General features: G+C 36.7%; 1 protein-coding gene, 1 long non-coding RNA gene, 1 other non-coding gene and 2 pseudogenes across 3 annotated transcripts; 4 read left to right on the top strand and 1 right to left on the bottom strand.

Annotated features, from left to right (window-relative positions):
- The first annotated feature begins 81,807 nt into the window (after positions 1–81,807).
- LOC138421173 (NADH dehydrogenase [ubiquinone] flavoprotein 2, mitochondrial-like) lies at positions 81,808–84,181 on the top strand (annotated as a pseudogene).
- Positions 84,182–181,031: 96,850 nt separating this feature from the next.
- On the top strand, positions 181,032–911,053 carry LOC138421089 (uncharacterized). Its single transcript, XR_011249406.2, has 3 exons — positions 181,032–181,754; positions 586,752–586,890; positions 910,929–911,053. It is a non-coding gene; the product is annotated as an uncharacterized lncRNA (long non-coding RNA).
- Positions 184,127–186,251, top strand: LOC138420939 (rhophilin-2-like). The gene has a single exon (XM_069554645.1). It carries the CDS (start codon positions 184,127–184,129, stop codon positions 186,014–186,016), a length of 1,890 nt encoding a protein of 629 aa, XP_069410746.1. The 3' UTR covers positions 186,017–186,251.
- TRNAS-GGA (transfer RNA serine (anticodon GGA)) lies at positions 460,506–460,577 on the top strand. Its single transcript has one exon. It is a non-coding gene; the product is annotated as a tRNA-Ser (tRNA).
- LOC138421388 (L-lactate dehydrogenase B chain pseudogene) lies at positions 468,522–469,641 on the bottom strand (annotated as a pseudogene).
- Positions 911,054–1,153,433: the final 242,380 nt, after the last annotated feature.

Below are 1,153,433 nucleotides of genomic sequence, written 5' to 3'. Positions count from 1 at the left end.
ATAAGGGATATATTTTGGACTGACAGCATGTTACAGAAAATTTGGATTTAGAAAGAAACCTTCACAAATATATCTCTACATTCAAAAGCAATATTAAGCCTGTGCTACAGGCGGAAAGTATAATGGCCCCAATAATGTGAAGTTAAATAGAAAATGACTAATCCTTAAAGAGTTTTTATAGTATATAAGAAAATCTGTACATAAATAAATATAGGGTCCCATAAGACTTAAGATTATGAGATTTCTTATTTTATTAACATCTTAAATAGAGGGCTTATACTGCTTTTATTTTTAGAGGATATTTAAAAGTGTACTCCCATTTCATATGAGAAACAAATTTTGATATCTCAAAAGGAGGACCAATACTTCCTTTAGTAAAGGATCTTTGCTGTGATAAATTATTTCCAATTTAGCAACGTAATGTATACTCCATCATTGATTTTATTCATTCTTTTTTACAATATAATTTTAAAATGAAATCCATCAGAAGGCACAGCTCATAAACTGAAGTTTCTGAAACCAAAAAAAATCTTAAAATACAGTGAGATTATATTTTACAAAAGTGTGGTTAGCTTATTTGATAAAGTCAGTATAGACATATTTTAAGGAAATTCCATGAAAGAGGCTATTCACAAACTGAATCCTGAATTATGAAAAACAATAGAGGATGAAGCAAAGGTAAAAAATCTAAATTGTGTAGTATAGTGATTGTCATTGTCTTTGTGCCAAGAATCAGGTTAAATACTGCCTCTGCTCTGTAACTTTGAGCAAGTAATTAGATATATTAAACATATTTTTCTTGGTCTATGAAATGGAATTTAAAATACTGAATTCTTAGAGAATTGTGATAACTTAAGAAAATTCTCTTAAAAAGCTTAGCATATCTGCTATATATTAAGTACTAAATAACTATTGTTAATAGCTCTTTTTATTATTTTTTTTCATTACTATTACCTTTATACAGTGTAAGTGACAAATAGATTCAAGGGACTAGATCTGATTGACAGAAGGCCTGAAGAGCTACAGTAGGAGGTTTGTAACATTGTACAGGAGGTGTTGATCAAAACCATCTTCATGAAAAGAAAATGCAAACATCACTCCTGAATATTCATTGGGAAAACTGATGCTGAAGCTGAAGTTCCAATACTTTGGCCACCTGATGCAAAGAGCTGACTCATTGGAAAAGACCCTAATGCTTGGAGAGACTAAAGGCGGGAGGAGAAAGGCATGACAGAGGATGAGATTATTGGATGGCATCATGGACTCAATGGACAAAAGTTTATGCAAGCTCCAGGAGATAGCGAAGGACAGGGAAGCCTGGTGTGTTGCAGTCCTTGGGATCTCAGAGAGTCAGACATGACTTAGTGGCTGAACAACAAATATTATATTAGTTTCATTTATATTATATTATTTTCATTATATTTTATTAGTAGTAGTAGTATTAAATTTATTACTCTTATTTTATATAGTTAAACTGAAAACTTCAGCAAGGTGTGTTAAAAGTGAAGTGAATGACATGTTTCAGAACAAAGAGCATATTTTATGTCATATGAAGATCCTGGGTCTTTGGGAGGCCTATTTTATCCGTAGAAAATCATTTTTTATATTACTGTGTTTGTGTTTATCACTAAGTCATGTCCGACTATTTGCGACCCCATGGACTGTAGCCCACCAGACTCCTCTGTTCATGGATTTCTCCCAGCAAGAAAACTGGAATGGGTTGCCATTCCCTAATCCCTGGAGAAGGGAATGGCAACCCATTTCAGTCTGATTCTTTACAGAGATATTACTGTATAGAACCAAATGGATGAGGCAAGAATTTGCAGCACATACACTAGATTGGAGCCTGTTCCAATAGTCCAGGTGACATGGCATGATGGTATACTACAGTGAACTACAGTGAACATGGCCATGAGAAGGAAGGTAATAACGATCGTAGACATATTTTAGGAAATGGTGAACATGTTGAATCAGCATGCACTGCTGTGTTTTCGAAGGAGAAAAAAGAGTTTTCCAAGATTTATGTTTCATTCTATGTACCTTGATGTAAACAATTCTAGATATCAGAATATACTATTTTGGACATAGTGAGAATGCATTATTTTTTTAAACAAATTATGCCATTGATCTCTGATATTCAAAGCAATAACTTTCAGTGACTTATATGGTACACAGGGTGGTAGATATCAGGTTTAAAGTGCCTATAACCCTTTCATGTGGAGGAAATTAAAGTCAGGTGGTAAAATCATGCAGGACTTGCATTTCATTCCAAAGTTTTAAAGGAAAGGATATTAGTTCAGTTGTCAGTTGTTATGTGAAGTTGATATAAATGAATGGTTTTATAATAAGGCCAACATTTGTCAAAAACAAATACAAGCACTGTTCAAAGTAAAAGGCTGGAAGCATTCAGGAACCTGAAGAAATACATTAAAATGCAGATTTAGTTAAGGGAATTATAAATTGAAGTTTCCAGTTCTAGTTTGGAAAATAACTTTTTAGCTTTGCAAATAACAATATTGACTGTAAAAATAAATGCTATTGGCATTTAAACTTGACTTCTATGTAATACTTCATGTTTGTCAATGAAAGCAATGAATTTGAGCTTTAGTAATATAATAAAAAGGGTGAGATACAGATATACTAGCTATCTATTGTATTTTCCATGTAGAATTACTGTCATCAGATCTGTGGTAATTTTTGCATTTTACTAGATAAGATATAAGATGCAAGAAGCTTAAGCTGTCCTTTTTTAAAACTATGAGGAGGACCATAAGCTTAGATGTTAACAGAATTCTGCTAACTGAAATACTTCCAAAATTCTCTTCATACTTAAAGTCTTCTAAGCTTTCTTAAAATTACGTTTTTTTATCCACAAATATCACAATTATATCACTGAATGAACAGTTTATCAATCTTATGGAAGAGAATAATTTTTGCACTGGCATTATTATCTCAATAGTCTTCTTAAAGTTCCTTGGAACAATGAAGTATTATAATACTCCTGAGCAGATTAATACCCAGAAGAGATGTTTGAGTGTAACCACACATCTTTCAAGGCGATTCGACAAAATAAAGTTTCAAAAAGGAGCAAACAAATACTTTGGATAAACCTGGATCATGGTATGGTTTATATATCTTTTTATATATTTTTTTAATTGAAGGATAATTGCTTTATAGAATTTTGTTGTTTTCTGTCACACCTCAGCATGAATCAGCCATAGGTATACATATATCCTCTCCTTTGTGAAGCTCCCCCCATCTCCCTCCCCATCCCACCCATATATATAGATACAGAGCCCCTGTTTGAGTTTCTTGAGCCATACAGCAAATTCCCATTGGCTATCTATTTTACATATGGTAGTGTAAGTTTCCATATTACTCTTTCCATGCATCTCACTCTCTCCTCCCCTCTCCCCATGTCCACAAGTCTATTCTTTATGTCTGTCTGTTTCTCCATTGCTGCCCTGTAAATAAACTCCAGTGCCATTTTTCTAGATTCTGTTTATATGTATTAGAATACGATATTTATCTTTCTCTTTCTGACTTACTTCGCTCTGTATAATAGGTTCTAGTTTTGTCCACTTCATTACATCTGACTCAAATGTGTTACTTTTTATGGCTGAGTAATATTACATTGTGTATATGTACCACAACTTCCTTATGAATTCATATGTCAAAGGATGTCTAGGTTGCTTCCATGTTCTAGCTATTGTAAATAGTGCTGCAATGAACAATGGGATACATGTGTCTTTTTCGATTTTAGTTTCCTCAGAGAAACTAAACTCCTATTTGCCTAAGAGTGGGATTACTGGATCATATGGTGGTTTTATTCCTAATTTTTTAAGGAATCTCCATAGCATCTTCCATAGTGGCTGTATAAATTTACATTCCCACCAACAATGTAAGAGTGTTCCCTTTTGTCCACACCCTGTCCAGCACTTATTATTTGTAGACTTTTTGATGATGGCCATTCTGATTGGTGTGAGGTGGTATCTCATTGCAGTTTTGATTTACATTTCTCTAATATTGAGCGGTATTGAGCATCTTTTCATGTGTTTGTTAGCCATCTGTATGTCTTCTTTGGAGAAATATCTGTTTAGATCTTTTTCCCACTTTTAGATTGAGTTGTTTGTTTTTCTGGTATTGAGTTGTATGAGCTGCTTGTATATTTTTGAAATTAATCCTTTGTCAGTTGTCTCATTTGTTATTATTTTCTCCCATTTTGAGGGTTGCCTTTTCACCTTGCTTATAGTTTCCGTTGCTGTACAAAAGATTTTAAGTTTAATCAGGTCCCACTTGCTTACTTTGATTTTTATTTCCATTACTCGAGGAGCTGGGTTATAGAGGATCTTGCATTGATTTGTGTCTTTGAGTGTTCTGCCTATGTTTTCTTCTAAGAGTTTTTTTTTTTTTTTTCTCGCTGTACATTTATTTGCTTGCACCCCTGCTTTATGCCTTTCCACCCAAGAGAGTGAGCTAATGTGTGGCCATGCCGTTAATGAGGAACGAGGTTCGTAATTGACTTCAGAGCAAGTGTGCAGTGATTTGAATACATGGGAGAAGTCGTCTCAATTCTTGGAAGTGGAAATTACACCACGCTGAAGGTGACTGCTTAGTCACAAACCGCCAAGCAACTTGTCTAAAGAGAGTAGATCCCTGGTCGTCTTGCTCTCTGGGGTCATCTGGAGCTTTGTTCTGTAATATTCAGTTTTTATTTCAGACCTTTGAGTACCATGGAGCATTTTGGTGTGTAAAGGTGCTCTTCAAGATGACCTCTGCCTTTTCCTTTGCACACACTTCATGGTGTTTAGGCAGATAGACTGCTGTGCCTTGTATGTCCTCATTTCAATGTAGTGCACGCCTCCTCGTGTCTGATTTCCTCCTTTCTCCAAAAGAACTTCTTCAACAAAACCCCTAAAACTTCTTCAAAGAAAACACCCATCAGAAATAATCACCCCTTCCTTGAATATTGCATAGAACTATATTTGTACCTTTCTTTTTTTTTTTGGTAGTGATTTATTTTTTTTTGAATTTTTTTATTTTTTATTTTTTAAATTTTAAAATCTTTAATTCTTACATGTGTTCCCAAACATGACCCCCCCTCCCACCTCCCTCCCCACAACATCTCTCTGGGTCATCCCCATGCACCAGCCCCAAGCATGCTGCACCCTACGTCAGACATGGACTGGCGATTCAATTCTTACATGACAGTATACATGTTAGAATTCCCATTCTCCCAAATCATCCCACCCTCTCCCTCTCCCTCTGAGTCCAAAAGTCCATTATACACATCTGTGTCTTTTTTCCTGTCTTGCATACAGGGTCGTCATTGCCATCTTCCTAAATTCCATATATATGTGTTAGTATACTGTATTGGGGTTTTTCTTTCTGGCTTACTTCACTCTGTATAATTGGCCCCAGTTTCATCCATCTCATCAGAACTGATTCAAATGAATTATTTTTAATGGCTGAGTAATACTCCATTGTGTATATGTACCACTGCTTTCTTATCCATTCATCTGCTGATGGACATCTAGGTTGTTTCCATGTCCTGGCTATTATAAACAGTGCTGCGATGAGCATTGGGGTACATGTGTCTCTTTCAATTCTGGTTTCCTCGGTGTGTATGCCCAGCAGTGGGATTGCTGGGTCATAAGGTAGTTCTATTTGCAATTTTTTAAGGAATCTCCACACTGTTCTCCATAGTGGCTGTACTAGTTTGCATTCCCACCAACAGTGTAGGAGGGTTCCCTTTTCTCCACACCCCCTCCAGCATTTATTGCTTGTAGATTTTTGGATCGCAGCCATTCTGACTGGTGTGAAGTGGTACCTCATTGTGGTTTTGATTTGCATTTCTCTAATAATGAGTGATGTTGAGCATCTTTTCATGCGTTTGTTAGCCATCCGTATGTCTTCTTTGGAGAAATGTCTATTTAGTTCTTTGGCCCATTTTTTGATTGGGTCGTTTATTTTTCTGGAATTGAGCTGCAGAAGTTGCTTGTATATTTTTGAGATTAGTTGTTTGTCAGTTGCTTCATTTGCTATTATTTTCTCCCATTCAGAAGGCTGTCTTTTCACCTTGCTTATATTTTCCTTCATTGTGCAGAAGCTTTTAATTTTAATTAGATCCCATTTGTTTATTTTTGCTTTTATTTCCAGAATTCTGGGAGGTGGATCATAGAGGATCCTGCTGTGATTTATGTCTGAGAGTGTTTTGCCTATGTTCTCCTCTAGGAGTTTTATAGTTTCTGATCTTACATTTAGATCTTTAATCCATTTTGAGTTTATTTTTGTGTACGGTGTTAGAAAGTGATCTAGTTTCATTCTTTTACAAGTGGTTGACCAGTTTTCCCAGCACCACTTGTGTAAGAGTTTTAAAGTTTCTGTTTTGTATTTAGGTCTTTAATCCATTTTGAGATTATCTTTTTGTATGGTGTTAGGAAGTGTTCTAATTTCATTCTTTTACATGTAGCTGTCCTGTTTTCCCAGCACCATTTATTGTAGAGGCTGTCTTCGCCCCACTGTATATTCTTGCATCCTTTGTCAAAAATAAGGGACCCTTAGGTACATGGGTTTATTTCTGGGCTGTCTATCTTGTTCCATTAGTCTATATTTCTGTTTTTGTGCCAGTACCGTACTATCTTGATGACTGTATCTTTGGAGTATAATCCAAAGTCAGGAAGGTTGATTCCTCCAGCTCCATTCTTCTTTCTCAAGACTGCTTAGGCTATTCGGGATCTTTTGTGCTTCCATATGAATTGCGATTTTTTTTGTTCTAGTTCTGTGAAAAATGCCATTGGTAATTTGATAGGGATCACATTGAATCAGTTGATTGCATTTGGTAGCATAGTCATTTTCACAATATTAATTCTCCTACCCAGAAACACAGTATATCTCTCCATCTGTTTATGGCATCTTTGATTTCTTTCATTGATGTCTTATAATTTTCTGTGTACAGTTCTTTTGTCTCCTCAGGTAAGTTTATTCCTAGATATTTAATTCTTTTTGTTGCAGTGGTGAATCGGATTGATTCCTTAATTTCTCTTTCTGATTTTTCATTGTTAGTATATAGATATGCAAGTTATTTCTGTGTATTGATTTTGTGTCCTTCAATTTTGCTAAATTCACTGATTAGCTCTAGTAATTTTCTGATACTATCTTTAGGGTTTTCTATGTACAGTATCATGTCATCTACAAACAATGAGAGCTTTACATTTTCTTTTCTGGTCTGGATTCCTTTCATTTCTTTTTCTTCTCTGATTGCTATAGCTAGGATTTCCAGAACTATGTTGAATAATAGTGGTGGAAGTGGACACGCTTGTCTTGTTCCTGATCTTAGGGGGAATGCTTTCAGTTTTTCACCATTGAGAACAATGTTTTCTGTAGGCTTATCACATATGGTCTTTACCATGTTGAGGTACGTTCCTCCTATGCCCATTTTTTGAAGAGTTTTAATAATAAATGGGTGCTGAATTGTATCAAAGGTTTTTCTTCTGCATCTATTGAGATTATCATATGATTTTTATCTTTCAATTTGTTAATATCATGTATCACATTGATTTATTTGCATATATTGAAGAATCCTTGCATCCCTAGAATAAATCCAACTTGATCACAGTGTATGAGTTTTTGACATGTTGCTGAATTCAGTTTGCCAAAATTTTGTTGAGGATTATTGCATCCATGTTCATCAGTGATATTGGCCTGTAGTTTTCTTTTTCTTGAGTTTTTTTTAAGTATTATTTTTATTTTATTTTTTTACTTTACAATACTGTTTTTGTGTTTTCTTTGTCTGGGTTTGGTATCAGGATGATGGTGGCCTTGTAGAATGAGTTTGGAAGAGTTCCTTCCTCTGCAATTTTTTGGAAGATGTTTAGAATGATAGGCATGAGCTCTTCTCTAAATGCTTGACAGAATTCTCCTGTGAAGCCACCTGGTCCTGGGCTTTTGATTTTGGGAGATTTTTGATTATAGCCTCAAATATATTTTATTTATAAATAAATAAAATTTTAATTTATAATTTTATTTATTTATAAATATAAATATGTTTTATTTATAAAAATAAATATATTTATTTAATTGGAGGATAATTACTTTAAAATATTGTGTTGATTTCTGCCATACATCAACCCGAATCAGTTATAGGTATATATATATGTCCCCTCCCTCTTCAGTCTACTTGCCACCTCCCAACCTATCTGACCCCGCCCACCATCCCAATTCTCTTTATTGTCACAGAGCACTGAGTTTGAGCTCTCTGCATGTATGCATGCTAAATCACTTCAGTTATGTCCATGGACTGTAGCCAGCCAGGCTCCTCCATCTACAGGATTCCTCAGGCAAGAATACTGGGGTGGGTTGCCATGCCTTCCTCCAAGGTATCTTCCTGACCTAGGGCTCAGACTTTTGTCTGTTACAGCCCCTGCATTGACAGGAGAGTTCTTTGAACACTAACATCCCCTGGGAAGCCCTGCGCTCCCTATATTACACAGAAAATTCCCACTGGCTATCCATTTTACAAATGGTAATGCACATGTCTCAATGCTATTCTCTCAATTTGTCCCACTATTTCCTTCCCCAACTGTGTCCAAAAGTCTGTTCACTATCTCTGCATCTCCATTGCTGCCCTGCAAATAAGTTCATCAGTACCATCATTCTAAATTTCATATATATGTGTTAATATACTATATTTGTTTTTCTCTTTCTGGCTTGATTCACTCTGTATAATAGGCCCTAGGTTTATTCACCTCATTGGAACTAACTCATATGTGCTCCTTTTAAATGCTGAATAACATACTACTATATACAGGTACCACAACTTCTTCAACCCTCATTGGTTGATAGACATCTAGATTTCTTCCAATTCTAGCTATTGTAAACAGTGCTGCAATAAACACTGGAGTACATGTGCCTTTTCCAATTACGATTTCCTCAGGGTATTTGCCCAGTAGTGGGATTTTGGGTCATATAGTAGTTTTATACCTAGTGTTTTAAGGAATCTCCATATTATTCTCCATAGTGGCTGTGTCAATTTACATTTGCACCAGTTGTGTAAGAGGGTTGGTTCCCTTTTCACTGCACTCTGTCCAGCATTTATTATTTGCAGATTTTTGTTTGTTTGTTTGTTGAATAATGGCCATTCTGAGTGGTGTGAGTTGACACCTCATTGTGGTTTTGATTTGCACTGTGATGTCCTTTTCATTATAGGGACTGCTGCTGCTGCTGCTGCTAAGTTGCTTCAGTTGTGTCCGACTCTGTGCGACCCCATAAACAGCAGCCCACCAGGCTCCGCCGTCCCTGGGTTTCTTCAGGGAAGAACACTGGAGTGGATTGCCATTTCTTTCCCCATTGCATGAAAGTGAAAAGTGAGAAGTGAAAGTGAAGTCGCTCAATCATGTCTGACTCTTAGAGACCCCATGAACTGCAGCCTACCAGGCTCCTCTGTCCATGGGATTTCCAGGCAAGGATACTGGAGTGGGGTACCATTGCCTTCTCCTCATTATAGGGGACTGGAATGCAAAAGTAGGAAGTCAAGAAACACCTGGAGTAACAGGTAAATTTGGCCTTGGAGTACGGAATGAAGCATGGCAAAGGCTAATAGAGTTTTGGCAAGAAAATGCACTGGTCATAGCAAACACTTTTTTCCAACAACACAAGAGAAGACTCTACACATGGACATCACCAGATGGTCAACATCAAAGTCAGACTGATTATATTCTTTGCAGCCAAAGATGGAGAAGCTCTATACAGTCAGCAAAAACAAGACTGGGAGCTGACTGTGGCTCAGATCATGATCTCCTTATTGGCAAATTCAGACTTAAAATGAAGAAAGTAGGGAAAACCACTAGACCATTCAGGTATGACCTAAATCAAATCCCTTATGATTATACAGTGGAAGTGAGAAATAGATTTAAGGGGCTAGATCTGATAGATAGAGTGCCTGATGAAATATGCATGGAGGTTTGTGACATATGCAAGAGACAGGGATCAAGACCATCCCCATGGAAAAGAAATGCAAAAAAGCAAAATGGCTGTCTGGAGAGGCCTTACAAATAACTGTGAAAAGAAGAGAAGTGAAAAGCAAAGGAGAAAAGGAAAGATATACACATCTGAATGCAGAGTTCCAAAGAATAGCAAGGAGAGAAAAGAAAGCCTTCCTCAACGATCACTGAAAACGAATAGAGAAAAAGAACAGAATGGGAAAGACTAGAGATCTCTTCAAGAAAATTAGAGATACCAAGGGAACATTTCATGCAAAGACGGGCTCGATAAAGGACAGAAATGTTATGGACCTACATAAGCAGAAGATATTAAGAAGAGGTGCAAGAATACACAGAAGGACTGTACAAAAAAAGATCTGCAAGACCAAGATAATCACAATGGTGTGATCACTCACTTAGAGCCAGACATCCTGGAATGTGAAGTCAAGTGGGTCTTAGAAAGTATTATTATCAACAAAGCTAGTGGAGGTGATGGAATTCCAGTTGAGCTTTTTCATATCCTGAAAGATGATGCTGTGAAAGTGCTGAACTCAATATGTCAGCAAATTTGGAAAACTCAATAGTGGCCACAGGACTGGAAAAGGTCAATTTACATTCCAATCCCAAAGAAAAGCAATGCCAAAGAATGCTCAAACTACCGCAAAATTGCACTCATCTCACGTGCTAGTAAAGTAATGCTCAAAATTATTCAAGCCAGGCTTCAGCAATATGTGAACCATGAACTTCCAGATGTTCAAGCTGGTTTTAGAAAAGGCAGAGGAACCAGAGATCAAATTGCAAACATCTGTTGGATCGTGGGAAAAGCAAGAGAGTTCCAGAAAAACATCTATTCCTGCTTTATTGACTATGCCAAAGCCTTTGACTGTGTGGATCTCAATAAACTGTGGAAAATTCTGAAAGATATGGGAATACTAGACTACCTGACCTGCCTCTTGAGAAACCTGTATGCAGCTCAGGAAGCAACATTAAAAAAAAAAAAAAAAAGAACTGGACATGGAACAACAGACTGGTTTGAAATAGGAAAAGGAGGATGTCAAGGCTATATATTGTCACCCTGTTTATTTAACTTATATGCAGAGTACATCATGAGAAATGCTGGGTTGGATGAAGCAGAAGCTGGAATCAAGATTGTCAGGAGAAATATCAATAACCTTAGATATGCAGATGACACCACCCTTATTGCAGAAAGTGAAGAGGAACTAAAAAGTCTCTTGATGAAAGTGAAAGCAGAGAGTTAAAAAGTTGGGTTAAAGGTCAACATTCAGAAAATGAAGATCATGGCATCTGGTCCCATTACTTCATGGGAAATAGATGGGAAAACAGTGGAAACCGTGTCAGACTTTTTTTTTTTTTTTTGGCTCCAAAATCACTGCAGATGGTGATTGCAGCCATGAAATCAAAAGACGTGAGGAATTACAGAAAGATGGCGGAGGAATAGGACAGGAAGACCACTTTCTCCCTCACAAATTCCTCAAAAGAACATTTCAACGCTGAGCAAACTCCACAAAACAACTTCTATAGGCTGGCAGAGGACATCAGGCAACCAGAAAAGCAGACCATTGTCTTCAAAAACAGGTAGGAAAAAATATAAAAGACGAAAAAGGAGACAAAGGAGGTGGGGAGGGAGCTCCGTCCCAGCAAGGGAAGCCCGTCCCAGGAAGGGAATTTTAAGAAGAGAGGTTTCCAAACACCAGGAAATACTCTCCCTGCCGAGTCTGTGGCGAGCCTTGGAAACACAGAGGGCAACGTAACAGGAAGGGAAAAATAAATAAATAATTAAAACCAACAGATTACAAGCCCAGCAGTAACTCCCTCAGTGGAAAAGCAGCACAGATGCCTGCATCCACCACAAGCTAGTGGGGGCAGGACAGGGAAGCACGGGAGGTGTGGGCTGCAGTGCTTTGTAAGAATCGGGCAGAAACGCCCCATGAGCAACCAGAACGATCTAACTTGGGCTAGCAAACCAGACTGTGGGATAGCTACTGCACAAAAAGCTCGAACATAAGACACTGCCAGGACCTAGCACAGAACAAAGGATGGAATGGAATAAGCCGGCTGCAGACCATCCCCCACCGGGACAGGCAGCCAGAGCCGTAAGGACTGGAAAGGGGCAATTGCAGACCCGGAGAGACTTTACTTACCTAACTGCAAGGAGGCTTCGTTGCTAAGACTTCTGGGGGTGCTGGACAGTCACCATCTGCCTCACGGGGGGCACCTGCGGTCCACTCAGAAAGCTGAGCAGCAGCGGCAGAAAAGGTGACAAGTCGCGGCAATTACACTCGCCAAACTCCTGAGCTACTCAGACCTGGGAAGGGCACAAAGCACAGTCCCAGCCGCATTTGTGCCTCTGAGGGCTGCCTGAGCTCCGAACCTGAGCGGCTTGGACCGGGGAAGTGCACGCAGCCTAGGGCCAGCCCCAGACGGTTCCCGGCTGAGCATCGTAGAGCCGGAGCTGTTTGTGCGCCACGAGAAGGGACAGGTCAAGTGGAGCTGAGACACTGTGTGCACACGACAGTGCTATTTGTTTGCAGCATCCTCCCTCCCCACAGCGCGACTGAACTAGTGAGCCTAAAAAAACAGCAAACAGAAGAAGTTAAACAGAGGGAACCACCTTGGAAGTGATCCTACATGGCCCACAACATCAGAGAAGGGCCAGATATATTTTTCTACTTTTAAAATCATTCCTTTTATTTTTTTTCTAACTTTTTTCTAACTTTTTTTAATTGTTAAGTCTCCTATTTCTCCTCTAATTTTTATTTATATAACCTACTATTACTATTTTTTAAAAAAAAGACTTTTTTCTTTTTCTTTTTTTCTTTTTAAAGCAAAAACCATCTTTGGATGGTTGTTGGTGTTTTTTTTTTTTTTAATAATTCGTGTTTGGTTTTTTTTTTCTTCCTTTTTCATTCTGCTTCTTTTCTTTAATATTGTATTTTTGAAAATCCAACCTCTACTCTAGATTTTTAATCTTTGCTCTTAGGTTTTTGTTGTCAATTTTGTACATATAAAAACCCAAACTTCACTACCCAAGTTTACCTGAGAGCGAGATTACTGGCTTGACCACTCTCTCCTCCTTTGGACTCTCCTTTTTCTCCACCAGGTGGCCTCTGTCTCTTTTCTCCCCCATCTCTTCTCTATCCAACTCTGTGAATCTCTGTGTGTTCCAGACGGTAGAGAACACCTAAGGAACTGGTTACTGGCAGGATTTGTCTCTCTCCTACTCATTCCTCTCTCTTATCCTCCTGGTCACCTCTGTCTACTTCCTCCCTCTCCTCTTCCCCATATAACTCTGTAAATACCTCTGAGCGGTCCAGACTATAGAGCGCACATAAGGAAGTGACTACTGGCTAGCTTGCTCTCTCCTCTTTTGATCTCACCGCATCTCATTCCAGTTACCTCTAACTACCCCCTCCATCTTCTCTTCTCCTTGTAACTCAGTGAACCTCTCTGAGTGTCCCTCAATGTGGAGAAACTTTTCATCTTTAACCTAGATGTTTTATCATCAGTGCTGTATAGATGGAGAAGTCTAGAGGTTACTGTAAAAATAAAACTGAAAACCAGAAGCAGGAGGCTTAAATCCACACCTGAAAACATTAGAGAACTCTTGAATTCAGGGAACATTAAGCAATAGGAGCCCATCAAATGCCTTCATACCTACACAGAAACCAAGCTCCACCCAAGGGCCAACAAGTTCCAAAACAAGACATACCACGCAAATTCTCCAGCAACAGAGGAACACTCCCCTGAGCTTCAATATACAGGCAGCTCAAAATTATCCCAAAACCTTTGATGTCTCATAACCCATTACGGGTCACTCCACTGCACTCCAGAGAGAAGAAACCCAGCTCCACCAACCAAAACTCCAACACAAGCCTCCCTAACCAGGAAACCTTGACAAGCCACTGATACAACCCCACCCACAGGGAGGAAGCTCCATAATAAAGAGAACTCCACAAATTACCAGAATATAAAAAGGCCACCCCAAACGCAGCAATATAACCAAGATGAAGAGACAGAGGAATACTCAGCAGGTAAAGGAACAGGAGAGTTGCCCACCAAACCAAACAAAAGAGGAAGAAGTAGGGAATCTACCGGAGAAGGAATTCCGAATATTGATAGTGAAAATGATCCAAAATCTTGAAATCAAAACGGAATCACAGATAAATAGCCTAGAGACAAGGATTGAGAAGATGCAAGAAAGGTTTAACAAGGACCTAGAAGAAATAAAAAAGAGTCAAAATATAATGAATAATGCAATAAATGAGATCAGAAACACTCTGGAGGCAACAAATAGTAGAATAATGGAGGCAGAAGATAGGATTAGTGAAATAGAAGATAGAATGGTAGAAATAAATGAATCAGAGAGGAAACAAGAAAAACGAATTAAAAGAAATGAGGACAATCTCAGAGACCTCCAGGACAATATGAAACGCTCCAACATTCGAATTATAGGAGTCCCAGAAGAAAAAGACAGAAAGAAAGATCATGAGAAAATCCTTGAGGAGATAATAGTTGAAAACTTCCCTAAAATGGGGAAGGAAATAATCACCCAAGTCCAAGAAACCCAGAGAGTTCCAAATAGGATAAACCAAAGGCGAAACACCCCAAGACACATATTAATCAAATTAACAAACATCAAACACAAAGAACAAATATTAAAAGCAGCAAGGGAAAAACAACAAATAACACTCAAGGGGATTCCCATAAGGATAACAGCTGATCTTTCAATAGAAACTCTTCAGGCCAGGAGGGAATGGCAAGACATACTTAAAGTGATGAAAGACAATAGCCTACAGCCCAGATTACTGTACCCAGCAAGGATCTCATTCAAATATGAAGGAGAAATCAAAAGCTTTACAGAGAAGCTAAAGCTGAGAGAATTCAGCACCACCAAACCAGCTCTCCAACAAATTCTAAAGGATATTCTCTAGACAGGAAACACGGAAAGGGTGTATAAACCCGAACCCAAAACAATAAAGTAAATGGTAACGGGATCATACTTATCAATAATTATCTTAAATGTAAATGGGTTGAATGCCCCAACCAAAAGGCAAAGACTGGCCAAATGGATACAAAAACAAGACCCCTCTGTATGCTGCTTACAAGAGACCCACCTCAAAACAAGGGACACATACAGACTGAAAGTGAAGGGTTGGAAAAAGCTATTCCACACAAATAGAGACCAAAAGAAAGCAGGAGTGGCAATACTCATATCCGATAAAATAGACTTTAAAATAAAGGCTGTGAAAAGAGACAAAGAAAGCCACTACATAATGATCAAAGGAACAATCCAAGAAGAAGATATAACAATTATAAATATATATGCACCCAATATAGGAGCACCGCAATATGTAAGACAAATGCTAACAAGTAAGAAAGGGGAAATCAACAATAACACAATAATAGTGAGGACTTTAATACACCACTCACATCTATGGACAGATCAACTAGACAGAAAATTAACAAAGAAACACAAACTTTAAATGATACATTAGATCAGTTAGACCTAATTGATATCTATAGGACATTTCACCCCAAAACAATGAATTTCACCTTTTTTTCAAGTGCTCATGGAACCTTCTCCAGGATAGATCACATCCTGGGCCATAAATCTAACCTTGATAAATTCAAAAAAATCGAAATCATTCCAAGCATCTTTTCTGACCATAATGCATTAAGATTAGATCTCAATTACAGGAGAAAAACTATTAAAAATTCCAACATATGGAGGATGAACAACACACTTCTGAATAACCAACAAATCACAGAAGAAATCAAAAAAGAAATCAAAATATGCATAGAAACGACTGAAAATGAAAACACAACAACCCAAAACCTGTGGGACACTATAAAAGCAGTGCTAAGAGGAAAGTTCATAGCAATACAGGCTTACCTCAAGAAACAAGAAAAAAGTCAAATAAATAACCTAACTCTACAACTAAAGCAATAGAAAAGGAAGAATTGGAGAACCCCAGAGTTAGTAGAAGGAAAGAAATCTTAAAAAATTAGGGCAGAAATAAATGCAAAAGAAACAAAAGAGACCATAGCAAAATTCAACAAAGCCAAAAGCTGGTTCTTTGAAAGGATAAATAAAATTGACAAACCATTAGCCAGACTCATCAAGAAGCAAAGAGAGAAAAATCGAATCAATAAAATTAGAAATGAAAATGGAGAGATCACAACAGACAACACAGAAATATAAAGGATCATAAGAGACTACTATCAGCAATTATATGCCAATAAAATGGACAGAATGGAAGAAATGGGCAAATTCTTAGAAAAGTACAACTTTCCAAAACTGAACCAGGAAGAAATAGAAAATCTTAGCAGACCCATCACAAGCACGGAAATTGAAACTGTAATCAGAAATCTTCCAGCAAACAAAAGCCCAGGTCCAGACGGCTTCACAGCTGAATTCTACCAAAAATTTCGAGAAGAGCTAACACCTATCCTCCTCAAACTCTTCCAGAAAATTGCAGAGGAAGGTAAACTTCCAAACTCATTCTATGAGGTCACCATCACCCTAATACCAAAACCTGACAAAGATGTCACAAAAAAGAAAACTACAGGCCAATATCACTGATGAACATAGATGCAAAAATCCAAAACAAAATTCTAGCAATCAGAATCCAACAACACATTAAAAAGATCATACACCATGACCAAGTGGGCTTTATCCCAGGGATGCAAGGATTCTTCAATATCCGCAAATCAATCAATGTAATTCACCACATTAACAAATTGAAAAATAAAAACCATATGATTATCTCAATAGATGCAGAGAAGGCCTTTGACAAAATAGATGGAACATACCTCAACATAATAAAAGCTATCTATGACAAACCCACAGCTAACATTATCCTCAATGGTGAAAAATTGAAAGCATTTCCCCTAAAGTCAGGAACGAGACAAGGGTGTCCACTTTCACCGCTACTATTCAACATAGTTCTGGAAGTTTTGGCCACAGCAATCAGAGCAGAAAAAGAAATAAAAGGAATCCAAATTGGAAAAGAAGAAGTAAAACTCTCACTGTTTGCAGATGACATGATCCTCTACATGGAAAACCCTAAAGACTCCACCAGAAAATTACTAGAGCTAATCAATGAATATAGTAAAGTTGCAGGATATAAAATCAACACAGAGAAATCCCTTGCATTCCTATACACAAATAATGAGAAAGTAGAAAAAGAAATTAAGGAAAAAATTCCATTCACCATTGCAACAAAAAGAATAAAATACTTAGGACTATATCTACCTAAAGAAACTAAAGACCTATATATAGAAAACTATAAAACACTGATGAAAGAAATCAAAGAGGACATTAATAGATGGAGAAATATACCACGTTCATGGATCGGAAGAATCAATATAGTGAAAATGAGTATACTACCCAAAGCAATTTACAAATTCAATGCAATCCCTATCAAGCTACCAGCCACATTTTTCACAGAACTAGAACAAATAATTTCAAGATTTGTATGGAAATACAAAAAACCTCGAATAGCCAAAGCAATCTTGAGAAAGAAGAATGGAACTGGAGGAATCAACTTGCGTGACTTCAGGCTCTACTACAAAGCCACAGTCATCAAGACAGTATGGTACTGGCACAAAGACAGACATATAAATCAATGGAACAAAATAGAAATCCCAGAGATAAATCCACACACATATGGACACCTTATCTTTGACAAAGGAGGCAAGAATATACAATGGAGTAAAGACAATCTCTTTCACAAGTGGTGCTGGGAAAACTGGTCAACCACTTGTAAAAGAATGAAACTAGATCACTTTCTAACATTGCACACAAAAATAAACTCAAAATGGATTAAAGATCTAAATGTAAGATCAGAAACTATAAAACTCCTAGAGGAGAACATAGGTAAAACACTCTCAGACATAAATCACAGCAGGATCCTCTATGATCCACCTCCCAGAATTCTGGAAATAAAAGCAAAAATAAACAAATGGGATCTAATTAAAATTAAAAGCTTCTGCACAACAAAGGAAAATATAAGCAAGGTGAAAAGACAGCCTTTGGAATGGGAGAAAATAATAGCAAATGAAGCAACTGACAAACAACTAATCTCAAAAATATACAAGCAACTTATGCAGCTCAATTCCAGAAAAATAAACGACCCAATCAAAAAATGGGCCAAAGAACTAAATAGACATTTCTCCAAAGAAGACATACGGATGGCTAACAGACACATGAAAAGATGCTCAACATCACTCATTATTAGAGAAATGCAAATCAAAACCACAATGAGGTACCACTTCACACCAGTCAGAATGGCTGCGATCCAAAAATCTGCAAGCAATAAATGCTGGAGGGGGTGTGGAGAAAAGGGAACCCTCCTACACTGTTGGTGGGAATGCAAACTAGTACAGCCACTATGGAGAACAGTGTGGAGATTCCTTAAAAAATTGCAAATAGAACTACCTTATGACCCAGCAATCCCACTGCTGGGCATACACACCGAGGAAACCAGAATTGAAAGAGACACATGTACCCCAATGCTCATCGCAGCACTGTTTATAATAGCCAGGACATGGAAACAACCTAGATGTCCATCAGCAGATGAATGGATAAGAAAGCAGTGGTACATATACACAATGGAGTACTACTCAGCCATTAAAAATAATTCATTTGAATCAGTTCTGATGAGATGGATGAAACTGGAGCCAATTATACAGAGTGAAGTAAGCCAGAAAGAAAAACCCCAATACAGTATACTAACACATATATATGGAATTTAGAAAGATGGCAATGACGACCCTGTATGCAAGACAGGAAAAAAGACATAGATGTGTATAACGGACTTTTGGACTCAGAGGGAGAGGGAGAGGGTGGGATGATTTGGGAGAATGGCATTCTAACATGTATACTATCATGTAAGAATCGAATCGCCAGTCTATGTCTGACGCAGGATACAGCATGCTTGGGGCTGGTGCATGGGGATGACCCAGAGAGATGTTATGGGGAGGGAGGTGGGAGGGGGGTTCATGTTTGGGAATGCATGTAAGAATTAAAGATTTTAAAATTAGAAAAAAAAGGATAACCAACAAAAATAAATAAATAAATAAATAAAATAAAAGAGAGAGAGAAAAAAAAAAAAGAAATCAAAAGACGCATACTCCTTGGAAGGAAAGTTATGACCAACCTAGATAGCATATTGAAAAGCAGAGACATTACTTTGCCAACAAAGGTCTGTCCTGTCAAGGCTATGTTTTTTCCAGTAGTCATGTATGGATGTGAGAGTTGGACTTGAAGAAAGGTGACCTCTGAAGAATTGATGCTTTTGAACTGTGTTGTTGGGGAAGACTCTTGAGAGTCCCTTGGACTACAAGGAGATCCAACCAGTCCATTCTAAGGGAGATCAGCCTTGGGATTTCTTTGGAAGGAATGATGCTACAGCTAAAACTCCAGTACTTTGGCTATCTCATGTGAAGAGTTGACTCATTGCAAAAGACTCTGATGTTGGGAGGTATTGGGGGCAGGAAGAGAAGGGGAAGACAGAGGATGAGATGGCTGGATGGCATCACCAGCTTGATGGACATGAGTTTGGTTGAATTCCGGGAGCTGGTGATGGACAGGGAGGCCTGGGGTGCTGCAGTTCATGGGGTTGCAAAGATTCGGACATGACTGAGTGACTGAACTGAACTAACTGAACAATGAGCTTTGTTGAACATCTTTTTATTTATTTATTAGCCAACTGTATGTCTTTCGAGAAACATCTGTTTAAGTCTTCTGCCTACTCAGTATACAATGGGGCATTCTGCTTTCTTATGATCAAGTAGTGAGAAAAGTTGTTAAATTTGTATTTAAGTAGAATCCCAGGGATGGGGGAACCTGGTGGGCTGCTGTCTATGGCATCGCATAGAGTCGGACATGACTGAAGTGACTTAGCAGTAACAGCAGCAGGACTATTAATTGCCATGTAGACATATATGAGCATGTAATAAAATAAATTACTAGTTTCAATTACTTCTCCCATTTTTTAATCAGGTGTTTTTGTTGTTGTCTTTGATTTGTAGGAGTCCTATTCAAATTCCAAACAATAACCCCTTGTCAGATATATGATTTGTAAGTATTTTCTTCAATCGGCCACAGAATTATCAAGCAGTATGAAATCAAGGACACTGTCTATCATTTTCATCACTTTATCAATATCCAATGGCTGGCACATGTGTGCGTGTTTGTGCTCAGTGAAATCCAACTCTTTGCAACCCCATGGACAGTAGCCCACCAGGCTCCTCTGTCCATGGCGTTTTCTAGGCAAGATTACTGGAGTGAGTTGCCATTTCCTACTCTAAAAGTGGCAGCATACATTATGTCATTTATTTATATGCTTTCAATTATATGATTTCATATTTTAATTTATATAAGAAGACTGAAAGCAAACTAGCCAATATTAACTGATTATCTGTGATGGTGAAATAATTATTTTTAATTACAGCTTTTTGCTATTTTTTATGTATTGAAATGTGCATTTTATAATGGAGAAAGTTATTATTGCTGCACACAAAATGTTCAATTTTGAGAATAAATTTCATTGTATAATATATGTAAATAAAATTTGAGGTTACACTGAGACCTCACTTAGGTGTTCTCTCTGGTAAATTTGTAAGACCTTCTGAGAAAACATGCTAGACTCAGTCATGCATACATTTATACTTACCTTCACAGCAGATGAAGGCAGATGCTATTATTACATTACTGCAGAGAAACTGAGGGTTAAAGATATTAAGTAAAACACACATACACACATAATTATTGGAGCTAGATTCAAATGCAGATATTAATAGGGAGACTGCCTCCTACTGCCACACTAAATTTTATTGTCCTAACCAAATGAAATTTGCTCTGAGTTATCACTGGTGATCACTACTCTTTTTTATTTTTTTAATTTGATTGAAACATCTCTGAGCCAACACTCAGATTAACTAATCTTCATGATGAAGCACAATGTTCCAATAAGAAAAAAATGACTGTTTCCTTCAAAGGCCATATATGTTATAATTAATCATAATATAAATGACACCTCAACTGCATGTACTTAAAAAAAGGTTCAATTATTACTTGTTTAAAATAAAATAATTCACATTTAAGTGCATAAATTTTGATTATTTATAATGTTGAAATAATTATTAAATATACGTAAAAATAAGATATTCAATTATTTGCAATGAAAGCAAATAAATATAAATTATCCATATTTTGGTTAACACTTTAGTCCTGTTAAATAAAACAGAAAAGGAAACAGAATTATATATTGTTATCAGTGTTTAAACAAAAAAGCAAACTAGTTATTTTTGAAAGGATATTCTTTTCTTAGACGCCAACTGCAGCATATTTAGACTATACAGATTTTTTAATAAGGAACATTAAGTAATATAATGAGCAACTGCTCCAATATTGACTTTGCAGAGCATAGATGTCATTTTCAGACATCCTTAAGGTGTGCATGATTTAGAGTTAGTTTCTCCTAACTAGACTGTGCTTGTTTTACTACATAGTAAAATGCTTTGCATATTATATATTGCATAAGTCCTCATTCTACCACATGTTAATCAAAGCATTAGCTGAAATGCCAAAAGTAATGGGGGATTTATTTATAAGGGTTCTAGAATATAATAAAAGTTATTCACACCAGTACCATCTGTAATTAATATAGTAGTTTCTGCAGCTATTATTTGTGTTGTATTTGGTCTCATAACTAGGTTGTCCATCTTATTATGGACAACAACAGGAAATGATAATATTCTTGCTCCTATCTTTGATTCATGACTTAGATTCCAAGCTGGTATGGACACAGAGCTATAAATTGGAAATTTATAAAAATAATTGTGTGCAGAAAATATCAAGTTCTTTCACATTTATTAAGGTTATGTACCATTTGTGAAACTTTTTATTTGACTAAGTGTGTCTGGGATGGGTGAATTGAACTCAAATGATCATTATATCTACTACTGTGGGAAAGAATCCTTTAGGAAAAATGGAGTAGCTGTCATAGTCAACAAAACAGTCCAAAATGCAGTACTTGGATGCAATCATCAAAACGACAGAATGATCTCTGTTCATTTCCAAGGCAAATGATTCAATATCACAGTACTCCAAGTCTATGCCCCTAACAGTAATGTTGAAGAAGCTGAAGTTGAATGGTTCTATGAAGACCTACAAGACCTTTTAGAACTAACACCCCCCCCAAAAAAAAAAAATGTCTTTTTCATTATAGGGGACTGGAATGCAAAACTAGGAAGTCAAGAAACACCTGGAGTAACAGGCAAATTTGGCTTTGGAGTACAGAATGAAGCAGGGCAAAGGCTAATAGAATTTTCCCAAGAGAACACACTGGTCATAGCAAACACCCTCTGCCAACAATACAAGAGAAGACTCTACACATGGACATCACATGGACTCTACAGATGGCCGATACCAAAATCAGATTTATTATATTATTTGTAGCTAAAGATGGAGAAGCTTTATACAGCCAGCAAAAGCAAGACTGGGAACTGACTGTGGCTCAGATCATGAACTCCTTATTGGCAAATTCAGACTCAAATTGAAGAGAGTAGGGAAAACCACTAAGCCATTCAGGTATGACCTAAATAAAATCCCTTATGATTATACAGTGAAAGTGAGAAATAGATTTAAGGGGCTAGATCTGATAGATAGGGTGCCTGATGAACTATTGATGGAGGTTTTTGACATTGTATAGGAGACAGGGATCAAGACCATCTGCAAGAAAAAGAAATGAAAAAAAGCAAAATGCCTGTCTGAGAAGGCTTTATAAATAGCTGTGAAAAGAAGAGAAGTGAAAAGAAAAGGAGAAAAATAAAGATATACACATTTGAATGCAAAGTTCCAAAGACTAGCAAGGAGAGATAAGAAAGCCTTCCTCAGTGATCAGTGCAAAAAAATAGAGGAAAACAATAGAAAGGGAAAGACTAGAGATCTCTTCAAGAAAATCAGAAATACCAAGTGTACATTTCATGCAAACATGGGCTCAATAAAGGACAGAAATGGTATGGAACTAACAGAAGCAGAAGATATTAAAAAGAGGTGACAAGAATACACAGAAGAACTGTACAAAAAAGAGCTTCACGACCCAGATAATCATGATGCTGTGATCACTCACTTAGAGCCAGACATCCTGGAATATGAAGTCAGTGGGCCTTAGAAGCTTCACTACAAACAAAGCTAGTGGAAGTGATGGAATTCCAACTGAGCTATTTCAAATCCTGAAAGATGACGCTGTGAAAGTGCTGCACTCAATATGCCAGCAAATTTTGAAAACTCATCAGTGGCCACAGGACTGGAAAAGGTCAATTTTCAGTCCAATCCCAAAGAAAGGCAATACCAAAGAATGCTCAAACTATCGCACAATGGCACTCATCTCACACACGAGTAAAGTAATGCTCAAAATTCTCCAAGCAAGGCTTCAGCAGTACATGATCTGTGAACTTCCAGATGTCCAAGCTGGATTTAGAAAAGGCAGAGGAACCAGACATCAAATTGCCAGCATCTGCTGGATCATCAAAAAAACAAGAGAGTTCCAGAAAAACATCAATTTCTGCTTTATTGACTATGCCAAAACATTTGACTGTGTGAATCAAAACAAACTTTGGAAAGTTCTGAAGGACATGGGGTACCAGACCACCTGACCTTCATCAGCAGAAATCTGTATGCAGGTCAGGAAACAACAGTTAGAGCTGGAAATGGAACAACAGACTTGTTCCAAATAGGAAAACGAGTACATCAAGCCTGTATATTGTCACCCTGCTTATTTAACTTATATGCAGAGTACATCATGAGAAATGCTGAGCTGGATGAAGCACAAGCTGGAATCAGTATTGCTGGGAGAAATCATAATAACCTCTAATATGCAGATGAAACCACCTTTATGGAAGAAAGTAAAGAACTAAAGAGCTTCTTGATGAGAGTGAAAAAGTTGGCTTAAAGCTTAACATTCAGAAAACAAGGATCATAACATCCAGTCCAAACACTTCATGGCAAATAGATGGGGAAATAGTGGAAACAGTGGATGTCTTTATTTTGTGGGGCTCCAAAGTCACTGCAGATAATGACCGCAGCCATGAATTTAAAAGATCTTACTCCTTGGAAGGAAAGTTTTTATTATCCTAGACAACATATTAAAAAGCAGAGACATTACTTTGCCAACAAAGGTCCATCTAGGCAGGCTATGGTTTTTCCAGTAGTCATGTATGGATGTTAGAGTTGGACTATAAAGAAAGCTGAGCACCAAATAATTGATGCTTTTGAACTCTGTTGGAGAAAACTCTTGAGAGTCCCTTTGACTGAAAGGAGATCCAACCAGTCCATCCTCAAAGAAATCAGTCCTGAATATTTATTGAAAGGACTGATGTTGAAGCTGAAACCCCAATTCTTTGGCCACCTGATGCAAAGATCTGACTGACTTGAAGATGTGACTCATTTGAAAAGCCCCTGATGCTGGGAAAGATTGAATGCAGTAAGAGAAGGGGACAACAGAGGATGGGATCGTTGTGTGGCATTGGACTTGAGTTTTGGTAAACTCTGGGTGTTGGTGATGGACAGGGAGGCCTGGCATGCTGTGGTCCATGTGGTTGCAAAGAGTCAGACAAGACGGAGTGACTGAACTGAACTGAAGTGTGTGTGAATATGTATGTTAGTAAGTGCATGTGTGTGCATGCACAAACACTGTAGGTCCATATGTAAGCATATTGCTCACTGGGTTTTGAATGTTTAAAATTTGAAAATGATGGCCTATCTAGGCTACTATTTGAATTGAGTGATTCACACATAGTATCAAAGTTATAGGGTCAAAGGTGAGGAATATGGGGCCAATCAACTTTATAATCTACTTCTGTCTGAAGTTAAGAACACTTACTTAGAATAAAAAAAGTAAAATTCCTCAGGTACCCAAATAGCTTATTAGAGATTATCTGCTAATAATAAAACAACCTCTTTCCTATTTTGCCGGTACTCTTTTTGTATATATTAGTTTTGTCTACTTCCCAAGTTGAAAACTAGCTAAAACAAGGCAAATATCCAATTTTTTCTATACTTGCTCTATGTACATCTTCATAATGTAATGACTGAATGGGTCCAACTGAAGTAATCTAGGAAGCAAAGTTTTATATTCTCTGGTTAAGGAATTTCTTAGAATATTTCCTCTATACAAGATCGTGTTCAAATTTTAGATATAAGATCATTCTCCTTCCAAAATAAAATATTATAAATACATCCAGCAGAGATAATAACAACAAAAACATAAGTTAACTTGTATCTCAAAGACAACAAAAAAACAATAATGTTAATAGTTATGTTTATTGACCAGAAAACATATACTCTTCCTATCCTCACAATAACCCTGTAGTAATAGTATTAGTCTTGTTTGAAAGATAAAGATTGCCCAATTTAGGAAGTTTGAATAACTGGCACTGAACCAAGCATTTACTGTTAGTTGGTAACGTGTGTGTATGCATGCACACTAAGTCAGTTCAGTCGTGTCTTACTCTGTGCGACCCTCTGGACTATAGCCCACCAGGCTTCTCGGTCCATGTGATTCTCCAGGAAGGAATACTGGAGTGGGTTGCCATGCCCTCCGTCAGGGGAATCTTCCCAACCGAGTGACTGACCCCACATCTCTTAAGTCTTATGCATTGTAAGGCAGATTCTTTATGACTAGTGTGACCTGGGAAGCCCAGTTTGTAACATGTTTATTACTTAAACCTACCTGATCCCCAAACCTGTGATGATGTACTAACAGTCTAGTGATGCTTTTATATTTTAAAGTTTATTATTTAAGTTCACTGAATTAGTTACAAATATCTATGTCTATTAAAAGGGAAGTCAGAGGATGAGATGGTTGGATGGCATCACCAACTCAATGGGCATGAGTTTGAGCAAGCTCTGGGAGATGTTGAAGAACAAGGAAGCTTGGTGTGCTGCAGTCCATCGGGTCACAAAGAGTCGGATATGATTGAGGAACTGAACAACAATTTGACTATTAAAAAGTAAAGGTATTCATGATGTTATATGAATAGTTATATTTTTATTATTTTCTCTTTATATATTAAGGGAGAACAATAAATTCTACTCTTCTTTATTCTTGTATTTAGTCAAGAAAAAAAATTAATTTATGACTCACATAAATCAAGATGATGAAGTAGGAAGACTCCGAACTCAACTCCTCCTAAAAGCACAACAAAATTACAACTACTCACATAGAAATGGAAATAATCTAAAGGCTTATAGGAAAGGTTTTCCACATTTGAAGATATAAAGAAGGAGACACAGTCAGTGGGTCAGAGAGACAAAGAGGCAGCCTAGACAAGACCCATACACATCAGCAGAAGCAGGAGGAATATCACAACCACAGAGTTTCTCCTCATTAAGTGAGGGGTCCTAGCCACAGAAAGACCAGTCCCCAGAAAGCTGAAGCTTGAAAAACAATGGGGCTTCAATCAGGAGAACCAGCATTATTGGAAAGAGAATGGCATTGAAACATGTATAATATCATATATGAAACGAATCGACAGTCCAGGTTTGATGCATGATACTGGATGCTTGGGGCTGGTGCACTATGACCCAGAGGGATGGTAAGGGAGGGAGGAGGGACAAGGGTTCAGGATGGGGAATACGTGTATACCTGTGGTGGATTCATGTTGATGTATGGCAAAACCAATACAATATTGTAAAGTAATTAACCTTCAATTAAAATAAATAAATTTATATTAAGTTTTTTTAATAAAGAGCATGCTCAGAAATTCATGCTCTGAGACCCAGTAAAGACCATGACTTTGAAAGGTACTAGGATCAGATCCCTGATTTTGGTGAGCCTCCCATAGAGGCAGAATTTCTGCTGGGGACTGAGAGGATGGTATCAGTCATTTGGTATCTTGTTTTACCATGTTGACACCAGCACCAGCAAGCCTATTAGTCATTCCTCTAGCCTATTAGAGGCCTGCAGCAGCCAGATCTGAGGATGCATAGCCACGAGTGTGGGGAGACTGCCCCACCCACCAGAGAGTCCAAGGAAGCCACATGAGACAGGGCATCTCAGTCAACTAGGCCTGGAGCCAACCTTCACTACCAGTGCTTCTATTGTATTTGGCCCCAACACAACAGATAGGTCCTGCAGCCCACATAGGAGACATGCCTAGATTATTTAGCTGTGGTAGCCAGAGGAAATCATGCTAATAGGTGCATTGGAAATCTTTACATTAAGGCCATTCCTCCCATATCAAAAGGTAACAAACCTACCTAATACTTACAAATACAGAGAATTAGACAAAATGAGACAGAGAAAGATGCTCCAAATGAAGGAACAAGATAAAAATCTCAGAAAAAGACCTAAATATGGTTAGAGAAAAAACAATCTACCAGATAAAAAGTTTAAGATAATAATTATAAAGATGCCCAATGATTTCAGAAAGAAATAAAAGACAGTGAGAACTTCAACAAAGAGCTATAAAACATAAAAAAGAATCAATAAAGGGTGAAGAATACAATAACTGAAATTTAAATTATACTAGAGGAAATGAATACTAGCTTAGATGTTACAGAAGAACAGATCATCTATCTGAAAGAAAAAGTAGTAGAAATTAACCAAGCTAAAAAGGGGAAAATTTTTTTAATGAGGATAGTTTAAGGACATCTGAGACAGTATCACATGTACTAATATTATAGGGATCACAGAAGAAGATGTAAAGAAATAGGCAGACAAATCATTTCAATAAATATTAGCTGAAAATGTCCTTACATCTGGGAAAGAAAAAAAATAATACATCCAGACCTATTAAGCACAGAGAGTACCAAACAGGGTCATCCCCAAAAGGATCAATTGCAATTAAATGGAAAAAAAATTTTTTTTTCAGAATTTTCCACAGTTTATTGTGATCCATACAGTCAAAGGCTTTGGCACAGTCAATAAAGCAGGAATAGATGTTTTTCTGGAACCCCCTTGCTTTTTCCATGATTCAGCAGATGTTGGCAATTTGATCTCTGGTTTCTCTGCCTTTCCAAAGCCAGCCTGAACATCTGGAAGTTCACGGTTCACGTATTGCTCAATCCTGGCTTGGAGAATTTTGAGCATTACTTTACTAGCGTGTGAGATGAATGCAATTGTGTGGTACTTTGAACATTCTTTGACATTGCCTTTCTTTGGGATTGGAATGAAAACTGACCTTTTCCAGTCTCCTGGATGCCTCCTGCTATCTGAAGCAGGGTTCCGGGACCAGACCTACCTTAGAAACAATGAAAATCTCAAATAAACAATCTAACCTATACCTAAAGGAATTAATTTTAAAAAGAAAATCCAAGTTATTAGAAGAAAGGAAATAATACATATTGGAGTATGTATAAATGAAACAAAGACTAAAAAAAATAAAAATATAAAGATCAATGAAAGCACTGGGTTCAAAGCCAGCTCTTTGAAAAGATAAGCAAAATTCATAAACTTAGTTAGATATGCAGATAACACCACCCTTATGGCAAAATTGAAGAAGAGCTAAAGGGCCTCTTGATGAAGGAGAAAGAAGAGAGAGAAAAAGCTGGCAGTTTGAGTAAACTCCTGGAGATGATGAAGGACAGAGAAGCCTGGCTTGCTGCAGTCCACTGAGTGACAGAACAACAGTAACAGTTAGATTCCTTGAAAGAAAAAGAGACCAAACCTAAAAGATAAATCGAAATTTAAAAAGGAGAAGTTACACCCAACACTTCAGAAATGTAAACAAATAAAAGACATGACTCTGAACATTTATATAGCAATAAACTGGAAAACTTAGAAGAAATGGATAAAATCTTAGAAGTGTTCAACCTCCTAAAACTGAATTAGGAAGAAATAGAAAGTATAAACAGGCTGATTATTACCAAAATTGAGTCAAAGTTTTAAGATTCCCAACAAATTTCAGGATCAAATGGATTCACAGATGAATTCTACCACACATTCTATCAAACTTCAAAAGAATAGAGTCCTTATATGTTAAGCTCACAGGTAATGTCATTCTCAATGAAGAAAAGTTGAAATCATTTTCTCTAAGATCAGGAAAAAGACAAGGATTACCACTCTTATACTTTTATTCAACTTTATTCTAATCACAACAATCAACTGAGACCAAAAAAAGGAGTCCAATTTGTAAAGGAGGAAGTAAAATTGTCACTGTTTGCTGATGTAATGATACCATATGTAGAAAATTCTTATGACTCTACCAAAAAATATAAAAATCTTTTAAATTAATTAATCTAGTAAATTGGCGGGATAGAAAATTAATATACAGTGAAGAGAATTAAGATGTATAGACTTCTAGTTATAAAATAAATAATCATGGGCATGTATTATAGAGCATAAGGAATATGCTCAATAGAATAATAACTGTGTATGAGGATAAATAGTACCTAGATTACTGTGGTAATAACTTTTTTAATGTATTTAAATATCCAAGCAATCTGCTGCACACCTGAAACTAACAAATACATCAACTCTATTTCAATTCTAAGAGAAAACTTAAAGAGATGTACGATACATTTAATACTAGCTATTTTTGATACGGATTTTAGTTTGGGATGCCCATATTTTTCTATTCGTTGTTACTAGAATGTGTTTCTCTCAACTTCAGTAATGACATTGCATTAATTAGAATTTATATTGGGTAATATTGTCACTGGCTTTCCCCAGTGGCTCAGATGATAAAGAATCTGCCCACAATGCAGAAGACACAGATTCAATCCCTGGGTTTGGAACATCCCTTGGAGGAGGGCATGGCAACCCATTCCAGTGTTTTTGCCTGGAGAAACCCATGGACAGAGGAGTCTGATGGGCTACAGTCCATAGGGTCATAAAGAGTTGGACACTACTGAAGTGACTGAGCACACACATAGTAATACCACTAGGTCATGCTTTCTGGTAGAGACTTGGAAATTTAATCTATATCTGAAATGAAAATTGAGATCAGATAAACTTGTTCTTCATGTAATTATTGTATTCTTTTTTTAAATTTAAACCAAGTTCTTCGCTGAAAGACTACAGAAATGTATATTGTATCTATATAAATTTTATAGAAAATGAAATACAAATTGAAGCAAGAATGTTAGAAACCTATAGCTACTAGAAATTTTGACTTGCTTCTCCTTATCTAACTTCAAGTTTTTACTCCTACTACAAGTTTTTATTTTATTTTATCATGTTTGCAGGCACATAGCTTTCTAGTTCCCTGGAGAAGGAAATGGTAACACGCTCCAGTATTCCTGTGCTGAAGCATTTATGCTTTTGAACTGTGGTGTTGGAGAAGACTCTTGAGAGTCCCTTGGACTTCAAGGAGATCCAACCAGTCCATTCTGAAGGAGATCAACCCTGGGATTTCTTTGGAAGGAATGATGCTAAAGCTGAAGCTCCAGTACTTTGGCCACCTCATGCAAAGAGCTGACTCATTGGAAAAGACTCTGATTCTGGGAGGGATTGGGGGTAGGAGGAGAATGGAACGACAGAGAATGAGATGATTGGAAAGCATCACTGACAAGAAGGACATGAGTTTGAAAAGCTCTGAGAGTTGGTGACGGTCAGGGAAGCCTGGTGTGCTACAGTCTGTGGAGTTTCAGAGTCAGACACAACTGAGCAACTGAACTGAACTGATTTTTGCCTGGGAAATCTGTTTTCTCATGCTTTGAAATTCTTAATTTTAATCTACTAGACCAGCTTCCTGGTTACTAGATTATGTTAGAATCTAAGGGTCTCCATTATTTTCAAATACCCTTATGCTTCTCTGTGAACTTAGGACTAGCTCTCTTGTTTTTCCAGGTATGCTCTATTGTAGGCACTGAAGCATTCACGTGCAGCAGCTATTCTCACATTTTAGAGTTTACGAATCACACTAAAATCACACATTTCTTATCTACAGAGATTCTGGCTTAAGAAGTTTGTTATGAGCAATAAAAGTGCACTTTGAAAATCTACTATGTCTTTTGCTGCCAATGACCTTGGGATACTCTTTGAGAAACATTGCATATTCTCTTGCCCTCAAATGCCACAATGTAGACTGTTGCAGGCAGCCTTGGGAACTAGTTCTAAATTCACTGCTGATCTTGCCTGTTCTTTCTGGGCCCCACCTCATAGCAAATCCCATAATTCACTACCTGAGCCTTAGATGTGCCTCTTAGCTGAGAATAGATGGATTAGAGTAAGATGGATGTTTCTCTACTGTGTTCTGCTTTCTAAAACTTAGTGAAAAGGAAGATAATCTTCCAGTAAGATGCTTTACCACCCACTCCTCTCCTGATAGCTTTTTGTTTAACATTTCTTGAGTAAAAGACATGGAACAGAAGGGGAACTACATCTTCCTATCCTCTCTGGTATATCTTCCAGATTCCCTTATTTATAATGCTTTAGGGGATGAAGAGGAGACTTCTTTAACCTTATATGAGACCCTTCTATTTCAGCAGTACAGGTCAATTTCACACTTAATGAAAACTGTTTACTCCCTTCTATTTCAGTAAGTAGGCACTTGCTGTGTCTTCCTGATTGAAGCTGACAGCAATTACTTTTTAAATGACCAAAAACTGTTTTTTAACAATTTCAAATATATCTCATGTAACTTTTGAGCATTTATGCATAACTGTGAGCTTTCTCAGACATACTGAAATTATATTCATGTATATTATATTTCTAAAGTTCCTAAATAAGTGTGTCTATCAGTATCACTAGAAATCAATTAAAAGACTTAAAAAAGAAGAAAGAACCCAGGGAAGGAACTAAGATTTATGTCTAGATACACACCTTTAGTATCTTAACAGTAAAATAGTTCCATCATTTTAGAGGTCATTTCTTTAAAATGAAATAGAGTTGGAAGTGAAACACTGCTGTTAATAAAAAATACTGCATTTGTTAATAAAAATACTTGCTAAAAAAATGGGATAACTTAGATCAGTGAGAAACTCAGTTCTATGTTGCTTCATTACACTTACTTCAGGGAGTGAAGAAGAAGATTATTCAAAGCCTTTCCAGATCTTATGTATGCTGAACAGTTAGATGCAGAGTAGATGGATGTTGGTTTGCTTTAGTTTGATAATTAATCATTAGATATGTGGAGAGTGACCAGGAGTCAAGAAGCTGGTTACATTTTTTATAAGAATATGAAATTGAATTCCCAAGATATTATCTTAAGAAAGAGGTGATGAATGAGATAGAAAAATGTGAAAAGGATACATAATCACAAGGTCACAAAATAACATGGGAAAAAAATGAAATTGTTTTCTAACCATTGTCTTAAAAGTTCCAATAAGGCAGTAAAACATGAGCTTGTTTTTAGTCTTAAGTTATGGCAGAGCAGTAACCAACCATAAGATGAGAGCCTAGTAAAATCAAGCATTCAACAGGTGTTATTAATTTGAGAGAGAAGTAACTAGGAAACCTATAAGCTTTCAGTATTCTGAGAGATACTGAGGTAGATAGCATGTGGAATTTCCCACAAGTGATATGTGAATTTAAATAATTTTCACTTCAATAAAACTGAATATAAATTCTAGTGATAAAACTGAGCATTTCTACACAACTGCTGATTATGTGCATTTAGCAATACAGTTCCTGTTTTAAAGGTTTGCTTTGTAGCTCAACAATATATTGTATATGAATCTATGCTGTACTCTGTAAGGTTATACACAAATATATTTATAAAGCCATCATAATAGCTCATCATAGCAGAAAAGGCTTGTGATTACAGAAAAGAAATTAGCAAACACATTTAATCACAAGACATTCTAATCAATTAAATCTGGACAAGTTTTTATTTTCTTTTTTGTGTTTTTATTAGTTTTCTACATCAACTTAGAAAAAAATGTATATAATAAGAGTACAAGTGCATAGAAAAGTTTACAAACATTTAACATGAGTTCAAAGGAGTTCATTAAGCATTGTTTTATCTTTAGAGTCCAAAGTAATCTTAGAAAAGTCTAAGTCTAAAACTCTAAAGACACAGTGATAGGAAACCAAAATAAATTAATTATCACTGACTCAAAACAAGACATCAATCTGTTGCCATTGCCATATAGATTGAACATATGTTACATCAAAGATACAGGTCATGCACTGTGACTTGAAGTTCAATTTTCATGACATGTCAGTCAGCTTTCAGTTCAGTTCAGTCGCTCAGTCGTGTCCGACCCCATGAATCGCAGCACACCAGGCCTCCCTGTCCATTACCAACACCCGGAGGTCACTCAGACTTGCATCCATTGAGTCAGTGATGCCATCCAGCCATCTCATCCTCTGTCGTCCCCTTCTCCTCCTGCCCCCAATCCCTCCCAGCATCAGAGTCTTTTCCAATGAGTCAACTCTTAGCATGAGGTGGCCAAAGTCAGCTTTAAAAATGCCTATTAAAGGTTTTCAAATGGGTCAGAGTCAACTGCTAGCATGCTGCTGCTGCTAAATCACTTCAGTCGTGTTCGACTGTGTGACCCCATAGACGGCAGCCCACCAGGCTCCCCCATCCCTGGGATTCTCCAGGCAAGAACACTGAAGTGGGTTGCCATTTCCTTCTCCAATGCATGAAAGTGAAAAGTGAAAGTGAAGTCTCTCAGTCGTGTCCAACTCTTAGCGACCCCATGGACTGCAGCCCACCAGGCTTCTCCATCCATGGGATTTTTCCAGGCAAGAGAACTGGAGTGGGGTGTCATCGCCTTCTCTGAACTGCTAACATATTGCTTTGTTAATGTATACTTTTGGATTGTTATCTATTGATGGTACAACAATAATAAATTACAATAAATTTTCAAAAGACAAGAATATCAGAAGATTTTATGTCAAAGAAGATAAATTTTAAATAAATACTTTGAGTTTTCAGTACTTTAATATGAGAATAAAAGTAGAAGTAAGATTTATATAAAAGTATCTAATGAGACTGATTAAGTTATGTGACGCTTATATATTTATTACAGCTAGGAGTAATAATTTAAAAACTTAGGTTCAAAATACTCTAAAACATATAAATTATTTCAGAACAGACTTGAGCTAAACACCAAATTTAATTTAGTTTACTTTTATACTTGCATTTATCAGGGGCTTCTCTGATAGTTCAGTTAGAAAAGAATCTGCTTGCAGTGCAGAAGTCCCTGGTTCAATTCCTGAGTCTGGAAGATCCAGTAGAGAAGGGATAGGGTACCCACCCCAGTATTTTTGGGTTTTCCTTGTGGTTCAGCTAGCAAAGAATCTGCCTGCAATGTGGAAGACCTGGGTTCAATCCCTGGGTTGGGAAGAACCACTGGAGAAGGGAAAGGCTACCCACTCCAGTATTCTGGCCTGGAGAATTCTTTGGGTTGCAAAGGGTGAGACATGGCTGAGCAACTTTCACTTTACATTTGAATATTTTTTAAAAGGATTTTGATGTATACCATTTCTAAAGTCTTTATTTAATTTGTTACAATGTTGCTTTTGTCGTGTGTTTTGTTTTGGGGGTGGAAGCATGAGGGCTCTTAGCTGCCTGACCAGGGATCAAACTCTCATCTTCTACTTTGGAAGGGGTAGTCTTAACCACTGGACTTTCAGTAAGTCCCTGCATTTGAACATTTTGTTACTTTTTTTGGCATACCATGCATCTCACAATAGTTTTATTACTTTATCCCTTAAGATTGAAATGAATTTTCTCCACTATCTATATATACAAATAGATAGTTTTATGATCAGATATAGATATTATAACTTAAAAATGAAGAATTTTATCTCCCCATTTTGTCACCTTAGACTAATGTATAATAATGCTTTAATGAATACTACTTAATAATTCTCAACTTTGACACACAAAAATGCTTATATATTTCTGGAAATGTTTCTAAAAATGTTTTTCTACCATAAAGTAGGTTTTAAACACTTGACTGTGATTTTAAAGATAAATTAATGTTTATAAAAGGTATAACCAACAAGTAGCAGATGAGGTTAAATATCAAATTCTTCTGCTGATCTCTCTAGTAAGGAAGCTTAAACTCTAAAAATAGAGAGGAGAGTCATAATACTTAAAACAAGGCAGTCCTACATAAGAGAAACTATTGAGAAGCTCTTCTCAATCAGCAGTCTATTCTTCTTAAAAGTGCTCTGACTCAGCTTTAACAGCACTTATTTTCCGTGCACTCAATGAGACGCAGGCAAGTGCAATGACTGAGTTCAGCATCTAGCTTCACCAATCCTATCTTTGAATCCTTACTCTGGTCTAGTGATTTAAGCAAGATACTGAATTGTTCTGTGCTTGAGATGTCTTAAATCTGATACTCACTTAAGTTTGTGTGTGTATATATGCTCAGTTGTGTCTGACTTTTTGAGACCGCCCATGGACAGGAGCCTGTGGGGCTTCTCTGTCCATGGGATTTTCCAGCAAGAATATTGGAACAGGTTGCCATGTCCTTCTCCAGGAGATTCCCCAACCCAGGGTTCAAACACATGTCTCTTGCATCTCCTGCATTAGCAGGCAGGTTATTTACAAGTTGAGCTACCAGTTAAGCCCCAACAGGTTAATTACAAACATGGGTGTTAGTCAGTCTCATGTCCAACTCTTTGTGACCTCAGGATTAACCCCTCCAGGCTCCTCTTGCCTGGAATTCTCCAGGCAAGAATATTGCAGTGAATAGTCATTCCCTTCTCCAGGGGATCTTCCCAACCCAGGGATCGAACCTAGGTCTTCTGCATTGCAGGCAGATTCTTTAGCACCTGAGTCACCAGGGAAATCCATGACTTAACTTTAGCATCCAAGTGTTTTGAAGTAGATTTTTGATTAGGCATTGTCCATGTTTTATTAATTTTTGTATTTTCTGAACTTATTGGGCAAAAAGAAGAAAAAGAGGAAACCAGGAGAAGTACCGAGTAAGAGAGAATAGCCAAGTGAAGTTCATTTTGATTATACAAATTTCCACTGTGAATGCTGGAGAGTTTGCTAAAAGTTGAGCTAGGATATGATTCTGGGTGTATTAGCATGAAGATAAATTTATGGTTATTAGGGCACTGAAGATCCATATCCTTAATTTAGGATTCACATATTGACCCATAGTGTTAGTTCACAGATAAAAGAGGGTCTTCAGCTCTGATTAGAACACACATTATAACTCAGAGCCTGCAGTTAGGGGAAAAAAAAACACAGAATTAGCTTTAGAATTAAAACTGACCTGAAAGTTTTAGATTTGCCAAGAAAACAATGTTTGGATCATAGAAGAGTTTCCAAAAACAAAAAAAGCAGAAAAAACAAATTTACTGTTGAGTAATTCTTGAAATGGGAATATCTTTCCTTTTCTCTTTTGCTTTCTGCTTCTCTTCTTTCACAGCTCTTTGTAAGGCCTCCTCAGACAGCCATTTTGCTGTTTTGCATTTCTTTCCCATGGGGATAGTCTTGATCCCTGTCTCCTGTACAATGTCACAAACCTCTTTCCATAGTTCATCGGGTACTTTATCTATCAGATCTAGTCCCTTAAATCTATTTCTCACTTCCAATGTATAATCATAAGGGATTTGATTTAGGTCCTACCTGGATGGTCTAGTGGTTTTTCCTGCTTTCTTCAATTAAAGTCTGAATTTGGCAATAAGGAGTTCATGATCTGAGCTATAGTCAGTTCCCAGTCTTGTTTTTGCTGACTGTATAGAGCTTCTCCATCTTTGGCTGCAAAGAATATAATCAACCTGATTTTGGTGTTGACCATCTGGTGATGTCCATGTGTAGAGTCTTCTCTTGTGTTTTTGGAAGAGGGTGTTTGCTATGACCAATGCATTTCCTTGGCAAAACTCAATTAGCCTTTGCCCTGCTTCATTCCATATTCCAAGGCCAAATTTGCCTGTTACACCAGGTGTTTATTGACTTCCTAGTTTTGCATTCCAGTCCCCTATAATGAAAGGACATCTTTTTGGGTGTTAGTTCTAAAAGGTCTTGTAGGTCTTCATAGAACCATTCAACTTCAACTTCTTCAGCGTTACTGGTTGGGGCATAGGCTTGGATCACTGTAATATTGAATGGTTTGCCTTCGAAACAAACAGAGATAATTCTGTCATTTTTGAGACTGAATCCAAGTACCGCATTTTGGACTCTTTTGTTGACCAGGATGGCTACTCCATGTCTTCTAAGGGAATCCTTCCCACAGTAGTAGATATAATGGTCATCTGAGTTAAATTCATCCATTATGGTCCATTTTAGTTCACTGATTCCTAGACTGTTGATGTTCACTCTTCCCATCTCCTCTTTGACCACTTCCAGTTTGCCTTGATTCATGGAGCTAACATTCCAAGTTCCTATGCAATATTGCTTTTTACAGAGTTGGACCAGGTTTCTATCACCAGTCACATCCACAACTGGGCAAGAATACACAGAAGAACTGGACAAAACAGATCTTCATGACCCAGATAATCACGGTGATGTGATCACTCACCTAGAGCCAGACATCCTGGAATGTGAAGTCAAGTGGGCCTTCGAAAGCATCACTATGAACAAAGTTAGTGGAGGTGATGGAATTCCAGTTGAGCTATTTTAAATCCTGAAAGATGATGCTGTGAAAGTGCTGCATTCAATATGACAGTAAATTTGGAAAACTCGGCAGGGGCCACAGGACTGGAAAAGGTCAGTTTTCGTTCCAATCCCAAAGAAAGGCAATGCAAAAGAATGCTCAAACTACCACACAATTACACTCATCTCACACGCTAGTAAAGTAATGCTCAAAATTCTCCAAGCCAGGCTTCAGCAACACGTGAACTGTGAATTTCCAGACTTTCAAGTTGGTTTCAGAAAAGGCAGAGGAACGAGAGATCAAATTGCCAACATCTCCTGGATCATCGAAAAAGCAAGAGGGTTCCAGAAAAACATCTATTTCTGCTTTATTGATTGTGCCAAAGCCTTTGACTGTATGGATCACAATAAACTGTGGAAAATTCTGAAAGTGATGGGAATACCAGATCACCTGACCTGCCTCTTGAGAAATCTGTATGCAGGTCAGGAATCAACAGTTGGAATTGGACATGGAACAATAGACAGGCTCCAAATATGGAAAGGACTATGTCAAGACTATGTATTGTCACCTTGCTTATTTAACTTCAATGAAGAGTACATCATGAGAAATGCTGGGCTGGAAGAAGCACAAACTGGAATCAAGATTGCTGGGAAAACACCAATAACCATAAATATGCAGATGACACCACCCTTATGGCAGAAAGTGAGGGGGAACTAAAAAGCCTCCTGATGAAAGTGCAAGAGGAGAATGAAAAAGTTGGCTTAAAGCTCAACATTCAGAAAACTAAGATCATGGCATCTGGTCCCATGACTTCATGGGAAATAGACGGGGAAATAGTGGAAACAGTGTCAGACTTTATTTTGGGGGGGCTCCAAAATCACTGCAGGTGGTGATTGCAGCCATGAAATTAAAAGATGGCTACTCCTTGGAAGGAAAGTTATGACCAACCTAGATAGCATATTCAAAAGCAGAGAAATTACCTTGCCAACAAAGTTCTGTTTAGATAAGGCTATGGTTTTTCTGGTGGTCATGTATGTATGTGAGAGTTGTATTGTGAAGAAAGCTGAGTGCCGAAGAATTGATGCTTTTGAACTGTGGTGTGGGAGAAGACTCTTGAGAGTCCCTTGGACTGCAAGGAGATCCAACCAGTCCATCTTGAAGAAGATCAGTCCTGGGTGTTCATTTGTAGGACTGATGCTAAGACTGAAACTCCAGTACTTTGTCCACCTCATGCTAATAGTTGACTCATTGGGTCTTGTTTTGTATCCATTCAGCCAGTCCTTGTCTTTTGGTTTGGGCATTCAACCCATTTACATTTAAGGTAATTATTGATAAGTATGATCCCATTGCCATTTACTTTATTGTTTTGGGTTAGAGTTTATACACCCTTTTGTGTTTCCTGTCTAAAGAATATCATTTAACATTTGTTGCATAGCTGGTTTGGTGGTGCTGAGTTCTCTCAGCTTTTGCATGTCTGTAAAGCTTTTGATCCCTCCTTCATATTTGAATGAGATCCTTGCTGGTTACAGTAATCTGGGCTGTAGGTTATTTTCTTTCATCATTTTAAGTTTGTTTGCCATTCCCTCCTGGCTTGAAGAATTTCTATTGAAAGATCAGCTGTTATCTTTATGGGAATCCCCTTGTGTGTTATTTGTTGTTTTTCCCTTGCTGCTTTTAATATTTGTTCTTTGAGTTTGATCTTTGCTAATTTGATTAATATGTGTCTTGGGGTGTTTCACCTTGGGTTTATCCTGCTTGGGACTCTCTGGGTTTCTTGGACTTGGGTGATTATTTCCTTCCCCATTTTAGGGAAATTTTCAACTATTATCTCCTCAAGGATTTTCTCATGGTCTTTCTTTTTGTTTTCTTCTGGGACTCCTATGATTCGAATGTTGGGACATTTAACACTGTCCTGGAGGTCTCTGAGATTGTCCTCATTTCTTTTAATTCTTTTTTCTTTTTTCCTTTCTAATTCATTTATTTCTACCATTCTATCTTCTACTTCACTAGCCCTTTCTTCTCCCTCTGTTATTCTATTATTTGTTGCCTCCAGAGTATTTTTTATCTCATTTATTGCATTATTCATTATATATTGACTCTTTTATTTCTTCTAGTTCCTTGTTAAACCTTTCTTGCATCTTCTCAATCCTTGTCTCCAGGCTATTTATTTGTGATTCCATTTTGATTTCAAGATTTTGGATCATTTTCACTATCATTATTTGGAATTCTTTATCAGGTAGATTCCCCATCTCTTCCTCTTTTGTTTGGTTTGGTGGGCATTTATCCTGTTCCTTTACCTGATAGGTATTCCTCTGTCTCTTTATCTTGGTTATATTGCTGCATTTGGGGTGTCCTTTCTGTATTCTGGCAATTTGTGGCATTCTCTTTATTGCGGAGTTTCCTCTCTGTGGGTGGGGTTTTACAGGTGGTTTGTCAAGGTTTCTTGGTTAGGGAAGTTTGTGTCGGTGTTCTGGTGGGTGGAACTGGATTTCTTCTCTCTGGAGTGCAATGAAGTTTCCAGTAATGGGTTATGAAATGTCAATGGTTTTGGAGTAACTTTGGGCAGCCTGTATATTGGAGCTCAGGGCTGTGTTCCTGTGTTGCTGGAGAATTTGCATGGTATGTCTTGCTCTGGAACTTGTAGGCCTTTGGGTTGTGCTTGGTTTCAGTGTAGGTATGGAGGGGTTTGATGAGCTCCTGTCAATTAATGTTCCCTGGAGTCAGGAGTTCTCTGCTGTTCTCAGGATTTGGACTTAAGCCTCCTGCTTATGGTTTTCAGTCTTATTTGTACAGTAGTCTCAAGACTTCTCCTATACAGCACCACTGATAAAACATCTAGGTTAAAGATGAAAAGTTTCTCCACAGTGAGGGACACCCAGAGAGGTTCACAGAGTTACATGGAGAAGAGAAGAGGGAGGAGGGAGTTAGAGGTGACCCGAATGAGATGATGTGGAATCAATAGAGGAGAGAGCAAACAAGCCAGTAATCACTTCCTTATGCGCACTCCACAACTGGACTGCTCAGAGATGTTCACAGAGTTATACAGAGAAGAGAAGAAGGAGGAAGGAGACAGAGGTGGCCAGGAGGATAAAAGGGGGGAAATCAAAAGGAGAGAGACAGATCCAGCCAGTAATCAGTTCCCTAAGTGTTCTCTACCATCTGGAACACACAGAAATTCACAGTTGGGTAGAGAAGAGAAGGGGTAAGGAGGAGACACAGGCGACCTGGTGGAGCAAAAGGAGAGTCCAAAGTGGGAGAGAGCAGTCACGCAAGTAATTTAGCTCCCAAGTGAAAATGGGTACTGAAGATTGGGTTCTTAAAGGTACAAAGTGGACAACAAATACCAAAAAGCAAAGATAAAAAATCTAGAGTAGAGTTTGGAATTTCAAAAATACAATATTAAAGAAAAGAAGAAAAAAAAAGAGAAAAAAATCACAAAAATTATACAAATATATATATATATATATATATATATGAAGTTTGCTTTTAAAAAATAGGGTCTTTTTTTTTGCAAAGTAATAGTAGGTTGTAAAAGTGAAAATTAAAGGAGTAATAGAGGACTTAAAATTTTTAAAAAATTAAAAAAAAAGAATGATTGTAAAAATAGTAAAAATATATCTAGGGCTTTCTCTGGTGTTGTTGTGGGTATTGTGGGGTCATTTTCAGATAGTTCCTTGGTCAGGCTTATATTTCTCAAAATCTATAGGTCCCTACCTATGTAGTCGGTACTAATGACAGGGTTTTAATCTATTGCACCTGTCACTTCCAAGGCGGTTCCCTTTATTTTAGCTTCTTCTGCTCTTTGGTCTCTTCAGTGTCTGATTTCCACCCTGACACAAAGAAGGCGGTGGTGAACATTTTTTTTAGGCTCACTTGTTCAGTTGCACTGTGGGGAGGGAAGGACACTGCAAACAAATAACACTGGCATGTGCTCGCAGTGCCTCAGCCACACTGGGCCTGCCCCAGTGTGTACCCTCCCTGCCCACACTGCTGAGGCTCTAGGTTGCTCCACTGGGAACCGTCCAAGGCTGGCCCTGGGCTGCATGCACCTCCAAGGTCTAAGCCATTCAGGCTCAGGCACTTGGGTAGTCCTCAGAGGCACAGACTCGGTTGGGCCTGTGTTTTGTGCCCTTCCCAGGTCTAAGCAGCTCTGGTGATGAGGTGTTTGGTGAGCATGGACAATGCGACTTATCACCTCCCCCATCCCTGCCACTCGGTTTTCTGGGTGTCCAACCAGCGCACCTTCTCAGGCAGATGTTGACCGTCCAGAACTCTAAGAAATCTTAGTTAGCAAAGAAGCCTGCTTACAGTTTTGTAGATTATGTCTCTCTGGGGCTGCAATTGCCCCCTTCTTGCTCTGGCTGCCTGGCACCAGAGGGGGATGTTCTGCAGCCGGCTATCTCTGTTAGTCCTTTGTTCTGTGTGCGGGCCTGGCTGTGTCTTAGTTTAGAGCTGGCTTTTTGTATGGTAGTTATCCCACAGTCTGGTTTGCTAGCCCAAGTTAGTTCGCTCTGATTGTGCTCGGGGCATTCAGGCCAGATCCCTACTCTAAGCAACGCAGCCCGCGCCTCCCTGCCCAGCCCCCGCTTGCTAGTGGCGGGTGCAAGCATCTGCGCTGCTTCTCTGCTGGGGGAGTTACTGTTGGGCTCATAATCTATGGGTTTTAATTATTTATTTATTTTTCCTCCCTGTTATGTTGCCCTCTGTGCTTCCAAGGCTCACCATAGACTCGGCAGCGAGTGTTTCCTGGTGTTTGGAAACCTCTCTTTTTAAGACTCCTTTCCCAGGACAGAGCTCTGTCCCTACCTCTTTTGTCTCTTTTTTTGTCTTTTATATTTTTTCCTACTTCCTTTTGAAGACAATGGGCTGCTTCTCTGGGTGCCTAATGTCCTCTGCTGGCATTCAGAAGTTGTTTTGTGGAATTTACTCAGCGTTTAAATGTTCTTTTGATGAATTTGTGGGGGAGAAAGTGGTCTCCCCGCCCTATCCCTCTGCCATCTTAGGCCCGCCCCTCATAGTTGACTCATTGGAAAAGACTCTGATGCTGGGAGGGCTTGGGGATAGGAGGAGAAGGGGATGACAGAGGATGAGATGGCTGGATGGCATCACCAACTTGATGCCCATGAGTATGGGTGAACTCCAGGAGTTGGTGATTGACAGGGAGGCCTGGTGTGCTGCAAATAATGGGGTTACAAAGAGTCGGACATGACTGAGCAACTGAACTGAACTGAATTCTTAAAAAGAAGGCAAGTGCACTCCAGTGTAAACCAGTTTGGTATTTCATTCAAAATTCATTTCTAGGATTTCATGGTAATGATGAGAAACAGAAGCATTCCATAGTTATGGAAATATGCAAAATAAACTATCTGTCATATCATTTCAGGATGGAATATTGTCAAATTCAGTCCAAAGGTATACATCTTCTATAAGGAGAAAGATTGTGATTTAGTAAAAAAAAAAAAAAAAAAAAAAAAAAAATTAGTGCTTTTCAAAGAAGTTGAAGCAACTAAAATTTAACGTGGATGTTTGCAGATGTCTTAAATATTAATAAAGTCATGTTTGTTTCCTTTCTTTCTTTTTTCTTTTTCATTATTTTAATTTTCCAGAGAACAGGAATTACAGGTCTATTATGGACAAAGCACTATTTCATGTCCAACAGAAATAGATTAAGTAGAAAGAGGTCTTCAAAGAACACAGTTTACTCCAGGGAAAACACTTACAATGAATTGTTATATAAACATAAAACAGTATTAAAGCAAAGAATGAATGGAATAATTGACTCATTCAAGCATAAAGGAAAAAAAAAAAGCGTAAATCTTTGTCCGTTACTTCGTTTCCTATTATTTTCTCCCATTCTGAAGGCTGTCTTTTCACCTTTCTTATAGTTTCCTTTGCTGTGCAGAAGCTTTTAATTTTAATTAGGTCCCATTTGTTTATTTTTACATTTATTTCCAATATTCTGGGAGGTGGGACATAGAGGATCCTGCTGTAGTTTATGTCGGAGCGTGTTTTGCCTATGATTTCCCCTAAGAGTTTTATAGGTTCTGGTCTTATGTTTAGATCTTTAGTCTATTTTGAGCTTATTTTTGTGTATGGTGTTAGGAAGTGATCTGCTGCTAAGTCACTTCAGTCCTGTCTGACTCTATGTGACCCCATAGACGGCAGCCCACCAGGCTCCCCCGTCTCTGGGATTCTCCAGGCAAGAACACTGGAGTGGGTTGCCATTTCCTTCTCCAATGTATGAAAGTGAAAAGTGAAAGTGAAGTTGCTCAGTCGTGTCCAAACCTTAGCAACCCCTTGGACTGCAGCCCAGCAGGCTCCTCCATCCATGGGATTTTCCAGGCAAGAGTACTGGAGTGGGGTGCCATTGCCTTCTCCAAGGAAGTGATCTAGTTTAAATTCTTTTACAAGTGGTTGACCAATTTTCCCAGCACCACTTGTTAAAGAGATTGTCTTTTCTCCATTTTATATTCTTGCCTCCTTTGTCAAAGATAAGATGTCCATCAGTTCAGTTCAGTTCAGTTCAGTCGCTCAGTCATGTTTGACTCTTTATGACTCCATGAATCGCAGCACGATAAGCTTCCCTGTCCATCACCATCTCCCAGTGTTCACTCAGACTCATGTCCATCGAGTCAGTGATGCCATCCAGCCATCTCATCCTCTGTTATCCCCTTCTCCTCCTACTCCCAATCCCTCCCAGCATCAGAATCTTTTCCAATGAGCCAACTCTTCGCATGAGGTGGCCAAAGTACTGGAGTTTCAGCTTTAGCATCATTCCTTCCAAAGAAATCCCAGGGCTGGTCTCCTTCAGAATGGTCTGGTTGGATCTCCTTGCAGTCCAAGGGACTCTCAAGAGTCTTCTCCAACACCACAGTTCAAAAGCATCAATTCTTCAGCACTCAGCCTTCTTCACAGTCCAACTCTCAACATCCATACACGACTACTGGAAAAAGCATAGCCTTGATTAGACGGACCTTAGTTGGCTAAGTATTGTCTCTGCTTTTGAATATGCTATCTAGGTTGGTCATAACTTTTCTTCCAAGGAGTAAGCATATTTTAATTTCATGGCTGCAGTCACCACCTGCAGTGATTTTGGAGCCCCCAAAAATACAGTCTGACACTGTTTCCACCGTTTCCCATTTATTTCCCATGAAGTGATGGGACCAGTTGCCATGATCTTCATTTTCTGAATGTTGAGCTTTAAGCCAACTTTTTCACTCTCCTCTTTCACTTTCTTCAAGAGGCTTTTTAGTTCCTCTTCTCTTTCTGCCAAAAGGGTGGTGTCATCTGCATATCTGAGGTTATTGATATTTCTCCCTGCAATCTTGATTCCAGCTTGTGCTTCTTCCAGCCCAGCATTTCTCATGATGTACTCTGCATAGAAGTTAAATAAGCAGGGTGACAATATACAGTCTTGACATACTCCTTTTCCTATTTGGAACCAGTCTGTTGTTCCATGTCCAGATCTAGCTGTTGCTTCCTCATCTGCATACAGATTTCTCAAGAGGCAGGTCAGGTGATCTGGTATTCCCATCTCTTTCAGAATTTTCCACAGTTTATTGTGATCCACACAGTCAAAGGCTTTGGTATAGTCAATAAAGCAGAAATAGATGTTTTTCTGGAACTGTCTTGCTTTTTTGATGATCCAGGGGATGTTGGCAATTTGATCTCTGCTTCCTCTGCCTTTTCTAAAACCAGCTTGAACATCAGGAAGTTCGCGGTTCACATGTTGCTGAAGCCTGGCTTGGAGAATTTTGAGCATTACTTTTCTAGTATGTGAGACGAGTACAATTATGAGGTAGTTTGATCATTCTTTGACATTGCCCTTCTTTTGGATTGGAATGAAAACTGATCTTTTCCAGTCCTGTGGCCCCTGCTGAGTTTTCCAAATTTGCTGGCATATTGAATACAGCACTTTCACAGCATCATCTTTCAGGATTTGAAGTAGCTCAACTGGAATTCCATCACCTCCACTAGCTTTGTTTGTAGTGATGCTTTCTAAAGCCCACCTGACTCCACATTCCAGGATGTCTGGCTCTAGATGAGTGACCACACCATCATGATTATCCAGGTCATGAAGCTCTTTTTTGTACAGTTCTTCTGTGTATTCTTGCCACCTCTTCTTAATATCTTCTGCTTCTGTTAGGTCCATACCATTTCTGTCCTTTAGGTGCATGGATTTATCTCTGGGCTTTCAATTTTGTTCCATTGATCTGTATTTCTGTCTTTGTGCCAGTACCATACTTTCTTGATGACTGTGGTTTTGTAGTAGAGCCTGAAGTCAGGCAGGTTGATTCCTCCATTTCCATTTTCCTTTCTCAAGATTGCTTTGGCTAATCCAGGTTTTTTGTATTTCCATAAAAAATTGTGAAATTATTTGATCTTGTCTCTGAAAAATACCAATGGTATCTTGATAGGGACTGCATTGAATCTATAGATTGCTTTGGGTAGTATATACATTTTCACTATATTGTCTCTTCTAATCCATAAACATGTATATTTTTCCATCTATTTGTGTCTTCTTTGATTTATTTCACCAGTGTTTTATAGTTTTCTATATATAGGTCTTTTGTTTCTTTAGGTAGATATATTCCTAAGTATTTAATTCTTTTTGGTGCAATGGTGAATGGAATTGTTTCCTTAATTTCTCTTTCTGTTTTTTTCATCGTTAGTGTATAGGAATCTAAGGGATTTCTGTGTGTTGATTTTTATTCTGCAACTTTATTATATTCATTGATTAGCTCTATTAATTTTCTGGTGGAGTCTTTAGAGTTTTCTATGTGGAGGACATGTCATCTGCAAACAGTGTGAATTTTACTTCTTCTTTTCCAATTTGGGTTCCCTTTATTTCTTTTTCTGCTCTGGTTGCTGTGGCCAAAACTTCCAAAACTATGTTGAATAGTAGTGGTGAGAGTGGGCACCCTTGTCTTGTACCTGACTTTAGGGGAAATGGTTTCAATTTTTCACCATTGAGGATAACATTTTATGTGGGTTTGTTACATATAGCTTTTATTATATTGAGGTATGTTCCTTCCATTCTTGCTCTGGAGGGTTTTTAGCATAAATGGATGTTGAATTTTGTCAAAGGCTTTCTCTGCATGTATTGAGATAATCATATGGCTTTTATTTTTCAATTTGTTAATGTGGTGTATTACTTTGGTTGATTTGCAGATATTTTAGAATCCTTGCATACCAGGAATAAAGCCCACTTGATCGTGATGTATGATCTTTTTAATATGTTATTGGATTCTGTTTATAGAATTTTGTTGAGGATTTTTGCATCAATGTTCATAAGTAATATTGGCCTAAAGTTTTCATTTTTTGTGGCATCTTTGTCAGGTTTTGGTATTAGGGTGATGGTGACCTCATAGAATGAGTTTGGAAGTTCACCTTCCTCTGCAATTTTCTGGAAGAGTTTGAGTAGAATAGGTGTTAGTTCTTCGCTAAATTTTTGGTAGAATTCAGCTGTGAAGCCGTCTGGTCCTGGGCTTTTGCTTGTTGAACGATTTCTGATTACAGTTTCAATTTCTGTGCTTCTGATGGGTCTGTTAAGATTTTCTGTTTCCTCCTGGTTCAGTTTTGGAAAGTTGTACGTTTCTAAGAATTTGTCCATTTCTTTCAAGTTGTCCATTTTATTGGCATATAGTTGCTGGTAATAGTCTCTTATGATCCTTTGTATTTCTGTGTTGTCTGTTGTGATCTCTCCATTTTCATTTCTAATTTTGTTGATTTAATTTTTCTCCCTTTGTTTCTTGATGAGGGTGGCTAATGGTTTGTCAATTTTATTTATCTTCTCAAAGAACCAGCTTTTGGCTTTGTTGATATTTGCTATGGTCTCTTTTGTTTCTTTTGCATTTATTTCTGCTCTAATCTTTAAGATTTCTTTCCTTCTGTTAACCCTGGGGTTCTTCATTTCTTCTTTTTCTAGTTGCTTTAGGTGTAGAGTTAGGTTATTTATTTGACTTTTTTCTTGTTTCTGGAGGTATGCCTCTGTTGCTATGAACTTACCTCTTAGCACTGCTTTTATAGTGTCCCACAGGTTTTGGGTTGTTGTGTTTTCATTTTCATTCGTTTCTATGCATATTTTGATTTCTTTTTTGATCTCTTCTGTGATTTGTTGGTTATTCAGAAGTGTGTTGTTCAGCCTCCATATGTTGGAATTTTTAATAGTTTTTCTCCTGTAATTGAGATCTAATCTTACTGCATTATGGTCAGAAAAGATGCTTGGAATGGTTTCAATTTTTTTGAATTTATCAAGGTTAGATTTATGGCCCAGGATGTAATCTATCCTGGAGAAAGTTCCATGAGCACTTGAGAAAAGGGTGAAATTTATTGTTTTGTGGTGAAATGTCCTATAGATATCAATTAGGTCTAACTGGTCTATTGTATCATCTAAAGTTTGTGTTTCTTTGTTAATTTTCTGTTTAGTTGATCTGTCCATAGGTGTGAGTGGGGCATTAAAGTCTCCTGCTACTATTGTGTTATTGTTAATTTCCCCTTTCATACTTGTTAGCATTTGTCTTGCATATTGCGGTGCTCCTATATTGGGTGCATATATATTTATAATTGTTATATCTTCTTCTTGGATTGATCCTTTGATCATTATGTAGTGGCCTTCTTTGTCTCTTTTCACAGCCTTTGTTTTAAAGTCTATTTTATCGGATATGAGTATTGCCACTCCTGCTTTCTTTTGGTCTCTATTTGCGTGGGATATCTTTTTCCAGCCCTTCACTTTCAGTCTGTATGTGTCCCTTGTTTTGAGGTGGGTCTCTTGTAAGCAGCATATAGAGGGGTCTTGTTTTTGTATCCATTCAGCCAGTCTTTGCCGTTTGGTTGGAACATTCAACCCATTTACGTTTAATGCAATTATTGATAAGTATGATCCCATTACCATTTACTTTATTGTTTTGGGTTCGATTTTATACACCCTTTTTGTGTTTCTGTCTAGAGAATATCCTTTAGCATTTGTTGGAGAGCTGGTTTGGTGGTGCTGAATTCTCTCAGCTTTTGCTTGTCTGTAAAGCTTTTGATTTCTCCTTCATATTTGAATGAGATCCTTGCTGGGTACAGTAATCTTGGATGTAGGTTATTTTCTTTCATCACTTTAAGTATGTCTTGCCATTCCCTCCTGGCCTGAAGAGTTTCTATTGAAAGATCAGCTGTTATCCTTATGGGAATCCCCTTGTGTGTTATTTGTTTTTTTTTTTTTTTTTTTTTTTTTTTTTTTTTTTTCCCTTGCTGCTTTTAATGTTTGTTCTTGGTGTTTGATCTTTGTTAATTTGATTAATATGTGTCTTGGGGTGTTTCACCTTGGGTTTATCCTATTTGGAACTCTCTGGGTTTCTTGGACTTGGGTGATTATTTCTTTCTCCATTTTAGGTAAGCTTTCAACTGTTATCTTCTCAAGGATTTTCTCATGGTCTTTCTTTTTGTCTTCTTCTTCTGGGATTCCTATAATTCCAATGTAGGAACGTTTCATATTGTCCTGGAAGTCTCTGAGATTGTCCTCATTTCTTTTAATTAGTTTTTCTTGTTTCCCCTCTGATTCATTTATTTCTACCATTCTATCTTCTATTTCACTAATCCTATCTTCTGCCTCTGTTATTCTACTCTTTGTTGCCTCCAGAGTGTTTCTGATCTCATTTATTGCGTTATTCATTATATATTGACTGTTTTTTATTTCTTCTAGTTCCTTATTAAACCTTTCTTGCATATTCTCAATCCTTGTCTCCATGCTATTTATCTGTGATCCCATTTTGTTTTCAAGATTTTGGGTTATTTTCACTATCAATATTCGGAATTCTTTCTCAGGTAGATTCCCTATCTCTTCCTCTTTGGTTTGGTGGGCATTTCTCCTGTTCCTTTAGCTGCTGAGTATTCCTCTGTCTCTTCATCTTGGTTATATTGCTTCATTTGGGGTGGCCTTTCTATATTCCAGGAATTTGTGGAGTTCTCTTTATTATGGAGCTTCCTCCCTGTGGGTGGGGTTGTATCAGTGGCTTGTCAAGGTTTCCTGGTTAGGGAGGCTTGTGTTGGAGTTCTGGTGGGTGGAGCTGGGTTTCTTCTCTCTGGAGTGCAGTGGAGTGACCAGTAATGGGTTATGAGACGTCAATGGTTTTTGGAGTAACTTTAAGCTGCCTGTATATTGAAGCTCAGGGGTGTGTTCTGTGTTGCTGGAGAATTTGCGTGGTATGTCTTGCTCTGGAACTTGTTGGCCCTTGTGTGGAGCTTGGTTTCAGTGTAGGTATGGAGGTGTTTGATTAGTTCCTATTGATTAATGTTCCCTGAATTTAGGGGTTCTCTGATGTTCTCAGGCTTTGGACTTAAGCCTCCTGCTTCTGGTTTTCAGTTTTATTTTTACAGTAGCCTCTAGACTTCTCCATCTATACAGTACTGATGATAAAACATCTAGGTTAAAGATGAAAAGTTTCTCCACATTGAGGGACACCCAGAGAGGTTCGCTGAGTTACATGGAAAAGAGAAGAGGGAGGGTGTAGTTAGAGGTGACTGGAATGAGATGCTGTGAGATCAAAACAGGAGAGAGCAAGCTAGCCAGTAATCACTTCCTTATGTGTGCTCCATAGTCTGGACTGCTCCGAGGTGTTCATGGAGTTATACAGGGAAGAGGAGAGGGAGGAAGTAGACAGAGGTGGCTAGGAGGATAAAAGAGGGAAATGAAAAGGAGAGAGACAAATCCAGCCAGTAACCAGTTCCTTAGGTGTTCTCCACCGTCTGGAACACACAGAGATTCACAGAGTTGGATAGAGAAGAGAAGGGGGAAGGAAGAGACAGAGGCCACCTGGTGGAGAAAAAGGAGAGTCCAAAGGAGGAGAGAGTGGTCAAGCCAGTAATCTTGCTGTCAGGTAAAATTGGGTAGTGAAGTTTGGGTTTTTAAATGTACAAAATTGACAACAAAAGCCAAAAAGCAAAGATTAAAAATCTAGAGTAGAGGTTGGATTTTCAAAAATACAATATTAAAGAAAAGAAGAAGAAGGAAAAAAGAAAACAAGAAAACCAAAAAAAAACCAAAAACCAAAACAAAAACCAAAAACAAAGCCACAAGAATTATTAAAAAACACCAACAACAACCACGCAGAGACTATATATGGTGTTTGCTTTAAAAAATAGAGTCTTTTTTTGAAAAGTAATAGTAGGTTATAGAAACAAAAATTAGAGGAGAAATAGAAGACTTAACAATTTTAAAAAGTTAGAGGAAAAGAAGAAAAAGAAAAGAAGAAAAGAAAAACCCACAACAGTGTTAACAAAAAAACAAAAACACAAAGAAAAACAGAAAAAAAGAAAAAAAAAGGAATGATTGTAAAAATAGTAAAGATATATCTAGTCCTTTCTCTGGTGTTGTGGGCAGTGTGAAGTCACTTCCAAGGCTGTTCCCTCTGTTTAACTTCTGTTTGCTGGTCTCTTCAGTGTCTGATTTCTGTCCTGACACAGGGGGGCAGTGGTGGACACTTTTTTTTTTTTTTTTTTTTTAAGGCTCACTTGTCAGTCCCGTTGTGTGGAGGGAGGGATGCTGCAAACAATTAACACTGTTGTGTGCACACAGTGTCTCAGCCCCACTGGGCCTGTCCCTGCTCGCTGCACACAAACTGCTCCAGCTCTATGATGCTCAGCCAGGAACCATCTGAGGCCGGCCCTAGGCTGCATGCACCTCCCTGGTCTAAGCCGCTCAGGTTCGGCACTCAGGTAGCTCTCAGAGGTGCAGATTCGGTTGGGACTGCATTTTGTGCCCTTCCCAGGTCTGAGTAGCTCAGGAGTTTGGCGAGCCCGGTCACTGTGACATGTCGCCTTTCCTGTCTCTGTTGCTCAGTTTTCTGGGTGTACCACTGGCGCCCCTTGTGAGGCAGATGGTGACTGTCCAGCACCCCCAGAAGTCTCATCAAAGAAGCCTGCTTGCAGTTTGGTAGATGAAGTCTCTCCGGGGCTGCGATTGCCCCTTTCCAGCCCTTTCGGCTCTGGTTGCCTGTCCCCAGCAGGGAATGGTCTGTAGCCAGCTATTTCTGTTCCATCCTTTGTTCTGTGCGTGGTCCTGGTGGTGTCTTATGTTTGAGCTTTTCGCGTGGTAACTATCCCACAGTCTGGTTTGCTAGCCCAAGTTAGTTTGTTCTGGTTATGTGTGGGGCGTTCCTGCCTGATTCTTACAAAGCACTGCAGCCCGCGCCTCCCGCACCTCCCTGCCCTGCCCTCACTTGTTAGTGGTGGATGCAGGCGTCTGTGCTGCTTTTCCACTGGGGGAGTTACTGTTGGGCTTATAATCTGTTGGTTTTAATTATTTATTTATTTTTCCTTCCTGTTATGTTGTCCTCTGTGCTTCCAAGGCTCACCACAGACTCGGCAGCGAGAGTGTTTCCTGGTGTTTGGAAACCTCTCTTCTTAAAATTCCCTTCCTGGGACGGGCTTCCCTTCCTGGGAAGGGCTTCCCTTCCTGGGACGGAGCTCCCTCCCCACCTCCTTTTTCTCTTTTTTCATCTTTTATATTTTTTCCTACCTGTTTTTGAAGACAATGATCTGCTTTTCTGGGGGCCTGATGTCCTCTGCCAGCATTCAGAAGTTGTTTTGTGGAGTTTGCTCAGCGTTGAAATGTTCTTTTGAGGAATTTGTGAGGGAGAAAGTGGTCTCCCCGTCCTATTCCTCCACCATCTTAGGATCGCCTCAATTGTATTTTTTCTAAAGAAAGAGATTTATTTTTACTTTCTTCTGAAATTAAATAGCAATTGATCACCTTGATCCTGCCTGATATTTTTTCAGGTGGTTCTATTTCAGATTTTTCCTTACTCCTAAGGTACTGTTTATTCCTAGGGTTAGGAAATTACTTTTAGCATATGTCTCCTCCTCAAAGTTTTTGGCCTTAGGGATTTAAACCCACATTGTAACAGCTAAAAGCCCACACTGTAACAACTGGTCCACATTGATATGGAATTAAAGTATAGCCTGACTTTTCAGAAATCTGCAGTTTCTGAAACCTCCTTTTAGTATTTTCTGACCCCAGCTGTTGGGTTCTACTGGGTGACTTTGCATATGTACAGCTCAGAATTTAAAAAAAAAAAAAAAAAAAAAAACAAGAGTGATGTTTTTATACAGATTTTGGTAACAGTGTTGGAGTCCATCCCCAGAAGATCAAAGTGTTTGCTAATTAACAGAGAAAGGTTTAGATGTTGGATTCCATTCCCCATTCTAGTTGGGATAGTTATCTGCTAGTACCCACAGATTTTGATGACTTTCTCTCTGGAGTCTATGCTTTTGGATTGGAAATGAAAGAGGTGAGTCAGGACAGATTTCAGTAATGACTGTTGTTCCCCTCCCCCAGTAAGCAAGGGTGGAGGGTTGGGGTGGTGGGAGGTCTTTCTCTAGATTTTTCTGATACACTGTGTAAGATTCCAGTGAGTTTCCTGAAGACCATGTAAGGGTTTGAGAACCCCATGTGTCTGTCCCATCAAGCCAACATCAGCTCACACTTGATCATTTGAAAGTCATTAAAAATTTCTAATTCAATCATCCTACTGGATTGTTTGGTTTCAGATAATATCTGCCTCAGGTAATCAAATGTTCAGGTAATTTTACTCCTTGAAGGTATCCTTTTTCCAGACTTTTGTCGTTAGTCTTGCAACTTTAGTTCTCTGATGAATTCAAAAAAAGTTAATTTGTAATTAGCACAAGACTTTTAGTTGTGAGACTGTTTTCAGTTCTCTACTTTGAGTTATGAACCAGAATCCAGAATATATACTTTAAGTTCTCCTGAACTGAGATGGAGAATTAGTAGAAAATTTTCTAACTTCTCCCCAAATATTCTAATAAATTAATAAATTAAAAATAGGAAATATGATTTTCAAATATTTACCTGTCAGGAAAATGATAAATTATGTTTACTTACACAATTGTGAAATTTGAAATTACTTTTTAATTTTAATCTATTCTTTTCTTGAACCTACTGCTCAGAATAAAAACTGTTGATTTATTGATTAACGTCCAGCTAACTCATCAGAAAACTCCATCTACCCTACTTCACCCCCACTTTATTTGGAAAATTTGATTAGAACATGATTTATAACTCAATGACTTGGTTATAGAGATATCAATCATTAATTGAAATTACCTTAGAAATAAGATCAATTCTCAATTAGGACATAAATGATTTGTCAAATCATGTTTCTAGAGATTTCTGAAATATTCTGAGGAATAGGCTACTGTATTTATTAATTTTACAAAGGTATTAGAGCATACATAGTCCATATTCCTAGATTTATCCTGCTGCTTAAAGTCTTAATTCCTATAGTTAACATTTAGAATGCAGATAATTTTTTTTTTCCCAAAAAGTCCAAAGAAATGAAAAAATAAGGAAACTGGATTTTGTGTACCTGAATTTGTGTTAAGATCAAAATCCTTAGGATCTTTCCTCAAAGAAAAGACGTTACCTGTCATGCTCCATTATAATGACTATGACTTTGATTTGTTCCATTGGTGAGTTTGCTACACTAGAATAGTAAATCAAAAAAATTAATAATACTGATAAGTATATTGATTGCATAGGAGAGATATCATCTCACAAGTCAAATTTATGTAATTGAGAGTATTGAATTCACTTTTCTTATTTATTACTATAATAAAGAGGTATATTATGATGAAGATTTTAGAGTTCTGAAATAAATATTATAGGAGAACTTTTATTAATAAAAGAAAAACATTGAATAATATTAAATATTAATAAATGTTTAAAGCATTTAGTAGAAAATATTGATAGCTAAATTATTCTATAAGAACAAGAAAAATATGAGTACATTAGTAATATTAAAAATATATTATAAGTAGAAATAAGTGCTAAAAGTGATGCCATAAATTTAAAACATTCAAAATATTGAGAATGTACAAATTCCAATATGTAGTTAGCTTAAAAATTGAAAGGAATATACCATTGCAAACTGTAATGCTGAGACTCATCTAGACCTAGTCAAAGAATGAAATAAATGAATTCATTTTCAAAACTACCCTGCAGTCATTTGTTCATTTCTATATAGCATGGCATCACCTATGCAATGGACATTAACTTGGCTAAACTCTGAGAGATGGTGGAGGACAGGGAGGCCTGGTGTGCTGCAGTCCATGGGGTCAAGAAGAGTTGGACAAGGCTTGGCAACTGAACCAACAGTTATTAGACTGGCATGTCCTATGGAGCTGTGCATTTTTATCCCCATTATGAAGCTAACTGCACAGCATAAAACTGGTGTGCTTAATCTATATTAAAGTGAAGTGTTAGTTGCTCAGTCATGTTCAACTCTTTGCAATCCAATGGAATGTAGCTCACCAGGCTCCTCTGTCCATGGGATTTTCCAGTCAAGGATTTTGGTGTGGGTAGCCATTCACTTCTCCAAGGGATCTTCTTGATCCATGGACTGAACCCTGGTCTCACCAATTGCAGGCAGATTCTTTACCATCTGAGCCACCAGGAAAGCTCAATACTTGATAATAACTGAATGAATGATCAAAGTATTATGGTTTTACTATATATAAATAGATACTATAAATAGATACATGGTTTACTATAAATAGATACATGGTTGTCCATATATCTATTTTTTGTCAAATTGAGATTGGCTGGTTCTCTCACTGAGTACTTTTATAATAATGGAATAAGTTTATAAGTGAAGTACTATTTATTATTTAACGATTGCTTACCTTTAAATATTTGCTTTAATTTAAAATACTTTTAAAGCGCACGTTCATTCTAACAAGGAATTTTCAAGATATTCCATATTCTACAATAAAATCAATTTATAAACTTACAATTGACCCTTAATTTACATAGTGAGTGTTCCCTAAAGTAATCAAAGATTTTTGAGCATTTCTTTAATCCATAAAGTCTAACTAATTCTATTTTTGCAACTGGTTTGTTTTCAATATGCCAAATAACTTCCTGTAATTAAGCTTTTAAGCACTGGGTTATAGCTTTCAATTTGTTCTTTGAATTTACTGTTAGCCAAAGAAGATAGCATATTCACTTAAGTACTCTAGAAAAAATATATACTGACTGAAAAATATTCTTCAGGAAAAAGGTGAGTTTAAGTATATCTAAATGATTTTAAATGTTTATAGTTATTCAACTCATAAAGCTTTACAAGTTCCAAGCAGAGTGCCATGCTATTCTAAAAGATTTTCTAACAAAGAAAATACTTATCTGAGTCATGATAGCATTCAAAGAACAAATAATGTAAATAAATATATAATTGGAAAATTATCTTTAGATAAATTATAATCTCCTTGAAGTTCTCTTTCATTTTTTTCTAAATCTCAGAATAGTGGCACAGAATGGGTTTTGAATAATTTATTAGCTGGCAGTTAAAGTTGATTGTTGTAACTACTCATGTTAGTAAATATTAAAAGTGAGATAAATCAAATAGTCAGGAGAAGGTTAAGTACCTTTTGAAACACAAAATATATTTATCAACTCAACATTATGAATGTTATCTAATTTCTCCTCTGACAAAACAGAAAACTATCAAATTTATTTTAAAATAAAGACTCAAAGACAGGCATTTAAGACTACTTTTTTTTTTCCCAGTTACTTGAGCCCAATCATATAAGCTCAGTTTTGGAAGAAACTGGTACATATTTGTTAATGGAAATGAATACATGCATATGCATATGTATGCAGAAACACTGATAACAGCTTACAAATATGTTCTAGTATGGTATTAAGTATTTTCTATGTATCTACTCATTTAATTAATACTATAAATTTATACATTAGGTATATTCTTCTATTCCTATTTTTCATATGAAGGAAATGAGACACAGTAGGGTAATTTATTCTAGAACTCACAACTAAAATATATTTTTAAAAGGTTGATCTTCCTTATCTGGCACTGGATTTTTCACTTTCAGTTACTTTCATGCACTTCAGTGTTCAATGCAACACTACAATAGCCAAGACATGAAAACAGCCTAAATGTTCACCGACAGATGGATGGATAATGATGTGGTATTTTTATATGAAGGAATATATTTCAGCCATAAAAAATGAAACAATGCCATTTGCAGCAACATGGATGGACCAGGAGATCATCATATTAAATAATTCAGACAAAGACAAATACCATATGATATCACTTATATGTAGAAGCTAAAATGAAAAAAAAAGATACAAATGAATTTATATAGAAAACGGAAATAGACCCAGAGACATAGAAAACAAACTTAAGTTTACCAAAAGAGAGGAAGTGATGGATTAGGAATTTTGGATTAACATTTACACACTACTGCATATAAAATAGATAACCAACGAGACCTACTGTATAGTACAGGGAACTATATTCAATACTTCGTAATAACCTATAAGGGTCTTCCCTTGTGGCTCAGATGGTAAAGAATCTGCCTGCAGTAAGGGAGTCCCAGGCTCGATCCCTAGGTTGGGAAAATTCCCTGGAGAAGAGAATAACACTCCACCCCAGTGTTCTTGCCTAGAGAATTCCATGGACAGGGGAGGCTGGCGGGCTTCAGTCTATAGGGCTGCAAAGAGACAGACACGACTGAGTGACAACAATTTTACTTTCATAAGGAAAAAGAATATATATATATATATATATATATATATATATATATATATATATATATATATATATATAACTGAATCACTTTGCTGTACACCTGAAACTAACACTACTTCGTAAATCAGCTATATTCAATTAAAAAAAAAAGAAAAGAAAATCTTTTACTGCTTCCTTAGAAATGAAAATTCCATGGGAGTCTTTTGTGTCTCCTACTCTCCACCATAGCACATAACATTTCATGGGAAACATTGTACAAACTTGATATGAACCAGAACATTGCTAATTAAATAACCATTCTTTAAATCAAAAGGCTCTACATGAATAATACACTCATTCAATGTCTAAATAAAAATTCTGGCCTGTTGGGTTTTCATGAAAATTAAATAGGTGTTTCTCTACTATTTGATTCATTTCTTAGTAGCATGTGTTTTTTTTTTTAATTTTTATTTTTATTTTATTTTGCCTTACAATACTGTATTGGTTTTGCCATACATTGACATGAATCTGCCATGGGTGTACATGAGTTCCCAATCCTGAACCCCCCTCCCACCTCCCACCCCATATCATCTCTCTGGATATTTCCTGTGCACCAGCCCCAAGCATTCTGTATCCTGTATCGAACATAGACAGGCAATTCGTTTTTTACATGATAGTATACATGTTTCAATGCCATTCTCCCAAATCATCCCACCCTCTCCATCTCCCGCAGAGTCCAAAAGTCCGTTCTATATATCTGTATCTCTTTTGCTGTCTCGCATACAGGGTTATCATTACCATCTTTCTAAACTCCATACATATGTGTTAGTATACTGTATTGGTGTTTTTTTCTTTCTGGCTTACTTCACTCTGTATAATCGGCTCCAGTTTCATCCACCTCATTAGAATGGATTTAAATGTATTCTTTTAATGGCTAATACTCCATTGTGTATACGTACCACAGCTTTCTTATCCATTCATGTGCTGATGGACATCTAGGTTGTTTCCATGTCCTGGCTATTCTAAACAGTGCTACAATGAACATTGGGGTACACGTGTCTCTTTCAATTCTGGTTTCCTTGGTGTGTATTCCCAGCAGTGGGATTGCTGGGTCATAAGGCAGTTCTATTTGCAATTTTTTAAGGAATCTCCACACTGTTCTCCATAGTGGCTATACTAGTTTCATTTCCACCAACAGTGTATGATGGTTCCCTTTTCTCCACACCCTCTCCAGCATTTATTGCTGGTAGACTTTTGGATTGCAGCCATTCTGACTGGTGTGAAATGGTACCTCATTGTGGACTTGATTTGCATTTCTCTGATAATGAGTGATGTTGTGCCTCTTTGCATGTGTTTGTTAGCCATCTGTATGTCTTCTTCGGAGAAATGTCTATTTAGTTCTTTGGCCCGTTTTTTGATTGGGTCGTTTATTTTTCTGGAATTGAGCTGCAGGTGTTGCTTGTATATTTTTGAAATTAGTTGTTTGTCAGTTGCTTCATTTGCTATTATTTTCTCCCATTCAGAAGGCTGTCTTTTCATCTTGCTTATACTTTGCTTTGTTGTGCAGAAGCTTTTAATTGTAATTAGATCCCATTTGTTTATTTTTGATTTTATTTCCAGTATTCTGGGAGGTGGATCATAGAGGATCCTGCTGTGATTTATGTCGGAGAGTGTTTTGCCTATGCTCTCCTCTAGGTGTTTTATAGTTTCTGGTCTTACGTTTAGATCTTTAATCCATTTTGAGTTTATTTTTGTGTGCGGTGTTAGAAAGTGATCTAGTTTCATTCTTTTACAAGTGGTTGACCAGTTTTCCCAGCACCATTTGTGAAAGAGATTGTCTTTACTCCATTGTTTATTCTTGCCTCCTTTGTCAAAGATAAGGTGTCCATAGGTGTGTGGATTTATCTCTGGGCTTTCTATTTTGTTCCATTGATCTATATTTCTGTCTTTGTGCTAGTACCGTACTGTCTTGATGACTGTGGCTTTGTAGTAGAGCCTGAGGTCAGGCAGGTTGATTCTTCCAGTTCCATTCTTCTTTCTCAAGATTGCTTTGGCTATTCGAGGTGATTTGTATTTCCATACAAATTGTGAAATTATTTGTTCTAGTTCTGTGAAAAATACCGCTGGTGCTTGATAGGGATTGCATTGAATCTGTAGATTGCTTTGGGAAGTATACTCATTTTCACTATATTGATTCTTCCATGAACGTGGTATATTTCTCCATCTATTAGTGTCCTCTTTGATTGCTTTCATCAGTGCTTTATAGTTTTCTATATATAGGTCTTTAATTTCTTTAGGTAGATATAGTCCTAAGTATTTTATTCTTTTCATTGCAATGGTGAATGGAATTGTTTCCTTAATTTCTTTTTCTGCTTTCTCATTATTAGTGTATAGGAATGCAAGGGATTTCTGTGTGTTGATTTTATATCCTACAACTTTACTATATTCATTGCTTAGCTCTAGTAATTTTCTGGTGGAGTCTTTAGAGGATGTAGAGGATCATGTTATCTGCAAACAGTGAGAGTTTTACTTCTTCTTTTCCAATTTGGATTCCTTTTATTTCTTTTTTCTGCTCTGATTGCTGTGGCCAAAACTTCCAGAATTATGTTGAATAGTAGCGGTGAAAGTGGACACCCTTGTCTCGTTCCTGACTTTAGGGAAATGCTTTCAATTTTTCACCATTGAGGATAATGTTTGCTGCGGGTTTGTCATATATAGCTTTTATTATGTTGAAGTATGTTCCTTCTATTTCTGCTTTCTGGAGAGTTTTTATCATAAATGGATGTTGAATTTTGTCAAAGGCCTTCTCTGCATCTATTGAGATAATCATACGGCTTTTATTTTTCAGTTTGTTAATGTGGTGAATTACACTGATTGATTTGCAGATATTGAAGGATCCTTGCATCCCTGGGATAAAGCCCACTTGATCATGGTATATGATCTTTTTAATGTGTTGTTGAAATCTGATTGCTAGAATTTTGTTGAGGATTTTTGCATCTATGTTCATCAGTGATATTGGCCTATAGTTTTCTTTTTTTGTAGTATCTTTGTCAGGTTTTGGTATTAGGGTGATGGTGACCTCATAGAATGAGTTTGGAAGTTCACCTTCCTCTGCAATTTTATGGAAGAGTTTGAGTGGGATAGGTGTTAGCTCTTCTCGAAATTTTTGGTAGAATTCAGCTGTGAAGCCGTCTGGACCTGGGCTTTTGTTTGCTGGAAGTTTTCTGATTACAGTTTCAATTTCTGTGCTTGTGATGGGTCTGTTAAGATTTTCTATTTCTTCCTGGTTCAGTTTTGGAAAGTTGTAGTTTTCTAAGAATTTGTCCATTTCTTCCACGTTGTCCATTTTATTGGCATATAATTGCTGATAGTAGTCCCTTATGAGCCTTTGTATTTCCGTGTTGTCTGTTGTGATCTCTCCATTTTCATTTCTAATTTTATTGATTTAATTTTTCTCTCTTTGTTTCTTGATGAGTCTGCCTAACGGTTTGTCAATTTTCTTTATCCTTTCAAAGAAACAGCTTTTGGCTTTGTTTATTTTTGCTATGGTCTCTTTTGTTTCTCTTGCATTTATTTCTGCCCTAATTTTTAAGATTTCTTTCCTTCTACTAACTCTGGGGTTCTCCCTTTCTTCCTTTTCTAGTTGCTTTAGGTGTAGAGTTAGGTTATTTATTTGACTTTTTTCTTGTTTCTTGAGGTATGCCTCTATTGCTATGAACTTTCCTCTTAGCACTGCTTTTATAGTGTCCCACAGGTTTTGGGTTGTTGTGTTTTCATTTTCAGTCGTTTCTATGCATATTTTGATTTCTTTTTTGATCTCTTCTGTGATTTGTTGGTTATTCAGAAGTGTGTTGTTCAGCCTCCATATGTTGGAATTTTTAATAGTTTTTCTCCTGTAATTGAGATCTAATCTTAATGCATTGTGGTCAGAAAAGATGCTTGGAATGATTTCAATTTTTTTGAATTTATCGAGGTTAGATTTATGGCCCAGGATATGATCTATACTGGAGAAGGTTCCATGAGCACTTGAGAAAAAGGTGAAATTCATTGTTTTGGGGTGAAATGTCCTATAGATATCAATTAGGTCTAACTGGTCTATTGTATTTAAAGTTTGTGTTTCTTTGTTAATTTTCTGTTTAGTTGATTTGTCCATAGGTGTGAGTGGGGTATTAAAGTCTCCCGCTATTATTGTGTTATTGTTAATTTCCCCTTTCATACTTGTTAGCATTTGTCTTGCATAGTGCGGTGCTCCTATGTTGGGTGCATATATATATTTATAATTTTTATACTTAGTTGTATGTTTACTTGGGTGAAGAAATCTTCAATTCTTTCATTAGGAAAAATTAAGCAACACCCCCAAGTAAAATTATTAAACTCCTTCATAATTTCAGAAAATGTTGAAAATATGTTATTTGTGCTGATGCATGCTATTGCTATTGGTTTTCTGCTAACAGAAGACATGATTATTCTTTCCAGCCTCTTCTCGGGAATATACAATTTAAACTATAATAGTAGTAGTAAAAAGCATTAATAATAATAATTTGATAATGCAATAGTTGATAAAATGTTAATTACTCTAGCAGGTGATGGTGGTGTCCAGTAAATCTCTGTGTTTTCTATCACTTTAATTCACACTACTTAAAATTCTTCCACTAGGGCATGTATTTCTTTGTATTTTCCTGAAGTCAAGCCATTGAAATACTCTTTCTTTTCTTGTGCTCCATATCAGAGTGTTGAGGAGTCAGTGCTACCTGTTAGCAGACTTCACCTAGCTGGTGAAAGTTGGTATACAAATTCCAACTTTCAGTTCTCAAGCAAGATAGATCTGAAATGTGTGTTCTATGCAATCAATTTTGTGGCTCACAGTAATAAGCAGCTCAGTAATAGCTTATTCATTTCCCTTCTGTTTATCTAACTTACTTCCTTATCCTCTTTTCCAATTACTTCCTCTTTTCCAATTACTTGCTTGCAGTTGAATCCTTGCCTCAGGGACTACTCCTAAGGGAACCTCTATTATTAGCATCTTTAGATTAACCTAAAAACTTAACATTCAGTTTAGACATATTAGACTTAGATTATTAGACTTGCATGGAACAGTACATCTCATCTGTTTCTGGTAGTCTGGGAAGATCCATAACTACATAATCATGAGATATCTTTATATAGCAAAAGTGTGCCTTAGTCTGACTGTGCAAGAATGACATTTTCCATGATAACATTAAAATAAATAAAGAATTTTATAAATATCATAGTACCTAAAAAAACTCACAATCTTGCTTATATTTCTGTTTCAAAGGAATTCAGTAATGTGTATATGTATATATTTAGTGATATTTCATTCAGTTCTTTGGTTTATTTTTTGATCTATAGAATTTTAAAATTTATTCACTGATCTCTGTTGCTTAACATTTTCTCTTTGTATTTCACAGAAAAGACTGAAAAGTGACACTAGGAAATTATTAACTCTGATACACATTTCTATGATCCTTTCGTTTCTCCACACCACACACAATGTAATACAAGGACTGCATAAAATAAGTAACTATTATATGATAGGCTATATGTATTATATACATAATCTACTGGATCTTGATATAGACCTACAAAGTAAGTGTTGTAATTATTGTTTGGTTTTTAGTCACCAAGTCATGTCCAACACTTTTGCCACCCATTCTTGTCAATTTTGACAAGGGTACTGGAGTGGATTGACATTTCCCTACTCCAGGGGATCTTGCTGATCAGAGATTGAATCTGCATCTTCTGCTTGCCAGGCAGATTCTTTACCACTTGCGCTGGGAAGCCCAAGTTTGTAATAGGACAGATAAAACCTGACTCCATCTTTGATTTATTTCTTTTACTTTAACGTTTATGTTCTACTGCTTTTGCTACAAGTTAATAACTAAAAGAATGATACCTATAGCCTGAAACATAAAGGATAGTCCATTTTCAAGGCTTCAACCTTTTGCTTTTCTCTTCATGTAGAGATAAAAATTTGTGAAACAGAGAATAACATTTGTGTTGTTGGTTTATAGGACCACTAATATCAGACCTAAGTGGACAGATGCGGGAACAAAGGATTCTGGCACCAAGAAGTTTGAAACAACAAACCACATTCTCTTCCATTTTAGTATAAAAGAAACCTGAAATCTAACTCTGGTAAGATGGTTCTTTGGGACACTAATCCACCATCTCTTCAATCTCTTGGTTTTCTGGATAAAACTAAGCAGAAACTGGTTGCCCAAACCACTTGTTGCTTGCCACTATCACTTGCCCCAACAATTCATCTCTCAATTTTTGTTATTATGTGAGAAGCAGTAAAATTTAGACACAGCAATAATATTACTATTTCTATTTTATTGGCCAGGATACTGAACCTGAAAACATTGTGTAATTTATCCAAAATACACACACACACATACACACAATCATGTTTTTTATTGTGTTATAATCTATTTAACATAAATTTTACCATTTTAACCTTTTTTTTTTCCTAAATGATCCCCTTTATACTCATGGTATTAAAATCAAGTATCGAATGAAATGTGATGTAGTCTGAAGTATAATTCTGTTGGACACTTACAATAAAATCTGTAGTTTTTAATTTTATTTCTTATGAAACCTATTTTTTCATGATTTCTTATGAAATTTTAGTACTGATTTTAGGTGAACTCACTAATATTTTTTTATTTCTTACATGATACAAAATGATCACAATAAACCTATTTCCATCTGTCGCCATAAAAGTTATTACACTGATATTGACTATATTCCCTATGATGCACATTACATTCTCATGACATTTATTTTGTAACTGAAAGCTGGTACTTGTTTTCCTCACTTATTTAACTCATCCCCCCACTTTAATCCTCTCTGGCAACTAGCAGATTGTTTTCTGTGTCTGAGTCTGATTCTGTTTTCATGTATTTGTTCATTCTGATTTGGCTTTATATTCCACATGTGAAATCATATGGTATTTATCTTTCTCTGTCTGACTTATTTTACTTAATTTGCTTAACCTATTGATGCACTCATGTTGTCATAAATGGCAAGATTTCATTCTTTTTTATGACTGAGTATACTCTGAGAGCTAGTGGAGGACAGAAGAGGCTGATGTGTCGTGCTGCAGTCCATGCGGTGGAAAGAGTTGTAAAGGACTCAGTGACTGAGTAACAAAAACAATATTCCATTATATTATATATATACTTATATATAAGCATATATATCTATAGATAAATATATATATTTAATTTATTTATCAATGAACACTCAGGTTGCTTCTATATCTTGACCATTGTAAATAATGCTTCAATGAACATAAGGGTACATATATCATTTGGAATCACTGAATTAACCGTTTTTCTTTCTTTAAGTAAAAACCCAGAAGTAGAATTGGTAGGTTACATGGTTATTCTATTTTTAAATTTTTAAAAGTCCGTCATCCAATATTCCATAATGACTGCACTAATTTACATTTCTATCAACAGTACACAAGTTTCTCACTTTACCACATCCTCACTAACACTTGTTATTTGTTGTTTTTTGATAATAGCCATTGGGACAAGTATGAAGTAATATCTCTTTGTGTTTTTGATTTGCATTTCCCTGATGATTGGTAATGTTGAACATGTTTTCTTCTCTGCATTTTTTTTTTTTTGAAAAGTCTCTATTCAGGACCTCTGTCCATTTTTAATTTTTTTATGTTGAGTTGTATTACTTCTTGGTATATTTTGGATATCAACCCCTTATTGACGTATCTTCAAGTATCGTCTCCCTTTCATATACCTGCCTGAGTAGGTTGTTGATAGTTTCGTTCACTGTACAAAAGCTTTTTAGCTCAATGTGGTTTCATTTATTTTGTTTTGCTTTGTTTTCGTTTCCTTTGCTGGAGGAAAAATATTTTAAATTTTGATAAGAGCAATGTCAAACAGTGCACTGCCTATGTTTTCTTCTTGAAGTTTTATGATTTCAAAGGTTACATTTAAGTCTTTGGCATGAGAAAGTAGTTCAGTTTGATAATTTTGCATGTGAAAGTGAAAGTAAAGTCACTCAGTCGTGTCCAACTCTTTGCGACCCCATGGACTGTAGCCCACCAGGCTCCTCTATCCATGGGATTCTCCAGGCAAGAATACTGGAGTGGGTTGCCATTTTCTTCTCCAGGGGATCTTGCTGACCCAGGGATTGAACCCAGGTCTCCCACATTGCAGGCATAGGCTTTAACCTCTGAGCCACCTGTGATGACAATTTTGCATGTAGCTCTCCATTATTCACAACCCTATTTATTGAAGAGGCTTTCTTTTCCCCATTGTATATTCTTGTCTCTTTTGTCATAGATTGATTAGCCATATAAGTGTGAATTTATTTCTGGGTTCTCTACTGTATTACATTGATCAATGTGTCTGTTTTTGTGCAGCTACCATGCTGTTTTGATTACTATAGCTTTAGGACATAGCCTGAAGTTAGGAAACATGATACCTCCAGGTTGATTCTTCTTCCTCAAGATTGTTTTGGTTATTTGGGTTCTTTTGCGTTTCCATACCAAATTTTACAATTATTTGTTCTAGTTATTTGAAAAATGACATTGATATTTTAATAGGATTTGCAATTGAACTTATAGATTGCCTTGAGGAGTATGAGCATGTCAACAATATTAATTCTTCCAATAAATGAGAACAGTATATCTATTCTTTTGCTTGTGTTCTGATATTCATCATTTGTGTTAAGAAACATGGCAGATTTATATATATATATATATATATATATATATATATTCTGTATATTAATTTCTATTTTTTTCATTTTTTATTTTGTTTGTTTGGGTTCTCTCTTCTTCTTTGTAAGTTTGGCTAGAAGCTTTGCAACTGTGTTTATTCTTTTAAAAAATAAACTCTTGGTTTCATTGATTTTTTCCTACTTTTTAAATTTCCATTTTATTTATTTCCTCTCTAATCTTTATTATTTCCTTCCTTCTGCTTAGACCTTGTTTGGTTTTTTTTTTACTAATTCTTCTAGATGGTAAGTTTGGTTGTTTATTTGAGATTTTTTGTTCCTTTTTGTTTTTTCTTTTTTTCTTTCTTTTTTTTTTTTTTTTGGTTTGTTTGTTTGCTTTTTAAGGAAGGTATATATCACTATTAACTTCCCTCTTACTGCATCATACAGATTTTTTATGGCTGTGTTTTCCAACTATCTTTTATACATCCTGGGAAACAAACAAACAAAAAAGGTGCTATTCTTTTTATTGTGCTATTTACTTTAGTCTGATGGTAGGAAACCAAATCCACAATGTCTCTGAAGTATGATTATACATTTTAATGACATTAGTACACCGACAATGTTGCAAAAATGTCACCTCAATTTTCAGAAATTTTTCATTATTCCTAACAGAACCCTGTATTTGTGAAACAATAAGGTCTCATTCCTCATTCCCTTCAGACTCTGATAACCTTTATTTTGTTTCTCTATGAATTTTCCTAGTCTATAGTTAATATAATTACAATCATACAATATTTTTCCTTGTGTGTCTGGCTTATAAATTTACCATAAAATTACCAGATTTTTTCCTGTTGTAGAATGTATGTATCAGGATTTCTCTCTTTTTCTGTCTGCATAACATTCCATTGTATGTATACACACACAATATGTAGTGTAGAAGACCAAAAGTGATTTATCCAATTTATTTCTATCTGCTAAGTGTGTGTAATAGAAATGGAGATACTTTATAAACACAGAAGAATGAGGTAAAAAAAATCATTTCTATATTATATCCAAAGCATAAAAACGCATATCCTAAAATAGATGGATTTTTATAACTATGTATTCAATTCATTCTCTTCATTAAAATACTATAAGGAATTACCTTGCAATTATAATTTCTTCATAATTTGCCTACCATGATTTTCACATTAAAATTAAAATTCATAAAATTACAAAAGATAGATTGAAAACTAATCCATAATCTCTGTAAGAAATGGAATATGTCTATCAGATGAACCCTAGCATCTCTATAGCAGGACCAGGCACAAAGTTGGCACCCAAAATAGTATCTTGAGTGAGTAAATGAAAGAATGCTCATTGTAAATATTTTTGTGACTTTAATATAGTTACAAATGTACAGATAAGTTACAAGAAGAGTGCAAATAAGTCCTCAGTTGAGTTCAGTTCAGTTCAGTCACTCAGTTGTGTCTGACTCTTTGTGACCCCATGAATCACAGCACGCCAGGCCTCCCTGTCCATCACCAACTCCTGGAGTTCACTCAGACTCACGTCCATCGAGTCCATGATGCCATCCAGCCATCTCATCCTCAGTTGCCCCCTTCTCCTCCTGCCCCCAATCCCTCCCAGCATCAGAGTCTTTTCCAATGAGTCAACCCTTTGCATGAGTTGGCCAAAGTGCTGGAGTTTCAGCTTCAGCATCATTCCTTCCAAAGAAATCCCAGGATTGATCTCCTTCAGAATGAACTGGTTGGATCTCCTTGCAGTCCAAGGGACTCTCAAGAGTCTTCTCCAACACCACAGTTCAAAAGCATCAATTCTTTGCACCCTTGGAGACTGAATTTCTTCTCTTCTTTGCTATTTCTTTCTGAATCATTTAACCATAAATTGAAGATAATACTGTGTTCTTAAGTTCCAAATACTTCAAATTTTTTTAAAGAACAAGAAGTTCTTTTTCATAACTGTATTACAATGATCAGAATCAGAGATTTACAGTAAAATACTTACCTAATCCACCTTAGACAGTCAAATTTAATTAATGTTTGCAATAATGGTCATAACAACTACATTTTCCATGTCTACAATTTAACCTAGTATCCCACATCATATTTAAATATTTTGTCTCTTTGCCTTCATTCTGGTTTATTTTCTCATCCTATCCTTACCTTCTATGACCTTTAAATTTTCAGAAATACAGACCAGTCATTTTTTAAATGTCATCCAAATCTGGTTTGTCTCATGTTTCTTCAGAACATTCAGAATATTCATTTTTGGCAGGAATATTACAAGACTAAATACTATAATCCATCTTTATCATTGCAGTCTTACTTATGTACTCTAGTTGTTTTACCTTTTTCCCATAGAAAAACTGCAGTCCTAATTTCAACTGTCTTTGTGCCTATTCCTTGCCTTCATTTCTGTCACTGAATGTGGCTGAGACAAAAATATCTCACAAATTATGGTAAATGATCTTTATTTTCATGCTTCATATATAATGTGTAAAATTATGTTATATTCTCCTTATATTTTAAGACAAGTTGGTTTGCTAGTTCTGCACTAACCAATATGGTAGCCAAAATCTGTTGGATCATAGAAAAAGCAAGAAAATTCAAGAAAAACATCAACTTCTAATTCATTGACTATGCTAAAGTCTTTCACTGTGTGTATCATAACAAACTGTGGAAAATTCTTAAAGAGATGGGAATGTCAGATCACCTTATCTGCCTCCAGAGAAACCTGCACACAGATCAAGAAGCAACAGTTAGAATCTGACATGGAACAAAAGACTGGTTCCAAACTGGGAAAGGAGTACATCAAAGCTGTATATTGTCACCCTGTTTATTCAATTTATATGCAGAGTACATCATGCAAAATGTAGGCTGGATGAAGCACAACCTGGAAGAAATATCAATAACCTCATATATGCAGATGACACCACCCTTATGGCAGAAAGCAAAGAGGAACTAGAGAGCCTTGATAAGGTGAAAGAGAGGAGTGGAAAAGGTCGCTTAAAACATAACATTCAGAAACTAAGATCATGGCATCCAGTCCCATCACTTCATGGCAAATAGATGGGGAAACAATGGAAACAGCAACAGACTTCTTTACTTGGGCTCCAAAATCACTTTAGATAGTGACTGCAGCCATGAAATTAAAAGATGCTTGCTCCTTGGATGAAAGCTATGACCAAACTCGACAGCACATTAAAAAGCAGAGACATTACTTTGCAGACAAAGGCCCATCTAGCCAAAGCCATGGTTTTTCCAGTGGTCATGTATGGGTGTAAGAACTGGACCATAAAGAAGGCTAAGGACTGAAGAATTGATGCTTTTGAACTGTGGTGTTGGAGAAGACTCTTGAGAGTCCCTTGGACTGCAAGGAGATCAAATCAGTCATTCCTAAAGGAAACCCACCTTGGATATACATTGGAAAGACTGATGATAAAGATGAAACTCCTATACTTTGGCCACTTGATGCAAAGAGCTGACTCATTAGAAGCGATCCTGATACTAGGAAAGTTTGAAGGCAGGAGGTGAAGGGGATGACAGGGGATGCGACGGTTTTATGGCATCACCGACTCAATGAACATGAGTTTAAACAAGATCCAGTAGTTGATAAAGGACTGGGAAGCCTGGCATATTGCAGCCCATAATGTTTCAAATAGTTGGACACAACTGACTGAATAATGACAGCAAGCTACATGTTGATCATTTGAAATATGACTCAAGAGACTAAGGAACTGAATTTTAAAATTCACTAAAGTTTTATTTCAAATTTGTCCATTAAAACTGATTGTCGATTCAGTTACTTGAAAACTTTGAAGTACATTTGGAACAACTCACATGTGTAAATCTACTCTTTCTACTATAAACTTTACTACTAATAAATGCAAATTAGGTTTTTATTATGAAATTAAGCATTTGAATTGAGTGGTGCTATAAATGTAAATTACACACTAACTTTGGAAAAGTTTGTTCCAAAAGGAAAAAAAAAACAGGCATGAAGAAAACTGCATTGATTTTTTAATATTGATTATATTTTGAAATAGTAATGTTTTTGCATACAGGGTCGTCATTGCCATCTTCCTAAATTCCATATATATGTGTTAGTATACTGTATTGGTGTTTTTCTTTCTGGCTTACTTCACTCTGTATAATCGGCTCCAGTTTCATCCATCTCATCAGAACTGATTCAAATGAATTCTTTTTAACCGCTGAGTAATACTCCATTGTGTATATGTACCACAGCTTTCTTATCCATTCATCTGCTGATGGACATCTAGGTTGTTTCCACGTCCGAAAGAGACACAGATGTGTATAACGGACTTTTGGACTCAGAGGGAGAGGGAGAGGGTGGGATGATTTGGGAGAATGACATTCTAACATGTATACTATCATGTGAATTCAATCGCCAGTCTATGTCTGACGCAGGATGCAGCATGCTTGGGGCTGGTGCATGGGGATGACCCAGAAAGATGTTATGGGGAGGGAGGTGGGAGGGGGGTTCATGTTTGGGAATGCATGTAAGAATTAAAGATTTTAAAATGTAAAAAATAAAAAACTAAAAAAAAAAAAAAAGATTTTAAAATTTAAAAAATAAAAACTAAAAATTAAAAAAATAAAAAAAATGAAATAGTAATGTTTTTGATAAATCAGGATAAATAAAATGTATCATAAAATTAATTTCAGCTATTGGTTTTTAATTTTGTTTTCATTGTTAGTTCCAGAATGTTTAAAATTACATATGTGGCTCATTGAATTTCTGTTGGACAGTACTCTCTAGGTCCTCTAACCACGATCTTAGTGCACAAGAAATATTGGTAAGAACTGTGAAATATGCATAGAATGTTCAGGGTATGCATGAGGAGAAATTAACTCAGAGTAGTGGCAAAACATTTCTTCAATTCACACTGAGAAACAGTTGCAGATAACTAAAGAGAAAAGGATTATGTGATGATGCATTATTCTTTCATTCAGCAAATATTTTGAGAAATTTATATTATGTAAGATATGGGGTGGGCTTCCCAGGTGGTGTTAGTGGAAAATAACTTGCCTACCAATGCAGGAGACTTAAGAGATTTGGGTCAATCCCTGGGTCAGGAAGATTTCCTGGAGAAGGGCATGGCAACCACTTCAGTATTCTTGCTTGGAGAATCCCCATGGACAGAGATGTCTGGCAGGCTATAGCATACAGGGTCTCAAAGACTTGGACAAGACAGAGCCGACTTAGAAGACATGCACGCAGGATACTGGGTACACAAGTATAAATTTGGCAAGGTGTGCTTTTAAAACACATTCAGTATCTGCTCTGTAGGGAACAAGGTATAAGGAAGGTTGAGAAGTGCTTGCAAACGAGACTCTCAACCAGGGCTGAACATTCTTGCAAACGAGATGTTCAGCTAAGAATCCTCTGTTTGTTCCCGTGGGAAAAGAACATTTCTTGCACACAAGGATGTTTCTCTGATTCCTCAAAAGGAACAGACCCAGGGACAAAACAGATTCTAAGTTGATAAGGAAGTTTCCCAAAACAAAGTCTTAGCTGCAGTAAATAAGTAAAGGTAAAGGTTATCTCGCCCTGCGCCTGCGCACTGTATAGTCACTAAATCATAGTGCTTGGCAACTTGCCCTGTAGATTGTGATGCAAAATATATAAAGTAAAGCAGCTGTAAGAAGCAAGGGATAAAGTAAAAAGATTCAAACCACTCTGCAGTGCTGGTGCTTCATTCCGTCGCCAGCAGGCTCTTTCTTGTACTACAATTAAAACACAGCCCCTCAGTCACTACCACTTCTTCTCTATTGGATTATGGTAATTGTTTTTTAATTTATATCCATGCTCATCTATACAATGGTACATATACACAATGGAGTATTACACAGCCATTAAAACGAATACATTTGAATCCGTTTTAATGAGGTGGATGAAACTGGAGCCGATTATACAGAGTGAAGTAAGCCAGAGAGAAAAACACCAATACAGTATACTAATGCATATATATGGAATTTAGAAAGATGGTAACGATAATCCTGTATGTGAGACAGCAAAAGAGACACAGATGTATAGAACAGTTTTTGGACTCTGTGAGAGAGGGAGAGAGTGGGATCATTTGGGAGAATGGCATTGAAACATGTATAATATCATATATGAAACGAATTGCCAGTCCAGGTTCATTGCATGATACTGGATGCTTGGGGCTGGTGCATTGAGACGACCCAGAGGGATGGTAAAGGGAAGGAGGAGAGAGGGGGGTTCAGGATGGGGAACATGTGTATATCTGTGGCAGATTCATGTTGATGTATGGCAAAACCAATACAATATTATAAAGTAACCTCCAATTAAAACAAATAAATTTATATTTAAAAAATATTTGTGCCACCACCACTACCAACACACACACACACACACACACACACACATTTAGGGTCAATTTTCAACACTGACTCTCTAGTGATCTATTTGAAAAACAATACAAAAGCATTCCACCATGAAGTAAATACTTCAAAATATTATTTTTTTTTAACTGGAGGAAAGTCAGATATCATGGTACAAATACTTAAGTTATAGCTTTCAGTAAGTTAAATGGTAATCTCAGCATTGCATCAAGATAATAACATTAAAAACATAATTCTGTTGTTAACTAATGCAGATGCATATTTGTTTTTCAAGGTCCTTTGAGGAATCAAGTCATTATATTACAAATTTCTACAAGTTAATTAAAGTCTTATTTTGATGGTATATTTGAGATGAAATAATTTAGTAAAAGAGTGAATGACAAGAAATAAACATTAATTTTAAGGTGCAAACTGATGAAAGTGACTGACTAAAAGGTAAAAATATTTGTGAAATTCTTTATAAAACATTAAGCATCAATGATAAAACATAAAATGCCTGTGGCAGATTCATGTTGATGTTTGGCAAAACCAATACAATATTGTAAAGTAAATAAAAAGGAAAGAAAAAATACTCAGATATAAATATAAATATTATCTAAATTTAAATATATTGGGAATATTTTCAACATTTTATATTTATAAAGGTTTCTCTAAAGTCTATAGATATTTTTATGAATAGGAAGCATACTATTTTCAAGGTACAGAAGACAAGATGAAGTTTATATCTAACGTAAAGAAACAAAGAACTAATATATGGGCTATAAGGTTATGGTAATGATAAGAAATGGAAACCTATGAAAAAGAAGTTTAGTTAATGTAAAACTTACAGAGAAAGTCATAAAATGAATTAATTTTAACATTATATTAATGTGCCTAATTTCACACATATGTATATCAAATGTGTTCGTGTGTATATATATATACACAGTTCAGTTCAGTTGCTCAGTCGTGTCCGACTCTGTGACTCCATGGATGGCAACACACCAGGCTTCCTTGTCTATCACAGACTCCCGGAGTTTACTCAAATTCATGTCCATTGAGTCGGTGATAGCATCCAAACATTTCATCCTCTGTCATCCCCTTCTCCTCCCACCTTGAATCTTTCCAAGATGCGAGGTCTTTTCAAATGAGACAGTTCTTCCCAAAAGGTGGTCAAAGTATCGGAGTTTCAGCTTCAACATTACCCCTTCCAATGAGTATTCAGGACTGATCCCTATAGGATGGACTGGTTTGATCTCCTTGCAGTCCAAAGGACTCTCAAGAGTCTTCTCCAACACCACAGTTCAAAGGCATCAATGCTTTGGCACTCAGCTTTCTTTACAGTCCAACTCTCACATCTGTACATGACTACTGGAAAAACCATAGATGGACTAGATGTGTTTGTTGACAAAGTAATGACTAGACGGACCTTTGTTAAAAAAGTAATGTCTCTGTTTTTTTTATATGCTGTCTAAGTTGGTCATAAATTTCCTTCCAAGGAGTAAGTATCTTTGATATGGCTGCAGTTAACATCTTCAGTGATTTTGGAGCCCCCCAAAATAAAGTCTGCCACTGTTTTCACTGTTTCCCCATTTATTTGCCCAAAGTGATGGGACCAAATGCCATGATCTTTGTTTTCTGAATGTTGAACTTTAAGCCAACTTTTTCACTCTCCTCTTTCACTTTCATCAAGAGGCTCTTTAGTCCTTGTTCACTTTCTGCCATAAGGGTGGTGTCATCTGAATGTCTGAGGTTATTGATATTTCTCCCACCAATCTTGATTCCAGCTTGTGCTTCCTTCAGCCCCACGTTTCTCATGATATACTCCGCATATAAGTTAAATAAGCAGGGTGACAATATATAGCCTTGAAGTACTCCTTTTCAAATTTGGAATCAGTCTGCTGTTCCATGTCCAGTTTTAACTGTTGCTTCCTGATCTGTATACAGATTTCTCAAGAGGTAGGTCAGGTGGTCTGGCATTCACATCTCTTTCAGGATTTTCCACAGTTTGTTGTGATCCACACTGTCAAAAGCTTTGGTATAATCAATAAAGCAGAAATAGAAGCTTTTCTGTAACTCTCTTGCTTTTTTGATGATCCAACGGATGTTGGCAATTTGATATCTGGTCCCTCTGCCCTTTATAAAACCAGCTGGAACATTTGGAAGTTCACGGTTCGCATACTGTTGAAGCCAGGCTTGGAGAATTTTGAATATTACTTTACTAGTGTGTGAGATGAGTGGCATTTTGTGGTAGTTTGAACGTTCTTTGGAATTGCCTTTCTTTGTGATAGGAATGAAAACTGATCTTGGCCAGTCCTCTGGCCACTGCTGAGTTTTCCAAATTTGCTGGCATATTGAGTACAGCACTTTCACAGAATCATCTTTCAGGATTTGAAATAGCTCAACTGGAATTCCATCACCTCCACTAGTTTTGTTCATAGTGATGCATCTTAATGCCCACTTGACTTCACATTCTAGAATGTCTGGCTCTAGGTGAGTGATCACACTCATCATGATTATCTGGGTCGCAAAAATCTTTTTTGTCTAGTTTTTCCATGTATTCTTGCCACCTCTTCCTAATATCTTCTGATTCTATTAGGTCCATACCATTTTTGTCCTTTATTGAGGCCTTCTTTGCATAAAATATTCCCTTGGTATTTCTAAAATTTTTTTTGGAAGAGATCTCTTTTCTTTCCCATTCTATTGGTTTCCTCTATTTCTTTGCACTGTTCACTGAGGAAGGTTTTCTTATCTCTCCTTGCTCTCCTTTGGAACTTTGCATTCAAATAGGTATATCTTTCCTCTTCTCCTTTGCTTTTAGCTTCTCTTTATTTCATAGCTATTTGTAAGACCTCCTCAAACAGCCATTTTGCTCTTTTGCATTTCTTTTCTTTGGAGATGGTCTTGCTCCCTGTCTCCTGTAAATGTCACAAACTTCAGCCCATAGTTCATCAGGCTCTCTGCCTATCAGATCTAGTCCCTTAAATCTATTTCTCACTTCCACTGTATAATCATAAGGGGTTCAATTTAGGTCATACCTGAATGGTCTAGTGGTTTTCCCTGCTTTCTTCAATTTAAGTCTGAATTTGGCAATAAGGAGTTCATGATCTGAGCCACAGTCAGCTCCTGGTCTTGTTTTTGTTGACTGTATAGAGCTTCTTCATCTTTGGCTGCAAAGAATATAATCAATCTGATTTCACTATTGACCATCTGGTGATGTCCATGTGTAGAGTCTTCTCTTGTGTTGTTGGAAGAGGGTGTTTGCTATGACCTATACATTCTCTTGGCAAAACCCTATTAGCCTTTGCCCTGCTTAATTCTGTACTCCAAGGCCAAATTTGCCTCTTACTCCAGGTGTCTCTTGACTTCCTACTTTTGCATTTCAGCCCCCTATGATGAAAAGAGCATCTTCTTTGGGTGTTAAGTCTAGAAGGTCTTGTAAGTCTTCATAGAACTGTTCAACTTTAGCTTCTTCATCATTACTGTTCAGGGCATAGACTTGGATTACGGTGATATTGAATGGTTTACCTTGGAAATGAAGAGAAATCATTCTTTCATTTTTGAGATTTCATCCAAGTACTGCTTTTTGGACTCTTTTGTTGACTATGATGGCTACTCCATTTCTTCTAAGGCATTCCTGACTACGGTAGTAGATTTAATGGTCATCTGAGTTCAATTCACCCATTCCAGTCCATTTTAGTTCACTGATTCTTAAAATGTCGATGTTCCCTCTTGCCATCTCATTTTACCCCTTCCAATCTGCCTTGATTCATGGACCTAACATTTTAGGTTCCTATGCAATATTGCTCTTTATAGCATAGGAACTTGCTTCCATCACCAGTCACATCTATAACTGGGTGTTGTTTTTGTTTGGCTCCATCTCTTCATTCTTTCAGGAGTTATTTCTCCACTGATTTCCAGTAGCATATTGGGCACCTACCAACCTGGGGAGTTCATCTTTCACTGTCCTATCTTTTTGCCTTTTCATACTGTTCATGGGGTTCTTAAGGCAAAATAGTAAAGTGGTTTGCCATTTCCTTCTCCAGTAGACCACATTTTGTCAGGTTATAGATATATATAGTTACAGATAGATATAGATAGATAAATAATCACCACTCAAATAAAGTTATATTAGGTTCTAGAATCTTCTTTTTATATCTTTTCTAATCCCTTTCCCCATTTCATAGGGTTATCATTACTTTGACTTATAACAAGATAGATTAGCTTTGCTTATTTTTATATTGGATAAAAATTGATTAGCACATACTTTTTTTGAAAAATGCACAGTTCTTTCATTCAATATTTAATTATGAATTTCAATATAATGTTGCTGTATAGTGTTCTGTCTTTTAAATACATCACAATATATGTATCCATTCAAACACTAGTGGATGTTTGGACAATTTCCAGGTTGGTGGTGTATGTAAATAAGGGTACTATAAACACTCTAGTTCATATTATGTGCATATTTTATATATATATATATATATATATATATATATATATATATATACACACACACGTGTGTGTGTGTGTGTGTGTGTGTGTGTACACACATTTATAATGCTTTGGGGCTTCCCTTGAGGCTCAGCTGGTCAAGAATCTGCCTGCCATGCTGGAGTATTAGGTTCTATCCCTGGGTCAGGAAAATACCCTGGAGAAGAGAAAGGCTACCCACTCCAGTATTCTGGCCTGGATAATCCCATGGGCTGTATGTCCATGAGGTCACAAAGAGTTGGACACGACTGAGTGACTTTCATAATAATGCTATTAGGCATATAATCAGGATTGTATATTTGATAAGACAACTATCATGAGTACTATTGATTGTAGTTGGTGGGATAGTGGAATCTATGTAAGAATTAATTATTGGGACTCATTTAGAAGGATATTAGCAAATATGTAATAAATGCTTATTATTAGTAGAAGTATTATGTCAAATTAACAGAACAAATGTCTTTATGCAATATAGCAAAGAGGTTAAATATTTGAACTCTAGACATAAATAGACCTCAGTCAGACTCTTTACTGTGTCACTTCCAAGATGAGTGATGTTGAAGTAAATTATTTAATAATTGTCATTTTCCTTACCTCAGTGGAAAATTTACAAACCATAAATTGTTGTGAGTGATGAAGAAGAAATTAAATGTAAAGATTTAGCACAGGAATATTTGTAATGGATATTCAATAACTATTAGTAGTTATTAGTACATTATGTAATTAATAGAGCAGCTAAGATTATTGCAATTTACTAACACTGTCTTTGTAATGTAAGGAGTTTGAACAGAGGCTATGCTTAATATTTTACTTCTATCTCTGAACACAAGGATGTGTCGTCCAAGAAACCAACTATCTCTTAGCAAATCAATGTCTCAGTTCCCTTCTAACTTGGAACTTTTTCAGAGGCCATGCTGGATCCCTTTGAACTTCTGGATCAGATGGTAATAACCAGGTACCAGAGAGTTAATATAAAGTGACTAGAGTCAAGAACAATCTTATTTGTTTGACTTTAAAATGCATGAAAGACAAGGTTGCTTATCATGCCAAAATTAATATGAAGTGAATCTGAAAGTAGAGACTCAAAACACTCAGCATTACTGAGAAGTATATCCCAGGGCTTATAAGCTAATTAAAATTCTGCTTAAACTTATATTTCAAATGACTATATTTAAACTAGACTCACTTGATACAAAGAGGCATAATTCTTTGTTTAACTAAAGCTCACTGTTGCATTTTCTCAAGGAAACATCCATAATGTGATGTTCTTTAGAACAAATCCCTGGGTTTTATTAAGGTACTAAAAATACCAATATATGTGACAGTGGATTTTCTAAGAGAAAAGGATTTTTTCTTTCTCCTTTACACTAATAAAAAATGAGGCATACATATTTCTTGAAGGAATTTGTGTGAAAAAAAATAAACACAACTCCTAGAGTATATCTTATTTCTATAGCTGCCAAATCTTTCTATCAGCTTTCTCTCTGACAGAAATGCAGCTATTCCTAGATAAAGTTGGTTTTTAACTAAACATTCTGTCTTTGCAAGTGAAAAATGAGCCTATAGGAATACATTCATATCAACACATCAGAATTTTCTTTCTAAAATATGCTACTAATGAGTGATTGTTTGCACTAATCTTGTATACAAGGGTTAAGTAAGGGCTATTACAATATATTAGGCACAGACACTCTATGCTAGTAATGGTTTTTGAAAGCACACAGGACATTAAAAAATGTCATAAAGAAGCTAGAAGTTCATGCATGGATTTCCAAGTCTTTGTCTAATAGTTTTATTTTAATTAATTTAAACCTACTTAAAGATAAATACAGAATGAAGCCTCATGTCCACATTTTAGGAGGTATGCAATGTATGTCATGATCTTTTCTTAATGAATCCCTTGCGAATGGGCCTATTCTAAGAAATGTGATGCCTGTTATTTTATTATAGTTTGTCCAACGTTAATGAGAAATTCTATAGGGAATATTTACCTCTTACAATAATAATAACCTATGACAACTATATTTCTTTGTTAAACAATAAAACTTAAAAGTTTTCCAATAATCCAATTCATTACTAAAACAAAAAGCATCACAAAAAAATATTTCTTAAGGCTTACCACTAACTTTAAAAGATTTGGAATTTGAGTAAATATAACATGAAAGATCCCTTATGCATATGTGAGGTTCTCTATACTACATTATTCTTCCTTCCTGGTCTTGTGTAAATACTGCTTGGAGTAGATTTGAGAAGTGATCATATCTAAGGCCCAAATTTCCTATTTCTATGTCTCAGAGACTCTTAGAAAAAGTAACATTTGACTCTCCCATCTTAATTCACAAGTGAATCTTGAGGAACCTAAACATCACCTCATCAAAGTTCAATAAATGAAAAGTTCAAAATATTCCTTTTTCTCCCTCCCTCCCTCCCACTCATGGAATATTTTCAGCTTTACGCTTTGTTTATTCATTCATTCATTCATTTTTCCCACCAACTCAACAGGTCATTGGGAAGCTCCTCTATCCAACACAGACAACACTGGAAAGGAGAACTGCAAGAAGAACCTAATGTTTTATGGCCTTCCTCATCTAAACTGAACTGTCACATGCAAAGAAGAATTAAGACTAATAGAGCTAAAGTTAGCAAAAAATAGTTTCTTGTTTAAAACTCCATGGACTGCAGCATGCCAGGCTTTCCTGTCCATCACCAACTCCCGGAGTTTACTCAAACTCATGTCCATTGAGTCCGTGATGCCATCCAACCATCTCATCCTCTATCATCTCCTTCTCCTCCTGCCTTCAATCTTTCCCAGCATCAGGGTCTTTTCCAATAAGTCAGTTTTTTACATCAGATGGCCAAAGTATTGGAGTTTCAGCTTCAGCATCAGTCCGTCCAATGAATATTCAGGACTGATTTCCTTTAGGATTGACTGGTTTGATCTTCTTGCACCCCAAGGGACTCTCAAGAGTCTTCTCCAACACCACAGTTCAAAAGCATCAGTTCTTCAGTGCTCAGCTTTCTTTATAGTCCAACTCTCACATCCATACATGGCTACTGGAAAACCATAGCTTTGGATGGACCTTTGTTGGCAAAGTAATGTCTTTGCTTTTTAGCATGCTGTCTAGGTTGGTCATAGCTTTTCTTCCAAAGATATAACTTCACATTTTTCCCAAATGACATTTTCCTGCTTATTATTTGTATAGAGTAGAAAACAAAATCATTGTTTATCACCTGCAGCTGAAGGAATATATGATGTATATTAACACTTAAAAGGATGTACATTTAATTAAGTATGTTAAATGCACAAAGTAATAGGCAATAACATTTTATATCACAAGAATCTATGCTCATACTCCTCAGAAAAAATAATTGTCATCTAATATATCTATTTAATGTTTATATTGAAAATATTGGTCTTATATTGGGAATGCATCTTATGAATATGAAGTATATCTGTTATATATGTTATGAATTAATTTTTTAGCTATTCATCAAATGATGCCACAGGAGTTTTCTAAATGAGAATTGGTGAGTATAGAAAGCAGACTAACTTCTCATCTGTGTTATTCTGAATCAAATTGCATGGTATGTTCCTCTTTGTGAGTAACTAGTGTTCTCTGGATATCCTGGAAAGGACATACATTTGTTTATTTTAATTGCATATGTAGAATGCTCTATCTCCAGACCTGAAATGTATAGCCTTACAAAATGATGTATTTATAATTAAGGGACTATTTTAAGGTTAAAACGTATGATTCATCACCTCACAGCAGTTTTGTTTTTTTTTTCTTTTCTTTTTTTTTTTTTTTGCCTCATCTGGAAGGTTTTTAGATGAAGTCTGGCTAATTGAGTTAAACAATCTCCACTCCTCTCCACTATCAGAGTGGTGTGCTGACAGTTTCCTTTCATTACACTCTGAATGTTGGCATGTCTGTCATGAGGCATTAAGGATTCATGGATTCCCAAGAATTCCTTCAGAATCCTTTCTTTCTTCCTATAATGTCTGTTCTATTTGTCTCTGAGTTTCTGTACTAGTAAGATGATCACAGGTCCCCTGCTGCTGCTAAGTCGCTTCAGTCATGTCCAACTCTGTGTGACCCCATAGACAGCAGCCCACCAGGCTCCTCTGTCCCTGGGATTCTCCAAGCAAGAATACTGGAGTGGGTTTCCATTTCCTTCTCCAACAGATGCCCTAGATCCCACAATAAAAAAAAAAATTATCTGTAAGTGAAAACATTGCCAAAGAAAGATGAGCTTCCAGAATTTTATGGACTTTAATACCAGAATTATTAAAATTAATACCAAGTGCCAAGTTTTCCCTAATATCCATACACACAAGGAAAAAGCTTAAGAAAAAAACTTCCAAATATCATCCGTGTATTTAATTTGCAATAAAATAGGACATTTACAGATAATTAGGTAAAAAAATGCTCACATATAATAACTAAACTCACATAATATGAGGAAAGTTTAATGAAATAGGATATCTAGAAGAAATACATAACAAGGTATGTTTAAGAAATATTTATGATTGTTTAAAATTGTGGAAGGAAGATGTCAAAAACAATTCAATCACAGACACATACAAATTATTTGTAGTCCTTGCTTGATTGGGACAATGTTGGGTGTGCTGATCAATAAGTAAAAGTAAATTATGTGAATTGTCTATTATACATACCATAGTGTTTGAATGAGTTCTGATAAAATGAAGGAGGTACATAATCATAATGCCCCCGGCTTGTTTTGTTTTTTTTTTTTTTTCCTTTTTTAAGTATACAACTTTAGACTGAAAAGAACAATTTTCAAATTGTTGTTTCATTTGTTAACTAGCTATAACTCAAGAAGGGTAGAAAGCAGTCGGGTATTACAGTTTATATTGGAATTCTGAATATTAAAATTATAAGCCATTTGCCCTGTGATTATAGAGTCAGAATTTTAAAGAGCCACTTGTAGGACCCATCTGTTACAAATATCTTTCCTTCAGACATAGAAAAGATATCAAAGAAAACAAATGAGATAATCTGTTAATGTGTTTTTCCTTAAACATATGATAACATAAAATATATTGGTAGTTAAAGAGCTATGAATTAACTATTACTAAAACCTGAATATCCTGATTCCTTATTAAGTTTTTTATTCATGATATCATGCAATGATCATTAAAAATTTAAAATAAAAACCACTTGGGAGGTGGGCAATTTAGTCCATCATGATCTCTATGGCAGTCTGGACCCATGGACCCACTCAGCCAGCCTTGCCAGTGGAGAAGACAATTGAGGAATTTGCATGAGACAGCTGTGCAGAATGGAGCTGGAGGAGCCTTAATTGTGCACATAGATACTCCTGACAATAACCTAGATATTCCATTTGATTTCACAATGGAAAACTTAAGAGGACAGAGACAATTGTTAAACAAATGAACAAACAAACAAAAATACGATTTCTGCTTTATTGACTATGCCAAAGCCTTTGACTGTGTGGAATACAACAAACTGTGGAAAATTATTAAAGAGATGGGAATACCAGGTCACCTTGCCTGCCTCCTGAGAAATCTTTATGCAGGTCAAGAAGCAACAGTTGGGACTGGGCCTGGAACAGCAGGCTGGTTACAAATTGGAAAAGAAATATATCAAGGCTGTATACTGTCACTCTGTTTATTTAACTTATACACAGAGAACATCATGGGAAATGCTGGGCTGGATGAAGCACAAGCTAGAATCAAGATTTATGGGAGAAATAACAATAACTTCAAATATGCAGATACCATCACCCTTATGGCTGAATGTGAAGAAAAACGAAGAGCCTCTTGATGAAAGTGAAAGAAAAGAGTGAAAAAGCTGGTTTAAAACCCAATGTTCAAAAAACAAAGATAATGGTATCTGGTCCCATCACTTCATGGCAAATAGATGGGGAAATGATGGAAAGAGTGATAGACTTTCTTTTGGGGGGCTTCAAGTGGAAACAGTGTCAGACTTTTTTTGGGGGGGCTCCAAAATCACTGCAGATGATGACTGCAGCCATGATATTAAAAGACGCTTACTCCTTGGAAGAAAAGTTATGACCAATTTAGATAGCATATTCAAAAGCAGAGACATTACTTTGCCGACTAAGGTCCATCTAGTAAAGGCTATGGTTTTCCCAGTAGTCATGTATAGACGTGAGATTTGGACTGTGAAGAAGGCTGAGCACTGAAGAATTGATGCTTTTGAACTGTGGTGTTGGAGGAGACTCTTGAGAGTTCCTTGGACTGCAAGGAGATCCAACCAGTCCATTCTGAAGGAGATCAACCCTGGGATTTCTTTGGAAGGAATGATGCTAAAGCTGAAACTCCAGTACTTTGGCCATCTCATACGAAGAGCTGACTGGCATGCTGCGATTCATGGGGTCTCAAAGAGTCGGACATGACTGAGCGACTGAACTGAACTGAACTGAAAATCACTGTGGACAGTGAGTGTAGCCATGGAATAAAAGGATGCTTGCTCCTTGGAAGAAAAATTATGACAAATCTAGACACATATTACTAATCAGAGACATCACTCTGTCAGAAAAGGTCTGTAAAATCTAAGCTATGGTTTTTCCAGTAGTCACGTACAGATGTGAGAGCTGGACCATAAATAAGGATGAATGCTGAACAACTGATGGTTTTGAACTGCAGTGCTGGAAAAGACTCTTGAGACTCCCTTGGACAGCAAGATCAAACCTGTCAATCCTAAAGGAAGTCAACTCTGAATATTCATTGGAAGGACAGGTGCTGAAGCTGAAGTTTCAATATTTTAGACCTCTGATGCAAAGAAGGACAGGTGCTGAAGCTGAAGTTTCAATATTTTAGACCTCTGATGCAAAGAACCAACACATTGAAAAAGACCCTGATGCTGAGAAAGATTGAGGAGAACGGGTCAAAAGAGGATGAGATAGTTGGATGGTGTCATCGACTCAATGGACATGAGTTTCAGCAAACTCAGGGAGATATTGAAGGTCAGAGAATCTTGGTGTGCTGCAGTTCATGGGGTCACAAAGATTCAGAAACAATAGAAGGACTGAACAACAACAACACCTAAAATGGCATAAAGCAGAAGCTGTGCTTCTAATCCTGGATTTAGCCCAAAGAAAAAATGGATGGCTGCCCAACTCTGCTATGAACAAGGTTGAAGAAGTTTTACAAGTACCTCCAATGAGAGTATATGATGTACCAACTTTTTATACAATATATCTTGCAATGCCACTTGGAAAATATATTTAAGTATACACTACTATGCCTTGCATGCACTGAAAGTCTGACAGCATACTGGAGGTCATTAAGAAAATTAAAAAAAAAAAAAAAACAACTTGAAATAAAGTTTGGAGAGACTACACCTGACACACTTTTCATTCTTATAGAAGTGGAATGTTCAGGGGCCTGTGTAAACCCACCAATGGTTCAAATAAATGACAACTACTAGGAGGATCTGACACTTAAGGATTTTGAAGAAACTTAATGAACTCAAGGCTGGCAGAATCCCAAAACCTAGGCCAAGAAGTGAATGCATCTCATGTGAATCAGCCAGAGATCTTACCTCTTTGACTGAACCACCTAAAGGATCTGGGTTTCTTGTACAACCATGCATTTAATTTATACTTAACTGTATAATTATTTCAATTGGAGAAATAAAATATGAATCTCCTATCAAAAAAGAAAAAAAAAACACTTGGCAGAATATATAATTTGCAGAAAATTGAGGCACATATAGTGAGGTTCTTAGTTCAGCATGCATAAAGAACATAATATTTTAAAATATTTTCATATTCAATCTGTCATTTGATCTATATCACCCCAACCACTGAATTTTCATAGAAAATTATTTTCTATGTATTTTAAATCTGATTTTTAAAGTCATTAGTCATTATCTCAAAATCTAAGCTTTATTCAAAAGAATTTCCAAAGTACCCAAATCCACATTTTAATATGAAGAACCAGACTTAAAATTCTTAAACTTATAACTTTACAATTTTTAGCAAAGTCATATAATTTAGCAAAACTGAAAACAGGGAGAGCCTTTTCTTTGCAGCAAGGTGGAGGACACCAGGAAGTGAAGCCAGAAAGGAAGTACAAGAGAGAAAGTACAACCAGAATTAGATTTGAAGATTCTGACTCATTCCTTGATATAAAAATATTTAAATAGTGTATTGAGGTCCAGTAAACACCTTGAACAGAGATATTTACCCTTCAAGTAACTACCTTGTTGAAAAAGAAAAAAAGAAAGATCCTACAAGAAATCCCTAGATTGCTTGTAGCATCAGAAATGTATAGTGATCCTCAGGAAGAATACTCAGAAAGTCTTGCATATTGTGTATAAACTCACTATACTGAAAAATAAGGGGAAAGAGTGAAGCATTTATCCTATGCCTCCCTTATGAGCATTACTAATAACTATAAAATAGTAGATCAGAAGTTTGTTTTGTAGAAACATTTCACCTTTGTTCTTTTATTTCTGCTGTCTGTGTCATCCTTTACTTTTCATGACAGATAACAATCGTATGCTGACATTTGAGGAGTTTTCTCAGTTTACTTCCTGCCAACAGTTTTTAGGGTGGAAATAAGCTCTTCACTTTGTACTCAGTATCCAAGATGACAGTATTTCCAATGCAATTCTCTTGAAATATGTTGGGTGTCTTCCAAATCATATGAGGTTTTACCCCATTTAACACAAAGGTTTATATATGTTTTCCATTCCCATTCCTATATAACGTAAATTGTATTAATAATGAGTAACAAAATCTCAGCTTATAAGTTTCAAGATATCAAAGAAAGATGTGATTGACTGAAGAGAGGAAATATATCACTCAAAGATGGATAAAATGATATTTAGGTCCTTCTTTCTCACTTTGAGAAAAGGCTAGTACTTTCAGTTGTACAAGGTGATGCTTGATTCAGGTAATGTGAAAACATGGCTTTCTATTTTCCTTCTTTGGAATTTAAATATGGTTACAGAAATTATGTATTGATTTCAGATTTACAAGGGTGGATGATGGTGATGGTCGATGTTGTAATATTCCTTAACTAAACTGAAACTATGTATTCCAGAATTTCTTGGTAATGCTCAGACTGGGTTGGCCACAAATAAAATAACATCTCATGTGTTCTCAATTACCTTCAAAATGAACTCTGAATGATAAACCAAAAAGGCTCATCTCTCATCAATACCCTCCAGCTGTGTAAATTCAGACTCACCCAAACTACCTACTTCCCTTTTTTGAGAGCCACCATGTTTGTTAAGGCACCTTGTCTTTACACATGTTTTTTCCTCTGCCTGAAATCATCTTGATTGGCCTTTTCATAGCTAATGCTTTGTAATATTTTAAGAATAATGTCATGAAACTTAAGTATGTGAGTTACATTCTTCTCTTTGTTTCCATATTGTTTCATATACCCTAACAAGGAATATATTTCTTGCATCTCACTTCTTTGTTTTCCTTTTTATATTATGATTGCTAAATGAAGGAGTAGATGGAATAATTTATATGGAATTGGTTATAAATATGAAATATGAATTAACAGGACAGCCTTGGCAACTTAGATGCCATAACTTTTATGGTCAGAGACTGCTGCCTTCCTTAAAAAGAAAACTTTGCCGTCTTTCTAAACAAATATATTTTTGTGTAGATTCTCCCCAATGCTTAAAACATTGAAGGCATTCAGAAAATATAAAAAAGCAGAAAACAGTTTTAATACCAACAACAAAAATTGACAGCTAGACAATAAACTTCTGAAGCACAACACAATGAAAGTAAGTAAAATGTTGTTTAGGGCTTGAAATGTAACAATTTTATTTATTATCTGAAATGTCTGGGAAAGCTGCTGATATCTGAGTTTTGGCATAATAGAAGGGTAGAGAAAGACATTAAAGACAAGGAGGAACCATGAAATGTTTTGCTGCAAACACTTAATAATCATCACATGCAATTCCCTTCCTAATGTCTAGTATTAAACATTGTGATTTAGAGTTTGCTGCTAAGAACAAGTCTATGCCTAATACATAATATGGATCCTTCCCATATAGAGCCACACATTTAAGGAGTTATGGATATAACTCCACATGAAACTTTGGTCATTAAAATGTTTTATTTTCTCAGATATGTACCACCACCACCACAAAAATTGAAACAAATGTAGTCTAACAAGGCAGTTGTTCATGGAGGCTTCAGAGAACTATTGTCTAATTTTCCATACCCATTAATTAGCCAAATGAGTTATAAAAATAATGACTATAAAAGCAATCACCTAAAATTGCGTCTAGTATAAAGGATAGAATAAACAGGAGTTTCATTTATTCTACTTATGGCATTACTGTATTGTCATTTTATATTCACATGAAGACTCCATTGACAAATTTATATAAATTATAGTATTGGGGGATATTAAAAAGTCCTCAGATCCCCAAATACTTTATCATATGCTTACTGATAGATGTTATTTTTAATTAATTTATTTATTTTGATTGGAGGCTAACTACTTTACAATATTTTAGTGGTTTTTGCAAAATTATGCACAAATTACCACTTCAGTATTCTTGCCTTGAGAACTATATGAACAGTATGAAAAGGCAAAAGCTATGACACTGACAAATGAACTCCCCAGGTCACTAGGTGTCCAACATTACTGGATATCAGTGGAGAAATAACTCCAGAAAGAGTGAAGAAGAAAAGGAGTAGCCCTCATTGTCAACAAAAGAGTCCAAAATGCAATACTTGGGTGCAATCTCAAAAATGACAGAATGATCCCTGTTTGTTTCTAAGGCAAGCCATTCAATATCACAGTAATCCAAGTCTATGCAACACCCAGTGATATTGAAAAAGCTGATGTTGAACAGTTCTGTGAAGACCTAAAAGACCTTCTAGAACTCACACCCCCAAAAGATGTACTTTTCATCATAGGGGACTGAGATGCAAAAGTGGGAAGTCAAGAGATACTGGAGTAACAGGGAAGTTTGGCCTTGGAGTACAAAATGAAGTAAGGCAAAGGCTAGCAGAGTTTTGCCAACAGAAAAGGCTAGCAGAGTTTTGCCAACAGAGTGAACTCATCAAAGCAAACACCCTCTTCCAACAACACAAGAGAAGACTCTACACACAGACATCACCAGATGGTCAATACTGAAAACAGACTGATTATATTATTTGCAGCCAAAGATGGAGAAGCTCTATACAGTCAGCAAAAATAAGACTAAGGGTTGACTGTGGCTCAAATCATGAACTCCTTATTGCCAAATTCAGACTTATATTGAAGAAAGTAAGGAAAACCACTAGACCATTCAGGCATGACCTAATCAACTCCCTCATGATTATACAGTAGAAGTGACAAAGAGATTCAAGGGGTTAGATCTGACAGACAGAGAGCTTGAAGAACTATGGACAGAGATTAAAGACATTGTACAGGAGGCACTAATCAAGACCATCCCCAAGAAAACCAAATGCAAAAAGGCAAAAACTGGATGTTTGAGGAAGCCTTACAAATAGCTGAGAAAGGAAGAGAAGCTAAAGGCAAAGGAGGAAAGGAAAGATAAACCCATTTGAATGCAGAGTTCCAAAGACTAGCTAGGAGGGATAAGAAAGCCTTCCTTTGTGATCAATGCAAAGAAAGAGAGGAAAACAATAGAATGGGAAAGACTAGAGATCTCTTCAAGAAAATTAGAGATACCAAGGGAATATTTAATGCAATAATGGCCACAATATAGGACAGAAATGGTATGGACCTAACAGAAGCAGAAGATATTAAGAAGAGGTGGCAAGAATATGCAGAAGAACTATGCAAAAAAGATAGTCATGACTCAGATAATCACGATGGTGTGATCACTCACTTAGAGCCAAACATCCTGAAATACAAAGTCAAGTGGGACTTAGGAAGCATCCCTATGAACAAAGCTAGTAGAGATAATGGAATTCCAATTTAGCTCTTTCAATATTTATATTAATTGGAGGTTAATTAGTTTACAATATTGTATTGGTTTTGCCATACATCAACATGTATCTGCCACAGGTATACACGTGTTTCCCATCCTGAACCCCCCTCCCACCTCCCTCCCCGTATCATCCCTCTGGGTCGTCTCAGTGCACAAGCCCCAAGCATCCAGTATCATGCACTGAACCTGGACTGGCGACTCATTTCATATATGATATGATACATGTTTCAATGCCATTCTCCCAAATCATCCCACCCTCTCCCTCTCCCACAGAGTCCAAAAGACTGTTCTATACATCTGTGCCTCTTTTGCTGTCTCGCATACAGGGTTTTCATTACCATCTTTCTAAATTCCATATATATGCATTACTCTCTGGTGGCTCAGAGAATAAAGCGACTGTCCGCAATGCGGGAGACCTGGGTTTGATCCCTGGGTTGGGAAGTTCCCCTGGAGAAGGAAATGGGAACCCACTTAAGTATCCTTGCCTAGAGAATCCCCTGGATGGAAGAGCCTGGTGGGCTACAGTTCATGGGGTCACAAAGAGTCGGACACGACTGAGCGAGCTCCCTTCACTTCACTCCACACTGTATTGGTGTTTTTCTTTCTGGCTTGCTTCACTCTGTATAATAGGTTCCAGTTTCATCCACCTCATTAGAACTGATTCAAGTGTATACTTTTTAATGGCTGAGTAATACTCCATTGTGTATATGTACCACAGCTTTCTTATCCATTCATCTGCTGATGGACATCTAGGTTTTTTCCATGTCCTGGCTATTATAACCAGTGCTGCGATGAATATTGGGGTACACATGTCTCTTTCAATTCTAGTGTCCTTGGTGTGTATGGCCAGCAGAGGGAATGCTGGGTCATAAGGCAGTTCTATTTCCAGTTTTTTAAGGAATCTCCACACTGTTCTCCATAGTGGCTCTACTAGTTTGCATTCCCACCAACAGTGTAAGAGGGTTCCCTTTTCTCCATACCCTCTCCAGCATTTATTGCTTGTAGACTTTTGGATCACAGCCATTCTGACTGGCTTGAAATGGTACCTCATTTTGGTTTTGATTTGCATTAAAGTGCTGCATTCAATATGCCAACAAATTTGGAAAGCTCAGCAGTGGCCACAAGAATGGAATAGGCCAATTTTCTTTCCAGATCCAAGAAAGGCAATGCCAAAGAATGTTGAAACTAACACAAAATTGCACTCATCTCACACACTAGCAAAATAATGCTTAAAATTCTGCAGTGAGGCTTCAACAGTACGTGAACTATGAATTTCCAAATGTTTAAGCTGGATTTAGAAAAGGCAAAGAAACCAGAGATCAAATTGCCAACATCCGTTGTATCGTGGAAAAAGCAAGAGAGTTCCAAAGAAACATCTACTTCTGCTTTGTTGACTACAGCAAAGCCTTTGACTGTGAGGATCACAAAAAAACTGAAAAATTCTTCATAAGAATACCAGGTCACCTTATCTGCCTCCTGAGAAATCTGTATGTGGGTCAAGAAGAAAGAGTTAGAACTGGACGTGGAATAACGGACTGGTTCCAAATTTGGAAAGGACTATGTCAAGGCTGTATATTGTCACCCTGATTATTTAACTTATATGCAGAGTACATCATGGGAAATGCTAGGCTGGATGAAGCACAAGCTGGAATCAAGATTTCTGGGAGAAATATCAATAACCTCAGATACACAGATGACAACACCCTTATGGCAGAAATTGAAGAACTAAAGAGTCTCTTGATGAAAATGAAAGAGGAGAGTGAAAAGGCTGGCTTGAAACTCCACATTCAAAAAACTAAGATCATTGCATCTAGTCCCATCACTTCATGGCAAATAGATGGGGAAACAGTGACAGACTTCATTTTCTTGGGCTCCAAAATCACTGCAGATGGTGACTGCCGCCAGGAAATTCAAAGACACTTTCTCCTTGGAAGAAAAGCTATGACCAAACTAGACAGCATACAAAAAGCAAAGACATTACTTTGCTGACAAAGGTCCAGCTAGTCAAACCTATGGTTTTTCCAGTTGTCACATACTACTGTCAGAGTTGGACTACAGAGAAAACTGGACACAGAAAAATTTATGCTTTTGAATTGTGGTGTTGGAGATGACTTTTAAGAGTCCCTTGCACTGCAAGGAGATCAAACCAGTCAATCCTAAAGGAAATCAGTCCTGAATATTCATTGGAAGGACTGATGCTGAAGCTGAAACTTCAAATCTTTGGCTACCTGATTCAAAGACTGACTCATTGAAAAAGACCCTGGTGCTGGGAAAGATTGAAAGCCTAAGGAGAAGGGTACGACAAAGGATAAGATGTTTGCATGGCATCACTGACTCGATGGACATGAGTTTGAGCAAGCTCTAGGAGTTGGTAATGGACAGGGAAACCTGGTGTGCTGCAATCTATAGAACTGCAAAGATTCAGACACGACTGAGCAACTGAACTGAACTGAGATGCATATTTCTTAATTTAATACAGGAAAGTAAATGGTAATATCTGTATAACTGATGAAGTGGTTCAGTTCAGTTCAGTCACTCAGTCGTGTTTGACTCTTTGTGACCCCATGAATTACAGCACGCCAGGCCTCCCTGTCCATCACCATCTCCCAGAGTTCACTCAGACTCACGTCCATCGAGTCCGTGATGCCATCCAGCCATCTCATCCTCTGTTGTCCCCTTCTCCTCCTGCCCCCAATCCCTCCCAGCATCAGGGTCTTTTCCAATGAGTCAACTCTTCGCATGAGGTGGCCAAAGTACTGGAGCTTCAGCTTTAGCATCATTCCTTCCAAAGAAATCCCAGGGTTGATCTCCTTCAGAATGGACTGGTTGGATCTCCTTGAAGTCCAAGGGACTCTCAAGAGTCTTCTCCAACACCACAGTTCAAAAGCATCAATTCTTCGGTGCTCAGCCTTCTTCACAGTCCAACTCTCACATCCATGCATGACCACAGGAAAAACCATAGCCTTGACTAGACGGACCTTAGTCGGCAAAGTAATGTCTCTGCTTTTGAATATACTATCTAGGTTGGTCATAACTTGTCTTCCAAGGAATAGCCATCTTTTAATTTCATGGCTGCAATCACCATCTGCAGTGATTTTGGAGCCCAAAAAGATAAAGCCTGACACTGTTTCCACTGTTTCCCCTTCTATTTGCCATGAAGTGATGGGACCAGATGCCATGATCTTCATTTTCTGACTGCTGAGCTTTAAGCCAAGTTTTTCACTCTCCCCTTTCACTTTCATCAAGAGGCTTTTTAGTTTCTCTTCACTTTCTGCCACAAGGGTGGTGTCATCTGCATATCTGAGGTTAGTGATTTTTCTCTCGGCAATCTTGATTCCAGCTTGTGTTTCTTCCAGTCCAGTGTTTCTCATGATGTACTCTGCATGTAAGTCAAATAAGCAGGGTGACAATATACAGCCTTGACGTACTCCTTTTCCTATTTGGAACCAGTCTGTTGTTCCATATCCAGTTCTAACTGTTGCTTCCTCACCTGCACATAGATTTCTCAAGAGGCAGGTTAGGTTGTCTGGTATTCTCATCTCTTTCAGAATTTTCCACAGTTGATTGTGATCCACACAGTCAAAGGCTTTGGCATAGTCAATAAAGCTGAAATAGATGTTTTTCTGGAACTCCCTTGCTTTTTCCATGATCCAGCAGATGTTGGCATTTTGATCTCTGGTTCCTCTGCCTTTTCTAAAACCAGCTTGAACATCAGGGAGTTCACGGTTCACGTATTGCTGAAGCCTGGCTTGGAGAATTTTGAGCATTTCTTTACTAGCATGTGAGATGAGTGCAATTGTGCAGTAGTTTGAGCATTCTTTTGCATTGCCTTTCTTTGGGATTGGAATGAAAACTGACCTTTTCCAGTCCTGTGGCCAATGCTGAGTTTTCCAAATGTCCTGGCATATGGCTACTATCCATCTGACAAAGTTGTTGTGAGTAGTAAAAAACATTAATTGCTAGGCAACTCCACATAATAATATATTTTAGGTACTGTGGTTCACTTTTTTGTCTAAATATTCACCATCAGATTATTGTGCAAAGTAAGCTTAAATGGCAGTTGAGATGAGTGAAAACTGAGAAACTCAAATCATAGGATAGCAAGGCGGGAATAGAGAGTTGCAGTAAACTTTCAATAAATAAATCCTAGAACCAAAGTATGAGACCATCAGAACTGTCTTGGGACTGCCAGGACCCAGATCATTTTAGATCATTCACAGTGTTATATTCCAATGAATTTATTAATCCTTTCAAATTGCAAGTGAATGTCACTGAGAGATGTCTGACTTTATGAGACCCCATGGACACACTCCATCAAATTCTCCAGGCTAGAATACTGGAGTGGGTAGCTATTCCCCTCTCCAGGTAACCTTCCCAACCCAAGCATCAAATCCAGGTCTCCCACATTGTAGGTGGATTCTTTACCAGCTGAGCCACCAGGGGAGCAATTTCTTAGATGTTCGGTTTTATCATCTTATAAGATGGAATAATAGTAGCATATATTTAAGTAACTGATATGTCCCAAAGCCCCCATCATAAATCACATTTCATTGGATTGCTTTCATAATGATGGAAAAATTCTTATCAAATATCAGGGCCATTTTCTTATTGTTCAGTCACCAAGTCGTGTCTGACTCTGCCACTCCATGGACTGCAGCATGCCAGGCTTCACAGTCCCTCACCATCTCCCGGAGTTTGCCCAAATTCATGTCCATTGAATAGGTGATGCCATCCAACAGTCTCATCCTCTGTCACCTTCTTTTCCTTCACACTTCAATCTTTCCCATCATCAGGATCTTTCCCAATGAGTTAGCTGTTTGCATCAGTTGGCCAAAATATTGGAGCTTCAGCTTTAGCATCAGTCCTTCCAAAGAGTATTCAAGGTTGGTTTTCTTTAAGATTAACTGGTTTGACCTCTTTGCTTTCCAAGGGACTCTCAAGAGTCCTCAGTGCCATAGCTAAAAATAAATTAACAAATAAATTGCTTGTTTCAAAAATATATGCTGAAACTATCTCATAAGTTTCAGGCAGAAATAGTAATTGGTAAGTTTGTTATATCTCTATCTTCTAACACAGTGATTGGCACATGGATTGGAGTCTATAAATATTGAATGATTTTATTCAAAAATAAAGAAATGGTCAAATGGAAATTTTGTTGCTAAGCATGTATTTGAATCCTTGAAGTCCACCTTCCTTGGGTTAATATTTCTCCCTTCTCTAATCTCCCTACCACTTTCTTCCATTCCTCCACTACAGTCATTTTTTCCCCTTCTATTCTCTTTTCTCCTCTTCTTTTCTTCTCATCTCTTCCAAACACAGCATGTTGAGTGGATAACTACTGACATATAATTGTTACTATAGATTTTGAGTATCTGTGAAAAAGCAAATCAATGGCATGTAACCAACATGTATCTCACTAACTCTAAGTTTGTTCTAGAGCAGAAAGTGGAATTAAAGAACTTCATTTAAAAAATATTATTATTATTATCATTATTTTACTTTACAATATTGTATTGTTTTTGCCACACATCAACATGAATCCGCCATGGGTGGACACGTGTTCTCAATCCCGAACCCCTCTCCCACCTCCCCCTCCTCCCCACTAGACTCACTATGTTTAAAATATAAGGGAAAGATAAATGTTTCCCAGTAAATTTAATGGAACAGGATAACAAATTCTGAAGTTCTATTTAGCAAAATCATACCACTTCAGCAAAACTCTGTACCTATTTATGACCTTAAATCTATGGAGCTGTCTCCCCAACCTTGTGTGTTGCTTGCTAGATTATGAAAAATCAAATTTTAAAAACCTAACATCTTCAAGAGCACTCAAGCTGTTTTTAGGAGTTAGCACATTTGTCTGTAGGATGTGGGGAAACAAACTACCACTACACCTACAACTTTTCTGAATTGATGATTCTTCCGAAAAAGATTCTCAGGAATGTGGTTATTTCCTACCTACAGAGTGAAACTGAAAAGAATGTTGATTAGGCTGGCTCAATTCTAAAGAAATTCTGGAAATAAACCTATATAAGTTTTACTACACCCATCATAGCATTTGGTTCAAATATTTGAAATGCTCTTTACTGCACATTCTTTGGAGATGTGACCTTTGGGTATGAAGGATATAATCAATTCATTGACAAGCAAAGCCAAAATTTTAATGATGTTTTCTAATATGACATTTTACCTTTAACTTCAGATTTCTAGACTTCATGTCTTCATTTCAGGAACAAAAGCAATGTAATACAATAATTCAGCTGACTAACAATCTGCTTTTCTAAATGGAAAGTTAATGCTGACCTGCCAAATATTTTCTGAAATGCATTTATTTATTTACTTTTCTAAAAATACATTTACTAGTCATCATTAACAACCATTTTCTCCATATTATGTTAAGTCCTAAGGTTACTGATATTACTAATGCTCAGTGGTAAATCTAATTATACTTCAGAACTATATTCCTTCTCCTCATCTTATAAGACTGATAGATACTCTCACTTCATTGATGTAGTAAATGACTTAGTGACTCTTGTTAACAAATAGGATACTATAGATACTCAAAATTTGCTTGTGTGGAAGGACTCATGCTCTTGACATCTTAACAACAAGATGTAAACATGCTGTATTTATTCACTTATTTAGGTCTTCTTTAGTTTATCTCAGTAATGTTTTGCAGTTTTTAGTGTACTTACATACATTTTGTTACTTTATTTCTAAATATTCCATTTTTGATACTATTATAAATGGTATTTTTCTCTACTTTTATTTGTAGAACAGTGTCTGGTATAAGTAGGAGCTCAGCAAATATTTATTGGCCCATTACTAATTGGATTCTATGCTCATCTGATATATCTCATTATTTTAATAAATTTAGTAGGCAAACAATATTTTTTTTTTAATTAAAGGAAGGTATGGCACCCCACTCCAGTACTCTTGCCTGGAAAAGCCCATGGATGGAGGAGCCTGGTAGGCTGCAGTCCATGTGGTCGCTAAGAGTCGGACACGACTGAGCGACTTCACTTTCACTTTTCACTTTCATGCATTGGAGAAGGAATTGGCAACCCATTCCAGTGTTCTTGCCTGGAGAATCCCAGGGATGGGGGAACCTGGTGGGCTGCGGTCTATGGGGTCGCATAGAGTTGGACACGAGTGAAGCGACTTAGTAGTAGCAGCAGCAGACTTCTCATGGGAGTGATTACTGACATATCTGTCCTTTCTTCTGTTTTGTCTATTTTCTTAATTCATTATGATATTTGGATATACTTTCCTAGAACTATGTCCTTCTGTTTAGCCGCACTACTCTTATAAGATTCTTTTTGGAGCTTTAGGTAATTTAATTACTCATTTTTAGCTGTTGTGATTACTGTTCAATATCTAATGATGCAGTATTACAGTCAGAAGCTATAAATATAGAACATAGAAGTTTCTATAGTAAACAAGTTCTCCCTGGATTTTCCTTATTATGATATCTTTCTTTAATGCATTTATTTCTGGATGTGCTGAGTGCTTGTTGCTGTGTGTTGGGTTTTCTCTAGTTTTGGGGAGCAGGGTCTACTCTTTATTGTGGTACAGAGGCTTCTCATTGCAGTGGCTTCTCTTGTCACTGAGCATGGGCTCTAGGGTTTAAGTTTCAGTGTTACAATTCCTGAGCTCTACAGCACAGGCTCAATAGTTGTGGCACAGGGGATTAGTTGCTCTCTGGCATGTGGGATTTTCCTGGACCAAGGATGAAACCCTGTCTCCATAATTGGCAGGCAGATTCTTTACCACTGAGCCAGCTGGAAAACCCCCTTTATTATGATATCTTTAAGTAAAATGTGTATTTTAAAGTAGAATTGCAAAGCATAAATTCTACATGTATAATCTTAACAAATACAATGAATGTACTTATTCATACATTTAAGAAACATTTAATAGTGCAAGAGCCACATAATATATAGACACTGAAGATAAAAAGATGAGTAAGATATAGTGATTAGTTATATTGTATTATCTATAATTACATTGTTATATAAGTATACATGGATATATGCATAACAAGTAAGTGTACATATAACATATCAGCATATAAAATATATTAACTTATGGGTATAAATATTGTGAAAACATTTAATTTTAACATAGTCACTGTAATTTTCTCAAAGGATAAAAAAAACTTCAGTGACTTTTGGAGTTATACCAAGACCAAAAAAGTTTGGTGGTTATAATGTCAGCAGCATAAGAGTTGAAATATTGTATTGCATAATTTGAATAGTCAATTTAATATGTTATATTTATTGGAATCCATCATCCAAAGTGGTGAAACTGTTCAGCGATCCAGCCATTTGTATTCTGTTACTTCAGATAAGACAGATTTGAAAATACAGCTTCATGTCTTTCTTTTATGGTTAAAATTTATAACCAAATAAAGTATGAATAAAAAAAATCCTCTTGTCTATAAATATATTGACATTTAAATGGATGCTACTCATATAGTAGAATCTCTATAAATAAAAAGTTAATTATTAAATGTACACATCAGATTAATAAAAGTTTAAGTTTCTTATAAAAAATATCTGGGGAATTAAAAATAATCATCAGACATAAAAATTCATAAAATACATAAGTATTTGTGTTTCAAATTCAAATTTTTAACAGCAAATGAAAATATTTTGTCACTGGAAAAGACTACCTTATTCTGTGTGTGGAGAGGTATTCACAATCTATTAATTATCAATTACTATACAGCTCAGGCACAATTAGTTTGTCAAATGTGTTTTATTTTTAGTAGATGTATAAGAAAACATTATTTTACAGTAGTAATGATAATAATTAAATACAACATTTTGTAAGGTATATAAAAAGTCATATCTTCCTAATTTTCTTTTGAGAGTAAAAATTATAAACAAAATAAATTGATTATATTACCAAAGGTTTGATTAAGTTATGATCAAGAATGAGAATAACAACATTCTACCAAAACCAAGTTTAAAAAGCTAACATTTTCCTTTAAAAAACTTTGGTTAAAGAATGGGAAAGAAGCTGAAGCACAACTTGACAGAGATAAAATTCAGGAAAAAGCAGTAGCAACAACAAAAAAAAATGAGCTCAAATTTTGCAGCCCATTTTGTTCTTAGGACATTTGTCAGTTCTAAATAAAGAGCAATAAGTTGAAGTCTGGGAAAGAGCCCTTGTTAGGAGCAGCTACCAAGAGGCAGAAAAATTAACAGAGATGCAATATTTCCCTTAGGCTATGAAGGAAAGCTGATAGAGATAAAACAATGCTCCAATTCCAGTGAGAAGAAAGCGTTGGGAATTGATTTCACTACCCTGTCAGTTTTCACATCAAGGCATTCAGTTAATTCTGAACTTTTGCAGTGTTGGAGGTTAAGACGCTGCCTATGGCTGATTCTTGTTGATGTATAACAGAATACCACAAAATTCTGTAAAGCAGTTATCCTTCAATTAAAAAGAATAAATAAAGTGGCAAAAAAATAAAGACAAGTCTCTTGGACTTTCCTGGAGATCTAGTTTTAAGACTCCATGCTTCCAATGCAGGGGCTGTGTGTTCAATCCCTGATCAGGGAACTAAGATCTCACATACCCAATCTGGTAATCATCTCAGATTCTCAGAACACACAGGAGGCTATACCTTAGCAGGAGTGACAGCTCCAGAGACAGAGGTCAGCTTTATTCCTTGCAAATGAACTCTGAAACCTATCAAAAAAAGTTAAGTTTTTTTGAAATATAAAGCTCAAAATTTATTATTTTGTTAAGAGACAGGGGTTGAAATTCAAAATACAATCAGATATAAACAGACAGTGATAAACTTGACACTGCATTTCAAAGAAAATGTTTAAAATAGATATAATTAGTATATTTTAAATATAAGATAAAATATATCACCTGAAAATCCTAACTTGACAAATGACTCTGATAGCAGAATGGATACAATGGAAAAATGAATTAATGTACTGAAAGAAACTGAAAGGGAGAGTGATAATAAGTATTCATATTGAAGCACATAGAGAAACTGAAGACTAGAAAAATACCATAAAAGCTATGTGAAACAAAGTCAAAAGCCTAGCATATATTTTGTCTTTAGTTTTTTAAGTTGAATAAATGCTTAATTTAAGAACAGTTTTCTAATTATAGGAAAGTAATATAAAGAGGGATTGGGGGCAGGAGGAGAAGGGGACGACCGAGGATGAGATGGCTGGATGGCATCACGGACTCGATGGACGTGAGTCTGAGTGAACTCCGGGAGATGGTGATGAACAGGGAGGCCTGACGTGCTGCAATTCATGAGGTCGCAAAGAGTCGGACACGACTGAGTGACTGAACTGAACTGAACTGAATATAAAGAGTACAAGCAGCTCCTGTATACTTCTCACCCACTTTTCCCTATTGTTTTCCTTTTTAACTTTTATTGGAGTATAGGTGGATTCGCAATGTCTCATTACTTTCAGGTATAGAGCAAAGTCAGAGAAGGCAATGGCAAGCCACTCCAGTACTCTTGCCTGGAAAATCCCATGGGCGGAAGAGTCTGATGGGTTGCAGTTCATGGGGTCGCGAAAAGTCTGACACGACTGATCGACTTCACTTTCACTTTTCACTTTCATGCATTGGAGAAGGAAATGGCAACCCACTCCAGTGTTCTTGCCTGGAGAATCCCAGGGATGGGGGAGCCTGGTGGGTTGCCATCTATGGAGTCGCACAGAGCTGGACACGACTGAAGCGACTTAGCAGCAGAATGAAGCAAAGTGAATCAGCTACACATACACATATATCCACTATTTTTTAAAGATTATTTTAAAATGTTTAGCATATTTTTAACCAGAGTAATAGAAAGAGAGAAAGGAATAAAGATATACTTCAAGAAATACAGGGAGGAATTTCTTTAAATCAAATACTAACATCAAATCACAGCTGTAGTAAATTCTGTACTCCCAGCAAAATGAACACAAAGAAGTCTACATCTCTGTATATCGTGATAAACCAAGCAAACACCAATAATATAAAGATGCTTTAACAGCAGCTATAAACAGGGGCACATTACACTTGTAAGAGCAACAGTAGCACTGTTCATAGAAATGCAATGCTGCAAACTTCAAGAAATTTCATAAGAGTCAAGTCACTCAGGATATATTCTTCGATATAGTCAAATTAGCCAAAAAAAATAATAACAGAAAAAAATAGAGAAATTTTAAACGGTTTAGACATTGATTATTTTCCAGCAAAAAGAAAAAAAAAACTTCATTGTCAAAATAAATTATGAAGTTACTACTATGTTGAACTAAATGATTTAAGAAAAACCTTCATGCCAAAATTAATGATTCACTTTATGCAGGCAAATTTAGAATAGTATAGGGAATTCAGAACCTATAAGGAAATTAGGATCTTAAAACTCATATATAAAAAGAAAAAAAAGAAACACTCCAATATTGCTAAAGCTATCTCAACTAATTTTTAAAAAGTTAACATATAGCTTAAAGAAAGGAAAAAATAATAATGTAAATTAATAAAATAGAAATTAGAAAATCAACAAAATCAGTTACTTTTTAAAGATTAACAAAAATAATAAAACTCTATTAAGATTAATCAAGAAAAAAGAATAGGTACAATAAACTTTTATAAGCAATGAAAAGGGGTCATTCACTACTTATCAATTAGATGTTAAAAGGATATGATTTAACATTAACAATCCTGTAGCACTGAATTTGAAAATTTCAGTTAAATGGAGAAGAATTTAAAAATAGAAGAGTTAAAAAACAAATAAAATGGTAAAATATTGAGGTAGATTTATATCTATTTTAAAATTGAATCCATGTTTACAGCTTACCTTATAAAGATGTACAGGAACAAATTGGTTCGCCAATAAAGTTTCTCCTATTTTAAGACAAAAGAGCACCAACTTTTCTATGGACAAATGCAATGTATAGGAAAAGAGAAAATGCTTCTGAACTAAGGACGACAGCATAACTTTAACATCAAATATGACAATAAAATACATGAAATATAATTAACAGGCAAATATTTTCCTTGAAATAAATGCAAAGATTCTAAGCAAAATATTAGTAAGCAGAAAACTGGAATGTATCAAAAGGATAATGCCTCAGGACAAAGATGAATTAGTTCCAGAATGAAACTTTGTTTTTAAACACCACAGGTCAGACAATGTAACTGATCATTTCAGTTCAGTTCAGTTGCTCAGTCATGTCCGACTCTTTGCGACCACATGAACAGCAACACACCAGGCCTTCCTGTCCGTCACCAACTCCTGGAGTCCACACAAACCAATGTTGATCGAGTCGATGATGCCATTCAACTATCTAAAACTCTGTCGTCCCCTTCTCCTACTGCCCTCAATCTTTCCCAGCATCAGGGTCTTTTCAAATGAGTCAGCTCTTCATATCAGGTAGCCAAAGTATTGGAGTTTCAGTTTCAACATCAGTCCTTTCAATCAACACGCAGGACTGATCTCCTTCAGAATGGACTGGTTGAATCTCCTTGCAGTCCAAGGGACTCAAGAGTCTTCTCCAACACCACAGTTCAAAAGCATCAATTGTTCAGAGCTCAACTTTCTTCACAGTCCAACTCTCACATCCATACATGACTACTGGAAAAACCATAGCCTTGACTAGATGGACCTTTGTTGGCAAAGTAATATCTATGCTTTTTAATACGTGGTCTAGTTTGGTCATAATTTTCCTACCAAGGAGTAAGTGTCTTAATTTCATGGCTGCAATCACCATCTGCAGTGATTTTGGAGCCCAGAAAGATAAAGTCAGCCACTGTTTCCCAATCTATTTGCCATGAGGTGATGGGACCAGTTGCCATGATCTTAGTTTTCTGAATGTTGAGCTTTAAGCCAATGTTTTCACTCTCCTCTTTCACTTTCATCAAGAGGCTCTTTAGTTCTTCACTTTCTGCCCTAAGGGTGGTGTCATATGCATATCTGAGGTTATTGATATTTCTCCTGGCAATCTTGATTCCAGCTTGTGCTTCCTTCAGCCCAGAATTTTTCATGATGTACTCTGCATGTAAGTTAAATAAGCAGGGTGACAATATAGAGCCTTGACGTACACCTTTTCAAATTTGGAACCAGTCTGTTGTTCCATGTTCAGTTCTAACTGTTGTTCCTGGACCTGCATACAGGTTTCTCAAGAGGCAAGTCAGGTGGTCTGATATTCCCATCTCTTTCAGAATTTTCCACAGTTTATTGTGATCCACACAGTCAAAGGCTTTGGCATAGTCAATAAAGCAAAAATAGATGTATTCCTGGAACTCTCTTGCTTTTTTGATGATCCATTGGATGTTGGCAAGTTAATCTCTGGGTCCTCTGCCTTTTCTAAAACTGGGCTTAAAGTACAGAATGAACCAGGCAAAGGCTAATAAAGTTCTGCCAAGAGAACGCACTGGTCATAGCAAACACCCTCTTCCAACAACACAAGAGAAGACCCTACACGTGGACAGCACCAGATGGTAGACACCAAACAGATTGATTATATTCTTTGCAGTCAAAGATGGGGAAGCTCTATACAGTCAGCAAACACAAGACCGAGAGCTGACTGTGGCTCAGATCATGAACTCTTTATTGCCAAATTCAGACTGAAATTGAAGAAAGTGGAGAAAACCACTAGACCATTCAGGTATGACCTAAATCAAATCCCTTATGACTATACAGTGAAAGTGAGAAATAGATTTAAGGGACTAGATCTCGTAGACAGAGTGCCTGATGAACTATGGATGGAGGTTCGTGACATTGTATAGGAGACAGGGATCAAGACCATCTCCATGGAAAAGAAATGCAAAACAGCAAAATGGCTGTCTGAGGAGGCCTTACAAATAGCTGTGAAAAGAAGTAAAAAACAAAGGAGAAAAGGAAAGATATACGCATTTGAATGCAGAGTTCCAAAGACTAGCAAGGAGCGATAAGAAAGCCTTCCTCAGCAATCAATGCAAAGAAATAGAAGAAAACAATAGAATGGGAAAGACTAGAGATTTCTTCAAGAAAAGTGGAGATACCAAGAGAACATTTCATGCAATGATGGGCACAATAAAGGGCATAAATGGTATGGACCTAACAGAAGCAGAAGATATTTAGAAGAGCAGGCAAGAATACACAGATGAACTGTACAAAAAAATCTTCACGTCCCAGATAATCATGATGGTGTGATGATCACTCACCTAGAGCCAGACATCCTGGAATTTGAAGTCAAGTGGCCCCTAGGAAGCATCACTACGAACAAAGCTAGTGGAGCTGATGGAATTCCAGTTGAGCTATTTCAAATCCTGAAAGATGAAGCTGTAAAAGTGCTGCACTCAATATACCAGCAAATTTGGAAAACTCAGCGGTAGCTACAGTACTGGAAAAGGTCAGTTTTCATTCCAATTCCAAAGAAAGGCAACGCCAAAGAATGTAACTTATCAAATCAAGGTAAAAAATAAAAAAGGAAGAGAAAATCTATTTTTATGTCAATATAATATGATGTAGGTACAATTCAACACTTATTTAAACTAAAATTTCTCAGCAGACTAGCAATAGAAAGAACCTCCCAATTGAATAAAGAGCTTTGTGTTAGGCTGCTTTGAAAATGGAGGGCAATGATCTCTGCTTTTTTGGTAACATAGTTACCCCTTATCTGCAATTCCACTTTCCATAATTTCATTATCAGCAAATATCAAACAGAAAATTCAGGAAAGAAATAAACATGCCCTGGTTTTTCCTGTGGTCATGTATGGATGTGAGAGTTGGACTGTGAAGAGGGCTGAGCGTCGAAGAATTGATGCTTTTGAACTGTGGTATTGGAGAAGAATTGAGAGTCCCTTGGACTGCAAGGAGATCCAACCCGTCCATTCTGAAGGAGATCAACCCTGGGATTTCTTTGGAAGGAATGATGCTAAAGCTGAAACTCCAGTACTTTGGCCACCTCATGCGAAGAGTTGACTCATTGGAAAAGACCCTGATGCTGGGAGGGATTGGGGGCATGAGGAGAAGGGGACGACAGAGGATGAGATGGCTGGATGGCATCACGGACTCGATGGACGTGAGTCTGAGTGAACTCTGGGAGTTGGTGATGAAGAGGGAGGCCTGGCGTGCTGCGATTCATGGGGTCACAAAGAGTCGGACATGGCTGAGCGACTGAACTGAACTGAACTGATGTTTAAAATTGCTTGCTATTTTTAGCATGATGAAATCTTGACCTGTCCCTCCTCGGTTTTCCCACCCTGAATATTACTCATCCTTTTGTCTACCATAACCTGCAAATTAGTTACTTAGTAGACATCTAAGTTGGCTGTTTCAGCATCACAACAGTTCAGTTCAGTTCAGTCGCTCAGTCATGTCTGACTTTTTGTGACCCCAGGGACTGCACCATGCCAGGCTTCCCTGTCCATCACCAGCTCTTGCAGCTTGCTCAATCTCATGTCCATTGAGTCGGTGATGCCATCCAACCATCTCATCCTCTTTTATCCCCTTCTCCTCCTGCCCTCAATCTTTCCCAGCATCACGGTCTTTTCCAATGAGTCAGTTCTTCACATCAGGTGGCCAAAGTATTGGAATTTCAGCTTCAACATCAGTCCTTCCAATGAATATTCAGGACTGATTTCCTTTACGATTGACTTGTTTGATCTCCTTCAAATCACCTTTACTGTACTTTATTTTACTCAAAGTGTAAAAGCAATGATAATAGAAGTCTGGACATGTCAGAGAGAAGCTGCAAACTACTTCCTTTAAGGGGAAAGCGGTAGGTTTTAAACTTTAGGAAAGGAAAAAAAAATATGCTGAGTTTGCTAAGATTTACAGTAGGTACAGATCTTCTATTTATGAAATAGTGAAGAAGTTTGTGCTAGTTTTGCGGTTGCACCTGAGACTGCAAAAGTCACAACCACAGTGCATGTAAACGCTTAGTTAAGATGGAAAAGGGGTCTTCCCTGGCGGTTCAGTGGTAAAGAATCTGCCTGCTAACACATGAGATGGAGGTTGGATCCCTGGTCCAGGAAGATACCATGTGCCACAGAGCAATTAAGCCATTGCCCCAGAAATACTGAGCCTGTGTTCTATAGCCCAGAAACTGCAACTACTGAGCTCATGTGCTGCAACTACTGAAGCCCTTGGACCCTAAATCCCATGCCCCCTAACAAGAAAAAGCCACTTCAATGAAAAGGTTGCATACTGCAGGTAGGGAGTAGCGCACACAAGCTCACAGCAACTAGAGAAACCTGCCCAGCAATGAACACTCAGCATAGCCAAAAATAAATTAATAAACAAAAAGAAGGAAAAAAGAAGGATTAAATTTGTAAAAACGATATTTTTAAAGAAAGAGACCACATTTACATAATTTTTATTACAGTATATTGTTACTATTGTTTTATTATTAGTGATTGTTGTTTATATTCTATTGTGCCTAAGATAAATTAAACTTTGTCATATATATGTATGTATAGGAAAAACATAATACAGGGTCCAGTTCTACTTTCAGTTTCAGACACCTGCTGTTGGTCTTGAAAAGTATCCCCTGTAGATAAGGGGTGGGGTGGCTACTGTATTCATGACATCGTTTAACATTTCATCTTGTGTGACAACCTGACTCAATACTTTTTAACCAATAGATTATGATAAAATTAATGGGATGATTCTTCCAAAGTTTTAAAGACTGTGACTTTTCTGTTCCTCTCACTTGCTCTCCATCTTTCTTTTTTTCTCACATTGATTAAGCCAGCCACCATTTTATGAGCTGTCCTGTGAAGAGGTCCAAGTAGTGAAGAAATGAGTCACCTCCTGCCAATATCCTGTGGGGAACTCAGGACTCTCAATTCAATAATCCACTAAGGACCGCATTCTGCCAATCAACACTGAGTGAGCTTGGAAGTGGAGCCTGTCTGGGCTGCCTTTTTGATTGCAAACATGAGAGAGACCAGAGTCAAAGGATTTATTAATAGTTAAGCCACACCCAGATTCCTCATGCCAGAAATTGAGAGAAAATAAATGTTTGGTTTTTTTAGTCATTAGGTTATGGCAATAAGTCTTAAAATGGAAACATAGCTAATTCAAATATCTAAAATATTTAAGAAAAATCTATAGCAATTTTAATAATTAATTGTCAAAAGATACATTCTTAAGATTGAGAACAAAACACAAGTAACTTCTTATCACCACTTTACTTAGAGATCACTTTTTATAGGAAATTCTAGGTAGAAAATAAGCTATTTTAAAATGTAATTTTACATTTATTTCAAAAACATTGAAAATTTAAAACAAATGTAATAAAATGTGTTCAAATCTCTTCAGTGAAAACATCATTAAAAGAATTAAATTCTAAGGAATATACCATGTTGATAGGTTATAAAAATCAATCTTTTTAAATGATAATTCACCCTAAAATCACCTATGGATTCATTGAAATGCCAATTAAAATTCCAGGTGGATTTTTCAACACATTGATATGGAAGAGTAAAAGGCTAAGAATAACCAAGATAATTTTTAAAAACAAAATTTAAAAATTGAGAGTTTATACTGTCAGATCTCAAAGCTTTTTTATAAACAGCAATTAAACCTATGCAGTATTGGGGAAAGGATAAATACATAGATCAGAACAGAGGTAATATATAGGCATCTGATTTAAGAAAATGTGACACTTCAGAACAGGAAAGAAAGGAGGGTCTTTTCAACAAAGTTTGAAAATGTTTAATTTTATATGCATATGAAAATATGACTCTTTTCCCTACTTCACACCATAAACAAACATCAATTCCATAATTTATCAGGAAATATTTCTTAAATGAACACACTCTTATTCACACACCACAGACATTAATCATAATATGATTTTTTTTAACTGGATGACATTAAATCTTTCCTGTGCTTTAAGCAATTATTAAGCTGTTAAATGTTAACTCAAGATAGGAAGAAAAAGTACATATAGAATAAATCTGAAAACAGATTGATATACCAAACATAGAAAGAATCATATTTATCAAGGAGAAAATAGCAAATAACTTTAAAAAAGAATATCCAAATAAGAAAATAAAATCACTAAAACATGAAATTCCATGGATGATACCAAACAAAGTAAGCCAAGTTGAAAATGCATATATTGTAAGATTTCATCCAAAGAAAGTTTGATGACAGGGAAAACTAATTTATGGTGTTGAAAATTAAGGGAGTCATTATTCTTGGTGTGTTAATTAGTTACTGGAAGAAAGCTCAAAGAGGAATCTGGAGTTTTAATAACACCCTATTATTCAGCATACCATTAATTACATTAATATGTTCAGTGGATAAAAATCAACATCTATACACTTGCCCTTTGTAATTTTAGAGATGTTTTCTGTATGATATACTTAATAAACACATTATTATTATGTCTCTATATTCTAAAAGAAATTACAAGTCTTCCCACCCAAAATAAACTTTAACCCAAGACTACCATTCACCATAGCTTCTAGCAAGGCTGAACCTGAAGTGAAACAGGCTTCTAAATTTTGTTCAGAAGTATCTTGCCTGTGGGCTTCACTGGTGGCTCAGTGGTAAAGAATCTGCCTGCAATGCACGAGACCCAGGTTCAGTCTCTGGGTCAGAAAGATCCCCTGGAGAAAGAAATAGCAACCCACACTAGTATTTTTGCATGGGAGATCCCATGGACAAAGGAACCTAATGGGCTACAGTCCAGGGAGTTGCAAGAGTCAGACATGACTGAGCAACTAAACCACCACTATCTAGATGATGTGTGAATTTATAGGAAAATCTTTATTTTTATTATACATGTGTGCACACACACACACATGTAATTGGAAATTTAATGTATGCAGTAAACATTTCTCCAGGCTTTTCTCCAGGTTTAGAAAGTAGAGATGAGGTGGGCTTATACTAAATATTATTGTACAAATTCAGTAACAATTTCTGAACCTCAAGTCTCTGTGTGAAATTTAAGTCATCCCAGCCTTGTATACTGTCCTCGGTAATCCCTTCAAGTCACATTCCATAGTGCCCAGGTGTTCTTGTCAACTTACAAAAGCTCTGCCAGCTCATTTTCTATCTATTATTTTCTCCCTTCTCTCTTCTTTTATCAAAGCTAATGCAGAGGCATGTGCTGTCCATAAAATTTCATAAGATTACCCACTGCGGTCATTGTTTCAGCTGGCACTCATTCTAAAGTGTTTTAAGGCTCCACCACTGTGAGAAAGCCACCATGCTGTGACAAACCAACCATGCCTGATTCTCCCCTGATGTACTAGGGCCCAGGGGGGATCGATGCCCCTGTCATTTTCGCAGATGCCCAGTGCTGAATTCTGTGCCATGATTCAGAACTTAAGTCTGGATTTAAGAAGAATAATAAAAGTTAATATGGACAGAAGCCTCAATAGTTAAAAATAAAGCAAACCAAAAATACTTCAATACAAGCAAACTCCATGGGTGTGTGGTATGTATTTTGAAAAAATATGAATTGAGAGAAAATAACATTTAAAAACATTTAAGTGCAGTGCTCAGACATTTCAGGAGCACAATTGAAAGGATGTATGTGTAAATTCCATATACAAATATTTATAGAAAAATTTCAGGGGGGTGGTCCTAAGGTGGTGGAGGAATAGGATGGGGGGACCACTTTCTCCCTCACAATTTCATCAAAAGAACTTTTCAACGCTGAGTAAATTTCACAAAACAACTTCTGAATGCTGGCAGAGGACATCAGGCACCCAGAAAAGCAGATCATTGTCTTCAAAAACAGGTAGGAAAAAATATAAAAGATGAAAAAGGAGACAAAGGAGGTAGGGAGGGAGCTCCATCCTGGGAAGAGAATCTTAGGAAGAGAGGTTTCCAAACACCAGGAAACACTCTCACTGCCGAGTCTGTGGTGAGCCTTGGAAGCACAGAGGGCAACATAACAGGAAGGAAAAATAAATAATTAAAACCAATAGGTTACAAGCCCAAAAGTAACTCCCCCAGCAGAGAAACAGCACAGACGCCTGCATCCGCCACTAGCAAGTGGGGGCTGGACAGGGAGGCTCGGGATGCACAGGCTACAGTGCTTTGTAAGATTTGGGCCAGAACACCCCGTGTGTAACCAGAGCAAACTAACTTGGGCTAGCAAACCAGACTGTGGGATAGCTACCACGCAAAAAGCTTGAACATAAGACACCACCAGGACCGTGCACAGAACAAAGGATGGAACAGAAATAGCCAGCTGCAGACCATCCCCCTCCTGTGACAGGTAGCCAGAGCCATAAGGGCTGGAAGGGGGCAATCGCAGCCCAAGAGAGACATTGCCTACCAAAATGCAAGCAGGCTTCTTTGCTAACTAAAACTTCTGGGGGTTCTGGACAGTCATCAGCCACCAGAGAAGGGACACCAGCAATACACCCTGAAAACTGAGCAGCAGAGACTGGAAAGGTGATAAGTTGCAGCAATTGCACTCACCAAACACCTGAGCTACTCAGACCTGGGAAGGGCACAAAACACAGGCCCAACCGAATCTGCATCTCTGAGGGCTACCTGAGCACCAAGCCTGAGCTGCTTAGACCAAGGAGGTGCATGCAGTCTAGGTCCGGCCTTAGATGCTTCCCTGTGGAGCAATATAGAGCCTGAGTGGTGTGCACCCCGAGCAGGGGCAGGCCCAGCGGGGCTAAGACACTGCAAGCACATGCAGTGTTACTCATTTGCACCACCCCTCCCTCCCCAAAGCACGAATGAACCAGTGAGCCCCACTCACCCCCCCAAAAAAAGTGTCCACCACCACCACCCCTGTGAAAGGGTGGAAATCAGACACTGAAAAGACCAGCAAACAGAAGAAGTTAAACAGAGGGAACCGCCTTGGAAGTGACCCCACACTGCCCACAACACCAGAGAAAGGGCCAGATATATCCTTGCTATTTTTACGATCATTCTTTTTGTTGTTGTTGTTGTTGATATTGTTGTGTGATTGTTTTTTCTTTTCTTTTTCCTCTTCTTTTTTTTAACCTTTTTAAATTTGTAAGTCCTCTATTTCTCCTTTAATTTTTATTTTTATAAACTACCATTACTTTTCAAAAAAAAAAAAGACCCTATTTTTAAAGCAAACACCGTATATACTCTTTTTGTGGTTGTTGTTGTTTTTTAATAATTTGGGAGGCTTTTTTTTTCTTTCTGCTCCTTCTTCTTCTTCTTTTCTTTAATATTGTATTTTTGAAAATCCAACCTCTACTCTAGATTTTTAATCTTTGCTTTTTGTTATTTGTTGTCAATTTTGTACATTTAAAAACCCAATCTTCAGTACCCAATTTTACCTGAGAGGGAGATTACTGGCTTGACCACTCTCTCCTCCTTTAGACTCTCCTTTTTCTCCACCAGGTGGTCTCTGTCTCTTCCCTCCCCCTTCATTCTCTACCCAACTCTGTGAATCTCTGTGTCTTCCAGACGGTGGAGAACACTTAGGGAACTGATTACTGGCTGGATCTGTCTCTCCAATTCATTTCCCTCTTTTATCCTCCTGGCCACCTCTGTCTACTTCCTCCCTCTCCTCTTCCCTGTATAACTCCATGAACACCTCTGAGCAGACCAGAGTGAGGAATGCACATAAGGAAGTGACTACTGACTAGCTTGCTGTCTCCTCTTTTGAACCCACCTCATCTCATTCCAGTCACCTCTAACTACACCCTCCCTCTTCTTTTCTCCATGTAACTCAATGAACCTCTCTTGGTGTCCCTCAATGTGGAGAAACTTTTCATCTTTAACCTAGATGTTTTATCATCAGTGCTGTATAGATGGAGAAGTCTTGAGGCTACTGTAAAAATAAAACTGAAAACCAGAAGCAGGAGGCTTAAGTCCAAAGCCTGAGAACATCAGAGAACTCCTGAATTCAGGGAACATTAATTGATATGAACTCATTAAACACCTCCATATCTACACTGAAACCAAGCTCCACCCAAGGGCCAACAAGTTCCAGAGCAAGTCATACCATTCAAATTCCCCAGCAACACAGGAACACCCCCCTGAGCTTCAATATACAGGCAGCTCAAAGTTACTCCAAAACCATTGACGTGCCATAACACATTACTGGTCACTCCATTGCACTCCAGAGAGAAGAAATCCAGCTCCACCCACCAGAACTCCAACACAAGCCTCCCTAACCAAGAAACCTTGACAAGCCACTGGTAAAACCCCACCCACAGTGAGGAAGCTCCATATTAAAGAGAACTCCACAAACTCCCAGAATATAGAAAGGCCACCTCAAATGAAGCAATATAACCAAGATGAAGAGACAAAGGAATACCCAGCAGATAAAGGAACAGGAGAAATGCCCACCAAACCAAACAAAGGAGGAAGAGATAGTGAATCTACCTGAGAAAGAATTCTGAATACTGATAGAGAAAATGATCCAAAATCTTGAAATCAAAATGGAAACACAGATAAACAGCCTGGATACAAGGATTGAGAAGATGCAAGAAAGGTTTAACAAGGAACTAGAAGAAATGAGTCAATATATAACAAATAATGCAATAAATGAGGTCAGAAACACTCTGGAGGCAACGAATAGTAGAATAACGGAGGCAGAAGATAGGATTAGTGAAGTAGAAGATTGAATGGTAGAAATAAATGAATCAGAGAAGAAAAAAAGAAAAATGAATTAAAAGAAATGAGGACAATCTCAGAGACCTCCAGGACAATATGAAACACTCCAACATTTGAATTATAGGAGTCCCAGAAGAAGAAAACAAAAAGAAAGACCATGAGAAAATCCTTGAGGAGATGATAGTTGAAAACTTCCCTAAAATGGGGAAGGAAATAATCACCCAAGTCCAAGAAACCCAGAGAGTCCCAAACAGGATAAACCCAAGGCAAAACACCCCAAGACACATATTAATCAAATTAACAAAGATCAAACTCAAAGAACAAATATTAAAAGTAGCAAAGGAAAAACAACAAACAACACACAAGGGGATTCCCATAAGGGTAACAGCTGATCTTTCAATAGAAACTCTTCAGGCTAGAAGGCAATGGCAGGGCATACTTAAAGTGATGAAAGAAAATAACCTACAGTCCAGGTTACTGTACCAGCAAGGATCTCATTCAAATATGAAGGAGAAATCAAAAGCTTTACAGACAAGCAAAAGCTGAGAGAATTCAGCACCACCAAACCAGCTCTCCAACAAATGCTAAAAGATATTCTCTAGACAGGAAACACAAAAAGGGTGTATAAACCCGAACCCAAAACAATAAAGTAAATGGTAACGGGATCATACTTATCAATAATTACCTTAAATGTAAATGGGTTGAATGCCCAAACCAAAAGACAAAGACTGGCTGAACGGATACAAAGACAAGATCCCTACATACTACCTACAATAGACTCACCTCAAAACAAGGGACACATACAGACTGAAAGTGAAGGTCTGGAAAAAGATATTCCATGCAAATAGAGACCAAAAGAAAGCATGAGTATCAATACTCATATCCGATAAAATAGACTTTAAAACAAAGGCTGTGAAAAGAGACAAAGAAGGACATTACATAATAATCAAAGGATCAATCCAAGAAGAAGATGTAACAATTATAAATATATATGTACCCAACATAGGAGCATCGCAATATGTAAGACAAATGCTAACAAGTATGAAAGGAGAAATTAATAGTAACACAATAATAGTGGGAGACTTTAATACCCTCACCCACACCTATGGACAGATCAACTAAACAGAAAATGAACAAAGAAACTCAAACTTTAAATGATACAATAGACCAGTTAGACCTAATTGATATCTATAGGACATTTCACCACAAAACAATGAATTTCAACTTTTTCTCAAGTGCGCATGGAACCTTCTCCAGGATAGATCACATCCTGGGCCATAAATCTAACCTTGATAAATTCAAAAAAAATGAAATCATTCCAAGCATCTTTTCTGACCATAATGTGTTAAGATTAGATTTCAATTACAGGAGAACAACTATTAAAAATTCCAACATATGGAGGCTGAACAACATGCTTCTGATTAACAAACAAATCACAGAAGAAATCAAAATATGCATAGAAACGAATGAAAATGAAAACACAACAACCCAAAACCTGTGAGACACTATAAAAGCAGTGCTAAGAGGAAAGTTCATAGCAATACAGGCATACCTCAAGAAACAAGAAAAAAGTCAAATAAATAACCTAACTCTACACCTAAAGCAACTAGAAAAGGAAGAAATGGAGAACCCCAGAGTTAGTAGAAGGAAAGAAATCTTAAAAATAAGGGCAGAAATAAATGCAAAAGGAACAAAAGATACCATAGCAAATATCAACAAAGCCAAAAGCTGGTTCTTTGAAAGGATAAATAAAATTGACAAACTGTTAGGCAGACTCATCAAGAAATAAAGGGAGAAAAATTAAATCAATAAAATTAGAAATGAAAATGGAGAGATCACAATAGACAACACAGAAATACAAAGGCTCATAAGAGAAATTCAGCAATTATATGACAATAAAATGGACAACGTGGAAGAAATGGACAAATTCTTAGAAAACTACAACTTTCCAAAACTGAACCAGGAAGAAATAGAAAATCTTAACAGACCCATCACAAGCATGGAAATTGAAACTGTCAGCAGAAATCTTCCATCAAACAAAAGCCCAAGTCCAGATGGCTTCACAGCTGAATTCTACCAAAAATTTCGAGAAGAGCTAACACCTGTCCTCCTCAAACTCTTCCAGAAAATTGCAGAGGAAGGTGAACTTCCAAACTCATTCTATGAGGCTACCATCACCCTAATACCAAAACTTGACACAGATGCCGCAAAAAAGAAAACTACAGGCCAAATCACTGTTGAACATATATGCAAAAGTCTTCAACAAAATTCTAGCAATCAGAATCCAACAACACATTAAAAAGATCGTACATCATGACCAAGTGGGCTTTATCCCAGGGATGCAAGGATTCTTCAATATCTGCAAATCAATCAGTGTAATTCACCACATTAACAAATTGAAAAACAAAAGCCATATGATTATCTCAATAGATGCAGAGAAGGCCTTTGACAAAATTCAACACCCATTTATGATAAAAGCTCTCCAGAAAGCAGGAATAGAAGGAACATACCTCAACATAATAAAAGCTATATATGACAAACCCGCAGCAAACATTATCCTCAATGGTGAAAAATTGAAAGCATTTCCCCTAAAGTCAGGAACAAGACAAGGGTGCCCACTTTCACCGCTACTATTCAACATAGTTCTGGAAGTTTTGGCCACAGCAATCAGAGCAGAAAAAAGAAATAAAAGAAATTCAAACTGGAAAAGAAGTAAAAGTCTCACTGTTTGTAGATGACATGGTCCTCTACATAGAAAACTCTAAAGACTCCATCAAAAAATTACAAGAGCTAAGCAATGAATATAGTAAAGTTGCAGGATATAAAATCAACACACAGAAATCCCTTGCATTCCTATACACTAATAATGAGAAAGCAGAAAAAGAAATTAAGGAAACAATTCCATTCACCATTGCAACGAAAAGAATAAAATACTTAGGAATATATCTACCTAAAGAAACTAAAGACCTATACATAGAAAACTATAAAACACTCACGAAAGAAATCAAAGAGGACACTAATAGATGGACAAATATACCATGTTCATGGATGGAAGAATCAATATAGTGAAAATGAGTATACTACCCAAAGCAATCTACAGATTCAATGCAATCCCTATCAAGCTACCAGCGGTATTTTTCACAGAACTAGAACAAATAATTTCAAGACTTGTATGGAAATACAAGAAACCTTGAATAGCCAAAGCAATCTTGAGAAAGAAGAATGGAACTGGAGGAATTAACTTGCCTGACTTCAGGCTCTACTACAAAGCCACAGTCATCAAGACAGTATGGTACTAGCACAAAGACATAAATATAGATCAATGGAACAAAATAGAAAGCCCAGAGATAAATCCACACACCTATGGACACCTTATCTTTGACAAAGGAGGCAAGAATAAACAATGGAGTAAAGACAATCTCTTTAACAAGTGGTGCTGGGAAAACTGGTCAACCACTTGTAAAAGAATGAAACTAGATCACTTTCTAACACTGCACACAAAAATAAACTCAAAATGGATTAAAGATCTAAACTTAAGACTGGAAACTATAAAACTCCTAGAGGAGAACACTAGGCAAAACACTCTCAGACATAAATCACAGCAGGATCCTCTATGATCCACCTCCCAGAATACTGGAAATAAAAGCAAAAATAAACAAATGGGATCTAATTACAATTAAAAGCTTCTGCACAACAAACGAAACTATAAGCAAGGTGAAAGACAGCCTTCTGAATGGGAGAAAATAATAGCAAATGAAGCAACTGACAAACAACTAATCTCAAAAATATACAAGCAACTCCTGCAGCTCAATTCCAGAAAAATAAATGACCCAATCAAAAAATGGGCCAAAGAACTAAATAGACATTTCTCCGAAGAAGACATACAGATGGCTAACAAACACATGAAAAGATGCTCAACATCACTCATTATCAAAGAAATGAAAATCAAGACCACAATGAGGTACCATTTCACACCAGTCAGAATGGCTGCAATCCAAAAGTCTGCAAGCAATAAATGCTGGAGAGGGTGTGGAGAAAAGAGAACTCTCTTACACTGTTGGTGGGAATGCAAACTAGTACAGCCACTATGGAGAACAGTGTGGAGATTCTTTAAAAAATTGCAAATAGAATTGTCATATGACCCAGCAATCCCACTGCTGGGCATACACACTGAGAAAACCAGAATTGAAAGAGACACGTGTACCCCAATGTTCATCGCAGCACTGTTTAGAATAGCTAGGACATGGAAACAACCTAGATGTCCATCAGCAGATGAATGGATAAGAAATGTGGTACATATACACAATGGAGTATTACTCAGCCATTAAAAATAATGCATTTGAATTCGTTCTAATGAGATGGATGAAACTGGAGTCGATTATACAGAGTGAAGTAAGGCAGAAAGGAAAACACCAGTACAGTATACTAACACATATGTATGTAATTTAGAAAGATGGTAATGATAACCCTGTATGTGAGACAGCAAAAGAGACACAGATGTATAGAACGGACTTTTGGAACATGAGGGAGAGGGAGAGGGTGGGATGATTTGGGAGAATGACACTGAAACATTTATACTATCATGTAAGAAACGAATAATCAGTCTATGTTCAATACAGGATACAGGATGCTTGGGGCTGGTACACGGGGATGATCCAGAGAGATGATATGGGGTGGGAAGTGGGAGGGGGGTTCAGGATTGGGAACTCATGTACACCCGTGGTGGATTCATGTCAATGTATGGCAGAATTAATACAGTATTGTAAAGTAAAATAAAGTAAAAATAAAAATTAAAAAAAGAAAAAATTCCAGTGCTATTTTTCCTTATTATGTTTCATATTGTATTACATTCAACAGTTAAAACTGAAAAAAAAAGGATTCAACAGTAGCAAAGGGAAGAGATTATTTGCTCTAAAATTCAAGATCAATAAAGACAAGCATTAATATATAATAAATATAAAATAATAAATACATATTTATTATTAAATATATAAAAATAAATGTAAAAATATTTTGTATTCTAAAATCTCCATTCTGAAACAACTGAAAAAAAAATCAGTTTGAGGAATACTCTGAACAGAAATGCAATTCATTGTTACCATACTAATTATTTGTTTTTAAACAAGCTTTAAATTAGAAGATGAAAATAATTATTGTAATGTAAACTTTAAATAATTAAAAGTAAATTGCTATAATAATTGTTATTCTAATGGTGAATTAAATGATTAATATAAGAAATGCTTCAGGAAATATAAAATTTTTAAGTATTTGAAAGCATCTCTGACTGAATAAGTCTGACAGAGAGTAGTTATTCCAAAGAAAAATTTCACAAAACTGTCTATATATATTAAAAAAAAAAAATCAGAAAGAAACTTCCAAAAAATCCCACTTGTCAAATTGCCTGAAAATATCAAGACTGACTGAAAAGTGTTTTTGTGACCAAAAATTACAAATTTACTAGATATCACGTTCCCTAAGAGGCTGAAATATTCTAAAATTAGTATAATTGTTAACTCTTCAAAAAAGCCTAAAAGTTGTGGAGTTGAAGGAAGATAATGCTTTCAAGATATGATAACTTGTACCATGTGAGAGTCCCTTGGACTGCAAGGAAATCCAACCAGTCCATTCTAAAGGAGATCAGTCCTGGGTGTTCTTTGGAAGGAATGATGCTACAGCTGAAACTCCAGCACTTTGGCCACCTCATGCAAAGAGATGACTCACTGGAAAAGACTCTGATGCTGGGAGGGATTTGGGGAAAGAGGAGAAGAGGACGACAGAGGATGAGATGCCTGATGGCATCACTGACTCGATGGATGTGAGTCTGAGTGAACTCCAGGAGTTGGTGATGGACAGGGAGGCCTGGCGTGCTGCAATTCATGGGGTCACATAGAGCCAGACATGACTGAGCGATTGAACTGAACTGAACCACACCACAAAATTGCATGAGGAAACCCCTAAAAATGAAACTCTTTGAGGATATTTCATTGGCATTACAGACTTTCATAATTCTTATTTTCTAGTAAAGTCAGCCGTTCCAATGAACATACCTACTAACATAGCTTCTCACCTAGCAGATTACATCAAACTAGAAAAAAAAAAAAAAACTAGAAAAATACCTGGAAACGCACCCCCTGCCCCCCCCCCCCCCCCGCCCCAGGGAAAATGAAGCACTGTGCTAGATAAGTCTGAAATTAGTCTGACCCATGAGGAAACTGAGTTGGGGCCAAAATCAAGCTTTCATTTATCATATCTCTCATACAGCTGTGTTATCAGGCATAGGAAGGACAGGCATACTCTCTCAGTAAAGGTGGGAATCCTTAGAATTAGCTCTAAGGTAATCCTGAATATTCACTGGAAAGACTGATGGTGAAGCTGAAGCTCCAGTTTTTTGGTCATCTGATGCAAACAGACAACTCACTGGAAAAGTCCCTGATCCTGGGAAAGATCAAGAGCATAAGGGGCAGAAGGTGTCAGAGGAAGAGATAGCTGGATGGAATGACTGATGCAATGAACATAAACACTTGGGCAAACTCTGGGAGATGGTGACGGACAGGGACACCTGGCATGCTGCAGTTCATGAGATCACAAAGTTGGACATGACTGGGTGACTGAACAACAACAACAAGATAGGGTGGCCATGTGGAGATATCTTGAATATGTATACGTGTTATGGATGATTAAGGATGAATTCAGTAAGTTGCATTGTACGGTATATTTCAAATACCTACCATATGCATAAAAGACAGTAAAGGGAAATCTTAGTGTCTAGTAAATTAGGAAAAAAATGGCTTCATAATTTTCACTTTTAAGATATAGTAAACATATTCAAAAGCAGAGACATTACTTTGCTGACCAAGGTCCGTCTAGTCAAGGCTATGGTTTTTCCAGTAGTCATGATGGATGTGAGGGTTGGACTGTGAAGAGGGCTGAGCACAGAAGAATTGATGCTTTTGAACTGTGGTGTTGGAGAAGACTCTTGAGAGTCCCTTGGTCTGCAAGGAGATCCAACCAGTCCATTCTGAAGGAGATCAACCCTGGGATTTCCTTGGAAGGAATGATGCTAAAGCTGAGACTCCAGTACTTTGGCCAATTCATGCAAAGAGTTGACTCACTGGAAAAGACTTTGATGCTGGGAGGGATTGGGGGCAGGAGGAAAAGGGGATGACTGAGGATGAGATGGCTGAATGGCATCACTGACTCGATGGACTTGAGTCTGAGTGAACTCCGGGAGTTGGTGATGGACAGGGAGGTCTGGCGTGCTGTGATTCATGGGGTCGCAAAGAGTTGGACACGACTGAGTGACTGAACTTAACTGAACTGAACTGAACTGAAGGATAGCAAGGAGAGATAAGAAAGCCTTCATAAATGATCAATGTAAAGAAATAGAAGAAAACAATAGAAGGAGAAAGACTAGAGATCTCTTCAAGAAAATTAGAGATACCAAGGGAACATTTCATGCAAAGATGGGAACAATAAAGGACAGAAATTGTATGGACCTAAGAAAAGCAGAAGATATTAAGAAGAGGTGGCAAGAATACACAGAAGAACTATACAGAAAAGATCTTTATGACCCAGATAAGCACAATGGTGTTAGAGCCAAATGTCCTGGAATGCAAAGTCAAGTGGGCCTTAGGAAGCATCCCTCCTAGAACAAGGCTAGTGGAGGCGATGGAATTTCAGGTGAACTATTTCAAATCCTAAAATATGATGCAGTGAAAGTGGTGTACTCAATATATCAACAAATCTGGAAAACTCAGCAGTGGCCAGAGGACTGGAAAAGGTCAGATTTCATTCCAGTCAGAAAGAAAGACAACGTCAAAGAATGTTATATTAGCACACAATTGCATTCATCTCACATGGTAGCAAAGTAATGCTCAAAATTCTCCAATCCAGGTTTCAACAGCACATGAACTGTGATTCTTGGTGTTCAAATTGGATTTAGAAAAGACTAAGGAACAAGAGTTCAAATTGCCAACATCTGTGGGATCATAGAAATAGCAAGAGAATTCCAGAAAAACATCTACTTCTGTTTCATTGACTACACTAAAGCCTTTGTCTGTGTGGATTACAACAAACTGTGGAAAACTCTCAAACAATTGGGAATAACAGCCCACCTAACCTGCCTCTTGAGACTGGTTACACATTGGGAAAGGCTGTATATTGTCACCCTGCCTATTTAAATTCTATGCAGAGTACATCATGCAAAATGCCAGGCTGGATGAAGCACAAGCTGGAATCAAGATTGCCGGGAGAAATATCAATAACCTCAGATACGCAGATGACACAACACTTATGGCAGAAAATTAAGAGGAATTAAAGAGCCTCTTGATGAAAGTGAAAGGGGACAGTTAAAAAGCTGGTTTAAAACTCAGCATTCAAAAAATGAAGATCATAGCGTACTGTCCCATCAGTTCGAGGCAAATAGATGGGGAAACAATGGAAACAGTGACAGACTTTATTTTGGGGGGCTCCAAAATCACTGCAAATGTTGACTGTAGCTTGCTCCTTGGAAGAAAAGCTAGGGAGCATATTAAAAAACAGAGACATTACTTTGCCAACAAATGTCCATCTAGTCAAAGCTACGGTTTTTCTAGTAGTCATATATGGATGTGAGAGTTGGACTGCCGGGGGCCAGAGTGAGGAATTCCACCCATGGCAAAAGTCCTGAGGAAGGAGACTTGGCATACGCAAAGGCATGATAAAGCCTCAGGAAATCCCCTGTTCCCGAGCATCTATCCCCAAAACCACAGTCTGCCTACTTTACTGTTTTATGCTCTTGCCTATACCTCTGACTTTATGGGGGGCTGTTCCCCACCAGTTCTCTCGGAGAAGGAGTAAACGTGCAGCTCCAGTTCAGTTCAGTTCAGTCACTCAGTCGTGCCCGACTCTTTGCGACCCCATGAATCGCAGCACAGCAGGCCTCCCTGTCCATCACCATCTCCCGGAGTTCACTCAGACTCACGTCCATCGAGTCCGTGATGCCATCCAGCCATCTCATCCTGGGTCATCCCCTCTCCTCCTGCCCCCAATCCCTCCCAACATCAGAGTCTTTTCCAATGAGTCAACTCTTCCCATGAGGTGTTCAAAGTATGGGAGCTTCAGCTTTAGCATCATTCTTTCCAAAGAAATACCAGGGTTGATCCCCTTCAGAATGGACTGGTTGGATCTCCTTGCAGTCCATGGGACTCTCAAGAGTCTTCTCCAACACCACAGTTCAAAAGTATCAATTCTTCGGCGCTCAGCCTTCTTCACAGTTCAAATCTCACATCCATACATGACCACAAGAAAAACCATAGCCTCGACTAGACGGACCTTAGTCAGCAAAGTAATGTCTCTGCTTTTGAATATACTATCTAGGTTGGTCATAACTTTTCTTCCAAGGAGCAAGCGTCTTTTAATTTCATGGCTGCAGTCACCATCTGCAGTGATTTTGGAGCCCCCCCCAAAAAAAGTCTGACACTGTTTCTACTGTTTCCCCACCTATTTCCCATGAAGTGATGGGACCAGATGCCATGATCTTCGTTTTCTGACTGTTGAGCTTTAAGCCAACTTTTTACTCTCCTCTTTCACTTTCATCAAGAGGCTTTTTAGTTTCTCTTCACTTTCTGCCATAAGGGTGGTGTCATCTGCATATCTGAGGTTATTGATATTTCTCCTGGCAATCTTGATTCCAGCTTGCGCTTTCTCCAGCTCAGCGTTTCTCATGATGTACTCTGCATATAAGTTAAATAAGCAGGGTGACAATATACAGCCTTGACATACTCCTTTTCCTATTTGGAACCAGTCTGTTGTTCCATGTCCAGTTCTAACTGTTGCTTCCTGACCTGCATACAGATTTCTCAAGAGGCAGGTCAGGTGGTCTGATATTCCCATCTCTTTCAGAATTTTCCACAGTTTATTGTGATCCACACAGTCAAAGGCTTTGGCATAGTCAATAAAGCTGAAATAGATGTTTTTCTGGAACTCTCTTGCTTTTTCCATGATCCAGCAGATGTTGGCAATTTGATCTCTGGTTCCTCTGCCTTTTCTCAAACCAGCTTGAACATCAGGGAGTTCACGGTTCATGTATTACTGAAGTCTGGCTTGGAGAATTTTGAGCATTACTTTACTTTACTAGCATGTGAGATGAATGCAATTGTGCAGTAGTTTGAGCATTCTTTGGCATTGCCTTTCCAAGTCAATAAAAATTCTTGGGCGTGACAAGAGTGTTTCAAGTTAAGAACTCCTCTGAAGTTTATCTAGACCACCTGTATAGGTTCGTCTGGCCACATGTGATTGTTACAGCCTCCCAACCTGAGAGGCATGAGATGTTTTAGACTTACTAAAGGCAAATTCTTTTGGGAAATTGTCAGTATAGTGGGTTGCTTAGGAATTACATTGGTGAAGGGTTTTTCATTTGTTGTGCCAATAATTGCTGCTAATTCCCTGCCCTGGGTGGGACAAGGGTGTCTCAGGTCAAACCTCTCTGCTGACAGACTAGCTTGTGTGACAGGATTATCCATACTCCTGCCACTATGCACATGATTGTTTACTACCTCTTAACCATAAACAGCACAGAGAGTTTGGAGTATTTTGAAAGTCTTAATTAGCATAGGGCTTTTTCTTCTTGTTGAGTCAATGATTGCCATGAGGCCTCCATACCCTTAGGCACCTGGGAATATACTAATCAATGTATTTGGAATATAGAAAAGGAAATATAGTAGTTTTTAAGGTTAGCAATACTAGACTTTTTGAGTTAATGAATTTTCTCTTTTGTAATAGATCACTGTACTTTGTTATAAGTCACCGTGTCCTTGCTATGTAAAAATGTAACTTTATCACTATCTTAAGACTAAATAGATCTTAAGGGGAACCTTGGTGAAAGGATTTTCATTTGTTGGGCTGATGTTTGCTGCTAAATCTCTATATTCCCTGCCCTTATAATGAATATAACTAGCATATAGGAGAAATAAGTATTAACCTTTAAGCATATAGGAGAAATAAGTATTAACCTTTAAGATTAATCATGTTAACCTTGGGTTAAATAAATTCCTTTCTTGATTGTAACTCACTACACCCTCACCCTATAGGAATGCAACCTTATTTGGAGGGTGGTGCCTGGTTTAAGAAAAAACACCCTTGGAAAAAATAAGTTTTTTGGTTATCAGAAAGAAAGGGTTGTAAAATGTCAGCAGGCCTCATGGCCAGAAGATGATGTAAAACCCCTAAGATTTTTTTTCATGTAAAGCACCTGATTTTGATAAAGGTCAGGACTGCTGATCCCCGCATAACTCTGTATTCATCCCTATGTGTAACAAAAGGTATATAAGCAAACCCCAAAATAAAGAAATCGGATCAGTTTCCAGAAAGACGGATTCCTCTATGTCGCTTCTTTCTTGCTCTCCATTTTTCTGGCTGTATTCCCATCTGGAGCGTGGGTGCTCACCATGTATACTTACTTGTCCTGGTTTTCAATCCCATGCGACAAGGAGCCCAAGGAGGGGCACCTTCCGATATTCAAGTGGCACCGGAGGTCCAACGTAGATGGTGCAAATTCCTTGTCTTGAAATTTTATTGGTATCCCACGTAAACCAAGTTATTCAGCCTCTTTTTCTCTCCTACTATTTTCTGGCCAAATTCCCATCTGGTGCATGGGTACCCACCAGCCTATTAATTTTGCCTGGGCTTCTAAGGTCAGACTGCGGGGGGGGGGGGGGGGGGGGGGGCTCAGTGCCTCCTCTCCTTCAGGAGAACGGGAAGACGCCTGCGGCCTACGTAGGTGGTGATTGGTATTCCATGTGAACCAAGTTATTCAGCCTCTTTTTCTCTGCTAATTTTCTAATCCCTCTCTATCTGTAATTAAATAAGTTATTTCCAAGGATGCCGACTCCATCCCCACCTTCGAATTCCCTGGATCCACCGGGGCTGGACCCTGGCATTGGACCATTGATGCTTTTGAACTGTGGTGTTGGAAATGATTCTTGAGATTCCCTTGGACAGCGAGGAGATCAAACTAGTTAATCCTAAAGGAAATCAGTCCTGAATATTAATTGGAAGGTGTGATGCTGAAGCAGAAACTCCAGTACTTTGGCCATCTGATGCAAAGAACTGACTCCTTAGAAAAGATCCTGATGCTTAGAAAGACTGAAGGCAGGAGAAAGGGATGACAGAGGATGAGATGCTTGGACAGCGTGGCATCACCGACTGAATGGACATGAGTTTGAGCAACTCTGGGAGTTGGTGATCGAGAGGGAAGCCAGGTGTCCATGGGGGTCACAAAGAGTCAGATACGATGAGGGACTGAACTGAAGGGAACATTTCATCAAATGATAATTTAGAGTTGCATGTTTCGCTTCTCACTCTGGCCCCACCTACTTGTGACAATTATGAATTTATAAATGACATGAGATTAGTTAAAATATTCTCCTGTTCAATGAACTGTTAATTTAACCTCTTCTCTTTCTAGATGAACAGATATGAAGTTTGCCCTGTTCTTTAAATCAAAAGTAATCCACTCTATGTCATAGTCTATAAGGCTAAGAGAAATTCAGATTTTATAACTGCATTCCTTTTTTTAGGTTCTATCCATATGTTCAATTTACAGCTTCAGGCAGATCTCCCAGGTCTTTTATCCACACTAGTTATATGGATACCTTCATTGTCCATGACACCATGATTTCAGAAAGGCAGGTAGTAAATAAAGCCTATAGCTGTCTGACAATGTAGAAGTTTGCCAGGTCAAGCATTCTTACTCCACAAAGTCATTCTTCTCTGTGGCTTCACTATATCACTATGGACTTTCAAAGTAGTGAGGTACATTTAATTTTGACAATAATAAGCCCCCTCCCACTCTTTTCCAACCAAAGGATGAACTTCTACCCCAAGGATAGGCACAATGATCATTGGGGCCACAAGTACTCAGTAATCTCCCTTTTCCCTCTGAGAAAATTTTTGTTTAATCATCTCAATGAGGACTTAAGAAAACAGATATTAAGGAGGATATCTCTTCAAGAAGATTCTATTTTTAAAATAATACAAATTTGTTGAAAAGCAAAGATAAATGAATACATAAATAAATAAAAATTGGCATACTTTGTTATCTCACTACAAGGAGCAGCAAAATGACACAAACTAAAAATACAAAATAGTATTTTACTACATCATCTTGCCATTCTCTTAAAGTAAACATAACTTTACTGCTGAAAAAATTCATTTCTCATTCTGAGCTTTTTTTCATGCATAGAATAAAGTATACTTCTCCAGCCGATAACTCTTTTGCATGGTGCTAGACATTTATTTTCCTTGTTGCATTAGGTTCAAGCCTCTGAGGAACATGTCATCATGTTAGTAGCTCAGTCACATTTGGTTCTTTCCAATCCCATGGACTGTAGCCTGCCAGGTTCTTCTGTCCATGGAATTCTCCAGGAAGGAATACTGAAGTGGGTAGACATTCCCATCTCCAGGGGATCTTCCTGATGCAGGGATAAAACCTGGGTCTCCTGCATACATTCCAGGCAGATTCTTTACTCTCTGAGCCAGTACGGAAGCGCAGTGGTTAGTTGGCTCCTAGCCTAATGCCTCCAATGAATTCTTTAGTCATAGGCCTCTTCCCAGTTTTTAAGCTTAGAAAGTTGGAGGAAAAGTATATTAAAATTTGAGGATCATTTTTCAGTCCTTTCCAGGATATCAGCCTATGTATGGTTAGAAGACAGAAGAAGGTTCCAAGATGGAGAGTCCTGCCATGATCACTATGAGGGTCTCCCAACAAAAGCATCCATCACCCAATGAGTGGTTTAGCTATTTTTATTTCCCCCTGATGATACACCTTAATGAATTTGGAGCACCACGATAGTGGTGACAACTTGATCCTTCTGATGTGTGATGAAGCTTTCTCTTTTGCAGACCTATTACACAGGTTCAATATATATTTAGTAAATGGATGTATGGATAGATGGATGGATGTTCCAAGATGGAGATCTGTTGGTTATTTATTGAGAAGATGTTAAGCTTTCATTCTTATCTGGATGAATATGTTATATACATATAAAATGTATAAACATCCTCTGGAGAAAATAACTCAAATCCAATAGTCTGAAAGTGAAACCTAGCTTCAAGTAGAATTATTTATCAAGCACAAATAAAGCACAACTAGAAATTGATTTGCTGCTGAAAGATAGCATATTATGCCAACCCAAATATGCCACTTTGGTATACTGATTATTTTGAGCTATATGCACATTATAAAAAAGCAAATGAAGAGAAAGAGGTTTTGTATGAATTTCCCACATCTCTGCCTAAAAAGAAATACTCCAAAAGGAATTCAAAGATCATAAATCCCCTCTTTTAAAACTTCATCCATCAGGAAAGATTAATTAGGAGACTAGAAATCAAGACCACAACAAAACTTTGTCACAGGCTATCATATCTCCCATCTATTCTTATAAAATCCCATTCATTTTTCCTAAAAGTCATTTACTCTCACCGACGAAACCTACTCCCCCCTCCTTTTCCCTATTAAGATGTTGTTTAAACTTGAGTTCTATAAGACATGTCTTTGAGTTACTGATCTTGCCCTGGGTACCTCTCATGTATGCATGCGGAATGAATGTTAATATATTTCTGTCTGTTTTTTGCTTGTTAATCTGTGTTTTATTATAGGCGTCTTAGATAAGAACTCAAAGGATAAAGAGAAAAATTATTTTCCTCTTCTCCACACTTTAATTTCATCCAGAGAAAGAGTGGTATATTCAATAGCCTCAACTGAGTGTCTGCCTTTTATTAGCAAGGAATATTTTTAGGTACCCAAGTGGCTCAGGTTAGAAGGGTAAAACTTTCATAAATGTGTTCAACAGGATGTGTTAGGTGCTGCCATTGTGCAAACAACACACAAATCTCAGTGGCTCAGCACAATATATTTCATGTGTCACTCAACTACACACTCAAAGCTGATCAAGTGAAGGCTCTGCTTCACATAATCCTTCAAGGTCTTGCTCTGACAGATATGCCACCACTTCATAACTGCAAACATGCAGCATCCTTTGACACCATGGTTGAGGATCCTGTGTCCACACTTAGCGTGGCACACATCATTGCCTTTCATGGATCACTGGACAGAACTATTCATACAGCCTCAAATAATTAAAACAGGTCAGGGAAGTGAAATCATCCTTTGTTCCCAGGAAAAAACTTGGTATAAAAGGACCTAGTGCCTCAGTGGTAAAGAATCCGCCTGCAATGCAAAAGCCACAGGAGACTTGGGTTTGATCTCTGGGTCACGAAAATCCCCTGGATTAGGGCATGGCAACCCATTCCAGTATTCTTGCCTGGAGAATCCCATGGACAGAGAAGCCTGGTGGGCTATACAGTCTATACGACTGCGAAGAGTCAGACATTACTGAAGCAACTTAGCACACATACACACAGAAGTGAAGCAGATCATTTTAACACTGTATGTCATATGCAATAAATAAAATTGTGCTTACATGCCTGAATACATACCTCAGCATTAATTCTTGCATACTATATAAGTTGTGCAAATTACTTTATCTCCCTGACTCTACTTTATCACCTAAAAGTAGAAATAATTAATACATATGGTTATTGTGATGATGATAATATAAAATAATGGAATATATGAAGCCCTGACACACAGAAGTTTTCAACAGATGGTGGTGGTAGTAGTTTATCTTATAATATGTAGCATAACAAAGTCAGTCACTTACTGTCAGGAGTAGTCATCATCCTTAGCTATATAATAGATTAAATTGGAGAGCTTAACAAATGATCATGCCTAGACCCCACTCTCAGATTCTTATAGGAGTGAAGCCAAAGCATTAGTATTTTCTTTTTAAAATTATTTCTAGTTTTTAATTGGAGGATAATTGCTTTATAATATTGTGTTGGTTTCTGTACAACCCAAACCAGTCATAACTATATGTGTGTGTGTATATATATATATATATATATCTCCCATCCCTCTTGAACCTGCTTCCCACCCCTCTAAGTCATCACGGAGTTCCAGATAGAGCTTTCTGTGCTATACAGCAACTTCCCACCAGCTATCTATTTCATATATGAGAGTGTATATAGGTCAATGTACTTTCTCAATTCATCCCACCCTCTTCTTCCCCCACTATATTCACAAGTCCATTCTTGTGCTAGAATGAGTCCCATGATTCTTCCCTTTTTGATCCCTTTTTGCTCTCAGAGCATTAGTATTTTCAAAATTATGTTTGTTTTAGCACAAAACAGGGTTAGATACCTCTCTAGTAAGATGAAAAATAAAGTATATATATATGGTTGACATAAATTAGTTGTCTTTCTCAGAGATTCTTTACTTTTTAAAATATATAATTAAACAACCTACTACACTGTTTGAAGGAAATAATCATGTTTTCCACAGGGAAATATTTTTCTATTGAAGTTTAACAATCACAGTCTCTCTCATAGCAAACAGGTAAGAAGGTAGATGCTATAAGAATATTTTTCTCATTATAGAGTAAGAGCAAAAAAAAAAAAAAACCCATAGAAATAAAACATCTAGATATAAGTGTAGCTATGTGGCATCACCCTAAAGTGCAATATCTGTTTCTAACTAGAACAAGAGATCTAGTTTATATTTTACATATACCCTCAATAAAAGACTCTCAGAACATTTTTTTCTTTGATGGAGATATACTAGTGAGAAAAAAATGCTACTTTAAATTCTATACTGGCACAAACAGTAAGAGAGCCTTGTATGAAATAACCTAGGGCATAAACTAGACAATTTAAGTAATTATTCATGAGCTAAAAATGCTTCTATTTATTTTGTTAAAGAGGGAGAGAAAAAAAACATTGGTGCAAAAGTACAAATTATATAATATAGCAATTTTGGAAGCTACTTTAAAATTATAATTCTGCACATAAATATATCATAATTAATTGATAACACTCCATTCTCTTCACCTATTTTTAAAAATACCACTAAGGATTCTAAAGTGTATTACCAGTACCCTATGGCTGGAAGACCATCTCTATCACATCCATGCTACACTTTGGTACTTGCTTTAAGTCACTACTAAGGTATCGTGAATGATCAAACTATTTAGAGTATGAAAGGATTTTCCCTGGATACAGAGAAATGACAATATAACCTCTGAACTTAGGTTAAAACATGACAAAGTCACTCCATGTATGGTTCTTTTCCTTTATTTAGTTAACCATTTGGGATTTAAATCAACAAATTTAATGAACATCTATTCCATCTAAAGCAACATATTTATAATTTTGTTTCAAATATGTATTTATTAAAACAATGTATTATACATATATTTAAAGTGCATAAGTTCATTTTCATGTACAAATGCACAAGTATTACATGTGTTTACATGCTTAAATATTCTACATATTTAAAGTACATTAATAAAAAAAATGAGATGGATGGATGGCATCACGGACTCAATGGACGTGAGTTTGAGTGAACTCCAGGAGTTGGTGATGGACAGGGAGGCCTGGCGAGCTGCAATTCATGGGGTCGCAAAGACTCAGGCAAGACTGAGTGATTGAACTGAACTGAATAAACAAAACCTATTTCTCCCCAAATATTTATTGAATACTTAGCATATTCAAAGCACTAGTATCTTATGCTATTTTTGGCATATTTTTCTGTCCTGTTTTTGTTGATTATTCTTTCAATTCTTCCTAAATTATTGGAGTGGTCAACAAAAGGAAAACACTAACATCAAAGAGACATAAAAGTGTAAGTAAGTATGCATGACACACTTTTACAACAATAAAACTGCTTGAATATGTAGAGAAGAGCAAAGGTAGAGTGTGCATAATCTTTAAATGTGTCAATCAACTTATAAAATGATGGCAAAATATTGTTATTACTATTCATATGAATAAATCCTATACAGACTTGTAAAGAAACAAAACAAAAATGTAAAATTAAGAAGTAAATATGTATATTATCTCTAATTCAATTTAAATATACAGTGCAATTTGAGAATATAATGAAAAAATATACAAAAAGAAATGAATATGAATGATAAATACCAGCATTAAAAATGATGTGTTATGATGTTGTAATGACTTGTTTGTTTAACCATTATTTATGTATGTAGGAGCCAAAGAGTGCAACTATTAAGAGAAAAGTTTTCAAAGCATACAGATATGACTTACAAATTAAATTCTACTACTTGGAGCTCTACAGCTTTGGACATGTTTGAAATCCTTTCACCACACGGTACTTAGTTATACAATGGAGACTTAGTACTACCTATTTTAAAACTTTGTAAGGATTAAAAATAGCATTATTTGGACTATAACATATGCCAACAGATAAATGTGGATAATAATACTATAAAATAAAAATAAAGAAATATAGTGAATGTAAAGCTAATAAATAGGAATAAAAAATGTGGACTCAAGTGTTTATAATTTTAAGCACTAAACATAAAAGTTTATTGCCCTGGACCTCCAAAAGAGTAAAGACTTGAAGCTTAATAAGTCCAATTAAAGGACTACAATAATGATTATAATAAAACAGTTGGACAAAAAGTAGCATTATTGAAATCTGTGTAGCTAATATTAATAGAACAGTCATGAGAATAATTTGACCAATATTAACACATTGGCATTGTTTTATATATTTTGAGATTAATTGAGACGTTTGAATTTTTTTCAAGTCTGTCTTCTCACTCTCTTCTATATCAAATATGCTATTATAAAAGTAAAAACCTGTTTGCTAAGGTTTCCTAAGTGGCTTAGTGGTAAAGATTTCACCAGCAATGCAGGAGATGGGCATTTGATCCCTGGGTTAGGGAGATTCCCTGGAGAAGGAAATGGCAACCCACTCCAGTATTCCTGCTTGTGAAATCCCATGGACAGAGGAGCCTGGCAGTCTACAGTCCACGGGATCACAAAAGTTGGGCACAACTTAGCAACTAAACAATAACAGGAATAAAAAATTGAAATTTAAAATAATAATTATTGGGGCGGTCTAAGATGGCAGAGGAATAGGACAGGGAGACCACTTTCTCCCCCACAAATTCATCAAAATATCATTTGAATGCTGAGCAACTGCCACAAAACAACTTCTGAACACTGGTGGAGGACACCAGGCACCCAGAAAAGCAGCCCATTCTCTTCAAAAGGAGATAGGACAAAAAATAAAAAATAAAAAGAGAGACAAAGAGTTAGGGATGGAGACCCATACTGGGGAGGGAATAGTGAAAGAGGGGAAGTTTCCAAATAGTAGGAAACCCTCTCACCAGAGGGTCTGTGGGGAGTTTTGGAATCTCAGAGGGCAACATAACTGGGAGGAAAACACACACACACACACACACACACTCACACACACATACAGAATGGGCACCTAATTACAACTGCCAGTGGAGAAGTAGCCCAGACACTTGCTTTCACCACCAGCCAGCAGATGCTGAACAGGGATGTGGGTTGCATGCTTAGGGTAAGGATGGGGACTGAATGCCCTGAAGAAAATCTGAAGGAGCTAATGTGAGATAGAAACCCAAACTGTGGGATAGACAGAGAGAGAGAGAGAGAGAGAGAGAGAGAGAGAGAGAGAGAGCGCTTTCCCAGAAAAGCTCTAACCAAGGCGCAGCCTGGTTCACTCACAGAACAAAGGTCTGAGCAAACACCAGAGGAGAGCTAGCCAGCTTCAGACCAGCTCTCCCCCGCCAGAGGCAGAGAGGCAGGCAGGCAACAGCTAGAGCTGGAAGGCAAGGGGCAATCTCAGCCCCAGAGATGGCATCCTCCACCAAACTGTGAGCACGCTCCCAGTTGCTAACCATGTCTTCCTGGGATCCTGGACAGTTGACATATGCCAGGAGTGTCACAGCCAGAGGTCAGCTCCCCAGAGGAGACACACAGCACACCTGAAATGGTGCTCTCAGGATGCACCTGGGATCAGCACCCAAGACACAGCCCACCTGGGACAGTGTGCTCACCAAGCACCTGGTCACCTGAGTTGCTGGGACCTGGGAAAGGCACAAAATGTATGCCTAATGGTGTCTGTGCCCTTGTGGAGTACCAGAGAACCTGAACCTGAGCAGCTTAGACCTGGAAGTGCAACCCAGGTCCGCTTTGGACAGTTCCCCTGCAGAGCACCCTGGAGCCTGAGCCACATAGACCAAGAAAGCCCACGTGCTGTGAGCTGGGGCAAACCCAATTTGGTCCAGAAACTGCAATCACTCCCCACACACCCCAGTGATATTTGTTTGCAGTGTTCCTCCCTCTCCACAGCACAACTGAACAAGTGAGCTTAAATAAGTGACCACCATCACCTCCTTGTGTAAGGGCAAAAATTAGACACTGAAGAGACTTGCAAACAGAGGAAGCCAAAATAAACAAAGAAGAGGGAACTGCTCTGAAAGTGACAGGTACGACAGATTAAAACCCTGTAGTGAGCATTGACTAAGCATTGGAAGGGGCCTATAGACCTTGAGAACAAGTGCAAGTTGGAACAAGGAACTATCTGAAACTGAACTGACCTCACACTGCCCTCAGCAGCTCCAGATAAATTCCTAGATATATTTTTATTATCATTTTTTTAGTTTTTAAAATATTTTTATTTCTTAGTACTTTATTACTCTTCAACTTTCATATTTATAACCTACTATTACCTTGCAAAAAAGACCCTATTTTTAAAGCAAATTTCATACATATATTTTATAATTTTTATGATTGATTTTTATTTTTATTTTTAATACTGTATTTTTGAGAGTGTAACCTCTACTCTAGATTTTTAATATTTGCTTTTTGGTATTTCTTATCCATTTTTTGCCTCTAAGAATCTAATCTTCAGTACCCATTTTTATTTAGGGGTGTGATTACTGGCCTGATTGCTCTCTCCCCTTTTGACTCTCCCTTTTCCCCCCAAGGTCACATCAATCTCCTCCCTCCCCCTTTTCTTCTCTACTTAACTCTGTGAATCTCTCTGGGTGTTCTGAGCTGTGGAGAACACTTAGGGGACTGATTACTGGTTAGATTGTTCTCTCCCTTTTTTCAGTCCCTGTCTTTTCCTCCTGGTCACCTCTTTCCCCCTCCTCCCTCTTCTCTTCTATATGTAACAATGTGAACCTCTCGGTGTTCCAGACTTTGGAGAGCACATAGGGAATTGATAACTGGCTAGATTGTTCCCTCCGCTTTTGATTCCCCCTCTTCTCTTCCTGGTCACCTATATTTCCCTACTCTGTCTTCTCTTCTCTATTTAACTCTGTGAACCTTTCTGGGTGTCCCTCACTGTGGAGAATCTTTTCACCATTAACCTCGGTGTTTTATCATCTGTGATGTATGGATGGAGAAGTCTTGAGGCTACTGTAAGAATAAGACTGTAAGCCAGAGGCAAGAGGCTTAAATTCAAAACTTGAGAACATCAGAAAACTCCTGACTCCAGAGAACATTAATCAACAAGAGCTCATTCAAAAGCCTTGATACATACACTGAAACCAAGCTCCACCCAAGAGCCAACAAATTTTAGAGCAAGACATACCATGCTAATTATCCAGCAATATAGGAACACAGCCCTGAACATTAAAATATAGGCTGCCCAAAGTCATACCAAACTCATAGACACCTCAAAACTCACTACTGGACACTATATCACACTCCAGAGAGAAGAGACCCAGCTCCACCAGCCAGAACACTGATGCAAACTGCCCTAATCAGAAACTTTGACAAACCACTGGTCCAACCATACCCACAGATAGCAACCTCTACAATAAAGAGGAACCACAAACTGCCAGAATACAGAAAGGCCACCCTAAACACAGCAATCTAAACAAAATGAAAGGGCACAGAAATATTCAGCAGGTAAAGGAACATGATTTTTTTAATTTCATGGCTGCAATAACCATCTGCAGTGATTTTGGAGCCCCAAAAAATAAAGTCTGACACTGTTTCCACTGTTTCCCCATCTATTTCCCAGGAAGTGATGGGACTGGATGCCATGATCTTCGTTTTCTGAATGTTGAGCTTTAAGCCAACTTTTTCGCTCTCCTCTTTCACTTTCATCAAGAGGCTTTTTAGCTCCTCTTCACTTTCTGCCATAAGGCTGGTGTCATCTGCATATCTGAGGTTATTGATATTTCTCCCAGCAATCTTGATTCCAGCTTGTGTTTTTTCCAGTCCAGCATTTCTTATGATGTACTCTGCATATAAGTTAAATAAGCAGGGTGACAATATACAGCCTTGACATACTACTTTTCCTATTTGGAACCAGTCTGTTATTCCATGTCCAGTTCTGTGAACTGTGGTGTTGGAGAAGACTCTTGAGAGTCCCTTGGACTGCAAGGAGATCCAACCAGTCCATTCTGAAGGAGATCAACCCTGGGATTTCTTTGGAAGGAATGATGCTAAAGCTGAAGCTCCAGTACTTTGGCCACCTCATGCGAACAGTTGACTCATTGGAAAAGACTCTGATGCCGGGAGGGATTGGGGGCAGGAGGAGAAGGGAACGACCGAGGATGAGATGGCTGGATGGCATCACGGACTCGATGGACCTGAGTCTGAGTGAACTCCGGGAGATGGTGATGAATAGGGAGGGAGGCCTGTCATGCTGCGATTCATGAGGTCGCAAAGAGTCGGACACGACTGAGCGACTGAACTGAACTGAAAGGAGCATGAGAAACGCTCATCAAACCAAACAAAAGAGGAGGAGACAGGGAGTCTACCTGAAAAACTGTTCAGAATAATGATAAAAAAGTAAAAGTAAAGTCACTCAGTCATGTCCAACTCTTTGTGACGCCGTGGACTGCAGCCCATCAGGCTCCTCAGTCCATGGGATTCTCCAGGCATGAATACTGGAGTGGGTTGCCTTTTCCTTCTCCAGGGGATCTTCCCGACCCAGGGACCGAACCCAGGTCTCCCGCAATGGAGGCAGATGCTTTAACCTCTGAGCCGCCAGGGAAGATGATCCAAAACCTTGAAAACAAAATGGCGTTACAGATAAATAGGCTAGAGACAAGGATTGAGAAGAGGCAAAAAATGTTTAACAAGGACCTAGAAGAAATAAAAGAAGATTCAATCAATAACAAATAATGCAATAACTAATATAAAAATAACTCTGGAGGGAATCAACAGTAGAATAACTGAGGCGGGAGAGAAGATAAGTAGGTGGAAGATAGAATGGTGGAAATAAATGAAGCAGGGAGGAAAAAAGAAAAAAAAAGAATTAAAAGAAATGAAGATACCCTCAGAGACCTCTGGGGCAATGTTAAATGCCCCAACATTTGAATCATAGGAGTCCCAGAATGTGACAAAAAGAAACGATATGAGAAAATACTTGATGAGATAATAGTTGAAAATTTCCCTAAAACAGGGAAGGAAATAGCCACCCAAGTCCAAGAAACACAGACAGTCTCAAACAGGATAAACCCAAGGCAAAATACCCCAAGACACATATTAATTAAATTAATGAAGATCAAACAAAAGGAGAAAATATTAAAAGTAGCAAGGGAAAAGCAACAAATAACACACAAGGGGATTCCCACAAGGATAACAGCTGATCTTTCAATAGAATCTCTTTAGGCAAGAAGGGAATGGCAGGACATACTTAAATTGGTGAAAGAGGAAAACCTACAACCCAGACTACTATACCCACCAAATATCTAATTCAAGTATGAAAGAGAAATCGAAAGCTTTACAGACAATAAAAAGCTGAGAGAATTCAGCACCGCCAAACCAGCTCTTCAACAAATGCTAAAGGATCTTCTCTAGACAGGAAAAACAGAAAATGTTTATAAACTTGAACCCCAAACAACAAAGTAAATAGAAACAGGATGATACTTATCAAAAATTACCTTAAATGTAAATATGCTGAATGTCCTAACCAAAAGACAAATACTGGCTGAATGGATAGAAAAACAAGATCCCTATATATGCTGTCTACAAGACACCCATTCTCAAAACAAGGAACACATACAGACTGAAAGTGAAGGGCTAGAAAAAGATATTTCATGCAAACGCAGACCAAACAAAAGCAGGAGTAGCAATACTCACATCAGATAAAATAGACTTTGAAATAAAGGCTGTGGAAAGAGACAAAAAAGGACACTACATAATGATCAAAGGATCAATCCAAGAAGATATAACAATTATAAATATATATGCACCCAACATAGGAGCACAGTAATATGTAAGGCACACGCTAGCAAGTATGAAAGGGGAAATTCAAAGTAACATAATAACAGTGGGAGACTTTAATACCCCACTCACAGCTATGGAGAAATCAACTAAGCAGAAAAACAGCAAGGAAACACAAACTTTAAAAGATACAATGGACCAGTTAGATTTAATTGATATCTATAGGACATTTCACCCCAAAACAATGAATTTCACCTTTTTCTCATGTGCACACAGAACGTTCTCCAGGATAGATCACATCCTGGGTCACAAATCTAGATTGGGTAAATTCAAAAAAATTGAAATCATTTCAAATATATTTTCTGATCACAATGCAGTAAGATTACATGTCAACTACAAGAAAATAAAAACTACTAAAATACAAACATTTGGAGGCTAAACAACGTGCTTCTGAATAACCAACAAACCTCAGAAGAAATCAAAAAGGAAATCAAACTATGCATAGAAACAAATGAAAATAATACATGACAACCCCAAAGTTGTGGGATTAAGTAAAAGCAGTGCTAAGGGGGAAGGTTCATAGCAATCCAAGCTTATCTCAAAGAACAAGAGAAAAATAAAATAAATAACATAACTTTACACCTAAAGCAACTAAAAAAAGAAGAAATGAAGAACCCCAGGTTTATTAGAAGGAAAGAAATCATAAAAATTAGGGCAGAAATAACTGAAAAAAAAAAAAAGATGACTACAGCAAAAATCAACAAAGCTAAAAGCTGTTTCTTTGAGAAGATAAATAAAACAGGCAAATCATTAGCCAGAATAATCAAGAGAAAAGGGAGAATAATCAAATAAAAAAAATTAGACATGAAAATGGAGAAATCACAACAGACAACACAGAAATACAAAGGATCATAAGAGACTACTATCAGCAACTGTATGATAATAAAACGGACAACTTGGAAGAAATGGACAAATTCTTAGAAAAGTATAACCTTTCAAACTGAACCTGGAAGAAACAGAAAATCTTAACATACACATCACAAGCACAGAAATGGAAACGGTAATAAAAAATCTTCCAACAAACAAAAGCCCAGGACCAGATGGCTTCACAGGTGAATTCCACCAAAAATTTAGAGAAGTGCAAACACCTATCCTACTCAACTCTTCCAGAAAATCGCAGAGGAAGATAAACTGCCAAACTCATTCTATGAGGCTACCATCACCTTAATACCAAAACCAGAGAAAGATGCCACCAGAAAAGAAAACTACAGGCCAATATCACTGATGAACAGAGATGGAAAAATACTCAACAAAATTCTAGCAAACAGAATCTAGCAAAATATTAAAAAGATCATACATCATGAACAAGTTGGCTTTATCCCAGGGATCAAAGGATTTTTCAATATTTTGCAAATCAATCAATATGATACACCACCTTAATAAATTGAAAGATTAAAAACATATGATTATTTCAATAGATGCAGACAAAGACTTTGACAAAGTTCAACATTAATTTATGGTTAAATACTCTCCGGAATGCAAGAATAGAAGGAACATAACTCAACATAATAAAAGCTATATATGAAAAACCCACAGCAAACATTATCCTCAGTGGTGAAAAATTGAAAGCATTTCCCCTAAAGTCAGGAACAAGACAAGGGTGCCCACTCTCACCACTACTATTCAACATAGTTTTGGAAGTTTTAGCCACAGAAATCAGAGCAGAAAAAGAAATAAAATAATCCAGATTGGAAAAGAAGTAAAACTCTCACTGTTTGCAGATGACATGATTCTCTATATAGAAAACCCTAGAGACACCACCAGAAAATTGCTAGAGCTAATCAATGAGTATAGTAAAGTGGCAGGATATAAAATTAACACCCAGAATTCCGTTGCATTCCTATACACTAACAATGAGAAAACAGAAAGAGAAATTAAGGAAAAATTCCATTAATCATTGCAATGAAAAGGATAAAATACTTAGGAATATATCTACCTAAAGAAACTAAACACGAAAACTATAAAACACTGGTGAAAGAAATCAAAGAGGACACAAATAGATGGAGAAATAGACCATTTTCATGGATTGGAAGAATCAGTATAGTGAAAATGAGTATACTACCCAAAGCAATCTATAGATTCAATGAAATCCCTACCAAGCTACCAACGGTATTTTTCACAGAGCTAGAACAAATAACTTCACAATTTGTATGGAAATACAGAAAACGTTGAATAGCCAAAACAATATTGAGAAAGAAGAATGGAACTGGAGGAATCAACCTGCCTGACTTCAGACTGTACTACAATGCTACAGTCATTAAGACAGTATGGTATTGGCCCAAAGACAGAAATATAGAAAAACGGAACAGAATAGAAAGCCCAGAGATAAATCCATGCACCAGTGGACACCTTATCTTTGATAAAGGAGACAAGAATATACAATGAAGAAATCTCTTTAACAAGTAGTGCTGGGAGAACTGGTCAACCACTTGTAAAACAATGAAATTAGAACACTTTCTAACACTATACACAAAAATAAACTGAAAATGGATTAAAGATCTTAATGTAAAATGAGAAATTATAGAAGTCCTAGAGGAAAACATATGCAAAACACTTTCTGACATAAATCACAGCAGGGTCCTCTATGACCCAACTCCCAGAATATTGGAAATAAAAGCAAAAATAAATAAATGGGACCTAATTAAACTTAAAAGCTTTTGCACAACAAAGGAAACCATAAAAAATGTGAAAAGACAGCCTTCAGAATGGGAGAAAATAACAGCAAATGAAGCAACAGACAAAGAATTAATCCCAAAAACATACAAGCAGCTCATTCAGCTCAATACCAAAAATATAAACAATCAAATAAAAAAAAAAGGGTCAAAGAACCAAACAGACATTTCTTCAAGGGAGACATACAGACGGCTATCAAACACATGAAAAGAAGACATACAGACAGCTAACAAACACATGAAAAGATGCACATTATCAGAGAAATGTAAATCAAAACCGCAACGAGATACCATCTCACGCCAATCAGAATGGTTGCTATCAAAATTTCTACAAACAATAAATGCTGGAAAGGGGGCAGACAAAAGGAAACACTCTTACACTGTTAGAGGGAATGCAAACTAGTACAGCCGCAGTGGAGAACAGTGTGGAGATTCCTTTAAAAATTGCAAATAGAACTGCCATATGATCCAGCAATCCCACTGCTGGGCATACACACCAATGAAACCAGAATTGAAAGAGACACATGTACCCCAATGTTCATCGCAACACTGTTTACAATAGCCAGGACATGGAAGCAACCTAGATGTCCATCAGCAGATGAATGGATAAGAAAGCTGTGGTACATATACACAATGGGATATTACTCAGTTATTAAAAAGAATGCATTTGAATCAGTTCGAATGAGGTGGATGAAACTGGAGAATATTATACAGAGTGAAGTAAATCAGAAAGAAAAATACCAATACAGTATATTATCATATATACATGGAATTTAGAAAGATGGTAGCAATGATCCTACATGTGAGACAGCAAAAGAGACACAGATGTAAAAACAGACTTTTGGACTCTGTGGGAGAAGGCGAGGGTGGTATGATTTTAGAGAATAGCATTGAAACATGTATATTACCTTATGTGAAATAGATTGCCAGTCCAAGTTCAATGCATGAGACAGGGCGTTCATGGCCAGTTCACTGGGACGACCCTGAAGAATGGGATTCGGAGGGAGGTTGGAGGGGGGTTCAGGATGGGGGACACATGTACACCCATGGCTGATTCATGTCAATGTATGGCAAAAACCACTACGATATTGCAAAGGAATTAGCCTCCAATTAAAATAAAAGAATTAATTAAAATAATTTATTTTGATAAGTTGGAAAATATTGATTTTTCTCCCTTAAACAACAATAAATAATGCCTGTGTGTGCAGTGGAAAAATTTATCAGTAGAATCATTATTGATTTTGCTAGAAGATGCAGAGTATTATTTTCAAAACTCTATTGTCCTTTTGCTGAAAATTATCTAAAGTTATGTATTAAATGTGTGCCCTTTATCATTTTGGTTCTCTTTACTGTTCAGTATCTGCTTGATAAAATTTGGGTTTTGTGTCAGTGAGAAAAACTATTCTTCAGATTTACATTGCAGCTACTTTCAACAGTGTATGACTATATACTGGTATCAGCGGTAAGTAAGATTCAGTATTTACTCTGAAAAATTCTTTAAATAGTACAAAAATATTGAAAAACACATCACATGCATGCTTTAATTTTCATAGAATATTCAGTAGAATTATCAGTTTGTTAGACTGAAATGGTTTTGTTTCACATTTCAACTTTAAACACATAGATTGACAAAATACAGGAAGCATTATTTAAAATATGAATCAATGGGAAAAAAAATGCCAATAGTCACAGACCAAAAAAAAAAAAAAAATTCCCAACAAGAACTGAAAAGAGCAAGAAAAGAATCAAACTGTGCAACACTTAGCTGATAACTACTCCACTCAAGCATGGCCCTGCCCATTACAGCAAGATTCAGATGCTCCCACAGCCAGTCCCTCCCATCAAGAAGCTTCCACAAGCCTCTTATCCTTATCCATCAGAGGACAGACAGAATGAAAACAACAATCACAGAAACCTAACATATTACATAGATCACAGCCTTGTCTACTTCAGTGAAACAATAAGCCATACTGTGTAGGACCACACAAGACAGACGGGTCATGGTGGAGAGTTCTGACAGAATGTGGTCCACTGGAGAAGAGAATGGCAAACCACTTCAGTATTCTTGCCTTGAGGGCCCCATGAACAGTATGAAAAGGCAAAAAGATATGACACTGAAAGATGAACTCTGCAGGTCAGTAGGTGCCCAATACGCTACTGGAGAAGAATGGAAAAATAATTCTAGAAAGAATGAAGAGACAGTGTCAAAGCTAAAACAGTGTGCAGTTATGGATGTGACTGGTGATGGAAGTAAAATCCAAAGCTATAAGAACAATATTGCATAGAAACCTAGAATGTTAGGTCCATGAATCAAGGTAAGTTAGAAGTGGTCAAAAAGGAGATGGAAGTGAATATTGACATTTTAGGAATCAATGAACTAAAATAGACTGGAATGGGTGAATTGAATACAGATGATCATTGTATCTACTACTGCAGGCAATCATCCCTTAGAAGAAATGGAGTAGCACTCATAGTTAAGAAAAGAGACTGAAATGCAGTAATTGGGTGCAATCTCAAAAAAGACAAAATGATCTCTGTTCATTTCCAAGGCAAACTATTCTATATCACAGTAATACAAATCTATGCCCCAACCAGTAATGTTGAAGAAGCTGAAGTTGAATGGTTCTACAATAACCTACCATAACTTTTAGAACTAACACCAAAAAACAAACAAACAAACAAACAAAAACAAACACACAAAGATGTCCTTTTCATCATAGGGGAGTGGAATGCAAAAGTAGGAAGTCAAGAAATACCTGGAGTAACAGGCAAGTTTGGCCTTGGAGTACAAAATGAAGCAGGGCAAAGGCTAAGGCTAACAGTGTTTTGCCAAGAGAATGCACTGGTTATAGCAAACACCCTCCTCCAACAGCACAAGAGAGAATCTACACGTGGAATCACTGGAATGTCTATGTGCTATTCTTTTGAACTCTGCATTCAGATGGATACATCTTTTCTTTTCTCCTTTACCTTTCACTTCTTTTTTCAGCTATCTGTGAAGTCTCTTCAGATAACCATTCTGCCTTCTTTCTTTTTTTACTCTGGGATGGTCTGAAATATATGCAATAATAATACCTGAAAAATACATATTTACTAGTTTGCCTTGCATTCTTTCTAGGTTAATATTTCTTCACTCATGGATACAGCATTTCTTCATGCCAAAAACATACACCAAGATACCAACTACACCAGTACCAAACCCTCTTTAACCACAGGCCAGCATCCTTTGTACTTTTCCATGTACACTAAACCAGGGGGCATCCACTCCTATGAGCATGTCCACAGTATTCAGCCCTGCTACAACAGAAAGGCCCTTGTAGTCCACATAGTGAGCAACTCTAGAGTACACAGACCTCATGAACGGAGGGGAATGTGTTACTGGGTCCCATAAAATATATTCTTCATAAGGTCACTTCTCCAACAATGGAAATGTAACAGCCCTACATAATAGATAGAAATAAAAACAGAATCAGGTAAAAATGATATCACAGAGGAATATGTTTTAAATAAAATGGAAAAAAGATAAAACTTCAAAAGAAGAACCATGTAAAATAGAAATAACCAATCTACCCAATAAAAAGTTGAAAGTAACAGTCATAAAAATGCTTAATGAACTTGGGAAAAGAATGGGTAAAGAGAGTGAGGAGTTTAATATTGAGTTTCAAAATATAAAAAGGAAACCAAAACTTTATTATTACAATAACTGAAATAAAAGACACACTGGAAATAATCAAGAGTCAATTAAATGAAACAGAGGCACATAGAGAATCAAAAGATAGAGTAGTGGTAATCACCACAGTTGAACAGTAAAAGGAAAAAAATTAAGAGCACAAGTAAGAGACTTCTGCAGCAACAATAATTTACTATCATTTGGATTTTAGGCTTCTCAGAAGGATAAGAGAGAAGAAAAGGAACAGAGAAAATATTTGAAGATATAATAGATGAAAATTTCCTCAGCTGGGTAAGGAAACAGACATCCATTCCCACACCAAGATGAAACAGTCGTCTGGGATCTCATCAAGATACATTTCAATTAAAGCAGAAAAAATTAAAGATAAAGAGAGAATCTTAAAAGCATCAAGAGAAATCCAACTGGTCATCTATAAGGGAATCCCTATAAAACAATTGGTTGTTTCTGTTTGCTTGTTTGTTTCTTGGCAAAAACTCTGCAGGTCAGAAGGGAGTGGCACAATATATTTAAAGTCATGAAAGGAAATGAGGGTGGGATGATTTGGGAGAATGGCATTGAAATATGTATAATATCATATAAGAAATGAATCACCAGTCTAGGTTCAATGCAGGATACAGGATGCTTGGGGCTGGTGTGCTGGGATGACCCAGAGGGATGGTATAGGGAGGGAGGTGGGAAGGGGTTCAGGATTGGGAACACGTGTATACTAGTGGTGGATTTATGTTGATGTATGGCAAAACCAATACAAAATTGTAAAGTAATTAGTCTCCAATTAAAATGAATAAACTGAAATTTAAAAACAGATTTACTGAATTAAAAATTAAAGATGACCATTTTAAGACATTTTGCAAATAAAAATATATATGTTAACCTGAAAAAAAAAAAAAGCTGCAATCAAGAACACTCTACATGACAAGGCTATCACTTAGATTTGAAGGGGAAAAAATGAGTCTTATAGAAAAACAAAAGCTAAAAGTGTTCAGTACAACTTAACCAGCTCTGTAATAAACATTAAAGTGATTTCTCTAAGAAAGAAAAAGAAAAAAACTATAATAAGAAATATGAAAATGTAAAAGGAAAAATATCATTGATAAAGGCAGTTACACAGTAAAAGTAATGGAACAACTGCTTATAGTAACAAATGTAAAAGATAACAGCTCTAAAATTATATGTATGTCACTCTAAGTACTTGTTATATACACAAAATAAAATGTGTAAAATAAAAAAATGTGTAAAATATGATGTCAAAAACATGAAATATGAAGGAAGTGGGGTAAAAATGAAGCATAGTTAAAGTATGTTAAAAATTAAGATATTATAATTAAACATCAAAAACAGACAATCTCATTAAAAATAGGCAGAGGACCTGCAAAAGTATTTCTTCCAAGCAGGCATAAATATATTAAGTAGGCAAGTGAAAAGATGCTCAGCATCACTAATCATCACAGAAATGCAATTCAAAACCGCAATAAGATATCACCTCATTACTTTACAGGATAACTAATGTCAAATAGACAAGAAATAACAAGTGCTGGTGAGGATATGGATAAAAGAGGACACTTGTGCCCTGTTTGTGGGAATGTAAATGAATTCAACTTCCATGGAAGTATGGAGATTCTTCAAAATTAAAATATAACTAATACACAATCCAACAATTCCATTGTTGGGTATTTAGTCAAAGAACACTAAGACACTAATGTGAAAAGGTATATAAACTTCTCTCTTCATTGCAGCATTACTTACAGTAGCCAATATATGGCTAAGTGCACATCAGTAGAAAAATAAATAAAGATATGGTACTTATAAATACATTAATATTACTTACCCATAAAACAGAAAAAAATCTTGCCCTATGGGACAACATGAATGGATCTAGAACATTATTCAGTTCAGTTCAGTCTCTCAGCCATGTCCACCTCTTGCTGAAATTCATTTCCATCAAGTCAGTGATGTCATCCAACATTTGATCCTCTGTTGTCCCCTTCTCCTCCTGGGGTTAGTCTTTCACAGCTTCAGGTTCTTTTCCAATGAGTTAGCTCTTCACATCAGGTGGACAAAGTGTTGGAGTTTCAGCTTCAGCATCAGTCCCTCCAATGAATATTCAGGATTCTTTAGGATTGACTGGTTGGATCTCCTTGCAGCCCAAGGGAATCTTAAGAGTTGACTCCAACACCACAGTTAAAAGCATCCATTCTTCAGCACTCAACTTTTTTTATGGTCCAGCTCTCATATACATACATGACTACCGGAAAATCCATAAGTTGGACAATATGGACCTTTGTTGGCAGTTATGTTTCTGATTTTTAATATGCTGTCTAGGTTGGTCATAGCTTTTCTTCTAAGGAGCAAATATCTTTTAATTTCATGGCTGCAGTCACAATCTGCAGTGCTTTTGGAGCCCAAGAAAAGAAAGTCTTTCACCGTTTCCAATGTTTTCAAATCTATTTGCCATGAAGTGATGAAACCAGATGCCATGATTTTAGGTTTTTGAATGTTGTTTTTTTAATCCAAACTTTATTTTTTTAATTTAAATTTATTTATTTTAATTGTAGGCTAATTACTTTACAATATTGTATTGGTTCTGCCACACATCAACATGAATTCAACATCCATTTATGGTAAAAACTCCCCAGAAAGCAGGAATAGAAGGAACATACCTCAACATAATAAAAGCTGGATATGACAAACCCACAGCAAACATTATCCTCAATGGTGAAAAATTGAAAGCATTTCCCCTAAAATCAGGAACAAGACAAGGGTGTCCACTCTCACCACTACTATTCAACATAGTTTTGGAAGTTTTGGCCACAGCAATCAGAGCAGAAAAAGAAATAAAAGGAATCCAAATTGGAAAAGAGAAAGTAAAACTCTCACTGCTTCCAGATGAATGATCCTCTACATAGAAAACCTTAAAGACTCCACCAGAAAATTACTAGAGCTCATCAATGAATTTAGTAAAATGGCAGGATATAAAATCAATACACAGAAATCCCTTGCATTCCTATACACTAATAATGAGAAAATAGAAAAAGAAATTAAGGAAACAATTCCATTTACCATTGCAATGAAAAGAATAAAATACTTAGGAATATATCTACCTAAAGAAACTAAAGACCTATATATAGAAAACTATAAATCACTGGTGAAAGAAATCAAAGAGGACACTAATAGATGGAGAAATATACCATGTTCATGGATTGGAAGAATCAGTATAGTGAAAATGAGTATCCTACCCAAAGCAATCTATACATTCATTGCAATCCCTATCAAGCTACCAACGGTATTTTTCACAGAGCTAGAACAAATAATTTCACAATTTGTATGGAAATACAGAAAACCTTGACTAGCCAAAGCAATCTTGAGAAAGAAGAATGGAACTGGAGGAATCAACCTGCCTGAATTCAGGCTCTACTACAAAGCCACAGTCATCAAGACAGTATGGTACTGGCACAAAGACAGAAATATAGATCAATGGAACAAAATAGAAAGCCCAGAGATAAATCCAAACACCTATGGACACCTTATCTTTGAGAAAGGAATGTTGAGCTTTAAGACAGGTTGTTCACTCTCCACTTTCACGTTCATCAAGAGCCTCTGTAGTTCCTCTTCACTTTCTTCTGTAAGGGTGGAGTAATATTATGCTATGTGAAATAAGTCATACAGAGAAAGACAAATGTGCTGTGATTTTACTTATATGTGTGGATTCTAAAAAAAAAAAAACTAAAAGAAACACAAATGAGCATTCATAACAAAAACAATGGCAACAACAATGTTATAGAAATAGAGAACAAACAGGTGCTTTTCAGTGAGAAATTAGAGCAAACGAGAAATTGGTGAGGGACATAAGAAGAGACAAAATTTCAGTTGCAAAGTAAATAAGTCAAGGGGATGAAAGGTAAAGCATGGGAAAAAAGTCAATAATACACTTTCTGTTTAGTGATTTGGTAAGTAGACTTATTGTAGTGACAGTTTTGTAATGTATAGAAATATTGAATCATATCAGGGTCTGACACCATGTACTGAGTCTCAGTTCAGTTCAGTTCAGTCACTCAGTCATGTCTGACTCTTTGCGACTCCATGAATTGCAGCATACCAGGCCTCCCTGTCCATCACCAGCTCCCGGAGTTCACTCAGACTCACGTCCATCAAGTCCGTGATGCCATCCAGCCATCTCATCCTCTGTTGTCCCCTTCTCCTCCTGCCCTCAATCCCTCCCAGCATCAGAGTCTTTTCCAATGAGTCAGCTCTTCACATGAGGTGGCCAAAGTACTGGAGTTTCAGCTTTAGCATCATTCCTTCCAAAGAAATCCCAGGGTTGATCTCCTTCAGAATGGACTGGTTGGATCTCCTTGCAGTCCAAGGGACTCTCAAGAGTCTTCTCCAACACCACAGTTCAAAAGCATCAATTCTTCGGTGCTCAGCCTTCTTCACAGTCCAACTTTCATATCCATACCTGACCACAGGAAAAACCATAGCCTTGTCTAGATGGAACTTACTTGGCAAAGTAATGTCTCTGCTTTTGAATATATTATCTAGGTTGGCCATAACTTTTTTTCCAAGGAGAAAGCGTCCTTTAATTTCATGGCTTCAGTCACCATCTGCAGTGATCTTGGAGGCCCCAAAATAAAGTCTGACACTGTGTCCACTGTTTCCCCATCTATTTCTCGTGAAGTGATGGGACCAGTTGCCATGATCTTCATTTTCTGAATGTTGAGCTTTAAGCCAACTTTTTCACTCTCTACTTTCACTTCCATCAGGGGCTTTTTAGTTCCTCTTCACTTTCTTCCATAAGGATGGTGTCATCTGCATATCTGAGGTTATTGATATTTCTCCCAGCAACCTTGATTCCAGCTTGTGTTTCTTCCAGTCCTTCTTTTCTCATGATGTACACTGCATGTAAGTTAAATAAGCAGGGTGACAATATACAGCCTTGACATACTCCTTTTCCTATTTGGAACCAGTCTGTTGTTCCATGTCCAGTTCTAACTGTTGCTTCCTGACCTGCATACAGATTTCTCAAGAGGCAGGTCAGGTGGTCTGGTATTCCCATCTCTTTTCAGAATTTTCCACAGTTTATTGTGATCCACAGAGTCAAAGGCTTTGGCATAGTCAATAAAGCAGAAATAGATGTTTTTCTGGAACTCTCTTGCTTCTTCCATGATCCAGCAGATGTTGGCAATTTGATCTCTGGTTCCTCTGCCTTTTCTAAAACCAGCTTGAACATCTGGAAGTTCACGGTTCATGTATTGCTGAAGCCTGGCTTGGAGAATTTTGAGCATTACTTTACTAGCATGTGAGATGAGTGCAATTGTGCGGTGGTTTGATCATTCTTTGGCATTGCGTTTCTTTGGGATTGGAATGAAAACTGACCTTTTCCAGTCCTGTGGCCACTGCTGACTTTTCCAAACTTGCTGGTATATTTAGTGCAGCACTTTCACAGCATCATCTTCCAGCATTTGAAATAGTTCAACTGGAATTCCATCACTTCCACTAGCTTTGTTCGTAGTGATGCTTTCTAAGGCCCACTTGAATTCACATTCCAGGATGTCTGGCTCTAAACGAGTGATCACAACATCGTGATTATCTGGGTTGTGAAGATCTTTTTTGTACAGTTCTTCTGTGTATTCTTGCTACCTCTTCTTAATATCTTCTGATTCTGTTAGGTCCATACCAGTTCTTTTCCTTTATTGAGCCCATCTTTGCATGAAATATTCCCTTAGTATCTCTAATTTTCTTGAAGAGATCTCTAGTCTTTTCCATTCTGTTCTTTTCCTCTATTTCTTTGCATTGATCATTGAAAAAGGCTTTCTTATCTCTCCTTGCTCTTCTTTTGAACGCTGCATTCAGATGCTTATATCTTTCATTTTCTCCTTTGTTTTTCACCTCTCTTCTTTACACAGCTATTTGTAAGGCCTTCCCAGACAGCCATTTTTCTTTTTTGCATTTCTTTTCCATGGGGATGGTCTTGATTCCTGTCTCCTGTACAATGTCATGAACCTCATTTCATAGTTCATCAGGCACTCTATCTATCAGATCTAGGCCCTTAAATCTATTTCTCACTTCCACTGTATAATCATAAGGGATTTGATTTAGGTCATACCTGAATGGTCTAGTGGTTTTCCCTACCTTCTTCAATTTAAGTCTGAATCTGGCAATAAGGAGTTCATGATCTGAGCCACAGTCAGCTCCTAGTCTTGTTTTTGTTGACTGTGTAGAGCTTCTCCATCTTTGGCTGCAAAGAATATAATCAATCTGATTTCACTTGACCATCTGGTGATGTCCATGTGTAGAGTCTTCTCTTGTGTTGTTGGAAGAGGGTGTTTGTTATGACCAGTGCATTTTCTTGACAACACTTTATTATTCTTTGCCCTGCTTCATTCCGCATTCCAAGGCCAAATTTGTCTGTTCCTCCAGGCGTTTCTTGACTTCCTACTTTTGCATTCCAGTCCCCTATAATGAAAAGGACATCTTTTGGGGGTGTTAGTTTTAAAAGGTTTTTAGGTCTTCAAAGAACCATTCAACTTCAGCTTCTTCAGCATTACAGGTTGGGGCATAGACTTGGATAACTGTGATATTGAATGGTTTGCCTTGGAAATGAACAGAGATCATTCTGTCGTTTTTGAGATTGCATCCAAGTACTGCATTTTGGACTCTTTTGTTGACCATGATGGCTACTCCATTTCTTCTGAGGGATTCCTGCCTGCAGTAGTAGATATAATGGTCATCTGAGTTAAATTCACCCATTCCAGTCCATTTTAGTTCACTGATTTCTAGAATGTCGATGTTCACTCTTGCCATCTCTTGTTTGACCACTTCCAATTTGCCTTGATTCATGGACCTGACATTCCAGGTTCCTATGCAATATTGCTCTTTACAGCATCGGACCTTGCTTCTATCTCCAGTCACATCCACATCTGGGTATTGTTTTTGCTTTGCTCCATCCCTTCATTCTTTCAGGAGTTATTTCTCCACTGATCTCTAGTACCATGTTGGGCACCTACTGACCTGGGGAGTTCCTCTTTTAGTATCCTATCATTTTGCTTTTTCATACTATTCATGGGGTTCTCAAGGCAAGAATACTGAAGTGGTTTGCCAATCCCTTCTCCAGTGGACCACATTCTGTCAGACCTCTCCACCATGACCCGCCCATCTTGGGTTATCCCGTGGGCACAGCTTGGTTTCATTGAGTTAGACAAGGCTGTGGTCCTAGTGTGATTAGATTGACTAGTTTTCTGTGAGTACGGTTTCAGTGTGTCTGCCCTCTGATGCCCTCTTGTAATACCTACCCTCTTACTTGGGTTTCTCTTACCTTGGGCATGGGGTATCTCTTCACGGCTGCTCCAGCAAAGTGCAGATGCTGTTCTTTACCTTGGAGGAAGTGTATCACCTCACCACTGCCCTTCCTGACCTTCAACGTGGGATACCTCCTCTAGGCCCTCCTGTGCCTGCATAGCCACCACTCCTCGGGTGTGGGGTTGCTCCTTCTGGCCTCAGTCCCTGGCCTTGGACGTGGAGTAGCTCCTCCCTGCCGCCACCCCTGGCCTCGGACTTGGGGTAGCTCCTCTTGGCCGTTCCTGCACTGTCACCGCCTGGCACTCTCAGCTGCTGCCCCTGACCTTGGACATGGGGTAGCTCCTCTTGGCCACGGTTAGTGCGCCAGTGGCAGCCACCCGTGCTCAGTGCGCCGGTGACAGCTGCCTGTGCTTAGTGTGCCGGGTCGCAGCTGCCCAGGCTTAGTGCGCCAGTCACTGTACACCAAAAGCAAGCAAAGAAATAGAAACAGAGACTAGATTTTGTGGCTACCACAGCAAACGGGGAAAAGAGTTGGATGAAGAGTTAAAAGGTATAATCTTTTAGCTACAAGTTAAATAAGTACAAGGTATGTAAAATACAGCGTGATGAAAACAATACATAGTGCTGTATGAAAAAATTAAAGTTAAGAGAAAAAAATCTTAATAGGTCTATCACAAGTAAAATATGTTTCTTATATTTTGTATCTATATATGGTGATGGAGATTCACGAAACTTATTTTGGTAATCATTTCATGTTTTCTCTAAGTTGAATCTCTTTGTGTACATCTTATTATAAAGTAATATACACCAAGCATATCTCAATAAAACTGGGTGTAAATACTCAATAATATGATCACTGAAAACATCTCAAATTTGTCAAGAGACGTAAGCATCCAGATGAAAGAAGTTGAGAAAATTTTAAGATAAATAAACCTTATGAAGTCAGCAGCACGACACTATATGATATTTTTCCTAAGCACAGAAAACAGCTTGAGGATGGCAGGAGGAAAAGAAAACTTCTGAGACCCAGCCTGTAGAGGACAAATAGTTTCAATGGAAGTAGATTCCTTACCAGAAACACGGAAGTTAGAAGTGGTACAATATAAAAAACTGAAAAATACTATTAACTAGAACAATATCCTAGTAAAATATACTTCTTCAATGAAGGAGAAATCAAAACATTTCAGGTGAAGGAATACAAAAATAGCTTCTTGGTAACAGACCTAGTAATAAAAGAATGACTGAATGAAGCTCTCTAAACAAGAAATAATGAGAGGCAGAAACCTGGAACACCAGGAAGGGAAAAGATACAGTAAGTAAAAATATGGATAAATGCAATAGGCTTTATTTTTCTCCTGTGGATTTTCTAACTTTTGTTTTGTACTTGAAGCAAAAATTATAGCAATATGTGATGTGGTTCCATACATAGAGAAAATACTTGATAATTATACTATAAATGGGGCAAGGTGAAGTGATGTACAAAGAGGCAAGTGTTCTGTACTCCACTAAAAGTGGTAAAATAATGACGTTAGTAGATTGTGACGTTTTGTATTTATATATATATATATATATATATATATATATATATATATATATATATACTGATATACTCAGAATAACCACTAAAAGTGCATGTAAAAGGAGATATACTAATCAAAAGTGTAGATAAATTAATATGAAATTCTAAAAGTTCTCAAGTATGAAAATAGAATAAAACAGAAACAAAAATCAGAAAAAAAGTAAAATAGCAGACTTACTCCTTAATATTTCAATAATTACACTGAATATAAAGAGTATAACTACAGTAACTACTAGACAGGAATTGGCAGAGTATTTTTAATGGCCCAACTACATGCTCTCTCCATAACAATAACTTTAAATATAAAACATAGTAATTTATATTTTATAAAGGAAAAGCAATAGAAAATATTTCACAAAATATTAAGCAAATGAAACTGTGATTTTGTATATTATTGCCAAAAAAAAAATTGACTTCAGAGCAAAGAAGATTATAAGAGACAAAGTTAAATGGGTCAACCTACCAAGAAGACCTGGTACTTTTAAATTTGTATAGTCCAAACAACACAGGTGCACAATGAATGAATTGAAAGATGACAGAATTAAAAGAAGAAATAGACAAATTCACACTTACAGATAGCAAGAGTTTTCTCAAAAATTGAAAAAAACACATAAATGGAAAATCAGCAAGAATATCAGAATCACTATCAACAACAGGATAAAATAGGTATTTATAGAACACTCCATCCAACAAACAGAACATAAAATTTTTTCAAGTATGCAAAGAACATATGAAAAGTAGATCATAAATGGATGGTAAAACAAACCTCAAGCAATTGAAAATAATTGAAATCATATAAATTGTGTTCTGTAATCAGAATGAAATCAGACTAAAAATCAAATAAAGTTAACAGGAAGATAACATAAAATGTGAGCAATAAATATTGGATTTCTAAATAACCCATGGTTTAAGGGAGGTAAGTCTCATGGGAAATTAAAAACTATATATATATCTACCTGAAAATGAAGACACAGCATATAAAAATGTATTGGTCACAGATATAGCTGTATTGACAGGACCTTTTAGCTCTAAATGAATATATTACAAAAGAGGGCAAGTCTCAAATCAATAACATAAGCTCACATGTCAATTATTTGGAAAAAATAGAACAAAATATTAAATGTAGATATAAAATATTTTAAAAAATATTAAACAACAAAAAAGCAAGCAAGAGGTAAGTAATAAAGAGTGGAAATCAATGAAATAGAAAAACAATAGAGAAAAATCAATGAAACAAAGAGCTTGTTCTTTGAAGAGATCAATAAGTTTGACAAGTAAGAAGAAAAGATAAAAATTGTCAATAGTGAGAACAAAACAGAGGACATCAGTATTGTCATTGTAGTTACCAAAATTAAAGAAATTGAATATTCATAATTTAAAACTCTTCCAAAATGGAATTTTCAGACCCAGATTTCACTGAAGAATTTAATCAACTGTTGAATGAGAAATTATCACCAATTCTACCCAATCATTTTAAGAAATGAGAGAAAAGGAATACTTCCTAATATAGTTTTTGAAGTTAGTATTATCATGCTACTAAACTCAAAGTACAGGAAGAAAAAAAAAAAAGAAAAGTAAAAGAAAATGACATATCAAAAACTCTCATGGATATAGAGGCCAAACTGCTCAGGAAAATATTATCAAGGCAATAAATATAATTTAGCAATACATAGGAGGAGTTATATGAAATGATCAAGCAATGTTTATTCTATGCATTTGAAACTGGCCAGGTATTCAAATCTCAATCAATATAATCTACATTGGTAGACTGATGAAGGAAAAACACATAATCATTTCAATTAATGAAAAAAAGTCACTTGATATAATTCACTATTAATTTTTTTGTAAATATCAGAAAATTAGAGGAAAACTTCATTAATTTGATAAGGAACGCTTAAAAATGTTGACATTTAACACTATATTTAATGTTCAAAAAGACTTTTCCACAAGAGCAGGAAGTAGGCAAAAGTATTTTCTCTCACCATTCTTATTCAACATAGTACTTGAATTTTGAGCAAAGGCAATAAGGCCAGAGATACTGAAGGACCAGAAAGCCTGGCATGCTGCAATCCATGGGGTCACAAAGAGTAGCACATGACTGAGTAACTGAACAACAACAACAGACAAGGCAAAAGGAGGAAATAAAAATGCATACAGATTGGAAAGGAAAAAATAAAACAGTCCCTATTTTCAGATGATATGATTATAGGAAACTGCAGCAATCTAAAAGTTAAAAAAAAAAAAATCCCTACAACTGGCTTATTATGAGTTCAGTAACTTAAGAAGATGAAAAACAAAAATATACAAATTCATTGTATTTCTACATATTAGCAATGATACTTATAATTACTGCATCAGAAGGAAAGGTCAAAACATAATTTAAAATATGGAAGTTTAAGAGCAAATACAACACAAACACAAAAGTAACTAGGAAAATTTTAAACAATCTGTATACCATGCATTTGTAGAGAAATTTTTTTTGATTTCTCATAGACAAAGCCACCATAACATTTTGTGAGCAACTTGGTAAGATAAAGTGTATAAGAAGCACAAATAAATAAGAATAACCAAGGCAATTCTGATAAATAAAATTAATATGTGAAGCTTGCCTATAAGAATCAAAAAAATTATAAAACTATATCAATAAAATAGTGTGGTATTGACTCAAAGAATTACCAGTTTGTCAGTCATATATGAGTGTGCATACAAGTATATCACACATACATACAAAGGTACTACTGAGGAATAGGAAGTATGGAGTTCTTAAAAATTTAGACTTGTAAAAAATATTCTCCATGTGAAAAATAAAATAATTTGAGAAACACACACCTGTATGTGAAAGGAAAACCTTTTTAAAAATTGTGCACAACAAACAAAATTCACAACATTTTAGAAAACAACATAAAAGTATATCTTATCATTTCAGCACAAGTGGTACTTGTTAATGAATACATTTTATTGTTAACATTAACAGAAAATCTTGAAATATTCAATTCATTACACGTGAAAAAACTGGTTTATCAAAAGTACTACAGACAAAAAATTAAAAAAAAAAAACACAAAATCTCCACATTCTCGAAGAGAAGATATGTGCAGTACATATAGCTGACAAATAATCTGGATCTGAAAAAATGTAAAGCAAGGCTATAAATGGCAAACCTATACAAAATGAACAAAAACATAAATCAGCTTCCTCTACCATGAAATATTATCTCATACATAGTCTATGGGGTCGCACAGAGTCGGACACAACTGAATTGACTTAGCAGCAGCAGACTGACAAAAGTGAAGAAGTGTGACTGTCAAATTTAGTAAAAATGTGGATCCTGAGGGGCTTCCCAAGTGGCACTATGGTAAGGAACCTGCCTGCCAACTCAGGAGACTTAAGAGACACAGGTTGGATCCCTGGGTCAGGAAGATCCTCTGGAGGAAGGCATCACAACCCACTCCAGTATTTCTGCCTGGAGAATCTCCTGGACACATGAACCTGGTGGGCTACAGTACATAGGGTCACAAAGAGCTGGACACAACTGAAGTGATTTATCATGCACCGACATTGAAATAAGAGATCACTTCTAGCACAGGGATTTCAAGAGGAATCATTAGTTGATTAGGCAGAGAGTAGTCTCTGAATGTAAGGAAGTAAGAGTGAAAAAGAGAGATGGCAACCTGTAGGGAGCCGTGTTAGGCATTACTGACAAAATGGACGCACAGCCCCAGCCCCCTCTCCTCATTTCGCAGGCATGGACCCGGGATGAAGGAGTTAGCTCTTGTGATTCTGACTTGTTTCTTTCTTTCTTCGGTTGAGTTGGCTGGAAAGAATGTTAAGCTGCTTATTGTACTTGAGAGAAGCATGAGAAAGCACAAACCCTTCTGCAGCTGTGCCCAGAAAATAATCTATAAAGTAACCACTGACATTTGTTCAAGGATTTTTGCAAAGAATGTCCCAGGATGAGCACTTAGGCCACAGCTTGAGGCCATGGGAAAGATTGTTATCTGAGACCTGTTTGTGAGGGAAACGTTTATGGCAAAAGAAGTTTGCTGAGTTTAGGGTTTAGGAATAACTAAGAATAGTTAGAAACTTTTTGGGAGATAGTGAGCTTAGGATATGATGGGCAAGCAGGATTTAGAAAGATAAGAAATAAACTGAGGAATGTGGTATGCAGCCCAGACATAAGCATGAGTTACAATGTAATCACAAATAAACATGATTCTGAGAGAATCACTGAAGCAGGAACTCTGACAGGAAACAATGAGACAATAATCTGGGTGAAGGAGAACTGAAAATGTCAAACCTCTGACCTAATGCTTTTGAAAAGGTATAAAAGAGAACCTGATGCTTGAAATAAACATGTAGTCCTGTACCTCAAGTCAGAGGCTACATCACTTCCCGCCAACACTGCTCATCCCTTCATGCTGATCCCCTGGCTACTAGAGCAGGACTCTGGCAGCAGCCAAATCATATGACTGAATGACACTGTAGTGTATTCAGAGATGAGAGGCAATTTGAGTATTTTAAGTGACTAGCTTATCAAATCTATGTTTTATAAAGAAAGGAGGAGGTTGCTTTAAGGATAGACCAGAAAAGAGCTAGAGAGGAAACAATCACTAACATCAGAATGCATAGCAGATGTTTAAAAATGGAGAAAATAAGAATAGTAAGTATGAGAAAAATACTATTTTCCTAAAAAAATATTTGACACAATTTGAAGTATTTTATTACTAATTCAAAATTACATTATTATGTCACAGGGGTAGTGAAGAATCCCTGAAGGAGTTTTTAACTCATGTTCTTGTTTTCTCAAAATAAATTATTTGATAGAGACTTGTTATTAATTTAAGAATTTTTAATTAATGCCTTATGGCCTAAAGGATTTCTTAACCAAGTACATTACAAACCTATTGTGCAATTAATAATAATTTAATGTGTTAAGTGACAATTTTCTAAATTATTATATTTGATAGGTTTCATAGATTAAGCCTATGTTATTTTAAAATTTTGTTGTGTTAAAATTTTATATTGATACTGTAAGCCATCTGCTCCCAACTTTAAAATGGTGTAAGATAATTCCTGCCTCCAGATAGACTCTATGAATATAGGAAACAATATAATAATTTAGTACTTTTGTCTTCATTAATCATATACTTATTTCCTCTAATTAATATTCATGTGTTTTTACATTTCATAGGAATGTCATTTAATTACAGGATTTTGGCAATACATTAGAAAGTCTATGAAAAATAATTGAGTAAAGCAAATTATTAAGAATTCTAATCTCTACATTTCTATTTTTACATTTCATAATGTTAAGCATTTCACCATTTTTAAGCAGTTTGGTTTAGTCCTTTGGCTTATTCTTTGGTAGGAGTAAGATGATTGATACAGTTAGAGAAACCACATTTTCAGATTGTGCCCACAGCTCGAGGAAGGGTGAAGAGGAACAAATGAGCATTCCTTATGCCACTCTTGCCTCCATGAGGGAGGAAAATCTTTTATAGAATCTCTGAAGCAGTCTTTACTTATATATCATTGCCCTTTCCTCAACCAGTCCCAAGCAGAGGCATAGAATCACCATGACTGGCTCAGGCAAAATCATGACATGTCCCTTGGAGCTGAACATGTTACTTCTCAAAAAAAAAAAAAAAACCCAAACAAACAAAAAACTGAGAGTGGGAAAGAATAAAGACTGATCAGTTATCTGCAATAGAAATTATGCTGTCATTTGTGGAAGCAATGGAAGGACAGGGCTAACGTTTTTTGAAGGCCCACCTGTATCATCTACTAAGCTATAAATTTATATGGGTTAGGAGAGAAGACAACAAATCTGGTATTTAAAAAATAATATTCATGCAGTATACTGCATCTCTTTTATCTTATTTAAATGTTAACACATTTAACATAATATTTAAATGTTCATTCAAAAACAATTCAAAAAATACAATATTTGTAAAAGATATTAAAAATGCAGATGTAGGCAATTGAAATATAGCTATTGAAATATAGCTTCTGCATTATATTTTATTTTCAATTAATTTTTATTATAATATAATTGCTTTAAAACATTGTGTTTGCTTCTTCTATTTAGCAAGGTGAATCAGCTATACATATACATATATTCCCTCCTTAATTTTTGGATTTATTTCCTATTTAGCTCACCACAGAGTTTTGAGTAGACTTCCTTGTGCTGTAGAGTAGGTTCTCATTAGTTATCTATTTTAAACATAATAGTGTATATATATCAATCCCAATCTCCCAATTCATTCCACCCTCCTTCACCCCTAGTATTCATACTCTGTCTCTACACATGTGTCTCTATTTCTGCTTTGCAAATAAGTTCATCTGCATTACTTTTTTTTTTGTATTCCACATATAAGTGATATTATATGGTATTTATTTTTTTCTTTCTGACTAAATTCCTTCTGTATTACAGCCTCTAGTTCCATTCATGTCTCTGCACAATTTTGTTCCCTTTTATGGTTGAGCTAATATTCCATTGTATATAGGTACCACATCTTCTCTATCCATTTATCTGTTGATGAACATTTAGTTAGCTTCTATGTCCTGGCTGTTGTAGTGAAAATTGGGTGCATATATCTTTTTGAATTATAGTTTTCTTCCAGGAGTAGGACTGCAGAGTTATGGTAGCTCTATTTTTAGTTTGTTACAGGATCTCCATTATGTTCTTCATAGTGTCTGTATCAATATACATCCCCATCAACAGTGTAAGAGGGTTCCTTTTTCTCCAGCATTTATTGGTAGTAGATTTTATGATGATGGCCATGCTGTCTGGTGTGAGGTGACACCTCATTGTACTTTTGATTTGCAGTTCTCTAATCATGAGTCATGCTGAGCATCTTTTTTTGGTATTTCTTGGCCATCTATATGTCATCTTTGAAGAAATATTTATTTAGGTCTTCTGCCCATTTTTGGATTCAGTTGTTTGCTTTTGTTCTTTTTTTTTTAATTGAGCTACATGAGCTTTCTGAATATTTTGGAGATTAATCACTTGTTAGTTGCCTCATTTGCAAATATTTTCTCCATTTTGAGGATTTTCTTATTTATTTATTCATTCACTTATTTATTTGGCCATGTTAGGTCTTCATTGTTGCATGGAGTCTTTTCTCTAGTTGCAGGAAATGGAGGATATTCTCTGATTGCATTCTGTGGGCTTCCCATTGCAGTGGCCTCTCTCATTGCAGGGGATGGTCTCTAGGGTGCATGGGCTCTAGTAGTCACTGCACATAGGCTCAGTAACTGTGGCTCCCAAGCTCTAGAGCACAGGCTCAGTAGTTGTGGCTCTGGGTTTAGTTGCTCTGCCACACATGGGATCTTCCTGGATCAGGGATCAAACCTATGTCTCCTGCATTGGCAAGTGGATTTTTCTTTTTATCAGTGAGCCACCAGAAAAGTTCCTGAATATTTTCTTTTTGTCTTGTTTATTATTTATTTCCTGTGAAAAAGCTTTTAAGTTTAATTAGGAAAAATTTGTTTATTTTTCTTTTTATTTTCATTTCTCTAGAAAGTGGGACAAGAAAATCTTGCAGGGATTTATGTCAAAGAGTGTTCTGTCTCTTCCTCTAAGAGTTTTATAAGTGTCTGTTTTTAAATTTTAGGTCTTTAATCCATTTTGAGTAAATTTGTGTGTATGGTTTTAAGAAATATACTAATTTCATTCTTTTACGTGCACTGATTATTAAAGAGTCTGTCTTTCTCCATGGTATATTCTTGCCTTATTTGTCATAGTTTAGGTGGCAATAGATGCGTAGGTTTACCTCTCAGCTTTCTATCATGTTTCATTGATCTACATTTCTGTTTTTTTGTGCCACTAACATAGTCTCTTATTACTGTAGCTTTGTAGTATAGTGTGAACTCAGGGAGCCTGATATCTCCAGCTCTGTCTTCTTTCTCAAGATTCCTTGGCTATTTAGTGTCCTTTGTGTTTCTTACAAAGTACTTTTTTTTTTTTTTTTTGCTCTAATTCTGTAAAAAATGCCCTTAGTAATTTTGATAGGAATTGCATTGAATCTGTGGATGGCTTTCTGTAGTATATTATTTTTATAATATTTATTCTTCCAACTCAAGAACATGGAATATCTCTTCATCTGTTTGTGTCATCTTTGATTTCTTTGAAAGAAATCGAAGCTCATTCTATGAGGCAAGAATCACCCTGGTGTATTCCCTGTTATTTTATTATTTTTGTTGAAATAGTAAATTGGATTTTTCCTTTATTTATCTTTATGATGTTTCATTGTGAGTGTATTGGAATACAAGAGATTTCTGTGTATTAATTTTGTATCCTACACCTTTACCAAAATCACTGATTAGCTCTAGCAGTTTCTGGTAGCAGCTTTAGGATTTTCTGTGAAGAGTATCATATCATCTACAAACAGTTACAACTGTACTATACCAATTTGGATTCTTTTATTTTTTTCTTCTCAGATTGCTATGGCTAGAATTTTCAAAACTATGTTGAATGCAAGTGGTGAGAGTGAACATCCTTGTCTTGTTCCTGATCTTAGAGGAAATGCTTTCAGTTTTTCACCATTGACAATGATGTATTGTGTTGATTTGTCTCTTTAAAATGCATATATTTATAGAGGTAGCTTCCCTCTAATAATCATCTGGTTTTTATTCTTCAGTTTGTTAATATGGTGTATCACATTGATTGATTTGCATATATTGAAGAATTCTTGCATCACTGGTGTAAATCTGGTTGATTATGGTATATCAGCCTTTTCATGTGTTGTTGGATTTTGTTTGCTAGCATTTTGTTGAGGATTTATATGTATATCTTCATCAGTGATATTGGCCTTACTTTTCTTTCTACCTCTGGTTTTGATATCTGGTTTCTACCTCTGATTGTAGCCTCATAGAATGAGCTTAGTAGTATTCTTCCCTCTGTGAGTTTTTTTGGAAGAGTTTGTGATAGATAACTTTTATTTCCTTTCTAAATGTTTGATAGAATATACCTGTGAAACCATCTGGTCCTAGACTCTGTTGCTGGAATATTTTTAACCACAATTTTAATTTAATCATTTATGACTAAATGTTCATATTTTCTATTTCTTCCTGGCTCAGTCTTGGAAGGTTATACCATCTGAAATTTGTCCATTTCTTCCAGGTTGTCCATTTTTTGGAATATATTTGTAGTAGTCTATTAGAATCCTTTGCATTTCCTGGCGTCTTTGTTGCTTCTCATTTTTCATTTTAATTTTATTGATTTGAGTCCTCTTTCTTGTTTCCTTAATGAATCTGTCTAAAAGTATATTGATTTTAACTTCTAGAAGAACCATATTTACCTTCATTGACCTTTGCTATTGCTTTGTTTCTATTTTATTAATTTCTTATCTTCTTTTTTTTATTAATTTCTTTCTTATGTGCTTTCTTCTACTAACTTTGGGTTTTGTTTGTGTTTCTTTCTCTAGTAGCTTTAGGTGTAATGTTAGGTTGTTTATTTGAGTTTTTCATTTCTTAAGGTGAGACTATATTGCCATAAACTTCTCACTTAGAATTATTTTTGCTGCATCAAGTAGTTTGGGATCATCATGTTCTCATTGTCATTTGTTTCTAGGAAATTATTTTATTTCTTTTTTAATTTCTGCAGTGAACCATTGGTTATGTAGTATGACACTGTTTAGCCTATATGTGTTTGTGTTTTTGCAGCTTTTTTCCCTATAATTGATTTCTAATCTCACAGCATTGTGGTTGGAAAAGATGCTTGATATAATTTCAGTTTTTTGGTTTTCTTAAATTTACTTAGATTTGACTTGTGACCCAAGATAAGATCTATCTTGGAACGTGATTTGTGTGCACTGGAGTAGAAAGTGCATACTTTCTACTCCTATAATGAATAAAATGTTCTGTAAGTATCAACTAAGTCTATTTGATCTAATGTGCCATTCAACATTTGTTCTTATTTGAATTGATGCTTTTGAGGGCAATCAATCTTTTGAACTGTGGCATTGGAGAAGACTCTTTCAGTCCCTTGGACTGCAATGAGATCAAACCAGTCAATCCTAAAGAAAATCAGTCTTGAATATTCATTGGAAGGATTAATGCTGAAGCTGAAACTTCAATATTTTGGCCACCTGATGTGAAGAACTGACTCATTGAAAAAGACTCTGATGCTAGGAAAGATTAAAGGTGGGAGGAGAAGAGATGACAGAGGATGAGATGGTTGGATGGCATCACCGACTCAATGAATATAAGTTTGAGCAAGCTCTTGTAGTTGGTGATGGACATGGAGGCCCGGCATGCTGCAGTCCATGGGGTTGCAGAGAGTTGACTGAGTGACTGAACTGAACTGAACTGTCCTTATTAATTTTCTGTCTGGATGATCTGTGCTTTGGTGTAAGTGGGGTGTTATATTCTCCCACTATTATAATCTTACTGTTGATTTCCACTTTATGACTGTTTACATTTGCCTATGTAGAGAGGTACTCCTATGTTTGTTCTGTAAATATTTGCTATTTTTATATCTTCTTTTTTGGTTGATCCCTTGATCATTGTTTACTGTCTTTCCTTGCTCTTGTAATGTTGTTTATTTTAAAGCCTATTTTTTTCTGAGATGAGTCTTGCTACTCCAACTTTCTTTTGATTTCTATTTGTGTGGAATATCATTTTCCACCACCTCACTTAAAGTCTGTATGTATTCCTGGGTCCGAAATGGGCTCTTATAAACAGCATATATGCGGGTCTTGCTTTTGTATCCATTCAGGCAGTCTGTGTCTTTTGGTTGAAGTATTTAATCTATTGACATTTAAGGTAGTCATCAATATGTATATTCTTATTATAATTTTCTTAATTGTTTGGGGTTTGTTTTTATAGGTCATTTTCTTCTCTTGTATTTCTTATTAGAGAAGTTCCTTTAGCATTTGTCATTAAACTGGTTTCTTTGTGCTGAATTCTCTTAGCTTTTTCTTGTTTGTATAGACTTTGGTTTCTCCATCAAATCTGAATGAGATCCTTGCTTGGTAAAATCATCTTTGTTGTATCTTTTTCCCTTCCATCCCTTTAAAAATATCTTGCCTATCCCTCTTGCTTGCAGAGTTTCTCCTAAAAAGTAAGTTGTTAACATTATAAGGATTCCCTTGTATTTTATTTGCTTTCTTTCCCTTGTTGATTTTAATATTTTTCTTTATAGCTAGTTTTTGCTTGTTTGTTGAATATGTGTCTTGTCATGTTTCTTCTTGGATTTATTCTCTGTGGGGCTCTGCACTTCCTGGCATTGGGTGACTATTTCTTTTTCCATGTTAAAGCATTTTTCAATTACAATCTGTTAAAAGATTTTTTCAGGCCCTTTCTCTTTCTGTTCTTCTTCTGGGATTCCTATAAATTGAATGTTGGTTAATTTAATGTCGACCCAGAGGTCTCTGAGACTGTCCTAATTTCCTTACATTCCTTTTTTAATCCTACTACATGGAAATTATTTCCATCATTCTATCTTCTACTTTGCTTATCTGTTCTGTCTTAGTTATTCTGTTATTGATTTCTTCCAGTGTGTTTTTCATTTAAGTTATTGCATTGTACATCATTGTTCTTTAGTTCTCCAAGGTCCTTGTTCAACATTTCTTATATCTTTTCAGTGCATGTCTCCATTCTATTTTGTAGATCTGGATCATCTTTACTATCAATATTCTGAATTATTTTTCTGGGAGATTGCTTATTTACTCTTCATTTATTTGGCCTTGCGGATTTTTACCTTATTCCTTCATCTGCAACATATTTCTCTATCATCTCATTTTGTCTAACTGGCTGTATTTCTAGTTTCCTCTCTGCAGATTACAGTGTAATAGTTCTTCTTGCTTCTGGTGTCTGCCCACTGATGGGTGAGATTGGTCCACTGGCTTCTGTAGGCTTCTTGGTGGGAGGGAAGGTTGCCTACCCTCTGGTGTGTAGAGCTGAGTCCTTTTCATCTAATGGGCTGGGCTTCATCAGGTTCTGTGTGTTCAGGTGTCTGTGATCTTAGTACCACTTTAGGCAGCCTTATCTGCTAATAGGTGGGACTGTGTTCCACTCTTGCTTGTTGTTTGGCATGAGGCACCCACCACTAGAGTCTGCAGCTCTAGGGGGAACTCAGCCTTGTTGTTGAGATGGAGTCCTCCAGGAGAGTTCATGCTGATTAACATTTCCTAGGTCTGGGATATCTCTGGTGGTCCAGTGTCTCAGACTTGGAAGCTCAGCCCCAAACCCAGCTGAGCAATCAAGATCCTACAAGTCACATGGTGCAGCCAAAAATTAAATAAATAAATAAGAGAGGAAAAGAAAATAGACAAATAAAACATAAGATAAATGATAAAAGCAATAGCAAACAAAAGCACTAGAACAACCAAGAACTGAATAATAAAAACAAACAAAAAGAAATCTAACAAGAACAAAAATGAAAAACAGAAAGCAAACTCAAAATAAAAAAAGGAAAGGAAACATAAAACACAGTAACAATCAAAATAAACAAGAAGTAAAAGAAAGAAGAAAAACAAAAACAAGAAAAAGACATAACCAAACAGTAAACTAAAAAATATATATTTAAAAAGATAAAAAAGTAAAAAACACAAAATAACAGAATAAAAGACAAAACAAAATGTAACATTAATAATTATATGTTCCTGAGGCCTCCACTCTCAAGTTTCTTTACCCATACAGTGAACTACAGCCAATCCCCATCTCCCCAGGAGGCCCTCTAATACCTTGTCAGAGCTATGGACTAACTCTGGGCACTGTGGATGCACCACACTCTGTACTGGCCTACTGCCCATGTGTACATGCCCCCCAAATCCATTGTTGCCAAAATTATACCAGTTATATCACAACTTTCTCCATTGTGGGGTTACTCATTATCCATTCATATATTCCACAGACACAGGGTTTACCAAGCAGACCAAGGGGATTTAATCTGTGGGGGAGACAGCTGCACAGAGATTGCCATTCCTCTTCCTTAGCCTCACAAACCCTGGGGCTGCACTTTTTCTTTTTTGTTTTGGCCCAACCTCTGCATGTGTGCCACCCTCAGGCATCTATTCCTTGCCCAGTTGAGATGGGGTGAAAGCAGTGGCTGATTGGGACTCTCAGGCTGATTAGGGCACTTATGCACTCAGGCCAGTGTGAGATAAGGCAGCCACAGCTGGGGTGTGTGTGAAGTTCCTGTGGTGGCATGGACCAGCAGGAAGTTGCAACAACTTGGTAATGCTCCCTCTGGAGGACATCCCTCGCAGTGCCCAAAGAGACGAGTTCTAGTGGTTAGAGAAGGGTACTGCAAATGGCGGCCCAGCCCCTTGCATGCCACTCTACAATGACGCCTCATTTCCAGGGTAGACCAGGCTTCCTTGAGGAGCATTTCTAGCCATAAAGCCCTTCATCTCACTTTCCTCAGTTTGTTTCTGTGCAGCCAACAGCAGTCTTCTCTCCAGATCTGCTCTCCTAAAATATGCTTTAGTGTGTAGCCCCCTGCCAGCATTACTGGCTTCCTGCCTCAGGCAGGGGCACCCATGACTGATTCTGGTAGGCTTTGGCATGGGAAGCATGCAGGCCCACATGCTTTGACTGGATCCTGTGCAGTCAAAAGGAGACTTTAGCAGTAGCAGTGCTCAGGACACCAGACTTCACTGGCTAGCTTTTGCATTTTAATTTAATTGTTGTTTTAGAAAGCACAGGTAATTGGGGAATTCAGATACAGGTACAAGGGACCTGAATGTTCACATAAGAAAGATGTATATATATGGAAACAATGAAGTTCAAAACCTACATTTCAGTAAAATAAAGAAGTAAGGTAAAAAATTAAATTTGGAAATACTAGAATTAACTTTGACAAAACAAACACTGATTAAAACATTTCTTGTATGTTGTATTTATTGTTTCCTTTCTGACTTTTAGAGTTTATACTCCTTTTTACTTCTCATCTTATACTAGTACACTGTATTCATATGCTCATTCAAAGTTATCCCTTTTGTATTTTCCTGTATTTTGTTTATTATTCCATTTCTTTTTTTATTTTATTTTTTTTACTTTACAATACTGTATTGATTTTGCCATTATTCAATTTCTTTTTATTCTATTGTTTTCCTCCTTTTCTTCTGGTCTGTTTCCCTGTACCTCTCCATCCCCATATGCACCTATTTTCCTTACCTAATGTGCTCTGAAATATGCATAAAACATTATCAAATATGGGATGCTGTTGAGGGTGTGTGCTTTAGTTTACAAATATTACATTTAAATATGAACTGTTATTTTGTTCCTTTTATTCTCAACACCAATATTTGGAGATATATTCATGCTTCTTTATATGTTTCTAAGTTGTTATTTCTTTCCACTTAAAAATATTTAGCTCACCACACTTTACTTATGCATTCTCCACAAATTGCTCAGGTTTGAGCCTATAACCAAAGGAATGATGAAGTGATACACCCTTGCAAAAGGGTGTGTTTTTTTTTTTTTTAGTTTTTCCAAAAATGGAATTGGATTGTGTTTTAAATGATATACAATTAAAGGTCACTCTACAGTGTTAGAGGATACTATTTAACTAAAAAACTAGGTTAACAAAACTCTTTGAAGGGCTTGAGTAAGTAATATCAGGGAACATTGTTATCACCTCTCAGAATCACTCCTAGTTTCCATAACATCAGGAAGTGGAGGTGTATCAGGAAGTAGAGGGGAAAAAAAATGAAGCAAACAAACAAGAAAAAACCTTCCAATGTTCATACATAGTAGAAGCAACTGGAAAACTAAAGTTGAAATACCATCCTTCATTTTTTATTTCTGAATTCATTATTTTGCTTTAACAAGAACAAAAATCAAACAAAAATTCACAGCTTTTCCACCTACCCACCCCACTCACTACAAATTTTGTTTCTGCTTGCTCAACCTCTCAGTATTTGCTGTCCCTATTGTTGGTGAAAAGAAGGAAAATGGAACTGTCAGAGCCAAGGATTCTATACTGAGTCATATTATGAAGCAGAGTTAGTGTAAGAAGACAAATTAAAAGGATGATAGAAAATAGAAAGAGAAGAAATAAGTGCACTAAACAGAACAGGAACATATGTGATCTGAGAATCAGAGTATTTAGAAAACTAGAGCTATTGAGGTGACTGCTGGGCTTGTGAAATGATGAGAGAGGACTTGGGGAAAAGAGATGGGAAAGAGAACTGGTAAAAACATTTTTAAAAACGTCTATGTCTTAGGAGGAGATTTGCTCCTTTAAATCTTTTCAGAGTCATAAATACTTAAACTGCCTTTCAATTTTCTATGCAAGCCTGGTGATTATTTAATTACAATTGTGCTCAAAGTTGGCTAAGGGTAGCTCAAATTTATGTGGGTTCACTTAATTCATTTTAGCCTTAGAACAAAAATTTCTAAAATGTAATTGCACCTTTAGGTTACATTCCTTTACTTACTAGGTTTTTGTACGCATGTGCATATGCATGTGCCTCTAAACCCTAGAAAACTTAATTGTAATGATAGTTTTCCTACTGATTATGTGGAATGTTGTGTCACACTGCTGAAGTATTTGCTTTATAAGGAATAGAAAAGTACCTTTTAGAAAATGCTGGTTACCACTGAAGCCTGTATTCCTACAAACTAGGTAGCTAAATGCTTTCTTTTTAAATTTTTAAAATTTTTTATTATTTTTTGCCACACTGGATCTTCACTGATGCATGTGGGCTCTCTCTAGTTGTGGTGAGCTGAGGTTACTTTCTACTTGTGACATAGAGGCTTAGCTGCTCCACAGCAGGTAGAATTTTCCTGAATCAGAGATGGAACCTGTCCCATGCACTGGCAGGTGAATTGTTGACAACTGAATCACCAGGAAAGTCCTAAATGCTTTCTATACAGTGAATTTACATTAGCTATTTTGGCTTCCCTGGTGGCTCAGACAGTAAAGAATCTGCCTGTAAATGCAGGAGCCCCAGGTTCAATCACTGGGTCTGGAAGATACTTTGGAGAAGGGAATGGCTACCCACTCCAATAATTTTTCCTGGAGAATTCCATGGACAGAGGAGCCTGGCAGGCTATAGTCCATGAGGTCGCAAAGAATAAAACATGACTGAATGGCTAACGCATACATACAAAGAATCAAATCTGTGTAAATATATGGACATAATAATGAATGTTTTAATCTTAACAGTTAAATCATTCTGATTTATAAAACTGACATTAACCAACATTAGCGGTTTCTAAAAGGAGGTCCTAGGATCTGGCATGTTGATGAACCTTTTAGGAGGTATATGAAATCAAACTATGTTCACAACAAGGCTAACATGGTATTTGCTTTTTTTATATTTTAACTCTCTCATGCATGTAGAGTGGAATTTTCCAGCAGCTACATCCCATTTATTGCAACAGATTAAATGCATAAGCAGACATGAGAATCCATCCATCTTCTATTAAGGCAGATATTTTTTAACTTTTGATAAACATAAAATGATGCTAAGCTTTTCACTATTTTTTGAAAAATACAGCCATTTTCATAAAATGTTCATGCTAGCAAACAATGATTCATTATTGCTAGTTTGAAATGTATTATAAATAACTGTTTTCAAGTTTCTCATTTTAATTTCTTAAATTATGAAATTCAACAGATATAGTCAATAACAACAACAAAAATTTGGGGACATTAACATATTAATTAAGAATGCAAAGCAGTTCTTAGACCATAAAGATTGTCAATCAACTATCCTTCAAAAAAAATAAATTAGAAAAAAAGAAAAGAAACCAGTGGAGTGGGGGGAAGATTGACAATCTCGGTCCTTAAAGCTTTTAAAATAAATACATTTTTCAGAATAGAGAGGCTAATGTTGTTGTTGTTGTTGTTTTTTGGAGTTTCATATATATCTTTGCTGAAGAATTAAAAATCGAAGATAACAAAAAGAGAAGGAAGGACTGATGAAAGGGCGGGAAGACAATAAAGAACACATTGCAAACAGAAGGAAACAAATTCGTTCGTTCTCCGTACATCATATGTCAAATAGACACTGTTTCTTCTATATGAATAAATAAACTACAAGAAATATCAGAAGTCCACTGCCTCTACTCTCAAAACATTCATGCCAGACTCTTTGGATAATATAAAGTATGAAAGGTAAAAAATATAGATCTTTAAGATAAAAAAGTCATGTTGTTGTTGTTTAGTTGCTCAGTTGTGTCCGACTCTTTTGCTACCCCAAGGACTGTAACCCGCAAAGCTCCTCTGTCCATGGGATTTCCCAGGCAAGAATACCGGAGAGGGTTGCCATCTCTTTCTCCAGAGGTAATACATTTCTTACATTTCATTTTTGGAGTCATTAGGGGACAGTGCTTTTATTTCATAACACTTTCTAGTTCTTTATCACTTAAATGCATACAATAATCAAAAATCTTAGAAGTCATAGAGGAATTTTAAGAGTATGGTATAGAGACACTGTTTTTAATCTTTCTAAAATAGGCAAAATTAATGTTGCAAAATCAAGTTTTGCAGTGCATAATAAAGTCATGGAAAATATTAATAATCCAATCACCATGCCAATGTAATACCAAATCAGTAATTCTATTTAGTGCTTAAAATGTAGTGCTAGATTACTTGATGATGCTGTTAGTGACATTTGCAGTTATTGGGCTGGCATATACAATTAGTATTTAGGATATAGTTTTTCGGTAGGAAAAAAACCACGAGTTTCACTAATTGTCTCTAGTTCTGCTTCTGTTAAATACATACATTCTATATGCTACTAGTCTTATCACCTGTTTCTGAGTTAATTAAAATTCATATCTACAAGCATAAAACAAAATAAAAAGACATTCTGCTCAGTTTTTTATATGTTAAAGAATTTTGGAAGAACAAATTTAAACATTCATCTTCAGAAAATTCAAGAGAATTAAAAATATGCATACACCAAATTAAACTTGTAAGAAGTTGTAAAAAAGTTGTAAAAATAACTTTGCATTCTCATTATAATAGTTAAGAATCATGCCAGTCCATCAGTTGGTTTAGAAATACATTCTTTGTTTTCAGAAAAGAATTATTTATTTATGCATTTTTTTGAATGAAAGAATTTACCCCCAAAAGACTTTTTTGATTTGGGTTTTTTTGTATGAAAACAGCTAAAATATATTTTAATTTGCTCTGTAAGTTCCTAAATCAACCTGAGGTATATTTTCTTTTTGGTCGGCATGTTCTTATTTTGGTTTTAGCAAATAATTTCTAAACAATAGTATAAATTGCATGGAGGACTCGTTTTTCCTTTTTATTTGTTAGAATGAAATCATACATGGTGTCACATTTGCATCTAGCAGCAGTGACTTGAGTTTTAAGACTCTATTATATATGACTCATCATTTGTGACAATGTATTTATAACAGACAGTGTTTTACAATTAAGACCATAACAGCACACTTTAGTTATGTTCATTTGTGTTATTAATAAAGACATAAAGATGTTAGGTATGACTAATCTTAGCAGATTTTATTTGAGGAGAATCACTCTAATTGGGACCAAATTAAATGAGTAAATTTTCCTGTGACTTTAATTTATTCTGTAAATATTCAAGCTGCTTGGCTTCTCTCAATTGGGAATTGGCAAGTGTCGTGTTGTTATAAGCTGATACACATCCTGTAGTAAGGGCTCTGTGTTATAGTGTGCTTTTTGCTTTAAGAACAAATCATTTTTAAATTGTCAGAAGAAAGTGTTATATATTTATATGTGTGTGTTAGTCAGTCTGTTGTACTCAACTCTTTGCAACCCCATGGATTGTAGTCTGCCAGGCTCAGCTGTCCATGGGATTTCCCAGGCAAGAATTCTGGAGTGGATTGCCATTTTTCTTACCCAGGGGATCTTCCCAACCCATGGATCAAGGTAGGGTCTCCAGCACTGTAGGCAGATTCTTTACAGTCTGGGACACCGGAGAAGCTCATATACAATATTTTGATAAACAAAATATCTATATCCATCTTATGTATGGATTAGGCACCAGAAATTGAATTCCTAAAATACAATCTTCCTTGTAACAACAACAAAGATAAAGATAGAAAAAAAGTAAGATGCTATGTTTGAAAACATCTCTTCAGAAAAACAAAAACAAAACAAAAACAAAAACAAAAAACCTGAGTTTTACCAGGTGGAACTACCCCACCAAATCGTTCTCTATGATCTACTTCATTAAAACAACTATGTCAAAATTTGGATGATCTGTTCATGTTCTCCATTGCTTCTGAAGCATTTTTTTTTTAAATAACTACAACACACCTGTGTAGATTTCCAACCTTCTTGAAGCCAAACCCAAAACTGGTTTTTCATTCTTATTTCTTTGAACTTGATGCATCTATGAATGGCCCTATATCTTAAAGTTCTTTCCAGCTTTGGCTTATTTGACATCCTTTTAAGTGATTCTCCTTCTACATACATGATATTGCCTCTTCAGTGTCCAGTTTTAGTTCTTATTTCTCTATGTCTCTAAAATATGGTGTTCTCCAAGTTTCCATGTTTGTCCCTGACCTCTTTCATGCCTGAACCTTTGCAACCCCATGGACTGTAGCCTACTAAGCTCCTCCATCCATGGGATTTCCCAGGCAAGAGTACTGGAGTGGGTTGCCATTTCCTTCTCCAGGGGATCTTCCTGACCCAGGGATTGAACCCAGATCTCCTGCATTACATGCAGGTGCTTTACCATCTGAGCCATCAGGGAAGTTTCCCTAAAATATGCTGTTCTCTAAGTTTCCATCTTCGTCCCTGACCTCTTCTTAAGATATCATTCTTGAGATATAAACCCACTTATTCGATGCATCAGCTAAACTATACTAACTGACTTTCAAATCAAGATCTATTACCTTAAACACAGGCACTCAATTTTATCTGGTCCACTTCCTTCAGAGCTGCACAACTGAATCCATATTAGTGTCTCCAAAGTTGAACTCAATATTTTTCCCCTAAAGAATGCATCTCAGCTAAGCCTACTATTTTTGAGCAACAAGAGTTTTCCCACTGTTCCACTTAGCCCAGTGGGTTCCATGTAGTGTCTTATTTACTTATCTACATCTTTCATTGAAATATAACATCTGAGAGGGCAGAGTTTGTTTCTTGTTTGTTTTGTTCACCATGGTGTACCTAGGTCTGCTGCCCAAGAAGAACAGAGCTAATGCTCAGTCACTCTTCCAGGTTACCAGCCTGCATGCCCAACTACTACACAAGTCCTTTTGATTTTTCATACTTAAAGTCTCTGGAATCCAATGTCCTGTCACATTTTTAGTTTTTTCTTTTATGATCTATGGCTACAAATGTTACAACAGCTCCCTAACTGATTTCTTTGCTTCAAGGCTATTCATCTACAGAATTGCCTCCTTTTGATTACAACTACACAATGATTCCATTTCCTTAAGATGATGTATAAGTTTTTTCACAATGGAGCCGCTACTTACTTCAGTATCATTTCAGGCTCTGTACTTTCCAGGGGCTCCAGCATCAACCCATATTCATTAACTTTACAGAACACATGAATTTGAAGCAGCACACTGTGCACCTATTACAGAGCTGGATAGACATAGATATTGATATAAGTTTAGATACCTATGAATATAAAGGAAAGATAAGAAAGCCTTCCTCAGTAATCAATGCAAAGAAATAGAGAAAACAATAGAATGGGAAAGACTAGAGATCTCTTCAAGAAAATTAGAGATACTAAGGGAACATTTCATGAAAAGATGGGCACAATAAAGGACAGAAATGGTATGGACCTAACAGAAGCAGAAGATATTAAGAAGGGGTGGCAAGAATACACAGAAGAACTATACAAAAAAGATCTTCTGATCCAGATGATCATGATACTGTGATCACTTACCTAGAGCCAGATACCCTGGAATGTGAAATCAAGTGGGCCATAGGAAGCATCACTAGGAACAAAGCTAGTGGAGGTGATGGAATTCCAGTTGAGCTATTTCAAATTCTAAAAGATGATGCTGTGAAAATGCTGCACTAAATATGCCAGCAAATTTGGAAAACTCAGCATGGGCCACAGATCTGGAAAGGGTCAGTTTTCATTCCAGTCCCAGAGAAAAGTGAAAGTGAAGTCGCTCAGTCGTTTCCAACAGTTTGCAACCCATGGACTGTAGTCTGAATAGTGGACTGCGTTGCATTTCCTCCTCCAGGTGATCTTCCCACCCAGGGAATCAAGCCCGGGTCTCTCGTATTGTGGGCAGACGCTTTACCCTCTGAGCCACCAGGGAATCCCAAAGAAAGGCCGTGTCAAACAATGCTCAAACTACCGCACAATTGCACTCATCTCACACGCTAGTAAAGTAATGATCAAAATCCTCCAAGCCAGGCTTCAACAGTACATGAACCGTGAACTTCCAGATATTCAAGCCAGTTTTAGAAAAGGCAGAGGAACCAGAGATCAAATTGCCAACATCCGTCGGATCATCAAAAAAGCAAGAAAGTTCCAGAAAAACATTTACTTCTGCTTTATTGACTATGCCAAAGCCTTTGACTGTGTGTATCAAAACAAACTGTGGAAAATTCTTAAAGAGATAGGAATACCAGACCATCTGACCTGCCTCTTGAGAAATCTGTGCAGATCAGGAAGCAACAGTTAAAACTGGACATGGAACAACAGACTGGTTCCAAATAGGGAAAGGAGTACCTCAATGCTGTATACTGTCACCCTGCTTATTTAACTGCTATGCAGAGTACATCATGAGAAACGCTGGAATCAAGATTGCTGGGAGAAATATCAATAACCTCAGATATGCAGATGACATGGCACTAATGGCAGAAAGTGAAGCAGAAGTAAAAAGCCTCTTGATGAAAGTGAAAGAGGAGAGTGAAAAAGTTGACTTAAAGCTCAACATTCAGAAAACTAAGATGATGGCATCCAGTCCCATCACTTGATGGCAAATGCATGGGGAGTCAGTGGAAACAGTAACAAACTATTTTTTGGGCTCCAAAATCACTGAAGATGGTGACTGCAGCCATGAAATTAAATGATGCTTGCTCCTTGGAAGAAAAGTTATTACCAACCTAGACAGCATATTAAATAGCAGAGACATTACTTTGCCAACAAAGGTCTGCCTAGTCAAAGCTATGTTTTTTCCAGTAGCCTTATATAGACATGAATGTTGGACTATGAAGAAAGCTGAGTGCCGAAGAATTGATGCTTTTAAATTGTGCTGTTGGAGGAGACTCTTGAGAGTCCCTTGGAGAGCAAGAAGATCCAACCAGTTCATCTTAAAGGAAATCAGTCCTTAATATTCATTGAAAAGACTCATGCTGAAGCTGAAACTCCAATACTTTGGCCACATGATGCGAAGAACTGATGTATTTGGAAAGACCCTGATGCTGGGAAAGATTGAAGGCAGGAGGAGAAAGGGACAACAGAGGATGAGATGGTTGGAAGGCATCACTGATTCAATGGACATAAGTTTGAGTAAGTTCCAGGTGTTGGTGATGGACAGGGAGGTCTGGCGTGCTGCAGTCCATGGGGTTGCAAAGTCAGACATAACTGGACGACTGAACTGATATAGATATAAGCATAGATATGGATGTATAGGTGCTTCCCTAGTGGCTCAGTAGTAAAGATTCCACAGGAGATGTGGGTCCAATTCCTGGGTCAGGAAGATTTCCTGGAGGAGGGAATGGCAACCCAGTCCAGTATTCTTGCCTGGAGAATCCTATGGACAAAGGAACCTGGTGGGCTACAGTCCACAGAGTTGCAAAGAGTTGGACATGACTGAAGCAGCTTAGCACAAACTCACAGATAGATGTATAGATGTAGAAGTGGATATAGATGTAGAGGCCGATTAGGTATTTTTAGTCATTTTTAGTCAATTCTTCTATTCATTCTAAGCCAATTCAAATGCATGTCCTTGGTGAATAACTTTCTTCAACGCAGAGAGCGGTGTTCTCCCATGTCATTCTACAGAATACTGAGAATATCTCTGCTATAGGCACTTTGGACTTTGCATTTTCATGTTATTGTATAAACTCCTTAAGTGTCAAGACAGTGTAACATAATCAGTAGTAGAAACATTTGTAAAGGTATGCGTCAATTAAAAAAAAGACAATTTACAATAATTATCAAATTAACCTATCAAATGACGAAAAATAAATTTAGTTTTTATTTTTTAATATAAATTTATTTATTTTAATTGGAGGTTAATTACTTTGCGATATTGTATTGGTTTTGCCACACATCAGCGTGAATCTGCCACAGGTATACACGTGCTCCCCATCCTGAACCCCCCTCTCTCCTCCTTCCCCATACCATTCCTCTGGGAAGTCCCAGTGCACCAGCCCCAAGCATCCAGTATCACACATGGAACCTGGACTGGCAATTCATTTCATATATGATATTATACGTGTTTTAATGCCATTCTCCCAAATCATCCCACCCTCTCCTCCCACAGAGTCCAAAAGACTGTTCTATACATCTGCGTCTCTTTTGCTGTCTCACATACTGGGTTATCGTTACCATCTTTCTAAATTCCATATATATGTGTTAGTATACTGTATTGGTGTTTTTCTTTCTGGCTTACTTCACAAAACAGCTATCCAAGTATCAGTGGCAAAAAGAAATTCAAATTAGGGATCTTACAAATAAAAATCCATTTCAGAACTCTTTTCATAAATACAAGACTATTAAGTAATACAAAAAAATAAATAAATGCTGATATAGGAAACAAGAAATAAGTATTTACCTACATGAAAAACATTTGGAACACTCCTCTTGTCTATTTTTAATTTTAACTGGTAAGTATATTAGATATTAAAAAGGATTATAGTTGAGAATGTGATTTTTGCTAACACCCACATTGCTCTGAGAATTCAACATTAAATTGTCAAATGACTTAAAACTGTTTAATGGCTATTCTATTAAAAGTTTTCAAAATTCTCCTGGTCAAACATGCAGTTATCACCAATAATATAGACCATTACACATTAAGTGTGCTGATTTCCACTGTAAAACAAATATACTGTTACCCTTCAGGGCCTGTCACTGTTGGTGGCATCGTCCTAAAGGCTCACTATGAGTGCAGAACACCCACTGCTGTCATTTTCCAGCAAATATTGTGATTTTTTTTCTTGTCTCATATTGTTTTCCACTGAGTTTTGATATAATTTCTTCTGCTGCTGATTTCTTATCACTATCTCCTCTCTCATTAGCAGAAGCCTGAGCTGACATGATGCCACCTTGTTCAGCCTTCTGGTTTTCCATGGGACTATCCATCAGAGATTCCTTTCTCTTCACTATAATACTGCCAAACTTGGCCAGCTAGTAATTAAGTATTGGTTAATGCTGGATGAAAAAATTGCATTATATTGTACTTGGATACCTGAAGTGATGTATTTTCATCTCATTAGGAATGTCTCTTCACCAACTGCAACTGAAAGCAAGTTCACAGTGTATTATTCTCTCCCTTTGTATAAAGTTTGTGTACCTTTGCAAATGATGTGGCACAGGAAATAATGAGAGGTGTATAAAAGCCGTGTCATGGAGCTATACTATATTGATTAATTTTGTTGCTGTATTAAATGGGTCTGGTATCCTTACAAGAAAGATGCTATTTAAGCACAAAATAATGGTGTCGTGTCTGTACTTGCATAGTTTATAAATTATATCTCAAAATTTCACAGACACAAAGCAAGTTTTTACCATTGTCAGCAGCAAACTCACAGAGACTTTCCAGAGAGAGCCTTCTCCATTAAGGAAACAATTGCCAGTGGAGTCCTAATCCCTTCATTGTTATCAGTTACCTTGAGTGAAGTCTGGTGGTGAGTCAGAAAGAACACAGCCCAATTTCTGGATGCTAGGCTGAAATTGACATGGTGACAGGAAACTACTTTTTCTTTTTTAATTTACAAAGAGCACAAACCAGATATAAATAGAATTGATGACAAATAAATACATTTGGATCACCAAAATGTAATCTCTTCTAAACAAACAGCACATGTTGTGAAAACTCTGTATTTTCCTCCACAACTGTGGACTGTCTTATGCCAATTACCATTTTGAATTAAGTATTATCCAGGCAAAACACTAGAATGAGAGAATCTATAGTTATTCACTTTTTGAAGCGTTGACATGGAAGTATCACTAAAACCTCACTTCATTGTATGTATAGTGTTTAGAAAAGTAAGTTCCTAATACATGTCATTTGAATGAATCATGTCTCTGAGAATAAACAAAAATGCTGTAAACTGCCAACCAGTATGTTTAATATGGCATTAATCTTGCTATGCACTTGTACTAAAATTATTTTCCATTTATTGCATTTGCTGGACATCAGGTCTGTTCTTTGGATCTGGTACTTGTTAGTGGTGATTTGATTAATCAAAATAGGGTTTGGGTTAGTGAACTGGTTAAAAACACATGGTGGAGGCCGGCCATTTGAGCTTGAGTTTCAGCTAGACTGCTGCTGCTGCTGCTAAGTCGCTTTAGTCGTGTCCGACTCTGTGCAACCCCATAGACGGCAGTCCATTAGGCTTCCCGTCCCTGGGATTCTCCAGGCAAGAACACTGGAGTGGTTTCCTTCTCCAATGCATGAAAGTGAAAAGTGAAAGTGAAGTCGCTCAGTCGTGTCAGACTCTGTGCGACCCCGTGGCCTACAGCCTACCAGGCTCCTCCGCCCATGAAAATTTCCAGGCAAGAGTACTGGAGTGGGTTGCCATTGCCTTCTCAGCTAGACTACTAGAATAAAATGGACAGTTCATCTAAAGCATACCTGTTTCAATGCCTTGTGTATAGTTGGTGGTGGTGGAGTCGCATCTGACTCTTGTGACCCCATGGACTGTTGCCCACCAGGGTTCTCTGTCCATGGGATTCTCCAGGCAAGAATACTGGAGTAGATTGTCATTTCCTTCTCCAGGGAATCTTCCCAACCCAGGAATCGAACCTGGGTCTCCTGCATTGTAGGCAGATGCTTTACCAACTGAGAGTTACAAAGGAAGCCCCAAATGTATAGTTTGCTCTCAACAAATGTTAATAGCTCTGAAGCGCGAGATCAGCTATTAAAATATTGACACTTTGCAACTTGTTGATGTTTTTATTAGATGTTGTATGTTAAAGTATATATATATAACTCTTCTTATAGTCTCAATTACTAGTTTGGGGGTTACTGTGAGTTCCCTAAAAATTCCGAAAATCCCTAGGATAGAGACTGGCATTCCTAATTAGAACACGATTGCCATCTAGTGGTAACAATTGCTATCTACAGGCTTATGGTGAACAGAAATGTAGGCGGTGAAAATGTACAGCTTCTGTTTGAAAATGCAGGCTGTTGGAGAGAATCTTGAAAAACTAATGAGGCTTCCTATATAGACACTACCCAAGAAATAAAAATGTTTAAAGACAAGTTTCATCAGAGTGTGGGGGAAATTTAGTTCCTGGCCCACAAGAAGCATACAGTCTAGTTCTATACAGAAAGACCTCTGGTGGTGGTAGTTGAGTCGCTAAGTTGTGTCCGATTCCTTCGACAGCATGGACTATAGACTGCCAGGCTCCTCTGTCCATGGCATTCTCCAGGCAAGAATACTGGAGTGGGCTGTCATTTTCTTCTCAAAAAAAAAAAAAAGACCTATATATAATGCTTAAACCGGATTATACAAATTTGAAAAAAGAAAGCTGTGAGTCCAGGTATAGAAGAGACAGACAAAGGAGAGTTGAAGAAAGATGGGTATTTAAGGAAGATTATTCTCATTTGGTGCAAAATGTCAAAAAATATCAAGTTAATGCACCCGAGAGATAGGAAAGTGATGGAAAATAGGAAAGAGATGGGAAATAATCAAGGTGCAATACGCATAAGAAAATCCTTTAAAGTCATTCGGAATATAAGAAGTCATTAGAAATTTTTATCTCAGATTGGGAAAATTGGTGTGTAAACAGAGACAAGAGCTTATAAACAAATTGACCCTACTTCTTTCTTCATATAAGAAGATCTTGGTAATGTAATGCTATATGGAATGGAAGTTAGACATCTATAAACTTATTAAAATAGATAGTCATTCTTGTACTGAAGACTTATCTAAGAAAAAATGGAAGTCCTTATCTAAAGAAAGCTACTGTATGTAAACTAATATGTAAACTTTATTTTAAAATTTTTAAGATTTAAAGTTTTACTTCTGTTTTCTAAATTATTTGTTTAACTTCCAATGTTTTCTGTTCTCTTCTAAGGAAGAACTTTTTTGCTAGACAAAGATGTTACAGAGGGTGAGCACAAGAACCTCTTAGAAGTCAGTTATGTCCACAGCTTCTGTGAGCATAGGCTTGCACTATGAGCACCAAAACAGCCAAATAGAGCTCGCTCTCTCTCTGTCACACCACTTAGTGGATGCAGTTGCAGACATTATCAAGACATCTACAAAGTAGTCTATGTTCTTTAGTGTTGGTAACTGAAAAGGCTGTTAAATTAATTAAGTCAGTATATTTTCCAAGTCTGATTAGGATATGTTTATTTCTGCTTTCACAAAACAGCTGTGATGTAAGTAGTAAAACTGATGTTCTAAGAAACCTAAAATAAAATCACAATCATCATAAGTTGTCCAGTTCAAGTGAAAGCTTACTTTTGGATCTTCATGTTTTATTTACACATATAGGGAACACTAGTGTATATGGGCAATGCAAGATTTTAACATCTTTAATTTTGTTTGTAAGTATTTTCATACTTGTTATTCTTTTTAACATAAAGTATAGAGGACTGAAACATCAAAACAGAATATGATATGCAAATGCTGAAAGTGGCTTTATTAAGCAAAGAAGGCAATCCAAGAAAAAGGACTAAACTTGATTTGAATATTGCTCTGGGTTTCCCTGTGTTTTATGGTACAGTTTGTTGGGGTATAATTGTGGTTATGGTCTACTAACAAGAATCTGGAAGCTTATTTGAGTCATATGAAAGGAGAGAAAAAAAAAGAGGGCACAATTTAAAGAAAAAATCTGTAACAAAAATAAGACAAAAGCTCAGAGGCAACTCAACTGCTCCAGATGTTCTGCATCTGCTCACTTGCCCACTGGGGACCAGGAGATAAAGAGATTAACACATTTACACAAAGATAACCATCTCAACAAGCTCAGATAAGCAACATGACAGCTAGGTCCAGGTACCCTAACCAGAGTATGGAGAAAATGACTCACTAAACCACTTAACTCACTTAAAAATGATATTTTAATTGATTTAATGTTCAAATGCTACTACGGTAGACTATGAACTGGTTATTTTTTAAAAAAAAGTCACTTTCATTTTGAACTAGGATTTTATAAGAGGTAATGAATAATACTAATGTTTTTTAATTACAATTGTAAGTGAGGACAGTATTTTAAAATCCCATTTTCACTTGAGAATAATAGAAAATCTTAGTTTTGATGCATGTGAGAAAATTGGGAAAACAGAGGAGTTAGTTTCCTCTTGGCAGACCTACTACAAGGAATATATATATATATATGTATATATATATTTTTAGTTTCTTACTTTATGCAGTGTTTTTTCTGATTTCAAACGTTGAACTGCATATTCCTGAACCCTGTGGATGTAATAGGATACCAAGGTGAATATGATCTAAATAAATACTTACTTTTCATACTTTACAAATATGCAGCACAAAGATATAGTCCATCACATCAAAATTCTCAAAATTTCAGGAAGATGTTGAAGTAAAAAAACTCATATTGCCACATATAACACACGAGAGGATGTTAATATATAATATATAGTATTAATATAGAATACCATAAAATGGAACAATATAAAGTCATCTATCCTGAAATCTTGCTGAAATATGTCCATATAGCCCAGTGACCCTTAAATTAAGACTTGAAGCTAACAGTTTAAATTTGAAATAATAGAAATTAACCAGGTTCATCCTTTCCTGTCTTCCTCTCTAAATTATCAGATACCCTTCAAAGTCCCATTATGTCATCTTCTTGTTACAAATATTTCTGGCCCATTCTTACAATATCACTTCCTTTATAAAAGTAAAAAATATAAGTCTTTATATATAAGCCTTTATTAAAAAAGGAAAAATGATTTAATCCATCCACATTATTTGAAACATAAATTCCTTATTCTTGTTAATTGTAGGGGGTGCCATGAATCATGTGACTGGTAGTGTTTCCTTGTTTACATTGGGTACTATTTTCATGGTACACTGAGAGGGCCATTTCTAACAAAATGTAAACGGATTTTTCTCTTGAAACCTCATTCCTGGCTTCATATCTCTCCTACTATTACCACTTTACCCTATGTCTTGATGTGACTGACCTACATTTTTCATTAATTTTTTAGTTGAAAAAATTCCTGTAAGCCATTTAAAATCCTTTCTGAAACACTAGTTGAAAGAAAATACATGTAATACATGAGATAATGACTCAAATGCCAATTTATAAAATCACATGTAATATAAAGGTGTTCTAGAAAGTGAAGCAAACTATAAACAAGCTCAACCTCTGTACCCCCCATTAAGGCTGGATGTGCCCAATTATAATAAACACTTAAAGACAAAACCCCACTGCACAATAAAATAAAATGCTTTAAGCTTTTAGACTTTGGATCTATTTTGTAATATATTTAAAGAGGTTATAAAAGTCCTGGTGATTCTCTCCCTGAACCAACAGCCTGACTCCAGAGTGGAGCCAGCGAAGCAGAGAAAAAGCCCAGAGAAGTCGAATCTCGGCAACAATCTCTCAGTTAACACATAAAGAAAATAACCTAATTACTGGAAAGTGGGGAAAAGAAAATAAAAAAGGGAAGGGTAGAGAAGCATTAAATGTGAACACACACATTTGTCTTCGCTATAGAACAAGAAATCAGCCCAGATCCTGAGGGTAGCCATAAAAAGCAGAGACTGGCTGTTTGTATAACATGTGTGGATGAATGAGAAGCAGCCAAGAAACAGGAAAAAGACTAATTTTAATTACCAGAAAAGCTGCAAAATAGAGAACACAGAGCTAGTGGCAGGAAGGCTTCCAGCTACAGACTGCACGACACACTGAACTCGCCTCGCCAATTAGAGCCGTCAGACCCCATCAGGGGATTAAGTGAGCAGGAGAAACAGCCTCCGTGAGGGTGAGGCTGGACTCACCACACGAGAGGCGGCCGCCGGCCGGCAGCAGGGGCGGCCTGAGGCTCGCTCCCAGTTCCAGAGACCGACAGGCAGGAACAGCCAACAGTGGGTGGGACTGCCGTCTCATTACAGACAGGCGCTAACCCCGCCATCTATGGAAATAGGTTGCTAAAGACATGTAGCGTAATGTAACCAACAATTACATCCAACGAAGGGAGAGAATTCGAGAAGGACTCAGGAAAAGTGAAAGAATTCGAGAAGGACTCAGGAAAAGTAGGAGGGGGGAACTGGCTGAACAATGGCACTAAAGCTGCCACACTGTGGATTTACTACCTGTGTTATGTTTCCGATTACATCCATCGGGAAAGGAAAAATTCAGAAAGGAAAGGGGGCTGCTGTGTGACTAAACCCACTCGGTCTTCAGTTTATTTCGAAGTGAGCCGGGGCGGGCGGGGAATCAGGGAGACCCAAACACAAGCGCGTCTAAGAGCCCTGAGATAAAACTCACAAGTGTAGAAACAAAGAGAAGCGCTTCCCAGGCAGGACCTGAGGGGATTCCCCGAAGTGGGAAAGTCCACTGAGGAGCCCGCCTCAGGGAAGGCAGCAGCCGGTGCCGCCTCGCGAGGGAAAGGCGCCTGGGCTCTGAGAACTCGGGGAGAAGGGAGACGGCCGGCGGCCGGCGCGAGGCGCAGGAACTCAGCTTAGGGGCCCCAAGCGCTCCGCCGCGGCCGCGCTGGAATCTCCGACTGAAATTCGCGCAGGTTGCGGGGCGGGGTCCGGAGTTGGGCCGCGGGAGAAATAGCGGCTAGCGAGTGAGACGCTGAGACCCAGAGAAATCCCTTCCAGGGGCGAGGGGACCTGCTCGCCAGGGGACCCGCCGACTGAAGCCGGCGGCGGGAGACACGGGCGGCGGCAGCGCAGGGGGCGGGGCGGGCGCGGGCCGCGCGGGGCCGCACAGCCAGTCAGAGGCGCGGCGCGCGAGCCGCGCGGACGCATTGGCCGCGACGCCCGGGCCTCGGACGCGCCTGCCGGGGGAGGCGCCGCTCCGGCCCCCCGATTTAACCAACTACCGAGCGGGGGAGTGTGTCGGCCAGGAGGCGGCCGCCGAAGTGCCGTGGGAGCGCCGCGCGGGAAGGATGCGTTACCTGCGTCCCCTCCTCAGGGAGCGGCCGGGCGAGCTGGAGGATTCTCTGTGAAGGACTCGAAACTCCGCAGTTGGTCTCCTGCCACAGGCTGGGGTGCACCTGAGCCTGGGCTCTTGTCTGAGCTGTGCCGACGGGCAGGAGGATGGCAGACGGGAATTGAGAGGCGCGGAGGAAGGACGGAGGAGCCTGGCGTCTCCTTGGTAAGTGGCTGACATTCCTTCGCTGGTGACTGCTTGTCTGCGATTGTGCACTTGGCTTCCCAGGCGCTGACAGTTTGTGACACGCTCGCTTCTGCAAAGCCATCCTTTCTTGCCGTGTTGCCAGAATTTAAAAACTGTCACATAAAGCTGCTCTTCCCCCCGCCCCCACTCCCCAACCTTCTTCTTCTTTGAAATCAAACGTGCTCTTTTTCTCTGCTGGGGTTTCAGGTCAGAAAAGTTGAAGCAACGCTAAACAGAATATATTTGTGTACCTCGTAATGTCATTCAGAATGCGAGTAAACAGTTCCTACAACTGAACTGGAAGGTGACAGATGTCAGGAGAGGGTAGGAAATTGTCTGCAAGAGAAACTAAATGTTCAGAAAATAGGCTGTCGTTCTCAGGTACTGAATGTGTGTCTTCTGACTGAGCAGTGTGTTTGTGAGAATAGAGCCTAGATCACTGGACATCTGGCAGTGCGATAACTTGTTAAAATTCAGTAGAGATGCTCTATAAGTGGAGTTCTACAAAGTTTGAGAGACTGAACAAACAAGTATCTTGCATTATGCTAAGGTGTTTTCCAGTGTTGTGTAGGAAGGTGATAGATTTCTTAAAATAAATATAAAAATATGCTCAGACATATTCTCAAAACTCCTTACTGAGTTTTTATTGAAAAAATTGGAGAGAACATTAATTTGCATATATATGAACATAAAATACAGTAAGTTAAGAATAATACTGACAGCCTCAAAAATTTTCCATTTTTAAATTAACCTTATTTTGAAACTACAAGAATTCACTACATGTTTGAGACTTATTTTATTTTTAAATTTCATAACCTCTGTCATGAAAACTATAATCAATGTGATAATTAAAGCACAGGTTTGGAAGAAAAAGAAAACCTTTTAACTGTGAATTGCCTCAACCTGTGTTCAGTTCGACTGCTTTTTCTGTTAATTTAAAAGATAAAGTCATTTCAGTATGGCATACTTCTATTTTGATTCTCTATTTTAACTGGAAATAAGATGAAAGAAATAGATGTTCATTAGAATACTAGCATTGAAAACTGCACAAAAATAGTGGGTCAGATTTTAAAATCAATAGAGGTATTTTTATGTACTGATGAACTATAACAAGACTGCAGAAATAACTTAGGACTATCACTGCAAACTTAAAGAGTTCATCATGATTAATATTGTGACCCTACACATAAAAGAATTAGTAATGATTAGGTCATTATTTTTTTCAAAGTACCTGTAATGAATTTTAAGCCACTCACAAATGTTTCTTTGCATATTTTCATACTTCATATTCAGATTATTATAAGTTTTCTGTGGAGTAGTATACTGAATCTCATACTTGACAGGTATATGTTCCTTTGATTCAAGTGGAAAAAACAATATAACTATGTAACAATACATCACATGAAACAAATGAAAAAAAAGTAAAAGATGTTACTAAGACCATCTAAGTTAGTGAAAAAAACAAAGCCCAAAATTCAGTTACAAAAAGGAAATGAGATATAAAAAATAAAATAGAATTTGAAAAGTAACTGGAGTGTGGTGAGATGGTATTAAAGTGTATTTGAAAATAGAAAATCAATAAAATGTTTGTTACAGTATAAGTGCCAATGTTTTGTGCAAAGATTGGTGGCATTTTAAAATTGTTCTTATTTAAAATATCTGAAAACTAAAAAATGAGGAAGAAAAGCAATTCATTTTTAAGTTCTCTTTGATTCCATACACAGCTGCATAGATAGTTTGAGTTCTCGAAGTTTAGAAAAAAGAACATTATCTCAATAGATTAACTGAATGCCAGATTTTGCTTGTATGTTGTGAGGCACAAGCATAGGATAGGAGGATGCATTTGAAAAATAGATCTGAGAAGCTACAGTTGTGTGATTCTTAAATGAATTCCTAAAATACCTTAGTGTTTTCCAAAGTGAATAATACTTCAAATAGTAGGTGGTCTGAAATCTTTAGTTAGTTAGGAAGATAAGCTAAAATCACACCTTGAATGTAGACACAGGCTATGTTTATTTGAAAAATAATTAAAGCTAGTTTCTTGTGAATATTTAGTCTTATGTGTCCAGTTAAGTGACACTATTAAAAATGGACCAAGTCTGGTTAATGTATAATTCTTTATATATCTTTTTTATTTAAAGGTTTAGGAAATCTTCACCACCTCCAGGGAAGAGGTTGGAGTGTGGTTTAATATCAAAACTGACTTAGTGATCAGGACCAGAGGGTGTCAGTAAAGGGTGGAGGGTTCTCTAGATGGAGAAAGTAAGAGCTTGTGGTGCTAGTCAAGTCATTTTGGGAGTTTGTCTTTTAGCTTCAACAGAAAGGTATACTTTTATGGAATTAAAAAAAAAATGAACCTTCTGAAAGCAGCCACAAACCAAAAGGTACGAGAGCAGGTGCGCCTGGAACTGAGCTTCTTGAATTCAGACCTGCAGATGCTCAAGGAAGAGCTGGAGGGGCTCAACATCTCAGTAGGAGTCTATCAGAACACAGAGGAAGCATTTACGATTCCCCTGATTCCACTTGGCCTGAAGGAAACCAAGGACGTTGATTTTTCAGTCGCTCTCAAGGATTTTATTCTGGAACATTACAGTGAAGATAGCTACCTCTACGAAAATGAAATAGCAGATCTCATGGATCTCAGACAAGCCTGTCGGACGCCCAGCCGAAATGAGGCGGGAGTAGAGCTGCTGATGAGTTACTTCTTGCAGCTGGGGTTTGTCGAGAGCCGATTCTTCCCACCCACCCGACAGATGGGGATCCTGTTTACCTGGTATGACTCTCTCACCGGGGTTCCGGTCAGCCAACAGAACTTGCTGCTGGAGAAGGCCAGCATCCTGTTTAACATCGGAGCCCTCTATACACAGATCGGCACCCGGTGCAATCGACAGACAGAAGCTGGGCTGGAGAGCACGGTGGATTCCTTTCAGAGAGCTGCAGGGGTTTTAAACTACCTGAAGGAGACGTTTACTCACACTCCAAGCTACGACATGAGCCCCGCCATGCTCAGTGTGCTGGTCAAAATGATGCTGGCACAAGCCCAAGAAAGCACGTTTGAGAAGGTCTGCCTCCCCGGGCTCCAGAACGAGTTCTTCCTCCTGGTGAAGGTGGCTCAGGAAGCGGCCAAGGTGGGAGAGGTCTATCGGCAGCTGCACGCAGCCATGAACCAGGAGCCGGTGAAGGAGAACATCCCGTACTCCTGGGCCAGCCTGGCCTGCGTGAAGGCCCACCACTATGAAGCCCTGGCCCACTACTTCACAGCCACCCTGCTCATCGACCACCAGCTGAAGCCTGGTGAAGATGAGGACCACCAGGAGAAGTGCCTGTCCCAGCTCTACAGCCACATGCCAGAGGGACTGACACCCTTGGGCACCCTGAAGAATGTTCATCAGCGCCAACTACTGGGGAAATCCCATCTGTGCCAAGCTGTTACCCACCACGAGGAGTCCATGAGGGAGGCCAGCCTGTGCAAGAAGCTCCGCAACATCGAGGTGCTGCAGGAGGTGCTGTCCGCGGCGCGCCAGCGGTCCCAGCTTAAGTACTCTCAGCTCCGGGAGGACGATGACCTCCTGAACTTGACCGATGCTCCCGACATCGTCTCTAAAACTGAGCGAGAAGTTGAAATTATACTCCCACAGTTCTCTAAAGTGACAGTAACAGACTTCTTCCAAAAGCTGGGTCCTTTATCTGTGTTTTCGGCTAACAAGAGATGGACGGCTCCTCGAAGTATTCACTTCACTGCAGAAGAAGGGGACTTGGGGTTCACCCTGAGAGGAAACTCCCCAGTTCAAGTCCACTTCCTGGATCCATACTGCTCTGCTGCGGAGGCAGGAACCAAGGAAGGGGATTATATTGTTGCCATTCAAGACGTGGATTGTAAGTGGCTGACGCTGAGTGAGGTTATGAAAATGCTGAAGAGCTTTGGCCAGAATGACATTGAGATGAAGGTCGTGAGCCTCCTGGATGCCACATCGTCCATGCATAGTAAATGTGCCACCTACTCTGTGGGCATGCAGAAGACTTACTCCATGATCTGCTTAGGCGTCAATGTTGATGACAAAACTGATAAAACCAAGAAAGTCTCGAAAAAGCTCTCGTTTCTGAGCTGGGGCACCAACAAGAACAGACAGAAGTCGGCAAGCACCCTGTGCCTCCCGTCGGTTGGTGTCGCAATGCCTCCGGTCAAGAAAAAGCTCTCCTCTCCCTTCAGCCTTCTCAACACCGACAGCTCTTTGTACTGACGTGAAGAAGTGAGAGCGCTTCCCATACTGACTGGACCTTCGTGTTTGTGCCACAGAGGAAGATTTCTCAATATGCTCAAATCCCATCTTCTTAGAGCATAAACATACAATTGATATGTCCTTGAGTGTAAGTAACAAGAAGCCTCTAGAAGCTTGTGGAAGACAAACTTAATTAGGGGAGTCTAACCATACTGCTGCAAGTTATTTATTATATAAAGTATTGTAAATAGAATAATGTGGAAATATGGCTGTTTTTAACGACTATAATTAGGACTCTTAGTTACTTAATGTCAGAGTTCAATTAAGATTTCCTATATGGGTCCTATTAGTAAGTTTTTAGGCTCGGGTGATACATAGATTAATTCCTTAACTTGGAATTCAGATGACCCCAAACTCAGGCAGGGGGAGGGGCTATAATGCTAGATTAAGTGTTACTGAAAACTGTCCCAAAGACCTGCTACCTAAGGGGGAATCATTAACCTAGAACAAGATTTTACTATTACTTCTAGATAATATCAGATAAAATCTAGTGCCAAATTTGTCATGACTTTAGATTAAAAAAAAAAAAACATTTAGGAGCAGTTTTTCTTCCATTTTATGTCACTTAAAAGTCGCTAACACAGTGGCAGTGTTAGATGAAGATGCCGTCTACAAGGTAGATAATATACTGTTTGATACTCAAAACATTTCTCATTTTGTTTAAAGTAGAAAGTACATAATTGTATATTTTAAGAGTCTTTAGGAAGGGTTAAAAACATTGTACAAAGTCAAGATGTAAATGACTCAAGTTTAGAGCTCTATTTGACTTTGTAATGACACTGGTTTATCTTGCTATACATTGGATGACATAGTGATTCTAAGATTCACTGTTGACATAGTATAAGTTATATATCTTCTACAGATATAGCACTGCCGTGTCATTTTGAGAATAAATGAACTTAAAATATTTTCTAGTGTGTAATGTCAAAAGGGAAGCAACCATATTTGGGAAAGTGTATCCACTGTTCTTACTGATATTTTTGTATAAATATTTAAATAAACACATTCATTTGCCTCAAAAAAAAAAAAAAAAAAGAAAACTTGTCTGGATGACTGTTCTAGGTTAAAGTTGTTTTAACTATATTTAAGTTCCTTTGGTTAAGACGAAGTTTTATAGAGGAACTTACTGTTCTGTAACCATTAAAAACTAATTTAGGAATTTGTTGAGACCAAGATACTTATAGTGAGGTGCCGATTCCATCCTTCCACACCTATTTTGCTTACCTGTAGTCCTTGAATTGCCTCTCTTTTTAAATATGGTTAAAACAGTTTTTTAACTAAGAGGTTGGAAATTTGTCTTAATTTAAATAGACGTATATTTATATTATTTGATATCTCAAAATTCCAACTTCAAGACCTCAGATTTATTCATCTATTTCTTATTTCTAAAGATACAAACATAAAGTGGGAGAGGTTTATTTATGACAAGATATTTTAAATTAGTGTTACAAGGTTTTGCTTATATGCTACATGAACTTCTTAGCACTTTATAGCAGGAAAGAGGCTAGTCGGAAGCTCAAAGCGGTAGGATCTTTGCGAGGTCCATTTTCTGAGCATTTGTGATCAATAACTCTACTCAGAGACTGGTGCATTTTAAAAAGAAATGAAGTATACAAAAACTCTGTAACACTTAAGATTTAGGGTTAATAACTATTATGAACAATGTCTCATATCTCTACTCAGACCCTTTCAAGTAATTGCTCCTGTTTTATATTTCTTAATATTCAAAGTAATGTTAGAAAGATTCTGAAAAATGGAATGTTATCAGTTAATATTTCTCTTTGATATTTTTACAGTTTTTTAAGTTAATTATTTTCATGAAAATGAATAAAACAAATTTGGTAGTATTGCACTGCTGTAGATATGAGGAATTTTAAAATGACTTTATTATATATTTTCTTTTAAAAAAGATATTAAATTCTTTTATTTATTAATCAGTTGGTGATTAAATTAAAATTATATCCTATGAATTTGATGTAGGACTATATATTTAACTTCACTTGATTTTTACATATTATAAATCTGTGTATATGGTAAATGTTGACCCCTTACGTGAAAGTCTTTAATTTCATATTCCAGGGTATTGCATATTGTATTTTTGACTTACAGACTTCTTAACTTTAAATGTTTCAGTGGAATCATCAGCTCATAAGACTTACTGAAACTGAAAATGTTAGTTGCTCAGTTGTGTTTGACACTTCGCGACCCCATGAGCTGTTGTCTGCCATGTCCCTCTGTGCATGGGATTTCCCAGGCGAGAGTATTGGAGCCAGTCAAAAAATGGAAGCTCTTCTTTTCTTTAGTACAGGGAAATGGAACTCTAGAAATAGGCCATAAGGTAATTCTGAAAAATTATCAAAATTCTGTTCTTTTGGGGTAATAGGGGAAAAAAAAATCAATGAATCCACCATTTCTTAACCTAATATAAAAGAGTATGGTGTGAGCAACTTTAGAAAGTATAGTCATATTATTTTACCATGTGTTTCTTGACCTGGAGTTTCTTGTGATCACTGTCATTTCTAAATAGTTCCAAAAATGTTTTATTGGATAGATTTGAAAACATAAGTACAAAACTGATTTTTATTCTGGTCTTCTCAGTGGTCACTGATTAACTTGCTTCCCTGTGGATACCACTTTTTATTTTTAACAAGTGGACTTTTCTTAAAAGATCTTAGTAGGACTTGTACATTTTGTCTTTATTCCACTCATAGTTCCAAATATTTCTTATACTCACTTGTATAGACCAAAAAAAGTTAAAATCTTGAAAGAAAACAACATATTAACATATTGTACTAATGTATGTGTATAAGCTTTCCCACAGGCATACCTTTACAGTTTGTGTCTTTATTAAAATATGAACCTGCCTGTGGTTAAAATGACTAATTTGAATGTTATCCAAAATTTAAGAAACTATGCATCAGGCAAGGAAGAACTAGAAAGTAGTTCATTCATCTGATTAATCAAAAACTCTTGTTTGTGAATGTTGACTGGAAAAGTGAAATTATATGAATAAACACTTTATAATGGGGAATAAGAATTTGCTTGCTCCTTATCATCCTTATAGCTGTTAAATGCTCAAGAAGGAGATCATCTCATTTTCTGTTACGATCTAGTAAAGTAACTATAGCATATGGAGTTCAGGAGGAGAAATTTTGCTGATCACTTAGGTGATAAAAGGTAGATTGAAAGTCTCTTTCTCTTGATAGTCATAATATTGGCAGAAATATTCATCATGAGGCTAAAAAATTTAAGGGGTTCTTATTGAGAGAGGTTTCATAATACGGTAATTATAGTTATAATGTCTAGAGTCAAAAACATATTTTTAATGTGTTTTCACAGATATTTCACTAGTTGCAGTAGTTTGTGTTTAGTCAGTAAGTAGCAGAGAAACGGTAGATTTATTTGGTGAAAAATTTGCTTTTGAGTGTATGAGGTTTCATCTTTATTTTCTCAGATATTTAATTTCATATTTATAAGTATTAAAGAACAAATTTTTCTGAAACTAAACCAAAGGTAACAAAGAGTTTAGTTTTAAACTTACTAGGTTTTCCCATTTCATTTCTCTTTATATAAGAACTTACTTTTAAATAATACAGTATTTGATAAGTTACTCTTATACTTTCAGAATAATAAGAAATTCCTGGTGATTAAGATGACTGTTACTTGGAAAATACAGATTGGAGTGGAAATATAAAAAAGAATTATAGTTTTCTAGAAATAAATTTTTATTTAATTGGCATTTATAATCATTAAATGTAAAATTGTTTCCTTGGCATCCAAATAATGTTAAGTGCCCCTCCCCAATATTTCTGAAACCTTAGAAAAAATGTCATATTTAATCTTAGTTAGATTTTGGCTTTGTCTTATTTTTTTATTTTGAAACTTATCTCTTTATATTCTTCTCTAAAAGATATAAACAAAGTTAATCTATTCTCTTATGTTTAAAAATTAATAAAACTCTTTGTTAGTGATGATTAATTTTGCCAGTTTTGAGTATATATAATGATAAATTTATGTTACCTCTTTTGTAATAGAATTGATACTTATACTTCGTAACTTGACACTCTTCCTGTTTTAGTGCCATTATTCAAATGGCAGTGTGTGGAGCTACTGATGGAGAGTTCTTAAGGCTAAAATAAGCTTCTCATTAAATACAAGCACACGTCTCATGAGTTACTGATGATGAATAATGAGAACATTTAGAAAAAGGTAAAAAAATAATACTACTTAGTGTTGATTCTTTGTCCACCTGATGTGAAGAGCCAACTCATTGGAAAAGATCCTGATACAGGGAAAGATTGAAGGCAAAAGGACAAGGAGGAGGCAGAGGATGAGATGATTTGATAGTATCACCAACTCATTAGACATGAATTTGAGCAAACTCTGGGAGATAGTGAAGGACAGGTAATCATGGTGTGCTGCAGTCCATGGGGTCACAAAGAGTTGGATATGACTTAGCAACTGAACAACAACAATGAAAGTGTTGGGAGGAGGCTTATAGAGCTAGTATTTTATTTAACATAAAGAGTAGTAGAGATTTATAAAGAGATGAAGTTATATGTTTAGCATTACATTTGATGGAAAAATGGGAGGTCTCTTTAATATATAAATCAGAACTTTTTATAGTTTATACCTTTGTTTTTTTGCTGTGAAAATAGTATTTGATTTCTACTTAAATCAAAACTAGGATATATGTAATATTCTTTTGCCATTGATTATCTGTAACACTAATGTTTTACAGTTTTTGAGACAAGAAAATTAAAAATCCAGTTATATTAACTCAGAGAAAAGAGCTACGCCCATAGTCTTTTAACCAAAAGCTGAATGTCTAGACAATTTAATTGCTAGCTGTGAACTTTTTCACAATGAACTTAGTGTGCACTCAACAGCTGAATCAAATGGAAGACAATTTTTGACAGTTTCAGTTAAGAAACCTGGGAACCCAAGGAGGAAAATAATTGTAGTTGTTTTTTTCTACAGTATATTTAGAAAGAATTTTCCATTTCTTTTGTTAATATTTTTTTCTCTGTATTGGCAATTGTTTTCTTCAGTAATTCATGTTTAGAGATACACTAAATGAAATAGAAAATCAATGAAAAATGTGAGGAGAGAATATTCCTGTGACTTGACAAGTTTGGATAAAATTTAAATTATGGGCTCCCTTAGGACAGTAACAATTTTAGCATTTAATAAAATGCAAAACAGAAAGGGAGAGAAAAGTTTTTTTAGAAATAGGCAGTATCTTTCAATTCAAATATCAACTTTTATGTAAATTCTAGTTTTACTGTTACAGTAATAAAGGAATTAACAGAGCAATTTTGAGCCTATAATAGTATTTAGTTATCATTGTTTCTGAACTAAAGTTCCTCTGTGCTTAATTTTATAAACATGATGTAAATTATTTTAGAATGAATATATGCTAAAATTTTTCTTCTGTAGAGCTGAACATGCTAAATTGTAAAACTAGCACAGTGCAACTCAGTGGAAAGGCAGTTATATATTGCTGGGTTCCTGCTATAATAATAGTTTTACAGATGTCTTCTCTCAAAATTTTCTTTATCTAATTAAGACAGTAATTTTTTTTGTGTGTCCATGTGGGGTGCCTTCATATTTTAAGACTCTCTTTTTCTTTAAATACTGAGTATTTGAAGGCAATAAAATACATGTACAAAGATGAGGTAAAAGATTGGTTGAAATGATTGATGGCTGATCTGAGATTTGTTCTACTCTATCCATACAACCAAACATTGCAAAAAACTCTAGTAGGAAATATAAAATATATTCTCAAACTTCAAAGTATAAATGATCCTTAATATTCTTTGAATTTTTACTTTCTTTAGATATTTACTCACCTACAACTTGACTGTGAAATTTTCAGAGAACAGCAACCTTAATATGAAATACTGAGATTTAAGTTAAATGATCCAGAATTGATTTTATGAAAATTTACTATTATAAGTATGTTTGAAAACCTATGACTATGTATGTTTGTTTTTTATTCCTTAATGTGGTCTTGGTGGTTTATACTTCAGTGATTAAAATTAAATAAAAGTAGTTCTTTTCACATTCAAATTAATTTTTACATTATTTCCCTCACTCAAATGGTCCCTAGTGGGCAGTTGTTGTCAAGTAAGAACGTAAAGGGAAATAAGTAGCTCATGGGCTGGTGGAAGAAATAAGCACATAGGGTGAATACAGTTCAGTGTGAAATGTGCATTTAAAAGTTATATACATAGGCTGGCGATTCAGTTCTTACATGATAGTATGCATGTTAGAATGCCATTCTCCCAAATCATCCCAGGATACAGCATGCTTGGGGCTGGTGAATGGGGATGACCCACAGAGATGTTATGCGGAGGGAGGTGGGAGGGGGGTTCATGTTTGGGAACACATGTAAGAATTAAAGATTTTAAAATTAAAAAAATAAAAAAAACTGAAAAAAAAAGTTACATACAGCTGAGATAAAATTTTCAGTATTTCTCCTTTTGGAGATGGCTGTTAGTTTACTCCTACTGCGACTTTCTGGCATACCCTGTTTCATGCTAGCGTTGGTTCTCTAATTGCTGCGTTTACTTCCTAGTGCCTAAGTTATTCTGAAGTACCTTTGGTTTCAAGATTCACCTAACCACTTTAAATGAATGTTATATTTTTCTACATCTCATTATAGTGCTAACTTTAGTATCTTACAACCGTCTAGTCTCTTAATGATATAGACGGATTTGTGGTGAATGTGGTTTAGATGCTGTGAACAAAGGCAGTTCTTATTATGTTGTTATAAAAAAGCTTGATTTCTTTCAGTTATTGAGTATGGACTATTTATGGTACTGGTGTTGGCAATAGTCATTTTGCAGAGGTGGATTAACTGTGAGGCTGTGAAGCTTTGCTTACACAGTCCCTACTAGATAGTAGTAGTAATAGTAGTAACAGAAGCAGGTGGTAAATGTTATTTTGATAATTATAGTACTATATCTAATAAAAAGAGGCAGTATGCATTAAGGGATTTGGTGTTTGAATTTTAGGATTCAGTCTTGGCTCTACAATTTATTAGCTGTGTAATTTTAGAAAAATAGCAACCTTTATTCATGTGCAACATCAGAATAGTAAAATGTCATGCAGTGTGATAATATAAAAGAAAAAGATAGACTTTTCAGTGACAAAAAAATGACATGTTAGAAACATCAAAAGCATAAACCTGGGAAGAAATTTTGATTTTACGCCAGTCCCTTCTAACATATAAGCTGTTAATTATCTGTGTACCAAAATATTCTGTCCTTGTGTGAGGCACAATGCTGTTTTACCTATGGACAGCGATACTGACATGTGTAGACCAAAATCCTTTAAAGGTTATTCTGTTTGTCTTCTTTTTCATTTGAATAATTTACTTCAGTAGACGGTTCTTAAAAAATTAGTGTTTATAGTACCACTACTTTTGGAGATCTGAAGGAAGTGAAAGTTTTGATCCCTGATAGTGGAGACATGGGAAAATAATCAGTCAGAACACAATAAGAAACTTAAGAAAATGTACGAGTAAACATAATTATTGAGCTATTGCTCACATACTTCTCAGTACCTTGGAGAAATAGAAATGGTCATTGTGGGGATGGATTTAACTGACTTCCCAGGTAAAACAAGAAACACTGACTTGAAGGAAGTTTCAGTTAGAGATTGACAAAGTCTTTTTCAGTTGGTGAGAAGAGAGGTAGAGATTATGTGGATATTTAGAAGGAAGTAGAAAGATTACTTAATGTATAGACAATTCTTTGTAATGCAAAATGTTAATATATGTCAAATGAGGAAATGTAAAGGATTCCAGGAGACAATTGCAGAATTGGAATTTTGTTCAAAAGCAAGATGTTAACAGTTCATTTTAAGGTTAGATGGTATTTAAGATGAAGTTCAGCCCCAGTTTTTCAGCTTGTTGTTAGTTGGTCAGGTCACTTCCTCAGTTTATTAATATTTACCCTCTAAAGCAAAAAAGGTAAAATCAATTAAAGTAAAGGACTTTTTATCTTCAAGTTTTGATCAGGTGTGATTCAGAGGCTGTGTGTGATGTGAAGTTTTGATGAAGAGGAAAATTGAAACAGAACTGTAGTTGTGGACAGCTGAGTTTAGGATAGAGTCCACCAAATAGAGATACTAAGAAGAGGTATCATGTTCCTGGCATATGGGGAGGCCATGGAAAGAATATGGACTTGTTACACCCAGGCTTGGTCCTGGCTCTGCAGCTTCTTTTGGTTTCCCTGAATAAAACAATAACCTTTCTGAGCTTTCAGTTCTTTTCCTGAAGGATGATATTAACTGCTACTAACTTTTCTTTTTTCTTTTTCTTTTTTCTTATTAAGGAAGGCAATGAGACTGTAGATTCAGAAGGCAAAATCATATTCTTCACATCTGTAGGTCTAGTTGCTTACAAAAATCTCATTTTATGCTTAGGTTCAAGAAATATTTAAAGGCAGAAAAATCATTTGAATTTTGTATAAATATATATGGGTACAATCATTCTAGTTTTCCAAATATGAGGAAAATCACTTAATTTGTAGACACAGCCTTGTAAATTTGCTCATAGGTGCTTTCTTTTCATTTTCTTAATTTTCCTTGCACATATCTAAAGAGATGATCTCATTCTTAATTGTCTTTTTATTTGCTTAAAAACGTAGTTGTTATCAAAAAAATGTCTTTAATGTCCCTTTACAAAATTATTTAGAACATAGGATCTATTTTGGTAGGAGGGGGAGATGTTTCAAATACTGTTTTTGAATCTCATGTAACATGAATTGGTATAAAGTATATTCATTTGAAAATAAGTTCCTTCAATTATTTTCTTCTTCTATTTTTATTACATTCTTGTTAATTAAAAAATTCATGAAAATTTATGCTGTAATCATTAAATGATAATTTACTGCTAATTCATTAAAGCAAATATATATGTGTATCTTTTAAACTGTGAATTGTCATTTAATAGTAAAAATAAAAAGACTTCATTTTGCAAACATTTTACAAGTATATTTTTATAAAGTAATATTTGGTATATTGCTTTTATTGGCTTGGCTACTATGACAAGAAGTTATTATCAGCATATTTATGATCAAGAGGGAGGGGGGTTCAGGATGGGGAACACGTGTATACCTGTGGCAGATTCATGTTGATGTATGGCAAAACCAATACAATATTGTAAAGTAATTAACCTCCAATTAAAATAAATTTATATTAAAAAATGTATATGTTTTTTAATCTGTACAACTAATCCAACTACTTCCTCCAGTATATATAGATCATTTTGTTATTGCAGAAGATTTGACATATTATTTAAAAAATGGAAGAAATTAATAAAAAAAAACAGTGTCTTTCAAAAAGGTGTGGTCAAGCTATACTGTGTCTGGAGATACTGGAGAGAGAGGGAAAATGAAAGGCGAGAAAGCTACAAAACAGACAGGAGAGGGAGCTGATAGAAAGCAATTTTATGCTGTTCAATAAGGATGTGATTAAGTAAGTATTCATATCTTGCAATACTTTTCAAAATGCCTGGAGCTGATATTTCACCTGAAATGAAAGTGTCTTTTCATCTTTTTTTGCATGCAGTTGTTTAAGATAATAGGCTTTAGGTATAAATGTATGGTTGATCTTCCAAGATTGAATATACAAATGCCATCTGTTAAAATATATTGTCTAGTTGTTCTGATAAATACTAATTTAGAATAAAGAAATTATTCAGTGTTCTCATTCCTGATTCTTATTTTCCCTGTTTAGATATTCTGCATGATCAGATGCCTCCTGTATATTACAAGTTTAATAGATGCTTAAAAGTTAAGACAACTATCTTGATTTGTTTTCAAGTTAACTACTTTTTCCAAATGTTATTCTTTAGTTAGTGTTTGCCTTTAGCCAGTGTTTAGATAAATGGTCTATCTGAGATCAATTTCTTTTTTATTTGAAGAAATTACTCTATAAGGTTCTTTTATCCTTTTATTTCAAACACAGTAAGGTAATTCAGGTTTTCTCAAGAGGAAAAAGGAAAATGCAAATTAAAATAGATATATCTTCTTATTAATTTTTTCCCAGGTAAAAATAATAGAAACATCATATTAAGGATTAATTTAGAAAACCATTGTTTTATGGAGGAATTACTTTCCAGTAACAAAAAGTGCTTATATTTTTATCTAGCCCTTCATTGATAAAGAGTGGGGTGCTGTCTGACAATTATTTTAAATATGATCCTGAGACACTTTATGTTAGAGTACACATGATTTGCTCCATTGGGTACGTGATCAACCTGGCCGCTGCAGAGTAAAGCAGCTCTCACAGCTCAGAATGAAGAGAATGAATACTGTTGTCATCTTTTTTTCCCTAACATCACAGAATTGACAGTGAACAGTATATAAAGACTATAATAAAAGCCCTGAAATGTCTTTTAGCTCCTCTCGAAAGTAGCCATCCTCAACAGGGCTTTGTATCTACATCCTTTATGAAGCTGTTACAGATGTCTTTTCTTTTTTTTCTTAAAAAAAAATAATAATTTTAATTGTGTGCATTACAATTCAAAAAGGTATACAGTTTTTGAACACTTTAAACTACTCTATAATAAAGATATATCATAGTTTATATAAGTATTGATTTGAAATTCGTCAACTTATTTTATAAGCAAATATGAATGAATATGAAATGAAAATTCTTATATATGCATTTTTATACGAGTGTGGGTAGATCTAGAAGTAGAGTTGCTAGGTCAGTGAGAACGTGCATTTAGAATATCAGTTTTACTGCCAAATTGCCTTCCACAGGGTTGTTTCCAATTAGTACTCCCACCAACAATGTGTTAGAATTTCTGCTTCTCCATACTGTAGCAGTACAGTGTATACCAAACTTCTCAATCTATACCCGGTGGAATAGATGAAAAGTATCTTGTTTTTGCTTTAATTTATGCCTAATATTTTGAACATTTTATATATTTAATAAAACATCTCTTAAGCTCCTGTTTTTGCCCTTCCTCAGGTTAAATCTATTAAATTGATCTTTTTCTTATTCCCTTTACAAATTAACTGAAACCAAGAAACACATAGCAGCAAGAGGTCAATTAAAAATGATTTGAGGCATTGCTAAATTTTTGAAAAAATAAAATGCACATCTGTAAAAAGTCAGAGATATTTCGTAAATAACATTGTTTTTCCTTTCCTCTGCTGTGTGCAAAAGATTCAGTGGAATTAAAATTGAGGAGGAGACAGTTCTACTTGGGTAGACTGGGAAAGGCTTCAAGCATAGGAACGTTTCTTGACAAATATGCCCTCTTATTTTCAAACTAGTCTTCCAAATTTTATTTACCCAGCACTAGTTTAGGGCAGCTTTCACTAGAGTAACATCTCCAGATTGCTTTATCTCTTTGTATTCTCCCATGTATCAATCTTTCTGATGGAAAAATCTTTAAATAATCTTTCAAATCTTTCAAGTCTTGTCATGCCATTTCCTTGCTTTGAAAGTTCTAATGGCTCCGGCTGTTTGAAGAACACATTTCAGATTCTGCAGCATGCCAAGGAGTTCTATAACTGTTCTTTAGAAATCCTTTCAAGGTTCCTCTACAACTACCCCAATAAACACATTGTAGATTGAGCCGCAACCTACATTGTCATTACATTTCCATCTCTATACTTTTGCTGGCATTATACTTCTGCCCCAAATGATGTGTCCAGATATCTCCATGCAAAAACTAGTTTTCCTACCTGGAAATAATAAGCTGCTTTAAAGATAGGAATATATTTTAATCTTTTTTTGAACTACTTTGTATAACATCAACAAGTGAAATGTTTGTTTGATTATATTGGCCCTTTTTCCTAACATAATTCACTCTAAATAACAAGGCTTTGAAGATTCCAGTATTGAGAAATGCAGCATAAGAAGCAAATTACCTTTAGTATAGTATAACGCAGAATGATCTCTCAACAAGTGTTCTTTACTATGCCTCTGTGTAAGTTTGGATTTGAAACTGGACCTGATAAAGTCAGTAAAACTCATTATTTGTCCAAGTTATCTTTTCCTAATTATAATAAAGAAACCAAGCTTGTATATCCTTGAAGAATTTGTGTTGAAGGTTTTTAAGCATTTTTAACATTTTTATTTCAGTTTCAAAATCCACTGAATTTATGAATTTTGTTGTATCTGCATTTCTCATTATAGAACATGTAACATTGCGTGTTATAAAAATATGGGCAGTAGACCAATATTAATTTAGCACTCCTGAAACATGGGCACATGTTTTTCATTTTATACATCATTTATAAATCAGTTCCACAAACTTGAAACTTCTTAGCACAATAAAATCAAGAAGGATATATACTGTTTTATACTTTATTGTAAGATATTACATAGGTAAAGTTTATAATGAAAAATGATATATCATGTTTGAATTTCACCATTGAATCAGATCTCCAGTAGCAATGAGTAAAATGTCCTGGCTAAACTTCTTATTTCTTCCTACCATATAATTCTATTCCAATTCAACAAATTAGCAATCTACTAACTAACATGTGGTGCGTGTCTATTAGATACCAAAGTTATAATAATAATAAAAAAATTAGCTGAAAAAGCATATTCTACATCTTTTCATATAATTAAGTTTTTGTCATAGATATATCTTGGGTTCTATTCTTTTTTAAATTTATTTTTTGGTTGCACTGGGTCTTTTTGCTGTACACAGGCTTTCTCTACTTGTGGCAGCAGGGACTACTCTTTGTTGTGGTAAGCAGGGACCACTCTTCATAGTGGTGCGTGGACTTCTCATTGTGGTGGCTTCTTTTGTTGCTGAGCGTGGACTCTAGGTGTGCAGGCTCAAAATTTGGAGCACACAGACTCAGTAATTGCAGGCTCTAGAGCACTGGCTCAGTACTTATAGCACACAGGCCTAGTTGCTCTGTGGCATATGGGACCTTCCTGGACCAGGGAGTGAGCTCAGATTCCCTTCATTGGCAGGCAAATTCTTAACCACTGGACACCAGAGAAGTTGGGGTCTATTTTAAATAAAACATAATTATCTTATTCTAAAAAATAATGTTTCTCCCCTTCTGGTGTATATTTTCAGTTCAGTTCCGTTGCTCAGTCAGGTCCGACTCTTTGTGACCCCATGAACTACAGCACGCCAGGTCTCCCTGTCCATCACCAACTCCTGGAATTTACTCAGACTGCTGTCCAGTGAGTCAGTGATGCCTTCCAACCATCTCATCCTCTGTTGGCCCCTTCTCCTCCTGCCTTCAATCTTTCCTAGCATCAGGGTCTTTTAAAACGAGTCGGCTCTTCGCATCAGGTGGCCACAGTATTGGAGTTTCAGCTTCAACATCAGTCCTTCTAATGAATATTCAGGACTGATTTGCTTTAGGATGGACTGGTTGGATCTCCTTGCAGTCAAAGGGACTTCCCCAACACCTAAGTTCAAAAGCATCAGTTCTTCGGTGCTTAGCTTTCTTTACAGTCCGACTCTTACCTCCATACATGACTACTGGAAAAACAGCCTTGACTAGATGGACCTTTGTTGGCAAAGTAATGTCTCTGCTTTTTAATATGCTGTCTAGGTTGGTCATAACTTTTCTTCCAAGGAGTAAGTGACTTTTAATTTTATGGCTGCAGTCACCATCTTTTTGATAACTATTAAAAATTGAGTCCATATGTCAGAAGGTCATGGAAACATCAGGAATACAAAAATAGTAAATCCATTTTAGGAGCAAGAAGAACAGTTCTCTAGAGAACTAGAGAGGATTTTGATCCCAACAAGCCTAAAAGTATTTCTCAGTTTTTCAGATCATTGACACTATTTAAGTCTTGGGGTGCTGGTACCTTCTTTATCTTGTGCTCTTCTTTCTTCTTTATCTTATTATTCCATTCTTTGAACCCATTCCCTCTGAACAAGAGCTGTGTGTCATCAACAGGAAATACTGTGTAAGGATCTATATTATTTTTTCCATCACTAGACAAATACAGAAAAGCCAAGCTGCTGTTCATTGTTTTGTTTCTGCCTCAATAGAAAACACTAAAAGTAAAAACCAGATAAAAGACCAAGACTGCTTTCTGAGATCAGGGAAAAAATGAGTTTACAAGTGTCAAATACAAAGACACTAGCTGGAGTCACAAAAATTTCAGTGTGCACAGTTAAAATTAACTTCTCATTTCTGTGATTTTACAGAATAGTATGCAGTTGGTTAACAAGGGAAAAGATGAATGAGTGTGTATACTTGCTGCTTGCTGAGCACTGACTCCAAAAGCACAAAAGAAAACAATTGTATTAGCTTCTGTGGTCCTAGAGCTGAGAAATAGATGGCCTGGGGGAATCAGGCCTATCAAACATTAAAAAGAAATGTTCCTTGGCATTCCTAAATGTCTGTGGAAGAAATTCAGATATTTTTTACGTTAAAAATGGTGTAGCATGTCAGTATCAAAAAGAAAATCCCTCAAATAAGTTGAATATACCCATTTTAATTTGCTTTTTTAATTTTAGCACTTTTTAAGGTGAAAGAGGGGTTAAGAATTTATTTTTCATATGGCCATAGAATCAATTTGATAAGAACAATTCCTCAGCAGATCTTTACTAACAGCAGGGGGATCAAATTTGGACAGTTTGGACTATGGTTAACAAGGTGCCAGTTACTGCAAACAAAAGCAAGAGATGATTAATTATGACACAGATATATGTAAATTTTGAAAAAAAATGGAAAATTTAATGATTAGAATCCAAACCATTTTGTTTTTATATTGAAATATATTGTTTTTTATTCCAAATACTATGAAAAGTCTCAAATGCCGAAGACATTACTTAAATTGTTAGTCTTGGAAAAAAGAAATTCCTGTAGCAAAGGTTTATCATAAAAATGATTATATACTTTAAACACAGTATATGTGAATATAATGTGAGTAAATACTACACCTACCTGATTAATGAGCATAATATGTATGTTTGGTGATATTTGATGCCCTTACTCTTAGGCTTTATATTTACCAGTTAACTATGTTACTTTCCATATGATTTAAATTTAAAAACTTGAAATTATAAAAATTCAAAGAAAAGACCAAAGAAAAATAAAAGAAATATTAAGAGTTCATGCAAAAATAAAAGTAAACATTGAGTACATTTCAATTCATCCTGTGTTTATTTGCTGTTTACTATGTTGAAGGTGAGTTGACGTGTAGATGGAGGAAACTCATTTTTATAGATTAGCAATGTATCAAGTTTACTCTGAACTTTTTATTCATAAATCAGAACCTCACAATACCCATTATATAAATGGTTTTGCTGATGCATGTATAGAGATAATTGTGTATGCTTTCAACATCTTTTATGTTCAGCTCAGTTCAGTTGCTCAGTTGTGTCCGACTCTTTGCGACCCCATGAATCACAGCACACCAGGCCTCCCTGTCCATCACCAACTCCTGGAGTTCACTAAAAGTCATGTCCATTGAGTCAGTGATGCCATCCTGCCATCTCATCCTCTGTCATCCCCTTCTCCTGCCCCCAATCCCTCCCAGCATCAGAGTCTTTTCCAATGAGTCAGCTCTTCGCATGAGGTGGCCAAAGTATTGGAGTTTCAGCTTTAGCGTCAGTCCTTCCAATGAACACCCAGGACTGATCTCTTTTAGAATGGACTAGTTGGATCTCTTTGCAGTCCAAGGGACTCTCAAGAGTCTTCTCCAGCACCACAGTTCAAAAGCATCAATTCTTCGGTGCTTAGCTTTCTTCACAGTCCAACTCTCACATCCATACATGACCACTGGAATTTGCAAAGTAATGTCTCTGCTTTTGAATATGCTTTTTAGGTTGGTCATAACTTCCTTCCAAGGAGTAAGCGTCTCTTAATTTCATGGCTGCAGTCACCATCTGCAGTGATTTTGGAGCCCCGCAAAATAAAGTCTGACACTGTTTCCCCATCTATTTCCCATGAAGTGATGGGATCAGGTGCCATGATCTTAGTTTTCTGAATGTTGAGCTTTAAGCCAACTTTTTCACTCTCTTTTACTGTCATCAAGAGGCTTTTTAGTTCCTCTTCACTTTCTGCCATAGGGTGGTGTCATCTGCATATCTGAGGGTATTGATATTTCTCCCGGCAATCTTGATTCCAGCTTGTGCTTCTTCTAGCCCAGCGTTTCTCATGATGTACTCTGCAGAAATAAAAACTGTCATAAATCTCAAGCATTTACCACTAACATTTTTATCCTAGGCATAATTTTTAGGGCTCAATGTAAAATTAAAAAATAAAACTTCAAAATTTAATTAATTCTCTTTTCGATGAATTAGTATTAATGATAGTAATAAAAGCAATTTAAGAGATGTAAACCAAAGCTATATGGGCTTCCCTGGCTGGTGCAGTAGGTAAAAAACCCACCTGTAATGCCGAAGACCTGGGTTCTATCCCTGGGTTGGGAAGATCCCCTGGAGAGGGAAATGGCAACCCATTCCACTATTTTTGCCTGGGGAATTTCATGGACAGAGGAGCCTGGCAGGCCACAGTCCATGGTGTTGCAAAGAGTTAGACACTACTGAACGACTAAGTGCAGCACAAACAAAAACTTTATAGATAAATAAATGTGACTTTGTTTTAAACTGAAATGGTGTCCTTGAATCTAGAAATCTCTGTTTCTCATTTGTTCAATGAGAACACAAAACTATATGACAGGCTGTAATGGCCTTGAATTTTCAGAATATGGCTTTAACTTTGATAGAGTAAGTATTTACCCTTACAAATCATCTCTGTGAACGTTTTTATTATTTCATAACTTACCTGAAAATTTTACCTTTTAAACACTTTTGTTTCCACATCTGCTTTTATTCAGTCATTTTATTTTTCCTTCTTTTGGGTCTCCATCCCTCAGGTTTTTGCCCACTCTTTAGTATCTTCAGTTTCTCCATTTCACTGGCTTAAAGAAAATGAAGTCACTCAGTTGTGTCTGACTCTTTGCAAGCCCATGGATTGTAGCCCCCCAGGCTCCTCTGTCCATGGAATTTTTCAGGCAAGACTACTGGAGTGGGTTGCCATTTCCTTCTCCAGTGCATCTTCCCGACCCAGAGATCGAACCTTGGTCTCCCGCATTATAGGCCGATGCTTTACTGTCTGAGCCACTATAAGCCTCATACTTTCACTGACTTGCTTTTGTCCTAAAAGAATAGAAGCTGATCCAATCTTAAAAATAAAACAAGACACTTTCTTGTCCTGCTTTTGCTTGAGCTAATACCTATGTATACTTTCACACTTCCCTTCTCCAAACTCATTTGTTGTCATACCTTACCTCTCTTCCTGTTAATTCAGTGAAGATCATTTTACTGACGTCCCTATTCCCATCACCAAACACTTAAGACCTTCACCAAATGCTTACTGAAGGCATACACAAATCCTACCATGTTCTATCATTTCAATACATTTGCGCTCACTTCCCATGCTAGTAAGGTTATGTTCAAAATCCTTCAAGCTGGGCTGCAGCAGTACATGGAATGAGAACTTCCAGATGTACAGTTTGTGTTTAGAAAAAGCAGAGGAACCAGATATCACATGGCCAAAATTCATTGGATCATAGAGAAAACAAGGGAATTCCAGAAAAAAATATCTCCTGCTTCATTGAATACACTAAAGCCTTTGGGTGGATCACAACAAACTGTGGAAAATTCTTTAAGAGGTGGAAAACCCTTTCCTGTCTCTTGAGAAACCTGTATGTGGTCAAGAAGTGACAGTTAGAACTGGAGAAGGAACAATAGACTGATTCCAAATTGGGAAAGGAGTACATCAAGGCCGTATATTGTCACCCTGCTTATTTAACATATATGCAGAGTACATCATGCAAAATGCCAGGCTGGATGAATCACAAGCTGGAATTGAGATTTCTGGGAGAAATGTCAACAACCTCAGATATACAGATCATACCATTCTAATAGCAGAAAGCTAAGAGGAACTGAGCCTCCTGATGAGGGTGAAACAACAGAGTGAAAAAGCTGGCTTAAAACTTAACATTAAAAAAAGTGAGATCATGGCATCTGGTCCTATCACTTCATGGCAAATACAAGGGGGAGAAAGTGGAAGCAGTGACAGATTTTCTTTTCTTGGGCTCCAAAATCCCTGTGGATGGTGACTGCACTCTTGCAATTAAAAGACACTTGATCCTTAGAAGAAAAGTGTGTTAGTTGCTCAGTCATGTTGGACTCTGCGACCCCATGGACTGTAGCCTGCCAGGCTCCCCAGTCCATGCGTTTCTCCAGAGAAGAATACTGCATGGGTTGCCATTTCCTTCTCTAGGGGATCTTCCGGATTCAGGGATCACACCTGGGTTTCCTGCATTGTAGGTTGAGTCTTTACCATCTAAGCCACCAGGGAAGCCCCCAGCTATGACAAACCTAGACAATGTGGTAAAAAATAGAGATATCACTTTACTGACAATGGTCCTTCTATTCAAAGCTATACTTTTTCCAATAGTCATGTATAGAAGTGAGAGTTGAACCATACAGAAGAATGAGTGCCAGAGAACTGATGCTTTCAGATTGTGGTGCTGGAGAAGACTGTTTTATTTTAAATTTATTTATTTTAATTGGAAGCTAATTGCTTTACAATATTGTAGTGGTTTTTGCCATGCATTGACATGAATCAGCCATGGGTGTACATGTATTCTCCATCCTGAACCCCTCCTCCCACCTCCCTCCCCATCCCATCCGTTTGGATCATCCCAGTGCACCAGCCCTGAGCACCCTGTCTCATGCATCGAACCTGCACTGGAGATACATGTTTCAATGCTATTCTCTCAGATCATCCCACCCTCACCTTGGAGAAGACTCTTTAGAGTCCCTTGGACTGCAAGGAGATCAAACCAGTCTATCTTAAAGGAAATCAGTCCTGAATATTCATTGGAAGGACTGATGTTGAAGCTGAAGCTCCAATACTTTGGCCACCTGATGTGAAGAGCTGACTCACTGAAAAAGACCCTGATGCTAGAAAAGATTGAAGGCAAAAGGAGAAGAGGGTTGCAGTGGATGAGATGGTTAGTTAACATTACCAACTGACATGAATTTGAGCAAATTCTAGGAGACAGTGTAGGACAGGGAAGCCTGGTATGCTGCAGTCCATGGGATTGCAAGGAATCAGGCATGATTTAGTGACAGAACAATGACTCTCATGAAATGTATTTTTAGATAGCCATAGATTTTGTTGTTTAAATTAGTTGGAGTATAAATAGCATGCTATCATAAATAATATCCCTTAATCTTTAACTTTTTAGCACATATGGAAAGAACTTGGTGATAGTTATGGGTAATATACAAAGTGCTATTTATTACATGATTAAGGGCCATAATTTAATTTTGATGTCCAAATCAGTAATACTTATTTGAGTTTTGTAATGTAACAATTTCTAATCTATTAGCTAATCTACTGTAGCTAGCGCCACTAGCTATGGTGCTAATTTTGTAATGATGGTTTCAGGGAGAAAATACTAATAGCTCATGGTATATAGAGATATGCCAACATATTTCCCTCCTCACTGTCTCTGTATTATGTTTCTTGGGCCTGAGATATTCCTTTCTCTTTCTTTACCTAAATACTTCTACTGTTTAGATCTAGAGTATTACTTCATCCGAAATCAAACCATCTGTCTGATAATTTTATCTTTCAGTAAAATTTGTTCCCATTATAATATTTATCAAATTATGTGTTTATATGAAACTGTTGTCACTCAGTTGTGTCCAACTCTTTGTGACCCCACGGAGGCAAGAATAGTGGAGTGAGTAGCCATTCCCTTCTCCAGGAGATATTTGAGACTTAGATCGAACGAAGGTATTATGCACTGCAGGTAGATTCTTTACCATCTGAACCAGGGAAACCCATGATTATTTGTTTATTTGATAGATAACACACTTCTACTTTTGAAAATCTGTGAGTTCAAATTTTATTCTATGGGTTTTTCAAATTGTGCATTGCCTGTAATATGTTGTATAATTGATAATACTTATTAAATGAACAGGTGAATGAACACAAAGACAGTCTGGAATAGCTATTTAATGCACAGTTCCAATAGCTGAAGAATTAGCATTTCCGTTGATCTCCTTAGTGTACTGCCGCAACTTCAGGGGACTGTGATTCTTTCTCTGACCTTTACAATTTAATTTAAATTTCTCAAGATCTACATAGCTTTCTTTGTTTTCAGGCCCCAAACCATTTCAACAATACAGCTTACATTCTTCAGTAGAGGTATCTCCTTGGACACTAAATTAATTTGACTAAAACCTTTCCTATCCTTGATTAGAAAATGGAGAAAATAGCTTAGGAAAGGAGATGTAGGAGGGGAGATATGTTTTCTAAACAATGTTTGCAAAACTCATTTGCTAGAATGTTGCTAAATATTAGAGGAATCAAATCATAGTGCCATAGGAATTAACTTTTAAATTTTGTTATTTTGTCTGAATAATTAGAAGTTGCACTATTGAAAATCAGGTGTGTTATACTTTAAAGAATAGTAAAAAAGTTTAATAATGCCTTATAATTAAGAAATGGTCATTTGATGTATGTGAAAATAGAGATATTACTATCTTAGAAAGTGGCTAAAATATTGCTAATATTTAATTCTCTAGTGTCTTTAACCTAAAAAATCTCAATTTTCTAGATAATGTTGACTGAATCTTAATAATTTCCTAATATTAAATATTATTCACTTTCACATTTTTCTACTCATATCATTTTTCTTATGATAAAATTTAAACAGTATAGTTTTAAAATAGAAATGATACTAGAATTTCGGTTCAGTTCGGTTCAGCTCAGTTCAGTCGCTCAGTCTTGTCCGACTCTTTGCGACCCCATGAATCGCAGCACGCCAGGCCTCCCTGTCCATCACCATCTCCCGGAGTTCACTCAGACTCATGTCCATTGAGTCCGTGATGCCATCCAACCATCCCATCCTCGGTCGTCCCCTTCTCCTACTGCCCCCAATCCCTCCCAGCAGCAGTATTAACTAAAAATCGGAATGTCTAAAGATAGATTTCTATATGGTATTGATTCTGAATGCCATCCAAAGTGAGTTGTCCTCTTTATTTCTACCGTTTTTGTGATTATCTGAATTCTGTGGATGTTATGATAAATGAGAGAATGTGACAGAGTTGTTTTAATGTCTCTAAATATAGTCTACCAGTTATTCAATAAACAACATGAAGTAAGTTTCTATTGTGCTATGTCCTCTCTTAAAGCATTAATTATGTTTATATTCACTGCAGAGATAAAAGAAGTCTTTCTCATACCAAGTAGGTAAAGAATATGAAGTAACAGTCGAATCCTGTTATATGAAATATATATGTGTTACATGAAATAAATATATGAAACCAGGCCCTTCCCTAATATTTGAGAGTCAGGGACAAGAATATTTATTGGCTCACATACCATTTGTAAATACTTAAAAGTTTTAAGCTAAGCTAATGAACTTCTACTCTTCAATTTGATAAATATCTCTTTATATAATTCCTGAGAAATCAGTTGTGAATTTGCAATTTTTTGTTCTAAACATTGATAAATGTATAGTTTTTTTAAAAATTTTTTAAATGTTGTAAGTCTTTACTATCAACTTTTGTATTTGTTATTATTACATATGTTTTCAACATTTCATTTTTCTGCTCCATTGTATTCTATTTACATGAATGACAGTAAAATTGATTTGGATTAGTAGACAGGAGAATTTTCAAGTTTCTCAAGGTTAAAGTTTATTCATACATCTGTAATAAATATTTATAAAATCACTCACTTCAACATTTATTTACTTACCTCTTTGTTGAAAAATAGAATATTATCATTTAAACATTGCAGTCATTACCTATTTTTAAATGATTAACCAAAACAGAAAGTATATGTGTAGAACAAATAAAAAAGTAACAAATTCATGTTGATGTGTGGCAAAACCAATACAATATTGTAAAGTAATTAGCCTCCAATTAAAATGAATAAATTAAAAAAAGTAATGGTGTCAATAATAATAGCTGAAATTTATCAAAGACTTACATTTTAATAGCCTTTTCTATTCCAGTACTCTTAACTTGTTCTTCCTATTTGAGTTAAATACATATCTCATAAATTTATCAATATTGAGAAGTGGTAATACATGAGGCTAAGCTTATTTGATCTAAGAAAAAAAAAACTAAAAAGATGAGTGAGCATGTATGGTGTGTCTTGCAAAATTAGGGCATTTAGAGTGCAGTAATATATAAATTGTAACTGTCATTATATACATGAAAAGCAGGTAATTTCAGTTTTTCCAAAGCTCCTAAAACAGTATGGGGCTTCCCTCATAGCTCAGTTGGTAAAAAATCTGCCTATGATGCAGGAGACCCCGGTTCAATTCCTGGGTCGGGAAGATCTGCTGGAGAAGGGATAGGCTACCCACTCCAGTATTCTTGGGCTTCCCTTTTGGCTCAGCTGGTAAAGAATCCGCTTGCAATGCAGGAGACCTGAGTTTGATCCCTGGGTTGGGAAGATCCCCTGGAGAAGGGAAAGGTTACCTATTCCAGTATTCTGGCCTGGAGAATTCCATGGACTGCATAGTAGTCCATGGGGTTGCAAAGTCAGACATAACTGAGTGACTTTCACTTCACTTCAAAACAGGGTATCTATTATAAAATTTTTCTGTATTGATTTTATGTTTCTAGTAATTCATCCAGTAAAAGCTAATCAAGAATTTCAACCATCTGAACAATGAAAATGACTTCTTAATAGGATCAACTGTTCCTCTTTTGACTTTGTGAAATTTTACTCTAATTAAAAAAAAAAAAAAAAGAAAGAAATCTGAGGTAACAGCAACACAAATCATGGCACAAGCTATTTCCATAACTCATACATAAGTTAAACAAGTATTCTGTTGTTTCTATCCCAAATTGCAACTTTCAGATATATTTTCATACAGTTATTTTCATACTTCCTTGTGGCTCAGCTGGTAAAAGAATCCACCTGCAATGCAGGAGACTTGGGGTCAGTCCCTGGGTTGGGAAGATCCTCTGGAGAAGGAAGAGGCTACCCACTCCAGTATTCTGACTGGAGAATTCCATGGACTGTATAGTCCATGGGGTCGCAAAGAGTCGGACACAACTGAGCACTTTTCACTTTCATTTTCATCTTACATAGTTGTGCAAACTTATTTGTACTTGTTAAAAAATATAGCTTATGATATTTTCACATAATTTGTAAAATTAAATAATGTATCTAACATTTTAAAAATATGTTTTGAGAGTTAATTCTTTTTCCTTGCCATTTTATGAAAAAAATCAGGTATATTTCATTTTTACAAAAGATAATTGGAAACAAAGCAAACTGTTTGACAGATATATAACTGTAAAGCTTATAATAACATAATGCCACCCTTTTAAAATTCTTTTGGAATAACTTTCCCTTTTCCTTATGTTTTGCCCAGTAGGTTTCACAATCAGTGCACAAACTAAATCTTAAAATGATAGTAAATCAGACTACTGATGTCAGTTTACAGATAAAATTGAAGGTGACCCAACACATTAAATCAATGGAGTGGCTTTAATATCTGCTCTAAAAAGGTCGAGGTACTGCTATACAACCTAGGGCAGAGCAAGGCTATCTCAGTTCAGAGGTGGTGTTGTGAACTGTGCTCCTGTTATTTATATGATGTTAGAATATCAGTTATTTTTTGAAAGAATATTGACCAATTTTATAATTAATATCAAAATGTTTCATTATTTCCAGTTTTTCTTTATTTTCAGGAATTATTCTGTTTAAAGGACTACAGAATAAAAATCTTACTTATCCAGTATCTTTATATAAATATTTTCATATTATTAACTGTGAAATAAATTATTGTATAGGAGGCATATACAAGTTGGTTGTTCTTATTGTTTATACTGTTTGTGTTTAAGTGGCTTCTACGTTCCAGTGCATCACATGATGCTTTCAGTTTGTCAACTCTGTAGAGACTACACCGTCTTGAAGGCTTAGTTTAGCAAAGCCAGATTCTTATTAATAGCTGGTACACCAAAATTTTTTTATTATTGAGAAAAGCAATTCAAGAGGAATTTACCTGTCTTAAATAAGTATTACCGCTGTGCCATTAGTTACGCTCTAAGTCAGGAGGACCTCCTGGAGGAAGGCAAAGCAACCTACTCCAGTATCCTTGCCTGGAGAATACCATGGACAGAGGAGCCTGAAGGGTTATGGTCCATAGGGTCACAAAGAGTCAGACATGACTAAAGTGACTTAGCACGTATACAAGTCTACATCTTAGGCAAAGGTTGTTTCTGTTCTGAAATTCACCAAAAGTGGTTCATCCTTCCTTTTTCCTTAGTTTATCTTTCATTGTATAGTTGGACTAAAAACCAATAATAACGTCCTTGAAAATGCTATTTATTTTGTGTTAATTCACAAGCAATTTTAATTTTACTGCTGCTCTGCTCTTGTCTCAAAAAAGGGCTACCTCTTCCCTTTCTGGAAGATATTTCAGAAACATAGTAATAGCATATACTGTGGCTGCTCTATCTAGTCAAAGAGTAGTCATGCTGGAGCCAAATCACCCAAGTTCACAGTTTGGTGCTTGTGTTTGAGAAGTTATCTTCTCTTAGTTTCATTTTCCTCCTTTGTAATGATCTTAATTACAATACGTAGTAAATTGAAGGTGGCTTTTGTAGTTGACTTAACCTTAGCAATTGACTTAATTTTGTTTGCACATCCACCTCAGCCAGGTAGAGAAGTAAAACAGTAAAGTAAATGCACAAGATGTCAGATTTTCACAGATTCTCTGGCTGTCTTTTGAAATAGGACTTAAATGAGCGTATCCCTTATACTGATGACAGTACCTGGTCACCCTGATTCCTTTAAGAGCCAATTACTCCAAAAGTATATCTAAAATCTATTCATTATTGCAGGATGAAAACCTACACGAAAAACATTAACATTTTTTTCATATGAATAAAGAATAGGAAGTGAGAGAATGGAGGCAAATTAATAACAATTTTCTTCAAGTCCCAGTATATATATTTTCACATATTCATGTCTATATATCCCTGTCACTTCTTTAAATGAGAATGATGAAGATTAAAAATCAAATACTTTATATTTTCATTTTGTCACAATCCTACATGACAATGATCCTATTTTCCACGTTTCCCATTTTACAAAGGAAAGAATGAAATCTTGCATGTTCTTTTTTGTTTTATTTCCAAAGACTAGGTAATATTGTGAATCTAGTTGATGGTGAAAGTGTTATGCAATGAGTTAGTTTCTATGATAAGTACTTTTTGTTGTATAGGACAATAAATAGCTATTAATTTAAAGCTTGCAAATTGGAAATTTGGGGCCCATTGAAGTAGAGCTAGTAGAAACACATTCTTTCAGAATGTGATTACTAACATAATTCTTAGGTATGGAGAATTACTGCCAAACAAAAGTCAACTCTTCGCAGTGACATGTGTTGACTGATACTTTAGTAGGAGAAAAAAATAGAAAATGAGAACATAAGAACAATATGTATTTTTGAGAATATCATGTAAAAGACAAACTAAAACAATTTATGCAGTTTTTTTAATTTAAGAGAGTAAAGAAGGCTAAAAAATAAATTTATAGCATTTATGCTATTTGAAATATATGTACTTTCATATCCTTATTTGGTGGAAGATGTTCTATTCTTTACTTAGATTAATTCAATAATTAGTATTCCTCAGAAACAGAGCTCCTTTATATCATAATTAATATTTCTAATAGAATAAACATTGAAGAAAAAGAAGGCCATACCTTAAGGAAATAAGGATTCAATTTTAAATTGAAGTAATAAATCCATTTGTAGTATGCAATTATTCATATTTAGCTTAAGACTTTTCTTGGGGGAAACAGGCTCTTTAATGGTGATCTAATGTAAGTGTTTGGCACATAGTTGTTATTATTATGGTGCTTTGCATATATTTAGCAATTTGTAAACTTCAGCAGTATTTTGAAGTTTCAATATTTTCATTCCTATATCAAGGAATAATCATGGGATGAAACATGAATATATTCTCATATTAAATAATGCTTTTTACATGTAATATGTTTATTACAGCCTTTTTTTGAATCATAGCTTATTTCCTTAAGTGAATCTCAGTGTGTAGCAATTATGAATATCCTATATATATGCTAATATCACACATGCATACATATATATATACACACACACACTATACATGTGAATATATATGCTTTGAGTATATATTAATATCCTATTTGTATACTATATCATATTCTAGTTATTTCATAACTCAGGTTCAGAATAGTATTATTTAACATGGCCAAATTAATCATAGGAGGATGAAATAAAATTAGTTCAGTTTAGTTCAGTCACTCAGTCGTATCTTACTCTTTGTGACCCCATGGACTGCAACACACCAGGCCTCCCTGTCCATTACCAACTCCTAGAGTTTACCCAAACTCATGTCCATCGAGTTGGTGATGCCATCCAACCATCTCATCCTCTGTCATCCCTTTCTCTCCCTACCTTCAATCTTTCGCAGCATCAGTGTCTTTTCAAATGAGTTGGCTCTTTGCATCAGGTGGCCAAAATATTGGAGTTTCAGCTTCAACATCAGTCCTTCCAATGAACACCCAGGACTGACCTCCTTTAGGATGGACTGGTTGGATCTCCTTGCAGTCCAAGGGACTCTCAGGAGTCTTTTCCAGCACCACAGTTCAAAAGCATCAATTCTTTGGCGCTCAGCTTTTTTTATAGTCCCAACTCTCACATCCATACATGACTACTGGAAAAACCATAGCCTTGACTAGACAGACCTTTATTGGTAAAGTGATGTCTCTGCTTTTTAATATGCTCTCTAGTTTGGTCATAACTTTCCTTCCAAGGAGTAAGTGTCTTTTAATTGAAATCAAATAATCCATATAAATATGGAAAATAATAATTTCCTGATTTCAGTCATATTAGTGGAAGCTATTTCAGGAGGCATGTATATTTCTCTCCTATATCATATTATTCTTACTAATTATAAGCAAAATATCCTTTTTATAGTGTATTTGAAGAACATTATTTCTAACTGTTCATTTTTGTTTAATGCTGTGTAATGGCATCAGTGTACTTGGTCCCAAAGGGAAAAAGTCAAATAGATGAATCATTACTGCCATAAAGAATTTTCTCTCTTTTGAGACTTAAATTTTCAATATTTCTAGCAATTGCAGTTAGTAATAGTATATCTGAAAGTATGACATTCACTTGAAATATTCAGTGTATCATTCATAAACTTTCCTGTGGTGATTTCATTTAGCATGCCAAAAATCACCAAGGGGAATTCTATTACTAGAAACAAGCTTGGCTTATTTTTGTAAATTTATTTTAGTTCAACAGTCAACAGTGAGTATTGATTACCCACTGTGTTGATAGCACTGTACTGTGTATTGTGAGGAAGTCATTACATAGGAAGTAAAATATTTGCTTAGAGACTCATTTAATTATCATCTAATGAAGGTAGGAAGGAAAACGTTATACAAATGATTAGGCATCAGTCAATCTATTCATTTACTCTTTATTCATATGTACATTGAAATTTACTATTTATTTACCTTTTTTTAAGCCTTTGGAATTTATACAGATACACAAAAATGTATTTATGGCCTTCAAATCTCACAGAGTTACAGTACAACTACGCCCAGAAAATATAACAATTTATTATCACTGGGAATTCTAGGGAAGCAAAACTGGAAAAGTAATTTTTGACTCTGGTCTTAAAGGATGAGTTGGATTTTTACTGTGAGAGATTGAAAGAATAAAGTTCACTAGAGAAAATATCATAAACAAAGGCACAGAATTTGGAAGAACAGTCATACTAAGGTATTAATAATTGTGAAACTGCAAATAGGAGTTTAGTTGGGCACAACAGAGATTGTGCTACTGAGGAGGCAGATAAATATGGAGGTATATAGTTATACGTATAGTACATGCTGCTGCTGCTAAGTCGCTTCAGTCGTGTCCAACTCTGTGCAACCCCATAGATGGAAGCCCACCAGGCTCCCCTGTCCCTGGGATTCTCCAGGCAAGAACACTGGAGTGGGTTGCCATTTCCTTCTCCAATGCATGAAAGTGAAAAGTGAAAGTGAAGTCACTCAGTCATGTCCGTCCCTCAGCGACCCCATGGACTGCAGTCTTCCAGGCTCCTCCATCCATGGGATTTTCCAGGCAAGAGTACTGGAGTGGGTGCCATTGCCCCTCCATATAATACATAGTATGTGTATTTATTGCGTATTTATAAGCATTCCTAAAAGATACAAAGTACGAGTGGGTGAGCACTGTTGAGCAAAATTGAAGAAACATCTTGAAAAGTACTTTTAGACGTTTCAAGAACTAATAAATTGCTAAACATTTTCAAAACAGTAGTTAATGTGTTCAAGTGTTCACTTGTAAAACATATCTATTCATTATGTGTGGTATGGATCGACTTTATGAGGAGACAGCAGTTTTAATATATGACTTGGAAATGTTCTGAATTTAGGTAGAAAGTTTTTAAGTCATGTAATGGCACCCCACTCCAGTACTCTTATCTGGAAAATCCCATGGACGGAGGAGCCTGGTGGGCTGCAGTCCATGGGGTCGCTAAGGGTCGGACACGACTGAGCAACTTCACTTTCAATTTTCACTTTCATACATTGGAGAAGGAAATGGCAACCCACTCCAGTGTTCTTGCCTGGAGAATCCCAGGGACGAGGGAGCCTGGTGGGCTGCCGTCTATGGGGTCACATAGAGTCGAACACGACTGAAGTGACTTAGCAGTAGCAGGTTCTACTTGGTTGGTAGATTTAGTCTTGTCCTTTTTTGAACATGAATGCAACCACAAGAGATAATATTCTAATTCTTAAATTTATTATATCTTATATACCACGTTTAAAGCAGCTACAAATTCAGTTAGTTCAGTTCAGTCGCACAGTCGTGTCTGACTCTTTGCAACCCCATGAATCACAGCACGCCAGGCCTCCCTGCCTATCACCAACTCCCGGAGTTAACTCAGACTCACGTCCATCGAGTCGGTGATGCTATCCAGCCATCTCATCCTCTGTCATCCCCTTCTTCTCCTGCCCCCAATCCCTCCCAGCATCAGAGTCTTTTCCAGTGAGTCAACTCTTCTCATGAGGTGGCCAAAGTACTGGAGTTTCCGCTTTAGCATCATTCCTTTCAAAGAAATCCCAGGGCTGATCTTCAGAATGGACTGGTTGGATCTTCTTGCAGTCCAGGTGATTCTCAAGAGTCTTCTCCAACACCACAGTTCAAAAGCATCAATTCTTCAGCGGTCAGCCTTCTTCACAGTGCAACTCTCACATCCATACATGACCACAGGAAAAACCATAGCCTTGACTAGACAGATATTTGTTGACAAAGTAATGTCTCTGCTTTTGAATATGCTATCTAGGTTGGTCATAACTTTTCTTCCAAGGAGTAAGCATCTTTTAACTTCATGGCTGCAGTTACCATCTGCAGTGATTTTGGAGCCCCGAAAAATAAAGTCTGACAATGTTTCCACTGTTTCCCCACCTATTTCCCATGAAATGATGGGACCAGATGCTATGATCTTTGTTTTCTGAATGTTGAGCTTTAAGCCAACTTTTTCACTCTCCTCTTTCACTTCCATCAAGAGGCTTTTTAGTTCCTCTTCACTTTCTGCCATAAGGATGGTGTCATCTGCATATCTGAGGTTATTGATATTTCTCCCAGCAACCTTGATTCCAGCTTGTGTTTCTTCCAGCCCAGTGTTTCTCATGATGTACTCTGCATGTAAGTCAAATAAGCAGGGTGACAATATACAGCCTTGACGTACTCCTTTTCCTATTTGGAACCAGTCTGTTGTTCCATGTCCAGTTCTAACTGTTGCTTCCTGACCTGCATACAGATTTCTCAAGAGGCAGGTCAGGTGGTCTGGTATTCCCATCTCTTTCAGAATTTTCCATTTTGTTGCAAGCCACACAGTCAAAGGCTTTGGCATAGTCAATAAAGCAGAAATTGATGTTTTTCTGGAACTCTCTTGCTTTTTCCATGATCCAGCGGATGATGGCAATTTGTTCTCTGGTTCCTTGGCCTTTTCTAAAACCAGCTTGGACATCTGGAAGTTCACGGTTCACGTATTGCTGAAGGCTGGCTTGGAGAATTTTGAGCATTACTTTACTAGTATGTGAGATGAGTGCAATTGTGCGGTAGTTTGAGCATTCTTTGGCATTGCCTTTCTTTGGGATTGGAATGAAAACTGATCTTTCCCAGTCCTGTGGCCACTGCTGAGTTTTCCAAATTTGCTGGCATATTCAGTGAAGCACTTTCACAGCATCATCTTTCAGGATTCAAAATAGCTCAACTGGAATTCCATCACCTCCATTAGCTTTGTTTGGCCTACTTGAAACATGGCCCACTTTGTTCAGCCATGCTTTCTAAGGCCCGCTTGACTTCACATTCCAGGATGTCTGGTTCTAGGTGAGTGATCACACCATTGTGATTATCTTGGTCATGAAGATCTTATTTGTTCAGTTCTTCTGTGTATTCTTGCTACCTCTTCTTAATATCTTCTGCTTTTGTTAGGTCCATACGATTTCTGTCCTTTATCAAGCCCATCTTTGCATGAAATTTTCCCTTGTTACCTCTAATTTTCTTAAAGAGATCTCTAGTCTTTCCCATTCTGTTGTTTTCCTCTTTTTTTTTTTTTTTTTTTTTGCATTGATCACTGGTGGAGAGGTCTGACAAAATGTGGTCCACTGGAGAAGGGAATGGCAAACCACTTCAGTGTTCTTGCCTTGAGAACCCCATGAACAGTATGAGAAAGCAAAATGATAGGATACTGAAAGAGGAACTCCCCAGGTCAGTAGGTGCCCAATATGCTACTGGAGATCAGTGGAAAATAACTCCAGAAAGAATGAAGGGGTGGCGCCAAAGCAAAAACAATACCCAGTTGTGGATGTGACTGATGATAGAAGCAAGGTCCGATGCTGTAAAGACAATATTACATAGGAACCTGGAATGTCAGGTCCATGAATCAAGGCAAATTGGAAGTGGTCAAACAAGAGATGGCAAGAGTGAACGTCAACATTCTAGGAATCAGCAAACTAAAATGGACTGGAATGGGTGTATTTAATTCAGATAACCATTATATCTACTACTCCTGGCAGGAATCCCTCAGAAGAAATGGAGTAGCCATCATGGTCAACAAAAGAGTCCAAAATGAAGTACTTGGATGCAATCAAAAATGACAGAATGATCTCTGTTCATTTCCAAGGCAAACCATTCAATATCACAGTAATCCAAGTCTATGCTCCGACCAGTAACGCTGAAGATGCTCAAGTTGAATGGCTCTATGAAGACATACAAGACCTTTTAGAACTAATGCCCAAAAAAAGATGTCCTTTTCATTATAGGGGACTGGAATGTAAAAGCAGGAAGTCAAGAAACACCTGGAGTAACAGGCAAATTTGGCCTTGGAATGCGGAATGAAGCAGCGCAAAGACTAATAGAGTTTTGCCAAGAAAATGCACTGGTCATAGCAAACACCCTCTTCCAACAACACAAGAGAAGACTCTACACATGGACATCACCAGATGGTCAATAGTGAAATCAGATTGATTATATTTTTTGCAGCCAAAGATGGAGAAGCTCTATACAGTCAACAAAAACAAGACCAGGAGCTGACTGTGGCTCAGATCATGAACTCCTTATTGCCAAATTCAGACTTAAATTGTAGAAAGTAGGAAGAACCACTAGACCATTCAGGTATGACGTAAATCAAATCCCTTATGTTTATACAGTGGAAGTGAGAAGTAGATTTAAGGGACTAGATCTGATAGATAGAGTGCCTGACGAACTTGGACTGAGGTTCGTGACATTGTACAGGAGACAGGGATCAAGACCATCCCCATGAAAAAGAAATGCAAAGAAGCAAAATGCCTGTCTGGGAAGGCCTTACAAAGAGCTGTGAAAAGAAGAGAAGCAAAAATCAAAGGAGAAAAGGAAAGATATAAGCATCTGAATGCAGAGTTCCGATGTATAGCAAGAAGAGATAAGAAAGCTACAAATTAGACTTCTTCAAAAGTTTGAGTCGGGTACATAGTGCAATCCAAGCATCAAAGCATGATATAGAAGACTACGTCCTAGTTGGACTCAAGTCCCTCTACATCCCCCACCTCCATGTCCTTATGTTCTTTTTTTTTCCTCCAGCAGAATGAAGTTTATTTTCTGAGTAAACAATAAAACAGAAAAATATTTTCCTGAATAAAGTATATGAAACAACAGTTTTTAAGACATTAAACATTAGGCAATAAAGGGTGGTGATCCATTTCACTATATAAACATATGAGATAACACCTACAATTGTCATGGCTTATTGCCTGCAGTTTTCCCAAGCCACAAGGGAGAAAACCCAGACAAATTGTGAAAGTAAAGCTAGGAGTTTGGGGAGACCAGGAACCTAGAGTTAATAGATAAGAGTGTAGCAGAAGGAAAAACTTTTCTGAGAAAGGGAGAACGATCTTTGTAGGTTTGCAGAGTCCTCTGTGAGTCTTCAGCTGAGTAGTCATTGCTGTCTGAGGGTGAGGAAATTGCTCAATGCAGAAACAATTAGAAGGAATAATAGTGTTATTGGAGGGCACTGGCCAAAATGGGAAACCTCATAATTTATGAGGAATGTTGGGTAAAGTACTCACAAAAGTTTTGCCTCGGCAGTAGCAAAAGCATTCCATCATTCCTAAACTAAATGCTGCTCTGTTTCCTCCTAACAGTGCTTGTAGGCAAGACCTGAATGGCTCAAACTGTTCCTAAAGAACAACATCATGGAATAAAGCTCAAGTATATTTATTCAAATTCAAGAATATATAGCATCCAAGAAGATAAGATTAATAGTGATCAATCAAAAATTATCATCGTGCAAAGAAGCAAGGTATTATTGGTCCATAGAGAGAGATTATCAAAACAAATCCAAATGAAAGACACAAAATAGAATTAGTAAATGAGAACAATAAACAATTACTATATTCCCTAAGTTTAAGAGGGCTTCCCTGATAGCTCATTTGGTTAAGAATCCACCTGCAAAGCAGGAGACCCTGGTTCAATTCCTGTGTGGGGAGATCTGCTGGAGAAGGAATAGGCTACCTATTCCAGTATTCTTGTGCTTCCCTTGTGGCTCAGCTGGTAAAGAATCCACCTGCAGTGTGAGAGACCTGGGTTTGATTCCTGGGTTGGGAAGATCCCTTGGAGAAGGAAAAGGCTACCTGCTCTAGTATTCTGGCTTAGAGAATCCCATGGACTGTATAGCCCGTGGGGTTGCAAAGAGTTGGAAACAACTGAGCGACCTTCACTTTCACTGAGTTTAAGAAGCTGGGGTAAATATTGTACATGTTAAGTAAAGAAAGACTGTGTTAAAGACTCAGATTGAACTTGAAGGGATGAAAATGGCAATGTGTGAAATGAAAAATAGTACCAAGTGGATTAATGATGTATTAGGCATTGGAGAGGAGAAGGCAATGGCACCCCACTCCAGTACTCTTGCCTGGAAAAGCCCATGGATGGAGGAGCCTGGTAGGCTACAGTCCATGGGGTCGCTGAGAGTCAGACACGACTGAGCGACTTTACTCTCACTTTTCACTTTCCTGCACTGGAGAAGGAAATGACAACCCACTCCCATGTTCTTGCCTGGAGAATCCCAGGGACTGGGGAGCCTGGTGGGCTTCCGTCTATGGGGTTGCACAGAGTCGGACACGACTGAAGTGACTTAGCAGCAGCAGCAGACATTGGAGAAGAGATGTTTATTGAACTTGAAGACATGGTAAGTGAAACTATACAAATGAAGCACTTAAAAATGAATGAAAAAGAGTGCATTGTTTTTTAATATTTCTTATAGTACAAATCTGCCAGAGATAACGATAAATCCTTTTAGTCTTTGCCTGCTTTGAAATGGCTTTATTTTGACTTCATGTTGAAAGGATATTTTTACTGGATATAAAATTATATTTTAGGAGTTTTTCTTTAAGGACTTTAAAGATGTATTTAATTGCTTCTCCCCTTAGTTGTTTTATTCTGATAGCATTTATTTCCATTCTCCTTCTTTGCTTTCAGCCCTGCTTGTCTGCCTCTCAGAGGGATATCTCTAGGCTCTCCTTTGCCCCAGCCAGAATCAGTCATTGCTTTGTACCCATTGAAGACCTCATGTACCTGAAGAGTTCAGTTCAGATTTTCCTGGGCTGCCTTCAGACTTTTAAGAAATCCCCTATGCTTACACTTTAGGGAAGAATCTCTTTCATCTTCCCTGCCCCTCTCTCAGTCACAGATTATTATTCCTCTTAGGGTACAGCCTGGAGAACCTAAAGTTCTAAAGAAATGTGCCTTTGTGGAGCAGCTCTCCCTCAGTATTTATGCTTGTCTTCACCAAACTACGTCCCTTTACACTTTGTATCAATGTGAAACCTGAGTGCTTGAAAGTTTCTTTCAGCATTCCTACTCTAGCCCCCCAAACAGGATAAAAGAACAGGACAGAAAGAAGTACTGGAAGAGATTAACAATTTTGTAAAACTGAGGAAAGATATCAATTCACAGACCTAAGAAGTTTGGTGAAACCCAAGAACAATAAATGTTGAGAAAATTGCATCTAGGCATATCATGGTTGTACTGCTGAAATCTAAAGCAATGCATAGACAGTCTGTTGAGTTTTGATGGTGAGGTGGCTGAATGAAGAGATATCTTTCAGAATCAGACTTTTACAGGCAAAATAAAACAGGTCTGAGAAAAATTCTCCCAAGTTTTATCATATGGGCTAGAAGGCAGGATTTGTTCTGTAGAGGCTAATTCAGTGAGGTCTTCCAAACTCATTGGCCCTTTGGAGATGGCTCTTGGATGAACTTATACTTGTCCTCTTTCTTACAAACTTCTACAGAAAGGAAAGAAGAAACCGTGTTAAGACAAATAGTAATTTTGTTAGTAATGAAACATGCTTCCATTGAGATGGATGTTTTCCAAAAGGACTTCCTAAAAGTATTCTAATAATACATATAAACATTCATAAATATGTATGCACATATTATATATTATACATGTACATATATATATTTCTTTTTTAATATAAATTTATTTATTTTAATTGGAGGTTAATTACTTTACAGTATTGTATTGGTTTTGCCATAGATCAACATGAATCCGCCACAGGTATACACACGTAAAAAAAAAAGTCCTCTTTACTCCTAGAAGTATTGGGGGAGTTTGGGAAAAAAAGATGAATTCAAATACAACACAAATTTTACCTTATTGCCAAGTTTCAAGGGTTGACATTTTCATGGTTGTGTTGAAAGAATCATTTAAGAGTAAACAGTTGTGTGGATGAGCCTACTTGAATAATTTTTCCTAGAAGAAGAATATAACTCATATGAAGGGTTAGTACATAGTTTATTTTTCAGATGTATTAGAAAGTTCCTTAAAAAAATAGAGCTATATGAAAATTCATCTTTTTTATTTTTATTTTTTAATTAGTTTTTTATTTTTTAAATTTTAATATCTTTAATTCTTACATGCGTTCCCAAACATGAACCCCCCTCCCACCTCCCTCCCCATAACATCTCTCTGGGTCATCCCCATGCACCCGCCCCAAGCATGCTGCAACCTGCGTCAGACATAGACTGGCGATTCAATTCTTACATGATAGTATACATGTTAGAATACCATTCTCCCAAATCAGCCCACCCTCTCCCTCTCCCTCTGAGTCCAAATGTCCGTTATACACATCTGTGTCTCTTTCCCTGTCTTGCATACAGGGTAGTCATTGCCATCTTCCTAAATTCCATATATATGTGTTAGTATACTGTATTGGTATTTTTCTTTCTGGCTTACTTCACTCTGTATAATTGGCTCCAGTTTCATCCATCTCATCAGAACTGATTCAAATGAATTCTTTTTAATGGCTGAGTAATACTCCATTGTGTATATGTACCACAACTTTCTTATCCATTCATCTGCTGATGGACATCTAGGTTGTTTCCATGTCCTGGCTATTATAAACAGTGCTGCGATGAACATTGGGGTACATGTGTCTCTTTCAATTCTGGTTTCCTCGGTGTGTATGCCCAGCAGTGGGATTGCTGGGTCATATGGTAGTTCTATTTGCAATTTTTTAAGGAATCTCCACACTGTTCTCCATAGTGGCTGTACTAGTTTGCATTCCCACCAACAGTGTAGGAGGGTTCCCTTTTCTCCACACCCTCTCCAGCATTTATTGCTTGCAGATTTTTGGATCACAGCCATTCTGACTGGTGTGAAGTGGTACCTCATTGTGGTTTTGATTTGCATTTCTCTAATAATGAGTGATGTTGAGCATCTTGTCATGTGTTTGTTAGCCATTCGTATGTCTTCTTTGGAGAAATGTCTATTTAGTTCTTTGGCCCATTTTTTGATTGGGTTGTTTATTTTTCTGGACTTGAGCTGCATAAGTTGCTTGTATATTTTTGAGATTAGTTGTTTGTCAGTTGCTTCATTTGCTATTATTTTCTCCCATTCAGAAGGCTGTCTTTTCACCTTGCTTATATTTTCCTTTGTTGTGCAGAAGCTTTTAATTTTAATTAGATCCCATTTGTTTATTTTTGCTTTTATTTCCAGAATTCTGGGAGATGGATCATAGAGGATCCTGCTGTGATTTATTTTTTGGATTAGTAGTCATGCTAAAAGTAATGTAGATTGTACCTTAAAGTACAGTCACCCAAAATGCTATAAAAAACACATATAACTAGGCTCCATTCCCAGAATTCAAAATATCTGAGCTGGTGCCCTGGCATTTGCAGTTGTAAGAAGTTTCTAGTTGATTCCAATATTGCTGATCTGTGAGAATACTTTGAGAATCACTGATGTAGACAGTCATACTCATTAACTGTATTAAACCATGTGACTGGTGATATAAAGACTAAATATAAATTTGAATGCCTATGAAATTTTTTAGGACAGCTCACATTTCTGTTTGTAGTATTCAAGATGCTTATTACTTAAGAGAAATATATTGAAATCTTACTGTTCTGCATAACTAACCTTAAGATATGCCATTTCTCTATACTGTAAAGAGATTTCTCCAACATTAATTACTAACTCGGCATCAGCTATCAGGATACAGTTTATTCTGATTCTTTAGAGGTCTGTTATGTTATAAAAATAGGTCAGTCAATAAGAATTAATATATACTGATTGAGGAGATGTGCACGTTGACTCTCTGGCTTACAATGTGGCACTCAGTACAGGTTTTTATCAAATGTGCTGCTCACTGTCAATCCCGTTTTCTCTTTTTCTCTTTCATTGTCTAGTTTTCTTATAAGCCCTATGATGCACATTTAAATGCTTGCCACATCCCAGCTCTTACTAATCAGACTTACTATCATTTTATACAAAATGCAGGCAGCCCCTAGTTATATGCTTAGTTTTTCGATTCCAGGACATTAAGCATGCTGCCTCAAAGCTTGGTCCATTGTAACTTATTGCTAGAGCCAAAATGAGTCTTGCCCTGAAGGGATCCTTTCGAACTCACTGTTGGGCCTGAATGCATTTTTGCCCTTAGGCTTTCTCTGTTCCTTCAGCCTGATCATCCAGGCTCTGGTGAATGTTGCCTTTGGGTTGTCTCCCTCAGTTTCAGTTTCAAGGCTTGCATGCTTTTTACCCTCAGGTTTTCCCTTTTCACCTTCTGTGTTAGGTTTTAGAGGCCTGGTGGCTTTAAACACATTCTCATTGCGATATTTTCCTGTTTCATGCTTCAGTAACATAGATGTGGAGTACTGTTTCATTGATCTGATCTTCCCTGTTAAGAATTTCAATATTCCCTTTTCTTATTTACTTGTTTTTATGTTATACCTTATTTCAAAACTTAGATTTAATCTGTGATAAACTATGTAGCATATAATCAGCCATCTCACTGAATACTTATTTTCTACTAGAAGAAAATCACTTGCACATCTATACTATTATAACCATCCGGAGTGCTGGTAATAAACAAAAATGCATACTTGTTTTAATTTAAGCAGAAGCAGGCTTATTGAAAAGTATTCAAATAGGTCACTGAAATAATATTAAGCTGAGAACCATGCTCCAAAAAACCAACTTAGGGAAGGTAGAGGGAGCCAACTGAAACTAGGCAGTTTGAAACACAGCCACACATACATCGATCATACAGCTTGGTTAGGGCATGGCTAATGCAGATGGTGACACCCTTCTCCTACTGAAACAGTTACTAAAAGTTTCTCCTTTTGAATCACTAGTTTCGTATTCAAGGTCCCAGCTTGGAACCGGACTGACTGAACTAAGTCTGTCCCTCCTTATTGCCTTCTTGTGGGATAAGTGGCTCTACTGCCACTCATGGCTTTCCTGATGGTGGCATTCCCCACACCCAATACCAGAAGTGACTTAGATTTTATGCTGAAGAAGACATGATTCTTAATCATGGAAAAGATTTACAGGATCATTGTGTTAGAGGATGTCATTGGGAGATTGTGACCACTATTTGACCCATGACCTGGATCCTGATAGTTGGAGACTCTTTTCCTTTTTCCCCCTCCATTGTCCTTTTATGCACATCCCATCTACTATTCCATGCTAACAGCTATTTCAAGGATGTAGCCTTGAAAAAATAAAGTGTTGTTGATACCATTTGGACTGAACATGTGACAACTAAGTTAAGGCTACTCTATAAACTTTGAATAATCTTGTGAGTCAGTGGTGAGACATACTGGTCTTGAAGTCACCTAAAACTACTCTCGTATGTAAGTTCCCTTGATTATTAAAACTTGCCACCTACCAGTCTTCAATGGCCTGTTTTTTTTTTTTTTTTTTTTTAATTCTTTCCTTAACTTCTATGTGTGGAAACAACTTTGGGATACAACATATAGTCATTCATATAATACGTATAAATAGTATCACATATAACTTCTGACAGGCTTTCATCTTTGAATTTCTCATTCAGTAGGACAGATAGTGTTATTTCCTTTCCTGGTTGCCCATCATCCTTTTTTTTTTCTCTTTGGTCTTAACTCTCCTAGAATATAAGGAAAATTCTGAACACTACCTGTAGACCAAATTTCAGCTTCTCACTAAAGGGACAAGCTTGAGCATCCTTGAGAAGCGCAATTTAATCTGGTCAGAGGTAACTTAAATTATTCTGTCGCTTGGGATAGATGGTTGTGTTGCCTTTGAAACACTTGGAGGATTCTGTCCACCACTGCATGCTCTTAAGTTGCCTTCAGTGAGCCTGATGTGTTTATCTTGAAGATTTTCAGTAACAGTCATCTATCTTTACTTCCAATTTCCTGACTTTCATATAGTTCTGAACTGTGTCCACCCAAAGTCTGTGTATAACCTGCACAATGCAGGCTTATTCTTTTTTCTCCAAATGTATTGAAAGATTGTCCTAATAGTAAATAATAGTATTTGCTTATTTCAGACTGGGAGAGACCTGATTCTTCCTGGTCCTTTCTAAGTATGCTTTTGAGTAAAGGGAGATGACACTTCTAGACAGAAAAGCTCGGCTGTAACCTACAAGTATGTCTGTGTGTCTAAAATCAATCCAATGGATGGACTGTTTAATTCAGTTATACATGACTCAACTGTGTGTCATTGAATGTATTTTAAAGTAAAATTTTTAATTTTAGTTCATTTATTCATTCAGTAAATGCTTAAGTACCTACTTTGTACCAGGCACTGTTCTCAATGAGAAGTATGAAATATTGAAAAAAGGAAGGTGAAAAATGCCCACTTATATTCGAGCTTACATTCTAATAGGACTGTCAGACATATATGTAGTAAGCAAGTGAAACAAACATGAATATATGTAGTGAGATGGCCATAAATGTTGAGGGGAAAATGTAGAGAAGAGAGTTGGCAGTGTTGGGAGAGGCAGAGTAGAAAAATTTAACAATTTAGCTAGAGAAAAAGGTGATATTTAAATAGAGACAGGAGAGAGTAAGACATGTAGACTTAAAAGAGATGAACATTCTAGTTAGAGGAAAAAGGGTGCAAACATCTTAGGCAGGAAGTTCCCTATATTCCTGGGGACATAAACGAGTCAGATTCAGTTGACTAAGTATAAGGAGTTTGGGAGAAGATGAGGGGATGAGTCAGAAAACTTGGAGGTCAGTATAATGATGCTGGGTTTTACTGTGAGTAAGATAGGAATCTTTGGAGGCTTTTGAGTAGAGAATCTTATATTCTGACTGATACTCAATAGCACAATTTTGGTTCCTAGGTAAAGCATAAATTATAGGGAGAATAGGCAAATGTGTGAACATTCAGAATATTAAGAAGGCTGCTGCAAATTTAAAAAAAAAATAGTGCGGACCTTGGCTATGTAGTACTGATGTAAGTGGTCAGATTTTGGATATATCTACAGACAGGACTTGCCATTTTGACCTTGAATGTGAGGGGAAGGAATAGGATGACTTGACTTTCTGGCCTCAGCATGTGGGGCGGTGCAGTTTACTTTGAGTTGACTATATATATGTGGATATGGATTGCATATATATTACATAAATACACGTATGTTACATATTATATGTATTACATTAATATATACTATATATAACATTATATATAATTTATATTATATATATATTACACATGCACACACATATATGGAGAGAAAAGCAGATTTGGAAGGAAAGATCAACAGCTCTGTTTTTGATGCATAGTTTATGTTGGATATTAGATAACAAAGAGTAGATGTCAGGAGATGTCAGTTAAGTGACTAGATATTCAAGTCTAACATTTAGAGAAGAGGTCTAAATAGGGAGGTAAATGTGAGAGCCATATGCATACAAATAATGTATATTCTCAACACTATAACCTATTACTGCATAACAAAAGCACCCTTAAATTAGCTCCTTAGGTTGCAAATTAAAATATTTTCTCAGTTTTAGAGATGAGGAAGCTACAAGTTGGAGATTTAAATAGCTCAGTCACACACAGGGTGTTTTGTGCCAGGGCTCAGTTTTAGAGATCTTTACTTCTGAAGACTCAGTTCCTTCCATTACACAGCTCTGCCTTCTGAGCATCTTCTTTCAGTTGGCTTCTCATGGCCGCTCTTCCCCAGTCTGCTGATGTTTCCCACTCTGCCTAATTCTCCCACTTGTCCAGTTTGCTTTATCTGCATAAACTCTCTTCACTGTCATTCATCAAAGATTGGCACTCTTCCAGTCATCAGAGCAGACAGGAAGGCAAAAAAGAGGAATGGACAAGGTGCCGCAGAGCTCAGACAGATAATGAGATCAGACTCTTTAGACAGTTTTAAATGATTAGGATTGAATGGAGAGTGGGGAGAAGAGGCAACTAATGGTGGGCATTTTATATATATTATTCACACACACACTTTTTAGGAAAACAGACAAGTAATTTTTTGTTGTTGTTTTCCAACCAAATTGAGTTACTGAACTCACAGAAATTACAGAAAACAGCTCTTCAAGTTTCCGCAAGAAATAAAATATGAATGAATGCATTCATCAGTGTATGGCTTTCCAAAGATATTTCCCTGATTGTCCATTTATTGCCAAACTAGAAATTCCTTCTAGGCTATTCTCCATTCCATCAAATTATTTCCTCATGATTTGCAAGGATTACTGACTCAAATTTCTTTTAGAAATGAGAAATGTTAAAGCTCAGATTACCCGGTGTTACAATAGAGTGCTGTGAGATCTGTAGTGAACTTGAGCAGATTCAGTTCAGTTCAGTTGTTCAGTTGTGTTGGACTCTTGGATGAACTTTAAGTTCATCCCATGGACGGCAGCATGCCAGGCTTCCCTGTTTTTTCAGAAACTCCCAAGAGGTTGCTCAAACTCATATCAGTTGAGTTGTTGATGCCATCCAACTGCCTCATCCTGTTGTCCCTTTCTCCTCCTGCCTTCAATCTTTCCCAATGTCAGAAGGGTCTTTTCTAATGAGTCAATGATTCTCCTCAGGTAGCCAAAGTATTGGAGTTTCAGCTTCACTATCAGTCCTTCCAGTGATTTCCTTTAGGGTGGACTGGTTTGATCTTGCAGTCCAAGAGACTCTCAGGAGTCTTCTCCAACACCACAATTCTAAAGCATAAGTACAATTCTTACATCTGTACATGATTACTGGAAAAACAATAGCTTTGACTGGGTGGACCTTTATCAGGAAAGTAACGTCTCTGCTTTTTAATATGCTGTCTAGGTTGGTCATAGCTTTTCTTCCAAGGAACCTCGTGTCTCTTAATTTCATGTCTGCAGTCACCATCTGCAATGATTTTGGAGCCCCCCAAAATGAAGTATGTCATTGTTCCCATTGTTTCCTCATCTATTTACCGTTAAGTGATGGGGCCATATTCCATGATCTTAGTTTTTTGAATGTTGAGTTATAAGCCAGCTTCTTCACTCTCCTCTTTCACTTTCATCAAGAGGCTCTTTCGTTTTTCTTTGCTTTCTGTCATATGGGTGGTGTCATCTGCATATCTGAGATTATTGATATTCTCCCAGCAGACTTGATTCCAGCTTGTGCTTCATCCAGCTCGGCATTTTACATTATGTACTCTGCACACAAGTTAAATAAGCAGGGTGACAACAATATTCAGCCTTGATGTACTCCTTTCCCAATTTGGGACCAGTCCATTGTTCTATGTCTAGTTCTAACTGTTGTTTCTTGACCTGCATGCAGATTTCTCAGGAGGCAGGTCAGGTGGTCTGGTATTCCCACCTCTTGAAGAATTTTCCACAATTTTTTGTGATCCACGCAGTCAAAGGCTTTGACTTGGTCAGTAAAGCAGAAGGTTTTTTTTTTTTTTTTTTCTAGAATTCTCTTGCTTTTTTGATGATACAGTGGATGTTGGCATTTGATCTGTAGTTCCTCTACCTTTTCTAAATCCAACTTAAACATCTGGAAGCTTTGGTTGACATACTATTGAAGCCTGGCTTGGAGAGATTTGAGCATTACTTTGCTAGTGTGTGTGCTGTGTGCAATTGTGCAGTAGGTTGAACATTCTTTGGCATTGCCTTTCTTTATGATTGAAATGAAAAACCGACCTTTTCCATTTCTGTAGCCACTGCTGAGTTTTCCAAATTTGCTGGTATACTGAGTGCAGCACTATCACAGAATTTGAAAGAGCTCAACTGAAATTCCATCACTTCCTCTAGCATTTTTCATAGTGATGCTTTCTACGTCCCACTTGACTTCACATTCCAGGATGTCTGGCTCTAGGTTAGTGATCATACCATCATTGTTGTTTGGATCTTAAGATCTTTTTGTATAGTTGCTCTGTGTATTCTTGCCACCTCGTCTTCATATCTTCTGCTTCTGTTAGGTCCATACCAGTTCTGTCCTTTATTGTGCCCATCTTTGCATGAAAAGTTCCCTTTGTATCTCTAATTTTCTTGAAGAGATCTCTAGTCTTTTCTATTCTGTTTTTTATTCTCTATTTCTTTGCATTAATCACTGAGGAAGGCTTTCTTATCCTTCCATGCTATTCTTTGGAACTCTGCATTCAAGTGGGTATATGTTTCCTTTTCTCCTTTGCCTTTCACTTCTCTTCTTTTCACAGCTATTTATAAGGCTCCTGAGACATCCATTTTGCCTTTTTGCATTTGTTTATCTTGGGTTTGGTCTTCATCACTGCCTCCTGTATAATGTCACAAACCTCCATCTACAGTTCTTCAGACACTCTATCAGATCTAATCCCTTGAATCTGTTTGTTGCTTCCACCGTATAATCATAAGGGATTTGATTTAGGTCATACCTGAGTGGTCTAGTGATTTTCCCTACTTTGTTCAATTTAAGTCTGAATTTTGCAATAAGGGGTTCATGATCTGAACCACAGTCAGCTCCCGGTCTTGTTTTTGCTGACTCTATAGAGTTTCTCCATCTTTGGCTGCAAACAATATAATCAAACTGATTTTGATATTGACCTTCAGGTGTTGTCCATGTATTGCTGGAAGAGGATGTTTGCTACGACCAGTGCGTTCTCTTGGCAAAACTCTGCTAGCCTTTGCCCTGCTTCATTTTGTACTCAAGGGCCAGATTTGCCTGTTACTCCAGGTATTTCTTGACTTCCTACTTTTGCAGTCCAGTCCCCTATGGTGAAAAGGATATCTTTTTTGGATGTTAGTTCTAGAAAGATTTGTAGGTCTTCATAGAACTGTTCAACTTCAGCTTCTTCAGGTTGGGACATAGACTTGGATTACTGTGATGTTGAATGGCTTGCCTTTTTTAAAAATTTACCCAAGTATTACATTTTGCAATCTTTTGTTGACTCTGAGGGCTACTTCATTTCTTCTAAGGGATTCTTGCCCACAGTAATAGATATAATGCTCATCTGAATTAGATTCACACATTCCAGTCCATTTCAGTTCGCTGATTCATAAAATATCAATGTTCGCTCTTGCCATCTCCTGTTTGACCACTTCCAATTTACTTTGATTCATGGACCTAGCCTTCCGGGTTCATATGCAGTATTGTTTTTTACAGCATCGGACTTTACATCTATCACCAGTGGCATCCACACCTGGGTGTTGTTTCACTTTGTCTCCATCTCTTCATTCTTTCTGGAGTTATTTCTCTACTCTTCTCTAGTAGCATATTGGGGATCTACCAACCTGGGGAGTTTATCTTTCAGTGTCGAGTTTATCTTTCAGCGTCAATTTATTTTTCTTTTTTATACTGTTCATGGGGTTCTCAAGAATATTGATGTGGTTTTCCATTCCCTTCTCCAGTGGACCACATTTTGTCAGAACTTTCCACCATGACCCGTCTGTCATGAGCAGATTCAGTTCGGTTCAGTCGCTCAGTCGTGTCTGACTCTCTGCGACCCCATGAATCGCAGCACTCCAGGCCTCCCTGTCCATCACCAACTCCCGGAGTTCACTCAGACTCACATCCATCAAGTCAGTGACGCCATCCAGCCATCTCATCCTCTGTCGTCCCCTTCTCCTCCTGCCCTCAATCCCTCCCAGCATCAGAGTCTTTTCCAATGAGTCAACTCTTCACATGAGGTGCCCAAAGTACTTTCAGGTTTAGCATCATTCCTTCCAAAGAAATCCCAGGGCTGATCTCCTTCAGAATGGACTGGTTGGATCTCCTTGCAGTCCAAGGGACTCTCAAGGGTCTTCTCCAACACCACAGTTCAAAAGCATCAATTCTTCAGCACTCAGCCTTCTTCACAGTCCAACTCTCACATCCATACATGACCACAAGAAAAACCATAGCCTTGACTAGATGGACCTTAGTCAGCAAAGTAATGTTTCTGCTTTTGAATATACTATCTAGGTTGTGTTTTCCAAGGTTAATACAGCCCTGTCCCACATGTAGTATACTGCAAATTTCTATTCAGTGAATTTTAAAAAATAGTTTCTTATGCTTTTTAATTTCTAGCTTAAATAATTTTATTTAAAAAGCAATAGCCTCCTTTTCTCTAGGAGTTAACTGAATCTTTTCACTTTCCATTATTGGTTTAGGTTTCCTTTATATGAGTGAATTGTACTTAACGTTGAACAGAGTTCCATATGCATACAAGTAATAATCAACACTATATTGCCTATACAATAGGTATATTGCTATATAATACATTTTTATTGATTTCCATTTTAAATACAGCAGTGTGTGCATGACCTTCCCAAAGTCTTTAACTGTCCCTTCCTCACTGGCAACCATGGGTTCGTGTTCTAAGTCTGTGAGTCTCTGTTTTGTAAGAAAATGTTCTTGGTGTTAAAAGAACATAAAAGTTAAATTAAAAAAAAAAAAGAGTGAACTGTGCTAATGGATATGAGGGCTGTGAAAAATTTCTTCCAAGTACTTCTCCGTCATGAGTACTTTTATAATGCAGTGTTTAATTAGCAAATAACTTATACACATCAAATATGTTGGTCCATGTGATATTACATACAATTTGCCAGACACACACACACACACACACACACACACACATACACACACACACACAGCATGGGAATGAGAGATGTTACATATTCAAATCCATCAATCTTTGAAATGATGAGATATGGGACTAGAACTAATATCCATTTAGTATTGCATTTTGGAGAAATGGCCCCTCTGTTCCCCCGTCCCTCCTTGACTCCCACTCTACCTTCCTTCCTTCCCCCTTTCTTACTTTTCTGCTTTCTTTCTCTTTAATTTATAGACATGACACTTACAGTGGTCATTTTAATTATATGAGTAAGGCAACCATTTAACAATTGAATATATAATGCTAGGAAAACTGGTAGGATTTTATTTATTAGGCATATATGTAGTCCCTATAAATAAATTATTGTTAGACTTTCTTGTCCTTCATTATCATAGAAACTAGTGTAGATTATTATTTCAAAGAAAGCCCGAACCATTGTTTAGTAGAGAAATTTACTTTACTGCTCCTCTGTTATGTTCTGTGATGCTGCTGGTAGAAGTTGCTTCCTTAGTGTTAAATTCCTTAAATTTAACAAATTTAAAATTAATACTACACCTCATTTCAGGTGAGTTCCCAGAGCTAAATATTATCGGGATATGATAAATAATTCCATTTAGTCATTTATGGGCCTGAATGACCAATAGATTTTCTACTCTGACAATCTCTGCAGTCTTTTTTCTGCCCATTCATTATTATCAAGTGTAATTCACATACACTTTCCACATTCTTATTAAAAGTGTTAGAAGCTTCTTGCTGCCAATATTATTGACTTTCCTGTAACATCCTATTTACAATATGTATTCTGAGTTTCCAGTCTCTCTATTAATATTTCTATTAGCATTTCTATATGTTTTATCTCCTCTCATTAATAACAATGTCATATGTACCAGTTCCAAAGTGCTTATTTTATTTTCTCATTAAGGGTTTCTGCATATCCCAAGCTTTCTTTTGTATATATGTGATGGGTCAAGGTTGCATATAATTCCAGAAAGATCATTATCATTTATATGAATGCAATTTGTGATTGTAGTAATTGCTCATAAATTAATCTAACTGTAGAAGTCAGTTTGTAAATTGTGAGCCTAAGCTCAATATGTAATTCAAATGTAAGTCACAGTGAAATATATTTTTTGTTTATATTTTCCATTTACTGATTTGAGTTTATTTTAAAATATTAAAGTTTAACACTGGAATGGTAGTGTAAGAGAGAAAAAGATTGGCTTAAATTTTACACTAGTAAATATGGGTATGTATGGAACTGTAGTTAATCTCTTGATTGGGAAATAAGTAGTTTTATTTGATTAACTGCAATAAAACAACACAAACACATTTCTTAGTACTCCTTGGTTAACTATTGGAGTACTAAGCTTTGGCTATGATGAAACAGGAGGAGTACTAATCAAAGGTTTGTTAAGGATTGTGTTAGTTTGAGGTGTGGTTTTTGTTGGACTAAAAAATCAGACAATCACAATACAGTAGTTTTGAAGAAAAATGAAATCAATGAAAATATTTTAGGTTAAGAAATTTTTCTAATGTTAGGAATTCCCTTGCAGTCCAGTGGCTGGTACTCCACAGTACTACAGCAGGGGTCACAAGTTTGCTCTCTCATTGATCTAGCAAGCTGTGTGATGTGGGGCCCCCCAAAAAATGTGTACAGACTTGTGTATGTGTGTGTGAATGCACAATAGTAAATTACTGAGGAAATTCTTTATTTAAAAAAATCTAGATTTACAGAGAAAATACAAAGTTCACATAACTCAATACTGAAAACCAAATGACACTAAAGCTATCATAATTGGAAACATGGTTATGATCTGATTAATAATTAACTGGCTTATAATCAGATTGATCATTGGTATTAAGGTAATATTATAGAAGATTCAATTAGTAACAGACAGGGAGGAAAAATATGAGCTTGATATAGGAAATGATTCTTTTCATTATAGAGAAGCAATGCAAAATTTTTTTTTTCATAGATCTATAGTGGAGAGAAACGGGCTTAAATAATACAGTGTTTTTCATTAAATGCATTTTAGCATTTTGTTGGTGTTAAAAATATGTAAACAAAATAAAGCTGGGCCTCTGTTTTCATATGAAGATTCATCCTCTGATAGCTTTAAAACCCTCGAAAGGAAAAAATCCTAACACAAAAAGCTCTTCAAAGTACTGTATGTTTAGGGAGGGCTCTTGTGGCAGTAGGGTATACCACAGGGTGCAGATTAAAATGCCCCTATCCATCTCTTTCAGTTCCTCACACAGCACTGCTGTCGTTCTGGTCTGCATTATGGCCATTCCCTCCAACAGCCTCTCTGCATTTCCCTTCTCCATTGTCATAAATCCATTCCTAGTTTTGATAATTTTATTTTTAAGTAGCTTTGTGTAAATTAGAAATTAGTTTATATAATCTGGGAACAATTCAGTCAGTCGTTGTCCATTGCCCTTCCTGTACAACTGCGATCTGATAACAAATAAATTCTGTGATCTAATATCTGATAACAAATAAATTCTCCTTTGATGACTGGGTGGAGGGGCAAAGGCTGTGAATATCTATGTTTTTTTTCCCCTATCTGAATATCACTGCACTGAAAAATTGTTTTCCTTCTTTAAAAACAAATATCCATGAAGTATGCCTCTGGGAACAGGGAGTTGTGGGCAGTATCAGGGAACCCATATTAGCAGCAGAGGAAATGAAAATCTGATCCAGCTCAAATGAGTCTGCAAAGAGGAGAAGCTTTGTGGGATGTGGGCCCACAACAGTAAGGGTGGTACATGGATTGACCTTGGCTTTCTTCTCTTGCTGCTAATAGTCTGATCCATTGCAGGCTCTTGGGCGAGATACAGAAAAATAAGGTGTATTCCACATAGAAAAAAAGGGAAACCACAGTCTTCATAAATGGAAAGGAGATATTGCAGGCATGGATAATGAGGCAAACTTTCAGCTGGATTTAACTTTAAAAGGTGACAGAATCTTACTGAACTCGTAAACTACAGGCAGATTTAGTAATTAAAATCAATGACTTCTGATTAAATTGGGCTCAGTTGGAGAATGTTGGAAACTATTGGAGTTATTCAATACTAGGAAGAAACTTCATGACAATTTTGAAGTAAATGATCTTTCTGAAAATGAGAACATGACCCAGATTCAAACTATGATGATGTTTCAGCATATCTAATTAAATCTAAAGGGTTCCATTCAACAGTCAGCATTACAGAGAAACAGACAAAATAATCTGGTGTAGAAAATTTAAAGGGGACCATAAATTGGTTAGCATATGAGAACCAACATTTGTTTCAGTCTTTTATGTAGAGCAGCCTACCTGGGATTAGGAATAGGGATGTACGAGGTACTTCCAGGTCAACAAATATATTGACCATACAGCTATTGTTAATTTTTGTTGTTCAGTTGTGAAGTCATGTCTGCCTTTGTGACTCTATGGACAGCAGCACACCAGGCTTCTAATGTCCTTCACTATCACACAGAGGTTGCTCAAATTCATGTCTACTGAGTTAGTGACACCATTTACTTATCGCATCCTCTGTTGTATCTTTCTCCTCCTACCATCAATCTTTCCCAGCATCAAGGATTATTCCAGTAAGCTGGCTCTTTGCATCAGATGGCCAAAGTATTAGAGCCTCAGCTTCAGCATTAGCACTTCCAATGAATATTCAAGATTGATTTCATTTAGGATTTGCTTGTTTAATCTCCTTGATGTCCAAGTGACTCTCAAGAGTCTTCTGCAGCAACACAATTCAAAATCATCACTTCTTTGGCATTCAGCCTTCCTTATGGCCCAACTCTCACATGATCTGTACATGAACTCTGGAAAAACTATAGCTTTGGCTATATGGACCTTTGTCGGCAAAGTGTTGTTCAATCACTCATTCATGTCTGACTATTTGCAACCCTGTGGGCTGCCTCATGACAGCCTTCCCTGTCCTTCACCACCTCCTGGAGCTTGCTCAAACTCATGTCCACTGAGTCAGTGATGCCATCAAACCATCTCATCCTCTGTCGTCCCCTTCTCCTCCTGCCTTCAGTGTTTCCCAGCATCAGGGGCTTTTCTAGTGAGTCAGCTTTTCACATCATGTGGCCAAAGTATTGGAGGTTCAGCTTAAGCATCAGTCCTTCAAATGAATATTCAGGATTTATTTCCTTTTGGGATGGACTGGTTTGATCTCCTTGCAGTCCAGGGTACTCTCAAGAGTTGTCTCCAACACCACAGTTCAAAAGCATCAGTTCTTTGGTGCTCAGCCTTCTTTGTGATCCAACCCTCACATCTATACATGACTACTGGAAAAAATGTAACTGATGATACAGATCTTGGTTGGCAAAATAATGTCTCTATTTTTTAATATGCTGTCTAGGTTTGCTGCAACTTCTTCCAAAGAGCAAGCATCTTTTAATTTCATGGCTGTAATTAACCATCTGCAGGGATTTTGGAGCCCAAGAAAATAAAATCTGTCCCTGTTGTTCCACTTTTTCCCCGTTATCTATTTGCCATGAAGTGCTTTGACCAGTTGCCATATCTTAGTTTTTTGAATGTTGAGTTTTAAGCCATATTTTTCAGTCTCCTCTTTTACCCTCGTCAAAAGGCTTGTTAGTTCCTCTTGGCTTTCTGCCCTTAGAGTGGTAACATCTACATATCTGAGGTTATTGATATTTCTCCCAGCAGTCTTGATTCCAGCTTTTGAGTCATCTAGCCTGGCATTTTGCCTGATGTACTCTTGCACAGAAGCTAAATAATCAGCGTGACAATATACAGCTTTGATATTATTAGCCTACAGATATATTTGTGGTAAACTGACAGATATTTTGATTGTTCAGTTAGTAGCCTACAGATGAACTCTGGTAGAGGACTTAAACAAGCAGGGCTATTTAGCACAGGAATGATGGATGAAAAGAAACTAACATAACAGCCAGTGTACAGCTCTGTACAGATGGAACCCAAGAAATTATCTAGCAGAAGATATTGGAGAAATATTATTATGTAACTCTAGGAATTTGGAGATGCATAAAGATATGACTGATAGTGTTAACAATGTCTAATATTTATTGAGATATACTATGTACAAATTTTTGTATATGGGTAAAACACTATATATACTGTTTTTATGCACTTGCTCCCAGTGAGAAAAACAAGGCCCACAAATATTGAGTGGCTTGCTCAAGATTATAGTTTAATGGCGTCAGAGCCAAGATTTGGATTCAGAGAGTTTGGTTTTGGGATGTGTGTTCTGAGTAATTGTATAGTCTACCTCTTAATTTAAGGTACACTTTGGTAGTTCAAAAGATTAATAATGAGAGTAGATTAAGTTCTTAATGAAAGCCTTTAACTGAAATTCTGTAAAATTAGAGAAAGTATATATAGCCATAGTATCATAGTTCCTGATTTCAAAACTTATTAGCTCTGTAGAATATACTAGTGATACAAGTCAGTTAACACACGAATATTTCTACATGTGTAAAACATGTTCCTCTGCCTTTTTTAGATCCAGCTTGTATATTTACATCATAGAATTGCTATATGAACTAATGAAAATAATCCATATAAAGAACCTGGGCTTCCCTGGTGGCTCGGTGGTAAAGAACTTGCCTGCCACAGCAGAAGCAAAAGATATTAAGAAGAGGTGGCAAGAATACACAGAATATCTATATTCAAAGAAGAATACAAAAAGATCTTAATGACCCAGATAGCCACGATAGTATGATCTCTCACCTAGGGCCAAACTTCCTGGAATGCAAAGTCAAGTGGGAAGCATCACTATGAACAAAGCTAGTGGAATTAATGGAATTCCAGTTGAGCTATTTCAAATCCTAAAAGATAATGCTGTGAAAGTGCTACAATCAGTATGCCAGCAAATTTGGAAAACTCAGCAGTGGTCACAGGACTGGAAAATGTCAGTTTTCATTCCAATCCCAAAGAAAGGCAATGGCAAAGAATGTTCAAACTGCTGCACCATTGCACTCATTTCACAAGCTGGGAAGTTAATGCTCAAAATTCTCCAAGCAAGGCTCCAACAGTATATGAACCGAGAACTTCCAGATGTTCAAGCTGGATTTAAAAAAGGCAGAGGAACCACATATCAAATTGCCAACATCCATTGGATCATCAAAAAAACAGAGTTCCAGAAGAACATCTATTTCTGCTTTGTTGACTTTGGATGTGTGGAAAACAACAAACTGGAAAATTCTTCAAGAGATGGCCTACCTGCCTCCTGAGAAAACTGTATGCAGGTCAAGAAACAACAGTTAGATCTGGACATGGGACAGTGGACTGGTTCCAAATTGGGAAAGGAATGCATCAAGACTGTATTTTGTCACCCTGCTTATTTAACTTATATGCAGATTACATAATGTGACATGCGGGGCTGGATGAAGCACAAGCTGGAATCAAGATTGCTGGGAGACATGATAGCCCTTCGTAATTGTCAGCAATTTCTCATTATTTGCACACTGGACGTATTTACATAGATATAGGAAATCTAGATAGAGCTTAGCATGTTTGGTGTTTAGAACAGAGGTCGAGTCTGGACATATGTTTTAGCAAGTCAGCAGTATAGAGATGATAAGTGAAGCCCTGAGAATAGATGATCCTGCTTAGAGAGTAAAGGACGATTGGGAGGAAGAGGTCAGTGACACCAAGGGGGAGGCCCAGGGCATTAGTATTAGTTCATCCTATAAGGGGATCAGTTATCAACTAGAACTTCAGCAGGGCCTTTAGCAACGACTATGAAGACAGAGACAATGAAGTGAGACTGGACTGGGATGAAAAGTGAAGAGTTGGCATAGCCGGTAAAAGCAGCTTTCAGGAAAGGTGTCTTAACAATGGAAAGATAGTACTCATCTAATTGAGAAGATTGAGGAAGACAAACAAAGAGCCAGGATAAAATGAAAGCTACAGTTCAAGGAGCAAAATTATATTGTTTTCTATCTTTCTGAGTGGTAGAAATTATACCAAACAAGAAAACTTAGCTTATTTAGAAATACATAAGTACAGAGAATACAAACCTAAAGAGAATATTTAACAAAAATATACTAAATAGAAAAAAAAAAATTAGATGTGATCCATGTATACCCACATATGTATGTATACTTTTTGGAACAATGCATGTTAAAGGAGTTATACTTTGATGAATGACCAAATACAAAAGCAACATTTTTTCCTACTCTTGCCGTTTTTAGCTTATTAGCCTAGAGCCAGCCTTCCATATGTAAGGTTAAATTATTAGTCTTCCTTTTGGAATTATAAGAATCTATGAAGAATTCCAATTATTAAAAAGAAATATACTACTTAATTTCACACCCCTGGAATTATGCCTGTCCCATTTGAGCCAAAATTTTTTTTTCCTAATGTTATCAGACTTCTAAAAAAGTTTTGAAAAACTGAGTAAAGGCTATTGTGCTAGCAAGTTAATGTAGTTAATGCATGTAAGAATTAAAGATTTTAAAATTTTAAAAATAAAAAACTAAAATTAAAAAAAAAATGTTACTGTGAACTACCCCCACAAAAAAATAAAAAAAAAATAAAAATCACTTTCTTTAAAAAAAAAAAAAATGTAGACTTTGTGTGAGGAACACGATTTCTAGGAAACATTTCTATAAGATCACTTCTATAAGAATCTCTATACCTTTGCAGTCCAGTGCAGCAATTTAAAGGTAGTGAATCCAACTAGATATGCTAAAAAGGAAAAAAAAATATATATATATATATGTCAAGTATCAAATACTTTATATGAAAAAAAGTAATAGATCACAAAGAAGTAACTGATCTCAGTAGATCAGTTCGGTCACTCAGTCTTGTCTGACTCTTTGCGACCCCATGAATCACAGCACACCAGGCCTCCCTGTCCATCATCAACTCCCAGAGTTTACTCAAACTCATGCCCATCGAGTCAGTGATGCCATCCAGCCATCTCATCTTCTGTCATCCCCTTCTCCTCATACCCCCAATCCCTCACAGCATCAGGGTCTTTTCTTTATATATCTATCTATCTATCTATCTATCTATATATATATATATATATAATATTTTGGGTTCAGTTCAGTTCAGTCACTCAGTCGTGTCCGACTCTTTGCGACCCGATGAATTGCAGCATGCCAGGCCTCCCTGTCCATCACCAACTCCCAGAGTTCACTCAGACTCACGTCCATTGAGTTGGTGATGCCATCCAGCCATCTCATCTTGTTGTCCGCTTCTCCTCCTGCCCCCAATCCCTCCAAGCATCAGAGTCTTTTCCAATGAGTCAACTCTTTGCGTGAGGTGGCCAAGGACTGGAGTTTCAGCTTTAGCATCATTCCTTCCAAAGAAATCCCAGGGCTGATCTCTTTCAAAATGGACTGGTTTGATTTCCTTGGAGTACAAAGGACTCTCAAGAGTCTTCTCCAACACCACAGTTCAAAAGCATCAATTCTTTGGTGCTCAGCTTTCTTCACAGTCCAACTCTCACATCCATACATGACCACTGGAAAAACCATAGCCTTGACTAGACGGACCTTTGTTGGCAAAGTAATTTCTCTGCTTTTGAATATGCTATCTAGGTTCGTCATAACTTTCCTTCCAAGGAGTATGCATCTTTTAATTTCATGGCTGCAGTCACCATCTGCAGTGATTTTGGAGCCCCAAAAATAAAGTCTGAGACTTTTTCCACTCTTTCCCCATCTATTTCCCATGAAGTGATGGAACCAGATGCCATGATCTTCGTTTTCTGAATGTTGAGCTTTAAGCCAACTTTTTCACTCTCCTCTTTTCACTTTCATCAAGAGGCTTTTTAGTTCGTCTTCACTTTCTCCCATAAGGGTGGTGTCATCTGCATATCTCAGGTTATTGATATTTCTCCTGGCAACCTTGATTCCAGCTTCTGCTTCTTCCAGCCAGGCATTTCTCATGATGTACTCTGCAAAGTTAAATAAGGAGGGTGACAAAATACAGCCTTGATATACTCTTTTTCCTATTTGGAACCAGTCAGTTGTTCCATGCCCAGTTCTAAAGGTTGCTTCCTGACCTGCATATAGGTTTCTCAAGAGGCAGGTCAGGTGGTCTGGTATTCCCATCTCTTTCAGAATCTTCCAGTTTCTTGTGATCCACACTGTCAAAGGCTTTGGCATAGTTAACAAAGCAGAAATAGATGTTTTTTTCTGGAACTCTCTTCCTTTTTCCATGATCCAGGGGATGTTGACAATTTGATCTCTGGTTCCTCTGCCTTTTCTAAAATCAACTTGAACATCTGGCAGTTCACGGTCATGTATTGCTGAAGCCTGGCTTGGAGAATTTTGAGCATTACTTTACTAGTGTGCGAGATGAGTGCAATTGTGTGGTAATTTGAGCATTCTTTGGCATTGCGTTTCTTTGGGATTGGAATGAAAACTGACCTTTTCCAGTCCTGTGGCCACTGCTGAGTTTTCCAAATTTGTTGGCATGTTGAGTGCAGCACTTTCACTGCATCATCTTTCAGGATTTGAAATAGCTCAACTGGAATTCCATGACTTCCACTAGCATTATTCGCAGTGATGCTTTCTCAGGCCCCCTTGACTTCACATTCCAGGATGTCTGGCTCTAGGTGAGTTATCACACCATCGTGATTATCTGGGTCATGAAGATCTTTTTTGTTCAGTTCTTCTGTGTATTCTTGACATCTCTTCTTAACAGTTTCTGCTTACGTTAGATCCATACGATTTCTGTCCTTTATCGAGCCCATCTTTGCATCAGATGTTCCCTTGGTATCTCTAATTTTCTTGAAGAGATCTCTAGTCTTTCCCATTCTGTTGTTTTCCTCTTTTTTTTTGCATTGATCGCTGGGGAAGGCTTTCTTATCTCTTCTTGCTATTCTTTGGAACTTTGCATTCAGATGCTTATATCTTTCCTTTTCTCCTTTGCTTTTCGCTTCTCTTCTTTTTGCAGCTATTTGTAAGGCCTCCCCAGACAGCCATTTTGCTTTTTTGCATTTCTTTTCCATGGGGATGGTCTTGATCCCCGTCCTCTGTAAACTGTCACGAACCTCCATCCATAGTTCATCAGGCACTCTATCTATCAGAACTAGGCCCTTAAATCTATTTCTCACTTCCACTGTATAATCATAAGGGATTTGATTTAGCTCATACCTGAATGGTCTAGTGGTTTTCCCTACTTTCTTCAATTTAAGTCTGAATTTGGCAATAAGGAGTTCATGATCTGGGCTATAGTCATGTCCCGGTCCTGTTTTTGCTGACTGTATAGAGCTTCTCCATCTTTGGCTGCAAAGGATATAATCAATCTGATTTTGGTGTAGACTATCTAGTAATGTCCATGTGTAGAATCTTCTCTTGTGTTGTTGGAAGAGGTCGTTTGCTATGACCAGTGCGCTCTCTTGGCAAAACTCTATTAGCTTTTGCGCTGCTTCATTCCGTATTCCAAGGCCAAATTTGCCTGTTACTCCAGGTGTTTCTTGACTTCCTACTTTTGCATTCTGTTCCCCTATAATGAAAAGGACGTATTTTTGAGGTGTTAGTTCTAAAAGGTCTTGTAGGTCTTCATAGAACCATTCAACTTGAGCATCTTCAGCATTACTGGTTGGGGCATAGAGTTGGATTACTGTGATATTGATTGTTTTGCCTTGGAAACGAGCAGAGATGATTCTGTTGTTTTTGCGATTGCATCCAAGTACTGCATTTTGGACTCTTTTGTTGACCATGATGGCTACTCCATTTCTTCTAAGGGATTCCTGCCCACAGTAGTAGATATAATGGTTATCTGAGTGAAATTCACCCATTCCAGTCCATTTTAGTTTGCTGATTCCTAGAATGTCGACGTTCACTCTTGCCGTCTCCTGTTTGACCACTTCCAATTTGCCTTGAATATTTTGGGTATGCTGCTTTAAATGAAATATATTCTTAAAGATAGTATTTTCTCTTTGGTTTTACTGCTCTGCTGTAGAGTGGTGCTTTAGGTCTCATCCAATAAAAGTGGAGTAAATTCATTAAATCTCCTATATTGGCAACACGTTGTAGTCAATCTGTACTTGTATATGACTAATTAAATATGCTTTTTTGATTTTCTGTATGACTGACAAACTGCATGAATTAGTTGTGTGTGTATCGTTGGGTGTGATTCTGCTACTGCTCTTCACTGGCTGATTGACTTGTTCAGAACACATTGATTAAGCATTGGTGTGTATTGTTCACGTCTTGAGTCAGATTCACAGTGGCTCAGAGCGTCACTTCCTCAGAGAAAAACTTCTTGTTTTAAAGTGAATCAACTTATTTGTTCAGACAGTCAGTCTGCCTAAGCTTGAATACTTTGGCTGCCTGATGCAAAGAGCTGACTCATTGGAAGAGACCCTGAGGCCAGGAAAAACTAAAGATGAGGTAGTTATGTAGTATCACCAACTCAGCAGACATGAATTTCGAACAACCTCTGGGAGATAGTGGAGGACACAGGATCATGGTGGGCTGCAGTGCACGGGAGTCGGACATGAATTAGCGACTGAACAACAGCGTCTTGAGTCTTGAGCCAGATTCACAGTGGCTCAGAATATCACTGCCTCAAATGCAGACTTTTTGTGTTGAAGTTAATCACCATATTTGTTCAGATAGTCAGTCTGCCTAAGCCTCTTGTTTTGCAGTTCTTCACAGCCAGGTTACACTATGTGAACTCTTCTTGCTAATATATTCTTATGGTTTCTCTTCTACTTGTCTCCTCAGGAGCTCTTGACAAACTCTTCACTTGTCAGTGTAACAGCTGCTTGAGCATCTTTTGCCAGTTATTTCTCTGCACACATCAAGGATTCTCTTGGTACCACATCCTGAGATTCTAGAGTCCTGTATATACAACATATCAGGAAATAACAACTTAAATCAGTAAAATGTATAGATTATTTAAGTTTTTTTATTATGGAAATAATAGACTTTGTCAAAAAACATAGTTAAGAGGAAGCTGTTCATATAAAGTAATGACATACAAGCTAAATGAGACTTCTTTTTATACTAAAATTTTTTGATAAGTGGCTAATGATCATGAACATATCCATCTCTTCATTCACCATATGAATAAGTTGTGAGTTGAAGGTCTCATAGTTTTTTTAGTATTGAACAAGTCTTTAACCCAAATGTTTTTAATGAAATTTGTATTAAAATATCACAGACTTTGTTAATAAATTTTTAGTATATCAAAAATAGTTTCATGTTGTCCACAAAGTGTGTGGTATCACAAAGAGAGGAGCAAATTTTCACTTTAAAAATTCATGTAAAAAACAAAATACTTACAGTGGTATTTTCGTTAAAAAAAAATCTTTAAATGTTTTCGAAGTGTTTGTAGGGGATGAAAGTTTTCCTTAACCTTCCTAGGTTCCTGACTAGGTCTGAAAATTAATCTGTCAGAGATATATTAACAGGAGAAAAAACACAAATTTATTTAAGAGAAGTTTTACATATACAGAATTCCATGGACGGAGGGCCTGGTAGGCTACAGTCAGTGAGGTCATAAACAGTTGGACACAACTGAGCAGTTAACACTTTACCTTTCACCTTTACATGATATGGGAGCTTTTCAGAAAGAAATGAAGACAGAAAGAAACAGGCCTGTATATTTTTATGCCAGGTTTTGAAGCATGAGTGCACAATATGGAAGAATATTTTAGTTTATGGGTAGAAAACTTTTCCCTTCTTCTTTCCTAAGTTATTTGGCTGGTTTACTAATTAAATTGATATGAGACACATTAGGAGGAAGAAACTAAATTTTGTATGTATGGAGATATTATAAAAAGATGAAGTTCCAGGACATCCAAGTAATCGAGGCTTATATGAGTTAAGGGTACAGAGGGAAGGAAGGCCATTCACAAGAAGTTGTGTGAGGATATTTGGAGAATAGAGTTTGCCCTGTAACACAGAGAAGTTTCTTAGGTAAATGGGTGTCCCCTCAGTAGCTCTTTTTTTCTGGTACAGGATGCCTTTCCTGTGTAAATTTAGGCAGTTGAGGGGACAGTAACATGTTTTCCTGAATCTGTAGGGTTTTGATTGCCTTTAGTTCAAAATACTCCCTATGCCAAAGTGGCATATGTTGGGGTGACAAATTCTGCTCCCCTTCAATAGGTTAAGGAGTATGGGGTTTTGTAGTGAACTGGGGGATACTTAGCAATGCTTGTTTCTTAGGATCCTTCTTGACATCCTTTGGTCTTTGAAAATAAGGATGCCCCTGGGGAATCCTCTTCCTCTGGGAAAGAGGGAGGACAGGGAATATGGAGGAGCTTCTCACATGAGGGTTCTGTGACTTTTCTCAGGGGCAGAAGGAGGGGCTGGGGAAGGGCACAGTGGCCTTCTTGCTTCTGCCATTTTCTCAAGCTACTTTAACTTAAAATGTTCAGTATGCCAAGGTGCCGTATTGTGGAGTAGTGTGTCCTCTAATCACATCATATTTTTTTTTATTTCTAAAGTTTTATTAAGATTAAATAATATATAAATGTTAATTTGATATCAAATGTATTTTATAGAATAAAATATTATTTCTATTTTGTAACCTTTAAAAAATTATTTGGCCTAAGATTTAGAAAATAAGAGTAATTTCCTAGTAAAGAATAAGTTTGCTCTATAATTTGATTTCATAATGAAAACCTTAGCACTACTAATTTTTGTAATAAAAAAATAACAAAACAGAATGATACCATTTTAAAAGCATTTCAGTGTTTCAATTAAATGCCTGTTAAAGTTTGTGTTTCCCATTATAGATGAAAATAGAATTGCAAAGTAAGGCTACACATAAAAGAGTAGGAGACATACAAGTTAATGGGAAATCTTTGAATTCACAGTGATCAGGTGGAAATCTGCTCTCACTGAACGTATGCAATTATCTTAAGGATATGTGAGGCAAAAAGGCAGTAAGTGAGGTTTTCAGTAGTAAATCACAGTGACAGTTACCCTTCAAAGGGTAAAGGAAACAGAATTAGCAAACTTAGCAAGGACTATACAAGTACAGAAGTATTAGGATTAGGGATAAATAATTTTAAAAAACAGTGAATCTTAAAACCATAGATTAGCTATAGAACAAAACATATCCCTTCTTCTACAGTTTCCTTTATTTTCAGTCAAAGAAAATGAATAATTTCATAGTGTTGTCATCTCTTTACATTGTATTGAATTAATAACAGCAATATTTATATGCAGATAACTTAAAACCCAGAGGTCATTATAAAAGCACATGTAGTTTTATTAGAGAAATGTGAAAGGTTACACATATTTTGAAAGGGTACCACCTATACATGCAGATCCATACACAAATGTGCTGGCCTTACTAGGGCTGATTCATTCTCTGTTTGACAAAAGCAATGAGTGAAAAGTTTGATATTTTTAACTTTTCTGTTGAAGTATAAACAGTTAATAATGAGCCACATTTTAAAATATATATGTTTAGCATATGGCTTTGAATTCATAGTCTTGAACTTAGTAATAAGTGTAACCAAGCAAAAGGTTTCTGTGCCTGCAGTGCAGAAATCCAAACTCTCACAGTGGGAGTTTGGATCAAAGTAAGGGTTTATGGCAGGGCACCAAGCAAAGGAGTGGGAGGGAGGCAAGTCTCAGATCCATTCCAGCTTGTTGTCAGTAGTTTGGCCTTACTGCATGTAAGTGAGTTTGGTTCAGTGAGTTTGTTACTGACCCAAGTTTGGTTCAGTAACAAGGAGATAAAATAACTACCAAATATAGATGATATATTGATTAATGTTATATCAAGGTTCCCTATGATGAAAGCCATGACATTTAAAACATACTGTGGAATTCTAATTGACCCAGCTCTTACACTCTAAAATATATTGTGTTTAAGCTGATGCTTCATTTCCCACCAGCTATACCTGACCAGTTGCTAAGCACAGCAGGAATACTAAGGCAGGTTTGTTCCTGGGAGACATGGGGCTTTAATGATCCTGACTCGGACTCAAGGACTTACCATTGTCCTTGCCATACTTCCTTCCAGCTGCACTGCAATTTAAGATCTTCTATCCAAACTCACTTCTCTTTTCTTCACATAATCAGAACCTTGTTATACTATGTCAGCTCTCTTGACTTCCCACCTCCTTTCCATTTTCTATCATAGGCATTTTCCTCAGTAAATCACTTGCATAGCTAATTCCATTTTGGGGTTTGTTTCATTGAAGACCCTGACTAACACCCACATACTTTGGTATTTTGGGAATTTCATAGGAGGAAAACTACTTAGGAGTTCCTTTCTAGGTTTTCTATTTAGTTCTAAAAAGTATCATTTTGGTCTTTCAAATACTAATGGCATGCATAGTCAGATAATTTGTAAGAATTATCATAGTGACCAGATGCTGATGCAGCTCTTGGCAGCACCTTACTTTTATATTCCTTCCCTTTAAAGAGCTTTTGTTCTCCTAAAATAAATATTGGCAGTTCTGCCAATAGAGAGATGTGCAAAGGAAGCAAGCAATCAATTTGAATTAAACATAAGTGGAAGTCTTCCCTAGAAGACTGAGAATGGCACGATTGACTTGTGTCATCTTTTCCATTGAAATGCAAGAAAATATGAAGAAGAATGTAGGGATGTGCAATGAAGAGGATGGGGCTATTTTAGAGTATTCAGAAGAGGAAAATAAAATGAAAATTAAAAAGCTTTGAAGTTTGAGAAAAACTTGACAGATCACATTTAGAAAAGCAAAGCAGATTTCTACCTCTGTAACATAAGGATGGGCTTCCCAAGAGATGTCAGTGGTAAAGAACCCGCCTGCCAATACAGGAGACGTAAGAGATGCGGGTTCAATCACTGGGTAGGAAGAACCCCTAGAAAATCCCATGGACAGAGGAGCATGGCAAGCTACAGTCCATGGAGTCGCAAAAGAGACACAACTGAAGCAACAACACAACATAAGGATATAGTAGTTGATCTCTAATGTCTTAAGATAAAGTTTACCTTAATATTCTAAGACTCCATTAATTTAGTAAATATTTATACAATGCCTGTTATATGCCTGCTTTGTGCAAGGTGCCAAGCTGTAGATCTTTTACAAGGAAGAAAGACACTTGCAGGGAAGTAATCAACAACTTGTATTGCAAGTAATCAACACTTGCAATACAGGGTGGTGCATACCATGAAAAGGTATGCCTATGATGTGATGGGATATAGGATAATTTAATTCATTCATGTGAGAAGACTCAAAAAAGAAATTTCAAGTAAAAGAATGTATGGTTAGAGCTTAAACATGAGTTCAGTTCCTGCATGGTTTGGAGCAGGGTATTATGCATCTAGACAACAGCTTGTTTAAAGATATTAGACCATCTTTGGCACAATCTATTTGGAGACATTAGGAAAAAGCACATCTTGAGCAAGTGATGCAGGTGAGGGAGCAAAAAGCATGAGACAGGAAATAGAGACAGACCAGGTCTCTAAGCTCTTGGGAAACCAGAGCTTTCATCCTGAAAGCCATGAAAAGTATTGGAGAAATTTTACTAAAAAATGTTCCATAATCAGTTTTGGCTTTTAGAAAGGTTGCTTTGAGTGTAGTGTCTGAAGTATGTGGCAACAGGCAGGGAAATCTTTTAGAAGTTTACATAAGATGAAGTAGCACATAATATGATTGAGTATATTTTGGTTGGACAAAAAGAAAATTAGTTGCAAAAAGGCATAGAATGTGAGTTCTAGAAATTGAATACATTTAATAAAGAAATCAGATCTCACTATAGTGAATGAAAGAGGAAATCTCTCTTGACTCTTCCTGGACTCTCGCCTTGTGTTAGCCACGATTCTAGCAGAGTTCCCCTCTTTAGCTGGCATCATTCACTGTAGTTGGCAATGATTCATTCTTCCCTTAATTGAAAGCAGTAATGGGAAGCTGGCATAGTTGAAGGTTATTGCCAAACAAAAGAAAATCACCCATGAGGAATCAGTTGATAGAAAATTGAGCCTTTCAGAGTTTATCCTCTATAAAATGAAGGTTATCCCCAGAAATTGACTCTTGGATGATAAATATGCCTGTCCTAATGGTAGTTTCTTACTGTACAATCATCTGAATTTTCATATCACTTAGATATAAACCAGCCTTAGAATAAAGGGACAGATAAGGTTCAGGAGACTCAAGTGGGGGTAGAGGGGTCAGTAAAAAAAAAAAATAGGAATTGAACGGTACCTTCAAAAGAAAGTCTAAATCAAAGTCAAATATACCCTCCGTTTTATCCTCAAAAGGCGGCATTAGATTGGTAGATACCATGACATCACCTTGTACTTATATTCCTTCCATGCTGTTACTGTGAACATCTCTGTGATTACTGTGATCGTTAGTTTTGTTAGTTTACAAGTCTGTCTCTCATGCTGGACCGTAATCTACTAGAGAATAGATACTGAGTGGTTTTTTAATTTATTTATTGTCCACATTTTTCATCAGTACTTGGCATATATAAGATACTTAGTAACTGTTTTTCCTAAGAGTACATAGCTTGATTCTTTATTATTTTTAAAAGAGAAAGTGGTCTTCTAAATGCTTTGAAAGTGAACTGTTTCATAAATACATGTTTCTTTTCTTTAGTTTTTCTTGTCTTCCAAGAATTACTCTGCTAAGCATATAAACCTCATTCATGCTCTTTGCTTTAGGCAGCGATTTCAAGATTTTTGCTCATATCAGTGTTGCTGCTTATAAAAGTGCACCGGGGTTAAAGCTGAGCCCTCTGGCTTGTTTCCTGGCATCAGCAGGGAAGGATTTAATTAGCCACTTAACTTCAGATATAGGGGACAGCTCTCCCTCTTCTGTTAATGAGATCTGAGGTGCCAGCCAGCCACACCCAGGCAGAATCTCTCCTACACAGCTGGTAAGCTGGCTTCTTGATGACTACTTAGTCCCCACTGGTATGAAAATAGCCCTGTCAGGATCTACCCTGGCTGTGCTCTAGGCAGTATCGTCTCCCTAATAACTTCAGAAGAGTTGTAACTCCAAAATCTATCTCCTGTCATTGACTGTTCTAATTTATTGAGTGAGGAGAAGGATCTTCTCATCTTGCTCTTTTTGTCTCAGGTCTTCCCCTTTCTTCCTTCAAGGATATTTGTGTACAGAGAGAGTTTTGGTTTAGATTTAGGTGTATTTAAAAAAAAGAAAAGAAAAGAAAACTTTTATTTGTGTTCAGGAATAATTACTTTATTCTGAAAATAATTTTAAATGCTTTCTTTATATTAATAAAAATGCAAGCAATGCAGAAAAGTAAAGAGAAGAAAATGAAAAATACATCAGGCCCTCTATCCAGATGGAACTATTTAAAGCATTTGAAAGAATTACATTCAGATATATTTGTATGTGTGCAGATAAAAAATTAGATGAACCAAGGTACAGGCAAATGAGGTCTTTATATGTATGTTTCTATTTACTTCTAATTAAGTAAAAACAAGTATTATATCTGTGTTCTGTTATATCTATGTTTATGTATAGGATATACATTCTGTGATAGACTGGATACTTTTTAAACTTTAAATGTATTTTGAACATACATATCAAATTATACCAATGATTTTAAAATGATACTTTTTTTCAAACGCACACTAGTGACCTCATTCAGATGTTATGCACATTTCTGTTAGATTTCAATATTAATATAATCAGCCTTACTTCAGTTCAGTCGTACAGTCGTGTCTGACTCGTTGTGACCCCATGAATTGCAGCACGCCAGGCCTCCCTGTCCATCACCAACTCCCGGAGTTCAATCAGATTCACGTCCATCAAGTCGGTGATGCCATCCAGCTATCTCATCCTCTGTCGTCCCCTTCTCCTCCTGTTCCCAATCCCTGCCAACATCAGAGTCTTTTCCAATGAGTCAACTCTTTGCATGAGGTGGCCAAAGTACTGGAGTTTCAGCTTTAGCATCATTCCTTCCAAAGAACACCCAGGGCTGATCTCCTTTAGAATGGACTGGTTGGATCTCCTTGCAGTCCAAGTGATTCTCAAGAGTCTTCTCCAACACCACAGTTAAAAAGCATCAATTCTTTGGCACTCAGCCTTCTTCACAGTCCAACTCTCACATCCATACATGACCACAGGAAAAACTATAGCCTTAACTAGACGGACATTTGTTGGCAAAGTAATATCTCTGTTTTTCAATATGCTATCTCGGTTGGTCATAACTTTTCTTCCAAGGAGTAAGTGTCTTTTAATTTCATGGCTGCAATCACCATCTGCAGTGATTTTGGAGCCCCCAAAAACAGTCTGACACTGTTTCCACTGTTTCCCCATCTATTTCCCATGAAGTGATGGGACCAGATGCCATGATCTTCGTTTTCTGAATGTTGAGCTTTAAGCCAACTTTTTCACTCTCCTCTTTCACATTCATCAAGAGGCTTTTTGCCTCTTCACTTTCTGCCACAAGGGTGGTGTCATCTGCATATCTCAGGTTATTGATATTTCTCCCAACAGTCTTGATTCCAGCTTGCGCTTTCTCCAGCTCAGCATTTCTCATGATGGACTCTGCATAGAAGTTAAATAAGCAGGGTGACAATATACTAACTGTTGCTTCCTGACCTGCATATAGGTTTATCAAGAGGCAGTTCAGGTGGTCTGGTATTCCCATCTCTTTCAGAATTTTCCACAGTTTCTTGTGATCCACACAGTCAAAGGCTTTGGCATAGTCAATAAAGCAGAAATAGATGTGTTTCTGGAACTCTCTCGCTTTTTCCATGATCCAGTATATGTTGGCAATTTGATCTCTGGTTCCTCCTCTGCCTTTTCTGAAACCAGCTTGAACATCTTGGATAATACCAAAAAGTATCTCAAAATAGCCAGAGCAATGTGATTACAAACTAAGAGTACTAATAATACTATTATAATAATCGAATAGCACTAATAGTAATTTAGAAACTGATTCTGAAATGGGGATGAGCATACTGATCATGTGGAAATTTGTTAAAATGCAGATGATGATGATTCAGTAGATCTTTGATGAGGCCTGACATCCTTCAAGCTCATAGGAGATGTTGATGTTGTTGGCTTTGGACTATCCTGAGAATAGGAAAGTTTAGAAAGCACACAAAGTATTAGGTACTGTGTTAGGCTAATTCATCAGGGTTATATTCATAATCTTATTCAATCCTCACAAAACTTATAACTGTTGCATTTATAAGTATGAAATGGAGGCACAGAAAGCATAAAATTTGTACCTTAGGTCACTCTACTAGTACATAGGTGTTTGAATCTAGGCCTGTCTCTTGACAGACATGTTTTGCCTTTATAAGTTCCTCTAATGCTTCATTTTGGAAGTCTTATTGCTGAGAATAAGAATTAAAATCTATAATATTGTTAAATTATGTATAAACTGGAAATACCACAAACGTACGTAAAGCAAGGAGAACAATTTACTTTAAAAAATGCTTAGGTAACTTAAGTAAAAAAAGAATTATCAGTGAGTTTTGCATGTATTATATGAATTAAAGAATATTTTAAAGGGATTTTCAAGATTTATAAGTCAGTGTGGTAAAAATTCAATTTAGGAAAAAATGAACTATACTTAGCTTTAAGTTTAATGTTAGAGAACATACATAGCTAATATGTAAACCACAAGTATCAAATATTTGCCCTGCAAATTATTATCGTCTGTATTTTTACCTTATGAAATCTAAATTAACTGTTTCTTACACAAATAATTGGCCTTATTTTTACACCTAGATTTCACACTGAAATTTTGTTTCCATTATTTCTAAAAGAAGCCATCTTTACAGATTAAATTTGCAGGATTTGTCTGCAACGTAGATAAAATGAATATACCCTTGAAAAATACAATTGTCACTATTGGCACAAGAGTGAATAGAATATCTGATTAGTCAAGTAAATGAAACTTGTTATCAAAAACTTTTTCATAAAGAAGTTTTTGCTCATGTGGTTTGCTGATGAATTCTATTGAAAATTTAAGTAAATAATAATACAATCACACAGATTCTCTCAGAACACAATAAACGAGCATAAAGAGTCAGACATACAAGTACATATTTTATGTGTGTGTGCATGCATGTGCGCATGCAAAGTCGCTTCTGTCGTGTCTGACTCTTTGCGACCCCATGGACTGTAGACCACCAGGCTCCTCTGTCCATGGGATTCTCCAGGCAAGAATACTAGAGTGGGTTTCCATGTCCTCCTCCAGGGGATCTTCATGACTCAGGGATCAAACCCACATCTCTCAGTCCCCTGCATTGGTGGGCAGATTCTTTACCATTAGTGCCATCTGGGAAGCCCACATACTTGTATAATTCCACTTACATAAGTTGAAAACCTGCCTAGTTAGTCAATTATGATAGAAATTAGAGCAGCTATAGCTTATGAGGGTCTTGGAATAAATGTGAAAGAAGCATGAGGGGATGTTCCTTTAATCAAGGAAATGATTGGAGTGTTAAAAGGGTATATACATTTTCCAGAACTCAAAAAGTCATACAGTTCCTAAACCTGATTTATTTAAGGTGAAAAGGAAACGAATACCTTAAAAATGTTCCTCGTTCTCAAATTGATCCGTATGCATAGTAAATTAAACTGGTATCAGGTTTGGGGAAAATATGCTGTCATTAAGAATAATTGAATAATCTGGAAACAGGGAGTAAGAATATTTTGAATGATGATTGTTATTGGCATTATCTGAATGGTTGTCTAAAGTGGTTACTTTGAAAAAGATAATGCATATTTGGATTAAAAGTCCCAGTATATTTAGTTAAGAGTTATGTTATTTTGTAATTGCAACATATAATTTTTATTGTTCTCTAGTTTTTCCATGTTTAGAAATGTGTCTTTTTTCTTACCCAGGTGTTAATTCTTCCAGAGAGGAAATAAATTTCTCATGTTGCTAATTATTTAAATTAAAACTAGATGTCACTGAAGTTAAATGTATTTTTTATGATGTATTTTTATAAGGAGCCCAATCAAATCTTTACAGGCTGGTTTGTTTTTTACTGCAGTTTTTCAAATGTGTTTCCTAGTGCAATTAATTCCAGCAAGGGTTTCTTTGGTTCCAGGATAAGCTCAGTGAATTGAACGCAATAAAAAACAAGGTATATGTCTCAAAGCACAATGTTCTTAAGTTAGAATATATACCAGCTATTAGATGGTAGGTGTCTGTTGACTAAAATAACTGGGATGTTATAAAGCCTATTTGGCATTGAAAAACACACTAAAGATAACGTAATATTTTCTCTCTGTAACATGATGTATATATAAAAATGAAAACCCAGACCATCTCTCTATATGCTCAGGACAGACACCCATGTGAAAACCAGAACAAAGTTTAGAGCTGGTTATAAACTCTGCACTTTAATGAATTACTGATTTTAACAGATCTCTTAATACATCAATAAACTGCAAAGATTTGTTTTTAGATTTTCCAATGACATCCTTCAAAATCACATTTTGTTTCCCAACAAAGCAGATCATAAAATAATTTGAAATTAGAATATTAAATGTTCATATGTAAAGGTTTGCATATTTTTCTGATGTATAAGCCTAAATTAGAAAGTGCTATTTTTAATGGTTTAAAGTACTATCTTTTAAAAAAATAAATTTATTTATTTTGATTGGAGGTTAATTACTTTACAATATTTTATTGTTTTTGCCATACATCAACATGAATCCGCCATGGGTATACATGTGTTCCCCATCCTGAACCCCCTCCCCCCTCCCTCCCCGTTACTGTCAGTGAACAAGTATTCTTGAAATTAAAGATGCAAATACCATGAAGATAAACTGTCTCAAAACAAAAAATGAGCAATTCAGATACAGATTGTGCAAACGTTATTCTTTTTATTTTAGATCTGTTTTAAGTAAGAATCAATTCAGTTCAGTCACTCAGTTGTGTCCGATTCTTTGAGACCCCATGAACCACTGCATGCCAGGCCTTCCTGTCCATCACCAACTCCCAGAGTCCACCCAAACACATGTCCATTGAGTTGGTGATGCGATCCAACCATCTCATCCTCTGTCGTCCCCTTCTCTCGTCCTCAGTCTTTCCCAGCATCAGGGTCTTTTCCAGTGAGTCAGCTCTTCGAATCAGGTGGCTAAAGTATTGGAGTATCAGCTTCAACATCAGTCCTTCCAGTGAACACCCAGGACTGATTTCCTTTAGGATGGACTGGTTGGATATCCTTGCTTTCCAAGGGACTCTCAAGAGTCTCCTACAACACCACAGTTCAAAAGCACCAATTCTTCGGCACTCAGCTTTCTTTATAGTCCAGCTCTCACATCCATACATGACCACTGGATAAACCATAGCCTTGACTAGACGGACCTTTGTTGGCAAAGTAATGTTTCTGCTTTTGAATATGCTGTCTAGGTTGGTTATAACTTTCCTTCCAAGGAGTAAGCATCTTTTAATTTCATGGCTGCGGTCACCATTTTCAGTGATTTTGGAGCCCAGAAAAATAAAGTCAGCCATTGTTTTCACTATTTCCCCATCTATAGATTTATGGTTTTTTGGTCTCATCTAGACTTTGAAATAAATGCTGATAAATTAAAATAAAGGTAATGCTGGAATGAATATTTCAACCTGAAGCCATCTCAAAGCTTGAAATATAAAAGAAAAATAGCAATAATATTCCTTACTCCGTTATCAAATTAACCTTATTTTATCTCCTATAAATAGTGTTTATTTAGCAGCCTTATAAGATTCTTTTCATTTAATTCATACTGACAGCTCTAGGGGAATTATCATAAAATACTAAATGATCAAATTCTGGTTTAGGAATGGAAGTGGGTTATGATAGTATCACTGTGTTGTTATTTGTTTGCTATTAATACTGATGTTGCATGTGTGAAATACTTGCTTTTTAGCTTTCCATATATCCCTAAAAAGTGAAATATTTAATATTAGTGAAAAACTCATTGCAGTTTCGGACTTTGAATTTTAAATCATTATAACTAGGCTCAAACATATCTTTATTACTAGAAGGCATTACTGTCAGCACATTTCTGACAATGAGAAATAAGTTTATTCATTCCTGTAACATATAAATCCATGCTTTGGGGTTTGACAAAATCCCGGAAAGCATTTCTGCCTCCTACTCATTGTGGAAGCATTTTCTTTGCAGCAAGTTTTCAAGATGCTTGACAACTTGAATAAGTTGGTAGTTAGTTGGTGAGATGACAGGTCAATATGGTGGGTGAGGCAAAACTTCCTATCCCAATTTGTTCAACTTTTGAAGCATTGGTTGTGCAATGTGTGGTTGGGCCTTGTTACCAAGAAGAATTAGTCCCATTCTGTTGACTGATGCTGGCTGTAGGCACTGCAGTTTTTGGTGCTTCTCATCAATTTGCTGAACATACTTCTCAGATGTAATGGTTTTGCCAGGATTTAGAAAGCTGTAGATCAGATGGGCAGCAGATCACCAAACACCAGCTGTGACCTTTTTTGGTACAAGTTTGGCTTGGGTAAGTGCTTTGGAGGTTCTTCTCGATCCAACCACTGAGCTGGTCATCACTGGTTGTTGTATAAAATCCACTGTTGGTCACACATCATAATCCAATTGAGAAATGGTTCATTGTTGTTACATAGAATAAGAGAAGACAACATTTCAAAACGATGACTTTTTTGATTTCTGGTCAGCTCATGAGTCACCTGCTTATCAAGTTTTTCACCTTTCCAATTTGCTTGAAATTCCAAATGACCATAGAATAATTGTTGTTGAGTTCTTTGGCAACTTCTTGTGCAGTTGTAAGATCAGCTTCGATGACAGTTCTCAATTGGCCACTGAGTGCCTCATCTTCAAGGCTCTTGTCTCCTTTGCAAAACTTGAACCACCACTGCTGTAAGTTCATTAGCAGTTCCTGAGCAAAATGCACAGTTTATGTTGCGAGCTGTCTCCACTGCTTTATGACCCATTTTAAACTTGAATAAGAAAATTGCTCAAATTTGCTTTTTGTCTAACTTCATTTCCTTAGTCTAAAATAAATATAAAATAATAGCAAGTAATAAATCATTAGCAAAAAATTTTAAAAATGCACGTTAAAATGAGGCAAAACATAACCACCATTATTTAAGAATGTATTCCATTATCAAACATGTAAGCTCAAACAATGCAAAACTGCAATTACTTTGCACCAACCTAACAGAGTCATCAAGGAAAACTTGGTTTCAACAAAAATATAAATTCTTATTACTGATACAGATTGTCATTTAACCTTATGTAGGGTGTCATTTGTGAACTGTTACTACTATATAATCGACCTGACTTTTATGATTTGGAACAATTTTTGTCTTCAGAATAAGTAGTTTACTTTTAAGGTGGTTTTTCCTGTTGGTAGAAAAAATACTTAATATTTTCAAATATATAGATAGAAACTCGAAAAACACACACAGATACATTTTACCTAAGGAATACTGATTGAGCTGAGAAGTGAACTGTGTGATTTTCTGTGTATCTAAATTGCCAGACATTTAATATCACATGATAAAAAACACTGGGTTTTCTAAATAGATGAAAAGTTACTTCTTAAAAAATTGTCATCTTATAGATATGTTCACAAATATTAAAACTGGACTTTTATGTCTACTTTATATGGCTTGGGGAATATTTTCTTATATATTCCATGGAAAATGCAATATCTCGTTTTCTTTGGTATTTAGAAATTGAATATTATTTGCATGAAATTTTCACTGGGCACATAGGAGGTTAAAGGAATGCATATGATGGAAAAACATTAGGAAACCTAGCTCTGTTTTCTAATGAATGAAAATTATAGCCCATTGTGTAGGTTTGTTTTTTGTTTGTTTGAATTGTCTATGGTTTTCCTCCTCCTAAAGGATTGCTTATTTTGTGATTCTTCTGCTTCTAGCTAGTCGAACCATACTTTTTTTTTTTTTTAAATATATGGTACTGATTAGAGTTGAGTACCACTGTGGTTCTTGTAGCTCCATGTGCAATATATTTTCCTTTGATACTCAGGAGATAGAATAAGCTATACTAGCATATCGTATTTCTTAAAACTTAGTGAATATATTGAGTTTATGTGCCCTTATGTGACATACCTAGGCTTCAAATTCGGGTATTTGGCAGAAGACATTTGGGATCTGTTGACACTCTTTAACACTGTTATGGGATGTAAAGTTTAACAACTGATCAAAATTTAAAGTAAAATTTATATAATGTTCCAGGGGAGGAAAATCTGACAAACATTGCTGCTGGTATTTATGTAACAACAAGGAAGATGAACTCTTTGCCAACACTGTGAGCCAACTATATTTAATAGGATAACTGCAAGCAATAATTACATATGGTGATAACCACCACATGTTTAACACTATCAATAGATTATAGACACAATTTTAATTTTATCTCAGTGGTTTGTAATTATACACATCTAGTTGAAGTGACTATTTCTATTGACACATACTTTTTCTTGTGTAGGAAAAGTAACTATTTTCTAAATGTGCTGTTTTAAGAAATAAGTATTAAATAGCGATTGATTATTCATTAACAATAATCTGGGTGTCCATAAATTGAGATAAAGACACTCTATGCAAAGAAAACTTTTGGTGGATTTATGTTTGGGGAAATTTTATGGTTTGTTTCCACCTAAAATAAAATTTAAGGAGGCAGATGGGCTTTCCAGGTGGCTCAGTGGTAAAGAGTCCGCCTGCCAATGCAAGAGATGCAAATTCGATCCCTGGGTCAGGAAGACCCCTGGAGAAGGAAATGACAACTCACTTCAGTATTGTTTTTTTAAAAAATAAATATTTATTTATTTATCTGTAGTTTTGTATTTTTGTCGGTGCTGAGGCTTTGTTACTGAGGGCTCTTCTCTAGTTGTGGCAAGCAGGGGCTGCTCTTCATTGGTGGTGCACAGGCTTCTCATTGCAGTGGCATCTCTTGTGGAGCACAGGTCCTAGGTGCACTGACTTAAGGAGTTGTAGCACGTAGGCTCATTAGTTGCGGTGCCTGTGCTCTAGGAGTGCAGGCTCAGTGGCTGTGATGTGTGGGCGTAGTTGTTACATGGAATGTGGAATATTAAGATATACTCTAAAACAGAAAATTAAATTACTAATAATGAGGAAATACCATAGTAAATCTTCACTGCAAGATTTTCCTACTCTATATAACCAACATAGCAAATTCATTAAGAAGTAGAATACCTGCAGTGTCCACTGAACAGTTTTAGGTGCTATTAAAAAAAAAAAAAAGTGAAGTAGCCTATAATGGCAATACTGTCTTATCTTAAAAATCGATGAATCAAATACTCTCAGACCAGTTTAAGTAAATCTATGGGCCAAACATGCAGGGGATTTGAAATCATTATCATCTTGCATTTCTGGAATATGTTCACTGAAAGCATAACTGACTTCAAAATTTAATTGGAGAACAAACACAGAAAACATTTTTTTTGAAGTATTCATTGCCTACCTTTCCAGCTTAATTTATGAGCCCTTTCTTCTTTGGAGTTTATTCTCAAACCAAAACAAGTTAACTTCAGGTCCTTGAAGGTGTCATGCTGTTTCACACTTCTTTGCCTTTGTATATCATATCCTTTTTGACTATAAAACCCTTAATCACCCTTGTCAACCTGATGAACTCCAACTCTTTCTTTAAGATATGGCTCAGAATTTCTGACTGCCCCCAGATAGACCAGATTATTGTTCTTTTCTGCTGCCACTGCCCCTTATACATACATGTATTCTAGTCTTTGCAGAAAAGAGAAGTTGCTTTTATTTTTTTTTGTTATTTCTTCTAGCCTTGAGCTGTTTGTGGACAGGAACAGAGTACTATTGCACTCTGCATCCCACATATGTATCACGGGGCCTGACACACTAAAGATGCTCAGCATATGCTGAATACATAATTTCATTATAAGGCAAATACTAAACACTAAAATATTATTTTATGCCAAGTTGTCTTTTGTTGACCATGAGTGCTGTGCAAATTCACAGAAGGAGAAGAAAGGTGAAGGCAATTATGTTAAGCCTAAAATTAGAGAGGAGGTGAGCTTCTTGTTATTTCCTGAATACGTTAAGAATCTGAATAGGCTTAAAGGAAAACATAGTGTATTCAAAGCAAAAGGAACAAGGTACTAATGGAAAAATATGAATATTATATTGCACATTTCAATATGATATCTGTTATGACATTCCTGGTAGCAAATAACAGAAAATCCAACTCAGGAAAGTATAAATTTAAAGGGAACATATTACCTCATTTAACAGTACCACCATAGCAGTCATGAAGTAGAGTGGAGAGAAGCTTTGAAAGAAATTTCGAACATTTAATCTGTCTTTTGTGAACTTTGTCTTTGAATTGTGGACTTGGTCCTCAGGTTGACTGTTTTATAGATGGCTAGATTTCTACCACAGTACGAAGTAACATATTCAGTTACAATTCTACAGAGCAGAAAACACAGGGTGGATTTTCAGTATGAGGAAATATTTTCTCAGATTTCCTCAGCAGAATCTCCTTAATTGGCATAACTAAGTCACAGCCTTCATTAGAATTGGGAATTGAATTAACGTAACTGACTAATATTTATGATTTATCCCCGTGCCACACTAAGAGGGAGCAGAAAACTGTTAAGAAGGAAAATGGAGCGAACGGCTATTGAATAGGAAACCAGCAGTTTCTGAGACATTATATTTTGAGGAAAACAGAAAAAAGATTTGTATGCATGTGGTGAGAACAGTTTAAGGAGAAATGTAGACTTAATGCAAGAGGAAATAAGAGGGCTTTGAAACTTTTCGATAATGTGTGTAACATATTGAGACAGAAGATTGTGTTTGGAGAGAGCTGCATTAACTCTTTTTAAGACTTGCTACAAGTTTTTCTCACCTATTGAGAAATAACATTTCTTTTCAGAAGAACATATTTATTCTTTTCATGAAGCTGTAGAGTATATGGTGAAAATGGAAAATTTTACTTTCTAAATGCATGCGTGAGCCTCTGAAATATAAATTCATATAATAGATTTTAAACATTTGTAAACAAAATATCTCATTTCATTCACTTTAAAAATTATTCTAACATGTTTTCTTTTACATTTCTTAGTAATATAGAAAAGGTTGCTTGTCAAAAAAATAAACTCCATCCTTGCAGTCTCTTCCATATGTTAATGCCTTTTATCGAATGGTACTCTAAAGAGTTACCTGTGAAGCTACAACCTTATAAATTTAACAAAGAAATGTTTTTACTTCAATAAACATTAAGCATAGACAAGTGTATAGGAAAGATATCTCAGATTTTATTGACCCAAATACACATGCTATGATAATTTCTGCATATACCCAGGAAATTGTCTAGTTTCTATTGTCTGTTTTCAATTAATCTATAATTTAATAGAAAAAGATAATCACAGATGCATTTCTCAGAAGTTTCAGTCATCACACACAATGATCTCAAGATGATATCATATCTATTTATTGATCCTTTTAGCACCAACAAATTGAAATAAACCACTGTTAGATACTGTGTTAATGTTCTCAGTTTTTACTACTTGTTTTCAAATTATCACATTTTAATAAATCATTTCCTCGTTTATACTTCTGTGTTAAAAACAAAGTCAAACTTAACACTGCTGCTGCTGCTGCTAAGTCACTTCAGTCGTGTCTGACTCTGTGCGACCCCATGGGCAGCAGCCCACCAGGCTCCCGCGTCCCTGTGATTCTCCAGGCAAGAACACTGGAGTGGGTTGCCATTTCCTTCTCCAGTGCAGGAAAGTGAAAAGTGAAAGTGAAGTTGCTCAGTCATGTCCGACTCTTAGCGACCCCATGGACTGCAGCCGACCAGGCTCCTCCATCCATGGGATTTGCCAGGCTAGAGTACTGGAGTGGGGTGCCATTGCCTTCTCATTGAAACAGTTTTAATGCATAGGACTTAGTGTAAAAATAAACACACTGAGTCTTATATCAGGTTAGCAAGCAGGTAGATGACGTATCAATTATTAATAAGGAATTTTGAGTATAAAGGCCTGAGACTAGTCATTGTTACCTGTCAGAGCCAACATCCCCTTCCCCAACCAATATTTGTCATATCTACTTTATTATCCTAAGATAAAATTCACAGATAATATAATCTACCCACACAATTTCAAAAATCAATAAAAATAACTAATTGTATTATAAAGGAAAAATAAACTGAATGCAATTCTAAACTAGCATTCATTTAAATATGGAGATGTTCTAATGGAAGAGTTGGGTGTTTGCTCTTACAAGCAAAATCATGACTGCAGATACAGTTGCCAGTGTCTGTGGTGCCTAATCACTGTGAAGTCCAATATCCCTAAAAACAAATATTCAAAATGTGCTCAGAGAGAACCCTTGCTTTGGACTGAGACTCTTATTTCAGTGCAAGGAATGATGTCTTCTGCGAAAGAATAAATATCAAGTAAAAAACTTTTAGCTTGTATTTACCAGTTTATTGGGATTTAGGCTTGCTGATCTGTTTTTGTTTATAAAGAAAACATGCACACTATTGAGCATTTTTCTCAAAAGGAATAGAAAAAGAAATACATTTAAAATGTACTTATGAGAAGATGTGGAAATTATGATCTTATTATATAAAGGGTAGGTATTATGCCTACATTCAAATACTATTTAAAAGAACTTGAATGAAATGAGAAATATAAATAAGTGAAAATGTAGCTATAATATGACATTGTATGTTCAGTATGATTTCACATAATTAAAAATTGTTTTTGTGTAATTGTTAAATCATGTTCACCTCTTTCTGCAACCCCATGGACTGTAGCCCTTCAGGATCCTCTGTCCATGGGATTTTCCAGGCAAGAATACTGGAGTGAGTTACCATTTCCTTCTCCAAGGAATCATTCTGACCCAAGGAATGAACCTGTCTCTCCTGCTTGGCCACTTGGACACTGATTCTTTACCACTGAGCCAGAGGGAAGCCCTAAAAGTACATGGAGGGAAATAGGCCAAAATCTTAATAATGGTTAATTCTGCATTTTAGGACTACTCAGGGATAATGTTTCTACATTTTCCCTCTACTTCTATATGATTTAAAAAATATCACAACAGATGATCAATATATAAAAAACTTAAACATTAGATGAAGTGAGAGAATTGGCATAAATTTTTGTCCAGTTATTTACTTCTTATGTTTTTAATCCCCACACATCACCAGATTTCCCTTCTCCTATATAGGCAATACCCTGCATTTCTTCTATGATTGTTTCCTCTTCTTTAATCTGTTCAATTTGGGTATTCCCTGATGTTCTTCCCTTAGTCTCTCATTTCTGTCCCTTTCTTTTTCTCCATATTAGTATTAACCCACCCCTGTATATTCTCTGGGCTCTGAAACAGTTTATAGATTACTACTTGATGACTTCCTCTGGGTATCAAGGTGGCACCTGAGACACTTTACACCTTATTTTAAACCCATCTTTCATTCCTACACGCTAGCATATGAAGAAAGCTGAGCACAGAATTGATGCTTTTGAATTGTGGTGTTGGAGAATGCTCTTTTTTAAAAAAATATTTTTTATTTTAATTGGAGGCTAATTACTTTACAATAGTGTAGTGGGTTTTGCCATACATTGACATGAATCAGCCTTTGGTGTACATGTGTCCACCATCCTGGACTTCTTTCCCACTTCCCTCCCCATCCCATCCCTCAGGGTCATCCCAGTGCACTGACTTTAAGTGCCTTGTTTCAAGCATTGAATTTGGAGTGGCAATCTGTTTCACATACGGTAACCACCTCATGCAAAGTGTTGACTCATTAGAAAAGACTATGATGCTGGGAGGGATTGGGGGCAGGAGGAGAAGGGGACGACAGAGGATGAGATGGCTGGATGACATCACTGACTTGATGGACGTGAATCTGAGTGAACTCCAGGAGTTGGTGATGGACAGGTCGGCCTGGCGTGCTGCGATTCATGGGGTCGCAAAGAGTCGGACACAACTGAGTGACTGAACTGAACTGAATATACATGTTTCAGTGCTCTTCTCTCAATCATCCCACCCTTGCCTTCTCCCACAGAGTCAAAAAGTCTGTTCTTTACATCTGTGTCTTTTTTTTGCTGTCTTGCATATAGGATCATCATTACCATCTTTCTAAATTCCATATAAATGTATTAATATACTGTATTGGCGTTTTTTTTTTTCTGACCTACTTCACTCTGTATAATAGGCTCCAGTTTCATCCACCTCATTAGAAGTGATTCAAAGGCATTCTTTTTAATAGCTGAGTAATATTCCATTGTGTATATGTACCACAGCTTTATTATCCATTCATCTGCCAATGGATACTCTTGACCATCCCTGGGACTGTAAGGAAATCAAACCAGTCAGTCCTAAAGGAAATCATCCTGAATATTCATTGGAAGGACTGATGCAGAAGCTGAAACTCTGACACTTTGGCCACCTGATGTGAAGAACTGAGTCATTGGAAAAGACCCTCATGCTGGGAAAGATTGAAGGCAGGAGGAGAAGGGGATGACAGAGGATGAGATGGTTGGATGGCATCACTGATTTGATGGACATTAGTTTGAGCAAGCTCCAGGAGCTGGCATTGGACAGGGAAGCCTGATGTGCTGCAGTCCATGGGGTCACAAAAAGTCAGACACAACTGAGCGACTGAACTGAACTGAACTGAGCATATTTCCCAATTACTATCACTCTACATACTTATTTTCAAACTAATGGATAGCATTGATTATTTCTTAACAATTTCGTTCTGCAATAGTGGCCCAGAATTTTTGTCAGAGGAACTTAAGTGTAAGAGGGAAAGCTGTGATTACACAGTAGATTACACTTTATCAGATATGGATGATTTGGGGGAATGTAAGTGGTTAAATCCCTACCCATAATCTGCCTTTGCTCTTTTTTCTATTCCTAGAATGAGCACCACACTAGACCCCTCATGCTTCATTGCTGTATTCCTGCAGTGATCCTCTATCTAGAGTTGAGAGCTCTTAAAATGAGGTCCCTGACATCATATGTTAGGCTGTTTTGGTTTTACTCTGTTAAGGGTTTATTGCACTCCTTTAGTGGCATTATTCGCTTGTCCAAAGGAAAAAAAAAAATTGCCTACAGTTTCTTAGCTTACCAGTGAAATAGAGATCTTTATCTTGTTATTTTTTTAAAAAAAATATTTATTTTAATGGGAGGTTAACTACTTTACAATATTGTTTCAAAGCACTTCAGAACCATATTGAAGTCTTATATTTTTCTGCTTCCCCACCAGCAGCTTATCCACAATTGATCCTTAATTAAGGATTATCGTTAATCCTTGATCCCTAATTAAGTTGTTATTACCCATATATACTTGTTTCATTTTCTGTTATGCAAATCCTATTTTCCTGCTCTGTCTATAAAACAATCTCTTCAAGAGCTACCTTCCATGTGCAATAATCTTTGACTTTTCTAATACCATCACAGTTGGTTTGTATGTCTACTGTAAGTCTTGCTTCTCTGTGATCTGCACTGTGGTTATTTATGTTCATGTATTAGAATTTCTGTTTGACTCCAGCTAATATAAGGGCAGGTCCCTGAATGATTATTTTTAATGTTTCCAAAGCATAGATCATTGCCTACATACATAAATAGATCTCACTAAAAATACATTGAGTGAATCCATAAATAAATATAGATGATAATATTTCTGTTTTCCAGTCCACTGTTGAATTTTTCAAATAACTTTACTTTTACATGATATAGTTCTCATACATTTGACTTTTCCTGTTAAATTTACCTGTATGGTTTTTATATATTTCTGTTTTTATTTTCTTCTACTTCTAGGTTTTCCTATGTGTTTTCCTTTCTTTATTAGCCCTTTCAAACAATTCTGATTTTCTAGTGCTAAAAGTCTGATTTAAGTTTCAAGGAATAGGAAAAAAGAACCCTCTAATTTTTAGGTAACAATTTTTAGGTAACATTGCATTAAAGAGCTGTAGAAGTTAGTAAAATCTTACCTTTTCTGTTTTATTTCCTTTTATTAACCATATTTTCAAAATATTTTTATCAGTTCAATACCCAAATTCTACTTACTGCAAACAGATAGCCACATATTGTTTCTAAGATGTTGTTTATCAGGTCAATATACATTTCTTTATGTATTAATCAAATATGATTACAATTGCAGTAGTTTACTCTTCATTTTCACATTATATCAGCTCTGTTGCTGCTAAGTCACATCAGTTGTGTCTTACTCTGTGCGACCCCATAGACGGCAGCCCACCAGGCTCCCGTCACTGGGATTCTCCAGGCAAGAATACTGGAGTGGGTTGCCATTTCCTTTTCCTGTTCATGAAAGTGAAAAGCGAAAGTGAAGTTGCTCAGTTGTGTGTGACTCTTCATGACCGCATGGACTGTAGCCTACCAGGCTCCTCCGTCCATGGTATTTCCCAGGCAAGAGTACTGGAGTGGGTTGCCATTCAGTTCAGTTCAATCGGTCAGTTGTGTCTGACTTTTTGTGAACTCATGGACTGCAGCACACTAGGCTTCCCTGTCCATCACCAACTCCCAGAGCTTGCTCAAACTGACGTCCCTCGAGTCGGTGATGCCATCCAACCATCTCATCCTCCGTTGTCCCCTTCTCCTCCTGCATTCAGTCTTTCCCACTCATTTTCCGATGAGTCAGCTCTTTGCATCATGTGGCCAAAGTATTGGAGCTTCAGTTTCGGCATCAGTCCTTCAAATGAATATTCAGGGTTGACTTCCTTTATAATTAACTGGTTTGATTTCCTTGCAGTCCAAGGGACGCTCAAGACTCTTCACACTGCAATTTCTAAGAATCAGTTCTCTGGCTCTCAACTTTCTTTATAGTCCAACTCTCACATCCATACATAACTAGTGTTAAAACCATAGCTCTGACTATATGGACCTTTGTTGACAAAGTAATGTCTCTGCTTTTTAATATGCTGCCTAGCTTTATCATAGCTTTTCTTCCAAGGAGCAAGCTAGGAAAGGTTTTTTGCTGAGTAAGTTTTATACCCAGGATCATACATATAAAAAGCTCATTTTGTATATGATTGTCATTAAATAAAAGATTAAGACTTGAAGTTTGAGTACAGCTTAGTATTCTGAATATCTTTTTCATTTGTAAAAATGTGAAATCATCATAAGAAACAACACTAATTCATATTTTTGTTCTAGTACCTTTTAGAAGATTTTCTAATGATAATCAATGGTACATTAGTTTCTTAATTAAAAGAAAATGTGTTAAGTGGAAGGGAAATACTTTTATTAATTTGTAATATTATTATAGTAATGAATAATATAAGTACAGCTCATGTTTATTTTAATACATGAAAATATTTGATATATTTATATTAAAATCTTATAATATCTGTTTGTTAATCTTCATTTGAATAGCTTGGTTCTCACAATGTCCCTGTGAATTAAATAGAGAAAGTATTCTTTTCCCTTTGTTGATAGGGAAGGAAATTAAGGTCAGAAGGTTTAAGAAATCTTCCCAGTGTCAAAATGGTCAGAAAAAAGATCGAGATACAAATTTTTATCTCAGTTACTTTCCCTTTACTCTTTTTGTCTAGTTATTTTCAAACAGTTTGACTCTGTTGATAACAGTGAATATGTAATATAAAAATGTTTGTTAACTGGTTTTGCAATGTTAATTGGTTTCACTAAGGGCCTATATGTCAAATAATAAATCATAATAAACTTACTAGCTTCCTATGTACCTGTCAAAATATGCAAAGGTAAATAAGGAGTGAAATATAAAGGTTTAACAATAGCCATATAAATATAAAAGCAAATATATGGACATTGATAATAAATTTTTAATCTGTATTTGAAATTTAGGTATCAGAGATTTCAGAGACCAGAAAATAGAGAGGTGATTCAGAGGGTTTTTTTTTTTTATATTTATTTTGTAATTAAAGGGAATGCTAATAGAAGTGTTTGTATATCAGGAGAAGCAATGTATTATTTCATTCAGAAAAATATACATGTGTGAACATGAATGAAGTCATTGTGGAATGGATATATGTAAGAGCTATTTTGATGGGATCCCATATAAGGAGTCTAATAAGAATTTGAGGTTTTAATACTGTTCCAATTAAATAATGATGGATTCAGTTGGTAAAGAATCCACCTGCAGTGCAAGAGAAGGTGAAGGTGAAGTCGCTCAGCCGTGTCCGACTCTTTGCGACCCCTTGGACTGTAACCTACTAGGCTTCTCCGTCCATAGGATTCTCCAGGCAAGAATACTGGAGTGGATTGCCATTTCCTTCTCCAGGGGATCTTCCTGACCCAGGGATTGAACCTGTGTCTCCCGCATTGGAGGCAGACGCTTTAACCTCTGAGCCACCAGGGAAGCCTTGCAATGCAGGAGACCACAGTTCAATTCCTGGGTGAGGAAGATCCCCTGGAGAAGAGATAGGCTACCCACTCCAGTATTCTTGGGCTTCCCTTGTGGCTCAGCTGGTAAAGAATCTACCTGCAATATGGGATACCTGGGTTCAGTCACTAGGTTTGAAAGATGTCCCAGAGAAGGGAAAGGCTACCCTCTCCAGTAGTCTGGCCTAGAGAATTCCATGGACTGTATAGTCCATGGAGTCACAGAGTCAGACATGACTGAGAGAATCTCACTTTCACTTTCACAGTAATAATACTAATTGCAGAGACTCTGAAATACTTACCATGGGTCAGATATAGTTTCCCGATGCTTTGCATATAAAACTAACATAATCTCCATGAGAACATTGTGGTAATGGTTTTATTTTTGTCCTTGTTTCATTCATGAAGAAAATGGAGGCCCATAGAAGTTAGATTAACTGCTTAGGATAACACAGCTGTTCAGTTCAGTTCATTCACTCAATTGTGTCTGACTCTGTGACCCCATGGACTGCAGCACGCCAGGCCTCTCTGTTCTTCATGAACTCCCGGAGCCTGCTCAAACTCATGTCCATTGAGTTTGTGATGCCATCCAACCATCTCATCCTCTGTAATCCCCTTCCCCTGCCTTCAATCTTTCCCAACATCAGGCTCTTTTCAAATGAGTTAGTTCTTCGCATCAGGTGGCCAAAGTATTGCAGTTTCAGCTTCAGCATCAGTCCTTCCAATGAATATTCTGAACCTATTCCCTTTAGGATTGACTGGTTTGATCTTACAGTCCAAGGGACTCTCAAGAGTGTTCTCCAACACCACAATTCAAAAGTATCAATTATTCAGCGCTCATCTTTCTTTATAATCCAACTCTCACATCCATACATGACTACTGCAAAAACCATATTTTGACTAGACAGACCTTTGTCTGCAAAGTAATGTGCTTTTTAATATGTGTTTAGGTTGGTCATAGCTTTTCTTCCAAGGAGCAAGCATCTTTTAATTTCATGGCCGCAGCCACCATCTGCAGTGATTTTGGAGCACAAGAAAAGAAAGTCAGTCACTGATTCCATTGTTTCCCTATCTGTTTGGCATGAAGTGATGGGACTGAATGACATTCATCTTCATTTTTTGAATGTTGAGTTTGAAGCCAGCTTTTTCACTCTCATCTTTCACTTTTTTTCAAGAGGCTCTTTGGTTCTTCTTAACTTTGTGCCATAAGGGTGTTGTTATCAGCATATCTGAGGTTGTTGATATTTTTCCTTGAAATCTTGATTCTAGCTTGTGCTTCATCCAGTCCTGCATTTGGCATGATGTGCTCTGCATATAAGTTAAATAACCAGGGTGACGATATACAGCCCTGATGTACTCCTTTCCTGATTTGCAACCAGTCTGTTGTTCCATGCCTGGTTCTAACTGTTGCTTCCTGACCTGCATACAGATTTCTCAGGAGGCAGATCAGGTGGTCAGGCATTCCCATCTTTTGAAGAATTTTCCACAGTTTGTTGTAATCTACACAGTCAAATGCTTTGGTATAATCAATAAAGTGAAAGTAGATGTTTTTCTGGAATTCTTTTGCTTTTTCAATGATCCAGAGGATGTTGGCAATATGACCTCATTTTCTCTGCATTTTCTACATCTCACTTGAACAACTGGAAATGTTCAGTACATGGGAATTCATGGTTCATGTACTGTTGAAGCGTGGCTTGGAGAATTTTGATCACTGCTTTGCTAGCATGTGAGATGAGGGCAATTGTGAGATAGTTTGAACATTCTTTGACATTGCCCTTCTTTGGGATTGGAATGAAAACTGACCTTTTCCAGTCCTGTGGCCACTGCTGAGTTTTCCAAATTTGCTGGCATATTGAGTGGAGCACTTTTACAGCATCATCTTTTAGGATTTGAAATAGCTTAACTGGAATTCCATCACCTCCACTAGCTATGTTCATTGTGATGCTTCCTAAGGCCTGCTTGACTTCACATTCCAGGATGTCTGGCTCTAGGTGAGTGATCACACCATTGTGGTTATCTGGGTCATGAAGATCTTTTTTGTATAGTTCTGTATATTCTTGCCACCACTTCTTAATATCTCTGCTTCTGATAGGTCCTGTCCTTTATTGTGCCCTTATTTGCATGAAATGTTCTTTGTATCTCTAATTTTCTTGAAGAGATCTCTGGTCTTTCCCATTCTGTTGTTTTCTTCTATTTAACATAGTTGTGGCAAAATTTAAATTCAGACTGTGTGCTCCTTCCCACTATGCTAAATAGAGAGAAGGAAGATCATAGAGGAGTGTGATACATTATAGCACTTGGATTGAGGAGAGGACAAGCACTATATGTACATTGTTTCTCATTCTCATAGTGGTCTTCAGACTGATGAACCCTCCTGCTGTTAAAGAGTAGAACAGCTACCTCTCTTGAACAGGCCGTAAAAGAAATAGGAGTCAGAATTCCAATTCAGACTCAGTTAGCAAGTGATTCAAAAGACAATACTTTTTCAGACATAAACCTAAAAAAAATTACAATTATAGATGAGTCTTCTCTGGACCACTTATTTACTCTTAAATTTAAAATCTTGAGTTTTTATACACAGAGTACAATATTAGGCACTGAGGTTAATGTAATAAAAAGGACTTTGAGGACTCTTGGGCGACAGATAAGCAAACAAGGTATTGCAATGTGGCAGGAGCAGGTGAAAGGAACAGCTAATATTCATAGCTCTGTTGCAGCATTTCCCACAATCTAATGTTTATTTCAGGTGCTATATGTAATTCTCTCCTTAGTACTCTTTGATCTCCTTTAGGGCCACAGTGTATACTTTTTTCTTTGCCAGTAATAAATGTGGTATTCTATACAAAGTAACTGCTCTATAAATATTAGTGAAGTGAATGCAATTCAGTGCAAGCTCAAGTGGTTTTAAAAGGCTTTGCAGGTATGTCTGTTACCCATGGCTGCATATAGCAAGGCATTTTGCAACAGAAAATAGAAAGGAGGAATCTTACCGTTCTTGAGAATCATTCTTCCTTCTGATCAAAGCCAACTTCATGGGCATTTGACCTGTGCAGTCACAATGCCCCATGCTTAGGAGGGCCCACTGTCTTGAGATTCATAATAATTTTGTACCAGGAGTCCTACCATTTTATTTTGCCCTGAGCTTCATAAAATATGCCCCCTGTCCTGCTCCTGATACTTCTTGTTTGCTTAAAACTGTACAGATGTTGTGAGGAGCCTTTTTGTAGGACAAGCTCACAGAGCAGATGGTAAGAGAATATTGAAACTTTGATTCAGATGCAACTACCTTATCCCTTTCAGAAGTCTTCCCTACCATGCCCTTACACACATATACCATATTGGTGTCTGTACCTCTCCTGTATGCATCCACCACTCAGGTTGCATCACTGTGTGTGCGTGTCCTCATCTGTACACTGGTACTGCCAATGATAGGGTGTCTCAGAGGGTAATAATTACTGTTAGAGTTACTGGCAGATGTGCTTGCAGGATACTGGGGATACACTTATTTAGAACCTGGTATATGACCTGTTAAGGAATTACTCCTGTGTTCTTGACTTCACGGTTGTGATCCTGAAGAGAAAGCCTGAGGTTTTCCTTATATGTCAAGTGGCTAAAAGAAGAAATAAAAAGAAACGTGAATCTTGAGAGAGAACGATGACTTTGTCAGAAGGACGCAGCTTGTGATAAAAGGTCACCGAAGTGTAATGAAATGCAGAAAGCGGGAGAAATACAACACAAATATAATAAACAGAAGCTCTAGAAAGGAACAGCTCTTGATTAGAGTGGCAAGTGCTCCTTTTATGTAATAACTGTACACTGAGGCAACCTAGAGGAGTCACGGATGACAAAAAGTGAGGAGCCAAAAGAAAAGCAGCAATGGGAAAGTCAAAAAAGCACTGTGTGTCAGGGCAGAAGAGAAGGAAGACATAATAGCAAGACCTGAATTCAGTTATGTTTTTCCATGTAAAGCACTTATCATATTTTTTATATTTTTCACTTAGATAGGTAAATCAGTGTTTATTAATATGTACTCTTCAGTATGAAAACTTAGTATCCTGTGCAAAAAAGAAATATATGATAGAGTTACTAGTCTCTTGAGTGGGGATCAATAAAAATGAATCAACACAAAAACAACTATTAAAATTTTCATTGAGGGATTCATTATTATTAATAACTGATTCTAAATACTAAATTTAATATTTTTATCTTAAAACTGATTATATCTATTTATAAATACCAGTTTAAGTCATTGAGCCCAGGTGATCCCTGGGTCAGGAAGATCCCTTGAAGAATGGCAACCCACTCCAGTACTCTTGCCTAGAAAACACCGTGGCCTATAATCCATGGGGTTGCAAAGAGTTGGACACGACTGAGTGACTTCACTTTCTATTTAAGTCACTGAAGATTCTTAAAAATGTCAAATGTCATGTGAAAAATTATGAAGTAATCTGGACCCGCCTTGAAATTTGTCACATTAAGTATTTACTTACATGATAATAGTAAATTTATGAGAGGAAATGGCAGTTATGTTTAACATAGAAGGTCTTTTGTTTTAAATGTGTAGTTTCAATGAGAGTAATATCAAACTCATAATTTCTGCACTGGATCTACCAGCATTATATTAACAACTGTATTATAACATAATCCACCAACTTTTATCAGTCACTACAGAAAACACTTATTAATAATACTTAACTTAGCACTTCTTGAGACCTGGAAGAGGCTTGATATTAGGTCACCTTACATAAATATGACTTCATGTAGATCGACTCATTAATTATCATTTACATTAATTCTGTAAAGATAAGTGCTGACATTGTCTCCATTGTTTAGATGAAGTAATAGGCATTAGAGTGCTGATGTGGCTTGCCTGGAGTCTCATTACTACCAAGTGAGGGAGCCAAGGTTTAGTCCAGATTCTGTACTTTTTGACGGCGCTTCCCTGTTTGGCTCAGCAGTAAAGAATCCACCTGCCAATGCAGGAGATACAGTTCAATCCCTGGGTCAGGAAGATCCCCTGAAGAAGGGCATGGCAACCCGCTCCGGTACTCCTGTCTGGCAAATCCTATGGCCAAGGCTACAGTGCATAGGTTCACAAAAGAGTTGGCCATGACTTAATGACTAAACAATAACAACTGTGCTTTAAGCCACTTCCATATATATTGTTTCTAAAGAAAAGATTATTTAGCATTAAAAAGTGAAGATAGCTGTCAACTGACGATTTGTGTTATCTTTAGAACACACTGTCAATTTTAGAATAAAGTAGTTAAGTCTATTTTAATTACAATTCAGGTAAAGAATAAAGCTATAAACAACACAAATGCAAATATACATGCTAAAGACATTTAGTATGTAACTTTACTTATTGTATTACACGAGTATTTAAATTTTAAATCTGAATTTTTGGATATGGGCATAAACTAAGTTCAAAAATCATGAAAGTATCTAGGCCAGTCTTGACATTTAGTGCATTAAGTATTAGCTAACATGATTGGCTTCTAGGTGCTTGTTTGTGATAATGATTAAATATGTTTTTCAATGAAGTTTCCCTATCAATCCATAATCCTGAATGGATAGACATCCACAAAAAAGAATGTGAAACATACCTCTTGTAATATACTGCTCTTTTGAGAGATCCTGTTTGCTAACATTTTAAAGTCTGATTCTTGTGCATGCATGTGTGTGTATGTATGTATATATGTATGTATGTATATATATACATATGTCTGTGTATGTATGTGTGTATGTGTGTATATATGTGTGTGTGTATGTGTTCAATAATTTTTTTTACCATGACGATTGTTTGTATTAGAAAAATGTTAAAACATCAGGAAAGCCCCAAGGCCTCAAGTATTTTTTACATCTACATGTCACTAATTTTGAATGTTATATAAAAAGAGGCAGTAGGGATGTTTGTTTATGTTAAAAATTACCCTCTAAAATGTAGAATCACTCCTTTCTTCTTTTTACGGTGGTCCATCAGTCCATGTGTACTGGTTCCATGACGCCCCTCTCATGAATCTATGATGCTCAAGTACCTTTTACAGAATAGCATAGTATTTACATTTAACCTATGGCACATCCTCCTGTATATTTTAAATCATCTTTCAAATACTATTATTAATAATACCTAATACATTGTAAATGCTGGGTAATTAGTTGCAAGCATGATAAGATTGTTTTGGTTTTTAGAACTTTCTGGAATTTTTTTGTCAAAATATTTTTAATTCAGAGTAGGTTGAAATCCACAGATACAAAACCTGGGGATACAGAGGGCCAATTGTGTATCAGTTCAGTTCAGTCGCTCAGTCGTGTCCGACTCTTTGCGACCCCATGAATCGCAGCATGCCAGGCCTCCCTGTCCATCACCATCTTCCGGAGTTCACTCAGACTCACGTCCATCGAGTCGGTGATGCCATCCAGCCATCTCATTCTGGGTCGTCCCCTTCTCCTCCTGCCCCCAATCCCTCCCAACATCAGAGTCTTTTCCAATGAGTCAACTCTTCTCATGAGGTGGCCAAAGTACTGGAGTTTCAGCTTTAGCATCATTCCTTCCAAAGAAATCCCAGGGTTGATCTCCTTCAGAATGGACTGGTTGGATCTCCTTGCAGTCCAAGGGACCCTCAAGAGTCTTCTCCAACACCACAGTTCAAATACATCAATTCTTTGGTGCTCAGCCTTCTTCACAGTCCAACTCTCACATCCATACGTGACCACTGGAAAAACCGTAGCCTTGACTAGACGGACCTTAGTCGGCAAAGTAATGTCCCTGCTTTTGAATATACTGTCTAGGTTGGTCATAACTTTTCTTCCAAGGAGTAAGCATCTTTTAATTTCATGGCTGCAGTCACCATCTGCAGTGATTTCGGAGCCCCCCAAAATAAAGTCTGACACTGTTTCTATTGTTTCCCCATCTATTTCCCATGAAGTGATGGGACCAGATGCCATGATGTGCATTTTCTGAATGTTGAGCTTTAAGCCAAGTTTTTCATTCTCCTCTTTCACTTTCATCAAGAGGCTTTTTAGCTCCTCTTCACTTTCTGCCATAAGGGTGGTGTTATCTGCATATCTGAGGTTATTGATATTTCTCCCAGCAACCTTGATTCCAGCTTGTGTTTCTTCCAACCCAGTGTTTCTTATGATGTACTCTGCATATAAGTGAAATAAGCAGGGTGACAATATACAGCCTTGATGTACTCCTTTTCCTATTTGGAACCAGTCTGTTGTTCCATGTCCAGTTCTAACTGTTGCTTCTTGACCTGCATACAGATTTCTCAAGAGGCAGGTTAGGTGGTCTGGTATTCCCATCTCTTTTCAGAATTTTCCACAGTTTATTGTGATCCACACAGTCAAAGGCTTTGGCATAGTCAATAAAGCAGAAATAGATGTTTTTTTTGAACTCTCTTGCTTTTCCAATGATCCAGCGGATGTTAGGATGGCTTTTACAGTAAAGCTAGACCATCAGCCTTATGATGTTCATGGGTGTCTTTATAGAACAGAAAAAGGGGAAGAGGCACAAGAGAAGAAAGCAGGGCCAAAAAAGATTTATTAGATTTTACAGTTTTTTCAGAACTATTTCTGCACATATTTCCACATGACTGATGTAAGATATTATTGGTCAGTATCTTTCCAGTGAAAGAACTTATAAATTTCCAAAGTTATTTGCATTAGACGTTTTTTTCCAGGAAGAACAAGTGATGAAGACAGTCAATTAACAACAAAACATCCCCACAAATCTCTTATCCTTATGCATGTATATTGCAAACTACCTGTGTATTAAAGGGTCTTGATTAGAAGAAACAGAGAAATTACAGCCTGAATAGTGTGCCAAAGCACAAACTCCTTGGTACTATCAAGAAGGTGATTTCTAACATATTCTGCTGGCTAGACAGACGCTTACATCTCTGGAAGATTCATGACCTTATAGGAAATACAGGAAATAAAATTGAGAAGGTCTAAAGTAATGGAAGTGATAGGATATTTGTGTATTCTACATGTATCTGCCCCTCTATGCAGAAGAATTTATAGAGTGAATAAAGTCTGTAATTTCCCACTGTGGTCCTGTTGCTATTACTTTGCTCACTTTCCCCTTTGCTCTATGAGTAGGAACTACATGGAAATTCCTGTGTGATAAACTGGAAAGACTGCACCCCTTGGTTTCAGATAGACCTGGTTTTGATTACTAGCTCAACTGTTGGGTCTAGGCAGGATAACTGAATCTGTGTCAAATAGTTTGGTGTTTGTGTTAGTCGCTCAGTCATGTACAACTCTGTGCAAACCCATGGACTGTAGCCTGCCAGCCTCCTTTTTCCTTGGAATTCTCCAGGCAAGAATACTGGAGTGGGTTGCCATTTCCTTCTCCAGGGGAGCTTGGCCCAGGGATTGAACGTGGGTCTCCTGTACTGGAGGCAGGTGGATTCTTTACCAGCTGAGCCACCAGGAAGCTTACGTATGAAATACCATTAAGTCATTAAAATGATATTTATGTACATTTAATAATATGGAACATTGTATATGATATATTATTGAGTATAATAAGCATATTACAAAATAGCATGGTTCTATTTTTATATGGATGTATTTGTATATACAAAAAAAGAAGAAATGAAATTTAATAATAATAGTTGTTATCTCAGGGAGGTGATATTAAAGGTTATTTTTACTTTATCATTTTTATGTTTCAGTACTTCCTGGTATTTTTAAACAATTTTGTGCAATTAATTTTATCTTATTGTTTTTAAAAGCAAATTGTTAATTTTACTTTGAAAGTGAGTCTTCCAACTCTCAGTTTTCTTTATTTTTATGTATGGAATTTTAATGTAACTATTTTGTATATAATTGTTATTCTAGGTCACACAATATATATCAGTTAATTGAGTGAAAACATAAATAAATTTGAAACCCTAGGAACTTTATACATTAATTCCTGGCTTGTTGATGAATAGAAAGACTTTTTTTTTAAGTTAAATATGGAAAGTTTCACATAGACAAAAGAGCAAAATCAGATTAAATTCTTCTAAGGCATGATTATTTCTGAATTAGTTTTGATAGTAGTAAAAAAAAAAAAGTGAGCTTTAAGCTTTAAGATGGATATTCCCCTGTGATTTTTGTTTTAAGGCACTAGGCCTTACTAGGCAGTGGTGGATAGTATCAAAGGAAAGGCATAGATAAAATGAGACAGTCTTGGATGTATGCTGTAGAGTTGTCAGAACATTGAAAATGTGTTGTAATTGTTTTCAATTTTCTTTTTTATTTTGGTTGTCAGTATGTGATTATTTAGTTAATATTTAACCAGCAGCTGTTTTCTTTTATCTTTAAATGCGACCTAATTGTGAAAGCTAAATGCCAGCTAATTTACAGTGCAGTAGGTTAGAAAAATAAACCGAGACCTTGAAGTTGACAAATATGAGAATAGGAAGTGATGTCAAATAAATGCTTCTGTGAAATTAACAGTGACAAAAGTAGGGACAGTTTGTAATAACAAACTTTGATTATGTCATATCCAGTATAGTAAATCATTATATTTTTATTTTATATCGCCGAGTGAGGAAAGGGAAATACAAGTTAACATCAGTACAGTTATCTTTATGGTGGACCTGAGGCTCAGATCCATCACTGACTTGATGGACTTGCGTTTGAGCAAGCCTGGGGTGCTGCAGTCCATGGGGTCACAACGAGTCGGACATGACTGAGTCACTGAACTGAGGCCCAAAGAACTTAAATTATGTAAATCTCTGATTATCAAATTAGTTGCCCTTTTCCTAAAGTGCTTCATGATTTTCAAGATAGAGGGCTGTATAATTACTTCATGCAAGTATTTAATACATTGTAAGTCATTTTGAAAAAATAGTGATAAAGAAAATATGAGATAGTAAAAGTTAGTAGATTTCTGACTACTGCTGATAATAGTTTGTATCCAGTTACTGTCCGTACACTTATTTATCTTTGAAGAATACAGCTTTAAATCTACCCTGCTTCTATTAAGCATCTTTGCATTTTATCATGATGTATTGAATATCTTACAAGGATAAACCATTTTTGTTAATTAATATCTATAACTATCATAAGAATAACAATAATAATATGTTGTCAATATAATGCATTATTGATTAATCTCATTAATATATCATAATTATTGGTAGTACTATCCATGTATAATTTAAATTAATGTATATCTAAATTATTAATCCAGTCTGAGGGAATCTAGAAGCCTAATTGTTAAGAATTATGAAATATTAACATGTAAATCCTAGGCTTTTGAAAGATATCTAGAAATACTGAGGAACTAACTAACTAAGACACATTTTTCTTGATATCAACGAAACCTTTTCTGACAAACACATAACCATCTAAATGTAGAAATAAACTCCCAATGATAAAATCACTGCTCTGTTGAGAAGGATAGAAACATCTTGTAATATCTTTAAAAGATAAAATATCTCAAGCACATGGCAACTATGGCAGAAAACAGCTATGACAAGAAAAGATAAACATCTACACAAGAAGAAGAACAATAGTGATAGTGTTACAATGGCAGAGGGAAATGTAGTCACTTGTGGAGAAGACATCCCCTGAGTAGGTGGAAAATTGCAAGTTGTTTTTTTTTTAAATCAATGTCCCCTCCTACAAATACTAAAGAACCTCTCGATATTAACACATTAAGCTTGTGTAAAATATATCAGTTCAGTGTGAGAAAGGAAATTGATGGTTAGTAAAAGTAAATATTCATTTTCCACCTTGAGTCCTATATAGTCTCAATAGCCAGTCACATTTGTAACCTACTGTGTCTAGAAAATGTTTAACCTAATGTATAGTGGCTATTTAGAGCCCTCCATTTGAATATTTCCTACTCCCCTAAGCAGTTGTTCAATATTTTATTCTTGCCTCTGTATAGAAGAGTTTACTGAAGAATATGAAATGCTAACAAAGATGTGTTCAACTAGTGATAAGTAATGAGATGAAGCATTAATATAATTATATGTTTTATGGAACCTATTGACTGTATCTGGGGTGTTTAGTAAGACTAGCATTTGTGGTGGACTTTGAGTGAGAGAAAGAATGTCAGTCAAGAGCCAGAAAATTGTCAGGAATAGATGTAGTATGTGAGACATAAAGGTACTTAGCATGAGGGTAGTTTAGGGGTGGATGGGTTTTATAGGAGTATAAAGACTGAATTGACAAATAGAGTTGGAACTATAATTTAAGGACAGATTTGGATGACAGACTAAGGGCTTCATACTTTATTCTTAAGCAATTAATTAGGAGAATAAAATATTTTTACAGAAGAGTGATAAGAAAGAGGTAACTTTTACTGGGAGATGCTTTTTCAAAACTAGTATGCATTTACTGTTTTTCAGCTGGTAAACAGATCCTCTTTTTCATCTGTTGTGTTTAAGTACAGTGGTTTTAAACATGATACAGTGATATTCATTCAATTTTATTCAAAATAGCAACACAATTTTTTTTTTAAATTTAATTTTTAGTTTTTTATTTTTTAAATTTTAAAATCTTTAATTCTTACATGCATTCCCAAACATGAACCCCCCTCCCACCTCCCTCCCCAGAACATCTTTCTGGGTCATCCCCATGCACCAGCCCCAAGCATGCTGCATCCTGCGTCAGACATAGACTGGCGATTCAATTCACATGATAGTATACATGTTAGAATGTCATTCTCCCAAATCATCCCACCCTCTCCCTCTCCCTCTGAGTCCAAAAGTCCATTATACACATCTGTGTCTCTTTCCCTGTCTTGCATACAGGGTCATCATTGCCATCTTCCTAAATTCCATATATATGTGTTAGTATACTGTATTGGTGTTTTTCTTTCTGGCTTACTTCACTCTGTATAATCGGCTCCAGTTTCATCCATCTCATCAGAACTGATTCAAATGAATTCTTTTTAACGGCTGAGTAATACTCCATTGTGTATATGTACCACAGCTTTCTTATCCATTCATCTGCTGATGGACATCTAGGTTGTTTCCATGTCCTGGCTATTATAAACAGTGCTGCGATGAACATTGGGGTACATGTGTCTCTTTCAATTCTGGTTTCCTCGGTGTGTATGCCCAGAAGTGGGATTGCTGGGTCATAAGGTAGTTCTATTTGCAATTTTTTAAGGAATCTCCACACTGTTCTCCACAGTGGCTGTACTAGTTTGCATTCCCACCAACAGTGTAGGAGGGTTCCCTTTTCTCCACACCCTCTCCAGCATTTATTGCTTGCAGATTTTTGGATCGCAGCCATTCTGACTGGTGTGAAGTGGTACCTCATTGTGGTTTTGATTTGCATTTCTCTAATAATGAGTGATGTTGAGCATCTTTTCATGTGTTTGTTAGCCATCCGTATGTCTTCTTTGGAGAAATGTCTATTTAGTTCTTTGGCCCATTTTTTGATAGGGTCGTTTATTTTTCTGGAGTTGAGCTGCAGAAGTTGCTTGTATATTTTTGAGATTAGTTGTTTGTCAGTTGCTTCATTTGCTATTATTTTCTCCCATTCAGATGGCTGTCTTTTCACCTTGCTTATATTTTCCTTTGTTGTGCAGAAGCTTTTAATTTTAATTAGATCCCATTTGTTTATTTTTGCTTTTATTTCCAGAATTCTGGGAGGTGGATCATAGAGGATCCTGCTGTGATTTATGTCTGAGAGTGTTTTGCCTATGTTCTCCTCTAGGAGTTTTATAGTTTCTGATCTTACATTTAGATCTTTAATCCATTTTGAGTTTATTTTTGTGTGCGGTGTTAGAAAGTGATCTAGTTTCATTCTTTTACAAGTGGTTGACCAGTTTTCCCAGCACCACTTGTTAAAGAGATTGTCTTTACTCCATTGCATATTCTTGCCTCCTTTGTCAAAGATAAGGTGTCCATATGTGTGTGGATTTATCTCTGGGCTTTCTATTTTGTTCCATTGATCTATATGTCTGTCTTTGTGCCAGTACCATACTGTCTTGATGACTGTGGCTTTGTAGTAGAGCCTGAAGTCAGGCAAGTTGATTCCTCCAGCTCCATTCTTCTTTCTCAAGATTGCTTTGGCTATTCGAGGTTTTTTGTATTTCCATACAAAGCTTGAAATTATTTGTTCTAGTTCTGTGAAAAATGTGGCTGGTAGCTTGATAGGGATTGCATTGAATTTGTAAATTGCTTTGGGTAGTATACTCATTTTCACTATATTGATTCTTCCAATCCATGAACATGGTATATTTCTCCATCTATTAGTGTCCTCTTTGATTTCTTTCATCAGTGTTTTATAGTTTTCTATATATAGGTCTTTAGTTTCTTTAGGTAGATATATTCCTAAGTATTTTATTCTTTTCGTTGCAATGGTGAATGGAATTGTTTCCTTAATTTCTTTTTCTACTTTCTCATTATTCGTGTATAGGAATGCAAGGGATTTCTGTGTGTTGATTTTATATCCTGCAACTTTACTATATTCATTGATGAGCTCTAGTAATTTTCTGGTGGAGTCTTTAGGGTTTTCCATGTAGAGGATCATGTCATCTGCAAACAGTGAGAGTTTTACTTCTTCTTTTCCAATTTGGATTCCTTTTATTTCTTTTTCTGCTCTGATTGCTGTGGCCAAAACTTCCAGAACTATGTTGAATAGTAGCGGTGAAAGTGGACACCCTTGTCTTGTTCCTGACTTTAGGGGAAATGCTTTCAATTTTTCACCATTGAGGATAATGTTTGCTGTGGGTTTGTCATAGATAGCTTTTATTATGTTGAGATATGTTCCTTCTATTCCTGCTTTCTGGAGAGTTTTTATCATAAATGGATGTTGAATTTTGTCAAAGGCCTTCTCTGCATCTATTGAGATAATCATATGGTTTTTATTTTTCAATTTGTTAATGTGGTGAATTACATTGATTGATTTGCGGATATTGAAGAATCCTTGCATCCCTGGGATAAAGCCCACTTGGTCATGATGTATGATCTTTTTAATGTGTTGTTGGATTCTGATTGCTAGAATTTTGTTGAGGATTTTTGCATCTATGTTCATCAGAGATATTGGCCTGTAGTTTTCTTTTTTTGTGACATCTTTGTCAGGTTTTGGTATTAGGGTGATGGTGGCCTCATAGAATGAGTTTGGAAGTTTACCTTCCTCTGCAATTTTCTGGAAGAGTTTGAGTAGGATAGGTGTTAGCTCTTCTCGAAATTTTTGGTAGAATTCAGCTGTGAAGCCATCTGGACCTGGGCTTTTGTTTGCTGGAAGATTTCTGATTACAGTATCAATTTCCGTGCTTGTGATGGGTCTGTTAAGATTTTCTATTTCTTCCTGGTTCAGTTTTGGAAAATTGTACTTTTCTAAGAATTTGTCCATTTCTTCCACGTTGTCCATTTTATTGGCATACAACTGCTGATAGTAGTCTCTTATGATCCTTTGTATTTCTGTGTTGTCTGTTGTGATCTCTCCATTTTCATTTCTAATTTTATTGATTTGATTTTTCTCTCTTTGCTTCTTGATGAGTCTGGCTAATGGTTTGTCAATTTTATTTATCCTTTCAAAGAACCAGCTTTTGGCTTTGTTGATTTTTGCTATGGTCTCTTTTGTTTCTTTTGCATTTATTTCTGCCCTAATTTTTAAGATTTCTTTCCTTCTACTAACTCTGGGGTTCTCCAACTCTTCCTTTTCTAGTTGCTTTAGTTGTAGAGTTAGGTTATTTATTTGACTTTTTTCTTGTTTCTTGAGGTATGCCTGTATTGCTATGAACTTTCCTCTTAGCACTGCTTTTATAGTGTCCCACAGGTTTTGGGTTGTTGTGTTTTCATTTTCATTCGTTTCTATGCATATTTTGATTTCTTTTTTGATTTCTTCTGTGATTTGTTGGTTATTCAGAAGTGTGTTGTTCAACCTCCATATGTTAGAATTTTTAATAGTTTTTCTCCTGTAATTGAGATCTAATCTTAATGCATTATGGTCAGAAAAGATGCTTGGAATGATTTCGATTTTTTTGAATTTATCAAGTTTAGATTTATGGCCCAGGATGTGATCTATCCTGGAGAAGGTTCCATGAGCACTTGAAAAAAAGGTGAAATTCGTTGTTTTGGGGTGAAATGTCCTATAGATATCAATTAGGTCTAACTGATCTAATGTATCATTTAAAGTTTGCGTTTCTTTGTTAATTTTCTGTTTAGTTGATCTGTCCATAGGTGTGAGTGGGGTATTAAAGTCTCCCACTATTATTGTGTTATTGTTGATTTCCCCTTTCATACTTGTTAGCATTTGTCTTACATATTGCGGTGCTCCTATATTGGGTGCATATATATTTATAATTGTTATATCTTCTTCTTGGATTGTTCCTTTGATCATTATGTAGTGGCCTTCTTTGTCTCTTTTCACAGCCTTTGTTTTAAAGTCTATTTTATCGGATATGAGTATTGCCACTCCTGCTTTCTTTTGGTCTCTATTCGCGTGGTATATCTTTTTCCAGCCCTTCACTTTCAGTCTGTATGTGTCCCTTGTTTTGAGGTGGGTCTCTTGTAAGCAGCATATAGAGGGGTCTTGTTTTTGTATCCATTCGGCCAGTCTTTGTCTTTTGGTTGGGGCGTTCAACCCATTTACGTTTAAGGTAATTATTGATAAGTATGCTCCCGTTGCCATTTACTTTATTGTTTTGGGTTCGGGTTTATACACCCTTTTCGTGTTTCCTGTCTAGAGGATATCCTTTAGAATTTGTTGGAGAGCTGGTTTGGTGGTGCTGAATTCTCTCAGCTTTTGCTTGTCTGTAAAGCTTTTGATTTCTCCTTCGTATTTGAATGAGATCCTTGCTGGGTACAGTAATCTGGGCTGTAGGTTATTGTCTTTCATCACTTTAAGTATGTCTTGCCATTCCCTCCTGGCCTGAAGAGTTTCTATTGACAGATCAGCTGTTATCCTTATGGGAATCCCCTTGTGTGTTATTTGTTGTTTTTCCCTTGCTGCTTTTAATATTTGTTCTTTGTGTTTGATCTTTGTTAATTTGATTAATATGTGTCTTGTCTTCAATTTACATGAGTAAACAGGTGTGTTTTAAATGAGCTAACAGTTTGCAGTAACTTCTAGAACTGCCTTATGACCCAGCAATCCCACTGCTGGGCATACACACCGAGGAAACCAGAATTGAAAGAGACACATGTACTCCAATGTTCATCTCAGCACTGTTTATAATAGCCAGGACATGGAAACAACCTAGATGTCCATCAGCAGATGAATGGATAAGAAAGCTTTGGTACATATACACAATGGAGTATTACTCAGCCGTTAAAAAGAATACATTTGAATCAGTTCTGTTGAGATGGATGAAACTGGAGCCGATTATACAAAGTGAAGTAAGCCAGAAAGAAAAATACCAATACAGTATACTAACACATATATATGGAATTTAGAAAGATGGCAATGATGACCCTGTATGCAAGACAGCAAAAAAGACACAGATGCATATAGTGGACTTCTGGACTCAGAGGGAGAGGGAGAGGGTGGGATGATTTGGGAGAATGGCATTAAAACATGTATGCTATCATGTAAGAATCAAATCACCAGTCTGTGTCCAATGCAGGATACAGCATGCTTGGGGCTGGTGCACAGGGATGACCCAGAGGGATGTTGTGGGGAGGGAGGTGGGAGGGGGGTTCATGTTTGGGATCGCATGTACACCCGTGGTGGATTCATGTCAATGTATGGCAAAACCAATACAGTATTGTAAAGTAAAATAAAGTAAAAATAAAAATTTAAAAAAGAAAAAAAAAAGAAAAATGCTTACTAGTTAAATATATCCAACTGTGAAAAGAATGTGATAAAAACATCTTAATATATATTAAAGTTCATTGGTTTTAAAAACCATTGGTTTTAGATAAAAAGCTATTAGAATTAGTTAAAATGTCTACTTTAGAATAAAAGTTTTATTTGTATACAATTTCTTTCTGTTAGAATGTATTTGTGATGAAAAGAACAATTTGTTTTTGATGACAATAATGCTTCTTTTTAGGAAAAATGGAATTGATTATAAATTTAATAGATTAGTAATTGCATTGAAATAAATATCCAGGATGGGAAGAATATTCAAATATGTGTTTTCTTTTAACTGGAAACATGCAAAATATAACAATACCACTGAGTTGTCTAGTATTGCATATATTTTTTTCTTAAATTTGTTTAGTAATTTTTGCCTGTGCTGGGTCTTCGTTGCTGCACAGGCTTTTCTCTAGTTTTGGCAAGTGGGGAGTACTTTCTAGTTTTGGTATACAAGCTTCTGGTTGCAGTGTCTTCTCTCTTTGCAGACCATGGGCTCTAGGGCATGATGGCTTCAATAGTTGTGGGATGTGCACTCAGTAGTTGCAGCTCCTGGACTTTAGAGCACAGGATCAGTAGTTGTGGTGCATGGGGCTTGGGTAGTCCTTGGCATGTGAGATCTTCCTGGATCAGATAACAAACCTGTGTCTCCTTCTTTAACAGGTAGATTCCATACCACTAAGCCACCAGGAAAGCCCTGGATAGATTTTTGAAGTGTTTCACTTCACTTGATCCCCAGAGTAATCCTTCAAAGTAGGAAAACTGCATGGTGAAATGTAGTGCTGTTTTAATGATTTGCCAGGTTTTAGATCTAAGAATTAAGATCTAGTTATGTTTTTCTTCTTCATATTTTATATTGGAATTAGACTATTATTACACTTTTTCACACAGAATTATTTCATCTTTTATTTTTAAAGTCAAATATTTCAAAAATTCAGTCAAGTGAATAGATAAGAATAGTTTGTCAGATATTTCCTATCGTCATCATGCTTGCATCAGTTCAGTTCACTGTCTCAGTCATGTCCGACTCTGCGACCTCATGGACTGCATCACGCCAGGCTTCCCTGTCCATCATCAACTCCTGGAGCTTACTCAAACTCATGCCCATCAAGTCAGGGATGCCATCCAACCATCTCATTCTCTGTCATCCCTTTCTCCTCCTGCCTTCAATCTTTCCCAGTATCTGGGTCATTTCTAGTGATTCAGTTCTTCACATCAGGTGGCCAAAGTATTATATTTTCAGCTTCAGCATCAGTCCTTCCAATGAATATTCAGGACTGATTTCTTTTATGATAGACTGGTTAGATCTCCTTGAAGTCTTCTCACAGTTCCCAACCCCACAGTTCAAAGGCATCAATTCTTTGGTGCTCAGCTTTCTGTATAGTCCAACTCTCATACCCATACATGACTACTGAGAAAAACCATAGCCTTGACTAGAGAGACCTTTGTTGGCAAAGTAATCTATTTGCTTTTTAATATGCTGTCTAGGTTGATCATAGCTTTTCTTCCAAGGAGCAAGAGTCTTTTAATTTCATGGCTGTAGTTACCAGCTGCAGAGATTTTGAAGCCCCCCAAAATAAAGCCGCTCATCGTTTCCACTGTTTTCCCATCTATTTGCCATGAAGTGATGGGACTGGATGCCGTGATCTTAAGTTTCCTGAATGCTGAGTTTTAATCCAACTTTTTCACTCTCCTCTTTCACTTTCATTAAGAGGCTCTTTAGTTCTTTGCTTTCTGCCATAAAGGTCATGTCATCTGCATATCTGAGGTTATTCATATTTCTCCCAGCAATCTTGATTCCAGATTGTGCCTCATCCAGTCTGGCATTTGCATGATATACTCTGCATATAAGTTAAATAAGCAGGGTGACAATCTACAGCCTTGACATACTCTTTTACCGATTTGGAACCTGTCTGTTCTGTATCCAGTTCTAACTGTTGCTTCTTGACCTGTATAAAGATTTCTCAGGAGACAGGTTAGGTGGTCTGGTATTCCCATCTCTTTCAGAATTTTCCTCAGTTTGTTGCGAGCCACACAGTCAAAGGCTTTGGCATAGTCAATAAAGCAGAAGTGTATGTTTTTTCTGAACTCTCTTGCTTTTTCAATTATCCAGCGGATGTTGGAAATTTCATCTCTAGTTCCTCTGCATTTTCTAAATACAGCTTGAATATCTGCAGGTTCAAAGTTAACATACTATTGAAGCCTGGCTTGGAGAATTTTGAGCATTACCTTGCTAGTGTGTGAGATGAGTGCAGTTGTGGGGTAGTTTGAACAATCTTTGGGATTGCCTTTCTTTGAGATTGGAATGAAAACTGACCTTTTTCAGTCCTATGACCACTGGTTAGTTTTTCAAATTTGCTGGCATATTGAGTGCATCACTTTAACAGCTCATCTTTTAGGATTTGAAATAGTTCAACTGGAATTCCAGTGCTTGCATAGGCTGTGTATTTTTTTGTTGTTCAGTCACTAAGTCATGTCCAACTCAGCAACTCCATGCACTGCAGCACTCCAGGCTTCCCTGTCCTTCACTGTCTGGCAGGGTTTGTGCAAATTTATGTCCTTTCAGTTGCCGATGCTATCTAACATCCTCATCCATTGCCACCCTCTTTTCCTTTTGCCTTCACTCTTTCCGAGCATCAGGGTCTTTTCTGATGAGTTATCTCTTTGCATCAAGTGGCCAAAGTAATGGATCTTCAGCTTCGGTGTCAGACCTACATTTATTATTAATACATAGCAGACTTTAGTTTCCTTTCTGATATACTTAGCAGAAGAGAATTTTAAGATTGTTTCAAAAGCACTGTAGTTCTCAAGTTAGAAATTTAATTAGGAGGAAATGTCCTATGGATGCAAGAATTATAAAGCTACAGTTATATTTGCTGTATATGATATGAAGTGCTGCATTGTGTTAGGTATCAGTTTCACTTGTGCATCTGCAGATGTGTCCAACCCTTTGTGACCCCATGTATTGTAGACCATTAGGCTCCTCTGTCCATGGGATTTTTCAGATAAGAATACTCGTCATTTCCTCCTCCAGAGCATCTTCCTCACCCAGGGATCAAATTCAGGGCTTCTGCATCTCCTGCATTGGCAGGTGGATTCTTGGGCCCTTGTGCCACCTAGGAAGCCCAAGGTATCACTATATCCTGTGCTTATTTGCAAGTAACATGTCTATCTATCTATCTATCTATCTATCTATCTATCTATCTATATATATATTTCAAACAACCTGTAGTAACTTCACTTTTCTTATAATCCACATAATTGATTTGAAGGTGTGTGTAGAGGAAACCATTGGTTTATTCTTTCATTGATAGTTACTTTTGAATTTTAATCCAGTGCTCCTAGCACATACCCTCTTAAAAATTTTTTAGTCTTCAGTTCAGTTCAGTGGCTCAGTCGTGTCCGACTCTTTGCGACCCCATGAATCGCAGCACCCCAGGCCTCCCTGTCCATCACCAACTCCCGGAGTTCACTCAGACTCACATCCATCGAGTCCGTGATGCCATCCAGCCATCTCATCCTCGATCGTCCCCTTCTCCTCCTGCCCCCAATCCCTCCCAGCATCAGAGTCTTTTCCAATGAGTCAACTCTTCGCATAAGGTGGCCAAAGTTTGGAGTTTCAGCTTTAGCATCATTCCTTCCAAAGAAATCCCAGGGTTGATCTCCTTCAGAATGGACTGGTTGGATCTCCTTGCAGTCCAAGGCACTCTCAAAGGCTTCTCCAATGCCACAGTTCAAAAGCATCAATTCTACGGTGCTCAGCCTTCTTCACAGTCCAACTCTCACATCCATACATGACCACAGGAAAAACCATAGCTTTGACTAGACAGACCTTTGTTGGCAAAGTAATGTCTCTGCTTTTGAATATGCTATCTAGGTTGGTCATAACTTTTCTTCCAAGGAGTAAGCGTCTTTTAATTTCATGCCTGCAGTCAACATCTGCAGTGATTTTGGAGCCCCCCAAAATAAAATCTGACACTGTTTCTGCTGTTTCCCCATCTATTTCCCATGAAGTGATGGGACCAGATGCCATGATCTGCATTTTCTGAATGTTGAGCTTTAAGCCAACTTTTTCACTCTCCACTTTCACTTTCTTCAAGAGGCTTTTTTGTTCCTCTTCACTTTCTGCCATTAGGGTGGTGTCATCTGCATATCTGAGGTTATCGATATTTCTCTCGGCCATCTTAATTTCAGCTTGTGTTTCTTCCAGCCCAGCATTTCTCATGATGTACTCTACATAGAAGTTAAATAAGCAGAGTGGCAATATACAGCCTTGGCGTACTCCTTTTTCTATTTGGAACCAGTCTGTTGTTCCATGTCCAGTTTTAACTGTTGCTTCCTGACCTGCATACAGATTTCTCAAGAGGCGGGCCAGGTGGCCTGGTATTCCCATCCCTTTCAGAATTTTCCACAGTTTATTGTGATCCACACAATCAAAGGCTTTGGCATAGTCAATAAAGCATAAATAGATGTTTTTCTGAAACTCTCTTGCTTTTTTGATGATCCAGTAGGTGTTGGCAGTTTAGTCTTAGGAAGGCATAAAATGTGTCAAAGTCAGTGACCAGGAGATAATGCAGAAACAAAGTGAAACATATTAGAGGATATAAATTTTCCATCAAAAAAGATAAAAGGAGCCAAACAAAAATGACTGTAAAATGATTATAATATCACTAATTTAATACATGAATATTATCTATAGAATGTATCTCATTTATCTATACACTATTAAATCAGTTTAATTTTAGTAAAGATTTTTTTCCTAAGGTATTTTTGTGGTTTTGAAGTCAAATTAGTAATAGCATGTGATAAACAATACGATTTTATAATGTCAATGTATCAACACAGGCAGTACATTTCTTAATATTTGAACTTGTTAAAAATTTCTTTATACTGCGTGAATCAGTATTAGATTACCAAACCAAAACCTTTAATTGCATCTATTTTTGAAAACTTATAGTTTCAGTGATATTAATAATGATTAGAGGGGTATTTATTATTTTGAAGAACAGTGTTTTCTTAATTTTAGTAAAACAAATTACTTTTAGATAGTAATACCTATGTAAGAAAAACTAATATATACTTTAATTTGGATGATATCTTCCTATTATAATTTAAATCTCAATAAACTGAAGATAAAAGATCAGTCTTACTCTTAATAACAGAAAATAATGGAGACAAGATTTGAAAAGTCTATATAATGTTAAACTAAAAGGCAGAATTTTTAGGGAATTACACTAATTACATATTTGTGAGTTTGAAAATATACTTCTTTGATGTAAAATAAATCTGATATATTTGGTTTATTTTAGAAATGAGAAACTTTGTGTACCTTATTTACTGTTTTGTGGGGGAGAGAAATAATGGGTCTTTCTCCAAGTAAATAATGAAGTAGCATCTATTTAGCTAAACATATTTATCATTCATGGCTTTAATAATATCAAGATACATTTTTTGAGCATAAAAAATATTTACTGGCTTGTTATTGATGAATGCTTAAACCTGTAAACTGGAAGGAACTAGTTGAATTTCCATCATGCATATGTCATTACCTCTGAAGAAGTGGGTATTAACCTTGGAGAGTGACACATTTGACAGAGTAGGCTGTTTAAGACAGTATAATCAAAGCTGTATATGTTGGGTGTCTGTTATATTTCCTTGGGGTAACTAGAGCTAGTTTCCACTTACTGGTTTTCACAGGGGACAGCTGGCTGAAAAGGGGAAAAATCAGTTGTGCTATAACATTTTTTAACCTGATTTTGTGGCAAAATAATTGGTAGTACTGCTGTACTTCTTGGAGGATAGAAAACTGTAGTCCTGGATTGTTTAAAGGGTATGTCTGATTCATGAATTCTAAGTACAACAATGGGTCACTCTCGCTTAGTCTTTTATGAACTAAATATTTTCCCTAAAAACTACATTTTTCTAATTCATACTCATAACAGGCTTAAATTGCCCATCAGTCTTTAATAGAAAGTGTTTCTCAGGGACTAAAAGGTTTCCACAAGAGATACTAATGGTTTCACACTAGTCACCAACATGATTTTTTCTGCTTCTCAGCTGTCTTTAGTTTCACAGTCCAGAGACCATCTGTCTAGACAGGTGTTATCTCACTGGTATCTAAAAGTAGAAACTGAACATTATTTAAAAAGTGCAACTCTAGTGGTAACAGTTCTGGTCTGAGCTGTGCACTGTTACAAATGTCTTCCTTAGAACAAATGGATGACAAAATAACTTATTTTGCATGGACCAGCTGTTAACTTAAGTAGTGTATAGGAACTGTGGGTGCTACTTACACTGCACAAAAATATCAAGAAATTTAATAAATATATAATATCAGAAAGTGTTTGAAGAAAGAAAGACATTTATGAGGTAGATTTAATCTTTAGAAAATATTCACTGTCTGCAATAGAAGAAAAAAAAAAACCAAATACTGGCATCATCAGTCTTAAAGCTATCACTATGAAAGTAAATTCTGCTAAAAAATATTTTAAAACCTACTCATTGATGGATCTTGACTATGCACCATATCATAACTTGCAGTATAGAAGCTATAATTCATTTATTCAAATTCAAACAGCCCATATACTAATTGTTATATGAGTATTTTTTATTATTTTGACTACATAAGTAACTTTTGTGAACATAAATGATTTAAAGATCCTGATACAAAAGGATATTTATTTGGGTTATGGAATCATATTGTCCTTCTACACTAGGGACTTAACACATGCACATACTCACATGCACACATGCAAGCATGCACATACCCCTTATAGAGGCACTCACTGTCTTAGAGATGCAGTTGGTACAGTAGTTCTATGTTTGTAACCCAATATCTTATTCAATGCCCAGATCTTCTATTCTTAGCTGTAATCTATTGTTAATGTTATTTAACATATTGATGCCCCAGGATTGATGTTTTCCTTTGTAAAATAGGAATAATAAATTCCCAAATCATAAAGTTGCTATGAAGATACATTACATGATACATATAATTATCTTAGGAACAACCTGACATTTAATATATGGACAATGAACTTTAGTGGTTATAGTTGCCTTTATTTTGGGGGAGTCCTAAAAGTAGGTTGATGTGTTTTTGCACATGTCACTTGAACTCAAAACATTTTTTTTCTGCAGGAAAAATAGGTACCAAGTTTGTACAGGTTAAGTTTAAGTTGGATTCTATTATTTTATAGTTAAGTTTCATTTGTTTTGCTATCTTGGTAAATTAAATTCTAATTTAAAGTGGTTTTTATGACAAAGTAGTTTTGGGTTAAAACTATCAAATTAAGTTGAATATTTGAGAAGAAAAATTAATAAATTAGTGACAGAGACAAAGTAGCTTTTCTGATCTATGTATGACCTGCAGACAGTATTTTTAAAGAGAGGAAACAGACTGTCTTCATGACTGAATATTTTTTGTCTATCATTTAAAAGGTTTTTCTTTCAGGTTTCTTCTTTGTTTCCATGCCAGCCCTGTTTCCAAGGAAAACTGCAGATAAGAAATAGTATAAGGTGCATCTTTTAGTAGTAAGGGAGTCCATGAAAGAAGCAGATGGATCACATCAGAGCAGTGTTCCTGAACTTCTTGATGTATGCACTAAAATATATGTTTTATGAATTTTGAAAAACCAATACAATATTGTAAAGTAATTAAACTGCAATTAAAATAAATACATTTATATTAAAAATGGTAGGAATGGCAAAATAAATAAATTCTATGTTTGATGAAAAAAAGTTTATATGAAGCATTTCTGTCTTGCTGCTAAAGGGTACTTGTTTATTGCTATTTCTGAATAGGAATAGATGGTGTAATGAATGTGTGTAATAGTAGCCCTCCTATGCCATACTGTTGCATGTCATTCAGTCCTTATGTTCTGTTCCTCAGCTCAAAATATTTTGAATATTTTAATCCTCCACAATGTTTCTTATACCATCACCTTCATCTTTATTCAGAATATCTTATGTAGTCATTAACAAAATTTCTTTCAACGAGTTTAGAATGACTTTCATATCCTGGGCCAGCAAAAAAAAAAAAAAAAAGGAGTTTGCACTTAATACTAATTTATTGATCTAGCAGTTCAAATTGTCCCTGCCCCCTCCCCCCCGCCCCCAACCAGTTTATATAACTCTGGCCTTAACCACTGGATCTGTGACATAAACATATTTGAAAAAGGGGTCTTTGTAGTTGTAATTAAGTAAATTAGAACTTAAGATGATCTCATGCAGGCTTACCTGAGCTGGCCCTAAATCCCATTGCACACATACTTATAAAAAGAATATACAGTAAAAAGTGAAGACACAGAGGAGAAGCCAGATGAGACAGAAATTGTAATCATTCAGCTCTAAGGCAAAAAAATGCTTGCAGTTACAAGATGAATTCTCCCCTAGGATCTTTAGAAAGACTTCTGCCATGATGACAATTTAATTTTGGTCTTCTTGTTTCTAGAGCTATGAGAAAATACAATTCTGTTGTTTTAAAGCTCCAGGTTTTTGGCAATGTATTTTAAGATTTGCAGAAAATTAATATATTTGTTTTGATCGCTATAGGCATAGAAAGAAGCATTTTTTAAAGAATTGTTTTTATTTTTAAGCAATTTTATTGGGGTATAGTTGATTTTCCATGTTGTGTTAGTTACTGCTGTATCACAAAGTTAATCAGTTACTGATGTTGCTGCTGCTAAGTCACTTCAGTCGTGTCTGACTCTGTGCGAACTCAGATGGCCCACCAGGCTCCCCTGTCCCTGGGATTCTCCAGGCAAGAACCCTGGAGTGGGTTGTCATTTCCTTCTCCAGTGCATGAAAGTGAAAAGTGAAAGTGAAGTCGATCAGCAGGCAGATTCTTTAACACCTGAGCCGCCAGTAAAACGCCATATATGCACTACTTTGGTCTTTTGGCTAAGATCAGTGGTGGCTCAGGCGGAAAGCGTCTGTCTACAATGTGGGAGACCTGGGTTTGATCCCTGGGTTGGGAAGTTCTCTGGAGAAGGATATGGCAACCCACTCCAGTACTCTTGCCTAGAAAATCACATGGACGGAGGAGCCTGGTGTCCATGGGGTCGCAAAGAGTTGGACACGACTGAGCGACTTAACTTTTCTTTTTATATATAAAATAGATGCCTAATAATACCATATAGCACAGGCAACATTACTCAGTACTTTGTCATGACTAGATCCATATAGACTAGATCCATATAGTGACCCCGTTCAGTTCAGTCACTCAGTCATGTCCGACTCTTTGCAACCCCATGAATCGTAGCATGCCAGGCCTCCCTGTCCATCACCAACACCTGGAGGTCACTCAGACTCCCGTCCATCGAGTCAGTGATGCCATCCAGCCATCTCATCCTCTGTCGTCCCCTTATCCTCCTGCCCCCAATCCCTCCCAGCATCAGAGACTTTTCTAATGAGTCAACTATTCTCATGAGGTGCCCAAAGTACTGGAGTTTCAGCTTTAGTGTCATTCCTTCCAAAGAAATTCCAGGGCTGATCTCCTTCAAAATGGACTGGTTGGATCTCCTTGCAGTCCAAGGGAATCTCAAGAGTCTTCTCCAAAACCACAGTTTAAAAGGATCAATTCTTCAGCGCTCAGTCTTCTTCACAGTCCAAATCTCATATCCATACATGACCACAGGAAAAACCATAGCCTTGACTAGACGGACCTTAGTCGGCAAAGTAATGTCTCTGCTTTTGAATATGCTATCTAGGTTGGTCATAACTTTTCTTCCAAGGAGTGAACGTCTTTTAATTTCATGGCTGCAATCACCATCTGCAGTGATTTTGGAGCCCCCAAAATTAAAGTCTGACACTGTTTCCACTGTTTCCCCATTTATTTTCCATGAAGTGATGGGACCGGATGCCATTCGTTTCCTGAATGTTGAGCTTTAAACCAACTTTTTCACTCTCGACTTTCAGTTTCATCAAGAGGCTTTTAAGTTCCTCTTCACTTTCTGCCATAAGGGTGGTATCATCTGCATATCTGAGATTATTGATATTTCTCCTGGCAATCTTGATTCCAGCTTGTGTTTCTTGCAGTCCAGCGTTTCTCATGATGTACTCTATGAAGAAGTGAAATAAGCAGAGTGACAATATACAGCCTTGATGTACTCCTTTTCCTATTTGAAACCAGTCTGTTGTTCCATGTCCAGTTCTAACTGTTGCTTCCTGACCTGCATACAGATTTCTCAAGAGGCAGGTGGTCTGGTATTCCCATCTCTTTCAGAATTTTCTACAGTTTCTTGTGATCCACACAGTCAAAGGCTTTGGCATAGTCAATAAAGCAGAAATAGATGTTTTTCTGGAACTCTCTTGCCTTTTTTATGATCCAGTGGATGTTGGCAATTTGATCTCTGGTTCCTCTGCCTTTTCTAAAACCAGCTGGAACATCAGGAAGTTCACGGTTCACGTATTGCTGAAGCCTGGCTTGGAGAATTTTGAGCATTACTTTACTAGCATGTGAGATGAGTTCAATTGTGTGGTAGTTTGAGCATTCTTTGGCATTGCCTTTCTTTGGGATTGGAATGAAAACTTACCTTTTGCAGTCCCGTGGCCACTGCTGAGTTTTCCAAATTTGCTGGCTTATTGAGTGCAGCACTTTCACAGCATCTTCTTTTATTATTTGAAATAGCACAACTGGAATTCTATCACCTCCACTAGCGTTGTTCCTAGTGATGCTTTCTCAGGCCCACTTGACTTCACATTCCAGGATGTCTGGCTCTAGTTGAGTGATGACACCATGGTGATTATCTGGGTCATGAAGATCTTTTTTGTACAGTTCTTCTGTGTATTCTTGCCACCTCTTCTTAATATCTTCTGCTTCTGTTAGGTCCATACCATTTCTGTCATTTATCGAGCCCATCTTTGCATGAAATGTTCCCTTGGTATCTCTAATTTTCTTGAAGAGATCGCTAGTCTTTCCCATTCTGTTCTTTTCCTCTATTTATTTGCATTGATCGCTGAAGTAGGCTTTCTTATCTCTTCTTGCTATTCTTTGGAACTCTGCATTCAGATGCTTATATCTTTCCTTTTCTTCTTTGTTTTTCACCTCTTGTCTTTTTGCAGCTATTTGTAAAGCCTCCCCAGACAGCCATTTTGCTTTTTTGCATTTCTTTTCCGTGGGGATGGTCTTGATCCCTGTCTCCTGTACAGTGTCACGAACCTCATTCCATAGTTCATCAGGCACTCTGTCTATCAGATCTAGGCCCTTAAATCTATTTCTCACTTCCACTGTACAATCATAAGGGATTTGATTGAGGTCATACCTGAATGGTCTAGCAGTTTTCCCTACTTTCTTCAATTTATGTCTGAATTTCGTAATAAGGAGTTCATGATCTGAGCCACAGTCAGCTCCTGGCCTTGTCTTTGTTGACTGTATAGAGCTTCTCCATCTTTAGCTGCAAAGAATATAATCAATCTGATCTCGATGTTGACCATCTGGTGATGTCCATGTGTAGAGTCTTCTCTTGTGTTGTTGGAAGAGGGTGTTTGCTATGACCAGTGCATTTTCTTGGCAAAACTCTATTAGTCTTTGCCCTGCTTCCTTCCACATTCCAAGGCCAAATTTGCCTGTTACTCCAGGTGTTTCTTGACTTTCTACTTTTGCATTCCAGTCCCCTATAATGAAAAGGACATCTTTTTTGGGTGTTAGTTATAAAAGGTCTTATACGTCTTCATAGAACCGTTCAACTTCAGCTTCTTCAGCATTACAGGTTGGGGCATAGACTTGGATTACTCTAATATTGAATGGTTTGCCTTGCAAATGAACAGAGATCATTCTGTCGTTTTTGAGATTGCATCCAAGTACTGTACTTTGGACTCTTTTCTGACCATGATGGCTACTCCATTTCTTCTGAGGGATTCCTGCCCGCAGTAGTAGATATAGTGGTCAACTGAGTCACCCATTCCAGTCCATTTTAGTTCGCTGATTCCTAGAATGTCGACATTCACTCTTGCCAAATCTTGTTTGACCTCTTCCAATTTGCCTTGATTCGTGGACCTGACATTCCAGGTTCCTATGCAATATTGCTCTTTACAGCATCGGACCTTGCTTCTGTCTCCAGTCACATCCACAGCTGGGTATTGTTTTTGTTTTGGTTCCATCCCTTCGTTCTTTCTGGAGTTATTTCTCCACTGATCCCCAGTAACGTGTTGGGCACCTACTGACCTGGGGAGTTCCTCTTTCAGTATCCTATCATTTTGCCTTTTCATACTGTTCATGGGGTTCTCAAGGCAAGAATACGGAAGTGGTTTGCCATTCCCTTCTCCAATGGACCACAGTCTGTCAGAGCTCTCCAGCATGATCTGCATGTCTTAAATAGAAAATAGCAAATTGTGCGTCTGTTTTAAGTGGTCTCTTAACAGATGTTGTGAATTAGGGTGTTTTTTAGCTCCACTGCCATACTGCAGATATGACAGAGACAACAGCATCATTTGTATGCTGTTTTCTGTTTAAATGGTTGCAGTAACTGGAAGACAAGGGCCTAACACTAGGGTAGTAGCAGTAATTGGGGACAACTTGAGTTGAGGTTAGAATCGAGAAAGTAATACAGAACCTGCTTTGGGAAAAAATTATACCCCCCCGCCCCCCCCCGCAAAAGAAAGCAAAAACCTTAGAGAATACCTTAGAGTACCAATAGGGAAATTGGTATCCTATGTGACAAGACTCTAATCTGAGAATTGTTCAGTTGCTCAGTTGTGTCTGATGCTTTGTGTCTAAGAATACCCTCAGAATTGCAAATTAATTTAGGCCTGCTAATTCTTTTCAACTTTTCATGATTATATGCATTAAAAAAATATGCTCTATTTGAAAATTCGAAACATTTTTCCTGTTGGAAGCTACATTGTTACTTTATGAGCTTTTAGTCACACATGAAAAACCTGCTGAAAGAGCATTGCACAGTGAGTATTATTTGAAAAATTCATAATCCTAGAAAATCTCTGTTAAATCTCTTTGTAAATAGTCTTAAAATATGAAACATTTGCCATCTGAACCTCTTTGAGTATGAATTTGAAAGACAGAGTTTAAAATTTTATTATTTACAATCGAAAAAATATAGTCCGAAATCTGAAATAGATTTTAACAGTGAAGTCACATGTGGAATTGTTAAAAAAATAAGACCATAGAAGGAATGAAAAGTATGCAAAATATTTAAGAATATTCAGTAACAGAATTACAAAAACTACAGTGTGGTACACAGTTCATATGTATTCATTAGTATGAGACTTTTATTTGATCTTACATTTTAATACTTATTGAATAAGTGATATGTTAATAGTTTGGTCATTAGAAATTGTGAGTGTTATTATAAAAATTATGAGTATGAAGTTTATTGCACAGTACATTAATGATAAATATGTTGCACATATATAAACTTATGGAAAATATGAGATAAAGAATTGATTATTTTCTTAAGATTAAGGTTTGGATATTATAATATTTGTATATCATTCATATAGTATATTATAGATTATTTTGATGATATAGATGCAAACACATACACCACATCATTATGGAACCTCAAATGAATTATTATTAAAAAATTAAATATCATATTAATCCTTAATCATATTAATCCATATTAATCAATAGTTTCATCTTTAAGCCATTGGTGGTAATGGCTAGAATTACTGAAAGCATGGAATATTAGTATTACTAATGAAATTGATTATGATTCACTTTTCCTTCACAAGTGAAAACAAAGCATGCCATAGGATTTAGGTTGTAACATACTCTTCCTTCTCAAGAGCACTCTTAACATGTCCAATAAAAATATATATAAGAGGAATAAATTTTTTTAAATGAACAAAAAAACCCCATATTATTTTGTACATCTTTCTTAGCATCAATAATTCAACATTTATTCTACAATATCAAAACCGCTTGAGAAAAAGATAAAAAGCAGAACCATAAAATACTACTTGAGATCAAAATTTCACCGTAGATAATATCTGTCTAAAATGCTGTTATCAAAAAGGTGATAGCTATAAATGTTTCCCCATTTTTATTATCCATGGCTTTCTTGGAACTCATGAAGCTATATAGATTTTTCAGCATCTGTGCTAGGAATACTTGAAAATGATACCCCCAGCATATTGAAGAATGATAAAAGAGAAATATCTTTATAACCTTGTTTAATAGAACTGACAGTAGTACAGAAAAATAAAGGAACACACATACATACATAAGTGCTTCTCTGTTAAATTGTACCTATATATGAGCATATTGATAAGACATAATTAATATTAAAATGGTTGGTTTATTATTCAGATATTTGTGGAGGACTTTTAACTTTTTTACTGAAAAGTAATGTGAATAATACAGTGTTCTTGGTTTTGTCTTTTAAAATTCTGTATTCCATCTTTGTTTTAGTTGCCTTTGCATACTTAATAAATAGTTTTGCTTAGTTATTTCTCCATATCAAAAGTCTTTAAGGAAATTAACTTTTGAGTTTCCATGGAATATATTATGTTAATTTAGAAATATTAATAATTATGATCAGTCCAAAGTTGCATTGCAGGATGAATCCAGAACAAGGTAGGTCTTGAATGAAATCAATGTCATGATTTTTACTGGAGAGAAAGGAATCTTGTTGTGTTAGATATAACTGGAGTATGCATTGTTTGGCTACTATTTATACTGCCTTTTTAAGGAGTTCAGTTTCCTTCTGCTTTAAAATTATAAAAGTTTTTCTTCAGTTGTGGTGGTTTGTGGTAGATTACCTGAGAGGAAAGATGGCTGCAATGGAGATTAAAGTGGACTAGAATTTTTGAAAGAAAATGGTTGTGATAAAAGTTTACCTTTCATCAAAAAGCACACTGACTCTAAAAGTACTATAATGCTAAAGACAAGCTTTGAAATTTTGAATTAGTTTAGGTCTGATTTGGTTTCTAAAAATCCTGACACTAGGATAAAATATGATTCTGGCACATCAACAATATGACAGAGGCTCCTCTTTTCAGTTATCTTATCATGAAAGCTATACAGTTGGTTTGGATTTGCATAGTTAGCTGGAAAGATAAGAATTCTTGAGGTTGAACCTTTATGTCTGTCCTGTAAGTGACAGTTCTGGAGGAGTTATTAGATATGAGGTAAATACTATTTTCTTGTATTTTTAAATTGTATATCCTGTGATAGGTATGAGTCTTTAAAAGCAAATGTTTTCTAATAGTACAAGCAAAACATAAAATTTATAAAAATATAAATAATATCTTTGTATTCAAAAAGAAAAAATAAAATCAGATTTTGTGTTGAATTTGATAAGAAAATTAACTCATTATCTATGTTCCTCTTATAGCTTCCTAAACACTTCAAAATGATTTTACATATTTTTGACAGCAGTAAAATTATTGTCAAGATTAAGAAAACTAATAACTAAGTATAGTTACATAGAAAAGTAGCTCATTATAATCATCCATAAGCTTTTATTAGCCAATTAACTATGAATAATGGACATATATGTATATATACTAATATATATGTATATGCACATATCAGTTGGACTTTTAATTTCAATAAATGCTCCCCATATATATGCATTTAGGGTGTTTATGCATGTGTCTTTTTGAACACATGTATTAACCCAGTGTGGTATATTTTATACCCTTGAAAGCACAGGGTTATATTTTTTGAGTGAATAGTATAAGTTTTGGTAGGTTAATATATTTTAAGCAAAACTTTTTAATTATTTGTTTTTCATTGTATACAAATCTTTTCAGTTAACACACTATGTCCATTCATATTTCCCCATGTGGTGCTCATAATATTCCTGTGAGTTAAATATTATTATACTCATTTTAAGGAAAGGGAACTAAAAATGAAAGTACATAGAGATTTTCCAAGATCATATACAAAGACAAATTCAAAACTTCCGGTTACCTATTTATACTATATATGCCATTATATCTATATATCCTTTTCTGTCATTCTTGTTTTTAAAATAAGCAAAATGTGTCTGAAGAACAGAGAATGATTACATATTTTTGTACATCACCTTAGAAGCAGAAGTAATAGTGCCATCAACATTTGAATTATCAGTTTACTTCCAAGCCGCTGTTGGATATTGCTTCCCTAGGCATAATGGCTTCCAGTAAAATATTCTTTGCATTGCTTATACGTAATGGAAATGAAAGTGGCCATAAACAATTCCTTTTTCCTTTCAGTTATAGCAAAACCCCCATAAAAATGTGAACATAGAGAATTACATCAAATAAAGAGTAGTATTTTCAAATTATTAAAAAATTGCTTTACTAATTCTTAGGGTCTTTCACAAGCTTATTTACTTAATTCAGTTGAAATAATATTTACTATAATAAGTGCTAGAAATTTGGTGATTAAAATTGTAACCAGGCCCCTCTCCACTCACAGTTAATCACCTAATGACCACAGGCAAGTACACACACATTTGAAAACAGATCAGAAACTCTATGCATAGTAGAAATAGTATAGTGTAGCTTGGGAACCCAAAATACCCACTCTACCAGGATTTCTTAAGGAATTTACTTTTCATAGGAAACTTGAAGAATGCAATATTTACACAAGATGATTGGAGTTGTTAAGGATATAGGAAAAGAAAGACTAAAGTATTGAGACAGAGGGAATAGCATGTGTGAAGAGAAGAAAATACATAATTCTGAATTGAATACAGTACTAAATAGCTTGGTTATGGATTGGGCATGGACACTGGGTCAAATTTAGCATGGAATATCTCACTTTTCTAAAGCATGCTTAATGACATTAAGTAATAAATCCTGTTGAAACACTGAAAACAGTGTTCACCTTGGAGAACAAATAGCTGTGAGAATCTCACAGTGCTATAGTAGATTTGCTATGTGTGTGTTACTCTTTCAGTTGCATCTGACTCTTTACAACTTCATGAACTGTAGCCTGCCTGGCTCCTTTGTCCTTGAAATTCTCCAGGCAAGAATACTGAAGTGGATAGCCATTCCCTTCTTCAGATTATTGGGGTATGACCATTCAAAAATACTCTCATTTAGCATTTTAGACTATCTTCAACAGCACAGATTTCATAAGTTCCCTTCTGATCTTTCATTCACGTATTAGTAATGAGTTAGTCTGAGTTTTGATAAAGGGGGAGTTGATTTTTCTCACTATTGAAGAAGTTTTTTCTTCTCCTGGCAAGGAATTCTGATCACTATAACCTTTCATCTCTAAAGGTTAAAATCTCCTGTTTTTAATGGCTTAGTAATATTTTAGAAATGGATAGCAGGAATAATAAGATAGTGTGAATCCTCAGATGGTCATATAACATGGCTAAGAAATCAATCTTTTATTTGTTGTTTAAGTCACTGAGATTTTAGTAGTTTGTAACTACAACATAATTTAGCTCATCCTGACCAACATAGATGGTCAGGAAACAGTCTAATGTGTCTAATTTTTCATAGATAATATTAATCAAATTAAAGAAAAAAATATGTCTCTTTACTACCAGCTACATAATTTTCAGAACCCAGTTAAGATTGAAAAATGAGAGCCCCCTAGTTAAAATATTAAGACTTTCAAGATGGTGATGGTGGACTCTTAAAACAAGCATGAGATCCTAAGCATGTGGCTCTATGCAACTGCACAGGACGCACCATGAGTTTTGTCCCATGTATATCAGGAGTCGAGCCTTTGTCTATAGTATGTATGAGTGAAATAATGTATTTTGTATGTGGGAGTATTGTGACTGTAGGAGTTGTTGAGCCAAGAAACTTAGAAGAGAAGTGATTCCTGTCCTAATTTTCCTTTCTTTTAAAAAGAGGATATTTGAAAGGTGTTCCTGATATTTCCAGAATATAGATAGTAATATAATCTGATAAACTTATTTTCTTTGTGATGATTTTTATGTTTTGGGGTTAAGGACTACAGAGAGTTAGGGAGAGTCACTTGGGTACATAATTGCTGAAATTTGCAGACAAGAGATTCTTTTGATAGATATATGGGTCAGGAACCTATATATTGAATTATGGCCTCTTTTAATCCATCAGATTATAGTTATTTTTTATATTTAATTGAAATTCTTCGTTGGAATTTGGAAAATACAGGTGGAAATAAGATATACATATATGTATATATATATTTATTATGTCAAGTTATATACATGTATATTGTTAGATTAAGTAGTATAAATGCAGTAAGCTGATGAGGTTTTGAATACTATGAATCCTTTTAATGTATTATATAAAGATTTTGTGGATTCCTTGTGAATCCTAATTAATAAGACAGATTCTTGATGCTTACAGCACTTGGATTAGTATGACTATAGGTCCTCACTAGACAGTCAAGCTCATAAAATTTTAATGGCAAAAATATCCAGCTCTTCAGTTCACTGAACATGTTACTTTGCATGCCCGTATTTCCTACAAGGTAATCTGTTAACTTTGTCCCACAAGAAAGTAATCAAATTTATTTTCTAATATCATAGTTTAAGATTCTACCTGAAAATTACATTCAGTAAAATATACTTTAATGAAAACTGTAACAACAGAACCTAACCTATGACTAATGTTTAACAAAGTAAAAAACGTAATCACTACAACAAAGATTTCAGTATCACACTGAATTTTACGCTATACCTTTAAGTCATTGAGATCTGTAAAACAGAGTATTTTTCAGTGTTCATTGAAAAAGTTCAATATTTTATTAACTATTAAGATTTTTTAAATACCTATTATATACTGCATATGAAATGGAAGCATTGCAAATTTTATCAGAAAAATAATTGAGGCATTTCTGACCTCACAAAGTTTATATCATAATGTGAAATATGTTTTTCATAGGAAATGAACTAAATTTTCCATAAACATAAGCTGCAGATTAGGGTTAGAATTCTAATTGAAAGTATCAAGACATGAATTTATAAAAATAAAAACAATTTAAAGGAAAATTGTCTATTATAGAAAGAATTAGCAAGAAAGACTAGATTCTGAGTGCATACACATTGGTTGGAACAATTATTGACTAAGATATTTATAGAGATAATACATTTACCACTTCCCTGAAAGCCTAAAATATCCATGAATTATATTAAGTTTTGAGGGAGGTAGCTAACCAAATTATATTTAAGCGCCCTTCAGGGATCTAAAGCCATAGCTAATTTCAATATTGTGAAGGTAATGTCAAAGCTAGAACACCGAATTGTGTTAGGTTATTTTATTTTTCACACTAAATAAAATGAGTGCCTTACCAATATTCTGCAGATAACCATCACTGAAATTTTGTCTAACTAAGATTGATTTCCAAATCAGGTATAAGAAACTTCTGCTGATTTGCATTCTCTTTTCTATCTGTTTTCCATTCTATCCCTTTGTAATTTCAGGTGAATTACACTAAACTTTTAAATAACGAGACTTACAAAAGTCATTTATACAAACTTTGTAAATGCCAATATTAAAGACAAATCTCAAATTTGCTTCAATAGTGATATGAAAGGCTGTTGTCACATTCTGGGGAAAATATATATTAACTGAACTGTAATTGAAATTATTTTTCTCATAATACACACAGTATATAGAAACATTGTCTCATCAACCTGAAAAACTGTACCCTTTGCAAACAACAGGTTTACCTTGTATGTGGTCTTATCACTGATATTCAGTATTTCATGGTGGATATAGAAACTAACATCCTCATACATTTATCAGCCCTTAATTTATCTAAATCATTCTTGAATTTATTTTTTAATACTATATCATCTGTATTTGTAAGAGTTGCTTTTAAAGCAGAACCTGAAGTAACATCTTCTGTGCAGGAGTTTATTTACAGGTGATTATGGAAAACAGTAGTGAAGACATGGGGAAAACAAAGCAGAGAAGAAGGAAAGACTAGAGTGTATGACTGCCTTGGTTACAACCATGAGCACCTGGGAATACCCTGAAGAGATATAAAAACTGACCTTCAAAACTGTCCATTTGAAATCAGGAGGCTGAAGCTTTTCTCTACTAGCTCCTGGTACTTCTGGTTGAAGGTTATCAGACATCTCCAGGTAGTACAATGTCCTTGAAATGAAATTCTGCCAGTTAGCTTGAGCATTGCCCCCTATATCTATAGCTGAAATAATCATAGATAAGCCAGAGGAATGTGGTGTGAGGCACAAGCAGCATCTGCTATATCACTTTCTTCCAGAAAAAAACTTTCAATAAATTTCCAATGTATTATATCAAGAATTATCTCCTTGCATATTTTTTAAACTATCTCCTTATAATATAAAATCCAAGAAAACTTGATTGCATTTTTATTTTAGTTGTATCTTGATGCTCTTTGGGAAACTCCACAGGACACTGAAATCATCTCATATATACATCTATCTCTTTATTCTTTATTCACTTTTGTTTCATTTATATTACAGTTCAGAATACTTGAAAGTGAAAGTCGCTGAGTTATATCCAACTCTTTGTGACCCCATGGACTATATATAGCCCATGGAATTCTCCAGGCCAGAATACTAGAGTGGGTAGCCTTTCTCTTCTTCAGGGTATCTTCCCAACCCAAAGGTTAAACCTAGGTCTTCCACATTGTAGGCGGATTGTTTTCCAGCTGAGCCACAAGGGAAGTCCAACAATACAGGAGTGGGTAGCCTGTCCCTTCTCTAGTCTTCCCGACCCAGGAGTCGAAACAAGGTCTCCTGCATTGCAGGTGGATTCTTTACCAACTGAGCTATCAGGGAAGCTCTGATGCTCTTCTGAATTCCTTACTTTAAGGATTTGAGGGAAGGTTCAACACATAGGCATGATCAATTTTTAAGTCCCTGTTAAGTTCCTCTCCTTATCTGGAGGATGAGAGTTGGGGCTGAAAATTCCAAGTTCCTAATCATGGCTTAGTTTTTCAGTGACCATTGTCATCTAGGTGCTATCTAGGAGCCCACCCAGAGTCACCCCAGTTGGACAAAACATGCTTCCAGTGCTCTTGTGACTTCAGAGCCTTTGTCAGGTACAGCGTCAATGACAAATATTAATACAAGAGTTGCCGTTAGCATTCTTATCACTTAGAAGATTACAAGGGTTTTAAGAACTCTGTGCCATGAGTTGGTAGCAGACCAAACATATGTTTTTTTTTTTTTTTCTATCACACAGTTATCTTACATATAGTAGTTATTGCAAGCATGTTAACTGCTTAATCAGCAACTAGGACTACCCAGGTTTATTTCTAGTGAGCATTACTCTATCAAGCAATCTCTGTATGTATACATATCTACAAAGCCATGTATAACAGGTTGTCATGACAGCAATACAGTGGAGTGAATGTCAAACAGACTGGGATTACATTCTGGCACTCCCTGCAATTAGCAAACTGTATAGCTTTTGGCAAAGGACTTTAATTAATTGAACTTCCATTTATTCATACGGAAGTGGACGTAAAAATAACAACTTTATCACATCTTTTAAAGGACAGATTAGTTAAATATAATAACACATCTACAGATGTGTAACCTTAGCCTAATGTCTTGCACAAAGTATACAATTTAAAATGGGTAGAGTTAAAATATAATTGGGAAAACAAGAATGGGAAAGACTAGAGATCACTTCAAGAAAATTAGAGATACCAAGGGAACAGTTCATGCAAATATGGGCTCAATAAAGGACAGAAATGGTATGGACCTAAAAACAAAATATTTGGCACATTTGGGGAATGGATGAATCCATTCAGGTAGACGAATCAGAAATTTGGATGATTGTTTCACATACCCCTTGGGTTTGGGGAGATTTGTGGCTCCATTTGGTTTATCAGTTGTTTTCTGAGGATTTTCTGAAAGTTGTATATCACATTAATCTGAGAATGTGTGGAAAGCATATAGAATATCATTTTTTAAAAGAGCACATTTGCAAAATAGTTTACAAAACTATAACCTCAGTTATAGTTCTCTGATTGACACATGAAATTATATTTTCCTAAAACATCTAATTATATGTTTCTTAAAACATCTAATAAATTAAAAACTAAGTTAAACTCGCAATGCTTCTGAAATAATTCTTGAAATTTTAAACCAACTATATTTGATCTAATTTCCCAACAATGTTGGAAGTTAAATAGTATAATTTAAATATTTCTTATGAATATTATAAATAAGATTTGGGGTTGAAAGAATAAATAAATTTTCAATATATATCAGTAGAAATATCTTAAATTATTTAAACTTGTTTAAAGTGTTGAAATGAATGTTTTATATTGTAAGCCCATTAATTTCACCTTTACCAATTCTGCTGCCAACTAAATATTCTTTCTGTTGTCAGTCTTGTGGGCGGTGGGTTAATAGTGCACATAGTGGCTGAGAAAGACTGTGGCAGCAGAGGTTAGAATTGGAGGATATCTAGATCCTGGCCCTTGTTTGGAAAACAATTTCAATAAATCTAAAATACTTGATGATTTTACATAACATTTTTGGAAATAATCTTCATTTCATAGCAAAATAACATATAATTCCACTGTTATTTATCTCCTTTAATCTCTGATAGAATACCATAGTATAAGGCTTTAAAGATTATACACGGTAAATCAAAGGAGAAAAGGAACGATATAAGCCTCTGAATGCAGAGTTCCAAAGCATAGCAAGAAGAGATATGCAAGCTTTCCTCAGCAATCAATGCAAAGAAATAGAGAAAACAACAGAATGGGAAAGATTAGAGATCTCTTCAAGAAAATTGGAGATACCAAGGGAACATTTCTTGCAAAGATGGGCTCAATAAATGACAGAAATGGTATGGACCTAACAGAAGCAGAAGATATTAAGAAGAGGTGGCAAGAATACACAGAAGAACTGTGCAAAAAAGATCTTCACGACCCAGATAATCACGATGGTGTGATGACTCACCTAGAGCCAGACATCCTGGAATGTGAAGTCAAGTGGGCATTAGAAAGCATCACTACGAACAAAGCTAGTGGAGATGATGGAATTCCAGCTGAACTATTTCAAATCCTGAAAAATGATGCAGTGAAAGTGCTGCACTCAATATGCCAGCAAATTTGGGAAACTCAGCAGTGGCCACAGGACTAGAAAAGGTCAGTTTTCATTCCAATCCCAAAGAAAGGCAATGCCAAAGAATGCTCAAACTACCACCCAATTGCACTCATCTCACACTCTAGTAAAGTAATCCTCAAAATTCTGCAAGCTAGGCTTCAACAATATGTGAACTGTGAACTTCCAGATGTTCAAGCTGGTTTTAGAAAAGGCAGAGGAACCAGAGATCAAATTGCCAACATCCGCTGGATCATCAAAAAAGCAAGAGAGTTCCAGAAAAACATCTATTTCTGCTTTATTGACTATGCCAAAGCCTTTGACTGTGTGGATTGTAAGAAACTGTGGAAAATTCTGAAAGAAATGGAAATACCAGACCACCTGACCTGCCCTTGAAGAACCTATATGCAGGTTAGGAAGCAACAGTTAGAACTGGACATGGAACAACAGACTGGTTCCAAATAGGAAAAGGAGTACTTCAAGGCTGTATATTGTCACCCTGCTTATTTAACTCCTATGCAGAGTACATCATGAGAAATGCTAGGCTGGAAGAGCACAAACAGGAATCAAGATTGCTGGGAGAAATATCAATAACCTCAGATATGCAGATGACACCACCAGTCTTTGGAAGGACTGATGCTAAATTGAAACTCCAAACTTTGGCCACCTCATGCGAAGAGTTGACTCATTGGAAAAGACTCTGATGCTGGGAGGGATCAGGGGCAGGAGGAAAAGGGGACGACAGAGGATGAGATGGCTGGATGGCATCACCGACTTGATGGACGTGAGTCTGAGTGAACTCTAGGAGTTGGTGATGGACAGGGAGGCCTGGCGTGCTGCTATTCATCGGGTTGCAAAGAGTCAGACATGACTGAGCGACTGAACTGAACCGAACTGAGTAAAGTGCAGTCTGCATGGGTTACAATAGTTTATTATACCTGTCTCTTTATAACAAAATTATAGAGATGCAGATGAACAAAATTTACTCCTCCGTTATTCTCAAGATTTTGAGAAATAGAGATTTAGCTTTATTACCATTTATCAGAATCCCATACATTGTACATGATTTATCAGGGCTGTATATGTGTTCTCTGTGATATATATCTATATCTATATCTATATATATATATATCACCCTATTAGTTAAAAATAAAATGTTTCTAGTCAAAAACAACTTTACTTAACAGCACAACTACACAATGAAACATTATTGTATTTTCAGTTAAGAGCTTGAACTCAGCTTCAAGTATTTCTGTTGTTACCTTGTTTTATTCCCCCCTCCCCCTGCCCACGACACTAATTACTTATGGGCTTCCCTGGTGGGGTGGTTCAGATGGTGAAGAATCTGCCTACAGTACAGGAGACTTGGGTTTGATTCCTGTGTTGCGAGGATCCCTTGGAGGAGGGCATGGTGACCCTCTCCAGTATTCTTGCCTGGAAAATCACCAGGGACAGAGGAGTCTGGTGGGCTATCGTCCATGGAAAGACAAAGAGTCAGACACAACTGAATGACTAAGCACAGCATAGCACAAATTAGTATAGCAGGACAATTGGAAGTTTGTTTCTAGGTTATTTCATTTCTGATAAAAAAATAACATTAAAAGCTTCTACTTAACTTACACAGAGTCTGATCTCTGCAGTTAGTGGGATTGTTAGGTTATCTAAAGCAGCCTTACCTGCCCAGGGTGATAGAGACATTTAGACAGAGAGCCTGCAAGATGGGTTTTCCCACAACTCACTGCAAAAATGTCTCAAGCCATTGAAACTTTTTCCAAGGTAAACTGTGTCCTTATCCCTCTTATTACTTGTTCTGGGTCAGACATCAAATGCCAGAGTTTGTGTAAAGTCAAAGCTGTATGTCTGTTTAAAATAGTCTTCATGTTAACATTGAATCATAGATTCTGTATCTCATTCGAGTCACCAGGGATCAGAATCCTTTTTTTAATTCATAAACACATTAAGCAAAACAGCAAAAATTCAGGCATGTATAACTTTTAAATATAGGGTGACTTTCTGACAAGAATTTTTTTTGAAGTGATTATTAAGAATTTTTTTTAAAATTTTTATTTTTACTTTATTTTACTTTGCATTTGTCTGTATTCTGTTTTCTTCTTGCTATTGATGTAATTCATTTTGTGGAAGGGCTCTGCAGAGCTTTGCTGTACCCTGCTTTAGGAAAAATTGCCATAGTTTATTAATCCCATTTATTTTCAACAAGAAGGAAGACATGTTTCTTGAGATAGTGAAGATGTTCAAGTATATAAAAGCGTTTTCCTTGAGTATTCCATTACATGACTTGAAAGGCTAAAAAATTTTTGTATTAAAACTGTTACTTCTTAGAGAAATTTAAATATATTAGAATAGAGATTTAGAAATAATGTATGCAAATATATTCTTATCTCAGTAGCAATCTAAATATTATTTTCATTCATGAAGAAAGTCCTAGTAAACTCAAGTTTAGAATGTTTTTTAAGGTTAAATTTGGTCTATTGCAACAACTACGGTGGCTCAGCTGGTAAAGAATCCGCCTGCAATGTGGAGACCTGGGTTCAGTCCCTGGGTTGGGAAGATCCCCTGGAGAAGGGAAAGGTTACCCGCTCCAGTATTCTGGCCTGGTGAATTCCATGGAATGTACAGTTCATGGGGCCGCAGAGAGTGGGACACAAGTGAGTGAATTTCACTTTCACTTTCTAAGCTGGGCCAAGGTGTATAGCTGTAGGGGCATGCTTCTGGGTATCCTATGGCAAGTCCCACTGGCTCTCAGAGTCTGGCAGGCCAGTACCTGTCCTCAGGCAGCAGTCACAGAAGCTAGGCACAGGGGAGTGTACAAGCGCTTTCCAGGGCGTGTACAAGTGCCTTCCAGGCAACTTGGATGAGGCTGGAGGGAGAGGGCGGGGAAGGGTCTGCCACCTTTTGTTGTTGTTTAGTCACTAAGTCGTGTCCAACCCTTTTTGTGACTTCATGGACTGCAGCCCACCAGGATCCTCTGTCCATGGGATTTCGCAGGCGAGAATGCTGGAGTGGGTTGCCAATTCCTTCTCCAGAAATCTTCCAAAACCAGGAATCGGACCTAGGTCTCTTGCAATGACAGGCAGATTCTTTACCAGTGAGCTACCGGGGAAGCCCCTGGTACCTGATTTCCGAGTCTTGCCACTGGTCCTGAGATGTGTGCTATTAAAGGAGCCTGACTCTCACAGCAGCTTTTAAAATATGTGGTTAGACAATATTTGCCTGGTCTCTCTGCTCTGAGCCCTAGGGTAATAATAGCCAAGGTTTGTGCTCAGGTATCCACCAAGAAGTGCCTTGTTTGCTGAAGTCTTTTGTGTATTGTGGATGGAAATCCTATTAGCTTTCTAAGCTGTGTGTTTGGAGGCCTGTCTCCTGGGTAGGAGTCGACGTCCCTCTTAATTTTATGACACTGTATCAAGAGCAGTAATTACAGTGAAAGTCCATCTCAGCCTTTTCCGATTGTTTCAATGTATGTATTTTCTCATTTGCTGGATGTGTAGAGTTCCTGAGTTGGTTTCCAGGTATCTTTCAGAAGGAATTACTTCATTTGTAGCTGTACACTTGGTACACATATGGGAGGAGGGGGAATCAGATGCCACTTATCTGCCATCTTGGTTAACTCCCTGAAAGTCTGTATACATCTTTTTTTTTTAAACCATGTATGATCTGTACTAATATTTGAAACTTAATCATGGCAGTGGTATTTTTCAGGGAAGTTTCTGTGGAAAGATTAAGTCCTTTTATAGCCACAGGCTTTTATTAGACAATGATATGAACAGATACAATAGAAATGTTTCAGAAGAGTTGAATAATCTTAAGTGGTCTTCTAATTAATCTCACCCATGTCTTTTAGGTATTTTTAGTGTTCAGGTGTGTTGTCAGACAAGACAGTAAAGTCTACTTTGAGATGTTACTGTTAACTATTTCTATTCCCATGTCTCTGCTGCCTTTTAACTCCTGTTAAAAAAGGTGAGGTCTTCTGTGGAATACTTTGAGTATTTTATTATGAGTATGACTTAGAAGAAGCAGGCACAGGATGGTGAAGGAAATTTGTTAAACGATGTTGTCAGCATTCTGAATGGGCAGAAGAAGAGGTCTGTGCACTGTATACTGTTTGGTGTTCTGTGTCTGTATAGTGAACAGTCACTACTGGATGTTTAGCTAGCTGTTGGCAGCTAAGAGTTAATGCTGGGCTGGAAGAAGTGCAAGCTGGAATCAAGAGTTAATGCTGGGCTGGAAGAAGCACAAGCTGGAATCTGAGAAATATCAATAGCCTCAGATATGCAGATGACACCACCCTTATGGCAGAAAGTGAAGAGGAACTAAAAAGCCTCTTGATGAAACTGAAAGAGGAGAGTAAAAATGTTGGCTTAAAGCTCAGCATTCAGAAGACTAAGATCATGGCATCCGGTCCCATCACTTCATGGGAAATAGATGGGGAAACAGTGGAAACAATGTCAGACTTTATTTTGGGGAGCTCCAAAATCACTGCAGATGATGATTGCAGCCATGAAATTAAAAGACATTTACTCCTTGGAAGGAAAGTTATGACCAACCTAGATAACGTATTGAAAAGCAGAAACATTATTTTGCCAACAAAGGTCTGTTTAGTCAAGGCTATGTTTTTTCCTGTGGTCATGTATGGATGTGAGAGTTGGGCTGTGAAGAAAGCTGAGCACTGAAGAATTGATGCTTTTGAACTGTGGTGTTGGATAAGACTCTTGAGCGTCCCTTGGACTACAAGGAGATCCAACCAGTGCATTCTAAAGGAGATTAGTCCTGGGTGTTCTTTGAAAGGAATGATGCTAAAGCTGAAACTCCAGTACTTTGGCCACCTCATGAGAAGAGTTGACTCATTGGAAAAGACTCTAATGCTGGGAAGGACTGGGGACAGGAGGAGAAGTGGATGACAGAGGATAAGATGGCTGGATGGCATCACCGACTCGATGGAGGTGAGTTTGAGTGAACTGCGAGAGTTGGTGAAGGACAGGGAGGCCTGCCACGCAGCAGTTCATTGGGTTGCAGAGAGTTGGACACGACTGAGTGACTGAACTGAACTGAAGTGTTCAGTAGAAGTCTTCTGTAAAATTACCACACTCTAGGCTTTTATTTGAGACTTCCCTGGCGGCTCAGACGGTAAAGCATCTGCCTACAATGTGGGAGACCTGAGTTCAAACCCTGGGTCAGGAAGATCCCCTGGAGAAGAAAATGGCAACCCACTCCAGTATTCTTGCCCCACCCCCCACCCCCCAAAAAAAATGGATGAAGAAAGGTGAGCTCCGAAGAATTGATGCTTTTGAACTATGGTATTTGAGAAGACTCTTGAGAATCCCTTGGCCTGCAAGGATATCCAACCAGTCCATCCTAAAGGTGATCAGTCCTGCATATTCATTGGAAGGACTGATGCTAAAGCTGAAACTCCAATACTTTGGCTACTTGATGCGAAGAGTTGGTTCATTGGAAAAGACCCTGATGCTGGGAGGGATTGGGGGCAGGAGGAGGAGATGACAGAAGATGAGATGTCTGGATGGCATCACTGAGTCAATGCACATGGGTTTGGGTGAACTCCAGGAGTTGGTGATCGACAGGGAGGCCTAGTGTTCTGTGATTCATGAGGTCGCAAAGAGTTTAACATGACTGAGTGACTGAACTGAACTGAACTGAGGCTTTTATTTGTTGAAAAATTTTTGATAATTGCTAAAATTTCTTTTATCCCTATTAGTTTGGTCAGATTTTCTACTTCTTCATTATTCAGTCTTGGTAAGCCATATGTTTCTAGGAATCTGTCCATTTCTTCTATTAGAAGAACACATATGGAGAAAAGTTGTTGATATTGGACAGGGTAGTCATTTTCCTGGATATGAGCCCTGAAGCAAAGGCAGCAAAAACAAAAATAGAAAAATAAGATTACATCAAGCTATGAAACTTCTGCATGTAAAGGAAATGGATCAATGGAACAAAGATACAGTCTAAGGAATGGGAGAAAATATTTGTACATTATACAGTTGATAAAGGATTAGTATCCAAAGTACATAAGGAACCTCAGCAACTCAATAGCAAAAAGAAATAAACAAACAAAAAACTCCCCCAAAATTCCAAGTAAAAATAGGCAAACAACTGTATAGAAATTTTTCAAAGAGGATACACAGATGGCCAAAGGATATGTGAATAGGTGCTCAACATTATTAATCATCACAGAAATGCAAATCAAAACCTCAATGGATTATCTGCTCATAGAAGTTAGAATGACTACCATCAAAAAGGCAAAGGAAAACAGCTGTTGGTAAAGATATGAAAAAATTGAACCCTTGTATACTGTTGGTGGTAATGTAAATTGGAATGGCCATTATGGAAAACAGTGTGGAACTTCTTTAGAAATCAAAATTAGAACTCATTTATGATCCAGCAAACCCATTTCTGGGTATATATCCAAGGCAAGCTAAATCAGTCGGAGAAGGCAATGGCACCCCACTCCAGTACTCTTGCCTGGAAAATCCCATGGGTGGAGGAGCCTAGTAGGCTGCAGTCCATGGGGTTGCTAAGAGTCAGACAGGACTGAGTGACTTCACTTTCACTTTTCACTTTCATGCATGGGAAAAGGAAATGGCAACCCACTCCTGTGTTCTTGCCTGGAGAATCCCAGGGACGGGGGAATCTGGTGGGCTGCCGTCTATGGGGTTGCACAGAGTTGGACACCACTGAAGTGACTTAGCAGTAGCAGCAGTAGCAGTAGCAGTATGATCCAGCAAACCCATTTCTGGGTATATATCCAAGGCAAGCTAAATCAGTCGGAGAAGGCAATGGCACCCCACTCCAGTACTCTTGCCTGGAAAATCCCATGGGTGGAGGAGCCTAGTAGGCTGCAGTCCATGGGGTTGCTAAGAGTCAGACAGGACTGAGTGACTTCACTTTCACTTTTCACTTTCATGCATGGGAAAAGGAAATGGCAACCCACTCCTGTGTTCTTGCCTGGAGAATCCCAGGGACGGGGGAATCTGGTGGGCTGCCGTCTATGGGGTTGCACAGAGTTGGACACCACTGAAGTGACTTAGCAGTAGCAGCAGTAGCAGTAGCAGTATGATCCAGCAAACCCATTTCTGGGTATATATCCAAGGCAAGCTAAATCAGTATCTTGAAAAGATATCTGCACTCTCATGTTCATTTCACCATTATTCACAATAGGCAAGACTTGGAAAAAACCTGTTTGTCAACAGATGAGTGGATAAAGAATACGTGATGTGACGTATTCTTTATAAGAATACATAATGGATACACGTATTCTTTAAAAGAATATGTGTGTATATATATATACACACACACGTTTTCTTTCTCTCTATCTCTCTGTAGATAGATAGATAGATAGATAGATAGATAGATAGATAGATGTGCTATCAACTAGTAAAGAATCTGCCTGCAAGGTGGGAGACCTGGGTTCAAAAGATCCCTGGAGGAGAGAATGGCAACCCATTCCAGTATTCTTGCCTGGAGAATCCCCATGGACAGAGCAGCCTGGCTGGCTACAGTACATGCGGTCACAAAGAGTTGGCCGTGACTGAACAACTAAGCACAGCATATATAAAATTTCATTCAGCCATGAGAAAAAAGGAAATCTTGCCATTTGGAACAAGTTGCATGAACCTGGAGGACATAATGCTAAGTAAAATAAGCCAGACAAAGACAAGTTCTATATGATGTCACTTATACATCAAATCTGAAAGAAAAAGAAAAAAAAAAAAAAAGGAAAAACTCTTAGAAACCGAGCACAGAATAGTGACCAACAAAGTGGAAGTAGAAAGGATTGATTTATGGGGATCTGGTAGTCAAAGGAACACATATGCATTTATGTAGGATGAATAAAGCCAGAGAACTGATGTACAGGTATGATGACTATAATTGATGATATTAACTGGAGATGTACTCACAGTGAGTTCACATGCACTCATCACAGAAACAAAGTGGTAACTGTGAGGAGTTGGTATGTTAATTAGCTTGACTGTAGTAATCATTTCACCATGTATATTGATAACAAATCATCATGTTGTACAGTTTAAATGAATATAACCTTTATTAAAAAATTTAAGATTTAGAAAATAATAGAGTGAAGTTTGGGTAAAAAGACCTCTTTTTAGGGTGGCATATCACTAGTAAATATCAAGGTAAACTATAATGCCACTGATGTAAGAGGTATGCATACACTATGAAAAGCAGGTATACGATTTCCCTAATCTGATATATTACTTACTGTTCTTCATTTCTACTACTTTAACCTCACTGTCACTATAACTCAAACACACAGGTCCAATGTAGGAATCATCTTAGCCCAACTTCTCCTATTATTTTTCTTCTCACTCATGTCTCCCCCACCACATCCCCACCAGTGAAATGTCAAATCTGCTTCTTTCTTGTCTGTATCCTGTCTTCTGGGGCATAGGTATTTTTCCACAGATGTTACTTGGGCTACTTAGGATATTTGCTCTGCTTTAGTCTTATCCTTGTGTTAGCCAGGATGAACCCACTGCTGTATCTGTGCTCCTACACTTTCCAAACTACCTTTTGGCTCAAGTGTAAAACCACTGCATAAAACAGTACAGGGTCTCACTTCACTTACTCTTTCCAGCTCTTATCCCTCTGACTCTCTCATGCACTCTAGTTGATAAACTCTATCCACATCAGACTCCTGGTCTTACGCTTCAGCTCTTCTTAGCATTCTCAACCAGAAACACTCCTCTACCCTTCACCTACTCCTTTCTCTGCAAATAGTCCTTCAGGATTCTTCTTTCATGTCTTTAACAAAGCATGCCTTCACGTTTAGCCTGGATGAAGTGTTTTGTTTTTTTTTTCTTTGTTTTTGCCCTATTGGGATCACCCATCACTGTATCACGTTGAGACAAATATGTGATGTAGAGTAAGATTTATTAATAATAATTTCATTGCAGTTTATTCAGCTTATATTTTTAAGACTGAAATCATTTACAGCTCTCACTATTCATAGAGAGCTTCTCTGGTGGCTCAGATGATAAAGAATCCACGTGCAATGCAGGAGACCTGGGTTGGAAACATACTCTGGAGAAGGGGATGACTATCCACTACAGCATTCTTGCCTGGAGAATTCTGTGGACAGAGGAGCCTGGTGGGCTACCATGCATAGCATCACAAAGAGTTGGACATGACTGAGTGACAAACACACACTATGCATGAAAGTGAAAGAGAAAGTGTTAGTCACTGAGTCTTCTCAGACTCTTTGCAACCCCATGGACTATAGCCCGCCAAGCTACCCTGTACCCAGAGTACTCCAGACAAGCATGCTGGAGTGGGTTACCATGCCCTTCTCCAGGGGATCTTCACTACCCAGGAATGGCATCTGAGTCTCCTGCTGATTCTTTACCAACTCTCCCTAGAAGGTGCTAATTTTTACCTAAGATTGAATCAGTTGTTAATTATTTTATAAATAAGTGTGATGAAATTAAAATGGTTGATAATCACTTGACAATCAACCTCACCTCGCTAATATTAAAAAAATTAAAATATATATACATTCAAAAGAACTGAGATATAATTTTAGATATTATTTGCAATTAAGACATTGTAATAACATTTTACATGTTGATGACCATGTTAAAATGGACATTTTCATATTTCACTAAGTCCAAGTCTAAAAAGTTTACTAGGTATAATTTAGTAGTATGGATCAGGAGCCTGTACTTTATCATGCCATTTAACTCAGTAATTCTACTTCTAGAGGTTCATTATAAGTATTATATATTGAGTTGTAGACAGTTATTATGTGTCAAGATGGCTCTAGAGTTTTATGAAAAAGAAGAAAATAGCAACTATGTATGAAACTTCTGTACTGTGAGATAATACACAATGTAATGATATTTAGAATGAATTTCTAATGACATGAAACATGGTTATGACATCTGCTAGGAAAGAAATATAGTATTCAAAAACATAATTTAAACTATGTGAGAACATGAAAAAAATAATAGAAGTAAATAAAACAAACTGTAAAGTTACTTGTTTCTGGATGGTTGTATAGTAGATTTGTATTATCTCCTTTTCTACATATTCTAAAATTTCTATTATGTACATGTATTCCTGTTACAAATAGAACATAATAATGTAAGCCTGTCAATATTCTGCTAATTGTAAGTATACAAATTCTTACCTATTATTTCATTCATTCATTTACCAAATCTTGATTTAATTGACTAGATTAAATAATATAGACAAGGTACATCATCTCCATTCTTCTGAAAGGAACAGAAGCAAGCAGGGAAATGCGTACACTAATACAGCCAAGAAAACATGTAAATAAATAACTGATAATTGTAATATGTGATATGCATGAAATAAGTAGGCCATCAGTTCAGCTCTCAGTTCAGTCATTCAGTCGTGTGTGACTCTTTGTGACTCCATGGACTGTAGCATGCCAGGCTTCCCTGTCCATCATCAAATCCCAGAGCTTGCTCAAACTCGTGTCCATCAAGTTGGTGATGCCATCCAACCATCTCATCCTATGTTGTCCCCTTCTCCTGCTTCAGGGTCTTTTCCAGAGAGTCAGTTCTTCGCATCAGGTATCCTAAGTATTGGAGTTTCAGTTTCACCATCAATACTTCCAATGAATATTCAGGACTGATTTCCTTTAGGATTGACTGCTTGGATCTCCTTGCAGTCCATATGACTCTCAAGAGTCTTCTCCAACACCACAGTTCAAAAGCATCAATTCTTTGGCACTCCACTTTCTTTATGGTCCAACTCTCACATTCATACATGACTGCTGGAAAAACCATAGGTTTGACTAGATGGACCTTTTCTGGCAAAGTAATGTCTCTGCTTTTTTATATGCTGTCTAAGTTGTAGTCCTTACTAGTAGGTCAAAGAAGTAGTAGGTAAAAGTAGGCCAGAATGGCATGATAGAATGTTACTCATGAGGAAGTATGATAGGTGACAATTGATAATTAAAATAGATGAATCATGTACAAGGCTGGAAAAGGGTATCCCAGACAGATGAAACAGCAGGTACAAACAGTTCTAGTAGAATAAGCATGACATGCTCCTAAAATGGAAAGAAAAACTCAGTGACTAAGTATGGAAAGTTAGGAAGGAGAAGATCATCTGTGTGGTCTTTGGTAAGGGGTTTGGATTCTCTATGTAATGAAAAGCCTGTTAAGGGATACCTGTCCTAATTATTTATTTGATACCACTAATTTTTTCACATTACTGCTCAATAAAGGTAAATGCATTTATTGCTAACATCCCATTTTTTGGTAAAATTCATATAGATTCATAGCAGTCACTGTACCAATTATATTGTTGTTATTTAGTCACTAAGTATTGTCAGATTCTTTTGTGACTATGTGGGCTGTGGCCTGCCAGGCTCCTCTGACCATGAGATTTCCCAAGCAAGAATAGTGGAGTGGGTAGCCATTTCCTTCTCCAGGAGATCTTCCTAACCCAGGAATTGAACCCCTGTCTCCTGTATTGTAGATGGGTTTTTTATGACTGAGTGCCCAGGGAAGCCTGCAAATTATATACTATATTTAATAAAGTTAAATAGGTATAAAGAGATCAGTGTCTGAAATTATCTTCACTGAAAGATTAATTCTGAGATTCTTTCCATTTTGCATCACTGTATTCCCAGTGATATCATATAATAGCTAATGAACAACTTTTGAGTACATGAATGTAGTCATCATTTTCAGTAGATTGTATGTTATGTGAATATAATAATACTGATAGCTTTATTTAAGCACTTCCATGTTTTGAGCATCTACTCTAAACTTCTTTCAACTAGCTTCTTGGCATTTCAATCCCCAGTACTCTAAGCTCCTATATTGTTCAGTTGTGCATCTAGAGTGGCCATTCTTCTTATATCTCTTCTTTTTAAAATGCCATTCTTCTACTTCTCTAAGCTGTTCCACTTGAAAATTTCACATGTTTCAATAGTTTCCCTATCAAAACTCTCCTCAGCCTCCTCTGTCCTTGGAGGTAAAGTCACTTCAGTTCAGTTCAGTTCAGTCGCTCAGTCATTTCTGACTCTTTGCTACCCCATGGACTGGAATGGGTGAATTTAACTCAGATAAGCATTATATCTACTACTGTGGGAAAGAATCAATTAGGAGAAATGGAGTAGCCATCATGGTCAACAAAAGAGTCCGAAATGCAGTACTTGGAGGCAATCTCAAAAATGACAGAATGATCTCTGTTCGTTCCCAAGGCAAACCATTCAGTATCACTGAATTCCAGTCTATGCCCCAACTGGTAATGCTGAAGAAGCTGAAGTTGAATGGTTCTATGAAGACCTGCAAGACCTTTTAGAATAACACCCAAAAAAGGTGTCCTTTTCATTGTAGGGGACTGGAATGCAAAAGTAGGAAGTCAAGAAACACCTGGGGTAACAGGCAAATTTGTCCCTGGAATATGGAATGAAGCAGGGCAAAGGCTAATAGAGTTTTGCCAAGAGAAGTCACTGGTCATAAAAACACCATCTTCCAACAACACAAGAGAAGACTCTACACATGGACATCATCAGATGGTCAATACAAAAAACAGATTGATTATATTCCTTGCAGCCAAAGATGGAGAAGCTCTATAGAGTTAGCAAAAACAAGACCGGGAGCTGACTGTGGCTCAGGTCATGAACTCCTTATTGCCAAATTCAGACTTAAATTGAAGAAAGTAGGGAAAACGACTAGACCATTCAGGTATGACCTAAATCAAATCCCTTATGATTATACAGTGGAAGTGAGAAATAGATTTAAGGGGCTAGATCTGATGGATAGAGTGCTGGATGAACTATGGATGGAGGTTCACAACATTGTACAGGAGACAGGGAACAAGACCATCCCCATGGAAAATAAATGCAAAAAAGCACAATGGCTGTCTGGGGAGGCCTTACAAACATCTGTGAAAAGAAGAGAAGTGAAAAGCAAAGGAGAAAAGGAAACATATAAACATAGAGGAAAACAACAGAGTGGGAAAGACTAGAGATTTTTTCAAGAAAATTAGAGATACCAGGGTAACATTTCATGCAAAGATGGGCTCATAAAGGACAGAAATTATATGGACCTAACAGATGCAGAAGATATTAAGAAGAGATGGCAAGATAACACAGAAGAACTGTCCAAAATAGATCATCATGACCAAGAAAATCAAGATGATGTGATCACTCACCTAGAGCCAGACATCCTGGAATGTGAAGTCAAGTGGGCCTTAGAAAGCATCACTATGAACAAAACTAGTGTAGATGATGGAAGTCCAATTGAGCTATTTCACATCCTGGAAGATGATGCAGTGAAAGTGCTGCACTCAATATGCCAGCAAATTTGGAAAACTCAGCAGTGGCCACGGGGGGCTGGAAAAATTCAGTTTTCATTCCAATCCCAAAGAAAGGCAATACCAAAGGGTGCTCAAACTGCTGCACAATTGTACTCATCTCATACGCTAGTAAAGTAATGATCATAATTCTCCAAGCCAGGCTTCAGCAGTACGTGAACCGTGAACTTCCAGATGTTCAAGCTGGTTTTAGAAAAGGCAGAGGAAAGAGTGATCAAGTTGCCAACATCTACTGGATCATGGAAAAAGGAAGAGTGTTCTAGAAAAACATCTGTTTCTGCATTATTGACTATGCCAAAGCCTTTGACTGTGTGGATCACAATAAACTGTGGAAAATTCTGAAAGAGATGGGAATACCAGACCACCTGACTTGCCTCTTAACAAACCTATATGCAGGTCAGGAAGCAACAGTTAGAACTGGACATGAAACAACAGACTGGTTCCAAATAGGAAAAGGAGTACGTCAAGGCTGTATATTGTCACCCTGCTTATTTCACTTCTCTGCAGAGTACATCATGAGAAACGCTGGACTGGAAGAAACAACCTGGAATCAAGCTTGCTGGGAGAAATATCAATAACCTCAGATATGCAGATGACACCACCTTTATGGCTGAAAGTGAAGAGGAACTAAAACGCCTCATGATGAAATTGAAAGAGGATAGTGAAATAGTTCGCTTAAAGCTCAACATTTAGAAAATGAAGATCATGGCCTCTGGTCCCATCACTTCATGGGAAATAGATAGGGTAAGAGTGGAAACAGTGCCAGACTTTATGTTTTTGGGCTCCAAAATCTCTGCAGATGGTGATTGCAGCCATGAAATTAAAAGACACTTCTTGGAAGGAAAGTTATGACCAACCTAGATAGCATATTGAAAAGCAGAGACATTACTTTGCTAACAAAGGTCTGTCTAGTCAAGGCGATGGTTTATCCAGTGGTCATGTATGGATGTGAGAGTTGGACTGTGAAGAAGGCTGAGTGCCAAAGAATTGATGCTTTTGAACTGTGGTGTTGGAGAAGACCCTTGAGAGTCCCTTGGACTGCAAGGAGATCCAACCAGTCCATTCTAAAGGAGATCAGCCCTGGGTGTCCATTGAAACTCCAGTACTTTGGGCACCTCATGTGAAGAGCTGACTCATTGGAAAAGACTCTGATGCTGGGAGGGATTGGGAGCAGGAGGAGAAGTGGACGACAGAGGATGAGATGGCTGTATGGCATCACCAACTCAATGGACATGAGTTTGGGTGAACTCCGGGAGTTGGTGAGGGACAGGAAGGCCTGGCATGCTACAATTCATGTGGTTGCAGATCGGACATGACTGAGCAACTGAACTGAACTGAACTGGACTGCAGCACACCAGGCCTCCCTCTCCATCTCCAGCTCCCGGAATTTACTCAACCTCATGTCCATCGTGTCGGTGATGCCGTCCGACCATCTCATCCTCTCTTGTCCATTTTTCCTCCCGCCTTCAATCTTGCCAGCCTCAGGATATTTTCCAATGAACTGGTTCTTCTCATAAGTTGGCCAAAGTATTGGTGTTTCAGCTTCAACATCAGTCCTTCCAATGAATATTTAGGACTGATTTTCTTTAAGATGGACTGATTGGATCTCCTTCCTGTCCAAGGGACTCTCAAGAGTATTCTCCAACATCACCGTTTAAAAGCATCAGTTCTGCGGTGCTCAAAAACCATAGCTTTAACTACATGGACTTTTGTTGGCAAAGTAATGTTTGTGCTTTTCAATATGCTGTCTAGGTCGTCAGAACTTTTCTTCCAAGAAGCACACGTCTTTTAATTTCATGGCTTCAGTCACGATCTGCTGTGATTTTGGAGCCCCGCAAAATAAAGTCTGTCACTGTTTCCATTGTTTCTCCATCTATTTGCCATGAAGTTTCGGGACCAGATGCCGTGATTTCTGTTTCCTGAATGCTGAGTTTCAGCCAACTTTTTCACTCTCCTCTTTCACTTTCATCAAGAGTCTTTTTAGTTCCTCTTCACTTTCTAACTAAGAGTGGTATCATATGTGTATCTGAAGTTGTTGATATTTTACCTGATATCTTGATTCCAGCTTGAGCTTCATCCAGCCCAGCATTTCTCATGATTTACTTTGCATAGAAGCCAAGTAAGCAGGGTGACAACATATAGCTTTGACGTACTCCTTTCCCTATTTGGAACCAGTCTGTTGTTCCATGTCCAGTTCTAATTGTTGCTTCCTGACCTGCATACAGATTTCTCCTGAGGCAGGTCAGGTGTTCTGTTATTCTCTTCTCTTTAAGAATTTCCCATGTTTTTCTGTGATCCACACAGTCAAAGGCTTTGGCATAGTCAATAAAGCAGAACTAGATGTTTCCCTGAAATTCTGTTGCTTTTTTGATGATCTAGTGGATGTTGGCAATTTGATCTCTGGCTCCTCTGCATTTTCTAAATCCAGTTTGATCATCTGGAAGTTCACGGTTCAAATACTGTTGAAGCCTGATTGGAGAATTTTGAGCATTACTTTCCTGGTGTGTGAAATTGTGCAGTAGTTTGAGCATTCTTTTGCTTTGCCTTTTTTGGGATTGGAATGAAAACTGAGCTTTTCCAGTTCTGTAGCCACTGCTGAGTTTTACAAATTTGCTGGCATATTGAGTCACCACTTTCACAGCATCATCTTTTAGGATTTGAAATAGGTCAACTGGAATTCCATCACCTCCACTAGTTTTTTTTCATAGTGATGCTTGGTAAGGCCCACTTGATTTTGCATTCCAGGATGTCTGGCTCTAGGTGAATGATCATAACATCATGATTATATGGGTCATGAAGATTTTTTATTGTATAGGTCTCTATGTATTCTTGCTGCCTCTTCTTAATTCCTTCTGCTTCTGTAAGGTGCATAGCATTTTTGTCCTTTATTGTGTCCATCTTTGCATGAAATATTTCCTTGGCATTTCTTATTTTCTTGAAAAGATGTCTAGTCTTTCCCATTCTATTGTTTTCCTTTATTTCTTTGCATTGATCATTTAGGAAGGCTTTCTTATCTCTCCTTGCTATTCTTTAGAACTGCATTCAAATGGGTATATCTTTCCCTTTCTCCTTTACCTTTTGCTTCTCTTCTATCCAGAGCTATTTTTAAGGCCTCTTCAGATAGCCATTTTGCCTTTTTGCATTTCGTTTTCTTGAGGGTTGTCTTGATCCCTCCCTTCTGTACAGTGTCATGAACCTCTGTACATAATTCTTCAGGCACTCTGCCTATCATATCTAATACCTTGAATCTATTTCTCACTTCCACTGTATAATCGTTAAGAGATTTGATTTTGGTCCTATCTGAATGGTCTAGTGGTTTTCCCTACTTTCTTCAATTTAAGTCTGAATTTTGCAATAAGGAGTTCAAGATCTGAACCACAGTCAGCGCCCAAGAGTCTTGGTTTTGCTAACTATATAGAGCTTCTCCATCTTTGGCTGCAAAGAATATAATCAATCTGATTTCGGTATTGACCATCTGGTGATGTCCATGTATAGAGTCTTGTGTTGTTGGAAGAGGGTGTTTGTTATGACCAGTGAATTCTCTTAGCCAAACTCTTATTAGCTTTTGCCCTGCTTCATTTGTTCTTTAAGGCCAAATTTGCCTGTTAATCCAGGTGTTTCTTGACATCCTACATTTGCCTCCCAGTCCCCTATAATGAAAAGAACATCTTTTTTGAGTGGTAGTTCTAGAAGGCCTTGCAGATTTTCATAGAACTGTTCAACTTCAGCTTCTTCAGCAGTACTGGTCGGGGCATAGACTTGGATTACTGTGATACTGAATGGTTTGCTTTAGAAACAAACAGAGATCATTCTGTTGTTTTTGAGATTGCATCCAAGTACTGCATTTCAGACTCTTTTGTTGACTATGAGGGCTACTCCATTTCTTCTAAGTGATTTCTGCCCACAGTAGTAGATATAATGGTCATCTGAGTTAAATTTACCCATTCCAGTCCATTTTAATTCACTGATTCCTAAAATATTGATGTTCACTCTTGTCATCTCCTGTTTGACCACTTCCAATTTGCCTTGATTCATGGACCTAACATTCCAGGTTCCTATGCAATATTATTCTTTACAGTATCAGACTTTTCTTCCGTCACCAGTCACATCCAGAACTGGGTGTTGTTTTTGCTTTGGCTCCATCTGTTTATGCTTTTTGGAGTTACTTCTCCACTGACCTCCAGTAGCATATTGGGCACCTACCAACCTGGGGAGTTCATCTTTCAGTGTCCTATCTTTTTGCATTTTAATACTGTTCATGGGGTTCTCAAGACAAGAAACTGAAGTGGTTCACCATTCCCTTCTCCAATGGACCACATTTTGTCAGAACTGTCCACCATGAGATGTTTGTCTTGGGTGGCCCTACAGGGTATGTCTCATATTTTCATTGAGTTAGATAAAGCTGTGGTCCATGTGATTAGAATGGTTAGTTTTCTGTTATTGTGGTTTTCATTCTGTCTGTCCTCTGATGGAGAATCATAAGAGGCTCATGGAAGCTTTCTGATGGGAGAGAGTGACTGAGGGGGAAACTGGGTCTCCTCCTGATGGGTGGAGCCATGGCCAGTAAATCTTTAATCCAATTTTCTGTTGAAGGGTGGGGCTGTGTTCCCTCCCTATTATTTGAAAGTGAAATTGATGTCACCCAGTCATGTCTGACTCTTTGTGACCCCAAGGACTGTAGCCTACCATGCTCCTCCATCCATGGGATTTTCCAGGCAAGAGTACTGGAGTGGGTTGCCATTTCCTTCTGCAGGGGATCTTCCAGACCAAGGGATCGAACCCCGGTCTCCCACATTGTAGGTAGACGCTTTACCATCTGAGCTACCAGGGAAGTCAATTATTATTTACCTGGTGCCAGACTGTGGTGGAGGTAATGAAGATAATGGCAACCTCCTTCAAAAGGTCCCATGCAGGGACTGCTGCACTCTGTGCCCCCAACCCTTCAACTAGCTACCACTGACCCACACCTGAACCAGAGACTCCTGGACACTCATGTGCAAGTCTGGGTCAGTCTCTTGGGGGGGTCACTGCTCCTTTCTCCTGGGTCCTGGTGTGCCCAAGGTGCTGTTTATGTCCTCCCAGAGTCTGTTTCCCCAGTCCTGTGTAAGTTCTGGTGGCTCTGTGGTGTGTTATTGGTGACCTCCCCCAACAGGGCTTATGCCATACCCAGGTCTGAGGCACCCAGAGCCCCTGCCCCTGCAGCAGGCCACTGCTGACCTGTAACTCCATGGGAGACACCCAAATACAGTTCTGGCTCAGTCTCTATGGGATCCCTGGATCCTGGTGCACACAAGGTTTGTTCGAGCCCTATGAGCATCTCTGGCAGGTATGTAGTTTGATGCTAAATGCAATTTTGCCCCTCCTACCATCTTGCTGGGGCTTCTCTTTTGCCCTTGGATGTGGGGTATCTCCTCACAGCCGCTCCAGCACCCCAATATTTTACACTCTTCCTTTTCCATATTATTAGATGTCATTTCCTCACTTGGTAAACTCAGGGAGGAAGTTAACTGTCATGAGTGACAGCAGGAAAAGGCAAAATATGATTGCCAGGCCACTGGATATGGCATTAGTCAAGTCCCAGTGGGTGCCAGCTGGTTTAGCAGCTGATGCTGCCAGGTCACATAGGGAGCAACCCTTCATGAATGCCAGAATATGAAGTCTCAGGTCATGAGGAATGACATGTCTGTCATTTCCATTGAAGACCAGTGAAGGATCCTAAACTAAGATGAGCGACAAGATTAGACCCCCGATGGCCTGCAACCAGCGAGTTATGGGGGCTGGCGTGCTTGAGTCCTCGAGGAGCTGCGGCTTCCAGCCCCAAGAAGTTGGTGGCTCTTTCACAAGCAGCTCTCTGGGCCCGCATGGATTCCCAGCAGTTTCATCTTCATAGAGGCACTGATCCTCCACGGTTTATTTCTAGCATAGATGAATCAGCAGAAACAAAGCAGTGTATTTCCTTGCCTCAGACATACATCTCTACATGGATGCTGTCTAAATTGTTTCTACACAATATATCTGAAATCAGTTTTTTGTCTCTTGAGTTGGCATTTTTTCTTAAAACAAACAATCCTATTAATAGAATCACTTAACTTCAAAACCAGAGGTTTACATTTAACATGTCCTTGTGTCTCTTCCTCTGTCATCTTATTTCCTCCATTATGTCATCCTCCCAAATCATGTGTAAATCCTGCCTGATATGTACACACAACAATTCTTTTATGAACAGCATCACAGTTCTGTGTCTGAAGTATGTCTTTTATGTATCTCTTCTATTTCCAACTTTATCTTCTTTATTTGCTGAAGCTGCACCTTATCAGCCATCACATAATAGATAAGTAGCAAGAGGAAATAACAGTATATAATACTGAGTTGACCAACTAGTTCATTCAGGTTTTTCCATACCATCTAACTGAATTTTGGCTAACCCAGTAGAACTATGATTGTCATAGGCTGGACAGATGTACAGAATAATGAAGACATAATAGGATTTTAGATTTAAATGGATCATAGATACCTGGATTTAATTCCACTGTTAATGGCTTTTGGCAGACACCAAGATTATGTAACATATAAAATGTAACATTCCCTCAGTGCTATATTATGAGTAAATTAGACCCTATAAGGAAAACATAACATTTTATTTTTTATTTTTTTATTTTTTTTTAAATTTTTATTTTTACTTTATTTTACTTTACAATACTGTATTGGTTTTGCCATACATTGACATGAATCCACCACGGGTGTACATGCGTTCCCAAACATGAACCCCCACCCACCTCCCTCCCCATAACTTCTCTCTGGGTCATCACCGTGCACCAGCCCCAAGCATGCTGTATCCTGCGTCGGACATAGACTGGTGATTTGTTTCTTACATGAGAGTATACATGTTTCAATGCCATTTTGCCAAATCATCCCACCCTCTCCCTCTCCCTCTGAGTCCAAAAGTCCACTCTACACATCTGTGTCTCTTTTGCTGTCTTGCATACAGGGTCATCATTGCCATCTTTCTAAATTCCATATATATGTGTTAGTATACTGTATTGGTGTTTTTCTTTCTGGCTTACTTCACTCTGTATAATTGGCTCCACTTTCATCCATCTCATTAGAACGGATTCAAATGTATTCTTTTTAATGTCTGAGTAATACTCCATTGTGTATATGTACCACTGTTTTTTTATCCATTCATCAATGGAACTGGAGGAATCAACTTGCCTGACTTTAGACTCTACTACAAAGCCACAGTCATCAAGACAGTATGGTACTGGCACAAAGACAGAAATATAGATCAATGGAACAAAATAGAAAGCCCAGAGATAAATCCACACACATATGGATACCTTATCTTTGACAAAGGAGGCAAGAATATACAATGGATTAAAGATAATCTCTATAACAAGTGGTGCTGGGAAAACTGGTCAACCACTTGTAAAAGAATGAAACTAGATCACTTTCTAACACCACACACAAAAATAAACTCAAAATGGATTAAAGATCTAAATGTAAGACCAGAAACTATAAAACCCCTAGAGGAGAACATAGGCAAAACACTCTCTGACATAAATCACGATCCACCCCCCAGAATTCTGGAAATAAAAGCAAAAATAAACAAATGGGATCTAATTAAAATTAAAAGCTTCTGCACAACAAAGGAAAACATTTTATTTTTAATAAAATGTTATTTAGATGTTAAAAACATTTTAAATTTTGATCAGGTATTGAGCAAGCAATATATCTACTTATGAGGACATCAAATAATGTACACTCATGCTAATATTTGTTTGCACAATTTTGTAATATAATTGTTATATAAAAGTCTTCTTTATGTTGCCATAAATTGACTTGACATTTCAGTTTACTTATTAAGATTTGTGGGAATGACCCTGAGAAAGGCTGTGCATATATTTTGTGTTTCAACTTTCCACATATCAAATACTTCAGATATATTAATCATTAAACATCTCAGTTAAGGTTTTTGAAACAAATTTAAGTGATGCAAATCCCAAAGAAAGGCAGTGCCAAAGAATGCTCAAACTACCGCACAATAGCACTCATCTCATATGCTAGTAAAGTAATACTCAAAATTCTCCAAGCCAGGCTTCAGCAGTACGTGAACCGTGAACTTCCTGATGTTCCAGCTAGTTTTAGAAAAGGCAGAGGAACCAGAGATCAAATTGCCAACATCACCTGGATCATGGAAAAAACAAGAGAGTTCCAGAAAAACATCTATTTCTGCTTTATTGACTATGCCAAAGTCTTTGACTGTATGGATCACAATAAACTGTGGAAAATTCTGAAAGAGATGGGAATACCAGACCAGCTGACCTGCCTCTTGAGAAATCTGTATGCAGGTCAGGAAGCAACAGTCAGAACTGCACATGGAACAACAGACTGGTTCCAAATAGGAAAAGAAGTACGTCAAGGCTGTATATTGTCACCCTGCTTATTTAAATTATAAGCAGAGTACATCATGAGAGATACTGGACTGGAAGAAACACAAGCTGGAATCAAGGTTGCTGGGAGAAATATCAGTAACCTCAGATATGCAGATGACACCGGCCTTATGGCAGAAAGTGAAGAGGAACTGAAAAGCCTCTTGATAAAAGTGAAAGAGAAGAGTGAAAAAGTTGGCTTAAAGCTCAACATTCAGAAAACTAAGATCATGGCATCTGGTCCCATCACTTCATGGCAAATAGATGACATGGAAACAGTGACAAATTTTATTTTGGAGGGCTCCAAAATCACTGCAGATGGTGATTGCAGCCATGAAATTGAAAGACGCTTACTCCTTGGAAGAAAAGTTATGACCAACCTAGATAGCATGTTCAAAAGCAGAGACATTACTTCGCTGACTAAGATCCGTCTAGTCCAGGCTATGGTTTTTCCTATGGTCATGTATGGATGTGAGATTTGGACTGTGAAGAAAGCTGAGCACCGAAGAATTGATACTTTTGAACTGTGGTATTGGAGAAGACTCTTGAGAGTCCCTTGAACTGCAAGGAGATCCAACCAGTCCATTCTGAAGGAGATCAGCCCTGGGATTTCTTTGGAAGGAATGATGCTAAAGCTGAAACTCTAGTACTTTGGCCACCTCATGTGAAGAGTTGACTCATTGGAAAATACTTTGATGCTGAGAGGGACTGGGGGCAGGAGGAGAAGGGGACGACAGAGGATGAGATTACTGGATGGCATCACTGACTCGATGGACGTGAGTCTGAGTGAACTCTGGGAGTTGGTGATGGACAGGGAGGCCTGGCGTGCTGCGATTCATGGGGTCACAAAGAGTCGGACACGACTGAGTGACTGAACTGAACTGAACTGAAATCAGGCTAGTTTTAAAGAAAGTGTCTTCTAAAGAGCAGGAGGAAACTATGTCTCTGCTGCTGCTGCTGCTGCTACTAAGTCACATCAGTTGTGTCCACCTCTGTGCGACCCTATAGACGGCACCCCACCAGGTTCCCCTGTCCCTGGGATTCTCCAGGCAAGAATACTGGAATGGGTTGCCATTTCCTTCTCCAGTGCATGAAAGTGAAAAGTGAAAGTGAAGTTGCTCCGTCATGTCTGACTCTTCGTGACCCTATGGATGCAGCCTTCCAGGGTCCTCTGTCCATGGGATTTCCCAGTCAATAGTACCGGAGTGGGGTACCATTGCCTTCTCTGAACTATGTCTCTAGGGATATAAAAATGTCTTCACATTTCCATTAAAACTATTCTAGCCTATCAAGTTTGCCCTGGTCCACCGACAGTCATTTATCTCTCTAGTGCTTTCTCTTTCGTTAATATTCATTATATGAGCTAGTTTCTACTCCGCTAAAGTAAAGTAAGTATAGAATCATTTTAATTAAGACAGAATAAAAGAACATACCTACAGAGGGCCAACAGAAATCTTATAAAAGTTCATTGATTTCCATTTTTTAATCTAACCTATTTTTGTATGAACTAAGGAAGTATTTTTTTTTTTAATTGTAAGGAGAAACACTGCACTGCAGCTTAGTTTCCATCCATTATTTTCAGAAATAGTTTCACCTTAAGACACCCTCATCCACTACTTACTAGCTTGAAGCACCACAGGGTCTGTCAGGTCTAAAATACTAATTTTATCTGCATTCACTTTTCTTTTCCCCGGAAATAGATGATTTATATGTAAGTCTTCTAGTCATGGAGATTACGAGAACAGAGGAAAAGGAAGTTTTCTTTTTTTTCCTCTTTAACACTGAACTGTCAGGTTATGAACATTGTCTTGTCTTTGAGAAATAAATGACAATGATCTTCATGTATCATCTTCTATCTATAGTATAAAACCAGTATTTAGGTCTTTCCTTGATTTGAAAAACATTTTTCATAAAATATTATAATTAAAATTATTTCACATTTGTGCTAGCGAAGTTTTGAATAGTCTTTTTTGAAGCATTATTTATGTAAGGTAGTTTAATTTTATACTGAATATAATGAAAGTGCTTCCTTTCTCTTTTTATTATCTCAATATATCTCCCAGAAACATTTTAATCAATACATATACACATACCACAATTCAACATGATCGGTGTTAGATGGTTCTATTTATTATTAGCATTTTTTTTCCTTTAACAGCTTTATCTTTTTTTTTTTTTTCCTTTTTCTTATTTGATACTGTCTTCTAGGTATAAATCTTTCTCAGCCCATAAGGAAGATGGATGAAATGTTAAGCAGAGAACTAAAAGTTCCTATTTGGCAGCTTTGATGCACAAGCCCTTGGCAGTTATGTTAAATGGAAATGAGTGATTTAAAAAAATTGTATATATAAAGCTAGGTACATTTTGAAAATTTCCTTCAATCACTTACGGCTTTTAAACTAATCTTGTTTATCTTCAAACCATGTTGAAATATGTTATAGGATGTTTTTGACGTTTAAAGTAATAGTTGCTTCAGCTATTGAATACTTCCCTGTAATTAATTTTTATACATTAGAAGTAGAACTTTTGTGTAATAAGATTTCCAACCTTGTTAAAGCAGTTCCTTCACTTTTAGAATGTCTTTATTTTGATTAAAATAATTAGCTCTTCAAACCCACAAAAGTTTAGAAAGTCAGCTCTAAAATGTAAAAGAAAGAATTCATTTGTTGACTAGATAGGGATATAGTTAATTTGAAGCTATTGAAACTAAGAAATTGGTCCTCACTTAGTATACAGAGTTATTCTTCCATCAGATATTTTACTTCTAGAAGGTCCTATTTTTCTCTTCTGAGCTAGAATAGATATTGTAGGAGAGAAGGAAGCAAATGAAATTGCAGCTACTTTACTTAAAGAACAGGTGTGGCTTTTGCAGGGAAAGTAGCAACTGCCAGATAATAATAGTTGTACAGAGGAGGAAAAAAAACACAAGAAGCCTGATATTCGATACATTTAGTATTAAAAGGTTATGTGAAATGTGGGATGCTCTAAATACAAAATACTAATTGAAATAACACTGCATTTGTGTATTGTACTAAAAGTTAATTAATCATATCTTATTATTAGAAACCTGGGCAGCTAATTTGACATCAATTAAAGAGAATCTGAAATACATTCCGAGGGTAATGTATTTACTGAGTTATTTTGAGACTCCTCCAATTACATAGTGCTTTGTTTTTCCTATTATAATATGTGTTTAATGTTTTGTATCTTTCATTTTTAAATTACTTATTGAATGTTTCTTTAGTGAAAATTAGCTGGAAGAAATTGATGTTTGGTGTAAAATAATAAAACTTCCTGTCTGGTAACTTTAACATACAATCACTTTGCAGTTTTGTTAAATGGGAATGAGAGATTAAAAAAAAAAAAATTTATGAACAAAAGCAACTATATTTTGAAATTGATGCCAGCTTTCCATCATTTATAATTAAAACTGATGTATCCTTATTTTAGATCTCAAAATGTAATTGGCAGTTTTTATCCTGCTTTGTTTATTATGGAAGCCAAAAATTTTAGATCAAAAATAGATGTTTTACTGAGTCTTTTGCCTCTCATGACCTCCATGCTTGTTCAATTTATGCTAATTTTAATCTTGTATTTCTATTTAATAATTGTAGAAGCTACTTTCAGTTTAAGTGAAATGGCGTAGTCAAATAAAATATTGTGATTTTGAAATTACATTAATGATATTCATGAAATCGGTAAAAATATTTAGAGCAGTTAATTCAGAAAATTAGAAATATACAACTTAAGATCAAAAACATTGTTTTTATTCAAATATTTTAGAAGGTTTCAAAGATAATTTTTTAAAGGCAGACAAAAACAAATATAAAAAAAGAGAGCTACATAGTCTTTAAAACATTCTACATAGAAAAACAGTAGATACTAGTTTATTTCTCTTATGCAGGTAGAAATCTAATTGTTAAAAGTAATATAGAACCTCATGAAGCATTGAAAGAAAATGGCAAAGCAGCAAATTAACAGAGCCAGAGATCATGACTAAACTAGAGAGGTGGTATTTATTGTATATCTCAGTAGCACCCTATAGACCAACATTTCTTTCCTTTCTTTCTCCCTTCTTCCTTCTCTCCTTCCTTCCCTCCATTCTTTCCTTCCCTTTTTCCTGCTTTCATTTATTCATTTGTTCATTAAAATACATGAAACATTTCTGTATGTAAAGAGGAAAGCTATGGCTCTTTTTAAAGTTAAGTATATCAACATTTTGTGAAATACTAATTTACCTTTTTTAGTGACTCTAAACCTAACATTTTGGAGATTTAGAAAAAGATCCTTTTAATAAGTAGGAAAATTCTTTCTAGATGCTGTCCAGTCATTTTTATTCACAACCTATTACTTTTATTTCTCATATGCCATACATTGTGTACTGCCATGCATTGAAAACAGCTCTTCTAGAGTTCATGGACAAATTGAGGGTCAGAGAAAGCTATTCAAATACATATTTTACAGTTTTGTTTGCTTCATTTTGAAGTTTTATAAAAGGTAGGACCTGAGGTAGACCTGATTCCAATGACCATATGATATTTTCTTATTCTTATTTTTAAAAAAAGCAGCATATTTCATGAAGTATTGGAGTTACAATAGCACTTTTTAAACTGCCTTATTTATCATTTCCAGAACTTTAAATATTTTAATCAAAAGTCAGCATCTTTGTAGAATTGTACCTGAATAAGCCACCATATTTTCTTATACTTTTTATTTTAGAATGTTTTAAGGATTGAAATTTATTTATTCTTTTGTTCAACATTGTACTATCTTCTCACCTATAATCCAGGCAAAATTAGCAATTTATACTCATCCAGAAAAATAGCATAGGTGTATGGGACTATTTGGGGCTTTTGTGATAGCTCAGCTGGTAAAGAATACACCTGAAGGCCATGAAGGAGACCCTGGTTCATTTCCTGTGTTAGGAAGATCTACTGGAAAAGGAAACAGGTTACACTATTTCCCGGGATTAGAAGTTCATGGGATTCCCTGGTGGCTCAGAAGATAAAGAGTCTGCTTGCCATGCAGGAGTCCTGGGTTTGACCCTGGGTTGGGAAGATTCCCTGGAGAAGAGCGTGGCAACCCACTCTAGTTTTCTTGCTGGGAGAATCCCCATGGACAAAGGAACATGGAGGGCTACAGTCCATGGCCTAACAAAGAGTCAGACACTGCTGAGTGACTAAGCGCACAGCACACACAAGGGACTATTTTACTGAATGTTCCTGGACATTGTTGTTGTTCAGTCACTAAGTCATGTCTGACTCTGCAACTGACTGAAGCAAATAAGCACTCATACATACTTTGTTGTTACTGTCGTTCAGTCACTCAGTCATGTCAGACTCTTTGTGACCCCATGGGCTACTGCATGCCAGGCCTCCCTGTCCTTCACTATCTCCTGGAGTTTTCTCAAAGTCATGTCCATCGAGTCAATGATGCCCCTGAACCATCTTATCCTTTGTCACCCTCTTCTCCTCCTGCCCTCAATTTTTTATACCATCAGGGGCTTTTCCAGTGAGTCAGCTCTTCACATCAGGTGGCCAAAATATCAGAGATTCTATTTTAAAATGAAGGATGTTCTAAGTGCCTTATTTATAAGGAAAAGTATTCATCTGAAGGAGAAGTATTGGAATAATATAGCATCTCATTTCCATGTCACATGTAGAAACTTAAGAAAATTTAATATTTTTTTAAACAGGAAAACTTAGAAGGATGAATAATTACCTTCTTTTAACCCAAAGAATTATAAAAGTAGAATTATAGTTTGTCTGTGAAACTTGAATAACTGAGTTTAGTGGAAAGAGGTTAGAGGGACATATTTTAATCTATGCTCTACAGGTGTATGCAGAATAGACCACTCTTGGTGTCTGTCTCCAACTTATTCTCAAGATTTTGTAAGTTTGGAATTTTTAAAGATTTTTAGAAGTAGAATCGATAATGTCGAGCAGAGGGACGTATGTATCTAAAGTTCAAATAAAGGCAACATTTGAAATAGACATTTGGAGATTATTAGATAAGTGCATCTCTAGAGAACATGCAGTTATAGAAAAGAGTGAATTCCAGACTAGACTGAGAAAGATGCCAAAAGCTAAAAGCTGAACAATGGAGACAGGTGAGAGAGACAGGGAGAAAGAGAATATGAATTAACAGGATGTGTAATAGCAAGAAATCTATGGAGATGTTCATTTTGGGATATTTAGTTTTGGAAGATATAGAAAATTCATTAATAAATATTTCAATGATAGTTTCTATAAACGATATAGTTTACAGAATACTTACTATCCCCCAAGATACTGTAAGTCACTTATGTTTTACTCCATATTATTATTGCAAGGTTAATGAATATAAATAAGTGTAAGTAGTAATTTAACATTTTACTTTTGATTCATAGGCTTGTTATTTCACTCAAAGGGAAATCTGTGATAGTGATGATAGCATCTTTGTGGAGTAGTTGAATTAATGTAGAGATTAACGAAAATGAAGCATGAATTTTATAAGGTTATATAGATAAATTGGTGATAAAGTGAGATATTTCATTTGCTCATTATACCTGACTAAACCTAAATTTGGAGTATAGTGATATCTTTGTTTTTTTCCTCTGTTTTCAAGAACAGAACTTGATTTACAAGTATTGACAACTGGATTCTGTTCCACTAGTTTTTATTTTGTTGGCAGCAGCCAACAGATGATTCATTCAGATCTATGGGTTACTAAAAAAAAAGTAACTAAACAGAAATATTAAAGAAGTAGGAGAGCAAGAATAAATGGAGCTTCATTGATAAAAATTTATATCTGTCTTACTTAGAATCCATCCCACCTTATGATTTGCAGTAGATCTTTCTAAAGTTTTTGCCACCTCCATTGGACAAACTGTTAGAACAGTACACAGCAAAGCAGAAGGAATATGCTATACCTTCTTGTGTTTGCAAAATATTAAATGAAAGGGCTAAAACCAAGAAAAACATTCCATTTGGAAATGAGGCACTACATTGGCAGAGCAACACAGAATGCATCTACTGACCCATCTATAAGATAAGTGATGTTTGTTTTACAAGTTTTCCATTTTTTCTTCTGACATAAGCTCACTTGATCATACATTGCCCAGAGCCTGGTAGAAAATTGGTAAGAACAGTTTTAATCATTATTATAAATAGTTATGATCATTATAGCGGAGAAATTAAGATTATATTCTTAGAATGAAACTTGGATAATTTTATCTTTCTCTGCTAAATCCATGAAGTCATGTGACAAGTAACATTTTTTTCTTCCAGGACTCTCTGCTTTGGATATTTTTGGATAATTTATGTATAATTTATTATTGCTCATTCTGACCATGATTTTAAGTAGCACATTAATAAATGTGTCTAAAAATTCTGGCAATAGAGACTCTGCAGTTTGCAGTGATGTAAATAAAATGTTATAGATAGCTTTTTTGCTTTGAATTACTGAATTAAATTTAGAGGTATAAATTGTTGTGGAATATTAAATACACGTACAGTTGCTTTTACTTAGCAATTGATTGCAGAACGGGTTCCTCCAAGCTTTCAAGCAAGGAGCAGAGTTTAAAATTATATCATATTTGTTCACTTGCTTATTTTTTATAGTATGTTTGAATGAATTTTAGGAGACATTGTAATTTAAATAATATTGGATCTAGAGCTTTCAAATTAAAATTATACCTGTTTGTATACATAAAGGCTGTATATGTATACTGACTCTTTCTCCCTTTGTGTTTGGTTTCTTGTTCTTTTTTAATAGCAACTAGAAATTACTTACTGTATTTAATTTTGACTTGTCTTTCTATCATAAGGAGTTGATCAGTATGTAAATATATGATTTGAAACATAGTTGACTTACAGGTGTCACAACAACTTTTTAGAAAACATAACCCCTAATATGGGAGAAGGCAATGGCACCCCACTCCAGTACTCTAGCCTGGCAAATCCCATGGATAGGGGAGACTGGTGGGCTGCAGTCCATGGGGTCGCTAAGAGTCGGACACGACTGAAAAACTTCCCTTTCACTTTTTGCTTTCATGCATTGGAGAAGGAAATGGCAACCCACTCCAGTGTTCTTGCCTGGAGAATCCCAGGGACGGGGGAGCTTGGTGGGCTTCCGTTTATGGGGTCGTACAGAGTCGGACATGACTGAAGCGACTTAGCAGCAGCAGCAGTAGTAACTAAAAAGCAAATATTTAAAAGTGGTAATCTCAGCTATTATTGTTTTACAGGGAGGATATTTTGATAACACATTATATCACAGTAAAAACAAATAGGAACCTTGTAAATTATAATCTGAGCTTTGTAACATGTCACTGATATTATTGGATAAATTTCTTGATTACATTGGTTAACAAAAAATGTTCTGTTACAATGAATTCCAAGACTGGAATATCTAACTTCATGAGCATTTCTTTTTCATTATCCATTTCATGAAACAGATTAATCATTCTGTAGGATTTGTTCATTCTATATGTGTGAAAGTAATTCCTTTTACTCAAGATCCTAGGTTTATCTTTTTGAAAATTAAATTCAGTGTCAACGTCCTCTATGCAATTTGTTACTGTGAATCACATCTAGTTATATGTAGTTAAGACTATTTTATTTTTCTCTACTTATCTTCCCAAATTAGGTTGTGAGCTTCTTTTGGACAGATAAAGTATATGCCTACTCAAACACAACCATGACAAGTCTTTTCACAAATGATGAGGATGATTTTGATAAAGAGGAGTGATGGGGCTTTATAGAACATAGGACCAATTCCTGCTCCTCAGCTGATTAGCTGTGTGACCTTGAGCAACTTTCTTGAATTATTTTGGTGTCACTTCAACCTTGATGAAGGACAGTACTGCACTGCATAGGTTAACAAGTGTGATAAAGATCAAATGCAATCACTCGTGAAAAGTCTTAAAACAAGTATAAGTACACTGATTTATTTCTCAGTGGTGTTCAATTTAAGCAACCATCTCCTCTTTCATTCTCACACAAAGTATCTGAGCAGTTTGGTGCCATAGAATTGATTTATATTATATGTAAACTTAGTGAATACAGGTTCCTGTAAAAATCTTAACTCTTTAGCACACTAAAATAATTAATTAAGTTAATAAATCCTATCTTCAGTTCAATTCAGTTCAGTCACTCAGTCGTGTCCGATCTTAAATTAACCCTAATTAATATTGAAATGATATATTTATGTAAGATACAAAATATCTCTAGGATGTTTGCACAGTATTTTCTAATTCAAGGTAAGATTGGATAACTAGCTAAGAAATTAATGAGAGGCAAAGATGAATTATATTGAAAATATATAAAGTAGGAATATGCAGCAGTATAATTCAGTTATCCATGTGTAAAATGTTATGAAGATAAATTAAAAAAATATGTATTATAGATTTTTGGGCTTTGTTCATGTTTTTATTTTACTGAGGACAAAAATTATATAATCCTTAGAAGTTGTGCCTGCAAATTGACTATTACACAAGAAGCAAAGTACCATATGTACAGCGAGTCAAATAGAAAACTAATTGGTTAAGGAGAAAATAGAGGTTATAATTACAGTGTCATTTATAGCAATTTAGAAAGTAGATTGCTAAACACGAGCACTATTAAACCAACACCCATCACTTAGCAGTGAACATTTTCAAGGAAATGATAAGAAATAATGATTCCTGATGTTGCTGCTACTGCTGCTTCTAAGTCGCTTCAGTTGTGTCCACTTTGTGTGACCCCATAGATGGCAGCCCACCAGGCTCCCTCGTCCCTGGGATTCTCCAGGCAAGAACACTGGAGTGGGTTGCCATTTCCTTCTCCAATGCATGAAAGTTAAAAGTGAAAGTGAAGTCACTCAGTCGTGTCCAACTCTTAGCAATCCCATGGACTGCAGGCCTACAAGGCTCCTCCGTCCATGGGATTCTCCAGGCAGGAGTACTGGAGTGGGATGCCATTTCCTTCTCCATTCCTGATGTTCAGTTCAGTTCAGTCGCTCAGTCGTGTCCGACTCTTTGCGACCCCATGAATCGCAGCACGCCAGGCCTCCCTGTCCATCACCAACTCCCGTGTTCACTCAGATTCACGTCCATCGAGTCAGTGAAGCCATCCAGTCATCTCATCCTCTGTAGTCCCTTTCTCCTCCTGCCCCCAATCCCTCCCAGCATCAAAGTATTTTCCAATGAGTCAACTCTTCGCATGAGGTGGCCAAAGTACTGGAGTTTCAGCTTTAGCATCATTCCTTCCAAAGAAATCCTAGGGCTGATCTCCTTCAGAATGGATGGGTTGGATCTCCTTGCAGTCCAAGGGATTCTCAAGGGTCTTCTCCAACTCCACAGTTCAAACGCATCAATTCTTCAGTGCCTAGCCTCCTTCACAGTTCAACTCTCACATCCATACATGACCACAGGAAAAAACCATGGCCTTGACTAAACGGACCTTAGTCGGCAAAGTAATGTCTCTGCTTTTGAATATGCTATCTAGGTTTGTTCATAACTTTTCTTCCAAGGAGTAAGCGTCTTTTAATTTCATGGCTGCAGTCACCATCTGCGGTGATTTTGGAGCCCCCCCCCCCACCAATAAATAAAGTCTGACACTGTTTCCACTGTTTCCCCATCTATTTGCCATGAAGTGATGGGACCAGATGCCATGATCTTCGTTTTCTGAATGTTGAGCTTTAAGCCAACTTTTTCACTCTCCTCTTTCACTTTCATCAAGAGGCTTTTTAGTTCTTCTTCACTTTCTGCCGTAAGGGTGGTGTCATCTGTATATCTGAGGTTATTGATATTTCTCCCGGCAATCTTGATTCCAGCTTGTGTTTCTTGCAGTCCAGCATTTCTCATGATGTACACTGCATATAAGTGAAATAAGCAGGGTGACAATATACAGCCTTGACGTACTCCTTTTCCTATTTGGAACCAGTCTGTTGTTCCATGTCCAGGTCTAACTGTTGCTTCCTGACCTACATACAGGTTTCTCAAGAGGCAGGTCAGGTGGTCTGGAATTCCCATCTATTTCAGAATTTTCCAGTTTATTGTGATCCACACAGTCAAAGACTTTGGCATAGTCAATAAAGCAGAAATAGATGTTTTTTCTGGAACTCTCTTGTTTTTTCCATGATCCAGGGGATGTTTTCAATTTGATCTCTGGTTCCTCTGCCTTTTCTAAAACTAGCTGGAACATCAGGAAGTTCACGGTTCACGTATTACTGATGTTAGTTATTCTCAATTAAATGCTCATATGCATTTACAATGAGAGAGCATTAATTGGAAGCAATGCATTTTTTCTTCTTAGGAGTTGTGTTTTGTACTACAGTGGATAACATTTTAAAAATAGAATGCTTTGTTTAAATTTATAAAAATACCTTTTTAACAAGGTGATACTGTTCTTGCCTTCTGACTCTGAGACCTTAATATATTTTTCAATAGTTTAGAGTATGATGCAATTAAAATCGCAGTGTCATGTCTCCTTTTCTCTCAAGTTAGTATGATGCTTAATGTGACATATAATTAGCAGACTGTTTATTACTGAAAGGGAGATTAATTTTAAAAACAGAGGAGGTTGAATAACCCTTCTGATACATCTACAGTTCTGATTTGCTAATTTTAATGGAGTAATTAAAATATAAATGAAGTTTATTTGGTGACGTTTTAAATGAAAAAGAACATTTTTAAAATATTAAAATTGGAATAGGATTTCAGATGCAAAAATTAATTTATTTTCGCTTTGCAGTTTGTTTCTGAAGTTATATGCCAAATTTAGGTGTTTTTCTAAAAGACGTAAGTTTGCTTTCAAAAGCAGTGAGACTATTTTATGTCAATGGACAGATTACATCTAGCAGAAAAATCTATGTACAATTATTGTTTTTAACATTCTCAGCTTTCTTCCTCTCAGGTCCCTTTTACCCTCAATTTTAATAAAAACTAATAGGTATTATAGAGTACTTTTAGAACTTTCAAGCTAAATTTAGAAAGGGCAGAGAAACCAGAGGTAAAATTGCCAACATCCGTTGGATCATAGAAAAAGCAAGAGAATTCCAGAAAAACATCTACTTCTGCTTCATTGATTACTGTAAAGCCTTTGACTGTGTGGATCACAACAAACTGTGGAAAATTCTTAAAGAGATGAGAATACCAGACCTCCTTACCTGCCTCCTGTGAAACCTGTATGCAGATCAGGAAGCAACAGTTAGAACCGGACATGGAACAATAGACTGGTTCCAAACTGGGAAAGGGATATGTCAAGGCTGTATATTGTCACCCTGCTTACTTAACTTATATGCAGAGTACATCATGCGAAATGCTGGGCTGGATGAAGCACAAGCTGGGATCAAGATTGCCGGAAGAAATCTCATTAACCTCAGATGTGCAGATGAAACCAACCTTATGGCAGAAAGAAAAGAGAAATTAAAGAGCCTCTTGATGAAGGTGAAATAGGGAGAGAAAAAAGCTAGCTTAAAACTCAACATAAAAAAATTAAGTCCAGTGTCATCACTCATGGCAAATAGATGGAAGAGACAATGCAAACAGTGACAGACTTTATTTTCTTGGGTTCCAACATCACTGCAGATGGTGACTGAAGCCATGAAATTAAAAGATGCTTGCTCCTTGAAAGAAAAACTATGACAAACCTAGACAGTGTGTTAAAAAGCAGAGACTTTGCATTGCCTACAAAGGTCTGTATAGTCAAAGCTATTGTTTTCCCAGTAGTTACATATGAATGTGAGAATTGGCCCACAAAGAAGGCTGAGTGCCAAAGATTTGATGCTTTTGAACTGTGATGTTGTAGAAGACTCTTGAGAGTCCCTTGGACTGCAAAGATATCAAACCCATCACTCCTAAAGGAAATCAATCCTGAATACTCATTGGAAGGATTGATGCTGAAGTTGCAATACTTTTGCCACTTGATGTGAAGAGCCACCTCATTAGAAAAGACCCTGATGCTGGGAAAGATTGAAGGCAGGAGAAGGGGATGACAGAGGATGAGATATTTGGATAGCATGACTGACTCAATGAGTATAAGTTTGAACAAGCTCTGGGAGATGGTGAAGGACTGGGAAGCCTAGAGTGCTGCAGTCCATGGGGTCGCAAAGAGTTGGATGCAACTGAGTGACTGAACAACAGTAACAAGGTTACTCTTGGCTTTCAGTCTGTTCACAATTTAATTAAAAAGAGTAACAGCAGAGAGACTCTGACCAATTAGTTTCTCAGGAATATTAGAGTTCTTCTCAGGATATTTACCTGTAGGCTAAATGTTTTACCATTTGAAAAGAAATGATGTATATTCTAGCTACTTGTGAGGCCAGTGAATGCACTGACTTCAGCCTCGTATGATCCAAGGCTTACAGTGCAGCCTCTCTAGTTAAAGGTAATGTGTCTAACTAGCAGCAACAGAGAACGCCCACTTAGGTGGAGATGGGGGGAATTAGAGAGGGAAAGGGATCTCAAAAATATAAAGAGAGTTTCCTCAGCAGAATCACTATCTTATAGCTGATCACATCTCTTGTGTGAAGAATAGATAATTGTTAATTAAATTATTGTTTAAAGGTACTGCATATATGAAAGCTTGTAATTATGAAGACTCATATCACAACTGCCATGCAATACTGAGGGAATATTTTAAATTTAGCAAAAGAGAATCAATAAAACTGATTCCAACAGCTTAACAACCATTATCAAAGTGAATTATTCTGTGTGAAATTGTGACCCCCAATTTCATTATTTTGGATACAATTACAAGTATATTCTTACCATTTTAAAAATCTCAAACCCGTTGTATCTATAGTTAAATTTCCCCTAAATGACCTCACAATTCTAGAAGTGTCCATAAAGTGTAAACCTTTTTTTGTTAAGTAAGTTTTCAATCATGAAAAAAAAAGATACAAATGAACTTATATGTAAAACACAACTAGACTCACAGGAATAAAGAACAGATTTATGGTCACTGAAGGGGAAAGTAGGAGGGGAGTGAATTGGGAGTTTGGAATTGACACACACACTCTAAAGCAGACTGAACTTCTGAGCAGGCTGAACTAACTGCTAGATTTTGTTTTAAACACAAAAGATGCAAAATAAAAGCAAAATTTTCTAGTTTCAAAATTATAGTAGCAGAGAATATTGACATAAAGCCATTTAGAAACAGAATGACATGTATTAAAACAGAGGTTTCTACAGGGAGTTGAAAGGACATAAGGGGATGATAATCAGCTATACATGGAGAAGTTAGGAAGAGCTTCTCTGTTCTCCTAGTTAGTGATCTCACTCTCTTAATAGAATCATTATAATATATCCAGATCAAGATGAGACGAATGATTGATATAACTTTAAAAAAAAATGTAGGTATAAATGTCATCATGTATCCACCTGCCTTCCTGAGCTCTCCACTGAAATGTCTTATTTGGTATCAAATTTAGCATATTCATAACTGAACTCTTGGTGTCCCATTCTTAGCCTGTTCCTCTCGAGCCTTCTAAACTTAGTGAATGATTTTCATGTAGGTTCAGCCAAGAACCTAAGTATCTTTTCAAGTGTGCTTCGTCTCCATCAAATGTTCCGGCTCTGAATTTCCACAGCCCTCCTTCTCATGGACTTCACTGAGGATTTCCCTAGTCCTCTTTCTGACAGTGGTCATCTTGTTTTGCGTATTTTCTAGTTTTGTTATTCACATTTATTTTACTTATTTTCCCTCTACTTTTAAAACATTGCCCTGAGATGTCCTCTTCATTAACTGGCATACATTTTTATTTTCTTTTAATATTTGGCTATTAATTTCTGTGTATTGACAAACACTGTTTAAATTCTAAAATAAAATAAACTTAGGTACTTAGGAAAAAAAATTATGTAGTTAAGCAGTTATACTCTTATACATACCACTGGTGAATAGGTAAAAAATATAGCCCTATAATGTTAAGAAGAAGTAATTTCCTAACAATGTAATTTTATTACATGATAAGTTAAATTTTAAAAGTCCACATGATAAAACATTCCACTGTAGAACAATTTGAATTCTATTTCTTGTGAAGATTTATGTGAAAAAAATGCTTGTGGAAGACCACCATACATAAAAAAGAACCATAGAACATATAGTGTTTCTGGGTTATAATTTTAAGCATACTGATTATTGAAATTTTAAAAACTAAATATTCCTTTACAAAATTGGTCTGATTACTCTAATTTTACTTGGGTGTTTATAAAGGCAATATTACTAGAATTTATGAATTCTATCATGTAGTGTTAATATGTATCTGCTCATTTAAATGGAAAAGTTGTGTTACTTCTGAGGCCTCAGTTTTCTCAAATAGCTCAGAAATAATTTTTTGAAGACTAGATTGGATAATTCTTTGAGATTATCTCTTCCTTTAGGTAGTATATTGAGTTAATTTTTAGCAAATGCATATTTACTGGATAGCTAGTAATCAGATTAGATATTTTGCTAATAGATATGTATAACATGGAGAAGGAAATGGCAACCCACTCCAGAATTCTTGCCTGGAGAATCCCAGGGATGGGGGAGCCTGTTGGGCTGCCATCTGTGGGATCCCAGAGTCAGACATGATTGATGATACTTAGCAGCAGCAGCAGCATGCATATTATATACTTTTATTAGACTCCTTATCTGTTATATATTTTATCAGATTCAAAAAGGACATGTAGCACATAGTATTTAAGATTTGATGCAATATTTATAGTATAATAATCTAAAACAACTCATGAGACACAGTATCAGAAAGCCAGATTTTAAAGTGAAGATTTCATTAATTTTCCAAGTTTTATGGCATAAGGCATAATAATAAATTCATTTTGAAAGTTAAATATGTAAAGGGAAAAATATTGAAAGGGAAAACTAAGGGAAAGCACCAATTTTATCTCAGTAATTTGTTTTATTGCTAGTTATTTGTGGTATTTAACAGTTCAATGAAATTTGGTCTATAAAGTAATTGGATCAAGAAAGAAATTGCTTTAATTGTTAGAAAGTCTCTTTCCTTAAAATTGCTTTGTTTAATAATATTTATTATCCTTCCATTCCTTGTTAGGTTCTGTCTTAGACCCAGGGAGCACAGGTGAATAAAACTGGAATAATGCTGCCTTCGTGAAATTTAAACTTTAATGACAGGATACACACAATTAGAAAAATCTCTTGATTTTTCTGATGTAGAAATTAACATATTTCCTTCTAATCTTTCATAAAAGATATTGAAGTAATTGGACTAGTTTAGGAAATAAAAATTATATAAGCCAGTAATTTTACTTTCTTAGGCTGGTGTTAGAAAATTGACAATTTGGGAAATACCTAACTAAGCTTATAGTTCATTGCTTATATCCTAATGAAAACATGTGGGAAAACACATATCATAGTACCTCCTTTCCATCTTCAAGACAAGTTTGTGGATTATATCCTACGTCTGCCATGTTTGTACCAGTCTCCAATTTTGACACTAAGCCTCATCTAGACATGTCACTAGGAGTGCATAATATGACAAATATTTCGCTTTTTGCTGTACTGAACTGCTAACGATCACTTATTGCAACTATTTCTTTAAGACCCAAAGAAGGGTGTATTCAATCAGTCTCACATGCAAAAAGTGCAGACTTGCCATTTAGTGATGACAGAAGGTAACTATAGGATATATTAAAAAAAAAAACTATCTACAAATATTTATGAAGTAGTTACTCTGAAGCACTGGCAAAGATACAAATATGAATTAGATATTTAATTTGAGCTAAGGAGCTCAAAATACACTGAGGGAGACAAGGCACATAAACAACTAGTTTTAAGAAGAGCAAATTTCAAAAAGTCAGAGTGAGTTACATAGCATGTGCTGAACGTGCACACGATAAAAAAGGAACTCTGATAAGTAGATCTAGGAAGTTTGGTTGTAAGTATTAGAATTTGAACTGTTTTCCTACAAGACTAGTAGAGTTTTAATGGTCAGGAAACTGGGGGCAAGTTTATTATTTTATCACATTTATACAGTAAAAAGTATAAAGGAGAAATCATTAGCTGACATGTTGGATATAGGGAAGGTGAACTAGGGAAAAGCACCTTTAGAGGAGATACCCCACCATAGTCCTCTTATTTCATTGTGGTATAGAATAGTCTACATCTACCTGTGTGAGACCTGGATTGGGAAGATCCCCTAGTGGAGGGCATGGCAACCCACTCTAATATTCTTGCCTGGAGAATTCCATGGACAAAGGATCCTGATAGGGTCACCGAGTCAGACATGACTGAGTTACTAAGCACAGCAAAGCACCATGAATTCATTGAATATTCGTTTGAATGTTAATTATTGAAAAAATAATTAGACCAGTTATAGAATGGTCTTGGAAACTATACACAGGAATATTTAAAACATGTTCCTTTAATTTATGAGAAATGGGGCATATTTTAAAATATTTTGAGGATATGTGACAGATACCACTAATTGGATACTGAACACTTAAATGACTATTTCTCTTTCAGTAATACAGTCTCCACTTTTTTACAGAGCAGTACGTTTAAAGAATAACATTTGTCCACCTTCCATACAAGAAAAATCAGATGACACAGTTCTGGTCACAGATAAAGACTGAAGTCACTGGATGGTGCTTGTAGGAGACTCTGTAAAGGATGCCTTCATGGGTGGTTTATTCTCTTGCCTTTTCCCAGTATGTTTGATTCTCCAGCACCTTAGTTTTGAAAATGGAGAGTCATGTAACTCTTTATGAATGGTAGAGCAGAACACTGTAAATATTAGACTAGTTTCCTCATGACATCTTGGAACTGTCATAAGAATCCTGGACTGATATATTGCAAAATTCTTATTTATGTGTGAAAAGCAAAACTGATTTGTTTAATACATTGTTCTCAGGTTTCTTTAATTTGGAATTAAATAATTTTGAAATGGTATAGACACTGAATTACATGACATAATTTAGAAAGTTAACACCATTGACGTGGCAAAGAATGGACTGAAATTTGGAGATGTTTGCATGAAGATTTGGAGATTTGCAAGAAGAGACTGGCTAAAATTATGTTACTCAGGTTTAATGACATCTTTCCCACTGTTTAAGCTGACATTTTCCCTATCACTCTCTAACAAGTAGTCCTTGTATAGTGTCACTAGTATGCCTTTCCCTAGTCTCCATTCAGAATTAATCCCTTTTTTATGTGCTCATTTTGGTCATAATACTCTTGCTTTCCCAAACCTAAACTCCCTTCTTTGGTGAATAGAGCCTAAATTTTTTTCTAGAAAACAAATGTATCCTGGGAGGTGTGCCATACGTGGTGTAAACCAATAATAGCCATCCTGTTTGTTTTGAATGATAAATGTCTTCTTTGGTTTGTGTGCAGCTATGAATGCCTGTTATTATACTGGGAGAGTCTTCTTAAGGATTCCAATAAATGTTTTGTTTCATTGAGAAAAGAAGAGAGCCTTTGTAGAAAATTAACTTTATCACCCTCTTGCTTCTGCTTTTCAATGTACTGCTGATGCTTGAAGCTACAGCAGTCATCTTGGGACTATGAGGCAATAACCTAAGCATGAAATGTCAACATGCCACTGATAGAAAAATTCCAGGTTGTTCTTCGTGAATCATTCCTGAAACCGTCTATCTCTAGACTTCATGTCTTGTTGTTAAAAGATGTCTTCTATTTGCTAAAATTATTGACTAATACAGAAAGCAAATGTTTATTAAGTTTTACTGTGCAATGCTTGTTTTAATGCATTATCTAATTTTCGCGTAGTCTAGTCATTTTCATGGTCTAGTCAAGGCTATGGTTTTTCCAGTGGTCATGTATGGATATGAGAGTTGGACTGTGAAGAAAGTTGAGTGCCAAAGAATTGATGCTTTTGAACTGTGGTGTTGGAGAAGACTCTTGAGAGTCCTTTGGACTGCAAGGAGATCCAACCAGTCCATTCTAAAGGAGATCGGTCCTGGGTGTTCTTTAAAAGGAATGATGCTGAAGCCGAAACTCCAGTACTTCAGGCACCTCATGCGAAGAGTTGACTCATTGGAAAAGACTCTGATGCTGGGAGGGATTGGGGACAGGAGGAAAAGGGGACGACAGAGGATGAGATAGCTGGATGGCATCACCGACTCGGTGGACGTGAGTCTGAGTGAACTCCGGGAGATGGTAATGGACAGGGAAGCCTGGCGTGCTGCAATTCATGGGGTCGCAAAGACTGAGCGACTGAACTGAACTGAATTTGATATGTGACATTCTACTTTTAGCTTCTCTCTTCACACCAAAAATTGTCTTTTCTGAAGAAATTATGTAAATAGGAACATGAAAATAGGATTTGTTGTTTTTGACACATCATTTTATTGACCTCACATATTATTCAACAATCTTTATCACAGTAGCTCTTAGGTAATTTGCAAAGGTAAAATTCATAAATAACTAACAGAAATTCATATTGAAAAATTTCCTGAGTTTTGATTAGTTTCCACTGTTAAAATTTTCCTGGAATGTGACTTTTCAAAACAAAAATAAACAATTTCGGCTGTTTTCTTGAAATTCAAGTCATTTGATCTATTTGTAACAGAACAAAAAGATTTTCAAGGTCATACTTAAAAAATCTGCTGATTTTTTATTAAATTGAGTCTTCAAAAAGGCTTCTTCCTTCACTGGAATAACATTTTTGAGCATTTATGGCAGTTTTATCCATTATTTTAATAATTGCTGCTGCTAAGTCACTTCAGTTGTATCCAACTCTGTGCGACTCCATAGATGGCAGCCCACCAGGCTCTCCCATCCCTGGGATTCTCCAGGCAAGAACACTATAATTACTCTTTAATAATTTTCAAATAATCTATTTCTCAATTAAAATTTAATAAAGTGAATTATCTGTATATTTAGAATCTCCATTTAAAAGATTTTTAGCAATATCATGATTTGTTCATATATTCCCTAATATGCTTGTTTATATAGAATTTCTTTAAATGTTTCTCATTTGATTAGTAAACTACAGATTATTTTCTTAGTAATGTTATAAAGATTGTCATATTTAGAAAGTAATTGAAATTTCAGTTTCTAGTACTCTGCGTAGGAATTGCTAGACATGACACACTCTGAAAACTGGTATATTTTATTTATTTCTTGATTTGAGTATATTTAACCTCTGCTTTTGGTTTTCTGTTGAGATATTCTTAAGTGTATAACATCATTTTGTCTAGGTAAATAATTCACTGTAGTAAGTCTCTTGGTTAGTGGTGAAAAGAGTGCAAATATGTGGAACTAGTTATAAATTGGGCCTTAACTTCTTTCAAGTTTATTGTGACTTTATGTAATATATTAATCTGAATTTTAAAATTAAATGCTTCTCTGATTAATATGAGCAATGTAAAATTTTATTTAGAAAAGAGTTCTGATGGAAAAGCAATTAGTTAGAAGTATTTGTAAGGTTAAAAGAGAAAAATTTAAAAATTTATGTAATAGCTGAGTCAAATGGATGCAAACTATAAATTAAAAATTAAGAATAAACTGTTGTATTTGTGAATATTCAGCTGTTTGGAACTTTGTTACTAGAACTCCTCTGTTTATAATATGCCTATACATTATACTAGAATTTTGGTCTGCAGAGTAAATTTTTTATAGTATGCTTAAATTCATTAGAAAATTAACTTGAGAAATAAAAATTCTAGTGTAATTATTAAAATATACAAAATGCTGATAAACTGCAAGTAAATACTTTCCCTAATACTTTAGTAAATAAAAATATAAAATAATACAAACCAAATAATCATTTATTTCAAACATTGATTTATTGATTAAGCACCACAAGCTGGATATGACTGACATTGTACCTGTGTGTAGGTTTGTGTGTATATAACAAAAATGCATATAACATATGCTAACATACATATTTTATATGTATATGTATAAATATATAAATATATACAACATGAGAAATAACTGTCCTTTTTTAATTAGATGTGTTTGTGTGTATGTGCATGCTTATTTGCACATGTGTATATTTTATATATCTAGGGACCTTAAAGTTTCTTTTCTATTGATAAAGTCAAGTAAACAATTTTACCTTGTCTAATTAAAGTTTATAAAAACATTTTTTTTATAAGTTAAAATTGTTGTTGTTCAGTCTCTAAGTTGTGTCTGACTCTTTGTGGCCTGATGGACTGCGGCACACCCGACTTCCCTGTCCTTTAATGTCTTCCAGAGTTTGCTCAAACTCATGTCCGTCGAGTTGATGATGCCATTCAACCATCTCATCCTCTGTCACCCCCTTCTCCTCCTGCCCTCAATCTTTCCCAGATTCAGGATCTTTTCTAGTGTGTTAGCTCTTCACGTCAGGTGGCCAGAGTATTGGTGCTTCTGCTTCAGCATCAGTCCTTCCAATGAATATTCAGGGTTGATTTCCTCTGTGATTGACTGGTTTGATTTTCCTGCTGTCTAAGGGACTCTCATGGGTTTTCTCTAGCACCACAATTTGAAAACATCAATTCTGTGGCAGTCAGCCTTCTTTCTATTTAGTCTAACTCTCGCTTCGTACATGACTACTGGAAAAACCACAGCATTGATTATATGGACCTTTGTCAGCAAAGTGATATCTCTGCTTTTTAATATGCTGTCTAGGTTTGTCATACCTTCCTTTCTAAGGAACAAGCATCTTTTAATTTCATAGCTGTAGTCACAATCTGCAGTGATTTTGGAGCCCAAGAAAATAGTATCTGTCACTTTCTACTTTTTCACCTCCTATTTGCCATGGAGTAATGGGACTGGATGCCATGACCTTAGTCTTCTGAAAGCTGAGTTTTAAGCCAGCTTTTTTACTGTCGTCTTTCACCCTCACCAAGAGGTTCTTTATTTCCTCTTTGCTTTCCTCTGCTTTCTGGTATTATCTGCATATCTGAGGTTGTTGTTATTTCTCCCTGCAATCTTAATTCTAGCTTGTGTTTCATCCTGCCCAGTGTTTCGCGTGCTGTACTCTGCATATAAGTTAAATAAGCAGGGTGACAATTTGCAGCCTTGTTGTATTCCTTTCCCAATTTTGAACCAGTCTGTTATTACATGTCTGGTTCAAATTGTTGCTTCTTGATTTGCATTCAGGCTTCTTAGGAGACAGGTAAGATGGTCTGTTATTCCTGTCTCTTTAAGAATTTTCCAGAGTGTGTTGTGATCCACACAAAGACTTTAGTGTAGTCAGTGAAGCAGAAGTAGATGATTTTCTGAAATTGCCTTGCCTTCTGTGTAATCCAACAAATGTTGGCAATTTGATCTCTGGTTCTTCTACCTTTTCTAAACCCAGCTTGTACATCTGGAGGTTCTTAGTTCATGTACTGCTGAAGCCTAAGCTTGAAGGATTTTGAACATTATGTTGCTATCATGTAAAATGCTCTCCAACATAAAAATGCATAAAATGATTTTGTTTTCATTAGTGTTTAATGAATAGGTGTTTGTTTGGCATGAAATTTATTACAGAATGCAAATTAGCATTTATCTACCAATCAGTAGTTAATGGGGTTGTAAATCTGATAGTTGTGATTGTTACACATCTTATTAAGCCATTACTAAGAATTCATAAAACAGAGTTGAAAGTTAAGCCTTTTTGTTGATAGAGGCTATTATTCTGAGAACAATAAAGGACTCATTTATTACATTCTCTTAAGTAAGCAATATTTCAGAGAAAAAGTAGTGGATTATAATTATTAGGTAGAAGCAAGTTATCTTACTATTATAGGAGGTAAAGTTCAGTCTTTCATGTATTTTGGTAGCATTCTAATTTTCATAGATGGTTATTAGGTTTTTTTTTTTTTTTTTTACATGTCTATAAATACACTGTCATGTTTCCCAGAGAGGAGAGGAAAGGGAGGACACTATTTTAAAACAAGCATTAATTGTGGCTAAAATCAAGATATATTTGAGTATCTGAGCAAAATCAGGCTCAGATAAAAGTAAATTCTCTCACATAACAGGCTGTCCAGAGAAAAGGGAGACTTTACAATTTCATGATTTGATGGCTCCATGACATTTGAATCAGTGTTTACCTTCCTCATTGCTGGGTTCATTATCAGGCTCATATAAGAGATCACAACCAGAAATGATACCTCTTTCACGGTAAGGCAACTTTCCCCAAGGACTTCCTAATACCAACCTTCCTATCATATTGTCAGATTTGGATGTTTGTCCCTCCCTGAAGTTATCACTGGAAATGGAAGCAGGATTTCTAAGACTGGCTTAGGTTCATCATCTGGTGTGAGATGGTGGCATTTGATATTTTAAAACTTTTATACATTGAAACAATATAAAATAATGATGCCTGGACCATAATTTTATAGTCTCCCAATATAAACATATGGTTAAAAATGGGAACTTTTATCTCAAGACTCCAAACCTAGTAAAGGTTTTCAGGTACTGAGTCCAAAGTGTGCCCAGTGTACCCTAGAGGGAGATGTGGTTGACCTGAATGACATAGTAATACATAAAAGGCATTCTTAGACTTTTTTAATATCATACACTGATTTTGAAAAATATATCAATTTACATTGTAATGGCACAGGATAAAGTGGCCTAAACTTACAAAATTAATAAAGTCTTTTTTTTAAAATTTCTGTCCAGTTTACAGTGGTCATGGTTTAGTGTTTTCTTTTGGATTTTTGCCCATTGTATTGTGGTCAGGGTGATCTGGAAACACCTAGGTCTATTTGAAGAATATCTTTCATTGAGTTACATCATGGTTTTAATTCCATAAATTTTCATTGAAAAATTATGTAAGAAATAGCCTTACACAGCCACTGTCGGGGCTGGGGATCAAAAACAAAAAACAAAACAAAAAAAAAACCCTCATTTTTAAAAGTTGCATAGATGTTATTGAAAACACTGTCCACCACAGTTCTGTAAAACCCAAGTGAAAACTTTTCTTTAGAATTAATTACTTTAAAGCTTTTGTATCTCTGTTTTTCTTTTGTATTAACTGAAAAGCATGTGACAGGTTTGTGAATCTTTTTGTTTTGATTGTCAGAGGTTCACAGCCAAATTTAAGGAGTTTTAAATATCAGAAAGAAAATTAAAGGTTGAGAAATATTTATTTTTTATCTCAATCATAGTTTCCTGCTATTTATATTCTCTGTGGTTCAGTCATTTTTAAAATATTTTATTAAATTTGATAACATTTCTACAAGCTGACTCACAAGTTAGTATTAAAAGGCAAGAGACAGATCAATATGCAGGTAAATAGCTATATTTTGTATTAGATAAATTATGAAGGTAAGTTGATTAGTCCTAGAATGTTGTATAAAAAAGTGGGAGTTATATATATGTTTGTTATTGTTATAAGTGGCTCATTTGGACAGCACTTGATCTAGCCTGTTACCATTTCTGTTTTAACTATAAATACATCCACAAAATTTATCACTTTATGTAAGTTAAACTTTAGTTGCTATGATACTTGAGAATTAATTACTTCTGAAATTGGGAACAAAAATCTCATATAAGGTAAAACCAAAATAAAAATTTGTGTTTCTCTCTTTCTCGAATAAACTCAGTTTTGGATAGAGTTTTGTGACACCATGGTATGGAAGAACTTATGTGTTTATTTACTTTATAATTAACACAAGGTAAACAAACACCTTAAATATTTAGATCCAGTATATTTTCATTATGATTATGACCCTACTCCACTGTATGTCAAATCCATATCTCTTATAATGGATTATAATCCATCATAATATATTTTGATGTAATTATGATGAAGTGAGGCTTTAATATTAAATAGTATATTGTGATATCCACAACATAGAGTTTAAAAATAGATCTGATAAAAGAGATAATTTTTACAAATTTGTTCTTATCAAGTATTTGTTACAGGAAACTACTACTGTAAGTCATGGCTAGATATTATGACTAAATCATAACCACTTTTGACAAGAAAGTGAAACAGAAATGATGTATATACTTATAGTTAGGCTCGAGTAATCTCTGAATACGTTTATGCTGAAACTAGGAAAAGAACTAGTGCGCCTAGAATTTCTGCACTTTTTAATATTTGTGGCTTGGAGAGGCATCAGTTCAGTTCAGTTCAGTTCAATTGCTCAGTTGTGTCCGACTCTTTGCAACCCCATGAATTGCAGCACGCCAGGCCTCCCTGTCCATCACCAGCTCCGAGTCAATTCAGACTCACGTCCATCAAGTCAGTGATGCCATCCAGCCATCTCATCCTCTGTCGTCCCCTTCTCCTCCCGCCCCCAATCCCTCCCAGCATCAGAGTCTTTTCCAATGAGTCAACTCTTCGCATGAGGTGGCCAAAGTACTGGAGTTTCAGCTTTAGCATCATTCCTTCCAAAGAAATCCCAGGGCTGATCTCCTTCAGAATGGACTGGTTGGATCTCTTTGCAGTCCAAGAGACTCTCAAGAGTCTTCTCCAACACCACAGTTCAAAAGCATCAATTCTTCAGCACTTAGCCTTCTTCCCAGTCCAACTCTCACATCCATAGATGATCATAGGAAAAACCATAGCCTTGACTAGATGGACCTTAGTCGGCAAAGTAATGTCTCTGCTTTTGAATATGCTATCTAGGTTGGTCATAACTTTTCTTCCAAGGAGTAAGCATCTTTATGAGAGTCATAGAGAAGTATAAATATAGGGACATGTAAAGTATAATATACTTATTTTTTATGTATCTCTATTTCCATATATAATATGTAATTTTTTGAGATAACCCATTTCAAAATATAAGGATGAAACTGAAGAGGAACAAGAACAAAGAGTGTGTTGGTGTAACATAAACTATATATCATTATTAAGGAACATAGAGGCCTTTGCAAGTATTTGATCTACTGAGAGAAAGAAAAGAAGACTTTGGGTACTACTCTGGCAATGCTCTGATTGGAGCGATGGCCCAAGGTAAGACAATAATAAGGAGTAAAGAGAAAGAAGGAGAAACAGAAGAAGACAGAGAAGAAAAAAGAGAGGAAAAAGAGGGAGGTATTTTGTGTACAGTTGAATTAATTCAAACATTTATAGGTAGATTGAATTTTCACAGTTTTAACAGTGTAAAATCTTATCTCCATATATTTGGATAAAATTATACAGAATCTTCATCTGGAAGATAATGTACAAAACTAGGTTAATGTAATGTGCAAAGACAAGAGCGTAATTGGTATTGGTTCAAGTATACAAATAATTGAAGAAACATCCTGTAAATATTTAGATTAGGTAATTGGGTAATTTTTCAAGAACAATAAGTTGCATAATATGTAATGAAATTAATAGTAAGGGGGAGTTTTTCTATTTGGAATAAGGATTTTACAAGTAATAACTGCTAATACTTATAGCACTTCTTATATGCAAAACATTATCCTGTTTTAGAATATCAATTAAGTATCTCGACAATCATCTGAAGTAGTTCTAATATCATTCCTATTTGCATGTAAAGAAAATAAGCCTCAAAAAGCTTAAGTGTATTTCCTAAGGTCACACATAGAGAGCATATATTTTAAAAGGCAGAGTTTGGTGCTTCACCTAAAGGTCGGTTGGCTCTGGATTTTTGTTATTTAACACTATGAAGAGACATTTGTTGTTGTTCAGTTACTAAGTTATGCCTGACTCTGCAATCCCATGGACTGCAACATGCCAGGCTCTCTTTTTGAGTTTGCTCAAACTCATGTCTCTTGCATCAGTGATGCTATCCAACCATCTCATCATCTGTTGCACCTTTCCCCTTCTGCCCTCAATCTTTCCCAGCATGAGGGTCTAAGGTACAAAAGATTAAAAAGACAAGAAATACAACAGCTTGATAGACTGAAGAGTGGAGTTATTATGGTTGTGGTTTAGGGGTGAGCATATTCCTGTTTTGTGTTGTCGTTTGGGAAAATATTCCAAATTAGATTTGAATAATTGAAGGACAGAAGAAGCTAGCTAATCAGTGACTATGAGCTTATGGAAAATAGGGAGCATGCTTTATTCTTGGTATCTCCACATCTTAACAGTAGAGTAGGAGCTCAGTAACAGGTTATTGAATGAAGACAGTTTAAGAAAGGCTGAAGAAAATAAGATTTGGAAACACCAAGAAATCTGATAAACAACTTTAAGGGTAAATATTTACATTAAAACTTTTGTGAAAATAATACTCCCATATTGAGAGTAATTGTAATGTAAATAATTAGATAATATAACTTTGGGAAAATGCAGAGTATTGCAGCACTGTTAAAAAGGAAACATCGAGAAAGGGACTTGAGAGATGATCCATATGTTCAATGTCTAAAACCTGCAGATGGGCAGATGACACTTAGAAGAAATTCTGACTAAGGAAAAGAAAAGTAAACCCAAACCTATGTATAAACAATATAATATGGACAAAAATGAAATATACTAACAGGTAGCAATAAATCAAAAAGTAGTTAAGCATGGATACAGTAATTCTTACTTTTTAAAATTTTCCCATTTACAATGCATTTCTTGCAATAAGAGCACTGGTCTCGTTTCTGAACTTGGGAGTTGTAGTGAAACTCAGAAGCAGGCTAGCATAGTATGACAGGTTGGTCTGCTGATCTTGTAATCTACAGGGTGTGACCTTTGGAAAATTATTTTAGGTCTCAAGGGTTTGGATTCTTGATGATTTAAATAAGTAAATCAGGTTATCTGTAATGTGGGTTCTAGTCCTGATATTTATTACAGTGTGTTGGAAGTAACAGATTCCCAGTTTGACAGGCATACTCTAGATTATTACCATGTAAAGCATATACTAAAGATAATATGATGAATTTTTTTTGAGAAAGTAGAGATACAGAGGGAAAAATAATGTTTACAGAAGTATATAATTCTAGGTTGCAAAATAGAAAAGAAACATTTTTTGTTTTCTGCTGCAAATGATTTATAAGCCATTAAATAAGGCTGAGGAGATGCACATTAAATTTTACTTTATTCCTTAATTCAAAGGAGACTGCAGGCTTCCAGCAGCTGCCACATTAGCGTTTTGCAGGCACATGTACAGGCTTGAACTGTTTTTAAAATCCTTTTTTTCTGAGTGCTGATTAGTCAGTGATCACGAAATCATAGTGTTGGTACCAGCAAAAGAAAAAGAATGGCATGTCAATTTACAGCTTTAGAAATGCATTTCTAAATTAAATGGAAAAATATGCTAATATAATATTAATGCTTCACTTTAAAGATAGAAAAGTCAACACCTACAGAAGTTATGGTTTACATTATCATCATTAACATGGCTGCATCACATATAAAGTATGTATTAGGCTTTTTTCCATGTAACTTGCAGTCCAGTATATTATGTATTGAGCTTAATTGTAATGGCTTTATTAGAGGACTTGTAGCTTATATTTCATGAGATTTGTACTTCATGTTTACATTCTTAACTTTATCTAAAATTTTATTTTATAGATATAATATGCTGCAAATGATTAATATGATACTAATAAGCAGAATAATGTTCTAGGTCATATGTAGCATTTATTAATACATTGAGAGTGGTGTCAAAATTTGTTTATGTATACAAGGCCAAGTTTTCTGCTACTAAAAAGCATTAGTTATCTAGTTTAGCTTTGTAGATTGCATATATTAGTTCCTTACATCCTTTCTGTCTTTAGCAGTCTTTATCTGACCAGTTAGTTCCTTCTCCTTCACTGGTTAATCAGCTAATTCCCTGTTGTCCTGTGTCCTTTATTCCAGTTCTGTCTTAACGACCTTTCCTCATTAAAACTAACCTGCTCTGAGTCCCTATTCATTTTAATTTTATAACAAATGAATTCTTCACTTGGTTGAAATAGACAGGACATACAAGTTTCCTGAAATGCTTAAAACAAAGTTATCCAGACTACTCAAGGACTTTTGGAGATGGTTTCTAGGAATACACAGTTGTTGTTGTGTTGTTGTTGTTTTAAATAGCTATTCATGTGGTTCTGTTGGATTTCTTTTCACTTATGGTTTCTTGAGAAATCTGTATGCAGGTCAAGAAGCAACAGTTAGAATTGGACATGGAACAACAGACTGGTTCCAAATCTGGAAAGGAGTATGTCAAGGCTGTATATTGTCACCCTGCTTATTTAATTTATATTCAGAGTATATCATGAGAAATGCTGGAGTGGATGAAGCACAAGCTGGTATCAAGATTGCCAGGAGACCTATCAATAACCTCAGATATGCAGATGACACCACCCTTATGGCAGAAAGCGAAGAAGAACTAAAGAGCCTCTTGGTGAAAGTGAAAGAGGAGAGTGAAAAAGTTGGCTTAAAACACAACATTCAGGAAACAAAGATCATGGCATTTGGTCCCATCACTTCATGGTAAATAGATAGAGAAACAGTGACAGACTTTATTTTGGGGGGCTCCAAAATCACTGATGATGACTGCAGCCATGAAATTAAAATAAATTTACTCCTTGGAAGAAAACTTATGACCAACCTCAGTTCAGTTCAGTCGCTCAGTTGTGTCCGACTCTGTAAGCCCATGAATTGCAGCACGCCAGGCCTCTCTGTCCATCACCAACTCCTGGAGTTCACTCAAACTCACGTCCATCCAGTCAGTGATGCCATCCAGCCATCTCATCCTCTGTCGTCCCCTTCTCCTCCTGTCCCCAATCCCTCCCAGCATCAGAGTCTTTTCCAATGAGTCAGCTGTTTGCATGGGGTGGCCAGAGTACTGGAGCTTCAGCTTTATCATCATTCCTTTCAAAAAGAACACTCAGGAATGACTAACCTAGACAGCATATTTGGAGAAGGCAATGGCACCCCACTCCAGTACACTTGCCGGGAAAATCCCATGGATAGAGGAGCCTGGTAGGCTGCAGTCCATGGGGTCGCTAAGAGTCGGGCACAACTGAGCGACTTCACTTTTACTTTTCACTTTCACGCGTTGGAGAAAGCAATGGCAACCCACTCCAGTGTTCTTGCCTGAAGAATCCCAGGGACGGGGGAGCCTGGTGGGCTGCCGTCTATGGGGTCACACAGAGTCGGACACGACTGAAGTGACTTAGCAGCAGCAGCACAGCAGCAGACAGCATATTAAAAACAGAGACATTACTTTGCCACCTAAAGGTCTGTCTAGTCAAAGCTGTGGTTTTTCCAATAGTCATGTATGGATGTGACAGTGGGACTACAAAGAAAGCTGAGCACCAAAGAATTGATGCTTTTGAACTGTGGTGTTGGAGAAGACTCTTGAGAGTTCCTTGGACTGTAAGGAGATCCAACCAGTCCATCCTAAAGGAAATCAGTCCTGAATACTCATTGGAAGGAGTGATACTGATGCTGAAACTCCAATACTTTAGCCACCTGAAGCAAAGAACTAACTAATTTGAAAAGACCATGATTCTCGGAAAGATTGAAGGCAAGAAAAGGGGACGACAGAGGATGAGATGGTTGGATGGCATCACCAACCTAATGGACATGAGTTTGAGTGAATTCCAGGAGCTGGTGACGAATAGGGAAGCCTGGCATGCTGCATTCCTTGGGGTCACTAAGAGTCGGACATGACTGAGCGTCTGAACTGAACTGATGGTTTCCAAGTTAGTTTTATCATTACTACTATTCTGTTACCATTAAATTGTTAATGATAAGTAATGATAATATGTTACCTGTTTTCAATTACATTACCATTTCTGAAATACATTAAATATTTTAATCTCAGAGAAAGAGTAGTTGAAAATTTTATGCAGAATCAATGGAATGTTTCTCCAGAATTAACTTCAGAAACTAGGTTAATGCACACGTGGCTGACTCCTATTGAAATTCCTCAAACAGACCAATTTCATTTAAAGCCAGAACAATATCCATTATACAAGTCCATGGCAACAAATACAGAAAGGTGATTTGATGCACATCTGTGCATCCTTCATATGCAGGAAGCAAGTATGGTGGGAAGCAGTGTATCTAAAACTTGGGATAACAGTTCAAATTCTGTCATGGTGGCTAAGTAATCAATGAAAATTGCAAAGATTCACTTTTCTTACATAGAAAAATATAATAACTATACTAATTTCTGATTATGTGCTAAGAGGACGAAAGGAGGCTATGTGAAAATGATAATGTGATTCAAATTACAGTTGACCTGAATAAGGAGAGTTTGAACTGTGTAGGTCCACTTATATGTGGATTTTTAAAAATTAATTTGTTTTAATTGGAGGATAATTGCTTTATATTATTGTGGTGGATTTTTGCCATACAGCAGCATGAATCACCCACAGGTCACATGTGTCTCCATATCCTGAACCCCACTCCCACCTTCCTCCCCACCCCATCCCTCTGGGTTGTCCCAGACCACTGGCTTTGAGTTCCCTGCTTCATGCATCGAGCTTGCCCTGGTCATCTATTTTACATATGTTTCAGTGCTGTTCTCTCAAATCATCTCACTCTTGCCTTCTCCCACATAGTCCAAAAGTCTGTTCTTTACATCTGTCTCTTTTGCTGCCTTGCCTATAGGAACGTCATTACCATCTTTCTAAATTTCATATATATGCATTCATATTCAGTATTGGTGTATCTTTTTCTGACTTACTTCACTCTATATAATAGGCTCCAGTTTCGTCCACCTCATTATAACTGACTCAAATGTACTCTTTTTATAGCTGTGTAATATTCCCTTCTGTAATATGTACCATACTTCCTTATCCATTCATCTGCTGATGGGCATCTAGGTTGCTTCCATGCCATAGCTACTGTAAACAGTGCTGCAGTGAACACTGGGGGACATGTGTCTATTTCAGTTCTGGTTTCTAGAAAGAAATTCTGTTTGCTAGAATTTTGTTAAGGATTTTTGCACCTGTGTTCATCAGTAATATTGGCCTGTAGTTTTCTTTTTTTTTGTTTGTTTGTTTGTTTTGTGACATCTTTGTCTGGTTATAGAATGACTTTGGAAGTTTGCCCTCCTCTTTAGTTTTCTGGAAGAGTTTGAGTAGGCTACGTGTTAGCTCTTCTCTAAATTCTTGGTAGTGCTCACCTGTGAAGCCATCTGGTACTGGGCCTTTATTTGTTAGAAGATACATGGTTATAGTTTTTATTTCTATGCTTGTGAATTGTCTGTTCAGATTTTCTATTTCTTCCTGGTTCAGTTTTGGAAGATTTTATAAAAATTTGTCCATTTCTTCCAACTTGTCCTTTTTATTGGCATATGGTTGCTCATAGTAGTCTCTTATGACCTTTTGTATTTCTGTGTTATCTGTTGTGATTTCTTCATTTTCATTTCTAATTTTATTGATTTGATTCTTCTCCCTTTTTTTCTTGATGAGTCTTGCTAATGGTTTGTCTATTTTATTTATATTCTCAAAGAACCAGCTTTTAGTTTTATTGATCTTTGTTATAGTCTTCTTTGTTTCATTTTTAAATATATCTGCTCTGATTTTTATGATTTATTTCCTTCTACTTATTACTTTGTGGTTCTTCTATTCTTTTTCTAGTTGCTTCAGGGGTAAAGTTAGGTTGTTTATGTAATGTTTCTCTTGTTTCATGAGGTAGACTTGAATTGCTATGAACCTGCTTCTTAGTGCTTCTTTGTACTAAATCCCATAGGTTTTGGGTTGTCGCATTTTTATTTTTAGTTGTTTCTATGCATATTTTGATTTTTTTTATTTTTTCCATGATGTGTTGGTTATTCAGAAGCATATGTTTAGCCTCCATATGTTTGTGATTTTACAGTTTTTTTTTCCTGTTAGTTGATATATAATCTTGCTTCATTTTGATCAGAAAAGATGATTGAAATGATTTGTTTTTTTTTTTTGTCTTTTTTTTTCTTTCTTTTTTTTTTTTTTTTTTAAATTTAACAAGGCTAGATTTGTGGCCAAGGATGTGATGTATCCTGGAGATTACTCTGAGTGTACTTGAGGAAAAGGTGAAATCTATTGTTTTTTGGGTGAAATGCCGTGTAGATATCTATTAGGTCTAACTGGTCCATTTTATCATTTAAAGCTTGTGATTCCTTGCTAATTTTCTATTTGGTTGATCTATCCAAGGTGTGAGTAGGGTATTACACTCCACCACTATTATTGTGTTACTGTTTATTTCTCTTTCATACTTGTTAGCATTGAGGTACTAATATTAGTGTTAGTATTGAGGTGCTCCTATGTTGGGTGCATACAAATTTGTAATTGTTATATCTTCTTTTATTGATCCCATGATCATTATGTAGTGTCATTCTTTGTCTCTTATCATGGTCTTTATTTCAAAGTCTAATAATCTGATATGACTATTGCTACTCCTGCTTTCTTTTGGTCTCCGTTTGCATGAATTTTTCTTTCTAGCCCCTCACATTCAGTATATGTGTATTCCTAAGTTTGAGATAGGCCTCTTGTAAGCAGCATATGTAGGGGTTTTGTTTTTGTATCCATTTGGCTATGCTTGGTCTTTTGGCTGGCACATTTAACCCATTAATAAATAAATGTATTTATTTCCATTAGTAAATAATGTAAAATGTATTTACATTAATAAATGTAAATAAATCATATTTAAGGTAATTATTGATAAATATGATACCATTACCATTTAATTTGTTGTTTTGGGTTTGTTTTTATAAACTATTCCTGTGTTTCCTGTCTAGAGAAGATCCTTTAGCATTTGTTGAAGAGATGGTTTCATGGTGCTGAATTCGCTCAGCTTTTGCATGTCTGTAAAGCTTTTGATTTCTCCTTTATATATTTATGAGATCTTTGCTGGTTAGAGTAATCTTGGTTGTAGGTTTTTCTCTTTCATCTCTTTAAGTATGTCCTGCCATTCCTTTTTGGCTTGAAGAGTTTCTATTGAAAGATCTGCTGTTATCTTTATGGGGATCCCCTTGTATATTGTTTGTTGTTTTTCCTTTGCTGCTTTTAATATTTGCTCTTTGTGTTTAATTGTTGTTAGTTTGCTTAATGTCTTAGGGTGTTTCACCTTGTGTTTACGCTGTTTGGGACTTTGGTATTTTGGAGTTTGCTGGCTATTTCCTTCCCCATTTTAGGGACGTTTTCGACTATTATCTCTTCAAGTATCTTCTCATGCCCTCTTTTTTTGTCTTCTTCTTCTGAGACACCTATGGTTTGAATGTTGTGGTGTTTAACATTATCCCAGAGGTGTCTGAGGTTGTCCTTATTTCTTTTTTATTCTTTCCTCTGTACTTTGTCTATTTCCACTGTTTTGTCTTCTACCTCACTTATCCTCTCTTCTGCCTCAGTTATTATGTTTATTCCCTCCAGATTGTTTTTAATCTCAGTTATTGCATTGTTCATTATTAATTGACCCTTCTTTATTTCTGATAGGTCCTTGTTAAACATTTCTTGCATCTTCTCAATCCTTGTCTCTAGTATGTTTATCTGTAACTCCATTTTGTTTTCAAGATTTTGGATCATCTTTACTATTATTATTCTGAATTATTTTTCAGGTAGACTCCCTATCTCTTCCTTTTTCATTTGGTTTGGTGGGGTTTTATCATGTTTCTTCACCTGCTGAATATTGCTCTGCCTTTTCATTTTGTTTAGACTGATGTGTTGGGGTGTCCTTTCTGCAGACTGGAAGGTTGTGTTTCCTCTTAATTGTGGAATCTGCTCCCTGTGAGTGGGGTTGGACCAGTGGCTTGTCAAGGTTTCCTGGTTAGGGGAACTTGTGTTGGTGTTCTGGTGGGTGGAGCTGGATCTCTTCTCTCTGGAGTACAATGAATAGTCCAGTAATGAGTTTTGTAGTGTTTATGGGCTTGGTATGGCTTTGGGCAGCACATCTTTTAAAGTTCAGGGATGTTTCCTGTTTTTCTGGAGAATTAACATGGTGTGTCTTGCACTGGAACTTGTTGGCTCTTGGGTGGAACTTGGTGTCAGTCTAGGTATGGAGACTTTTGGGTGGGCTCTTGTCTGTTAGTGTTCCCTGGAGTCAGGTGTTCTCTGATGTTCTGGAGTTGAGCCTTCTGCCTCTGGATTTTGGTCCTCCTCTTACAGTATGCCCAAGACTTCTCCATCCATACAACACAGAAGATAAAGCCCCTAGTTTAATGTGGAAACAGCTCTCCACAACCAGGAACACCCAGAGAGATTCACAGAGTTAGATAGTGAATAGAAGAGGGATGAGGAAGATAGGGGTGACCAGGAGGACAAAATGGAGAGTCAAAAGGGGAGAGCCATCAAGCAAGTGATCCAATCCCTAAGTGCTCTCCACAGCCAGGAACACCCAGAGAGATTCATAGAGTTATGTAGAGAAGAGAAGAGGGAGGAAGGAGATAGAGGTGAAACAGAGGAGAAAAGGGAAAATCAAAGGGGAGAGAGCAATCAAGTCAGTAATCAAATTCCTAAGTGAAAATGGATACTGAAGCTTAGATTCTTAAATGTACAAAATTGATAGCAAATTTGAAAAAGTAAAGATTAAACACTTAAAATACAGGTTAGATTCTCAAAAATACCATATAAAGATACAACAAAATTGATCACAAAAATTAAAACTGTATATTTATGGAAATTGTTTTTTAAAATAAGATTTTTTAAAGAAAGGTAATAGTAGGCTATAAAAATGAAAGTTAAAGACATAATAACTGAAATTTTTAAAAAGTGGTAATAGTTAAAATATATATAGGGAATTCTCTGCAGTTGTTGTGGGTAGTGTCAGGTCAATTCAGTATCAGATAGTGCTTATTCTGGCTTGTACTTATTCTCAAGATTTATAGTTGCGCCTCAAAAAATGCATAGTTTCGGCATTAACTGCATAGTTTTAATCTGTTGCACCTGCCACTTCAGGGGCAGTTCTCCCTTCTTTGTTTACTTTGGCTTCCTCTGTTCGCAGGTCTCTTCAATGTCTAATTTCCACCCTGACATGAGGGGGTAAGATGGCCACTAACTTAGGCTCACTTGTTCAGTTGTGCTGTGGAGAGGGAGGGATGCTACAAACAAATACCGTTGGCATGTGTGGGGAGTGCCTTCAGTGGATTGGTTTGCCACAGCCCAAGGCAGCGTGTATTTCCTGGGTCCACACTGCTCAGGCTCTGGGGTGCTCCACAACAGCACTATCTCAAGAGAGCCCTGCATTTCATGCCCTTCCCAGGTCTAAGCTGCTCAGGTTCTCCGATGCTTTGCAAGGGCATAGACCCAGATGGGCTGCGTTTTGTGCCCTTCCCTGGTCCAAGCAACTCAGGTGAACGAGTGCTTCACGAGCACACTGTCCCAGTTGGGCCGGGCGTCTTCTGCCCCTCCCTAGTTCTGGCTGCTTGGTTTCCCAGGTGCACTACGAGGGCACAGTCCCAGGTGTGCAGTATGTCTCCTATGGGGAGCAGATCTCAGGCTGTGACACTCCTGGTGTGTGTGAACCATCAGGATCCCAGGAAGACATGGTTAGCAACTGGCAACCTGGTCAGTTTGATGAAAGATGTAGTCTCTGTGGCCAAGATTGCAACAGCCCCTTGCCTTCCAGCTCTGGCTGTTGCACACCTGCTTCTGCCTCTGGGGAGGGAGGAGTCTAAATGGGAGCAAACTTGCTCTCTTTTGTTCTTGGCTACGGCACAACCCTTTGTTCTTTGAGTGCACCTGGAGTCTCCATACAGCCTTAGACCCTTTCACAGGTTAGATCTTTTGTTGTTGTTGTTGTTGTTGGGGGGGGCTGGTCTCTGGCAATCCTACGGTTTGGGTTGTTATGTCATGTTAGCCCACTCACATTGTCTTCAGTACATTCAAGCCCAGTCCTTACCCTATAGACTGTATGTGTATCTATGTGTGTACTTCTGTTTTTCCTCAGTTATGTTGTCCTCTGAGATTTCAAAGCTCCCCACTGATGGGCCTGTTAGAGGGTTTCCTATTGTGTGAAAACTTTTCCTCCTTCAAGACTTCCTCCCGAGGATGGGTCTCCATCCCTAAATCCTTTGCTTCTGTTTTGATCTTTTATATTTTTTTCTACCTCCTTTCGAAGAGATCGGGCTGCCTCTGGGTGCCTGGTGTCCTCTGCCAGAGTCCAGAACTTGTTTTGTGAAAGTTGTTTCACGTTCAAATGATCTTTTGATTAATTTGTAGGAGAGAAAGTGGCCTCCTCTTCCTATTCCTCCACTATCTTGGGACTGCTCTGGGATTTTTTTCTGTATTAAATACTATAGTCTTACATGATCTGAGGTTGGTTGAACCCATGGATGCAGAACTGCAGACAGAATGACATATATAGAGGGCAAACTCTAAGTCATATGCAAAATTTAAACTCTACATTGTTGAAGAGCCTTCTGCATTTATAAAACTATCAATTTGGGTGGGGATAAATTTAAACATGTTGTTCGTTTGCTAATTCATAAATATAAGATTTCCTTTTTTGTTTAGTAAGTTTGTTTTGAAAGTGCTAAAGAAGTAGTTTTATCTGATTAAGAACAAAGAGTCCTATTTAGGGAAATTCACTGGAGAAGAGTCAGAAACCATAAGCTGGATGAGGGCCCTGGATAATGAAGAGGGAATTCAGGCCATGAGTCTTAAGAAAGATTGAATAAAAGTTGCCTTTCTTCTTTCTGCTAGAGAACTTGGCAGCCCAAAAGATCTCTTCAGATAGGTGACTTGGCAATTTACTTTTGGATAAAACAATTCCAGAGGAGTCATATGTAGTTTTGGCATAGGTTATTTAAGGACTTTGTCTCAGCAATACTAAATTTTTCAGGGCAAGGAAGTAGAACCTAGCAGAACTAGAGCTACTGTATAGTTTTAGAATCACAAATGGAGTGGGAATGAATGTGACAACTCTATTACATATACTATTAGTGGAAATTATTTCAAGGCTTATAATTTTAGTTTGTTTGACTTCAGTGTAGTTTACCATTGCCCCATACACTATTATCTGAAGCCTGTCACTCTGGCAAGTAGTTCTTTTCCCGGTAGAACAGTGTTTACCTCACTACCAGATAGTTTCTTTGATCTTGGAAGGTTCTCAGTGATTTTTATGTGCTAAACCCCATTGTAAGTTCTAGTCCTTATGTTTTCCATCAAAGAGCAGCTTTGATACAATTTCCCACTACTTTATTTTTCAGTTCTTTTGGAAATTTCCCTGGAAAAATCAAGGCTTTTTCCTTCTATCCCAGACCTTATAAGGCTCAGTCTTTAGACCATGTCTTCTCTCTGTGTTACCTCACTGCAATCTTTTATTTAATATATTTTGCTATTGAAATATCATTGATTTAAAGAATGCTTTAAAAAATATTGAATATAGTTGATTTACAACACTTTATTACTTTCTGCTGTATTGCAAAGTGTATCAGTTCTACATAGGATGACCCTCCCATTGATAGTCCAGAATTCTTCCTAAATCTGAGATGTCTATATTTAGCTTCCTCTGTAAATTTGTATATTCAATTTGCCTCACTGCTTGGATGTATAATAGGCATCTCAACATTGGTGCTTTAGTCTCTAGTTCGTGTCCAACTCTTGGTACCCCATGGACTGTAGCCTGCCAGGCTTCTCTGTAGTATTCTCCAGGCAAGAATACTAGAGTGGGTTGCCATTTCCTTCTCCAGAGGTTCTTTCTGAACCAGGAATTCAACCAGGGCTCCTGCATTGCAGGCAGATTCTTTACCGACTGAGCTATGAGGGAACATTAAAATATCCAAAATCAAACTCATAATCTTTCTGCCGGGTTTGCATGTCCTTCTGGCTTTCCTTGCCTGTCTCTATAATGCTGGCTCCACCATTTCTATTGTGAGTTCTACAGGCCAAAAATCTTGGAGTCATTATTGATGCCTCTTTGTCTTATACCCCATTTTCAGTCTGTCAGCAAAATATTATGGCACTATATTGAAAAATGTTTAGAATCTGATAGCTTCCCACTACCTCCATTAATATAACTTTTGACTAAGTGCCACTATTTTTCTGCATTTTTGCAGTAATGCATGCATGCCAAGTCACTTCAGTTGTGTCCAACTCTTTGGAACCCTATGAACATTATTAGCCCACCAGGCTCTTCTGTCCATGGGTATTCTCCAGGCAAGAAGAATACTGGAGTGGATTGCCACTGAAGAGTTTAAACAGAAGAGAATGGAATCTGATTTGGGATTACTAGATAGGTGTGGCAGGTAGGCCAATGTTGGAAGCTCAGGATAAACTAGAAGTTTATCTGCTTAAACCCTTCAGCACTTTCCAACATTTCTCAGAGTAAAGGCTCTCATAATAGTATACAGAACTTGACAAAATCTTGGTTATATGTCCATTGTGACCAAAACTTCAGCTTCCTGTCCACTATCTAGCTGTTTGTTTTATAATAGCAGTGACATTTCTGCTGTAAATAAATCCGGGGACAAGTCAAGGATCTAACCCAATTCTCTAGTACCATGTCTAGAATATCATACTATGAATACTGCATGGAAACCTACTCCTTCATATATTTTCAAGCTTTCTGGCAATACTACCTTATCAGTGAAAGCTTAAGACATTACTAAAATAGTATCTTCACCATCAGTACTCCTTGTCCCTTCCCTGCTTATTTTCCCTTGACACTTTTCATCATCTGACTCCCTAAAACTTTTGTTTATTTGTTGATTTTCTGTCTCTTTCCACTACTCCATTCTTTAAGGGCTATATAGTGTCAGGTAGAACAGTGCCTGGCACATGGTAGATACCCAATACATACTTTTTGAAATAATGAGTCAAATAATTAATTAAGATACAATAGTATTATCACATCTAATGACCCAGAGGGATGGTATGGGGAGAGAGGTTGGGAGGGGGGTTCAGGATGGGGAACATGTGTATACCCGTGGCGGATTATGTTGATGAATGTCAAAACCAATACAATATTGTAAAGTAATTAGCCCTCAATTAAAATAAATAAATTTAAATAAAAAAGAAATAAAAAAATAAAATAAAAGGACTCAGTTCAGTTCAGTCACTAAGTTGTGTCTGACTCTTTGTGACCACATGAATCGCAGCACGCCAGGCCTCCCTGTCCATTACCATCTCCTGGAGTTCACTCAAACTCACGTCAATCGAGTTGGTGATGCCATCCAGCCATCTCATCCTCTGTCATCCCCTTTTCCTCCCGACCTCAATCCCTCCCAGCATCAAAGTCTTTTCTAATGAGTCAACTCTTTGTATGAGGTGGCCACAGTACTGGAGTTTCAGCTTCAGCATCATTCCTTCCAAAGAAAATCCAGGGCTGGTCTCCTTTAGAATGGACTGGTTGGATCTCCTTGCAGTCCAAGGACTCTCAAGAGTCTTCTCCAACACCACAGTTCAAAAGCATCAATTTTTTGGCACTCAGCTTTCTTCACAGTCCAACTCTCACATCCATACATGACCACAGGAAAAACCATAGCCTTGACTAGACGGACCTTTGTTGGCAAAGTAATGTTGCTGCTTTTCAATGTGCTATCTAGATTGGTCATAACTTTTCTTCCAAGGAGTAAGCATCTTTTAATTTCATGGCTGCAATCACCATCTACAGTGATTTTGGAGCCCCCAAAAATAAAGTCTGACACTGTTTCCACTGTTTCTCCATCTATTTCCCATGAAGTGATGGGACCAGATGCCATGATCTTCGTTTTCTGAATGTTGACCTTTAATCCAACTTTTTCACTCTCCTCTTTCACCTTCATTAAGAGGCTTTTTAGTTTCTCTTCACTTTCTGCCATAAGAGTGGTGTCATCTGCATATCTGAGGTTATTGATATTTCTCCCAGCAATCTTTATTCCAGCTTGTGCTTCTTCCAGCCCAGCGTTTCTCATGATGTATTCTGCATATAAGTGAAATAAGCAGGGTGACAATATAGAAAAGCCAAAACACAGATTATTTTTATTTCTTTGAAAATCACCATTATGTGCTTCTTTTTAAGTAAAATCTTTTTTTCTCACGCAAAAGCTTAATCTTAAGTATGCATGTACGTATGTCAGAGAAGCTGGAACAGAGTGTGTGGTATCAGTACAGTGAATCACACTGAAGAGCTGGACTGGTAAGTGGATTATGTGTCCAGAGCATGTACCTAATCCTGAAGAAGAGGGAAAGTTGTATGTATAAGTGGTGAAGAAATCGTCCTCAGTTACTAGGTTATTAGACTAGGTAGAGCCAGGAGGCCTGAGGCCTATTCCTCATGAAATAAAAAAACAAGCAACAAATAAAAGTACAAGATATTACACAAGTAAAAAAGATTAATTTAGAAAAAGTAATGTGATATATATATAATGTACATAGAACAGAAAACTAAAGATATAAAAACATTAAAATTCTGTGAGTTGTTCAGGAACCTAGATCAACATCAAAAGCAGCATCAGCAGGTAATGTCAACCCCTTAGGGAACTTGATGGAACCAGGCCATGTTCTTAAATTCGAATGGCTGATTAGGGGTAAAATCACAGAGAATTTTTAAGCCTTGGTGATGTTATAATGTATTAAACACTGTTTATCAGGTAATTGTATAGGAAGTAAGCAGGACAGAAGGAAAGTAGCAGATGAGAGTGATAAACTTGATAACTGAAATATTAAATAGACACAATTGGCAACTTTAAAAAACTAGCAAATCTAGAACCAAGAAAAGTGAGTAATATTAATCCAAATTGCACTTAAACATAGAATTAATTGGAATGATACATTATCTAAAAAAAATGTATTTAGGTTGCTTTTAGAGTATAGTCATCCATTCTTAATTATTTCTTTGTAACTGTCAGATAATTTAAAATACATTAGAAATACATACTGTGTATCATGGAACACTTTTATCTTCCTGTTACTAATTTTACTTGTTTGAAAAATGAATGGTTCCTAATAGTCAATTATTTCAGTTGTAATAGTATGTGTTTTTTATAATGTATATAAAAAATCCTAGACATCTGAAATATGTATTGTGGTATAGGGAAAAAAATCCATTTCACATATATGTATTTAACGCCAAAAATGTGCCAGTATTGAAACTAAATTTATAAGATGAAGTGATTTGACATTAATTATATGGATACGTATATATAATATGCTTTATAAATGTATATATATATTTTCTGTGTGTATATACCAAAATATACATATATTATGTATATTAAATTATTGTTCTTCTTATAGAATACATACAAATGTATGCCTGCCTTCATATAACAAGCGTTAATAACATTAATACACTACACATAAAAGTAAAATATAACTAGCTTTACCTAATTTCGGGGGCTTACCTGGTGGCTCAGATGGGAAAGCATTAGCCTGCAATGCAGGAGACGTGAGTTCGATCCCAGGTTGGGAAGATCCCTTGGAGAAGGAAATGGCAACCCACTCCAGTATTCTTGCTTGGAAATTCCCATGATCAGAGGAGCCTGATAGGTTATAGTCCATGGGGTCGCAAAGAGTTGGGCACGACTAAGTGACTTCACTTTCACTTTCACTTTACCTAATATCTATAGTTATTTCTAAAAAGTTGATGTAATTTTACAGTTGCATTTGCACCACTCCTGTGGTTCAGGATTTAATATAATCTTTTTGCCCAAAGCTGTGATCAAAGGGCTATATAGAATTTACTTTGTAATTTTTTCATTTGATTTAAAGATTCACATCACAATAATTTCAATAACTCACACATTTACCTCAGGTTGAGTGCTTCTCTCTTTGGGTTTTATCCTCAAGTTGCCATATTCTCCTTGAGACAGAAATGCAGTAAATATTTCACAGCCAGATACAATTTGTAAGTGGTGGTATTTTTTTCTTTATATGTCCATAGTTATGTGTGTCCTTCAGTGTTGAGGTGTGAATTTTGATAGCGTTCTGATCCTTAAAAAATTGGAAGCTGACCAATATTCTTACTCAGTTATAGTTATATTTGGTTACTATATTCAAAAAATTATAATCTCTTTATAATATCTTCTTGAACCTTATCTTTCATAAAAGGTACCCTTACCTTTAAGTAGTAATAAAATCTTTTGATTAGTAAATACTCATCCTTTGAAGTGCAGATACATTGCTTTTATTTCATGTTAATTTTTCAATATTTCATACTATTATCTTGAAAATGGAGCCTTTGTTATAACAAAGTATATGTAAAGTGGCAAATTCAAGTTAATTCCGCTTTCATTATTTTGTCACAAAACTACTTGATAATGAAGTGGATTGAAGCACCATTGAATTCTGTACCTCACAGTTATGCTCTACAGGAACCCTTTGGTCATTAAAATAATAGTTCCCTTTAAAGATTCCTTTGGGGATTCGCTGGCAGTGTGGCTTCAAACACAGACATTTTTCAGTGACAGTTCACTAATAAATTATGGATACAAATGCAGCTACTCAAACCAAGTAACATCTTACTGGAGCACAACAGGGCTGTGACAGGGTGATTCCTGTGTCACAGCATTATAGGATTTTGTCTTGCACTTTGTCTAGATCCATTCCCTACTCTGGATGTCATCCAAAAGTTGGGGTTCTGAAACAGGGAATGAGAATTTATACATAACATTTACCTTTTCATAGGTTTCAATATTTAAAGTAAGAGGGCTACATTATTTAATCATCAAATCATGTATTTGACAAGAGAGGTGTCACAACTTGCCTCAGTAATAATAGTAAGCTATTACAACAGAAAGTGGTGACATATATTCTAAAGTGTAATTTTTGCGATTGAGTTTAACTTGTGGGTCAGACGGTAAAGTCTCTGCCTGCAGTGCAAGAGAACTGGGTTTGAGCCCTGGGTCTGATCAAACCCTTCTCCTGGATTTGATCCCCTGAAGAAGGAAATAGCAACTTATTCTAGTATTCTTGCCCAGAGAATCCCATGGACAGAGGAGCCTGGCAGGTTACAGTCCAGGGGGTTGCAAACAGTTGGACACAACTAAGCAACTTACACTTATCTAGTAAAATTAACCATAGCATTCAGAGTACACTATTCAGTTCAGTGCAGTTAGGTTACTCAGCTGTGTTTGACTCTTAGCGACCCCTTGAAACACATCACGCCAAGACTCCCTGTCAATCACCAACTCCCAGAGTCCACCCAAACCCATGTCCATTGAGTCAGTGATGCCACCCAACCATCTCATCCTCTGTCGTCCCCTTCTCCTCCTGCCCTCAATCTTTCCCAGCATTAGAGTCTTTTCCAATGAGTCAGCTCTTTGCATCAGGTGGCCAAAGTATTGGAGTTTCAGCTTCAACATCAGTGCTTCCCATGAACACCCAGGACTGATCTCCTTAAGGATGGACTGGTTGGACCTCCTTGCAGTCCAAGGGACTCTCAAGAGCCCACTTGAACACCAGAGTTCAAAAGCATCAATTCTTTGGTGTTCAGCTTTCTTCACAACCAACTCTCACACCCATACATGACCACTGGAAAAAACATAGCCTTGACTAGACGGATCTTTGTTGGCAAAGTAATGTCTCTGCTTTTTATTATGCTGTCTAGGTTGGTCATAACTTTCCTTCCAAGGAGTCTTTTAATTTCATGGATGCAGTCACCATCTGCAGTGATTTTGGAGCCCCCCAAAATAAAGTCTGACACTGTTTCCACTGTTTCCCACTGTCTGCCATGAGGTGATGGGACCAGATGCCATGATCTTTGTTTTCTGAATCTTGAGCTTTAAGCCAACTTTTTCACTCTCCTCTTTTACTTTCATCAAGAGGCTTTTTAGTTCCTGTTCACTTTCTGCCATAAGGGTGGTGTCATCTGCATATCTGAGATTATTGATATTTCTCCCAGCAATCTTGATTCCAGCTTATGTTTCCTCCAGCCCAGCATTTCTCATGATGTACTCTGCATATAAGTTCAGTAAGTAGGGTGACAATATACAGCCTTGACATAGTTCTTTTCCTATTTGAAACCAGTCTGTTGTTCCATGTCCAGTTCTAACTGTTTGTTCCTGACCTACATACAGGTTTCTCAAGAAGCAGATCAGGTGGTCTGGTATTCCCCTCTCTTCCAGAATTTTCCACAGTTTAATGTGATCCACACAGTCAAAGGGTTTGGCATAGTCAATAAAGCAAAAATAGATGTTTTTCTGGAACTCTCTTATTTTTTGATGATCCAGCAGATGTTGGCAATTTGATCTCTGGTTCCTCTGCCTTTTCTAAAACCAGCTTGAACATCTGGAAGTTCACGATTCATGTATTACTGAAGCCTGGCTTGGAGAATTTTAAGAATTACTTTACTAGGGTGTGAGATGAGTACAGTTGTGTGGTAGTTGCCTTTCTTTGGGATTAGAATGAAAACTGACCTTTTCCAGGCCTGTGGTCACTGCTGAGTTTTCCATATTTGCTGGCATATTGAGTGCAGCACTTTCACAGCATCATCTTTCAGGATTTGAAATAGCTCAGCTGGAATTCTATCACCTCCGCTAGCTTTGTTTGTAGTGATGCTTCCTAAGGCCCACTTGACTTCACATTCCAGGGTGTCTGGCTCTTGGTGAGTGATCACTCCATTGTGATTATCTGCATTGTGAAGATCTTTGTTGTACAGTTCTTCTGTGTATTCTTGCCACCTTTTCTTAATATCTTCTGTTTCTCTTAGGTCCCTATCATTTGTGTCCTTTATTGGGCCCATCTTTGCATGAAATGTTCCCTTGGTATCCCTAATTTTCTTGAAGAGATCTCTAGTCCTTTTCACTATATTGTTTTCCTCCATTTCTTTGCATTGATTGCTGAGGAAGGCTTTCTTATCTCTTCTTGCTATTCTTTGGAACTCTGCATTCAAATGGTTATATCTTTCCTTTTCTCCTTTGTTTTTTGCTTCCCATCTTTTCACAGCTATTTGTAAGTTCTCCCCAGACAGCCATTTTGCTTTTTTGCACTTCTTTTTCTTGGGGATGGTCTTGATTCCTGTCTCCTGTACAGTGTCATGAACCTCTATCCATAGTTCATTAGGCACTCTATCAGATCAAGTCCCTTAAATCTATTTCTCACTTCCACTGTGTAGTCATAAGGAATTTGATTTAGGTCATACTTGAATGCTCTGGTGGTTTTTTCCCTTTCTTCAATTTCATTCTGAATTTGGCAATAATGGGTTCATGATCTGAGCCACAGTCAACTCCTGGTCTTGATTTTGCTGACCCAAGACGGACGGGCCATGGTCACAAGTCTGGCACAATGTGATCCACTGGAGAAGGGAATGGCAAACCACTTCAGTATTCTTGCCCTGAGAATCCCATGAACAGTATGTAAAGGCAGAAAGATAGGATACTGAAACATGAACTCCCCAGGTCAGTAGGTGCCCAATATGCTACCGGAGATCAGTGAAGAAATAACTCCAGAAAGAATGAAGGGATGGAGCCAAAGGAAAAACAACACCAGTTGTGAATGGGACTGATGAGAGAAGCAAGGTTCGATCCTGTAAAGAGCAATATTGCATAGGAACTTGGAATGTTAGGTCCATGAATCAAGGCAAATTGGAAGTGGTCAAACAGGAAATGGCAAGAGTGAATATCGACATTCTAGGAATCAGTGAGCTAAGACGGACTGGAATGGGTGAATTTAACTCGGATGACCATTATATGTACTACTGTTGGCAGGAATCCCTTAGAAGAAATGGAGTAGCCATCATAGTAAAAAAAAAAAAAAGAAAAGAGTCTGAAATGCAGCACTTGGATGCTGTCTCAAAAATGACAGAATGATCTCTGTTCGTTTCCAAGGAAAGCCATTCAATATCATGGTAATTCAAGTCTAGCCCCGACCAGTAACACTGAAGAAGCTGAATTTGAATGGGTCTATGAAGACCTACAAGACCTTTTAGAACTAACACTCAGAAAAAGATGTCCTTTTCATTAGAAGGGAATGGAATGCAGAAGTAGGAAATCAAGAAACACCTGGAGTAACAGGCAAATTTGGCTTTGTAGTACAGAATGAAGTAGGGCAAAGGCTTATAGAGTTCTGCCAAGAGAACACACTGGTCATAGCAAACACTTCTTCCAACAACACAAGAGAAGACTCTACACATGGACATCACCAGATGGTCAACACTGAAATCAGATTGGTTATATTCTTTGCAGCCCAAATGGAGAAGCTCTATAGAGTTAGCAAAAACAAGTACACTATTTGTGAAGTTTAAAAAAAATACATATATATATAACATGATAGTAGGAAGTATTAAGCTACTTAGCAGCAGCATCCTATAGTAGTTTACCACTAGATTTGTGATCAAGTCTTTCTTATTTATACATATATGAAATTATCTGTAACTCTCTATAATATAGTAGATACTCAATGTTTTATTGAGTTTTTGACTGCTTAGACTCCTACTTAACCAATGTCCTTATGCAGTTAGGATTATTAAGATTAGTTTCTATATTCAAAACATTGTAATTTTCCATAATATCTACCTCAACCTAATCTTTCACTAATGATGTTCTTAGATACTTGGATGCAAGACAAGGGATTTTTTTTTTTTTTCAAGACAGAGATTTTTGCATCAACTTCTCTCATCTTTCTGGTTGTGTTGTAGTGTTAAAATTCCCTTTGACATTTTCAGTGAAAGATAAATTTGGAAAGACTACTTTAATTCATTTAATTTATTTAATTCAGAAGTAGAAGAACTTCATTACATGAAAACTGTTTGGAAAAAAAAAAAAAAACCTGTTTGAGAAAGCAGATAGAAGTTGTTCCTCTAAGTGATATTTCTCTGAAGTTCCTCTCACTAAGATGATGATAACTATTCTTGTTTTTAAGCTGGTAATTTTTAAAGTCAGTATGTTACTCACACCCCTGGTACATTCATTACCATTAGTCATCTGCTCCTGTCTCCTTAAAATTATCTTCCATCTTAGCTTTCATGGTAGTAGTTTTCCTGGTCTTCCTCTTATGTCTGAGTATTCCTTTCTGTCTTCCTTGCTAAGTTATCTTCTTTTAACTCTAAAGTGTTGTTATTCTCCAAAGATCCTTCCTCAGTTCTCTTATTTTCCTGTGATATCCTACTGGCGGAGATAATTCCATTCCTCTTTTATTTCAGCTGGCACTAATATGTGGACAGCTCTGAAACTGGCTACATGCATGCTCAGTCCTATCCAAGGCTTTGTGACCCTATGATCTGCAGCCTGCCAGGCCCCTTCAGCCCATGGGACTTTCCAGGCAAGAATACTGGAATGGGTTTGCTATTTCCTTCTCCAGGGGATCTTCCTGACCCAGAGATCAAACCTGCGTCTCCTGAGTCTGCTGCATTGGGGACAGATTCTTTACCACTGAGCCCCTGGGGAAGCAGCCCTGAAACTGGCTATTCCAACACAAATAAATAAATTCCAAATCCATATATCTAGTTTTCTACTGGCTATTAATTCTTTGGTTTTACATGAAATCCCTTGTCTAAAATTGAACTCAAGATCTTCACCTTAAAATTTATTTCTGTTTTCAAATGGCTTAGCCACTCACTGTGTTATCCAAGTCAGTCTAAAAAATATCATTTTCTTCCTTACTTATGTGCTTAATAGATGAACACTTATCAGTTTTACTTAATATTTAATCTACTTTATACTCAATCTCATTGCCTTCACTATGACTTTCTTGTCTTATTATACAGTGCTCTGTTTTCCTAATATCCATTATTTCAAACTTCTAATTTATGCTCTCTTTTAGTGTAGTAAAGTGTCTATACCGTAAAACTGATACTTATCACTCTACCTAGAATTCAAGGTAAAATTCAAAGTATTCATTTTGGGTCCAGGATTTGTTTTTCTTTCATTTGTCTATTATTTGTATCCTGTCCACATACCCATTGCACATTACACTATGGCTATACTTAATTACTGAAGTGCTTGAATACTCATGTTTTGTTATAAATCTGTGAATTCATTCTTGCTACTCCTTCACAGGGAAGAAATCCTGTTTCTACTATTTAATCTGGGAAACTTCTAGTTCTTTTTGAAAATGGACTTCTTGATAGTGAACTCTAATTCTGCTGGCCCTCTTCATCCAAGCAGCCATATTCTTCATACCCATATAGAGCCTTATCTCTCTTATTACATCACTTTATATAATAGCATTTCAAAATATATTTGTCCTCTTACTCACATCTGACATTTAAAATATTCATATTTAATAATAAGTGTTATGAAAACTTGCTTAATGAGTTATTTATGCTGTATGATTTCACTGTTATCTAGAGGTACAAATATGGTATTTTAGAATAGTACACTGCCAAAGTGTTGTTCTATTTGGAAACAGCAACATAGAATTGTTGTTGTGAGATAATGGAAGATACAGTAGTTGTTCTGAGAAAGAGGCTCCAGCCCTACTAGAAGTCTAAAGAAATATTTAACAATAGAAGTAGCTAGGGGAAATAATAGTCAGCACTTTAAATTAAAACCTAATGTTTTTGGAAACACGCAGATAAAAACAGGTTTTTTTTTTAAATTTTTGACAGTATGTGTGTGATGTTTAAGTAAACTCAAATTCAGTTTGAATAAATCAATCCCAGATAAAGAAACTCTGAAAGTAGATTAGGAAGAAATTAGATGTTTGAGTATATATATCTAAGGAGATAAATAAGCAGCAGAAAAAAATACTGTAAGAAGATAAAACAAGTTGCTCCAATCTTATTTTTTTGGGAGAACACAACAAAAAGCAATAAAAAAAAGTTAAGAAAGAAAATATCAATAAAACAGGAAAAATGAGTCCCTTTTCTAATGGCGTGGTTAGCAAGACTTGCATGAAAATTCTGATTGGTACATTAATAGCTTAAATTTTTTAAAATTCATTCGCTCAAGTATGTTTTGAGTTCTTATCTTGAAAAATGATTGCTAAACATACCTAAAATAAAACAGTAGAATGGTAAACTTAAAAGTAATTCTGATAGGATATCTGGATGAGAGTTAAGAAAATGATCACAAAAATAGACTAATTTCTTTAAAAAATAAAATTAATTGGTCTTTTGAACTCAAAGGTAATGGACAAATTTTCAAAGTTGATTGCCTGTACAGTGAAATACTGAAAAACAATATCTTTTCTTGTGACCTTAATTAAGATCATTGTGAAATGCACTGAACTTTTCTTCTTACCTTTTGTTTATGAGGTAATACAAATATATTTTCATATAATACAAATGTATTTTCTATATATTTGTAAAGAAATAAATGCCTTAAAGCTGAACTGAAAATTTTCAGTGACTAAACAATAAGAGCTAATGAATCAAGTAATCAAATTTTACTCTTTGTTGGAAATAAAAGTATTTATTTTTGTTTTTGATGAAGAAGTAGGGGAAATTAAATACAGAGAAGCATCATGATTTAAAAGTAATCCCTTAGTACATAGGTTTATTAATATATCAGAAGATACTTTTTTAAAATGCCAAACAATGTCATATATTATTTAAAAGCAGAAACAGGAACCAATTTAGAATTTGTGATTGTATGAAAATAAAATCTAACTTGGAACTGAATTCCTACAAACATGTCCTATGAGGTGAAAATGGTTGTTGATTCTGTATTTTGGTTGCTTTCCATGCAAACCACATACAGAGGAAATGGTCCATCATTCATAGTCCTAGAAACACAATAAAGATAAATTTTTTCTACCTTGAATTATCTTTTACATCAGAGCACTCACAGCCTTATGTAATTTTTGTTTTTTTTTTAATATATTTATTTTAATTGGAGGTTAATTACTTTACAATATTGTATTGGTTTTGCCATACATCAACATGTATCCACCACAGGTATACACATGTTCCCCATCCTGAACTCCCCTCCCTCTTCCCTCCCCGTTCCATCCCTCTGGGTCGTCCCAGTGCACCAGCCCCAAGCATCCAGTATTATGCATTGAACCTGGGCTGGCGACTCGTTTCATATATATTATACATGTTTCAATGCCATTCTCCCAAATCGTCCCACCCTCTCCCTCTCCCTCAGAGTCCAAAAGACTGTTCTATACATCTGTGTCTCTTTTGCTGTCTTGCATACAGGGTTATCGTTACCATCTTTCTAAATTCCATATATATGTGTTAGTACTGTATTGGTGTTTTTCTTTCTGGCTTACTTCACTCTGTATAATAGGTTCCAGTTTCATCCACCTCAAAGTTTTTAATCTCAGGATTTTTTTTTTTTTTTAGCATGAATACTTTCTTTACCAGGAATTTGTAATTGTATTTTAAAAATACTCATTATATTTTTCAGTTTCCACTGTTCCCTAATGCAAAATTAAACTTTAGTTTTAAAAAATCTTTGTTTCACAGCCAGTTGAATGATTGTACACATCATTCATGACTCGATGGACATGAGATTGAGCAAGCACTGGCATGCTGCAGTGCATGCCGTACATGCCGTAACAGAGTAGGACACGACTAAGCAGCTGAACGACAGTGAACACCATTCAGTTATATAGGAGTTGATTTTATTTCAATGTAGAAATCTTTCATTTTCCAGATCAATAATAGTTTATTGCATAGGCATACCACAGTATATTTGCTAAGTTGCTTCAGTCGTGTCCAACGCTTTGGACCATAGCTCGCCAGGCTCCTCTGTTCATGGGATTCTCTAGGTAAGAACACTTTAGTGGATGGCCATTTCCTTCTCCAAAAGTATATTTAACGAGTTCTATGATGAACAGAGAATAGTTGTGTTGACTCAGTCTTACTGTAAATGATGCTGGAATGCATAATCATGTATATGTGTTATTTCATATTTTGGCAGTATAACTTTCATATGGATCTCTGGGAATTTACTGCTGATTCAAAGGTGAATGCATGTATAATTTTGTTAGACGCAGTCAAGTTCTCTCCATTTTTTAGTCTCACCATCTGCTGAGAATGCCTCTTTCCTTACATTCTTGTTAACAGACTCTATTGTCAAACAGTTTATGTTTTGTCATTCTGATAGGTGAGGAATGTTGTCTCAACATATGTAAACAGAGAATTTATCTTAGAGTAAGGTTAAGCAACTTTTATGTGTATAGATTCACCTTTCAATTATTTGAAACATGATTTTTCATGCTTATTTTGTACCTTATTATATTACAGTGCCACAGTATATTTAATATTTAGTTTGTTTAGCTGTGAGGTAAACAGTCAAATACTTAAGCTGTTTTTCCTTTAAAGCATTTCTACTTTCTTGAGGCTTTCTCATTTCAAGTTAAAGGAAAATTTTTATAAAATTACAAAAACAGTGTATAAATAGGATAACTATATGTGCTAGCATAAATTGTATAATAAAATATACTTAAATGGCATTTGATAGTAGGGTTACAAATTGTAATCATTTTAAAAAGATTTTAAAAAATTACCAAAAAATTGAAACATCTCATTTATAGTATTAATATGTACATTAGGAATTTTTATACTACATAAGCTTTAAATAAAATCACTTTTTGGAAGCTTCGCTAAAACAAGCTTACCTATCTATCATATGGAAATATTATATTGAAAAAGAATATTCCATAGTTGGTATTAATACTGATGACAGGATGACACATTTATACTATTATATTTGTTTTTGGGGGAACTTTGGTTAAAAGTAATATTAAGTTGCATCTGCCAGAAACAGATGCACATATAGCAGCACCAAAATGCTAAATCCAACATAAATGACCATCTCCATATGTTCCTAGAATTTATTTCTTTTGGCACTTTATGTTGCACATAATTATAAACTGTGTTTAATGCTTGAGAAAACCAATTTGATAATCTGGTCATGAAGACTCAAAGATCTATTCTATTATTAAAACTTTTTGTCCATTCATCTGCTGATGGACATCTAGGTTGTTTCCATGTCCTGGCTATTATAAACAGTGCTGCGATGAACATTGGGGTACATGTGTCTCTTTCTATTCTGGTTTCCTCAGTGTGTATGCCTAGAAGTGGGATTGCTGGGTCATAAGGTAGTTCTATTTGCAATTTTTTAAGGAATCTCCACACTGTTCTTCATAGTGGCTGTACTAGTTTGCATTCCCACCAACAGTGTAGGAGGGTTCCCTTTTCTCCACACCCTCTCCAGCATTTATTGCTTGCAGATTTTTGGATCGCAGCCATTCTGACTGGTGTAAAGTGGTACCTCATTGTGGATAAGAAAGCTGTGGTACATATACACAATGGAGTATTACTCAGCCGTTAAAAAGAATTCATTTGAATCAGTTCTGATGAGATGGATGAAACTGGAGCCGATTATACAGAGTGAAGTAAGCCAGAAAGAAAAACACCAATACAGTATACTAACACATATATATGGAATTTAGGAAGATGGCAATGACGACCCTGTATGCAAGACAGGGAAAGAGACACAGATGTGTATAATGGACTTTTGGACTCAGAGGGAGAGGGAGAGGGTGGGATGATTTGGGAGAATGACATTCTAACATGTATACTATCATGTGAATTGAATCGCCAGTCTATGTCTGACGCAGGATGCAGCATGCTTGGGGCTGGTGCATGGGGATGACCCAGAGAGATGTTATGGGGAGGGAGGTGGGAGGGGGGGTCATGTTTGGGAATGCATGTAAGAATTAAAGATTTTAAAATTAAAAATAAATTTAAAAAAAAATTTAAAAAAAATAAAAATAAAAATAAAAGTAAAAAAAAAAACAAAAAACAAAAAAAAAACTTTTTGTGATTTTTAAATGTATCTCATTAGTATATAAACATAAATATAATTGATTTATAAAATGTTTATTTTATAAATATCTACTATAGGTTTCCTGTAGGAAGAGATGTTTTTATCAGATGTTTTTATCAGATTTTTTCATCAATTTGATAGGGACTAATATACAAAGCCTTGTATCACTGTAAATATGAAAATTGAATTAAATTGTGTTTTTTAATGCATGGCAACGTTGGAAAATAAGAAAGAAATAGCACTGGGAACCAAACACAAAACAGTACATACAAAGTAAGAACAAACAGCAGAAGTCAAATTTGAATGATTAAACATGCTTGGGAATTGTGCATTGCATATACTCTAGGACTCAGGATCTAAGAATGCATGGGAATGGTAATCAAGAGTATCTGCCTGTGTGCACGGAAGGTTAATAACTGGTGTCCTTGATCAATTAAATAATTGGGAAAATGTCTAAATATAGGACCTATCTTTAAATGCAGGACTACAAAAATCTTGTCTTAGTTGCTTGAGAATGAAGGATACAATATGGTCTTTACTTGACGTGTAAATGACAGAAGAGTGATAATTGAATGATGTATACTCCACACATGTGTTGGGACTTTTCACACAGCCTTCATGACACTGAAATTCTGACATTAAAAAAATGAAATACATTGTGATGCTGATATGGCAAAACCCATGGGCCCATAAACTGGCAAAAGCAAATGAAAACTGAAATGGAGAGAAAACTTTTTCAGGGGAATTACATTAGAACCCATAGCATCAAACTGCTGAAAACAGTTTCTGCAGAGGTGATTTCATAGTTAAAATATTATAGACTTAAGAGGAAAATAAAATAGACTACTTTGGAAAAACAAACAAGACCTTTACAATGAATGTGTTTTAAAACTAACAGAGAAAATGGCTGAGATAAAATCAAAGTAGATAAAATCAAAATAGATTATTGAAAACTGAAGAAGAAAATTCATGAATTAAAAAGAGATTCGAGGAAATCACCTAAGGCATAAAGAAAATTTTCAAGAATCTACAATTAAATTTAAGAAGAAAAGACAACAAAATGAATATCTTCAAGCAATGTTTAATAGACGTTCTAGTAGAGATGAATTCAACAAGATAATGGTAAATAAGTGTTAGGAACACATAGAGACATAAAACTTCAAAGATAATATTAAAAATCATTAAAACTATAAGAGAAAAAAAGGATTACTTGCAAAGACATACACCAGTTATTTTCAGTAACAATAGAAACCAGAAAACAATACAACAATATCCTAAAAGAGCTAAATTTCATACTCAGAGTTATATTTTTCTTAATTAAATGTGGTTCAAAATTGTGAAATCCGAAATCAATATGACTGAGATATTGGACTTATTAAAGATACAAGTTTCTAAGAAAACAAAGCCATAAAAAGAATTAGGTTAAATAAAATAGTAAATAAAGAAATTGGTAGGATATATTGTAATATATTAATATGCAAAAACTAAAAATATAAAAACTAATCTCAGGAAACTCAAGAGTAGATGGAACTAAATTATTTTACATTAAATTGTGGAAAATAGTAAGGTTGTTATAAGTGATAGAGTATAATGTGATAGAGTGATAGAGAAAAATGTACTTTTTTCACAGTAAAAATAGGATTATATTTCTTAATTGTATAATGCTTTTATTGTACAAAGTCAAGTAACTCTATTATAAAGGCATAGAGTCTGTGTATAAAATCAACACAGAAAAATTAAAAATGTAAAATATAAAAATGTCAAACCAGTCTTTCATGCATTCTCGGTCGTTTCCAACTATTTGGGACGCCGTGGACTGTTGCCTGCCAGGCTACTCATGGAATTTTTTAGGCAAGGATACTGGAGTGAATTGCCATTTCCTCCTCCAGAGGATGTTTGCAAGCTGGGATTGAACCCATGTCTCCTGTGTCTCCTGCATTTGCAGGCAAATTCTTTCCATTGAGCCACCTGGGAAGCTCTTAGAAGGTCACTACTCTGAGATAAATGCATAGACATTTTCTTAACCCTTCCTCGTACTGCATTTTGTATATTTACATACATACTTGAATAAAAAAGAATGAATATTTTTATACCTATAAATAATTTTATTTTGCAAATGCAGTTTTTTATCATGAATCATTCTCTTTTCACCTTTACTCTCAGTCTCACCTTTTCCTTAATCCTATCCACAGATTTGATACAACTTTATGCTTGTTCTTTCCAGCTTGATGGGTATCCTACTATAATTTCTTATGGGAATACATACATTATTTTCATATTTGAACAAAGTAATAGATTGTAAGTCATCTATTAGCACTTTGAATATCTGAATTTATTCTTTATGCAGTTCACTATTACAAAGTAAAATTTACTATAGTTTGTTTTTTTCTGATTTTGGTGTTGACCATCTGGTGATGTCCATGTGTAGAGTCTTCTCTTGTGTTGTTGGAAGAGGCTGTTTGCTATGACCAGTGCATTTTCTTGGCAAAACTCTATTAGTCTTTGCCCTGCTTCATTCTGCATTCCAAGGCCAAATTTGCCTGTTACTCCAGGTGTTTCTTGACTTCCTACTTTTGCATTCCAGTCCCCTATAATGAAAAGGACATCTTTTTTGGGTGTCAGTTCTAAAACATCTTGTAGGTCTTCAAAAAACTGTTCAACTTCAGCTTCTTCAGCGTTACTGGTTGGAGCATAGACTTGGATAACTGTGATATTGAATGGTTTGCCTTGGAGATGAACAGAGATCATTCTGTTGTTTATGAGATTGCATCCAAGTACTGTGTTTCAGACTGTTTTGTTGACCATGATGGCTACTTCATTTCTTCTGAGGAATTCCTGCCAACAGTAGTACATATAATGGTCATCTGAGTTAAATTCACCCATTCCAGTCCATTTTAGTTTGCTGATTCCTAGAATGTCAACATTCACCCTTGCCATCTCTTGTTTGACCACTTCCAGTTTGCATTGATTCATGGACCTGACATTTCCAGGTTCCTATGCAATATTGCAATTTACAGCATCGGATCTTGCTTCTATCGCCAGTCACATCCACATCTGGGTATTGTTTTTGCTTTGGCTCCATCCCTTCATTCTTTCTGGAGTTATTTCTCCACTGATCCCCAGTAACATATTGGGGACCTAATGACCTGGGAAGTTCCTCTTTTGGTACCCTATCATTTTGCCTTTTCATACTGTTCATGGGGTTCTCAAGGCAAGAATACTGAAGTGGCTTGCCATTCCCTTCTCCAGTGGACCACATTCTGTCAGCACCGAAATCAGACTGATTATATTCTTTGCAGCCAAAGATGGAGAAGCTCTATACAGTCAACAAAAACAAGACCAGAGCTGACTGTGGTTCAGATCATGAACTCCTTATTGCCAAATTCAAACTTAAATTGAAGAAAGTAGGGAAAACCTCTAGACCATTCAGGTATGACCTAAATCAAATCCCTTATGATTACACAGTGGAAGTGAGAAATAGATTTAAGGGGCTAGATCTGATAGATAGAGTGCCTGATGAACTATGGAATGAGGTTCGTGACATTGTACAGGAGACAGGGATCAAGACCATCCCCATGGAAAATAAATGCAAAAAAGCAAAATGGCTGTCTGGGGAGGCCTTACAAATAGTTGTGAAAAAAAAGACAGGCAAAAAGCAAAGGAGAAAAGGAAAGATATAAGCGTCTGAATGCAGAGTTCCAAAGAATAGCAAGAAGAGATAAGAAAGCCTTCTTCAGTGATCAGTGCAAAGACATAGAGGAAAACAACAGAATGGGAAAGACTAGAGATCTCTTCAAGAAAATTAGAGATACCAAGGGAACATTTCATGCAAAGATGGGCTCGATAAAGAACAGAAATGGTATGGGTCTAACAGAAGCAGAAGATACTAAGAACACGTGGCAAGAATACATGGAAGAACTGTACAAAAAAGATCTTAACGACCCAGATAATCATGATGATGTGATCACTCATCTAGAAACAGACATCCTGGAATGTGAAGTCAAGTGGGCCTTAGAAAGCATCACTACAAACAAATCTAGTGGAGGTGATGGAATTCCAATGGAGCTGTTTCAAATCCTGAAAGATGATGCTGTGAAAGTGCTACACCCAATATGCCAGCAAATTTGGAAAACTCAACAGTGGCCACAATGCAAACGGCCAGTTTTCATTCCAATCCCAAAGAAAGGCAATGCAAAAGAATGCTCAAACTACTGCACAATTGCACTCATCTCACATGCTAGTAAAGTAATGCTCAAAATTCTCCAAGCCAGGCTTCAGCAATAAGTGAACCGTGAACTCCCTGATGTTCAAGCTGGTTTTAGAAAGGCAGGGAACCAGAGATCAAATTGCCAACATCTACTGGATCATGGAAAAAGCAAGATAGTTCCAGAAAAACATCTATTTTTGCTTTATTGACTATGACAAAGCCTTTGACTGTGTGGATCATGATAAACTGTGGAAAATTCTGAAAGAGATGGGAATACCAGACCACCTAACCTACCTCTTGATAAATCTGTATGCAGGTGAGGAAGCAACAGTTAGAACTGGACATGGAACAACAGACTGTTTCCAAATAGGAAAAGGAGTACGTCAAGGCTGTATATTGTCACCCTGATTATTTAACTTCTATGCAGAGTACATCATGAGAAACGCTGGACTGGAAGAAACAAGCTGGAATCAAGATTGCTGGGAGAAATATCAATAACCTCAGATATGCAGATGACACCAACCATATGGCAGCAAGTGAAGAGGAGCAAAAAAGACTCTTGATGAAAGTGAAAGAGCAGGTTGAAAAAGTTGGCTTAAAGCTCAGCATTCAGAAAATGAAGATCATGGCCTCTGGTCCCATCACTTCATGGGAAATAGATGGGGAAACAGTAGAAACAGTGTCAGACTTTAATTTTTGGGCTCCAAAATCACTGTAGATGATGATTGCAGCCATTAAATTAAAAGACGGTTACTCCTTGAAAGAAAAGTTATGACCAATGTGGATAGTATATTGAAAAGCAGAGACATTACTTTGCCGACTAAGTTCTGTCTAGTCAAGGCTATGGTTTTTCCTGTGGTCATGTATGGATGTGAGAGTTGGACTGTGAAGAAGGCTAAGTCCGAGGAATTGATGCTTTTGAACTGTTGTATTGGAGAAGACTCTTGAGAGTCCCTTGGACTGCAAGGAGATCCAACCAGTCCATTTTGAATGAAATCAGCCCTGGGATTTCTTTGGAAGAAATGATGCTAAAGCTGAAACTCCAGTACTTTGGCCACCTCATGAGAAGAGTTGACTCACTGGAAAAGACTCTGATGCTGGGAGGGATTGGGGGCAGGAGAAGGGGACAACCGAGAATGAGATGGCTGGATGGCATCACGGACTCGATGGACTTGAGTGTGAGTGAACTCCGGAAGATGGTGATATACAGGGAGGCCTGGCATGCTGCGATTCATGGGGTCGCCAAGAGTCGGACATGACTGAGCGACTGGATTGAACTGTTTTTTTTCCTGAATGGCTGTATAATGTATTTAAGTATCCATTGCTAGATATTTGTTTTCATTTTATATCACTACAAAATAAGCAACTAATATTGATGTGATATTCTTATTTATATATGTCGTTATTTTCATAGAATATATTCCAAGAATTGTGATTTCTTGGTTTTAAGATGCATAGTTAATTATAAGATATGTTATCATATTTATTCTGTTAAAATTTTTGTATATTCAGAAATCTACATAGCAATAGATAAAAGGACCCTTTATACCAAACTTGTGAAGAAAGTAGGTTGGATTGGCCAAAAAGTTCACGTGGGTTTTTCTGTAGCATCAGAAAACATGTTATAGAAAAACCTAAAAAACGTTTTGGTCAACTCAATATTTTTCACGTAGAAACTTTTAGACAGTACTTTATTATTAATTATTTTTCTCTGATATCTAGTAAAGGTTGACATCTATACTTATCTGTTTGTTGCTACAATATCTTCTTTGCTGAATTTCTTATTGATAATATTTAAGATTCCATTTTGTCAATAAACATGTCCATCTGTAAGATTCTGCTTAATAGAAAGACTAGAAATGGGGTGCTTATAGTATACACTGTTGCTTCCTGACCTGCTTATAGGTTTCTCAAGAGGCATATCAGGTGGTCTGGTATTCCCATCTCTTTCAGAATTTTCCACAGTTTATTGTGACCCATGCAGTCAAAGGCTTTGGCATAGTCAATAAAGCAGAAATAGATGTTTTTCTGGAACTTTCTTGCTTTTTTGATGATCCAGCGAATGTTGGCAATTTGATCTCTGGTTGCTCTGCCTTTTCTAAAACCAGCTTGAACATCTGGAAGTTTACGGTTCATGTATTGCTGAAGCCTGGCTTGGAGAATTTTGAGCAGTACTTTACTAGCGTGTGAGAAGAGGGCAGTTGTGCGGTAGTTTGAGCATTCTTTGACATTGCCTTTCTTTGAGATTGGAAAGAAAACTGACCTTTTTCATTCCTGTGGCCACTGCTGAGTTTTCCAAATTTGCTGGCATATTGAGTGAAGCACTTTCACAGCATCATCTTTCAGGGTTTGAAATAACTAGACAGGAATTCCATCAGCTCCACTAGCCTTGTTCATGGTGATGCTTTCTAAGGCCCACTTGACTTCACATTCCAGAATGTCTGGCTCTAGATGAGTGATCACACCATAGTGATTATCTTGGTCATGAAGATCTTTTTTGTATAGTTCTTCTGTGTATTCTTGTCACCTCTTCTTAATATCTCCTGTTTCTGTAAGGCTATGGTTTTTCCAGTGGTCATGTATGGATGTGAGAGTTGGATTGTGAAGAAAGGTGAGCACTGAAGAATTGATGCTTTTGAACTGTGGTGCTGGAGAAGACTCTTGAGAGGCCCTTGGACTGCAAGGAGATCCAACCAGTCCATTCTGAAGGAGATCAACCCTGGGATTTCTTTGAAGGGAATGATGCTGAAGCTGAAACTCTAGTACTTTGGCCACCTCATGCAAAGAGTTGACTCATTGGAAAATACTCTGATGCTGGGAGGGATTTGGGGCAGGAGGAGAAGGGGACGACAGAGGATGAGATGGCTGGATGGCATCACTGACTTGATCGTTGTGAGTCTGAGTGAGCTCTGGGAGTTGGTGATGAACAGGGAGGCCTGGCATGCTGCAATTCATGGGGTCACAAAGAGTCGGACACGACTGAGCGACTGAACTAACTATAGTATACACTAGTTCAAAAGTGGGCTACAATTCTGTGATATTTATAATAGGTTGTATGTGGATCTAGAGTATAAGTTAAGTATATTTATTTTCTAAAAGTAATTGAGTTGTTACACGTTTATGCATATTTTAGGCTAATTTTTTAAAGTTTTATAACTACAAATTTGTTCTAAGAAAATCTGAAATCTACTTAAATGCCATCACTGATGACTTTTACTTCTTTTATGTATTATTTTAATTAATTCTTTATCACAATCCTTGTTTTGTCACAAAGGACTGTGTACAACAGAAAACAGTAAACACTCTGAATCCAATTCAATAACTGATTCAGAAGAATTAGATTTTGAATGTGAAGAAATCCTAAACATGTCTATATAAATTTATTTGCTTATATTTTCTTTTTCTATAAACAATGAGTTATTTATTGTAAAAAATCCATGGGTATTGAAAGCTAAAACTATCATTAAATAAGTTAAATATCAGTTCCAATGGAAGAAAATACATATATCATTTTGTCACATTTTTATGTATAATACTTTGTTTTTTATTTTTAATATAAATTTATTAATTTTAATAGGAGGTTAATTACTTTACAGTATTGTATTGGTTTTCCATACATCAACATGAATCTGCCATGGGTGTACACATGTTCTCCATCCTGAACCTCCCTCCCACTTCCCTCCCTGTACCATCCCTCTGGGTCATCCCTGTGTACCAGCTCCAAGAATCCTGTATCATGCATTGAACCTGGACTTGCGGTTCATTTCATATATGATATTATACATGTTACATTGCCATTGTCCCAAATCTTCCCACCCTCTCTCCCACAGAGTCTAAAAGACTGTTCTATACATCTGTGTCTCTTTTGCTGTCTCACATACAGGGCTATCGTTACCATCTTTCTAAATTACATATATATGCATTAGTATACTGTATTGCTGTTTTTCTCTCTGGTTTACTTCACTCTGTATATTAGGCTCCAGTTTCATCCACCTCATTAGAACTGATTCAAATATATTCTTTTTAATGGCTGAGTCATACTCCATTGTGTAAATGTACCACAGCTTTCTTATCATTCATCGGCTATATTTTAAATGAATTTTCCATTGGAATATAGTTGCCTTATGAGTTCCCTGGTGGCTCAGTTGTAAGAATCCACCTGCCAGTACAGGAGACATGGGTTGGATCCCTGGGTCGAGAAGATCCCCTGGAGAAGGAAATCGCAATTCATCCACTGTAGTATTCTTGCCTGGAAAATCTCATGGACAGGGGATCCTTTCCAGCTATAGTCCTTGGTGTCACAAAACAGTCAGATGTGACTTAGCAACTCAACAGCAACAACATTGTTACTTTAAAATGCTGTGCTAGTTTCTACTATCTAATAAAGTGAATCAGGCAAACGTGACTCACCTGTCCTGGCTGGCCCCACATGGCATTGCTTAGTTTCGTTGAGCTAGTCAAGACTGTGGTCCTAGTGTGATTAGATTGACTAGTTTTCTTTGAGTATGGTTTTAGTGTGTCTGCTCTCTGATGCCCTCTTGCAACACCTACCTACCGTCTTACTTGGGTTTCTCTTAACTTGGCTGTGGAGTGTCTCTTCACGGCTGCTCCAGCAAAGCACAGCCACTGTTCCTTTCCTTGGATGAGAGGTATCTCCTCATCACCACCCCTCCTGACCTTGAACGTGGAGTAGCTAATCTCGGCCATCCTCCGCCTGCACAGCCACTGTTCCTTGCCCGTGGGGTTGCTCCTCCTGGCCGCCACCCCTGGCCCTAGAAGGTGTAGTCCGCTTTATTTAGGAAATTAATTCCTGAATATATAATATAGATTTCTCATTCCCATTTTAAATTAGTACCAAATAATCAGTACAGTATAATTTACCATCTGAAAGACACTAATGATAAATCTTTTTGTGAACATGATCTCATTAAAAGACAATATTAACTATCATTGCAGAGTTTCATGTAACATCTCTTACAACAAAGTCTATATCATACCTATACTTTTACTGTTATAACCTTAAAATAACATTTCACATTTAGAAACATGTCTTATAAAGATTATATAGTAATTCAAAATAAATATTTAATTATCTTCTAAATGGACACTTTTAGTCTAAAAAATTTACTACAATACTATGTCAATACATATAAACTTCATAACAGTTTATAAAATCCATAATAAATATTATGTTTATAGTTTTACATACTTTGAGAAAAATCTGTCATTGCTTAAGCAAAGGTGGTTGTTAGTTCTTTCTGATTCTTGAAATATAGAGCATCAAAACTCAAAGATCTCATTAAGCAGTATTTGTACTAGATTTGTAAAGCAATATTTAAATGTCTGACAATAGTGAGATAGAAAATCTAGTATAGGGAGAGAGATACTCCACGTTAACAGAGCCTGTCATTATCTGCCTGAGATCCCTTTACCTGGATGTAACTAAGAAAAGATTAGAATGTGAAGCCACTCATTCCTCTCTTTTTCCCCTGTAACAGTTAAGAATGTTCATGTTATTGAACCTAATATTGACATACCTCCTCCCTGTAGCAGAACAATTAAACCAATTCTCAAAAGAAATTTAACATTTCAGTGAAATGGGTAATATTCTTTTTTTCTTCTGCTGTTTTGTCAGAAAATCATGACTAGCTTCTGGCCAAGACCAAAGTTATGTCAGCATCATTATGTAATACCTCTGATGGGTGCAGAATTGAAAAGGTTTAAGAGCCATAACTGAATATATAGCTGAAAAGTTTCTCTATAGTGTTAAATGTGCTGCTCAATTCCCTGAAGTAAAGTAAATGGCCTGCAGCGAGGTCTGAAGGAGGCTCTGCTGTGGCATGAGTATAGCCGCATGAAAGCTGGCACAGAGGAATTCAGTCCTGAATCAGCTTTGCTTCAAAATATGAAGCCTGCAGTTGCTAGAAGCTTTTGTTTCTGAGACATTTTTAGCTCATCGTGCTGAACAGTTGTACTTTCTCAGCTTGATTGACATTCTGGAAAATATTGATCTGACAGTTTGGTGGACTTACATTCTGTTAAGTAAGTGTGCATCACATAACACAAATAACACAAAGAATCGCATTTTGTCCTCTGGATGAGACATGTTATCATGTAAGGCAGCATTTCCCATGACCCTCTTCGTTGGATTCATCTTTACGATAGAATAAGCTACTTGCTCTTAAGACCCAGAGCCATATTGCTGCCTTCCTGGGACTTCCCTTAACGTCCCAGGATGGACAGAATCTGCTGTTCCTATAATCAACATCTTACTTCTTCTTTGTTTTCCCTTCTGTTTTGGGATCATAGTCTCAAATTGCTTCCACTGAAAATGTGTATCAGAGAATTAAAACATTTCTGAACCCTCAGTTTTCTAAAAATCACTTTATTCTGTCTTTTTATTGATTGTTTTTCTGGTTATAGCATTGTGACTTGAAATCATCTTTTGAGTTTCAGTTCTGAGTAACTCACTGCTGTGTGAGGGCAAAGTGGCTTCTCTCTTGTTTATAACATATGCTCTGTGAGTTCTCAACATAGTCAAATCCTGTACATACCAATCAGTATAGCTACTTTTGATTTTCCAGAGGTTTTTTTTTTTTTTTTTTTTTTTTTTTTTTTAGTAGAAGACTTGAGCCCCTCTCCACTCTGGATTTCCCATCATTTTTCCCCTTTGTTTTCATTTTATGATGTCTTATTTTATGGAGAGAAAATTACATGTTTTCAATTCATCATCTTTACACTGAATTTCATATTGTTACTTGCTAAACTGGTATATTTAAAAACCATTCTTCAGTTCAGTTCAGTTCAGTTGCTCAGATGTGTCTGACTCTTTGCGACCACATGAATCGCAGCACGCCAGGCCTCCCTGTCCATCACCAACTCCCGGAGTTCACTCAAACTCACGTCCCTCGAGTCTGTGATGCCATCCAGCCATCTCATCCTCTGTCGTCCCCTTTTCCTCCTTCCCCCAATCCCTCCCAGCATCATAGTCTTTTTTAATGAGTCAACTCTTCACATGAGGTGGCCAAAGTACTTGAGTTTCAGCTTTAGCATCATTCCTTCCAAAGAACACCCAGGGCTGATCGCCTCTAGAATGGACTAGGTTGGATCTCCTTGCAGTCCAAGGGACTCTCAAGAGTCTCCTCCAACACCACAGTTCAAAAGCATCAATTCTTCAGTGCTCAGCTTTCTTCACAGTCCATTCTTAGGTAAATATTTAAAGAATAATTTCTTATAAGCGAGATAATCAGATTCATAATGTGTGCTTACTTATTTATATTGTAGGACCAGTAATGCAGTAAAATTTCTGACCTGTGTGATATTATGCTTCCATATTTCTTATTTAAAATAAAAGCAGGCATACATTAAATAAAATAGAATTTTAAAACACTGTTTCCAAGTAAGATTATACATCATCCCACAGTCTCTGTTGGTTTTGGCAACTTGAATCCAAGACAAAGGATAAAACACAACAAAACAGAAGAAATCTTTGATGAAGACTTACCATCATAGTACTGCTCTCAAATAAGCTTACCCATAATATTGAAATTCTTCTCTTCCACTTCTGAAATCTTTTAATAGTAATTGCTTACTCCAAGACATAGAGTTCCCTAAGGTTTCCTTTTACCAAAACCAAATCTTCATATTCCTTTTTCTGCCTACACTGTCTGTAAACTCAGGAAAATAATGTTATTTGATCGACTCTCATCCAAGCAAATGCCCAGTTCATATCCTTACATTGATTTTTAAAGATGACACTTCCTTTGTCAGATTCAGGATATTATTTATATACTATCACTCCAGCACAGAGATAGGAGCTTTATATTAGTTGATCAGAGATATAATTCATGTATAGGAATTTTAAGGCTGAAACTGAGTATTCATGTATCTTAAGAGATAACTGCTTCCTGAGCGTAAGCTACTCTCTCCAAATCCAAGTTTCATTAAGGGTGGTTGGCTCCAAGGTTCCTATTATTTATTGCTTTGAAACAAATTAGCTTAAAACTGTGACTAAAAACAAACATAAATTATTATTTGTTTCCATAGGTTGATTGAACTCAGGTGGACGGTTTTGCTTAGGGTCTGTCATGCAGGTGTGAGTAAGTAATAGCTGAGGTTAGAGGCTTCTGAAGGCTCGGTTGAGCTGGATGCAATGATAGCTCATCCACCTTGCTATCACTTGGTGCTGGCTTCTTACTCCGTGGTTAGTTGAGGCAGTGACTAGAGTACCTGCAAGTGACCTGTATGTACCTTCCCATAGCAGAGTAACTAGATTCCAAGGAAAGAGTAATAATGCCTGAAACAAACAAACAAAAAAAAAAAAAAAAGTAAGAAACCCAAGAAGAAGCTGAAAAACTTCTTATGACCTAGCTTCAAAAGCCACTGAGTTGGACTCCCTTCATTATATAGCAACTTCCCACTAGCTATTTATTTTACACATGGTAACTAGCATCTGGTCCCATCACTTCATGGCAAATAGATGGGGAAAAGTGGAAACAGTGTCAGACTTTATTTTTTGGGGCTCCAAAATCACTGTAGATGGTGATTGCAGCCATGAAATTAAAAGACGCTTACTCCTTGGAAGAAAAGTTATGACCAACCTAGATAGCATATTCAAAAGCAGAGATGTTACTTTGCCAACAAAGGTCCATCTAGTAAAGGCTATGGTTTTTCCAGTAATCATGTATGGATATGAGAGTTGGACTGTGAAGAAAGCTGAGCCCTGAAGAATTGATGGTTTTGAACTGTGGTGTTGGAGAAGACTCTTGAGAGTCCCTTGGACTGCAAGGAGATCCAACCAGTCTATTCTAAAGGAGATCAGTCCTGGGTGTTCATTGGAAGGACTGATGCTGAAACTCTAATACTTTGGCCACCTCCTGTGAGGAGTTGACTAAATAGAAAAGACCCTGATGCTGGGAGGGATTGGGGGAAGAAGGACAAGGGGACGACAGAGGATGAGATGGCTGGATTGTATCACTGACTCAATGCACATGGGTTTGGGTGAACTCCGGGAGATGGTGATAGGGAGGCCTGGTGTGCTGCAATTTATGGGGTCACAAAGAGTCGGACAGGACTGAGCAATTGAAATAAACTGAACATGTATTTTTCAATTCTGTGGCATCAGTTTGTCCCATCCTCTCCTTTCCCCACTTTGTTGGTAAGTCATCATACAGTAGAAACCAAGACAACATTGTAAAGCAGTTATCCTCCAATTAAAAATAAAATTTTAAAAGTCACTGATTATTACTTTATCCATATTCTGTTGATCAAAAGGGAGTCATAGGGCAATCTTGTAGATTCAAAGAAAGACTATACAGAGCACTGACTATAAGAGTTTTGGTACACTGATGGAAGGGAGATATTCTGGAAACTAGCTCTCCATAATTATTTAGAATAAGTTACTAGAAACTGTTGAAGGATTATCCCTTTCTAGGGACTGGATATTTGTAACCCACCAAATTCATATTCATTGATTTACATGATGAATCACCGATATTTAGTAGTAGATATGGTTATTAGGATGAGGCTTTCATGATGGGGTTAATTCTCTTGTAAAAGCAGGATCAATTCTCTTGTAAAAAGAGGAAGAGAGTGGAGAGCTCTTTTACTCTGACATGTGATGACACAGTAAGAAGGCATCCCACTATAAGTCAGAAGAAAACTTTCACCAGCAATCAAAATTCATTAGCACCTTGATCTTGGACTCCCAGCCTCTAGAACTCTGAGAAATAAGTTTATGTTATTTGTCAGCCAGTCTGTGTTATTTTGTTGTAATAGCCAGAGCAGACTAAAACATCCCACCTTGGGATAGAGTACTCATGTTACAGCTGTTTTGTAATAACTGTCAGTGAGTACTATAAATTATCTATTTTATTTATTTTTACCATTTAAAATTATTTAGCCTACTCCATCTGTACAAATAGTTATGCTTAAATAGTACAGAACATCAATGAACTTCCCTAGTGGCTCAGATGGTAAAGAATCTACAATACTTGAGACCTGGGTTCAATTCCTGGGTCAGGAAGATCTCCTGGAGAATGGAATGGCTGCCCACTCCAGTGTTCATAGATACCCATAAAATTCCTCTCCAACTTTAGTTCCACTGCTCAGAGATAACATTTTGGGTTATTTCTGATTTTAACTTAAATTTCTTTACATTTTGATTGCTATATTATTTTAATTTCTACATTGCTAACATTAAAATCTTGAAATCCAGATATTTAAATATGTTTATTTTCCTTTTTTTTATTTTGCCTGTGGTAAGAAAGTGATTGATTTTTCTTAATAGAAACTTTCTGTTTTTTAATTAATTAGGTACAGTTTTATTCTCATTTTACACAAGGGGAGATTGAGGTCCAGAGAACCTCGACATTAGTCATCATCATTCAGTCACTCAGTTGTGTCCAACTCTTTGTGACCCTGTAGACTTCCTTGTCTTTGCCAGGCCTCCCTGTCCATCACCAACTCTCAGAACTTGCTCAAACTCATTTCCATTGGGTCAGTGATGTCATCCAACCATCTCATCCTCTGTAGTCCCCTTCTCCTCCCACCTTCAATCTTTCCCAGATCAGGAATTTTTCCAGTGAGTCAGCTCTTCGCATCAAGTGTCCAAGGTATTGAAGCTTCAGCTTCAGCATCAATCCTTCCAGTGAATATTCAGGGTTGATTTTCTTTAGGATTGACTGGTTTGATCTCCTTACTTGTCAGAGTCAGTAATCTGTTCAAACCTAAGCATTTGGCTTCATCACACATGCTTTTAACCCTGAGCCAAACATCCCGTTTCCCAGGAAGGAAGGAAATGGAGACATTCTAATCAGTTAACTTTTCTACAGTTCCATAGATAATATGTGTCAGAACAAGAGTTTGAGCAAGGGGCCTGATCATGAGCCCACCCTCTTAACTGTACTGTACAGATAATAAACATTATTCTAGGTTGTTTTCACAGCTTCTCTATGAGGTTACTGCCATTATGCCCATTTTACAATGTTGAACTTCAAGAAAGCTGGTTAATTTGCCCACATGTGGGTTAATTTTCCCACGGGCAGATCATAAATGATAAATCCAAGTTATAAGTCCAGATTTTCTGACTCTTAAGTTCAGTACTTGTTTGTTTATATTCTTCTTCAACCTACTCTGTTGTCATTCAAAATTTTCAATGCTGTTTAAACAAAACACAGGGACTATTTCCTACTCTATTCATAATTTCATGTAATTCAAGAACAGTTTTTCTACTCACTAGGTAGTTTCCATAATTATCATTGTATTGGCACTGATAGCAGCCAGCAGTGATAAATCATAATGTATTTCAATACCATGTTCATTTATTTATACTTTATCTACTATTTTTAAATTAATTTATTTTAATTGTAGAATAATTACTCTACAATATTGTGATGGTTTCTGCCACACATCAGTATGAATCAGCCACAGGCATACATGTGCCGCTTTCATCCTGAACCCACCTCCCACCTTCCTCCACATCCTGTCCCTCTGGGTTTTCCCAGACCACTGAATTTGGGTGTCCTGCTTTATGCATCAAACTTGCACTGGCCATCTATTTTACATATGGTAATATACATTTTCAATGCTATTCTCTGTCATGTCACCCTCACCTTCTGTCACTGACTCCACAAAAGTCTGTTCTTTACATCTCTGTCTCCTTGGCTACCTTGCATGTAGAATCATTGGTACCATCTTTCTAAATTCCATATATATGTGCTAATATAGGCTTCTTAGGTAACTCAAACAGTAAAGAATCTGCTGGCCAGGCAGGAGACATGGGTTTGATCCCTTGGTCACAAAGATACCCTGGAGAAGGGCATAGCAATCCTTTCTAGTATTCTTGCCTGAAGACCCCATGGACAGAGGAGCCTGCTGGGCTACAGTCAATGGTGTCACAAAGAGTTGGACACAACTGAACAACTCAAACACACACAGATATGCATTAATACACAGTATTTGTTTTTCTCTTTCTGACTTACTCACTCTGTATAATAGGCATATTAGAACAGTCATATTAGAACAGACTCAAATGTGCTCCTTTTTATAGCTGAGTAATATTCCACTGTGTACATGTACAACAGCCTCTGTATCTATTCATCTGCCAGTAGACATCTAGGTTGCTTCCATATCCTAGCTATTGTTTATAGTGCTGCAATGAACATTGGGTATATGAGTCTCTTTCATTTGTCATTTCATCGAAGTGTATGTCCAGCAGGGGGATTGCTGGGTTGTATGGCAGTTCTATACCCGGGTTTTTAAGAATTCTCCACTGCTGCTAAGTCACTTCAGTCGTGTCTGACTCTGTGCGACCCCATAGACGGCAGCCCACCAGGCTCCTCTGTCCCTGGGATTCTCCGGGCAAGAACACTGGAGTGGGTTGCCATTTCCTTCTCCAATGCATGAAAGTGATAAGTGAAAGTGAAGTCGCTCAGTCGTGTCTGACTCTTAGCGACCCCATGGACTGTAGCCTACCAGGCTCCTCCACCCATGGGATTTTCCAGGCAAGAGTACTGGAGTGGGGCGCCATTGCCTTCTCCAAGGAATCTCCACACTGATCTCCATAGTGTGTGAACCAGTTTGCATTCCCACCCAACAATGTAAGAAAGTTCCCTTTTCCCACATCCTCTTCAGCATTTATTGTTTGTAGATTTTTCCTGATGGCCATTCTGACCAGCATAAGATGATACCTCTGTGGTTTTGATTTGCATTTCTCTAATAATTAGTGATGTTGAGCTTCTTTTTAGGTAATTCATAGTTGTTTTCTTTGCTAGTATTTTCTCTCTTTCTCAGAACTGTCTATTCACCTTGCTTATAGTTTCCTTCATTGTGCAAAAATTTTATGTTAATTATGTCCCATTTTTTAAATTTTTGTTTTTATCTCCATTACTCTGGGATGTGGGTCATAGAGGACCTTACATTATTTATGTCAGATTTATGTTCTGCCTAAGTTTTCCTCTAAGAGTTTTATTGTTTCTGGTCTTGCATTTAGGTCTTTAATCCACTTTGAGATTATTTTTGTGTATGTTTTTAGAAAGTGTTATAGTTTCATTTTTTCAAACATAATTGACCAGTTTTCCTAGAACCACTTGTTGAAGAGACTGTCTTTTCTCCATTGTATATTTTTGCCTCCTTTTTCAAAGATAAGGTGTCCATAAGTGCATGGATTTATCTCTGGGCTTTCCATTTTGTTCCACTGATCTATATTTCTGTCTTTGTGCCAGTACCATACTATTTTGATGACTGTAGCTTTGTAGTATAGTTTGAATTCAGAAAGATTAATTTCTCCAGTTCTAGTCTTCTTTCTTAAGATTGGTTTGGCTATTCAGGGGATTTTGTCTTTCCAAATTGTGAAATTATCTGTTCTAGTTCTGTGAAAAATACTCTTGGTAGTTTAATAACAACTGCATTGAATCTATAGATTGTTGTGTGTAGTATACTCATTTTCACAATATTGATTCTTTCAGTCCAAGAACATGGAAAATTTATCTATCTATTTGTGTCATCTTTTATTTCTTTCATCAGTGTTTTATAGTTCTCTATATACAGGTGTTTTGTTTCTTTAGGTAAATGTATTCTTAAGTGGTTTATTCTTTTCATTGCAGTGTTAAATGGGATTGTTTCCTTTAGTTCTCTTTTTGATTTTTCATTGTTAGTGTATAGGAATACAAGGGATATCTGTGTATTAATTTTATATCCTACAACTTTACTATATTCATTGATTAGCTCTAGTAATTTTCTGGTGGCATCTTTACAGTTTTCTATGTAGAGGATCATGTCATCTGCATACAGTGAGAGTTTTACATCTTTGTTGCCAATATGGATTGCTTTTATTTATGTTTCTTCTGTGCTATGGCTAGGACTTCCAAATATTTGTTGAATAGTAGTGGTGAGAGTGGGTACCCTTGTCTTGTTCCTGATTTCAGAGAAAAAGCTTTCAATTTTTCTCCGTTGAGTATAATGTTTGCTGTTGTTTTATTGTATATTGATTTTATTATAAGTAATGTCACAAGAAAGAGATATGTACAGTATCATATTTCTTTTTAAGTGTTTCTTCAGGAATAATTAAGTACAGCTTCTCTCATTTTGTTGGGTTTTTAAAAAATGATTCAACCTTATGCAGAAAATAGAGCATCACCTCCTTGCAGACAACAATAGCAACAGATGCATTCCCTGCAGCCCTCCCTGTGTGAGCTGCCTACAGTGATCTGAATTTTTCTACTCTACATCTGCTTCAGAGGCATTTGGCAAATCAAGTTATACCACACTTACTGGTAGAGTGTCCATTAGCCAGAAGATGACCTCTGTCTTTTTCTAACAATTTTCCCCAGTGACTCAGCAGATAAAGACTCTGCCAGCAATGCAGGAGACAGGGGTTTGATTCCTGGGTCAGGGAGATCCCCTGAAGAAGGAAATGACAACCCACTCCAGTATTCTTGCCTGAAAAATCTCATGGACACTAGAGCCTAGCGAGCTACAGTCAGTCCATGGGGTTAGAAGAGTCAGACACAAATTAGCAGTTAAGCAACCTTTAGAATGATAGTCTGAAATCCCATGGGGATAAGCATTGTGTTTTTAGTTATTTTATTCACAGTAAAGAGAACTTTGCTTTCGGTAAAGATATCTTGTACTTCTCTTTTAATTATGTACCTAATCATTCTTTCCTCTTTCATTAACTGGATTGATCTTCTGTATTTTTTTCTTTATATATTTCATTTCTTTTCCTATATATTATCTATTTTAAATAGAAGCATATTATCAGTTTAGTATATTTTTTTCATTTTAGTGAGAATTTCTATGATTTGTAATATGCCTTTTTTTTGCTGATTTGTTCATTTATTTATAGTTTTTTTTTAAAAGGATGCAATACCTTCTTGAATCTCCATATAAAATTTTGAATGCTTTTTGTTGTTACCAGTTTCCTTCTGTTCCTGAACTTGTTTCCTCTAGTGTCAGTTTATTTGAAAATTTATTTTTAATATTTTTCTGTGATTTTTAATATTTTTCCATCTGCTTTTTTTCCTGTGTCTTCTGACCTTTTATTGTCTGTTCAAATTATAATACACATAGTGCTGGTTTCCTTTGGCCTTGTGAAAGTAGATCTATTTCTAAAAGGCATCTTTATAAATGGAACGTCTTCCTGATAGCAGATTTATATAGGTAAAGAGAACTTTTCACTATCCACAGATGGTTTGTCTTTGTTCTTTTATTTATTTATTTTTAAATCTTTAATTCTTACATGCGTTCCCAAACATGACCCCCCCTCCCACCTCCCTCCCCACAACATCTCTCTGGGTCATCCCCATGCACCAGCCCCAAGCATGCTGCACCCTATGTCAGACATGGACTGGCGATTCAATTCTTACATGATAGTATACATGTTAGAATTCCCATTCTCCCAAATCATCCCACCCTCTCCCTCTCCCTCTGAGTCCAAAAGTCCGTTATACACATCTGTGTCTTTTTTGCTGTCTTGCATACAGGGTCGTCATTGCCCTCTTCCTAAATTCCATATATATGTGTTAGTATACTGTATTGGTGTTTTTCTTTCTGGCTTACTTCACTCTGTATAATTGGCTCCAGTTTCATCCATCTCATCAGAACTGATTCAAATGAATTATTTTTAACGGCTGAGTAATACTCCATTGTGTATTTGTACCAGATTTCTTATCCATTCATCTGCTGATGGACATCTAGGTTGTTTCCATGTCCTGGCTATTATAAACAGTGCTGCGATGAACATTGGGGTACATGTGTCTCTTTCCATTCTGGTTTCCTCAGTGTGTATGCCCAGCAGTGGGATTGCTGGGTCATAAGGTAGTTCTATTTGCAATTTTTTAAGGAATCTCCACACTGTTCTCCATCGTGGCTGTACTAGTTTGCATTCCCACCAACAGTGTAGGAGGGTTCCCTTTTCTCCACACCCTCTCCAGCATTTATTACTTGCAGATTTTTGGATCGCAGCCATTCTGACTGGTATGAACTGCCTAAAGAAACTAAAGACCTATATATAGAAAACTATAAAACACTGATGAAAGAAATCAAAGAGGACACTAATAGATGGAGAAATATACCATGTTCATGGATCGGAAGAATCAATATAGTGAAAATGAGTATACTACCCAAAGCAATTTACAAATTCAGTGCAATCCCTGTCAAGCTACCAGCCACATTTTTCACAGAACTAGAACAAATAATTTCAAGATTTGTATGGAAATACAAAAAACCTCGAATAGCCAAAGCAATCTTGAGAAAGAAGAATGGAACTGGAGTAATCAACTTGCCTGACTTCAGGCTCTACTACAAAGCCACAGTCATCAAGACAGTATGGTACTGGCACAAAGACAGACACATAGATCAATGGAACAAAATAGAAAGCCCAGAGATAAATCCACACACATATGGACACCTTATCTTTGACAAAGGAGGCAAGAATATACAATGGAGTAAAGACAATCTCTTTCACAAGTGGTGCTGGGAAAACTGGTCAACCACTTGTAAAAGAATGAAACTAGATCACATTCTAACACCACACACAAAAATAAACTCAAAATGGATTAAAGATCTAAATGTAAGATCAGAAACTATAAAACTCCTAGAGGAGAATATAGGCAAAACACTCTCAGACATAAATCACAGCAGGATCCTCTATGATCCACCTCCCAGAATTCTGGAAATAAAAGCAAAAATAAACAAATGGGATCTAATTAAAATTAAAAGCTTCTGCACAACAAAGGAAAATATAAGCAAGGTGAAAAGACAGCCTTATGAATGGGAGAAAATAATAGCAAATGAAGCAACTGACAAACAACTAATCTCAAAAATATACAAGCAACTTATGCAGCTCAATTCCAGAAAAATAAACGACCCAATCAAAAAATGGGCCAAAGAACTAAGTAGACATTTCTCCAAAGAAGACAAACGGATGGCTAACAAACACATGAAAAGATGCTCAACATCACTCATTATTAGAGAAATGCAAATCAAAACCACAATGTCTTTGTTCTTTTAAATTGAAATACATCTTGCTTTGATTTGATTTGTGTATTTGTTTTGTTATTCATTCTATGGTTAAATAATGGCCTGCATATGCTTTGTAAAATAGAAGATACAATTCATCAACAAATTTCCCTTTTTGTACTCTGATTTTTCCATGTTTGTGTGTAATTTTTAAAAGACTTTCAAAAAAAAATTTACCCCCATTTCCTTAGATGACCTTAGTATAATTTTAACTAATAGTCTCTGCAGATTTCAGAGATTTATCTTTGTAATCTACCTGTTTGCAGGTTTTCATTCACTTGTTGAAATCTCTTTCACTGAAATATGTTTAACAGAGTCAAGCAAAGATTTTGGAATGCAATTTAGGATACAAAATTGTTCATTCACATTTTTTTTGCCAAGAATTACTTTTGTATGTGACAAAGTATAAAACAAACAAACAAACAAAAACTAACAAATAAACCAAAGCAGAACTCTGGCCTGTTTAGTAATTTCCTAGAAGACATCAAATTACTGTTTTCTGAATGTAAAAGTGACAGAATTCCAGCTGAGCTATTTCAAATCCTAAAAGATGATGTCGTCAAAGTACTCCCTTCAGTATACCAGAATTTGGAAAACTCACTAGTGGCCACAAGACTGGAGAAGGTCAGTTACATTCCAATTCCAAAGAAGGGCAATGCCAAAGAGTGTTCAGACTATCATACAATTGTGCTCATTTCACGTGCTAGCAAGATAATGCTCAAAATCCTTGAAGCTAGGCTTCAGTGCTACATGAATGGAGAAATTCCAGATGCACAAGCCAGATTTAGAAAAGGTATATGGACCAAAAGTCAAGCTGTCAACATCCTTTGAATCATAGAAAAAGCAAGAGAATTATAGGAAAACATCTGCTTCATTGACTATGCTAAAGTCTTCCCGTAGATCACAACAAACTGTGGACAATTCTTCAAGAAATGGGAGTGCCAGACCACCTTACCTGCCTCCTGAGAAACATGTATGCAGGTCAAGAAGAAATAGCTAGAAACAGACATTGAACAATGGACTGGTCCAAAACTGGGACAGGAATATGTCATGGCTATATATTGTCACCCTGCTTATTTAACTTAAATGCAGAGTACATCAGGAGAAATGCCAGGCTGGGCCAATCACAAACTAGAATCAAGATTACTAGGATATCAATTACCTTACATATGCAGACGATACCACCCTAATGGAAGAAAGCAAAGAGGAACTAAAATGTCTCTTGGTAAAGGTGGAAGAGGAGAGTGGAAAAGCTGAATTAAAATTCAACATTCAAGAAACGAACATCATGGCATCTTGTCCCATCACTTCATGGCAAGTAAATGGAGAATAAATGGAAACTGGCAGATTTTATTTTCTTTGGCTCCAAAATCACTGCAGACAGTGACTGCAGCAATGAAATTAAAAGACACTTGCTTCTGGGGGTGGAGGGAAGCTATGACAAACCCAGACAACATATTAAAAAACAGAAACATCACTTGACTGACAAAAGTCCATATAGTCAAATTTATGCATTTTCCAGTAGCCATCTGTGAATATGAGAGTTGGACCGTAGAGAAGACTGACTGCTGAAGAAGTGATGCTTTCAAAGTGCTGTGCTGGACAAGACTCTTGAGAGTTCCTTGAACAGCAAGGAGAGCAAACCAGTCAATCCTAAAGGAAATCAAACCCGAATATTCATTGGAAGGACTGGTGCTGAAGCTGAAGATCCAATACTTTGGCCACCTGATGTGATGAGCCAACTCACTGGAAAAGACTCTGATGCTGGAAGAGATTGAGGGAAGGAGAAGAAGGGAGTGACAGAGAATGAGATGGTCGCATGGCGTCATGCACTCAGTAGAAGTGAGTTTGAGCAATTGTGAAGGACAGGGACACCTGGCGTGCTCTCCAGTCCATAGGGTCACAAAGAATTGGACATAACTTAGTGACTGAACAATAGCAATGTTTTCCAAGAAATTAGGACAAGTTATTTTTATCAATACAATAAAAATATTAAAAGATTCATAAAATTATTTTATGGCTGTTAGCCTTGTCCACAAGCAGTATTTTATGAGCCCTTAATATAATTATTTTATTTGCTTTTTATTTGAAAATTTATATGTTGTGATGAGATGTCACGTCTTCAGAATCTGAAATGGGGAAATGTAAAATCTTTTTTTTTTTTAGAAAAGTTGATATAAATTGAATATAAATTGAATAATTTTGAGAAATATATAGCGCTCTTGAAATACTGTAAAGAAAAAAGTTCTGTAGGATGTACCACATGCAATAATTATAGCAACAGCTCTCAAAGGATTAAAGCACTAGAAATTGTAGTGTACCAATCTGCAATCAGGTAAATTAATCCTCAGAGGAGTCATGTACCACAGTCTCAAGTAATCAGTAACAACTGTGTCATATTGCTGAAGCACACTCCAAGAAGTATAGTTTTCCCTACCTGTTAATTGTCCTACAACAACTGAAATTTATTAGGCTGTGACAAAAACTCAGGCCCGTGATCAATGGAAATCCAAGAGATTAAGCTACAAAGGTAACACTACTGTTACAAGTTTATCTTTTTCTTCTCTTTCTGTTTTAGTTCTGTTTTTATGAGAAAAATTTTGTTAATAATATATTTTCATTTGCCATGATAAAATAGTTTTAAGTGTTTTAATAATTGAAAACATAGAAAATAGTTTTGTTATAATAAATATAAATACTTTGATAAAGAAGATTTATCTATATTTACATTTTTTTTAACTTTAGGAAAATGTCTTCATTTTTAAGCAGTATCTAGTGTATGGCCATGTAACTCTTTGCATTTTGCAGAAGCATATATAAACTGTATATAAGAGTAACATTGGAACTTACATTACCATATGTAAAATAGATAGCCAGCAGGAATTTGCTCTATGGTTCAGGAAACTCAAACAGGGGCTCTGTATCAATCTAGAGGGGTAGGATGGGGAGGGAGATGGGAGGGACTTTCAAAACGGAGGGGCTATATGTATACCTATGGCTGATTCACGCTGAGGTTTGACAGAAAAAAGCAAAGTTCTGTAAAGCAATTATCCTTCAATAAAAAAGAAATTAAAAAAAAAGTTGTACTGCAGTAAGTAATACTAAAAGCCTGGGTTAATAAATTTAACTGTGATTTGAATTATTTGAAATGTCTTTGTTAATAATAATGTCCTTTCCAGAGCCATCAAATAATGTTAATTAAATCTCTGCTTAATTTCACAGTTGTGTTTAATTAGCTCAATCACTTTTTGAAATGTACCAGGCTATAAAAAGAATGATCTATTGAGAGAATGTTTAATGGCAAATTGTTAGCTGCCAGATTTGATCCCTGAATGATTGTTGGATATGTGGAAACATAAAATGCATTAAAATCTTTGCATTCATAAACAAGCTTTGTAGATTAAGAGGTTAGTGCATGCAGTTCAAATAATTTTCTCTATATATCAGAAAGGAGTAATTACAAGATGACTTTAATGGTATATACTGAAGCTTTTCGATAAAGGAAGAAGTTGCACCTCTAGTTTCACTGTGGTTATTTGAAATATGCTTTTACAAGAAAGACTTTAATCTTTGGCAATATAATGAAGTACCGTATGTGAATATGAACTTTAATACTGCTTATGGGAAAGTCAAATTAATACCCTAAGGGAAGAATTACCCTAAGGATACCTCTTCTGTCAAGATTCATACTTATTACTAAGCCAGCATGATAATAAATTATTTCTTGAACAAATTGCCATTGGTTTACAAACAAGATTTCAATTAAAGTTCACTCCCCATATTATTAGAAAGTAAGGTGCTTTCTTTTTTTTTTTTTTCCGCTGTATTTTGTAAAAGCACAATTCCAAATTTATTTTTTTAGCAGATAGGAGTTACTTTGTTTAACCTAGGAAATCGTCAATTTTCAGATTATTGTTTAGGGTATGGTGAGGTGAGATGGGATTCAAACACGAGACAACTATCATTATGTCAATCAAACACAATTTTACTATCCAAATAGTTGACTTTGAAATGTTTTTGACTTTGAAATTACGACAAAATACAGTTTCTTCAGGGAAGTTTTTGAAAGTAGTGTGGAATAAAATGTTTATTATGGATTAAGAGAAACAACTATGTTTATATAATATAAATCAAACAATTACCATTAAGCACTTTCTTTAGGCATCTTGATTTGCATGTCAAATTTAAATAGAGGACAATTATATTTTAATAATATTTAAAATGTTTTAATAAAACACTAAGACCCCAAATTTAAACATTTAACATATATACAGATTCATTAAATATTAAAGTTGTACAAATACAACTAAGTATCTATTCTTCTCTACTAATATGAAACTTAACAGATAGTAATCTGTGATTATTTATAATAAGCATATATTTATTTTCATATTCTGAACTCTAAAGATGACAGGGAACCTTTTTAAGGAAAAATAGTGAAGTTTTATTGAAAGATTTGAGATTTTCTATTTGTCACTATTTGGATTATTGAGATGGGAATAACCACCAGTTTTAAAGTAACCACCTGTGAACAAATAAATATTCTTGTAATAATTTCCATTAAAAAAAAAAACTGATGTAAATTATTGCACAAGATAATTCCCATCCCAGTCTGATCTTCTGTTCTCATTTGTACCACTCTGATCCTTCTCAATTTTTGCTACATTTTATCTCATAGAATGTCATATATTAATATTTAAACTACTTCTATAATGTATGATCAAGAAACTGATTTAGAGATCATTTAGTTGGGGGATGGCTGGTATATACTTTTCATGCATTAACTTCAGTAGCAGCTGCTTAGAGGTCTGAGTGGAGAGGGATTCAAGGGGAAGCTGGTTTAATCTCCTCAGAAAACTGTGCTGATGTGATGGGTGACATTGTTAGAGACTGGGGATGAGCATGTATGCCTAGATAGCTTTTACTTCATCTTTTTTCCAGTTATATTTATTTTGTATTGATTTCTCAATCTAGGTCCCAGTATCACTCTCTAAAAAGCAAGAACAAAACCCCAAATTAAAAGTGTTTTAGCATATCTTTAATTTAAATTTTATTTTAATTGGAGGCTAATTACTTTATAATATTGCATTGGTTCTGCCACACATCAGCATTCATCTGCCACAGGCACACATGTGTTCCCCATCCTGAACACCCCTCCCACCTCCCTCCCCTCCCCTCCTTCCAGGTCATCCCAGTGCACCAGCCCCAAGCATCCTGTATCCAACCTGGACTGGCGATTTGTTTCTTATATGATATTATATGTGTTTCAATGACATATTTATTAAAATGAAGTGAAGTGAATGAAAGTCGCTCAGTCGTGTCTGACTCTTTGTGACCCCATGTATTATATAGTCCATGGAACTCTCCAGGCCAAAATACTTGAGTGGGTAGCCTTTCCCTTCTCCAGGGGATCTTCCCAACCCAGGGATAAAACCCAGGTCACCCTCACTGCAGGCGGATTCTTTACCAGCTGAGCCAAGGGTTAAAATGAAATACAGCATTAAATTATAATGACTCTGTAAAGATTGTTCTTAAGCTGTTCCAGGTAGTGTATTATGATTATATTTTCTTTCTTGGACAGATTTTTATTTTGTTTTCTCTGGAGTTAATCAGTGCCTAATGAACATTTGTTTTCTTGATTGCAAGCTATTTTAAGGTAGATATCATTGTTTATTTTGTTCAAGAATACATCTTAAAGTATCTAGTACAACAACTGAAACATGTTATAAGCTCAATAAAGATTTTTGTCAAATTACAATTATTTATTATTTAAACTTGCCTGGAGAATCCCAGGGACGGGGGAACCTGCTAGGCTGCCGCCATCTCTGGGATCGCACAGAGTCGGACACGACTGAAGCAACTTAGCAGCAGCAGCAGTAGAACTATAACATTTCTCTCTTTATGATCAGTTGCATTAGCTAATTCTTTGGTTGCATTTTTGTTCTTAAAGACATATCCTGTAAAGCCCTATATATTGTTCCCATTGGATAAGTTCCTACTTTGCCAACTAAAGTCTGTCTAGTCAAGGCTATGTTTTTTCCTATGGTCATGTATGGATGTGAGAGTTGGACTGGGAAGAAGGCTGAGCGCCAAAGAATTGATGCTTTTGAACTGTGGTGTTGAAGACTCTTGAGAGTCCCTTGGACTGCAAGGAGATCCAACCAGTCCATTCTGAAGGAGATCAACCCTGGAATTTCTTTGGAAGGAATGATGCTAAAGCTGAAGCTCCAGTACTTTGGCCACCTCATGCGAAGAGATGACTCATTGGAAAAGACTCTGATGCTGGGAGGGATTGGGGGCAGGAGGAGAAGGGAACGACCGAGAATGAGATGACTGGATGGCATCATGGACTCGATGGACGTGAGTCTGAGTGAACTCTGGGAGTTGGTGTTGGACAGGGAGGCCTGGCGTGCTGCAATTTATGGGGTTGCAAAGAGTCGGACATGACTGAACGACTGAACTGAACTGAACTGCATGGCTGTGATCCTAGGATATCCCTTTATTTGTCATACTGGAAATTTTTGAGTCTTTCCCCTTTCTCTTTTTCATGGATTACTTCATATTCTCTTTATCTTCTTGTTTTGGTGAAGCCTGGACTTCCCTGGTGGCTCAGATGGTAAGGAAAATGCCAGCAGTGTGGGAGACCTGGGCTCAATCCCTGGATCGGGAAGATCCTCTGGAGAAAGAATGCCTACCCACTCCAGTATCCTTGCTTGGAGAATTGCATGAGCAGAGGAGGCTGGTAGGCTACAGTCCATAGGGTCACAAAGAGTTGGGCACAACTGAGAGACAAACACTTTTGACTTTTTTCTTTCGGCGAAGCATATTCTTTAGTATCCTCCTGTGAAAGAATGTAGAGATGGGAGAATATTTTCAGCTACATATCTAGAATTGGTTATGTGTTAGAGTGGCTAGAAAGTAAATTCTACATAAGAAAATAGTTTCCTAATTTTACTGAGTTTCAGATTTCCAGTAATGCTTTTTCAAATTCTGATGTCATATAATACGTGTGTGTGTGAAGTCATTTCAGTCGTGTCTGACTCTGCTACTGTGTGGATCGCAGCCCGCCGCGTTCCTCTATCCATTGGGTTCTCCAGGCAAGGTGATGAGAGTGGGTTGCCATTTATATATGTGGCACATTTTGTGATATGTATTTCTAATCTAGAGACTTTGTTGTTTGGAAATCTTTGTCCTACAAATCTATTTCTTAAATTAATTGCTCCATTTATTTTTCTGCCTCTAGGCTAGTTTTCCTTGTTTGGACTTAGCATCTCTCGATTTAATCATATAAGTTTATTATCTTATTTTTCCTATTATTTTTTAAAAATCTGCTTTGTGGAAAATTTGCTCAATATTTTTTCTAACTTGATTACATTTTTAAGATGTATGCTATCTTATTTTCAGTTTTGAAGTTCAGATTCTTTGAATATCAATTTTTATTATTTTGATAGCATCTAGTTAGCTTTAACATAGATGCTTTATATTTTATTTAAGTGAGGATATTTATCACTTTTATTTTTTTAAAGTCAACTTCTGGTCTGTTAAATTTTTTTTCTTTAATTTTGTTTAGATTTCTCTATTTTTTTAGCTTAGAAGCTTTTAGTTCTGATTGATTTTATATTTTTTAAATGAGGTACAAAAATGCTCTTTGGAGGCATTGTATATGTTGGCATAACTTTCCAATAAAATATAGTTTAGGCAACAGAAAAATATTCAGAGGTGCAAAATCTTGAGAGAGCATAACATTTTAGGAAACAAAGTATTTGAGTATGATTAGAATCTTAGGGTCAGAGGAAAAATTAATCTGTGGAAAGAACTCTCAGAAAATTAAAGCATCAAAGCATAAAATAATGCAAAGAGTATTCCAGTGTTGAGCTGTATAGTATAATTATTTATTATTTGGGCTAGTTACCAGGAAATGTAGTTTATTGGCTGTTTGAGTTTTGATGAGTCTCTTAATCTGTGTAATGACTTTTTTGGTTTAAGACTACTTTCATTTATTTTTCCAACTCTGATTTAATTGAGATGTTCCCAACCACAAGAATAAGGCCCAGCTGGCAGATACTTTTGGGATTTCATACTCTTCTGCATCTCCCTAATAATCTGATGGTCCTCAGCCAATCTGGTGAAAATTCTTTTTTCCTACACACACTATAAAATGTTTTATGTAGTGTCACTTAGTTCCGTTCTGGCAAAGAATTTTAAGTTTCAGTGAATCACAGAACTATGGTATTCTAGTAATTCTGTAAGCATTAGTCATCATCTGGCCCAAATACCCAGCTGATGCTTGAATTATTTCCAAAACATCTCTGCCAGTGGATGTCTTTGCTAAGATTGAATGTTGCAAGTTATATTTAACTAGATACTCTCAAATAAGTCCATGCTTTAGACTGCTCTGACTAAAAGTTATTTCTTATATCATTCCTGTTTTTATAGTTCTAATTTTCATGCCTTTGAAGGTTGTAATTAAATGGAAATTATCATAAAGTGTTATTTTAAGAAGAGAGTTAATAGATTTCTAGTGCCTAACCCAGTGTGTAACTCTTCAACAGAAAATGTTAGTGATTATTTTTCCTCAAATATTTGAAGACAGGAATCAAATTATCCTCCTCTCATATTCAGGCTTATCTTCTCACTGTGAACCAGCCTAAATTTCTATAATTATGGCTCAGCTGAGAGGGTTTGTAGCCCACTAAAATTTGAGATTGCTTCATCGTGTGTGTGTGTGTGTGTGTGCGTGTGTGTGTGTGTGAATCATTCTTAGAATGTGGGGAAGTCACTATCAAGCTTTGTAAGTTGAAACAAAACTAGCAGTGGAGAAGCAGTTGAAATCATCCAGGAAGAGATGATAGAGGTTAGGCTAGGATAGCAGTTGAATAGGTTGTGGTAGTAAAGTATGAAGGACTTCCTAATGGATTAGGAGAGAACAAAAGGAATAAAGTTGATTTCTCAATATTTAACTTGAATAGCAGAGGGATTGTGGTACCATTTACAAAATGGGGAAGACTAGTGGGGAAACAGATTTTGTTTTGGATTTAAGTTTGAAGTGACTAAAAGATATTCTGGAGGATATCTTAATTAGAATTTTGACTAGATATGACTAATGGAAACTTACTTATCTCAATTTAAAATTATGACCACTAACCCCAAAGTGCAGCTAGTCATTTGAAAAGTTCTGCTGCATTTCCCATATCAGTTTGCTCTCCTGATCTTTTAGTTTCTCAAAGTTAAGTACACACTTGGGGATCTTATAAACATACAGGTCCTAAAGATCTTGTGATATACGTGATAATTTGCATTTCCAACAAATTGTAGGGAATACCAGGGTTGATTGATCCTCAGATTTACTTTGAGTTGCAGCTCTTTTTCACTTCCACTTAATTTGGCATTTCCTAATCATCCTTCCTTATTGATGATTGTCCTTGTCCTTTTGTGTGTGTGCTCAGTTGTTTCTGATTCTTTGCGACCCCATGTACTGTAGCCCGCCAGAGTCCTCCATCTGTGAGATTTTCCATTAAGAGTATTGAAGTGGGTTTCCATTTCCTTATCCACGGCATCTTCCTGACACAGGGATCAAACCCACTTCTCCTGCATTGGTAGGTGTGTTTTTTACCAGATACTGTGCCTTATTCAAGGAAATATTAGAGAAAAAAATCAGAGAATTTTTGTATGTACTTTCATCAGTATATCTATGAACCTACTAAATCAGTAGGTCTTCTTCAATGGTGGGCTTCTAACTAAGTCCAGTTACTCTGCTTATTTACTAGATTGCATCCACTTTTATCCCATCATTGCTACCTCTAAGCACCATTACATTTTCACTTCTTACAGAATTATTCTCTTCAACATATATATTGAAATTTACCCTAGCTTTAAGATTTAAATAAAAAGGAAATTATATTGATACTTCCTCTATTGGTTTCTTTTAATGTAAAACTTTCCACAAAAGCATATATGAGTATTTCTTTTCTCTATTGCATTCTTTCCAATTTTCATTGGTAGTTCTAGTAAATAGCTATTGTTAAAATCAATCATTTACTTTACATTGCCATATATAATGGTAAATTCTCAGTTCTCATTTGATCTAGTTTGTCAAAATTATTTACATAGTTTTTAAACACTATTTTTCCTTGGCCTTTGTAATGCAAACTTCCCTTTGATTTTCCTCTGACTTGACTGGTTTGCCTTCTCTGAATTTTTGTTGTTGTTCAGTCGCCAATTTATGTCTGACTCTTTGTTTTCCCATGGACTGTAGCACACCAGGCTTTCCTGTCCTTCACTGTGTCTCAGAGTTTGCTCAAACTCATGTCCATTGAATTGGTTAAAATATTTTGTGTCTCAGGTATAGGGCCTCTTCTCTTTTATATCTGTATACCAACTCTAGGTCAGCTCTTAATTTCATGTCTTTAAATTCTGTGTGTGTTCTTGATTCCTGGAAATACATATTTAGCCGAGGTATTTTCAGTGACCTACAGCCCCAAATCCTGAAAGATGATGCTGTGAAAGTGCTGCACTCAATATGCCAGCAAATTTGGAAAACTGAGCAGTGGCCACAGGACTGGAAAAGGTCAGTTTTCATTCCAATCCCAAAGAAAGGCAAGGCAAAAGAATGCTCAAACTATAGCACAGTTGCACTCATCTCACATACTACTAATGCTCAAAGTTCTCTAAGCCAGGCTTCAGCAATACCTGAACAGTGAACCTCCAGATGTTCAAGCTGGTTCTAAAAAAGGCAGAGGAACCAGAGATCAAATTGCCAACATCCGCTGGATTATCAAAAAAGCAAGAGAGTTCCAGAAAAACATGTATTTCTGCTTTATTGACTATACCAAAGCCTTTGACTGTATGAATCACAATAAACTGGAAAATTCTGAAAGAAATGGGAATACCAGACCACCTGACCTGTCTCTTGAGAAATCTGTATGCAAGTCAGGAAGCAATAGTTAGAACTGGACATGGAACAACAGACTGGTTCCAAATAGGAAAAGGAGTATGTCAAGGCTGTATATTGCCCTCTTCCAAGGTAAAGAGCAGTGGCTGTGCTTTGCTGGAGCAGCCATGAACAGATAACCCACGCCCAAGGTAAGAGAAACCCAAGTATATGGTAGGTGTTGCAAGAGGGCATCAGAGGGCAGATACACTGAAACCATACTCACAGAAAACTAGTCAATCTAATCACACTAGGACCACAGCCTTGTCTAACTCAATGGAACCAAGCCATGTCTACGGGGCAACCCATGTCTACGGGTCATGGTGGAGAGGTCTGACAGAATGTGGTCCACTGGAGAAGGGAATGGCAAACCACTTCAGTATTCTTGCCTTGAGAACCCCATGAACAGTATGAAAAGGCAAAATGATAGGATACCAAAAGAGGAACTCCCCAGGTCATTACGTGCCCAATATGCTACTGGAGATCAGTGGAGAAATAACTCCAGAAAGAATGAAGGGATGGAGCCAAAGCAAAAACAATACCCAGCTGTGGATGTGACTGGTGATAGAAGCAAGATCCGATGCTGTAAAGAGCAATATTGCATAGGAACCTGGAATGTCAGGTCCATGAATCAAGGCAAATTGAAAATGGTCAAACGAGATGGCAAGAGTGAACGTCAACATTCTAGGAATCGGCAAACTGAAATAGACTGGAATGGGTGAATTTTACTCAGATGACCATTGTATCTACTACTGTGGGCAGGAATCCCTCAGAAGAAATGGAGTAGCCGTCATGGTCAACAGAAGAGTCCGAAATGCAGTACTTCGATGCAATCTCAAAAACGACAAAATGATCTCTGCTCGTCTCCAAGGCAAACCATTCAATATCACAGTTATCCAAGTCTATGCCCCAACCAGTAACACTGAAGAAGCTGAAGTTGAATGGTTTTATGAAGACCTACAAGACCTTTTAGAACTAACACCCAAAAAAGATGTACTTTTCATTATAGGGGACTAGAATGCAAAAGTAGGAAGTCAAGAAACACGTGGAGTAACAGGCAAATTTGGCCTTGGAATGCAGAATGAAGCAGGGCAAAGACTAATACAGTTTTGCCAAGAAAATGCACTGCTCATAGCAAACAGCCTCTTCCAACAACACAAGAGAAGACTCTACACGTGGACATCACCAGATGGTCAACACTGAAATCAGATTGATTATATTCTTTGCAGCCAAAGATGGAGAAGCTCTATACAGTAAACAAAAACAAGACCAGGAGCTGACTGTGGCTCAGATCATGAACTCCTTATTACCAAATTCAGACTCAAATTGAAGAAAGCTGGGAAAACCGCTAGACCATTCAGGTATGACCTAAATCAAATCCTTTATGATTATATAGTGGAAGTGAGAAATAGATTTAAGGGCCTAGATCTGATAGATAGAGTGCCTGATGAACTATGGAATGAGGTTCGTGACATTGTACAGGAGACAGGGATCAAGATCATCCCCATGGAAAATAAATGCAAAAAAGCAAAATGGTGGTGTGGGGAGGCCTTACAAATAGCTGTGAAAAGAAGAGAGGTGAAAAACAAAGGAGAAAAGGAAAGATATAAGCATCTGAATGCAGAGTTCCAAAGAATAGCAAGAAGAGATAAGAAAGCCTTCTTCAACTTCACACCAGTCAGAATGGCTGCGATCCAAAAATCTGCAAGCAATAAATGCTGGAGAGGGTGTGGAGAAAAGGGAACCCTCCTACACTGTTGGTGGGAATGCAAACTAGTACAGCCACTACGGAGAACAGTGTGGAGATTCCTTAAAAAATTGCAAATAGAACTGCCTTATGACCCAGCAATCCCACTTCTGGGCATACACACCGAGGAAACCAGAATTGAAAGAGACACATGTACCCCAATGTTCATCGCAGCACTGTTTATAATAGCCAGGACATGGAAACAACCTAGATGTCCATCAGCAGATGAATGGATAAGAAAGCTGTGGTACATATACACAATGGAGTATTACTCAGCCGTTAAAAAGAATTCATTTGAATCAGTTCTGATGAGATGGATGAAACTGGAGCCAATTATACAGAGTGAAGTAAGCCAGAAAGAAAAACACCAATACAGTATACTAACACATATATATGGAATTTAGGAAGATGGCAATGACGACCCTGTATGCAAGACAGGAAAAAAGACACAGATGTGTATAACGGACTTTTGGACTCAGAGGGAGAGGGAGAGGGTGGGATGATTTGGGAGAATGGGAATTCTAACATGTATACTATCATGTAAGAATTGAATCGCCAGTCCATGTCTGACGTAGGGTGCAGCATGCTTGGGGCTGGTGCATGGGGATGACCCAGAGAGATGTTGTGGGGAGGGAGGTGGGAGGGGGGGTCATGTTTGGGAACGCATGTAAGAATTAAAGATTTTAAAATTAAAAAAAAATTCATCTGTAAAAAAAAAATAAAATAAATAAATAAAATTTTAAAAAAAACTGAAAAAAAAATTTTCACATAATCAAATTGACCATTGATTTTTAGATTAAAATTTTCCTCAATTAAAGTTAAATAAAGTGAAAAATTCAGTTAAAAAAAAAAAGAAAGCCTTCTTCAGCGATCAATGCAAAGACATAGAGGAAAACAACAGAATGGGAAAGACTAGAGATCTCTTCAAGAAAATTAGAGATACCAAGGGAACATTTCATGCAAAGATGCACTCGATAAAGGACAGAAATGGTATGGACCTAACAGAAGCACAAGGTATTAAAAAGAGGTGGCAAGAATACATGGAAGAACTGTACAAAAAAGATCTTCACGACCCAGATAATCATGATGATGTGATCACTCATCTAGAGCCAGACATCTTGGAATGTGAAGTCAAGTGGGCCTTAGAAAGCATCACTACAAACAAAGCTAGTGGAGGTGATGGAATTCCAGTGGAGCTGTTTCAAATTCTGAAAGATGATGCTGTGAAAGTGTTGCACTCAATATGCCAGCAAATTTGGAAACCTCAGCGGTGGCCACAGGACTGGAAAAGGTCAATATTCATTCCAATCCCAAAGAAAGGCAATGCCAAAGAATGCTCAAACTACCGCATTATTGCACCCATCTCACATGCTAGTAAAGTAATGTTCAAAATTCTCCAAGCCAGGCTTCAGCAATAAGTGAACTGTGAACTCCCTGATGTTCAAGCTGGTTTTAGAAAAGGCAGAGGAACCAGAGATCAAATTGCCAACATCTGCTGGATCATGGAATAATCAAAAGAGTTCCAGGAAAATATCTCTTTCTGCTTTATTGACTATGCCAAAGCCTTTGACTGTGTGGATCACAATAAACTGTGGAAAATTCTGAAAGAGATGGGAATACCAGACCACCTAACCTGCCTCTTGAGAAATCTGTATGCAGGTCAAGAAGCTTCAGTTAGAACTGAGCATGGAACAACAGACTGGTTCCAAATAGGAAAAGGAGTACATCAAGGCTGTATATTGTCACCCTGCTTATTTAACTTCTATGCAGAGTATATCATGAGAAATGCTGGACTGGAAGAAACACAAGCTGGAATCAAGATTGCTGGGAGAAATACCTCAGATATGCAGATGACACCACCCTTATGGCAGAAAGTGAAGAGGAGCTAAAAAGCCTCTTGATGAAATTGAAAGAGGAGAGTGAAAAAGTTGGCTTAAAGCTCAACATTCAGAAAACGAGGATCATGGCATCCGATCCCATCACTTCATGGGAAATAGATTGGGAAACAGTGGAAAAGCATCAGACTTTATTTTTGTGGGCTCCAAAATCACTGTAGATGGTGACTGCAGCCATGAAATTAAATGATGCTTTCTCCTTGGAAGAAAAGGTATGACCAACCTAGATAGTATATTCAAAAGCAGAGACATTACTTTGACGACTAATGTCTGTCTAGTCAAGGCTATGGTTTTTCCTGTGGTCTTGTATGGATGTGAGAGTTGGACTGTGAAGAAGGCTGAGTGCCGAAGAATTGATGCTTTTGAACTCTGGTGTTGGAGAAAACTCTTGAAAGTCCCTTGGACTGCAGGGAGATCCACCAGTTCATTCTGAAGGAGATCAACCCTAGGATTTCTTTGGAAGGAATGATGCTAAAGCTGAAGCTTCAGTACTTTGGCCACCTCATGCGAAGAGTTGACTCATTAGAAAAGACTCTGATGCTGAGAGGAATTGGGGGCAAGAGGAGAAGGGGACGACAGAGGATGAGATGGCTGGATGGCATCACGGACTCAATGGACGTGAGTGTGAGTGAACTCCGGGAGATGGTGATGGACAGGGAGGCCTGGCGTGCTGTGATGCACGAAGTCGCAAAGAGTCAGACACGACTGAGCAACTGAAATGAACTGAACTGAACTGATGTTGTTGTTGTTATAGCCATTTGTTAATTTGACATTCATTAGTTGATTTTAACCCTCACAAATAAAAGTGTCAAACAATTTTTTTAAATTTATTTTTCAAATATTTGTTAAATGACTTGTATTGCTCTAGACATTTGAAATACAACAGTCAGCATAAAAGGGTTCTCCTCAGGGATTATCTGCTAGTAGATAGAGTCTTACAGATATATTCTAATAAAAGACTAAAGCATTAAATGACAAATATTTAACAAATAATATAGTATGATATAATAAATTATAAAAGGTAAGGAAAAAATAGAAAGTAGAGAATGATTAAGAATTTTAGAAATTATAGCAATAGGGACAAAGTTGACAGTAAGTATAAAGGGCTTCCTAGGTGGCATCGTGGTAAAGAATCCTCCTGCCAAGGCAGGAGGCACAAGGAACTCAGATTCGATCTCTGGGTCAGGTTGGAAAGATCCCTTGGAGTAGGAAATGACAACCCACTTCAGTATTTTTGCCTGGAAATTTTCGTGCACCGAGGAGCCTGACAGGCTACAGTACATGGGCTGCCAAAGAGTTGGATCTGACTGAGTGACTGAACACACACACACTGGACAAGACCAGCTGAGGTGATCTCTTGAATAGGGTAGACCTCAATCTTCAGCAGGTGACAGTGAGTACAGTGATAAACTAGGTGACTAGTTACCCATGAATATGTCTGGAGGAACGTCCTTCCAGGCAGAGATCCATCCAGAGTCCCTAGGTTAGGAATTTGCTTGTTCAAGGAAAATTAAGGAAGATAAGCAGGGATTGAGTGTTTTGTGGAAGAGCACTGAGATGAGTTCTGAGAAGTAATAGAATCAGTCAGTTAGGTTGCTCAGTCGTGTCTGACTCTTTGCGACCCCATGGACTACAGCATGCCAGGCCTCCTTGTCCATCACCAAATCCTGAAGTTTACTCAAACTCATGTCCATTGAGTCTGTGATGCCATCCAACCATCTCATCCTCTGTTGTCCCCTTCTCCTCATCTTTTCAAATGAGTCAGTTCTTTGCATTAGGTGGTCAAAGTATTGGAATTTCAACCTCAGCATCAGTCCTTCCATTAAATATTCAGGACTGATTTCCTTTAGGATTGACTGGTTGGATCTCATTGCAGTCGAAGGGACTCTCAAGAGTCTTTTTCAACACCGCAGCTCAAAAACATCAATTCTTCAATGCTCAGCTTTCTTTGGAGTCCAGCTTTCTTTTTTCTGACTACTGGAAAACCCATGGCTTTGACTAGACAGACCTTTATTGGCAAAGTAATGTCTCTGCTTTTTAATATACTATCTAGGTTGATCATAGCTTTTCTTCCAAGGAGCAAGCATCTTGGTAATAGAGAGCCAGATCATAAAGGGTCTGTGGAATGCAGTAAAGATTGGATTTTACTCTGAGTGAATAGAGAGCTATTGCAGGATTTTGAGTAGAAAGGTGCTATGATCTGACTTAGGTTTCAGTAAGATCTCACCAACTTAAATGTGAAAATATATTGTGGAGGGAAAGGGTGTGTGAAAAGGGTGTAAACAAGGAGACCGCTTTGTAGGCTACTGCACTGATGTTTCTGAGGGATGATGATTATAAACTCAGCACAACCTAATACGGTGGTTGATTTCTCACCACTGCCTCTCATCTAAATAGCTATTCCTGCAGGCTCTTTATCTCAGTAAATAAACAGTTTCATTCTTCCTAGCAATTAAGACAAGAACTTCTGGTTCATTTGGAATCATTCAAGATGACAACTCAGAGAAACTTGTTGATATATATAGATTTTTTTTTTAGTTTTTTATTTTTTAAATTTTAAAATCTTTAATTCTTACATGCGTTCCCAAACATGAACCCCCCTGATTCATATATATGAATCTATATATATAGATTTTTAAGTGAGTTTTCCTGAGGCCCAGTTGTATTACTGTCCTCAGTTTTGTTTTGCCCAGTTATTCTTGATAATATAATATTCTCCCCAAAAATCCTCTATGCCAAAGCTAGTTCACAACAGTTTTCTATCTCTACATTTGATCAACAAGTGTTTATAATTTTATATAATTATATATCATTAATTTTGTTAACTTGAAATAAAATGTAATTTGTATTAATAATTCACTTGCTAAGTAGTTATTAAGTGCCTATTATGTGCTATTCTAATACAAATATTAAAGAACAGAGCACACGCTTGGCTTGTCACTGTATAAAAGTGAAGAGAAATATTCATTAAAACTTTTGAATTTTGAGTATATATACAAACACACATACGTGTGCATGTGTGTGTGTGTGTGTGTTATTTCACCAAAGACACAAGAGTTGGTTGAGGAATATAAACACAATTTTCAATTATGAATTGCCTCTGTCTCTTAACAGTTGAACTCCTCACCTGGAATAAGCTATACAAATGAAAATCATAAATAATAAGTTTTAAAAAACATGATTTCCCAAGAAATAGATGGCAGTGATTAATAAAGTTATATTTTAAAGAGTTCATTACTATTACTTGCACTTAACCTTATGTCATAATAGAAGAGGTATATTTGAGAGGAATATATATAATTTCACTTGTGTTTATTAAAGCGGTACAAATCAGAAAAGTCTTACTACCAGGGCCAGGCTAATATCAGGAGACACTGTACAGAAATACTACAGTATGTCCCTTAACACTGTTGACATAAAGACAGTATAAAAGTATAAGTAAAAATAAGGGACTCAGATAATTCTAACTCTTCACCTGATGAATTAATAATTTTTATAAATATCAGTTTCTTAAGCTATCAAGTGGATAATGTAACACAGGAAGAGATAAAATATTCAGGGATTGCTTGTCTCACTTGTCCTGAAATCTATATGATTTAAAAATAAAAAGTTTTAGCAGCCAGAGGAGTAATTCAGTGAGTTTGAAATTTGGGTAAATAAAATTCAGTTGGTTAAAAAAAGAGAAATAAACTAATTGTTCAGGGATATGGTTATTAAACTGAATGCCAGTATAATTCTAGAACGCAAGCAAATATTTGTTGATGGTTTAACTCATTTGTAGATCACTATACATTTTCAAATAATTTTAATTCAGCTTTAGGAAAGAACAAAACAATGCCATTTGCAGCAACATAGATAGACCTAGAGGTTGCCATACTGAGTAAAGTAAGATGAAGAAAGACAAATATCAGATGGTATTGTTTATCTATGGAATCTAAAAATAAAGGATGCAAATGAACTTATTTATAAAATAGAACTAGAGTCATGGAAAAATCAAACTTTTGGTTACTAATGGAAATAGGGGATCAATTGGGAAATCTAGATTGACACATAGATAATATATATAAATAGATATCTAACAAGAACCTGCTATATATAGCACAGGAAACTCTACTAAATACTCTGTAATGATCTATATGTGAAAATATTATTAGGAAAGTGGATATGTGTTTATGTGTAATTGACTCACTGTGCTGTACACCTGGAATTAATACAGCATTGTAAATCAACTGTATTCCAATACAAATAAAATAAAATCGATGCTTGAAAAAAGGATATAGAGGGGCGGTCCTAAATGACGGAGGAATAGGCTGAGGAGACCACTTTCCCTCTCAAAAATTCCTCAAAAGAACATTTCAACGCTGAGCAAACTCCACAAAACAACTTTTGAATGCTGGCAGAGGACATCAGGCACCCAGAAAAGCAGATCATTGTCTTCAAAAACAGGTAGGAAAAATAATAAAAATAAAAGATGAAAATAAAATAGTAAATAAAAGATGAAAAAAGAGACAAAGGAGGTGAGGAGGGAGCTCCGTCCCGGGAAGGGAAGCCCATCCCGGGAAGGGAATTTTAAGAAGAGAGGTTTCCAAACACCAGGAAACACTCTCCCTGCCGAGTCTGTGGCGAGCCTTGGAAGCACAGAGGGCAACATAAAAGGAAGGAAAAATAAATAAATAATTAAAACCAGCAGATTACAAGCCCAGCAGTAACTCCCCCAGTGGAAAAGCAGCACAGATGCCTGCATCCGCCACTAACAAGTGGGGGCAGGGCAGGGAGGCATGGGAGGCGCGGGCTGCAGTGCTTTGTAAGAATCGGGCAGGAACGCCCCACGCACAACCAGAACGAACTAACTTGGGCTAGCAAACCAAACTGTGGGATAGCTACCACGCGAAAAGCTCGAACATAAGACACTGCCAGGACCGTGCACAGAACAAAGGACAGAACGGAAATAGCTGGCTGCAGACCATTCCCCGCCAGGGACAGGTAGCGAGAGCCGTAAGGGCTGGATGGGGCAATCGCAGCCCTGGAGACTTTATCTACCAAACTGCAAGCAGGCTTCTTTGCTAAGACTTCTGGGGGTGCTAGATAGTCACCATCTGCCTCAGAAGGGCGCCAGCAGTACACCCAGAAAACTGAGCAGCAGAGACAGGAAAGGTGACAAGTCACAGCGACTGCACTCGCCAAACACCTGAGCTACTCGGACCTGGGAAGGGCAGAAAATGCAGTCCCAACCGAATCTGCACCTCTGAGGGCTACCTGAGCGCCAAACCTGAGCGGCTTAGACCAGGGAGGTGCATGCAGCCTAGGGCTGGCTTCAGACGGTTCCCAGCTGAGCATTGTAGAGCTGGAGCGATTTGTGCGCTGCAAGCAGGGACAGGCCCAGGGGGGCTGAGACACTGCATGCACACATCAGTGCTATTTTTTTGCAGCATCCCTCCCTCCCCACAGTGCGACAGAACAAGTGAGCCTAAAAAAAAAAAAAAAAGTGTCCACCACCACCCCCCCTGTGTCAGGATGGAAATCAGACACTGAAGAGACCAGCAAACAGAAGTTAAACAGAGGGAACCGCCTTGGAAGTGACCCCACACTGCCCACAACACCAGAGAAAGGGGCAGATATATCTTTACTATTTTTACAATCATTCCTTTTTTTGTTCTTTTTTCTTTTTTTTTTTTTTGTTTTTTGTTTTTTGTTGATGCTGTTGTGGGGTTGTTTTTTCTTCTTTTTCTTTTTTTTTTCTAACTTTTTAAAATTCTTAAGTCCTCTATTTCTCCTCTAATCTTTATTTCTATAACCTACTATTATTCTTCAAAAAAAAAAGACTATTTTTTAAAGCAAACACCATATATAGTCTTTGTGTGGTTGTTGGTGGTGTTTTTTTAATAATTCTTGTGGCTTTCTTTTTTTGTTGTTTTTTGTTTTGTTTTGATTTTTTTCCTGCTTCTTTTCTTAATCTTGTATTTTTGAAAATCCAATCTCTACTCTAGATTTTTAATCTTTGCTGTTTGTTTTTTGATGTCAATTTTGTACGTTTAAAAACCCAAACTTCACTACCCAATTTTACCTGAAAGCGAGATTACTGGCTTGACCACTCTCTCCTCCTTTGGTCTCTCCTTTTTCTCCACCAGGTGGCCGCTGTCTCTTCCCTCCCCCTTCTCTTCTCTATCCAACTCTGTGAATCTCTGTGTGTTCCAGACGGTGGAGAACACCTAAGGAACTGGTTACTGGCTGGATTTGTCTCTCTCCTTTTCATTTCCCTCTTTTATCCTCCTAGCCACCTCTGTCTACTTCCTCCCTCTCCTCTTCCCTGTATAACTCCGTGAATACCTCTGAGCGTTCCAGACTATAGAGCACACATAAGAAAGTGATTACTGGCTAGCGTGCTCTCTCCTCTTTTGATCTCACTGCATCTCATTCCAGTCACCTCTAACTACCCCCTCCCTCTTCTCTTCTCCATGTAACTCAGTGAACCTCTCTGGGTGTCCCTCAATGTGGAGAAACGTTTCATCTTTAACCTAGATGTTTTATTATCAGTGCTGTATAGATGGAGAAGTCTAGAGGCTACTGTAAAAATAAAACTGAAAACCAGAAGCAGGAGGCTTAAGTCCAAAGCCTGAGAACATCAGAGAACTCCTGAATTCAGGGAACATTAATCAATAGGAGCTCATCAAATGCCTCCATAACTACACTGAAACCAAGCGCCACCCAAGGGCCAACAAGTTCTAGAGCAAGACATACCACGCAAATTCTCCATCAACACAGGAACACACCCCTGAGCTTCAATATACAGGCAGCTCAAAGTTACTCCAAAACCATTGACGTCTCATAACCCATTACTGGTCCCTCCACTGCACTCCAGAGAGAAGAAACCCAGCTCCACCCAGCAGAACTCCAACACAATCCTCCCTAACCAGGAAACCTTGACAAGCCACTGATACAACCCCACCCACAGTGAGGAAGCTCCATAATAAAGAAAACTCCACAAATTCCCAGAATATAGAAAGACCACCCCAAACGCAGCAATATAACCAAGATGAAGAGACAGAGAAATACTCAGCAGGTTAAGGAACAGGAGAAATGTCCACCAAACCAAAGAGGAAGAGATAGGGAATCTACCTGAGAAAGAATTCCGAATATTGATAGTGAAAATGATCCAAAATCTTGAAATCAAAATGGAATCACAGATAAATAGCTTAGAGACAAGGATTGAGAAGGTACAAGAAAGGTTTAACAAGGACCTAGAAGAAATTAAAAAAGAGTCAATATATAATGATTAACACAATAAATGAGATCAGAAACACTTTGGAGGCAACAAAGAGTAGAATAACGGAGGCAGAAGATAGGATTAGTGAAATAGAAGATAGAATGGTAGAAATAAATGAATCAGAGAGGAAAAAAGAAAAATGAATTAAAAGAAATGGGGACAATCTCAGAGACCTCCAGGACAATATGAAATGCTCCAACATTCAAATTATAGGAGTCCCAGAAGGAGAAGACAAAAAGAAAGACCATGAGAAAATCCTTGAGGAGATAATAGTTGAAAACTTCCCTAAAATGGGGAAGGAAATAATCAGCCAAGTCCAAGAAACCCAGAGAGTTCCAAATAGGATAAACCCAAGGCAAAACACCCCAAGACACATATTAATCAAATTAACAAAGATCAAACACAAAGAACAAATATTAAAAGCAGCAAGGGAAAAACAACAAATAACACACAAGGGGATTCCCATAAGGATAACAGCTGACCTTTCAATAGAAGCTCTTCAGACCAGGAGGGAATGGCAAGACACACTTAAAGTGATGAAAGAAAATAACCTACAGCCCAGATTACTGTACCCAGCAAGGATCTCATTCAAATACAAAGGAGAAATCAAAAGCTTTACAGAGAAGCTAAAGCTGAGAGAATTCAGCACCACCAAACCAGCTCTCCAACAAATGCTAAAGGATATTCTCTAGACAGGAAATGCAAAAAGGGTGTATAAACCCAAACCCAAAACAATAAAGTAAATGGTAACGGGATCATACTTATCAATAATTACGTTGAATGTAAATGGGTTGAATGCCCCAACTGAAAGGCAAAGACTAGCTGAATGGATACAAAAACAAGACCCCTCTATATGCTGCTTACAAGAGACCCACCTCAAAACAAGGGACACATACAGACTGAAAGTGAAGGGCTGGAAAAAGATATTCCATGCAAATAGAGACCAAAAGAAAGCAGGAGTGGCAATACTCATATCTGATAAAATAGACTTTAAAACAAAGGCTGTGAAAAGAGACAAAAAAGGCCACTACATAATGATCAAAGGATCAATCCAAGAAGAAGATATAACAATTATAAATATATATGCACCCAATATAGGAGCACCACAATATGTAAGACAAATGCTAACAAGTATGAAAGGGGAAATTAACAACAACACAATAATAGTGGGAGACTTTAATACCCCACTCACACCTATGGACAGATCAACTAAACAGAAAATTAACCGAGAAATGCAAACTTTAAATGATACAATAGACCAGTTAGACCTAATTGATATCTACAGGACATTTCACCCCAAAACAACGAATTTCACCTTTTTCTCAAGTGCTCAGGAAACCTTCTCCAGGATAGATCACATCCTGGGCCATAAATCTAACCTTGATAAATTTTAAAAAATCAAAATCATTCCAAGCATCTTTTCTGACCATAATGCATTAAGATTAGATCTCAATTACAGGAGAAAAACTATTAAAAATTCCAACATATGGAGGCTAAACAACGCTTATGAATAACCAACAAATCAGAGAAGAAATCAAAAAAGAAATCAAAATATGGATAGAAACGAATGAAAATGAAAACACAATAACCCAAAACCTGTGGGACACTATAAAAGCAGTGCTAAGAGGAAAGTTCATAGCACTACAGGCATACCTCAAGAAACAAGAAAAAAGTCAAATAAATAACCTAACTCTACACCTAAAGCAACTAGAAAAGGAAGAAATGGAGAACCCCAGAGTTAGTAGAAGGAAAGAAATCTTAAAAATTAGGGCAGAAATAAATGCAAAAAAAAAAAAAAAAAGAGAGAGAGACCATAGCAAAAATCAACAAAGCCAAAAGCTGGTTCTTTGAAAGGATAAATAAAATTGACAAACCATTAGCCAGACTCATCAAGAAACAAAGAAAAATCAAATCAATAAAACTAGAAATGAAAATGGAGAGATCACAACAGACAACACAGAAATACAAAGGATCATAAGAGACTACTATCAGCAATTATATGCAAAAGTCTGCAAGCAATAAATGCTGGAGAGGGTGTGGAGAAAAGGGAACCCTCAAACACTGTTGGTGGGAATGCAAGCTAGTCCAGCCACTATGGAGAACAGTGTGGAGATTCCTTAAAAAATTGCAAATAGAACTGCCTTATGACCCAGCAATCCCACTTCTCGGCATACACACCGAGGAAACCAGAATTGAAAGAGACACATGTATCCCAGTGTTCATCGCAGCACTGTTTATAATAGCCAGGACATGGAAACAACCCAGATGTCCTTCAGCAGATGAATGGATAAGAAAGCTGTGGTACATCTACACAATGGAGTATTACTCAGCCATTAAAAAGAATATATTTGAATCAGTTCTAATGAGATGGATGAACCTGGAGCCGATTATACAGAGTGAAGTAAGCCAGAAAGGAAAACACCAATACAGTGTACTAACACATATATATGGAATTTAGAAAGATGGCAATGATGACCCTGTTTGTAAGACAGCAAAAGAGACACAGATGTGTATAACGGACTTTTGGACTCAGAGGGAGAGGGAGAGGGTGGGATGATTTGGGAGAATGACATTGAAACATGTATAATTATCATGTAAGAAATGAATCACCAGTCTATGTCCGATGCAGGATACAGGATGCTTGGGCCTGGTGCACGGGGATGACCCAGAGAGATGTTATGGGGAGGGAGGTGGGGGGGGGGTTCATGTTTGGGAACGCATGTACACCCGTGGTAGATTCATATCAATGTATGGCAAAAAATCAATACAGTATTGTAAAGTAAAATAAAGTAAAAATAAAAATTTAAACCTAAAAAAAAAAGAAAAAGAGAAAAGGATATACTTCCTGTTTATTTAATTCCCAATGGAGAAGTAATCTGAGGAAATAATTAAATTTGTTTATACTGACTCAAAGACAGATTCCCCCCCCCCCCCCCCCCCGCCCAGGGGAGTTCAGGATAGGGAACAGGTGTATTCCTGTGGCAGATTCATGTTGATGTATGGCAAAACCAATACAATATTGTAAAGTAATTAACCTCTAATTTAAAGAAATTTATATTTAAAAATAAATAAATAAAAAAAGACTCTTAAAAAATAAAAAGACTGATTATAGACAAAAAACAAGTCAGTTTATCTCTGAAGTTCTACTCCTCAATTTACTAAGGAATACATAGAACTGCTTTTTTGTTTAAAAATTGGAAAGATAGATTAGGCTTACGTGTAATATTACAGTTACCTAAATTCTTTTTTTGTGTGTGTGTCTCAAGAGTGATATAAGTGTCACATGCATTCAAATAAGTACATCTTTACAGTTTATTCCTCCCTATGGAAAACAAAGTTATTAAAAGTTATGCCTTTTGTTTTTTACTGTTTTATTATGTTTAATAGTCACAAACCTTTTATTATTTTGTGTCCTAGCAGCATAGTTTAGGTTAGAATATATTTTATGAATTTTAAAATGAAATAAAAATAAGTATCTATAATAATATCCAAATTTTATGGCATTTTATATTAATTTTATTTAGAAGAATCCTTTTGTACATATAAATACCTCATAAACCATTTTAAAATTCTGGGAAATAATATGTCTTCATTCTGTTTGTTGCCATACAACACATACATGTAACACAAGTGTCACCTTTCTGTTATCATTTTTTCTCTCAATTTTGGTTTATAAGTGAAAATTTTATTTTTTTAATCGAAGATATGAATAACAGGAGAAGATCATTTAAAATACTGCATCAATATATTTAAAGTCACAAAGGTCTACAAAATTATTTTTTATCATTAGAGACCTGCCTTGTCACTTTTCATATTATTTATGGGGTTCTCAAGATAAGAATACTGAAGTGGTTTGTCATTCCTTTCTCCAGTGGATCATGTTTTTTCAGGACTGTCCACTGTGACCCGTGTGTCTTGGGTGGCCCTACATGGCATGGCTCATAGTTTCATTGAATTAGATGAGGTTGTGGTCCTTGTGATCAGTTTGGTTTTCTGTGATTGTGGTTTTCCTTATGTCTGCCCTCTTATTGATAAGGATAAGAGGCTTATGGAAGCTTCCTGATGGGATAGACTGACTCAGGGGGAAACTGGGTGTTGTTTTGATGGGTGGGGCCATGCTCAGTAAATCAGCATTCAAAAAATTAAGATCATGGCATCCCATCCCATCACTTCAGAGGCAAGTAGATGGGGAAACAATGAAAAGAGTGCAGACTTTATTTTGGGGGGCTCAAAAATCACTATAGATGGTGACTGCAGCCATGAAATTAAAAAAAAAAAACAAAAAACACTTGCTCTTTGGAAGAAAACCTATGACCAACCTAGACAGCATATTAAAAAATAGAGACACTACTTTGCCCGAAAAAGTCTATCTAGTCAAAGCTATAGTTTTTTTATTTTTTTAGTAGTCATGTATGGATGTGAGAGTTGGACCATAAAGAAGGCTGAGCACCAAAAAATTGATACTTTTGAACTGTGGTGCTGGAGAGGACTCTTGAGAGTCCCTTGGACTGCAAAGAGATCCAACCAGTCCATCCTAAAGGAAATCAGTCCTGAATATTTATTGGAAGGACTGATGCTGCAGCTGAAACTCCAATGCTTTGGCCACCTGATGAGAACTGACTCATTGGAAAAGACCCTGATGCTGGGAAAGGTTGAAGGCAGTAGGAGAAGGGAAGAACAGAAGGTGAGTTGGTGGGATGGCATCATGTGTTGGTGGGATTGACATGAGTTTGAGCAAGCTCTGGGTCTTCAGTGATGGACAGGGAAGCCACGACTGAGCAACTGAACTGAGCTGAACCTGTCTTTTAGAAATAATCTCCATGCATTTATTTATGCCACACATGTTTATACTTGTAAAACAATTAAATTAAAATAACAAAAAATTACCTTATTCATATTTTACACATAGATAACAGATGGATGCAACTAATGTAAATTATTTGCAGTTTATATGTGCATAAATTATATCCTTCTATTAAAATGTACAAACTGCACAACAAAAATGAGAAAATGTATATACAGATACCAGTAAGAAGAAGAAAAGGAGGGAAAGAAAAGGAAAAAGTAAAACAGAAAAAGTACTAAATTATGAATAAACTGCTAGTGAGAATATGTTTTATTTAGACTCAACTTTACCAAGGTTTATCCTATTTGGATATTTCTGAGAACTTTAATTGTGCATATGATTAGAATATTAAAATAGAGTTTCCCAACCAAGCTTATGAAGATTAAAAAAAATAATAGATATTACATATTGCATTTATAAACTGTATCAATATATCATTGTTCATTTATAAACCGCTACATTTTCATACTGATTCAAACTCAGGTTCCAAAGTTTATAAGACTCAGATGTCTTTTATTAAGTTGATTGCCTAGTTTCTTGTCATTTTACATTATAAACCGTTGCAATTCTTGTAGATGGTATACAGTTTCTGTTACAAAATCTCTTCTGTTTCAGATTAATAAAGTTCATTTTTATTTTCCCTGTCTTCATTGTTAATAACTGTTAATGATTGATTTAAGCTTTCTTTTAATAGTAAGCAACTAAAAGAAAAACATGTGCTATTTATTAGATTTGTAAAAAAAAAAAAAAAAAGGAAAGAAAAACGGTCATAGCCCCAGTCACTCATTCTTCATCCTTTGATCCAACTACACTTCCCCTTAAGTGCCAATAATGATCATGGCTCTCCAGGAACTCAGCTTCAGTAGTCAGCGTCATCATGGTTTCTTTCTCAAATAGAGACGGAAGTGGGCCTGAAATTGATAAAAAAATCAAATGTAGTGCTTACCACAGTAGTCTTGTGTTCGTCAGAGGAAAAGAAAATCTCAGTGATTCTTTTCCACCAATACAATATTGTAAAGTAATTAACCTCCAATTAAAATAAATAAATTTATATTAAATCAGAGAGAGAGAATGGGGCACATTAACCCATTTAAGTAGATAAATTTAATAAATCACAATGTATTTCTTGCTTCATACTAATATTAATCTAAAGTAATATGTGGATTCATTTTAAATTAAAATATATTTGTCCCTCAAATCTGAAAAGTATCATGAATTTAATCCACATTTTGTCTTTCTGTCTCTGTTTAAAGGAGCAGTATCAAAGTTTTGCTTCAGATTCTTATAACTTAAAAGAATGTACAGAGGTTGATGTTGAATTATCGACTCTTAAATGTGGAAAGATTGTATAGTTTGTCTGGAAGTATAAACAATCCTTGAGCCCTGTTTCTGTTATCCCAACAAAATTGTCTTCTGTCTCATACTTGAAAAGCTCCAGTAATAAGGAATTTCTCAACCCTTGAGAAACTCACCCCATTGTTTGATGATACTAATCATCCTGAGTTCTTCTTCACATCAAGTAGAAATCTGCCCTCTGCAGCTTCCTTTCATTGATAACTTTGTCACTTGAAACCAGTGATATTAAATTTAAAGTTTGTTGCCACATGCAAGCTTCTCAAATAGTTGGAGGGGCCTTTTATGTTCTTTCTGAAATACTTCGTTTTCCAGCTATTTCCCCCCTATTTTCTGTCATTTGTTATAAAATATATATTTTTAAAGTACTCTCATTTACTGTGATCTATGTAACTGTTTTATCTCCCCATACACCATGTATCCCAAACAGAAATTAAAAACAAACAAACAAACAAACTTCCATGTTCCTGACAAAAAGCTACACTGCAGATAAAAACCATTCAAGGTACTAGTTGTTGTTCATTCTCTCAGTTGTGTCCACCTCTTTGCAACCCCATGGACTGCAGCATACCAGGCTTCCCTGTCCTTCACCTTCTTCCGGGGTTTGCTCAAACTTATGTCCATTTAGGTGCTGATGCCATTCAACCATCTCATCCTCTGTCACCCTCTTCTCCTCCTGCACTCAATCTTTCCCAGCATCAGGGTCTTTTCCAATGAATCAGCCCTTTGCATCACAAAACTAAAGAAACTTCAGCATCAATCCTTCCGATTAATATTCAGGGTTAATTTCCATTGGGATTGATTGGTTTAATCACTTTGCTGTCCAAGGGACTCTCAAGAGCCTTCTCCAGCACCACAGTTCAAGAGCATCAATTCTTCAGCACTCAGCCTTCTTTATAGTCCAACTCTCACAGCCGTACATGAGTACTGGAAAAACCATAGCTTTGATTATATGGACTTTGTCAGCTAAGTGATGTCTCTGCTTTTAAATGAGCTGTCTAGGATTGTCATAGATTTTCTTCCATGGAGCAAGGTTTTTTTTTTTTTGTTTTTTTTTTTTTTTTTTTTTTATGGTGGCAGTCACAGTCCACAGAGATTTTGGAACCCAGAAAAATAAAATCTGACACTGTTTCCACTTCCCCCCTGCTATTTGCCATGAACTGATGCAATCTGTGATCTTAGTTTTTTCAATGTTGAGTTTGAAGCAAGATTTTTCATTCTCCTCTTTCACCATCATTAAGAAGTTTTTAGTTCCTCTTCACTTTCTGAAATTAGAGTAGTATCATCTGCGTATCTGAGGTTGTTTATATTTCTCCCAGCAACCTTAATTCCAACTTGTGTTTCATCCAGCGTGGGATTTTACAGGATGTACTCTGCTTGTAAGTTAAATAAGCAAGTCGCAATATACAGCCTGGACATAATCCTTTTTCAGTTTGGAACCATTCCATATTTGGTTCTAACTACTGCTTCTTAATCTGCATATAGGTTTCTCAGGAGGCAGGTAAAGTGGTCTGATATTCCCATCTTTTAAGAATTTTACCACAGTTGTGATCCACACAGTCAAAGACTGTAATATAGTCAATGAAGCAGAGGTAGATTCTTTTTTTCTGGAATTTCTTTGCTTTTTCTATGATCCAGTGGATGTTACCAATTTGATCTTTCATTCCTTTGCCTTTTCTAAATCCAGCTTGCACATCTGGAAGTTCTTGGTTCAGGTACTGCTGAAGGCTAGCTTGAAGGATTTTAAGCATTATCATGCTACATGTGAAAGGAGCATGGTCCACTGGAGAAGGGGATGGCAAATGACTCCAGTATTCTTACCTGGAGAACCACATGAACAATTACATTATATTACATATCCTAAAATAACCTAATGGATGTTCAATAATAAGTCTGCAAAAAAGATGCTAAAAATGTTAAATCTCCTTTTATTCCACAATTTAGCACAGAGAACATCTAAAACACTTTTGAAGGGGTGCAAGACCAGAGCTATGTTTCTATCTTTATTTCTGTTCATGTATTTTAGTGTTATTCGAACATTTGACTAATGCTCAGTATATGCAGTATAAGAAATTATTTTCTTAATGTTGTTCTGACCCTTACACTAATTAATATTTATTATAAAACAGCAGAGGTAAACTTCAGAAGACTTACCTATGACAAAAATAAGCTCAGACTTAGCAACTTCTGTGACATAATTATCATGTGAAAATAATTAACTTTTGTGAAAAGACCCCAAGTTTCCAATTGCTCTAGAAGGTATTTGTAGTGGATGCAGTGATGTGTAGCACAGATGGCATCTCTTTCTAGATGAAATCATCCATTATGACAGCTCGTGAGAATGTTATTGACTGATCAGGTACAGGTGGGTCCTTACCAGACTGGAAAGTAGTATCGTTCAAGGACACATTCTCTTTCCAGGGCAATCCATGTGATGAGTCACTGCAGAAGCTTACAGGACTAGCCCTCAGATCAGTGATGACTTCAGTGCATTTATTCTGAAAAACGATAAAGCAGAATCATAACTGTCAGAAGAGGGGATGGTATTTTGAAGCCTCAATTTTGCCTAATGGATCATTAGTTGTGAAAAGACTATCTGGAGCTCATCTGGGGACATGTTAGTTTGACACAACTCTTAAACATGCTTCCAGAAATAAGAAGGAAACAGAGTTTAGGATTCAGAGGATAAATTGAATCTAGTAACCCAGATTTTTTGGTTTTGAATAATAGGCAAATGGCATATAAAGCCAAAGGACTAGATAAAATATTCAAGGCAGTAAAGGAGATCAAACCAGTCAACCCTAATGGAAAACCACCCTGAATATTAATTGGAAGCAATGATGTTGAAGCTGAAGCTCTAGTACTTTGGCCACCTAATGTGAAGAGCTGACTCATTGGAAATAACCCTGATGCTGGGAAAGATTGAAGGCAAAAAGAAAAGTGGATGACAGAGGATGAAATGGTTGGATGACATCACCAACTCAATGCACATGAGTTTGAGCAAACTCTGGGAGATAGTGAAGGGCAGGGAAACCTGGTGTCCTGCAGTCCATGAGGTTGCAGAGTCAGACTCAGCTTAATGACTGAACAATAAATATAATTCAAAAAGGGAAGAAGCACTCCAACATTTATGGAATGAGGAAATGAAGAGAAACCAGTAGAAAGAAGAAAAAAAAAAGCAGGTAGAATAGACCTAGCAGGAAATTGATGCAAAATGGGAAGGTGGCTCTCCATTAATAACACAGAGGTCATAGTAACAGGCCGCTAGAACCTTGAGAGAATAAAAGAGAGAATGGCTACTGCTAAAAAAAAAAAAAAAAAAAAAAAACCAGGAACGTTCAATGAGTCATATTTCTTTTTATATTTCACAAAGTGATTTTTCATGCAGTAGAACCAGTCAAATAACTCAGTTGAACTCGTCTCTTAGAAATGTTTCTTTATGAATGTTTCAGAAGTTTAGCTATTCACTCCAGAAGCATTCAAAAGTTTGGATTTGTTTAGATTCCCTTAGATAATCATTACCTATTATCATTAAGAATCTTCACTCTGTTGGATAGGCCCCAAATATTTCCACTAACATTTCTTTGATCTACCTGCATTTGAATATGTTCCATATTTCTTACAACCAAATTTGTGTGACACAACTCATATATTTCTAATATGGGGCTCTGTTGAAAATACACGTTTTTTCATTAATTAATCATTTTAAATGCAATTTATTTAATGCTTTTTTCCATATATGCTAGTGAAAGAGAAAATACTACTAACAGAGACATTTTGGTATATTGTTTTAATAAAACTTTTTTTTAATTTATTTTAATTTTTAACATGTACTTAAAATATCTAAAATGGATTGAGGTGTGAGTTTGATTGCTTTACAGATAAGCATGTAATGCATAGGAGATATATATTTGATTTTTAACAATAAATGAGGAAATGTCTGAAAGACCACTTACTCCTGGATTTAATAATATTTTACTGAAGTACATAAAATCATTTGACATCATTATGAAAATAATTATATTTTACAATGTTTTAGAAAACTGTTAAACACATTTAAGAGATACTGATATTCTATTTGAATAACCATGGATAGAATTTAAGTGCCTTTAAAATATGACTGTGCTGTGGTTAATTGGTCAGTTTTATCTGACTGTTTGTGAGACCCCATGAACTGTAGCATGCCAGGTGCCTCTCTCCTCCACTATCTCTTGGAGTTTGTTCAAATTCATGACCATAAAAAGCTTTAGGCACTAATAAAGTAACTAAAAATGGATTGTAGTCAATCTGTCATATAATTTCAGCCCTGAATTAAAAATTTAAATGTATGCTAGCAAAATAAAGGAACACTAATGTGTAAGTTTGTAAAACATGTTTACACATACTTCTGGTATAACATATACATATTACAGATGAAGTACCAAATATTTATTAATTCAGCATAATCCAAACAGTATAGGTCAAATCTGCTTTTTTGCACAGATGATTTTGGATGGTATTTGTGTGCACATTTCACTAAACAACTGTCTGGTCACTTCTCACTTTTTATCTTCCAACCTGATACTTGGCCTCCTTTGTATGATTCTTTCCTCACATCCCTCCACAAATTCTGCCTGCCAACATTACTTGGCTAAAAGGCCATCTCCACTGTGAAGTCTTCTTTTGAAATCAAGGTAAAACTCTACTAGATTACCTTAACACATGTGATATCTTGTATAGAAAATCAATGTGACTAAAATGGATATATGTTCCTCTCCCTATAAATATTAAGTTCCTAATAGTCCAAAGTCACACATATGTGATGAGCTCACATCTATTCACCTTTCTGTGTCTCGTATCACTTGATATATGATAACTGTGCTCAATAAATTTTGTTGAGTCCAATTAAATTATTGAAAAATAGAATTCTTTTCCGACACACCTTTACTAGTTGTTTGGTGTTAGGTAAACTGTTGCCTTTGTAAGCATTAGATTTCTCAACTATGAGATAAATTCTGAGAGTAATTCTGCAGTGTGATAAGTGTAAGAATGACTGTCATTGTGCTTTACATAAAACAGTAGAGAATTAACTAAGAAATGTTAGTGTCTTTCCTTCACAAGAACATATAAAATGAAAGATATACCTACATGTGAGTACAATATTATTTGTGTTTGATAGCATTATTTTATTAATTGCCTGGAGGCTGTCATATTTCATGTTGGTCAGTTCAGTTCAGTTCAGTTCAGTTGCGCAGTTGTGTCCAACACTTTGCGACCCCATGAATTGCAGAATAGCCTAAAAACATGCAAACTCAACTTGCCAGCAGTCAGAAAAAATTATCTCTTATCTCTTAAGGTAATTATTTCAAGATGTGGATAAAGAAAATAAAATTATTTCTGAACAATTTTGCATACTATTTCTTTTGAAAATTTCTGAGCATGATGATAATCCTTTAAATCTTATGTTTAGATAAATTATTAATAATGAAAAAAGGAGCTTGTAAAAATGTGTAATTTGAATATACATTTATTTTTTATTAAATAGAATACTTCTTATTTTAAGAATTACAGAATACTTAGAAAACATGGAGTAATGCACGAAAGGAGGAAATATGTGATCTTTTCATTTAGGGCTATATCAATATAATGTTAATATTTTATTATTCTTTCCATCTAGTTTGTATATTCATGACATAGTTATACTTAAATATACATGAGCATATACCTGCTTATTTATATGCAATGTGACTACTGAAAGGGATTTCTTTTGCCCCACACACAAGGAGCCAAAATGATGGGATGGGGAGGTTTGCAGCAAAGAGAGTTTATTCACAAGGCAGCCAAGGGAGGCAAGGAATCAAGGTATTTATGTGACAAAGAATAAAGAAGCAGCATGATCTGAGGCATGGGGAGTGTGTGGAAAAGTGATTGGGAAAAGATATGATAATTTTCATTCTGCACAAGCATTGCTAAACTACCAGCTCCTGCAATTTCAAAAGTCACCAAGCAGCTTGTCCATGCCCAGTTGAAGCATCACTGGTCCTACCCATCCAGTCTTAACCAACTCAGTCAACTAGAGGCCACTGATTCCAAGCTCTTGGATACAGCTTGGGTAAACATCTTACTGTTTAGACTACATGCCTCTTGGAGAACATGTAAGTCTTAAAATGATGATGAATAGTGAAGGCAGATGACATGGATTTGTATAATAATTTCTCATGGTTTTAGGCTTCCCAGGTGGCTTAGTAGTAAAAAAAGATCCACCAGCAATGCAGGGGATAAGGAGACTTGAGTTCCATCTCTGGGTTGGTAAGATCCCCTGGAGAAGGAAATGTCAACCCACTCCAGTATTCTTGCCTGAAAAATCCCATGGAGAGAGGAGCCTGTCCATGGGGTTGCAAAGGGTTGGACACAGCTGAGCAGACATGAATATGTGACCTATGGTTTTGCTACTCAACTTTTTTGTCAATGTAAAATGTGGATATTTTCACATATCATTAAACATTTTGGTAATACATTAATTTTTAGGTATTATACACCGTATCCTATGATTGACTGGAATACTACTCAGTTACTGGATAGTTCCTCTTTTTGAGGCAATTATAAAGAGAATTGGATTAACCCTTACCAGAATATAGTATTATTAGACTTTAAATACTCTGTTAAATCAGTTGTGTTCTTTGAAGTAAAGATTTTTCACATAAATATGTATTGCTTTTCTTAAGTATTGATATTTCGATTTTCTCGTACAAGCAAACCATTTGTCACATTTGTCTGCCTTTTTATATATATGTTATTTTATGCTGTACATAAAGTTTAAAAATGCACATAATCAAATATATTGATTTTATTTATTTTTGATTATTTAATTTGCATTTATATTTAGCCTTGCTGGTTTCTAGATACATAGATAGATAGATAGATAAAGATGTATGTGCTGAGTCACTTCAGTCCTGTCTGACTTTCTGAGACCCTGTGGACTGTAGGTTCCTCTGAGGAACACCACGTTCCTCTGTCCATGGGATTCTCCAGGTGCAAATATTGGAGTGTGTGGCTGTGCCCTCCTCCCGAGGATCTTCCTAACCCAGGGAATCGTCTCAACCCAGGGATCAAACCTGTGTCTCTTACATCTCCTGCATTGGCTCCTGGTGGCTCTGTGGTAGAGAATTCACCTGCCAATGCAGGAGATAATACGTGTGTGTGTGTTTGTGTATATATATATATATATATATATATATATATATATATATATATAATATAACTTGCTGATATATATATATACACACACACATATATATATATATATATGTATACTAACCTTAGAATGATAATTTCTACTCACATTTTTATTATCATAAGCATTTTTTAAGTTTCGTATTTTGTAGTTTTTCAAACGTATAGTGAGCAATTTGTTGTGTCATCAGATATACAGGATAGCAGCATGCATGTTATTATCAGCAAGTAAGTTTACGAAATTGTTTCATAATTTAATATTAGATATTTTATCTAAAAGCCATCCTTAGTTTTGAATTCTAGATAAAGCATATAAATATTACTGATTGTGTTAAATATGACAAACATCAACTTTTATTGTATATATCCTAAATTAATGCAATGATATGTTTAAATCACTTTTGTAGGTCATACTACTATCTAGTAATATGAATAGTTGGCATTAAATATTGCAGAGATTTTTCTGTTACTTAAGTCTTAGTTTCTTCACCTTAAAGTCATTAAGTTTAAGAAAAGAACTGCTATACTTTTAAAATTATTGTTTCTATCCCTTGAATGATAAAAAGTGTATCACAATTTTAAGAAAAAACAGGACACAGCATGAAGCCAATGAGAGGAAGAACAAAGTAAAGCACATTTTATTTCCAGAAAAGAAGCCAGTAATTGTTACTCAGAACACATAAGGGGAGTGTGATTTTAAACATTTAGAGGAAATCATGAAAGCTTGAAGGGCTTTCCTCCAGGGGCACCTTGGAGGAATTCATGTTTCTAAAATAGGAAGCATTTATCAAGACTTTGAATACAGGAGCTGTTTCCTGCTACAGTGTCAGCATAACTAGAGCAAATGAACTTTCGGGCCTCAGTGTTCACTGTGCTACTTTCTGTCAACATGGATTGTTTTTCTTAAAAATGTATACATACGTACGTGTATATATATAGATAGAATGGTAAAGAAAAATAAGAGAAATAATTGCCTCTTGCTACCAAAATACTGATTTTTCAGGATAACAGGTCAATTGCTAACTATAAAGAGCATGCTTTTTATTAAAATTTCCTGACAAACTTTTGTGACTCTTTTCTAATGGAATCAAGTTCATATTCAAATGTTTCTTTTATTGTTAAATATTCATACTTAAAAGAGTCTAGAAAGTGTTTCTCTCCAATGGCAATGGCCATTTTAGAAAAATGTATTTTGCTTTATACAGTTGGAAAGATTATTCACTATTTTCTGGCAAGAACACAATTATACTTGCCTTGAAGTTAGCAGAATGTGATTGCAAAAATGATTGACAGACCTTTTAAAAACAAACAAACAAACAAAATTAACCATGAAATCTGACTTTTCAATTTTGAAGGTGAATTCACTTAATTTTATGGACATTTTTAAATTAGCAAAATATATGTTTTCCATTTTTAGATGTGAAAAAATTATGTTATATGGCCTCTGGCTGGTTGCATGTTTACTTGTTCACTTTTTACTTATTATTTTAATATTTAATGAGCAGGCTTTGGAAGAAGCAGAACAAGAACTCAATCACATACTTGAAAGATTTATCACAATTTAAAGCAAATCATCAAAACAGATTCTTTAATAACCACACAAAGGGTCAATCAACCAATTAACTCATTATCAAAATTGCCATGACAATCTTTGTAGAAGCAGAATAAAACATCGTGAAAGTCATAGATCTATTCAAACAGCAAACAGCAAAACTCTTGAAGAAGGAAGATGAAGGTCTTTCTATTTCAACACCTATTACAAGGTAATCAAGGTGATATGGTACTGGTATAAAAACAGAAAAATAAACCAACTGAACAGAACACACACAAAAAAATAAAAGCAAATCATCAATGATTATTAAGCTTTTTGGCTTTATAATAGCCTGTTACCATATATCCATATTCTTTTCCTTTTGACTCTAAATTACTCATGGAATACTTAATGTGGGATACAAGTGTCTTATATCTTCAGTTTTGTAATTGATAACTGTGAAAATGTTATAGTACTAATCTGGTATTAACTAGAATTGATATATACTTATCCCTATGGCCTTTTACTTCCCTGTAGCTCATACAGTAAAGAATCTGCCTGCAAGGTAGGAGACCTGGGTTCGATTCCTGGGTCAATAAGATTCTTGGTAGAAGGGCATGGCAACCCACTCCAGTATTCTTCCCTGGAGGATCCCAAGGACAGAGGAGCCTGGTGGGCTATAGTCCCTGGAGTCGCAAAGGGTCAGACACAACTTAGCAATGAACACTACTACTGCTTTCCCTATGATCTAATGGCTGTGGTTTACTGTTTAAATTTTTGGAATGCCCTACTCATTTTCCCAATTCGGTTTATCATAATGTGAGTCCTCTTTCATGTCAGTTTTTGGGTCTGGGATGTGGGATTATGGAAAATGTTAAATAGGTAAAATTATGAAATATGATTCTTTAGTAGAAAAGGAAGGTAAAGGTCTTTATTGAAGCACAAATGCAGGATGGCTTGCCCATCTAGAGAGACAGTAGAGAGACAAGGTTTCCTGAAGAAAGTCATCTTCAAGTACTTTTTTATAAAGCAGGTGTTTGAGGTTTTTCCCTTTGCTTTACATGTGCACATGGCTACATTTAATTTCAGATAACTCACACAGAAGTTCTTCATAGTGCTTACTCGTGACTGAATTGAATTATTGTATATAAGACTTTTTTAAATCAGGGGAAATATATTGTCCACTCTTAGCAAGGGAAGAATTATTTATAGTTTCTTAAAAACTTTTTCTGATGACTCTCCTGTAGTTATTAAAAATTCTGTAAGAGGAATTTTCTTAGCTTTCTGTTTGAAATTCAGACAAAACAAAGAAAACCATCCAAATTTCCATATTCTGTATGGAAATCTGAATTTTGGGAGTGTTCTGATTAACATACAGGCTCAAATATCATGTAGATACCAAAAATCTCCTTAAGTAAAAATGTTTTTAGTTTATCCATGTTGACATTCCTTGACCTTTTTGTTAAGCATAAAAGAACTGGTCAGAATTAACAAACAGGAGGAAGAGATAAGTTGTACTGAGAGGATAAGATGGTATAGTGATGGGATAAACTTTAAATTTTAATCATATGTGAATAAAACAACTTATTCCTGTATAAAAATAATTATTTACTAATATAATTTCACATATAAAGGTGAAAAGAAAGGAGATGAAGAATTGTGTACAGAAGGATGGGAAAAGTCTAAAACATGTAAAAGCAGAAGGGATTCAAAATAGAAAATTCTCTGTTTCTCTGTACTCTATGTCTAGTGTTTAGCATTATATCCACAAACAGAAAATACTCAGTACAGTTTTTAACTGTTAACAGATGTTGCAGATATTGTTACATTTATTAAGTTTAATTATGTAGTTCTGCCTGTAATTGTATACTCTCTATTACTATTCCTACTTGCAACCCCATGGACTACACAGTCCATGGAATTCTCCAGGCCAGAATACTGGTGTGGGTAGCCTTTCCCTTCTCCAGGGGATCTTCCTAACCCAGGGATCGAACCCACGTCTCCCACATTGCAGGCTGATTCATTATCAGCTGAGCCACAAGGGAAGCCCACTCACTTATTTCTGTAGTTCTATCTGTAATCCTGCATACATCTCTATCACTTCCTATTGCATGACTGGAATATTTGTTTTGTGAGTATGTTGCTTCCATCGCTCAATAACTATTCTAGGGTAAGCGAATAGGATAATAATTATTTTTTCATTCCACTACCGCTGGATTTTTCTGCCTGATAGACAATCACATGTTAAATAGGCTAAACTAACAGAGGTACTGTTACTGAATAAACAACACCATCATCAACAACAGTTCTGAGAAACTACTCAGCCTGCTATCACCACTTCATGGGAAAACAAAGAAGTGCATTGTAGTCTCTGATCTACAGATGCTTTTAAAGTGACTTTAGCCAGATGAAATGGTTTTCTGAGGTATGCCTTTCTTATATAAAACAAACAAAAGTAACCCATTTTTTTGGAAACCAAGAAAACTAAAATTGTTTTAGTAGTTCCCACATATATGTATAATCAGATATTAACTCACCTTTAATGGTTTAGTAAAGTGTTTCATTGATTTATTCATTCATTGTCTTGTGTGATATTACACTGTTGTTGTGTTTTTGTCACTGACTTGTGTCTGACTCTTTTGTGACTCCATGGACTGTATCCCACAAGCTCCTCTCTCCATGGGATTTCCCAGGCAAGAATATTGGAGCGGATTGCCATTTCCTTCTCCAGTGCTGTCTTGCATACAAGATGTAAAAAATGAGGAAGCTGAAGAGAGCACATAAATGAAACTTTAGTATATATGAAAATGGAGGTGAAAGATGAGTGAAAAAAGAAAGAAAAATATTAGATTATATATAAAAGGTAATCATACATGAGGCTAGATGTATATACTTTATTTTACATGTCAACTTTTGAAACCTATTAATTGATGAGCCACATATTTAAACCAAAGTTATGTAGTTGCTGAGGGAAAAGAAAAAATATCAGTTTCATAATTTAGTATCCCCATAAATTAAAACATAAAAATTACCGTGTTCCCAGGAAAATTACACTTACTATATTATTCTTGAATTATATACAGAAGGGTCTGTAATAATAGTGAAGAGTATCCTTGATGATATCTTATAATAGGCATTTCTTTAGGCAGCCATCAATACACTATAGTCTGAATACTTTGGTCTGTCGAGATCTAGTTAAATCTAAGAATACTTCAAACTATTTCAAAGAGTGTTTGACGTTTTGCCTTTGAATTATAATCTCTTAATAGGTTTTATCTTTGTTGAATTTTGAACAAATCTTATGAGTTAATTGAGCAAGGAGAATATCTGGAATGCCAGCGGAATTTGCTTGAATAAAGTTTGGACCCCTTTGTTCTAGGGGACAACTGAACTGAGATCGTTTCATTAATTGGACTAACAGAAAGTGACTGAATCTGGCCTTTGAGGTGAATGAAGAGGAACTTCCCATCATGGGACATGACAGTCAGTTTTTGCTTTTTTTTTTTCCTTTTTATTTTAAAATAGATGTAAAACTGTTCCAGTGCAGAATTAAATGAACAGTATAGACTCCACAGTTATGGAGTAATCAATATTCTTTTATTCTGGAAAAAAAAAAAAAAAACAACTCTAGTCAGAAAAAGATGTTTGCTGTGAGTAAAATACATTCTCTGTAATGGAGCACCCAGCATTGTGCACTGATATTTCATGATATATAATTCACAATAATGCTGAAAATCCCCAGAGTAATGATCTGAGATAATTTGTATATTGGAGAACACTGGTCCTTCTGTCTCTGCTTGTTGTCTCATTCTTTTTTTACTTTCCTTTATCACTACTGTGCGTTCCTTTTTTCTTCCCTTATTCTGTTCTCCAGTACCTTCCTTTTCTCTTTTCTTTTCCTCTAGACATATAGTTTCAATGTTTCTTAGATGCCAGTATTTCTAGATGCTGTGTAACTAAGCAAACCCTATTTAGTTGTCTGTTCAGGCCACCTAATTTAAGATAGTAAAATAGCAATTGCAAATACTGTTGTTTAGTTGCCAAGTCATGTCCAATTCTGCAACCCCATGGACTACAGCATGCTAAGCTTCCTTATCCATCACTACCACTTGGAATTTGCACAAACTCTTGTCCCTTGAATTAATGATTCTGAATATCAAGAGGTATAATTTTTGGTTCTCTGTCTCAAGAGAATATTTGCCAGTGTATGCAAGAGCCTTATCACATACTTAAATAAGAAAACAAACAAACAAACAAAAACCCTATAAAGACTGGGAAGCCTTCTAGATTTTTTTAAAAATATCAATTTTGAGCATTGTTTTAATAATATTTACAAAACTTAGGATTCCCTGTCTCCCTACAACACACACACACACACACACACACACACACACACACACACACACACAAAGCAAACATAAATCTCAGATTAGGCCAAATTCTCACTCAATTGCTTTCTATATCTACAGATTTAGAGAAATTATTTATCTTCTCCAAACCTTAGTCTTCTCATTGGTAAAATAGACATAAAAATAATATCTTACTTATAAAGATTGTGTGAGGATTATTAAATGACAGGATTGATATATGGTTAGGTTAATCCCTGGGAAATGTTCTTTAGAATATCAATTAATGCTACTATTACTCTTTATATTAAACTATGTACAAATGCAAAACTGTTGTAATATGGATATGGCCTTTTCATTTTTTTCTGTCAATACCAAACACTATATTTGGCAGTGTCTTCTGAATACACTCTTGCAGTGTGCATTTTTACTTGATAGTTATTGTGAATGTCTTTATTGTCAATTATTGGGAATATTGATCCATATCATTAATATGCAATGTTAATGTGATATTTAATGGCATAATAACTATCTGTTATAATGATGCTTAATGACATTCACATTATTTTCAAATTATCTGTCCTAAGCATAATGCTGTTGCAGACATACTAGTAGATAATTTTTTTTATTAACTTCTCTAATGTTTTTCCTTAAATCCATCATTAGCCCTGAAAGTGCTCAATAAAGTTATTTACATTTTAAAACCTGTAAATATATAGAGTCCCTGCCTTCCAGAAACAAATTAAAAGCATATACTGTTACCAGTATTTTAGAGCATCTATTCCAAAGTCTTAGTAACACAAAAAAGTTTCATGATAATTTAGCTATATAAATATAATAGATTTTAGAAATTCATTGTTGCTTTAATATGAAATATTTTAATAATGGAAGTTAATTTGTATAATTAAATATTTAATATTATTATCAAAACTGTATGCTGCACAATATATCCTTGTTTCTTATCTGTTTTATACATAGTAATTTGTATCTGTTAATCCTATACCCCTATTGTACACCTTTTTTCCTCCCCACACTGGTAAACACTTGTTTGTTTCTGTGTATGTGAACCTGTTTTTGTTTTGATGTGTGCAATCATTTGTTTTTTTTTTTAATTCCACAAATAAGTGATAAAATAAGAGTATCTGTCTTTTTATGTCAGACATATTTTACTAAGCATAATACTGTCTAGGTCCATCCACAGTGTTGCAAATGAGATAATTTCATTCTTTTTTGTGGCTGAGTAGTATTCCATTCTGTGTGTGTGTTTGTGTGTATGTGTATCTGTGTATATGCTTTTGTGCTAAGTTGCTTCAGTCATGTCAGACTCTGTGTGACTCCATGGAGTCTAGGCTTCCAGACTCCTCTGTCCATGGGATTCTCCAGGCAAGAATACTAGAATGGGTAGCCATACCCTTCTCCAATGTGTGTGTGTGTGTATGTGTGTGTGTGTATGTGTGTGTGTGTATGTGTGTGTGTGTGTATGTGTGTGTGTGTGTGTATCATATTTTCTTCAATCCATTCATCTCTTGAAGGACACTGCATTCTTCCATGTCTTGGCTATTATAAATATTGCTGCTATCCTTCTATGAACATTGGGTTGTAAGTGTCTTTTCCAATTAGTGTATGTGTGTGTATTTTTCCAGACAAGTAACCAGGAGAGGGATTTCTGCATCATATGGTAGTTTTATTTTTAGTTTTTTGAGGAACTTCCATGCCCTTTTCCATAGTGGCTGACCTAATTTACATTCCCACCAACAGTGTAAGAAGAAAAAGAAGTGAAGTCACTCAGTCCTGTCTGACTCTTTGTGACTGGAGGGACTGTAGCCTACCAGTCTCCTCAGTCCATGGAATTTTCCAGGCAAGAGTACTGGAGTGAGTTGCCATTTCCTTCTCCAGGGGATCTTCGCAACCCAGGGATTGAACCTGGGTCTCCCTCATTGCAGGTAGATGCTTTACCATCTGAGCCACCAGGGAAGCCTGGTAGGAGGGTTCCATTTTCATCATATCTTCACCATCATTCATTTGTAGACATTTTAATAATAGCCAGTCTGACAGCTGTGAGGTGATAACACATTGTTGTTTTGATCTTCATATCTTTTGATTAATGGTGTTGAGCATCTTTTCCTGTGCCCTTTACAATCTGTAAATATTTGTAAAAATGTACATTTGTGTCTTCTGCCCATATTTAATTATTAGGATGTTTTTGGATACTGAGTTTTATGAGTAGTTTATATATTTTAGATATCAACATCTTATCAGTCTTATTATTTGAAAATATTTTCTCAACTGAGTAGGTTTTTTTTTCCTCTTGCTGATTATTTCTTTAATGTCCAGAAGCTCAAATTTAATTGTTTCATCTGTTTATTGTAGGGTTTATTTTGCCTTAATAGACAGATCCAAAAAATGTTGCTATGACTTATGCCAGAGAGTGTTCTGCCTATGTTTTCTTCTAGGAATTGTCTGGTTTCTGATCTTACATTTAAGTATTTAATCTGTTTTAAGTTTATATGTGTGTATAGTATGAGGAAATATTCTAATATTATTGTTTTACATCTTGTTGTCCAGTTTTCTCAGCACCACGTATTGAAGAAAATGTCCATTGTAGGTTCTTACCTCTTTCTTTGTAGATTAATTGACCATAGATGTGTGGGTTTATTTCTGGACACGCTATTCTGTTCCATTAGTCTGTGTATTTGTCTGTGTGCCGGTGCCATGCTTTTTTCTATATCTGTAACTTAGTCATACAGTCAGAAGTCAGAAGGCATGATATCCACAGCTTTGTTCATTGTTTCAAGATTGCTTTGGCAGTTTTGTGACTTTCGTAGCTCTCTACAAATTTTAGAATTTTCTTTTAGTTCTATGGAAAATGTCATGAGTATTTTGATAGGCATTGCATTAAATCTGTAAAGTACTTTAGGTAATATGACCATTTTAGCAGTATTGATTCTTCCAGTCCATGAACACCTGATATTTTCCCACTTTATAACACTTTCAAACCCCATTTTCAACATTTTATAGTTTTCAGAATATAACTTGCCTGTTTAGTTGTTTATTCCTAGATATTTTATTCTTTTGATGTGATTTTAAATGAGATTGGTTTCTTGCTTTCTTTTTATTATAGTTCATGATTAGATAAAAGCAATGGAGTTCTTTTTATTAATATTATATCCCACAACTTTACCAAATTCATTTATTAGTTCTAATAGTTTGTGGGTGGAGACTTTATGGTTTTCTTTATAAAATATATCACCTGTAAATAGTGACAGTTTTACATCTTCCCTTTCAATTTGAATGGCTTTAATTTCTTTTTCCTTTCTGATTACTGTGACTGGAACTTCTAATTCTATAAAATAAAAGTGTAGTGATGGGCATCAATGTCTTGTTCTTAGATTTAGAGGAAGGCTTTCAGTTTTTCATCATTGAGAATGATGTTACCTGTTGGTTAGTCATAGTGGCCTTTATTATGTGAAATATATTTCTAACAACATTAATGAGAGTTTTTATCATGAAATATGTGAAATATATTTCCTCTCTAACAACATTAATGAGAGTTTTTATCATGAATAGATGTTGAGTTTTGTCAAATGCTTTTTCTACCTCTGTTGAGTCAGTCATACAATTTTTATTCTTGCTTTTGTTAATGTTAATATCATGCTATTTGATTTGCAAATATTAAACCACTCTGTCTCCCTGGAATAAATCCCACTTGATCAAGGTGTACTATATTTTTAAAATATATTGTTGGATTTAGTTTGTTAATATTTTGTTGAGGATTTTTGCCTCTATATTCATCAGAGCTATTGGCTTACAATTTTATTAATTTTTTTTGTAGTGTCTCTCGGGGTTTTGCTAATAGTAACCTAGTACAATGAACTGAAGTGTTCCATCTTCAACTTTTTGGACTAGTTTGAAAAAAAGATACAAGTTAGATCTTCTTTATATGTTTTGCACAATTCCACAGTGAAACCGACTAGTTCTCAAGTTTTGTTTTTTAGGTGTTTTCATTTTTGTAATGAGCTTTATTTATTTATTCTTTTTTTTTTTCTTTGCTGGATTTTCACTGCAGCAAAATCCAGGCTTAGTTATCCCTCAGCATGTTGAATCTCCCTGGACCAAGGATTGAACCTGTCTCCCTGCGTTTTCAGGTGGATTCTTAACCACTGGACCACAGGGAAATCCTGGGTGTGTTTCTTTTTGTTACAGATTCATTTTCTCTACCAGTGATTGAGTGATTGATCTGTTCAGATTTCTATGTCTTACTGATTTTGTCTAGAAATGTGTCTGTTTCTTTTAACTTATCTAAATCATTGGCATATATTTATAGTATTATCTTATGAGGTTTTTCTTTTTGTATCTAGAAGGAAATGGCAACCCACTCCAGTATTCTTGCCTGGGAAATCCCATGGACAGAGGAACCTGGTGGGCTACAGTCCATGGGTTCACAAACAGTTGGACATGACTGAGTGACTTCACTTCACTAGTATTGGTTACTATTTCTGCTCTTTCATTTTTTATTGTGTTTATTTGGGTCCTCTCTGTTTACTTTTTTGATGCACCTCCATGAAGCTTTATCCATTTTTTATCTTTTTTGAAAATAAAATTATTGAGGATAATTGCATTACAGTATTGTACTAGTTTATGCCATACATCAAAATGAATCAGCCACAGGTATGCATGCATCCCCTCCCACTGGAACCTCCCTCCTGTCTCCCACCCCATCCCACTCCTCTAGGTTGTCACAGAGCACTGGGTTGAGCTCTGTGAGTCACACAGCAGATCCCCACCGGCCATCTGTTTTCCATGTTGTAATGTCTATGTCTTGGACTGGAAGGAGATCCAACCAGCCCATTCTAAAGGAGATCAGTCCTGGCTGTTTGTTGGAAGGACTGATTCTGAGGCTGAAACTCCAATACTTTGGCCACCTCATGGGAAGAGTTGACTCACTGGAAAAGACTCTGATGCTGGGAGGGATTGGGGGCAGGAGGAGAAAGGGACAACAGAGGATGAGATGGCTGGATGGCATCAACAGCTCAATGGACATGAGTTTGAGTGAACTCCGGGAGATGGTGATGGACAGAGAGGTCTGGCGTGCTGCAATTCATGGGATTGCAGAGTTGGACATGACTGAGCAACTGAACTGAACTGAACTGAATGTGTATGTTTCCATCCTACTCTCTCAATCCGTCCAACCCTTTCCTTCCCCACTGCATCTGCAAGTCTGTTCTCTATGTCTGCATCTCCATCGCTGCCCTGTGGATAGATTTGTCAGTACCATCTTTCTAGAGCCCATGCACATGTGTTAATATGAAATATTTGTCTTTCTTTTACTGACTTCCTTCACTGTGTACAGTAGGCTTGAGATCCATCCACTTCATTAGGACAGCTGGCTCTTGGTTTCATTCATCTTCTACATATCTGTCTCTTTTTTATTTCCTCTCTCATCTTTATCATTTTCTTCCTTCTGCTGATTTTGGAATTTCTTTATTCTTATTTTTCTAATTCTTTAAAATGGAAGAATAGGTTGTTTATTTGACATTTTTCTTATTTCTTAAGAAAAGTCTATATTGCTATAATCTTCCCTCTTAAAACTGTCTTTGAGGCATCCCATAGATTTTGGATGTTTTGTTTCTATGTTTATTTGGCTTGTAATATTTTAATTCTTCGATTTCTTCACCAACACTTTTCTGTCTTTCTTTTTAAGTAGCATGCTATTTATTCTCTGTTTGTGCTTTTCTCTTTTATTTCTTCAACTGATTTCTTCTTTTATACAATTGTATTCAGAAAAAATGCTTGGTATAATCTCTACTTTCTTAAACTTACTGATTGTGCCCTACTAACGTGATATATTCTGGGGAATGTTCTACATGTACTTGAAAAGAATGTGCTTTGTGCTGTTTTGGGATGAAATTTCCTGTAAATATTTTTTAAGTTCGACTGTTCTGTTGTGTTATTTAAGACCACTCTTGCCTTATTCATTTCTCTCTGTATGGTGTGTTCCCTGAAGTGAATTGGGTTTTACATCCTTTATTATTATTAATATATTTTTGTTACATTTTCCCTTTATGGCATTTAATATTAGTTTACATATTTAGGTGCTCCTATATTGGGTGCATTGGCTTCCACGATGGCTCAGGGGCAAAGAATCCACCTACGATGCAGGAGATGCAGAAGATGTGAGTTTGATCCCTGGGTTGCGAAGGTTCCCTGGAGGAGGAAATGGCAACCCACTCCAATATTCTTGACTGAAATATTCCATGGACAGAAGAGCCTGGTGGGCTGTTGTCTATGGGATCACAGAGTCAGACACAACCAAGCATTTACACATAGACAGGTTATTGGGTACACAGATATTAACAAGTGCAATATTCTCTTGTATTTTACCTTTATCATTATATAATGACTTTCTTTGTGTTTTGTTATAGGATTTGCTTTTCAGTCTGTATTGTGTGACATGAGTATAGCTATTTTTTAAAATAAATTTATTTATTTTAATTGGAGGTTAATTACTTTACAATATTGTATTGGTTTTGCCATTCAGCAACATGTATCCACCACAGGTATACACGTGTTCCCCATCCTGAACCCCTGTCCCTCCTCCCTCCCCATACCAGCCTTCTGGGTTGTCCTAGTGCACCAGCCCCAAACATCCAGTATCATGCTTTGAACCTGGGCTGGCGACTTGTTTTGTATATGATATTATACATGTTTCAATGCCATTCACCCAAATCATCCAAAAGACTGTTCTATACATCTGTTTCTCTTTTGCTGTCTCGCATATAGGGTTATCGTTACCATCTTTCTAAATTCCATATATATGTGTTAGTGTACTCTATTGGTGTTTTTCTTTCTGGCTTACTTCACTCTGTATAATAGGTTACCATTTCATCCACCTCATTAGAACTGATTCAAATGTATTCTTTTTAATGGCTGAGTAATACTCCATTGTATATATGCACCACTGCTTTCTTATCCATTCATCTGCTGATGGACGTCTAGGTTGCTTCCATATCCTGGCTATTATAAACAGTGTTGTGATGAAAATTGGGGGTACACGTGTCTCTTTCAGTTCTGGTTTCCTCAGTGCGTATGCCCAGCAATGGGATTGCTGGGTCATAAGGCAGTTCTATTTCCAGCTTTTTAAGGAATCTCCACACTGTTCTCCATAGTGGCTGTACTAGTTTGCATTCCCACCAACAGTGTAAGAGGGTTCCCTTTTCTCCACACCCTCTCCAGCATTTATTGCTTGTAGACTTTTGGATTGCAGCCATTCTGACTGGTGTGAAATGGTATCTCATTGTGGTCTTGATTTGCATTTCTCTGATAATGAGTGATGTTGAGCATCTTTTCATGTGTTTGTTAGCCATCTGTATGTCTTCTTTAAAGAAATGTCTATTTAGTTCTTTGCCCATTTTTTTGGTTTGGTCGTTTGTTTTTCTTGAATTGAGCTGCAGAAGTTGCTTGTATATTTTTGAGATTAGTTCTTTGTCAGTTGCTTCATTTGCTACTATTTTCTCCCATTCTGAAGGCTGTCTTTTCACCTTGCTTACCGAGTTCCAGAAAAACATCTATTTCTGCTTTATTGACTATGCCAAAGCCTTTGACTGTGTGGATCACAATAAACTGTGGAAAATTCTGAGACAGGTAAGAATACCAGAGCACTTGACCTGCCTCTTGAGAAATCTGTATGCAGGACAGGAAGCAACAGTTAGAACTAGACATGGAACAACAGCCTGGTTCCAAATAGGAAATGGAGTGCGTCAAGGCTGTATATTGTCACCCTGCTTGTTTAACTTCTATGCAGAGTACATCATGAGAAAGGCTGGACTGGAAGAAACACAAGCTGGAATCAAGATTGCCAGGAGAAATATCAATAACCTCAGATATGCAGATGACACCAATGTTATGGCAGAAAGTGAAGAGGAACTAAAAACCCTCTTGATGAAAGTGAAAGAGGAGAGCAAAAAAGTTGGCTTAAAGCTCAACATTCAGAAAATGAAGATCATGGCATCCCATGACTTCATGGGAAATAGATGGGGAAACAGTGGAAACAGTGTCAGACTTTATTTTTGGGGACTCCAAAATCACTGCAGATCGTGACTGCAGCCATGAAATTAAAAGACGCTTACTCCCTGGAAGAAAAGTTATGACCAACCTAGATAGCATATTCAAAAGCAGAGACATTACTTTGCTGACTGAGGTCCGTCTAGTCAAGGCTATGATTTTTCCAGTAGTCATGTATGGATGTGAGAGTTGGACTGTGAAGGAGGCTGAGCACCGAAGAATTGATGCTTTTGAACTGTGGTGTTGGAGAAGACTCTTGAGAGTCCCTTGGACTACAAGGAGATCCAACCAGTCCATTCTGAAGGAGATTAGCCCTGGGATTTCTTTGGAAGGAATGATGCTAAAGCTGAAACTCCTGTACTTTGGCCACCTCATGCAAAGAGTTGACTCATTGGAAAAGACTCTGATGCTGGGAGGGATTGGGGGCAGGAGGAGAAGGGGACGACAGAGGATGAGATGGCTGGATGGCATTACGGACTCGATGGACGTGCGTCTGAGTGAACTCCCAGAGTTGGTGATGGACAGGGAGGCCTGGTGTGCTGCAGTTCATGGGATCACAGAGTCGGACATGACTGAGTGACTGAACTGAACTGAACTGATAGTTTCCTTTGTTGTGCAGAAGCTTTTAAGTTTAATTAGGCCCCATTTGTTTATTTTCTTTTTAAAAATTTTATTTTCTTTTTTTTTTAAATTTTACTTTATTTTGGTTTACAATAAAAAGATGGTAACCATAACGTTTTGTTTATTTTCATCATCTTGTTTCTGTTTGTATGAATGTCTTTTTTCCATTCTTCACTTTCAGTCTGTATATGTCTTTAGCAATGTTGTGAGTCTTTTGTAAACAATATTTAAATGGCTGTTGATTTTCTTTTATCTAATCAGTTCACTGTATATCTTTTGATTGGGGCATTTAGTACATAAACATTTAAAGTAATTTATGAAAGTGAAAGTGAAAGTGATATCACTCAGTCCTGTCCGAATCTTTGGAACACCATGGACTATAGCCTTTCAGTCTCCTCCATCCATGGGATTTTCCAGGCAAGAGTGCTGGAGTGGATTGCCACTTCCTTCTCCAACTTTTGAAAATTATGTTATTATTTTAATTTTATTACTTACTAGCTGGTTATTATGATTCTTCTTTGTTCATTTCGTCCTTTTGTTCCTTCTCTTGTGGTTTGATGATTTTCTTTAGCGGTATGCTTGCAGTCCTTTCTCTCTAGCTTTTGTGATCATGTCTTGATTTGTGGTCATCATGGGCCTCATATATATTACCTATTACTATATCTGTTTGTTTTAAACTGCTAGTCACTTAAGTTTAAGAATATTCTAAAAAAATCAGTATTTGTTACTCCACTTCCATCTAATCTGTTTTTTTTAATGTCATATTTATCTTCATATTTATTCTTTCACTCTTCATTCTAATTATATTTGATTTTACAATTTTGTTGTCTTAATCTTTGTTCTAACTTATGTAAGTAATTGGTCCTCAAACTTTACTGTGTATTTGCCTTTATTATTGGGATTTTTTTTTTCCTTTCAGATTCTTATTTCCTTGAGTAGTCATTTATTTTCTGATTTTTCTTTTCTTTGAGATGCTTATTTCTTTGAATAGTCACTTATTTTCTACTTAGAGAAGATCTTTAACATTTCTTTTAGTTAGGTTTAGTATTGGTATGCTTTCCTGGTGGCTCAAATGATAAAGAATCTGCCTGCAGTACAGGAGGACAGAATTTGATTCCTAGGTTGGGAAGATCCCCTGGAGAAGGGATTGACAATATGCTCCAGTATTCTTATTTGGAGAATTCCATGGATAGAGTAATCTGATGGGCTACAGTTCATGGAGTTGCAAAGAGTTGGACAAACTGTGCGAGAAACACTTTTAATTTCAGTATTGGTGTACTCTTTTAATTTTTGCTTGTGTGAGAAGTTCTTCATCTCTTCTTCTATTCTAACTAGTAATCTTGTTGGGAGAGTATCCTGGGTTGCTTATCCTTTTAGTGCTTTGAATAAATTGTGCTGTTTATTCTGACCTGCAAATTTTCTGTAGAAAAATCTGCTGATAACTTTATCTAGGTTTCCTTCTATATGACATTTTGTTTTTCTCCTACTGAGTTTAGAATTCTCTCTTTAACTTTTCAATTTTAATTATTACGTGTCTTGGTATGGACCTGTTTGGGTTCATCTTTTTTCTTATACCTTGATTTCTGTTTTCTTCTTCAGGTATGGAAAGTTTTCAGCCATAATTTCTTCAGTACATTTTCTTTCTTACATTTTGACCTACTTATGTGTCTATTCTCCTTCTGGGACCCCTATAACATGTGCCTTGCGAAACTTCATGATATCACAGAAGTCTCTTAAACTGTTTTCCATTTTAAAAGTGGCTTTTCTTTTTGCTGTTCTGATCAAGTGATTTCTATTATTCTGTCTTCTTGTTCACCTGTGCATTCTTCTGTATCACCTAATTTGCCGTTAATCCATTCTACTGTGTTTTTAATTTCAATTATTGTATTCTTCAGTTGACTAGTTCTTTTTTTTAAAATATATTTTCCAGTTCTTTGTTAAAATTCTCACTGTTTTCATCTACTCTTTCCCCTAATTCAGTTAGCATTCTTTTAACAAATGCCTTTAAGTCTTTCTTAAATTCCACCCCCCCCCCCTTTTTCTTTTCAGGTGCTTTCTTTGGCTCTTTCAGTTGAGATAAATTCTTCTGTTTTCTCATTTTGCTTAACTTTCTTTGTCCCTTGGAAATTAGATTAAACAGTTTCCTATTCTGTTCTTGAAAAGTAGTACTTATATGGAAGTATCTCCATACAGTCTGCATGTGCCCAGTCACTTTGGTGAGAGAGCTGGATTTGACATGAAAATAGGTCATGTCTTTCTTTAGTTTGTCCTGGCAGGTATCCCTTTAGTAGGAGGTAGGGCTATAGGAGGAGATAAGGCTGGAGCAAGGTGTGAGCTGGAACTTTATTTCCCCTCAGTGCTCTTCACCATCCTATTGGGATGAGGGTAGGTCCCTAGTTAATAAGGTCCCTAGGTGAGGTAGGTCCTCAGAGCAGAAGTCCTGAGGATCGGTTCTGAGCTGACTCTGTTTCCTTAAGTGTCTGGTCTCCCCTCTTTTGACACCAGCACTCTTGTCCTGAAGGGGAGCAGTTTCTGGAGTAAGAGGAGTCTGTGCAGGCTCTTGCTGAGTGCTGCATCAAGAGCTCTGGCAATCTGGTCACAGAGAAGAGTTTAGGGCTCCTTATGTGTTAAGTGCTGTTAATGCCTGCTGCTGCTGTGCTTAGATGCCCCTTTGGGGCTATTTGCTACTGTGTCTCTCAGACAAGGTTGTTCCCTGTTCTTTTAGTCCTGTTTCCATTATAGAACTGCAAAAAGTATGTGGGGCTGGAGCAATTTCTCAGCTTAGGCTGGGCATGCTGAGGCGGGCTCAGGAAACCAGCTACCTGCAATTTCAGTGCACCTGTCCACCCCACTTAAGAATAAGCAGGCATTCACAAGCTTGTCCTAAGCAAAGTCTCTGCTTGCCACTGCCATCCTGGTAGTCTCACCACCCCTCCAAACAGCCAAGGGGCTTGTCTTCCCTGTGTTAGGAACCAGGACTGGAGTTCCTGATATATGCTTTGAACCACCCACTCCCAGGGAGGGTCTCCATGTAATCTCCCTTTTCCCTGAGTCATCTCCGTAGGGCACAGGTCTTAACCTAATCACTTATCTTCCCTTCCTACCTGATTTCTTTTTTTCAGCCTTCATTATACTGGAGTCTTTCCATTAGTTTCTTGATAGTTTTCTGTGACAGTTATTCCATATGCATATGTATTTTTGTTGTGTTTGTGGGAAAGGTGAGATTGAGTTCTATATCCTCCTACTCCACCATTTTGATCTCTTTCCTAAATATTTTAATTCTTTAATTCAAATAGGCAAAACTGGAATTCTATACTGTGAGATATACATTAGAAAATATATAACTAATTATCATAAGTATATTTGCTTAAAAATTCATATCTTCTTTAATAATTTAGACCCTTCACTATAGTCTGAAATTTCCCTCATAGCTCAGTTGGTAAAGAATCTGCTTGCAATGCAGGAGACCCCGGTTCGATTCCTGGGTCAGGAAAATCCCCTGGAGAAGGGAAAGGCTACTCACTCCAGTATTCTGGCCTGGGGAAGTCCATGGAGTCCCAGAGAGTTAAACAGGACTGAGAAACTTTCACTCACCATAGTCTAAATTACGGAGTGCCTAGTAAGTGCCAGATATTTTATCAGAATCTTAAAATTAGTATACTACTATAGAAATGATTTAATTTTTAAAATAGATCATGTAAAAGTTGTGGGATCAATCTATATAAGCCAAAAAATATAATCTTATTTAAAATTTCCTGTCATTTTTCTAATTGCTGGCTACTATCTATATAACTAAGGCCAAGAAAAAGTAAGTAGCAGCTGTAAATTGTTGCTTTGTTCATGATTCATTTTTTTGTAAAGTGATGCTGTGCTTTGCTAAGTTGCTTTAGTTGCGTCTGATCATGTGAAACCCCATGAACTAAGTCCACCAGGCTCCTCTGTCCATGAGATTTTCCAAGTAAGAATACTGGAGTGGGTTGCCATGCCATCCTGTAGGGGATCTTCCTCACCCAAGAACTGAACTCATATCTCTATTTCTCCTGCATGGTGAGGTGGGTTATTAACCACTAGCGCCACCTGGGAAGCTCCCTAAAGTAGTACATTGAATAGTGGCTTTCTATGTAGAATAACTGTATAAAAGACTGAAATTATTTGTCAGATAATTTGCAAAATAGTTGCAATTTTATGCTGGAAAGAGTGACTTCTAAAGTAATTTGTGTAGGGAAATTATACAGTAATATTATCATTTCAATATCAATAGAATACAATGTCTTTGGAAAACTGGATAAATCATTTTACACATCTGTCTACATGGGATCATGCATATGGGTCTAAAAAAGAGGAGCAAATTTAAAAACGTCGCTTGAGTCCACATGGAGGCAAAAAGCAGTCTCCCCTGCAGGACTGTTTGGCTGAACGTCTTGTAGTGGAAACAGTCAAATGCCTTAGAAAGTTACTGAATTCTGTTTAAAATTTAAAATTTAAAAAAAAAAGGAACACTTGACTTTGGTTCTCAAATCAGGAGGATTATGATTTGCCAGACATGAGTTGGAATCTGAGTCTGTGCAATCTCAATTACGAGATTCATTCTTAAACTATGTTCCAAAAGGATCTACCATTGCTGAGTCTGAAACATGACTTCAGGAACCTTGAATGTTTTTAATTAAGAAATATTTTTTGAAATCAGTTTAGTTTGAGAAAGTGATTGTGCATGCATCCTCAGTTGTGTCCGATTCTTTTATGACCCCGTGGACTGTAGCTCGCCAGGCTTCTCTGTCCATGGGATTTTCCAAACAAGAATACTGGAATGGGTTGCAATTCCCTTCTCCAGGGGATCTTCCCAACTCAGGGATTGAACCCTAGTCTCCTGTGTCTTTTGCATTAGTAGGTGGATTTTCTTTCTTTTTTTCTTTTTTCTTTTTCTTTTTCTTTTTTTTTTTTTTACCACTGAGCCACCTGGGAAGCCCAAGAAATTCATTATGGCTTTGTTAAATAAATATTTTATAACATCATACATTTTGGAAGCATTGGTGATTTTGGAAGGTTACCTAACTTGGCAAATGAAACAGTTTATAATGATCTTGGTGCTATGCTAGTTCTTTCAATTTTTCAGTTTCCAGATAAATGATACTATGTTCCCTGGAAATGCTACAATTGATTATAAATGTATTCTATCTAGATAAAGTGTATGATCTGCATCTCAAGAGAACTTTATACAGTTGTCAAAGAAATGTCCCTTAGAATGAGTAAAATTCTGTCATGCTCTGATTAACATAAGGTTGTGACAAGTGTATTCTTAAATTTATAAACATATTGATAAGAAAATTATTTCTAATTTTTGTGACTATGGAAATCTTAACAAATGCAGAAAAGTAATGAGGTCAGTTAAAACTACCTATAACCCTAACTCCTGCTTTAATATTTGTTGACTCTATATTTCATCATAAGTTTACCTAGTAATTCATTTCTCTATTCTTATATACTCTTCATTTGGCTTATTTCCAATTTTAATTAATTATAATAACAGTGTAAGAAAACTACTATAAAATAATGTTTAATCATGTAACTGATTAATAAAATATATGATTTTTAAAATAAAAATTCATTTACCAGGGAGATGTGAAATTTTATAAAGTAATGGAACTGAAACAGTGTAAAGCTTAGTTTCTGATAATATTTTAAGAGATCAAATTAAATTTAAACTTAGGTTTAATTATTGAATGAAAAAGTATTATTTTCTGATTTCATTGTCTGAGTTTTGAATGATAATGTTTATGCAAGTTGGTTTTATTATGGATCAATGATTTAAAAAGCTTTAGTTCTTAATCCAAGTTAATGGGACATTTTCTGATATAGTCATATTGTCTCCCACATATTAAGTGACCTCCATTTTCCTAGATGAATTGCTTTTAAGATTGTTGAGGGATGGAAAATGACTATAGGAGAGTGATTCTGTAAACCAACTGTGGCTTTTCATAGACAGTAGTATATTTGTTCACATCCCATAACCACTCATCTCTTTTCATAAAGCTCATGTAGAGATTCATCAGCATTACAACAACTCAGATGGGACTAGAAGCCATGAAGAGTCATATTAGAGAATTTAGAAAAAAAGTTAAATGTTGACTCATCCTGCTTTAATATTTTATTCATGTATTTTTGAGGAATCTACACCTAGTCATAATATTTTAGTAGCCTTTGTTCCAGATGTACACACACACACACACAAAAGTATGGTAGATATTGCAAATCTTATGTCACAAACTAAAACTCACATATCATGTATTTTTTAAAAATCATTTTTCTATTACTATTTCAAATGCTCATTCTTTTACATGATAAAAACTTCATGTCAAACAGTTTGAGGATTCTGTTTTTGACTGGGGTAAATCCCACTGAACTTTGCAACCAAGGTCTTAGGAAAAACATTAAGAATGAGAAAGATTAATTAAATATGTACAAGGAAGAGTAAACACTAGGAAGGAATTAAAGGAAGCAGACACTTTCTGATCCTGTCTGTATTCCCCTGCTCTATCCAAAGAGTATAATAAGGTTCTTGCTTATTATTTGTGGCTTCCCTGGTGGCTCAGAGGTTAAAGTGTCTGCCTGGAATGCAGGAGACCTGGGTTCGATCCCTGGGTTGGGAAGATCCCCTGGAGAAGGAAATGGCAACCCACTCCAGTACTCTTGCCTGGAGAATCCCATGGAGGGAGGAGCCTGGTAGCCTACAGTCCATTGCGTCGCAAAGAGTCAGACACGACTGAGCTACTTAAGCAGGCACTTTCTGATCCTGTAGGTTAGTCCTGTCTGTATTCCCCTTGCTCTATCCAAAGAGTATAATAAGGTTCTTGCTTATTATATATGGTTTGCTGTGCCATAGCCAAGCTTGGATACATAAGAAAACATTTACCTACTTCCACAATATATAGGACTTTTCCAGGGCTGACTTAGACCTTAATGCTGTGAAACAAGTCTCTTCTTCCTTCCCTCCTCCTCCTCCTCCTCCTCTTTCTTTTCCTCTTCCTCTCCCTCCTCCTCCATCTTTGCTGTGCTCAAAGAGGAAAGAATCTGGCATCCTGCAACTTTTGGATCTCTAAATATATCTAAGAATTTATATCATTCTTTTGGATTCTCATTCTAAACACTGAACAAGAAAACTTATAATATGTGCATTTTTGTAATGGTTGTAACATACTGTAAATGACAACAGGAATGATCAGTTTCTGTGGGTGGGCTCCATGCCAAAAAAATATGCTACTTCCAATCCATTGGTCAACTGTGGTTATAGTTTCCTGAAAAAGTATTGATGCAAATATACTGAAAATGTATTTTTCTTAGGTATCTTATAACTTCTTGTTTATCCCTTACAGCAGAAATCCACCCCCCCCCCGCCCCAAAATCTGGTCTGATGATCTGAGGTGGAGCTGATGTAATAATAACAGAAATAAAGTGCAAAATAAAATGTAATGTACTTGAATCATTCTGAAACCATCACCACCCAAGTCTATGGAAAAATTGTCTTCCACAAAACCTGTCCGTGCTACCTTAAGAATGGCATTATAGTTTTACAATATAAAGTAAAAGTACTGGAAAGACGAAATTTTCCATGCTAAGGTTTCCATTAGCATCTTTAGAAATTCCTGAAAATAGGCCATGTGTTTTATCAGTGATTCTCTAAGTACCTAGGAGTGAATCAGCATGATCTAGGGACCTGATAGTTATTAAAATTTAAAACTGAGAAACTTAATAAAATTAGAAATTAAAATTGTCAAGCACTACGCCAGACCTAGCACAAAAGAAATTCAGGGGGCAAGGCCCAGAAACTTAAGAATCGTACCAGATGATTCCAATGGAGCTAATGTTTGAGAATCCACTATATTACTTTTTATTTTTCTGTATGTATAACTATGCTTTTCTGTTTGTCTTCTATCTGGACATAAAGAAAAACGTAGGAAAAATAATTTGTTTATACACCATTATCAAGAGAAGAGATTTTAATATGTTAATTTAACAGATAAAATCCTAATTAATATTATAACATAGCTTAAAGTAGATGCTTCTATACCTTCATGCCTTCATTTTCTACTGCATTTTTGAATTTTATTTTTCATATGTCAGCTTTTATCCTTTTTTTCTGATTTTTCTGATCACATTCCTTGAATTTTTCTTACACTTTGGCAGCACTTAAAGCCTGTGTATAAGGAGAGTGTTTCTTTGTTTTTTGCCCAGCCAAATGATACTACTTAGTGACCTGACACAATGGATTTCTCACAAGGAAATAAGTATTTGGACAGTCATGAAAAAGGAAACAGCTTGCATTTTCTTAATATCTAAGGATCACTATCATAAGTATTATTTATCACTGCATCTATAATATTTTTTTATTATCCAACACAAATATGATACCAGAATGCTTGACTTTTTTGATTTACTACTTTTTCTCATTAATTGTTGTTAGGTAATGATTAATTTCTCTGTGCTTACGCATATGTGACCCACATGCATGCACACACATTACTATTTCTAAAATAAGTCAGGATAAGATCACCAAGTAACTAAATTTGTTATCATTTTATATGGTAAAAATAAATTCTCAATGGGATCTGGAGTGACTGAGCCATAAATAAATTAACTGAGGTTCTATGCATGCTGACTCTGTCATATTCTTTAATGGAACAGTTTCACTGAGACAGTGTTTTGAAAGATGTTGAAAACCTTGCTTTGCTAACTTGACACTGGGGTCCTCATGCAAGGACCAGGTGGGAGTGTTGTTCAGTTTCTATCTAACTCTGAGACCCCATGGACTACAGCACTCCAGGGTCCTCTGTTCCCAGGTAGTACTGAACAAATGCAAGGAAATGTGCAATGATACCTAGATAAAGACTTTGAATTGTAATATACTGGAAGCACAGTAAACATTTAGTATTTTTGAATTAATAAATGAAAGTAAAAGTTTATGAAGATAAGATGCTTTGTGAACTGATAGAACTGAACCCATTGAATGAGAACTACCTGAAGTTTATTACATTTAATTTAAGTATAAAAACACATACTATTAAGAATAATAATCATTATAATTATGACCTAGATCATCTACCACAGTGGGCAGATTAAAAACAAAACAAAACCCCAAATCTTTGATTGTGTGACTAAGGGGTTACTTCTGTTTGGGTCGAGATTATTTATTTTATGATAGGATTTGGCCTTGAAACCAAACAAAGATTATATCAGTGTAAGAATTTTCTATTTTTCACTACTGAAAAATTAAATATACAGCAAAGAAATTATAAATATGAATTTTATAATTTAAAATGGTCTTAAATTATTAGTTACTCTAAATCTTTCCTGCAGCAAGTCAGTGTGTAAATATACACAATTGCAGATTTAGAGGATCTTTTTTTATGGATCATCTATCTTGTTTAATCATAAACTATCAGTAGTGAAATTAATTCATTTTTAAAAGTTTATTTTTATTTTTAAGATCTATTTGCATACCTACTACCGTGTGTGTTCAGAGAATCTTTCTGCATGTACCTTTAGTTATTTATTTCGGTGGATTGTTGGCTTATTCCAGTCTATTCTTCTTGCAATCTATTCTATACCAGTCCAAAGTTACTTATTTTCCAACAAAATATTTGATGTTCTCTATTCTGACTACTCCTTCCTTTTATTGTATTCTTTCCTTTGATACAATTCTTTCTAATGTCTTGATGTGTGTCTAATGTCTAATGAATTGTTCTGTGTTCTCCTGAGAGAGAAGAGTGACAATGATTAGGAAATAATCTCAAAATTATTTCCTCTTTAGATTGAAATGCAAGCACTAAAATCACTAAATTTTAACATAAAATAGAAAGGCCGTATTTCTGCTTAACCTTTTCACACTTAATAAGATTCCTGGAATCTAATTATATAATTATACTTGTTTGTGTGTGTGAGTGTGTGCATGTGTCTGTGTGTGTATATAAAATATTTTTTAATTTGGCTTTTCAGATTTAAAAAAAAATCTTTTCCACATTTCCCTGTGTTCTTAATCACTTTTTCACGGCATATGGTCTTTTCGTAAGCTCAATGAAAAGGAATCCACGATTGAGTATGTTTAGATAACACTGCTTATTTTATCTTGTCTTTGAGGATTAGAATTAACAATCACGTAATAAAGCTATAAGAAAATCTGTAGTAAATAAATAGATTTAAACTTAAATCTATTTATTTAAGTTTTCAGTGATTTTTTTTTGTTTTATCGATTGGAATGCTTCTCAAATTATCCAAATATAGTGCACCAAATAGTGGAATCAAAAACAAAAAAACACGTTTAGTTCAGTTCAGTTCAGTCGCTCAGTCGTGTCCAACTCTTTGCAACCCCATGAGCCACAGCACTCCAGGCCTCCCTGTCCATCACCATCTCCCGGAGTTCACTCACACTCACGTCCATCGAGTCCGTGATGCCATCCAGCGATCTCATCTTCGGTCGTCCCCTTCTCCTCCTGCCGCTAATCCCTCCCAGCATCAGACTCTTATCCAGTGAGTCAACTCTTCCCATGAAGTGGCCAAAGTACTGGAGCTTCAGCTTTAGCATCATTTCTTCCAAAGAAATCCCAGGGCTGATCTCCTTCAGAATGTACTGGTTGGATCTCCTTGCAGTCCAAGGGACTCTCAAGGGTCTTCTCCAACACCACAGTTCAAAAGCATCAATTCTTCAGCACTCAGCCTTCTTCACAGTCCAATTCTCACATCAGTACATGACCACAGGAAAAACCATTGCCTTGACTAGACAGACCTTAGTTGGCAAAGTAATGTCTCTGCTTTTGAATATACTATCTAGGTTGGTCATAACTTTTCTTCCAAGGAGTAAGTGTCTTTTAATTTCAAGGCTGCAGTCACAATCTGCAGTGATTTTGGAGCCCCCCAAAATAAAGTCTGACACTGTTTCCACTGTTTCCCCATCTATTTCCCATGAAGTGATGGGACCGGATGCCATGATCTTCATTTTCTGAATGTTGAGCTTTAAGCCAACTTTTTCACTCTCCTCTTTCACTTTCATCAAGAGGCTTTTTAGTTCCTCTTCACTTTCTGCCATGAGGGTGGTGTCATCTGCATATCTGAGGTTATTGGTATTTCTCCTGGCAGTCTTGATTCCAGCTTGTGTTTCTTCCAGTTCAGCGTTTCTCATGATGTACTCTGCACAGAAGTTAAATAAGCAGGGTGACAATATGCAGCCTTGACGTACTCCTTTTCCTATTTGGAAGCAGTCTGTTGTTCCATGTCCAATTCTAACTGTTGCTTCCTGGCCTGCATACAGATTTCTCAAGAGGCACATCAGGTGGTCTGGTATTCCTATCTCTTTCAGGATTTTCCACAGTTTATTGTGATCCACACAGTCAAAGGCTTTGGCATAGTCAATAAAGCACAAGTAGATGTTTTCTGGAATTCTCTTGCTTTTTCCATGATCCACGGATGTTGGCAATTTGATCTCTGGTTCCTCAACCTTTTCTAAAACCAGCTTGAACATCAAGGAGTTCACAGTTCACTTATTGCTGAAGCCTGGCTTGGAGAATTTTGAGCATTACTTTACTAGTGTGTGAGATGAGTGAAATTGTGTGGTAGTTTGAGCATTCTTTGCCATTGCCTTTCTTTGGGATTGGAATGAATATTGACCTTTTCCAGTCCTGTGGCCACTGCTGAGTTTTCCAAATTTGCTGGCATATTGAGTGCAACACTTTCACAGCATCATCTTTCAGAATTTGAAACAGCTCCACTGGAATTCCATCACCTCCACTAGCTTTGTTCGTAGTGATGCTTTCTAAGGCCCACTTGACTTCACATTCCAAGATGTCTGGCTCTAGATGAGTGATCACGTCATCATGATTATCTGGGTCGTGAAGATCTTTTTTGTACAGTTCTTCCTTGTATTCTTGGCACCTCTTTTTAATATCTTGTGCTTCTGTTAGGTCCATACCATTTCTGTCCTTTACCGAGCCCATCTTTGCATGAAATGTTCCCTTGGTATCTCTAATTTTCTTGAAGAGATCTCTAGTCTTTCCCATTCTGTTGTTTTCCTCTATGTCTTTGCATTGATCCCTGAAGAAGGCTTTCTTATCTCTTCTTTCTATTCTTTGGAATTCTGCATTCATGGTTATATCTTTCCTTTTCTCCTTTGCTTTTCACCTCTCTTTTTTTCACAGCTATTTGTAAGGCCTCCCCAGAAAGCCATTTTGTTTTTTTGCATTTCTTTTCCATGAGGATGGTCTTGATCCCTGTCTCCTGTACAATGTCATGAACCTCAGTCCATAGTTCATTAGGCACTCTATCTATCAGATCTAGGCCCTTAAATCTATTTCTCATTTCCATTGTATAATCATAAGGGATTTGATTTAGGTCATACCTGAATGGTCTAGCGGTTTTCCCCATTTTCTTCAATTTGAGTCTGAATTTAGTAATAAGGAGTTCATGATCTGAGCCACTGTCAGCTCCTGGTCTTGTTTTTGTTGACTGTATAGAGCTTCTCCATCTTTGGTTGCAAAGAATATAATCAATCTGATTTTGGTGTTGACCATCTGGTGATGTCCGTGTGTAGAGTCTTCTCTTGTATTGTTGGAAGGGGGTGTTTTCTATGACCCATGCGTTCTCTTGGCAAAACTCTATTAGTCTTTGCCCTGTTTCATTCCGCATTCCAAGCCAAATTTGCCTGTTACTCCAGGTGTTTCTTGACTTCCTACTTTTGCATTCCAGTCCCCTAGAAAGAAAAGGACATCTATTTTAGGTGTTAGTTCTAAAAGGTGTTGTAGATCTTCATAAAACCTTTCAACTTCAGTTTCTTCAGCGTTACTGGTTGGGGCATAGACTTGGATAACTGTGGTATTGAAAAAACATGTACAGACACATAAACACATATTATAGTTTCTCTTTGTCCTTCAAATCAGAGAACTTCAAAAAATTATGTCTTGTTACATAACAAGGTGATAACATCTCATCATACCACACAAAAATTTAATTATAAGAATGTATGTAATTCTAAGACAGAGGTATAAAGGCAGCAAAAGTAAAACATGCAGTAGGTTTTCACAAGTGCAAATTAAATGTCAGAAAGATTTTCTAAGGTTGTTACTTTTATTTTTTAATTAAATTTATTTATATTAATTGAAGATTAATTACTTTACAATATTGTATTGGTTTTGCCATACATCAACATGAATCCGCCACAGAGAAAAGGGAACCCACTTACACTGTTGGTGGAAATGCAAACTAGATTGTTACTTTTAGTTACCTTGTAACAAATGGAAACAACCTCATATAAAAGCCAGATATATTACTACTTTCAAGTAAACTGTAGCCTTTTAATTTGATATTAGTCAATATTTTCAAAAATTGACTGATAGAATTGTGAGTCTATGAAGAGAGATGTGGAGAAGAAACATATTTCAAAGGAAAGAAATTCTTGAATGTATTATCTCATTCTGGAGTTTACTAATAAATCATCCCAAAGTATGCATCTGAAGAAAACTATAAATTGTTTCTGCCTTATGTTAGTAATTCATTCTCTGTCTTCTCCCATTGGAATGTAAGCTCCATCAGAGCAGATCATTTTTTTGTTTGTTTGTTTTATTCATTACCATATCCCCAATGCCTAGACTACTTGTGGCAGATAAATTGCTTGCAACAATTTTTGATTCAATAAATTATTGTTATAAAGTAATAACAATGTATTGTTGACAAGTCTTTAAAATTTTTGACCTGTATGACTCTTCCTATTCAATTTCTCACAAGTAGCTTGTGGACTTAGAGTTGAATCTCTGAAACTATGGTTTGAAATCATCAGCATGAAATCACCAATATTTTTTTTTTTCAAATGCCTACTTTTGTATCTTATTCCATACCTACTAAATCAGGCTCTTTCATGCTCAGGTCCAGGATTATGAAAAAAGTACCCATAGTGTTTCTTAGGCAAAACATAAATAAATATATAAAGAACTACAGGCTCTGGCAACGTAACAAGACTTAGAGGAATGACACTCAAGGGCTTTTCTCCTACCTTTTGAGTAAACTAGATTCCCTTGTAGCTAGAACAGGCTTTTAGAGTAATGAAAGGACAGTGATAGGCGCTTTGTTCACACTTAGAAAAATACTAATGAGTGATTGATTAGTTGGAATCTAAAGTCAGATTCCTTAATAACTTTTGACAAAATCTTTATGGAAAAAATATATGTGAAAATTGATTATTAAAAATAGTGTTGTTTAGCTACAGTTCTAATACAGAACGGTGCATGCAAAAATTATTGACATCACTGTCAAACTACATACACCCAAGTTCTTACTGTTTCAAACACAGGCTTAATTTAAAGATAGTTGTATTTTTAGTGTTGCTATATTTTTGAATCTGTCTGTCTGCCATTAACTCTAGAGGAAAGGTGCTTAAGACTTTTTTTCCTGAAATACATTCTTTTTTTTTTTTTTAATGCTACGTGGTTTATTTTATTTGTTCAAGGACTCATCTTGCAAGCATTAAAGCAAGCATGGGCTTTGATTCTGGGAGCCCAGATTCACAGACCTAGGAAGACAAAAGTGAACTGTGCTCCATGTACATGCACACAAACTAAAGGCTCGTGGTTAATCAAACTGTAGTTTTAAGTTTCTACAGCCTTGCAGCCAGAAGTCACAGGTCCTTTAGGTCCTTTTGGATGCCCCAGAGGGTATCTGCATTTTTCTTGAGTTGGGCACCCTCTTCATCCTTCACCTTCTGGTTGATAACACTGGTTAACCCTCGAGCATTCAGGATAAATAGAAGGCTCAGGAAGACTTCATTCTCAATGCCATACATGCTCTTCTCCATTGTTGACACTGGGTGAATTCTGGATAGATTTTTCAACATGGATTCAATAAGATCAGCCACAGTTAATCCAATAGCCCAGTTGGTATATCCTTTTAGCTTGATGACTTCATAGGCACTCTCAACCACCATCTGATGCACTTCCTTCCAGTTTTCACTATTATTGTCTATTCCCATTTCTGGATTCAGTTCCTGGAGAGAAACGCCTGCCACATTCACTCCACTCCACACAGCCACGCTTGAGTTGCCATGTTCCCCCAAAATCCATCCGAGGCAGCTGCTGGGATGAATGCCAAGTTTTTCAGCCTTAAGATAGCGAAATCTAACAGAATCCAGGTTACATCCACTCCCAATCACATGGTGCTTGGGTAATCCACTTAGTTCCCAGGTAAGATATGTGAGAATATCCACTGGGTTGGAAACCACAATGACAATGCAGTCAGGACTGTACTTGATAATCTGAGGAATGATGAACTTGAAGACATTAACGTTCCTTTGCACCAAATTCAGGCGGCTCTCCCCCTCTTGCTGGCGAACTCCTGCAGTTACCACCATGATCTTTAAATTGGCAGTGACAGAGTAATCTTGGTTTGCCACAATTTTTGGTGTCTGAAGGAATAAGCTCCTGTGCTGCAGGTCTATCATTTCTCCTTTGAGTTTATCTTCCAAAACATCCACAAGAGCAAGCTCATCAATCAGAGACTTTCCCAGAATGCTGATGGCACATGCCATACCAACTTGTCCAACACCCAGTACAGTGATCTTATTGTTTGGGATTGTTCCCTCTTCTTCCACGACTGGTGCAATCAGTTTTTCCCTAAGAGTTGCGATTGTGGCCAGGGGAGAGAAAGTTCTCCAGAGAGTGGTAAGGGCTGCACGAAGACAAAGTCAGCAGCCTGCGTCTCCTCCGGCGCAGGATCCACAAGCCCGAAACGTATTCTTATACTCTACATTATATCCTTTTTCACACTTCTGTAATTTAAATTTTCACTGTACCAGCATTTATGGACTATATGAATAGGGGAGACCAGAAAACAACTTTGGAGTATTCTGACTATATCCCCCTGAAGGGCATTAGTTGAAATTCAGATTTTTGTCACCTAAAGTCAGAATCAGGGACCCCAAGTGGCTCAGTGGTAAAGAATCTGCCTGCAAAGCGGGAGAAATGAGTTCTCCCGGGTTAAGAAGATTCTTTGAGGAGGAAATAGCAACCCACTCCAGTATTCTTGCCTAGAGAATTCCATGAACAGAGGAGCCTGGTGGGATACAGTCCATGGACTCACAAAGAGACACAACTTAGTGACTAAACAGCAAAAGTCGGAAGTATCACCTTTAGCACTGTTAACATCTTGAGTCAGATAATTGTTGGAGGGGATGAAAGGACTGTTTTGTGTGTTGCGGGATCCTTAGCAGCATCCTCAACCTTTACTCACTGTAGCACCCTGCACTGCACACATGATGACAGTCAAAAATGTCTTCAGACACTTCCCAGTGTCTTCTGGAGAGCAAAATCATGACCATTGAAACATAATGATTTACAGGGACCTGGGCTGTGTTATTTCTAGAATATCACCTTAAGTGACATTAAATGAAATGATAGGAGCTTATGTCACCTTACATCATAAACCTGATTAGTTGAGCCCAAATTAATTGTCCATGAAGTTCCAGCAGTTGGGTTAAATATGAGTTTACTTGATTCCACCTATTAAGAAAGATGAGATCTAAGATCGTATCTTCATGTCATAGATTTGACTGGAGCATTGGTTGTTATCCAGTGAACACATTTTGTGCTGTTAGCCAAGGCAGGTAATGCAATAAGAACTAGAGTTGTTCATCATCATTATGAATGTTGAAAGATCTGAATTACCCTACCCACACATAATTTCATCTAATTGTGTAATAACTGACAATGGCAATAAGGCAATGGCTGTAATCCAGCAGGTTCTTGGAGAACTGTCATACTGACTATATGATGAGGTTGGCCTCAGTACCAGAAGTTTACAGACTTATGATAGAAGGGCACTTTTTATATTGTCACAGGGCAGAAACCATCATTAAAGAGAAATGCAGTACAAGTAGCACCACTCACAAGTTCCTGTAATGTAGCCATGATATCAAAATTGAAGCTAGGAATGCCTATATAAATGTTTCCAAATGTGCAGGGTGATTATAGTAGAATATTGTAACAGCTGCCAAATAGTAAACTCAAGTGTGAAATCACTGTATTTCAAAAATATATTCATGAAATGAGCCTTAGCATAGAAATGCTAGGAAAGACAAACCACCCTAATCTGATGTTTTTTTTAAATAAATGGGTTGGTTTTCTCTGAGTATAAACAGTATAAATAACCTCAGAGAGGTTAAGTACCACAACAACAGAAACCAAAACTTGGATGGAAAAAGCAGAAATAATTGCTAATTATGGCTAGTCTCTTTATGCACTTGATAGAAAAATATGTAAATCAACAGGTTATAATAACACAGTATTAATACATATGCTGTTGATTTGCAACTTAATTTTTGGCTGAAAAAGTATTACACACTTTGCTTGAGAATTTATCTTGATAGAAGTTTATATCTTTACTAAATAGTGAAAAGTTAGAAAGTCAAAATGATATTCCTTAATAGTATAGTCAAATACTCATATGGAAATTTGCATGTGCCTTCAACTCCCTGATAGCTCAGTTGGTATAAGAATCTGCCTGCAATGCGGGAGACCCCGGTTCAATTCCTGGGTCGGGAAGATCCCTTGGAGAAGGGATAGGCTACCCACTCCAGTGTTCTTAGGCTTCCCTTGTGGCTCAATGGGTAAAAAATCAACCTGCAATGCGAGAGTCCTGGGTTTGATGCCTGGGTTGGGAAGATCCCCTAGAGAAAGGAAAGTCTACCCATTCCAGTATTCTGGCCTGAACAATTCCATGGATAGTCCATGGGGTCCCAGAGAGTTGGACACGAATTGAACTGAGCGAATTTCACTTTCACTCACTTCACCTCAACTCCTCTGTAACATAAAAAAAAAATCTTTGAAACTTTGTTGGATAATTTTAAGAAATTACTAACATTTATTATGATGAATATTAAAAGTAGGGAGAAGATACAATGTAACAACAACAAAAAAGCAAGAGATTTAGACTTAGAAAATTGAGATACACATTTTGACTCCATTCTTAATTTAGAAACATGGTTTGTTTCATTTTTATGATTTGATATTTTTATTTGTAAAATTGAATTTTGCAAGGAATAAATATTATTAACCAGATATGTCCATTTAAAGAACTTACTCCAAAATATGAAGTATCATAAAAACACAGTTTATGATAATCCCATTCCTTTATTTTACTGCAAATAAGAGGATTGAGTCCTACTATTTCCTGCTGTATTTCACAGATTTGAAAATTGATGTGGGCAAGACCTTGCTGATAGGTGTAGGCATCTAGTACTGTAGCTAATATACAAGAATAAAATAGGTGTGATCACCTAACAAATTGGTATATTTTGGCAAAAAAATGCAAAATTCAATATTTAGATAGAGTGCTCACAGATTTAATGTATGTATAAGAGTAGTAATTCACCAAACACAAGCTGTATGCCAGAGATGGTCTGAATTCTTTAATAGGGTTATGTTTTTAAAATCTATATTACTCTCTGAAGTAAGGACTTTTATTATTCCATTTTTAACAGTGAGGAAACTGAGGGAAAATTTTATCTAATATTTTATATCTAACATGTGAGAATCTGGGATTTAAACCCAGATAGGATAATTCACACTCATTCTACCATGATATATTTATTCTATGTTCAGATTTTTATAAAGCTAAAATTCCCCTCTCATGTTTGTAAAGGAACGTTGCAAACATGTTCATTATAAACAATCTAAACAAAAGTAGAAAATCACAAATAAATTTTTAAAAATTGCTTAGTCATGTCTGACTGTTTGCCACCCCATGGACTATACAGTCCATAGCATTCTCTGGGGCAGAATACTGGAGTGGGTAGTCTATTCCTTCTCCAGCAGATCTTTCTGACCCAGAGAACCAGGGTCTCCTACATTGCAGACAGATTCTTTACCAACTGAGCTTATAAAGGAAGCCCTCTGCCCTCTCATGTTTCTTAAGAAACATTGCAAACATGTTCAGTATGAACAATCTAAAGAAAAATAGAAAATCACAAATGGAGGCCATTTTTTATCCAGTTACTACATTTAAATGGATTATAGTAAACACTGAATCCTGAGAAGGGTTATTTCTGAGTTTGTCATATGACAGGTTGAAACATTGATTTTGACTCTATACTGTTGGAGGGTTTGGGGATGGATCCTATTGAGATTGCCAGCTGGCTTTCAATGAAGACATCCCAAGAACTGTTTTGCATTTTTGTCATAACCTAATTCAATAGACATCTTGACATAAATATGGTGATTACATGATGAAGCACTTAGTAGTGATGTCTTCTCTGTTCCAATAATCAATTAACTTACATCTGCACTGCCTGCATGACAAACCTGTTGAACTTACCAGCGGTTGCTTTAGACAAGGTCTTTCTTTCTTTCTTTTTTTTTTTTCAATTTTTTTTTTAATTTTAAAATCTTTAATTCTTACATGCGTTCCCAAACATGACCCCCCCTCCCACCTCCCTCCCCACAACAACTCTCTGGGTCATCCCCATGCACCAGCCCCAAGCATGCTGCACCCTATGTCAGACATGGACTGGCGATTCAATTCTTACATGATAGTTTACATGTTAGAATTCCCATTCTCCCAAATCATCCCACCCTCTCCCTCTCCCTCTGAGTCCAAAAGTCCGTTATACACATCTGTGTCTTTTTTCCTGTCTTGCATACAGGGTAGTCATTGCCATCTTCCTAAATTCCATATATATGTTTCTTAACATTGAAATTATGTAGTCCTTACTTTCTATTATAAGTTCATTGAATATTGATTAATGTCCAATGCCCAATGCAATACCAGGAAATGCATAAAATATATTAAACCTTAAAAATACTTTAAAGTGATAAATTCTTAATTCATTAATAAATTTAAAATAGCACTGGGAAAATTGCTTGATATAAGTGCATCAATAATGTCTGTTCCAAAGAAACCAGATATAATTGTATTAAAAAACTAAGGAGGTGCAATATTTTTGCTACTTTTTGTAAAGTTAATCTCTTAAATGCCTGAGACTCTAATATGAACAGTATTGTTTGAAGAAGACAGCAAATAAGCTACTAGAACTGATAAATCTGGTATAATTTTGATTACTATAGATCTCCCTGGGGTAAAAAGTTTTTCTTGGGGTAAAAAATAACTGTATATAACTACTTTCTAAAGTTAAAATTTCACTCAGATTAGAAATGGTAATAATTTTGCTGATGTCATAATAACCTAGAAGTGAGATCTCTCTCTTCAGAAAAGAATAATACATTACTCTCCAACCATGTAATATCCTTTAAAGTTCTCCATACTATAAAATAATGAATGTCATATAGGAATTTGAAAGAAATGGTTTATTTTTTAATTGTCTCATTTTCTTTCATCTGTAAGATATGTGTCAGAAGTGAAAATGATTTAATATAGAAGAAGTATATGATGTTACCCTGTCAGGGTAGGAGATAACAATGCTTCCAGGTATACTTTTATGTAGAGAGTATATGTTTGAGGGAAAAAAAATAAACCAATTAAAGCAGAATTATTTTAAATACCTACACACACACACACACACACACACACAAAGGCAACATCAACTAACTAGTCAGTGACTAAAGTATAGTATCTTCTATATCAGTATTTTAAAAGTACAGCACTAATATTCAATTTAGGAGAAGGCAATGGCATTCCACTCCAGTACACTTGCCTGGAAAATCCCATGGATGGAGGAGCCTGGAAGGCTGCAGTCCATGGGGTCGCTAAGAGTTGGACACGACTGAGCGACTTCACTTTCACTTTGCACTTTCATGCACTGGAGAAGGAAATGGCAACCCACTCCAGTGTTCTTGCCTGGAGAATCCCAGGGACGGTGGAGCCTGGTGGGCTGCTGTCTATGGGATCGCACAGAGTCAAACACTACTGAAGTGACTTAGCAATATTTAATTTAGCAAGTAATTTAAACAATTAATGTAGGTGGTCATATATAGAATAAATATAATTATAAACTTGATTTTCTTGCCTACATTACTGTTTGTAAATTGCTAATTATCAGGGTTTCCCTGGTGGCTCAGAGGTTAAAGCGTCTGCCTGCAATGTGGGAGACCTGGGTTCAATCCCTAGGTCAGGAAGATCCCCTGGAGAAGGAAATGAAAACCCACTCCAGTATTCTTGCCTGGAGAATCCCATGGATGGAGGAGCCTTGTGGGCTATAGTCCACGGGGTCACAAAGAGTCAGACACAACTGAGCAAGCGACTTAACTTAGACTACAGCTAACTCAATAGTCAGGTAAGAGTAATAAGTTCTCTATTTTATGCAAAAGCATAAATACTGTCAATCCTAAAGGAAATCAACCCTGAATATTCATTGAAAGGACTGATGCTGAAGTTGAAGCTCCAGTACTTTGGCCACCTAATGTAAAGAGCTGACTTATTGGAAAAGACCCAACTTATTGGAAAAAAAATACTCTGATCTTGGAAAAGATTGAAGGCAAGAGAAGAAAAGGATGACAGAGGATGGGATGGTTGGATGGCATCACTGACTCAATGGGCATGAATTTGAGCAAACTCTGGGAGATATGAAGGATAGGGAAACCTGGCATGCTACAATCCATGAGGTTGCAAAGAACTGGGCACAACTTAGTGACTGAACAACAATAAATCATTATTTTGGCATATAATCCAACATGAAGAACAAAGTGTGAGTGTTAAAAGTTGAGTTTTTTTCTAAAATATGGTGATTATATTTTCTTACATAAAATGTAGAAATGATGGTTGGAAAACTTGCCTACACACCCATGATTATATAAATAAGCTCTTTTGTCTTGTTGTGAAGAAAACAATAGGAATAAATATGATAGATAAAGTCTTAATATGAACCTAATATCCGCTGGATCATTGAAAAAGCAAGAGAGTTCCAGAAAAACATGTATTTCTGCTTTATTGACTATGACAAAGCCTTTGACTGTTTGGATCACAATAAACTGTGGAAAATTCTGAAAGAGATGGGAATACCAGACCACCTGACCTGCCTCTTGAGAAACCTATATGCAGGTCAGGAACCAACAGTTAGAACTGGACATGGGACAACAGACTGGTTCCAAATAGGAAAAGGAGTACACCAAGGCTGTATATTGTCACCCTGCTTATGTAACTTCTATGCAGAGTACATAATGAGAAACGCTGGGCTGGAAGAAGCACAGCTGGAATCAAGATTTTCGGGAGAATTATCAATAACCTCAGATATGCAGATGACACCACCGTTATGGCAGAAAGTGAAGAGGAACTAAAAAGCCTCTTGAGGAAAGTAAAAGAGGAGAGCAAAAAAGTTGGCTTAAAGCTCATATACATTCAGAAAACGAAGATCATGGCATTTGGTCCCATCTCTTCATGGGAAATAGATGGAGAAACAGTGGAAACAGTGTCAGACTTTATTCTTTTGTGCTCCAAAATCACTGCAGATGGTGTTTTAGCCATGAAATTAAGACGCTTACTCCTTGGAAGGAAAGTTATGACCAACCTAGACAGCATAGTAAAAAGCAGAGACATTACTTCGCCAACAAAGGTCCATCTAGTCAAGGCTATGGTTTTTTCAGTGGTTATGTATGGATGTGAGAGTTGGAGTGTGAAGAAGGCTGAACACCGAAGAATTGATGCTTTTGAACTGTGATGTTGGAGAAGACTCTTGAGAGTCCCTTGGACTGCAAGGAGATCCAACCAGTCCATTCTGAAGGAGATCAACCCTGGGATTTCTTTGGCAGGAATGATTCTAAAGCTGAAACTCCAGTACTTTGGCCACCTCATGCGAAGAGTTAACTCATTGGAAAAGACTCTGATGCTGGGAAGGATTGAGGGCAGGAGAAGAAGGGGACGACAGAGGATGAGATGTCTGGATGGCATCACCTACTCGACGGATGTGAGTTTGAGTGAACTCTGGGTGTTGGTGATGGACAGGGAGGCCTGGTGTGCTGCAGTTTATGAGGTCGCAGAGTCAAACGTGACAGAACGACTGAACTGAACTGAAAATAGGTAGATAATAATTTCCTGTATTCAAGTTAATATCAAATTCTTTATTAAAAATCAGTTTACATTTCTCTCTCAAATAGCATCTTGACTGAGGCCTCAACACTCACTGTTCTTAAAGATTCTTCCTTGGTTTCTGAGACCAATCTGTCACCTGATACACCATCCGCTGACAATGTAATGATACTTATTTCCAGGGTACCATTGATTAATCTCTCATCTATTCATATATGTCTTTCTTGTTATTTTATAATCTCAGACTTTACTGTAACTCATCTATTCAGGCTAGATAATTTTTTGTTTTATTCCTAAATGTATAATGAGTATCTCCTACAGTTAATTAAAACTAATCACATTCTAAAAGTTATTTTTCTGCAGTTTCTTCCTGAACTTATTCTTTACATTCCCTCTTTCTTCAGTCACGAGTTCTTCTAGTTTTTCTTTTGTTAAGTGACCAAATTGTCAATCAAACTGGCTTGCAAAGGAGTTGGTAGGAAGGAGATTCTATAGTCTCATGTAAATCTGTGGTAGGAATTTATACTCCCGTCAACAGTGTGTAAAAGTCCCTATAGACTTATCATTTCACAAGCACTTGATTCTGAACTTTATAACTTTTTTTTTTCTTATTCGGTGAGTGTGAATTGCATTTTAAAGTTTACATTAGTGATTACTAACCATCTTGGTTGTTCTTTCATTGGCTATTCTTTTTTTTTTTTCTTTTTTGAGTGCTACCTAAAGCTTTTTGCACATTTTATACTGAATATGGGAAAATAAATAGGAGGACTTTGCAGTGGTAAAATATGTCTTTATTTAAAATGAACTACAAAATAAAATAATTATAATTAGCAGTAATTTTATTTTCCGCTAACTTTATCTTCTTGTATTTTTAAAGACAAGAGTAGAAGTAATAATATTAACTATATTTGCTCCAGATTCCAAGTCAAATTGTTTATACCATGAGCAGATACTTTTTTCTATCCCTATTTTAGTAATCTTAGCTTCATAAAACATAAAATCAAATATCAGTATCACTTATTTTATATGTTTAAGGTACAGTTTCAAGCATTATATTGTGCTGTATATTTTTATTATAGTTCATGCTTTATATTCACTCAATGAATATTGTTAACATGATAAATATTTCTTATGTTGTCCTGATATTAACAAGTTTTGGAATGTAGTTAATAAAAGCTAAGCATAGAAAATGAGCTTCCCAGGTGGTGCTAATGGTAAAGAGCCCACCTGCCAATGCAGGAGACTTAAGAGATGTGGATTCAATCCCTAGGTCAGAAAGATCTCCTAGAGGAGGGCACTATTCTTGCCTGGAAAATCTCATGAACAGAGGAGCCTGGAAGGTGATGGCCAATAGGGTTGCAAAGAGTTAAACATGACTCCATGAATCGCAGCATACCAGGCCTCCCTGTCCATCACCAACTCCCGGAGTTCACTCAGACTCACGTCCATCAAGTCCGTGATGCCATCCAGCCATCTCATCCTGTCGTCCCCTTCTCCTCCTACCCTAAATCCCTCCCATCATCAGAGTCTTTTCCAATGAGTCAACTCTTTGAATGAGGTGGCCAAAGTATTGGAGTTTCAGCTTCAGCATCAGTCCCTCTGCTCAAGCCCCCCTAATCCCTGAGACCCAAGAATATTGAAATTAGACCAATAGTTAACCCTGTGATGCCTGATAAGTGATCAAGTTAAGAGTCTGAAGAGTCACATGTCTTTTACTTTAAATCAAAGCTAGAAATGGATAAGCTAAGTGAGGAGCACACATAGAAAGCTGAGACAGGCCAAATGCTAGACCTCTTACACCAATCAGTTGGTTGGGTAGTGAGCACCACAGAACAAGTTCTGCAAAGAAATTAAAAGTGTTACTTCATTGAACATATGGATAATAAGAAAGCAAAACAACCATATGGCTGATATGAACAAAGTTTTAGTGGTCTGGATGTAAGCTCAAATTAGCCATAATATTCCTTTAATGAAAGTGTTAGTCACTCAGTCATGTACAAATCTTTGTGACCCCATGGGGCATAACCTCTCAGGCTCAACTGTTCATGGAATTCTCCATGCAAGAAAACTGGAGGAGAGACATTCCCTTCTCCAGGGAATGTTCCTTATCCTGGGATCATACCAGAGTCTCCTGCATCACAGGCAAATTCTTTACCACCAAGCCACCAGAGAAGCCCGACCCAAAGTTTAATCCAAAGCAAAAACCCTAACTCTCCTCAATTCTGAAGATAATTGAGAGAGAGGTAAGGAAACTGAAGAAGAAAAGTTTGAAACTAGCAGAGGTTGGCTTATGAAGTTTAAGAATAGAAGCCTTCTCCATACCATAAAAGTGCCAGATGAAGGAGCAAGTGCTAATGTAGAAGCTACAGGAAGTTACTCAGATATAGCTAAGGTTATAATGAAAGTGATTCCATTGAACGACTGATTTTCAATATAGATAAAATGCCTTCTATTTGAAGAAAATCCCATCTGGGACTTTCATAGCTAGAGAGGAGAAGTTAATAAATGACTTCAAACCTTCCAAGGACAGACTGAGTCTATGTTCAGGATCAATAACACTTTGTGACTTTTCGTTGAAGTCAGTGATCATTTACCTTGCCAAAAATCCTAGGGCACTTTATAATTATGGTAAACCCACTCTTCTTCTGCTCATTAAATGGAATAACAAAAGACTGAATGAAGCATATCTGTTGACAAATTTTTGCTGATTGTTGAGGCTTATTACTCTGGGCGGAGGGGGGAGTGGGGGTGGGAAATTCCTTTCAAAATACTACTGCTCAATGGCAATGTATCTGGTCACCCAATAGGTCTGATGGAGATGTACAACAAGATTCATGTTTTTTCACACCTGCTAATAAAAATCCATTGGTTGCCCTTGGATCAATAAATAATTTTGACTTTCATGTGTTATTTTCATATATAGATTTCATAAGGTTAAAGCTGCCATAGTGATTCCTCTGATGGATTTGGGCAAAGTAAATTGAAACGTTTCTGGAACAAGTTCAGCATTTTTGATTTAATTAATAGCATTCATAATTCAAAGTAAAAGTGAAAGTCACTCAGTCATGTCTGACTCTTTGCGACACCATGGACTATACAGTATAGTCCATTGAATTCTCCAGGGCAGAACACTGGAGTGGGTAGCCTTTCCCTTCTCCAGGGGATCTTTCCATCCCAGGGATTAAACCCATGTCTTCTGTATCGCAGGCAGATTCTTTACCAGCTGAGCCACCAGGAAAGCCCAAGAATACTGGAGTAGGTACCCTAGGCCTTCTCCAGAGGATCTTCCTGACCCAGGGATTGAACCAGGGTCTCCTGCATTGCAGGCGGTTTATTTACTAACTGTGCTATCAGGAAAGCCTGAGGTCAGAGGTTAATATCAACACTGACAGGAGTTTGGAAGAAGTTGATTCCAACTTTCATGTATGACTTGGAGGGATTGAAGACTCAGTGTACGAATTAGAATTAGAAATGGAGCCTGAAGATATGACTGAATCACTGCAATCTATGACAAAAGTGAATGCATGAGGAGTTACTTTTTATGGATGAACAAAGAAAGTTGTTTGTTGAGATGTAATCTGCTTCTGGTGAGGAGGCCATTAACATGGTTGAAGTATTTAGCTGAGGAAATAGCAACAGTGTTTGCTTTAACTCCAATTTTGAAAGAGATTATTTTATAAATAAAATGCTACGCAGCGGTATTGCATGCTATAGAGAAACTGTTCATGAAAGGAAGAGTCAACTGATGTGGCAAAAGTTTACTGTTGTCTGCTTCAAGAAATTGCCACAACCACCCCAGCTTTCAGCACACACCATTCTGATCAGCAAGCAGCCATCAACACTGAGGCAGTACCTTCTGCCAGCCAAAAGATGACTTGCTGAAGGCTCAGGTGACAAATACCATTTTTAAGCAATAAAATGTTTTCATTAATGTATGTACTTTGTATTTTTAAACATAGACTAATGCACAGATAAACTATAATACAATGTAACCATAATTCGTATTTGTACTGAAAAACAAACAAACAAAAATGTGACTCATTTTATTGACAGATTTGCTTTACTGAAGTGGTCTAGAATGTTACCTGTAATCTCTCTCTCTCTCTCTCTCTCTCTCTCTCTCTCTCTCTCTATATATATATATATATATATATATATATATATATATATCTCCAAGATGTTCCTGTACTGAAATTTTGCAGTGTTAAATCTGTGCAAAATATAAAGATACTGAACCAATGGAGAAAGAAAACGATGAACAAGTGGGGACAAAATTTTATCAACAGATTATTTTTATAATTTATATTGTCCTTTTTTCGTTGCTGTTGTTCAATAATCAAGTCATGTCTGACACTTTGCAGTCCTATGGACTGCAGCTTGCCAGACTTCCCTCTCCCTCACCCTCTCCCAGTGTTGTCCTTCGTCCTTAGCAAAATTTATTAGGAGAATAATTCAGTCATCACTTGATGAGAACTTCAGTTAAACATTTGTTAGATGAGTAATACAGTGAATATTAATTAATAGCAGAAGTGATTTAGGGGGAACAATTTAGGGAGAACTACTTAAAAGAAAAATGTGTCCATAAAAATGAAACGGTTGATGAATAATAACTGAGTATATATGATAATATTGTGGGTAAATTTAAATGAATAAATTAGAAAAAGTTACTGTGAACATTTGGAATGAGTATTTTACAGTGCATCAGTTAAAGTTTATACTCTAAATTCTGTTCAAAGATTTTACTGTGATTAAATTCAGGCCTTCCTTGGTTGCTTAGTAGTAAAGAATCTTCCTGCTAAGGCAGGAGATGCAGGTTCAATCCTTGAATTGGTAAGATACCCTGCAGAAGGAAATGGTAACCCACTCCAGCATTCTTGCCTGGGAAATCTCATGGACAGAGAAACCGGATGAGCTAGTGTCCATGGGGTCTCAAAAAAGTCTGATATGACTTAGCAAATCAACAAACAAAGCAAAACAAAAAATGATATTTGTTTGATGTTGCCAGCAAATTAATCACATGAATACCCTAGAGGCATGTATATGAAGGTAAATGTATGTGTGCATGCATGCTCAGTCGCTTCAGTCATCTCTGACTGTTTCAGTCTCACAGACTGTAGACCACCAGGTTGTTTTGTCCATTGGGTTCTCCATGCAGGAATACTGGAGTGAATTGCCATTACCTCCTCCAGGAGTTCTTACAAACTGAGGATTGAAATCCACATCTCCTGCCATCTCCTGAATTTCAGGTAGACTCTTGACCACAGAGCCAGCAGGGAAGCCTAGATAAAGATATATATGAATTTAAAATAACTACCCTTTTGCCATATAAAATTAAAAACTACAAAAAAGTTATTCAAGAAAATAACAAGTCTAATAAAAAATATTTATCCTTTGTTTAGTCATTTAATAATAAAGAGTTGATTTTCAAACCTAACGTCTACATAGTAAATATGCATTCAAAGAATTGGCATTTTTACAAAATAAAAATATGATCCCTGTTTGTTTTTTCTTTTTTTCCTTTTCCCCTGTGTATTATCTATAGGTAGTTCTTTCATTTCTCCAGTGTTGTTAATTCCTGGTCTGTTTCAGTAAGTGTTGTTCCTAAAGCTCAATAATGCCATGAATCAACAGCCATAAGTTTCAATTATGTAAATCTACATAGATTGTGTTGAGGTGAGTAGTAATTGTCAGCTAGCTAGAAATACTTGAATATATGAAGTTCAGTTCAGTTCAGTCACTCAGTATGTCCAACTCTTTGCTACCCCATGGACTGTAGCACACCAAACTTCCCTGTCCATTACCAGCTCCAGTGGCTTACTAAAACTCATGTCCATCGAATCAGTGATACCATCCAACAATCTCATCCTGTGCCGTCCCTTTCTCCTCCTGTGTTTAATCTTTCCCAGCATCAGGGTCTTTTCCAATGAGGCAGCTTTTTGCATCATGTGGCCAAAGTATTGGAGCTTCAGCTTCAGCATCAGTCCTTCCAATGAATCTTCAGGATTGATTTCCTGTAGGATTGACTGGTTGTATCTCCTTGCAGTCCAAGGGAATCTCAAGAGTGTTCTCCAACACCACAGTTCAAAAGCATCAATTCCTTGTTGTTCAGCTTTCTTTATAGTCTTACTCCACATCCATACCTGACTACTGGAAAACCCATAGCTTTGACTAAATGGACCTTTTGTCAGCATAGTAATGCCTCTGCTTTTTAATATGCTCTCTAGTTTGGTCATAACTTTTCTTTCAAGGAGCAAGCATCTTTTAATTTCATGGCTGCAGTTACTATCTGCAGGGATTATGCAGTCCAAAATAAATAAATAAATAAATAAATAAATAAATAAATAAAGTCTCTCACTATTTCCATTGCTTCCCCATCTATTTGCCATGAAGTGATGAGACCAGATGTCATGATCTTAGTTTTCTGAATATTGAGTTTTAAGCCCGCTTTTGAACTCTCTTCTTTAATTTTCATTTCTTTCACTTTCTCCCATAAGTGTGATGTCATATGTATACCATAGATTATGGGTATTTCTCCGGGCAATCTTGATTCCAGGTTTTGCTTCATCCATCCTGGCATTTTGTTATCTACCTATAAGTTAAATAAACAGGGTGACAATATACAGCATTGACATACTCGTTTCCCAATTTGGAACCAGTCCATTTTTCCATGCACAGTTCTAATGTTGCTTCTTGATCTGCATACAGATTTCTCAGAGAGCAGGTAAGGTGATCTGGTATTCCCATCTCTTGAAGAAATTTCCACAGGTTCTTGGGATCCACACAGTTAGTGTCATTGGCATTGTCAGTAAGTAGAATTAGGTGTTTTTCTGGAACTCTTGCTTTTTCAATGATCCGGCGGATGTCAGCAATGTGATCTCTGGTTCCTCTGGCCATTCTAAATCCAACTTGAATATCTGGAAGTTCATGGTTCATGTACTGTTGAAACCTGGCTTGGAAAATTTTGAGTGTGACTTCGATAGCATGTGAGATGAGTACAACTGTGCTGTAGTTTGAACATTGTTTGGCATTGCCTTTCTTTGGGATTGGAATGAAAACTGGTTTTCCAGTCCTAAATTCACAAAGAAAAGGCAGTATTTCTTCTTTCACAGTTTTTTTTTTCTGAAGAAAAAGTATATTTTACAATTAGTAAACATACTTTTTACTAGTCCTAGTGGTTTTTCCTACTTTCTTCAATTTAAGCCCAAAGTTTGCAATCAGGAACTAATGATCTGAGCCACAGTCAGCTCCAGGTCTTGCTTTTGATGACTGTATAGAGCTTCTCCATCTTCAGCTGATGTGCATGTGTAGAGTTGTCTCTTGGGTCATTGGAAAAAGGTGTTTGCTATGAGTAGTATATTCTTTTGGTAAAAATCTATTAGCTTTGCTCTGTTACATTTTGTACTACAAGGTCAAACTTGCCTGATACTTTAGGTATCTCTTGACTTTCTAGTTTTGATTCCCACCCTCTGTGATTGAAATGGCATCTTTTTTGATGTTAGTTCTAGAATGTGAACCAGAAATCAAATTGCCAACCTCTGTTGGATCTTCGGAAAAGCAAGAGAGTTCCAGAAAAACATCTGTTCTGCTTTATTGACTATTCTAAAAACTGTATGGTATGGATCACAACAAAGTATAGAAAATTCTTCAAGAGATGGGAATACCAGACCACCTTACCTGCCTCCCAAGATATGTGTATACAGGTCAAGAAGCAATAGTTAGAACCAGACATCGAAAAATGGATGGGTTACACATTGGGAAAGGAGTATGTCAAGGCTATATATTGTTACTCTGCTTATTTAACTTATCTGCAGAGTACATCATGCAAAGCACCAGGCTGAATGAAGCACAAGCTGGAGTCAAGATTTCAGGGAGAAATGCCAATAACCTCAGATACACAGATGACACTCAGTTCAGTTCTGCTCAGTTGCTCAGTCATGTCCAACTATTTGCGACCCATGAATCTCAGCATGCTAAGCCTCTCTGTCCATCACCAACTCCCAGAGTTCACTCAAACTCATGTCCATCAGGTCGGTGATACCATCCAGATATCTCATCCTCTGTCATCCCTTTCTCCTCCTGCCCCGAATCCCTCTCAGCATCAGAGTCTTTTCCAATGAGTCAACTCTTTGCATGAGGTGTCCAAAGTACTAGAGTTTCAGCTTTAGCATCATTCCTTCCAAAGAACACCCAGGACAGATCTCCTTTAGGATGGACTGATTGGATCTCCTTGCAGTCCAAGGGACTCTCAAGAGTCTTTTCCAACACCACAGTTAAAAAGCATCAATTCTTCAACTTTCAGCCTTCTTCACACTCCAACTCTCACATCCATACATGACCACTGGAAAAACCATAGCTTTGACTAGATGGACCTTTTTTGGCAAAGTAATGTCTCTGCTTTTAAATATGTTATCTATGTTGGTCATAGCTTTCCTTCCAAGGAGTAAGAGTCTTTTAATTTCATGGCTGCAGTCACCATCTGCAGTGATTTTGGAGCACAAAAGAATAAAGTCTGACACTGTTTCCACTGTTTCCCTATCTATTTCCCATGAAGTGATGGGAACAGATGGTATGATCTTAGTTTTTTGAATGTTGAGTGTTAAGCCAACTTTTGTATTCTCCTCTTTCACTTTCATCAAGAGGCTTTTTAGTTCCTCTTCACTTTCTGCCATAACGGTGGTGTCATCTGCATATCTGAGGTTATTGATATTTCTCCCGGCAATCTTGATTCTAGCTTGTGCTTCTTCCAGCCCAGCGTTTCTCATGATGTACTCTGCATAGAAGTTAAATAGGCAGGGTGACAGTGTACAGCCTTGGCATACTCCTTGTCCTATTTGGAACCAGTCTGTTGTCCCATGTCCAGTTTTAACTGTTGTTTCCTGACCTGCATATAGGTTTCTCAAGAGGCAGGCCTGGTGGTCTGGTATTCTCATCTCTTTCAGAATTTTCCACAGTTTATTGTGATCCACACAATAAAAGGCTTTGGCATAGTCAGTAAAACAGGAATATATGTTTTTCTGGAACTCTCTTGCTTTTTTGATGATCCAACGGATGTTGACAATTTGATCCCTTGTTTCTATGCCTTTTCTAAATCCATATTAAACATCTCGAAATTCATCGTTCATGTATTGCTGAAGCCTGTCTTGGAGAATTACTTTACTAGCTTACACTTTACTAATGTGAGATGAGTGCAATTTTGTGGTAGTTTGAGATCTCTTCAAGAAAATTAGAGATACTAAAGGAAAATTTCATGCAAAGATGGGCTCGATAAAGGACAGAAATGGTATGGACCTAACAGAAGCAGAAGATATTAAGAAGAAATGGCAAGAATACACAGGAGAACGACACAAAAAAGAGCTTCACGACCCAGATAATCACGATTGTGTGATCACTCACCTAGAAGCAGACATCCTGGAATGGGAAGGCAAGTGGGCCTTAGAAAGCATCACTACGAACAGTGGAAGTGATTGAATTCCAGTTGAGCTATGTCAAATCCTGAAAGATGATGCTGTGAAAGTTCTGCACTCAATATGCCAGCAAATTTGGAAAACTGAGCAGTGGGTATGGACTGGAAAAGGTCAGTTTTCATTCCAATCCCAAAGAGAGGCAATGCGAAAGAATGCTCAACTACCACACAGATGACACTACCCTTATGGAAAAAATAGTGAAGAAGAACTGAAAAACCTCTTGATGAATGTGAAAGAGGAGAGTGAAAAATTTGACTTAAAACTCAACAGTCAAAAAACTAAAATCATGGCATCCAAACCCATCACTTCATGGCAAATAGATGGGGAAACAATGGAAATACTGAAAGACTGTGTTTTGGGGGCTCCAAAATCACTGCAGATGGTGACTGTAGCCATTAAATTAAAAGACACTTGCTCCTTGGAAGAAAAGCTATGACCAAACTAGACAGCATATTAAAAAGCAGAGACATTACTTTGCCAACAATGGTCCATCTGCTTAAGGCTATGGTTTTTCCAGTAGTTATGTATGGATGTGAGAGTTGGACTTTAAAGAAAGCTGAATGCTGAATAATTGATGCTTTTGAATTTTGGTGTTGGAGAACACTCTTGAGATTCCCTTGGACTGCAAGGAGATCCAACCAGTACATCCTAAAGTAAATCATTCCTGAATATTCATTGGAAGGACTGATGTTTAAGCTGAAATTCCAATATTGTGTCCACCTGATGTGAACTGACTCGTTTGAAAAGACCCTGATGCCGGGAATGATTGAAGGCAGGAGGAGAAGGGCACAACAGAAGATGAGATGGTTGGATGACATCACCGACTCAATGGGACATGAGCTTGAACAAGCTATGGAAAGTGGTGTTCGACAGGTAAGCCAGGTATGCTGCAGTCTATGGGGTCACAAAGAATCTAACAGAACTGAGTGACTGGACTGAACTGAACTGAGTTAGAAGGTGTTTAGGTCTTCAGTGAACTGGACAACTTCACCTTCTTCACTGTCAGTGGTTATGGCATAGACTTGAATTACTGTGATCTTAAATGGTTTGTCTTGGAAAGAAACAGATCGTTTTGTCAGTTTTGAGGCTGCACCAAAGTACTGCATTTCATACTCAAGACTTTTGGGAGAAATATCAACAACCTCAAATAGAGCAGATAATACTGCTCTAATGGCAAAAAATGAAGAGGAATTAAAGAACCCTTTCATGAGGTTGATAGATGAGACTGAAAAAGCTGGCTTGAAACTCAGCATACAAAAAAATATAACTGTCACAACCAGTACTATCACTTCACTGCAAACAGAATAAGTGGAAGCTGTGGCAGATTTTGTTTTCCTGGTTTCTGAATTCACTGCAGATGATGACTGCAGCCACAAAATTAAAAGATGCTTTCTCATTGGAAGGAAAGCTATTAAAAAAAAAAGACCCTATACACATAATTAAGAGCAGAGACATCGCCTTGCCAGCAAAATTCTGTGTAGTCAAAGCTATGGTTTTTTCAGTAGTCATGTGCAGGTGAGGAGAGTTGGACCGTAAAGAAGGCTGAGTGCCAAAGAATTGATGCTTTTGAACTGTGGTGCTGGAGAAGACTCTTGAGAGTCCCTTGGACTGCAAGGAGATCAATCCAGTCAATCCTATAGGAAATTAGTCCTGAATATTCATTGGGAGGTCTGATGCTGAAGCTCCAAAACTTTGGCCACCTGATGCGAAGAGGTGATTCATTTGAAAAGACCCTGATGCTGGGAAAGATTGAAGGCAGGAGGAGAAGGGGAAGGCAGAGGATGAGATGGCTGGATGGCATCATCAACTCAATGGACATGAATTTGAACAAGCTCTGGGAGATCGTGGAGGACAGAGGAGCCTGGCCTGCTGCAGTCCAAGGAGTCATAATGAGTCAGACAGAACTTAATGACCAACAGCAAAACATAGTCATTTCCTTAGTTTTTTCCAACATCCAAAATGAAAAAAATAGGCAATCTGGATGTTGAAGGATAAGTATTCTATGCTGTAGGTTTGTTTCATATCTGGACATCTAGATTCTTTATAGTGTATATAAATGTCAGGCATTTACATTTTTATAAATACAGACTTTCTCTTATTTCCATGCATAGTTTTTTAGAGAAATGAGTGTTCTTTTGAAATAGAAGGGTCCTGCAGCTATTTTTGATATAGCTGCCAAAAGCTGTCTATGAAACTATTGGGAATGAAGAGCTAGTATACTTGAGTTCAGCATGGTTTGGGAGAGCAAATTATATATATGGTGATGTTTCATTTGATCATCAGTGGCAACTGGGCTATAAAATCTTTGAGTTACTTAACTTCAGTTATTTCATAATGTCCATGAGATGTTAATATGTTATTTTAATGAAATGCTAGAAAAATGGTAGTTTAAAAAAGTACAATGGGTGCATAACATTGAAAATATATATGAAAATACATGTATACCAACTCTTCCAGTAAGCAAGTGATTTATTTCAGTAGCTTCCGTGAAACTTACAGGGCAATTAAAATTACAGAAATAATATAAATATAGAGCTTAAATTAATGTAAGTGATTTCACAACCTGTACACAAATTGGTATTATTTTTGGTATTTTTGTGGTATTATTTTTTAAGCTGTAATCACATATGAACTATTTTTCAAAATGTTTAAGAAATACATAAAGCAAGTAAAAAGTCAGTGGTTTCAAAGGACAAATGTACTTATTCCACGTATGATTAGGAAAGCTTTGGGATCTAGATATTGTAAATAGCTTCAGGAAAAAGGATAATTACATTATAATAGTGATGAGGAAGATACTGATAAAACCTATAGTTGAACACTTACCAAGTATTTACTATCTACTAGGCAATATTTTGCTCATGTTTTCATGAGAAATATTTTGCTCATGTTATCTAGTTGAGGGTCCATTACAACCCTATGAAGCAGATATTATATTAATATTATTATGCCATTTAAGAGGAAACTTTAACTTTAAAAATCAAACTGTTCAAAATCACTCAGCTGCTAAGTGGTAGAGTGAATCAGTCTCTGGGAGTGATACACATGTTAAAGTAGTTGCAGAATGTTTAAAAGCAAAGTAGGAACAAGATCTGAGGGAATTGGGCAAATTTGTTTGTATTCTTCTTTTATTACGTTTGTTTTTAATACCTCTATTATTTTCACTACTGTTTTTCACACATATTTACTAAAAAAAAAGTGTTTCATAGGTATAAAGCAAAATAAAACAATCCTTTTACTTAAGACTAAGTGACGTATTACAGGCTAAGAGAATTGCTCAACAAAGTACAATCTAGTTGTAGATGAGTGGAGAATAAAGAGTCATTTCTGCAAACTGCATTAAAAATAATGTTCTTTTTTACTAATATATCAGTGTTCTGGTTTACTAACCTACCGATTCCAAAATATATATGTTAAAAGGAGCTATAATTAAACATGTGTTTAAAGCAGCTGGAACGTCAGGATGAGAACACTTTAATGAGGTTGATGAGGCCAGAAAGGATATTATTGATTTTTATTGATTTTTTTGATGAGCCAAAGTCCTGATTCCTTTATATTTTTTGTTCCTAATATTAAAGTGGCTATACTTCTCTGATTCTGTCTTAAGAGGTGTGGATTTTAAGTTAAGTAATTAAAAAAAAATGTACTCATTTCTGAACCTAAAGAGAGTTGCATGAAGACCATCTTGTAATTATCATCTTAATTATTTATGTCTGCATAGGAATAGTATGCATGTGACCTTAGGGGCAGAGCTTTAAGAGAAAGTCCTGTAAAGGAATGAAGAATTCAATTTTTTTGAAAAAAAAATAAGCAGAAGTATATGAAAATCATAATCATAATTCTCTATTGTGCTATAATATCTATGAAATAATCATCAAGTACATCACATTACATTTTTAAGCTCAAGTTTTTGAAAGAAGTGTCATTTCTGTGTTACAGAGAGATGTGAGAGGTTGAGTTATTAAAGGTCCAGCAAAGATATAATGGAAACCTACCAAATTTAAATCTTACATTCTTTGCTAGATGATAGTTCCCCTGCAGGTCTAGTTTTGCTTTCCAAGTTTTTAGTTACCTGTGGTCAACTATAGTACAAAAATATTAAATGGAAAATTCCAAATATAAACAAAAAATAAACTTAAAATTTGGCTTCCCTGATGGCTCAGACAGTAAAGTGTCTGCCTACAATGCGGGAGACCCGGGTTTGATCCCTGGGTCAGGAAGATCTGCTGGAGAAGGATATAGCAACCCACTCCAGTACTCTTGCCTGGAAAATCCCGTGGACAGAGGAGCCTGGTAGGCTATAGTCCACGGGGTCACAGAGTCGGACACGACTGAGTGACTTCACATAACATATATAAACTTAAAATTATGCACTGTTCTGATTCATATGATGAAATTTCACCTCATCCTACTTTATCCCTCTTGGCATGTGAATCATCGTTTTATACAGCATACCCACACTATGTATGCTCCCTACCTCTGAGTCACCAAGTAGCCATCTTGGCTGCTTTGGTCTACTCAGGTCATCGGGTCTACTGTTCCTCATACCACAGTGCTGTGACCAGGTAACCCTTATTTTACTTTGTAGTGTCCCAGAATATCAAGAGTAGTGATGCAGACAATTTGGATTCTCTCTTACTGTGCCTAATTTATAAACTAGACTTTATCCTAGGTATGTATGTGTCAGAAGCATATGTACTGTCTGTACAGTTCTGTACTGTCTGTGGTTACAGACATCTGCTGGTAGTTCAGTTGCTAAGTCCTATCTGACTCTTGTGACCCCATGGACTGTAGCCTGCCAGGCTCATCTCACCATGGGATTTCCTATGCAAGTATAATGGAGTGGTGGATTGTTTACCAGCTGAATCACCAGGGAAGCTGTCAAGCATCCACTGGAGTCCTTTAAATGTAACCACCGCAGATAAGGGAAGGCTACTGTATCACGTTGTCTTTCTCTTCTTGAACATTTAAAATTTAAATTCTCGCTAAATGCTAATACCAAATTTAGGTGAAAATAATCTTAAACTTTTGTATCTGTATTCAGATAACACAGACAACATAGTATCAATATATTCGTAACAGTTTTTCATGAGACATATATTACTTATTATTTATTGTGCTTGTGACATCATATTACACATTAGATTTCATTTTGTTTATGGATGAGTATTTTAGGCATAGTCTTTTTGATTACCAGGTAGGAATTTTTTAATTTATGAAAAGATTTTCCATCTCTGGATATGCAAAAAGTAGTTTAAAATTAGTTTAAAATTTGAATTGATTCAGATCAATATATAAATATACCCTGTTTTATAACAATGGTAATGCAGTGCTAAATAAGATATGAATATCTGTATACAGGATACTGTTTTTGTTGTTTATTTTTGCTAATTTGAAATACAGACATAATTCAGGAGTGAATCAAATTTCACTGTGTATACTATCAGTAGATGGAATTGCATTTTGGAAAACAGAAAAGACACTCAAATATAATTGTTTCTAATCACCAAAAGCATGTTCTCAGGTAGAATTCAGATTGTAAAGTTACTGTATCTAAGAAGATACTTACTTTCCTCCAAAAAGTTAACACCTGTACCTTCTGGAATTAAATATTTATGGCTGGAGTATAATATGATAATAAGAGAACAATTTAGTAAAAAATATACTATTAAGTTCAAGTTATGATGTAACAAGTTGCTTTTAAATTTAACACAATAAATAATATGAATGAGCATAAATATAGTATCACAAACAGTCCCTGCACATATTATGGCATGTGCTTACATGATATGTGCACATTAAATATAATGCATTTGTGTATTTTGTTTGCTATGCAAACAAATTATATACCAATATACATATTTTTTCATGAATAAGTATAATCACATATTCGTGCTTTTCTGTGTATGTCCCTTCTTTTCCAAGTTAACAGTCTAGTATTTTTCCTCTGTGCACCTATTCCTAATATTCTATACACATATATGAAGGCATTTTTACATAAACATTTATATAATATGTATATACTAGGTTTTGGAAAATAACCAGTTTTTTGCTTAAAAGATTAAATCATACTAATTATGCTTTCTTTGTGACTTGATTACTTAGTATATTTATCTTCAGTAGTGAACTGGTATAGTTGTAATTTGCTTGTTACTGGCATATGGCACAAATATGTCATATATTTCTCTATTATTCAGAATTCTTTATTTTGAAATGTTTTCTCCCTGAACCATAATATTTTTATATCCGGGGTATAGATTCTAAGGATAAGAACTGTTGAGATTTGATTAAAATAAATATATGTCTCTCTCTCTCTCTGTGTTACATACATTCTAAAACATAACAGAGGTTTTCAAAACTGAACTTGAAATTACTGTAACATTTCTCATTTCTAGTAACAGTGAATGAAAGTACATTTCACTCTCCATTTCTAAAATCAATGCATGTTATAACTTTTGTTTATTTTTTCTGGATTCGTGTTTTAAGAAATAAATTCTTATGATTATAATTTTCATTTTCTAGGCTACTGGTAAGCTTATGCATGCTTTAATGTAATATCGGCACTTTTAATTTGATGTTCTTTTAAGTGTTTATTCATAACCTTTGATCATTTTTCATCTGTTTTGTCTCATCATTTTTTAGTCCTTTTTATATTATATGTGGTAATCCTTTGTCTAGTATCTGAATTAAAAATATTTTCTAGATATGTTGCTCTCCTATTGACTTTGTTTTAGGCCTTTTTTATCATGTAAATGTTTTAAGTTTCTGTATAATCAAATGAATCTTCTTATAGCATTTTAATGTGTTATGTATGTGAACATTTAATTCAATGTCTATGTAATGTGTGTATGTACGTGAAACTGAAGTCGCTCAGTCATGTCCAAACCTTTACGACCCTATGGACTGTAGCCTACCAGGCTCCTCCCTCCATGGGATTCTCCAGGCAAGAGTACTGGAGTGGATTGCCATTTCCTTCTCCAGGGGATTTTCCCCACCCAGGGATCGAACCCGAGTCTCCGGCATTTCAGGCAGACGCTTTACCTCTCAGCCACCAGAGAAGCCCGTATGTGCATGACTTGCTTTAAATATAATTTAAAACAAAAATTTTGGAGGGATCATATTTTCTTATGTCTCAGGTACTTTTAACCAAGCACCTGGGAGTATAAAATGGATTTCTGTTTATTCATACTTTGTTTTATTGGCCCTCAGTTTAATTTATATAGTAATCTTCACACACATCCCATATCTTTCTTCTTAAAGCTTTAGAGCTTTGTGTCTGTGAGGAATAGAATGTTTTTCATATTTCTATTCCTCTGTGCTTCTTTCTAAGATATAAGAAAGGATATGTTCAATACCATAATGATAGTTTTGTATGTGAAATATTTTTGAATTTTCTCTTTATAATTATACATTCAAAATCAAATTTTCTTATCTTTTTTTTAAATACTACAAAATATAACTAGGTTTTGTCTTGAAACTTGGCCCAAGTGATTATATTTTAAATATATATATATATATATATATGCAGTTAAAATTAGCATTTGAAATTTTATTTCGTATTATTTTTCTTTTTATATTTAGGAAATTAATGTGTAGAAAGGAGAATGGTGCTATTGGTTGATGAGGAGGTTTCTACTTATATATTCATAATAGTAACTCTATGTTCTTGAATAAACTAAACCAGTATCATTGTCTGGAAACTGAGGATAGTAAGTATAAGTATATTTTCTAATATCAATGATACCTATGATGACATTAGGTATAATATATGCACTATACTAATGTAAATTTACTATCTAGCAATTTCAAACTCTTCAAAAGTAGGAATTAACTATTTCAAACTTTCATTTGTACTATGCAGGCCTTTAGTATTACTCTAGTTGAACTTGTCTTTAAAGACTAAATTTAAAAAGATTTTAGATATAACACCTTCTTTCAGTTGACAAAACTTCTATTTATCATCAAATACACCATGCTATTATATGCAATGAGTAAAAAAATATATCAGCAAAAAGAGCATATATCAAATACCTGAATGAAAACTAATAATTCAAAAAAATTATTGTATGGAACATTACATATCGTGTGTCTCATATACTGAGTAAAATGATAAGTAATTGAAAAGTTGAGTTGAGTCAAAGTATATTCATGATGTATAATTGAGGTTTTTTATTAAAATGTATAATGTTCAATATAATATCTTTATAAAGACCAAAAATAATTTACCAATTCAGTAGACTCTATTTACTGGATTTAATGTGTTGAGACATTGATTCTTTAAAAGGCTTATTATAGAAGATATTATACTTGATATGCATATATTAGAAGTTTTATATTTATGGGATTTATGTAAATAGATATTTCTAAGAAATCTCAGTGACCTCCAAAAGTATTCAGTATCACAGTAATCAAAATCTATGGAAACAGTGAGAGACTTTATTTTGGAGGAGTCCAAAACCACTGCAGATGGTGACTGCAGCCATGAAATTAAAAGACAGTTGCTCCTTGGAAGAAAAGCTATGAAAAACCTAGACAGTATATTAAAATCAGAGACATCACTTTCCAACAAAGGTCCACCTAGTCAAAGCTATGGATTTTCAAGTAGTCATGTATGGATGTGAGAACTGGACCATAAAGAAAGCTGAGTGCCAAAGAATTGATACTTTTGAACTGTGGTGTTGGAGAAGACTCTTGAGAGTCCATTGGACTACAGGGATATCAAACCAGTCAGTCCTGAATGGAGTCAGTCCTGAATATTCATTGGAAGGACTGATGCTGAAGCTGAAACTCCAGTACTTTGGCCACCTGATGTGACAAACTGACTCGTTGGAAAAGACCCTGATGCTGGGAAAGATTGAAGGAAGGAGGAGAATGGGATGACAGATGATGAGATGGTTGGATGGCATCAGCGACTTGATGGACATGAGTTTGAGCAAGCACTAGGAGTTGATGGTGGACAGGGAAGCCTGGCATGCTGCAGTCCATTGGTTGTCAAAGAACTGTATGCAACTAAGCGGCTGAACTGAAATGATGCTCCAATCATGAATGCAGAAGAAGCTGAAGTTGAATGATTCTATGAAGACCTACAAGACTTTCAAAAACTAACAGGAAAAAAAGTAGTCCTTTTCATCATAGGGGACTGGAATGCAAAAGTAGGAAATCAAGAGGTACATGGAGTACCAGGTAAGTTTGGCCTTGGAATACAAAATAAAGCACGGCAAAGGCTAACAGAGTTTTGCCAAGAGAACTCACTCATCATAGCAAACACCCTATTCCAACAACACAAAAGACACCTCTACACATGGGCATCACCAAATGTTCAGTATTGAAATCAGACTGATTATATTCTTTGCAGCCAAAGATGGAAAAGCTCTATACAGTCAGCAAAAACAAGACCAGGACTTGACTGTGACTGAGATCATGAACTCCTTATTGCCAAAGTGAAGTCTCTCAGTTGTGTCCGACTCTTTACAACCCCATGGACTGCAGCCAACCAGGCTCCTCCATCCATGGGATTTTCCGGGCAAGAATACTGGAGTGGGTTGCCGTCTCCTTCTCAAAGAGATCTTCCTGAGCCAGGGAGTTAACCCAGGTCTCCTACATTGTAGGCAGACACTTTACCATCTGAGACACCAGGGAAGTCCAAATTCAGACTTAAATTGAAGAAAGTAGGGAAAATCACTAGCCTATTCATGTATGACCTAAATCAAATCTCTTACAACTATCTAGTGGAAGTGATAAATAGATTCAAGAGATTAAATCTCATAGTCAGAGTCCTTGAAGAGCTATGGATGGAGGTTTCTGATATTGTACAGGAGGCATTGATTCAAACCATCCCCAAGAAAAACGAAATACAAAAAGGAAAAATGGTTGCCTGAGAAGGACTTTCAAAGAACTGAGAATAGAAGAAAAGCAAAAGGCAAAGGAGAAAAGGAAACATATATCCATCTGAATGGATGGAGTTCCAGAGAATCACAAGGAGAGATAAAATAGCCTTCTAAGAGAACAATGCAAATAAATATACGGAAACAATAGAATAGGAGCGACTAGAGATTTCTTCAAGAAAACTAGAGATACCAAGGGAAAATTTCATGCAAAGATGGGCACAATAGGGGTCAGAAATCTTGTGAACCTAACAGAAGCAGAAGATATTAAAAATAGGTGGCAAGACTACAGAGAAGAACTATATAAAAAAGATCTCAATGACCCAGATAACCTTGATAGTGTGATGACTCACCTAGAGCCAGATATCCTGGAGTGTGAAGTCAAGTAGACTTTAGGAAGCATCACTTTGAACAAAGCTAGTAGAGGTGATAAAATTACATCTGTGTCTCTTTTGCTATCTTGCATACATGGGACACGTGTATACCCGTGGCGGATTCATGTTGATGTATGGCAAAACCAATACAATATTGTAAAGTAATTAGCCTCCAATTGAAATAAGTACATTTAAATTCAGAAAAATGTAAAAGAAAAATAATAAGCTGGTTTTAGAAAAGGCAGAGGAACCAGAGATCAAATTGCCAACTTCCGCTGGATCATGGGAAAAGCAAGAGAGTTCCAGAAAAACATCCATTTCTGCTTTATTTACTACGCCAAAGCCTTTAACAGTGTGTATCACAATAAACTGTGGAAAATTCTGAGAGAGATGGGAATACCAGACCACCTGACTTGCCACTTAACAAACCTATATGCAGGTCAGGAAGCAACAGTTAGAACTGGACATGGAACAACAGACTGGTTCCAAATAGGACAAGGAGTATGCCAAGGCGGTATATTGTCACCCTGCTTATTTAACTTATATGCAGAGTACATCATGAGAAACGCTGGACTGGAAGAGGCACAAGCTGGAATCAAGATTGCCGGGAGAAATATCAATAACCTCAGATATGCAGATGACAGAAAGTGAAGAGGAACTAAAAAGCCTCTTGATGAAAGTGAAAGAGGAGAATGTAAAAGTTGGCTTAAAGTTCAACATTCAGAAAACGAAGATCATGGCATCTGGTCCCATCAATTCATGGGAAATAGATGGGGAAACAGTGGAAACAGTGTCAGACTTTATTTTTGGGGGCTGCAAAATCACTGCAGATGGTGACTGCAGCCATGAAATTAAAAGACGCTTACTCCTTGGAAGAAAAGTTATGACCAACCTAGATAGCATATTCAAAAGCACAGACTTACTTTGCTGACTAAGGTCCGTCTAGTCAAGGCTATGGTTTTTCCAGTAGTCATGTATGGATGTGTGAGTTGGAGTGTGAAGAAGGCTGACCACCGAAGAATTGATGCTTTTGAACTGTGGTATTGGAGAAGACTCTTGAGAGTCCCTTGGACTGCAAGGAGATCCAACCAGTCCATTCTGAAGGAGATCAGCCCTGGGATTTCTTTGGCAGGAATGATGCTAAAGCTGAAACTCCAGTACTTTGGCCATCTCATGTGAAGAGCTGACTCATTGGAAAAGACTCTGATGCTGGGAGGGATTGGGGGCAGGAGGAGAAGGGGATAACAGAGGATGAGGTGCCTGGATGGCATCACTGACTCGGACGTGAGTCTGAGTGAACTCTGGGAGTTGGTAATGGACAGGGAGGCCTGGCATACTGCGATTCATGGGATCGCAAAGAGTCGGACATGACTGAGTGACTGAACTGAACTGAACTAAAGTAAAATCATTAATGTTAAATCCAAAACTATCTTTAAAGCAGTTAAAAGTCCTGTTATTTTAAGAAGTCTTTGAACTATGATGTTAATAATTTGGATTTGGGCTTCCCTTGTAGCTCAGTCAGTAAAGAATCTGCCTCCAGTGCAGGAGACCCAGGTTCGATCCCTGGGTTGGGAAAATCCCCTGGAGAAGGAAATGGCAACCCACTCCAGTATCCTTGCCTGGAGAATTCCGTGGACAGAGGAGCCTGGTGAGCTGCAGTCCATGGGGTCGCAGAGTCGGGCACAACTGAACGACTAATGCTTAAAAATAGGGAAATAATTTTTCTTTCCCATGTAAGATTTTTCAATTTGATGCATCACTAATGAGCATAACTGCTGTCCCTGCCTACTTTGTTTCTCAGTCCCATATACATATATACATAAACATGAAGATCACAGCAGTCCGTCCCGAAGAAATTGAACCCTGGATATTCATTGGAAAGACTGATGCTGAAGCTGAAGCTCCACTACTTGGGCCACCTCATGTAAAGAGCTGAGTCATTGGAAAAGACCCTGATACTGGGAAAGAGTGAGAGCAGGAGGAGGGAAAGGGGGGAACAGAGGATGAGATGGTTGGATGTCATCATCAACTCAATGGACATGAGTCTGAGTAAACTCTGGGAGATTTGGTGATGGATAGGGAAACCTGTGGAGAAGGCAATGGCAACCCACTCCGGTACTCTTGCCTGGAAAATCCCATGGACAGAGGAGCCTGTTAGGCTGCAGTCCATGGGGTCGCACAGAATCGGACACAACTGAGTGACTTCACTTTCACTTTTCACTTTCATGCATTGGAGAAGGAAATGGCAACCCACTCCAGTGTTCTTGCGTGGAGAATCCCAGGGATGGGGGAGCCTGGTGGGCTGCTGTCTCTGGGGTTGCACAGTGTCTGACATGACTGAAGTGATGCAGCAGCAGCAGCAGCAGCAGCAGCAGCAGCAGCAGCAGCAGCAGCAGCAGCAGCAGCAGCAGGGAAACCTGGCATGCTGCAGTCCATGGCGTCACAGAGTTGGACATCACTGAGCAACTGAACCACAACAAAATGTATATACTATTTTATAGAAATATATTGTATGTGGTATGCCTCAGTATGTTTTAAAACTAAATATATCAATTTTTTTTCCCAGAAAATTAATTCTGTTAATGACAGGTATTCATTATACTGTGAATATCTAGGAAAAGTATACAAAGGTAATAATTGCTTAAAAAGTCTAGCTTTAGAGGGAAAAGAAGAAAAGAAATTGTTTTATTTCACTTATGAAAAGTGGACAAATCTACTTTAGTTATTTTACAAATCAACAATACTGTACAAATTGGAAATTAACAGAATAAATCATCTAATCAATGTTTATTATCCCTTATTTGGTATTATACTACTAGTTCTGATAATAGTTTACTGGTAGCTTTATTGAGCCTTCTCCTTAATAATGCTAAAATTTTAGTATAAAATTATCAATTATTGATTTAAATAAAATATAAACTAACAAAAATGACCACACAATTTTAAAATAGTGTGGCTTTCTCTCAGATGATACCTATTTCTCTAAGTATGGGCGATAAAGAACAATGATTATTCAAAGTTGCACAAGAAGACTTTTACTTATTCCTTCTTGTCTTCCTAAGTATGTTACATTTTATCTTATGAACTAAATAATTTACATGCAAAGTTTGTACATAGTTCAACTTTTAAAATATTTTTGTTTAATTTTTTTCATTTTATTACAGTTAATTCAAAGTAATTTTAAGATAAAAACATATATAGTATATGAATCCATAGATATATATATTATTATAAATGTGGAATTAGATCATTTTGACCACCAATGGATAGATAATTTTGTGAGGTGCTGTGTTTTTTTAATTAATTAATTTATTTTAATTGGAGGCTAATTACTTTACAATATTGTAGTAGTTTTTGCCATACATTGATATGAATCAGCCATGGATGTACATGTGTTGCCCATCCCAAACCCCCTCCGACATGCCTCCCCATCCCATCCCTCATGGTCATCCCAGTGCTCCGGCCCTGAGTGCCCTGTCTCATGCATCAAACCTGGACTGGTGGTCTATTTCACATATGGTGATATATATGTTTCAATGCTATTCTCTCAAATCATCCCACTCTCACCTTCTCCCACAGAGTCCAAAAGTCTGTTCTTTCCATCTGTGTCTCTTTTGCTGTCTCACATATAGGGTCATTGTTACCATCTTTCTAAATTCCATATATAACTGGAGCCTATTAAACAGAGTAAAGTAAGTCAGAAAGAAAAACACCAATACAGTATATTAACACATATGTATGGAATTTAGAAAGAGGTGCTGTGTTTTGAGGGTGATGGTGAGAAGTTACTGGGTAGAGGAACAGATGAAGTTCTAAAAGCAATAGCAGAATTATAGGAAGACAGACTTGGACTACTTCATGTGATGCAACTTGAAGATGACATTTAATGATACTATGTAGTTTGTGGAAACCTACTTTAGAAAGTACTCAGTAGTTTAGAAGTTTTTAAGGGATTTATATCTAAAGCTGAAGCTTTTGAAATCTGCTGTTTCCTTTAATTTCATATTTCATAAACTATTTCTTAAGAAATTGTTTTTGCATGAGTAATATATTGTCCAAGGATAGTTTCTACAGTAAAATAAAATTTGTCATTCTTGTTTCTTTTCCTGGAAAGTGAATATTAATTTATCTTCATTTTGGTAATGTTAAATTTTAACATGACTTGGTAGGTATTATTATTGATGATTAAATCAAACATCAATTAATTTAATGTTTCTATAAATCTTTCAGTGTGTTGAAAGTTCTTAGTATTTTATTGCAAAGATTATGAACATTGACTACTAAAACAGACAAAGGAAGTGAAATCCCCTAAATGAATATTTAATGAGTATAAATTAAAATGATACACTGACTTTGCTTTTTTCAAACAAATTAAAAATAATTAAAAATATTAGCTCAAAAGATACTTGAAAAAGTAAGGCTTATAGAGAAAACTATTTCAAAATCTGGAATAAGAGTAACATTGGGGAAAGAAATGTTATTTCATGGAACTCTATGAAAACAGAGAAAAAAATGGTGCATTTTGTAGAACTGAGCCTAAGTATGTATTTTTACTGATTCATTTATAATAGGTGTTTAGAATGAGGAGTGTAGATTTATCTTTGTTATCATTGTCTTGCCACTGGCAACAGGATGATGATATTTCATGTTAATTTGGTACCCTGGCCCTATTATTTGGCACTCTAATTACTTGGCTTAGTGCCTAATGTAGCCTTAAGGACAATAGAACTAGAAATGACAGTATGTCAGAAGTTGAAATTATTGAAACACTATGCAAAATGATAAGAGCTGTTGCAGTTTGCAGAAAGAAGGTGAGATATCAGGTATCTTGTTTGAAGGACCTTGTTCCCTAATGTTGAAAGGAAACTTCTGTAAGTAAAGTTGCTTGACTAGCAATGTAAGTGGAACTTTGCTATCTTGTGATCTTCCCAGGTGGCTCTGGGGCTAAAGAACCGCCTGCCAATGTAGGAGATGCAAGAAATGCGGGTTCAATCCCTGGCTGGGGGAATCCCCTGAGGGAGAGCATGGCAACCAACTCCAGTATTGTGGTCTGGAGAATCCCTGTGGACACAGCAGCCTGGCAGGCTACAATTCATAGGGTCCAGAAGAGTCAAAAACGACTAAAGCAACTTAGCATGCATGCACATCGCAATCTTGCTTCACTTCCCCTCTACTCACATATAAATTCAAATATTTATATCTTGCAAAATAAATTATCTACTAGTAGGACAATTGTACTTTCTGCTTTTTCCTTCCATAATATTGTTTACTATATAACTGAATGACGTAGGCTCAGTCGCTCAATCATGTCCGACTCTTTGAGACCCCATGGACTGCAGCACGCCAGGCCACCCTGTCCATCACCAACACCCAGGGCTTGCTCAAACTCAGCCCCTTGAGTCAGTGATGCCATCCAACTATTGTCCTCATCCTCTATTGTCCCCTTCTCTTCCTGCCTGGGAAAGATTGATTTTTCCCAACATCAGGGTCTTTTCAAATGAGTCAGTTCTTCGCATCAGGTGGCCAAAGTATTGGAGTTTCAGCTTCAGCATCATCCTTCCAGTGAATATTCAGGACTGACTTCTTTTAAGATTGACTGGTTGGATCTCCTTGCAGTCCAAGGGACTTTCAAGAGTCTTCTTCAACACAGTAGTACAAAAGCATGAATTTTTTGGCACTCAGCTTTCTTTATAGTCCAACTCTCACATCCATACATGACTACTGGTGACTACTGGAAAAACCATGACTTTGACTAGCCAGACCTTTGTTGGCAAAGTAATGTCTCTCCTTTTTAATATGCTGTCTAGGTTAGGCATAGGTTTTCTTCCAAGGAGCAAGCAAGCATCTTTTAATTTCACCATCTGCAGTGATTTTGGGAGCCTGCGAAAATAAAGACTGTCACTGTATCCATTTTTTCCTGATCTGTTTGCCTTGAAGTGATGGGACCGGATGCCATGATCTTAGTTTTCTGAATGTTGAACTTTAAGCCAACTTTTGCACTCTCCTCTTTTACTTTCATCCAGAGGCTCTTTAGTTCTTCTTCACTTTCTGCCATAAGGGTGGTATCATCTGCATATCTGAGGTTATTGGTATTTCTCCCAGCAATCTTTCCAGCTTGTGCTTCTTCAAGCCCAGCGTTTCTCATGATATATGCTGCACATAAGTTAAATAAGCAGGATGACAATATACAGCCTTGACATACTCCTTTTCCTATTTGGAACCAGTCTGTTGTTCCATGTCCAGTTCCAACTGTTGCTTCCTGACCTGTGTATACGTTTCACAAGAGGCAGGTCAGATGATCTGGTATTCCCATCTCTTTCAGAATTTTCCACAGTTTATTGTGATCTACACAGTCAAAGCTTTGACATAGTCAATAAAGCAGAAGTAGATGTTTTTTCTGATATTCTCTTGCCTTTTTGATAATTCCATGGATGTTGGCAATTTGATCTCCTCTGCCTTTTTAAAATCCAGCTGGAATATCTGGAAGTTCTTGGTTCATGTACTGTTGAAGCCTGGCTTGCAGAATTTTGAGCATTACTTTGCTAGTGTGAGATTGGTGCAATTGTGCAGTAGTTTGAACATTCTTTGCCACTGGCTTTCTTGGGATTGAAATGAAAACTGGCCTTTTCCAGTCCTGTGGCCACTGCTGAGTTTTCCAGCGTTGCTGGTATATTAAGTGCAGCACTTTCACAGCATTATCTTTTATGATTTAAAATAGCTCAACTGGAATTCTATCACCTCCACTAGCTGTGTTTGTAGTGATGTTTCCCAAGGCACACTTGACTTCACATTCCAGGATGTCTGGCTCTAGGTGAGTGATCACAACCTTGTCATTATCTGGATCATGAAGATCTTTTTTTGCACAGTTCTTCTGTGTATTCTTGCCACCTCTTCTTAATATAATATTGTTTACTGTCTAACTAAATGAAGTAGGCTGTCAAATAATAATAAAATCTCATTCATACAGTAAGTAGCTATTCAGTGCCTGTTGTATTCTAAACTCTGCTTTTGACATTAGTAATATAAAGATGAATACAAGGCTGCTGATGAATACTGTGCATTACTGAATTTGAATTTTAGTGGGGAAACTAATTGCATAAACAGATTATGACAGTGTAATGTGTGTATATGTGTATGTGTATTTGGTATGAATACATAGTACAAAAGGAGAGCAGATAATTAGTGTCTAACTTTGGATAAAGGAAAGTAGAAGTAACTTGTTAGTTTTGAATCATAGGACTTCTCATTTGGTAAAATACAGCTAATAGCAACTTGAATTTATTAGTTGTTTTAAAGATAAAGCAGAAGCAAATAATGGAATACTTTTAGAATATGTAGAATAAAAAAATAGAAATTACCATTCTATTTTTTCTCCAATTTGTCCATCTAATGTAAAATTCAGTCTTGATGAAGACTTCTGCTTTTGTTTTTTAAGTTACAATCCATGTATATTAACACTGATCCTTTTCCCTCATTATGAAGGCTAGGGAATGAAATTTAATTAAACTGCTTCCTTCATTCAATAGTAGAATCTTGTCAGTTTAATTGACACTTGGTCAAAGCAATATTGACCTGATAAAATCAAATCTATTTCTAATCCCAGCAGTTAAAGCTTCCATCTTCTTTTAACGAAAGGGCATAAGACCACTTTCGGCTGCACATAAAATCAGTGGCAAACATTAATAAATGAATTGGCATCCATTTTGTTGGATCTCATTTGTTTAACATTCTAATGTACTAATACATAAGTATATGGACTCCACTGTAGAATACTCATTCTCCATAGTCAGCTCCAAATACTCATTACTCGCTTACTCTCTCGTGCACACACGAACACCTGAAATACTATTAAATTTCACAGAATCACAAGTCCCATATTCTAAAATGTATATTTGCATCTTCAGCAGGAAATCCTGGAAATCCTTAAGAAGTGCACTTCTGTACAACTGAAAAGCACTCTCCTCTTACTGAGAGCAAGGATTCATATGTGGTTGTTTTTATTCTAAATTCTAGCATTTTTAATATCTAAACCATAGGGCCAGTCCTACATGGACACAAATTGAACCAACAGCATGGATATATACACAAGAGCACTATTTCTTGTTTAGTTAAACTGTCAAACACAAATTTAAATATTTACTTTGCTGTTTTCTAGCTATTTGGTCTTTGGCAAGTTCTTTAATCTCTCTGATCTTCAATTTTCTTAACTAAGAGTTATTATGGGATTTAAAAACTTAATGCAGATAGTGTTGTTTAGGACAGTGCAGTAAACCAGAATAAAAAACTATTTTAGTTAAATAAAGGTACATAGGAGCTAATATCTGGGACTGGAAAGTAGAACCGAAGAGTCATAGAATCTAGAAAAACAAAGCCAGGACTAAGCAAATGAAAACCTGCCAAAATATTTTGACCGTTTTTAAGGATCACGATCAGTTTAATGAGACTGTTTTCAAGGTGGTTGAATATTATTAAAGCAGGACTTTGAAAAGATGTTGAACAAATAACTATCATTATTCCCTGCATTGTTTGCCTGAAAAGATGTCCTGCAACTGTGAATTTATTTCTTGTATTTTATGTAAAGAAGAAAGAGGTCATAGTATCTTTAATGTGAAAACCAAAAAATGTTGTCTTATAGTGTGCATCCTCAATGGGGAATCATTGGGTTAACACATGTCAAATATATTTTCAAACAAATATATTGTTAGATCTGCTGATTTATCCTTATCAAAAAAGTATATAGATAAAAAATGCTTTACTATAGATGGGTAATTCCTTTTAAAGTATCGGTCTTATGCTTGTCTGATTCCTTTTTTTTTTTTAATTTTTATTTTTACTTTATTTTACTTTACAATACTGTATTGGTTTTGCTATACATTGACATGAATCCACCACGGGTGTACAATCCTTTTAAAGCATTGTTTATACAGGCCAAGGCATTTATTGTACTTTCATGTAACCTGGATAGAATTTAAGGGAAAACTCTGTTGTGAAAAGGATGCTAATCTCCAATGACCCTAAAATCAGAGTAGAGTCTTGCTGTGCAAAATCAATCTCTTGATGTAAGCATTTGGCTGAGTTTATACTGAAGAGTGGGATCACAGCAATTAAAGGCTTGTATTTCCTGGCAGAGAGACAAGCAAGGATAGATTTCCTCTGTTTTATGTTTGTGTTAATTTAACCTGTCAAAGTTAATCATCCTGTTGAAGAGCTGAAGCACCGCAATGTTGAGCACCAGTGAGCTGACTAGTATTGTCCTTTTATTCTATTTCTGCTGGAGATTTCCTGAGTGTCCTGTATTAAACCATTTGTCTCTTTCACTTTCCTTTTTTTTAATGGAATAATTAATAATCATCTGTCTTAATGTATGATATGTTTGCTCACTATAATAATTTTTAATAATATAAAACCTGAAGTTTTTTCTGTTTCCTGATTTTTTTTTAATTACGAGGGAAAAGAAAAACAGGCTATGGATACAAAAGTTACTTGCTAAACGATGTATTTAATAAAGTTGGTATGTTTGTTGATTGACATTCAACATAGAACTGCTAAGAGAGGACAGTTTTTCTTCTAAGCATACATATTTGCAAAGAAGAAAAGTTGTTTCACTGTGTATATGGGGCAGGGAAGGCTGTTCTTAAACCATTTCACTTCCTCACAGTAAGAGCAGGAGTTGGAGTCTCCCTTTATGTCCTGAGATATCCTTATATTAACAAAGATGTTGACTGACCTTCCTTTGGACATAATTCTGTTTGGTACTGAAGCCTATCAGTCTGTGTGGGAGAGAGCACTACTTGAAATATAAACACATCTATGATATGAATGTAAATTTCTCAGGGAAGTGATATAAGCCATTCCTATGGGAGGATTGTTTTTCATGAATATAAATGTTTTATAAAGCAAAGCAACTCTACAAGAATTAGATATAAAACAAGCAAATATATTATCCATTTTGTAAGTGATAATATTTGATTGTCTAAATTGATTAGTTGCTATGCCTTTCTTCCTACATATCCAGCTATTTATCTGTGAAAAAATGCGAAGGAAAAGGAAGACTTTATAAATAGATGTTTCAAAGTTATAAACCAGCATAGAACTGCTTAAGGTTGATCTGAATCTTTCCAATCTCTTTATTTACATGCCAGTCCTTTACTTTAGCCCTCTACAATAATTCTACCCCTGTACTTGCAGGCCTCCAAATGACCTATCCTTATTTTTATGTTATAACTTGAAATATGTTTATTTAGTAATACATGTATGGAAGTAGTGTTAATAACACTATTTAAATTAAGACATATAATCTATGATTAATTATATATTTTCCACAAAACTTTTTTTCTTACCTTCATTTCAGCAAGTCACTAATAATATTGTTATAGTCAAGATTTTCATGTATTTTGTCTTCTATTGATCATAATACCAGATTTTAACAACTTCTCTTCAGTCATTAAGGTTCTTAGATAATTTTTTGTTAATTTCAGTTCAGGCAACTTCTTTCATCTAACACAGTATCAACTGGAATTATCATTAAAATTATTTAAAAGTATTAAGTATTTGCAACTCCTGTTACAAAGGATTACTTGACCCAAAATATAATAAGCTCCTACAAATTAACTAGAATATAAACCCAATAACCTGATAGAACAGTAGGCAAGGATATGTTTTATAGCCAAATGTACTTATTTTTTTAATTATTTGAATTCTTTGCATAGATGACCACTTTGTTGTCTTAATTACGTATACCTACTGATACATAACTGTCACTTTGTAATGTGAATTCTTTTACATGTGGATCTGTTTCTGTGTTCTTTATCAGAAAATACTGGTCCATTTATGTAACAATAAATTCCTATAAATTTCTGTTAAAAAAAAAAAAAACAGTAAGAGTACACGTTCCAAAAATTTTTTTCCAAATTAATCTATAAAGTTTTTCTATGTAAGTATATCTCTTCTCATTTTGCTATGATTCTGAAAAAATTTGTCTGTCAAATAATTTTTCAGCATCTTCCTACCAAGGGATTATCAGTCTGAGCCTATCTGTAAGTCAGAGTCCTTGATCCATCTCCTGCCTTGCTCCTTTTTTTTTGCCTTGCTCCTTATATCACAGTTAGTACTCTAAATGTATGAGTTTTTCTCTTGAGTATAAATATAAGTTTACATAAGACCTTTACCCACAGCTGTCATCTTAAATTTTAGAACATTGGTTTCTTAATTTAATAGGAATTTGTGAATTATGATGGAGATATAATAGGGATTTAGAAGCAGAAATTATCTCCCAGAATTTCTAATATTATGTATGTAAGCTATTATATTTTTTTAAAAATGCTAAATTCAGATTCAGTCTGAAAGGTGGTACCATACAATCTTTATGGCTCTCTTCTAGTCAATATATCATACAAATTATCTCTGTGAGACCAGGGACTCTGCACAGAGTGCATTTTCCTATTCATTATGATAGCAGTGATCCAATAAAAGATTTTGTGTATCATAAAGATGACAATCAGAGTTGTTACCAGCATACTTTTCTAGAATGTAAGCCCCCTAAGGCAAGCAATAATGTTTGTCTTCTTCACCATTACATATTGAGTAGGTCAGAACTATGTATGTAACATGATAAATATTTGCTATAAGACTGGGTGGAAGAGTGCATGAAGTGTTAGAATTTACCTGGTATAATTTCCATTTCTAAAATGACTTATCAATAACAAAAATCATTTTATGTTACAGTAAAAATATGTATCTTTTAACAAAATTAATTTCATTACACTCTTGAATTCTGAACTGGAAGCACTTAAGTAACTGCTCAAGTTAAATAAAACAATGGAAAAAATACAGTTTCTATTTGTTTTAAATACTTAGTAAAAATACTTAGTAAACAAAACAGTAGACTTAAATCAGTATTATGTAAATGTTTTCACTCTAAAAAAATTTAGTGTAACTTTTCATTTGCTATATATTGATGTATGGCAAAACCAATACAATATTGTAAACTAATTAGACTCCAATTAAAATGTATAAATTTATATTAAAAAAGTCAGAAACAGTTTCATCTGTGGAGTGGGAAAAACATTAAAATAATTTATTCACTTTTAAATAATGCTTTAATGCAGTATTCAGTTCAGTTCAGTTGCTCAGTTGTGTCTGACTGACCCTTTGCAAATCCATAAACCGCAGCACGCCAGGTTTCCCTGTCCATCACCAACTCCTGGAGTTTACCAAAACTCATGCCCATTGAGTCGCTGATGCCATCCAACCATCTCATCCTCTATTGTCCCATTCTCTTCCTGCCCTTAATCTTTCCCAGCATCAGGGTCTTTTCAGAGTCAGCTCCTCACATCAGATGGCCAAAGTATTGGAGTTTCAGCTTCAACATCAGTGCTTCCAATGAACACCCAGGACTGATTTCCTATAGGATGGACTGGCTGGATATCCTTGCAGTCCAAGGGACTCTCAAGAGACTTCTTCAGCACCACAGTTCAAAAGCATCAGTTCTTCGGCTCTCAGCTTTCTTTATAGTGTCAACTCTAATATCCATACATGAGTACCAGAAAAACTATAGCCTAGACTAGATGGATCTTTGTTGGCAAAGTAATATCTCTGCTTTTTAATATGGTGTCTAGGTTGGTCATAACTTTCCTTCCAAGGAGTAAGCGTCTTTTAATTTCATGGCTGCAGTTACCATCTGCAGTGATTTTGGAGCCCAGAAAAATAAAGTCAGCCACTGTTTCCACTGTTTCCTCATCTATTTGCCATGAAGTGATGGGACTGGGTGCCATGATCTTAGTTTTCTGAATGTTGAGCTTTAAGCCAACTTTTTCACTCTCCACTTTCACTTTCATCAAGAGGCTTTTTAGTTCCTCTTCACTTTCTGCCATAAGGGTGATGTCATCTGCATATCTGAGGTTATTGATATTTCTCCCGGCAATCTTGATTCCAGCTTGTGCCTCTTCCAGCCCAGTGTTTCTCATGATGTACTCTGCATATAAGTTAAATAAGCAGGGTGACAATATACAGCCTTGACGTACTCCTTTTCCTATTTGGAACCAGTCTGTTGTTCCATGTCGTTCTAACTGTTGCTTCCTGAACTGCATATACGTTTCTCAAGAGGCAGGTCAGGTGGTCTGGTATTCCCATCTTTGCCAGAATTTTCTACAGTTTATTGTGATCCATACAGTCAAAGGGTTTGGCATAGTCAATAAAGCAGAAATAGATTTTTTTTTTAATTCTCTTGCTTTTTTGATGATCCAGCAAATGTTGACAGTTTGATCTCTGGTTCCTCTGCCTTTTGTAAAACCAGCTTGAACATCTGGAGGTTCATGGTTCATGTACTGCTGAAGCCTTGCTTGGAGAATTTTGAGCATTGCTTTACTAGCGTGTGAAAAGAGTGCAATTGTGAGGTAGTTTGAGCATTCTTTGGCATTACCTTTCTTTGGGATTGGAATGAAAACTTACCTTTTGCAGTCCTGTGGCCACTGCTGAGTTTTCCAAATTTGCTGACATATTGAGTGCATCGCTTACACAGCATCACAAGTGTCAGTTATTATTATTAATGCAGTATAGACTCAATAATAATAACTGAAACTTGTTTTGGTTACCTAATTTGGGTTAACAAATAACCTAAAACTTTTGGCAGGCTGAAACAGCATATATTTATTACCACAGTTATGAGATTTTTTAGTTTCTCATGAAGTTCATGACTCATTCACATAGCTATCAGCATGTCACCTCTGTTCCTTGTGCACTGTTTTTTGGAGGACTCCAGGACCTTTTGAATATGCTATCTAGGTTGATCATAACTTTTCTTCCAAGGAGTAAGCGTCTTTTAATTTCATGGCTGCAGTCACCATCTGCAGTGATTTTGGAGCCCCCAAAAATAAAGTCTGACACTGTTTCCACTGTTTCTCCATCTATTTCCCATGAAGTGACGGGAACGTATGCCATGATCTTTGTTTTCTCAATGTTGAGCTTTAAGCCAACTTTTTCACTCTCCTCTTTCACTTTCATCAAGTAACAGTTAACATTCAAATGGAGGTGGGTTGAGATCCATTCAATATAGGTACAACAAAGATTCTGTGATCATATTTTAAAATAGCCCCAAATATATAGTACTTACGTTACTGTCTATCCTGCAAGGTGTACACATGAATACCTACTTACTTCTCACTTCAACTTTATATTGTAGGTGTTATTATTAATCCATTATCACATAAGAAACTAAGGCACAGAGAAACTAACTGTATTTCCCAAGATAACAAAACTAAATTTCTGTGTCACAGTTCAAGCTAGGATTGCTTGTTTCTGGAAAGTATGCCTTAAACACCCACCTCTATAATTGTATTTGGCATAATCACAAGCAGTGATTTTACTTTTTAAACTCTGAATCACAATTCTTCGATTTGTCAACTTACTTTGAAATTTTGTCATTAAGAGTTTGTATAAAAATAGCTAGTGCAATCTTCTCCTTTAATTTCTAAGAAATGCTATTTTTATTTAATTATATTTCATCTAAATTAGATTGATTTCAATCATTTCTTTCCTCTATTTCAGATGTTTTATACTATGTAACAATGGTGAAGTGCGCACAGTCTTAGAAATTAATCTGTACTATATGACTTAACATTAAAGGATGTATTGATGCCATTCCAATAAAGCAGACACATACCATTTCAATGTGATTGCTGAAAGAAATAGTTCCAATAATTACTAAGTTGTGATATTATATATTTATATATGTTTATATATGTATATATTCAGTAATACAAATATTTATTTTTCAAAATAAATTAGTTAAAATTAAAATTAATATTAACAGAAATATATCCCAGTATATTCTTTTTAGAGATTACATCCTTATTATTGATTTTTTAAGAGGAAGTAATTTATGACAACATTTGAAGAATGTTGTCTGTGTAAGATTTCCTGTTGAGTTCAAATTAGGAAATTTACATTGAGAGAGTTAAGTATATGTTGAATTTCCAAAGGAGACATTGAAAGCATATCTCAGTGTTTTTAAATTTTCACAATAAAAACAGAAGTGATTATTCCATGAGCGTGCCTTTGCCTTTATAGCTAAGAATATTCTAGAAAGAAAAAACTGACTTGGGAGGTAACAGGAGCTAGTGAGTCCTGTAATTCTGAGGGAGGTGGTTCTAGATAGACTGAGGGAAAATCTGAGATGCAGCACTTAATCACTGATTCTTTTTTGAATCTTGTGAAGGCTCTCACCTATTTGATTTTATCCTTCAAACTCATTCCTGTGCATTAACACTGAGAGAAAAGAAAAAACAGTTAATTTTCTTTACCACCTTTTAGATGATTCTCAACACAAAATGCTAGTTCAGTTAAAAGTTGAATGAAACTAGAACACTTTCCAACACCATACACAAAAATAAACTCAAAATGGATTAAAGATCTAAACGTAAGACCAGAAACTGTAAAACTCCTAGAGGAGAACATAGGCAAAACATTCTCTGACATAAATCACAGCAGGATCCTCTATGACCCACCTCCCAGAATACTGGAATTAAAAGCAAAAATAAACAAATGGGATCTAATTAAAATTAAATGCTTCTGCACAACAAAGGAAACTATAAGCCAGGTGAAAAACAGCCTTCTGAATGGGAGAAAATAATAGCAAATGAAGCAACTGACAAAGAACTAATCTCAAAAATATACACGCAACTCCTGCAGCTTAATTCCAGGAAAATAAACGACCAAACCAAAAAAATGGTCAGAGAACTAAATAGACATTTCTCCAAAGAAGACATACAGATGGCTAACAAACACATGAAAAGATGCTCAACATCACTCATTATCAGAGAAATGCAAATCAAAACCACAATGAGGTACCATTTCACACCAGTCAGAATGGCTGCTATCCAAAAGGCTACAAGCAATAAATGCTGGAGAGGGTAGGAGAAAAGGGAACCCTCTTACACTGTTGGTGGGAATGCAAACTAGTACAGCCACTATGGAGAACAGTGTGGAGATTCCTTAAAAAAACTGGAAATAGAACTGCCTTATGACCCAGCAATCCCACTGCTGGGAATACACACTGAGGAAACCAGAATTGAAAGAGACACATGTACCCCAATGTTCATGGCAGCACTGTTTATAATAGCCAGGACATGGAAACAACCTAGATGTCCATCAGCAGATGAATGGATAAGAAAGCTGTGGTACATCTACACAATGGAGTATTACTCAGCCATTAGAAAGAATACATTTGAATCACTTCTAATAAGGTGGATAAAACTGGAGCCGATTATACAGAGTGAAGTAAGCCAGAAAGAAAAATACCAATAGAGTATACTAACACATATATATGGAATTTAGATAACCCTGTATGCGAGACAGCAAAAGAAACGCAGATGTATAGAACAGTCTTTTGGACTCTGTGGGAGAGGGAGAGGGTGGGATGATTTGGGAGAATGGCATTGAAACATGTATAGTATCATATAAGAAACGAATTGCCAGTCTGGTTTGATGCAGGATACAGGATGCCTGGGGCTGGTGCTCTGGGATGACCCAGAGAGATGGTATGGGGAGGGATATGGGAGGGGGGTTCAGTATTGGGAACACATGTACAGCCCTGGCAGATTCATGTTGATGTATGGCAAAACCAATACAGTATTGTAAAGTAAAATAAAGTAATTTTTTTTTAAAGTGCTAAGGGCAATATCTTGACATATTAAAGAAAAAAAAAAAAAAAAAACAGTTGGAGGTCATTGAATGTAAGACCTGTTTCCCTACTGTATTCCAAATGGATTGGAGTCAGATTTATTTGTACAGAGCTACTTTTCTTGGGAAATGAAAAGTATTGATTTATACTTCTTCCCGGTGTTTGTCTCTCTCCTGCTCCCTGCTTAAGTGAGAGTAGATGTGAATGAGAAAAAAAAAAAATTCTGCCTTTTGATGGCTAAGATGTCACACACCTGCAGTACAGAAAAATAAATCATTTTCAAACTTCCCTGTTTTCTGTGGCTTAATATTTGATTTTGATACTTTGTTTGAGAGAATTTAATGTAATTGAAAGTGAAAGTGAAAATTGCTCAGTCTCTCCAACTTTTCGTGTCCCCATGGACTATACAGTTCTTGAAAATCTCCAGGCCAGAATACTGGGCTGGGTAGTTTTCACCTTCTCCAAGGGATTTTCGCTACCCAGGAGTTGAACCCAGGTCTTCCACATTACAGGTGGATTCTTTACCAGCTGAGTCACAAGGGAAGCCCAAGAATACTGAAATGTGTAGCTTATCCCTTCTCCAAGGGATCTTCTCGACCCAGGAATTGAACCAGGGTCTCCTGCATTGCAGGCAGATTCTTTATCAACTGAGCTATCAGGGAAGTCCCTAAAGTAATTGAGACACTTCTAATTTATTCTGTGTATTATTTCATTCATTGTAATCCATAAATACGATTGAATTTGAAAAATAATCATGCTTTATTGAAAACCTAATTTTACTTACATTGTATGATGTTCTGAATAGTCAGATCACCTTCAAAGCATAAAAGTATACAACTCTTTACTACTTTTTATTTTTTTTCCATTGGTATAAAATATACTTTGGTTCTTGGGAACTTTGGGTGAAAAGAAAGTTTCTATCTTTCAGAATCCTTTTTCTGTAACTATTTTTACAACCAGTCACATAAACTTTTTTATAATTACATTTAACCTAGTTGAAATACAATAAAATAAAAAATGTACTTCCTTAGTAACACTGACCGCATTTCAGCTCCTCAAATAGCCTATATGACTAGTAGCTACCATATTCGGCAGTGCAGTCATCAAACTTTTCCATCATCATAGAAAATTCAATTGGACTTCTATTTGATACATGTGAATGCCTTTGGAGAATAAAATCAAATAGATGATAGCCTTCACAAGCTCCAAACAAGAATCAGCATAGAAGCCTCTTTCGCTATTTTCACCATTTACATGTAAAGTCTTAATAATTTAGAGACTAATTCTAGCTTTCTTATTAATTATTGTACTTATTTTGAACTTTTTCTGTCTTGTTAAAACGCATCTCTAGTTTGAATTTATGATCTTGCAATTACAAATGTTAATCTCAAAATCTTATTTTTTCTGATTTATCTGAAATATTTCTCAAAGTTCTTGAATGTTGAATTACTTAGTTCTTTTTAATAGAGGAGAGAATTTTTGATTACTAGGTGTTGAATGTAGAAGATATGATTTGTTTTGCTCTTTTCTTAATTCTTTAGCTTAATTCTTATAGAATCTGTCTATAATGTAAATGGGCAGAGACACTAAGATTCTGTATTGCTTTTGCAAATTTTTGCAGAAGCCCTATTTAAGTAAAACAAATCACAAGCTTATGCAGTTTAGCAAACTGTAAACACTTACCTCATAGCGAACATTCAATTAATAATTAGTCACTGTTGAATTAATTGATTCTGATATTATGAAGAGAAAAATAATTGTGATTTACATTTTTATGACCTCATACTCTTGAGGCAGGTAGAAATACTCATCTGGAGACTAGTGTATAAATAAAAGCTACTGTACAGGCTTCCCTTGTGGCTTCCCTAGTGGCTCAGACAGTAAATAATCTGCCTGTAAGGCAGAGAGACCCGAGTTTGATCCCTGGGTCAGGAAGATCCCCTGGAGAAGGGATTGGCTACCCACTCTAGTATTCTTGCCTGGAGAATTACAGTCCATGGTTCGCAGAGTCAGAAATGACTGAGCAACTAACACATATACACGTATATAGTCCATTTTAATAGGCATATATAATGTGTGTATGTGTGTGAGAGAGTATTGTAATGCCAGGTCACCACTTTATATTGTGTGACCTGACAAAAGTTATTTATGTGTTCAAATCCTATTTTGCAAATAAGTAAAAGGAGAAATTACCATTATTCAAGTAACATGAAAAAATGCCTTCAAAACACTTAGCCCAGTGTCAGAAATACTCAAAAAATGCTATGTACTATTATTATTCATCATTAATAGTAATAACAGTCACAAATAAATTATAGTATATTTTTATGAATATTTTGTAATATGGAAGTACAAGCTATGTAAATATCCAATGTTTTATATATTTTTAAGACAAACTTGGAAATGTTTGGAAACGAATAAATGTATAACTATATTTATGTATATGCCATAGTTATAAAATATTTACTAATGTATTATAAATGGAATAAATGGTTAAAAATAGTATCTTAATGAAATTCTATTTATTTTCATAGACTAGTAGAAAAACCAGGTTAGTTGACAACTAAAAACTGAATAAGCACATCTTTCACTTTTATGCTTTTAACTCATTTTTGTACTTGTCTTTCTTCTCTAAATATATATCCACCTCTTAAATTAACCATTCTTCTTGGACAGAGGAGGGCTTCTCTGATACCTCAGTTGGTAGAGAATCTGCCTGCAGTGTGGGAGACCCCAGTTCGATTCCTGGGTTGATCCCCTGGAGAAGGAATAGACTACCCACTCCAGTATTCTTGGGCTTCCCTTGTGGCTCAGCTGGTAAAGACTCCCCCTGCAATGAGGGAGACCTGGGTTTGATCCCTGGGTTGGAAAGATGCCTGGAGAAGGGAAAGACTACCCACTCCGGTGTTCTGCCTGGAGAATTCCATGGACTGTATAGACCATGAGGTCACAAAGAGTCAGATATGACTGAGTGATTTTCACACTTCACTTGGACAGAGGAGCCTGGCCGGCTACAGTCCATGGGGTCAGAAACAGTCAGATATGACTGAGCACACACACTTCATGTGGTTAAACACTATGTGTTTTACTTGTATTTTGCATAAACAGATTATGTGTTCATATTTAATCACTCTATCTATGCCATACTTAGTACACTGCTTGTTCATCTAACATGGCTAACAAAAATTTTTGAATGAGTAAACTCTGAGAATATTGCAGTGATTAGTTATTGCTTCATAATAAACCATTCCCAAACTAAGTAACTTAAAGCAACAACCTTTTATTATTGTTTATGTGTTTATTAATAAGCTGGATTCCTTATGCAGCCATGGGTAGCTCTGAGTTGTGTGGGTAGATTTGCTACTCTTGTTTGGCCTAGCATTACTTGGGCCTTCACTGGACCAACTAAGCTTACCCAGTTTTGACCACTGATTCCTCATCACCCAGCAGTCTAGCATTGTGCTTACCTTCATGGTGGCTGAAAGTGAAAGTGAAGTCGCTCAGTCATGTCCAACTCTTTGCAACCCCATGGACTGTAGCCTACCAGGCTCCTCTGTCCATGGGATTTTCCAGGCAATAGTACTGGAGTGGATTGCCATTTGTTAAAAGAAGGAAAACATCTTGTGGTTTAGGTTCAGAACCTCAAGTGCATGCATATACTTGTTTTATGCTCTATTTGGCCAGAATAAAAAGAAAATGACAAGGTTCATTATCTTAATAGAAGATGAACCACAGTCACACTGAAAGTTCATAGATACAGAAAGTGAAATAATTGAAACCAGTTTTGCAAATAATCTACCACAGGCTAGTCTACTTTATTCTCTTCTGGCCTGTTCTTGCCCTAGGAAGCTGGCATTATGAATTCCATAAAGAGAATTCTGTGACTCACTGGATTTCCTGTTGTCTTCACAGGTGAGGTACCCCCAGGAAAAAGAGAGCAAGGAGTGTGAATTTGTGGGTATCAATTTTTCTACTGCTATCTCTATTGAGCTGCTGTGGATTGGCTTTGTTCCCCTACCAAGGAGCACTAATTCTTTAGAGCTCACTTAAAAGTGTATATCTTCTCTGTAGATTCTGCTAATTGCTTTATCTCCTTGCCCTTCAAGATTTTGACTGTAAAAGGCTCTCTGGCTCCCAAATTTTGCCAGTCTCTGGATTCTTTCTCACCTTGCCTACTTCTTGGTTCTCTTAAAAACAAAAGTGAAAAAGCTGATCACAACTTCCTAAATACTCCATGATTTGACTTTCATTAGTTATCTCATTAAGTATGTTGTTCGTTTCCTGCTGAAATCCTCACATAGGTACAATGCTTATTTTGTTTCAAACTTTAACTATTATATTCAGTTGAGGTATCTTTACTTTAAGAAATTAACACACAGTCAAAAAATTATACAAGCCCAGATCTCTTCATGTGTTTCCATTTCATGAGCCTTGAAATCATAAAAGCACATAGCAAAACATATTTATCTATCTGAATAATCAGATGGTTAATGATAAAATAATCAATAATACTTAAAATTAAAGCTCATCCATTTGAATCTTGCCTAGTGTCTGCATCTTTCCAGAAACAATTGAAAATATATATATATATTTTTTTTAACTTTAATAGCATGTACTTACTTTTCACAGTCCTAGAGAATGGGAACTCTAAAATCAGTTTGCCAGCATGATTGAGTTCTGATGAAAGTTTTATTCCTGACTTGTAGATTACTGCCTTCTTGTATTCTAGCAGGTAGAGAGAGCTCTGGTGCCTCTTCTCCTTGTAAAGGCACTAATTACATCAGGAGGGCTCCACTCTCATGATCTTATCCAAACCTAATTACTTCAATTTGAAATAATTCAATTGTATAGATTCAACTCTCAGATCAACTATTTGTTTGTGACTTTCTTTGATCTGTGATATGGGACTTACATTATATGGTTATGATGAGAATTAGACATACATGCATGCTAAGTTGCTTCAGTTGTGTCTGACTCTTTGCGACTCTATGAACTGTAGCCCTCCAGGATCCTCTGTCCATAGAATTCCCCAGACAAAAATACTGGAATGGGTTGCCATCCCCTCCTTCAGGGGATCTTCTCAATCCATGGATTGAATCCCTGTCTCTTATGTCTCCTGCATTGGCATGTGGGTTCTTTACCACTAGTGCAATCTGAGAAGCCCCAAGGAGAATTATATGTAATATTAAACATAAATTGTTTGAAGAATGTCTGAGAAATATTAGCTGCTTAGTAAATTTTATCTATTAGTATACCAATAGCAGTAGCATTCAGAGAAGGAAATGGCAACCCACTCCAGTATTCTTGCCTGGAGAATCCTAGGGATGGGGGAGCCTGGTGGGCTGCCATCTATGGGGTCACACAGAGTTGGACACAACTGAAGCGACTTAGCATCAGCAGCAGCAGTAGCATTAATTGTAGAATAAAAGCCCTGGTTAAGAAATGTTTGAGTATGAACACATATATACACATGTATAATCTTCATAATATTATTTTTAGGACTATGATTCTATCAAGTTTTATGATATAAATTAATCATTCTTCTTTTATAAAATATTTTAGACATTTCTAATATCTTCCTATAAAGAAATAGCACTATAATCAAAATCTTTGCACATAATTATTTTGTAATTAAGATTATTACAAAAAAAGGAGATCCACAGAATTGTAATTATTAGAACAAATTACACAAACTTAAAAAATATCTTACATATATATTTCTATTGCTGTCCAGTTTCATTTGACTGATTAAACCATTATGACTCAAGTATGAAGGGTCTCATTTACTACAGCAACATACATGTCATCATTTTGAAAGTGTTTACTAATCTTATAGTTGGAATAACATGCTTTATATTATTCTGTGTTTTATGGGGAAATCTTTTGTATTAGATGCAGCCCCTATACCCTATGAGAAGTTTAATTTTAAAAAAATTTAAGCCATACATTTTTTCCATATACTTGTTAACCAGTAGTATTTCTTCTACTGTGAAATAACCACTTCTGTCATTTGACTCTTTATGTACTGCACTCTTAGTGTTTGAATACTAATACTCCAGCTTCATATTAATTATCACCTCTCAAGGTCTATATTTTATATAGCAATTTCTTGGACTTTGATGCTAGATTTAACCTCTTCAGGGCATGTGCTTACACCATTGAGGCTCACTCTGCTGGTAATGTTCCTTTTAGAAATGTTGCTCACTGTCATTACCACATTGCTCTGTAAAGACCAGTGACAGCCTGTGGTTTTATCTCTCAAATTTTGCTGACATGGTTGTTTTCTTTCTGGAACATTGTGTTTGTAGTTCATGACAAGAGAAGACATGTTTCCTTTTTTTACCGTCTCATTTCAGATAGCAAAATAATATTTTGCTATTTGCAGTACAGAGCTATATTTATAATGCCTCCAGGCATAGTGGAAGGACTGATGTTTAACTAAAGGGAAGTTTGACTTCTTTGATTCCAATTTTAAATACAGATCTCTGAAAACCAGTATGTATCACAGGTAAAAAATTATATGTTAAAAAATAAAGCAACATTAGGGAATGTGATGTATACATGGCTGGAAATTGACTAGTTTTCTCTACTGATGTATTTATAAAACCAAGAAAGGGTTTATAAAATGTCTCTTGATCACTGCAACAGAATGCGGTCAGGTAAATCCATAAATGATTTATAAGGAAGGGAAGTAAAAATTATTGAGGTAAGTTTTTCATGGAGACAGATATGAACTTTAGCATGGATTCCAATGAGTGATATTTCATATAAGCTGTTTATATACAAAGACATAAACAAACCTTTGTGTTCAGACTCAGGAATCTGGCTGACTTCAATATTAACTCAGATTGTCCCTCCATATACTGACAGTGGTTTCCTTTGCAGAGCAAAAATGTATTATTATTAAATGAAAATATTTAGGGGGTTAAAGGTATCACTCAATATGATATTTATTATGTGTTCACTGTGTATTAGCACTAGGCAAGGCTTTCAGTTACAATTTCAATTACAACCCTGTGTGTTATACGTATGATATACTAATGAAGATGATGTAGGGAATTAAATAATATAAAAACAGTGAATATGGAAATCAGTACGTCCTATTCCAAAATCCTTTTTTCCACTATGACACATTTTCTAGAAAGTGAGTTACTTCATAGAAATCTGAGATATCTTTATAATACACTGTTAAATCTTATGTTCTTGAGGGCAAATTTGATATAAAGATATGAGAATAATGAAGATGCAATACTGAATACCTCGTATGCCATAAACATTTCAATATATACTCCATAAAGCTTTCATTAATTTTCAAAAGATCCATTATCACAGAAGCAATGTTATGCACACTTTATAAGATTCCATACCTTACCACCCATGATCATCCTAGCTGATAAATATCTGGAAGTGGTAACCCATTCCAGTGTTCTTGCCTGGAGAATCCCAGGGACGAGGAAGCCTGGTGGGCTGCCATCTATGGGGTCACACAGAGTCAGACACGACTGAAACGACATAGCAGCAGCAGCAGCAGCCAAAGTTGACATATGGCTTATTCACACATGACCATAATTATTATAATTCTACATAGTAATCTGTATTAAATAAAAATTACTCAGTGTACATGAAAGACATATCACAGGTCAAAAAGCATATCATGCATTTAACACAGTTCAGTAGTTCAGTCGTGTCCCGACTCTTTGCAACCCCATAGACTGCAGCACAGCAGGCTTCCCTGTCCATCACTCCTGGAGCTTGCTCAAAACCATATCCCTCGAGTCAGTGATGCCATCCAATCATCTTATCCTCTGTCGTCCCCTTCTCCTCCTGCCCTCAATCTTTCTGAGCATCAGGGCCTTTTCTAATGAGTCAGCTCTTCGCATCAGGTGGCCAAAGTATTGGAGCTTCAGATTCAGCATCAGTGCGTCCAGTTCCAGTGTATATTGTGACTGATTTCCTTTAGGATGGAGTGGTTTGATCTTCTTGAAGTCCAAGGGACTCTCAAGAGTCTTCTCCAATGCCACAATTCAAAAGCATCAATTATTTGGTGCTCAGCTTTCTTTATGGTCCAACTATCACCTTCATATGTGACTGCTGGAAAAACTATAGCTTTGAATAGATGGACTTTGTTGACAAAGTGATATCTCTGCTTTTTAATACACTGTCTATGTTGGTCATAGCGTTCCTTCCAAGGATCAAGTGCTTTTAATTTCACGGCTACAGTCACCATCTGCAGTGATTTTGGAGCCCCAAAAGGTAAAGTTTGTCACTGATTCCATTGTTTCCCCATCTATGATTGGGGATGTGTTTCCCCATCACAGCCATGCAGTGATGGGACTGGATGCCATGATCTTACTTTTTTGATCTTGAGTTTTAAGTCAACTTCATGTTTGGGAATGCATGTAAGAATTAAAGATTTTAAAATGTAAAAAATAAAAAACTAAAAATAAAAAAAAATAAAAAAAAAAAAAAAAAAAAAAAAAAAGATATATTAATCATTGAATATGTTCATGCTGTAATCTAGTATTTTTAAAGTTCCTTGTTCATTTATGATACTGAAGTTTAGAATTTTAAAAATATTACTCCTTCAATCTCTACAGTAATATTGGTCACTTGTGCTGATATCTATTCACAAATGAAAACAGCAGTATTTTCACTAAAGTGTGTATTGTCAGCAATTATAGGTAGTTTTGTGCTCCCACCAGAAGGTACATATGGTGGGTTTGGTGATGGAGAAAATGGACTAGCAAAAATCAAATGAATAATTAAAATTTTATATTTTTTCAAATATATGAAATAAACCATTAGCTATTGAGAAAATTAATGAATATAATGGAGAGTTTATTCTGTCTGAGTTAAACTGATGCTTAATAGTAATTTCAAAAGCATTAAATCAAAAGGTCATAGCACATGGTTGTGGGTCTGTCTTAGGTAGATGCCTTTGGTAGAGAGTTGAAAGATAACCTCACATAAAGTGAAGAAAATTAAGAATATATGCATTTTGTGAAAATGCTTGTGTGGGAAGCAGACACATAGGAAAGTTACCACTGTGACTGTTAGTTCAGTTAGGGATAATTGGGAACATGTGTATACCTGTGGTGGATTCATGCTGATGTATGGCAAAACCAATACAATATTGTAAAGTAATTAATGTCCAATTAAAATAAATAAATTTATATTAAAATAAATAAATGAATAGTTTTTAATAAAGTCAATTCTAAAATAAATTAGAGAAATGTCTATTTAGTGGAGATTCCTTAAAAAATTGCAAATAGAACTACCTTATGACCCAGCAATCCCACTGCTGGGCGTACACACCGAGGAAACCAGAATTGAAAGAGACACATGTACCCCAATGTTCATCGCAGCACTGTTTATAATAGCCAGGACATGGAAACAACCTAGATGTCCATCAGCAGATGAATGGATAAGAAAGCTGTGGTATATATACACAATGGAGTATTACTCAGCCATTAAAAAGAATTCATTTGAATCAGTTCTGATGAGATGGATGAAACTGGAGCCGATTATACAGAGTGAAGTAAGCCAGAAAGAAAACTAACACATATATATGGAATTTAGGAAGATGGCAATGACGACCCTGTATGCAAGACAGGGAAAGAGACACAGATGTGTATAACGGACTTTTGGACTCAGAGGGAGAGGGAGAGGGTGGGATGATTTGGGAGAATGACATTCTAACATGTATACTATCATGTGAATTGAATCGCCAGTCTATGTCTGACGCAGGATGCAGCATGCTTGGGGCTGGTGCATGGGGATGACCCAAAAAGATGTTATGGGGAGGGAGGTGGGAGGGGGGTTCATGTTTGGGAATGCATGTAAGAATTAAAGATTTTAAAATTTAAAAAATAAAAAACTAAAAACAAACAAACAAAAAAAAAATCAAACCAGGAATCAAAAAAAAATAAATAAATTAATTTAAAAAATAAAATAAAATAAATTAGATAAGAAAATGTCACTCTTCTTTATTTGAAGTAATACTATTAAAGTGGTTGGTAGTCTTTATGTTCTTAGTAATGGCAGGTCTTTGGAAAGACAATTATGGAATTGTGGGAGCACTTACAAATGACTAAAAGGTAGCTTCAGTCTTGGGCTTCATATTTTCAGTCAAATAGCAGGAAGGAGTAATTTTTCCATTTAATTTAAAGATAAAAATAAAATTTTATGATTTTTACAACACACACATCTTATGTCTTGTGGGCAGGAATTTATCACATGACTAGTGAAGGCAAGAAAAGCATAGTCATTTGGATAGTTAGCTTACAGTGTCCATCGTTTACATTCTCTAAGTTCTTATGAACTGACCACAGCTATTGTAAAGAAAGATTCACCTTTCTTACTCTTTGCTTTAAGAACTTACATCACAGTTTCAGAAATTATCATATCAATGCATTACTTTTAAAAAGGAAAGCAAACAAACACTTATGGAAAATGTTAGCTAAAATCTGCCTGGGGGTTCAGGATGGGAAACACATGTACACCCATGGCTGATTCATGTAAATGTATGGCAAAAACTACTGCTATATTGTAAGGTAATTAGCCTCCAATTAAAATCAATAAAATTTTTAAAAAAGAAAAGTCATAGTCATATGACTGTGACTACATGGCTATATGGCTACATGAACTGGGACATGGTGTTTAGGATGTAAACCCTACATCCAACTGTCTTGAGTAAACAAAGTTAGTTGAAAATGTTTTCAGTCAATCCTCTTGATTCTAGTGACATCAACACTCTACTATCAAAGACACTCAAGCACCTAATTCTTGGGCCTTTATAGGGATCCTCAGTGAGAAAACCCTACTAGATTTCTACCACCACCAAGAAAAAAACTCAAATAATTCACTTTTGCTTTCTCTGATCTTCTAAATCAATGACAACTCATTTGTCTTCGTTCCACCTTCCAAATTTTTGCTAACGTTTCTCTGTCAGCTGTCCACTTCTGCATGTCCTCGGTCTTTGTTTTCTTTTTTTTTTTTTTAATCCATCTTTTTTAATTTGGTTTTGGAAGAAAACACAAAAAGTGTTTTCAGTCTGCCATGCTTATTTTTTAATAATGCCTCTAGTGTTTGTATACAATTTAAGGATTATTGTTGCCCCCAACTAAATTTATGAAATATCAGTTTCATGTAGTTGGAGAAGAGAAAAATCTGTGAGGGCATCTATGCCATATCCATTTACATGAATACCTAAAGGGCTCTTTGCATGAAGAAAAACAATTGTTAAACTTGATGACTGATTTTTGGTAATCATAAGAAAGAATTTTCCAGTTGTCAGAATTACTTAGAAAAAAATGCATTGAAATGCACTGAATTCCCTTTGTGAGCATAGTTAACTACCTGATGCCCACTAGTGAGTAATACTAGAACTTACAGTGGAATTGGAAACCTTCTAAAGAGTGAATTTCTGGAATATTTGAGAAAGACTCATCAATTAATTCAACAAGTATATAATGAGAACCCATTAAGTCCAAAATTGGGTTCTAAGTCTCCCAGCAGTTATAAAAGATCTAGAAAAGAGGCACTAATCAGACACTATCTTAAATGAATATGTACTTTGTGCTTTGCATTGAGTTAAGCATTTTATGTATTTTTTTCTTATTCAGTCATTACAGCAACTCAAGTTTGTTCATCTCTAATTTAGTAGTGAGGAAATCAAGGTTTAGGAAAGTTCATTATCTTGCCCAAAGCTACACAGTAGTATGTAGCCAAACCAGTATTTTTAACCAGATCTGTCCAGCATCATATATAGAAAACTATAAAACACTGATTAAATAAATCAAAGATGACACAAATGGAGAAATATACCATGTTCATGGACTGGAAGAATCAATATAGTGAAAATGAGTATACTAGCCAAAGCAATCTATAGATTCATTGCCGTCCCTATCAAGCTGCTAATGGTATTTTTCACAGAACTAGAACAAATAATTTCATAATTTGTATGGAAATACAAAAAACCTCAAATAGCCAAAGCAATCTTGAGAGAGAAGAATGGACCTGGAGGAATCAACCTGCCTGACTTCAATCTCTACTACAGAGCGACAATCATCAAGACAGTATGGTACTGGCACAAAGACAGAAAGATAGATCAATCGAACAAAACAGAAAGCCCAGAGGTAAATCCGTGCACCTATGGTCACCTTATCTTCAACAAAGGAAGCAAGAATATACAGTAGAGAAAAGAGAATGTCTTTAACAAGTGGTGCTGGGAAATCTGGTCAACCACTTATAAAACACTTTCTAACACCATAAACAAAAATAAAGTTGAAATGGATTAAAGATCTAAATGTAAGACCAGAAACTATAAAACTCCTAGAGGAAAACATAGGCAAACCACTCTCTGACATAAATCACAGCAGGATCCTCTATGATCTGCCGCCCAGAGTAATGGAAATAAAAGCAAAAATAAACAAATGGGACCTAATTAAACTTAAAAGCTTTTGCACAATGAAGGAAAATATAAACAAAGTGAAAAGAAAGCCTTCAGAATCGGAGAAAATAATAACAAATGAAGCAACTGACAACTAATCTCAAAAATATACAAACAACTCCTGCAGCTCAATTCAAGAAAAATAAATGACCCAATCAAAAAGTGGCCAAAGAACTAAACAGACATTTCTCCAAAGAAGACATACAGATGGCTAACAAACACATGAAAAGATGCTCAACATCACTAATTATCAGAGAAATACAAATCAAAACCACAATGAGGTACCATCTCACACCAGTCAGAATGGCTGCAATCCAAAAGTCTACAAGCAATAAATGCTGGAGAGGGTGTGGAGAAAGACCCTCTTACACTGTTGGTGGGAGTGCAAACTAGTACAGCCACTATGGAGAACAGTATAGAGATTCCTTAAAAAACTGGAAATAAAACTCCCATATGACCCAGCCATTCCACTGCTGGGCATACACACCAAGGAAACCAGAATTGAAAGAGACACGTGTACCCCAATGTTCATTGCAGCACTGTTTATAATAGCCAGGACATGGAAGCAACCTAGATGTCCATCAGCAGATGAATGGATAAGAAAGCTGTGGTACATCTACACAATGGAGTATTACTCAGCCATTAAAAAGAACACATTTGAATCAGTTCTAATGAGGTGGATGAAACTCGAGCCTATTATACAGAGTGAAGTAAGTCAGAACGAAAAATCCCAATACAGTATACTAACGCATAAATATGGACTTTAGAAAGACGGTAATGATGACCCTATATGTGAGACAGAAAAGGGACACAGATGTATGGAAGAGTCTTTTGGACTCTGTGGGAGAAGGAAAGTGTGGGATGATTTGAGAGAATAGTATTGAAACATGTATACTATCATATGTGAAGCAGATCACCAGGCCAGGTTCAATGCATGAGACAGGGTGCTCAGAACTGGTGCACTGAGATGACCCTGAGGGATGGGATGGAATGGGGAGGGAGGTGGCGGGGGGGGGGGGGGTTCAAGATGGGGAATTCATGTCATGGCTGATTCATGTCAATATGTGGAAAAAGCCACTACAATATTGTAAAGTAATTAGCCTCCAATTAATTTTTTTTAGTAAAAGGTACATTCCTTGTTCTCTCCTTTTCTCTTATTTATTTATTTATTTATTTTTATTTGACTTTACAATACTGTATTGGTTTTGCCATACATTGACATGAATACACCTGAATGTGTTTCCACATTTATTTGTTACTTCTCGGGAGCTGTTGGAAAATGATGTGGATCAATTTAGGGAGAGAGAGGAAAAAAAGAAAGCCATTTAGTCCCTTTTCTTTTATTGTTTTTTAAGTGTTTGCCTTTAATGAAGTATAATTAACAAATAAAATTATAGACATTTAAAGTGCAAAATGTGATGAATTAGCATAAGTATACATTATGAAGTGATTACCACAATCAGGTTAATTAACAGAACAATAGTATAAAGTTTCCTTCTGTGTATGTGTATATGTCTGTGTGAAAAGAGTAGTTAAAGTTTACTTTTGGAAAATTTTGAGTATATAACACATTATTATTAATTATAATCACCATAGTATACATTAGATCCTCAGAGCTTATTCATCTTATAACTGAAGCCTTGTGCTCCTTGACTTCCATCTCTTCATCTTCCACAACCCCTAACTCTTGATAACCACTGTTAAACTCTGTCTTGCTATGAGTTAGATTTTTTTTTTAATTCAAATTATGAGTGAGAGTATACAGTGTTTTCTCTGTCTTACTGATTTACTTAGCATCAGATCAAACCAGATGAGATCAGTCACTCAGTCGTGTCCGACTCTTTCTGCAACCCCATGAATCGCAGCACGCCAGGCCTCCCTGTCCATCACCATCTCCCGGAGTTCACTCAAACTCACCTCCATCGAGTCAGTGATGCCATCCAGCCATCTCATCCTCTGTCGTCCAGTTCTCCTCCTGCCCCCAGTCCCTCCCAGCATCAAAGTCTTTTCCAATGAGTCAACTCTTTGCATGAGGTGGCCAAAGTACTGGAGTTTCAGCTTTAGCATCATTCCTTCCAAAGAAATCCCAGGACTCATTTCCTTCAGAATGGACTGGTTAAATCTCCTTGCAGTCCAAGGGACTCTCAAGAGTCTTCTCCAACACCACAGTTCAAAAGCATCAATTCTTTGGCACTCAGCTTTCTTCAAAGTCCAACTCTTGCATCCATACGTGACCACTGGAAAAACCACAGCCTTGACTAGATGGACCTTTGTTGGCAAAGTAATGTCTCTGTTTTCAATATGCTATCTAGGTTGGTCATACCTTTTCTTCCAAGGAGTAAGCATCTTTTAATTTCATGGCTGCAGTCACCATCTCCAGTGATTTTGGAACCCCCCCCCCCAAATAAAGTGTGACACTGTTTCCCCATCTATTTCCCATGAAGTGATGGGACCAGATGCCATGATCTTCGTTTTCTGAATGTTGAGCTTTAAGCCAACTTTTTCACTCTCCTCTTTCACTCTCATCAAGAGGCTCTTTAGTTGCTCTTTACTTTCTCCCATAAGGGTGGTGTCATCTGCTTATCTGAAGTTGTTGATATTTCTCCCAGCAATCTTGATTCCAGCCTGTGCTTCTTCCAGCCCAGTGTTTCTCATGATGTACTCTGCATATAAGTTAAATAGCATAAGGTCCTCTAGATTCATCCCTGTTGTTCCAGATTGAGGGATTTCCTTCTTATGGCTGAATAATATTCCATTATATATATATATATATATATATATATATGTGTGTGTGTGTGTGTGTGTGTGTGTGTATGATATTATAGGTGAAAGTGAGTCACTCAGTCATGTCCAACTCTTTGTGTCCCCGTAAACTATATAGTCCTTGAAATTCTTCAGGCCATAAGACTGGAGAGGGTAGCCTTTCCCTTCTCCAGGGGATCTTCCCAACCCAGAGATCAAACCCAAGTTTCCTGCATTGCAGGTGAATTCTCTACTAGCTGAACCACAAGGGAAGTCCAATATTATATGTAAAATTACATATATATGTGTGTGTGTGTTACACATACATCCATCTTTATCTTCTTTATTTATTTATCTGGTGATGAACATCTCCATATCTTGGTTATTGTGGATAATGCTGAAATGAAGATCAATGAAGATGGAAGCATAAATATCTGTCTATTGTTTCCTTCAGATATATATCTCGAAGCTGGGTCATACGGTGTTATTCTGTTTTCAATTTTTCTGTGAACCTCAATCCTATTTTCCATTATGGCTTTACCAATTTACATTTCCATCCTTAGGTACCTCATGGACACTTTATTTGTTGTATTTTTGATAAAAGCCATCCTAATATTAACATTTGTAAAGTGATATTTCACTATGATTTTGATTTGCATTTCCCTGGTGATTAATGGTATAGAGCATCTTTAAATGTACTTTTGGCCCTTTTTTTTTTTTTTGGATGCTGGAGACAAACATCTTTATTAAAGATACCACCAAAATTTTGGCAAACATTTCAAAACATATTTGTAAACATAATGCTTCCCTTTTAAACTGGCAGCACTTTGAAAAACAATACGATAAGACAACACAACTTGTATCAACATTAGTTCAAAATCCTTATATTTTTGACCACATAACTTATGTTCCCACATGATAAAACAAATGATAGTTTAAATCAACGTCAACAGATAAACTCCATGAAATGAAAGTTTGTGCTGTTTGATGAATCACAGTATGTTATGGTTAAATATATCCGCTCTGCTTTATATTCCTGGCACCCAGGATGAAAAAAAAAATTCTTTAAATATACATTTCATGTAGGTAATAGCTTCTTTGCATATCTCTCTTCAAAAAATACTTTATAGCAGTATATAAATAGGTTACCTACACATTTCATGTTATAATTTTGCCCCAAAACTATAGATCTGTTTCATTTTCATAACATATCAATTTTGCCCAACATTAATAAAGCTGACAAACTGTTGAAATGGAAATGCTTTTTGTCTTCCATGATAGAAGTAGCAATTTGACAGAAAAAAAAAAAAAACACACCTACAGTAACACTCATCAGTTGTTTCACCTGAGTGTTTGGCCGACTGAGAGTAGCAGCTTTTTTCCTCCATGCACGCTCACATCCACACCACCTCTGCACACACACAGGTCGCGCACACGCGTTCAGACGCTGGTAGGCCACAGTGTACTTCCCACTGCCCTAATCAAATGGGAAGCAGTGTAGCTAATGAGTAACCACACTAGGTACACAACTAGCAAACACCTTAAGGCAACCATAACTTGCAGGGCGATCACTGTTCTAGATCAAGTCAGCCTATATATACACGTGTGTATACAGAGCTATACATGTACTCACACATCTTTCTATTTCTTAACCCTGCAAAACAATGTTTTAACTTTTTTTTGTATTTTGTGCAAGTTTCTAAATGTTCTACCATTTAAGGCAAAGAGTTCGCATTAAGAAAGGTCAGAAAATAGGCTTATGTTTATCCAAAAGCATTTCACCTTGCATGTTACTGCTTTTTTTTTTTTTTTTAAACATACGTAACTTTGAAGTATGGACACTGGATCCCCAATATCTAAAAAAAAAAAATCATTTCTAATGACAAACACAGTTTTTAAGGAAAAAAGTTGATTTGAAGTACAGATGGCCATTTGAATCCCACCAGTGAAAAGTCCACTGCAGGCCTCCCGCTGCCCCCTGCAGCAGCTGCCATCCCCACGCCTCCACCGCTGCCTTCAACCCACCTGCCTGTCTCCAACCCGCCTCAGACTGTAAATTCTAACTCCAATTCCCCTAGCACTCCAGAAGGCCTGTTGACAGTTTTAGTCAAGATGGTAGTATCTATGAGGACCAGCAAGACAAATATACCTCTAGGACTTCTCTGGAAACCTTACCCCCTGGTTCAGTTCTACTAAAGTGTCCAAAGCCTATGGAAGAAAACCATTTGTCTCACAAAAAGTCCAAGAAGAAGTCTAAAAAACACAAGGAAAAGGACCAAATAAAAAAGCAAGATGTTGAGATGATTGAGGAAAAGGAAGAGGACCTTAAAAGAGAAGAGGAAATTGCCAAGCTGAACGACTCCAATCCGGATTCCAATGAAGGAGTTAAAGAAGATTGCACTGCCTCCACAGAGCCTTCTTCAACAATTGAACTCCCAGATTATTTGATAAAATACATTGCCATCGTCTCCTATGAGCAACGCCAGAATTACAAGGATGACTTCAATGCTGAGTATGATGAATATAGGGCCTTGCATGCCAGGATGGAGACTGTGGCTAGAAGATTTATCAAACTGGATGCACAGCGAAAACGCCTTTCTCCAGGCTCAAAAGAGTATCAGAATGTTCATGAAGAAGTCTTACAAGAATATCAGAAGATAAAGCAGTCTAGTCCCAATTACCATGAAGAAAAATACCGATGCGAGTATCTTCATAACAAGCTAGCTCACATCAGAAGACTAATAGGTGAATTTGACCAACAGCAAGCAGAATCATGGCACTAGAGCTCTGCTTGGACCAGAAGATGTGAATAAACTTAAGCTTATTTATTTAAAATTCCAAATGAGTTGCTCTCAAAATTCTAAAAAATGAAACTTTGCCTGTTGAAAGTTTCAGTATTAGTAAACTTGAGTTACCTTTTTTTTTTTTTTCCTTGTTTTCCCATTTTACTTTGCTTCCTTGCATTTTTGAAGCTGCTTTTTCTGGTCCTTTTTTCACCTTTAAGACTTGTGTTTGTCAATAGAAATGATTTTTTTTTTTAGATATTGGGGATCCAGTGTCTGTACTTTTGGCCCTTTTTATGTTTTCTTAATATCTATTCAGGATTTTTACCCATTTTAAGTGGATTACTTTATTTTTATATAGGTTTCACAAGTTCTTCAATATTTTGTATATTAGCTTCTTGTCAGATGTGAGGCTTGCAAATATTTTCTCCCATTCTGTAGGATGCCTTTTCAGTTTTCTTGATGGTTTCCTTTGCCTTGCTGAAACTTTCATTTGATACAATCCTACTTGTTTATTTTTCTCTTTTTGCCTCTATTTTTCATATCATATCCAAAAAAAGAGTCATTGCCAAGGTAAAAGTCAAGGAAATTTTTGCTTTATCCTCTTAGAAGTTTTAAGGTATGTTTAAAAATTTAATCAATTTTGAGCTAACATTTGTGAGTGGCCCAAATTGTTGTTTGGCATGTGTATATCCAGTTTTACCAACACCATTTACCAAAATGACTGTATTTTCCCTATTATGTGTTCCTGCTTGAAAGTATTGTGTGAGTTTGTATCTGGGGTCTGTATTCTGTTTCACTGATCTATATGTCTATTCTTATGCCAGTACTATACTCTTTTGATTAAACTTTTACATTAAAAATGATAAGAATTTGATGAAAGAAGCTGAGAAAGATACTAATAAATTGAAACCAAGTTGATACTGTTTGAATCAAAATCAGGTAACACTGTTTGAACTTTGTGGATGCACCTATACATGGATATTTTTCAATAAATAGATTTGTGGGTTTGCATATTCAGGTCCAACAAACCAAGGAAATTTCAAAAATCAATCCAAGGAAAATAGTGAGTTTAAGCGTATTTCCTCCTCTTGTGACTTTTAGAAGTATGAGAAATTTTATATTGATTCTTATATGCATTTTTGTTGGAATTCACCCATAAACCAATAGGACCAGTAATTTTTTTGTGTACGTAAGGGTTATTTTTTTTTCCTTCGATTTCTGATTGAAACTTGTACTTAATATTGGTCTGTTCAGGTTTGCTATTACTTCATGATGCAGTCTTGCTAGATTATATGTTTCTAGGAGTTTGTTCATTTCATATAGTTCATCCAGGATATTGGTATAGTAATTATAGCTGTTCATAATAATCTCTCATGATCATTTGGATTTTTTGTGTTATCATTATAATTTCTCATAAGGCATTTCTAATTTTATTTATTTGAGTTTACTATCTTTTGTCTCAGCCTATCTAAAAGTTTGTCAATTTTATCTTTAAAGAAAAAACAAAACTAAAACATAGCCCTTGCTTTCTCTGATTTTTTTTCTATTATTTTTCTGTTCTCTGTTTTATTTATTTTTCATATCTTTGCTTTTTCCTCCCTTTGCCAACTTTGGACTTAGTTTGCTCTTTATTTTTTTTTCTTTAATTGAAACATAGTTAAGTTACAATGTTGTGTTAATTTCAGGTGTATAGAAAAGTGATTCGGTTATTTTTTCAGATTATTTTTCATTTTAGGTTATTACAAGTTATTGAGTATAGTTCCCTCTGCTATACACTAAACCTTGCTGCCTATCTATTTTACAGTAGTAATTTGTATTGGTTAATCCCTTAACCCTAATTTATCCCACCCCCACACCTTTCCCCTTCGTGCCTGTAAGTTTGTTTTCTGTCAGTTTCTATGTTGTTTATAAATTCATAAGTATTATTATTTGATTGCACATATACATAGTTTCATATAAATATTTGTCTGACTTACTAATATAAATTATCATAGTATTAATATTACAATTTCTAGGTCCATCCATATTGCCATAATGGCATTATTTCACTCTTTTTTATGGCTGAAAATATTCCAAGGATATAGATGTATTTTTTCACAATGCAAAGACATGTACCATAACACTACTTCATTATTCATTTATCTGTTGATGCACACTTAGGTTGTTTCCATGTCTTGCCCATTGTAAATAGTGCTGCTGTGAACATTGGAGTGCATGCAGCTTTTCAAATTAGTTTTTTTTTTTTTTGATATATAACCAGGAGTGGATTCTCCAGGTAATATGGTAGTTCTACTTTTATGTATTTAAAGAGCCTCTATATTGTTCTCCATAGTGGCTGCTTCAGTTTACATTTCCACTAACAATGTTGGAGGGTTACCTTTTTCTCCATATCCTCTACAGAGTTAATTATTTGTAGACTTTTTGGTGAGAGCCATTCTAACAGGTCTGATGTGATACTACTTTATTATGGTTTTGATTTTATTTCTCTAATGAATAGACATGCTGAGCTTTTTATGTGCTTATTGGCTTTTGGTATGTCTTTTGAGGGATATGTATATTTAGGTCTTCTGGTCATTTATTTAGTTTTTTATATTGAATTGTATGACTCATTTGTATATTTTGCATATTAAACCATTTTTGGCCACATTGTTGGCAAGTATTTTCTCCTATTCATTATGCTCTCTTTTTTGTTTTCTTGAATTTTTTTCTTGGATCTGCAAAAACTTTTAAGTTTAATTAGGTCTGATTTGTTCGTTTTTGTTTTTATTTCTTTTGCCTTTGGAGAGATTTGGATCCATTCTTGGTTTTATAGTTTCTTGAAGTGTAAAGATGGATAGTTTATCTGAGGTGTTTTTTCTTTATTTTTTCTTAATGTAGACATATATAATTATAAACTTCTCTCTTAGAACTGCTTTGGTTTATCTGATAAATCTTGGTGTGTTGGGTTATCATTTTTGTTTGTTTCTAGATATTTTTTTATTTCCCTTTTGATTTCATTTTGAATTGTTGGTTTTTCAGGAGTGTATCTGATTTGCACATATTTGACTTTTGCATTCTTCCTCTTGTTATTGCTTTCTATATTCATAACAGTGTGATCAGAAAAGATACATGGTATGACTTCAATATTCTTAAATTTTTGAAGAAATGTTTTCTGGCCTAACATAGGATCTATACTGAGAATTTTCCTTGTGTACTTGAGAAGAATGTATACTCTGCTGCTGTTGGATGGAATGCTTGTATATGTATATTAGGTCAGTTTGGTCTAACATATAGTTTAAGGTCATTGTTTCCTTATTGATTTCCTATCCAAATGATCTATCTTTTAGTTCAGATAGTGCAGTATTGAAGCACCCTTCTATTATTGTATTGTTGTCTATTTTTCCCTTCAGATCTGTTAGTATTTGTTTAATATATTTTGGTGCTCCAAATTTTGGCTCATATTTACAGTTATATTCTGTTCATGAATCGACAGTTTTATTATTATAAAATGTCTTCCCTCATAGCTTAGTGGGTAAAGAGTCTGACTGCAATGCAGGAGACCTGTGTTCAATCCCTGGGTTGTAAAGATGCCCTGGAGAAGGAAATGGAAACCCACTCCAGTATTCTTTCCTAGAGAATCCCATGCACAGAGGAGCCTGTCAGGCTCCAGTTTATGGGGTCACAGAGTCAGACATGACTGAGTGAATAAGCACACAGGATGGATTATTATATAGACTTTTTTCAACTCTTCTTACAGGCATTTGCTTAAAGTCTTTTTGCCAGATATTAGTAGAGCTATCTCAGTGTATTTGGGGTTTCATTTGCATAGACTATCTTTTTCCATCTCATCACTTTCCCTCTGTGTGTCCTTTGCTGAAGTGATGCGCTTGTAGGGAGCATATCAGTTCAGTTCAGTCACTTAGTCGTGTCCAACTCTTTGTGACACCATGAATCGCAGCATGCCAGGCCTCTCTGTCCATCGCCAACTCCCGGAGTTCACTCAGACTCACGTCCATCGAGTCGGTGATGCCATCCAGCCATCTCATCCTCTGTTGTCCCCTTCTTCTCCTGCTCCCAATCCCTCCCAGCATCAGAGTCTTTTCCAATGAGTCAACTCTTCGCATGAGGTGGCCAAAGTACTAGAGTTTCAGCTTTAGCATCATTCCTTCCAAAGAAATCCCAGGGTTGATCTCCTTCAGAATGGATGGGTTGGATCTCCTTGCAGTCCAAGGGACTCTCAAGAGTCTTCTCCAACACCACAGTTCAAAAGCATCAATTCTTCAACGCTCAGCCTTCTTCACAGTCCAGTTCTCACATCCATACATGACCACAGGAAAAACCATAGCCTTGACTAGACAGACCTTAGTCGGCAAAGTAATGTCTCTGCTTTTGAATATACTATCTAGGTTGGTCATAACTTTTCTTCCAAGGAGTAAGCGTCTTTTAATTTCATGGCTACAGTCACCATCTGCAGTTATTTTGGAGCCCCCCAAAATAAAGTCTGACACTGTTTCTACTGTTTCCTCATCTATTTCCCATGAAGTGATGGGACTGGATGCCATGATCTTTGTTTATGAATGTTGAGATTTAAGCCAACTTTTTCACTCTCCTCTTTTACTTTCATCAAGAGGCTTTTGAGTTCCTCTTCACTTTCTGCCATAAGGGTGGTGTCATCTGCATATCTGAGCTCATTGATATTTCTTCCGGCAATCTTGAGTCCAACTTGTGTTTCTTCTAGTCCAGCATTTCTCATTATGTACTCTGCATAGAATTTAAATAAGCAGGGTGACAATATGCAGCCTTGATGTACTCCTTTTCCTATTTGGAACCGGTCTGTTGTTCCATGTCCAGTTCTAACTGTTGCTTCCTGGCCTGTATACAGATTTCTCAAGAGGCAGATCAGGTGGTCTGGTAATTCCCATCTCTTCCAGAATTTTCCAGAGTTTCTTGTGATCCACACAGTAAAAGGCTTTGGCATAGTCAATAGGGCAGAAATACATGTTTTTCTGGAACTCTCTTGCTTTTTCCATGATACAGCGGATGTTGGCAATTTGATCTCTGGTTCCTGTGCCTTTTCTAAAACCAGCTTGAAGATCAGGAAGTTCTTGACTCACGTATTGCTGAAGCCTGGCTTGGAGAATTTTGAGCATTACTTTGCTAGCAAGTGAGATGAGTGCAATTGTGTGGTAGTTTGAGCATTCTTTGGCATTGCCTTTCTTTGGGATTGGAATGAAAACTGACCTTTTCCAGTCGTCTGGCCACTGCTGAATTTTCCAAATTAGCTGGCATATTGAGTGCAGCACTTTCACAGCATCATCTTTCAGGATGTGAAGTAGCTTTACTGGAATTCCATCACCTCCACTAGCTTTGTTTGTAGTGATGCTTTCTAAGGCCCACTTAAGTTCACATTCCAATATGTCTGGCTCTAGATTAGTGATCACACCATCATGATTATCCAGGTCATGAAGATCTTTTTTGTCCATTTCTTCCGTGTTTCTTGCCATGTCTTCTTAATATTTTCTGCTTCTGTTAGGTCCATACCATTTCTGTCCTTTATCGAGCCCATCTTTGCATGAAATGTTCCCTTGGTATCTCTAATTTTCTTGAAGAGATCTCTAGTCTTTCCCATTCTGTTCTTTTCCTCTATTTCTTTGCATTGATCACTGAGGAAGACTTTCTTATCTCTTATTGCTATTCTTTGGAACTCTGTATTCAGATGCTTATATATTTCCTTTTCTCCTTTGGTTTTCACCTCTCTTCTTTTCACAGCTATTTGTAAGGCCTCCCCAGACAGCCATTTTGATTTTTGCATTTCTTTTCCATGGGGATGATCTTGATTCCTGTCTCCTGTACAGTGTCACGAACCTCCATCTATAGTTCATCAGGCGCTGTATCTGTCAGATCTAGTTCCTTAAATCTATTTCTCATTTCCACTGTATAATCATAAGGGATTTGATTTTGGTCATACCTGAATGGTCTAGTGGTTTTCCCTACTTTCTTCAATTTCAGTCTGAATTTGGTAATAAGGAGTTTGTGATCTGAGCCACAGTCAGCTCCTGGTCTTGTTTTTGTTGACTGTATAGAGCTTCTCCATCTTTTGCTGCAGAGAATATCATCAATCTGATTTCAGTGTTGACCATCTGATGATGTTCATGTGTAGAGTCTTCTCTTGTGTTGTTGGAAGAAGGTGTTTGCTATGACCAGTGCATTTTATTGGCAAAACTCTATTAGTCTTTGACCTGCTTCATTCCACATTCCAAGGCCAAATTGCATTCCAGTCCCCTAAAATGAAAAGGACTTCTTTTTTGGGTGTTAGTTCTAAAAAGTCTTGTAGTTCTTCATAGAACCATACAACTTCAGCTTCTTCAGCATTACTGGTTGGGGCATAGACTTGGATTACTGTGATATTGAATGGTTTGCCTTGGAGACAGACAGAGATCATTCTGTCATTTTTGAGATTGCCTCCAAGTACTGCATTTCAGACTCTTTTGTTGACCATGATGGCTACTCCATTTCTTCTGAGGGATTCCTGCCCGCAGTAGTAGCTATAATGGTCATCTGAGTGAAATTCACCCATTCCAGTCCATTTTAGTTCGCTGATTCTTAGAATATTGATGTTCAGTCTTTCCATCTCCTGTTTGACCACTTCCAGTTTGCCTTGATTCATGGACCTGACATTCCAGGTTCCTATGCAATATTGCTCTTTACAGCATCGGACCTTTCTTCTATCACCAGTCACATCCACAGCTGGTTATTGTTTTTGCTTTGGCTCCATCCCTTCATTCTCTCTGGTTATTTCTCCACTGATGTCCAGTAGCATATTGGGCATCTACTGACTTGGGGAGTACCTCTTTCAGTATCCTACCGTTTTGCCTTTTCATACTGTTCATGGGGTTCTCAAGGCAAGAATACTGAAGTGGTTTCCATTCCCTTCTCCAGTGGTCCACATTCTGTCAGCTCTCTCCACCATGACCCGCCCGTCTTAGGTTGCCCCGCGGGCATGGCTTAGTTTAATTGAGTTAGACAAGACTGTGGTACTAGTGTGATTAGAATGACTAGATTTCTGTGAGTATGGTTTCAGTGTGTTTACCCTCTGATGCCCTCTTGCAACACCTACCATCTTACGTGGGTTTCTCTTACCCCATGCCCAAGGTAAGAGAAACCCAAGGCAGCATATAGTTGGGTATTGTTCATTTATCCATCCAGCCACACTATGCCTTTTGATTGGCAAATTTATTACATTTACATTTAAATTAATTATTCATTGATGAGGATTTAATAACACCTTCTTATTAATTGTTTTCTGACAAATTTTGTGGTTCCTCTATTTGTGGTGTCGTCTACATATCTGAGGTTATTGATACTTCTCCCAGCAATCTTGATCCCAGCTTGTGTTTCTTCCAGCCCAGCATTTCTGATGATGTACTCTGCATATAAGTTAAATAAGCAGGGTGACAATATACAGCTATGAATGTAGAGAATGATAATTTAGGATATAGCAGTGGTCAACCTGAATGATCTACTGCAGTAGCAGCTGTGGACAGATAGTAGGGGCTTGTGGCGATCTAAGATAGATGTGGAAAGCAGAGAAAATAGGGTATCAAAATCTTTATATATCCCTCTTTACTTTTAATGTGATCATCATTCCTTTCCACTTTCTGTTATTCCTGTTTGAGAAAGGCAAATTTGGCAAAATTGTCTGTTGTTATAAAGAAGAGGGATGAGCTGCTCTTTCTATTTCAGTTCTGCTCTCTTATATCTGTATAGCGCCTGTGACTTTTCTACACCCAATCTTCTCTCTGGCTCTACTACCGAATATTCTTGTTTTCTTATCTATTTCCAACTCATCTATTATGCTGAGTTTCTAAGGGATCAAACCTACAGAAATAGAAATACTGGTAGAGAGGTGAGATCTGATTCAGCAGGATTTTAAACTTCACATACTATAGCATAGCTGACAGTTGTCTTATATTTTCAAGACACATGAAGAGGATATGAGTGACATATTAGTGTACCTCATGGGTACAATAAAAGGCTTAAGGTTAAAATGTTATTTAATCTGTACTGTGCTTAGTCACTCAGTCATGTGTGACTCTTTGTAACACCATGAACTGTAGCCTGCCAGGCTCCTCTGTCCATGGGTATTCTCCAGACAAAAATACTGGAGTGGGTTGCCATGCGCTCCTCCAGTTAACTGATCTAGTCCTATAGGAAATACTTTAAACCTGAATGAGCTACCACTGTTTTTAAAAACACTTAAACAGTGTGGGAATTCCTTAAAAAACTGGAAACAGAAGTGTCTTATGACCCAGCAATCCCACTACTGGGCATATGCACCGAGGAAACCAGAATTGAAAGAGACACGTGTACCCCAATATTCATCACAGCACTGTTTATAATAGCCAGGACATGGAAGTTACCTAGATGTCCATCAGCAGATGAATGGATAAGAAAGCTGTGGTACATATAGACAATGGAGCCATTAAAAAGAATACATTTGAGTCAGTTCTAATGAGGTGGATGAAACTGGAGCCTATTATACAGAGTGAAGTAAGCCAGAAAGAAAAACACCAATACAGTATACTAATGCATATATACGGAATTTAGAAAGATGGTAACGATAACTCCGTATGCGAGACAGCAAAAGAGACACAGATGTATAGAACAGTCTTTTGGACTCTTTGGGAGAGAAAGAGGGTGGGACGATTTGGGGGAATGGCATGGAAACATGTATAATATCATATAAGAAACAAATCACCAGGCCAGGTTCAATACAGGATGCTTGGGGCTGGTGTACTGGGATGACCCGGAGGGATGATACAGGGAAGAAGATGGGAGGGGGGTTCAGGATGGGGAACACGTGTACACCCGTGGCAGATTCATGTTCATGTGTGCCAGAACCAATACAATATTGCAAAGTAATTAGCCTCGTATTAAAATAAATAAGTTAAAAAAAAACCTTAAAGATTAGTAAATATACATTATCATTATAATAACAAAATCAGCCTAATATTTACATGAATTTGCTATAAAAATGCCTTGGTAGTTTCTGAAACTAAATAAAACAGCCTATAAAAAGTGAAAATGATTTCAAAGTACATTCATATGTTCAGTGAAACAAACAAAAAAAAATTTCCGTTCCTTGCATGCATGCTCAGTCATATCAAACTCATTTGTAACCCCATGGACTGTAACATGCCAGGCTCCTCTGTCCATGAAATTTCCCAGGCAAGAATACTGGAGTGGGTTGCCGTTTTCTTCTTCAGAGGATCTTTGTGATCCAGAGATCAAACCTGTGTCTTCTACAAGTCTCCTACATTGGCAAGTGGATTCTTTACCACTGTGCCACCGTAAGCCTTTTACAAAATCTTCTAGATCCTATGCTAAACTTAGTTGCACTGTTTTTTGAATTTAGAATATGCCAAACACATCTCTTCCAGCAATAATTTTAAATTTTTGAAGAATTTATTTATTGTCTGGAAATAGAGGCTTTTGGAAGACATGACTACCTTTAAATACTTGAAAAGCTATCATTACAGATAGCAAACTTTATCAAGTTTCTTTCATTGAAAACATTTAAAGCAGAAGCTGTGTAAAATATTAGGATACTGTAAGCAGAACACTTAGATAGGTGATTGAATTTGTTGACATATACTTCTCATTCTGTTTTATGTTTTCAAGGATTGTATTGTGGTTTTTAAAGACATCACTCTGTGTTTCTGAACAATAAACAGAAGAGACAGAGATGGCTAAGTGAGGTTTTTATGAAATATTTTAAGCAATGTTAAAAAAAAAAAAAGAGTGTGGCTTTATCCAGGAAAAATAGTGCCTTCTAAGTTTTATTTACAAAATAAGTTCCATTATTCAAATACCCTTTCCTCACATTCTCCTGAAAGACCAACATATTATAGTTATAGGCTGAGAAACTGCCATCCTTAGAGCTATTGCTTATCCAAATTATAACATTCAATTAACTACTTGCTATTACAGGTGGGTTATACATGACTATGGAGGATTAACGCACATTGAAAGAGAGTTACACTTACGTGTTTAGTGTCCAGTAATTACTTTGAATAATTTAATAATTTACCTTGAAAAAGTGGTAATGAGATTAAATTACATCATTATGTATTTCTCTGTCATTTGAATATAGCATACTCACTATAATCTAATGAAAATATATTCTAGTATTACACTGTAAATTACTCTTTTAGGAACTATTTTAATGTCACCAATTTACAACTTTTCAACAGCTAATGTGAAAGATATGATATTAATGATATAAATTAATAAAGTATATTAATAAGAAGAAAGGAAAAAGAAGGGGATGCAGACAGAGGAAGGGAAAGAAAGAAAAATGAAATAAAGGTCAAGAAGGAGGAGAAGGTAGTGGAGGAGAAAGAGACAGAAAAGGAAGAGGAGGAGGAGGAGAATTTGTTCTAATACTTTCTTCTCATTTAATTCTACCTTCTCCAGGCCCTTTATCCTCTATTCACTCTAGTATGTCCAGCATGTTTTGTCAGCTCTGTGCGGCGGATATCTATGCTTACATGGTAAAATAAACAGGAAAATTTTGTTTTCTTTGTATTTTTCCTTGCTGATACCCAAACATAAGCAAAAATGTACATAAGCAAATGAGCCAAATGATTATGGGTAATTAGCTGGTGGAATATATGAAAGCAAAGTGTTTGCTATAGATAATAGAAACAGTGTTTTGGAGGTTTTTTGTTTCTTTTTTCTTTATAAAATTATGTTATCATTAAAGTATATCTGGAGCCAGGCAGTTAGGACACTCCCTGAAATGTAGCCAATTAGAAATCAACTATAAGCATTTCTGCAAGAAGTTTTCTAGAATGTTCAAGGAGTTTTGCAATCTTGAAAATGATGAAATTTCATCATGATATTTATCTATTGATATTAAAAGAATGCAAAAATTTAATCTCTTAAATGGTAACCTTTAAATTAGTTTTTTGTCATAGTATTTGGTATCATTTTGAACTCTATAATGTGGTAATTAGTCTCATTGTTATTGTGTACGAATTTCAAGATACATAATTTGCTTGACTGTCATTTATCACACTTTATAATCTCTGTTGATGATGACTACAGCTTTAATGTAGTTCTGTTTCAATTAGTGTAATGTCATTTCCAAGTTTCATTATCTTCAAAGGATATAAGAATTGTGTCTCTTTTCCTGTCAAGTCTTACACTTTACATGAACCCCAAATTCACTTCAAAGTGTCTATTAAAACAAGTTTTATTAAACAACCCTTGTTTAAATACAATGTGATGCCACCTTGAAAAATTGAATATGGAATAATAAGAATCTTTAAGTAGTTTTAAGAGCTAACATATCTAGGTTAGTTGCATTCAGTCCCTAAGTCATGTCTGACTGTTTGCAACCCCATGGACTGCAACATGCCAGGCTCCCCTGTCCATTACCAGCTCCCAGAACTTGCTCAAACTCATGTCCATTGAGTTGGTGATGCCATCCAACAATCTCATTCTTTGTCGTCCCCTTCTCCTCCTGCCTTCAATCTTTCCCAGGATCAGGGTCTTTTCCAATGAGTCAGTTCCTCATATCAGGTGGCCAAAGTATTGGACTTTCAGCTTCAGCATCAGTCCTTCCAATGAATATTCAGGACTGATTTCCTTTAGGATGGACTGGTTTGATCTCCTTGCAGTCTAAGGGACTCTCAAGAGTCTTCACCAGCACTACAGTTCAAAAGCATCAATTCTTTGGTGCTCAGCTTTCTTTATGGTTCAACTCTCACATCCTTACATGTCTACTAGAAAAACCATAGCTTTGACTAGATGAACCTTTGTCGACAAAGTAATGTCTCTGCTTTTTAATATGCTGTCTACATTGGTCATAGCTTTTCTTCCAAGGAGCGAGCATCTTTTAATTTCATGGCTATAGTCACCATCTGCAGTGATTTTGGAGCTCAAGAAAATAAATTCTGTCATGGTTTCCATTGTTTCTTCATCAATTTGCCATGAAGTGATGAGACCTTACGCCATGATCTTAGTTTTTGAATGTTGAGTTTTAAGCCAGATTTTTCTCTCTCCTCTTTTACTTTCATCCGGGGGGTCTTTACTTCCTTTTTTCCTTCTGCCATAAGAGCGGTGCCATCTGTCTATCTGAAGTTAGTGATGTTTCTCACAGCAATCTTGATCCCAGCTTGTGCTTCATCCACCCAGCATTTTGCATAATGTACTCTGCATATAAGTTAAATAAGCAGGATGACAATATACATCCTTGACGTACTCCTTCCCCAGTTTGTGACCAGTCAGTTGTTCCATGTCTGTTTCTAACTGTTGCTTCCTGACCTGTATACAGATTTCTCAGGAGGCAAGTAAGGTGGTCTGGTATTCCCATCTCTTTAAGAATTTTCCATAGTCTGTTGTTATATCCACACAGTCAAAGACTTTAGCATTGTCAATGAAAGAGAAGTAGATTTTTTTTTTCCTGGAATTCTCTTGATTTTTCCATGATCCAGAGGATGTTAGCATTGTGATCTCTTGTTCCTCTGCCTTTTCTAAATCCAGCTTGAAAATCTGGGAGTTCTTGGTCCACGTACTAATGAAGCCTGTCTTGGATAATTTTGATCTTAGCCTAACTTGGAGAATTTTGAGCATTACTTTGCTACTGTGTGAGATGAATGCAGTTGTAATGTAGCATTGCCCTTCTTTGTTATTGGAATGAAAACTGACCTTTAGAATTTCACTAGTTAGTGAAATTTGCAGAAAAAAGCGGGCTAAATATATATCACTTGTTCTTGTTTACATTCTCAGGGCATGGAAACATCTTTACTGGGATTTGGGTTCTTTATTTAGTTGCCAAATTCTCATGCAGGCATCATAAAAGACCAAGATTTACATAGTCAGATCTAGATTGTATCTGCAGTTCTACCGCTTACTACTATTTTTCCCCCCTTAGAAAACTTACTCATTTTATGATTCTGAATCCCTGATCTATATAATGCAGATAATGACATCAAGTTCTTAGAGTTACTGTGAGGTGATAATATACAGAAAAGGACCTAATATGTTGTCTGACTTAATTGGATTCAACCTATGTTGTCTCTTCCTGCCTTTAAAATTTTATCAAGATATTTCTGTACCATTAATTATGATTATTAGCGTTTTGTGTCTTTATTTTCTATTGAAATTGTTTTATTTTCACAAAATTTCTGTTAATTATCATAAACTAGGTGTAGATTATTTGGTAGGGTAAGAAATAGTCTATCACCCAGCCTTTTTTTTTTTTTTAACTCTGTTGTTATTCCTGGGATACATACACACATTGTGTATTGTAACATTTTCAAATCATCTCATAAGGAAGATTATATTATTTGGCAATCAGGTGGTAGACATTGCTAGCTACCCACTTAATATTATATCCTTTTCTGTTCTTCCTCAGTGACATATATTTATCCGTTTGGATAATCACCAACATAATCAACAGAAAATACTTAATTTTTCTAACCTTTTTTGAAGCTTTGAAATATTCTTGTCTCCTCCTGTATATTCGATCTTCACCAAATTATGAACATTCTGCTACAGTTATCTGAAGCTTTTTTTTTTTTTCCTCTTTTAATGCTTCCTGTACCTAGTCATGGGCTTCCCTGGTGGCTCATAAGGTAAAGAATCCTCCTGCAATGAGGGAGACTTGAGTTGGATCCCTGGGTCAGGAAGATCCCCTGGAAGAGGGTACGGCAATCCACTCCAGTATTCTTGCCTCGAGAATTCTATGGACAGAGAAACCTGGCAGGCTGCAGTCCATGGGGTCTCAAAGAGTTGAACACAACTGAGCAACTAAGAACATACCTAGTTATACCTTTCTTTGATTCACTGAAGAACCCTTCTCTTTCCTTTTATTTTAATATGTCATATTTTCTTTTAATTGAAATGTTTCCCAGATTTCAAGAGCGTTTCTCAAGAAGTATCAACCACTGTCACAGATCTAATTTTAACTTTATATGGTCATGAAATAATTGATAGAAAACTACATTTTGATAACAAACATGTTGTTGTTGTTTAGTCGCTAAGTCATGTCTGGCTCTTTTGCAACCCCATGCACTGTAGCCTGCCAGGATCCTCTGTCCATGGGATTTCCCAGGCATGGACACTGAGTGGGATGCCATTTCCTTCTCCAGGGAATCTCCTAATCCAGGGATTGAACTCACATCTTGCACCCTTCCCATAGTTAGCTTTCACAAAACTATCATGGTTATGACTGGTACAGCTTTATTTTGCTGCAGTAATCTTGGCTAAGTATCTATGTTTTCTTATATGGGTGATTGTAGTTTCCTTGTGACATTACACTACTAAGTGGTTTTAAAATATAGATCCATTTATAATCACCTTTGTTGATGATACTACTCCTTTCCTCAGAATTGCATAGTGACTATCTGCAACAGTCCAAAAAAAAAAAAAAAAAGGAGCTGGATATTTTTCAATACTCCCGTGATGATTTTCCTTCATGTTTAAAATGTAAACATGCACTTACTGGACACTTACTGAGTGCTAGGAACCTTATTTAATTTATTTAATCTTTATAAAATTTCAGGAAAAATAGATGTTATTATTCTTATTTTAAAGGTAAAGATACAGAGACTTGCACAATTTAGGGAAAATGCCTTGTAAAATAGTAGATATTGAATACAAATGTTTGTCCTTATAATTCTAAAGCAGGTGATCATCTTTCCTCATGACGAGAAAGATGAAGTCTCGCATTACTGGATGAGCACCTGGGCTCTGAAACAATACCAGGTTACCAGAAACTTAACATGGGTAGCCTCCTAAAAGTGCTTGGGAAGTAATATAATTAAAACAAAACAAAACAAAAAAACATAGAGTTGGTATTTCTTATTATAATTCCATTTTCTGTACAGAAAGAGGTATTACTTCAGTCATATGTTGGGTCTGGAGACTGAGTAGGGAAGAAATGGATTCCTTTTCTAGCTGCTGGATGTTTTATGTAGGAGATAGTGAGACTCCATTTCCAAAAATATCAGAAAGTATGTTTTTAATCATTGGAACTGAAAGATGCAAACAGGCTTTGCAAAGACCGTTTCTCCTCTACTAGATAGATCCTTCTTATGTTTAGTAAGTGGTATCTATATGTGTCTGCTTCTTGTAGTAATCACTGATGAAATGCTTTCTTGGCAATATTCTTTAACTTTTGGTAGTTTCATTAAATTTCATTTTGCATTTAAGAATGTTGATAATTTCATATAATTTCATATGATACTGCTATCAGAGCATAACTGTTATGTAGTAGGCATTTTATCTAAGATATTCTAGCCATCAAGTTTATTTTATAGCCAATATCTGCAGATCTGTGTATACAGTTAACAATGCTCTCTTTCCAAATATGTCACTAATTCTTACCTATAGAACATTTCAAAAATAATAGGTCTAAAATTGTTACTATAACTTATTTAATAAAGTGGAGTAAAAATATAAATATGTGAGAGATAATTTTTTAAAACATAGGATGTTTTTCTGCAAAATATCTGGATAAATCCATTACATTTATGGTTATCATTTTCTTCTTTTATTTAATTAAGAGTTTAGAGTGGCGGTTTTCAAAAGTTACTTCTTGCTTAACTTTTATTAAGGATGATATTTTGGCAGTAATGGGATATAAACTATATATTTAAGACAGTAAAATAATGAGACCTATAAATAAATATGCTGTCTTTGTTTGTTAATTCTGCCATAAAAATGTAGCCTTCTCACAGCTCTGGAGGCTGGAAAGTCGAGATAAGAATGTCTGCTGATTCAGTTCCCTAGTGAGAGCTCTCATCTGAGCTTGCTGATAGTCCCTTCTCACAGTGTTCTCCCAGGGCCTTTCTTTGCTTTGGGCATCTCTCTCTATTTTTCTTTCTTAGAATGCCATTAATCCTGTCATGACGTCTTCATGCCATGACCTAATGTATCCCTAATTATCTCTCAAAGGCCCCATCTCTATATCATCCCACTGGTGGTTATGGCTTACACCTAAAAAATTGTGGGAGGGGGACACAAACATCCAATCCATACACATACAGTTAAATTGTTAACACATTGGATGTAACATATTATATCTTACAGTAACTGAGTCTCTTCTAACTACTTTTGGTTAAGTTTTTGTTATGTATTAGTTAGAAATTAGGATCTGATTTAACTTCTCAAAAATTTGCTTTCTAAAAGCACAAATCTTCAGACTTGAGAAATATAAGACACTTGATTAATTAAAAGAAGAATCATTAAAAGTCAGCAGTTAATGTAAACTATAGCTACATGTTATATAGCTACATATTGTATTGTAAAAGTGCTATTAGAAAATTGAATATTTTCTCTGTTGTTTAATCCATAAGAAAAAAAAAATAGCTATCTTCCCATAAAGTGCCTAAAACAGAGAAGTGTTGTCTTACATGTGATAAATGGGCAGGTGGCTAAGCAATACATTTTGACTGAGCATAGCAGATTCCCACTGAGGCTAACAACACTTTTTATTGATAATATTCCACCATCTGTTCTGAAGACTTATTCATATAAAGAAAAAGATAGGTGAGAAGAAAGAATGCAAATAAGTGGCAGTGCTTAAATTCTGAATCATGCTGATTTTGCAAAGTGGATCAATGCTACTGTTGCTTTTAAAACCATTACAGTGTTTCAGCCAGAAAATCTGATGGATAACTACCATTGTTAGTACATTTAGTAATATGAAGAGAAAAGTACTTCCAGAAATGTCAGACTCATAAATTTAAAAGGTTGGTGAAAATAGTCCTAGTGTAATTTGTCGTTTCTATAATGTTGACACTTTGGCAAAATCAAAATAATTTACATAGTCATGAGCAGCTCAATTAATAGAAGTAAAAGGGCAAAGTGATACTATACACAGAAGAGAAAAATTTATGAAAGACTGCAAGGTTAAAAACAGAGTTGCCACAGTTAATCGATACTTATTAGGCAGAACCATTGAAAGGTAGTAATCAGTGAAAGGTGAAATTGTAGTGGATCAATGTAAGACTAAATCTGGAAGACAAAGGGAAGAGGGATTTACTAATGAAATCAAAGAAAAATAGAGCACCTGTGAGTAAGGAATTAAAAGAGCTGAAGATGGGGGATGGCTGGTGGTGAAAATAAAGAGATAAATTACTTATAAAGAGATAAACTACTTATCCACAACTAGGAGGAAGAATAACAAGGTGTTTCAAGAGGTACCAAATAGGTTGACATCTCAAAAGAAAGACAAAAATTGCCAGAAATGATTATTATTAGGATAAAGGCTATTGACTTTAGAGTGACAATTCAAAACAGAGGCGCTGTCAACGTATTCTGGAATAGTGGGCTGTGGATCTCAGTGACTCTTGTCAACAAAGCAGTGAAAATATGGGGGAAATCAACCAATTCAGAATTCTGGCAGCTAGTCAAAGCTACAGAACTAACTGAAGACCCAGGAGAAGCTACATAACCTCCGTAACACAGTGAGAGGTCTGTGATGCATCAGATTCAAGGCTATCCCGTCACTCCTCCCTTTCCAGCTGAAAGTTCAGTAACCCAAAGCCAGAAGCACTGCAAATGATGAGAGAGATGTAACCATGTTCAGAAGTCTGTGAAAAACCCTATCTGTAGAGCGTAGTCAGTGTTTCTATAAACTTGCATTTCTCTGGGAAATCTCCAGTCTCAAAGAATGGTGACTTTTTGGTTTGACTTGAGTTATAGGTGAAACCTACTTCAAATGAATTACTGAAACTTAGCAAACTGCTGGCAGCATCTCCCAATGCCTAAGGCTGTGATCTGGCCTAGACCAGGACTCCAACTCCCTCCAACAAGTTTGGAGCAGCCCAGGCCACAGCCCATCTGCCTTCAGAAACCAGCTTGTCAGTGGAGTGATGACAAGGCAGAAGCAAGTCAGTGATGGTCCCTCCCCTGAAATCCCAACGGTGCATGGCAAAGCCCATAGGAGCCATTTCACAGCCCAAGCCCCCTGGATAATGCCCATCTTAGCCAGAAGAAGCTCTTCTTCCAGGGATAGTCAACCACTGTGGGGTCCCTCCTAATCATTACTGGCTTGATTCATGTTGGCCGTGGGGATATTCTGGCTGCTGCCCTGAACTTTGTGGATTTTTCAAACACTTATCTGGTAACCCCTGACCAGAGGATTGCTTTTCTTTGTTGCAGGAGCAGCCATCCTAACTGTGAAGACAAATTGCACAAGTCTAGAATGAAGGTCAGCATAGGGCTGAAGCTGGTCAGCTCCCTGTGTGCCTTGGAGGCTAGGCTTTGGGTCAGCTCCCTGTGTGCCTTGGAGGCTAGGCTTTGGCAATGGGACTGGCTGCTGGCAGCTGGTGTGCCCAAGTGCCCCAGAAGTATCTCTTGGTGTTGCTGTTGGTCTTCTCAATCCTGGAGCATGCAGTCACTGCCATGTCTACTTTATGGACTTTCATGTCACCTTCTCCTGTGCATGGATGAACCTGAGTCCATCTGAGAACATTCTCATAGTTATAGCCCCTCCTGAAAATACACCACAGCAAATGTAGCCTCCTGAACCTAAAGCAACTGCTGTTCCTGAAAGTTGAGCTCAGCATAGCCTCTGAGCACTTTTCTCCAGAACCCAACCTCTCTGAGGCTCTGCTCTCTCCCCTCTATTACGACTCCAGGGGGATGGCCCACTCTTCATCACTCCCAGTTCCACAGATTACTCCTTTACTCTTTACACACATGTACACACTCTGGCAAGTCCTTAGTGTCTGGGAAACATCCCTTAATGTTGCTGCTTTGCTATCAATGAAAAGTTGACGATTCCTGGATTTTTTTCCTTTCTTTTTCTTAAATTTCAGTTAGTGAAAACCAAAACCCTACTAGAAATTTAAAGAGAATCCCAGAAAATAAGACTACCACAGGAAAATCTGAAAATCTCCCACATATTTCTGTGTTTATAAAAGAGCTTGATGCATGCTCAAAGCTGTGTATATGCTCTAGAAGTATCTGAGAGGGAAAAGGCACCAATCCCTAAACTCTGGCAGAACTTAGAGGTCCTAAGCAAGCAAGAGGTAGATTCAAAGGCTGTCTTATAAATTGATGACACTAACAAAGAATGGAAGACATCTAGGAAATCTTTTGACCAGTCATTAGCTAACAAATTATACTAACCTGATATTGGACCTTATAAAGTCAGTTTAAAATAATAAAGCACAGTAAGTTTAAAAAATAGCAGAGTAGCAGGAAACTCTATGGTTATACATTACAGGCAACAGAATCCACAGAATTATTCTAAGAAAGTGCTAGAAAATACAGTACAAATAAAAACACAATGACCAACTCCCGAAAGCAAAACAAAACATCACAAGAAACCTTAGAAAGAGGAGTTGGATACCATAGTTGTTATAACATATGATTGAAAACGTCTAGTTTTCAATACAAAGAGGAAAATTTGTCACAATGTACAGAAGAATAAAGTGCGGCTAATAGAAAAGGTACATGAGATGGTACAGATTTTGGGTTTAGTAGACAAAAGACTGTAAGTCTACCTCCGTGATACTTCATGCTCCCTTCTTTCTTCCTTCTTTGTTGTTCAGTCACAAAGTCATGTCCCTCTCTTCATCACCCCATGGAACACAGCATGCCAGGATTCCTTGTACCTTACCATCACCCAGAGTTTACCCAGGTTCATGTCCACTGAATCAGTGATGCCATTCAAACATCTCATCCTCTGTCACCTTCTTCTCCTCTGGCCTTCAATCTTTGCCAGCATAGGGTCTTTTCCAGTGAGTCAGCTGTTCACATAGGTGGCCAGAGTATTGCAGCTTCAGCTTCAGCATCTGTCCTTCTAAAGATAATTCAGGATTGATTCCCTTTAAGATTGACTGGTATGATCTCCTTGCTGTCCAAGAGACTCTCAAGAGTCTTCTCTAGGACCATAGTTTAAAAGCATCAATTCTTTGGTGCTCTACCTTCTTTATTGTCCAGCTCTCACATCCATATATGACAAATGGAAAGACCATAGCCTTGACTATACACACCTTTGTTGGCAAAGTGATGTCTTCGCTTTTTAACACACTGTCTAGGTTTGTCATAGCTTTCCTACCAAGAAGCAAGCATCTTCTAATTTCATGACTTTGGTCACAATCTGCAGTGATTTTAGAGCCAAGGAAGAGGAAATCTGTCATTGCTTCCACCTTTTCCCCATCTGTTTACCATGGAGTGATGGGACTGGATGTCATGATCTTAGTTTTCTTCATACTGAATTTTAAGCTGGCCCTTTCACTCTCCTCCTTCACCCTTATCAAGAGGCTTTTTAGTTCCTCTTAGCTTTCTGTCCTTATAGTGTTCTCATCTGCATATCTGAAGTTGGGTTGTTGATATTTATACCACGTATCTTGATTCCAGCTTGTGACCCATCCAGCCAGACATTTTGCATGATGTACTCAGTGTATAAGTTAAATAAACAGGATGGCACTAAATAGCCTTGTCATACTGCTTTCTCAATTCTGAACCAGTCAGTTGTTCCATACAGGGTTCTAGCTGTTGCTTCTTGACCCGCATACAGGTTTCTCAGGAAGCAGGTAAGATGGTCTGGTATTCTCATCTCTTAAAGAGTTTTCCACAGTTTATTATGATCCACGCAAAGAGTCGGACACGACTGAGCGACTGAACTGAACTGAACTGAACACAGTTAAAGGCTTTAGCATAATGAATGAAGAAGAGGCAGATGTTTTGTGGCATTCCCTTGTTTCTCAATGATAGTTGGCAATTTTATCTCAGGCTCCTCTGCCTTTTCTAAACACAGCTTAAACATCTGAAAGTTCTCAGTTCATGTAATGCTGAAGCCTAGCTTGGAGGATTTTTAGCATAACCTTACTAGCATGGGACATGAGTGCAATTGTCTGGTGGTTTGAACATTCTTTAGTACCTCCCTTCTTGGGTATTGAGATGAGGATTGACATTTTCCAATCCTGTGGCCACTGCTGACTTTTCCAAATTTGCTGACAAATTGAGTGCAGCACTTTAATAGCATCATCATTTAGGATTTTAAATAGTACAGCTGGAATACCATCACCTCCACAAACTTTATTGGCAGCAGTGCTTCCCAAGTTCCACTTGACTTCACACTCCAGAATGTCTAGCTCTGAGTGAAACACTACACTGTCATGGTTATTCAGGTCATTAAGGTCTTTTTTTTTTGTACAGTTCTTCTGTGTATTCTTTCCATCTCTTCTTGATCTCATCTGCTTCTATTCAATTTTTACCATTTTTATTGTTTATCGTGCCCATTTTTGGATGAAATGTTCCTCCTATATTTCCAACTTTCTTGAAGAGATCTCTAGTTAACTCTTTCTTTTCTTTTCCTCTATTTCTTTCCTTGTTTCATTGAAGAAGGCCTTTTGTCTCTGCTTGCTATTCTCTGGAACTCTGCATTTAGTTGGTTGTACCATTCCCATTCTTCTTTGCTTTTCCCTTTTCACCTCTACTCAGCTATTTGTAAAGCCTCCTCAGACAACCACTTTGCCTTCTCACATTTCTTTTTCTTTGGAATGGTTTTGTTTGCTGCCCCTGTACAATATTACGGATGTCTATTCACAATTCTTCGGTCACTTTGTTTACTAGTGTCTCTTGAATCTATTCGTCACCTACACTGTATATTCTGCTTACTTCTAACAAATCCTTAATAAGTGCTTGTTGAACTAAACTGAATGGTAATGACATTTTATTGTATGTTATAGCTTTATTGAGGCATAAATATGTAAAAATAGCACATATTTAAGGTATGCAATTTGTTGAATTTGGACATGTGCATATACCTGTGATGTCATCACAGTGAAGTAATAAACATATTCATCAAGTTCAAAAGTTAGATGATAAACAACACTTTTGAATGAATATGCCCCACTGTAAGAAAACTCAAAGAACTTAAAAATTTGTGAAATAGATGCATAGGAGTGTAGTGGCAATTTGGAGGTGTGGGAAGTTACAATTGCACAGCAAGTAAGTTATTATTTAACATAGTCAAAGTATGTTTAAAGCAGCAGTTTATTAGGTGAAAAATAAGATTCACTTTGGGAAATTCACTTTTGTGTCCCTTTTGGGGGACACATTAGTTACATAAATTAAGAAACAGAGACACTTCATATTTTACTAAGATCATTTGAATGTGTGTGAGTGTGTGTGTGTATTTGACACAAAAACAGACAAGAATCAAGTAACAGAGGAAAAAAGACATAAAACCCATAGGAAAAAAATAACATATGTCAGATTCAAACTCAACCTTAGTGGTAATCATATTAAATGTGAATGATTTAAATACTCCAAAAAGCAGAAATTGAGATAATAGATTAAAAAAATGACAGAAATCTTAAGTCTAGCAGTATGCTGTTTACAAGAGACATATGTAAAAACACAAGTGGATTGAAAATAAAATGAAAAGAAAAGATATTCCATGTAGATAAAACCAAAAGAAAGTTGGAGTACCTATGTTAATATGAGACTAACAGACGATAGGAGAAAATATTTCACTAGAGACAAAAGGGGACATTTAATAATAAAACTAGTACAAATCCATCAGGAAAATATGATTACAAATATTATTGCAACTAACAAAAGAGCCCCAAAACACATGAAACAAAAACTATAACCAAAAGCTCAGTTCCGTCACTCAGTCACGTCCGACTCTTTGGGACTGCACGGACTACAGTATGCCAGTCTTCCTTGTCCATTGCCAACTCCCGGAGCTTGCTCAAACTCATGTCCATCAGGTAGGTGATATCATCCAACCATCTCATCCTCTGTTGTCCCTTTCTCCTCCTCTCTTCAATCTTTCCAAGCATCAGGGTCTTTTCCACTGAGTCAGTTCTTCATATCAGGTGGCCAGAGTATTGGAATTTCAGCCTCAGCATCAGTCCTTCCAATGAATATTCAGGACTGACTTCCTTTAGGATGGACTGGTTTGATCTCCTTGCAGTCCAAGGGACTTACAAGAGTCTTCTCCAACACCACAGTTCAGAAGCATCAATTCTTCGTCACTCAACAGTATGTGAGCTTCGAGATGTTCAAGCTGGATTTAGAAAAGCCAGAGGAACCAGAGATCAAATTGCCAACATCCATTGGATCATAGAAAATTCAATTCCTGAAAAACATTTACTTCTGCTTTATTGACTATGCCAAAGCCTTTGACTGTGTAGATCACAAAAAACTGTGGAAAATTCTTCAAGAGATGGGAATACCAGACCATCTGACCTGCCTCCTGGAAATCCTTGTGCAGGTCAAGAAGCAACAGTTAAAAGTGAATGTAGAACAACAGACTGGTTCTAGATTGGGAAAGGAGTACATCAAGGCTCTATATTGAGCACTGAAGAACCAAAGGGAGAAAGAAACAATTTAACAGTAATAGTTAGAGACTTTAAACCCTACTTTCAATAATAGATAGATTTATGCAAAATAAAAGCAAAAAGTTGAAAACTTGATCATTACTATAACTAACTAGACTAGACAAATATCTACCTAATACTCTACCCAACGACAGGGAAATATATATATATATATATATATATATATATATATATATATATATATTTATTTATTTATTTATTTATTTATTTATTTTTCCTCCAATGGCCATGGAACACTCTCATGAATGAACCATAAACCAAGCCACAAAATAATTCTCAATAAATTTAAAAAGATTGGAAGCATGCAAAGTATGATTTCAAATACAGTGTAATTAGGTTAGGAATCAATAGGAAAAGAAAAATTTAAAGAATTCACAAATACATTTGAAATAATCAACACATTCCTAAAAAAACCTTTGGGCCAAAATTGGGGGAAAGAGAATGGTATTTAAAAAATACTTTGAAATGAATTAAAAGAAAAACATAACACATCAAACTTATAAGATACAATCATAGCAGTCATCAGTGGGAAATTTATAACTATACATACCTATATTTAAAAAATGCAACATCTTGAATTACTAATTCATCTTTCTTCCTTAAGAGACTAGAAAAAGAAGACAATATAAACTCAAAGTAAGCAGTAGGAAATAAATGATAAATATTAGAGATTAAAAATCAAATGGGGAATATAAAAATAATAAAGTCAATGACACCAAAAGTTAGATCTTGGAAAAGGTCATCAAGATAACCAAAGTTACCTAGAGCCAAGACAAAAGTATAGGGCTCAGTTTAATGAAATAATCAATGAAAGGAGACAAAGCATTTCTGATCTTATAGAAATAAAAATATAATAAAATACAGGAGGGAATGGGAAGTGAATGCTAAATGATGTAGTGTTTCTTTCTGAAGCAGTGGAGTCTCTTAAATTAGTTTCTGTTGCACAGTTCAGTGAATATACTACAAGTGGCTGAACTATACAGTAAGCCCCCTGCATATGAACCTTCAAGTTGCAAACTTCCAAAGATGTGAACATGTGTTCACAAGTCCAGTCACATAAGTTAATTTACATGACCAGCACACATTGTCATATGCAGGCGTCCCCTATAAGTGGTTTTACTTTTGTGTACTTTCCTGTATAGTACTGCGTAGTGTACAATAATATAGTATCTTTATATAAAGCATGGAATGTCTGGAAGGAATCATAAAAGCGGAGGTGTTGTAGCTGATACTACTAAGAAGTGCCAGCTGTTGTACTGTACTATTGTACTTTTCAAGGTCCTATATTGTAAGAATGAAAATGTTTTCTTCATTTTTTGTTTGTTTTCTATGTATTATTTGTGTGAAAAAATATAATAAACCTATTACAGTATAGTACTGTATAGCCAATTATGTTAATTTGGTGCCTAGGTGAAAAAAATTGGACTTACAAATGTGCTTTCAGAATAGAACTTGTTCATATGTAGGAGGCTTGCTGTACGTTTTAAAGTGAAGTCACTCAGTCATGTCCAACTCTTTGCAACCCCGTGGACTGTAACCTACAAGGATCCTCTGTCCATGGGATTCTCCAGGCAAGAATACTGGAGTGGGTTGCCATTTCCTTCTCCAGGGGATCTCCCCGACCCAGGGATTGAATCCGGGTCTCCCACCTTGCAGGCAAACACTTTAACATCTGAGCCACCAGGGAAGCCCCCCAAAATGCATAGATATTATATTATGTGAAATATATTTCAATAATAATTTTTAAAAAACTTTAATAATCCTATGTTTGAGAAATGTACCAAAAATGTTAAGAAAACTCTCTTTGGTTTTGAGAAAGTTCTCAATATGAAATGATACCCTGGAGTGCATTGTGATTTTCAAATAGGTGTATTCATAGCTGTGAAGTTGAGAATGAGTTTCCCTGTGAATGCCATTATAATTCAAATAAATGCAAATATCTTACTTAATATTTTTATAATATAGTTATATTTGATTTATAATTGTTGAAATATGTATGTAACACTGTATACTGGTATTCCCTGATTCTCAAAGGTACACTTTACATCACTTCACTTTTACAAAGTCTCTACATTAGTAATTGTTTTCCCTAACTGAGACAAGTGCCAAGAGAATTTTAGCTTTTACAAAAAAAGGACAAAAAATAAAAATAGTGTTCATTCATTATAGAGGAGAATCCACTTCAAGAAGCAAGAGTATCAGTATCAAGATTCTTCCCCAGGATCCACACTTAGCATCTCAGAAGTGTGTTTATAAGCATCTATGCTTTATCTCCATTTACTTTATGCATCCCTTAGGAATATGTTTCTTTAGATAATTTCATCCTTGCTGTATGCCATTTTTGGCTTATAAGGACTTCATAGGAATGCTTTCAGATGACAGAAACCCATAGATTCCTATATGCACATATACATAGATGTAAAATAAAGACATATAATATACTGAATATAACTATATGTGTGTATGTGTATTAAATTACATAAATAACAGTTGTTAGGGTGTTTCATAGCTCTTAAGCAATAAAACACAATATTTACATAAACAATATTTTAATATTTATTCATCCTAATTTTTGCAGTAACAAGAACCATATACTTTATGCATTATTTATTTATTCACCAGCACCATATTGACCTTATATTACTGTCTGTATGTTCTTTCATGCTGAAAGATTTTAGAAGAGAATTAATCATAAAATTTTTAAATGTTATACTTTATATGCATGTTCAAATAAACTGGTATGTTCATAAGTTTCATAAGTGCTAGACTCATTTATACACATTTATAAAATGTCCTGAGTAGACCGTGTTATAAAATGCTAAACTAAGAATTAGAACACATGACTTTAAAGAGTGGGCAACTGTACAAATATCAATTAGTATTACAAATTTGAAACACATTTATCTTCAAAGCAAGTTAATACAAATTGGAACAAATAATTGTGTAGCAGCATAATTGTATCTACCTCCATGAAATTAAAAGACGCTTACTCCTTGGAAGAAAAGTTATGACCAACCTAGATAGCATATTGAAAAGCAGAGACATTACTTTGCCAACTAAGGTTCGTCTAGTCAAGGCTATGATTTTTCCTGTGGCCATGTATGGATGTGAGAGTTGGACTGTGAAGAAGGCTGAGTGCCAAAGAATTGATGCTTTTGGACTGTGGTGTTGGAGAAGACTCTTGAGAGTCCCTTGGACTGCAAGGAGATCCAACCAATCCATTCTGGAGGAATCAGCTCTAGGATTTCTTTGGAAGGAATGATGCTAAAGCTGAAACTCCAGTACTTTGGCCACCTCATGGAAAGAGTTGACTCATTGGAAAAGACTCTGATGCTGGGAGAGATTGGGGGAAGGAGGAGAAGGGGACGGCAGAGGATGAGATGGCTGGATGGCATCACTGACTCGATGGACGTGAGTCTGAGTGACCTCCGGGAGTTGGTGATGGACAGGGAGGCCTGGCGTGCTGCGATTCATGGGGTCGCAGAGTCAGACACGACTGAGCGACTGAACTGAACTGAACTGAACTGTGACCTACAAAAGACTGGAAATCACACTTGAGGTTAAAACTGGGGGAAAGAATAGGAAATGCTGGCCCAAAGTGCCATCTCTTTAGTTCAGTTGCATGGTACTAAATGCCAACTGTCCCCTCCACTTTCTTTAACTGGAAAACTTCAGGGCTATCATCCTTCTAGTAATCTGTGTTCAAAGTGCTTGAGCAAGTACTCATCAGTACTAGTGTTAGCATTCTGGGAATGGAAAGCATCTCCAAAATGACTGAATCAGAATTTCTACTGGTTATCTTTGAAAAAGATAACAAGGTGACTATATCTAGGATTAGGACATCAACTCATCTCCATCTGATTATTTTCCTTTTTGAAAGCTAACTTTGCTCTTTCATAACACCATACTAATGAGCAGCATATTTGCACATACCTTTAAGTGGCTTAATACAAAAAACCGTCCTTCTAAACAGAACCTTCAGAGCTTATTTGCCCAGATGCTTCTTTCAGTTTAATGCCTATATCAACAGAGATAAATTCTCCTTTCTCCAAGTAACTTATACTTTGAAAATCACAACATCTAAAATGATTTATAGCTAAATCAAGTGTCTTGATCTGAGATAAGGGATAAAGAGAGCAAAACTGAGCTTAAGAAGTTTGTGATAGAAATTAAGTTTGAATTCCCTGAATTTTCTTCACCCAGGACCTCTCTCACTGTTTGCCCTACCCCCAATAATCTAATGATTTTATCAAGAGTTGTATGAATTGATCTTCCCAGATGAAGTCTACCTTGAAGAGTCCAGTATTACAGTTACCTCTTGTTACCTTCAGCTCTTCCATCAAAAAGCCTTATTTTCAAAGTACATTTTGTACAAGGAAAGGACTCTGATTAAAATGATTTATGTATAACTCAGTTTGCCTACTTTACCAGTTGAGAGTACAAAGAGGTTCACATATCTTTAAATAAACAGTTTAAAACAAATTCCAAACTCCCCCCCCCCACACACACACCCACAAAATCCTCTATTCTGAAAATAATTTAAATACTACTCTGTGGTCTTGGTAAGGAAAAGAAAGAAAACGTTATGCTCACAAATGATTGCTAATCAATTTATCCATTAGCCCACTGATACATTAATAATGTTTTAGATATTATTTTATTTTCCCATGTCTAGCCAATAACCCTAAAGTAAAGTCAGTTTTAAAAATAGTTCTGGGGTTTGCTTCAAGAGATGATTTCAGCCATAACCATTTCAGAATGAAAGAAGTACTTGACTCTAGTAGAAATGAAACTGTTACCTTCAGACAAAAACAAAATGAAACATGGGACCAGAACACTGCCTTAACAAGGCTTTGTCTCTCGGAATGAATTATGAAATAAAAATAGATGAATTATGTAAATACATTTCTCAGCACAGTTTAAAGTATTCTAAGAAAACAGGTAGTCTCTATTTCTCATGATTTCCTAACATAGGAGACACTCAATAACATCGGATAGACTTTCACACACAGCAAAAGTTGGCAGTATGGAGGGATTGGGGGCAGGAGAAGAAGGGGATGACAGAGGATGAGATGGCTGGATGGCATCACTGACTTGATGGACGTGAGTCTGAGTGAACTCCGGGAGTTGGTGGTGGACAAGGAGGCCTGGAATGCTGCGATTCATGGGGTCACAAAGAGTCGGACACGACTGAGTGGCTGAACTGAACTGGACTGAAGTTCTAATTAAATGAAACTAAAATAATTTGTGACTTCGTAACTTAGTCGGCAAAGTAATGTCTCTGCTTTTGAATATACTATCTAGGTTGGTCATAACTTTTCTTCCAAAGAGTAAGCATCTTTTAACTTCATGGCTGCAGTCACCATCTGCAGTGATTTTGGAGCCCCCAAAAATAAAGTCTGACACTGTTTCCAGTGTTTCCCCATCTATTTGCCATGAAGTTATGCCAAGATCTTCATTTTTTGAATGTTGAGCTTTAAGCCAACTTTTTCACTCTTCTCTTTCACTTTCATCAAGAGGCTTTTTAGCTCCTCTTCACTTTCTGCCATAAAGGTGGTGTCATCTGCATATCTGAGGTTATTGATATTTCTCCCAGCAATCTTGATTCCAGCTTGTGCTTCTTCCATCCCAGTGTTTCTCATGATGTACTCTGCATATAAGTTAAATAAGCAGGGTGACAATATACAGCCTTGACGTACTCCTTTTCCTATTTGGAACCAGTCTGTTGTTCTACTATGTCCAGTTCTAAGTGTTGCTTCCTGACCTGCATACAGATTTCTCAAGAGGCAGGTCAGGTGGTCTGGTATTCCCATCTCTCTGAGCACAGAAGAATTGATGCTTTTGAATTGTGGTGTCGGAGAAGACTCTTGAGAGTCCCTTGGACTGCAAGGAGATCCAACCAGTCCATTCTGAAGGATATCAACCCTGGGATTTCTTTGGAAGGAATGATGCTAAAGCTGAAACTCCAGTACTTTGGCCACCTCATGTGAAGAGTTGACTCATTGGAAAAGACTCTGATGCTGGGAGCGATTGGGGGCAGGAGGAGAAGGGGACAACAGAGGATGAGATTGCTGGATGTCATCACTGACTCGATGGACGCGAGTCTGAGTGAACTCCAGGTATTGGTGATGGACAGGGAAGCCTGGCATGCTGAGATTCATGGGGTCACAGAGTCGGACACGACTGAGCAACTGACCTGAACTGAACTGAACTTTTCTTGGTTTTGGATGCCTAAAATTTATGTAAACGGAAATAATTCTAGGCCAAGTTTTCATTGGTGATTTAATAAAAATGAGCTACGTTTATTTCTACATATATAGCCTTCCAAACAACTGAGAAAAGCATTTTCCTTTCTGTAAAATGAAGTGGTAAATTTAAAATTCATAGCAATGTTTGTAGTAGTCTGCATTACCATTTTAGGTTTCTAAATAGAAAATGATTGTTGTTTGCTTGAAATGGTTTTATCTTTGATAGAAGAGTTGTTTTAAAATACCTGAAAGCTCATACCATTTTTAAATGTTGAAATTTTATCCAAAGCAACCGCATTTTTTCTAGGAAACTATGTAACTTAAATTATAGGGAAAAAAACTATACCTTAAGTTTTAAAAATAAGCAGCATGATTTTGAGCTTTGGATCACAGTAGAAAAGTTGAATTTAACTATCCGATAAATGATTTTAAATCCAAGCTATGGTGACTGTTACCTATGGACACTGAGTGATTTACTCATTAAATATTAGTTTCAGTTTTCTTATATATAAAGTAATAGCTTTTATAGTTGTGCATCCATACAAATGAGGTAGTGGATATAAAAAGCAGGTAAATATCGGAAGTTTGTGAATATAAGATAAACCTGTATATATGAGATATTTAAATGAAGTAAAGAAAATAAAGTAACTACCATAAATATCATTGTTAGTGTAGTAATTAGAAATATAAAAATGTTTCCATGTTATTGTTGTTGAACCCAAGTTCCTGTGCCCAACTCGTCCTGAGGTCAAATAATCTCAAATGTCAGAGTTTAGACAGAGAAAGATTTATTTATTGCAGGGCCAAGCAAAGAGAACAGATAGTTTATGCTTCAAAAGCCCGAACTCTCTGATGGGTTTCAGGAAGAAGTTTTTATAGGCAAAATTTGTGGGGAGGGCTGTAGGGTGGGTATACGTCCTTTGATTGGTTGGTTGTGAGCTAACAGCATTGTTAGTAGAGTCTCAGTTACCACCCTTCTGCTTTCAACCAGCATAGGGTTCACTGCTTGTGCTCAGCTAGAAGTTACCATCCTCCACCTGGATGGGAGCCTTGGATCTGGTATAACTCAGAGATTCACATAAAGCTGTGCTCCCCTTCTCTCCCGACTGCAGAAGGAACAAGACCAGGCCCCATGGGTGCGCTATTGTTTCTTTCTGCATTCCCTCACTCTCCTGAATAGTAACTGTTTGAATCTGACCTTTGGAACTCAGATTAGGTCTAGAAAGCTGAGTTTTTTCCTACTATAAACAAGAAAAGGGGACATAGAAAGGTTTTTATGCCTGAGAGGGCACTAAAGGGCCCTGCTGGGTTTCATTATTCTTCTACACTATGAATAGTTTATATGCACTCCTCTATCCTTTAGTATAAAATAAACAAAAACCTTTAAAAAAACTTTTGCATATTAAAAAAGTTTTAATTGTGGTAAAATACACATAATATAGAACTTACAAACTTAAATATTTATAAGTGTAATGTTTAGTACAAAATCCTTAAAATTTGAAAGTATTAAAAATCACAAACACTTGTTTCTCAATTTTTTGTACTTCCTTGTATTAAAATGTAATATCCTTATGAGTATGATTTTAATTTCTCCTTCCCCATTCCTGTGACCTGCATTCAAACTTTCTATTAGCACTCAAATTAGAAATGAAAATAAAACAACTATACAGACTTATTTCAATTACTAGTGAAATATAAAGATAACTTAGACTATTATATATATATATATATTTCTGGTCCCTGAGTTTTAACATAGTACTTAGATAATATCTTCCTAGTCCTTCCTGTGACAGAGTAGGAGATCAAAGTCTATATAATTTAAATGACTTACGTAACAATATAATTATCCAGCACTAGAACTAAAAAAAAAAAAAACTGACTTCTAGTTAAATATCCTTTCTAAAACTTTAGCACATTTTCATTTAAATAAAAGTTGTTGACGTGAAAATAACAATTTTTAAAAAATTTTTTTCTTTTGTTTACATGTTAATTTCCCTTTGACTACTTGGAAATTCCAAGATGACTCTTTAGTGTTTTTTTTTTTATTTTGTTTTATTTCTAATGAGACTTCTGTTATTTTGTTCACTTAATGAAAAAATCTAAAGCAATGTATTCTCTCTCTCTCTCTCTCTATATATATATATATATATGTATGTATGTATGTATATGTGTATATATATGTTTTTTCTCTGAAAATATTCAGCTTTATCTAGCTATAGTACTGGATAATTATATTATGCTTCTATCATTTATCACAGATTCATCTGCCTATACTGAAATTAGTGTAAGAGGCTTCTGTTTGTTGGATCAGAGCTCTAATATTATTATTCAATCTGTGAGCTGCTGTCCATCTGAATCAATGAAAGGCTGAGAGGTCCTGACAAGCTATATTTTTTTCTGATATTGATCTTGATGACCAAGCTGGTGCCCTAGAGTCTAACCATCGATTTTTGAAGGGAGGCCTGTCAAGTTGGAGGCCAATTTTGTGCTATTAAACAGATCAGGTCTTGTAATTAAAGGAAATGTCAGGCTGTCATATTTTACAAGAGGGCCATGGGAATATTTTCACACAGTTTTCAAGCAAATTAGAAAGTATGCAGACCTGCTGGAGCCAAAAGGTTGTGTAGCCAACCCAGCATAAGGTTGTGCAGAAGCTAAATCAGTGTTCAAATGGTATGTGATTCATTGAATTTCTATTTTCCCAAGACTCAATGAGTTAAGGAATAATTTATGATTCCTGGCTTTAAGAGCATGCACTACTGCATCAACTTAAAATGCATCAAACTCTTCTGAAAGAAAGTAACATCCAAATGAAAAGCTAATTTACTGTCAGGATAATGGAGAATATCCAAACCATAATCTGTACCCTTTGCTTCTGTTTCCTCTTAGTACCAACTGTAAAACATAACTTCTTACTCTATTTTATTATATATTTCCTTTATTCTTCTATTCATCCAAGAAAGATTTACAGAAAAACTACAAATAGTTGCTGAAGAACTCAGAGTAGAAAAAACAAACTAATGAACAAAATTTATATCACATTTGTTATATGTATAGTTGTTGTTATTGTTCTGTCACTCAGATGTGTCCTACTCTTTGTGACCCAATGGACTGTAGCCCGCCAGGATCCTCTGTCCATGGAATTCTCAAGGCATGAATACTGGGATGGGTTGCCATTTCCTCCACCAGGGCATCTTCCAGACCCAGGGATATAAACCACGTCTCCTACATTGGCAGGCCAGGCTTTCGTGTCCTTCACTATCACCAAGAGTTTGCTCAACTCATGTCCACTGACTCAGTGATGCCATCCAAATATTTAATCCTCTGTTGCATCCTTCTCCTCCTCAGTTCAGTAACTCAGTCATGTCCAATTTTTTGCACACCCATGTACTGCAGCATGCCAGGCTTCCCTCTCCATCACCAACTCCCAAAGCTTGCTCAAACTCATGCCCATTGAGTCAGTGATGCCATCCAACCATTTCATCCTCTGTTATCTCCTTATCCTCCTGACTTCAATCTTCCAGCATCAGGGTCTTTTCTGATGAGTCAGTTTTTTGTATGAGGTGGGCAAAATTTAGAATTGCAGCTTTAGCATCAGTCTTCCCACTGAATATTCAGGACTGATTTCCTGTAGGATTGACTGGTTGGATATCCTTGCAGTCCAAAGGACTCTCAAGGGTCTTTTCCAACACCACAGTTCAGAAGCATCAATTCTTGTTGCTCAGCTTTCTTTATAGTTCAACTTTCACATCCATACATGACTACTGGTAAACCATAGCTTTAACTGGATGGATGTTTGGTGGCAAAGTAATGTCTTAGCTTTTCTATATGCTGTCTACGTTGGTCATAGCTTTTCTTCCAAGGAGCAAGTGTCTTTGAATTTCATGGCTGCAGTCACCATCTGCAGTGATTCTGGAGACCAAAAGAAAAAAAAAAAGTCTGTCACTGTTTCCATTATTTCCCCGTTTATTTGCCGTGCAGTGATGGGACTGGATACCATGATCTTCATTTTCTGAATGTTGAGATTTAAGCTAACGTTTTCACTCTGCTCTTTCACTTCCATCAAGGGACTCTTTAGTTCTTCTTCACTTTATGCCATGAGGGTGGTGTCATCTGCATATCTGAGATTATTGATATTTCTCCCGGCAATCTTGATTCCAGCTTGTGCTTCATTTAGCCTGGCATTTCACATGATGTGTTCTGCATATGAGTTAAATAAGCAGGGTGACAATATGCAGTGTTGACGTACTCCTTTCCTTATTAGGAAACAGTCTGTTGTTCCATACTTGGTTCTAACCGTTGCTTCTTATCCTGCGTATAGATTTCTCAGGAGATAGGTAAGGTGGTTTGGTAGTCCCATCTCTTTAAGAATTTTTCCAATTTGCTGTTATCCACACAGTCAAAGGCTTTGGGGTAGTGAATAAAGCAGAAGTCAATGTTTTTCTGGAACTTTCTTGCTTTTTGATGATCCAGTGGATGTTGGCAATATGATCTCTGGTTCCTCTGCCTTTTCTAAATCCAGCTTAAATATCTGGAAGTTCATGGTTCACGTATTGTTGAAGCCTGGCTTGGAGAATTTTGAGCATACTTCGCTGGCGTTTGAGAGGAGTGCAATTGTGTGGTAGTTTGAACATTCTTGGGCATTGCCCTTCTTTGGGATTGGAATGAAAACTGACCTTTTCCAGTCCTGTGGCCACTGCTGTTTCCCAGATGTGGCATTTTGCATGTAGCACTTTAACAGCATCATCTTTTAGCATTTTAAATAGTTCAACTGGAATTTCGTTGCCTCCACTGATTTTGTTGATACTGACGCTTCCTAAGGCCCACTTGACTTTGCATTCCAGGATGTTTGGCTCTAGGTGAGGATTACACCATCATGACTATCTGGGTCATAAAGATTTTTTTTTTTTTTCTGTATAGTTCTTCTGTGTATTCTGGCCACCTCTTCTTAATATCTTCTGTTATGTCCATACCATTTCTGTCCTTTATTGCGCCCACATTTTCATGAAATGTTCCCTTGGTATCTCTAATTTTCCTGAAGAGCTCTCTCATCTTTCCCAGACTATGATTTTCCTGTATTTCTTGCATTGATCTCTGAGAAAGGCTTTCTTATTTCACCGTGCTATTCTTTGGAACTCTGCATTCAGATGAGTATATCTTTCCTTTTCTCCTTTGCCTTTACCTTGTCTTCTTTTCTCAGCTATTTGTAAGACCTCCTCAGACAACCATTTTGCCTTTTTGCATTTCTTTTTCTTGGGGATGTTCAGTGATCATTGCCTCTTGTACAATGCCACCAACCTCCATCCATAGTTCTTCAGGCACTCTATCTATAAGATCTAATCCCTTTAATCTATTTGTCACTTCCCCTTTATAATCATTAAGGAGTTGATTTAGGTCATAACTGAATGGTCTAGTGGTTTTCGCTACTTTATTTTATTATTATTATTATTATATTTTTACTTTACAATATTGTATTGGTTTTACCATACATCAACATGAATGTGCCATGAGTGTACATGTGTTCCCAAACCTGAACCCCTCTCCCACCTCCCTCCCCATACCATCCCTCTGGGTCATCCCAGTGCACCAGCCCGAAGCATCCTGTATCCTGCATCGAACCTGGACTGGCGATTCATTTCTTATATGATATTATACATTTTTCAATGCCATTCTCCCAAATCATCCCACCCTCTCCCTCTCCCACAGAGTCCAAAAGACTGTTCGATGCATCTGTGTCTATTTTGCTGTCTCGCATATAGGGTTATCATTACTATCTTGCTAAATTTCATATATATGTGTTGGTATACTCTATTGGTGTTTTCCTTTCTGGCCTACTTTCTTTAATTTAAGTCTGAATTGTGCAATAAGGAGTTCAAGATCTGAGCCACAGTCAGCTCCCGGTCTTGCTTTTGCTGATTGTATAGAGCCTCCCTATTTTTAGCTGCAAAGAATATCATCAGTCTGATTTCAGTATTGACCATCTGGTGATGTCCATGTGTAGAGTCTTGTCTTGTGTTGTCCTCAGTCTTTCACATCATCAGGGTATTTTCCAATGAGTCAGCTCTTCCCATCAGGTGGCCAAAGTATTGGAGCTTCAGCGTCAGCATCGTTTATTATATTCTGGACTTATCTCCTTTAGGATTGATTGATTTGATCACCTTGCTGGGTAAAGGTCTCTCAAATTCTTCCCCAGAACCAGTTTGAAAGTATCAGTTCTTTGGTTCCAAGCCTTCTTTGTGGTTTAATTCTCTCATACATACATGACTTTTGGAAAACCATAGCTTTGACTGTGTGGACCTTTGTTGGCTAAGTGATGTCTCTGCTTTTTAATATGCTGTCAAGGTTTGTCATAGCTCCTTATCCAAGGAGCAAGCATCTTTTAATCTCATGGCTGCAGTCACCATCCTCAGTGATTTTGGAGCCAAGACAATAAACTTTTCACAGTTTCCATTTTTTCTCATCTATTTGCCTTGAAATAATGTGCATTGTTGACAAGATAGTACTTTGCTTTTAAAAGATAAGAAGTGAGTTACTTGTTTAGGGATATTTATGGAAGTATTCACAAACCAGATTGAGTTTGGGTTTACTGTATGAAAAACTGAGAATCTTTATACATTTATAAGAAAATATACAGGCTTATTAATGTTTTAGAGTTGACTTCTGAGGATATTCTGAAATTGATAATAAAATATAGACCTTTTACAAATGAAAAGAAAATATTAAAAAACTGAGAAGGAAGTGAAACAATAACACAAATGTACAGGTGTCCAAGGAGAAAATAAATATGTGTACAAGCCTTAAAAAAATGTTTGTTTATTGTTTCCTCAAATTTTGCTTTTGTGCCAATCACTCTGCTCTCTTTCTGGAATTCTGATTACGTTTATGTTAAGACTTTTGCCCATGTGATTACATGGTATCATTCATGCTCTATTTCTCTCATTCTTATTATTCTTTCCCAGATTCACTTCACTTCAGTCGCTCAGTCGCATCAGACTCTGTGACCCCACGGACTATAGCACGCTAGGCCTCCGTGTCCTGGAGTTTGCTCAAACTCATATCCGTTGAGTCAGTGATGCCATCCAACCATCTCATCCTCTGTGGTCCCCTCCAGCCTTCAATCTTTCCCAGCATCAGGGTATTTTCAAATGAATCAGTTCTTCACATCAGGTGGCCAAAGTATTGGAGCTTGCACTTCAGTATCAGTCCTTCTAATGAATATTCAGGACTGATCTCCTTTAGGATGGACTGGTTGGATCTCCTTGCAGTCCAAGGGACTCTCAAGAGTCTTCTCCAACACCAGAGTTCAAAAGCCTCAATTCTTCAGCATTCAGCTTTCTTTATAATCCAACTCTCATATCCATGCATGACTACCTGAAAAACTGTAGCTTTGACTAGATGGATCTTTGTTGACAAAGTAATGTCTCTGCTTTTTAATATTCTGTCTAGTTTGGTCATAGCTTTTCTTCCAAGGAGTAAGTGTCTTTTAATTTCATGGCTGCAGTCACCATCTACAGTGATTTTGGAGCCCCCCAAAATAAAGTTTGTCACTGTTTCCATTGTTTCCCCATCTATTTGCCATGAAGTTATGGGACCAGATGCCAATCTTTCCCAGATTAAGTATGCATATTTTATGTTGGCTGGTCTTCAAGTTTATTAATATTATTTTTTGCTTTGCTGCATCTGCTATTAAGTCCAGTGAATGAGTTAGTAATTCTTGATATTGCATGTTACCACTCTAAAATATAAATTTAAATTTTTATATAGTATAATTGTCTGTTAAGTACTTCATCTGTTCTTCATATTTTCTTATTTAATATAAATCATAGTTTTTTGAAATTATTTTTGCTAACTCTAATATATGGATTATTTGTGGGTCTATGTATATCATCTATTTTATTTTATGCATCATTTTTTTTTTCTCTTTGTTGTTGCTTTTGTAACCCAGCAAGTGGGCTCATTCTCCACTGGGCAGTGGAGAGACCAAATATCGAGGCGATGGTCTTATGAAGAGAGAAAAGAATTTACTGCAAGGCAGTCAAGCATGGAAACAGAAGGCAAAGCTCAGATCTGTTTCTTCATTGGCTTTTGAGCAGGATATTTATTGTGGGAGTCAGATGGGGTCAGGGCTAAGGAATGATTGGTGAAACAGTAAAGGAATGATTCAAGAGTCTGTGCAGGCATAACTGTCTGTCTGGTGTTTTCATGGATAGCATGAAATTTGGGACAGGGGAGTTTCCATGTGTGACATATGGTGGATTTTTGGCTTATGACATCCAGAGTTCACTGATGGGTCATTCTAGTCCTTTGTTGCCTTCACTGCATTGGCTTAGAGAAAGTTTTGGCAGGTTTCTCCCACATCTATGGTGGTTCTGTTCTATATGTTAAATTTGTTTTATTTAGTCATTTACCCAGTGTGTGGGGGGCACACTTTCACTGTTTTATTGTGTTTTCTATGATGGATATTTTGATACATTGAGATCCCGATAGGCACCTTTACTCTGAAAAGCCCTAGATATTGCTTTGATAAAAGGGTCTGTATTCGTGCTTTTTCCTTAGTCTGAGTGCATAGTTCTTATTCTTGTGTCGTGGTTCTTACTCTGGGTGCATGGCCTTGTGGGGTTCTGATGGACAGAATGGGATGTCCACTACAATCCCGTCTTAGCCAGAAGACTAGTGTCTTCTATTTGTTGAGAAATCCCATTCTTCTTCATTCTTCAGAAGCTGATGCCTTTGAGAATTTCCATATTTTTTGCTCTGTTCCTTTTGCAGTCTAAAATCTGATCAAGGATAGGAGAAGTATTTCCATACAAATATATAAAGTACTCTATACACAACTTCCCTTGATTCAGGACTGCTCCATCAGTCACTATCTTATTGGTATGGCAGCCCTAACCTACAAGGTGTAGCATCTCTGTTTATCAAGATTGTTGTTTCTTGTTCGGCCTCTACTTCACTACACACTAAAGCCCAGAAATATCTCAAGATGTAGTACTTGTTTTGTGCATTTATATTCACCACCTAATTTATTCTAATATGCTTTATTTGTTTGATTGGTTTTAAGTAGGAAATTCATCTAACTTTCATTTTTATTATGCCACAATACACTAGTTTTATATGTCCTGCTGTGTCATAATATATTATATTTTTTTAATATGTTGCCAGGTTTGCTTTGCTAATTTTGTTCATTTTTTTTTTCAGAGAACTTTGTGTCTATCTTTAGGAAGGATATGCGTGTGTGTGTGTATATATATACATATATATTTATATTCATATATATATACATTTATATATGTGTGTGAGTGTGTATGTACTTAGTCAGTTGTGTCCGACTCTTTGCAACTCCATGGACTACAGCTTTCCAGACTTCCTTGTCCATGGGGATTCACCAGGCAGTATACTGGAATAGGTTGCCATGCCCTCCTCCAGGGGATCTTCCCAACCCAGCGATTGAACCCAGGTCTTCTGCATTGCAGGCGAATTCTTTAGTTTCTGATTCACCAGGGAAATCCATATATTTATGTGTGTATGTATGTATTTACACACACACACACACACACACTTTATTATAGTGTCAGTTTAAGAGCTTGATTTCAGCATTGTGTTGACATTATAAAATAAGTTGTGATGTATGGCAATGCCAATACAATGTTGTAAAGTAAGTAGCCTCCAACTGAAATAAAGTTATATTAAAAAAGAGAGAGAGAGAGAGAGAGAGAGAAAAGAAAAGGAGTTGTGGACGGAGATAACTTAGGGAGCCCCATCCTCTTGGACACGATTATCAGAGTGGCCCTCTTCATCACATTACAGCAGGCGTGTGTGTGGAGAGGGTAGTTATGAATAGGAGGCATTGAATGAAGGAGTAAGTCATGGCTCTAGAACCATGGATTCTGGCAGCTGTAACATAGATATAGTATATTTCCTTGAATAAGGAAATCTGTGTGTTCATTTGCTGTGTACCCTTAGGACAGTTTCCAGAGACTTGAAAAAGAATTTTAAAAATTATTTTCACTAGTTTTCACTGTTTCACTGGGGAGAGACTTCAAAGAGCTCATCACACTACCATTCTCAAATATGTCCCTTTATTATTCTTTTTATTCAAAACAAAATATTCTTACTTTGATATTTTCCAAATGTATAAAAATGACCTAAAGTTAAATTTATTTTTAGTAGTTCTTGAAATATAGGCTGTTTTAAAAACTCTAACTCTTGAAATCAATAGCTTTGTAATTTAAGGCATGCATGCATGCTAAGTCACTTCAGTCATGTCCAACTCTTTCCGACCCTAAGGTCTGTAGCCTATCAGCTCCTCTGTCTATGTGATTCTCCAGATAAGAATACTACAGTGGGTTGCCATGCCCTCCTCCAGGCGATCTTCCCAGCACAGAAATCTAACTGTATCTCTTAAATCTCCTTCATTGGCAGGTGGGTTCTTTACCACTAAGAACCACCAAATTTTAGGGCAGTTACACTCTATTCTTCATGATACTTTGTTATAAAATTGACAATAATCTTAGTTGTTCATTTAATATTTCAGTACCTTTAGTTATCTAACTAGTCTCAAAACCCTGAAAAATGAATAAGAACAATTATCTTTTAGCTTCTTATCTTTGTCTGAAACATTGTTTTAACCCTATTTACTCTTTAGAGATATAACTTGTTGCAAAATTCTCTCAGACTTTTTATCTCCTAAACCACTGTTTCTGAAGACATCGCAACAGATGGCTGTTTTGTTGCCTCCCACTGCCTTTCAGTCAAGAGAGAAATTCCAACAGTCCATCAACTCATTATTTGACTATGATCAGATCTGCATCATCTGAAATGAAGTATTGGAAAATACAGTAGAGAAAATTTGTTCCAGTAAGATTTGAGTAACCATTTTGTATAAGCTAAATAGACAAAAGCAAAACCAAATACATGTATCATTTGCTTCCTCAAAAATTATAATGGAATGTTGAGGCTTGAGAGGAAAAAAAAAAACAAAACTATGACATCTCTGAATTAAAGGCAACATATATTATTTTTAAAAATGACCCTGCCCTATACTTGCTCTTTGACCTGAAGTAAACTAAAAACACTCCACAAGCCTTAGATTTTTTATATGGTAAAGATCAGAATGATTACTTATATATGACTTATTTATTGTTGTGGACATTAAATAAAGATGATGTAGGACATCCAATACAGATAACTATAGAAAGTTAAATAGTATGCATAAGTTTCAGGGAATTTTTTTTCCTCCACATGATGCTTAATATTTTCTATTATAACATCCTTTCTTCTCATTCAGCAAAAGGAAATATGAAATATCCTGGAAGTTGGTGAAATGGGCTCTACTCAATCTGTCCATCTTGAAATTTTATGATACTGACAAATTATCTGGCCTTTCTACTTAGGATCGTTTAACTGGTATCAGTAACTTTCTGAGAAGACTCTGCAGCAATTAGAAATGATTCAATAATTATTGTTATTCTCAAAGAAATCTTGTGTGATAAATGGCAAAAAAAAAAAAAAGGAATTTGGAGAAATTAAGGTTTTGTTGCAAGACCTTAAACAATTGAATGGCAAAAAGCAATCAGAAGAATGAAGATGTGATTTTAAAATCTGCTATTAAGAGAAGAAAATAAGATTTGAATGATTGTAGTCATTCTATACATAGGCAGGATATAAGGGATTGGGTTTATTAGAAAGAGAGTAGGACAGAAGGAAAAGATAAAAGAGCTGGAACACCAGAACTATTTGTAATCATATTTCACCTAACTTTCCATAGCCCAGTTAGACTTTCTCTCGGACACCATAATGCTATCCAAGATCAAGCATGTTTTTGTTGTTTTCCTGGGATACTAAGCTCAAAGAATAGACATTGAATGTGAACCAAATAAGGTTTAAAAATTAGCATCTAGATCACACTAGCAAAATAATTTCATAAATGTAGGTCATGATTTAGGAGTAAAAGCAAATTAACTTGAAATATGTAAATCATTGTGACCCATTTTAGCTTGAATTATTTGTAGTTTGACACAGATCTTCATTTCTGTGGGTATAAAAGCAGTCTTATTAATCCATTTTCTATTTGAATCTTTAAATTCTGATATCAACACATCCGTCCACTAATTTATTCTACACTGAAGATTTCTATAGACAGCTGAAAATGTGCTAAGAAGGTGTTAACACTGAAACTGCAGGAAAATTCTCACATATTGAGTGAGAGGACAACATGATTTATTGAGTATTTTATGGGGATTCGTCTTGCTTATGTGAATTTAATTTACCACATAAAACAGACCCTGTGTATGATATAAAGCATCTTGCTTCAAGTTAATGTGTACATCTTCAAAGAAGAAAGTTTGTATCAAAAAGGATTGACTTACATATAATTCATAAATTTTGTATAGCTTGATTGTAAAGGCCTTTTACCAAAGCTCATTTAAATTGTGCCTCTAATAATCAAGACAACTGAAAAGCAAAGATATAATCTAATAATTTTCATCAACAGTAAATATTGTGTTTCCAAAATTGTAACATAATTTTATATCACTTCAGCTCTAATCATAGGTCAGATTTTGTTCACTCAGTAAGGAATTTGTCTATAACAAGATATTCCAAAATGAGCATATGTTTGGCTTAAAATAAGGAAGAATGATGAGGACTGTCTTGCTCTTAGGTATCTGAGAACATGAGCCAGAAAATAGATGTGAACCCACATTAGCCGCAATGGGGTCAGAGCTAGGTGGTATATGAAAGGCATTTGACTGTGTATAAGCAAATGTAAAGATTCAGGTAGTCAGAAAACACTTATAAATTGAATAATGCCAGGTGTGCTCCCCTGATGACTCAGACAGTAAAGAATCTGCTTGCAATGCAAGATATCCAGGTTCATTCCCTGGATAAGGAAGATCCCCTGGATAATGGAATGGCTACCCACTCCATATTTGTGCCTGGAGAATTCTGTGGATAGAGCAACTGGTGGATTGCAGTCCATGGGTTCACAAAGAGTTGCTTGTAACTAAGAGACTAACACTGTCACTTTGATAGGTTCTTTTTGTGTTTTATAGCATATTTAAGCAAGTAAAAATATTTTAGCAATCTACAATTGCTCTTCTAAAAATGCAGACTTTATACAACTATACAGATATAGTTTGGTAGAAAGGGTATATACTTTTATTCTACCACATGAAAATTTTTGAATTGTTTCATTTGTTATATGAATATGGCTATATCATACCATGTATAGTTAGAAATATAGCATCTCATTCCATATAACTACTTTCACTGGCTCAGTAGTAGAAATCTTTGTAAAGGCTAGTTTTTCTTCTATCATCAAACTGCAAAATAATATTTAATTTCTGGGCAAAAAAAGAAGAAAAACTCAACTTTCAATGGAGCAACATTGGAAGAAGATTCAGGATGGAAGAAAAAATTCTGAGAGATAAATTGACCCTCAGCCAGAGGTGTATGTTAATGCAACAACTACTACTGTTGCTGCTATTAACAAAAGGAAGTGAAAGAGAGTAGGAGAAGAAGAAAAGAAGAAAGAGGAGGAGGAAATGAAAAATGAGAGGAGGGAAAAGATGAGGGGAAGGAGTGTCTGAGTGTAATTAAAATATCCAGCAGGCTTTAGGATGTTCACCATGGTAGGATGTGAAAAGAATATAATGGAATGATAAAGAGTGGCTTCATGGAAGACAGAGTGTTTATAATGTATAACACAAAGTGGAGTTTTGTGAAATGGAGGTTTCTGATTCGGTACCCTGGCATGGTCCTGAGATTCTGCATTTCTAACAGTCTCCCAGGCAATGCTGATGTTGCTGTTCTGCAGAACTTACTTTGAGTAGTGAGGTACTGAAGGTGGGGCAGGGGGGAGATGATGTCTATTTCAAGCAAAGTGAAGAGTCCATTTTACACCATGGAAAAATGAAAGCATTTGTTTGGTGAGTAGTTCCTTGAGCATAGGGGTACTATCAGATAATGAAGCTGGAAAATATAGATGGTAAATAGCCACAGGCTAAGGATTTGAACATTAGTTTTTGGCAAAGGGAAGTTCACAGATGCCTCTGTTTGTAAGTGTGGTACTGTAGATTTGTTCATAAGGAAGCAAACAAGTTTTAAAGGATAGGATGCATTGAGGTAGTAAGAGAATAAGGGATGGGAAGAAACTGTCAAGAGGCTACTGCTATTGTCCAGGATAGAAAACCTCCAGGCTGAATTTTAGTATTGAGGATAAAAAAAGAGTCCAGATTTGGCACCTATTATAACTGGAGAGTATAGTCAATTATTAGTTGGGTTAAACAAAATGTGTCAAGGAAAAAAGATACTTTATATTTTATTTATTTATTTTTTTTTTTTTGCCAAGGAATTGCATATATGAAAAGTCATAGGAAAAGTGGGTAGCAATGAAAAGTAAAAGTTATGGAGTGATAAGAAAATAATAAGTTTGCATGCTGTGTGCTACGTTGCTTCAGTTGTGTTTGACTCTTTGCGACCCTGTGGACCATAGCCTGCCAGGCTTCTCTGTCCATGGGATTCTCCAGGCTAGAATACAGGAGTGGGTTGCCATGCCCTCTTCCAGGGGATCTACCCAACCCAGGGTTTGAACCTGAGTATCTAAGTCTCCTGCATTAGCAGGCAAGTTATTTATCACTAGCACTACCTGGAAGGGATCTGTAAGATGTCCATATGGGTATATCAATTAGATACTTAGAAGTTTGGAAGATAAATCACAAAAATAGGACACTGATGTTGATAATTAGAGTGAAGAGGACTGCATTAATTGAAAATACACCACAAGCCAGTGAATTTTTCCATAATTATTTTTAATTGAATGAATACTGTAATGTCAGCCAAACAGTTTTGATAGAATGATACAATAGATAGAGATTCTCACCTCATGGGAATGTGCATATGTGTGTTTATACATATGCGATATAGACTTGGGAAAGTAATGCCTGTGACACTTGCCCTGTTAATTGGAAGATAAAGGCAATATAAGCTATTTCTTTCTAGAGGGGTTACTATTATTTTCTGATTATGTGCTGTGGTGCCAGATGTCTCCAGAAAAAGTGTCCACAAGCTTAGCTCTGAGGCCAAGGGCATCCTTCTGTAATTGCTGACAAACAGTTTAGTAAATTACCGTATCCAAGAGTAAAGTTGATGATAACTGCAAATCGTCAAGTAACCTGTGATGTCGAGCTATTTGTCGATATTCCAGTCCCTGGTGTCCTATCCCTGGGTAGAGGCGTCATCCACTGCTCCTCTTCCAACTGTGGCTTTGTACCAGATCAGGTGAGAAGAGTCTTAGGAAAGACACAATATGGTAAGATTCTTTATACATTTTTGTAATAAACTCGAGAATCTCTCTAAGTCTAAGAAATCTCTTCATTGATTTTTTTTTTCTCTAGTTAGAACTCACAGAGTTTCAAAATAAGCATCATGAATTGTATATCTTTCATCCGTTTGAAGAAGTTTTCAATTGTACTCTCGTCACAGAAGACTCTAGTTGGGGAGTTGGGGAACATGTTTTTATTCAAGCTGTTTCCTCCCATGACACACAGTTTATGAATTACAGAAAGCTGAACCATAATATTTTAAGCACCTCAGTTAGTTTTCAGCTTTGAAATTACACTTTTAAAGAGTTCAGAAATATCCTTTCTGTCTATTGATGTGAGGCAAATCCCTTGCTTCAATTAATAGCTATCGGAGGGAATGGGGATAACAGAAGTCCGGCTCCGAGCAGCATATAACAAGATGATTATGGGCACTGGCGGCCAGCCAGACTGCCAGGCTGTTTTTCACGGGTGTTACTTTACTGACAGTACCTTCATGACATTTGTACCTTGACACCAGAAGTGCTAACAGCTGCAGCGCCAGTGTTAGAAAGGCACGAAAGACCTTTTTCAGCATTACTTGCTCTCACAGATTCTCAGTGCCCTAGGAGAATAAAGTCTATAAAAACTGACTTCAGTCTGCTGTCTCCTTTGTGAAGATATTTGCTGCAGAGTCTGAAAAACAGTTCTGTTCCATGACATTGGACTTAGGGGAGATACAAGTTTTTCAAGGTAGAAGATGTGTGTGGTGACACAAGTGTATGATAAAAAGCAGTAACAAGGCTAGTCTGGGATTTCATGGTTTTGTGAAATAGAATATTTCAGCAACCAATTCTGCGCTTAGTTACTTGCTGTAGGCAACCCTTTTGACCTCCTCACTGAGGAAGCAAAAATGACTAAAGGAGAAATATTCTAGTTTTCTTGAAGTTGGATGGTATTCTTAACTAATAGTGACAGATGTAAGAGTATGGCTTCTAGTGGTTGCTGCTAATTCCCGAGCTTCAGGCTGTTGGGAAATGAGGAAGGTCTGAAGACGTGTGAGCATGTGTGAGAAAGGAATTCAGATGATGAAAGGTGAACATGGGTTTAGAAAAGTTTTATTTTTGAAGCTCTACCAATCTCTCTTATTGCTTTCATATATATATACATACATATACATATATATATATATATATACATATGTATATATTTTGGCACATCAGTGTGTCAATAACATTTGGACATATTCTTCAGAACCAAGGTCCTAAAAGGCACATATTACAATTTACTATTACGAAGTCACTGTGCACTGAGAACTCTTTTTGTGTGTGTTAAACTTATTTCTTATCATTTTGGTGTTGCAACCATTTTGGTCTTGGAAATGGGAAAAATTTTTTAGCTAAACATTATTAACTTTCCACAGTTTGAAGTGCCTTTAGGAGACATTGCAAAACTATTAACTCACACTAAAAATTTTCTATAAATGTTTCAATCATTAATGCTTTGTAGCATATGAGACGTTTTTATAATAAGTCTGTATTTTTAATTTCATGAAAACTGAGCTTGTCTTTGCATTTTTCTGAAAACTCCATTTTGCAGATTCAGGCATAAAACTTGGTTTTTGTTTCTATTTCATATACCCAATGAAAAATCTTTAAAGAGTATAAAATCCACAAATATAATAGATATTTGAGAGGAATAAGTAATCTATTAATAACTTTGAGTAAATAACAGGAAAGGGAAGTGAAGTGTTAGTCACTCAGTTGTGACCGACTGTTTGCGACCCCATGGACTGTAGCCCACCAGGCTCCTCTGTCCATGGAATTCTCCAGGCCAGAATACTGGAGTGGGTTGCCATTTCCTTCTCCAGGGGATCTCCCCAACCCAGGGATTGAACCTGGATCTCCTACATTACAGGCAGACTCTTTACCATTGGAGCCACCAGAGAATTCCAAGGAAACAGGAGAGATAAATATCTATAATTAAGCATAATTTAATCACTGTGCTCATTTAGTTCTCTTTTCTTCACATACAATCTGATGTCCAGGGGAGTTAAGAGAACTGTGTGGTTTTGTGTAGTTAATGAATGACTAGAATTCAGTGTGTTAACTCCCTGTCTCAGTGTTCTTTCTAATGCAGTAACTGTGGACATGTACAGAAAGCCAAAACATCAGGGTATTTATCTTTCAGCCTTTAGGATTCATGTCCAAATAGAAACTTCAACTGGTTTTGAGGAAATATAAATAAATTAAATCTGAAGGCATTGCATCATAGTAACTTCAAAACCTTTATAAAATTAAATACATTATTATTATCATTTTGCAATTAGCTTTCAAACAGAACAGAGAGAAGCCTTGGGAAAAAACCTATGCTTCATCCAAAATGTCTGTGGGGTAGTCTGCACATTTTTTCCATTTCATTGTTAATGAGTCATTTTCACCTGATGCCTGCTTGCCCCACTCCCCTCTGAAGAACCAGCTGTCAGTGTCCACAGCTGAGTGAGTTTGGTATCAGACAGGTGGCAGCAGGGTGGGGAAGAAATCATGTCAGTGGGATGTAGTTAATCTGAAATTAGGATGATCCACCTGGTATCATTAAAAATAGACTATATTTCCTAAATGGTTCACTACAATATAACCAACACTTAAAAGTTAAGGTTTTGAATATCCTTGAAGAGACAAATAAGAGTATTGGCTTTAATTAAATATTTGGGCAGTTTTTACACTGTTAGATCAATGGAGTCTGTTTAGTAATGCCAGAATTTTATACCCTGTTCACAGAAAAAAGAAAAATGGATTGATGTGTGATTTTCTGGATTCTGGCATTTACTCAATCTGTAAATTTCTGTGTGCTGTGGGCCTCTGGGTGGGGGCGGGGGAAAAACAGATTTGACATTGGTGAAACCATGTTGAGGCTTAAATGACCCATATTATCAGAAGTGTTTGTGATACTTAATGTGTGTGTAGGTATTCAAAATTGCATTGCCATCGGTAGTTTTTCAGTAAAGTATTTTTTAATTCTCATAACCACCTGGGAAACAATTCTAAGTTACTTAATGCAGTAAACAAGATCCCTAACCACATAATGCAACTCATATTCCTAGCCACAAATATACCCATTCATGTTCAACTGTCATCTTCAGCATGAAAGTCACCTCCTCCTGAAAGCCTTCCCTGAATGCTCAACAATGGACGGACAACTTCCTGTGATTCTTAAGTGCCAGGCTGACCTTTTTTACAGAACTTATCAAACAGCACTGACTGAAACTGGCTGTTCACCAGTCTTGCTGTCTCACTGGATCCACTTAAGTACAGGTCTTTATTTTGTTCACATTTGAAATTCCAGTAACTAACACAAGGAATAAAACATAATAAGAAAATTATATACACACAGAGGAAATAAATTTTATGCATATAGATTACAAAAACATATAAATAAGGAAAAAAATTCCAGCCACTTATCTGATTTTCAGTTTAACCATCATTCTAGCTACAGAATGAAGAATATTTCATTGTGTTTTTTAAAAATTTTGTTGGAGTATAGTTGCTTTACAGTGTTTTGTTACTTTCAGGTGTACAACAAAGTGAATCAGTAGAATATACACATATATTCATTCTTTTTTAAGATTCTTTCCTTATATAGGATATCACAGAATGCTGAGTAGTTCTCTGTGATATACAGTGTGCCCATGTTGGTTATTGATATGTATATAGTAGTGTGTGTATATTCATTCTAAGCTCCTGATTTATCCCTCCTCCCACATTTCCCCTTTGTTAACCGTAACATTGTTTTTGATAACTGTAGGTCTGTTTCTGTTTTAAAAATAATTTGTTTCATTTTTTAAATTAGATTCCACATATGAGTGATATACGATTATTTGTCTTTCTCTCTCTGACTTACCTCACTTAGTATGATAATTTATAGTTCCATTTGTGCATATGTATACTCACTCACTTCAGTCTTGTCTGACTCTCTGTGACCCTATGAACTGTAGCCAACCAGGATCCTCTCTCCATGGGGTTCCCCAGGAAAGATACTGGAGTGGGTTGTCATGCCCCTCTCCAGAGGATCATCCTGACCCACGGATCAAACTTATGTCTTCTGCGTAGCTTGCATTGCAAGTGGATTGTTTACTGCTGAGCCACCAGGGAAGCCCCCAAAGGCATTATTTCATTCTTTTATGGGTGAATATACAATATCCCACTGTATATATGCACCACAGCTTCTTTATCCATTCCTCTGTAGATGGACATTTGGGTTGCTTCTGTGTCTTGGCTATTGTAAATAGTACTGTAGTGAATACTGAGGTGTATGTATCTCTTAGGATTATGGTTTTCTCTAGTTATATGCCCAGAACTGGGATTGCTGGATCATACAGTAAGTCTATTTTAGTTTTATACAGAGCCCCATACTGTTCTCCATAGTGGTTATACCAATTTACATACCTACCAATGGTGCACGAGGGCTTACTGCTTATGAACATTTTGATGATGGCCATTCTGACTGGTGTGAGGTGATTCAGTTCAGTTCAGTCACTCAGTCATGTCCAACTCTTTATGACCCCATGGACTGCAGCACACCAGGCTTCCCCAAACTTATGTCCATCAAGTTGGCAAAGCCATCCAACCATCCTATCCTCTGTTGTCCCCTACCTCTCTCGCCTTCAATCTTTCCTAGCATCAGGGTCTTTTCCAGTAAATCAGTTATTTGCATCAGGTGGCCAGAGCATTGGAACTTCAGCTTCAGGATCAGTCCTTCCAAAGAATATTTGGGACCGGTTTCCTTTAGAATTGACTGGCTTGATCTCCTTGCCATCCAAGGGACTCTCAAGAGTCTTCTCCAGCACGACAGTTCAAAAGCATCAATTCTTTGGTGCTCAGCTTTCTTGATCGTCTCTCACATCCACTGCAATTTTGACTGTACTTCTCTGATTATTAGTTATGTTGATCACTTTTTTCATGTGCTTTCTGGCCATCTGTATGTCTCATGAACAATATTTTAAAATGGATACACAGTGAAATGCAAGGAGGCTGATTCAATAGCAAATGCAGAAAATATGTTCATTTAAATGAATGGTAATGGGAATAGAGAAGACAAAGTTCTGAAATATATAGGATCAAGTAAACATGACTCAATAAACTACTGAATTCATGGTTGAGGAAGAATGAGATATCTGAGAAAGCCTTAAGGTCTGTGGCTTTTGCAAGATGGAATGATGATGGAATCATTCACTGTGATAGAGAATGCTGGAAGGTGATATGGTTGTTAGAGGTTGACAGGGAAGCAAAAATTGAACAAACAGGTGAAGGGAAGCAGACATTGTTCCTGGTTTCAATTTTACGTATGTTAATTTTATCATGAGTTTGAAAAATCCAAGAGAAAAAAAAATGGTTGTAAAGTTGGCATTTATTTTTGTTTAGGTGATATAATGAAGTCAAGGATTACCTCGGAAGAGATTATAAAGATTAAAGGCCAAGAATGATTTTTGATGAAATACACACTTAAGAGTCTGATAGAGAATAAGATAAAGTTCCAAAAAGCAGAATGGAATATTGGGAATGAAGGGAGATATTAATGGAAAAAGGAATGAATGTGAGGTGTGAAAATGAAAACAGTCATAGATAACCTCTTTTGAGGAATGTGGTTGTATTGGGTAAAATGAAATAGGAAAAAGTGAAAGGAGGATGTGGGGTTAAGAAAATGTGATACTTAGTGTTTTGTTGTGTACTTTACTGGGACAGTGTTTGCAGAGAAACTTGGTCAAACATTTTTCTAGGTTTTTCTGTGAGTGTGTTTCTGAAGGAAATTGATATTTGAATCCTTTGGCTAAGTATAGCAGATTATACTCCCTAATGTGGGTGAGTCACATCCAGGGAAATGAAGGCCTGAATAAAGCAAACAGTCTAATTTTCATGTAAGATGGAATTCCTCTGCCCACCTGCCTTCAGTTGGAACATCAGTTTTCTCCTGCCCACAGACTTGAACTGAAACATTGATTTTTCTTGGGTCTGGAGCCTGCTGGCCTTCAGCAGGGACTGTGCCTTTGGTTCTTCTGGATCTTCAGGTTGCTAACTCCAAATCTTGGATTTGCTATTATGCATAGTCACTTTTCATGTTAGTCCAATTCCTACCCATGGTTCATTTATATATTCTTTCTTTAACCTGCTTCTCTTTAAACACAAATGTAATGACCAGTTCTACTGTACTTTGAAAGAATTTCTACCATGAATATCCTCAAGAATCAGCCTACCGTAATATAGCTCATTTTAAGGATGTACACACAAATCAGATCTGTCCCTGACCCACTCTTGGCCTTTCTCTGTCTTGGTCAGCTGGTCACAGGAGCCTCTGAAGACGCAAAACTAAGTGAAAGCACTATTGATCCAGCAATGAAAGTCAGGGCTACCTCCTCTGACACAGATCTTGAATAACATTGCATGGAAAAAACAGACTACAAGAAAGGTGGAATGCAGGTAGATACATGACAATGGGAACCGTTGGTCCAATTCACTGTATCACTCTGGTTCTGATCATGTTTAATTTGGGATGTGGTGTCTACATCTTTCAGGGCTTTCCAGGTGGCACAGTGTACAGAATCTGCCTGCCAGTGCAGGAAATGCAAGAAATGCTAGTTTGATCCTTGGCTTGGAAAGATCCAATGGAGAATGCAATGGAAAGCCACTCCATTATTCTTGCCTGGAAAATTCCATGGACAGAGGAGCCTGGTGGGCTAGAGTCCTTGTGGTTGCAAAGACTCAGACACGACTGAATGAGCACACACACATCTATATCTTTACCTAAAACTGGTAGACCACATCAGGAGGCTCAGAGGGTATATGGGATTCAGTATTTCTGAGTGGTTTAGCCAGATGTCCCTATTATGAATCTCAGCATCTAACTCCTTTCCAATCAAAACTCTGACCCTGGGGTAATAGACTTGTTAGATATGCAAATTCGTATTTCTGGAGCTCAGCTACTTTTATAATTAACTCATGGACCTGAGCCTCAATGTTTTGCCCTCTGCCTTTAAGAGATGATAGTTTTTACATGCTAATTAACATGCACTCTGGTTTCACACTTTGAGGTGGTGATTAGCAGTGATGTGCTGGTAAAAGAACCAAATTAGTAAGTTTTAAAAATCATAATTTATAGTGTTTACTAATTCTGGGTTTAAATGTTCCCATATAGGCTGAATTGAATATTAATGTACCTTAAAAACTTTCTTAATATTTATCAATTGACTATTACAAGTGAGTTGTCTCAGTATACTGCAGGAATCACTCGAAGTCTCTGTTTTTTACAAATGAAGTAATAGAACCTAATTCATTCTGGAAAGATTCAATATTTTTATTCTGTGCTTTCAGTGGCAACAATATTTGAAGAAAGAAAAATCAATGGGTTAATTTACAAATTAACAATTAGAAAAAGTAAATGATATTTATTCAATGAGAGGAAACATATGTTAAATGTAATTACTTCTCTTTCAAATATGGACTAAATCATTAATGAATGGCATTATATTTTTCATCCAGTTTTACAGAGATATTATTTAGATGTTTGTATAAGTTTAAGGTGCTCAGCATAATGACTTGGCCTATATACATGATTATCAATGGTTATTACCTTAAGCTTAATGAACATTTATCACCTATAGACAAAAAAAGAAATATTAGAAAATACTTCTTTGTAATAAGAAAGCTTTCTAAATTCCATATATAGCGAAACAAATACAATATTGTAAAGGAAAAAATAATAAATAAATAAATTTAAAAAAAGAAAGCTTGTGATTTATTCTCATAACAATTTTCTTATATAGCATACAGCAGTGTTAATTATTGCCAACATCCACTGGATTGAGAAAGCAAGCGAGTTGCAGAAAGATATCTATTTCTGCTTTACTGACTATGTCAAAGCCTTTGACTATGTGGATCATAATAAACTGTGGAAAATTCTGAAAGAGGCTGGAATACCAAACCACCTGACCTGCCTCTTGAGAAGTCTGTATGCAGGTCAGGAAGCAACAGTTAGAGCTGGACATGAAACAGCAGACTGATTCCAAATAGGAAAAGGAGTATATCAAGGCTGTATATTGTCAACTTGCTTATTTAACTTATATGCAGAATACATCATGAGAAACACTGGGCTAGATGAAGCACAAGCTGGAATCAAGATTGCCAGGAGAAATATCAATAACCTCATATATGCAGATGACACCACCCTTATGGCAGAAAGTGAAAAGAACTAAAGAGCCACTTGATGAAAGTGAAAGTGGAGTGTCAAAGAGTTTGCTTAAAGCTCAACATTCAGAAAACTATGATAATGACATCCAGTCCCATCACTTCATGGCAATTATATGGGAAAACAATGGAAACAGTGACAGACTATTTTCTTGGACTCCAAAATCACTGCAGATAGTGACTGCAGACATGAAATTAAAAGACGCTTGCTACTTGGCAGGAAAGTTATGACTAACCCAGACAGCATATTAAGAAACAGACATTACTTTTTGCCAACAAAGGTCCATCTAGTCAAAGCTATGGTTTCTCCAGTAGTCATGTATGGATGTGAGAGTTGGACTAAAAAGAAAGCTGAGCACCAAAGAACTGATGCTTTTGAACTGTGGTGTTGGAGAACTCTGGAGCATCCCTTGGACTGCAAAAGATCCAACCAGTCCGTCTTAAAGGAGATCAGTCCTGAGTGTTAGTTGGAAGGACTGATGTTGAATCTGAAACTCCAGTACTTTGACCACCTGATGCAAAGAACTTACTCATTTGAAAAGTCCTTGATGCTGGGAAAGACTGAATGTGGGAGGAGGGGACGACAAGGGATGAGATGGTTGGATGGCATCACAGACTGAATGGGCATGAGTTTGAGTAAACTCCAGAAAGCGATGATAGACAGGGAGGCCTGCCATGCTGCAGTCCATGGGGTTGCAAAGAGTCGGACAAGACTGAGTGACTGAACTGAACTGAACTGAACTGAAGGGAACATTTCATGCAAACCTGGGCACAATAAAGAGCAGAAATGGTATGGACCTAACAGAAGCAGAAGATATTAAGAACAGGTGGCAAGAATACACATAATAACTATACAAAAGTGATCTTCACAACCCAGGTAATCATGATGGTGTGATCACTCACCAGAGCCAGACATCCTAGAATGAGATGTCAAGTTGGCTTAGGGAAGCATCACTACAAACAAAGCTAGTGGAGATGATGGAATTCCAGCTGAGCTATTTCAAATCATAATAGATGATGCTGTGAAAGTGCTGCACTCCTTATGCCAGTAAATTTGGAAAACTCAGCAGGGGCCACATGACTGGCAAATGTCACTTTTCATTCCATTCTCAAAGAAAGACAATGCCAAAGAATGCTCAAACTACTGCATAATTACACTCATCTCACACGCTAGTAAAGTAATGCTCAAAATTTTCCAAGCTGTGCTGCAACAGTACATGAACCTTGAACTTTCAGATGTCCAAGATGGATTTAGAAAAGGCAGAGGACTGGTGCACTGGGATGACCCAGAGGGATGGTATGGGGAGGGAGGAGGGAGGGGGATTCAGGATGGGGAATATGGGTGCCCATGGCGAATTCCTGTTGATGTGTGGCAGAACCAAAAGGAATTAGCCTCCAATTAAAATAAATAAATTTAAATTTAAAAAAAAAAAAAAGCAGAGGACCTAGGGATCAAATTGCCAACATCCTTTGAATCATCGAAAAAGCAAGAGAGTTCCAGGCGAACTTCTACTTTTGCTTTATTGATTACACCAAAGCCTTTGACTGTGTGGATCAGAAGAAACTGGAAAATTCTTCAAGAGATGGGAATACCAGCAATTACATACACTTACATAATTTTCAAACGTATTTAGAAATGAAAGTCACAAGAGTAATAAATATTGTAAATCCCCTAAATAAATGGAAAATAAAAACAACTTAATTATGTGAATGCTAACAACAGTACAGGATTATTATAAAAGCTTTCCAAAAGCTGAAATACAAGAATTAATTAATGTGCTGTTTTTTATTTCAGTTTTATTGCAGTGTAATTAACATATAAAGTTATAAGATATTTACATTGTACATCGTGATGATTTGATATCTGTATACATTGTGAAGGACTTCCCAGGTGGCACTAGCAGTTAATAATCAGCCTGCCAGTGCAGAAGATTCAGGAGACCAGGGTTCAATCTTTGAATCAGGAAGATACCCTGGAATAGGAAATGGCAACCCACTCCTTTATTTTTGAAGGTTTTGAAATCCATGAAAATTTAGCTTTGATATTCTTTTCTGTTTCTTAGTAAATACAAATTATAAATGAAAAATTAAACCTGGTGATGTAACAACTCAGTAAATATACAGTATTTAGAAAAATTATAGACATCTGTTGATACTGGTAAATACCATAGTCATTTTCTGAATAGCTAAACTGAAAAATTATGTAAAATATTTATTAAGAAAAGTAGATTTTGTTCAAATAGTGGAAAGTTAAAAAAATATTTGTAACCGTAATAGCAGATATATTTTCTTAACAGGTGACCTTAAAGGATTGCTGTTTAGTGTCACTCAAGATCTACTAAGCATCATTTTTTGGATGAATGTGGCCAAAGGATATCTGTGCAAAACCAGTTCCTTTCTGAAGTTTATAATTGGGGCCCTGTTTTCAGACAGAAGGTACAGTTTATCTTTTATTAATATACCTTTGAAATTTAAAGGAATCTTGAAAGAAAAAATAATGTAATAACTTAATAAAATAATGTAAAATAATATAAAATAATGTAAAGGTAATGTAAAGCCTGTGTGTGCCATTTATGGAATTCCTTAACAATAACTCAATATTTTAAGGATTTTTTTTTACTTGAAATAACTGTTATTTTAAATGAAAAAAAGACTTACTTGCACTAGTAAACACATTCTACAAATATTATAGTAAAATATTGATGTGAAAATAGTAAAATATTTTGTTTTTATTAAATTTTAGTTTGATATGAGCTTGATAAGTACATAAATATTGTGTTAAATTGCTGAAAAGTATAAGAGAAACAGTACTATCATATAGCCTCCTGTCTCATATCTTTATCTACCAACATCCTATTGGATGGATTTTATGTTTATTGACAGCTTGAGTTTGAAGGCAGTACCTAGGTTATATCAGCAGAAAGTCATGGATAGAAAGAACATCAACCCAACAACAACCCAATTAAATATCAATTACATCTATTTTGAGTAAATATAAGCATTGTGTAGTTAAATAATAATAATTTAAAATGAATACTTTAAACTATTTTATAATACATAATTAGAAATATGTTTAATATTCACAAGTGTGTATGAAGAGATTATTTCAATTTAATCCACTGTGTGCTACTTAACTATAAAATGTATGATATATTTTGAGATAATCAACTCAGGAGGTCAATCCAATTTGGATATAGAATTATATGTTCTTGTTTTCTAATTATTCATAAAATATTGACAATTTAATTCCTAATTTCAAGGCTACTATGGATTTTTCCTTTAATTTGCCAGGTTAATTCAAGTTAATTGATTTGAAATATCGAAAAGAAGAGTTCTTTTGGGAGAGTTATCTCCAAAAGAGTTCAGCCTCTGAAAATGATTTTCCTATATCTATTCTATGCTTTTGGTTTCCTCAGGCTTGAAAATTACAGGAGGAAAGTGACTAAATCTAAATTAGAGAACAGTTCTGTAGGAGAGTGTAAAGTCAAGAGTCTAACATGCAGTTTACTTTCTGCTAGTCACAGTCATGTTCTGGCAAATCACTATAGAAAACTTTACATTTCAAATGTTTTCATTCATTCCATGAAATGATACCAGTCTTTCATTTTTATTGAAGGTCTTAACTGCACCAAGTATCTTTAAATTAATTTTAAGGATTAAAAACAACATGAATTTTTCATCTTTTCAAATGCTAGAAAATAAGGGGAGAGAAAATTTAAGGAAGTAGATTGAAACTCTCTGACAGTGAAACCCCAAACTGTAGAAAAGGGTTATTTCCCCATGAATTAGTCCACTGGCGTATTCTAATATTGGACAGGCTTTTCAGCCAAATTTTGCCATCATAATTCTGCTTGTTACTACAAGAATTATCTGAGAGTATGTTACATAAATAGAAAATAAAATTAAAATAATGATTTGTGTTCTAACTACAAAAGATATATACACATTTGGAAGGTGTTATTTCCTGTACATCAAGCATTTTGTGTTCAACTCTTAATCATTGGAGGATTTTAGCAAATCAAACTCTATATTAACATGCTACTTATCTAATATCAGTGACATCAGAGATAAATTACATGCAGACACCTTAATTGAACTTTGCAGTTATAGGAAATTTATATATGGTGCTTGTGACATTTTCAGAGAAAGACAACTGAACACAGCATAGCAGCTGCAGGTAAGAGGATTTGGGATCTAATGCTCACTTCCAGATGGATGATGGATATGCAATTTTAAATTTATAGTAGACATATTAGCAGATGGAAATAGAAGAGAGTAAATGCCTATGCCACCTGTGAGCAAGTGCATTTTATCAATTACCAGCTGAACTGTGTTAAATTCAAGTCATTCAACAGAACTCTAATTCTTGAGAGAAGACTTTTTGTCAGCCTATTAATATATCTAGATTTCATGTTGAGGTTGGGAAACATTTTACCATACAGGGAACCTATGGACACAGGTTTGAGCAGAGTATACTTCACTCTTGTTATGTCATTCATGCTATTATTCTGCCTGTATAATTGAAAAGAATATTGGTAGACTAGGAAACAGTTGAAACAAATGAGACAAACAGCGCTCCAAAAAGACGTGGGTGAATTAGAATTGATGCATCTGATGAGAGTGAATTCACAGTGTCACTTTAAATAAAGCCCTGTTTCATTTATGTAGCTAGTCTGTCGCTACAACTACTAAAAACAATCAGGGAAGGCACTGAAAGTTTCATTTGACACAATCAATTAAATTCCTCCCATACTAAAAGTTAACGTGTGTGTGTGTATGTGTATATATATATATGTGTGTGTATATATATATATGTATATATATGTATATCTTGAGTTCAGCCTCTGACAATGAAAGGTTTCACTGAATAGCTTACACAATGCTATTTAATAGACATTGGCTCAGTTCCAAGAGAAAGAACTTCATTCCATTAGAGAAGAGCCTAAGTGGCTCTACGTTTATAGATTTTCAGACTTGGCAGAATTCTTATCACCTAGTTAAAAAAAAAAAATCCCAATTCTTGGTATCGATGTGTGTAAATAAAAGAGTCCAACAACTGGTAAAAATAGAGTGGGATGTCTTGTTTTAAGGAAATGAGAAATTTAATTATTCATCCTTAATATTCTTGAAAATTGCATAGAAATTTGAAAGAAAAGTCCTTTCACATGCTTTAGTTGCATATGTATATTGTGTATGTTAACAGCTTTGCTACTTGTTATGATATTTATAGTATGATATCCAGAGTTGGCAGCTTAAAAAATGAGGACATGCATAAAAATAGTTTTGGCTGCATATTAGGACGTTCTAAGAATTGGAATGTCCACAATAGTCTTTCAAGTGTAGTGTGTCCAAATTAGTGGGAATGTATAATTCCTAATTGTCACGATGGGAGATGGAAGAGTTCTCTCCAAAATTGTTATTCACTAATATAATCTGAATTTGTCTTAAGATGTTTGTTATAAAGATAAGTATTTTGCCACTTGTAAAAATCAGCTATTTACTGTTAACTATATTTTAGATTTATGTCTTTTGGAAGATACTATTTTCAAACACTTCTTGGAAGATTCGTTATTCTAACACGTATACTATCATGTAAGAACTGAATCGCCAGTCTATGTCTGACGCAGGGTGCAGCATGCTTGGGGCTGGTGCATGGGGATGACCCAGAGAGATATTGTGGGGAGGGAGGTGGGAGGGGGGTTCATGTCTGGGAACGCATGTAAGAATTAAAGATTTTAAAATTTAAAAAATAAAAAACTAAAAAAAAATAAAAATAAAAAAATAAAGTATACAAAAATACATAGATATGTGAATGAAAATAGAATGACTTAAATAATTTGTTCAGTTCAGTTCAGTCTGACTCTTTGTGACCCCATAGGCTGTAGCATGCCAGGCCTCCCTGTTCATCACCAACTCCTGGAGTTTACCCAAACTCATGTGCATTGAGTTGGTAATGCCATCCAACCATCACATCCTCTGTTGTCCCCTCTCCTTCTGCCTGCAATCTTTCCCAGCATCAGAGTCTTTTCCAATGAGTCAACTCTTCTCATGAGGTGGCCAAAGTACTGGAGTTTCAGCTTTAGCATCATTCCTGCCAAAGAACACCCAGGGCTGCTCTCCTTTAGAATGGACTGGTTGGATCTTCTTGCAGTCCAAGGGACACTCAGGAGTCTTCTCCAACACCACAGTTCAAAAGCATCAATTCTTCAGCGCTCAGCTTTCTTCACAGTACAACTTCCACATCCATACATGACTACTGGAAGAACCATAGCCTTTACTTAGATGGACCTTTGTTGGCCAAGTAATGTCTCTGCTTTTTAATATGCTGTGTAGGTTGGTCATAACTTTCCTTCCATGGAGTAAGCATCAAATATTATATAATTTGAAGTTGTATGAATTTCTTGGCATGTATCTAAGCATTTATCTATCTGCCAGCTGTAGAGGTGAGGGGGTGGTTTAAGTTCACTACCTAGGGATGATCTTCAGTATCAGTTTGTTTGTAGAAGACATATTGGTTAATTAATGGTTTTCCAGTTGGAGTACCTAAGGATACAAAGAAAACTAAATTAGCCTAAAGCAAGAGGGGAAATAACAGTAATCAGTTTCTGTAGTAAGATGAAGGAGTGCCTAGGTTTTATATCACATATACTTTTGCTAGCATGATAGAAGGCCTTTAAAACATTGAAACAATTCAGGAGATATGAATGTATACAAAAATGTCATACGTGATACTTGACAGACAAATAGTAATGTTTATTGAATATTTCTATTGTGGAAAGAATTTATAACAATAGGGAATGTTGACATTTGGCTATGCCATGTTCTTCTATATCTTTATATAGATGCCAGGAAAACTGAGTGTGGAAAATAAAAACAAAAAATGATTTTTCTGGAGTAGTTTTCAAATATAAGAAAGTTTCTGTTTAATCCTGCTTATATACAAGCAATGGATCCCTCGAATGCTTAGTTAATTGAATGTCTCAAGTCTATCCTACAAAATATATTAGGGGCTCTATCTCTGCCACGGAGGAGGAAATGGCAACCTACTCCATATTCTTGCCTGCAGAATCCCAGGGACAGAGGAGCCTGGTGGGCTGCCCTCTATGGGGTTGCACAGAGTCAGACACGACTGAAGCGACTTAGCAGCAGCAGCAGCAGCTTGCTGCTATCTCTCCCAGTTGTTACTCTTTCTGTACTAAGCTTAGTTTACATAGTAAATCCCAGACAGAAAAATTAAGATATGGATCTTTTTCCCAAAAAACTGTCATCTTTTTTTTTTTGAGGGTTCTACTGAGTTTATCTTATCCTTATTTATTTGTTTCTTTGACTGAGTGACTGAACTGAACTGAACTGAACTTGACATATTCTGTAGACTTTGAAGTTTGAGCATAGTCTGAGACAGCCTTCTAATCCTAGCTTTGCATTTATTTATTTTTTTTATATAAACTTATTTATTTCAGTTGAGGGCTAATTACAATATTGTATTGAATGCACTGATGTGATTTTGACAAATGGAAAGACTACAGGCTTTGGAATAATAAAGAGCAAGGATTCAATTTCTGCTGTAAATTTACCAACTGTGGAAACTTGGCCTTAATTGTTATGTACTTTGTTTCTTTCATCTTTAAAAAGTGGATATCTCATTTTACAGCTCCAGTACTCTTGCCTGGAAAATCCCATGGACAGAAGAGCCCAGTAAGCTGCAGTCCATGGGGTCACTAGGTAGGACAGGACTGAGTGACTTCAGTTTCACTTTTCACTTTCATGCATTGGAGAAGGAAATGGCAACCCACTCCAGTGTTCTTGCCTGGAGAATCCCAGGGACGGGGGAGCCTGCTGGGCTGCCGTCTATGGGGCCGCACAGAGTCGGACACGACTGAAGCAACTTAGCAGCAGCAGCATAATCTGTTGATCTATCTACTTACTTATCTCTTCATCTATCATCTGTCCATACACACATTTGGACTTTGGTATCTGGAAGGTGTTTTTTATTATTGCTATTGTGATAGAATGTGTAGCACATTATTTTACCACTGAGTAGAATAAAATTTCACTTGAGAGTCTGATGAGATTTTAAAAAGTAAGGATGGACGAAAGTTTCAGTTTGGTTTACTCCTCTCGATCAGTTCCTGTCTTGTAGCAAAGATTTGGAATAGTGGACCACTTGTAACTCAAACAGACAGCACTTTATGAAGAAGACATCAGGCAGTATTTGTAATGACAAACTAGTAACAACTCAGATACAGCTCAACAGCTCAAGTGGGAAGCAGGCAGCACACTCCTGAGATGCAATGGCAGGCCAAGTCATGAAGAAACACATCGATAGCACTTGGCTTCCCTTGTTATACATTCTGTATCCTCTCCCTGGTGTCTGACTGGATAAGCTCAATGCAGATAGACCTTGGTATCAGGGTTCTCCTTATTGGTTATGCCCAGGACCAATCAGGGAAGGGGGTGTGTCCCCACTTCAGTCTTCAACCTCCTCTTCCAAAGGTGTTTTTAAAATTTTTACCTGTTGCATGGTTCCACCATCTTGGACTCCTTTTTCCATTCTAACTACCTGTTAGAAAGAAAGACAGGAAAGAGGAGAGAGAAGGAGGAGGGATAGGAAGTAGAGAAGGTAGGAAAGGGGTATAGAGGAATGAAGAAAAGAAAGAAGAAAAGCAAAAGAAGGCAGGAAGAAACAAAAACAAGAGTAAGGAAAGAAAGGATGAAGATTGTTGATATTTTTCACGGCAATCTTGTGATTTCAGAATGTGATTTATCCAAACCTACATTTTGCATCATGTACACTGCATAGAAGTTAAATAAGCAGAGTGACAACATACAACCTTGTTGTACTCTTTTCCCAATTTTGAGCAAGTCCAGTGCTCCATGTGTGGTTCTGACTGTTGCTTCTTGTCCTGCATAGAGCTTGCTCAGGAAATAGGTAAAGTGAACTGGTATTCCTGTCATTTTAAGAATTTTCCATGTTTTTTTGTGATCCACACAGTCGAAGACTTTAATGTAGTCAATGAAGCAGAATTAGATTTTTTTTTTCTGATATTCCCTTGCTTTTTCTATGATCCAGTGGATGCTGGCTATTTGATCTCTAATTCCTGTGCCTTTTAAAAATTTAATTGTATATCTGGAAGTTCTTGGTTCACATCATGATGGAGCCTTTTTAGTATAATCTTGTTGGCATGTGAAATGAGCTTATTAGTAGTTTGAACATTTTTTGGGCATTGACAGTCTTTGTGATTGGAATGAAAACTGACCTTTTCCAGTCCTGTGGCCACTGCTGACTTTCTCATATTTGCTGACATATTGACTGCAATACTTTATCAGCATCATCTATTAGAATTTGAAATAATTGAACTGGAATTCCATCACCTCCACTAGAATTTTTCATAGTAAAACTTCCTAAGGCCCATTTGACTTTCCATTCCAGAACGTCTGACTATAAGTGAGTGTCCACACCATCATATTTATCCAAGTCACTGCCATTTCTGTCCTTTATTGAGCCCATCTTTGCATAAACATTCCCTTGATATCTCCAATTTCCTTGAAAAGATCTCTAGTCTTTCCCATTCTATTGTTTTCTTCTATTTCTTAGTATTGATCACTTAAGAAGGCTTTCTTATCTCCTTGCTTTTATCTGGAACTCTGTATTCATTTGGTTGTATCCTTCCATTTCTCCTTTACCTTTCACTTCTCTTTTTTTCTCAGCTACTTCTAAGGCCTCCTCAGACAACTACTTTCCCTTTCTTTTTGTGGGGGATGGTTTGGTCAACGTCTCCTGTACAGTGTTACCAATCTCAGTCCATAGTTTTTCAGGCACTCTCTCTACCAGATCTCAACCTTTGAATCTATTTGTCACCTTCACTGTATAATGATAAGGGACTTGACTTAGATCATACCTGAATTGCCTGTCCTTTATTATGCCTATCTTTATATGAAATGTTCTCTAGTCTTCCCCATTCTATTATTTTCCTCTATTTTTCTGCATTGATCACTCAGGAAGGCTTTCTTATCTCTCCTTCCTATTCTTTGGAACTCTTCATTCAAATAGATATATCTTTCATTTTCTCCTTTGCCTTTAGCTTCTCTTCTTTCATCAGCTATTTTCAAGGCCTCCTCAGAGTACAGAAATGGAATGGACATAACAGAAGCAGAAGATATTAAGAACACGTGGCAAGAATACAAAGGAGACCTATACAAAAAAAGAACTTCATGACCCAGATAATCACGATGGTGTGATCAATCACCTACGGCCAGACATCCTGGAATGCTGAGTCAAGTTGCCTTAGGAAGTATCACTACGAACAAAGCTACTGGAAGTGATGGAATTCCAGTTGAGCCATTTCAAATCCTAAAAGATGATGCTGTGGAAGTGCTGCACTCAGTATGCCAGCAAATTTGGAAAACTCAGCAGCGGCCACAGAACTGGAAAAGGTCACTTTTTATTCCAATCCCAAAAAAAGGCAATTCCAAAGAATGCCCAGACTACTGAAAATTGCATTTGTCTCACAGGCTAGCAAGTAATGCTCAAAAGTATCCAAGCCAGGCTTTAACAGTACATGAACCATGAACTTGCAGATGTTCAAAGTGGATTTAGAAAAGGCAGAGGAACCAGAGATCAAATTGCCAACATCCGTTGGATCATCCATTGATCCGCTGATTCACCCAAGAGAGTTCCAAAAAATTATCTACTTCTGCTTTATTGGCTACACCAAAGCCTTTCACTGTATGGATCACAACAAACTGTGGAAAATTCTTGAAGAGATGGGAATACCAAAACACCTGACCTGCCTCCTGAGAAATCTGTATGTGGAACAAGAAGCAACAGTTAGAACCAGACCTGGAATGACAGACTGGTTCCAAATCGGTAAAGGAGTACATCAAGGCTGTATATTGTCACATTGCTTATTTAACTTAGATGCAGAGTACATCATGTGAAATGCCGGGCTGGATGAAGCATAGCTAGAGTCAAGACTGCTGGTAGAAATATCAATAACCTCAGATATGCAGATGACTACATCCTTATGGCAGAAATTGAAGAGGAAATAAAGACCCTCTTGATGAAAGTGAAAGAGGAGAGTTCAAAAATGGGCTTAAAACTGAACATTCAGAAAACTAAGATTATGGCATATGATCCCATCACTTCAAGGGAAATAGATGGGGTAACAATGGAAACAGTAACAGACTTTATTTCTTGGTCTCCAAAATCACTGCAGACGGTGACTGCAGCCATGGAATTCAAAGATGCTTGCTCCTTGGAGGAAAGCTGTGACCAACCTAGACAGCATATTATAAAGCAGAGACATTACTTTGCCAGCAAATGTTCATCTAGTCAAAGCTATGGTTTTTCCAGTAGTCATGTATGGATATGAAAGTTGGACTATAAAGAAAGCTGAATGCAGAAGAGTTGATACTTTTGAACTGTGGTGTTGGAGAAGACTCTTGAGAGTCCCTTGGATGGCAAGGGAATCCAACCAGTCAATCCTAAAGGAAATCAGTCCTGAGTGTTCATTGGAAGGAATGATGCTGAAGCTGAAACTCCAATACTTTGGCCACCTGATGCAAATAACTGACTCATTGGAAAAGACCCTGATGCTGGGAAAGATTGAAGGCTGGGGGATAAGGGGATGACAGAAGATAAGGTCGTTGCCTGGCATAACTGACTCGGTGGACATGAGTTTGAGTAAGCTCTGGCAGTTGATGATGGACAAGGAGGAATGCCGTGCTGCAATCCATGGGGCCCTTTGAGTCAGACATGACTGTGTAACTGAACTGAACTGATACCTGAATTGCATAGTAGTTTTCCCTACTTTCTTCAATTTTAGCCTGGATTTTTCATTAAGGAGCTGATTATCTCAGCAACAGATAGTTCCATGTCTTATTTTTGCTGACTGTATAGAGCTTCTCCATCTTTGACTGCAAAGAATATAGTCAATCTGATTTCAGTGTTGACCCTTCTGTGATGTCCACATGTAGAGTTGTCCCTTGTGTTGTTGTAAAAAGGTGTTTGCTATAACCAGTGCATTCTCCTGGCAGAACTCTTGTTAGCCTGTTCCCTGCTTCACTTTGTACTTGAGGCCAAACTTGCATTCTACTCCAGATTTTACTTGATTTCCTGCTTTTGCATTCCAGTACCCTGTGATGAAAAGGACATCTTTGTTTTTTTCTTTGTAGTTGTTTGTGGAAATTATTGTAGGCACCTAATATCTAAATCTCTTTCTACTTTAAATTGTTCTTTTTATCATTTAATGACTAAGTCATGTCTACCTCTTTTGGGACTCCTTGGACTGTAGCCTGGTGCACTCCTTTGTCCTTGGAATTTCCCAAGCAAGAATACTGGATTGGGTTGCCATTTCCTTCTCCAGGTCATCTTCCCCACCAAGGGATCAAACCCATGTTTCCTACATTGGCAGGTGGTTCTTTACCACTGAATTACCATGAAAAAATAAAAAAGTAGTTCAGTGATTCCATTTTTATTTTTTAACTGGCCTTGGCAGATTGAGAAAATGCTTAAAAATAAAAAAAAAAGCAGACAGCATATATATAATAAATATATGCAAAACCCTAAAGAAATGCATTAAAAAATAGAGATATATCATGTTCATGGATGTGGACTCAATTTCGAAGAAGTCTTAGTCCTCCCTCGGTAAGTATAACATCACAAATAATTAACATAGTGTGTTAGTAGGGTAGATTAGACTACTAATGTAGTGTTTTGAGAACCCAGAAAACTGTCTATGTCTCTATGCAAATTTGGTGTACAGCTCAGTGGAGAACAAATATGCTGTCTCACAAGTTTTTCTAATAAAATAGTTATCCATTAGAAAAATAAATAAATAAAATCAGCATTCCGTGCAATAAAGAAGTAAATAACTCTAGGTTCATTTTCAAATTAAACTTAAAAAGCAAAGTTTTAAACAATAACAATAAAATACTGGTAGTATTTCATTCCTTCAAGTTAGAGAAATATATTTAAAGATGGAAAATAGTCTACTAATAAACAAAATAGTAGATGTCATAACAATTTAAAGAAAAAAAGGTAAAAATAAGATTACGGTGAAACATCCTGGTACTAAACTGTTAACAGCTCTCTTTTGCTTATGAAATTAAACGAACAAACAACAACAACAAAAACTCTGATACTCGAAATCAATACATTTACAGACGGATCTACTATAGAATAGCTTTCCAAGTTTACGGTTTACCAGAGTGATAAATGCTGCTGCTGTAGCAGCAGCAGCAGCAGAGTGATAAATTGTAATATTGTTTTTAATTCTTTAGCTCTCTCTGTAGCTATATAATTTGTCATGTGATTTACCTGTCCTTAGACTTTGGGCTTAGCCATGTGGCTTTCTTTGGCCAATAGAATGAGGCAAAATAATAGTACATCAGCTTGCCCTTAGGCCTTCAGATACTTTGTGCATTTTCACTAATTCTGTTGTTCTTTTTTCATCACCGTGAGAATAAGGAGAAAAGGAGAGTAGTGCCACCCCAGGTCAACCACTCCAGGCAGTTCAGTTCAGTCGCTCAGTCAAGTCCGACTCTTTGCCGCCCCATGAACTCAGCACACCAGACCTCCCTGTCCATAACCAACTCCTGGAGTCCACCTAAACCCATATCCATTGAGTCAGTGATGCCATCCAACCATCTCATCTTGTGTCGTCCCCTAATCCTCCTGCCCTCAATCTTTCCCAGGATCAGTTCAGTTCAGTCTCACAGTCGTGTCCAATTCTTTGCAACCCCATGAATTGCAGCACGCCAGGGCACCCTGTCCATCACCAACTCCTGGAGTTCACTCAAAGTCATGTCCTTCAGTCAGTGATGCCATCCAGCCATCTCGTCCTCTGCATCCCCTTCTCTTCCTGCTCCCAATCCCTCCCAGCATTGAAGTCTTTTCCAATGAGTCAACTCTTCTCATGAGGTGGCCAAAGTATTGGGTTTCAGCTTTAGCATCAGTACTTCCAATGAACACCCAGGAATGATCTCCTTTATTTATTTATTTATTGATAAGTTCTTTTTTTAATTTTATTTTTATTTTATAATTTATTTATTTATTTTTTACTTTACAATGCTGTATTGGTTTTGCCAGACCAATTGGATCTCCTTGCAGTCCAAGGGACTCTCAAGAGTCTTCTCCAACACCACAATTCAAAAGCATGAATTCTTTGGCACTCAGCTTTCTTGACGGTCCAACTTTCACATCCATACATGACCACTGGAAAAATCATAGCCCTGAATAGATGGACCTTTGTTGGCAAAATAATGTCTCTGCTCTTTAATATGCTATCTAGGTCGGTCATAACTTTCCTTCAAAGGAGTAAGCATCTTTTAATTTTATGGCTGCAATCACCATGTGCAGTCATTTTGGAGCCCCCCAAAAATAAAGTCTGACACTGTTTCCACTCATTCCCCAGCTATTTGCCATGAGTGATGGGACAAGATGCCATGATCTTCATTTTCTAAATGTTGAGCTTTAAGCCAGCTTTTTCATTCTCCTCTTTTACTTTCATCAGGAGGCTCTTTAGTTCCTCTCCACTTTCTGCCATAAAGGTGGTGCTTTCTGCATATCTGAGGTTATTGATATTTCTCCCAGCAATATTGTTTCCAGCTTGTGCTTCCTTCAGCCCAGCATTTCTCATGATGTACTCTGCATGTAATTTAAATAAGTAGGGTGACAATATACAGCCTTGGTGTACTCCTTTTCCTATTTGGAACCAGTCTGTTGTTCCATGTGCAGTTCTAACTGTTGCTTCCTGACCTACATATAGGTTTCTGAAGAGGCAGGTCAGGTGGTCTGGTATTCCCATCTCTTTCAGAATTTTCCACAGTTTCTTGTGATACACACAGTCAAAGGCTTTGGCATAGTCAATGAAACAGAAATAGATGTTTTTCTGGGACTCTCTTGCTTTTTCCATGATACAGTGGATCGTGGCATTTGGTATCTGGTTCCTCTACCTTTTCTAAAACCAGCTTGAACATCTGGAAGTTCACAGTTCACATACTGCTGAAGCCTGGCTTTAAGAATTTTGATCATTACTTTACTACCATATGAGATGAATGCAACTGTGTGGTAGTTTGAGCATTCTTTGGCATTGCCTTTCTTTGGGATTGGAATGGAAACTGACCTCTTCCAGTCCTGTGGCCACTGCTGAGTTTTCCAAATTTGCTGGCATATTGAGTGCAGCACTTTCACAGCATCATCCTCTAGGATTTGAAATAGCTTCACTGGAATTACATCACCTCCACTAGCTTTGTTCATAGTGATGCTTTCTAAGCTGACTTGACTTCACATTCCAGGATGTCTGGCTCTAGATGAGTGATGACACCATCGTGATTATCTGGGTCATGAAGATCTTTTTTGTACAGTTCTTCTGTGTATTCTTGCCACCTCTTTTTAATATCTTCTGCCTCTGTTAGGTCCATACTATTTCTGTCCTTTATCGAGCCCATCTTTGCATGAAATGTTCCCTTGGTATCTCCAATTTTCTTGAAGAGATCTCTAGTCTTTCCCATTCTGTTCTTTTCCTCTATTTCTCTGCATTGATCGCTGAAGAAGGCTTTCTTATCTCTTTTTGCTATTCTTTGGAACTCTGCATTCAGGTGTTTATATCTTTCTTTTTCTCCTTTGTTTTTAACTTCTCTTCTTTTCACAACTATTTCTAAGGCCTCCCCAGACAGCCATTTTGCTTTTTTTTGCATTTCTTTTCCATGGGGATTGTCTTGATCCCTGTCTCCTGTACAATTTCACGAACCTCTGTCCATAGTTCATCAGGCACTCTTATCTATCAGACCTAGCCCCTTAATTCTAGTTCTCACATTCACTGTATAATCATAAGTTAATAGATTTAGGTCATACCTGAATGGTCTAGTAGTTTTTCCCACACTCTTCCATTTAAGTCTGAATTTGGCAATAAGGAGTTCATGATCTGAGCCACAGTCAGCTCCTGGTCTTGTTTTTGCTGACTGTATAGAGCTTCTCCATCTTTGGTTGCAAAGAATATAATCAATCTGATTTCGGTGTTGACCATCTGGTGATGTCCATGTGTAGAGTCTTCTCTTGTGTTGTTGGAAGAGCGTGCTTGCTATGACCACTGCATTTTCTTGGCAAAACTCTATTAGCCTTTGCCCTGCCTAATTCCGTATTCCAGGGCCAAATTCCAGCATGAAGGTCTTTTCAAATGAGTCAGCTCTTCACATCACGTGTCCAAAGTATTGGAATTTCAGCTTCAACATCAGTCCTTCCAATGAATATCCAGGACTGATATTCTTTAGGATTGAGTGTTTGGGTCTCCTTGCAGTCCAACGGACCGTCAAGAGTCTTCTCCAACACCACAGTTCAAAAGCATCAATACTTTGGTGCTCAGCTTTCTTTATAGTCCAACTCTTACATCCATACATGACCACTGGAAAAACCATAGCCTTGAATAGACAGACCTTTGTTGACAAAGTAATGTCTCTGCGTTTAATATGCTGTCTATGTTGGTCATCACTATCCTTATAGGAATCCCCTTGTGTGTTATTTGTTGTTTTTCCCTTGCTGCTTTTAATATTTGTTCTTTGTGTTTGATCTTTGTTAATTTGATTAATATGTGTCTTGGGGTGTTTCACCTTGGGTTTATCCTGTTTGGGACTCTCTGGGTTTCTTGGACTTGGGTGATTATTTCCTTCCCCATTTTAGGGAAGTTTTCAACTATTATTTCCTCAAGTATTTTCTCATGGTCTTTCTTTTTGTCTTCTTCTTCTGGGACTCCTATAGTTCGAATGTTGGAGTGTTTCATATTGTCCTGGAGGTCTTTGAGATTGTCCTCATTTCTTTTAATTCGTTTTTCTTTTTTTTCCTCTCTGATTCATTTATTTCTACCATTCTATCTTCTATTTCACTAATCCTATCTTCTCCCTCCATTATTCTACTATTTGTTGCCTCCAGAGAGTTTCTGATCTCATTTCTTGCGTTATTCATTATATATTGACTCTTTTTTATTTCTTCTAGGTCCTTGTTAAACCTTTCTTGCATGCTTTCAATCCTTGTCTCCAGGTTATTTATCTGTGATTCCATTTTGATTTCAAGATTTTGGATAATTTTCACTATCAATATTTGGAATTCTTTCTCAGGTAGATTCCCTATCTCTTCCTCTTTTGTTAGGTTTAGTGAGCATTTCTCCTGTTCCTTTACCTGCTGGGTATTCCTCTGTCTCTTCATCTTGTTTATATGGCTGCGTTTGGTGTGCCCTTTCTGTATTCTGGCAGTTTGTGGAGTTCTCTTTATTATGGAGTTTCCTCTCTGTGGGTGGGGTTGTATCAGTGGCTTGTCAAGGCTTCTTGGTTAGGGAAGCTTGTGTTGGTGTTCTGGTGGGTGAAGCTGGATTTCTTCTCTCTGGAGTTCAATGAAGTGTCCAGTAATGAGTTATGAGATGTCAGTGGTTTTGGAGTAACTTTGAGCTGCCTGTATATTGAAGCTCAGGTCTGTGTTCCTGTGTTGCTGGAGAATTTGTGTGGTATGTCTTGTGCTGGAACTTGTTAGTCCTTGAGTAATGTTTGGTTTCAGTGTAGGTATGGAGGCGTTTGATGAGCCCCTATCAATTAATGTTCCCTGGAGTCAGGAGTTCTCTGATGTTCTCAGGATTTGGACTTAAGCCTCCTGCTTCTGGTTTTCAGTTTTATTTTTACTGTAGTCTCAAGACTTCTCCTTCTATACCACACTGTTGATACAATATCTAGGTTAAAGATGAAAAGTTTCTCCACATTGAGGGACACTCAGAGAGGTTCACAGAGTTGCATGAAGAGAAGGGGGAGGGGGTGTTAGAGGTGACCTGAATGAGATGAGGTGGAATCAAAAGAGGAGAGAGCAAGCTAGCCAGTAATCACTTCCTTATGTGCACTCCACAGAGCAGTCTGGACCACTCAGAGATGTTCATGAACTTGTACAGAGAAGAGGAGAGGGAAGAAGGAGACACAGGTGGCCAGGAGGATAAAAGAGGGGCATGAAAAGGAGAGAGACAGATCCAGCCAGTAGTCAGTTCCCTAAGTGTTCTCCACCGTCGGGAACACAGAAATTCACAGAGTTGGGCAGAGAAGAGAAGGGGGAGGGAAGAGACAGAGGCGACCTAGTGGAGAAAAAGGAGAGTCCAAAGGAGGAGAGAGCAGTCAAGCCAGTAATCTCGCTCTCAAGTAAAAATGGGTACTGAAGATTGGGTTTTTTGAAGGTACAAAATTGATAACAAATACCAAAAAGCAAAGATTAAAAAACTAGAGTAGAGGATGGATTTTCAAAAATACAATAGTAAAGAAAAGAAGAAGAAAAAAAAGTCAGAAGAATTATATATATATGAAGTTTGCTTTAAATATAGGGTCTTTTTTTGAAAAGTAATAGTAGGCTATAAAAATGAAAATTAAAGGAGAAATAGAAGACTTAAAAATTTAAAAAGTTAAAAAAAGAAGAAAAAGAAAAGAAGAAAAAACAAGCAAAAGAAAGAATGATCATAAAAATAGTAAAGATATTTCTAGAACTTTCTCTGGTGTTGTTGTGGGCAGTGTGGGGTCAGTTCATTTTCGGATAGTTCCTTGGTCCAGCTTATCTTTCTCAAGATCTATAGGCCCCTTCCTATGTAGTTGCTACTAATGACAGGGTTTTAATCTATTGCACCTGTCACTTCCAAGGCGGTTTCTTCTGTTTTAGCTTCTTCTGTTTGCTGGTCTCTTCAGTTTCTGATTTCCACCCTGACACAAGGGGGGCGGTGGTTGACACTTTTTTTTAGGCTCACTTGTTCAGTCGTGCTGTGGGGAGGGAAGGATGCTGCAAACAAATAACACTGGCATGTGCTCGCAGTGTCTCAACCACGCTGGGCCTGCCCCCGCTCACGGCACACACAGCTCAGGCTCTAGGTTGCTCCGCCGGGAACCGTCAGAGGCCAACCCTGGGCTGCATGCACCTCCTAGGTCTAAGCCGCTCAGGCTCAGGCACTCAGATAGTCCTCAGAGGCACAGACTCGATTGGGCCTGCATTTTGTGCCCTTCCCAGGTCCGAGTAGCTCAGGTGTTTGGTGAGCGTGATTGCTGCGACTTATCGCCTCTCTTGTCCCTGCTGCTCAGTTTTCTGGGTGTACAACTGTCGCACCTTCTCAGGCAGATGATAATCGTCCAGAACCCTAAGAAGTCTTAATTAGCGAAGAGGCCTGTTTGCAGTTCAGTAGTTAATATCTCTCTGGGGCTGCTATTGCCCCCTTCCGGCCCTTTCGGCTCTGGCTGCCTGTCACTGGAGGGGGATGGTCTGCAGCCAGCTAATTCTGTTCCATCCTTTGTTCTGTGCGCAGTCCTGGTGGTGTCTTATGTTAGAGCTTTTTGCGTGGTAGCTGTCCCACAGTCTGGTTTGCTAGCCCAAGTTAGTTCGCTCTGGTTACACTCTGGGTCATTAGGCCGGATCCTTAAAAAACAATGCAGCCCACGCCTCCCAGCCCAGCCCCCGCTTGCTAGTGGCAGATGCAGGCGTCTGTGCTGATTCTCTGCTGGGGGAGTTACCACTGGGCTCATAATCTTTGGGTTTTAATTATTTATTTATTTCCTCCCTGTTATGTTGCCCTCTGTGCTTCCAAGGCTCGCCACAGACTTGGCAGTGAGAGTGTTTCCTAGTGTTTGGAAACTTCTCTCTATTTAAGACTCCCTTCCCAGGATGGAGCTCCCTCCCTACCTCTTTTGTCTCTTTTCTTTGTCTTTTATATTTTTCCCTACCTGTTTTTGAAGACAATGATCTGCTTTTCTGGGTGCCTGATGTCCTCTGCCGGCATTCAGAAGTTGTTTTATGGAATTTACTCAGCGTTTTAATGTTCTTTCGATGAATTTGTGGGGGAGAAATTGGTCTCCCTGTGCTATTCCTCTGCCATCTTAGGACAGCCTCATATTTTACTTTATATAAATTAAAATCTCCAACAATAGATGAAGTAGAAATTCAATGTTGTAACAGGAGCATAGGCTTCTGCATGAAATGCTTCTTACTATAATCAATATGCATAACTAATTTACTTCCCAGAATCCCATAATTGTTATTTAAATGCACTGATTATAAATAAAATATTGAATATTGATTTGATAATAAATATGAATTTCAAAATAAAATACAATGTTCCCCAAATGAAACAGCTAGAATTTACTTTTGGATGAAACACACACAAATCTGAATTATTTAAATTTACAGTCTCATTTGATATTGTTTCTATATTACAGTTTTATAGCTTGAGTTGGTGAATTGGGGCAATCTGGAAGTTTGAAATGATATGACATTTGCCATCAGAAATCATGAGTGTTAACTGTTAACTCCGCTACTTCAAAATGGTATGATAGGAAGCAACCCCATAGTCTCAGATTCCACACTAATAAAATTGGAATAATCAGAATATGTATCTACCGTACTGGATAATATGTACCTACCATACTGGATAATATAATAATCCATGGCATTTAGTGGGATGTGTTTTGACGTATAGCTCATATGTTCATGCTCTTTAAGAAAGGAGAAATATTTTATCTACAAACAGTGAAAAATGAGGGTAGAAAAAAAGAAAAACAAAAACTTTAGATTTAGCCTCACAAGAACATTTTGTCATGAAATCTGTCTGTTGAGACAAAATTTCAGACATAGAGACTTTCATGAAATATACCTTGAGTCATGTCTCCTACATCTGGAATTCAATAAAAATTGAATCAATCACATGATTGAAGAAAATTCCCATGAAAGGATAAAGAAATCCCTGGTGTATTTAGCATCCAAATGGAAATAACTACAATAAAAGAGATTGCAATGATAAATCATACAAATAATACAAATGATAATTTATTCTTTGACTCAAGGCCACCTCACCTTGCTTTAACAAATAGGCTACCTAACCTATGTTGAAATAAACCAGTGATAATAATTATTTGTTATGCTGACTTTTTTCTATATTTAGAAAATATTTATTAGTGTTAGGAAAAGCATTGAAAAATAACATTAAATAACAGAAGAATGTCTTCTACTTATTGTTGATAAATAAAAATTTACAGGATTTTAAAATACTTGAAAAAGTACTATCTACTGAGTGTAATTTGACTTTTAGACTTCCACAAACTATGTCTTATGACTATGTTCAAAGACACCTATGTTGGGGAAGCAGGCGAGAGAAGAGTTGAATCCAAGTTATAATGATAAACAGTTAAATACTGAGGTTTTTTACCTGTAATCTAAAATTTGTGCTATCCCTTGAAAATACACTTTTATGAAGTTTCAAATTGTATCCTTTTCATATCATTTAAGAAACAGCTATATTTTAATGTCTGAAATTAAATGAGTTATTATTTATTTTTACTTTTAGGAGTATGGTGAATATTTGCATAAAATAAATCAGAACCAAGTGGTTTTATATTTTTCTTTTAGCAGAGATATCAATGATCTTAGTAAAAGTCTGCATAGAAAATGGCTTCAATAGGGCCTTTTGTCAACAGTAAAAAACCTAAGAGATATTAAAAAAATAATAAAATACAAAATGAAATGAAAAAGGAGAGTTATTGCTGCTGCTGCTGCTAAGTTGCTTCAGTTGTGTCCGATTCTGTGCGACCCCACAGACTGCAGCCCACCAGGCTTCCCTGTCCCTGGCATTCTCCAGGCAAGAACACTGGAGTTGGTTGCCATTTCCTTCTCCAAAAGGGAGAGTTAGAGTGCTATAGTTCAATAGTATTGAAAAAACGGCTACTAAAAATGATCATGGGAAATTGTGTCACAAATGGAGGCTGCTTTGGCGTCACTCTGCTCCAGCCTGGTCAGAGTCCATCTGGTTGAGAGGCATTAAAAACCTGGAGGTGGCTGGGTGAAAAGTTAACAAGGGATGATGAATCATCATCACCTGGGAAATAAAGAAGATACATGAGCTGGAGAAAAAGAGACGTAGAGACAGTTTGCATTTTCTTTGCTGTTTAAAAGGAATAATGTAAGTCTATGTCTGTTTCTCCATTGCTGCCCTATGGACATGGGAAGAAGGGAGGAGAGGGTGAGATGTATGGAAAGAGTAACATGGAAACATACATTACTATATGTAAAATAGATAGCCAATGGAAATTTGCTGTATGGCTCAGGAAATTCAAAAATGTCTCTGTATCAACCTAGAGGGTGGAATGGGGAGGGAGATAGGAGGGAGCTTCAAAAGGGAGGGGATATATGTATACCTATGGCTGATTCATGTTGAGGTTTGACAGAAAAGAACAAAATTCTGTAAAGGAATTATCCGTCAATTTAAAAAAAAAAAAAGAATAACGTGTGAAAGAGGTGAAAGAGACTAGTACAGATAGCACAGATGCTCCTACAGATACTGCAGAGAGTAATACAGATATTCTTCCTTCCAAAGAACAGGCCACTAGCAACAACAACAACAAAAAAAATTTAAGATATTTCTGATGAAAAGCTTCTGACATTTTAATAAGTATGTCACCGAATGCTTCATTAAGAAATACCCTACACTTGGAAAATGATATGATATCCAAAGTCACTGCCAACAGTATAAATGTACTTGATTTTGTGAGTTAAAGAAGATTCAAATGCCTGTTTTAAAATTTAGTGAGATGCTTTCCACAGAGCTTTAATATAATCCAAAAACTGTATTATTATTCCTATCTCTTTCTTTTTATTTTACTTCCTTCCTTCCCTCCATCCATACATCTATCTACTATTATGATTTCAAACTCTGTATAATTCAAACTGTATACAGGACAAAAAACTTATAAAGATTATCTAATTATCTCATATTCTTCAAATAGAAAAAGCCATAATGATTCATCCTTCATCAAAAAGAATGGTCATATTTTGGCTTATAAGAGCAACACAAAAATTTGTTTCATATAAACAAATTTCTTTTATAGAGATAATCCCTGATAAATTTATTTTGCAGACTTTTCAAAGATAACTCTTTTGTAATTAATTAAAAAATACTTAAGTGTACTCAGAGAACTCATACCCTTACCTTCAAAGTGCATAAGTAAGCTTGGAGTGGAGCACAGGAAAGCTGTGCAGTTTCATGCTTTCTAAGAGCTTTTCAAGTAAGACTTTCTCCAATAATAATTCTATGTGTGCTCATGGCTTCAGTGGTGTCTAACTCTTTGAGATCTTATGGACTATAGCCCTCCAGGCTCCTCTGCCCATGAGATTCTCCAGGCAAGAATACTGGAGTGGATGGCCCTGCCCTTCTGCAGGGGATCTTTCCCCACCCAGGGACTGAACCAACATCTCCTGTGTCTCCTGCATTACAGGCAGTTTCTTTACCATCTGAGCCACTGGTGAAGCCCAGTAACTCTATAACCTGTTAAATTTTATAAGGGAAGTGTATAAAAACCTTTACAAAATGTATTTTGGAAAAAAAAAAAAAAGGTGGGGGACTTTCACTTTTTCCACCAGGTCCTTGGTTAACAAAAACAGTAACAACAACAAAAATGTGGTCCCCAGATTATTTCAGGTCTTGTTTAAAGATATCAAAAGTCATTCTCATAAAACTGTTTTGAAAAAAATTGTATTTAATATTATTTAATTTTTTTTGCAAATTTTCCTCTGGGTCTTCATACTACTGATAATCTCCATTAAATTAAAAAAAAAGTCTTTTGAAAAAAGTATATATGAAATTTTTAGTTCACCTTTCATTCTGAAAAATAAAAGTGAAGAAAATACATCTAATGGGACAAAACAAATGATAAGAGGAAAAAATTTAAAAACTAGTTATAGAGTAATAAGAACATTTATATACAAGACCTTAAAAGCTTAGAGCTTAGAGCACATGATCTGCGACAGACACACTGACATAAAAAATGTCAAAATGTCATTTAAAAATGACAAAAAAAAAAAATATCTCCAGGAGTTTGCTCAAACACAAGTCCATTGAATCGGTGATGGCATCCAACCATCTCATACTCTGTTGCACCCTTCTCTTCCTGCCCTCAATCTTTCATACATTTAGTTGAAACTTTACACACATATATATGCATATATATGTATATTTTTTAGTCACTAATGTACTATAAATGAAGATGAAATTTAAAGAGCAAATGATACTGAATAATTTTATTGCTTCCCTAGCATCTTGGATATTTTGGAGACTGGGTTATTCAGTGTTGGTATGGCTCTTATTTAAGATGTCAGGATGGTTTAGAAGCCAAATTTCTCCAAAGAAAATGTCCTCCTTTGCTTTTAATGAACATAATGATAAAATTGGTATATTGTTAATGATGTTATCAGTCTTTCTGGGTAAATTATTTTATATTTATCATCAGGGTTACATGTGGATGAGTCATAATATTGGAAACTGTTGAGTAATTCAAGCTGATATCTCCACTTTTATAAGTTTTATAGCTTTATAAAATATGGATGCTATGATAGTTAGAAGAATTGCACAAAAAAGATCTTCACGACCCAGATAATCATGATGATGTGATCACTAATCTAGAGCCAGACATCTTGGAATGTGAAGTCAAGTGGGCCTTAGAAAGCATCACTACGAACAAAGCTAGTGGAGGTGATGGAATTCCAGTGGAGCTGTTTCTAATCCTGAAAGATGATGCTGTGAAAGTGCTGCACTCAAACTCGTGAACAGCCAGCAAGTTTGGAAAACTCAGCAGTGGCCATAGGACTGGAAAAAGTCAGTTTTCATTCCAATTCCAAAGGAAGGCAATGGCAAAGAATGCTCAAACTACCGCACAATTGCACTCATCTCACATGCTAGTAAAGTAATGCTCAAAATTCTCCAAGCCAGACTTCAGCAATACGTGAACCGTGAACTCCCTGATGTTGAAGCTGGTTTTAGAAAAGGCAGAGGAACCAGAGATCATATTGCCAACATCCCCTGGATCATGGAAAAAGCAAGAGAGTTCCAGAAAAACATCTATTTCTGCTTTCTTGACTATGCCAAAGCCTTTGACTGTGTGGATCACAATAAACTGTGGAAAATTCTGAAAGAGATGGGAATACCAGACCACCTAACCTGCCTCTTGAGAAATCTGTATGCAGGTCAGGAAGCAACAGTTAGAACTGAACATGGAACAACAGACTGGTTCCAAATAGGAAAAGGAGTACATCAAGGCTGTATATTGTCACCCTGCTTATTTAACTTCTATGCAGAGTAAATCATGAGAAGCGCTGGACTGGAAGAAACACAAGCTAGAATCAAGATTGCTGGAGAAATATCAATAACCTCAGATATGCAGATGACACCACCCTTATGGCAGAAAGTGAAGAGGAGCTAAAAAGTGTCTTGATGAAAGTGAAAGAGGAGAGCGAAAAAGTTGGCTTAAAGCTCAACATTCAGAAAACAAAGATCATGGCATCTGGTCCCATCACTTCATGGGAAATAGATGGGGAAACAGTGGAAACAGTGTCAGACTTTATTTTTGGAGGACTCCTAAATCACTGCAGATGGTGACTGCAGCCATGAAGTTAAAAGATGCTTACTCCTTGGAAGAAAAGTTATGACCAACATAGATAGTATATTCAAAAGCAGAGACATTACTTTGCTGGCTAAGGTCCATCTAGTCAAGGCTATGGTTTTTCCTGTGGTCATGTATGGATGTGAGAGTTGGACTGTGAAGAAGGCTGAGCGCCAAAGAATTGATGCTTTTGAACTGTGGTGTTGGAGAAGACTCTTGAGAGTCCCTTGGACTGCAAGGAGATCCAACCAGTCCATTCTGAAGATCAGCCCTAGGATTTCTTTGGAAGGAATGATGCTAAAGCTGAAACTCCAGTCCTTTGGCCACCTCATGCGAAGAGTTGACTCATTGGAAAAGACTCTGATGCTGGGAGGGATTGGGGGCAGGAGGAGAAGGGGACGACAGAGGATGAGATGGCTGGATGGCATCATGGACTCGATGGACGTGAGTCTGAGTGAACTCCGGGAGATGGTGATGGACAGGGAGGCCTGGCATGCTGCGATTCATGGGGTCGCAAAGAGTCGGACACGACTGAGTGACTGAACTGAACTGATGATAGTTTTTGGTGTAACAAGCTAGCCACATTCTAAAAATACACTCAAATCTGTGTTTTTCAAGGCATTGGATCAGAATAAAGTAAAATATCTCATCTCTAAATCAATTATTTTGCATTCTTACATGCATTTTATAATTATTTTCTGTCTAACAGATTTTTGTTTAATTGAATGTTTAAATTATTTTACTTTGCCTCAATGTGTATTTTAAACTTAGAGTGCTTTATGACTTCTGTGAATTGACAATTTATTATCAATATATCATATTATGAATATCTACCTAAGAATTATCTGAATGTATCTTCATTACTGGATGTTTTGTTCAAGTTAAAAAAATAAATAACTCCTGTAAATTTTGAATAGAACTCTATGTCCTGGAATCAGTGTCTCTGAATTTAAAATCTTACAAGTGTCATCACAGATATCTATACTCACTTCACTCTTTAAGATTTTCTACAATATCCCCAAACTTCAGCATTTCTTAAAATAAATAATACTATTATTTTCAATTTGTCATAAAAGATTATTTATATTAATTTAGAAATTTTATTGGTATAACTTTCATTATCATTTCATTTTTGTTAAATTTTTGAAGAAGTAAAGATGCAACAATTCAAATTTTACGTTTTCCTTAAATATCGCCAAAGGCCATTGAGTGATTGCTACGAGCCAGATACTGTGCTAATCATTTTATATGCATTATCTCATTTATTCCTTACATCAAATGGAAGAGGCACGGAGTTATCATGTCCTGCTTGATTTGTCACCTGTCTGGGTTATTATCCCTTGTGTTTTAAAATAATCTTGACTCTCGAGTTAAAGTTCCATCTTAATTCTAGTTATTCTCTAGGCTATATGTCTCAGACTTTGAAATGGTCCTGTTATATGACCAGTGATGTAATCTAAGAACACGCCCACTGTTTGTCTTTCTTTAGCAGAGGGAAGAGGTTGTCCTCATCAGGAGTGCAAGAATGACACAGGGCCTGGGTAGTGTTGCAGACTTCTAAACAGGATAAGGGATTCACATGGAATTCAGTGACAGGTTTCTCACTCACCAGAAACAAAAGCTGTAAGTTTAATTGAATGAAAACTGTATATAGAATAAAAATTTTTGTTGTTGTTCACTTGCTAAGTTATGTCCGACTCTTTGCAACACCTTGGACTGCAGCATGTCAGGCTCCCCTGTCCTCCACTATCTCCCAGAGTTTGCTGAAATCCAAATAGCAATAATTAAATTGAAACAAATAACTATATTAAAGTTAACTTATTTTCTTCTTACATAAAAAGAGAAACGATAGAGTCAGAGTGACTTTTAGATTCATGAACAGTTGAATTTCCGTTTCATGAGTCTGAACCAGAATTGATCTGTTTTGAATTTAATTTGCCTGTGAAAATAAGAAATTAAGAAGACGTGTAACCTAGGTAAGCAGTTACTTGGTATTTATTAGTTAGAAGTTTCTTATAACTAAATCCCAATTCTGCCATGATATAACCCACAATTGTCTTTGGATCTGAGTAATATAGGGATTGATTATAACAGTGGAACTCTAACTAAATGATATAACCATCATGTCTTGTCTAATTTTGTTAACAGAAAAGGGCATCCCTCTGCTTTTTATAATAACTTATGTGGATTATTTGGAGAATATGGTCAAGGTGTGGAGTTTATTGGAGGCAAAAGTACTAAGCTTCAATTTTTGAACACAAGCAGAAAAACGTGTTGAAAAATAGACTTATTTATATATCTGGATTATCATTAGTAAACCATCTTTTTATTTGATTAAAAGTGTCTTAGGTTTCTAATAAATTAAATTAAGTAAATTCACAAAAGGATCACAGCTATGAATCTAATCTTCTGAAAATATATTAGAACATTCTCCTGAAGAAGGTAGAGTCCTTGACATATGAGTGGTTCAAAGTGTAAGGTCTAGAACATAGTGACCACTGTACTGCTACCATTTTGTTTTAATACTGTTGATCTTATTTCAAGAGCTCTATTGAGTGAGACTCTGCTTTAATGGCACCCCCTAAAAGTTGTTTGATCTTCAGTCTAGATTTAAGAAGCAATAGATATCTAAGGCTGCTAACTTCTGTTGGAAAACTTTCAGTTAAAGACTTCTTCTGACGTTTCCCTGACTCTTTATTATCTCTTACTCAGTCCCTCTTCTGGATAAGCCTTCATGCCCATTTGCCACTGGTTCAACTTGCTCTGCCTTGTTCCAGATGATCCTAACCTGCTTCATCTGTTGTTTGACAGTGTTTATATAACAAGTATATTACTTTTGCCTCTAGAAGACTCCCTCGTGTGTGCATAGCATTGATATAAATTTTTCTCCTGAAATATGACCCAGTGTTGCCTCAGTAGTCTTCACATGTCCATTCTTTTATACATGGATACACAGGTATGTAATAAGCACTATGTGCCACAAATGAGTGAAGCAAGTAAGAAAACAGGCAACAAAAATTCCTTCCATCACAAAACTTATAATCTAGTGGGTGATTTCAGTGAATAAAAAAATGAATAAATTGCATGTTTGTTGCAAAGTGATAAATGTTATACAGAAAGTGAACAATGATAGGGAGGCCTAAAGTTGGTATGGTGATCATAAATACTTTCTGGGAAGACAGCTTTAAAGCCATGCCTTGATCAGGGAGAATCTCTTCTAATGAAATTTCACATATTTACCCATAAGGAAATTAAATATTTCAACATTCTTTCATAGTTGAGCTGTAGCCTTCTTATTTTTCTGGTTGACAAGGAAAGTATCTTTCAGAGATGTGGGTATATTGGCTGTTCCTCTCCCCACCACCGTTAAGGGAAGTATCATTTGGCTCTGTGGCTCATATGACAGATTCTTCTCCCCGCCCCCTAGTTTTGATCCAGTTTCTTCGAAAGCTGGATATAATCTGATTCAGTCCTTACATTGCCACTGCCAAGGTGAACAAACATGTTTGGGCATATGGTCTTGTTTTTATGATCTTTTAACCTTTATTTATTTTAGATACACCATAGTGTAATGGATCATTTGGGGGTATTGAACACTTGGAGTGGCAGCAGGTCTGGTTGAAGCCATCTGGAGATGCTGAGGACTGGGAAGTTTCCCTCCCTGTGGAATATGCTTTTAAAGGGGGTTTTATAAAATTAACTAGAAAACTTGCAATAATCTCATTTAAGAACAGGTATATAAGGTAGATGAATGGATCATGGAAGAGATGAATGGTTAAGTATATGGTAAAGCAAATATATAAACCTTTATTCTGCACTCCAATATTCTAGAATAATCAGTAAGCTTCCTACATCTGATGTCTTAGATTTTAGAAAGTATTTATTCTAACGTGAAGAAAATTTTCATTTTCTTTTAGTTATAGACATGTGTAATGTTCCCAGAGCCTACCTGTTTACATAATTAGAATGAAGACAATAGAAGTTTGAAAGAATAAATACATGTCAAAAATATTTTTGAAAAATTATACTGTTGAGGTCCATTTAAAAGTCTATTTTGTATATTTTGATAGTAACTTCATCCAACAGTAATCATGTTTTTTGATATTATAAAACACCTATAAGTATATTGCAGCCTGTATGATCAACATGATCTCATTTTCCTAGCATCCACTTTCACTGTTCAAGAATTACAGTAGAAAAAGAGCAAAAGAACCATATATTACTCACATGTCCACCTGAATGTCTAAAATTAACACACACACACTCCTAACAAATGGGCTCAACCACTTTGGAGAAAGTTCTTGCAATTTCTTATAAAAATAAATATGAACTTATCCTATGATCTAGCGATTTTACTCCTAGGTATTTACAAAAAACAAATGAAACATATGTCCACAGACATAAATGTACAAGAATATTCATATCAGATATAGTCATAATAGCCTAAAACTAGAAACAGTCCTGGTGTCCACCAAAGGTCAATGAATTAAAAAATTGAGATTTCCTATACAAAGGAATTTGAGATTTCCTATACAAAGGAATCAGAGAAGGCAATGACACCCCACTCCTGTACTCTTGCCTGGAAAATCCCATGGATGGAAGAGCCTGATGGACTACAGTCCATGGGGTCGCTAAGAGTTAGACTCGACTGAGTGACTTCATTTTCACTTTTCACTTTCATGCAATGGAGAAGGAAATGGCAACCCACTGTTCTTGCTTCAAGAATCCCAGGGATGGGGGAGCCTGGTGGGCTACCATCTATGGGGTTGCACAAAGTCGGACACGACTGAAGCAACTTAGCTTCTGTTGCCTGGAGAATCTCATGGACAGAGGAGCCTGCCAGGCTATGGTCCATAGCATACAAAGGAATGGGTTTCCCAGGTGGCGCTAGTGGTAAAGACCCTGCCTGCCAGTGCAGGATGTGGCTTCAACCCCTGGGTTGGGACGATCCCTGGAGGAGGGCATGACAACCAGCTCCACTATTCTTGCCTGGAGAATCTCATGGACAGAGGAGCCTGCCAGGCTATGGTCCATAGCATACAAAGAGTCAGACATGACTCAAGTGACTCAGCAACTTCGCATACATACAAAGGAATGCTACTCAACAGTAAAAAGGAATAAGCTACTGACTATTAAACAGTGTGAGTGAATCTCAAAAACATTACGCTTTATGAAACAAACCTTACTCAGAGGAGTATGAACCATACAATTCTGTATATGTAAGTTATCAAATGAACAAGTGGCATCTATAGTGAGAAAAAATAGAACAGTGGCTCTCTCTGGACCAGATGGGTGATTACTGAGAAGGCATATAAGAGAAGTTTTTGAAATAATGCCCAGTGATTCTCTTATGTGATTAAAAAGCACCTATCTTATTTAGGCAACTAAAATATGTTGTATTATATAAGAGCTCAAAGTCCTTTCCTCTCCAGGAAGTGTTTATTCTAAGTGAGAAGCCAATAAATAATATGAAAAGGTGTTTTTATTTTTCCTCTATTTCTCCATTTTGGGCATTTCAACTCCTTTGTCCATTAAATAAACTTAATCTCCTTTAAGATTTAAGTAGCAATTAGGTAGAGAGGTGAAGTTTAGGAAAGGTATTATTTGACTGGTAATGTCATGAGCTATTATTGTTTTCAGTGCCTGATGTATATTTAATGCTGAATCTTTATCTGTGAGTAAATTTGGGATATGGCTTCCCTAATGGCTCAGTAGGTAAAGAACCTGCCTGCAGTGCAGGAGACACAGGAGACAGGGGTTCAATCCCTTGGTTGGGAAGATGCCCTAGAGGAGGAAATGGCAACCCACTCCAGTATTCTTGTCTGGAAAATTCCATGGACAGAGGAGCCTGGCAGGCTACAGTCGATGTGTCACTAAGGGTTGGACACAATTGAGCAGCAAACACACAAATTTGAGGTATTTTAAGTATATTTCAATGATCTCCACTCAATTCCCAAATTCTTGAGATCTCTTATCTACAATTCTCTTCCCAGAGACAAATGTGTTTATTCTAGGTGGTCATTTACAATTTCTTACTTCCTGCACTTATATGATCCTACCACTCTTCTCTTTACTCTACTGAACTACTAGCTTAACTCTACTCTAACTCTAGCTTAACTCTACTCACTACCCCTGGCAAATCTCTTTGAAATATTATGACAACCCCAGGCAACCCTACTCTTATAGGGGGTCTACATGAAAACAGTTGATGTGATCTATGGAAAATATGTGCTTTTGGTCTATTTTAAGGAGAATGAAATTATTTCTCTCTCTTAGCACCCATATTCTTCCATGGCAGATTCCATCCAGGCCCTCACACCTTTGTTTTCTCAGATGCAACTCAGAAACAGTCTACTATGACTTATGTATATACGAGTATATGTTATATATGTGTGTATATGTATATGTATATGTATATATCTATGTATAATGCCAAAGGATCAATATTTTATGAAATATGGTATAAACAAGAAAATTTTTAAAAAATAATCATCCTTGATTTGGCCCCCATTTACCTGAATTTATCTCTGTGACTAGTTCCCCAAATTGAATACAACATTCCAGGCTCTTCAGTGAAGTCATATATAATGAAATTTGAAAATGTGGGGTTCACTGTTAAGGAGGCTATCATCTGATTATAAATGCCAAAACATTGCAACCATACATTTTATTCCTTTGCCAAACAGACCAAGCATCTGCTTGGGAAGCTTAGATCTCCAATGGAGCATAAGTTGAATCTAAAAATATAGTTTTAAATAGCCACTATAGCTAGAACCTGATTAGAATGTGCTGAAGGGTTATAACATTTCTTTTTACTCTCTGCCAAACAGACTTTACTCCTGCCTAGGAAATTGAAATCTAAAGCAGATGACATTGACAGGACAAATGCCATTAACAGAGAGGGATATGTGCCATGTTCAACACAGATTGAGACATTAAATGTCCAGCATTAAATGAAACTAGAAAGTTCAGAATTCTTCAGTGTGTCAGATTTGTACATGATAGCTATGTGAATATCCAGGAATATCAATAGTCCTGAGTAATCTTGCAGGAGCCTGTTGTGTTGCCATAGAGCTTGCTTTTCTGAAAAGCTGTGGAGTGACCTTCCAGTATTGAAAAGGCAGTCTGGAAATAAATGTTACCTATTTATGATGCTTATTACAGCTGAAGTATTTTATTCTTTAAATTGATGGTCTCCTGCACAGAAAGGTATTTTGAGAGTATCAGTTGAAATGGCTTTTACTGCTCCTTTTTCTTTTCCATAATATATTTATTTTTCTTCCTTAGCTCTTATAATTTACATAATCAGTAATACCTTATGTAGAAAGATAGAAATTGAAGCATGATAAGTGAAGTGTACCAAAATTTTAGGTTTGTTTTTCTAAAATTGATCTCTGTTTCTTTGGAGCCCATATTCCTAAAGTCAGCACAAAGAAAACAAGAAAAAAATTTATACTTGTTAAATAAAATTCAGTCTTCTCTAATTTCCACAGTTTTGATGTGAGTAAATGCTCAGTTAGTTCATGGAATTCCCTAGTAGAACATTACATCTGCAAGCAGGAGGCATCATCTTCCACCACTCCTTTCCAAGATGTGTCTGGGAGCCCAAGAGAGCTCATAAATCCTGTGTCTTTTTGCTGTCCTTGTGGTTAGACTGTCTGACCTGTGCTTGTGGTTAGAGTGTCTTTTCCCTACCAGTCAGCATGCTCTCTATTCTTGGTTGCCAAGTTATCAATGCCTGTAATAGCTCAGGGGTTGTGTGTTGATTCTGTCAGTTCATGAGGATGACTGTCTCCTGTCCCTGCCTGGAAGAGCCACTCTGCCTCTCTCTTACACCACAGATACTTTGAAATTCAGACCGTGAATTTCCTGCCTTTTCTTCCTTTTGTGACATTGCCAGCCACCTGCCACACACCCCCATTCTCTCAGTAAACTTGAAGATACCCTGTAAGTCCTGGCAGACGATGACAACAAGGAGGCCCTATTTAAGGCCCAGTGATGCTTCTCTCTTGCAGTACTTTTGCTCATTTCCAGCTCTTTGGGCAGGATGGAGAGGAGGCACAAACCTCATAAGAGTCATTGTATTTTTTTTAATATAAATTCTTAGTTTCTCTTTCAAAGTGATGAAAATTTATTTTAGTTGCATTTATGTTTTACAGTTATTAGATATAATTTTTACAAAATAGGATGACTCAGAAAACTCTGGATACCTGACCATGTTTTAAGTTATACAAAATTAGGTATGTGCTTGTCCCCAAGGCTGAGTGGCAAATGATGATTCTGTTCTAGTCTGTGCATGTGTTTTACTGTACATTGGAGTTATATTTTATAACTCTGAGACTGATAGGGTGCAGATAATCCAATTTCTATGGTCTCCAGCATATGTACCAAAACAATTGAATCATGCTCGAATTTAGCCTTGTGTGTTTTAAGATTCAGTCAGAAGAGGAGTGCTTCTTTCTCTCAGCCGTATTATCTTCAACTCTGTTCCAGTAGTGAAGATGATTGACAATTACCAGGACATTTACGTCTCTGTCACTGGACAGTGTGATTGATTTGTCTGCTGTATGTTCTGATTTTGCTGACTCCTTTCTCTAGCCTTTAGATAAATAAAGCTTGTTTTATATCCCACATCATATCTATGTTTGGGCTGACCAGTCTGAATTTATTATTGACATCCTTCAAGACAGTGGTTGATTTAATCTTGTTTACACATAACTGTTTTACAGAGAAATTCTTGCTACCCATTATAAGGTTGTTATTTGGTTGTTTAGTTGGTTGATGGATATGCGTTCGACATGTCTGATGTTATGACATTCTGTCAGTCCAGAAGATCATCCAAGCATTCATGCAATTAATTCAATTATCATTTAGTGTTTTAGAATGTGATATTACTTTTAGCAATGATAGCACATTCTAAGATGTCAAATAATAATTGAATTAATATTATGTCACCTCTCTTAACAATAGGTTTCTTATGGACAGTTAATTAGACTTTTCCTAGGTTGACATATCTTTATAGATATAAGTCAATATTCAGTTAATACACTTGTGCATGTACATGAATACATACAAGCATGAGAGATGAATACATGCAAGCATGAGATTACGATGCTTGTTTACCATCATCTCTCTCCTATGGCACAATCATCTCCTCACTGGTCTCCATGATTCCACTTTTGTCACCTAAGTTTATCTCAAAGCAGAAAAGTGATTCTTTTTTAATTGTTTAAAATTTATTTTTTAATTGAAGGAAGATTGCTTTACAGTGTTATGTTATTTTCTGCCATATCACAAATGAATCAGTCATAATTATAGATATATCTCCTCCCTCTTAAGCTTCCTTCCCCTCCCCTATCCTAAAGTGCTAGGCTGGGCTCACTTTGTATTACAGCAAATTCTCACCAGCTACCTATTTTACAAATGATGGTGTATATATGTCTATCCTGACTCTTTGCTACCTCATGGACTGTAGCCTTCCAAGCTCCTCTATCCATGGGATTTCCCAGGCAAGGAAACTGGAGTGTTTAGCCATTACGTTCTGCAGGGGATCTTCCTAACCCAGGGATAGAACCCAGAACTCCTGCATTGTAGGCAAATTCTTTATCTTCTGAGTCACCAGAGAATCCCAGTGAATATATGTGATTCTTTTAAAAAATATAAATCTGATTAGAGCAGCTCCCTGCTCAAAACCCTGCCACGGTTGTAATAAACCAAGATAACATTAAAAAACAAAACAAAACAAAACAAAACAAACAAACAAACAAAAACAACTTTATCATGGCCCACAGTACCCTTGTGAGATGTGATTTCTAGTTAATATTTCCACCCTTTCTTCCTACTTTTTCCTTCATTCAATATGCTGTAGAAACACAGGCTTCTTAGTTGTCCCTTAAATACACCTATCTTAAGATCTTTAAAAATTGCTGTTAACTGTCTTGCATGTCCCAAAGTCCTAATATACTCCTGCCTTGCACTCATTAAAATCATCATTCAAAGGTCAATTCCTCAAATAAGCCTTTTCACACCACTTTATCTTAGGTAACAGAGTTTTCACTTTTTGTCAATCTTAACACAATTTATCTTTCTTCAGTTGCAGGTATCAACACATATATTACTTATTTTTTTTGTTAGCTTACTGCTTACTGTTTGTTTACTATTTGTTTGTAATGCTACAAATGCTCCCCATGCTGTCAACAATTTTGTTTTAGTAACATAATCTCAGTCTGTAGAGCATTCTTTGCTGATAGTAAGCATTGAGTGCATAAATATATGTTGATGCAATTAATTAATTAATTAAAGCATGACTACATGAATCCCATTCTCCATGAAGTCTCCTTGGGACTGATTTCCTATGCTATCAAGTAAAACTGGATAACTTCAATTCAGAATCAGTTCAAGAGGCCCTCCAATGCAACTAGAATATGATCTAGTAGCCACAGATACCTCAAAACTTCCCTAGACCAGCAAAGGATAGAATTATAAAACCTCTCTCTCTGGCACATACTAAATGGGGTTCTGGGGTGATAAGAATGGGATGGGGGATGGGCATGATCTAGAAAAGGTAGAGTGTTTGACATTATTTTCTTATAATTCAGTTTATTTATTTAAAAATCTTTTACAAAGCTTGTCCTCTTATTCTTCTTGCGCTAACTCTAATATTGTCAAAAGTGCTTTTCTTCAGTGTCTGTAATCAAGCTTTAGTTCAGGTGCCCAAGTCTCTTACTGTTATGACTGACCCAGGTCCTCTTTAGACTGTGACCCATAGTATAGGCCTTTAATTTTTCATTCTCCCTGTCATCACAGATGCATATGTCATGTTCCATATGATTCTAATAGGGACATATTTTCTTTACATTAGATTTAGGGCCTTAACCACCACCTCCCCCAACACATAAATTTTACATGGCTTTCAGGGTGCTTGATGGTATTGATAGAAACAATTTAAAGATGTTACTTTCAGAACTCTACAAATCTTATGTGACCATATGTCAAAGTAATCATAACAGGCACTCTTTATTGAGCAGCTCCTATGTGGTTGACATTCAGCATTTAACTAAAAATAATGCAAGTTGCCATCTCTGCTTTATAGCTGAGAAAAATGGGATAGAGAGAGGCTTATTTATAAACCATGGTCAAGATGAATCAGTTAATCTTACTAACCCAAATGCATGCTTTTACAAACTTGTCAGCAAAATGTTACCATTTCCACCTTTCATGGACTTCCATTTCCAGCATTATCAAGAAGCATATGGAGCACTTGCAGTTTAAAGTGACTTTCATTTGCAGACATGTATCTGGAATAAACTTGTGCATGATCCTATCAGCATTCTTAGGGTATGTTTTACTTTTAATAACAAACCCAGGACAGCCAAGGCCTAATACATATAATATTTTAAAAATTCACATTTAATGAATATTCATAAGAACACAAGGGATAAAATACAATTACATTTAGTTGGCCATATTAATGAAATTATTATTAAAGTAAATGGACTTTCTGACTTGGCAGTATTTGAAAAAGGAAATAATTGGTTTCTTTATTTGGTCTTGAATTAAGTTTCTATTTTTAACGGCTATCTTACCTCTACATTTGCAAGAATGAATAATTTTTATTTAAATCAGTGATAAACAGATATAGATAGCACCAAGCTTTAAGATAGTCAACTATAGGAAAAGAAAACTAGCAATCAGTAGTTATCTATTTTGTGCCAAGCTTTTATTTTTTAAATGTAACAACCCAATAAGGTAAATTTTAATATTTCTGTTGAAAAAATGGGAAACATATTTAGAACATTTAAATAATTTTCCCATGACACCTAACAGATCAAAGACAGAAGAGCCATTTGCACTCCCATCTATGTTACTCCAAATTCTACTTTCTTACTATTAATATCTTGTTTCTTCAGAAGCCTCATTAATTTTTCCTATTCCCAACTTCCTACATTCCCTTCATACCCAGCAGTACTAGGGACAGTATATAGAAACTGCTGAATGATGAGCTGTTATCTTAGAGAAGATCTTTCTTTATAACTGAAACTATGTAAAAGCACAAAAATATATATTTGAAATCACAGAACTCCTTTGAAAGCTTGAAAATACACACACACACACACACACACACACACACACACACATACATACACACATTTATTCCTGACACACATAAATGACACAGCATTGAGAATTATAGTAAAAGGAAGAATCATCCTCAATGGAATATTAAAAATCAAAAGTGATCTCTATAGTATATGCAGAACAATGGAACATAAAATTTCGTTATAGTGGGTTTTGGCTCCCTTCTATAAATCAAAATTGATTAAATGAAAATAACTTCTGAAGAGACAAGCCTTATAATAAATATAAATTAGTACTATTCACTGTTACTTTACAATAGAGGATACTTAGAAATTAGATATAAGAAAGCTCAAGATATTTTACACCATATGTGCTTCAACTGGCTACCACTCCACAACTGCTATTCACTTGTATATGTTCCCAACATTCACATTAGTCTTTCCTTTGAAAAATTTCAAAGACGGAAACAACTCTAAGGATGAAAATGGAATGAAATAATCTGTGCTTCAAATATTTCTCATTTTTGATACTAATATATTTCTTCTGGTTACAGTTGGTAGAATGTCTTAATTCTATTAATGATCTTTAAGAACTGTCATTCCTAATCTACTAGGAATCTTAACCTATGATGAAACTGCTGCTCCTGCTGCTACTGCTGCTAAGTCGCTTCAGTCATGTCTGACTCTGCGACCCCATAGACGGCAGCCCACCAGGCTTCCCCGTCCCTGGGATCTCCAGGCAAGAATACTGGAGTGGGTTGCCATTTTCTTCTCCAGTGCATGAAAGTGAAAAGTCAAAGTGAAGTCTCTCAGTTGCGTCCGACTCTTTGCGACCTTATGGACTGCAGCCTACCAGGCTCCTCCATCCATGGGATTTTCCAGGCAAGAGTACTGAGGCACCAGTAAACCAGAAGACTACTGAGAAGACGAAGACAAGCATTATTTAAAAATTAAATATAAAATTCAATTTATAGAATATAGATTTGCTTGTTTTTAGCAAGTATTAGATTATGTGTCGTCATATTTACCTTGACTCCTTCAGTCTACTAATATTACTTGTTAGTATTTTTTTCATTTTGTAAATTATTTCTTTTAATGGGAGGCTAGTTACTTTACAATATTGTAGCTGTATTTGCCAAACATTCACATGAATCAGCCATCGGTTTACATGTGTCCCCCATCCTGAACCTCTCTCCTACATCCCTCCCCATCCCATCCCTCAGGGTCATCCCAGTGCACTTGCACTGATTGCCCTGTCTCATACATCGAACCTGGACTGGCGATCTGTTTCACATATGATAGGATACATGTTTCAGTTCTATTCTCTCAATTCATCCCACCCTCCCCTTCTCCCACAGAGTCCAATAGTCTACTCTTTACATCTGTGTCTCTTTTGCTGTCTCACATATAGGGTCATTGTTACCATCTTTCTACATTCCGTATATATGTTTTAGTATAATGTATTGGTATTTTCCTTTCTGACTTACTTCATTCTGTATAATAGGCTCCAGTTTCATCTGCCTCATTCTAATTAAATGCCTGATTCTAATTAAAAAGGCATTCTTTTTAATGGCTGAGTAATATTCCATTGTGTATATGTACCACAGCTTTCTTATCCATTTATCTGCTAATGGACATCTAGGTTGCTTCCATGTCCTATCTATTGTAATAGTGCTGCAGTGAACATTGGGGTACATGTGTCTGTTTCAATTCAGGTTTCCTCAGTGTGTGTGCCCAGGAGTGGGATTGCTGGGTTATATGGGAGTTGTATTTCCAGTTTTTAAAGGAATCTCCACACTGTTCTCCATAGTGGCTGTGCTAGTTTGCATTCCCACCTGGGTGTAAGAGGGTTCCCTTTTCTCCACACCCTCTCCAGCATTTATTGTTTGTAGACTTTGATAGCAGCCATTTTGATCTGTGAGAGATGGTACCTCATTGTGGTTTTGATTTGCTTTTTTCTGATAATGAGTGATGTTGAGCATCGTTTTGTGTGTGTGTTAGCCATCGTATGTTTTCTTTGGAGAAGTGTCTATTTCATTATTTGGCCCATTTTTTGATTGGATCATTTATTTTTCTGGAATTGAGCTGCATGAGCTGCTTGTATGTTTTTGAGATTAACTCTTTGTCAGTTGTTTCACTTGCTATTATTTTCTCCCATTCTGAAAGTTGTCTTTGCACCTTGCTTATAGTTTCCTTCATTGTGCAAAAGCTTTTGAGTTTAATTAGGTCACATTTGTTTAGTTTTGCTTTTGTTTCCATTACTCTGGGAAGTGGGTCATAGAGGATCCTGCTGTCGTATATGTCAGAGAGTGTTTTGCCTATGTTTCCTCTAGGAGTTTTATAGTTTCTGATCTTACATTGAGATCTTTACTCCATTTTGATTTTATTTTTGTGTATGGTGTTAGAAAGTGTTCTAGTTTCATTCTTTTACAAGTGGTTGAGCAGTTTTCCCAGCACCATTTGTTAAAGCCATTGTCTTCTCTCAATTGTCTATTTTTGTCTCCTTTGTCAAAGATCAGGTGTCCATAGGTCTGTGGATTTATCTCTGGAATTTCTATTTTGTTCCATTGATCTATCATTCTGTCTTGTGCCAGTACCATACTGTCTTGATGACTGTAGCTTTGTAATATAGCTTAAAGTCAGGCAAGTTGATTACTCCAGTCAATTCTTCTTTCTCAAGATTGCTTTGGCTATTCAAGTTTTTTTGTATTTCCGTACAAATTGTGAAATTATTTGTTCTAGCTCTGTGAAAAATACCGCTGGTAGCTTGATAGGGATTGCATTGAATCTATAGATTTCTTTCGATAGTATACTCATTTTCACTATATTGATTCTTCCAATCCATGAATATGGTATATTGCTCCATCTATTTAAGATTTTTGATTACAGTTTCTATTTCTGTGCTTGTAACGGTTCTGTTAAGATTTTCTATTTCTTCCTGGTTCAGTTTTGGAAGGTTATCCTTTTCTAAGAATTTGTCCATTTCTTCCAGGTTGTCCATTTTACTGGAATATAGTTACTGATAGTAGTCTCATGATCCTTTGTGTTTCTGTGTTGTCTATTGTGATTTCTTCATTTTCATTTCTAATTCAGTTGATTTGATTATTCTCCCTTTTTTTTTTTTCCTGATGAGTCTGGCTAATGGTTTGTCTACTTTATTTATCTTCTCAAAGAACCAGATTTTAGTTTTCTTGATTTATTCTGTAGTCCCTTTGTTTCTCTTTCATTTATTTCTGCCCTAATTTTTATGATTTCTTTCCTTCTACTAACCCTGGGGTTCTTCATTTCTTCCTTTTCTAGTTGCTTTAGGTGTAGAGTTAGGTTATTTATTTGACTTTTTTCTTATTTTATGAGGTAAGCCTGTATTGCTATGAACCTTCCCCTTAGCACTGCTTTTACAGTGTCCCATAGTTTTGGGGTTCTTGTGTTTTCATTTTCATTCATTTCTATGCATATTTTGATTTATTTTATGATTTTTCTGTGATTTGTTCATTATTCAGAAGTGTGTTGTTTAGACTCCATATATTTGTATTTTTAATATATATATATATATTTTTTTTTTCCCTGAAGTTGACATCTAATCTCACCACATTGTGATAAGAAAAGATCCTTGAAATGATTTCTTTTCTTTCTTTCTTTCTTTTTATTTTTATTTTTTTTTTAATTTACCAAGGCTAGATTTATGGCCCAGGATGTGATCTATCCTGGATAATGTTTTGTGTGCAGTTCAGAAAAAGGTGAAATTCCTTATTTGGGGATGAAATGTCCTATAGATATCAATTAGATCTAACTGGTCCATTTCACAATTTATTTTTTTTTTTTGTTTTGTTTTTTTTTGTTTTTTTTTAAAGGAAATATACCAGTATTTTATTTTTTTTTAATTTTAGTTTTTTTATTTTTTAAATTTTAAAATCTTTAATTCTTACATTCATTCCCAAACATGAACCCCCCTCCCACCTCCCTCCCCATAACATCTTTCTGGGTCATCCCCATGCACCAGCCCCAAGCATGCTGCATCCTGCGTCAGACACAGACTGGCAATTCAATTCACTTGATAGTACACATGTTAGAATGTCATTCTCCCAAATCATCCCACCCTCTCCCTCTCCCTCTGAGTCCAAAAGTCCGTTATACACATCTGTGTCTCTTTCCCTGTCTTGCATACAGGGTCGTCATTGCCATCTTCCTAAATTCCATATATATGTGTTAGTATACTGTATTGGTGTTTTTCTTTCTGGCTTACTTCACTCTGTATAATCGGCTCCAGTTTCATCCATCTCATCAGAACTGATTCAAATGAATTCTTTTTAACTGCTGAGTAATACTCCATTGTGTATATGTACCACAGCTTTCTTATCCAATCATCTGCTGATGGACATCTAGGTTGTTTCCATGTCCTGGCTATTATAAACAGTGCTGCGATGAGCATTGGGGTACATGTGTCTCTTTCAATTCTGGTTTCCTCGGTGTGTATGCCCAGCAGAGGGATTGCTGGGTCATAAGGTAGTTCTATTTGCAATTTTTTAAGGAATCTCCACACTGTTCTCCATAGTGGCTGTACTAGTTTGCATTCCCACCAACAGTGTAGGAGGGTTCCCTTTTCTCCACACCCTCTCCAGCATTTATTGCTTGCAGATTTTTGGATTGCAGCCATTCTGACTGGTGTGAAGTGGTACCTCATTGTGGTTTTGATTTGCATTTCTCTAATAATGAGTGATGTTGAGCATCTTTTCATGTGTTTGTTAGCCATCCGTATGTCTTCTTTGGAGAAATGTCTATTTAGTTCTTTGGCCCATTTTTTGATTGGGTCGTTTATTTTTCTGGAATTGAGCTGCAGAAGTTGCTTGTATATTTTTGAGATTAGTTGTTTGTCAGTTGCTTCATTTGCTATTATTTTCTCCCATTCAGAAGGCTGTCTTTTCACCTTGCTTATATTTTCCTTTGTTGTGCAGAAGCTTTTAATTTTAATTAGATCCCATTTGTTTATTTTTGCTTTTATTTCCAGAATTCTGGGAGGTGGATCATAGAGGATCCTGCTGTGATTTATGTCTGAGAGTGTTTTGCCTATGTTCTCTAGGAGTTTTATAGTTTCTGATCTTACATTTAGATCTTTAATCCATTTTGAGTTTATTTTTGTGTGCGGTGTTAGAAAGTGATCTAGTTTCATTCTTTTACAAGTGGTTGCCCAGTTTTCCCAGCACCACTTGTTAAAGAGATTGTCTTTACTCCATTGTATATTCTTGCCTCCTTTGTCAAAGATAAGGTGTCCATATGTGTGTGGATTTATCTCTGGGCTTTCTATTTTGTTCCATTGATCAATTTAAAGTTTATGTTTCCTTGCTAATTTTCAGTTTTGTTTATCTCTCCATCGGTGTCATTGTGCTATTAAAGTCTCCCACTATCACTGTGTTACTATTATTTCCCCTTTCTTACTCGTTAGCATTTGCCTTACATATTGTGGTGCTCCTATTTTGGGTGCATGTGTATTTATAATTGTTACATCTTCTTTTTGAATTGATCCTTAGATCATTGTGTAGTGTCCTTCTTTGTCTCTTTTCACAGACTTTATTCTGAAATCTATTTTATCTGATATAAATATTGCTATCCTGCTTTCTTTTGGTCTCCATTTGCATGAAATATCTTTCTCCAGCCCTTGACTTTCAGCCTGTATGTGTCCCGTGTTTTGAGGTGGATCTCTTGTAGACAGCCTATATAGGGGTCTTTTTTTTTTTTTTTTGGATCCATTCAGCCAGTCATTGTCTTTTGGTTGGGGCATTCAGCCCATTTACATTTAAGGAAAATATTGATAAATATTCAAAAGCAGAGACATTACTTTGCCGACTAAGGTCCATCTAGTCAAGGACATGGTTTTCCCTGTGGTCATGTATGGATGTGAGAGTTGGACTGTGAAGAAGGCTGAGCGCCGAAGAATTGATGCGTTTGAACTGTGGTGTTGGAGAAGACTCTTGAGAGTCCCTTGGACTGCAAGGAGATCCAACCAGTCCATTCTGAAGGAGATCAGCCCTGGGATTTCTTTGGAAGGAATGATCCTAAAGCTGAAACTCTAGTACTTTCACCACCTCATGCAAAGAGTTGACTCGTTGGAAAAGACTCTGATGCTGGGAGGGATTTGGGGGCAGGAGGAGAAGGGGACGACCAAGGATGAGATGGCTGGATGGCATCACGGACTTGATGGACGTGAGTCTGAGTGAACTCCGGGAGGTGGTGATGGACAGGGAGGCCTGGCGTGCTGCGATTCATGGGGTCGCAAAGAGTCGGATATGACTGAGCGACTGAACTAAACTTAACTGAACTGATGATCCTGTTGCCATTTACTTTGTTGTTTTGGGTTCAAGTTTATAAACCTTTCCTGTGTTTCCTATCTAGAGAAGATCCTTTAGCATTTGTTGAAGAGCTGGTTTGATAGTGCTGAATTCTCTCAGCTTTTGCTTGTCTGTAAAGCTTTTGATATATCCTTCACATTTGAATGAGGCTTGTGCTGGGTATAGTAATCTGGGTTGTAGGTTTTTCTTTTTCATCACTTTAATTATGTCCTGCCATTCCCTTCTGGCCTGAAGAGTTTCTATAGAAAGATCAGCTGTTATCCTTATGGGTATCCCCTTGTATGTTATTTGTTGCTTTTTCCTTGCTGCTTTTAATATTTGCTCTTTGTGTTTGATCTTTGTTAATTTCATTACTATGTGTCTTGGGATGTTTTGCCTTGGGTTTATCCTGTTTGGGACTCTCTGGGTTTCTTGGACTTGGGTGGCTATTTCCTTCCCCATTTTAGGGAAGTTTTTAACTATTATCTCCTGAAGTATTTTCTCATGGCCTTTCTTTTTGTCTTGTTTTTATTATTGATATAGATCACACAATTATATTATATCTGAAAAATTCAGAACTCTTAGAATTGTGTGAACAGTGATTGAGAGTATTTATTTTACAATATAGAAACAAACTCAAAACAATATTAAATATGAACCAACTGACCTTCCAATTTTGAAAATAAGTAGGCAAAATTTAGCTGTATTGCTTCCATTTTCTAACTATTTTAAATAGCTAGATAACCATTTAAATAATATCTATCTATTAAATAGCTAGAAAGCTAAATAGCAATCTAGATGTCCAACAACTGATAAATGGATAAAGAAGTTGCGGTACATATACACAATGGAATATTACTAAGCCATAAAAAGGAAGGCATTTGTGTCAGTTTTAAGAGGTGGATGAACCTAGAGCCTGTTATAGAAAGTGAAGAGAGTCAGAAAGAGAAAGGTAAATATGATATTCTAATGCATATATATGGAATCTAGAAAAATGGTACTGAAGAATTTATTTACAGGGAGTGTAGAGGAGAGGGTGACGTGTATGGAGAGAGTAACATGGAAACTTATATTACCATATGTAAAATAGAGAGCCAACAAAAATTTTGTGTGTGTCTCAAGAAACTCAAACAGGGGCTCTGTATCAACCTGGAGGGGTGGGACAAGGAAGGAGATGGAGGGACGTTCAAAAGAGAGGGGGTATATGAATACCTATGGCTGATTCATATTGAGGTTTGACAGAAAACAACAAAATTATTTTAAAAATAAATTAAAAATAAAATTAAAAAAATTTAAAAATTGGATGGAAAATTTGTTCCATATTTCATCTGCATTAAAGGAAGTTAATCTGCCTTTTTGTTTATTGTTTCATTGGTTTTTCCTTTCATGCAACTTTCCTATTTCCTCTGAACTGTTGTTTTAAAGAAGTTTAAATGTTTTTTTCTAAATTTCAAAATTTTCTTTTAGAGCCATGTCGATTGAAATCAACAAATTAACATCATCTAAACAATATCTTTCATATTAAATGATAGACATTTTTCATATCTGTAGATTGTAGTATATACTCTAAGAAGTTTTTGGTTCTTTTTTTATTTAGGAATGTACTGTCTAATGGAGACATACATATATAATAAACAAATGCACAATATAATATAATTAAAATAGAGCCTAATATGTGAGATTACTTGTGCTTGTATGTCACTTGTGAAAGTTTGTATGTCATACTTGTGAAAATATGTCATTAAACATACTTTCATCCAAAAGTCATTACTTAACCCTATAAAGGTACGTTAGATAGAATAAAACTACATCAAAATTATTCAGATAGGTTCAGTAACTTGCCCATCATCACTTAGCAAATCGGTCAGTGAAGCCAAGATTGAAGCAACATCTCATTTTAAAGCCAGAATTTGTAATTACTTCACTATTTAGTTTTATCCTAGCTTTCTATTTTAACATTATATGGATTAACAGGTAGTAAATCTCATTTTTTATAACAGCAAAAACAATCAAATATCATTTAAGCTTATGAGACTGTAATGAGCTACCATGTTAATGTGCTTGAAAAATATTAGTAAAAGATTGAAAAAAAAAAAAAAGGTGAATTGTACCCTTAAAAAAATTCATGTTCTGGGAATAAGGATGGATATGGAAACACTTATTTGAAGATAGCATGTGAAGTCAAAAGAATATAGGCTTTGTATCTAGGCAACCATCTTGGGCTGTGTCACACTGTAATTGTGCTACACGGTGGCTGTGTGTCATCAAATTGTATAACATCCCTACTCTCAAGTTCCTCATCTATTAATACAGGAAGAGTACCCTTTCATAGAGTGTCTGTGATCATCAAATAAAGTAAGATGTGTTATGTGCATTGAACAGAATCTGAGCCACAATATGACATTCAATATTAATTTGACCTGTAGTTTTTTCCTGTTAGAAATTTACCTTCCTGGCAGGTGTGCAGAGATATCTCTTTGTGGTTTTGATTTGTATTCTCCTAGTGACTAATGATATTGAACATCATGTCTTGTACCAAGATTCAAGTTCTTTGCCCATTTTTTAATTAAATTGTTTGCTCATTGAGTTGCAAGATCTTGTGAATTTTTTGTAATAGTCTCTTATCAGATGTATGAGTTTTGAATATTTTCTGCTGTTTTCTTGGTTGTCTTTTCTTTCTCCTGGTGATATCCGTTGGTGCACAAGAGGTTTTAACTTTCAGTTCAGTTCAGTTGCTCAGTCATGTCCAACTCTTTGCGACCCCACAAATTGCAGCATGCCAGGCCTCCCTGTCCATCACCAGCTCTCAGAGTTCACCCAAATTCATGTCCATCGAGTCAGTGATGCCATCCAGCCATCTCATCCTCTGTCGTCCCCTTCTCCTCCTGCCCCCAATCCCTCCCAGCATCAGAATCTTTTCCAATGAGTCAACTCTTCACATGAGGTGGCCAAAGTACTGGAGTTTCAGCTTTAGCATCATTCCTTCCAAAGAAATCCCAGGGTTGATCTTCAGAATGGACTGGTTTTATCTCCTTGCAGTTCAAGGGACTCTCAAGAGTCTTCCCAACACCACAGTTCAAAAGCATCAATTCTTCAGTGCTCAGCTTTCTTCACAGTCCAACTCTCACATCCATAGATGACTACTGGAAAAACTATAGCCTTGACTAGACGGATCTTTGTTGGCAAAGTAATGTCTCTGCTTTTTAATATGCTCTCTAGGTTGGTCATAACTTTTCTTCCAAGGAGTAAGAGTCTTTTAATTTTATGGCTGCAATCACCATCTGCAGTGATTTTGAAGCCCCCCAAAATAAAGTCAGCCACTGTTTCCTCTGTTTCCCCATCTATTTGCCATAAAGTGATGGGAATGGATGCCATGATCTTAGTTTTCTGAATGTTGAGCTTTAAGCCAACTTTTTCACTCTCCTCTTTCACTCTCATCAAGAGGTTCTTTAGTTCTTCTTCACTTTCTGCCATAAGGGTGGTGTCATTTGCATATCTGAGGTGACTGATATTTCTCCCGGCAGTCTTGATTCCAGCTTGTACTTCGTCCAACCCAGCGTTTCTCATTATGTACTCTGCATATAAGTTAAAGAAGCAGGGTGACAATATACAGGCTTGATGTATTCCTTTTCCTATTTGGAACCTGTCTGTTGTTCCATGTCCATGTCCATGTCTGTTACTTCCACACCTGCATACAGATTTCTCAAGAGTCGGGTCAGGTGGCCTGGTATTCCTATCTCTTTCAGAGTTTTCCACAGTTTATTGTGATCCACACAGTCAAAGGCTTTGGCATAGTTAGTAAAGCAGAAGTAGAGGTTTTCTGGAACTCTCTTGCTTTTTTCGATGATCCAGCAGATGTTGGCATTAGATGATTTAAATTAAATTGCTTGTTTGCAAAGTTCAGGTATATTCATATGCTGTATTAACTTCCTCAAGTATTACAGTTTAAGCAATAATAAATTCTTATTTTCATTCAAATACTCAGGTGGTTATAGAAATAGCATAATATTGTTTTTTCTAGTTTATTCAACATATATTTAGCATATTTTGCTCACTGAAGTGGCCACAGTGTTTTCCAAATGTTTGCATATAAAATATCTCCTTGCTTAAAGGTAACCCAAGATCCTCATCTGAAATTTGGTCAGAGGAAATGAATGGGATAATTGAGTGAGGAGATCAGGTCAAGATTCCACATTAGTTCTTAGAACAAGCACTGGTTCAACATTATTTAGTATTTTAAGCATCAATAATGCCCATATCAGAGGATAATATTTTGTGAAAAGTTGAATTCACATTTGAACAGAACTCTCCAATCATTTTGTGAGAACAAGATTCCTTTAATTTGTTTAAATCATGGGCTTTATGTTAGATTGGAGTGAAATCCTGAGCAGAGGGGAGGGAAGTAAAGGAAATGACACTAAGAGTGTTGATCCTGAACTCTGTGATCCATGATGGAGGTGGGCATTTATACTTAAGAGAATTTCTTCTCTTGAAAGGCCTCACAAGGTACTATTGAGAGATTTAGGCAGCACTGGAATATGGTCAGATCTATATTTTATATAGATCACTTTGGCAACTCCATAAGGCTGACTTTGAAGGGAAAAAAGACTGGAGGCGGAGACTTTATTGTGAGATTTTTGCTGAAATGGAATGAAGACCTAATATAAATCAGGCCAGCGGGAAGAGGCCAAGTGACCAAAAAGGTAAGAGTGTGGGTTTTGCTTTCAGATGGACCTTGTTTCACTGTGCTCCCCAGCTCTGCTACTTAGAGCTTTGATAGCATAGAAGATTCTTAATCACACTACCTCTCAATTTCTCTTCTCATCTGTAAAATATGTATGATAGCATTGCATTTCTTATAGAGAGGTTATAAGGATTTAATGAATAAAACACACACATTTATCAAGTGTAACATATAATCAATATTCAATAAGTGAGAAGTAATGTTGTTAGGGAGGAAACTTTTGTTTAGGTTTTTTGGCTCTTCCATAATGAATTAAATTAAGACAGACTAGCTTAGAAAAACAGAGAAGTCAAAGGCAAAGGAGAAAAGGAAAGATATACTCAACTGAATGCAGTGTTCCAAAGAAGAGCAAGGAGAGATAAGAAAACCTTCTTAAGTGAGCAATGCAAAGAAATGGAGGAAATCAATAGAATGGGAATGACTAGTGATCTCTTCAAAGATATTAGAAATGTGAAGGGGACATTTCATGCAAAGATGGGCACAATAAAGGACAGAAATGGCAAGGGCCTAACAGAAGAAGAGATTAAAAAGTAGCAGAATAAACGGAAGAAATCTACAAAAAAGGTTTTATTGACCCAGATAGCCATGATGGTGTGCTCACTCACCTAGAGCCAGACATCCTGGAGTGTGACGTCAAGTGGGCCTTAGGTAGCAGTACTGCAAATAAAGCTAGTGGAGGTGATAGAATTCCAGGTGAGCTATTTCAAACCCTAAAAGATGATTGCTGATAAAGTGCTGTACCTAACATGCCAGCAAATTTGGAAAACTCATCATTGGCCATAGAACTGGAAAAGGTTTGTTTTCATTCCAATCCCAACGAAGGGTAAATGCCAAAGAATTTTAAACTACTACAGTTGTACCCATTTCACATGCTAGCAAGATTATGCTCAAAATCCCTCAAGCTAGGCTTCAATAGTACATGAACTGAGAACTTCCAGGAGTACAGTCTGGATTTAGACAAGGCAGACGAACCAGAGATCAAATTGCCAACATTTGGTGGATCATTGAAAGGGCAAGAGAAATTCGGAAAAAAAATCTACTTCATTGACTACACTAAAGGCTTTGACTGTGTGAATCACAACAATCTGGAAAATTTTTCAAGAGGGGAATACCAGATGACCTTACCTGTCTCCTGAGAAACCTGTATGCAGATCAACTGTTAGAACAAGACATAGGAAAATGGACTTGTTCAAAGTTGGGAACAGAGTACGACAAGTCTGTATATTTTCATTCTGTTTATTTAACTTATATGCAGAGTATGTTATGCGTAATGTGAGGCTGAATGAATCATAAACTGGAATAAAAATTGCCAGGACAAATATCAAAAACCTCATATATGCAGATAATACAGAAATAGCAGAAACTGAAGAGAAACTAAAGAGCCTGTTGATGACGGTGAATGCTGCTGCTGCTGCTGCTAGGGCACGTCAGTTGTGTCCAACTCTGTGCGAACCCATAGATGACAGCCCACCAAGCTCCCTCATCCCTGGGATTCTCCAGGCAAGAACACTGGAGTGGGTTGTCATTTCCTTCTCCAATGCATGAAAGTGAAAGGTGAAAGTGAAGTCGCTCAGTCACTCTTAGCGCCCCCATGGACTGCAGCCCACCAAGCTCCTCCATCCATGGGATTTTCCAGGCAAGAGTACTGGAGTGGGTTGCCATTGCCTTCCTCGTGAGAGTGAATGAGAAGAGTGAAAAAGCTGGGTTAAAACTCTGCATTCAAAAAACTAAGATCATAGTGTCTGGTCCCATCTCTGCATGGCAGATAGAAGGAGAAAAAAATAGAAACATTGACAGACATTATTTTCTCAGGTTCCAGAATCACTGTGGATAGTGACTGCAGCCATGATATTAAAAGATGCTTGCTTGTTGGAAGGAAAGCTATGAAAAATCAAGACAGCATATTAAAAAGCAGAGACCTCACTTTGCTGACAAAGGTCTGTATAGTCAAAGCTATGGTTTTTCCAGTAGTCACGCACATATGTGAGAAATGGACCATAAAGAAGGCTGAGTGCCGAAAAATTGATGCTTTTGAATTGCAGTGTTGGGTAAGACTCTTGGAGTACCGTGGACAGCAAGGAGATAAAACCAGTCAATCCTAAAGAAAATCAATCTTGAATATTCATTGGACAGACTGTTGCTAAAGTTGAAACTCCAGTACTTGGCCACCTGATGCAAAGAGCTGACACTGGCAAAACCCTGCTGCTGGGAAAGATTGAGAGCAGAAGGAGAAGGAGGCGACAGAGGATAAGATGATTGGATGGCATTCACCAACTCAATGAACATGAGTTTGAGCAAACTCTGGGGGATAGTTAAGGACAGGGAAGCCTGGTGTGCTACAGTCCATGGGGCTGCAAAAAAAAAAAAAAAAAAAACCAGAAACAACCTTGCAACTGAACAACAGCAAGAAGACAGATTACTAAAAGAAAAACAAATTTAATTATGTACATACAGGGTCACTTAAAGAATATGGAACCTTCTAGGAGTCAGACAATTGCAACTTAAATGCCACCCAGAGCTAAGGAGAAAGGCATAGGGGTGTGGGACAAAGGGTAAAAAGGAAGATGATTTAATAGAATGTGGGAAAAGCCAGTGTTTGATAAGCAGATGTTTGCCATGTCATGCAAAGACAGTCAAACAGAGAGAGGAGTGTGAACAGGTAGGTCTTACTAAACCCGCCAATCTACTACACACATCATTCATATTCTTTGTCGCTATCTCTGGTGATTGTTCCCTTCCCAGAAAAGACACTCATTTCTAAATTACTTTAGGCAGTTAAGGGGGAGGTTAAAAAGGAAAGGAATTCTCAAGTGGCACAGTGGTAAAGAATCCACGTGCCAGTGCAGGAGATGCAAGAGATGTGAGTTCGATCCCTGGGTTGGGAAGATCCCCTAGAGAAGGCAATGACAACCTGCTCTAGGATACTTGCCTGGAAGATTCCATGTACAGAGGAGACTGGGGGTCTACAGTCTGCTGCTGCTGCTGCTGCTAAGTCGCTTCAGTTGTGTCCGACTCTGTGTGACCCCAGAGACGGCATCCCACCAGGCTCCTCTGTCCCTGGGATTCTCCAGGCAAGAACACTGGAGTGAGTTGCCATTTCCTTCTCCAATGCATGAAAGTGAAAAGTGAAAGTGAAGTTGTTCAGTCGTGTCCGACTCCTAGTGACCCCATGGACTGCAGCCTACCAGGCTCCTCCGTCCATGGGATTTGGACTACAGTCTATGGGGTCCCACAGAGTCAGATACAACTTTGCAACCGAATTGAACACAAAAAAGAAAAAACTTTTTGAGACTTCTATCTTTTTAAAACCAATCAGCCTAAAGTAATCCTTATGCCAAAGTGACACATTTTGGAGTGGCAAAAATCTGACACCCTGCATCGTATTAAGTAAAACAGTTTTGTAAATTTGCACTTTTACAAAGTGACATAGCACAAACCTGCATCTAAACCTTCTGACTCTAATTTTGTAGATTTTCAACAGTACCATCCCACCACAGTGACCATGTTGAGAGGATAGAAAACAATTTTAGAGAGCTTTAGAGGTAGACCAGTATTAATGCTGGGAATCCTCTGAATTACCTTGACAATCCATTTTGTTTAATTTCAGATACTCTAACAGAGTTGGTTATGATCCAAGCTCTAAATATGATATGATATTTCTAAATAAACGAGATATGATATGGAATAACTTTAGCTCCTGGAGAACACAGATTGTTCCCAATTCAACTTGTCTTAGTATTTTCAGTGCCTACTGTGGGATCAGACAGGTAATAGACTCTTAATAAAGGGTTATTATATGAATACATTGCACTTTTTTTTTGGAAGCAGCTAATCAAATGTAGCATAATTTATTTGAAATAAATTAGATCAAGAAACCAATCAATGCAAATAACAGTAAGAGAATGGTCAGGGCATATAAGCAGTTATTCCCCTCTACTCCTCTGATAATATATCATGGACGCTTTTACTTATAAGTTCTTTTCTGTCAGGGTTGGCCCAGGGAATAAGGTTTTACAGAAGGTTTTAGCAATGCCATCATAAACTTAAAAGTTGCCAGAAGAAAGCCCTGAGGTGCTAGCATCCCATCCATCTTCATTATTAATGGATCCTCCATATAAACCAGCTTTAATACAAAGAGGAGTTACTGAAAGCTTTCATGTGATTTCTGGTTTGCTCACTAATGATTATTTTTTATACCTCTGTTTCATAATGATCTGCCTGGAAAATCTGTTACAAGTGAATGGCTGGAATTATAATTCTCCTAAAGAAGTGTTTTCCACACATAGTTAATGAGTTTGTGTTTTCTCAGCTCAACCTTCACATGCCTCCATTCCTGCCCAATTCATTTGGTCATGGATATGAATCACAATTGCAGGACAGGGAATGTTTTATTTTAATATTTAATAAGTTTACAGCTCTTCAAATTGATTCTTGCAATGTGAGTTTTGGTAGTTACTACACTTCAATGCCATAAGCATATCAGAAAAGGCTGAGGAAGGAAGGCATCCGCTGATACCAAGGATGACATGACAAATATTCATACAAAAAGACAAACTGTCCTTTTGGCAACTTTTAAAAAGATTAATAGTTATAATGAATGGTCACCCTATCTGTGTACATTGATTCAGACCTGGCTGAGCTCAGCAAACACTGCTCACAGGCCAAGGCCAACTCTGCACATTGGTAAATGCCTCTGTGACATCACCACAAGGAGTTGATTCTCTTTGCACTGACAGAAATGAGGTAGCAATTAGAACTGACTGACAAGGCGCTTTTCATCTTTGATGAGGAAATATTTTTTGTGTCAAAATATCTCACCAGAGGAGTAATTTTCTCAGTGTGCATTTCTTGTCCTGACATATTTTGCATAATAATAGAAATGGGGAAATTGTTTCTGAATGTTTCTTAGTGACAAATAGCAGATACACTGCCTTTGCAGATAACAAGTGTCTGAATGCTGTCATATTGTGATATCAACAGATAGTACCCGTAGTAAGCCGTGGATATTTATACGGAAAAATAATTTGTTTTTGATAGAATGAAATCAAAGATATTAAAATGCTTTTTATGGCATTATGCCTGTAAAGGTTTAAAATTATCTGACAAGATTTAATCATCCAACTCTAAAATACATTTTAAGGATTTAATCACCTGAAATTTTCAGCACAATGAAGAAACAAAGTAGTATAAAACCTCTGCTGTTTTATAGAACCTACCTTGTCACTCAACATACAGGCTGCTGTCAGTTTATACCACTTTCAAACAATTCATCGTTATGCTGGGAAACGGTATGCATTAACTGTACTAAACTAGAAAACTTAAAACCAGTATTATTCATGAAAATTAAATGGTTTGAAACATTAAAAAAAAAAAAAAGAAAGAAGCATTAACTTTAAAAAAAATGTAGGGGAAACAAAGTTTTTCCTCTAGGTTCTTTAGTGGACCTAATAATTAAATCAGTATATGAAAGATTAACAAGGGAAAAATGAAAGTCATTTAAAACAAATTTATGGTTACCAACTGGGACAGGTGAAGGAGAGGGATAAAATGGGAGATTGGAGTTGACATATACACTTTACTACATTTGCTGTTTAGTAACTAAGTTGTGTCTGACTCTTTTATGACCCCATGGACTATAGCCTACCATACTCCTCTGTCCATGGGATTCCCCAGGCAAGAATACTGGAGTGGGTTGTCATTTCCTTCTCCAGAGGATCTTCCTGACCTGGGGCTTGAACCCATGTCTCCTGTATTGGCAGGCAGATTCTTTACCACTGAACCACACTGAAACCCTCATATTCATCTCTGTTGAAGCAAAGGTGTAATGACTGCATAAAGATGGCACTGAATGGGCTAGCAGAAAAGTTGTTTAGTTGCTAAGTCACATCTGATTCTTTTGCGACTCTATGGACTGTAGCCTGCCAGGCTCCTCTGCCAGTGGAATTTGTTTGGCAAGAATACTGGAATGGGTTGTCTTTTCCTTCTACAGGGGATGTTTCCAACATAGGGACTGAACCCGCATCTCCTGCATTGGCAGGCAGATTCTTTACCATTAAGCCTCCAGAAGAAAAGTACTAGAGGACCTTACCAAGGAGGTTGATCAATGGGATGTGTTAAGCACATTGAGTTACTTCTGAATTTGCAGAGTTTTTTCTCAGTGATTAGGTAGGTCACTCTGTTTCCTAATTGGTACCCATCAAACTTAGGCTCCTACCCTTCCACAGAGACTGGGAAATAAGATGCTATCTTCCTTGATGAATACATTTCAAAGAGATGATTCCTGGTCCTTGACAAAAGGCATACTTTGGGTAATAAAGCTGACAAGAGGTTAGGAGAGGATTTACATAACATTTCAAATAGGCAGAGGAGTAATTTATAATCACAAGTTTTCTGAAGTAAGTATTACAAGAAAAGGAACATCAGGAGCCTATAATGGGAAAGAACTCAATGTAATTAATAATAGATAACTAATAAAAATCTACTGCATAGCACAGGTAATTCTGTTCAATAATCTGTAATGACCCCTATGGGAAAATAATCTAAAAAATAATGGGAATATGTATATTATATGTATAATCAATGCATTTTGCATTGCAGGGGATAATTACATAGCACTGTAAATCAATTATACTCCAATAAAATTAATTTTAAAAATTAATGGCATGTTTACATGGACAGACCCAGAAAAACTAAAAATGTGGGAAACCTTCACCTCAAAAAAGATGCTGGGAGTGAGGATTCAATTATGAGAGGTTACCAGGAAAAGTACAATAAACAAGGGTAAGGTTGTTATGCACATCTAAGTCATCTTCTTCATTGAAAAGAGTATTGAGAAATTTAGAGTCATAACCCTCTTCCTTGTAAGAAGGAGAGACGTCCTTACATATAGATTTTTGTTATTCATATAAATATCTTACAAAAGTCTTATGTCTACTTGACTTTCAGAGCTTCTGTGTTTGTAGTTTCTTAAAAATGAACCAGCCTAAAATGATGCTTATACTAAAGAGACACACTTTGAGGTGGCAAATTCTGCTGCTTTATTATAGTTTTACCTAGCATTATAGTCTCTGCATATGAAAAGCAGAGTTTGACCCTGAACTTGGAATTGATACTATCAAAGAACATAGTGTTTTCTTCCATTATTTCTTTCCAGTGTAGCAGGAGCATTTATGGAATGTAAATTAGTATTACAGGTGATCAAATATAATAGCAAGTGGAAAGAAAGACAGTGCTTATCTGAAAATATGAGTCTGATTACACATTGCTGTTTGTGTAACACAGGTGTACCATTATGAAAAATGTAGTAAGATCAGCAATTTCTAAAGAAGTAGTTAAGATCATCCCACTAAGAAATTTTCAAAGTGTACTCTGTCAAAAAGAGAGGGTAAAGGAAGAGAAGGAGAATACTTACTATTGGAATTTAAAGAAGACATTGAATAAGTTAAGATCATGAACGCCCACCTATGAACATCTTAAGCTGTAACCCATTTTAGGTGGCTAGAGGGAAAATGATTTCAGTCTGTTGTCATAACTCTGAGATAAAAAGGAATTGGCTTGGCACTATGTTACTGTCCTGATTCCTGAAATTCAATTTTCTGAATATCTCATTAAATTGAAACTGATGATATTTTCTGACACCAGTTTGCAGTAGACATTTGGACTTATTTTTCAAGATCTTATGATTCTCAATTCAAAAAAATAAATAAATAAAATATAGATATCAATGTTAAAAAAAGATCTTATGATTCAAGGAATTTTGATGTGATCACAATTCTTGAAAAAACTGAGAACACAGTGCTAATGTGTGTCCAAATCAACTGTCTAGGAAACTAAATAGCTTTGTGTTTTCCCCCCATTTTACTGTTCCCACATTCCCTATTCCAGTTAATTCAAAATAATTGTGAAAACTTAGTGTTTATTGGGTCATTCAAGAATCCCTTGAGTATGCTATTCAGAACTCTCAGCCTAAAGAAAAACTAGCTACATATAAGTTTGAAATGCCCACAGTTATTTTCAACTTAAAATTCATTGTGAGAATATTGGATTTATCTTCAGATACTAAAACAATCAATTTCATAATACAAGATCATACAGTGACAATGATGTGTGTTATGTAATTACTAATAAGCCAGCACTTATAATATGTCACACAAGGTTTATGTTGAGAACTTTACATGTATAATTCTCATATTAGTGCTGAGTACATTACACATGTAATCCCCATTTTATCAATCAGAATATATGTGCTTCAAGTGCCAAATAACTTGTTCTAGTTCCTGTGGTTACTAAATCCCTCACATGGGGTTTGAATTGTCACAGCAGAAATTGTACTGGACAAAGTTACACAGCAAAAGAAAGCTTTCAAGTTTATTGCAGTAAAGGAGAACTGAACTCATCTCTGTTGAAGCAAAGATGGCACTGAGTGAACCAGCAGAAAAATTGTTGTTGTTTAGTCACTAATTCATGTCTGACTTTTCTGCAACCCTATAGACTGTAGCCTGCCAGAATCTTCTGCCCATGGGATTTACCTGGCAAGAATACTGGAATGGGTTGCCATTTCCTTCTCTAGGGGATCTTCCCAATACAGGGACTGAACCCGTATCTCCTGCATTGTCAAGCAGATTGTTTACCACTGAGCCACTAGGAGAAAAATACTAGAGGACCTTACAGAGGAGGTTGATCAATGGGATGTGTTAAGCACATTGAGTTACTTCTGAATTTGCAGAGTTTTTTCTCAGTGATTAGGTAGGTCACTCTGTTTCTTAATTGATACCCATCAAACTTAGGCTCCTACCCTTCCACAGAGACTAGGAAATAAGATGCTATCTTCCTTGATGAATACATTTCAAAGAGGTGATTCCTGGTCCTTGACAAAAGACATACTGTGGGTAATAAAGCTGACAAGAGGTTAGGAGAAGATTTATATACATTTCAAATAGACAGAGGAGTAATTTATAATCACAAGTTTTCTAAAGTAAATATTATAAGAAAAGGAATGTCAGGAACCTATAATGGGGAAAAAAATCTGTGTAATTTAGTTAAGCTGAGGGGAATGCTAAAGTTATCTTGGAAAATGTCCATGTCTGTTAGACACAGATGTAAGAGCTCCTAATCCTGATTTTATACGGAATTTTATTTATACTGGTTTCTCATTAGAAATTAGGAATATTAGCTGTTTGTTCACAGAATGTCAATTTAATTTGCTGATGATATATTCCCTCAAATTGTGATATAATTATGTTATTTTCCATTAATATTTATTTGCTGGATATGTTCTAAGTTTAAAATATCTTTAAGACATTTTGGTAAAGTTTTGACTATCTCAAAGTACAATTGAGAAATTTGCCCCTATAAACACATCTAGGTAATGGTAAACAAGAAATAAAGTTAAAATTTCCCAAAATATGATACCCATGCTCTTTTTCCATTATCTAGAATATATGGGGATTTATTATTTTACTTAATAAGTAAATATTTACATATTCATTCAACAAATGACTTTCATTTAACAATAATTTAAACAGAAATATGGCTTAGTACCTGTATCTAGCACTTAGCATGGTGCCTAGAACTATGTGAGATGCTAGATATATACCTGTGAGCAAGAGAATTAAGATCTCTTCCTCTTAGAACTTAGAGTCAAAGCAGATATTTTATAGATACTTTTATAAGTAAATAGTTATCATTATGAGATGTGCTGTGAAAGAAAAAGAAAACAGTGCTATGAGTACATATATGATAACACACTTGTCAACCATAGATGAATTACATTTCCCCAAGAATGCTATTGGGGCCTGAATCTACCAGGTGAAGGGAAAATCTGAGAGCAGTTGCAAAGATCTTGAGCTATTTGCTCAAACAAATAAAGGAATTTAATACTGACAACAAAATAAAGAAAACATTTTTATTTTAGATGATTTGGAGGAATTGAAAGTTGTAGCAAAATTTCAAACAAACAGACAAATAATCAGTCAAGAAACCTAAATCAAGTTTTGAAAGAGTTAGTTGCTGAGTCATGTCTGACTCTTTGCGACCCCATGGACTGTAGCTCACCAGGCTCCTTTGTCCATGGGATTCTCTAGGCAAGGATACTAGAGTGGGTTGTCATTCCCTTCTCCAGGGGATCTTCCCGACACAGAGATCGAACCAGGGTCTTTGGACAGAGGAGCCTGACAGGCTACCATCCATGGAGTTGCAAAGAGTTGGACAGGACTGAGCAACTAATTCAGTTTTAGCTTTCCTTCCCAAAAAAAGAAAAAAAAAATTGGGAACCAAGTTCATGTACACAATAATCTTTAGATTAACTCTCACAGATATCATCATTGCACAGTTTGGAGCTTTTGCTTTGTTTGTTTTCAGTCTACTTTAGGTTTGATGGAATGACATTTAATTATCAGTTTTTAGGTAACCAAGAAAAATGTTGTCATTGCATTTCAGTTGTGACTAAGCACAGTATTAACAAAACCTAGTAGAACCCTATAGAGCACTCCTGGGTACAGAAGCCTTTCCTGTTGCTTGTTTGAAGAAATAATGTTTCAAGACCTTCTCTGAGTTCCAAAGGGCAGATTCAAATAGTTACTGAATAGAAGAGTAAAAGAATGCAGAAACAAAGGAAAGACAATCAATAAACAATAGTGCAATATGGGACAAGGACCTGGCCCCTCCTCAAGAGATATGTGTATAACAATCATTGAGTTATTCCACAGGAACTCAGGGCCACACTCAGGTAGAGGATAACTTAAGGTTGCTACTGCTGCTACTGCTAAGTCGCTTCAGTCGTGTCCAACTCTGTGTGATGGCATAGATGGCAGCCCAGCAGGCTCCCCCGTCCCTGGCAAGATTCTCCAGGCAAGAACACTGCAGTGGGTTGCCATTTCCTTCTCCAATGCATGAAAGTGAAAAGTGAAAGTGAAGTCACTCAGCCGTGTCTGACTCTTCGCGACCCCATGGACTGCAGCCTACCAGGCTCCTCTGTCCAAGGTATTTCCCAGGCAAGAGTACTGGCTGAGAGCAGACAAAGAAAACCCAGACTTGTTGGAACCAGATGGCTGTTGACTGAGATTCCTGGATCACTACCCTGTTAACTCACCATCAACCAATCAGAGGAAAGTTACAACCACCCCCTCTCCCCCACACCACCACCAAATTTTACCTGTAAAGCAACCCAGGAGTTTGGGTCTTTTGAGCATGAGCCATCTGTTCTCCTTGCTTGGCCCTGCAATAAACCTTTGTCTGTTCCAAACTCTGATGTTTCAGTTTGTTTCACCTCACTGTGCTTTGGGCATATGAACTTGGGTTTGATAACATTATCGAAATTATACACATACCTTATTTTCCATGCTTGACTTTGAAGAAATGTCAGCTACTTCTAAAATGCCAACCTACCATCAAAAGATGAAATGTTGCTGCTGTTGAGAAATTCAAGTGTTTCTGCTATATGCTATAATCGAAATTCTGTCATAAGTTATACTATCTTTGAAGTTATGGTTTTTTGTGTAAATATAAATCACATTTATTAATGATCACATTTAATGAATATTCCTTGACTGAGACAGTTGGCATTAAAGTACAGAAATGGGATAGGTGGCCTCTAGAATCAGGCATGGATGAAAACAAGTGACATTGTCACTGCTCTGTGTTGCAATTGGTACATTATAATTGCTTAAATTTGATCAGGGCTAGATTCTTGTGGTAAAACTGAAATGATTTGCTAAACTTTTGAAAAGACTGGAATATTATGAATTAAATATTTGTAAAGAATAACAAAGACTAATGCCTGTGGGTATTTGTTCCCTTACCCCTTCTCCTATGGTTTTGGGAGAACAGGCCTAGAGGCACTAGTGGCTGATTTCCAGCAGCTGTCACAGAGGCAAGGAGCCACCCCTCATCAGGATACGCTAGCTCCATTCACAGTAATTGGCTCTGCAGGGCTCTGTTGAAAGGAGGCAGCCTGACTTCTTAGGTTTCTATTTTTGCTCATTTGTTTATTTGTTTGTTTTGAGAAAGTGCATGTTTTCTATACTGCATAAAAATCCTTACCTCATAAATAAATATTTATTTACATATGTAAGAAAAAACTGGTGGATGAGTTATGGGGAATATTTTTAAATATACAGTGTGTCACTCTACTCAAATTATATTCATTTTATAAAACTACTATTCATATAAAACCTATAAATTTTAAAAATTATATATAGCATAGTTATATAAAATGCTTTAAAAATATATGCTTTATATATATTTATATAGGTTTCCCTGAAATTTTATATGTACATACACATCTATACTTACACTAGTTGCAACAAATATATATTGAGCTATTACTCAAAGTAAGTCAGATATGCAGGCTGGAGAACTATACAAATAAGATGTTACTGTTCAGTGTTTTTATATGATTTCAATAATATTAAGATGAGGATTAGATGGACTATTTTCTTAGAGGAAAATTTAAATTAATTGATGGAGTTTTACCTTTATTTTGATATCCAATATTAAAGGAGAAAAAAGAGAGCCAAGCTTATTCTGGGTACAGGGATAAGGCTTTAGGTGTCAGATTGTTCCCAAATTTTGTTTTCAGTTTGAGATCTCTTTGTTCTGTTACGTGCTATTTTTAGTTATCCTTAATAATGCTTTTTTATATATTTTAATATAAAATTCTCATCAATAAAAAAAACACAAAAATTGAAGTATAATTTCTGTGGCCTTAGGTATTATGCTGTCCTTTTTCCTTTAGACAGCTAAGTATGAAAAGCCCCCTATGCATTTTTCACTTTGTATGTTTCTGTGTACATGTTTAGCTGTGAAGTGCCAAACCCAGTGAGAAAGAATGAGACTTCGCAGGAAGTTATTGACAGCATATGAAACTGAATACTCCTAAAACTGAGTTCTACTGCTAAGTTTATGATTAACATTTTCATCCAAAACTTTCTTTTCTTATTCTACTCCTGTCTACTTCATGATTGAGGTGTGTCAAAGAAAAAGGGGAGAGCGAAATTGAGCATCACCGTCTGGGGCTCTCTTGGGTACAGAAGCTCCTCTTTGTGTCCTGTTTCTTGTGTGCAGAAACAGCTTTAGTCTTCTGGGCCTTCACTGAGTCCAAAGAGTGAAGTTAAGTAGTCACCAGTTAGGGAAGTGAGAAAACACAGAACAAAGGAAAAGCAGTCAGGAAACCTTAGTTCAGTGATAAAGAAAGAGTCCTAATTCCTCCTCTAGGGACATATATAACAACCTGACACATCTTTGAGTTGCTCTAGGGGGGGTGGTGACTACCTGCTGACCACAAGCACATAATAAACCCCCATACTGGTTGGAACCAGAACATTGATTAAATTCCCAAAACATCGCTTGTTACATCATCAACCAGTCAGCAGAACGTCTACAAACTGCAATGATCACATCAAATGTTGCCTCTCAGAATCCTTCACTGAAAGCTATCAAAGAGTTTGGGTCCTTTGAGCATGAGTTGCCCATTCTCCTTGCTTGTTGTTGTTATTTAGTCACTAAGCAATGTCCAGCTCTTGCAATCCCATGGTCTGTAGCCCACCACATTTCTCTGTCAAAGGGATTTGTCAGACAACAATCCTGAAGTGAGTTGCCATTTCCTTCTCCAAGGGTTCTTCCCAACCCAGGGATCAAACCCTCATCTGCTGCATTGCAGCTGGTTTCTTTACCAGTAAGCCACCTGGGGATGCCCTTCAAATAAACACTGTACTTCTCTTCACTACAGCCTATTGTTAGTAAACTGGCTTTGCTGCATAGCATATTTGTGGTGGACCCAAGTTCTTCTTGGTAGTACATACAAGGAGAAAAAGAACCAATATAGAATAACCTTAAAAAATACATATCAACTACTAATATGGAAAAAAGCCAAAAGAAGCTCTGCTTTACATGCTTATGATAAATGCATTTTACAATGGAGCAACTCTCATCATTGCCCATACACTTATACTTGCTATTAATGAAAACATAATCAATTATGTTTTAGCTTTGATCTTACATTTATATAAATTGCACATTTACCATTCATTGGCCCTTTACAAATAGCCCAGTTGTCCTATTTTGATAGCCCTTAGGTCATCATTATATTATCAAAACATATGTATTTAGAGAAACAGATGTCTGTGTTACCATATAAGATGTAGTGCAAAGTGAATGAAACTAATAATTTTAACGTGACTCATATGTCACTGAATAACAGAATAAAAACTAATAAACAAAAATATAAAGACATTAAAAAAATCTGAAGGAAGGCAGTATATATTCCATGTGCCTGGTGTGATAGAGGACTTTTTAGTGAGGGGAAAGCAGGGGTAGTTTCATATCTGGATGGAGACTCCTCGGTGATTGCCAGAAAACTTACAATTTTTAGATCCATTTGGGAAAGAAAAATTTTGGCTGGAAATCAAGATTTAATTAAACTATAGGATATTTCTCAAGTGCTTTTTTCCCTATATAGCTTGGGATGATGCTCTGACTTAAACGTCTAGTTCATATTGTATACATGTTATGCCTAGGTTTACCTACAAAATCCTCTATTAAACAGTTTGACATCTGAGATTATGTTGGAGGGGTGGCAAATTTTCCTCTACCCTTCTAGGTTCTTCTGGTTGGTCTATGAATTAAATTGGCATGAGACAGATTAATAGGAGATAATGAAAAAAAAATTAAAAAGGTTCAAGAACATGTACACATGGCAGAAACCAAGGAAAACTGAAAAATTTGCCAAAATGACTGAAACCTTCATCTTAAATAGCATCCTCAGCTAAACACAAAAGAGAATATTGAGTGTGAGGAATAGTCATTTATGGCAGGTTACCAGGAAGAGCACAATAAACAAGGGTAAGATTGTTATGCAGGTTTAAGTCTTTTCCATTGATAAACTTAAAGATATTTGATCATCCATCTCTTCCTGATTCCAAAGAGGAAGACACTCTTAGAAATGGAGATTTCTTTAACAAATGTAAATGTTTCTTACAAAGGGAAACTCTTACTTGGTTTTCTGAACACTTCCATGGTCTGTGGTTTCTCAGAAAACAACTTAGAAACCAATAAAACAATATGCCAAAGAGATATATGGTAGAGTGGCAAATACTGCTCCCCTATAATTACAAAACTCAACATCACAAATTCATGAAGTATTTTTTATCAGTTACTTTTGAAACATTCCGTCTAAACAGGGTCATATGTATGTTTTAATTTAGATGTTTAGAAAATATATATTAACAAACATCTAAACTGTTTTTAGACTCTGATGCTGGGAGGGATTGGGGGCAGGAGGAGAAGGGGATGACAGAGGATGAGATGGCTGGATGGCATCACTGACTCGATGGACGTGAGTCTGAGTGAACTCCGGGAATTGGTGATGAACAGGGAAGCCTGGCGTGCTGCAATTCATGGGGTCGCAAAGAATCAGACACGACTGAGCGACTGAACTCAACTGAACTGAAACTGTAATTAGCCATTTTTGAATAAATATCTTTTAGGAATTCAGAATGCATATGAAAAGAGGAAAATAGCATAAAATAATTAGAGAAGTATGTAATATAAGAAATAAGAAAATAAGTTTTGGAAAATTATTCAATATCTTTCAGTAGTTTGTTCCTATCTCTAATTTAGTGCTTACCATACTATGATGTATCTGTCAAGGGAGAGTGTAATTTCCTCGGTTCTGTCTTGTCACAACAAAAATTTAAAGTGGTGGACCTGTGTTACAGCTCTCAGATGAATCAGTGTTACAGCTCTGTGTTACAGATCAGTTTTATTTAGAAAATAAAGGAAAATACATATAAAAGAGGAGCCAAAAGGCCTGGTGAGGGGGGGTCTCCCTCACACGCATGCTCTCTCTCTCTTCTCTTTGTGTCTTTTGTGTCGGCATGCCCTCATGCCTCGAAGATGCATTTTTGGGGGGCAGGAGCCCACTGTGTCCACATTTGCCTGACAGAAACATAAAGCAACTCTAAGGTTCAGTTTGGCCCAAATGTACAGAGGCCGAGCTTTTGGCATCATATTTGACAAAAAAGCGATTATATATACATAAGGTGTACCACTTGATGTCTTTTTTCCCCTAGATACTAAGACTCATTTTATTTATTATTATTTTTGAGGTATATATACATATATATATACACACACACACATATATATATATATATAATTGGGCTTTATAAATATAGTTAGTTGACTTTCAGTGTTTCAGGTGCACAGCAAGGTGATTCAGTTATACATATACACATATATTATTTTGAAATTATTTTTCCTTATTAATTATTATAAGATATTGGCTATAGTTCCCTGTACTACAGTAAATCTTTGTTGCTTGTTGAATATCTTATTTTTTTTAATTAGAAATCTGGCATTCTATTTAACCTAAGTAAAAAAAAAAAAAGAGGAATCAAAATGTCATAATTTTTATTTAGGCCGAAATTCATAAGTTTTGTAAACTATGTATATATAGATATTATATGTTTATGTATACAGAAGCTTCCCTACTGTGCTTGATAAAGGCTTGGAAAAGAACCTTATTTTTAAAAAAAATGAAGAGAGTGAAGAAATTTGAAAACATGAACTAGATGAAATAGGAGCACTGAATGTAAAATAGAAAATGTGAAACTAGGTAAAAGTAAAAGATCATCATATAGTCCAATTCTTTTTAAACATGGTTGCTCATTAGAAACATATCTGGAGCTTTGGAGGGAAAAAGGGAATATGTGGCATTTGTATTTTTCAAAAAATTCCAAGATAATTCTGATACGCATCTGGATTTTAACAGGGGATTACAGGTTTTTCTATTAAATGGTAGTTTTGGTGATACAGATTTCTATAATTTTTCTGTTAACCAATCAAGATACAATGATATTAATTAAGTAAGAGTTACATAATCACAATAGTAAAAGATGTTTATCAGTTTCACAATCAATAGCCAAACAAAAAGTAAAAGATAATTAGTTGTTTTTCTGGAGTTTTATCTTGTCCCTTCATCTGGGGCAAAACCCTCTGCTTTTTCATCCTAATTACCTTAGTGTAAGGTGGGTTTTTGTTCTAGCCACTGCGGGATTGTGGTTCTTCTTGCTTCTTCTGTCTGCTCTGTGATAGAGGAGACAAAGAGGCTTCGGTAAGCTTCTTGATGGGACAGACTTATGGTGAGAAAAACTGGGTCTTGCTCTGGTGGGCAGGGCCTTGCTCAGTAATGCTTTAATCCAGTTATCTGCTGATGGGTGAAGTTGTGCTTCCCCCTATTGGTTGGCCTGAAATGATCCAGCCCTAGAAGTCTACTGAGTCTGTTGTAGGCTAAATGGTGACCTCCAAAAGGGCTTAGACAGTTGATCCTTCCAGGATTGCTACTCCCAGTGCCCCTGTCCTTGTGGTGAGCCCCTGCTGACACTTACTTTCACAGGAGACACTCCAACACTAGCAGGTAGCTTTGGTTCGGTCTCCTGTGGGGTCGCTGCTCCTTTCCTCTTGGTCTTGATACCTGCACAATTTTGGTTGTGCCCTCCAAAACCATAGTCTCTGTTTCCCCCAGTCCTGTGGAAGTCCTATTATCGGAAACTTTGCTGGCCTTCTAGGTCAGATTCCTTGGGGATTCCTAGTCCCTTTGTCAGATCCCCAGGCTGGGAAAACTAGCATGTGGTTCAGAACCTTTGAAAGAGTGAAAGAACTTTTCTGGTATTACTTTTCTCCAGTTTGTGGCTCACCCACTCAGCAGGTATAGGATTTGATTTTATCCTGACTGCACCCCTCTTACCACCTCAGTGCAGCTACTTCTTTGTCTTTGGATATGGAGTACCTTTTTTGGTAGGTTCCAGCATCCTCCTTTTGATGCTTGTTCAATAGCTAGTTACAATTTTGGTGCTCTCGTAGGAGAAGATGAGTGCACATCTTTCTACTTTGCCATCTTGAACCAGAACTATAACTTGATGTCTTGATAAATGTATACACTTTGAAATGATCACCTCATACAAGATAGTTAACATATCTGTCACTTCACAAATTAGCTTTTTGTTTGCTAGTTTTTATGGTGGAATACTTAAGATCTACCCTTTTCACAAATTTCAAATGCTATAATACAGTATTGTTAACAGTAGTTACCATACTGTATGTAAATTTCCAGAACTTATTTATCTTACATAACTGAAACATGACTGATTTTTCACCTTCATTTTAAAATATGCATCTATATATCAAATCTTAATATTTAAACAGTTGTTTAGTAAAGGAAGATTTGTACTTATCCTCTATGAACCAGGGAACATCTATGTGCTTAATATAATGGATAGCAAAATTATTTTTTGAAAGAGTAGCTGGTGGGAGGCAGGAGGTCTCTCCCTGGACCCCAGCTTTCTAAAAACAGAAAAGAGTTGTCTGCAGACTTAAGCCACCTCACCATGGAGAAGGAATATAGATGAAGATTTGGCATACAGAAAAGCAGGGGTTAAATGTGCATAAGAAAGTTAATTTTTTTTTTTTTCTAAAAAGCTCCTTCTCATAGTAGGCACTAGTATCCCACGGTTTCCTTTGATAACTTGAGGTCTGGCTCTTATATATTTCACTGTAAGGTACATATCAGATTCCTTTATCAGTAAAGGATGATTAGCATCATCAAGTTTTTTCATGTTTGGGGGATAACCAAGCTGAGAAAAAAAAAAAATATATATATATACATATTTATATATCTTGGCAATGAGGATTAAGACAATGCCACATACATCAAAGAAGAAAAAACAAAAAGTTAAGATTTTAATTAGAGGTTTTCAATCCAGAAAAGCCTAATGATGAGGGTATAAAACTGGATAGACTATTGAAAACAGAAATATAAAGAAAAATAATGAAGCATCCTTAGAGAATAAGAGGAGATTGTCTTTAAGAGATGTCTTTAGAACATCATATCTCATGCTTACATCTCATGTTTCCCTATTTTTATTTAATTGAAATTTAAAAATATTTTTCATTATTAATTATAAAAAATTGTATTAAAATAAAATCATGCATATATATAGTTTTTGTGATTTCATTAACAATTTTGTATTTTTTAATGAAATAAAAATATCAATTTATGCTTTCATCACCATTATAATACTTAAAAATTCACAAATACATTCTTTAAAAAACATGGGAAATTTACCATATATCCCTCTAAAGTATGACAAATATCCTCTAAAGTATGACAAAAATCAATGACAAATGTATTATTTCTTAAATTCAATTTTAAATGCCATACATATAACCCAAAACTATAAGCAGATAATAATCATGGGACTTATCAGAATATTTCACTGTTATTCAAAGGAAGTCATTTACAATTCACTAACTGGTAAATGATATAACATAATTTAATACACTCTAAGCTCTAATTTACTGTGGTGTTGGAGAAGACTCTTGAGAGTCCCTTGGACTGCAAGGAGATCCAGCCAGTCCATTCTGAAGGAGATCAACCCTGGGATTTCTTTGGAAGGAATGATGCTAAAGCTGAAACTCCAGTACTTTGGGCACCTCATGGGAAGAGTTGACTCATTGGAAAAGACTCTGATGCTGGGAAGGATTGGGGCAGGAGGAGAAGGGGACAACAGAGGATGAGATGGCTGGATGGCATCACTGACTCGATGGACATGAGTCTAAGTGAACTCCGGGAGTTGGTGATGGACAGGGAGGGCTGACGTGCTATGATTCATGGGGTCACAAAGAGTCAGATACAGCTGAGCCACTGAACTAAACTGAACTGAAGCTCTAATTATCTGACTAATGACCAATAATCAAAGATCTAATTTCAACACTGGAAAAAGGTCTGCTATTTTTTATCACATCTATTTCAAATTTCATGTTTATTTTCCCTCCCAGATAAGTTTAAAAGGAAAAATAACAACAACAAGAAGCCTATCAAGTTGACTAAATTTAAAGCAAAAAACCTTGACATCAAATACATCTTAACTTTGGTACCAACTTTTATTGGCCATGAAGCTCTGAGTGTAGTTATTTAGTCACTAAGTCCTGTCTGATTCTTATGACTCATAGACTGTAGCCCTCCAGAATCCTCTGTCCGTGGGATTTCCCAGACAAGAATACCGAGTGGGTTGTCATTTCCTCTTCCAGGGGATCTCCCCAACCCAGTGATCAAACCACATCTCCTGCATTGCAGGCAGTTTCCTGCATTGCAGGTGGATTCTTTACTGGCTGAGCTACCAGGGAAGCTCTATGAAGTTCTGCACAAGTCATTTGATCTCTCTTGTTTTCAGTTTCCCAGTATATAAAATAGAGGGAGCTAACATAAAATTTGCATGTTTGATTATTGAGATAAAAAGATAGTGAGAGAAGGAGATAAATCATTTGTTATTTCCATAATCGGGTGGTGAATAGTAGTGCCACCAAATATATTAAAAATCATTAGTAGGATGAAAGTCCTGGAAGGAAAGTGTCTATGGAACTTGCTGGATACTAGCACAAGTGTGTGTTACATTCTCACTTGTGATTTCCAGGTTACACAGGAAAGAAGAGGGGTAAAAAGGAAACTAGACCTGGAGAAAATGTAAAGCCATGTGACTGAAGAGTAAGAGAAAAAGGAGAAACTAAAATAGTAGGAGGGATGGAATTGTTGACCTGAAGTTATCAGAGAATAGTCTAATTGATAACAAGCCTGGGACTATACCCAAGATAATTTATTGAGAAGTGAAGATTACTGAAAATGAGGTTATTAAAGAACAGTAAATCAAAGTTATTGGATGACATTTTTGTTAACTATTGCTCTATACTAATCAATCCAAAAATGTAGTGGCTTAAACGAATTACAGGTTAGTATTTCTTACATATCTGACAGTTGGTGATGTTTGGTCTGGGAAATATTGTTCTCCCTGCAATAAGCTAAACTGATCTTAGGGCCGTGTCCCAAACTGGTGAAGCTGGACATTGCAAGACTTATTTAACTACACATAGCAGAATTCCTGCAGAAAAGCTTCCACTATATCCTTTTATTCATAACAAGTCAGAAGGTCAATGTAGGTTCAAGAAGTGAAAATACAATCTGTCTCAATGAGACAAGATTTAAAAAATATATACATCCAGATTTAATCTACCACAAATGGATTATCTATATGAATCATAGGATTTCCCTGATAGCTCAATTGGTAAAGAATCCACGTGCAATACACGAGATCCCTGGCTCCATACCTGGGTCAGGAAGATCTGCTAGAGAAGGGATAGGCTACCTACTCCAGTATTCTTGGACTTCTCTTATGGTTTATCTGGTAAAGAATCTGCCTGCAATGCAGGAGACCTAGGTTCCATCTCTGAATTAGAAAGATCTCCTGGAGAAGGGAAATGCTGCCCGCTCTAGTATTCTAGCCTAGAGAATTCCATGGACTGAATAATCCATGGGGTCACAAAGAGTCAGACACAACTGAGTGACTTTGACTTTCACTTTCTATATGAATCATCAAATTATCCAACAATGTGGCTAAATTTGAGTTAGATTGAAAATGATCCATCTGCTGAAGATACCATGAATATTGAAGAAATCATATTTGCAGATGACTCAGAAGAAAGTTAAGGGAGGTGGGAGGAGTCACAAAGAAATAAATATTATTGTATGATTATAAAAGTAATGATTTGGATGTTGTATATTGAGAATTTTGATCCACATTCCACTTGCAACTTTTTATTCCAGAGAGTCAGTATATTAGCTTTATACTGGTGGCTTAGATGGTAAAGAATCTGCCTGCAGTGTGGGAGACATGGCTTTGATCACTGGTTTAGGAAAATCCCCCGGAGAAGGGAATGGCAACCACTCCAGTATTCTTGCCTAGAGAATTCCATGGACAGAGGAGTGTGGTGGGCTACAGCCCACAGGATTGCAGGGAGTCAGACACGACTGAGCGAATAACATAACATTTCATCTTCTGATAACTGTCATAATAAGCTGTGTTTAGTTGCTCAGGCTCCTCTGTCCATGGGATTTTTTTTTTTTTTTCCAGTCAAGAATCCTGGAATGGGTTGCCATTTCCTCCTTCAGGGATCTTCCCAACCCAGGGATGGAATCTGCATCTCCTGTATTGTAGGCAAATTCTTTACCCGCTGAGCCATCAGGGAAGCCCATCTATCATAATAAACAGCCCCCAAATGTCAGGAGCTTAAAACAGTGTATAGGCATTTTTTGCTTACCTTATCAGCTGAGGTTTGACTCCAAAATTTGGGTTGACTGAGGAAATATTTCATGTATCTTTTCCTTCTGGGACCAGATCATCCCAAAGTAAATGTGCTTAAAAACAAATTTAAATGTAGTTTTTCTTTATTTGTTTTTCTTTTTCAGGCATCCTATCTAAGGTATCTAACAATGGCATTGTTAAGACACAGTTGACTTGCTTTTTCAGGGATTATCTGCCCATGCTGGGATCAGAATTCTTTATCCATGCTGGATAGCAAGAATATTTCCCAGAAAACTGGAAAGTAGTGGCAATTTGAGTTTCTTCCAGTTACTCCAGTCACTTATTTACTCAGCCTGCTATAATGAGAGTGCAAAGGAGAAAGAAATATGCTGAGCTGATAATCATGTCTCTTGTCTGATGAATATTTCAAAAAGAACACTTCAAATGTAGTAATTAATTCCTGTATTTCCATATCATATCAGAGACTGCCAACAATTGAAACTCTTTTCTCTTCTCATAATGCACACTGACAGTCCATTCTGCTTGACTTAGCTAATACTGAACAAAGTTAGATTTACTGACTTGTTGCAGCAAGGGAGATCATACATCAGAGTGAACCATGGGGTGTGTCACTAACAATGAGTTTCAGTGGGCTTGATGTACGGTATGTGCTTTTGCTGAATGGTTTAGAAAGAACTCAATGAAGTGGGGGTCTGTTTTGGATTAAGCTCTGTCAGGATGTAGGGCATTTTCATGATTAAGTATCTTATTCAGTTCAGTTCAGTTCAGTAGCTCAGTAGTGTCCGACTCTTTGCAACCCCATGAATTGCAGCACCCCAGGCCTCCCTCACCAGCTCCCAGAGTTCACTCAAACTCATGTCCATCCCGTTGGTGATGCCATCCAGCCGTCTCATCCCCTGTTGTCCCCTTCTCCTCCTGCCCCTAATGCCTCCCAGCATCAGAGACTTTTCCAATGAGTCAACTCTTTGCATGAGGTGGCCAAAGTAATGGAGTTTCAGCTTCCAGTGAACACCCAGGACTGGTCTCTTTCAGGATGGACTGGTTGGATCTCCTTGTAGTCCAAGGGACTCACAAGAATCTTCTCTAGCACCACAGTTGAAAAGCATCAATTCTTTGGCACTCAGCTTTCTTCATAGTCCAACTCTCACATCCATACATGACCACTGGAAAAACCATAGCCCACTAGATGAGCCTTTGTTGGCAAAGTAATATCTCCTCTTTCTAATGTGCTATCTAGGTTGGTCATAACTTTCCTTCCAAGGAGTAAGTGTCTTTTAATTTCATGGCTGCAATCACCATCTTCAGTGATTTTTGAGCCCAGAAAAATAAAGTCTGACACTGTTTCCACTGTTTCCCCATGTATTTCCCATGAAGTGATGGGACCCGATGCCATGATCTTCGTTTTCTGAATGTTGAAGCTAACTTTTTCACTCTCCTCTTTCACTTTCATCAAGAGGCTATTTAGTTCCTCTTCACTTTCTGCCATAAGGGTGGTGTCATCTGCAGATCTGAGTTTATTGATATTTCTCCCAGAAACCTTGATTGCAGCTTGTGCTTCTTCCAGCCCAGCGTTTCTCATGATGTACTCTGCATAGAAGTTAAAAAAGCAGGGTGACAATATACAGCCTTGACGTACTCCTTTTCCTATTTGGAACCAGTCTGCTGTTCCATGTCCAGTTCTAGCTGTTGCTTCCTGACCTGCATATAGTATATTATTAGGTTAGTGCAAAAGAAATTGCAGTTTTGCATTGTTGAAATTTGACGATTGATTTGGAATACATTTTAAAATAAATGTGATTATGTTATGCATCATTTTAATGCACATTTTTCACTTTATGGTTTTTTTTTGCTAATGACTTATTACTTGCCATTTATTTTATATGTATTTTAGACTATAGAAGTTAAGTTAGACAAAAAGCAAATCTGAGTAATTTTTTTTTATTTGAGTTCAAAATGATCATAAATTAGCCGAGACAGCTGGCAACATCAACAACGTTTGGACAAGAACTGCTAACAAACATAAAGTGCAGTGGTAGATCAAGAAGTTTTGCAAAGGAGATGAGTAGAGAGCCTTGAAGATGCTGAGCACAGTGGCCAGCCATCAAAAGCTGGCAAAGACCAGTGGAGAGGATCATTGAAGCTGATTCTCTTTCAACTACACTAGATTTACCAAAGAACTCAAGGTGAATCATTCTACCGTCATTCAGAATTTGAAGCAAAGTGGAAAGGTGAATTTGATTAAGTGGCTGCCTCATGAACTGACTGAAAATTTTTAAAATCACTGTTTTGAAGTGTCTTTTCTTGTATTATGTAACAACAATGGACCATTTCTCAATTGAATTTTGATGTGCGATGAAAAGTGGATTGTATACAACACCTGGAAATGACCAGCTCTGTATTTGGACTAAGAAGAAGCTCCAGTGCACTTCCTAAAGCCAAACTTGCACCAAAAATAGGTTACAGTCACTGTTTGGTGGTCTGCTGCCCATCTGAGCCACTACAGCTTTCCGAATCCTGGCAAACCACTACCTCTGGGAAGTATGCTCAGCAAATGGATGAGATGTACTGAAAACTGCAACAACTGTAGCCAGCACTGTTCAACAGAAAGGGCCCAGTTCTTCTCCATGACCGTGCCCAACCATACATTGCACAACCAATTCTTCAAAAGTTGAATGAATTGGACTACACATTTTGCTTCATTTGCCATATTCACCAGACCTCTTGCCAATCAACTATCACTTCAAGTGTTTTGACAGTTTTTTGCAGGAAAAATGCTTCCACAACTAGCTGGGGACAGAAAACACTTTCCAAGAGTCTGTCAAATTCTGAAGCATAAATTTTTATGCTACAGGAATAAACAAACTTATTTGATTAATATGTATTCATTTTAATCGTTCCTATTTTGACTAATAAAGATGTATTTCAGCCTAGTTATATAACTTAAAATTAATAGTCTGAAACCACAATTACTTTTGTACCAAACTAATAAGTGTGTTTTGTTGTTGTTGTTGTTGTTTGTTTGTTTAGGAGATGTGGCTAGAGCGGGGCTAGACTTGTCACTTTTTAACTAAGCAGTAATAACTCATATTTTAGGGAGTGGGGACTTTTTTTTTTACAGTAGTATAGTATATTTGTCTTAAACTACAGCATTTCTATATGTTGGTCTTATTTTTGATTATTTTTATCATGTCAACAAATGCCTTATTACAATTGATAGTCTTGTATAATTTTTTTTTATTTAACAGAAAATCATGCTGTTTTTAGTTTATACTTTTTTTTTTTTTTTTACTTTACAATATTGTATTGGTTTTGCCATACATCAATATGAATCCACCACAGGTATACACGTGTTCCCCATCCTGAACCCCCCTCCCTCCTCCCTAATCTCTAGAGTTTTTGCTGTTGCTGTTTGTTTGTTTTTAAACTTTATTGTATGATCACCTTTCTATGTCCCTGGAAGACTGGTCCCAGGACCCCGTACTAACATCAAAACTTCAAGTGGTCATGTTTCTTATAATAAAATGGAAAGTATTTGCATGTAACCCATGTATATCCTCCTGTATAGTTTAAATGTTCTCTGGATTGCTTATAATAAAAAATATAATCCAAATGCTATGGAAATAGCTATGAATACATTTACAAATGCTATATGAATAGTTTGTAACACTTGGCAAATACAAGTTTGCTTTTTGGAACCTTCTGCATTTTTTTTCCAGTTTTTCATTGAATCTACAGATGGCAGAACTGTGAATATGAAGGACCAACTGCATTATTTTATATCCCTTATTCTAAGCTAGTCCTAATTTGCTTTCTTTATTCTCAACTTATTCTAAAAATTGAAGACCTCATTTTATAAAATAGATTTATTAATGAATCTTCATCATTTAGATAATTAAGACTTTATACCCATCTCTGACATTGAAATACAACCTCATTCCTACTCTCACAACCTCCATTTACAAATATGAGCATATTAGTAGTAACTCCACTAGCAACTGGAGTGTTAGGAATGTTTTCTCTCTCTTGAAAGTACCTGAAGCTATCTGTCTTTGGTTTGATGCTTATGAAAAAACAATATGGAGACACAGAGCAGCACAGATTAGATCCTTGCTGAATTTTAGAATACAGTTTTCACTTTGTCTTTTCTCTCACTGGCTAAAGCAAGCCACTCCACAAAATTATTTCTGCTTTTTTAGTAGACAACCAGAATGCTTTACATCATAAATGTTAAGTAATTTCTGTTTGTTCTCTTTAAAACACATATGAGAAGGGAACCTTGCATCTTTCACAGATTGCATATAATGTAAGGCATTGAATTTCTCATAGAGTTTAAAGAGAATTTTAGACTATGTTGTTAGCTTAAATACCATGTGTAATATATTTTGGATACAAACCTAAGAAGAATTTTAATTACTTTTAACTCTTCTTTGGCCTTGCCCATTACATAATTTTCTTCCACACTTTATCTTTAAAGCATATGGGAATCCTTCTGCTGTAATACTCAGACTCATGGACTTTAGACGCTTCTATCCCCATGTTGGAAACATTTCAACTGAACTTTTGGGTTAACATATTTCTATCTTTCTAAGCTATTTCATGATATTATCTCTTACTTGACACTCTTTTGCCAGTCATCCTTTTCTATTTTTACTTTTTCCCTAGATTTATTCCTCAAATTATAAAAGAGAACTTTCTAATAGGCATAACTGTCTGACTGATTTAGTCTGTTTCCCAGTCAGTATCATTGGCTGTATTCAAGTATTCCATTCATACTGTCAGCTTGGCTCTTGTAGAAGGAATATAAGCATTGAAGACTAAATTATAATAGATAACATTAGAATGGAATTCCAATGTTGAAGATATATGGTTCGTAAAACTATGATAGAATCACAATATAATTTTGTGTAAACTTTAAATATATAGTTTACCATCTTATACAAAGACCATTGGCAGACCAAAGGTCTTACACTAAACATCACCCCTAGAATGAATGAATACAATATGGTGAATGAATTCTCTGGTATAGTGTGCTGAACTTATAAGCAGTTGACTAAATGTATGTGTAGAAAAGCTTAGAACTAGATAAAAACAGAAGTGAGAAAGAAAATGAGATCTCTAAATTCACTACAATTAGTTAATCTTATAAAAACTAGTTTATGAAAACATACACAAGCAGTATGATATACACTGAGTCTATTAGAACAGTTGCTTTTATCTGAGAAAGCAATGTGGAGAAATAAGGAAAAGAATAAAATAAACTAATTAATTAAAGAAAACAATAACAAGGCAGTACCACTGACAATAGTTTGGTATGAACAGGTGTTTTTTAAATATAATCTTCTGCACATGATATCCAATAATATAAATATATAAAATAGCACTGAGACCACTTTATTTCCAGTGTCTGTTTATATTTCTCTTTAGTATTCATGACACCTGATACAAACTTTTCTTTAATGGTCATACCATGTAGCCTGTGGTGTCCTAGTTCCCAAATCAGGAATTGAACCCACGCTCCCTGCAGTGGAAACACAGACTCTTAACCACTGGTTGCCAGGGAAGTCTCCAGAATTTACTTATTTATTCTTTACTACTTGTCTCTGCCCTTCTTCCCTGACCAAAGAGTTATCTCCTTAAAAACAAGTGATCTTTTATTCTTGCATTTTTTGATTTTGTCCTCAGTACCAAAAACAAAGCCTCACAGCTAATATGTATGTAAATATTTATTTGTGAATTAATGAATTACATGAATGACTACAGTGAACTTGAGATCATCTCACAAGTTCTCTCTTTTGGTTAATATTCTCTCTAACTGAAAATTTAATAATACAAAGTTCTGTGGTGGGTGGTAGGTAGTGATGTTTATGAGGAATCAAAGACATTTAAGTAGTTATCATTGAGTGATTGATTTCTGGTTCAATAGCTTTCTCAGTTGAGATTCAAATAAAATTAGTGTTTCAGTTTAAGTGCCACTTGAGGCTTAATAAAATATAATCAATATGACGTGAAAGGAGATATTAATAATTGAATGTTATATCTGACCCAGAGAAAACACTACCAGCTCTTCCCTATATTACTAATTCTGAGCATTAGATACTATAAAGGTTTTATAAATTAAAAAATGAGTTTAGACCCAAAATATATGGAAATATAGAAAAAATATATGTGTGGGTACATACATAGGCTTCCCAGGTGGCACTACTGGTAAAGACGCCACCTTCAATGCAGGAGACATAAGAGTCATGGGTTTGATGCCTAGATCGGGAAGATCCCCTGGAGGAGGGTGTGGCAACTCACTCCAGTATTCTTGCCTGGAGAATCCCATGGACAGAAGCCTCATGGGCTACAGTCCATAGGGTTGCAGAGTCAGATATGAATGAAGCAATTTAGCACACACACGCATACATGCACATACACACACACTCACACACATATATACATACATATATATTTGTGTGTTGTGTGCTGTGTAATGGTGTGTATATGTGTGGGATAGACCTCTATCTATATATCCCACACATCATTATATATATATATATATATATATATATATATATATGTATATATACATATATACACACACACACACACACACACACAGATATATACATAGTTATGAAAACATTTAAGTGTTCTTATGACCAAGATGATAATTAGAAAAATTATTTATCTGGGTCTATTTGTTATTCTTCAGTCACTAAGTCATATCTGACTTTTTGCAACCCCATGGAATGCAGCATGTCAGGCGCTTCTACTCTGTCCCAGAGTTTACTCAAACTCATATCCATTGAGTCGGTGATGCCATCTAACCACCTCATTCTCTGTCTCCCTCTTCTCCTTTTACCTTTAATTTTTATCATCAGTGTCTTTTTCAACGAGTTAACTCTTTCATAGCAGTTGACCAAAGTATTAGAGCTTCAGTAACAGTCCTTTTAATGAATATGGAAGTACTATCCAATTAATATTCAGGGTTGATTTCCTTTAGGATTGACTGGTTTGCCATCCTTGCAGTCCAAGGCACTCTCAAGAGTCTTCTCTGGTACCACAATTAGAAAAGCATCAATTCTTGAGTGCTCAACTTACCTTATAGTCCACATGTCATATCTGTACATGACTACTGGAAAAAACCATAGCTTTGACTGTACAAACTTTGCCGGCAAAGTGATGTCTCTGCTTTTTACTACACTATCGTCATTTGTCATAGCCTTTCTTCCAAGGAGCAAGCATCTTTTAATTTCATGGATGCAGTCACCATCTGCAGTGACTTTGGAGATCAAGAAAATTAAGTCTATACTGCTTAGACTTTTTCCCCTTTCATTAGCCATGAAGTAATGGGATCAGATGCCATGATCTTAGTTTTTTCTTTTTTTTTTTTTTTTTAATTTTTAATGTTGAGTTGTAAGCCAGCTTTTTCATGCTCCTCTTTCACCCTCAAGAGACTCTTTAGTTCCCCTTTGGTTTTTGCCATTAGAGTGGTATCATCTGCATATGTGAGGTTGTTGGTATTTATTTCAACAGTCTTCCAGCTTGTGAGTCTTTGAGTCTGGCATTTCATGAAATATATACTCCATATAAGTTAAATAAACAAGGTGACAATATACTGCCTTTTCCAATTTTGAACCAGTCAGTTGTTCCACGTCTGGTTTTACCTGTTACTTCTTGACCCTTATTCAGGTCTCTCGGAGACAGGTGAGGCCATGTGGTATTCCCATCTCTTTAAAAATTTCCCACAGTTTGTTGTGATCCACACAGTCAAAAGCTTTAGCATAGTCAATGAAGGAGAAGTAGATGTATTTTTGGAATTCTTTTGCTATGATCCAACTAATGTTGGACAATTCAATCTCTAGTTCTTCTGCCTTTTTTAACCCAGCTTGTACCTCTGGAAATAGTCAGTTCACATACTTCTGAAGCCTAGCTTGAAGCATAACCAGATTAGAACATGAAATAAGTGGAATTATATAGTAGTTTGAACATTCTTTAGTCTCAGTTGGTAACGAATCTGCCTGTAACGCAGGAGACCCTGGTTTGATTTTTGGGTCAGGAAGATCCTCTGGAGAAAGGATAGGCACACACACCAGTAGTCATGGGCTTTCCTGTAGCTCAGCTGATAAATAATTCACCTGCAATGCGGGAGACCTAGGTTTGATCCCTGGGTTGGAAAGATCCCCCTGAGAAGGGAAATGCTACCCACTCCAGTATTCTGGCTTGGAGAATTCCATGGACTGTATAGTCCATGGTGTTGCAAAGAGTTGGACATGACTGAGCCACTTTCACTTTCATTTTCCCATCTTAGTAACCAGGTTTATTTTCTATATCTGTGACTCTTTCTACTTTGTCAATAGATTCATCTGTACCTTTTTTTCTAGATTCCATATATAAGCAGTATTATATGATATTTGCTTTACCTTTTCATTTACTTCGCTCTGTATGACAATCTCTGGGTTCATCCACATTACTGCAAATGACACTATTCTGGTCCTTTTAATAGCTGAGTAATATATATCTACATCTTTTTTAGACATTCCTCTGTTGATCGACATTATGGTTGCTTCCATGTCTTGCTGCTGCTGCTGCTGCTAAGTCGCTTCAGTCGTGTCTGACTCTGTGCGACCCCACAGACGGCAGCACACCAGGCTCCGCCATCCCTAGGATTCTCCAGGCAAGAACATTGGAGTGGGTTGCCATTTCCTTCTCCAATGCATGAAAGTGAAAAGTGAAAGTGAAGTCACTCAGTCGTGTCCGACTCTTCGTGACCCCATGGACTGCAGCCCACTAGGCTCCTCTGTCATTGGGATTTTCCAGGCAAGAGTACTGGAATGGGGCGCCACTGCCTTCTCCCTGGCTTGACTTATTGTAAATAGTGCTGCAGTGAACATTGGGGTTCATTCATCCTTTCAAATTATGACTTTCTCTGGATAAATGCCTAGAAATGGGATTTCTGGGTTATATGATACCTCTGTTTTTGTTAGACACTATGAAGAGCAGCATGGAGCTTCCCTAAAAAGCTACTCAGGTATATTTTTAAAATTTTAAATCATCATGTCAAATGCTATGATATGGAAAGTATTTCATAGAAACATTGGGATAAGGAACATCAGGTAGGAGGAGGATTGTTTTAAAAGCCTTCACAAAGGAAATGTCATTTAAGCTGAGATTCGCCAGTCAGAATGGCTTCTATCCAAAAGTCTACAAGCAATAAATGCTTGCTTGTAGGGTGTGGAGAAAAGGGAACCCTCTTACACTGTTGGTGGGAATGCAAACTGGCACAGCCACTATGGACAACAGTGTGGAGATTCCTTAAAAAAACTGGAAATATAACTGCCTTATGACCCAGCAATCCTACTGCTGGGCATACACACCAAGGAAACCAGAAATGAAAAAGACACGTGTACCCCAATGTTCGTCACAGCACTGTTTATAATAGCCAGGACATGGAAGCAGCCTAGATGTCCATCAGCAGATGAATGGATAAGAAAGCTGTGGTACATATACACAATGGAGTATTACTCAGCCATTAAAAAGAATACATTTGAATCAGTTCTAATGAGATGGATGAAACTGGAGCCGATTATACAGAGTGAAGTAAGCCAGAAAGAAAAACAGCAATACAGTATACTAATGCATATATATGGAATTTAGAAAGATGGTAACAATAACCCTGTATGCGAGACAGCAAAAGAGACACAGATGTATAGAACAGTCTTTTGGACTCTGTGGAAGAGGGAGAAAGTAGGATGATTTGGGGGAATGGCATGGAAACATTTATAATATCATATAAGAAATGAATCACCAGTCCAGGTTTAATACAGGATCCTTGGGGCTGGTGCACTGCGATGACCTGGAGGGATGGTATGGGGAGGGAGGTGGGAAGGGGGTTCAGGATGGGTAACATGCGTACAGCCGTGACAGATTCATGTTGATGTATGGCAGAACCAATAGAGTATTGTAAAGTAATTAGCCTCCAATTAAAATAATAAATTTAAATTTTAAAAAAACTGATGAAAACAAGTGGGAGTCATTTAGATGAAAAAAATCAAAACAAAACATACTATACAGCTTAATTTCACATTAAGAAATATGAATTTCATTCTAAAAGCAATGGACATACCTTGATAGATTTTCAGTAGGATAGTGACAAAGAATTTTTGATTCTCAAGATTAGTCAGATGTCTTTTTCCTCTTCCACGGTATTTTTAAAGTGTGCTTTTCTGCATAATTTTTACATGATATAGTGTTCCATTTTTCATGGACAAAAGAGCACAGTCAAGTTTCTCAGATAGAAACTTCATATGGCTCCTATTATTTATGAATCTTATGTCTTTATTGTTTTTCTTAGAGCTCATTTAGCTTTAGGACAGTGGTTCTCAACCTTTTTGGTGGTCCAATATATTAGAAATAATGACTAACTAGTGAGTGAAGTCGCTCAGTCGTGTCCGACTCTTGGCGACTTCATGGACTGTAGCCTACCAGGCTCCTCCATCCATGGGATTTTCCAGGCAAGAGTACTGGAGTGGGTTGCCATTGCCTTCTCCAGGAAATCTTCCTGACCCAGGGATTGAACCTGGGTCTCAGAGCAATTATTTTCATGAAAAGGTACGGACACGAGGCTAAGCTCTTATTTGGGCAGTAGGGGTATCTGAAGTTTGAAGATGACACACACACCCATTTGATATAACCCTATGGAATTCAGGGAGGAGTGGATCTTAGTCTCTGCAAAATACAAAGGGAAACTTCAAGCTTGAAGTTGGCATTAAGGATTTCAAATTTGTCTTCAGAATTTTCTGATGCTCAGAGACACTGTGTATAGATCCTTGCTGTGAGAGTCCAGTGCTTGGCTAAGCATGATTCATGTATTCTCCTCTTGTTAATGACTAGGATCAGAAAGGTGATAGCTTCCTCCCAGAACATGTGAAACTTGAGCTAGCAGCCTTGCCACCTGAGAAAGCCCAGACACAGCCACTGACAAAGCTGGATGGTAAACAACCTTTTTTTGACTTTTTAGCTTTCACAGAAAATAATTATTACCTGAAAGTGAAATCTGTCAGAGAAATGAGGATGCAGAGGGATAGCAAAATGTAATTAAAGAGACTTTTGTTGTTGAATAAAGATTGGAAGCCACTGTCAACTAAAGACTTAAATTTCCTATGGGCACTTGCCATCTACCTCTACAAGGATTAAATCATGCGCTACTGCAGCTGCTTATTTTCAACAATCCCTCAAAAGAATTCAGGGTGGAGAGCAGAAACGAGGCACTCTGTACTTTAGGGAAAAGTGCAGAACAGCTGTTCAGACAGATATTTTCAGAAGCCAATTCATATGTCTTCTTGTATCTGGAAAAGCACTAGAATCATTCATGGTGACGTCTGCTCCTCATGACTAACAGAAACCTGCAAAAAATATGCGTTCTTGATTGCATGTACTCCCCCTCCACCAAACTCACATATATACTGATATTCTCCTCCACCTCTTTGGAGCAGTTTCTCAAGCTATCTATGTAGTCCTCCACTTTGACCCAAAGAAAACTTAATTCACAATTTCACATTGCACATTTTTGTAAGTCAGCACCACCAATTCTAAATTTCATAGCTCTGATATGAAATAATATACAGCTGTAGTAGTTCTTTTTTTTTCAGATATTTTGAGACTAAAGATAACAAGTACCTGCATGTGCTTTAGATCATTTATTTGCTCTTTTCCTTCATATCCACTTTTCATCTCATGTGCGATTTTAAGAATAGCCAGTTGACTTAACACTAACTCTAACATATGCTGATCACAAGACAAGGAGAGGCAGGAAGTCTAAAAATAATATAGATTTCTTCAGTTTTTTTTTAATTTATTTTTAAATTGAAGGATAATTGCTTTACATAATTTTGTTGTTTTATGTCAAACTGCAAAATCAATCAGCCATAGGAATACATTTATCCCCTCCCTTTTGAACCTCTCTCCCATCTTCCTCCCCACCCAACCCCTCTAGGTTGAGAGAGAGCCCCTGTTTGAGTTTCCTGAGACATACAGCAATTTCCCAGTTGGTTATCTATTTTATATATGGTAATGTAAGTTTCCATGTTACTCTTTTCATACATCTCCCCCTCTCCTTCCCTCTCTCCATGTCCATAAGTCTATTCTCTATGTCTGTTTCTCCATTGCTGCCCTGTAAATAAATTATTCAGTAACATTTTTCTAGGTTACACATAAATGTGTTCAGTTCAGTTCAGTTCAGTTGCTCAGTTGTGTCCAACTCTTTGCGACCCCATGAATCGCAGCATGCCAGGCCTCCCTGTCCATCACCAACTCCTGGAGTTCACTCAGACTCACGTCCATCGAGTCAGTGATGCCATGCAGCCATCTCATCCTCTGTCGTCCCCTTCTCCTCCTGCCCCCAATCCCTCCCAGCATCAAGAGTCTTTTCCAATGAGTCAACTCTTCACATGAGGTGGCCAAAGTTCAAACACATCAATTCTTCAGTGCTCAGCCTTCTTCACAGTCCAACTCTCACATCCATACATGACCACAGGAAAAACCATAGCCTTGACTAGACAGACCTTTGTTGGCAAAGTAATGTCTCTGCTTTTCAATGTGCTGTCTAGGTTGGTCATAAGTTTTCTTCCAAGGAGTAAGCATCTTTTAATTTCATGGATGCAGTCATCATCTGCAGTGATTTTGGAGCCCCAAAAAATAAAGTCACCCACTGTTTCCACTGTTTCCCCATCTATTTCCCATGAAGTGGGTGGGACCAGATGCCATGATCTTTGTTTTCTGAATGTTGAGCTTTAAGCCAACTTTTTCACTCTCCTGTTTCACTCTCATCAAGAGGCTCTTAAGTTCTTCTTCACTTTCTGCCCTAAGGGTGGTGTCATCTGCATATCTGAGGTGATTGATATTTCTCCTGGCAATCTTGATTCCAGCTTTTGCTTCTTCCAGTCCAGTGTTTCTCATGATGTACTCTGCACAGAAGTTAAATAAGCAGAGTGACAATATGCAGCCTTGACGTACTCCTTTTCCTATTTGGAACCAGTCTGTTGTTCTATGTCCAGTTCTAACTGTTGCTTCCTGACCTGCATATAGTGTCTCAAGAGTCAGATCAGGTGGTCTGGTATTCCCATCTCTTTCAGAATTTTCCACAGTTTATTGTGATCCACACAGTCAAAGGCTTTGGCATAGTCAATAAAGCAGAAATAGATGTTTTTCTAGAACTCTCTTGCTTTTTGCATGATCCAGCGGGTGTTGGCAATTTGATCTCTGGTTCCTCTGCCTTTTCTAAAACCAGCTTGAACATCTGGAAGTTCACGGTTCATGTATTTCTGAAGCCTGGCTTGGAGAATTTTGAGCCTTACTTTACTAGTGTGTGAGATGAGTACAATTGTGCAGTAGTTTGAGCATTCTTTGGTATTGCCTTTCTGTGTTTTAGAATATGATATTCATCTTTCCCTTTCTGACTTACTTCACTCTGTATAATAGGCTCTAGGTTCATCCACCTCATAAGTGCATTCTTTTTATTGGTTGAGTAGTATTCCATTGTGTATATGTATCACAGCTTCTTTATCCATTCATCTGCTGGTGGACATCTAGGTTGCTATTGTAAATTGTGCTTCAGTGAAGAAGGGGATACATGTGTGTTTTTCAATTTTGGTTTCCTCAGGGTATATGCCTAGATGTGGGATTGCTGGGTCATATGGTGGTTTTATTCCTTGATTTATAAAGAATCTCCATATCATCTTCCATATTGGCTGTATCAATTTACATTTCCACCAACAGTGCAAGAGTGTTCCCTCTTCTCCACACCTTCTTCAGCATTTATTGTTTGTAGACTTTTTGATGATGGCCATTCTGACTGGTATGAAATGATATCTCATTGCAGTTTTGATTGGCATGTCACTAATAATGAGCAATGTTGAACATCTTTTCATGTGTTTGTTAGCCACCTGTGTATCTTCTTTGGAGAAATGTCTGTTTATGTCTTTTTCCCACTTTTTGATTGGGTTGTTTGTTTTTCTCATATTGAGTTGTATGACCTGCTTGTATATTTTGGAAATTAATACTTTGTCAGCTGTTTCATTTGCTATTATTTTCTCTCATTTTGAAGGATATCTTTTCACTTTAGTTATACTTTTGTTTGCTGTGCAAAAGCTTTTATGTTTAATCAGGTCCCACTAGTTTACTTCTGTTTTTATTTCCATTACTCTAGGAGCTGGGTCTTGGAGGATCTTGCTTTGATTTATGTCATCAAGTGTTCTGCCTATGTTTTCCTCTAATAGTTTTATAGTTTCTTATCTTACATATAGGTCTTTAATACATTTTGCATTTATCTTTGTGTATGGTGTTAGGAAGTGTTCTAATTTCATTCTTATACATGTAGCTAGCCAGTTTTCCCAGCACCATTTATTGAAGAGCCTATCTTTGCCCCATTGTATATTCTTGACTCCTTTGTCAAAACTAAGTCACCCATAGGTTCATGGGTTTATTTTTGGGCTTTCTGTCTTCTTCCATTGTTCTTTATTTATGTTTTTGTGCCATACCATACTGTCTTGATGACTGGTTTTGTAGTGTAATCTGAAGTCAGGAATTTTGATTCCTCCAGCTCCACTCTTCTTTCTCAAGACTGTTTTGACTATTTGGAGTCTTTTGTGTTTCCATATGAATTGTGAAATTTTTATTCTACTTCTGTGAAGAATGTCATTGGCAATTTGATTGGAATCACATTGAATCTGTAGTTTGTATTTGATAGGATAGTCATTTTCACAATATTAATCATTCCTACCCAGGAACATGGACTATCTCTCCCATCTGTTTCTGTTGTCTTTGATTTCTTTCATTAGTGTCTTATAATTTCTGTGTACAGTTATTTGTTTCCTTAGGTAAGTTTCTTCCTTATTTTTTGTTGCAATGGTGAATGGAATCGATTCCTAATTTGTCTTTTTGATTTTTCATTGTTAGTATATAGAAATGCAAGTGATTTCTGCATATTGGTTTTGTATCCTGAAACTTTGCTAAATTCACTGCTTAGCTCTAATAATTTTCTGATACTATATTTAGGGTTTTCTATATATAGTTTCATGTCATCTGCAAACAGTGAGACTTTTACTTCTTCTTTCCCCATCTGGATTCTTTTTATTTCATTTTCTTCTCTGATTGCTCTAAGTAGGACTTATAAAACCATGTTGAAAGTGATGAAACTGGATACCCTTGTCTTATTTTTGATCTTAGAGGGAATGTTTTCAGATTTTCACCATTGAGAATAATGTTTGCTGTAGGTTTATCATATATGGCCTTTACTACGTTGAGGAAGTTTCCTTCTATGCCTGTTTTTTGAAGAGTTGTAATTAGAAATGGGTGCTTTTGTCAAAGGCTTTTTCTGCATCTATTGAGATTATCATATAGTTTTTATCTATCAATTTGTTAATATGGTGCATCACATTGACTGATTTGCATATATTGAAGAATCCTTGCATCACTGGAATAAACCCAACTTGATCATGGTGTGTGAACTTTTTGATATGTAGCTGAATTCTGTTTGCTAAAATTTTGTTGAGGGTTTTTGCATCTATGTTCATCAGTGATATTGGCCTGTAGTTTTCTTTGTGTGTGTGTGTGTGTGTGTTGTCTTTGTCTGGTTTTGGTATCAGGGTGATGGTGGCCTCATGGAATGAGTTTGGAAGTGTTCCTTCCTCTGCAATTTTTCATGTCAATGTATGGCAAAACCAACACAGTATTGTAAAGTAAAATAAAGTAAAAATAAAAATTAAAAAAAGAAAGTTTTAGAAGGATAAACATGATCTCTTCTCTAAATGTTTGATAGAATTATCCTGTGAAGCCATCTGGTCCTGGGCTTTCGTTTTTTTGGGAGATTTTTTGATCACAGCTTCATTTTCAGTGCTTGTAATTGGGTTGTTCATAATTTCTATTTCTTCCTAGTTCAGTCTTGGAAGATTGAACTTTTGTGAGTATCTGTCCATTTCTTCCAGGCTATCCATTTTATTGCCATATAGTTGCTCATAATAGCCTCTTATAATCCTTATGTATTTCCTCATTGTCTGTTGTAACCTATCCTTTCTCATTTCTAATTTTGTTCATTTGATTCTTCTCTCTATTTTTCTTGATAAGTCTGGCTATAGGGTGTGTCAATTTTGTTTGTCTTCTCAAATAACCAGAATTCAGTTTTATTAATCTTTACTATTCTTTCCTTCATTTCTTTTTCATTTATTTCTGCTTGGATCTTTATGATTTCTTTCCTTCTACTAATTTTCTTCTTCTTCTTCTTCTTCTTTTTCCAATTGCTTTAGGTGTAAAGTTAGATTGTCTATTCAGTGTTTTTCTTGTTTCTTGAGGTAGAATTTATTACTATAAACTTTCCTCTTAGGATAGTTTTTGCTGCATCCCACTTCCCTGGCTCAGATGGTAAAGGGTCTGCCTACAATGCGGGAGGCCTGGATTTGATCCCTGGGTTGGGAAGATCCCCTGGAGAAGGAAATGGCAACCCACTTCAATACCCTTGCCTGGAAAATCTCATGGACAGAGGAGCCTGGTAGGCTACAGTCCATGTGGTCACAAAGAGTTGGACACAAATGAGTGACTTCACTTTCACTTTCATAGGTTTTGACTTGTCATGTTTTCATTGTCATTTGTTTCTAGGAATTTTCTGATTTTCCTTTTGATTTTTTCAGTAACCTGTTGGTTATTTAGAAATGTTTTGTTTAATCTCCATGTGTTTGTATTTATTAGGATTTTTTTTTCTTGCAATTGATATCTAGTCTTATAGTGTTGTGCTCAGAGAAGATACTTGATATTCTTTCAATTTTCTTAAATTTACTGAAGTTTGATTTGTAACCCAAGATGTGGTCTATCCTGGATAATGTTCCATGTGCTCTTGAGAAGAAGGTGTATTCTGCATTTGAATGGAATGTCCTGAATATATGAATGAGATTCACCTCATCCACTGTAGCATTTAAGACTTGTGTTTCCTGATTAATTCTCTGTTTTGATAATCTATCCATTGGTGTGAATGTGGTATTAAAGTCTCCTACTATTATTGTGTTACTGTCAATATCTCGTTTTATGTCTATTAGTGTTTGTCTTATGTATTGAAGTGCTCTTATATTGGTTGCATAGATATTTATAATTGTTATGTCTTCCTCTTAGATTGATTCCTTGATCATTATGTAGTGTCCTTCCTGTCCTCTTGTAATCTTCTTTATTTTAAGGTCTATTTTGTCTGATATGAGGATTGCTACTCCAGCTTTCTTTTGCTTCCCATTTGCATAGAATATATTTTTTCATCCTCCCACTTTCAGTCCATATGTCTCCTTTTAATATTCTTTCTTTCTGTTTAGTCTCTACTAGATGGATTAGTATGTGTCTTGGTGTTTTTCTCCTTGAGTTTACCGTGTTTGGGACTCTTTGCACTTCTTTGACTTCATTGACTGTTTCCTTTTCAAGGTTGGGGACATTTTCAACTATAATCACTTCAAAATTTTTCTCATACCCGTTCTTTTTCTCTTCTTCTTCTTCTAGATCTGCTATAATTCAAATGTTGCTGTGCTTGATATTGGCCCAGAGGTCTATGAAACTATTTTCAGTTATTTTAATTGTTTTTACATTATTCTGCTCTTCAGAAGTTATGTCCACCATTTTATCTTCCAGCTCACTGATTCGTTTTTCTGCTTCAGATATTCTTCTATTGATACCTTCTAAAGTATTTTCAATTTCAGTAATTGCGTTGTCTCTGTATGTTTACTCTTCAATTCTTCTAGGACTTTCTTAGTTGATTCTTGCATTTTCTCTGTTCTGTTCTCATGGTTTTTGATCGTCATTTTTCTGAATTCTTTTCAGGTAGTTTGCCTATTTCCTCTTCATTTATTTGGACCTCTGTGTTTCTAGTTTGTTCCTTCATTTGTATAGTATTTCTCTATTATTTTTTTTAACTTAACTGTGTTTGAGGTCTCCTTTTCCCAGGCTTCAAGGTTGATTTCTTCCTTTTGGTTTCTGCCCTCCTAAAGTTGTATTTCTGTGATTTCTAAGATGGAAACTGTGATTTCTGCTGAGTTTTTCTGTTTTGTTTTGGTTTTTTTTTTTCTCTTATAGGCCAGGCTGAATGCAGTGGTAATCCTGTCTGCTGCTGATTGGCTTTGCATTTTTGTTTTGTTTGTTGTTTAGATGAGGTGTGCTGAACAGGATCTTTCTGGTAGTTGGATGATGCTGAGTCTTGAATTCAGGTGCTTTCCTTTGTGGGAGTTCTCACTATTTGATACTCCCTATGGTTAGTTCATGGGATGGGCACAATAAAGGACAGAAATTGTATGGACCTAACAGAAGCAGAAGATATTAAGAAGAGGTGGCAACAATACACAGAAGAACTATACAAAAAAAGATCTTCACAATCCAGATAATCATGATTATGTGATCACTCACCTAGAGCCAGACCTCCTGGAATGCAGTCAAGTGGGCCTTAGGAAGTATCACTATGAACAAAGCTAGTGGAGGTGATAGAATTTCAGTTTTGCTATTTCAAATCCTAAAAGATGATGCTGTGAAAGTGCTGCACTCAATATGCTAGCAAGTTCGGAAAACTCAGCAGTGGCCACAGGACTGGAAAAGTTCAGTTTCCATTCCAATCCCAAAGGAAGGCAATGCCAATGAATGCTCAAACTACTAAACGATTGCACACATCTCACATGCTAGCAAAGTATTGCTCAAAATTCTCCAAGCCAGGCTTCAATAGTATCTAAACCACGAAGTTCCAGGTATTCAGGCTGGACTTAGAAAAGGCAGAGAAATCAGAGATCAAATTACCATCTGCTGAATCATTGAAAAAGCAAGAGAGTTCCAGAAAAACATCTTTTTCTGCTTTATTGACTTTGTGAAAGCCTATGACTGTTTGGATCACAACAAACTATGAAAAATTCTTCAAGAGATGGGAATACCAGACCACCTGACCTACTTCCTAAGAAGCAACAGATAGAACTGGGCATGGAAAAACAGACTGGTTCCAAACTGAGAAAGGAGTATAACAAGGCTGTATATTGTCACCCTGCTTATTTAACTTATATACAGAGTACATCGTGAGAAATTCTGGACTAGATAAAGCACAAGCTGGAATCAAGATTGCTGGGAGAAATATCATTAACCTCATATACTCAGATAACACGACCCTTATGGCAAAAAGCAAAGAAGAACTAAAGAGCCTCTTGATGAAAATGAAAGAGGATACTGAAAAAGTTGGCTTAAAACTCAACATTCAGAAAACTAAGACCATGGCATCTGTCCCCATCTCTTCATGGCAAATAGATGGGAAAACAGTGGAAACAGTGACAGTCTTTATTTTTATTTTTTTGGTGGGGAGGTGGGGGATGGTGGGCTCCAAAATCACTGCAGATGGTGATTGCAGCCATGAAATTAAAAGATGCTTGCTCCTTGGAAGAAAAGTTATGACCAACCTAGACAGCATATTCAAAAGCAGAGACATTACTTTGCCAACACAAGTCCTTCTAGTAAAAGCTATGGTTTTTCCAGTAGTCATGTATGCATATGAGTGTTGGAATATAAAAAAAGCTGAGTGCCAAAGAATTGATATTTTCGAACTGTGGTGTTGGATAAGACTCTTGAGAGTCCCTTGGACTGCAAGGAGATCCAACCAGTCCATCCTAAAGGAAATCAATCCTGAATATTCTTTGGAAGGACTGATGCTGAATCTCCAATACTTTGGCCACCTGATGCAAAGAGCTGAATCATTTGATAAGACCTTGATGCTGGCAAAGATTGAAGGCAATAGGAGAAGGAGATGACAGAGGATGAGATGGTTGGATGTCATCACCAACTCAATGGACATTAATTTGCATAAACTCCAGGGGTTGGTGATGGACAGGGAGGCCTGGCGTGCTGCAGTCCATGGGTTCACAAATAGTCATGACTGATCGACTGAGCTGAACTGATGGTTAGTTCTCTGGTAGTCTAGTGTCTTGGAGTCAGTGCTCCCACTCCAAAGTCTCAGGGTTTGATTTCTGGTCAGGAATGGAGATCCTCCAAGTGGCTTATTATGGCATTAACTGAAATTAAAACAAATACCCAAAAACGAGAAACCAAAGGTGATCTCCAGGCAAATGACAGTTGTAAAATCAGGCAAATAATAATTAAAATAATGTAATAAACACTTATATATATATACCCATAAGCAAAATCAAAAGTTAAAAAAAAATAAAATACAGTAGATTTATCTGGCAAACAAAGGAAATAAAAAATTATGTCTACCAGTTATGTCTACAAAAATGAAATCACCAACTGGAAAACAAAACTAAGGCAAAGTTTCAAGTGGGAGATAAAGCAATGAGAACAGAACCAATAAATAAGTTGAGAGGAAAGGAAAGAAGGAAATAATAGATATGCAAGGTTAAATAGTGTTAGAGAAACATTTATATTTATTAAAGATTAACTGCAAGGGGAAAAGTACAATAGGAAAAGCAAAGAAAGGAATAAATGTAGAAAAAATAGAATTGATTTTTAAAAATTCAAAATTAAAATTTTTAAAAAAGAGGAAAAAAAGGAAAATGAAAGATAACAAAAGTAAAAATACAGGAAAACTCCACAGAACTGCAGAAGCCCAACGTAGTAGCTGAGGTTTATAACAACAATAAAACATGTGACTGAATATAAATATATACATATAACCCATAAGCAAAATCAAAACAGTCCAAGAATAATAAAGTACAATAGATTGACCCAGTGAACAAAGGAAACCAAAAATTACATCTACAAATTAAGAACAAAACTAAGTAAACCACAGACTGGAAAAAAGAACTAAAGCAAGGTGCCAAGTGGGGAATAAATCAGTGAAAACAAAACTAACAAATATTTTGAGAGGAAAGGAAAGAAAATAGTTATGCAAAGTTTAGTTGAAGTAGATAGGAAGATTTATATACATTAAAGATTATTTATAATTAAAATTCAAAAAGGGATAAATAAAATAAGAAAAAATAAAGGAAAACTCCACAGAACTGCAAAAGCCCAATGTAGAGGCAGGGGGTTATAACAGCAATAAAAAATGTGACTGAGGAAAAAAGAAAAAAAGAGCTCAGAAGCTTAATTAGATTTCATAGTGCCAATAAAATCAACAACTACAGCAGAGGGGGGGCGGAGGAAAAAAAAGAAAAGAAAACAGTAAAAAAAAAAAAAATCCAAATCCAAAAGAATCTATAGAACATGTGAAAACATAAGAATAATAAATGTTTTTTCTTGAGTCACTGCTGTCAGAGTCCTTTCCCTCGCTGGGAGTCACAGTCTGCCTGACCTCCCTAGGATGCCCTCCAACAATGTGCTGATCTCTGGACCTGTTGTGGGGGCAGCTGAGGTTCTAATCTGGTCCTGCTTCTGTGCGTTCTTGCCTCCAATGCCCACGACTAGTAGAAATAGTGTGTTTTCTTTTGTGGGAGCTCTCAGGGTCCTTATATATATTCCATAGATAGAAAGTCTGCTTAGTTGATCGTGTGGATTTAATCTGCAGCTTCTACAGCTGGTGGGAAGTTTTTGGGTCTTCCTCCTTAGCCACATTGCCCCTGGGTTTCAGTTGTGGTTTTATTTCCACTTCTTAATGTGGGTGGTCCACTGGGGTTTGCTCCTGAGGCTGCCCTGAAGGACTTGGGTTTGCCCCTGTGAAGGTCAGATGTGAAGGTGGTACAGCTGCTTGGGTTGTAGAGGTTCTGGCAGCACCAGGTACTCAGGGGAGTTGGTGGCTAGGGCAGCAGGAAATAAAGTGCTCTAGAAGGGTGTGGCAACCAGTATTGGCCGATATGCTCCAGTATTCTTGCCTGAAGAACCCCCCTCCCTGACAGAGAAGCCTGGCAGCACCAAGTGTGCAGGGACATGGACTGCCTCCACTGCAGGAGTTACAGCCCTATCAGTGTTTTTTTCAGGCCTCTTGTAGCTGGCGATCAGAGGTGTCTTTAGCCAGTTTTTTGTTGTTGTTGTTGTTTTTGTTTGTTTGTTTGTTTTCCTGTACCTCCTCCTGTTCAGACACTTAGAGGACTCCCTTGCCTGGGATCCTTCTCTGTTGTTTGGCACATCAGGTACTTAAAGGAGTACCCTGGGTGGGGTGCTCCCGCAGTTCAGGGCATCAGGTGTTTGATGGGCCAGCCTGTTTATTGTTCAGCTGCCAACACTGGCCTGTGAGGGGAGAGAGTCTATGGTGATGGCTCCACCCCCTACACTTGACTCAGCAGTATCGCCTTGCCTCCTTGTCTGCCTGGTTTTCCTCCACCAGCATTTCCCACCAGTTTCCTCCCTCACATCCGCTCAGTCCATCTCTCCACAGTCAACAGCAGCCCTCACCCAGGGATTGCTCCACAATCCCTAAACTTCAGCTTCCAGCTGCTGTCCCTTCTAGGGGACTTGTGTCCCTGTCCAGGGCATGTATGGCTGCAGCAACGACTGTCGATTCTCATTCCATTTAGGGTGCCACAGATCAGCTGTTTCAGTCTGAGCCTTAAATGTTTCTCCTCTGACCCACACAGTTGTCCTGATGTGGGGATTGGACCCCTGCTTCAGGTCCCCCACCCGCCAAGGGCAGGTCTAGTCCTAGTAACAGTCTTGTTTTTTCCCCCTAGTTCCTTCATCCTACCAAGTTTTTTGTGGTTCTGTATATTCTTTTTCCACTGGTCAGGTACTCCTGTCAGCTCTCAGCTGGTGTTCTCCCTGAACTTCTGTGTCTGAAGGTATGTTCCTGATGTATCCATGGAGGGAGATGTACTCCACATCCACCTACTCCTCCACCATCCTGGTGTCTCACTGTTTTTTAATGTTTTCTTTTTCGGGCAGGATCTTAGCTTCTGACAGGATTCAGTAATACAAAGTTCATTCTTACACAAACCAGAAGAACTCAGGAAAATATATTTAACTAGTATCTGTAAGTTATTTTTATTTTATTAAAAACTGTATTCATGAAAATGAATTCATCACTTTTATCATTAATCTCTTTTATATATGAATATTTAAAACTCTGAGAGCAACAGGAACCAAAAGACCTGAAGAAATGTTGAGTAACTAGCTTTATTGTTTTCCTGACAGTCTGGTCCCATACGTCTGTGGTTATTGCTGAGCAGGAAAAAAAGAAAAATACAAAATATTTCAGAAATTGTTTTCTATGTACTGTAAAGGGAATATTACAATGCAGACTGTCATTTATCTCAGGTTAAGTTGTTGGTTTTTGCCAGCTTTAGCTTCTGAGTGATTTTGTATAAGATCAATTATACCTTAGGAAGCAAAGAAGTTATTCAGGGGAATTATTACTTTCTCACAGTTGGTACTTATTGAATTCTCATATGTTTAGTTTGAAAAGATTTTTTATATTAAAACTAAATATTTCTAGAAATTATGTTTCTATTTTACTGGGCAGGAGAGTCTATAATTTGCTTCAAATAGTCTTGTAAATTTCCATGGCCACTGTAATTTTTACTGTACAGTAGTTGGAAACACTTGTCTTAACAAGGCAGAAGCTGCTTTACTCTAGGCTTTTCCACATGGAGGATCATCTGACAATAATGACATGTTTCCAACAGTGGCAGGAAAGCTACCAGGAACACAGAAGGCCTGTGCAGATGTCAAGACTGCTGGGTACCACACTGCCATGGCTGATGTACCCAGACTCTAAAGTCTCTTTAAATTCTTTTCACATGAAAGGGACATTTTGAAGTTCAGCTTCCAAGAAAGAGTATTTAAAAAGACCAGGAGGGTTTCATCCAAGTTCCAGGGGTGATAAAACACATCAATCTGAAACATTACTAGTGCACTGATGGTTCCCTAGTCATTCTTCCATTTGCTGTAGCTGAACAATGATAGTGCTGTTCCACTATCAGCAGAATGATCCCTCTCCCCCTCAAAGAGCTTTTTACAATGAAAGCTATAAAGTGCTAGATTTATTAACAGTTTCCATTTCAAGAGAGGCACTATTTGTGTGGCAGTAAAACTGTGCTTTAATGCAAATACAGCACTTCAAGCCTGTTTTTCTAATGCCTTCACAACTCCTGTAAATAATGCATCCCTGGATTGCATCCTTCATTTTTAAACAATTTTGGCAACCTGGTTCAAGTTGTAAAACTGCAAGTGTACCTCCTTTAACATAATGATAGTTTTGCAAACACTTGAGAATTTGCCAATATGCTTTTCTAAATCTGATTACTGTTTCATTGCAAACTGAGAATACACTTCAATGAGTTTCACCCCCAACCAAGAAGGTCAGGACAACAGAAAAATGTGGATATATTACAATGAAATTTAAACTGATAAAACTGTTTCATGAAGTTCACAAGAACTGTATCCAAGTTTTGAAAGTAGTATGAGAAACTTCTTTATTTCCATACCCCATGATAGATCTCTGAATCCAACAGGTACTCATTGAACTATTATTGTATCTTAAGGAAAGAATCCAGGTTTCTTGCATTGCAGGTGGATTCTTTACCAACTGAGCCACTATGGAAGTCCTGGAAAACAGAAGTGGGTAGCCTATTCCTTCTGCAGGATGTCTTTCCATCCCAGAATTTGAGCCAGAGTCTCCTGCATTGCAAGCAGATTCTTTACCAGCTAAGCTACCAGGGAAGCCCAAAGAAACCTAATTCAGCCTTTTCTTATAATCTTGATATACTCTTCATATTTGCTTTAAAAAATATCAAAACTCAGTGTATTGGTTGAAAGAGTAAAATATTGCAATGCTCAAAATTTTTATTACTTTGCAAATAAGAAATTTCTTCTTGTTGAGCACCTAAGGATTATTTTCAAATTAAACTTCATGAAAAGAAGAATAACAAATTTTGAAAAAATGAAAGTCTCTCCAAAAGTAACATTGCCTGGCTTGGATTAGGACATGCCTATAACTGTGGACTAGGACTTGAACTGAGAAGAAATGATAGGTGTTATGTTTTATTCATAAAACAATAATTCTATGGTAGTATGTTAACAAAAGAGGAAAATATATCAAATACTCAATTTGCTGAGAAATTGAGTTATGGTAGGATTGTTCAGAAAAGAAATCTATAAGGCAGACATAAGAGTGAGAGAATTTGGAAGTAGGAAGTCATAACCATGAACTCTACTGCTTTTCCTTAGATTGCTTAGGTGTCATTTTGTTACCAAGTCCAAGCTCACTCTGCTTCCTTTGTGACAGGCCAGTGATTTGGAGTTGAGGAGTTGAGGCAAGGGATAAGACTTTATTCAGAAAGCTGGCTGACCAAGAACGTGGCAGATTCATGTCTCAAAATAACCATCTTATCAGGGTCTGGATGCCAGGTTCTTTTATAGATTAAAGATGGAGAAGGCAAGGAAACAAAGTAAAAAGGTCATTAATCTTGCAACTATTTCCTAGATTGGTAAGCTTCAAGCATGGGATGTATTAATTTCTTCCTTCTCCTGCCAACTACAGGTGGACAGGATTCTGAACAAAAGTGCTTTAGTTTAAAATGCAGAAAGGTAGGATTCTTTGAATCAGGCCATTATGTATGATTATAATAACAAAATCAAAAAAAAAACAAGTCAAATAAATAGATCCAACAGGGAGTCAAAATTTGCTTTTCCTTGAAACAATTTTTAGTCTTTGTTTGGTTGTTAATTCAAGTGTCAGACAAACCAATTAAAAATAACTTAGACAATAAAGAAGACCTATCAACGCATATGCCTGGAAGGTCCATGTTTTAAAAGTTTAGCTCAGGAGGAATGTTAGGGGGCTTACCTGGTAACTCAGCTGGTAAAGAATCCACGTGCAATGCAGGAGACCACAAGTCAATTCCTGGGATGAGAAGATCCCCTGGAGAAGGGAATGGCTACCCACTGCAGTATGCTTGGGCTTCCCTGGTGGCTCAGACAGTAAAGAATCCTCCTGCAATGCAGGAGACCTGGATTTGATCCCTGGGCTGGAAAGATCCCCTGGTGAAGGGAATGGCTACTACCTACTCCAGTATTCTTGCCTGGACAATTGCATGGACAGAGGAGCCTGGCAAGCTACGGTTTGGTTCTTGGAGTTGCGAACAGTTGGACAAGATTGAGGAGCTTTTACTTTCACTTTCACAGGAATGTCAGGGGAATCTCTGCTGTACATTTTTATAAAGTCAGGTTATTACCAAACCGAACATGGATCAGCTTGCCCAACATGTGGCCAAGTCAATCTGTGACACTGAATAGGAGAGAAGGAAAGTACAGCATTTATTTTCTGGGCACCAGCAAGGAGCATGGACAGCTCATGTGCAAAAGACCCAAACTCCCTCTTGGCTTTCAGAGAAGGATTTTTTAAAGGCAACATTTGAGGTGAGGGTTACAGAGTATAACCCAACACTTTCTTCTGATTGATTGATGGTGTTGTAACAAGATGATGTTTTGGGAATCTTAATTGTTAACTTCTAGTTCCATCCAGTCTGCAGTCTGTGTTCTTGTGGTTAGCATATATACTCAACATTCTCCACTGGATAGGTGTCTTAACTTCTATAGAACAACTCAAAGACTGGGTGAGATTATTATGTATATCCATTGAGGAAGAGCTATGAGTTCTATGATTCTGTTTTATTGTGGAACTTCTGTTTAAACTTTTATCATTTTTCTTAATCTAATGATTTTCCTTTATTTTGTCTTTCCCTCACTTCTCTAATCATTAACTATTTTAGTCTACTCTTTGCAGCTGGGGAAAGTCGAAAAGGAAGTATGAGTATTGGAGGGGTTTGTTCCCAGGATGAACTCACAAATTTCTACTGGCTTTCAGACTTCCTCCACACACAAATTTCCACAGGTTTTCAAAGTGGCTACAGCAATTCTAAGCTACACATCCATATAGGGAGCAAGACCGTCTCTGGTATAGTGTTTAAAGAAATTTAATAGCACTGCATAACATGGAATCTTTAGCACAATTTCCTTACATAAATATTATATGGCTTCCCCTGAACAAATTATTGAGGACAAGAACCAGTTAGATAGATAGATAGATAGATAGATAGATAGATAGATAGATAGATAGATAGATAGATAGATAGACGGACTCCAACCACTTTTTCTAAATCAAATTCCATGGAGAACTGGACAGCATAATCCTTATTGGCCTTTAGTAAAGCTAGGCCCACCTCTTATACTTGGGTCATGTCAGTTTCTTCTGAAGCACTCAAGAAATGTGGGGTAAAGGAAGCTAATAGAAGATAATTCTCAGTACTTAGGAGGAGCTGGACATTGGGAAACATGCTGGGTAAACAACCAAGAAATTTTCACTATTTGTAAGCTTTTCTCCTCAAGATAAAATATCTTCTTATTGCCGTTTAAACAGCAACATTTATGACAATCCACCTGACTTAGCCATTTATTTCACTATATTAATGTCTTTTTCCCAGATATCTGGTGCTATGCCTGTGGGACTTTTGTTTATTTGACATTTCATGTTTATTGATACTGCAATCAGCTGTAAAGCTTTTGCCCAGCTAGTCATATGTTCTTTCCAGTCTCTTCTTTCTGGTCACATATACTCCCCTCATCTAAGCTGTGAATATCAGGATAAAGAATAAAGACTTTTATTATAGATTTTTTTTACCTTGTGAAAGCAAATGTAACAACCAATTGACATTACAATTGCCCATTAAAAATTCTACCCACTCATTTTTATTATTCCTCAGTTAAGATATACAATTTACTGCATTCTCTGCTGTTCAGACATGTGTCATTGCATATCCAAACTACATTGTTTTAGTTGTTTAGTTGTTTAGTTGTTACCATACTGAAATGGCAAGACATTTCAATGAAAATTTCATAAGTCTCAATTCATTATTAGATGCCATCTCCAATTAGCTATAATTTACCTTTTAAATGGTTTGCAAACTATTTAATGTGGATGAAAGTGAAAGTCGCTCAGTTGTGTGTGACTCTTTGCAACCCCATGGACTATACAGTCCACGGCATTCTCCAGGCCAGAACACTGGAGTGGGTAGCCTTTCCCTTCTCCAGGGGATCTTCCCAACTCAGGCATCGAACCCAGGTCTCCTGCATTACAGGTGGATTCTTTACCAGCTGAGCCACATGAGAAGCCCAAGAATACTGGAGTGGGTAGCCTATCCCTTCTCTGGGGCATCTTCCCGATCCAGGGATCGAACCAGGGTCTCCTGCATCGCCGGTGGATTCTTTACCAACTGAGCTATGAGGGAAGTCCTTATTGTGGGTAGTGGTATATTATAACCTATAGAAAGTTAATACTAACTGACTGAAATTGGTTCAGGATCAACCTGGCACCTGGTAATCGTGAGATGTCTGTCTGTCTGTCTGTTCAACAGAAATGCCCCTTCCAGCTCACCTGCAGGTCCTGCCTCTTCTTTCTGAACCCCAGCCTGCCCAGCCGCACTTCTGCCCCTGCTGCAAGGGCCCTCTTCCTGCATTCTCCACACCGCTACCTCCTGTCTCCTTGGACCCAAGTTGCGATATTTTTAGGTGTTTAAACATGTCCTTCAATCCTTGATCTTTCCCATGTTGTGGCCACTTCCTGGAATCATTAAATGGTTTTTAACTCTGGCTGCACATTGGAATCTGATACTACTTTTAAAAATCTCAGCCAACCAGCACTTAAGACACATTAAATAATAACATCAAGAGGGTGAGGCCCATGTAACAGTAACTTTTTTTTAAAGTTTCCCAAGTGAGTTCATTGTCCAGCTAACATTGAATACTCCTTCATCCTCTCAACTCCTGATTCTCTTCCACATCTGCACCAGTTTAAGATGTACCTCACTGGTTTTAATTTTCTATCCCAGGTTAAACCCTTTCTCAATGGAATGGGTAATAGAAATAACTACTACCTTCAAGCAACGTCCTACCTGGACCCATGTTGTGTATAATGAAGTTCCTGTAATAATTCAGCAATTCTTGATTCTAGATTATTGAGTCCTATAACTTTTACCTTGCAAATAAAAAACATTGTTGATTAAAGCAAATGGATGATTATTTTTTTTCTTTGCAGGTTAAAATAAGTCTTGTATAAATGTTAGTTTCAAGTAATTTTGCATTGCACACACAAACTCACACCTATATATACAAATAAAACTGTAATATATTTTAGTTAGGCATAGTAACATTTGGAAAGACAGCAGCAGAATGACTAATGGGACATGAAATGTCAAAATACAGGTGGATGCAAATCAGAACCTGGTATTTGCCCCAAGTGGTAGGAACAGAATGTGATTAGAGATTTAAATTAATTTGGAAAGTTATGGTGTAGGATTTCATCTAGTTATTCCTTAATGAGTTCTTAATTAATAAAAATCACATTAACCAGAATGGTCCTTTCCTTTAATCGAATCTGAGAGTTTGATTACTTTTGGCTTCAAGTTAAAATTTAATTTTTAAACCAGTTATTATAATTCTTAACTCTCAGACTGCCCAGTTCTAAATATCAGATGCTGAAGCATGCCTTAATTATCTAGTTGGCGCTAACACATAGTGCAGTGACAGACACATAGTAAATATCTGATGAATATTGTTGAATGGTTTCATATTTAAGCAAAATAAAATCTTTGCAATCAAATGGAAAAAGGAAGCCAAAACTGAAAAAAAATATATACTTGTTATATGTAAGGAAAATAAATTTATTTTCAAACAAATATATCTTTATCATACAATGCATTGATGACATACTTAAAGTGTATAAAATACTATTATAATTTGATTCATAAAAGATTAAAATAGTCTTGTTTTAGATTTTCACCATATTATGTTAAGCTTATATTTTTTTTATATTTCTGTAGACTAATAAGGTTTTAGTGATTTAATTTTTTCAACTTTATTGAGATGTAATTGACAAATAGTTATAAAATGTTCAAAATACATGACATGATGATTTGATATATGCATACACTGTGAATGGTGGCCCAGTGATAAAGACTCTCCCCAGGTTAGGAAGATCCATTCAAAGAGGAAATGGCAGCCCACTCTAGTATTCTTACTTGGAAAATCCCATGGACAGAGGAGACTGGCAGGCCACAGTCCATGGGGTCACAGAAGAGTAAGACATGACTTAGAGACTGAACAACAGCAATGTAAACCATACAATAATTGCATCAGCAAATTAATTAACAAATCTATCACCTCACATATTTTGTATTTACTTTTTTTTGGTGAAAATATTTGTTTTGCTATCTTAACAAATTTCAAATATACAGTGCTGTGTTAGCAGCTATAATCAACATGCTATAAATAGATCTTAAGACCTAATTTATCTTATAACTGAAAATATGTATCCTTTTCAACCTCTTCCTATTTCTTTTTCCCATTAGCCCTTGGCAACCACTTTCTACTCTCTGTTTCTATGAGTTTAACTTTTGTTTTTGCTTAAGTCAACTCCACATATAAGTGATACAAAAGAGTGGTGTCTTTTTCTGGCTGATTTTATTTAGTCTTAAGGTTCATTCATGATGTTTCAAATACAGGATTCCACCCTATTTAAAGGATGAATAGCATTTCATATATTTCATACAGGCAATTCTTTATCAACTCAGCTATCAGGGAAGCCCCATATATATCATATATTATTGATCCATTCATGTGATGACAAACACTTAGATTGTTTCCATATCTTGGCTATTGTGCAAGCCTGCAATGAACATGAGAGTATAGTTATCTCTTCAAGATAATAGGATAAGTTGTCTGTTAACATTTGTTATATGTTATCATACCATAGGATGTGTTCCCAGAAGTGAAATTGTTGGATCTTATAATAGTTCTAATTTCCTCAGAACCCCCCACACTGATTTTCATATGGTAATACCAATTTGTTGTTGTTGTTCAGTCACTAAGTCATGTCCAACTCTTTGTGACCCCATGTACTGCAGCAAGCCAGGCTCTTCTCTCCTAAACTATCTCCTGGAGTTTGTTCAAATTCATGTCCATTGAGTCAGTGATGCTATCTAACCATGTCATCCTCTGCCTCCCTCTTCTTCTTTTGCCTTCAGTCTTTCCCAGGATCAGAGTCTTTCCAGTATTCCCGCTTACGGTGCAGAAGAGTTCTCTTTTCCCCATATCCTTGCCAACACTTATTTTCTATTTTTTGATAGTAGCCATTCAGATGGGTATGAAACAGTGTTTATCTCATTATGGTTTTGGTTTGTATTTCCCTAATAATTAATGATGTTGAACACCTTTTTATGTACCTGTTGGCCACCTGTGTATCTTTTTTGGAAAAATGTCTATTCAGTTATTCTGCCCAAGTTTTAATTGGATGGTTTGTTTTATTTCAGTGATATTTTAGCGATATTAGCTTTTAATCAGATGTAAAATTTGCAAATTTCTTTTTTACCACTCAGTAGTTTGCTTTTTTATTTTCTTTATGGTTCTTTTGCTGTGAAGAAGTGATTTAGTTTGAAATAGTCCTAGTAGTTGACTATTTCTTGACACCTTTGCTTTTGGGGTCAATTACATCATCAAAACCCACATAAGGGAACTTATCACCAATGTTTTCTTCTGGGATTTTTATAGTTTATAGTCTTACTTCTAAGTCTTTAATCCACTCTGTGTTAATTTTTATGTTTGATATAAAGTAGTAGTCCATGTCTTTTCTTTGCATATGGCTGTCCTTTTTTTTTTTTTTTTTTTAACACTGTTAATTGAAGAGACTGTCCTTTTCCCATCATATGGAATGTTCTCTAAACATTTGGTAAAGTCATCTGGTCTAAACTGTAATTTAAGTCCAGTGATTTTCAGTCTGGATGATCTATCCATTTTTAAAAGTGTGGTCTTGAAATCCCTACTATTATTATATTGTCTATTTTTCCCTTCAGATTAGTTAGTGTTTGCTTTAAAAATGTAGATGTTCCTATGTTGGGTACCTAAATACTCCACATGTTATATTGTCTTCTTGAATCGCCCCCTTCATTGTTATGTGATTCCCTTTGTTTGCTGTTACAGTCTTTGTTTTAAAATCTATTTGCTTCTAATCTGAATATTATTATTTCATTTTTTTTTCATTTTATGCAATATCTTCTTCCATCTTTTAACTTTCTTTTTATTTTATTTTATTTTTTTATTTTTTTTCTTTTAGTTTTTTACTTTTTAAATTTTAAAATCTTTAATTCTTACATGCGTTCCAAAACATGAACCCCCCTCCCACCTCCCTCCCCACAACATCTCTCTGGGTCATCCCCATGCACCAGCCCCAAGCATGCTGCACCCTGCGTCAGACATAGACTGGTGATTCAATTCTTACATGATAGTATACATGTTAGAATGCCATTCTCCCAAATCATCCCACCCTCTCCCTCTCCTTCTGAGTCCAAAAGTCCGTTATACACATCTGTGTCTTTTTTCCTGTCTTGCATACAGGGTCGTCATTGCCATCTTCCTAAATTCCATATATATGTGTTAGTATACTGTATTGGTGTTTTTCTTTCTGGCTTACTTCACTCTGTATAATTGCCTCCAGTTTCACCCATCTCATCAGAACTGATTCAAATGAATTCTTTTTAACGGCTAAGTAATACTCCATTGTGTATATGTACCACTGCTTTCTTATCCATTCATCTGCTGATGGACATCTAGGTTGTTTCCATGTCCTGGCTATTATAAACAGTGCTGCGATGAACATTGGGGTACATGTGTCTCTTTTAATTCTGGTTTCCTCCGAGTGTATGCCCAGCAGTGGGATTGCTGGGTCATACGGTAGTTCTATTTTCAATTTTTTAAGGAATCTCCACACTGTTCTCCATAGTGGCTGTACTAGTTTGCATTCCCACCAACAGTGTAGGAGGGTTCCCTTTTCTCCACACCCTCTCCAGCATTTATTGCTTGCAGATTTTTGGATCGCAGACATTCTGACTGGTGTGAAGTGGTACCTCATTGTGGTTTTGATTTGCATTTCTCTAATAATGAGTGATGTTGAGCATCTTTTCATGTGTTTGTTAGCCATCCATATGTCTTCTTTGGAGAAATGTCTATTTAGTTCTTTGGCCCATTTTTTGATTGGGTCGTTTATTTTTCTGGAATTGAGCTGCATAAGTTGCTTGTATATTTTTGAGATTAGTTGTTTGTCAGTTGCTTCATTTGCTTTTATTTTCTCCCATTCAGAAGACTGTCTTTTCACCTTGCTTATATTTTCCTTTGTTGTGCAGAAGCTTTTAATTTTAATTAGATCCCATTTGTTTATTTTTGCTTTTATTTCCAGAATTCTGGGAGGTGGGTCATAGAGGATCCTGCTGTGATTTATGTCTGAGAGTGTTTTGCCTATGTTCTCCTCTAGGAGTTTTATAGTTTCTGATCTTACATTTAGATCTTTAATCCATTTTGAGTTTATTTTTGTGTGCGGTGTTAGAAAGTGATCTAGTTTCATTCTTTTACAAGTGGTTGCCCAGTTTTCCCAGCACCACTTGTTAAAGAGATTGTCTTTACTCCATTGTATATTCTTGCCTCCTTTGTCAAAGATAAGGTGTCCATATGTGTGTGGATTTATCTCTGGGCTTTCTATTTTGTTCCATTGATCTATGTGTCTGTCTTTGTGCCAGTACCATACTGTCTTGATGACTGTGGCTTTGTAGTAGAGCCTGAAGTCAGGCAAGTTGATTCCTCCAGTTCCATTCTTCTTTCTCAAGATTGCTTTGGCTATTCGAGGTTTTTTGTATTTCCATACAAATCTTGAAATTATTTGTTCTAGTTCTGTGAAAAAATGTGGCTGGTAGCTTGATAGGGATTGCATTGAATTTGTAAATTGCTTTGGGTAGTATACTCATTTTCACTATATTGATTCTTTCAATTTGTGTGTGTCTTTGGATCCAGAGTGAGTCTCTTGTAGGATTTTTGTAGATGGATTGTGGGGTTTTAATCCATTCAGCCACACTGTTCCTTCAGTTGGAATATTTTAAAACAATTATTGATAGATCTGTACTTATTGCCATTTTAAAAACTATTTTCTGATTGATTTTGTGTTCTTTTCTGTTCATTTTTTTCTTTTAGAGGTTTTCATTATGGTTTGAGTTACCCTAGAGTTATGTTTGGGTACCTTTCTCTTTAATTTCTGTGTATCTATGGTAGGTGTTTGGTTTGTGGTTACCATGAGGTTTATGCATATATATATATATATATATATATATATATATATATATATATATATATAGTTATTGATTTTAGGCTAATAGTCACAAGTTTTAATGCATTCTAAAAGCACTACATTTTTATACGCTCTTCTCACATTTCATGAGATTCCCTGGTGGCTCAGATGGTAAAGCATCTGCCTGCAATGCAGGACACCCACATTTGATCCCTGGGTTGAGACGATCTCCTGGAGAAGGGAATGGCTATCAATCCAGTATTCTTTCTTGGAGAACACTATGGACAGAGGAGCCTGGTAGGCTACAGTCCATGGGGTCACAAAGAGTCGGACACAACTGAGAGACCATTGTTTTCACTCACTGTTTATGGTTTTGATATCATATTTTACATCTTTTCACTTTGCGTGTCCCTTAATTGCTCATTACACTGATAGTTGGTTTTAAGACTTTGTCTTTTAACCTTTATACTTCCTTTTACAGTGATTGATTCTTTATAATGCATTTGCTTCTAAAAGTGACATTTTTCTTTCTTTTTTTTGTTAGTTTTTATTTATTTTTTATAAATTTATTTATTTTAATTGAAGGCTAATTACTTTACAATATTGTATTGGTTTTGTCATACATCAACATGAATCCGCCACAGCTATACACATGTTCCCCATCCTGAACCCCCCTCCCTCCTCCCTCCCTGTACCATCCCTCTGGGTCAAAAATTTCGAGTTATGTCCTTTGTTTTTTGTTTGAAGAAGACCCTTTAACCTTTCTGCTTAGTCTAGTTTAGTGGTAACAAATTCCTAGTTTTTTGCATGTATGGGAAACTGTTTACCTCTTCTTTATCTGAATGGTAGCATCACCAAATGGAGTAGTCTTGATTTTAAAGGTGTTTTTTTTTTTTAAGCACTTTTAATATATCATGCTATTCCCTTATAACTTGTAAAGCTTCTGCAGAAAAAAATATGCTAAAAACAGTACTGGGTTTCCTTTGTATATGACACATTACTTCTATCTTGGTACCTTTAAAATTTTCTTTAATTCATGGCATTTTGATTATGATATGTCTTTGTGTGAATCACTTTGTGTTTATTTTATTTAGGATTTTTGTGCTTCCTGGAGCTGGATATGTGTTTTCTGCCCCATGTTAGGAAAGTTTTCTACCATTATTTCTTTAATTAATTTCTATACCATTTTCTTTTTTATCCTTTTGGAACCTGTATAATGGGAATGTTAGTACACTTGATGTTTGCCCAGAAGCCCCTTAAATTATTCTCATTAAAAATAATAATAATAAACTTTTTTTTTTCTACTCAGATTGACTAATTTTCACTACTTTGACTTCTAGGTAACTTATGCATTCTTCAGGTTTCCTTCACTTTTCTTTGTCTTTTGTTTTTTTGTTTGTTTTTTTTTCCCCCAATTTTCCATCTCTTTTCTGAAATTCTCATGCCCCATCATTCTTCTCCTGAGTTCCACTAACCTCTTTATGACTGCCACTTTAAATTCTTTATGTGGAGGGAGGAGTCAAGATGGCAGAATAGGAGGATATGGAATTTGTCTCTCATCACAAGTGGATCAAGAATACATGTACAAATGGAACACATTATCACAGAGCACCTGCTGAACATTAATGGAAAACTTGCAGACACCTTAAGGGTAAGGAAAAATCCCCTTGTAAACCAGATAGGATGAAAGAAAGAAAAAACATAAGAGGAATCAGAGAAAGGACCAGCACCCCTGGCAAAAGCTTTATGGTAAGGAGAGATTCCCACACTCAGAAAAGCCTCCTCATGATGGCCAAATCAGATAAGACAGAAAGGGACCTTTGGGGGATTGAAGGGGGACACATTGGACAGTCTGTGAAAGGTATGCCAAAGCTCCAGTGCCGCACACCTCACACCAACAACCAGCAAGGCAGGGAACACAGCCCCACCTATCACCAACCAAACTGCCTAAAGTCATACGAAGTTCACAGACACCCCACAGCATGCCCATCAGATAGAAAAAAAAATCTCAGTTCCATCCACCAGAATGCAGGCACCCACACCTCCCAACAGGAAGCCTGTACCGGCACCTGGACAAATTTCACCCATCAAATACCTGACAGTAGAAGTAAGAGGAAGACTATGAAAAGGAGGCCACTGAGACAAGAAAGAAATGTGTAGCAAGCAAAGAATCAAGGTAAAAACCTACAATACCAGATTAAATGAAAAAGAAATTGGTAAACTGTCTGAAAAAGAATTGAGAGTAGTGATAATAAAGATGGTTCAAGATCTTGGAAGAAGAATGGAGTCATGAATTGAAATGATACTAAAAATGTTTAACAAGAATCTAGAAGAACTAAAGAACAAACAGTGGTGTACAACACAATAACAGAAATGAAACATACTTAAGAAGGAATCAGTAGTAGAATAACTCAGGCCAAAGAATGGGTAAGTGAGCTGGAAACAGATTGGTAGAAGTAACTGCTGAGAAGCAGAAGAAAGAAAAAAGGAATAGAAAGAAGTGACAACAATCTCAGAGACCTCTAGGACAACATTAAACACATCAACATTCAAATCATAGGGGTCCCAGAAGAAGAAGAGAAAACAGAAGATGTCTGATAAAATATTTAAATAGATTATAATTTTAAAAAAAAGAAAAGAAAAGAAAATTCTCTAACATGGTAAAGTAGATAGTTACCCAGGTCCAGGAAGTGCAGAGATTGCCATACAGGATAAGCCCAAAGAGAAACAAGGTGAGATTCACATTACTTAAATTAACAAAAATTAAACACAAAGAAAAATATTAGAAGCAGTAAGGACAAAGCTTCCCTGGTAGCTCAATGGGTAAAGAATCTGTCTGCAATGCAGGAGACCCGATTCAATCCCTGGGCCAGGAAGATCCCCTGGAGAAGGGATAAGCTACCCACTCTAGTTTTCTTGGGCTTCCTTGGTGGCTCAGAAGGTAAATAATCCATCTGCAATGCATGAAACCTGGGTTTGATCCCTGGGTTGGGAAGAACTCCTGGAGAAGGGAAGAGCTATCTACTCCTAGTATTCTTGTCTGATAATTCCATGGACAGAAGAGCCTGGCAGGCTATAGTCCACAGGATCACAAAGAGTTGGACATAATGGAGTGACTTTCACTTTCACTTTCAAGGGCAAAGCAGCAAATGAAGGGAATCCCCATAAGGCTATCAACAGGTTTTTCAGCAGAAACTCTGCAGGCTAGAAAGGAGTGTCAGGATATATTTAAAGTGATGAAAGGGAAAAATCTACAACCAACAAAACTCTACCCAGTGAGGCTCTCATTCAGATTTGACAGAGAAATCAAAAGCTTTACAGACAAATAAAAGTTTAGAGACTTCAGCACCATCAAACCAGCTTTACAGCAAATGCTAAAGTAGCCTCCTTAAGGCAGTAAACACCAGAGAAGAAAATGACCTAAAAAACAGACCAGAAACAACTAAGAAAATGTAATAGGAACATGTATATTGGTAATTACCTTAAATGTATATGGATTAAATGCTCCAACGAAATGACTGGCTGAATTGATACAAAAACAAGACCCATATGTCTTAACAGTTGTGCTGGGAAAACTGGACAGTTACATGTAAGAAAATGAATTAGTCATTATTTAACATAAACACAACTTCAAAATGGATTCAAGTCTTAACTGTGAGATTAACACTATAAAACTGATAGAGGAAAGCAGATAGAGTACTCTCTGACATAAATCAGCAGTATCTTTTTCAGTCCCTCTCCCAGAATAATGGAAATAAAAATAAACAAATAGGGCCTACTTAAAATCAAAAGATTTTGAAGAACAAAGGAAACAATAAACAAAATGAAAAGACAACCACAAATTGGGGGAAATTATTTGCAAAAAATGTGACCTACAAGGCGTTAGTCTTCAGAGTTTACAAACAGTTTATGAAGCTTAAAAGCATCAAAACAACCAAATCAATCAAAAAAGGTAGATAAGACCTAAGTAAACATTTCTCCAAAGAAGACACATAAATGGCAAAGAGGTACATGAAGAGATGTTCAAAATTACTAATTATTATAGAAATGCAAATCGAAACTACAAAGGGATATCACCTCACACCAGCCAGAATAGTTATCAAAAAATCCACAAGTATTAATTGCTGGAGAGAGTGTGGAGAAAAGGGAACCCCCTTACATTGTTTATGGGGATGTAAATTGGTACAGCCACTATGGAAAATAGTATGGAGATTCCTCAGGACAATTTTTTTTTTAAAAGCTACCATATGACCCTGCAATCCCACTCCTGAGCTAGAAAAAAAACATGATCTGAAAGGATATCTGCACCCCAATATTTGTTGCAGCACCGTTTACAATAGTTCAGACATGGAAGTAACCTAAATGCCCATCGACAGAAAGGATAAAGTTGTGGTATGTACATACAGTGGAATATTACTAAGTCATTAAAAGGAATGAAAAATGTTATTTATGGGGATGGACCTAGAGAGTGTCATATTGAGTAAAGTAAGTGAGACAGAGAAGGATAAATATCTCTAATATCTCTTATATGTGAAAATTTAAAAGAAATAATATAAATGTGCTTACTTACAAAACCAAAAGAGACTCATAGAGTTAGAGAATGAACTTACGGTTGCTGAAGGAAGGGATGGAGGAAGGAATAGTTATGGAGTTTGGGACGGACATGTACACACTGCTGGAATTTAAAAAAAAAATCAACAAGGACCTACTGTATATCACATTAATTCTCTTCAGTGTTATATGGCAGCCTGGATGGGAGGGGAGTTTGGGGAGAATGGATATGTGTATATGTATGGCTGAGTCCCTTTGCTGTTCATCTGAAAATATCACAAAATTGTTAATTGGCTAAACACAATAAAAAGTTTAAAAAACAAAAACAAACCCATCTATATGCTGTCTACAAGAGACCTACTTCAGACCTAGGGACACATACAGACTGAGAGTTAGGGGATTGTAAAAAAATATTCCATGGAAATGGAAATGAAAAGAAATCTGGAGTAACAATACTCATATCAGGCAAAATAGACTTTAATATAAGATTGTTACAAGAGACAACATACCAATCAATGAATCAGTCCAAGAAGATATAACAATTGTAAATATTTACACACCCAACATAAGATCACTTTGATAGATAAGATAAATGCTTACAGACATAAAAGAGGAAATCAACAGTAACACTATATAGTGAGGGTCTTTAACACACCACTTACACCAATGGATAAATCATCCACATTGAAAATTAATAAGGTAGCACAACCTTAACACATTAAACAAGGTAGACTTGATATTTAGAATTGATATTTATAGGGCATTCCATTTGAAAGCAGTAGTATATACTTTCTTCACAAATGTATGTGGAACATTCTCCAGGATAGATCACATCTTGTATCACAAATCAGGCCTCAGTAAATGTAATAAAATTTAAATCATATCAAACATCCTTTCTGACCACACTGCTGACACTAGATATCAATTATAGGGAAACAGCTATAAATACGCAAACATGGAGATTAAACAATATGTTTCTAAATAAACAACAGTTTCCTGAAGAAATAAAAGGGGAAATCAAAAAACACCTGGAAACAAAGGACAATGAAAACATGATTATTCAAAATCTGTAGGATGCAGCAAAAGCAGTTCTAAGAGGGAAGTTTATAGTAGTCCAATCCCACCTCAAGACACAAGAAATCTTAAATAAACAACCTAACTTTACATCTAAAGCAACAAGAGCAAGAAGAAAAAAAACAGAAATCCAAACTTAGTAGAAGGAAAGAAATAAAAAAGATCACATCAGGAATAAATGAACCTGGAAAAGGAAAACAACAGCAAAGATCAACATAACTAAAAGTTGATTCTTTTTGAGAAGCTGAACAATATGACAAACTTTTAGCCAGAGCCATCAAGAAAAAAGGAAGAGGACTCAATAAAATTAGAAATGTAAAAGGAGGAGTTATAAGTGACACCACAGAAATATGAAGGATCATAAGAAACTACTACAAGTAACTGCATGCCAGTAAAATGGACAATATGGAAGAAATAGACAGATTTTTCCATGACTAAACAAGAAAGAAGTGGAAAATATGAACAGACCAAGTACAAGTAATAAAATTGAAACTGCGATTAAAAATCTTCCAACAAACATCTGTGCCTCTTTTACTGTCTTGCATGCGGGGTTATCGTTACCATCTTTCTAAATTCCATATATATGTGTTAGTATACTGTATTGGTGTTTTACTTTCAGCTTACTTCACTCTGTATAATCGGCTCCAGTTTCATCCACCTCATTAGAACTGATTCAAATGTATTCTTTTTAATGGCTGAGTAATACTCCATTGTGTATATGTACCACAGCTTTCTTATTGATTAATCTGCTGATGGACATCTAGGTTGCTTCTATGTCCTGGCTATTATAAACAGTGCTACGATGAACATTGGGGTACACGTGCCTCTTTTAATTCTGGTTTCCTTGGTGTGTATACCCAGCAGTGGGATTGCTGGGTCATAAGGCAGTTCTATTTCCAGTTTTTTAAGGAATCTCCACACTGTTCTCCATAGTGGCTGTGCTAGTTTGCATTCCCACCAACAGTGTAAGAGGGTTCCCTTTTCTCCACACCCTCTCCAGCATTTATTGCTTGTAGACTTTTGGATCACAGCCATTCTGACTGGCGTGAAATGGCAAAACCAATACAATATTGTAAAGTAAAATATTATATATATATATATATATATAATAAATAAAAAAGACAAAAAAAAATCTTCCAACAAACAAAAGTTCAGGACAAGATGACTTCATAGGCAAATTCTATCAATCATTTAGAGAAGAGGTTAACACCTATCATTCTAAAACTATTCCAGAAACTTGCAGAGAGGAGAAGACTCCCAAGCTCAATATATGTGGCCACTGTCATAATGATACCAAAACCAGACAAAGGTACAACACAATGAGAAAAGCACAGAGTAGTGTCACTGATGAATACAGATGCAAAATCTTCAACACAATACAAGGAAACGAAATTCACCAACACATTAAAAATATCTGACACCATGGTTAGGTGGGATTTATCCCAGGGATGCAAGGATTCTTCAATATATGTTAATTAATGTGATATTAGCAAACTGAAGAATAAAAATGATATAACTATCTCAATGACAAAATTCAGCAATACCTATTTATGATAAAATCTCTCTATGAAGTGGGCATAAAGGGAACCTTCCTCAGCAATAAAGGTCATATCTGACAAATCCACAGCAAACATTATTTTCAATGGTGAAAAATTGAAAGCATTTCCTCTAAGATCAGGAACAAGACAAGGGTGTCCACTCTTGCCACTTGTATTCAATATAGTTTAGGAAGTCCTAGCTACCCCAATCAGAGGAAAAAAAAAAAAAGAAATGAAGGAAATCCAAGTTGGAAAAGAAGAAGTAAAACTATAACTGTTTGCAGATGACATACTATACATAGAAAACCATAAAAATATCACCAGAAAACTGTTAGAGCTGATCAATGAATTTAGTAAGGTTGCAGGATACAAAATTAATACACAGAAATCTCTTGCACAGTGTCAATGAAGGATCAGACAGATAAATTAAGGAAATGGTCCTATTTATCATCACAACAGAAAGAATGAAATGTCTGAGAATAAAGCTACCTTGCAGAGGCAAAATATTGTACACAGAAAGCTATAAGATATTGATGAAAGAAATCAAATATGACAGAAACAGGTGGAAGAGTATATCATGTTCTTGCATTAGAAGAATAAATATTGTGAAAATGTCTATAATTCAAGTGCTTCAGTATAGTCAGTTTCAATATAACCCCTATCACACTAGCAATGGCATTTTTCAAAGAATTAGAAAAAAAAAATTACAATTCATATGGAAACACAAAAGACCCCGAATAACCAAAGTAATCTTGAGTAAGAAAAATGGGGCTTGAGGATTGAGGAATGAAGCTCCTGACTTCAGAATATGCTGTAAAACTACAATAATTAAGACAATGTGGTACTGGAACTGAAAAACGCAAGGAAATACAAACAATTGGAACAGGGTAGAAGCCTAGAGATAAACCCACATGTCTAGGGTTACCTGCTGCTGCTGCTGCTGCTGCTGCTGCTGCTGCTGCTGCTGCTGCTGCTGCTGCTGCTGCTGCTGCTGCTGCTGCTAAGTCGCTTCAGTCTTGTCCGACTCTGTGCGATCCCATAGACCGCAGCCCCCCAGGCTCCCCCGTCCCTGGGATTCTCCAGGCAAGAACACTGGAGTGGGTTGCCATTTCCTTCTCCAATGCATGAAAGTGAAAAGTGAAAGTGAAGTCGCTCAGTCGTATCCGACTCTTAGCAACCCCGTGGACTGCAGCCTACCAAGTTCCTCCACCCATGGGATTTTCCAGGCAAGAGTACTGGAGTGGGGTGCCATTGCCTTCTCCCTAGGGTCACCTAATTTATGACAAAGGAGGCAAGAATATACAAGGGAGAAAAATGCAGTCTCTTCAATGATTGATGCTGGGAAAACTAGATAGCTGTGTGTAAAAATAGTGAAATTAGATCACTTTCTAATACCATACACAAAAATAAAAAAGAATAAAAAACCTAAATGTAAGACTGAACACTATAAAACGCTTAGAGGAATGCATGGATAGAACACTCTTTGACATAAACTGCAGCAAGATCTTTTTTGACCCACCTCGCTGATTAATGAAAATGAAAACAAAGATAAGTAAATGGGACTTAATTAAACTTAGATGTTTTGCACAGCAAAGTAACCATAAAAAGATGAAAAGACAACCCTCAGGATGGGAGAAAATATTTGTCAATGAAGCAACTGACAAGGGATTAATTTCCAAAATATACAAACCATTCATGCAACTCAATATCAAAAAAAGAAACAACACAATCCAAAAATTAGTATAAGCCCTAATTAGACATTTCTCCAAAGATGACATTCAGATGGTCAACAAACACATGAAAAGATACTCAGCATCGCTAATTATTAGAGAAATGGAAATCAAAATTACAATGAGTTATAACCTCACACCAGTCAGAAAATATACAGACAATAATTTCTGGAGAAGGTGTGGAAAAAGGGAAATCCTCCAACACTGTTGGTGAAAATGTAAATTGGTACATCCACTGTGGAGAATAGTAATGACGTTCCTTAAAAGACCGAAGAGAGGAATATCATATGACCCAGCAATCCCTCTCTTGTTCATATGCCCAGAGAAAACCATAATTCAAGAAGATACATGGACCCCAATTTTACTGCAGCACTATTTACAATAAGCAAGACATAGAAGCAACCTAAATATCCATCAATAGAAGAACAGATAAAGAAAAGATAGTACACATGTATAAGAGAATATTACTTATCCATAATAAGGAACAAAGTTGTGTCGTTGCAGAGATGTAGATAGTCCTAGAGACTGTCATACAAAGTGAGGTAAGTCAGAGAAAGACAAACACTGTATATCAATGCATATATATGAAATATAGAAAAATAGTATAGATGACCTCATTTGCAAAGCAGAAATAGAGACACAGGTGTAGAGAACAAACATATGAATACCCAGATGGGAAAGGGGGTCTGAGAAAAATTAGGAGACTAGGATTGACATATATATATATATATATATATATATATATATATATGGCCATTTATAAAATGGATAACTAATGAGAACCTACTGCATAGCACAGGGAAGTCTTAAAAGAAATAAAAGAAAATTAAAGTGACAGACATAGAGAACACATTTGTGGTGGTCATGGGGGAGCTCAGGGTAGTAGAGGGATGGATCGTTTTGTTCAGTAACTAAGTCGTGTCCAACTCTTTGTGACCCCATGGACTGCAGCATGATGGCTCCTCTGTCCTAAACTATCTCCAAGAGTTTTCTCAAATTCAAGCCCATTGAGTCAGTGATACTATTTAATCATTGCATCCTCTGCTACATCCCCCTCCTGTTGCTTTCTCTCTTTCCCAGCATCAGGGTCTTTCCCATAAGTTGGCTCTTCGCACCAGGTAGCCAAAGTTTTGGAGCTTCAACATCAGTCTTTACAATGAATATTTACAATTGATTGGATTGGCTTGTTTGATCCCTTGTAGTCCAAGCAACACTCAAAAGTCTTCTCCCTCACCAAAATTCAAAGGCATCAGTTCTTCGTTCTTGGACTAGCCTTCTTTATGATCCAGTTCTCACATCTGTACATGACTACTGAGAAAACCATAGCTTTGACTATACTTATATTTGTCAACAAAGTGATGTCTGTGCTTTTAAAAATTATGTTTAGTTTTTTCATAGTTTTCCTTCCAAGGAGCTAGCATCTTTTAATTTCATGGCTGCAGTCACTGTTTACAGTGATTTTGGAGTCCAAAAAAGTAAAACCTGTCACTGCTTCGTCTTTTTCCCCTTCTATTTGCCACGAAGTATTGGGACCCGATACCATGATCTTAGTTTAATGTTGAGTTTCAAGCAAGCTTTTTCACTCTCCACTTTTATCTTCATCAAGAGGCTCCTTAGTTCCTCTTTGCTTTTTTGTGATTAGAGTGGTGTATTTTGCATATGTGAGGTCCTTGATATTTCCCCAGGCAGTCTTGATTCCAGCTTGCAATTTATCCAGCCCAGTATTTTGCGGGATGTACTCTGCATAGAAGTTATACAAGAAGGTTGACAATATTCAGGAGCCTGTTGTACTCCTTTCCCAATTTTGAAGCAGTCAGTTGTTCCATGGCTGGTTTTAACTGTTGCTCATTGACATGCATACAGGTTTCTCAAAAGATAGTTAGGGTGGTCTGGTATTCCCATCTCTTCAAGAATTTTCCACAGTTTGTTGTGATCCACACAGTCAAATGCTTTAGCAGAGTCAATAAAACAGAAGTAATTGTGGAATCCAATTACTTTCTCTATGATCCAGTGGATGTTGGCAGTTTGTTCACTGGTTCTTCTGCCCTTTCTAAACCCAGATTGTACATCTGGAAGTTCTCAATGCATGTACTGTTGAAGCCCAGCATGAAGGATTTTGAGCATAACCTTACTAGCGTGTGAGATGAGCACAACTGTATGGTAGTTTGAGCACTCTTTGGCATTACCCTTTTTTGGGATTGGAATGAAAACTGACATTTTCCAGTCCTGTGGCTACTGTTGAGTTTTTCGAATTTGCTGGCATATTGAGTATAGCACTTTATAAGCATCATCTTTTAGGATTTAAAATAGCTCAGCTGGATTTCTATCACTTCCACTAGCTTCGTACATAGTAATGCTTCCTTAGGCCCACTTAATTTCACACTCCAAGTTGTCTGGTTTAGGTGAATGATCGCACCACCACAGTTATCCAGGTCATTTTTTGTTTAGTTCTTTGTATTCTTGCAGGGTCTTCTTAGTCTCTTTTTCTTCTGTTTGTTCCTTACTGTTTCTATCCTTTATTATGATCATCCTTGCATGAAATGTTCCCTTGATATCTCCAATTTTCTTGGAGACCTCTAGTCTTTCCCATTCTATTGTTTTCCTCTATTTCTTTGCATTGTTTATGTAAGAAGGCTTCTTATCTCTCCTTGCTATTCTCTGAAACTCTGTTTCTGTTAGGTATGTATTTTTCTTTATCCCTTGCCTTTCACTGTTTTTCTTTCCTCAGGTGTTTGTAAAGCCTACTCAGACAACCACTTTGCCTTCTTGCATTTCTTTTTCTTTGGGACGGTTTTGGTTTCTTTGAGGGATGGATTTTTTTGTTTGAAATTAATAGATGGAAACTATTATATATATATATATATATATTATATATATATATATAATGGGTAAGCAACAAAGTTCTACTGTATATCATAGGGAACTATATTCAATATACTATGATAAACCATAATGGAAAAAAAAAACATGAAAAAAGAATGTATATATTATAAAGTATAACTGAATCACTTAACAGCAGAAATTAACACAATACTGTAAAGCAACTATATTTCAATAAAAGAAAAATTTTAAAAATGTTCTATGTGGAAAATTACCTCTTTCATTATTTATTTATTTATTTTTCCCCCTGAAGATTCTTCTTGGTCTTTAATTTGGAGCATGTTTCTCTGTCTTTTCATCTTGTTTACATTTATTTGTCAGTTTCTATGAATTAAGTGAAAGCTTTACCTCTCCTGGACCTAATGTCTCAGCCTTGCATAGAAGTTTCTCCTATGTAGAGTGTGTGTCCTGGGTGGCATTTGCAGGTTATTAGGATATGAAGCATGTATAATCTAGAGTTTCCCTGGGGTGCACTGGATTCTAACGAGGCCACTTTTGTGGAAAGACTGAAGCAAGAGTGGACATGGGCTGGGGCTTTTCCAAGTGCCCCAAGATAAAGTCAAATTTGTTAATGGAATTAATCATTCCATATCTAATATTGTAGACAAAACAACAGAACATATCTAATCATTAAAAATGTAGATGCAGAATAGTTAAATTTATTATAAAATAGAAAATATTTTTAACATTTAACACATGGAAATAAGAATATGAATATGAATAAGATGCTCTACTTGGGGACACACGTGCAAACAGGAAAATTATACCAAAAGTTAGAAATAGAAATCTATAAATAAAATAATAAATTCTTCCTGGTTAATTTGAGAAAAGCCTCTTTGAGGAGGAACATTCAGGCTTTATATTGAAAGAATAGCAAGAATAGTCCAGTAATAAAAATCCCCAGCTGGAAGGGAAATCCATTGAAATAATAAAGGTAAAAACTCACAAGAATGGAAATGTGAGAACTTTGATGCTGCAGAAGTATGCTTCAAGAGGTGTGGAAGAAGGTATGTTGTAACCATGTATTTGAGTAAAAGCCAGTAGGTTTTGGATAATCAGAGTGATTTAACAGTAGCTGGAAACTGAAAACATGGGCCAGGCTCTGTGGTAAATGTGTGGTACTTGATATCATTAATCTTCAGAACTATTGACGGTAAATATTATCATGACCTTTTTCGAAAGTCATGCTCTGAAAGTGTCAGTCACTCAGTCGTGTCCAATTCTGTGTGACCCCATGGGCTGTAGCCTGCCAGGCTCCTCCGTTGAGATTTTTCAGGCTAGCATACTGGAGAGGGTAGCCATTCCCTTCTCCAGGGGATCTTCCTGACCCAGGGATCAAACCCAGGTCTCCTGCATTGCAGGGGGCTTCTTTACTGTCTGAGCCCCTGGAGAAGCCCTATGTGCTGTTCCCCCCACTGAGAGGAACCAGTGTTGAAAGAACTAGGTAAATCGGTCGGGGTTGGCCAACTTATAACTGGTACAGCTGGGATGCAAACCTATGTGCTCTAAGACCCCCTGCCATGCTTTTAAACTCTGTCATAGTCCTTTTTCTTCTGATTTTCCTTTTCTGTCAGTTGCTTTTCATTTTTTCCCCTTTTCCCGTTTTCTTTTCCTCCATCTTATATGTACATTCAATATTGGAATTCCCTAGAATTCCTTTTTTAATAGAGCTGAAGGGAAGTATATACATTTCTATGGAAAATGTATGTGAACTGTGCAAGCATTGTACTTAAAAACAGAACTATGTGTTAAAAAACCTGAATACATTCAGAAAATGTCATGATTTGATGATGGGCCTACAGTAAACTGTAGAATAAAATACAGAAAACGAGGTAAATAGCCTACAGGTACCCATCAAGCTGTTTAATTAGTGTGAGAATAAAATGATTAAAAATTTAAATTACTTCAGAAAGTTCTCAGGCAAATTCTCATTTCTATTTCTTTCTTAACGAGTCTTTAATTAGCTGAAATTACATTAGGGAAGTATCATGCCTTCTATACCTTTGCCAGTGTACAAAATACCGTTTTTATTCACAAACGATTGGTGTAAGTGGATAATGAAACATATTCCTCAAGAGAAAGGGAAATTGAAGTCTATTTAGTATTATTGAATATCAACTTGTGTATATTTTTTGGCTGAGCAAAATTAAACTCAATAGCAAGCAGGGGAAAATTTGGTTAGAAATATTTCATGTTATGTTTGTTTTTCATAATTTCACTGCAAATACTTTAAGAGAAGAAGTGTAGAAACCATTTTATTATAAAGATTTCATGTATCTTTGTAATGCTAGAATAAGCAAAGGAATTACTTATTATTCACATTAAAATTACCATCCTTGAAAATATAAAATAGGCACTAAGCCAAAATTGTACAATAACTTACTCTTTCTTCTATTCCAGAATCAAAGTGGATGCTACCTTTTTCATGGTTTATAAGAAACTGTGGCATAAGATAATTTTTAAACCAATGATTGCTTTGTCCTTGTTTTTAAAGACAAGCACAGAAGAGGTCAGATATTCTAAAATCTAATACAAGAGTAAACAACTAAAAAAACTTAACAATTCTTGAGGTGATTTTAAGTCTTTTAGTGCAATACCTAAGTGATTTACAATCACTAAAGTAATTTTGCTTTTAGATAAAATATATGGTACATCTGATTGTAGTCCAGATGATTGTGACTCTTTGCATTTTTACAAACCCAGAAAATACACAATAGGGACATTTATACTTGTGGTTGTGAAATCAAAACCTGTTTTAATAAACCTTAATCAGTCAATACTCTTAAATTTTTGCAAATGTTAATAAAACAATATTTCCCTTTGTAATTAATGGAAATATAAGACATTTGATGCAAACCAAGGGAAAAATAAGTTACTGTTACTATAAGATATATAAAATCTCAAAGTGTAAATAGAAAAAAATTTGTGAAAATATTTTGATGGAGGAGCACATTTTCAAGGAAGCTATTATAAGTTAGATACATATTTAAGGACACTGTAGAAAAGCATCCCAACACTTAAAAGATAAAGTACCTTTCATATTTTACCTTAATAATGAGAAAAAAGATAAAATGACAGCTACCTATCTGGAATGTGATGTCAATGTTTAGCACTTATGAATTAAATTCCTGGTGGTATATAAAAGTAGATGGAAGAAGAGGACCAGTATCTCTTTAGTGCCTCCAGCATTGTAGGCATCTAAAAAATGCCTGGTCTCTTACCTAAATTATTCCGTTTAACATATGTACTTTGTCTCAGGTGTTTTCACCCCAAATTTATAGATGAGAAAACTGAGCATCTAAGAAAGTTTGACAGCTTGCCTAAATCAAATATCCAGCAAATACAAAGTCAATATTTTCCCCTAGGACTCTGATAACAGAGGCCAGGTTCCTTTATGTTTGACAGTTTCCTCCTCTTCCCTAGTCGATGACTATGACAGTTGGGAAGCATTGGTCAACTGTTTGGTAGAACGTCACTGAATTGAAATTTAACTGATTTTTAACGAGAATTTTTAGTTAGAGATTTGGAAGGAAGATCATAGAAATGAAGTAGAATTTTCAACTGTCATATCATATAAAAATACATTATGGCAGCATGATTTATCACAGTCTATGTTGACCTTTATTAATAAACAGACAATTTTTTCATCTGTAATGTTACTCATTTTTCTGTTTTGAGTTTTTACTCTTAGGAATAAGGACATTATGCAGAGCCCATACTTACTAAGTGAGAAGTTATGAAAATATCTACATGAATTACTTGGCATTCTTCTGTACAAATCTGAACATCTTTGCTATAGTTCAGTCCCTAAGTGAGGTGCAACTCTTCGTGACCCCAGGATTGCAATGCAACAGGTTTCCCTGTTCTTCAAAATCTTCCTAATTTTTCTCAAACTAATATCCATTGAGTAGTGTTGCCACAACTGTCTCATCCTCTGTGACCCCCTTCTCCTCCTGCCCTCAATTTTTCCCAGCATCAGGGTCTTTTCAAAAATAACTCTGCTCTTCACATCAGGTAGCCAAATTATTGGAGTTTCAGCTTTAGCATCAATCCTTCCAGTGAACACTCAGGACCATCTCCTTTAGTATGGACTGGTTGGATCTCCTGGCAGTCCAAGGGACTCTCAAGAGTCTTCTCCAACACCACAGTTCAAAAGCATCAGTTCTTCGGTACTCAAGCTTCTTAATGGTCTGACTCTCACATCCACACATAACTACTGGAAAAAAACATAGTTTTGACCATATGAACTTTCATTGGCAAAGTGATGTCTCTGCTTTTTAATGCACTATCTAGGTTTGTCGTAAATTTTCTTCCAAGGAGCAAATGTCTTAACTTTATGGCTGCAGTTGCCATCTGCAGTGATTTTGGAGTCCAAGAAAATAAAATCTGTCACTGCTTCCACTTTTTCCCCTGCTATTAGCCATGAAGTGATGAGACTAGGTGCCATGCTCTTAGTTTTTTTGATGTTGAATTTCAAGCCAGCTCTTTCACTGTCTACTAACTCTCATTAATAGGTTAAACTAAAGGAACTAAAGTTCCTCTTCACTTTTTGCCATTCAAGTGGCATAATCTGCATATGTGAGGCTGTTGATATCTTTCCTGGCAATCTTGGTTCCAGCTTGTGATTCATCCAGCCTGGAATTTCACATGATGTACTTTGCATATAAGTTAAAAAAGCAGGGTGACAATATACAGCCTTGTCATGTACTCTTTTGCCAATTTTGAAACAGTTAAAATAATATCCTTGCTAAAGGCCTAGTTTACAAACCACATTTATAAACTAATAATAACAAAAAATGGATAAATATCTTGATGTTGTTATTATTTAATTGGTATGTTGTGTCTGTATAACCTATATAACCTCAGATATGCAGATGACACCACCCTTATGGCAGAAAGTGAAGAGGAACTAAAAAGCCTTTTGATGAAAGTGAAAGAGGAGAGGGAAAAAGTTGGCTTAAAGCTCAACATTCAGAAAACGAAGATCATGGCATCTTGTCCCATCACTTCATGGGAAATAGATGGGGAAACAGTGTCAGACTTTATCTTTTTGGGCTCCAAAATTACTGCAGATGGTGACTGCAGCCATGAAATTAAAAGACGCTTACTCCTTGGAAGAAAAGTTATGATCAACCTAAATAGCATATTGAAAAGCAGAGACGTTACTTTGCCAACAAAGGTCCGTCTAGTCAAGGCTATGGTTTTTCCAGTGGTCATGTATGGATGTGAGAGTTGGAATATGAAGAAAGCTGAGCGCCGAAGAATTGATGCTTTTGAACTGTGGTGTTAGAGAAGACTCTTGAGAGTCCCTTGGACTGCAAGGAGATCCAACCAGTCCATTCTGAAGGAGATCAGCCCTGGTTGTTCTTTGGAAGGAATGATGCTGAAGCTGAAACTCCGGTACTTTGGCCACCTCATGCAAAGAGTTGACTCATTGGAAAAGACTCTGATGCTGGGAGGCATTGGGGGAAGGAGGAAAAGGGGACGACAGAGGATGAGATGGCTGGATGGCATCACCGACTTGATGGACATGAGTTTGAGTGAACTCCGGGAGTTGGTGATAGACAGGGATGCCTGGCGTGCTGTAATTCATAGGGTTGCAAAGAGTTGGATACGACTGAGCAACTGAACTGAACTGAACTGATGTTGTGTCTGACTCTTTTGTGACCCCATAGACTGTAGCCCACCATGCTCCTCTGTTCATGGGATTTCCCAGTCAAGAATACTGCAATAGGTTGCTGTTTCCTTTTCCAGGGGCTCTTCCAAACCCAAGGATCAAAACTGCTTTGACTGCATTGTCAGGATGATTCTTTCCCACTGAGCCACCACAGTTGATAAAAATCCCAAATATATTGGAGGATTGTGGAAGAATAGCATTTACTACTTGGGTTGTATCTTAGAGTTTCTTATATAGAAACTGTAAAATTTAAATGTACTCCAGAAAACATACATCCTCGCTTTACTTGTTTCAACTTGTAAAAATATGGAAGTCCTTATAGAGTTTTTGGAAGAACTGGCACAGTTAATGCAATAGGGGGAAAAAAATCCTAGTAGTCAACTTGTAGGAGTAAAATGAATATACCTTTCTCTTCATAAGAGTCTGTAAAGCTAGATTAATATTGCTAGAGCAATGAAAGAGTGATCTAATTAGATCTAACTAGATGCTTGGATATGAGTCTTGACTATGGAACTAAAAGCTTCTAAATGTAATTTACGAATGTTTTTTCTTGGTGATTAAAGGAAAGAGATCCAAAACCAGAAAGAAAGAGAGAGACAGAGAATAGACAACTAAACACCTGGAAATTTCTCCAGAAAGTACTACTCAAATGCTCTCTAATTTTTCCTGAGCAACAATCAGCAAACTTCTCATTAGAAGGAATTTTAAAAGGTTTGCTGATTTGCAAAACATGACATGAGTGATGTATATACATTACTTGTATAACTCGTTTTGTGCATACATATGTTTTGGAAATGTACCCCCTCTGTGTTCCTTATAGCTATTGCTCACTCTATTCCCTGATAATCATTTATAGTTACTCATCACAGTTTTATTATTAGAAAAGTAATGAATCAGCAGTTTTATGCACTCTCCTTTAACAACCTAGTCGTAGAAGTTTCCAAACCACAGTATATAAAATAATAAAAAGCAAGCAGATTGCCAAAAGTTATTTACTGATATTAGGCAGAATATTTTTTAGAGATCATCTGAGCTTTAGTAAGTCTTCTATTTCAGTGACCTTAACAAATTCTACTATTACTCTCAAGGTAGTTTGGTTTATATAATAAAACATGTTAAACTTTCAATAAACTTATACTAATGTTGATATATTTATATTGATAATATAAATTTATTTCTATGTTTTCTCTAACTTTTAAAATTTATAGAAGAATAAATGCCTTACAATATTGTATTGATTTCTGCCATATATTAATATGAATCAGCCATAGGTATACATGTGTCCCCTCCCTCTTGAACCTCGCTCCCACTTCCCACCCCTATATGTGTCACAGGGCAAAAGGTTTAAGTTCCCTATGTCATATAGCAAATTCCCACTGGCTATCTATTTTACATAAGGTAATATAATTGTTTCTATGCTACTTTCTCAGTTCGTCCCACACTCCCCTCTCCATTGAGTCCACAAGTCTGTTCTCTGTGTCTGTGCCATAGCTAGGTTCTTCCCCAAACTGGTGAGATACACACAATATAGCTGTAGTTTTCAATTAGAGAAGTTGAAGGACAGATAAGTAGGAAAAGTAGAGTGTCTGCTCTTATTTCCACAGTTCTCAGATTTCTGTATGACTTGGAGATGAACTCAAGAGAAGCATGTTCCAGGAGACTGTTTTTATTTGAATGTTTCTATTTCAAATTACCTTTATTTCTATAGTGTAGGGGGCCAAGGTATCTGAATGTTTGCCTTTGCTATTTTTCAGATCCTAGGACAGAAATTTTAAAAAGTAAACAGTTTACAAATCACTATGCTAACCACAATCATATTTTAATGAGTAAATCATATTTAACAAGTAATCAGAAAAGGATGAATATGATTCATTCAAATGTTTTAAACTCCTAGAGTAAATCAGCAAGCAGACATCACCAACAAGCTGCACACTGAACTTATGAATTACTTTATTGTAAACTGCAGTCGCAGATGGATTCCAAGACCGATGACATAGCTTGTCTGTTGATACCCTGGTAACCTTTTATTTCACTGTTCTTTAAAGTGAGAATTCAGGAGTCAAGGAAGCATCTGCCTCTGCTGTTTCTCTAGAGGCAAATTAATCTATTTCAAAGCATCCTGGAAAATATTTAGAGTAAAATATTAATAGGGAAGGTAGAACTTTATAGAATGATTAATGCACATCAGAAAACCAACCCCCAAAGCAAAAGACATAATCAGAAATTTCCTGGTATAGCAGAGAGTAACTGATAATGTGACAAATTATCACTGTGGCATTCAGCAAAGGTAAAACATCAGTAATCCTATTTTGAAGTCTATTTTTCCTCATGTCTTTGTTATACTGAGAATTAAATCTCTATAGAATGTATAACTCTCTTATGACATGTTTGTAAAGTTGCTAAAAGTTTCACAGTAAGAAACTTCTCCATCTGCAAGGAAAAATACTTATATTTATAATCTCAAGTAGTCTGCTACAGCCAATTTTTCTGTTTAGACTAAATTGACTTTTGGCTGTACATAAATTAAATGTCAACACATTTCTCACATGCTTACTTATGGGCAGCCAAAAACCTGTTGAGCTAGAAAACAAATTTAATACAAATAACTAGATCTTCTGTTTAATCAACAAATATATATAAAAGAAAAGGAGCTTTAGTGATCCTAAGTGTGTCAGTGTTAATTAGTTGATGTGTGAAAAGAAATTCTGCCTGTTTCCCTCCTCCCATCATGGAACAGGAGAGCTGTTATCTATTATCTTTCTGTTCAGCTATGTTTTATAATGCATTAGCTCCAGCTGAGTAAACAGTAAGAGATAATAAAAAGTACTCATATGGTAGCTTTCGTATCACTTGAGGCTTCCCATGTGACAGAGTGGTAAAGAATCCTCCTGCCAATGCAAGAGACTACAAGAGACACAGGTTCGATTCCTGGGTTGGGAAGATCCCCTGGAGTAAAAAAAATGGTAACCCACGCCAATGTTTTTTGCCTGTAAATTCTCATGGACAGAGGAGCTTGATAGACTCTAGTCCTTGGGGATGCAAAGAGTCGGACACAACTGAGTGACTGAGCCGTGCATGTATGCACACACATTGGTGTCACTGAGTATATTCAATTTGAATCGACTGACTATTTCTTCTAGAAAGATTTCAACTGAGTGCATGCAGCTGATGCTGTTTTCTACCCCCACTGAAACAGAAAGATGTGTGTGTGTGTGTTTGTGGATGTGTGGTTATCTGTGTGTGTGTGCATATTTCGTAAGCACCTACTGAGTGCCAAGAACTATTCTAAGCACTGTGTCTTGGAGATGCAGTAGAAAAGAAAGCAAGAGTCTTAACTTTCAAAGAAGTCCAGCAATGAACAAACACATATAGAGTATGTCATGGAGGAGATAAGTGCTAGGAAGAAGAACAGCAGGATAATAAGGATAGGTAGTGGTAGAAGTAGGGGGAGTATTTTGAGAGATTCTCTTGGTTGGGGTGACATCTGAGCATAGTTGAAGTTTGGGAGGAAATAGGGAGCTTGTATATCTGGGGAAAAGTGTTCCCAGTAGAAAAAGAAGTGTCCAAAACCTTGAGACTAAAGTAAACTTAATGCTCTCAAGAATTGGTACAGAGGTCTTTGTGTCTAGAGTGGAATGACAGAGGAGAGGATGGGAGGCAGTCAAAGATATACCCAGATTAAGAATGTTTAATTTTATTTTAATAGAGCAAGAAAGCTGTTAGAAGACAGTATTATACGTGGTTTTTAAATTGCCTTTGGCTCAATATTATCAATTATCATTTATATTATGTTTCAAAAAAAACCCCTCAAATAAAGTGGAAGCTCAGTATTGTACTTCTCTAAATATTTGCTGTCCTGGATTGTGTCAACAGGCATCTGAAAAGATAAATTATGTGATAACCTTCCACCATTGTTGTGTTAACCTATTAACACATTGTTACATAAAATTCATGTCAGATTCCCATTATCATCAGTTCATAATTTTTCAACACTTTAGGATGATAGAAGGACACCAAAGGAATATTATGGAGTAAGAAACTGAGATCCATTAGTTGAATGACTTGCCCACATTGAAAAAGTCAATTTATTCTGCACTTGATTTTGTCAATAATGTTTATTTCATTTCAAAACACTGAAGTTTTTCAAATAAAATCAGAGCATAACAGACAGTGACATGCTGGAGCTAGCACATATCCGATCTCAGTTCTGTGCCCCCGTCTTCCCCACTCAAGATTTAATGACATCACATTGGCAGCTTGAAATCAGCCATGGGGGTAGTACTTATACCATGGAGATTGGTAAATGCTACATACCAGGACACTATTTTCTTTTCTTTTTGGAGAACCTAATTACCATACACATTTTCATGAAAAAGGAACATTTTAATATCAGTCCTGTATTGTACTTGCTACATGTTATTGAAAGTATGTGCTTTGAGAGCTTAAATTTCAAAGAGGGAGAAACTAATCTAGTCATCTATATATCCATCCTATAATCTAACAAGGGTGTGTTGATGCTAAACACTGTTACCTTAGGGAGAAAATGTTTGATAAATTATCTTTTAAATTATTGCTTTCTAATTGCAGTATTGTCAAGTGAAAAATAGGTCTACTATGTCAAATCGAAGTTTGATTGTATTTTATGTTTTGTTTTTTTTTTCAGGAAGCCATTCTTATATTAGGTAGCCTTGGTCTTATTTTTGAGTGGTAATTAAATACATTCATGGGTTTGGTGGGCAAAACTTGATTTGTTGAAGCTACAGATTATTAAAACACATTTTTATTAGCCAGCGATTATAATGAGAGTAGAAATCCTAAATATACAATAATGACATGAGCAAATATGTCAGTGTATACTTGTTGTTGTTCAGTTGCTAAGTCGTGTCTGACTCTTTGTGACTCCACAGACTGCAGCACGCCAGACATCCTTGTCCTTCACTATCTCCTGGAGTTTACTAAAGTTCTTATCCAAGTATTGTTACATTTACTAGGTTTTATTATTTTTATTTTGTTGAGATGAAGCCCTCAACTTGATGAGATGAGATTATTTCATTATGATATCATAAGAAAACTTTTGTGTTTAAGCATAGCTCTGAGAGTTATTCCGTAAACTTTGCCTTATGCTGATATGGGAAACAGTTTTATAGATTTTGAAAATATAGCCTTGGTCACAGAAGTAATTTAAAGATTAAACTATTCAGGATCTTTGAAGTATCTGATGCTTTACTTTTTATTTCTGCTGGTTACAGTAGTGCTAGAAAAGTCAATCTTGCAAAGGTTAATCCAAGATTATATATGCAATTTCCTCTTGGTTTCAGCTAGCACATTAGGGAAGAATATAGAAAAAAGCTATTTAATAAACAGGTTGCTCAGAATAAGTAGTTTCTAGTTTCTATATGAAAGGAAAAATATTAAACAACCAGTAAGGAAATGACTTTAACCAAAGATATAGAGCTAGTCTTACTCTCTATGGATAGGAAATTGTGTGAAGAGTGTTTTTTGTTTGTGTGTGTGTTTGTTTGTTTGCTTGCTTGGTTCTTTGTTTATCTAGATCCAAAGGCAAGAAAAAACAATAAATACCAAGTTGACATCACACTATTAAATATCTAGAAAGATCAGTTGTGTTTAAATCTCCAATATTATGTCTAAAGGGGAAACTCATACTGCAAATGTTTAGCTAGCTATGAATGGAGAAGATTATTTGCATGTTTCCAATTCCTTACATGGTAACCAAAAGGCACTATGAAAGATTTTCTAACTATTTCCTTTTCTTCTCCTTATGACCTCCTAAAATATAGTTCTTATAATGCATGCCAGAAAGATATGCACTGATATCTTTTAGACTTGAAACAAGAGACATATGCCAGCAGTCATAAGGATGAGGAAATTTTTCCTGTTTTTTGAATAGTTCTAGGGGTTGGTTGGAGTATCCCTCTAATGCTTAGATACTTAGATATCTCTGCTTTTCTGTCTGCTTCTCACCCCTGAATTTTCCATGTAGAGAATATTTGATTGAATTATTTTATCTTCAGCCAAAAGTAATTTCCTTATTGGAGTCTTTTAGTATAGACAGTGATTCCTGATTATTGATATTAACTTGGTGCACTTGGTTTTGAAAGCCACATCTGCCTTTAGAAATAATTCCTTGTAGTTTCTTTCTTCCCAAAGAACTATAATAGCTGACAGGTAATTTGAGTCTCATTGGCCTCTTCAGTAAATTCCACCCAGTATCCTTTCCACTCATGCCAGTTAATTTTCTAAATTATCTATATAATTGTGTCATGTTCCTGAATAAATATTCTTGTATCTCCCTAGCACCTTCAGACAAAGTTCATATTCACTTGGGTGGCATGCAAGTTCTTTGTTACAAAACTACCTATGTGAATTGTAGAATATGGAGTTAGGCAAATCATGTAGGTTAACGTATGTTTTTCTACTTATCTAGCTATGGCAATTCTACTTATTCCTTCCAAAACTCAATATCCCAACCATAAAAGTGAAGATTATACATGGTAAGGGATGTAGAGTGTCTGTATAGCATAGTGCCTGTCACTAAGCAAGTACCAAATTAAGTGAGCAACAAAAATTATTTTCACTTCCTCACCTCCTATTTCTCAGAAAAGCTCTTCAACTACACAGAGAGGAGAGATCCTGCCACCATCACCTGTATCAGAGCAGCTGCACTCCACAGCCCCAGGATGCTTTTGAAACTGCAGTCAACGTGAATTGTACCCTCTGGAGATGTGAACAGTCCATGTCACTTTACATGGTGACCTCACTCATTTTCTAGAGCTTGTGCTTTGCCTTTTGATAGGTTGAAAGTATATGAAATAATTGGAAATTCTCAGTAATTGAAAGGTTTATTTTATATTATTGAAAATTATTTTTAAAATTATTGCATTTCTTTTTTTTTGGTTTAAGTGGTTGCTTCTGCTTTTATTCTCTAACTTTGAATGAGTGTTGAAACCATGCTATGCCCAGAAGGGCTAATTGATTGTTTTAGTTTATTAGGGCTAGAAATGTTAAATATAGAGCCTCACAGCAATAAAATTAGGGACAATCCTAAACCAGAGTTATATGGACTATTGCTAATGAATGATATGTATCATGTCCAGCTTTTCAGTAGTATCTTTTATTTACAATAGTTTGGGCTGTGCAGTGTGGGAAAAATGAAGGGAGGATAGAGAAACTGATGGCAGTTTCTGGGGAAATTCAAGTTAGTAGTAGACTGGCAATTCTTGTTTCAAGATTTTTCTATTGTGATATTTCCTTGACAATTAAGCAATTATATAAATTCTTGTTATCCTTATATTTCAATGAATTACTTCTCTGAATAACTCATAGAGGCCCATTAATTATTTTTATTACATCAGTAAATATTCAGCAAATGCTATGCAACAAGAATGGTGTTCTTCATTGAGTATGTGGCAGGGAGCAAGATGGAAGCTCTGTTCATCAGGCAGTCATAGCATAAAGAAGATAGATAATTAACATAGAGCAGCATAAGACTGCAATCAGGGTAAATGCTGGGTGCTAGGAAAATGTGTCCGTTGATGAAAGACTGTTAGAAATGATTTAGTACACTCTCTATAATGCAAAACTATGAATCTATTGACTGTTACCTTGGTTTGGTTCAAAAGACCTCTTCAGTGAATTTTGGATAAATGGTCATGCAGTTTTCTTTGCAAAAAAAGAATATACAGCTATATTTTAGTTCAGTGAAATATATTTGGAAAAAGTAAATTTAAAAATATGGGGAAGAGATTCTCCCCAAAAGTATATATCAAGTATGAGTTGGAGTTAAAATAAATATGATTTTTTTCAGTGTGCATGAAAACACAGATATTAGAAATTTCAACTTGAAATGCAATATAGAGAATTTCAATGTTAATAGTAATAATTAGAACAGTTATTGTACTGTTGTAATAAAAAAAAAGCAAGATTCTAGAGTGCAAATCCTGGCACTTCTAGAACTTGAACAACATATTTCTCTTAAGCCTCAAAATCCTTGCCTGCAAGGGGGCATAATAATGCTTACATAATTGAGTTGCAGAGAGGATTAAATAAGATGATAATGGAAAAATACTTCATTAAATACCTGATAAACTGAAAGCAGTGAATCAGAGGGAGTTTAAAAGAAATTGCTACCTAACTAATAACTATCAGATCTTATGGTTACATAAGAAAATATAGGCAAAGTGGAGCTTTTTTTACCTGAAATAAAATTCTGACAATATTTTCCATTTCCAACTTGAGTTTAGCCCTTATGGGGCCCGAAAATTGGAGCAGTTCTCAGCATTGTAGCCATTTGTTGTCCGTGGAAATGTAGCACCACTCCCCAGTTGCACTGTCTCAGAAATGTAGCTTCTGGGAATCATGCACAGCAGGACCCCACTTTCAAATGCCTCCTCATCCTTTCCTACCTCCCTCTTTTATTGCCTGAACATTATAATTCATTTTTTTCATCAGAAATATTTGTTTTATCAAAAAGTGCCCACAAAAGCAGTATAAGAAGAGCTTTATTTTATAGTTGGGATATGATCCTAGCTGTATATTATTAATTGAATTGTTTCTCCTAATACATATTGAAAGAGTTCCTACCATGTGCTAGGCACTGTTTTAAGCTCTGGGGATACTGGAGTAAACAACCGACTTCATATCCCACTACTGAGTTTATGTAGTACTGAAAAACAAAATGAATGGAATAAACACATATTTAGAACATAATTTATAATGCTGAGTGATTTTGACAATAATTCAATGACCAGTGCTCTAGTTTCATTTTAAAGAAGCTATCAAGGAAAGTAGGAAGGAGAAGATTTGCTCTATATACTCTTATTGTTGAAAGAAGCTGTAAGAAAAGTGACAGAAATTGCTTTTGAATCCAAGTTCAAGTGCCCAATGAACAATGAGAAGTTCAAGAGCCCAATGGAGAGTGAGGTTATACAAACCAGAACATCAGAGTCTGGAGAAGAGAAAGGTTTATTGCAAGAGCCAAGCAAGGAGTACAGGCTACTCATGCTCAAAAGACCAAACTCCCTGATTGGTTTCAGGGAAACGTTTTTAAAGCAAGGTGAGGGTGAGCATTGCAGAGTGCATGATCAGCTTGTGAATGATTCTCTGGTTGATGGTGACATCACAGGATCAGTATTACACATGTTAACATCATCAATTGTTAGGCTCCAGCGGGTCTGGAGGCTATGTCCTCATGTTCATTGTACAGTTAACTTCTATCTGATGGGGTTTTAGTATCTGCAAAACAACTCAAGAATGTGCATCAGTCACTGTTATCTATGCTCTTCAGGGAGGAACTAAAGATTCTGTGATTGACATATGACTGATTTACTGTTTAAATTGTTACCAGTTCTTCTCACCTGGACTTCCCTGGTGGCTCAGAGATTAAAGTGTCTGCCTGGAATGTAGGAGACCAGGGTTCGATCCCTGGGTCGGGGAGGTCCCCTGGAGAAGGAAATGGCAACCCACTCCAGTACTCTTGCCTGGAGAATCCCATGGAGGGAGGAGCCTGGTAGGCTACAGTCCATATGGTCGCAAAGAGTCGGACATGACTGAGCGACTTCACTTTCACTTTCTCCTCACCTGACTGCTTTTTTGATTGTTTGTTACTATGTGTTTACATTCTTTAAACCATTAATTCTTGAGCCAGCCACTTGTGACTCAGGGAAGCCTGGGAGACTAAAACTTTTCTACAAATAAGAAGCAAGCAGGGGACATGTGAATGGGGGAATCTATTTGAGGGAATTCCAATAGGTTCCTGAGTAGTTATAGATGCAGAACTGAAAGCATTTTTCTGTCCTTCCCTGTTGCAAGTAGCTACCGTAGAAACTCCCACAATGGAGCTGATTTCATATTAAAAGAAAAAAAAAATCTAGTACGTTCAGATTTCTAAATAATGGGATTTATGTTGTATAATTTTGGTTTATGATAGTATTGAGGTATGAAAATAATTTGTCATTTCCATGATTTTTCCCATTTCTGAGTGATAATGCCTTGCATGTTTCAGAATTTTATGATTGTGTGTGTGCGAAGTCTCTGAAGGATTTCCCTAGTCCAGTAAAATTAACTTAGAATGAACTTTTCTTTGTAAGTCTAATTTATAAATTTGAGCAAATCTACTTTCTCCAAATCCAATTCATTCCCTTATTTATTCTGGCTTTTAGAAAGATGGCTTTTAGTGGGGAAAAAAAAAAACATAGCTGTCTTGCAAATCCTGCAAATAAATCAACAACTTATCATAGATTTTACATGCATCACAAATTTCTAGAGTCAAATTTTTGTGGTAATAATGTCATCCTGAAAAGAACTGCAGCTATTTAGGTATGTTCAATTTCTGCTTGAAAGGAATAATTACCTTCCACCCTCAGTAGGTAATTGCCTTTTGATTGAGGTCATCAGAACAATCAAGACAGCAGGAGGTAGAAATCTCAGGTTGGATAAGAGACAAAGGGAAGAATCACAAACAGAAATTTAAAAGGAGAATAAGAAAGAAGAGATTTAATTTGCTTCTCATATTTTATTTTGAAGCAATACCTTAAATAGTAGTTGTCATTAAAATCACCATAATGTACAACCTAGGATAATTGGTTTGATGGCTTTATTTTTTTGAGTGGAAAACTAAATATTTTTAAGCATTTGATTAGGATCATTAACACATTCATATAAATGACCATTTACACTGTTATATAGTTTGCAATGATTCATTGCACATGTATCATGAAAAAGGGAACTGTTCTAGGTGCTGGGCTAGATAGAAATGAGAAAAAAATAAATAATATTTCTGTTCTAACAGAGTTAGTATTCTGATGATTGAAAAAACAAAACAGATTTTCAAATATTCATGTTGATGTATGGCAAAACCAATACAATATTTTAAACTAATTAACCTCCAATTAAAATAAATTTATACTTAAAATAATTTTAAAAAATAAAAAAATCAAAAAATATTATATTAGGTATTTATAAAGAAAGGGAAATTAGAAACAAAGGGAATGGAGAAGTTTTTTGGGGTTTTTTTCCAATAAAATAGTGAAGAAAAATATTTGATGTTAGTAGTTTTCTTAACTGAAATTCATCTTGGGGATGAGTTTGCGTGCAGAGAAAACAGCAGCAATTTAAAGTATTTACAGAATTTAAGGAACTTAAGGATGCCAAGGTGGTTAAATTTAGTTTGAGCAAAAGATAAGATTTAGATATCTGAGTGAAAGTGAAAATTTTACTGGCTCTGCAGCCCCATGGACTAGTGCCCACCAGACTCCTCTGTCCGTGGAATTTTCCAAGGAAGAATAATCTAGTGGATTGCCATTTCCTTCTCCAGGGGATCCCCAACCCAGAAAATGAACCCAGGTTCTCTTGCATTGTAGGCAGATTCTTTACAGTCTAAGCCACTGGGGAAGCCACCAGGGAAGATTAATAAGTGCAGCCCCTAAACTTCCAGGTTATGACTTCTGAATGTCAGGGAAATAACATTAAAAACAAAACCTTCTCTCATCCCAGGAATCTTCTCCACAAAGGCAGTAGAGAAAGAAAAACAACTTTTTATGAATAAGCATTGAACTAGAATATGACATTACATCACAAATAATCAGCTAAGTGATTACAGAAACAAAAATCTCACCACTTATTTAGCCAATTAAATACTACTCATTTTATATGTGTTCTAAAAATAAACAATAAATAGTTCTCAAGTAAGAAGTCATACATTTAGTTCAGTTGCTCAGTCATGTCCAACTCTTTGCAATGCCGTGGACTGCAGCATGTCTGGCTTCCCTGTCCATCACAAAGTCCCAGAGCTCACTCAGACTCATGTCCATTGAGTGATGCAATCCAACCACCTCATCCTTTGTTGTACGAGTCTCATCCTGCCTTCAATCTTTCCCAGCATCAGGGTCTTTTCCAATGAGTCAGTTCTTTGGATCAGATGGCCAAAGTATTGGAGTTTCAGCTTCAGCATCAGTCCTTCTAGTGAATATTCAAGACTGATTTCCTTTAGGATTGACAGGTTTGATCTCCTTGCAGTGCAAGGGACTCTCAAGAGTCTTCTCCAATACCACAGTTCAAAAGCATCAATTCTTTCGTGTTCAGTTTTCTTCATAGTCCAACTCTCACATCCATACATGACTACTGGAAAAATCATAGCTTTGACTAGATGGACCTTTGTTGGTAAAGTAATGTCTCTGCTGTTTAATACGCTGTCTAGGCTAGTCATAGCTTTTCTTCCAAGGAGCAAGTGTCTTTTAATTTCATGGCTGCAATCACCATCTGCAGTGATTCTGGAGCCCCCAGTCCAGGTTCGATGCATGATACTAGATGCTTGGGGCTGATGCACTGAGACAACCCAGAGGGATGGTACGAGGAGGGAGGAGGGAGGGGAGTTCAGGATGGGAAACACCTGTATACCTATGGCAGATTCATGTTGATGTATGGCAAAACCAATACAATACTGTAAAGTAATTAACCTCCAATTAAAATAAATAAATTTATATTTTTTAAAAAAAGTATCTCACAATCTCTGTTGTTTCCCCATCTATTTGCCATGAAGTGATGGGACTGGATGTCATGATCTTAGTTTTCTGAATGTTGAGATTTAAGCCAACTCTTCCACTATCTTCATTCACTTTCATCAAGAGACTCATTAGTTCTTCTTTGGTTTCTGCCATAACGGTGGTGTCATCTGCATATCTGAGGCTTTTTTATATTTTTCCCAGTGGTCTTGATTCCAGCTTGTGCTTCATCCAGCCTGGCATTTTGCATGATGTACTCTGCATAAAGGTTAAATAGCAGGGTGACAATATACACCCTTGACGTATTCCTTTCCTGATTTGGAACCAATCTATTGTTTCATGTCCAGTTCTAACTGTTGCTTCTTGACCTGCACACAGATTTCTCAGGAGGCAGGTCAGGTGGTCTGTATTCACATCTCTTGAATTTTCCACAGTTTGTTGTGATCCACACAGTCAAAACTTTGGCATAGTCAATAAAACATAAGTCATACATAGTTCATCCTAATTTTACCATTAATATGAGTGACCATCTATGCTACCTTCTTGGCTTTATCTGTACCCAAACAAACAAACTTCTAATTTTGTAAGTAGTTTGGCACCTTAGGGCAGGATAGCCACTGAAGTTAGGCTCCTGCCTTTCTAGAAAAATTGAGAGCTGAGGGAACTATTTTCCTTGATATTTACATTTCAAACAAATGGCTTCCAGGTCCTTGAGAAAGCCATTTTTAAGCCTTAAAACTAACAAAAGTCTTCTTTTCAAAATTTTTCTAAAATGATTCATATACATTTCAAAGAGACTGACATGTTTTCTAAGGTAAATGTTCTAACAAAAATAGAAGAGAAGGAAATCTCTTCCTTCATTTTGAATAAGGGGAATTAAGCTTATTTTTAATTGTTAAACATCAACTAAAATATCCCTGCACAAGTAATACCTACATCTGTGATCTTCATAAAGTGCATACAGATTGTCCAGTATTCCTTTTAAAATGAAGATTCCAAGTTTTTTTTTTTTTCTTTGTTATTTAGCCATTCCTCATGAATTGTGGGACTCTAGTTCATAGGCCTGGGATTGAACCTACGCCCCTGCAGCAGAAGTACAGGGTCCTAGCCACTGGACCACAAGAGAATTCTCGGGCATCTTCTGTAAAGAATGTTCTGTGGGGCCTGAATGCCTGCAATCATAGCAATCTCCCTGGTGATGTGAATGCTGCTGGTCAGGGGAGCATGCATTGAGGAGTAAGGTTAGATGTGGCGCTGAGAGAGGCAGTGAAGGAGCAGTGACTAGGATGAGGGTGTGGGTAGATGGGTAGAATCAGGTCATGTAGGCTCTTGTAGATTATCTAAAAGACTTTTGGTTTGAGTGAGACTGAAGCCTTGGTATAGTAAGCAGAAGAAAGACATGTTTTGGTATGGTTTTTTTTAAAGAATCAATTGACTGCATCAAGGAAAATAAACTTTAGGGTGACAAACGGATTAGAAACAGACCATTGTAGTAATCCCAGTGAGAGTGGACTGTGGCTGGACCATGGTAATACAGAGGGCTTGAAATGTAATATGAGTCTGGATATATGAGGTGGGATATGAGAAACAGAATTTGAGGGTGAACACAAGGATTTTGGCTTGAGGATTAAAAAAAAAAATGTATCTGTGCTATTTATTTCTGCCATGGAAAAAACATAAGCAGAGGGAGAAAATTTGGAGGAGGGAGCAAATTTGGAGGAGAAAATCAAGAGATGTACAATGAGAAGTTAGATACAGTATTTGGGAGACTGTATTTTGTCTTCAGAAATTATCAGCTGCTCAGATACAGGAAAGAGCAACTAGGTTAAAAATTTAACCAGAGTCAGGGATTCGTTAGAGGAGAGAAGAAAGGGATATATTAACAATGTATGCAAGGGAGCGTTTATCCAAAAAGCTATACTACCTATAATGAGTAAGGATGTAACAAGAACAGGAGAGGAAGAAGGAGAGTGGAAAGCTGCCAGGGTCAAAAGATTAGAGGGTTTCTTGTGGAACCAAGTACTGGAATGAGTGATCCAGAAAATAGAAAGTGGAGGTTGAAGAATAGGCTGTGTAAAATTTCTATAATGTAGCAAATGAAGTTCTTAATAATGATGTGATACAGTATTGAGTGGTTATAGTACCTAGTGAGTAGCTAGATTATTAGCATAAAGAAGGTTTTTGAACTGAAAGGAAAGGTTATTGGAACAATTGCTGTCTTGTTACTGTTATCACCAAAGATGTCCAGATTCCTTTGGGAGGGAGGAGACAGTAGCTAGTTGTTAAAATCAAAGAATAAGGGTAGTGACTCTAGAAGTATGAAAGACCAGGAAGTTTAGAGGTCTGTGTAGATTGATGGCCTGATCTTCCTTCAAAACTGGGCTACTTAGAGGATAGAAGGCTAAACTTCTGGAAGCAGTAATGAGGAACAAAGAATATATTTATCTCACTTCCCAGGCTGCAGAGTGCTGTAGAGAGAAGATGACTACTGAGAAGGCAACAAAGAAAGCATGGAGAAAACCAAGTTTATTTAGAACAGAAAGGTGAAGGGGATGCCAAAAAAAAAAAAAAAAAGATGTTGAAAATATAGTAATCTTGCTAATAACTAACTGATATAAAAGACACAGAGAAAAGTCAATAATTATAATTGTCCTTATGGTTTATTTGGCAAAATAGAAAGTTTGTGGGTGTGTGTATGAGAGTGTATGCACATATACATTAAACTTTGAATATCATATTACTTAAGTAAAATCAGATTGTGTTCACATCTGTAATGATTAGTATTAAAGATGTATTTTTTTCTTTTAGTTTAATACATAATACTATATTTAATTTCTAATCTTGCCTTCTAGGTATTGAATTAAGTTTTGCTCGATCATATGGTAGCTCTATTTTTAGTTTTTTAAGGAATCTCCAAACTGTTCTCCATAATGGCTATACCAGTTTACATTCCCACCAACAGTAGTATGAGGGTTCCCTTTTCTCCAAAACCGCTCCCCAACGTTTATTGTTTGTAGATTATTTGATAATGGCCATCCTCACACGTGTGAGTTCATAACTTATTGTATTTTTGTTTGCATTTTTCTAATAACTAGTGATGCTGAGCATCTATGCATGTGTTTGTTGGCTGTCTGAATGTCTTCTTCAGAGAAAGTCTATTCTACCAGTTGATTTTTCATTTTATATTTTCCTTTGCTGTGCAAAAGTGTTTAAATTTTATTATGTCCCATTTGTTTATTTATTTATTATTTTCATTCTTCTAGGAAGTGGATCAAAGAAGACTTTGCTGTGATTTACGTGAAAGAGTGGTCTGATATGTTTTCCTCCAAGAGTTTTACAGTATCTGATCTTACATTTAGGTTTTTAATCCCTTTTGAGTTTACTTTTCTGTTTGATGATAGAAAATGTGTGAATATCACACTTTTACCTGTAACTGTCCAGGTTTCCCAGCACCACTTATTGAAGGGACTGTCTTATGTCCATTGTATATATTCTTGCCTCTTTTGTCATAGATTCAATGATCATAGCTACATGGATTTATCTCTGGACATCCTATCCCATTCTATTGATCTATATTTTAGTTTTTCTGCCAATACCATTACTGTAGTTTTGTAGTATAGTGTGAGGTCAGGGACTCTGATTCCTTCAGCTCTGTTTTTCCTTCTCAAGATTGATTTGGCTATTTGGGATCTTTCCTGTTTCCACATATTCAAAGAAAACCATGATTCAATAAGATGCATGCACCCCAATGTTCATTGTAGCATTATTCTCAATAGAGAGAACATGGAAGCAAACTAAATGTCTATCAGCAGAGGAAGAATGAAGAAAATGGAATATTCAGTTCAGTTCAGTTCAGTCCAGTCACTCAGTCATGTCCAACTCTTTGTGACCCCATGAATCGCAGTACGCCAGGCCTCCCTGTCCATCACCAACTCCTGGAGTTCACTCAAACTCATGTCCATCAAGTCGGTGATGCCATCCAGCCATCTCATCCTCTGTCGTCCCCTTCTCCTCCTGCCCCCAATCCCTCCCAGCATCAGAGTCTTTTCCAATGAGTCAACTCTTCGCATGAGGTGGCCAAAGTACTGGAGTTTCAGCTTTAGCATCATTCCTTCCAAAGAAATCCCAGGGCTGATCTCCTTCAGAATGGACTGGTTGGATCTCCTTGCAGTCCAAGGGACTCTCAAGAGTCTTCTTCAACACCACAGTTCAAAAGCATCAATTCTTTGGCGCTCAGCCTTCTTCACAGTCCAACTCTCACATCCATGCATGACCACAGGAAAAACCATAGCCTTGACTAGATGGACCTTAGTCGGCAAAGTAATGTCTCTGCTTTTGAATATACTATCTAGGTTGGTCATAACTTTTCTTCCAAGGAGTAAGCGCCTTTTAATTTCATGGTTGCAGTCAACATCTGCAGTGATTTTGGAGCCCCAAAAAATACAGTCTGACACTGTTTCCACTGTTTCCCCATCTATTTCCCATGAGGTGATGGGACCGGATGCCATGATCTTCGTTTTCTGAATATTGAGCTTTAGGCCAAAGTTTTCACTCTCCTCTTTCACTTTCATTAAGAGGCTTTTTAGTTCCTCTTCACTTTCTGTCATAAGGGTGGTGTTATCTGCATATCTGAGGTTATTGATATTTCTCCCGGCAATCTTGATTCCAGCTTGTGTTTCTTCCAGTCCAGCGTTTCTCATGATGTACTCTGCATATAAGTTAAATCAGCAGGGTGACAATATACAGCCTTGACATACTCCTTTTCCTATTCGGAACCAGTCTGTTTTTCAAAAAGGATGATATAATGCCATTTGCAGTGACATGGCTGGACCTAGAGATTGTTATACTGAGTGAAGTAAGTCAGACAAAGACAAATATCATACAATGTTGCTTATATGTGGAATATAAAGTAATAGTACAAATGAGCCTATCTTTAAAACATAGATAGAGTCTCAGAAGTAGAAAACAAATTTTTGGTTACCAAAGGGAAAAGGGGTCTGGGAAGCAGGGTAGGATGAACTGAGAGATTGGGATTGACATGTACACACTGCTATATATGAAATAGATAACTAATAAAGACCTACTGTATATCACAGGGAACTCTACTCAGTACTCTCTAATGACCTATATGTGAATACAATCTTAAAAAGAGTGGATGTATGTATATAACTGATTTACTTTGCTCTACAGTAGAAAGTGACACAACATTGTTAATCAATATTACCCAGGTACCAAGAAAGGTTAAAGAATAAATAAAGATACATATTTAGAAACAGCAAAAAATAAAGTATTGCTGAAGTCAAGTCCAATATTTGACCTTCAATGGGTATTAATATATAGAATTACATAATTATATTCAAAACACTGAGAAGAGACTCTTCTAACTTGTGTAATTCTTAAGATTATCAATCACATGATGTGAATTCAACCCATCTGAGAACTGACAGACAGAAACAAATGTTATTTATGGAAAGGGTGGGTTTCTTGAAGTAATTTTGAAAAGGAGGGGTAGGTTTGGGATTTGAATATTGATTATAAACTCCTAAGCATGATGGCCCAGGGTTGCTGTTATTTTGGATATGTCTAAAACAGATTGTGTTCTACTAACTGTTACTTGCATTTATTATACTAAAACAACTGGAAGTCTGTTTCAGAAAACAAGGAAGCAGATCAAATAGGACTTGTCAAAAAATACTGAAAAGTTATTATCATTACTGTTGTTTGTTATATATTCAGTGTCATAATGTACTCAATGCCATGACTATCATGAAGGTTACAATCCCAAACCCAGGCATATATAATTTTAGATGAATAGACAAATGTTTTAATTTGCTTAATTCTTTAACTAGCTCATTAAAGCAGGTAATGAATGAATCAGGTTTTGGAGTAGGCAGTGCGTTTGGCTCCACAACTTTGATTTTGTCTCCAACATCAGGAGAAGATTTGAAAAAACATGTTTTGATTCAATGACAACGTCATATTTATCACCTAGCATATCGCTGATAAAAACAGTAGATAATAGTCATTCTTTTGAAAATATTTTTATGTTTTTCTAAATGATATACAGAAACCAGCCATATTCCATGCTTAAGTTAGCATAGTAAATCTACTTTAGTCTAGTGAGTTGAGGTTTAGAGGTTTTGTTTAAGAAACAAAGTACCTCATCATATTTTATATTGCAGGTAAAGCAATATTTTATATCACATTTAAATCATTTCTCTGGTTTTATGAAACAGAGTAAGATGCATAGCTTTTAATTTTCTTTGCTATTCTCAGAAGGCTTTAGTATAATTTAAGTTTTCTCACATCTTTTGAAGTCTGTGTTAAGTAACATAAGGCAAACTTATTCAATATAGGACATAGCATCTCTAATAAGAATCCTTTTTAAGCATCTTCTTTTTACCAGCATAAATTCTTTAAATCTTCTGATAGTAACTGAGGAGATAAAGTGACTTATCTTTAACAGCTGTGTTTGTTTATATTCTTCATTTTCAGAAGCATGTTCCTGTGTAATAGGTGCCAAAAAATTGCTGTGGAAATGGTATACATATTTAGAAAGCCCATATTTATACTAGGCATTTTGTTTTGACAATTAAAAAAAATTCTTAACTAAAATGAACACCATACTGGTTTCTCAGCAAAGTCAGTAATCAAGAGCATTTGGTATATATTATTTAAAAATTTAATCTCATGTTCAATTTCAGGATCATAGTCAATATATCTCTTAACAAAGAATATAATCTCAACTATGTAATCTGAATGCTTGAAGGAATGATCAATTTTAAATCTAAATAAATTTATTTGTGCAATTGATTATAGATTTCCTTATAGTAACAATGTCATCTTTTAAATCTGAAATGATAGTTATTAGGAGAATATTGCAAGGTGATATCAGAAGTACAAATGTATTATTTCTTTCATTATATGAAAGGCAGCTTGACAATTCTCTTATGACATGAATCAAAAAGACAAACTTCCTAATAGCAATATTCATAAATACCTTTTCTTGCACATACTTATTTTGCTAGTTTATTCATGTTCATTTTCTCTACAACCACATGGAACTGTCATCTTTTTCTGAATGAGAAGTAGATTTGTCAAGATAGCATGGGTATGCCGTATTAATAAAAGATCTCCGAATTTCAGTGGTTTAAGGAAAGCAAAAGTTTATTTCCTGCTCAGGAAAATTCTGCTGTGGTCTAGGTGACTCATCAGCTTTTGCTTTTGAAGTCATTCAAGAATTAAACTTTCTGGGATTTTTGTGGTTTTATCATCTCAGCAGGGGACCTTTGCACTACAAAACACAGCACAGAATTCACAGTGAAACTCACACCTACTCCCTTTATGCTTCACCCTAGAAATGACATGTCTCTTCAGTTTGTAACACTTGCCCACATCTTGTCACATGTATCTGCTTAACTGGAAATGAGGCTGGAAGTGAAAGAGAAAATATGTAAAATTTAGTAAGCATTATCTACTCTGACAAATGGAGAGAACACTAAGTCTCAAATCAGTCCAATATCTTGTCTACAGTATATAAACAATGTTGTATCTATTATCAAACCTATATCATTTCCTATATATTGCTGTACCATCCTTTAATGGAGAATTATATACAATAACCAAAGAAGCCTGAATGACCTTTATTGTCATGTTACACCAGATGCGTGAAAGTGTGCATCATAAGTCGTTTCAGTTGTGTCTGACTCCTTGCAACCCTATGGACCATAAACTGCCAGCCTTATCTGCCCATGAGATTCTCCAGGCAAGAATACTGAAATGTGTTTCCATGCCGTCTTCCAGGGGATCTTCTTGACCCAGGAATTGAACCCACATCTCTTACCTCTCCTGCATTAGCAGACAGATTCTATACCACTGGGCTTCCCAAGTGCCACCTACCCACTGGTAAGGAACCCGTCTGCTAATGCCAGAGACATAAGAGATGAGGGTTGGATCCCTTTGTTGGGAAGATCCCCTGGAGGAGGGCATTACAATCCACTCCAGTATTCTTGCTTGGAGAATCCCATGGAGAGAGGACCTGGCAGGCTATGGTCCACAGAGTCACAAACAGTCAGACATGACTAAAGTGACTTAGCATTCACGCCATGGACTTTACCACTAGTGCTACCTGGGAAGCCCGTACCGTGTACATATGGGCAATGAAATTATATATGAGGACATTCATAGGGAAGGCACTTACTAAATATTTTGGATCATCACAGAAATAATTGTAATTATAATGCAGGATTTCATAGTTGTTAAGAAAGGTAGAATCCAACTTTAAAATGATTCATCATTTGATCACATTTTCACAGACATTTCAGAGTAGAACGTGTTAAAGATCTTGGAATCCAACTAATACATCAACTTCTTTTATAACAGATCTATTAAAGATCTTACTATTTGAAAGAATAAAGAGACCACTTAGAATCAGGGACACCTGATTTGAATCCCAGTTGACTAGTGGTGAGTTCCGTACCACTAGCACCACCTGGGAAGCCTGTTGTGGTAACAGTGTTGTTAATTATTACAGATCAAGTGCTGAGTTGGGGATTGTGGTAAGTATTTTATGATATTACTTTCTTCATATAAAGAACACTATGAGGTAGGTATTTTAATTTTCCTCATTTCACATTTAGATAAATAAAGACCCAGAGAGTTTGTATTACTTGTGTTGAGATTCACAGTGAGACTGATCAGATACCATGGTCCTGGCTGAAACTATGTTGATTGTCCTGACCATTAACCATTTTCCTGATATTTTATACAGTTTACTTATTTCTGGATCTTATCACTTCACCATATTTGTCAGGATGCTTGCTGACATATACTTTTCTCATCTTGTGATTATTATTATTATTTTTTAATAGGGATTGGTGTTCTCATGACTTTCTTTATAACTGACAGATATTGCCTTGTTAGGTTCAGTTCATCTGATCCATTATCAAAAACTTTACTATTACCTCTAGATTACTTTTTATTCATTGAAGTCAAAATAATATTTATGTTTGCTGTGCCATGCTTTCTAAGTTGTTTCAGTTGTGTCTGACTCTGTGCAACCCTATGGACTGTAACATACCATTCTCCTCTGTTCCTGGGATTCTCCAGCCAAGAATACTGGAGTGGGTTGCCATGCCCTCTTCCAGGGGATCTTCCCAACCCAGGATCATACCCACATCTCTTAAGTATCCTGCATTCGCAGGTGTGTTATTTACCACTAGCATATCATGGGAAGCCCCAAGTTTTGTTTATCACATTGTAGTTACAGATTACTACCAAATTCAATATTTTGTTTTCTCACAATAATTCTCATGGCAGTTCTCGCTTCACTAGCCACCTTTCTTTTTTATTGCAAGCTCTTTTATTCATGTGCTCAATAACTTCTCAATGTTTAAGTACCCAAAGACTTCATCTTAGGTCACCTTTTTATTTCCATTTATAGCTGCTCTCTAAGTTTTATCTATTTCCAAGCTGTAATTCCTTTGACATGCTGGAAACTTCCAAATATGCTTTTTTACCACCAGCCTGTCCACTGGGCTTCATTTTCCCATATCTAGCTTCTTATTCAACTTCGTCTTTTGGATACTTGAAGAATATATTTTATTTAAGTTCAGTTCAGTCACTCAGTCGTGTCCAACTCTTTGCGATCCCATAGACTGCAGTACACCAGGCCTCCCTGTTCATCACCAAGTTCCAGAGTTTACACAAACTCATGTCCATTGAGTTGGTGATGCCATCTAACCATCTCATCCTCTGTTGTCCCCTTTTCTTCCTGCCTTCATTCTTTCCCAGCATCAGGATCTTTTCCAATGAGTCAGTTCTTCACATCAGGAGGCCAAAGTATTGGAGTTTCAGCCTCAGCATCAGTCCTTCCAAAGAATATTCAGGACTGATTTCTTTTAGGACAGACTGGTTGGATCTCCTTGCAGTGCAAGGGACTCTCCAGAGTCTTCTCTAACACCACAGTTCAAAAGCATCAATTTTTTGGTGCTCAGTATTCTTTATAGTCCAACTCTCACTTCCACACATGACTACTGGAAAAACCAGAGCTTTTACTAGATGGACCTTTGTTGGCAAAGTAATGTCACTGCTGTTTAATATGCTGTTTAATATGTTTAATAGGTTGGTCATAACTTTTCTTCCAAGGAATAACCCTTTTTTAATTTCATTGCTTCAGGCACCATCTGCAGTGATTTTTGAGCCCCTAAAAGTAAAGTCTGTCATTTACATTGTCCAAATTTACATTGTAAATCTCTCATTCACATTGTCCAAATGTGAAATCCAAGTTCTCTAAATATTTCACTCTTTATTATATTATTTGAAGAAAATAATTGAAAACAAAATTTTTTAAAAGTTACATGGACCTGGTGATTAGTATGTTACATGTCAAAGGCTACTCACTCAGATCACGACAGATACATGTTGATGATCTTCAATGATATTGGGTTGGCCAAAATGTTCATTTGCCCTTGTCTTATGGAAAAATCTGAACAAACTTTTTGGCCAACCCATACAATTATGTGATTTCCTTAAAGTCACATAGTTAAGAATGGCTTTCATGGGAGTTGCAGGTGGATTTGTTGCTATATATTTCTTTTCGTTCTTTTTTTTTTAAAATTTTGGTTTATTTTACTTTACAATGCTGTATTGGTTTTGCCATATGTCAACATGAATCCGCCATGGGTGTACATGAGTTCCCAATCCTGAAGCCCCCTTCCCACCTCGCTCCCTATACCATCTCTCTGGGTCATCCCAGTGTACCAGCCCCAAGCATCCTGTATCCTGCATCAAACCTAGACTGGTGATTCGTTTCTTACATGATAGTATACATGTTTCAATGCCATTCTCCCAAATCATCCCACCCTCTCCCTCTCCCTCTCCCACAGAGTCCTAAGACTGTTCTATACATCTGTGTCTCTTTGGCTGTCTTGCATACAGGGTTATCGTTACCATCTTTCCAAATTCTATATATATCTTTGTTAGTATACTGTATTGGGGTTTTTCTTTCTGTCTTACTTCACCCTGTATAATCGGCTCCAGTTTCATCCACCTCATTAGAACTGATTCAAATGTATTCTTTATAATTGCTGAATAATACTCTATTGTGTATACGTACCACAGCTTGCTTATCCATTCATCTGCTGATGGACATCTAGGTTGCTTCCATGTCCTGGCTATTTTAAACAGTGCTGTGATGAACACTGGGGTACACGTGTCTCTTTCAATTTTGGTTTCCTCCGTGTGTATGCCCAGCAGGGGGATTGCTGGGTCATAAGGCAGTTCTATTTCCAGTTTTTTAAGGAATCTCCATACTGTTCTCCATAGTGGCTGTACTAGTTTGCATTCTCACCAACGGTGTAAGAGGGTTCCCTTTTCTCTACACCCTCTCCAGCATTTATTGCTTGTAGATTTTTGGATCACAGCAATTCTGACTGGAGTGAAATGGTACCTCATTGTGGTTTTGATTTTCATTTCTCTGATAATGAGAGATGTTGAGCATCTTTTCATGTGTTTGTTAGCCATCCATATGTCTTCTTTGGAGAAATGTCAATTTAGATCTTTGGCCCATTTTTTGATTGGGTCGTTTATTTTTCTGGAGTTGGAATTGGGAGTTGCAGGTGGATTTGTTACTATGTATTTCTAACATGGTTTTCCATTTTAATAATCACCTAAATTTGATTTCAAACATTATTATGTTTAAAAATGTATTTTATGAAAATGTTAATTTGGGAATTTCATCCAATACTCTGTTTAAATTAGATAAAATCAATGATAACATCAGTAATATAAAATGCTGAAAAATTATTTTTCATTTTATATAATTTTTGTTTGTTTAGCTGACCATAACATATTTACCAACTAATTTGAAGGATTAAAAGCTCTACAAAAATTTGTAAAAACACCTTTTTACTTTCCATCACTATGAGGCAATCACTGGTATGTTTCATGTATAATTCTTTTTTATATATATTTTTAGATTAGGTTATGTTCAACGTACAGTAGGGTATCCTGTTTTTGTTGCTTAGCAAAAGTGTTTATATATCAAATGCTTATAAGTCATTATTTTCGTGCTACATTTAAACAAATAAGTAAAGATTTAGTCGTGTTAGAATGGTCAAACAAAAATGATTTATTATGGGTCCCCTTAAGACTCACCTCAACTTCACAAATCACCAGTTGATTCAACAAACATTTAATGAGACATGATAAAAACAGAGTTGGCCCTGAGCATCTGTGGGGGTTTGGTTCTAGGACCTACCAAGGGATACCAAAGTTCAAGGAGTCCCTTAAAATGGTATACTATTTGCATATAACCTGTGAGTATGATCCAAAATACTCAGTCACCTCTTAGTCACCTGTATAATACCTAATACAATATAAATGCTGGATAAATAGTTGTCAGTGCATATAAGCCCAGGTTTTGCTTTTTTAAACATTTTGGATTTTTTTTCAAATATTTTTGATCCATGGTGATTGAATCCATGGATGCAGAACACATGGATACTGAGTGTGAACTGTATTCAGTGATAATTTATTTCATGTCCAAATGTCAAAGTGACTTTTGTACACTCAAGGAACTAAAAGACCAGTATGGTTTATAGCACAGACAGTTGCAGCAGAGGAAAGATGAGATTAGGACTCAGAGCAGAGGAAGCTCATGTAGATGTGTAGGATACCACCATATAATGAGGATTTAGGGGCTAAATGCATGCGTATTAAGTTACTTCAGTCCTGTCCGACTCTTTATGACCCTGTGGACTGTAGATCGCCAGGTTTCTCTGTCCACGGGTTTTTTCAGGCAAGAATATTGGAGTGGGTTGCCATACCCTCCTCCAGGGGATCTCCCTAACCCAGGGATTGAACCTGTGTCTCTTAACATCTCCTGCATTGACAGGCAGGTTCTTTACAACTAGCATCACCTGGGAATCCCAGGGACTGAATATGCACCTTTAAATAAAAGATATGTCAATTAAAAAAAAAAATCCATGTTGATGTATGGCAAAACCAATACAATACTGGAAAGTAATTAATCTCCAATTAACATAAATAAATTTATATGAAAAAATTAAGATCTCCAATTTTAAATAGACCTGTTCTAATGTGCCAAATTTAACTTTTAATAACACTTCATATTTATCTCTAAACCTAAATATATATTATATATTTAGATGTAGATAAGAAGCACTCATTTTGTCTCCTCCTACATTTAAGATTCTTTAAAAAATGTCTACAAGGAAACACACTAGCATTTGGAATAGATTATATAATATGCCCCAAATATCTAGATAATGCAGATGTGAGTGGAATAAAGGAAACAAACTATATGAAAGAACATGGATAATTCAAATGAATTAGAAAAATAGAAAGTGTTAAAGCACTAAAATGATTGAATATAGCAATGAATATATTAGTTTGTATGTGTGTGGTTATGCTGAGGATTTAATTCACTACAATGTATTTCCTTCAGTTAAAAAAATGTTTGCTTCACATTTTTTCCATAATTTTCAATAAATGAGGATAATTACCTCTATAAGTGATTCATCTCAATAAGTGCTCTTATAAATTACAGCAGATAATTTTTAGTGAATTAGGTTTATTGGGACACTGCTGTGTTAAAAGGGGTATGTTTTTCTGTTGAAATTTTCTTATTAAGTTAATAACTTCTTGTGCAACTAAAATGACAACTGGAATTATTATTAACATTTAAAATCTAAACTCTGTTGTTTGGACATAAAACATAATTTATTTCCTTGGTTTTTGCACCTATAATTGAGAACATTCTCTATTTTATTTAAAAATGTTAGAAATTGTTTACATGCCATTATACCTAACATGAATAGACAACTTAGTTTTCCCAATCCACTGTGCTTTCTCCATAGATGTTCAGAATTGTCTGTTGGATAGCTAGTTATGGATAGTTACTAATCTAGCTAATTAGTGGATCATTATTTTTATTATTATTAATCCACTAATCCAACTAATCAGATATGCAGGTGACACCACCCTTATGGCAGAAAGTGAAGAGGAACTAAAAAGCCTCTCAATGAAAGTGAAAGTGGAGAGTGAAAAAGTTGGCCTAAAGCTCAACATTCAGAAAACAAAGATCATGGCATCCAGTCCCATGACTTCATGGGAAATAGATGGGGAAACAGTGGAAACAGTGTCAGACTTTATTTTTTGGGGCTCCAAAATCACTGCAGATGGTGACTGCAGCCATGAAATTAAAAGGCACTTACTCCTTGGAAGAAAAGGTATGACCAACCTAGATAGTATATTCAAAAGCAGAGACATTACTTTGCCGACTAGGGTCCGTCTAGTCAAGGCTATGGTTTTTCCTGTGGTCATGCATGGATGTGAGAGTTGGACTGTGAAGAAGGCTGAGCGCCAAAGAATTGATGCTTTTGAACTGTGGTGTTGGAGAAGACTCTTGAGAGTCCCTTGGACTGCAAAGAGATCCAACCAGTCCATTCTGAAGGAGTTCAGCCCTGGGATTTCTTTGGAAGGAATGATGCTAAAGCTGAAGCTCCAGTACTTTGGCCACCTCTTGTGAAGAGTTGACTCATTGGAAATGACTCTTGATGCTGGGAGGGATTGGGGGCAGGAGGAGAAGGGGACGACAGAGGATGAGATGGCTGGATGGCATCACGGACTCGACGGACATGAGTCTGAGTGAACTCTGGAAGTTGGTGATGGACAGGGAGGCCTGGCATGCTGCAATTCATGGGGTCGCAAAGAGTCGGACACGACTGAGCGACTGAACTGAACTGAACTGAATCCAACTAATCTGGATTATTAAAACCTACAATTGTAATATTATTTTTCTACATGTTTCATATTTGGTAAAGAGTAGTGAGGATCTTGGAAAGATTAGCAAAATTCTAAAAAGCATAGAAGACTAATTTTGGGAGTGGGAAGGAAACAGACCTGAAAGTCACATTGCAATGCCTAGAATCCAATCACCTGACCACATACCTAATGGCAAAAAAGCCTAGGAAATGCAGTTAGCCCTGTTCTAGTAAGAAGAAAGAACAGCTTCTTCTACCATCTAAGTAGTATTATGGAAAAGCAACTAAGAGAACATTTTGGATTTGACAAATTATTTTAATGCTAAGGTTGTGTGTCCTTTGTCCTTTATGTTTATCAATAAATTTATAAATGAGGCTCACACTGGATCTCCAGAAAAGGCATCAAAATATTGAGAGTAATTTCTGTTGAGGACAGTTCTGTCTAGTTACCTCCATTAAACCTCTTTTAAACAATAATATGTAGATTTCTCTTCTGTCCTTTTTTTTTTTTAACCAGAGCTTCATACAAAACCAAAAAATTTGTACCATCAAACAATGTTTGATTTGCCCTAATTTTTGTGTAGGAATTCCCTAGAAATTTCAAACATATGAACTAGGAAACTCTACCACGCTAATATGCGCTAATATTGTCTCTTTTTCCTTGCCCTGAACATGTGAATTATATTCTGGGGCAATCATACATAATTCCTTAAATGTGAAACTACCAAATTGTCAGCTCCTATATAAGGGACAGCTTTAAACTAATATTGTCTTCCTTTTATTACTGATGATAGGATTCAGGTGAACCCAAAGTAACTAATCAGAACATGACACAAAATATGATTTGAGACATACAGATTGTCTTCTCTAGAATTTAAATTAGAAATTTGTAGTGACCCAAACATTTAGGTATCAGCAGAAGATATCTTGACTTTATTAGGTACTCTATACCACTGTGATAGTCTTACAGATTGGCTCAAAGTTAATTACAAGGAAAAGACTAAAATATTTGAAATTCTATTTCATTTCTTTTGTATCCTGATCCCACATTCTTTTTCATTAATGTCCAGCCCAACTAGACTAACAGATTGAGCTTTGGACTAGCCTGTATCCCTTCTTTTACTTCTGGTTAGTCCCTTGGACTGCAAGGAGATCCAACCAGTCAGTCCTAAAGGATTTCAGTCCTGAATATTCATTGGAAGGACAGATGCTGAAACTGAAACTCTAGTACATTGGCCAGCTGATGTGAAGAAACTGACTCCTTGGAAAAGTCTCTGATGCTGGGAAAGATTGAAGGCAGGAGAAGGGGATGACAGAGGATGAGATAGTTGGATGGCATCACTGACTCAATGGGCATGAATCTGAACAAGCTCTAGTAGTTGGTGATGGACAGGGAGGCCTGGTGTGCAGCATTCCATGAGGTCACAAAGAGTCAGACATGACTGAGCAACTGAACTGAACTGAATGAACTGGAGTGAATGAGGAGTTGATTTCAGGGAAATACACTATGCTATCTGTCCAAAGCATGAGTCAGCTATTGTCTCCACTAGGGGTATTCCCTGATCATCCTATGTAGACTTCAACTTAATTCCTACTTTTTTGTTGGTATTTTCACATTTTTTTCCATGTATATTTTAGTTACTTGTGTATGTGTCTTGCTAGCCTTGTTTCATGGCAAATATTAGACTCATTTAGTTTACCCAAGGTTATGATGATTACTAAGTATGTGTGCTCAGCTGCTCTGTAGTGTCTGACTCTTAGCAACCCCATGGACTGTAGCCCTCCAGGTTCCTCTGTCTGTAGTGATTCTCCAGGCTAGAGAATGGGAGTAGGTTGCCATGCCCTCCTCCAGGGGTTCTTCCCAACCCAGTGACTGAACCCCGGTGTCCTACATTACAGGTAGACTCTTTACCATCTGAGCCACTAGGGAAGCCATTGTTTAAGTATACTTACGTGAACTGTGGTGTTGGAGAAGACTCTTGAGAGTCCCCTGAACAGCAAGCAGTCCATCCTAAAGGAAATCAGTCTTGGATATTCATTGGAAGGACTGATGCTGAAGCTGAAACTCCATTCTTTGGCCACCTGATGTGAATAACTGACTCATTAGAAGATGGTTGGATGGCATCACTGACTCAGTGGACATGAGTTTGAGTAAACTGTGGGGTTTGATAATGGACAGCGAGGCCTGGCATGCTGCAGTCCATGGGGTCACAAAGAGTCGGACACGACTGAGCAACTGAACTGATGTCAATTAAGAGGGAGAATTTTCTATACATCTTTCTAAATTCCATATATATGTGTTAGTATACTGTATTGGTGTTTTTCTTTCTGGCTTCACTCTGTATAATAGGCTCCAGTTAAACCAATACAATATTGTAAAGTAATTAACCTCCAATTAAAATAATAAAATTTTTATTTAAAAAATAAACAATAAATAAAAATCTAGTAAGAATGGAAAGAAAGAGTGGGAATTTTTTGTTGTCGTTGATATTATGGGGACAGAGCTCAGTGGTTCCTTCATTTTATTTTATCTTAATGTCTATGATTTGGTGTGATTATGCTTGTCAGTGTGTGCTTGTTTTTATATGGATGCATGTCTATGACACTTAGGATAGACCAAAGACATTAACATTGTTTTGACTTTGTAAAATCTATGCTTTCTTTCTCCTCATCTATGCCCAGCCATGGGAGGGTGTGAGGAGAACAAATCATGTGTTTCGATCCTCTGTGGTCAATGGAAAAATAAACAGGGGGAAGATAATGCAGCCAGTTGTTGTCGTTTGGTGGCTCAGTCGTGTCTGTCTCTGCGACCCCATGGATTGCAGCAAGCCAGGCTGGCCTCTCCTTCACTGTCCCCGAGAGTTTCCACAAATTCATGTCCATTGAGTCAGTAACCAGTACTGCTGAGATATCTGTGGCCTGGGATCAAGTTTGTGAACGCAATAGTGTTCAGTACAAACCATGAATCCTTATAAATAGTTAGAGGTTGAGGTGGCCTAAAGGTAACATTCAGGGAGGGGGTTGACTCATGTAATGACATTATGATTGACCCATCTTAAATATGTCTCACTGCCTGTATGTGCATGCTCAGTTGTGTCTGACCCTTTACAGCCCGCTGGATTGTAGCCCACCAGGTTCCTTGTCCATGGAATTTTTCAGGCAAGAATACTAGAATGGGGTACCATTTCCTGCTCTAAAGGATATTCCAAACCCAGGGAGTACACCCACGTCTCTTGTGTCTCCTGCCTGGGCAGATAGATTCTTTATCACTGTGCTGCCTGGTAAGCCTTACTGCCTATGTGTGTGCATTCATGCTAAGTCTCTTCACTCCTGTCTGACTCTTTGCAACCCTACAGAATGTAGCCCGCCAGGGTCCTCTGTCCATGGGATTCTCCAGGCAAGAATACTGGAGGGGGTTACCATGCCCTTCTCCAGGGGATCTTTTTGCCCCAAGGATGGAAGCCGTGTCTCCTGCGGCTCCTGCATTGCAGGCAGATTCTTTATCACTGAGCCACTGGGGAAGCGTTCACTGCCTGTATATGATGTTAAAAACATCCTCCAGTTTTTCTTCTTTGTGGCCTCTAGGACCATGCCACTCATATAGTTGTATTCAACACCAGTTCAATAAACTGATAAAATAATTCACAAAAGAATCAATGTATGAATTTGAAACTGCTTTAAAAATTAAGAAAAAAAAATAGATAAAGGTCATAGATGGAAGAAAGCAAGGCAAAGACTGAAGTCCCTACTGGCTTTTTAGTTAAAAGAATAGCCGCATCTACTCATCAAAGTGCTCAAACAAATGAAAACATGGAAATATTTTCTTTGATCCTTGCAGAGGTGGATCTAATTACAATTATTCAAGAATGATTAGCTGCTGCCCTTTTTTATCTCCATATGTAATTGCATAATGAATTACTAAGAAAATGCAAATCTCAAACAAATTATTGTTGTTGATGCTTTATTATGCAAATATTTAAACACTGATTTTTTTAGAGTGAGTAGCCAGTATACATTTCGATGGTATTTTGACAAAACCTTTGCAATAAGTGTCATAGGCCAGTTTTGCTGACAATCAAAACCAGACCTCTAAGACAAATGCAAATAGATGTCACTTCTCATTTGTAAGAGGTCTGAGAATTATGAATTTATAAATTCTTAATAACGATGGGTCAAACAGAAATCTGCTCTTCCCATTAAAGTTTATGTCTGCTTATGCACGTAGTATATATAAAGGAGCTTTCCTGAGTCAGTGGTACATGGATTAAAAAATTAGAAACAAGATACTGTTAGGTAGTTTTCTGGGAACTGGGTCATTGTTTGGTGACCTAAACAAGTACTTGGAATACTTCTTTATGGATCGTTAATTTTCCTCTCTTTGAAACAGATAGGACTGCCAGTGATATTAAAGTTTATCCAATTTGAACATAAAGGAGAGTGAGAATTAGAATCTTTTCTATTTAGACTTTAAAATAACTTTATTGAAAGCACTATTTATTCACTGTGGAGAATTTCCTTTAAAGTTATGTCAAGTCAGAAGTTACTTACTTCTAAGAAAGTAGTGCATAAAATGAAGAAAAGAATAAAGAAAATATGAAGGCTTAAATGATATTGTATTGCTTAATTAACAAGGAGGTTCAGAGATAGATGGTTATACTTGTGTGGGAAAAAGTTAAGAGCTGAAATGCCTAATCTTACCATGTTTACACTTTCTGTGCACTTCATTAGTGGGGAAAAATTGGATATAAAAACATTTAACATACTTTTCTTCAATGATTGTCTATCCTTCTTTTACAAGCAGATATAATTTTACTGTTTACACGTATCCATGTTACTTTAGCTGGAGAAGAGAACAACTACCCCCTCCAGTATTCTTTCCTGGGGACTCTCATGGACAGAGGAGCCTGGCGGGCTACAGGTCATGGGATTGCAAAGAGTCGAACACAACTAAGTGTCTAAGCACACAGCACATGTTACCTTAGAGGGAGAGAAAATTTAAGCGTGCATTAAATGCATTGCCTTATTTTACCTGATTGAACTCTTCAAAATGCTGAGCCTAGATATGTAGATACATACATTTTTTCATATATTTGGTTTATGTTCATATATATATGCACATATATATTATTTTGTTTTATATTTATATTTGAAAAATTAGGTTCATTAAAAACCCTTATTTTCATCTTTCAATTTTATTTTCTATTTTATTGAACATTTAACCTAAAATATAGAATATTACTTAAGGTGAACTCACCTCCAAGATTTAAAGAGTACAGGAAAATGAATGTGGACAGTTTGGGTCGTTTGAATAATTTTAATAGATTTCTTAGAAATTTAGAGAATTTTGAGAAATCAAATGTCAAAAAATTCATATTATCCCTTCCAAAGGAGTGTGTGTTTGTGTGTTTGTACAGTTAAAGTTCAGGTACATCTCTGATATCTCTAATATAATTTTTTAAGATTATTTAGCTTTATACATGGTCAATTGTAATCCCTCTTTTTTCCTCAATAAATATTCACAAAACAAGAGCATCACTGTGTTGACTAGGGTAGTTAATACAGTTTTCTTTCATTTTCCATACATGTCTGAATATTAATATACTCAAGAAATTAATCAGAAAGTTAGTTAATTTGCTTTGCAGTTTGTGATTTAATTTTCTACCTTACAGTATGATGATACTATATACTATTTTTATTTTACTATAAAGGATTTGGATTTCCTGCAGCTAATGAAGTAAGATATTAGTTTTAATATTAATGACAAAAATTTTATAATAAGTATGGCTTTATATTTTTCTAGCAACTTTTCAAAGTATCATGTAGCCTGGAAGTAATAATACTTGCTCAATAAATGTTAGTTTCCTTCATGGCTTAGTGAGGAAGTTCTCTCTGCTCAAAGGGTGGTTCAGGTTCCTTTATTTTACATTATCTTTAGTAGCAAACATTTACTAACCACTTAGTGATAGGAGTACGTGTACATATTTACAGATTCACTTATATTTCCCAAATGTAAAATAATTTTTCTTTGATCCTTTTTAGTATTATATCTCTTGCTCTTGTCTTCTACCTTCAAAAAATTAGGATGTTGCTGGAGGAAACAGAAGTCTTATCTAAGGAAATGGACAGTGTCCTCTATTCTTCACCCATTCAATCCTCTTTTTTCCCTATTTTCTGAAGAAATATTATTTAATATTCAGTTTGATGAATTTTCCTTCTTTAAAATAACGATAACCCTGTATGCGAGACAACAAAAGAGACACAGATGTATAGAACAGTCTTTTGGACTCTGTGGGAGAGGGAGAGGGTGGCATTGAAACATGTATAATATCATATAAGAAACGAATAGCCAGTCCAGGTTCGATGCAGGATACAGGATGCTTGGGTTGGTGCACTGGGATGACCCAGAGGGATGGTATGGGGAGGGAGATAGAAGGGGGGTTCAGGATGGGGAACACATGTATATCCATGGTGGATTCATGTTGATGTATGGAAAAACCGATAGAATATTGTAAAGTAATTAGCATCCAATTAAAATAAATAAATTTATATTAAAAAGAAAAAATACTTTCTCAGAAGCCTTGTGATGTATCCTGCCTGGGTTTCTTCCCTACCTCTCAGATGGCTCCTATTCAGTATCCTTTGTTGATTTCTCTTTGTCCCACATTTCAGCTGTGGCATTTCTCAGGGTGCACATAGTATTCTTCTCCATGACATTTTTTCATAATACATCAACTTTGGAGGATGTGCTATTGATCATAATACTTAGTTACTGTCTGTTCTCTTGAATCTGGTTGAATGTTCCTATCTATTTTTTTTTTCATTTTCTATCTCAGTTATCACCTCAATTTCAACACATTTCTCACTGATTTCCTTACCATTTTAATTCACAAATTATTTTATCCTTCTATTTCTTTGTCTATTCCAGTCAACGAAACTATAAGCTTGTACATAAGAGTTAAAACTAACATTGATGTTATCAGGTTTTTTATTATTCTCTTTCGCTTTTACATTCAGTCAGTCAATTTAGTCTACATACTATATATAAATATTGTTTGAAAAATGCTCTATTTAAGTAATATTTTGGTCAGGATGAGTATAATTCGTTTTGTCTGAATCTTTCTTTGCATTTCTATTTCTGTAACCAAAGTTCTCTTGCCTATTAATTTGCTAGGCTACAGTCTCAGATGAATTTCCTGCTCAATTATAGTCAATATAATCTAGGCTGCTCTACTTTTAAGAAATCTAACTGACCGTCTTCCTTTCTTCAAAAACTTCTAGTATCCATTTCTACTACTCAGCCTGGCTTTTTTTTTTTTTTTTCCTCCCCAAAACCAAATATATCCACATAGCCTTTCCCTATTTTCTGGAAAGCCTTTCTTTCTGTTTTGAATCTGTTACAAATTTCCCTATCTTTTAAAGCTGAGGGAAACACCCTGCCTCTCTTTCTCCAGGCCTCTTGTCATTAATATTATTTTCTGTGTTCTCTATTATTTTCTGTGTGCTGTAACAAAGAGTGAGCATACTTTGAGCCACACAGATTTAAGGATAGATTTTAGCACTGTCATGTACCAAATAACTAGCCCTGGTAAATTACTTAAACTCTGACCTTCAATTTCTTCACTTAATAAAAGGTGATAATTAATTTGCTTTATAAGATCGTTGCAGAAATTGATGTTTATATACGGAAAAGAAATTCTGTTTCTTAGTGCTAATAAGCATATATTTTATAATTATTCTCCATTACACAACTCAGCATTAAACTTGATGCTTTCTTTTTGATTGTCATTTTTCATATTTATTAAACATTTCTCAGTTGTTTATCTTTTTGGTCCTTTAAACTTAAAAATTGTGTGTTGTAGTTCTCTTCAGTCTCTCTGAGTGTGTGGAGCAATGCTGAGAACAGAAGAAAATACAAGTTAAGTCCCCTGGGTTCAGTTTCTACTTCTGCTGCTTAACAGTCATATAAACTGAGGAAATTACATAAATACCCTATTCTAGTTTCTTCATTTGTAAAAAAGAACAATAAACTTTGCAATCCGAGAGGTATTGTAGTTATGTTTACCCACAGTCAATGTGAGTAAAGCACTTATAAAATACTAATTATATGGAAATTGCAGTGTGTCAGCTCTTATCATAAGCACAATTAGCATGAGCTGCTTCAGTGAAATATTTTATAATAATTTTATGCATGTATTGTATAAATAGTTTCATAATAATAAGATTTATAAATTTTTTTAAATGTGTTAAATGTTTTAGATAAGCTGTAAATATGCAAAGGATGAGGGGCTTTCCGATGTCATCCATTGTTTGGAAAATATAACTAGAAAGCATCAGGCAGAATCTTACAATATATTATTACATGAGAACCAAGAAATAATAAATAAAATTTCTGTGTACCGTGCCTACAAAAGAAGCAGACTCTGTTGAACTACACTAATGAACAAGATGTTTAGTTGACATAAGCTGTGAGAGGCTAAAATCTATAAATGCTTTGTACTGCTAATAGCTAATGAGTACATCATGTTGTTGTTCAGTCGCAAAGTCTTGTCTGACTCTTAGTGACTCAATGGACTGAAGCATTCCAGGCTTCCCTGTCCTTCACTATCTACTGGAGTTCGCTCAAACTCGTGTCCACTGAGTCGGTGAAGCCGTCCAACCATCTCATCCTCTGCTGTCCCCTTCTCCTTCTGCCCTCAATATTTCCCAGCATCAGGGTCTTTTGCAACGAGTTGGCTCTTTCCATTGGGTAGCCAAAGTATTGGAGCTTCAACTTCAGCATAAGTTCTTCCAATGAATATCCAGTGTTTATTTCCTTTAGGATTGATTTGTGTGATCTCTTCGCAATTCAAGGGATGCTCAAGAGTCTTCTCTAGCATCATAATTTCAAAGCATCAATGAGTGCATCATGCATATGCACAGTTTAATTTTTAAAGAAGCTTGTAGAGAAATATTTAAAAAAGAAACCATTCAGAGCCTAGAAGCCTTTTCATTTTATAAACTTTATGTTATTTATTTTGTTACAAAATAATGTCAAAATCTATTGTAACTACAGTTTTTTGTTGTTGTTGTTGTTTGTTGTTGTTGTTTTGTTTTGTTTTTGTAACCATTAAGAGTGAGACTCCACCTTAGGAACTTCCATTCTTTGGTTTCATGATATTCTGCACAAGAGATTTCCTAGAATAGAGAATTATTCTTGTTATTTTATATATAAATGTCTCACTACCTAAGATGAGCTTGCCATTATACTAGTGTACACAAAAAGCAGCTGAAAATTACCCATTCCTTCAAGGAACTTCCAACTGCTCAACAGATGTTTTTACAATTTTCAGAATTATGTTGAACATTTCCAAGTTTTCCTAACTGCACAGAAAGTTCATGGATAATGATCTTGAACATTAATTTTAATGCTGGCTTAAATGGAAGCCGTTAGCTAAATAGAAATTATTGAATTTTGGTCTTCTTCTGCAGTCTGTTCCCTAGGAAAAAGAAGGAAATATTAAAGAACTTAATTTGCTTACTGAAAATTTATCTGTGGTTTGAAAGTTAGTAACAATATTTAAAATGTCCTTTCCACTATGATCAAATAATACTTGAGAGACTTGGTAAATTTGGGTATAATTTCTTATTTCAGTTAGCCTTTCCTGTATAACAAATAAACCCAAAATTTAGTACCTTAAAATAGAAAAAATATTATTTCTCACTATTCTATGGGTTAGTTTAAGTTGATCTGTAGTTCCCGCATGAGCTCATATTTGTGTTGTCTTCAGCTGTAAGGTCAGCTTAAGAGTGTCTCATCTGGGAAAGCACGGATATGAGTGTCTGTCTCTCTCTCAAGGTGACCATACCAGGCCTCCTCCTGTGGTAGTAGAAACATTCTAGAATGCTATCTCCCCAGCATTGATCAAGACTCTTATCTTCAACAAAGGAGGCAAGAATATACAATGGAGAAAAGACAATCACTTTAACAAGTGGTGCTGGGAAAACTGGACAACCACTTGTGAAAGAATGAAACTAGAACACTTTGTAACACCATACACAAAAATAAACTCAAAATGGATTAAAGATCTAAACATAAGACCAGAAACTATAAAACTCCTAGAGGAGAACTTAGGCAAAACACTCTCCGACATAAATCACAGCAGGATCCTCTATGATCCACCTCCCAGAATACTGGAAATAAAAGCAAAAATAAACAAATGGGATCTAATTAAAATTAAAAGCTTCTGCACAACAAAAGAAACTATAAGCAAGGTGAAAAGACAGCCTTCGGAATGGGAGAAAATAATAGCAAATGAAGCAACTGAAAAAGAACTAATCTCAAAAATATGCAAGCAACATATGCAGCTCAATTCCAGAAAAATGAACGACCCAATCAAAAAATGGGCCAAAGAACTAAATAGACATTTCTCCAAAGAAGACATATGGATGGCTAACAAACACATGAAAAGATGCTCAACATCACTCATTATCAGAGAAATGCAAATCAAGACCACAATGAGATACCATTTCACACCAGTCAGAATCGCTGTGATCCAAAAGTCTACAAGCAATAAATGCTGGAGAGGGTGTGGAGGAAAGGGATCCCTCTTACACTGTTGGTGGGAATGCAAACTAGCATAGCCACTATGGAGAACAGTGTGGAGATTCCTTAAAAAACAGGAAATAGAACTGCCTTATGACCCAGCAATCCCACTGCTGGGCATACACACCGAGGAAACCAGAATTGAAAGAGACACCTGTACCCCAATGTTCATTGCAGCATGGTTTATAATAGCCAGTACATGGAAGCAACCTAGATGTCAATCAGAAGATGAATGGATAAGAAATCTGTGGTACATGTACACAATGGAGTATTACTCAGCCATTAAAAAGAATACATTTGAATCAGTTCTAATGAGGTGGATGAAACTGGAGCCGATTATACAGAGTGAAGTAAACCAGAAAGAAAAACACCAATACAGTATACTAGCACATATATATATGGAATTTAGAAAGATGGTAACGATAACCCTGTATGCAAGACAGCAAAAGAGACACACATGTATAGAACAGTCTTTTGGACTCTGTGGGAGAGGGAGAAGTTGGGATGATTTGGGAGAATGGCATTGAAACATGTATAATATCATGTAAGAAATGAATCACCAGTCTAGGTTTGATGCAGGATACAGGATGCTTGGGGCTGGTGCACTGGGATGACCCAGAGAGATGATATGGGGAGAGAGGTGGGAGGGGGATTCAGGATTGGGAACTCATGTACACCCGTGGTGGATTCATGTCAATGTATGGCAAAACCAATACAGTATTGTAAAGTAAAATAAAAATAAATAAATAAATAATGGGAAAAAAAAAGAAAGACTCTGCTGACTTCATGTGGTCTTGTGTCCAATTATCCTATGTTAAGTCGTAAGTCATGTTGATGAGGCCCAGAATCAGTGTAAGCAAGGCTTACATAAGAAACCAGACAATCCTTTTTTTGTTGTGAATAAGACTATTGGCCAAATGTGGAGATTTTTAAAAAATAAATCTAAAAGGAATGATACAGAATGATCAAATAGTTGATACAGATTTTAAAAGTAATTGACCAAGGTTAAAAGTCCAGTTGTCTTCTCTGCTAGCTCAGCGATAAAGAGTCCACCACCAAACCCAGTTTTCATGCCTAGGTTGGGAAGATCCCCTGGAGAATGAAATGGCAACCCACTCCAGTATTCTTGCCTGGGAAATCTCATGGACAAAGGAGTCTGGCAGGCTCCAGTCCATGAGGTTGCAAAACAGTAAGACATGACTGAGTGACCAAACAGAAAATTTCTGGTTACATGCATGCATAGATTTAATATTAGGTCAGTTAAATCACAAAGTCTTCTAATTAAAAATATTATGTATTTTTAAAGTTATTCTTAGTAATCAGTAATGGTAGTAAGATATTTCTAATGAAAGAAGAAAGTAGGGAAAACCACTAAACCATTCAGGCATGACCTCAATTAAAGCCCTTACAATTATACAGTAGAAGTGACAGATAAATTCAAGGGATTGGACCTGACAGACACAGTGCCTAAAGAACTACAGACAGAGGTTTGTGACATTGTCCAAGACGCAGTGATCAAGACCATCCTCAAGAAAAAGAAATGCAAGAAGGCAAAATGGTTGTCTGAGGAAGCATTACAAATAGGCAATAAAAGAAGAGAAGCCAAAGGGAAAGGACAAAAGGAAAAAGGAAAGATATACTCATCTGAATGCAATATTCCAGAGAAAAGCAAGGAGAGATAAGAAAGACTTCCTCAGTGATCAATGCAAAGAAATACAGGAAAACAATAGAATGGAAGACTGGAGATCTCTTCAGGAAAATTAGAGATGCCAAGGGAACATTTCATGCAAACATGGGCACAATAAAGGGAAGAAGCAGTATGGCCCTAACAGAAGTAGAAGATATTAAGGAAAGGTGGCAAGAAATCACAGAAGAACTATACAAAAAAGATCTTCATGACCAGATAAACATGATGGTGTATTCACTCACCCATAGCCAACATCCTACAGTCTAAAGCCAAGTGCACCTTAGGAAGCAACACTATGAACAAAGCTAGCAGAGGTGATGGAATTCCAGCTGAGCTATTTCAAGTCCTAAAAGATGATGCTGTGAAAGTGATGCACTCAATACACTAGCAAATTTGGAAAACTCAGCAGTGGCCACAGGACTGGAAAAGGTCAGTTTTCATTCGAATCACAAAGAAAGACAATCTCAAAGAATACTCAAACTACCACACAATTGCACTCATCTCATGTGCTAGCAAAGTAATGCTCAAAATACTCCAAGCAAGGCTTCAAAAAAACATGAACTGAGAAATTTCAGATGTTCAAGCTGGATATAGAAAAGGCAGAGGAACCAGAGATCAAATTGCCAACATCCACTGGATTATCGATAAAGCAAAGAGTTTCAGAAAAACATCTACTTCTGCTTTATTGACTATGCCACAGCCTATGACTGTGTGGATCAGAACAAATGGTGGAAAATTCTTCAAAAAAAATGGGGATACCAGACCACCTTACCCTCCTCCTGAGAAATCTGTATGCAGGTCAAGAAGCAACAGTTAAAATGTGACTTGAAGCAACAGACTGGGTTTAAATTGGCAAAGGCAAAGGAGTATGTCAATGGTGTGTATTATCACCCTGCTTATTTAACTTATATACAGGGTAACTCATGCAAAATGCCAGCCTGGGTGAAGCACATGCTGGAATCAAGATTCCAGGGAGAAATATTAATAATGTAAGATATGCAGATGACCCCACTCTTATGGAAGAATGTGAAGAGGAACTGAAGAGCCTCTTGATAAAAGTGAAAGAGGAGAGTGAAAAATCTGGCTTAAGACCCAACACCATCACTTCATGGCTAATAAATGGAAGAACATGGAAACAGAAACTTTATTTTTTCTGGCTCCAAAATCACTGCAGATGATGACGGCAGCCATGAAATTAAAAGATACTTGCTTCTTAGAAGAAAAGCTACCACCAACCTAGACAGCATATTCAAAAGCACAGGCATTACTTTGTTGACAAAGGTCCATCTATTAAAGGTATGGTTTTTCCAGTAGTCATGTATGGATGTGAGACTTGGACCATAAAGAAAGCTGAGTGCCAAAGAATTGATGCTTTTGAACTGTGGTGTTGGAGAAGTCTCTTGAGAGTACCTTGGACTGCACAGAGATCCAACCAATCAATCCTAAAGGAGATCAGTCCTGAACATTCATTGCAAGGACTGATGCTGAAACTGAAGCTTGGCCACCTGAAGAGCTAACTCTTTGGAAAAGATCCTGATTCTGGAAAAGATTGAAGGCAGAACAGGAAGGGGACAACAGAGGATGAGATGGTTGGATGGCATCACGACTTAATGGACTTGACTTTGAGCACACTCCTAGAGTTAGTGATGGACAGGGATGCCCAGTGTGCTCCCATCCATGGGGTCATAAACAGCTGGAAATGACTCAGAAACTGAACTGAACTAAATTTCTAATGAACATGCAAATACATGGTAACGCAGGAATATTCTAGAACACTTTTAGGGGTATCCCTTACTGCCTGGCGAAATGCAACTCCTCAAAAGAATTAGTCATACTACCTAATTAATGAAATGGAAATTTGTTTTAGAAGTGTTCACAATTGAAAATGATAAGCTTTTATATATTTAAGTACTATAGATGATTACTTTCTTTTTTCAGATTTTATTTTTTCGAACAGTTTTATATTCACAGCAAGGTTAAGAGGAAGGTTGAAAGATTTCCCATAGACACCCTGCCCTGATACATGCATAGATTTCCTGATAATCAACAACCCCCACCAGAGAGGTAAATTTTTCATCAACAAACCTACGCTGACACTCCACAAGCATTTAAACTCTATGATTATATTTAGAGATCACTCTTGGTGGTGTATATTATGTGGATTTGAGTAAATATATAATGACAGGTAGACATCATTATAGTATCATTCAGGTTATTTTCACTCCCCTGAAACTCCAACTATGTATTCCTCCCTTCATTCCACCCCCAGTCTATAACAACCATTAATCTTTTTATTGCTTCCATAGTGTTACCTTTTCCTAAGTGAAAAAAGACAATTTGAAAGGGTTATACAACTTGGAATCATAAGATGTGTATCATTTTTTCACCTACTAATATGCATTTAAGTCTTCTTCACATCTTTTCATGATATTTCTTTGTTTTTAGTAATTACCTTTATTAATATATTTACTTTTGAGTAAAATTATTTATGAAAAAAATTTCATTTGAAAGAGTGATTACAGAATTGCCTTTTAAAATATTATTTGGTTTCCAAATGACTCATCATAAAAACAACTATTAGCAGAAAAATCAGGAAAAATATAATTATGCCAATATAAAGAACACACTTGTGCCAAAAGAAACATCATGATAGAAATAGATCCATTCTAGGTAAAAAAAAAAATCCAGAAGGATATTTAAGCAGTTAATGGAAAGATTTTAATTTAAAATTTTAAAGGAAGGAAGACTACAAGAATAAAAAATCTCACTACTAAAACTAGAATCATACTGTTAAAACTCCATTATTCATTTGTTGTATCAGTTCAGATCAGTCTCTCAGTCGTGTCTGACTCTCTCCAATCCCATGCACTGCAGCACACCAGGCCTCCCTGTCCATCACCAACTCCCAGAGTTTACTCAAACTCATTTCCGTTGAGTCAATGATGCCATGCAACCATCTCATCCTCTGTCATCCCTTTCTCTTCACGCCTTCAATCTTTCCCAGCATCAGGGTCTTTTCAAATGAGTCAGTTATTCGCATCAGGTGGCCAAAGTATTGGAGTTTTAGCTGCAGTATCTGTCCTTCCAATGAATATTCAGGATTGATCTCCTTTATGATGGACTGGTTGGAACATCTTGCAGTCCAAGGGACTCTCAAGACACTTGTTGAACACCACAGTTCAAAAGCGTCAATTCTTTGGTGCTCAGCTTTCTTTATAGTCCAACTCTCACGTCCATACATGACCCCTGGTGAAACCATATCTTTGACTAGATGGACCTTTGTTGGCAAAGAAATGTCTCTGGTTTTTACTATGCCATCTATGTTGGTCATAACTTATCTTCCAAGGAGCAAGCATCTTTTAATTTCATGGCTTTAGTCACCATCTGCAGTGATTTTGGAGCCCAAGAAAATAAAGTCTGACACTGTTTCCACTGTTTCCCCGTTTATTTGCCATGAAGTGTTGGGACCAGACGCCGTGATCTTAGTTTTCTGAATGTTGAGCTTTAAGCCAACTTTTTCAGTCTCCTCTTTCACTTTCATCAAGAGGCTTTTTAGTTCCTCTTCACTTTCTGCCATAAGGGTGGTGTCATCTGCATATCTGAGGTTCTTTATATTTCTCCCAGCAATCTTGATTTCAGCTTGTGCTTAATCAAGCCCAGTGTTTCTCATGAGGTACTCTGCATATAAGTTAAATTAGCAGGGTGACAATATATAGTCTTAATGTACACTTTTCCCAATTTGGAACCAATCTGTTGTTGCATGTCAGGTTCTAAATGTCGCTTCTTGACTTGCATACAGATTTCTCAGGAGGTGGGTAAGATGGTGTGCTTTTCCCATTTTTTGGAAAAAAAATTCCACCATTTGTTGTGATTCACACAGTCAAAGGCTGTGGCATAGTAAATAAAGCAGAAGTAGATGTTGTTGTTTTTTTCTGGAACTTTCTTGCTTTTTTGATGATCCGAAGAATGTTGGCAATTTGATCTCTGGTTCCTCTGCCTTTTCTAAATCCAACTTGAACATTTACAAGTTCATGGCTCATGTACTGTTGAACTCTGACTTGCATAATTTTGAGCATTACTTTACTAGTGTATGAAATGAGTGCAATCGTGCGATAGTTTGAGCATTCTTTGGCATTGTCTTTCTTTGGGATTGGAATGAAAACTGATTTTTCCTGTCCTGTGGCCACTGCTGAGTTTTCCAAATTTGCTGGCACATTACGTGTAGCACTTTCACAACATCATCTTTCAGGATTTGAAATAGCTCAACTAGAATTCCATCAACTCTACTTGCTTTGTTCATAGTGATGCTTCCTGAGGCCCTCTTGACTTCTCATTTCAGGATGTCTGGCTCTAGGTGGGTGATATCGTGATTATCTGGGTCATGAAGATTTTTTTATATAGTTCTTCTGTGTATTCTTGCCACTTCTTCTTAATATCTTCTGCTTCTGTTAGGTCTATACCATTTCTTTATTATGCCCATCTTTGCATGAAAATTTCCCTTGGTCTCTCTAATTTTCTTGAAGAGATCTCTAGATTCCCATTCTATTGTTTTCCTCTATTTCTTTGCATTGATTGCTGAGGAAGGCTTTCTTATCTCTCTTGGTATTGTTTGAAACTCTGCATTCAAACGGGTAGATCTTTCCCTTTCTCCTTTGCCTTTTGTTTCTCTTCTCTTCACGTCTGTTTGTAAGGCCTCCTCAGACCACCATTTTCCCTTTTTGCATTTATTTGCATTGGGGATGGTCTTGATCCCTGCCGCCTGTACTGACAAACTTCCATCCATAGTTCTTCAGGCACTTTGTCTAAGGGATCTAATCCCTTGAATCTATTTGTCACTTCCACTGTATAACCGTAAGGGATTTGGTTTAGGTCATACATTAATGGTCTAGGGGTTTTCCCCACTTTCTTCAATTTAGGTCTGAATTTGACAATAAGGAGTTCATGTTCTGTGCCACAGTCAGCTCCTGGTCTTGTTTTTGCTGACTGTATAGAACTTCTCTATCTTTGGCTGTATAATCAATCTAATTTCTGTATTGGCTATCTGGTGATGTCCATGTGTAGTCTTCTCTTGTGTTGTTGGAAGAGGGTGGTTGCTATGACCAGTGTGTTCTCCTGACAAAACTCTATTAGCCTTTACCCTGCTTCATTCTGTAAATTTGAAGTCACTTAGTTGAGTCCGACTCTTTGCAACCCCATGGACTATAGCCTACCAGGCTTTTCAGTTCATGTGATTTTCCAGGCAAGAGTACTTGAGTGGGTTCCCATTTCCTTCTCTAGGAGATCTTTCTGACCCAGGGCTCAAACCCTGGTCTCCCGCATTGTAGGCAGACGCTTTACCCTCTGAGCCACCAGGGAAGCCCCAAGGCTATATTTGTCTATTATTCCAGGCATTTCGTGACATCTACTTTTGCATTCCAGTCCCCCATAATGAAAAGGACATCTCTTTTGGGTGTTAGTTCTAGAAGGTCTTGTAGGTCTTCATAGAATGGTTCAAGTTCAGTTTCTTCAGCATTACTGGTTGGGGCATAGACTTTGATTACTGTAATATTGAGTGAATTTGTTGTATGTTCTTGGGCAAAACAGCCTCTATTATTTTTTGTGTTTTTACCCTTTCATTAAACCCCATATCCTGTACCCCTGTGGTACTTAGGAGGCTTCCCTGATGGCTTAGAAGGTACAGAATCTGCCTGGTAAGTGAGAGCCCTGGGTCTAATCTCTGGGTAGCAATGATCCCCTAGAGATAAAAATGGCAACCAAATTCAGTATTCTTGCCTAGGAAATCCAGTGGACAGAGGAGCCTGGAGGGCTACAGTCCAAGGGGTGGCAAAGAGTCAGACTCCACTGAGTGACTTTGACTTTTATCACTTTGGTCTTTGTACTTAACACACTCTGAAACTTTATATTTAATTAGCTGATCTGTGGTTTAATATTTATTTTTCCCACTAGGCAGTAAGATCTTTGAGGGTAGGAACCCTGACTAATTCTTTCCACAATATATTCCCAGCATCTAATATAAAGTCAGGAAAAAAACAAACATATGGTCAATAAATGATTGCACAATCAATTACGAGGATATAAGTAAACTGACAGTGTAATGTTGAGGCCTAGTGTTTCAAGACAGAAAGTGTCCGTTGTTTGAATAGAGGTCGATTTCAGCATGAGTTATCAACAGTTAACTCCTGTATTTTTCATATAGCTCACCTCTCTCCAACTTTAGCACCCTAAGAAGCCTCTCAGTTTTTCTATCAATATAGGAGCCCCCATAACAAGTAGACTTGAGTAAGTCACCATCCTGTTAATGAAATGCAGATATAACAACAATAAAAATAATGGTTACTAGTTAATGAATGCGTATCTTCAGACACTGTAGCTATTTCATTCATATTTCTTATCTAATTTATTTACACAATGCTCATAAAATCTGTTTCTGATAGATTAAAAAATAGAAATGTGGGCTTTATCACTTAGGCAGTGACCATCTGAGTCCTTTGCAATGGGACAGGGGTTGTGTGTAATGTTGTATGTAAAATTAAGTATCAGTAATAGTAGCAGGCAGAATAGGGTTAAATTCAAATCTCTTGATTTCATTGCTGTGTTCTTTATTTTATTGACAATTTTTTTTTCATTCTGTTATATCTTGACAATAGTAGAAGCAAGTATTTCTAACTATGTATTAAACTGGAGTGACATGTTGTATAGAGACAATTTTAGGGAGATACAGGACTTTTAACTTTTTTATTCAATTTATTTAGATATAAGACTTTTAACTTTGTTATTCAGTTTATTTAGACTAGGCAGTGAAAACAAAACACCAGTTCACCTTTTTCTTCCACCCTGCACAACACTTACAACTGACAATCTGTCCTCTTTATGTATTAGCTAACTGTTGCTGTTGTTGTTCTTTTAAGCCTTTTAAGCCATCGTATGGTACGTATCTTTCTGTTTCTCTCTATGACTAACTAATTTAACTTGGCATAATATCTTTAAAGTTCATGCATGTTGTCACAAATAGCAAAATGTCCTCCTATTTTATAACTGGATAATATTCTATTAAATATATATATATATAATATGTATATATAATATATATATAGAGAGAGAGATTGAGAGAGAGAGAGAGTAATGTGATTAGTCAATTAAATCTTTTCTCTCTTTGCAACCCTCTGTATTGCAGCCCATCAGGCTCCTCACCCATGAGGATTCTCCAAGCAAGAACACTGGAGTGGGTTGCCTTCTCCAAATATATAGTAATTCATACATATAATTTTTATCCATTATATATATATATATGTATTCAGTTCAGTTCAGTTCAGTCACTCAGTCGTGTCCGACTCTTTGTGACCCCATGAATTGCAGCACACCAGGCCCTCTCTGTCCATCACCAACCCCCGGAGTTCACTCAAACTCTTGTCCATTGAGTTGGTGATGCCATCCAGACATCTCATCCTCTATTGTCCCCTTCTCCTCCTGCCCCCAATCCCTCCCAGCATCAGAGTCTTTTCCAATGAGCCAACTCCTTGCATGAGGTGGCCAAAGTACTGGAGTTTCAGCTTTAGCATCATTCCTTCCAAAGAACACCCAGGACCGATTTCCTTTAGAATGGACTGGTTGGATCTCCTTGCAGTCCAAGGGACTCTCAAGAGTCTTCTCCAATCCACAGTTCAAAAACATCAATTCTTTGGTGCTCAGCTTTCTTTACAGTCCAACTCTCACATCCATACATGACTACTGAAAAAACCATAGCCTTGACTAGATGGACCTTAGTTGGCAAAGTAATGTCTCTGCTTTTGAATATGCTATCTAGGTTGCTCATAACTTTCCTTCCAAGGAATAAGCGTCTCTTAATTTCATGGCTGCAGTCACCATCTGCAGTGATTTTGGAGCCCAAAATAATAAAGTCTGACACTGTTTCCCCATCTATTTCCCATGAAGTGATGGGACCAGATGCCATGATCTTCGTTTTCTGAATGTTGAGCTTTAAGCCAACTTTTTCACTCTCTACTCTCACTTCCATCAAGAGGCTTTTTAGTTCGTCTTCACTTTCTGCCATAAGGGTGGTGTCATCTGCATATCTGAGGTTATTGATATTTCTCCCGGCAATCTTGATTCTAGCTTGTGCTTCTTCCAGCCCAGCGTTTCTCATGATGTACTCTGCATATATGTTAAATAAATTTTATCAATTATATATATAGATATATATACATAGACCTTTTTTAATCTAGTCATTTGTACACTTCACTGATGTTTCCATACTTGACTTTTGTAAATAATGCTTCAGTGAACATGTGCGTGCATATATCTGTTCAAATTAGTGTTTTCGTTTTCTTCAAATAAATACCCAGAGGTGGAATTGCTGGATCATATGCTAGTTCTGTTTTTGAAAAGCCTCCATACTCTTCTTCATAGTAGTGCACCATATATATTCTCATCAACAATATATTTAAAAATCATAAGATCAATATGTCTTTGACACTGTGTAATTTCCTATCCATATTCAGTTCAGTTCAGTCACTCAGTGGTGTCCAACTCTGTGACTCCATTGACTGAGCATCAGGGTTCCGTGTCCATCACCAAGTCCTGGAGCTTGTCCAAACTCCTGTCCGTCAAGCTGGTGATACGATCCAACCATCTCATCATCCCCTACCTCTGTCTTCAGTCTTTCCCAGAATCAGGGTCTTTTCCAGTGAGTCAGTTCTTTTCATCAGGTGGCCAAAGTATTGGAGCTTCAGCATCAGCCCTTTCAGTGAATACATATTATTCGATGAATACTCACAGAGACACACACACAATCACATAAAAATGTTCTAAATTTGGCACTTCTATTATCTGTACCAAAATATAGGTGATGATGATAATAATCATAGATTGTAAAGAACTGGCCAAAAGTGATACTACTAGTAAGTGGAAGGCCTAAGACCCAGTCTCAAGGCTGTTTATGTCCATCCCTCTTTTCCATGATACTAAGCACCATGCTAAATTTTGTAATTTGAAGATCTAGGTAGAGACTAAATTTTTAATGCTGTGGAAGAATAAACAATGCTTAAAAATTTGGCAGGGTTTGAATTCTAATAGCAGATTTTAAAATCATGGAGTAAGACATTTAGGTAAGATGACTAGTAGGTAGTAGTTAGACTTACAGAAACGATCCTTGGAGAGAAGCCAGGGCAGATGAAATAAAACATGAAATGCTATACTTATAATATATGATATAATTTATGCTTGGTATAACTTTATTTTTTCCTTAACAAATTACTGAGCAGTGGTTTTTGCAGAAAATCAAGCAATGAATATTTCTCATTGGCATAAAGTCATACTGCTGAAAATATATAGACAGATGAGTGGATTAATAGATTGATAGATAAATGATAAATTCTACAAACAGCTCATCCGAATAGTATAATAGATTTATTTTTCAAGAAAAATAAAGTTCATAATTTTAAAATTACTTTCCTGAGGCCACTCCACTAACAGACACCACAGTTTGGATTCAAATACCATTTAAGTGACCCCAGGCCCCAAGCTTCTTGCAGTACACTGCACTCTCCATCTTCTGGTCATCTCTGTATGAGAGTCGAAATAAGCTGAAATAAGGTAAAGCATCACCTTGTTTAACCTTAGCTGAGAATGTTCTCATGAGGTGACTCAACTTTTTTTTTGCCACTCTGTACACATCTGTAGCTTTGGAGAAGGAAATGGCAACCTACTCCAGTATTCTTGCCTGGAAAATTGCATAGACAGGAAGAGCCTGGTGGGCTACAGTCAACGGGGTCACAAAGAGTTGGACATGACTTTGAGACTGAGCATGCATGTGCACATATGTAAACAATCAGGAAAACACTTTGAATGTTGATTTCAAAGTTACAAATAAATGTTAATGAGTAAAAAAAATTATCAAATACAAAAGCTACAAATAATGAAGATTGACTATATCTTTAAAAATAAGGTTTATTCTATCCTGAATGAATTTAGTAAAGCAGAAATAATAATAAATGTAAAAGGAACATGACAGGGAAGTCATAAATATATACTAACTAAAGTTCTAACATGGTCTTAGAATTGTCTCTGTTTTCCATACCAAATCAATAAAGTAACATTAATTTATGAAAGCAGATGCTTACAGAGAATGAAGAACATACACTGTCCTCTTTAATATAGCAAATTAAGGGAAATAATAAGAAAAAAAATTTAAAGTAAATTGCTATCTAAATTCAGTGGCCTAAAGCCATTCCTTATTGTTTCCACCAAAAGTTTAGAATTAAACCTAGAATAAACCTGAGCCAAGAGATGGCATTAAAACAGAATAAAGTAAATTAAGTTTCCATGTTCCATTAAAAAGCGTTGTAAGGTGGAATTCAGATTTGCATAATCTATAAAATTTAGAAGGGCCTAAAAATCTACAAATAATCTACCAAAATATTTAAAATGTAAAGTTCTTGGCCTGTTATATGGGAACCAGTCTTCCTTAGGAATTTGTCTTATGTAGATCCTCAAATCTTAAAATTCTAAATAAATTATATCAAATGGCAAATATGTTAGTATCTACTACAAATCAGATTTTTTTTCATATAACAATTTTTTATCTCATTTTATATATTAGAAAGCATGTAACGGTATATTTTGTTATTACACCTGAAGGACTAGATGATAGATTAAGAAATGAAATTAGGCTTGTATTTGATGTAAGATATTTATTAATAATATTTTATTCATCTTTTAGATACAGTACCTAGATAAAAGCCTAACAAACAATATATACTCAGAATTTCTAACTTGAACTAAATTAATTTTGGAGTCATAATCTTCCCATGTTTTAATCTTTCTATGTAAAGTTTTTCAACTTGGATGGTGCATCACTCTTTAAGTCACTTGACTATTTCCATATATCTTGATAGAATAATTCAATAAGTGACACCCTAACTGACAATCAATTTCCTTCTACATATGTGATGTATTTATTTGTAGAATTTACTTCAAAGTAAAAATTCCTATGAGTTAAAACTTCATAGTAAAATTCTGATGTGATTATTTAATATTAAGTACTTTTACTAGTTACTCATAAATAATAAGAATAAGTGGAACTTCAATTCAATTCAGTCACTCAGTCATGTCCAACTCTTTGCGACCCATTGGACTGCAGCACGCCAGGTTTCCCTGTCCATCACCAACTCCCAGAGTTCGCTCTAACTCATTTCCATCGAGTCAATGATGCCATCGAACTATCTCATCTTCTGTCATTCCTTTCTCCTCCTGCTTTCAATATTTCCCAGAATCAGGGTCTTTTCCAATGAGTCAGCTCTTCGCATCAGGTGGCCAAAGTATTGGGCCTTCAGCTTCAGCATCAGTCCTTCCAATGAATATTCAGGGCTGATTTCCTTTAGGAGGGACTGTTTGGATCTCCTTGCAGTCCAAGGGACTCTCAAGAGTCTTCTCCAACACCATGGTTCAAACGCATCAATTCTTTGGTGCTCAGCTTCATTTATAGTCCAACTCTCACATCCATACATGACTACTGGAAGAACCATAACTTTGACTAGATAGACCTTTGTCTGAAGTGGAACTTCAGAAATTATGAAATTCAAATCATGTAAATTTCTAATAATGAAAGCGAAGACCAAAGAAATTTATTAGTTTAAGTAATCAATATAAAACAGATTAGAAAATCAATTGTAAATTGTAAAATACTAAATAAAACTGAACTAATATAATTACTATTTTTGAAATTTAGACTGTCCGAACTAAAACAAAATTTTTCATTCTCACTCCAAAGTTCAAAATCCTTTGCCAGTTCTATATTTACCTGCTAAAACAACCAGCCGAACAAAATTGAGGTTTATACTCAAATACAAATTTTATAGTAATTACCATTCTTGAGCTGTCTTTTCACCTTGCTCATAGTTTCCTTCTTTGTGCAAAATATTTTTAAGTTAAGTAGGTCCCATTTGTTTATTTTTGTTTTTATTTCCATTACTCTGGGAAGTGGGTCATAGAGGATCTTGCTGTGATTTATGTCAGTGTTCTGCCTATGTTTTCTTCTAAGAGTTTTATAGTTTCTAGTCTTACGTTTAGGTCTTTAATCCATTTTGAGTTTATTTTTGTGTATGATGTTAGAAAGTTTTCTAGTTTCATTCTTTTACACGTAGTTGATCAGTTTTCCCAGCACCACTTGTTAAAGAAACCATCTTTTCTCCATTGTATATTTTTTGCCTCCTTTATCGAAGATAAAGTGTCCATAAGTGCATGGCTTTATCTCTGGATTTATTTCACTCCATTTATTTATAGTTCTGTCTTTGTGCCGGTGCCATATTGTCTTGATGACTGTAGCTTTGTACTATAGTATGAAGTCAGGAAGGTTGATCTTTGCAGTTCCATTCTTCTTTCTCTAGACTGCTGTGGCTAGTCAGGGTCTTTTGTGTTTAAATTGTGAAATTATTTGTTCTAGTTCTGTGAAAAATACCTTTGGTAGTTTAATAGGGATTGCATTGACTCTATAGATTGCTTTGGGTAGTGTACTATTTTCAGTACATTGACTCTTCAAATCCAAGAACATGCTATATTTCTCCATCTATTTGTGTCATCTTTGATTTCTCTCACCAGTGTTCTGTAGTTTTCTGTATACAGATCTTTTATTTCTATAGGTATATTTATTCCTAAGTATTTTATTTCTTTGTCTGCAATGGTGAATGGAATCATTTCCTCAATTTCACTTGATGATTTTTCATTGTTAGGACATAGGAATGCAAGAGACTTCTGTGTATTTATTTTATATCCTATGAGTTTACTGTATTCACTGATTAGCTCTAGTATTTTTCTGGTGGTGTCTGTAGGGTTTTCTATATAGAGGATCATGTCATCTGTAAACAGTGAGAGTTTTACTTCTTCTTTTCCAATCTGGATTCTTTTATTTCTTTTTCTTCTCTTATTTCTGTGGCTAGGATTTTGAAAACTATGTTGAATAGTAGTGCTGAGACCCTTGTCTTATTCCTGATTTTAGAGGAAATGCTTTCAATTTTTCTCCATTTAGGATAATGTTTGCTGTTGGTTTGTTGTGTATGTTTTTTATTATTTTGAGTTATGTTGGTTCTATGTCTGCTTCCTGGAGAGTTTTTATCATAAGTGGGTGTTGAAATTTTTAAAGGCTTTCTCTGCATCTATTGAAATAATCCCATGGTTTTTGTCTTTCAATTTGTTAATATGGTGTATCATATTGGTTGATTTGCAAATATTGAACAATCCTTGCAACCCTGGGATAATGTCCACTAGATCTAGATGTGTGATCTTTTAAATGTGTTTTTGGATTCTGTTTGCTAGAATTTGTTTGAGGATTTTTGCAAATGAACCATCTGACAAAGAATTAATCTCCAAAATATGTTAGCAGCACTTGCAGCTCAATACTAGAAAAATGAACAGCCCAGTCAAAAAGTGGGCAAAAGACCTAAACAGACATTTCTCCATTGAAGTCATACCGATGGCTAACAAACACATGAAAAGATGCTCAACATCACTCACTATTACAGAAACACAAATCAAAAGCACACTGAGGTACCATCTCATACCAGTCAGAATGGCCATCATCCAAAAGTCTACAAGCAAACGCTGGAGAGGGTGTGGGGAGAAGGGAGCCCTCTTACACTGTTGTTGGGAAAGCAAACTAGTATACCTACTATGGAGAACAGTGTGGAGATTCCTTAAAAAACTGGGAATAGAACTGCCATATGACTCAGCAATTCCTCTGCTGAGCATATATCCCAAGAAAACCAGAATTGAAAAAGACGTATGTACTCGATTGTTCATTGGAGCAGTATTTACAATAGCTGGGACATGCAAACAGCCTAGATGTCCATCGGCAGACGAATGGATAAGGAAGTTGTGATACATATACACAAGGGAATATTACTCAGCTATAAAAAGGAACATATTTGAGTAAGTTCTAATGAGGTAAATGAACCTGAAGCCTGTTATACAGAGTGAAATAAATTAGAGAGAGAAAAGCAATGACCATATATTAATGCATATATATGCAATTTAGAAAAATGGTGCTGATGATCCTACATGCAGGACAGGAAAGGAGACACAGACTAAACAGACTTTTGGACTTGGAAAGGTAAGTGTGGGATTATTTGAAAGAATAGCACTGAAACATATGCATTACCATATGTAAATTAGATGGCCAGTGTGAGTTCAATGAATGAAGCAGGCAACCAAAGCTGGAGCTCTGGGACAACCCAGAGGTATAAAGTGGGGAGGGAGGTGAAAGGGGGTTCAGGATGGAGGGGACACATATATATATCTATTGCCAATTCATGTTGATTTATGTCAAAGGCCATCACAATGTTGTAAAGTAATTAAATAATTAAATTAATCTTAAAACAGTAATTGCCAGATTGTGTATCTTCCTTAGGGCTTCCCAGGTGGTGCTAGTGATAAAGAACCCGCCTGCCAATGCAGGAGACTTAAGAGATGTGGGTTCGATCCCTGGGTTGGGAAGATCCGCTGGAGAATGACATGGTAACCTACTTCAATATTCTTGCCTGGAGCATCCCATGGACAGAGGAGCCTGGCAGGCTACAGTCCATAGGGTCGCAGAGTTCAGCATGACTGAAACGACTTAGAATAGCATAACACATCTTTAAGTATTGTGGATTGTTATGGTAAAATAATACAATAAATCATGCCAATAGCAGTAGCTAAAACTAATCAGTGACAATTATGGGATTTTTTTTTTTTTTAAGTATAGACTAGGAATAGATAGCTCAAATTATTGGGATTGGCCTGAAATAAAAGACTTCCAGATACTTCTCCATCAAAGATGGTTTATTCAGGATCAAAAATAATTGCAGTTTGGGGCTTGCAACCAGAAGGAGCCATGGGAAGTGCATACAGTGGGGAAAGTAAAATTCTTTTATAAATAGGTAAAGGAAATGTTCTTTACTATAAAATAAAACTAAGAAGTGTCAAGCTCTGGGTTTGAAACTGTCACTTTGTATAGCATTTCCCAGATTCACAATATTTTGCCTCTTAAGTTTTGATTTTTGTTGTTCTTATTCGGATTAGCACATGTAAAAATTGAAACAAAAATGAAATTGTGTAATAATGTGGAAAAGGACAGTCTTTGAGAAAGGCGAGAAACTCAGAGAGAGAACTGAGAATAGTAATTAAGAAGGTACTTAAAGGTACTTGATTCATCATTGAAATCACTTCCTGAAAATTTCCAATGCTAGAGGCAGTTCATTCTGATGAATATTTGGTTTCAGCGAAGGAAGATTCAATTTTTATTACAAAATTTACTTTATCTAATATCTAACAAACAAAATATAAAAAACAAAGTAAGTGAAAAATTTAACAACAGTTCCAAATACCACTGTAATGCAAACCTAATGCAAGAAATCACAACACTTCTGAGGAGAGACCTGAAAAGTTGCAAAACAGAAGATCTGAAGCAAAAAAAAAAAAAAAAAAAAAAAACAACTAATTCTTGAAAATTATGTTTACTATTCCAGATTTGGAAAAAAACTAAGTTTATGTCCTTAGGTTCCTATAGTAGTTTATAATAGGAATGGCTGTGGGGAAGAAATGAGAGATACAGGGAAGGTGGACAAAGGGAACACCCAAAGATTGCAGGGCTAACCTGCGAGCTGGACTGGCCTCCAGTGTGCCCCTGTGGAAACTGTGTACACCTTCAGGTGGTATGAAGCTTAGTGTAGGGCAGCTAAGAATATCTCAGAAGCAAGAGCATTCAGTTATTCTATTAAAATTTAATTCTTCACTCGATTTAGTACTCTGACCTTTATTCAGGCTATAGAAAGGTAGGTAATATGAAATACCCAGCTCTCAAACTTATCTTAAAGGGCTATGACATACAGATAACACAAGAAATTACCCACAGGATATCTGCCCAAAGAGATATCTGAACAGAGTTTCTGATGAAAGCAGAATGAAAGGACACTACGTTGAACTGTCAAATATTCTAAGTGGAGAGAGGAGGAGAAACAGAAAACTATATATATAAAGATGCCAAACTGAGGAGGAAAAAAAAAACAGACAAAGGTAAATCACCACAGTTGTTTCACTCTCTCCTGATAAAATTAAAAATCAAAACTACACGTGAGATATTAAAGAAGAAAATAACAGGACTTCCACTTGGCATTGGTTGAGTAACCTCTGAAGGTTACTCTGGAGCAAAGCTATACCTTGCATAGTAAAACATATGTGCCCATACTGGAAGGCCAGTTGCTTTTGCTTCTATCCTAGCAAACAAAAGTGTGGTTAACCTCACAGGGAAAAGTAGTAAGCATTAAGCAAACATGGTGCCATTTTGTTTCTTTTTCTGATTGGTTTTGAAGGCAAATACACAGTACCTGTAATCTTCATCTTATCAAGTGTTGGGTGGATTTCCTAAACCTGAGATATGCAGGGTAAACCAAAAACCTTGAAAGTGCTCAAAGTCGGATTAACAATATTCTTTGTCTGACACAGAAGGAAATGCAAATTCTTTACAGAGAAAAGTAACTCCAGATTTGGCCCTAAAGTTCTTTTCACAAATAAAGATTAATAAAATATGACATCAAATTCATAAAAGATTCCTTGGCCTATAAACATGCCACCAGAAATAACAGTAAAATCAAGATTCAGAAGTTTAGTTCACAGTCCCAAAGTCCTTGGGATTGCTGAAATAGTATATAAACTTTCAGTAGACAACTAAAAATAAAAGACAGTAATCAAGGAGAGAAGACCGTATGAGTAATAAAGATTTTTAAATTCCTGGAAAATATTCAGACTTTAAAGGAAAGCATAAGTAATAAACTGTTCCCCCAAAAGGGAACAAACAAATAAGATTGGTGCAAAAATTGGGGAAATGATTGAGAGAGTGTGATATTGCTGAATCATGGGACGCATATCAATAGGCAAGCAGGAACTCAAGAACACAAAAAGACCACTGGATTTAACACTCAATTTAAACTTCTCTTGTTTGACTGACTTTTGCAAACACTCCTGTATTTGCCAACGGAAGCAGTCACAAAGGAAATGATGGGACTGTGGAGACCCTGAATTTTCTTCAAAATTATCATTAACAAGAAACACAAAAAATATTTGAAATATATCCAAATGAATACTTTACTTCAAACAATTAGAGGAAAATTTGATATTACTTATTTTGGCATCATACGCTTTATTTTGCAAACATGTTATTTTTCTCCATTTGTCCTGTAGCTTCTTCTCAGGATTGTAACTTTTTTTTTTTTTTTTTAAATTCCCAAAGGATGGTTTTAGCACTGCTCATTGCTCATAGTCAGAGCAGTTGTCATGACAACCAGGGCTTTGTCAACACAGAAGCCTTTTTTTTTTTTTTTTTCTCTTCTGGATGTCCATTTGTTGCAGAAAATTAATTGTATAGTTTCTAAAGACAGTTTTTGTTGAAATTCTCCACTGCTGACTTTTATTCTGAATCTTTTCTCATTCAGATAATTTCTGAAAATATTTTATTTCAAAAGTCATGCAATGAAACTACGGTGTAAAGTCAGATACAAAATTTTCTAAAACTAACAAGAATGAATGTGAAAAGAAATCAACTGAGAGTACACTTTAATGGATCATCAAGCCACCTGCAAAACAGGTGCTTCTCTGAGGAACCACAATACAGTTTTATGTGGTTCATCATGATGAAAATTGAAGAAAGAAAAATATATCACCAATCTGTTATCTCTGCATTTAATTTGTGGAAGAAGAAGGAATATTAAATATCCCAAAGTGAAGTGCATTTGAAACATTAAGGACACCTTGTAGAGAATTATTAAGAGAATTAATTAATCCCTTATGCTCAGAGCTATCTAAATCAATCTCCAGGACTAACCATAAACCTTTCTGTCATGTGTCTAACCAAGGGTTCAGGAGACAAAATGACAACTTTAATTGAATACTGTGACAGAAGAATTCATCTCAGAAAAATGTAGACTTCTCTGGCACTTAACAGTTTCTTATGCTGCCTTTCCAACTATTTACCGTTTTACATTTGAGACTGAAGGCCTAAGTTCTGTTTAATGCCTACTTAAAAACATTAAAGTCCTTATGGTACTAAACTTCATCAAGTGGATGACATAGTTTCAAGTGGATCATTGTATCAATATCTCTAATTATTAATGTATGGCCATTTCAACCCAAAGTTGCTTGTTATTATTTCAAAGCTGAGAAAAATAAATTCTGGGACATATTCTCAAAAGGCACTCCTAGACATTTTAATATAAAAATGTAATAAATGTAGTTACTGACTTCTAAAAAATATATTCAACAAATGTTTGAATACCTGCCAAGTATCAGGTAACATGCTGTGTATCCTTGGCGCATGGAAAAGAAGACAGGCAAGACCCTTGCTCTAATGGAACTTATATTGTAATCAATATGAGAAATGTATTTTCTGTGGATTTACCAAGTTATTTAAGATTACTGGATAATATTAATAATGTAAAAGCATGAATGAATGTGTGTATTTCAATGTGTATTTTTTTAAAGAATTTTTATTTGATTGGTTTTAACTGGCTATGCCACTTGTGGGAATTTAAATCCCAACGAGGGACTGAACCCAGCCCCTTGGCATGAAAGCTCAGAGTCCTAACCACTGAACCATCAAGGAATTCCCTTGTCATGTATTACAAATAGTGAAATATGCAGCTCTGGTGAGACAGAATAGATATACTTTGCCAGAATAACACGAATGGTAATGACCAACAGAGTTTAAAGGGAGAAGTTTTTGGATTATCTCAGGTGATCAGAGGGAGTTTAAAAAAGAAGCAGGATATGATATGTGTCTTTGAAAATGGTTAGAATTTCAATACTTGTAGAAAAAAGAAACTAAGTTATGAAGGGAAAAGAGCAGGGAAATAATTCACTATCCTTGCCACTCAGTCTTATTGTTTAGTGAAGGAGGTTAAAATTAAAATTTGGGTACATTTAATAATTTTATAGAAGTATATACTTCCTGTGTTTAGAGTGAAATGTTATTTTTATCAAAAGTTTAAGTAGCTTCAGGAGGTATATTTCTAGGAATTATAAAATATTGTTCTTCACAAATATGACTGATAGAATTCATATATTTATTGGCAATATGATAATCACCATTATGTATTATAAAATAAATGATCAAGCTTATCTCTAGCATTCAGAAATTGTAATTTACTTTTTCCTTGAACTCAGATTTTCAACTAGTTGAATGTAACATAATTTGATTTTAAAATTCTTGTATTGACTATCTCATCTCAGTTCACAATAACTCTTCATTTAAATTTCTTGTAACGTAATGGACTCTAAACTGAGAAATTTATGAGCTGAGTAATCATGACAGTTATATTGATTACATAACTGATAAAATATATGAATATGTGAAAATTGTGATAAATTATTGATTATAAAATATTATTTGCAATGGATAACTTAAGGGGTCGAATTAAACCCCATTTAGCTAGTTTTAGTACCAAAGAACAAATAGTAATTAAAACAAAGACAGATTTCACCATAAATTCTATCTTTATTTTTAATAGATTTAAGGTCTGAGAAAATTTATTTACACAAGTATGTAGATAGAATAAAAGGGCTTTGAAATATTAATTTGTTGTTGTTCAGTTGTTAAGTTGTATAAGATTCTTTGCAACCCCATAGACTACAGTACACCAGGCCTCATTGTTCCTCACTAACTCCCAGAGTTTGCCCAAGTTCATGTCCATTGAGTCTGTGATGCTATCTCATTCTCTGCTGCCCTCTTCTCCTTTTGTCTTCAATCTTTACCAGCATCAGGGTCGTTTCCAATGATTTGGCTCTTCCCATCAGGTGGTCAAAATATTGGAGCTTCAGCTTCAGCCTCAGTCCTTCCAATGAATATTCAGGGTTGATTTCCTTTAGGATTGACAGATTTTACCTCTTGGCTGTCCAAAGGACTCTCAAGAGTCTTCTCCAGTACCACGGTTTGGCACTCAGCCTTCTTTATGGTCCAACTCTCACATCTGTACATGACTAGTTGAAAGACCATAATTTTGACTATACAGACCTTTGTCAACAAAATGATGGCTTTGTTTTCAATATACAGTCTAGGTTTGGCATAGCTTTCCTCCCACAAAGCAAGCATCTTAAATGTCAATGCACTTGATTATTTAACATCCTTTAGTGTTATATCGGAAAAGACAATGGCTCCCCAATCCAGTTGCCTGGAAAATCTCATGGATGGAGGAGCCTGATAGGCTGCAGTCCATGGGATCGCAAAGTCGGACACGACTGAGCAACTTCACTTTCACTTTTCACTTTCATGCATTGGAGAAGGAAATGGTAACCCACTCCAGTGTTTTTGCCTGGAGAATCCCAGGGACAGGGGAGCCTGGTGGGCTGCCATCTCTGGGGCTGCACAGAGTCAGACATGACTGAAGCCACTTAGCAGCAGCAGCAGCAGCAGTAGCAGTGTTATATGTTAAAATTTAGAGATCTATAATCAAATATAGGGCTTCCCTCGTAGCTCAGTTTGTAAAGAATCTGCCTGCAATGCAGGAGACCCAGGTTTGATCCCTGGTTTGGGAACATCCCCTGGAAGAAGGAAATGGAAACCTACTCCAGTATTCTTGCCTCTATCCCATGGACAGAGGAGCATGGCAGGCTACGGTCCATGGGGTCGCAGGAGACACACTACACCACCACATAATCAAATGTCAGTTTTAATTATCAAGCAGCTTAAACTCAGGGCTCACACATGACTCATATGATATAGGAAAGCCTTAAAATGATGGGAAGTAATGCACTTTTTTTATAATAATAATTTAAAAAGGGTGAGAATAAGAAAAAGTTAAATGTGAATCAGGAAATGGTAAAGAAAATCTAATCTCCATTACAAATGTGTTGTCATGTGGACCAAATTCAGTAAAGAAGGTGTCTATAACCTGAGGTTCTGACAACTGATTTCTTGAAAGGAATAAGTGCCAATATTACATGCTCTGTGGAATATATTTGCAAACACACATGGGTGCCCGTATATCAGTTTGAGAACCATAAGAAGTCTATCTGGAACATGCAGCCTTGGAGCAGCAAAATTTCCAGAAAAGATAGTAGAAGGGTGACATGAAGTCTCTGAGAGACTGACCAAATAGTTAGGATTTGGGGCAGGGGGTGGGCAATTTATTAGGCAATGGTGATTGCATTTGCAAAGAATTGAGTTGATGTATGGCAAAACCAATACAATATTGTAAAGTAATTAGCCTCCAATTAAAATAAATAAATTTAAATTTTAAAAAAATACAAAGTACTGTTAGAACGAAATGCAAGAAGCCCTGTGTCATGATGCTGTGAAAGTCTGTACTCAATATGCCAGCAAATTTGAAAATCTCAGCAGTGGCCACAGGACTGGAAGAGGTCAGTTTTCATTCTAATACCAAAGAAAGGCAATGTCAAAGAATGTTTGAACTATTGTGAAATTGCACACATCTCACACATTAGCAAAGTAATGCTCAAAATTCTGCAAACCATGCTTAAACAGTATGTGAACTGAGAACTTCCAAATGTTCAATCTGGATTCAGAAAAGGCAGAGAAACTAAAGATTAAATTGCCAACATCCATTGGATCACCGAAAAAGCAAGAGAGTTCCAGAAACAATCTACTTCTGCTTTATTGACTACGCCAAAGCCTTTAACTGTGTCATTTCACTTCAGTTGCTCAGTTGTGTCTGGCTCTTTGAGACTCCATGGACCGCAGCACCCCAGGCCTCCCTGTCCACCGCCAACTCCCGGAGTTTACACAAACTCATGTCCATTAAGTCAGTGATGCCATCCAGCCATCTCATCCTCTGTCATCCACTTCTCTTCCTGCCTTCAATCTTTCCCAGCATCAGGGTCTTTTCAAATGAGTCAGCTCTTCACATCAGGTGGCCAAAGTTTTGGAGTTTCAGCTTCAGCATCAGTCCTTCCAATGAATATTCAGGACTGATTTCCTTTAGGATGCACTGGTTAGATCTCCTTGCAGTCCAAGGGACTCTCAAGAGTCTTCTCCAACACCACAGTTCAAAAGCATCAATTCTTCGGCGCTCAGCTTTCTTTATAGTCCAACTCTCGCATCCATACGTGACTAAAAGAAAACCTATAACCTTGACTAGATGGACCTTTGCTAGCAAAGTAATGTCTCTGCTTTTTAATATGCTGTCTAGGTTGGTCATAACTTTTCTTCCAAGGAGTAAGTGTCTTTTAATTTCATGGCTGCAGTCATCATTTACACTATTTTTGGAGCCCCCCAAAATAGCGTCTGTCACTGTTTCCACTGTTTCCCCATCGATTTGTTATGAAGTGATGGGACCAGATGCCATGATCTTAGTTTTCTGAATGTTGAGGTGTAAGCTAACTTTTTTAGTGTCCTCTTTCACTTTCATCAAGAGGCTCTTTAGTTCTCCTTCATTTGCTGTCATAAGGGTAGTGTCATCTGCGTATCTGAGATTATTAATGTTTCTCCGGCAATCTCAATTCTAGCTTGTGCTTCATCCAGCCCGCTGTTTCAAATAATGTACTGTGCCTCTCTTCTTGGAGAAGTCTTCCTGAAGAAGACTCTTGAGAGTCCCTTTGACTGCAAGGTGATCAAACCAGTCAATCCTAAAGGAAATCAGTCCTGAATGTTCTTTGGAAGGACTGATGCTGAAGCTGAAACTCCAATACTTTGGCCACCTGATGCGAAGAATTGATTCATTGGAAGACCCTGATGCTGGGATAGATTGATGGCAGGAGGGGAAGGGGACTATAGAGGATGAGATGGTTGGATGTCATCATCGACCCAATGGACATGAGTTTGAGCAAACTCTAGGAGTTGATGATGGACATGGAAGCCTGGTGTGCCAAAGTCCCTGGGATGGCAAAGAGTCAGACCTGACTGAGCACCTGAACTGAACTGAACTGTTTATATAAGTTCAATAAGTTCAGTATAAAACCTTGATGTACTCCTTTCCCAATTTGGAACTAGTCTGTTTAATGATTATCTAGAGATAGATCACTAAAATAAAACATTCCTTGTGTTTGTCCTTGCCAAATTCTTTAATTCTTAGTGCTTACACCAGTTTTATATTTTTCCATATTATCTCAAGCATTGTTGTATTATACTGAAGATGGAAATAGATTTCTAAAATTTCCTTTTGATTTGATATAAATAAATTTCCAAGGTGTTTACTCCCAAGTCCTCAACATAATGTTCTATGTATGCTCTTTGTAATGAGATAATTTACTAATTATTTTGTTGTTATTTGTATCTTTTTTTCCTTTCATTAAGGGATGCTCTATTTTATCTGGTAGGTAGATAGAGGAAGAGAGTGGATTGCCTTTATCTGTGCTCAGTATGCAAATTTAGTAAACTCCCTTCTCATATACACTGAAAAAAAAAAAAAGGTGCCCATATCTATCTAGTGTCTGATAATCCTCTGTGCACCCATTCTGTGAGCCCCTACTAGACTAAATAGTATCTTCTGTCCAAAATATCTGAACCAATAGAACAGTGACTTACTACAGTGTCCAACATGAACTATGTACTTGAGCCCATTTATCTCTCTATTTGAACTGTGAACACCATTAATGAGGACTGAAGTCCACACAGAGAGTGTAATTAATTGCTAGTAAATCGCCCCTTCCCCTTCCCAGCAAACCTATCTCTAAGTCAACACTGCAAACACTAACTGCCTCAAACTGCTGTAATTACTGGTCTATGTGATGGATGGTTACACAATGTAACCTATGTAAACACTGCAACATTTCCTTACCTTATTTCCAGTCACCTCCTTTCTGTCATCCCAATTTTATATTATTCTGACTTTAATGAAAGCATGGGTTTTCTTCTTCTTTGTTTTGTATTCTCATAAATATGTTAGTGGAGATTTTAGAGAAGCTGAATTTTATATTTATGGCTAGAAACTATTTCATATAAATATTTTATTAGCATTTTAAAGAATATCTTGTTTAAATATCACTGCTATCAATTTGTTATAACGAGTAAATGGAAAAAAGAGACATATGAAATTCAAAATTACTTTTGTTTATCTTTGACAATTATTCCTTGACATCCTCAGCATTAATACTATGGTATTTAATTGAGATTTATAAAATTTGAAATTAATTACTAAGTCATTTATTTTATTTATCCATTTCAATTTGCTTTATATTCTCTAACAAGCTTCTCCAAATTCTTTTTCAAGCTGCCTAAAGCCTACCTACCTCTGTGTTCCAATCTTAGGAAATAAGAATGATGGAGGCTTCAGTGAGGTCTCAAAATTCAAATATTCACCTGTGTTTCTATACTTATGCTGCTTTTATTCACACAAATTAAAATAATATTCCTCCTCTTTCCTGTGTATTTATTCTTTGTATTCTTAAATCTATCCATCCATATTCTTTTACATATTTATTTATTTTTAATATGTTTATTTATTTTAATCGTAGGTTCAGTTCAGTTCAGTTCAGTTGCTCAGTCGTGTCCTACTCTTTGCGACCCCATGAATTGCAGCATGCCAGGCCTCCCTGTCCATCACCAACTCCTGGAGTTCACTCAGACTCACGTCCATCGAGTCAGTGGTGCATACCATCCAGCCATCTCATCCTCTGTCGTCCCCTTCTCCTCCTGCCCCCAATCCCTCCCAGCATCAGAGTCTTTTCCAATGAGTCAACCCTTCGCATGAGGTGCCCAAAGTACTGGAGTTTCAGCTTTAGCAGCATTCCTTCCAAAGAAATCTCAGGGCTGATCTCCTTCAGAATGGACTTTCCTTCAGTTGGATCTCCTTGCAGTCCAAGGGACTCTCAAGAGTCTTCTCCAACACCACAGTTCAAAATATTGTATTGGTTTTGCCATGCATCAACAGCCATGGGAATCCGCCACAAATGTACACATGTTCCCCATCCTGAACCCCCCTCCCACATCCCTCCCCATACCATCCCTCTGGGTCATCCCGGTGCACCAGCCCCAAGCATCCTGTATCATGAATTGAACCTGGACTGGCGATTCATTTCTTATATGATATTATATATATTTCAATGCCATTCTCCCAAATCATCCCACCCTCTCCCTCTCCCACAGAGTCCAAAAGACTGTTCTATACATCTGTGTCTCTTTTGCTGTCTCACATACAGGGTTATTGTTACCATCTTTCTAAATTTCCTATATACATGTTAGTATACTGTATTGGTGTTTTTCTTTCTGTCTTACTTCACTCTGTATAATAGGCTCCAGTGTCACCCACCTCATTAGAACTGATTCAAATATATTCTTTATAATGGCTGAATAATACTCCATTGTGTATATGTACCATAGCTTTCTTATCCATTAATCTGTTGATGGACATCTAGGTTGTTGCCATGTCCTGGCTATTATAAACAGTGCTGCGATGAACATTGGGGTACACATGTCTCTTTCAATTCTGGTTTCCTCGGTGTGTATGCCCAGAAGTGGGATTGCTGGCTCATATGACAGTTCTATTTGCAATTTTTTAAGGAATCTCCACAGTGTTCTCCATAGTGACTGTACTAGTTTGCATTCCCACCAACAGTATAAGAGGGTTCCCTTTTCTCCACACCCTCTCCAGCATTTATTGCTTGTAGACTTTTGGGTTGCAGCCATTCTGACTAGTATGAAATGGTACCTCATTGTGGTTTTGATTTGCATTTCTCTGATAATGAGTGATGTTGAGCATCTTTTCATGTGTTTGTTAGCCATCTGTATGTCTTCTTTGGAGAAATGTCTGTTTAGTTCTTAGGAACAATTTTTGAATTGATTGTTTATTTTTCTGGAATTGAGCTGCAGGAGTTGCTTGTATATTTTTGAGACTAGTTCTTTTTCAGTTGCTTTTTCATTTGCTATTATTTTCTCCCATTCTGAAGGATGTCTTTTCATCTTGTTTATAGTTTCCTTTGTTGTGCAGAAGCTTTTAAGTTTAATTTGATCCCATTTGTTTATTTTTGCTTTTATTTCCAATATTATGGGAGGTGGGTCATAGAGGATCCTCCTGTGATTTATGTCAGAGAGTGTTTTGCCTATGTTTTCCTCTAGGAGTTTTATAGTTTCTGGTTTATGTTTAGATCTTTAATCCATTTTGAGTTTATTTTTGTGTATGGTGTTAGAAAGTGATCTAGTTTCATTCTTTTGCAAGTGGTTGACCAGTTTTCCCAGCACCACTTGTTAAAGAGATTGTCTTTTCTCCATTGTATATTCTTGCCTCCTTTGTCAAAGATAAGGTGTCCATAGGTGCGTGGATTTATCTCTGTGCTTTCTATTTTGCTTTTTAGATTTAGAAAATGAAAAGGTAGTACGTTTTCAGCCTATTTCATTTTCTTAATCTTTCTCTCCATTGGTTTATCTTCCAAGTACAAAATTTTAAGTCATTTCCTTGACCACTAGTACATAGCTGAGAGTGTGTATCTTATCTGTATCAGCCACAACTAGTACTCATTTCAGTTCTTTGTCGATTTGAGGTAACCAAATTGACATATGGAAAGAGTTCAAATTATGGATATAAATCTGATAAAATTGTACATTATGTAAGCTCAGTCTTGCAAATATGCTTAAAATTTTAGTTTAAAATTGAAATATGGACAGAAAATCAAGATCTTAAAATTTTTTTAAATCATTAAAATTACATCCCAGTTAAATTTACGATTGAACATTTTAAAACATTCACAATTATCGGATATGGCAGAATTTTAAATAAGTCAAACATTGAATGGATCTACTTTGTTGCTCTAAGTCTTCATGAATCAAGGTCTTTCAGCATCCTGGAAAGAGCTATCATTGGCACATTAATTCTGGGTTCAAAATAGGGGCTGTACATACCGACAGGATAACACATTCTGAAATCATGGAGATCTTCTGGTATCATTTTATAGATACCTCAGATAGACATAAAAATATTTTAGAAATATAATAAGAAGAAGTATACTTTATATTTGCAGTAATATGGCTTAAAAAACTGTTAGAAGTTAAAATAAATTGTCAAAATACAATAAAATGTAACACAATGCTAATTAACAATGTTACTTTATACTCTCCTAAAAATTCATCTGCTTCAAATTTATAAAGTCTTCCAAACCCATTTAAATGTTAGATATAAGCAATATACATATCCTGAATTTGAATCACAAGTGTATCTTAATTTTGTTAAAAATAAAGTCAATTTTTTACTTTCATGTATTTTCTGTCTAAATTATATTCCCACACCCCTCCTTCCTGAGGTAGATACTACCTACCTTTCAGTTGTCGCTTCTCCAGGAAGCTTCTTTCCTGGTCTTGCCTTTGATGTGCCATTCATGGAAGAGACCCAATATGCCACTGGAGAAGAGTGGAGAAATAACTCCAGAAAGATCGAAGAGACAGAGCCAAAGCCAAAACAATGCCCAGTTGTGCACATGACTGGTGATGGAAGTAAAGTCTGATGCTGCAAAGAACAATATTGCTTCAGTTCGGTTCAGTTCAGTCGCTCAGTCGTGCCCTACTCTTTGCGACTCCATGAATCGCAGCGCGCCAGGCCTCCCTGTCCATCACCAACTCCTGGAGTTCACTCAGACTCACGTCCATCGAGTCAGTGATGCCATCCAGCCATTTCATCCTTGGTCATTCCCTTCTCTTCCTGCCCCCAATCCCTCCCAGCATCAGAGTATCTTCCAATGAGTCAACTCTTCACATGGGGTGGCCCAAACTATTGGAGCTTCAGCTTTAGCATCATTCCTTCCAAAGAAATCCCAGGGTTGATCTCCTTCAAAATGGACTGATTGGATTTCCTTACAATCCAAGGAGCTCTCAAGAGTATTCTCCAACACACCAGTGCAAAAACATCAATTCTTCGGCGCTCATCCTTCTTCACAGTCCAATTCTCACATCCATACATGACCAAAGGTAAAACCATAGCCTTGACTAGACAGACCTTAGTCAGCAAAATAATGTCTCTGCTTTTGAATATACGATCTAGGTAGGTCATAACTTTTCTTCCAAGGAGTAAGCCTCTTTTAATTTCATGGCTGCAGTCACCATCTGCAGTGATTTTGGAGCCCCAAAAAATAAAGTCTGATACTGTTTCTACTGTTTCCCCATCTATTTCCCATGGAGTGATGGGACCAGATGCCATGATCTTCGTTTTCTGAATGTTGAGCTTTAGACCAACGTTTTCACTCTCCTCTCTCACTTTCATCAAGAGGCTTTTTAGTTCCTCTTCACTTTCTGCCATAAGGGTGGTGTCATCTGCATATCTGATGTTATTGATATTTCTCCCAGCAATCTTGATTCCAGCTTGTGTTCTTTCCAGTCCAGCGTTTCTCATGATGTACTCTGCGTATAAGTTAACTAAGCAGGGTGACAATATACAGCCTTAACGTACTCCTTTTCCTATTTGGAACCAGTCTGTTGTTCCATGTCCAGTTCTAACTGTTGCTTCCTGGCCTGCATACAGATTCTCAAGAGGTAGGTCAGGTGGTCTGGTATTCCCATCTCTTTCAGAATTTTCCACAGTTTCTTGTGATCCACACAGTCAAAGGCTTTGGCATAGTCAATAAAGCAGAAATAGATATTTTTCTGGAACTCTCTTGCTTTTTCCATGATTCAGCAGGTGTTGGCAATTTGATCTCTGGTTCCTCTGCCTTTTCTAAAACCAGCTTGAACACCAGGGAGTTCACAGTTCATGCATTGCTGAAGTCTGGCTTGGAGAATTTTGAGCATTACTTTACTAGCATGTGAGATGAGTGCAATTGTGCGGTAGTTTAAGCATTCTTTGGCATTGCCTTTCTTTGGAATTGGAATGAAAACTGACCTTTTCTAATCCTGTGGCCACTGCTGAGTTTTCCAAATGTGCTGGCATATCGAGTGCAGCACTTTCACAGCATCATCTTTCAGGATTTGAAACAGCTCAACTGGAATCCATCACCTCCACTAGCTTTGTTTGTAGTGATGCTTTGTAAGGCCCACTTGACTTCACATTCCAAGATGTCTGGCTCTAGATGAGTGATCACATCATCATGATTATCTGGGTCGTGAAGATCTTTTTTGTACAGTTCTTCCGTGTATTCTTGCCACCTCTTCTTAATATCTTCTGCTTCTGTTCGGTCCATACCATTTCTGTCCTTTATCGAGCCCATCTTTGCATGAAATGTTCCCTTGGTATCCCTAATTTTCTTGAAGAGATCTCTAGTCTTTCCCATTCTGTTCTTTTCCTCTATTACTTTGCATTGATCACTGAAGAAGGCTTTCTTATCTCTTCTTGCTATTGTTTGGAATTCTGCATTCAGATGCTTATATCTTTCCTTTTCTCCTTGGCTTTTCACCTCTCTTCTTTTCACAGCTATTTGTAAGGCTTCCCCAGACAGCCAATTTGCTTTTTTGCATTTCTTTTCCATGGGGATATTCTTGATCCCTGTCTCCTGTACAGTGTCACGAACCTCATTCCATAGTTCATCAGGAACTCATCTATCAGATCTAGGCCCTTAAATCTATTTCTCACTTCCACTGTATAATCATAAGGGATTTGATTTAGGTCATACCTGAATGGTCTAGCGGTTTTCCCTTCTTTCTTCAATTTGAGTCTGAATTTGGTGCTAAGGAGTTCATGATCTGAGCCACAGTCAGCTCCTGGTCTTGTTTTTGCTGACTGTATAGAGCTTCTCCATCTTTGGCTGCAAAGAATATAATCAGTCTGATTTTGGTGTTGACCATCTGGTGATGTCCATGTGTAGAGTCTTCTCTTGTGTTGTCAGAAGAGGGTGTTTGCTATGACCCGTGCATTATCTTGGCAAAACTCTATTAGTCTTTGCCCTGCTTCATTCCACATTCCAAGGCCAAATTTGCCTGTTACTCCAGGTGTTTCCTGACTTCCTACTTTTGCATTCCAGTCCCCTATTATGAAAAGGACATCTTTTTTGAGTGTTAGTTCTAAAAGGTCTTGTAGGTCTTCATAAAACTGTTCAACTTCAGTTTCTTCAGTGTTATTGTTTGGGGCATAGACTTGGATAACTGTGATATTTAATGGTTTGGCTTGGAGATGAACAGAGATCATTCTTTAGTTTTTCAGATTGCATCCAAGTACTGCATTTCAGACTCTTGTTGACAATGATGGCTACTCCATTTCTTCTGAGGGATTCCTGCCTGCAGTAGTAGATGTAATGGTCATCTGAGTTAAATTCACCCATTCCAGTTCATTTTAGTTCACTATTCCCTAGAATGTCGACGTTCACCCTTGCCATCTCTTGTTTGACCACTTCCAATTTGCCCTGATTCATGGACCTGACATTCCAGGTTCCTATGCTGGAACCTGGAAGTATTACTCTTTACAGCATCGGATCTTGCTTCCATCACCAGTCACATCCTCAGCTGGGTATTGTTTTTGCTTTGGCTCCATCCATTCATTCTTTCTGGAGTTATTTCTCTACTGATCTCCAGCAGCATATTGGGCACGTAATGACCTGGGGAGTTCCTCTTTCAGTATCCTATAATTTTGCCTTTTCATACTGTTCATGTGGTTCTCAAGGCAAGAATACTGAAGTGGCTTGCCATTCCCTTCTCCAATGGACCACATTCTTTCAGACCTCTCCCCCATGACCCGCCCGTCTTGGGTTGCCCCACAGGCATGGCTTGGTTTCATTGAGTTAGACAAGGCTGTGGTCCTAGTGTGATTAGATTGAGTAGTTTCTGTAAGTATGGTTTCAGTGTGTCTGCCCTCTGATGCCATCTTGCAACACCTACCATCTTACTTGGGTTTCTCTTACCTTGGGCGTGGGGTATCTCTGCATGGCTGCTCCTTACCTTGAACAAGGGGTCTCTCCTTTCTGCCGCCGTTCCTGACATTCAAGGTGGGATAGCTCCTCTAGTCCCTCCTGTGCCTGCGCAGCCACCACTCCTTGAGTAGCTCCTCCCGGCCGCTGCCCTGACCTTGGTCACGGGGTGTCTCCTCCTGGCCGCCACCCCTGACCTCAGACGCGGGGTAGCTCCTTCCGGCCGCCACTACCTCGGATGCAGGGTAGCTCCTTTCGGCTGCACTTAGTGCGCCGGCTTGCCGCCACCGCCATAGGAACCTGGAATTTTAGGTCAATGAATCAAGGTAAATTAGAAGTGGTCAAACAGAAGATGGTAACAGTGAAAGTCAATATTTTAGGAATCAATGACTAAAATGGACTGGAATAGGTGAATTTAATTCAGATGACCATTATATCTACTACTATGGGCAAGAATCCCTTAGAAGAAATGGAATAGCCCTCATAGTCAACAAAATAGTCTGAAATGCAGTACTTGGGTACAGTCTCAAAAATGATAGAATGATTCCTTTTTGCTCCCAAGGCAAACCATTCAATATCACAGTGATCCTAGTCTATGTCCTGACCAGTAACATTGAAGAAGCTGAAGTTGAGTAGTTCTATGATGAGCTACAAGACCTTATAGAAATAACACCCCCAAAAGATGTCCTTTTCATTATAAGGAAATGAAATGGAAAAGTAGGAAGTCAAGAGATACCTGAGTAACAGGCAAGTTTGGTCTTGGAGTATAAAATGAAGCAGGACGGAGCCTAACTGAGTTTTGCCAAGATAATGCACTGCTCATAGCAAACACCCTCTTCCAACAACACAAGACTGTACACATAGAAATCACCAGATGGTCAATACCAAAATCAGATTGATTATATTCTTTATAGCCAAAATGGATAATCTCTGTACAGTTAGCAAAAACAAGATCTGGAGCTGACTGTGACTCCAATCATGAACTCCTTATTGCCAAATTCCAACCTAAATTGAAGAAAGTAGGGAAAACCACTAGACCATTCAGGTATGACATAAGTCAAATATCTTATGATTATACAGTGGAAGTGACAAATAGATTCAAGGGATTAGACCTGATAGACAGAGTTCTTGAAGAACTGCAGACAGAGTTCTTGAAGAATTACAGACAGAGGTTCATAATATTGTACAGGAGACAGGGATCAAGACCATTCCCAAGAAAAACAAATGCAAAAGGGCAAAATGGGTGTCTGAGGAGGCCTTTCAAATAACTGAGAAAAGAAGAGAAGCTAAAGGCAGAGGAGATAAGGAAAATATACTCATCTGAATGTGAAGTTCTAAAGAATAGCAAGGAGAGATAAGAAAGCCTTACCCAGTGATCAATGCAATCAAATAAAGGAACACAATAGAATGGGAAAGATTAGAGATCACATTAAGAAAATTAGAGATACCAAGGGAACATTTCATGGAAAGATGGACTCAATAAAGTACAGAAATGATATGGACCTAACAGAAGCAAAAGATATTAAGAAAAGGTGGCAATAGTACACAGAAGAACTGTACAAAAAAGATCTTAATGACCCAGATAACCATAATGGTGTGATCACTCACCTAAAACTAGACATCCTGGAGTCCAAAACCAAGTGGGCCTTAAGCTAGAGGAGGTGATGAAATTCCAGCTGTGCTGTTTCAAGTCCTAAAAGATGATGCTGGTAAGTGCTGCACTAAATATGCCAGAAAGTTTGGAAAACTTGGCAGTGGACACATTGGAAAAGGTCAGTTTTTATTAAAATCTCAAATAAAGGCAATGCCAAAGAATGTTCAGGCTACTGCTCAATTGCACTCATTTCACATACTGGCAAAGTAATGGTCAAAATTCTCCAAACAAGTTTTCAACAGTATATGAACTGAAAAATTCCAGGTGTTCAAGCTGGATTTAGAAAAGACAGAGGAACCAGAGATCAAATTGCCAACATCCATTGGATCATCAAAACAGCAAGCGGTTTCCAGCAAAATCATCTGTTCTGCTTTATTGACTATGCTAAAGCCTTTGCCTGTGTGGATCACAACCAACTGTGGAAAATTCTTAAAGAGGTAGGAATACAAGCATCTTACCTGCCTCCTGAGAAATCTGTATGCAGGTCAAGAAGCAATAATTAGAACTGAACATGGAACAATGGACTGGTTCCAAATTGGGAAATGAGTATGTCAAGGCTTTATATTGTCTCCCTGCTTATTTAACTTATATGCAGAGGACATCATGAGAAATGCTGGGCTGAATGAAGCACAAGCTGGAATCAAAACTGCTGGGAGAAATATCAATAACCTCAGATATGCAGATGACAACACCCTTATGGAAGAAAGCAGAGGAACTAAAGAGCCTCTTGATGAAAGTAAAAGAGGAGAGTGGAAAAACTGGTTTAACTCTCAACTTTCAAAAAAGCGTATGTCATGGCATCCGGTCTCATCACTTCATGGCAAAAGATGGGGAAACAGTGGAAAGAGTGATAGACTTTATTTTCTTGGGTTCCAAAACTAGACAGCTTGAAAAAATGCAGAGACCTTTCTTTGGCGACAAAGGTCCATCTAGTCAAAGCTATGTTTTTTCCAGTAGTCATGTATAGATGTGAGAGTTGGATTATAAAGAAAGCTGAACACTGAAGAATTAATGCATTTGAACTGTGGTGTTGGAGAAGACTCTTGAGAGTGTCTTGGACTTCAAGAAGATCAAACTAGTCAGTCCTAAAGGAATCAGTCCTGAATGATGCTGAAGCTGAAAGTCCAATACTTTGGTCACCTGATGCGAAGATCTGACTCTTTGGAAAAGACCATGATACTGGGAAGGATTTAAGGCAGGAGAAGGGGACAACAGAGGATAAGATAGTTGGATGGCATCACCGACTTGATGGACATGAGTCTAAGAAAGCTCTGGGATTTGGTGATTGATAGGGAAACTCAACATGCCACAGACCATGGCGTCACAAAGTATAGGACCTGACCAAGTGACTTAACTGAGGGAAACTGAGCCTCAGTCTCAATAGCTATATGACAAACTGAAGCTATTCAAAGTTGATACCAAATTTCTTCACTGTGTAATGATTTCTTAGAAGTTCAATGGAAACACAGTGTCAAAGCAACCAAAAGAGAGGCAAAATTTAAATATTATGTTTACATGAGAAGTCATCCGTTTGGTAAAATAATGGCTGGCTAGTTATTTTTCCAAAATGAAGATTACTTGAAAATGCAGTAACTCCCCCTAAATTCTGGCTTTGTATGTGAATATTATATCATAATGGCACCTTCTTTTCTCATTTGCACTTTATTGTTTTAAAAGTTTATTGAACCATCCATCCAACCATCTCATCCTTTGTCGTCCCTTTCTCCTCTTGCTCTCAACTTTTCCCAGCATCAGGGTATTTTCAAATGAGTCAGCTCTTCGCATCAGGTGGCCAAAGTATTGGAGTTTCATCCTCAACATCAGTCCTTCCAATGAACATCCAGGAATTATCTACTTTAGGATGGACTTGTTGGATCTCCTTGCAGTCCAAGGGACTCTCAAGAGTCTTCTCCAACACCACAGTTCAAAAGCATCAATTCCTCAGCATTCAGCTTTCTTTCTAGTTTAACTCTCACATCCATACATGACTATTGGGAAAACCATAGCCTTGACTAGATGGACCTTTATTGACAAAGTAATGTCTCTGCTTTTTAATATGCTGTCTAGGTTGGTCATAACTTTCCTTCCAAGGAGTAAGTGTCTTTTAATTTCATGTGTTTAATTTCATATGTGTTTACATACATATAAATACTTGAAAATACTTGGAATGTTTATGCTGTATTATATTTGAATATATATATATATCTTTTTGAAAAGTTTTAAATATTTGATTCTTGAAATGCATTTATGAAGCAAATAGCTTAGGTCTTGTTAGGCATACCTGTGTGTACGATTTTCTTCCTGAGGCATATCTAGTATGTTACATACTGAAACCTCAAATATTTTTCAGATTTGAAACTTATATCTCCTATTAACAACTTGAGAAAACATTACTTCTAAATTAATCCATTTACACAATGTTCAATAGTTCTTATCAGTGCTTCTCCATGCTGGCTACCAGTGAGAACCACATGTAAAACTTTTGAAAAAGTATGTATTATAGGGCCTAACCCTAAGAAAATTTTGTCTAAACTATTCTTGAGTTGTCTGTCACCCTCCACTGAATTTTTTAAACCCTCTGAATGATTTTAATATGAGGCCAGTGTTGAGAATATGTTATATATTGATAAATTTTCATAATTTTCCTCATCAAAATTTACTTTTTAGTTTCAATAAATGGATATGTAAGTTACTATTAGATATTTCTAGTGATGTATACCACAAAGACTTCAAATATAACATCACAGAATAAATTATTTTTTCTTTTCCTTCCACCCCAACTGCTTTGTCTTTCTTAACTTTGTCATGCTACTCTCTTTTAAGTCATAAGTTTTTTGGAATATCCTTAAATTATCCCTGCCCCTTTAAGATGGTATGCAGTCTCTATACCCATTGATTCAAGAAAAATAATAGATCTAAAATCCAATGTTTATTTCAGCCCAAGCCCAATTAATATAGGTAATCTAATTAATGCAGATATCTGATTTTCCTTTGCTTCTATCTAGTCCATATTTCATGAAGTCTCTTCTTTCTAATATATAAATCTGTGTACTGTACTGAACAATGATACCTTAATTTGATAGTCTAAAGAATGGATTATATTAGTCTCTGCATAATGGATTCTATAATCTAAAAGAAAAAATCTAAATGTTTGAAGATGTTCAGAAAACCTCTTCACACAAAATTTCTTATCTTCTATCTTTTTTTATAAATTCTATCATAAATGGATGTTGAATTTTGTCAAAGGCCTTCTCTGCATCTATTGAGATAATCATATGGCTTTTATTTTTCAATTTGTTAATGTGGTGAATTACATTGATTGATTTGCAGATATTGAAGAATCCTTGCATCCCTGGGATAAAGCCCACTTGGTCATGGTGTATGATCTTTTTAATGTGTTGTTGGATTCTGATTGCTAGAATTTTATTGAGGATTTTTTCATCTATGTTCATCAGTGATATTGGCCTGTAGTTGTCTTTTTTTGTGACATCTTTGTCAGGTTTTGGTATTAGGGTGATGGTGGACTCATAGAATGAGTTTGGAAGTTTACCTTCCTCTGCAATTTTCTGGAAGAGTTTGAGTAGGATAGGTGTTAGCTCTTCTCAAAATTTTTGGTAGAATTCAGCTGTGAAGCCGTCTGGACCTGGGCTTTTGTTTGCTGGAAGATTTCTGATTACAGTTTCAATTTCCGTGCTTGTGATGGGTCTGTTGAGATTTTCTATTTCTTCCTGGTTCAGTTTTGGAAAGTTGTACTTTTCTAAGAATTTGTCCATTTCTTCCATGTTGTCCATTTTATTGGCATATAATTGGTGATAGTAGTCTCTTATGATCCTTTGTATTTCTGTGTTGTCTGTTGTGATCTCTCCATTTTCATTTATAATTTTATTGATTTAATTTTTCTCTCTTTGCTTCTTGATGAGTCTGGCTAATAGTTTGTCAATTTTATTTATCCTTTCAAAGAACCAGCTTTTGGCTTTGTTGATTTTTGCTATAGTCTCTTTTGTTTCTTTTGCATTTATTTCTGCCCTAATTTTTAAGATTTCTTTCCTTATACTAACTCTGGGGTTCTCCAATTCTTCCTTATGGGGAAGGAGGTGGGAGGGGGGTTCATGTTTGGGATCGCATGTACACCTGTGGTGGATTCATGTTAATGTATGGCAAAACCAATACAGTATTGTAAAGTAAAGTAAAGTAAAAATAAAAAGTTAAAAAAATAAATTCTATCCTATTTCTGGCAAAGTTCTGCTTATTTTGTGAGTACTAAATTAAAGTGCACATCCTTTCTTTGATCTTTCCCGAATTCTTCCAATAGAATTAGAGAGTGAAGAAATTTAGAATGGACAACTGAGCAACATGATTTCGGGAAAGCTGGGTTAGTGGCCCAGTCAGTCAGTTTACTGACAATCCGTCTGTCTGGCTCTGCAACAAGATAATATCAATGTCCCAAAGCTGATGGCATTCCGGGATGCTGACTCAAGTGCAAATGTGATTGCAATCCAAAAAGTTATTTACTACCAAGGACTAATACATCAGTTTCATGGTCTCACCTGTCCCTTTCTGCCTGAAGGCAAAATATGTGGAAAGCCAAATTTTAAAAAATATGTATAAAACTAATTTTCCATTTTATTACAATTTAGAGCATATTTTAATCCATCTCAATATTGATGTCTTATTCAAAATTTCAAACCTCTTCTACTTAAAAGTGTCTTTAATGAAAATCTAGTTTATTGTATACGGTTAGAAAAAATCTTTAAAAATAATTTCATGAGTTATAATAAATGTCATATAGACATGTCACAAAATTATACTACACAAAATTTGACACGCATTTTATTATTTAAACATTTCATTCAACTTTTAGCAAAGGAGTCTACTAGAAACCTGAGTTAGTGTCTTGAAATCTGATCACAAACGTAGCATCCTGTTACCTCTGCTGTATTCTATTAATTCAAAGCAAGTTTCTAAGCCAACTTGCACTCAGAGGGAAGAAATTACAAAGAGGTATGAGGAGGGGATCACTGAGACTCATTTCAGAGTCAACTTGCTGCAGTTTCCTTTCTTTTTCCCTTCTATTTCTCCAAAATAGGCACTCAGACAATGGGGATATATTGGATCATCTTTTCTGAAATGCTTGTTAATCCAAAGACAACATCTGTTAATGAAATGTATGCTGTGCTTTGTTGCTCAGTCATGTCCGACTCTTTGCTACCCTGTGGACTGGAGCCTGCCAGGCTCCTTTGTCCATGGGGATTCTCCAGGCAAGAATAAGAGAATGGCTGGACATTCCCTTCTCCAGGGTATCTTCCCAACCCAGGGATTGAACCCAGGTCTCCCGTATTGCAGGCAGATTCTTTACTCTCTGAGCCACCAAAATGCACAGTGAATATAGCAAAAATATTTTAAAAATTCAGTTATTACTAACTTGTTTGAAGATAAACTATACTTTAGGAAATTTGCATAATATATTTCTTACTTTAAAAAAATAGATGTGCCTTTTGATGTGTGTCTTCAATAAAGTGTGAACGTGTTAGTTGCTCAGTCATGTCTAAATCTTTGTGTCCCTGTGGACTGCAGCAGGCCATATGGACTGCAGCAGGCCATATCCCTCTGTCCATGGAGTTATCCAGGCAAGAATACTAGAGTGGGTTACCATTCCCTTCTCCAGGGGATCTTCCTGACCCAGGTATCGAACCTGAGTCTCCTACATTGCAGGGAGATTTTTTACCATCTGAGCAGCCAGTTAAGCCCTTCTCTTTAGTAAAAACCTTTATGTTTCACAGAGAAAACAATTTAATCTATGCATTATTATACTCTAATCTAAAAAGATTTTCAATTTGATGTTTCAGATTCCTTTGGTTGATTTTAAATTGTCTTTGGGATTTCTTTTAGTCTCTCGATGCTAAATAATTGTTTGAATGAGTATAGAAAGAGAATAGTACCCATTCATCATAATGAACGCTAATACAACTGGCATATATTAAAATGTAAAACAATGGATTAAAATTCATATGGATTTTTCTAGCCTGTGAGGAAAGTAGAGCATGAAGAGATCAGCTGTTCATACACTTCTAGTTCCATTAATATTTATTTTAAAAAAACATTTGTTTAAATATATGAATATTGGTAAGAATATAAACAAATTATATTTAATCAATGAAGCTCAGAATAACCTGAACACTCTCATTTTTATTGTGTAATGAAGTATTATTTATCATAATATGAAAGTAATACTTTAATAATTTAATATTTAAAGTTATTTTTGTCCATTTACAGTTTCTATCCTCAATAAGGATAAAATTTATTTACTAGACTTTCAAAAAGAGAAACTCATTGATTGGTTTTATTTTATTTCATTCTGGGCAACATATAGTATGACTTAAAACATTTTATAAGTGAGGAAATTAAGAATATGGATTACTTTTTTATCTGAATCAAATTTGAAAGTAGATACATCTTAATTAATTAGAAATATCCTGTGGCAGATTCATGTTGATGTATGGCAAAACCAATACAATATTGTAATTAGCCTAAAAAAATAATAAATAAAATAAAAGATGAAAAAAAAAGGAAATACACACTCACCATAATTTTCTATTCTTTAAATTATAAATCTAGAAATATTCAACATGCCACTTGAGATAAAGATATAGAAAAAAATTTGCTCTAATGTATTTTGCATTTATATTTATTTCATATTTACAAATCTTCTCTTAAATCTTTAAGTAATATAGCAGGCTCTCTTTTTTTTTAATGTGTGTAATAATAAGTAAATTACAACCTGAATCTTTATTAATAATGACCTCCATTAACAGGTGTGTATATTCTGAGATACAGAAAAAAAATTTAATTATTTATGGAATACTTTAGTGGAGTACTACTTTCAATTTTCTTTTCATTCATTTCTTTTTTTGTACATTTTTGTTTACATTATTTATCAGAGCTGGATAAAGATCTGTTAGACTGAATTCATTGCCAGAGATAGGAAAAAACATGCGAGATCATTTATTATAGGACATAAAACTTTAATTTGGCTAAGAGAAGAAATACAGACTAAATATAGATAACATATTACATTTAAGACTATTACTACTCCACCCTGGGCTTCCCAAGTAGCTCAGTGGCAAAGAATCCACCTGCAAAGCAGGAGATGCAGGTTTGAATTCTGGGTCAGGAAGATCCTCTAGAGAAGAAAATGGCAACCCATTCCTGTATTCTTGCCTAGGAAATCCCATAGAAGCAGGAGCCTGGAGAGCTATAGTCCATGGGTCGCGAAGAGTCAGACAGGAATTAGAACCTTAACAACAACTCAACCCTAGTAAGATATTGAATATCTTTAATCTTCACTATAGATTGGAGCCATCATTTTCCTAGCACACAGCAATTATATAATATTATATAAATTGTCTATGAAACTATACCTATTGATAAAGAATATGGTCTAAACAGGTTTAAATACCTGCTCCGATTTTTGGTTTCTCTGTATCCTTGCTTTGCCATTTAACTACGGCCTATCAGTATCAGTCACTTGACTCTTTCCAAAGAAATAATATAGACTCTGGAGCCAGATAGCTATTTCACATGCATTTAGAGCAATCTTTGGCAATTTATCTAACCTCTCTGTGCATCAGCTTCCTCATTTGTAAAACAGACATTAAGGTGTCAAGTTCATAGGACTGGTGCAAGGCTTCAGTGGTTTGATACCTATAAAACACATACAAAAATGGTTGGTATATGTATTATAAGCATTTCAGTTCAGTTCAGTTCAGTTGCTCATTTGTGTCCAACTCTTTGAGACCCCATGGACTGCAGCACACCTGGCCTCTCTGTCCATCACCAACTCCCGGAGTTTACTCAAATTCATGTACGTTGAGTCGGTGATGACATCCAACTATCTCATCCTCTGTTGTCCCCTTCTCCTACCGCATTCAGTCTTTCCCAGCATCAGGGTATTTTCCAATGAGTCAGCTCTTCGCATCAGGTGGTCAAATTTGTTGGAGTTTTAGCTTCAACATCAATCCTTCCAGTGAATCTTCAGGACTGATTTCCTTTAAAATGGGCTGGTTGGATCTCCTTGCAGTCCAAAGGACTCTCAAGAGTCTTCTCTAACACCACAGTACAAAAGCATCAGTTCTTCCACTCTCAGCTTGCTTTATAGTCCAACTCCCACATCCATATATGACTGCTGAAAAAAAACATAGCCTTGACTAGATGGACATTGATTGGCAGAGTATTGTATCTGCTTTTTAATAAGCTGTCTAGGTTGGTCATAACTTTCTCCAAAGGAGTAAGCGTCTTTTAATTTCATGGCTGCAGTCACCATCTACAATGATTTTAGAGCCCACAAAAATAATCTGCTACTGTTTCCACTGTTTCCCCATCTATTTGCCATGAACTGATGGGACCAGATGCCATAATCTTCGTTTTCTGAATGTTGAGCTTTAAGCCAGCTTTTTCACTCTCTTCTTTCAGTTTCACCAAGAGGCTCTTTAGCTCTTCTTTGCTTTCTGCCATAAGGGTGGTATCATTCTACATATCGGAGATTATTGATATTTCTCCTGGCAATCTTGATTCCAGCTTGTGCTTCATCCAGCTTAGCATTTCTCATGATGTACTTGGCATATAAGTTAAATAAGCAGGGTGACAATATACAGCCTTGACATACTCCTTTCCCTACTTGTAACCAATCTGTTGTTCCATGTCCAGTTCTAACTGTTGTTTCCTGACCTACATACAGATTTCTCAAGAGGCAGGTCAAGTGGTCTGGTATTCCCATCTCTTTGAGAATTTTCCACAATTTCTGGTGTTCCACATAGTCAAAGCCTTTGGCATAGTCAATGAAGCTGAAATAGATGTTTTTCTGGAACTCTCTTGCTTTTTCCATGATCCAGCGGATGTTGGCAATTTGACCTCTTGGTCCATCACCTCCACTAGCTTTGTTTATAGTGATGCTTCCTAAAGTCCATTTGACTTCGCATTCCAGGATGTATAGCTCTAGGTGAGTGATCATACCATCGTGATTTTCTGGGTCATGAAGCTCTTTTTTTGTATAGTTCTTCTGTGTATTCTTGCCACCTCTTCTTTGTATTTTCTGCTTCTGTTAGGTCCATACTATTTCTGTCCTTTATCGAGCCTATCTTTGCATGAAATGTTCCCTTGGTACTCTAATTTACTAAGCGTTATTCTCTTGGTATCTCTAATTTATCTAAAATTTACTACTGTTTTTATATGCTGAATATATACATATACTACTTATTCTTGAGATTCACTATACGTTTATTCTTCTGCCCTTGCTTTATAACGTGTTCCCCGACATCTAAAATATTGATATGTTTAACTTGTCAGCATCCAATCTACAGTTTTAATAAATGAAGTAGTACCATCTACTTTTTTCTACCTCTGATGAGTGACCCCATGCAACACCCATTCATAATCTGATACATCGAAAACAATGAGTTTCTTCCTGTGGCTTAGCTAATGATCAAGAGTGTTAGTTTAATGTCAGGGCATCTTTTACTCCAACAGATTCTGAAAGAATGCTCCATGTAAGGAAAGTAAGGATATTATTTTTGGCTCAATAAGAATTGATCAGGAATAGTGTGAGACTAAGGCAGTTATGAAATCCATTTGCATCCGTTCTTCAAATCTGTGAGAAGAGTGTGCCCCTGCCCTCACTCTGCTTACTACAGTCTATGATGAAGAGAATGGGTTGGAAATTTGCCTATACCATATCTTCTACTTCAGTCTGATACTCAACCTGGTTTATATTCTACAAATATTTCAATGGTCGCTTTGTTTCTACTGGCCATTTGCATTCAAAAGTTCTTGACACTGGAATTTCAATAATCAGGTAATATTCAGTTCAGTTCAGTTCAGTCACTCAGTTGTGTCCAACTCTTTGTGACCCCATGAATTGCAGCACGCCAGGCCTTCCTGTCCATCACCAACTCCCAGAGTTCACCCAATATCATGTCCATCGAGTCAGTGATGCCATCCAGCCATCTCATACTCTTTTGTCCCATTCTCCTCCTGCCCTCAATCCCTCCCAGCATCAGAGTCTTTTCCAATGAGTCAACTCTTTGCGTGTTGTGGCCAAAGTACTGGAGTTTCAGCTTTAGCATCAGTCCTTCCAAAGAACACCCAGGACTGATTTCCTTTAGAATGGACTGGTTGGATCTCCTTGCAGTTCAAGGGACTCTCAAGAGTCTTCTCCAACACCACATTTCAAAAGCATCAATTCTTCAGTGCTCAGGTAATATAGTTATTTTAAATGACTTTTTGAAGTCATATAAAGTACATATTAAATACAAATAATTGATGTCATATTAAATACATAGAGTTAATATACAAAAAAAGACACACATTTAACTATGCAACTTGATGAGTTTAGAGATAAGTATTTCCTATGAGACTATCACCACAACCTGTGCAATAAATATATCCTTCACCAGCAAAAGTTTTCTGCCATCCTCGTATTTACTTATTTTGTGATAAGAAAATTTAGCAAAAGGCCTACTCTTATAGCAAAATTTTAAGTATGTAATTTGTTATTGTTAACTATAGGTGCTATAGTACAGTAGATCTCTAGAGCTTATTCATCTTGTCCAAATGAAACCTGGAATCCTGTGATTACTACTTCCCCAGATAACCACCATTCTCTTCTTTATTTTTATAATTTTGACTACTTTAGATTCCTCATATAAGTGGTATTATATATTTGGACTGTGTCTTGCCTATTTCACTTAGGATAATGCCTTCTAGATACATTCATATTGTCCTGTGTGGCAGTATTTCTTTTTTCAAAGGCTGAATCTTTTTTTACTATATAGTTCTACAGTTTCTTTGGCTTTATCAATGGCTTAGCATATAAAAAATCCACCTGTAATGCAGGAAACACAGGAGATGCTGGTTCAGTCCCTGTGTTGGTAAGATACCCTGGAGGAGGAAATGGCAACCCACTCCAGTATTAATGCCTGAAAAATCCAACGGACAGAAGACCTGGTGGGCTACAGTCCAGTGAGCCAAAACATGTCAGACACAACTGAGCATGCATGCTACTTTAACCATTTGTCTATTAATAGACATTTAGCTTGCATCCATGTCTTGTCTATTATGAAAAATGCTGCAAGAAACATTTGACTCTTTGTGACCCTGTGAACCATAGCCTGCCAGGCTCCTCTATCCTTGGGATTCTCCAGGCAAGTACACTGGAATGTGTTGCCATTCCCTGCTCCAGGAGATCTTCCCAAACCAGGGATCAAACCTGTGACTCTTGCATCTCCTGAATTGGCAGGTAGGTTGTTTACCACTAGTGGAAGCCTCTTTGATTGCATGATTTTTATGAATTCATGATTTTTATGAATGTGCGACTTTTTTAATTTTCCTTTTGTTATTTCTACCTTCATACTAATTTTGTCAGAAAAGATACTTGAAATTATTTTAAATGTTTTAATCTTATTACATTTTTTTTGACCTAACATGTCATCTATTCTGTATGAGTTTGAGAAAATTATGTATTTTGCTGCTAGTGGCTGGAAATTCTACATATGAATGTTCGGTCCATTTGCCTTTTGTGTTGTTTAATGTATTTTGTTGTTGTTGTTGTTATTGATTATCTGTTGCTCTATCCATTATTGAAAGTAGGATTTTAAAAAGAGAAAGTAGGATATCAGAGTCTCATACAATTATCATACTGTTGTCTTTATCTCCTGTCAGGTCTGTTAGTGTTTGCTTTATATATATAGATGCTCTGCTATTTGGATTATACATATTATATCTTCCTTTTGAATTGACCCTGTATCATTACGTATGGAATTTGCCTTTCATGATACTTTTTGACTTAAAAGTGCATTTTGTCTAAAATATAACCACGACTGCTTTTTTGTGGTTACCGTTTGCATGAAATGTTTTATATTCCTTCACTTTAGACCGATGTATGTCTTTAAAGTCAATCTCTTGTAAATAGAATAAAGTTGGCTTTCTTTTTTTTGTCATTGTTGTTCTCATTTGTTTATTTTTTATCAGTGTCAGGAATTCTATGTCTTTTTAGTTGGTGAGTTGCATTCATTTACATTTGAAGTAATTATCGATGGATAAGCACATAGAAGTGTTAATTGCTTTCTGTATGTTTTGTAGTTTTTTATTTCTTGCTTCCTCTCTTGCTTTCTTCTTGTTGTTTGGTGATTTTCTAAAGATATACTTTGATTCTTTTCATCTTTCTTATGTCTACTATTGGTTTTTTCCTTTGTGGTTACCAGGAAAGTTGAATAAAATTGCAAATTAAAATCTTTTTAAACTGATTGCAATTTAACTTTAATTGCATTGAAAACATTAAAAGGCTTTTAATACACACAGTAACTTAACATTTATGTTATTAATGTTAGAATTTAAGGGTGCATCTCCATTAAGCTTTTTGTAGTTATAGTTATGCTTAGTATTTTTGTCTATTATGTTAGGTTCAAAAACGATTTCTGCACCACGATTGTAGTATTACATTTTCTGTAGTTCTTTTTATAATTAAATTTATCATTGAGATTTATATTTTTATATGCTTTCATGTTTGGGTTTCCAAGGCTGCTCTAGTGGTAAAGAACCTGCCTACTATTGCAGAAGACTTAAGAGACACAGGTTCAATTCCTGGGTCAGGAATATCTCTTAGAGAAGGAAATGGCAACCCATTCCAGTATTCTTGCCTGGAGAATTCTGTGGACAGAGGAGACTGGTAGGCTACTGTCCATAGGGTCACAAAGAGTGGTACACAACTGATGTGACTTCTCTATAATAGTACCATTTTGTTTCAACTTGAATAACTCCCTTTAGCCTTTCTTGTAAGGCAGATCTAGCAGATAGAAAATACCTCAGGTTTTATTTAGAAAATTCTATATCTCTCCTTCATTTCTTTTAAAATTAATCTTTTGTTTTCTTCAGATTTACACCCCAGAAGTGGAATTGTTGTATCTTATAGCAGTTCTATTTTGAGTTTTTTTAAGAACTCCCCACACTGTTTTCCCTAGTGGCTACATGAACTTGCAGTCTCATTACCAATGTCACTTTTCTCCACATCCTCACCAATATTTGATACTGATATTCACCATTCTGACAGGTGTGAGATGATTTCTCATTTTGGTTGTTATTTGCATTTCTCTGATAATTAGCACTGTTGAGCATCACTGAGTATGATGTTAGCTGTGGGTTTGTCATAAATGGCTTCTATTATTTTGAAATATGTTCCTTCCATCCCTACTTTTATGAGAATTTTTATCATGAATGGATGTAGAATTTTGTCAATTTTTTTGTGAATCTGTTGAGATAATCATGCTATTTTTGCCCTTCCTTTTGTTAATATGAATGCATTACATTGTTTGATTTATGAATACAGTACCATACTTGCATCTGTAGACTAAATTCCACCTGATCATGGTGTTTGATCATTTTTGTGTTTTGGAGCACAATTTGCTAGTATTGTATTGAGGATTTTTGCATTATATTTATCAAAGATACTGACCTGTGTTTTTCTTTTTTAATTATCTGTCTGGTGTTGGTACCAGGATAATGGTGGCCTAATAAAATGAATTTGAAGAGGGTTCTGCCCTCTTCAATTATTGGGAATAGTTAGACAAGGATAAGTATTAGCTCTTCTCTGTAGGTTTGTTGGAAATCCCCTGTGAATCTGTCTTGTACTAGACTTTTATTTGCTGAGAGTTTTTAAAATTATAAATTCATTTTCACTACTAGTGACTGGTCTATTCACATTATCTGTTTCATTCTTATTCAGCCTTTGCATGTTGTATGTTTTTAGAAATTTGTCAGTTTCTTCAAGGATCTCCACTTTATTGGCATAGTATTCTTTTATTATTTATTTTTTTGTATCCCTGTGATATTGGTTGTTATTTCTCCTCCCTCATTTCTTATTTTGTTTATTGGGTCTTCTCTCTTTTCTTCTGGACAAGTCTAGCTAAAAGTTTATCAAGTTTGTTTGTCTTTAAAAAAATTTTTTTTTAATTTTCATTGATTTTTTTCCATTGATTTTTTTCTATTTTATTTATTTCCTGTGTGATCTTTAGTGTTTCCTTCCTTCTGTTGACTTTTTATTTTGTTTATCTTTCTTTAATTCCTTCAGATGGCAGGTTAGGTTGTTTATTTTAATTTTTTCTTATTTCTTGAGGAATGCCTGTATCACTAGAAACGTACCTCTTAGAAATCCTCTTGCTTCGTCCCATGGATTTTTGGAAAATTGTGTTTCCTTTTCATTTGAAGAGGCAGTCATCTCTTTCAGTTTTACAAAATGTTGCAGAGAAAGTCCTTTTCAGTCATCATGATCCAGAGATCCTTGGTGGGCCAGTTGGCAGAATCCATGGGTGATCCAATCTGCCTGCTTCTGGGATCTTCATGTGAGTTTATACAGTGGACCAGCTGTTGAGATATGTGGATTGATTATTAAAAGCCTCTGCTTCTTCTCCTCGTCCTTAGTAATTCGACCATGTCAATACCCTCAATACATGTGGAATGACAAAATCAGCCCTCTCAAGTAACACTCTAAAAGCCTAGGAAATTCAAATGCTCACTTCTCTCTCTCTCCTACAATAGAACTTGCAGGCTTGAGGGTGTCACTGTTTCATGCTAAACTGTGCTAGCTTAAGTGAGGGGTAATGTGGGTTAATGTGAAACTGCTTTTCTTATCCTTTTCAACACTTCTTTTCTTGACTTGATGCATTACTGTGATTCTATAATCTTTTTCCTGGGCCCTGGAACTTATGTGAAGGTATTTCCATTCTTGTATGGTTGTTAACTTGATGTTTCTATGAAAACAAGAGCTTAAACTTTCTATTCCATCATCTTTCTGACATCAGTACCCTCGTGATTTTTGAAATGTTCAGTTCTATCTGAAAAACATTATTTTTCTTTATCCATATATATTATATAGCAATTTTATCCTTATATGCTATTTCAGCATATTTCCATACTAAGGAATACCTGCAACATGAATTTCTAAATATTTGTTCTTTTTTGTTCAGGTCATCTTTCTTAGATGACCAAGTGTTATGCAAAACATCTTAGATTGGTTCATCTTCTGAGCTCTCTAATCATTTAGCTTGTGTTCTGTTTGTGCTCAAATTATAGGCCCTTTGATGTTTTCACTGTTGTACCTCTTACATTCAACACTAGTTAACACTAAAATAAATTGAACATAAATGAATATACTTGGGTTATTATTTGAGAAATCTTTTAAATTACAAAGTTGATGTTGCTGTTTCACTGTGAAAAATATTAAAACAATTTGACCAGCTACTGTTGTTACAAATTTATTATGTTGGCATAAAAGACTGGTTATTTTTCAAAGCTCCCTAGTGATTTTCTCTTCTAAGTGTTGACAGTCTATCTCACCTCTTCTCCCCTTGAATGATTATATTTAGCTTTCAAATAGTTCAGCTCAAATATTTATCTTCTTAATTCTTTCAACAGTTAATTATTTTCTCTCTGCCACAAGTATAATCTATAGCTAACTCTATTAAAATTATAGTCCACTATACTGGCATTATATTATCATATACCTGGTTTCCCTTGAAGAGATCATTATTAATATATATGAAAGGAATTCAGTTTCTTTAAATAAATCTTATGTGTTGAGAACATAAATAGTCTCAACAAATAGTATGTGAATAAGTCATAAATAAATGAATAAAATAATCCTTAAGATAATATTTTGGGTCAGAAATTCTAGGTATTTACATGTAAGGGAAAGAGCAAATATGAAAGTTGTTTCAGGGAGAACAAAAAGTCCATTGAAAAGTAATATTAATTGCCCTGTGAACTTAAGATATAGTAAGATTTAATCCAACTATGAATGCTTATTATAAAAAATAAGAAGTTATAAAATTAAGTTTAATTCAAATTTGTATTATTACAGTACTCCATTTACTTTCTTTTAGATACTGTGTGAAAGAATGCAATGAAATAGGTTGTTTATCGTGTACATAATTAATCAAGTTAACAGAAATGCTGCTTCTAATAAAAACCTTCTAGTTTCTCACAGACAAGGTACACATTTATGAAACAATGAAGAACAAAGCATTTCTATGTTGCTTAAATGATAAAGAATTCCAGCTAGTCTTTAATGTTAGCTTCTCAATTATCAGTATCATTTAGAATCCATATATATTGTGTGGACCTGTAATAACTTTTAACTGATCTATATACATGTAAGTTTTAGAAAACCAAAAGAGTTACTTTATTTATTTTTTAAAATAACAGTTATAAATATTTCAGGTGTACAGCATGATATTTCTTATTTAAATATACATGACAGAAGATTATTAACATCAGGCTAATTAATATATCCATCTTCTCAGTTTCATACTTTTATGGTTGGAAGACCTGAGATTACTCTTAACAAATTTCCGGTATATAATATGGAATAATCGACTATAGTCAACATGCTGTGGGCTTCCCTGGTAGCTCAGATGGTAAAGAATCTACCTGCTATGCAGGAGATCTAGATTCAATCCCGAGTTGGTAAGATCTCCTGGAGAAGGGAATGGCAATCCACTCCAGTATTCTTGCCTGGAGAATTCCATGGACAGAGGAGCGTGATGGCCTACAGCCCATGGGGTCTCAAAGTACTGGACATGACTGTGATAACATAAACATAACATACTTGTAATACTAATTCTGCTCACAACACCAATTATACTGCTGATCCTGCTTACAGCGTCAGTTATCTCACTGTTCAGTGTCATCACCGTTTACTGAACCCAAGGTAGGCAAGGCACGAGCTGAGAGCCTGGAAGGAGACTCAAGAAGTTGTAGAAACTGCAGACACATTTATTCTCTCCTGGCTGGCACAGAAGCCATAACACAGCCTCTCTCCTGGCTGATGCAGCAGTCGTAGCAGCAGCCACAATATAACCATAACATACCTTGCATAACAAAACCATGATGTGATTATGTAGCCCCAATGCAGTGTAGCCCCAAAGCAGCAGACAGGGCTTTCATGGTGACGCTCACACAGGTGTACTGCACAGAGTAGTCAGTGTGCAAGGGCGCTGTGCCTGTGATGCACTCATGCAGTGCTATAAATAATTTCAGGTGTTACATAGTCATTATTTACAAAACATGGGAGGAGAGAGCCTGAGCACACCACCTTGGCTAATTTGCTCTCTCCCCCCTATATGGTACAATTTATGATTTGTATAAGTTATTCATCTTATGTAACTGAATGTCTGAATTCTTTGACTATTAGCTCCCCTTCCCCTCTACCCACCTGCCTCTAGTAAATACCTGAGGAATTACTTTATTATGACAATTGCAACTTTATTGTTTTTTGTTCTTATTAATGTTGACCTAAATGTAAGATACAAAGCTATAAAACTCTTAAAAGTTAACAAAAGAGCAAGTAGATGATATTATGACAATTATATTTTAGGCATTATCAAAATAATTGATACACTGGACTTAATTAAAATTAAACTTCTGTTTTACAAAAAGTGATGTCAAGAGAATCAGAAGATAAAGCACAGATGGAGAGAAAATTTGCAAAAGACACAACTGATAATGGACTGTTATCTAAAATCTGCAAAGGAGTCTGAAAATGCAATAATAAGAAAATTTGCAACTTAAAATATACAATTTAAAAATGAGCAGAAGGCCTGAACAAACACCTCAATAAACAGCAAGTAAGCATATCAAAAAATGCTCAACATCTAACTCATATGAAATTTGCAAATTAAAGCAACAAGATTCCACTGCACAACTATTAGAATGGTCAAAATCCACAACACTGACTACACCAAATGTTGGCAAAGGAGTGGGCTAGCAGGAACTCTTTTAATTCATTGCCAGTGGGAATGCAAAACAATACTGCCACTATAGAAGACAGTTTAGCAGTTTTTTAAATGACTTTTTAAAAAGACACTCTTACCATAAAACCAGATAATCATTCTTCTTGGCATTTGATCAAATGAATTGAAAAAACATGTTCATATATAAACCTGAATACAGATTTATAACATTGAAAAACAACCATGATGCCCTTCAAAAGGTAAACAGATTAAGTACACCATTGTATATCTGGACAATGGAATATCATTTGGTTTTAAAAAGAAATCAACTATCAAGTTATGAAAAGATATGGAGGAAACTTGAATGCATGTTGCTAACTAAAAGAAGCCAACCTAAAAAGGCTACATACTATATTATTCCAACTAAAAGACATTCTGAAAAATGCAAAACTGTAGAGACAGTAAAAATATCAATTATTGCCAGGGATTTGGGAGTAGGAAGTGTAAATAGGAAAAACACAGAGAGGTTTTAGGTCAGGAAAGTACTGTGTATAATATATAGTGATGGATACAGCCCACTGTACAATTCAAAACACATAGAATGCACAACACAAAGAGTGAACTATAGATATAAGCCACAGACTTTAGGTGTTAATGTGCTAATGTGTCCATGTAGGCTTATCAATTTGTAATAAATGCAGGATTGCGGTATCAATAGTAGGGGAGATTTTGCATGTATAGGGATAGGAGGCATACAGGAACTCTGTGCTTTCTATTCAACTTTTCTGTAAACCTAAACCTGTTTTAAAAATTAAAGTTTGTTATTTAAAAGTTATTGAGCTGAAAGAAAGATTTGCTAACAATAAGTGAGATTTTTTGTTATTGTGTAATCATGGTGATTGGAATAAGTTTGAAAAGAAAAGAGAAATGGAGATCCCATCTTAATATTATTATGTCCAAATTATATTTTGGACATCAAACTACCACTTGCTGTATTCTTTCTTTGCAGTAGTAGTAGTAATGAAACAGTCATTTTAATTTACTTATTTTAGAAAAACATAAACTTTCTTTGTAATTGTGGATTAATAATTACACAGATTATTTTGTCTCTGATTCTTTATCTTAACCTTATAATTGTTATGTATCTTTTGGGTTCAGTCACGCCACCACTGATCACAACTACTGTCTGTCTGATTTTCGCAATATTTATTTTTAATGAGTAATATTTTTAGAGAATGTTTTAGTTGATTCTTATAGTTACTTGGACTTTCCAGCTTAATTAGCCTAATTCAATAAAAAATATATTTTTTGATATCTGTTGTAATGTCTTTCACATGTCTCTAGGCCATATTGATTGTATTATATTGAGTGTAGTATCATATTTTGGTTTTTGTTATTTAACGTGAATTAAAATGATAGTAAATTGTTGTAATTATGTGTAAAACTGCAACCAGAGAACACAGTGAAAGTAAAAAAGAGAAAAATTGATTTGATTTTCAAAAAAGCATTAAAAACTATAAATTTCAGACATAAAATCTGCAGTTTGTTTAGCTTTTTGGTTGTTAAAACACTATTGTGACCATCAACAGATGTCTTTGAAAATCAGAGTGCAGAGGTTAACCAAAAATTATAAAGTGAGGAGAGTATGACATTTAGGAATATTTTCTTACTATTCAGATAATATATTAAAAAAATAATAACTGGCTGTAAAACAATGAAAAAGAAGGCTGACAGATTGGAGAACTGCATTATAGAATCCTTAGATAAGTTTAGGGAGGTCAAGAGCACAGAGGACTTGTGTCTGTCTTTCCACTTCTGGGAGGAGTCATCTTTAACAAACATTCAACAAGAAAATGAGACGGATATTGCAGAGTAGGAATCATAGCAGAGCAGGCCTGGAAAAGACTATTAAGAAACTATCTGAATTCTCCTTAGGTCTGACAGATCACAGATATTTAGTTTGGTTTTGCATGATCAAATAGGGAATTTCATGTTCTTGTTATGTATTCAATATATATTAAGTTGAAGAGACCATATAGAAAAGACTAGTAGATTAACAAGCTGGTAGGATATAGGTGAGAACCTGAAAACCATAAGAAGAATAGGCATCCACTATTCAATAAAGAGACCTGTAGAATTCCTAGAAGCCATAACTATTCATGATCTCTGCACTATGACAATTTCTTTACTTTAACACATGCCTGTAGAAAAATGACTACAGACAAGATGTTCATTATCTGATGCCAATATTGGGTAATAAATACTGGATGATTGTCAGGATAAGGAAAACATTCAGTCATAATGCCAAGTGTCCCTGTAGTACAATTTATAAAGCTGTTATGTTTTTGAAGAAGGGAATGAAATTCTTTGCCAAATTCATCTTCTTAAAGATTTCTTCTTCTTCCTTCATGTTAGTTTCCCCTTTTGCTGTTCCTAATAGAGTTCTTCTTCTTCATGGATCATATCCTTCTTGTAGTGAAGGGCCTTTTATAACTCAATGAAGCTGTAAATCATACCGTGCAGGGCCACCCAAGACAACAAGTCATAGTAAAGAGTTCTGACAAAATGTGGGCCACTGGAGGAGGAAATGGCAACCCATTCCAGTATTCTTGCCCTAAGAACACCATTACCACTATGAAAAGGCAAAGAGACATGAGCCACACACCCCCACTCCACCCAGGTTGCAAAGTGTCCAATATGCTACTGGGGAGAGTAGAGGGTAACTACTAATAGCTCCAGAAAAAATGAAAGTAACTGGACCAAAACAGAAATGGCAGTCAATTGCGGATGTATCTGGTGGTGAAAGTAAAGTCTGATGCTATAAAGAAACAATATGGCATAGGAACCAGGAATGTTAGGTCCATGAATCAAGGTAAATTGGAGGGGGTCAAACAGGAGATGGCAAAAGTAAACATGGACATTTTAGGAATCAGTGAACTAAAATGGACCAGAATAGGTGAATTTAATTCAGATAGTCATTATATCTACTACTTTGGGCAAAAATGTCTTATAAGAAATGGAGTCATAGTCAACAGAAGAGTCTGAAATGCAGATCTGAATGCAACCTCAAAAATGACAGAATGATCTCAGTTTATTTCTAAGGCAACTTGTTCAGCATCACAGTAATCTAAGTCTATACCCCTACCAATAATGCTGAAGAAGCTGAAGTTGACTGTTTCTATGAAGACCTTCTACAACTAACATCAAAACAAAAATATCCTTTTCATTATAAGGGACTAGAATGTAAAAGTAGGAAGTTAAGAGATACCTGAAATAATAGGCAAGTTTAGCCTTGGAGTACAAAATGAAGCAGGGCAAAGGCTAACAGAATTTTGACAACAGAACACACTGGTCATAGCAAACACCTTTGTCCAACAACCCAAGAGATGACTTTACATATAGGCATAACCAAATAATCAATATCAAAATCAAATTGCTTATGTTCTTTGCAGCCAAAGATGGAGAAGCTCTATACACTCAGAAAAAAACAAGACTTGGAGTTGACTGTGGTTCAGATCAAGAGCTCCTTATTGTGAAATGTAGGCTTAAATAGAAGAAAGTAGGGGAAATCACGAGGCCATTCAGTAATGACCTAAATAAAAACCCTTAACATTATACACTGGAAGTGACAAATAGATTTAAGGGGTTAGATCTAGTAGACAGAGTAACTGAACAACTATGGACTGAAGTTTGTAATATTATACAGGAGACAGTGACCAAAACCATCCCAAAGAAACAGAAATGCAAGAAGGCAAAGAGAGGAAGCTTTACAAATAGCTGAGGAAAGAAGAGAAGCAAAAGGCAGAGGGGAACGAGAAAAATAGACCCAGCTGAATGCAGAGATCCAGAGACTAACAAGGAAAGCGTAAAAAGACCATCTTAAATAAAAAATACAAAGAAATAAAGGAAAGCAAAAGAATGGGGATGATTAGAGATCTCTTAAAAAAAATGGAGTTATAAGGGGAATATTTCATGCAAGGATGGGCACAATAAAGGACTAAAACAGTAAGGACCCAACAGAAGCAGAAAAGAGTTTGAAGAGGAGGGAAGAATACACATAAGTAATTTACAAAAAGTCTTAATGACCTGGATATCCACAATGGTGTAGTCACTCATCTAGAGTCAGACATCCTGAAGTATGAAGTGTCAAGTGGAAGCATTACTACAATAAAGCTTGTAGATATGACAGAATTCCCCCTGAGCTATTTCAAATCCTAAAAAAGACTATTCTGATAAAGTGCTGCACTCATGCCAGGAAAATTGGAAAACCCCACAGTGACCACAGGACTGGAAAAAAAATCGGTTTTCATGCCACCCCAAAGAAGGATAGTGCATAAAATGTTCCAACTACCACACAATTACACTCAGTTCTCTTGCTAGCAAGGTTCTGCTCAAAATCCTTCAAGCAAGGCTTCAGCATTATGTGAACCAAGAACCTCTGGAAGTTAAAGGTGGATTTTGAAGAGACAGAGAAACCAGAGATCAAATTGCCAACATTTGTTGGATCACAGAGAAAGCGAGGGAACTTACAGGAAAACTTCTGCTTCATTGACTATGGTAAACCCTTTGACTGTGTGGATCACAACCTATAGAGAATTCTTAAAGAGGTGAGAATACCAAACCACCTTATCTGTCTCCTGAGATACCTGTATTTGGGTCAAGAGGCAACAGTTAGCATCAGGCATGGAATAACTGACACGTTCAAAATTGGGGAAGGAGTACAACAATGCTCTATAGTGATGCCCTGCTTATTTAACTTAGGACTTCCCTACTGGCTTAGATGGTAAACAGTCCATCTGCAATGTACAGAGTATATCATGGGAAATGCTGGGCTGGGTAAATCACAAGATAGAATCAAGATTGCCAGGATAAATATCAACAACCTCAGGCATGCAGATGATATCACTGCAATGTCAGAGAGTGAACAGGAACTAAAGTGCCTCATGATGAGGGTGAATGAGGAGGGTGAAAAAGCTGCCTTGAAACTTAACATTCAAAAAACTAAGATCATAGTATATGGTCCCATCACTTAATGGTGAAGAGAGAAGGGGAAATTGGAAGCAATGACAAATTTTAATTTCTTGGGCTTCAAAATCACTGTGAAATGTGGCTGCAGCTGTGGAATTAAAAGACTCTTTCTCCTTAGAAGGAAAGGTGTGACAAATCTAGACAATGTATTAAAAAAAAAAAGAGAGAGAGAGAGACATCACTTTGCCAACTAAGATCCATATAATCAAAGCAAGGTCTTTCTGGTAGTCATGTACAGATGTTAAGAGTTGGACCATAAAAAGGGTAAGTATTGAAGAATTGGTGCTTTCAAATTGTGGATCTGGAGAAGACTCTTGAGAGTCACTGGATTGCAAGGAGATCAAAACAGGTGATCTCTAGGGAAATAAACCCTGAATATTCGTTGGAAGGACTAATGCTGAAGCTGAAGCTCCAATACTTTGGCCACCTGATGCGAAGAACTGACTCATTGGAAAATACCCTGATGCTGGAAAAGATTGAAGGCAAAAGGAGAAAGGGTTGGCAGAGAATGAGATGTTTAGATAGGATCACCAACTCAATGCACATGAATCTGAGCAAACTCAGAAATAGTGGAGGACATAGAAGGCTAGAGTGCTCCATTCATTGGGTTGCAAAGTGTCAGACAGGACTTAGTGACTGAACCACAACTACAACAAGTAGAGTTCTTGCCAGGAGATATCCTTAGAGCATATCCAACATTCAGCAAAATAAAATCTAATAACATGAAACATCAATAACATTTTCATTCTTTTTCTAACTAGGAGCCTCCTGACTTTTATATAAATTTGCCTACTGCCTCATCCAAAACCAGCTCCTTAAGTCTAAATATGCAAAAAGAAGCAGTTTCTAATAAGCTAATAATTTCTGCTGTTCTAGTCACTCACTAACCAAGACGGCATACTCAAATGCCACGAAATAGCTGGAGAAGGTCTACCTTATGCTATTTGTCCATCTGTTTCCATCTATATTTGGGAGTAATCGGGGGTCTCTAAATATGCCATGTTTTGTCTTGTCAGGCAGTCTGCTTTCTGATCAGTACTTTCTTTTAAGTTCTGCTTTCTGTTAGTCTTCTTTGGTATTTCCCTTTTCTCTTAAAATGTCTGTCTCATTAAAAGAAAAGGAAGAGGAAAAAAGTAAAATATGCATATATATATATATATATATATATATATATATATATATATATATATATATATATAAATACCAAATATATTTAAATACCAAAAGCAGTTATAAAAAGCAAATGTCTATTGATAAAATTCCCCTTACTGGCATTTATTTTTTATAAGTAAACATATTTCAGCACTTACTTTCTCTTTTTAGTTACCTCAATAATGTTAAATAACATACTTATTTCACTAGTTTTTGTATTAATTCTAGACATTATTTATTGATTTTTAGCTATGAGACATGAAGCTGTGAATCTCTTACATTATTTCCAGTACCCTTTTACCAGTGTCTTCCTATAACTATTGACCTCCTAATTCTCCATAGTAGTTACTAATTCATCTCAATGTAAATATGGAGATATTAGCACTACTACACTTCTGTTTACCTGTACTTAATCCTCTTACTTCTCAACTTTTGGAACTGTATCATTACTTTTTATCATCCATGTAAAAAACACCTATGTGTACTCTGATGATATTTTCTGTGTGTTATATTGTACATTAATTCTAAAAGTAATAAAAGCAAGATTTATGTAAACTATGTATATATACATATTTAGGAATTCCCTGGTGGCTCAGATGATAGAGTCTGTCTGCAATGTGGGAGAATCAGGTTCGATCCCTGGGTTGGGAAGATACCCTTGAGAAGGAAATGGCAACCCACCCCATTATTCTTGCCTGGAAAATCCCATGAATGGAGGAGTCTAGCAGGCTACAGTCCATGGGGTCACAAAGAGTCAGACACGACTGAAATGACTTCACTTCATAAACATATTTAGTTATTTTACAGCAGAACAAATAAGTTGTATGATTTTATGTTTTCTCTGTAGGTCCAATGTCTCTATCCTCTCATTCTCCACATGATGTTTATAAGTTTTCAGTCATCTTGAAATTGGTCATGGTCTGATCGACGTCATCTTGATTGTTCTAAGTACATTAATCTTCGATTCCTGGGTTGGTTTGGCTCCATTTCCTTGAGGCAAGTTCTTGGAATTGTGTAAGAGGGAGAAGCTTATGCAATGGCTACAGTCTGATCATCATGTAGTTAACTCTTTCCCCTGGTAGAGGTTTCAACATCTGTAAAACATCTCAAAAGATATGGCTCAGAATATTATCTGTATCTCATGTTGATATATCTTGTCGAGGAACTAAAGGTCTGTGACTTTAGTGACTAACCTATTATTCTTTGGTCTTATTGACTGCTTTCCTTTGCTTCAGCATTTTCTCCCTTCTCTGACTAAATTTGTTCTTCAGCTAAAATATCTTCTTGCAGACAAGAGGCAGGCAGAGGACATGGCAGTGTCTGTCCTGGGAGGGCTCCATAGAATTTGGCTTGGTTTTATAATTAAAATCACTGCATGTTTTACTTTGCTTCAAATATGTTTCTATAAGTTTCCTTTGTGCTATCTCCACACACAATTCCTTCAGAATGCCTTACTGAGTTTTTCATTAATTAAAAATAAGGACTTGGATTGATTTTAAATGTGTACTATAAAGTTTCGAGGAATCACCAAAAAAAAAAAAATTCTAAAAGTTTTATAGGTCAGTTCAGTTCAGTCGCTCAGTCGCGTCCAAAGTTGTATAACTGATACATAAAGAAAGGAGAGAAAACAGAGAGGGGTGAAGTGGTGAGAGGGTAAACAGGAACTCTAAACATTTTCCATTCAATTTTGTTCATTTAAAACTGCTCTAAAAATCATTTAATTTTTTTTTAAAAGAAGAGGTGGGTGATAGAATATTTAGTATTTGGATTCTTAGCTAATAATGTGACTGGGAATTTGAGTCAAAAAAAGATGAGCACTGGATCTGAAATGTTAAATTCTCAGAAGATAATTTGAAACTGGAACTGATCAACTGATTTTCTTCTTGAAAATACTGATGTTTCCATACAATCCTGCTTAGTACTATATTTATGATAAAGTACAATAAAGGAACCAGACTTGGATTAGATATGAAAAAAAATAGCATGTTTTAGCATTTCATTAACATTTTCAATATATTGTCATACTGTTTTTTTTAAATAGCTCTCCCCACAATAGTCAATATCTCTGTTTTCACAAATAGCTACACATTAAAATTCTAGGAAGACATATTGGCAGAGTTGTAGAAGAAGACAAAGTAGCATATCACTTCCTGGTGATAAAACAATTTCAAGTAAATTTCTGTGGTTGGAGGCTAGGGATTGAGAAACTTCATTTTAGGTCACAGTAAGGATTATAGTTTTCCATATTTCAGGTGTTCAGATTCTTAAAGAACCCACCCATCATGGTCAAATATCCTATTTTGTTCAATGCAATTGCATTAGGTGAATGCATATGAAATGCTCAAAGTTACAAAAAAATTGGCACACTTGAACTTGCCCTCTAACTGTAGAACTGATCACTATATTTGACTTTCACAATCACCTATAGGATCACTGTATTTGACCCTACATAATGGAAGTGTTTACCACTGGCTGCTGCAATGTTCAGTTTCCCAACTTCAATGGATCAGCCAAAATGGATTTTTTTTTTCCTTACTTAACTGTCTGATGCTAGTAAGGAATCTCTCCTGGGAACTATTCACCTAGTGGTGATTCTGGACTGCAGTGTCCTTCTACTGTGTGGCTTTGGCATCTCAAATCTTTTACTTAGAATCGTAGAGCTGAGGGTTATATCCCCAACCCACTTCCAAGAAATGTTAAGAAACAAGATAAAGTGGGGTACAATCACTACCTGCCACATTCTCTTGTTCAGAACTAGTCATGGGGTATCAATGTGATCACACAGAATTGTGGAAAATTCAGTCTCTCTGTGTATGCTGCAAGAAGAAGGAAGATAGATGAGAATCTACCCAGTCATGTTACCAAAACTCCACATATTTTATTACTAGATGCCTTTGGGTAGATTGCTTCTCTTTGGAGGGTCAGTAGTGTAATTGTCAAAAAATTTGTTTGGGAATTGGTTGAAAAATATTGAAAAACAAGAAAAAATCAACACTTTCATGAAGGCTAGAAGTTTAAAATACTTTCTTGTAAAAAATAAAAATATTAGAATAGCATCTGTAAATCTCAGTAGAACACCATATTATATAGACTTTATCAAACAAGGCAGAAAACCATAAAGAGCGTATTCTATGACTTACCAAGGATAAAAATATTTTATTTACTGTTTCTCTAAAAATCAAATGACTGTGCTTTTCCTTTTTGCTTTTTCCTTTATGTATTTGTATAATTGAATACTTTCTTTTAGTTTTGGTTTCTCTGGGTTTAGAGATACTGCTCTTGTAGCATGTAAGCACCCATCAAATTCTTTTTATGCTATGTGTTAAACTACAACTAACTCAGCCAAGAAGTGGGATAAATAACATTTAGGGACCCCAGAGAGTCATGTAACTGGATAAAATCGGCCTTCAAATGCAATAGAGCATTTATTCTGGTGTATATGTGTGTAAATATGACAAAGGGAAGCTGTTAAAACAATGAAATATTACCCTTCTAAAGAGTTAGAACACAATTTAATATTACAGCATCAGACTTCCTCTTAAGAGTATCTGATTTTGTCATATATATCTTTTGACTTCCATTCTCTTTAGTGGTCCCTGCCTTTAAGGAACCACAAATGTTGTTTTATTCATTCATGTTGACACCTATGATTAATGAAGGCTTATTACATGAGATCCTTTGCTCCCACTTGAATTCCCTACAACACTGCAGAGTCCATATATACTTTATGACATGTAGTCTTTTAACACAAGTATCCAACTAAGGTAATATTTATATTAATTATGAAGCAAGATATCTATTCTGTAATGTGGAATATCTTAAAGAGATTATATAACAGGAATTCAGGAAGATTTGGGTGTTGTCATATTTTTGCTGCACATCCTTAGCCAGAGTTTGAGAGGAGAGGCAAGAGATGAAAGAGCAAGAAGGAGAGCAAGTTGTAAAGTAATTAGCCTTCCAATTAAAATAAATAAATTTAAATTTTAAAAATTAATAAAATAAAAATAAAATAGAAAAACCTGAAAAAAAATGAAGGCAGATAAATTTCTATGGTATGAATGGTTTGAAATAGGTGTCTTGCCCTTACATTTCAAACTTTAACCTGTATTTAAATCTTTTAATATATCTGGACATACTCATGTCTAGTATTTGGACATATTTCACTTATTAGGTTTCTTACTTGGTAATAGGATAAATTGCACAAAAAGAGAGTTACTCTTTTAAAAATATATTGGGATATTGTTTAGTATACTCATTACTCTTCAAATATCAATGTCTTCTGTGATAGTAATTAATTAATCTTAAAATTATTATTAAAAATAAATGCTAAATTTGACCAGTCTTTACAGATTTTTATCAACAAAAGAAGTATAATTTAGGTCCACACTATTTGAACCTTAAGTTATTACATACACTAATAAAATGAGAGAAGTTAAAAATAATGCATCTGTAAACAATATTATTTGGAACATAGAGTCTATACACAATCATTTGGTAGAGAATACCCATCACATTTCTACTCACAGTTCTATCTTTAAACCGTATTTTCAGTGCACTCTTCTTACGTTAAAAATATCATGCAATTCAAAAAGATATATTTATCTTAAACTGTGATTCTGTTCTAGTTTAGTCACTAAGTCGTGTCCAACTCTTGTGAACACATGGACTGCAGCCCACCAGGCCCCTCTGTCCCTGGGATTTTCCAGGCCAGAATACTGGAGTGGGGGTAATTTCCTTCTCCAGGGGTTCAGCCCCTGGGTCTCTTGTGCTGCAGGTGATCTCCTTTATTGTAGATGCGGTTTTGTTTGTTTGTTTTGTTTGTAACCAAAAGAGCCACTAGGGGAAACCCAGAACCTTAATCTGGGTTCTCCAGAAATTATAGCATTCTATGACAGCTGCTAAATGACTAATTGATCCCCCTAGAATTCAAATATATAGGGCTGACTATCCTGGCATGAGAAAAGCAGAAGAATTTATCCATAGTCTCCCACCTCTCAGTGATAACAGTTTGGCTCCACTGGGTGTTAACACACGACTGCTTCTAGGCTGTGCATACATGAGCACCAAAGAGAGTCCCATGGAGCCATTCTTAGGGAATCCCCAGAATAGGAGATGCAGACACAAGGCAAAGAGATGTGAAGCTGTCCTGTAAGGAGTATTTGAGACCCCAAGCCAGATCAAATCTTCATGGGGGCAGCTAAAAGAAGCCACTGTTAAGGTTGGAAGATCTGAAGTAGTTAATGTGAAAGAATGATCCCTCTCAGCCCTAGCACCAGAGAGATACACTAGTGCCCTTCACATGCAGTTTTTGTTCAACAATGCAGGACCTCCATCTCAGTGAGAATAAAATATCCTCATTTCTTTTTCTAGAAGAACAGGGAGTACAGGTATAAAATTCAGTCATTCCTATTCTCCCCCAAGGTGTTAGCTCACCTCAGTCTCTGAAAGATATCACTGAGCCTCTACTGCTTCATCTAGTCTTCTTACATCCTTATTGATTGATATTCAATGTCTCTGTTCTACTTCTTCTCTAGATTCCCCTCACCTTTAGCCAGTACTTCAGGCTAGTCTCTATGCTTTACTAGAGGAGTGGCCTCAGACCTTTATTCATGAATGGTCTGATCTTTAGTTGCCCTGCCTTTGTTGCTGCAGTTTTCACACACTTGGTCAGTGGGCCAGGCAGAGCAGCACCAGGAGTTGCCCTAGTGAACCCCCTCGGTTTCAGACATTCTCTTTCCGACCCTACTGTTCTGTCTTCAGAGCTGCAAACCTAGCTCCTCATAACAATGTGACCACTAGCTTATTGTCACAAGAGACCCAAAGCAAACTGAGTAGATTCGCAGCATCATGTTCTGAGGAATTCTTATTATAACTCCTGGTGGAAATATTTCTCCCCTAGTAACTAAACCTTTAACATAGCAACGTCTGAGTTGGTGAGGATAGGCGATACATATATTATGCAAAGACATAAATATAAGGAAGAAGGAATCAATTCTATTGGTACCCCTTGTTTTCAAGACCAATATGTTATTGGACTTGTTATAATCAGTGACTGAGCAAATGCATATATCTGGAAGGAATGCATTTCAATTCTACTGAATATTTTCTCTGGGATGGCATCTTAACTGAGGCTTTTGTAGGCCAGTTCACTATTATTTGGCTGTCTTAATAAAGAACATAGTGCTGCCAGTGCATTTTATGCCCATGATAACAGCTGCTTCAGAGAAGGTGATGGCACCCCACTCCAGTACTCTTGCCTGGAAAATCCCATAGATGGAGGAGCCTGGTAGGCTGCAGTCCATGGGGTCGCAAAGAGTCGGACATGACTGAGCAACTTCCCTTTCACTTTTTACTTTCATGCATTGGAGAAGGAAATGGCAACCCACTCCAGTGTTCTTGCCTGGAGAATCCCAGGGCCGGGGGAGCCTGGTGGGCACCCCAGGCAGGAAAAATAAGTATTGAGGCCATTAAAGATAAACAGTTATCCCTCTTAGGGTGGAAGGGATGCTGTGTAACCAACTTGAGACCTGGTCTCTTCAAGGAATTTTGCCATATTGAAAACTTGTTTTTGGTCTCCATTGTTGGAAAGTCTCACATTCATCAGTGGTGGTAGCTTCCCCAATGTGTCACCATGGTTACTCTGCCCCTGTGTCCATCACATAAACACTGGAGTAGGGTGGCTGAGGAGAGAAGCTGTCTGACACTTTAGGATGGGTCATGTCCATTCATTGTTGAAAGTCCCCTCATTAATTTTCTCTGATGAGCATTTCCATGAAATACATATATCTGCAAGCTTTGTGATCATTTCTAAAGGGATATTAATTATGTCTTCTCTACAGCTTCTTTTGCCCCTAATCTTTCATTCTTGTTTTTCAAATTTATTTATTTTAATTGAAAGATAATTGCTTTACAGTATGTGTTGGTTTCTGCCATACATCAACATTAATCAGTCATAGGTATGTATATATATGTCCACTCCCTCTTGACTCTCTCTCCCACCTCTCATCCCATCCCACCATTCTAGGTTGTCACAGAGCCCCTATTTGAGTTCCCTACATCAGCAAATTCACACAGGCTATCTACTTTACATATGGCAACATACATGTTGCAATGCTACTCGTAATTTGTCTCACTCTTTCCTCTCCTGTGTCCACACGTCTGTTTTCTATGTCTGTGTCTCTATTTTTGTCCTACAAATAGTTTCATCATTATCACTTTTCTAGATTCTTATATATGCATTAATGCACAGTAGTTTTCTCTTTCTAATTCACTTCAATTTTGTAATAGGCGATAGTTTCATCCACCTCACTAGAACTGAATTGAATTTGTCCCATTTTATGGCTGAGTAATATTGCATTGTATATACGTACTGCTACATCTTTATCCATTCATTGTCAGTGGATATCTAGATTGCTTTCATATCCAGACTATTGTAAGTAGTGCTGCAATGAACATTAAGGTGCCTGTGTCTTTTAGAATTCTAGTTTTCTCATGATATATGCCCAGTAGTAGGATTGCTCAGTCATATGCTAGTTTTATCCCTAGATTTTAAGGAATCTCCACACTGTTCTCCACAGTGGCTATATCAGTATATATTCCCATCAATAGCAAGAGGATTCCTTTTTCTCCACATCCTCTCCAGAATTTATCACTTTTAGATTTTTAAAATTATGGTCATTCTGACTGGTGTGAGGTCATACCTCATTGTAGTTTTGATTTGCATTTCTTTAATAATAAGTGACCCTGAGCATATTTGCATGTGCTTATTAGCCATCTGTATGTCTTCTTTGGTGAGATGTCTGTTTAGATCTTCTGCCCAACCCCCCCAACACCTTTTTTTTTTTTCCACTGAGCTGTTTGTTTTTCTGATATTGAGCTGCATGTTCTGCTTGTACATTTTTGAGATTAGTCCTCTGCCAGTTGCTTCATTTGCAATTATTTTCTCCCATTTTTAGAATTGTCTTTTGATCTTGTTTATGATTTCCTTTGCTGTGCGGGAGCTTTCAATTTTATTTAGGTCCCATCTGTTTATTTTTTATTTTATTTCCATTCCTCTGGGAGGTGAATAACAAAATGTCTTGCTGTGATTTATCCCAAAGAGTGTTCTACCTGTTTTCCTCTAAGACATTTATAGTTTCCAGTCTTACATTTAGGTCTCTAATCCATTTTGGCTATATCTTTGTGTATGGTATTAGGAAGTGTTCTAATTTTATTATTTTACATATAGCTCTCCAGTTTTCCCAGTACAACTTATTGAAGAGACTATATTTTCTCTGTTGTATATTTTTGCCTACTTTGTAAAAAATAAATTTTCCACAAGTGTGTAGGTTTATCTCTGGGCTTTCTCTCTTGTTCCATTGGTTTATATTTCTGGTTTAGTGCCAGTACCATACTGTCTTAATGGCTGTAGGTAGTTCTGAATTCAGGATGATCGATTTTTCCAATTCTGTTCTTTCTCAAGATTGCTTTGGCTATTCTGGATCTTTTGTGTTTCCATACAATTAGTGAATTTTTTTTTTTATAGTGATGTGAAAAATGCCATAGGTAATTTGATAGGGATTTCAGTCTGTGTATTTATTTTGTATCCTGCAACTTAACTAAATTCATTAGTTAAGCCTAACAATTCCTGATAGAATCTTTATGATTTTCTATGAATAGTATCATGTCATCTGCAAACAGTGATAGTTTTGCTTCTTTTTTCCCAATCTAGATTCTCTTTATATCTTTCTCTTCTCTGATTTCCAAGGCTAAGACTTACAAATCTATGTTGAATAATAGTGGCAAGTGTGGACACACTTGTTTTGTTCCTGATCTTAGAAGAAGTGCTTTCAGGTTTTCACCGTTGACAATAATATTTGCTCAGGATTTATCGTGTGTGTGCTAAGTTGCTTCAGGTATGTCTGACTCTTTGCAACCCTATGGACTGTAGCCTATCAGGCTCCTCTGTCAGTGGGACTCTCCAGGCAAGAAAACTGGAGTAGATTTCTGTGCCCTCATTGAGGAGATATTCTCAATTAAAGGATTAAACTTGTGTCTCTTATATCTTATTCATTGGAAGGTGGGTTCTTTACCACTAATGCCACTTGGGAAGACTGAGTTTATGGTATATGGTCTTTATTATGTTGAGGTAGATTCTTTCTATGCTGATTTTCTAGAGATAATTTATCATAACTGGGTGCTAACTTTTGGTGAAAGACTTTTCTGCATCTATTAAAATTATCATATGATTTTAATATTTTAATTTGATAAGATGGTGTATCATATTTGCTGATTTGCATATATTGAAAACTCCTTGCCACGAGTAAATAAACTAAATGTGATCATGTTGTATGATGCTTTTAATGTGTTATTGGATTCTGTTAACTAGAATTTTGTTGACAATTTTTGCATCCATGTTCATCAGTGATATTGGCCTGTAATTTTCTTTTTTTTCTGTGATGCCTTTGGTTGGTTTTAGTGTCATGGTGTGGTGGCTTCAAACAGTGAGTTTGAAAGTGTCCTTTCTTTGCAATTTTTTGGAACAGTTTTTCAGGTATAGGCATTAGGTCTTCTCTAAACACTTAATCTGAGGTTATTGATATTTCTCCTGGCAATCTTGATCCCAGCTTGTGCTTCTTCCAGCCCAGCTTTTCTCATGATGTACTACTCTGCAAGTTAAATAAGCAGGGTGACAGTATACAGCCTTGACATACTCCTTTTCCTATTTGGAACCAGTCTGTTGTTCCATGCCCAGTTCTAACTGTTGCTTCCTGACCTGCATATAAGTTTCTCAAGAGGCAGGTCAGGTGGTCTGGTATTCCCATCTCTTTCAGAATTTTCCACAGTTTACTGTGATCCACACAGTCAAAGGCTTTGGTATAGTCAATAAAGCAGAAATAGATGTTTTTCTGGAACTCTCTTACTTACCTGATGATCCAGAAGATATTGGCAATTTGATCTCTGGTTCCTCTGCATTTTCTAAAACCAGCTTGAACATCTGGAATTTCACAGTTCATGTATTGCTGAAGCCTGGCTTGGAGAATTTTGAGCATTACTTTACTAGCATGTGAGATGAGTGCAATTGTGTGGTAGTTTGAGCATTCTTTGGCATTGTCTTTCTTTGGGATTGGAATGAAAACTGACCTTTTCCAGTCCTGTGGCCACTGCTGAGTTTTCCAAATTTGCTGGCATATTGAGTGCAGCACTTTTACAGCATCATCTTCCAGGATTTGAAATAGCTCAACTGGAATTCCATCACCTCCATTAGCTTTGTTCATAATGATGCTTTCTAAGGCCCACTTGACTTCACATGCAGGTTGTCTGGCTCTAGGTGAGTGATCACACCATTGTGATTATCTGGGTGGTGAAGCTATTTTTTTTACAGTTCTTCTGTATATTCTTGCCACCTCTTCTTAATATCTTCTGCTTCTGTTAGGTAAATACAATTTCTCTCCTTTATCGAGCCCATCTTTGCATGAAATATTCCCTTGGTAACTCTAATTTTCTTGATGAAATCTCTAGTCTTTCCCATTCTGTTGTTTTCCTCTATTTCTTTGCACTGATCACTGAGGAAGACTTTTTTTTATCTCTCCTTGCTGTTCTTTGGAATTCTGCATTCAGATGCTTATATCTTTCCTATTCTCCTTTGCTTTTTGATGCTCTTCTTTTCACAGCTATTTGTAAGGCCTCCTCACACAGCCATCTTGCTTTTTTGCATTTCTTTTCCATGGGAATGGTCTTGATCCCTGTCTCCTGTACAGTGTCACAAACCTCCATTCATAGTTCATCAGGCACTCTGTCTAATGACCATGATGGCTACTCCATTTCTTCTAAGGGATTCCTCCCCACAGTAGTCGATATAATGGTCATCTGAGTTAAATACACCTATTCCAGTATTTTAGTTCGCTGATTCCTTGAATGTCGACGTTCACTCTTGCCATCTCCTGTTTGACCATTTCCAATTTGCCTTGAGTCACTGACCTAACATTCCACGTTCCTATGCAATAGCTCATCAGGCACTCTGTCTATCAGATCTAGGCCCTTAAATCTATTTCTCACTTCCACTGTATAATCATAAGGGATTTGATTTAGGTCACACCTGAATGCTCTAGTGGTTTTCCCTATTCAATTTAAGTCTGAATTTGGCAATAAGGATTTCATGATCTGACCCACAGTCAGCTCCCAGTCTTGTTTTTGCTGACTGTATAGAGCTTCTCCATCTTTGGCTGCAAAGAATACAATCAATCTGATTTCAGTGTTGACCATCTGGTGATGTCCATGTTTAGAATCTTCTCTTGTGTTGTTGGAAGAGGATGTTCCAGTTTCCTACTGCTCTTTATAGCATCGGACCTTGCTTCTATCACCAGTCACATCCAAAACTGGGTATTGTTTTTGCTTTGGCTCCATCCCTTCATTCTTTCTGGAGTTATTTCTCCACTGATCTCTCCTGTAACATATTGGGCACCTATCGATCTGGAGAGTTCTTGTTTCAGTATCCTATCATTTTGCCTTTTCATACTGTTCTTCTCAAGGCAAGAATACTGAAGTGGTTTGCCATTACCTTCTCCAGTGGACCACATTCTGTCAGACCTCTCCATCATGACCTGTCTGTCTTGGGTGGCCCAACATGCCATGGCTTAGTTTAACTGAGTTAGACAGGCTGTGGTTTGTGTGATCAGATTGGCTAGTTTTCTGTGATTATGGTTTCAGTGTGTCTGCGCTCTTGCAACACCTACCATTTTACTTGGGCTTCTCTTACCTTGGACATAGGGTATCTTTTCACGGCTCCTCCAGCAAAGTACAGCTTCTGCTCCTTACCTTGAATGGGGTATCTCCTCACGGCCACCCCTCCTGACCTTGAATGTGGAGTACCTCCTCTCAACCCATTTGCACCCATGCAGCCACTGCTTCTTGGATGTGGGGTTGCTCCTCTCAGCAGCTCCTGTGCCATCACAACCTGGCTCTCTTGGTCGTCTCCCCTGACCTTGGGTGACGGGTAGCTCCTCTTGGCCATGCTTCTGCGCAGCTGCCATGCTTCTGCATGGTCCCTTATGGCAGAAAGTGAAGAGGAACTAAAAAGCCTCTTGATGAAAGTGAAAGAAGAGATTGAAACAGTTGGCTTAACGCTCCACATTCAGAAAACTAAGATCATGGCATCTGGTCCCATCACTTCATGGGAAATAGATGGGGAAACAGTGTCAGAGTTTATTTTGGGGGGCCAAAATCACTGCAGATGTTTATTGCAGCCATGAAATTAAAAGACGCTTACTCCTTGGAAGGAAAGTTATGACCAACCTAGACAGCATATTAAAAAGCAGAGACATTATTTTGCCAACAAAGGTCCGTCTGGTCAAGACTATGGTTTTTCCTGGGGTCATGTATGAATGTGAGAGTTGGACTGTGAAGAAAACTGAGCACTGAAGAACTGATGCTTTTGAACTGTGGTGTTGGAGAAGACTCTTGAGAGTCACTTGGACTGCAAGGAGGTCCAACCAGTCCATCTTAAAGGAGATCAGTCCTGGGTGTTCATTGGAAGGACTGATGCTAAAGCTGAAACTCCAATACTTTGGCCACCTGATGCAAAGAGCTGACTCATTTGAAAAGACCCTGGTGCTGGGAAAGATTGAGGGCAGGAGAAGGGGGCAACAGAAGATGAGATGGTTGGATAGCATCACCAACTTGATGCACATGAGTTTGAGTAGACTCCAGGAGATGGTGATGGACAGGGAAGCCCGGCATGCTGCAGTTCATGAAGTCGCAGAGTCAGACATGACTGAGTGATGGAACTGTAGTGAAACACTTGATACCATTCACGTGTGAGGTAATCTGGCACTGAACTTTTGTTTTGGAGGAGACTTTGATCACAGTTTGGTTTCAGTGCTTGTGATTGACTTGTTCATAATTTGTATTTCTTCCTGGTTCAGTCTTGGAAATTGGTGCTTTTCTAAGAATCAGTTCATTCTTCCAGATTATCCATTTTATTGGCATATAGTTGCTCATTAGTCTTTTATGATCCTTTGTTTTTCTGCATTGTCTGTTGTAACCTCTCCTTTTTCATTTCAAATTTTGTTGATTTGAGTCTTCTCTCTTTCTTCTTGATGAGTCTGGAAAATGGTTGGTCATTTTTATTTATCTTCTCAAAGAACACGCTTTTAGTTTTATTGATTTTTACTACTGTTTCCTTCATTCCTTTTTCATTTGTTTCTGCTGATTTTTTTTTCTTTCTGCTTTTTATTGTTGTTGTTCATTTTCCATTTGCTTTATGTGTAAATTTAAGTTGCCTATTTAACTTTTTTTTTTCTTTCTTGAGGTAGGATTATATTGCTGTAATCTTTCATCTTAGAAACGCTTTTGTTCCATCCCATGTTTTGAATGACCGTGTTTTGTTGTCATTTTTTCTAGGTATGTTTTTATTTACCTTCTTATTTTTTTAGTAATCTGTTAGTTATTTAGAAATGTGTTGTTTAATCTCCATTTGTTCATTTTCTTTTTATAGACTTTTTCTTGTAATCAACATCTAGTGTAAGCAGTGTGGTCAGAAAAAATGCTTGATACATTTTCAATTTTTAAAAAGTTTACCTCTGTTTTATTTGTAACTCAAGATGTGATCTATCCAGGAGAAAGTTTTTTGTGCACATGAGAAGAAAATGTATTCTGCATTTGGATGGAATATTCTGAAGATATCAGTTAGGCCCATTTGCTCTAATGTGTCATCTAAGGCTTATGTTTTCTTATTAATCTTCTATTTTGATTATCTGCCCATTGATATAAGTGGGGTGTTAAAATTCCCTACCTTTGTTGTGTTACTGTCAATTTCCCCTTTTATGTCTTTCAGTGTTTCCCTTATGTGTTGCTCTTCTCTTGGGTGTGTAAATATTTACAGTTGTCATGCTTTCTTCTTGGATTGAGCCTTTGATCATGTAGTGTCCTTCATTATATCTTTTAATATTCTTTGTTTTAGATCTTTTTTGTCTGATATGATAATGGCTACTTCAGCTTTCTTATGATTCCCATATACATAGAATATAATTTTCATTCTCTCACCTTCAGTCTTTATATGTCTCTAGGTCAGAAGTGGGTCTCTTGTAGACAGTGTACATATTATGAGTCTTGTTTTTTTATATCCATTCAGCCAGTCTGTGTCTTGGTTGCAGTCTTTAATGCATTTATATTTAAAGTAATGATTGATATGCATGTTCCTAATGGCGTTTTCTTAATTGTTTTAGTTTATTTATTTATCTTTATTTGGTAGGTCTTTTCCTTCTCTTGTGTTTCTTACTTCTGTGTGTGTGTATGTTAGTCGCTCAGTTGTTTCTGACTCTTCCAACCCCTTGGTCGTCAACTTGCCAGAGTCCTCGGTCCATGGAATTCTCCCAGCAAGAATACTGAAATATGTAGCCATTCCTTGCTCCAAGTCCCTTTAACATTTGTTGTAAAGCTGGTTTGGTGGTGCTAAGTAATCTGAACTTTTGCTTGTCTGTAAAACATTTGATTTCTCCATAAATTTTGAGTATGATCTTTTGTGCATACAGTTGTAGAGTTGTAGAGTGTTCCCTTTCATCAGTCTAAATATATTCTGCCATTCCCTACTGGTCTTCTGAGATTCTGTGGAAAGATCAGCTGCTTACAGTATGGTGTTTCCCTTGTATAATTCTTGTTGCTTTCCTATTGCTGCATTTAGTGTTTTTTTTCTTTGTGTTTTATTGGTGGTATTTGTTTGTTTTACTTTGATTAATATGGTCTCAGCATATTTCTCCTTGAGAATATCCTGTATGGGACTCTGCAGTTCCTTGAACTTGAGAGACTGTTTGCTGTCCGACATTGCAGAAATTTTTGACCATAATCTTTTCGAAAATTCTCTCAGACCCTTTATTTTTCCTCTTTTTATGGAAACCCTAAAATCCTTATGTTGGCACATTTAATATTATCCTAGAGGTCTCTGAAACTATCCTCAATTCTTTCCATTCTTTTACCTTTATTCTGTTATTCAACAGTTATTTCTACTATTCTATACTCCAGCTCACTTATGCATTGTTCTGCCTCAGTTTTTCTGCTATTGTTTTTTTCTAGAGTATTTTTAATTTCAATAATTTTATTGTTTGGCACTGTTGATTAATTATTTATTTCTTCTAGGTCATTGTTACATGTGTTCAGTGATTTTTGCTTTTTTTTCCATTCTATTTTCAAGATGTTGGATCATCTTTACTGTCATTACTCTGAATTATCTTTCTGGCAGTTTACCTATTCCCTCTTTGTTTCTTTGGTCTTGTGGGTTTTTACCTTGTTCTTTCATTTCCTGCATGATTATCTTTCTCTTCATTTTATCTAACTTACTACGTCTGAAGTCTCCGTTCCCCAGGCTATAGGGTTGTAGTTCCTCTTGCTTTTGAATTTTTCCCTCAGTGGGTGAGGTTGATCCAGTGGTTTCTGTAGGCTTCATGTTAGGAGGTAATTCTACATGTGTTTTGGTGGGAAAACGTGTTTTTTCCCTCTGATAGACAAGCTATGTGAGATGGTCTGTTTTGAGATGTCTGTGGGAAGCCTGTCTGCTGATGACTTGGTTGTTCCTCTTGTCTTGCTTGTTGTTTATGTGAGGTGTTGCTGGTAGTTGGATGGTACCTGTCTTGGACACAGGACAAGGCCAAACTCCTAGAGCAGAACATAGGCAAAACACTCCGACATACATCACAGCAGTATCCTCTATGATCCACCTCCCAGAATACTGGAAATAAAAGCAGAAATAAACAAATGGGATCTAATTAAAATTAAAAGCTTCTGCACAGCAAAGGAAACTATAAGCAACGTGAAAAGACATCCTTCAGAATGGGAGAAAAATATAGCAAATGAAGCAACTGACAAAGAACTAATCTCAAAAATATACAAGCAACTCCTGCAGTTCAATTCCAGAAAAATAAATGACCCAATAAAAAATTGGGCCAAAGAACTAAATAGATATTTCTTCAAAGAAGACATACAGATGGCTAACAAACACATGAAAAGATGCTCAACATCACTCATTATCAGAGAAATGCACATCAAAACCACAATGAGGTACCATTTCACACCAGTCAGAACGGCTGCAGTCCAAAAGTCTACAAGCAATAAATACTGGAGAGGGTGTGGAGAAAAGGGAACCCTCTTACACTGTTGGTGGGAATGCAAACTAGCACAGCCACTATGGAGAACAGTGTGGAGATTCCTTAAAAAACAGGAAATAGAACTGCCTTATGACCCAGCAATCCCACTTCTGGGCATACACACTGAGGAAACCAGAATTGAAAGAGACACGTGTACCCCAATATTCATAGCAGCACTGGTTATAATAGCCAGGACATGGGAAAAACCTAGATGTCCTTCAGCGGATGAGTGGAAAAGAAAGCTGTGGTACATATACAGAATGGTGCATTACTCAGCCGTTAAAAAGAATACATTTGAATCAGTTCTAATGAGGTGGATGAAACTGGACCCGATTAGACAGACTGAAGTAAGCCAGAAAGAAAAACACCAATACAGTATCAGTTCAGTTCAGTTCAGTTCAGTGCTCAGTCGTGTCTGACTCTTTGTGACCTCATGAATCGCAGCACACCAGGCCTCCCTGTCCATCACCAACTTCCAGAGTTCACTCAGACTCGTGTTCATCGAGTCAGTGATGCCATCCAGCCATCTCATCCTCTGTCGTCCCCTTCTTCGCCTGCCCACGATCCCTCCCAGCATCAAAGTCTTTTCCAATGAGTCAACTCTTCACATAAGGTGGCCAAAGTACCGGAGTTTCAGCTTTAGCATCATTCCTTCCAAAGAAATCCCAGGGTTGATCTCCTTCAAAATGGACTGATTGGATCTCCTTGCAGTTCAAGGAACTCTCAAGAGTATTCTCCAACACCACAGTTCAAAAGCATCAATTCTTTGGCGCTCAGCTTTCTTCACAGTCCAACTCTCACATCCATACATGACCACAGGAAAAACCATAGCCTTGACTAGACGGACCTTAGTCGGCAAAGTAATGTCTCTGCTTTTGAATATGCTATCTAGGTTGCTCATAACTTTCCTTCCAAGCAGTAAGCGTCTTTTAATTTCCTGGCTGCAGTCACCATCTTCAGTGATTTTGGAGGCCCCCCCCCCCCCCGCAAAAAAAAAGTCTGACACTGTTTCTACTGTTTCTCTATCTGTTTCCCATGGAGAGTTAGGACCGGATGCCATGATCTTCGTTTTCTGAATGTTGAGCTTAAGCCAACTTTTTCACTCTCCTCTTTCACTTTCATCAAGAGGCTTTTTAGTTCCTCTTCACTTTCTGCCATAAGGGTGCTGTCATCTGCATATCTGAGGTTATCGATATTTCTCCCACAATCTTGATTCCAGCTTGTGTTTCTTCCAGTCCAGCGTTTCTCATGATGTACTCTGCATAGAAGTTAAATAAGCAGGGTGACAATATACAGCCTTGATGTACCCCTTTTCCTATTTGGAACCAGTCTATTGTTTCATGTCCAGTTCTAACTGTTGCTTCCTGGCCTGCATACAGATTTCTCAAGAGGCAGGTCAGGTGGTCTGGTATTCCCATCTCTTTCAGAATTTTCCACAGTTTATTGTGATCCACACAGTCAAAGGCTTTGGCATAGTCAATAAAACAGAAATAGATGTTTTTCTGGAACTCTCTTGCTTTCTTGATGATCCAGCGGATGTTGGCAATTTGATCTCTGGTTCCTCTGCCTTTTCTAAAACCAGCTTCAACATCAGGAAGTTCACGCTTCATGTATTGCTGAAGCCTGGCTTGGAGAATTTTGAGCATTACTTTACTAGCATGTGAGATGAGTGCAATTGGTTGGTAGTTTCAGCATTCTTTGGCATTGCCTTTCTTTTGGATTGGAATGAAAACTGACCTTGTCCAGTCCTGTGGCCACTGCTGAGTTTTCCAAATGCTGGCGTATTGAGTGAAGCACTTTCACAGCATCATATTTCAGGATTTGAGATAGCTCTACTGGAATTCCATCACCTCCACTAGCTTTGTTCGTAGTGATGCTTTCTAAGGCCCACTTGACTTCACATTCCAGGATGTCTGGCTCTAGATGAGTGATCACACCATCATGATTATCGGGGTCGTGCAGATCCTTTTTGTACAGTTCTGTGTATTCTTGCCACCTCTTGTTAATATCTTCTGCTTCTGTTAGGTCCATTCCATTTCTGTCCTTTATCAAGCCCATCTTTGCATGAAATGTTCCCTTGGTATCTCATTTTCTTGAAGAGATCTCTAGTCTTTCCCATTCTGTTGTTTTCCTCTATTTCTTTGCATTGATCGCTGAGGAAGGCTTTCTTATCTCTTCTTGCTATTCTTTGGAACTCTGCATTCAGATGCTTATATCTTTCCTTTTCTCCTTGGCTTTTCACTTCTCTTCTTTTCACAGCTATTTGTAAGGTTTCCCCAGACAGCCATTTTGCTTTTTTGCATTTCTTTTCCATGGGGATGGTCTTGATCCCTGTCTCCTGTACAGTGTCACAAACCTCATTCCATAGTTCATCAGGCATTCTATCTATCAGATCTAGGCCCTTAAATCTATTTCTCACTTCCACTGTATAATCATAAGGGATTTGATTTAGGTCATACCTGAATGGTCTAGCGGTTTTCCCTACTTTCTTTAATTTAAGTCTGAATTTGTTAATAAGGTTTTCATGATCTGATCCACAGTCAGCTCCTGGTCTTGTTTTTGTTGACTGAATAGAGCTTCTCCATCTTTGGCTGCAAAGAATATAATCAGTCTGATTTCGGTGTTGACCATCTGGTGATTTCCATGTGTTGAGTCTTCTCTTGTGTTGTTGGAAGAGGGTGTTTACTATGACCAGTGCATCATCTTGGCAAAACTCTGTAAGTCTTTGCCCTGCTTCATTCTGTATTCCAAGGCCAAATTTGCCTGTTACTCCAGGTGTTTCATGACTTCCTACTTTTGCATTCCAGTCCCCTATAATGAAAAAGATATCTTTTTTGGGTGTTATTTCTAAAAGGTATTGTAGGTCTTCATAGACCCATTCAACTTCAGCTTCTTTTGCATTACTGGTTGGGGCATAGGCTTGGATTACTGTGATATTGAATGGTTTGCCTTGGAGACGAACAAAGATCATTCTGTCGTTTTTGAGATTGCATCCAAGTACTGCATTTCAGACTCTTCTGTTGACCATGATGGCTACTGCATTTCTTCTGAGTTATTCCTGCCTGCAGTAGTAGATATAATGGTCATCTGAGTTAAATTCACCCATTCCAGTCCATTTTAGTTCACTGATTCCTAGAATGTCGACGTTCACTCTTGCCATCTCCTGTTTGACCACTTCCAATTTGCCTTGACTCATGGACCTGACATTCCAGGTTCCTATGCAATATTGCTCTTTACAGCATCAGATCTTGTTTCTATCACCAGTCACATCCACAGCGGGGTGTTGTTTTTGCTTTGGCTCCATCCCTTCATTCTTTCTGGAGTTATTTCTCCACTGATCTCCTGTAACATATTGGGCACCTACCGACCTGGAGAGTTCCTCTTTCAGTATCCTATAATTTTGCCTTTTCATACTGTTCTTCTCAAGGCAAGAATACTGAAGTGGTTTGCCATAACCTTCTCCAGTGGACCACATTCTGTCAGACCTCTCCACCATGACCCACCCGTCTTGGGTTACCCCACAGGCATGGCTTAGTTTCATTGAGTTAGACAAGGCTGTGGTCCTAGTGTGATTAGACTGACTAGATTTCTGTGATTATGGTTTCAGTGTGTCTGCCCTCTGATGCCCTCTTGCAACACCTACCATGTTACTTGGGGTTTTCTTACCTTGGGCATGGGGTATCTCTTCACGGCTGCTCCAGCAAAGCACAGCCACTGCTCCTTAATACAGTATATTAACACATATATGTGGAATTTAGAAAGATGGTAATAATATCCCTGTATGCGAGACAGCAGGAGAGACTCAGGTGTATAAAGCAGATTTTAGTCTCTGTGGGAGAGGGAGAAGGTGGGATGATTTGGGAGAATGGCATTGAAACATGTTTACTATCATGTAAGAAATGAATCTCCAGTCTAGGTTCAATGCAAGATACAGGATGCTTGGGGCTGGTGCACTGGGATGACCCAGAGAGATGATATGGGGAGTGTGGTGGGAGAGGGGTTCAGGATTGGGAACGCATGTACACCCATAGTGGATTTATGTCAATGTATGGCAAAACCAATACAGTATTATAAACAAAAAAATAATAATAATAACAAAAAAATAAAGAGCACACACAAAATAATTAAAAACAAAACTATAACACAAAATGGAAAACAAGACCAAAGCAAAGAACTAAGTGAGGAAGAAAGCAAACAAAACAAACTAAAAACATGGTGAAAAAAAAAATGATGAAATATAATTGAAAAGCAAAGTTAAATAGATGTGTATAAAATATTTGTATATATTATAGAATAATGACACCAAGAAGTGAACAATAAGGAAAAAAGAAAAGAAAACAAACACACACACACACACACACACACACACACACCAAAAAAAAAAAAACTGCAAAAGCCAATATAGAGGTAGAAGTATATAAAGGAAACACTGTTACAAAATTTCTCAAAAGTTTGAATAAAGTTAATCATAATAATGAAAACAATAACCACAGCAGCAGTGGGAGAAAAAAAAAAAGAAGAGGGAAAAAAATCCAGAACCAACTGCAGAACAAATCAAAATATTAAAAAATAATAATAAATTATTTTTTGGGGTTTCAACTGTCAGCATCCTTTCTCAGAATATGAGTCACAGCCCATTTCTACCTAGCAAGGAGGCCCTCCAATACTGATGGGAGAGCTCTCCCTTGCACCTCTTGTGGGGACAACTAACACTCTAATTTGGCCCTACTCCTGTATGTTCTTGCCTCCAACGTCCACAGCTGCCAGACCGAAGGCATTTTCTTAGGTGGGAGCCCTCACTTGCCTTTTATATATTCCACAGACACAGTCTCTCTAGTTGATCATGTATATTTAATCTGTGGATTGTCCAACTGGTGGAAAGGTTTTCATCCTCTTCCTTAGTCACTCTGGCCCTGGAACTCAGTTGTGGTTTTACCCCACCTCTGCTTGTGGGTCATCCAGGAATTTTGTACCTGGAGGACTTGGATCTGCCCCAGTGAGGACTGGGTGTGAAAGTCTCACGGCTGCTTGTGCAATGGGGACCCTGGCAGCTCCAGGTACACAGGGAAGCCAGTGGCCACGGGTACACCAGATATGGTGCATTAGAGTTTGTTCTATCCTCCAGCAGCTCTGCCCCAGTAAGAATCAAGCCTGCAGGTGGCATAGCTAGCTTGGATAACAGGGACCCTGGCAGCTCCATGTGCTCAGGGAAGCTGGTAACCATGAGTTCAGAAGATATGATGCTATCAGAATCTTCCCCTAGCCTCTGCCATTCAAAAGGCTTCCCTAGCTGGTCCTTTTCTATTGCTCAGAGAATCAGGCACTCAAAGGTCCACCCTTTCTGAAGTCTTTCTCTGTTGGCCAGCTGCCAGCACCAATGCATGGGGAGAGAGAGACTACAGTGATGGCTCTACCCTCTCCCCATGACTCAGTAGTAGCACCCTGCCTCCATGGCTGCCTAGCTTTCCTCCAGAGGCATTGCCCACCATTGACTCCTCAGGCCTGTCCCCTCAGGCCTTCGCCATGTAGTTAACAGCATTCCTCACCCTGGATTTGCTCTCAAATCCATATGCTCCAGCTCTCATCCACTGTGTAGTCTGGTGGACTTGGGTCCTTTTCTGGGGTACATAGGGATTGTCTCTGTGGATCTCAGACTGTCATTCAGACTGTCAAAAATCAACTGCTCCATTCTCCAACAGCCTCAAATGTTTTCCCTCTGTCCAATCCTGTTGCCCCTATGTGGCTATCTCACCACTGCTTCAGCTTGCCTATCCCGTGAGTGTAGGTCCAGTCCTGCTCACTCCTTCATTTTTCCTTCCTTCCTTCACCCTCTGAGTTTTGCATGGATCTGTACATTCCTTTCCAGTGATCAAAAACTCCTGCCAGCTCCGAGCTGGTGCTCTGTGAGATCTTCTGCATCCGAAGATGTATTCCTGATGCATCCATGGAGAGAGATGTACTCCTCCTCCACCATTTTGGCTCTTCCCCTATTCTTGTTCTTTTCAGGCCTCTTATGCCAGCAAATTGGGAAAACTCAGCAGTGGCCACAGAACTGGAAAAGGTCAGTTTTCATTGCAAAATGCTCAAACTACCACACAATCGCACTCATCTCACATGCTACTAAACTAATGCTCAAAATTCTCCAAGCCAGGCTTCAGCAATATGTGAACCATGAACTCCCAGATGTTCAAGCTGGTTTTAGAAATGGCAGAGGAACCAGAGATCAAATTGCCAACATCCGCTGGATCATCAAGAAAGCAAGAGAGTTCCAGAAAAGCATCTATTTCTGTTTTATTGACTATGCCAAAGCCTTTGACTGTGTGGATCACAATAAACTGTGGAAAATTCTGAAAGAGATGGGAATACCAGACCACCTGACCTGCCTCTTGAGAAACCTATATGCAGGTCAGGAAGCACCAGTTAGAACTGGACATGGAACAAAAGACTGTCCCCAAGTCAGAAAAGGAGTACATCAAGGCTATATATTGTCACCCTGCTTATTTACCTTATATGCAGGGTACATTATGAGAAATGCTGGACTGGAAGAAGCACAAGCTGGAATCAAGATTGCTGGGAAAAATATCAATAACCTCAGATATGCAGATGACATCACCCTTATGGCAGAAAGTGAAGAGAAACTAAAAAGCCTCTTGAAGAAAGTGAAAGTGGAGACTGAAAAGTGAACTTACAGCTCAACATTCAGAAAATGAAGATCATGGCATCTGGTCCCATCACTTCATGGGAAATAGATGGGGAAACAGTGGAAACACTGTCAGACTTTATTTTTCTGGGCTCCAAAATCACTGAAGATGGTGATTGCAGCCATGAAACTAAAAGACGCTTACTGCTTGGAAGAAAAGTTAGGAGCAACCTAGATAGCATATTGAAAAGCAGAGACATTACTTTGCCAACAAAGGTCTGTCTAGTCAAGGCTATGGTTTTTCCTGTGGTCATGTATGGATGTGAGAATTGGACTGTGAAGAAAGCTGAGCGCTGAAGAATTGATGCTTTTGAATTGTGGTATTGAAGACTCTTGAGAGTCCCTTGGACTGCAAGGAGAGCCAACCAGTCCATTCTGAAGATCAGCCCTGGGACTTCTTTGAAGGGAATGATGCTGAAGCTGAAACTCCAGTACTTTGGCCACCTCATGCAAAGAGTTGACTCATTGGAAAAGACTCTGATGCTGGGAGGGATTGGGGGCAGGAGGAGAAGGGGACGACAGAGGATGAGATGGCTGGATGGCATCACTGACTTGATGGACGTGAGTCTGAGTGAACTCCGGGAGTTGGTGATGGACAGGGAGGCCTGGTGTGCTGCGATTCATTGGGTCACAAAGAGTTGGACACGACTGAGTGACTGAACTGAAGTGAACTGAAGCTAGGAGAATATTCTTCATTACTCAGGGATCCATGTTTCTATCTACTTCAGCAATATTTTCTTTTCTGGCTACTGTTAATGAAAAGCAACATATATAAAAGTTAAAAATGTTTAGAAAAAGCGTCTCTCTAAGGAAGGTGGTAGGTGTAATAGAAATATGATAGAGTCTAAATTTTATCTTTTTTTTTTCCATTTCTGTGTTTCCTTATACTTTATTACATAATATGTAATATATGAGTTGATGCAGGATTATCCTAGGTGGTTAGGTTTGTTTATTCCTTTTGGAATACAATATGGTTTAAAGAATGTGATAGAATTCAAAGTTAAGTCACTGGTTCAAAAAATAAAATGATAGCAATGACAATGATAACAGATAATCTTAGTAAATGTTAGAGCACTATACAGAGTACTTTAATTTGGGCTCCTTTGATGCTGTCAACTTGCAATCCTGGCAAACAGCATTATTAGCCTTTTCATTTTATGGATAAGGTTGAGTATCAATAAACCTTCTTCTTGTATTATAATGAACAGTAGCTCCACCCAATGCTGATTAATTCCAAATCCACTGATCTATAAAATATATTATTATGAGTTTATGCATTCAGTTATCAAATATTAGAGTTTTAAGTGTTACAGATATAGCAGTAACTCAAATCTTGTTCTAGTGAAATTCAGAATAAGCAAATTAATATATAGTATCAGTAAAAGTGGGTCTTGAAAAGAAAGTTAAGGCAGGGTAGACAATAAAATAGTAAGAAATTGGGATGTTTAGAGAAATTCCCTGTGAAAAAATAAAATTTAAATAAATGTTTGGCATATATATATGTATTTGTTTGGCATATACATAAATATATATATATATATATACACACACATACACTAAGATTTTGCTTTTTTTACACATGTTTCATACCTTTAATTATTGTGACCATGAATTATAATACAATATTTAAATTTTAAAAGATTTTAGTAAGATTTATTAAGTATAATAAAATTCAGAAAGGTCTGTAATCATATTAAATGCATATTACTTCTCATATTTATGGCTATAGATGTTTATAAAGTTCCTAACAGTCATATATTATTTTAAAAAAATACTATAGGAAGTAACTTCCTGAGAATTAAAATCTATGGAGGTGCCTACACATCCATTTAATTTTTACATTGTGCCGTTCTGAGAAATTCAATTCAGAGCTTTAGAATTCTCCCCTGAAACTGATGAGACTTACTCTACAGGTTTCTATCAAATTTAGAAGTAATCAACTCCATGTAGCAAACCAAGGACTAAATAAAGTGCTTCTTAATCTTTAAAGGAGTGTGTGTGCTTAGTATTTAAGGTTTAACTCCAAAATAAAGGAATTGCATGCCCTTTCTCTTTCCTGCCAGGCTATATCACATAAGTAAAGCTAAAACAGATTTAATCCTAAAATATATCCATTAGTGTAACATATTTAATGGCAATGCTAAATCTTTTGAACTGCATACCTTTTATCTTAATTGGGATAAATTATTGCTTCACAATACACTAGAATTTCTTTAGATGTTGAATTTAACAGGTGAAGAAAATCTTGTTACTTTCTGGTAATGAAGTCCAAGAAACTGATGTAACTTTAATAGCTTAGAGGAAAACTCTTTGGGGATTCTGGAGTAAATAAAAGTATATGTGTAAAATAGAAATTTTAAACAAAATGTTCTATTCTGTGAGTCTGAGATAGTCCGTGAGAATTGGTTACCATGGATGACTATGGTAAAGTCACATAGTTATTCTATGGCTGAATCAATGCAGGTTAACAGAGTTGACAGGTCTGTTCCCACTTCTATCACCAGGTAAAGGCCTTACTTAATTTTCTAGCACTTTGTATCTATTGTTTCTTCCCGTGATAGTCATCTCAACCTTAAAAAAAAAAGTAAAAATTTATTTTTAAAAGAGAAAGAACAAATAAACCAATAATTTTTGTACATTTAAAAAGATGGCAAGTGCTTGCTTATATTTTGTAGTTAATTCTAATTAATATATAGATAAGCATTTTGCAATTTAAAATCTTATAGATGTAATAAAAATGTTAAATCATTGGTTGATCCAAGTTCTTAGTATATTAAAATTATCATATATTCTATGCAATAGAATAGAATCATGCCTTCATATATTTCATGTATGCTGTTACCCATGTACCTATTTCATGAAATATCATGCTTTCTGAAATTAACAAGTATTGTGTAAGTACCATTCATTCAGTAGGTCAGAGAGAAAAATAATAGCTAGAACACAGGATATATTGTATTATACTATAAAGTTTGGATTTTGTTCTGAAGGCAATGAAAAATTTCTAGTGTAAAGAGTCTATTAATCCTTTAGAAAGACTATTCTGATAGCAGGATAGAAAATGAATTGGAAAAGGGGTAAATTCAATTCTAGGGAGCAATTCAGAAGCTAGTGCATATGTCTAGGAAAAGAATTAAAAATTTGATCTATGAAAGTAAGAAATGTGGAAGGAGATTTAAGACAGAATAAAAATACAAAACTGATGAGATTTGGTGACAGAATTGTGGGAACAAGAAATAAAGTTTACTTTCCCTGGCTTGAGTGAAGCAGTGGACTAAAAATTACCTGCATCGACCCTGAGAATAAGGAGGAACACCTTGAAATAGGCTATGCATTCTCCCTTAGCCTTGGTAGTTTGAAATGTCTGTAGTATACCCAAGTATAAATGTTTTGTAAATTATTTGACATATTAGATTACAACCAGGCTGAAACAGAGATTTGGTAGTCAGTGATTATTAAATCACAATGCAAATGCTCTGGCAGCCATTTTAGAGAGAAGAAAAGAAGACTGAGGTCAAACACTGTCAGGGTTAACATTTAAGGGATGTGTAGCAGACTAGGAATTCATGAAAATGGCTTTTGACAAGTGCTCAGAAATTAGAGATGAAAGGTGGGATTTGACTTCCCATAAATCAAAGAAAGAGAATGTTTCTTTTTATCTCGTTCTTATTATCTAATATTTTGCTTGATATATTAAAAAGTTCCCCTTGTGTTTTGAAAGAAGAAATCCAGCTTCAACAGCCAAGTCTTTCTCAATGGAGGGTTCCTATGAGGTATATGGAAACAGGAAATAAATTTTAAGAGAGATCATTCTAAACGTCAAATCAATGTCTGACTAGCAAGATACTGAGGAAGTAAAATGCAATCATTAAACAAATTCATTCTTCCTCAATGCAATCATTCTGGACACTCTAGATGAGATATCTGATGATGAATGTGCAAGAATCTCTGTGAGCTTGTTTGGAAAATGTCATGAATAAGTGAGATAAAATGTAGTGAAAAATCTCCTGCTCATAAATAGCTAGAGACTTTGATATATATTCATTCTGTCTGAATTCAAAGCATGAAACCTAAATGTAGATACTGATGATCACACTGAAAGAAGAAAACAGAGAATAAATAAGTTATGCATTAGTATATCACGGTTGTAGTCTGATAGAGTGGAATTCAAGTGTAGGTTCCAATACTTCCTTATTGTTTGATTTGGAATATTTTACTCTTGTGGAGCTCCATTTCAGTTCAGTTCAGTTCAGTTCATTCACTCAGGGGCTCCATTTGCCCATATATAAAATATGAATGTTTGTGCTATTTACATCACAAACTTAAAGAGAGAAAAATAAAATATTGTAAATTGCCTTACCCAGAGCATGGCACATTAATCATTTATATAGCCTCCAATTAAAAAAAAAAAAAAGCCTGTGCTGTGCTCAGTTCCTCATTTGTGTCTGATTCTTTGCAACCTCCATATTGTAGCCCACAAGGCTCCTCTTTGCCTGGGATTTTCCATGCCAAAATACTGGAGTGGGTTGTCATTTCCTGCTCCAGGGGGCCTTCTCAACCCAGAAGTCAAATCCGAGTCTTCTTTGCCTCCTACATTGGCAGGCTGATTCTTTACCACTGAACCCACCTGGGAAGCCCAAAATATACCAATAATTAGAGACTCCCTAGACAAGTATATAGCAATTCCAGATAGAAAAAAAATTAACTTAATGTTGTTCAACTAATTTCTATGAAAGCAGATTGTCTCATAGTATTATAAATATATATATTTTCTAAAAATAGAGTAGATAAAATTAAGGATAAATTAAAATATTTATAAAAATGAAGTTAGAAAAACCAAGTTGGAAATCCAGGAAAGATTGGTCAGAAATCATTTTTGAAAATATACAGAGATAAATTATCTTTGATGTAAATTCTGACTATTCAGTTCAGTTCAGTTCAGTTCAGTCGCTCAGTCGTGTCCGACTCTTTGCGACCTCATGAGTCGCAGCATGCCAGGCCTCCCTGTCCATCACCATCTCCCGGAGTTCACTCAGACTCACGTCCATTGAGTCAGTGATGCCATGCAGCCATCTCATCCTCGGTCGTCCCCTTCTCCTCCTGCCCCCAATCCCTCCAAGCATCAGAGTCTTTTCCAGTGAGTCACCTCTTCGCATAAGGTGGCCAAAGTACTGGAGCTTCAGCTTTAGCATCATTCCTTCCAAAGAAATCCCAGGGTTGATCTCCTTCAGAATGGACTGGCTGGATCTCCTTGCAGTCCAAGGGACTCTCAAGAGTCTTCTCCAACATCACAGTTCAAAAGCTTCAATTCTTTGGTGCTCAGCCTTCTTCACAGTCCAACTCTCACACCCATACATGACCACAGGAAAAACCATAGCCTTGACTAGATGGACCTTAGTCGGCAAAGTAATGTCTCTGCTTCTGAATATGCTATCTAGGTTGCTCATAACTTTCCTTCCAAGCAGTAAGCGTCTTTTAATTTCATGGCTGCAGTCACCATCTGCAGTGATTTTGGAGCCCAAAAAATAAAGTCTGACACTGTTTCTACTGTTTCCTCATCTATTTGCCATGAAGTGATGGGACCAGATGCCATGATCTTCGTTTTCTGAATGTTGAGCTTTAAGCCAACTTTTTCACTCTCCACTTTCACTTTCATCAAGAGGCTTTTTAGTTCCTCTTCACTTTCTGCCATAAGGGTGATGTCATCTGCATATCTGAGGTTATTGATATTTCTCCCAGCAATCTTGATTCCAGCTTGTGTTTCTTCCAGTCCAGCGTTTCTCATGATGTGCTCTGCATATGAGTTAAATAAGCAGGGTGACATATACAGCCTTGACTATTAGAAACATGATTTTAGTTGAAGCCAAGGAAAGAGTTAGTGAGCACAAATAGAAAGTTACCTTTTTTCTCCTTGGACTTACTAGTAGTAAAACATAGAAAGAGGTTGATCCTAGTTCACCAGAAAAAAGTAATAATGGCATGAACCAGGGAGAGAAAATAAAACTAGCTAATGAAGAGGGAGGGAGCAAACAAGCAAAGCTGCAGAATATCCTAGAAGAGCTAGAATGACAGGCATATAGCTCAGCTCCAACAAATGACTAAATGTTCATTGTTTGTAATCAGAGACATTTTACACAGCTATATAAAGTAGGATGTGTTTGACAAGTTACAGCTGTAGTGAAAATATGAGGAAAATATCTTATTAAGTGAAAGTGGAAATGTATTAGGAACAGTCAAGCTTTGCAGCAAATACAAAAACTCCATTTTAAATTCTGTAATGATGCTTTCAGAAACTTAGCTAGGAAAGTTGGCAAAAAAAAAAAAATCTCCTGGTTATATTACTATTTGGGTTATAATCCAAATGATCCCAAATTTTCCTAGAGTTGATTTTGACCAGTGATTTTATTCTATACATCACTAGCTACTGGGCGTTCAAGTGCATGCTCTTCACCATTTTATGATTGATGTCCTTGTAATATATTTTTGGTTACCTAACAGGTCCCTGAGGAGCCACAGTGGGTTTAGAGTTGAAACACAGGTCACATTTTCCAAGTCTTTTTACCAATTTTGTTGCTTTCCTGCTGTTGTTGCTGTTTAGTCACTCAGTCATTTCTGATTCTTCGGAAGCCCATGGACTTCAACACACCAGGCTTTGCTGTCCATCATCTCCCAGGGCTTGCTCAAACTCATTTTCATTGTGTCGGTGATGCCAACCATCTCATCCTCTGTCATCCCCTTCTCCTCCTGCCTTCAATCATTCCCAGCATCAGGGTCTCTTTCAGCAGTCAGCTCTTCCCATCAGGTGGCCAAAATAACAGAGCTTCAGCATCAGCATCAGTTCTTCCAATGAATATTCAGTATTGATTTCCTTTATATTTAACTGGTTTGATCTCCTTGCAGTCCAAGGGATTCTCAAGCGTTTTCTCCAATATTGCCATTTGAAATCATCAATTCTTTGGCTCTCAGCCTTCTTTATAACCCAACTCTCACATCAATACATGGCTACTGGAAAAACCATAGCTTTGACTATACAGGCTTTTGTCTACCAAGTAGTGTCTCTGCTTTGTAATATGCTATCTAGGTTGATCATAGCTTTTCCTCCAAGGAACAAGTGTCTAATTTCATGGCTGCAGTCACCATTTGCAGTGATTTTGGAGCCCCCAAAAATAGTCTGTCACTGTTTCCATTGTTTCCCATTTGCCATGAAGTGATGGAACCAGATGATAAAATGTATGTTTTTTGAATGTTGAAATTTAAGCCAGCTTTTTCACTCTCCTCTTTCTCCTCATCAAGAGGTTCTTTAGTTCCTCTTTGCTTTCTGCCATATGGGTGGAGTCATGTGCATATCTGAGGTTATGGATATTTCTCCCAGCAATCTTGACTCCAACTTGTGCTTTATCCAGCCCAGCATTTTGCATGATGTAATCTGCATTGAAGTTAAATAGGCAGGTGACAACATACAGCCTTGACGTACTCCTTTCCCAGTGTGGAACCAGTATGTTGTTCCATATCAGGTTCTAACTATTGTTTCTTGACCTGCATACAGGCTTCTCAAGAGACAGGTAAAGTAGTCTGGTATTCCCATCTCTTTAAGAATTTGCCACAGTTTGTGTGATCCACACAGTCAAAGGCTTTAGTGTAGTCAATAAAGCAGAAATAGATGTTTTTCTGGAACTCTCTTGCTTTTTTGACAATCTAAGGGATGTTGGCAATTTCATGTCTGGTTCCTCTGCCTTTTCTAAATCCAGCTTGAACATATGGGAGTTCTTGGTTCATGTATTGTTGAAGCCTCACTTGGAGAATTTTAAGCATGTGAGATGAGTGCAATTGTGCAGTATTTTGAGCATTCTTTGGCACTGCCTTTCTTTGGGATTAGAATGAAAACTGACCTTGTCCAGTCCTGTGGCCACTGCTGAGTTTTCCAGGTTTGTTGCATATTGAGTGCAGCACTTTCACAGCATCATCTTTTAGGATTTGAACTGCTTTTTGTAGTTCATCTTAAAACTGTACTCTCTTCTAAGGATCAATTTTTATGATAAGTATAGTCTATAAAATTACACTGACCTCCCAGGTGGCACTAACGTTAAAGAACCCACCTGCCAATGCAGAAGACTCAAGAGATGTGGGTTCAATCTCGGGCTTGGGAAGATCCCCTGGAAGAGGGCATGGCAACCCACTTCAGTATTCTTGCCTGGAGAATCCCGTGGACAAAGGACCCTGGTGGGCTACAGTCCATAGGATCCAAGAGTCAGACATGACTGAAGCAACTTAGCACGTGCACACATGAAATTTTCACTGCATTTCCTTTTTGTAGCTTAGTAGCATTGTTACAGTTCTGGGCAGATTCAGTGTGCCATCTATTGTTGTTATAGTTTTAGGTTTCCTATATCTGTTTATCTCTTTATTACCACAGCTAACTGCTCGGTCAGAAGTTGCTGGGGTTTTGTTTGTTTGTTTGTTTGTTTGTTTTAATCTAGAGTCTGAAATTATCACAATTATTTCTTACCTAATATTCTTCATTCTTATTCATTTTGCTCACAAGTAATCTTTCTTAAGCAAATGTCATGTTAATTTCTTCTACCATCCTCCTTCTAAGTAGCACTAGTCTCTACTTTTCACACATTTTCTTTTGGAAAACCTCTCCATAGTATTCAGACATGGGATCTAAATAAGTTGGACTTCCTGGCTACTTTAGACTTCTGTCTCCAGAAGGCATAACACAATAGGAAGGGTGAGGTGTCAGGAGTTTTTAGGACTTTTGGAGGAAAAACTTTTTCTCCCTTTGCTTGTGTACATGCATGCTCAGTCACTCAGTTGTGTCCAAGTCTTTGCCACCCCATGGGCTGATGGACTGTAGCTGCCAGGCTCCTCTGCCTCTTAGGAATTTCCTAAGAAAGAATACTGGAGTCAGTTGCCATTTCCTTCTCCAGGGGATCTTTCCAACATAGGGATTGGACTCATGTCTCTTGTGCCTCCTGCATTGGCAGGTGAATTCAGTACCACTGAGCCAAAAGAAATGATTTCCCTTCATGTTAACATCCTGAGAATGCATGAGGTCTGGAACCACTGCAGCCATTTTTGTTATCAAGGGAACTAATTTTAGGATAAAATTGATATGTTAAGAGTGAGTAGAGTGAAGAGAGGGAGCTTTGATTAAAGCCATTCCTACTTCTAGTATTTGCAATCATACAAGTCAGTAAATGCCCTCATTGGCCTAAATCGGTATTGACTTTCTGCCTTCCTTCCCTGTTAAAATAATGTATCAAAAGAATTTTTGCTAATATTATCAAATCTAAAATATTTCAATGCTGCTTTGTATTTTACAACTACTAAGAAAGTTAACATCCAATTTCTAAAATTTGAACTTGAACAATGTTTCTCCTGAATTTTTAACAAAATATGTTAAAACTAGTTAGTATATATGTTGTGTCAGATCAAATTCTTACATGAGTCATTGAAAAAAAAATTTTTTTTAATTCTATCAGTGAATTAATCCTTTATTTAAAGTTATTCAATTTTTATATTTGTCACACTGGTCACACTTCCTTTAGTTGAAAGATTTTTCTTTCAGTTTTATTGAGATATAATTGACACATACCATTGTATGTTTGTTGTTTAGTCATTGATTTGTCCCCAATTCATTTGTGACCCAATGGACTGTAGCCCACCAGACTCCTTTGTCCATAGGATTTCTAAGGCAAGAATACTCGAGTGGATTGCCATTTCCTTCTCCAGGAGATCTTTCTATCTCAAGGATCAAAGCCATATCTCCTCCATTGGCCAACAGATTCTTTTCCACTGAGTCACCAGGGAAGTATAAGTTTAGATTGTACAGCACAATGATTCAATATATGTGTATATTGTGAAATCATTACTGCACTAAGTTTAGTTAACACATAATCTCAACTGGTTGCTATATTTTTCATATGAAAACTTTCAAGACTTGTTCTCTTAGACAATCTCAAATATTTAATATAGTATTGTTATGTGTAGTTAAAAAGAATAGCTAGGAGAGATAAGAAAGCCTTCCTAAGTGATCAAGACAAAGAAATAGAGGACACAATAGAATGGAAAAGACTAGAGATCTCTTCAAGAAAATTAGAGATACCAAGGGAACATTTCATGCAAAGTTGTGCACAATAAGGACAGAAACCATACAGACCTAACAGAAGCAGAAGATATTAAGAAGAGGTGGCAAAAATACACAGAAGAAATATACAAGGAACATCTTCATAACCCAGATAACCATGATGGTATGATCACTGGGCTGGAGTCAAGACATCCTGGAGTGTGAATTCAGTGGGCCTTAAGAAGCATCACTATGAGCAAAACTAGAGGAGGTGGTGGAATTCCAACTGAGCTATTTCGAATCCTAAAAGATAATGCTGTTTAAGTGCTGCACTCAAAATGCCAGCAAATTTGGAAAACTCAGCAGTGGCCACAGGGCTAGAAAAGGTCAGTTTTCATTCCAATCCCAAAGAAAGGCAATGCCAAAGAATGTTGAAACCACCACATAATTATATTCATCTCACACACTAGTAAAGTAATGCTCAGAATTCTCCAAGCTCGGCAGCTCAGTTGGTAAAGAACCCATCTGCAATTCAGGAGACCCCGGTTTGATTCCTGGGTCGGGAAGATCTGCTGGAGAAGGGGTAGGCTACCCACTCCATTATTCTAGCCTGGAGAATTCCATGGACTGTATAGTCCATGGGGTTGCAAAGAGACAGAAATGACTGGGTGCCTGAATCAAGCTTCAACAGTACATGAAACAACTTCCAGATGTTCAAGCTGAATTTAGAAAAGGGAGAGGAATCAGAGATCAAATTGCCGACATCCATTGGATCACAGAAGAAAACAAGTTAATTCCAGAAAAATATCTATTTCTTCTTCAGTGACTAAACTAAAGCCTTTGACTATGTGCATCACAAGAAACTGAAAAATTCTTAAAGAGATGGTAATGCCCGACCATCTTACCTGCCTCCTGAAAAATCTGTATGCAGGTCAGGAAGGAACAGTTGGACCTGAACATCGAACAATTGACTGGTTCCAAATTAGGAAAGGAGTACATCAAGGCTGTATATTGTCATCCTGCTTATTTAACTTATATGCAAAGTATATCATGCAAAATGCTGGGCTGGATGAAGCATAAGTTGGAGTCAAGATTTCTGGGAGAAATATCAATAACATCAGATATGCAGATGACAGTATCTTTATGGCAGAAAGCAAAGAGGAACCAAAGAGCCTCTTGTTGAAAGTGAAAGAGGAGAGTGAAAAAGCTGGCTTAAAACTCAACATTTAAAAGAAATAGAACCTAACATCTGGTCCCATCAATTCATGGCATATAGATGCGGAAACAATGGAAATCATGAGAGACTTTATTTTCTTGGTCTCTAAAATCACTATAAATAGTGATTGCAGCCATAAAATTGAAAGCCATTTGTACTTGGGAAGAAAAGCTATGGCCAACCTAGACATCATATTAGAAAGCAAAGACATCCCTTGGCTGACAAAGGCCCATCTTGTCAAAGGTATGTTTTTTCCAGTAGTCATGTATGGATGTGAGAGTTGGACTATAAAGAAAGCTGAGTGCCAAAGAATCTATGCTTTTGAACTGTGGTGTTGAAGAAGACTCTTGAGAGTCCCTTGAACTACAAGATCAACCCAGTCAATCCTAAAGGAAATCAGTTCTGAATTTTCATTAGAAGGGCTAGATACTGAAGCTGAAGCTCCAGTACTTTGGCCACCTGATGGGAAGTACTGACTCATTGGAAAAGATCTTGATGCTTGGAAAGATTGAAGGCAGGAGGAGAAGGGGACGGCAGAGGATGAAATGCTTGGATGGCCTCACCAGCTCAACTCATGTACATAAGTTTGAGCAAGTCTCAGATTTGGTGTTAGAAAGGATGCCTTGGGTGCTGCAGTCCATGAGATTGCAAAGAATCTAGCACGACTGAGTCCTGAATGACTGACTGACCTATAGTTACCATGTTGTAATCACATGTCCAGAATTTATCTTAAAATGGGAAGTTTATACCATTTTCCTGCCTTCACCCATGTCCCCACCCACCCACCATGTCCTCCAGCAAACACAAATTGTTTCCCTATTTTTATAAAGTTGGTTTTCTTTTATATTCAACTAAAGCTGAGTTCATATGGTATGTCTTTCTTTTTCCTGCTTATTTTAATCAACATAATGAACTCAAGCTTCAGCTATATTGTCTCAGATGTTACTGTTGTTTAGTCCTAAGTTGTGTCCTACTTTTTTGCAACATCATGGACCATAGCCCATCAGGCTCCTCTGTCAATTGAATTTCCCAGGCAGGATTACTGGAGACTCATGGATTGAACCTGAGTCTTATGCAGGTGTATTATTTACCACTGAACTACCAGGGAAACTCTGTCACAAATGGCAACATGGTTTTATTAATAAGTTTGTCACATTTTTTGCTCCATTTATCTAAAAACACTTGGATTGTTTTTATGTCTTGGCTGTTGTAAATAATGCAATGAAAATGGAGGGGGAGATATATCTTCAAGATAACTTTATTTCCTTCAGATGTATCCTCAAAAGTGTATCACTGATATCAGGGAAATACATTCAATATCTTATAAAAAATCTATAATGGAAATAACACATTTAAGTGTATATAAAGACATACATATATATACACATATACATATATACATACATACATACATACATATATATATCAGAGAAGGCAAAGGCAAAGGCAACCCTCTCCAGTACTCTTGCCTGGAAAAATCCCATGGATGGAGGAGCCTGGTAGGCTGCAGTCCATGGGGTCGCTAAGAGTCAAACATGACTGAGCAACTTCACTTTCATACATTGGAGCAGGAAATGGCAACCCACACCAGTGTTCTTGCCTAGAGAATCCCAGGGACAGGGGAGCCTGGTGGGCTTCTGTCTATGGGGTCGCACAGAGTCGGACACGACTGAAGTTACTTAGCCTCAGCAACAGCAGCATTCTCACCAATTTGAGGCAATACCTCATTGTGGATTTGATTTGCATTTCTCAAATAATTATCAGTGTTTAAAATCTTATCATGTGCTTGTTGACCATCAGTATGTTTTCTTTGGAGGAATGTCTGGGTTTGCTCCCATTTTTTGATTGGGTTGCTTGTTTTATTTATTTATTTTTAGCAGAGTGAAAAAATTTAATTCCACTAAAATTCAGATGTACAGAGAAAATGTGTTGTATTTTTTAAATTAATTATTTATTATAATTGGGGGCTAATTACTTTACAATATTGTGGTAGTTTTCCCCATACATTGATATTGAGTGGTATGACCTGTTTGTGCATTTTGAAAAATAAGCACTTTTCAGTCACATCATTTATAATTATTCTCTCCCATTCCAGAGTTTGTTTTGTTGTTGTTGTTTATGGTTTCCTTTGCTGTGCAAAGTCTCACTAATTTGATTAGGTTCCATTTGTTCCTTTTTGCTTCATTTCCATTGCAATGTGAGCCTATCTAAGAAGACATCATTACCATTTATATCAGAAAAGTTTTGCCAGTGTTCTTTTCTAGTGTTTTTTGATATGTGTCTTATGTTTAAGTCCTGAAGCCATTTTGAGTTTATTTTTGTGTACGGTAGGAGGGAGTGTTCTAACTTCATTGATTTACTTGCCACTGTCCAGCTTTCTCAATACCATCTACTAAAGAGACTGTATTTTTTTCATTGTATGTTATTACCTCCTTTGTTGAAGATTAACTGTAGATTTGTGGGCTTATTTCTGGAGTTTCTATTTTATTCTGTTGCCCTTTACATCTGTCTTTGTGCCAATACTGTGTTGTTTTGACTACTGTAGCCTTGTAGTATGTCTGAAGTCTGGGTTATGCCTCCCGGTTTGTTCTTTTTCCTCAGTATTGCTTTGACAATTCTAGGTCTTTTGTGGTTCCATATAAATTTTAGAATTGTTTGTTTTAGTTCCATGAAAAATCCCATAGGTAATTTAATTGGGATCACATTAAATCTGTAGGTTTCTTGTGTAATATGTCATTTTAACAATATTGATTCTTTCAGTTGAAGAGCATGTAATATATTTTAATTTCTTTCATCTATCATCTATTTTTTTTTATCAGTGTGTTCTAGTTCTCAGGTTTTTGGGTCTTTTATCTCCTTGGTTAGGTTTATTCCTGGATATTTTATATTCTGATACATTTTTTTAACTGTATATATATAAACTTTCTCACATTTTTTTGTTGGTGTAATGAAATGCAACCATTTCTGTGCTAATCTTTATCCTGCTACCTTAGTGAATTCATCTGCTAGTTCTAATAATTTTTGTGTGATATCTTTGGGGTTTTCTCTATAGAGTATTATGTCATCTGCGTATAATGGCAGTTTTACCTCCTCCTTTCTAATTTGTATACCTTTTCTTTCTTTTTCTTGTCCTATTGCTGTGAGTAAGACTTCCAATCCTGTGTGAAATAGAAGTCATGAGCGTAGGCATCCTCATTTTGTTACAGCATTTAGTGGGAAGATTTTCAACTTTTCACCACTGAGTATTACTTTGACTGCTGGTTTTGTCATAAACAGCATTTATTACATTGAGATATGTTCCCTATATACCAACTTTAGTGAGAGTTTTTATTATGAATGGATGTTGAATTTTATCAAAGGATTTTTTTTTACATCTGTTGAGATAATCGTGTGATTTTTTTTTTTCTTCTTTCCTTTTGTTGTTGTGGTGTATCACATTGGATTATTTGTATATGCTGAACCATCCTTTTGACCATGGAGTGAATCCAACTTGATAATGATGTATGATCCTTTTTATGTGTTATAAGATTACTAATATTTTTCTGAGGATTTTTCCACCTACACTCATCAAAGGTATTGGCCTGTAGTTTTACTTTTTTTATTTTGCAGTACCTCAGTCTAGTTTTGGTATCAGGATGAAGGTGGTTTCATAGAATAACTTTGGTAGTGTTCCCACTGCTTCAGCCTTTTTGAAGAGTTAGAGAAGGGTAGTTGAAAGTTATTCTTTGTGTGTTCCCTAGTGAAGCCATCTACTCCTGGACTTTTGTTTATAGGGAGATTTTTTGTTTTGTATTTTGTTTGATTTTATTTCACTTTAATTGATTGGTCTGTTCATGTCATCTGTTTCTTCTGATTCAGTTTTGATAGCCTGTATGTTTCTAGAAAATTGTTTATAATATTTTTTCTTATGATTTTTTTTTTGTATTTCTGTGTTAAGAGCTATTTCTCATCTTTAATTTTTATTTAGTTTATTTGTGTACTCTCTCTCTCTTCTTGGTGAAACTTGTTAGAGATTTGTTATTCTTCTGAAAAGGCAGATCTCGGTTAATTGACCTTTTTTTTCTAATTTTTATCTCTATTATAATTATTTCTTCTCTGATCTTTATTATCTTCTTCCTTCTGCTGGCTTCAGGTTTTGTTTGTTGTTCTTTTAAATTACTTTAGGTGGTAGGCTAAGTTTTTTGGACTTCGCAGGTGGCACAGTGGTAAGGAACCCACCTGCCAGTGCAGGAGACACAAGAGATGTGGGTTTGATCCCTGACTTGGTAAGATCCTTTGAGAAGCAAATGACAACCCACTCCAGTCTTCTTGCCTGGAGAACCCTAGGGATAGGAGAGCCTGGTGGGTGGCAGTCCATGGGGTCACAAAGAGTCAGGAATAACTGAACAACTGAGCACGCAGGCTAAATTGTTCATTTTAGACTTTTCTTATTTCTGAGGAAGGCAATTATTGCTTTGAACTTAAGACTGCTTCTGCTGCATGCCATAGAATTTCTATTGTGTTTTCATTGTCATTTTTCTTGAGGTACTATTTGTCATTTCATCATTGATCAATTGTTTGTTTTTAGTAGAAAGTTACTTAGTTTCCATGAATTCTTTTTTTTTAATTTTTTTTATGAGTTTCATTTCTAGTTCATGCCATTGTGGACAGAAAAGATGCTTGAAACAACTGCTATCTTCTTAAAGTTATTTAGACTTGTTTTGTCTCCTAATGTGTGGTCTATCCTAGATTATTTTCTTTGCATACTCAACAAGAATTGCATTATATATATATAGATATAGATATTTTACATATATATAGTCCTATAGATAGCAATTAAGTCTAATTCTTCTACTGTATAATTTAGGATCTCTGTTGTCTTACTGATTTTCTGTCAGAAACATTGATATCAGTGCAGTGTTTAAATTCTGGTTAATTTCTCACTGTATGTATATTAGATTTGTTTTATATATTTAGATGCTCTTATATTGGGTGTATATATGTTAACAACTGTAATATCAGCTTCTATAATGACCCTTTTATCATAATATAGTGTTCTCCTTTACCCTTCTTTATGACCTTTGATTTAAAGTCTATTTTGTTTGATATAGTTATTGCTTCCTGGCTTTCTTGTCATTTTCTTTTGCATGATATAGCTTTTAACTTCCCCTCACTTTTAATCTATTTTTTACTTTTACCCTACAGTGGGTCTCTTGTAGGCAACATATTTTAGGTTCTTATTTTATTATAACTTCCACTCTGTCTTTTGTTTGGAGGATTTAGTCCATTGAAAATAGTGTAATTATTGATTGGTGTGTATTTATTGCCATTTTATTTAATAAACCATGTTTCCCAGTTGACTTTATATTTCTTCTTTTTTCTTTTCGTGTGTGTGTGTGTGTGTGTGTGTGTGGTGTGATAGTTTTATTTTGTATTATGCTTGAATTCATTTATTTTTTTAATTTTTTGCAAATATACTGTATATTTTTGATTTTTTTTTCACTCTGGTTTTCAAACATATTAACCCATAAACTTTATCTACTTACTTCAGACTGATAGTTATATAAACTCAAACATATTCCAGAAGATTTACATTTTCTTCTTTCCTTACTTTTTAATAAAACAACCTATGCACTGGCTTATTTAAGTAATATTCTATCTTTTTATATAATTGCATTTCCTATTATGATCTTCTCCTTTCCTATAGGTTCTTACTTCTTTTCCATATAGAGAAGACATTTCAGTATTTATTTTATGATACATTTAGTATCGCTGTATTCTTTTACGTTTGCTTGACTGAGTAATTTATCTCTTTTTTATTTTACCTGATAATTTGCTGGGTAGAGTATCCTCGGTTGTAGTCCCGCTCCCCCCTCCCTTTTAGGATTTTTAATGTATCTCACCACTCCCTTCTGACCTGCCAAGATTCTGCAGAGAAATCAGCTAATAGCCTGATGGAGGTTCTCTTGGAACAAATTCTTTGATTTTTCTTGCTGCCTTTAGAATCCTATGTCTTTAACTTTTGCCATTTTATTTATGATATGTTTTGGTGTGGATCTGCTTGCCTTCATCTTGTTTAAGCTACTCAATGCTTCTTCAATATCTGTTTCCTTATTTAAGTTTGGTGAGTTTTCACTAATAACCTCATCAAATAAATTTTCAATCCCCATCTCTCTTCCTTCTCCTTCTGGAATCCCATAGGTTACATCGACTTTATACATATACACTTATACACTTTATACATATACACTTATACACTTACATATACACTTAAGGTGTATACATATACACCTTATATATATATATGTGTATATATATATATACACTTTATATATTATCCCATAGATATTGCTCATATATTGCTTTTATTTAATTTATTCCTTTCTGTCTGCTGTTCTGATTGGTTGATTACTATTACTTTATTTTCCAGATCATTTATTCACCCTTTTGTATAATTTAGTCTGTTATTCATTGCTTTTAGCTCAGTTTTTATTTCAGCTGTTATCTAATTTTGATTGACTTCTCTTTATAATTTGTAGTGCCTTGTTACAGTGATCTGCATTTCTTTCTATAGTCCTTCTTAATTTCTTTGACAATGTTTATCTCTTTTTGAACTCAGGGTTCTGGTAGACTGGAAAGGTATGTTTCATTATTCAGGGAGTTTATCTTGTTCCTTCCATTCATTATAATCCCTCTGCTTATTCTTTTACATACATTTCTCAATGATCCACTGTGGTCTTGAAGGGCTATCTTTATGTAATTTATCTCTTTTTTATTCTACCTGACAATTTGCTGAGTAGAGTATCCTAGGTTGTAGTTGTTTGGTTTCCCGCCCCCCCCCCCTTTTAGGATTTTGAATGTCTCTTGCCACTCCCTTCTGCCCTGCCATAAGATTTATGTGTTACTGTCTCTGTGCAGCCTGTGTGAGTCTAATATTTTTGGTGTGAAGATTGGCTTTGGTATGGATACCTGCATTGTCTTTCCTCAGAGTACGATTGTCATTGTTCTCTTGATAGGAGGTATGTTTGGTATTTTGGTAACCAGAGCCTGCACTGACTATCAGGTGGGGCTTCCTCTTTGGTCGGTGGTTAGAATAGCCCTTTGGGGGTAGTGAATGTGCCCCAGTTGTTGGAGCAAAGGTCCATAGATCAGGTTCTGAGCTGTGATATGAAGTAAGTGGGACCAAATAGCTCCCATTATGAAAAAGTGGCTTCATATTCTCCCTCAGTAGCTATCAGCAAGGACTTGTGACCCTGGAGGACTTCTCCTGACACTTTAGTGTGTGCGCCCACAAAGACTGATGTTGTTTCTGACACCTCCCCTGGAACCACCTCCTCTGTGGGAAGAGTGATAATTGGTTTGGACCCACTTCTAGTACATGTGAGCTCCCAAAGTTAGCTGAAGCCACCCCCACTGTGGGAGTGCAGACCATCAGTATAGATGCCAGCCCCACCTTTTGGCTTTTGTGTATTCCCAAAACCCATGGCTTCCAGCACTTCACCTAGCCATGAACATGCTGACAATGAGGCTCTGATGGCAGAACAATGCCATGCCTTTTATACCATAATAATGGGTTTCCTATGGTAAGCTTCCAATCTTCCCTTGTGGCTCAGTGGCAAAGAATCTGCCTGCCAATGCAGGAGACACAAGTTCAATCCCTGGGCCAGAGAAGATCCCCTAGAGAAGGAAATGGTAACCTACTCTGGTATTCTTGCCTGGGAAATCCCATGGACAGAGGAGCCTGGCAGGCTACAGTCCATGGGGTCGCAAGAGTCGGATATGACTTAGTGACTAAACAATAAACAACAACAATGGTAAGTCCACATTCCATTCTGCACATAACTCCAGAGCAGCCTCTATCACAAACCAGGCCCTGTGGGTAGTCTCTGCACTACCAATCAGAATCCCCTCACCAAGTCTGCCTGCTGAAGCTGGACTTTCAGCACCAGTTGCAGCACACACTAGAAGGTGCAAGTCTTATGTGGGAGAGTGTGATGATGTGGCAGGGAATACCTGTGCTGCCCCTCCCTACCCTGCTAGGAAGGAAGGCAGTTCTTGCACCCTGCTTTCAAGCAAATTCTAGACACCTGCAGCTCCCTATATGACCCAATAAATCTCCCAGCAGGTGAAGGAGGTTCCCAGGGTGAGAGAACCTTCTTTCTTCCACAGTTCCCTTTGAGGGGTTCTGGCTCTTTCTAGATATATAAGGATCATTTTTATAACTTTGATTGTATAAAATATCTCCTGTCAGCTTTTAGTTGGTATTCTGGGAGAATTGTTCCATTTGAAGATATATATATATATATATATATATATATATATATATATATATATATATATATATATATTTATATTTATATGTTTGTGGGATGAAGTGAGCCACACATCCTTCTATTCTGCCATCTTCAACTCCTCTCAGTAATAAAGTTAACCAAGGGGGTGAAAGATCTGTACATTGAAAATTATAAAACACTGATGAAGGATATTGAGGAAGACACAAATAAATGGAAGACTATTTTGTAATTATGGAGTGGACAAATTAATGTTTTTAAAATATCATACCACCCAAAATTATCTACAGATTCAATGCAATTCCTTTCAAGATTCCAATATCAACTTTTAGAGAAACAGAAGAATCTTATAGTTTACATGGAATTATCGAATATCCCAAATAGCCACGATGATCTTGAGAAAGAAACCTAGAGACATCTCACTTCTTGATTTCAAGCTTTATTAGAAATGAATAGTAATCAAAACAGTATGGTACTGGCCTAAAATACATATACCAATAATGAAATAGAATTGAGAGCTCAGAAATAAACTCATATGTGGTCAACTAATATGTCTCCCTTAACAAGGGGGAAAGAGCTATTGCATAAAGCCATGGGTTTTATTTGTTTTACTCAGAAGGCCAGTAAAACCAAAATTTCTTATGATAATAAAACAAACCCTCAGTGAGTTGAAGAACACTATTTTAATATGTAACCCATTATATGACAAATTCACACCGGTGAAAATGGCAGTGATGGTTAAGTTTATTAATAATTATTCAGGCCAAACCATCACAAAAGTCAAGAACATTCTTTGATCTTATTTGAAAATCAAAGTAATAAGATTGTTCATATTTAGTGATAGTAACCTCAAGCATATTACACATATGCATTAACCTCCCTTTTAAATCATTCTATTAATACCAGTGGTTGCTTTTAAAAATATATAATAAAACTAACAGTTCATTGTGATTAAATATACATAAATAAATGAAGAGACTTGAGGACTTTTAAATGAAAAAGGAAAACCTCTTTCCACAACTCATTTTAACTTTTCAGGTTCTTCAAATTTTTTTCAGGAATTGTTTATACATACACAAAAAGACATATATAATTTTTCTCTCATTTAGTCATTATTTCTTTCTTCCTCTTTCCCTCTCTTCCTTCTTTGTTTCCTTTTATCCTTTCTTCTTTCCTTCTACATCTTCACCTTCCTCTTTCTTTCTTTCCTTCTTTTTATTCGTTTTCTTTATTTTCTTTTCTTTCCTTTTTTCAAATGCATTTTGTGTGACGCTTGTGTTTTGCATAAAACATATATTGGGGCTCTGTTATATGAGTACAAATCATTGATTTCAATGGCAACATAATATTCCATAGTATGTAAATACCACTAATTATTATTTATATCTGTAGGCATATTTTTTTTATTTTCAAAATTGTGTTCATACAAATATAATAGCAATAGATATATTTCCATTTCAAGTGTCTTTTTTTTTTTTACTGTGAGCTTAGAAATAAATAAAGCATTGTATAGAGGAACTAAATTCTAAAGAGAAGTCCATAATTTTACAATAGGTAAGCATGATTCTCAAGCTTATATCTGAAATGAAAATAACAGTAATTCTTACACCTAATTCAATGGTTTTATGTGAGAATCAAATATACATCTATGAAAATCAACTTGGAAAACTAAGCTATAATAAATGCATATCATTAAAGTATAATGTTTGTATGTATTATGCTCACTTATATTTTTTATTATTTACATAATTTGCCTACTGTTAAAACTACAAAATCTTTGGCTTTAAATTCAATTTTAATTATATGGTAGGAGTTGAGAAGTGGAATTTGTTAGAAATTTAGTAACTCAAGAAGAAGATATATATATATATACACACACATACATACATACATTTATGACTGATTCATATTGCTGTACAGCAGGAACCAACACAACATTGTAAAGCAATTTCACTCCAATTAAAAATAAAGTAATAAATGAAAAAGAAGATTAAAAAGCTGAATAAAATCTTGCACAATAAAAAAGCGATTTAGTGACATTCCTTAGTTTAAAAGCTTGTCCAGAAAAAGCAGTTCAAAAACTGCACATTTTTCAGGTAAAAATAAGCATTCGCACTTAAAATTCAAAGACCAAAAATAAAAAATATAAAATAAAAACGTTTTGCTTTTTCATCACATGATATATGGACCATGTAGCTTTTGAGCAGATATCACTATCAGACTGAATGTTCTGAATGTCCTCACTACATTTGATGAACTTTGTGTTACATAGTCTTCTGCCAAAGCAGGTAGGATTGTTAACAGGAATTTGTATTAATACTTAAGCTATCAAAATGGAGCAGAGGGCAGGGCATGAGGGATAGCTACCCTAATCAGAGCCAAGTACACAGTGTTGATCTTGAGTGTCTTTGAAGAACAAAGTAGGAAGATGGTCAGAAATGATAGATAAGGTGAACTCCGTGGCAAAGGAGCCTGGTGAGCTACAGTCCACAGGGTCCCGAAAGTCAGACAAGACGGAGTGACTGAGCATGCATCTATGTTTAAATCATTTTTACATCAGTTTTGCTGATTTATAATCCAAATATACCTAAGCTTTATTGTTATTTTAGTCTTCAACCTTTTCTTAAATCTTCAACTGTTGAATATTTATATATGTATTAATCACTTAGAAATGAATATAAATATGTTTATCTGTCATCAAGTGAAAACGAATACAGCTATAAATTTTCCAAGCTTGTGTTAAGTGATTGGTGACTGTCTCAGAAGTTAGCAACACCTGAGTTTGAATCCTCTAACATTGTAACTGTGGGAAAATTAAGAAATCTGTTCTTTAAATTTCTTTAGTTCTTTAAAAGGGGCTTCCCTGGTGACTCAGAGGTTAAAGCATCTGCCTGCAATGCAGGAGACCTGGGTTCGATCCCTGGGTCAGGAAGATCCCCTGGAGAAGGAAATGGCAACCCACTCCAGTATTATTGCCTGGAGAATCCCATGTGTGGAGGAGGCTGGTGGGTTACAGTCCATGGGGTCACAATTGTTTATAGTGTTATTGAATGGATTAAATTAGATATTATAGATTTTATAGTGTTTTACACAGAGTTAAGTCCTGAACTGACTTGTCACCCTTATTATCATCCCTTCTGAACCCCACAGGACTTTGGTTCTCCTACAATTCTGCTGTGAAAACTATAATTGGATTTGACAACCTTCTTTCTCTTGTCACAGGACACTTTGTTGTTTAATCTTGACCTGTTTCTCTGACTTTCCCTGCTTAATAAACATTCTCTAGCCACACTGGAAATGCATGACATTTACTTTTCTACTTGAAGTTATTTTCTTCCCCTTTTCTCCCTCCTCCTTATCCCCCAAAGTCCATAGCTCATTCTGTCCTTCAAAACTCAGAGAACACCCTATATTTAATTCCTCTCAAGTGCTCCTATAATCTCTCTGCCTCTCTGTAGAGCTTTATCACTTGCCACTCAGGATTTCCTTATATCACTAAGAACTTAAAACTCAGCAGGTAGCAGTGCTATCAAAAAGTAGTCACTCAATTAACAAATGATTTTGAAAGAAGAGAAGGAAAAATGGAAGAAAGAACAAGATAGAGACAGAAGGAGAAAGACAAATGGAAAGGAAGAAAGGAAGGATAGAGAGAAAGGAAGAAAGAAAAAGAGGAAAAATAAACTGCCCTTAGGTCCCATTCTCTTACAATGCATGTTATTATCAGAGGATGAAGTTGCTAGAGGGCATCTGAGACTCTGAGACTGTTCCTGGGGAAGACTAGTCTGAGGCCAAAAGTTAATGATGAAAATGCTCAACCAAGTTCCCTCCAGGGTATCAGTGCTCTTTTCTTCAAGTGTCTTTTACACATGGTATTCTATTTTTCTGTATATTGCTGAACTAAAATTAATTGTTAAAATTATGTTCGTTTAAATGTTCTAAATACTAGAACATTCCTACCAAAATGTTGCATATTTTTTTAATTCTAACAGAGCCATATAATAGTGCCTTTTCTCTACATGTTGATCTGTGTGCCTTTGGAATAAAATGTCCTCAGATTTTTGTTCACTATTAAAATGCTTTATATATATGTGTGTGTGTGTGTGTGTATTAAGGTGCATGCATATTAAATTATATATATAACACATATATTATTCATTTGTGTGTGCATACACAAATATATATATACACACACACTCACTGTTTTCCTGAGACATTCATGTAATTGAAAGTAGAAGTTCCCTCTTGAACCTGTTCGGCTGGATTGTAACTGGTGCATTCAGTGACAAGCTTCTTTTCAGCAATTTGCTTTTCCAGTAATGATTTTTCTCCTGCTCCTTTGTGAAATGAAAGAGGTCCAGGTCAAGTCAATTATGAAGGAAGAAAACATTGAAATTAATGCAAATCACTTGAAATAGGTTTAAATAACCCTAGATTTGTTTACATAACGCTTAATTTAAAGAATGCTTGAAATCTTAATTTGTCAATGAGTCCTTTTTCCAACTAAGTAAACCTGAATGTAGATGCAGCCTTCAAGAAATCACTGACACTGCAATACTCTTTCCTAGCATCCAGCAAAATGCTGCAGGTGCAAAATTACTGATTTCCATCTTCAACAGCAAGGGGGCCTATTTCTAGACAGAAAAAGTTCTGTATTTTATAAGCAGGTAAAAGATATGCTAATTCCTAAGGGGATCAGTGATTCAATCATTCATTCAACCATCCACTCAGCAAACACTTTTAGTATGTTATTTCTAAGAGAATGCTATCATCCTTCCTTAGAAAAAAGGCATGCCTGCTTTAAAAGCTAATTTTATCTCTGGCTCTTTGACTTTGGCTAAGTCATTCAAATTCTCAGAGATAGCATTCTCACCTATAAATGGAGACAAATAATCCTTCCCCTGAAGCACCTTCAGTATTTAACAAGAACTTGTTTATAAGACCTGATGAGTGAGTGCTTAGTAGTTACTCTATTCTCCTGCCCTCCATCGTTCATCAGTGTCCGTGATTATCCCAATAACCTGGTCATCAGTGGTAGATTCCTGATTTAACAGGATCCATAAGTATAACAGTGATGTCTATTTTTAAATTGCTCATGGATCATTTAATACTGCATATATAGATATTCTCATTTTATACACTATACTTCCTTAGCACTTTAATCTTGCCTCTATATTTTCTATATATGTAATAGATGATTGAATTATATTTTGTTGTGTATTGCTAACAACCAAACTTGATGGTTTCCATAATCATTCTATGTTGTAAAAAAAAAATTTAAAGTACATGCTGTATTATTCTCAGTTTTACCTAAATTTTTAAGAATTTTGCTTTTCCAAATATTGCCTCTTTTTTTTTTGTCCTATCAATTATTTATTTTAAATAAAATGCAGTTCTGCTGTAGATCCCTGACCTTCTCAATTCACGTACCCTCCTAAAGGTGAAAAAAAAAAAAAAACTTATCACCTTGTTTGCATTTCCACCTAAAGGCACTTCACACTCATCTGTCCTTTAACATATTATTTCCTTCCCAAAATTGTTTCCTTGACCTTCAATCTAAATTTCAGTGAACAACACTGGAGTAATTCTGACAGCACACATGGGAAATTGGGAGTCATCTTTTGGTGGCCTTTCTCTGTCTATATATATTGAAAAGTTACTTAACACTGTCTGTTTCACATCCTAAATATCTGTTATCAATCTTATCCTCTCTGTATTTACTGTTAGCACTATTATTCAAGTCGTATTTAATTTTTACCTGAAATTCAACAGATATGGTTCTTAACATACAGGGAGGTACATATTCCTTCATAATCTTTTCTCCGTGTTACTCTTTATCCATCTTATCTTCTTCACTTCCTCAATGTATTTTGTTATTCTAACCCTACAATGTTTGCGCACAGTAAGTACTAGAAAATGAGGACATCCTGAATCCTGTCATCCCTTTTTCCAAAGAATTCATGCAGATGACCATAAAGCAATGAAAAGATGCTCAACATCACTGATTATTAGAGAAATACAAATTAAGACTCCAAAATGGTATCACTTCACACCAGTCAGAATGGATATCATCAAAATGTCTACAAACAATAAATCCTAGAGTGGCTGTTGAGAAAAGAGAACCCTCCTCCACGGTTGGTGGGAATGTAAATTGGTACAGCCACTATGGAGAACAGTGTGTTGTGTTGTTGTTTAGTTGCCAAGCCATGCCCAACTGTTTTGTAATCCCATGGAGTGTAGCCAAAAAACTTTAATAGAGTGATTTAAAATCTTTATTTTCTGTATTCATTCTTTATGTGTTAATTGCTCTACCCCAGCTGTTTGACTTACAAGTTTTTCTTCAGCCATGTTCAAGTCAATACCTTTGAATGATAAATCTGTAGTGAACAGGGGCTGAAAAGGTTTAAAATAATATTTTTTTATTGAAAAAGTAGAGTGGTACCATAGTTCAATACTTTAATAATAATCCTAGTACTCCTGAGTTTAGACATATGCTTTTTATCTCATGTCATCCAAAAGAAGTTGAGATGGTTGTGTAGTGTTGGGCCTGTACAATTCAGTGTGTTGTGTTGTTTTGTTGTGTGTATGTATTCAGTCATATCCAGCTCTTTGCAGTCCCATGAACTGTAGCCCGCCAGGCTTCTCTTTCCTTGGAATTTTCCAGGCAAGAATACTGGAGTTGATTGCCATTTCCTCTTCCAGGGGATCTTCCCAACCCAGGGATCAAACCCTCCTCTCTTGTGTCTCTTGCATTGGCAGGAGGAGCCTTTACCACTGTTTCACTTAGGAAGCCCAACAATTCAGTAGCTTGCTTTAATATTTCTACTATTTCTACTCTATTTTTTATGGAAGTCTATACTTTAAATTAATTTTTGAATTTAAAGCAGGAACTTACTGTGAGTGCAACAAATAGGAAGGCATTCTTCAAGCTCCCAATGGAATAAGCTCTGTTTGGTAATGCCTTTCTTTGCTAACTACATAAACTTAAAACACTTGTTGCTAAGGGCTCTCTTGACATTGAGATTGGATTAGTTATTTGCCTTTGATGTTCTTTTCCTTAATCAGCCATGAGCTCCTTGAGTGCAGGAAGCAAATTTTATTGCTCTCAAAATAAGTAAAAAGGGAGAAAATGTAGGAAGCAAGGGAATGGATTGAATAAAATAGTCTCTGAATATTTTGTAACCATGTAATACATTATCTCATATCTCATTTCTCCCTTTACTGACTGCTGATTATCTCTGTGTCTACCAGGACCCTATCTGGACTAATTTGTATCCTAGTATTTTTCCTTTTCTTTTCTTGCATTGTTTCTACCATTTATCTCAACTAACAGATAATTTTATATGGTTTCTATTAACATCTTAGTATTTAAAAAAATATGATAACACTAAGTATGGATCTCTGCCTTAACTCATTTAGACTACTGTAAAAAGGTACCATGTAATACTGTTCTTTGCAATATCAGATTTTACTTTGTTACCAGGCACATCAGCAAATGAGTATTCTATCCACTTTGGCCCAGCCTCTTCATTCTGGGGATATTGGTAATTCTCCTCAGCTCTTCTCTAGTAGTGTATTGGACACTCATCTTTTGGTGTCATATCTTTTTAGCCTTTTATGTGGTTCTCATGGCAAGTATACTGGGGTGGTTTGCCATTCCCTCCTCCAGTGGATCATGTTTTGTCAGAACTCTCTCTGCTGTGACCTGTCCGTCTTGGGTGGCCCTGTGCAGCATGGCTCATAGCTTCACTGAGTTATACAAGCCCCTTCTCCACAACAAGGCAGTGATCCATGAAGGGGAAAGTGTTAGTCACTCACTCATATCCAACTCTGCGAACCAATGGACGGTAGCCCACTAGGCTCCTCTGTCCATGGGATTCTCCAGGCAAGAATACTGGAGTGGGTTGCCATTCCTTTCTCTAGGGTATCTTCCTGACCCAGGAATTGAACCCAGGTTTCCTGCATTGTAATCAGATTCTTTATGAGTAGCCAACATGGTGTCACCTGCCAAAAATGTTTTAATCATGAGAAATGTTGGGCTGGATGAGCTACAAGCTAGAATCTAGATAAGTGGGAGAAACATCAACTTCAGGCATGTGGATGATATCACTCTAATGTCAGAAAGCAAAGAGGAACTAAAGAGCCTCTTGATGAGGGTAGGGGAGGAGAGTGAAAGAGCTGGCTTAAGACTAAATGTTAAAAAAAACTAAGATCATGATATCCAGCCCCATTACTGCGTGGCAAATAGAAGGGGAGAATGTGGAAGTAGTGAGAGATTTCCTCTTCTTGGGCTCCAAAATCACTGCAGACAGTGTCTGCAGCCATGAAATCAGAAGACAACTGCTTCTTGGTAGGAAAGCAGTGGCAAACCTAGACAGTGTGTTGAAAAGCAAAGACATTACTCTGCCCACAAAGGTCCGTATAGTCAAGGTGATGGTCTTCCCAGTGGTCATGTAAGGTTGTGAGGGCTGGACTGTAGAGAAGGCAGAATGCCATAGAACTGAAGCCTTCAAAATGCGTTGTTGGAAAAGACTCCTGAAAGTCCCTTGGACAGCAAGGAGATCAAACGAGTCAATCTTAAGGAAGATCAACCCTGATTATTCACTGGAAGAACTGATACTGAAACTGAAGCTCCAGTATTTTGGTCATCTGATGCACACAGACGATTCATTGGAAAACTCCCTGATGCCAGGAAAGATAAAGGGCAGAAGTAGAAGAGGGTGTCAGAGGATGAGATGGCTGGATGGCATCACTAGCTCAATGAATGTGAACTTGGGCAAACGCTGGGAGACGGTGAGGGACAGAGAGGACTGGCATGCTGCAGTATGTAGGGTCGCAGAGTCAGACACAACCAGGCAGCTGAACAACACAGTACCGTAGACTGGGTGGTTTATAAATGACAGAAATTCATCACTCACTGTTCTGGAGGCTGGAAGTCCAAAATCAGAGTGCCAGCATAATCCCCTCTAGTGAGAATCCTTTTCTGAGCTGCAGATTGCCAACTTCCCCTTTATCCTCACATGATGTACAGGGGCCTAGGGAGTTCTGTGACTCTCTTTTATAAAGACATCAATCCCAATACGAAGACTCTGCCCTTATGACCTAATCATCTCCCAAAGGCCCCAGTCCCTCACACTGTCATATCAGGGGTTAGCATTTCAATGTATGAATTGTGAGCAAGAGGACACTAATGTTCAAGGCATACTAATCTCTAATTATAGAAATTAACTGTTCAGTTTGGAAAAATAAAGGTATTGGTTGTCAGTACCTCTCACAATCCTACTCTGATTACTATTTTCAGAAGGGATAAAGAACATGCTCACTAATTTTAGAAGCTAGTATGATATGGAGAGCTGTTAGAGTTTTTGGCTTAAGGATTTTTTCAATATGACTTTTGAGTAATTCACTCTGGTCATATAGGCAGTAGGCCTGAACATTGATGTTATAAAACTGGCAGAGAGTTTGCTATACAGGATAAATCCAGCCATTGGAAAATTGTGTGGTCCTCATAGCTGCCTATCTGTTTCCTTATAAAGCCAAGGCCTGGAGCCTAGAAGATAACACAATTATTTTCCTTCCTCCTTAAATTATGTACACTTTCCAGTTTTGCTTTATTTTTTAATAATGTATTTCTCCAAGTCAGGGAGAGCACAGGCCTCAGTGTGAGGTAGAAGAATCATCCTCTTTTACCCGCTTAGAATTTTCTGAACCGAATCAGCAAGGAGCCTGGTTATTGGCCCGTAAATGAATGACACACTCCAGGCTAAGGGCAAGCTAATTGCCAAGTTGAAATTCTATGTGTGCTTATACTGTGTATTCTTTTAAATTTTCCAAGTGACAATGGATCAGGTACAGTGGCTTCTGCTTCCATGTTTGAGATGCTTGACTAAACAAGAGGTAATCCCTCACCTTAGGCTACTGCATTATGCATCCCAGCTTGTTGCTCTGAGTATTTTTGACAGTTTTAACATTTGTTACTGGTGGTTGATCTTGGCCTTTTTTGATCCATGAATCTGAATGGCCTGGCTTGTCCTCATGCTCATTTTTCCTTGACCAACAAAGCAGTCTAGGAGTCTGTCAGGATCTGAGCCAAAAATCAGTTTACACAAAAATAAATAAACATAAATTTATTTTCCAAAAAATAAATATGTTTATGACTATGTTTAAAAAAGAAAAATACTTCTTTAGATGTAGTGGCACAAGACAGTTATTCTCAGATGTTAATACAATTATAATTGTCATTATATGGGGGTAATTACACTGTCTCCCTTTAAAATATGTATATTATGCACATTTTTATACATAAAACCTTTATCTTTCTGGAATGAAGGCTGTTCTGTGTTCTGTGTTCTACTCTTGTGACTGTTTTTTTCTGTACCACTACATTCAATTTATTCTTAGCATTCTGTGTTGCTATTTGTTTTAGATAATTTGTGTTTTATAATAGTCGTTGAAAAGTTAAGTAGATACCTAAGTGAATTAAACCAGTAATAGGGTTTGTGTAGGGAGATTAAAAGTATTTTCTCATCTAAGTTTTTGTAATGTATTCAAATTGTGAAAATATGAATTTTAATGTAGCAAAGATAAACATAAGTATATTTAAATAAATAATAGTTATGCCTTTTAAAGTTGCTATCTATTCACTTCATGATAGTAATTCAAGGGATCTATTTGAAAAAGTATATTAAAAAATCTAGCAAAATCCGTTATAGTAAAAGTGACAAGAACAAAATGCCCAAGCATAGAATAATTGTTAACACCGTGGTGGAGCAATCTAAAGAAATATTCCATGGCCATAGGAAACTGTGTGATTTAAAAATATCTGAGGAAGTAAAAAACATTATTTATATGGAAAAAAAAAACCAGAATATAACATTCAACTTAGGATACAATCTAAATCAATGTTATTCATATGTTTTATCTCTTCCTTAACCAATATATTGTATATATGACCTTCATATGCACATAAATAAAAATATTTTGCCTATTAAAAATATTTTGAAGCAATGTCAACCTGCTAATACAATGCATATTGGCATTTTCCTTTTTTCCTCTAGTTTAGTGTTTTGAAAATTTTAAGTTGTGACTCATTAAAGTGATTTTTTTACCAACAAGTAAGTTGTGACATGTAGTTAACCAAACACTGGTATAAACTGTGTAAATAATATATTTAAGACTATTCTAGAAGGAAATGCAATTTAATATTAATATTTTTATATCTGAGCCACTTGGATTTGGGTTTTTTTCCCCTTATTCTGTTCTGATTAAAAAAAAATATTGGCAGTAAAATATTTTGATACTACAACCATGACTCATTTTTCACTTGCCATAGTTTTTCATCAATTGTAAATATGTTTCGTATTTAAAGTTTTAATTCCAATTTCCTTCTAGTTTTCAGTAGGGTAGAGGCTAGACATTAAATACCATAGTATTTTCTTAGGCATAGTAAATTAAAGGTAAGTAACTACTACATAAATGAATGAGTACATAAGCTATTAATGGCTTATAGCACTTAACCCACATTTACTTTTATGAGGTAAATTTGAGATTTTCTTCTTTTATTCATTTTACTGCAGAGTAGCATACAGAAATGGAAGTTAATGTAGTCAAATGTAATGACATTTTTGTATTCTACACAAATTCCTGCCCAAAATATGTGTTCAGTGTTAGGACAGAGTTATGTTTTAGAGCTAATATGGAAAATGCCATCTTTCAGAAAAAGTGTAGATGTTGAATCCAAAGCAGGATAGTATGAGTCCTGGCTATGTGACTGCCTCCATGTGTCACTGGAGAATTTATTGATCTTATTGAGCTTCTGTTTCCTCTGTTGTAAAATGAAAATAATACTTGTCTCATGACCTTTTTGAATAATTAATGTAACTAATACATACAAAATGCCCAGGTTCATTCCTACCATATAAATTAAGTTCTATCTTTTCCTCTTGCCCAGCTACTTGAATAGCATTTTTAAATATAATAACTGGTATTTAATTAAAATATAAAAACATAACTGTTTAAATGTAGATTTTTATATCAACCCATATCTTAGGTTCAACAACACATAGAGTGGAGTTTTAAATATAAATACATGAAGTATAAAAATAAAAATGGCCGTGACCCCACAGAAACATAATTAGGAAAATGTGTACAGTTATATGTCTGTGGGATACAAAGTATTTCAGAACCAAAAGCAGTAGGTTGAATGTAAATCATCAGATAGAATTATCCTTATGAAAAGTGAATATTCATGTGTATTTCTGAAGTTTGAGGTCACAAGAATAAGAATGTTCTGTGAGCTCAACACTACATTCCCTACGATTCTCACTGAGGAAGTAGGATTGTTACCATTATAGTGTTTTGTTGTTTGTTCCTTTGTTCTTTTTCAGAATTTACTAAGAAAGTGAAGTCATTTTGTGTACTTGTTGGTAGGTCACCCCAGGTGTTAATTTCTGGACTCGGCCCATTGATAGATTAAAGACTCTCTGGATCCTCTGTCTTCTAACCTGTTAGTATCCAGGAGATATTTCCCTCATTACTTCTTCTCATACCTAGAATCACACTATTAAAATTATTGATGGCATACAGAACTATATTTTTGATCAATTATTTCAGGTCACCTAGTCATTATTAATAGCACCCCACTCCAATACTCTTGCCTGGAAAATCCCATGGATGGAGGAGCCTGGTAGGCTGCAGTCCATGAGGTTGCTAAGAGTCAGACACGACTGAGCAACTTCACTTTCACTTTTCACTTTCATGCATTGGAGAAGGAAATGACAACCCACTCCATGTTCTTGCCTGGAGAATCCCAAGGACGGGGCAGCCTTGTGGGCTGTCGTCTATGGGGTCGCACAGAGTCAGACATGACTGAAGTGACTTAGCAGCAGCAGCAGTAGTCATTATTACATTTGTTGAAGGGTTGGTCACATACTGTAAGAGATAAGAATCTTATAGATACAAGTATTGTAGCTAGTAAAATTGATGGTCATAGTGTAGCAGAGACACAAGTATAAACAATTTTTGAAACAAAGGATGTCACAGTCATCAGCAGTTCTGGCCCTCCAAATGTGAATTTCTGAGCCAGGAGGGTGCCTAGGAAGAACAATGCCTTTGATACAGTGGCTCTCAGGATGCTGCCACTCCTTATGGTGAGCAAGGAACTAAGGATGTGAAAAATCAAATTGTAAGATGTTGGCCCCAGATAGCTGAGATTCATATGAAAGAATGATTACAGTAAGCCCGGACTCTTGCCTGTTCCCACACATAGAAAATGGGGTTTCCCTGGTGGCTCAGAAGTAATCTACCTGCAATGCAGGAAATGCAAGAGACTTGGGTTTGATCCCTCAGTTGGAAAGATCACTTGGAGAACGAAATGGAAATTTACTCCAGTATTCTAGCTGGGAAAATCCCACAAACAAGAGGAGCCTGGCAGGCTACAGTCTATAGGGGGAAAAGAGTTGGGCACACCTGAGCATATACATAGAAAAGCACTGAATTCCTTAACTAAAGCTATCTGGTTTTCCTGAATTAACAATAATCTTTTGATGTTTTGACTACCCATCCCTTGTTGAAAAATTCTGTATAGCCAGACTCTTGCCCCTATCTCCTCAGAAAAGTTGTATCAGGGTCACTTGAGATGCTATCTCCCAGGCTTGAAGTCCTAAAAATTCCCACCAAAATAACTCTCAACTTTAAAAAGGAAGAAAGAAACTGAAGTCATTTCACCAGAGCTCATGACAAATGTGCAAAATAAGCATTGAAAATAAATGTTGAAGAGATAATTTAATAAAACAATACTATAATATTTATTTAATACTGATCTCTATGCACATCCAAAACAGGAATGACAAAGTGTGCCTTGTGTTAACTGAGAATAGTTAAAGATATTGTATAATTAGCAAACCGGAAAAGGAAATTAAAAAGTGGTACTGAATTCACTTTAAATCAGAACTGGTCAAAATAGTTGTGAAACTCCAACACAAAACATGCAAAAAAAAAAAAAGCAAAACAGCAAAAATGGCTGTCTGAGGAGTCTTTACAAATAGCTGTGAAAAGAAGAGAAGCAAAAAGCAAAGGAGAAAAGGAAAGATATATGCATTTGAATGCAGAGTTCCAAAGAATAGCAAGGAGAGATAAGAAGCCTTCCTCAGTGATCAGTGCAAAGAAATAGAGGAAAACAATAGAATGGGAACGACTTAGAGATCTCTTCAAGAAAAATAGAGATATCAAGGGAATATTTCATGCAATGATGGGCTCCATAAAGGACAGAAATGGTATGGACCTAGAAGCAGAAGATATAAAGAAGAGGTGGCAGGAATACACAGAAGAACTGTACAAAAAATTTCTACATCTTATGAAAAATGGAGACACACTGAAGGGTATTAAGCAAAGGATTCACGTGATTTGTTTTACACTGCAGGAAAGAGAGGCAGTAGACAAAAATCTGTGGCAATTTCTGGGGACTACTGAAGTGATGCTGACAGAGGTGATGAAGGTCAAAGGCAATAATAAGGGAGATACAGGAAAAGGAAAAATACTAAGAAGAAAAATTTGATAGAGCTTGGTAATTGATTATATTTGCAGTAAAGATAAAAGTGTGGGATACCTCTCATATTTCTGACTTCATACTTAATTTCCCTGCATTTGATTACTTTATCTTTAAAATACTTAAGCCAAGTACCTGATAAAAAGGTCATCTAAAAGCTCTACTTTTCTTAAAAGGGTTTTTCATTCAACTCTTATGTTCAAACATATTTGCGGAGCAAATTATTTTATATATTTTTCATAAAAGAAACAGTGAGTATATAGCATTCTAAATATGAGCCCAACTGAAGTAAAAATAAAAAGCAGTAAAGATTTTGTGGTTTATGATAATGTTTGATGAAATATATGAAAAATTACAATTGATATTCACAGCCTAAATAGCTTTAGCTGCATTCCTAGAGGAAAAACACTTGCTTTCTTGAAACTGTTTGAACTCTGAGTTTCAGAGAACAAATTAATTTTGTAGTATTAGGTAAAATCTCGCTCAGCTGACCACGATGTTTTCTGTGTTTTTCAGTATTAGATATACCTATGTTATACCTATTTATAACAGGAAATCATTAAGAGGTCATAAGATTTACTTAGAGAAAACTGATGCAATTTATAAAATTCTAGTTGTAGACATTTTGAAAAATATGAAAGCTTACCCTTCATCCTTCCCTCTTGTAGTCACTCTATTAGAATTTTGATTTGCATATTGAGGATTTCTATTTAGCCATAGGTGCATGAATTTTCTAAATCTAATGATGTTGTATTAAAAGATATATACAAAATATTGAACCCTAAAAGCTGGTTATATAGTGAACAATTTTTTACATCAATTGTCATTTCCCTTATTTATGATACATAATTGCTAGCTACTTTAAAAAGTATATATTTTTAAAATATATTGTGAAGAGTCATACAGTTAAGGCCACCAGAGTTGTATGTATGTATGTATATATATATATATTTATTTATTTATTTATATTTTGTATTTTATATAGTAAAACAGAGAAACAAGAGTATATCTATATTCCTTGACAAACTGAACATTTTCTGGTCAGCTAGGTTTTTCTGGAAATTTTCTCTACAGTGGAATGTGGCTCACATTTTATTGATTGTGGTATGAACTTAGCAGTTGCTATGTAATATGCAGTATTACATATAAGTGACAGAATAAAAAGAAAGTATTGTTAAGAAAATGGTTGATTTAGCAAGGTGTAAATTCTAAGTCCAACTTGTATTCTTAAGTTAAAGTGAGATAGTATAAACAGTAAGACATGATAATGAAAACTTATTTTTACGATTCTAATGGTCTATATCTTATTGATGTTCTAAGCTACTGAACTTTTTTCAGATTAGCAGAACCTATTTTATATCAGTGAAAATTTTCCTTTTAGCTTTGGATAATTAAAATCAATATTTGACTCAATTTTTATGGTAAGAGAAGGCCAACTCCCCACAGATATTCTAGTCTCTGAGGTAAATAATACATTCTAGTCTTTTCAATTATGTCTCTTTTTGAAAAGTGGGATGGTCAATGAACCAATAAGAATGGAACACACACACACACACATCTTCATCTAAATTGTTAACATTAGATTAATGACACCAATGAGAAGGACTTGAAAATGTGAGTTTCTTTAACTGCTATTGATGTGGTTGATAGCAGGGTTGTTTTTATTTTAATTTTTATTTTTACTTTATTTTACTTTACAATAATGTATTGGTCTTGCCATACATTGACATGAATCCACCACGGGTGTACATACGTTCCCAAACATGAACCCCCCCCCCCATCTCCCTCCCCATACATCTCTCTGGGTCATCCCCGTGCACCAGCCCCAAGCGTGCTGTATCCTGCATCGGACATAGACTGCCGATTTGTTTCTTATGTGATAGTATACATGTTTCAATGCCATTCTCCCGAATCATCCCACCCTCTCCCTCTCCCTCTGAGTCCAAAAGTCCGCTCTACACATCTGTGTCTCTTTTGCTGTCTTGCATACAGGGCTATCATTGCCATCTTTCTAAATTCCATCCAGTCCCATCACTTCATGGGAAATAGATGGGGAAACAGTGGAAACAGTGTCAGACTTTATTTTTGGGGGCTCCAAAATCACTGTAGATGGTGACTGCATCCATGAAATTAAAAGACGCTTACTCCTTGGAAGAAAAGTTAAGAGCAACCTAGATAGCATATTCAAAAGCAGGGACATTACTTTGCTGACTAAGGTCTGTCTAGTCAAGTCTGGTTTTTCCTGTGGTCATGTATGGATGTGAGAGTTGGACTGTGAAGAAGGCTGAGCGCCAAAGAATTGATGCTTTTGAACTGTGGTGTTGGAGAAGACTCTTGAGAGTCCCTTGGACTGCAAGGAGATCCAACCAGTCCATTCTGAAGGAGATCAACCCTGGGATTTCTTTGGAGGGAATGATGCTAAAGCTGAAACTCCAGTACTTTGGCCACCTCATGCGAAGAGTTGACTCACTGGAAAAGACTCTGATGCTGGGAGGGATTGGGGGCAGGAGGAGAAGGGGACGACAGAGGATGAGATGGCTGGATGGCATCACGGACTCGATGGACATGAGTCTGAGTGAACTCCGGGAGATGGTGATGGACAGGGAGGCCTGGCGTGCTGCGATTCATGGGGTCTCAAAGAGTCGGACACGATTGAGCGACTGAACTGAACTGAACTGATACTGTATTGGTGTTTTTCTTTCTGGCTTACTTCACTTTGTATAGTCGGCTCTAGTTTCATCCATCTCATTAGAACTGATTCAAATGTATCCTTTTTAATGGCTGAGTAATACTCTGTTGTGTATATGTAGCACAGCTTTCTTATCCATTCATCTGCTGATGGACATCTAGGTTGCTTCCATGTCCTGGCTATTATAAACAGTGCTGCCATGAACATTGGGGTACATGTGTCTCTTTCAATTCTGGTTTCCTCGGTGTGTATGCCCAGCAGTGGGATTGCTGGGTCATCAGGCAGTTCTATTTCCAGTTTTTTAAGGAATCTCCACACTGTTCTCCATAGTGGCTGTACTAGTTTGTATTCCCACCAACAGTGTAGGAGGTTTCCCTTTTCTCCACACCTTCTCCAGCATTTATTGCTTGCAGACTTTTGGATCACAGACATTCTGACTGGTGTGAAGTGGTACCTCATTTTAGTTTTGATTTGCATTTCTCTAATAATGAGTGATGTTGAGCATCTTTTCATGTGTTTGTTAGCCATCCGTATGTCTTCCTTGGAGAAATGTCTATTTAGTTCTTTGGCCCATTTTTTGATTGGGTCATTTATTTTTCTGGAATCAAACTGCAGGAGTTGCTTGTATATTTTTGAGATTAGTTCTTTGTCAGTTGCTTCATTTGCTATTATTTTATCCCATTCAGAAGGCTGTCTTTTCTCCTTGCTTATAGTTTCCTTTGTTGTGCAGAAGCTTTTAATTTTAATTAGATCCCATTTGTTTATTTTTGCTTTTATTTCCAGAATTCTGGGGGATGGATCATAGAGGATCCTGCTGTGATTTATGTCAGAGAGTGTTTTGCCTATGTTCTCCTCTAGGAGTTTTATAGTTTCTGGTCTTACATTTAGATTTTTAATCCATTTTGAGTTTATTTTTGTGTGTGGTGTTAGAAAGTGATCTAGTTTCATTCTTTTACAAGTGGTTGACCGGTTTTCCCACCACCACTTGTTAAAGAGATTGTCTTTACTCCATTGCATATTCTTGCCTCCTTTGTCAAAGATAAGGTGTCCATATGTGTGTGGATTTATCTCTGGGCTTTCTATTTTGTTCCGTTGATCTATATTTCTGTCTTTGTGCCAGTACCATACTGTCTTGATGACTGTGGCTTTGTAGTAGAGCCTGAAGTCAAGCAAGTTGATTCCTCCAGTTCCATTCTTCTTTCTCAAGATTGCTTTGGCTATTCGAGTTTTTTGTATTTCCATACAAATCTTGAAATTATTTGTTCTAGTTCTGTGAAAAATATCGCTGGTAGCTTGAGAAGGATTGCATTGAATTTGTAGATTGCTTTGGGTAGTATACTCATTTTCACTATATTGATTCTTCTGATCCATGAACATGGTATATTTCTCCATCTATTAGTGTCCTCTTTGATTTCTTTCATCAGTATTTTATAGTTTTCTATATATAGGTCTTTAGTTTCTTTAGGTAGATATATTCCTAAGTATTTTATTCTTCTCGTTGCAATGGTGAATGGAATTGTTTCCTTAATTTCTTTTTCTACTTTCTCATTATTAGTGTATAGGAATGCAAGGGATTTCTATGTGTTGATTTTATATCCTGCAACTTTATTATATTCATTGATTAGCTCTAGTAATTTTCTGGTGGAGTCTTTCGGGTTTTCTATGTAGAGGATCATGTCATCTGCAAACAGTGAGAGTTTTACTTCTTCTTTTCCAATTTGGATTGCTTTTATTTCTTTTTCTGCTCTGATTGCTGTGGCCAAAACTTCCAGAACTATGTTGAATAGTAGTGGTGAAAGTGGGCACCCTTGTCTTGTTCCTCACTTTAGGAGAAATGCTTTCAATTTTTCACCATTGAGGATAATGTTTGCTGTGGGTTTGTCATATATAGCTTTTATTGTGTTGAGGTATGTTCCATAGCAATACAGGCATACCTCAAGAAACAAAAAAAAAGTCAAATAAATAACCTAACTCTATACCTAAAGCAACTAGAAAAGGAAGAAATGGAAAACCCCAGAGTTAGTAGAAGGAAAGAAATCTTAAAAATTAGGGCAGAAATAAATGCAAAAGAAACAAAAGAGACCATAGCAAAAATCAACAAAGCCCAAAGCTGGTTCTTTGAAAGGATAAATAAAATTGACAAACCATTAGCCAGACTCATCAAGAAACAAAGAGAGAAAAATCAAATCAATAAAGTTAGGAATGAAAATGGAGAGATCACAACAGACAACACAGAAATACAAAGGATCCTAAGAGACTACTATCAGCAATTATATGCCAATAAAATGAACAACATGGAAGAAATGGAAAAATTCTTAGAAAAGTACAACTTTCCAAAACTGAACCAGGAAGAAATAGAAAATCTGAACAGACACATCACAAGCACGGAAATTGAAACTAATCAGAAATCTTCCAGCAAACAAAAGCCCAGGTCCAGATGGCTTCACAGCTGAATTCTACCAAAAATTTCGAGAAGAGCTAACACCTATCCTCCTCAAACTCTTCCAGAAAATTGCAGAGGAAGGTAAACTTCCAAACTCATTCTATGAGGCCACCATCACCCTAATACCAAAACCTGACAAAGACACCAGAAAAAAAGACAACTACAGGCCAATATCACTGATGAACAAAGATGCAAAAATCCTCAACAAAATTCTAGCAATCAGAATTCAACAACACATTAAAAATATCATACACCATGACAAAGTAGGCTTTATCCCAGGGATGCAAGGATTCTTCAATATCCGCAAATCAATGTAATTCACCACATTAACAAATTGAAAAATAAAAGCCATATGATTAACTCAATAGATGCAGAGAAGGCCTTTGACAAAATTCAACAAAGCAGAAATAGAAGGAACATACCTCAACATAATTTTTATTGTTTTTAAAATAGAATTACTTTAAACCATTCCAGCGTTAACTCAATCTTCTATTTTAAATAAATTTCCAGCAGGTAATTTTATATTTTAATAAAATTTAATTCCATGTTCAAAAATTTTGACATTAAAAAATCTTTTTTCCATTTCATTTGGAATGCACAAAATATTACTATGAGATACTTATTTCAGATAACATTTTTAAGGGATTTGTTTTCATCCCAGCACGTGAAATAATTAACCATTTATATAATGAAAAATAAATTGTCACTAATTGTAATCAGCATTGAGTACTTCTGTGACTATTTAAAAGTATCTGAAAAGGAGAAGAAAAGAGAGAAGGAAACTAAATCTATTTGAAATTTTTTCTATATGCTGTATATGGTGATAGATTCTCTGCAAATACTATCTAAATTTATTCCTTACAACATCTTATAGGCAGTTTTTAAAGATAATCATTTTAAAGATAAAGCAATCAAATGCAGGGAAATTAGGTATGAAGTCAGAAATATGAGAGGCATCCCACACTCTTCTCTTTACTGCAAATATAATCCACCAAGCTCTATCAAATTTTTCTTAGCATTTTTCCTTTTCTGTATCTCCCCTATTATTACCTTTGACCTTCATCACCTCTGTCCACATCACTGTAATAGTCCCCAGAAATTGCCACAGATCTTTGTCTACTGCCTTTCTTTTCCTGCAGTGTAAAATGAATCACATGAATCCTTTGCTTAATACCCTTCAGTGTGTCTCCCTTTTTCATAAGATGTAGTCTGAAACTCTTGGCAGGCTCTACAAGATTCTCTGCAATCTGGTACCTGCTCATCACTCATAGTTTATTTTCACAGCACTCTCATTTTATTCCTCTCCCAGACTTCAGATTTCTCAGCCATCCCAAAATAATTGTAGTTTCCAGTCTATTTTCTTCTGCTTTACATTTAAATATTTTCTCACCTGTCTCCCTCTGACTTAAGCTCTCCAACCACTGAGTCCCAATCTTTACCCTAATTGTCTTCTGTAAGCTAGTGATAACATCACTTTCTTCATGAAGCATTTTCTAACTTGTTATCCCTGATCTCCAATAGCTCTTACATGTCAACTGACATTTCCACACATGTATTTCTGTTGAGGCCACCTAACTTTTGTATAAGTTTCAGCTTACATGGTTTCCATGGATTCAGTTCAGTTCAATCACTCAGTCGTGTCCGACTTTTTGCGACCCCATGAATTGCAGCATGCTAGCCGCTCCTGTCCATCACCACCTCCTGGAGTTCACTCAAACTCATGTCCATCAAGTCGGTGATGCCATCCAGCCATCTCATCCTGTCGTCCCCTTCTCCTCCTGCCCCCAATCCCTCCCAGCATCAGAGTCTTTTCCAATGAGTCAACTCGTCGCATGAGGTGGCCAAAGTACTGGAGTTTCATCTTCAGCATCAGTCCTTCCAAAGAACACCCAGGACTGGTCTCCTTCAGAATGGACTGGTTGGATCTCCTTGTAGTTCAAGGGACTCTCAAGAGTCTTCTCCAACACCACTTTTCAAAAGCATCAATTCTGCGGCGCTCAGCTTTCTTCACAGTCCGACTCTCACGTCCATACATGACCACTGGAAAAACCATAGCCTTGACTAGATGGACCTCTGTTGGCAAAGTAATGTCTTTGTTTTTTAATATGCTATCTAGGTTGGTCATAACTTTTCTTCCAAGGAGTAAGCGTCTTTTAATTTCATGGCTGCAGTCACCATCTGCAGTGATTTTGGAGCCCCCAAAAAATAAAGTCTGACACTGTTTCCACTGTTTCCCCATCTAATTCCCATGAAGTGATGGGACCAGATGCCATGATCTTCATTTTCTGAATGTTGAGCTTTAAGCCAACTTTTTCACTCTCCTCTTTCACTTTCATTTGAAGCTTTTGAGGGCATGTTGTATTTTATGTGCAACTATGATAAATAGTACAGTTATTGTGACATAACAGACAATTCTATTTTTGTTGTAAAATATTGTTGGAGGAAAGGAAGAGTTAGATCAAAAGAACGTTTGAATGGCCATGGTCAGCAATGGCCTAGAAGGGAACTAATTTGGAGTCAATTCAGGGTATCTTGACAGTTATCATTTATTAACCTTCTTTTAGAGTTTTGTAATTAATGTGACTCAACTTCAATTGTTCTATATATGTGTGTGTGCACATGTGTTCATATATGTGTATTTTATAGGTTTCAAATTTCCAGTAGATTAAGTCTGGTTTGGTTACACTTAGTAAGGCTTGTACAACTGAATTAATGACAATAACAGGTTCATGAAATTGACATGACCAAAAGTTCCCATTCATAGTGAAGGAACGTTATTGAGATCCAGGCCATCACCTTACATATTTTCTACTAGCAAATCCAGTGTATTTTAGCCCAACTAGATAGTCGTCTGGTGCTAGTGGTAAAGAACCTGCCTGGCAATGCAGGAAATGCAAGTGACTCAGATTTGATCCCTGGGTTGGAAAGATTCCCTTGGAGTAGGAAATGGCAACCAACTCCAGTATATCTTGCCTGGAAAATTTCATGGACAGAGGAACCTGGTGGGCTACAGTCCGCTGGACCACAAGTGAAATGTGAAGTGAAAGCCGCTCAGTCATGTCCAAGTCTTTGTGACCCCATGGACTTTAGCCTACCAGTCTCCTCTATCCATGGAATTCTCTAGGCAAAAATACTGGAGTGGGTCGCCATTCCTTTCTCCAGGGGATCTTCCCAACCCAGGGGTCAAACTCAGGTCTCTTGCATTTCAGGAAGATTATTTCCCATCTAAGCCATCAGGGAAGCCCACAAAGAAGGCCACAAAGAGTCGGATATGACTGAGCACAGACACACAAGAACAAACAACATAGAAAATGTTTACCAGCAGAAAAATGGTAAATCTAGAAGCATAAAAGCACTAAAGTATCTGAGACTTTAGGAGCCAAAACAACAAGAAAAAAATAATCAACAATATCTTCAAAACTCCTTGACCTCACTAAAGTATCTGAGACTTTAGGAGCCAAAACAACAAGAAAAAAATAATCAACAATATCTTCAAAACTCCTTGACCTTAAATTATGTGTGTAACTACAACGACTACAATTATGAAATGTTTCATTCCAAAAGAAAGTAGTAATGATAAGGTAAATATTTTGTATTGCGATTACAATCTTTTGCCAGGCCAATATGTCAACAATGGATATATTAAGTACTGACCGAAAATATCATAGGCTTATCATCTTTTTCCTTTTTTCTTAATTAAAGTGAATGATATTACCTTCCATTTTGTTTATAATTAAGAAAATATTAAGCCATTCTTAATACCTTCTCTTTTTCTCCATTGTACATTTAGTTTCTCACTCAATTCTAATAATTATGGCTAAGTAAAATCTCTAAAAATTTTCGTTTTGCCCATGTCCACTGCAATATTTTATTTCAAGTTACCATCACTTTTCAACTAGTTTGAACTAGCCTCCTAACTTATCACTAACTAGTTTAAATCATCCATGCTGCCATTCTTCTTTTCGATTTATTCTTCATACTTCATCTAGAGGGAACTTTTGAAAACACAAATCTAAGCATGCCCCCATCCCATCTGATATCTTTCGGTAGGATCCCATAACTGTACCCTATCTGACACCTGGCTTAGCCAAGTCAAACTCCTCTTGCAGCTTTTTTTTTTGTACTTGGCCTCTCTCCTTATTGTTGGGATTGTTCTCTATATCTGGAATTATTTTTCATTACTGTTTGACTTAATGAGTTTCTACTTATCCTTACGTTCTCAGCTCAGGCTAATTTCCTTAGAGAATACTTCCTTGATCACCCTGCTAGGTCACATCCTGATACTTTACTTACTAACTACTCTCATTCTTGGTATTATCCTACTTTCCCAAGAATTTGTCACAGAACCAGTTTTACTTTTCTTTTTTTTTTTTTATATTATAGTATATAATATAGTATAAAATATAGTATCATTATATAAAGTCACATTCATTATATCCAAATTCCTTTGATCAAAGAATAAATTATTAAATCATTTTGGAGATATTTTCATAAAAATGAAAATCATAAATGTGTTACCAAAATAATGAAGCAAACTGAGATACATATTAAATAATTATCATTTGAATATCTGAAGTTACCAGAAACATGTGTCCTTATTAATCTATTTGTCCTATTTGAAACATAATGTCCATTATTTTTTAAAAATAATTTTACTATGATAAATATATACAACATAAAATTTACCATCTTAACCCTTCTTAAGGGCATAGTTCAGTGGTATTAAACATTTTCATCATGCTATACAACCATCACCACCATATTATCTCCATACTTTTTATCTCATAAAATTCAAACTCTGTATTCATTAAACGATAACTCCACATTCTCCCAAACTCCATCCCTTGGCAACCACCATTCTACTTTCTGTCTCCATGATTTTGTTTTTTTTTTTTTGTTTGTTTGTTTGTTTTTTTAAATTTTAAAATCTTTAATTCTTTCATGCATTCCCAAACATGAACCCCCCTCCCATCTCCCTCCCCAGAACAACTTTCTGGGTCATCCCCATGCACCAGCCCCAAGCATGCTGCATCCTGCGTCAGACATAGACTGGCGATTCAATTCACATGATAGTATACATGTTAGAATGTCATTCTCCCAAATCATCCCACCCTCTCCCTCTCCCTCTGAGTCCAAACGTCCGTTATACACATCTGTGTCTCTTTCCCTGTCTTGCATACAGGGTCGTCATTGCCATCTTCCTAAATTCCATATATATGTGTTAGTATAATTTGATGATTGGGTTAGTATATCTTTACTACACTACTTTAAGGTCTATGAAAGTAAGGATGTATATGTGCGTTTTTGTTTATAAGGTATCTGCCACATGGCAACAGTAGGTGTTTGTTGAATGAATGTATAAATGATAGCTCACTAAAATGCTACAGATCTCTGAATAGCAGGGTTTTGCATTATTTTTTATGGTCTGGTGTATGTATGGTCCAGTAAATTATTTTTATAATTTATTATTGAATTTTTAAAAATAAAAACAAAAACTTTTTCAAAGATGATTTGAATGCATTATTTTCCTTTTCTATTATGTTTTTGTTTTACAATATATGTGCACAATAATGCTTCTACTTTTTATGTCTATTAAAGACAGTTATTGATTGATAATGCTAAGATTTAATTTTAACTTCACTTATGAATAGATAGACTTCTGCTTGTTTAACCAAATAAAAATAAAGATGTCCCATTCAGCGGTTATTCAAACTAGTCTAGGAACACAGTCCTATGATTTACATGAAAAAAAAAAAGGCACTTTCTCCTGTCAATAGAGTTGATGTACCCTAATTCTAACCCTAACCAGACTGTAAGTTTCTCTGTCAGAGACCATGAATTTAACATATTTTACCCTCAAAGACCCAGAAGAATTCTAGACTCTAAGTAGGTAGTCAATAAATAATTTACTTTATTTTTCTTTCCACATTCATGCTTCCTTGGCTGTTTTAGATTACTTATCTGCCATTTCTGCAGCAACCTTTTATGCTAGCTCACTGATCCAGAATATTTAAATGTGTCCATATACTGTTTATTTTATGCTTTTCCTGGCTTTTACAGCATATGAGAATTCAACACAACCAGAGAAATAGTTGGTGAAATGAAAATTAAAACGTTTATTTTAGATTCTCTTGCAGAATATTTACTTTTGGATTTATATACAGGTATTAAAATAATGTAAATGTGAAGTGAGAACTGTGATATTTCCAGTAACTTAGAATATATCAATACAGCAGAATAAACTAATAAAACTAAATGCATTTGATCTCTTCTATGAAGCAGATTCTAATAAACTGCTATGTATCATCTTCATTCTCTTTTTTGCCCTTCAACTTCTGTCAATGATGCTTAAGTTGAACTCACAGGCTCTTTGTGCAATTAAAATGTTTCCACAAAAGAGATGGGGTACTCCTTGCTAGAATGATTGAGGAAAATTATGTGGGGGAAGATGTTGGTTAAACTTTTTATATTTATAGCCAACTAGTCTTTGAGTCTACCTCTTGCTTTCCCCCAAGCATCAGAAGAATATTAAAGCAGGATTTAAAGTTTCTCAGCTCCTTCTGAGTCATTCAAAGTATCTGATGCTGAGGAAACAATAGTTTTGCAGCAGCAATTCCTATCAATTCATTAAAAAAAAAACAGTGAGAAATCTCACTGATAAAAATATGATATTGGGAATGGGATATGGCAGAAGGCAGAGGTATGGATACATACACCCTTCTGCCTCTTCCCTCTTCTTCAGCACATATTTTAAAATCCAAAGAGAGAACAAAAATATTCACCTTGGCCAAAATAGTGTATGAGCAATGACACAGAGATGTGGAGGTAAGCTTGAGTAGTTCAAAACTGCCAACTGGGGACCTTGCTTGTACACCTTGTTTGTATTCCTTGAAATTATCATCAAATAATTATCAATTAAGGCAGGTTGCATTAAGGAGGTAAATGACTGATGACATGATCAGAATAGTAACTTTCAATTGCATAGTTGCATATAGTTTATATAGTTCTTTCAAATTCATTATATATTTTAAGTCTCATCACAACTCAAGATTATATTATTAAAATTCAAAAGATCCAGAAATAGAACTTGAGTTTTCAAATCTAAGTTCAGTAAGCATCCCACGGTGGAATGCTGAATCCTTCTCCCCACCCCCTCTCTCCCCTTCCCCTCTCCTCCTCCTCCTGCTGACAACCACATTACTTATATTAGATATGACAGTATGAATGAAGTCATGGAAAAGATGTGGTTAAGGGTGGATTACTTCATTTCTTCACTACCCACTCAGCTTCCATTAACCTGGTAACGTGTGACTGTAACTTTTATGAGAATAACTCTATAAATAATCTCACGCATGCTCACAAAATTCTTTTAAAGTTTGATATAGAATACTTTATGTGAACACACTTTATAAACCCCCTGTTGTACCCAAATTTCAAGTTATTTTATTTAAACGTTATTTATTTTTTCAAAGGAAATGAATGTAATACTAATTCCATGTAATATGTAAACATTTCAAATGATGAAAGAAAAGTGAGTCACTCTTTTCTTTAGAGAAAACAGCAACAAAAAAAAATCACCTTTCACAGATAAAGTTTGCTTTAACTTGGCTTAATATCTTGCACCATCACTATAGTCTCCTTTTTGCTCTTAATATCATTGCTGAATATGGTTATGAGTGGTAATGGTCTTTTCTGCATCATGCAGGAAGAGCTCCAGCAATAGACAGTAATCAATTTTCTTCTTGCATTTTCCTTTTCTTTCCTGGGACCTAACAGTTACTTTTGGAGAAGGTGATGTCACCCCACTCCAGTACTCTTGCCTGGAAAATCCCATGGACAGAGGAGCCTGGTAGGCTGCAGTCCATGGGGTTGTGAAGAGTTGGACACAACTGAGCAACTTCACTATCACTTTTCACTTTCATGCGTTGGAGAAGGAAATGGCAACCCTCTCCAGTGTTCTTGCCTGGAGAATCCCAGGGATGGCGGAGCCTGCTGGGCTGCCCTCTATGGGGTCGCACAGAGTTTGAAACAACTGAAGTAACTTAGTAGCAGCAGCAGCAGCAGCAACGGTTACTTTAGAACAAAATTTGTTCAAGTATATTTCCCTATTAATTAGCTTAGAAAGAGTTTCTGTCACTAGGAAGAAGAATAAGCCATGTGCTCCACATTTGCTATGTCTTCACCTTTGTTATATGTTTCTGCTGTTCATAGTCTCATGATACTTAGCATATGAGGAGTTCAAAATTGTATAATGAAGAGAAAGAATGATGCTCCTGTTTTGTTTTTTCCCCCCCAAAAATATATCCTTTAAGTAGAATAGAAAAAGGGTGATTACTAATCTGATTGCTTTAAAGGGCACACACATACACATAAATCACTGGAATAAGAAAAAGAAATGAACCTTCTTTAATTATGGTAAAGGAAGACTACTGTTAAAAGCCTTTTATTTTTAATTTTTGTATAACTAACATTTACCCTTTGAGGTGAAGACAATTCATCTCATTGGCTTTGAAAGTGAAAAAAAAAAGTTACTTTTTTAGATTAAACCTGTAACTATAAGGCTATATTAGAGTTTGTTGGTCTGTTGATATTCAGTAGGGTTTCTGATTATGCTGTGATAATAACTTGATTTAATAATAAGAAACAAAAATAGAAAAAAAGAAATGTGGAAAAAGAAGAAAAGATATAGATAATGTGGTTGTCTTCAAATGCTTCAAAACAGAGCTCTTCCCACTGACATATATCAGACCTTGGGGACCAAACCCTGCCAGCCACTGTGTGGTCTCCTTTGATACTTAGAACTGCCCAAAATACCTTATTCTATTCATTAGATGACTTCATTTCAGAAATCATGGTTTTTACTGATGTTTGAAAGCAAAGAAGCCCGGAACTGACTTTACAAAGAGATGAAATGGTTTATGCAAGAATAGCTCAAAAGGAATGCAAAAGGTTTTGGATCCCTAGAGGCTTCAGAGATGGCAGTGCATGAATAGTTTGTGTTTATATCTACCTGGATTAAAGCTTATAAACAAGTGAGAAACTTCAGCAAATTATCTCAAGTCACAGTGACTGATTCTCTAAGATATAATAATACTTTGTTAAGGCAAATCAATGAATGCTTATTTAGCACCTAACTATACACAAGGCATGCCATTTTATATGTAAATCTGTGTTTACTGTTTCTTCACAACGGATGCCAGCATATTCAGCTTGGATGCAAGCATTATTCCTGATCCAAGTGAACTTGATGTCATATGAATCCACAGTTGTGAAGACCAACACACAGAGAAAGAAACTGCTGCTGCAATTGCTAAGATCACAAAACTGTTCTGATGTTTTGGTCACAGAGAGAAACACTTACACCATTTCCATAATTGGGTATGATTAAACAAACAGGTTGTGCATTTGTAATTAAGCATGCACACTGAGAACACAAAGTACTCAATCACCTGTGTGCTCACTGTAAGCCTCTTAACATCCCAAATGTCTCCTGAGATCCATTGCCCTTTTAACTAAGAGTAAAGCCACCTGTTTCCCCTGAGAAGGCTAGTATGTCTGAAATAACTAATTGTTTGCTTTTGGGCTAAATGCCTCTATGCTTGCTGGTTTATCTATTGATTGTGCTTTAGTTTATGACTGCTTTTCCCTGAGATTTCCCCCAAGGATTATAATCTATTGAGCATTTATTCAGCATACCTGATGCCACTAACCCTTTGGGTTTCCTGAGTGGCTTTTGACATTGTGTTCATTTTAAGAAATTACCAGAATATGTGCACAAGGGATATGAAGTTAAACAGCCTGTCAATTCCTTTATTCATGTGCTGTCTTAAAATAAATGGCATAATATGTTAAAATAGTTTATTTAAAATTATAAAAGTGAATTTTTATAAGATGCAACAAATTTAGCAATACAAAAAAATGTAGAGTAAAACTTAATTTCAAGACTTCCAGTCTGAACATGGCAGGAGAAACATAATAATTTCCCTCTTTTTTCCACATGTCATGCATACAAAAGCATCATGGAAAATAGGAAAAGAAAAAAAAAAATATTCATTGAAATCCAAAGGCATATATCATTTACAGACTAGCCTAGAAGCTATGACTCTCACAAATTCTATGTGAAATGTAATGCAACAGAAGCCCATCGAGGGGAAGTCTTCTGGAGGAAGACAAGTGGCGATGTTGGAAGACTAGATTGTAGGGACTTGTGGCAGCCCAGGCAAAAGAGGACAGTAGCCTCTTTTGAATAGAATAAGCCATTAGGTAGCAATGGAACTAATGGGACTAAAGGGACTAAACTAAGGGAAACTTTGTAGAATTGGTGAATATGCTGGATGCGGAGAGTGAGAGAAAAGAGGATGGGGTAGGAAAACTCAAGTTCAGCCTTATTTTTTTTGATGTGAGCTGCTAATATGGAGTTACATGTTATTTCTATTCCTTCCTCTGGGGGTGCTATCAGTTCAGTTCAGTTCAGTTGCTCAGTCGTGTCCGACTCTTTGCGACCCCATGGACTACTGCAGGCCAGGCCTCCCTGTCCACCACCAACTCCTGGAGTTTACTCAACTCATGTCCATCGAGTCAGTGATGCCATCCAACCATCTCATCCTCTGTCATCCCCTTCTCCTGCCTTCAATCTTTCCCAGCATAAGGGTCTTTTCCAATGAGTCAGCTCTTTGCATCAGGTGGCCAAAGTACTGGAGTTTCAGTTTCAACATCAGTCCTTCCAATAAACATTCAGGACTGATTTCCTTTAGGATGGACTGGTTGGATCTCCTTGCAATCCAAAGGACTCTGAAGAGTCTTCTCCAACACCACAGTTCAAAAGCATCAATTCTTCAGTGCTCAGCTTTCTTTATAGTTGAACTCTCACATCCATACATGACCACTGGAAAAACCGTAGCCTTGCCTAGGTGGACCTTTGTTGGCAAAGTAATGTGGGTGTTATAGAAGGAAAAAATGAGACACTCAAAATATTGTTGCCAGAAACCACTGCAAATCCTGTGAGAGTAACCTGGAAACCTCCTTTTTCAGAGATTTGAATAAATTGGTCTCTTGATGAGAATGTTTTGGAAGTTTCCCAGAGGATTCAAATTTATAGCTAGATTAAGAACAACTGATCTAGAGAGAAGTGAGGTTGAACTGAACTGCTGCTGCTGCTGCTGAGTCGCTTCAGTCGTATCAGACTCTGTGCGACCCCATGGACTGCCGCCAACCAGGTTTCTCCGTCCATGGGATTTTCCAGGCAAGAGTACTGGAGTAGGGTGCCATTGCCTTCTCCGTGAACTGAACTAGGCAGTTGTAATAGAAGTTGAATAGTCAGCAAATTATATATTTTTCAGATGGCCAGAATTATTATCCCATCTTTATAAAAATGTATTATTTCTCTTTCTTTCTCTGTCCCCTGGATTAGATTTAATCTCTCTAGATTATATTCATTTTCCTTCAGAATATAAATCCTTCCAGATATGATAGGCCCAAACACACTGAGAATAGCAAGCATTAGGATTGTTTTTAACTCACTAAAATTGTGCAGCTACTTAATTCCTCCTTTTTTTTTTCTTTAGAGTGTAAAAGAGAAAAAAAGTATCAATTAGATGAAACTTAATTAGGCCAGTTTATCAGATCATAGTTTGTCAATTACTGAATCTTTAAAAAATAGTATTATCAGCCACATTCTAAGGTAAGTTATAGATTAAATGGAATATACAGGTCAACAGAGAGTGAGTGTGTGTGTGTGTGTATACACAGACTTACAACAGTGTATTCACACACGTACATGAGTATGCATGTTTGTGTATGTAAGAGAGACAGGGAGAGAGATTGATAGAATCTAGATGAATAATTTTATAGGTACAAATTTACTGGGATGACTCTGTAAAGCCTTTCTTTTAACCTCAGAAGCTAATTATTCTATAGTGGCATTATCAGGTAATGACTGCATTTATCAAGTTATTTATATTTAGGGGGCATTATTTGAATAGATAAAGTAGACTATCAGTCTTTAAATCAACTCTTTATACTGTAATTGGTAACCAGTATGTTTAGTTTTAAATACCAGTGTTTCTTTCAGCAGATATATAGGAATTCTAAAATCTGTAACAAATATGCAAATGCTAGTTATTTCAGACAACCAAAAAGACAAAGCCCTGTACTGAAGATGTTAAAATTCATGTCATATTTTCACCTCCTATGAATCTTAAAAATAAAAACAGATTGTATGAGTATCACATCATTTGAAAGTAGTGATAGTTTTATCTCATCTGTTCCAATTTGGATGCCTTTATTTCTTTTTCTTGTATGATTGCTGTAGCTAGGACTTTCAATACCATGTTAAATAGAAGCAGTGAGAGTGGCAATCAATCCCTGGGTCGGGAAGATCTCCTGGAAAAGGAAATGCCAACCCACTCCAGTATCCTTGCCTGGAAAATCCCATGGACAGAGGAGCTTGGCTGGCTACAGTCCAATGGGTGGCAAAAGAGTTGAACACAAATTAATGACTAAACAACAGCAGCATTTTCTCTCTATACCCATTTGACAATAGTTTTCCTCGTGAGTGATGTTGAATTTTGTCAGATGCTGTTCCTGTATATGAGATGATCCTGTGATTTTTATTCCTTCCTTCTGTTAATGTGTTACATCACATTGATTGATTCACATATGCTGAACCATCCTGTGTCCCTGGAATGAATTCAAGTTGATAATGATGTGTAATCCTTTTTATACATTGTTAGATTCAGTTTGCCAATAGTTTGTTGAGAATTTTTGCATGTATATTCATCAAAGATATTGGCCTATTTTTTTTTTTCCTTTGGAGTGTCTTTCTCTGATTTTGGTATTAGGGTGATGATGACCTTATAGAATAAATTTTGGAGAGTTCCATACTCTTCAATTTTTTGGAATAGTTTGGTAGAATCACTATTTATGGTGGCCAAGATATGAAAGCAACCCAAGTGTCCATCAACAGACAAATGAATACAGAAGACATGGTATGGACTATAAGCCATAAAAAAAATGAAATTCTGTCATCTGCAGCATCATGGATGGATTTAGAGAATATCATGCTTAGTAAGATGTTATACAAGTAAAGACATGTATATAATTTATATGTGGACTCAAATATAATACAGGGACTTCCCTGGCAGTCCAGTTGTTACGACTTCACCTCCAATGCAGGGAGTGTGGGTTTGATCCCTAGCTGGTGGACTGTGAAGAAAACTGAGCACCGAAGAACTGTTGCTTTTGAACTGTGGTGCTGGAGAATACTTACAAGTCCCTTCAACTGCAAGGCTATCCAACCAGTCCATCCTAAAGGAGACCAGTCCTGGGTATACAATGAAAGGACTGATGCTGAGGCTGAAACTCCAATATTTTGGCCACCTCATGTGAAGAGTTGACTCATTGGAAAAGACCCTGATGCTGGGAGGGATTGGGAGCAGGAGGAGAAGGGGATGACAGAAGATGAGATGGCTGGATGGCATCACTGACTCGATGCACATGAGTTTGGGTGAACGCCGGGAGTTGGTGATGGACAGGGAGGCCTGGCGTGCTGTGATGCATGAGGTCGCAAAGAATCGGACACGACTGAGTGAATGAACTGAACTGAACTGAACTAGTGGCCAAAAAACCAAACTATTAAAAGAAAACAGAAGCAATATTATTTTTTAAATGGTCTAAATCAATAATAATAATGCAAACAAATGTATATAACAAAACAGAAACAGAGTTACAAATATAGAAAAATAAAGAGTAGTGGTTATCAGAGGAAGGTGGGAAGGGAAGGGGCAGGTTAGGGGTATGGAATTAAGAGATGGAAACTACTATGTACTAAAGAGATAAACAGCAAGATATATTGTATAGTACAGGGAATTATAGCCAGTATCTTATAATAAAATTTAATAGAGTATAATCAGTAAACACATCAAACACTGTGCTGTTCACCTGAAACTAATTATAGTGTTGTAAATCAACTATTCTTCAATTTAAAAAGACAGACTAGTAAATAAGCAAACTCAGTAAGATATTAAATTTATAGATACAGCATGTAAGATGAAAAACTTTGCAGATAAACAATACTGCCTTGTGCTTTCTATTCTAAGGATATGAACTAGAAGAACACAATAAACACAATTTCCCTCATAATTTAGAGGAATTGCTCTCCCTCCCACATGGAAGAGGAAATGATGAACTGTAAGATGTGTTCTAATAGCTACTGTGTTGTAAGCATTGTGATTTTTTTTTCATGCATGATATTGTCAATAATGATTGAAACTCTTTAGAAAAATTATTGTTATAAATTAAGTTTTACAGATGGGAAAAGAAAAGGCTTAAAGAAGCACTGCCCAGTAGAAATATAAAATGTCACAAAAGCAAGACATATATGTAATTTTAATTTTTCTAGTAGTCACATTTTTAAAGTAAAAAACAAATGAAATTATTTAAATAAAACATACCAAAAAAATACAGTGGCATCCAATATCTGAAGTTTAAAATATAATTATTTCAACATATAATAAATGTGCGGCAATGTTTTACATTTCTTTTTTCATACAGTCATTGGAATCGAGTATTTATTTACACTTATAGAATATCTCAGTATGTTCTGACCACATTTCAAGTGCTCAGTAGCCACACTGGCTAGTGCTAGCCTTGCTCAGAGATTTTAAATAAGTTGTCCAAGGTTTAGTTACTAGAAAAGAATAGAGGTGAAATTCAAATCTGGGCATTCTCACCCCACAGTATGAACTCTTAACTACTATCCTGTGCTACTTAGGAAAGTATGATCCTCGATTCATAAATTTAACTTGAGATGTTCTTATTAGTACAGAATTTTCAAAAGCATTCACAGAATTATATGTATCCTTACATAAGAAAAGAAATAGTCTTAAAGGGGTGCAGTAAAATCCTGAAGGATTTACAGTTAGTAATACTTCAGGTATTGAACTTACATCTCTCTGGTTCAAGTGTCATATTTCAACCAGATCACAACCATAAAGAATAGATTCGCTGAGAAGGAATTCAAAGAAAAATCTGGCTCCTAATGATATAATAGAAAATAGTCACAAACAAAGCAGGATATTTATATGATCAATCACTCCACTCATTTTTTTAAATATAATTGTCTGTGCCTTTTCATTCTCTTTAAACATAAAACATAATCACTGACATCACTACTACCAGCACAATGAAAAATTCAATTAATAACTTACTGCCTGAAGAGTTCATGTTGTCCTAGGTTTTTTGCTGACAAACAGGTTTATAAGAGGTGTATAACCAAGCATGCCGGGTGATCAGGCTATACACGTGTGTTAGGAATACTCTACCCCACACGCATGATGTTGCAGTAATGAGACTTCCTGGAAATAACAGGTAGCCTCAGGCAACAAGGAGGTGGGAGAATACCTTCATGCTATGTCGTTAATGACCTAGAAGATTTCATGTTATGGTGTCTTGGGTTTTAAATTAAATGTCAAATACAATTTGCCACTGGAAATGTGAAATGTGGAACTGTCCTTAAGAGACTCTGAGAACTCTGTTGTAATTGGTGACTGCCTAACACTAAGTAAGAATAGTTAGAAATCATTATTTGATGAATTATCATACCAGTCTGCAGAAATGTGTGGATTTTTAGTTTGAATCTTAGTAAATTCTTGCATTTTCACACACAAAAAAGTTTGTCATAATATTTTTTGCCCACCTTGATAAAATGGATAGCAAATTTACTTATTCAGTGCCTATATGCCATGAACTGTGCACTCAGTATCCATTGTAGATAGGTATTATTATTCATATTTTACATATAGATCAAGCATCTACATAATTAGACCTCAAGTCCCTCAAATAAAATTGGCTAAGGTTAAATTTGATTCAGTTAGACATCAAGGCTTGCTCAAATTGTTTCTGCACTTCACTGGCAGAGTAGGGTATAACCAGTTCTTCATATACTAGTGAAATTCAGCTTACTACTTTAGCACAAATCAGGTGAATCTGTTACTTTGTAGCAGAGGATTCTGCTTTATCAATCTACTAACACGGTCAGATAAAGCTGCATATTTTTATACTTGGTGGAAACATTCTAGGGATGACTTCATTCTTAATTAGCAGGTAAAGGATTCTCACATGGAAGGTGTTTTCTCCCACATAGCAGAGAATATATATTTATTCCTAGTAGAGTGGTTAAAAAAAATTTAAATGCTACATTTAAAACATGCAGCGTTCAGTGTAGTATTAAATACAGTGGAACTGGTAAACTCTCCCCTCTGGGATCATGCCACCATTTATGTCCTGACCTCATGTCTAGCCTAAAACATCAGAAAATGTGTGAAAGAAACTGAAGCAGCACATATTCCACATGTAGTAGGTTTCATTTTTCCTGATGACAAGGGTCTATGTTAATAATAAGACTAATAATAGGATTTCCAATCCACTTTAATGTATTAGCATTATTTCTTTCTGAACTATCTGTATATTAGTGCTAATTATGAGGTATGTTTAACTCTAAAAATATAGGCTTAAACACAAAGACATAATTTTTACTGCTGGTTTTAATTAGAAACCTAAAGAAACATGTACAGTTAAATATGCCCATAAAAATAATAGATACATTCCCATAATGCTAGTCAATTTGTTGCACCATTAATATCTTTCAGTGTGGCAGTTTTAAAAATGCATTGGAGTAATTCAAGGGGAAAGTGGCTATGAACAAAATCATCACCATTTAAACCACCATAACTGTTTTAGAACAGTGAATGCCACTCTCAAGTCTGCGCCAATAGCTATTTTGCCTTGCAGTTATGCTGTAAAGTTAACTGTTTGCCTGTCTCATTTGTATCCCTTTCCCCTAAGAACAATTTATCTTGTTCTAGAAGTATACAGCTTCAGAATAAAATTCAGAAAGTTGTAGTTGCGAAAGTAATTGATAAGGGAAATACTAATGTGTCTAAATTTTCCTTATGCCAAGTGAGTGACTTGTTTTACTTTAAGAAATATACTCTTGGACAAGTCTCCTCCTGGAGGAGGTAAACTCAGGTTAATCCCAATGACTCCTTCTGGGATGTCTTGTGGGCCATGGGAAAGGGCACATATACTATAGCACAGGTGCCAGGCAGCAGACTTCACTGACAGTATATAAGGATGAGATGATGGCCTGACATCATTCTCCTCTTTCCCTTGAACCTCAACCAGGATTCATTCTCCTCTCTTCCCTTTAATCCCAACATTCTGAATATAATAAAGACAAACTCTCAAATATGCTTTACTTCCAAAGCATTGTCACATACATACTTTTATTGAATCATGTTAACAACCTTATGTTCAGATATTATAATTCCATTTTGGAGATGACAAAGTCTCATGACTGTTCCATATCACAGTACCCACAACAAAAGAAGATTAGGATACATGCTAGATTTATTCATAGATGACTCAAACTTCTAGTCTAAATGATCATGAATTTTAAATTGGTAAGTTTGAAATTAAATTTTATCACATCTCATCAGAACTGATTCAAATGAGTGAAGTAAGCCAGAAAGAAAAACACCAATACAGTATACTAACACATATATATGGAATTTAGGAAGATGGCAATGACGACCCTGTATGCAAGACAGGGAAAGAGACACAGATGTGTACAACGGACTTTTGGACTCAGAGGGAGAGGGAGAGGGTGGGATGATTTGGGAGAATGACATTCTAACATGTATACTATCATGTGAATTGAATCGCCAGTCTATGTCTGACGCAGGATGCAGCATGCTTGGGGCTGGTGCATGGGGATGACCCAGAAAGATGTTATGGGGAGGGAGGTGGGAGGGGGGTGGGTGGGAATGCATGTAAGAATTAAAGATTTTAAAATTTAAAAAATAAAAAACTAAAAAAAATAAAAATTAAAATTAAAAAATAAATAAATAAAATAAATTTTATCACAGTGTTATAGTTCATTGCAAAGTGAAACAATCTTATGTTGCCAGTTAAAATGTAAATGTTACTATGAGACTGTTTATGATATAATTTTCTGTTAAACATTATTTGGTAAAATTAAAAGGACAATATTCTAAGATTTTAAATTTATATTAAATGGAAACATTGCATTTGAAATCTAGACCAAGTGTTTTTATTTTCTCCCTTGTGGCTCAAATGATGGTTATATCCAATTTTTTTTTTTTTAGCTGTTAGTCTAAATATTCTCTAAATATTATTGTTCACACCTAAACTTAAGTTGAAAAAGCTAGATTAGAATCAATTAATACTTATTAAATGCTTATTATGTTGCTATCTTCTTTCATTTATTTTATCTATATATTTTAAATATGTGTGCAATATCTTTACCAGTTACTAACATTCATTTACAGAAATTAAATTCTACAGTGATTAAAGTTTTGAACAATGTCACACAACTAACTAGATATCTAGCTGAGATTTAAACTCATGAATGTTGTCTCAAAATTTCATTTTTTCCCCATAATATTACAAGCATCTCTCATGCTATAGCCACTTAAGGGAAAGTATTAAAAGTTGCTAAAAGTTTATAGGAAATGTGTTCAACATAAAAGAGGTTTTTTCCCACCATATATTTCTATCATTTTTGTCGCACATAGCCTCAGCATTCAAATCATTGTGTGTGTTCAGTTCTTTAGTCGTGTCCGGCTCTTCGCGGCCCCACGGACTGAGCCTGCCAGACTCCTCTGTCCACGGCATTTTCCAGGCAAAAATACTGGCTTGAGTTGGCATTTCCTACTTTAGGGAATCTTCCTGACCCAGGGATTGAAACCGTGTCCACTGTGTCTCCTATACTGGCAGGCACGTTCTTTACCTCTAGCGCCACCTGGGAAGCCCCTCTAATTGTTGTTGCTGCTGCTAAATCACTATAGTAGTGTCCGACTCTGTGCGAACCCAGAGTCGGCAGCCCACCAGGCTCGCCCATCCCTGGGATTCTCCAGGCAAGAACACTGGAGTGGGTTGCCATTTCCTTCTCCAATGCGTGAAAGTGAAAAGTGAAAGGTAAGTCTCTCAGTCGTGTCTGACTCTTAGCGACCTCATGGACTACAGCCCACCAGGCTCCTCTGTCCATGGGATTTTCCAGGCAAGAGTACTGGAGTGGGGTGCCATTGCCTTCTCCGCCTCTAATCACTAAATAGGCGTATAGATTTAGTACTGTTGATGTGTGACCCACATGAGTTTGAGCTGTGTGAGTTCACTTATATGTGGATTATTTTATTATTATCAATAAAAGCTACAGTACTACATAATCTGGAACTGGTTGAATCTGCAGACACAGAACCACAGATATAGATAGCAGACTGTGGGACTTGAGTATTCACAGATTTTGATATCTATGCAGATTCTGGGTACTGAGGGATGGCTCTAGTTAGACTCCAGGGTTCCCATTTTTGTAATCTATCTTAAATCTTAGATGCTCTTTCTTTTGTGATAGTGTTGAAGTGATAACACAGAGTGTATTCAAAGCTAGAGAATTGCCTTGGTTATAGATTCTTCATTTTCACAATTTATCTGGAAAAAGTACACTTGCGTGTGCCATAAGTACTCTTCTCAGCATGCTTTGTCCTTGACTAAGGACAAAAGCTTTGCTGGATACTAGGAGAAACAAGTTACATGGACATCCGTGGAGTAAGAAACTTCTGTATTTGGCGAATAAAGGAATAAGAATAGTACAGAGAAATGTCCTAGAACTAATAATGCTATGTTGATTGCCAAGGTGGCTGAGCAGTAAAGAATCTGTCTGCTAATGCAGGAGACACAGGTTCAATACCTGGGTCAGGAAGATTTCCCTTGAGAAGGAAATGACAACCTGCTCCAGTATTCTTACCTGGGAAATTCTATGGACAGAGGAGCCTGGCAGGCACCAGTCCATGGGGTTGCAAAAGATTTGGACACTACTTAGCGACTAAATAATGACAACTAAAGAGAGGAAAGAGTTTATATAGTATGGATTTTACACTAGGATTTCTGTCGTTTGCTTTGTTGACAATTTTATGATAAATAAATATGATCATTTGTATGAATGTTTAACTATGGCAAGCCTTTTTCTGGGTGCCTGACAAGATATGTCTTATACCTTCAAGGTTAGGTTATACCACAAGTTTAGGTTAGGATACAAACTCACAATTGTCAGCCTGTTATATGTGAAAACTGGGATACAAACATAGGGCAACAAAAACACAGCAGAAGTCCTAGATTAATGTGCAAGTCAAAAAATCATTTTTGAAAGATACAAGACTTGAAGGACAAAGAAAAATTAATCAGACTAAGGAAATCTAAAGGAATTTTAATCATGACAAGAAAGTCAAACATTGAGGAAGATTTTGAAAGTACTGACTCATAGATGCTATCATTTAACTGCTCTGAAGTTGAACAGAAAATTCTTCCTTGAATGGAGTTCAGAGCAGCATATCCAGGATTGCCACATAAAGGCCACTATATCTCCCTTTGCAGTAGGTGGCCTCATGTGTGACAAGCCTTACATGCTTTATTTGGTCACTTCTGTTTAAACTTTTCCAGGACTTGAAATCTATGTTCTAAATTCCAGGAACAGAATGATTTCAATCTGAAATTTGCCTAACACTAAACTTTAACTGGTTGTAGACTTTAACTGGTTGGCTTTCCTGTGTGATTACAACCTCAGCCTGACTCAACAAAACTTTATTTCTCAGCATTCAAAAGTTGAAGTAGATAGTTCTTAGACCTTGGAAATAAAGTAAATCCTGCAATTGAGCCATACCAAAAGAACACTCAAATATATATTCTCCATTACTTTTATACAGTGTGTCTGATATATAGGTCACTGCCTGATTTACAGTGGACCATTTACAGTGGTCATTTTTTTTAATTTAAATTTATTTAATTGGAGGCTAATTACTTTATGTGGTCACGTATTTATTGTACCTTCTATTTTGATGATATACTTCTGCAAAATACTTAAGATATCTGTCAAGGAGCTCTTCCTGGTTAATGATTATGGTGACCATTACATCTGTTTGCACCTGGAGTAACAGGCAAATTTGGCCTTGGAATGCAGAATGAAGCAGGGCAAAGACTTACAGAGTTTTGCCAAGATAATGCACTGGTCATAGCAAACACCCTCTTCCAACAACACAAGAGAAGACTCTACACATGGACATCACCAGATGGTCAACACCGAAATCAGAGAGATTATATTCTCTGCAGCCAAAGATGGAGAAGCTCTATACAGTCAACAAAAACAAGACCAGGAACTGACTGTGGCTGAGATCATGAACTCCTTATTACCAAATTCAGACTGAAATTGAACAAAGCAGGGAAAACCGCTAGACCATTCAGGTATGACCTAAATCAAATCCCTTATGATTATACAGTGGAAGTGAGAAATAGATTTAAGGGCCTAGATCTGATAGATAGAGTGCCTGATGAACTATGGAATGAGGTTCATGACATTGTACAGGAGACAGGGATCAAGACCATCCCCATGGAAAAGAAATGCAAAAAAGCAAAATGGCTGTCTGGGGAAGCCTTACAAATAGCTGTGAAAAGAAGAGAAGCGAAAAGCCAAGGAGAAAAGGAAAGATATAAGCATCTGAATGCAGAGTTCCAAAGAATAGCAAGAAGAGATAAGAAAGCCTTCTTCAGTGATCAGTGCAAAGAAATCAAGGAAAACAACAGAATGGGAAAGACTAGAGATCTCTTTAAGAAAATTAGAGATACCAAGGGAACATTTCATGCAAAAATGGGCTTGATAAAGGACAAAAATGGTCTGGACCTAACAGAAGCAGAAGATATTAAAAAGAGATGGCAAGAATACACAGAAGAACTGTACAAAAAAGATCTTCATGACCCGGATAATGATGATGGTGTGATCATTCATCTAGAGCCAGACATCCTGGAATATGAAGTCAAGAGGGCCTTAGAAAGCATCACTACGAACAAAGCTAGTGGAGGTGATGGAATTCCAGTTGAGCTATTTCAAATCCTGAAAGATGATGCTGTGAAAGAGCTGCACACAATATACCAACAAATTTGGAAAACTCAGCAGTGGCCACAGGACTGGAAAAGGTAAGTTTCCATTCCAATCCCAAAGAAAGGCAATGCCAAAGAATGCTCAAACTACCGCACAATTGCACTCATCTCACATGCTAGTAAAGTAATGCTCAAAATTCTCCAACCCAGGCTTCAGCAATACATAAACCGTGAACTCCCTGATGTTCAAGCTGGTTTTAGAAAAGGCAGAGGAACCAGAGATCAAATTTCCCATGGAAAAAGAAAGAGAGTTCCAGGAAAACATTTATTTCTGCTTTATTGATTATGCCAAAGCCTTTGACTGTGTGGATCACAATAAACTGTGGAAAATTCTGAAAGAGATGGAAATACCAGACCACCTGACCTGCCTCTTGAGAAATCTGTATGCAGGCCAGGAAGCAACAGTTAGAACTGGACATGGAACAACAGACTGGTTCCAAACAGGAAAAGGAGTACGTCAAGGCTGTATATTGTCACCCTGCTTATTTAACTTATATGCAGAGAACATCATGAGAAACGCTGGGCTGGAAGAAACACAAGCTGGAATCAAGATATGCAGATGACACCATGCTTATGGCAGAAAGTGAAGAGAAACTAAAAAGCGTCTCAATGAAAGTGAAAGTGGAGAGTGAAAAAGTTGGCTTAAAGCTCAACATTCAGAAAACGAAGATCATGGCATCCGGTCTCATCATTTCATGGCAAATAGATGGGGAAACAGTGGAAACACTGTCAGACTTTATTTTGGGGGCTCCAAAATCACTGCAGGTGGTGATTGCAGCCATGAAATTAAAAGACGCTTACTCCTTGGAAGAAAAGTTATGACCAACCTAGATAGCATATTCAAAAGCAGAGACATTACTTTGCCGACTAAGGTCCATCTAGTCAAGGCTATGGTTTTTTCCAGTAGTCATATATGGATGAGAGAGTTAGACTGTGAAGAAGGCTGAGTGCCGAAGAATTGATGCTTTTGAACTGTGGTGTTGGAGAAGACTCTTGAGAGTCCCTTGGACCGCAAGGAGATCCAACCAGTCCATTCTGAAGGAGATCAACCCTGGGATTTCTTTGGAAGGAATGATGCTAAAGCTGAAGCTCCAGTACTTTGGCCACCTCATGTGAAATGTTGACTCATTGGGAAAGATTTTGATGCTGGGAGGGATTGGGGGTAGGAGAAGTAGGAGACGACAGAGGATGAGATGGCTGGATGGCATCACTGACTCGATGGACGTGAGTCTGAGTGAACTCTGGGAGATGGTGATGAACAGGGAGGCCTGGCGTGCTGCAATTCATAGGGTCGCAAAGAGTTGGACACGACTAAGCGACTGAACTGAACTGAAATGCTCTTCGAATATCAAATTCAATCATGCTCTAAATTTGCTAGATTTACATTCTTCATATGGAAATGTAAATATTTCTCAGAGTCTAGGAGCATTTAAGAAATATATGAGTCAGTCATAACAGCCTAAAAATATCAATATACATTGAACATATATAAGGAATATTTATTTATTCAGTGTTGCTCTAGTAGATACCATACAAAATAAATGAGTATAATTCTGATTTTTAAACATTTCCAAAATATCCTGAATCAGCATGTTTTGAGATCCTCAGCTATTAAGATATATATTTAAACATATTAATTAAATATGCTATTTATACAATATAGAATCATTGCAGCAGATTATGTTGGTGCTGTGCTAAGGAAATAATAAAATTGTGATCTGCTTGTGGAGATGGGTAATGTCAATAGCTTAATTTTTTAAGTATCAGAATGAGTTGCAAATACATGGATAATATCAAGAAACTTGGACTCATAAACACATATCTCATCTAACTTTGAGGGATAATGCATTTTAGATGTTTCTCTTTAAGAACCAGAGTTTGTGTGAGCAGAGAAAAGGAAAAGGGCACAGGTCAATTAGCTTACCAATGAATATACATTTACTCCTCACAATATATTTATAGTGAATGTCATACTATAATAAATATAAGAAAATATACTGTTTGTGGCTGGAGGACTGCTGGAGGAGTGGCAACCCACTCCAGTATTCTTGCCTGGAGCATCTCGTGGATGGAGGAGCCTGCCAGGCCACAGTCCACAGAGTCACAAAGAGTCAGACGTGACTGAAGCAACTTAGCGTGCACACACTATTTATTTGTAGACTATTTTATTAATCACGGTCTTCAGAGAAACAGAAGATATATATACATACAACAGAAAGAAGAAGAGAAAGATTATAAGGAATTGGCTCTCCTGATTATGAAAGTAAAAATTTAAATAGTTATAAATCCAGTAAAACATGTTATGATTCATATGCTGAAAATTATCAACTGTGATGGAGAACATCAAAGGGGATATAATAGCTGGAGATACATAGCTTGTTCATTGACAGGAAGAATCAACATAGTACAAATGCCAAATATCTGCAAATCTATGAGTGTAACATAATTCCTATCACAAGCTGTGCACAAGTTTCTTGTAGATATAGAAAATTGGCTTCAAGATTTATATGGAAAGTCACAGAAGCAGAATAGCTAAAACAACTTTGAAAAAGAATAAGGTGAAAATAATCACCCTTCCTTATTTTAGGCTTAATATGAAGATACACCAACAAAGGCAGTGGGACAAAGGACAGACACATAGGTCAGTGGAAAAGAAACAGAATTTAGAAATACACCCACAAAAATATGCCAGGCTTATTTTTATAAACAGTGCAAAAGAACTTAATAGAGAAGAGTAACTTTATTTTGACAAATGGTACTAGAACAATTTTATATCTTTTGGGACTTAGGACTAGGTGAACAGTCTTTAGACTTGACTCCAAAAGCACAGTTCATAAAAGAAACCATAGATAAATCGGACCTCATCAATATGGCTTTGGTCTATAAAAGACCATGTTAAAAGGATGAAAAGACAAGCTACAGACTGGGAGAAATATTTGTAAAGTAAACCACATATCTGATAAAAGGCCTGTATGTAGCATTTATAAAGAACTTTTAAAGTTCAATAGTGAAAATATAAACACCCTAGATAGAAAATGAGTAAGAAATACCCACAGACATTACAATGAAGAACATATATAAATGGAAATTAAGGATATAAAAAAGTTTTTCAAAATCATTGACCATTAATGAAGTGTAAAATAAAGCCAGTATGAGTTCTTATTAATACTATACATCAACTGGGGCTTCCCTGGTGACTCAGATGGTAAAGAAAATGCCTGCAATGCAGAAGACCCAGGTTCGATGCCTGGGTTGGGAAGATACCCTGGAGAAGGGAATGGATCCCCACCCTAGTATTCTTACCTGGAGAATGTCATGGACAGAGGAGCCTAGGGTACTACAGTCCATGGGGTTGCAAAGAGTCAGACATGGCTGAGTGACAAACACTTTCACTTTCCTATACCAATTGGAATAGCTAAAATTAAAGATAATAATAATTAAAACCAACACTTGGTTAGAATACAGAGAAATGGATCACTCAGCAATTTCTGATGAGAATTTAAAATGTATGGCCATTCTGAAAAAATATTTTGGTATTTGTTTTAATTGAAAGTGGATTTAACAGATGACCCAGCAGTTGCAGTCTTGCTCACTTATCCCAAAGAAATTAAAAAGACATGCATACTTAAAAACCTTTACATTGAAACATGTAAATTATCACATGTGATACGAATCGCGAGTCCAGGTTTGATGCATGATACAGGGTGCTGGGGGCTGGTGCACTGGGATGACCCAGAGGGATAGGGTGGGGCGGGAGGTGGGAGGGGGGGTTCAGGATGGGGAACACATGTACACCCGTGGTGGATTCAAGTCAATGTGTGGCAAAACCAATATAATATTGTAAAGTAAAATAAATTAATTAATTAAAAAAAATAAAAACCTTTACAAATATGTCAATATTGGTTTCATTTACAATATCCCAAACTGGAAACAACTCAGATATTCTTCAGTGGATGAATAGGTAAACCAATTATGATAAATCCACACCATAAATTGCAGTTCAGCATTGCAGAGGAATACATGCAACAACTTAGACAAACCTCTAGAGGGAAGTATGCTTAGTGATAAGTCAGTCTCAAATAGTTTCCTGCCCAATGATTCTATTTATATAACACTCTTGAAATAATGTAATTATTGAGATGGAAAACAGATTAGTGGCTTCGGTAGATTGCACTTAAAATATTATAAAATATTAGAGGAGGCTAAAAAGGGTAGTGTGATGATGCCTTCTGATGATGGAACAATTCTGCACTTGATTGGGGTGGTAGTTACATGACACCTGTCATTGTTGTTTAGTCACTAAGTCGTGTCTGACTCTTTTGTGACCCCTTGGGCTGTAGCCCACCAGGCTCCTCTGTCCATGGCATTTCCCAGGCAAGAATACTGGAATGGTTTGCCATTGCCTTCTCCAGGGGAATTTCCCCATAAGGGATCAAACCTGTGTCTCCTGCATTGGCAGGCACCTTCTTTACCACTGAACCACCTGGGAAACCCTACATGATACTTCACATGTGATAAAGTTGTATAGAAGTATACACACACTCGCAGATGAGAGCATGCGATGTATTGAAATTTGAGTAAACTCTCTAGACTGTACCAATACCATTTATGGTTTTTAGAGTTCTATAGCTATGCAGGATGCTAAGGATTAACAACAGGGGAAGAAAGGTAAAAGCTGCACAGAACTCAGGACCTTCCTGTACATTGTTTTTACAACTACTTGTGAATCTATAATTATTTCAAAATATGTAGTGTATGAAAATCTGTTGCAATATGTGATATGCTACTTACTTTATGAAATGAATCCATCTGCTTATTTTTCCCTAAGTTTTTTAGTTCACTGATATGAAAACTCAAGAACATCTTCCCCAAACAATAAAATAGTATCTTGTTGGCTTGTTAAAATGTAAAAAGATGGAAAATTATTACTACACTTGAGTCTGGATAATATATAAATTTGATAATTTTTAAGGATTCAGACCATCCTAGAATAGTTATAAATATTGTGAATACAAACTAAGCCTCCAATGTAACTTTACAAAAAAGTTACCATTCCAATTCTCTCAGATAGCAGACTATGATAATCTGCTTTTACTCACCTGCCAAAAACTGATGCAGTCCCTTGAGACCCCTGTCCGCTAAGGCTGCAATACATGGTCTCTGAACATCACAGTCCTGGCAAGTTCTAGACACTTGTATAAACTGTCCCCTGAATTATCTGGTAATGAGGAGTAGGATTGATTGAAGTACATTTTTGTCTTTGATAACTTGGTTATATTTGCAGCTCTGTGAATTGTAATAAATGTTTGATTCTGAAGTAAATGTTGAGAAAATTGAAAGGGAAAGAGACACAGATGTGTATAATGGACTTTTGGACTCAGAGGGAGAGGGAGAGGGTGGGATGATTTGGGAGAATGACATTCTAACATGTATACTATCATGTGAATTGAATCGCCAGTCTATGTCTGACGCAGGATGCAGCATGCTTGGGGCTGGTGCATGGGGATGACCCAGAAAGATGTTCTGGGGAGGGAGGTGGGAGGGGGGTTCATGTTAGGGAATGCATGTAAGAATTAAAGATTTTAAAATTTAAAAAATAAAAAACTAAAAATTAAAAAAAAAAAAAAGAAAGCTGTGGTACATATACACAATGGAGTATTAGTCAGCCGTTAAGAAGAATTCATTTGAATCAGTTCTGATGAGATGGATGAAACTGGAGCCGATTATACAGAGTGAAGTAAGCCAGAAAGAAAAACACCGATACAGTATACTAACACATATATATGGAATTTAGGAAGATGGCAATGACGACCCTGTATGCAAGACAGGAAAAAAGACACAGATGTGTATAGCGGACTTTTGGACTCAGAGGGAGAGGGAGAGGGTGGGATGATTTGGGAGAATGGCATTCTAACATGTATACTATCATGTAAGAATTGAATCGCCAGTCTATGTCTGACGCAGGATACAGCTTGCTTGGGGCTGGTGCATGGGGATGACCCAGTGGGATGTTATGGGGAGGGAGGTGGGAGGGGGTTCATGTTTGGGAACACATGTAAGAATTAAAGATTTTAAAATTTAAAAAATAAAAAACTGAAAAAAAAAAAGAGAAAATTGAAAACTAAGAATTCTCAAAGTCATTTGATCGAGGAAAACAATGTGAGGAAGCGATAATGCTCACTTGGAGGTTTTAGATATTTTGCTGTGAGACTTCAAACACCTTAATGAAATCAGGTAACTAGGCCTTGAGAATATAGAAAAGCAAGTGCTCATGACTGAGTACACTGAGGTGGAGAGAGGGAGGGACATGGCTTTGCCCAGAATTTAGGTTTCTTCACTTTCCTTCCTCATCCCTGTTGACTTGACCATGTCCCTTTTCAGTAGTTACCATGTAGGGGGAAAAAATCAGTAATAATCAATCTGATTAAAGTTTTTGATATAAAAAGTCCACTGTACTTCCCTATTGTTGTTGTTCAGTCCCTAAGACATGTCTGACTCTTTGCCACCCAATGAAATGCAGCACAGCAGGCTTCTCTGTCCTTCACCATCTCCGAGAGTTTGCTCAAACTCATGTCCATTGAGTCGGTGATACCATACAACCATCACATCCTTTGTCGTCCCCTTCTCTTCCTATGCTCAATCTTTCCCAGCATCAGGGTTTTTTTCCAACGAGTTGGCTCTTCCCAGCAGGTAGCCAATGCATCGGAGCTTCAGCTTCAGTATCAGTCCTTCCAATGAACATTCAGAGTTGATTTCCTTCAGGATGGACTGGTTTGATATCCTTGCTGCCCAAGGGACTCTCAAGAGTCTTCTCCAACACTACAGTTCAAAAGTGTCAATTCTTGGGTGCTTAGCCTTCTTTATAGTCCAACTTTACATCCATACATGACTACTGGAAAAACCAAAGCTTTGATTATATGCACCTTTGTTTGCAAAGTGATGTCTTGGCTTTCTAATCCACAATCTAGGATTGTCATAGCTTTTCTTTTAAGGAGCAAATATCTTTTAATTTTGTGTCTGCAGTCACCATCCACAGTGATTTTGGACCCCCAAATCTGACACTGTTTCCAATTTTTCCTCCTCTATTTGCCATGAAGTGTTAGGAATGGATGCAATGATCTTAGGTTTTTGAATGTTGAGTTTTAAGGTTGCTTTTTCACTTTCCTCTTTCACCTTCATCAAGAAGTTCTTTAGTTCCTCTTCACTTTCTGCCATTAGGGTGGTGCCATCTGCATATCTGAAATTGATGATATTTCTCCTGGCAATATTGATTCCAATTGGGATTCATCCAGCCTGGCATTTCACATGATATACTCTGCATAGAAGTTAAATAAGTAGGGTGACAACATACAGCCTTGACACTCTCCTTTCCCAATTTTGAATCAGTCTGTTGTTCCAGGTCTGGATCTAACTATTGCTTCTTGATCTGCATATAAGTTTCCAGACCAGGAGGCAGGTAAAGTGGTCTGATATTCACATCTCTTTAAAATTTTTCCACAATTTTTGTAATTTATACAGTCAAAGGCTTTCACATGGTCAATAAAGCAGAAGCATATGTTTTTTTTCTGAAATTCTATGATCCAACTGATGTAGGCAATTTGATCTCCAATTCTTCTGCCTTTTCTAAATCCAGCTTGAACATCTGGAAGTTCTCTGTTCACATACTGTTGACACCTAACTTGAAGAGTTTTGAGCCTTAACTTGCTAGCATGTGAAATGCGTGCAACTGTGCAGTAGTTTGAACATTATTTGCCATTGCCTTCTTTGGGACTGGAATGAAAACTGACCTTTTCCAGTTATGTAACCACGGCTGACCTTTCCAGAATTGCTTGCATTTGAGTGCAGCACTTTCTCAGCATCAATTTTTTAGGATTTGAAATAGTTCTGCTGGAATTCCATCACGTCAACTAACTGTGTTCATAGTAATTCTTCCTAAGGCCCACTTGACTTCATATACCAGGATGTCTGGCTCTAGGTGAGTGAGCACACCATCATGGTTATCTGTATCATTAAGACCTTTTTGCACAGTTCTGTGTATTCCTGCCACCTCTTCTTAATATCTTCTGTTTCTGCTATGTCCATACCGTTTCTGTCATTTATTGTGCCCATCTTTGCATGGGATATTTCCTTGGTATCTCCAATTTTTCTTGAAAAGATCTTCCTGTACATCCCTGTAGTCTCTCATTTTTAAACTTACTGTTTCTTTATAAGTTCTCGGTCAAAGACATAGAAAGCTACACTTACAACTTTTGAAGTATGGCAAGTAAAATTCCACCTAGGAGCTACCTAATATTTTATAACAAATTGTACATTATATGGAGGGCTTCCCAGGTGGCTCAGTGGTAAAGAATATTCCTGCCAATGCAGGAGACACAGAACATGCAGGGTTGATCCTGGAGTCAAGGAGATCCCCTTGAATAGGAAATGGCAACCCGCTCCAGCATTATTGCCTGGAGACTTCCATGGTCAGAGGAGCATGGTTCGGTCGCAAAGAGTCTAATACGACTGAGCAACTGAGCATGCATGCACATTACATGGGATATGTTTCCAAGTTTTTGTTTGTTTCTTTCTGTGGTTTCCTTTTTTTTTTTCATCTTTTATCAGCCCTATTTTACTTGTCTTTTGAGAATTTAAATATTTCAAAGGAAAGAATTTAATATGGAAATGAAGAGCAAAGTTGTATATGATTCCTGAAGGGATTGCTCTTAGCTGTTTCAAACATTGCCTTGGAATTATCTACAATTCCCATTTTAACCATGTGCCTATAACAAGGCATTGTTTAAATGCAGTTTAGCCCTGTGGTATCAACTGCCAGATGACGATAATGATTCAAAGTGCAATTTTCTGAGAAGATACAGGTTCAATTTTAAGTAAATCATTAAAAACTTAATTTAACCAAGATTAAGTGAGCACAATGATGCTTATTTTAAATGTCTTCAAAAGATTCTTGTTTTCATATTTAAATACATTAGAAGAAAATTAAATACCTAGATAAACAATGGCTCCATCTATCTTGCTAGAGACAATGACTCTAAAATTATATTGATACCGTATAGTTACATAAAGGAAACCTTAAGGACTCAAAACTCTTTGGGCTTCCACAGTATCTATACGGTCCTACCTATCAAGCCATCACAACTCCCTCTCAGAGGTTTCCTTTATTTTGTCAGAAATCAAATTAACTCTTCTTAAACATTTGCCACCTCCCATTATTCGGTGGGAAGAATATATACACCTGAAAGTGTGTATTTAAAACTCTTTTACACAGAATTTAGTTCACCTACCTTCCCACGTGGAACCCTGAACATGAGCTCTCACTGTTTGTTTTCCAGGACAGGCTGCAGTAACTCAGGTCTCCTCTTCCATCATTACATTTAGCCCTTCACTGAGGTCCTGTTATTGCAAGAAATGAGATTTTAAGTCACAAGTCATTCCATTTATTTTTACAAGAACTTCTCCTAAAATATGTGTGAACGTGTTCTCTTAAACTCTCCAGCAACTGTGAATTTAAAATAAATTTGCTCGTCAGTAGGAAATGAAAATGAAATTTGCAAATAAATGTAGCTCTCTGTACCAGGAATCAAAAGGCAGGAGTGCTAATTCCCAAAGCTGACGTTAAATTATAGCGCTGTTATGCAAGTGCCATCACTTTTTCATGTTTGTTTTTCAGTTTGTACAGAGTGTCATTTGTCCCTGTGCACTTTGTGTGGCAGAATTAGATATTGCAAAGTGAGAACTTCAGAAACTGAGTGTGTTAGAAATAGTTTATATTTATTATGATGTTTTTATTACATTTCAAACTAATTTCTCAAACCTGTGAGTACTTTGCGGTCTTGCCCTATGTAATTCATTGATTTGATTCCCTCTCTCTCCCTCCCTGCAGCCATTCTGACCATATTGCTGTTGCCTAATACTCCAAATACATTTTTTAAATTAAGGCATGCATGGCCTCAATTAAGCCGTTTAATAATGTCTTTTATTCCTTCCTAGCTAATTTGAAATAAGGCATTTTATGCCGAGGCACATGTGAGCAAATATTTTTTGGAAGATACACAGTACAAATAGGACTTGCGAATGAAAAAGTATTTCCATTAGCTGGGCTCCTAAATGTTTGAGGTAGAGTAGTAGATGATATGACAAGATGTGCACTTTGAGTGAAACTGTTAAAAATCTCAAAAGTTAGACTAAACAATTAGTTCAGTTCAGTTCAGTTGCTCAGTCTTGTCTGAGCAACATACATAAAATCATGTATATATATGTATATATACATATATATATATTTCATAAGTGTATCAGTTCAGTTCAGTCACTCAGTCGGGTCCGACTCTTTGCGACCCCATGAATTGCAGCACACCAGGCCTCCCTGTCCATCACCAACTCCCGGAGTTCTCTCAAACTCACATCTGTTGAGTCGGTGATGCCATCCAGCCATCTCATCCTCTGTCGTCCCCTTCTCCTCCTGCCCCCAATCGCTCCCAGCATCAGAGTCTTTACCAATGAGTCAGTATATATATATATATATATATATATACATATATATATATATATAAAACAAACTATCCATTCATCATTGGAAATCTAGATTGTTTCAATGTTTTGCCTATTGTAAATAATGTTGCAATGAACATGGGGGTGCAGTATCTTTTTAAATTAGTTTTGTTTCCTTTGCCTGCATCTCAGAAGTGGATTATGTAGTAGTTCTATTTTCAGTGTTCTTATGATCCTCCTACTCTTTTCCATAAGGCTATGCAAACTTACATTCCTATCAACACTGTACAAGATTTCCTTTTGCATGCAACCATGCCGGCATTTGTTATTTGTCTTCAATGATGGCCATTTTAATAGGTATGGAGTGATATTTCACTGTGGTTTCAATTTGCATTTCCCTAATGACTAGTGATGTTGTCCTTCTTCTTGTGCAGATGTTCAGTTCAGTTCATTCACTCAGTTGTATCCGACTCTTAGTGATTCCATGAACCGCAGTATGCCAGGCTTCCCTGTCCATCAACGACTCCCGAGGTTCACCCAAACTCATGTCCGTTGAGTCGGTGATGCCATCCAACCATCTCATCCTCTGTCGTCCCCTTCTCCTCCTGCCCTCAATCTTTCCCAGCTTCAGGGTCTTATCAAATGCTCTTCACATCAGGTGGCCAAAGTATTGGAGTTTCAGCTTCAAAATCAGTCCTTCCAATGAACACCCAGGACTGATCTCTTTTAGGATGGACTGGATGGATCTCCTTGCAGCCCAAGAGACTATCAAGAGACTTCTCCAACAACACAGTTCAAAAGCATCAATTATTCAGCATTCAGCTTTCTTTATAGTCCAACTCTCCCATCCATACATGACCACTGGAAAAAGTGTAGCCTTGACTAGACAGACATTTGTTGGCAAAGTAATGTCTCTGCTTTTTAATATGCTATCTAGGTTGGTCATAACTTTCCTTCCAAGGAGTAAGTGTCTTTTAATTTCATGGCTGCAGTCACCATCTGCAGTGATTTTGGAGCCCCAAAAAATAAAGTCACCCACTCTTTACACTGTTTCCCCACCTATTTGCCATGAAGAGATGGGACCAGATGCCATGATCTTAGTTTTCTAAATGTTGAGCTTTAAGCCAACTTTTTCCCTCTCTTCTTTCACTTTCATCAAGAGGCTCTTTAGTTCTTCTTCAATTTCTGCCAAAAGGGTGGTATCATCTGTATATCTGAGGTTATTGATATTTCTCCTGGCGATCTTGATTCCAGCTTGTGCTTCTTCCAGCCAAGCGTTTATTATGATGTACTCTGCATATAAGTTAAATAAGCAGGGTGACAATATACAGCCTTGATGTACTACTTTTCCTATTTGAAACCAGTCTGTTGTACCATGTCCAGTTCTAACTGTTGTTTCCTGACCTGCATACAGGTTTCTTAAGAGGAAGGTCAGGTGGTCTGGTATTCCCATCTCTTTCAGAATTTTCCACAGTTTATTGTGATCCACACAGTCAAAAGCTTTGGCACTCAATAAAGCAGAAATAGATGTTTTTCTGGAACTCTCTTGCTTTTTCGATGATCCAGTGGATTTTGGCTATTTGATCTCTAGTTCCTCTGCCTTTTCTAAAACAAGCTTGAATACCTGGAGGTTCATGGTTTACGTATTGCTGAAGCCTGGCTTGGAGAATTCTGATCATTACTTTACTAGCATATGAGATGAGTGCAGTTGTGCGGTAGTGTGAACATTCTTTGGCATTGCCTATTTTGGGATTGGAATGAAAACGACCTTTTCCAGTTCTGTGGCCACTGATGAATTTTTCAAATTTCCTGAGATATTGCACACAATACTTTCACAGCATCATCTTTTAGAATTTGAAATAGCTCAACTAGAATTCCATCACCTCCACTAGCTTTGTTCTTAGTGATGCTTCCTAAGGCCCACTTGACTTCACATTGCAGGATGTCTGGCTCTAGGTGAGTGATCACACCATCGTGATTATCTGGGTTGTGAAGATCTTTTTTGCACAGTTCTTCTGTGTGTGTATTCATGCCACCTTTTCTTAATATCTTCTGCTTCTGTTAATTTCTTAATTTCTTAATCTCTTCTTAATTTCTTCTGCTTCTGTTAGGCCCATACCATATTTGTATTTTATTGAGCCCATCTTTGCATGAAATTTTCCCTTGTTATCTCTAATTTTCTTGAACACATTTCTCGTCTTTCCCATTCTGTTGTTTTCCCCAATTTCTTTACATTGATTGCTGAGGAAGTCTTTCTTATCTCTCCTTGTTATTCTTTGGAACTCTGCATTGAAATGGGTATATCTTTCCTTTTCTCCTTTGCTTTTCGCTTCTCTTCTTTACACAGCTATTTGTAAGACCTCCTCAGACAGCCATTTTCCTTTATTGCATTTCTTTTTCTTAGGGATGGTCTTGATGCCTGTCTACTGTACAATGTCAAGAACCTCTGTCCATAGTTCATCAGGCACTCTATCTATCAGATCTAGGCCCTTATATCTATTTCTCACTTCCACTGTATAATCACAAGGGATTTGATTTAGGTCATACCTGGATGGTGTAATTTTTTTCCTCATTTTCTTCTATTTAAGTCTGAATTTGGCAAAAAGAAGTAAATGTTAGCCTTTCATATATATTCTCTGGAAAAATGTTTCCTTAGACCCTGAGCTCATTTCATTTTTTAATTGCATTTTTTGTAATTGTTTTATTAATACATGAATTTTTAATATATTTTGGAATATCCAAACTATATATGAGAGGTTGCTATAACCGCTCATCAAATACATATATATAATATTTTCCCATTCTGTAAGAAAAATAGGAAAATATTTTCACTTTGTTGAAGACTTCTTTTGCTCTACAGAGCTTTTTAGTTTGAAGTGGCCCCACTTGTCTGCTTTTCATTTTGTTGCTTGTGTTTAGGTGTCATATCCAAAAAATCATTTCCAGGACACATGTAAGCCAATCTTTTCTTAAATTTTCTCTCATATCATATTTTTATGCTCAATATTTTTTCACACACACTATACTAATGTGTTATTTAAAATTATGGACTCTTATCTAGATATAAATCTCAAGTTTATGCTATAGCTGTGTAAAATTAGAAAATTTACTTAACCTTTTTATACCTCACATATATTGTCCTTAAAATGAGAATATTAGATTTATCTCATAGAGCTCTATGTATTGAATCAATTTCCAAAGTAAAGCCCTTAGAATAGTTCCTGGCATATAGTAAATATGAAATGAGTTAGCTTCTGTTATGTTCCTTTTATATATTTTGGAGCTTCCCTCTGCAATTATTTTTCCCTCTATCTGATGAATATCACTTTTAATTTTTCTTGGTAAAGATTTATTTTGAAAAATTCAGTTTCTCCCTCAGCTTTATTAAGGTATAATTGACATCTTTGATTTTTGTTGAGTAGCAAGGACTTTATTTAATTCGTGTCCTTCAATACAGTCTCACTGTTTAGAATTACAAATTGACCATTATTTCTTTTTCATTCAAATATAATCAACATACAATTTTATGTTAGTTTCAGGTGAACTACATAGTGATTTAACATTTACATGCATTACAAAATGAATACTTCAATGTCTTTCAACAATCTGTTCCCATACAGAGTTAGTAGTGTTATCAACAGTATTGCTTGTGCTGTATGCCTCAATCATTTATTTATTGTACAACTGAAAGTGTGTACCTCTCAATCCCCTCTACCTATCTCACTCACCTACCCACCCCCTTGGCAACTGTTTTCTGTATCTATGAGTCGGTATCATTTTTTGTTTTGTTTTGTTTTGTTTTGCTTGTTTAGATTCCATATTTAAGTGGGGTTATATGGCACTTTTTTTCTCTGACTTCTTTCACTTAACATGATACCCTCTAAATCCATCTGTGTTGCTACACATTACAAGATTTCATTTTTAACCATAGCTTATATATAGATATATCAGAGTTATATATATAAAACTATATATAGTTTTGTTTTGGGATTTTTTTTTTTTTTAGAACATTCTTAACTGAATCCTGTGCAGTTCAGTTCACATCCTGGGTGTCACCTCCTCAGAAAGACCTTCTCGAACGACAGATAGCTTCTCAGTCACACTGTCTAGATTTACCAATATCTGTGTGTGTGTCTGTGTGTGTGTGTGTGTGTGTGTGTGTTAAGCTACTTCAGTCATGTCTGACTCTTTGGGACCCTGTGGACTGTAGCCTGCCAGACTCCCCTCTCCATGGGATTCTCCAGGCAAAAATACTAGAGTGGATTGCCATGCCCTCCTCCAGGGGATCTTCCCAACCCTGGGATTGAACCTGTGTCTTGTACATCTTCTGCATTGGCAGGCAGATTTTTACCACTAGTGCCACCTGGGAAACCTTTATATATTTGTATATGTACACATACATATACATATACATATACATATACATATATACATACACACACATACATATGTGTATAAACATATGTACACATATATATGATGCCAAGTTGCTTAAGTCACATCTAGTTCTTTGCAAACCCTAAGGATTGTAGCCCACCAGGCTCCTCTGTTCACAAGATTCTCCAGGTAAGAACACTGAAATGGGCTGCCATTTCCTCCTCCAGGGGATCTTCCCAAACCAAGGATGGAACTCATGTCTTTTATGTTCCTGCATTGGCAGGTGGGTTCTTTACCACAAAAGCCACCTGGGAAGCCCTGCACACACACACATGTACATATATATCACATCTTGTTTATCTATTCATCTATTTATAGGCATTTAGATTGTTTTCATATCTTTACTGTTGTTAACAATGCTTCAATAATCATAGGAGGCACATATGTCTCTTCAAATTAGTGTTTTTGTTTTCTTCAGATAAACATCCAGAAGTGGAATTTCTGGATATTATAGTAGTTCTGCTTTTAATTTTTTGAGAAATCGCCATAATGTTATCAGCTTGCAGTCCCACCAACAGGGCACAAGCATTTCCTTTTTTTCCTTGTCATCACTTGCTATTTGTCATCTTTTTAATAATAGCCTCACTGACAGATGTGAAGTAATATATCATTGTAGTTTTGATTTAAATTTTCCTGATGATTAGCAATGTTGGATACATTTTCATGTGTCTGTTGGTCACCTGTATTTGTTCTTTGGAAAAATGTCTAAATCAGAATGGATTAAAGACTCAAATGTAAAACCTGACATTGTAAAACTCCTAGAAGAAAACATAAGCAATATTATCTTTGACACTGATTTCAGCAATAGTTTTTGACCTGTCTCCTAAAGCAAGGACAACAATGCAAAAATAAACAAATGGGACTGCATCAAACTAAAAAGCTTTTGCACAGTGAAGGAAACTCTACAAAATGAAAAAATTACCTACTGAATGGGATAAGATATTTGCAGACAGCACATCTATAAAAGTGTTAATATCCAAAATGTATGGGTCTTCCCTGGTTGCTCAGCAATCAAGAATCTGCCTGCAGTACAGGAGACACAGGTTCCACACCTGGTATGGGAAGATCCCCTGGAGAAGGAAATGACAACCCACTCCAATATTGGTGCCTGGGAAATCTTATGATCAGAGTAGCCTGACAGGTTACAGGTCTTGGGGTCACAAGAGTCAGACACCACTGAGCAACTAAAGTACCACCATCATCCAAAATATATAAATAACTCATTCAACTCAATACCATAAAAACAAACAAGCAAAACAACTCAATTTTTAAAAAATGGGCAGATGACCCAAATATACATTTTTCCAAAGAAGACATTCAGATTGACAGCTCCTTCTTACTGACACGTTATTCTAATGTTTTTTTGGATTCCATTGCTGCTGTGGTTGACTCAACTGTGAGTCTGATTTTCCTACTTCTCTTATGAAGGCTTCTTTTAATCGCTGGATCTTTCTTTGTGTTGAGTGTTCAGCATTTTCACTAAGATTTGTCTAGGTCTTAATTCTTCTTGCTTTTTTCCCCTACTCTTATAAACTTTAAAATTGATAAATTTCACAGTTCTGGAAATTTTTAGCAAGTATCTGTTTCTTCCCATATTGCTTCATCATTTGGGTATATAAAATATTCTTACAATATATTTCATTCTCGTTAGCTTCTTATCTTATTTTTCCATTGATTTGCCCTTCCTGGCTACATTCTAAATAATTTTTTCATCTCTATTTCTTTTTTTTTTTCATAATGACAATGCCTGTATATTGAAATACAGATCAAATACATTTAATTGATGATTTGTGTCAGAAAAGGCAAATGTCATTTCTTTGCAAGTCAGATTCTGACCTTTATTTCTTCATTTGATTCTCATTTATTGTGATTTGTTTGGCTGTATATGTTATGAATATTGATTATTAATTTTTCACCAAGAATTTTTTTTTCCTTTCCATTCAGTCTCATGGTTTAAGACTGAATTTTTTTCCTTTATTATTATCTAGATAGAGTATCCCTCTGGAGCGATATTTCTCATTCACCTTCACTATAATCTTGAGGGCTTCCCTGGTGGCTCAGATGGTAAAGAATCTGTCTGCAATGCAGAAGACCTGGGTTTGATTGCTGCATTGGGAAGATCCCCTGGAGAAGGGAATGACTACGCACTGCAGTACTCTTTACTTAGAGAATTCCGTGGACAAAATCCTATATACAAGGAGTTTCCTATTTGAAGACTGATATTATGTGGGCCCTAGGCTTTGAGTTTGGTCCCATTCTCCCAGAGAAGTTGTGAACATCAACCTAAAGCTCAGTGAAATTTGACAAATAGTCTCACAGTAAAAGTTAGCTTCATTTTTCAACTTGCTATTTTTAGTTAGTTTGATCTTTAATAAGTTATTCCTTTTAAACCTGTTCATTGAAGCACTTAAAATATTTTATAATCTGTTTAATATTATTTTTAAAAGGTTATGGCTCAGATGGTAAAGAATTTGCCTGCAGTGTGGAAGACGTGGGTTCGATCCCTGGGTTAGTAAGATTCCCCTGGAGAAGGGAAGGCTACCCACTCTAGTATTTTTGCCTGGAGAACTCCATGGACAGAGGAGCCTGGCTGGTTGCAATCCATGGGGTTGCAGAGTCAGACATGACTAAGCAACTAACACCTCTCTACTTCCAAAATTACTGAAGGGAAATCTTCTGTTTTGATCCTGGCTTAAGACTTGTCAGAATTTTCGTGGAAGCTGGTGTCAGACTCAATTACCCACAGTTCCACCTCCATCCTTTCCTTATAGCAATCACCAGGCAACAGGAATTACAAAGTATTTCTGACACCAAATTCCTAGTGTGATTGTCATTTATTTTTTTTTCTGGTCCCTGTCTCTATTAAGTATGCTATGTTATATTAATTACTGTTGAGTCATATCTTTCTCTACCCTTGTGTTTTAAATAAAAATAAAATTAAAAGTTGGCTTGAAGTCTCAGAAGACTAGTGTTGACCATTCTTAAAACTTTGCTGTACACTTTTCCACAGGCAGGTCAACAGATCTCTAGAATCTGTTGGGATCAAAAGAAATTCTTAGATGAGAAAAATAGACCAGAATTGTGATTAGCTAAATACTACAGAAAACCATTAAAATATAATACCACCAATATATGTAAACACTATGAGCTCAGTCTTCCATCTACAACCCCTACCACTTTGTCCAGGATACACAATGTAATTTATAATTCTTGTGATTCACAATGTCATAATTCACTCTGATTATTTTTGAAGTGAGAATTCTGTGTATCCATCTCCTGACTTTGCTGCTTGGTCCTCAAGAGATACATGATAACAAACATAACAAGACCAACACACATTCTTTTTATTTGTTCTTGCTAGGTTTTCTGCTGCATTTTATTTTCTATTGTTTCGTGCAGGTGCCTTGGGCTAGAAAAATTCAAGGGCATCTAGAATACAACTTCCCATAAAGGTTTTTTCTTTTCTTTTCTTTTTTTTTTCATGATTCTTTTCTGTGAGTCCCTGGCCTTACTCAACTGTTAAAAGTTATCTTCAAGCAAAAGTGCCACTAGCTTCAGCCTTAGCAACAATCATTGTTGAGGTGGAGAATAAGTTACACAGAAAAAAAAGATAGTTGATCATCTTACTCTTTTCACTAAAATTTACACTCAGTGTGTCAAATGCTAATTGGAACAGAACCTTACTCAATTTCTGTTGTTCTAACTTGCTAAGTAGCGAAAAACCTTTATTGTCCCTTCAAATGAAAATAATTTGTAGCTATTTAGAAGCTGATGGTTAAGTAAACACATCTCTAGTTTACTCACTGCCACTATGTAAGTTGTATACTTAGAAAGGTTCATTTTGTGTTATCTATTTGTAGAGGTTGTAGATGTTGATCTAATCAGATAATTCAAAGAAACATTATGCAAATCAGTGACATATGAGTGGACCAAAAGTGAGAGCATTAAACAAAAAAGGATGAAACACAAAACAAAACAAAAGCTAATAGTCTTGGACAAACAATAAAATGAGTGACCTAGGACATACTATAAAATAGGTGTGTGTGAGATAACTGTATAAAAGGAAACCTCAAGGATGCTGTCATTAGACAACTTCACATATCCTATACTGCTCTAAAGAAATGTAAAAAGTATATATGATGCATTACATAGAAGACTTCTGTTGAAAAGGGCTTATATAATGTTCAGATCAAATAAATAATTTTTTCATCAGAATATTGAAAAACAGAAAAAAATCTCATTCCTATATAATACGATAGGCCAAAGGATATAGGGCTAAATAGTATTAGTGTAATGACAAAATTAAATGTGTGTGGGTAAGATTTTAAATGATATTTTTACTAACTTAATACCATCCCAATTGTGTCAGATAAGAGGGTTTCTTCAGACTTTTGTAGAAATAGCTGGGGAATTCTGTAAAAGATGATGTAGCAGCTTGAAAGCAGTTCTGACTTTTACTACTTGTATGATCTTGGGCAAGTTATCTTAATCAATAACTATTGTCAAGTTAATTAATAGAGGCTGTGTAAGTAAAGACCATGATATGATGCCTCAAACATGAGGTTTCATACATGGTAGCTGTTGTTAGTATTATGGAAATTTAGGGTATAATAATTTTTCTACTCGTATAAGCGTGTGCCAAATTATTTACTCAGTAGAGGTTCCAGTTTATTTAATGATGATTATTCAAAACAGTAACAGTATCTACTAAAACCAACCAGATTCTCTTCTAGATGCTGGGTTTACAAAGATGAATGAGAAAAAAAAAAAAGTCTTGCTTTCATTGATATCACATTCCGGTAGGAGAAAAAGATAATTTAAAAGTAAATAAATATAATAATTTTAAGCATTAATGATTGGTAAGAAGAAAAATAAAGTAAGGGCAATGTAAAGAAAGCCAGTGACAGGGCTGACAGGAAGCAAGGGGTGGCTATTTTAAGGGGATCAAGAAAGACCTGAGAGCCAGAGTCTTCACTGACTTAAAACTGTTCAGTCTGGAAAGAACTGATGGTGGAGGTGTCCAGGGAAAGGAAACTGTGTGGACAAGGCATAAATAAAGTTCAGCAAGAAAGTCAGCCTGGTAGGATGCCCAAAGGTGAAATCAGCAAGTTAGGCAGAGGCCAAATTGGATTTGACCTTGAATGCTATATGAGGAATTTTGAATTTTATTTTAAGAATAAACCACTGAAACAGGGGAATTATGTAGCTTGATTTATGTTTGAAAATATGATTCTGACTGCTGTGTGAATAACCAGTCAGAGGTCAAACTGAACGAAACCTTTGCTGTAAAGGAGAGAGATTGGTAGACATTGATAGAAATCTCTCTCTCAATATCTTCCTCTCTTTATGCACACACACATACACAGGCCGTTAACTAGGTAATTTCCTATATGTGTCTGTAAGAAGAAAAGCTAGCTTGCCTTCATGTGGCAGCATACTGTCACTTGATTTATTTTTATATAACGTATGTTTAGCAATCCTATTTCAGACTCCAATGAAACCGTGATGTTTTTAAATACTTGCCTATGCGTTCAACTGGACAATGCATATGTGATGACCTAATACTAGTACAATGATCTACTTATTTTTACTTCACCTGCAAATATTTGCATTAGATTAGGAAAAAATGCAAAGGAACATGTCATTTCATACATTTTATTTGAATATCACAAATGAAAATATGTATGTGTAATAAACATTGAAATAACCTATTTTAAAAAGTGTGTTTAAAAGAAAATATCCAAATAGTCATATGTACCTTATTATTTATGACTCTTCAATCTTGATAAAAAACAATTTAATGTGCAACTGTCAGTTTCCATTAAGGTATTTCTAAAATATATATCCTAATATGCTTTCAGTTTCGTTCAGTTCAGTTGCTCAGTTGTGTCTGACTGTTTGCAACCCTGTGAATCGCAGCACGCCAGGCCTCCCTGTCCATCACCAACTCCCAGAGTTCACTCAGACTCACATCCATAGAGTCGGTGATGCCATCCAGCCATCTCATCCTCTGTCGTCCCCTTCTCCTCCTGTCCCCAATCCCTCCCAGCATCAGAGTCTTTTCCAGTGAGTCAACTCTTCGCATGAGGTGGCCAAAGTACTGGAGTTTCAGCTTTAGCATCATTCCTTCCAAAGAAATCCCAGGGTTGATCTCCTTCAGAATGGACTGGTTGGATCTCCTTGCAGTCCAAGCGACTCTCAAGAGTCTTCTCCAACACCACAGTTCAAAAGCATCAATTCTTCAGCACTCAGCTTTCTTCACAGTCCAACTCTCACATCCATACACGACCACTGGAAAAACAATAGCCTTGACTAGATGGACCGTTGTTGGCAAAGTAATGTCTCTACTTTTCAATATGCTATCTAGGTTGTTCATAACTTTTCTTCCAAGGAGTAAGTGTCTTTTAATTTCATGGCTCTAGTCACCATCTGCAGCGATTTTGGAGCCCCAAAAAATAAAGTCTGACACTGTTTCTACTGTTCCCGCATCTATTTCCCATATAGTTTAGTAACATTTATTAACTGATTATAATTTAACTTGTCATGTAGTAGGCCCTTAATGTATGTCTGATTATTTACATTATTTTATTACCTTGATACAAGTATTTTATTAAATACATGGAATAAATGTGTTTTCCAGAGAAGCATATACAAACTTATTTCAGATTATTTCATTTACTTTTTATTTTACTTGAGAAACAGAGTGAGAAGAAAGCAAGCAAGCAAAAAGAGACTGTCAGTTAGGCATCTTAAAAAAGAACAGCTTTTGAAGAACTATTATTTTTTGTGTTTAAGCCCCAAAGACCAAGCATTGAGGTTTGAAAATGAATACACACACACAACCACACACACAAACACAGGATATTTTTCTCTGAAGAAATTTTAACATAAAATGTATTATTTTAGTTATAAAATTCACCATTCTTATTTGAGAACTTAAAAATGTGCCTGGAATATAAGGATTTTTCTATAATGCCATGTTGAAAATGAAAACCGAACCTAAATGTCATCTATCAGAACTGCCTTCCATGAACCCTTACAACAATAACCTCTATCCTCTGCCCTTTCACTGTCCCTTCACACTGTTGATTTTCTCACAGTGTGAATCACTGTCTGATACTGATTTATTCATCTGTGTGCTTATTTCTGACCCACGCAAAAGTAAGACATGTGTCTAAGCTCAATATCTTCTTGAATTTTTGTTGTACACTTCTGCGCTATTCCCAGCTCCTGCTGTCCTTACCAATGTATTTCTCTTTTGATGGCTCTGCATCTATGCTCCACTTGCATTGCCCTGCTTATTTGCCTCATGTTGTTATTCAGTTGCTAAGTCATGTTCAATTCTTTGCAACTCCAATGACTGTAGCCCACAAGGCTTCTCTGTCCATGGGATTCTCCAGGCAAGAATACTGGAGTGGGTTGTGATTTCCTTCTCCAGGGAATCTTCCTGACCCAGGGATCAAACCTGCATCTCCTGCATTAGCCAGTAGGTTCTTTACCACTGAGACACCAGAGAAGCCCTTATTTGCCTCATAGCCCGTGGTTCTGTGTATGTGTAAGGGGTGGTGTGTGGCCATGTATGTATGGATGTGTGTTTTCTCTTTGACATTTGCAGTGTACAGCATATAAATTCTCTGAAAATATTTGCATTTTGATGAGGAATAAGACATCAGAGTGAAAGTCGCTCAGTCGTTTCTGACTCTTTGTGACCCCATGGACTATACAGTCCACGGAATTCTCCAGGCCAGAATACAGGAGTGGGTAGCCTTTACCTTCTCCAGAAGATCTTCCCAACCCAGGGATCGAACCCAGGTCTTCTGAATTGCAGGCAGATTCTTTGCCAGCTTAGCCACAATGGAAGGCCTAAGACATCAGAAAAGATTGTAAATAGAGAAGATGTGGACTGAGCTCATCAAAATAAGCAAAACTGTATTAATATCTCAGAACTCTCACAATTTGATAAAGACCTACTTTGTCATGGATTAATAATTCACTAATTTAAATATGCAGTTTTCATAACCCATAATTGTTATTCCAACAACTTTAAATCTCTATTATGTGTGAAGTGCTGACTTTCTTCTTTCCTTCCTGGTAAAAAGCAGTGTATAAATAATGAAAATATTTTAAACTGTAAAAATTAACGATAAGGCCATTTTGTGCTTCAAACTGTATTTATTTCTGATGTTTACTTGGAAAGAAAATGATGAAAAGTATCTTTTTGAAGAAGGTGTCTATGAAGCAAGTCTTATAACTCATTAGCTTTTTTCTCCATTAGTGATCCCTCACCTTGTGATTAAAGTAGATTTTGAAGGCTTATATTTTAAAATATAAATGAAATGAAACCAACATTTGAGTAGAAGACTCACTAATGAGATTTCCCTCTTTCGGTCTGTCTATATTGAATTGACCTAACTAGGGGAAAAATGCTTTTCTATATTTTTAAGATGTTTCCTGAATGAAAGAGATGACCTGCAATTCTAAGTCTATTGGGAAGAACCAGTTGCAAAGAAGCAGTTGTTATTTAAAATCAACACACTGCACAATTATTTCTCAATTTAGTTGCTTTTGGCCAAGGACACTAATAACTGACACCTGAAAACTCAGACATTGCTTGTCTATTATAAGAGTTTCTAGTGCACATTTTCAAGTTTTTGAGTATTAAGTTCTATGCTGGAATTTTGTAGTTTCATGTTTATTGTGTGTTTAACGACAGATAAAGGAAATATTAATGTGCTATACTAGTTATTGTTATAAAAATGGCATTAGACAGAAAGCGTTAAATATTCATGAAAATCCCTGTTTCCCTTATATTCTGGCTAGCAAAGGATGCTGAGAAAATAACTCACAAAAAGAGGGAACTATAGTACAGTACAGATAATCACAGGAGTTATAAACAAAGGCAGTTGACATTAATAATTAAAAGAAAAAAATTTCCTGTGGAGGTTTTGATGAGCTACAGACACAATATGTAAAATCACTTGCTTAACTGATCATTAGTTATGTTCTAGAGGAGAGGAGTATATATTAATGTAACTGGTTCTTCTGCCCTATTTTTCTACTTCAGTAATTTGTCTAACATAATAAATATAGCTATTATACATTTCCTGTGAGAAAAAATCATCCCCATTAGAACCTGATGTTTTTATTATCTGTGAGGGAGTATTCAATATAAATAAAGGTGATAGGGAAGGTTTATCACTTTTCCAAAGTTTTTGTGTTGTGCATTCATTTTAATGGAAATTTTATTATTGTTGTCAATACACAAGTATATATTAATCTGACCTTGGCAATGAAAGTTATTTATCACTTTATTACAAATATTTTGGTTTCTATTTGTTTGTCTTTTTATACGTTTATTTTCTTTTCTCAATTTTTGAAAAGTATTATCTGTCTCAACAGGACATTTTTTAATGAAGAAACATCAGAGCTGCTAAATACACTGGGACACAGGCAATCCTAGTCACCAAGGATGGCTTCCTCTTGGAAACTTATTCTGTTTCTGTCAGTCACTGGGTGTCTTTCAGGTAAAAAAGCCTGCCTTATGTATCAAATAAAAATATAAAGGTCTTCATTAAATACAGCCTCGGGTGTTCATTTAAACTTATATCATGATTCACCCTTTACAACGAAAGAAGATAAAGCAACTCTTAAACTTCTGTTAGCACTGCACATATAATAAGGTATGTAGAAAAATGTCATATAGTTAAATGAGTATCCATCCCATCTTATTGACTTTAATTTACAACCTAAACCATCATTATAAAACATGGGTAGAGACAATTGTGAAAACACGAGAAATAAGTGAACGGTTTCAGACATTAAAAGTGTAAATGAACACCCTGGTCCATCATGATTATAGTTATTTACAAAAGATATGGAATCTTTAAATACTATATCCTATGAGGTTCTTTCTGTGCAGTATTATCTTCTTTTCTGATGATCTGGTCTCCCTTTCCTCTTGTCAATACCATTCTCCTCTTGAACTGATGAAGTAACTGAGAGAAATGGGGGTGGATTTAGAAGATGAAATAAAACATACTCAGCTAAAGATTGAATTTCGAATAAACAGCAAATAATTGCTTTAGTTCTAGTATGTTCCATGCAATATGTTATTTTATCAAAATTGTAATTTTAACTGGTATCCAATGTTTTTATTAATAAATAATAAAATGATGATGCCAGATGGAGGAAGAGTGATAGATTGTAATATAACTCCAAAGTTTTATTTTCATGCACTGACCCAACTTATCCCCCAACAATAAACTGTGATTTCAAAGTAAGTATTTTATCTTAGTCATGGAAAGACAAAATCTGTCAGCCTGAGGTTGTGTCCCTGATGGCCAGATGGCTAGATTTGCAGCTCATAATGGAATCTAGGTGCTGTTCTTTCCAGTGAAATGAGGCTGAGCTTGGAGGTAAGTTGCTATTCAAATATTATAGAGAAGACAAAAATGTCAAAAACAAAGGCCATTTCTAATTTTTACATAAGATTTGATCTTTAATCATCTGCATTTACTATGAAGCATTTATATATATATTAGTTATTTTTAAAACATGAATTTATCTGCTGTTTGAATAAAACTGATTAGATACTTGAAAGGATACCTTATCAAAGATAATTATTTTCAAAACCTTTCTTTCACCTTCACCTTCTTATTTAAACAAATTATTCTAGAAGTACAACCCTTATTAATGCTTGTTACTTGGCAATATTTATGCTAAGTATTTATTATTCTTTTATTATTATTCTTTATTTTTTTCCCCTGGTTATCTGTTTGAGTATCATATTACAAGACATATTTTGCATGGTAACTTGGTTATTATTACAGATAATGTAGGTTATCAAGGTCATAAGCATATTTTATGTTGATCATGTTATTTGAACCAACAAAACTGATGTAAAAAATAAGACCCAGATTGCATTTTCTCTTTGTTCTATTTATTCGTTTTTTAATACATGGAGTATCTTTTCTGTGTTTAAGTAGGAAATATAAAACTCTTACACAACCTTAGGTTTAAAAACTGGCTATTGGAGCAACGAAAATTTGACAGCTTTCATAGGGATATACAACTTCATATTAAAAATACACTCATAATTGAAACAATAATAAGATACCATTATGCATATCAGAATGGCTAAGATCCAGAAAAAAACAGTGCCAGTTGCTCTTGAGGATGAAGAAAACATGAACTTTGTTAATTACTGGTAGGGAGGCAAAATGGGACAGCCACTTTGGGAGACAGTATGGCAGTGTTTACAAACCTAAATAGTTTTACCTCTAATGAAGCAACTGAACTACCAGAGATTTACCTAACTGATTTTAAAATTGATGGCACACAAAATACCCACACACAAAAAGTTTACAGAAACTTTAATAATCATCATCAAACCTGGAAATAACCAAGATGCCCTTCAATAAGTTAATGAAGTGTAGAAATTGTATATAATGCTATTTACTCAGTAATAAAAATAAATGAATTGTCAACTCATGCAAACACATGAATGAATATTATATGCATATTGCTAAGTGAAAGAAACCAGTCTGAATAGGTTACACACTGTATGTTTCTTTTTTATATATGATCTTTTGAAAGGGAAAGACTAGAAAGAGTGCATAGATCAGCGATTTCCAGGGCTTGGGGTCAGAGGATCACTAAATAAGTAAAGGAAGCACAGGCATTTTCAGCTTGGGAAGACTATTTTGTGTGATACCGTAATGGTGGGAAAGTAACACACATTTATCAAAACCAATAGTACTTATAACACAAAGGAAACCTTAATGTGCATAATTTTTAAAAATATCTCATTGTAGTTTTGATTTGCATTTCTCCAATAATGAGCAATGTTGAGCATTTTTCACGTGTTTGTTAGCCATCTGTATGTCTTCTTCAGAGAAATGTCTGTTTAGGTCTTTTTCCCACTTTTTGATTGTGTTGCTTATTGTTCTGGTATTGAGTTGTGTGAGCTGCTTGTTTTATTTTGGCAATTAAACCTTTGTCAGTTGTTTCATTTGCTATCATTTTCTCCCATCCTGAGGGTTGTCTTTTCACCTTGCTTATAGTTTCCTTTGCTGTGCAAAAGCTTTTAAGTTTAATCAAGTCCCACTTCTTTACTTTTGTTTTTATTTCCATTACTCTAGGAAGTGGGTTATAGAGGATCTTGCTTTGATTTATGTTATACACACTGGAATATCACTCAGCCATAAAAAGGTATGCATTTGAGTCAGTTCCAATGAGGTGGGTGAACCTAGAACCTATTATACAGAGTGAAGTGAGTCAGAAAGAGAAAGACAATATTATATTCTAACACATATATATGGAATCTAGAAAAACGGTACTGCAGAATTTATTTATAGGGCAACAGTGGAGAAACAGACATAGACTAATGGACATGGAGAGAGGGGAGGAGAGGGTGAGATGCATGGAGAGAGTAACATGGAAACTTACATTACCATATGTAAAATAGATAGCCAATGGGAATTTGCTGTATGGCTCAGGAAACTCAAACAGGGGCTCTGTATCAACTTAGAGGGGTGGGATGGGGAGAGAAATGGGAGGGAGGTTCAAAAGGAAGGGGATATATGTATACCTATGGCAGATTCATGTTGAGGTTGATAGAAAATAACAAAACTCTATAAATCAACTATCCTTCAATAAAAAATAAATGAATTTAATAATAATAATAATTTAGGAGGTTAGAGGATCTCAGGATGAAATGCAGAGTATAACAAAAATTCTATTACAAATGCATTCCAAATGTATGAAGCAACCTCTGCTTAGGAGAGTAGGGGGGAAAATGAGACTGATCCACATAACTTTCAAACGAACTGTTTTTGAGACTGTACTCTAGTTAAGAATGCTATTTCTCTGTGTTAGCAACTCTAAAAGCTCATGCATGGAGTTGAACAATTAAGTCAATGGATGATGGATGGTGGGAGCCAATTGTCTCATTGTTGATGTGAGAGATCACCAATGAGCAAAAGAAGAAGGCTGGAATGATCCAAGTGATAATGGTTTAGAGTTGGGTGACTTCAGTATGAACTCATGCTTAGCTTAATGTAGATACAAATGGCTACATATCACAAGTATTTATAACCATGTATATATATATAGCTATGTATTTATAGCCATATATATATCTAATAACTGTCATATTGATATAAATAAGTGATTGAATAATTAAAAGAATAGACAAGATTCCCATGTAGGTAAATTTCAATAATTTATGTAGATGCTATGTTCTCAAGGAGCTGGAATGTAACTCGCCCTTCTTTAACTGTGGACTGCACATAGTGAGTTGTTTCCAAAATGTACAGAATGGAAAAGAGGAATTAAAAAAGTAGCTTTACAGTGGAGGAAACTGATAAGAACTATATCAACCCAGTAATGAGTAAGGCCAGTATCAGAAGAAATAGCATTTATACTGGATATAATGTAATGAGGATGGCACCTCCTTTCTGTGGTTTTCCTTCTTAAAGCATGTGACTCTAGTCTGACTATGAAAAAAATATCATAAAAATCCCATTTTTTTCATTCTATGAAACACTTGGACCATGCTCGTCAACATTTTCAAAATCATAAAAAAACTAGGGATATTGGAGAAACTGTCACAGAAAGGAAGGCTAAGGAAGCATAATAAATAAGTGAGCCTGGATAGGATTCTGCAAAAGAAAAAAAATATATAAAAACCAAGGAAATCTGAATAAAGATGTACTTCAGTTAAAAGTAAGATATCAATACCAGTCTATTATTTGTAACAAATGTACAATATTAATATAAGATATTAATAAACAGGAAAACTGGTTATGAATTTAAGAAAAAAATGGACTAAGAATTGCATTCTAAATGTTTGATCTAGACAAAATATTGATATGACTAGAACCCCAAATAAGACAGTAGTGAAGGGCATCAACAGGAAATGAGAGATTCAAAATTTTTTGGCAATAAAATATATAGAAGTTGGTAAATGATTAATTTTTTGTATTAAAAGAAATAGTTAAGGTTCTTTGCTTATGGAGTAGATGATCTTGCCATTTGCTTGGGTACTAATTAAAAAGGGAGTGCAGTTTAGCGAGGAAATACTGAACTAAGTAATGCATGTGTTGAGCTTCAAGTATCTGTGACATACTCAGATGGAGATTTTTAAGAAAGACGACTGAGCTAAAAGTTAAGTGTGGATGAAACTGAAGCTCTGGGAAGGAAAATAATCACCCAAGGGTTGTGAAGATAACGAGGAGTCCTAAGGCAAGGAAAAACTTCTGAGAAGCATGCACTAAAGAGGCAAGAGAAGGAGTAGGTTGAAATGGATAGAGGGTGAGTTGGAGGAAACTCTAAAGTGTGATGGCTTCCCAGTGGCTAAGCAGTCAAGAATCCTGCTGCAATGCAGAAGACCACAGGTTCCATCGTTGCGTGGAGAAAATCTGCTGGAGGAGGTCAGGGAAACCCACTCCAATAGTCCTGCCTGGAGAATCCCATGGACAGAGGAGCCTGGCGGGCTACAGTCCACAGGGATGCAGAGAGTCGGACATGACTGAAGCGACTGAACACATATGCACGCTGCTGCTGCTGCTGCTGCTGCTGCTAAGTCGCCTCAGTCGTGTCCAACTTTGTGCGACCCCATGGACGGCAGCCCACCAGGCTCCACCATCCCTGGGATTCTCCAGGCAAGAACACTGGAGTGGGTTGCCATTTCCTTCTCCAATGGATGAAAATGAAAAGTGAAAGTGAGGTCGCTCAGTCGTGTCCGACTCTTTGTGACACCATGGACTGTAGCCTACCAGGCTTTTCCATCCATGGGATTTTCCAGGCAAGAGTAGTGGAGTGGGATGCCATCGCCTTCTCCGCATATGCACGCTAGGAAAGTGATAATGGACCAGATTCAGAGACAGAGTGGTCAGCAGTGGCAATGCTGTAGGAAGGTTACATCAGATTGCATTAAAACCATTTCCTTTTTAATGCTAATGAAAGTTATCTTTAACAAAGTAGTGGGATAATCTCTTATAATAACAAGATATGAAATGATTTGTACAGGAGGAAAATTAGATAATTACTATTAATTTTGTTTTCTGAGAGGCTGAACTGAGGAAGAAAAAGAGGAAAAAAATGACAGATAACTTGGAACAGAGAAGTTCAGGAAGGAGTGAATTAAATCTGTACATTTATGGGTGTGTGTTTTAAGACTAGAGAACTGCTGGTTACAGAAATTCAATCCACATAGTATATTACATATGCATTTATTGTAGAGTGCACTAATTAGCTTTGAAAGTGAAAATGTTAGTCGCTCAGTCATGTCCGACTCTTTCCAACCCTATGGACTGGAGCCTGCCACGCTCCTCTGTCCGTGGAATTCTCCAGACAAGAATACTGGAGTAGGTTGTCATGCCCTTCTCCAGGTTTGACTCCATTAAAAACCACCCTTAAATTTATGAACTTAATGACAACAACAACACAAAAACTTCAGAAATATTCTTTTTCACAGTTCTGAAAGTCAGCTTGATGTTTCTTCTGGTTTGGGCAGGTTCAGCTGATTTCTCTAGTCTCCAAGAGGGTCACAAGAATAGGATTGGATGGTGTCATTTGTGGTCTCAGCCATGTTGCCGATGATTGGCTCCTAGAAAGGCAGTGTGAATAACCTGCTCACGCATCTGATCATTCCGTGGTGTAGACTATAGGACACCATCTAATTTGCAAGCATATTTCAAACCACTGTGTCATGTTTACTAATGCCTCATTGACTGAATTAAATCGCGTGGGCCAAGACCAGATTCATGGGGTAGAAAAGTAGACTTGATCTCTTGAAGACAGTAGCTGTAAAAGCATATTGTGAACAATATTCAATACCGTATCACTAACTATAGGCACTATGCTGGATAGTAGATCTCTAAAGATGCATGTTGTATAATTGAAACTTTGTACCCTTTGCCCAGTACTTCCTGTTTCCCCCACTCTCTCCAGCTCTTGCTTACTACCATTCTACTCTGATTGTATAACTTTGACTATTTTAGATTACTCATGTAAGTGGTATGCTTTAAGAATTTGCCAAGAGGATATATCTTAAGTACTCTTACCACACACACACACACACACAAAATAACAGTAATACCAACATTAAAAACAATAATAATACAATATAAAGATGGCAGGAGAAAACTTTTGGAGGTGATAGATATGTTTATGGCATAGATGGTGGTGATTTCATGGGTATTTACTTATTGCATACTCATCAATTTGTATGCCCTAAATATTTACAGCTTATATGCCAAAGCCTTTCACTGTGTGGATCACAATAAACTGTGGAAAATTCTGAAAGAGATGGGAATACCAGACCACCTGAACTGCCTCTTGAGAAACCTATATGCAGGTCAGGAAGCAACAGTTAGATCTGGACATGGAACAACAGACTGGTTCCAAATAGGAAAAGGAGTACATCAAGGCTGTATATTGTCACCCTGCTTATTTAACTTATATGCAGAGTACATCACGAGAAATGCTGGGCTGGAAGTGCACCAGCTGGAATCAAGATTACTGGGAGAAATATCAATAACCTCAGATATGCAGATGACACCACCCTTATGGCAGAAAGTGAAGAGGAACTAAAAAGCCTCTTGATGAAAGTGAAAGAGGAGAGTGAAAAAGTTGGCTTAAAGCTCAACATTTAGAAAACTAAGATCATGGCATCCGGTCCCATCACTTCATGGGAAATAGATGGGGAAACAGTGGAAACAGTGTCAGACTTTATTTTGGGGGGGCTCCAAAATCACTGCAGATGGTGATTGCAGCCATGAAATTAAAAGACACTTACTCCTTGGAAGTGTATTATTTTGCCAACGAAGGTCCGTCTAGTCAAGGCTGTGGTTTTTCTAGTGATAATGTATGGATGTGAGTTTGACTGTGAGGAAACCTGAGCGCCGAAGAATTGATGCTTTTGAACTGTGGTGCTGGAGGTGACTCTTGCGAGTCCCTTGGACTACAAGGAGATCCAACCAGTCCATCCTAATGAAGACCAGTTCTGGGTGTTCATTGGAAGGACTGATGCTGAGGCTGAAACTCCAATACTTTGGCCACCTCATGTGAAGAGTTGACTCATTGGAAAAGACCCTGATGCTGGGAGCGATTAGGGGCAGGAGAAGGGGACAACAGAGGATGAAATAGTTGGATGACATCACAGACTCAATGGACATGAGTTTGGGTGAATTCCGGAGTTGGTGATGGACAGGGAGGCTTGGCATGCTGCGATTCATGGGAACACAAAGAGTCAGACACGACTGAGTGACTGAACTGAACTGAACTGAACTGATATATCAGTCATACCTCAGCAAAGTGGTTTTAAGTGTGCATAAGACAGTAAAAATAACCATACCTAGCCTTCATTTCTACCTCATATTTATTGATATCTGTGAATGTTTTAATCTGTGAATGTTTAATAATAATAATCTTGTATTAGTCAACAGTAAATAAAAAGGAATCTCTTTGTATCTTTATTTCTGAAACAGTCACAGTGCAAGCACTGTGATCTAATAACCTCATTAGCTGAGCTTAAAAAAGCTTTAAAGATCAAACTGTGTTTATCAATATGAAATTAATTAATTACAGTAAAATTTAAGCTTTTCAGGATAGAGTGTGTGAAATCATTCGAGGGAGGAATCCTAATTACTAAATCCTAGTTATGAATATACGTGTGACAAGAAACATCAACATTTCAACCTCACTGTGCCAAAATCCATGTCGTTGTATTTTCTAAAAGTGCTTCTTCAAAGATATACCATCTTCCAAATATGTGTAGAGATAGGATTGGAGGAGACAGTAAGGTTTCGGATTTACAAGCAACTTGACTGACATCCCAGAGTTCTTTGTAAATTGCTTTTCATTCAAATCTCCATGTTGAAAGAAATAAACAATAGCAACAAAAGCTAAAGGGCTTAATTTTTCTGCTCTGTTATGTGGAATAGTCTATTCAATGGATTTCATAATCACTACATTCCTTTTGAAATGTGACTAGTAATTATTTTAATTTCATTTTAAATGTTTAACAGTTGGGGAAATCTATTACAATGATATTTATTGCAAATAGATTTCTTTATGTGAATTGTAATGGAATGGTCTGATAGGACGCTGAGATAAGGGGAGATTGTCCATGTAAAACATGTCATATACAAATATTTATTTTTAATATGTATCATTAGAATAATTCTAATTGAAAGCAGCTATTCTTAGACTCATTAACACATATTCTTTTGTTTGAAGATTTTTGAAAAATGTTTTTGTACTCTCCAATACTAGCATATATTTGTTAACATCACAAGTCTATTTATATATTTCTGTGAAAGTTATAGACTTAATATATAATTTGATTTATCAAAGCTAAACATATCTTTGTATCTTCTAAATTTAAAATTGTATTCATCTTACTGCATTTATAAATCTTTAAATTAAAAAATAACTTGGAGATCATGAGGTCCAATCCCTTGTACTTGGGCAAGTAAGATATCATTCACTCTCAATAGGGATAAGCTTCAACATAGGGATATGCCCAACATCACATATATGATAACCAGTGGGAGAATAATGAGAAAGCTGCCTCCTACAGCAATGCTTTCAACATGATAGGTAACATGAAGGTGAGGCAAAAGGGGAAATCCAGTTGCTCAAAGCTGAGCTGACCTCCTACATAAGTACATCTAGTTACTTTCCCTGGATTACTTTCAGATCCTTTTGATATAAGCTGTATTGCTTTAAAAAATGAACTCTCTACAGGAAACAGCAAAATTCTATAAAGCAATTATCCTTCAATAAAAAATGAATTAATTAAAAAACAGGTCTCTCAAATAAAGCTTTTTTTTTTTTTTTCTCTACTTTGACCCCATTCTCCTCCGTTGGGTTAAATCCATTTTATTGGGAAGGTGACAGTCTGTTCTTTCTGCCACAAGGATGATACACTATTGAACAGAGAATGTCTGTCGTTGATAAGGTTATATAAATACTCTTCTTCTTCTTACTGGCAGTGTGGTAAATAGCACAGAACTTTGTCACTGCCAGCAAGTGCTGCCTAAGAACTTTAAAAGAAATATGAAAACAAAAGTGTTACTGAAAACAGGTGCCTGATAATATTAAGTCTGACTGGCCTATGGCAGTTGAGAAAGAGAAATGGATTATAGTTCCTCTGTGATCATTTTGAAATTATGCATGTGCACATTGAATTGGTCCCCCAGGAAGTCATGATGATAACAGAGCCTACCTCAGTGCAGGAAACCAAGCTGACACTTATCAGCTGTGCACTGGTGGTATTAGATGTGTAATTAATCAGAATACAATTTAATTTCTCCTTGTGAGCAAGGTGGTGGGTGGCAGGTGAGGGGTAACTGTCTCTTAATTTAGAGAATTTTATTTGTTATTTTAATCTTAAAGACAAAGAAAATGTTAAAAGTTATCTAAAATTGTCAGCAATTCCCGGAGTGATATAAAATTAAACCATCAACTAAAAAAAGCCAGATTCAGCATCCTCGAGAAATGAGAATAAATATTAATAAATGTGTTCAGTATTTTTGAGATTAAACAGAGTATTAACTAATTTATTAGGTCATCTAAATGTTATTCATCTTACATAAACTATATTAAAAATATTTTTCCACTGGATTTTGGTTAAGGAGAAAGCAATATACATCAAAGTATGTTTTAATCTAGACAGTACCATAAAAATTACCTAATGCTTCTTAAACTGGACTGGCATTATTATTTCAACAATGATAAATATTTGCTAATAGAAAATTAATCATGTACAATGATCAAAAAATGTGTTTTGTATCAAGTACTCACAGGAACATGTATACAGTTGTTCACAATATCATTTTTTACACAGAGATAAATTTGTACCATGGTAATACAACACTGAAATATGTTTATTTTTGACAGAGATTATCTTACCTCTTAGCATGGGCTTCAGGGGAGCTATACCTGTGCAGTAGTTAATAAGAAAGCAGCTACTTTTTTGCATCTCTTTGCTTCATATACAGATAAATTCTGTCTGTAAAATGGAGAAAGAGCTAAATTCACTGAGTACCAAGGCAAGCTGGACACACTTGAGATATAGAAGAAATGGAAGGAAAAATTTCTGTTCTCCTTAATTTTAAATAAACTGTTTAGGTTTATCACGATACAAATTCTGAAAATATAACACACATGACTAGTTGTTGAGAATGAAAAAGGGTTAAGTGCTATATAGTCTTATGTTTATTTTGGCTCTTGGGTATATCTTATTTTTAATAGCTAATCAAATTAACTGCAGATTTATTGAAATTTGGTCAGCTCCTATATTTAGAAATATTTATTTGGTAGAAGTGTCAAAAACAATGATTTTTTTCTATCCATTTGAAAAACAAATACTTTCCATTCTAATTTTCAGTGTTGTTTTAACACTGAAATTTTTCAGAGAACTTAACTATTCCTAATGATCTGTTTATGATGGTGTCTAGGTTGCAGCATGACCTTAAGTGACTGTGGGTTTAAAGTATGGTGGAACCATCCAGATGGTGATGATTTGAGATAAATACTTGCATACTTTGTGATTGTGATTTTACATGTTTAAATAAAAATTATAAGGCCATCTTCTCTATAAAACAGAGGCAGTATATTTTATTTGATGTTCCATACATAATATCTAGCATAATACTTTCTATAAGTATGGGTACCTATTTTTAAGTGAATTAAAGGAAACAATTAATTGTTTGATTTGTTTCTTCTATTAAGAGAGGCATAAGCTATGCTTTGGGTTAATTTCTGGTTAAGAAACATACAAAAGGCATGAATGAATTTGGATTCTAACCTGATCATTCTGATGTGTGGATATATGTTTTTATTGAGGTATCATTGATTTACAATATTATATCAGTTTCAGATCAATTCAGTTCAGTTCCTCAGTTAGGTCCGACTCTTTGTGACCCCATTGACCACAGCATGCCTGGCCTCCCTGTCCATCGCCAACTCCTGGAGTTACTCAAACTCATGTCCATTGAGTCATTGATGCAATCCAACCATCTCATCCTCTGTTGTCCACTTCTCCTCCTGCCTTCAATCTTTCCCAGCATCAGGGTCTTTTCCAATGAGTCAGTTCTTTGCATCAGGTGGCCAAAGTTTAGGTTTGTAATATAGTGAATGCATATTTTTTATAGAGTATACTCCATTTAACATAATGGCCATGTTTCCCTGTGTGGTACAATATATCCTTGTTGCTTATCTATTTTATACATAGTAGTTTGTGTGTCTTAATTCCATGCCCCAATCTTGTCCATTCTCCCTTTCCTCTACCTACTAGTAACTGTTAGTTTGTTCTCTATATCTGTGAAACTATTTCTGATTTGCTATATATATTCATTTGCAATTTGTTTTGAGTCCACAAATAAGTGATAATATACAGTATTTGACTTTGTCTGACTTATTCCACTGCATAACTCTCTCTGAAAGTTGCTCAGTCATGTCCAACTCTTTGCAACCCCACAGACTCTATGGTCCTTGGAATTCTCCAGGCCAGAATACTGGAGTGGATAGTCTTTCTCTTCTCCAGGGGATCTTCCCAACCTAGGGACTGAACACAGGTCTCTCACATTGCAGGTGAATTGTTTACCAGCTGAGGCACAAGGGAAGCCCATAATTCTCTCTAGATCCATCTAAGTTACTGCAAATGGCAGAATGCTACTATTTTTTAGCTGAATGATATTCCATTGTGTGTATGTATGTGTATATTCCATTGTGTGTGTATATACACAGACCACATCTTCTTTGATGGACATGCTGTTTCCGTGTCTTGACAACTGAAACAATGCTTCTATGAACACTGAAGTGCATACATATTTTTAACTTAGTGTTTTTGTTTCTTCAGATATATACCCAGAAGTGGAATTGCTGGATCATATGGTAGTTCTGCTTTTAGTATTTTGAGGAATTCCCCATACTATTTCCCACAATGACTATACCAATTTATATCCCCACCTGCAGTGTCCTTTTTTTCCATGCCTTCGCCATTCCCATTTATATTTGTTATTTTGATAAGTGTGAGGTGATTTCTCATTTTTGTTTTGAAATGCATCTCTCTGATGTTTAGTACCATTGAGTATCTTTTCAAGTGCCTGTTAGCCATCTCTATATATTCTTTGGTAAACATTTCAAATCCTCTGCTCATTTTGAATCAAGTTTTTTTCATTTTTTTCCAATATTGAGTTGTAAGAGCTGTTTATATATTTTGGATATTAACCCCATATTTTTCATATCACTTGAAAATATTTTATATCGTTCAGTAGTTTGTCCTTTTGTTTTGTTGATGGTTTCCTTTGCTGTGCAAAATCTTTTCAGTTTAATTAAGTCCCATTTCTTTATTTTTGCTTTTATTAATTTTCCCTAGGAGACAGATCCAAACTATATTGCTACAATTTATGTCAGAGAATTTTCTGCCTATTTTCTCTTCTAGGAGTTCTGTGGTTTCAGGTATTACAATTATGTCTTTAATCTATTTTGAGTCTATGTTTATATATAATGTGCAGAAACATTTTAATCTCACTTTTTAATATAGACATCTAGTTTTCCAAGTATCACTTATTTAAGAGTCTGTTGTTTCTCCATTGCATCTTCTTCACTCCCTTGTCATCAATTAATTGACCATAATGTGTGGATTTATTTCAGGGGCTGTATATCATTCCATTGATCTATGTGTCTATTTTTGAGCCAGTACCACGTTGTTTTGATTCTTTTAGCTTTGTAGTACATGTGGAGACTAAGCAACATGTTACTTAAAAAAAATGGGTCAATGAAGAAATAAAAGAAGAAATAAGAAAATACATGGGGACAATGGAAATGGAAACACAACTTCCTAAAATCTTTATGTTGTGTTCTGTATTCAGTCATGTCCAACTCATTGCAGCCCCATGGACTGTAGCCTGCCAGGATCCATGGGATTTCCCAGGCTAAAATGTTGGAGTGGGTTACCATTTCCTCCTCCAGGGGATCCTCCCAATCCAACCACCATCTCTTGCATCCCCTGCACTGGCAGGTGGATTCTTTACCATTATACCACATGAGAAGCCTCCTAGAATCTTCAGGATGCAGCAAAAACAAGTCTAATACAGAAGCTTATAGCAGTACAGGCCTAAGTCAAGAAACAAGAAAAGTCTGAAATAAACATAGCATCTAAAGGAATTAGAAAAAAGCACAAAACCCAAAGTCAGCAGAAGGAAGGAAATAATAAAGATCAAAGAATAAATAAAATAGACACTGGAAAACAATGAAAAGATCAATGAAACCAAGAACTAGTTTTTCTGAAAAGATGAACATAATTGATAAATGTTTAGCCAGGCTTTTCATGAATAATATAAAATATTATTTTATATTAACCTCTCATTTGTCCTATCACTTGAAAATAACAAATATGGAAAAGGAAACCAGGTGAATATCTGAATGAAAGTGTTTCAGCAGCAGTGTCAGTCCATCAAGATGAAATAGACTTACTGGGTTTGAAGAAGAACCAGTATGGAAGAAGGGAGAAAATCCAAATAAATGAAGAGAGTATATAACAAGAAGAATAATAAGGGGTAGGATAGGCAATGATCAGACCACATTTTAAGCAGAGGAGAGATGTAACTTGATAACATGTTCAAAGATCATGCTTGGTTCTTTATGGAAAATAGATTTTAGAGCTTGGGAAATAATGTAACCAGGGTGAATAGGTAGGTTACAACTGAAAAAGTCTGGAAGAAAGAAGAGAGCAGCAAGGGTTTAGACCTGCAAGTATTCAGTGATTATTTATAGATTTCATTGTAAGTCAGCAGTGGTATATGCTTACCAAAAAGAAGCTAATGTGATTTTCAGCTGTATTGACAGTATCTAAAATAAGGGAGAGGTTAGATCTACTTTGGATCTACTTGTTAATAATGGCTGTAGTATTATGTTCAGTTCTAGGCTAGATTGTATTGTGGAAATTAGATAAACAATAAGTTCAGTGGAGGGAAGCAAAGTGATGAAGAAAAAAAACTGAAACCATAATATAAGAGGAAGGATAAAAATGGATTAAAGAAGTGAGAACTAAATTTAAAAGATTCAGTTAATATTTAAGGTAATTTTTTACTAGATTCAGGGGAGACTTCGCTCTTGCAATGTCTTCCCTGAATTAATTATTGAATAACTTTTGTAAACCAATGCATAAAATATTCAGAACTCCAATATTCGGGTGTCTTAGGATGGGCAGGCAAAATGTTTTTGCTTGTTTGTTTGTTGTTTGGTAATTGAACTTTGAGTCTAGATTCTGGTCATAATTTATAGACTGATTTGATCTGCCCCTATTATATCCAGATTAACAGTAATGACTTTCAATTGTAGATTATCTTCTGTATTTGGAACATTGATAGCTTGCCTTTGTATATTGCCTAACAAGTAAGTATACTCATTCATGGCATAAAATGAGATGCAAAAACTTTGAAAAAAAATAACCTATTTTCCCCTTTATTATATCATACATAGGTATCATTTTCAGGATCCTAATATCTTGGTACGATGCATCAGCTTATTATTTCCCATAGCAAGAAAGAATCATCACATGGCAAATAGGGCAGAATGTCAGCTCAAGATACAGATTTTTCAAAGGTTAATACTAACAACTGCTATATTAAAATAGCTAAAAGTTTGTTGTATATAAGTAGCTCACCCTTATTCTAAAGAAATTCAGTGGGACAAACCAATCAAAGTATAGTCAGATGAGAAGTACAACTAATTTGTCTAATAAGATCATTCTAAGCAGTCAGTGTTGCTCAGTGATATTTAGAATTGACTGTATCTCAGGAGAGTCTGCCAGTTCCCAGGCATGAGCTAAATGATCATTATGTAAAGATAACTTTAGCATCAAAGGGCTTGCTAGATCAGATGATAACAATTTTTCCTCTAATCCTTAAATCTATGTTTCTGAAATTTTACGTAAGAAATACTTATAAATTTTACATTTTATTTTGTCATGTTTTTGTTAATAATAACATAGGACGTTTAAAAACAGGGTTTACCAAATGAGCAATTGATGAATAGTTATAGGTAGAATTGAGAATGGAAAGAATAGGTTGGAGGTTAGAAAAAATATATGGATACATCCAATAGACTTTCCACTTATTGGACATGAAGGATAAAAAGAGGATAAAATGAAAGAATATTCTGTCTGCTATGTTGATGAAGCATCTAAGAGAAGATTGAAACCAACAGTAGAAATAAAGACCAAAAAAGAGATTAGCACCAAGATGGCAAACTATGATGGAATACTGTATTTAAGAAGCAAACAGTTGTTATTGTCAAATGAATGCGATGAATTGCGGGAAAATAATGCACTGGAATCTCATTACGGAGCTTAAATTGCCAAGAACCTAATCTGTTTTGGATTCCATCCCTTGAGATTTATTTTCATAGCAGCAAAACAGACCTGATTATAAAAATGGTCTTTTCATAAACTCAAGTGATTGCATTCTGTGAAGTTATTCTGTTTGGTGAAACCTTGTTTTAAATCAAGATTCCTGTGAATTTCCATAAATGATTCCCTTCAGAATGTAAAAGAGCACATGGCAGGGCTGGGGACATAGACTAGAATTAGGAGGGCTGTGTATTATTTTAAACTTTGCCACAAATCATGGGAATTTGGGCAAGTCCTCATTTCTTTCTTTGTGAGTCCTCATTTCATTTTTGTGAAAATGAGGCTGCTTTATTTTAAATCTTCTTCTATAGTCTAATAGTGTTCTCTGCTGCTGCTAAGTCGCTTCAGTCGTGTCCGACTTTGTGCAACCCCATAGACGGCAGCCTACCAGGCTCCTCTGTCCAATTCTCCAGGCAAGAACATTAGAGTGGGTTGCCATTTCCTTCTCCAATGCATGAAAGTGAAAAGTGAAAGTGAAGTCTCTCAGTCGTGTCCGAATCTTCATGATCCCATGGACTGCAGCCCACCAGGCTCCTCCGTCCATGGGATTTTCCAGACAAGAGTACTAGAGTGGGGTGCCATTGCCTTCTCTGAGTGTTCTCTAGTCATCTCAAAAGTTTTACTACACTTCAAAATTGAGAATAGACATTGTGTTGCAATATTTGAATGATATTGCTAGACACATCCATATTCTATTGACTCAGGTCAGTTCAGTTAACTTGTGTCCAACTCATTGCAACCCCATTTACGGCAGCACATCAAGTTTCCCTGTCCGTCACAAACTGTCAGAGCTTCCTCAAACTCGTATCCAACTACTTGGTGATGCCATCCAACCATCCCATCCTTTGTTGTCTCCTTCTCTTCCTGCCTTCAATCTTTTCCAGAATCAGAGTCTTTTCTAATCAATCAGCCCTTTGAATCAGGTACCCAAAGAATTGGAGCTTCAGCTTCAGAATCAGTCCTTCCAATGAGTATTCAGGACTTACTGCCTTTAGGATGGACTGGTTTGATGTCCTTGCAGTCCAAGGGACTCTCAAGAGTCTTCTCCAACACCACAGTTCAAAAGCATCAATTCTTTGGTGCTCAGTTTTCTTTATAGCCCACCTCTCACATCCATACATGACTACTGGAAAAACCATACTTTTGACTAGATGGATTTTTGTAGGCAATTAATATCTCTGCTTTTGAATATGCTCTCTAGGTTGGTCATAGCTTTTCTTCCAAGGAGGATGCATCTTTTAATTTCATGGCTGCAGTCACCATCTGCAGTGATTTTGGAGCCCAGAGAAATAAAACCTGTCACTGTTTCCATTGTTTCCCCACGTATTTGCCATGAAGTGATGGGACCAGATGCCATAATCTTCGTTTTTTTGAATATTGAATTTTAAGTGAGCTTCCTCACACTCCTCTTTCACTTTCATCAAGAGATTCTTTAGTTCTCTTTCTGCCATAAGGATAGAGTCATCTGAGTATCTGAGTTTTTTGATATTTCTGTCTGCAATCTGAATTCCAGCTTGTGCTTAATCCAGCCTGGCATTTTGCATGATGTAATATGCATAGAAGTTGAATAAGCAGTTTGACCATATACAGCCTTGACATACTCCTTTCCTGATTTGGAACCAGTCCATTGTTCTATGTCCAGTTCTAACTGTTGCTTCCTAACCTGCATACAGATTTCTCAGGAGGTAGGTAAGGTGGTCTGATATTCTCATCTCTTAAAGAATTTTCCACAGTTGGTTGTGATCCACACAGTCAAAGGCTTTGGCGTAGTCAACAAAGCAGAAGTAGATGTTTTTCTGGCATTCTCTTGCTTTTTTGATGATCAGTCCTAGGTGTTCATTGGAAGGACTGATGCTGAAGTTGACATTCCAATACTTTGGCCACCTCATGCAGAGTTGACTCAGTGGAAAAGACCCTGATGCTGGGAGGGATTGGGGGCAGGAGGAGAAGGGGATGACAGAGGATGAGATGGTTGGATGGCATCACTGACATGAGTTTGGGTAAACTCCAGGAGTTGGTGATGGACAGGGAGGCCTGGAGTGCTATGATTCATGGGGTCTCAAAAAATCGGACACAACTGAGCGACTGAACCGAACTGAACTGAACGGATGTTGGCAATTTGATCTCTGGTTCCTCTGCCTTTTCTAAATCCAGCTTGAACACCTGGAAGTTCACAGTTTACATACTGATGAAGCCTACCAAGATTGGAGAATTTTGAGCATTACTTTACTAGCATGTGAGACAAGTGCAATTGTGCAGTAGTTTGAACATTCTTTGACATTGGTTTTGTTTGGGGATGGAATGAAAATTGACCTTTCCCATGGAGATCTTTTTTGTATAATTCTTCTGTATATTCTTGCCACCTCTTCTTAATATCTCTGCTTCTGTTAGGTCTTCTGTTACTGTTAGGTCTGCTTCAGCTTCTAGTCTAGCTATTGACTACAAGAGGTCAAATATGGTCCTGCCTAAACAATCATACAGTTAGAAATTTAACGGAAGTTTAAAAAGAATCATCAGACTATATAAACCTTATGGAAGCGAAGTGAGTTTTGTCTTTCTGTTACTAAGGGGAAAGAAAAAAGATACCCTCTTCACACCAATAGAGAATGCTTCAGGGATACTCCTTGTGGCAATGAGAGTGTCTCCAGTAGAAGAGACATGTCTTTCACTCCACCGGTAAATACTTGGTAAGCTGCAGAAACTCAGATGTTGCTTCTAAAGAGAGTGATGGAACAGAACATGCAAGAAAAATCCTCAGAAAGCCTGAGGTGCTTTCCCTAGGCTTTGAGGGTTAGTAGTAAGAGTATAGAAACTAACTCCTATTGTTTAAAGTCATGAAGTCAATAAGATTTACCCTTGAAGGCTGAATGAGATGAAAAGATCACCGATGATACACAGAGTCCTAGCATTTAGAAGGGCAAAAGTTCACAAACTTCCTGGGGGACAAATGTAAATCCTGCAGAGATGGCTGGGCTTGAGGCATTGACCTCTGGCAAAGAAAAGGAGGTAGCCTCCTAGGGGCTAGAACCATAGGGGGAAAGTGAATAGAACGTCAGCCAGAAAGTGGATTGCTATATCCAGGAACTGGGCAGCATAATGTTTTGTAAGAAGTTTCTAAAGAATCATTATGTGTAAGGCACCAGAGAATCATCACTTTGTTATCTGATGTACAGATAGTCTTGGTGACCATATCACAGCAGTGGTTAGTCAACTAACATTCCTGCTTTTAATCTTTCCAACAACATCTGAAAGGTTCATGAGGAGACAGGATGACAGGGAAAAAACAAAAACACCACTTTGGCCTTACCTCAGGTCTCCTTGCACAGGGCAAACATCATCTGGGGAGATGAGGGATGGCAGATTGAAGTTTGAATTTAGCAGGGCTGGGTGTATTAGTATACTTAAAAATTAGTTACAGTTGCAAAGCATGTCTTCTTTTAATACCTTAAAATATATGGAAAGCTGGTGACTCATTGAGAATGTCATCTAGGGCAGGGGAAGGAAAACCTGATGTGATATGTTTAAAGGCAGTAATTAAAGAAAAGTAAGGCTTTGCAGTTCCAATCATGAGTTCATTCTGTATCACTGGATAGTCTCTCTTTGTTGACATATAAATCTCCAAGTAGCCTTTCATTGATATTATTCTTTCAGTAAAAGAGCATTGAATGCTACTCTGAATTGGACAATGACCTGGGTGCTGTGGATAAACTGGAGGTTAAAAAAAATAATAACTTATATATTCTTTGTTCACCAAGATTCCAGATATTTGGACTGATGAACAAATCTGGAACTACACTGAGGAAGGAACAATACTCAGGGATCTCTATGGTGTATGTGCATGTATGTTAATTTGCTTTAGTCATGTCTGACTCTTGGCGATCCTATGGACCATAGCCCACCTGGCTCCTTTGTCCACAGGATCCTCCAGGCAATAATACTGGAATGGGCTTCCATGCTCTTCCCCAGTAGATCTTCCTGACTCAAGGATCGGATCCACTTCTCTTATGTCGCATTGGCAGGCAGGTTCTTTACCACTAGTGCTACCTGGGAAGCCCCTCTATGGTATAGAGGATCCCTTATATTAATATTAATCATGGTTTCATTAGAGATCTTTTGGAGACTCTCTCTCAGCACATTTATGAATGCATACCGAAAAACTTCAGGTAAAACCAGGGCTTAAGTGAATGGGGAGGTATTGAGTGTATCTGAATGAGCAGAAAGAAAAATGCATTAAAGTGGAAGGAATGTATTAGCATTTGCACAATGAGCACTAGCTCTGCCTGCTTATTTCCTTCAGTACACAATCTCCCTTCATTTCCCCCAAACACTCATATTCCACAACCATATGCTCTAAATGGACACTTCACAGTTAGGAAAATAAACTGAGAGTGTATTACTTGTTTATCTTCAAATGATTAATCTTAATGTTTAGAGAAAGCATGGAATCCAGAACAAATAGATGTTTTTATTGGATTAATGTGCAGAGTTATGGCATTTATTTTTCTACTAGGTATTGTGCTGTCAGTTTAGTTTAGTCACTCAGTCATGTCTGACTCCTTGCAACCATATGGACTGCAGCATGCCAGGCTTCCCTGTCCATTGCCAACTCCTGGAGTTTACTCAAACTCATGTCCATTGAGTCAGTGATGCCATCCAGCCATCTCATCCTCTGTCCCCTTCTCCTCTTGCCTTCAATCTTTCCCAGAATCAGAGTCTTTTCTAATCAATCAGCCCTTTGAATCAGGTGGCCAAAGTATCAGAGCTTCAGCTTCAGAATCAGTCCTTCCAATGAGTATTCAGGACTGACTGCCTTTAGGATGAACTGGTTTGATGTCCTTGCAGTCCAAGGGACTCTCAAGAGTCTTCTCCAACATCACGGTTCAAAAGCATCAGTTCTTTGGCACCCAGCTTTCTGTACAGTCCAAGTCTCACATCCATACAGAACTCCTGGAAAAACCATAGCTTTGACTAAACAGGCCTTTTGTTGGCAAAGTCATAACTTGGGTCAGTACAGTAGTTTGTTATACAATGTTATAATTTTCATTTAATTAAAATATTAGTGGGAGATATTTTTTTTATCTTTTGAGAGATAACATAAAACTATTCTTAGAGTAATAAATAAAATGGAAAAAATGTTTAACATAGCCTACAGGGATATCACATAATAATTACTAAAGAGATATATTCAGAAGAAGTTGGACAGTCCTTCAACTGTTGCTTCTAAAATATTTAAAGATAGTCCTTCATTCTTGAAGACTTTTACAGTGATGAATTAATTCTCAAAGTTTTCCACTATGTTTATTTATTATTATCTATGAATAAAAGTCATAATCATAAAATAATCTTGTGAAATAGGTCAGAAAATTATGTATCAGTGTTGAAGGCATTAGCAGGAAATATGTGATTTCTATTCCAAGGGTTCTAGTTTGACTTCCTCTAACTAATTTTTCAATTCAAATCTATTCACTTTAAAATTGAATATTTAAGTTAGATAGGTTTGCTCTCTCTTTTGAGAAAAATGTGTGCTATGTTACCAGGTCATGCACATCAGCACTAAAATTGCCTTAATATTCCCCTACCTAAAAGAAAAAAAAAAAAAAAAAAAAACAAAACAAAAAACAACACTTTCCTCCTAGCTTGCCATGCTTCAGCCACATTATCCTTGATTACTGTTTTAATTGGTACAAACTTTCTCAAACTGTGGGACACAAACTACAAGATCTCAGAGTCACTTCAGGCATTCACAGTGTCAAACTTTTCATCATAATATAAACATGTTGTGGGCCATTTTCACTGCCTCAGTATATTTAATGATGGAGCAAAATTAATGGGGAAGAAATTGCTGGGGCCAGGCTCAAACAAGGCAGTGACACAAAAGCATATTAAATACAATTTAAAGGCTAGCCCAACTTAATAAAATCATTGATGAAACCATGAAAAATATCAATTTTACTAAATAAAACATTTGAATTAAAATCTTTTGATAATCTTCATGACCAAATAGAAAGTTTGTGTTAAGTACCCCTCCAAAATCACTGCAGACATGAGAGTGCAGCCATGAAATTAAAAGATGCTTGCTCCTTGGAAGGAAAGTTATGACAAACCTATACAGCCAACAAACATCTGTGTAGTCAAAGCTATGGTTTTTCCAGTAGTCATGTATGGATGTGAGAGTTGGACCATTAAGAAGGCTGAGTACTGAAGAATTGATGCTTTTGAACTGTGGTGTTAGAGAAGACTCTTGAGACTCCCTTGGGTTATAAGGAGATCAAACCAGTTAATCCTAAGTGAAATCAACCCTGAATATTCATTGGCAGGACTGATGCTGAAGCTGAAGCTCCAATACTTTGGTCACCTGATGCAAAGTGCCAACTATTTGGAAAAGACCCTGATGCTGGAAAAGATAGAAGGCAGGAGGAGAAGGGGATGGCAGAAGAAGAGATGGTTGGATGGCATCATAGACTAAAAGGACATGAGTTTGAGCAAGCTCTGGGAGCTGTGAAGGACAGGGAAGCCTGGTGTGCTGCAGTCCATGCGGTTGCAAAGAGTCACACACAACTGAGCAACTGAACAACTGAGCAACTGAACAACAACACAACTATATACAGAAGTCCAGTGCTTGCCTCAGGGAAAAACTTTGTGCTTTTGTTCAGCGTTATAACCTATATGCAGGTCAGGAAGCAACAGTTACAGCTGGACATGGAACAATAGACTGCTTCCAAATAGAAAAAGGAGTACGTCAAGGCTGTATATTGTCACCCTGCTTATTTAACTTATATGCAGAGTACATCATGAGAAATGCTGGGCTGGAAGAAGCACAAGGTGGAATCAAGATTGCTGGCGGAAATATCAATAACCTCAGATATGCAGATGACACCACGCTTATGGCAGAAAGTGAAGAGGAACTAAAAAGCCTCTTGATGAAAGTGAAAGAGGAGAGTGAAAAAGTTGGCTTAAAGCTCAACATTCAGAAAACGAAGATCATGGCATCCAGTCCCATCACTTCATGGCAAATAGATGGGGAACCAGTGGAAACAGTGTCAGACTTTATTTTTTGGGACTCCAAAATCACTGCAGATGGTGACTGCAGCCATGAAATTGAAAGACGCTTACTCCTTGGAAGAAAAATTATGACCAACCTAGATGGCATATTGACAAGCAGAGACATTACTTTGCCAACAAAGGTCCATCTAGTCAAGGCTATGGTTTTTCCTGTGGTCATGTATGGATGTGAGAGTTGGACTGTGAAGAAAGCTGAGCATTGAAAAATTGATGCTTTTGAACTGTGTAGTTGGAGAAGACTCTTGAGAGTCCCTTGAACTGCAAGGAGATCCAACCAGTCCATTCTGAAGGAGATCAGCCCTGGGATTTCTTTGGAAGGAATGATGCTGAAGCTGAAACTCCAGTACTTTGGCCACCTCATGCGAATTGTTGACTCATTGGAAAAGACTCTGATGCTGGGAGGGATTGAGGGCAGGAGGAGAAGGGGATGACAGAAGATGAGATGTCTGGATGGCATCACGGACTCGATGGACGTGAGTCTGAGTGAACTCCGGGTGTTGGTGATGAACAGGGAGGCCTGCTGTGCTGTGATTCATGAGGTCACAAAAACTCAGACACGACTGAGCGACTGAACTGAAGTGAACTGAACTGATGTGTGTGTGTGTGTGTTTAATTGTGAGACAAACTAGCCATCCAATCTTCCATAGAACATCATTTCTACTTCAAAGAAAGACTGATTGAGAAACTCTAATCAAGCTTGAACATATCTTGGCAGATATTTTCTTTAAAATGAACTCAGTAGGTCTGCCACTTCAAGGAAAAGTAACTGACAGAATTTTCTACCAACCACAAACAGAATTCATTGTGAATTTATAGTAGTTCTTTTGAGAGATATATGGACTTCCCTGGTGGCTCAGATGGTAAAGCGTCTGTCTACAATGTGGGAGACCCGGGTTCAATCCCTGGGTTGGGAAGATCCCCTGGAGAAGGAAATGGCAATCTACTCCAGTACCATTGCCTGGAAAATCCCATGGACAGAGGAGCCTGGTAGGCTACAGTCCATGGGGTCACAAAGAGTCGGACACGACTGAGTGACTTCACTAAGAGATATATATGTGTGTGTGTGTGTGTGTGTGTGTGTGTGTATTAAACGTTTGATTTCTAACATAGTGAAAATATAAATAACACACCTTACTTAAAGGAATATCCTTTGAGAATCTCAGTAATTTTTCATATTGTAAGTGATCTTTAAAAGCAAAAGTTTTAAAAAACAAAGTTTGAAACATTGTAGACTCTCAGTCTATCTGTTCATTAAAATGAAAGGAGTAAAGGCTAGAGAAGTTATCATGTGTAAGTTCATGAAGATCATGTGTGAAAGACCTTGTAGTCCATGATAAAGAATTTGGCCTGTATCTCATATGAACTACTGTTATACTAAGTGAGATATTGGCACTTAAGATTTCGAAGATGAAACAGGTGAATGTGAATGGTAAAGATGAGTTGTGGTTGAAAAATAAATTGTTCATCATCTCTTCCTTCTTCTGAATTCAGTCATATAGTAAGGTACTTGATTGTTTCTATTATAATATCTCATATCATTTATCCCATTCTTTAACTTTTTGTTCATTTAATAAAGCCTAGGCCCAAACCACCTCAGGTCTAGTCTGCTCATTTCTATCATTTCTGTGCCATCAGTCCTTTGTTCTTCCAACCCATCCTAAAATCTGCTAACTGAATAGCTTTCTTAAAGTCAGTCTTGCCTATGTTATCATCTACCTCTAAACTCGATCAGTTATAAAACAAACAGATTTAGTGAGATGATAAATTTCAAGTTTCTCAATAATGGCCAAAGGCCTAAGAACCTCTCTAAGTATATATTTTCCTCTTTCTTTAAAGAAAAAGTACTTCAATGAAAGCAAATTATTCTTTTTTCTTTAAATATACTAAATCTACTTCAGTCTTAATGCCTTTCTTTATATCATGTTCTCCCACATGAAATGAATAGTCCTTGCCTTATCATCTTATATACAGATTTAATGAGATAATCCTTATGAAGCAATTAGTACAATCCCTGAAATGTCAGTTATTTTTTGTCCTTACTTTTAGCATTACTGGTGCAATGTAAGAACCTTCAAGGCAAAGACTATATGCCTCGTTTCTTATTGGAGCCTCCATTACATAGTAGACATTTGTACATATAGTGCATGTTCACAAAATGTATGTGGTTGATAGTAATTCTTATCCACATGTTGACTAAGTGTCTTTAAAGATTTGAAGAAGAGCCACTTATCTAAAAAAAACCTGCTTAACAGGGCATAAACTTTTAAGAAATACATCAAAATAAAGTATAATACCCGAATTCAGGGCAGCAAAAAAGTATTAGACATGTAACCCTGTCCAAGAATATTAAATATCTTCATCACCTAACCAAAAAAAAAAAAGTCATAAACATCATAGTAGTTTGTGAAAGTCTAATTAATCAACTTTTTCTAGGTAACTGAAATTATATCAGAGTTCAGTTTAATGAGAATACTGGAGTGGGTAGCCATTCTCTTCTCCAGGGAATCTTCCTGACCCAGTGATCAAACCCAGATCTCTGGTCTGAGTCAACAAGAAAGCCCATATTGAAAACTAAGTAGCATCAGAAACAAGGAGGCTACATTGGCTATTAAGAAATAGTTGTCCAAAACTGGAGAGTTTGACAATTGTCTTGATATTGTGCCTCTGACACTAGAGAGTGAAGCAAAAGTCCGCTCTGTTCTACACACGTCATTCATGTAAAATAGTACTCAAAAACACTCTTTCATCTGTTAACATCACAGGAAGATGGGACATTTTTTTGGAATAAAATGTACATATTGAAGACCTGAACAGAGTAATGTAGGAAGGGAACTGGCTAAAAGAAACAATGTCTTTTTTGTAAATTTCAAAGAGACAGAAATTTAATCACAGATTAACCAGAATATGAGGAGCTAGTGCCCTGAAAAGAAGAGCAATCAGGTTCAGTTACAGGGCATGTGGGAGAAACACCCACAGTTTGATGCCATTTGATGCCAACAAAAAGTCACTGTCTCTGTAATCAGTCTGTGTAATAATGTACGTAGTTCTATTAAATGGTATGCTTGACTTCTAATTAAATATCACTCAGATAATTTAAAATCTATTTGTGAGAGAGGGTATATGTTCTCAAGACAAAAGTCATTTTCAGGTAATAAAAAAAATTTGCTGAAGGAAAACTATGGAGGGAATAAAACAAAATAGCAATCAGATTAAAAGCTTATAGCAAAATTCTCTCTTAAAACATTAGACACAAAACACAAAATGTTTTGATGGACTATTTTGCTTTTTAAAACAGTGTGCTTAAAGCTTGGAAAAATAGGCTAACTTAAAAGACAGAAGGAGCTAAATGATTCTACTTAATGAAGTGAGAGGAATTTTTTAAACTTTTACTTTAGCCGAATTAAAGAAGAAAAAAAAAAAGAGAGAGAGAGAGAGAGGATCAACAGAGCAAGAGGACAAGAGCTGGAGGAAAATATTTGTCCAGTGAGAAAGTCCTCAGACTACTATCCCTTCACCACTGTCAGCCCCAAATCTTAAGACTCTATACCATACACAATCACCTAATATAAATAGTACTTCACAGAACTCAAGGAAAAATCTCTCAGTTCTGTGTTTTTGTCATTATAAGATAAAGAAAATAAAAAGAAAATATTCATGAATAAAATTAGTAATCTGGGGGGACTAGAACTTTAAGAACAAGGTGTAGTAAGAGACATTAAACTCCCAGTGAGCTCTCAGAGACACTGAAGACACATGGCTGGGCTTTGCTTAGCTGCAAAAATTGGAAAAATCTAGGGTGGTAGAAATGACATCAGTGTGACGTAACAAAACAGATCTCAGCACAGACCAGCATGGTAGACATAGCCCTGCCTGTGATAGGAGCTAAATAATTGGATCAAGTTTCTGTAATGTGATTGTGCTTTCTTAGAATGAGTAATTCTCAGAGTTGTTGTTGTGGAAAAGTCATTAATTATGTGAAGTAATTATAGTTTTCCCTCAAGTATACTTAGGTTTGAATTTTTTCCTAGAAATTAAAAAAACAATGTTGTTGTATATTGATAGGTACTGTGCTATTTGGGGACAGAATTACAGAGTAGAACACGGCATTGACAGAATGTGGAAGCAAGTCTTTGAAACTAAAGCAGTGATAGAGTGACATGTTAACATAAACAGTATCTTTGAGTTTGAAGAGATGGCTTAAAATGAATATCCTATTTGGTAGAGGGAAATGCTTTATAAAAAACTGTATGTCTAAAGAAAAGGATTGGCATAAACCAGGCAAACATAGTCATATCAGTTGCAGATTTGCAATTGCACAGAAAATCACCATGAATAAGGTTCAGAAATGCAATAATTTTGGAAGTGTGTTAAATATGCATATTTAAGTGTCTTGATTAATTTCACCTAGAATTCAGTAAGTTCTACCATGATCATTCAGGATTCATGTATTCAGCATGCTGAATTACCAAAACAAAAATAAAATACTCCTTTGGAAGAGGATTTGAAATAAAGCACTTGTGTATTTAGAATATTAAAACAGTCATATTTCTTTGAACAAATGTTGCAATGAAAAGTGAATCAGGGTGATTATGGGAATATGTTGTCAACAGTGAATTTTGCACCTATTAATTAATACGATTATATATGTGTGAAGAAAAGCATAATAGAGGCAGTTATATAAAGAATGATTTCAAAGTGAAAGTGAAAGTCACTCAGCTGTGACTGACTCTTTGTGACCCCCATGGACTAGTCAATCCCTGGAATTCTCTAGGCCAGAATACTGGAGTGGGTAACCTTTCCCTTCTCCAGGGGATCTTCCCAACCCAGGGATCGAACCCAAGTCTCCCCCGTTGCAGGTAGATTCTTTACCAGCTGAGCCACAAGGGAAGCCCAAAAATACTGGAGTGGGTACCCTATCCCTCCTCCAGTGGATCTTTCCAACCCAAGAATCTAACTGGTGTCTCTTGCATTGCAGGTGAATTCTCAGGTGGGAACCTGAGCTATAAGCTGTTATTGATATTAAAAACAAAAATAAAATAGAAAAGATTGCTAGATGCAGAAATGAAAAATTCATGAATAATCTCAGATTTTAATGAAAAGAAGCAGGGATTTGAAACTGGGAACCCTGCAGTTTAAACCTTGGCATTAATGTTTATTAACCCTATTATTTGCATAAGAAACTAAAATGGAAATGATAATGTTGATGAATCCACGTTTGTACGCTCAATGTGCAATGAGGCTAACCAAATCAGAAACATTATTGGACCAGAGAAAAGTTTATCTCAGGACCCTGAAAGGAGGTGGGGCTAGTGGTAAGGAACCCACCGGCCAGTACAGGAGACATAAGAGCCACAGATTCAATCCCTGGGTCAGGAAGATCCCCTGGAGGAGAGCATGGCAACCCATTCCAATATTCTTACCTGGAGAATCCCATGGATAAAGGAGCCTGTTGGGCTACACAGACCATAGCATCGCTGAGTCAGACATGACTGAAGTGAATTCACATGCATGCAAGGAGAATGGGTGGCTCATGCTCCTGCAAATGCCAAACTCACCAAAGAGCTTCAGCAAAGCATTTCTAAAGACCAGGTGATGGAGGGCTAACTCAGGGTATATGATCTGCTGGTACACAATTATCTGATTGGTTGATGAGCTGAGAGGGCTGTTGACTTCATCAATCCTTACCTGCTAGTATGTCAGGGGCTACGTGCTCATTATCATCAAGAAGATACTTTCTTCAATTTGGTGGTGGTTTTAGAATGTGAAAACTCAGGAAATATGAATGAGATATTATTATCTAAGTACTTAAGAGATATAGCAAAGGATATAGGGGTGGGGAGTCTGTTCCAGGCAAACCCCCTAGCGTCAGGCTCCAGGTACAACAGTAATTGACATGCAATGATTTTAAGATAGAAACATGTTTTTCAGATCATATAACATGATGTCTGACATAATTGAAATGTATGCCAAATAAGTGTTGAATGTGATTCTGGGAAGGAACTTTGAGTTTGAGGTCCAAATTGAGTGTTGTACATATGTGTTAGAGTAGAAAAATAAAGAAGTAATATTAAGAAGGTCATGGAGCAAAATATATTTTATAGTTTGTTTCATTTCTTTCCCAAAGTAGTGAGAAATGGGATATTTCCTGCCATATCCGTAAACCAAGGATGTTACAATTCAGTTCAGTCGCTCAGTAGAGTCTGACTCTTTGCAATCCCATGGACTGCAGCATGCCAGTCTTCCCTGTCCATCACCAATTCCTGGAGCTTGCTCCAACTCATGTCCATTGAGTCAGTGATGACATCCATCCATAACTTCCTCTGTCGTCTCTTTCTCCTCCCATCTTAAATCTTTCCAAGAATCAGGACATTTTCCAATGAGTTAGTTCTTCACATCAGGTGGCCAAAGTGTTGGAGTTTCAGCTTCAGCATCAGTCCTTCCAATGAATATTCAGGACTGATTTCCTTTAGGATTGACTAGCTTGATGTCCTTGCAGTCCAAGGGACTCTCAAGAGTGTTCTCCAACACCACAGTTCAAAAGCATCAATTCTTTGGCACTCTGCTTTCTTTATAGTCCAACCCTCATACCCATACGTGACTACTAGAAAAGCCATAACTTCGACTAAATGGAACTTTGTTGGGAAAGCAGTGTCTTTGCCTTTTAATATGCTGTCTAGGTTGGTCACAGCTTTTCTTCCAAGGAGCAAGTGTCTTTTAATTTCATGGCTGCAGTCACCATCTGCAGTGATCTTGGAGCCTCCCAAAATAAAGTCTCTCACTGTTTTCATTGTTTCCCCACCTGTTTGCAAAACTTGATGGGGCCAGATAGTATGATCTTTGTTTTCTAAATGTTGAGTTTTAAGCCAGCTTTTTCACTCTCCTCTTTCACTTTCATCAAGAGGCTCTTTAGTTAAGAAAGTAAAATAAAGGAAAAGCACTGGAGCTGATGGGTAGAGGCCATTTTCCTTAGAATTTTTGGTTTGAAGGACAATAAAAAGTTAGGAAAGGAAAACTGCAAGGACATGAGGATAATTCTTTCAATGTGAAATGAAATATTTTTGCATTGTTTTGCTCATTTTTTTAAATGGAAGTAGAACAAGGTCATATTTTTGTGTCAATGAGTATAATATAATCCAGTAGAAAGAGGGAAATTGATAAAATGAAGAAGAGAAAGTGAAAAACACTGGAATCAAATCTTTGATAAAGAAAGCAGAATAAGAATCAACACAAAAGGAGGACTTGGCATAAAGCAAGAATAAAGACTTCTCTTAAATTGTAAAAGGAATAAAAATAGAATACTGGATTAATTGAATGAGCTTGCAGATGTGGTAGTGGATATAATCACTTCTAATTAAATAAGTAAGGGCTGTAAATAAAGTAGAAGCTCAATGTGGGGAAAAAAAACACATGGACAATTTAAGGAGACTTAAAAAATATTCACAATAGTCATTTTAAAGAGTATGAAAACCATATTATGTAAATGTGTTTGAGTGCAAATTTGATGTTTAGATTCTGGCATTTAAAAAGAAATTAGTAAATTTAGTTGTGAATTTTCACAAGTGTTCCCCAGCTGGTTGTTGCCTCTATATGTGGATATAACAATAGCAGTTACTGGCATTAACTGGGGCTGGAAATCCAATGGGCAAGTACAATGGGAGGAGAGTGAGGGCTACAAGGGCATGGAGATGCCTGACATTATGGAATGTATCCCAGGAAAAGAGGATAGCAAGGGAAATTGAGGGCTTGCATAGTGAAAAATAGGTGGATTTGATTAAGTAGAGAATAAAAAATTTTGAGCCAGGGGTTTCTGAGCAAATCAGTTGGAAGGACTAGAGGTGCTGTTAAAAGGATGTTGCTAGAAATTGATACTTTGGAGGGAATACAAACTAGTGATAACAAGTTCTTAAATGGGAGAAGGCAATGGCACCCCACTCCAGTACTCTTGCCTGGAAAATCCCATGGACAGAGGGGTCTGGTAGGCTGGATGACTGTGGAATTATATTGCAGATTTAGTGTGGATGAGTAGGAAACACTTATTTACTAGATATTTTTCCAGGTTGCAGCAGTTACTATTGGGTTTTTGCCTTTATCCTTGACTCTTCCCTGATTTCTCTAAGTTTTACCTTCAGCCAGAATAGTCACCAAATTCCCACAGCTACCACTTGGAACATTCCAGTCTTCCTTGCTCATATGCTTTACTATTTTGTTCTACCTATTCAGTCCTTATTCATTCTTCAAGAACTTTGACTATCATTCAGGTGATTCTTCCCTTAATCCATCTAACCTAGAGCAATATTGCTTCATTCAAGAACACTCAATGTATCAGTACAGTTCAGTCAATCAGTCACATCTGACCCTCTGCGACCCCATGGACTGCAGCATGCCAGGCCTCCCTGTCCATCACTGACTCTCGGCATCCCTCCAAACCCATGTCCATTGAGTCAGTGATGCTATCCAACCATCTCATCCTCTGTCGTCCCCTTCTCATCCTGCCCCCAATCACTCCCAGCATCAGTGTCTTTTCCAATGACTCAGCTCTTCACATCAGGTGGCCAAAGTACTGGAGTTTCAGCTTCAACATCCTGGGAATCCTCCAGAGAATCTTGGTCCTTTGACCCAACCAGCTAAAACACAATGAGAAAGCTGTTTGTTTAGGGAGTTACATTGGATTTACTGTAAAGACTTCAGGTTTTACTCTCATTGAAGAATAGTGTCATTGCAGGATTTTACCAAAGAAAGTAAACCTTAGAACTCTAGGAATTTAGTGGAGTGTAGTAAGGATGCCAATACAGTAGAAATGATTGGAACAACAGGGTAACTGCTGAGGTAGTGATAATTTCTGGGTATATTTGAAAAAGTTACAGCAAGCAACATGTCCCGAAGGTTTTCATGTGCAGTATGAGAGAGGGAAAGTAAAAAAAAATAAAAGGAATCAAAAGTGATAGGGCTGACAATACCTAGAATATGACAACATAGGCATTCAACAAATCAGTTCGAAAAAGAAAGTAAACAATTTTCTTTTTTCGTAGCACAATTGTTTTTTATAACTAACTTTGATATCTCTCTGACTTCTGGCCTTATTTTCCTGCATTAGTGAGAAGTGGTTTTTTCCTCCATTATAATCCTAAAACCCAAAAGCATATTTTAGGTATTTATGGGTTAAGAGCATAAAGATTTTTTATCTTCTCTGGTAATATTATCTTGATTACTAGAATGCCCAAAGCATACAGAATCAAAAAAGAAGGTTTATGTTACAGACCAACAAGGCACATAAGACATAAAAATTGAATGTAAACCCTTGTCACTTGTGTGAAGGCAGCTGTCAGGTTTTACTGATTTTTAAGTAATCTGTCAAATACCAGAGACCCCCGTCAGTGGAATTTCATCATGTGGCCACAAAAGCTTGATATACCAGAATACTGTTTCTTTCTCTTGTTTTCACTAACTGCACCATAGTAAAAAGTTGTATGTCTTTAAAATTTAGGGCTAATTAACTATATATGAAGCAGATTTTAAAGTATAAAAGGATTTTTAGATATGGACAAAACAATGTTAGTATATCAACATATATTTAAGTTGTTCTTAACTTCCTATGAACTAAATCCCACAATGTAAAATCTGTTCATGTATTATTGTTTTTAACTGAATGTGTTCTTCTCCCTTATCTATGTTCACAAAGGATCTTACAGCTTCTTCCAGATCCCTGTGGTTTGGATTATGGCCCACTCCTATTTTTGAACGTTTTCCAAAATCTCTCTTATTTCCAGCATAATGACAAACTGAAGTCAATCTCTAGGGTGTGCAGTTAGTTTAATCTATGCCTTTGCCAGGAGTGCACAGGGTGAAGTGCATCTTCTCTTTTATATACAGAGATTGTGGGGTAATTAAGAATATGTTTCTCTCCAGTATTGGTGCACTTTAACCATGATTTTCCATAGAAGTATCAAATGGTTGTAATCGCTGATCTACCCGGCATAATCCTGTTTTTTTATGCACAGTATATGCAGTTTCCTTTTCATTGGCTTCAGCAGGCAATTTTACTTTACTGTGAAAAAGCATTTTAGTTTCAAACTTACATGACCCAGAATTGTTCATTCTTCTATCACTGTGGAAGGTAGTATTTATTTTATTTGTTGCCAGCGTTTGACTCGGAACAGCTTTCCTGAGTGGAGTGCTTTGGTCGGTAGCTTTTTCCATTAAGTGCACTAGTGTGAAAAGCTCCAGCTAATGCAGTCAAGTGAGGCTTTAACATCCTGTCTGTCTAGGGGATGTTACTGATGTCTGAGCAAAGCTTGCACTTAGAAGGTAGCCTTGGTCTGTTTCTTTGTGTTCAGACCCTTATGTAAGTTCAATTCATATCATGATGTTTTCTTCACCTGTACTCTGTTGAGAAGGACACTGCACTTTAGGAGCAGGTAAAGGTTAACTATTGCAATCCACCGATCACATAATGGGATATAGCGGGGTATTAGATTTGCCTTGGCCTGTTATCTCAATATGAGTTCTTAACTTGGAATGCAACTGTGAAAAGAAGTACTTTAGTTACAAAGCAATAGGTGCATCAATTTTGCCCAGCAAAAGCTGTAGGTGGTTAATAATGCTTGTCATACTGCTGTTAATGGTGGTACTTGTAGATCAACACAACCCTATAAGTGGCAACATTTAAACTCCACACAACAGTGTAAGAGGTGGTGCTGTCATTGCATCCAAAATGATTCTGGTGTGTTATCTTCACTTTCCAACTGAGTTTTGATAATACCCTTAGGTAATAATATAGACTTATTTCCATTACCATTCTCATCATGTCACAGGGCATTAATTTAATGTTAAGTGAAAATATTTGTAGACATTTCCTCAGTATCAATTGTTTCCTCATATAATGATTCATTATTTGCTTTAAAATAAGTAAATTCAATGTGAAAATAATCTAAACCCCTCAAAGTATTAACTCTTTTAAACAAGTATTAGCTTAAAATGCTAATGAAAATAGTAGAGTGTGATTTTGAAAAGCAATCTACAGTAGCAAAGTTTAATATACAAGAGGACTTAGGACTTTTGGAAAAGCTATAGAGTAAATGGGAAATGCATGAATTTTGCCATCTTTTCTCTGAACTCTTCTTCTAAGTAAAGAATAACTTATGACACAAAGGCTGTGTATGTGATACTATGATGGTCAGTTTTAAACTTCATTGAATTCCTTCTTTTTATTAAAATACATTTGTAGTATATATTTACTAATAAAAAAAAACTACAGCGCCATCTTTGCAGATGGTGCTGTAGGTTTTTTGTTGTTGTTGTTTTTAGTAAATCAATAAATATGAAAGTTTAGTGTGGTACACTTCATCCCTGAAACAAGTGTTAAGCCTTTTAAAATGTTGCTGTTCAAAGCATGCATCCTGGCCCAGGCCCATGACTGTCACCTGGGAGCTTATTAGAAATGCAGAATCTTACCCTCATCTACTGTCTCAGAATCTCCATTTAAACAAGGTCTCCCTGACTTGGACACACTTTAAAGCTTGAGAGGTACTGAACTAAACATTCTAGAAAATCTTTAGGGTCTTGCTTAATGAAGATTCTGTCTGGGGCCCCAGCACTACAATAAAAATTAGAGCTTTTGCAGAAAAGGTCAAGAAATCTGTTAATGAATTATGCCACTGTGCTTGGTTTCACTTTTTGGAGCCACTTCAGGACCTTTTTAAAATTTCCAAAGATCACCCACTTCCTAACTAAGAAATGCTGCCTTGAACCAAAAGATAGGATTAGCATGTCGTTAGTTCAAATGAGTAGTCTGGAATCCTCCTTAGAACTGAATTCTATCACAGACTGTCCTACAGTAGGCAATCAAGGAAGTTCTCCTGGAAACTCTAAAAAACATAAGAGATTTCTGTTCTCATAGATGTATTCTGAACAAAAGAGTGTGCAAATGTTTAAAGCAAATTAAAGCAAAAGAGTAGTTGATTATATATCTTTGTCTCAGAATTAAAATTAACATGACATGTTACTAGTATACTTAGAAATGATGGAGATTGGCATTAAACAAACGTTCAGGTGGAAGAAAGTACTCATTCCAATTGGATTTTTATTATTAGTGGAGAGTCAATTCATTATTCAGTTTCCTTATTGGAGTGCTAGAATTTCACTACTTCCACGAATCTACAATATATATATTGCTTTTCTGCATTGGGGAGGATCATTTCATCAATATAAAATGACTTCTGTTTACCAAACTGTAAAACCAAAGGGGTCCATCAGATGAAATGATTCAGAATTTTACAAATACACAAATCATAATAATCATAATTAATTATATTGGGTTGAAATAGTAATGTATATAAAATGAATATAATTGGAAAATGATTACATATTCGGGTCGATTACTGATTCTGTTATAATGAGACATTTTCTTCAACCAAAAATTAAAAGGAAAAAACAAATAACATTTTGTTCTGAGAGACATTTTCTTTATATATCTCGATTTTCAGATAATATACAAAACTCTTTCAGACCTCAACTAGTGTGTTAGAAATAAATGGTTTCTGATCTAGAAGACGCTTCTATTGTTATGAAAAGATATAAAGATATATTAAAATACCTATGGTATAATTCATAACAAGTATGATTCATGTTCAGGTGACAAGTATAATTGACTTGCTAACAGGTATAAGCAAATACACATGTGATACACTTGCCATCATATATATATATATATATATATATACCTGGTTGGTCAGAGGTTAAAGCATCTGCCCGCAACGCAGGAGAGACCTGGGTTCAATCCCTGGGTTGGGAAGATCCCCTGGAGAAGGAAATGGCAACCCACTCCAGTATTCTTGCCTGGAGAAGCCAATGGACGGAGGAGCCTGGTGGGCTACAGTCCACGGTTCGCTAAGAGTCGGACACGACTGGGCGACTTCACTTTCTTTCTTTCTTTTCATACACACACACACATATATATAAACACATATAAAATTTAAGTTCCATGAACTGTTCCTGGCTGTAAAGTTTTAGTCTTCCATGCCATGTAGCAAGTGATTGGGTCTAACCAAACCAGTTAAATTTGCTCTGTCATTAAGTCACCAAGTTGTGTCCAACTCTTTTCCTCCATCCATGGAGCTCCAAAATGTTTTGGGCTCCAAAATCACTGCAGATGGTGACTGTAGCCATGAAATAAAAAGATGTTTACTCCTTGGAAGCAAAGTTATAACCAACCTAGACAACATATTACTTTGTCAACAAAGGTCCATCTAGTCAAGGCTATGGTTTTTCCAGTAGTCATGTATGGATCTGAGAATTGGACTATAAAGAAAGTTGAGCACAGAAGAATTGATGCTTTTGAACTGTGGTGTTGGAGAAGACTCTTGAGAGTCCCTTGGACTGCAAGGAGATTCAACCAGTCCATCCTAAAGGAAATCAGTCCTGAATATTCACTGGAAAGACTGATGTTGAAGCTGAAACTCCATTACTTTGGCCACCTGATGTGAAGAACTGACTCGTTTGAAAAGACCTTGATTCTGGGAAAGATTGAAGGCAGAAGGAGAAGGGGATGACAGAGGATGAGATGGTTGGATGGCATCACCAACTCAATGGACATGAGTTTGACTAAACTCTGGGAGCTGGTGATGGACAGAGAGGCCTGGCATGCAGCAGTCCATGGGTTCAAAAGAGTTGGACACAACTGAGTGACTGAACTGAACTGATAGCCCACCAGGCTCCTCCATCCATGGGATCCTCCAGGCAAGATAGCTGGAGTGGGTTGCCATTTCCTTCTCCATAAGTTTGCTCTGCCCTGGTAGTATTCTCAGTCCTTTCAGATTTAAACAATCTCATGTAGAATAATAATCGGAAAATTCAACTCTTTCTAGTCTATCTTCTTCCTGTTGCTGACTGTAAACTTCCGAAACACTTCAAGCCCACTCAAAAGGAGGGCACTGATGGCAGTTTATATGAAGTAGAGTCTCTGTTATTGTTTAGGACCCTCTGAGGAAAGCCTGAGATCACTTGATTAGTTTGTCCTCACTTACCTACAGGTAATCAATCACCAACTGCCAGGGGCCACACCTAGTCTGTTTTTTGGCACTGGGTTCATCCAGATGCTGATTTTTCAGGTGCTTTGTTTCTCAACTAAGGAAACATCTTTTCCTTGCTCCTTTGTATGGGCCACTAAGTGTTCCTCCAGTTCCCAATTGACCACTCTCCTATAGCAGGAATTTTATGGAGAAATGACCACTTTCCCCCAAAATCCTCAATGGATGGTCTGCCCTACAGATTTGTTGGGTAATTTTTCATCTTTGGATGCCTTCTTGAGGTAAAGTCAAGGGAGAGGGAACCCAGTAAATATCCTAACATCTTTCCCTAGTTCTCTGGGTCACTTTGCCCAATGATTGCTTTCCAGACCATCTCAATGCTTCAAGATAGGAAACTCTCTATGATGTCTTTCTCCTTGCTATTGTTATGTGTCATCTCTTTCCGGTATCCACCCATAGTTCTGACTCACTAGGATGTGTCTAAAGAGTCAAGTGGTTGAATGAGTCTGTGTAAGGAATATGGTGCCAGTATCACTTGCTTCCAGATACCCTTGCATATTGTGAGAGTTATGTCAAGAATTACAATTTAGACTCACCAATAATTGCTTTCTAAAATTCTATCCATTGCCATTCCTATTCTGCAGGCCCTTTTCATACTGTGGGTGTATGTCTGTGTGTGTTTGAAATCTATTTGCCTCTTTGATAACTTAGTGGAACATTAAGAAATCTTGCCCTTTGAAAAGGTGCTTAAAAAAAAAAGGTTAGAATCCAAAATTCAGCTTATTTTTTTCTCAGATGTGAGCTAAAAGTCCAGCATTTGCCATTTAACTCAGATGGGAAGGGAAATAATGTAGGGGGGCAGAAGAGGACATATCTAGGTTATACTTCACATCATCATGTTATATGAGATCATAAAATGTTCCTAACATTACTGTAGAACTATAGGACATTCACAGTAGAGAACAATTCGTGTTTTAATATATATGCAACACATAATTATTAATGACAAGCAATGATATATTTCATTTTCATCCATGATAAATGTTAGTTAAAACTAATTTTTAAAATGTTGTAAAACTCAAAACTATGCTGGTGAGATATATATATATATAATGTCTTTACTAATGGCTTTTATTAATCAAATAAGACAAATTGGATACAAGTAATTTACAGGCATGCATGCTTAGTCACTCAGTCGTGTCTGACTCTTTGTGACTCTTTGGACTGTGGCCTAGCAGGTTCCTCTGTTCATTGAATTTTTCAGGCAAGAATACTGGACTGGGTTGTCATTTTCTTCCTCCAGGGAATCTTCTTGACCCAAGGATCAAACCTGTGTCTTCTCTGTCTCCAGAACTGCAGGCAGATTCTTTACCCACTGAGTCATCCAGCAGATTAAAATTACGAATCATAGTTGTTCTTCTTTGATTCTATTTCTAAAATGCCTCAGGTAGATGGTCAATGGTTTTCAAAGCCATAGAACATTGTATCCTCATAATACAGACTGTGTCTAAAATAAGTATCTTTTTATATATACTTTTTTGATGTATAAAGAAGATACTTACATTCTGGAGGCATTGAGAAAATTGGATTTTTTTTCCCCCAGATAACCATAGTAACCCTGTTAAATCATTTTAGTGAGTTGATTTAAAACAAAATATAAATGCATCCACCTTTCATAGGTTGCATATCAAAATGTAACTTTAGAAGAGAATTGTTACCTGACAGTTTAACACTGATTTTAAACATAGATTCATCCATGTAGGAAATGCATTCCAATATGTTATTGATTTGTCTATTATTTTACATATTACATCTATAATGTAGCAAAACCAAACATGTCTGTTAAGTCAACCTCAATTTGAAGTCGTTTATTAACAAATGCACTGTTTTGTGTTACAGAGTACAAATGTTATTACATATATGTTTTGAAGAAAACAAAGATGTTACTCAGATTCAATGCAATATATATCAAATTACCAATGACAAATTAGAACAAAATTTTTACAATTTGTGTGGAAATAAAAGACCGCAAATAGCCAAAGCAATCTGATGAAAGGACAACAGAGCTGGAGGAGTCAGGTGTCCTTACTTCAGACTAAACTACAAAACTACAGTCATCAAAATAACTTGGTACTTTCACAAAACCAGGAATATAGACCAATGGGACAGGACAGAAAGTTCAGAGATAAGCGTGTGCACCTATATAGTTAACTAATCTATGACAAAGGAGGCAAGAACATACAGTGGAGAAAAGACAGCCTCTTCAATAAGTGGTACAAGGAAAACTTGACAGCGACATGGAAAAGAATGAAATGAGAACACTCTTTAACACCACACAAGAAAATAAACACAAAATGTATTTAAGACCTAAATGTAAGGCCGGATACTATAAAACTCTTAGAGGAAAACATAGGCAGAACACACTTTGACATAAATCATGGCAATACCTTTTTTGATCCACCTCCTAAAGGAATGAAAATCAAAACAAAAATAAATGAATGGGACCTAATTAAACTTAAAAGCTTTTGCACAGCAAAAGAAACCATGAACAAAGTGAAAAGACAATCCACAGAATGGAAGAAAGTATTTACAAGTGAAATAACTGGCAAAGGATTAATCTCCAAGATACACAAATAGCTTATGCAATTCAATATAAAAAAAATCAAAAGATGAGTGGAACATCTAAATAAACATTTTTCCAAAGAAGACATTCTGATGGCCAAAAAGCCCATGAAAAGATGTTCAACATCAGTACTTATTAGAGAAACGCAAATCAAAACTACAATTAGGTATCAATTCACACCCATCAGAATAGCCATTATCAAAAAATCTACAAACAATAAAAGCTGGAGAGATTGTGAAAAGAAGGGATCTCGCCTACATTGTTGGTGGGAATGTAAATTGGTACAACCATTATGGAGAACAGTATAGAGGTTCCTTAAAAAACTAGAAAGAGAGATATCATATAATCTAGCAGTCCCACTCCTGAGTTTATATCTGGAGAAAACCACAGTTCAAAGGATATATGCACTACAGTGTTCACTGCAACACTATTTACAATAGCCAAGATATGGAAACAACCTAGATAGCCATCAACATAGGAATAGTTAAAGAAGGTGTGGTACCATGGAATATAACTCAGCCATAAAAATAATGAAATAATGGCATTTGGGGCAACATTGATGGACCTAGAGTTTGTCATACGGAGTAAAGTCAAACAGAGAAAGACAAATATCTTATGATGTTGCTTTTATGTGGAATCTAATTATCTATAAAATATTTGAAATGTCATATTGAAGTTTGTCCTTCCTTCCCCACCAAATGTCAAACTTAATATGCTTACATCCCGACCAAGTCCTATGGGCAGATGTTTCTCACAGTCCTTACATGGCCATTTTCAATGCCTTGATCAGACAAGAATTGAATTTATTGAATGTTTACAATACATCAGTAGTGTTTTACTTTAATTACTTAGCAGATACTTTGTTAAAAGCTTAAAATCCATATGGAAAATGGCTGGCTTATGAAACATTTCAAAATTAAAAAAAAAAATAGATAATAAGGAAACTTACCAATGGTTAAACTACTTTAAAATTAGGAAGAAAATATCCTGATGACTGCAGGACTAAAGATTGACTTTTAAGAACTAATACATAATAAATAGTTTATCTATATTTTAAAAGTATTAACAACTTACATTTTATGTTGGCAAAATAAGACTTGCATAAGAAGTTCATGTCCCCTCCTAAAGTAAAATGTGAGCTAATATATCTTACCACAAAATAAATATAGCACATTTAATGGTTTGCATTATCATTATCAGGACTTCCTCCAGTGACACTAGAATCTGCCTGCAGTGCAGGGGCCGCAGGAGACTTGAGGACAATCCCTGGGTCAGGAAGATCCCCTGGAGGAGGGCGTGGCATGCCACTCCAGTATTCATGCCTGTAGAATCCCATGGACAGAGGAGCCTCGGACTAATGTCCATAGAGTCTCAAAGGGTTGGGCACAACTGAAATGATTTAGCATGCATGCATCATCATTATTGTGCTTCATGTTGATTAAATGTTAATTATAATGGATAAGGGAAAGGCCAATGACTAATTCTTCCCCCTTCAAATGTTGCCTGAGCATGGGTAGGCTAAGGATCACACTTTGAGTCTACCCCAGCTTCCCAGGGCAAACTGTCCTTCCTCAATCCTAGGGCAAGGGGTTAAACCAGGAAGATTAGGATACCTCACTCTGGAATCTTCAGCCAGCATTCTGCAACTTGCAACTTCAAGACAAGCTCAAGAGAAGATAAGCAGCTTGTATTTGTATAACAATCTTCCAGACAGAATTTTCCTAGCATTTAAACATCTAGATGACTCGAAGTAAGGCTCTCCACCTCATCAGAAAAAATAGATGAAAATGGTATATCACTTAAGTTGTAGACAATTAAGAGGCCCACACTTTCTCTGTGGCCCCGCCATTTAACAAGGCTGCATATGATATTTATGTTTATTGGAAGGACTGATGCTGAAGCTGAAACTCCAATACTCTGGCCACATGATGAGAAGAACTGACTCATTGGAAAAGACCCTGATGCTGGGAAAGATTGAAGGCAGGAAGAGAAGGGGATGACAGAGGATGAGATGGTTTGATGGCACTACCAGCTCAATGGACATGAGTTTGAGCAAACTCCAAGATTTGGGGATGGACAGGGAAGCCTTGCATGCTGCAGTCCATGGGGTTGCGAAGAGTTGGACATGACTAAGTGACTGAACTGAACTGACTGATATAAACATCACACATCTACATTTAATTTTCTCAAGGATAGGGAGCATGCCCCATACCTTTATAATCATTACAAACCAGCTTGTATCCATACAATGAAGTGACATTTAAAATATGTATTATAAATGTTTTAAATATCATGTAGATATACACATATGATACAAATGGGCTTTGCTGGTGGCTCAGTGGTAAGGAATCCACCTGCCAATGAAGGAGACCTGAGTTCAATCCCTGGGTCAAGAAAATCCCCTGGAGAAGAAAAATGACTACCCACTCCACTATTCGTGCCCAGGAAGTCCTGGGACAGACGAGCCTGGTGAGCCCTAGTCCCTGGTGTCACAAAGAGTCAGACATGTCTGAGTGACTAAACCACCACCACTACCACATAATCTTCATACTGTAGAGATTTTGAATTTATCAAATGAAGTACAAGTTCTCAAGAACCTAGTAATAGATATGAATCATGTAAAAAAATGAAGAGATATAGGAAAGATAATTATTGAGATAGAGATAAATTATTTTTATTAATTTTTAAAAATTTTATTTATTTTAATTGGAGACTAATTACTTTACAATATTGTAGTGGTTTTTGCCATGCAAATTCTTAGAGGACTATATGTTATGTACAATAAATGTGAAAGCCTGATTTTGTATATTCACCTCTAGCTTCCTTTATGATTATTTATTTTGTCTAGTAATATTAATCAGAGCCAAAATATATTATTGTTGGAAAATAGATATAGTTGATAAAAGTAAAACTGACACTTGTTAACTTACTGAATTCAAGGGAAATGTTTAAAAGGAATGCACAGCATTTATACTTTTCGACCACAAGAGTGAGCTGAACCAAGAGCACAGCTGAAGTTCCAACAAAAGAAGCAGAAGAAGCAGAGATTATACTGACCAGAAATAATTTCTGGTTATCCCAGTTAAAAGCCTTATCCATAAGTTAATGATACTATAGTGAAGAAAAGATAGCCATCTACAAACCAAGGAGAGAAGCGTGGAACAGACACTTCTCTCACAGACCTCAGAAAGAACCACACAGTCCACACTTCAGACTTCTAGCTTCCAAAACAGTAAGAGATTATATTTCTGTTGTATAAGCCACCTAGTTTGTCACAGTAGCCCTAGTAAACTAAACTTTCCATTTCCTTATTCATATATGTGTGCAGATTATTATGATGAGAACACTGTGCTTCTTTGTGAGTATTAAGTCTCAAGACAATAGCTATGCATATTAATTAAGTGGAGATCATAGAAGTGTAGGAATATTGCAGCCTTGCAGTGGGAATAAGTATTGTATCATGACCTGTTAAAATTAGTTTCAATGCTATTCTTCTTCTTCACTGATAAGTGTAAAGTTCCATTTCTTAAGCCTGCCCTTCACCTTTCTATACCAGTTTTGCATTATTATTCCCAAATGTCCGCCTTCCTTCCCAGACTTGACATTGGTGTGACAGATGATGCAAATAGCTTAGAATGGATTTGTTTGGATCAATGAATGTATAAAAATCCAGGTGGAATTCAAATTTTTGTTCTCTTACCCTTTCTTTATTCATATTTATGCAAGCTGGCCTTGTGTTACAATCCTGATATCTGTCTTTAAGGGATTTGTTCTTTGTGACTTTGAAGTCTTAGGCCTTTTCTTCCCCTAAAATGCTCAGTTATCCATAAAGAAATGTGGAGGATATGTTGAAAAACAAAGAGCATCAAAGCAGTATTTAAAAGGAGTATATAATGGCTATTTTTGTTTTTGTAGAAACACACAGTCTTTTAGATTAGAAGTTTAATAAAAAGTGTGTCCACTTGGAAAGGAATCTGCTTTCTCCATGAGAATCTAATGCAGAAATTTTAGTCAATGCCATTAAAGTGTTTTAATAAGAACTTTGGAATACTTTTTAAAAAGAATTGTCTTAGACATACAATTCTGTATAGAAATGGATATGAAAAGACATTACATGTTCCAGAAATACTAATTTCTGGCAGGGTATCCATCACCTCTGTTTATGTGTGCTTGTAATACTTCTACAACCCCAGGATTTCCCATGTTTATTCCTTAGACATTGTTTATCTACCTGTGGGATTGTACTCAAAGGTACTGAAGATCTATTTATTATTAGCCATCAAATCACAATTCCACACTGGCTCAGGTAGTGTTGGGTTAAGGTCAAGCCAGAGAAAGGAGAAATCAGTAAGTCGCAGAAATCTTGTCAATCTCACATTATTCTAAAACTTCAAGATTAGTTTAAAGTAAAATATAAATATTGCTATTGAAAGATCCACATCAAATGAAGCACCCCAAAAAGAAGGGTGAAGAAAAATACCATTGTTCATTGCTTATCTTCAGTAATGTGGAAGTATCATTAAAGATGTACCATGTGTCAGCTTCCCTGTGAGCTCAATGGTAAAGAATCCACCTGCCAATGTAGGAGACTCGGTTTCAACCAGTGGTCCAGGAAGATCCTACATGCTGGGGGGCGGGGGGCGGGGGTGACAGGGCGCCTGCGCTCTAAGGCCTGGTAGCCACAACTGTGAAGCACATGTGCCCTAGAGTCTGTACTCTGCAGCCAGAGAAACCACTGCAGTGAGAAGCCCTCGCACTGCAACTAGAGAGGAGTCGCTGCTCACCACAACTAGAGAAAATCCTGAGCAGCAACAAACACCCAGCATGGCCCAAAATAAACATAATGAATAAATAAATAATATTTAAAAAGATATACTGTGTGATAGACACACATTATATCATTCACCTCATATTGTATAAGCATCACAATCTTAGGAACATCAGTATGTGACTTGATTTTGTTGTTGTTCAGTCATTAAGTCATTAAGACTCTTCACGACCCCAGTATCTGACTTGCTCTGTGCTTAGTTGCCCAATCATGTCCAACTCTTTGCAACTCCATGGACTGTAGCCTGCCAGGCTCCTCTGTGCCCATGGGATTCTCCAGGCAAGAATACTGGAGGGGTTGTCATGTTCTTCTCCAGGGGATCTTCCCAACCCAGGGATTGAACTCAGGTCTCCTTCACTGAAGGTAGATTCTTTACCATTTGAGCTCCCAGGGAAGACAAGTATGTGACTTAACCATGTTCAAATCTTATAGAAAGCTGTTTAAATCAGGTTCTGCCTAAATTCAAAGCTGAAGTTTTGCATGTACCAGGATAATAGAAAGGAATCAGGGATCAATATTCATCCAAATGGCAGTTAATTGAGTCTAGGTAAGCATCTTGCTACAGATTTGGTCTGAAAATGGTATGTATCAGCAGAAATCTAATAATGGGATCATTAAAGGCAGACATTGATTATAGGTCCAGTGATTAGCTATAGAATATTTCAGGTAGACATTGTCACCAGTTTACCTGAAATGATACAATATAAAGAATCTATTCCATTTGTATTTTAGAGAAGAATACAACCAGTACAGTTAAGAGTAATACATAGACTCAAAGAGATGAATGGTAAGCAATTAAACTCTACATCTTACTAAGAGCTTCTCATGATACCAGTGATTATAGTAACATTTGTACAGATAAGAAAGATCCCAGCTGTCTAGGTTACTTTTTTTCTTTCATAAGGTTATCAGTTCAGTTTAGTTGCTCAGTTGTGTCCAACTCTTTGAAACTCCATTGACTGCAGCACCCCAGGCCTCCCTGTCCATCACTGACTCCTGGAGTTTACTCAAACTCACGTCCATTGAGTTGGTGATGCCATCCAACCATCTCATCCTCTCTTGTCCCCTTCTCCTCCTGCCTTCAATCTTTCCCAGCATCAGGGGCTTTTCCAATGAGTCATTTCTTTGCATCAGGTGGCCAGAGTATTGGAGTTTCAGCTTCAGCATCAGTCCTTCCAATGACTATTCAGGACTGATTTCCTTTATGATGAACTGGTTGGATCTCCTTGCTCTCCAAGGAACTATCAAGAGTCTTCTCCAATACCACAGCTAAAAAGCATTGATTATTCAGTGCTCAGCTTTCTTTATAGTCCAACTCTCACATCCATACATGACTATTGGAAAAAACATAGCTTTGACTTCACGAACTTCTGTAGGCAAAGTAAAGTCTCTGCTTTTTAATATGCTGTCTAGGTTGGTCATAATTTTTCTTCCAAGGAGCAAATGTTTTTTAATTTGATGGCCGCAGTCACCATCTGCAGTGATTTTGGAGCCCAGAAAAATAAAGTTTGTTATTGTTTCCACTGTTTCCACGTCTGTTTCCCATGAAGTGATGGGACCAGATGCTGTGATCTTAGTTTTCTGAATGTTGAGTTTTAAACCAACTTTTTCTCTGTCCTCTTTCACTTTCATCAAGAGGCCCTTTAATTCTTCTTTGCTTTCTGCCATAAGGGTGGTGTCATCTGCATATCTGAGGTTATTGATATTTCTCCCAGCAATCTTGATTCCAGCTTGTGCTTCAACCAGTCCAGAATTTCTCATGATATACTCTGCATATAAGATAAATAAGCAGGGTGACAATATACAGCCTTGAAATACTCCCTACCCGATTTGGAATAAGTCTGTTGTTCCATGTCCAGTTCTAACTGTTGCTTCCTGGCCTGCATACAGATTTCTCAGGAAGCAGTCAGGTTGTCTGGCATTCCTATCTCTTGAAGAATTTTCCACAGTTTGTTTTGATCCACACAGTCAAAGGCTTTGGTATAGTCAGTAAAGAAGAGATAGATGTTTTTCTGGAACTCTCTTGCTTTTTTGATGATCCAAAGGATGTTGGCAATTTGATCTCTGATTCCTCTGCCTTTTCTAAATCCAGTTGAACATCTGGAAATTCACAGTTCACATAGTATTGAAGCCTGGCTTGGAGAATTTTGAGCATTACTTTACTAGCACGTGAGATGCGTGCAATTGTGTGGTGGTTTGAGCATTCTTTGGCATTGCCTTTCTTTGGGATTGGAATTAAAACTGACCTTTTCCAGTCCTGTGGCCACTGCTGAGTTTTCCAAATTTGCTGGCATATGAGTGTAGCACTGTCACAGCATCATCTTTCAGGATTTGAAATAGCTCAACTGGAATTCTATCACCTCCACTAGCTTTGTTCATAGTGATGCTTTCCAAGGCCCACTTGACTTCACATTCCAGGATATCTGGCTCTAGGTGAGTGATCACACTAGTGTGTTATCCAGGTTGTGAAAATCTTTTTTGTACAGTTCTTCTGTGTATTCTTGCCACTTTTTCTTAATATCTTCTGCTTCTGTTAGGTCCATATCATTTCTGTCCTTTATCGAGCCCATCTTTGCATGAAATGTTCCCTTGGTATCTCTAATTTTCTTGAAGAGATCTCTAGTCTTTCTCATTCTGTTGTTTTCCTCTATTTCTTTGCATTGATCACTGAAGAAGTCTTTCTTATCTCTTCTTGCTGTTCTTTGGAACTGTGCATTCAGATGCTTATATCTTTCCTTTTCTCTAGCATTATTCTAATAGCTTCTTTTGAGTAGGAAGCAGCACTGTAGCCAAAAAAGTCACAGTTGTAGGCAGTGATCCAAGATGACAGTTTTGTACCTTGTGATGCCATAACATCAAGCCAACATTGAGAAATATGGATGTAGACTTCTGTTAACCTACAGTATTGATCTTAGGCAGCCTCAGTTTGCAGCGGGTTGAGGTGGGGCCTCAGTTCTCAGGCCAGAGACTGAGGCCAGGTTGGGACAGTGAGAGCCCCAAACCCTGGCCCCTAGACTGGGGGTCAGTGAGCAGGGCCTGGCTCTTCGGTCTGCACAAAAGAATTCCCACAAATTCAAAGTACTGAAATGAGGAAAGTATTAATTCAGAGGAAAAAGTATGATACATGTGGATAGACAACATAGGTGAGCTTAGAGAGAGAGAGAAAGTCCCTGAGTCACATCCTTGAGTCCGTTTGAATTACTTTTATGGGCCATGTTTTTCCGAGTTTACTTTGGCCAGTCATTTCGATTTCCCTGGATCACGGTCCTCATTTGGTGCATCTCAGGAGCCTCCCATATGTGTGCACACTTCTCTTAGCCAAGATGACACTGTGTACAGGGGCATTTGAGTAGAGCGTCCCTCAGCACCACTCCGCTTGACCTCCAAGGAGTCTTTCTGCACATGTGTGGTCTGGGAGGTCTCCTGACTTTGAGAATAGGAAATACGTGGTCTGGGCATGGCCCAGCCCCCTCTCTTAATTGTCCTGCTATTTTCATCCTAAAGTTTAGATTCACAGGGAATGAATCTCTAATTGCTTTATCCTCAAGGGTAGGCATCTACCTCCTGCTTCAATATAAAGAGCGTTTTGGGAAATTTATTCCAAATGAGAGAGTAAAAGGCAGAGTCAAAAGGGATTATCATCCACACCTACTATTGCATTCTACATTTTTAAGGACTTTGTAGGCCACAACCTTCCAAGAAGATAATAACATTCACCCACTAATATAGTAACAGCCACTTGCATTAATATTTTCTCAGTCTTTATGAAGTAGATCATATTATTTAGACTTCTCATATGAGGAAATGGAAGCTTATAATTGCCGAGTTGAGTGTTCAAAGTCATAAAGCTACTAAATTGCACAACTGAGATTCAAACCCAGATTTCACTCTAATCCCAAGACTAGTGTTCTTTCTACTTGAAGCAAGATGTGATAGAAAAAGCATGGGACTTGGGAGTTTGAGGTCAGGTGAACTTGTGTTGAAAAGATTCTCCTATTTACCACTTGTGGACCCAATGTCAGTAACTTAATCCTTTTGATACCATAGAGTGAAAGGCATTATATCCCTTGCAGTGTTATTGTAAGGTTTACAGATAATAAATACAAGATACCTAAAACAGCATCAACATTTAGGTGCTTTGGATGGACTAGGTTAAAAGTTATTATCTTGTGAAATCTTAACAATCACATTGCATCATCTGTATAATGTAAATACTCTAATGACTTTTCTTCTTAGTATATTGAATGCCCTTTCTAATGTATAGTCATTAAACTCATATTGTCTTCTTTAGTTTTTTTTTTTTTTTTTTAATACTTCCGATCAGAAGAATCCTTTCATGAATTGACCATGTTGTAGCCTGGGATCTCAAATGCAGCCTTTACAAAATGAAATAAATAAATCCTTTTTTTTTCTCCAAACACAGACATTAATTATAATTTTGCCAGATATTTGTCCAGTTAATCACAGTTTTGTCAATATTTATCCCATGCATTCAATCAGCCATTCATTATTTTATTTAGCAACTATCATCTGTTACTTGAAAGGTACTCTGCCAAGACAACAGAAATTCAAACTGCATAAGACAGGATTCTTGTCTTAAAGACAGTAATGCTGAGGTTGACACATGAGTAAACAGTTGAGTGCTAAAAAGAGGAGTGGATGAACTGAGAGCCCTAGACTCAGGGACAAGACAAAAGCTGACATTAGAACGTTGCTGAAATTTGGAATCCAAGAAAATGGAAAGCATCAGAGCTGACTAGCCTCGAGGAAGTTTGAAAGCTGAATAGCAAATAAATCCAGAGTTTGGACTTAAGGTCATTAGTCCAGAGCTGTAATGTTCACAGATATCATCAACAAGAACAGCAGAAGGCCAGTTGCAATCACAAGAAGTAAAGCAAGAATAAAATCAGGCAGACAAGAATCAAGTAATAAGGATAATTGACAAAGGAAGAGAAATAAAGGTAATGTTGAGGATCGGGAACAAAAAAGATCAAAAATGTCCTTTGATTCTAGCATCAAATATTAAAGAAAAACACACCTTGAATAACCAACATAATATTGAAGGAAAAAAAAATTTTTTTTAAAGTTGGAGGGCTGAAACGAAGTAAATTTTTTGCTGTATGTTTGCTTAATTGTAGAGCAGCAGGTTTCATTTAACTCCATATTTTGCTTAAAATGTTGAAATAGGAGTAAAAAATGTTGCCTGAACTTTGTTTTTTACACTTTATAGCTATAAAATGATTATAAAAATCTATTATAATTACATAGCATGTAATTTATAGTTTCAGAAGACCAGCAATAAAATTACATATGCTTGAAACACTATTTTTTGTTGGTTGAAGCAAACTTCTTACAAGAATTTAAGTAAGACAATATTCCTATAATTTTATATAATTTTACTTTTATCCAAATATATTAATAAGATGTAACTCCAAGTTTTTATATAAGCATTAGATCTTTATGTTCTTGCTTTTTATATGAATACTAAGTACTTATGTCAAGTATTTTCATCCATTATTTATTTTTCCATTTAAATATGATCATCTCTCAGTTTTTGGAATCAGGCCATAAAAATGGAACAGACAATATAAAGTATAATTCTAAACACGATAATTATATATTTTCAATTAATATTTGGAGTAGCTGTTCTTTTTATGGTTTAGACTTACAAAACATACATACTTTATGCATTGTCTCCATGAGGACTCAATAAATTTCCATAAAGCTGAGTTCCATGAATAGATGGAAAATTGGAAGATAAATTTCAGTAAAGGTTATTGTTAAATTATCCTTGAAAATGTATTTTAACTCTCTTATTTTCTTCACTAAAAACCTAGGAAATAGACCTAGGATCCTTATAGCTCTAGGAAACTTTTTCCTGATATGCTGAGCTATACTGATATTAATGTATCATTCTCTAAATTTATGCATTAACTATTAACTCATGAAGACAAGCCAAAGAAAATATGAATAAATATATTTGTAAAATGAAGGCACTGGGACTAGTCAGTTTCATAAAATGAATGTTAAGCTAAAAAGAATAGGCAAATCTAACAGTTCCTCTGTAGTGCCTTATACATAGTTTAACTGCAGAAATTCATCACTTGCTTTGTTCATTATTGGCTAATATTTCTGTGTTCTATGCTAGAAAACAATTTAGTCAATGACAGAGTCCACATCATATTTATCTGTAATTATAGCATTTAATGGAGACAGCAATGGCACCCCACTCCAGTACTCTTGCCTGGAAAATCCGATGGACGGAGGAGCCTGGTTGGCTGCAGTCCATGGGGTCGCTAGGAGTCAGACACGACTGAATGACTTCATTTTCACTTTCATGAATTGGAGAAGGAAATGGCAACCCACTGCAGTGTTCTTGCCTGGAGAATCCCAGAGACGGGGGAGCCTGGTGGGCTGCCGTCTCTGGGGTTGCACAGAGTCGGACACGACTGAAGGGACTTAGCAGCATAACATTTAATATAGTATCACACAATAACCTAAACTCAACAGAGTCCAATTTAGAATAACAAGAGTTGATAATTCAGTAATCTCCATGAAATGGTTATATTGTAAACTAATTGAATGTAGGGGCACTATAGGTGGAATTAGTTTCATTTCTTTGAACTTCAGAGCAATGATTTCATGTGCCAATCTTTTGACAAATATATTGACTTTTTCATGAGTCTAATCTTCCTCTGCTCTGTAATCTTGATGAAAGTAGATATAATATATTTAACAGTTCTTTGTCATCAGAAGAGGAACTGGATTTTAAAACAATTTTTTTTTTTTTTTTGGCCATACTATGAGGCATGTCGGAACTTGGTTCTTTGACCAAGAATCCAACCCATGTCCCCTGGAGTGGAAGCGTGGAGTCCCAGCCACTGGACTGCCAGGGAATTTCCTGGGATAATATTTTGTAAATCTCTGTCTTCAGCTCATATATGTGTGTTCATGCTCAGTCTCTAAGTCGTGTCCAACTCTTTGTGACCCTATGGACTGTAGCCCACCAGGCTCCTCTGACCATGGAATTCTCTAGGGAAGAACACTGGAGTGGGTTGCCATTTCATCCTCCAGGGGATTTTCCTGACCCAGGGATTGAACCCATGTCTCCTGCATTGGCAGGCAGATTCTTTACCACCAAGCCACCTGGGAAGCTATATCTTCAGCACACAATTTCAATCAAAACAGGCTATTACTTTTTAATCAGAGATTTATTAAGGAAAACTAAAGTGACTAAACCTAAAGTTTAGTGACTGAAACTAAAGTGAGTGTAATCAGTTCTATTAAAATATGTCTCATAAATAAGGTGACCATATTTTCTTGTTTATATGTGTTATACAGGGAAATTGTTAATAGCTTTTCACTCTTGAATATCTGGTTTTGCATAATTAATTAGTTGGTTAACTGTACCTTAGTGCATGATGTCAGAGTCTGAAATAATGAATCTAACTTACTGTGCATTCTAAATGGCAACTAGATTATCCAATTTTTAAAATGTATATTTTAGTTATGACTCGTGACTCATAGAATAGTCTATATTAATAACAAAAAATGGAAAAGCAAAAAAGTACAGAATGTGGGTAGAATGTTTGCCATGATACTGCTCCATTTGCTCCACTTGTGATAAAATTTGACCTTAACAAAAATCTTAAAAACAATTTTTTCCTTGATCAAAGCAAAAAAAAAATTTCACAAGACTATTTAGATTTTAACAATACTTTTATAGATCCTAACATATTGCTAGTAGTAAGTAAGTATAGCCCATTAGAAATTCTAAATGTATCACAGAAATATAAAAAGTGGGTTTCATTTATAAAACTTACATTTTACAGATATAAAAGTAAAAGGTTGTTTTATATCTGAATAAGTAAGAAATTAAGCATCATGATAAGTAATGAAAAATTTTATTTGGTGTTTTGGTAGGGTTTTAAAATTGTGGTTAAATAAGCAAACATTCACCATTTTACCATTTTTTAGTGTAAAATTCAGTGGTATCAAGCACATTCACAATGCCATGCACCAGTCATCACCATCCATAAGCGCTTTCTCAGCTTTTCAAACTGAAGGTTTTTTAACAATAAAATATTTTCTTTATTATTATACTTCTTTGCATCAAAATGAAATTTAAGTAAACAACTCAAGAAATAAAATATTTTAGTTTCTAAATTCTGTGAAGTTGACCTAAAATGAGTTTGTCAAGAAATGAGTTTGTCTTTCATTAGATTGAGTTTTATAGATTAAAATATATACATATACTCTTTCAGTTTTAGAAAACCTGTGCAATAGTAAAAGATACAGTTAGATTAGCTCAGGGAACTGGGAAAATTTAGTCTATAATTATTGTGTATTTGCTCATAAATATTCACAATCTTTTAGCAATTGCTAAAGTGAATCTGCAAGATAATATTGGTTAATAGCTGAGAAGATTTATTTAGCTTTAGAGCCACACCACTGTTAAACATTAGATCTGTCCTTAAAGCTAAATATTATCATTCCAACTCTTTATGCTATTTGTTTATCTTATCTCTAATTATTGCTACAATCTGTTTTATAGTATTTTGTAATTATGTCTTTATTTCAAAATATGCATTTTAAAATTCCTTAATAGTTTATAATTAAATGAAAGTAAATATATACATGATTTGCATGTATACAATATTTTAACACTGCAAAAATCTTACACTCTTCTTTTCAAATTGAGAAATATCTTACTCTCTGTGATGACTTAATGACTTACCAAGATTTTAAATCTCTCTTATTTTCTTTGAGTTTTTACCATCAAAAACCATAAAATTAATAAATAAAGCCATGCTTAATATAGTTAACTGCATGCCTAGTTTTAAAGATTGATGACCCAACACTTAGTACCAGCAGAAATCCCAGGAAAGCTATATGTAACATATCAAATTGTGGGCATGGAGAAGCCAAGCAATGGAAAGCTAGCCTCTCTCACATTGCTTTTTCATTGTGTAGACAAACACGGAACACTTAAGGATTAGAAAACACTTTCTTGAGCCTCTGAGTTTATCAATTTAAAAAATAATGACTCCACTGAAGAAAATACTAAGTACAGTGATCAGAAAAAGAAATAATAAAAACTTAAGATTAGAGAAATGTAAGCATCTAACTATACTTAAAAATATTTATCCTTAACTTTTTTTTTTTTTAAATTCTTAAAAGTTATTTATTTTTCTCTGTGCTGGAATCTTCCCAGATCAGGGATCAAACCTGTCTCCTGCATTGGCGGGTGGATTCTTTACCACTGAGCCACCAGGGGGAGCCTTCCCTGAATTTTTTCCTTAAATTTTCCTCTAATAAATCCAATAAACATTTGAATGCCTATTTGTGCAAGGCACTGTGCTAACCCAAAGAAATACAAATGCCAGACAATATATCTTATTTCTACCTATATGGAGCAGAATCTATAGGGAAAGATCAGATAGTCTAAAAACATTAATTGAAATATATAAATGTACCAAACCAATATATTGTATAAATTAAACCTACACAGTATTATATGTCAATTACAACTCAAGACATTTACCGTAGTGCAAGGGCTGTGATAAGCATAGGTACATGTTTCTATGATGGATACATAGAACCATTGCTCAATCATAACCAATATTGAATCAAGATTGCCGGGAGAAATATCAATAACCTTAGATATGCAGATGACACCACCCTTATGGCAGAAAGTGAAGAGGAACTAAAAAGCCTCTTGATGAAAGTGAAAGAAGAGAGTGAAAAAGTTGGCTTAAAGCCGAACATTCAGAAACCGAAGATCATGGCATCTGGTCCTATCACTTCATGGAAAATAGATGGGGAAACAGTGAAACAGTGTCAGACTTTATTTTTTGGCCTCCAAAATCACTGCAGATGGTGACTGCAGCCATGAAATTAAAAGACGCTTACTCCTTGGAAGAAAAGTTATGACCAACTTAGATAACATATTAGGAGAAAGCAATGGCATCCCACTCCAGTACTCTTGCCTGGAAAATCCCCTGGACGGAGGAGCCTGGTAGGCTACAATCCATGGGGTCGCTAAGAGTCAGACATGACTGAGAGACTTCACTTTCACTTTTCACTTTCATGCACTGGAGAAGGAAATGGCAACCCACTCCAATGTTCTTGCCTGGAGAATCCCAGGAACGGGGGAGCCTGCTGGGCTGCCATCTATGGGGTCGCACAGAGTCGGACACGACTGAAGCAACTTAGCAGCAGCAGCAGCAGATAGCATATTGAAAACCAGAAACATTACTTTGCCAGCAAAGATCCACCTAGTCAAGGCTATGGTTTTTCCAGTAGTCATGTATGGATGTGAGAGTTGGACTGTGAAGAAAGCTGAGCACTGAAGAAGTGATGCGTTTGAACTGTGGTGTTGGAGAAGACTCTAGAGAGTCCCTTGGACTGCAAGGAGATCCAACCAATCCATTCTAAAGGAGATCAGCCCTGGGTGTTCTTTGGAAGGAATAACGCTAAAGCTGGAACTCCAGTACTTGGCCACCTCATGCGAAGAGTTGACTCACTGGAAAAGACTCTGATGCTGGGAGGGATTGGGGGCAGGAGGAGAAGGGGACGACAGAGGATGATGGCATCACTGACTCGATGGGTGTGAGTCTGAGTGAACTCCGGGAGTTGGTGATGGACAGGGAGGCCTGGTATGCTGCAGTTCATGGGGTCGCAAAGAGTCGGACACGACTGAGAGACTAAACTGAACTGAACTGAACCCAAAGAAAACTGCATTTAAGTTAAGGTCTTTAAGTTGAATAGAAAGGACAAAAAGAGCAGACCAGTCAGACCAAAAGAGCAGACCAGTCAGACCACAGCATGATGTGTAATAAGCCTGGAATCAAAAGATGGCTTAAATATTAAAGCCAAACAATCGAAGAAGCAAAACCAGTGTCCTTGATATTAAGAGAATTTGATTTAAAATTTTAAGCTATCTACAAAAGAAAAAAAAAGCTAGGACAAAGGGCTATTTGTAAGTTTAGAATAAAAATGCCAAAATCGTCAAAAAAAAGCCTCAAATAATAATATTTTTTCATTTCAAGAATAATGAATGATATATATTAATAATATGAAAGCAGGAATTGTATTGTCAATAAATATTGCTTAAATTTTGTTTATAATTTGGGGAATAATGCTCTTTATATTGCTCTGTGTTCTATTTAGAGGATTTCATTTAGGCAGGTAAATACTAATTAATTTTTTTTGCATGTGTTATATAAAAGGACATCATACTATTGATAACTAAGATGTACTATTTCTTCATTAGTTATCCTTACAATAAATGAATTATCCTGAAAATTATAAAAGCTTATACATACAAAATCATCTTCCCAGTATGCTTATCATTGCCCACAATATTTCTAGAGGAAAATATCATAGAACATTTATCAGTAAACATGGGATTGAATGTCATGGTTCTATGGCATGATTTTCTTTAAGGAACTAGAAATATTGGCAACATTTTCTCTCTGGGCACTGCTGTTCACTCAGCTTTTGAACGTTATTATCTTCTGCTATTTCCTAAAGAGCTAACTGATTTTTCTGACATGATGGATAAAATCTGACTCATTTTATCTGAAACACTTCCGAAGTACACACAGTTGGGTAGTTTACACCTAATTCAGTACAGGCACTTACACAATGAATCTTTTTAAAAGTGTTCTGTTGTACTTTTCTCCCCTACCAAGGCACTAATTAAACAAATCTTATTTCTGTTGCTTAGTTCCTGGAAATGTGGAAATCCTGGTTCATTTACATAACTTTTCATTATCATGTGGGATTCAGTAAGATAAGTTAATAACTGTATATTTGCAACAGCAAGAGACTTTTTCCCCTTAATTTTTTTGGATCATGTATTCCAGCCAGTTAAAATAAAATTTACAACACCCTGCTGCCTTAAATGTAAATGAGCTTGCAATCAATTTGTTTTAATGAAATTAAAGCCATGCACTATGACTAGAGAGAAGAAGGCCTTTGGTTCTCTTCTGAATACACAGTGGAAAAAATGGTTGTGGTCTAAATAGATCATGAGAAACGGTTATTTCAAAACACTAAAAAAAAAAGCACAATTTATTCTGTATTAATCAACAAAGTAGAAAATTCTACTTTTCTTTTCTGGGGAAGATTTAGAGATTGAATTTTCAACTGGTTCATTTTGAGACACTTTTTAATGACTTCTTTACAGTTAATTGAGCTGTGGAAAAATATCAGTCACTCTTTCAGTGAAAAGATGCTTCAAGAATAGATGCTGATCAAACTTCTGTAAACTTTGTTTTTAGTAGAATGCTAATTACCAGAGATGGCAATCTGAATTTCACTGTGTTCTTAGATTTGGGAACAGGTGTTATAGTATTGATTATTCAATGAAAAGGCCTCTTCCCTGGAAAGGTTATACACATGACTTCTGCTAACTTGTTAATCGATTTTCCCCTCTTGGTGTTCTGTTTCACCTTTTTATTGAAAGACTAAGAAAACCAAATGCCAAATGAACATACATATATACACCCTATGCTCTTTTTAAAAAAAATTTTTAGCAGTTCTCCAAATATACACCTCCACTATGACCCAAGTCCCATCCAGTCGTCCAGTTTTAACTCGCATTATTCTTTAAGTTATCTCTGCCTTGTCCAGTCAGAACTACTTACCATTCTGTTAAACACTCCCCATACTTCTTGACTCCTTCCTTCATGTTGGAATTACCTCCCTTACTATGTAGAAGTTATATATATATATATATATATGTGTGTGTGTGTGTGTATATATAATATTTATTTTACTGATTTCATATTTTATTTTTATATAATATTATATATGCATGCTCAGTTGTGTCCAACTTTTTGCAACCCTGTGGATGCCCACCAAGCTCCTCTGTCCATGGAATTTCCCAGCAAGAACACTGGAATATGTTGCCATTTCCTTCTCCAGGGATCTTCCCCACCCAGGGATCAAACCCACGTCTCCTGCATCCTTGAATTGCAATCAGATTCTTTACTGCTGAGCCACTGGGGAAGCCCCAGTATTATACATATATATATATTTAATGATACATATATAGATTTTACTGATATATGTTACCTTATTTTTTTCACTTTTTAATATCCTGTTCAAATGTTATTTCTATTAATACTCTACTTGGTCAAGCCTTACTTAATAATCTTTCTCTAGTGAAGTGACCACTTTTTTGAGTTAAAGTATTCTTAGTACCTATTGCTGATTAGAATTTTGGTAGAGTTCTTTCAGCTACAGGCAACAAAAATCTCGCTTAGAATAGTTGATACAACAAAGAAAGGGCAGACTGTTGGTCTCAGTAAGAGAGAAGTTCAAAGAGCAGCAGTGATTTTAGGCTCAACTGAATCCACGGCCTCAAAGAGTATGTAGTTGAGGTATTCTGTCTGTCTTTGATTTAGTTTTCTGTTTCTTTGAATGGGAGAAAGGCATGACAACCCACTCCAGTATTCTTCCCTGGAGAATCCCATGGACAGAGGAGCCTGTCAGATGGGCTATAGTCCATGGGGTCGCTAAGAGTCAGGCTTGACTGACGTGACTTGATTCTCAGTCATTTCATATCCAGTGAGATGGCATAGATACCTACCTATCTCTCTAAGCTTAAATTATTTAGAAGATAGCATTCTTTTCAATTATTTCAACGAAAGTTCCAACAAAATTTATTTTCACATTGGCCTGTTTAGAGTCAGATAAATCACTCTGAATAAGAGAATGGACAACCCTGTCCTGACAGATCAGCCCCACAAACATTATATGGATTGTAAAAGTGGGGCAGATAGTTGCACAAAATAAATCTGGATTATTTTTACCTACAAAGGAGTGGTGGAGAGATGGGATGTTTAGCTGAGAAAGAAAAAAGATAAAAGCTGTGTGCTCTAGATGTATTTATTGTTACTTATATACGTGTAGTATCTGATTTATAAAGTGAAGTTATGAGGCATATTTTATTACTCTGTATAATCATCCAAAGCTTAGTTTCTAATAAACATTCATTTATATAACTGGAGTTCTCATTTTTAAAATAGGGTTAAGTAAAGGTTAATAGAGAATGAATGATACAGTATTCATCCAAACTTACAAATTAAGGGTGAGAGTTTGATATTCTGCCTTCAGTTGTTAAATATGATGATCAAAAGAGAAGATGTATATCAATATAGTAAATTAAGAACTAAATAAAAGTCAGGGCCTTTCCCGGTGGCTGAGATGGCAAAGAGTCTGCCTGCAATGCAGGAGACCTGGGTTTGATCCCTGGGTCAGGAAGATCTCCTGGAGAAGGAAATGCCAACCCACTCCAGTATTCTTGCCTGGAAAATTCAATGGATGGAGAAGTCTCGTGGGCCACAGTTCATGGGGCCGCAAAGAGTCAAACATGATTGAGCAGCTAACACTTTCACTTTCAAAGAAAAGTCAAAGGGGAAATGTCACGGTAAGCTTCTGAACTGACATTTCATAATAAATGAGACACTTGTTAGCAATATCTTTCAATTGGCTTTCTCTCCTTACAGTAGTATAGCAAGCATATTGTGTCCTGTATACTTGACGAAACTGGAAGCTTATGCGGCAAAACCTTTTTACTTGGGACCCTCTGCGTATTCACTCTCTACCTCAGTGCCTCACATCCAGCAGTTGATTTAAAATGATTCTTTTATTCTAAAGGTAAAATTTTTAAAAATAATAGTTCTCCAAAGAAGACATACGGATGGCTAACAAACACATGAAAAGATGCTCAACATCACTCATTATTAGAGAAATGCAAATCAAAACCACACTGAGGTACCACTTCACACCAGTCAGAATGGCTGCGATCCAAAAATCTGCAAGCAATAAATGCTGGAGAGGGTGTGGAGAAAAGGGAACCCTCCTACACTGTTGGTGGGAATGCAAACTAGTACAGCCACTATGGAGAACAGTGTGGAGATTCCTTAAAAAATTGCAAATAGAACTACCTTATGACCCAGCAATCCCACTTCTGGGCATACACACCGAGGAAACCAGAATTGAAAGAGACACATGTACCCCAATGTTCATCGCAGCACTGTTTATAATAGCCAGGACATGGAAACAACCTAGATGTCCATCAGCAGATGAATGGATAAGAAAGCTGTGGTACATATACACAATGGAGTATTACTCAGCCGTTAAAAAGAATTCATTTGAATCAGTTCTGATGAGATGGATGAATCTGGAGCCGATTATACAGAGTGAAGTAAGCCAGAAAGAAAAACACCAATACAGTATACTAACACATATATATGGAATTTAGGAAGATGGCAATGACGACCCTGTATGCAAGACAGGGAAAGAGACACAGATGTGTATAACGGACTTTTGGACTCAGAGGGAGAGGGAGAGGGTGGGATGATTTGGGAGAATCACATTCTAACATGTATACTATCATGTGAATTGAATCGCCAGTCTATGTCTGACGCAGGATGCAGCATGCTTGGGGCTGGTGCATGGGGATGACACAGTAAGATGTTATGGGGAGGGAGGTGGGAGGGGGGTTCATGTTTGGGAATGCATGTAAGAATTAAAGATTTTAAAATTTAAAAAATGAAAAACTAAATATTAAAAAAAATCCCTTTTAAAATAATATTCTATTTACTTCAAATAGTCTCACTGCTAGCACTTGAGCAGTACTTTCTTTACAAGCTTTCCTTTTGATTGACTAAATAGTTATTTCATGTCTACTTACAATTTGCTGGTTGCATTTTCTTTTTGAGCTCACTTCAAGTAATCTTGATTTTTAGCTGAACTTTCATTCTTCTTTTCAGAGGATAAATTATTGTTCTTACTTGATAATGTTCAATAAGAATTGATGTTTTGTATCTATTTACATATTTTGGTCTTCATATACCTTTATGCAAAATCATTTTAAAAAATATAATGTAAATCATTCTCAAAAATCTCTCAAGAAAAGCTGGTAGATGATATAGTGAGTTGTGAAGGAGAGAATGAAGAAATTTAAAGAATAAAACCAAATAGCTTTGACCACATATTGCCAGAAGAGAGTTTTAGTCAGTTCAATCTAAAACACATTAAATGGCTACATGAGTTATAAATTGATATTAGTTATCATTTCTAATTTTCAACAAATTCCTCTAACATTCTTCATATATGAGAAAGCATAGAATGGTGAGATTCATTTCTGATAAGCATCTCTCTATAGGCAGTATTTATTAGACCACTGGGCTAATGTAATACTGATAGTGATATTTTATTTCATGTATACAAACTTTATTTTTATGCAAAATAGACCATTATTTCTGAAACTACCATCCATCAGTTACAGGGAGAGAACATGAAGATGATTTAGAAATTCATCCCCACTAAAGGAGAAATATTGAAAAATAGTTTAAACCTGTGCCTGCTGGTGCTACAACTGTAGAGCTGTTTCCATTTGACAAGATCACCATGCTATTTCGGTTACCTGAGAATTCTGTTTTCTCTTTTAATAATTGTCATTTTATTCTCCCTTACATCTAGGCTAGTGTCTCATACATGGTAGGTGCCAGGGTCCAGCCCCAGGATCCAGGGAATTTGAAGGTGGGGGTATGGAGTCCGTGTCTTTGGAAAAATACATATTTAATTACAGATATATAGAGAGATTAGAAACGGATACTGTAGTAGGAAGATTAGTGGAGAAAAAGAGGCTGAATAACTTGGATTACATGGAATAGCATCCATGCTCCAGATGGGAATTCAGCCACAAAAACGGGAGCAAGAAAGAAGCGACATGGGGGAATCAGTCTTTCTGGAAACTGATCCAATTGCTTTATTTTTGGGTTTGCTTATATACCCTTTGTTACACATAGGGATGAATACAGAGTCACGCGGGGGTCAGCAGTCCTGACCTTTATCAAAATCAGGTGCTTCACATAAATGTATAAAAAAGGTACATCATTTTCTGGCCATGAGTGAGACCTGCTGACATTTTATGATCCTTTCTTTCTGATAACCAAAAACTTATTTTTTCCAAGGGTTCTTAAACCAGGCACCACCCTCCAAATAAAGTCGCATTCCTATAGGATGAGGGTGTAGTGAGTTACAATCAAGAAAGGAATTTATTTAACCCAAGGTTAACATGATTAATCTTAAAGGTTAATACTTATTTCTCCTATATGCTTAAAGGTTAATGCTTATTTCTCCTATATGCTAGTTATATTCATTATAAGGGTAGGGACCATGGAGATTTAGCAGCAAACATTAGCCCAACAAATGAAAATCCCTTCACCAAGGTTCCCCTTAAGATCTATTTAGTCTTAAGATAGTGATAAAGTTACATTTTTACATAGCAAGGACACAGTGATTTATAACAAAGTACAGTGATCTATTACAAAAGAGAAAATCCATTAACTCAAAAAGTCTAGTATTGCTAACATCAAAAACTACTATATTTCCTTTTCTATAGTCCAAATATATTGAATAATATATTCTGAGGTGCCTAAGGATATGGAGGCCTGGCGGCAATCATTGACTCAAGAAGAAAAAGCCCTATGCTAATTGAGACTCTCAAAATACTCCAAAACTCTCTGTGCTGTTTATGGTTAAGAGGTAGTAAACAATCATGTGGCAGGAGTATGGATAATCCTGTCACACAAGCTAGTCTGTCAGCAGAGAGGTTTGACCTGAGACATCCTTGTCCCACCCAGAGCAGGGAATTAGCAGCAATTATTGACACAACAAATGAAAAACCCTTCACCAATATAATTCCCAACCAACACACTATACTAATAATTTCCAACTCCCCCAAAGAATTTGCCTTTAGTAAGTCTAAAACATCTTGTTCCTCTCAGATTGGGAGGCTGTAAACAATCACATGTGGCCGGACGAACCTATACAGGCGGGCTAGATAACCTTCAGAGGAGTCCATAAGCTGAAACACTGTTGTCACGCCCAAGAATTTTTATTGCCTTGGAGCTGCACATTTACTCCTTCTCCAAGAGAAACGGTTATGGGGGAGAGCCCCTCGTGAAGTCAGAGGCGTAGGTGAGAGCATAAAACAGACTCTGGTTTTGGGGTTAGATGCTCGGGAACAAGGAGTTTCCTGAGGCTTGATCACGCCTTTGCATATGCCAAGCCTCCTTCCTCATGACCTTTGCCATGGGCGGAGTTCCTCACGCTGGCTTCCGGCAGGTAGGATAACTAAATAATTGTTCCAGAATTAAGAATGGATATCTATTAAAGCCAATATGAAGGAATGGAAATGGACTCTAAGTGTCTTTTTCTTTTGTATTCATCTACTGTTAAACTTTCCAGTGATCTACTGTTTATTCAAAATGTGTGTCTCGTTTGATTACCAAATGACAGGAATTAAATTAATGGAAGAGAGATGATAGATGCCATGAATGAATTGGAACAGTACTTTTATTCCTCTTATAGTAATTAAGGTGCAAGGAAATTGTGTTTCATGGGAAAAAAAAAATTGGAGAGTCATGAGAGTAAATATAACAGAAACATTGCCAATAGCATAATTCATCTTTCCTTAGTAGATGCTCTAGAAATATTGCATCTTTCCTACAAAGGTGGAATTACCCTTTAATTTATACTTGTGAGATTTAAAAGAGAGAAAGGAAATACCAATTTGTACTGATGTAAAAATTGCACTGAAACTATTTCTTAATTCATGGTCCAAATATGTTAAAAGTATGTTCATATTTTACCTATGTTTTTAAAATCATTTTTGCATTCCCTAGATACTTAGAAGCTATTACAGTAATAAATTACTAGCAAGATACATCATTAAATCTCATAAAGACCTCCCACTCTCTCTACATCCTGTTGCTTTCCTTTAGGAAGGTAATGAAACTATTGACTCCTTTTATGATAACATATTTCAGGTCTAAAGATATTATCTTAGATCCTGTTTCATACAAGACCCTTTCTTAGATGTTGTATGCTGAGGTAGTGAGTGCAAAGATCAGTGACATGATCGTCTCATCACATATCATATGAGCTCATGGCTGGGGTAGGATATAGTTACACATGAACCTAGTCAAATTCAGAATGGATAAGCATTCTCAAAACACAAAAGAGCAGTGAAAAACAGAGAAAAATACAGAGTGGGGACAGGAAGAGGTAGACTTCATGGACATTTGCAGTAGATTGAGAAGCACACGGTTGTGCTATGTGTAATGTACAGTAGGGGGCGAGGGGTAGAAGTTGTGGACAGAGAGAGTCCAGTAAGAATGGCAAGGGTGTGACGTGAGACTGAGGCTTACTCTACACGTAAGGGTTGATTTGACCTAGCAAAACCGGAGTTTTTGTGTAGGATATTAATGAGGACTGACAATGGAAAGGTCAGTTGAGTCTGCATTGTCTCATATTTGGTGAAGAGTTTTTAAGGAATTTGTTGGGACATGAGAAACTATTTAATATTTTTAATGTCACAGAATGACATAATTAGAATGACACTTCTGGGAGATTATTTTAGCAGCAGTATTAAGAACATTTATAGGATTTTACCTTGTTCATTCAGTTTGGTGCAGCTTAAATGCCTCTTCTTTCTGTCTCTGTCTGCAAATCCTGTCTTTGAAGTCTAGTGTAAATGTCACCTCCTGCAAGAAATCTGCCCTCACCCTTCCAGACTAAACTAATCACTACTAGCAGTTGCATTGCTTGTTTCCTCAGTTTAGTATTTAAACTTGCAGTATGTCATGGTCTGTTCTAGTACAAAAAGTATATATATTTTTTGTATTAGGGTGAAACAAATATATAATCTAAAACCGAAAACATTTACATCTTAAGGGACACCTAGAAAGTACCATGCTGTACTAAAGTTTCAAGTTGAGAAAATTTACATGTATTTAGAAAACTTCAGTAATTGCACAAGCTCAAGAGGATGAATAAAATGATGATCAATAAAGCACTGTCTTACCTTATCTGTGGTCAATTCAACATTATTATGCACTGTTTCACAGCTGCCTGAGCATTGTAGAGTAACGCCTGAAGGACATTTATTAGGATTCCTTTCCCCTATATGGTTCCAGTTAGAATCCACCAAAGAAAAACACGTGCAGAATTTGAAAGATAAAAGAGGTCAATTGTAGGCAGATTTATTGATAGACCATCTCCACAGAGCCTCTTACTTCTGTGTTGCAAGCAGTAAAAGTTGGTGGCACTCCCTCTCCTTGCGATTGTTGATTTGGCACATGTCTCTTGAATCACCAGAATCTAACAGTTACGTCCCTGGGCTTATTTTCTCAGCCCTTTCAAAAGAATCCTTGCATTTCCCTATTTTGAACATTCCATTTGGACTATCAAGAGTAGCTTTCTTTCTCCTGGTGAAAACTTGACTGATGCAGCTTCTACTGTAAGAATAATTCCTATTCCAAACACAGATTTACTTAACAAGTAGAATACAAGCATGATGGTACCAAACTTGATTCAGATTGTAAAATATGTTTTATAAAATGAAAAAACAAACACACAATATTACATTTAAAACCACAATGAGGTACCACTTCACACCAGTCAGAATGGCTGCGATCCAAAAATCTGCAAGCAATAAATGCTGGAGAGGGTGTGGAGAAAAGGGAACCCTCCTACACTGTTGGTGGGAATGCAAACTAGTACAGCCACTATGGAGAACAGTGTGGAGATTCCTTAAAAAATTGCAAATAGAACTACCTTATGACCCAGCAATCCCACTTCTGGGCATACACACCGAGGAAACCAGAATTGAAAGAGACACATGTACCCCAATGTTCATCGCAGCACTGTTTATAATAGCCAGGACATGGAAACAACCTAGATGTCCATCAGCAGATGAATGGATAAGAAAGCTGTGGTACATATACACAATGGAGTATTACTCAGCCATAAAAAAGAATTCATTTGAATCAGTTCTGATGAGATGGATGAAACTGGAGCCGATTATACAGAGTGAAGTAAGCCAGAAAGAAAAACACCAATACAGTATACTAACACATATATATGGAATTTAGGAAGATGGCAATGACGACCCTGTATGCAAGACAGGGAAAGAGACACAGATGTGTATAACGGACTTTTGGATTCAGAGGGAGAGGGAGAGGGTGGGATGATTTGGGAGAATCACATTCTAACATGTATACTATCATGTGAATTGAATCGCCAGTCTATGTCTGACGCAGGATGCAGCATGCTTGGGGCTGGTGCATGGGGATGACCCAGAAAGATGTTATGGGGAGGGAGGGGGGAGGGGGGTTCATGTTTGGGAATGCATGTAAGAATTAAAGATTTTAAAATTTAAAAAATAAAAAACTAAAATAAAAAAAAATCACAAGAACAAAAAAATCACAGTTTCTACTAAAAATGAAAATTATTTTAAAAGGGCATATCAAAGTTACCAACCAAGAGATGGGATTGATTTAAAATAAGTTGAAGGACTTAGAGCAAATGGTGATTTTATTGCACAAAAATACACTCTGAACTGGAAGATGACACTACTGACAGAATTTATTTTCTTGACTGGTTTTTCAGTTCAGTTCAGTTCAGTCGCTCAGTCGTGTCTGACTCTTTGCTACCCCATGAATTGCAGCATGCCAGGCCTCCCTGTCCATCAACAACTCCCGGAGTTCACCCAAACTCATGTCCATCGAGTTGGTGATGCCATCCACCCATCTCATCTCTGTCATCCCCTTCTCCTCCTGCCCCCAATCCCTCCCAGCATCAGGGTCTTTTCCAATGAGTCAACTCTTCGCATGAGGTGGCCAAAGTATTGGAGTTTCAGCCTCAGCATCAGTCCTTCCAATGAACACCCAGGACTGGTCTCCTTTAGGATGGACTGGTTGGATCTCCTTGCAGTCCAAGGGACTTGAGAGAGTCTTCTCCAGGAACTGGTTTTTAAAATATGTTTAAAAATTAACTATTATTACTTGATTATTTTATTCTTTAAATCTTTTAAACAATTTATTTAAATGATTAAATTTATTTTTCACAAATTAGTTTATTTTTGAAGAATTCATTAATTTTACTAACATTAGAATTTTGTGTTTAACATTTTATGTGATAATAAATGTGTTTTTCACTTATGTTTTCATAAATGTATATTTTCTTAGTATTTTATAATTCCCTTATTCATTTTTGTGTTTGAAATACATTAAATGATTGGTTTTACTTGTTTTAAAAATATTTTAGGGCATATATCCCTGTTCTTATATGTTAACTCTTTTGTAACAATATCTTAGTTTGGTTTCTTCCAAAAGAAGACTTGGAGAAAATTTCAGGTCAAGTGGTTTATATAGCTTATTTGGGAGATGCTTACATGTTTACAATAGAAGAAAGCAGTTGTAGCACAGTAAGGGAATGTAGTCAGTGAATATGGGAGAAGAAATTGTTATTAAGCCAGTTACCACTGTATGTACCCAAGCATAATCTTACTGGGGAATTTTGGAAAGAGCACATTTCTCAGAATTAACTGGAGGGACAAGATGGAGGTAGGTACATACCAACTTCTGCCAACTATCAAAGTCATATTTAATGAAAACATCTATTTCTGGTACTTGGAAAATTATGCCACTATTTTAAAGTAAATCAGCTCTTATTCTTAAGATCTTGGTACATGATTCAGTCAGCATCAATGGTTTCTGACCTGATAAACTGGTTTCCTACTTGGTCACAATATACCAAATATAAATGTTGCTAATCTAAACAAAATGGAAATCTGCTTAAAAATTTCAATTATATCTATCTATACACACTGCCCGGAGAAGGCGATGGCATCCCACTCCAGTACTCTTGCCTGGAAAAGCCTATGGTCAAAGGAACCTGGTGGGCTGCAGTCCATGGGGTCGAGAAGAGCTGGACACAACTGAGAGACTTCACTTTCACTTTTCACTTTAGTGCATTGGAGAAGGATATGGCAACCCACTCCAGTATTCTTGCCTGGAGAATCCCAGGGATGAGGGAGCCTGATGGGCTGCAGTCTCTGGGGTCGCACAGAGTCGGACACGACTGAAGCAACTAAGCAGCAGCAGCAGCAGCAGCATACACACTGCCATGGAACCAGAAATGAAAGGGTGTATTGCTTTTCACCCTGCTCCTGATGCCAGTTGTCTCACTGTATCTTACTATGCCCACTGTTCGCTGGATCCGGAGTAGGCAAGGTGCGAGCTAAGAGGCTGGAAGGAGACTTCAGGAACCCTAGAAACCGCAGACACACTTATTCACTCCTGGCTGGCACAGCAGCCGTGACACAGTCTCTCTCCTGGCTGACACAGTAGCTGTAGGGGTATTCTCCCCTGACTGACACAGCAGCATGAGTAGCCAGAGCATCGCCTAACACCACACGACCTCTCTCCTGAGGCTGGCGCAGCAGCCATAGCAGCAGACACACTGTCTTCTCTCCTCTCGTGGCTGACCCAGCAGACACAGCCATGACCCAGCAGTAACGCTGCTGCTTCCTAGGCGAGCTCTCATAGACGTACCGCGCACAACCTGTGGCTGAGCGAGCACCTCCTTACGCACATGCACAGTGCTATACGTGATCTCAGCTGTTAACAGTCTTTATTTACAAACCATGGGGTGAGAGCCTGAGCACACCGTTTGCTCTCTCCCCACATTCCACGCCTTCAGGGTCTCTCGCCTCACACTCTATGTGCAGTCCATCTTCTGTGATATTTCGTTGGCAAGTAACACTGACCCTTCGATTTACATCTTGCAACAGCCGTAGGTGCTACAACAACAAACAGTTACATCCCCAACACACAGCAAAACCCAACACCAGGAACTCATGTTGCTGTCCTTGCCCTAGTGGGGCTAGAAGAGCCACACACCGCATTTGGAGTGCCTTTATCTTCCATGGCCAAGTCTAGTCCACAGTCCTTGTGAGATTGCAGAAATGCCTCCACAAGGGCAATTCCACTCCTGTTGAATTTTTATTAAGGATCCACAAAACCCCCCACAGGTACCAGGTCCTCCGCTTTATGAAAGGGATCTTTTGCGGCATTCATAGTCCACCCACATGATTACACTTTTCTAAATCTGAGGACACAGTCTTTACAGTACAGTGTTCTACTAAATCTGCATCTTTTACAGTACACTTCTGCACAAATCAGCCCACATTTGTGTCTGTGTAACCCACATAGGAAAGTTATGGCCAACCTAGACAGCATATTAAAAAGCGTTACTTTGCCAACAAAGGTCTGTCTAGTCAAGGCTATGGTTTTCCCAGTAGTCATGTATGGAAATGAGAGTTGGACTATAAAGAAAGCTGAGTATCAAAGACCTGATGCTTTTGAACTGTGGTGTTGGAGAAGACTCTTCAGCATCCCTTGGACTACAAAGAGATCCAACCAGTCAATCCTAAAGGAAATCAGTCCTGAATATTCATTGGAACAACTGATGCTGAAGCTGAAACTCCAATACTTTGGCCACCTGATGCAAAGAGCTGACTCATTTGAAAAGACCCTGATGCTGGGAAAGATTGAACGTGGGAGGAGAAGGGGACGACAGAGGATAAAATGATTGGATGGCATCACTGACTCAATCGGCATGAGTCTGAGTAAACTCCAGGTGTTGGTGATGGACAAGGAGGCCTGGTATGCTGCAATCCATGGGGTCACAAAGAGTCAGACACCACTGAGTGACTGAACTGAACTGAACCCAGATAGGACCCCTGCTGGCTCAGGCTCCTTTCGGGGTCTTCACACTTTCAAAATGGTGTCTCACCTGCCATCCCTTACTTCTCTCAGTAAAGACCAGAAAGCCCTCCACAGGCACCGGGCCCACCCTTGCGTCCCAGAATCATAAAGGCCATGCTGCCTAGGGTTCCCCTTGCTTTTTCAGAAATTGTGTAACCAAATCAACCTACTCTGCTGGAGTATAGGGTCAATAAGACGTGAACTCAGTCACATTGAGGGCCCCTTGAGGATGATCCCCATAGGCCATAGGCTGTTCATGTTTCACTTTCTGCTGTACAACAGGCCTCACTGCCAAACAGAGACCTGCAGTCTCATAACTGTCATCATCACCGTCACTTTCTGCCTCAGAGATGCTGCGTTTTTCAAGGCCACAGGGTCCTTGCTCTAACACCAATACATGTATAGAGTTCTTCCAAGGGTCTCTCCACATTGCACAGCAGCGCAGCATCACAGAGGGCACAGTCCACATTCACCTCAGGGCAGTCAGTAAAATCCATCTCACAGTGCCAGCCTCAGTCTGTGCTGCCTTTTTCGGCAAAGAGGAGCTCACCACCTGTAACGCCTTTCCAGTGCTATCGGGTGAACCATCCACTGCTCCCCAGTCTTCCACTGGAGCCCACACTGAGAGGATCAGAGCTACACAGAACCTCATGCTCTCTGGGGGCCACTGGTTCCTCCATCCAGTGGAGCCTCAGGCTTCCCAACCGACTGGGTATCCTGCTGACTACACCGGTTATATTGCTCTTCATTCTGTTTGTGAAGTCAGTTGTCTTGCTGTATCTCACTGTCCTCACTGTTCGCTAAACCCAGGGTAGGCAAGGCATGAGCTAAGAAGGAGACTGGAGGAGCCATAGGAACTACAGACACGTTTATTCTCTCCCGGCTGGTGCAGCAGCGGTAGCAGCAGACATGCTATATTCTCTCCCCTCTGACTGACCCAGCAGACACAGCCATGACACAGCAGTAATGCCACCACTTTCTAGGTGAAGCTCACATACACATATTGCATACAACCTGTGACCAAGCCAGTAACTCGTGACACCCATGCACAGTGCTATGCATGTGTGTATATGTGCTCAGTCGTGTCTGACTCTTTGAAAGCCCAGAAACTGTAGCACTCCAGGCTCCTTTGTCCATGGAATTTTCCAGGCCAAAATACCGGAGTGATTTGCCATTCCCTACTCAGAGGGATCTTCCTGATCAAACCCATGTCTTTTGCATCTCCTGCATGGGCAAGCAGATTCTTTACCACTACGTCACTGGAAAGCCCCATATTGTGTACACACACACATATACATATTGTGGAGAGAGGAAGAACATATCAATGAAACTGTTATGTAACTGTTCAGAAGTAATTCTTATAGGTAAGGAAATACTTAAAGAGCTAACAAAGGGCATAGAGAAAACTTAAAATACATAGGCACTGATTATATTTGTTTCTTTTTTTCTGCTTTGTCAATTAAATGGAATCACATCTGAATAATTACTGACCCTTAAACTTTAGAATCAGAGCTGTTTAAAAAAGTTCAAACAAGTAAACGTTGTGACCAGTTAATTTGCAGACAATTTACTGTTAAGATAATTGAGTTAGTGACACTTGCTTGTGATCAGCATTATTGGAAAAATCTGGTAGACTCAGCACATAATCACAAGTACAAATTTAATACTAAAACAAAAACTTCTTACATTATTAACTGCTCCTGAAATTTACTTTCCAGAATAGTATTAAAATGAATAATGAATGTATTAGGAACATGCAGGAAAAGTACAGACCTAGTAAAGAAAAGAATACAGTCCATTATTGTTAGGAAAGTAAGTAACCCAAGTAGTAATCACCTTTTAATTTTATTTTTGATGACATAATCATAGAAAACAGCATTTAAAGAACATAACACAAGAAATTGAATTTATGAAGGCATTTTGATTGTTGCTTAGCTTGGGGAACATAAGAAACAAATAATGTAAAACAATGATATTTCATTAGAATGTTGAATGAAGTTTTTCCTATTGTCTCTATTTGGGATAGAGTTTCAAGTTTGAAAAGTTAATAATAGCACTTCCCTGAATTCTTAAAAAGCATCCATTGTTCTTTGAGGCAAATATTTCCCTTGGAGCTATTAAGAAGTGATTAAATGACCCTATTACCCCTCTATCATCTTAGCTTTCTCCCCAGGCTGTGTCAGTCAGTTCAGTTCAGTTCAGTTCATTTGCTCAGTCATGTCTGACTCTTTGCGACCCCATGAATTGCAGCATGCCAGGCCTCCCTGTCCATCACCATCTTCCTGAGTTCACGTCCATCGAGTCGGTGATACCTTCCATCCATCTTATCCTCTGTCGTCCCCTTCTCCTCCTGCACCCAATCCTTGCCAGCATCAGAGTCTTTTCCAATGAGTCAACTCTTCTCATGAGGTGGCCAAAGTATTGGAGTTTCAGCTTTGGCATCATTCCTTCCAAAGAACACCCAGGACTGATCTCCTTTAGAATGGACTGGTTGGATCTCCTTGCAGTCCAAGGGACTCTCAAGAATCTTTAACACCACAGTTCAAAAGCATCAATTCTTCTGCACTCAGCTTTCTTCACAGTCCAACTCTCACATCCATACATGACTACTGGAAAAACCATAGCCTTGACTAGATGGACCTTTGTCTGTGTAGTAAAACATTAATATATCCATAGAATTAGCTGGGAGAGGAATCATCAGGGGTGCAGGATTTATGGGAAAAGAATATTCAAATCAAGTTAGGATAGTCTCAGTTAAAGAGTCATTTGTAATAAAAAAAAATTACACCATCTGCAAGAAGGGAAGAAAACATCTCATTCTTCTTGTTGAATCAATAATTTTTAACCAATTTACTTATTGTCTCTGTTAATTGATTTAACTATAATTTCTAGAGAAATAGAAAGAAGTGATGGAACAGAGAGAGGAGTCTATAATGAGGCAGCCTATGCTTCCACCATTGGGCAAGCTGGTGGACACTTAGAAGGGAGCTGCACTTGCTCCGCTGTGCAGACCATTATCCACTCAGACTATGCTTGGATGAGTGGTCCAGCAGCAAGATTCTCTGTAGTGCACTTTCAAGGGTTGGAGGTGAAAGAGGTAAGTCAGAAATACTTAAAGCAAATCTGACTTCCCACATCAGCAAACCAGTCAAAGAAACCCCCATAATCCCATCTGAAAAAAACCTCATATAGATCCCGTAACATGCCTAAGAATTCTGTGCTTGCCTCTTGGAAGGCATCAACAGCTCCAGAGGGTATGTTACACCCATCAATTGAAAGGCAGTTATCCAGTTTCTTTCTCTTTCTGGCATTGTGCCAGAGAATCTGAACCTTAAAACAAATGGCAGAGAATGGCCCTGGAGATGAGAAGAAAATGATCGTAACATAGGAAATTAAATCGAAATTTACAACTTGAGGAGACTTTTTATATTTAAAAATAGTCAGGAATCCTAAGATGTCAACGAACACGTCAGAGAGAGAGCTTAGGTGGAGACAGTGATCAGAATAACTATCAATGAATAAGTGAAAATTTCTATTTTGTACCCTAGTTAAATTTGGAATATCCAAAAAGAACTGATTGCAGTCAATAATCAATCAAACTTCAATATATGAGGAAATTAATTACAAATATCTTGACAGTAACAGTTTTCAGGACAATAAAATAAAGATATATCTAATAAAGCACTGCATCACTGGCTCAAGAAAAACAATCCAAGCCTCTCCAGATCCCAAGAGGTACCCACTAAGGTATTGCTCAAGCTCTGCCCAATGGTCTTGGATATCCCGTTCTTCTAAACTGCAGATTTCCCATGTGGCACTAGTGGTAAAGAACCTCCCTGCCAATGTAGGAGACCTAAGAGACTCGGGTTCCATCCCTGGGTCAGGAAGATCCCCTGGAGGAGGGCGGGGCAACCCACTCCAGTGTTCTTGCCTGGAAAATCCCATGGATAGAGGAGCCTGGCGGGCTACAGTCCATGTGGTTGAAAAGAGTCCGACCTGACTGAAGCGACTCAGCATGCATGCACGTGTATCTCCTTTACCAGCTCTGAAATGATCGGGCAGATTTTGTTGTCTGTAATAATGGTCTCTTTCAATCCTGACCCTATGAGTTGCTCTCCTGAAGTGGTAGAAAACAGTTTCCTCTTCCTCTGTTTCATTTTGTCATGGGTCCCAAGGCACAGTTCTGTCAATTTTGATATCTTCACAATGCCTTTTATAATAAAGCATTTTTATTTGACTTATTTTTGCAATTCCTTTCTGCAAGTTGGTAATAGGTTCTTACCAATTGAATGTCTTGTTCTGAGTGTATTATCTATACTAGGTTCACTTGTGAATTTATTTATTTCATCCTCACAACAACCCTTAGTGATAGGTGTTTATTATTCCCATTCTTTGAGAAAAAGGGAGACAGAGAGAGGATAAACAACTTCCTGTAGGTTACACAGCTACTGTGTATTCAAGAATTCAAGTGTATTCAAGAATTCACAATCCTTGCTTTCTATCTCTATGAACATATGTCTTCTACTTCTACTGAATAGCAGAAGTAGAATGGAAACCTGGGTGAACCTTCAGTAAAGATCCTGCTATTGCCTCCTTGTGCTGCGCTTAGTTGCTCAGTCATGTCCAACTCTTTGTGACCCCTAGACTGGAGCCTGCCAGGCCCCTCTGTCCATGTAGATTCTCCAGGCAAGAACACTTCCCACCCCAGGGATCAAACCCAGGTCTCCCACATTGCAGGCCGATTCTTTACCAGCTGAGCTACCCAGGAAGCACTATTGGCTCCTTCAGTTCACTTCAGTGCTCAGTTGCGTCCGACTCTTTGTGACCCCATGGACTCTAGCCCACCAAGCTCCTCAGTCTGTTGCATTCTCCAGGCGAGGAAATTGGAGTGGGTTGCCATGCCCTCCTCCAGGGAATCTTCCCAATCCAGAGATCTCCGCCCAGTCTCCTGCACTGGCTGGCGGATCCTTTACCTGAGCCATGTCATAAGATGCATACTCAATTGGAAATTAAAAACTAAAGCCAGGTAAGCCTCCCAAAATAACAAAAGAAAAAGAAAAATTTATCAGAAGAAAAATAGAAAAGCATAAGTTGATAGTAGATTATATTGAGAAGTGTATTCAAGAATTCACAATCTTTGCTTTCTTTCTCTAGGAATATATGTCTTTAACCAAGCATTTTACATGTCTGAAACTCGGGTTTTTGCCCACAAAAGGAAGTCAAGAAGTAAAGAATTAAAAAACATTTTTTATGTCTCTTTCTTTAAAACTTAATATGATCTTTATTTAATCTTTACTTAAAGAACAAGATTTTTTTAAATTAAGTATGACATCTGTCACATAAAATTTTTAGAGTATGTAATTTTATAAAGTGAATTGTTACAGAGAGATTAACAAGAATAAGATAAGTCTTTCATCTGGTTGGAGGACATGTATTTTCAAAGACAGTATTTTATTCATCCATATGACTTTTGCTAGAAAAACTCAGTGGACTGAATTGCCACCTGAGAGTCAACAATTCTTATGTCTAACACCAAATTTTTTATTATCATATTGTGTTTTAAAATGAGGAGTTTTGAGACTCTCTCATAATATTATCCATGTCTTATACTGTAGATTCTCTGTTATTAAAAACTGAAAGTATTTAATCATTAAAAGTTTTAAAAAAGTTATTCTCTCAAATTATAAAAAATCCAGCAACAATCTTTTATTTGCATATAATTTGTAAGAATTTATCACAGTAACATTGTTTATGTAAATGCTTTGTTGTCACATTTATTCAGTCACATACTGTGAAAACTAGGATGAATTTCCTGATCCACTTGTTGACAATTTGCATATATTGTTTCAGACACATAAAGGTTAAAGGAGTGATTGATTTTTATTAAATTTTAATATAAATCTTAATATATAATTGAGATTTAATTGATATATAACCTAATATAAAGTTTATATTAAGTTTTAATATAAAATCTCAAACCTGAATATTCAGATTATTATTATTATTAGATAATAATATTTCAATAGGCGTCTTCAAATGGGCTTTAATTAAGTTAAAATGGGTTGATGATATATGCACCTTTACACTGTGGGAGTGTGAAAAGATATAATTCATACTTTCCATTTAAAACTGAAAAACACAAGCAATTTAAAGTCCATCAAAGATAAATTACTAACTTATATTAAACTCAATAATTAAAATATAAAGTAATGATTTTATACTGATAAAATAATAATCACCAAAATATTTGGCTGTATTGAGATCAAGTTTCAAAGCATTGTTTTGCTTTGGGGGTGTATCTATGTATGTCTAGAATATTGCTGGGGACATCCTTAAGAAAACTGTTAGTAGTGATTACTCCTGGGGAAGGAGTAACAGGATATCAGGGTGGCAGAGATGTGGGAAAGACTTCCGCTATGTACTTTCCCTTTTTCTATTGGTTGATTTCTTTTAACCATGTGAACATGATTTTCATTAATTTTCTTGCTATGGTTTCACCAGTGATTTAAATAATTACACTTGCTGTCTTTATACCGATGCACATACACACACACACACACACATACACACACACACACACACACCACATCATCATCACTACCACGCCTCACTCCTCGTTTCACACAATTAACACTTACGGTCACACATGGTAGAGAACATGATTTTTCTCAAGATGAAATCTTATTTCTCAGTTACAATTTAGATCTGCTGTTAACACTTAGCCATTAATTCTATGTGGTAGAGTTGGCACTTTGCTTCAGCAATATAGCATAAAGTAGCAAATTCCCTTATCCAGAGATATACTCCTAGGTCTTAGTAATTTGTAGATTAGACAGTAGAAACTTAATATCAAGTCCTTGGCCAATCTCTTAATTATTTGCCATGTCAAAGATTCTTTAATGTTGTTGTTTTTATTGCACCCTTGTGGACCATTTGCTCAAAAGTGATTTGCTACTTTGAAGATAAATTAGGTTTATTCCTGTTCATGTACATTGAAAAGCACTGTGGATTGTAAATTTCTGTACTTCATCTCCTATCCTCAGTGTTAATGCACCTGTTAAAATTAAAAGACTTTATTTTTCATATCATAGAAAGTTAGAGTCTGGGTTATTTCTCTTGATTATATACATAAACTATTTTTCTAATTTATCCTGCAGAATTGTTGATTTTTGCTTCAGTAAATTAATTGTACAGGATCTGTGAGGGAGTTGGAGAAACAGTGCTTTTCAGAAAAGTAAAATAAAATTTCAGCTTTTTTATGTATACAGAAGGATAATAGTTTGAAATGTCCACATAGAAAGGGGCACATGGAATTGATTTCACCTGGAAAAAAAGACAGGAATGGATGAAAGACCATTCTTTACACCTTAAGTAAATTTGATATGTTTTAGAACCACATAGGTGAGCAGCTTACTTAAGTGTAGGGTAATATTAACATGTATAATGATAATATTAGAGAAGTACAGAATGGGTTCTGTAATTTTTCGAGATATTTAAACTGCTTACATTAGCAAAAAAATACTAAATCAGTGTAATAAATATTTTTCAATAAAAATTATATAATTATAATGCTGTAAAAGGAATAACATCTATTTTTTGCTAGAAAAAACTATAGTGTTCTGTTCATATTCATTTTTGTTTAACTTATGTATATTTTTGGTAATTTGCAATGTGATATTGCTAGGCAGTATTAACTGATTTACCTAAAATACAAACTAACATCTGTCTGGCTGCATAAATCACCCTAGTATGATCTTCTTGTGAGTATCTAACTTTATAATTTAGCTCTTTATGGAATAAGATATAAAATAAAAATATGTACATATAATCTAATGTAGCTCAATATATATTTATATTAAATAATCATAGCTATTGTAAGTATTATCATAATGCAAGTAACGTTTTAGCTTTACTCCAACTGAATTGCAACCAGAGCTGTGTGATTACTTTTAGGGGAAAATGTGTTATCTTTCCTATGTCACGCTGAAGTCCAAGGATTGAAAAACTCTGCCAAGATGGAGAGGATTTAGAATGACTCCAAAAGCCCAGAATTACCCACACATCTTTGGATGTACCTGCTTGGGGTTCTAATACAACTGGCATCCTTCTCATTCTTGATTTCAAAACTAATGACTGCTTTAGTACCCTAGGCATCTAGGCTTGTCACTTTCAGCCTCACAGAACTGGAAATAGAGAATTTTTTGAAACTAATTTTATACAGATATTTTAAAATATTATTATTAGGAGATAAACTATGAGGCTTTGTGGGTTTAAATGATGCAGATTTGAATAATTCTTAATATTCCTGATAAATTCAGCGAGAATCTCAGGAATCCTGCCCTCTATTAGTTAGCACTAGATTTTAAGATTCAAAAAGTTATTGGGTCTTTAAGTTGCTACCTTTTTCTGTATTATATGGATTTTATTTAAACCACCAGTAGTGTGCATACTCCTTAAGGGTATCTTCAAGAGACCAAAAAAGTGACCTCCTTCTTTTAGTTCTAAGATAAAGATTATATTGCAAAAGTAATTATTATATTATTTACCTGAATGTGAATGGAAATGAAACTGATTGCATGCTAAGAAAATGTACCCCTCCCTAGGTAGTTCAGCATTTGTGTGTGCTTAGGACTGTAAAGAAAGTATAGGTCAAATCTTGGTGGGATGGGGAGCTAGCTCCAATTTAAAACCTACAGAAGTTACTCACAAGTCAATGGCTGTACATTACTAAAGAAAAAGAAAGAGGGGAAAAAAGCCCTCCAATTTCTCAGTAGCTATTTTTCAGTGTAAAACGAATCTGACAAGAATAGATTTGTATTCCTAGAATTATCAGTTTGGCACATTTCATGAACACAAGCTGATCTGTTTAAAACCAGCCTTTGTAGACATCCTGCTTATGCCTGTTTACTCAGTAATCATACTTAGGAATATTGTAAAGTAGAGCTATTTTACTAACTTTTAAGCCTAAAAAGGCTTTTCTTGATAGAAAATGAATAGCAGAATTGTACTACATAGTCAGAAATTGAAATTTACCCAGCATAGTTTAGCCTTGCAATACATGTTTATCAAGCAACTTCTATAAGCAAGAACATCTTCTAGGTACTTACTTCTAAAAAGTGAAGACAGACTCTCTCCTCTCAAAACTTTGAGTCTGGAGTAGAAGATAAGACGACAATAATAGCAAAGCAAATCCCATTCAGAAAAGCAAGCCCTTTAATAGAGATATGTCCTCAGTGATTTAGAACACAGAGGAAAATCCCACTGCTTTCTCTTGAGGAGATAGTATAAATAAATATTTTATTTAGAATAGGAACTTTAGATCTTTTGAAATATTGTGAGGAAGAATGAGCAAAACAAGCATCAAAATGTGTATAGGCATTGGAAAGCATGGCTCTTGTGACATATATTTCAGTATGAGAGAAGCAGAGATCATGCATGATGGCTGGAGAGGCTACAGGTCAGGCAAAGAGGGAGGTGAGACCTAGATCATGGGAAAAAATTGCACTGGTCAAGATATTGACATAAACACCATTTCAGTCCAGATGACAGCTTCAAGCAAAGATTTTTAATTTAGAAATTTCAGCAGTTAATGATACACAAGATACATTGGAGGTTGCACTATAGGGAGTTTATTGGAAAGAGATGCTCTTTAGAAGGTAATATGCAGTGTTTAAAGAAAGAATTTTAAGGGCTAAGTTCAAGTCTGATTAATATCTACACTTAAAGAATAAGTGGAAGATGAATGCCCCCAAATACAAGTGAGAAGAAAAGGCTCAGAGACAAGAAAGGAAAATGATGAAAGTCGAGGGATAAAATAATGTAAGAAATATTGTATTCATCAGTACAAATACCACTAAGGAATGTATTTTGCACACATCAAGAAGATACACTAAAATATTGTGTTTGCAATCTAATCTTGGTCTTATATTTAGTACTTGCTTCTTTCTAACTGAATGTGTGAATAGATTAGGGTTTCTTAACATTCTTGTTAAGCACAAAAAGATATTATTAATATGCAATATTGTGACAACTGCAGAATTCATCTAAAGAGAAGGAATAACTAGTAACTAGTGTCTATGTAAATATTACATAGGCATGTATGTAAATATTCCAGAAGTACTCTAGTATGCTTGAGACTGTGGGTCAGGGGCCAGAATGCCTGGGTTTGTATTCAGTTTCTGACACAGTGATACTACTTTAGGCAAGCAATGTAATCTCTCCTTGAGATTTCAGAAGTGATAAAGATAACTAAGGGATTGGTGTGAAATTGAAAAAAAAAAAAACTGGTGGTAGCAGTGATTATTATAGAATTCTAAATTAAAGTATTTGCATTAACAAATGTTACAGTGTTTCCATAGAGAATTTCTCAGCATTAGTTGTTATCACCATTCACAGTTTTCCCAGGTTAAATTGCTATTCTGAATCCTTCCAAATATTAATTCCCAATTCTACCTCTCTGGGAAGTTTTGGCTAGATATGTTAGTTTTTCAAGGTTATCATAACAAAGTATCACAGACTAGGGCTAAGTGGCTTGAACAACAGAAATTTAATTTCTCAAAGTTCTGGAGGCTCAAAGTATGAGATCAAGATCAAGATGTCAGCAAGGTTGGTTTCTTCTGAAGCCTCTCTCTCTGATTTATTGACGGCTGAAGGCAATGGCACCCCACTCCAGTACTCTTGACTGGAAAATCCCATGGTCAGAGGAGCCTGGAAGGCTGCAGTCCATGGGGTCGCTGAGGGTCAGACACTACTGAGCGACTTCACTTTCACTTTTCACTTTCATGCATTGGAGAAGGAAATGGCAACCCACTCCAGTGTTCTTGCCTGGAGAATCCCAGGGCCAGGGGAGCCTGGTGGGCTGCCGTCTATGGGGTCGCATAGAGTCGGACATGACTGAAGTGACTTAGCAGCAGCAGCAGCAGTCTCTTGTGTCTTCAAATAGACTTTCCTCCATCGGTGTCCTTATCTCCTCTGCGTGTAAGGACACCAATCTTTTGGATTAGGGCCCATCATAAGGACCGCATTTCAACTAAATTATCTCTTGAAGCCCCTGCTTCCATATGCACTCATGTTTTGACGTACTAGGAACTTCAACATGTGAATTTGGAGGATACATTCGAGCTCATAATACTGTCTATTCATTTAGCAGATCAGATTTAATACTCTTCCCAGATCTTCTCCCTCATCTGATAACAATATTTATCAAAGCCCATTTCCTAAATTTTAGAATACTTTGATGGTCTTTGTGTCCCTCTCTCTTGCACACCACATCTGATTAATTGCAATGCCTTGATTCTGTTGCCATACTATTTTGCATTGTCCACGTCATCTTCAGGATGGTGCTGGTTGTGGTGCTTAGTCGCTCAGTCATGTCAACTCTTTGTGACCCTTTGGAATGTAGCCCACCAGGCTCCTCTGTCTATTAAATTTTTCAGGCAAAAATACTGGAATGGGTTTCCATTTCCTTCTCCAGGGCATCTTCCTAACCCAAGGATCAAACCTGTGTTTTCTAGGTCTCCTGCATTGCAGGAGGATTCTTTACCCACTGAGCCATCGGGGAAGCCCCGTCTTCAGGATGATATCCACTCAACTCATGAAAGCTGTTGATAATTCTCACATGGATTAGTACATGTGATGATCTGATTCTCTGTCTCTAGTTTCTCTTACTCAGGCTAATCTATACCTGATTCTTGGAGAAGTTTCTTAAAACACATTCCCTCTGCCAAATACCTTCTATTTTTTAAATAGGAAGGATGAGGAACTCTGGCAAGTCACTTCCTTACCAAATCATTTTACATTTCCCTACAGTCAGTAGTGGCCAAGAATAGTGATGGATTGGGAAAAGTAGGAAAGATAAGAGCTTTCCTGACGATAAGTGACCCCTGTCACTACCACTCCCCTCAAACACTCACTTGCTCCACCCTATTGCCTAGCAGGTGGAAGCTATGCAACTTGGAATTTTTCTCCCTTATCACTGTAATGATGGAAGGATTTTGTAATCACAATGCAACTAGGAAAGACTGAGTTTTCTGATGATGTTACAGAAAACCCAAAGGAACTTTTTGTTCAACCCTGTAGATGTATAGAGGCCTTCTTCAATGTCTTAGCAGTAAAGAATCCATCTGTAGTGTAGGAGAGACAGGATATAAGGGTTTGATCCCTGGGTTGGGAAGATCCCCTGAAGGAGGAAATGGCAACCCACTTCAGTATTCTTGACTGGAAAATCCCATGGACAGAGGAGCCTAGTGGGCTACAGTCCATGGGTTCACAAAGAGTAGGACACTACTGAGTGATTGAGAACCCGCATATAGATGGATAGAAAGCAGAATATACATTTGGGGGAAAAATAAGACAATATTTTAAACCATACTATTAACAATAGTTTTCAGGTCAGAATGGAGAGGGTGAATGAATTGGCTATGAGGAGGATACTTTTACTTTTCACTTGTTATAATATTGCTCTGGAATTTCAAGAAACTGCTTAAAATTTTTCAGTATGTTACTAATGAGACAATATTTAAACTATAGCTTATGTATGTCACTGTATAATGTGAAAGTCATAAAGTTGTATGAAATTCCAAAGCAATAAACTCAACAATCACAGAGATCAGCATATGCTCATTGAATATTAGATTTAGCTGTTCTTGCCTTATGTAGGTCAGATTCTTTGGGGCCCAGTTTCTTCTTTAAGATGAGGACTGTACTACCAAAACGTCATCATTATTTTATTAATAAGACTAGAGATTAGGTAAATACACTGAAAAGCACTGAGTAGGATCCCAGAGCTAGTAGGTGATAAAACTAGAAATTGTCTTAATAAAAGCCATGAAAAAATTTAGCCCAGGACTTGTTATTATTATTCTTCCTACCTTTTCATCTGCCAAATTCTGAGTCTAGGAACATTTTTGTTTTATGAGATGTAACCTCGGTAGGGAATCTGAATCCCAGAGATGTGGTAGTATTTTTACTTCTACAAATTTATTTATTGGTTGTTTGTATAACTGTGAAAACAAAGAAAAGACAGGAAAATGTCCTTTAAATGACAGCATCCCTGGGGAAAATGACAGGCTCAAGGTTGGTAAATAAATTATGTTTATATATTTATATGCTCATGTCAGTTTTGTTACTATTTTCAAGCTGGCACTTGAGGGTTCACAGCTTTCATTTTATTATAGTCACTTTATATATAAAAGTATGAAGCCGGGAAAAAAGAATGTCCCAAGTGGTATGCTAAAACAATGTTTTGAAACAAAAAAACGTTTTTGTCTGCTTTCTTTGACTGCTTTTCAATGGAAAATAAACTTCACAAAATCTAAAATGGATGAAATTCAATTAAAGTTTATTTTTACTCTCTTAAATATATTTCATCTTTAGAAAACGAAACTAGAAAACTATACAAATAGGAAAGTATTTTTTGTGTTCCATAAATTCCTGAGTTTTGAAATTGGATGCATATGTGCTTATATCAATGAAAAACTTTATAGTTCAGCTTAGAACAAAATAGTTGGGAATTCTATTTTTATCGTTAGCTATTTTTATATTTTTAGTACTGCAGCTGTTTGAGGGGGATGGATGGCCTAACTAAACTATCGGTAACTGCCCTGAAAGTGTTAGTTGCTCAGTCATGTCCTACTCTTTGCAACCCCATGGACTGTAGCCCACCAGGCTCCAGTGTCCATGGAATTCTCCAGGCCAGAATACTGGAGTGGGTTGTTATTCCCTTCTCCAGGGGATCTTCCTGAACCAGGAATCAAACCCAGGGTCTCCAACATTGTAGGCAGACTCTTTACCATCTCAGCCACCAGGAAAGCCACTAGTAATCTGGTATGTTTTATGGTAAGTGATTTCCCACTGTTGCTTTCTGAAGAATATTACACTACTGCTTTCATGGCTTCTGAAACTCTAGTAACTCTTCAGTAAATTGCCTAATTATTTAAAAATAAATTGTCCAATTATTTTAAAATAATAACAATCCATTAAAATTTAACTAAGATTCTTTTCCAGTTCTATCCAAACTTCAATTAATACAGTTTCCAATAGCAAAATTTTGGAAATTACTTAAACCACTATCAACTAGATAAGAATAGATAAATTATGGTACACTCACATGAATAATATATATCTATGTAGGATATTATATAGCACTAAAATGAATAAAGATAGTCTGTGTAGATCATTGTGGATGAATCACAATGTGCAAGGAAAAAAAAAAGTAAATTACAGTGTTATTCAGTTCAGTTCAGTCACACAGTCATATCCAACTCTTTGCAGCCCCAATGGGCTGCAGCATGCCAAGCTTCCCTATCCATCACCAGTTTCTGGAGTTTGCACAGACTCATGTCTATCAAGTTGGTGATGCCATCCAACAATCTCATCCGCTGTTGTTCCCTTCTTCTCTTGCCTTAAATCTTTCCCAGCATCAGGTCTTTTCCAATGAGTCAGTTCTTCCCATCAGGTGGCCAAAGTATTTGAGCTTCAGCTTCAGCATCAGTCTTTCCAATGGATATTCAGGACTGATTTCCTTTAGTATTGACTGGTTTGATCTCCTTTCTATCCAAGAGACTTTCAATAGTCTTCTCCAATACCACAGTTCAAAAGCATCAATTCTTCAGCACTCAGCTTTCTTTACAGTCCAACTCTCACATCCATACATGACTCCTGGAAAAACCATAGCTTTGACTAGATAGACCTTTGTCAGCCAAGTAATATCTCTGCTTTTCAATATACTGTCTAGGTTGATATCTCTGCCTTTCAGTACACTGTCTAGGTTGGTCATAGCTTTTCTTCAAAGGAGAAAGCCTCTGTTAATTGCATGACTGAGATCACAGTCCACAGTGATTTTGGAGCCCAAGAAAACAAATTTTGTCACTGTTTCCATTGTTTCCCCATCTATTCCCATGAACTGATGGGATGCCATGATCTTAGGTTTGTTTTTTTTTTTTTCACTTTTTATTTATTTATTTTTTTTAATTTTAAAATCTTTAATTCTTACATGCATTCCCAAACATGACCCCCCCTCCCACCTCCCTCCCCACAACATCTCTCTGGGTCATCCCCATGCACCAGCCCCAAGCATGCTGCACCCTATGTCAGACATGGACTGGCGATTCAATTCTTACATGATAGTATACATGTTAGAATTCCCATTCTCCCAAATCATCCCACCCTCTCCCTCTCCCTCTGAGTCCAAAAGTCCATTATACACATCTGTGTCTTTTTTCCTGACTTGCATACAGGGTCGTCATTGCCATCTTCCTAAATTCCATATATATGTGTTAGTATACTGTATTGGTGTTTTTCTTTCTGGCTTACTTCACTCTGTATAATTGGCTCCAGTTTCATCCATCTCATCAGAACTGATTCAAATGAATTCTTTTTAACGGCTGAGTAATACTCCATTGTGTATATGTACCACTGCTTTCTTATCCATTCATCTGCTGATGGACATCTAGGTTGTTTCCATGTCCTGGCTATTATAAACAGTGCTGCGATGAACATTGGGGTACATGTGTCTCTTTCAATTCTGGTTTCCTCGGTGTGTATGCCCAGAAGTGGGATTGCTGGGTCATAAGGTAGTTCTATTTGCAATTTTTTAAGGAATCTCCACACTGTTCTCCATAGTGGCTGTACTAGTTTGCATTCCCACCAACAGTGTAGGAGGGTTCCCTTTTCTCCACACCCTCTCCAGCATTTATTGCTTGCAGATTTTTGGATCGCAGCCATTCTGACTGGTGTGAATAGAAAACTATAAAACACTGATGAAAGAAATCAAAGAGGACACTAATAGATGGAGAAATATACCATGTTCATGGATTGGAAGAATCAATATAGTGAAAATGAGTATAGTACCCAAAGCAATTTACAAATTCAATGCAATCCCTATCAAGCTATCAGCCACATTTTTCACAGAACTAGAACAAATAATTTCAAGATTTGTATGGAAATACAAAAAACCTCGAATAGCCAAAGCAATCTTGAGAAAGAAGAATGGAACTGGAGGAATCAACTTGCCTGACTTCAGGCTCTACTACAAAGCCACAGTCATCAAGACAGTATGGTACTGGCACAAAGACAGACATATAGATCAATGGAACAAAATAGAAAGCCCAGAGATAAATCCACACACATATGGACACCTTATCTTTGACAAAGGAGGCAAGAATATACAATGGAGTAAAGACAATCTCTTTAACAAGTGGTGCTGGGAAAACTGGTCAACCACTTGTAAAAGAATGAAACTAGATCACTTTCTAACACCACACACAAAAATAAACTCAAAATGGATTAAAGATCTAAATGTAAGATCAGAAACTATAAAACTCCTAGAGGAGAATATAGGCAAAACACTCTCAGACATAAATCACAGCAGGATCCTCTATGATCCACCTCCCAGAATTCTGGAAATAAAAGCAAAAATAAACAAATGGGATCTAATTAAAATTAAAAGCTTCTGCACAACAAAGGAAAATATAAGCAAGGTGAAAAGACAGCCTTCTGAATGGGAGAAAATAATAGCAAATGAAGCAACTGACAAACAACTAATCTCAAAAATATACAAGCAACTTATGCAGCTCAACTCCAGAAAAATAAACGACCCAATCAAAAAATGGGCCAAAGAACTAAATAGACATTTCTCCAAAGAAGACATACGGATGGCTAACAAACACATGAAAAGATGCTCAACATCACTCATTATTAGAGAAATGCAAATCAAAACCACAATGAGGATCTTAGGTTTTTGAATGTTGAGTTTTAAGCCAAATTTTTTACTCTCCTCTTTCATTTTCACCAAGAGGCTCTTTAATTTCTCTTCACTTTATGCCATAAGGGTGAGGTCATTTGTGTATCTCAGGTTATTGATATTTCTCCCTGCAATCTTCTGCTTTATCCAACCCAGCATTTTGCATGAAGTACTCTGCATAGAAGTTAAATAAGCAAGGTGATAATATACAGCCTTGAGGTACTCCTTTCCCAATTTTGTACCAGTCCAGTGTTTCATGACTGATTCTAACTGTTGATTCTTAACCTGCATACAGATTTCTCAGGAGGCAGGAAAGGCAGTCTGGTATTCTCATCTTCTTAAATAATTTTCCACAGTTTGTTGTGATCCACACAGTCAAAGGCTTTGGTGTAGTCAGTGAAGCAGAAGTAGATGCTTTTCTGGAAATCTCTTCCTTTTTCTATGATACAGTGGATGTTGGCAATTTGATCTCTGGTTTCTCTGCCTTTTCTAATTCCAGCTTGAACATCTGGAAGTTCTTGGTTCATGTACTTATTGAAGCCTCACTTGGAGAATTTTGAGCATTACTTTGCTAATGTATGAGATGAGCGCAATAGTGCTGTAGTTTGAACATTCTTTTGCATTGACCTTCTTTGGGATTGGAATGAAACCTGACCTTTTCCAGTATATGGCCTCTGCTGAGTTTTGCAAATTTGCTGGTATATTGTGTGCAGCACTTTAGCAGCAGCATCTTTTAGGATCTGAAATAGTTCAACTGGAATTCCATCATTCTCCATTAGCTTTGTTCCTAGTGATTCATCCTAAGGCCCACTTGACTACACACTTCAGGATGTCTGGCTCTAGGTGAGTGATCACACCATCATGGTTATCTGGGTCATAAGGATCTTTTTTGTATAGTTCTTTTGTGTATTCTTACCACCTCTTCTTAATATCTTCTGCTTCTGTTAGGTCCATACCATTTCTGTCCTTTATTGTGCCCATCTTTGCATGAAATGTTCCCTTTGACTCTCTAATTTTCTTGAAGAGATCTCTAGTCTTTCCCATTCTATTATTCTATGTTTTTTCCCTCTAATTCTTTGCATTGATCATGTAGGAAGGCTCTTTTTTTTTTTTTAATCTCTCCTTGCTGTTCTTTGTAACTCTGCATTCAGATGGGTCTGTCTTTCCTTTACTCCTTTGCCTTTTGCTTCTCTTGTTTTCTCAGCTATTCATAAGGCCTCCTCAGAGAACCATTTTGTCTTTTTTCATTTCTTCTTCTTGGAGATGGTTTTGATCACCACCTCCTGTACAATGTCATGAACCTCTCTTCATAGTTTTTCAGGCACTCTATCTATCGAATCTAATCCCTTGACTCTAGTTATCACTTCCACTGTATTAAAATATTTTATTTTGGTCATACTTGAATGATGTAGTTATTTTCCCTACTTTCTTCAATTTAAGTCTGAATTTTGCAGTAAGGAGTTCTTGCTCTGAGCCACAGTCAGCTCCTCCTCTTGCTTTTGCTGACTACAGTCTCCATCTTTGGCTGCAAAGAACAACAGAAAATTGGATTAAAGATTTGTTGGGCATGGCCCCACACATCAGAGCAAGACCCAGATTCCCCCACAGCCAGTCCCTCCCATCAGGAAGCTTCCACAAGCCTCTTATCCTTATCCATCAGAGGGAAGGCAGAATGGAAACCACAATTAGAGAGAAGTAACCAAACTGATCACATGGATCACAGCCTTGTCTGACTCAATGAAACTATGATCCATGCTGTGTAGGGCCAATTTGTACAGTGTTGTTCAAAGCATGAGCTGACTTGTTGGAAAAGACCCTGATGCTGGGAAGGGTTTAAGGAAGGAGGAGAAGGGGACAACAGAGGATGAGATAGCTGGATGGCATCACCAACTCAATGGTTATGAATCTGAGCAAGCTCCGGGAGTTGGTGATGGACAGGGAAGCCTGGCATGCTGAAGTCCATGGGGTTGGAAAGAGTCGGACACACCTGAGAGAGTGGACTGAACTGAATTTTGACACAAGCACTCAAGAAGAGTGTTTATTAGAGAAGTATTTGATCACTGCCATTTGTTCTCTATTTGCTCTTCTAGATTGCCTCTCTGGTGGCTCAGATAACAAAGAATTCACCTGCAATGCAGGAGACCCAGGTTTGATCCTTAGGTTGGGAAAAGCCTGGCAGCTACAGTCCATGGGGTCACAAAGTATCAGACACAACTGAATGAATTAGATTTCATTTTTGACAGTAAATGAGAATATGTGTCAATTTTATGTTTAGAGTTATTTTTAAAAATGTCTGACGCAGGATGCAGCATGCTTGGGGCTGGTGCATGGGGATGACCCAGAAAGATGTTATGGGGAGGGAGGTGGGAGGGGGGTTCATGTTTGGGAATGCATGTAAGAATTAAAGATTTTAAAATTTAAAAAAAAAAAACTAAAAATGAAAAAAAGAATATTATGTATAGGGAAATCTGAAACAGAATAAAACCAATAGTAATGTTTTTTTCTGTTAAGAAAAGGACTGGTTCTTATATTATTGTTTGTACTTTAAAAAAAATTTCTCAGAACTAATCTGTTTTGGATATACTCATATCTTAGTAGCTAGGCTATAAAATGTGGTCAATAATTTTTTAATTATCATTTATATTGTCACTTGAGAATTAACTACTATAACAGTCTTCTGTATGCTTACTAACTTCTTGGCTCTCCTTATTGTTACTTATATACTTGTATTATATACTTATGTTACTCCTTATATACTTACTAATAATATACAAAGGATATCATTCATCATTTATAGCTCTAATATTTATCCTTCCATGTCCCTGGACCAACCTTTGTGCATTTCCTCTCCTTGGTTTTATGTAAGAGTTGAATGTTCTTTTAGATTTTATTTTTAATTTATTTTTATTGGCATATAATTACTTGACAATGTTGTCTTAGCATCTGTGCAACAAAGTGAGTCAGCTGTATGCGTACATATGCCCCTCCCTCTTGAACCTTCCTCCCACCCCACTCCCTCATCCCACCCCTCTAGTTCATCACAGAGCCCTGAGTGGAGCTCCTGTGCTACGCAGCCCTAGCTGTTTCACGTATGGCAATGTATGTGTGTCAGAGCTACCCTCCCAACTCCCCTACCCTTCCGTTTCCCCACTGCATGCCCATGTCCATTCTGTGCACCCGCATCTCTGTTTCACACAGCAAATAGCTTTGTCTGTACCATTTTTGTTTTGATTCCATACATATGTGTAAATATATGATATTTGTTTTTTCTTTCTAACTTGCTTCACTCTGTATGACAGACTCTAGGTCCACCCATGTCACTACAAATGACCCAATTTCATTCCTTTTTATGACTGAGTAACGTTCCATTGTTTGAATGCACATCTTCTTTATCCATTCATCTGCCAATAGACATTTGTGTTGCTCCCATGTCCTTGCTATTGTAAATAGTACTGCAGTGAACATTGCGGTACATGTGTCTTTTTGAATTATGATTTTCCCAAGGTATATGCCCAAGAGTGAGATTGGATATGTCTGTGAGAAAAATTCTTGTTCTCAAAGATTCTGGCTCTTGTATTTGCCTACTTTGACGCTCCTGTATCTGTGTTTGCCTAAAAGATCAGAATCACACTGATTCTCACAAGTGATGAAGTGAGAGGCCCTCACCTATAAATTCAACATTTGTTCCAGTTCTTTCTTTCTCTTTCTTATGTCTCCCATCTCATGATATCTGAGAGAAAGTTAGTTCACAGTGCCCTTGATTTTTAAGAAAGAGATCTAGAATGAGTCATGTTCTCCTCTTATATTTCATAATCTCATTTGAATATGATACTGAAAATGAGGCTTTTACAGACAGAGCACTGCAGTGTGTCCTGAGGTTCTAGTATTGTGTCTAACATATGGTGAGTAAATAAATATTGAAAATGTATTCATTTTTATGTTTAAATAAATGAATAGCACAAAATATTTTAGTGAATTTTCAATGGTTCTGTACATATATGTCATCTTAGTCAGCACACACATTGGGCAGACTCAGTAAGATGGGGGTTTGCAAGTTAAAGTTTGGAAAGTACTCTTGAAAACAGTACTTGTAAAGGGTGAGGGAGGCAAAATTAGGCAGAGAGGGGATTTTGAAATGCTGTCACAGTTGCAACAGAGACCTCAGCAGATCATACAGAGAGCCTTGAAACTGGGATGGCTACTTAGACTTATCTTAAATTCAGTGAAGGGGCTGAATCTTGGAATTCCTGCATACAGGAGTCATTGAAAGCGGGCTTGCTTACAACCGTCTCTTCACGGAGAAGATTTCCCAGACAAGTACACACAGAGCCAGGAAAGGAGCGCCTGTCTTGAAAGCTGGAAGGAAATAAGGAGAACCAGAAAGTAAGTTCTTCACTGGAAATAGTGAAGAACTTGAGTTTAGAAATCTTGTTTTGGTCCCATAAATGGAGTGTGCTATCAGGTTGAAAAATTTTAATAATTTAAAATTTTAATACTTTTGAATTCAAATTTTTAAATTTTATTTTAAATTTTTAATTATTTTAAATGAATTTGATAATTACATTTTAAATAATTCAGCTATTAAGATTTCTTAAGAGATGCAGAGAAAAAACTATATACCCAGAATGTGGGCCATAACAGTCAAAGACTGCTTGAATAGAACAGAGTATAGTCCATTAACAGAAATATAGCACAAAAAAAGCAACCTGTGTCAGTCCATAAAAACTGAATTCTAGTAACTAAATTGTGAATTGGTTCCAGTCCTTCTGGGCTACATTTTCAAACAGAATGAGCCTAAATTCTTATCTCTGAATGGAGAGTATGGAGGGGTGCTTTAAAAGAGAGGATATACGACGTCATGCCCTGGAGTTTGTGGATGAAGAAATGACAAGCAACCTATCTTGGGAAGTAGAAATACAGACAGTGAACCTGTAACTCCTAAATCCATTACCTGGATCCTAGCCTATGAAAGAGATACCAACTAACAGGGAGATTTATGGAGTCAGTGTCACTAACTCCAATATCTCAGCCAATCACGGGCCTATTATATGTCCATTAATATTTAAGCTGGGGAAGTCGCTGCTGCTATGGGGCACCAAACTTCAACTGAAACTGGGGCAAATTTGATTTGGAGCTCAGCTAGTTGGACAAGTTTTCCTCACTCCCCTTATCCCTCAGTTACTCCTTCCACAAATCAAGTTTTATTAAATGTCCTAATCATACATATGTATGTGTGACCTCATTTGGGGGACATCTTAGTTGGGGCAATGATGTGCAAAACCCTAAGTTGAATTATCCAGAATCCTACTCTAGAACTTTTTTTTTTTTTTTTTTTTTTTAGTGAAACTAATGGAAAAGATTTCATTCTACTCAAAAGAACACCAGTCTTGAGTAGCCTCTGGTCATGTTCCTTGCTGGGCTGGAAAAAATTTCATTTGATGTGCTTTATGTAATTGTAAAGGCTGGTGCTGAGAAAGACAGACCTGATTTAGAGAGATAATAAGAGTCCACAGAGTACCCAAGTTTCTTGCCTCCATGGTCCCCAAGTGGCTGATTCTACACTAGTATAATTTTGTTACATGGGCCAATAAATTCCCTTGCTTTTTGATTTTTTATTCTTCAGCTGGTCCAAGTTAGATTGTTGTCATTTGCAATAGAAATTTTCTTATCATAAGGACTTCATATGCCCCAAATGATGGATTAAGCTTTTGAAATGTATTATATCTCATGTAAAACTCAAATAATCCAATTGAAGCAAAAATAATTTATTATTATTATCCTCAGGTATTCATTTCAGGAAATTCGACCATGGATGTGAGAAATACTTGTACTTGTTGTTCAGTCGCTCACTCAAGTCTGGCTCTTTGTGACCTAATGGATAGCGACACCTTAGGCTTCCCTGTCCCTCACTATCTCCCTGAATTTGCTCAAACCCATTTCCACTGAGTCGGTGATACCATCCAACCATTTCATCCTCTGTCGCCCCTTTATCCTTTTGCCTAGCAATCTTTCCCAGCATCAAAGTCTTCCAGTGAGTTGGCTCTTGGCGTGGGGTGGCCAAAGTATTGGAGCTTCAGCTTCAGCATCAGTCCTCCAATGACTATGCAAGGTTAATTTCCATTAGGATCAACTGCTATACAAGGGTCTCTCAGTTGTCTTCTCCAGCACCACAGTCTGAAAGATCAATTCTTAAGTGTTCAACCTACTTTTTGTTCCAGCTCTCACATCCTCCATACATGACTACTGGGAAAACCATAGCTTTGACTAAATGGACCTTTGTCGGCAAAGTGGTGTCTCTTCTTTTTAACATGCTGTCTAGGTTTGTCATAGCTTTCCTTCCAAGGAGCAAGCATATTTTAATTTCATGGCGGCAGTCACCATCTGCATTGATTTCAGAGCCCAAGAAAATAAAGTCTGTCACTGTTTCCATTGTTTCCCCATCTAGTCACATGAAGTGATGGGACCAGATGCCATGATCTTAGTTTTCTGAATGTTGAGTTTTAAACCATGCTTTTCACTCTCCTCTTCTACTTTCATCAAGAGGCTCTTTAGTTCCTCTTCCATTTCTGCCCTTAGGGTGGTTTCATCTGTATATCTGAGGTTATTGATATTTTTCTCCTAGCAATCTTGATTCCAGCTTGAGCTTCATCTAGCTCAGCATTTCACATGATGTACTGTGCATATAAGTTAAATAAGCACAGTCACAATATACAGCCTTGACATACTTTTTTCCCAAATATGAACCAGTTTGTTCTACCATGTCTGGTTATAACTGTTGCTTCTTGACCTACATACAGGTTTACTGGGAGGCAGGTAAGGGGGTCTGGTATTACCATCTCTAAGAATTTTCCACAGTGTGTTGTGATCCACACAGTCAAAAACTTTAGTATAGTCAGTGAAGCAGAAGTAGTTTTGTTTTTTTTTTTCTGGAATTCTCATGTGTTTCATATGATCCAATGGATGTTGGCAATTTGATCTCTGATTCATCTGCCTTTTCTAATTCCAGCTTGAACATCTGGAAGTTCACATACTGTTGAAGACTAGCTTGAAGAATTTTGAGCATTACCTTGCTGGCATGTGAAATGAGTGCAATTGTGCAATAGTTTGATCATTCTTTGGCATTGCCCTCCTTTGGGAATGGAATGAAAACTGACATTTTCCATTCCTGTGGCCACTGCTGAGTTTTCCAAATTTGATGGAATGTTGAGTGCAGCACTTTCACAGCATCATATTTCAGGATTTGAAATAGTTCAGCTGGAATTCAATCACCTCCACTAGCTTTGTTAGTAACTAATTCTTCCTAAAGCCTACTTGAATTCTCACTCCCGGATGTCTGGCTCTACGTGACTGATCACACTACTGTGGTTGTCCGGGTCATTAAGACCCTTTTTGTATAGTTCTTCTGTGTATGCTTGCCACCTCTTCTTAATATCTTCTGTTTCTATTAGGTTCATAACATTTCTGTCCTTTATTGTGCCTGTCTTTGTATGAAATATTCCCTTGGTATCTAATTTTCTTGAAGTGATCTCTAGCCTTTCCCATTCTATTAGTTTTGTCTATTTCTTTGCATTGTTCACTTAATAAATCTTTAGGGAACTGGAATAATTGCACACATATGTGTGTATAAATAAATATATATATTTTTGTATGTGTGTGTCATATGTCTGTGTACAATGTATATATGTGCAGATATTTGCTATACAGATAATAGATAAGTAAATGATTTGTAAACAGGCAATACCTTGTGATGATTAAAAGCATGGATCTATAGTCATGTTACATGAGATAGATTTGTTTCCAGTACGTGTTATTCCAATGATATCTTCTCTGGACTGCTTTGGATTTTGGTGTTCATATTCACACATCTAAATAAGAATAACGATTCTGTACTCACTCCATAGATTTACTGAGTATTAAATAAATTAATACACATATCTTTTTAGAACAATCAGGGATTTATAAGCATTCAGTATAGATGTTTTTTATATGATGCCTAAGAATACATATGTATACACATAAATATGTGTATATGTAATTTAAATGCATAAAAACAAATAATAGATAGAGATTGTACAGACCAGTTAATAATAATAACTATAATCACAATGATAGCTACTACTGCCTGTGTACCAGGTGTATGTTAAGCACAAGCAGCACAATTTGTGATTGTGATCCACACAACCATACATAGATCCCAGTTCTATGGCCCTTTGAAAGGAACTGAGTTTCTCAGGTGACAGACATTATTTTCAAATAACATCTTATATATGTAAATTCAAATATTGATAGTTTAAAACAGTTTTCATTAAAATAACATCAAAGAATAGTATTCATCTTTTGCAACTTAATACACGTGTTCCTAATACAATTTTACTAACTTTAGTGAATTTTAAAATTCACTAATTTAAAAAACAAATGGTTTTCTCAATATTTCACATAAAGCCTATATTTTATATAGAACAGATTTGTATCATAGAGCCTATATTCTATATGTCATACAAAGCCTATATTCTATATACAACAGATTCACTCTTAAAAATGTTTTTGAGCAAAAGGGTATAAATATTTATCTGCATAAAACAGAATTTCATGTATAAAACTATATATAAATCAATGTGGTTTTGCCCCCAAACCGTGCCCAAGTCCCCAGTGAATATCTGAATAGCAAATCCAGATACTTTCTCCAGCACTTAAAGAAAGAATAAAAGATAATATACAACAAAGACCTACTGTATAACACAGGGAACTCTACTCAATATGAACCTATATGGGAAGAGAATCTGAAAAAGAATGGGTATATGTATATTTATAACTGGATCACTTCGCTGTATAACTGAAACTAATGCAACGTGGTAAGTCAACTATACTCCAATATAAAATAAATTAAAAAAGAGTGGAAACTGATATTGTCTATTATCCTTCCCCATCATGCCCAGGTGAAATGCGTTGCTGCTCATCTTGCTCTGAGATCTAGTTGAGAATTTCTGAGCTCATTTGAGAGGAAGAAAACTGAGCTCTTTTTTTTTTTCCCCTCTTTTTCTCTTTCTCTTGTATAGATGCCTAACGATAGTCAAGCTGTTTGTTTCTTTCTTGTATTGTACTTAGACTGCATTGTCATTAAGATCTGTGGTGAACTGGAGAAGATAGGATAAAAAAGAGTAGGGACAGAGTCTGCCTTGTATAACTGTATATCTCAAGATTTAGAAAACCATCTCAAATCTGATAATTAATGAGCTATAAATAATTTACTCTATCTGTCCGGCGGGGGTGTTAGTTGCTGAGTTGTGTCCAGCTCTTTGTGACCCCATGGACTATAGCCCACCAGGCTCCTCTGTCCAAGGAGTTCTCCAGTCAAGCATACTGGAGTGAGTGACCATTTCCTTCTCCAGGAAATCTTCCCAACTCAGGGATCAAACTTGGGTCTCCCACAATACAGGCAATATTTCAAATAGACAAACTTAGCATTTTTAACATAGAATTTAGACTTTTAAATTTTTCAGTCACAGATTCTTATCAATATTGTGAAAAAATTTCAAAAATAAGTTAAAATATTAGGACAAGGAAGCAGCTAAAATTAGCCACTTACATCAAGTTTTTACTTGTTGATCAATTCACCTGAATTTATTTCAGCAAATCTTTATTAAACATTCATTAATTTAACAACTGACAAAGCAATATAAGTTATAGATACAGTAAGATTAGCTTAGTAAGATTATGACTTGAAATTTTAAATTTTTTGTAATACTAGAGGTTAGAAACTAGAGGGAAATTTCAAAAGAAGACTCATTTTGAAATACTCATTTTCTTTCATCTAATAGTCACACATTCTCAGATTCTTAAATGAAATATCCTGCTTTGCAGTTTAAATACGTTACAGATTGTCCCAGAAACTAACTTTGACATTACAAAGAAATAAAATGACAGCAACAACAAAAATATTTGGAGATGAAAGTGTATGGATTTTTTAGTGTATGGATTTTTGAGACTTATACTACAATGCAGTTTGCTAATGAAAGAATCAGTTAAATCTATAATCTATTTCTTGATTGGATTACTCTCACAAGAAGGATTAAATAAGGGTTAATAAGGGTTAAACAACATTAGAACAAAAGTTTGGAGAACAAGTCCAAGTCACTAGTGCAGTTAATTTGTTTTTTCAGAGCCTATTTCTCAGTATTGATTTTTGATCTGGGCAATACATTGCCAGGAGCTAGAGTTATTTGCAGTTGAAAGCATTTGCTCCATTTTGTTTATTTTGTTGGGCAGCTCATGTCTATGTGCAATCACTGCCTGAAAGAAAAATTGGCAAATCATGTCAAAAGTGGAGGAGCTTGATAGCAAGGTAGATTAATACCTATTTTCTAACTGAAGGGATTACATCTACTTTATTATGTACATGTAATGAACTTGGTATCCCATTTTTCCTATCATTTGATTGTGGAGAACTCAATCTATTTGTATTGACACTTTTCATGTGTCCTCAGCAAGACAGACAGATGTCTTTATACTAATGATCTTGCTACACTCTATCAGAAGCAAGGATCAATCAAAAAGTTACATGCAAAAACTCAAGGCGATATCTTGCACGTCCGTGCCAGAAAATGCAAAGGAGCTGCTCACGCTCATGCCTAGTTGACTGTTCAATGTTGTCATGTACTTGTTTGCTTATGTATCTGTTTTCTACAGTATGCTGAGAACTCACTGAAGAAAAAGTTTGAATCTTATTTATCTCTGTAATTCTCCATCAGGTATATTTTCTATCACATAAAAGATATTCAAAATACATGTGTTGAATAAATGAGTGAACTGATGAAAAACCTTAGCATTTTTCATTGAACTAACAAGTAATTGGAAATAGTTATGAAAGAGCAAATAAAAACATGTACTTTAAAAAAAAATGTTAAGCCTTTCCATCAATGTCAGTTATCTTGCCAAGAAACTACTTATGCTTACTTAACTTATACAAATAGTTTCCCACCTTTTCATAAAACCATAAAATTATTTTCCAAATTGCTTCTATTAATTGAAACCTATTAAAATATTCTGTGCATGTATTCATTCAGTCATTAAGCTTGTTTCTCATCAAAATCAATAAGCATCCCTCTGGAATTCTGACACAGGAGAAATATGAATAAGAAAGACTTTCTATTAGAAAATTGAGAATGAGAAAGTTCAGAATATATTAACATATTGATTATTATAAAAATAAAAATACCAATATTGCAACTTTAGTTTCCCTGGAACAAACTTCACACATTTTACTAATAGAAATTGAATAGAATTATATGAATAATGAACAAATACTAAAAGATGAATATTTGTTTCTGGACTGTTTAGAACTAGCAAAATTACAGTATGTGTTGGTAATTACTTTAGTCTTGAATAGCTATAATGCTACAAGATGTTTATTACTTAAAATATAGAAAACAAAAACAACAAAGCAATAGGTCAAATATTTTACCTCCATTACTACTTGATTCCAGAGTGCATTTTCAATCATTTTACAAATGAATATTCCTCATAGAAAAACTATACGATTTTTCATTCCCATAGATATGATTTCTGAAACACATATGTGAGATCAGTATCCCTTTCTCTGTCAGAAAGAATTGCAGTGTACCTAAAATACGTATTTTCCTTTCATTTGAAACATGCCAAGAATATGAAACATTTTTTATTAACTAGTGCATAAATCTGAAAATGAAAGATATCTTTGTATTAAAGTTTTTGGTGAACATTTTTACTTAAGTTGAAACATTATTACAGAGCAACAGGACAAGTATAAATGCCATAATTTTAATGAATTAATTTACAGTGATAAATTTAACTATCAAATAAGCTACTCATGTTCAAGGTCAATGTTTTCTTTCCCTTTCAGCAAATCTAGTGGGAAGTCAAATATTATTCAGAAGGATGTTTAGCAAGCTTGAACTCTGCGCAGGTAGATCTAGTTCATTATCGGAATAGCTGATTACAACAAAATAAGGTAACGCAATGCATCCACCTCTATTATAAAAACAGCCGTACTGCAAGAATAAGACCCAGGCTTCAGTGGGCCAGATCACTCTCTCCAGACAGCACTGTAGGAAGACCACCCATGTTTTTGTCCTGATTATAGATTTCACTTTCCTTAGATAAAAAGTAAGGCACTTTTATGGCATAACTTTTTTCACAGTTTTAAGTATTTAGCTACTCTTCTCTGAGATTATACCATCTCACCTTACCTGGATTTTCGATGGCAATCTCTCAAGTGATCTTTCCACTACAAATGGGACAACACCTGTTAGTGTTTAAAAATCTTAGCTCTAAAATCAAATTATCTAAGTTTAAAGCTGTGGGATCTTAGACAACATAAAAAAAAATTTAACAGTCTATTTAAGGAGAATATATCTAGGACAGAAAAAGTGCTAAAATGTGTTATGTAATTTTTTTCACAGTTGTGATTAGTGAGAGAACATGGATTTTGGAATCAAATGGATGTTATATTAATTTAGCCAGTATTCAACACATTTGAAAGCCTCTGTGTGCTATTTAAGGAATAGAATGGTAGACAAAAACAATGAGCTTTGAAAATTATCTCAGAGGGATTCCTACATTTTCTCATTGGCAGGTCATTTATCCTAAGGCTATAAAGACAGAAAAGAAGCAGATATATTTTTATGTTTCTCCTCCTCTATCTCTACAAGTCAGAGCAAGGAAAATAGTAGTGCTGGAGGGAGACAACTTTGTGTCTTTAACAGCTCTATGGACATCAAAGATAATCTTCAAAATACCTCCTCATGGAGCAAAAGTCACTGTTTTCCACCTTAGAGTAACTGCTTGAAACATGGACACACTCAATTGGGAGTTCCTGTGGCCTGGGAAATTGATATCCATGGGTCCCAAGTAACGGCATTTCAGCCAAAAGTGGTAGTCCAGACTTTCCCAGGTAGCTTCTCTCTTCTCTGGAAACCCGGCTTTATACGTTTTGTTTTGTTTTCCAATTCAGCTCAGGATGTCTTCAGTTATTTAGAAACAGTTGTAAAAATGATTTTTGTATCTGTCTCTTAAAATAAAGAAAATAAAAACAAAAATAAATGGAACCTATTTAAGCTTCAAATCTTTTGCACAACAAAGGAAACCATTGACAAAATTAAAAGACAACCTACTGAATAGTAGAACATATTTGTGAATGATATGACAAATAAGGGGTTAATATCCTAAATACATAAACAACTCATATAACTCAAAAATGACAGAAACCAAACAGCCCAATTAAAAAATAAGCCAAAGAGTTCTCCAAGGAAGACATGCAGATGGCAAACAGGAACATGAAAAGATGGTAAACAGCACTATTATCAGGGAGGTGAGGTGAGGTGAGGTGAAGTCGCTCAGTCGTGGGACTCTTTGCGACCCCGTGGACTGTAACCTACTAGGCTTCTCCATCCATGGGATTCTCCAGGCAAGAATACTGGAGTGGATTGCCATTTCCTTCTCCAAGGGATCTTCCCAACCCAGGGATCGAACCCGGGTCTCCCGCATTGGAGGCAGATGCTTTAACCTCTGAGCCACCATGCCTATCAAAACCACAGTGAGATATCACCTCACACTAGTTAGAATGGCTGTCATCAAAAAGAACACAAATAGCAAATGTCGGGGAGGGTGTAAAGGGAAGGGAACCCTTGTACACTATTGATTGGCACATCTAGTATAGAATATAGTAGGGAGGCTTCTCAAAAAATTAAAAATAGAACTGCCATATGGCCTAGCAGTTCCTGGGTATATAGCTGGAAGAAACAAAACACTTACTTTGAAAAGATACATGAGTCCAATGTTCATAGCACATTATCTACAGTTGCCAAGTTAATGGAGCCTGGCTAGTTCAGTCAGTAGAGCATGAGACTCTTAATATCAGGGCCATGGGTTTCAGGCACCACATTGGGTGTAGCTTTTGAGGTTTCCCTGGTAGCTCAGCTGGTAAAAAAATCCACTTGCAATGCAAGAGACTCCAGTTCAATTCCTGGGTCAGAAGATCCACTGGAGAAGGAATAAGCTACTCACTATAGTATTCTGGCCTGCAGAATTCCATGGAAGCAACCTAAGTGTCCATCAATAGAAAAATGTATAAAGAGTGATATATATATGAAGTACTGCTTAGTCATAAAAAATGAGATTTTGCCATATGCAACAACATAGATGGACTTGAAAAAATTCACACAAATACTGTATATCACTTATATATGGAATCTAAAAAATAAAACAAGCCAGTGAATATAGCTAAAAAGAAACAGATTCATGGATACAGATTATAAACAACTGGTACTAATGGAGAGGGGAAAGAGGGAAGAGGCAATACAGGGGTAGGGATTCAGCAGCACAAACTATTATGTATAAAATGAGCTATAAGAAAATACTGTACAAAACAGAGAATATAGCTAACATTTTAACTATACTGCATTTAACTGTAAATGTAACTATAAATGCAGTATAATCTTTAAAATTTGTGATTCACTGTACTATGTACCTGTCATATTGCATGTCAAATTTACTTTAATAAAAAATAATTTACCTTTATAAACAGTATTTTCAAATAGTCTCACTCTAAAAGATCATTCTCAAAAAATGTTGTTAATGGATAGAAAAGTGAATCCTTTTTCTAACAATACATTTGGGGCAAGGAGATAAAATAGTCATCAATTTTCTTGCTCACAGGCTCCTTGAAATATGACCTTATCTCATCAATTTCTTGGTACTCTTTAGAGAGCTATTGCTATAGTTTGTTTAGAGAGCGGGTTCTGACTTTGCCTCAGTAGAAATCGGTGTGTCATATCCTGGTGGATGCTGGGTCCTTAGAGCCCAACAAATGGAAAGACACTGTGTTTGGAAGAGTTGTCAGTCCTGCTTAGCATGTTGAGGAAATTTGCCTATAAAAGACTCAAGGCATATCTCAGTTAATATTCTTCTCTATCATTCCCTACTTAAAGCTTTGAAGGAACCAAATTGGGATCAACATTCCTTAAAAAGGAAAAAGTTGCTTCGTGTAAAATACTAAGGTTATATATGTGAATAAATTGAGCACATATATCTTAGCTGATGAGGTTTGAAATTTGAACATGAAACAGAGATGCCATAAACAATAATCATGAATTCAATGATTTTTATAAGATATCTTCTTCTTCAAGCGTTCTATGAAATACTGATTTCTGATAGAAATTAGATACTTTAAAAGACAAAAGAAGTTGAGGAGTTAAAATATGAAGAGTGAAAAAGGTGAAGTGATTTTAAAAAGAACAATATCTATGCTAAAACCAGTTCCCCCCTGGAAATGCTGATAGAAATTATAAGCTGTAGGCAATGGGATCCAAAGCACATTTAAATTTAATATCATGGAACAAGCTCTTTTCATGCCCCTAGTAAGAACTGAAGTGACAGATATAAAGTGTTTTAGCTATTAGACTTTCATGAATGATATTCCAAATTATAAAATATTGTGTGTTTTATTTTGATCAGATTACTGTTTCATCTTTGACAGCAAACTCATTCCCAAAACCCTTCTAGTTAAAATGACGTGTTATATAAATTAAAACTGAGTCACTTTTCTATTATGCTCTCATCAGAACTTTTTTTTTTTTTTTTTAACATCCACTATGTGTTATATACAAACTTCCTTTAAGGCAACAGTCGACTATAAAATCCTTACCTCAAAGGTTTTTTTTTTTTTTCCTACTTCTTCATAGAACTAAGACAATGACTTAATAAGAATTGTAGAAAATGGAAATTACAGAAAATGTTAGATTGTGGTTAAGAATCTGAAAAAAACACTTTGAATTAGAAATGAATACAAAAAAATAAGTACAATTCATCAACAGTCTCAGATAAACTGATGATATTACTCTAACGGCAGAAGTGAAGAGGAACCTAAGAGCCTATTGATGAGGGTGAAGGAGGAAAGTGGAAAAGCCACTTAAAACTCAATAGTACGAACACTAAGTTTGTGGCATTTGGTCCCATCACTTCATGGCAAATGGAAGGGGAAAATGTGGAAAGAGTGACAGATTTCTTCTTCTTGGGATCTAAAATCACTGCAGATGGTGACTGCAGCCATGAAATTAGAAGATGGTTGCTTCTTGGCAGGAAAGTTATGACAAATCTAGACAATTTGTTAAAAAGCAAAGACATCACTTTGAGACAAAATTCCATATAGTCAAGGCCATGGTCTCTCCAGCAGTTATGTATTGATGTTAAAATCTGGACCATAAAGAAGGCAGACCGCTGAAGAACTGATGCTTTCGAATTGTGGTGCTGGAGAAGACTCTTGAGAGTCCCTTGGAGAGCAAGGATATCAAACCAGTCAATTTTAAAGGAAGTCAACCCTGAATACTCGTTGAAAGGACTGATGCTGAAGCTCCAGTATTTTGGCCACCTGATGAGAATAGCCAGCTCATTGGAAAGGACCCTAATGCTGGGAAAGATTGATGTCAAAAGGAGAAGAGGCTGGCAGAGGATAAGATGGTTGGATGGCATCATCAATGCAATGGACATGAACTTGAGAAAACTCCAGGAAATAGCGAGGGACAAAGTGGCCTGAAGTTCTGCAGTCTGTGGAGTCGAGAAGAGTTGGACACAGCTTGGTAACTAAACAACAACAATTCATTGATGGTATTGCTTTTCTGATGGGGCATAACAAATTACTACAAATTGTGCTACTTAAAACAGCACAAATGCATTTTCTCACAGTTTCTCTTGATAATAATATAAAGTCCACCACAGGTTAGTTGCTTACTCTGCTCAGAGTCTTGTCAGATAATGTTGGCAGGGGCTGCAATCTCATGTCTCATCTGAAACGTGGGGTCCTCTTCTAAGGCCATTTAGATTGCTGGCAGGATTTAGGTCCCTGTGATTGTAGGACTGAGGCCTCCATTATCTTGTTGGTGGTCCAACATGGGTGGGTTCTATTTTCTAGAGGTTGCCCTCAGGTCCTAACTACATGACCCTCTTATAATGTGACAACTTACTTCTTCAAAGCAGTTGGGCATCCTAGAGGCTATGGCAGAGTCTTACACAATGTAATCACAGGAGTGGCAAACTATCTCATTAATGTTTTCATTAAGCATAAAGTAATCAAGAATGTGTCATTTCATCATACAACAGGTCCTCACCATATTCAAAAGGAGGGCATATATACCAGAAAGTGGAATTCTCTGAGTCCATCTGAGAATTTTGCCCACCAGTGACTTATCAGAAGTCTATAGTCGCTTATTCTCAATTATGCACTTTAAAAGCTCTAAAAAGTGCCATCCTAACTCATTCGATGACAAAATCTGAGCAGAACTGAGAAATAATTCAGAATTTATTTAACCCATTTAGTACATATATATGTGTGCAATGCCGAAACATGAATATGTCTTATGTAAAGTGTATTATATGTACACTGTTTATAAATATCTATTATTATATGTTTTATGGAACTCTCTACTGAGGATGTTTATTAAAATACCAACTGTGTTTAGTATTACTTTTCTAAAATCCAAAAATTCCAAATTCTGAAACACATCTGCCCCCAAGGATCTCAGATAAAAAACCATTGCATTTGGACCAAATGTACTAAATCTCTCTGACAAGAAGATCATTGGAAAAGGGATTATTTCAAAGATATAAACCTTCAGGTAAGCTCACCATTTGCTGAATTAAATTGACCTTCATCACGATAAGGATGAGAAAAGATAGAAAAGAAATCACTACTGTTTGTTTATATTTCAGCTCTAAATTCACTGACTCCAATTGCATTAATGACATCTTTGCAACACAGGGCAGTGTCAACAGGGGTGTATATTACATAAAAGGTGAGGGGAAAGGTTTGTTTTACTAGTTTGTTCAGATTTTCAACAAATGACCTTATAAGGGGAAAGATTAGATCTGTACAGAAAAGTGTAGAACAGAAGAGATTTGTTTTTTTTATTTTCCTCAAAATCTATAGCACATTAAAAGCAAAACTTAAAACAATATATTATGTTTATCTCATTCTGCACCCTTAGGCAAAATATCTGGCTCTCAGGGCAAAATTTGTTTCACTTAAGAGTCAAATTTATCCAGATTTTCAGTCAACTAATAAAATTTTGATATGCTTATAGACCCCCCTTCCCCTCCTTTAAAATATGGGCCCCCAGATTTCAACCTTAAATCAGTAATCAGTTATATTTGCTAAAAGAATTACTGTATTTTAAAGGAGTTAATGTATATCTTGGTGACAATAGCAAGGGAAACAAAAAACCTCAATTTGTATCAATGTTAAATGTATAATGTGAGAAGGAGAAAATGCTTATAGCCAAGAAAGAAATGTAAATTAGACTGCCACCAAACTCTCTCTCCTCTGAAATGTCTTATAATTTACATTTAATATATGTGAATTTACAAGCAACACCGTAATGCGTGCTTGAAAGCAATGCTTGAGTTAATTAAATGAGCTCCTAGGAGAGCACAGATCTCATTAGTTCTTTGCTGTACTCAGGTTGGACTTTGAGAATTTAATCCAGGATATTTGATTCCTCATAATAAGCCAACTGATCTTACAGAGGCTTTTTTTTTTTTTAATGTCATTTTTGCAATGGATTGTTATGCAGCTTTTTAAACTGCTAGTTAAAATGATATATCCCTCTTTGTCTAAATAGTGCCAAAGCAGTCAGTCAATCAAGTCAGTTAAATCACACTACTGTTATTTCCAGTAAAAGACTAATAATCCATCAAATACAATACAAAACAAAACAAAAGGCTGTTAATGTATTTTTTTCACTCTTTAATAGTCATATAAATACCTCTCTGTCATGTAAACAGTCACATGAAAACTCAAAAGGAAGTTATCAGAGCAGGGCCTTTCCTTTTCACATAAACATCTCAACTCATCAGAAAAGTGAATTCTGGGCCTTAGAGAAAGCACTCAGCCTGATGGAAAATATATCATCTTATTTTTTTTTTCCACTTGAAATTAGCACATATCCACAGATAGTAATGCATTAGCATTATTTAGTTATGGAGCTAAAATGTATAGTAGACAAAATCTGAAAAGTGACAGAACTTTGGGATCATCAGCTTCCCTTTCCTAAAAGGGTAGTTTGATAAGGAATCCATCAGATTTTTACAAAGGCAATTGACATTCCACAGAGGCCTAGCATAACTGAAACTGTATAAAGGTGGAGTTCCATTTAGGAGTTCTGATAATGTAAGAGATAGTGGAAGAGGCAATTAGGAGAACCAATGATATATGCATGGTGCTACAGGCATAGTACCAAATTGTTCAGGTTTCCGTTGTTCAGCTTTTCTCATAGAGTGTTACGCTGCTGCTGCTGCTGCTGCTGCTGCTGCTGCTGCTGCTGCTGCTTCTGCTACTGCTGCTAAGTTGCTTCAGTCGGACACGACTGAAGCAACCCATAGACGGATGGCAGCCCACCAGGCTCCCCGATCCCTGGGATTCTCCAGGCAAGAACACTGGAGTTGGTTGCCATTTCCTTCTCTAATGCATCAAAGCGAAAAGTGAAAGTGAAGTCGCTCAGTCGTGTCCAACTCTTAGCGACCCCATGGACTGCCGCCCACCAGGCTCCTCCGTCCATGGGATTTTCCAGGCAAGAATACTGGAGTGGGGTGCCATTGCCTTCTCCGGTTACTCTGCTGCTGCTGCTGCTAAGTCGCTTCAGTCGTGTCCGACTCTGTGCGGCCCCAGAGATGGCAGCCCACCAGGCTGCACCATCCCTGGGATTCTCCAGGCAAGAACACTGGAGTGGGTTGCCATTTCCTTCTCCAATGCATGAAAGTGAAAAGTAAAAGTGAAGTTGCTCAGTCATGTTCGACTGGTGGCGACCCCATGGACTGCAGGCTACCAGGCTCCTCCCTCCATGGGATTTTCCAGGCAAGAGTACTGGAGTGGGTTGCCATTGCCTTCTCCGGGTTACTCTGCTGGGTGGGTACAAATGAGGAACTGAGCTTTATAATTAAATTGCTTATTCTATAAGAAAATCACTTACCTAAAATTATGCCTACAAAGGATGGAAACAGCTCCCATTAACAACATTTTTTGCAATGCCTTTTTTTTTTTTTTTTAAGAAAGAACTTATTTGTATCAAATACATCTTGGAAGCTCAGTTCAGTTCAGTTCAGTCGCTCAGTCATGTCCGACTCTTTGCGACCCCATGAATCGCAGCACGCCAGGCCTCCCTGTCCATCACCATCTCCTGGAGTTCACTCAGACTCACGTCCATCGAGTCCGTGATGCCATCCAGCCATCTCATCCTCTGTCGTCCCCTTCTCCTTCTGCCCCCAATCCCTCCCAGCATCAGTCTTTTCCAATGAGTCAACTCTTCGCATGAGGTGGCCAAAGTACTGGAGCTTCATTCAGCTTTAGCATCATTCCTTCCAAAGAAATCCCAGGGTTGATCTCCTTCAGAGTGGACTGGTTGAATCTCCTTGCAGTCCAAGGGACTCCCAGGAATCTTCTCCAACACCACAGTTCAAAAGCATCAATTCTTCAGCGCTCAGCTTTCTTCAAAGTCCAACTCTCACGTCCATACATGACCACAGGAAAAACCATAGCCTTGACTAGATGGACCTTAGTTGGCAAAGTAATGTCTCTGCTTTTGAATATGCTATCTAGGTTGGTCATAACTTTTCTTCCAAGGAGTAAGGGTCTTTTAATTTCATGGGTGCAGTCACCATCTGCAGTGATTTTGGAGCCCCCAAAAATAAAGTCTGACACTGTTTCCACTGTTTCCCCGTCTATTTCCTATGAAGCGATGGGACCTGATGCCATGATCTTCGTTTTCTGAATGTTGAGCTTTCAGCCAACTTTTTCGCTCTCCTTTTTCACTTTCATCAAGAGGCTTTTTAGCTCTTCACTTTCTGCCATAAGGGTGGTGTCATCTGCATATCTGAGGTTATTGATATTTCTCCTGGCAATCTTGATTCCAGCTTGTGTTTCTTCCAGTCCAGCGTTTCTCATGATGTACTCTGCATATAAGGTAAATAAGCAGGGTGACAATATACAGCCTTGACGTCCTCCTTTTCCTATTTGGAACCAATCTGTTGTTCCTATTGCATTAAAAAAAAATTCCAAGCATTTATATGTAGGCTTTAAACAAAGATTTTTGCATCTAACAATTAAATATGTTGACTTATGGGCAGGTCCTTTCTTCCTGGGGGAAAAAAAAAATCTCTTGCATGCTTCCTTCAAGGCAGGTTTCCCACCTCCTCAAAGCCCCAGGTTCATAGGTTTGTTAGAAAGATCTGAATCCTTTGGGAAGCAAGCAACTGCAATGTTAATCAGTCATTCCTCAATGTGATATTGGACACTGTAACTTTGATTTGGCCTAGGAGTCTACTCAACTATCAGTCTTGTCATAGAACCTGGGCCAGAGACAAGTAGAATATGGTGGCATTTGATTTAAAAATTAGTGACATTATAGTTTTGCTAAAGTGACAAGACAAAAGTGGTTTTTTGCTGAAGGTGGTTTCTTGCAAAGAGCTGCTTATATCTGTATAGCAAAATGGAATAAAAAAAAAAAAAAAAAAAACCTTAAGTTTGTTTGGAATCATGAATAAACCTGTCCCTGTCTTCCATCCTAACCTTCTATCCTGCTATAACCACTTCATAAATGTGAATTATGGGGGAAAGTTAAGTTAGAAACAAATTTGTCTTAACAGCTTTTGGGGTGTTAATTTGCATTTCTCCTACTATCTCCTCTCTTTAAATTCCAAACAGTTAGCTGGACCTTTTGTATTTCCTTCCCTCAGGAAATTTTATACAACATGGAGTAGAAAATGCTGAAAAACAAAATTTCCACCTGTCTACATATTTAAGATTATTGAAAAGATGATGTAAAGTGTCAGATGTAGGAGGAAAAATGGATGATTTCCTTTAAAGCAATGCTTGAGAAGAGGGGTATTCCTGGATGTTGGGAAGAGTGGAAATTTAGGAAGTTGCTAAGACCATGCCTTGGACAAGATGAGCTGATGATGGCAAGATGAGCTGGAAAAATGTCAGTGGGTACAAGTTGTACAGGATGCCCAGGTGAGCTAGATTCTCTACTCAGAGATTCTCAGCCTCAGTAGAGATGCCTAAGTTCCATTAAGAGACATGAAAACTTGGAAGCCAAAAGATGCATGGCCTGTAGGGACCACAAAAACAGGAGTTCAGCAACAACCACAGTGCACTGGAAAGCAACAGCTCTTCCTTACGTTTTTGGGCCTCTCTGATTCTGTAGTGTGTCTCTAAAATGCCCAATAGTATAGTTTTCTGCTATCCCAGGAAGCTAGATGTTCTGCACCTTTTATTTTTAAGGAGTTTTTCAAAGACAGTGTTTCTTGCACAATTATGTTTGTGGACTGAAAAATATATTCCCACAAAAGGTCAAAGATTAAATAAAGAAATATGCTCAAATAAGTATATATTAAATATTAGAAAGCTTGATGAAAAAAACATAAACCCCCAACAAGCAAAGTCTACACAAATAATGTATTGTATTATATATATCTATATATATATCTTGCATTGGCAGGTGCATTCTCTATCACTGGTGCCATGTGAGAAGGGCATATATGGACACATAAGATATATATGGACACATAAGATATATATGTCTTATATGGACACATATAAGATATATATATATATATATATATATCCATATATGCCCTTTTCACATGGCACTAGTGATAGAGAATGCACCTGCCAATGCAAGAGATGCAGGTTTGATCCCTGCATTGGGATCAGTGAATCCACGGAGGAAGACACTGCAGCCCACTCCACTCCACTATTCTTTCCTGGAGAATCCACAGACAGAGGAACCTGTTGGTCTGCAGTCCATAGCGTTGTGAAGAGTTGGACATGACTGAAATGACTTAGCATGCATGCATGAATATAGATAGATATAGAGATAGAGATATCCCTAAAACTGTCTGTGAGAGTTACTAGAGCTAGGAGACAATGTAAATTAATCTTTCCAGAGATATTAAAAAAAATCATTAATATCACCACAATCACATAACTGATTTAAGAAGTAGTAGAACATACCTGTAAAACTATTCCTTCATCTATCTGGGGCATTTGGAGGTATGGGGTATTTTTAGATATCCAATTCATAGATAACCTAGGAACTGGAGGTAAGCATTAGGCAGGGGCTGCTTGAGATCCATTGAACCAGTCTTGGTGGTATACATGATTGCTCTATACAGTGACAAAAATTTATTCTCATTTCACCTGAAAGTGAACTGCTTAATACTACCTAGTAATGAAAATTGCTTTTAGAAAAATATCTTCAACTTTCCTGTGTATTCCATAAGAATATTTTTTAAACTATGAGTTCCCTTAAAAAGACACCTAGAAGAATTTCTAGGTACTTGACAAGTTGCATGGGTGTGCTGTCAATTATGACATATTATAATGAATGGGAATACAAATGAAACATCTGTTTAATCACTTAGTGACTACATCTGTTCTGTCACACTTGACACATTGAGCAGGAATACATGAAAAATTCAAGGAAAATTTATAAATGTGAGTGCTAGGTCACTGATTTTGAAGGGTGAGATGAGTTAAAATGACTAGACCCTTTCAGAATGTATATAAAAGTGCCAGATCCTCAATTGACTTTGTTTCAGCACTCAGACACTTTCTTTAATGGATAAAGTCTTTCTAAATACATTATATTCTTTAAAAATAATGACAAAATATAAATGGTCATAATTTATATTTTATTTTTGAATCAAATATTTGCAAAAAGCACTCTCTTTGGTGGGGTATAGCCCCAGTTGTTGTGAACTTTACATTCTTTAATATGAATGTGCAAACACAGAAATAAAAACACGGTAGGAGGCCTGAAGATGGTAGAGGAATAAGAAGACAAGGAGATCACCAGTCTCCCTACAAATACATCACAAATTCATCAGAATACGGAACAACTCCTCCAGAACAACTTCTGATTGACAGCAGAAGACCCCAGATTTCCAAAAAGGCAAGCGAGTCTCCTTGCAATGAAGTAAGGCAAAAGATAAAGAAATAAAAAGAGATAAAGGATTTCAGGACAGGGACATGTGCCTTGAGGGAGGGAGCCATGAAGGAGGAAAAGTTTCTATACACTAAAAACCCCCTCACAAGTGGGACCAGTGCAGAGCTTCTGGAAATCAACAATAGAGGCTCAGAAGACAAAACAGAAAACTCACTACAGAAATCAGCTAGAAGCTGCTTCACTGAGAAGCAGTTAGCAAACCTCCCCTTGCTCAGGTGAGGGAGCCAAGGCGGCTCCCTGGCCTCAGCCTGCAGCAGAGTGCAGGAGTGGAGTGCTGAGTCTCCAGCACAGATCCCTGGGAAAGGTCAGGGGTTGGTAACCAGGGAGAAATGCTAAGAGGGGCTTCTCCCAACACAGCAGAGAGATTAGATGTGACTGCCACTGCCAAAGCCAGAAATGGTACCTGAAGTAGCAGACAAAGCACTGCTGATCCAGTCCTGACCCCAGAGGTGGCAGCCACCCCCAGACTGTGTACAGGTACAGACTACTGCCTGCCCCTTGCTGGGAGCTTAAACAGCCTGACTCTTCCTAGGGGCCCACGAACTGGGGCCATTTCCTCTGGGAGAGCTTGTGACCCACGTTAGATCCCACAGGTCTCTATTGCCTCAGACACTCCCTGATACATCTCTACTGTGGCTGCTTTATCTTTCCCCTTCCCCAGCCCAAGCAAGCGAGCCCTAATGAGCCTCGGCCTTCACCCACTTGTTTCAGGGTTGGGATCAGACTGTGAAATTTAGGGGCAACTGTGAACTTCAAAATCACTGCAGATGGCAGATGGTGACTGCAGCCATGAAATTAAAAGACGCTTACTCCTTGGAAGGAAAGTTATGACCAACTTAGATAGCATATTAAAAAGCAGAGACATTACTTTGGCAACAAAGGTCTGTATAGTCAAGGCTATGGTTTTTCCAGGAGTCATGTATGGATGTGAGAGTTGGACCATAAAGAAAGCTGAGCACTGAAAAATTGATGCTTTTGAACTGTGGTGTTGGAGAAGACTCTTGAGAGTCCCTTGGACTGCAAGGAGATCCAACCAGTCCATCCTAAAGGAAATCATTCCTGAATATTCATTGGAAGGACTGATGCTGAAGCTGAAACTCTAATACTTTGGCCACCTGATGCAAAGAGCTGACTCATTTGAAAAGATCCTGATGCTGGGAAAGATTGAAGGCAGGAGCAGAAGGGGACAACAGAGAATGAAATAGTTGGATGGCATCACCAACTCAATGGACATGAGTTTGAGTAAACTCTGGGAGTTGGTGATGGACAGGGAGGCCTGGGATGCTTCAGTCCATGGGGTCGCAAAGAGTCAGACACGACTGAGCAAGTGAACTGAACTGAACTGTGAACTTTAGGAGGAAGTACAAACTTGAATAAAGCCATATCTGAGACTGAACTGACTCCACACTACCCACAACAGGTCCAGAGAACTTCCTAGAAATGTTAGAGGACTTTGGTGTAAGTCTCATTGGGTGTTCTGGGCTATAAAGTGTTGCCTTCACCAAGAGTCTTGGGATTTGTTTTCTATGCTATGAGGCATGTAAGGTCTTGGTGCTTCAATAGGAGTCAGGCCTGAACCCCTGAGGTGGGAGAACAAAGCTCAAGACTTTGATTCACCAGAAAATGACAGACCCCAGGGAACATTAATAGGCAAGAGCCCTCCTAAAGGCCTCCATCTCAACACTAAAATCAAGCCCACCCCAAGACCAGCAAGCCACAAAACCCAAATGCACCACATTGATCCTTCAGGAAAACAGGAACACAACACTGCACATTAGCAAACAGGCTGCCCAAAGCCATGCCAAACCCATCAACACCCCAGACTCACTGATGGAAAAGACACTGCCTTTCAGAGAGACGAGATCCAGCTCTATCCACCATAACACAGGTGTAAGCTCCCTGGATTAGGAAATCTTCAGAAGACACTGGTTTGACCCCACCCACAGTGGGTAGATGCCACAATTAAGTGGAACTATGACCTTCCAGCCTGCAGAAAGGAGACCACAAAGACAGTAAACTAAATGAGATGAAAAGAGGGAAATATGCAGCAGGTAAAGGAACATGATAAAACCCACCAGACCAAACAAATGAGAAAGAAATAAGGAGTCTGCCTGAAAGAAAATTCAAAATAATGGTAGAAAAGATAATCCAAAATCTTGGAAACAAGATGAGGCATGCATAAAAAGACTGGAGGAACAGTAGAGTAACTGAGGCAGAAGAACAGATAAGTGAGCTGGAGGAACAGATAAGTGAGCTGGAGGTTAGAATGGTGGAAACAACTGAAGCAGAGCAGAATTAAAAAATTATAATACAAATAATAAAAAGAAATGAGGACAGCCTCAGAGACCTCTAGGACAACATTAAATACCCCAACATTCAAATCATAGGCATCCTAGAAGAAGACAGAAGAAAAGGGCATGAGAAAATTTTTGCGGAGAATATAGTTGAAAACTCCCCTAAAATGGGGAACGAAATAGCCACCTAAGTCGAGAAAGTGCAGAGAGTCCCATACAGGATAAACCCAAGGAGAAACACTCCAGGACACATATTAATCAAACTAAGAAAAATTAAACACAAAGAACAAACACTAAAAGCTGCAAGGGTAAAGCAACAAATAACATACAAGGGGATGCCCAGAGGCTAATAGCTGATCTTTCAACAGAAACTCTACAGGCAAGAACAGAATGGCAGGATATACTTAAAGTGATGAAAGGGAAAAACCCACAAGCAAGATTACTCTACCCAGCAACAATCTCATCCAGATTTGAAGGAGAAATCAAAAGCTTCACAGATAAGGAAAAGCTAAGAGAATTCAGCACCGCGAAACCAGCTCTTCAACAGATGCTAAAGGAACTTCTCTAGACAAGAAACACAGAAAAGGCCTGTAAAAAACAAACCCAAAACAATGAAGTAAATGGTAACAGGATTATATTTACCAATAATTACCATAAATGTAAATAGGTTAAATGCTCCAACCAAAAGACACATTGGTTGAATGGTCAAAAACAAACAAACAAACAAACAATCCCTATACTTGCTATCTACAAAAGACCCACCTTGAACAAAGGGACACATACAGACTGAAAGTGAAGGACTGGAAAAAGATATTCTATGCAAACAGAAACCAAAAGATTCCAGGGAAAGCAATATTCATATCAGATCAAATAAACTTTAAAATAAAGACTGTTAGAAGAAACAAAGAAGCACACTACATAATGATGAACCCAAAAAGAATACATAATAATTATATATATATATATATGCACCCAGCATAGGAAGGAGCACCTGAATACATAAGGCAAAGTCTAACAACTATTAAAGGGCAAATCAGTAGTAACACAATAATAGTGGGGACTTGAATATCTCACTAACACCAATGGACAAATCATCCAGAGAGAAAATTAATTAGGAAACACAAACTTCAAATGATACATTGAACCAGTTGGACCTAATTGGTATCTACAGTGTATTTCTTCCTAAAAGAATAGATTTCACTTTTTTTCTCCGTGCACATGGAATGTTCTCTAGGATAGATCACATCCTGAGTCACAAATCAATCCTTGGTACATTTTTTAAAAATGAAATTATTTCAAACATCTTTTCTGATCAAAATGCTGTAAGATTAGGTATTAACTATAGGAAAAAAGCAAACTATAAACAAGCTAAAAATATACTTCTGAATAGCCTACAAATCACTGAAGAACTAAAAAAGGAATTCAAAGTATGACTAGAAACAAATGACAATGAAAACAAGACAACTAAAAGTCTATGGGATGCAGTAAAAGAAATGCTAAGTGGAAAGTTTTTATCAATACACATTTACCTCAAGAAACAAGACAGACATCAAATAAACAACCTATCCTTACACAGAAAGTAACTAGAAAAGGAAGAAAAGTTAGTAGAAGGAAAGAAATCATAAAGATGAGAGCAGGAATAAGTGTAAAAGAAATGAAGGAGACTATAGCAAAGATCAATTACACTAAAAGCTAGTTCTTTGAGACAGTAAACAAAATTTACAAACCATTAGCCAGGCTTATTAAGAAAAAAATGAGAAGATCAAGTTAATAACATTTAAAAAGAGAAAGAAGTCACAACAGACCACACAAATAGAAGGGTCATAAGAGATGACTGTGAACAGCTTTATGCCAATAGAATGGACAACTTAGAAGAAATGGACAAATTCCTATAAAAGCATAACCTTTCAAAACTGAACCAGCAAGAAATACAAAATATGAACAGATCAATCACCAGCATATAAATCAAAACTGTAATAAAAAATCTTCCAACCAAAGAAGGCCCATGGCCAGATGTCTTCACAGGCAAATTCTACCAAAAGTTTAGAGAAGAACTAATACCTATCCTGCTCAGACTCTTCCAGAAAAATACAGAGGAAGGAAAACTCCCAAACTCATTCCACAAGGCCACCATCACCCTTATTCCAAAAGCAGACAAAGATGTCACAGAAAAAGAAAAATACAAAACCACAAAAAACAAGTCCAATATTACTGGGAAACATAGATGCAAAAGCCCTCAACTAAATTCTAGTAAACAGAATCCAACAATACATTAAAAATATCATACATCATGATCAAGTGGGCTTTATCACAAGGATACAAGGATTCTTCAATATATGCAAATCAATCAATGTGATGCACCAAATTGAAATATAAAAACCATATAATTATCTCAATAGATGCAGAGAAAGCTTTCCACAAAATTCAACATCCATTTATGATAAAAACTCGAAAAGTAGGGATAGAAGAAATATAGCTCAACATAATTTATTATTATTGGCCATATATGACAAACCTATAGCAAACATTATCCTCAGTAGTGAAAAACTGAAAGCATTTCCTATAAAGTCAAGAACAAGTCAAGGGTGCCCACTCTCACCACTATTATTCAACATAGTTTTGGAAGTCCTAGTCACAGCATTCAGAGAAGAAAAAGAAATAAAAGGAATCCAGATTGGAAAAGAAGAAGAAAAGCTCTGTTTTCAGATGGCATGATTCACTACAAAGAAAACTGTAAAGATGGCACCAGAAAATTGCTAGAGCTAATCAATGAATATAGTGAAGTCACAGGATATAAAAATTAATTCACAGAAATCCTTTACATTCATATAAACTAACAATGAAAAATCAGAAGGAGAAATTAAGGAAGCAACCGTATTCACCATTGCAACAAAAAGAAGAAAATAGGAGTAAATTTACCTAAAGAGACAAAAGACCTGTATGCAAAAATACTATAAGACAATGATGAAAGAAATCAAAGATGAAATAAACAGATGGAGAAATATGACATGTTCTTGGATTGAAAGAATCAATACATTTAAAATGACTATACTACCCAAAGCAATCTACAGATTCAGTGCAGTGCCTATCAAACTATCAATAGCATTTTACATAGAGCTAGAACAAATAATTGCAATATTTGTTTGGAAACACAAAAGACCGCGAAAAGCAAAAGTAATCTTGAGAAAGAAGACTGGATTGGGAGGAATCCACCTTCTAGATATCAGACTACACTACAAGCAACAGTCATCAAGAGAGTATGCTCAGTTCAGTTCAGTTCAGTTCAGTTCAATAGCTCAGTCATGTCCCACTCTTTGCGATCCCATGAATCGCAGCATGCCAAGCCTTCCTGTACATCACCAACTCTCGGAGTTTACTCAAACATATGTCCATTGAGCCGGTGATGCCATCCAGCCATCTCATCCTCTGTCGTCCCCTTCTCCTCCTGCCCTCAATCCCTCACAGCATCAGGGTCTTTTACAATGAGTCAACTCTTTGCATGAGGTGGCCAAAGTACTGGAGTTTCAGGTTTTGCACCAGTCCTTCCAATAAACACCCAGGATTGATCTCCTTTAGAATGGACTGGTTGGATCTCCTTGCAGTCCAAGGGACTCTCAAGAGTCTTCTCCAACACCACAGTTTAAAAGCATCAATTCTTTGGTGCTCAAATTTCTTCACTGAAAAACTCAACATCCATAAATGACCACTGGACAAACCATAGCCTTGACTAGACAGACCTTTGTTGGCAAAGTAATGTCTCTGCTTTTGAATATGCTATCTAGGTTGGTCATAACTTTTCTTCCATGGAGTAAGCGTCTTTTAATTTTATGGCTGCAATCACCATCTGCAGTGATTTGGAGCCCCCAAAAATAAAGTCGGACACTGTTTCCACTGTTTCCCCATCTATTTACCATTAAGTGATGAGACCAGATGCCATGATCTTAATTTTATGAATGATGAGCTCTAAACCAACTTTGTCACTCTCCTCTTTCACTTTCATCAAGAACTTTTTTAAATTCCTCTTCAATTTCTACCATAAGGGTGGTGTCATCTGCATATCTGAGGTTATTGATATTTCTCCCAGCAATCTTGATTCCAGCTTGTGCTTCTCCATCCTCGCGTTTCACATGATGTAATCTGCATATAGGTTAAATAACAGGGTGACAATATAGAGCCTTGACATACTCCTTTTCTTATTTGGAACCAGCCTGTTGTTCCATGACCAGTTCTAACTGTTGCTTCCTGATCTGCATATAGGTTTTTCAAGAGGCAGGTCAGGTGGTCTGTTATTCCCATCTCTTTCAGAAGTTTACACAGTTTATTGTGATCCGCACAGTCAAAGGCTTTGGCATAGTCAATTAAGCAGAAATAGATGTTTTTCTGGAACTCTCTTGCTTTTTCCATGATCCAGCGGATGTTGACAATTTGATCTCTGGTTCCTCTGTCTTTTCTAAAACCAGCTTGAACATCCTGAAGTTCACAGTTCACGTATTGCTGAAGCCTGACTTGGAGAATTTTGAGCATTACTTTACTAGCATGTGAGATGAGTGCAATGTGTGGTAGTTTGAGCATTCTTTGGCATTGCCTTTCTTTGGGATAGGAATGAAAACTGACCTTTTCCAGTCCTGTGGCCACTGCTGAGTTTTCCAAATTTGCTGGCAAACTGAGTGCAGCACTTTCACAGCATCATCTTTGAAACAGCTTAACTGGAATTCCATCACCTCCACTAGCTTTGTTCATAGTGATGCTTTCTAAAGCCCACTTGACTTCGCATTCCAGGATGTCTGGCTCTAGGTGAGTGATCACACCATCATGATTATCTGGGTCATGAAGATCTTTTTTGTACAGTTCTTTGGTATATTCTTGCCATATTTTCTTAATATCTTCTGCTTCTGTTAGATCCATACCATTTCTGTCCATTATCAAGCCATCTTTGCATGAAATGTTCCCTTGGTATCTCTAATTTTCTTGAAGAGATCTTTAGTCTTTCCCATTCTGTTGTTTTCCTCTATTTCTTTGCATTGATCGCTGAGGAAGGCTTTCTTATCTCTCCTTGCTATTCTTTGGAACTCTGCATTGAGATGGGTGTATCTTTCCTTTTCTTCTTTGCTTTTCACTTCTCTTCTTTTCACAGCTATATGTAAGGCCTTCACAGTCAGCCATTTTGCTTTTTTGCATTTCTTTTCCATGGGGATGGTCTTGATCCCTGTCTCCTGTACAATGTCATGAACCTCCATCCATAGTTCATCAGGCACTCTATCTATCAGATCTAGTTCCTTAAATCTATTTCTCACTTCCACTGTTTAATCATAAGGAATTTTATTTAGGTCATACCTAAATGGTCTAGTGGTTTTCCCTACTTTCTTCAATTTATGTCTGAGTTTGGCAATGAGGAGTTCATGACCTGAGCCACAGTCAGCTCCTGGTCTTGTTTTTGCTGACTGTATAGAGCTTCTCCATCTTTGGCTATAAAGAATATAATCAATGTGATTTCAGTGTTGACCATCTGGTGATGTCCACGTGTAGAGTCTTCTCTTGTGTTGTTGGAAGAGGGTGTTTGTTATGACCAGTGCATTCTCTTGGAAAAACTCTATTAGCCTTTGCTCTGCTTCGTTCTGTATTCCAAGCCCAAAGTTGCCTGTTACTCCAAGTGTTTCTTGACTTCCTACTTTTGCATTCCAGTCCCCTATTATGAAAAGGACATCTTTTTTGGGTATTAGTTCTAAAAGGTCTTGTAGGTTTTTGTAGAACCATTCCACTTCAGCTTCTTCAGCGTTACTGTTTGGAGCATAGGCTTGTATTACTGTGATATTAAATCATTTGCCTTGGAAACGAACAGAGATCATTCTGTTGCTTTTGAGATTGCATCCAAGTACTGCATTTTGGACTCTTTTGTTGACCATGATGGCTACTCCATTTTTTCTGAGGGATTCCTGTCCGCAGGAATGATCATCTGAGTGGTCATCTGAGTTAAATTTTAGTTCAGTGATTCCTAGAATGTTGATGTTCACTCTTGCCATCTCTTGTTTGACCACTTCCAATTTGCCTTGATTCATGGGCCTAACATTCCAGGTTCCTATGCAATACTGATTGCTGTTTACAGCATCGGACCTTGCTTCTATCTCCAGTCACACCCACAACTGGGTATTGGTTTTGCTTTGGCTCCATCTCTTCATTCTTTCTGGAGTTATTTCTCCACTGATCTCCAGTAGCATGTTGGGTACCTAATGACCTGAAGAGTTCCTCTTTCAGTATCCTATCATTTTGCCTTTTCATACTGTTCATGGGATTCTTAAGGCAAGAATATTGAAGTGGTTTGCCATTCCCTTCTCCAGTGGACCACGTTCTGTCAGAGCTCTCCACCATGCCCTCCCTTCTTGGGCAGCCCCACAGGGCATGGCTTAGTTTCATTGAGCTAGACAAGGCTGTTTGGTCCTAGTGTGATTAGATTGACTAGTTTTCTGTGATTATGGTTTCAGGGTGTCTGCCCTCTGATGCCCTCTTGCAACACCTACCGTCTTACTTGAGTTTCTCTTACCTTGAGCGTGGGGTATCTCTTCACGGCTGCCCCAGCAAAGTGCAGCCTCTGCTCCTTTCCTTGGACGAGGGGTATCTCCTCACTGCTGCTCCTCCTGACCTTGGACGTGGAGTAGCTCCTCTAGGCCCTTCTGCACCCGCGCAGCCACTGCTCCTTGGAGGTGGGGTAGCTCCTCTCAGCTGCTTCTGCGGTAGTGTCCAGCATGTAACAAATAACAACTAATGACAATATTAGTATTCTGGTGATTGCTAGTTGTTACCTAATTGCCTAATTTCCATGTTAGACCATGAATTCCTACATAACTGCTACTCTTATTTTGGTCAACATTGTGTCACTAGTGGCCAGAATATTGTCAAGACTTGATGGGTAGTTGTTGAATTAATTAGCATCCATAATTATATTAATACAAAAAAGAACAAAAACATAAGTTATAACAATGGAATAATAGAGAAGGTACAAATTTGGAATCTGCCTGGTGCTGAATAGTTTTCTTTTTTTTTTCATAACTTGATTGTTGTTAAGGAAAAATGAACTTAAGAAAAAAAAATTAGTAGGTTCTTGAACTTGCCACTGTGAAAAATGAATCTGTAGACCAAAGTCTTACACACAAATCCTTACAAAAGAAAAATTTATTACTTAAATAAAAGTGCTATAGATTAAGGAATTCTGCAGTATATAACATCTTACAGCCAGGGAATCTCACTGTATGCTAACCACACTACTTAAAGTTCTTCACTCCTATGCAGGAGTGGTGCTAGGTCTTTAAAATATGTATATTACATGTTTGAATACATGTTTAGAAACTCAAACTCATTATCCAGCTGAAAATATGTTTAAATGTCTGTCTTCATTTTTTAGCTAAATTAAAATATAAAAACTTCAGTAGAGCAGGTTTTGTGAAATAAAAGCATGTTTTATAATGTTGCACAACTATAAATTGATATGATACTAAGTCACCTAGATTATTAGGCAAAGATGTGCTTATTGCATTCCAAAATTATTTATGTTTTATTGACCATTGCTCAGAGAGAGAGAAAATAAAAGGAGTCTTCGTCTCTTTAATTATCTCCTCTGTTTAGGCACAGCTCAGAGAACTAAAGCCACAATGGTGAGTGTAGTGAAGTGAGTTTCTTTATGATTGTGGGAGCAATTTTTACAGCAGGCATCTGAGATCATGTTTGCTACTGCAAATATCAGTCCAGTGAATATGCTTCTGATCCAAAGGACAAGTTTATGACTAACAGTGGGACACTCTGTACCATATAAGAAGTTTTGAGGACACTGGCTTTGATAACAACCAGTCAAGTTTACAGCATTTTTTAAAAATGACATAACTATACATATATTTTTAGGGAGAGGGGGCAACATGTAATTCCATATTCTTCTAGTTGCTTATGCAGTATGAGTTATCTTAATTCTGTTTCTTTCCTTTTCTGAATTTATTATTCAAAAGTTCTCCTAAACAAAAAGAGATCTCAAAGATACTTGGAAAGCTAGATTATGTTTCTTAAACATAAGTTCCCTCACTTGTTCAAAATTATGTTGATTTATTCCTCAGAAATGCGATGAGTCTTCTGTCTTTATATTTTTTTAGTACTTATACTTTCTTTTTGTATTTTTGTTTTTCGGATATATTTCCCTACCTCCCACAGAAGACGTAAACAATACATAAATAATTGTTGGATAAATTACATCATTGGACATACGTGTTATAAAATATTCAAGTCTGGTTGATTTTTTTATTATCCAATTGACTTTTGAATATATATCTTCTGAAATAAAGAACTTGTCCATGATTGTCTAGCAAATGAGCTTTTCATAAATGAAAAGTCAAAACATAGGCTAAAAAACATTAGATACAAATTGTGACAGAGATTATGGAATCTAGAGTGAATGACTCTTATGCTTAACTGAACAAATGAATCATTGCCACATATATTTCAAAAATACCTATTCCTTAATGGTGGCCACCTAAATCCACTCTTCAACCCATCTTTTTCCCGAAATCATAATTCAGCAATAAATGTAAAGAAAACCACATAAGACCAAACATAATAATATTTCTTAGAGGAAATACCGTGAATTTCAAATTATCCAGAAACAGAGAAATCCCATCAGTGCTTTGACCAGAGGTGTAGTGGCCATTTCAAGCCACTGGGTGTGGAGATGGGAAGGAGAGTTTAAGACATCCATGAAAGGAGAAGAGGAAAATAAAGGGCTTTGCGTACAGAGAAAATTATCCCTAGAAAGATAAAGTCCAACAATAAAACTCGGTCACTGAACAGATTTTTGGGGCATATTATTTTCTTGCATTAGCTTCAAGAAAAATACTAAAAAAATAAATTACTAGGTGCCCAAAAGAGAATAAAAATGAAAATTTAAGCAGGTTCAATGCGTGATACTGGATGCTTGGGACTGGTGCACTGAGATGACCCAGAGGGATGGTACAAGGAGGGAGGAGGGAAGGGATTCAGGATGGGGAACACGTGTATACCTCTGGTGGATTCATGGTGATGTATAGCAAAGTGAGTGAGGTCGCTCACTCGTGTCTGACTCTTTGCGACCCCATGGACTGTAACCTACCAAGCTCCTCTGTCCATGGGATTTTCCAGGCAATAGTACTGGAGTGGATTGCCATTTCCTTCTCCAAGGGATCTTCCTGACCCAAGGATTGAACCCAGGTCTCCCGCATTGTAGACAGATGCTTTACCATCTGAGCCAAAAGGGAAAACCAACACAATATTGTAAAGTAATTAACCTCCAATTAAAATAAATAAATTTATATTTTAAAAAATTCAGAAAACTAAAATAACAATAATAATAAGCATGGGGAATAGAAGAAAACCATGTAAATAACCAAGAGAATGAAACTGAGATATACAGCCACTTTTTTCTATATTCCTCATCAGCTGCTATCTCTCTGACCATTTTATTTTTGTCTCATATTCTCCCCACCCTTATCTCTCCCTCTCATTGTCATCTTTTGGAGGGAATTATATTCCTTCCAAAGGATAACAATGAAACAAAGCTAGTTATATTTACATTGTTTAGTACGACTTTGCAGAAATAAGATAAAAATACTTTAAATCTATATATCATATGCTTGAGCTGAAACAATGAACTCCAAGATATATCTTACTAAAATCATTCATCTTTAAAGACAGTAAAAATATTTTAAGATCTATGGGGAAAAGGTCAAATTACTTTTAATTACTTATAATAATAAATTATTTATTATAATTGTTATTAATTGTAGATTATTATATAATTATTAATTATAGACTGCTAGAGACTCTGAAGAACAATAAGCAAAGTAATTTCAATAAACCTAAGGAAACAAAATTTGAGTCAAAGATTTTATGTCCAAGAAAACTTATCTTCATCAAGGATCAAGAGTACATAAAAATAAACATGCCAGAATCCAGGGAACACTACAAACACTGGCTGTTTCTGGATAATCTTTTATATGATTAACTTCATCTGATAAAATACAACTGGAAAAACTTCAGCAAGAGAACTGTTGAAGAGCATCAATGTATTTAGGTCTAGAAATAAGTTTAAATAAAGGTAAGGATATGAGTGGTTGAACAGTATGCAAACTGTATATGCTTTGGCAAAAGAGTGTTCAACTATAAAATGAACGGAGATGGGAGAGAGAAAAGTTAAAATAGAATAAGGTAATTAAAGTTTGTGTAGATAATAGATGTGAGTTAAAGGACACCACCTAAAAATGGAAACCAGATAGTAAAGGGCTGAATAAGGGGGGTAAATACAGGGGCCGAGATTTAGGGATTATGAGGTATAAATAAAAAGATAATAAATGGAGCAAACATCTGAAACTTCCTAAACACTGAAAGAAATCTTAAACAACAAAAGAAGACACAATAAATTGAAAAACATAGTAAATAAAATGCAAAATACATAGTAATTATACTAAAAATGACAGTTAAACCCAAACATATCAGTCATACCAATAAATATGAATAAGTTTAACTCATCTTCTGAAATTTAAAAAAAATGCATTTGACTTATAAAAAGAAATCCAAAACTATACTGTATACAGGAAACATTTTATTTTTTTAATATAAATTTATTTATTTTAATTGGAGGCTAGTTACTTTACAATATTGTATTGGATTTGCCATACATTGACATGAAACATATTTTAAAGCAGAGTAATTCTAATAATTAATGAATGGCAAAAGCTTATCTGACAGATATAAACAGTAGGAAAGAAATCCTAATTATAGACAAAGTGCAATGAGTATCTGTGCACCGATACAACAACCACACACAGAATAGAATTTTCAGGCGACACAAGGATATATAAATAGAAATAAATAAATAAATAAGCTTGTCTACTTTCCTGCTGAATTATCTGTAATTTCTTATTGATTTGGAAGTTTTTGTTTATCTAAGTACAATGTAATTCTTTTGTCAATGGCATGCATTACAAACATCATTCATATGACTAGTCATATATATGACTGTATGACTTGTATTTTCACTGTGATAATGGTGTCTTTTGATGACCAAAATTCCTAAGTTTTTTGTAACCCAATCTATTTTTTCTGTACTAAATGATAATACTAGTGTAGATTTAAAAATAAGTACAGAATGAAATATAAGAAAAAATGGTGTATATATATATATATACACACACACAAATTCACCTGCAATACAGGAGACTCGTGTCTAATCCCTGGGTCTGGAATATCCCTTGGAGAAGGGAATGGCAACCTACTCCAATATTCTTGCCTGGAGAATCCCATGGACAAAGGAGCCTGGTGGGCTGCAGTCCTTGGGGTTGCAGAGTTGAACATGACTGAGTGACTAACACATATGCACATACATTACATGTATATATATCTTGGGTCACAAAGATGAGGCTGAAGTGACTGAGCATGCACATGTGTGTGTGTGTGTGTGTGTGTGTGTGTGTGTATAATTGTTTCCTGGGAGATGATTTATCTGAGTTTCTTATTGTTTCCTTTGTTTTCCATCTTGGTGCTATGATATACTTCTTGACCTTGCTCTTCTAAACCAATAATAAACTAACATAATCTCCTTTTAAAACAACTGCAGGATTTCTCAGTTAGAAAATTATGTTTTTCCAACCCAAAATTCCTTTGGAAATTCTACTTTTAAAATATTCTCTTTTTAATATAAATTTATTTATTTTAATTGGAGGTTAATTACTTAACAATATTGTGTTGGTTTTGCCATACATCAACATGAATCTGCCACAGGTATACACGTGTTCCCCATCCTGAAACCCCCTCCCTCCTCCCTCCCCATACCATCCCTCTGGGGCATGCCAGTGCACCAGCCCCAAGCATCCAGTATCATGCATCAAACCTGGACTGGCAATTCGTTTCATATATGATATTATACATATTTCAATGCCTCTTTTTCCAGTTTTCATGTGAACTCACTGTAATATATAATTTAACTAAGTATATATTACTAATTTAGTAATTATATATAATATATAATAAATATATTTTACATCTTTATATTTATTAATATATAACAAAATATTTAATGTTTACATATTGCAATTAAAATATTTCTATTTTATCTTATATATTTATTAATGTATAATTTAACATATAACATATATATTTCATACATTTATATATAATAAATTTATATATTATAATTAGTAATTATATATTACTAATTAGTTATATATGTGTAACTCATTTCCCTTTTCTCAACTCAGAAGTGTTGTTATGGTGTTGGTTCCTTGGGGCTCTGACGTGTCTTCTTGGGAATTCTAGATATGAGCAGACTCACAGATGAAGGGAACATGTGGGTTCTATTCCTGTGGCCAGTAACGGAGATTGTGAGGGCTGCTGCTTTTCTACTTAAAAATTATATGTCCTCTCAGCTCAGAAAACTGAAGGGCTCAACTCATTTCTTCAGACCCTTCTTGGTGGCCTGGAGCAAAATTTAACCCTCAACTCAGTCAGCCAAACTCTTCCCAGGATCCTGATGCCTCACTCAGCCCACAGATGAGTAACCCTCATACCAATTATTTCTGACCAGACTCCCATAGAATTCAACACCTCAGAAAACATTTTACTCAGGAAAATTAAAGAGTCTGGCATTTTTAGTCTACGTGAAGAGTTCAGGTCACCAACTTCCTAGACATCTTCATAGTTATTTACATAAAAAGAACTTGAAGGTTAATATACTTACATCTACAATTCAAATTCTGCACTTTTTCGCATATCAATATAACTGACCTTCCCAGATGGGGAATTGTACCCAAGAACTCCTCAACTCATAGACACTAAATATTATATTAACAAGGTCAATAAGATACTATTCAGTGTATCATATCTATAATTTACTAGATGACTGACAATACACTCTTTTTTGCACAAACAATTGAAATGAAGTTTTGAAATAATTTTCTAGGTATCTAAGTTGCTACATAACCAAATTCTTGTTGTCAGGCGAGTGTAATCTCCGCGGTTCTGTCTCGTCTCAACAAAAATTTGAAGTGACGGACATTAAAGCCCTCGGCACGTCACAGCTCTTGGACAGTATGTATTATAGTTATTGGAAAAATCAGTTTTATTTAGAAAATAAAAGGAGAATACATATTTGAGTTGTGAGGGCATGCTGATCCAAAAGACACAAAGAGAAGAGAGAGAGAGAGGGAGAAAAAGAGAGAGCACGCACGCTCACACACGCGCATGGGAGACAAGAGACCTGGCCCTGTGGCTCCTCTTTTTATATGTTTTTTCCTCCCCCTTGGCCTGCACTATGTAAACTGGGCTAGCCAGGAGTGCTGTTTGTTCTACCTGAGGTCTTCACTCCACTCCTCGGATCTTCCTTTGACCTTCCTTTATTCTATTTTTGTGGGCTTTTCCCTTCCATGTCTTTTAGCCACTGCCATTTTGGACTCCTGTTTCCTATTCTAACTACCTAAAATTCCCCCCTCAATAGATGGGAGGCCCAATTCTTTGGGAATGGGGCGTCGAGGTCTTTCTAGTTACTTCCTGCTGAACTGGGATGGCGACAGGTATTAGGCCTTCGCCTCTTGCTAGTCTCAGGCCTCAGAGTCCTTATAGCAGTGTTCATCTAAGGGTGAGTGATATTTTCCATGGTTGGCTGTAGTTTTATATATCCTCATTGGACTGGTGCTGCATGTTGTAGCTTGTTGACCTGATGGCAAAGGCTTAGCCTCTATGATCTCAAAATTGGAGACTGCTGCATACCCGGCTCTTCTTTTTCCACCCAAGAGAAAGTTGCTTCCATCAGTGTACCAGATTTCCTCAGGATTAGTCAGAGGATCTTCCAACAGTCCCTCTCAGGGTTTTGTCCAGTGGTCACTCTTGTCTAGGCAAGAGTGAAAGTGGGGAGAGAGCCCTTGGGGGTAGGCAGGAGTGTGGCTGGGTTAAGAACATCACAAGGGAATATTGTGAGGCCTGGATTTTCCATCAGCACTACTTGATATCTGAGGATTCTTTGATCAGACATCCATAAATGGCCTCTCCCATTTAGGAGTTGTTTCACTTGGTGGCTGGTAAAAATAATTAGTTTGCCCCCAAAAGAGAGTTTTAAAGCATCTTCTATCAGGATTGCAATAGCTTCAAGATTTTGAAGGTAGGGAGGCCAGCCTAGGGTGGTTGGGTCGAGCCTCTTGGATAAGTAAGCTACAGGCTAGGGCTCAGAATGTCATAGTTCTCAACTTACGGCATATCTTAGAGGTCAAGAACAGAAAGCACACAATGAATTTTCAAAATGCTCACTTAGACGTACTTTATGGGCTGTAGCTCATTCTAATCACTCAAGTTACATGGTACTTTGTGGTATTCTTCCTTGGGCTTTATGAAAATGAATAATACATTTAGGTAGCTCAGTAATAACTGACAGCACTAGAGACACAGATTATAGTGAACATAAGACTCTGCTGTTTTTATGTACATGTACATTTCTCATAAAATAGATTTAGTTACTGGCAAAAGTCTTCATAATATGTCTTGATGTGGCATATTGTCTTTCAGCAAAAGTAAAAGAATCAAGTGCTGGTTCTGTCCGAGGCACAACTTATAGTCCTAGTATTATTTGTATCAATCCTTATGCTTGAGATTAAAATTCAGATGTATATCTTTGGTCAGAGCCTTCTGAAACATAGCTTCAAATAGTCCTCTGGCTACTTAGGTTACTTTCAGGATATCTAAGAGCTATAAAATGAATTTAAGGTGATATTTTAATTGGTTATAAAATGGCTTATTTTTTCCTTTATAAATCAGTGAATTCAGGCTGTAATATATTCATCATGTTTATTCTTTTCATACTTGAAGATACTATAATTTATATGGTTATGTAAAATGAAACAGACAATTGTAGCACAATAAAATAAAAATCTAGTAGAAATTTGTTTTAGAAAAAAAAATCCTAGTACATTCCAAATGATCAGAGAACTGACTCATTGAAAAAGACCCTGATGCTGGGAAAGATTGAAGGCAAGAGGAGAAGGGGATGACAGAGGATGAGATGGTTGGATGGCATCACCGACTCACTGGACATGAGTTTGAGCAAACTCCGGGAATTGGTGATGGACAGGGAAGCCTGGTGTGCTGCAGTCCGTGGGATTGCAAAGAGTCAGACACGACTGAGTGACTGAACTGAAGTGAACATTTCAAATCAACTAAATAATAAAAGTTTAGTTGGACATGAATGATTTACAAAGTCTTGTAACAGGTGAAGAAAGAGTCACTCAGTCATGTCTGGCTCTTTGCCATCCCATGGACTGTGGCCCCCTAGGCACCTCTGTCCATGGGATTTCTCAGGCAAAAATACTGGTGGGTTTCCATTCCCTTCTCCAGGAGATCTTTCCTACCCACAGATCAAACACAGGTCTCCAGAATTGCAGGCAGATTCTTTAACACTGAGCCACCTGGCAAGCCCTGAAACAAGTGAGATAGGGATAAATAGCATAGTGTAATCCTATTTCTAAGTAGTTTAATATACAGTAAGGGGTCAGTCATGAAAACTACGACATGGGATAGGTACAAAGATAAAGTTCTACATAGATACATAGTTAATAAAATATCCTCAAATAAGTTTGGGAAACATTATTTTTGGGTGGGGGAAGGCAACTCAGAAAACAGATTAGTACACTAAAGGCTCTTATAGTAAGGAAAAAATCTGTTATTTATTTAACGTTGAACTTCATTGTCCATTGGACCCTCATCATACCTTTTTTTCCCAAAAAAAACCACCTACTAATAACCCTTGGAAAGCTTTAATATTTTAGAACATTTAGTTGGGTATTTATTATATCTACCAGAAGTAGTTAAATCTAATGAATCCTCATTGGGAGACCAACACGATATCACAAAATAAAAATATGGTTTTTGGGATATTTCAATGGTGAATCTATAAATAGGAACTGCATATAAAAATATGTGGAAAATAAATGTTTCAAACTTTAATAATCACATAAGCAAGCACTTGAAGCAACACTTCTGATATAGGGGATAAATTTGTACTTCCAGTTACTTTTGAAAAATAATATAGTTATCAGATGAAAGAATCATTGACATGTGTGTATATGTGTTTGTGTGTACATATCACTGAAAGCTTAAATATGTATGACTTGCTTTTGATATGAAAGAGGAAAGAACACACTCTAAAAATATAATGTTGCTACATGGAAAATAGGTGAATTATTTCAATTTTAATAAAGTTATGATAAAGAAAAATTACAAAGCTAATTCAGATCATTCAATTATTCAACATATTTATTTAGTTTATATACATCAGACAAAATTTGAGGGTTAGTGATACCTAAGTGAGCAAAAAAGAAAAAAAAAATCCTCCTGTTCATGATGCTGACAGTTCTGTTTATCTTTTAATCAAATAATTTCAAAAAATGTAAAATTATAGTACATTTAGACAGGTATCTTTAAACAGGTACAGCCTCTGATAATTGTATTTAAAAGGAAGATATGTTCAAGCTGATGTTGATAGATGAGCAGGAGTTGATAAGGGGAAGGTTAGGAAGTGAGGCATCTCAGGCAGAGGACACAAAGGCCCAGTGGAGGGTGAAACCTGCCTGATGTCTTCAAGGACAGAGCAGAGCCCAGTAGTGCTGGGACAACAGACACGGGTGGCAAACATGGTTTCTTGGTGCACATAATGCCCAAATTAATACTTGATGAGGAAAAGGATTTCATTCCTAACGTATAATAACCAATATGTCAACAGGATAGACTAGATTGTTCCTTTGATTTAAACCATTATGACACCAAGGATTTTGGGAATGAATAATATTTGAATACATGAAAGTTCAGTTTGGCTGAACAAATATTTATTGAGTCATGTTCTAAAGGTAGGAAAATGAGTATTATACAATCCCTGTTGCTGAAGGAGACAGACGCATAAGTCTGTTGGTACCTAAGATCTCTCGAAAGGCTTTCTGAGTGAGATGAAGCCTCAGCTAACACATGATGAATAAACAGACAGGACTTAAATCTAGAATAATAAGGGTAATCAAGATAGAAGGAGTTGCATAAGCAGATATGTGAGGTCTGAAAAAACAGTTTTGCTAAGTATAGACAAACCCATTTTATTAGTGTTATCTATGGCTGTTTCCACTCTTCAATAGTAAAGCTATGTTGTTTTCTAGAGATTGTCTGGCTTATAAGCACAAAATAATTATCTAAACTTTTACAGAAACAGTTGGCTGACTTTTGACAGAAAATGAGTTGTATACAATATTTAAGCAAAAAAATTCACCTTAGATTTTATTTTAATTGAAAAACACACATACACATATACCACTTTTTGAGTCTCTACTATATGTTAGGCACCAGACTAGATGATTTACACATATTCATCATATTTCAAAACTACATTCCTAAGTAGACATTAACATATCCCACTTTATAAATATTGATATTTAGGAAGGCTAAGTAACTTGCTAAGGCCCCCAAATTTTGACATTTAGGAGTTGGATTTACACTCGTTCTACCTTATTCCAAAATATATTTCTTCACAGTCTGGCTGTTTTGTGCTTAGTTGCTCAGTTATGTCCAACTCTTTGCGACTCCATGGACGGTAGCCTGCGAGGCTCCTCTGTCCTTGGGGATTCTCCAGGCAAGAATATTGGAATAGGTTGCCATGCCCTCCTCCAGGGCATCTTCCCAACCAAGGGATTGAATGCAGGTCTTCCGTATTGTGGGCAGATTCTTTACAGTCTGAGCTGCCAGGCAGCAGATTAGAAAATGAAGACAGGAATTACATGAAGTCTGGTTATGAGGAATCTGTTGTACAGATCTCAGCAAGGCATTTTCTGGATAGAATTTAAGTGGAAGGAGACAGAGATACATTTAAGAGTGTAGTATACAAAGTAAGAAAAATAAACAGAACTTTTAAACTGAATTATTGATGGATTAAGTGGAATGAGTAAGAGAAAAGGAGAAGGAAGTACTTCTGGTTTCCAGCTTGAGTACTTAGAGGATGATGGATTCATTTGTAAACATGGGTAAATCAGAAAGCAGATCCATGGATGAGGCAGGAATGATAAGTGATGTTTTGTACAATGTGTATATTTTCAAGTGACTAAAATAGATCTAAGGGAAAAAGAGCAGTCTGTTGACTAAAAAGCCAAAAAGAGGCACAGGGTATGTACTGACATACATTTGATTTTAGCAATGAGTACATACCATAAGTTTGCTTTTATTTAATTGTATGAATTTTATGAAAAATATATTTTATATATTTTCTAATAGTCCTCGATTTAGAAAATAGCACTCTATTATGATGTTTAAGAACACAGTAGAAGCAGACTGCTGCTGCTGCTAAGTCACTTCAGTCGTGTCCGACCCTGTGCGACCCCATAGGTAGCATCCCACCAGGCTCCCCCGTCCCTGGGATTCTCCAGGCAAGAACACTGGAGTGGGTTGCCATTTCCTTCTCCAATGCATGAAAGCGAAAAGTGAAAGTAAAGTCACTCTTAGCGACCCCATGGACTGCAGCCTTCCAGGCTCCTCCGTCCATGGGATTTTCCAGGCAAGAGTACTGGAGTGGGGTCCCATTGCCTTCTCCAGAAGCAAGACTACCAGTGTTCAAATCTTGCTTCTACCAATTCCTATTACCTTATATAATGTATTCAGTTTCTCTATGCTTCTGTCTCATCTTCCCTCAAATGGCAATTAGTAACACCACTGATAATAATGCTGGGAAAACTGAATGAGTTGATACATGAAAAGATTTAAAAATAATGCTTGTAAATGGAAAGAACCATATAGGTGGTGACATTTATTATACTGTTTATTTTTTTTAAATCCTAACATGTAGAATTCAAATAAGATTCTTCCACATATTTTTCAACTGCTCCATAAATAAACTGATTTTATTCTAAAATACAGTGAATATGAGACTAGAGAAAGAGTTTGACCTGAATTCAACATTTTCTACATACTTCTGTATGCTGCTGCTGCTAAGTCAGTCAAGTCACTTCAGTCGTGTCCAACTCTGTACGACCCCATAACGGCAGCCCATCAGGCTCCCCCGTCCCTGGGATTCTCCAGGCAAGAACACTGGAGTGGGTTGCCATTTCCTTCTCCAATGCATCAAAGCGAAAAGTGAAAGTGAAGTCGCTCAGTCGTGTTCCACTCTTCTGTATACATATGTATATTTCATCTATTTTTGCCTCTCCTTATAAAAATGAAATTCCTTAAAAAATGTCAGCCATGACCCTGGTGCATGAAGAAAAAGTGCTCTAAAAGGAAACAAAAGCAAACCCATAATGACTGGAATTGTCAAAAGAACACAGAAGCCAACTGAAAGGGAGCCATATGGCCAAAACTGGAAAAATATGAGCAATAAAGTAAGATTGGATTAATACCCAAAGTATAGAGAAAATAAAACAAACATCCTTGAGTCCATATTGACATAAGTAAATTATTGAATAAGTCAGTAAATGAGGAAGAAGAGACAAATCTGCAGAGAAGAATTCCAAATAATTTGTGCAGTTGTCTGTCCTTGAGGAGGCAGAGAAAAACTCCACAGCTTGAGTCTAAACTGTTCTAGTGACTTTCATCCAAAGGGTATGGAAAGAGAGAGAGAGAGAAAAAAAAAAAAAGAGTAGTTTTTATTGGTGAACCTGAAAATACTACCTCAGTCCCTTGATTAAGTAGTAAGCCATGTTGACACTATGGACCCTTGATTTGGTGTCATCAGAATGGTGCCTTATCTCCATAGTCTTTCTCCTCAAAAACATAAACCCACGATAATCATAAGAAAAATATCAGACCAGTCCAAATCATTCTACAAAATATTTGATCAGTACTCTTGAAAATTGTCAAAGTCATAAAAAATGAGTACCTGAGAAACTATCACAGCCAAGAAGACCTTAAGAAGATGTGATGAGTAATGTATTTAATATAGTATCCCATATGGGATCCTCAAACAAAAGAAGGATGTTAGTAAAAACTAAGTAAGTCTGAATAAAATGCGAACTTTAATTAATATGAATATATCAATATGGAATCATTAATTGTGACAAATGTAATTTTAAAAATGTGATATATCAATAATAGGAGAAACTAACTGAATATCAATATGGAATCATTAATTGTGACAAATGTAACTTACAAAATGTGATATATCAATAATAGGAGAAACTAACTGAATATGAGGTATATGGAAACTCACCTTTAAAGTTCTTCTGAAAATCTAAAACTATTCTAAAGTAAACAGCTTATATTGAATAAAAAATTTTAGTTACATTATATAAAATAGCAATCTTGAGGATGTTCACTATTGCCTAACGTTCTCCTTTATACTGGTCAAGTAGTCTTACGGTAGTCTCTTCAAATACACTTCATTTATTTTTCTAACAAATAAAAAATGAGAATTCAACATTAACTATTATCACCATTGGTTCACTTCATGTTTTTCCCACTTCATGCAAAGGGCATTTATGTTTTCATACTTCTTTAAACTTCTGGGATGATATTATTGCATTGGGTTCTTACTACATAATTCCTACATTCTTGTGTTGCTGTTACAGTACCACTGAAATCTAGCACTGTGTTACTTTTTAAGTAATTTAACAGGTAAAATAAAGGAGAAGCATATTTAAGGATAATTTTTATAATTCAATTCTTTAAACAATCAGGTAAGGGAAAAGATATAAAAGTCAAATACTCACTAAACACACTTTTCTAAAAATATTTTCAGTGGTTTAAAACCCTAGAATCATGTTTTAATAAAGTGGTTATTTTGAATGTATAAATACATATCATATTCAAAAAATATTCAAAATGTAGCCAGTTTATAAATCTCCTTCTTAGGTCAAATGCCTTTACCAACTGTAATTTTCATACATGAGATGAAATAAGACATTTTTTACTTTAACACCACATGCATATTCATGTACTATATGTCAGCACCTCTAAAATGCCTTTCATATACCAGTTATTTGAACACATTGTTTTAGAAATTGCATCATGGTGTTTCATGGCAAACAGTTTTATTTTGTTTTATTTATACAAAAATGTATTTATAATTAACTAGTTTATTACATTTTTCCACATGTTATAAAATTAGTGGAAAAATAGAAAAACGAAATTGCTGAGTTTTACAATACTATCATTGGGCTTTCCAGGTGGCACTAGTGGTAAAGAACCCACCTGCCAAAGCAAGAGAGGTAACAGATGCAGATTCAATCCCTGTGTTGGTAAGAGCCCCAGGAGAAGGGCATGGCAACCCGCTCAAGTTTCTTGCCTGGAGAATCCCATGGACAGAGTGGGATTCCCTGTTGAGCACTACTGAAGTGACTTACCACACACGTCACACAATACTATAATTAAGATAGATAAAATTATTCTATATGACAAAACAGTGAATCTTCTCATCTCAGTTGGATGTTCATTAAAATTAAGTTGTGTAAACAGTGTCTTAAAGGATAAGAAAGAAAATGCCTGAAACAGTATTGTAGAGGATTTCTAAAAGAGGACAAAAACAAAATTGTTGTGAGGACAAAAACAAAATGAAAGCAACAGTTTTTCTTCTGAGTCAAATGCAAAGAGAACTTAATAAGGACATAAAGCTGTTGAAAAAGATTGCTCTTTAATTAAGAGAAGAAAGTTGCTGTTCAATTTTCTTCTTATCAACTATTGGATATGCATAATAAAATATGTCTTGTGTGCTTTCTGATGATTACCCGTAAAATCTCTTTAAAAACCACTGTATGCAAGACTTTTAAAATTTATTATGTTCTTCAAAAAAAAAAAAGCTCAGTTTCAAATTGATTGAAAGAATTAAAATTTGACGTAAAATTTATTATCTAAAAGTATCATTTATTAATTATATTTAATGTTTTATTTGTGCTTCACATGTTTTAAAAATTGAAATTCAGGGAACTTTTTAAAATCTAAAAGCACATATTACAACTGAAAATATTTTATTATTGTATTTTAATAATAAAAATTTAAACATTATTTTATAACATATATGTTTCAAATATGACCTGAAATTTATACACTGAGTTTTTTTTTTTTTTTTGGAAAGTTGCTGTATGTCTCTATGGTACACCTATGGCTGATTCATGTCAACATATGGCAAAAACTACTACAATATTGTAAAGTAATTAGCCTCCAATTAAAATAAATTAATTAATTTTAAAATGAGATATGTGTAGTTGCAGAAGTCAGTAAATTATAATATTCTTATTTTTCTCATCTATAGAATGGAGTTATAATAACAACTGAAATAATGCAAATAATGTATTCAGCACAGTATCAGTACAGTTCAGTTGCTCAGTCGTGTCCAACTTTTTGCAGCCCCATGAATCCCAGCATGCCAGACCTCCCTGGCCATCACCAACTCCCAGAGTTCACTCAGACTCACGTCCATCGAGTCCGTGATGCCATCCAGCCATCTCATCCTCTGTCGTCCCCTTCTCCTCCTGCCCCCAATTCCTCCCAGCAACGAAGTCTTTTCCAGTGAGTCAACTCTTCGCATGAGTTGGCCAAAGTACTGGAGTTTCAGCTTTAGCCTCATTCCTTCCAAAGAACACCCAGGACTGATCTCCTTCAGAATGGACTGGTTGGATCTCCTTGCAGTCCAAGGGACTCTCAAGAGTCTTCTCCAACACCACAGTTCAAAAGCATCAATTCTTCGGCGCTCAGCTTTCTTCACAGTCCAACTCTCACAGCCATACATGACTACTGGAAAAACCATAGGTTTGACTAGATGGACCTTAGTCGGCAAAGTAATGTCTCTGCTTTTGAATATGCTATCTAGGTTGGTCATAACTTTTCTTCCAAGGAGTAAGCGTCTTTTAATTTCATGGCTGCAGTCACCATCTGCAGTGATTTTGGAGCCCCCCAAAATAAAGTCTGACACTGTTTCCACTGTTTCCCTATCTATTTCCCATAAAGTGATGGGACCAGATGCCGTGATCTTCGTTTTCTGAATGTTGAGCTTTAAGCCAACTTTTTCACTCTCTTCTTTCACTTTCATCAAGAGGCTTTTTAGCTCCTCTTCACTTTCTGCCATAAGGGTGGTGTCATCTGCATATCTGAGGTTATTGATATTTCTCCCGACAATCTTGATTCCAGCTTGTGTTTCTTCCAGTCCAGCGCTTTTCATGATGTACTCTCCATATAAGTTAAATAAGCAGGGTGACAATATACAGCCTTGACGTCCTCCTTTTCCTATTTGGAACCAATCTGTTGTTCCAAGGAGCACAATATCAGTTATAGATAAATGGTCTACTATTGAAATCTTTCAAGAATGTATCTACTTCATTTAAGTAGAAAGTTCAAGTAAATTTACTGTGCTTACATTTGTGGGATTCAGTTGAAGAACTTTAAATATCTTACTCACCAGTCCCTGTAAAGTTATTCACCCCCATCCTGTAAAGAGGTAGTCATTGTCTTCTCTTCTTCTTGGCAACATTTAGAACTCATTTCCACAAATCCAATGCCTCCATTTCTAGTTGCTCTGCATAATAGTTTCCTTTGACTCAAGTATCACAGCATTCCATGGTTACATAATGTGTCTTAATACATTCTCAGTCCCTAACACCATGGGCTGCCATATATAGGACAAATGAATGAAATATATAACTACTGAATAAATGATTGTTCTACTTATTACCACCTTGATTATCTTGTTGATCTCCATGCTTCCAGAGGTTTAGCCATGAAAAATATGCAGTACTACTAAATCTTACCAAAGTAAATAAAAACTATCTAAAAGATGTGACGATTCATCCAGAGAAAAGCGTATTTTTCCTTTTTTTTTTTTTTTTAAAGTAATGTTTTAGTAGGGCTAGTATTCTTTGAGACTGAAAGTTAAAGATTATGGTGTGGGAAGCAAAATGAGTAATGTGTCGAACTAAAAGATGGGGTAACTTCCATTCAAATATGTATCTATGGTTCAGTTCAGTTAAGTTGCTCAGTCATGTCTGACTCTTTGCAACCCCATTAACTGCAGCATGCCAGCCCTCCCTGTCCATCACCAACTGCTGGAGTCCAGCCAAACCCATGTCGTCCATCGAGTCGGTGATGCCGTCTAGCCATCTCATCACCTGCTGTCCCATTCTCCTCCTGCCTTCAATCTTTCCCAACATCAGGGTCTTTTCAAATGAGTCAGCTCTTCACATCAGGTGGCCAAAGTATTGGAGTTTCAGCTTCAACATCAGTCCTTCCAGTGAACAGCCAGGACTGATCTCCTTTAGGATGGACTGGTTGGATCTCCTTACAGTCCAAGGAACTCTCAAGAGTCTTTTCCAACACTACATTTCAAAATCATCAATTCTTCAGTGCTCAGCTTCTTTATAGTACAACTCTCACATCCACACATGACTACTGGAAAAACCATAGCTTTGACTATATGGACCTTTGTTGGCAAAGAAATGCCTCTTCATTTTAAAATGCTAAGTTGGCCACAGCTTTTCTTCCAAGGAGCAAGCATCTTTAATTTCATGACTGCAATCACCATCTGCAGTGATTTTGGAGCCCAAGAAAATAAAGTCTGTCACTGTTTCCATTGTTTCCCCATCTATTTGTCATGAAGTGATAAGCAGAGACATTACTTTGCCAACAAAGGTCCGTCTAGTCAAGGCTATGGTTTTTCCAATGCTCATGTATGGATGTGAGAGTTGGACTGTGAAGACAGCTGAGTGCCCAAGAACTGATGCTTTTGAACTGTGGTGTTGGAGAAAACTCTTGAAAGTCCCTTGGACTGCAAGGAGATCCAACCAGTCCTGGGTGTTCTTTGGAAGGAATGATGCTAAAGCTGAAACTCCAGTACTTTGACCACCTCATGTGAAGAGTTGACTCAGAAAGACTCTGATGCTGAGAGGGATTAGGGGCAGGAGGAGAAGAGGACGACAGAGGATGAGATGGCTGGATGGCATCACTGACTTGATAGACGTGAGTCTGAGTGAACTCCGGGATTTGGTGATGGACAGGGAGGCCTAACATGCTGCAATTTATGGGGTCACAAAGAGTCAGACATGACTGAGCAACTGAAATGAACTAAACTGATGGGACCAGATGCAGTGATCTTAGTCTTGTGAATGTTGAGTTTTAAGCCAACTTTTTCACTCTCCTCTTTCAAATTCATCAAGAGGCTCTTTAGTTCTTCTTCACTTTCTGCCATAAGGTTGGTGTCATCTATATATCTGAGGTTATTGATATTTCTCCTGGCAATCTTGATTCCAGCTTGTGCTTCCTCCAGCCCAGCATTTCTCATGATGTACTTTGCATATGCATTTGATATATGAAAATAAGTTTTCTGATCTGGAGTATGAAATGTAAAATTGATGAAATATAAACATCCTTAGTAAAATCAAAGAGATCAGCATTAACTGAAAATTCTAATTAATGCAGAATATTTATAAAATTAGTTTTTAAATAATGAGATACTATATGAACTTATATATGATTTTGTTTAATGCTTCTCATTTTTATTTTAATTAGCCATAAAAGTTCAATAGAAAAATATTAAAATGGCTGATTAAAATATCAAAAAGCTTTGTGCATTTGTTTCCCTTTTTTTCTTATGTTTTTCTTTTTTAATGCTGTCAAAGTCCCAATTTTGGTTTAGAATGCAACAATTGCTACATGAGCAATACTGAAAGAAGTATAATAAGGTAGAAGTAATAGATAGCTGAATTTTATTATGTTAGATGGTTACTATCCTGGTTCTATCTGCACAACAAGTAGAATAACAATACCTGTCATTTTCCAGGTTATATTGAGGCAGACTTTGCAAAGACAGAGGGTGAGGTAGTTTGACGGTAAGCATTTTAAAATGTTTTATTTGTTTATTTACTCATTGTAGTAGAGTTGATTTGCAAAATATAGCTGATTAACAATATTTTAGTTTCAGGTAACCAACATAGTGATTCAGTACTTTTATAGATTATATTTTCTTTAAATTTATTATAAAATATCAGCTATATTCTCTGTGCTGTACAATATATACTTGTAGCTTATTTATTTTATACATTGTGGTTTGTATAAAATACAAAAGCATTGTTTGAAAGCATTCCAGAGTTTCTTTAAACCATGACATGGACTTTAAAGCCCTATAGTTAGTTAGTTAAGTCGCTCAGTTTTGTCCGACTCTTTGGGACCCCGTGGACTGTAGCCCACCAGGCTCCTCCACCCATGGGATTCTCCAGGCAAGAATACTGGAGTGGGTTGCCATTTCCTTCTCCAGAGGATCTTCCTGACCCAGGGATCAAACCCAGGTCTCCCACATTAGAGGCAGACGCTTTAACCTCTGAGCCAGCCCTATGTCATGGTTTAAATTCTCCAGTAGGACACTAAAGGACTTGCTGGCAGTGGTTATGGCCATCATCTGTGTTACTCTGATTCTAATCTTGATCCTGATCCTGCTTACCCTGAGGAAGGTATGCAAGGCCTTTCAGCTGAGCTGCTCTCTAGGCGGATTGAAAACACATTGAAGTGGGCCCTAGGCAGGCCAGACGTCAAGGAAATACAGCCAGTGGCCAGAGCAATGGAAGGACTATCTTCTGATGGGGGATTGATGGGAGTGTCCCAGTCCACCACATACCCCTACCTTGCCCCTTCCTCCTTTCCACTCCTCATTAGTAACCACTGGTTTGTTCTCTGTGTGAAATCATTTCTGTTTTTCTACACTCAAGTGATAACATACACTGCTTGACTTTCTCTGGCTTATTTCACTAAGCATAATACCTTTCAGCTCCATCCATGTTATTGCAAGTGGCAAAATTCCATTCCTTTTTATGGCCAAGGAATATCCCATGTGTGCATGTGCGTGTGTGTGTGTGAGTGTGTGTGTATCATAGTCAGAGTTCATTAACATAACAAGCTATTTTTTAGAGGATGTTAGAAGACAAACAGGTTTCTAACAAAACTGTTTCACCTAATTTCATAGAGACAGAGTAAGTTAAAATGAGAAGACAGAGAAATTTATTTCAAATGAAATAACTAGGAAAAATAATTAATTTTGGACATTGACTCATTGTTAATATCCAATTATTTTCAATGTGATACACATATTAGAAATGTTTACTGAAACAAAGCAAAAATTATTCTATATATAAAGAATAAAGCATTCCAAATATGAATTCACATTATAAATCTGTATGTAAGATGTGATATATTCTGCTTTAAATATTCATGCATAGATATTAGACATCTTTAAAATACAATATGGTTACCTACAAAGGAAAGAAATAGAATGTGTTTAATTTTCATGTCTGTTTGTACCTTTTATATAATAAATATACATTACTTTGAATTAAGAAAAATCATTTTTAAATAAAATTTGCTTCATTATCTATAATTGTTATCTGAATATTTAAAATTTGTTAAACATAGAAAAAGTATAAAGATGATTAATAGATTCTACTTTGTTGACATTGTACTGTTTTAATCCTGCCATGTCTGATTCTACTGTTTAAAAGCATTTCAGAGTTGCTTGGCACAAAATAATTTACAGCATGAAAAAAGTCTCATTCCTCACTTATACACTGTATTTTTTGTGGATTTTATTTTTAAAGTAATAGATAAACAGCTATTAATAACAGAAAACAAGATACTCCTATTACCTTCTCATTTCATGAAAGTTCACAAAATTATGATGTTGTCAAAGACAAGTATTATGAGAATGCAAGTTGAAGAAATCTAATTATCCATTTTTATCATGCAAAAGTTATTTGCAGCCACAATTCATTATAAAACCTGCTACAACTATCCAATCATATGTGTTAAGATATATGTTTCAAATGGGCAGCAAAAACTAATAGTAATGTAAAATTCAGGAATATGGAGAAATTTTCTATTACTAGCTTTGCCATCAACAAAACACACAACCTGTACTACAGTTTTCCATTTTCAACTTATTTGTGATAGAATATCAAATGCTAAATGAGTAAGATGTTATAAATTATTTCAATTTGTACAATCCTATATAGTTAGAAACAGTATGCTTCTTGATGTCACCATAAATTATGAAATTCTTATATAATAACATTATAGTTTTTATTGTAATATATTAGATTGTGTTTTTCTAATTGAAAACTATAGACATACAGACTAATTCTCCTGATACTTGCTATCCTCATCAATAAGTGTTACAAAATTGCTTGATTATATTTAAACAAGCAGCACATAAGTACTATTTATCAATATTTATCAGGATATTAAGTATTCAGAATCCATCCTTATGTATTTATATCCAAGCTGTTTGATCTGTTAACATTTCAGGCTGATTCATGAATTCTCCAGATCTAGATGTTTTTACTAGTCAAGTGTTGAAACATTGGTTTAAAAAGCTGTTTGCTAAGGTCAAAAGTAGGCACCATCTGTATAGGAAAGAAAAAATTTCCTTGTTCACTTTGTTTCTGTGATGACCTCTGGAAATGAGATTGAATCTGTGAAGTATATAAGTATGAAATGTACTGTAACTTTCTTTTCCTTTTAAAATAAAGAAACTTCAATAAAATGTCAAGATTTGTAAATTTCATTTAAAGAAATGAAAGCTCCTTTAAAAGGACACTGAAAGAGTTTTGCTTCTATAAACTAAATGAAAATGTCTACTTCTCAAACAGCAGGCCTATAACTCGTATTTTAAAACCCTTAAAAATGTTCTTTTTTAAAAAATATAAATTTATTTATTTTAATTGGGGTTAATTACTTTACAATATTGTCTTTACAATAATCATAGGACACGCATTATTTTTTCTATTTTGAGGATGAGGAAATCTGAGGCTTAAAGACTTTAAGAAACATACCAGGAATGACACAGCTACAAAATTCATCCCAAAAGCCACATCCACTTTAAAGATACATTTCATTATTCTATGTAATATTTACATTGATAGGACTTCAATATAAAGAGGTATTTTTCAGCAATTGTTTACCAATTGTTTACCACAGGTATCAGTTGAGTAACTATACTGGATCTCTATCACTGTAATTAGATTAAAACAACTTTGAGATTTTTGTTACTAGAAATGATAATGTATGGCATTATCATATGTAGGATTGTAAATAGAGTGAGAATGGAAATGATTAATCCTGGACAACTTGGTATGGAAAAATAAGGGGCTATAGTTAGCCGCTGAAACATCCTTAAAAGTGAAACAAGGAATGACACAGCTACAAAATTCAGGTTTATTTCACTCCAAAGCCACATCCGCTTTTAACCACATTCCTGGTTAAAAAAAAAATAGAATTTTGGAGGGGAAAATTAGAAGCATATTTAATATTCCTAGCATGTTCATAAGTTATTTTGATCAGTTGACCTAAGTTACATCCTGTGCAACTAAGAATAGCATCATTTCTGGATAAAAGTGGTAAATAGAACAACTTGTTATCAAAATTAAAATATATAACAAGAACAAGAAAATGTTTTGTCTTTTTTTCTTACTATCAAAGGTTTATCAATGAAGATTCTCAATATATCTAACATGGTAAAAAACAAAAAGAACCAGATTTTAATCTCAAATTGCAATTACTAAGTTGATGTTTGGGCTTCCCTGGTGGCTCAGCGATAAAAATTTTGCCTTCAATGCAGGAGACCTGGGTGCAATCCCTGGATTGGGAAGATTCCCTGGAGGAGGATATGGCAACCCACTCTAGTACTCTTGCCTAGAGAATCCCATGAATAGAGAGGCTGGCAGGCTGTGGTCCATAGGGTCGCTGACGTGACTAAGCAGCAGCAGTAGCATCAAGGTGATGTTTACCATGAACCTATTGTATTTAAAATATTAAATACTAAAACTGGACATGGAACAACAGACTGTTTCCAAATAGGAAAAGGACTATGTGAAGGCTGTACATTGTTACCCTGCTTATTTAACTTGTATGCAGAGTACATCATGAGAAACGCTGGGCTGGAAGAAGCACAAGCTGGAATCAAGATTGCCAGGAGAAATATCAATAACCTCACATACGCAGATGACACCACCCTTATGGCAGAAAGTGAAGAGGAACTAAAAAGCCTCTTGATGAAAGTGAAAGAGGAGAGTGAAAAAGGTGACTTAAAGCTCAACATTCAGAAAACGAAGATCATGGCAAATAGATGGGGAAACAGTGTCACACTTTACTTTTTTGGGCTCCAAAATCACTGCAGATGCTGACTGCAGCCATGAAATTAAAAGATGCTTACTCCTTGGAAGAAAAGTTATGACCAACCTAGATCAGTTCAGTTCAGTTCAGTCGCTCAGTCGTATCCGACTCTTTGCGACCCCATGAATCGCAGCACGCCAGGCCTGCCTGTTGATCACCAACTCCTGGAGTTCACTCAGACTCATGTCCATCGAGTCAGTGATGCCATCCAGCCATCTCATCCTCTGTCGTCCCCTTCTCCTCCTGCCCCCAATTCCTCCCAGCATCAGAGTCTTTTCCAATGAGTCAATCCTTCTCATGAGGTGGCCAAAGTACTGGAGTTTCAGTTTCAGCATCAGTCCTTCCAATGAATATTCAGGATTGGTTTCCTTTAGGATTGACTGGTTGGATCTCCTTGCAGTCCAAGGGATTCTCAAGAGTCTTCTCAAACACCACAGTTCAAAAGCATCAATTCTTCAGCACTCAGCTTTCTTCACCGTCCAACTCTCACAGCCATACATGACCACTGGTAAAACCATAGGTTTGACTAGATGGACCTTAGTCAGCAAAGTGATGTCTCTGCTTTTGAATATGCTATCTAGGTTGGTCATAATTTTTCTTCCAAGCAGTAAGCGTCTTTTAATTTCATGGCTGCAGTCACCAACTGCAGTGATTTTGGAGCCTCCAAAAATAAAGTCAGCCACTGTTTCCACTGTTTCCCCATCTATTTCCCATGAAGTGATGGGACCGGATGCCGTGATCTTCGTTTTCTGAATGTTGAGCTTTAAGCCAACTTTTTCACTCTCCTCTTTCACTTTCATCAAGAGGCTTTATAGTTCCTCTTTACTTTCTGCCATAAGGGTGGTGTCATCTGCATATCTGAGGTTATTGATATTTCTCCCGGCAATCTTGATTCCAGCTTGTGTTTCTTCCAGTCCAGCGTTTCTCATGATGTACTCTGCATAGAAGGTAAATAAGCAGGGTGACAATATACAGCCTTGACGTACTCCTTTTCCTATTTGGAAACAATCTATTGTTCCATGTCCAGTTCTAACTGTTGCTTCCTCACCTGCATACAGATTTCTCAAGAGGCAGGTCAGGTGGTCTGGTATTCCCATCTCTTTCAGAATTTTCCACAGTTTATTGTGATCCACACAGTCAAAGGCTTTGGCATAGTCAATAAAGCAGAAATAGATGTTTTCCTGGAACTCTTTTGCTTTATCCATGATGCAGCAGATGTTGGCAATTTGATCTCTGGTTCCTCTGCCTTTCCTAAAACCAGCTTGAACATCAGGAAGTTCACGGTTCGAATATTGTTGAAACCTGGCTTGGAGAATTTTGAGCATTACTTTACTAGCGTATGAGTATAGTGCAGTTGTGCGGTGGTTTGAGCATTCTTTGACATTGCCTTTCTTTGGGATTGGAATGAAAACTGATCATTTCCAGTCCTCTGGCCACTGCTGAGGTTTCCAAATTTGCTGGCATATTGAGTGTAGCACTGTCACAGCATCATCTTTCAGGATTTGAAACAGCTCCACTGGAATTCCATCACCTCCATTAGCTTTGTTCGTAGTGATGCTTTCTAAGGCCCACTTGACTTCACATTCCAGGATGTCTGGCTCTAGGTGAGTGATCACACCATCGTGATTATCCGGGTCATGAAGATCGTTTTTGTACAGTTCTTCTGTGTATTCTTGCCACCTCTTCTTAATATCTTCTGCTTCTGTTAGGTCCATACCATTTCTGTCCTTTATCGAGCCTATCTTTGCATGAAATATTCCCTTAGTATCTCTAATTTTCTTGAAGAGATCTCTAGTCTTTCCCATTCTGTTGTTTTCCTCTATTTCTTTGCATTGATCCCTGAGGATGGCTTTCTTATCTCTCCTTGCTATTCTTTGGAACTCTACATTGAGATGGGTATATCCTTCCTTTCTCGTTTGCTTTTCTCTTCTCTTCTTTTCACAGCTCTTTGTAAGGCCTTCCCAGACAGCCATTTTACTTCAGTGCATTTCTTTTCCATGGGGATGGTCTTGATCCCTGTCTCCTGTACAATGTCATGAACCTCCATCCATAGTTCATCAGGCACTCTATCATATCTAGGCCCTTAAATCTATTTCTCACTTCCACTGTATAATCATAAAGGATTTGATTTAGGTCATACCTGAATGGTCTAGCAGTTTTCCCTACTTTCTTCAATTTAAGTCTGAATTTGGCAATAAAGAGTTTATGATCTGAGCCACAGTCAGCTCCTGGTCTTGTTTTTGCTGACTGTATACAGCTTCTCCATCTTTGGCTATAAAGAATATAATCAATCTGATTTTGGTGTTGACCATCTGGTGATGTCCATGTGCAGAGTCTTCTCTTGTGTTGTTGGAAGAGGGTGTTTGCTATGACCAGTGAATTATCTTGGCAAAACTCTATGAGTCTTTGCCCTGCTTCATTCCACATTGCAAGGCCAAATTTGTCTGTTACTCCAGGTGTTTCTTGAGTTCCTACTTTTGCATTCCAGTCCCCTATCATGAAAAGGACATCTTTTTCGGGTGTTAGTTCTACAAGGTCTTGCAGGTCTTCATAGAACCGTTCAACCTCAGCTTCTTCAGCATTACTGGTTGGGGCATAGATTTGGATTATGGTGATATTGAATGGTTTGCCTTGGAAATGAACAGAGATTATTCTGTCATTTTTGAGATTGCATCTAAGTACTGCATTTCAGACTCTTTTGCTGACCATGATGGCTACTCCATTTCTTCTGAGGGATTCCTGCCCGCAGTAGTAGATATAATGGTCATCTGAGTTAAATTCACCCATTTCAGTCCATTTTAGTTCGTTGATTCCTAGATAACATATTCGAAAGCAGAGACATTACTTTGTCATCAAAAGTCCATCTAGTCAAGGCTATAGTTTTTCCAGTGGTCATGTATGCATGTGATAGTTGGACTGTGAAGAAGGCTGAGCACCGAAGAATTGATGCTTTTGAACTGTGGCGTAGGAGAAAACTCTTGAGAGTCCCTTGGACTGCAAGGAGATCCAACCAGTCCACCCTAAAGGAGTGGGTGTTCATTGGAAGGACTGATGCTGAGGCTGAAACTCCAATACTTTGGCCACTTCATGGGAAGAGTTGACTCATTGGAAAAGACCTTGATGCTGGGAGGGATTGGGGGCAGGAAGAGAAGGTGACAACAGAGGATGAGATGGCTGGATAGCATCACTGATTCGATGCACATGAGTTTGGGTGAACTCTGGGAGTTGGTGATGGACAGGGAGGCCTGGCGTGCTGCGATTCATGGGGTCGCAAAGAGTCGGACACGACTGAGTGACTGAGCTAACTAACCAACTAACCATTATTTATGTAAACTATCTATGTATTCTTGAAATAGTATGTTTCTCTCTGGAATTCATGCTATTTCTGAAGATCAAATACATGTGGTTTCAAAGATACAAAAAGGAGTAAAAAATTAAAACTACAAAAGTTGTCCACATGAGAAGACTTCTCATTTTTCGTACTCTGTCTTTCTCAGAAGGTAATCTGATTCTTTCTTTTAAAATGTATACACATTGCTCAGAAATTCTTGAACTTAGAGAGTTTCTAGTAATATTTTCCTAATAACAGTTCATTTTAATAAGATTTAATTCTATTTATATGATGATTCTCTTTTTGACAGTATCTATGGTTTATTTAGTGAAAAGGAATCAATCCCAAAAGTGAGTGGTAACCTCAAAAATCCTGGGTGCCTTTAAGTATCCAGTTTAAAGCCATCACTTACAGTGTGTGTACAGATCTGTCTTGAACATATTTATATTATTTTTCTGTCCCTCTTAGAATTTTATGCTTCATTACCAGTTATATAAAGTAGCAGTCCCTTCATGTGTTTTCCAGAATTCTAGGGATACCCTCCATTTCTGGTCCTAGACTGGGGTCTGTGATCCAGAATTGCTCTGAGAAGAGTTGTTGAAATATTTTTTGACTTCAAAGTCTTAGCTTTCACTACTACCAACTGAAGATTTCTAAAATTTTTATTCTTTCTTTAGAAGCAACTTGATGCTTCTGATCAACTCAATTATACATCAGAAGTAGTTGCTTAATGTGTGTATTTAAATTCCTATCATCTTGAATATATTCATTCTATACACATTAGGTTGCAAGAATCTTAACCTACTTAAACAAGAATGTGACCCCATTTATTGATTTTAGGAGAGTTTGCTTGTTCTAGAGCACCTCATTTCCCTTGATTAATAGACACAGATAAAAAGGGATGCAATTATTCATAGAGTTATGAGTTAGTATGTTTAGAGGTTGGAAAAAGGAGGACCTATATAGGGCCTGGGAAAGAATGTAGTTTGGCTGTAAAACAGAATACAGAAAAATAAAGAGTAAGATGAATTTGAAAAGCTAGCTTTTTATTTAAAATAATAGAATGGCAAACTAGAGTTAAGTGCTTTTAAAGTTCAGCCAAATTCATTGTACTGAACATGGAGATTGATGTCAGCAAACCTTTTCCAAAGAGAAGGCTTTTGAGGGAAACAATAATCATTCATGAAATAGTTAGTAATTGAGCTCTGTTGGAAGTAGGCATTAAAATAACGTTCAAGAAAAATGGAAATTTATTTTATTACTGGATAGTTAGAATGGGTTCAAAATTAGGAAAGGAGTATGTCAAGGATATATATTGTCATCCTGCTTACTTAGCTTATATGCAGAGTACACCATGTGAAATACCGGGCTGCATGAAGTTCAAGCTGGAATCAAGACTTCCGGGAGAAATATCAATAACCTCAGATATGCAGATGACACCACCCTTGTGGCAGAAAGCAAAGAGGAACTAAAAAGCCTCTTGATGAAGGTGAAAGAGGAGAGTGAAAAAACTGGTTTAAAACTCAACATTTAAAAAACTAAGATTGTGGCAACCGGTCCCATCACTTCATGGCAAATAGATGGGGAAACAATGGAAACAGTGACAGACTTTCTTTTCTTGGGCTCCAAAGTCACTGCAGATGGTGACTGCAGCCATGAAATTAAAAGACGCTTGCTCCTTGGAAGAAAAGCTATGACAAACCTAGACAGCATGTTAGAAAGCAAAGACATTACTCTGCCTGTTTAGTCAAAGCTCTGGTTTTTCCAGTAGTCATGTATGGATGTGAGAGTTGGACCATAAAAAAAGCTGAACGCAGAAGAATTCATGCTTTTGAACTGTGGTGTTGGAGAAGATTTTTGAGATTCCCTTGGACAGCAAGGAGATCAACCCAGTCAATCCTAAAGAAAATCAGTCCTGAGTATTCACTGGAAGGACTGATGCTGAAGGTGAAGCTCTGATACTTTGGCCACCTGATGCAAAGAGCTGAATCATTTGAAAAGACCCTGATGCTGGGAAAGATTGAAGGCAGGAGGAGAAGGGAGCAGCAGAGGAAGAAATGGTTGGATGGCATCACCAACTCAATGAACATGAATTTGAGCATATCACCAGGGATGGTGAAGAGCTGGGAAGCCTGACATGCTGCAGTCCATGGGTTTGCAGAAAATTGGACACAACTTAGTGCCTGAAAAATAACAATAACAATAAAATTTCTATGTGTTGATGTCAGAAACTTTTTCTTTACTGAGTAAACTTCTGTTCTAGGTAATATGCATAATGATGGAGTAAATTTCAAGAAATTTTATGTGATCTAGCTATCTATCTATTATCTATCCATCTATCTACATTTTTCTTTAAAATATCTTCTCCCTGAAAGACTTTTACATTCTATTTAAGTGACCTGTTTAATGACCTAAGGAAAGAAGAATTCTCTTTCTTGTCATAATAGGATATTGGTTTATTTGTATGTATTTAACTATGCAAACTCTCACATAATCAAAGTTGCTTGTAATCCGTTAGATGTAATCATGTGTTATATATCTCAATTAATCTTGCAGGCTGTGGCTAATCACATTCCCACCAGGAAGGATCACAGAACTCACAGAGTCAGGATTATTAAAATCCATATTTCATGTTAACAGCCATGTGGATGAGATTAGTTCCTAAGTAGTAATGCACCTGCCATAAATTCCTCCTTACTGTTATCTCCTGAAATACTGTGCTGTCAGAAGATGAACACTACATGATGTGCACTCAGAGTCTGTTTTTTTTCTTTTTTTAGTATTGATCAGATGAAATTTATCTTAATCCCTCACTGATTTTAAATGCTCTATAGAACATAAAGATACTTAAGCCCTCTTTGTGAAATGTGGTAAAAACCAAAGTGATCAGTTTTTCTTGTTGTTGTTTTTTCCATAGAGCAAAATTGTTTTCACTTTAACTTTTTTGTACTAAATGAACTGAAGCAAAACTCATAAGTATTACAACTTAAAAACTATTCCTCATTTGAGTACCTCATTAATTTTCCTTTCAAGTTTAAAAATTAAGAACTCCTAAATATCCTACATATTTATTTGTGCATGAATTTCAAATTCAAATGAAATACAGTCGAGTGAAGGTATAATGAACAAAAAATCACAATGCCTAGGTCTTAGCCCTGATTCAGTTATTGATTGAATAATTTAGACCTAATCACAGTCTCCCTCTTTTTCATAAGACTGGTGTAAAATTTACATTCAGATTTGTTGTCTTCTTCAATCTTAAAGCTAATCATTTGGAAGAAAATGAAAAATCAAGCTTAGGCTTATTAATCTGAGTTTGAAATATGACTATGTGAGAGGTGTCAGGAAATATTCTCCACTGTAAAACTTACACTATCCCTCATATTCCCTGAGAAATCTTATCTAAAATATTCTATATAATAGTATTTATTTGGTGAACATTAAAGAAAATTTTAGAAATGTCCTCACTTGGGCCAAAATGGAAAACTTATTACTTTCATCATTCCTAGTAAAATAATGATGTATATAAGTACTTTAAAAGATATAAAGCACTTTTGTGAGCCATTTTTAAGAGAATCTTTGAAATGTGTGTCCTGCATAGGTCTAGAGCTATTATTGATATACTTGGTTTGGCACCAAATCTTTCTGTACCCTTGTTTAAAAGAATTTTAAATATGGAAGTGAGCAACCTTCAGAGGGCAAACTTTAAAAGCTAGAGAATAAATTACGACCTAGACCACTGTACTTGATGAATAACTATAGAGAGATGTTCCCTATATTGCTATAAAATATACATTTTTCCTACTATGTGAACTAAGGAGAAAATATTAAATCTACAAGAACATGGATATCACTGTATAACATAAAATTTTAGACCCTTAAAAAAATAGATGTTAATCTTTGCTAGAGTTTTCACATACACATACATAGAGACTTCTTAAACAATTTTGCCTCTTTAATAAGTTAAATGATCTAAATGCATGCATGCGACATTTGTATGACACATGCAAGCATATTCATACCACTTAGTGATGCCACAGTCAATCAATCAACATTTAACTAGAAGATTAAAAGACCAAAGTTAATGGAAATATAAAAGTTGAAAAATGCATTGACTTTTCAATCTGTATGCATTGTTTATAATCAGATGCTTTCAAAACTCTGATTAGATACTAAAAGAAAAAAAAAATCTCTGATTTGTTATGACTTAAGCATTGCCAAGCAATCAAACATAACTAAACATTACATTATCCTTCATTTATCTTCTAAACTTGTTTTTCTTTCTCACACTTTGGTGAATGCATCTGTAATTGAAGGTGAAGAAACTGGTATCACAACTTCCCTGCTCCAACTGTCAACCACCATTCTTGCAATCAGTGGGGCAGACAAACTAGGGTCATATTGACTAATCTGTCTCTTTTATTCAAATAATCACAAGTGCTGTCAAACCTGGGTTATCTCCTAAATTTTCTACAATACTTTGCCTTTTTCTTTATACTATCCCTGTCCATTCCACACAGCTGAAAATTTACTCTCAATTGGAATAGGTAAAGACTCCTACTAATCTTTCTGTCTCTATTCCTTCCTTACTCAGATTCACAGTTCTCATGCTTCTAATGCTACTATCAGTGATGCTTTTCAAACAAAAAACTGTTTTTGTCATTCTCTCACACTTTAAAACATTCAATAGTTTCTAAATAACATGCAAATTACTTTTTAGCTATTCTTAATAGCTACACCAACCTAGACAGCAGATTAAAATTGCAGAGACATTACTTTGCCAACAAAGGTCCATCTAGTCAAAAGCTATGATTTTTCCAGTAGTCATGTATGGATGTGAGAGTTGGACCTTAAAGAACATTGAGTGCCGAAGAATTGATGCTTTTGAACTGTGGTGTTGGAGAAGACTCTTGAGAGTCCTTTGGACAGCAAGGAGATCAAACCAATCAATCGTAAAGGAAATCAGTCTTGAACATTCATTGAAAGGACTGCAGCTGAAGCTGCAACTCCAATATTCTGGCCACCTGATGCAAAGTACTGACTCATTGGAAAAGACCCTGATGCTGGGAAAGATTGAAAGCAGGAGGAGAAGGGGATGACAGAGGATGAGATGGTGGGATGACATCACCAACTCAATGGACATGGGTTTGAGCAAGCTCCAGAAGTTGATGATGGACAGGGAAGTCCATGGGGTCAAAAAGAGTCGGACATGACTGAGTGACTGAACTAAACTGAATAGCTACATCATCCTCTTAGTTTAGTATCATAACTGTAACATACAAGTAATTATTTTACATATTAGTACATTTTTCTTTCTAAAATGTGCAATTTCCTCAGGCTTTTTAATCGAAATTGTCTGAAGAAATTCTGATGTAGCTGCTATGGCATTTAGTAATCACAGGTCTGGATCACTTTTTGCATTGTTAAAAGCCATATCTATTCTTCCTAATAGAACAAACACTTCTTCCTTTGGGGGGTCTTTTCAGATTCCACAGTATTTCCGAGTGGATCAGCAAATTGCTTCAGTTATTAAAGATTGAAAGATCTAAGGCTGAAACTCTTGACAACTTCACAACCTCTAGTCTTTTTGTAACTATACATTGTCAACCTGTGCCCAGAAAATGTATTTCAACCCAAAATTAGCATTTGGGCTAAATGGTAATGAAAGATCAGCCCCCTAGGTGTTCTAGAATTTTGATCTTCTCTCTGACCGCCCAAGTTTTGAAACTTATTCTAAAAAATTTTGCTTTTGCTCTTTAGAAATATCTTATTGCTTCTTATTACTCCTCCTCTTAATGTTTTATTTTATTTTTCTTTGACACCTCTCTAATTTTAAAATCTAATTCAAAAAAATAAGATTACTGCTTTCTAAGTTAGTCTTGTCAGTAGTTCATTTTTATAATCTCATACCTTTAACTTTTGGTAAAAAACACAGAAAGATAATACAGATACTGATGCTTTTTTCAACTTTTATGGAAAGAAATGTAGGAATGATTTGTAATATTGTAGAGAACATGTCAACTGAGATTTTTGATTAATAAATCAGGCTCGTTTACCTAGAGGTATTTGAATAAAAGGCGATAAGGTTTCATAGAATGAGCTCCATGCCCCGGGTTTGATTCTCATCTTGCCAGACAATATGTTATCAAGATATACTTGGAAGAATTACTTAATCCTAGCCAAATATATTCTTCTGTGAATGTAAATGATATCTACTTTCAGTTGTGTTATTTGACAATATATGTGAAGCATCTTGTGCAATAGTAGATTCTTTAATCTCATAGTTATTATAATTTAGATGAAAGAAGAAATAAAGCTTAAGTTGCAATCTTCATCATTGCAATGATTTAAGTGTGATAACTTTTCATGAGCCTCTGGCAGAGCAAATCTAAGCCTTACTTGTAATGCAACAGTGCCCATGCATTACAGAAAGTGTATTGAATTAAAGTCAGTAGGTCTGTGTTTGAACTCAGGTCTACTTTTTTTTCTTTTTTGGCTGTTGTTATCGCTCCAAAATTCTCTTTATTTCTCTAAGCTTAAGGTATTAATTTTTCCATTAGGAAATTAATGATAATATATTCTCACAGAATTGTTGCCTAATTGGGCAATATTTTAATTAAAATAGGGCCATTACAAATTAACAGGTTTTTAATAGGCAAATTCTTTGGCATTGCCTTTCTTTGGGATTGGAATGAAAACTAACCTTTTCCAGTCCTGTGGCCACTGCTGAATTTCCCAAATTTGCTGGCATATTGAGTGCAGCACTTTCACAGCATCATCTTTCAGGATTTGAAACAGCTCAACTGGAATTCCATCACCTCCACTAGCTTTGTTTGTAGTGATGCTTTCTAAGGCCCACTTGTCTACACATTCCAGGATGTCTGGCTCTAGGTGAGTGATCACACCATCATGATTATCTGGGTCATGAAGATCTTTTTTGTATAGTTCTTCTGTGTATTCTTGCCACCTCTTCCTAATATCGTCTGCTTCTGTTAGGTCCATACCATTTCTGTCCTTTATCGATCCCATTTTTGCATGAAATGTTCCCTTGGTATCTAATTTTCTTGAAGAGATCTCTAGTCTTTCCCATTCTGTTGTTTTCCTCTATTTCTTTGCATTGATCACTGAAGAAGGCTTTCTTATCTCTCCTTGCTATTCTTTGGAACTCTGCATTCAAATGAGAATATCTTTCCTTTTCTCCTTTAGTTTTCACTTCTCTTCTTTTCACAGCTAGTTTTTAGGCCTCCTCAGACAGCCATTTTGCTTCATTGCATTTCTTTTCCATGGGGATGGTCTTGATCCCTGACTCCTGTACAATGTCAAGAACCTCCGTCCATAGTTCATCAGGCACTCTATCTATCAGATCTGGTCCCAAAGGTCCGTCTAATCAAGGCTATGGTTTTTCCAATGGTCATGTATGCATATGAGAGTTGGACTGTGAAGAAAGCTGAGTGCCAAAGAGTTGATGCTTTTGAACTGTGGTGTTGGAGAAGACTCTTGAGAGTCCCTTGGACTGTAAGGAGATGCAGTGGGTCCATCCTAAAGGAGATCAGTCCTGGGTGTTCATTGGAAGGACTGATGCTCAAGCTGAAACTCCAATACTTAGGCCACCTCATGCAAAGAGTCGACTCTTTGGAAAAGACCATGATGCTGGCAGGGATTGTGGGCAGGAGGAGAAGGAGATGACAGGGGATGAGATGGCTGGATGGCATCACCGACTCGATGGACACAAGTTTGAGTAAACTCTGGGAGTTGGTGATGGACAGGGAGGCCTGGCGTGCTGCAATTCATGGGATCGCAAAGAGTCAGACACGACTGAGTGACTGAACTGAATAAGAAAATAATGTTATGTTTGACGCAGATCTTACCGGAGATTTGAAAACAACTTATTTAAGTGCAAAGTACATTATTGAATTTGAATTAGTTGGATTTTTATAAAGGAAAGTATATTGAAGTGAATTAATGACTTTTGGGAGTCTTTTGGTTTGTTTTATTTCTTTTTTGGGGGGGTGGGGTAAGGAAAGGGATTAGAGTCCTCAGGTGTCAAATTATTTACTCAGTCCATGGGTTTTCCAGGCAAGAGTACTGGAGTGAGTTGCCATTCCCTTCTCCAGAGGAACTTCCCTACCCAGGGATTGAACCTGGGTTTCCTGCATTGTAGGCAGACACTTTACCCTCTAATCCACCAGGGAAGCCCTGAATTATGTACTAGAAAACTTTATTACTGAAACTTTATTACTGAGAAGTTTCATTGGTGTTTATTTTGCATTCCCATCAATGACAAAGTACATTTGGGATTTCTGCATTTGCCATATCTTTGCACAAGGAACTCATGTTTTCCTTTCCTTTCCAGAAATGTTGCCATTCATGTTTTAATTTTAATGTACTAATAGTATTTTGTCATTGCTCTTGTAAAAACCAAGAGAATGTACATTCTAGGAGCTTGCTGATGTTTCTGTCTGGCTTACCAATAGAAGTCAATGTGTTTTCCTTGTTGACACTTTTCCAAGTATAGTCATGGCACCTTTTGTAACCCCATTCTAGGGCCACAAAAGTGGCTGTTTTTGTCATTATCACTGCCCATTACCCCTACTCTGTGGGTAAGAATCCCATGTGTATACCATGTGTACTCCTTCATAAACTTATGCCCCAGATATTCACTAACAGTTTCTGCTCTAAGTGAAAGATACAAGCAAAACAACCTTTCTGCACACTTGTCTTTATTCACTCTCATAAAACTAGTGCAACCTCAATTCTTTAACACAGAGTAAGAGAAAATGTTGTTGAGTTACTGAACTTTTGCAAAGCCAAACTCAGAGTGAGCCAGAACAAACAAGAAATTGAGAGTTTGGAGCAGAGAAAAGGTTATTGCAGAACCATGCAAAGAGAATGGGTGGCTCAGTCCCCTAAAAGTAAGAACACCCCAAAGTATTTCAGCAAAGCATTTTAAAAGTCAGGTGAGAAAGAGGGATTAGATCAAGGGATTTGAATATATTCAAGGGATTAAATCTGATAGACAGAGTGCCTAAAGAACTATGGATGGAGGTTAGTAACATTGTACAGTTCAGTTCAGTTCAGTCTCTCAGTCGTGTACGACTCTTTGCGACCCCATGAATCACAGCACACCAGGCCTCTCTGTCCATCACCAACTCCCAGAGTTCATTCAGACTCACATCCATCGAGTCGGTGATACCATTCAGCCATCTCTTCCTCTGTTGTCCTTTCTCCTCCTGCCCCCAATCCCTCCCAGGATCAGAGTCTTTTCCAATGAGTCAGTTCTTTGCATGAGGTGGCCAAAGTACTGGAGTTTCAGCTTTAGCCTCATTCCTTCCAAAGAAATCCCAGGGCTGATCTCCTTCAGAATGGACTGGTTAGATCTCCTTGCAGTCCAAGGGACTCTCAAGAGTCTTCTCCAACACCACAGTTCAAAAGCATCAGTTCTTTGGCGTTCAGCCTTCTTCACAGTCCAACTCTCACATCCATACATGACCACAGCAGGCGGTGATCAAAACCATCCCCGAGAAAAAGAAATACAAAAAGGCAAAATGGTTGTCTGAAGAGGCCTTATTAATAGATGAGAAAAGAAGACACGAAAAAGGCAAAGGAGAAAGGGAAAGATATACCCATTTGAATCAAGAACTGCGAATAATAGCAAGGAGAGATAAGAAAGCTTTTCTAAGTGACCAATGCAAAGAAATAGAGAAAAACAATAGAATGGGAAAGACTAGTGATCTCTTCAAGAAAATTAGAGATATCAAGGGAACATTTCATGCAAGGTCAGCACAATAAAGGACAGAAATGGCACATACTTAACAGAAGCAGAAGATACTAAGAAGAGCTAACAAGAATACACAGAAGAACTATATAAAAAAGATCTTCATGACCCAGATAACCATGATGACGTGATCACTCACCTAGAACCAGACCCTGGAATGAGAAGTCAAGTGGACCTTAGGAAACATGACTACAAACAAAGCTAGTGGAGGTGATGGAATTCCAGTTGAGCTATTTCAAATTTTAAAAGATGATGCTGTGAAAGTACTGCACTCAATATGCTGGCAAATTTGGAAAACTCAGCAGTGGCCACAGGACTGGAAAATGTTAGTTTTCATTCCAATCCCAAAGAAAGGCCATGCCAAAGACTGTTCAAACTACCATACAATCATACTCATCTCACATGCTAGCAAAGTAATGCTTAAAATTCTCCAAGTGAGGCTTCAACAGTACATGAACTAAGAACTTCCAGATATTCAAGCTGGATTTAGAAAAGGCAGAGAAAATGGAGATCCAATTGTCAACATCTATTGGATCATAGGAAAAGCAAGAGAATTCCAGAAAAACATCTACTTCTGCTTTATTGAATATGCCAAAGCCTTTGACTGTGAGGATCACAACAAATTTTGGAAACTTCTTCGAGAGAATTTTCTGGGAATACCAGACCACCTTACCTGCCTTCTGAGAAATTGGTATGTAGTCAAGAAGCAACAGTTAGAACCAGCCATAGGACAATGGACTGGTTCCAAATTGGGAACGGATTACATCAAGGCTGTATATTGTCATTCTGATCATTTAACTTATATGCAGAATACATCATGCAAAATGCAAGGCTGGATGAAGCACAAGCTGATATCAAGATTACCAGGAGAAATATCAATAACCTCAAATATGCAGATGACACCACTCTAATGGCAGAAAGCAAAAAGGAACTAAAGAGTATCTTGTTGAAATTGAAAAAGAAAAGTGAAAAATTTGGCTTAAAACTCCACATTCAAAAAATGAAATCATGGCATCCAGTCTCATCACCCCATGGCAAATAGATGGGGAAACAATGGAAACAGTGACAGAGTTTATTTTCTTGGACACTAAAATCACTGCAGGTGGTGACTCTAGCCATGAAATTAAAAACTTCTTGCTCCTTGGAAAAAAAGCCTTGACCAACCTAGACAGCATATTGAAAAGCAGAGACATTGCTTTGCCGACAAATGTCCATATAGTCAAAGATATGGTTTTTCCAATAGTTATGTATCGATGTACTTTTAAAGCAAATTTATTAGAGATTTCATGCTGACCTCTCCAGAGTTTTTATTTCTGAGCCATGTGCATGTAATCTAGTCAAAGCTTTCAATAAATACATCTTATTTGAATCAGTTCTGATGAGATGGATGAAACTGGAGCCGATTATACAGAGTGAAGTAAGCCAGAAAGAAAAACACCAATACAGTATACTAACACATATATATGGAATTTAGAAAGATGGCAATGACGACCCTGTATGCAAGACAGCAAAAAAGACACAGATGTATATAACGGACTTTTGGACTCAGAGGGAGAGGGAGAGGGTGGGATGATTTGGGAGAATGGCATTCTAACATGTATACTATCATGTAAGAATTGACGCAGGATACACCATGCTTGGGGCTGGTGCATGGGGATAACCCAGAGAGATGTTATGGGGAGGGAGGTGGGAGGGGGGTTCATGTTTGGGAATGCATGTAAGAATTAAATATTTTAAAATTTAAAAAATAAAAAACTAAAAAAAATAAAAATAAAATAAAATAAAAAATCTTCATAGGGAAAAAATTTAAAAAAAATAAAATAAAATGAATTTGTTATAAGACATTTGTAACACAACTAAAAGATAAGTTATCTTTTGTGATATGAAATACAGGATGTCTAGTTAAATTTGAATTTCAGATAAAGGATTATTTTTTAGCTAATGCATCCCATATAGTGTATGTGACATCCTTAAATGAAGGAGTCCTTTTTTTTATTAAATCTGACAATTGTATTTGGATATATCCCATATAACAACTTCTAAAATTTACCACAGTGTCTTATAAAACTATTTTTCAATTATTTTTACATTTTATAACTAAGGCTTGATTTATCAAAAAAAAAAAAAGATCTTTAAATAGACTTTTGTGTAACATAAAAGGTAATGTTGTCCAACGCGATTCTATGGAGATTGATAATAATGATAAATCTCTTGTTTGAACTTTTGTAATTCCTATAGTATACTCTTAACACACACACACACACACACATTCATGAGATGAAGATGATTTTGGTGGTTGTATTGTCATTCCACAGTTCAAGCCCATCTATAACTCCTAACATATTTAGTGTTTCTTAGAATTCAACAGAAGTATAATACAATAATTTTAGTTTATTCAATATATTCATAACAAAATAAATATTCTGTATTCTCTTATTCATCTTTTCGAGAGATATTTTTTGAGCCCATCCTCCATGTAAACACTGGACTGCAGTGACCTACAGAAAAGATTGCTGTAGTAGAAACATCTTCCTGGATCTAAATGTATATAAGCTTTTATGCATATGCCCACAGATAGAAATGTACTGATAACCATTAAGGTTTCATCTTTTCATTTAAGAGCATAAGCTATACATTTCCAGAACCAGTAAACAACTCAGGTTCTATTATTAATGTTCTGAGTTTGAATGTAGCCAAAGCTAGGGCATTTTACTGTAGAAAGTAAACAACCCATTTTCTGCCTTCATTTACAGAATGTGTTACTGGGGCAGTGGGGTGGCAGGGCGGGGTGGGGGGGGGCGGTAGATTCTTGCTGTCTATGTACATTACAAAGAAACAAAAGCTGAGAAATTGAATTATCTGCATAACTGAGCAAAAATTAGCTATTCTGTCCTTGATATGAGTCAAATATTTTAATGGAATATTTACATTTTAGAATTAGGGCTATGCATGACATTAAAATTTCCCCTGCACACAGAATAACTTGTATTCCAGTTGACCCAGAACTCTTTGGGGAGACACTTTCTTTGGTCTTAGAGTTTAAGAATTAGGTATCATATCATCCATATAAAAATGCTATTTGTACTTCTGAATCTCAAATATAATCATGGTACTATTATTAAGTAAACAAAATTATGTAATATAGTTAAACAAAAATTACTACATAAATTATTGAGTCCCTAATTGCAATAGCGCTATAGTATTTTACCAAAGGAAATCCCAGGTGGTGCAGTGGTAAAGAATCTGCCTACCAATGCAGGAGAAACAGGAGACTTGGTTCTGATCTCTGGGTTGAGAAGATCCCCTGGAGAATAAAATGGCAGTCTACTCTGATATTTTTGCCTGGAAAATTTCATGGACAGAAGAGCCCAGTGGGCTACAGTCCATGGGGTTCACAAAGAGTCAGACACGATTGAGCATGCATACACGCATTTTACCAAAGGGAAATGTTACATTTGTTCTTTGTTTTGTATATAATTGTATTTGTTTATGTTTGACTGTGCTGGGTCTTTGTTACTGCATGGGCTTTTCTCTATTTGTGCAGAGCAAGGGCTCCTCGCTAGCTGTGATATTTGGGCTTCTCATTGTGATGGCTGCTCGTGTTGCTGAGCATGGGCTCTAGGGTTCATGCCTTTCAGTAGTTGTGGTCCCTGAGCTCTGAAACCAGGCTCAATAGCTGTGGAGCACCTGTTTAGTTGCTCCAAAGCATGTGGGATCTTCCCAGGCCAGGGATTGAACCCATGTTTCCTGCTTTGGCAGTCAGATTGATACTGAGCCATGAGGGAAGCCCTACACTTCTTCACTGTAGATTCTTTCAGTGTTCTACAAATCAGCTGTACCTATTCACTCCAGAAGAAAGATCAATCAACATTTCAACTAGCATAGCATATATTTAAATATTTTAGCTTTTGCTGGTAGCTTATAGCAGAAAATGATTTTACAATGCACAACATTTAGAATACTGAACAGAACCATTTCACCAACTATGCTGTAGGAAAGGAAGCTACCTTGTGAAACAAGGTAATCTGATGGTTTACCTTTCTAATTTTCTAGATAGGGAAAAAGGAAGGAATACTAAGTGGTTGCTTCCAAGTGCCGTGTGCATCATGCCTGCTGCTTATAAACAAATTATCTTATGTACTCAAAGAAGGCTATTTCTATTTTAAAGATAGGTATTATCATCCCCTTTTATAGACAACAACATGGAGGCTCAGGGAATTACAGCCACTATTATCCCAGAGTTACACCAAAAGAAAAATGGCACTGCAGTCAAGAGCTAAGTACCATTTAATTCCCAAAAACCTTGTTATGGTCACTATATTCTGCCTAACTGATAAGTGGTTATCATTTGTTCGATGAAAATATACTTATATATATTGTTAAAGTTTCTAGACATTTAGTCTGGCTTAGTTAACAGTTAACATGGAGAACTGCCTTCAAGTGCCTCATTCCTCAAGAATATTTTTGGTAATGAGAAGCACTTCTGAGAATGATTAATTACAAAGGTTGTAGAATATTAAAGCTTGCATTTGAATAAAGGTTCTACCATTAGTTAGTGTCTTTAATGTTTTCATTTTCTCATCTGAGAAATGGAGACAATAATCATACCTAACATTTTTTTAAGAAATAATGAGATAATATTAATATAAGGCTCTTAAAATGACTCCTTAGCATATAGTAAATGCTCAGTGAATATTGGCTAATTGATTTTCATACAAAATTTTGCTTTGTAACAGCAGACAAAAGGAGAGACCTTTGAGGGGAGGAGCTTGAATAGAATATAATAGAACAGAATATAATAGACTAGTCCCTAGAATTTAGCGATTACACAGTGAAGTATGTAACTTTCCAGCAGTTGGAAAATCTGCTCATGTTTTTATTTTGCTTTATGAGCAACTTTGTGTAAAATCAACAGGAGACCCTCCTATTCATATGACAGAGGCAAGAATAAATTCGTCCTTTCCACCCCTACATGAATCTAGAGTCTTCCAACATTATGCAGATTGGTAGCTTGAGGGCACCAAGACATTGAATAGTCAGTGCCTTTTTTAAAATAATGACAACAATGAGGCTGCTTCAACATTTGAGCAGGCTATGAATGTTTTCCTGAAGAGCCAGAAAAGAACAGAAGAATAGGGTGGAACCCAAATCTGGTTTAATCTATATAGTTTCAAGAGCCTCATTGCATGCTCTCCAAAATGTCTGAAGTGACTTTGACAGAAAGAGTGCATGAACAGAAGGCAAAGGCAAGTATTTTGGATTATCATGTCTAAATCAGTATAACAGTCTCCCATTTTTTGACTGGGGAGACTTTATTTGATGGATTTTAACATTTATAATACATGCATAATATTTGTAGAGACTATGTACTTGGAATCATGATCTCTTTTTTCTTTATATCCATCAATTAGCCTCAACCTCTAAAATAAAATTGATGTTTAATCTGTTTGGGAAGTGGAATTTTGTCAAGCAAGTATACACACACACACACAAACACACGACAAAAACACTGACTGTCAAGAATTATTTTTTTTAGAAATAAAGAGAAAAATCATTAACAGGAGTATAGAAATTACCTCCCAAATAATCATAACATTATTGATTTCCACATGTAGCATTGATCATCTAATTACAAAGAAACATATTGATTTGAAGATTTTCATTTGCAAAATGGTTTTTAATGTTTGAATTCTGTATTTTAGAATTTAATATTATATTGCAGTCACTCAATTTTAATAGTTTTTTTCTTTTGTCTTTTAATTGTGAGCTCTTTGGGGTCAGTAACTGTTTCGTTTACCCACTGTGAGCCTGTAACAATCATTAGTAGAGCAATATTCCCATAGACAGTCATTTTAAATGATTGAGATACTATTCAATTTTCTGTCCTCTTCTTGCTAGACTTTACAGGACCATTTTTTAAAATTTATTTTTCATTGGAGAATAATTGCTTTATAATGCTGTATGGTTTCTGCTGAATAACAAGTGAATCTACAAGAAGTGTATAAATGTCCCCTCTCTCCTGAATCTTCCTCCCAGCACTCACCCCAATGCTCTAGGTTGTCCCAGAGCATGGGTTGAATGCCCTGTACTATACAGCAGTTTCCCACTAGCTATCTATTTAGCTTATGGTAATGTTTGTTTCAGTGCTACTCTTTCATGTGTCCCTCTCTTTACTGTCCCTGCTGTGTCCACAAGTCTGTTCTTGAGGTCTGTGTCTCTCTATTCCTGCCCTACAGTCAGTTCAGAGCCTCAGTCGTGTCTGACTCTTTGCAATACAATGAACTGCAACATGCCAGGCTTCCTGTCTATCACCAACTCCGGACCTTCCTCAAACTCATGTCCATTGAGTTAGTGATGCAATCCAACCATTTCTTCCTCTGTTGTCCCCTCACTCACCTAGAGCCAGAAATCCTGCAATGTGAAGTCAAGTGGGCCTTAGAAAACATAACAATGATCAAAGCTAGTGGAGGTGATGAAATTCCAGCTGTTCTATTTCAAATCCTAAAAAATGATTCTATGAAAGTGCTGCACTCAATATGACAGCAAATTTGGAAAACTCAGAAGTGGCTACAGGACTGGAAAAAGGCAGTTTTCATTCCTATCTCAAAGAAAGGCAATGTCAAAGACTATTCTAAACAGTCAGCAAAAACAAGACCAGGAGCTAACTGTGGATCAGATCATAAACTTCTTATTGCAAAATTCAGACTTTGAAGAAAGTAGGGAAAACTGCTAGACCATTCAAGTATGACCTAAATCAAATCCCTTATGCTTATACAGTGGAAGTGACAAATAGATTCAAGGAATTAGATCTGATACACAGAGTGCCTGAAAAACTTTGGGAAAAGGTTTGTGACATTATAGAGGAGGTAGTGATCAAGACCATCCCCGAGAAAAATAAATACAAAAAGACAAAATGGTTGTCTGAGGAGGCCTTACAAATAGCTGAAAAAAGAAGAGAAGCTAAAGGCAAAGAAGAAAAGGAAAGATATACCCATCTGAATCAAGAGTTGCAAAGAAGATCAAGGAGAAATAAAAAAGTCTTCCCAGTGATCAATGCAAAGAAATAAAGGAAAACAATAGAATGGAAAAGACTAGAGATCTCTTCAAGAAAATTAGAGATATCAAGCGAATATTTCATGTGAAGATGGGCACAATGAAGAACAGAAACAGTTTGGACCTAACAGAAGCAAAAAGTACCAAGAAGAGCTGGCAAGAATACACAGAACTATACAAAAAAGATCTTAATGACCCACATAACTACGATGGTGTGATCACTCATCTAGAGCCAGACATCTTGGAATGTGAAGTCAAGTGGGGCTTAGAAAACATCACTATGAACAAAACTAATGGAGGTTATTGAATTCCAGTTGAGCTATTTCAAATCCTAAAAGATGATGCTGTGATAGTGATGTACTCAATCTGCCAACAAATTTGGAAAAATCAGCAGTGGCCACAGGACTGGAAAAGATCAGTTTTCATTCCAATCCCAAAGAAGCGCAATGCCAAAGAATGTTCAATCTACCACACAATTGCACTCATCTCACACACTAGCAAAGTAATGCTCAAAATTCTCCAAGTCAGGTTTCAACAGTATGTGAACTGTGAACTTCCAGATGTTCAACTGGATTCAGAAAAGGCAGAGGAACCAAAGATCAAATTGCCAACATCCATTGGATCATAGAAAAAGCAAGAGAGTTCCAGAAGCATCTACTTCTGCTTTATTGACTACACCAAAGCCTTTGGCTGTGTGGATCATAAGAAACTGTGGAAAATTATTCAAGAGATAAGAACACCAGATCACCTTACCTGCCTCCTGAGAAATCGGTATGCATGTCAAGAAGCAACAGTTAAAACCAGATATGGAAAAAAGACTGGTTCCAAATCAGGAAGGAGTGTTCAAGACTGTATATTATCACCCTGCTTATTTAGCTTCTAGACAGAGTACATCATGTGACATGCCGAGTTGGATGAAGAACAAACTGGAGTAAAGTTTGCCAGGAGAAATATCAATAACCTCAGATACACAGATGACACCAGTCTTATGTCAGAAAGCAAAGAACTAAAGAGCTTCTTGATGAAAGTGAAAGAGGAGAGTGAAAACGTTGGCTTAAAACCAACATTTCAAATCAAAAACTAAGATGATGACATCTGGTTCCATCACTCCATGGCAAATAGATGGTGAATCAATGGAAACAGTGACAGATTTTATTTTCTTTTACTCCAAAATCACTGCAGATGATGACTGCAGCCATGAAACAAAAAGATGCTTGCTCCTTGGAAGAAAAGCTGTGGCCAATTTGGCATTTTATTTTATTTTATTTTTTAAACTTGGCAGTTTAACATGAAAAGGCATTTCTTTGCCAACAAAGACCCTTATAGTTAAAGCTATGGTTTTTCCAATAGTCATGTATGGATGTGAGAGTTGGAAGAAAGCTGAACAAAGAACTGATGCTTTTGAACTGTGGTATTGGAGAAGACACTTGAGATTTGGACTGTAAGGAGATCAAACCAGTCAATCCTAAAGGAAATCAGTCCTGAATATTCATTACAAGAACTGATGCTGAAGCTGAAACTCCAATACTTTAGCCACCTTATGGAAAGAACTGACTCACTGAAAAAGACCCTGATGCTGGGAAACATTGATGGCAGGAAGGTAAGGGGACTACAGAGGATGAGATGATTGGATGACATTACTGACTCAATGGACATGAGTTTGAGCAAGCTCCAGGAGTTGGTGATGGACAAGGAAGCCTGGTGTGCTGTAGTCCATGGAGTTGTAAAGAGTTGTGCCAGGTTCCAGCCTCGGTGGATCCAGGGTGATACAAAGGTGGGGACGGAGTCAGCGTCCTTGGAAATAACTTATTTAATTACAGACAGAGAGGGATTAGAAAATTAGCAGAGAAAAAGAGGTTGAATAACTTGGTTTACAAGGAATACCAATCACCACCTATGTAGTGCTGGCATCTTCCTGTTCCCCCAAAGGAGAGGAGGCACTGAGGCCCCCCCAGTCCGATCTTAGAAGCCCAGGCAAAATTAGCAGGCTTGGTGGGTACCCAGGTACCAGATGGGAATTCAGCCAGAAAATAGTAGGAGGGAAAAAGAGGCTGAATAACTTGGTTTACATGGGATACCAATAAAATTCCAAGACAAGGAATTTGCACCATCTACGTTAGGCCATTGGCACCACTTGAATATTGGAAGGTGCCCCTCCTTGGGCTCCTTCTCGCGTGGGCTTGAAAGCCAGGACAAGTAAGTAGACATGGCAAGCACCCACGCTCCAGATGGGAATTCAGCCAGAAAAACGGGGAGCAAGAAAGAACGACATGGGGGAATCAGTCTTTCCAGAAACTGATTCCATTTATTTTTGGGTTTGCTTATATACCTTTTGTTACACATAGGGATGAATACAGAGTCACGTGGGGGTCAGCAGTCCTGACCTTTATCAAAATCAGGTGCTTTACATAAAAAAAGATCTTAGGGGTTTTACATCGTCTTCTGGCCATGAGGCCTGCTGACATTTTATAATCCTTTCTTTCTGATAACCAAAAAACTTATTTTTTCCTAGGGTGTTTTTTCTTAAACCAGGCACCACCCTTCAAATAAAGTTGCATTCCTATAGGGTGAGGGTGTAGTGAGTTACAATCAAGAAAGGAATTTATTTAACCCAAGGTTAACATGATTAATCTTAAAGGTTAATACTTATTTCTCCTATATGCTTAAAGGTTAATACTTATTTCTCCTATATGCTAGTTATATTCATTATAAGGGCAGGGAATATGGAAATTTAGCAGCAAACATCAGCCCAACAAATGAAAATCCTTTCATCAATGTTCCCTTTAAGATCTATTTAGTCTTAAGATAGTGATAAAGTTACATTTTTACATAGCAAGGACACAGTGATTTATAACAAAGTACACTGATCTATTACAAAAGAGAAAATCCATTAACTCAAAAAGTCTAGTATTGCTAACCTTAAAAACTACTATATTTCCTTTTCTATATTCCAAATACATTGATTAATATATTCCCAGGTACCTAATTATATGGAGGCCTGGCGGCAATCATTGACTCAACAAAGAGAAAAGCCCTATGCTAATTAAGACTCTCAAAATACTCCAAACTCTCTTTGCTGTTTATGGTTGAGAGGTAGTAAACAATCATGTGTGTAGTGTCAGGAGTATGGATAATCACACAAGCTAGTCTGTCAGCAGAGAGGTTTGACCTGAGACACCCTTGTCACACCCAGGGAACTAGCAGTAATTATTGGCACAACAAATGAAAAACCCTTCTCCAATATAATTCCTAACCAACCCACTATACTGACAGTTTCCCCAAAGAATTTGCCTTTAGTAAGTCTAAAACATGCCTCTCAGATTGGGAGGCTGCAAACAATCACATGTGGCCGGAAGAACCTATACAGGCGAGCTAGATAACCTTCAGAGGAGTTCATAAGTTGAAACACTCTTGTCACGCCCAGGAATTTTTATTGACTTGGAGCTGCAAGTTAACTCCTTCTCCGAGAGAAATGGTGATGGGGGAGAACCCCCCGTAAAGTCAGAGGTGTAGGTGAGAGCATAAAATAGTAAAGCAGATAGACTCTGGTTTTGGGGGTAGATGCTCGGGAACAGGGGATTTCCTGAGGCTTGATCACGCCTTTGTGTATGCCAAGCCTCCTTCCTCAGGATCTTTGCCATGGGTGGAGTTCCTCACGCTGGCCGCCGGCAGAGTTGGACATGACTGAGCAACTGAATTGACTGGTCTTTGGCTGCAAAGAGTATAATGGATCTGATTTTGCTATTGACCATCTGGTAATGTCCACGTGAATAGTCGTCTCTTGTGTTGTTGGAAGAGGGTGTTTGCTATGACCAATGAGTTCTCTTGGCAAAAGTTGGTTAGCCTTTGCCCTGCATCATTTTTTACACCAAGGCCAAATTTTCCTGTTACTCCAGGTATCTCTTGACTGCATACTTTTGCATTCCAGTCCCCTATGATGAAAAGGACATCTTTTTTTGGTGTTAGTTCTAGAAGGTCTTTAGGTCTTCATAGAACCACTCAACTTCAGCTTCTTCAGCATTAGTAGTTGGGGCATAGATTTGGATTACTGTGATATTGAATGGTTTGCCTTGAAAATGTTCAGAGTTCATTCTGTAATTTTTGAGACTGCACCCACGTACTGCACTTCTGACTCTTTTGTTGATTATGAGGGCTACTCCATTTCTTTTCAGGGATTCTTGACCACAGTAGTAGATATAATGGTCATCTGAGTTAAATTCACCCATTCCAATCCATTTTAGTTCGCTGATTCCTAAAGTGCCGATGTTCAGTCTTACCATCTCCTGTTTGATCCCCTAACGTTCCAGGTTCCTATGCAATATTGTTCTTTACAGAATCATACTTTTATTCCATCACCAGTCACATCCAAAACTGGGCATTATTTTTGCTTTGGTTTCATCTCTTCATTTTCTGGAGCCTTTCTCCAGATAGGATATTGGGCACCTACCAACCTAGGGAGTTCATCTTTCAGTATCATTATCTTTTTGCCTTTACATGCTGTTCATGGGGTTCTCAAGGAAGGAATACTGAAGTGGTTTGCCAGTCCCTTCTCCAGTGACTTCTTCCCTGGTGGCACAGATGGTAAAGCATCTGCCTGCAATGTGGGAGACTTGGGTTCAATCCCTGAGTCAGGAATATCCCCTGGGGAAAGAAATGTCAACCCACTCCAGTACTCTTGCCTGGAAAATCCCATGGGCTGAGGAGGGAAGTCCTCAGGTAGGCTTAAGTCCACGGAGCCGCAGAGAGTCGGACACGACTGAGTGACTTCACTTTCTCCAATGAACCACGTTTTGTAGAACTCTCCACCATGACCTGTCCGTCTTGGGTGGTCCTACACAGCACGGTTCATAGTTTCATTGAGTTAGACAAGACTGTGGTCCATGTGATCACTTTGATTAGTTTTCTGTTACTGTGGTTTTCAATCTGCCTTTCCTCTGAGGGATAAGAATAAGAGACTTACGGAAGCTTCCTGAAGGGAGAGATTCAGTTCAGTTGTCTCTCAGTCGTGTCTGACTCTTTGTGACCCCATGGACTGCAGCATGCCAGGCCTCCCTGTCTATCACCAACTCCTGGAGTCCACTCAGACTCAAGTCCATTGAGTCGATGATGCCATCCAACCATCTCATCCTCTGTTGTCCCCTTTACTCCCACCTTCAATCTTTCTCAGCATCAGGGTCTTTTCAAATGAGTCAGCTCTTCACATCAGCTGGACAAAGTTTTGGAGCTTCTGCTTCAACATCAGTCCCTCCAGTGAATATTCAGGACTGATTTCCTTTAGGATGGACTGGTTGGATCTCCTTGCTATCCACAGGACTCTCAAGAATCTTCTCCAATATCACAGTTCAAGAGCATCAACTCTTTAGTGCTCAGCTTTCTTTACAGTCCAACCCTCACAACCATACATGACTATTGGAAAAACTGTAGCTTTGACTAGATGGACCTTTGTGGGCAAAATAATGTATCTGCTTTTTAATATGCTGTCTAGGTTGGTCGTAACTTTTCTTCCAAGGAGTAAGCATCTTTTAATTTCATGTCTTCAGTCACCATCTACTATATATAAAATAGATAACCAACAAGGACCTACTATATAGCACAAGGAACTGTATTCCATATCTTATAATAACCTATAATGGAAAATAATCTGAAAAAGAACATGTATTGAAACACACACACATACACACACACACACATATATATGCATACATATATACATAAGTACATATATATATGCATATATATATACATATATAACTGATTCACTTTGCTGTACACCTGAAACCCACTATACTTCAATTAAAACAGCTTAAGAGATTCTTGCCTAAATACAGCCTTCTACTTCAACAGATATTTTCTTATAATGCTTCTCATTCTATTATTTAAACACATAGCATGATAATGAAACAGTGAATGATGAACTTAAAACACACAAATGAGAACCTTCTTTTAAATCCTGATGTTTATAATTAGTTTTTGTTTTGATGGGCAGGGCCATGCACAGTAAATATTTATCCAGTTTTCTGTAGGGCTGTGTTCCCTTCCTGGTTTTTGGCCTGAGGCCAAACAATACCTTCTTCCAAAGGACTTACTGTTGCATTCAGTGCCCCTGACCCCACAGGAGATCACTGTTGACCCACGCCTCCTTTGGAGACTCCTGGACACTCATATATAAGCCTGGCTCAGTCTCTTGTGGGGACACTACTCCTTTCTCCTAGGTCCTGGTATGCAGAAAGTTTTGTTTGTGCCCTCCAAGTGTCTGTTTCCCCAGTCCTGTAGAAGTTCTGTAATCAAATACCACTGGCCTGTAAACTCATATTCCCTGGGGGTTCTCAGTTCATTTGCCATATACCCAGGTTGGGAAATCTGTTCTGGGTCCTATAACTTTCTTAACAGTGTGATAATTTCTTTGGTATAATTTGTTCTGCAGTTTGTGGCTCATCTACTTGGTGGCTTTATGCTGTGGCTAATGGCAACTCCCTCCAAGAGGGCTTATGCCACACACTACATGTCCCAGGTCTGCTGTAGCCAGACCCCTTGTCCCCACAGCAGGCCATTGCTGACCCATCTCCCTGCAGGAGATACTTAAACACTCAAAGGCATGTCTGGCTCAACCTCTGTGGAGCCCCTAGGTCCTGGCATGCACAAGGTTTTGTTTGAGTCCTCCAAGTGTCTCTGACGAGTAGGAGGTTTGATTCTAAATGCAATTTTGCCCCTCCTACCATCTTGTTGGGGCTTTTCCTTTGCTCTGGAATGTGGGGTATCTTTTTTGGGTGGTATCCAACAGTCTCCTTTCAATAGATGTTTAGCAGCAAGTTGTAATTTTGAAGTTCTCTCAAGAGAAGATGAATGCAGGAGAAGATTCCTGCCCTAGAAGGCCATTTTAAACCGATGAATGTTCCTTCTGCAGATTCTCTCCTCTCCAAACACCTCCTTTGGCTTCCATGATATTTCAGCTTATCTTTGTTTTCTATTCCTCTGCTGATCCTGTTCAGTATCCAGAGTTACCTCATCCAATCTGTCCACAGCCAGACCTTGGTCTGGATGCTGGCATTTATCATCTGCCTTCCCAACTGCTCCTATGCAAGTCCTGTAGGCTACTTACCCTCAACACATCCAGTTGAACTCATCAGCTTCAACCACTTTCTTTTCCTCATTATATATTCTCTGTCTCAAATTACATACAGCCCCTAAAGCTTGTAATAATCCTCCCTTCTTCAGTTTTCACAGAATTAACATTGGAAACCAACTCTTGTATGGGGTATGGTTAAAACTCAGAACTATTTGAAATAGTTTATGTTTCCTAACTTTAAAGAAAGAATATATCCCAAGAACATGTTAATGGAATGACTATAATTGTGTTTTGGATATTCCTATATTCAATAATTTTTTAAAATAAAGATATTTTATTTTATAGCATTGCTCTACATGCAGTGTACATTGGAGAAAATAGAAGAATGTTTAAGATGTAGTGTCACCCTCAAGAAGTGTACCAGGGGAGCAGCTAAGTGAATTGATTATGTTTTTCTTTTTTTTTTTTTTTAGTAGCACTGGAAAAATTAAAGTGGAGCATTTCTTCTTCCAGTTGATTTTCCCTTTGCTTATTACCTTGTAGAATTGGAACCCAGACATATATCTGCATTTCCCGGGTTTAGATAGCTTGCAATAATTTTTTGGTCCTTTTGTAATTACACTTGCAAGTCTATATTATTTGTAGATTTATTTTTTAAGCTTTCTCTGTGTGTTGAACTTTCTAGAGTGAGAGTATATTCAAGATTGCCATTATTCTTCTGAATATAGAAGACCAAAGAAATACTGGGACATAGTATAGATTATAACAATTGCACATACATTGTTTATTTCTAATCATTTAAAATGTCAAAATAAATTTGCAGAAGAGCTGTACCCACTTATAAATAAAATGTAGAAGAATTATTCTAGGGGAATATGAGTGTTCATGGGATCAATACAATCCATCAGTACAATCCTCTTAGAAGCATAAAAATGATATAGAAAAAAATAAGGATAGTGTTTCTTTGTATCTTTAGGATAAGGAAGAGAGGTATGTGGTATTTTTTTGTTTGTTTGTTTCCTGTTTTATTTTCTAATTAGACAAGTATTTTGAATAAACTTTTTTAAATATCAGCACTTTTAAGCAACACTTCTTCAGCTAAATGCAGATAAATCAGAGGTAACATAGATTACATTCTGAAAATGAATGATAGATATATAGTAGTGTAGTATAGTGTTAATCGCTCTGTTGTGTACAACTCTGTGATCCCATGGACTATAACCTGACAGGCACCTCTGTTCATTGGGCTCTCCAAGCAAGAATACTTGAGTGAGTTGTCATTTGCTCCTCCAGGGAATCTTCCTGACCTAGGAAACAAACCAAGGTCTCCTGCATTGTATGTGGATTCTTTACCATTTGAGCTCCCTGGGAAGTCCAGAAAATGAGTAATAGCAAGATAATTAAAATACGTGAAAATACAGGTGATCTTCAAACGCATATAGAGAAAAAAAGGCACAATTTAAATGGGTCATCAGTTCAGTTCGGTTCTGTCTTTCAGTCCTGTCAGACCCTTTGAGACCCCATGAATTGCAGCACACCAGGCCTCCCTGTCCATCACCAACACCCAGAATTTACACAAACTCATCTGCATAGGGAATGCCATCCAGCCATCTCATCCCCTGTTGTCCCCTTCTCCTCCTTCCCCCAATCCCTCCCAGCATCAGAGACTTTTACAATGAGTCAACTCTTCGCATGAGATGGCCAAAGTATTGGATTTTCAGCCTCAGCATCAGACCTTCCATGAACACTCAGGACTGGTCTCCTTTAGTATGGACTGGTTGGATCTCCTTGCAGTCCAAGGGACTCTCAAGAGTCTTCTCCAATACCACAGTTCAAAAGCATCAGTTCTTCGGTGCTCAGCTTTCCTCACAGTTCAACTCTCACATCCTTATATGACCACTGGGAAAACTGTAGCCTTGACTAGACGGACCTTAGTCGGCAAAGTAATCTCTCTGCTTTTTAATATGCCATCTAGGTTGGTCATAACTTTCCTTCCAAGGGGTAAGTGTCTTTTAATTTCATGGCTGCAGTCACCATCTGCAGGGATTTTGGAGCACCCCCCCCCCCATAAATAAAGTCTGACACTGTTTCCACTGTTTCCCCATCTATTTCCCATGACGTGATGGGACCAGATGCCATGATCTTCATTTTCTGAATGTTGAGCTTTAAGCCAACTGTTTCACTCTCCTCTTTCACTTTCATCAAGAGGCTTTTTAGTTCCTCTTTACTTTCTGCCATACGGGTCATGTCATCTGCATATCTGAGGTTATTGATATTTCTCCCAGCAATCTTGATTCCAGTATGTGCTTCTTCCAGCTGAGCGTTTCTCATGATGTACTCTCCATATAAATTAAATAAACAGGATGACAATACAGCCTTGACATACTCCTTTTCCTATTTGGAAAAGATCTGTTGTTCCACGTCCAGTTCTAACTGTTGCTTCCTGACCTGCATATAGGTTTCTCAAGAGGCAGGTCAGGTGGTCTGGTATTCCCATCTCTTTCAGAAGTTTACACAGTTTATGTGATCCACACAGTCAAAGGCTTTGGCATAGTCAATGAAGCAGAAATAGATGTTTTTCTGGAACTCTCTTGCTTTTTCCATGATCCAATGGATGTTTCCAATTTGACCTCTTGTTCCTATGTCTATCCTAAAACCAGCTTGAACATCTGGAAGTTCATGGTTCACATATTGCTGAAGCCTGGCTTGGGTAATTCTGAGCATTACTTTACTAGCGTGTGAGATGAGTGCAATTGTGAAGTAGTTTAAGCATTCTTTGCCATTGCCTTTCTTTGGGATTGGAATGAAAACTGACCTTTTCCAGTCCTGTGGCCACTGCTGAGTTTTCCAAATTTACTGGCATATTGAGTGATAAGTATATTAAATATTATACTGAATGAAATGTTTCTAGAAAATACTGAAAATGATTCTGAAATAATTTAAATGCTGTTTTATTCAAAGAAGATTACATTTGGAGAAAATAATTTGAGTTGCATGGATCCAAGTCCATGAAAAGTCCACACTCAAGATCAAGAGCTAGCAAGGTGAATAAAAGTAATTTTAATTGCCAATCACTGAGATCTTTATATATTCTAAATACAGTTCTGTAACAAATATTACCCTGTTTAATTCTGCAATGAAAATTAAAAAGACCTTGATGCTGGGAAAGATTGAAGGCAGGAGGAGAAGGGGACAACAGAGGATGAGATGGTTGGATGGCATCACTGACTTAATGGATGTGGGTTTGGTTGGACTCCAGGAGTTGGTGATGGACAGAGAGGCCTGGTGTGCTGCAGTTCATGGAGTTGCAAAGAGTTGGACACGACTGAGTGACTGAAATGAACTGAACTGAATTCTGCAATAGCTACATAGTAAAATCCTGTACATGTGCATTAAGTAACTCACTAATGATCCTATAATAGTACAATAACTCCAGGATTCAACCTTCTTTCTCCTACACTACTCATATACTGATTTCTTGAGCATTGTCATCCTCAAGTATTTTCACCAATGATAGAAAGAAATAGCTATTAAACACAAAAGAAAGAAGATATGATTGATAGAACGAAGTCCCAAAGATGAGAGTACAAAGTGCCGTTAAGATCAACATAATATTTCCTGTTTAAGAAGGTAGCTTACATGTGTCATTTAATTAAGTCACCTAGATAAGGTTACTTAAACTTGGGAGTTTTGTGAACATGATGTATTTAAAATGTTTGTTTTTTTTTTTTTTTAAGTATTTGTAGGGGACTTTCCTTGTGGTCCAATGGTTGAGAATTCATTCTCTCCAAATGCAGAGAACATGGGTGTCATCCCTGATTGGGGAAATAAGACCCCACATGCCACAGGGCAACTAAGCCTGCTTGCTGCAATGAGAGAAAGCTCTCACACCACAACCAAGAGCCTGAACAGACAAAATAGAAGAAAGAAAATGTATGTGTAGGGGTAAAGGATGGGCTCGATAAAGACAGAAATGGTATGAACCTAACAGAATGGATGATATTAAGAAGAGGTGGCAAGAATACACAGAAGAACTGTACAAAAAAAGATTTTCATGAACCAGATAATCACGATGGTGTGATCCGTCACCTAGAGCCAGACATTCTGGAATGTGAAGTCAAGTGGGCCTTAGAAAGCATCACTACGAACAAAGCTAGTGGAGGTGATGGAATTCCAGTTGAGCTATTTCAAATCCTGAAAGATGATGCTGTGAAAATGCTGCACTCAATATGCCAGTAAATTTGGAAAACTCAGCAGTGGCCACAGGACTAGAAAAGGTCAGTTTTCATTCCAATCCCAAAGAAAGGCAATGCCAAAGAATGCTCAAACTACCTCACAATTGCACTCATCTCACATGCTAGTAAAGTAATGATCAAAATCCTCCAAGCCAGGCTTCAACAATACATGAACTGTGAACTTCCAGATGTTCAAGCTGGTTTTAGGAAAGACAGAAGAACCAGAGATCAAATTGCCAACATCCATTGGATCATGGAAAAAGCAAGAGAGTTCCAGAAAAAAGCATCTATTTCTGCTTTATTGACTATGCCAAAGCCTTTGACTGTGTGGATCACAAAATAAACTGTGTAAAATTCTGAAAGAGATGGGAATACCAGACCATCTGACCTGCCTCTTGAGAAATCTGTATGCAGGTCAGGAAGCAACAGTTAGATCTGGACATGGAACAACAGACTGGTTCCAAATAGGAAAAGGAGTATATCAAGGCTGCATATTGTCACCCTGCTTATTTAATTTATATGGAGAGTACATCATGAGAAACGCTCAGCTGGAAGAAGCACATACTGGAATCAAGATTGCAGGGAGAAATATCAATAACCTCAGATATGCAGATGACACCACCCTTATGGCAGAAAGTAAAGAGGAACTAAAAAGCCTCTTGATGAAAGTGAAAGAGGAGAGTGAAACATTTGGCTTAAAGCTCAACATTCAGAAAACGAAGATCATGGCATCTGGTCCCATCACTTCATGGGAAATAGATGGGGAAACAGTGGAAACAGTGTCAGACTTTATTTATGGGGGAGGGGGGCTCCAAAATCACTGCAGATGATGATTTCAGCCATGAAATTAAAAGACGCTTACCCCTTGGAAGGAAAGTTATGACCAACCTAGACAGCAATTAAAAAGTAGAGACATTACTTTGCCAACAAAGTTCCATCTAGTCAAGGCTATGGTTTTTCCAGTGGTCATGTATGGATGTGAGAACTGGACTGTGAAGAAAGCTGAGCACTGAAGAATTGATGCTTTTGAACTGTGGTGTTGGAGAAGACTCTTGAGAGTCCCTGGGACTGCAAGGAAATCCAACCAGTCTATCCTAAAGGAGATCAGTCCTGGGTGTTCATTGGAAGGACTGATGCTGAAGCTGAAACTCCAATACTTTGGCCACCTCATGCAAAGAGTTGACTCATTGGAAAAGACCCTGATGCCGGGAGGGACTGGGGACAGGAAGAGGAGACAACAGAGGATGAGATGGTTGGATGGCGTTAATGACTCGATGGACATGAGTTTGAGAGAACTCCAGGAGTTGGTAATGGATAAGGAGTCCTGGTGTGCTGCAATTCATAGGGTAGCGAACAGTCGGACATGACTGAGTGACTCAACTGAACTGAACTGAAAGAGTATACAAATGTAAAATATGGTTTTTATAATGTTACAAAAGTGAGATGAAGTATGAAGATGAGGCAAGATTTTGAGGCAGGAGTTAGAAATTTAAGAAAATTCAAGCCAGCCTTAATCTTTTCATTTATTTATTTGTTTGTTTTGTTTTGTTTTTGAAAGAAAAAATTTGTTTTATTTCAGATACCAGCATCTAGGGGCGGGGGAGATTGGTGGACATCTGCCCAAAGGCCAACTCCTCCCTCCCTGACAAACAGTGTGGCAAGAAACTTTATAAACAGAAGTGGGGGGCGTCTGCATGCAGAAATAGCACAGTCATCTCTAACATCTTCAAACTGATCATCAGTGGTCTGATCAGCATCATCTTGGTGGTTTTAGGTACAGTTAATCTTCAGTTCCAGGATTCAATTTTTCCCGTTTCTTTGTGGCCACTTCTCGGAATTGTAGCAGCTCATGTCCTAGGTACAGTCTGGTCATCATGTAGTTAACTTTTCCACCTGATGTGTTAGTATCTATAAGATAGCTCACAGGATATTGCTCAGAATATTATCTATAGCCCTTGAGAAAGAACTAAATCTCCTTGGCTATGCTTAATGACTGCATTATTGTTATTTCATCTCCTTTGACTGTTATCCTTTGTTTCCACATTTCTCTTTTCTCTGATTAAACTTCTTTGACTAAAGTTTCCACAGACAAAAGACAGGCAGAGGACATGGCCTAATCCTTTTAAAGAAAGAGGAAGAGTAAAAGTTCTGAGCAGTGAGAAAGAGCTTTTAGCCAGGAAATTCCAGACTTTCTTCATAAGACCCTATCTTTCATTGTACGCATGACTCACAGACTTCCATTCCTACCCTCACACGTATACTATGTATTTGGTGTCTAGCAAGATTATCAATCATTCCCAATTGTTTTGATTCTCATAAGGACTTCTATACCATTTTATTTGATCCAATTTCCCACCTGTCCACACTCTTGACAACCTTCATCAGCAGCAAAACCCTCAAGTTCTGGACTTCTTTCAATACTATTTACTCAAGCTTTGTGCTCTAATGGAAACTTACAACTCTCCTAAAGATTCTGTCATAAAGTGTTTTCCTTACTTATTTTGCTGCTTTCAGATTATTCTCTGTATGAAAAACAAACAAAGAAAAAAAGTGTAAGGTTTGAATGTCATGACATCAGAAAATATACTATCCATTGCTCACTGCAATCAACTCCTCATTTACCTCTCTTCATACTCTAAAGATTTATAGTCCTGGCTGTTATTTTTTCCAACAATACTCTTGTCATAATTCTTAATGATTTCAATATTTGCATACTGATATCTAGCCCTATTAGTTTATTGTTCTCTCTTCTTATTGTCTTGTCTTCCAATTTCCTCAGATCCTCATTCCCATTGTCATATTCTATAATAGATGTTGTCTTTACCAATAGCCTTAATAATTTTTTAAACACACTCTCCTATTATTTCCCAAATCATAAACTCTATCCTTAGCATTCCTTGTCTTTTAACTCCAATGCAATCTGCAATCTACTGTTTCTATCACCTTTTTGCTGTCCATCACTACTTATATGCCTCACTTACTTCTTTATCTATAAATATCTTGACCATCATTGCTCTTTGAGTATACCTCTCCTCCCACCATTTTCCTTTTTTATAGATCCCACCCTGGAAAAAATTTCACATTGGCCAAAACCTTGTGTCTACATGCTCCAAGCTTCTTCCTAGATAAATGAATATTACTGGAAGAAAAAATAAAAGCATGTTGTCTGGTCTTACTTTAAATGTAAATGCTTGCACCTCTTTAATCTCACTGTATTTCCTTAGTCATTTCATCCTCTCATTCTAATCATTATGTATTTTGTTATCTTTAATCCAACCTCCAACTCCTCCATTCCCATCCTCACTCAGCTTCCTATTTTCCAGATAAAAGAAAAACAACAAAGAACATGTTTCCAAGCTTCCACCATTATACCTGAATCCTGCATATGGAATATTCATATCCATATCACTCACCACCATCTAATACGCTTCATATCACTTTTATGCATTTTGTTTATTGTGTATTCTTTTCCCCTTTGCAGCTATTATAAATTTCAAGTGGGAAATATTTTTTGTCCTTGTTACTTATCACTGTGCCTATAGTATCTACAACAACATTTGTTAGGGAAAGCGCAATAAATATCGTGTGCATGTATATGTGTATGTATATATGGAAAAATATTTTTCCCTCTACCATACAGCTGAACCCTCCATACCAAAAGATAATACATCACTTCATGGGAAATAGATGTGGAAACAGTGGGAACAGTGTCAGACTTTATTTTGGGGGGCTCCAAAATCACTGCAGATGGTGACTGCAGCCATGAAATTAAAAGACGCTTACTCCTTGGAAGAAAAGTTATGACCAACCTAGATAGTATATTCAAAAGCAGAGACATTACTTTGCCGACTAAGGTCCATCTAGTCAAGGCTATGGTTTTTCCTGTGGTCATGTATGGATGTGAGAGTTGGACTGTGAAGAAGGCTGAGCTCTGAAGAATTGATGCTTTTGAACTGTGGTATTGGAGAAGACTCTTGAGAGTCCTTTGGACTGCAAGGAGATCCAACCAGTCCATTCTGAAGGAGATCAGCCCTGGGATTTCTTTGGAAGGAATGATGCTAAAGCTGAAACTCCAATACTTTGGCCACCTCATGAGAAGAGTTGACTCATTGGAAAAGACTCTGATGCTGGGAGGGATTGGGGGCAGCAGGAGAAGGGGACGACAGAGGATGAGATGGCTGGATGGCATCACGGACTCGATGGACATGAGTCTGAGTGAACTCCGGGAGTTGGTGATGGACAGGGAGGCCTGGTGTGCTGTGATTCATGGGGTCGCAAGGAATCAGACACGACTGAGTGACTGAACTGAACTGAACTGAATAGAAGAAAAGCAAATAGATATGTGTAGAGATCCAACTGAGTAACTCTCCAAAATAGGTCAAGTCACCATCTTAAATACTATTTTTAGCTAAGGAATAAAGAAAGATGTTGGAGTTGAGAGGTCGAAAAAGACCAGTTATGAGAATTACTAGGAAAATCAAGGTAAAGAAGGGTAAAATTGTTTTGGAGATATAAATCTGTGCCTCTTCATGATAAGAATTTCTAGAGATTCTAGTGATTCTCTCCTCCCTGGTACGAAGAAGGTAAGATATCCTTACAAGTGGAGATTGCTGTTTTCAATGCAAATTTCTCTTACAAAAGGGTACCTTCTACTCAGCTTTCAGAGCTTCTGTGTCTGCTATTTTTTAAAAAATAATCACCCTAAAATGAAATAGGTATATTTTGGGGTGAGAAATTCTGCCTCCTTTTCACATAATGCATACACATTATATTTAAATGATTTCATGAGATAGATCTTACAATCTTCCTTTTAAAAATGATGAAACTGAGGTATAGATAGTTGAAGTTACTTTCTAAGGACCATTGATCAATCCACTGGTGGTACCAGACTTCCAGCCTATGTCATTCTAAACCCAAAGCTAAATATGTGTCAATTTAAATCCAAAATATTAGTTCTAAATGTTTGTGCCCAGAATATTTGTCCATATTTATCTAACTCTGCCTTCTTACACAGGCTTCTTAGGCAGTGCTAGTAGTAAAGAACCCTGCCAATGCAAAAGACCTAAGAGACATAACCCTGGGCTTCCCTGGTGGCTCAAACAGTAAAAAATCTGCCTGCAATGAAGGAGACCTGGGTTCAGTCCCTGGGTCAGGAAGATCCCCTGCAGAAGGAAATGGCAACTCCCTCCAGTATTCTTGCCTGGAGAATTCCATGAACAGAGGAGCCTGGCAGGTTACAGTCCACGGGATCCCAAAGAGTTGGACATGACAGCAGCTAACTTCTTTTTCTTTCTTTCTAAGAGACACAAGTGTGATCCCTGGGTTGGGAAGATCCCTTGGAGGAGGGCTGGGCAGGACAGAGGTGCTTGGTGGGCTACAGTCCATAGCGTCTCAAAGAGTCAGACACAACTGAAGTGAATTAGCCTTCACACAACACACACCTTCTCACACACACCTTAGACTCATCCATCAACCTAGAAAACTTCCTTTCCTTCCACATGCCTTAGGCTAAGGCCAGCCCAGTCAGTCGTGTGAATAGGTGTTCTGTTTCAGCATCTGGGAAGTGTTCTGCTTTCTGGATGTTGAAATTGTATTTATTCTTCAAGACATATGTAGAATATGTCCTCTCTCTCTTTGTGTGTGTGTGTGTCTTTCAAATTTCTCTCAACTGGATTTTCTCTTCCCTTAACTCTCAATAATATCACTATCTACCTTAGAGCACATATTTAAAGTACAAAGCATAGAAAGATACCCATCTTATCTTTTTCAACTTCCTCCAGACACTCTAGCAGATCACCAGCTCCTTGCAGTGCTTATTCATTTTTATATCTCAGTACAGCAACTCCACTGGATGCTTTTCATCTGATAATTATAACACTCCTTGAATAGTCGCTGCTAAACGTTGTTCTAAGACATTACATATGTTAATTAATTCAATCTTCATAAATCTGTGGCAATAGTACTATCATTATCCAAAATTTTGACATTGCAAAGTGAAGTACAGAGAACTGACAAGAAGTTTCTTGTCTGGGAGTATGAGGTCAACAATCTCATAGTTAATAATGATTTGAGCTGGGATTTGTACTGAGGCAACCTGGTTCCATAGGATTTGTACTTTTTAAACCATGAAAAGATACTATCTTTTGTCTAGTGATTGGTAAATTTACCATAAATGTTCGTTGAATCCAATAGGCTCAATAATAGCATCTTAAAAATACTATAAATACACAGGTATACTAAAGGAATGGGTGTCATCTTGTGATATCTTTATCTGGCCTTCCATGGCAAAATTAGGCCATTGTAATTACAAGCTTTATATATATTAATATTAGGAGTGATCATAACAGGCTCATTAAGGCTAATTGCATTGAATTAAGGTAGAATTTGCATTGTATGTCAAGTGATAAAACATTGAATGCACCAGACAAGCTAAGTGGTTTTTTTTTTTTTTAAGTATACTTCCAAGATCAAGTAGAAGACTTGATCACACAGAAATAAACTGAAAGTCTATTGTAGAGTCTCAAATTGGTCCAGCAAAAGGAAGAAAACATCTGAAATTTCAGTTGCATAATTATTAGTGTAAATTGATATGAAACTTGCCTTTCACAGTCTTTCCTTATTCTGACTGGCCTCAGGAAAGAAATAGTATTATCATTTTGAGGGGGAAGGAAATTTCCTCTACTTTTCTAGGTTCAACTGGCTGATCTAAGGATTAAATTGATATGACATAGATAGAACAATACCAAATAAAAGTTTAATCACATGTGTACATTGGAAAGACCCAGGAAAACTGAATAATTTACCAAAATGACAGAAGACTTCATCTTTAATACCATCTTTAACTAAAAACAAAACAAAACAAAACACATGCTGGGAGTAGTGGTTTGGAACTCCAGAGGGAAGGAAGGTAATTCATATGGAGGTAGAAAAGCAAATGTTTGATGAGCAGAGGTTTGATGTGTCCTGCCAAAACAAGGGAACACAGAGCAGACTCTGATCTTTAGGTCCTGTCTAGAGTTTCCCCGGGGTTCTCTGGTGGCTCATTGGGAAAGAATCTGCCAATGCAGGAGACACAGATCAGGAAGATCCCCTGAAGAAAGAAATGACAACCCACTCCAGTATTCTTGCCTGGAAAAATCCCATGGACAGAGGAGCCTGGCAGGCTACAATCAAGGAGGTAGCAAAAGAGTTGGACACAACTTAGAAACTAAATAATAACAAGAGTTAACCCAAGCCCCTAAGTCATGTTCTTTGAGGATATCTCTGGTGCTGGCTCTATTCCAGGAATAGGCCCTCTGTAGAAATTCTTTTAGGCAGTTATGGAGAAGATCAGAGATTCCTCCTGAGTCTTTTGGACCTTGATCATTTTTTTTTTTTTTAAATAGTTCACATGCCAAAGAGAAGTTTGGGGCTGGCAAGTTTTGCTCTCCAGCAACATACACCCTCCACACTTCACACAGAAGTGCTGAGATTTATATTTTTGAACCTCAGAGAAGGAAAAACAAAAATAAGATAACTGAAATGTGGGTAGAAACAGAATTTTTAAAAAAGAAAAAAGCAGATATCATTTAAAAACTATCTACATAGCTATTTTCAAAGAAAGTATGCTAAAGAGCCATTTCCAAATATCCACATAAAGATATATTTGTAGTGTGTCACTGAGAAGAATTTTCTTTTTTTTTAATTATGTTAAACTTTGTGTTTTTAAAAAGTAACTTAGGTGATATTTATGTACTGTGAGTATTCCTTTGATCCAAAACAAAACAGTTCTGTTTAATATCGCAGTGAAATAGGTATTTATCATTTTAATCTAATCTTTGATAACTTTTTACTTTCTTAATTTATTTAAAAAACAAGGAGGAAAGAAATATATATAAAAAACTGGCTATGGTCATTAAGTCTAATAAGAATTAATTCATTAGGTTTTTTAAATGATGTATATTTCATATATTATAGAAACATGCTTTATGTAAAGTGAGTTCCCCTAGTATATCTGCATGTCCTTCAGTCTCTACTGTTTAGTTATTACCTCTCAGGTCGTTAGTTGTGCCTGTTTTCTTAGCCACTTCAAATAGTCTAAGAGTAAATTTTTACAATCTTTGTTAAACACAAACAAAACACACTGAAGATTTTGATGACCAGGCCTTCTGTAATAATGTGACCCTTCACATCTGATGATTGAGAAGCAATCTCTAAATCTTACACATTAATCTTTTTAAAATATATTAGTCATCCCAGAATAGCCAAATATATAAATCCAGGGTGTACTCTGAGTTTCAAGGAAAAGTGACTCTCTTTAAAAACATTATTTCATTTTTAATGTGATGTCAGTGGCCCTTCAAAACTCTCCCTTCATCTCCATGAACACTACTTTCACTATTTATATGATCATTTATGAATATTTTTTGTCATTGTTCAGTCACTAAGTCCTGTTTGACTCTGCGATCCCAAGGACTGCAGCACGCAGTCTCCCCTGTCCTTCACTATCTCCAGGAGTTTGCTTAAATTCAGTCAGTGATGCTATCTAACCATCTCATCCTCTGCTGCCCCCTTCTTCTTTTGCCTTCAATCTTTCCCAGCATCAGGATCTTTTTCAGTGAGTTGGTTCTTCACATCAAGTGGCCAAAGTGTTGGAGCTTCGGCTTCAGCATTGATCCTTCCAATGAATATTCAGGGTTGATTTCCTTATGAATATACTCTGGAGTAAACTGAAAAGAATTCCTATTTCCTCCCTCTGGAGTCCTGACACAGTAAAAAAAAAATAGAAGTAACACAGAAAATTACTTATCTTGGTCCTTGGGTGTATGGTCTACATTAATACTTTTGATGAGTTCCAGAGTTAACAACTAATAGCAGAATATTTTATATAAACATGTCCTTCAGTAGCTACAGGAGGATGAGTTCGGAGACCTGCCATAGATACCAAAATCCCTGGGTGCTCACATCCCACAGTTGGTCATATCTGTGAGTTTTACATACTCAGATTCAGCTAACAAATACGATTGGTTATACCCATGGATACAGAGCTGGAGGAGTTGGAGTGCTGGCTGTGTTAAAACTTTTCTTTATAGATTTAACTGTTGAACAGCATGTATTTGAACTGCATGGGTCCATTTACATGCACTTTTTTCTTTTTCAATAGTAAATATCATAGTACTACTTATTCACGGCTGGATCCATGGTTACAGAGAACCACAGATGCCAAAGAACAGCATGTAAGAGGGGGTCAACTCTAAGCTATAAGTGAATTTTCACTGTATGAAGGGTCTGGTCAATGCCCCATCTAGACGGTGTTCAAGGATCAACTGAAATCTATGGACAGTGTTACGTTTATCTTGATATTGTTTTATTGTTTGTTTGTAGAGTCTGCATCTAATTCCTTAAGCAAGAGTTTGATAACACAGAAAGTACCACAAATTTTCTTCAGAAGTAAATGATTCCTTTGAGAACCATCCGGAAATATTTACTTGAAGTTAAACTTTCATGTGATATTTTTCACTGACACTGTTTACTTAAAGCAATATTCTAAGTATTTTAATAGTTCATCTTATTTAATTCTCATCCTTGATAGCTCAGTTGGTAAGGAATCCACCTGAATGCAGGAGACCCCAGTTTGATCCCTGGGTCAGGAAGATTTCTGGAGAAGGGATAGGCTGCCCACTCCAGTATTCTTGGGCTTCCCTTGTGGCTCAGCTGGTAGAGAATCCACCCACAATGGAGGAGACCTGGGTTCAATCCCTGGGTTGGGAAGATCTCCTGGAGCAGGGAAAGGCTATTCACTCTGATATTCTGGCCTGAAGAATTCCATGGACTGTACAGTCCAAGAGTTGGACATGACTGAGCAGCTTTCAAAAAGAAAAAATAAATTCTCATAATTTCTAAAACATAGGAAAATTATTGTCTCAATTTTAGAAATGGCAACACTAAGACAGACTCAAATCTAGTTAATTGTTCAACATCATACTGGTGAGTGGAAAAGCCAAGATTTTCACACAAGGTATTAGTTTAGACATTTTAGAAGGGTCTTGTATGTACACTGTGGACAATGCATGTAATCATGAGGTAGTGTCAGCCCTCCTCCCCACTCTAAGAATACAGTTTTTGTGTAAGCAGGTATGGTAGGGGGTCCTCAAAGAAAAGAACCAGGTATGGCTTTCTTAACAGAAGAAATGCTACTTTTGGCCTAAGCCATTTTGTGACCTAAGCCTGGTGTCAGAATGCTTGCCCTTGAGCAGGTCTTAGTAATAAGGAACTTGAGAACAAACTGTTCCCAAGAGAATTCTCTAGAGAATTAACAACAGCAGAGATAACAAATCAGTTGTAAAAAAACTCTCTTGTCTGTTTCAGTAGTAAAGACTAGCTTGAAGCACTTTCTTGAGCAGTTATATAGTCAAATACACCTGGCAATCAACCATCAAACCAACTAGAATCTAAGAGATGATGACATTAATGTCTTCTGACCCTCATGACTTCAATCAACTAAAACTTGGACTCTGCCAGCCTTCCAAGCCCTTTTATGAATGTGCATGTACCCTTAACTTAAAACTTCCCCAATTTTGCCACTTCAGGAGACACTACTTGAGGAAAGAGCCCCAGTGTTCTCCTTACTTGTTCCAATCAATAAAATTCTTTCTTCTCCTGGTCTGATCTTTGGCTTGATTCTGTCTTTTGACTCATCAAGAAGTGAACCCAGTTTTTCTGGTAACATTTCCACTTAATCAAAACATGTATTTGTGACAAAAATTCTGTAAATTTTTATAATTAAAGGTGGGAAGAACAAAGCAATTTTATATTGGTGACAGTTTGAAAAGATTTTACATTAAAAAATAGGCACTATTGATGCTAAAAGCTCAACTTCTGTCCACCAATACCAAATCAAATCTGAGAGACAGAGTTTTGGGTGAAGTAGAGAAGAATAGCTTTGTTGCTTTGCCAGGCAAAGGGAACACAGCAGACTCCTGCCACCAAAATCTGTGTGTCCCAACTCAGGAGGATTTGATGAGGAGTTTTGTATTGGGCTTCCCTGGTGGCTCAGATGGTAAAGATTCTGTCTGCCAATCCAGGAGACCCAGGTTTGATTCCTGGGTTGGGAAGATACCCTGACAAGGAAATAGCAACCCATCTCAATATTCTTGCCTGGAGAATCCCATGGACAGAGGAGCCTGGTGTGCTACAGTCTATGGTGTCACAAACAGCTGGACATGATTGAGTGACTAAGCATAGCACAGCACAGCATAATCCTTGTAAAATATCTGAGAGTTACTGATTATTTGCCATCTCTATTGTAGGGATGAGGATACTTCATTTTATAGATAGTTGAAGAGTGGGGTTGCTGATAAGATTAGGGTGTGTGCAGGGACTTAACTCTTCTAAACTGGTTTCAGGTAATCCTCGATGAGCTTCTCTGGTTCCTTTCATCTTACAGTTGGTTTCTTGACTGCTCCTCCCTTGATTAGCAACTGTTTAGATATGCCCTTAGGAGCTCAAGAAAGGTCATGGAGGCTGGAGTCTTTCCTATAAATAAGAAATGGGGGACAGAAAGATTTCTGTGCTTGATTTCAAGGCCATACCTTGAAATCTTTGTTTTACAAACTCAACACTCCTTGCTACGCTTTTTGTTAGAATATTGTCATGTTAATAAACCATAGTAACTCTAAATCAAACTTCTAAAAGCTCTTTTGCTTTTATGTGAAGATAGAGTACAGCAAAATCCCAGAATATTGTTAAATATAAGTGACATAATAGATTTCTTTCAAAAATTGTTTCAGAGCTGTATGCATCCAACGTTTCCTCAAACTAATTTTTCTCATTTTTCACGTTAATTTAAATGTATTCCACCCTTTAAAGAAAGAAATAAAGGCATGTTACTCATTTCCAATCTCCCACCAAATAAAAAAGGGAAAAAAATTAAAATATATCTGAGTTCATTGATAGTGACTGAGAGCACTAAGATATGGCAGTCACATAAATGAGTAAATAATAAAATACAACTCTGTAGAGGACCAAAATTTTCCACCCCAAGATGTGTCTTTGGAGGCACCATTGGGGCAGCTGCATAGCTGATGACTTTATGGTGGGCTTCCTATTTGTTTCTGTCCTGAGTTTTCTAGGGCACACCTACTGGGCAGCTGTAGTAACTGATAGCTTGATTTCCACAGCATCCTTCACTTACTAGTATGGCAAATGGCAATCTTAGTCCACAAATACACAGAGCAAAACAGTGGACACCAGTGGGAAAAGGGTAGGCGGAAGGAACATGCTAGGGGTAAGGAATTAAGAGATACAATCTATTATGTATAAATAGATTAAAAACCATATATAGCACAGAGAATTGAAACAATGATCTAGTAATTACTTTTAATGAAGTAAAATCTGTAAAGATTCTGAATCACTATGTCATACATCTGAAACTAATATTGTATTGTAAACAAACTATTGTTCGGTTGATAAGTTGTGTCCAACTCTTTGTGAGCCCATGAACTGCAGCAAGCCAGGCTTCCCTGGCATGGACAAACTCATGTCCATTGTGTCAGTGATGCCATTCAATGGTCTCATCCTCTGTCACCCACTTCTCTATCTGCCCTCAGTTTTTTCCAGCATCAGGGTCTTTGCCAATGAGTCGACAATGAGTCAACAATGGCACCAGGTGACCAAAGTACTGGGGCTTCAGCATCAATCCTTTCGATGAATACTCAGGTTTGATTTCCTTCAGAACTGACTGGTTTGATCTCCTTGCAGTCCAAGGACTCACAAGAGTCTTCTTCAGCAACACAATTCAAAAGCGTCTATTCTTCTTTATGGTCCAGTTCTCACATCCGTACATGACTACCGGCAACACATTCCAGTATTCTTGCCTGGAAAATGCCACGGACAAAGGAGTCTGGCAGGCTGCAGGCCATGTGAAAAACCATACCTTTGACTATATGGATCTTTGTTGGCAACGTGATGTCTCTGCTTTTTAATACACAGTCTACGTGTGTGTCATAGCTTTTCTTCCAAGGAGTAAGCATCTTTTAAAACAAGCTATATTTCAAAAAAGGAAAAAGAAGAACATTTTGAGATGTCACTGGAAAAAATAAAGATATTAGATAATTGAACCAAATAATAAGCATTACTATTACTAGAAATATTACTAGCAAAGTAATGCCCAAAATTCTCCAAGATAGGTTTCAACAGTATGTGAACAAAGAACTTCCAGATGTTCAAGCTGCACTTAGAAAAGGCAGAGAAGCCAGAGATCAAATTGCCAACATCTAGTGAGTCATAGAAAAAGCAAGAGAGTTCCAGAAAAACATCTACTTCTGCTTCCTTGACTATGCCTAAATCATCGACTGTGTGGATCACAACAAACTGAAAAATTCTTAAAGAGGTGGGAATACCAGACCACCTTACCGGCCTCCTAAGAAATCTATATGCAGACCAAGAAACAACAGAACCAGACATGGAACAACGGACTGATTCCAAATTGAGAAAGGAATACGTCAAGGCTGTATATGATCACCTTGCTTTTTAAACTTATTTGCAGAGTACATTATGAGAAACCCAGGGTGGATGAAGCAGAAACTGGAACCAAAATTGCTGGGAGAAATATCAGTAAACTCAGATATGCAAATGAAACTACCCTTATGGCAGAAAGCAAAGAGGAACTAAAGAACCTCTTGATGAAAGTGAAAGGGAGAGTGAAAAAACTGGCTTAAAACTCTACATTCAAAAAATGAAGATCATGGCATCCAGTCCCATCACTTCATGGCAAATAGATGGGATAATAATGGAAACTGTGACAGACTTTATTTTCTTGGGCTCCAAAATCACTACAGATGGTGACTGCAGACATGAATTAAAAGACGCTTGCTCCTTGGGAGAAAAGCTATGACCAAATTAGCATATTAAAAAGAAGAGACACTACTTTGCCGACAAAGGTCCATCTAGTAAAAGCTGTGGTTTTTCCAGTAGTCACGTATGGATGTGAGAGTTAGATCATATAGAAAGCTGAGCACCAAAGAACTGATGCTTTTAAACTGTGGTACTGGAGAAGGTTCTTGAGAGTCTCTTGGACAGCAAGGAGATCAAACCTGTCATTCCCAAAGGAAAGTGTGAAGTGCAAGTGAAATTTGCTCAGTCATGTCTGACTCTTTGGGACCCCATAGTCTATATAGTCGATGGAATTCTTCAGGCCAGAATACTGGCATGGGTAGCTTTTTCCTTCTTCAGGGGAGCTTCCCAACCCAGGGATTGAACCCAGGTCTCCCACATTGCAGGCTGATTCTTTATCAGTTTAGCCACAAAGGAAGCCCATCCTAAAAGAAATCAGTAGTGAATATTCATTGGAAGGACTGATGCTAAAGCTGAAGCTCCAATAATTTGGCCACCTGATGTGAAGAACTAACTCATTGGAAAAGACCCTGATGCTGGGAAAGATTGAAGGCAAGAAGACAAAGGGACAACAGAGGATGAGATGGTTGGATGGCATCATTGACTCCATGGACATGAGTTTGAGCAAGCTCCAAGAGTCAGTGATGGACATGGAAGCCTGGAGTGCTACAGTCCATGGGGTCACCAAGAATCAGACACTACTGAGCAACTGAACTCACTGAATAAGCAGTACTAATTTTCAGAAACAAAAATTTAAAATAAAGCTGAATGCATGTTTAAATGATAAAAAATAAATAAAGTATTAGCTAATGCTTATTTAGTATTCACTACTTGTTAAACACAGTTCTACATATATATTATGTTTATTAGCTTATTTAATTTCCACAATCACCCATTTTTACCTATATTTCACTTATGAAGAAATTGAGTCACAAAGAGATCCTTTGTCCAAAGTTTAGAACTCACTACGATTGTTTAACTGCTACGGTAATCTACACTAATGAATAACTAAATAAATCACTTTTTAAATTCAAGATCAATAGAATTAAAAATGAAGACATTTAAGAACTCTGCCTCCTGTAGTTAGAGCCAGTGGTGCAAAGAGAGATTTTTTATTATTTTATTTTATTTAAGAGAAACCATGCATCAAAATTTTTTCTGAGTTAATGGATTCAATCTTCATTACTCAGTCTTCTTATGACCCACAATATATTCAAGAAAAACTGTGAAATGGTGTAGTCTATGATCAGTTGTTCAAAATAAACATATAGTCTCTGCTTGGGAAAAGGATTTACTTGGTATTTAAATTTTTCAGTATTGAAAACATATGCAAGGTGGTATTCAAATAAAGGAGACACAACCAAAGACAGCCTAAATAATCATGCCACTGTTTATTGCTTCCTTTATGTTTTACAAGAAGGAAAATTCTGATATAAACCTTTATGGAAATAGCTATTTCAGGGGGCATTGTGTTAACCTCATATATCTCACTCAGACTTTAAGCTCTTTCATAAAGTAAGGTCTATAAACTCAAGATCTTTAAACAATACTGATGCATCGTAAGTGACAGTGAATGTATGTTGAATGAATGAATGAGTCCCAGATGTTGTTAGCTTCATTCTCTTTGTATGATAACCTGATGAATTAGAAAACTTTGAGAATATAGTATAGATAGTTATTTTTTTAAACTGGATATAAAATTAAAGATTATTGATTCCCAGTAGGAAACAGGCAATGAATCAGCATAATTAATAAACAATCTTAATAGGGACCCATCTTCCCTCGCTGGGAACCATGGAAACCACTAGGTACAAAAAACAAAATCAATGCCTTTCAGAAGTCTCTTCTAAAGCAAATTAGGAATCTGGCAATATGAACTGTGAAATGAGCATCACTGCAACACCTTGCATTTATGTAAATAAGCATTATGGAGACAACTCCATTATTTCTCCAATTAGTAAAGAGATTCCTGGGAAAACAGGTTGAAATGGATTCATTTGTTGCTACAGCAACCTTCTTCATTCTGAAGAATTGGTGCTTTTGAACTGTGGTGTTGGAGAAGACTCTTGAGAGTCCTTTGGACTGCAAGGAGATCCAACCAGTCCATTCTGAAGGAGATCAGCCCTGGATGTTCTTTGGAAGGAATGATGCTAAAACTGAAACTCCAATACTTTGGCCACCTCATGGGAAGAGTTGACTCATTGGAAAAGACTTTGATGCTGGGAGGGATTGGGGGCAGGAGAAGGGAACGACCAACAGAGGATGAGATGGCTGGATGGCATCACAGACTAGATGGACGTGAGTCTAAGTGAGCTCCGGGAGTTGGTGATGGACAGGGAGGCCTGGCATGCTGCGATTCATGGAGTCGCAGAGTCGGACACTGAGCGACTGAACTGAACTGAACTGATAGACTCTTTAATTTATATTTTGATTTTTCCTCAACTGGCTTTCCAACAATGTAGAAGACAGTATTCTAGGGTTTTGTGGGGAAAGTATCAAGATCAAAAGAACATGGACAAATGACAAGGAGTATTCACAGGAAACAGTCCTATTGAGGTCTTTCACTGTTACAGGACCATCTACAGACCATGTTCTTTTCATCAGACATTTAATATACTATTGAAAGCTTTTCATGGCTGCAATCATCTGCAGTGATTTTTGACCCCCCAAAAATAAAGTCTGACACTGTTTCTACTGTATCCCCATCTATTTGCCATGAAGTGATGGGACCAGATGCCATGATCTTAGTTTTCTGAATGTTGAGCTTTAAGCCAACTTTTTCACTCTCCTCTTTCACTTTCATCAAGAGGCTTTTTAGTTCCTCTTCACTTTCTGCCATAACGGTGGTGTCATTTGCATATCTGAGGTTATTGATATTTCTCCCAGCAATCTTGATTCCAGCTGTGCTTCTTCCAGCCCAGCGTTTCTTCTGATATACTCTGTATATAAGTTAAATAAGCAGGGCAACAATATACAGCCTTGACATATTCCTTTTCTTATTTGGAACCAGTCTGTTGTTTCATGTCCAGTTTGAACTGTTGCTTCCTGACCTGCATATAGGTTTCTCAAGAGGCAGGTCAGGTGGTCTGGTATTCCCATCTCTTTCAGATTTTTCCAGTTTATTGTGATCCACACAGTCAAAGGCTTTGGCATAGTCAATAAAGCAGAAATAGATTTTTTTTTGGAACTCTCTTGCCTTTTCCAGATCCAGCAGATGTTGGCAATTTGATCTCTGGTTCCTCTGCCTTTCCTAAAACCAGGTTGAATATGTGGAAGTTCACGGTTCACATATTGCTGAAGCCTGACTTGGAGAATTTTGAGCATTACTTTACTAGCATGTGAGATGAGTGCAATTGTGCAATAGTTTGAGCATTCTTTGGCATTGTCTTTCTTTGGGCTGCAAGGAGATCAAACCAGTCCCTTCTAAAGGAGATCAGTCCTGAGTGTTCTTTGGAAGGACTGATGCTAAAGCTGAAACTCCAATACTTTGGCCACTTCATGTGAAGAGTTGACTCATTGGAAAAGACTCTGATGCTGGTAGGGATTGGGGGCAGGAGGAGAAGGGGACGACTGAGGATGAGATGGCTGGATGGCATCACTGACTTGATGGACATGAGTTTGAGTGAACTCTGGGAGCTTGTGATGGACAGGGAGGCCTGGCGTGCTGCGATTCATAGGGTCACAGAGTTGGACAAGACTGAGAGACTGAACTGAATTGAATGGAAAGCTTTTACCTCCCTTTTCTACGCCCAACCAGATATATCAATAATATGGCAAATCTCTTATTTCTACAGAATTGATAAGCACATGCTAAATAAATGCATGGGTTCATCACAATGTGTTGTTGCACTAGCCTAAATGGTCTCTTCTCTCAGTCCTAGTGTAGTCAATCTTGCATAGGATTTCTCTTGCCAGATTAATTTTCCTAAATTATTATCTTCATCATATCCTTTTCTTACTAAATTGTGTTTCTATGCCTCCCATTTTCAAAAGATCAAACTCTAAACTCCTTTCTTGACAGTGGGAAAGCCTGATATACCCTTAATTCTTTAACCACTTGTGGATAATGCTACCATATCTTAGCAATGTCTTGCACCCCTCTACCTGATTCTTGCCTGGCTCCTAGACTCAGTTCAATTCTTGCTTCCTACATGGAATCTTCCCATTACATTTCAGCTTCCCATGACCACTCTCTTTATTATTAAATTAAGGCTTATTTCAAAATTGTACTATGTATTTGATCATTGTACTGTCTTGATTTCTGGTTTAATTTATTTCTGGCTCTATGTTTTGTCCCCTTATCATAGCCATTACCTCTATACTTCTTTATATGTGCCCTCTGATTGAAACTGTCAACTGCAAATTGGTACTTGCCATCTACTAATCCTTTTACAACCTAAAAGGATTAAATCCTGTGCTGCAGCAGTTGCTGAATTTCAACATCCTCTGAACAGAGTTCAAGGTAGAGAGCAGAAATGAGACATTCTGTGCTCTGGGAAAAACTGGCAGAATAGGTCTTCAGGTAGTTAGATATTTTCAGGAGCCTATTTTATGAGCCCAGTTTTTGTATCTGTTCATATCTATAAAAGCACTAAAATCTTTCATGATGATGGCTGTTACTCACGACTGAAGAAAGCTTCATGAGACTAGCAGAAAACTGGAAAAAAATATATGTGCTTGATTGAATGTATTCCTCTTTCACCAAAATCACATATATACTGATCTCACCCCCCACCCCCACGCCTCTTTGGAGCAGTTTCTCAGAGCTATCTAAGATGTCTCCTGGGCTGCAACCTTAATTTTGCCCCAAATAAAACTTAACTCACAGCTCTCACACTGTATATTTTTTAACCCTAAAGAATCAAGTGGAACAACATATACCCTCTCCACCAAGTATAAAAGCCCCTCCATATCCCCTGCTTCTTATTTGTAGAAAAACTGAAATCTCTCTGTCCTCCCTGAATCACAAAAGAACTAGGTTCAAGCAGCTAATTATTATGACAATAGAGTCACACACTCAGTATCTGATACATATTCCTGAGCTGTTTTAGAAATTTTATAACTGGCCCTAGAGGGAAAAAGCTAACTGCATGATGACCAGACTGCAACCATGACTTAAGCTACTCCAGCTTGAATGGTACTGAAACCTATGGCTAGCATAGTTCCAAGAAGTGGCCTGAAGAGAATGGAGTTAATGCTATTGCTCATAATAATCAGTCTTTATTAGTATCAAAATAATTGTAGTTTTCTCTGTCTGGAAATGTAAGTGGAAAACTAAAATTGTCAGCAAAGAGATGTGCTAAGCCTATGACCATATCTTTCACTCTAAGACCTTGATGCCCTTTCTCAGCATGAGGAAGTTACAGAAGATGGATCTCTGTCCCTAATCACATAGAAATGGAATCATATCTGATGGAGTGTGTGTGTTGGGGGCGGGGGGAGGTGTGGACTTGTAAGCAGCTCTTTGCAGGAAACTGCACTGGGCAGGAAACCTCTTTTCTTGTCAAAACTGTATCATTAATAACCTTAAACCAGGTACCCTCATGCTGCTCTGTTCACTGCTGGCCTAAGCACACTTTTCAAATCTTTGGTCACACAACATCTTGTCTAACATGTGGGCTTTTTCTCATGGATCAAAGAAGGAAAAAATGAAGAATGAGTAATTAACAGATGACAAGATCTCTTCCCCCATTTTCTCCTTCAGTAGTCTCACAAACAGTGTGAACAAACTGTGAGCAAGGCTACATCAAAGAAAGATCACAGTAAGTCGACAAGCCTGCACATAGAATGTTTCATGACTCTGACCCTTCATTTCAATGATTAACTGAGATTACTTCCCTTGTCCCTTTAAAAGTTTTCATGGCCAATCAGAATCCTTGGAGATAGTTTTGGATGACACTGAGTCCTTTGGAGGGAATGATGCTGAAGCTGGAACTCCAGTACTTTGGCCACCTCATGCGAAGAGTTGATTCATTGGAAAAGACTCTGATGCTGGGAGGGATTGGGGGCAGGAGGAGAAGGGGACGACAGAGGATGAGATGGCTGGATGGCATCACTGATTCAATGGATGCGAGTCTGAGTGAACTCCGGGAGTTGGTGATGAACAGGGACGCCTGGCGTGATGCGATTCATGGGGTCGCAAAGAGTCGGACACGACTGAGCGACTGAATTGAACTGAAATGAGTCCACCATCTCCCATATTGCCACCATTCTTATTTAAGGCAACTTTTCTATCTACCAACATTTTCTTTTACTTGGTATTGATTTTTGATAGGTGAGTAGCCAGACCTAAGTTTGATAGCATGAAAACCATCCGGCCTCACATATGCCATTACTTCCATTCCAATAATTCATTAGCCTAAAAAGGTCCTCAAATGCAGTCATCCATTGTCTACTCTCCCCCACATTTCTTTTATTGACTCTTTGTTTGCTATAACAACTTCCTTGTGTAGATCTTTAAATCTTTTCCTGTCACTTTTTTTTTCCCTTGACTGACACAACCCAAATAGTTAAGAAAACAATTTGTCTGCTCTGTATCTGTATTCTGCTCCATGCCAATATTCAAATAAACAAAAAATTTAGAAAATAAAATTACAAAAACTATGCTGATTTTAAACTGCGATCTCAAATCTCAAATGCAATTCACACAGACTATACCTAACCATGGGCACCAGACTTCCCTGGTGGCTCAGATGATAAAGAATCTGCCTGCAATGAGAGAGACCTGGGTTCTATCCCTGGGAGGAGAGTATGGCAACCCACTCCAGTATTCTTGCCTGGAGAATCCCCATGGACAGAGGAGCCTGGTAGGCTACAGTCAATTGGACTGTAGAGTCAAACACAACTGAGCAACTAAGCACAACCTTGGGCACCAACCATTTCTCCTATACCTCATCTATGTATTCTAGTCTTTTTTTCAAGAGCTATTTCTTTCTCCTCCTGTTAAATCTGGTCTCATGTTGGACATATGGTCTTATGCTAGACTTAATTAGTAATGTGGTACAAGTGACTCTATGACAATTTATGGTCCAGCTTCTAAAAATCTCTAAGGATGCTAAAGAAGCACAGTGGGGTATGAGTATCCACCGTAGCCTGTAGGATTAGGGAAAGTTCCCTGAAAAGGAGGATTTCATCTAAGGTCAAAATTAACTTGTGAGTTAAATTAGGGTTAGGTAGTGGAGAATCCCAGGGACGGGGAGCCTCTATGGGGTCACACAGAGTCGGACACGACTGAAGCGACTTAGCAGCAGCAGTGAGAATGTATGTACTAGTAGAAATTAATATGTATATTTCTAACAAAATAATATCAATCAATGTTTTAAATTTAAAAAATCTATCAAATATAGAACTACTACCTACCTAGATGAGTTCCTAGATGAGCACTTAAAGACCAGGTTAAAGTATCTGCATTTTGATAACTATAACATAGGTTTGAGCCATCCTTAAAAAAAAAGGAACCTGACTTCTAAATACCTGAGAAAGAGCATTAACTAATAAAATTTTCCCTCATATAAAGTAAGAGCTGTAATGGAAAATAAAACTCCACTTCTAATTTAGGAAGCTCATATTTAGCTCTGTATAGTTGTTTTTCCATCCCTAGTTTGCTTAGATGTTCATAAGTTTTGAAAACAAGACTTAACACTTATTTGAAAATAAAGAACAAATCGTGATTAAGCAATAATAATTAATATGGATATTTATCACTAAAAACTAGACAGGTGTTATATTGAAAAGCATCCCCAAGGGGGGAAAAAGGCAAAAGGGTAAAGTGGTTGTCTGAGGAGGCCTTACAAATAGCTGAGAAAGAAGAGAAGCTAAAGGCAAAGGAGAAAAGGAGAGCTATACCCATCTGAATGCAGAGTTCCAAAGAATAGCAAGGAGAAATAAGAAAGCCTTCCTATATGAACAAAACAAAGATATAGAAGAAAAGAATAGAATTGGAAAAACTAGAGATCTCTTCAAGAAAATTAGAGATACAAAGGAAGCATTTCATGCAAAGATGGGCTCAATAAAGGACAGAAATGGAATGGACCTAACAGAAGTAGAAGATATTAAGAAGAGGTGGCAAAAATACACAGAAGACTATAAAAAAGAGATATTAATGACCCAGATAACCATGATGGTGTGATCACTCACCTGGAGCCAGATATTCTGGAGTGCAGAGTCAAGTGAGCCTAAGGAAGTATCACTAGGAACCAAGCTAGTGGAGATGATGGAATTCAAGTTGAGCTATTTCAAAGCCTAAAAGATGCTGCTGCTAAAGTGCTGCATTCAATATGCCAGCAAATTTGGAAAGCTCAACAGTGGCCACAGGACTGGAAAAGGTCAGCTTTCATTTCAGTCCCTAGGAACAATGCCAAAGAATGCTCAAACTACTCCACAGTTGCACTCACAAGCCAGCAAGGTAATGTCCAAAATTCTTCAAGCTAGGATTCAACAGGATGCAGACAAAGAACTTCCAGATGTAGAAGCAGGATTTAGAAAAGGCAGAGGAACCAGAGATCAATCAAATTGCCAAAAGCAAGCAAATTCTAGAAAAACATCTATTTCTGCTTCATTGACTACACTAAAGCCTTTGGTTGTGTAGGTCACAATAAACTGTTGAAAACTCTTAAAGAGATAGGAATGCCAGACCACCTTACCTGCCTTCTGAGAAGCCTGCATGCAGGTCAATACAGTTAGAACTGGACATGGAACAATGGACTGGTTAAATATTGGGAAAGGAGTACATCAAGACTGTATGTTGTCACGCTGCACAGTTAACGTGTATGGAGAGCACATCAAGCGAAATGCCAGGCTAGATGAAGCACACGCTCAAATCAAGATAGCTGGGAGAAATATCAACAATCTCAGATATGCAGATGACACCACCCTTACGGCAGAAAGTGAAGAGGAACTAAAGAGTCTCTCGATGAAGATGAAAGAGAAGAGTTGAAAAAGCTGGCCCAAAACTCAACATTCAAAAAATGTAGATCATGGCATCCAGTCCCATCACTTCATGGCAAATAGATGGAGAAACAATGGAAACAGTGAGAGACTTTATTTTCTTTGGCTCCAAAGTCACTGTGGATGGTGACTGCAGCCAGAAAATTAAAAGACATTTGCTCCTTGGATTAAAAGTTATTACAAACCCAGACAGTGCATTAAAAAGCAGAGACATTACTTTGCCAACAAAAGTTTGTATAGTCAAAACTATGTTTTTTCCTGCCATCATGTATTGATGAGGAGCTAGAGTCAAATAATTGATGTTTTCGAACTGCGGTGTTAGAGAATACTCTTGAGAGTTCCTTGGACTGCAAGCAGATCAAGTCATTCAATCCTAAAGGAAATCAACCCTTGGTATTCATTGGGAGAACTAATGCTGAAGCTCCAATATTTTGGCCACCTAATGTGAAGAGCCGATTAATTAGAAAAGACCCTGATGCTGGTAAAGATTGAAGGCAGGAGGAGAAGGGGACAACAGAGGATGAGATGTTTGGATGGCAGCACCAACTCAATGGACATGAGTTTGGGAAAACTTGGGGATATGGTAAAGGACAGGGAAGCCTGCTGTGCTACAGTCCATGGGGTTGCAAAGAATTGAACATGACTACCCCACTAAACAACAATAAATATTGGAGATGTACTGGAGATCCCTAGACATAAACATAAATTTGGTTCTATATTTTATAAATAATCATGTGAATTTTTTTTGAAATGTCTCTCTAGTTAAATAGTAGACATATCCTAAGAGGCATGAAAAAGTTTTCTGCTTCCAGGTTTTGTATTACTGAAGAAAAAGGAGAAACCAGAGAGTGGCAAGCTGAAGTTATAGGCCATGATCAGATCATGGATGGCTTCCATCCAATGTAGGCCTTAACAGATTGTTATTTAGGGAATGAATATAGAATCATTTGTGTCTTTTCCTTGTACAACAAAACCAGTCAAGTAAATCAATGCTTGCATTTAGGTTAAATATTGTTACTTTGCACATCCTATCTTCTGGAGAGCCTATCCTTTCTCTGCTGAAATCAGAAGTCAATTCAACCAGGAGTCTGTCTGCTCTGAGGAAGAGAACACAATGGCTACCTAATATTTTTCTTCCTTCTGTTTAATTAACAGTTACTGTGGCTCCAAGCCGGCCCTTGGATGGTAGATGTGTGTTACGTGTAAGGGGGACAGGGAAACAAGGCAGGATCTTAGTTCTCTAGTTTCTAACAACTTAAGCAAAGAGGCATGCAGACAGATATATTACTTCCACACAATGTGGTAAATGTTAGCTTAGTGGTTTACATTAAATTTCCTTTCCTGCCCAATCACAAAGTCCTCTCATCAATTTACAGTAGCTAGAATTAGTCTCACCCTCATTAACACCCACTTGAACATTTATATATTGTTTGTTATATATGAAAGGATAAATATATATAAACAAATACACACACATATTATATAAAGCTGTGAAATTATTGATCTACTGCAGTGGAGGCTGTTAGAGGAGCAGGAATATGTCTTCTTCACAACTGAATCTCCCTTGTTTAGCTCACTGGATGAGATGCTCCAAACAATGTTGAAATAATCCTACTAAAGATCCAGGTTGTTTGGCTCAAGAACCTATGCTCTTTAGATGAAAAGTAATGTTGCTCCTTAAGGCAGAACACCTGAATACCACTTAGCTGTATCGTCCAGTTACCAGTTTACTTTCAACTCCCGTGTATTCTGACTTTGTTTCCTTCTCCTCTCTCCAGCCTGATGTAGGCCTTGATTACTGACTCCTTTCCAGCTCCTCAGACATCAAGGTTTTTTCTTCCCTCCATTGTTTTATATCCAAGATTAAGCGTATCCACTCTTTTCTCAGTGCCTAATGGTCATAGTACATCATGAGAAACACTGGACTGGAAGAAGCACAAGGTGGAATCAAGATTGCCGGGAGAAATATCAATAACCTCAGATATGCAGATAATGGCACCCTTATGGCAGAAAGTGAAGAGGAACTAAAAAGCCTCTTGATGAAAGTGAAAGAGGAGAGTGAAAAAGTTGGCTTAAAGCTCAACATTAAGAAAATGAAGATCATGGCATCTGGTGCCATCATTTCATGGCAAATAGATGGGGAAACAGTGGAAACAGTGTCAGACTTTATTTATGCGGGGGGGGGGGGGGGGGGCTCCAAAATCACTGCAGATGGTGACTGCAGCCATGAAATTAAAAGACGTTTACTACTTGGAAGAAAAGTTATGACCAACCTAGATAGCATATTGAAAAGCAGAGACATTACTTTGCCAACAAAGGTCCGTTTAGTCAAGGCTATGGTTTTCCCATGGTCATGTACGGATGTGAGAGTTGAACTGTGAAGAAAGCTGAGCACCGAAGAACTGATGCTTTTGAACTGTGGTGTTGGAGAAGACTCCTGAGAGTCCCTTGGACTACAAGGAGATCCAACCAGTCCATTCTAAAGGAGATCAGCCCTGGGTGTTCTTTGGAAGGAATGGTCTTAAAGCTGAAACTCCAGTACTTTGGCCACCTCATGCGAAGAGTTGACTCATTGGAAAAGACTCTGATGATGAGAGGGATTCAGGGCAGGAGGAAAAGGGGACAACAGAGGATGAGATGGCTGGATGGTATCACCGACTTGATGGATGTGAGTTTGAGTGAACTCCGGGAGTTGGTGATGGACAGGGAGGCATGGCGTTCTGCAATTCATGGGGTCGCAAAGAGTTGGACATGACTGAGCTACTGAACTGAGCTGAACTGAACTGAATGGTCATCAACCACCCTCTTTAAGTGTCAACTGTCTTCTCCATCCCTCTGGGGTCATGATTTGAAGAGCTCAAGCCATCTATACAGCTTCTTTTCCTGCCGCTTTTGCTGTACATCACTATGATGCAGCTATTGAAGGGGGAAAAGCTCTGCAAAAACCAGTTAACATCTATTTCTTTAAAAAACAAAACCCACCTGATTTCTATAAGATAGACCTTGATAAATTAAGGGACATCAATTAGATTTCTGTACTATAATTGATAACTATGAAAACAAAACAAAAAACTCTGCCCTTGTCTACACTACAGGTTTAGTGACCTTGAATAATGCAGAACTCTCCCCAGTACCAAAGTCCCCTCCATGTCCCCTGCCTTTTGTTGTAGAAAAGCTGAAGTCTCTGAGGCCTTCCTTCAGTCACAAAAGAGCTGCATCAAACAGTTAATATTTAGGATAATAGAGTCTTTCAGTTTCTGACACATTATTCTTAAGTTGTTTTGCAGATGCTCTAACTACCACCAGAAGTAAAAAGCTAACTGCATGATAACCAGGCTGTAGCCATGACATAAAATGCTACATCTTTAGCAGGAATGAATTTATGGCCAGCACAACTCTAAGAAGTGACATCAAGAGAATGGAATTAACACTATTGCACATAATAATTTGTATCTTGTGGGCATCAAAGTAATTGTGGCTTGTTCGATTCATATATGAGAGTCAGCGACTAAAGAGACACTGTGAGCAAAGAGATATTACAGATCTATGTTGATATCCTACACAGCATGTCCTATATCATCAGGAAAAAGTTATAGAAGATGGACCTTCATTCATAATCCCACAGAAATAGAATGATGTCTGACAGTGAGAATTTGTAAGCAACTCTTTGCAAAAAACAGCTTATAGTAGGAGGTAGCTCTCTGCAGGAGGCCCTTTTGTCTTGTTGCTCTAGCAAAGCTATGTTTTAACTTATCCTTTATACCAGGTGTCACCATGCTTAACTAACCTCCAGTCCAAGCACACCTTTCAAAGCTTTTGATCACACAGTCCCTCACTGAACCTGTCAATTCTCCCCTTGATTAAACAAGTATAAATAAAAAATAAATTATCAGGTGACTAGATCCTTTCTCTAGCTTCCCCATCAGTAGTCTTTCCAGCAAACTGTATTTGCTGCATCTAAAGAAAGATCACAAACACTGGACAAGCCAGCATCCAGTAGGAAATAAAGAAGAATTTGACCCCATGCCTCAATGATTAACTGAGATTACTTCCCCTTGCCCCTTTATAAACTTTCATGGCCAAGCAGAATCTTCAGAGTTGTTTTGGGAACATTAGTCTATCTTCTCCCCTGGATGCCAACCTCCTGAATAAAGCTACCTTCCTGTTCTAACAGCATTTGTCTCTTAAGTATTGGGTTTTGAGTGGCAAGCGACCAAATCTGAGTTTTACTAGAGTTCCAACATTTGCTGTGGCTCAATGGTAAGGAGCCTGCTTGCCAAGCATGAGATGAGGATTCGATCCCTGGGTCAGGAAGATTCCCTGGTGAAGGAAATGGCAACCAACTCCAGTATTCTTTACTGGGAAACCCCATGGACAGAGGAGCCTGGTGGGCTACAGTCCATGGGATTGCAAAAAAGTCCAATATCCCTAGTGACTAAATAATAATGACTAAAAATCTTAATCAGAATTTATCTTTCAAAAGCCCTTAAATCATTCACAAATATTACATATAAGATTTGTACAAGAGGCCCCAAATGGAGTTGCATATACTAAGCTTTGTGTCACCAACATTTGTTTTAATCTAATTACAGTTTATCTTTCTCAGTCAATCAGGAATCACCTGATGAGCACTACTGACTTCCCTCGTTTTTTGTCCTGGTATAAATTTCCTTTTCCTACTCCCTTCTGCTTATAAAAGTCTTTCATTTCCTATAGTTTCTTACAGCTCCTTTCTATCTGCCAGATTGGATGTTGCCCAATTAAAATTGTTTTTGTTTAAATGAACTCTTAAATATTATAATGTGCATTAGTTTATCTGTTAATGATTTGCAATGCCTTTGGTAGTAAGTGTAGTCATAACAACATTATAATATTATACATGTGTTCAGGAATTAAGTCCATTGAGGATTTTACCTTAGGAACCATGGAGAAAAGGTTTCAAAATACCTTTTCTAGCTAGCTCATCTTATTTAGACTTATTATCTTTGTTTGTAGATAACTTTAACAATTCTCCTAAAATTACCTTAATTGATGTTTCTGTACAGCCTTTAATTTTTTATTCAATTTTGGGTATCTATGAACACCATCTGGTCAAAGGCTTTAATTATTTTGCTAGAGACAGCAAAAGTTTTAACAATAAATTTCTCTCTCTGTCTCATCTCTGTTTATATTTCATATAAGATCAGATTCTGCTGTGTGCTTCTTAATTGCATTTAAAACTACATATTAATCCATGTATTTGAAAATATTCTCCTTTTAAAAATTTTCTCTGGAGGGAGAACAAGATGGTGGAGTAGCTGGACATGGAGTACATCTCTCTTCATGGATACATCAGGAATGCACCTTCAGACACAGAAGTGCTTACAGAACACCAGCTGGGAGCAGACAGGCATACCGGACCCCCAGAAAAGAATATATAGACTTACACAAAACTCAGTAGGATGAAGGAAGTAGGGGACAAAAGGGGAGAGTTAGTAGGACTGCACATGCCCTCGGTGGGTGGGGTAACTGAAGCAGGAGGCCAGTCTCCACAATGGGACAATTGTTTGGGTCAGAGGAGAAGCATTTGAAAGTGAAGCAGATTATCTGTGACAGTCTAAATTGAATGAGAATCACACAGACGATCCTTTCCACAGCCTACAGACCCCAGACAGGGATCCCCTAGAAGGCATAGCGGCTGGGACCTGGAGCATAGGGATTGTGGAACAATCCCAGGGCAAGGTCTGCTGTTGACTGCGGGAAGATAGCCAGAGGGGACGTGAGTGAGAGGATTATGGTGGGAAATGCCTCTGGAGGAAAACTAGGCAGCCACAGAGGCAAGGCGATACTGCTGAGTCATGTGTAGGGGGTGGAGCCATCACTGTAGCCTCTCTCCCCACATGCCAACACCAGCAGCTGAACAATAGAGTAGGATCTCAGCCGCAGGACCCCTATAAGTGCCTGATACACTGAAAAACAGAGAAGGACTCCAGTCAGGGGAGCCCTTCAAGTGCCTGATGCCCCACACCCCAGAGCAGGACCCTGACCCGGCGAGAGCTCTAAGACCTGAATGCGTGGAGCAACAGAGAAGGGCTAGCCAAAGAGCCTTCTGATCACTAGCTGTCAGACACTAGAAAAAGACTCTAATAGGGCCATAGCTCCTGGGACTGAGGCCATCCGTGTCTCTGCACACTTGGTGCTGCCAGGGTCCCCATGACCCAAGCAGCTGTGTCCCTTTCATGATCCATCCTTACTGGGGCAGAGCTGCCACAGGATAGCAAAAGCCCTAATAGCACCATGTCTCCAGGGACAATAAGCGGCTGGCACTCTTGAGTAGCTGGCATTACCAGGGTCCCTGTGATCCAAGCAACCGAGGCTCCTCCATGCATGATCCCCACTGGGATAGAGCTGCCAGAGGATAGAAAAACTCCTGCCTCTCTGCGTGCGAGGTTGCTTCCATCATTTCTGACTGTGACCCTGTGGACTGTGGCCTGTCAGGATTCTCTGTCAAGAATACTGGAGTGGGTGGCCATACCCTTCCAGAGCACCATCCAGAGCACCATATTCATGCTCCCCTGAATACCTGGTGCTGTCAGGGGCCCTGTGACCCAAGCAACTGTGCCACCTCCACACTTGGCCCTCAGTGGGGTAGACCCAAGGCTGCCAGAGTAGCCTCAGGAACAAACTCCTGTGGATGACCCATATGCAGAGGTGGAGATAAAAGCACAATTGAAACCCAGGGGCAGTGTGGCTAAGGGAAAGAAGTGAAAGTCTCTCAGTCATGTCTGACTCTTCACAACCCCATGGACTATACAGTCCATGGAATTCTCCAGGCCAGAATAGTGGAGTGGGTAGCCTTTCCCTTCTCCAGGGGATCTTCCAAACCCGCAGATTGAACCCAGGTCCCCTGCATTGCAGGTGGATTCTTTACCAGCTGAGTCACAAGGAAAGCTCAATGGAAACCACAAGGGAAGACCCATATACAGAGGTGAAGATAAAATCACAGTTGAAACCCAGGAGCACTGTGGCTTAGGAAGATGACCCAACAACTTCCTACCCTAGAAGCAGCAGATCAAATCCATATGATCAAGTAGACAGACTCTGTGTCTATGGAATATATTAAAGGACAATGAGAGCTCTCATAAAAGAAAACAACACACTAGTTCTGACAGCTGTGGACACTGGGGGCAAGAATACACAGCAGTAGGATTAGATTAGAGTCTGAGCTGCCCCCACAGCAGGTACAGAGACCAGTCTGTACTGGAGGGTATCCTAGGGAGGCAAAGTGGACTGTGACTCCCAGCAAGGGAAAGGACACTGACAGCAGAGACTCAAGAAAAACATTTATTATTCTTATATGTTGACTTGGTCTGTAGTTGTTTCTGGATTTTTTTTTTTCTTTTTATTCTTTTACTTTTTTCCCCCCTCTGTTGTAGTTGTCGATTTTATTAGTACTATTGAAGCTTGTGTGAATTTTTTTATTTCTCTTTTCTCTCTCTTTTTAATGTAAATTTTAAATCTTGTAAATTTATTATTATTTTTTCTACACGTATTACTTTGTTTGCTTTTCCTATTGTTATTTTCCCATTGTAGTTAATCTTTAATATATATAAATCTTATTTATCTACCTCTACTTAACTTTGCATTTCTATTCCTTCCTTCTTTTTCTCTCCACATTTCTTAGTTTATTTTGATTTCATTGCTTTATTGTCCAGTTGGCAACTGGCTCTATCTTTGCTTTCCAGTTTGTGTTTTGGTTAGTTTTGTTCATAACTGGTGGATATAATTTTTGGGTTCCTTTATTTGCTGGGTCAAACTATTATACTTTATTACTTTTGTACTGTTTTGGTTTTGCTTATGGGTATATTTGTATGTGTGTATATTCCATTATTTTAGTTATTATTTCCCTGATTTTGTAATTGCTACTTGTTTGGGTGCATCTTTTGTTTCTCATGTTTGTATATTTGCTTTAATTACATTTAATGCCATAACAAACCACTTGTGGAAATTCCATTCCTGGCCAGAGATCAAGCCCTGAGCCTTTGGAGTAGGAGCACTGACTCCAAGACCCTAGATTACCAGAGAACTCCTAACCCTAGGGAGTATCAAATAGTGAGAACTCCCACAAAGGCAGCCACTTGCATACAAGACCTGGTATCACCCAACTGAACAGGACACCTCATCCAAACAACAAAGAAAGCAAAAATACAAACCGAATCATCAGCAGGCAGGATTACCACCTTACTCAGCCCTGTCCATCAGAGGGGGAAAAAAAAAAAAACAAAACCCTCACCTTGTCTCACCAGAACTCAAGCACAAGACACACCCTATACAAAACTTACACAAACCACTGGAACAGGTTTATGAGAGCAGAAACCAAAAGGAACAAAGAATTCAACCTCAAAACCTAGAAAAAGGAGGCCTGAAACACACTAAGTTTAGGAAAAAAAGAGAAAAGGCAGAGATATACTGCAGAAATGAAGGAACAACTTAGAAAAACATAAATCCAAATAAATGAAGAGGAAATAGGCAAACTACCTGAAAAAGAATTCAGAATAATAATAGTAAAGGTGATCCAAAATCTCAAAAATAGAATGGAGAAAATGCCAGAATTAACTAACAAAGATCTAGAAGAAATTTAAAAAAATAAGCATACAGAGACAAGTAACACAATTACTGAAATTCAAAATACTCTAGAAGGAATCAGTAGCAGAATATCTGAGGCAGAAGAACAGATAATTGATCTGGAAGATAGAATGGTGGGAATAACAGAATAAAGTAAAAAGAATGAAAAGAAAAACACTGAGGATAGTCTCAGAGACCTCTAGGACAATATTAAGTGCACCAACATTTGAATTATAAAGGTCCCAAAAGAAGAGAAAAAGAAAGGATATGAGAAAATTTTTGAAGAGATTATAGTTGGAAATTTTCCTAACATAGGAAAGGAAATAGTCAATCAAGTGCAAGAAGCACATAGAGTCCCATACAGGACAAACCCAAGGAGAAATACACCAAGACATATACTAATCAAATGAACAAAGATTAAACACAAAGAAAGATTATTAAAAGCAGTAAGGGAAAAGCAACAAGTAACATATAAGGGAAATGCCATACGTTTAACAGCTGAAATTTTAGCAGAAACTCTGCAGGCCAGAAGGGAATGGCAGGATATATTTAAAGTATTGAAAGGGAAAAATCTACAACCAAGATTACCTGGCAAGGATCTCACTCAAAAATTATGGAGAAATCAAAAGCTTTTACAGACAAGCAAACATTAAAAGCATTTAGCAACACCAATCCAGCCCTATAATGAATGTTAAAGGAATTTATGTAGTCAGGAAATGTAAGAGAAAAAAGATCTACCAAAAAAAAAATTAAGAAAATGGCAGTACAAATACATATCAATAATTGTTTTAAATGTAAATGGATTAAACACTCCAACCAAAAAACACAGACTGAATGGATACAAAAACCAGACCCACATATATGCTGTTTAAAAGAAACCCACTTCAGACCTAAAGACACATATAGACTGAAAGTGAAAGGATGGAAAAATATATTCCATGTAAATGGGAAGCAAAAGAAAACTGGAGAACCAATCCTCACTTCAGATAAAATAGATCTTAAACTAAAGAGGATTACAAGAGATAAGGAAGGACACCATGTATTGATCATGGGACCAATACAAGAGGAAGACATAACAATTGTAAATATCTATGCATGCAACACAGGAGCACCTCAATACATAAGACAAACACTAACAGACATAAAAGGAGAAATTGACAGTAACACAATAATAGTAGGAGACTTTAACAACCCACTTACACCAATGGAGAGATCATCAAAACAGAAAATTAATAGGAAAATACAAGCCTTAAATTATACATTAGTCTAGATGGATCTCATTGATATCTCCAGGACATTCCATCCAAATGCAGAGGAATACATCTTCTTCTCAAGGGCTTATGGAAGAGTCTCATGCATAGACCACATCTTGGGTAGCAAGTCAAACCTCAGTAAATTTAAGAAAATTGAAATTGTATCAAGCATCTTTTCTGACCACAACACTATGACATTGGATGTCAATTTTAGGAAAATAACTGTAAGAAACACTAACACATGGAGATTAAACAATATGTTTCTAAATAATGAACAGATTACTGGGAAATCAAAAGGAAAATGAAAAGAATCGTAGAAACAAATGACAACGAAGACAGAACAACTCAAAACCTACCTACGAGATGCAGCAATAGCAGTTCTAAGAGGGAAGTTTATAGCAATACACTCCTACCTCAAGAAATGAGAAAAACATCACATAGTTCAGTTCAGTTCAGTTCAGTTCACTCGCTCAGTCGTGTCTGACTCTTTGCTACCCCATGAATCGCAGCACGCCAGGCCTCCCTGTCCATCACCAACTCCTGGAGTTCACTCAGAGTCGTGTCCATCGAGTCAGTGATGCCAACCAGCCATCTCATCCCCAGTCATCCCCTTCTCCTCCTGCCCCCAATCCCTTCCAGCATCAAAGTCTTCTCCAATGAGTCAACTCTTCACTTGGGGTGGCCAAAGTACTGGAGTTTCAGCTTTAGCATCACATAAACAATCTAAATTTACATCTAAAATAACTGGAAAAAGAAGAACAAAAAACTCCAAATCTAGCAGAAGGAAATAAATCATAAAGATCAGAGCAGAAAGAAATGAAAGAAACAATAGTAAAGATTATTCAAACTAAAAGCTTGTTCTTTGAGAAAATAAACAAAATTGACAAACCTTTATCCAGACTAATCAAGAAAAAGAGCAGAATCAAATCAACAAAATTAGAAATAAAAAAGGAGAAGTTACAACAGACAATGCAGAAATACAAAGGAATATAAAAGACTATTATGAGCAACTATATGGCAATAAAATGGACAAGCTGGAAGAAATGGACAGATTCCAAGGTTGAACTAGAAAGAAATAAATTATGAACAACCCAATTACAAGCAGTGAAATAGAAACCATGATCAAAAATCTCCCAAAAAACAAAAACCCAGAGCCAGATGGCTTCATAGGTGAATTCTGTCAAACATTTAGAGAAGAGTTAATGCCTATCCTAAAACTCTTCCAAAAAATTTCAGAGGAAGGAACACTTCCAAACTCATTCTATGAGGCCACCATCATCTTGATACCAAAACCAGGGAAAGAAAAGAGGTAAATCCATCCATCTATGGCAATTTTTTCTTTGACAAAGAAAGAAAATGTCATTGAAACATGTATAATATCATATAAGAAATGAATCGCCAGTCTAGGTTCAACGCAGGATACAGGATGCTTGGGGTTGGTGCACTGGCATGCCCCAGAGGGATGGTATGGTGAGGGAGGTGGGAGGGGGATTCAGGATTGGGAACACGTGTACATCCATGGCAGATTCATGTTGATGTATGGCAAAACCAATACAATATTGTAGAGTAATTAGCCTCCAATTAAATAAATTTAAATTTTAAAAAAAGAAAGTAAAAACATACAATCAGTGCTGTAAACACAGGTCAGTTACGTGTAAAAGACTGAAATTAGAACACCTCCTAATACCATACATAAAAAATAAAATCAAAATGGATTTAAGACCTAAACAAAAGACTAGAAACAATAAAATTCTTATAGGAAAACATAGGCAGAACACTCAATGACATAAACCAAAACAAGATCCTCTATGATGCACTACCTAGAGTGATAGAAATAAAACAAAAAATAAACAATTGAGAACTAATTAAGATGAAAAGCTTTTTCACAGGGAAGGAAACTATAAACAAAGTGAAAAGACAACCCTCAGAATGGGAGAAAATAATAGCAAATGAAAAAAATGACAAAGGATTAATTTCCAAAATGTACAAGCAGCTCATACAACTCAATACCAGAAAAACAAACAACCCGATCAAAAAGGGCAAAAGACCTAAACAGACGTTTTTCCAAAGAAGACATACAGATGGCTAACAAACACATGAAAAGATGCTCAATATCACTCATTATTAGGGAAATGCAAATCAAAACTACAATGAGATATCACCTCACAGCAATCAGAATGGTCATCATAAAAAGTCTACAAAAAATAAATGCAAGAGAGGGTGTGGAGAAAAGGGAATCCTCTCGCATTGTTGGTGGGAATGTAAATTGATAACAGCACTATGGGAGATGGTATGGTGACTCCTTTAAAAACTAAGAATAAAACCATCATAAGACCCAGCAGTTCCACCACTAGGCATATACCGTGAGGAAACCAAAATTTAAAAAGACACATACATTGTACCCTAATGTTCATTGCAGCACTATTTACAATAGCTAGACCATGGAAGCAAACTATATGTCCATCAACAGATGAATGGATAAAGAAGTTGTGGTACATTTATATAATGGAATATCACAGCCATAGAAAGGAATGCATCTGAGTCAGTTCTAATGAGGTGGATAAACTTAGATCCTATTATACAGAGTGAAGTAAGTCAGAAAGAGAAAGATAAATATCATATACTAACATATATATACATATGTATGGAATCTAGAAATATGTTACCAATGAATTTATTTGCAGGGCAGCAATGGAAAAACATAGAGAACAGACTTATGGACATAGCTAGGGTCGGGGAGGAAGGAGAGGGTGAGATGTAAGGAGAAAATACCATGGAAACTTACATTACTATATGTAAAATAGATAGTGGATGGGAATTTGTTGTATGACTCAGAGAACTCAGACCACAGTTTTGTAACAACCTAGAGGAGTGGGATGGAGAGGAAGACGGGAGGAAAGATCAAGGAGAAAGGGACTTATGTGTACCTATGGCTGTATCATGTTGATATTTGGCAGAAAATTGCAAAGTTCTGTAATATAATTTTTCTTCAATTAAAAAATAAACTAAATACTAAAGTCATCATTGAGCCAAAGTCATCATTGATTCTTATGAAACATAATTAAAAATACGTAGAGGAAAAATGCACCAAAGTTTTGTAAAAGCCTGCTTTAATAGCTCTAATCTTTCCTTCTCCTTTCTTTCAATGCTTTTTTTTCTTTCCTTGTCTCTGTCTTTTATTTTCTTCCTTATTATGTATTTCTTTATTGTTTTATTTTTAGCAATTGAAAACACTAGATGAGTTTGTTTGATAAGATTTAGGATTTTTTTTTTTTTTTTTTTTTTTTGATGCTGGGATACAATACCTTGACTCTGGGCAGATGAAAGGCAGACTCTGCTGCTTACAGATTTGAAAGAGAGAAGGCTGCCAGGCAGAACCATGAAGGGGTTACAACAGCAAGCTGGAACTTAGCAAGCTAGAACTGTGGAAACTTAGGTTTTTCAAATGGGATGGCATAGGCTAAGTTTATCAGACTTCCTGAGGGTTGGCTAATTTGAATATTGTCAGCAGGAGCTGAAAATTTCTAGTTGTGTAACGCCCTGACCCTGAGGCAATTAAAGCTGGAACATCATAACCCAGGGTATAAAATCTGTTAATGGAAGAGACTGGGAAGTGTACTTAATCAGCTATTCAAGCTATTCAAGAAAGGAATTGACTGGTATGTAGCCAGAGCCTGGAAACAGGGTCAAAATAACACATTGTCATTGTTGTTGTTTAGTTGTTAAGTCATGTCCGACTCTGCAACCCATGGACTGTTGCCTGCCAGACTCCTCTGTCCATGGGATTTCCCAGGGAAGAATACTGGAGTGGGTTACCATTTCCATCTTCAGGGGATCTTTCTGACCCAAGAATCAAACCCATATTTCCTGCATTAGCAGATGGATTCTATTCTGCTGACCTATCAGTTCAATTCAGTTCAGTCACTCAATCATGTATGACTCTTTGTGACCCCATGGACTGCAGCACACCAGGCCTCCCTGTCCATCACCAACTCCCCAAATTTACTCAAACTCATGTCCATCGAGTCAGTTATGCCATCCATCCATCTCATCCTCTGTTGTCCGCTTCTCCTCCCACCTTCAATCTTTCCCAGCATCAGGGTCTTTTGAAATGAGTCAGCCCTTCACATCAGGTGGCCAAAGTATTGGAGCTTCAGCTTCAACACCAGTCCTTCCAATGAACACTCAGGACTATCTCCTTTAAGATGGAATGGTTGGATCTCATTGCAGTCCAAGGGATTCTCAAGAGTCTTCAACACCACAGTTTAAAAGCATCAATTATTTGGTGCTCAGCTGTCTTTATAGTCCAACTCTCACAGCCATACATGACTCCTGGAAAAACCATAGCCTTGACTAGATGGAACTCTGTTGGCAAAGTAATGCCTCTGCTTTTTAATATGCTGTCTAGGTTGGTCATAACTTTCCTTTCAAGGAGCAAGTGTCTTTTAATTTCATGGCTGCAATCACCATCTGCAGTGATTTTGGAGCCCCCAAAAATAAAGTCTGCCACTGTTTCCCCTGTTTCCCCATCTATTTCCCATGAAGTAACAGGACCGGATGCCATGATCTTCATTTTCTGAATGTTGAGCTTTAAGCCAACTTTTTCACTCTCCACTTTCACTTTCATCAAGAGGCTTTTTAGTTCCTCTTCAATTTCTGCCATAAGGGTGGTGTCATCTGCATATCTGAGGTTATTGATATTTCTGTCGGCAATCTTGATTCCAGCTTATGTTTCTTCCAGCCCAGCGTTTCTCATGATGTACTCTGCATATAAGTTAAATAAGCAGGGTGACAATATAGAGCCTCGACATACTCCATTTCATGGAACCAGTCTGTTGTTTCATGTCCAGTTCTAACTGTTGCTTCCTGACCTGCATACAGATTTCTCAAAGAGGCAGTCAGGTGGCCTGGTATTCCCATTTCTTGAAGAATTTTCCACAGTTTATTGTGATCCACACAGTCAAAGGCTCTGGCATAGTCAATAAAGCAGAAATAAAGCTGAATAAAACAGAAATAAAGCTGAGCTATATACATACATGTATCACATGACTGTATTCAATATGCCTAATTTATGTAAGGTTTATGTAAGATATCATTTTTTTCACTTGAGATCTTACTTCATTTTATATTTCAACCTCGGGGAACCACACCAGTTAACCATGCACATAGGATCATGATCATAGTTCTTGGAATGTGAAAACAATACTACCTGGAGGTATTGTCATTGATACTAGTAAATATCTTAATTTTCTTACTATATACACTGCACTGGTGTATATGTATATATCTTTATATATGTAGTCTTATTTAATCCTTAGGATAATAACTTAGTGAGATATTATTTCTATCTGGAGTATAGAACCTCTGCTTAGTGAAGGAAGAAGAAATAACTTAGAAATGAAGCTGAGAGGTAAATAAGTGCCAAACGGCAAATGACCTAGAGCTTTGAACTTTACCTCATGGGCAATAGAGTTTTAGGTGTGTGGAAGAAATATGAGTAACAAGATATGTGAAGCTTTGTTCAAAACATATGTCAAAAATGGCCTGTTTCCATGAGGCAAATTATTTAGAATCTTCTGTAGCCTACAACAACTGGTACATGTGTGAACATAAATAATAAATTGGGTGTGTGCTTGTGCTTGTGTGTGTGTGTGCATGTGTGTAAGGAACTGGCTGCTTTACAGGGTTCAGCTGTAATAAAAATAGATGATAGATTAAGAGCTAAATTATTTTTAGCTTCCTGGTCTCTATTAAACTTTTTTTTTTTACCACCTTTTTCTGTGTTGCTCACTCTCTTTTCAATTTTAAGGTCATTACAGTTAATCCCCATACGTTTTTCTTATCACGCTTCTCACAGTACAGAATAGTTATTCTTCCATTGACTTTAAAAATTCATTTATAAGAATATAAATTTTGAAGTTCACATAATTAACTTAAACCTTAAAAACTAACCATCTTGGAAATCACTTGTAGGACCTTTTTCAACATTTCATATCACTAAGTAATAAAATTGATGACATAATCAGTTATCAAATAACTTACACATATATGTACATATGCATATATATATTAGATAAAAATTAATTTTTACTTTGAAGAAAGATATCATAGGGAAAATGTGGTTAGTAACACAGTTTTACCTCAAAACAGATTGCGTTTTCAGGGAACCCTTTACACTTCAGATTTACATTTATGTCATTTCAAAGACCAGGCAAATATACTGTGGAAGGTATGTGGTCATTCATTTTAAGTGAATAAACAAAATACATCTCTCTGAAAGATTCTGGGATTCCCATTTGACCTATGTGTGCATCCTATTACTAAGAAGAATGGAAAGGTGCAGGCTGCTCAGAAGTGCCTTTGACAGAGTGTATGGCATCCAAAGTCCAGCCTATATCAAGTCAAGATTGCGTGACTTTGTATTTATTGTTGCTTCTGTTCAAAACATTTTTTAATAGGAGTGCTTCTGTTTTATTATGGACTATGGTACACAGTAATCATCCAAAACATACTAATAAATTGAATTGAAGTATTAAGTTTAGGCAGCAAGCTTTTTAAAACTTCAGCTAGAATAAGTGACTGTGTGCGTTAAATGTAACCATAATCTTGATGTGTTTTCAGCAAGTTAAAATATACTAATCTTCATATTTCAGGCACTTGGCAAATGCCATTCCCTTACTAATTTAACCTCATGTGTTGAGAAATATGCTCTCAATTTCAAATTTTATGAAATACTATAAGGTTATTTCAAAAGTTTGAGGATAATGTGATTTGGTTGTAGCTAATGACCTTGAGTGAGAATAATCTCAATTATAAAGAAAAAGAGTTTTTCAAGAACAAAAAAGAGTTTTGTTTAGTTTTTGGTTCTTCCTTAAGCTTATATGAAGTACAGGAACTATTTCCATTCTTAAAGAGGTATAAGAATAAGAGATAAAGATTACTAAAAAAGTAGAAAAGTTAGTTAATCTAAACCACTTAGTAGTAACATGGAATGAATTTACCTATTGCTAACTTTGAATGTTGTGTCTCACTGAAATTCATGTTAAAATCCTGATGGCCCAATGTGATGGTATAGGAGGTGGGGTTTTGGGGGAGTACCTTTATTTTTATTTTACTTTTAGACCTCAGAGAACCAGCTCATTTCTTCTGCCATGTGAAGACACAAGGAGAAATTTGTAACTGGGGAGACTGCCCTGATCTATAACTGCAAGCCTCTAGAACTGTTACAGTTAAATTTATAAGCCTTTTCAGTTCAGTTCAGTTCAGTTCAGTTGCTCAGTCATGTCCAACTCTTTGCAACCCCATCAATTGCAGCACGCCAGGCCTCCCTGTGGATCACCATTTCCCAGAGTTCACACAAACTGTTGTCCATCAAGTTGGTGATGCCATTCAGCCATCTCATCCTCTGTTGTCCCCTTCTCCTCCTGCCCCCAATCCCTCCTAGCATCAAAGTCTTTTCCAATGAGGCAACTCTGCGTGAAGTGGCCAGAGTATTGGAGTTTCAGCTTTAGCATCATCCTTCCCATAAAAACCCAGGACTGATCTCCTTTAGAATGGACTGGTTGGATCCCCTCGCAGTCCAAGGGACTCTCAGGAGTTTTCTCCAACACCACAGTTCAAAAACATCAATTCTTTGGCACTCAGCTTTCTTCACAGTCCAACTCTCACATCCATAGAAGACCGCTGGAAAAACCGTAGCCTTGACTAGATGGAACTTTGTTGGCAAAGTAATGTCTCTGCTTTTGAATATGCTATCTATGTTGGTCATAACTTTCCTTCCAAGGGGTAAGCGTCTTTTAATTTCTTGGCTGCAATCACCATCTTCAGTGATTTTGGAGCCGCCCCCCGCCCCCTAAATAAAGTCTGACACTGTTTCCACTGTTTCCCCATCTATTTCCCATGAAGTGATGAGACCAGATGCCATGATCTTCATTTTCTAAATGTTGAGCTTTAAGCCAACTTTTTCACTCTCCTCTTTCACTTTCATCAAGAGGCTTTTTAGCTCCTCTTCACTTTCTGCCATAAGGGTGGTGTCATCTGAATATCTGAGGTTATTGATATTTCTCCCAGCAATCTTGATTCCAGCTTGTGCTTCTTCCAGAACAGCATTTCTCATGATGTACTCTGCATAGAAGTGAAATAAGCAGGGTGACAATATAGGGCCTTGGCGTACTCCTTTTCCTATTTGGAACCAGTCTGTTGTTCCATGTCTGGTTCTAACTATTGCTTCCTGATCTGCATATAGGTTTCTCAAGAGGCAGGTCAGGTGGTCTGGTATTCCCATCTCTTTCAGAATTTTCCACAGTTTGTTGTTATCCACACAGTCAAAGGCTTTGGCATAGTCAATAAAGCAGAAATAGATGTTTTCCTGGAATTCTATTGCCTTTTCCATGATCCAGCGGATGTTGGAAATTTGATCTCTGGCTCCTCTGCCTTTCCTAAAACCAGCTTGAACATCTGGAAGTTCACGGTTCACGTATTGCTGAAGCCCGGGTTGGAGATTTTTGACCATTATTTTACTAGCGTGTGAGATGAGTGCATTGTGCGGTGGTTTGAGCATTCTTTGGCATTGCCTTTCTTTGGGATTGGAATGAAAACTGACCTTTTCCAGTCCTGTGGCTGAGTTTTCCAAATTTGCTGGCATTTTAAGTGCAGCACTTTCACAGCATCACCTTCCAGGATTTGAAACAGCTCAACTGGAATTCCATCACTTCCACTAGCTTTGTTCGTAGTGATGCTTTCTAAGGCCCACTTGACTTCAAATTCCAAGATGTCTGGCTCTAGATGAGTGATCACACCATCGTGATTATCTGGGTCGTGAAGATCTTTTTTGTACAGTTCTTCTGTGTATTCTTGCCACCTCTTCTTAATATCTTCTGCTTCTGTTAGGTCCATACCATTTCTGTCCTTTATCAAGCCCATCTTTGCATCAAATGTACCCTTGGTATATATAATTTTTTTGAAGAAATCTCTAGTCTTTCCCATTCTGTTGTTTTCCTCTATTTCTTTGCATTGATTGTTGAAGAAGGCTTTCTTATCTCTTCTTGCTATTCTTTGGAACTCTGCATTCAGATGCTTTATCTTTCCTTTTCTCCTTTGCTTTTCTCTTCTCCTCTTTTCACAGCTCTTTGTAAGGCCTCCCCAGATAGCCATTTTGCTTCATTGCATTTCTTTTCCATGGGGATGGTCTTGATCCCTGTCTCCTGTACAATGTCACAAACCTCCATCCATGGTTCATCTGGCACTCTATCCATCAGATCTAGTCCCTTGAATCTATTTCTCACCTACACTGTATAATCATAAGGGATTTGATTTAGATCATGCCTGAATGGTCTAGTGGTTTTCCCTACTTTCTTCAATTTAAGTCTGAATTTGGCAATAAGGAGTTCATGGTCTGAGCCACAGTCAGCTCCTATTCTTTTATTTATTTTTTTTTTTGTTGACTGTATAGAGCTTCTCCATCTTTGGCTGCAAAGAATATAATTAATCTGATTTCTTGTTGACCATCTGGTGATGTCCATGTGTAGAGTCTTCTCTTGTGTTGTTGGAAGAGGGTGTTTGCTATGACTAGTGCATTTTCTTGGAAAAATTCTGTTAGCCTTTGTCCTGCTTCATTCTGTATTCCAAGGCCAAATTTTTCTGTTACTCCAGGTGTTTCTTGACTTCCTACTTTTGCATTCTAGTCCCCTATAATGAAAAGGGCATCTTTTATGGGTGTTAGTTCTAAAAGGTCTTGTAGGTCTTCAAGAACCATTATATTGAATAGTTTGCCTTGGAAATGAACAGAGATCACTCTGTCATTTTTGAGACTGCATCCAAATATTGCATTTCAGACTCTTTTGTTGACCATGAAGGCTACTCCATTTCTTCTAAGGGATTCCTGCCTGCCATAGTAGATATAACGGTCATTGGAGTTAAATTCTTCCATTCCATTCTAAGTGATTCCTGCCCACAGTAGTAGATATAATGGTCATCTGAGTTAAATTCACCCATTCCAGTGCCTGCGATGTGGCAGCGGATCCAGAGAAGCTTGGCGGCGGTGGCTGCTGTGAGCAGGCCAAATTCCTGCTGGCTGATGAAGCTTCCTCTAAAGCTGGTGAAGGCGGGGTTGCAGTCCCAGCTGCCCCAGTATCTGGACCCACAATGGGACAGGTGCCAGCAGCAAGGGACATAGGTGGGTGCAGCAGGACCTAGCGAAGATATTCAATGTTCAAGGTCAGGAGAGGTGGTGGTGAGGAGGTACCCCTCACCCAAGGTAAGGAGCAGCAGCTGCGCTTTGCTGGAGCAGCCGTGAAGAGATACTCCACGTCCAAGATAAGAGAAACCCAAGTAAGACGGTAGGTGTTGCAAGAGGACATCAGAGGGCAGACACACTGAAACCATAACCACAGAGAACTAGTCAATCTAATCACACTAGGACCACAGCCTTGTCTAACTAAATGAAACTAAGCCATGCCCATTGGGCCACCAAAGACGGGCTGGTCATGGTGGAGAGGGCTGACAGAATGTGGTCCACTGGAGAAAGGAATGGCTAACCACTTCAGTATTCTTGCCTTGAGAACCCCATGAACAGTATGAAAAGGCAAAATGATAGGAGACTGAAAGAGGAACTCCCCAGGTCAATAGGTGCCCAATATGCTACTGGAGATCAGTGGAGAAATAACTCCAGAAAGAATGAAAGGATGGAGCCAAAGCAAAAACAATACCCAGTTTGGGATGTGATTGGAAATAGAAGCAAGGTCCGATGCTGTAAAAAGCATTATTGCATAGGAACCTGGAATGTTAGGTCCATGAATCAAGGCAAATTGGAAGTGGTCAAACAAGAGATGGCAAGAGTGAACATCAACATTCTAGGAATCAGCAAACTAAAATGGACTGGAATGGGTGAATTTAACTCAGATGTAGCTCATAAATAAGATTTACCTCATACTTCTAGAAAGTTAGATGAAGAGAATAGGAACTGAGATATTTATTTTTGAAATAAAAGAGAAGAAATAATCTGGAGAGAATTTTTGTGTCAGGATCACCTCTGGCACGTCAGAAACTTAGGGGGAATTAAGAAGGGTTCCCTTCCATCCTAGGGCTTGCAGTCAACCTTGGGCAGCTTACACAGGCTGGATTTCAGAGCTATACCCTCATCAGAAATCACATGTAGCACATTGAAATCAATCTGTGTCATTGAAGTGGCAGCAAATACTTGCTGGGTATGCACCAAACACTGGCTGAATTTGAAATGTTTTTGACTGAAGAAATATGATTATCTAGTACTAATAATACTTAATCTTCTTTAACTCCCCCTCCAAAGAAACCATGAATTCCTATGGAGTAGCTTGCTTTTGCCTTGCTGAATGCTTGCTAAGTATGCTAGCAAACTTGATTCTATGTTGTTTTCTGTTTACTTGCAACACTATTTGTCTTATTTTATTTTTTACCTATTTGGACTCTATCCATTCTTTGTTTCCAGCTTGAATTTCACATTTGCTAGACACATTTTAGCCCTGGGTATTATTTTTGTTTTTGGAATTCTGTGAGAGGCATATTTAGGTGTGCCTAAAATATTCATGTGTGTTACATCATTATATTTTTACTTATTAATATGTCATTCACCTTCTTTCATAAGGATTTAGAGTGCTTGATAGTTTAAAAAGTTAAAAATTCATAGTTTGGGGGAAATATGGGTAGAAGAGTGTATTAGTTAGGGCACTCCAGAGAGACAAAATAGGTTTTGTATATATATGTTATAGTATAGCATACACTATACAGTATTACAGTATGTAGTGTGTGTGTGTATGTGTATATATATATATATATATATATATATATATATATGGAGAGAGAGAGAGAAGAGATCAGATAGCAGGTGAGAGAGAGAGAAAGTTTCATTTTAAGGAATTATCTCATGTCTATAACTGTGGGGACTGACAAGTTCAAAATTTGTAGATTAGGTTTGCAGGATGGAGTTTGAATTCCACTAGGAGAGCAGGTTGAAAACTTAGTTTCTATGCTGTAATCCTGAGGAGAATTCCTTCTTCTTTAGGAAACTTCAACCATTTCTCTAAAGGTCTTCAACTGATTGAATGAGCCTCACCTTCATTATGTAGATTAACACTCACTGAGAGAAAATAATCAAGCAATAGTATCATATAAAATAGTTTAATTTTGAAATTCTGATTAGACCAACAATAATTATAATACTATTATATCTATCAGAGAAACTATATACATCACTAATTTCAGTATGTTGGAAGTTAGCATTAAATGGCCACAATATCCTGTCTTTTTCTAGGTAACTGTAATAAAATATAATATGTTTTGTCCATATTAAATGCTGTTTTTTTCTTCTTCTTTTTGTATTACTAAATACTAGGATTCTGTATATAATGAAAACCTCACCTGTTTCTTCATTCACCTAGTATGTCTTATGGTAACACAGGCTACATAAGTATTCCTGAAACTTGACAGAAGTTATTTATGTTTGCCAGTTTATTTTAGAAAAACAGCATTCACATGTAGTTTTCTTGCTACATAAGATTTTATCAAACTGACATTTGTAAACAAATATTCTTACACCTTTAACAAGTATCTGAACAGCCATTTACCTTATGCAATGAACTTGGGCACTAAGAGACAAATTTTCCCTAAACCTGGGCTTCCCTGGTAGCTCAGTTGGTAAAGAATCTGCCTGCAATGCAGGAGACCCTGGTTCGATTCCTGGGTTGGGATGATTGCCTGGAGAAGGGAAAGACTACCCACTCCAGTATTCTTGAGCTTCCCTGGTGGCGCAGTTGGTAAAGAATCCGCCCACAATGTGGGAGACCTGGGTTTGATTCCTGGGTTGGGAAGATCCCCTGGAGTAGAGAAAGACTACCCACTCCAGTATTCTGACCTGGAGAATTCTCATGGGGTAGCAAAGGGACACAACTGAGCAACTTTCGCTCACTCACTTCAACCTACCAGAAGATCTCACCTTCTAGACCTAATTTGTAACTTAAAATTCAAAAGCTTTCTACTTTTTGTCCAACTCAATTTAGAAAGTTTTACTGAGATTTCCACAAGTTTTATCTACCTTAAGGTGGGTTAAGTATCTTCTTTCTATTATACTTGCAATATTATATCCTGCTAATATATGATTGTCTGGGCTTCCCAGGTAGTGCTTGTAGTAGAGAACGCACCTACAAATGCAGGAGACATGAGAGATGAGGGTTCGATCCCTGGGTTGGGAAAATCCCCTGAAGGAGGACATAGCAACCCATTCCAGTGTTCTGGGCTGGAGAATCCCAGGGGCAGAAGAGCCTGATGGCCTATAGTCCATGGGGTCGCGAAGAGTCGGACACAGCTGAAATGACTTAGCATGAATGCACACACATAACTGTCTAGAATTATAAAATGTTGTATATTACATTGAATGAATTTGGAAAAAATATGTAAGGTGAAGTTGAGCCATTTTATCTGTTTATGAATCCTCTGTGCCCTCCTTCACTAAGGGTACAGCATTTATCTAAGTAAGATAAAAATAGATTAATTTCCCGGTTTGCAAGTAATGAAAATACTTTCAATAGTGAAAATTAGGATCCATAAAAGAAAAAATAGAAAATATAACCATTAAATGTTATTGGAAGCAATATAAAGATCTGCTCATTTAATTAGAACATAACACAACCATGGTATTCAGCAAGTACTTCAGCAGCTGTTCAAAGTAGAACAAACTGTAAAGACAGGATGCTGAGCCCAAGTCCTGACTTGGCCTCTTGCAAGTGGTGTGACTTTGGCTAAGTCATTCTATCAATAAACTTCCGGAGTCTATGTTCTTTCCTATAAAATGTCAGAATGAGGATGCTTATCCTGGAGGGTGATTGGAAATTATGCAATTGTTTTGTCAATTCTAGACTATATTCCAAATATGAGACATATCAGATTGTACTTATTAACATGTAAGTTTTTCCTGATGGGATAATACAGTAAACATAGGGCTGGGATGAGAAGCAGGAAACCTTAGCTCAACAGCTAATAATTCTGTCTATTTTGTTAACTCAATATTTTTGGATGGCAGCATTAAATGGGATTGTATTAGAAAGGGAGAAATATTTTCAGTCTTTTCTAACTCTAAAACTTTAACATTATTATTTATAACTTTATTTGAAATGGGTAGGCAGATATTTTTGTATTTACTTGATAGATCAACAAGGTATAAATTCAAGAAAGTGTCAGTGAGTTGTGCAAGATCTCACAGCAAGTCAGCAGCTCTGTTGAGATACAAATTTAGACTAGAGTGTAGAATATGTCCCCTCCTGCCTAGTGTTCCTTCTTCTGAAATTCTCTGCCTTAATTATACTTTCAGTTGCTATAATTTGATTGATTCTATTCATGTGAATCATCATGGGAAATACTGACATATTGGACACACACCTGTTCAATGTTTCAGAACCTGTATTAATGGACAGTCAGAAGGATAAGGCTTAGCTTCTGCTTCAGGAATCTCACAGTCTCACATAGGACCTTACATGCTGCCATTATTATATTAGACTATGTGGCCAAACTTAGTACAAAATGTTTTGGGTAGCAAGAATTAGACAGCTGCTTTCAGCGTTCCTTATGAGTCACCTCAAATGGAAGGATAGGAGAAATTCATTGCTTTGCTCATTAATAGTATGGTGAGTAAAGAGATATATCATTTTGAAAGAAGAATCCAATTATATCTGGAATTTGTACACTAGACAAGGCATTTAAATCCTCTTCCTGATTATATATACATACATAACAAACATAAATCATCCTCTTCATACACATTTTTATTTAATCTTTATGACAAACTTGTGGGATAAATTTATCATAGTATCACAAATTATGGATATAATGTTCAGATATTAGGAAGTATAATTTTCCTATTTGTATTCCTTATTAAATTATAAGCCCTTGGGAGAGAATAGTGGAAACACCTTATCTTGAATTTCCTGCCCCATGAAATCTGTGGCACCTGAGCGAGTTCCTTAACCTCTCTAATCTTGATGTCCTTACTTATAAAGCGGAATTATGTAAAGAGCCTATTGTAGGATCTGGTACATATTAGTTACAAGATGGGTGCTTCATACATATAGTACACCATTCCATATGGTAGACAGCCCATCAGTAGGCTCTTCATAACTGTAGGAGAGGAATAGATGATAGGGGCAAGTTTTTTCAATAATTTAGTGAAAGCTTAGGATTAACAGATACACACTACTATATATAAAATAGATAAACAATAAGGACCTACTATATAGTGCAAGGAACTGTATTCCATATCTTATAATAACCTATTATGGAAAAGAATTGAAAAAGAACATATATTAATACACACAGATACACACATACACACCCATATACATATATAACTGAATCACTTTGCTGTACACCTGAAACCCACCATACTTCAATTAAAACAGCTTAAGAGATTCTTGCCTGAATGCAGCCTTCCACTTCAGCAGATATTTTCTTATAATGCTTCTCATTCTATTATTTGAACACGTAGCACAGTGATAATGAAATGGTGAATGATGAACTTAAATTGAAACACACAAAGGAGAACCTTCTTTTAAACCCTGATGTTTATAATTGGTCAAACCTAGTGTGTAATATGGAAGCCTCCAACTCTAAAAACAAAAAAAATTCATATGCTACAACATGGCAGGGGGTAAAAAACAACACTTCAAAGACTTCTGAGGTGATAAAAGTTAAATCTGATTATCAAGATACTGCCTAATTGAGCAGAACATTTGGGTTCATTTAACTTGGGTCATTTGAAACCAAAGTAACCAACTATCATTCCTGCTGCTTATTTCCAACTGACTTCTTTTTCACAGAGGAGAGACAAATAGTCACTCTTCAAAACAAAGTTGCTTGCTTGGGGTTGGTGCACTGAGATGACTCAGAGGGATGGTACGGGGAGGGAGGAGGGAGGGGGTTTCAGGATGGGGAACACGTGTATACCTGTGGTGGATTCATGTTGATGTATGGCAAAACCAATACAATATTGTAAAGTAATTAACCTCCATTTAAAATAAATAAAATTTGAAAATAAATTAAAAACAAAAAGTTTCTCTGACTAACAAAGATTGTATTAATCACTCAGTCATGTCTGACTGTTTATGACCACATGAACTGTAGCCCACCAGGGTCCTCCATCCATGGGATTTTCCAGGCAAGACTACTGGAGTGGGTTGCCATTTCCTTCTCCAGGGTATCTTCCCAACCCAGGGATTGAACCCAGGTCTCCTGCATTCTGGGCAGACTCCTTATTGTCTGAGCCACCAGGGAAGCCTTGGCAAAGATTATAAACCTGTAACAAATAAAACCAATGGATTAAGAGACCAATACATTTTTTAATTGGAGGTAGGATGTATAAGTGTTTATTTCCTTTAAAGAGCACTGGAGAGGCTCATAACAGCTATAATTTTGACATGGCGATGTAACCCTGCACTCAGAAAGGCTGAGATATTTTAAGCACAAAGTAAGTAAGGCTAATACTGTCCCTCAATGTGAATAAAGTGAAGAAAAGTTGGCGAATCTGTCAACACAAAAGCTGTGTTTTAAGATGTAAATTCTGAAAGTTTAAGGGAAGCCTTATTTTTAGCCTTCCATGCCTTCATTTCGCTTACTATTCAATTTCACAATTACAAAGATCAATCCTTCCAAGTAGTTGATTGATTGCCATCATTGATCTTGTACACCGAAGGTAGGAAAAAACACACATAAGTCTTGCCCGGCATTTCAGCAGATTTCCTTCATTAAGTGTTTATATTGGCAGACCTGAAATGTATGCTCTGGTTTGGAAATGGTTCCCCGATGGGCACAGATTGCTGGCCATCCCCTTACTCTCTCTTATAAATTTCTTAATCAGGACAGTAGTAAAGCAGAATTGAAGAAAAGAAGATATAACTTTCTAAATGCTAGGGGTAGAAAAAAATAAAACTTCATTAATACTGATGTAAACTTACTCTAAACTTCTAAAAGCCTCACAGGAGTAACAGCAAATATTTTTATCCCGAATTTCTATTTTTTCTTTTCTTTAAAGCTTCAATATTCTGTTTTCTATGAACCTACTTACATGGGTATATTGCTGGTCTTAACATGAATTGAGACCCTTAGGCTATGGGGTCACACAGGGTCAGACACAGCTGAAGCAACTTAGCATCAGCAGCAGGCTAAGAATGCAAGATCATGCAGACATGCACAGCCAAGCTGTTTCTGCAGTGCTTACCTATTGTGGCTGCCCTGCAAAATTGCTTTCATTTTCTAGCCAGGTTCTCATGACAGATAGTATCTACCTCTGTTAAAGAGGATTCTCTAAACCTTGTTCAAAGGGAAAAAAAAAAAAAATATATATATATATATATACATACATATATATATATATATACACACATATACATATACATCAGTTCAGTTCAGTTCAGTTCAGTCACTGTCGTGTCCGACTCTTTGCGACCCCATGAATCGCAGTACACCAGGCCTCCCTGTCCATCACCATCTCCCAGAGTTCACTCAGACTCACGTCCATCCAGTCTGTGATGCCATCCAGCCATCTCATCCTCGGTCGTCCCCTTCTCCTCCTGCCCCCAGAGTTTATTGCTATGGACACCCAAAGGGAGCAGCATCACATGCTTCAAATATTTGCTAAATTCCCTTGTGCCAACCTAAGTCAAGCCTCCTTCCTATATGACATGAGGACTTTTAATTCAATTCAATAAACATTTATTGTGAATGTTCAGTATTTTGGTAGGCACTGGGAGTACACATTAAAAAGACTTTTAAGTCACAGCTTTTAAGGAACTTAAAAACTATCAAGAAAGACAGTGACATAAACACATTTAATCAAGTGTGATAAGTCAAAGTAGGGTACCACACTGAAGAGAAGCAATGATGAAGCCTTCCATTGGTGGAGGTGAGAGGCATTGTTGAAAAGGGAGCCTGAGATGGATTTTGAAAGGTTAAGAGATCTGTTTTTGCTTTTTTTTTAAAAAAAAAATTAAAAATGATCATTGCTTGGTCAATTTTTCTTAGAAATATTTAATTTTAATTTAAAAGAACAAGTGTGGCTTCACCTTGGAAACTTTTCTCTCTTTGAGAAGAAATTCTGACCCAGTCCTACTGTTTGCCTTGTTACCTCTTTTCATGGTTTATGAATCATATTTTTTTCTGCTCAGTTTGACAGCCAACTCTGTTATTTACTACATTCTGTCAATGTTGTCAAGGAGGTGCCTATACTGAATTGAAATATTTTGTCTTTTGCCTCATTCTCACTTTTTTCTTTCTTTAGTGCTGTGTCATAAATAGAATTTATTCTTACATGCTTCATCAACTTCATTTATTAAGTATTTTATGTGAAACTATTTCACCCCACTGAGTATCATTCTCATCATCCCTGATATGGCAGTAACCCGTCAAAGGTTCTTTGTGTGGATGAAGTTAGTTACTATGTGGTAATTACTTAAAACAGGGCAAGACACAGTGTAAATACTCAAAAAATGTTAATTGTTATTAAAATATTCAAGAACACCTAAGAACCCCGTAGTCCAATCTTATCTCTTCAGATAAATTTTCTGTCTCCTCCTATGATATGCCAAACTTAAAACTAGATCTTTTAAAAATTAGTAAACATTCAAAAAATTATTTATTTTAATTGGAGGCTAATTACTTTACAATATCATAGTGGCTTTTGCCATACGTTGACATGAATCAGCCATGGGTGTACATGTGTTCATCTTGAAAGACTGTAAAAGGCTGTGTGGACCAGATAGCACTCTTTTAAAGAACTTTCTCAAGGGTAGGTCAAAAGGATAATCAGTTTACGTATTTCCAATTGTCTTTTTATCTAACATCTTTTTAAAAATCTAAAACAAGTATATTTTAGTTATATATTATTTAAAGATGCTTCCCAGTAGGATTTATCAGAGGCTGGCTTAGACTACTACCACACCCAGTCTCTTTCATAGCTAAGAGTAGCCACATAACTGTGCTCTAGTCAATGGGATATGAATGTCACTACTGGTTCTTGACCTTAAAACTATAGATGTTGACTTTCTGCTACCTTTGTCCTTCCTATTAGCTGGGAGATGGTAGAAACTGACCACCTACTATGATGCACAAGTGAAAGTCAAAGTCAAGTATAGGATACACAATTAACCTCAAAAAACCTGTCCATATTTTGATGGATACATGGGTATGGGGTGGGGGGGGGTGGAGCTTTAATTGTGACATCTCAATAACAGTGGGTTAGCCTCTACCCAGAGAAATGCAAATCTCTTTAAATTTTCATTGAAATTACTTTCCTTAGTAAGTGTAAATCTCTGTTGAAATGAGTTACTTTGAAATAGTTTCCTCTCTATACTAATATTCTGAGTCTCTTCAGTACAAAATATTTGGAACTTTTAACAAAATGTTGAGTATTGATCCTGCATCTAAATAAGAAATGTTTCTTTGAATGTAGAAGAGAGAATTTCAGTGCTTACAGTTTTTATACCTTAACCATGATTTCAATGTAGCTGCAGAGCACAAACCTATAAGCAGCCATTGTAGAAATATCAGCTCTATCAGAACGATATAAGGGTTTCAGAAATTGTGTGACTGAAGCTTGACAGACTTGAAAGTGTTCTATTCATACCTGGTACCTAAGTCACTCTTATCTCTTCTATCAATGAAAAAAAAGGTAGTATATTAAATTATGTTTTCCCAAAAACAAAGACTGCTTATTGCCAAAATCTAGCTAGATTTACCATATAAGCTCTTCCTTAGGAGACAGAAGAAATAGAAATATCACTTGCAATAAGTGAAATTGAGTGTGAGCGTTTATGCTCATCACAGCACAATATCTTTCTAAACATAATTTCTGAGAAAATTCACTCTCAAGCATTAGAGATAAGGTGCAATTTATATTCATACTTTTTCATCTCATTAAAATCTTTTGTGAGCAATCCTTAGCCTGGAGCATCTGTTTCTGCTTCTAGAAATGTGGTTAGCAAGCTGAGTTGAACTATTTGGGCTATCAAAATTTGCCTTAAGCTGTCCTAGACAAAATTCACTTTGGCCTTTCAATTAATTAACCAAATTAACTATTAAATTCATCTCTTACAGTGTTAAAGAAGTGAGATGTTTGTCTCTCACAACTATAACTTAAAGGTTGCATAGAACAAGACCATTGTTTTCCACATCAATTTAATGTCTTTCTCTCCCCCCAAAGAAATGTGCATTTAAATTGGAAATGTAGAATGTGAATATCAAATGCAATATGGTAACTTCTCTTGGACTTTTCAATGTTCTTTTTATTTTCACCCTAACAGGAATTTACCTATCTCTCAATTTGTAAATTAGGTGATAAAACCTTTCTTGTACATTATTTAGAGTTTCTGCACCCCCACCTCCTTACAGCAGTATATTAAGAACACATTCTGACTGATATAATAATATAGGCTGAATTTCAATTACTGGCATAAATATTTTTATGTGTTTTTTTTTAATTTTCATTATACTTAGCAATACAAAGTTAAAATATTTATCCTGACAGAAATATGTTTACATTTTTCCCACAAGCAAAGTGCAGCTGCCATATACATATATACATATATACATATATTCCCTGCCATAGGAATAAATTAAGATTTTCTATTTCACATATTTGAAGGTAAACTTGATGACAACTTTACTGAGGAATTGCTCTTAGATGTTTGTCAGGAGTTGTATGAGGCTGATCCATTTCAGCTTACTTATTCCTCTGATCAGGTATTTAAAACCCATCCAGGACAACATTGAATTGAGCTTTTCTCTTCTTTTTCTCTAGGGAGATTTAAAGTACAATTTTATCATTGTTAACAACTTGTCTGAATATCTGGATAAATAACTGAATGAATTAACAAATAAATTGATTGATAGATTTAAAGTTAATCAAGTATAGTTTAAATTATATGCATAATATCAGATTCTGGGGATGTTAGGTTCTTGGATTATGACACTTCAAATTTAAAATTAAAGATCTAACAAATGAATCATAAATCAAATCATAAACATCACAATTTGAATTTTAAATTTTCTGTTCTTGACTCCACAAATTAAATATATTTAATACTCTTTAAAATATTATTTATAATCCAAGGTTAAATATTGGGTTTGCATTTATATTCTTGTATAAAAATAAATGATTTCATTGAACTTCTGATCTTGTAATTAACTATTCTTACAAACACAGTTCTCATGGTATTGTAAAGCAATTATCACTTCAGAATTTTTAAAAAGCATCATTCTGTTAAAAAAAGAACTATAAAATTTTAATTAAATTAAGCATGTTGGAATCAAATATCCATGCCACAGTTACACAGTTCCACCTTCAAGAGAAGAAAACATAAATAATAAAGTGTGGGGCAACATGAAGGGCAGAAGAATACATGGAAAATTGTCATGTAGGAAATTAAGGCAGAGAGTTTCCTGACCTACAGAAAGTCATCTCTAAATTTGCTTATTTTGACTTTAATCTGGTGGAAACCAAGAAGTATGCAAAATGTTCTGTGCCTTTGCTTGCTATTTCAGAAACCCAACAAGCATCACCGACCAATGTATGTGCAGATTCCAAGATCTTCTGGTAGATTAATAACATTCTTAGCAGTGTATAAACACATTGAGGAAGAAAGTGCTGAAGTATTTTGCATGTGGGCATAGAGGATGATTCAGATGTTAGCTACGTCTCCTTGTCTCTTGAGATATCAAAAAGATGGACAGAAATCTCCAGTTTCCAAGTTCCATAGACGTCTGTGCTCTTTCTAAGATTCAGCAGATTCACAAAAACTCACATTGTCAGAATCTCCTTTATTTTCTGCTTGTGCTACTTCAGTTAATTTATCAGCCTGTGGTTCCACAAGTGCCATTTTAGCATCACCTTGTTTCAAGCAGATATAAATCTTTGCCTGAACATGCATGTGTGTGTGTATATATATATATGTATATATATTTATAATTATTTTGAAATAATTCTCTGAAGTCACAAAATAAGAAATCTTCTGTTAGTCCACAGCTTTCAATTACTCTCATATACACCTACAAAAAAGAACTTCAAAATTAGCATAACTGACATTTCTGCAACACAAGTCACAGAAATAAATCTATTTCAAAGACAGGACTTTTTTTAAAATTTTAACCACTACTTAAGAAAGATAAATCATACTTCTTCTGATTCTTCAAATCACCCATTAATTTAGAACTGATCCTGTGTGTTAGGATTTGCAATTCTAGGAAAAATGATTGGAGAAAAAAGAAGCATAATTATAAGTATGTTTTTTCCCCTCAGTATTGCAGATTCATATTAACGCTGTATTCCAATTCATATGCAAAGTCTAGAGATGACTGGATGAATACTCACTGCTATCTGAAACTCAATGTATATAAAACTGAACACATCTTACTGCACTTTCTGCAAACCTTACTTTCTCAAATTTTGTTAGTGAAGTTCCTGTATCTATCCCTTATATCCCTATTCTTAGCCCTTCGTGGCATGAAATATTATAATCTTTATTTTCTTCATGTTCTAATATCCAACCAATTGTAAGTTAATACTTTTTCATTTTTAAAGTTTCTTTCTTTTAAAAATTGCTGTTTTAGTCCCAGTGCTAAAATGCTTTCTTCCAGGACCACTTCTAATCTGACCCCTGATCTTACTTCATCATTTTGGACCATAATTGATATTACAATTGTTGTTCAGTCTCTTAAGTTGTGTCTGACTCTTTGCAACTCCATACAGTGCACCGGGCTTCACTGTCTCCCTGAATTTGCTCAAACACTCGCCCATTGAGTCAGTGATGTCAGCCAACAATCTCATTTTCTGTTGCCCACTTTTCCTCCTGCCCTCAATCTTTCCCAGCATCAAGGTCTTATCCAATGAGTTAGTCCTTCACATCAGGTTAGCCAAGGTATCAGAGCTTCAGCTTCAGTATCAGTCCTTCCAATGAATATACAGAGTTGATTTCCTTAAGGACTGAATAATTTCATCTCCTTGCTGTCCAAGGAACTCTTAAGAGTATTCTCCAGTGCCAAATTAAAAAGCATCAGTTCTTTGGTGCTCAACCTTCTTTATGGTCCAGCTCCCACATCCATACCTGACTACTGGAAAAACCATAGCTTTCACTATATAGATCTTTGTTGATAAAATAATGTCTGCTTTTTAATAAACTGTCTAGGCTTAATGTAGCTTTCTTTCCAAGGAGCTTTTTTAAAAAAAAATTTGGGGTATAATTGGTTATAATATTGTGCTGGTTATTACCATACATCAACATGAATCAGCCAAAGGCACACAGCTGTCCCATTTCTCATGAACCTCCCTCCCATATCCCACCTGTCTAGCTTGTCATAGAGTACTGGGTTGAGCTCTCTATGTCAGAATGGAAGAAAATAATTGCAAATTAAACAACTGACAAAGGATTAATCTCCAAATATACAAACAGCTCATGCAGCTTAATATCAGGAAAAGAAACAACCTAATTTAAAAAAATGGGCAAAAGACCTAAACAGACATTTCTCCAAAGAAGACATACAGATGGCCAACAAACACATGAAAAGATGCTCAACATCACTCATTATTAAAGAAATGCAAATCAAAACTACAATGAGGTATCACATCACACCAGTCAGAATGGCCATCATTAAAAAATCCACAAATGATAAATATTGTAGATGATGTGGAGTAAAGGGAACGCTCTTGCACTGTTGGTAAATGTCTTTTAATTTCTTGGCTGCAGTCACCATCTGCAGTGATTTTGCAGCCCAAGAAAATAAAATCTGTCACTGTTTCCACTTTTTCTCCATCTATTTGCCATGAAGTGATGGGACTGGATGCTATGATCTTAGTTTTTTGAATGTTGAATTTCAAGCCAATTTTTTCACTGTCTTCTTTCACTATCCTCAAGAGACTCTTTAGTTCTTCACTTTCTGCCATTAGAGTTTGTTGATATTTCTCCTGACAATCTTGATTCCGGCTTGTGCTTCATCCAGCCCAGCATTTCGCATGATGTACTCTGTATCAGTTCATTTCAATTGCTCAGTCATATCCACTCTTTGCAGTCTCATGGACTGCACCATGCCAGGCTTCCCTGTCTAACACCAACTCCCAGAACTTGCTCAAACTCATGTCCACCTAGTCGGTGATGCCATCCAACCATTTTGTCCTCTGTTGTCCCCTTCTCCTCCTGCCTTCAATCTTTCCTAACCTCAGGGTCTTTTCCAGTGAGTCAGTTCTTCACATCAAGTGGCCAAAATATTGGAGCTTCAGCTCCAGAATCAGTCCTTCCAATGAATATTCAGGGCTGATTTCCTTTAGGATTGATGGGTTGGATCTCCTTGCAGTCCAAGAGACTCTCAAGAGTCTTCTCCAAATAGCTCAAAAGTATCAGTTCTTTGGCATTCAGCTTTCTTTATAGTCCAACTCTCAGAGCTATACATGACTAGTGAAAAAATCATAGCTTTGACTGGATGGAGCTTTGTTGGCAAAGCAATATCTCTGTTTTTTAATATGCTGTCTAGGTTGGTCCTAGGTTTTCTACCAAGGAGCAATCATCATTTAATATCATGGGTGCAGTCACCATCTGCAGTGATTTTGGAGCCCAAAATAATAAAGTCTGTCACTATTTCCATTGTTTCCCCATCTATTTGCCATGAAGTGATGGTCCCAGTGATGGGACCAAAAAACTAAGATGCCATGATCTTAGTTTTTTGAATGCTGAGTTTTAAGCACTCTGCATATATGTTAAATAAGCAGAGTGAAAATATACAGCCTTGTCACATTCCTTTCCCAATTTTGAACTAGTCTGTTTTTCCATGTCAGGTTCTAACTATTCCTTCTTGACTTGCAAATTGGTTTCTCAGGAGGCAAGTAACGTGGTCTGGTATTCCTATCTCTTTAAGTATTTTCCACAGTTTGTTGTGATCTACACAGTCAAATGATTTCATGTAGTAGTGAAGCAGAAGTGTTTTTTGCTGTTGTTTATTTTCTGGAATTCCCTTGCTTTTTCTATGATTCAATTGATGTTGGCAATTTGATCTGTGGTTCCTCTGCCTTTTCTAAATCCAGCCTGTACAGCTAGACATTCTTGGGATACTGTAATTGTTTCCTTGCTAAATTCTCCTCTTCACTAGTCTCAAGCAAATGGAACTGATCTCAAATTTATTTGAATGATTTCACTACCTTCCTTGGAAATCTTCACCATTCTCAATTTTCATTCTCTTCAAATCTGTGCTTGAGTTTATCCTTATATGCTTAAATGATCTGACTGAAGTCTATATATCTGGATTTATATTGGTAGTTGGGTCACTTATTTCACTGTCTTGTAACTATGTCAAATGAATTTCATTCTAAAAGTTCCTTCCAAGCCTTTTCTCATAGGACATATGTTCAGCCTTAGCATACACCTACCCACCCTGATATTGTCATTTGAATTAATTAGTCATTGTTATTTACCTGTGGGAAAATATCTTAATATTTTTGACCCAGTTTTCTTCTCTGTGGAGTGGAATTAATTCCAATATTGCCAATTTGCTATGTAGATTACATGAAATAATTTATATAAAATCACCTCTACATAAAAGGCCCTGGAGAAGGGAATGGCAACCCACTCCAGTATTCTGTGGTTCATAGGGTCACACAGAGTTGGACACAACTGAAGTGACTTCACACACACTACATAAATGGAGTCAATAAATGTTAATTTCTTTAATTTTCCAACCCTTAAGAACTTCTTTTGGAACTCTATTGTAATTATGTTTGTCCACACAAATACAGTGAACTCAGATACTAATACACTGAAAACACTTTAAGATCTGGTCCTATTTTTTTTTTTCAAGACACATTTCATGACCTCTCTTGACATGCCTTTAATCCTACCTATCTGAGCTATGAATAACTTCAAAATACTCACAAATTTTTTGCCTCGAAAACACTACTTCCTCTTCCTCAAAATTCTTATCCTGTCTTCTGTTCTTTCTCTAATGGACTATTTATTGCTAGTCATTCAAAAATCAATTCAGTGTCACCTTCTCCCAGAAGCCTTGGCATCCTCTTGTTTTACAGTATTCATCTCTGTGGCTCAGGGGTAAAGAATCTGCCTGCAATGCGGGAGGCACAGATTTGATCCTTGGGTCAGGAAGATCATGACCCATGGAGAAGGAAATGGTAATCCACCACAGTATTCTTGCCAGGGAAATCCCATGGACAGAGGTACCTGGCAGGCTATAATCCAAGAGGTTGCAAAGAGTCGGATATGACTTAGTGACTAAAAACAACAGAACAACTAACCCAATACAGCTGGTGTCCTTATAAGAAGGAAAAAAAAAACCAAAAAACTGAAAAAGTGAAACATAGCAAGAAGTCTATATAAAGAATTTGAAGGAGATTTGTTATCTACAAACCACAGGATAGCAAGGGTTGTTTTCAACACCAGAAGCTAAGAGAAAGGCATGGAACAGCTTCTGTCCTAGGCCCTTAAGAGAGAACATGGCCCTCATGATATCCTGATATGGGACATTTGAAACTGTACGGTTCACAGTCATTTGTTACATAGCCCTACAAAACTGATATCCAGTGTGATAAGTACTATAAAGACAGTTGCTGCTGGAAACTTTGTTATTAGCAGACATTATTTCAGTCATGTACATCACAGAAAAAAACTCTGTTTCTCTTTCTGTTTTAATTTTGGCAACATTAAATTTTATAATTGCTAGAATGATTATTTCTTCTTTTTACATAATATATAACTTAAATAATTTCAAACATCTCTTTCATCAGGAAAAATTATAATTTTATAATAGGTAATTTGATCATTTTTTCTTATGTAAAAATAATATGCTTGAAAGAGTTAATGAAAGTAATTCTATAAGATCTACAAAACTGTAATGTTTAAGTACCTTGAGAATAGGTGGCAATGCTGAAATTTACCTAAGCTGCTGTGTAAATGTTCAAAAGTTTTAACCACAGCAAGTCTGGTGAACAGATCATTCTTTGTATGTTTGCTTAATGGGACAACTCTGATCTCAGTAGAGAGAAATATCTTCAGTACATTCATTGTGCTTCGATTTGTGACAAGATGCAATCTGCCTTTCCTTAAGCTTCTTACCTTTAACAGTCTTTGGTATTTATATTGAAAGAAAAATAATAGAAAATGTTTTGTGAAGGGCTATGCTAAGCCGTGCAAATAAAACAAAACTGATGTGCCTATCTGTGAGACCTGCAATCTTATTCTTAGAAGGGGCCTATAAAAATTGTAGGTAGAGGTCTAACCTAGGAAAAACCCAAAAACCAAGTATAATTATTCTACTAATCTTTATTTCACAAAATGTCTTTGTAAGTCTCATTCTGTGTTTCTTAAATAGTGTTAGTAGAACCAATACTTCACCATTGGCAAAAACATTTAGAAAACTAAATAGGACATTCCAATTTTATTCACAGTATTTTTATGTTTCACAGATTAATAGTGACAACATGAAAAATTGACAATCTGGCAGACTGTAGACATTCTTTAGCCCAGACTATTCTTGTTAGATAACTTTTGTACTGTATAGTAAATTGCATGCCAGGATCTATTAATGTACTTATACATGGGGGAGGGATGTTTGTTTCCATTCTGCTTTCCTAACATAAAACAAAATCTTAAACATTTCAATAGGCTATTTAATGCTTTTATATGTCCATGAATTGCTAGTTTTTACTTGTATTATTATACTTTGTGATAAGAGGTTGATATCAAAATGCATTTGGAAAATACTTCTTAAGGTGTTAAAAGTAGGAAGACAGTGTATATATAATCTAGGAACATTCTCTCAGGATCTCTAATTCCTGTACCAGCTACTACAGTGCAACTACAATAATGTGGAAAAATACATAAAATATTCTGGAAACAGAATGAGAAGAGAGACAACAAACTGGGAGAATATTTGCAAAAATATACCTGACAAATGATTATTATACAAAATGCGCACCCACAAAAACCTCTTAAAACTCAAAAATAAGAAAACAAACAATTCAACTGAAAACTGGGCAAATAAATATGCCACTGATAAGATAAAAATATGGTAAATAAGCATATGAAAATCTGGTCAATATTATATGTTATTTGTGAGTTATAAACTAAAACAATGAGATACCACTAAACATCTATTCTAATAGTAAATATCAAAAACACTGACAACATCAAGTGCTGACTAGGATGTGGAACAACAGGAACTTTTATTCACTGCCAGTGGAAATTCAACATAGTACAGCCACTTCAAAATATAGTTTTTCATTTTTGTATAAAATTAACATACTTATATGATATGATATAGGAATTGTAATCCTTAGTATTTACTGAAGAAAATTGAAAACTTTTATAAGGACAAAGCACAAAAAGCTGTTTAGGGATGTTTATGGAAACTTTAGTCATAAGTGATACACTTTGGAAGCAACCAAGATGCTCTTGAGTAGACGAATGGATGGATAAACTATGTACATTCAGATAATAGAAAATTGAAAGTGAAATTGTTAGTTGCTCCGTCATGACCAACTCTTTGTGACCCCAGAGGACTGTAGCCCACAAGACTCCTCTGTCCATAGAATTATCCAGGCAAGGATACTGGGGTGGGTAGCCATACCCTTCGCCAGGGAATCTTCCTGACCCAGGGATCAAACCCGGGTCTCCTGCATTACAGACAGATTCTTTACCACTGAGCCACCAGGGAAGACCTAATAGCATATAATGCACCAATAAAAAGAATTGAGCTATCAAGCCATGAAAATGCAGAGGATATATAAGTAAACATTACCAAGTGGAAGAAGTAATCTTAAAAGTTTACATACAATAAGATTCCAACTATATAACCTTTTGGAAAAGGCAAAACTATGAGTTGGTAAAATGATCAGTGGTTTCCAGGAATCAGGGAGGAAAGGAAAAATGAATAAGCAGAATATAAGATTTTCAGGGGAGCAAACTTTTCAGTATCATACTATTATAATGCTTATGTATAACTATGCATTTGTCAAAACTCTTGGAATGTACAACACCAATACTGAATACTTTGGGTAGACTTTGTGTCAGTGTAGTTTCCTCAATTTTAACAAATGCACCACTCTGGCATAGGATATTAACAAAAGTATATTATTTTCAGTGTATCATGTTAACCACAACTAGATGATAAAAGACATCTAGTGTGTGTCGTGTGTGTGTGTGTGTGTGTGTATGTGTGAGTTGTGTTTGACTCTTTGCGAACCCATGGATTGTAGCCTGCCAGACTCTTCTGTTCATGGGATTCTCCAGGCAAGAATACTGTATATATCATTGCATATATCAATATGAATCTTCCCTTATTTTAAATTAAATTTCGTAGAGAAAAACAATTGAAAGTTCCTAAATGATCTTTCTTTTTAAAAAAATAAAATAGCAAAATGTCCACCCACTGTCTCTATTAATTTATGATTTCATGAATAAAGTTGACTTTCAATATAGATAGATGAATTACACATGGCTCATAACCACAGCTAGCAATACATGAACCATGAACTTCCAGATATTCAGGCTGGTTTTAGAAAAGGCAAAGGAACAAGAGATCAAATTGCCAACATCTGCTGGATCATGGAAAAAGCAAGAGAGTTCCAGAAAAACATCTACTTCTGCTTTATTGACTATGCCAAAGCCTTTGATTGTGTGGATCACAATAAACTGTGGAAAATTCTTCACGAAATGGGAATACCAGACCACCTGACCTGCCTCTTGAGAAATCTATATGCAGGTCAGGAAGCAACAGTTAGAACTGGACATGGAACAACAGACTGGTTCCAAATAGGAAAAGGAGTATGTCAAGGCTGTATACTGTCACCCTGCTTATTTAACTTATATGCAGAGTACATCATGAGAAATGCTGGGCTGGAAGAAGCACAAGCTGGAATCAAGCTTGCCGGGAGAAATATCGATAACGTCAGATATGCAGATGACACCACCCTTATGGCAGAAAGTGAAGAGGAACTAAAAAGCCTCTTGATGAAAGTGAAAGAGGAAAGTGAAAAAGTTGGCTCACCATTCAGAAAATGAAGATCATGGCATCTGGTCCCATCACTTCATGGGAAATAGATGGGGAAACAGTGGAAACAGCATCAGACTTTATTTATGGGGGTGCTCCAAAATCACTGCAGATGGTGACTGCAGCCATGAAATTAAAAGACGCTTATTCCTTGGAAGAAAAGTTATGACCAACCTAGATGGCACATTCAAAAGCAGAGACATTACTTTGCCAACAAAGGTCCATCTAGTCAAGGCTATAGTTTTTCCTGTGGTCAAGTATGGATGTGAGAGTTGGACTATGAGGAAAGCTGAGCGCCAAAGAGTTGATGCTTTTGAACTGTGATGTTGGAGAAGACTCCTGAGAGTCCCTTGGACTGCAAGGAGATCCAACCAGTCCATTCTGAAGATCAGCCCTGGGATTTCTTTGGAAGGAATGATGCTAAAGCTGAAACTCCAGTACTTTGGCCACCTCATGTGAAGAGTTGACTCATTAGGAAAGACTCTGATGCTGGGAGGGATTGGGGTCAGGAGGAAAAGGGAACAACAGAGAATGAGATGGCTGGATGGCATCACCAAGTTGATGGACATGAGTTTGAGTGAACTCCGGGATTTGGTGATGGACAGGGAGGCCTGGCATACTGCATTTCATGGGGTCGCAAAGAGTGGGACACGACTGAGCCACTGAACTGAACTGAACTTTCTTGTACTACAGGGATAGTACATATGTAAAAATAATTATAATCTGGGTGAAAAGTGACAAATGCAGTAAGAATTATTTAAGCAAATATTAAGGCATTTCAGAAATGAACATACTTTCAAGTAAGTAAAAGATAGATATGTTTCTTTGTAAATTATTCAATGACAAAAATGAATTTCTTTCTTTATTTCCTCACTTATTTATCTTTCCAGTGATTTGGGAAAGAACTTATTTTAAAGATGGGGTTTCGAAATTGAAATGTCTGTAAACAAACACTTTTCAAAAGGGCAGGCAGGCATATGAAAGTTATAAATGCAATCAGTTTTCCAGATTTTTGTATTCCTTATGAACTTTCTTCCTCATATTGCTCTTCTTGAAAGAAAAAGTGAATTCACTCAGGTAACTGACTCTGTGACCTGTGGACTGTAGCACAAGTTCCCCCATCCATGGGAGTTTTAAGGCAAGAATGCAGGATGTGTTGCCATTTTCTTCTCCAGGGGATCTTCCTGACCCAGGGATCAAGCTCAGGTCTCCCACACTGCAGGCAGTCTCTTCACCCTCTGAGCCACCAGGGATCACTTCTAATGCGGAAGCCTCATTCATGGTGTCCCTGTCATAATCTCCTATATGGCCTTTTATCAGAGATAAAGATCATCCTTAGAAGATCCTTAACCTCATAAAAAAGGTACAAAGGTCGAGGGTTAAAAGATACCTGAAACACTAAACAAAAGGACAAAACTCTAACACACTTACATTTGTAACTAAGGCTGAGAATTTGGCCTCTGGGCACTATGCCAAACTGAATCTCAGAGACAAAGCTTTGGGTGAAGGAAGGGAGAATAACTTTAGTGATTTGCTTGTCAAAGGGGAATACAGCAAACCCCTGCCAGGGGTATTTGGTGAGAAATTTTATAGCAATGGTTCAAGGGCAGAGTTGCTCATAAGGATCTGGATGTGTGCAGGGTCTGCACTCCTTTAATCTGGCCTCTGGTAGCCTGATGAATTTCTATGGCTCCTTTAATCTGGCTTCAGATGGTATCTTGAAGAGCTCCTCAGTTCAGTTCAGTTCATTCGCTCAGTCATGTCCGACTCTTTGCAACCAGTGAACGACAGCATGCCAGGCTTCCCTGTCGATCCCCAGCTCCCGGAGCTTGTTCAAACTCATGTTCAAGTCGGTGATGCCATCCAACCATCTCATCCTCCGTCGTCTGCTTTTCCTCCAGTCTTCAATCTTTCCCAGCATCAGAGTCTTTTCCAGTTAGTCAGTTCTTCACATCAGGTGGCCAAAATATTGGAATTTCAGCTTCAGCATTAGTCCTTCCAATGAATATTCAGCACTGATTTTCTTTAGGATTGAATGATTTGATCTCTTTGCAGTCCATGGGACCCTCAAGAGTCTTCTCCAACATCACAGTTCAAAAACTTCAATTCTTCAGTGCTCAGCTTTCTTTATAATCCAAATCTCACATCCATATATGACTACTAGAAAAACCATAGGTTTGAGTAGGTGGACTTTGTTGGTAAAGCAATGTCTCTGCTTTTTAATATGTTGTCTAGGTTAGTCGTAGTTTTTCTTCCAAGGAGTAAGTGTCTTTTAATTTCATGGGTGCAGTCACCAGCTGCAGTGATTTTGGAGCCCCCCAAAATAAAGTCTCTCACTGTTTCCATTGTTTTCCTATCTATTGGCTATTAGTGATGGGACCAGATGCCACGATCTTAGTGTTCTGAATGTTGAGTTTTAAGCCAACTTTCACTTTCATCCTCTTTCACTTTCTCTTTCACTTTTCATCAAGAGGGTCTTTAGTTCTTCTTCACTTTCTGCTATTAAGGGTGGTGTCATCTGCATATCTGAAGTTATTGATATTTCTCCTGGCAATCTTGATTGCAGCTTGTGCTTAATCCAGCCTGATATTTAACATGATATACTCTGCACAGAAGTTAAATAAACAGGGTGACAATATACAGCCTTGACATACTCCTTTTCCTATTTGGAACCAGTCTGTTTTTCCATGTCCTGTTCTAACTGTTGCTTCTTGATCTGCATACAGATTTCTCAGGAGGTCTGGTATTCCCATCTCTTTCAGAATTTTCCACAATTTGTGGTGATCCACACAGTCAAAGGCTTTGCCATAGTCAATAAAGCAGAAATAGATGTTTTTCTGGAACTCTGTTGCTTTTTTGATGTCCAGTGTATGTTGGCAATTTCATCTCTGAAAAGTTCCTCTGGTTCCTTTACTCTGGAATGAGGAACGCTAACATCTTGCATTTGGGTGGGGGCGGGTTCGGTCTGTAAAGAGCTCAAAAGTATTGTTATGTATATTCCTTGAATCTGGAAATCGGGCCCTGATCCAAGGCTGCACTGTTGTTTCTTGACTGCTCCTCCCTTGACTCTGTGTTCCTCCTCTTCCCTGGTTAGCAGCTCTTTGTACCTTCCCTTTGGAATTAGGGAAGGTCATGGAGGCTGAAACCAGTTCCCCAAGGGACAGAGAAAGGTTTTTGTGCCCAGGAGCCTCACAGGGTTCTGCTTGGTTTCAGGTAGAGGGTCTGGTTGGTTTCTCTACCCTCAGGGTGTTCGAGGATCAACTGTAACCTGTAGACTATATTATGTTTACTTCAGTGTTTTTTTTTCTTCTTTTATTTACAGAGTCTGCATTTAGTGCCTGAAATGGGATGCTGCTCAGTTTCATAACTCACTGCTTTTCAATTCCTGTTTTTCAATTCTTGTGTAATTTCACATTTTCTTGTAACCAACCATATGAAAAGAAAAAATAAATAAAACTAAGAAATAGATGAAATAAACTTTAATAAAATATAGACTTTTAGAAGGCAATGGCACCCCCACTCCATTACTCTTGCCTGGAAAATCCCATGGATGGAGGAGCCTGGTGGGCTGCAGTCCGTGGGGTCGCTAGGAGTCGGACATGACTGAGCGACTTCACTTTGACTTTTCACTTTCATGCATTGGAGAAGGAAGTGGCAACCCACTCCAGTATTCTTGCCTGGAGAATCCCAGGAACGGGGAGCCTGGTAGGCTGCTGTCTATGGGGTCTCACAGAGTCGGACACAACTGAGGTGACTTAGCAGCAGCAGCAGCAGCAGCAGCATAAACTATTCAAAATATCTTATTATTGTATAACATGCAATCAATATTAAAATATGTCTTTGAAATCAGTGTGTATTTTATATCTATATACTATGTCAATATTGGACTAGCCATATTTCAGATCCCCAATAGGGCACTACATGTTGGTAGTAGCTACCTTATTGGACAGCTTAGGTCTAAGCCAGTGTTTCCTAAATTTTATTCACACACATGCCACTGCTATAATTTTTAATCTCTATGTTATAACATATTTTCTGATTTTTTGCCATTTTCACCTAATTACATTTACTGTATCGACAGTATTTTTCTCTGAATTATCATTTTACTTAAATTTACATATATATTGATTTTTAGAAGTATATCTTTTTTGATTTGTTTGATATAAGCATTAACAATAAACCAAATACACCTTAATATATTATTACATTTTTTAACCTATATGTTGAATCTAAAGAATAAACAAATGAATATACCAAAACAGAAACAGAAAAACAGAGAACAGATTAGTGCTACCAGTGGGGCAAAAGGTGGGGAAATGACTTGATAAGAAAAGGGGATTAAAAGAAACAAACTGAGGAATTAAATAAATAATATATAGGGATGTAAGGTACAGCACAGGGACTATAACCAATATGTACAATAAATTTAAATGAAGTACAATTTATAAAAATATTGATTCATTGTGTTGTAAAGTAACATACATTATTTTGAAACTAATATGACATTGTAAATAAAATACATTTTAATTTTTAAAAATATTACATTTCAGATGATATTTTTGCCTATTAAACTGAGACTGAGGCTAGCTTTCTCTGATGGAAAGACTGATGAAAAATTTTTTTAAAAATGTAAAATACATGAAAACTTTATAAAATAATCAGGATTAAAGAGAAAAAGAACAAACTTCTCACTGCAGTCTAGTTCAATGTCTCTGCACCACCTGAAGTCATTCTGATACTATCAGCATGAAGTCTCACCCCAAGATTTAAACACTGAGAACATTTGCCAGTTTTCCAGTATAGAACATAGGATCAAACTATGTTTCATAACTTATTTAGTATTCCATAGTTTAAGTGGGGCTTCCCTGGTGGCTCAGACAGTAAAGAATCTGCCTGCCAATTCAGGAGACACAGATTTAATCCCTGAATCGGGAAGATCCCCTGGAGAAGGAAATGGCAACCCACTTCAGTATTCTTGCCTGGGGAATTCCATAGATAGAGAAACCCGGCAGACTATAGTCCATGGGGTTACAAAGAGTCAGACACAACTTAGTGACTGAGCATGCAGGATTAGTTTGACTAATTTGATTTTACATAAAGGATTAAAATCTCAGAACACGTTTAATTATGTGATTGTTTTCAGTATTTCTTTGTTAGTGAACTTTATCATATTCTGTGATTCTTTAACCTCTCTAATGATCTGAGATATTGTGACAAAGAGAGGAGCTAAGGATTCTGAAATTTTTAACATCAATAACACCTACAGAAGAGAATATATATTTTTCTCTTCTTTTTTAAAGTTGCACATAAGTCATAGAGAAGACTCATGAAGGATACAGAATAAGAGGTTTGGAAAACGACTCATCTCTACTTATCTGTAGGTGATCAGATGTCAAAGGCATAGACTTGTGTTCTTTCTGGTTACATTAAATAACAGTAGCCCAGAGTCAAATGTGTGTGTGTGTGTGCTTAGTCGTTCAGTCATGTCTGACTCTTTGTGACCCCATGGACTGTAGCCCACCAGGCTTCTCTGTCGATGAGCGTTTCTCCAGGCAAGTATACTGAAGTGGATCGCCATGCCCTCTTCCAAGGGATTTAATCCAGGTCTCCCACATCATCTGAGCTACCAGGAAAGGCCAAGAATACCGGACTGGGTATCCCTTCTCCAGCAGATCTTGGACTGGGGTCTCCTGCACTACAGGTGGATTCTTAGCTGCCTGGATAGGCAGCTATCCAGGAAGACCCCCAGAACCAAATACCACACAACATTAAAATAAAATAGTTCAAGCACATTTGTATCTGTCAAAAAACAATCTCTAGGCTCCTAGGCATTTATTACTTTGAATAATTTTCTTAGCATCTCAAATATCATCTGTGATTAAGGAACATGAATATTTTCC

Source organism: Ovis canadensis, chromosome 15 (assembly GCF_042477335.2).
Source record: "Ovis canadensis isolate MfBH-ARS-UI-01 breed Bighorn chromosome 15, ARS-UI_OviCan_v2, whole genome shotgun sequence".
NCBI classification, from domain to species: Eukaryota; Metazoa; Chordata; class Mammalia; order Artiodactyla; family Bovidae; genus Ovis; species Ovis canadensis.
The sequence above is the reverse complement of the archived record's forward strand: the minus strand, read 5'-3'. Positions and strand labels throughout refer to the sequence as shown.

What these genes read in the sequence shown, in the direction of transcription:
- LOC138420939 (XM_069554645.1), top strand. Translation starts at nt 184,127, where the DNA reads ATGAACCTTCTGAAAGCAGCCACAAACCAAAAGGTACGAGAGCAGGTG.